The sequence below is a fragment of the Lagenorhynchus albirostris genome, chromosome X (genome assembly GCF_949774975.1).
Source record: "Lagenorhynchus albirostris chromosome X, mLagAlb1.1, whole genome shotgun sequence".
NCBI classification, from domain to species: Eukaryota; Metazoa; Chordata; class Mammalia; order Artiodactyla; family Delphinidae; genus Lagenorhynchus; species Lagenorhynchus albirostris.
Genome location: NC_083116.1, coordinates 73,841,570 through 74,847,713, shown reverse-complemented (window position 1 = coordinate 74,847,713; position 1,006,144 = coordinate 73,841,570). Strand labels below are relative to the sequence as shown.

At 40.2% G+C, this 1,006,144-nt stretch overlaps 5 protein-coding genes, 1 non-coding gene and 1 pseudogene across 17 annotated transcripts; 6 read left to right on the top strand and 1 right to left on the bottom strand.

Moving 5' to 3' along the window:
* Positions 1 to 34,647: 34,647 nt before the first annotated feature.
* On the bottom strand, positions 34,648 to 646,512 carry OPHN1 (oligophrenin 1). Its single transcript, XM_060138347.1, has 25 exons — positions 646,453 to 646,512; positions 645,699 to 645,856; positions 453,797 to 453,892; positions 406,626 to 406,687; positions 397,033 to 397,104; positions 322,226 to 322,327; positions 305,044 to 305,154; positions 302,338 to 302,442; positions 300,312 to 300,441; positions 297,702 to 297,805; positions 288,325 to 288,416; positions 279,489 to 279,567; positions 277,059 to 277,092; positions 276,461 to 276,523; positions 274,981 to 275,055; positions 179,943 to 180,027; positions 174,852 to 174,910; positions 173,593 to 173,698; positions 156,600 to 156,759; positions 76,083 to 76,230; positions 66,639 to 66,962; positions 44,660 to 44,825; positions 43,524 to 43,574; positions 39,773 to 39,814; positions 34,648 to 38,562 (listed from the first exon to the last, which is right to left on the bottom strand). Exons 2-24 carry the CDS (start codon positions 645,850 to 645,852, stop codon positions 39,781 to 39,783), a joined length of 2,412 nt encoding a protein of 803 aa, XP_059994330.1. The 5' UTR covers positions 645,853 to 645,856; positions 646,453 to 646,512; the 3' UTR covers positions 34,648 to 38,562; positions 39,773 to 39,780.
* On the top strand, positions 111,626 to 112,494 carry LOC132513377 (vesicle-associated membrane protein-associated protein A-like). Its single transcript, XM_060137659.1, has one exon. The coding sequence runs from the start codon at positions 111,626 to 111,628 to the stop codon at positions 112,220 to 112,222; it is 597 nt and encodes a 198-aa protein (XP_059993642.1). The 3' UTR covers positions 112,223 to 112,494.
* A 68,021-nt stretch (positions 646,513 to 714,533) lies between the features above and the next one.
* On the top strand, positions 714,534 to 714,637 carry LOC132514219 (U6 spliceosomal RNA). Its single transcript, XR_009538703.1, has one exon. It is a non-coding gene; the product is annotated as a U6 spliceosomal RNA (small nuclear RNA).
* A 7,100-nt stretch (positions 714,638 to 721,737) lies between these two features.
* YIPF6 (Yip1 domain family member 6) lies at positions 721,738 to 789,638 on the top strand. Of its 8 annotated transcripts, none has more exons than XR_009538489.1 (8): positions 721,738 to 722,081; positions 742,326 to 742,454; positions 743,501 to 743,579; positions 746,333 to 746,375; positions 748,601 to 748,726; positions 749,367 to 749,524; positions 752,578 to 752,693; positions 754,144 to 756,250. XR_009538489.1 is itself a non-coding variant. In XM_060137938.1 (7 exons), the coding sequence occupies exons 1-7, from the start codon at positions 722,025 to 722,027 to the stop codon at positions 789,495 to 789,497; spliced, it is 744 nt and encodes a 247-aa protein (XP_059993921.1). In that variant the 5' UTR covers positions 721,738 to 722,024; the 3' UTR covers positions 789,498 to 789,638. The 8 variants fall into 8 exon arrangements, 5 of the variants coding, with proteins under 5 accessions (XP_059993921.1, XP_059993925.1, XP_059993926.1 ...); XR_009538487.1 differs by having other exon boundaries at positions 751,248 to 752,693; positions 753,419 to 756,250; XR_009538488.1 differs by lacking the exon at positions 754,144 to 756,250 and adding an exon at positions 754,086 to 754,102 and having other exon boundaries at positions 751,248 to 752,693.
* A 40,837-nt stretch (positions 789,639 to 830,475) lies between these two features.
* On the top strand, positions 830,476 to 902,362 carry STARD8 (StAR related lipid transfer domain containing 8). 4 transcript variants are annotated; one of them, XM_060137839.1, is made up of 15 exons: positions 830,476 to 830,636; positions 842,332 to 842,365; positions 888,764 to 888,835; positions 891,245 to 891,326; positions 892,296 to 892,359; positions 893,590 to 894,977; positions 895,669 to 895,842; positions 896,831 to 896,990; positions 897,469 to 897,667; positions 898,068 to 898,278; positions 898,546 to 898,660; positions 898,944 to 899,168; positions 900,161 to 900,378; positions 900,479 to 900,655; positions 900,801 to 902,362. In XM_060137839.1, exons 1-15 carry the CDS (start codon positions 830,592 to 830,594, stop codon positions 900,916 to 900,918), a joined length of 3,282 nt encoding a protein of 1,093 aa, XP_059993822.1. In that variant the 5' UTR covers positions 830,476 to 830,591; the 3' UTR covers positions 900,919 to 902,362. The 4 variants fall into 4 exon arrangements, with proteins under 4 accessions (XP_059993822.1, XP_059993821.1, XP_059993824.1 ...); XM_060137838.1 differs by lacking the exons at positions 830,476 to 830,636; positions 842,332 to 842,365 and adding an exon at positions 861,896 to 862,028; XM_060137841.1 differs by lacking the exons at positions 830,476 to 830,636; positions 842,332 to 842,365 and adding an exon at positions 869,562 to 869,703.
* A 50,543-nt stretch (positions 902,363 to 952,905) lies between these two features.
* LOC132513149 (SAYSvFN domain-containing protein 1-like) lies at positions 952,906 to 971,036 on the top strand (annotated as a pseudogene).
* Positions 971,037 to 971,472: 436 nt separating this feature from the next.
* On the top strand, positions 971,473 to 984,357 carry EFNB1 (ephrin B1). Of its 2 annotated transcripts, XM_060138069.1 has the most exons (6): positions 971,473 to 972,375; positions 980,856 to 981,133; positions 981,900 to 981,992; positions 982,210 to 982,338; positions 982,501 to 982,829; positions 983,347 to 984,357. In XM_060138069.1, the coding sequence occupies exons 1-6, from the start codon at positions 972,248 to 972,250 to the stop codon at positions 983,389 to 983,391; spliced, it is 1,002 nt and encodes a 333-aa protein (XP_059994052.1). In that variant the 5' UTR covers positions 971,473 to 972,247; the 3' UTR covers positions 983,392 to 984,357. The 2 variants fall into 2 exon arrangements, with proteins under 2 accessions (XP_059994052.1, XP_059994051.1); XM_060138068.1 differs by having other exon boundaries at positions 982,501 to 984,357.
* The last annotated feature ends 21,787 nt before the right edge of the window (positions 984,358 to 1,006,144 follow it).

The window sequence follows — 1,006,144 nt, the reverse complement described above, 5'->3', positions numbered from 1 at the left end:
AAAAAAGAAACACAAATTGATAAACCTTTAGCCAGATTCATCAAGAAAAAAGAGAGAAGAAACAAATAAAATCAGAATGAAAGAGGAACAGCTACAACCAAAATCACAGACATACAAAAGATTACTAGAAATGTCTATGAACAATTATAAGCCAACAAATTGGACAACCTAGAAGAAATGGATAAATCCCTAGAGACATATAATCTCCCCAACTGGATCAGGAATAAATAGAAAAATCTGAACAGACCAGTTACTGGCAGGGAAATTTAAAGAGTATTACCAAAATCTACCAACAAACAAAGGCCAGAACCAGATGGCTTCACAGGTGAAATCTACCAAATATTTAAAGAAAACTTAATACATATTCTTATAAAATTATTCCAAAAAACTGAAGAAGGAATGATTCCAAAATCATTCTATGAAGCAAGCATTACACTGATACCAAAACCAGACAAAGACTACAGAAAAAGGAAATTACAGGTTAATATCCCTGATGAACATAGCTGCAAAAGTTGTCAACAAAATATTAGCAAATGAAATGCAACAATACTTTAAAAGGATCATACACCAGGATCAAGTGGAATTTATCCCAGGGATGTAAGAATAGTTCAATATATGAAAATCAATCAATGTGATACACTGCATTAACAAAAGATAAAATTCATACAATCATCTCAATAGTTTCAGCAAAAGCTTTCAACATGCACTCATGATAAAAACTCTAAACAAAGTGAGTATAGAGGGTTCATACCTCAACATAATAAAGTCCATATATGACAAACCCACGGCTAATGTCATACTTAGTGGTGAAAAGCTGAAAGCATTTTCTCTAAAATCAGGAACAAGACAAGGATGCCCACTCTCACCATTTCATTCAACATAATACTGGAAGCCCTAGTCACAGTAATCAGACCAGAAATAGAAGTAAAAGTAATCAAAATGGGAAAGGAAGAAGTAAAACAGTCACTGTTTGCAGATGACAAATACTGTATATAGAAAACCTTAAAGATTTTCCAAGAAAAGGGTTAGAACTGATAAACAAATCCAGTAAAGTTACAGGAAAAAAATCAAAATACAAAAATTTGAGGGCTTCCCTGGTGGTGCAGTGGTTGGGAGTCCGCCTGCCGATGCAGGGTACAGAGGTTTGTGCCCCAGTCTGGGAAGACCCCACATGCCACAGAGTGGCTGGACCCATGAGCCATGGCCTCTGAGCCTGCACGTCTGGAGCCTGTGCTCTGCAATGGGAGAGGCCACAGCAGTGAGAGGCCCGCATACTGTAAAAAAAAAAAAATTGCTGCATTTCCATATATTAATAATGAACTTTCAGAAATAAAAATTAAGAAAGCAATCCCAGGGACTTCCTTGGTGGTCCAGTGGTTAAGACTTTGCACTTTCACTGCACAGAGCATGGGTCTGATACCTGGTGGATTTGATCCCTGGTCAGGCAACTAAGATCTCACATGCCACATGGTGTGGCCAAAAGAAAAACAAAACAAAACTCTGCTCTCTGCAAAGCCTGACCTCCCCAGCAACCCCATCGATGACCCTCCTTATATAAAAAAAAAGCAATACCAATTATAAGTGTATCAATAAGAATAAAATACCTGGAAATAAATATAACCAAGGAGGTGAAAAATATGTATATTGAAAACTATGACATTGATCAAAGAAACTGGAGACAACTTACATAAATGGAGAGATATACTGTGTTCTTGAATTGGAAGAATTAATATTGTTGAAATATCAATGCCACCTAAAGCATTCTATAGATTCAGTACAATCCTTATTAAACATAAATGTCATTTTTCACAGAATTAGAACAAATAATCCTAAAATTTATATGGAACTACAAAAGATCCCAAATAGCCAAAGTGATCTTGAGAAAGCAAAACAAATCTAGAGATACCATGCTCCCTGATTTCAAACTATATTACAAAACTTATAGTAATCAAAACAGTATGGTATTGGCACAAAAACAGACATATAGATCAATAAAATAGAAGAGAGAGCCCAAAAATAAATTCATGTTACATGGTTAAATAATATACGTCAAAGGAGACAAGAATATACAATGGGGGAAATACAACCTCTTCAATAAATGGTGTTGGAAAAACTGAACAGTGGCATGCAAAGAAATGGAATTAGACCATTTTCTTTCCCCATATACAAAAGTAAACTCAAAATGGATTAAATAATTAAATGTAAGACTTTAAACCATAAAACTTCTAGAAGAAAACATAGGCAGTATGCTCTTTCACAGTGGTATTACCAATATCATTTTGGATCTGTGTCCTCAGGCAAGGGAAACAAAAGCAAAAATATACAAATGGGAATAAATCCAACTAAAAGAGCTTTTTCACATAGAAAGTAACCATCAACAAAATGAAAAGGCATTCTACTGGATGGGAGAAAATAATTACAAAGGATATATCCGATAAGGGGGGATATCCAAATTATATAAAGACATCATATAACCCAATATAAAAAAACAGACAATATAATTTAAAAATGGGCAGAGGAAATGAATAGACATTTCTCTAAAGAAGATATACAAATTGCCAACAGACACATGATAAGAAGCCCAGCATCATTAATTATTAGGGAAATGCAAAACAAAACCACAATGAGATATCACTTCACACTTGTCAGAATGACTATCATCAAAAATACTACAAATAACAAGTCTTGGATAGGATCTGGAGAAAAGGGAATACTCTTGCACTGCTGGCAGTAATGTAATTTGGTACAGCCACTAAAGAAAAAAGTATGAAGATTCCTCAAAAAATTAAAAATTGAACTAACAAATGATCCAGCAATTTAACACTTCTGGGTATTTATCTTAAGAAAACAAAAACACTGAAGGAGGGGAGATCATGATGGCAGAGTAAGAGGACGCTAAGCTCACCTTCCCCCACAAACGCATCAAAAACACATCTACATGTGGGGCAATTCTCACTAAAAATAAACTGGAGATTGGCAGAAAGGTTCTTCTACAATCAAGGCTGTAAAAAAATATGCACAAAGAGTCAGCTAGGAAGGGAGAAGTGATCAGGTTGGGACCTGCACCTGTAGGAGGGGACACTGAAGAGGAGAGAGGTATCATGGGCTCTGAGATCCCACCTGGGGAGTGAGGCATTCAAATAACATTTTGGACACCCAGCCCTGGGATCCAACTCTGGGAAGACCCTTGGCTGGTTAGAAAACCACTGAGACTTCCAGGAGGACTGTAAAAAACCTAGACCCCACTTGTGAAGAGCATGCACACACTGATTTACTCCTGGGAGCAAGGTGAAAAAAGCAGATTGAAACTACCTGGGTCTCTGGTCAGTTTTCCATGATGGCCTCAGCATGTGTCCTGGCCCCTCTATGTCTGGCACAGCTCCCCACTAGTACAAAGGCTGCTATTGTTGAAGATAGTGTACACTTGGGGGGATGGAGCCCACTTGGACCTGGTACTGCATCTGAACAAGGTGAGGGCAGTCTTTAGTGGTGCTTACAGAGGTAGCAGATCTGGAGCTGTCTTGAGCACAGACTGGTATGCTGGAACTGTCCCAGTGTGAACTTTGGCCAACATGGGGTGCTAGATCTGACCCTCTTGCTTTGATGCTGCTCCCCTTTGGGGCAAAGGTGCCATTGTTGGGATGAGAAAGAGTGAAAACTTAGTGGGAATAGAAACAGTTTAGACCTGAACCTAAGGATTCTGCTCCTTGACCTTGTGAATAGATCCCACCTCTTACAGGGTGGTGAGGCATAGGAGGAGTCCTGGCTCACACCTGGCTCTGGCCCTAGTCACTCCATCTCTAACCACACAGGCCACCAAAGAGCAAGCTGCCAGCACACCCTGGTGGAAGACATGACCTGTGTTCACTTCAGATCCAGCACTCCCACCAGACCACTGGGCACATGCAGACTGCATAGGGATGCTCCCACACAAGGACATCCCTTCAAGACCAGGATAGGAAACAGTACCACTTAACTTCATAGAGAAAGAGAAGGTAAAACAAAACTGAGAAGACAGAGAAAATTGTTTCAAATGAAAGAGCAAGAAACAAAAACTTAAAAAAAAACAATGAATGAAACAGAGATAAATAATTTACTAGAGAAAGAGTTCAAAGAATTAGTAATAAGAATTCTAACTGAACTTAAGAAAACAACAAATGAACATAGTGAGAATTTAAACAAGGAACTAGACAATATGAAACAGAAACAATCAGAGCTGAAGAATACAATAACTGAAATGAAAAACACACTAGAAGGAATTAAGAGAAGACTAGTTGATACAAAAGAATGAATAAGTGGTCTGGAAGATAGAATCATGGAAGTCAGCCTATCAGAACAGCAAAAAGAAAAATTAAAAAATGAGGGCATTTTAAGAGACCTCTGGGACAACAACAAGTCAGACGACATTTTCATTACAGTGATCCCAGAAGTGGAAGAAAGAGAGAAAGGGATAGAAAATGTATTTGATGAAAACTACACAAACCTGAAGAAGGAAACAGATATCCAGGTACGGGAAGCACAGAGAGTCCCAGAAAGATTAACCCAGAGAGACCCACACTAAGACATATTTTAATTAAAATGGCAAAAGTTAAAGATAGAGAATTCTAAAGGCAGCAAGAGAAAAAGAAAGAGTCACATACAATGGACTCCCCATAAAGATATTAGCTAATTTTTCTGCAGAAACTTTGCAGCCCAGAAGGGAGTAGCAAAGAGACTCACAGACTTAGAGAATGAACTTATGGTGACCAGGGGGAAAGGGTGGTGGGGAGGGATAGATTGAGAGTTTGGTATTGACAAGTACATTCTGCTATATTTAAAATAGATAACCAACAAGGATCTACTGTATAGCACAAGGAACTCTGCTCAATACTCTGTAATAACCTAAATGGGAAAAGAATTTGAAAAAGAATAGGTACATGTATATGTATAACTGAATCACTTTGCTGTACACCTGAAACTAACATAACATTGTTAATCAACTATACTCCAATATATAATAAAAATTTTAAAATTTAAATAAATAAAAAATGAATAAAGGAAACACGTGGAAAAAATTTTAAAAATAAAGCACTGAACAAAGGAAACCACAAACAAAATGGAAAAACACAGAGAATGGGAGAAAATATTCACAAACAATGTGACCAAGAAGGGATTAGTCTACAAAATATACAAACAGCTCATGCAGCTCAATATACAAAAAACATATTACTCAATCAAAAAATAGGTGGAAGATCTAAATAGACATTTCTCCAAAGAAGACATATATATGGCCAAGAGGCACATGAAGATATGCTCAACATTGCTAATTATTAGAGAAATGCAAATAAAAACTACAATGACCTCACACTGGTCAAAGTGGCCATCATCAAAAAATCTACAAACAATAGGAGAGAGGGTGTGGAGAAAAGGGAACCCTCCTACACTGTTGATGGAAATGTAAATTGGTAAAGCCACTATGGAGAACAGTATGGAGGTTCCTTTAAAAACTAAAAATAGAGCCACCGTATGATCCAGCAATCCCACTCCTGGGCATATATCCAGATAAAAATATGGTTCAAAAGGATTCATGCACCCCAATGTTCTTGCAGCACTGTTTACAATAGCCAAGACAGGGAAGCAACCTAAATGTCCATCAGCAGACGAATGGATAAAGAAGATGTGGTGCATACAAAAAGAATAAAATAATGCCATTTTTGGCAACATGGATGGACCTGGAGATTATCATACTACATGAAGTAAGTCAGACAGAGAAAGACAAATATCATATGCTATCACTTATATGGGGAATCAAAAAAATGATACAAATGAACTTATTTTAAAAACAGGAACAGACTCACAGACTTAGAGAATGAAATTTTGGTTTCCAGAGGGGAAGGGTGGGAAGGGGGTTAGATTGGGAGTTTGAGATTGACATGTACACACTCTTGTATTTAAAATAAACAACTAACAAGGACCTACTGTAAAAAAAATAAAATAAAGTGCTAAAAGGAAAAAATCTAAACCTAGGTTACTCTACCCAGCTAGGTTTTCATTCAGAATTGAAAGAGAGATAAAGAACTTATCAGTCAAGGAAAAACTAAAAGAGTTCATAACTACTAAATTGACCCTAAAAGAAGTGTTAAAGTGTCTTCTTGAAGTGGAAGAGCAAAGGTAAAAAAGGGAAGATTTTATAGAAAAGGGGAAATCCCACTTGTAAAGGCAAATATATAGTAAAAGCTGTGGATCAAACAATTAATAAGCTAGTATGAAGATTGAAAGACAAAATTATAAAATCAACTATAACTACAATAAACATTTAAGGAATAAACACAAAGATGTAAAATATGACATCAAAAACAGAAAATGTGGGAGAGGGTTATAAAAAATGTAGATCTTTTAGAATGTGTTTGTACTTAAATGACTATTGGTTTAAAACTAGTAGATAAAGTTATAGATGAATATAGAACCACATGCTAACCACAAATCAAAGCCTACAATAGATAACACAAAAAACATAAAGAAAGAAACAAAAGCATACTATGAAAGAAAATCATCAAACCAGAATGGGACAAACAAAAAGAAGAAGAAATAAACACAGAAGAACTACAAAAACAACTGGAAATAAGTAATAAAATGGCAATAAGTACATACCTATCAATAATTACTTTAAATGTCAATGGACTAAATGATTTTATCAAAAGACATAGGGTGGATATATTGGATAAATATAACAAGACCCTTCAATATGCTACCTACAAGAGACTCATTTCAGAGCTAAAGACACACACAAGCTGGAAGTGAGGGGATGGAAAATGATATTTCATGCAAACTGAAATGACAAGAAAGTGGGGGTAGCAATACTCTTATCAGATAAAATAGACTTTAAAACAAAGACTATCACAAAAGACAAATAGGGACATTATATAATAGTAAAGGGATCAGTATAAGAAGAGGGTATTACATTCATTAATATATACTCACCCAATACAGGAGCACCTAAATGTATAAAGCAAATACTAACATATAAAGGGAGAAACTGACAATAATACAATAAGAGTAGAGCACTTTAACAGTCCACTTACATCAATAAACAGAAAATCAATAAGGAAACAGTGGCCCAAATGACACATTAGACCAGTTGGGCTTAACAGATATCTACAGGACATCCCATCCCCAAAATGCAGAATACACTTTCTTTTCAAGGGCATGTAGAATGGTCTCCAGGGTAGATCACATGCCAGGACAAAAAACAATTCTCAACAAATTTAAGAGGGTAGAAATTTTATCAAGCATCTTTTCTGATGCTTGATAAAATGCTTGATGCTTGATGCTTTATCACAACAGTATAAAACTGGGAATCAATTACAGGAAAAAAAATGGGAAAAACACAAACACGTGGAGACTACACAACATGCAACTAAGAAACCAATGGGTCAATGAAGACATTAAAGAGGAAATCAGAAAAAACCTTGAGAAAAATTAAAATGGAAACAAAACTTTGCAAAATCTATGGGATGCAGCAAAAGCAGTTCTAAGAAGGAATTTCATAGCAATACAGGCCTACTCAAGCAATAAGAAAAATATCAAATAAACAAACAAACCTACCACCTAAAAGAATTAGAAAAAGAAGAACAAAGCACAAGGAAGGAAACAATAAAGATCAGAGAGGAAATAAATAGAATAGGGATGAAAAAAGAAACAATAGAAAAGATCAATGAAACCAAAAGCTGGTTATTTGAAAAGATAAACAAAATTGATAAACCTTTAGCCAGGCTCACCAAGAAGAAAAGAAAGAGGATCCAAATAAACAAAATAAGATGTGAAAGAGAAGAAATAACAAACAATATCACAGAGATACAATCAAAAGAGGATACTACAGTTATATGACAACAAATTGGCAAACCTAGAAGAAATGGACACATTTCTAGAAATGCAGTCTTCTCAGAATAAATCAGGGAGAAATAGACAACATGAACAAACTGATAAGTAATAGTGAAATTGAATTAGTAATAAAAAAAACTGCAAGAAAACAAATGTACAGAACTGAACAGCTTCATAGGTTAATTCTGCCAAACATAAAAAGAAGAGCTAATACCTATCCTGCTCAGACTATCCCAAAAAATTGAAGAGGGAACACTCCCAAATTTTTTATACGAGGCCAACTTTACCTGATACTAAAACCAGAAAAAAACACTACAATAAAAGAAAATTACAGGTCAATATCTATGATAAATATAGATGCAAAAAACCTCAACAAAACTTTAGCAACCAAAATTCCACAATATATTAAAAAAGATCATACACCATGAACAAGTGGGATTTATGCCAGGAATGCAAAGGTAGTTCAATGCCAAGAAATCAAACAATGTGATACACCACATTAACAAAATGAAGGAACAAACCATATGGTCATCTCAACAGAAGCAGAAAAAGCATTTGACAAAATTCAATATCCATTCATGATAAAAACTCTCATCAAAGTTGGTATAGAGGGAAACATACCTCAACATAATAAGGGCCATTCATGACAAACCAACAGCTAGCATTACACTGAATTGTGAAAAGATGAAAGCTTTTGTTCTAAGATCAAGAAAAAAACAAGGATGCCCACTCTTGTCACTTTTATTTAACACACTATTTGAAGTCCTAGCCACTATAATCAGGCAAGAAAAAGAAATAAAATGCATCCAAATTGGAAGGGAAGAATTAAAACTGTCACTATTTGCAGAAGACATGATTTTGCATATAGAAAATCCTAAGATCTCTATCAAAAACTATTAGAATTAATAAATGAATTAATTAATGTTGCAGGATATAATATTAATATACAGAAATCTGTTGCTTTACTATACATTAGTAATGAACTATCAGAAAGAGAAAGCAAGAAAATAATCCCATTTAAACTCACATCAAAAAAATAAATACCTAGGAATAAACTTAACCAAGGAGTTGAAAGTTCAATACTCTGAAATCTATAAAACACTGATGTAGGAAATAGAAGATGATAAAAAGAAATGGAAAGATATCTTTGCTCATGGATTGGAAGAAGTAATATTGTTAAAGTGTCCATAATACCCAAAGCAAGCTACAGATTTAATGCAAACTCTATCGAAACACCCATGACATTTTTCACAGAACTAGAGCATATAATTCTAAAATTCACATGGAATGACAAAAGACTCCAAATAGCCAAAGCAATCTTGAGAAGAAATAACAAGCTAGAAGTATCATGAGCCCCAACTTCAGACTATACTGCAAAACTACAGTAATCTAAATAGTATGGTACTGGTACAAAAACAGACACATAGTTCAGTGGAACAGAATAGAGAGCCTAGTTTATTAGAAACAAACCCACACATTTATGGTCAATTAATCTATGACAAAGGAGGCAAGAATATACAATGGGGCAAAGACAATCTCTTCAATAAGTGGTGCTGGGAAAACTGAACAATTATATTAAAAGAATGAAATTAGAATATTTTCTCACACCATATGCAAAAATAAACTCAAAATGTATTAGTAACCTAAATCTAAGCCCAGAAACCATAAAAATCCTAGAAGAAAACATAATCAAAACACTCTTTGACATAAATTGTAGCAATATTTTTTTGCATCTGTCTCCTAAGGCAAAGTAAACAAAAGCAAAAATAAACAAATGGGACCTAATTAAACATAAAATCTTTTGCACAGCAAAGGAAACCATCAACAAAATGAAAAGGCATTCTACTGAATTGGAGAAAATGTTTGCAAATTATATGACCTATAAAGGGATAGTATCCAAAATATATAATCAGCTCATGCAACCCAATATCAAAAAAAAAACTGATTAAAAGAATGGGAAGAGGACTTGAATAGACACTTTTCCAAAGAAGTCACATGGATGGCCACAAGGCTCAACATTACTAATAATCAGAGAAAGCAGAACAAAGCCACAGTGAGATATTACCTCACAGCTGTCAGGATGGCTATCATCAAAAAGACCACAAATAACAAGTGCTGACAAGGATGTGGAGAAAGTGTAACCCTAGTACACTGTTGACGGGAATGTAAGTCGGTGCAGGCCCTATAGAAACAGTATGGAGTTTCCTCAAAAAATTAAAACTAGAACTACCATAGGGTCCTGGTATATATCCACACCTGGGTATTTATCCAAAGAAAACAAAAACACAAATTTGAAAAGATACGTGAACCACAGTGTCCATAGCAGCATTATTTACAATAGCCAACATATAGAAGAAACATGTGTCCATCAACAGGTTAATGGATAAAGGAGATGCAATGGAATATTACTCAGCCATAAAAAATGAAAAATTGCTGTTTACAACAACATGGCTGGATCTTCAAGTTATTATGCTTTGTGAAGTAAGTCATATAGAAAAAAACAAATACTGTGTGGTTTCATTTATATGTGGAATCTAAAAATATGAAACTAATGAATATAACAAGATAGATACAGATTTTCAGGTATAGAGAACAAACTAGTGGTTACCAGTGGGGAGAGGCAAGGGGGGGTAGGGGCAATATAGGAGGAGGTGATTAGGAGGTACAACTACTATATATAAAATAAGTAAGCTACAAGGATGCATTGCACAGCATAGGGAATATAGCCAATATTTTATAATAACTTTAAATGTAATAAACCTAATATGGTAAATTATACTTCAATTTTAAAAAAGAAGAAAATGAAAACACTAATTTGAAAAGATATATGCACTCCAATGTTCATTGCAGCATTATTTACAATAGCCAAGATATGGAAGCAACCTAAGTGTCCGTCAATAGATAAATGGATAAAGAAGACATGGTATATGTATACAATGCAATATTATTCAGCCACAAAAAGAATGAAATATTTCCATTTGTAGCAACCTGGATCCACCTAGATGGTATTATGTTAAGTGAAATGTCAGGCAGAGAAATACAAATACTGTATGATCTTACTTATATGTGGAATCTAAAAATGAACAAAACAAAACAAAAACAGATTCATAGATACAGAAAGTAAACTGGTGGTTGCCAGAGGGGAGGTGGGTTGAGGGTTGGACAAAATAAGTGAAGGGAGTTAAGAGGTACACAATTGCAGTAATAAATAAGTCATGTGATGTAATATGTAGTATAAAGATTATAGTCAATAATACTGTAATAATTTTGTGTGGTGATAATTGTTACTAGACTTATTATGGTGATGATTTCATAATGCATTTAAATGTCAAATCACTATGTTGTACACCTATAACTAACATAATATTCTATGTCAGCTATACTTCATTAGCCTCCCACGCCCCCCTCCCCCCACATAACTGCCAAGCCATTACTCTCTCCACTATTCTTAATAATCTTTGCTTGCAAACTTTGCTTAGGAATTCCATGCTGGCACATCCCCACCTCTTACAACACAAATCAGTGAGATACCATTAGTCACCAACTCAAACATGGTGCGCTATGGTCTGAAAATTATTTTGGCTCAATATTTTATTTCTTATTGTCTTAATTCTGAAAAATCGAAATGCTGAAAAGCAAACATGACCTATAATGGAAAAAGTCTGACTTTTAAACTGCTATGTAATATAAGGAAAGCAGACCTTAATATTTAAGAGAGAAATGCCTCTAAACCTTTATAAACTTCCAAATTATAAATACTAATAGACAATATAACATAAAATGAAAAATAACAAGCAATCATTGATTACTTGTTATGTGTTTGGTGTGGTGTTAAACTATTTTATATGCATCATGTCCTTTGATCTTCATAACAACACTATGAATCAATTTTCCAATGTAAAAAACCTGAAAGCTAGAGAGGTTAAGTAACTTGCCCAAAGTCATATATGTAAAAGTAGTGGATCCAGTATTGAAATCCAGACAGTCTTAGAGGAGGCAATGATTTTTAAAACAGTATACAAAAAATGTTAACCATCTGAAAAATAGAGAATATAAAAATTAAGTTCTATTTATCAAATGACTATAAGAAAAATAAAAACACTCTAGCCAAAAATTGGAGGAATATGTGTACAATGCATATATTTGACAAAGGATGTGTATCCAGATTATATATATAACCCCTGCAAATCAATGTCAAAAGACAGGTAGACCAATAGAAAAATAAGCAAAAGACTTGAGCATTCACTTTACAAAAGAAGATATCCAAATGACCAATAAACATATAGAAAAGGTGTTCAACTTCATTAGTCATCAGGGAAATGCAAAAGGAAACCATAATGAGATGACACACCACAATAAAAAGAATGGCTAAAATAAAAAATACAAAAATTCCAAGTGTTGGTAAGAATTTAAAACAACTAGAACTCTCACACACTGCTGATGGAAATGCATACAACCTCTTTGGAAAAGACAGTGTCTACTAAAGCTGAATATATTCACAATGACCTATCCATTCCATTCGTAGGCATATATCCAACAGAAATACACACATATTTACTATAAGGCATGTAAAGAAATGTTCATAGAAGCACTACTCATAATTGCCAATAACTGGAAATTTCCTAATGATCATCAGTAACAGAATGGACTGAATCAATATATGGCTGTATATTTACATAATGGAACACTATACAGCAATCAGAATGAACCAACTACAACTATTAGAACAATACAGTTGAATATCACAAATATAACATTGATCAAGGAAACTGGAGACAAAGGAGTAAATATGGTATGATTCCATTTATATAAATTACAAAAACAGACAAAATTAGTCTTTGGTGTTTGAAGTGAGGATAATAGTTTCCACTGGAGGAGGGTAAACTTATTCTGAGGGAGCATGAGGAGGGGGTCCTTCTAAGGTGCTGGTAATGTTCTGTCTAGATATCAGCGCTGTTGCATAAGTGACTTTATTCTATGAAATTCATGAGTTGTGCATTTTTCCTTATGTATATTATGGTTCAATAGAAAAAGCCAAACCAAAACATAAAGCAGTCTGCCTCCAGATACTACACATTTAACCATGCCATCATACTCCCTATGAATTGAGACCTACAGAGCCAATCTGAGTTACAGAGGCTGGCCCTACTCATTAGTAAGTAACTCATGCCAACATGCCACAGGCCCTACTCATTAGTAAGTAACTCATGCCACATTTGATTTAATTACTTCCTTGACAACTGATGAATGACTACATGTCATGGGTTTTTGGGATCATGTGCAAGTATTTGAATCTGATTGTTGAAGTTTCAAATTCCAAGAGACATTCCCCAGCCATCTGGTAATTGAGGCAGGGGTGCTGGCATTTCTGAAATCCAAAGTAATTGCGAATTTTCTGTTCCAATAGAGAATTACTTGGAGGGGCAGACGAGGTGGTGGTGGTTGTCTGAGCTAGACATGGTTCTCTATAGGAAGAGAAAGCAAAGATTTTGTAGATCCTGTAAGAAGTAGATAGACCTGAAGGAGGGCTTAGAGAAACTTCCTGGAGGCCCACCTCACAGCACTTTGGGGAGATAGCTCTTAAATAATCACAAAAATAAATGCATAATTGTAGATTATGAAAAGTGCTATTAAGGAAGAGTAAAGAAAGGGATGACAGGTCACAACAAGGAAATTATCTGGTTTAGTTTGGGGCCTCAAGGAAAGACTTTCTAAGGAATTAACATTGAACCAGAAAGCTGGAACTGAAAGATAAGAAGTTACCCATGCAAAGAAATGGAGAGAAAGTGTCCAAGTCAAAAGGAAAATCATGGCCCTGAGATAGACAGGAGAATGTCATGTTTGAAGAAAAGGAAGTAGACCAATGTAGCTGGAGAAGTATAAGCATGGGGGAAAGAATGCTGTGAGATGAGGCTGGAGAAGGAATCGTAGAAGATCCTGCAGTGTCTTGTAGGGCATATTAAGGATTTTGGATTTCAAGTGCAATGGAAAACCATTTCAAACAGGGTTGGGGCATGATCTGATTTACATTTTTAAAAGACCACTCTGGCTGCTGTGTGGTGAATTTACTATAGCATGAGATGAGGGAAAATGAGAAAAACATTTATGAGGCTATTTAAGTGGTCCAAGTGAGAGATGGTTGGTGGCTTAGATGTAAGTGAAGGCTATGGAGAGGGACAGAGTGCAGAGTTTGGGAATACATTCTGCAGGTAGAATTGACAGAGCTTACTGATGCACTGGAGTGGTGAATGAGAGAAAAGGAGCCACTTAAATAATGCCCAGTTATTTTTGGCATGAGCAATTGTAGATGGAGCTACTATTTATTAATATAAGGAAGAGCATATTTAGACTGAAAGAGAGAGGAAATAAGTCAAGAGCTTGGTTTTAAACATGTTAGTTTTGAGATGCCAGGGATTCTTTCAGATGGAGATGTTAAATGGATAGTGGGATTAGTAAATTTGGAGCTCAGAATATATGTATGGGCTGAACAGAGAGATTTGAAACTTGTTGACAAAAAGAGGCTGTTTAAAGCCATGAGAATGTATGAAGCTCCAGGGAAGAGTGTTTATGGAAGAGATGGAAAGGGCCCAAGACTGATCTCTGAGGAAGGTCCAATAAGAACCAAAAGAGGAGAATAAGAACAAATAGCCAAGAGGCAGAAGGAGAACTAAGATATTGTCCTGGGAAGAATTTCAAGGAGTAAGGAGTGGACACTGGAGTCAAATGTAGCAGAGAGGAAAAATAGAATCAACACTGAAAAGTGTTATTGGATTTAATATCACTGAGGTACTTGGTGACCTTGGCAAGAGAATTTTTTGTTAAGTGGTAGAAAGGGAAGCCAGATTGTAGTAGGTTGAGGTGTGAGAGAAGGTGAGGAATTTGAGACTTTGAGAACAATCAGCTCTCTCAAAAGGCTTGGTTGGCTATGTACAGAAGAACAATAGAGCAGGAACTAGAGGCAGGTAGGGATAGAAGAGAATGAGAAGGAAATATTGGTTGAGGGAGAATTTTCTTAAGATGGAGGAGATTTGAGTGCGTTTATAGGCCTGCAGAGAAGTGGTCAGTTTAGAGGGAGCTACTGAAAATACAACAGAAGGAACACTATCCCATTGATTAAATATTTTAATCTTTTTTTTGCATTAATATCTGCCACCCCATTCATATTGGGATTGCCTTAGTTGAATTTCTCATCATTCTCACTTGTATTATCTGTAACCATTTCCTAATGGGTCTTCTTGTTTCCAATTACCCCTTCCTTCAAAACACTGGTCTACCAGCAGTTCTCAAAGAATGGTCTGTGGTCTCTGGGAGGTCCCTGAGATACTTTTAGGGTGTCCATGAAGTCAAAACTATTTTCATAATGATACTAAGATTTTACTATCTTCATATTAAAGTCCTTTGGCTTTGTCACTGTGTGGATATTTGCATGGATGCCACCTCAGCATAAATCAAGGTAGTAAAACTAAATTGTCACTGGATTCTTCACCACCACTAACTCTCAGAAAAAATAAAAATAAGTGCCTTATTCACTGTTATACTATCCTTGATTAAGCAGTAAAAAAATATTAATTTTGTTAATCTCAATCCTAGAGTATATAACTTTCTAATATTCTATGTGACAAAATGGAAATTACTCATAAAACACCTCTGCTGTACAGCAAAGTATGATGGTTGTCTAAGGGAAAAGTACTTGTGAGTTGTGGGCTGAACTAGCTGCTTTTTTCATAAAATATCATTTTTAATTGACAGCAACTGAGAGATAAAATGTGTTTATTCACACTTGGATATTTGGCAGATATTTTCTTTCAAATGAACAATGTGAGCCTGTCGCTTCAAGGAAAAAGCTGACAGTATATGTTGCCAATGACAAAATTTGAGCTTTCAAGTGAAAATTAGAATTTTAGAAAATTTGTATCTGGAACCATGAGCTTGACAGTTTTCCACAACGTTTATGATAAGATCAATGGTATTATTAAAACATTCTTTCAAAATTACTGTATGGGAGTGGCAGAGGAGAGCGCAGCAACAGGGGTGCGGAGGAAAAAGTGGAGAGATTCCTACAAAGAGGATCAGTGCCGACCAGCACTCACCAACCAGAGAGGCTTGTCCGCTCACCCACCGGGGAAGGCGGGGGCTGGGAGCTGAGGCTCGGGCTTCGGTCGTATCCCAGGGAGAGGACTGGGGTTGACTGCATGACCACAGCCTGAAGGGGGCTAGTGTGCCACAGCTAGCCGGGAGGGAGTCCAGGAAAATGTCTGGAGCTGCCTAAGACTTTTTCTTCCATCTTTGTTTCCTGGTGCGCAAGGAGAGGGGATTAAGAGCGCTGCTTAAAGGAGCTCCACAGATGGGCACGAGCCGCGGCTATCAGCACGGACTACAGAGACGGGCATGAGATGCTAAGGCTGCTGCTGCAGCCAGCAAGAAGCCTGTGTGCGAGCACAGGTCACTATCCACACCTCCCCTCCCAGGAGCCTGTGCAGCCTGCCACTGCCAGGGTCCCGTGGTGCAGGGACAATTTCCCCGGGAGAACGCATGGTGCGCCTCAGGCTGGTGCAACATCACGCTGTCCTCTCCTGCCGCAGGCTCACCCTGCATCCGTAGCCCTCCCTCTCCACGGCCTGAGTGAGCCAGAGCCCCCCGAATCAGCGGCTCCTTTAACGCCGTCCTGTCTGAGCAAAGAACAGACGCCCTCAGGCAACATACACGCAGAGGCGGGGCCAAATACAAAGCTGAACCCCGGGAGTTGTGCGAACAAAGAAGAGAAAAAGAAATTTCTCCCAGCAGCCACAGGAGCAGTGGATTAAATCACCACAATCAACTTGATGTACCCAGCATCTGTGGAATACCTGAATAGACAACGAATCATCCCAGATGGAGGAGGTGGGCTTTGAGAGCAAGATATATTATTTTTTCCACTTTTCCTCTTTTTGTGAGTGTGCATGCTTCTATGTGAGATATTGTCTTTATAGCTTTGCTTTCACGATTTGTCCTAGGGTTCTGTCCATCCGTTGTTTTTTCTTTTTTTTTTTTTTTACTTAAAAATTTTTATTTTCTTAATAATTATTTTTTATTTTTATTTTAATAAAGTTATTTTATTTTATCCTCTTTCTTTCTTCTTTCAACTATTTCTCCCTTTTATTCTGAGCCATGTGGATGAAAGGCTCATGGTGCTCCAGCCAGCAGTGAGTGCTGTACCTCTGAGGGGGGAGAACCAACTTCAGAACACTGGTCCACAAGAGACTTCCCAGCTCCACGTGATATCAAATGGCGAAAATCTACCAGAAATCTGCATCTCAACACCAAGACCCACCTTCACTCAACGACCAGCAAGCTACAGTGCTGGACACCCTATGCCAAACAACTAGCAAGACAGGAACACAACACCACCCATTACCAGAGAGGCTGCCTAAAATCATAATAAGTCCACAGACACCACAAAACATACCACCAGACATGGAACTGCCCACCAGAAAGACAAGATGCAGCCTCATCCACCAGAACACAGGCACAAGTCCCCTCCACCAGGAAGCCTACACAACCCACTGAACCAACTCTAGCCACTGGGGAAAGACACAAAAGACAATGGGAACTATGAACCTGCAGCATGCAAAAAGGAGACCGCAAACAAAGTAAGATAAGCAAAATGAGAAGATACGAAAAAACACAGCAGATGAAGGACCAAGGTAAAAACACACCAGACCTAACAAATGAAGAGGAAATAGGCAGTCTACCTGAAAAAGAATTCAGAAAAATGATAGTAAAGATGAACCAAAATCTTGGAAATAGAATAGAGAAAATGCAAGAAACATTTAACAAGTACATAGAAGAACTAAAGAGGTAACGAACAATGATGAACAACACACTAAATGAATTAAAAATACTCTAGAAGGGATCAATAGCAGAATAACTGAGGCAGAAGAACGGATAAGTGACCTGGAAGACAAAATACTGGAAATAACTCCTGCAGAGCAGAAGAAAGAAAAAAGAATGAAAAGAAATGACAGTCTCAGAGACTTCTGGGACAGCATTAAATGCACCAACATTTGAATTATAGGGGTCTCAGAAGAAGAAGAGAAAAAGAAAGGGACTGAGAAAATATTTGAAGGGATTATAGTGCAAAACTTCCCTAATATGGGAAGGAAATAGTTAATCAAGTCCAGGAAGCACAGAGAGTCCCATACAGGATAATTCCAAGGAGAAACACACCAAGACACATATTAATGAAATTATCAAAAGTTAAATACAAAGAACAAATATTAAAAGGAGCAAGGGAAAAACAACAAAAAACACACAAGGGAATCCCCATAAAGTTAACAGCTGACCTATCATCAGAAACTCCGCAAGACAGAAGGGAGTGGCAGGACATATTTAAAGTGATGAAGGAGAAAAACCTGCAACCGAGATTACTCTACCCATCAAGGATATCATTCAGATTTGATGAAGAAATTAAAACCTTTACAGACAAGCAAAAGCTGAGAGAGTTCAGCATCACCAAACCAGCTTTACAACAAATGCTAAAGGAAATCCTCTAGGCAAGAAACACAAGAGAAGTAAAAGACCCACAACAACAAGCCCAAAACAATAAAGAAAATGGGAATAGAAACATACATATCGATAATTACCTTAAATGTAAATGCTCCCACCAAAAGACAGAGACTGGCTAAATGGATACAAAAACAAGAGCCATATATATGCTGTCTACAAGAGACCCACTTCAGACCTAGAGACACATACAGACTGACAGTGAGAGGATGGAAAAACATATTCCATGCAAATGGAAACCAAAATTAAGCTGGAGTAGCAATTCTCATATCAGACAAAATAGACTTTAAAATAAAGACTATTAGAAGAGACAAAGAAGGGCACTACATAATGATCAAGGGATTGATCCAAGAAGAAGATATAACAATTGTAAATATTTATGCACCCAACATAGGAGCACCTCAATACATAAGGCAAATACTAACAGCCAAAGAAGGGGAAATTGACAGTAACACAATCATAGTAGGGGACATTAACACACCACTTTCACCAATGGACAGATCATCCAAAATGAAAATAAATAAGGAAATACAAGCTTTAAAGGATACATTAAAAAATTGGACTTAATTGCGATTTATAGGACATTCCATCCAAAAACAGCAGAATACACATTTCTCTCAAGTGCTCATGGAACATTCTCCAGAAGAGATAATACCTTGGGTCACAAATCAAGTCTTGGTAAATTTAGGAAAATTGAAATTGTATCAAGTATCTTTTCCGACCACAACACTATGAGACTAGATATCAATTACAGGAAAAGATCTGTAAAAAATACAACCACATGGAGGCTAAACAATACACTACTTAATAATGAAGTGATCACTAAAGAAATCAAAGAGGAAATCAAAAAGTACCTACAAACAAAAGAAAATGGAGACACGACCATCCAAAACCTATGGGATGCAGGAAAACAGTTCTAACAGGGATGTTTACAGCAATAAAATCCTACTTTAAGAAACAGGGAACATCTCAAATAAACAACCTAATCTTGCACCTAAAGCAATTAGAGAAAGAAGACAAAAAAAAAAACCCAAAGTTAGCAGCAGGAAAGAAATCATAAAGATCAGATAAGAAATAAATGAAAAAGAAATGAAGGAAATGATAGCAGAGATCAATAAAACTAAAAGCTGGTTCTTTGAGAAGATAAACAAAATGGATAAACCATTAGCCAGACTCATCAAGAAAAAAAAGAAGACTCAAATCAATAGAATTAGAAATGAAAAAGGAGTAGTAACAAATGACACTGCAGAAATACAAAAGATCATGAGAGATTACTACAAGCAACTCTATGCCAATAAAATGGACAACCTGGAAGAAATGGACAAACTCTTAGAAATGCACTACCTGCTAAGACTAAACCAGGAAGAAATAGAAAATATGAACAGAAAAATCACAAGCAATGAAATTGAAATTGTGATTAAAACTCTTCCAAAAAGCAAAAGCCCAGGACCAGATGGGTTCACAAGTGATTTCTATCAAACATTTGGAGAAGAGCTAACACCTATCCTTCTAAAACTCTTCCAAAATATAGCAGAGGGAGGAACACTCCCAAACTCATTCTATGAGGCCACGATCACCCTGATACCAAAACCAGAAAAAGATGTCACAAAGAAAGAAAACTACAGCCTAATATCACTGATGAATATAGATGCAAAAATCCTCAAGAAAATACTAGCAAACAGAATCCAAGAGCACATTAAAAGGATCATATACCATGATCAAGTGGGGTTTATTCCAGCAATGCAAGGATTCTTCAATATACGCAAATCAATCAACATGATATACCATATTAACAAATTGAAGGAGAAAAATCATATGATCATCTCAAAAGATGCAGAGAAGCTTTCGACAAAATTGAACACCCATTTATGATAAAAACCCTGCAGAAAGTAGGCATAGAGGGGACTTTCCTCAACATAATAAAGGCCATATATGACAACCCCACAGCCAACATCTTCCTCAATGTTGGAAAAATGAAAACATTTCCACTAACATCAGGAACAAGAGAAGGTTGCCCACTCTCACCACTATTATTCAACATAGTTTTGGAAGTTTTAGTCACAGCAATCCGAGAAGAAAAAGAAATAAAACGAATCCATATCAGAAAAGAAGAAGTAAAGCTGACCCCATTTGCAGATGACATGATACTGTACATAGAGAATCCAAAAGATGCTACCAGAAAAGTACTAGAGCTAATCAATTAATTTGGTACAGTAGCAGGACACAAAATTTATGCACAGAAATCTCTGGCATTCCTATACACTAATGAGGAAAAATCTGAAAGTGAAATCAAGAAAACACTCCAATTTACCATTGCAACAAAAAGAATAAAATATCTAGGAATAAGGATACAAAAGACCTGTATGCAGAAAATTATAAGACACTGATGAAAGAAATTAAAGATGATACAAATAGATGGAGAGATATACCATGTTCTTGGATTGGAAAAATCCACATTATGAAAATGACTCTACTACCCAAAGCAATCTACAGATTCAATGCAATCCATATCAAACTACCACTGGCATTTTCCACAGAGCTAGAGCAAAACATCTTAAAATTTGTATGGAGACAAAAAAGACCCCGAATAGCCAAACCAATCTTGAGTATGAAAAACGGAGCTGAAGGAAGCAGGCTCCCTGAATTCAGACTATACTACAAATCTACAGTAATCAAGACAGTATTGTACTGGCACAAAAACAGAAATAATGATCAATGGAACAGGATAGAAGGCCCAGAGATAAACTCACGCACATATGGTCACCTTATCTTTGATAAAGGAGGCAAGAATATACAGTGGAGAAAAGACAGCCTCTTCAGAAGTGGTGCCGGGAAAACTGGACAGGTACATGTAAAAGTATGAGATTAGAACACTCCCTAACACCATACACAAAAGTAAGCTCAAAATGGATTAAAGACTTAATGTAAGGCCAGAAACTATCAAACTCTTAGAGGAAAACATAGGCAGAACACTCTATGACATAAATCACAGCAAGATCCTTTTTGATCTACCTGCTAGAGAAATGGAAATAAAAACAAAAATAAACAAATAGGCCCTAATGAAACTTCAAAGCTTTTGCACAGCAAAGGAAACCATAAGCAAGACCAAAAGACAACCCTCAAAATGGGAGAAAATATTTGCCAATGAAGCAACTGACAAAGGATTAATCTCCAAAATTTACAACCAACTCACGAAGCTCAATATGAAAAAACCAAATAACTCAATCCAAAAAACGGCAGAAGACCTAAATAGACACTTCTCCAAAGAAGATATATACAGTGCCAACAAACATATGAAAGAATGCTCAACATCATGAATCATTAGAGAAATGCAAATCAAAACTACAATGAGAGATCATCTCACACCTGTCAGAATCGTCATCATCAAAAAATCTGCAAACAATCAATGCTAGAGAGGGAGTGCACAAAAGGGAACACTCTTGCACTGTTGGTGAATGTAAATTGATACAGCCACTATGGAGAAGAGTATGTAGGTTCCTTAAAAACTACAAATAGAACTACCATACGACCCAACAGTCCCACTACTGGGCATATACCCTGAGTAAACTATAAATCAAAAAGTGTCATGTACCAATATATTCATTGTAGGTCTATTTACAATAGCCAGGATATGGAAGCAACCTAAGGGTCCATCAACAGATTAATGGATAAAAGAGATGTGGCACATATATACAATGGAATATTACTCAGCCATAAAAAGAAACAAAATTGAGTTATTTGTAGCAAGGTGGATGGACTTAGAGTCTGTCATACAGAATGAAGTATGTCAGAAAAAGAAAAATAAATACTGTATGCTACAATAGATATATGGAATCTAAGGGAAAAAATGGTTATGAAGAAGCTAGGGGTAAGACCGGAATAAAGACACAGACCTAAAAAAAAACAAAAAAACTACAGTGAGGTAATTTGGAGTGGCCATCATCAAGAAATCTATAAACAATACATTCTGGGCAGGGTGTGGAGAAAAAGAACCCTCCTACACTGTTGGTGAAAATGTAAACTGGTACAGCCACTATGGAGAACAGTATGGAATTTCCTTAAAAAACTAAAAATAGGACTACTGTATGACCCAGCAATCCCACTCCTGGGCATATACACAGAGAAAACCATAATTTGAAAAGATACATGCACTCCAATGCTCATTGCAGCAGTATTTACAATAAACAGGACATGGAAGCAACCAAATGTCCATCGACCAAGGAATGGATAAAGAAGATGTGGTACATGTATACACTGGAATATTACTCAGCCATAAAAAGAACGAAATAATGCCATTTGTAGCAACATGGATGGATTGTCATTCTGAGTGAAGTAAGTCAGACACAGAAAAACAAGTATCATATTATATCACTTATATGTGGAATTTTAAATAAAAGGGTACAAATGAACTTATTTACAAAACAGAAGTAGAGTTACAGATGTAGAAAGCAAACTTATGGTTACCAGGGTGTAAGGGGGAGGAGGGATAAATTGGGAGATTGGGCCTGACATATACACACTACTGTATATAAAATAGATAATATATAAATATATATATATATATAAAATAGATAACTAATAAGAACCTGCTGTACACGGAACTCTACTCAATACTCTGTAATGGCCTATATGGGAAAATAAGCTTAAAAGAAAAGAGTGGATATATGTATATGTATAACTGATTCCGTTTGTTGTACAGCTGAAACTAATACAACATTGTAAATCAATTATACTCCAATAAAAATTTTAAAAAGTGAAGAAAAAGAAAATATATTTTTAATAAAATATATTAGTGAATATTGGTTTATTATTATTATTTTTAAATGAAGTAATCAAAAATTTAAACATTCCCCATTTTTAATTTGCAATATGGTAAACATCAATAGATATCAACCACAATATCAAAGCCTCTTTGAAGTCTTCAGTAATTTTTAAGAGTATAAAGTGGTCCTGAGACCAAAATATTTGAGAACAATTCCTCTATACTACCCATGTCATCCCCCTGGTTCTTAAGCTTCAATGGCCTTCAAGCATTCAAAGTCCCTCATAGATAGGCCTAAAGCTTCCTTTTAAGTCTCGTTTTATGTCACTCCCCTCCATGCACTCCCCTCCACACATCAGCTGCATCTGCATCAGGTAGCTTGTTAGTCCTTCAACCTGCCATGCTCATTCTCACCTCCATGCCTAGCACATGTAGCCCAATTCAAAGATCACATTTTCTGTGGATCCTCCTTTCCTGCTTGGCAGATTTATTGATCTCTTCTTACTTTCTCCAATGTACTTTATGAGGTTGATTTCGGAACTGCCATTTTCCTCATTTTTGCAAATAAAGAAACTGAAATCCAGAAAAAGAAGGGGACTTGACTAAGTTCCACAGCAAGTGAGTGGCGGAGTTACAGCCTAAATTCCCAGCATTCTTTTCACACTTCTCTTCATGGAAGCTGCTACAGAGATCAGAAAGTATTGAAGGCTCTGGAAGGAAGGGGAATTAGTTAAGCTGAGCTTAAAAAAAGTTCTGGGTTGGAACATTCTTAAAGGAAGTAACCCTTGACTTTGGCCTGGTCTAAGAGCAGTCAATCAGTCTTTACCCATGTTGACAGCAGATGAAAAGCAACTCATGGGAAATATCCTTGTCCTTTTTAGCTTCTTCAGTTCTATCCAAACCATCACATCAGTCATTGTCCTTAAATGGAATGTCTGAGGGGCTTGCAGGCACTCTGGAGGCCACCTGAAGAATACTGCTCCCATCTGAAGAAGAGTATTTGAGTTGATGTTGTTCTGTCACCACTTCCTGCTACACCAACTGCCCTTATTTGGCTCCCTAGGCTTGGATAAAAACACTAGGTGAGGCCTAATGCAACATTCAGGATTTGGTGGAAAATGTAATTGCCTGTTTCAAAGCACTTTGCTTTTCCTATAATTTGTCAAATGGCAGGTATTGGGAATATTCTCTTTGGAAAAAATTAGTTTTAAAAGCTTTTGGTAACTGTCAAGAGATAGTTTCTGTGAGGCCTCCAAATGAAGCTAACCCTAAGGGATACTGCTTGTTCTACAGCATTTGGCTGGTTAGGAAAGGCTACCCCCAGTGACAGGGGTCTAGAGAAGGTTAATGAAAATTAACTTGGTGTCTGATGTCTTGAAAACACTGTCCTATGGTAAAGTTTTTAGGGTGGAGTTGATCCATTCAGTTTAACCCACATTATTGGGGTACATTTGAGCCAAGGTGCTGTGCTAAGAGCTTGGAATACAGAGTTGAATAAAACTAAGCCCCTGCCCCGGAAAAGTTCATATTCTCTTCAGGAAGTCAGGCAAAAATACACATAGTTACAACATAGTATTATCAGTACTGGAATCAGTATGCCTGGAGGAGTGACTATAATGAAATGGAGAAGGCTTTCTTAGGGAGGTGATATGTGAACAGGGCCTTAAGATGAACAGGTATTCATTTGATCACAAAAGATCATTACAGTTTTAGGGAACCAAATGTGAAAGGCATGGAGGTAGGAAGGCTGAACTTAGTTGTTACTTTTTGGCTATCATCTGCCACCTCCAGACCCATTCTCTGCCCTTCTCTTCCCTCCACTTGTGTCCCAAGAGGCTGACCTCGTGAATTGCATCAACTTGTCTGCTGGCTTCTGGCTGGGTTTGGCATTGACAGATCCAGAGTGGGAGAAGAAGAAGGTCTTGTTATTTCTTCCTCACTCTTTCTCTGCTTTAGGTCTCATTTCTGACACTGACTGGAATTTTCCCTGATTACAGTTCCTACTAGGGACTTCTCCACAGCTCCAGCTCTCACTAGGTGCTGGTAACAATTTTCCATTGATTTACCCCTCCAGTTCAAGGGTGTAATGGCTTCCTGTTATTCTGAGACCCTGTATGCTTCACCATCTCTTGTTGATACCACTAACCCTGCCCACATTTTTGAAAGTTGTCAGTTTCATTTCCTGAGGACCCTTGCAAATACAGCTGAGAACATCCACAGGTCTAGTTTTCACAGAATGTAAAGTTGTGGGTGAGGTGAGGGAGGACGGGAAGAAGATGAGACAGAGTCTACATGGCAGATCTTGTATGATCCTTTTTAATGAAAGACCTTGTGTGAGTAGGTCATGAAGAACCTTTACAAACCAATTTTGTTCTCAGTTGGGAACTCCTGAAGTTTGTTGATCTGTTACACAGATGATGCCAGAATTAATAGTTACCATTTATTGAATATATTCTGTGTCAGACACTTAATCTTCATTATCTCATTGAATCCTCACAACCCCTAAATGTGAACACTTATTGATCTCAATTTTACAAGTGAAAAAACTAAGTCTCAGAGAAGAGAAGTAACTTGCCTACTAGATTGCTAATGAGTAGAAGAGGAAGGATTTGAACCTATGCCTGCCTGAGTCTAGAGTTTGGGTTCTTCACTAGACCCAGTTGGATAATGAATTGGTCTATATAACTTTTAGGGTGTCTTTCAGCCCTAGGACTTCATACTCTATGGGGTAAGCAGGCATCTCCAACTAAGCTCATTGGCCCATGCATTGACTAAAGGTTCTGGTGGCACCTTGTGGGGTACATGCAGCGGTGTGAATGAGACTTCTTTGCTGGGCACAATGCTTTCATTGCCTGCAAATGTCCCTCATGCTGGCCATGTCTTCCCCATGTCTTGGCAGAAATAGAACCATATAGCTAATTAATTCTGACAGAATTCCATTTTTAGAAATGCTAGTTATATCAGCTCCTCTGGTGGAAATCTGGCACTCCAGCAGGAGTGAATGCTACCTGTAGTGCCAACCAGTGCTTGCTTAATTTAGTGCTGGCACGGTCTAAGTTGATGTGGCTATTGCGTTTGGATATCAAATCATAGTTTGGTATCAAGCTTTAGGAAAATGAAAAGAGGAAACAAATTTGAATACCTACTCCAGGCTGGGCACTTTCCATTGATTCCTCACTACAACTCTGAGAGGCATGTGTCATGACCCACATGTTACAGGTGAGGAAACTAAGGCTTAAAGAGGGGAAGTAACTTGCCAGGGTGTAAGGTAGCTGACAAGTGTCAGAATAGGCATCAGAATCCAGACTCTACTTGACGTCTAAAGCCAATATTCTTTGCTACTGTATCATGTGACCAGCACAATATACTGGTTAAAACCTCAGAATTGAGGGACTTCCCTGGTGGTCCAATGGTTAAGAATCCACCTTCCAATGCAGAGGATGTGGGTTCGATCCCTTGTCGGGGAACTAATATCCCACATGCTGCAGGGCAACTAAGCTCGCGCACCTCAACTACAGAGCCCACGTACTCTGGAGCCTGCATGCCACAACTAGAGAGAAGCCCGCCCGCCACAACAAAAGATCCCTTAGAGCCACAACTAAGACCTGATGCAGCCAAAATAAATAAATAAATAGGAAGAAAAAAAACCCCTCAGAATTGAGAACTTGGTTTTGAATCCTAGCTCCACCACTTCTTAGCTGTATGATCATGGGTAAGTCACTTAATCTTTCTGTGTCTCAGCTTCTTCATCTTTAAATTAGGAATAATAGTATCTACCTCATAGTGTTGTTGTGAGGATTAAATGCATTCATATTTGTAAAGCACTGAGAAGAGTGTCTGATACAGAGTCAATGTCATATATTTTTTAAATAAATATAGAACCATTTCTATCCCCTTAAAATCTCTTATTTCTTCCATTCTTAGGCCTGGAGAAGAAAAGAAAGGAACTAGATCAGGAGGCAGACTCTCCTAGAAGGAAATCAGATTTTCTCCTAAAGCTGGAGAAAGGCTAAGGCTATTGATTGAACTGGAGAGACCCAATCTGCAAAACTTGAGAGAAAGTATACGGTGTCCATGTCTTGTGGTGAATTTCTATGCCCACCCTCCCTTGTTCCCTCACTGCAGCTGGATTTTGCTTGGCCAGCTCTCTCTGACCTCCCTTTTACCTTTAGATCTGGAAATGGCTGCTGAGATGATAGCAAGAATGGACAGATAGTCATCTGGAGGACTGGAACCTTGACTATAGGTTATGTAAGCTGGGCTTCAGGATCATAACACTATCTGGCTCAAAAAAAAAACCCTACATATGTTTCAGATTCCTTCACACTACTGTCAAGTTAGCAAGGGCAAGGAGGTGGTTCCATGGCCATACCTTCCTGACCCAGAATTGATAAAGATATATATCAGGTATAGATGTGTATATGTCGATGGATGCCTTAGGGTTTCCTGGAAGTGTGGGGTGGGAGGGGAGGAAAATATGATCTCCACTTACCACTGAAGACCCTTGTGTGAGTGGGGTAAAGTTGATGATAACCATGGAGACCCTAGCTGCCCTGTATAGGTATGCCCTTCATCATCATGGTCTGGGTATTGGTTATTACCCTTCACTCAGCCAGGGATCATGGGCCCTTTAACATGATTTCTGCAACTTCTTTATTCTCTAAGGCTGCCACCAGCCTAATGCTTCTCGCTGATTGAACACACACCCAAATGCCCAATAGTTACATTGTGAAGGGAGAAATGTACTATTTCTTGTGTTAGACACACCCAGGGACAAATCCTAATACCACCAATTAATATCTGTGTGATCTAAGGTAAGTTATTTAACCTTAGAGCTTCAGTTTTCTCATATCTAAAATTAGGACAACACTATCTCTCCCATGGCTGTTGTGAGGAATATATGAGAAATTCAGTGTAAAAATGCCTTGCAGAGGGCTTTTCCCTCCTCCATTGCCCAATTCTTTCTCTCAGCTACCAGTCAGCATCCTAAAACTTTCAGGGCTTTGAAAATGTAAGTTAATACTATAAATTCAAAGCCCTTCCTTCCCACTAACTAAGCTCCATAATTCCTTCTCACTTAGAATTGCTTAGGCCATGATCTTTAGAATGACCTTCTAGTCTTTACATGGATCTGAGGCACACCCATTAATGCTTCAGTTAGTCCCAAGGTTATTTCACCTCCTTTGCACTTCTGGGCACCTCCCCAGGACCATCAAATGCAGTTGAGATGGCCACATTTAAAGATGCCTCTCACATTTTAATCAGAGATTTATGTATTTATTACAATTTTCTGGCAGATGGTCATAAGGTATCTTGACCAAGGGGTGCTTTCTCTAATTCACACAAAGGCTCCATATAAGCTAGAAGTAGTCCTTCAACGTTCCTATCCCAACTTGCTTCAGACACTGACCACACCCTTATTTACTCTCCCCTTGCTCCACCTCCAGCATCACAGCAAAAACAATGAGAAGTTTCTTTCCCAAAAGCTGGTTCAGGGCTTCCCTCGTGGTGCCATGGTTAAGAATCCGCCTGCCAATGCAGGGGACACAGGTTCGAGCCCTGGTCCAGGAAGATCCCACATGCCATGGGGCAAATAAGCCCGTGTGCCACAACTACTTAGCCTGCTCTCTAGAGCCCACGAGCCACAACTACTGAAGCCCGCGTGCCTAGAGCCAGTGCTCTGCAACAAAAGAAGCCACAGCAATGAGAAGCCCATGCATCGCAACGAGGTAGCCCCCACTCGCGGCAACTAGAGAAAAACCCACGCGCAGCAACAAAGACCCAATGCAGCCAAAAATAAATAAAATAAATAAATTTATCAAAAAAATGAGAAAACTGGTTCAGCACTGGGTATTGGGGTCTTCTGTGTTAGAGAATGTTTCAGTAATGAAAATATGCTATGCTTGTACATTCTCGGGAGTCCATTCCTATCTATGCTTTCACCATTTACTCTCTATGTAACTTTGCGCAAGTAACAATCTTTCTGAATTTCAAGTCTTGATCTGTAAAATGGGACTAAAATGAGGTGGTTAAGAGGCTCAGATGAGACGATGTATATAAAACGTATGCAATGTGCCTGCCAGGTGGTAGTACTTTTTTTTTTTTTTTTTTTTACCAAGTTACCACCCCAACTCTTATGCCAGATCTGCTGGGAAAGCTCAAGGATTCAGGTCTCTCCCACTTTATGCTTGACACACAATAGATGCTCAACAATATTTATTTCCTTCCCTTGGTCCCAGGGGAACCCCAATTCCATTGTGGGGCTTGTTTCAACTTCCAAGGCCCTGAATTCTAGAAACACAAATTATGCAAAGGCTCTGGATATGATTCTTATAAATTGTTCACTTTTGGTCAGGGCTGAGTCCCTTTCCCCCTTTGTCACAGTGGGACCAGTATGGCTACTTAGCTGCTTATGTTTCTTTCCCAGAGCTCTTCAAATTCATTTAAAGGATATTTAGACCCATTTCCAAAGGTATTTTGTGATGTCTTATTCACTTCAGGGAAAGTAATGTGATTTCTTAATGGATATAAATATACCCTGGACAGCCAAGAGCCAAGGTTAATTTCTAGTTAAGTGTGAAATCAGCCAGCAGCAGAATAGTGCTTCTCTCCTATATCCCCTTCAGGACCTATGTACTCCCTCACGAAATACCTTTGAGGAAACACAATAAGCACTATTGTAATGACAGTAGGAGTGAAAAATGTAGGAGGAAGGGAGAGTAAGGGAGTGTGGGAAAGAGAGCTGCTTCCCAGAATAGTATAAAGGGTTCCCATGAGGGTGAATGTACCTAAGTGACATCACCAGGAGCTTAACTGTCATAGGAGGAAGGAGCCCCTATTCCTCAAGTCATAGGAATGTTGGAAAGTGCACAGGGCAGAGTAGCTGGGTCTGGGTTATTGGCATGAAACTCCTGCATGAGAGACTAAGTATGGGGGGGACTGAGCCATGCATGAGGACAGCTTCCATAGGGTGTTGGGGTTCAGGGTGGCTAGTTACAGGGCCAAGGAACATGACAGTTTCCAGATAATCAGTTCACTGTATTGAGGAATCCAAGAATCAGGTGGTAGATAGATAACATCTGGGAAGATTTTGAATGTCAGAGCATGATCCACTAGCCCTGAATGGATAGAGAAGATTCCATTCCTGGATATTAACTGAGGCAGCCACTACTACTACTACTACTACTACTACTACTACTACTACTACTACTACTACTACTACTACCACCACCACCACCACTGGTTAATATCAATTGAGCACTTACTTATTAAGGGCCAACCATGGTTATTTGGGTGAAGTAACTTGCCTATGGTGATTGAGGCATGAATATGGATAACGGTGTTTGAGTTCTTTTCAGAGGGGTTAGAGGCCAGGGCTAGCAAAGGAGATATGGAGAACAGAGGAACTCAGCCTCTACTGAGTCCCTCTAGATCTCAACCTCAGAAGGGAGACAGAATTCTGAGTCCTGCAGGATGGTAGCAGGGGTGGAGAAGAGGCAAGTGACAGTTAGGACTGAGCTTGTCCACACCCCACCTACCTCACATCCTGATGGCTCTGGAAATTACAGTAGGATGGCACCTGCCAGCATCATGGTACCTAGATGAGAATAGCTGAGGAAGCAGAAATAAGAGGAATAAATCCAGGGCTGACAACACTAGTGGAAACTTAGTTCCCACAGGCTTGCCGAAGGCTGGGAAATGTAAGGCATAAAAAAGACTATTGCCTAGCCCTGTTCTCCCAAACCAGGAAAACCCTCTTTTGCAGCCTTAATTTTAGGCACTATTTTTGTATATGCTCAGGGCCTGGGTCTTCAAGAAATGGACTTCATAGAGGTTCATAGGAAATGATACAACTTGAATGCAAACCAAAATAGGGAGGCCCGCCTGCTCTGCAGAGGGCATTCCTGGGGCCGACCAATGTTGACCCCACCTACCTGGACTGACAATCTCCTTCTCTTCCAGCCACTGAGTAAATGTTGGGCACCTTCACTTTGCACTCCATTGGCCCCATAAAACCCAGCAAGTCTCTAAATTTGATTCCTTCAGGATGCTCAGCTGTCCTGACTTGGGTTATCAGAATGCCAGGACTCTGAGGGCAAGCTTAGAGGATCAAAGGTGCAAGGGACTTTTACTTGGCCTCCATCTCCCCTCTAGGAGAATTTTCCCCATCTGATAGTAGCCACAGGGGATTAGTTTAGGAATTTGTCTGGGTATGAATCCTGAATTCACCATTTCCTGGATGTGGGAATGTGAGCAAATGATGTAACTATTCTGTGCCTGAATTTTCTCATCTGTAAAATGAGGCTAATACCAGTACTTACCTCATAGAAATATTATCTTGACAAATTCAGTAGACCCATGCAAAGCACTTAGGCAAACATCTGGCGTGTACTAGATGCTGTAAGTGTCAGCTCTTCTGGTCAGGTGATATGGGGAATACATGTCTTATCTTGGGCCTTTGTGAAAACTACTTCTGCCCCCTCCTCATCTTAGGTAGAATGTTACTAGTTAAAGGACTGGTCACCAGCATTAATGTGCCATCTAGGAATACCATCAGCTTCCAAATAGTCCCCCTTGCACTCCAGCTACCACTCTTTTGGTGTGCTGCCTGATTGTGTCTGTGTGTGTTTGAGAAATGGGTGAAGTTGAACAACACGAATTTTTAACTTCCCATGTAGGTGGCATGTAAATGGTAATTTTTTTCTTCCCCAGGATTAAGTGGGGGACAACATGTGTCTTTATGCTGAAAAGGGGTGCTTCTGTAGGGAGCTGCTCCGTGCCTGTTGTATGCAGCATTATGGTCCCCCAAGAAGATCCCATATCCTAATCTCCAGGACTGTGATTACATGGCAAAAGAGATGTTGAAGATGTGATTAAGGTTACTACTGACTTTAAAATAGGGAGACTATCCTGGATTATCTGTGCAGGCCCAATGAAATCACCCCAATGAAAGGTCGAGACTTGAAGAACAGAGGCAGAAGAGAAAGTTAGATACAGAAAAGGAAGCAGAAGTATTTAGCCTGAAGACAGAGGGGGCCATATGTTGAAAAAATGGGGACCTCAGTCCTACAACAAGGAACTGATTTCTGCCAACAACCAGTGAGCTTGGAAGATGATCCTGAGCCCCAGATAACAACTACGTCCCTGACTGATATCTTGATTTTAGTTAAGTGAGACCCTGAGAATCCAGCCACACTATGCCAAACTTCTGACCTATAGAAACTGTAAGAGAATAAATGGAGGTTGTTTTAAGCCACTCAATTTGTAGTCATTTGTTACAGCAGCAATATAAAACTAATACAGTGTTTGTGGGCCTCACTTTGTACATGTCAAATGAGGGCAAAATACCTTGTCTTACCTACCTTATGGGTCTGTTATGAGAACAAAATGATGGACGTAAGTGTGCTCTGCAGAGTTTCAAGTTATAAAACTGTTAGGATATTCTCCAATAGGGAAAAAAAATCGATCTGTTTTGAAACTATTGGATTGAAGCAATTAAGAGCTTAGAGCTCCTGACATTTCCCAGGAGAAATGCTGAGGGTTGGAGGGCTGATTCTTCTCTCCTGGAGAAGTAGTGCAGCATAGTTGAAATCAGAAAACCTAGGTACAAGTCTATTTCTTTTCTGTGTGACCTTGGGCAAGTTAGGCCATCTCTCTGAGCTTCAATAAAATGTGGGTAATCATCCCTGCTCTGCCTAGGTGATATGGCTGTATGATGCTCAACTGAAGAAATGAGTGTGAACATGTGATGGAAACAAAGTACTCAGATGGAAGGCCTATTCATCCTCCCTAGTGTGTGCCTTACTGCTGGAAGCAGATATCTTGATTCTGGTAAACTAGTCACCCAAAGAAAGTAGAGTTGAAAGACCCTTGGGGTGGTACTCTGAGCACCTGTTTTCTGCCATTGGCTTTCGTGTGTGACTTTAGGCCAAGTCCCTTCTCCTCTCTGAGTCTGTTTCTTCATTTTAAAAGTTTAGATTATAGCCAGTTGTCTTCAGCTAATGGGCATCAGAATCACCTGGAGAGATGGCAGATGGAGGATGAGCAAAATTTTCTCTTTTTTACAAGTCTCTCCTACCCCCAATAAACTATCTCCCACAAAGCCCAAATCAGAGGATTTTTATTAAAGTATGTAGGAGTTTCACGTAAAGTATGCCTTATTCAGGATATAGGAGTTGATTTCCAAGTATGTGGTTTGAAGCAGCTGGCTCTCAAAGGAGTCTGGATGCCTTGTTATACTTTAATTAAAATACCGGCCAATTTCAAACCTGTTAACTAGTCATGCTCCTCCCAGTTCCTTGCAATTCCCATTAATGTTGCTTTGTTATGACTGATATTTCCTCCCAGAATACTCCTTCTCGTGTGAACTAAAGATACTAATCTCTGGCCAGACAAAACCCAGTAGAATTGTCCATGTTTTCATTACAATGTTGACTGTAGTAAAAGCCATAGCTGAGAATAACTGAATGTCAAAGATGAAAAGGCCCTTTGGTTTAAAGACAGACAACTTGGGAGGGACTTGATCAGCATTACAGAGAAGCAGTGACAGAGGTGAGTGTGGACTCCAAATGCTCCTGAAGGGAGCTCTTTCCAATGCTCCATGTTGCCTTTCTATTGCCTTTGATGCTCAGAGGTTTGAAAGTCAAGTAACTTTCAGTCTTATTTCCTAGGCTGGTTTCACTATTCTTTGAAGTAGAAAAACTTAATTTATATGTCATCAAAGTATAATGCCATGTACAAAGCAATGTAAGAAGCAGGCAGCTATGGACACAATCTTTGTAAACACTTCCAACATACCAGATTGGCCTTATCTGCCATTTTTGGTCTTTGCCTCACAAAGAGGTCTCCTTCCTCAACCTGCTTTGTTGCCTTAAATGCCTTACAATCAGTGCTTCTCAGACTTTAATGTGCATATCTATCCCCTGGAGACCTTATTAAAATACAAATTCTGATTCCAGATGTCTGGGATGGGGCCCAGGAATCTGCATTTCTCATAAGCTCCCAGGTAATGCTGATGCTGAGGCTGTTTATAGACCATATTTGGAGTAGCAAGACTTGCAGATGTTGTTAATCTCATTTCTAAACATCTTCTCCATTTATTGTCAACATTCCTTTACCACTGGAGGTAGTGTGGTGTATTAGAAACAGGAACGGCCCTGTAGCTTCTAGTCCTGGGTTTCTATCAATCCCTAACTGTGTGACATTGGGCAAATCATTTCTCATCTTCCTGAGCCTCAAGTTTCCTTATCTGTAGAATGGGGCTCTCACCTGTCACACAATGATGTTGTGAGGCCTGAAGGAATAACTGGGCTTGGTACAAAATAGACTGTAGATGGAGATGCCTAGGTACAAAAAGATTCTGGGCCTACATTTCCTTAGAATTGCAAAAGACAACATGAGCAGTGGATCATGCAAAATATGCTCAAAGATTGTTTCCATGACAAAACTGTAGATGGAGGCCATTAATACTAGACAGTCTGCATACTTTATTAAAAGTCACATGAATGGACCCCAGGATCTAATTCTTTTTTCTTCTGATGTTACATATGTATTTCACAAATGTGTCTTTCTAGCATCTATTAATGTCCTTGGTATCAAGTGATTGTTTTCCCTATGAAAATGAAGGTTTTTCTTCATCAAAAACATCTCTTCAAGGTATCTTGCTTTTCTCTGAAATTTTTCAATGCTTCTGAAGCTTTTTCTGGGCTTGTAATGTGTCAAGGCCATTTGTCTGTAGCCACATTAAAAATAGTATAATTGATCTACATTCTCTCAAAAGCAATTTTTTCTAGTCACAGAAATACTTCTATTACTTTATTTGTTCTAGCTATTACAGAATTAAGGAACTTCTTGAAAAGGGAAGGATTCTTTCCCACAATTGCAACTTATTTTAGAAATACTCTACATGACACCACTTTATTATTCAATTTGGACGCTGAGTTTTGCCCCTCAGTGGCTGGGCAACACACTCCATCTTTTTTTAAACAAAAACTTCAATAATATTTATTATTCTAAATCATCTCTTAACTTTTGCTATCCCCACAAAAAACCCTTAATAGGGGTTTGATCCCAAGGCATCAAGTCCTGCAGAAGCACCAAGACCAATTCTATTCCTCAAACCATGTATGGATGTCACCAGTCTCTTGGGGTGAAACTGCATGTGCTAGAACCTTGGTGAATTAACAGACATATACAAGGACCTTTTTTTCTTTGAAAAACAGCTAAGCCAAGGACTTGAAAACTACCAACTAAAAAATAAATCCTTCATGTCACAAGGTAAAAGTAAATGATCCGTTTTAAGACGGATTATCAAATGGGCATTCTGAAGGTGAGGAGAAAACATAACTCAGAAATCTCTTTCAGCCCAGTTTTTATTCCCCTGTAAACTGGACCTTCATCCCCTCCTTACCCTCAAATACTTGCCTTTTAACATTTTGTTAAGTATGCCAGCTCCAGTAATATGGCTTTTATATGGCAAAGGGAAAACAACATGGGGTGCAGAGTCATAGAGAGCTGGATTAGAATAACAATTCTGTTATTTACTTTCTGTGTGAACTTGAGCCAGTTAATTTTAGCCTGCTGGGTCATAAATCCTTTATCTGTAGAATGAGGAGGATAGCATCCACTTGCATGATTATTGTAGGGACTAAATTATATAATGTATATGAAGCATCTAGCACTTAGTAGGTGCTTAATAAATGTTAACACTGTCAGCTCAACATTTACAGTTCATCCATTGACAGTTTCTCCTACCTGTTGGCCGAGGTATGCAGATAGTTTCCTACAATTGACACGCTTCAATTATCACCCCCTTCCCATAGCCTCTTCTGAATGCCTATCCATCCATCAAGCCTAAGCCAAGCCATTCTCATTCCACAGAAGCTTTTGCTCTTTAAATCAGAGAACAAAAGGGTAGGTGCTGAGGTTCATTCTTTGGGTATAGCCCAGGGCAGGGGTAGAGCCAGCCAGGCACTGCTCCTTGGCTTCCAGTCGGACTGGTGATCCCAACTCTTTAGGCCAGGCTCTTGATCTGTGTCCCAGGAAACACATAGCAATCTCACAGCCACATTTCTGGGACACATATTCTACTGGAATTGTGGTGGCTTTCTCTGGTTCTCAATAATCTCTCAATATTTGTAGTGGTGACTGTGGAATTTCCCCCCAAGGAAACCAGAGTGAAATCATGTCTCTAATATCTTCAAAGGTACTGAGGCCCCATTGGCCACTGCTTCTGTGGCTAAAATCTGCACACCTCCTTTGTTTAGTTAGTCATCTAATGGGACAGAGCAGAGAGGCCACAGCTCAGACTGGGGCTCAATGAGTACTTCCTGAGTGAGGCCATTAGGCCTCACAGAGATTCCCTTTTAGGGAGAGCAGCAGGTAGAATGGTGCCCACTTGGCTTACTTTATCCTGGTTTCTTAGCAACTTGGCCTTTGAGACTGGGTAGAGCTGAGAGTTCAATATGGCCACCTGGGTACATCGTCATTAAGAATGTCATCAAATTGCTATTCAATTACTTCCACAAAGGCTCTCAGTGTGTTTAGCTTACATGTTACTAACTCATCAATAAGCCATATTTAGAATTCAATCTTGAAAGTAGCTATTGCCTTTCAGTAACACTGTTCCCAAGGCATCTCAGAGTTGGTTTGGGCATGGGTGCATTCTCTTTCTCATCTCCCTCTCTCTTACCCTCTCTCTCGCCTCCCCTCTCCCCATGTCTATGCTTCTTTCTCAGTACTATAGTCAGTGCACTAGTGGGGCCTGGCTAGAAGAGTCCAATAGGAAAGTCCTTTCTCTCACACTGGACCATATTATAATTACACAGACACTAAAGGCAGGCTATCTTAAAGCCCACCCTAAAGCCAAGGCACCTGTGTGGAAACAAGCGATGACACTTTCTCCAGCAGCTTCTTTTCAACAAACAGGAATCAGAAATGTCTACTCGTCAGATTTCTGACTCACTACACTGTGTTTTAATTCCTTTCCAATGATTGAAATAGCAAATGAGGAAGACCAGGAGCTCATGTCTGGAAGTTCCATATGGTGGCAAATATGTGTGGCTCAAGAAAGAGGGTAAAAGCCAGATCCTCAAAATGATGGCCATTAAAGCGACCAATCATAAGCCCCCTTGCTAGATAAGCATGGTGTAATGGAAAGAACCTTGTGTAGGTGCCCAGGGATGTGGTATCTTGTTTACACATGGCTGCTAACTTGCTCTGCCTCAGTTTCCCCAATGGTAAACTAAGGAGTTAGACTAAATAATTGTGAAAGGCCTTTCTAATCAAATATTTTATAGGTCATAAAAAGAGTCTTTTATCTCAAAGGCTGTGGTTCTTAACCTTTATTGTGTCACAGGCCCAATCTGAAATTCACTAGAATGTTATGGACCATTTCCTCAGAAAAGGCATATTGAAAAGGCATACCATTTCAGAGGCTTTATGAAGTTCCTGAATCCATAGATAATGGGTTAAGAACTGTTTCTTTCAGGTGATAAAACAGCTTATCTGCAGAAGGCAGACATGAAGCAACAGTGACAACTGCCTGGCCTCAATCATCTTAACAATTCTCCCCAGCATTTGACCCAAAAATGGAACTCCTGCAGAACAAACACAGTCTGCCTTTTTTAAAAGAACTGTCTTCAGCTTTTGTTTCTTTCTTGATTGCTTGGAAAGGAAGCTGTCAGGAGAAAACAGGAGGAAGAATAATTCAAACAGACCTAGGCTTTGACATGTAAAACATGCTTTGCAGATTTGTCTTAAGCAGCTGTATGCAAAAGCAGGAAGGCCACCTTCCTGAGTCCACTTGGAGGGATTGTGGGGACATCACTCATTCTGTCTGGTCCCATAAGAGCAGACACATTCTTGACAATATATTACAGCGCCAAAGCTCCAAACTGGCACCAGGGTCCATATCCTCAGTAAGAGATATTAAGATTCTCTAAAGTTCAGCAAACATTCCTACTCCCCTACTTCCAAGGTAAGCAATGGCCCCAACTCAAGTAACTTCTAGTTCAGGGTAAGACTTCTGAGATCAATCTTTAGCCCCAAATCTTTCAGAGCTAGATGGCCTTTTGAGGAGGCAGGAAGTTCAGAGAGGAGTTGAAAACTGAGCTCCTCTCTTCGACTTGGGATGGTGGATAGCTTGGTTTCTGCAGTCTGCCTTGAGGGAGTTCAGCCATTCACAGTCTTATAGGAGCTCAAGATAGACCTTCTGAGGGAATGAAGACAGAATACAAAGGAGAAATAAACTTGTATCTAGGATGTGTGTCCCTTATTTTATAGCATCCCAGAGCCTGAAGGTGCAGGGCCAGGAAAGATCTGCTCTTCAGCACACAAGGGTTTGAAGAAGACTCTTCTAGAACCTGGAAAGTGTCCCCTGAGGCCAAGGTTTTTGAAACCTGAAAGGGAAAGAAGAGAGTAAGGAATTAGCTAGGACTGGTTAAACACTTAACAGCCACTGAGCAGTAGGCCCTCTCTTGGTAGGTAGCTAATCTTCTAAGCAATAGCGGCTGGGTAGAAAAAGGCCCTTATAACTCAGATCCCATGAAACTGTCCTAATACGGTGCTAAAATCAGGGCTGGAAACTGTGTGCCTTAAGCCTGAACTCTAATCCCCAAAAAGTCCACAGGAGATACAGATGCCTGATACCTCTGAGATTACTCACCTTGCTGAATGGCCACTGCCTTTATGGCCCTACAATAACTCCAAACTTCCTTTTACTGAGACTTCACCTTCATGAGAGCTGATAAGAAAACTCTTATCTACCCATAGACCTCTGAGGACTGACAGTGATATGAAGAAAAGGAAGGCTGAGGAGTACATGGAAAGCTCTGCTCCAGATACCTGGATCTGATTTATGTGTGTATTGGTTCATGTCATGCCAGCAATCTGATTGTCAATCAGAACTCCTAGTAGAGAAAGAAATTTCCATGATCTCCATGGTTCTGGTGATCTTAGTAAGTTACTTATCCCCTTTGAACCTCAGTTCCTTTATTTGTTGAGTGAAAATACATATTAACTTCCCTATTTCTGGCATTTGATATGGACTAAATGATATAATGGACGTGAAAATGCTTTGCATTAGACAAATATAAAGAACTAAGGATGAAGGTTCAAGGGGTAAGACTGAAATTGTGATTTGATCTGAAGGAATGAAGTTCCCCTACAAATACTAAGGTAGACTCTTGGGACCTGCTATAATATCAAATGAGAGGTTACTGATATTCTTATAGACCCAAAGGATGTCGGAGTTAAAAGGTTCCAAACATTTCATCTTACATGTTGGGAAATTGAGGCCCAGAGAAGGAAATGTAATTGCCCAAAATGTCACAATTTAGGATTCCTAATGACCTTGATTCAAAGGCAATTTGTAAAACTATACTGTAGTTTGGCTGAGCAAGAAAGAAATGAAACTTAAAAACACAGAGAACCTCAGAATTAAAAGGCAGTAAGTTTAAGGGTCATGTAATTACAGGGTAGTGAACTGAGGCATGGAGGTGAATTCCCACCCTCTGGACCCACATGGCACTCCAGTCCTCAAAAACTCAGATCTCATAAAGAAGGTATATGTGTAACAAGGTTTTGTAATCAGGGATGGATACTACATACCTGAGGCCTCAACTCTCATCTCCAGGAAGTCTGCCTTGAGAACTGTGGGTAAAGGAGGAAAGACATTTCACTAAGACTCTAGAAATCAGAACTGGAAAGGAAAGCAAGTGGATGGGTGACCCTTCCAGGATGGTGGCAATTAGGCCATTTGAAAAATGAGGAAGTGATTCCATCCAGATGTTTCAAAACATCTCATTCCATGCTTATAGGTTGGCATACCTCTCTGCCAGATTTAGAGAGCCCAGTATCCCAGACACAAAGACATCTTTCAGGTGCCAGCACAATCCTTCGAGTGCCATACTATGGGAGGCAAGGGAAGACCAGAGGAATTGGCCAAAGACCAAAGACTACATTCTGTGATTATCTCCAATGGGAAAAAGGCAAAGACGGAAGGCAAGTGCCTTGTGAAACATGAATCTTTCTTTGCCTTGAAGACCAAACCAGCCTCTTGATGTGCTTAGATTGGTCCTAAAGTAGACTTGTCTGGGGATGGTTGGAGGCAAGAGACAATCCTGGAGAATCAAGCTCCATATAATTTGGCCAGAAAATCCCAGACAACAGCTTGTCCCAGGGCTATATCCTGAACATTGTTTTTCTCTTCTCTCTTAAGTCTATTAATACCTACTCCCTGAGTGATCTTATTCCCATCCATGATTTCAATTCCCATCAAATACTGAGACCACCCCCAAAAGGTTACTATTCACATTGTAGTATATGTGAATGCCCCTATAAATTTGTACAGTGGCTGTACTTAACAGTTCTACCTCTAAACCTACGTAGATCCAGCCCCAATTACTAGTCTAAGTTGCAGTTACCCACTGGACATCTCTATCTGGATGTCCCACAGAGTCTTCATACAAACTGTGTCCAAAATTGAGCAGAGAAACTTTCCCACATGATTCCTCCATGATTAATTATTGTTACCATCTACCTAACTGCCCAAGTTAGACTTTCTTCTCTCTTAATCTTTCTCCAATGCTCCATGTTTGAAAAGTCAGTAAGGTCTTACTGAGTCTACCTCAAATCTGTCCTTTCATTCCATTCCTATTGACAATGCCATACATCAGGACCTCATCAACTCTTGCCAGGATGATTAGCCTCCTAACTGGTCTCCCTGCCTCCAGGTTTTACTGTCCCAACTATCTTCCTCATTAACAGCAGAATGTGTGTGTGTGTGTTTTTTTTAAATAACTCAGGCAGCTTAGAATATGCATTGTCATGCTGAAAAGTTTTCCATGACACCCCATGGACTACAGAATAAAGACCAAACTCCTTAGTATGTCATATAAGGCGTTTACAATCTGGCCCCAATCCATCTTCTTGGCCTCAACTCTAGCTAAGCTTCCTTCTTCTCACCCCCACATTCTAGCCAAAGTGGAACACTAATCACTTTGTGAACCTGCCTTGCATAAGCTATTCTGCCTTACTGAAATGTCTTCCCCTCCCTTCTCTTCTTGATGAGCCACTTCTCATTTTATTTCAAGTTTTTAATTTTTTTAATTGTTGTATTGTAGAAGGGAGATGAATGAGAAGTGAGGTCATTCAAATGTCAGGTTACATAGAGTCAGGTGTACAAACTGGAAGCAAAAAGGGGCAGAGAAAAGGTTAAACAGATCATTTTCATTAGAGATGAGATGGGATTGACTGGCTAGTCTAAGAATCTTGACCAGTAGCCATCATGTAGGTGCACTGATGCAAGTGGTGGTTACAAAACTGGGGCCTAGACAGAAGGGGTGCTTTCCTTATATGGATGCTGAGTGGGAGGAACCTGTGGGTACCTAGGAAGGTGGCTTATTACATATTGGAGGACTGGTGTACCCACCTTGGCCTTACCCACAATCCTGCCAAGATGGAATCTGGGAATAAGGAACAGGATTAAATTTAGGTTCCAGAGGCCTGGACATAGGATTGGTTAGGTTGTCCTCCAGCCTGAAGTGCCTGCTTTGACCACAGTGCCCTATGTTGCAGTTGGTCCAAGACCTCCCTGAGCACTAAATGACAAAGCCCAGGTAGTGGTTACCAATCTTTCCACACTTTCAACACCAGGTTGGCTACAGTTTCCCTATTAAAAGTCAGGCTGCCTTAAAGATTCTGTTGGACTTTGTTCATGCCTAGTACGTATCCCTCTCAATGCCTTGGTTCCCTGTCCAAAGCTACAGATCAATCCCTCACATTTTCAGTGTATTCTATCCATCTTTAAAGCCCCATCTCAGATATCACTTCCTCTAAAAAGCTTTCCTTTAGATATGCCTAGTTCGTTCTGTTAATTCTAGTTTGCTTCATTCTATTTCCCTGGTATTTATTTCTCATATGGTTTATCCTAGGGAAGTTGGAAGGACCACCAGGAAGTAGGAAGTAGTCCTGCTCATAGGCAGATACTTTATTAAGAATATAAAGTATTCTCTCTCTTTCTGTTTTTCTTTTTTTCCCTCAAGCCTATCTGATTAAGCCTGCTTTAAAAATGTCCTAGGTGAAAACTTTATCTTCATTCTATCAGTAAGAGAAATCTGGGGCTTTGACCTCACTTTCATTTGTTATGGTAGAATAAATGGTAAATTATTGTCTAAGGAGAATTTGGCCTAGTCTATAGTTCCTTGTGGCTGACTGCCAAGCAGAACTAGGGTGACCTGCTGTTCAGAATCATGTCCTGGTGAGTCGGGTCCCACAGTTTTAACTAGATGATGTCAAACCTATCCCAGCTCCAGCGCTGGTAAAGGCACATTGTTCTGCTTTTAACTGAATACCTGGAAGAGTTACACTCCTGTCACCCATCAGGAAGCACAATTTTGAACTCTCTGATAAGCAACATTGAATAAACTCACAGAAGAGTGCCTGAAGGCCAAGCAATCATTTCTCCAGGTGTTTTAGTCTAAAGGGTGCCAAATGATAGGCTTTGGAAAGCCTGTACCAGTACTTGAGGGATTTTAAAAACAAATTAACTGGAAGAAAGAAATAAAGGAAGGAAATTTTAAAAACCCACACTCCCAGGCCCTACTCCTGGAGATTCTGTTTTTGTGGCTCTAGAGCAGAAGGCAGGAATCTGTGTTCATTTTATTTTCCCTCAAAATTTTCCAGGTGATTTATATGTTCAGCCAGTTCGAAAACAACCACCTAAGTCTAATGTTTACCTCTGAAATGAGGGCTATGCTTATTCTAAGGCTGTTTATATTAGAATATTGCTTTCTATATATTCATATCAGCTGCCCTTTTAGAATATAATAGGGTCTAAATAAGTAAACTAACAAAAAAAATTAGACCTACATCGAGCATAAAGTTTTTGCAATACCACTTGGCCTGTGAGTACTCTATGTATGTGTGAGAGAGAGAGGAGAAAGAGAGAAAGAGATGGAAAGACAGAGTCAGAGACAACAGATACAGAGATAGACAAAGAAAGAGAGACATGGAGAGAGACAGAAAAAGAGTCAAAGAGATAGGGAAACAGAGACATAAGTAGAAAAACACAAGGAGAGACATAAAGAGACTGAGAATTACAGAGACAGAGAAACAGTGTGCGAGAGACAAATGGACAAGAGTGACAAAGGCAGAGAGACATACAGTTATAGAGACAAAGACAGAGACACAGGGAGACAGAGAGACAGTGTTGGGGGAGAGAAAGGAACAAACACAGACAGAGAGAAAGAGACAGAGCTACAGAGAAACAAAAATACAATGTTAAGAGAGCAAATGACATGCTCATGATACATTTATTAAAAAGTTATTTGGTTTCATTTCTGTCACCTGCATCTCTTACCTTCCTGTTTTCCGGGAAGCTATTTCAAAGAACCTGGTCCTGGAAGCCACCCTGCAAAGAGAAGCCAACCAAGTCCCATGAGTTGCTCTGGAATATGTGTGGGAACCAATGGCCAATGGAAAGGAAAAGAAAATATGAACCAGATAGGCCACCAATGCCAGGCTCTGCCTTAGCTTGCAAAGGATCTGGGTCTGAGGAAAAACCCAAGTATCAGAATGTGAAATGGCTCAGAGACCATAGGCACCCCCAAGGCTATGGCTGATACTCTTTGCTTCCCCTTGGCTCAGAATGATCTAAGTATGTTGCCCATTCAGATTACTCTTGGGAGAAATAAGTGAAACAAGTTCTTGGTTTCAGAGTATAATTTTTGACATTTTGCAAATACACTTAGCTAATTAGTCCAAACAGTAGAGGCTCTGTTTTTCTTATTTCCTCAATTTTGCAATTATGGAAAACAAAAGACACAAGAAAAAGGAACACTAGGAGGCAGGATACTGAGAGGGGTCCCAGGCACTGGCTGAGGAGAGGCCTGCCAGGCTAGTTTTGTGGCCAAGAAAAGCTGGTCCCTGAGAGTTGCTGTGGCCCCACCTTAGCTGCTCTATCCCTGATTCCTTGGCTTACAGGCCAGACTCAGGAAGGCTGGTTGGATAATAGCTCTGCTACTACCCTGTAAGAGGCTCTCTGGAGAATCTGAGTCATTCTGGAAGATTTTTAAAAATCATACCTTCTCTTTAAAAAAAAAAGCTTCAAAGCACACGTAAAATGACCAAATCTGTTCATTAAATTACTTTTAAAACCAGTAGTAATAATAAGAAAAAAAATTTACAGAGGCAAAGAAGCATGAAAGCAGCCGGTAATCTTATCACCCTAGAGAGATCAGGGAGACTAAGAAAAATGGGTCTCCTATCGGGTACCAAGATTTAAACACCTCACCTTTAGGAAAAATCTCCCAGCTTTAAGTGTTGAGTAGAACACTCCAAACAGAGCTGGTCTGCGACAGTCCCCTACACTATGAAGTGAACGATACCCTGGAGTTGTGCATTGTACACCCTTCACAACCATAATGGTGATCCTGAAAGCATTCTTAGTGGTCTAAGGTGGACTTTAGGTCAAGGTTGAAAAACAACTCTACTTACACAGACGATGGGATTTCCCCTGCATTGCCAGTCACTATATCTGGCTTTGGTTCGGGTTTCTGGGTAGTAGTTGCCCGGCAGGGAGGATCTGGAGGCCTCACTGGGGGTCGGATGATGGTTGGCTTTTCTCCTGGAGGCCGAACTGTGCTGAAACTGTCAGAGTCTCCTGGAAAAGAGAACAACAAGAACTTGGACAGTGAGCCAAATGGAACACCACTCCTCAGCAGGTACCCAATATTGCAGCTATCATGGCCACCTCCCTTGGTCCCCATTTCTTTTTGGTAACTAACAACTCTGGATTAAAAAATATATTCTTCCAAAAGCTGTCCCTTCAGAAAGTCTATGTTTGAACCTCAGCTCTGGAGCTTCACATTTGTGTGACCTAGGGTATGTCACATCAATTTGCTCAGTCTCAGTTTCCTCAACCATATAATCAAGACTAAAAATATATTATCTTACAGAGACATTGAGAGGATTTACTTGGGTAGTAATATGTTTAGTACTGTCACTGGCACATAGCAGGTGCTTAGTCAATGTTTGATGATAAATTTGTTACATTCATCATCACCAAAAATGAGTCTATTTTCACTTAAGCCTTGACTATTGTGGCAGTCTCCTAACTCACCTTTCTGCCTCTATGTCTCTAGTTTCCAGGTCACTCAGTACAAAATAAATACACATAATTTTTTAATAAAATGATTCTGGCAGGAATATAGTGAAACATATGCATGCACACACTGCTGGGGGTACTGTACACTGGGCTTATTCTAACTAGATAGCCATCAATAATTCTGGAACAGAGTATCATCCACCAGAGGGCAGACAGCAGAAGCAAGAAGAACTACAGTCCTGCAGACTGTGGAACAAAAAACACATTCACAGAAAGATGGACAAGATGAAAAGGCAGAGGGCTATATACCAGATGAAGGACCAAGATTAAACCCCAGAAAACAACTAAACTAAGTGGAGATAGGCAACCTTCCAGAAAAAGAATTCAGAATAATGATAGTGAAGATGATCCAGGACCACAGAAAAAGAATGGAGGCAAAGATCAAGAAGATGCAAGAAATGTTTAACAAAGACCTAGAAAAATTAAAGAACAAACAAACAGAGATGAACAATACAATAACCAAAATGAAAACTACACAAGAAGGAATCAATAGCAGAATAACTGAGGCAGGAGAACGGATAAGTGACCTGGAAGACAGAATGGAGGAATTCACTGCTACGGAACAGACTAAAGAAAAAAGAATGAAAAGAAATGAAGACAGCCTAAGAGACCTCAGGGACAACATTAAATGCAACAACATTCGCATTATAGGGATTCCAGAAGCAGAAGAGAGAGAGAAAGGACCAGAGAATATATTTGAAGAGATTATAGTCGAAAACTTCCTTAACATGGGAAAGGAAATAGCCACCCAAGTCCAGGAAGAGCAGCGAGTCCCATACAGGATAAACCCAATGAGAAACACGCCGAAACTCATAGTAATCAAATTGGCAAAAATTAAAGACAAAGAAAAATTATTGAAAGAAGCAAGGGAAAAACGACAAATAACACAAGAAACTCCCATAAGGTTAACAGCTGATTTCTCAGCAGAAACTCTACAAGCCAGAAGGGAATGGCATGACATATTTAAAGTGATGAAAGGGAAGAACCTACAATCAAGATTACTCTACACGGCAAGGATCTCATTCAGATTCGACGGAGAAATCAAAAGCTTTACAGACAAGCAAAAGCTAAGAGAATTTAGCACCACCAAACCAGCTCTGCAACAAATGCTAAAGGAACTTCTCTAAGTGGGAAACACAAGAGAAGAAAGAACCTACAAAAACAAACCCAAAACAATTAAGAAAATGGTCATAGGAACATACATATTGATAATTACCTTAAATGTGGATGGATTAAAAGCTCCAACCAAAAGACACGTGCTTGCTGAATGGATACAAAAACAAGACCCATATATATGATGTCTACAAGAGACCCACTTCAGACCTAGGGACACATACAGACTGAAAGTGAGGGGATGGAAAAAGATATTCCATGCAAATGGCAATCAAAAGAAAGCTGGAGTAGCTGTACTCATATCAGATAAAATAGACTTGAAAATAAAGAATGTTACAAGAGACAAGGAAGGACACTATATAATGATCAAGGGATCAATCCAAGAAGAAGATATAACAATTATAAATATATATGCACCCAACATAGGAGCACCTCAATACATAAGGCAAATGCTAACAGCTATAAAAGAGGAAATTGACAGTAACACAATAATAGTGGCGGACTTTAACACCTCACTTACAACAATGGACAGATCATCCAAAATGAAAATAAATAAGGAAACAGAAGCTTTAAATGACACAACAGACCAGATCGATTTAATTGATATTTATAGGACATTCCATCCAAAAACAGCAGATTACACTTTCTTCTCAAGTGTGCACAGAACATTCTCCAGGATAGATCACACCTTGGGTCACAAATCAAGCCTCAGTAAAATTAAGAAAATTGAAATCACATCAATCATCTTTTCTGAACCACAATGCTATGAGATTAGAAATGAATTACAGGGAAAAAAACGTAAAAAACACAAACACATGGAGGCTAAACAATACGTTACTAAACAACCAAGAGATCACTGAAGAAATCAAAGAGGAAATCAAAAAATACCTAGAGACAAATGACAATGAAAACACGATGATCCAAAACCTATGGGATGCAGCAAAAGCAGTTCTAAGAGGGAAGTTTATAGCTATACAAGCCTACCTCAAGACACAAGAAAAATCTCAAGTAAACAATCTAACATTACACCTAAAGCAACTAGAGGAAGAAGAACAAACAAAGCCCAAAGATAGCAAAAGGAAAGAAATCATAAAGATCAGAGCAGAAATAAATGAAATAGGAACAAAGTAAACAACAGCAAAGATCAATAAAACTAAAAGCTGGTTCATTGAGAAAATAAACAAAATTGATAAACCATTAGCCAGACTTATCAAGAAAAAGAGGGAGAGGACTCAAATCAATAAAATTAGAAATGAAAAAGGAGAAGTTACAACAGACACCTCAGAAATACAAAGCATCCTAAGAGACTACTACAAGCAAATCTCTGCCAATAAAATGGACAACCTGAAAGAAATGGACAAATTCTTAGAAAGGTATAACCTTCCAGACTGAACCAGGAAGAAACAGAAAATATGAACAGACCAATCACAAGTAATGAAATTGAAACTGTGATTAAAAATCTTCCAATATGGACTTCCGTGGTGGTGCAGTGGTTGAGAGTCCACCTGCCGATGCAGGGGACGTGGGTTCATGCCCCGGTCCGGGAGGATCCCACATGCTGTGGAGCAGCTGGGCCGGTGGGCCATGGCCGCTGGGCCTGCGCATCCGGAGCCTCTGCTCTGCAGAGGGAGGGGCCACAGCAATGCATACCTGCACAGCCTGCATACCGCAAAAAAAAAATCTTCCAACAAACAAAAGTCCAGGACCAGATGGCTTCAGAGGTGAATTCTATCAAACATTTAGAGAAGAGATAACACCCATTCTTCTCAAACTCTTCCAAAAAATTGCAGAGGAAGGAACACTCCCAAACTCATTCTATGAGGCCACCATCACCCTGAAACCAAAATTGGACAAAGATACTACAAAAAAAAGAAAATTACAGACCAATATCACTGATGAATATAGATGCAATAATCCTCAACAAAATACTAGCAAACAGAATCCAACAACACATTAAAAGGTTCATAAACAATGATCAAGTGGGATTTATCCCAGGGATGCAAGGATTCTTCAATATACGCAAATCAATCAATGTGAAAAAACATATTAACAAACTGAAGAATAAAAACCATATGATCATCCCAATAGATGCAGAAAAAGCTTTTGACAAAATTCAAACCCATTTATGATAAAAACTCTCCAGAAAGTAGGCATAGAGGGAACCTACCTCAACATAATAAAGGCCATATATGACAAACCCACAGCCAACATCATTCTCAATGGTGAAAAATTGAAAGCATTTCCTCTAAGATCAGGAATGAGACAAGGATGTCCACTCTCACTACTATTATTCAACATAGTTTTGGAAGTCCTAGCCATGGCATTAAGAGAAGTAAAAGAAATAAAAGGAATACAAATTGGAAAAGAAGAAGTATAACTGTCACTGTTTGCAGATGACATGATAGTATACATAGAGAATCTTAAAGATGCCACCAGAAGACTACTAGAGCTAATTAATGAATTTGGTAAAGTTGCAGGATACAAAATTAATGCACAGAAATCTCTTGCATTCCTATACACTAATGATGAAAAATCTGAAAGAGAAATTATGGAAACACTCTCATTTACCATTGCAACAAAAAGAATAAAATACCTCGGAATAAACCTACCTAGGGAGATAAAAGACCTGTATGCAGAAAACTATAAAACACTGATGAAAGAAATTAAAGATGATACCAACAGATGGAGTGATATACCATGTTCTTGGATTGGAAGAAACAATATTGTGAAAATGACTATACTGCCCAAAGCAACCTAGAGATTCACTGCAATCCCTATCAAATTACCAATGGCATTTATTATGGAACTAGAACAAATCATCTTAAAATTTGTATGGAGACACAAAAGACCCCGAATAGCCAAAGCATTCTTGAGGGAAAAAAATGCAGCTGGAGGAATCAGACTCCCTGACTTCAGGCTATACTACAAAACTACAGTAATCAAGACAGTATGGTACTGGCACAAAAACAGAAACATAGATCAATGGAACAAGATAGAAAGCCCCAGAACACTCTATGACATGAATCAAAGCAAGATCCTTTCTGACCCACCTCCTAGAGTAATGGGAATAAAAACAAAAATAAACAAATGGGACCTAATGAAACTTCAAAGCTTTTGCACAGCAAAGGAAACCATAAACAAGACCAAAAGACAACCCTCAGAATGGGAGAAAATATTTGCAAATGAAGCAACCGACAAAGGATTAATCTCCAAAATTTACAAGCAGCTCATGCAGCTCAATAACAAGAAAACAAACAACCCAATCCAAAAATGGGCAGAAGACCTAAATAGACATTTCTCCAAAGAAGATATACAGACTGCCAACAAACACATGAAAGAATGCTCAACATCACTAATCATTAGAGAAATGCAAATCAAAACTACAATGAGATATCATCTCACACCAGTCAGAATGGCCATCATCAAAAAATCTAGAAACAATAAATGCTGGAGAGGGTGTGGAGAAAAGGGAACCCTCTTACACTGTTGGTGGGAATGTAAATTGATACAGCCACTGTGGAGAACAGTATGGAGGTTCCTTAAAAAGCTACAAATAGAACTACCATATGACCCAGCAATCCCACTACTGGGCATATACCCTGAGAAAACCATAATTCAAAAAGAGACATGTACCAAAATGTTCATTGCAGCTCTATTTACAATAGCCCGGAGATGGAAACAACCTAAGTGCCCGTCATCAGATGAATGGATAAAGAAGATGTGGCACATATATACAATGGAATATTACTCAGCCATAAAAAGAAACGAAATTGAGCTATTTGTAATGAGGTGGATAGACCTAGAGTCTGTCATACAGAGTGAAGTAAGTCAGAAAGAGAGAGACAAATACCGTATGCTAACACATATATATGGAATTTAAGAAAAAAAAATGTCATGAAAAACCTAGGGGTAAAGCAGGAATAAAGACGCAGACCTCTTAGAGAACGGACTTGAGGTTATGGGGAGGGGGAAGGGTGAGCTGTGACAGGGCGAGAGAGAGTCATGGGCATATACACACTAACAAACGCAGTAAGGTAGATAGCTAGTGGGAAGCAGCCGCATGGCACAGGGATATTGGCTCGGTGCTTTGTGACAGCCTGGAGGGGTGGGATGGGGAGGGTGGGAGGGAGGGAGACGCAACAGGGAAGACATATGGGAACATATGTTTATGTATGACTGATTCACTTTGTTATAAAGCAGAAACTAACACACCATTGTAAAGCAATTATACCCCAATAAAGATGTAAAAAAAAAAAAAAAAAGATGCGGGATGGAACTGTGAATTCCATTATCCTCAGTGCTATAAATCATAATCAGTGCCTAGGACATAGTAGATGCTCAATAAACATTTTGGAATAAAAAAAAAAAGATAGAAAGCCCAGAGATAAACCCATGCACCTATGGTCAACTAATCTATGACAAAGGAGGCAAAGATATACAATGGAGAAAAGACAGTCTCTTCAGTAAGTGTTGTTGCGAAAACTGGACAGCTACATGTAAAAGAATGAAATTAGAACACTCCCTAACACCATACAGAAAAATAAACTCAAAATGGATTAGACACCTAAATGTAAGATGGGACACTATAAAACTCTTAGAGGAAAACATAGGAAGAACAGTCTTTGACAAATAACAGCAAGATCTTTTTTGATCCACCTCCTAGAGTAGTGGAAATAAAACCAAAAATAAACAAATGGGACCTAATGAAACTTCAAAGCTTTTATACAGCAAAGGAAACCATAAACAAGATGAAAAGACAACCCTCAGAATGGGAGAATATATTGCAAACGAATCAACGGACAAAGGATTAATCTCCAAAATATATATACAGCTCATGCAGCTCAATATTAAAGAAACAAACAACCCAATCCAAAAATGGGGAGAAGACCTTAAATAGACATTTCTCTAAAGAAGACATACAGATGGCCAAGAAGCACATGAGGAGCTGCTCAACATTACTAATTATTAGAGAAATGCAAATCAAAACTATGCTGAGGTATCACCTCACACCATTTAGAATGGGCATCATCAGAAAATCTACAAACAACAAATGTTGGAGAGGGTGTGGAGAAAAGGGAACCCTCTTGCACTGCTGGTGGGAATGTAAATTGATGCAGCCACTATGGAGAACAGTATGGAGGTTCCTTAAAAAACTACAAATAGATTTACCATATGATCCAGCAGTCCCACTACTGGGCATATACCCAGAGAAAACCATAATTCAAAAAGACACATGCACCCAATGTTCATTGCAGCACTATTTACAATAGCCAGGTCATGGAAGCAACCTAAATGCCCATCGACAGACGAATGGATAAAGAAGATGTGGTACATATATACAATGGAATATTACTCAGCCATAAAAAGGAATGAATTTGAATCATTTGTTGAGACGTGGACGGATCTAGAGAGTGTCATACAGAGTGAAGTAAGTCAGAAAGAGATAAACAAATATCATATATTAACACATGTATGTGGAACCTAGAAAAGTTGTACAGATGAGCCGGTTTGCAGGGCAGAAGTTGAGACACAGATGTAGAGAACAGACGTATGGACACCAAGTGGGGAAAACTGTGGTGGGGTGGGGATGGTGGTGTGCTGAATTGGGCGATTGGGATTGACATGTATATACTGATGTGTATAAAATTGATGACTAAGAAGAACCTGCAGTATAAAAAAATAACAAAAACAAAACAAAACAAAAGGAATTCTGGAACAATGTGAATGAAATGCAAAATAATATATATGAGACAGTTCATACTCATTAATCCAGTTGATCCACTTTGGGGAACAGGCCCAAAGAAATTAACTCTAAAGAAAAAAATAAGGAAAACAAGTAGCACATAAACATGCTTCTTAACAGCAAAAATTCAGACCCAACCACAAAGGCTGATAAACAAACAATTCAATTCTTACAAGTATTTAACCAATACATATTATGCATGAAATGACAAGGATTTAGGCTAGGTCAAAAAATGTATTCATATAAAATAATATTAAGTGAAAAAAAGTCCACAAAAAATGTTCATGGCCTGATGAACACCACCTGGAAATAGACACGTTTGCAACTACGCAAGGGTGTTAGTAGATCTTGATATTCATTCAATTTTTGTCAGTAAACCTTGATATTCATTGTTTTCTTCTACAAAACTTTTTAAGGTAAATGTAAAAAATATTAACTTTAATCCATATAATACTGTTGTAAGATTTACCTTAAGTATTTCCACACTGTATTTCTTCTCCTTAAAGATTTTCTCAGTGACTATAAAATGTACAGGATAAGTTCAAACTCCTTAACATAAATTCAAGGCCCTCTATGAGCTGGTCCCAAATTATTAAACCAGGTACTAGTGCTAGATTTTAAATACCAGCTCTACTTTTGTTAAACTGGTCTCCTCACCGGCCCTATCAAAGCAGCAAGCCCTTGACTCTTCTAGATGAGACAGTATGGTACAGTGTGGAAAGTAAGTCTGGAGTTGGGCAGACCCTGCTTTCAGGCCTTGTTCTGCGACTTCCAAACTGTGGAACCCTGTGCAGTTATTTCAACTCTGACTATCAAGGTATTCATCTGGGAAATGGATATAATAACCCGTCCTCACAAGCTGGTTGTAAGGACTAAATTAGATGGCTGTTAGAGAATACCTAGCATGTAGCAGGGATAAGTAAGTGTTAGACTCTGTCCTGCTTCTTTCCCGATATATGTCCCTGTTCTCATGTCTTATCTGTACTGTAACTACCCCTAAACAGTCAGCTCAAATCTCAATCCTCTGAACACTTGAGCTGACATTGGTAATTTCCATCCATGTAAGCACTCATGAAGTACTTATATATTGCTCCATGGGGTTTTTTAATTCCTCCAGCTAGTCATTCTGGTGAGGCAGACAGATATGAAGAAAGATAATGATAATACAGTGTGATTGGTGTTCTAATGGAGGTATGAACCAAGTACTATTCATTTACACACTAGGCTGTATCTTACATTTCTGGACATGCCATTCCCCTTAGCACCAGGTCGGGTACACAGAATTGCAGCTAAAGAGTGACCAAAATAATAATAATAATCCAATTTTTCTAACACATTATAATATTCAAAGCACTCTCCCAATTAATTATTTGATGTTCACAATAAGCTTGGGAGGAAAGAATAGCAGATGGGTCTTATCTTTCCCATTTTATAGAGAAGGAAACTAAGGTTCGGAAAGGTGAACTCACTCACCCGCAATCATATAGTTAGGTAAGTTGTAGAGTGAGGACTAAAACTCATATCTCCTGTTTTTGCATCCACTTTTCTTCCCAGTGTCTGCTGTTTTGTTGTTATTAGTAGTAATATAAAAAGTTATAAATGACAATAATAATGGTAATGGTAATAAAATAACTGGTAAAAAACTTTAGCTACCTTTTTTATTGAACACCTGCTCTGTTCCAGGTACTATGATAATATACTCAGTACTTTATGCATATATTCTCATTTAACATTGGCCCTAACCCTGAAAGACAAGAAGCATTATGCCTGTTCTACAGTTGAGGAAACAGAAACACAGAGATGAGAAGTATAACCCCATAGTTAATTGACAATAGACTCAGGTCCATCTGCTTTCCAAAGCCCAAGTGGTCAGAAGTACCAGTGATTTTCAACCTTGGCTATACATTGGGAACATTGAAATTATACAGTACTGGGGACCCATCCCCAGAGAGCCTAGCTCAATTGATTGGGGTAGCACCTTGGTATGGGTATTTTTAAAAGCTCCCCAGGTGATGCTATGTATAGCCAGAGTTGAGAACCACTAGGCCACATGATGCTGCTTGCTCACTGCAGATCAGATTATAACAGCTGACAATGCTGTTCCATTTCTACTGGTCACTGGAGGAGGTATTGGATAGGAAGCATATGCTACAGTCAGAGCCAGAAAACATTTCTACCTGAAGCTGTATCCACCCTAAGGCTACTGTTTCCTTTGGTGAGAGAACCAGATGACTCCCCCTGAAATATGAAACCCATTCATTTCCCAGTTGCAGCCACATCCAAATAGACATCAACCCAAGGCCTCAGAAAACAAATGTCATCAGCCTTGCATCCTCCTAGGCTCTTTATTGGGTGCTGCAAATTGATGATTCATTTTAAGTCAAACTTTGAAGTAGTAGCAATGGGCTTTCTTGTTTGAAAGACCCCAATGTTGTTCTCTCCTGCCTCTAATTTGCGACAGTATAGCCACAGCGTCAAACTGAGGAGGCAGGGATGGAAGAGTAATAATAACTGGGAGTCAAAAGACCTAGATTCCAGTCTTAATACTAAAACTAACTTGCTGTGTGAGCTTGAGCAGATCACTTCCCTACCTGTACAATGTGAACTTGGACTATTTTCCAGATCAGTAGGTCCATGATATGTCTATAGGCCTATATCTCTCCCCACTGACTTTTATATGCTACAGTGGAATACTCTAGAAGTCAGTTCTGATCATGTACCTAACCAGCTTGAAAAAAATCTCCAGATAGAAAGATAGATAGATACTAGATTTAGATTTCACAGCTCCCTGTTGCCTGCAGAATAAACTCAAACATTTTTTAACCTGGAATTCACTACCTTCTTCCACCTGGCCTCAACTGATGTTTCTGGTCTAACTTTCCACCCTTCCTCTTTACATATCCCATAGTCCACAGAAACAGTATTATTTCTTGTTCCACGTACACATCCTACAATTAATCATTTCTTTCCTAGATGCCCTTTACCCCTTCTAATATGCCCAAATTTGCATCATCTATTAAGATTCAGCTTAAGTGCCACATCTCTTAGAAGCCTAATATGTTCCAAGTTCCTTTCTCTTACTCTTACAGCACCAACCACCTTGTACTTTGAATCAGGGCTCTTTGTTTTGGTGGCTCTATCTCCCCTATTAAAATGGAGCAACCTGAGAGCTAGATCTAAGTGGGATTCCTCTCTGTATTCACCAGGGGCCCAAGTAAATTGCTTTGCATGTAACTGGTATTCAATAAATACTCATTGAGAAAAGAAAAACACAGTTCAGTCCATTAGAAGGACAACGGAAAAAGCTTTCCCTTTTGAAGTCCCCATTTGTGCCATCTGTGACAAACACAAACATGATATACCCAAATTTCAGGGCTATTCTAAAATCTAAATTGAAAGGTGTTCAATAGACTGAGTGTTCCTTGAGGGCTTTTGTGCCTGGCCTTATGCTCTCACAACATATGCAGACAAATGATTTGACATTGACTTTGCCATCTAGGGGCTTAAAACTGAGTTGGAAAATGAAGTCATACTCATGGGAAATAAGCATGAATACAGTAACTCAGCATCCACAATTAAAGGGTCAAACTTGGGTGCCAAAAGAAGTGAGGTAAGGGAGAGTTCCCTGGGGCAGAATTGTCAAAAGGCTTCATGGAGGTAATAGGACTTTAGCTGGACTTTGAGGGATGGCTAAGAATCCTTCCTTGCCCCTTCCCCTTATCAACAGTCCTCCTATTTCTGAGTGTTTGGAATTGTCAGAGATAGGTTGAGGGTGGAAAGAGTAGTTCTGAGCTCTTTTATGACACCTACATTTGAAGCTTGAGGCTTCTCATAGGCTCTAGAATATAGAAGAGTAAATATCTACCATCTTCCATGCCTGCCATTTCCTGAGAGGTTGTTACCCAACCACTACCACTATCATTTTTTGAACTTCTTTTATATTACCAGATGTTTTGTATACCTAATCTTACTTAATCCCCACAAAAACCTTACCTGCAATATAGGCATTGTCCCCACTTACAGTTGAGAAAACTGGCTCAGAGAAGTGAAGTTCACCTAATTAAGATTGTGTAGTTATTAATTAGCCTCCTGTAAAAGCAAAACAACTGCTACCTTTTACTTAGTACTCATTATGTGCCAAGTACATTGGTATCTCATTTCATCATTACAGCAATCCTATAGTCACAAATATCTTCATTTTACAAATTAGAAAACTAAGGCTCAGAGAGGTTGTGACTTGCCCAAGGTCCCACAACTGGGATGAAGCAGAGCCAGGATTCAAACTCACATCTCAGTGACTCTGGAGCCTAAGTCATATCTGAGACTCCACTAAGCCTTTTGAGCTTATTGGTATTTTTACCAAATTGTACTTCCTTTTAATTTATTTTTAACTTCGGTCCACAACTTGACTCTTTGGACCTCCCTCTCCAGCCCAACCTATTCCCTCCCTCCCCATTCTCTATCAAATGACCATAACTAAAGAATTTTAGCATTTATAGATTTCTTAGGACTTGATGAACATCAATATTCAACCTTAAGCCAATTTCTTCCACCTTTTTTTACATCCATCTACACCTTACCCGAGAGCACAGAGTAAAGGGAGGCTGTTTTGACTTGTAGATTCCCTCAAACTTCTAGAATCATCTATCTCTTTCTACGACATTCCCCCATGATCACCTTAAAGCCTCTGACCCCTGTGAATCAACTTGGAGTTAGGCTCCAGGAAAGCCAGAGAATGAAAACTAAACACAGTACATTATTAAAAGCATAATGAGTCCAAACAAGAAAATGTGGATAATGGCCATAAAGCTCATTACTGCAAGAGCAAGTCTGTGCCTAATACTTTTAGAGCAGATGCAAATGCTACTCATAGCATTAGTCACCCCAGTGGAGAATTGATGGCCCTGTGGCTGAGCAGGGCCTTACAAGCACCCTTTCCCCAAGCCCAAAAGCATGCTACCAGAATGCAGTCTTCTCTCTCCAGTCAAGACAGAGGCTCCTAAGCCCATATGTCATAGGGTCTCAGTGTGGATGTATTCTCCATTTTTATCTCAGAACCTCTGGCACAGTGAAGGGCTCTTTACCCCATGCTCCTACTGGAATGTATTCTAACTCCCACTAGAACATGGATGACACTGGACTGGGACTGGTTGCTTACATGCCAGCCTCGCCATGAACCTTTGGAGGGCAGGGAACATGGCCATTCATCTTTGTCTTTCTAATTGCACAGCACTGTGCCTGAATAAATGAACAAATGCATGTAAGTAGATGTCCTTCCTCTCCGTTCCCCAAAGGAAAGTCCTAAGTCCCTTTGTAGAAGCTACAAAAATGCCCTTTCCAAAGCCAGGCCTGGTAAGAGGCAGCAACATCAAAGGAAGGCAGGAAATTTGGCTTGTATAATTTTGTTCCTCCAAAAGTGAATGCTTCTTAGAAAACAGAAAGGGGAAGGTAGCTGAAGCCACTTAAGAAATAAGAATGTGATACCCAGGGAGCCAAGGTTCAATCCCCATCTCCACATCTTACAATGTGGGTGACTCTGGGCAAGCTGTTTCACTTCTCTGAGCCTCAGTTTCTCCATCTGTGAAATTGGGAAAATAAAACCTATCTCAAAGGCCTATCAGAATGATTAGATGCAATAGATGAAGAGATGTGTCCAGTTCCATGTGTGGAACAGAAAAGGACCCTTGACAAAATTACATCAGCAAACAATATTGGTTACATTATCAAGTTGAGTGTCATGGAACAAAGCAATTTAACATGCACCTTGTTTTTGCTATCTTTAATTACTAAGAAAATATGTGGAGCACATCCAGTCTATTCAAATGTTGGATCAATGCAAGGAGTGAAGATGGTGGATAGGACAGTGGCACAGTTGTATCACTAAAGCAAAGAGACCTATGCATTGACCCTCAGGATGGCAGGCAAAGCTCTGAAGAAGGAGCTGAATTGAAGTGACAACAACAAGATGCAGAGTGGGTCAGCTAAGGTGACAGCTCTCTCCCTCTGACATTGCCATTTCAGGCTGTGGGCTAGAACCTGTGGCTAACAACTATTAGTTATAGCTTGGGGTCAGAGTTGTTTGCAGTTTTTGTTTAGTTGATATTTGTTCTGATGCCCAATATCTGTCACTGGAGTGACAGCCAAAATGGGGAGGAAGGGAGGGAATAAGATGTGAGGAGGTGGGAGTAGGGAAAGTTCCAAGAGGCAACTACACCAGAGGTTTGGCTAATTCTTCACCAAGGGCAGGAGTACTACCTCAGTTCTACTTCCTGTAGCCAAGGCTGGAGGCATGGGTCTTTGAGAAAACCTGCATCACACTGGCCTGTTGCTAACTGATTTAAGGCAGAAAGCAAAGCCAGGGAGTGCTGTGGCCCAGATTTAGATAGTCTGGCTGATACTGGACAGTCAAATGAGTACTCGCATTAGCTGAAACCCTTAGATCAGAGCAGCTGCCGCCAGCAGCCTGAGGCAGGACTAAGGAGGAAGGGGAAGAGTGGAATGTCGTTGGGATTTAACTTTGCAGCAGAAGATGGTGAAAGCGGAACTGATAGGGAGGGCTAAGTTACTGTGTGGGCTGAGCTGATAAGATCTGACTGACCCCAAGGCTTGGCGACAGGCAAGACAAACTTTACTGTGATGAATATAAGTTGAGTTATCCAGTTATCCACCAGATTGATGTGAAGGTCAACATATGACTTATAAATTGAAGCAGTTGTGTACATAGAAGTCTGGCTTAACTTGTTACTTCCGAGAAGAGGCAAATCTTATGAAGAGGAGGAAAAGGGGAAGGAATTAATAACATATTCTGCATATAGATTATATAGCAGATACTTTATTTGTTATTCCTTTTAACCTTAGCAATAATTCTGAGGGATGAACTGTTTCTCCCATTTACAGATAAGGAAACCAAGGTACAAAGAGGTTAAATAACTTAACTGTAATCATACAGATGCATCAGTGTCAAGCTAGAGAATTCATAGTCAGTTACTTAGTAGAAATCTTATCAGAGCCCCATAGAATAGCTTTTACTGAATTGTGCTCTGAGACAATGCCATCAACCCATATTGAGGTTGTTACATGCAACAACCCACATCATGAAAGCAGCTCCAGACAATATGTAAACGAAGGAGCATGTTTCTGTTTACGGACATGGAAAATTGAATTTCATATAATTTTCGTGTCATGTCATATTTTTCTTTTGACTTTTTTTCAACAAATTAAGGCTTAGGTTTGCTAAGTCCTTATAAAAGCTTAAAGACAGTAGGGACCCTGTATGTCTTATTCACTCTTATGTCTTCAACACCTAGAAAGGGGCCAGTTACACAGCAATTATTCTTACTATTTTTTAAGTTCTTATATTTTTCTATATTGTGAAATGCCTTAAATATTTTTTGGAACAGGACATGATATAAAACATAAGGCACATTTTTAAAAGGCTATCTAGCTAGAAAATAAAAGAGTCAGGATGTGGATCTAAGCCTTTGTGATATCAAAGTCTCTTTTTTCATAGAATTATATTCCCCCTAGTCCCCTCTAGATTAGTCAACAACCTCCCAACATGAGTCTCCCCATCTAGTAGCCAATTAAATTTGCAGAAGTCAGCCACATTTTGAATTTGTAATTTGTAACTTAAAAAGCCCATAGTTTTGCTGCAGTTGTGCCCTCTTGTCCCTATTTCTACTATACTGGAAAGTAAGAATGAGAAAACAATAGTTCACAGGTTCAAAGCTTCTTATAGGAAGGTAAAGTGATAGTTCTGCCTTACTGGAAAGAACACAGACTTTGATGCCTGCCAGACTTGCTAAGACTTAGATCCCAGATCTGCCAGTTACTCACTATGAACCTTTGGCAATTAACACCTTTGGGAGCCTCAGTTTTCTAGTAGAAAAAAAATATATTCTTCACAATAAGTTTGTGAGGATAAGAAATATTATGCTAGTACCTAGTACAGTGCCAGGAACATAGCAGATACTTAATAAATGGTAAATATAATGCACCTAATGTAGAAGCACCAAAATATATAAGGCAATTATTAACAGACTTAAAGGAAGAAATTGATAGCAACACAATAATAGTAGGGGACTTTAACACTCAACTTACATCAATGGATAGAACATCCATACAGAAAGTCAACAAGGAAATAGCAGTCTTAAATGAAACATTAGACCAGATGGATTTGATAGATTTGTATAGAGCATTCCACCCAAAAGTAGCAAAATACATATTCTCCTCAAGTGCACATGGAACATTCTCAAGGATAGACCATATGTTGGGACACAAAACAAGTCTCAATAAATTTAAGAAGATTGAAATAATATCAGGCAACTTTTCCAATCACAATGGAATGAAACTAGTAATCAACTACAAGAATCTACAAGAATTACAAATACGTGGAGAATGAACAACATACTACTGAAAAACTATTGGGACAACAAAGAAATCAAAGGAGAAATTGAAAATTACCTGAAGACAAATGAAAATGAAAATACGACATACTTAAATTTATGGAATGCAACAAAAGTGGTACTAAGAGGGAAGTTTATAGCAACACAGGCCTACCTCAAGAAACAAGAAACAAATCTGAAAGAAACAATCTAACCTTACACCTAAATGAACTAGAAAAAAAGGAAAAAAATGAAGCTCAAAGTCAGTACAAGAAAGGAAATAATAAAGATCAGAGTGGAAATAAATGAAATAGAGACCAAAAAGACAATACAAAAGATCAATGAAGCTAAGAGCTGTTTCTTTGAAAAGATAAACAAAATTAACAAACCTTTAGCTAGACACTAAGAAAAAAGAGAAAAGTCTCTGATAAGTAAAATCAGAAATGAAAGAACAGACATAATAACAGATACCACAGAAATACAAATAATTTAAAAAAAGTTATGAATAGCTATATGCCAACAAATCAGCCAACCTAGAAGAAATGGACAAATTCTTGAATCCCAACCTTCCAAGACTAAGTCATGAAGAAAGAAAATCTGAATAGACCGATCACTAACAAAGAAGTTAAAACAGTAAACAAAAACCTCTACCAAACAAAAGTCCAGGATGATACGGCTTTGCAGGTGAATTCTACCAAACATTCAAAGAAGATTTAATACCTATCCTTCTCAAACTTTTCTAAAAACTTAAAGAGGAGGAAAAACTTCCTAACTGATTTCACAAGGCCACAGAGTTACAGGCCAATATCTCTGATGAACATGGATGAAAAAATCCTCAACAAAATATTAGCACATCCAATACAATACATTAAAAGGATCATACATTGTGATCAAGTGAGATTTACTCCAGGGATGCAAGGATGGTTCAATATGTACAAATCAATCAATGTATACACCACACATTAACAAAATGAAAACTAAAAAATGTATCATCTCAATAGATGTAGAAAAAGCATTTGACAAGATTCAATATCCACATATGATAAAAATTCTCAATAAAATGGGTATAGAAGGAAGTACCTCAACATAATAAAGGCCATATATTACAAATTCACAGGCAACATCATACTCAATGGTGAAAAACTGAAAGCTATCCCTCTAAGATCAGGAACAAGACAAGGGTGCCCACTCTCACCACTCTTATTAAACATAGAATTGGAAGTCCTAGCCAGAGCAATTAGGCAATAAGAAGAAATAAAATGCATCTATATTGAAAGGAAGAAGTAAAACTGTCACTATTTGCAGATGATATTATTTTATACATAGAAAACATAATAAAGAAAAAAGAATGAAAAGAAATGAAGACAACTTAAGAGACCTCTGGTACAACCGTAAACACAACAACATTTGCATTACAGGGGTGCCAGAAGGAGAAGAAGTAGTGAAAGGAACCAAGAAAATATTTGAAGAGATTATAGTTGAAAACTTCCCTTACATGGGAAAAGAAATAGTTACCCAAGTCCAGGAAGTGCAGAGAGTCCCATACAGGATAAACCCAAGGAGAAACACCCCAAGACACACAGTAATCAAATTGACAAAAAATAAAGACAAAGAAAAATTATTAAAAGCAACAAGGGAAAAATGACAAATAACATGCAAGGGAACTTGCATAAGGTTAACAGCTGATTTCTTAACAGAAACTACAAGCCAGAAGTAAGTGGCATGATATACTTAAAGTGATGAAAGGGGAGAACCTACAATCAAGAATATTCTACCTGGCAAGAATCCCATTCAGATTTGACAGAGAAATCAAAAGCTTTAAAGAAAAGCAAAAGCTAAGAGAATTTAGCACACCAAACCAGCTCTACAACAAATGCTAAAGGAACTTCTCTAAGTGGGAAACACAAAAGAAGAAAAGAACCTACAAAAACAAACACAAAACAATTAAGAAAATGGTCACAGGAACATACATATCAATAATTACCTTAAATATGAATGGATTAAATGCTCCAACGAAAAGACACAGGCTCACTGAATGGATACAAAAACAAGACCCATATATATGCTGTCTACAAGAGACCCACATCAGACCTAGGGACACATACAGACTGAAAGTGAGGGGATGGAAAAAGATATTCCATGAAAATGGAAATCAAAAGAAAGCTGGAGTACCAATACTCATATCAGAAAAAAATAGACTAAAATAAAGAATGTTACAAGAGACATGGAAGGACACTACATAATGATCAGGGGATCAGTCCAAGAAGAAGAGATAACAATTATAAATATATACACACCCAATATAGCAGGACGTCAATACATAAGGCAAATGCTAACAGCTATAAAAGAGGAAATCAACAGTAACACAATACTAGTGGGGGAATTTAACACCTCACTTACACCAATGGACAGATCAACCAGACAGAAAATTAATAAGGAAACACAAGCTTTAAATGGCAAAATAGACCAGATAGATATAACTGATATTTATAGGACATTCCATCTGAAAACAGCAGATTACACTTTCTTCTCAAGTGCACATGGAACATTCTCCAGGATAGATCACATCTTTGGTCACAAATCAAGCCTTGGTAAATTTAAGAAAATTGAAATCTTATCAAGCATCTTTTCCGACCACAAGGCTATGAGATTAGAAATAAATTACAGGGGGAAAAGACGTAAAAAAACCCCACACACATGGAAGCTAAACAATACATTACTAAATATCCAAGAGATCACTGGAGAAATCAAAGAGGAAATCAAAAAATACCTAGAGACAAATGACAATAAAAACACGATGATCCAAAACATACGGATGCAGCAAAAGCAGTTCTAAGAGGGAAGTTTATAGCAATACAATCCTACCTCAAGAAACAAGAAAACTCTCAAATAAACAATCTAACCTTACACCTAAAGTAACTAGAGCAAGAAGAACAAAAAAGAACCAAAGATAGTAAAAGGAAAGAAATGATAAATATCAGAGCAGAAATATATGAAATAGAAACAAAGAAAACAATAACAAAGATCAATAAAACTAAAAGCTGGTTCTTTGAGAAGATAAACAAAATTGATTAACCTTTAGCCAGACTCATCAAGAAAAAGAGGGAGAGGACTCAAATCAATAAACTTAGAAATGAAAGAGGAGAAGTTAGAACGGACACCATAGAAATACAAAGCATCATAAGAGAGACTACTACAAGCAACTGTATGCCAATAAAATGGACAACCTGGAAGAAATGGACCAATTCTTAGAAAGTATAACCTTCCAAGTCTGAACCAAGAATAAATAGAAACTATGAACAGATAAAACACAAGTAATGAAATTGAAACTGTGATTTAAAATCTTCCAACACACAAAAGTTAAGGACCAGATGGCTTCACAGGTGAATTCTATCAAACATTTAGAGAAGAGCTAATACACATCCTTTTCAAATTCTTCCAAAAATTTGCAGAGGAAGGAACACACCCAAACTCATTCTACGAGGCCACCATCACCCTGATACCAAAACCAAAGATGCTACAAAAAAAGAAAATTACAGACCTATATTACTGATGAAGATAGATGCCAAAATGCTTCACAAAATACTAGTAAACAGAATCCAGTAACACATTAAAAGGATCATACACCATGATCAAGTGGGATTTATCCCAGGGATGCAAGGATTCTTCAATATATGCAAATAAATCAATGTGAAACACCACATTACTAAATTGAAGAATAAAAACCATATGATCACTTCAATAGATACTGAAAGAACTTTTGACAATATTCAACACCTATTTATGATAAAATACTCACCAGAGAGTGGGCATAGAGGGAACCTACCTCAGCATAATAAAGCCATGTACAACAAACCCACAGCAAACACCATTCTCAATGGTGAAAAACTGAAAGCATTTCTGCTAAGGTCAGGAACAATACAAGGATGTTTACTCTTGCCACTATTATTCAACATAGCTTTGGAAGTCATAGCCATGGCAATCAGAGAAGAAAAAGAAATAAAAGGAATACAAATTGGAAAAGAAGAAGTAAAACTGTCACTGTTTGCAGATGACATGGTAATATACATAGATAATCTAAAGATGCCACCAGAAAACTACTAGAGCTCATCAGTAAATTTGGTAAAGTTGCAGGATACAAAATTAAGGGAAAGAAATCTCTTGCATTCCTATACACTAATAATGAAACATCAGAGAGAGAAATTAAGGAAACACTCCCATTCACCATTGCAACAAAAATAATAAAATACTTAGGAATAAACTTGCCTAAGGAGGTAAAAGACCTGTACTCAGAAAACTATAAGACATTGATGAAAGGAATCAAAGATGACACAAACAGATGGAGAGATATACCATGTTCTTGGATTGGAAGAATCAATATTATGAAAGTGACTATACTACACAAAGCAATCTACAGATTCAATGCAATCCCTATCAAACTACCAATGGTATTTTTTACAGAACTAGAACAAAAATTTTTAAAATTTGTATGGAGACACAAAAAACCCCGAATAACCAAAGCAATATTTAGGGGAAAAAAATGGAGCTGGAGGAATGAGACTGACCTCAGACTATACTACAAAGCTACAGTAATCAAGACAATATGGTATTGGCATGAAAGCAGAAATATAGATAAAAGGAACAGGATAGAAAGCCCAGAGATAAACCCATGCACTTATAGTCAACTAATCTATGACAAAAGAGGCAAGGATATACAATGGAGAAAAGGTAGTCTCTTCAGTAAAGTGGTACTGGGAAAACTGGACAGCTAAATGTAAAAGAATGAATTAGAAAACTCCCTAACACCATACAGAAAAATAAAATGGATTAAATACCTTAATGTAAAACTGGACACTGTAAGACTCTTAGAGGAAAACATAGGAAGAACTATGTAAAGAACTCTTTGACATACATCACAGCAATTTCTTTTTTGACCCACCTCCTAGAGTAATGGACATAAAAGCAAAAATAAAGAAATGGGACCTAATGAAACTTAAAAGCTTTTGCACAGCAAAGGAAGCCATAAACAAGACGAAAAGACAATCCTCAGAATGGAAGAAAATATTTGCAAATGAATCAACAAACAAAGGATTAATCTCCAAAACATGTAAACAGCTCCTGCAGCTCAGTATTAAAAAAAAAACAACCCAATCAAAAAACAGGCAGAAGACCTAAATAGACATTTCTCCAAAGAAGACATACAGATGACCAAGAGGCACATGAAAAGCTGCTCAACATCACTAATTATTAGAGAAATGCAAATCAAAACTACAATGAGGCATCACGTCTCACTGGTTAGAATGGGCATCATCAAAAAATCTACAAACAACAAATGCTGGAGAGGGTGTGGAGAAAAGGGAACCCTCTTGCACTGTTGGTGGGAAAGTAAATTGGTACAGCCACTATGGAGAACAGTATGGAGGTTTGTTTAAAAACTAAAAGTAGAACTACCATATGACCCAGCAATCCCACTACTGGGCATATACCCAGAGAAAACCATAATTCAGAAATACACATGCACCCCAATGTTCATTGCATCACTGTTTACAATAGCCAGGTCATGGAAGCAACCTAAATGCCTACTGACTGACGAATAGATAAAGAAAATTTGGTCCATATATACAATGGAATATTACTCAGCCATAAATAGGGATGAAATTGGGTCATTTGTAGAGACGTGGATGGACCTAGAGAGTGTCATACAGAGTGAAGTAAGTCAGAAAGAGAAAAACAAATATCGTACATTAACGCATATATGTGGAATCTAGAAAAATGGTACAGATGATCCAGTTTGCAAGGCAGAAGTTGAGACACAGATGTAGAGAACAAACGTATGGACACCAAGGGGGGAAAGCGAGTGGCGGGGTGGTGGTGGGATAAAAAAAAAAAAAAGAAACCTAAGTAAGAGATTATAAAATCCATTCAATGGAGAATATTTTTAATTGGTAAGATCCTATGCATAATTCTATGTTATTTTAATGAAATTATTAAAGTGAACAATTTCTAGGGAAATATAAAAAAAAATAGTTGAGGTAATTTCTCTTCCCTGTGGGATTCCCAAGCACTTACCTTCCTTGTGGTGAGCCAGGGGCCGAGGAGCTGGTCTCTTTACATGGAAAGAGGAGGTCTTAGTGGGCCCATGACCTGGCACAGGTCCATTGGTGGCCTTTGGTATGGCCTTGGTCCCTCCATCCTGCAGCCTAGATACCAACTTCCCCACATCCACCTCGAGGCAGGACTCCAACTTGCCATCTGAAACAGGCCTGCTTGGGGATTTCCTCCCATGATCTGCTTCCCCACTTCTCTGCATAGGCATTTTGGGGTGTTGTGGCATCTTGGTTGGTTCTATACTGCTGATGATAGTACCATTCGGTGTTCTGTGTTGGATTTCATCTAGGAAAAGATGGTGCAAAGAGGAAACATTAATGATAACCTTTGTATATATAATATTGCAAAGTTATACACATATTCAAAGGAGCTATTGTCATGGAACAAATCAATGATATCCCACAAAATCAGTCTCTACCCATTCCAGTTCATGTGGAGTCACAAGTCTCATAAAACAGGGAATTCAGTTTAAGATCTGAGTATTATTTTCATGACCACAATTCAGCAAAACCACAATATGCCAAGATACTTTATTTAAAGGGATATGTTAAAAAGGGACTTAAGAGACCCCAATCAATTGTACATTATATTACTTTTAAATAAGGTACCATTTAATCCCTATTTCTATTTCTCTCAAAAGTAATTTATAAAGATCTCTTAAATTTCAAGGTAATACACTTAACAGAATTTAACTTCTTTCTCCATCCTCATAAAGACATCCTCAACTCACCACTTTATGGCTTTCCCTTAGCTTTTGTGGTTTACAATTTCCTGTGACAATAGTATATGCTTTTCAGTTGCCCTGTTTCTTAATTAAAGCTTTGAGTCGCTAATGAGAGCCAAGGATATTCTCCCTAGAAAAATTAACCTACACAAATACATGTAAAATTTTGAAAACTAATTTTAAGAGATTCATGGAACCCCCTGAAGCTGTTAATGAACCCCCGATTGAGAACTCCTGCTCTAAGGAAATTATCACCTTCCTTGGTAATAGAAAACCTAGATCAGAGTGTAGTGGTTAAGAACAGAGGTTCTGGTCAGCTAAATGAGACCTGAGAGATATGTCAACCAGTTGTAATATATGCGTCTTATTTGGATCCTGGTTTTTTTCAAAAAAAATGTAAAAATAGGAGAATCTGAATACTGACTAGACAGTGATCTTAAGGAATTACTATGTTGTTTAGTGTTCTTTTCTTTTATGTATGACGATGGTATTGAGATTTTGGTTAAAATAGTGTTCTTATCTTTTACAGGTACATACTGAAACATTTATGAATGAAATGACATGATGTCTGAGTTGGGGCAATTGATAGGGGTACAGATGAAACAAGATTGGGCATGTGGCAAGGATTCTTCAAAAAATGCAAATCAATCATTGTGATACACCATATTAACAAATGGAAAGAGAAAAACCATATGATCATCTCAATAGATGCAGAAAAAGCATGAAGAAGATTGTTCTGGAATTAGATGTTTGCACAAGCTTGTGAATATACTAAAAACCACTGACCTACACTTGAAAAGGGTGAATTTTATTTCATATGAATTATATCTCAGTTTAAAAAAAAGTTAGAAAATTGTCTAGAGTGGGTGATCCCATTGGTGATCTTCTGGCACAAAGAACTCCTCACACAGAGGGGCAAATTAAGACCCAGAATAAGGAAGTGACTAGCCCAAGTTATTCAGTAAGCTAGTGGCCAAGGTTAAATTATATCTCAGGTCTACTATCACCCAGTTCATTCATTTATTACACACATTTATTGAGGATTTATGATATGCTAGATACTATGCTGGCACTAGGGATACAGAGTGAAAAATTTCTGCTGGCATAGAGATTATATTTTCTGGTGTGTATTTGGGGAGATTGTAAATAGACAAATAAATGAGTTTATCCAATTAAAATGGGAGTATGGAACAACAGAGTAGGCATTCAGTGTTCCCTTCTACTTTCTCCTAAATGCCAGATCACCTCCTAAGGAGGTGATCCCTTAAACTGGGTGATCTCTTTCCCTTCATTATTCCCTATACGCCCAGCCATTTATTCTACAAGTATTTAATGAACACATGGGATATATAGGAATTGTTCTAGAGGCTGGTGATAAAAGTGGATCTGACATTCTAATGGGAAAGACAGATAATAAACATGTGAACAAAGTAGCAAGTGATAGGAATAAAATAAAGCAGTGTAAAAGGATAGAGAGTAATGGAGAAGGAGAAAGATCTATTTAAATAGAGTATTCAGAGAAGGTCTCTATGAAGAGACGTCATTTAGCTGAGATCTGAATGAAGGAGTAAAGTTTGCAAAGTTCTGGAGGAAGAATGTTTAGAACCAAGAGAACAGCAAATATAAAGGACCTTGGGTAAGTTTGACATGTATAAGGAATGGCAAAACCAATGAGATTAGAGCAGAGAGAACAAAGGGTACAGAGAGACAGTGAAGTTCAGAAATGAGATCAGAAAGGTAAGTGAGGATCATATAATGCAGAATAAAATGTAAATTTTCTTCTAAAAATGAAGAGAAGTCACTGGAAATTTGGACCAGAGGGAATGATATGATCTGATTTACATGTTTAAAAGAATACACATCTTACTGGCTGCTGTGGAGAACAAATTATAGTCAGGCAAGAAGAAAAGCAAGGATAAGAGTTTGGAAGCTCTTGTAGCTACCCAAGTAAGAGATGATGGTGGCTCTACCAGGAAGGTAGCAGTAGGAATTAGTAGGTTCAACATACAATGTGCACGGAGAGCTAAGAGGAATTGCTGATGGATTAGGTGTAAGGTAAAAGGAAAAGAGAGTAATCAAGGATCATCCCAAAGTTCTTGACCTTAGCCATTGGGTGACTGGTACTGCCAATTACTTAAATGAGGGAGACCAGAGTAAGAGTAGATTGAGGAGGAATAGGAAATCAAGAGTATTTGTACATTTTGAATTGGAAATGTCCATGAGTCATCTAAAGAGAGATGTTGAACAGGGAGTTTGAGATGGGAAGAGGGGAGATAGTACTCCTTGATATATAAATTTGAAAATCATCCTCATATTTTAAAGATATTTAAAACCATGAGACTGAATGAGATCACGCAGAAAACAAATATAAACAGAGAAGTGGACTGAGAAAAATAGAACAGAACAAAACAAAATAAAACTCTGGGACCTTCCAACATGTAGAAATTGAGAAGAAAAGGAAAACCAAGAGGAGACTGAAATGGAATGTCTAGTGAGGTAGAAGGAGAGTTTGGTGTCCTGAAAGCCAAGTGAATAAGTGTTTCAAGAAGGAAGAGTAACTAAAATGAAATGCTTCTCACAGGCTGAGTATGATAATAGTGGAGTGGCACATGGAGATTGTTGGTAATCTTGACAAAAAAGGTCTCAACAGACTAGTGAGGAGAGAGGCCCATTTAAAATGGGTGCAGAATCCATACTAAGCAATTATTCAACTAAATGGCATTTATTTGTTTATCTATCTGTATCTATCTATCTATCTATCTATCTATCTATCTATCTATCTATCTCCATTTAGCCTATAAACTCCTTGAGGCCAGGGACTGTCTTAATTCCACCTAGCATAGTACTTAATCCATGTGAGCTGATTTTCTCCCCAGCTTTATCGGGATATAATTGACAAATAAACATTGTATATATTTAAGGTATACAATGTGATGTTTTGATATATGAATACATTGTAAAATGAGTACCACAATCAATCTAATTAACATATCCATCACCTCATATAGTTTCAAATTTTGTGTGTGGTAAGAATATTTAAGATCTACTCTTTTCACAAACTTCAAGTATACAATATAGTATTATTAACTACAGTCACAATGCTGTATCATATCTCCAGAACATATTCATCCTGAATAACTGAACCTTGTACCCTTTGATCAAACACCTCCCCATTTCACTCTCCCCTAAGTCCCTGGCAGCCACCATCCTACTTTATGCTTCTATGAGTTTGACTTTTTTAGATTCCACATATAAGTGAAATCATGCAGCATTTATCTCTCTGCCCTTATCTCATCTCACTTAGCATAAGGTCCTTCAGGTTCATCCATGTTGTCACAAATTACAAGTTTTCCTTCTTTTGTACCTAAGGCTGAATAATATTCCATTTTGTGTGTGTGTGTGTGTGTGCACCTGTGTGTGTTTCTGGGTGTGTGTCTATGTATCTCTCACATTTTCTTTATCCATTCATCTGTTGATGAACATTTTGCTACTTCCATATGCAGCTATTGTAAATAATGCTGCAATGAACATGAGAGTGCAGATATCTTTTCGAGATACTAATTTCATTCCCTTTGGATATATTCCCAGAAGTGGAATTACTGGATCATATGGTAGTTTATATTTTTTCATTGACACAGTTGGTAACTTTTGTTCTGTGGGCAACCAAAAAGGAGTAACAAGAGGGCTTCCCTGGTGGCGCAGTGGTTGAGAGTCTGCCTGCCAATGCAGGGGACACGGGTTCGAGCCCTGGTCTGGGAAGATCCCACATGCCGGGGAGCAACTAGGCCCGTGAGCCACAACTACTGAGCCTGCGCGTCTGGAGCCTGTGCTCCACAAGAAGAGAGGCCGCGACAGTGAGAGGCCCGCGCACCGCGATGAAGAGTGGCCCCCGCTTGCCACAACTGGAGAAAGCCCTCACGCAGAAATGAGGACCCAACACAGCCAAAGATAAATAAATAAATAAATTTAAAAAAAAAGAAGTAACAAGATCACAAAATATGAAGAACTGTTAATAAGTGGTATGAGTGAAACAAACTAGGGACAGAGGCAAACAACCAAGGAGAGCCACTTTGGTGGTTGAAGAGGGCCTTTTGGAGGAGGTGGCACTTATCTTGAGACCTGAAGCATAAGAATGACCCAGCCATGCGAAAGTGCCAAGGGAGAGTGTCCAGCAAAGGGGATAGCAGGTGCAAAGGCCTGGATTATGAGGGCATGCTTGAGGTCCTGAAAGAACCAGATATACCTGGAGGATGGGGATGATACATGTATCAGTAGTTCATTCCTATGTGTTGTTGAGTAGTACTCCATTGTATGCATATACCACAGTTTGTTTGTTCATTCATCAGTTGATGAACATTTAGGTTGCTCACAGTTTTTGGCTGATATGAAAAAAGCTGCTATAAATATTCAAATGTAAGTCTTTGTGAAGCTGTGTTTTCATTTCTCTTGGGTACATACTTAAGAGTGGAGTTGCTGGGTTATGTGGTAGCAATTATTTGATTGCTTTTTGTTTTTGTTCCTGTGTATGGGTCATGCTTTCTTGTTTCTTTAGATATATCATAATTTTTTATTGAAAACTGGACAGTTTAAGTAATATAGCAACTCTGAAATTCAGATTATCTCTTCTCCCCAAGGTTTGTTGTTGTTGCTGTTTATTTTAGTTATTATTGTTAGTTTACTGACTTTTTTCACCCATTTATGTTAAATCTGTATTCTTTGTTGAGTGTGGCCACTAAAGACACGGCTTAGTTAGTTTTGTGGTCAGCTAATGATTAGACAGAGATTGCCTTAAAACACTAAGAACCAATATGACTCCCAGTGTTTGCAAAGGGGCTCTGTATCAATGTTTGAGTATGCCTTGAACACTCAGCCAGGCAGTTGACAACTCTATATGGTAGTTTATTTTTAATTTTTTGAGAAACCTACACACAGCTTTCCATAATGGCTGTACTAATTTACATTACCACCAACAATGTACAAGGGTTCCCTTTTCTCCACATTCTTGTCAACACTTGTTATCTTTTGTCATTTTTTTGTAATAACTATAATAGGTGTGAGATGATATCTTGTAGTTTTGATTTGCATTTCCCTGATGATCAGTGATGTTGAGTAACTTTCCATATACCTGTTGGACATTTATTTGTCTTGTTCTGAGAAATGTCTATTTAGGTCCTTTGACCTTTAAAAATTGGGTTATTTCTTTTCTTATTATTGAGTAGTATGGGTTCCTTATGTATTTTGGAATATTAACCCCTTATCAGACATATGATTTGCAAATATCTTCTCCTATTCTGTAGGTTGTCTCCTCACTTTCTTGATTGTTTCCCTTGCTGTGCAGGAGCTCTTTAGCATGATGCAATCACATTTGTCCATTCTGCTTTTGTTGCCTATACTTTGGGGGTCATATCCAAAAAAATCACTGCCCAGACCAGACAATGCCAAGTAGCTTTCCCCCCACATTTTCTTCTTGTAGTTTTACAGCTATGGGTATTACATTTATGTCTTTAATCCATTTTGAGTTGATCTTTGTACATTGTGTGAGATAAGGATCCAATTTCTCTGCATGTGGATATCCATTTTTCCCAACACCATGTACTGAAAAGACTATACTTTCCCATTGTGTATTCTTGACACCTTTATCAAAGGTCAATTGATCATAAATGTGTGTACTTTTTCAGGGCTCATTATTCTGTTTCATTTGTATATATGTCTATTTTTATGCCAGTACTATACTCTTTTGGTTACTATTGCTTTGTAGTATATTTTGAAATCATAAAGTCTTCAACTTTGCTTTTCTTTCTCAAGATTGCTTTGGGGTCTTTTATCATGAAGTTTACATAAAACATAGTTATAGCAGTCTGTTTAAAGCTAACAAAGTAACATTGACTACATATAATAACTCTACATTTTAACGACTGCTACCCCTACATTTTATGTTATTGATGTCATAATTTATAACTTTTTAGATTGTGTATCCATTAACAAATTATTGTAGCTATAGTTATTTTTAATACTTTTGTAATTTCACTTTCATACTAGAATTAAAAGTGGTTTACATATCACTGTTACAGTATTAGAATATTCTGAATTAGGCTATATTATGTTTACCAATTTGTTTTATACTTTCATATGTTTTCATGTTGTTACTGTCCATTTATTTCAACTTGAATACCCTCTTTTAGCATGTCTTATTTATTTATTTAATTGAAGTACAGTTGATTTACAACGTCCTGTTATTTTCAGGAGTACAGCACAGTGATTCAGTTATATATACAGTACAGTGATTCAGTTTATATATATATATATATATATATATATATATATACACTCTTTTTCAGATTCTTTTCCCTTATAGGTTATTAAAAATATTGAGTATATTTCCCTGTGTTATACAGTAGGTCCTTATTGGCTATCTATTTTATATATAGTAGTGTATATGTGCTAATTCCAACCTCCTAATTTATCCCTCACCCACTTTCCCCTTTGGTAACCATAAGTTTGTTTTCTATGTCTGTGTGTCTATTTCAGTTTTGTATATAGATTCATTTGTATCTTTTTTTGTTAGATGCCACATACAAGCAATTTCATATGATATTTGTCTTTCACTGTCTGGCTTACTTCACTTAGTATGATATGTTTTAACATTTCTTTTAAACCAAGTCTGGTGGTAGTCAACTCCTTCGTTTTATCTCTCCTTCATTTCTGAAGGACTGCTTTGCCCAGTATAGTATTCCTGGTTGGCAGTTTTTTTCCTTTCAGTATTTTGAATATATCAACCCATTCTCTCCTGGCCTGCAAGGTTTCTGCTGGGAAATCTGCTTACAGTATTATGGGGGTTTCCTTTTATTTGATGATTTGCTTTTTTCTTGCTGCATTCAAAATTCTCTTTGTCTTGGAATTTTGAGAATTTTATAACAATGTGTCTTGGTTAAATCCTCTTTAGGTTTAACTTATTTGGGTTTCTTTGGGCTTCATGGATCCAGATGTTCATTTCCTTCTCCAGATTTAGGAATTTTTCTGTCATTATTTCTTTAAATAATCTTTGTGCCCCTTTCTCTTTCTGTGCTCCTTCTGAGACTTCCATATGTGTATATTGGTTTGTATACGGTGTCCCATAGGTCTCTTAGGTTTTCTTCACTTTTACAATCTTTTTTTCTTTTTGTTCCTCTGACTGGATAATTTTAAGTGACCTGTCTGACTGCACTGATTCTTTCTTCTGCTTGTTCGAGTTTGATGTTGAAGCTCTCTACTGAGTTTTTCAATGCAGTCATTGTGTTCTTCAGCTCCAGAATTTCTTTTTGATTCTCTTTTTTTATGATTTCTATAACTTTCTTGAACTTCTCATGTATTATTTTCCTGATTTTGTTTAGTTGTCTGAGTTCTCTTGTAGCTCACTGAGCTTCTTTAAGATGATTATTTGGAATTCCTTTTCAGACAGTTCATAGACCTCCATTTCATTAGGATGAGTTCATTGTGCTTTATTTTGTTCCTTTGGTGGTGTTAAGTTTCCCTGATTATTCCTGATCCTTGTGACCTTGAGTGGGTGTTTACCTATTTGAAGAAACAGGCACATCTTCCTGGCTTTGGCAAGGAAAGCCTTTGGTCAGGTAGCACAACCAGAGATTCTGGTTAGGCCACCTGGCAGGCTCCAGAAGTGGGCTTGCTGCTGGAGTCCTTGGGTAGGCTGGCCTGGTGCCAGGGTCAGTGGATGGGCAAGTTTTCATCCTGGATCTACAGGGGAGAGCTTGAAGCCTGGGTCCAGGGGGCTAGCCTGGCATTGAGGCAGACCTGGAGGCTGGATCCGCAGGAGGCTGGACTGTATGCTGAACTATGGTTACGTCCTGGAGACTAGAGCCACAGGGGCCAGCTTGGCATGTAATGGGTCTGGATTCTGGGTCTTCAGGGGCAGGCCTGGTGCCTGGGGCTGCAGAGAATGGCCTAGTGCTGGGGCAGGTCTGGAGCTTGGGTTGGTGGAGGCTGGCCTAGAGTCTGGAAAAATGGGGGATGGGTTGGTGCTCGGGTTTACTGGGGTGGGCCTGTTGCTGGGGTCCAAGGTAAAGTTGGGTGCTCATCTCACTCTCCTTCCTCCATGTGGAGGGGATTTCTCCCTGAACTACACTGTGTAAGCTTGGGGGAAGGGTGACATGGGTAATATGAAAATGTCCTTTCTAGCATCTGCAATGTACCTTTTCTTATTTCTGTACTCAACCCAGGTTCTTTGAACTCTCATCTGGATTCCATAGATTTCATGAAGGGGTTTTCATGCATGGATGGTTGTTTGAATTCACATTACTGTGAAGGGACAAGCACTAGAAACTCCTATTCAGCCATCAGTTCTCTATGTTAACTGAATTTGTATTTAAAAACTCAGAACATTCAGAAAACACATTGCTCACTCATTTCAATGTACTGAGGTACAGATCTAAGAACACCTTGTATCCTTCACTGGTCTGCTAAGGGAAAATGGTAGCTGATTTTACAGGTTCATCTCTGTCCTATCCACTGTCAAAAGAATAATTCACTCTCTGGGCACAAATTTTACAAACCTTGGCTTGCCTGGCCCAGGACCCAGAAAACGTCTAACTTTTCAGAAAAGATGGTTATGCCTTCATGTCTTCCTTTCAATATTCTCTTTGTCTCCAATCAATATTAAGAAGCTAAGGGTAAACTTTAGTACTGACCTTCACTTTCATCCAGGGAAGAAGTATAGAAAACTGTCCTTTCCCTCAGCAAGCGCTTCGAAATTGTGATTGGTTTGTGCCTTCTTGCTGTCACTCGAGGTGGAGGCACTGGGGGTGCAGTACTTTCCTCAGGTGGACCTGAATAAATCTGTAAAGGGGAAATATTTCCAGAAAACAATTAGAAAGATCAACTTTTTGTATCCTTAATGCTAACTACCAGTTGATGCCCATCAGCATTACACCTAAAGTCTGCCATAGCAATTCTAATATGACTAAAGGAATTGTGGGGATTTTCTTAATCACTCTAGCTACCAGCAAGTGTTTAGAGATCTCCTATCATGTTTGAGGTGCAGGATCTGGTACTTCTCAGTGTGGAGGAAAGAATGCAGACAAAAACTGCAACATCAGGAGAGCACCCTTCTATTTATTAGATGGGATGCTGCCCAATACATGGATCATTTAATAAAACCAATTAGATCATTACTTTAAAAACCTGCAACATCAGTCCTGGATTTTCCACTTACTGCCTGGGAAACTGTAAAAAAGTCACTACTTCTGCCAACAAAACCCAGAAAAAGGTCATCTCACATCTCTGAGCCTTAGCTTCCTCATCTGTAAATTGGTGGGAACACCACCTATCACAGGGTGTGGTGAGTGAGAATCAAGTGAAAAGGGTAGTCAAGGTACCTTGTATGGGTAGGGGTGGTGTGTGAAGAATGATTAAAAACACCCACATGCATTCAATATTTCTGAAAAGATACAACCCCCAAAAAAACACACCTGGTTACATTGTTTGCCCCAAGACAGGACTAATGAGTGGCTAAGGGAAGTATGGAGGAAACTTATTTTTCACCCCTATATCACTTTGATCTTTAAAAATTTCATACCATGTATGCATTACTTATTCAAAAAAGATAGGACAAACACAAAGTGCCTTGGAAGATGTAAAAAGTGCTGGGTAAGTGAGGGAGGAGCTGTGATTAGAATTTGTATATAATGTCTCATATGCACTTAAGATCTTCCTGTCCCTGGGGAGAATGACTTTTGGGAAGAGTGAAAATATTTTGGGAAGACACACATATGTGGTGATGGAGGAAGGGGACCAGTGTCCATTGCAATAATGAAATCAACCCCAATGATTAATGCAAAGAGAAATGTCACAGCCCAACATTCTATCAGGCAAGAGTCAACATAGATTGTAGTCACAAAACTTACATGAATGGGAACACAAGGCAAGCCTGTGTAAAAGCTGCACAATGATAGAGAACAAGGTAAGAAGAATCATAAAGCTGTATATGTCTCAATGTCTCACGGTATACGGAAAAGAGAATATGACATAGTAGCAAGCAGATGAGCTTTGAGGTCATATACATTTAGGTCATATTTCTGGTTCCACCACCATTAGTAATAATATTCTAAATAGCTACCATTTTGTGAGCATCTGCTTAGGCACTATAGTAGCTATTACAAATATTCCTTGCTATTCATCAAACACACCAGGGACTTTGCACTGAGTGTTTTTTCTACCTGGAATGCTCTTCCTCCAGATATCCATATAGCTTGCTCTCTTGATTCCAGTAGGATTAACGATCAAATATACCCTTCTCAGTGAGTCCTTCCAGGCAAATGTATCAGAACTTTGACATGCTTCCTCTACCAAGTGCTTCCCATCCCCCGTCCCTATTTAACATTTTTTCTTATCACTTTCTAACATAGTATATTGTATTCAATACTTATTTAGTTTTTTGTTGTCTGTCTCTCCACTCGATTGTATACAATACTGAAGTATATCATTGTGTTCATGCTGTAACTCCAGCAACTAGAAGAGTGACTAGAATTGCTGGGCCAAAAAACAAACACATTTAAAATTCTGTTATAAAAGGCCAAATTATCCTCTGAAAAGACCATAACAGCTACTTTCTCCTCAAGCCAAAATACGGCAAAAGAAATTAGATTTACAACTTCAGCATGAAACAATTAAAAAACTAGAAAAAATGTAACAATGATTCTGAAGGCATTTGAAATCTGGCAATTAAGGACAGTGATCCATGAGAGACAGGAAAAATAAATGAGGTGAGGTGAGCCCCATGACTGTACCATGTTACAGCCTGGAAAGATTCTTCAGGCCATAATACAGGAAGAAAAACCCAGAGAAGCCCAGCAGTCTCCATTAGCTGAAGACACTGAGTTGCAAGTAGGAGGAGGGCAAGGAAGAGAGAGTTTTGAGGGCAGGGTACCAGAAAGGAGATAGCTGCACAGAGAGCTCTGAAGATTTGCAGGGGTACTATTTAAGAATTTAGCTGCGTAAAATCAATCAATGTGATAAACCATATTTGCAAACTGAAGGAGAAAAACCATATGATCATCTCAAAAGATGCAGAAAAAGCTTTCAACAAAAATTCAACACCCATTTATGATAAAAACCCTCCAAAAAGTAGGCATAGAGGGAACTTACCTCAACATAATAACGGCCATATATGACAAACCCACAGCCAACATCGTCCTCAGTGGTGAAAAACAAATCATTTCCGCTAAGATCAAGAACAAGGCAACATTGCCCACTCTCACCACTATTATTCAAAATAGTTTTGGAAGTTTTAGCCACAGCAATCAGACAAGAAAAAGAAATAAAAGGAATCCAAATCGGAAAAGAAGACGTGAAGCCGCCACTATTTGCAGATGACATGATAACTATACATAGAGAATCCTAAAGATGCTACCAGAAACTACTGGAGCTAATCAATGAATTTGGTAAAGTAGCAGGATACAAAATTAATGCACAGAAATCTCTTGCATTCCTATACACTAAAGATGAAAAATCTGAAAGAGAAATTAAGGAAATACTCCCATTTACCATTGCAACAAAAACAATAAAATACCTAGGAATAAACCTACCTAAGGAGACAGAAGACCTGTATGAAGAAAACTATAAGACATTGATGAAATAAATTAAAGATGATACAAACAGATGGAGAGATATACCATGTTCTTAGACTGGAAGAATCAACATTGTGAAAATGACTATATTACCAAAAGCAATCTAGAGATTCAATGCAATCCCTATCAAAATACCAATGGCATTTTTTACAGAACTAGAACAAAAAAATTCACAATTTGTATGGAAACACAATAGCCAAAGCAATCTTGAGAAAGGAAAACGAAACTGGAGGAATCAGGCTCCCAGACTTCAGACTACACTACAAAGCTACAGTAATCAAGACAATATAGTACTGGCAAAAAAACAGAAATATAGATCAGTGGAAAAGGATAGAAAGTCCAGAGGTAAACCCACGTACCTATGGTCACCTTATTTTTGATAAAGGGGGCAAGAATATACAATGGAGAATAGACAGCCTCTTCAGTAAGTAGTACTGGGAAAACTGGACAGCTACATGTAGAAGAATGAAATTAGAACACTCCCTAACACCATACACAAAAATAAACTCAAAATGGGTTAAAGACCTAAATGTAAGGCCAGACAGTATCAAACTCTTAGAGGAAAACATAGGCAGAACACTCTATGATATAAATCACAGCAAGATCCTTTTTGACCCACCTCTTAGGGAAATGGAAATAAAAACAAAAATAAGCAAATGGGACCTAATGAAACTTAAAAGCTTTTGCACAGCAAAGGAAACCATAAACAAGACCAAAAGACAAACCTCATAATGGGAGAAAATATTTGCAAATGAAGCAACTGACAAAGGATCAATCTCCAAAATTTACAAACAGCTCATGCAGCTCAATATCAAAAACACAAACAACCCAATCCAAAAATGGGCGGAAGACCTAAATAGACATTTCTCCAAAGAAGATATACAGATTGCCAACAAACACATGAAATGATGCTCAACATCACTAATCATTAGAGAAATGCAAATCAAAACTACAATGAGGCATCACCTCTCACCAGTCAGAATGGCCATCATCAAAAAATCTATAAACAATAAATGCTGGAGAGGGTGTGGAGAAAAGGGAACCCTCCTGCACTGTTGGTGGGAATGTTAATTGATACAGCCACTATGGAGAACAGTATGGAGGTTCCTTAAAAAACTACAAATTGAACTACCATATGACCCAGCAATCCCACTACTGGGCATATACCGAGAAAACCATAATTCAAAAAGAGTCATGTACCACAATGTTCATTGCAGCTCTATTTACAATAGCCAGGACATGGAAGCAACCTAAGTGTCCATCAACAGATGAATGGATAAAGAAGATGTGGCACATATATACAATAGAATATTACTCAGCCATAAAAAGAAATGAAATTGAGTTATTTGTAGTGAGGTGGATGGACCTGGAGTCTGTCATACAGAGTGAAGTAAGTCAGAAAGAGAAAAACAAATACCATATGCTAACACGTATATATGGAATCCAAAAAAAAAAAAGGTTCTGAAGAACCTAGGGGCAGGACAGGAATAAAGACACAGACATAAAGAATGGACTTGAGGACACAGGGAAGGGGAAGGGTAAGCTGGGACGAAGTGAGAGAGTGGCATGGACATATATATACTACCAAATGTAAAATAGATAGCTAGTGGGAAGCAGCCGCATAGTACAGGGAGATCAACTTGTTGCTTTGTGTCCACCTAGAGGGGTGGGATAGGGAGGGTGGGAGGGAGACACAAGAGGGAGGAGATACGGTGATATATGTATATGTATAGCTGATTCACTTTGTTATACAGCAGAAACTAACACACCATTGTAAATCAATTATACTCCAATAAAGATGTTAAAAAAACCGAATTTAGCTGCCTACTAATCAATACCTACGTGTGATGCAAGAACCACATGAAAGAATTAGAGGAAGCAATTACCTAAGATCACACAGTGGCTGGAAGAATTCCTGTCCTCACCAGCCACAGTGGATTATTAAATAATTCATAGGGTACTGAGTACAGTACACAGACAAATTTTGCCCCATTAATGAAGAAAAATTAACCCTAGACTAAATCGTATTCATTTTCTGCCTAAAAAAGCCTAAGGGAAATACTTGAAAGCATCAAGCTGTTCTTGGGTAATTTACCTGCACCCCAGAAACAAGCTCAAGAACATTTATAGCAATAAAAAATGGCCATCATACAAGAAGGTAAAATTAACAATGTCTTGCATCCAATAAAGAATTATCAGAAATTCATAGCCCTGTCTAATTTTAATGTATTTTATTTCTGTTTCTTGCTCAATTTCTCTGGCTAGGATTCCAGTACTGTGTTGAATAGGAGTGGTCACAATGAGCATCCTTATCTTGTTCCTGATCTTAGAGGGACAGTTGTCCACCTTTGTCCATCGAGTATGATGTTAGCTGTGGGCTTTTCCTATATGTTCTTGGTAATGTTCAAGTTTGTTCTTTCCATACCCAATTTGCTGAGAGTGTTTATCATGAAAGGATGCTGAATTTTGGCAAATGAATTTTCTGCATATATTGAGATTTTTATTTTCCATTCTATTAATGTAGTGTATCACATTTTTTGATTTGCATATGTTGAACCATCCTTGCATCCCAGAAGTAAATTCCACTTGATTATGGTCTATGACTCTTTTAAAGTGCTGTTCAATTAAGTATGCTAGTATTTTGTGGAGAATTTATGCTTCTATATTCATCAGGTATATTGGCCTATGGCTTACAGTTTTCTTTCTTTCCTCCTCCTCCTCCTTTTTTTTTGTAGAGTCCTTATCTGGCTTTGGCATGAGGGTAATGTTGGCCTCATAAAATGAGTTTGGGAGTGTTTTTTCCTTTCAAATTTTTAAATTGAGAATAATTGGCATTAATTCTTCTTTTAATGTTTGGTAGAATTCACCAATGAAACAATCTGGACCTGAGCTTTTCTTTTTTGGCAGACTTCTGAATACTGATTCAATCTCCTCACTCACTATTAGTCTGTTCAGATTTTCTATTTCTTCATAATTCAGTCTTGGTAGCTTGTATATTTCTAGGAATTTATCCATTTTTCTAGGTTTTCCAATTTGTTGACATATGATTATTCATAGTAGTCTCTTATTATCCTTTGTATTTCTGTCGTGTATCTCTTTTCATTTTTGATTTTATACATTTGCATCTTCTCTCTTTATTTATTAGTCCAGCTAAAGGTTTTCAGTTTTACTTATCTTTTAAAAAACTCAACTTAGTTTCATTCCTCTTTCTATGGTTTACCTGGTCTCTATTTCACTTATTTCTGCTCTGATCTTTTTTATGTCCTTCCCTCTGCAAACGTTGGGCTGAGTTTGTTCTTTTTCCAGTTTCTTGAGGTGTTAAATTAGAACGTTTATTTGTGATCTTTCTTTTGTCTAATGTAAATGTTATTACTGTAAAATTCCCCTCTTAGAACTGCCTTTTCTGCATCCATAAGTTTTGATTGGTTGTTTTTCTATTGTCATGCCTTTCAAGATAGTTTTTGACCTCCCTTTTGATTTCTTGCTTGACCCATTGGTTGTTCAGAAGTGTGTTGTTTCCCACATATTTGTAAATTTTCCAGTTTACTTCCTGTAATTAATTTCTAGTTTCATACCATTGTGATCAGAAAAATACTTGGTACGATTTCAAGCTTCTTACATTTGCTTACATTTATTTTATGACCTAACTTATTATCTATCCTAGAGAATGTTCCATGTGCACTTGAGAAGAATGAGTTTATATTAGAGTTACATAATTAACACACCAACATATTGCAGTATTAAAGTATTCTGAATTTCACTATATACTTACCTCTACCAGTAGGTTTTATATTTTTATATATTTTTGCATTACTAGTGTCCTTTCATTTCAGCTTGAACAACTCCTTTCAGTATTCTTGAAAGGCAGGTCTAGTGTTGATAAACTCCCTCAGCTTTTGTTTGTTTGGTAAAGTCTTTATCTCTCCTTCATTTCTGAAAGATGACTTTGCTGTGTAAAATATTCATGGTTGGAAGGTTTTTTTTTTCTTTCAGCATTTTGCATATATCATCCAACTCTTTCCTGACCTGCAAGGTGTCTGCTGAGGAATCTGCTGATAGCCTTATAATGGTTCCTTCATATGTGAGGGTTTTTTTCCTTCTGTCTGCTTTTAAAATTCTCTGTCTTTGATTTTAGACTGTTTCATCATAATGTGTCTTGGAGAAGACTGTTTTGGGTTGACATTTTGAGATAGTTAGCTTCATAAGTGTATCCCTAGATTTAAGAAGTTCTCAGCCATTATTTCTTTAAATAAGCTTTCTCCCATTCTTCTCCTTCTCGGACTTCTGGGACTCCAATAATGCATAGATTCTTTCTTTTAATGGACCCCATAATTCACATAGACTCTCTCCACTCTTTTTCATTCTCTTTTCTTTTTGCTCCTCTGAATGGATGGTCTCAAATGACTCTTCTAATTCACTGATTCTTTCTTCTATTTGGTAGAGTGTGATATTGAAGCTCTCTATTGAATTCTTCAGTCTAGTCATTGATTTTTGAACTCTAGGATTTCTTTTTTTTTTTAATGGTTTCTGTTCATTTGTTGAACTTCTAATTTTGTTCATGCATTGCTTTCCTAATTTCGTCTACTTGTTTATCTTGTTTTCTTATAGTCCATTGAATTTCTTTTTTTAATGAAAGTATAATTGATTTACAATATTATATTATTTTCGGGTATACAACATAGTGATTCAATATTTTTACATATTATACTCCATTTAAAGTTATTATAAAATATTGGCTATATTCCGTGTGCTATACAATATATTCTTGTAGCTTATTTATTTTATATATAGTATACACACATGCCTCTTAATCACCTACCACTATATTGCTCCTCCCCGTTTCCCTCACCCCACTGATAACCATTAGTTTGTTCTCTATATCTGTGAGTGTTTCTGTTTTGTTATATTTTATTCAATTGTTTTATTTTTTAGATTCCACATATAAGTGATAACATACACCATTTGTCTTTGTCTGACTTATTTCACTTAGCATAATACCCTCTAAATCTATCCATGTTGTTGCAAATGGAAAAATTTCAGTCTTTTTATGGCTAATAGTCCATTGTGTATATATATATATATATATATATATATATATACAGCCACTTTATTCATTCATTTATTGATGGACACTTAGGTTGCTTCCATATCTTGGTTATTGTAAATAATGCTGTGAAGAACATTGGGGTGCATGTATCTTTTCAAATTAATGTCTTCATTTTCTTCAGATATATACCCAGGAGTGGAATTGCTGGATCATATTGTAGTCCTATTTTTAGTTTTATAAGAAACATCCATACTGCCTTCTATATTGGCTGCACCAGTTTACATTCCCACCAACAATGTACTAGGGTTCCCTTTTCTCCACATTCTCATACTGAGATTCTGGATGGGCCATATGGTGGTGTCCAGAAGGAGACTTACTGCTTGAGTTCTTGGGCAGGCAGGTCTGGCACCTTGGTCAGCAGGCAGGCAGGCCTGGTGTTTGGATCCAAGCGTATGGACATGGGGCTTGGATTCACTGAGGTAGGCCTGACACTTGAGTCTGCAGTGATGGGCCTGTGATCTGGGTTCATGTGGATGAATCTGGATCTGGGTCCATGGGGGCTGACTAGGCTCAGGGGATCACTGGGGTGGCCCTACCATCTGGGTCCATGGGGACTATTCTGGTGCCAGATGGGTCAAGGAGGCTGATTTCATAGGGACTGGACTAAAACCTAGGGTGCTGGGGGCTGGTCTGCCCTTTGGGCAAACCTGGAGCCTAGTGCCATAGAAGATGGACTGTAATCTGGGGTCTCAAGGGTCAGCCTGGAGATTAAGTCTATGGAGGTCAGCCTGTTGCTAGTTCAGGCCAGGAGTCTGGTTCTCTGGGAGCCAGACTATAAGCTGAGGCCACAGGTGCTTGCCTGGCACTGAGGTGGGCCAGAAGCCTGGGTTGACAGGAGCCTGCCTGGACCCTGAGCCATAGGGGCAATCCTGGCATTGAGTTAGGCTGGGAGCCTTGGTCTATGTGAGCTGGTCTAGAGGCTAGGTCTTTGGGGGCTGACCCATTCTGGAATGGATCAGGAAACTGCATTCATAGGAACTCACCAGTAGCCTGGTGACATGAGAGTGGCTGACAATGGGGTGGGCCAGGAGCCTGGGTTTGTGGGAGCCCACTTGTTGCCTCATGCCTTGGGAGCTGCCTGGGGTTATAGGTGCTCGGTGATGTTGGGTGTTTTGGGAGTTTGGGTTTGCAGGAAGCTGCTGGGAGCCTGGTGCTACAGGAGCTGTCTGAGACTGTGGGAACTGTCTGGGGCCACAGAAGCTGGTGGATAACTGGGTGGGCTAGGGGCCTGGGTTTGCAGGAGCCCACTGGGAGCCTGGGGCCATGGGAGACACCTAAGTCTGCAGTAGTAGGTCTGATGCTGGGGCCAGCCAGTACTGGGGTTAACAGTGAAATCAGATGCTCATTTCACTCTCCTCTCCCATGAGGAGTGTGTCTCTCCACAATGGGCTGCTGGAGCTTGGGAGAGGGGTGAAACACAGGTGACTCTATCTTTCTTCCTCATTGTTTTTCTTATTTCTGTGATTCACCAGGTATTGTAATCCCTCACCTGGATTCCTTAGCTATTGTGAAGGTATTTTTGTGTGCAGATAGTTGTTCAAATTGTTATTTTGCAAAAGAGAGCCGTGCTAGAAATTCCTACACTGCCATCTTGTTGGTGTTATTCCACAATCCCCCAGCCTCCACTTCTTTGTATCCCATTTGCTGTTCAACCTGGTCTCTGTCCACACCGCTCTTCTGTAACCGTTTTCGTAACAATCACCACTAACCTCCTAATTCCCAAATCTTATGGGCACGTTTCAATCCTTACTTTTACTTTGCTGCAGCACTTGATACAAGCTGACATTCCTGATCTAAGAATGCTTTATTGTTTACCTTTCTTTTTTTTTTTTAGGGAGAACTGAGTGATTTTATTTTTAAATACTTGTCATTTGGAAAAAATACAGGAATAATAAAATTTTCGAGCTAATGTTCATGCTGTGTCTAAATCATATCTGAATAAAATGATGTGTTAAATTGTGTTAGTTAGTTCTCCCTTCTCCCAGGTGAGAAGGGAGAACTAACTGGGTGATTTTATTTTTATTTATTTATTTTTAAAACATCTTTATTGGAGTATAATTGCTTTACAAGGGTGTGTTAATTTCTGCTGTATAACAAAGTGAATCAGCTACACATATACATACATCCCCACATCTCCTCCCTCTTGTGTCTCCCTCCCACCCTCCCTATCCCACCCCTCTAGGTGGACACAAAGCAACAAGTTGATCTCCCTGTACTATGCGGCTGCTTCCCACTAGCTATCTATTTTACATTTGGTAGTATATATATGTCCATGCCACTCTCTCACTTCGTCCCAGCTTACCCTTCCCCTTCCCTGTGTCCTCAAGTCCATTCTTTATGTCTGTGTCTTTATTCCTGTCCTGCTCCTAGGTTCTTCAGAAACTTTTGTTTTCTTTTTTTTAGATTCCATATATATGTGTTAGCATATGGTATTTGTTTTTCTCTTTCTGACTTACTTCACTCTGTATGACAGTCTGTAGTTTCATCCACCTTGCTACAAATAACTCAATTCATTTCTTTTTATGGCTGAGTAATATTCCATTGTATATATGTACCACATCTTCTTTATCCTTGTTTACCTTTCTGAATAACTATATTTCTACATCTCTGAACACTGCCCAGTCTCTTTTACTGGCTCTTCCTAAATGCTGATCTTCCCCAGTATTGTATTCTCAGTCCTCTAATGATCTCACTAATCTAGACTCATTCTCTCTCTCAACAATTTCATGTACTCTCATGGCTTACACTATCAGTTTTCTCTAATAGTTTCTATACCAATATATATAATTGCCTACTCAATACTGCCATCTGGATATCCCAGAGGTATCTCAACCTCAACATTTCTAAAATTAAACATATTTAACTCTTTTCCTGTAACGGTTTATTTCTTAAAATAATGCTAATGTCCAAGCCAGAAATCTGGGCATTATTACCCTAGCATCCTCCCTCTCTCTCACATCCCATATCCATTAAGTCAATAAGATCCATCAATTATACTTCCTTAATATCTCTCTAATTTGTCCTCTCTGTTCCCTGACACTGCCTCAGTTCAAAGTCTCATTATGTCTCTCTAATATTACTACAGTGGTCTTCTAACTGTTCTCTGTGCCTCATGTCACTCTTTTTTTAACCTACCAAAGTATCAATAACTAAACTCAAAATATAATTGTCTTACTCCTCTGCTTATAATATTTTAGTGACTCCACAATATTGTTGAGACAAAGTCCAAACTCTGTAGTTAGTACACAAGGTGCTCTATAATCTGGCCACTGCCTACAATCTCCAGTCTCATCTTCCATTTATTCCTACCTTCACCCTATACTACGGTATCCATTTGCCCTTCTTCCTTTTAATAATAGAACTCACTGAGTTTTAGCTGAATACCCATACCTACATTTCCCAGCTTCCCTTATAGCTAAGTAAGGCCATGCACTTTAGTTTTAAACAATAAAATATAAGTGGAAGTGATGTATGCAAACTTCTGGATCATCTTTTTATAAAGAAATTGTCTGCATTCCATTGTCTCTTTTCCCCTTCTCTTTGATGAAGACCAATGGAACAGGTATGTAGGGCCCAAACATTAAGGCCAAGTGGTAAGGACAGCAGAGCTACTCCACCGATTTTCGACTGTTCACCTCTGGACTTTTATATGAAAGCAAAATGAAGTTCTCTCTTATTTAAGCCACTGAATTTGCTGTGCTCTTTGTTACAGGAAGTTAGCCTGTACCTTAATTAGTTCATTCCCTTTTAACTTTGGGGTCTCAACTCATTCATTAACACTGTGTGAAGCCTTAGCTGACTCTCATGACAGAGATATGTTCTACTTCCATTTGCTCCCATAGCATCTGATGTACATCTTCATCACAGTAGTTATTACACTGTACCCTGAGTGTTAGTTGCTCCAAATTCCCTGCCAGTAACATGAGCTTCCTGCCACTAGAGATTTTTATCTCATTCATATCTACAAGCTAGGCCCTTACTAGGACACCAGGCAAGAGGAAGCAGCTCAATGATATTTTTTAGAATGAATGGATGGATCTTGGCTGCCAGGCCCCTCAAGGCCTATTAAACAATAGAGATTTTTATCACTTGCTTCTTCTCCAACTGGAATTGGGGAAATAGAGTATAAAATAGAGATTAAAGAGGTAGCTTTGAGTCAGAATCAGCTGTGTAGAGGCTTTGCCACTTACTACCTATGCAACCTTGGGCAAAGTACTTAAACTATATGAGCCTCAAACTTGAGGCTCAGTTTGCATTTTGCAAATCTCAGTTGCAAAATAGTGATAATAATACCATCTACCTCATAGGGTTGTTGTGATGATTGAATGAGACGACGTATGTAAAGAGCCTAGTCTGGAACATATTAAGCATTCTATAAATGGTAACTATTGCAACCCTAAAAAGGACTTAAACTCACATTTCCTTGGAGAGAAGCAGGGAGAGAGGGAGGGAGAGGTGAGATGGAAGGGGAAGGAATTGGGGGACAGAGGGAGGTTGAGATTAAAGCAATAAGGGATGAAGTGGTTATGTGCTATGCAAATCAAAAGTTGTGGACGTGATAGCTCTTCAAGGTCTCTGCCAGATTAAATTATTTTATTTCTCTCCTCTAGTTACACCAATTATTTGCTTCTCATCGACAAACTCCTTCCTTGAAGCCTGCTCATCTTCAAGGAGCTACCCAGGCCCCAAGAAGGATAAGGGGTCACTAACTTTGGGGGTTTGTAATGAGAGCTACCAAATGCACCTGAACAGGGTACCATCTCTACAGGCTCTGTCTCCTCCAGGTAGACTGAGACATTGGTTGAGAACATTTTGAGGCCAGTTCTGCCGATGTGCCCATAGGCAGTGTTCAGAGAAGATGCTCAGTAGGCTTAAAACCACAGTTTCTCTAAATGAGAAAAGACTAGAAAAACAGAGGGGATACTTCCTGTTGTGTGTCCTTCTAAAATTAAAACATGGCCTGGATAACCCTACAGTCAAAATGGGTTGCAACATCCTCCCCAAAGCTGACCTACAGATGTAAACCTTGGAGCCAAGATTTAATGTGAAAATACTGGCAATTACTATAGTAGGAAGAATACACTTACCTACCTCTCTGTTCTGTGGGCCCTCCAAATGCCCCACATCAGATCTCTTTTTAACCTATGTATTACTGCTATTCCCTTCGGGAAAAGAAATGGAGTAAATATGTCCTCCTTGCTCATTCAACCTTAGCCACTTTGGCCTCTTTGCTGTTCAACATGCCAAGCACACTTCTGCCTCATGATCTTTGCACTCATTGTTTACTATTCTTGGAATTGCTCTTCCCCAAGATATCCACCATGGCTAATACCCTTACTTTATTCAGTTTTCTGCCTAAGTATCATATTAACACCACCTTCTATAAGATATCCATCCCTTACCTTGTTTTTTCTGCAGAGCACTTATCACCACCTGACAAATATATTGACTTGTCTATCATTTGTCCCTCCCCGATAGAATATAAGATCCATGAAATAAGGCCTTTGTTTTATTTACAAGTGTATCCCCAGTGCCCAGAACTTTGCCTGGTATGTGATAAGAATTTAGTATTTATGAAACTTAATTTGTATCATCAATTCTTTGAAAAGAGGACTACAAACTAAGATATAACTAGTGGCTTGGGAATGAAAACCTGGCAAAATATCTATAGTTTCTCTTAAGAGAGGAAGAATAGATGATGGGCCCAAGATCTCTGGACTTAATTTTGACAACCTAATTTTAATGAGGGGGAAACTTTTAGAGATGAAAAAGTGTTAAGAGAGGCCCAAGAAAATAAACTCTGTCTGTTTTATTTAATTTTCTTTTGACTTCTTGAGTATCCATGAAAAGCATGTTCTGAGAAATGAACAACTATATACCCTCTGAATATAGAAGAAATAAATCCTAAAGGAATAGGACAGTCATAATGTGTGGGGTAGATGGAGCCAAATACCAGGTGGCACAGGATACAAAACTAGCTCCTCTGTATCTCATGCAATCATTGTAAAGGGGAAGTGATAGCAGTAGCAGGAGAAGGCATAAGTGGCAGGGCTATGGTATGAACTCAGATTTGTCTGATTTCAAGATTAACACTCTTTCCACTATATAACATAGAAGGAAACATTTTAAATTTAAAAAGTAATTCCTTGGGTGGAAACAGTATCAAGTCAAACTTATTTTCCCACTTTCCAAAACTCCAGAAAGAGGGCAGACTGATTTGGCTTTCTGTAGACTGGTTAAGAACACGTAGAATTTTGTGGTCTTTGATAGTGACTTCAGGAAAAATCACAGAGGGTAGCCAGTGCAGAGTCTGAGGGCAAACCAATGATATTTTTTTCTGGGAACATGGTTAGCCCTGAGTGGATATTAGCTGAGTTGAATTCTAAAGGCCTGGGCTAAGAGAACTCAATATCCAAGGGATATTATTTCACTCGTTGGGCCTTGGCTATTGTCTGGGGTGGTCAGGAGTCCAACTCCTGGAAATCCTTCTTCTGAAGGTTCCTGAGGACTAAAGCTGGATGACAATATTTGTTGTGCTTTGAGGCACAGACAGAAGAAGTATCACCTTCACTGGGAAGGCGGTTCATGAAACTCTTTCCTGAGTTTGATCATATATTAACCCCCTCCCAGTTTCTTCTGTCAAGTTTTTAGGTGTGAAAAATAGAAGAAATTTAACACAACACAATCATTTTTCAATTGCCAAAAGCCATGAGATCCACAGTCATCCAAACTCTTGGAAATTTTGGCAGAACTGAGTAACCATCCAGATTCTCCCCAGATGCCTCTTCAAGGCTGCAAATATCAGATTGTACAAAAAGCATCTCGCCTTTCTATAAATCAAAGATTTAAGACTTGGCCCCGATGAATCTCAGCTTTCCACTGAGTCTCCATTTACACTCTGGCTGAGTCTGTGTTGCACTTTCTGAGGCCTGGTTATATCAGAAAAACTATTCGCTGAACTTCATTAGAAACAAAGGTGGTGATGGGGTCAAAAATAATCTCTTAGCATTTGGCAGAGACCACTTTAAACATCAAATGTGTCACCAAGTTATCTTAGAGTATGCACAGAACTTTGAAAATGTCATGTCTGTTGTTACTAAGAGCCAACATTTTTTTAAAGAGGGCTGTCACCAGGCCTGTCTTTGGTCTCTGCAACACGTAGACTTTAAGGTTCTTCTACAGGACACATTCTAGAATCCTATCTAGTCCTACACATACAGTATATAAGGGAAAACTAATGTCCAAAGAGAGGAAGCGATTTGCCCAAGGCTCCAAAGCTAGTAGGTGGTAGAACTTAGACTAGAACCCAAGAATTCTAACCCCCAATCTGGTGCCCTATCCCCTTAAAACACAGTACCTCTTATATGAAACTCTTTTATACTCCCACTGATTATATCTAATATGTCTATAATCCATGCTCTGTCAGTCCATTCCTCTGGCCAGTTGCCTTGGGAAGAGGATACTGAGGAAAGAATGAAGTCAGATCCTGCTAAGGACACCTCCATCCACTTGGCATGGATTTATGCTTTCTACTAAGAGTGGAAGGACAGGTTTCAAGTGGAGTTTTACTTTTATACCTATTTAGGACACTTTAAGGCTGGAGAAGTGAAGAGTTCTGCATCATCTAACAACCATGAATTAACAATGATCTAAGGACCTCTAGAAAACACCACATTGACTACAAAGACTTAATATATACCAGGGATTATGGAAGAATGTCACCACTAAGATAAAGTTAATCTCCTGTCAATATAATAAAGGGGTGGGAAGGCATTAGAATTTGGTGGGCAATACTATGTACAAAGTACTTGATATATTTATCTCGTTGAACGCTCCCAACAACTGAGGTAAGCCTAATTATTAGCCCCATTTTTAAAATGAAGGAAACAAGGCTCAGGGAGATAGACTGGCTTGTTGAAGACTACTCGGCTAGCAAAGGACGGAGGTGGGATTCACCCTGAGGGTCATCTGCTTCCAAAGCTATTTTTCCATTCTTTCTATAATATTCTCACCTGTAGGGATACTTGGAAAACCTACAGAGGAGGCCTAGGCATTTTCAGGGATATTTTTAAAAGTCTTAATCCAAAAAAGTAGCAGTGACTCAGCCATCAGTCCCAAAATCTCAGAGCAAAGAAAAAGTTCACCCAATCTCAATGCTCCTCCACTGATTCCTGGTTCCCAAAATCCCTATAGGCAGTATCACCAGACTGAGGAACTCAGTCTACTTCAAAGTACACATACCTGACCCACTAGCACAGTGGCCCCAGTCTTAACTGTATTATCCAGACTCTGATGTTCAAAGCTGAGACTCAGAACACCCAAAGGAGAATAGCAAAGGCAAAAGTATACGGTATGAGAAAATCATTGGCCATTGAGGGGAACGGGCTATATGATTTTGGAAAGCTTTTAAAATTCTCAAAAAACTCTGATTCTATATTCATTCTCTCATTCTCATTCTCTCTCTCTCAAGCAAATCAGAAGCCTCAAAAATACAATAAAATCAAGTATTTGACTTCGATATCCATAACAAATCTAATCTCTCTAGACCTCAGTTACCTCTAAGTAAAATGAAGAAATACCTCGTAAAAGTTATGAGGACTCAAAGAGATGTTGAAGATGTTGAATGTCAAACATTTAGCACAGTCTGTGGCACATAGCAAGCTCTAGATAAATTGTTCATTTATCTAACTATTGTTAGATAAACTATTGTTCATTGTATTGTAATTTTTGTTTCAGTGCCAGCTGGAAAGAGGAAAAGGACAGGAGAGGGTATTCCCGCCTTTTGCTGAGTCTTGAGAATAATTCTTAGGTTGACAAGCATCAAAAGGGTGACTCATGGGGAATGTTTCAGCTCTCTGAATATTGAGGGGTAAACCCCAGCTCACAGCTGTATCCTACACTTATCACACTATCTCATCAGGCTTGGACATGCTTATTCACTTCAAACAGGTCCTGACCTCACTTCAAAATGAAGAGAACTAGTCTTTCAGGAAATGTGTGAAGATCTTGATTTAGCTACAATTGAAAACTTAAAGCTTAAATCTATGTTTTCAAAGATTCACGATGACTAATGAACATATCTGAAGTTTCTCAATCTGATAATTCTCTGCACAGACATTTGTCTTCAGGTTACACTTTGCTTTTAATATTCACTACTTAAAGATATTTTTTTCTGAAGATTCATTTGAAATGCTTGTCAAATCCCCAGTTAACTGCATATTATACTCTGAAAGTATCCTCACATGTACAGGCTAATACAAATATTATTTTTAATAACTTTTAGCTTAACTCTATCATTTCAGAATTTAAAGGCAATGACGTATAAACCTGGCTTAATTAGATTCTCTCTCTCCGTGTGTGTGTGCGCATGTGTGTGTGTACTTATATGTATATATGTAGATAGATACATAGAGATATATTTTTAAATATATAAAATATAAATCTGTTAAGTATAAATCTATATTTATATTTACTTATATTTTAAAATATCTATCATCTACCTATTCTACCTATCTATCTATCTATCTACCTACTTACCTATCATTCCAGAAAGCAGAGGTAGAGGTAAACATTTATCTATTCCTTTGCTGCCCTCTGGTGGCAGTCCAAAATTCACAGAAGCCACATTTCAGAGAAAACAGGAGGCATAGACCAGGACTAGAAGTTTCTGTTTCCTCTGGGTTGCTAAACTAGGTGTCTGAAAAATACATAAATCAGAGTTGGTCCTTAAAAGGGACTCTTGTTTGCCTCCCCAAATCCATTACATTGCTACAATGTAATGGACAAGATCCTGTACATTGTTTTTCCTGGACAAGATCCCATTTGGATATTTGGGAACATAGGCAGCATTTGAGTTCCCACAAATTCTGCATTGAGAACAACCTAGCTTTCTCTGGCCAACTTACAGGCATAACTTTCCTTAAGCATCTACATCTTCAACAAAGACTGCACCATTCAGTTCCCTCAACCATGGTTTCCAACCATACATCTTTAAAGATAAGAATAAAATCCCTTTTCACATACATTGATAATAGATTTTCCAATTATTATGAAAATAATTATTCACCCAGCAAACTGTACTTAAGGCAGTAAAGCAAGATCCTGTAGGATTCAAAAGCAGCTTACCACCCAGTAGAAGGGAAAGACTGTCAATAATGAAGGAACTCAGGAGAGGTTAGAAGAGCTAAGTCAACATCAGTGATGTAAAGACAAGTACAACTTGCTGTTGTCTTTAACATCTCACATAAAACAGGTCCCCATTCCCTGAGGTGCAGACTTAACCCAACAGACCTAGATTTAAGTGTCAGCTTGGTCACTTACCACATTCTGTGCCTGTTTCCTAATCCAAAAAAAAATGGAAATAATAATATCCATCATTCACAGAGTTAGAATAATGACTGAATGAGATAAAAGTACATTGCCCCATACTGGCACATAGCCTAATTCCATGTTCCCTGAATACAGATCTAAATTTAAGAGGCAGACCTGCTTTTTTCTAGCCCCAATACAATGATCTCAGCAGTAATAAAGGAGGGAAATGGCCAATGCCAGATTGTATAACTAAGAAGATGAGTTTGCAAAGCACAAGTGAGATAAGAAGAACTGTGGGGATAGGTTAGTGGTGGCGGACGAAAGTTCCAAAGAGAAGATGAGTGGGAATGGAGTTAGAGAAATGCAAATTTGTTACCACTACTGAAGTATGCACAAAAGGACTTTATGTAAAATGAAGAGCCTTGACCAGAAGGTCTTCAGGGTCCCTTTATAGTCCTAATATTCAAATGGATCTATCCCACATTTTGTCCCCTTAACTTTAAAATAAAGCACTGTCCTTAAAACAAAATTGCTAAGAACTGCCTTCAGACCTGTTCTCTTTCCTCCCCTGTAATTCACCACAGTTCTCCAAAACAAAATGTTCAGAAAACAGAAGTCAACTTTCCTCTGTCAGTCCAAATGGCCTCTGTGTCTCAAGGCAGCAGCTTAGGTTCAGGCACCCTGGATAGATACTGCTCGGTGAGACGGGAAGAGAGAGAACTTAAGAATTATTGACACTGTCTACGGATCAGTGTATAGGTAGATCTTCTTGTTCCATAATTTACCTACGTACCAACTTAGAAAATAAATAATTTAGAAATGATGATTCAAATTGTTTTAGAATACTCTTTTTGAAAGACTTAGGAATGGAATCCTTTAAGTATCAATACTTCTGATGCACTTAAATTTTATTTACAGACCCTGGATGTTCTTAAAAAGAGAGGCCAAAGGAAGAGAATGACAGAAACTCAAAATCAATCTGTTTAAGCCCTTTTCTACTAAAGAGCAAGTGTAAATGGAAAAAAACTCACATTACTGAAATTATAATATATGTCAACTGAAAAATCATATCCCATTAACTGAACAACTTGGCAGGAACATATAATCCCTGATATTTGTAAAGCAGCATCAGTTCTCATATATATTATCTCTTTTAATCCCCACAACCATCCTATGAGGTTACACCTACATAAGGTCCAGAATTTCTGGAACAATCTCATCCACATTTCATTTTGCTCTTTTTCAAAACACACAATTTGATAAATGTATAATAAATTGGTACTTCTTTTTATATCTCCATCTAAGATGTTTCATATGAATAAATTAATAAATCAGAAAAGATCCTTGGTTACCATGTCTTTGGAAAACATGATCAGAGTACATCTCTAGTATCATACAGAGGTCAGGACTTCAATCACTTAACACATATTTATAAGTTACAAGGGTATAACAACTTCACTCAAAAGCTGACCACAGGTTAGCAGAAGTAACCTCCTATTGGATCAGAGGAATAACATATAACTAGCACTTTAATTGCTCTTCAAGTTACCCAACAGAATACACTATTGATATCCTGGCCAAAATCACACTTTTATGAACTCAGTAGGGATTGAGGTCATTCATTGAGAAATGGATTTTTTGATAAAATTGAAGTTGGCAGTTCCCCTAAAAGCTGTAAAGAATAACAACAAAGACATTTTTTGGGTTTTCGGGGGCATGAGCCAAACTTCTCCTTACAAGGCTCTGTAATAAGCCTTTCTCTGCTCCAAACTCAGATGTTTAAGTATTGTTTGGCTGAGGCTGTGGTCACAGTGGGTGCCCCCACCCCATCCAGGACATGCTTCCAGGACCCTCCTTGGGGCAAGGTGGCATACTGCACTCCTGGCAGCTCCCTCCATGGCACCCCCACCTCCCTCCCCAAGTGATTAAGGGCCAAGCAGCCCAGCCCTGCTGCCGGGCTTGGAGTCTGGGTCCCTGAAGAGCTGGAACCCCTGGCTCAGCGTCATTTCCCTCCACCATTACTGAGATGCATCAGAGCCTGAGGGGAGAGCAGTGCAACTCCCGACCCTGCCCACAACCACACCTCTGCCATACTTGGGAGGGAAATCACAAGCTGAAACCCCATTGGCCCCTGGGGCTGCCCGCCAGTTTTAAGAGGAAGCAGTCAAGGTGGTGGAATAGGAAGACCTGGCATTCACTTCTCCCCACAAGTACATAAAGAATACATCTGCAGGCTTCCCTGGTGGTGCAGTGCTTGAGAGTCCACCTGCCAATGCAGGGGACATGGGTTCGTGCCCCGGTCCGGGAAGATCCCACATGCCATGGAGCGGCTGGGCCCGTGAGCCATGGCTGCTGGGCCTGCACGTCCAGAGGCTGTGCTCTGCAATGGGAGAGGCCACAACAGTGAGAGGCCCACGTACCACAAAAAAAAAAAGAAAGAAAGAAAAGAATACATCTGCAAGTGGAACAATTTGCACAGAGTGCCTACTGAACACTAGTAGAGGACCCTGAACACCTAAAATGACAAGAAATGATCCCCACATAACCAGTTTTGTTTTTATTGTTTGTTTTGGTGTTTGTCTATCTGTTTTCTTTTCCTTTTATTTGTTTTTGTTTTGTTGTCATTTTTGTGTGTTTATTTTTTGCTTTCTTTGCTTTTTTGTTGTTTTAGTTTTGTTTTTTTGGTTTTTGTTAGTTTTGCTTTTATTGTATGTTTTGGTTTTGAGGTTTGGTTGTTTTCTTCATTTTTATTTTCTTTGGGTAGTTTTGTTTATGTTATTGTTTTTATTGTTTGTCTTGGTTTCTCTTTCTCTGTTTTCTTTTCCTTTTTTTTTCCATTGGCTGCACAGCACACCTTGCAGAGTCTTGGCTCCTCGGCCGGGGGTCAAACCTGAGCCCCTGTAGTGGAAGTGCTGAGTCCTGGCGGCTGGACGACCAGAAAATTCCCAGCCCCAGGGAATATTAACCAATGAGAGTTCTCCCAGAGGTCCTCATCTCACCACCAGGACCCAGGTCCATCCAGCTGCCTGCAAGCTCCAGTGCTGGACGCTTCATGCCAAATAACCAGCAAGACAGGAAAACAGCCCCACCCATCAGCCGACAGGCTGCCTAAAGCCCTACTAAGCTCACAGACACCCTAAAACACACCCCTTGACAAAGCCCTGCACACCAGAGGGATAAGACGCAGCTCCACCCACCACAGCGCAGACACTAGTCCCTCTCACCAGAAAGCCTACACAAGCCCCTGGACCAATGTCACCCACCAGGAGGCAGACACCAGAAGCAAGAAGAACTATGAATTTTAAGTCTGCAGAAAGGAGACCACAAACACAGTAAGTTAGACAAAATGAGATGACAGAGAAATATGTTGCAGATGAAGGAGCAAGGTAAAAACCTAACAGACGAACTAAACGAAGAGGACATAGGCAATCTACCTGAAAAAGAATTCAGAGCAATGATAGTAAAGATGATTCAAGATCTTGGAAATAGAATGGAGGTACAGATCGAGAAGATACAAGAAATGTTTAACGAGGATGTAGAAGAACTAAATAAGAAACAAACAGTGATAAACAACACAATAATTCCAAAGAAAAATGCACTACAAGGAATCAATAGCAGAATAACTGAGACAGAAGGACAAATAAGTGAGCTGGAAGACAGAATGGTGGAAATCACTGTCATGGAACAGAATAAAGAAAAAAGACTGAAAAGAAATGAGGACAGTCTCAGAGAACTCTGGGACAACATTAAACAACAATATTTGAATTATAGGAGGCACAGAAGAAGAGAAAGAGAAAGGGTCTGAGAAAATGTTTGAAGAAATTATAGTGGAAAACTTCCCTAATATGGGAAAGGAAATATTCACCCAAGTCCAAGAAGCACAGAGAGTCCCATACAGGATAAACACAAGGAGAAACATGACAAGACACATATTAATCAACCTATCAAAAATTAAATACAAAGAAAAATATTAAAAGCAGCAGGGGAAAAGCAACAAATAAAATACAAGGGGACTCCAATAAGATTATCAGCTGATTGTGCAGCAGAAACCCTGCAGGCCAGAAGGGAGTGGCAGGATATATTTAAAGTGATGAAAGAGAAAAACCTAAAACCAAGAATACTCTACCCAGCAAGGATCTCATTCAGATTTGACGGAGAAATCAAAAGCTTTACAGACAAGCAAAAGCTAAGAGAATTCAGCACCACCAAACCAGTTTTACAGCAAATGCTAAAGGAATTTCTCTAGGCGGGAAACACAAGAGAAGAAAAAGAACTACAACAACAGACCCAAAAGAAACAACAAAATGGCAATAGTAACAAACATATTGATAATTACCTTAAATGCAAATGGATTAAATATTCCAACCAAAAGACCCAGACTGGATGAACGGATACAAAAACAAGACCTGTATATATACTGTCTACAAGAGACCCACTTCAGACCTAGGGACACATACAGACTGAAAGTGAGGGGATGGAAAAATATGTTCCATGCAAATGGAAATCAAAAGAAAGCTGGAGTAGCAATACCCATATCAGACAAAATAGACTTTAAATAAAGACTATTACAAGAGACAAGGAAGGACACTACATAACAATCAAGGAATCAATCAAAGAAGATATAACAATTGTAAATATTTATGCACCCAACATAGGAGCACCTCAACATTTAAGGCAAATGCTAACAGCCATAAAAGGGTAAATCAAAAGTAACACAACAATAGTGGAGGACTTCGATATCCACATACACCAATTTATAATCATCCAGACAGAAAATTAATAAGGAAACACAAGTCTTAAATGACACATTAGGACAGATAGACTTAATTGATATTTATAGGACATTCCATCTGAAAGCAGCAGAATCTACTTTCTTCTTAAGGGCACATGGAACTTTCTCCAGGATACATCACATCTTGGGTCACAAATGAAGCTTCAGTAAATTGAAGAAAATTGAAATCATATAGACCATCTTTCCTGACAACAACGCTATGAGATTAGAAATCAATTAGAGGGAAAAAAGCTGTAAAAACACAAACACATGGAGGCTAAACAATATGGTAGTAAACAATCAATGGATCACTGAAGAAGTAAAAGAGGAAATCAAAAAATACCTAGAGACAATTTACAATGCAAACACGATGATCCAAAACCTACGGGATGCAGCAAAGGCAGTTCTAAGAGGGAAGTTTACAGCAATACAACTGTAAATACAGTTGTACAATAGTGGTGTACTATAGTGGCATACAATCCCACCACTATTATTGAACATAATTTTTAGAAGTTTTAGCCACAGCAATCACAGAAGAAAAAGAAATAAAAGGAATCCAAAGCAGAAAAGAAGTAAAGCTGTCACTGTGTGCAGATGACATGATACTATACATAGAGAATCCTAAAGATGCTACAAGAAAACTACTAGAGCTAATCAATGAATCTGGCTAAGTAGCAGGATACAAAATTAATCCACAGAAATATCATGCATTCCTATACACTAATGATGAAAAACCTCAAAGAGAAATTAAGGAAACACTCCAACTTACCATTGCAACAAAAAGAATAAAATACCAAGGAACAAACCTACCTAAGGAGACAAAAGATCTGTATGTAGAAAACTATAAGACACTGATTAAAGAAATTAAAGATGATACCAACAGATGGAGAGATATGCCATGTTCTTGGATTGGAAGAAACAATATTGTGAAAATGACTATACTGCCCAAAGCAATATAGAGATTCAATGCAACCCCTACCAAACTGGGAATGGCATTTTTCACAGAACTAAAACAAGAAATTTTATAATTTTTAGGGAAACACAAAAGAACCCAAATAGACAAAGCAATCTTGAAAAAGAAAAATGGAGCTGGAGGAATCAGGCTCCCTGACTTTAGACTATACTACAAAGCTACAGTAATCAAGATAGTATGGTACTGGAACAAAAAGAGAAATATTGATCAATGGAACAGGATAGAAAGCCCAGAGGTTTAAACCCATGCATGGATGGTCACCTTGTCTTTTATAAAGGAGGCAAGAATATACAATGGAGAAAAGACAGAGTCTTCAATAAGTGGTGCTGGGAAAACTGGACAGCTACATATGAAGAATGAAATTAGAACACTCCCTAACACCATACACAAAAATAAGATCAAATGGGTTAAAGACCTAAATGTAAGGCCAGACACTATAAAACTCTTAGAGGAAAACATAGGAAGAACACTCTTTGACATAAATCACAGCAACATCCTTTTTGACCCACCTCCTAGAGAAATGGAAATGAAAACAAAAATAAACAAATGGGACCTAATGAAACTTAAAAGCTTTTGCACAGCAAAGAAAACCATAAACAAGATGAAAAGGCAAACCTCGGGCTTCCCTGGTGGCTCAGTGGTAGAGAGTCCACCGCCAATGCAGGGGACAAGGGTTTGTGCCCCAGTCTGGGAGGATCCCAACATGCTGCAGAGCAACTGGGCCTGTGAGTCATGGCCACTAAGCCTGCACGTCCAGAGCCTGTGCTCCAGAGCAGGAGAGGCCACAACAGTGAGAGGCCCACGTACCACACACACAAAAAAGACAGCCCTCAGAATGGGAGAAAGTATTTGTAACTGAAGGAACTGACAGAGGATTAATCTCAAAAATATACAAGCAGCTCATACAGCTCAATATCAAAAAAACAAACAACCCAATCCAAAAATGGGCAGAAGACCTAAATAGACATTTCTCCAAAGAAGATATACACATTGCCAACAAACACATGTAAGGATGCTCAACATCACTAATCATTAGAGAAATGCAAATCAAAACTACAATGAGGTATCACCTCACACCAGTCAGAATAGCCATCATCAAAAAATCTATAAACGGGGGCTTCCCTGGTGGCGCAGTGGTTGAGAGTCTGCCTGCCGATGCAGGGGACACGGGTTCGTGCCCCAGTCCAGGAGGATCCCACATGCCGCAGAGCAGCTGGACCCGTGAGCCATGGCCGCTGAGCCTGCGCGTCCAAAGCCCGTGCTCCGCAACGGGAGAGGCCACAACAGTGAGAGGCCCGTGTACCGCCAAAAAAAAAAAATCTATAAACAATAAATGCTGGAGAGGGTGTGGAGAAAAGGGAACCCTCTTGCACTGTTTGTGGGAATGTAAATTGATACAGCCACTATGGATAACAGTATGGAGGCTCCTTAAAAAACTAAAACTAGAACTTCCATATGACCCAGCAATCCCACTACTGGGCATATACCCTGAGAAAACCATAATTCATAAAGAGTCATGTACCACAATGTTCATTACAGCACTATTTACAGTAGCCCGGAGATGGAAGCAACCTAAGTGTCCATCAACAAATGAATTGATAAAGAAGATGTGGCACATATATACAATGGAATATTATTCAGCCATAAAAAGAAATGAAATTGAGTTATTTGTAGTGAGGTGGATGGACCTAGAGTTTGTCATACAGAGTGAAGTAATTCAGAAAGAGAAAAACAAATAACGTATGTTAACACATATATATGGAATCTAAAAAAAAATATGGTTCTGATAAACCCTGGAGCAGGACAGGAATAAAGATGCAGATGTAGAGAATGGACTTGTGGACACAAGGAGGGGGAACGGCAAGCTGGGATGAAGTAAGAGAGTAACGTTCACATACATAAACTACCAAATGTAAAATAAATAGTTAGTGGGAAGCAGCTGCATCACACAGGGAGATCAGCTCAGTGCTTTGTGACCACCTAGAGGGGTGGGATATGGAGGGTGGGAGGGAGATGTAAGAGGGAAGGTATATGGGGATATATGTATACATATAGCTGATTCACTTTGTTATACAGCAGAAACTAACACAACATTGTAAACAATTATACTCCAATAAAGATGTTTAAACAAATAAATTTTAAAAATAAAATAAAATAGCTTATTGCCAAACAATAATAAAAGTAAAATTTACTATACTACCCAAAGCAATCTACAGATTTAATGCAATCCCTATCAAATTACCAATGGAATTTTTCACAGAACTAGAACAAAAAATTTTACAATTTGTATGGAAACACAAAAGATCCCAAATATCCAAAGCAATCCTGAGAAAGAAAAACAGAGCTGCACCAATCAGGCTCCCTGACTTTAGACTATACAACAAAGCTACAGTCATCAAAGCAGTATGGTCCTGGCACAAAAACAGAAATATAGATCAGTGGAAGAGGATAGAAAGTCCAGAGATAAACCCACGCATCTTTTGTCCCCTAATCTATGACAAAGGAGGCAAGAATATTCAATGGAAAAAAGACAGCCTCTTCAATAAATGGTGCTGGAAAACTGGACAGCTACATGTAAAAGAATGAAATTAGAACACACCCTAACACCGTACACAAAAGTAAACTCAAAATGGATTAAAAACCTAAATGTAAGCCTGGATAGTATAAAACCATTAGAGGAAAACAGAGAGAGAACACTCTCTGACAGAAATTGCAGCAGAATCTTTTCTGATCCACTTCCTGTAGCAATAAAAATGAAAACAAAAATAAACAATGGGACCTAATTAAACTTAAATGCTTCTGAACAGCAAAGGAAACCATAAACAAAATGAAAATACATCCCAGAGAATGGGGGAAAATATTTACACACTGGGTTTTGAGCAGTGTTTGGGGGGAGGCGTGAAGCCCATCAGGGATGGTACCACTCTAGATTTATGGTGTGCATTGTTCTTTAATAACAGCCCTTTAGCATGGCCTTGGTCACCTCCCTCTCCATTCCCTTCATAGACTGTTCTAAACCTTCTCTTACTCTCCTCAAGCTTCCAGCTTTACACATATTTTCCTTTATTCTCATCAGATAAGATAAACTTACATTGTATTTGAGAAAATGGAGTGCAGCAATCATTATCCTCCTCAATTTTCACAGACATTGCTTCCTCATGCCCACAGATTGCAATCTTATATGCATCTATTCTTATTTTCCTCTTTCCCTAAAAGGTCATAAAATAATCTGAAGGCCATCTGCTCAAAGCTCCTCAGGGACCTTCCTCCATCAGTTATTTTCTCTCTCACTTGGATCTTCAATCTCTTCCTCCATATGAGCTCCACTGTCCCTGGTTTATGAACATGCACATGTTTCCCAGCCCTAAAACGATTCTCTCTTGAATCAATGCCTCTAAAGCCATTGCCTCCAATTTTTCTTTCCTTTACAACCAAACTACTTGATGTTCATTTCCTCACCTCGCACTAAATATTTTAAATGATATATTATAAAATATTCCATATAGATAAGAAGATTAAAATATTCTGTGTAACTACCACTCACTTTAAGATCAACAATGTTCACCAATTGTACTCCCTTTCCTCTCACAGATGTATCCACTATCCTAAAGTGGAGTTTTCAGCGATTGAAGGTTAAATGGGTACATCAGAGGGATAGGCATACATTCAAATGTCAAACCAATAAAAAAAGTGTGCCACCCCATCTCTCAACTGAAATGGACAGCTGTTAAGGACTGAAATGTATCCCCTCAAAATTCATATTTTAAAGACTTTACCCTTAATGTGACTGTATTTGGAGATAGGGGCTCCAAATTACCTTTAAAAGGTAATCAGGGTTCAATGAGGTCACAAAGATGGAGCCCTAGTCCAATATGACTGGTGTCCTTATAAGATAAGGGAGAGAGAGTAGGGAGGCACACACACAGGGGAAGTCTTCATGAGGACATAGTGAGAAATCAATCAAGGAGAGAGGCCTGAAGAGAAACCAACCTTTCCAGTATTTTGACTTTGGACTTCCAGCATCTAGAACTCTGAAAAACTAGATTTCTGTTGTTTAAGCTATCTAATATATGGCATTTTGTTACTGCAGCCCTAGCAAACTAATACAACAACCAATAAATGTATGAAAAGATACCCAATCTCATTCATAATTTAAAAAATTATTTGAAAAAAGTGAAATATAATTATTCACTTACGAGCTGAATGACATTAAAATATTTGGGAATATGGAACTTATTGACTATGTGAGGAAACATGCCAAATATTGATGGTGTCAGTATACATCGATAAAACTTTTTTAATGTTTTAGTTTTAAATGATTTAGACTTACAGAAAAATTGTAAAAATAATACGACTTTCTGTATAACCTTCATCCAAATTCCCTTAATGTTAACATCTTATATAACCAGAGTGCAATTATCAAAACCAAGAAATTAACATTAGCACAATAATATTAACTAATCCATAGGTTTTATTTGAATTTTATCAGTTTTCACATTAATGTCCTTCTTTTCTTGTCTAGTATACAATCCAGGATCCCATATGTCATTAAATTGTCATGTTACCTTTGTCTTTTCCAGTGTGCAATAGTTCCTCAATCTCTATCTTTCATGATTTTAAGACTTCTGAAGAGTACTGGTGTGGTACACAGACTAATGATACTCAAGATGTCCATGTGCTAATCCCAAGAACCTGTTATTATCTTACTTTACATGGAAAAAGAGACTTTGCAGATATGATTAAGGTAAGGATTTTGAGATTGGAAGATTATCCTGGATTATCTGGGTATGCTCAACATAATAAAAAGGGTCCTTATAAGAGGGAGGCAGGAGGTTCAGAGAGAAAAGACAATGTGATGACAGAGGCAAAGGCAAGTAAGTGAGTGAGACAGTGAGAGTAATAGTGCGAATAAGAATAAGGGGGGCAGAGACGAGGGGAAGATGGTGGAAGAGTAAGACGCAGAGACAACCTTCCTTCCCACAGATACACCAGAAATACATCTACACGTGGAACAACGCCTACAGAACACCTACTGAACGCTGGCAGAAGACCTCATACCTCCCAAAAGGAAAGAAACTCCCCACGTACCTGGGTAGGGCAAAAGAAAAAAGAATAAATGGAGACAAAAGGATAGGGATGGGCCCTGCACCAGTGGGAGGGAGCTGTGGAGGAAAGGTTTCCACACACTAGGAAGCCCCTTTGTGGGCGGAGACTGGGTGGCAGAGGGGGGAAGCTTCAGAGCCATGGAGGAGAGCAGAGCAACAGGGGTGCGGAGGGCAAAGCTGAGAGATTCCCGCACAGAGGATCTGTGGCGACCAGCACTCAGCAGCCTGAGAGGCTTGTGTGCTCACCCACTGGGGCGGGCGGGGCTGGGAGCTGAGGCTCGGGCTTCAGTTGGAGCGCAGGGAGAGGACTGGGGTTGGTGGCGTGAACAGAGCCTGCAGGGGGTTAGTGCGCCACGGCTAGCCGGGAAGGAGTCCGGGAAAATTCTGGACCTGCCAAAGAGGCAAGGGACTTTTTCTTCCCTCTTTGTTTCCTGGTGCGTGAGGAGAGGGGATTAAGAGCGCTGCTTAAAGGAGCTCCAGAGACTAGCATGAGCCGCGGCTAAAAGCGCGGACCCCAGAGACGGGCATGAGACACTAAGGCAGCTGCTGCCACCACCAAGAAGCCTGTGTGCAAGCACAGGTCACTATCCACAGCCCCCTTCCAGGGACCCTGTGCAGTCCGCAACTGCCAGGGTCCCGGGATCCAGGGACAACTTCCCCAGGAGAACGCATGGTGCGCCTCAGGCTGGTGCAACGTCATGCCGGCCTGTGCCGCCGCAGGCTCACCCTGCACTCTGTGCCCCTCCCTCCCCCCTGGCCTGAGGGAGCCAGAGTCTCTGAAGTAGCTGTTCCTTTAACCCCATCCTGTCTGAGTGAAGAACAGACGCCCTATGACGACCTACACACAGAGGCTGGGCCAAATCCAAAGCTGAGCCCCTGGGAGCTGTGAGAACAGAGAAAGGGAAATTTCTCCCAGCAGCCTCAGAAGCAGCGGATTAAAACTCCACAATGAACTTGATGTACCCTGCATCTGTGGAATACATGAATAGACAACTAATTATCCCAAATTGAGGAGGTGGACTTTGAGAGCAAGATTTATGATTTTTTCCCCTTTTCCTCTTTTTGAGAGTGTGTATGTGTATGCTTCTGTGTGAGATTTTGTCTGTATAGCTTTGCTTCTACCATTTGTCCTAGGGTTCTATCCATCAGTTTCTTTTAAATTTTTTTTAATATTTATTTTAATAACTTTATTTTATTTTACTTTATCTTCTTCCTTCCTTCCTTCCTTCCTTCCTTCCTTCCTTCCTTCCTTCCTTCCTTCCTTCCTTCCTCCCTCCCTCCCTCCATCCCTCCCTCCCTCTCTGCCTTCCTTCCTTCCTTCCTTCCTTCCCTCCTTTAGACAACGAATCATCCCAAATTAAGGAGGTGCACTTTGAGACCAAGATTTATGATTTTTCCCCTTTTCTTTGAGACCAATATTTATGATTTTTCCCCCTTTTCTACTTTTTGTGTGTGTATGTGTATGCTTCTGTGTGAGATTTTGTCTGTAGAGCTTTGCTTCCACCATTTGACCTAGGGTTCTATCCACCCCTTTTTTTAAAATTTATTTTCTTAATAATTATTTTTTTATTTTAATAACTTTATTATAATTTGTCTTACTTTATTTTATTTTACTTTATCTTCTTTCTTTCATTATTTCCTTCCTTCCCTCCTTCCTTCCTTCCTTCCTCCCTCCCTCCCACCCACCCTCCTTTCTTTCTTTCTTTCCTTCTTTCTTTCTTTCTTTCTTTCTTTCTTTCTACTTCTACTAATTCTTTCTACTTTATCTCCCTTTTATTCTGAACGGAGTGGATGAAAGGTTCTTGGTGCTACAGCCAGGAGTCAGTCCTGTGCCTCTGAGGTGGGACAGCCAACTTCAGGAAGATGGTGCAAAAGAGACCTGCCAGCTCCACATAATATCAAATGGTGAAAATCGCCCAGAGAGCTCAATCTCAACACCAGCACCCAGCTTCATTCAACGACCAGCAAGCTACAGTGCTGGACACACAATGCCAAACAACTAGCAAGACAGGAACACAACCCCACCCATTAGAAGAGAGGTGCCGAAAATCATAATAAGTCCATAGACACCCCAAAACACACCACCAGACGGGGACCTGCCCACGAGAAACACAAGATCCAGCCTCATCCACCAGAACACAGGCACGAGTCCCCTCCACCAGGAAGCCTACACAACCCACTGAACCAACCTTAGCCACTGGGGACAGACACCAAAAACAATGGGAATGACGAACCTGCAGCCTGCAAAAAGGAGACCCCAAACACAGTAAGATAAGCAAAATGAGAAGACAGAAAAACACACAGCAGATGAAGGAGCAAGATAAAAGTGCACCAGATCTAACAAATGAAGAGAAAATAGGCAGTCTACCTGAAAAAGAACTCAGAAAAATGATAGTAAAGATAACCCAAAATCTTGGAAATAGAATAGACAAAATGCAAGAAACATTTAACAAGAAACTAGAAGAACTACAGATGAAACAAACAACGATGAACAACACAATAAGTGAAATTAAAAATACTCTAGATGGGATCAATAGCAGAATAACTGAGGCAGAAGAACGGATAAGTGACCTGGAAGATAAAATAGTGGAAATAATTACTGCAGAGCAGAATAAAGAAAAAAGAATGAAAAGAACTGAGGACAGTCTCAGAGACCTCTGGGACAACATTAAACACACCAACATTCGAATTATAGGGGTTCCAGAAGCAGAAGAGAAAAAGAAAGGGACTGAGAAAATATTTGAAGAGATTATAGTGGAAAACTGCCCTAATATCGGGATGGAAATAGTTAATGAGGTCCAGGAAGCACAGAGAGTCCCATACAGGATAAATCTAAGGAGAAATACGCCAAGACACATATTAATCAAACTGTCAAAAATTAAATATAAAGAAAACATATTAAAAGCAGCAAGAGAAAAACAACAAATAACACACAAGGGAATCCCAAAAAGGTTAACAGCTGATCTTTCAGCAGAAACCCTACAAGCCAGAAGGGAGTGGCAGGACATATTTAAAGTGATGAAGGAGAAAAACCTGCAACCAAGACTAGTCTACACAGCAAGGATCTCATTCAGATATGATGGAGAAATTAAAACATTTACAGACAAGCAAAAGCTGAGAGTTCAGCACCACCAAACCAGCTTTACAACAAACGCTAAAGGAACTTCTCTTGGCAAGAAACACAAGAGAAGGAAAAGACCTACAATAACGAACCCAAAACAATTAAGAAAATGGGAATAGGAACATACATATCGATAATTACCTTAAATGTAAAGGGACTAAATGCTCCCACCAAAAGACACAGATTGGCTGAATGGATACAAAAACAAGACCCATATATATGCTGTCGACAAGAGACCCATTTCAAACCTAGAGACACATACAGACTGAAAGTAAGGGGATGGAAAAAGATACTCCATGCAAAAGGAAACCAAAAGAAAGCTGGAGTAGCAATTCTCATATCAGACAAAATAGACTTTAAAATAAAGACTATTAGAAGATAAAAAGAAGGACACTACACAATGATCAAGGGATCGATCCAAGAAGAAATTATAACAATTGTAAATATCTATGCACCCAACATAGTAGCACCTCAATACATAAGGCAAATACTAACAGCAATAAAAAGGGAAATCGACAGTAACATATTAATAGTACGGGACTTTAACACCACACTTTCCCCAATGGAAAGATCATCCAAAATGAAAATAAACAGGGAAACACAAGCTTTAAATGATACATTAAACAAGATGGACGTAATTGATATTTATAGGCATTCCATTCTTAAACAACAGAATACACATTTTTCTCAAGAGCTCAGGGAACATTCTCCAGGATAGATCATATCTTGGGTCAGAAATCAAGCCTTGGTAAATTTAAGAAAATTGAAATTGTATCAAGTATCTTTTCCGAACACAACGCTATGAAACTAGATATCAATTAGAGGAAAATATCTGTAAAAAATACAAACACATGGAGGCTAAACAATACACTACTTAATAACCAAGTGATCACTGAAGAACTCAAAGAGGAAATTAAATAATACCTAGAAAAAATAACAATGGAGACACGACGACTCAAAACCTATGGGATGCAGCAAAAGCAGTTCTAAGAGGGAAGTTTATAGCAATACAATCCTACCTTAAGAAACAGGAAACATCTTGAATAAACAACCTAACCTTTCATATAAATCAATTAGAGAAAGAAGAACAAAAAACTCTAAAGTTAGCAGAAGGAAAGAAATCATAAATATCAGATCAGAAATAAATAAAAAATAAATGAAGGAAACGATAGCAAAGATTAATAAAACTAAAAGCTGGTTCTTTGAGAAGATAAACAAAATTGATAAACCATTAGCCAAACTCATCAAGGAAAAAGGGAGAAGACTCAAATCAATAGGATTAGAAATGAAAAAGGAGAAGTGACAATGACACTGCAGAAATACAAAAGATCATGAGAGATTACTACAAGCAACTTTATGCCAATAAAATGGACAACCTGGAAGAAATGGACAAATTCTGAGAAATGTACAACTGCCAATACTGAGTCGGGAAGAAATAGAAAATATGAACAGACCAATCACAGGCACTGAAATTGAAACTGTGATTAAAAATCTTCCAACAAACCAAAGCCCAGGAACAGATGGCTTCACAGGCGAATTCTACCAAACATTTAGAGAAGAGCTAACACCAATCCTTCTCAAACTCTTCCAAAATAGAGCAGAGGGAGGAACACTCCCAAACTCATTCTACGAGGGCACCATCACCCTGATACCAAAACCAGGCAAGGATGTCACAAAGAAAGAAAACTACAGGCCAATATCACTGATGAACATAGATGCAAAAATCCTCAAGAAAATACAGCAAACAAAGTCCAACAGCACATTAAAAGGATCATACACCATGATCAAGTGGGGTTTATTCCAGGAATGCAAGGATTCTTCAATATATGCAAATCAATCAACATGATACACCATATTACCAAATTGAAGGAGAAAATCCATATGATCATCTGAATAGATGCAGAGAAAGCTTTTGACAAAATTCAACACCCATTTATGATAAAAATCTCTGCAGAAAGTAGGCATAGAGGGAACTTTTCTCAACATAAAAAAGGCCATATATGAAAAACCCACAGCCAACATCATCCTCAATGGTGAAAAACTGAAAGCATTTCCACTAAGATCAGGAACAAGACAAGGTTGCCCACTCTCACCACTCTGATTCAACATAGTTTTGGAAGTTTTAGCTACAGCAATCAGAGAAGAAAAGGAAATAAAAGGAATCCAAATTGGAAAAGAAGAAGTAAAGCTGTCACTGTTTGCAGATGACATGATACTATACATAAAGAATACTAAAGATGCTACCAGAAAGCTAATAGAGCTAATTAATGAATTTGGTAAAGTAGCAGGATACAAAATTAATGCACAGAAATCTCTGGCATTCCTATACAGTAAGGATGAAAACTTTGAAAATGAAACCAAGAAAACACTCCCATTTACCACTGCAACAAAAAGAATAAAATATCTAGGAATAAACCTACCTAAGGAGACAAAAGTCCTCTATGCAGAAAATTATAAGACACTGATGAAAGAAATTAAAAATGATACAAATAGATGGAGAGATATACCATGTTCCTGGATTAGAAGAATCAACATTGTGAAAATGACTCTACTACCCAAAGCAATCTACAGATTCAATGCAATCCCTATCAAACTACCACTGGCATTTTTCATAGAACTAGAACAAAAAATTTCACAATTTGTATGGAAATGCAAAAGACCCCGAATAGCCAAAGCAATCTTGAGAACGAAAAATGGAGCTGGAGGAATCACGCTCCCTGACCTCAAACTATACTACAAAGCTACAGTAATCAAGACAGTATGGTAGTGGCACAAAAACAGAAATGTAGATCAATGGAACAGGATAGAAAGCCCAGAGATAAACCCACGCACATATGGTCACCTTATCTTTGATAAAGGAGGCAGGAATATACAGTGGACAAAGGACAGCCTCTTCAATAACTGGTGCTGGGAAAACTGGACAGGTACATGTAAAAGTATGAGATTCAATCACTCCCTAACACCATACACAAAAATAAGCTCAAAATGGATTAAAGACCTAAATGTGGGTGTGGGGTTGAGCCAGTTGTGAGACCCAGAGCTGCGGACGGGCAGGTGGTCCAGTGAGCTGGTGACAGAGCGGCGGGCATTGGGTTCGTGAGCTGAGCGCTGGCCCCGTATCAAGTTGGGCCGAGCCGCGCTGCAGCCGCTGCCGCCACCACCCCCCACCCGCAGCCAGCGACCCGCCACAGGCGCACTCCCACTCTGCGCTGTCTCTGATGGCGCCCATCTCTGGGGCCATGGTGAAGCACGAGCAGATCCTGGTCCTCGACCCGCCCACAGACCTCAAATTTAAAGTAATACTGCAGCCTTTTGACTATTACCCCAATGAGAAGAGTAAACACAAGTTTATGGTACAGACCATCTTTGCTTCACCAAACATTCCAGATATGGAAGCCGTGTGGAAAGAGGCAAAACCTGATGAATTGATGGATTCTAAATTGAGATGTATATTTGAAATGTCCAATGAAAATGATAAATTGAATGACATGGAACCCAGCAAAGTCGTTCCCCTGAACGCTGCAAAGCAGGACGGGCCCGTGTCAAAGCCACACAGTGTTTCCCTCAATGATACTGAGACGAGGAAGGTCACGGAAGAGTGCAAGAGGCTCCAGGGAGAGATGATGAAGCTATTGGAAGAAAACCGACACCTGAGAGATGAAGGCTTAAGGCTCATAATGGTGGCACATTCAGATAAACCTGGATACACCTCAGCTGCATTCTTCAGAGATAATGTCACCAGTCCTCTTCCTTCACTTCTTGTTGTAATTGCAGCCATTTTCATTGGATTCTTTCTAGGGAAATTCATCTTGTAGAGTGAAGCATGCAGAGTGCTATTTGTTCTTTTTTCTCTTGACCAGAAAAAGATTTGTTAACCTACCATCTCACTGGTAGTGTGGCCCACTGTGACCATTCTTTGTGTGTACAGTGTCATATAGGCCTCACCTGCAACAGTTTCATGGTTAGAAACACAGTAAGAGCTGACTGTTGGGCTCCCGGACAGCGTGAACATCACCAGACCATCCCTAATAGGTGTCATTGCACATTCAGGCCTTTATGAAATTCATAAATAAAGAATTGTTCTTTCTTTGTGGTTTTAATAAGAGTTCAAGAATCGTTCAGAGTCTTGTAAATGTTATTTTAATAATCCCCTTAAATTTTATCTGTTGCTGTTACCTCTTGAAATACGATTTATTTAGATTGCTAATCCCACTCACTCAGGAAATGTCAAGAGGTATTCTGTGGGGAAATGGTGTCTCTTACAGTGTAATTTTTCCCCTTTACCTTTGCTAATATCATGGCAGAATTTTTCTTATCCCTTGTGAGGCAGTTAACTGAGTTTTTCATCCTTCCAACCCTGTCCCATGGTATTTAACACAAAAATAATAAAACTGTTAACAGATTCTTGCTCAGAAAAAAAAAAAACCTAAATGTAAGGCCAGAAACTATCAAACTCTTAGAGGAAAACATAGGCAGAACACTCTATGACATAAATCACAGCAAGATCCTTTTTGACCCATCTCCTAGAGTAATGGAAATAAAAACAAAAATAAACAAATGGGACCTAATGAAACTTAAAAGCTTTTGTACAGCAAAGGAAACCATAAACAAGACCAAAAGACAACCCTAAGAATGGCAGAAAATATTTGCATATGAAGCAACTGACAAAGGATTAATCTCCAAAATTTATAAGCAGCTCATGCAGCTCAGTAACAAAAAAAATAAACAACCCAATCCAAAAATGGGCAGAAGACCTAAATAGACATTTCTCCAAAGAAGATATGCACATTGCCAAAAAACACATGAAAGAATGCTCAACATCATTAACCATTAGAGAAATGCAAATCAAAACTACAATGAGATATCATCTCACATCAGTTAGAATGGCCATCATCAAAAATCTAGAAACAATAAATGCTGGAGAGGGTTTGGAGAAAAGGGAACACTCTTGCACTGCTGGTGGGAATGTGAATTGGTTCAGCCACTATGGAGAACAGTATGGAGGTTCCTTAAAAAACTACAAATAGAACTACCATATGACCCAGCAATCCCACAACTGGGCATATACCCTGAGAAAACCGAAATTCAAAAAGAGTCATGTACCAAAATGTTCATTGCAGCTCTATTTACAATAGCCTGGAGATGAGCACAACCTAAGCGCCCATCATCGGATGAATGGATAAAGAAGTTGTGACACATATATACAATGGAATATTGCTCAGCCATAAAAAGAAACGAAATTGAGCTATTTGTAATGAGGTGGATAGACCTAGAGTCTGTCATTCAGAGTGAAGTAAGTCAGAAAGAGAAAGACAAATACCATATGCTAACACACATATATGGAATTTAAGAAAAAAAATGTCATGAAGAACCTAGGGGTAAGACAGGAATAAAGACACAGACCTATTAGAGAATGTACTTGAGGATATGGGGAGGGGAAGGGTAAGCTGTGACAAAGCGAGAGAGAGGCATGGACATATATACACTACCAAACTTAAGGTAGATAGCTAGTGGGAAGCAGCCTCATCACACAGAGATATCAGCTCAGTGCTTTGTGACCGCCTGGAGGGGTGGGATAGGGAGGGTGGGAGGGAGGGAGATGCAAGAGGGAAGACATATGGGAACATATGTATATGTATAACTGATTCACTTTGTTACAAAGCAGAAACTAACACACCATCATAAAGCAATTATACTCCAATAAAGATGTAAAAAAAAAGATAAAAAAGGGAATAAGGGAGTACACAGGGGAAGATGGAGGAAGAGTAAGATGCGGAGATCACCTTCCTCCCCGCAGATGCACCAGAAATACATCTACACGTGGAACAACTCCTACAGAACACCTACTGAATGCTGGCAGAAGACCTCAGACCTCCCAAAAGGCAAGAAATTCCCCACGTACCTGGGTAGGGCAAAAGAAAAAAAGAAAAAACAGAGACAAAAGAATAGGGACGGCACCTGCACCAGTGGGAGGGAGCTGTGAAGGAGGAAAGGTTTCCACACACTAGGAAGCCCCTTCGCGGGCAGAGGCTGCGGGAGGTGGAGGGGGGAGCTTCAGAGCCGCAGAGGAGAGCACAGGAACAGGGGTGCGGTGGGCAAAGTGGGGAGATTTCCGCACAGAGGATAGGTGCCGACCGGCACTCCCCAGCCCGAGAGGCTTGTCTGCTCACCTGCTGGGGTGGTCAGGGCTGTGAGCTGAGGCTCGGGCTTAGGTCGGAGCGCAGGGAGAGGACTGGGGTCGGCGGCTTGAACACAGCCTGAAGGGGTTAGTGCACCATGGCTACCCGGGAGGGAGTCCGGGGAAAAGACTGCAGCTGCCGAAGAGGCAAGAGACTTTTTCTTCCCTCTTTGTTTCCTGGTGCGCGAGGAGAGGGGTTTAAGAGGGCTGCTAAAAGGAACTCCAGAGACAGGCGTGAGCCTCGGATAAAAGTGTGATCCCCAGAGACAGGCGTGAGCTGCAGCTAAAAGCCTGGACCCCAGGGACAGGCGCGAGCCGCGGCTAAAAGCATGGACCCCAGAGAAGGGCGCAAGCTGCGGCTAAAAGCACGGACCCCAGAGACGGGTGGGAGACGCTAAGGCTGCTGCTGCCGCCACCAAGGGGCCTCTGTGCGAGCACAGGTCACTATCCACACCCCTCTTCCGGGGAGCCAGTGCAGCCCGCCACTGCCATGGTCCCGGGATCCAGGGACAACTTCCCTGGGAGAACGCACGGCAGGCCCCAGGGTGGTGCAACGTCATGCCGGCCTCTGCCGCCGCAGGCCCGCCCCGCACGCCATGCCCCTCCCTCCCCCTGGCCTGCGTGCGCCAGAGTCCCCGAATCAACGGCTCCTTTAACCCTGTCCTATCTGAGCAAAAAACAGACGTCCTCCAGCAACGTACAGGCAGAGGCAGGGCCAAATCCAAAGCTGAGTCCCTGAGAGCTGTGAGAACAAAGAAGAGAAAGGGAAATCTCTCCCAGCAGCCTCAGAAACAGCAGATTAAAGCTCCACAATCAACTTGATGTACCCTGCATCTGTGGAATACATGAATAGACAATGAATCATCTCAAATTGAGGAGGTGGACTTCAAGAGCAAGATCTAGGATTTTTTCCCCTTTTCCTCTTTTTGTGAATGTGTATGTGTATGCTTCTGTGTGAGATCTTGTCTGTATAGCTTTGCTTCCACCATTTCTCCTAGGGTTCTATCCATCCATTTTTAAAAAATTTTTTTTCTTAATAATTAATTTTAATAAATCTATTATACCTTACCTTCTTTCTTCCTTTCTTTCTTCCTTTCTTTCTTTCTTTCTTTTTTCTTTCTTTCTTTCTTTCTTTCCTTCCTTCCTTCCTTCCTTCCTTCCCTCCTTTAGACAATGATCATCCCAAATTGAGGAGGTGGACTTTGAGAGCAAGATTTATGATTTTTTCCCCTTTACACTTTTTGTGAGGGTATATGTGTATGCTTCTGTGTAAGATTTTGTCTGTATAGCTTTGCTCCCACCATTTGTCCTAAGATTCTATCCGCCCTCTTTTTGTTCTAAATAATTATTTTTTAATTCAATAATTTTATTATACTTTACTTTATTTTATTTTACTGTATCTTCTTTCTTTCTGTCTTTTTTCCTTCCTTCCCTCCTTCCTTCCTTCCTCCCCCCTGCCTCCCTCCCTCCTTTCTTTCCTTCTTTCCTTCTTTTCTCTTCCTTCCTTCCTTCCTTCCTTCCTTCCTTCCTTCCTTCCTTCCTTCCTTCCTTCCTTCCCTCCTTTCTTTCTTTCTTCCTACGTCTACTAATTCTCTCTACTTTTTCTCCCTTTTATTCTGAGCCGTGTGGATGAAAGGCTCTTGGTGCTCCAGCCAGGACTCAGGGCTCTGCCTCTGAGGTGGGAGAGCCAACTTCAGGACACTGGTCAACAAGAGACCTCCCAGCTCCACATAATATCAAATGGTGAAAATCTCCCAGAGACCTCCATCTTAACACCAGCACCCAGCTTCACTCAACGACCAGCAAGCCACAGTGCTGGAAAACCTATGCGAAACAACTAGCAAAACAGGAAAACAACCCCACCCATTAGCAGAGAGGCTGCCTAAAATCATAATAAGTCCACAGACACCCCAAAACACACCACCAGACGGGGACCTGCCCACTAGAGACACAAGATACAGCCTCATCCACCACAACACAGGAACTAGTCCCCTCCACCAGGAAGCCTACACAACCCACTGAACCAACCTTAGCCACAGGAGACAGACTTCAAAAACAACGTGAACTACGAACCTGCAGCCTGCAAAAAGGAGACCCCAAACACAGTAAGATAAGCAAAATGAGAAGACAGAAAAACACACAGCAGATGAAGGAGCAAGATAAAAGTGCACCAGACCTAACAAATGAAGTGAAAATAGGCAGTCTACCTGAAAAAGAACTCAGAAAAATGATAGTAAAGATGACCCAAAATCTTGGAAATAGAATGGACAAAATGCAAGAAACATTTAACAAGGACCTAAAAGAAACAAAGATGAAACAAACAATGATGAACAACACAATAAGTGAAATTAAAAATACTCTAGATGGGATCAATAGCAGAATAACTGAGGCAGAAGAACAGATAAGTGACCTGTAAGATAAAATAGTGGAAATAACTACTGCAGAGCAGAATAAAGAAAAAAGAATGAAAAGAACTGAGGACAGTCTCAGAGACCTCTGGGACAACATTAAACACACCAACATTCGAATTATAGGGGTTCCAGAAGAAAAAGAGAAAAAGAAAGGGACTGAGAAAGTATTTGAAGAGATTATAGTTGAAAACTTCCCTAATATGGCAAAGGAAATAGTTAATCAAGTCCAGAAAGCACAGAGAGTCCCATACAGGATAAATCCAAGGAGAAATACGCCAAGACACATATTAATCAAACTGTCCAAAATTAAATACAAAGAAAGCATATTTAAAGCAGCAAGGGAAAAACAACAAATAACACAGAAGGGTATCCCCATAGGTTAACAGCTGATCTCTCAGCAGAAACTCTGCAAGCCAGAAGGGAGTGGCAGGACATACTGAAAGTGATGAAGGAGAAAAACCTGCAACCAAGAATACTCTACCCAGCAAGGATCTCATTCAGATTTGATGGAGAAATTAAAACCTTTAAAGACAAGCAAAAGCTGAGAGAGTTCAGCACCACCAAACCACCTTTACAACAAATGCTAAAGGAAATTCTCTAGACAAAAAACACAAGAGAAGGAAAAGACCTATAATAATGAACCCAAAACAATTTAGAAAATGGGAATAGGAACATACATATTGATAATTACCTTAAATGTAAATGGACTAAATGCTCCCACCAAAAGACACAGATTGGCTGAATGGATACAAAAACAAGACCCTTATATATGCTGTCTACAAGAGACCCACTTCAGACCTAGAGACACATACAGACTGAAAGTAAGGGGATGGAAAAATATTTTCCATGCAAATGGAAACCAGAAACCTGGAGTAGCAATTTTCATATCAGACAAAATAGACTTTAAAATAAAGACTATTAGAAGAGAGAAAGAGGGACACTACATAATGGTCAAGGGATTGGTCCAAGAAGAAGATATAACAATTGTAAATATTTATGCACCCAACATAGGAGCACCTCAATACATAAGGCAAAAACTAACAGCCATAAAACGGGAAATTGACAGTAACACATTCATAGTAGGGGACTTTAACACCCCACTTTCACCAATGGACAGATCATCCAAAATGAAAATAAATAAGGAAACACAAGCTTTAAATGATACATTGAACAAGATGGACTTAATTGATATTTGTAGGACACTCCATCCAAAAACAACAGAATACACATTTTTCTCAAGTGCTCATGGAACATTCTCCAGGATAGATCATATCCTGGGTCACTGATCAAGCCTTGGTAAATTTAAAAAAATTGAAATTGTATCAAGTATCTTTTCCGAACACAACGCCATGAGACTAGATATCAATTAGAGGAAAAGATCTGTAAAAAATACAAACTCATGGAGACTAAACAATACACTACTTAATAATGAAGTGATCACTGAAGAAGTCAAAGAGGAAATTAAAAAATATCTAGAAACAAATGACAATGGAGACCTGACGACCCAAAACCTATGGGATGCAGCAAAAGCAGTTCTAAGAGGGAAGTTTATAGCAATACAAGCCCACCTTAAGAAGCAGGAAACATCTCGAATAAACAACCTAACCTTGCACCTCAAGCAATTAGAGAAAGAAGAACAAAAAAACCCCAAATGTAGCAGAATGAAAGAAATCATAAAAATCAGATCAGAAATAAATGAAAAATAAATGAAGGAAACAATAGCAAAGATAAATAAAACCAAAAGCTGGTTCTTTGAGAAGATAAACAAAAAAGATAAAACATTAGCCAGACTCATCAAGAAAAAAGGGAGAAGACTCAAATCAATAGAATTAGAAATGAAAAAGGAGAAGTAACAACTGACACTGCAGAAATAAAAAAGATCACGAGAGATTACTACAAGCAACTCTATGTCAATAAAATGGACAATCTGGAAGAAAACAACAAATTCTTAGAAATGCACAACCTGCCAAGACTGAATCAGAAAGAAATAGAAAATATGAACAGACCAATCACAAGCAATGAAATTGAAACTGTGATTAAAAATCTTCCAACAAACAAAAGCCCAGGACCAGATGGCTTCACAGGCAAATTCTATCAAACATTTAGAGAAGAGCTAACACCTATCCTTCTCAAACTCTTCCAAAATATAGCAGAGGGAGGAACACTCCCAAATTCCTTCTACGAGGCCACCATCACCTTGATACCAAAAACAGACAAGGATGTCACAAAGAAAGAAAACTACAGGCCAATATCACTGATGAACATAGATGCAAAAATCCTCAACAAAATACTAGCAAACAGAATCCAACAGCGCATTAAAAGGATTATACACCATGATCAAGTGGGGTTTATTCCAGGAATGCAAGGATTCTTCAATATATGCAAATCTATCAATGTGATAAACCGCATTAACAAATTGAAGGAGAAAAACCATATGATCTTCTCAATAGATGCAGAGAAAGCTTTTGACAATATTCAACACCTATTTATGATAAAAACCCTGCGGAAAGTAGGCATAGTGGGAACTTTCCTCAACATAATAAAGGCCATATACGACAAGCCCACAGCCAACATCATCCTCAATGGAGAAAAACTGAAAGCATTTCCACTAAGATCAGGAACAAGACAAGGTTGGCCACTCTCACCACTCTTATTCAACATAGTTTTGGAAGTTTTAGCCATAGCAATCAGAGAAGAAAAGGAAATAAAAAGAATCCAAATTGGAAAAGAAGAAGTAAAGCTGTCACTGTTTGCAGATGACATGATAGTATACATAGAGAATCCTAAAGATGCGACCAGAAAACTACTACAGCTAACCAATGAATTTGGTAAAGTAGCAGGATACAAAATTAATGCACAGAAATCTCTGGCATTCCTATACAATAATGATGAAAACATCTGAAAGTGAAACCAAGATAACACTCACATTTACCATTGCAACAAAAAGAACAAAATATCAAGGAATAAACCTACCTAAGGAGACAAAAGACCTGTATGCAGAAAATTATAAGACACTGATGAAAGAAATTAAAGATGATACAAATAGATGGAGAGATATACCATGTTCTTGGATTGGAAGAATCAACATTGTGAAAATGACTCTACTACCCAAAGCAATCTACAGATTCAATGCAATCCCTATCAAACTACCACTGGCATTTTTCACAGAACTAGAACAAAAAAATTCGCAATTTGTATGGAAACACAAAAGACCCCGAATAGCCAAAGCAATCTTGAGAACGAAAAAAGGAGCTGGAGGAATCAGGCTCCCTGATTTCAGACTATACTACAAAGCTACAGTAATCAAGGCAGTATGGTACTGGCACAAAAACAAAAAGATAGATAAATGGAACAGGATAGAAAGCCCAGAGATAAACCCATGCACATATGGACACCTTATCTTTGATGAAGGTGGCAGGAAAGTAGAGTGGAGAAAGGACAGCCTCTTCAATAATTGGTGCTGGGAAAACTGGACACATACATGTAAAAGTATGAGATTAGATCACTCCCTAACACCATACACAAAAGTAAGCTCAAAATGGATTAAAGACCTAAATGTAAGGCCAGAAACTCTTAGAGGAAAACATAGGCAGAACACTCTATGACATAAATCACAGCAAGATCCTTTCTGAACCACCTCCTAGAGTAATGGAAATAAAAACAAAAAGAAACAAATGGGGCCAAATGAAACTTCAAAGCTTTTGCACAGCAAAGGAACCATAAACAAGACCAAAAGACAACCCTCAGAATGGGAGAAAATATTTGCAAATGAAGCAACTGACAAAGGATTAATCTCCAAAATTTACAAGCAGCTCCTGGAGCTCAATAACAAAAAAACGAACAACCCAATCCAAAAATGGGCAAAAGACCTAAATAGACATTTCTCCAAAGAAGATATACAGACTGCCAACAAACACATGAAAGAATGCTCAACATCATTAATCATTAGAGAAATGCAAATCAAAACTACAATGAGATATCATCTCACACCAGTCAGAATGGCCATCATCAAAAAATCTAGAAACGATAAATGCTGGAGAGGGTGTGGAGAAAAGGGAACACTCTTGCACTGCTGGTGGGAATGTGAATTGGTTCAGCCACTATGGAGAGCAATATGGAGGTTCCTTAGAAAACTACAAATAGAACTACCATATGACCCAGCAATCCCACTACTGTGCATATACCCTGAGAAAACCAAAATTCAAAAAGAGTCATGTACCAAAATGTTCATTGCAGCTCTATTTACAATAGCCCGGAGATGGAAACAATCTAAGTGCCCATCATCGGATGAATGGATAAAGAAGATGTGGCACATATATACAATGGAATATTAGTCAGCCATAAAAAGAAACGAAATTGAGCTATTTGTAATGAGGTGGATAGACCTAGAGTCTGTCATACAGAGTGAAGTAAGTCAGAAAGAAAAAGACAAATACCGTATGCTAACACATATATATGGAATTTAAGGGAAAAAATGTTATGAAGAACCTAGGGGTAAGACAGGATTAAAGACGCAGACCTACTGGAGAACGGACTTGAGGATATGAGGAGGGTGAAGGGTGAGCTGTGACAGGGAGAGAGAGAGTCAGGGACATATACACACTAACAAACGTAAGGTAGATAGCTAGTGGGAAGCAGCCGCATGGCACAGGGATATTGGCTCGGTGCTTTGTGACAGCCTGGAGGGGTGGGACAGGGTGGGTGGGAGGGAGGGAGATGCAAGAGGGAAGACATATGGGAACATACATATATGTATAACTGATTCACTTTGTTATAAAGCAGAAACTAAAACACCATTGTAAAGCAATTATACCCCAATAAATATGTTAAAAGAAAAAAAAATCTAGAAACAATAAATGCTGGAGAGGGGGTGGAGAGAAGGGAATACTCTTGCACTGCTGGTGGGAATGTGAATTGGTTCAGCCACTATGGTGAACAGTATGGAGGTTCCTTAAAAAACTACAAATAGAACTACCATATGACCCAGCAATCCCACTACTGGGCATATACCCTGAGAAAACCATAATTCAAAAAGAGTCATGTACCAAAATGTTCATTGCAGCTCTATTTACAATAGCCCGGAGATGGACACAACCTAGGCGCCCATCATCGGATGAATGGATAAAGAAGATGTGGCACATATATACAATGGAATATTACTCAGCCATAAAAAGAAACGAAATTGAGCTATTTGTAATGAGGTGGATAGACCTAGAGTGTGTCATACAGAGTGAAGTAAGTCAGAAAGAGAAAGACAAATACCGTATGCTAACACATATATATGGAGTTTAAGAAAAAAAAATGTCATGAAGAACCTAGGGGCAAGACAGGAATAAAGACACAGGCCTACTGGAGAACGGACTTGAGGATATGGGGAGGGGGAAGGGTGAGCTGTGACAGGGCGAGAGAGAGAGGCATGGGTATATATACACTAACAAACGTAATGTAGATAGCTAGTGGGAAGCAGCCGCATGGCACAGGGATATCGGCTCCGTGCTTTGTGACCGCCTGGAGGGGTGGGATAGGGAGGGTGGGAGGGAGGGAGACGCAAGAGGGAAGACATATGGGAACATATGTATATGTATAACTGATTCACTTTGTTATAAAGCAGAAACTAACACACCATTGTAAAGCAATTATACCCCAATAAAGATGTTAAAAAAAAGAATAAGGGGGGCAGATTATATGCTTTGAATATGGAGGAATGGTCCACAATCCAAGGAATGCAGGAGGCTTTTAGAAGATGGAAAGGACTAGGAAAGAGAGATGCAGCACCGCCAACAAATTTTATACTTCTGACCTCCAGAACTATTAAGATAATTCATTTGTTTTAAGCCACAGAGTTTGTACTAGTTTGTTACAACAACAATAGGAAATTAATATAAATTGTGATGCCTGGAAGTAGTGTGCTGCTGTAAGAAATACTTAAAAATTATGCAAGTCAAAACTTAAAAACAATTGTGGAAGTTGCTTTGTAATGGGCAGTGAGAAGATGCTGGAAAAATTTAGAGGAATGTGATAGATACAGCCTTGACTGCTTTGAACATACTGTTAGTAAAAATGTGCATAATAACAATTCCGCTAGTGAGGGCTCAGAAGGAAGTGAGGAGCACAGCAGAGAAAACGTATAGTGCCTTAGGGAACACTTAAATCATTATAACAGACTGTTGGTAGAAATATGGATACTAAAGGTGCTGCTGATGAAGACTCAAAAGGAAATAATGAACATGTTATTAGAAACTGGAGGAAAGGGGATCCTTGTTATATAGTGGCAGAAAGTGTATCTGAATTGTGTTATACAGTTAGGTGGGAAGCAGAACTTGTAAGCAATTAACTTGGTTATTTTGCTGAGATTTCCAAGCAAAGTAGTAAAGGTATTGAGTTGTTTCTTCTTGGTGCTTATAATAAAATGTGAGAGGAAAGAGATAAATTGATGAAAGAACTGTTGAGCAAAAAGGAACTAGGACTTCTCGAACTATATAATTTAGGAAATTCTCAGCCTATGCAGATTGCAAAAATTGCTAAAATTAGGAGATTCACTGTCAGGAAGGCATGCTCTGAAGAGAAATCCAAGGGTGTGGCTGGACAGCCTTTTGCTAGCGGTTCAGAACGATCAGGAGATCACAGTATTCAGTTATACAGGGGGATCTTTAAAGAGATTAGGTATGTGACTCATGGATCCCCTTATCTGTCTCAGTAGAAGCCAGAATTAGAGAGGGGATGTTTAAGGCAATTATTTAGGAATGACTTGTGGAGGATCCTCTTGCCTAATGGAATTAATCTTAGTGATATACCTGGGAGACCCACAGAATTTTGAGGATGTTATACCAATATAAACACTGCCAGCTTGGCCTAAAAGGAACAGAGAGAAGAGGAAATAAAAGAAGGCTGTCAGACCCCCACAATTCTACAAGCAGGAAACAGGCTGATAAAACTACTCAACTTCAAACACATGCTACTTTTCACAAAAAAGGGAGGATGATTCAGATGGTGGAGCTGCAAGCCCAAAGGATTGTTTTCTAGATTCACAGGTGAATAGGTAGTAAGGAATTTTACCCTACAATGAATTATAGCAAGAGTCTCATCCATACCTAACTTAGCTGATTTAGATGATGAGATTTGGGACTTTTGAGCAGATGATAATTAGATGAGATTTTGGACGTGGATTGATGCTATAATCGGTTGAGACTTTTGGAGAACTTGAAATAGGATGGATGTATTTTGCATGTGGGATAGATGTAAATCTTTTGGGGCCAGAGAGTTAACTGTGGTAGACAGAATAATGACCCTGAAGATGTCCATGTCCTAATCTCCCAAACCTGTAAACATGTTAAACTACAAGGCAAAAGTACATACAACTTTGTCAGTTATTTTGTAGGATTCAGTCAGCTTGGGTTTTTCTGATGTCTTCTCATGATTATATTTAGGTTAAACATTTTTAGGAAGAAGTGATGCTGTACCCCTCTCAGTGCATCATACTAGTGATACAAGATGTTGCTATATCTTATTACTGGTGATGCCAGACTTTTCCACCGTAAAGATATTATTTTCCCCTTATCATTAATAAATATCTTGTGGTAAGATATTTGAGGCTATGCAGACATCCTGATTTCCGCCATATTTTTTCACCCACTAATTTTAGTATTTGTTAATTCCTGCCTGCAAATTACTGTAGTAATTTTCTATTTTGCTCACTTCTTTTACATTTGTTAATTAAAATTCTACTGTAAGAAAGAGCTATTCCTTCTCCATTGTGTGTGTGCATTTGTTGGTTTATATCAGTCTGGAATCATAGATATTTATTTTATTCTATGGGTTATAATCCAATAATATCATTATTTAATTTGTTGCTCAAATGTTCCCATTTTGACCACTGGGATCAGTTTCATGTTGGCTCCCACGTTCTTTCATCACATTCCTATAATATTTTTTAGCCCTTCCTTACTTTTTGGCACCATAAGATATTCCAGTTTCATCTTGTATTTTCCCTGTCCCAGCCCTGGAATCAGCTATTTCTCCAAGAAGCCCTGGTTATTTTATAGGAGAATGGTATTTAGAAACCAAGGCCTGGGTGCTAAGTGTGCTCATTGTTACTAGAGTGGCACTGCTTCTAGGTATTCTATGGATACACAAACACATCTATATTTACTTCTGTATCTATCTGTATATTTTTAAAATATGAGTTCTAAAAATTTTACTGTTTCCATTCCAATCTAATACCACAGTGATCATTTTAGCCTTACTCCTTTGCTTATTTGTAATGTTCTTCTTCAATAGCAAGAAATCTAGTTTTAATTATTCAAAATACATTTACTTATTTATTTAATCCTACAATATAAGTATATTAATTTCAGGGTTGCTAACCCATACCCCTGTAAGCAATACATTTACCAAAGAGAGTAGTGTTTGTATAAAGTTCTTTTTCAACTTTAGTCCTAAAATATACAGTAGAAATACTGTTTTCCAAAATTACTTTTGTTAATTCTTTTCTTCCTATCCTCTTCTATATGGCTATGTTCCTCATTTGTAATACAATTAGGTTCATTTTTTACTCTTTGTATTTCACTTTGGGTTCTTCCGTCAGGTTGATTTTACTTATATATTTATTTAGTTTTGAGAACATGAAACAATACTATGATTCTATAAGTCAGACCTATGACAAAAAAAAAAGTATATTCAAAGAGTTGCTCCTCTCTCATCCCTGCTACACCATTGTCATTATCCCATCCTTATCAGTCCACACCTGCCAAACACCTATAGGTAACCAATTCATTAGGTTCTGGATTACCTGTCCTGTATATCTTTTTCACAATAAGCAGATCCATTTCTATTTCCTTATATCCCCTTCTTCCTTAGATAAGGGTAGCATAGTATAGATACACTTCTGCTCTCTGCCATTTTAACTTGAGAGTATACAATAGAAAGCATTCCATATGAGATCTTCATTTAAAAAAATTTATAATATACTTTATTTGACCCAATATATCCAAAACATTATCATTCCCACATGTAATAAATATGAAAATTTTGAGTTGGTTTACACTTTCCAAATTTTTATTTTGAAATAAAATAGATTCACAGGAAATTGCAGAGATAGCACAGAGAGGTTGCACATACCTCTCACCCAGTTTCTCCCGAAAGGGGATATCTTACGTAACTATAGTTCAATATCTAAACTAGGAAAATAACATTAGTACAATGTATATGAACAGTGCTATGCCATTTTATCACACGTGTAGGTTCACGTAACCACCACTACAGTCAAGATACTATTCCACCATTCAAATTATCTCTCATGCTACCCCTTTATAGTCATACCCACCACCCTCCACCCCTATCATCACCTAAACACTTGCAACCACTAATTTGTTTAAAAAAAACAGATTAGTGTTTAAAATTACTATTTAAAAATCTCTGTAATTTTTTCATTTTGAGAATGTTATATGAATGGAATAAACAGTAAGTAACTTTTTGAGATAGGCTTTTTCACTCAGTATAATACCCATGAGACCAATCCAAGTTGTGTGCATCAATAATTCATTCTTTTTTACTACTGAATAGTATTACACAATATGAGTTACTATAATTTGTTAACCATTCACCCACTGAAGGACATCTGGGCTGTATCCAGTTTTTGGCTATTACAAATAAAAATGCTATGTACATACCTGTAGAGGTTTTGTGTGAACATGTTCTCATATCTCAGGGATAAATGCCCAGGAGTGTAAATGATAGGTTGTATAATAAGTACATAGTTACATTTTTTTTTCTTAAGAAACTGCCAAACTTTTCAAGAGTAACTGTATCATTTTATGTTCTTACCAGAAATGTAGGAGAGCTCCAATTTCTGTGTACCCTGGTCAGCATTTGGTGTTATCACTATTTTTTAATTGTTTTAATGGATATGCAGTGATATCTCATTGAGGCCTTAATTTGCATTTCCCTAATGGCCAGTGATCTTGGACATCTTTTCATGTGTTTATTTGTCATACATACATCCTTTTCATGTCTTTTGTTCATTTTATAATTGAATTGTCTGATTTTTTTATGGTTCAGTTTTGAGAGTTCTTTGTATATTCTAGATATGAGTCCTGTATCAGATATATAGTTTGCAAATATTTTCTCCATGTTGGTAGCTTGTTTCTTCATCTTTTTAATAGGGTCATTTACAGAGCAAATGTTTTTAATTTTGATGAAGTTCAATTTATTAATTTACTTCTTTAATGGTTTGTGCTTTGGGTGTAATGTCTAAAAACTGCTCAGTAAGGTTCTTCAGTAGGTCCACATATTTTCTCTTATGTAATCTTCTAAAAGTTTTATAGTTTACATTTATATGTATGATGATTTTATGTTAATTTTTGTATAAGATGTGAGGTTTAGGTCAATGTTCAATTTTGTTGCCTATAGACATGCAATTTCTCCACCATCATTTGTTGAAAAGATTATCCTTCCTCCCTTGAAATGCTTTTGTGCTTTTATCAAAAGCAATTTGGCCATACTTTGCAAGGCTATTTATAGACTATTCTCTTCCATTGATCTATGTGTCTATCCATCTGCCAGTATCACACTGTTTGACTACTGAAGCAATATAGTAAGCATTAACAATATCTCCCCATTTATTCTTCATTTTAAAAATTGTGTTAGCTCTTCTAGTTCTTTTGTGTATGTGTATGTATGTGTGTGTATTATACACACACACACACACAAATATATATATATACATATATATGTGTACATATGTATATATACACCTACGTCAGTATAATCTTGTCCCTATCTACAAAAAATCTTGCTGGGGTTTTGATATTAATTATCTGAAGCTTATATATATATAGATTTGGAAAGAAATTACAATCTTTACTATGTTGAGTTTTCTACTCCATGAGTACAATATGTCTCTTAGTGTATATTTTCTTTGAGTTTTTAAAGCAGCATTCTGTAATTTTCAGCATATAAATCCTCTAAATGTTTTATTAGACATATACCTAAGCATTTCAGTTGTTTTGAGAGATTGTAGATGGTATTGTACTTTTAATTTCATTTTCCATACCTTCATTGCGAATATAAAATTGCAACTGATTTTTGAATGTTGGCCTTGTATTCTGTAATCTTGATAAACTCCCTTATTATTTCTGGAAAATTTTTTTTTTATATCCACCTTAGGATTTTCTATGCAGACGAACATGTCATCGGCAAATAGGGAAAGTTAGATTTCCTCCTATTGGAACTATATGTGTTTTATTTCCTTTTTTTTAAACTTTCTAAAGTTACTTTATTTTTTGATTAAAGTATATAGTTGATTTATTTATGTTGTGTTAGTTTCAGGCATATATCAAAGTGATTCAGTTTCATATATATATATATATGAAGTAATATATATGAATATATATATATATATATATATATATATATATATATATATATATATATATATACTCTTTTCAGATTCTTTTCCCTTATAGGTTACTACAAAATATTGAGTATAGTTCTCTGTGCTATACAGTAGGTCCTTGTTATTTATCTTTTTATATATAGTAGTGTGTATATGTTAGTCCCAAACTCCTAATTTATCCCTCCCCCACCCTTTCCCCTAAATTCCATTACTATGTTGAATAGCAGTGGCAAGAGCAAGCATTCTTGTGTTATTCTCAATCTTAAAGGAAAAGCATTCAGCATTTAGCCATTAAGTATGATGTTAGCTACAGGGTATTTTTTTAAAGATGTTCTTTACCAAGCTGAGGTGATTATTCCCTATTCCTAGTTTGTTGAGTTTTGTTTATTTTTCTAAATGTGTGTTGATCTTTTCAAATACTTATTCTGCATAAATTGATAAGTTTATGTAATTTTGCTTCTTCAGCCTGTTAATATGGAAAAAAATTTTTTAACATCTTTATTGGAGTATAACTGCTTTACAATGGTGTGTTAGTTTCTGCTTTATAACAAAGTGAATCAGCTATACATATACATATATCCCCATATCTCTTGCCTCTTGCGTCTCCCTCCCTCTCACCCTCCCTATCCCACCCCTCTAGGTGGTCACAGAGCACCGCTGATCTCCCTGTGCTATGCAGGTGCTTCCCACTAGCTATCTATTTTACATTTGGTAGTGTATACATGTCCATGCCACTCTCTCACTGATTTTAAAATCAACTGAACCACCTTGCATTCCAGGAATAAATCCCATCTGATCATGGTATATAGTGTTTTTTTTAATTTTTCTGAATTCTATCCTCAAACTTTTTGTTAGTGATATTTGCACTTATATTTATGAGGGATATTGGTCTATAATTTTCTTTTTTTGTATTATCTTCTTTGCCTGGTTTTTGTGTCAGGCAATTACTGCCTTCATACAATGTGTTGGGAAGTGTTTTCTCCTATTCTGTTTTCTAGGAGAGATTTTATAAATTGATGTTAATTTTTCTTTAAACACTTGGTATAATTCTCCAGTAAAACTATCTGGGCCTAAACATTTCTTTTTTCAGAGAGTATTCAAATATGAATTCAATACCCTTAATAGTTTCAGGGCTATTCAAATGATCAATTTCATATTGGGTGAGTTTTAGTAGTTTGTACTTTTTAAGGAACTCATTCATTTCAACTAAGTTATCAAATTTATGCACATAGAATTGTTCATATTATTCCCTTATTATCCTTTCCAGATCCACATGATTAGTATGATATCCTCCATTTTGTTCCTGATATTGGTAATTTGTGTCTACTCTCTTCCTTTGCTTCGTTAGCCTTCTAAAAGATTGTTAATTTTATTGAGTTTTGGATACTGGTTCTCTGTAACCAACTCTTTCATTGATTTTCTCTTTTGTCTTTATGGTTTCAATTCCAGGGATTTTTATGTTATCTTCATTATTTATATTTATTATTTCCTTCTTTCTACTTGCTTTGGATTTATACTGCTCTTATTTTTCTAAGTTCCTGAAGTGACATTTTGGTATATCGACTTCAGACCTTTCCTCTTTTCTAAGGCAAGCATTCAATCCTACGAGTTTCCCTCTCAAACAAACTGATTTAGCTGTTTTCCATAAATTTTGATATATTTATACTGTCACTCAGTTCAATGTAATTTCTTATTTCTCATGAGACTCCTTATCTACTCACAGATTATTGAGAAGTGTGTTTAATATTTAAGTCTTTGGAGATTTTTCACATTGCCCTTCTTTTTTTCCAGCTTTATAAGTTATGATTGACATATAACATTGTGTAAGTTTAAGGTGTACAGTGTGCTGATTTGATACATTTGTATACTGCAAATGATTACCCCCATAGCATTAGCTAGCACCTCTATCCCATCACATAGTTACCATTTCTTTTTTGTGGTTAGAACATATAAGATCCACTGTCTTAACAACTTTCCAGTATATAATAAAGTATTATTAGCTATAATCACCATACTGTACACTAGATCCCCAGAACGTATTAATCTTATAACAGGAAGTTTGTACCCCTTAACAGTATTTCCCCATTTCCCTTACCTCCCAGTTCCTGGTAATCACCACTCTACTCTCTATTTCTCTGAGTTTGGCTTTTTTAGATTCCACAAATAAGTGATATCATATGGTATTTGTTTTTCTCTGTCTTATTTATTTCACTTAGCATAATGCCCTGAAGGTCCACCCAGTTATTGCATAGCAGCAGAATATCCTTCTTTCTCATGGCTGAATATATATTTAATCTCACAACTTCTTCATTCACTCAGATTATGTAAAATCTCACAACTTCTTTATTCATTCATCTGTGATGGACACTTAGGTTGTTTTTATATCTTGGCTATTGTGAATTATGCTGCAATGAACATGCGGGTGTGGCTATCCCTTCAAAATCAGTTTTTATTTACTTTGGATATATACCCAGGAGTGAGATTGATAGATCATATGGTAGTTTTATTTTTAATTTTTTGATGAATCGCCATACTATTTTCCATAGTGGCTGAACCAATTTACACTCCCACTAACAGTGTACAAGGGTTCCCTTTTCTCCACACCTTTGCTAACACTTGTTATCTCTTGTCTTTTTGATAATAACCATTCTAACTGTTGTGAGGTGATATCTTATAGTAGTTTTGATCTGCATTTCACTGATGATTAGTGATGTTGAATATCTTTTCATGTACCTCTTGGCCAATTGTATATCTTCTTTGGAAAACTGTCTATTCAGTTCCTCTGCCCATTTTTCAATAGGGTTGTTTGTTTTTTTACTAATGAGTTGTATGAGTTCTTTATATATTTTGGTTAGGGACTCCCCTGGTGGTGCAGTAGTTAAGAATCCGTCTGCCAATGCAGGGCACAGTGGTTCAATCCCTGGTCCGAGAAGATCCCATATGCTGTGGAGCAACTAAGCCCGTGAGCCACAACTACTGAGCCTGCGCTCTAGAGCCCGTGAGCCACAACTACTGAAGTCTGCATGCCTAGAGCCCGTGCTCCACAACAAGAGAAGCCACCGCAATGAGAAGCCCGCACACTGCAATGAAGTGTAGTCCCCCTTGCCACAACTAGAGAAAGCCCGTGCACAGCAACAAAGAGCCAATGCAGCCAAAAATAAATGAATAAATAAATTTATCAAACAAAACAAAACAAAGAAGAAAAAACCCACTGAACTGTACACTTATATATTTTGGTTATTAACCCCTTACCCAATATATGGTTTGCAAACAATCGCTCCTATTCCATATGTTGCCTTTTCATTTCATTGTCTATTTCTTTTGCTGTGCAGAAGCTTTTTAGTTTGATGTAGTTCCACTTAGTTTTTCTTTTGTTGCTTATGCTTTTGGTGTCATATACAGGAAATCACTACAAAGATCAATGTCAAAGAGTATTTTCCTTATGTTTTCTTCTAGGAGTTTTACAGTTTCAGATCTCATGTTTAAGTCTTTATTCCATTTTGAGTTAAGTGTAAGATAGGGTTCCAATTTCACTCTTCTGCATGTGGTAACCCAGTTTTTCAACACCATTTATGGAAGAAACTATCCTATCCCCAATGAGTATTCTTGTCAAGTACTAGTTGGCTATATGTGCATATGGGTATTTCTGGGCTCTTGATTCAGTTCCATTTGTCTATGTGTCTATTTTTAAGCCAGTAACATAGTTTTGATTACTATAGCTTTAAAATAGTATAGTTTGAAATTAAATAGTATGATGCCATCAGCTTTGCTCTTCTTTCTCAGGATTGAAAATGGATCCAGTAATTCCACTCCTGGGTATATATCCAAACAAAACAAAAAACACTAATTTGAAAAGATATACACATCCCAACGTTCATAGCAGAATTATTTACAATAGCCAAGATATGGAAGCAAAATAAGTGTCCATCAACAGAGGAAAGGATAAAGAAGATGTGATATATATACACATACACACACACAGACACACACACACACACACAACAGAATACTACTCAGCCATAAAAAGAATGAAATTTTGCCATTTGCAGCAACACAAATGGACTTGGAAGGTAGTATGCTGAGTGAAATAAGTCAGACAAAGAAAGACAAATACTGTATGCTATCACTTATATGTGGAATCCAAAAAATACAACAAACTAGCGAATATAACAGAAAAGAGGCAGACTCACAGATATAGAGAACAAACTAGTGGTAACCAGTGGGAGAGGGAAGGGGGAGGGGGAGGTGATTAAGATGTACAAACTATTATGTATAAGTTACAAAGACATATTGTACAGCACGGAATATAGCCAAGATTTTATCATAACTATAAATGGAGTATAGCTTTCTATAATTATGAACCACTATATTGTACATCTGTAGCTAATATAATATTGTACATCAACCATACTTCAATACAAATTAAATATAAAAAATAATAATAATTAAAAAAAGAAAGTGAAACAGGCTTATTGCTGATATGGAGAAAGTTTTAATGGTTTAAGTAAAAGATCAAACCAGCCACAAAATTCCCTTTAGCCAAAGCCTAATCCAAAGCAAAGTCCAAACTCTTCAATTCTGAGAAGGCTAAGAGAGGTGAGGAAGCTCTAGAAGAAAAGTTTGAAGCTATCAGAGGTTGGTTTGTGAGGTTTAAGGAAAGGAACTGTTTCCATAACATAAAAGGGCAAGGTGAAACATCAAGTTTCGAGGGCTGATGTAGAAACTGCAGTGAGTTATCCAGAAGATATAGCTGAGAGAATGAAGGTGGTTACACTAAACAACAGATTTTCAATATACACAAAACAGTCATGTTGGAAGATGATGCCATCTAGGACTTTCACAGCTAGAGAGGAGAAGTCAATGCCTGGCTTTGAAGCTTCAAAGGACAGGCCGAGTCTCTTGTTAGGGGTGAATGCAGCTGGTGACTTTAAGTTGAAGCCAATGTTCATTTACCATTCTGAAAATCCTAGGGCTCTTAAGAATTATGCTAAATCTACTCTCTGTTTACAACATAGTTTACTGAATATTTTAAGCCTACTGTTGAGACCTACTGCTCAGAATAAAAGATTCCTTTCAAAATATGACTGCTCATTAACAATGCACCTGGTTACCCAAGAGCTCTGATGGAGATGTATAATGACATTAATGTTTTCATGCCTGCTAACACAACCTTCATTCTGAAGCCCATGGATTAAAGAGTAACTTCAACTTTCAAGTCTCATGATTTAAGAAATAGATTTCATGAGGCTATAGTTGACATAGATAGGGATTCCTCTGACAGATCCAGGCAAAGTAAATGAAAACCTTCTGGAAATAATTCACCACTCTAGATGCCATTAAGAACATTTGTGATTCATGAGAAGAGGTCAAAATATCAACGTTAACAGGAGTTTGAAAGAAGTCCATTCCAACCCTCATGGATGACTTTGAGGGGTTCAACACTTCATTGGAGGAGGAACTGCAGATTTGATAGAAATAGCAAGAGAACTAAAATTAGAACTGCAGCCTGAAGATATGACTGAATAGCTGCATTCTCATGATAAAACTTTAATGGATGGGAGTTGCTTGTTATGGATGAACAAAGAAAGTAGTTTCTGAAGATGGAACCTACTCCTGGTGAAGATGCTGTGAATATTGTTGAAATGACCACAAAGGATTTAGAATATTACAAATAAGCTTACTTGATGAAGCAGTGGCTGGTTTTGAGAGGATTGACTCCAATTTTGAAAGAAGTTCTAAGGTGGGTAAAGTGCTATCAAGCAGCACTTCATGCTACAGAGAAATCGTTTGTGAAAGGAAGAGTCAATTGATGTGGCAAACTCCACTGTTGTTGTAATGTTAAGGAATTGCCATAGCCACCCTAGTCTTCAGCAACCAACACCCTGATCAGTCATCAGCCACCAACATCGAGGCAAGATCTTCCACTAGCCAAAAGATTACAACTTGCTGAAGGCTCAGATGATGGTTAGTATTTGTTAGCAATAAATAATTTTTAAATTAAGGTATGTACATTTTTTAGACATAATTTTATCGCACACTTAATGGACTACAGTATAGTGTAAACATAACTTACATGCACTGGGAAACAAAAAGTTTGTGTGACTCACTCTATTGCAATATTCACTTTATTGCAGTGGTCTGTAACTGAACCCACAATACCTCCAAGGAATGCCTATATATATCTGTTAGTTCCATTTGGCCTAAAGTATGGTTCAAGCTCAACATTTCCTTGTTTATATTCTGCCTGGATGATATATCCATTGTTGAAAGTGAGGTAAAGTCCTCTACTATTGTATTTTTCTCTGTTTCTCTCTTTAGATTTGTCAGTGTTTGCTTAATATATTTAGGTGCTCCACTCTTGGGTGCAAATTTGTTCATAATTGTTATATATTCTTGATGAATTGACTCCCTTATGATTATATAATGACCATCTTTGCCTTTTTTTTAACATTTCTGGTTGAAAGTCTATTTTGTCTAATATAAGTATAAGATATTCATGCTCTCTTTTGGTTCCTATTTGCGTGGAATATCTTTTGTCCTCCTTTCACTTTGAGCTTGTGTGTGTCTGTAAAGCTGAAGTGAATCTCCTTTAGTCAGCATAGTGGGGTCTTATTTTTTTTTAATCCATCCAGCCACTCTATGCCTTTTGACTGAAGAATTCTATTATCATTTAGAGTAATTACTGAGAGGTAAGGACTTAACTAATGCCATCTTATTGTTTTTTGGCTGTTTTCTAGTTCTAATTTTCTTTCTTCCTTTCTTTGTGGCCCTCCTTTGTACACTGATGATTTTCCACAGTGGTATGTTTTGATTCCCTTCTCTTTTTTTTCTTTTTTCATCTTTATTGGAGTACAATTGCTTTACAATGGTGTCTTAGTTTCTGCTTTATAACAAAGTGAATCACTTATACATATACATATGTTCCCATATCTCTTCCCTCTTGCGTCTCCCTCCCTCCCACCCTCTCTATCCCACCACTCCAGGTGGTCACAAGGCACCGAGCTGATCTCCCTGTGCATTGTGGCTACTTCCCACTAGCTATCTATTTTACGTTTAGTAGTGTATATATGTCCATGCCACTCTCACCTTGTCACAGCTTACCCTTCCCCCTCACCATATCCTCAGGTCCATTCTCTAGTAGGTCTGTGTCTATTTTTTTTAAACATCTTTATCGGGGTATAATTGCTTTACAATGGTGTGTTAGTTTCTGCTTTATAACAAAGTGAATCAGTTATACATATACATATGTTCCCATATCTCTTCCCTCTTGCATCTCCCTCCCTCCCACCCTCCCTATCCCACCCCTCCAGGTGGTCACAAAGCACCAAACCAATATCCCTGTGCCATGTGGCTGCTTCACACTAGCTATCTACCTTACGTTTGGTAGTGTATATATGTCCATGCTTCTCTCTCGCCCTGTCACAGCTCACCCTTCCCCCTCCCCATATCCTCAAGTCCGTTCTCCAGTAGGTCTGTGTCTTTATTCCTGTCTTACCCCTAGGTTCTTCATGACATTTTTTTTCCTGTAAATTCCATATATATGTGTTAGCATATGGTATTAGTCTTTCTCTTTCTGACTTACTTCACTCTGTATGACTGACTCTAGGTCCATCCATCAAACTACAAATAACTCAATTTTGTTTCTTTTTATCTCTGAGTAATATTCTATTGTATATATGTGCCACATTTTCTTTATCCATTCATCCGATGATGGACACTTAGGTTGCTTCCATCTCCTGGCTATTGTAAATAGAGCTGCAATGAACATTTTGGTACATGACTCTTTTTGAATTACGGTTTTCTCAGGGTATATGCCCAGTAGTGGGACTGTTGGGTCATATGGTAGTTCTATTTGTAGTTTTTTAAGGAACCTCCATACTGTTCTCCATAGTGGCTGTACCAACACATTCCCACCAGCAGTGCAAGAGTGTTCCCTTTTCTTCACACCCTCTCCAGCATTTATTGTTTCTAGATTTTTTGATGATGGCCATTCTGACTGGTGTGAGATGATATCTCGTTGTTTTGATTTGCATTTCTCTAATGATTAATGATGGTGAGAATTCTTTCATGTGTTTCTTGGCAATCTGCACATTTTCTTTGGAGAAATGTCTATATAGGTCTTCTGCCCATTTTTAGATTGGGTTTTTTGTTTTTTTGTTATTGAGCTGCATGTGCTGCTTATAAATTTTGGAGATTAATCCTTTGTCAGTTGCTTCATTTGCAAATATTTTCTCCCATTCTGAGGGTTGTCTTTTGGTCTTCTTTATGGTTTCCTTTGCTGTGCAAAAGCTTTGAAGTTTCATTAGGGTGCATTTGTTTATTTTTGTTTTTATTTCTGTTTCTCTAGGAGGCGGGTCAAAAAAGGATCTTGCTGTGATTTATATCATAGAGTGTTCTGCCTATGTTTTCCTCTAAGAGTTTGATAGTTTCTGGCCTTACATTTAGGTCTTTAATCCATTTTGAGCTTATTTTTGTGTATGGTGTTAGGGACTGTTCTAATCTCATACTTTTACATGTACCTGTCCAGCTTTCCCAGCACCATTTATTGAAGAGGCTGTCCTTTCTCCACTGTACATTCCTGCCTCCTTTATCAAAGATAAGGTGACCATATGTGTGTGGGTTTATGTCTGGGCTTTCTATCCTGTTCCATTGATCTACATTTCTGTTTTGGTGTCAGTACCATACTGGCTTGATTACTGTAGCTTTGTAGTATAGTCTGAAGTCACAGAGTATGATTCCTCCAGCTCCGTTTTTCGTTCTCCAGATTGCTTTGGCTATTCGGGGGCATTTGTGTTTCCATACAAATTGTGAAATTATTTGTTCTACTTCTGTGAAAAATGCCAGTGGTAGTTTGATAGGGATTGCGTTGAATCTATAGATTGCTTTGGGTAGTAGATTCACTTTCACAATGTTGATTCTTCCAATCCAAGAACATGGTATATCTCTCCATCTATTTGTATCATTTTAATTTCTTTCATCAGTGTCTTATAATATTCTGCACACAGGTCTTTTGTCTTCTTAGGTAGGTTTATTCCTAAATATTTTATTCTTTGTGTTGCAATGGTAAATGGGAGTGTTTTCTTGCTTTCACTTTCAGATTTCTCATCATTAGTGTATAGGAATGCCAGAGATTTCTGTGCATTAATTTTGTATCCTGCTACTTTACCAGATTCATTGATTAGCTCTAGTAGTTTTCTGGTAGCATCTTTAGGATTCTCTATGTATAGTATCACATCATCTACAAACAGTGACAGCTTTACTTCTTCTTTTCCGTTTGGATTCCTTTTATTTCCTTTTCTTCTCTCATTGCTGTGGCTAAAATTTCCAAAACTACATTGAATAAGAGTGGTGAGAGTGTGCAACCTTGTCTTTTTCCTGATCTTAGTGGAAATGCTTTCAGTTTTTCACCATGGAGGATGATGTTGGCTGTGGGTCTGTCATATATGGCCTTTATTATGTTGAGGAAAGTTCCCTCTATGCCTACTTTTGGAAGGATTTTTACCGTAAATGGGTGTTGAATTTTGTCAAAAGCTTTTTCTGCATCTGTAGAGATGATCATATGGTTTTTCTCCTTCAATTTGTTAATATGCTGTATCATGTTGATTGATTTGTGTATACTGAAGAATCCTTGCATTCCTGGAATAAACCCCACTTGATCATGGTGTATGATCACTTTAATGTGCTGTTGGATTCTGTTTGCTAGTATTTTTCTGAGGATTTTTAAATCTATGTTCATCAGTGATATTGGCCTGTAGTTTTCTTTCTTTCTGAAATACTTGTCTGGTTTTGGCATCAGGGTGATGGTGGCCTCATAGAATGAATTTGGGAGTGTTCCTCCTTCTGCTATATTTTGGAAGAATTTGAGAATTATAGGTGTTAGCTCTTCTCTAAATGCTTGATAGAATTCGCCTGTGAAGCCATCTACTCCTGGGCTTTTGTTTGTTGGAAGACTTTAAATCACAGCTTCAATTTCAATGCTTGTGATTGGTCAGTTCATATTTTCTATTTCTTCCTGATTCAGTCTTGGCAGGTTGTGCATTTCTAAGAATTTGTCCATTTCTTCTGGGTTGTCCATTTTACTGACATAGAGTTGCTTGTAGTAATCTCTCGTGATCTTTTTATTTCTGCAGTGTCAGTTGTTACTTCTCCTTTTTCATTTCTAATTCTATTGATTTGAGTCTTCTCCCTTTTTTTCTTGATGAGTCTGGCTAATGGTTTATCAATTTTGTTTATCTTCTCAAAGAACCAGCTTTTAGTTTTATTGAGTTTGCTATTGATTCCTTCATTTCTTTTTCATTTATTTCTGATCTGATCTTTATGATTACTTTCCTTCTGCTAACTTTGGGCTGTTTCTGTTCTTCTTTCTCTAATTGCTTTAGGTGCAAGGTTAGGTTGTTTATTCGAGATGTTTCTTGTTTCTTAAGGTAGGATTGTATTGCTATAAACTTCCCTCTTAGAACTGCTTTTGCTGCATCCCATAGGTTTTGAGTCGTTGTGTCTCTATTGTCACTTGTTTCTAGGTGCCTTTTGACTTCCTCTTTTATTTCTTCAGTGATCACTTCATTATTAAGTACTGTATTGTTTAGCCTCCACGTATTTTTATTTTTTACAGATCTTTTCCTGTAATTGATATCTAGTCTCATAGTGTGGTGGTCGGAAAAGATACTTGATAAAATTTCAATTTTCTTAAATTTACCAAGGCTTGATTTGTGACCCAATATATGATCTATCCTGTAGAATGTTCCATGAGCACTTGAGAAAAATGTGTATCCTGTTGTTTTGGGATGGAATGTCCTATAAATATAAATTAAGTCCATCTTGTTTAATGTATCATTTAAAGCTTGTGTTTCCTTATGTATTTTCATTTTGGATGATCTGTCCTTCGTGAAAGTGGGGTGTTAAAATCCCCTACTATGAATGCATTACTGCCGATTTCCCCTTTTATGGCCATTAGTATTTGTCTTATATATTGAGGTGCTCCTATTTTGCGTGCATAAATATTTGCAATTGTTATATCTTCTTCTTGGATCGATCCCTTAGTCATTATGTAGTGTCCTTTTTTGTCTCTTGTAATAGTCTGTATTTTACAGTCTATTTTTTCAGATATGAGAATTGCTACTCCAGCTTTCTTTTGGTTTCCATTTGAATGGAATATCTTTTTCCATCCCCTCACTCTCAGTCTGTATGTGTCCCTATGTCTGAAGTGGGTCTCTTGTAGATGGCATATATATAGGTCTTGTTTTTGTATCCATTCAGCCAGTCTCTGTCTTTTGGTGGAAACATTTAATCCCTTACATTTAAGGTATTATCGATATGTATGTTCCTATTCCCATTTTCTTAATTGTTTTGGGTTCGTTTTTGCAGGTCTTTCCTTCCCTTGTGTTTCTTGCCTAGAGAAGTTCCTTTAGCATTTGTTGTTAAGCTGGTTTGGTGGTGCTAAACTCTCTCAGCTCTTGCTTGTCTGTAAAGGTTTTAATTTCTCCATCTAATCTGAATGGGATTCTTGCTGGGTAGAGTAATCTTGATTGTAGATTTTCCTCCTTCATCACTTTAAATATGTCCTGCCAGTCCCTTCTGGCTTGCAGAGTTTCTGCTGAAAGATCAGCTGTTAACCTTATGGGCATTCCCTTGTGTATTATTTTTCTCTTGCTGCTTTTAATATGTTTTATTTGCATTTAATTTTTGACAGTTTGATTAACATTTGTCTTGGTGTGTTTCTCCTTGGATTTATGCTTTACGGGACTCTCTGTGCTTCCTGGACTTGATTAACTATTTCCTTTCACATTTTAGGGAAGTTTTCAACTATAATCTCTTCAAATATTTTCTCAGTCCCTTTCTTTCACTCTTCTTCTTCTGGGACCCGTATAATTCGAATGTCTTTTCGTTTAATTTTGTCCAAGAGGTCTCTGAGACTGTCCTCAGTTATTTTCATTCTTTTTGCTTTATTCTGCTCTGCAGTAGTTATTTCTACTATTTTATCTTACAGGTCACTTATCCATTCTTCTGCCTCAGTTATTCTGCTATTGATCCCTTCTAGAGTATTTTTCATTTCATTTATTGTGTTGTTCTTCGTTACTTGTTTCATCTTTAGTTCTTCTAGTTCCTTGTTTAATGTTTCTTGCATTTTCTCTATTCTATTTTCAAGATTTTGGATCATCTTTACTATTATTATTCTGAATTATTTTTCAGGTACACTGCCTATTTCCGCTTCATTTGGTAGGTCTGGTGGGTTTTTATCTTGCTCCTTCATCTGTTGTGTGTTTTTCTGTCTTCTCATTTTGCTTATCTTACTGTGCTTGGGGTCTCCTTTTTGCAGGCTGCAGATTCATAGTTCCTGTTGTTTTTGGTGTCTGTCACCAGTGGCTGAAGTTGGTTCAGTGGGTTGTGTAGGCTTCCTGGTGGAGGGGACTCGTGCCTGTGTTCTGGTGGATGAGGCTGGATCTCGTTTTTCTGGTGCACAGGTCCATGTCTGGTGGTGTGTTTTGTGGTGTCTGTGGCCTTATTATGATGCTAGGCAGCCTCTCTGCTAATGGGTGGTATTGTGTTCCTGTCTTGCTAGTTGTTTGGCATAGGGTGTCCAGCACTGTAGCTTGCTGGTCGTTGAGTGAACCTGGGTGTTGGTGTTGAGATGGAGATCTCTGGGAGATTTTCACCATTTGATATTACATGGAACTGGGAGCTCTTTTGTGGACCAGTGTCCTGAAGTTGGCTCGCCCCCCTCAGAGGCACAGCACTGACTCCTGGCTGAAGCACCAAGAGCCTTTCATTCACATTGCTCAGAATAAAAGGGAGAAAAAGTAGAAAGAAAGAGAGAGGATAAAATGAAGTTATTAAAATAAAAATTATTATTAAGAAAATAATTTTTTTAAAGTAAAAAAAAATTGTATAGACACAATCCCAGGACAAATGGTGAAAGCAAAGCTGTACAGACAAAATATGACACAGAAGCATGCACATACACACTCACAAAAAGAGGAAAAGGGGATAAAATAATATATCTTGCACTCAAAGTCCACCTCCTCAATTTGGGATGATTTGCTGCCTATTCATGTATTCCGCCTATGCAGAGTACATCAAGTTGATTGTGGAGCTTTAATCTGCTGCTCCTGTGGCTGCATGGAAAAATTTCCCTTTCTCTTCTTTCTTCAGACAGCTCCTGGGACTCAGCTTTGGATTTGGCCTCGCCTCTCCATATAGTTCGCCTGAGGGCGTCTGTTCTTTGCTCAGACAGGACAGGGTTAAAGGAGCAGCTGCTTCTGGGGCTCTGGCTCACTCAGGCCGTGGGGAGGGAGTGGCACAGAGTACAGGGTGAGCCTGCAGCAGCAGAGGCCGGCAGGACGTTGCAGCAGCCTGAGGCATGCCATGTGTTCTCCTGGGGAAGTTGTCCCTGGATCACGGGACCCTCTCAGTGGTGGGCTGCACAGGCTCCCGGGAGGGGAGGTGTGGATAGTGACCTGTGCTCGCTCACAGGCTTCTTGGTGGTGGCAGCAGCAGCCTTAGCGCCTCATGCCTGTCTCTGTGGTCTGCGCTGTTAACAACGGCTCACGCCTGCCTCTGGAGCTCCTTTAAGCAGCACTCTTAATCCCCTCTCCTTGCGCAGCAGGAGACAAAGAGGGAAGAAAAAGTCTTGTCTCTTTGGCAGGTCCAGACTTTTCCCCGGACTCCCTCCTGGCTAGCTGTGGTGCACTAACCCCTTCAGGCTGTGTTCACACAACCAGTCCTCTCCCTGCGATCCGACTGAAACCCAAGTCTCAGCTCCCAGCCCCTGCCCACTGCAGCGGGTGAGCAGACAAGCCTCTCGGGCTGGTGAGTGCCAGTCGGCACCGATTCTCTGTGCAGGAATCTCTCCGCTTTGTCCTCCTCACCGTGTTGCTGCGCTCTCCTCCGTGGCTCTGAAGCTCCCCCCCCCACCCCCCGCCACCCAGAGTCTCCGCCCATGAAGGTGCTTCCTAGTGTGTGGAAACAGTTTATTTTACACTAACAATTTAAGTTTGATCTCATGGAAATACTTTTTACTCTACTCCCCCTTTTATGTTTTTGATGTCACCATTTACAGCTCTTTATACTGTTATCCATTAACAAATGGTTGAAGCTATAGCTATTTTTAGTACTTTTGTCCTTTACCCTTTGTACTAGAATTAAGTAGTTCACACATCACCATATTACAGTGTTAGGGTATTACGAATCTGACTATATGCTCACCTTTACCAGTCCATTGTATATTTTCATATAAGTGTCTTTATGTTATCAATTAGCATCCTTTGTTTCAGCCTGAATAAATCTTTTCAGCATTTAAGGCATGCTTAGTGATGAAGAATTCCCTCAGCTTTGGTTTATTAGGAAAAATCTTTACTTTGCCTTCAATTCTGAAGGACAACTTTCTTGAGTGAAGTATTTTTGGTTGGCAGTTTCTTTCTTTTAGCACTGTGAATATATCATCCCATTATCTTTTGGCCTCTGCTGAGAAATCCACTGACAGCCTTATGGGCATTTCCTTGTATGAGAGAATTTCTTTTCTTTTGCTGCTTTTAAAATCCTTTATCTTAGGTTTTAGACAGTTTTTTTTATTATGTGTCTTGGAGAATACTGTCGTGGATTGAAATTTCAAGGTGATCTATTACCTTCATGAACATGGACGTCCAGGTGTAAGAAGTTCTCAGCCATTATTTCTTTAAATAAACTTTAAAACCATTTCTCCCTCTTTGCTCCTTCTGGGACTCCAATCATTAGTACATTTTTTTTCTTGATATTGTTTCATAAGTCCTGTAGGCTTTCTTCATTACTTTTCATACTTTAAAAAAATTTTGCTCCTCTCATTGGATAAGTTCAATTGGTCTGTCTTCTAGCTCATTAATTCTCTCTTCTGCATGTTCAAGTCTGCTGTTGAAGCTCTCGATTGAATTCTTCAATTCAGTCATTATATTCTTCAGTCCCCAAATTTGTTTCTTTTTTATGTTTCTATCTCTTCATTGAACTTTGCATTTTGTTCTCATATTGTTTCCCTGATTTGTTAAATTATTTGAGTGTTTTCTCTTGTAGCTCTCTGGGAACTATAGAACATTTTGAATTCTTTGTCAGGCAATTCCTGATCTCCACTTCTTTGGGGCCAACTCTTGGAGGTTTACCATATTCCTTTGGTGGAGACATGTTTCTCAGATTCTTCAGGATTCTGTGTAGCCTTTCATACATGTCTGCTCATTTGAAGAAGCAGTCACAACTTCCAGACTTTATGGATTGACTTCGGTAAGGGAAGCCTTTCTCCTGTGAGTGGGGGCATGCTGAGTTGTGCTACAACCCTCAGTCTGGTAGTACAGGGTGCTAAGTTTTGAAGCATGTGTCAGGCACCATGGGGGCATGATTTTTCTTTGGCTCAGCCTACTGGGGTCCACAGTATCATCAACTGCATGGTCCTTGGTGGGTACTGTGGGGGTTCAACATAGTTGCAAGGGCTGTTGGGGTCCTAAGTGGCACCTCCAGGTCCAAAAGCTAGGGACCAGTGCAGGCAGCTGTGGTGGCTGGAGCTGGTGGTGTACAGACACTCCGCTATAGGGGCCAACTGCAGGTGCCTGTTTATAAGTAAGGGCTAGTTGCAGACAGACATATAGTGATGGGAACTAGGGCAGGTAGCAAAGGTCAGGGCCAACTATGAGCACACTGGCAGCTGCAGAGGCCCTGGATGTCAGAATGACCTTCTATGGCTGCACACTCTCTCCCCAGGTATGCAGACTTCAAAGGAGGCTGGTGACAGAGTTGTTAGAGGTGTGCAGGTGCAGAGATGGAATGGTGAGTGCTGTTGTGTTCACCAGTGACAGAATGCATGGCCTGATCTGGGCCCATATGCAGCTGTGGGGTCCCTGGCTGTTAGTGTACACTCCTGCAGCTGCATAATCTCCTCCTGGGCATTCACACCGCAGTGGTGGCTGGTGGTGGGAGTTGGGCTGGGAGCACGCAGGCACACAGCTGGAAGGGCTAGTTATGGGTGGGCAGTGGTGCTGGCCAGTGACAGAAGGCAGAGCCTGAGCCAGGTGCACAAGTGGTTGTCATCCATGGCTGCACGCTCTCCCCCCAGGATGTGTGTGCTGTGGTAGAGGCCAAAGATGGTTGTCAGGCCAGTGGTGTGCAGGTGCACAGCTGGGTAGGCTAGCCCACTACTAGCGGAGTAGTGGTGGTGAGCCTAGTGTCTGTAGGTTGGTGTCCTAAACCAGCCTTACTCACACAGCTGCAGAGGCCCACACTGCCTGCAGGCATGGGTCGTGGGCTCCAGTGGGGGTGGGGAGGGTCTTGGGCAGCTTGTCTTTTACACTTGTGCAGCTGCAGAGATTTTGGATGGCTGCCAGGGTGGTTCCTAGGCACCATCAGGGGTGAGTGGGTGGAGAGAGTGGAGATGGACTCAGTTGGCTGCCATTAGGGAACATGAATACCTGTGGGGAAAAAGCTGGTCAAGACCTACAGTGGGTTCATAGCAGCTGTGCTGGCCACTGGCTTCATCAGTGGTGAAATCTGCTGAGTTTGTCTGCAGAGCAGGTCTCTGTGGACTTTAATCAGTCCCACTGCATGTCTGCTAATAATAGCCACTGCTTTTTATCTTTGTTCCTAGCCAGCTGTACACATCTCAGCTTTGCTGGTCTGGGTGGTGCGAAACTGAAGTGGGACATTTACATACTGCCCTGAGAGGCTGGAGAAGTTGGTCATTCACTCCCTTCTTCCCTTCCAGGCAAGAGGAACTTTTCCTAGCTGGGAAGTTCCTTCTTGGCACTAAACAATGTTGACTTGAAGGATGGGGATGATGTAAACAAAATGCAATTTCTTCCTTCTCTCCTGTTTTTGTTGTTGTTGTTGTTGCTCCAGTGTGTTTCTAAAACTTCTGAAGGAGACTATAGAAGCCTCCTAGAGGTGTTTTTGTTCATGGATAGCTATCCAATCATTGTTCTTGTGGGGGGACAGAGAAGCTGGACTCTCTAACACCACCATTTTTTCTGCCAAGCTTCATGTTGCCTTTCTGTTATTGATTTCTTGTTTGATTCCATTGCAGTCAGGGAAAACACATGCATGATTTCAATTTGTAAACATTTTTGAAGTTCATTTTATAGACTAGAATATTGACTATCTTGGTATGTGCCCCATGGCCACTTAAAAATCATGTATATTTTACTGCTGTTGGGTATAGTATTATATCAATGTTGATCAGATCCTGTTGGTTGATGGTGCTCTTGATTTCTTATATTTCTTTTCTTTTTCTTTTTTTTTTTTTTTGCGGTATGCGGGCCTCTCACTGTTGTGGCCTCTCCTGTTGCAGAGCACAGGCTCTGGACGTGCAGGCTTAGCGGCCATGGCCCACAGGCCTAGCTGCTCTGTGGCATGTGGGATCTTCCAGAACTGGGGCACGAACCCGTGTCCCCTGCATCAGCAGGCGGACTTTCAACCACTGCGCCACCAGGGAAGCCCTTGATTTCTTGTATTTCTGATTTTCTGTCTAGTTGCATTTTCAGTTCTTGAGAGAGAAGGTTGCTAAAGTCTCCAAGTACAATTATGAATTTTGTATTTCTCCTATCAGTTCCACAAGTTTTTGCATCATCTAATTTAAAGTATATACATTTTTTGGTTTAGTGCATAGACATTTAGGATAGCTATGATTTCTTAAACATTTCTTAGAATTCCAATTTGATTTATCTGTTCTGAGTGCATCACTTTTTAAAGGTTTTTAGTGGTTGTTTTACGTATTACACTGTAAATACATAAGTTATCATAGGCTACTAGTGTCAACATTTCATGTCATTGGTGAAATGTATTTAAATCTCTCTTCATTTGAAGTTTTTTATGCTCCATTAATACCACTGTCTTAAGCATTTTCTTCACATACACTGAGAACCACATCAGATCATACCATAATTTTTGCTTCATCTCAATAAAGTTGGAAAAGTTTATTTTTTGCTCTAAGCATCAAACGTAATGGAGACAAGGGAAAAGCAGCAAATAATATACAGGGGAATCCACATAATGTTAACAGCTGATCTTTCAGCAGAAACTCTGCAAGCCAGAATGGAGTGGCAGGACATATTGAAAGTGATGAAGGAGAAAAACCTACAACCAAGATTACTCTACCCAGCAAGGATCTCATTCAAATTTGATGGAGAAATTAAAAGCTTTACAGACAGGCAAAAGTAAGAGAACTCAGCACCACCAAACCAGCTTTACAACAAATGAGAAGGGAACTTCTCTAGGCAGAAAAAATAAGAGAAGCAAATAACCTACAATAACAAACCCAAAACAATTAAGAAAATGGTAATAGGAATATACATATGAATAACTACCTTAAATGTAAATGGACTAAATGTTCCAACCAAAAGACACAGATTGGCTGAATGGATACAAAAACAAGACCCATATATATACTGTCTAAGAGAGACCCACTTCAGACCCAGGGATATATACAGACTGAAAGCGAGGGGATGGAAAAATATATTCATGCAAATGGAAATCAAAAGAAAGTTGGAGTAGCAACTTTTGTCACATCAGACAAAATAGACTTTAGACTAAAGACTAATACAAGAGACAAAGAAAGACACTACATAATGATCAAGGGATCAATCCAAGAAGAAGATATAACAATTGTAATCATTTATGCACCCAACATAGGAACACCTCCAGACATAAGGCAAATGCTAACAGCCATAAAAGGGGAAGTCAACAGTAACACAATAATATTAGGGAACTTTAACACCCCACTTTCACCAGTGGACAGATCATTCAAAATGAAAATGAATAAGGAAACACAAGATTTAATTGATACATTAAACAAGATGGACTTAATTGATATTTATAGGACATTCCATCCAAAACCAATAGAATACATATTCTTCTCAAGTGCTTGTGGAAGATTCTCCATGATAGATCATATCTTGGGTCACAAATCAAGACCCAGTAAATTAAAGAAAATTGAAATCATATCAAGTATCTTTTCCCACCACAATAATATGAGACTAGATATCAATTCCAGGGAAAAAATCTGTAAAAAATACAAACACATGGAGGCTAAACAATACACTACTAGATAACCAAGAGATCAGGGAAGAAATCAAAGAGGAAATCAAAAACTACCTAGAAACAAATGACAATGAAAACACGATGACCCAAAACCTATGGGATGCAGCAAAAGCAGTCCTAACAGGGAAGTTTATAGCAATACAAGCCTACCTCAAGAAACAAGAAATATCTCAAATAAAAAACCTAACCTTACACTTAAAGCAATTAGAGGAAGAAGAACAAAAAAATGTCCAAAGTTAGCAGAAGGAAAGATATCAAAAACATCAGATGAGAAATAAATGAAAAAGAACTGAAGGAAATGATAGCAAAGGTCAATAAAACTAAAAGCTGGTTCTTTGAGGAGATAAGCAAAATTGATAAACCATTAGCCAGCCTCATCAAGAAAAGAAGGGAGAAGACTCAAATCAATAGAATTAGAAATGAAAAAGGAGAAGTAACAACTGACATTGCAGAAATACAAAGGATCATGATGGATTACTACAAGCACCTGTGTGCCAATAAAATGGACAACCTGGAAGAAATGGACAAATTCTTAGAAAAGCACAACCTTCTGAGACTGCAGCAGGAAGAAATATAAAATATAAACAGATGAATCACAAGCATTGAAATTGAGACTGTGATTAAAAATCTTCCAGCAAACAAAAACCCAGGACCGATGGCTTCACTGGTGAATTCTCCCAAACATTTAGAGAAGGGCTAACACCTATACTTCTCAAACTCTTCCAAAATATAGCAGAGGGAGTAACACTCCCAAACTCATTCTACGAGGCCACCATCACGCTGATACCAAAGCCAGATAAATGTGTCACAAAGAAAGAAAACTACAGGCCAATATCACTGGTGAACATACATGCAAAAATCCTCAACCAAATACCAGCAAACAGAATCCAAAAGCACATTAAAAGGATCATACCCCATAATCAAGTGGGGTTCATCCCAGGAATGCAAGGATTCTTCAATATATGCAAATTAATCAATGTGATACACCATATTAAACAACTGAAGGAGAAAAACCATATGATAATCTCAATAGATGCAGAAAAAGCTTTTGACAAAATACAACACCCATTTATGACAAAAACCCTCCAGAAAGTAGCCATAGAGGGAACTTACCTCAACATAATAAAGGTCATATATGACAAACCCACAGCCAACATCATTGTCAATGGTGAAAAACTGAAAACATTTCCATTATGATCAGGAAGAAGACAAGTTTGCCCACTCTCACCACTAGTAGTTTTGGAAGTTTAAGCCACAGCAATCAGAGAAGAAAAAGAAATAAAAGGAATCCAAATTGGAAAAGAAGAAGTAAAGCTGTCACTGTTTGTAGATGACATGGTACTATACATAGAATATCCTAAAGATGCTACCAGAAAACTACTGGAGCTGACCAATGAATTTGGTAAAGTAGCAGGACACACAATTAAGGCACAGATATCTCTTGAATTCCTATACACTCATGATGAAAAATCTGAAAGAGAAGTTAAGGAAACACTCCCACTTACCACTGCAACAAAAAGAATAAGATACCTAGGCATAAACCTACCTAAAGAGACCAAAGACCTGTATGCAGAAAACTATAATACACTGATGAAAGAAATTAAAGATGATACAAACAGTTTGAGAGATATACCATGTTCTTGGATTGGAAGAATCAACATTGTGAAAATGACTATACTACCCACAGCAATCTACAGATTCAATGCAATCTCTATCAATCTACCAATGGCGTTTTTCACAGAAGTAGAACAAATAATTGTACAACTTGTATGGAAACACAAAAGTCCCCGAATAGCCAAAGGAATCTTGAGAAAGAAAAACAGAGCTGGAGGAATCAGGCTCCCTGAGTTCAGACTAAATGTTACAAAGCTACAGTAATCAAGACAGTATGGTACTGGCACGAAAAGAAATATGGATGAATGGAGCAGGATAGAAAGCCCAGATATAAACCCACGCACATGTGGTCACCTAATCTTTTTAAAGGAGGCAAGAAAATACAGTGGAGAAAAGACAGTCTCTTCAATAAATGGTGCTGGGAAAACTGGACAGCTACATGGAAAAGAATGAAATTAGAACAGTCCCAAACATCATACACAAAAATAAACTCAAAATGGATTAAAGACCTAAATGTAAAGTCAGACACCATCAAACTCTTAGAGGAAAGCATAGGCAGAACACTCTATGACATAAATCACAGCAAGATCCTTTTTGAACCACCTCCTAGAGAAATGGAAATAAAAACAAAAATAAACAAATGGGACCTAATGAAACTTAAAAGCTGTTGCACAGCAAAGGAAACCATAAACAAGACCAAAAGACAACCCTTAGAATGGGAGAAAATATTTGCAAACGAAGCAACTAACAAAGGATTAATATCCAAGATATATAAGCAGCTCAATATCAAAGAAACAACTCAATCCAAAAATGGGCAGAAGACCTAAATAGACATTTCTCCAAAGAATTTATACAGATTGCCAACAAACACATGAAAGAATGCTCAACATCATTAATCATTAGAGAAATGCAAATCAAAACTACAATGAGATAGTATCTCACACCAGTCAGAATGGCCATCATCAAAAAATCTACAAACAGTAAATGCTGGAGCGGGTCTGGAGAAAAGGGAAACCTCTTGCACTGTTGTTGGGAATGTAAATTGATACAGCCACTATGGAGAACAGTATGGAGGTTCCTTAAAAAACTAAAAATAGAAATTCCATACGACCCAGCAATCTCACTACTGGGCATATACCCTGAGAAAAGCATAATTCAGAAAGAGTCATGTACTACAATATTCACTGCAGCTCTATTTACAATAGTCAGGGCATGGAAGCAACCTAAGGGCCCATCGACAGATGAATGGATAAAGAAGATGTGGCACATATATATATACAATGGAATATTACTCAGCCATAAAAAGAAACAAAATTGAGTTATTCGTAGTGAGGTGGATGGACCTAGAGACTGTCATACACAGTGAAGTCAGAAAGAGAAAAATAAATACCATATGCTAACACATATATATGGAATCCTAAAAAAATGTATATGGTTCTGATGAACCTAGGGGCAGGACAGGAATAAAGATGCAGAGGTAGAAAATGGACTTGAGGACATGGGGAGGGGGAAGGGTAAGCTGGGATGAAGTGAGAGAGTGGCATGGACATATATACACTACCAAGTGTAAAACAGCTAGTAGTGGGAAGCAGCCACATAGCACAGGGATATCAGCTCAGTGCTTTGTGTCCACCTAGAGCGGTGGGATATGGAGTGTGGGAGGGAGATGCAAGAGGGAGGAGATATGGGGATATATGCATACATATAGCTGATCCACTTTGTTATAGAGCAGCAACTCACACAACATTGTAAAGCAATTATACTCCAATAAAGATGTTAAAAAAAAAGAAATGTAATTGAGGAATCTAAATGGGAGAATAAAAGTCTATGATGTTTATTCATAATTTTGGTCTTTCTGTTGTTCTTTCTTCTGTCCTGCTATTCCAAGATCCCTTCTTTAATTGTGCCCTTTTTGTTTAAAGAACTTCCTTTAGCCATTATTTTAGGATAGGTCTGCTGTAACAAATTCTCTTAGTAGTCTGTTGCTTGGATTGCATAATTTGTGTTATTCTATAAGTTCACTGTTTCTTTCTCCTGTTCTCTCTATTGTATTGTTGAGTACATCCACTGAATTTTAAAATTTCACTTATGGCATTTTTCAGTTCTATATTTTTCACTTGTTTCTTCTTTATATCTTCTATTTCTTTGCCGAGTCTGTGTATTTCTCTGCAGAAATTTTCTATAACTTTGCTGAAATTTTTCCATCTGTTTCAAATGTATTCCTAATCGTGCATTGTAGCATTTTTATGATGGCATCTTTAAAATTCTTGTCAGATAATTAACATCTGTGTCATCTGGATGTTGATGTCTTTTGATGGTCTTTTCTCATTCATGTTGAGATATTCCTTGTTCTTGGTATGACAAATAATTTTCAACTAAAGCCTGTACATTTTGGGTATTATGAGAATCTTGTTCTTACTTATACCTTCTGTTAGAGCAGACCTCTTTTGACAGTGCCACTGCAGGGGAGGAGTGCACTACCTTATTACTGCGAGGATGGAGTGCAAGTCCAGATTTTCCCCTTGGCCTCCACTGACATCCCAAAGGGAAGGAAAGACTCCTTGTTAGGAGTAGGTAGGGAAGGAAACACTACCTTGTTAGTGCTAGGCAAATGTAGGAGTTTAGGCTCCTCACTAGGCCCTGCTGATACCACTCTGGCTGGAGAAGAAGCAAGTCTCATTATGGTTCCCCACATGGTCTCCTCTCAACTGATACCACAGTGTAGTAGACTTGCTACCACAGAGTAATGGTAAAGTCCTGTATTTCTGCCAGGCCTCCTCTGACACTACTCCAGTGCTAAATGGTCATGGGAGTCCAGGTGCTTTATGTGGTCTCCACTGACACCATAGGGAGTGGGGGAAGGTATCTCATTACCTCAGGTGAGGATGAAAGTCTGGTTCCCCACTTGGCCTCCTTGACACAACCACATGGGGCAGGAAGAGGTTGGTTGAGGTGCCTTGTTACAGACTGGCAAAGATAGAAGTCTAGTCTTTCCACTCAGCATTTTCTGAGGGTGGGGGTGAGGCCTCAAGTTTTTGGTGGCATTTTGCGGTGAAGGGGTTATTATCTAAATTTTTTTGTCATTAGGCTGTTCCTTTCCAGTTCCTTTGGACAGAGAGAGCAGGCTTTTGCTGGGACCTCTTTTGACTGCACCCGTTGGTGTTCTTAGGTTGTCAGCTTCTACACTACCCAATACGGAAGACATGAGGCAAAATCAAAACCCTGATGACTTGTGGCCATGTCATTCCTCAGGTCCCAAGGTCCGTACATGGTCTGGTGTGCCTTGTTCCCTTCATGTTACAGAGTCTTCATTTTTTGTTTGTTTTTTAAGTTTTCTTTTTTATATTTTTATCTTATATCAGAGCATACTTGATTAATAATGTTGCATTAGTTTCAGGTGTATAGCAAAGTGATTCAGTTATACATATACACATAATCTATTCTTTTCCAAATTCTTCTCCCATTTAGGTTATTACAGAATATTGAGCAGCATTCCCTGTGCTATACAGTAGGCCCTTGTTGGTTATCTATTTTAAATATAGCAGTGTGTACATGTCAATCTTAAACTCCCAATCTGCAGGCTTCCCTGGTGGCGCAGTGGTTGAGAGTCCGCCTGCTGATGCAGGGGACACGGGTTCGTGCCCCGGTCTGGGAAGATCCCACATGCCGCGGAGCAGCTGTGCCTGTGAGCCATGGCCGCTGAGCCTCCGTGTCCAGAGCCTGTGCTCCGCAACGGGAGAGGCCACAACAGTGAGAGGCCCACGTACCACAAAAAAAAAAACCCAAAACTCTCAATCTATCCCTCCCCCCCTTCCCCCCTGGTAACCATAAGTTTGTTCTCTAAGTCTGTGAGGCTTTTTCTGTTTTGTGTTGCTTTTACATATAATGTCTAGGGTTTTTAGGCTTTCTCAGTAGAGAAATAAAATATGCATATTAAAATCTATCAAATATATTAATGCATGTGTATGTATATATATGTATTGTTTTTCTTTGCCGGAATGCCAAAGAAGAAATTATTGAAATGACGTTTGGAACTAGGAGTTGAGAATAAGTAAAGGGTGGAATTATTTTTCATTCTATACTTTCTTCATGGTTGGAAATTTTTACCATGTATATGTATTGCTTATATTTAAAAATTTAAAAAAAAACACTTAAAGCAGTAAATACTTTTCAGTTCCTGTCCTAGATGACTTGTCTTGGGAAACGGAAACCACTGTCCACTCTTTCTTCCAAAAACTATCTCCTCTCCAGGAGTCTATGGCTCCCCTATCTCCTCATTCTCATGCTACTGAACATTCTTTTTGATCTGTTTTGTGGTCTTTTCTAATGGCCCTTAAAACATTGGCACTCCCTAGATTTCAATCTTTGGTCTAACATTTATTGTCTTGCTACAAGTATCCCTAGGCAAGACTTGCATGGTTTTAACCACTGCCTCTATGCTATGGAAGGCCAACTTTATTTCCCTAATCCTGTTTTATTCTCTGACCTCAGATGTCTCATAGGCTTATCTATCTTAACTTGTCCCAAACTGAACTCCTGCTCTTTTTTTCAAATTTTCTTCTCCCTCAGCCTATCCATCACAGTAAATGGAAACTTCATCCTTCTAGTTGCTCTGATATAAAACCTTGAAGTTATCCATGGCTCCTCTCTCTCTCCCACATTCCACATGATTTGTTAGCAAGTCCTGTCAGCTCTGCCTTCAAAATTATTTAGAATCTGACCACTTTCTCACCATATCCACTGTTACCACCGCCATCCAAGGTACAAACCATTTCTTGATTGCATTATTGAAACAGGCTCTTAATTAGACTCTTTGTGTCTACCCTTGTCCCCCTACAGCTATTATCCACACAGCATCCAGAATAGTCCTATTAAATATAAGTCAAATCATGTCATTTCTCTAGTCAAAAACCTCATTCTACTCAGATAGTAAAGTCAAAATCCTTCCAATGGGTCTAAGGCCCTATAGGATCTATTTAGCTTTCCCTCTCCATTTCCTCCCTGAACCATCTTCTTCTGTTTCCTCTTTTGATTAATCCTTCTGGCCTCCTTTTTGTACCATGAACATGATATACACATTTCTGCCTCAGGGATTTTCCACTTACCATTTCTTCAGCCTAGAATGATTTCCCCCCAGATATCTGAATGAACAATTCCGTTATTTCCTATGGGTCTCTGCTCAAAAGTCCTTCTCAATGAGGTCTTCCTGGCCACTGTATTTAAAATGTGAAAACCACTTCTCAACCCTCCCTATTCCCCTTTTCTGCTTTACTGTTCATCTTAATGCTCATTACCATTTAATATATTATATATTTTAGTTATATTGATACTGTTTTTCTAAATTACATGAGGGCTGTATCCCCATGCCTAAAACAGTACCTGGCAAATGTGGATACTCAAAACATATTTTCTGAATGAATGAACTAATCAGTTAATCAATAAATGATATCTGGGCTATAGACCGAGAGTCAGAAAATTACAGCCCACAGGTCTGCTGCCAGTTTTGTCAATAAAGTTTTATTAGAACATTCATTTGTTTATGTTATCTATGACTGCTTTCCCAATACAAAGGTGGAGTTGAGTAGTTGTGACACACATCTATGACCTGCAAAGCCTAGAATATTTATTATATGGTTCTTCAATAAAAAGTTCGCCGATCCCTGCTTTGGATTCATAGTCAACTACTTCCTAGATATTGCTCTCTCGATATATTCCAGAAATCTCAAATCCAATCTGCCCCAAACTGAGCTTTTGCTCCATCTTTCTAAAATTTTCCCATTCTGTATTTCTTATATGTATGAAGTAGAGCCCCATCCACACAGTCACCCAAATTTAACTCTATTCATCATACTACTCTAATTTGAAGCAAGGCTTTCCCAAGCCTGCAAGAACAATTTCAAACATTCCAAACTCCTTAATTAGACAAAGCCTAGTCCTTTTAGAACATGGCCACCATCTGCCTCCAGTCACATCTCTTGCCACTCCTATTTCCATTTCATGTTCCAACAATATAAAATGGTTTGGGGTTTTAGGTCCTTGGGCCTTTGTTCATGCTGAACCATCTCCTTGAAATTTCTTTTCCCTATTTCCCTTTCTTTCCCACTTTAAGTATTGACATAGGTTGTACTTCTCTGCAAGTACCCATCCTTGATAATCCCAAAGTGTCCTGTATATACCCAATAATATCATTGTACCAAAATGATTGGTAAGGCAGCACTGTATAGTGATTAAGTACTTCAACTCTGAGCCACGTACATGGATTTAAATTCTAGCTCTCTCACTAGCTAAATGGCCTTGGGCATGTAACTCTCACATAGCATGTGTTTATTATCATCTTCACATTTCAGCTGAAACACAATGACTATCAGAGAAGTTACAGTGCTCAATGTAACACAGATAATATGGCAGAGAATGTCAATTGTTCTCCAATATCCATTCTCTCCTTCTTTTAGTAAAAGAACTAAAGTCTTAGCTAGGCACATGGCTGCCCCAAACAAAAACTAAATTTCCCTGCTTTTCTTATAGCTAGATCTGACCATGAGATTAAATTCTGATAAATGGTATGTAAATAAAAGTGATATGTATGACTTCCAGGTCATTGCCTTAAAGGAAAGGGTTATATCCTCAGCTTTCTTTCTTTCATACTTCCCAATTGATATAATGTAGAAGATATTTGGTCATGCAGATGAAGCAGCACCTTAGGGATGATGGAACAACAACAAAGAAGTAAGCTGGGTTCTAGCCTTTGTCAAGTCACTGTATCAGGCCTGGACCACCTTGCTGAACTGTTCCAAACCAAGAAATAAATGTCTCTTGTGTTGGAGCCACTGTGGTATCTTAGCAGCCTAACCTGTATCTTACCTAATACAGCTAGTAAGTGGAAGAGCTTGGATTTGAACTGTGCATACCACCTGGACTATATCACCAGTCCCCTCCCCCTGAAGAAAAGTTTGTATTGAATTATGTTCTGCTAGGATGGCATTGGCTGCTAGAAAGCCTAGAGTCAAATGTAGGACCATCCGTAGCAAGTGTATAGGACTTGTCATTAAACATTTCTTGTCTAGCCTCATTCCTGGGTTCATTTTCTATCTGTATCATGATTTTTCATTTGATCTAATTACAATGTACACTACCTCGTATTTTACATACCATATAAATATAACACCTTAAATTCTTTAGAATGTTATGGGGTTTTAATAAGTATTGCTTTCCTTATGGTTTAATTGTACATATACCACTTTTATACCTATCATTTTCCTTTGTTTACATGGTTGTCTCCATATTATACTATTAACTCCTTAAAGGCATGTACAATGATATTTTTCTTCTATACCATCTTGCATGGGGTCTGATAATAAAATAGTTGCATGCTCAAGCAATGATTGCTGAAAGAATGAATTTCACAGGGTCAGAAATGCTATTAAATGTCATTGTGTCATATGGATTTTCCTTCCATTATAACTTGAGCCAGAGAGAAGACACAACTCTAAAAATTGGCTAGAGGAAAGTGTCACATGGTTGGAGGAGTGATGGTAAAGATAGGAAATACATACCTTGACAAAGTGCTCAATTAGGATTTCCACCACAATGTTCTGGAATTTGATGTTCATCATGGCAGCCACAGTGTCCTCCTGAGCTCTCATGAGAGTGGGCCCAAAGATCACCCCCATGTTAGAGGGGGTCATAAGATTCTCTTTGCTGTGCTCACACACACTGCCAGAAGAGAAAGAAAATGATTAACAAGATTTTCTCCAAGACCCCATTGTAACCAAGACTGTGTTAGATGCTTTAGGGGGTAAGAGAAACTAAAAAGTAGAAGAAGAGGAGAGGCCCAAAATATATATGGGAAGAAAAGATTACAAAGGAAGCAACTAGCAAAGAATACAAGATAGCATATAATTAGGGGCCAAACTGAGCCATGGCTAACTTAGTTTGTAGCACTGTAGAAGTCATGAGAAGAGGGGCGGATGGCTATAGTATTTGGAAAGACAGGAGGGAAGCAAGAAGGTATTCCAGGGCAAGAGGTACAGCATGTATAAAGCATATATAAAGAACAAAGCACATAGAGAAAGTGCCTACCAGTCTCACCAGTCAGGAATCTAGTCTCTTCCCCAGCCCTAGCTAGAGAGGCAAAAAACTCAAAGAGCCAAAAGAGATCCTTAAGATTAGCACTTTATCATTGTCCTCACATTACAGATGAGAAAACAGAGGTCCAAAGAAGGAAAGAGATTTGGCTGAAGCCACAGTCAGTTAGCCTGATTAGAGAAGGGCCTCTAATCCCAAATTTTCTGGTCCCTAGTCACTTTCTTTACTTAAATTACCTTAAGTGGCTTCCTATCACTTATAGGACACTGCCAATTCTCTTCAAAGTAGCAATTAAAGTCTTCAGTAACTTGACACATATTTCCAATCCCAATGCACAGCTTGGGCTCTGAAGCTGACCTGGGTTTGAATCCCAACTCTGCCACCCATTAGCCGTGCAACAGTGAATGTTGCTGACCTAACTTCTCTGAGCTTCAGTTTTCCCACTTGCAAAAATAGTATCCACCTCAGACGGTTGTGAAATAAATAGAGCTAAATTGCTTTAGCATGGTATCCTGGAAATATTCCATTAGAAGTATCTGCTGTTATAATGACCTCTCCAGGAGCCTCCATCTAGGCACTGCTGATGTCTGACACTCTTATATACTACACTGCTTAGATGAAGTTTTCTGGCTATATCATGCTGTTTCAGATCTCCGTATCTTTGCTCATGCCATTCCCTCTGTTTAGAATGTCTCCATCCTCCTAGATCCAAAGAATGTCTATCCTTTGAGATTCACTTTAGGTGACATCTCCTTCAGGGCTCTCACAGCCCACTGTCCTCATCTTGATTGACACCATTGGCAAGTCGAATATATTGCAATTTTCTGTTTCTTATCTGCCTTTCCTACTAGGTGGTAAACAACTTCCAAGTGTGTGTGCCTCACACAGAGTAGATACTAATTAATTATTTTTAATAGAACTGAGAGCCTCTAGCACTCTTTCATATAGTACTGGAGGCAGCTAAGTAAAAGGTGTACAGCGCTTTGGTCAGTTTGGCTGTGGGAGTGGGGAGATAAGGGAATGGAACAGCCCGCCACAAACACTAATTTTCAAAACCTGCCCAGGTCAAGTCCCTTGAGAGACTGACCCCATTAATAGGCAGGCTCCTGTCACTAACAAGGTAATTGACAGGGACAGAATCCTTAGACAAATTCTAATGAAGTCTGTTAAGCCCATGACAAAGGCTGGGTGCCATTCAGATGATAATGAACAGCAACTATTCACAGGCCTTTGGTATTGCTAGACTGGTGATGGATCCCTTTTAACAGTTTAAATACTTCTGCAATTAACCCTTATTCTTTAGTGACAGAATATTTCAGATGTTAAAATGGAAAAGCAACTCCATGCTGCCACCGAGATCCAGAATGGCTAAACCACTAGTAACAAGGCAAGGACACTTGTGAGACAACAGCCTCCAGCATGTATAAATGCTTATCTCCTTTATTGAGCTTTGAAAGAAAGTGACTTTGGTTGAATATGCCAGAGCTCACTTAATCCGCATAACTCCAAAAGGCAGAGTATATTATCTCTGAAGCCTAGTTTCACAGAGGGTAAAGAACTTAGTTAAAGTCAAACAGTTTGTGAATACATGGCAATACAGGGATTCAAACCCATATCTGTTGGGCTCCAAGTCTTACAGTCATCCCATTGCATCCCACTGCCTGCTTGTCTAGTTCCTGTCAAGAAATCAGCCCCTATGGGGGCCCCTTTAGGCAAAAGCCACCTTCTGTTTCTCTGATGGAGGTTCAAGGTATTCCATTTAGGACACTCTTTTCATTCTTAGTCTTCTTATGAGATTTGAAAGGTAATCTATTCTTTGGGGAGGTTTCTTTCCATTTGACATCTCTCCTTTTTTATTATACATTTTGAAAATCATTAAGAGGCATAATTGTGGGTTAATAAGATGAATGAAACCAAAAATAAGGGCATCATGAGTAGTTAATTAGGTGGGAGTTTGTAATATGATTTGGAAGCAAAGAAATCTTAAATTCTTTAGTCCACTTAGACTAAAGAAAATAGATACAACTTCTTTTTTTTAACATCTTTGTTGGAATATAATTGCTTTACAATGGTGTGTTAGTTTCTGCTTTATAACAAAGTGAATCAGCTACACATATACATATATCCCCATATCCCCTCCCTCTTGCATCTCCCTCCCACCCTCCCTATCCCACCCCTCTAGGTGGTCACAAAGCACTGAGCTGATCTCCCTGTGCTATGCATCTGCTTCCCACTAGCTACCTATTTTATATTTGGTAGTATATATAAGTCCATGCCACTCTCTCACTTCATCCCAGTTTACCCTTCCCCCTCCCCATGTTCTCAATGGATACAACTTCTTGAACATCAAAATTTAAACCAGAGTAGAGAGAGGTTATAAAAAGCCTCCAGTTTAGGAAAAAATAATTTTGATTAGATGGTTTAGATCAGAGGTCATAAATTAAAATGCCTATAAAAACAGAACTACCTTATGATCCAGCAATCCCAATTCTAGGTATATATTCAAAGGAAATGAAATCAGTATCTCAAAGAGAATATCTGTACTCCCATATTCATTGCAGCATTAGTCACAATAGCCTAAGTGTCCTTAGATGGACAAACAGATAAACATATACACACAATGGAATATCAATAAGCTTTAAAAAAGAAGGAAATCCTGCCTTTTGCAACAACATGGATGAACTTGGAGGACATTATGTTAAGTGAAATAAGCCAGACACAGAGTAGAATGGTAGTTGCCAGGGGCTGGGGGAGGGGAAAATGGGGGAGATGTTGGTCAAGAGGTACACATTTTCAGTTATATAAGATGAGTAAGTTTTAGAGATCTAATATATAGCAATATGAATATAGTTAACAATACTGTATTTTGTGCTTGAAATTTGCTAAGAGGGTAGATCTTAAGTGTTCTTCATAGAAAGAAAGAAAGAAGGAAGGAAGGAAGGAAAGAAAGAAAGAAAGAAAGAAAGAAAGAAAGAATGAATGAAAGAAAGAAAGAAAGAAAGAAAGAAAGAAAGAAAGAAAGAAAGAAAAAGAAAGAAAGAAGGGAAGGAGGGAGGGAGGGGAGAAGGAAGGAAGGAAGGAAGGGAGAAAACGGTAACTATATGAGGTGATAGATATAGTAATTAGCTATATTGTGGCAATTATTTCACAACATATACATATACCAAACATCATTATGGTATATAAGTAATATACCATAAATATATACAATTTTTATTTGTCAATTATACCTCAACAAATATGAACAAATAAAAATAAAAACTGAATAAGTTCATTAAACTGGTTCCATCACTAACACGTTGTATGATTTGGGGCCTATCTTTTTCCATCCCTGGATATCTGTTCCCTCACCTATAAAATGAGGTGGTTATTGGGTAATCTAAAGAGTCTTTCAGCTCTGCCATTCAGTGACTCTAAGAAAGTCCTTCCCTTGAAAATAATGGAAAAAAGAAACAGTCACACATTACACGTCTACTGTTGGAAGAACATAGAACCATTTATTAAGTACGTCTGCCCTCCCCACTGTAAAGACCACGCCCCCAATACCCAAAATAACCAAAAAAACCCACCCCAAATCCCCAAAAAACAAATTAAAAAAAAAGAACTTGAATCAGAGCAAGCCTCTTGATTCAAAATATGGGAAACTTTAAAGGACAAATGACCTGTTTTCTTTAACAAATAAATTATAAGAAACAAGAAAGAGATGAAGAAGAAACTTACAGATTGGGAACATGGTAAAAACACAGAGGCCCTATCCTATCAAACTTTGGCCTCTGTGTTCTTTATTAGCCCTCCAAGTGATTCTGATACACACAAAAGATTGAGAACTACTGCTATAGATAAGGGATCACCAAACTATGGCCCTTGGGCCAAATCCAACCTGTTTTTGTAGATAAAGTTTTATTGGAGTATTGTTATGCTTATTCATTCACATATTATCAATGGCTGTTTTTGTATTATAAAGGTAGAACTAAGTAGCTGCAACAGAGTCCATATAGCTCACAAAGCCTTCAATATGTATTATCTAATCCTTTCTGGAAAACATTTGCTGACCTCTGCTAGAGATTAAAAGAGACTTAAAAAACATCTGAAAAGATTCCTATGTGTGGACGTTATTTGGATCCTTATTAAAAAAAAATATATATATATATATGACATATTTGAGACTACTGGAAAATTGAACACAGAATATTTAATGATATTAAGTAATTATTAACAGTTTGTTTTCAGATGTGATAATTATATTGTGTTTATATGTACAAAGAATTTTCATTTTTCAATATACATACTGAAATATTTATGGATAAAATAATGTCTTAGATTTGCTTCACAATAATATAGGAGGAGGGGAAATGAATAGGGATATAGATGAAACAAGGTTTGCTACGTGTTGAAAATTGTTGAAGCTGGGTGATAGGCACATGAGAGTTCCTTACAGGCATATGAGAGTTCCTTATACTATTCCTTCAGACTCAGGATGCCACAAGGATTTAAAAAGTCCCCCACCCTCCTTCAAAAGATTTTGGTTAAAGATTTAAGAGGATTATACCTGGATCAACGTTGAGTAGAGGCCTTTCCAGCCAGAACGGAAAAAAGCATCTGAAGTGACAAAAACCCTTCTTAAGGACATTATTCCTAGGTACGGCCTTCCCTCTACTATTCAGAGCAACAATGGATCTGCTTTCATCACAGAAATAATGCAAACAGCAAATAAAGGTTTAGGTATAAAATGGAAACTTCACTCAGCATGGACACTGCAATCTACAGAAAGGGTAAGAAGATGAACCACACTCTGAAGAAAATGCTCGCCAAACGATGCCAGGAAACTCATCTAAAATGGAAAAAGGTCTTGCTGATTGCTCTCCTTTGTACACTGGTGGCCCCTAGAAGTGGGCTAGGTATACAGGATACCACTCTTACCTCCTAAGAGTAAAGAAAGAGAAACATTTCTAACACAGGAGGCAAAAATTAAACAGTATGTACAATAGATTGGTCAATTGTTAACCACTGCATGAGTTTGTATTCCACAGGTCTCCCCCTCACCTGGAAGCTCCCTTGCATCCCTTTAAAGCAGGAGACCCAGTGCTGCTGAAAGTGTGCAAAAGAGCAAGGGTGCTTCCCTGGTGGCACAGTGGTTAAGAATCTGCCTGCCAATGCAGGGGACATGGGTTTGAGCCCTTCTCCAGGAAAATCCCATATACCGCGGAGCAACTAAGCCTGTGCACCACAACTACCGAGCCTGCACTCTAAAGCCCAAGAGCCACAACAATTGACCCCACGTGCTGCATGTACGGAAGCCCACGTGCTCTAGAGCCTGTGCTCCACAATAAGAGAAGCCTGCGCACCACAACAAAGAGTAGTCCCTGCTCACCGCAACTAGAGAAAGCCTGCATGCAGCAACAAAGACCCAACGCAGCCAAAAATAATAAATAAATTTTAAAAAAAGAGCAAGGATCTGAGCAGCAGCTTGAAGAAAAATGGAAGGGATCCTATGACATTCTTCTTACTACTCAGAAACTTTAAGTATTTGTTCTGACAAGCAGAATGAAAGTTCTGTTTTCTTATTCTTTCTCATACCTTTTATGTACAAAGTTATACATCCATATGCTGATCCTTTTGATAATTCTAACTGCCAGATATGTGGTCAGCTTCCTATTTCTGGGTCTTCAGGATTGCCTTAATGGGTTTTCCCCATACAGGAAATGGTTTGGAAACAACTGGCTACAACAAGTCTCTCTGAAGTACCAGTTCCACACTAGGCTTCAGACTTATTCCCTTGAATTCCTAAGGAAATGAGATCTTTTCTGTCTACTAAAGTTCCAGTTGTCATTCCTCTTACCTCTAACTGGGCCTGTTGCACCAAAATGGCAGACCAAGGGATTGAGATCTTAATCACATAAGACTCGGATCCAGGACTTGGAGCTCAAATATTGTAAATTTGGTATCTACTCCCCAAAATTTAGACACCCCATCTCAGCAGGAAGTAGAATGGTCATCACCCAGTTCCCTGAAAGATTTGGGGAAAGATAAAACCAAAGTGGGGATTAAAACCGAGTTCCCCTAAAACCAAGTTCCTCTGCTGAGTTTATGATTAACATCTCTATCCAAAATGATTGTTCCCTTTCTAATCTAATATCTGTTCTCCTCAAGATTGAGGAGGATCAAGTAAAAAGCGGGGAGTGAGACCAAGCAGGGCCCTGTGGGGCTCCCAGGCCTCCCCGTTTCTTGTAGGCAAGACTCCAGCCTGCATGACTTTCCCTGTGTTCCAAAGGGAGGGTTTGAACAGCTGCTAATCAAGGGAGAAGCAGCCAGAAAACCACCTGAGGAAAGACTAAAGGAACCAGAGAAGCTCATCAAGATGATTACCTGAGACCAGATTAGAGGAGTGCAGGCCCTACACATAACCTAATCTTGTCAGAGACCCCACCCTTGAACCACTGTTATAAAACCCTTCATCAAATCCTCTGGGGTTGTGACACATAGTTTTTCAGGCACGCACCAGCTGTGTCCCCCTTTGCCTAGCAAAATAATAAAGCTATCCTTTTCTATTCACCCAAAACTCGGTCTCCAAGGTTTGATTCGGCACTGGTATACAGAGAAGCTGAGCTTTTGGTAACATCCCAATTCCTGAAGATGATGCCCTTAAGGGCAGACAGCTTTGGTTTCAACCATTGGTGTTATATTATTCATAATTTACTTTAAATACTGCAACATAGCCAGTACAATGTCCTAAATTTCATCAATGTCATCAATTGCAATCACACCATTATTTTAGTATGTACCACTGAGAAAGAAGAAACTTTCACTGTCAAATCATTATGTAATATTTTTGAAGACATTTTAAATAGAAAATAAACTCAACAATGAACATAATTTAACTAAAATGACTACAACATGAGCAGCTATGATCATGTTCATGCATGTAGACGTTATGATAATTAGATAAAAACTGCTATCTGACAACAGTGATTTTAAGAAACAATTGATTCTAAGATGCATCCAGAATTCAGGTTACAATTTGAAAAAGAAAAGTGCCCTTTAGAATGGATGAAATTTGATATATGTGTTTGTTAGTTTTCATGCACACCCTAGGACAGGTCAGTTATGGTTGTAGTATTCTAATTTTAAATGCATATTTACATACTCTAGGGCTGATTAATTAGTATTTAAAAGACTCTAATCAGAAGCCAGAGGGGCTACTATAAGCTTCAGCTAACCTCATCTCCAATCAACACCAATGGCTCTGTTAATTAGCATGGTTGGTGGCAAACTGACTTCTCATTGCTTAGATGTGTCAAGATAAATGGATTGTGGATTGGCTAGAAATATTGTATAGACATTCTCAAGCTTTCATTGACAGGTTAGAATAGAGCAATGATCAATCTTAACATCAGTAAGATGGGTCAAATAATATTATGAATCTTCAGATGTGATGCAGCATAAGGTACACAAAATCACCTATGATGTGTTCTATCCCCAAAATAGTTAACTTGAATCCATCTAGCCTTAAAATACAACCTCTACTTTATAAGAAATAAAGAAAATAGGGGAACAAGCTGAAAAATACAATGACGAAAGTAGACAAAACTAGTGAGAGAGTGGTGTGGACATATATACACTACCAAACGTAAAATAGCTAGCTAGTGGGAAGCAGCCGCATAGCACAGGGAGATCAGCTCGGTGGTTTGTGACCACCTACAGGGGTGGGATAGGGAGGATGGGAGGGAGGGAGATGCAAGAGGGAAGAGATATGGGAACATATGTATATGTATAACTGATTCACTTTGTTATAAAGCAGAAACTAACACACCATTGTAAAGCAATTATACTCCAATAAAGATGTTAAAAAAAAAACAAAAAAGACTCTACAGAAAAACAAATTTTTGGGTCAACTAAGGAAATGTTAATATGCTCTGGAGAGGTAGAACTTGTTGAACTGAAAAAAGGTGGAAATTGTTGAACTGAAAAAAGTTTGGTGTTACTGAACAGCATAACCTCAATTTGGTAAAAAATGTAAATGTGTTTGTGTGGGGTGTGTGTGTATACATAAACACACACCCACACCCACAGAAAGATCCAGAAGAAAAAGCACGAATATATTAATAGTAGTGACTTTTGGATGCTGAAAATAGAAAGCTTTTATTTTTGTTTATTGACTTGTTTTGTTCTTCTATATTTTCCAATCTCTACAATGCAATGGTATTGCTTCAGAAATAACAAGTGCTATTATTACAAAAGTAAGAAGATTCTAATAAGCCTAAGAGCTCACACCCTATAGAATGGTAGCCGAAGCCTAGGATTGCAAAGGGGTCTTGGTCTTGCATTTGGGCATTAGATCATGGGATTTTATTGCCTGAACTACAATTGCGTTGCTGTATTATTATCTCATCTGTTTCAATTTAAACTTTAATGCATGATGCAGTCAGAGCAACTGAAAGGAAAGAGAGCTGAGACTTCACTGAGTTTACAGAACAGGTTGTACAACTGTTTTGAATCTGCTTCGAGATAAATACCTGCGTGAGTGGCAGAATTAGGCCTGAGGCTTGCTTGCATTGTATATGCCACTGGTCATGAGATTGTGGGGGAGGTAACCTGTACCGTTCTCCTACTTCAGATTAATGGAAGCAATAGGTAAAAAGCAAAAAGAATGGAATAATTGGGAATCTCAAATTGGCTGATGTCAATTTGTGTTTGCCAGTAATTAGCCTAGAAAATGGGCCAGCAGTGGGAACACACTAAGAAGGCATAAGTTATGATTATCATATAGCTTATGAAAGCAGTGGTTGGCAGGCAGAAAAATTATGTGAATTTTGAAAGCACATAGATTTTCTTCTCCTGTGTAAATTTCCCTGTTGGAACTAAGCCTATTTTATTTGCATTTTCCCTATAACTCTTGGTTATAAAGATACAAAAAAGTTGAAAGAATGGTACTATGAAAATTAATACTGTCTATACCTAAATTCAGGAATTAACATTTTCCTACATTTGCTTGTTCTCTCTGTATATTTTTTTTCTGAGCCCTTTAGAAGTAAATTGTTTCAACCCTAAATATTGTAGTATTCATCTCCAAATAATAAGCATGCTGTCCTACAAAACCACAATAACATTTTTATACCGAGGAAAATTTATAATAATTCCATATCACCTGATATCCGGTCCATATTCAAATTTTCTCAAATATCATGAAAAAATTATTTTATAGGTGGGTGTTTCAAATCTAGATCCAAAGTTCATACACTGCATTTGTTTCTGTTTCTTTAGCCTCTTAATACAAAACAGTACCACTACCTTTTTTCCCCAGGGCATTGACTTTTATAAAAATTCCAAGCCAGTTGTCTAAAAGAATGTCAAGCATTCTGCATTTTTCTATACCCTGTATTTCCTGTAAACTTAAAAGGCTAAATTTGATTGGGGTTAAACATTCTTGGCAAAAATATTTGTTTATGTTGTATACTTCTTACTGTATCCCATCAGAAGGTAGATAAGGTCAGTTTGTATCATTATTAGTGATGCTAAATTTGATCAATTAATTAAGGTGGTATTTGCCAGATAACTTCATTGTAAAGATATAGTTTCCATTTGTAATTAGTAAGTAATCTGTGGGTAATACTTTGAAACTATATGAATATCTTGTTCCTGAAAATTCTTTTACTCAGTGGTTTTGATCCATGCCTGAAACAGGGTGCTGACGTTGCAAACTCGAAGTTTTTCTTTTTGCTTTCTTTCTTAAGTGTAGTTGATTTACAATATTAGTTTTAGGTGTACAACATAGTGATTCAATATCTTTATAGATTATACTCCATCCAAAGTTATAAAATATTGGCTATATTCCCTGTGCTGTACAATATATTCTTGTAGCTTATTTATTTTATAAATAGTACTTTGTACCTTAGTCCTCTACCACTATCTTACCCCTCTCCACTTCCCTCTCCCCACTGGTAACCACTAGTTTGTTCTCTACACCTGTGAGCCTGTTTCTGTTTTATTATGTACATTCGTTTGTTTTATTTTTTAGATTCCACATATAAGTGACAACATACAGTACTTGTCTTTCTCTGCCTGACTTATTTCCTTAGCATAATAGCCTCCAAGTCTATGCATGTTGTTGCAAATGGCAAAATTTCATTCCTTTTATGGCTGAGTAATATTCCATTGTATGTATATATACCAGCTGCTTTATCAATTCATCTGTTGATGGACACTTAGGCTTCCACATCTTGGCTTTTGTAAATAATGCTGCTATGAACACTGGGGTGCATGTATATTTTTGAATTAGTGTTTTGTTTTCTTTGTATATATACCCAGGAGTGGATTATATGGTAATTCTAGTTTTTGTTTTTTGAGGAACCTCCAAATATTTTCCATAGTGGCTGCACCAATTTACATTCTCACCAGCAGCATACTAGGATTCCATTTTGATGACAGTCATTCTTTTTGTTTGTTTGTTTAGCAAGAAGAAAAGAGTTTTATTTATCACTATGGATGATAAATGAAACAATGAGTAAATAAAATTATACTTTTAATATTGATTTACAGTATTTCAAATATCTCTGGGTGTTTATATTTAATCTACGTATCCATTCAGACTTCTTAAAATTATTTTCATGAGCTAATGATCCACACAGAATTTAAAAATTCACAGTATCCTTCAATTTTGTTTATTTTATTAAAATCCAGTCCTCGATCTAATTGCATTTCTTTTCTTCTTTAAAATATAAATAGTGGCACTTAAAATAACACTAACAATTGTAACAGATCCAACCACTGACAATACCAAGGTAGAAATGTTAACTCTGGGATTTGGATGACTTTCACCACGACTGGTGATCTGCTTGAGAAATAAACAAAGCTACTTGTGTAAAGTTGGATACTTTTGATGTCAAATTGCTTTAATCCACATTTTGAATGGCAATGAATATGTGGGTTACATTTTCTTCTGAGATATTTCCTGGTTTGAATGCAAAGGTTTCCTTGGAGTTGGCCTCATTTGGTAGCAGATCAGTAGTGTTTACTTGCAGAGCATGGTCAAAATTATCCCTTAGCTCCAAAATTAGCTCCAGAATGTTTCCACTTATTCTTATGATATACTGTTGAACTTAGGGGAAAAAGTTACAAATTAAGTAGGAACTGGAGCATCCATTTAAAATTCCTTTTTATTAATTTTTCTCAAAAATATTTAGTTATGTCAAGCTTATACTCATATCCAAAGCCTTATTTATTTTTCTATAAAAGCTGAATTCTGATTTTTAAACTCTGTCAAATGCTACCTTCTCTGTATGAAAAGTGGTAGCAGGTTATAATGTGTCACATTTGATTGATTCAAAACATGAGATTATAAAATTAATACTTTTCTGAGCTATCAATTAAAAATTATTTTCCTCTTACTCATCCTTACACCCTTGCTTTTGCAATGAGTACCTTTCACTTAATCAATGCTGCATGACACTTTGTCCTTACCGTTTACAACATCAAAATCATCTGGTGCTGTCCGTGTTTTTTTAATAATTTTAATTGTAGTATAGTTGCTTTACAGTGTTGTGTTAGTTTCTGCTGTGCATCAAACTGAATCAGCTATACGTATACATAGATCCCCTCTTTTTTGGATTTCCTTCCCATTTGGTCACCACAGAGCAGTGAGTGGAGTTCCCTGTGCTATATAGTAGGTTCTCATTAGTTATCTACTTTATACATAGTAGTGTATATATGTCAGTCCCAATCTCCCAATTCATCCCACCACCCCCATGACAGGTGTGAGGTAATATCTCAATGTGGTTTTGTTTGCTTTCTCTGATTATTAGCAATGTTGAGCATCTTCTCATGTGTCTGGTGATCTGTATGCCTTTGTTGGAAAAATATCTATTCACGTCTTCCCATTTTTTAATCGAGTTGTTTTTTCAATATTGAGTTACATGAGCTGATCATATATTTTAGATATTAACCCCTCATTGGTCATATCTTTTACAAATATTTTCTCCAATTTGGTAGAATGTCTTTTTATTTTGTCAATGGTTTCCTTCGCTGTGTGAAAGGTTATATGTTTAATCAGGTCCCATTTTTTTTGTTGTTCTTTTTTTTTTTTGCTTTTGTTTACTTTGCCTTAGGAAACAGATCAAAAAAACCATTGCTACAATTTATGTCAAAGAGTGTCTTGCCTATGTTTCACTCTAAGAATTTTACAGTATCTGCTCTTACATTTAGGTCTTTGATCCATTTTGAGTTTATTTTTGTGTATGGTGTTAGAGAATGTCCTAATTTCATTCTCTTACATGTTGCTGTCCAGTTTTCCCAGCACCATTTATTGAAGAGACTGTCTTTTCTCCATTGTATATTCTTGCCTCCTTTGTCATAGATTAACTGACCATAGGTGTGTGGGTTTATTTCTGGGCTGTCTATTCTGTTCCATTGATCCATGTGTCTGTTTTTGTGCCAAGAACACACTGTTTTGATTACTGTAGCTTTTTGAAAACTAGTTTTTCTAATTCTATCATTCCTCCCACACTTATTAGCTGGTATTCTTCAGTAATAAAGGGCTTTCCTTACTCTAACTACCTCCCATGGATTTTTATTTATTCAAAATGTTATTATCAAATACAGCACTCATTGTTTTTGATGTTTCGGTTGCTCCAGATGTAATCAGTGTCAGCATTTTCAAGCAGATTCCTGAATCTTTGTGACATGACCCTATTAGTGCATGAGCTCTTCTTTGCTTACAAAGGTATACTTGATCCAAGACTCACCTTGTATTTTCCTTGCCCCAGACCTGGAATCAGCCAGTTCTCTAAGAAGACTTGGCACTTTTGAGAAGGGAATGTTATTTAGAGACAAAAGATCTGGGCACTACATGTGTTTATTGCTTTCTTGGGTAGAATCATCTCAAGACTCGTTAAGTGAATAGAAGATTTTGTTGTTTTGTTTTTAAATCATGAGTTCATATTGGCATTCTCAATTCAACTTTACCATTAGAGAATTTTTTTTTCTTTACATCTTGAATTTTGTATCCACATCTCTTTTTCTTACACCATAAACCTTGGCTTCTGATAATATTAATATATTTACTATTTTTTACTTTATCCTTATGAGATACATATACATAAAATAATTTCAAGTTATAATTATAATATTACTAGTACTAATAAACCTACTGGCTGATGCTTACAACTTTTTTTGCAGTTTTTCCTGTTTTTAGAATATATTTCATTAGCATGAATCAGAGGCTGTGTTCACAAGTTAGATGAAATAACTGTTTTCTCTGTATGACTATGCTATGAATTTGATAAACATTTAGATTCATTTGATTTTTTGCATTCCATTTTAGGGTTTGTAATGTTTTCCTTTTCATTTAATTTTACTTTTTGGATACCTAAAATATTAATATGGCTCAAAAGTCAAAACCATAGAAGGAGGACTCAGAGGAATCTAGCTCTCATCCTTGTCCCTTCCACCCTAGTCACCACCTATTCCCTGTAGAAAAGAAAAAAAAAAGAGAAGCCTCAATTAAATATAGTCAGGAGACCAGAAGGGGGAGCTCTTATACCCTGCCATGATAGCAGAGCCCAACAGGAAGAAAACAGATTTTTCTTTCCTGCCAAGGACCCAAGCCAATGAAAAGCTATGGACTCTTTGTTTACTGTAGCCCTCCCAACTTCCTTTTCCCCTCTATAAAAGCGTTGTCCTTCCCTTGTCAGGTGAGGACTTGCCCATTGTTTGGCATGGTTGCAGATTCCAAATTACAAATCTCTGCTCATCCCAAATAAACCCACCTTTGCTGAAGAAATATCTGGTAGTCTATTTCAGGTCAACACCTCCATAGTAACCATTTTCACTAGTTTGTTTTTATAACAGCTTTATTGAGATATATTTCATGTACCATAAAATTTACCCTTGTAAAAGGTACAATTCAGTGGTTTTTAATATATTCACAGAGTTGTCCAACAATCATCACTATCTAATTCCAGAACACTTTCACCACTCCAAAAAGAAACCCTGTAACCATTAGCTGTTACTTCACATGTCTCAGTCCTAGGCAACTATTAACCTACATTCTGCCTCTATAGATTTGTCTTTTCTGGTCATTTCATAAAAATGGAGTAATGTAATATGTAGCCTTTTGTGTCTGGCTTCTTTCACTTAGCATAATATTTTCAAGGTTCATCCATATACTTGATTCCTTTTATGGCTGAATAATTTTCCATTGTATGTTTATACCATATTTTATTTTTTCCATTCAGCATTTGATGGTCATATGGGCTGTTTCCACCTTTGGACAACTATGGATAATGATGCTATGAATATTTGTGTACAAGTTTTTGTACAGAAATTTGTAATGCATCTGGAAATCACTTCAAAAACAAAATTCATATTTTCCTCATTCTTTTTAATGACTATATAATACCACATTGCTTGAATATACCATGATTTACAAAACTAGTCACTTATTGTTGAATATTTATGTTGCTTCCAATATTTTGTTACTAAAAATTACACTGCACTGACACAAACTTGTGCATATGTTGTTTTGTATTTGTGGAGGTATATCTTCAGAGTAGATGCCTAAAAGTGGAGTTGCTGGGTTAAAGGATAATTGAAAATGCAGATTTGTTAGATATTGCCAAATTCCCGTCCTGTACGTCTGTGTTTGTATTGCATTAACACCAGCAATGTGTTGGACTCCCTGTGCCCCAAAGTCTCATAAACAGAATGTGGTCAAGCTTTAGGGTTTGCCAATAAATGGTATCTCAATGTAGGTTTAATTTGCATTTTTCTTATTACAAGTTAACTTGCACAGTTTTTCACATATTTAAGGTTATTTGTCATTCTAGTTCTGTGTTTTGTGTGTCTGTGTCTATTGTTCCTTTTGTTCTAAGGATTTTGAGGAGCAAGATTCTTCAAGTAAGGTAGATGGCCAGCCTTTTGGTGGAGGGAGGTAGGTGTCTCTCACTAACTGCTAGTAGGAGAATCTTCAATTGAATCCTTGGCTCATGTCACATATTAAGACTCTTAGAAAGTAAGAGCTGGAAGAACACTTTGAGATTAGCTATTCCAGTCCCCTCATATTATAGATGACCAAACTGAGGCCCAGAGAGTAGGATGGACTTTCTTTAGGTTCATAGCAAATTAGCAATAAAGCTGAAATTTGAACCCAAAGTCCCTTTTCCCCGGGCAACTTCAAATTAACAACATGTGCTGATTTTTGTACTTTACGGAGATTATCATAAACAATTTTTTGGAAAGAAAATGCTTTTTAATGTTTGCTATTAGCCCAAATTACAAACATTGGCAATAAATATAAAAGCTATTGTCTTGTTAATTCTGCCTATTTGTCTGCAATATTGGCTATAGACGTATTAAAAAAAACTCCAAAACAAAAACTTAGAATGTCAGAGTTGGTCAGATCTTGGAGAGATATTATCATATCACAGGGGAACCTGAGGTCCAGAGGTACAGAGTGATCAGGATTTATTACAGCAGGAGGCAAAGAGGGCCATTTAACCTTCACTAAGGGCCTCAATTTTAGGTGTTTTGAGATATTCTCCAAATGAGGTTAAAATATCTCATCAATGCATTTATGAGTGTGCTGATAGCTTTATTTTGTTAAACACAAACACTTAAAAGGCATCACAATTTTTCTAAGCTTGTTGTCTCACTTATTTACTTTTTAATACACCAGGAGTGGTCTTAAGAGAGACCTGCCCGTGGTCATCAAGAAAGCTAGTAGCAGAACTGACACTAGAACCCAGGTTTGCTGACTCCTGGACAGAGTATTTTCTGCTGCACCATACTGTTTCCTTAGAGCAGCTAGCCTTTTATGAGTCAAGTAAATTCATCTTTATTCACAACATTGAACCTTCATGCCAGGAAGCACCACAGTGGGGCACACATGCCCTTACACCCACCCATCTTAGAGCCTATCACCAGACCTACTCTCTGGAATGCTGCTATCTGTTCCTACATGCCACACCCAAGCAAAGAAGGTGACCATAATCATAACTCCCATGTCTTGAGAACTTCCTATGTGCCACGTACTTCACCTGTGTTCATTCAAATCCACACAACAGTCTTATGTGGTAGGGAATACTACTCTCATTTTATAGATGATCAAACAGGTTAAGAGAGGTTTTCCTAAGATTACACAGCTGGGATTTGAACCCACATTTATCTGACAGCAAAGCCTGTGCTCAGCCACCATTCTACCTGGTGTTACCATTCAACTGAGACAACCCCTCAACTAAGATGCATGATGACCCTGAGAGGATATATCTAAGGGTAAAGGGAAAACTGACTTTCTCACAGAGCACTCAGACTGCCCAGGATGAAGCAGTTGGGGGCTGAGACTTAATGAGCTGACAGACAGCTCATTAATGAGCTCACAGCTCATTAATGAGCTGACAGTTAATCTGCAGTGCTACCATGTGGGCCAGCCCTCTAATAGGAACTCTTCCTGAAAACCTAGAAGTTACTTACTTGACCAAGTGTCTTATAAGAAGTTCCAGCATCTCTCTGTTCTTTTCCGGTAGCTTATATACCAAGGAATGAATAGCTCCCAGCCGATAATCCAGGTTGTCAGACTCTGAGAGAGAACAGAGAGATAGTTTTGCCTTCTGGGCAACTGGATCAAGCAAACTCTCATACATATACACACAGGCACACACACACATGTGCACATGTGCACACAGACACAATCAGAGACACATAGAGTCAAATAGATGGAAAGAGAGAGATATATAGACACAGGGACACAATGACAAAGAGAGACCAAGAAACAGACACTGAAAGAAAGAGAGGGAGGGAGACTGACTAAAAGATAAAAACATAGATTGAAAACAAAGAAATAGGCCTAGAAAGATGAAGAATTAGAAGAGAGAAGAGAAAAGAAATATGAGTAGAGAAGACAAGACTGTCTCAGAGCAAGTCAGAATTCTGGATACAGCAGGTTGCTCCTAAAGTTCCACATGTAAACTTCCAGCTGGAATCCCTTGCCCACCCACTTTCCTTGTGGAACTAGGAGGTATGCTTCTGCCTCTGGGTTCCTATGAAAATCACTGAGAGACCTCAGAGTAAAGATCAAAGCTCTCTTGCCTCAACAAATATTCATTATGAAGACAAATCCCCTGAATCATTTTCCTGAATACCATACAAGGCATAATGCAGAAGAGTCACATCAAGGTAGGGAGGGATACTCATACAGTGGCCTCAGTCAAAACTTTTAATGCTTCTTCAGCTGCCAACTTTTTAAGTGATTCCATATGCCTTATTTCCTGTGTACCCTTCCACCCTCACCATTGGTCTTATCATCTAAAAAAATGTGGCTAGCACTAAAAGATTAGGAATAATAATTCACAACACAATTGAAAAGCATTTGAAAAGGCAAAGTGCTGAAAACATGCTGAAATAGTAACTGTAATGGAAACATTTTGCTGTCCCCTGGCAATGTGAGCCATCTTGTTCTGATGTAAGAGGCAAAATCAATCAATAAAATCCTCAGACCTGTCATATCCCTCGTTAGCCAGTTTTCTCCAGTTCACTCAACTAACATTGATTTATGAAAAATAATACAACACTTGAGTTAGCAAGTAAGAATACTCTCATTTGACAGTGGACAAAATCTGTGTATATGTTTGTTTTTTCCCTCACTTTCCCTCAAGCAGTCTTCTAGGCTTGTTGCTGTAAATATTACTTAGAAGCGAGGACAACACAATTAACTAAGTAACATAAATACTTACTGGCAGCAGAGACCAGCTCTTTGTGAAGTCTATAGGTCATGACAGGTTCAGAAAGATTCCTGAAATTAATGAAGACTGTAAGTTCCTTTGGGGAGGGAGTAGCAAGGCCTTAGATGCGCAGTTCTGTGAGCAGCAAGGCTGAAGTTTCTGAGCTCCACAGATTAATGACTACATACATTTCTCTCTTCATCTGAAACTTTGTCAGAGGAATCCTAGTTGCTAGTAATTTGACAGAAGACCTATAAAAGTATGAGCTGAGACCTTGTGCAGGGTCTCTAATTAGTTCCCCAAAGTGAAAAGAGGCACAAATCAGTCCTGCAAAATTCCAAAGTGGACCCACTATGAATGCTACTATGAAGTCCTTACAGTTGGATAGTTCCTCAGTTTCCAAAGTGCTTTTTTTTGCAGTACACGGGCCTCTCACTGTTGTGGCTTCTCCCGTTGCGGAGCACAGGCTCCAGATGCGCAGGCTCAGCGGCCATGGCTCGCGGGACTAGCCGCTCCGCGGCATGTGGGATCTTCCCAGACCGGGGCACGAACCCGCGTCCCCTGCATCGGCAGGCGGACTCTCAACCACTGCGCCACCAGGGAAGCCCCCAAAGTGCTTTTATATCTGTCCTCCCATTTGATCCTTCCAAAGATCCTGTGAGGTGAAGCAGTAATTCAAATACCCATTTAATGGAGAAGGAAATTGAGCCTCAAATAGGTTTCTTTATTTAGTCAAAAAATATTGGCTGAGGGACTTCCCTGGCGGTCCAGTGGTTAACACTCCATACTTCCACTGCAGGGGGAATGGGTTCAACCCCTGGTTGGGGAACTAAGATCCCGCTTGCTGTGTGGTGCAGCCAAAAAAAAAAAAAATGTTGGCTGAGCACCTACTTGTGACTGGCATTGTGCCAGGTATTGGGGATCCAGATGAATTAGACATAGTCTAAACCTCCAAGGAGCTAATAGTCTAGTTGAGGAGAGTTCCATATACAAAATGTAGGTGATGCATGGCTCAGAGGAAGGAAGTAATACACTAATAATAATAATAACAAACTATCCACTGTTCTAAGTGGTTTATATATATTTACTCACTTAATTCTCATGACAACCCTGTAAGGTAGATATTGTTATTATCTCCACTTTATAGATAAGGAAACTGAGCTTCAGAAAAGTTAAATAGTTCATCCTAGACCACACAATTAGTAAGTGGCAGAATTTAGCAGTCTGTCTCAAGTCCATGTTCTTAATCACTACTTTATACTGCTTGCCACTGCTATTATTGTAGTAATCTAGGTGAGAAATAATAAAGGCCTAAACGAAAATAGTGCCATTAGGGATAGAAAGAAAATGTGAGAAGAGTCATTTGAAAGACATTAAAGACAGAGCTTCAATAATTGCATATGCTGGTGACGGAGAGAGTAATCTGGTTTGGGTGACTGAATAGATTAGAAATTGATTGAGAGGGAAGTGGAGATGCTATGTCAGAAGGGTTTCTGGGATAGCCAAAGGCAGATGTTTATTAGGAAGATGGATGGAGTGCCTTTCTAGATCTGAGAAGTAGATGTGGAAATCATGAGCCTAGGAGGGTGATTAGAACCATGAGAACAGATACCACTGCTCAAGGAAAGATGACAAACTGGCAGCCAACAGCTACATGAGACCTTTCAACAATTCCTCCCTGTCCAGAGTAGTGTGTAAAAAAGAAATGGAATTGAATGCGACATCAGAATACGAAAAAATTGTATATTACACATAAAAGTCAATATTGTCTGCCTCTATTGAAAACCTGAAAGATCTGTCTATATTGGGTCCATATGGTTATTTGTGGAAGTAAAGAATATTGCTGTTTATATATAAACAAAGGGATTGCTATGCAAGTAAAGGTTTTATATGCAACATGTTTAACATAAAAGCAGTCTACTTCAGTCATTTTCATGTCCTGGCTCTTGTGGATATTTGAATTTTCCATCCCCTCAGTGTAGTAAAAAGAGAGGAAAGCCCTAGGAAATACCAGGTAGAAAGTCCATAAAAGGGACTACTAAAAATTGTCAGAGGTGAGAGAAAATCCAAAAGCAATGGATTAGCAGAATCGAAAAGAAGAAAGTTTCAAGGAGGGCTTGTTAACAGCTTCAAATGCTACAAAGAGGTCAAATAAGGTAAAGGCTGACAATTGTCCATTGTGTTTAGAATTGAGGGAATCACTGGTGACCTTGGCAAGAGCAGCTTCAGTAGAGCAGAGGGGGCGGGAGTCAGACTGCAGTGGGTTAAGGAGTAAACTGGGACATTAAGAAGCAGAGACAGGGAGTGTATATTACTTCATACACTGAAGCTAGATTGGGAAGGGGTGAAATATCTCACTAGGCAATCTCATCTAAGCTCCTGACTCCAATTATCATCTACACTGTTGATGATTCTCAATTTTTTAGCTCGAGCCCAGAATTCTTGAGTTTCATTCCTATATATTTCCTATATATCAAATTGCCTACTTAAAATTCTTCTCCTGATTTCTTCAAAGACACCCAAATTTGACATATCCAAAACCTAACTTGTCATATCCCTCAAATTTAGTCATTTTCTTATGTTTCCCAAATCAGTAAATGTATGACCATCATTTGGTTGTATGGGCGGGAAATGTGGAAGCCATTCTTTTATCTCCCTCTCCTCCATCTTCATATCCAAGTTTACTCCCTAAATCTCTTGAATATGCTTATTTCTATCTATCCCCACCGCTACTCCCTAGTCCACACAGAAGTATCATCTCTTTCCGGGACCACAGCAATAGCTTGCTAATTGGTTTCCACCTCTACTTATTTTGCCTCTCTCTAATCTCATCTCTCTCTGTTTTTCTCAAAATGCAAATCTCATCATATAACCTCCTGCTTAAAAATCTTTCAATATATTCTCATTCCTTTTAATACAAATTCATACCCCAATTCTTAAAATGTCCTAAAAGCCCTTGTATGATCTGGCCCCTACATATCTCTCCCTCCCTGTCTACACTCAATACTCCACGTAAACTGGTACATGTAGTTTCTTAAAAGGGTCTTCCTCTTGCTTCAAAGTCTTTGCATATGAAGTTATTTCTGTCTGGAAATGCCTCCCTCCATCCCCAGTTGACTCCAAGTTATAATTCAAACATCATTCCAAACTAAAAACCAGAATAAGTTAGGCCTTCCTATTATATGACTGCATAGCACCTTGCACTTTTCCTTCAGAGAACTTATCATAGCACATTATATTTGTATAATTATTTGTCTTTTGTCCACTTCACTGGACTATAACCTTTTTAAGGTCATATCTACTCACAACTGTATGGCTACTGCCAGACACCATGCTAGGCATAGAGTAGGTCAGGAAATATTTACTGAATGGTTTAGTGAATGGTAGAATAAATGAATGCAAAGAGATGTGTAATGTTGGAGCATATTTACATGCTGAGAGGAAAAAGCCTGTTGAATGAGATAGGGTAAAGATACAGAAGAGAGAAGGGATGTTTTTTACAGTAATTTTCTAGAAGTGTTGGAGACAAGGGGTGAGTTAGGTGCCTAGAACACAGATGGAGGAAGTCCACTATGAAAATACTGACACATTTAAGAAATCTAAAGGGTGTTGACTGGCTAGTACATATTAAGTGTTCATGGATAAGACACTTAAGAACAAATATCTCTTATTGGGGGTACAGGCCACTCAAACTTTCAGGCTCGATCTTCTCATCTTTCAAAAGAGCTACACTGCTTGTTATGGGATAAGCTGGGAAAGACGTAATGTGGGAGGGACTTACTCTATATAAATCTCTGAAAAAACTAACTCCTTTTAAGGAGGCTAGAGACACAGAGTTATTTACTTGCATTATTCTCATCATCACGAGTCTCCTGAAAGTATGCATAGCAGATTGCTCTGTCTTTCTTAAATTACCCCTGGGCAGTGGGGAATAGGGGAATAAGGTGCTCCAATACCTTATAAGTGGCCTTATACCTATAAGTGGCCTTATAAGTCAGAGATACTTAGGTTCAAATAATATGAGCCACGATCATGAATATCACTTAATGGGGGAGGGATATGATTTAATTTCTTCATCTGTAAAATGAGTATGGTAACACCTACCTTATAAGATTATTGTGAGAAAAAAACAATGATATTGTCAACGTAAGCAACTAGAACACAGCCTAGCACAGAATAAACCCTCCAACACCAGTGCTTTTCTTCTTCGGCATATGCAGGAGAAATACCCCTGGAAAGAGCATTCATGTTTACTTAAAGTTCTAAGATGATGCTACAGCAGAAGGTCATTTAATAGCAATATCTGGGACCCAATCTATTTTGGATTAATGACATTTCCCATAGCTAAAGTACCTATCTTAATGTCTAAAGAGTACAGTAATTGAAAAGAAGACATTTTACCACATAAAGTATGGTGCATACATGGGACATAGAAAATGGTAAGAAATGAATGACTTTAAAAAGTGCATATGTCACAAATATTTTTACGTAATATAAATCTATGCCAATAAACTGAATGATATATTCATCATCATTATGCATCCCCAAATTTTGCTTGTAAGTTAATTTTTTTCCCGACTGCCATCACTTCATTCAGTTCTAACATTTTTATGGTTGTAGTTTTTTGGTTTTTATTGCCATTTTAACAAAAGACATACAAATACACAAATTATGTTTGTGTAAATGCAATTTAATGTTTCAAAATGGTTATTATCCACCAAAACATGTTAACAACCTTGAAATGTCACAACTCTTGATTTTACTAGTGAGTCCATTTGTGACATCACCCTATCTGTGCACAATGGCAAAACTTCAATTATTTTAAGGGCGTGATTTTTAAATAATCTTTTTTAAAGCCAATTTTCTTCAAAAAAGCCATATTTCAATAACTATTCTATTATTTTAATGCTTTCCTCGCTTAAATTCCCAAATTTTAAAAAGTCTCCTAATGCACATTCTTCTTTGACAGAAATTTTTTTCACTATTTTTTTCTTTAGCAATCCTATCCAACCTCCCAAAATTGGGACCACATTAACTCCAATCTCCATCCAGAAATATTTCATCAACTCTGAAAAGGAATGTTCCAAATCATATCAGATATACCTGAGGTAGAATTTCAAGGAGCTGGTGATTGTCTTAATGTCCCAGTCACTATTATGAAAATCAACATCTCCTGGACATTTAGGATCTATTTGAGAAGAAAAAAAATGAGAAATAAGTTAACATTCCACAAGATCTTACATTTTATCTTACATTTAAAGTGCATTAATTAAAAGATGGTTACTCTAACCAGTTTTCAAAAGATGAAAACTTTACAACAAACATGTTTTTGAGGTCTCAAAAATTCCCTTATATTCCAGCTAGGGATGTAAGGAGCTTGGAAGCCACCTCTTTCATTCACACAATAAGAAAAAAAAATGGAACAAACTGAAAGTCAACTCCTCTTAGTTCCATCAGAGAACTGAGGTCATAGGACAAACTGAATAAACAGACAGGCACATACAGAGAATCAAAACCTATAGAGCAGAAGCCCAAGGTTAGAAAACTCCTTGGGAAACAGTACAGGGCTAGGAAAACCCAATCTGTAATTGGCAAATTGCTAGTGGCTCAGTGTGGACAAGATTGAGAGTTAAAAATTTTAAGCAGGCCCAGTCCTAGGGGACTCCCAAGTTTTTGTGAGTTTTACCTCCAGGAGCCCTATCAGGTTCTCACAGTGAAGATCTGAGAAAAATTCCCTCATGTTACTGTAATTCTGAGAAGGGGATAAGAAAATTAGCCATTTAAAAATATGCACAGAGCATTTCATTCTTCTTAATAAGGCCTACCCTCAAGAGAAACTACTTTAACAGAGCTTAACTGACCTGGGAAGGGGGAAATTTCCCAATTCCAGATATGAAATCCCTTCCTGTCTCTTCCAAGGGAGAAAACTGAAACAAAACTGAGAAATGCTTGTGAAAGTCACAGGCCAGAAGTACAGGTTCACTAAAATACTGACACATAACTGTAGAATTGTAGAACACTACCCCTGCACTCACACCTTACCACCATATCAACAGGCTTCCTGGATAATAACAAGGGAATATGACTAAAAGAATTATTCTTCTCAGACAATATTTAAGAAGTCTCTAGGGAAAACAAAAGACAAGAGAGGAAGTAAAAACAAGGACACCAGAGGTAAGTTTAGCCCCTGAGACCTACAGTTACAGCAACCAAAAAACACAAGCTAAACTCTAGTCAGATAAATAAAACCTCATGCTAAAGACCCATTTACCTCAGTTCCTTTTACCCATAATGTCTGGCTTGCAACAAAAATTACAAGAAAACACTAAAAGACAAAAAAAGTTTCAAGAAACACAGAAAGCATCATAATAAGACTCAGATATGGCAGATACTTTATAATTATCAAACTAGGAATTTAAAACAACTATGATTAATATACCAAGGACCATAATGGGTAAAGTGGACAACATTAAAAAAAGGAGTTGGATTAATGTAAGCAGAGAGATAGAAGCCTTAAGAAAGAATCAAAAGGAAATTTTAGAAATCAGAAACACCATAACAGAATGAAGAATTCCTTTGATGGACACAAGTGAGAAAATAATCAGTGAACTTGAAGATATGTCAGTATAAACTTCCAAAAATAAAATGCAATGAGGAAAAAAAAGAAAGAAAGAAAAAGACAGAAGAGAATATCCAAAAACTGTGGGACAATAACAAAAGGTGTAACATACATGCAATGGGAATACTAGAAGGAGAAGAAAGAGAAAAAGGAACAGCAGAAATATCTTAAGCAATGATGACTGAGAATTTCTGAAAACTAATAATAAACACAAAACCACAAATCCAGGAATCTTGGAAAACACCAATCAGGATACATATCAAAAGAATCTACACCTAGGTATACCACAATCAAACTGAATAAAACCAAAGACAAAGAAAAAATCTTGATAGAAGCCAGAAGAAAAAAACACCTTACTGAAGGAAGAGCACAATAAGAATTATTCCAACTTTTCTCAAGAAACCATGTAAACAAGAAGAGAGTGGAATGAAATATTTAAAGTGTTAAAAGGAAAAAAAAGACCAGCCTGAAAGAAAGAAATTACCTTTCAAAGATGAATGAGAAATAAATACTTTCTCAGATAAACAAAAGACAATAGAGGAAATAAAAACAAGGACAATTGTTTGATCTACAAATCTACAATTTGAGAAAATTTGTCACCAGTAGATCTCCCTTGCAAGGGATGTTAAAAGAAGTTCTTCACAGAGAAACCTATAGGTCAATAATTCATATTTACATAAAGAAATGAAGAGTATTAGAGGAGGAATAAATGAAGGTAAACAAAACACTATTACTCTTATTATTAACTGGTCTAAGAGATAAAAGTTTAAAATAATAGCAACAATGTATTCAGTGATTATAGCTTATGGAAAGTGAAATGAATGACAAAAATGTTATAAGGGATTAAAGAGAGGAATTAGAAACATTCTGTTATAAAGTACTGGCACTAACAGTGTAGTGGTATGGTATTATTTGAAAGAGGACTTGGATAAATTGTAAATGTATGTTGCAAATGCAAGGGCAACCACTAAAAATGAGTTTTAAAAAAGTATAATTTATACGTTAACAGAATAGAAAAAATAGAATCATAAAAAATACTCAGTTAAACCCAGAGAAGGCAGAAAAAGAGTGGAAAATGAAAAGAGAAATGAAGAACAAGGACCATGACCAGAAAAATGTAGCAAGTATGGTAGGTATTAATCCAACTATATCAATAATCACTTTAAATGTCAACGGTATAAATACACCAATGAAAATACACAGACTGTCAGAGTGTATTATAAAATAAGACTTAATTATATATTATCTACAAGAAACCGACTTCAAATATAAAGAGACATATAGATTAAAAAAGGGACGGAGAACGATATACCACGCTAACATTAATCAAAAACAAAGCTGAGGTAGCTCTATTCATTTCAAACAAAGCAGACTTCAGATCAAGGAAATTATCAGGGATAAAGAGGGCCATTAAATAGAAGGATTAATTCTCCAAGGATACATACCTATCCTTAAAAGATATGCATCCAACAAAAAAGCACTGAAACATGTGCTTTTCAACACCCCTTTATTGGTAATTGACAGATACAATGGTTAAAAAATCAGTAAGTAATTGAACTGAACAGCATCATCAATCAGCTGGATTTAATTGACATTTATAGACTACTTCATCCAACAAAAGCGAATACACATTCTTCTAAAGTTCATATAGAACATTCATTAAGATAGACCACATTCTGGGCCATAAAACAGACCTTAATAAATTCAAAAGAATAAAACCTTACACCAATATGAAATTAAACTAGAAAGAAATAACAGTAATATAATATTCAATGAAATCCCTATCAAAATACAAATGGCATTTTCCACAAAAGTAGAACAAATAATTCTAAAATTTGTATGGAAACACAAGACGCCAAATAGCCAAAACAAACTTGAGAAAGAAGTACAGAAGTAGACGTATCACATGTCCTGAATTCAAACTATACTACAAAGCTACAGTAATAAAAATAGTATGGTACTGGCACAAAAACAGTCCCATAGATCAATGAAACAGCATAGAGCATCCAGAAATAAACCCATGCTTATATAGTAAATTAACCTATGACAAAGGAGGCAAGAATATACCATGGAGAGAAGACCCTCTTTCCAATAAATGGTTTGGGAAAACTGGACAGCTAGTTACATGCAGAAGAATCAAACTGGACTACTTTCTCATGCCACATACAAAAATAAACTCAAAATGAATTAACGCTTAAATACAAGACCTGAAACCATAAAACATCTAGAAGAAAACATAAGTGGTAGGCTCTTTGATATCAGTCTTAGTAATATTTTTTGGAATATGTCTCCTCAGGCAAGGAAAATAAAAGCAAAAAAAAAGTGAGACTACATCAACTTACAAAGCTTTTGCACAGAAAAGGAAACTATCAACAAAATGAAAAGCCACCTTGCTGAATGCAAGAAGATATTTGCAAATGATATATCCAACAAGAATATATATATATATATATGTATACACACACACACATATACAACACACACACACACAACAAGGATATATACAAGGATAATATATATATATTATATTCAAAATATAAAAAAGAAATCATATAATTCCACTTCAAAGAAACCAACAACACAATTTTAAAAATGACAGAGGACATGAATAGAGATTTTTCCAAAGAAGATATACAGATAGCCACAGGCGCATGAGAAGATGTTCAAAATCATTAGGGAAATGCAAATCAAAACTACAATGAGCTAACACCTCACATCTGTCAGAATGGCTATTATCAAAAAGACAAGAAATAGTAAGTGTTGGTGAAGATGTGGAGAAAAGAACACTCATTCACTGTTGGTAGGAATGTACACTGGTGCAGCCCCTATGGAAAGCAATATGAAGATTCCTTAAAAAATTGAAAATAAAACTACCATAAAATCCAGAAACTCCACTCTGGGTATTTATGCGAAGAAAATGAAAACACTAATTTGAAAAGATATATGCACCCATATGTTAGGTTCAACCTAAGTGTCCATCGACAAATGAATGGATAAGGAATATATGTTATATATACATAGTGGAATATTACTCAGCCATAAAAAAGAATGAAATCTTGCTACTTGTCACAGCATGGGTGGACCTAGGGGGTATTATGCTAAGTGAAATAAGTCAGACAGAGTAAGACAAATACTGTATGATTTCACTTACATGTGGAATCTAAAAAAAACAAAACAAACGTGAAAACATAACCAAACAGAGTCACAGATAAAGAGAATAAACAGGTGGTTGTCAGTGGAGTAGTGGTTGAGGGGAGGAGAGAAATAGGTTAGGGAGATTAAACTTCTAGTTACATTATGAAATGTACAGTGTGGGGAATATAGTCAATAATTATGTAATATCTTTGTAAGGTGACAGATGACAACTATACTTATCATGGTGATCATTTTTAAATGTACAGAAATATTGAATCACTATCTTGTGTACCAGGAACTAACACACTGCTGTAGGTCAATTATACTTCAAAAACCAACAAACAAATTCAGAGAAAAAGAGATCAGCTTTGTGGTTATCAGAGACAGGGCATGGGGGAAGGGGGAATTAGATGAAGGTAGTCAAAAGGTACAAGCTTCTAGTTATAAGATCAGTAAGTACTAGATATGTAATTTACAACATGACAAAGATAATTAACACTGCTCTATGTTGTATATGAAAGTTGTTAAAACAGTAAATCTTATTTTCTATTTCTTTTATGCTATATTTATATGAGACTATGGATTTTTAGTAAGCTTATTGTGGTAATCATTTCATGATGTATGTAAGTCAAATCATTATTTTGTACACCTTAAACATATATATGTCAATTATATCTCAATAAAAATGGAAGGAAAAATAGCGGTTAGTTGGAGTTGAGATATTCTGTAAGTATAAAATAGACACCACATTTTGAAGAATTAGTACAAAAAGGAATGTAAAATATCTCATTAATAATTTGTTATATTACATATTAAATTGGTAATATTCTTAATATATAGGGTTAAATAAAGTTTATGATTTAAAAAAAAGTCTAAGTTCAATGTCTTATCTAAATATCATCTAAATCAGATACTGGTGAGATAATTCATCCTGAAGCAAACTGCCCTCCAGCTGGCAACCTGCGAAATCAAGCATGTTAGGTGCTTCCAAAATACAAACATGGGACAGGCATAGAACAAACACTCCCATTCCAAAAGGAAGAAATAAGAAAATAGAAAGGGGTACTGGTACTGAGCAAGTCCCAAAACTTAAGGCCAGTTTGCATGGGGATCCTGCCTTCTAGACACACTGGGGTAGTGGTCCTGTCCCCAAGGCTTTGGGTGGCCCTGCTCCCATGGCTTGGTCGGCACAGCACATTCTGCAGCTCTCCTGGGTCAGAGTTCAGTGCGGGTGACTCCCAGGCTGAAACTGCATACATGTGGTTCTACTAGTCCGGGGTAATGGAGGCAGCCCCATTCCCACAGCTCCATTTGGCATTGCACCAGTGGGGACTCTCTGTGGTGGCCATGGCTTACAACAGCCCTTTGCCTCCACCCATCAAAATACATGTGGAAGTAGTCACACCTCCATAGCTCTTGCACTCTGCATGCTGGCAGAGAAGGTGCTGCAGTGATGCCCACAAGGTTTAGTGCCTATGCCCTCCAGAGGGGCAACCACTTTAAGCTTGTGCCTGTGCTTCCCCTTATATAATCCTTTTCTCTCAGAAGAGTGTCTGGCATATAGTAGGTAAGCTTCATCCTTTTGCACTAAGTAAAGGCAAAAGATTCCCAGCTATAGAATCAACACTTCAATTGCTTGAATGAGAATAATATCCTCCTATATAAATTGGTAATTGGTATATTCTGAAGATTACTGCAGCCTTATTTGTGTAAAATCTTGGCCCTGCCCAAGGCCTGTCCATTCTCAGTGAAAGTAAAGTGGCCATAAATTTAGCCATGTGTCGCATTTAGGCTTCTTAATCTTCAAAAGAACCTATCTACCCAAATTTCAGCTCATTTGATTGTAAAACATATGGGTCTGCATGTAACTGACATGACTATGATTTCTGAATTCCAATTACTGCTCAGAGAATGCCAATTTCAGCTTTATATTGCCTAATTCTTATGCACATCTTTGTGACAAGATAGTATTTATAGAGAATTATTGGAGAAACATGCAGTCAAGATATTCCTCTAAGTTAGTGACTGAGATTTTCTTTTCCACCCAAACGAACTACCCTCTGAATCTGAGGTTTACCACAGCAGTGATTGTTGGAGTAATGTTTCGCTTTTCTACTCATTTGGACCTGAAAGTTTGAGCAAGAACTCAAACCAATATCTTACAAACCCAAATTTGACTCCTCCTTGTCTATAATGTAATAGAAACAACAAACTGAAAAGTTATTAGGGCCAGGAAAAGTCAATGTAGCTCAAAATAAGGGAAACACTCTGAAGAATCAGAATACAGGCATCCATCTGAAAAAAAAAATACTGCAAGAAATAGAAAGTTTTAAAACTTTGGTGATAAGTTGTCAATATGATGAAAGGTGGCTTCAATAAAACTCAAATAGTAATGAAGATAAAAATTACCCTTAGATTAGGAATAGAAGGAAATATTTACAATAGTATGCTGGGAGAGGAGGGGAGCCTTGATTTGCAGCATTTCCCAAATTCTGTGGAGTGGGGCCAATTCCAAGCTACCACGATGTCAATAAACTTGAAGTTTGGAAAAGATGTGCAAAGTCAGGTCTCATGAGCCAGTATGAGCACATCCAGTACACCACTGAATCTGTCTCAAATGATCAGTTGATATCATAGTTAAAGCTTAAGATCAGAAGCCAGAAAGGAATCCTTCTTTCACCACTACTACTTATCATTGGATCAGAGTGTTTTGAACAATGATTCTCAAACCTAACTTCTAGAAATCTCTGAGAAACTTTGAAAATAACAATGTCCAGGCTCCTCTCCATGTAAAGTAAATCAGAACCTCTGGAGGTGAGTCTTGGTTGTTTTTTAAATTCTCCAGATGATTTTAATGAATGGCAAAGGCAGTGAACAGCTAGGACATTTAATGTAATTAAACAAGGAATAGGAAACTTAGAGCTGTTGGAAAGGAGATAGAGTAAGAATTATTTATCAATGACGTAACTGTCCACCCGAAAAACTCAAAATAAACAATTAAAAAATTGTTAAAACTCACAGGAAATCTTGTTAAAATCCTTGGTCAGAAAATAAAGATACAAAAATCATAAGCATCTTATACACTAGCAATAATCAGTTCAAAAATTTATTGATAATAGGAAAAATGGTACTCTGTGCATGTGTGTGTGTGTATATGTTATTTTTATAATCAAACCTAGGAATAAATATACGCAAACATTTAGGACTTATCTAGAAAAAAGTATAAAATATAAAAAGAAAACTGCATAAATGAAAACATATACTGTGATTCTGTACAGAAAGACTAAATATTGAAAAGTTATCAACTTGACTCCAATTAAGTTTTAGATTTAATAGGATTCAAATAAAAATGTCAAAAAGCTTATGTTTTCTGGAACATGATAAAAAGTTTACATGGGACAATGAGTTGGCAAAAATGGTTTAAACATTTTTTTAAAGGAGAATAATTGGGGAGAATTTGTGCTACTTGATAGGAAAATGATTAAAGATGCTACAACAATAACAAGGTCATACTAGTACAAGAATAACAAATGGAAAAAGTGAAGAGCTCATGAAAAGATCATCATGTAAATATAAGAACTTAATATACAATAAAAGCAGCATTATAAATTAGTGAAAAAAGAAGACATTCAATAAATGGAGCATAGAAAATTAATAATTTGGAAAAAATTCGGTTAGATCCCTATTTCACAACCAAACATATTCAATTTCAAATTAACAGAAGAATTAACATGTAAAAAAACCCATTCAATTCACAGAAAACCAAATGAATTTTTATAGGCTCTTGGTTTGGGAATGACATTCTGAGCATATTAGAAAATGAAGTTTTGTATGCACCCTGGAGCACATCATGAATATACAGCAAGGTTAACAAGTTCTAGAAACTGGAACAGAGATGACCATTTGACAGCTATATTGGGGTCATCGTTTGATGTAGAATATGCACTGAAACTATGCATCCCCAAAATGAGCCTATAGTCAGGTGACAAACGGCACCAGAGACATTAGGGAAGCTTTGTGAAATACAGATTCCTGGATCCCAAGACAAGAGACTGTTTCATTGGGTCCAGGGTTAGGCCTGGGAAGTTTTGTTTTGTTTTGTTTTGTTTTTGAATAACAACTTCTCAAATGTGATTCTAGGGTGAGGCTGTTTTCCTGTTGTGTTTTGTTATGTGATAGATAATAAGATTGGGAGTAAAAATAATCATAGGAATATCTTGGTCAAAGTTCTAACCACCACTCCAAATGAGGGCACAATGTTTATTTCCCTCACATTTAGAGGCAGAAAAACAAAAAAAAAACACAACAACAAAAATACCCCCACAATAGCAAGGTCATAGTGGCTCCTCTAAAACACACGAGTCATGTCAGAGTGTACCAACTAATGAAGAAAACATGAGTAATATGATATTACTGTGAAAATTCTGGTTGCATTAATAGTAAGATAAGCTTTGATTACTTGCAGTTGATAAAACTGATCGACTGAGAGGAAGAAAGAGAAGTCACTAATAGAAAGTGGAGGAAAAATGAGACTATCAGTCTCTGACACAAGTCATGAAGGCAGTAATGATTAATGTAAGGATTGATCAGGTTCACCAAGTTACAGCCTTGCCAGCTCAGTCTCTTGCTTATCTCCCTTCTTCACTTATAAAACCCAGGGATGGCAGACTAAAGGAGAGCTGAAATAAAGGTCACTTGTCCTTTTGTTGTTGCTGTATATGTATGTGTCCCAAGTAGAGTGATAAAAGACAATACACTCATAGGAAAACAAATATTATAAACTACGGCTGCAGGAGATCTTCAAATATTTAATAACCAATAATGGCACATGGTTCCATCAATAAGCAGAGATACTGGTTGTAAACACCAGAAATAGCCACACTGATGCCTCCCAGCTATTTCAGACCTGGTTCCTGCTATATATGTAGAAGACAGGGGTGCTACCTGAAAAAAAGATGGAAGCAACTTTAGTTAGCTGATTAAAATAAATCCATATGTGATCTACTGGTTCTCCCTGGATTCAAATTATATCAAGATTATTAATAATATTTATAACCTTAAGAAAATAATTCTACTTCAGCAAATCTATGCAAAGTAAACATTAGAACGACTTCATCCACAAATTATGTAATCACAAAAAAGGAGACAAATAAAATGCTCAATAAGAAGGAAATGATCTGATAAATTTTGGTTCTTTTGTCTATCATAATATTATGCAGCCATTAAAATATTTGCAAAGCATTTTTAATCATATAGGAAATGCTTATGTTGAGGTAATTGTGGCCATGAAAAATCTAAATCTCCCTACACATCCTCCATAAATCAACACAGAACCACTAGAAACACATAAAAGTACACAAAGCCATGCCCTCCACATGAAAACACAGAGAACACCCAAATTCCAAATTAATTGTAAGTAGGAAAATAAACACCAAATCCCAGTGAGGTATCACTCATAGTCCCCCTCCACAAACCTTTGTAGAAAACAAGGGCAATGCTGGGCAAAGTTCATTCATGAGAAATAAAGAGGACTAGAGGTCTAAGATTAATCTAAAGCTAGCACCAGAAAGACAAAGTCTACAGAAAGTGTAAAAATACTGAAAGACAGTCAGGGTAGATCAGAGCACTTAGGGAAAGGTGTTCTAAGCAGTCTTCAAAAAGCAGTCTTGAGAGAGACCTTCAAGGTGGATGGAGGAGTAAGACGTAAAGATCACCTTCCTCCCCACAAATACATCAGAAATACATCTACATGTGGAACAACTCCTACAGAACACCTACTGAACGCTGGCAGAAGACCTCAGACTTCCCAAAAGGCAAGAAACTCCCCACGTACCTGGGTAGGGCAAAAAAAAAAAAAAAAAAAAAAGAAAAAACAGAGACAAAAGAATAGGGACAGGACCTGCACCTATTGGAGGGAGCTGTGAAGGAGGAAAAGTTTCCACACACTAGGAAGCCCCTTCACTGGCGGTGACAGAGGGGTGGTGGTGGGGAAGCTTTGGAGCCACGGAGGAGAGCACAAAAAGGCACGCAGAGGGCAAAGCAGACAGATTCCTGCGCAGAGGATCAGTGCCGACCAGCATTCACCAGCTTGAGAGGCTTGTCTGCTCACCCGACAGGGCGGGTGGAGGCTGGGAGCTGAGGCTTGGGCTTCAGAGGTCAGATCCCAGGGAGAGGACTGGGGTTACCTATGTGAACACAGCCTGAAGTGGGCTAGTGTGCCACAGCTAGCCGGGAGGGAGTCCAGGAAAGTGTCTGGGAACTGCCTAAGAGGCAAGAGACCATTGTTTCAGGGTGCGCAAGGAGAGGGGATTCAGAGCACCGCCTAAATGAGCATCCAGAGTCAGGCGCAATCCGCGGCTACCAGCGCAGACACCAGAGACGGGCGTGACATGTTAAGGCTGCTGCTGTAGCCACCAAGAAGCCTGTGTGCAAGCACAAGTCACTAACCACACCTGCCCTCCCGGGAGCCTGTGCAGCCTGCCACTGCCAGGGTTCCATGATCCAGGGACAACTTCCCTGGGAGAACACACGGCACGCTTCAGGCTGTTGCAACATCACACCGACCTCTGCCACTGCAGGCTCACCCCGTATTTTGTACCCCTCCCTTCCCCTGGTCTGAGTGAGCCAGAGACCCCTAATCAGCTGCTACTTTAACCCTGTCCTGCATGGGCAGGGAACAGATGCCCTCAGGCGACCTACAGGCAGAGGCAGTGTCAAATCCAAAGCTGAACCCCAGGAGCTCTGTGAACAAAGAAGAGAAAGGGAATTTTTTCCCAGAAGCCTCAGGAGCAGCAGATTAAACCTCCACAATCAACTTCATTCACCTTGCAACTCTGGAAGAACTGAATAGACAATGAATCATCCCAAAATGGAGGCAGTGGACATTGGGAGTGACTGTAGACTTCAGGTTTGCTTTCTCCATCTAATTTGTGTCTGGTCTTATGTTTATCTCAGTTTAGAATTTAGAGTTTATTATTATTGGAAGATTTGTTTATTGATATGGTTAATCTCTTCCTTTTTGTATAGATATAGATATATACATTTTTATCCTTTTTCTCTTTTTGTGAGTGGGTATGTGTACGCTTTTTTGTGTAATTTTGTCTGTATAGCTTTGCTTTTACCATTTGTCCTAGGGTTATGTCTGTCCGTTTTTTTTGTTGTTTGTTTGGGGTTTTTTTGTATAGTTTTTAGTGCTTGTTATCATTAGTGGATTTGTTTTTTCATTTGGTTGCTCTCTTCTTTCTTTCTTTTCTTTCTTTACTACTATTTAATATTTTTAACTTTTAATAATTAAAAAAATATTTTAATAACTTTATTTTATTTATTTATTTCTCTCTTCTTCCCTTTTCTTCTGAGCCGTGTGGCTGACAGGGTGTTGGTGCTGTGGCCAGCTGTCAGACCTGTACCTCTTAGGTGAGAGACCCGAGCTCAGGCCACTAGCCCACCAGAGACCACCCAGCTCCACATAATATCAACTGGAAAAAGATCTCCCAGAGATCTCCATCTCAATGCGAAGACCCAGATCCACTCAATGACCAGCAAGTTACAGTGCTGGACACACTATGCCAAACAACAAGCAAGACAGGAACAAAACCCCACCCATTAGCACAGAGGCTACCTAATATCATAATAAGGTCACAGACACCCCAAAACACACCACGAGATGCAGTCCTGCCATCAGAAAGACAAGACCGAGCCTCATCCACCAGAACACAGGCACCAGTCCCCTCCACAAGGAAACCTACACAACCCACTGAACCAACTTTAGCCACTAGGGGCAGAGACCAAAAACAATGGGAACTACAAATATGCAGCCTGCGAAAAGGAGATACCAAACACAGTAAGTGAAGCAAAAGGAGAAGAAAGAGAAGCAAACAGTAGATGAAGGAGCAAGGTAAAAACCCACCAGACCAAACAAATTAAGAGGAAATAGGCAGTCTACCTGAAAAATAATTCAGAGTAATGACAGTAAAGATGATCTAAAATCTTGGAAATTCAACAGAGAAAATACAAGAAATGTTTAACAAGCACCTAGAATAACTAAAAAGAAAACAAACAATGAAGAACAACACAATAAATGATATTAAAAATTCTCTAGAAGGAAACAATAGCAGAATAACTGAGGCAGAAGAACAGAAAAGTGACCTCAAAGATAAAATAGTGGAAATAACTACCACAGAGCAGAATAAAGAAAAAAGAATGAAAAGAATTGAGGACAGTCTCAGAGATCTCTGGGAACAATGAATGCACCAATATTCGAACTATAGGTTCCCAGAAGAAAAAGAGAAAAACAAAGGGACTGAGAAAATATTTGAAGAGATTATAGTTGAAAACTTCCCTAATATGGGAAAGGAAATAGTCAATCAAATCCAGGAAGCACACAGAGTCCCATACAGGATACATCCAAGGAGCAACACACCAAGACACATAGTAATCAAACTATCAAAAACTAGATACAAAGAAAAAATAGTAAAAGCAGCAAGGGAAAAACAACAAATACCTTACAAGGGAATCTCCATAAGGTTAACCACTGATTTTTCAGCAGAAACTCTGCAAGTCAGAAGGGAGTGGCAGAACATTTTTTAAGTGATGAAAGGAAAAAACATACAACCAAGATTACTCTACCCAGCAAGGATCTCACTCATATTTGAGGGAGAAATTAATATATTACAGACAAACAAAAGCTAAGAGAATTAAGCAATAGCAAACCAGCTTTATAAAAAATGCTAAAGGAACTTCTCTAGGGAGGAAACACAAGAGAAGGAAAAACCCTACAATAGAAAACTCAAAACAATTAAGAAAATGGTAATAGGAATATACATATCCATAACTACCTTAAATGTAAATGAATTAAATGCTCCAACCAAAAGACATAGACTGGCTAAATGGACAGCAAAACAAGACCAGTATATATGCTGTCTACAAGAGACCCATTTCAGACCTAGGGAAATATACAGACTGGAAGTGAGGGGATGGAAAAAGATATTCCGTGCAAATGGAAATCAAAAGAAAGCTGGAGTAGCAATTCTCACATCAGACAAAATAGACTTTAAAATAAAGCCTATTGTGAGAGACAAAGAAGGACACTACATAATGATCAAGGGACCATTCCAAGAAGAAGATATAACAATTGTAAATATTGATGAACCCACCATAGGAAAACTTCAATACATAAGGCAAATTCTAACAGCAAACGGGAAACCAGCAGTAACACAATCATAGTAGGGGACTTTAACACCCCACTTCCACCAATGGACAGATGATCGAAAATGAAAAGAAATCAGGAAACAGAAGCTTTAAATGATATATTAAACAAGACGTACTTGATTAATATTTATAGGACATTTCATCCACAAACAACAGACTATACTTTCTTCTCAAGTGCTCATGGAACATTCTCCAGGATAGATCATATCTTGGGTCACAAATCAAGCCTTGGTAATTTTCAAAAAGTTGAAATTGTATCAAGTAACTTTTCTCACCAGAACGCTATGAGACTTGATATCAATTACAGGAAAAACTCTGTAAAAACTACAAACACATGGAAGCTAAACAATACACTACTAAATACCCAAGAGATCACTGAAGAATTCAAAGAGGAAATAAAAAAATACATTGAAACAAATGACATTGAAAACATGATGACCCAAAACCTATGGGATGCAACAAAAGCAGTTCTAAGAGGGAAGTTTATAGAAATACAATACTACCTCAAGAAACAAGAAACATCTCATATAAACAAACTTTACACCTAAAGCAACTAAAGAAAGAAGAATAGAAAAACCCCAAAGTGAGCAGAAGGAAAGAAATCATAAAGATCAGATCAGAAATAAATGAAAAAGAAATGAAGGAAATAATAGCAAAGACCAACAAAACTAAAAGCTGGTTCTTTGAGAAGATACACAAAATTGATAAACCATTACACAGACTCATTGGGAAAAAAAGGGAGAAGACTCAAATCAATAGAATTAGAAATGAAAAAGGAGCAGTAACAATGGACACTGCAGAAATACAAAGGATAATAAGAAATCACTAAAAGCAACTCTATGCCAATAAAAGGGACAAGCTGGAAGAAATTCTTAGAAAAGCACAAACTTCTGAGACTAAACCAGGAAGAAATTGAAAATATATACAGACCAATCACAAGCACTGAAATTGAGACTGTGATTAAAAATTTTTGAAAAAACAAAAACCCAGGACCAGATGCCTTCAAAGGAGAATTGTATCAAACATTTAGAGAAGAGCTAACACCTATCCTTCTCAAACTCTTCCAAAATATAGCAGAGGGAAGAACACTCCCAAACTCATTCTAAGAGGCCACCATCACCCTGATACCAAAACCAGGCAAAGATGTCACAAAGAAAGAAAACTACAGGTCAATATCACTGATGAACATAGATGAAAAAATCCACAACAAAATACTAGCAAACAGAATCCAACAGCACATTAAAAAGTTCATACACAATGATCAAGTGGGGTTTACCCCAGGAATGCAAGGATTCTTCAATATATGCATATCAATCAATGTGATAAACCATATTAACAAATTGAGGGAGAAAAACCATATGATTATCATAATAGATGCATAAAAAGTATTCTACAAAATTCAACACCCATTTATGATAAAAACCCTGCAGAAAGTAGGCATAGAGGGAACTTACCTGAACATAATAAAGACCATGTATGACAAATGCACAGCTAACATCATTCTCAATGGTGAAAAATTAAAGCATTTCCACTAAGATCAGGAACAAGTCAAGTTTGACCACTCTCACCACTATTATTCACCACAGTTTAGGAAGTTTTAGCCACAGCAATCAGAGAAGAAAAAGAAATAAAAGGAATCGAAATTGGTAAAGAAGAAGTAAAGCTGTTACTGTTTGCAGAGGACACGATACTATACATAGAGAATCCTAAAGATGTTACCAGAAAACTATTAGAGCTCATCAATGAATTTGGTAAAGTAGCAGGACACAAAATTAACACACAGAAATCTCTTGCTTTCCTATACACGAATGATGAAAAATATGAAAGAGAAATTAAGGAAACACACTCATTTAATATCACAACAAAAAGAATAAAATACCAGGAATAAACCTACCTAAGGAGACAAAAGACCTGTATGCAGAAAACTATTAGACACTGATGAAAGAAATTAAAGATGATACAAACAGATGGAGAGATATACCGTGTTCTTGGATTGGAAGAATCAACATTGTGAAAATGACTATACTACTCAAAGCCATCTACAGATTCAATGCAATCCCTACCAAACTATCAATGGCATTATTCACAGAACAAGAACAAAAAAATTCACAATTTGTATGGAATGACAGAAGAACCCGAATAGCCAAAGCAATCTGGAGAAAGAAAAATGGAGGTAACAGAGTCAGGCTACCGGACTTCAGACTATACTACAAAGCTACAGTAATCAAGACAGTATGGGAGAAGGCGGAAGATGGCGGAAGAGTAAGACGCGGAGATCACCTTCCTCTACACAGATACACCAGAAATACATCTACACGTGGAACAACTCCTACAGAACACCTACTGAAGGCTGACAGAAGACCTCAGACCTCCCAAAAGGCAAGAAACTCCCCACGTACCTGGGTAGGGCAAAAGAAAAAACAGAGACAAAAGAATAGGGACGGCACCTGCACCAGTGGGAGGGAGCTGTGAAGGAGGAAAAGTTTCCACACACTAAGAAGCCCCTTCGCGGGTGGAGACTGCAGGGGGCGGAGGGGGGAGCTTCGGGGCCGCGGAGGAGTGCACAGCAACGGGTGCGGAGGGCAAAGCGGGGAGATTCCCGCACAGAGGATCGGTGCCGACCGGCACTCACCAGCCCGAGAGGCTTGTCTGCTCACCCGCCGGGGCGGGCGGGGCTGCGAGCTGAGGACGGAGCGCAGGGAGAGGACTGGGGTTGGCGGCTTGAACATAGCCTGAAGGTGTTAGTGCACCACAGCTAGCCGGGAGGGAGTCCGGGGAAAAGCCTGCACCTGCAGAAGAGGCAGGAGACTTTTCCTTCCCTCTTTGTTTCCTGGGGCGTGAGGAGAGGGGTTTAAGAACGCTGCTTAAAGGAACTCCAGAGACGGGCGTGAGCCGCGGCTAAAAGCGCGAACCCCAGAGACGGGCGCGAGCCGCGGCTGAAAGCGCGGAATCCAGAGACGGGCGCGAGCCACGGCTAAAAGCGCGGACCCCAGAGGCGGGCGGGAGACGTTAAGGCTGCTGCTGCCGCCACCGAGGGGCCTGTGTGTGAGCACAGGTCACTCTCCACACCCCTCTTCCGCGGAGCCTGTGCAGCCCGCCACTGCCGGGTTCCCGGGATCCAGGGACAACTTCCCCGGGAGAGCGCACAGCGCGCCTCAGGCTGGTGCAAAGTCACGCCGGCCTTTGCCACCGCAGGCCCGCCCCGCACTCTGTGCCCCTCCGTCCCCGCCGGCCTGAGTGCGCCAGAGCCCCCAATCAGCGGCTCTTTTAACCCCATCCTGTCTGAGCAAAAAACAGACGCCCTCCAGCGATCTACACGCAGTGCAGGGCCAAATCCAAAGCTTAGCCCTGGGAGCTGTGAGAACAAAGAAGAGAAAGGGAAATCTCTCCCAGCAGCCTCAGAAGCAGCGGATTAAAGCTTCACAATCAACTTGATGTACCCTGCATCTGTGGAATACCTGAATAGACAACCAATCATCCCAAATTAAGGAAGTGGACTTTAGGAGCAAGATCTATGATTTTTTCCCCCTTTCCTCTTTTTGTGAATGTGTATGTGTATGCTTCTGTGTGAGATCTTGTCTGTATAGTCTTGCTTCCACCATTTGTCCTAGGGTTCTATCCGTCCATGTTTTTTTTTTTAATTTTTTTTCTTAATAATTAATTTTAATAAAATTATACTTTACCTTCGTTCTTTCTTTCCGTCCTTCCTTCCCTCCTTTAGACAACGAATCATCCCAAATTGAGGAGGTGGTCTCTGACAGCAAGATTTAGGATTTTTCCCCATTTACCTCTTTTAGTGAGGGTGTATGTGTATGCTTCTGTGTAAGATTTTGTCTGTATAGCTTTGCTTCCAACATTTGTCCTAAGGTTCTTTCCGTCCCTTTTTTTTTTCTAAATAAGAAGTTTTTAATTCAATAACTTTATTATACTTTATTTTATTTTTACTGTATCTTCTTTCTTTCTGTCTTTTTTCATTCTTTCCCTCCTTCCTTCCTTCCTCCCTCCCTCCCTCCCTCCTTTCTTTCCTTCTTGCCTTCTTTCCTTCTTGGCTTCTTTCTTTCTTTCTTCCTTCCTTCCTACCCTCCTTTCCTTCTTTCTTTTCTCATACTTCTACTAATGCCCTCTACTTTTTCTCCCTTTTATCCTGAGCCTGTGGATGAAAAGCTTTTGGTGCTCCAGCCAGGAAGCAGGGCTCTGCCTCTGAGGTAGGACAGCCAACTTCAGGACACTGATCAACAAGAGACCTCCCAGCTCCACATAATATCAAACGGCGAAAATCTCCCAGAGACCTCCATCTTAACACCAGCACCCAGCTTCACTCAACGACCAGCAAGCCACAGTGCTGGAAAACCTATGCCAAACAACTAGCAAAACAGGAACACAACCCCACCCATTAGCAGAGAGGCTGCCTAAAATCATAATAAGGCCACAGACACCCCCAAACACACCACCAGACGTGAACCTGCCCACTAGAGAGACAAGATCCAGCCTCATCCACCACAACACAGGCACTAGCCCCCTCCACCAGGAAGCCTACACAACCCACTGAACCAACCTTAGCCACTGGAGACAGACATCAAAAACAGGAGGAACTACAAACCTGCAGCCTGCAAAAAGGAGACCCCAAACACAGTAAGATAAGCAAAATGAGAAGACAGAAAAACACACAGCAGATAAAGGAGCAAGATAAAAATGCACCAGACCTAACAAATGAAGAGGAAGTAGGCAGTCTACCTGAAAGAGAATTCAGAATAATGATAGTAAGGTTGATCCGAAATCTTGGAGATAGAATGGACAATAGATTGGACAAAATGCAAGAATCAGTTAACAAGGACCTAGAAGAACTAAAGATGAAACAAGCAACGATGAACAACACAATAAATGAAATTAAAAGTACTCTAGATGGGATCAATAGCAGAATAACTGAGGCAGAAGAACGGATAAGTGACCTGGAAGATAAAATAGTGGAAATAACTACTGCAGAGCAGAATAAAGAAAAAAGAATGAAAAGAACTGAGGACAGTCTCAGAGACCTCTGGGACAACATTAAACGCACCAACATTCGAATTATAGGGGTTCCAGAAGCAGAAGAGAAAAAGAAAGGGACTGAGAAAATATTTGAAGAGATTATAGTTGAAAACTTCCCTAATATGGGAAAGGAAATAGTTAATCAAGTCCAGGAAGCACAGAGAGTCCCATACAAGATAAATACAAGGAGAAATACGCCAAGACACATATTAATCAAACTGTCAAAAATTAAATACAAAGAAAGCATATTAAAAGCAGCAAGGGAAAAACAACAAATAACACATAAGGGAATCCCCATAAGGTTAACAGCTGATCTCTCAGCAGAAACCCTACAAGCCAGAAGGGAGTGGCAGGACATATTGAAAGTGATGAAGGAGAAAAACATGCAGCCAAGACTACTCTACCCAGCAAGGATCTCATTCAGATTTGATGGAGAAATTAAAACCTTTACAGACAAGCAAAAGCTGAGAGAGTTCAGCACCACCAAACCAGCTTTACAACAAATGCTAAAGGATCTTCTCTAGGCAAGAAACACAAGAGAAGGAAAAGACCTATAATAACGAACCCAAAACAATTTAGAAAATGGGAATAGGAACATACATATCGATAATTACCTTAAATGTAAATGGACTAAATGCTCCCACCAAAAGACACAGATTAGCTGAATGGATACAAAAACAAGACCCTTATATATGCTGTCTACAAGAGACCCACTTCAGACCTAGAGACACATACAGACTGAAAGTAAGGGGATGGAAAAAGATATTCCATGCAAATGGAAGCCAAAATAAAGCTGGAGTAGCAATTCTCATATCAGACAAAATAGACTTTAAAATAAGGACTATTAAAAGAGACAAAGAAGGACACTACATAATGATCAAGGGATCGATCCAAGAAGAAGATATAACAATTGTAAATATTTATGCACCCAACATAGGAGCACCTCAATACATAAGGCAAATACTAACAGCCATAAAAGGGGAAATCGACAGTAACACATTCATAGTAGGGGACTTAAACACCCCACTTTCACCCATGGACAGATCATCCAAAATGAAAATAAATAAGGAAACACAAGCTTTAAATGATACATTAAACAAGATGGACTTAATTGATATTTATAGGACACTCCATCCAAAAACAACAGAATACACATTTTTCTCAAGTGCTCATGGAACATTCTCCAGGATAGATCATATCTTAGGTCACAAATCAAGCCTTGGTAAATTTAAGAAAATTGAAATTGTATCAAGTATCTTTTCTGACCACAACGCCATGAGACTAGATATCAATTACAGGAAAAGATCTGTAAAAAATACAAACACATGGAGGCTAAACAATACACTACTTAATAATGAAGAGATCACTGAAGAAATCAAAGAGGAAATCAAAAAATACCTAGAAACAAATGACAATGGAGACACAACGACCCAAAACCTGTGGGATGCAGCAAAAGCAGTTCTAAGGGGGAAGTTTATAGCAATACAAGCCCACCTTAAGAAGCAGGAAACATCTCGAATAAACAACCTAACCTTGCACCTCAAGCAATTAGAGAAAGAAGAACAAAAAAACCCCAAAGCTAGCAGAAGGAAAGAAATCATAAAAATCAGATCAGAAATAAATGAAAAAGAAATGAAGGAAACAATAGCAAAGATCAATAAAACTAAAAGCTGGTTCTTTGAGAAGATAAACAAAATAGATAAACCACTAGCCAGACTCATCAAGAAAAAAAGGGAGAAGACTCAAATCAATAGAATTAGAAATGAAAAAGGAGAGGTAACAACTGACACTGCAGAGATAAAAGAGATCATGAGAGATTACTACAAGCAACTCTATGCCAATAAAATGGACAATCTGGAAGAAATGGACAAATTCTTAGAAATGCAAAAGCTGCCAAGACTGAATCAGGAAGAAATAGAAAATATGAATAGACCAATAACAAGCACTGAAATTGAAACTGTGATTAAAAATCTTCCAACAAAGAAAAGCCCAGGACCAGATGGCTTCACAGGCGAATTCTATCAAACATTTAGAGAAGAGCTAACACCTATCCTTCTCAAACTCTTCCAAAATATAGCAGAGGGAGGAAAACTCCCTAACTCCTTCTACGAGGCCACCATCACCTTGATACCAAAACCAGACAAGGATGTCACAAAGAAAGAAAACTACAGGCCAATATCACTGATGAACATAGATGCAAAAATCCTCAACAAAATACTAGCAAACAGAATCCAACAGCACATTAAAAGGATCATACACCATGATCAAGTGGGGTTTATTCCAGGAATGCAAGGATTCTTCAATATACGCAAATCTATCAATGTGATAAACCATATTAACAAATTGAAGGAGAAAAACCATATGATCATCTCAATAGATGCAGAGAAAGCTTTTGACAAAATTCAACACCCATTTATGATAAAAACCCTGCAGAAAGTAGGCATAGAGGGAACTTTCCTCAACATAATAAAGGCCATATATGACAAGCCCACAGCAAACATCATCCTCAATGGTGAAAAACTGAAAGCATTTCCACTAAGATCAGGAACAAGACAAGGTTGTCCACTCTCACCACTATTATTCAACATTGTTTTGGAAGTTTTAGCCACAGCAATCAGAGAAGAAAAGGAAATAAAAGGAATCCAAATTGGAAAAGAAGAAGTAAAGCTGTCACTGCTTGCACATGACATGATCCTATACATAGAGAACCCTAAAGATGCTACCAGAAAACTAGTAGAGCTAATCAATGAATTTGGTAAAGTTGCAGGATACAAAATTAATGCACAGAAATCTCTGGCATTCCTATATACTAATGATGAAAAATCTGAAAGTGAAATCAAGAAAACACTCCCATTTACCATTGCAACAAAAAGAATAAAATATCTAGGAATAAACCTACCTAAGGAGACAAAAGACCTGTATGCAGAAAATTATAAGACACTGATGAAAGAAATTAAAGATGATATAAATAGATGGAGAGATATACCATGTTCTTGGATTGGAAGAATCAACATTGTGAAAATGACTCTACTACCCAAAGCAATCTATAGATTCAATGCAATCCCTATCAAACTACCACTGGCATTTTTCACAGAACTAGAACAAAAAATTTCACAATTTGTATGGAAACACAAAAGACCCCAAATAGCCAAGCAATCTTGAGAACGAAAGAAGGAACTGGAGGAATCAGGCTCCCTGACTTCAGACTATACTACAAAGCTACAGTCATCAAGACGGTATGGTACTGGCACAAAAACAGAAAGATAGATCAATGGAACAGGATAGAAAGCCCAGAGATAAACCCATGCACATATGGACACCTTATCTTTGATAAAGGTGGCAGTAATGTACAATGGAGAAAGGACAGCCTCTTCAATAAGTGGTGCTGGGAAAACTGGACAGGTACATGTAAAAGTATGAGATTAGATCACTCCCTAACACCATACACAAAAATAAGCTCAAAATGGATTAAAGACCTAAATGTAAGGCCAGAAACTATCAAACTCTTAGAGGAAAACATAGGCAGAACACTCTATGACATAAATCAAAGCAAGATCCTTTCTGACCCACCTCCTAGAGAAATGGAAATAAAAATGAAAATAAACAACGGGGACCTAATGAGACTTAAAAGCTTTTGCACAGCAAAGTAAACCATAAACAAGACCAAAAGACAACCCTCAGAATGGGGGAAAATATTTCCAAATGAAGCAACTGACAAGGAATTAACCTGCAAAATTTACAAGCAGCTAATGCAGGTCAATATAAAAAAAAACAAACAGCCGAATCCAAAAATGGGCAGAAGACCTAAATAGACGTTTCTCCAAAGAAGACATACAGATCGCCAACAAACACATGAAAGGATGCTCAACATCACTGATCATTAGAGAAATGCAAATCAAAACTAAAATGAGGTATCAACTCACACGGGTCAGAATGGCCATCATCAAAAAATCTACAAACAATAAATGCTAGAGAGGGTGTGGGGAAAGGGAACCCTGTTGCACTGTTGGTGGGAATGTAAGTGTATATATGAATGTATGTATCACCACTATGGAGAACAGTATGGAGTTTTCTTAAAAAACTAAAAATAGTACTACCATACGACCCAGCAATCCCACTACTGGGCATATACACTGAGAAAACCATAATTCAAAAAGAGCCATGTACTACAATGTTCACTGAAGCTCTATTTACAATAGCCAGGACGTGGAAGCAACCTAAGTGTCCATTGACAGATGAATGGATAAAGACGATGTGGCACATATATACATTGGAATATTACTCAGCCATAAAAAGAAATGAAATTGAGTTATTTGTAGTGAGTTGGATGGACCTAGACTCTGTCATTCAGAGTGAAGTAAGTCAGAAGAAAACCCCAAATACCATGTCCTAACACATATATATGGAATCTAAAAAAAAAAAAAAGGTAATGAAGAACCTAGGGACAAGACAGGAATAAAGATGCAGATGTAGAGAATGGACTTGAGGACACGGGGTGGGAGGAAGTGTAAGCTGGGACGAAGTGAGAGAGTGGCATCAACTAATATATACTACCAAATCTAAAATAGATAGCTGGTGGGAAGCAGCCCCATAGCAAAGGGAGATCAGCTCAGTGTTTTGTGACCACCTAGAGGGCTGGGATACGGAGCGGTGGAGGGAGACACAAGAGGGAGGGGATATGGGGATATATGTATATGTATAGCTGATTCACTTTGTTATAAAGCAGAAACTAACCCACCATTGTGAAGCAATTATACTCCAATAAGGATGCTTAAAAAATAAAAATAAAAACATGTCAAAAGACATGAACAGACAATTTTCATACATAGTATGTATACATCTGTGTATATGTGTGTGTACCATTAAGCATATGAAAAGAAGACCAACCTCTCTCATAGTAAGGAAATGCAATTTAAAACTGCAAGACTGGGCTTCCCTGGTGGCGTAGTGTTTGAAAATCTGCCTGCCAATGCAGGGGACACGGGTTCGAGCCCTGGTCTGGGTAGATCCCACATGCCACGGAGCAACTGGGCCCGTGAGCCACAACTACTGAGCCTGCGCATCTGGAGCCTGTGCTCCGCAACAAGAGAGGCCGCGACAGTGAGAGGTCTGCACACCGTGATGAAGAGTGGCCCCCGCTCTCCGCAACTAGAGAAAGCCCTCGCACAGAAACGAAGACCCAACACAGCCAAAAATAAATAAATAAATAAAATTTAAAAAGCCCTGCAAGGCCTAAATGTAAGACCAGATACTATAAAACTTAGAGGAAAACATAGGCATAGCATTCTTTGACACAAATCGCAGCAATATGTTTTTCAATGTGTCTCCCAGAGTAATTGAAATAAAAACAAAAATAAACAAATGGGACCTAATTAAATTCAAAAGCTTTTGCACAGCAAATGAAAGCACAAACAAAACGAAAAGAAAACCAACAGAATGGGAGAAAATACTTGGAAATGATGTGACCGAAAAGGGATTCATATCCAAAATTTACAAAGAGCTCATGTGGCTCAATATCAAAAAACAAAGAACCCAATCAAAAAATGGGCAGAAGACTTAATAGCCATTTCTCCAAAGAAGCCATACAGATGGCCAAGAGGCCCAAGAAAAGATGCTCAAAAATCACTAATTATCATAGAAATGCAAATCAAAAATACAAGATATTACCTCACACCAGTCAGAATGGCCATCAGCAAATAATCTACAAACAATAAATGCTGGAGAGGGTGTGGAGAAAAGGGAACTCTCTTGCATTATTGGTGGGAATGTAAATTGATACAGCCACTATGGAGAACAAACAGTATGGAGGTTCTTTAAAAAACTAAAAATAGAGCTACCATATGACCCAGCAATCCCACTACTGGGCATATACCCTGAGGAAACCATAATTCAAAAAGATACATGTACCCCAATGTTCCTTGCAGCAGTATTTACAATAGTCAGGACATGGAAGCAACTTAAATGGCCATTGACAGATGAATGGAAAAAGATGTGGTACAATTTTACAATGGAATATTATTCAGCCATAGAAAAGAATGAAATAATGCCATTTGCAGCAACATGGATGGACCTGGAGATTATCATACTAAGTGAAGTAAGTCAGACAGAGAAAGACAAATATCATATATTGCTTATATGCAGAGTCTTAAAAAATGATACAAATGAACTTATTTACAAAAAAGAAACAGACTCAGACTTAGAAGACGAACTTATGGTTACTAGGGAAAAAAAGGGGGCAGGGATAGATTGGGAATTTGGGATTGACAGGTACACACTGCTATATTTAAAATAGATAACCAACAAGGACCTACTGTATATCATAGGGAATACTGCTCAACATACTATAATAACCTAAATAGGAAAATAATTTGAAAAAGAATAACTACATGTATATATATAACTAAATCACTTTGCTGTACACCTGAAACTAACACAGCATTGTTAATCAACTGTGCTCCAATATAAAATAAAATTTTTTAAAAAAACATATAGATTTAGAGGAGACCAAGATGGTGACATAGGAGTCTACTAAACGTCCCTCCTCCCACAGACACACACAGCAATTCCCTCTGAGAGAAATCCAGAAACTAGCTGAGTGACTCCTATATATTGGGCAAATGAGAAAATATCCACATGGAATTTTGCAGGAAAGATGGAGATATACTCTCACTGTAAACCAGTCACTCCACCCAGCATAATACCGTATAGTCAGGAGGGAACCCTGAACTCTGGTATGAACCTTCTCCTGAAGAGTGAAGGCTTCGAATCACACATCTAGCATCCCAACTTTTATTCATTACCTTCCTTGTTACAAAAAGGATTTAAGATAGTGTACCATTTAACTGTGGATATAAAGGGAGATAAGCAAAAGGATTAAATTATCTAGTTTAATGCATGATTGAAGGCAATCTGCTGATGTTCTTTTAATATCAATGTGAGCAGTGATTTTAATCTAATGTAGGTTTGAGTCTGTTAACTCCATAAATAAGATTACAATTACTAATCTAAAAATAATTAAATGCAAACCTATACAACGAGTATGAACAAACTATTGCAATTCAGACAACATGGCTAAATCTCAGAAACATAATACTGAGAAAAAGAAGCCAGACATAAAAGAATACATACTGTAATTCCATTTATTTAAAATTCTAAAAGAGTCTAAACTAGTCTAGAAGTCAGGTTAGTGATTACCTTTGGAGAGAATGAATGGGAATAATGATTGGGGGAGGCCCCAAAGAGTGGTTTTCCAAGAACTGTTCTATTTCTTCACCTGGGTGGTGGTTATAGAGGTGTGATCAATTTTAAAAATTCATTGCATGTTACACATAAGATTTGTACACTTTTCTGTACGTTTGTTATACTGAAATAAAAAGTTTAATTTAAAAAGTTAAAAAAATTTAAAAAATGTTTACTACAAAAAAGTAATGTGACAATCAAAGGCAACAGATGAACCAAGATTCCCTTTCAGTTAGCTGAATTAATAATAAGATCTGTACATTAGATAATAGTATCATATCAATGTTAATCTCATTGTTTTAAGAATTATACTGTGGTTATGCAAGATCATTTCCTTGTTTTTAGAAAACTCTCAAATTCTTCAGAAAAAAAGTGCATATATAGTATGTCCCAAAAGTCTTAGTATACTTTTTAGCTTCAGTATCATCAGAAGTTTAAATGTTACAAATGTACAAAAAGCATTTGAAAGCTTATATAAATTCCTTTAATATTTATTCATGTGAATTTTAATTTTTGTTTCAGTTCCTCTGATTCAAGATAGCAAATGCTGAGGCATGGGAAATCCCAGGCAAATAAACCTAGCCTGTTCTGAATATCTTGGCACCCTTTGGAATCATAACCATGAATACTCACATATATGAGTATGTACGGATATATGTATATATGGGAATTTGGGCATATAGGTATGTGTATGTGACTGCCAAAGTGGTTGAAACTGGCTGAAGTAGCGACTGGAATCTCCCAGGATTCTCTGACCAATAATCTAATCATCATTTTAAACAAGTTTCTAAAAGAATGACTATATATCATGGCATCAAAATTATCTGGAGAACGTTAAAAAATAAAGATTCTCAGACTCTGCCTCAGAGAGACTGAATCAGAATCTCTAGGGATGGGACCAGTGAATCTGTATTTTTACAGGACTCTCTAATTTATTCTAACACACAGTCAGCAAACACTGATTTTCAACACCTTCCACTTGCTTGTCATTCCTTAGGTGGCAATAAGTTTACTGAGAGATGAGAGGGGAAAAATGGTGGACATCCAGTCTACCAAAAGATAGGAATTAAAACCAGAACTCCATTCTAGAGTATGTGGATCTCTACATTAATTCCAAGAAGACAGATATGGTGGAAACATCGCAAAACCAGATTACATAAAATGTCAAGGAAGGGAGAACTTCCTTAAGGAAGGCAAAAGAAATGGTAACTCCAAGAGAAGATGAAGCAACTAAGAGGCTTCATTTCCCCATGCATAGAGTTGTCCATCAATCCATACACACCGCCTCTAGATGATAATATCTGAGGGAATGTGGGTAACATTCAAAAAAGCATTCATAGTTAAAAGGGGTCAATAAAGGTTTGTATTATTATCTTAGTGAAATTTGACAGTTACTATATGCCAGACTGATCAAAAGATTTTACTTGCATTATCACATTTAATCTTCACCACAGTCCTATTTCCTATTTATTACCTTCCTCATTTTGAAAATGGGCAAAGGCCCAGAGAGGTTAAGAAAAATGCCCAAAGAGGCACCACTAATAAGTAATGGGGTCAGGATTTAAAGACAAGCAGTATGTCACCAGAATGTGAACACTCTACTCCATATTCTGCCTCACTCAAAAAATATATATATATCTGAGAGGGGAGCCTGAAAAAAAAAGGAGTGAACTGGAATAAGCTGTGCTGTCTAAAGAAGAGAAAACATTGTCTGTAATAATCTTTCTTTTCCTTTTTCTGATTAATGCCTTTTGATAGATAGTCCCTTCCATTGAGATGAGGTTAGTCGGTGGCATTTTACATTCTATCTTTTATTTTAATATTTATTGGAGTATAGTTGATATACAATGTTGTGTTACCTTCTGCTTTACAGCAAAGGGAGTCCGTTATACATATACATATATCCACTATTTTTTAGAGTCTTTTCCCATATACGTCATTACAGAGTATTGAGTAGAGTGCCCTGTGCTATACAATAGGTCCTTATTAGTTATCTATTTTATATATAGTAGTGTGTATATGTCGATCCCAATCTCCAATTTTCCCTCCCCTTATTCACCCCTGGTAACCACAAGATTATTTTCTACATCTATAAATCTATTACTGTGTTATAAATAAGTTCATTTATGATGTTTTAGATTCCACATGAGTGATATCATATGATATTTGTCCTTCTCTGTATGACTTACTTAGTATGAAAATCTCTAGGTCCATCCATGTTGCTGCAAATGGCATTATTTCATTCTTTTTTATGGCTGAATACTATTCCATTGTATATATGTATCTACTGTTTTTTATACATTCATCTGTCAATGGACATTTAGGTTGTTTCCCTGTCCTGGCTAGTGTAAATAGTGCTGCAATGAATATAGGGGTGCATTTATCTTTTGAACTATGGTTTTCTCTGTGTATATAACCAGGAGTGGGATTCCTGGGTCATATGTTAGCTCTATTTTCAGTTGTCTCCATACTGTTCCCCACAGTGGCTGTACCAATTTCACTCCCACCAACAATGTAGGAGGGTTCCCTTTTCACCACACCCTCTCCAGCATTTATTGTTTGTAGATTTTTTTGATGATGGCCATTCTGACATGTGTCAGGTGATACCTCATTGTAGTTTTGATTTACATTTCTCTGATAATTAATGATGTTAAGCATTTTCTTGTACTTTGAATATGTGCAGTTTATTGTATGTTTATTGTACCCAATTAATATATTAAATAATTTTGAAACCAAAAATGCATTATAAAATTTAAGAATGATCAATAAAACAAAAGGAATAAAATGTATACCTTCCAAACTGGTGGAGGGAAAGGAGTTAATTCTTTTATTTTTAAAAAAATTTTATTGGAGTATGATTGCTTTACAATGTGTTAGCCTCCACTGCACAACAAAATTAATCAGCCATACACATACAGATATCCCTTGCTTTTTGGACTTCCCTCCCATTTAGGTTATCACAGTGCATTAGGTAGAGCTCCCTGGTTTTACAGTACGTTCCTATCAGTTGTCAGTTTTATACATAGTATCAATAATGTATATGTGTCAATCCCAGTCCCCCAATTCCTCCCTCCACACCCTCTTCCCCCTTGGTATCCAAACATTTGTTCTCTACATCTATCTCTATTTCTCCTTTCCAAATAAGATCATCTATATCATTTTTCTGGATTCCACATATATGCATTATTATATGATATTTGCTTTTCCCTTTTTGACATACTTCACTCAGTATGACACTCTCTAGGTCCATGCACATCTCTACAAATGACCTAATTTCGTTCCTCTTTATGGCTGACTAATATTGCATTGTATATATGTACCATATCTTCTTTATTCATTCCTCTTTTGATGGACATTTAAGTTACTTCCATGTCCTGGCTATTGTATATAGTGCTGCTTTGAACACTGGGGTACATGTGTTTTTTGAATTATGGTTTTCTCGGGGTATATGCCCAGTAGTGGGATTGTTGGGTCATACGGTAACTTTATTTTTAGTTTTTTAAGAAACCTCCATATTGTTTTCCATAGTGGCTGTATCAATTTACATTGCCACGAACAGTGTATGAGGGTTCCCTTTTCTCCACACCCACTCCAGCTTTTATTGTTTGCAGATGTTTTGATGATGGCCATTCCATCCGGTAGGTGGTGATACCTCATTGTAGTTTTGATTTGCACTTCTCTAATAATCAGTGATGTTGAGCATCTTTTCATGTGTTTGTTGGCCATCTATATGTCTTCTTTGGAAAAATGTTTATTTAGGTCTTCCAGCCATTTTTTGATTGGGTTGTTGGTTCTTTTGTTATTGAGTTGCATGAGCTGTTTGTATATTTTGGAGATAAATCCCTTGCCAGATGCTTCATTTGCAAATATTTCCTCCAATTCTGAGGGTTCACTTTTTGCTTTCTCTATTGTTTTCTTTGCAGTGCAAAAGCTTTTGAGTTCAATTAGGTCCTATTTTTTTCTTTTTGTTTTTGTTTCCATTACTCTATGAGGTGGGTCAAAAAAGATCTTGCAGTGATTTATGTCAGAAAGTGTTCTGCCTGTATTTTCCTCTATCAGTTTTATAGTATCCAGCCTCACATTTAGGTTTTTAATCCACTTCGAGTTTACTTTCCTGTATGTGCTAGGGAGTGGTCTAATTTCATTTTTAACATTTAGCTGTCCAATTTCCCCAGCACCAGTTACTGAAGAGACACTTTTACCTACTGTATATTCTTGCCTTCTTTGTCATAGATTAGTTGAGCATAGGTGCGTGGGTTTATCCCTGGACTTTCTCTCCTATTCTATTGATCTATATTTCTATTTTGGGGCCAGGACCATACTGTTTTGATTACTATAGCTTTGTAGTATATTCTGAAGCCAGGAAGGCTGATTCCTTCAGCTCAATCTTTCATTCACAAGATTGCTTCAGCTATTCGGGGTCTTTTGTGTTTCCATAGAAATTGTAAATGTTTTTGCTCTAATCCTGTGAAAATCACCATTGGCGATTTGATAGGGATTGCATTGAATCTGTAGACAGCTTTGGGTAGTATGTTTATTTTAATAATATTGATTCTTCCAATCCAAGCACATGGTATATCTCTCCATCTGTTTGTGTCACCTTTGATTTCTTTAATCAGTATCTTACAGTCAAGTACAGGTATTTTCCGTCCTTAGGCAGATTTATCCTGGATATTTTATTCTATTTTTTATAAACATATTTATTGGAGTATAATTGCTTCACAATGCTGTGTTAGCTTCTGCTTCATAACAAAGTGAATCAGCTATACATATACATATATCCCAATATCCCCTCCCTCATGAGTTTCCCTCCCACCCTCCCTATCCCACCCCTCTAGGTGGTCACAAAGCACCGAGCTGATCACCCTGTCCTATGCAGCTGCTTCCCACTAGCTATCTATTTTACATTTGGTAGTGTATATATATCAATGCCATGCTCAAGCTTCATCCCAGCTTACTCTTCCCCTCCCTGTGTCCTCAAGTCCATTCTCAATGCCTGTGTCTTAATTCCTGTCCTGCCCCTGGGTTCTTCAAAACAATATATACATATTTTAGATTCCATATATGTGTTAGCATACGGTATTTGTTTTACTCTAAGTTACTTCACTCTGTATGACAGACTCTAGGCCCATCCACCTCACTACAAATAACTCAATTTCATTTCGTTTTATGGCTGAGTAATATTCAATTGTATACATGTGCCACATCTTCTTTATCCACTAACCTGGTAATGGATATTTAGCTTGCTTCCATGTCCTGGCTCTTGTAAATACTGCTGCAATGTATACTGTGGTACGTGACTCTTTTTGAATTATGGTTTTCTCAAGGTATATGCCCAGTAGTGGGATTGCTAGGACGTATGGTAGTTTTATTTTTAGTTTTTTAAGGAACCTCCATACTGGTCTCCATAGTGGCTGTATCAAATTACATTCCCACCAACAGTGCAAGAGGGTTCCCTTTTCTCTTCACCCTCTCCAGAATTTACTGTTTGTAGATTGTTTGATGATGGCCATTCTGACCAGTGTGAGGTGATACCTCATTGTGGTTTTGATTTGCATTTCTCTAATGATTAGAGATGTTGAGCTTCCTTTCATGTGTTTGTTGTTAATATGTATATTTTCTTTGGAGAAATATCTATTTAGGTCTTCTGCCCAATTTTGGATTCAATTGTTTTTTGATATTGACCTGCATGAGCTGCTTGTATATTTTGGAGATTAATCCTTTGTCAGTTGTTTTGTTTGCAAAAAGTTTCTCCCATTCTGAGGGTTGCCTTTTCATCTTGTGTATGGTTTCCTTTGTTGTGCAAAAGCCTTTAAGTTTCATTAGATCCAAGTTGTTTATTTTTGGTTTTATTTCCATTTCTCTAGGAGGCGAGTCAAAAAGGATCTTGCTGTGATTTATGTCATAGAGTGTTCGGCCTACGCTTTCCTCTAAGAGTTTTATAGTTGCTGGCCTTACATTTATATCTTTAATCCATTCTGAGTTTATCTTTGTATACAGTCTTAGGAAGTATTCTGATTTCATTCTTTTATATATAGTTGTCTAGTTTTCCAAGCACCACTTAATGAAGAGGCTTTCTTTTCTCCATTGTACATTCTTGCCTCCTTTACCAACGATAAAGTGACCATATGTGCGTGGGCTTATATCTGGGCTTTATATCCTTTTATATTGATCCGTATTCTTGTTTTTGTGCCAGTACCATACTGTGTTGATTACTGTAGCTTTGTAGTATAGTCTGAAGTCAAGGAGCCCGATTCCTCCAGCTCCATTTTTCTGTTTCAAGATTTCTTTGGCAATTCGGGGTCTGCTGTCATTACATACAACTTGTGCAATTTTTTGTTGTAGATCTGTGAAAAACGCCATTGGTAGTTTGATAGGGATTGCACTGAATCTGTCGATTGCTTTGGGTAATATAGTCATTTTCTCAGTGTTGAGTCTTCCAATCCAAGAACATTGTATATCTCTCCATCTGTTTGTAACATTTTTAATTTCTTTCATCAGTGTCTTATAGTTTTCTGCATACACCTCATTTGTCTCCTTAGGAAGGTTTATTACTAGGTATTTTATTATTTTTGTTGCAGTGGTAAATGGGAGTGTTTCCTTAATTTCCCTTTCAGATTTTTCATCATTAGTGTATAGGAATGCAAGAGATTTCTGTGCATTTATTTTGTGTCCTGCTACTTTACCAGATACATTGCTGAGCTCTAGTAGTTTTCTGGTAGCATCTTTACCATTCTCTATGTATAGTATCACGTCACGTGCTAACAGTGACAATTTTACTCCTTCTTTTCTGAACTGGATTCCTTTTATTTATTTTTCTTTTCTGATTGCTGTGGCTAAAACTTCCAAAATCAAGTTAAATTTGTGGTGAGAGTGGGCAACCTTGTCTTTCTCCCGATCTTAGTGGAAATGGTTTCATTTTTCACCACTGAGAATGATGTTGCCTGTGGGTTTCTCATATATGGCCTTTATTATGCTTAGGTAAGTTCCCTCTATGCCTGCTTTCTGGAGGGTTTTTTTAATCATAAATGGGTGTTGAATTTTGTCAAAAGCTTTTTCTGCATCTATTGAGATGACCATATGGTTTTTCTCCTTCAATTGGCTAATATGGTGCATCATATTGTTTAATTTTCATATATTGAAGAATCCTTGCATTTCTGGGATAAACCCCACTTGATCATGGTGTATGATCCTTTTAATGTGTTGCTGGATAATGTTTGCTAGTATTTTGTGAGGATTTTTGCATCTATGTTCATCCGTGATATTGGCCTGTAGTTTTCGTGTGACATCCTTGTCTGGGTTTGGTATCAGGGTCATGGTGGCCACCTAAAATGAGTTTGGGAGTGTTTCACCGTCTGCTGCATTTTGGAAGAGTTGGAGAAGTATAGGTGTTAGCTCTTCTCTTTATGTTTGATACAATTCAACTGTGAAGCCCTCTGGTCCGTGGCTTTTGTTTGTTCAAAGATTTTTAATCACAGTTTCAATTTCAGGGCTTGTGATTGGTCTGTTTATATTTTCTGTTTCTTCCTGGTGCAGGCTCGGAAGGTTATTCTTTTCTAAGAATTTGTATATTTCTTCCAGGTTGTCCATTTTATTGGCATATACTTGCTTGTAGTAATCTTTCATGATCCTTTGTAATTCTCCAGTGTCAGTTGTTACTTCTTTTTCATTTCTAATTCTAATGATTTGAGTCTTCTTCCTTTGTTTCTTGATGAGACTGGCTTTTGGTTTATTAATTTTGTTTATCTTCTCAAAGAACCAGCTTTTAGTTTTATTGATCTTTGCTATCATTTCCTTCATTTATTTTTCATTTTTTTCTCATATGAATTTTATGATTTCTTTCCTTCTGCTAACATTGGGTTTTCTTTGTTCTTCTTTCTCTAATTGCTTTTCGTGTAAATTTAGGTTGTTTATTTGTGGTTTTTCTTATTTCTTGATGTAGGATTTTATTGCTATATGGTTCCATTTTAGAACTGCTTTTGCTGAATCTCATAAGTTTTGCGTCATCATGTTTTCATTGTCATTTGTTTCTAGGTATTTTTTTTCTAGGTATTTTTTGATTTCCTCTTTGATTTCTTCAGAGGTCTCTTGGTTATTTAGTAGTGTATTGTTTAGACTCCATGTGTTTGTATTTTTTACAGTTATTTCTCTTCAATTGATATCTAGGCTCATAGCATAGTGGTTGGAAAAGATACTTGAAATGATTTCAATTTTCTTAAATTTACCAAGGCTTGATTTGTGAACTAAGAAATGATCTATCCTGGAGAACATTCCATGAACACTTGAGAAGAAAATGTAGTCTGTTTTTTTGGATGGAATATCCTATAAATATTAATTAATTCCATCTTTTTTAATGTAATATTTAAAGCTTGTGTTTCCATATTTATTTTCAGTTTGGATGATCTTTCCAGTGGTGAAAGTCAGGTTTAAAGTGCCCAACTATTATTGTATTACTGTCGATTTTCCTTTTTATGGCTGTTAGCATTTGCATTATGTATTGAGGTGCTCCTATGTTGGGTGCATCAATATTTACAATTGTTATATCTTCTTCTTGGACTGATCCCTTGATTGTTATGTAGTGTCCTTCTTTGTCTGTTGTAATAGTCTTTATTTTAAAGTCTATTTTTTTGATATTAGAATTGCTACTCCAGCTTTCTTTTGATTTCCATTTTCATAGAATATCTTTTTCCATCCCCTTACTTTCAGTCGGTATGTGTCCCTAGGTCTGAAGCAGGTCTCTTATAGACAGCATATATACGGGCCTTGTTTTTGTATCCATTTAGCCAGTCTATGTCTTTTGGTTGGAGCATTTCATCCATTTACATTTAAGGTAGTTATGGATATGTATGTTCCTATTACCATTTTCTTTACTGTTTTGCGTTTGGTATTGCAGATCTTTTCCTTCTCTTGTGTTTCCTGCCTAGAGAAGTTCCTTTAGCTTGTGTTGTAAAGTTGGTTTGGTGGTGCTGAATTGTCTTAACTTTTGCTTCTCTGTAAAGATTTTAATTTCTCCGTCTAATCTGAATGAGATCCTTACTGCGTAGAGTAATCTTGTTTGTAGGCTGTTCCCTATCAAAAGTGTAAATATGTCCTGCCTCTCCATTCTGGCTTGCAGAGTTTCTGCTGAAACATCAGCGGTTAACCTTATGGGGATTCCCTTGTATGTTATTTGTTGTATTTCCCTTGCTGCTTTTACTATTTTTTCTTTGTATTTAATTTTTGATAGTTTGATTAATATGTCTCTTGGCATGTTTCTCCTTGGATTTATCCCATATGGGACTCTCTGAACTTCCTGGAGGTGACTATTTCCTTTCCCATATTAGGGAAGTTTTCAGCTATAATCTCCTCAAATATTTTCTCACTCCCTTTCTTTTCCATTTTTTCTTCTAGGACCCATATAATTCGAATGTTGGTGTATTTAATGTTGTCCCAGAAGTCTCTGACACTGTCCTCAATTCTTTTCATTCTTTTTTCTTTATTCTGCTCTGTGGTAGTTATTTCCACTATTTTATCTTCCAGGTCACTTATCTGCTCTTCTGTCTCAGTTATTCTCCTATTGATTCCTTCTAGTGAATTTTTAACTTCATTTATGTGTTGTTCATCATTGTTTGTTTGTTCTTTAGTTCTTCTAGTTCCTTGTTAAAGTTTTCTTGTATTTTCTCCATTCTGTTCCCACGATTTTGGATCATCTTTACTATTATTACTCTGAATTCTTTTTCAGGTAGACTGCCTATTTCTTCTTCATTTGTTTGGTCTGGTGGACTTTTAGGTTGCTCCTTCTTCTGCTGTGTATTTCTCTGTCTTCTCATTTTGCTTAACTTACTCTGTTTGGGGTCTCCTTTTCACAGGTGTTAGTTCATCTTTCCCTTTGTTTTTGGTGTCTGCCCCCAGTGGGTAAAGTTGTTTCAGTTGCTTGTGTAGGCTTCCTCGTGGAAGGGACTGGTGCCTGTGTTCTGGTGGATGAGGCTGGATCTTGACTTTCTGGTGGGCAGGACCACGTCTGGTGATGTGTCTTGGGGTGTCTGTGAACTTATTATGGTTTTAGGCAGCTTTTTGCTTATGGGCAGGGTTGTGTTCCTGTCTTGATAATTATTTGGCATGGAGTTTCCAGCACTGGAGCTTGCTGGTCATTGAGTGGAGCTGGGTTTTAGCATTGAGATGCAGATCTCTGGGAGAGCTCTTACCAATTGATATTACATGGGGCCAGGGGATCTCTGGTGGTCCAGCGTCCTGATCTCGGATCTCCCACCTCAGAGGCTCAGGCCTGACACCTGGCTGGAACACCAAGACCCTGTCAGCCACACAGCAGCAGCTCTATCCCTCACTTTGCCTCCTAGATCATGGCCTGTTGGCTGCTGCTGAGCCCATCTCCTGCTTCCGCCCATGGTTAATCAAGAGGAGCAAGGGCAAGTATACAATCTTGAGATGGTCTGGTGCTGAATGGTGGCCAGCCTCATTCTCATCCCTCAGCCTTGCAGCAATACAGCAGTTGCAGTTGGGTCTTCTTTCTAACAAATCCTAAAGGCCTGCCATCTTGCTTCCTATTTTATTCTTTTTGATACAATCATAAATGGGACTGTTCCCTTAATTTTCTAATCTTTCATTGCTAGTGTATGCGAATGCAAGAGATTTCTGTTTATTAATTTTGTATCCTGCAACTTCACCAAATTAATTGATAAGCTCTAGTAGTTTCCTTTAGGTAGCCATCTTTAGGATTTTCTATGTATAATGTCATGTCATCTGCAAACAGTGACAGTTTCACTTCTTTTCCAATTTGGATTTCTCTTCTCTAATTGCTGTGGCTAGGACTTCCAAAACTATGTTGAATAAAAGTGGTGAAAGTGGACATCCTTCTTTTTTTCCTGATCTTAGAGGAAATGCTTTCAGTTTTTCATCATTGAGAATGATGTTTGCTGTGAGTTTGTCATATAGGTATGGCCCTTATTATGTTGAGGTAGGCTGCCTCTATGTCCACTTTCTGGAGAATTTTTATCATAAATGGATGTTGAATTTTGTCAAAAGCTTTTTCTTCATCTACTGAGATAATCAAATAGATGTTTGATTATCTCAATATGTTCGTCATTGATATTAGCCTGTAATTTTCTTTTTTTGTGATATATTTGTTTGGTTTTGTTATCAGGGTGATGGTGGCCTCGTTGAGTGAGCTTGGGAGTGATCCTTCCTCTGCATTTTTTTTGGAAGAGTTTCAGAAGGGTAGTTGTTACCTCTTCTCTAAATGTTTGATAGAATTCGCCTGTGAAACCATCTGGCCCTGGACTTTTGTATGTCAGAAGATTTTTAATCACAGTTTCACTTTCAGTACATGTGATTGGTCTGTTCATATCTTGTTTATTCATGGTTCAGTCATGGAAGGTTGTACCTTTCTAAGAATTTGTCCATTTCTTCTCGGTTGTCCATTTCTCTGGCATACGGTTGCTTGTAGTATTCTTTTATGATCCTTTAAATTTCTGTGGTGTCAGTTGTAACTTCTCCTTTTCCATTTCTATTTTTATTGATTTGAGTCCTCTCACTTTTTTTCTTGATGAGTTTGGCTAAAACTTTATCAATGTTGTTTATCTTCTCAGAGAACCAGCTTTCAGCTTCATTGATTTTTGCTATATTTCATTTATTTTTGCTCTGATGTTTGTGATTTCTTTCCTTCAACTAACTTTGGGTTTTGTTTCTTCTTGTTCCTCTAATTGCTTTAGGTGCAAGGTTAGGTTGTTTAATTGAGATTTTTATTGTTTCCTGAGTTAAGAGTGTATTATTATAAACTTCCCTTTTAGCACTGCTTTTGTTGTGTCCCATACGTTTTGGACTATTGTGTTTTCATTGTCATCTTCCTCTAGGAATTTTTTCATTTCCGCTTTGATTTCTGCAGTGATCCACTGATCGTTTAGTAACATATTTAGCCTCCATGCACTTCTGTTTTTTTACAGTTTTTTTTCTTGTAATTGATTTTTAATGTCATAGTGTTGTGATCAGAAAAGATGCTTGATATGATTTCAATTTTCTTAAGTTTACCAAGGCTTGATTTTTGGACCAAAATGTGATCTATGATGGAGAATGTTCTGTGTGCACTTGAGAAGTGTTTTCTATTGCTTTCAAATGGAATGTCCTATACATATCAATTAACTCTCTCTTTTCTAATGTGTCTCTTTTCTAAGGCTTGCGTTTCCTTATTGATTTTCTTTCTGGATGATCTGTCCATTGGTGTAACTGGGGTGTTAATGTCCACCACAATATTATTGTGTTACTGTCAATTTCCTGTTTTATTACTCTTAGCATTTGCCTTATATACTGAGGTGCTCCATGTTGGGTTCATATATATTTATAATTGTTACATCTTCTTCTTGGGTTGATCCCTTGATCATTATGTGGTGTCCTTTCTTGTCTCTTGTAACAGTCTTTATTTTGACATCTATTTTGTCTGACGTGAGTATTGCTACTCAAGCTTTCATTTGGTTTCCATTTGCATGGAATAAATTTTTCCATCCCCACACTTTCAGTCTGTATCTGTCCCTAGACATGAAGTGTATCTCTTGTAGACAGCATATATATGTATCTTGTTTTTGTATCCATTCAGCCAGTCCATGTCTTTTGGTTGGAGCATTTAATCCATTTACATTTAAGGTAATTATCAATATATATGTTCCTACTGACATTTCCTTAATTGTTCTGCGTTTGTCTTTGCAGGTCTTTTTTCTTCCTTTCCTCTTTTGTTCTCTTCTTTTGTGATTTCATAACTATCTTTGGTTTTCTGTCTGGGCTGCTTTTTCTTTTTTGCATGTGTATCCATTGAGTTCTTTGGTTTGCTTTTCCCATGAGGTTTTGATATAGCAGTTTGTATATGTACAAGGTTGTTTTCAGTTGCTGCTCTCTTTCCCACCTAGAGAAGTTCTGTTAGCGTTTGTTGTAAAACTGGTTTGCTGGTGCTGAATTCTCTTAGATTTTGCTTGTCTGTAAAGCTTTTGATATCTCCATCAAATCTGTATGAGAGTCTTGCTGGGTAGAGTATTCTGGGTTGTAGGCTTTTCCCTTTCATCACTTTAAATATATCGTGTCACTACATTTTTCCCTGCAGATTTTCTGCTAAAAAAATCAGCTGATAACTTTATGGGGATTCTCTTGTATATTATTTGTTGCTTTTCCCTTGTTGCTTTTAATATTTTTTCTTTGTCTTTAATTTTTGTTGGTTTGACTAATATGTGTCTTGGCGTGTTCCTCCTTGGGTTTATTCTGTATAGGATTCTCTGTGCTTCCTGGACTTCAGTGTTTCCTTTCTCATGTTAGGGAATTTTTTGGCTATAATATCTTCAAATATTTTCTGAGCCTCTTTTTTTTCCTCATCTTCTTCTGGGACCCGTATAATGTGAATGTTGGTGTGTGTAATGTTGTATCAGAGGTCTCTTAGCCTGTCCTCATTTCTTTTCATTCTTGTTTTCTTTACTCTGTTCTGTGGCAGTGATTTCCACAACTCTGTCTTCTAGCTCGCTTATTCGTTCCTCTACCTCAGTTATTCTGCTATTGATACCTTTTAGTGTATTTTTCATTTCTGTTACTGTATTGTTTATTTCTGTTTGCTTGTTCTTTAAATCTTCTAGCTGCTGGTTAAAAATTTCTTGTATCTTCTCCATTCATGCCTCTATTCTTTTTCTGAGATTTTGGGTCATCTTTACTATCATTACTCTGAATTCTTTTCAGGTAGATTGCCTATCTCCTCTTCATTTAGTTGTTCTTGTGAGTTTTTATCTTGTTCCTTCGTTTCCAACATATTTCTCTGTCATCTCATTTTGTGTCACTTTCTTTGTTTGTGGTCTCCTTTCCACAGGCTGCAGTATTGTAGTTCCTCTTACTTCTGGTGTCTGGCCCCTGTTGGGTGAAGTTGGTCATGTGGCTTTTGCAGGCTTCCTGATGGGAGGGACTGGTGCCTTCCCTCTGGTGGGTGGAGCTGGGTCTTGTCCCTCTCATGGGCAGGGCTGTATCAAGATGTGTTTTGCAGAAATTGTGAGCTCAGTATGACTTTAGGCAGCCTTCCTGCTGTTGGGTGGAGATGTGTTTCTATCATGCTGGTTGTTTGGCCTGAGGCGTTCCAACTCTGAAGCCTGTAGGCTATTGGGTGGGGCTTGGTCTTGGTGTCAAAATAGGGGCCTCTGGGAGAGCTTATGCTAATCAGTATTCTCTGGGGCTTCTGCCACCAGTGTCCTTGCCTCCACAGTGAGCTACAGTCTACCCTCACTTCCCCAGGGACCCTCCTAGGCCCCCAGTTAGGTTTACTCCTGGATCCTACAGAGGTAATTCTTTGTGCTGGGTCCTAATGCATGTGAGGTTTTATGTGCCCCTTCCAAGACTGGAGTCTCTGTTTATCCCAGCCCTTCGGAGCTCCTACACTCAGGCCCTGCTGACCTTCAAAGCATATGCTCTGGGGTTCTTTCTCCCCATGCCTGACCCTCAGACTGTCTTAGAGGGATATCTTTATGTGGGAACATCCCTATGTAGTCCTTGTGTGTTTTATATTTTTGGTACAAGGGTGGTTTTTAGTATGGATGTCTGACCCTCTTTCTTCAGTGTATGCTGGGTGTTATACCCTTGATTGGAGGTGCGACTGATGATGTGGTGACCTAAGCCTGCCCTGGATATTGAGCAGGACCTCCCCTTTGTTATGTGATTGTTACAGCCCTGTCAGGGCAGGGTCTGTTCCCTAGTTGCTGGTGTAGAGGCTCCCAGATCTGTTTCAGAGCTGTGTTTCTGCTCTGTGGTGTGAGGTAGGTGGGACTGGAGCACTCCCACTGAGAGAAGCCACTGAGTTTTCCTCCTCTGGCGCTGTTCACCTGTGACTGTGCTCTCTTGTGTCACTTTTCACCCATTATGCTGGCTCACAAATTACACTGTTGTTGGAACTGCTCTCAGCTCCACCTTAGCTGTGGGTATGCTGGTAATTGGCCCTGGTGTCTCTACCAAAGTCAGGTCCCAGGACTGCAGTAATTGTGTACCTGAACTCCCTGTGTGAGATATGGAGGCAGCTCGATTCTGACCTAGTTCAATCCCCACCTGTGCGTGCCCACAAAGCCCACAGCTGTTAAAGCTAGACCCATGTCAGCTGTGGGAGCACTCAGCCATTCAGATATTCTGCAGGTGCTGATTTTACAAAGCCAGCATTTGGCGTGTGAATCCGTGGTTCACTGGGGAGTCATGAGTCATGACTGGGGAGTCATGAGGAGAGATTTCAGCTCTTCTTCCTTATTTGCATGGCCCCCTGCTGTGGTTTCATCCCCACCTTTCCATGTGTTCCTCCCACTCATGTCTGCTCCAGAGCACAGGCGCCCACCCAGGCTGGCAGGGGTAAGGGTGGTGATGGGTGTGGTGTGTGGGCACCTCCAGGGCCAGCGTGGCTAGAGGAGGCTTTGGCAAGGAGTGCTGCATGGGCACCTCAGCCAGCCTGGGTGGAGGAGGCTTTGGAGGGGCAGGTGAGCCTGCCGAGGCGGGTGCCCCTCCTACTGCCCATGGAGTCAAGGGCTGGCACATAGGGAAGGGGGCTGCAATGGTGGCCCTGAGCCTTTTGTGCCACTCCACAATGTCACCCTGCTTCTATTGTGGCCTGGACTTCTTCCACAATCTTTCCCAGTTGTGGAGCTTCTTAGTCTCATCCCTTCAGGCTGTCTCTTCGCAGCCAACAGCTGTCCCCTCCCTGGATCCATGATCCAAACTCCACGTTCCAGCACCCAGACTCCCTCTGCAACAGGAGACACATGACTCAGGCTGGGGTGCACAGGGGTGTGGCACAGACCATCCACGTAGGTCTTACTCTGTCCTGCCTGACACTGGGCAGTTGCTGCACTCTCCTCCAATGCCCTGAAGGTCCCTCTCTATCCCAGCCAATCTTCCAGTTGGTGAGGGGGTTTCCTTGAGTGCAGGAACCTCTCCTCTTCCTTCAGTTCCCCCCACCAGGGGTATGGGTCCTGTCCCGTTTCCTCTTTTTTTTTTTCTTTCTTTCATCCTACTTGGTTCAAGGGAATTTTTCTTGTCCTTTTAGGTGTCCAAGGTCCTCTGCTAGTGTTCAGCAGGTGCTCTGTGAGAACTGTTCCATTTGTAGATGTATTCTTGATGTATTCGTGTGGAGAGGCAAACTCCATGTCCTCCTATTCTGCCATCTTGACCTTATATTCTATCTTGCCTTAGCATATCTTTTCAGGCTCCTCATTTGATTCTACTTATATAGTTAGACCTAGTTAGATCTTTCACTAATTTCTCAGAAGAATTCCTGTCACTTGGCACTCTTCATTCTGATATCTGCATGCAGGACAGATATGAATCTAAGTAACATCCTTAGGAACTTACATTGAGAAGCATTCAGTTCCGTCTGTTAGTATTAACTGCAGATGACTTACATCACAAGATAGAAGAAGTCTATAAGATAAGAGGAATCTCAAGAAAGATGTCGACCTCTCTCCATCACCATTTATTTTGCTACCCTTATTATGCCAGATGGGGTTGAATTGGGAGAGAATTGAAAAAGTTATTGTAATAAACACAGAGGTATAAGCTCTATAAACCTTTCTGTAAGACATGCAGGAAGTCAGTAATTTTTTCTAAGAAACTAAAAAGCAGACTAGTCTTGTCTACATTGCCCAGGACCCTAGGGAGGTTATCAGAGTTAGTACTGGAGTTAGCAACAGAATGTTAACATTTCAATATTTATATTACATTCTGGATCACTAGAATGAATCAGAGGATAAAGAAACTCAAAATATTTAAGAGACATGTCTATAACCTAAAACAGAAAGAAAAGGTAAATGAGTCTCTAAGAAAAGAAAATTAAAAAAAAAAAAAAAGAAAAAGTATACCTGTTCTGGGAAAGGAAAGATTATAAACAAGCCAGAGAAGATCAGGAGGGAGTTACAATATTCATTATAATCCAAATCATAATGCTAATAACCAATTATTTTTAATAGCTAACAGGTATTGAGAGTTTAACTATAAGATAGAAAATTTGCTGAGTATTTTACATATGTTACCTTATTAAATCCTTGAAACTCTATGAAACAAGTAATCTTAAGTGTCCCATTTTACTCATAAAGAAACCAGGGCTCTGAGAAATTATGTTACTTGTTATGAACACACAACTAGTAAGTAGAGGAACTATGATTTGAAAATATCTGCACCCTCAATCATTATGGTATACTGCTGATTTAAGGGATACCTATTAGAAAAGTAAAAGAAAAAACATATCTCCATGTAACCAAGGAGCCAACAGCTCACAGGTGAAGTTTCCTGACTCCTTAGGAAGAAGTTAATTTTTAAATATGAGCAATTGAGTAATTTAGATAAAAGGACTTAATATTCTTTGAAACCTATCAAAAATATAAGTTTAAGTAAGTGGGTTAAGAATATATGAGTACCACCCCCAATATAATAATTGATTCAGGCAAGCCAGGATCATGAGTGGATAGTAAGGCTATTGGGAATAAGGTTGTTGGGAAGCAGACTATTCATATGATGCCAGAGTATCACCTGATAAATTAATTACCAACTAGAAAAGAGAAATGCACTTTTACAGTGGAGATATCTGGCAATCACTACCTCATGCAGGAGATCAAACTGCATCACTAATACAGGTAAAAGAAGGTTTCTCTTAATATGATACAATGAGAAGTATACAGTCTCACCCATTAAGCATTCCTGCCAAAAATGTTCATGCTGATATATTCAGTCTTTTAGACCTGACTTCCAATTTGCAGGAAACATGGGTGATATAAGAACAAGTTATATAAAATGATGAAGTAATCAGAAAAATCTAGAACATGGGACATTCTCCAAGAAAACTGGCTAGGACTCTGCCAAAAGTCAATGTCATAGAAAAAAAGGTAAAGGGACTGTTCTAGATTAAAAGAGATACAGATGTAACAAAATTTTTTGTGTAACTGGGTAAATCTGATTATGAACTTGATATCGGATTATCTTCTGGAAATAATTTTTTCAGTTAATGATATTATGGTTATGTAAGCAAATTATTCTTAGGAGTTCCATGCTGAAGTATTTGAGAGTGAAGTGTGTGTGTGTGTATGCATATATGTTCTCTCTCCCTCTAATATAAAATAAGATATAGATGTATAAATATATAAATAATATAGATAGATAGCATGACAGAAATAGAGACAGCACTTGCAAATGTGGCAAAATATCAACCAATATAATAAAAATTGGGGAAAATATAAGGGTTCCCACTAACGGAATAGAATATTATGTAAATTTTTCAAACCTTTAGTGGAAAAAATAATGGAACACAGAAGACAATGAAACCATCAGAAGGTGAGAAAAAGAATACAAGAAAGCAATTTATTGAAAAAATAAAATGGTAGAACTTTTCAGTAATCACAATACATGTGAATGGAATGAATTCACCTACTGAAGAATACTATGCTTATTATTCAAAATTAAACCCAATATTTTAAGCATCTATATATCGGGTAGAAATTACTTAATCAATTAAGGTTATTAAATTGACAATTCCTTTAAAACACATAAAAGAATCATGTATCAATTTTCAGGAAAAAATGTAGGTTGCTTTTGAAATCTATACTTTTTCAAGATTGAAAAAAATGTAAATATATTTTTAAGTAAAAAAGTGACTATTAAACTGAAAAAAATTAAGAAAACAATTCCATTTATAATAGCATCAAAAATAATATAATCCTTAGGAATGAATTTAATATAAAAAAGTACCAAACTTATTTCTGAAAACTGCAAAGCATTGTCAGAAGAGAATATCCAAACGAATGGAAAGACAGGCCATGTTCATCAATTGGAAAACTTAATATTGTTAATATGACATCACTTCACAAATTGATCTACAGATTCAATGTGATCCCTTTCGAACTCACAGCAGGCTTCATAGCAGCACTGTTCACAATAGCTAAAATGTGGAAACAAACCAGATGTCCCTCAACTGATGAGTAGATAAGCAAAATGTGGGTATATGATGGAATATTATTCAGCCATACAAAAGTGGAGGTGCTTAGAAGTGGTAAGATTTTGAAGAGCTGCAGAATTTGTTCATGGATTAGACGTGAGAAGAAGAAAAAGAGAAGTCAAAGACAACTCTAAAGATTTTAGCTTGAGCGAGTCAAGGAATTGAAATGGAGAAAACTGTGGAAAGAATAGATTTGGAGGGGTAAATCTGTAGTTAACTTTAGACATGATAAGCTTGGAAGTGTTTAATAGAAACTCAGGGAAGATGCCAAATAGGAAACTGGATACATGAGTATGAACTTCAGGGGAGAGATCTGGGCTGGAGAAATAAATCTGGGAGTCATTCCTTCATTCAACAAATGCTTATTGCATGTCATCTGTATGCCAGGTATTGTGCTAAAACCTGTGCTGTCCAATATGGTCACCACTAGCCACATGTGGCATGTTAAATGTTCAGTTCCTTATTCTCACCAGCCATATTTCAAATGCTCTATAGCATCATGTGCCTAGTGGATTCCATATTGGACAGAACAGATAAAAAACATTTCCATCTGCATAGAAAGTTCTTTTGGACCATGCTGTACTAGATCCTATTGTCCAAGATGTAATAGAAAGAAATAAAGGCAAGCCTAACAAGTCACAATTTTAGAAGTAAAAGCGGCAGTATATTATATAAGGTAGTGTTAAAAGCATGTACACTAGACTCAGAAAGGCTGGGTTCAAATCCTGGTTCTAACTTCTGGAACCTGCTTAAACTTTGTGGCTTAGTTACTTCATCTACAAAATGGGATAATAAAATCTGATTCGTTGACATGATGTGAGGCTTAAATGAGTTTACATATACAAAATGCTTAGCACAGATCATTGCATATAGTAAGTGTTAAAGCAGTGTTATTTCTTTGTGTTGTTAAATCACAGTGGCAAATTGGTTGATTATATTTTGAATATGTCACTAGATGCCAACAACTGAACCTGAATCAGGGAAAAGAGTATGAATAAATAAAAAGAAATAAATGTTTTACAAAAAGTTTCTGAGAACCATGTGTTTGGAAGATTTCAAGCCAATGTCTTGAAGAAGGCTCAGAATTTTTCAGTATATTGTCTATGTGTGTACCAGTGCCACTGCTATGATGGATGAGTAAATATGTATAAAAACTTTATGCTGTATAAAACTTCTTGAATAATAATATATCTACTATGAATATGAGGTGTGTTATTGGGAGGAGGGTGATATAATATGAGGCAGGATGGGCCAAGACATTACAGTGATTTCTATATTTGCCAGGGCTAACTCTGTCAATTTCCATTGTATTGACAAAGCACAACAGCAAATCTTTGGTAGATTGAATGGTTATAGGTAATATTCAATACTAACTAAGCCTATATCACTAAAAAATGAATTAAATCATGGGAAAGGAAGACAAGAGGGGCTGATTTATAAAGAGCACCTTAGAATTTGAATTTGCATTTGTTTACCTGGATAAGCTTGGGTAAAGAGTTGATTGGTTCATGACCCACGAGCAGACCTCAGTCAACAGTATGGTGACCTTAGAGAATACAGATTAACAAATACAACCCCTACTTCAAGATCAAGCATATTTTGGTCCAATCTGACACTGATTGATGGTTAATGTTAATTAGACAGAATAGGATAATTAAATTACCAGAGGTTTCTTGGGTTCTTCCTAAAGGCTCTGTGTAATCGGACCTTTCTAGGCACATTCCATCTAAACCACCCCATAAGCTAAATCTTCTATTAGCTCAACTAAGACCACAGCTGACTTTTTTTAATTGGGGTATAGTTGCTTTACAATGTTGTGTCAGTACAATGAAGCAAATCACCTATATGTATACATATACCCCCTCTGTCTTGGACCTCCCTCCCAACCAGCCCCCATTCCACCCACCTAGGTCATCACAGAGCACCGAGCTGAGCTCCCTGTGCTATACAGCAGATTCCCACTAGCTATCTATTTTACACATGGTAGTGTATATATGTCAATCCCAATCTCCCAATTCATCCTCCCCTTCCCCCACTGTGTCCACACGTCCGTTTTCTACATCTGCGTTTCAATTCCTGAAAATTGGTTCATCTGTACTATTTATGAAAGGATTATTGTAACTATGTATTATTTGGGTAGTTGGGCATGTATGTATGTATGTGTGTGTACATAAGGAATTAGTTGTGAATTAGAAAACTTCAAAAATCAGGATCCTGTATTCCTTAATTCTTTGGTGTCACATCTATGGAAATTATATTGCCTTTTTATTAAATTAGAAAGGATATGACTAACATTTTATTAGTGAATAATTCCTTCTCCCCTCTCACTCGCCCTCTTGAGAGCAATCTAGAAAGATATACTTTTCCATTCATGACTTCCATGCCAGATCTGAGGAAAAACAAAAAAAGAAATTGTTCCCAGAGAAACAATTAAGCTTGGCAACAATTAAGAAGTCCAGATTTTTATAGGCCACTCCACAGGGTCTTCATTCTGAAGGCATCTATCTTGTATTGTTTAAAATATAAGCACCCTTGGCCAGATTCCAAGGACAGATACAGAAACAAATCATGAGATTGCTGAACATGCCTACATGGCCCCCAGGAATACAGCTACTTGATTGACTTCTGGTTTGTGGGTATCTGACTAAGATCCTCAACTCCCCATGGATGTGTACTATGGAGTGGTAAGTGGCATACACCAAAAGACATTTGATCTTAAAATCACTAGACTTTTAGAGAGGTTGTATGAGGACTACTGTTTAGCTCTGACTTTAAAGGTATATGTGATATGTATCTGTGGGTGCATACACATGCACATTTCAGGGAAGAGGAGGATAGAAACAAAAAGGTAGTTGATATACATGCTTGCTAACAGGAAATCCAGATGGAGACTAAATCCTGTTTACAAAATCTTGCTACCAAAAAACATAAAATAGCTGAAAGATGTGATGCTACACCTAGGGCTGCCACATATGGCCACACAGACTGTGCAATGTACTCCACCAGGATGACCATCATTCACAATGCCCAAGACATAAATGGTGATCCCTGGAGTGTGGTAATATGGAAGTCCTGGCTATACCATATCAGATGATACCGAAATAAAAATATAATAACGTAATAGTTAATATGCATTAAACACCTATCCTGTGGCAAGGCACTATTCTAAATGCAGTACACATATTTAACTTCATTATTCCTCACAATAACACTATGAATTAGGTACTATTACTATCCCCAATCTACAAATGAGGAAACGTGCAATGAGAGGTGGAATTACTTGCCCAAGATTATACAGTCACTAAGCTGTGGCACTGGGATACAAACCCAGGCAGTTTGGTCACAGAACCCATGTATTTAACCAATATGTTATAAAAATAAATAAATAAAAATAAAACAGAAACAGGGAATTTTCCTGGTTTATCTATAATATTAAAACTGAATACAGACACCTATAAAGCATATGTCATAAATTGAACCTACCACACTGATCAAAGCTCTAAATCAAAATACCAGTTTATAGAACACAGGTTGTATTTGGTTATAGACACACTGTATTTGGTGATGAAATTTGAAGAATATGGAATATTCTACAGGATAAACGACCCAGTTATTTCCACAATAAATGGAAAGAAAGAAAAAAGAGCTGGGGGTGGGGGAGCTATGGGTTAAAAGAGACGAGTTTTAACCAAATGCAATGATGCAATATGTGGATCTGATTTGGATCCTGATTCAAACAATCAAACTGTAAAAAAGAAAATGGGACCAACAGGGAAATTTTTGAATGTGATGATATTAAGAAATTATTGTTGCTTTTTAAGTGCGAAATTGGCATTGTGGCTATGTTAAAATTCCTTATCTTTTAGTGATACAGACATATTTATGGATCAAATAATAGGACATCTAAAATCTGTTTCAAAATAATCCAGTGGGTGGAAGAGAAAGTGGGTGAGGATATAGCTGACACAAGGCTGGCCACTTGGTGATACTTGTTGAAGCAAGGTGCTGGATACAGGGAGGTTCAATATACTGTACTTTTTACTTACATATATGTTTGAAATTTTCCATACTGTTTAAAAAGAACTGAGAGGTAGAGAAATCAGTAACTGTACTTGCTTCCTGGGATGGAAATTAGGTGGCTGGAGGCTGGGGTGAAACTTCCTTTACACAGTTTACCTTTTGTAGTTTTTAAAAGAAAAACATATTCAGTGTTTTTAGATTCTGCATATAAGTGATATACAGTATTTGTCCTTCTCTGTCTGACTTATCTCACTTAGCATAATGCTTTCAAGTTCCATCCATGTTGTCACAAATGACAGGATTTCCTTCTTTCTCATGACTGAATTATACATATCTCACATCTTCTTTATCCATTCACCTGTTGACGACACTTAGGTTGTTTCCATGTCTCAGCTATACTGAATAATGCTGCAGTGAACATGGGTGTGCAGATATCCCTTCAGGATACTGATTTCAATTTCTTTGATATATACACAGGAGTGGGAGAGCTGGATCATATAGTCGTTCAATTTTTAATTTTTTGAGGAACTGCCATACTGTTTTTCCATAATACCTATACAAATTTACATTCCCATCAACAGTGTATAAGAGTTCCACTTTCTCCATATCCTCACTAGAATTTACCTCTTGCCTTTTGATAAAAGCCATCCTAACAGGAATCTAAAAAAACGGAACCTATAAAAACAGAGTAGAATGACAGTTACTAGGGGCTGGTGGGTGGAGGAACCGGGGAGATGTTTAAGGGTACAAATTTACAACTAGTAGATAAATACATTTTGTAGCTCTAATGCACAACATAGTGATTATAATCAACAATACAGTATTATAAACTTCAGTGTTGCTAAGAGACTAAATCTTAACTGTTCTCAACAACAACAAAAAGAAATGATAAATATGTGACACAATAAAGCTGTTAGCTAATGTTACTGTAGTAACCATATTGTGATACATAAATGTATCAAAACAATGAATGTACACCTTAAACTTAACACAATGTTATATGTTAATTATATCTCAATTAAAAAGGTGAAAAAGAAAAGACAAAACCTCATTGAGGGTAAGGCCATAGCAAGATAGTGCATATTGGCTACTTGCTGTCTCAAGAGGAGGTGGTTATATTAATAAATTCAAGCATAGAAGTCTAAGAAAACAGGTAGGGCACTGAGGTATATCTATACAGACACCAACCTCTTGAGGACAACTTAACTACAAAGGAGGAAGTAACAGGTTCCCTGTAGGACAGAGCAAGTGCCAGCTGACACATTCTCAGTGCAATCTTCCTTGGGACTATTTAAAATAATTATTATGCATAAACAGAAAAATTAAACCCTGAGCAAATTCCATTTGAACTCGTTATATTTCCTTTGGAAGTTTAACAAAGACAGATGAAACAGATTGTATCTGCACACTAGGAAGAAAACCTTAGAGATGTAACTGATGATGCCACAGAAGAGATAAATCAGCTTGAAGTGGTCAACCCAAACTGCTGACGTACCTTTACAGGTTCGTTGGACACAAGTCCAAAATGATCACCCAGAATAGTTCCTTCCTTATGAAAGATGGAAAGGTTGAGGAATCTAGACACCACAGGAACAACTGAATGATCTGGCCTATGATCAGACCAATTTATAATGCTAATGGTTAACACTATCTTAAAAGACTCTATAATCAAAAAAGCAAAAACTATGTCTGATTTTTCTCTCCCTAGCACTTACCACCATGCTTGGCATGTAGTAGATATGCAATAAACATTAAACTGGCGGACTCAAGAGAGACCTATATAACAGGGAACACTCAGAGGCCAGCATGAAGGCTATTTGTCATTCTGATTTAACAGGCCAGCATGAAGCAATGTGGTGAGGTCAGGGAAGAAAACAGAAACCACATGCAAACAAAATTTGTGTGTGTAGGTTACCAGTGTGACTTTGTATACTTTTAAATCACTGCTACTTCAAATATAAGATGCCTCTAATTGAATTTCCACCATCATTTTTATACTATTAAGAAAAAAAAACTCTGCCAGTTATACTGTGACATACATCAAATTATGAGATGAATCCAAATTTAAAATGTGAAAAAAGTGTGATTCTTAGACTCAATGAAATATGATGTTTATGTTTGTTTGGACTCATTCTTTCCCACTGGGGATATAGTATCTCATAAAGAGGGTCAGAGGCTGAGACTTCTGGACAAGAAAGTCCATAGAAGAAACCAGAAGAACATTCTGGCCAGGAAAGGAAAAGCCAAAAGAGGGAGAGAAGATGAAGTTGGTGACAATTTAATAGCAGAAAACATGGTGCTGCTCAGAAAAAAAGGAATTAGAAAGGCAAGCTCGGAAGAGTTAAAAATGGCAGAGAGTTGCCTGTGAGTGTGGACAGTCCTGGAGACGACGCCCACAACTTGGCCCCTGGCAAACAGGACCTCAAGTCCTGACATTGTCCGCTGCCCCTAGTTCTCTATCATGGTTTTTCAAATGTTGATTAAACATCTATTCAGCTGACTGAAGTCTAAGTGTGCCTAGTCCATGTCTTAGATGGTGCTAACACAGGATTTAGGACAAAACCAGCAATCTTCCAGGTCACAAATACCCTGGGAAATTCTTGTAAAGGCATGCTGACTTTTGCACAGGTGTTTAGGTGTTACACAAATGAAAATGAGAAAGGATTATTCAAAACTTCATTCAAAAACTTGGATGAAGAGTTAGGCCCTGTTCTTGGTACACATTCTCCTGTAAGGATCTTTCTGTCTTGCCAGATTTCAATTGCTTAGTTTCCCCATATTATTTGATGGACATGGTTTGAGGCCTGCTATCCTCTATATTAAGACCCCTATAGAACAAGCCTTCTCTGTAAGTTCCTTTATCTTGGATTCAAACTTGAAAAACCTCTTTTGCTCAGGAAATCTGGGCTATCAATGAAGATTCTGGAAGCCCCAAGAGTACCTACAGAAAACAAGATATGTTAATATTTTTGGGAATTGTACCCTATCTCTGGTACATAACCAGAGTGCAGAGAGAAACTGCTCAGTGCTTGGCCTCAGTGGAAACTTTCTAAATAACATATTGTATATGTAATGATGTACTAAATATAAAACCAACAAGTTGCATTCTGGGACAGGAGGTAGGAAAAAGAATCTTCACATTAGTTAAAGAGAGAAGCTCATTAGAGGAAGTTTGAAGTTATGCTTAGGGGTAAAGGCATAGAGCTGAAGCTATCCAGGCGGGGAGGGGGGGAAGGAAAAGACACTATGTGACAACAAAATGAAATTGGATTTCTTCAGCTTTGGGAAACTGGTGCTTGGTGATGACAAGGGCCCATCTGCAGCTGAGAAAGGTCAGGAAATGTACCATTGCTGGGATCATACTGACAGCGCCAAAATGGGAGAATCAGTGTAGTCTAAATTAAAGCATACCTACATCTTCAGCCACTGGAAGCTGACAGATAATCACCACTTCTGAAATTTTATTTATTTTTAAAATGAAAGTTCCTGGAGTGCACCTCAACTCTGTATTTTCAAAGTCTTTATTGAATTTGTTACAATACTGCTTCTGTTTAATGTTTTGGTTATTTGGCCATGAGGGATGTGGGATCTTACACCCCCTGCATTGGAAGGTGAAGTCTTAACCACTGGACCACCAGGGAAGTCCCTGAAATTTTAAAACACGGGAAAAAGGGCCTGGATAGATTCATAAACCGACAAACCAATCAATGTTATTTAATATTCATTTACCTTACAAACATTTTTGTGTGTTATGAATTTCTATCTTCTCCCTTTCACTTATCGTCCCAAGAATGCTGGGGTAGGCAGTATGCCAAAATAGCCTTATTCTATTATGCTAGTCACCTAGGGAAACCCATATAGAATTGTATTCATATGGTGTCCAGAAAGAAGTTAACATAGCAGGCCTGAGACTTCTATCCTTAGAAAGACCTGCTCGCAAGGTGTGACCTTGGCTGGTGTCTGGGAACATGGAATTTTGGAAGTGTTCCCATCACTTCCAGAACAGATAAAAGTGGCTCATTGTGCCCAGACTGCCGGTACAACCACTGTGCTTTACGCTGAACACCTGCTTTCCTCTGGGAATCTAGAATTCTGGTACATGCTGGGCAGAAGTTGCCTTCATGATCAGCCACCAATAAAAACCTTAGGCACTCAGTCTCTAATGAGCTACTGTGGTAGACAACACTTTATATGTATTGTCACAATTCAATACTGGAGGAATTAAGTGCACACTGTGTGACTACACTGGGAGAGAACTCTTGGAACCTTTTTCCAAGCCAAGTTTCCTCCAGACTTTAACCTATGTACCTTTTCCCTTTGCTAATTTTGCTTTATATCCTTTGGCTATAATAAATCATAGCTATGAGTATGACTATATGCTGAATTCTTATAGCAAATGACCAAACCGGGGTTAGTTTTTGAGACCCCCAATGCATATAGGTGGTACATTTTCAGGACTTGTTCAGGGAGAGATATAATTTCCTTTTTAGTCTTTAGGTAACTCAACTGACACTGACTAGGTGCACTGTACCATAATGGGTGGCAATTATAGAAAGTAATGTACTAAAATGATACTGAAATGACAATATCACAGATATAAGCATTAAGTATAAAGAAAGTTCGCGTAGTCACACAAGCAAGTTTCAGTTAAGTAAAGAAACCACAAGTTGGCATTTACATGTTAAGGTTTATAAAACATATTCAATACATGAAATTGGGTGAAGTAAAACATAGCATACTATATATAATCTGATATATGTATGTTGTATATGAAAAAAAGTAAAAAGGAAACATTGGAATCTTAGAAATAAAACTATACTAAAATAAGAAGTAAAAAGCTAGGGAACTGGGGTGAAACTGAAGTTAATCAATCACAAATTCAGGACTTTGAAAGGTTCCCTCTTCCACTGTGGTATCTAAAGCTGCCTTTGGAATAACCCCACATCCCACCAGAACCCATGTAGAACTATATCCTCTGAAAGGAATAACATCATTAATTTTTTTCATTCAACACATGTTTATTGAATAGCTATTCTGTGCCAAATACTGTTTCAAAGTGCTAAGAAGATAGCAGGAAATAAAGCAAAATCTCTGCCTTCATAGAGCTCAAAATATGGATCATTTCATGACTCTTTACTTAACGAGTTCAAGGTCAACAAAAAAGCATGCCAGCCTTGATCTTGGAACAAGAAAAAGAAAGGTTATAGAACATCATATTGTTAAAAAGGCACAGTGCTTTCCAAGTTTTCTAGGATAGTGCTGGGATGTCTAGAGGCAAGTCTGAAGAAAGGCTTCCATGATGAGGAGAGTTGGTCAATTGGATTATGAAATAATTAGTTCTAACTGGAACAAGCTGAGTCTAAGAGTCCACAAAATGACACAGGAAATGGAAAGCTAATAAGAATTATCCTAGAGAACAAGATCATAAAAAAGGAATTATGGTATATATATATATATATATATATATATATATATATATATAGTCAAGAAGTTATGCAACGATTTTGTAAAGAAAGAGAAAGGTTATATTGATGTTGAGGAAAAGCAGCTTACATGCTGGTTAATATCCAGATCACCTATCATGAACTGCTATTGCATTAAAAGCCTCCAGATATATATGGAATAGATTCCAAGTTGTTAACATAAAGACTCATCATTTTCTACCATGTTGATATTCTTTAGAATGCTTGGATGCATAAACAGCAGAGGTGGTAAAGTGATGGAATCTCAGTCAAATTCAGCCTGAAAACATGTTTTGATTGGCTTTGCCAGTGTTGTTTTATAATTGTAAAATATTTCAAACATGAAGACACAAAGAAAAAATAAAGCAAACACCCATGTACTAATCATATTTTAATATTATACTATATTTCCATCAGATAGCTTTTATAAAGAAATTAATTAAATTGACTCACTCTATTTACTAAATAACAGCTATCATGAATACAATGGTCATCATCCCCATGCACATGCACATGCGTGCACACACAAGTGCATGCATACATGCAGTCACACACACATCCATAAACATAATATTTTGAAGGTCTTTAAACTTTATCCAAATGGCAATAAAATATATGAATCCTACAACTTACTTTGTTCACTCAAATTACAGTTCTGATATTTATACATGTTGATATATCCTGCTTTAGTTTAAGGGTCAGCAAATTATTATCCTTGGGCCAAAACCAGCCTGCTGCTTGTTTTTGTAAATAACGTTTTATTGGAACACAGCCACTTTCATTAGCTGACATATTGTTTACAGCTGCTTTCTAACTACAGCAGCACAGTGGAGTAGTTGAGACAGAGATGATATGGCTGTAAATAACTAAACTATTACTCTCCGGCCCTTTATAGAGTTTGCCAACTCTTATAACAGTTCATTCACTGTAATCACTGCATAGTATTTCATTGTGTGAATTTATAACATGCTGATAGACATTTTTATTTCTTCCATTTTTTCACTATTTTAAAAAATCTTGTGTGATTTTTTTCTTTTCCAGCCTGTGTTGTCATGTCTCCTCAGTGCTGTCAGTGGACATTAAATGAACACTGAACTTAATCCTTTGAAAAATATTTAACCAAAAAGTAATATGCTAACCCAAAGGCCTGATCTGAGAAGGTCTTCCCAACATCTGAGACCTCAAATGGTGACAAGCAGGGTATTAAATAGAAAATGAAAATGAAATGGAACAAGCTGAGACTGTAAAATAGTTTTGAGTCCATGATGAAACTGATGAAAAAAGGCAAGTTTAATATGACCTATATAAGGTAGACAATTCAAAGTAGTTGTAAAGAATATTATTACGAGGAACTCATCACTGTAACTGTTAAGATTCATAAGTCAATGACAATAAAACTCTGAAAGAGCTATAAAATATCCTGAGGAATGTGTCCAAATACCCAGGGCTGACATTGACTACACACAGTAAGCATTATGTCTAGGGCTCATGATACTTTTGGAGGCTTATGAAATATTTTAATTTCTTTTAAAATGAAAATAAAACATTAATATAATCCAGTCTGTATAATATTTGTCTTGATACTAAAACAGTCATAAAATATAACTTTTAATATTGGTATGGAAGAAGTGGCTTATTAAAGCAAAAGTACATATGGCCATTGGAAACCATAATTTGGCCCTGCAGATACTTTGTGAAAATTCCCAAATTTAGGAATATTATTATGAAGACTAACAAAACCACATTTGAGATTGATGATTAAGACACTGCCAGACTCACGCCACTAAATAATTCCTTGCTCCTACAGCTTCAGCCTTGGAACCCATACAATTGAAATAATTGATTCAGCCAAATGAAAAATCACCACATATGCTTACCTTTCCAAATCCCTTGCAAATAGTCAAAATAATTATTATTATATCCTTGAGTGGTAGGCTCTAATGAATGTAGAAGAAACCAACTTATGAGAAGCTATACCAAAATTGTAGCCAACATGCATGAAATTAACCACCAGGCATATCGTTCATGGCAGGTATGAAGCCAGTGACCTGAAGGCTCAGAATTTTCGACCAGTATAATTTTTCTTATAATCTCTCTATGTGAATGTACCTTGCTCCCTTCAGTTGTGATGGACATGGAACTTATCCTTGGGATGCAAGGATGGTTCAATATACACAAATCAATAAATGTGATACACCATGTTAACAAAATAAAAGATGAAAATCATACGATCATTTCAATACATGCAGAGAAAAAGCACTGGACAAAATTCAACACACTTTCATGATTAAAAACTCTCAACAGGGCTTCCCAGGTGGCGCAGTGGTTGAGAGTCCGTCTGCTGATGCAGGGGACACGGGTTCATGCCCCGGTCCGGGAAGATTCCACATGCCACTGAGCGGCTGGGCCCATGAGCCATGGCTGCTGAGCCTGCGTGTCCGGAGCCTGTGCTCCGCAACGGGAGAGGCCACAACAGTGAGAGGCCCACGTACCGCAAAAAAACAAACAAACAAACAAACAAACAAAAAACAAACTCTCAACAAACTAGGTATAGAAATTAACTCAACATAATAAAGGCCATATAGGAAAATCCCACAGCTAACATCATACTCAATGCTGAAAATCTGAAAGTTTTTTCTCTGAGATCTGGAAAAAGACAAGGATGCCAACTCTTACCACTTCTATTCAAAATAGTACTCTAAGTCCTAGATGAGCAATTAGGCAAGAAAAAGAAATTCATAGCATCCAAAACAGATAGGAAGTAGAAAAACTGTCTCTGCAGATGACATCTTCTTATGTGTAGAAAACCTAAAGACTCCACCAAAAAACTGTTAGAACTGACAAACTAATTCAGCGAAGTTGCAGGATACAAAATCAACATACAAATAAACATATCAGCTGAATTTCTCTACACTAACAAGGAACTATCTGAAAAGGAAATTAATAAAACGATCTCCTTTAATCCAAATTGGAAAGCAAGAAGTAAAACTGTCACTGGTTACAGTGACATGATACTATACATAGAAAATCCTAAAGATGCTGCCAGAAAACTACTAGAGCTCATCAATGAATTCAGTAAGGTTGCAGGATGCAAAATTAATATACAGAAATCTGTTGCATTCCTATACACTGTCAATGAAAGATCAGAAAGAGAAATTAAAGAAACAATCTCATTTACCATCACATCAAAATGAATAAAATACCTAGGAATAAACCTATCTAAGGAGGCAAAAAACCCAAACAGATGGAAAGATATACCATGTTCTTGGATTGGAAGAATCAGTATTGTTAAAATGAGTATACTGCCCAAGGAAATCTATAGATTCAATGAAATCCCTATCAGAATACAAATGGTATTTTTCACAGAACTAGAACAAATAATTTAAAATTTGTATGGAAACACAAAAGAACCTGAATAGCCAAAAAAATACAAAAAACTTGAGAAAGAAGAACAGAGCTGGAGGAATCATGCTCCCAGACTTCAGACTATACTACAATGCTACACTAATCAAGACAGTACGGAACTGACACAAAAACAGAAATATAGATCAATGGAACAGGATAGAAAGTCCAGAGATAAACCCATGGAATTCTGGTCAATTAATCTAAGATGAAGGAGGCAAGAACACAATGCAGAAAACACAGTCTCTTCAATAAGTGGTGCTAGGAAAATTGGACAGCTACATGTAAAAGGATGAAATTAGAACATTCTCTAACACTACATACAAAAATAAACTCAAAATGGATTAAGGACCTAAATATAAGACTGGATACTATAAAACTCCAAGAGGAAAACAGGCAGAACACTCTACGACATAAATCACAGCACTATTTTTTTTGGACCTATCTCCTAAAGTAAAGGAAATTAAAGCAAAAATAAACAAATGGGACCAAAATAAACTTAAAAGCTTTTGCACAACAAAAGAATCCATTGAAAAAATGAAACGATAACCTACTGAATGGGAGAAAATATTTGCAAATGATATGACTGATAAGGGATTAATATCCAACATATATAAACAGCTCATAGAACTCAACATCAAAAAAACCCCACACAACCCAATTAAAAAATGGACAGAAAAAACTAAGTAGACATTTGTCCAAAGATGGCTGACAGGCACATGAAAAGATGCTCAACATCACTAATCATCAGGAAAATGCAAATCCAAACCACAATGAGGTATCACCTCCCACCTGTCAGAAAGGCTGTCACCAAAAAGAACACAAATAATAAATGTTGGTGAGAATGTGGTGAACAGGGAATCCTGGTACACTGTTGGTGGAAATGTAAATTGGTCTGCAGCCACTGTGCAAAACAATATGGAGGTTTCTCAAAAAGCTAAAAATAGAACTACCATATTACCCAGCAATTCTACTCCTCAGTATATAAACAGAAAACAACACCCACTAATTTGAAAACTTACATGTACCCTAATGTTCATAGCAGCATTGTTTACAATTGCCAGGATATGGAAGCAACCTTAGTGTCCATCAACAGATGAATAGATAAAGATGTGAGATACACACACAGACACACACACACACAATAAAATGCTACACATCCATAAAAAATGAAATTTTGCCATTTGCAGCAACATGGATGGAATTGGAGGGCATTATGCTAAGTGAAATAAGTCAGACAAAGAAAGACAAATACTGTATGATATCACTTATATGTGGAATCTAAAAAATACAACAAACTAGTGAATATAACAAAAAAGAAGCTGACTCACAGATATAGAGAACAAACTAGTGGTTACCAGTGAGGAGAGGGAAGTGGGAGGGGCAATATAGTGGTAGAGGAGTAAGAGGTACAAACTATTAGGTATAAAATAAATAAGCTACAAGAGGATATTGTACAACATGGGGAATATAGCCAATATTTTTTTTTATTTTTTTTTTAATTTAGTTCAATAATTTTTTTTTTATTGGAGTATAATTGCTTTACAATGGTATGTTAGCTTCAGCTTCACAACAAAATGAATCAGTTATATACATACATATATTCCCATATCTCTTCCCGCTTGCGTCTCCCTCCCTCCCACCCTCCCTATCCCACCCCTCCAGGCGGTCACAAAGCACCGAGCTGATCTCCCTGTGCTATGCGGCTGCTTCCCACTAGCTATTTACCTTACGTTTGGTAGTGTATATATGTCCATGCCTCTTTATCGCTTTGTCACCGTTTACCCTTCCCCCTCCCCATAACCTCAAGTCCATTCTCTAGTAAGTCTGTGTCTTTATTCCTGTTTCACCCCTAGGTTTTTCATGACATTTTTTTTTAAATTCCATATATATGTGTTAGCATACGGTATTTGTCTCTCTCTTTCTGACTTACTTCACTCTGTATGACAGACTCTAGATCTATCCACCTCATTACAAATAGCTCAATTTCGTCTCTTTTTATGGCTGAGTAATATTCCATTGTATATAAGTGCCACATCTTCTTTATCCATTCATCCGATGATGGACACTTAGGTTGTTTCCATTTCCGGGCTATTGTAAATAGAGCTGCAATGAACATTTTGGTACATGACTCTTTTTGAATTATGGTTTTCTCAGGGTATATGCCCAGTAGTGGGATTGCTGGGTCATATGGTAGTTCTATTTGTAGCTTTTTAAGGAACCTCCATACTGTTCTCCACAGTGGCTGTATCAATTTACATTCCCACCAACAGTGTAAGAGGGTTCCCTTTTCTCCACACCCTCTCCAGCATTTATTGTTTCTAGATTTTTTGATGATGGCCATTCTGACTGGTGTGAGATGATATCTCATTGTAGTTTTGATTTGCATTTCTCTCATGATTAGTGATGTTGAGCATTCTTTCATGTGTTTGTTGGCACTCTGTATATCTTCTTTGGAGAAATGTCTATTTAGGTCTTCTGCCCATTTTTGGATTGGGTTGTTTGTTTTTTTGTTATTAAGCTGCATGAGCTGCTTATAAATTTTGGAGATCAATCCTTTGTCAGTTGCTTCATTTGCAAATATTTTTTCCCATTCTGAGGGTTGTCTTTTGGTCTTCTTTATGGTTTCCTTTGCTGTGCAAAAGCTTTTAAGTTTCATTAGGTCCCATTTGTTTACTCTTGTTTTTATTTCCATTTCTCTAGGAGGTGGGTCAAAAAGGACCTTGCTGTGATTTATGTCATAGAGTATTCTGCCTATGTTTTCCTCTAAGAGTTTGATAGTTTCTGGCCTTACATTTAGGTCTTTAATCCATTTTGAGCTTATTTTTGTGTATGGTGTTAGGGAGTGATCTAATTTCATACCTTTACATGTAGCTGTCCAGTTTTCCCAGCATCACTTATTGAATAGGCTGTCCTTTCTCCACTGTACATTTCTGCCTCCTTTGTCAAAGATAAGGTGACCATATGTGCGTGGGTTTATCTCTGGGCTTTCTATCCTGTTCCATTGATCTATCTTTCTGTTTTTGTGCCAGTACCATACCATCTTGATGACTGTAGCTTTGTAGTATAGTCTGAAGTCTGGGAGCCTGATTCCTCCAGTTCCTTCTTTCGTTCTCAAAATTGCTTTGGCTATTCGGGGTCTTTTGTGTTTCCATACAAATTGTGAAATTTTTTGTTCTAGTTCTGTGAAAAATGCCAGTGGTAGTTTGATAGGGATTGCATTGAATCTATAGATTGCTTTGGGTAGTAGAGTCATTTTCACAATGTTGATTCTTCCAATCCAAGAACATGGTATATCTCTCCATCTATTTGTATCATCTTTAATTTCTTTCATCAGTGTCTTATAATTTTCTGCATACAGGTCTTTTGTCTCCTTAGGTAGGTTTATTCCTAGATATTTTATTCTTTTTGTTGCAATGGTAAATGGGAGTGTTTTCTTGATTTCACTTTCAGATTTTTCATCATTAGTATATAGGAATGCCAGAGATTTCTGTGCATTAATTTTGTATCCTGCCACTTTACCAAATTCATTGATTAGCTCTACTAGTTTTCTGGTAGCATCTTTAGGGTTCTCTATGTATAGGATCATGTCATCTGCAAACAGTGACAGCTTTACTTCTTCTTTTCCGATTTGGATTCCTTTTATTTCCTTTTCTTCTCTGATTGCTGTGGCTAAAACTTCCAAAACTATGTTGAATAAGAGTGGTGAGAGTGGGCAACCTTGTCTTGTTCCTGATCTTAGTGGAAATGCTTTCAGTTTTTCACCATTGAGGATGATGTTTGCTGTGGGCTTGTCATATATGGCCTTTATTATGTTGAGGAAAGTTCCCTCTATGCCTACTTTCTGCAGGGTTTTTATCATAAATGGGTGTTGAATTTTGTCAAAAGCTTTCTCTGCATCTATTGAGATGATCATATGGTTTTTCTCCTTCAATTTGTTAATATGGTTTATCACATTGATAGATTTGCGTATATTGAAGAATCCTTGCATTCCTGGAATAAACCCCACTTGATCATGGTGTATGATCCTTTCAATGTGCTGTTGGATTCTGTTTCCTAGTATTTTGTTGAGGATTTTTGCATCTATGTTCATCAGTGATATTGGCCTGTAGTTTTCTTTCTTTGTGACATCCTTGTCTGGTTTTGGTATCAAGGTGATGGTGGCCTCGTAGAAGGAGTTTGGGAGTGTTCCTCCCTCTGCTATATTTTGGAAGAGTTTGAGAAGGATAGGTGTTAGCTCTTCTCTAAATGTTTGATAGAATTCGCCTGTGAAGCCATCTGGTCCTGGGCTTTTCTTTGTTGGAAGATTTTTAAACACAGTTTCAATTTCAGTGCTTGTGATTGGTCTGTTCATATTTTCTATTTCTTCCTGATTCAGTCTTGGCAGGTTGTGCATTTCCAAGAATTTGTCCATTTCTTCCAGATTGTCCATTTTATTGGCATAGAGTTGCTTGTAGTAATCTCTCATGATCTCTTTTATTTCTGCAGTGTCAGTTGTTACCTCTCCTTTTTCATTTCTAATTCTATTGATTTGAGTCTTCTCCCTTTTTTTCTTGATGAGTCTGGCTAGTGGTTTATCTATTTTGTTTATCTTCTCAAAGAACCAGCTTTTAGTTTTATTGATCTTTGCTATTGTTTCCTTCATTTCTTTTTCATTTATTTCTGATCTGATATTTATGATTTCTTTCCTTCTGCTAGCTTTGGGGTTTTTTTGTTCTTCTTTCTCTAATTGCTTGAGGTGCAAGGTTAGGTTGTTTATTCGAGATGTTTCCTGCTTCTTAAGGTGGGCTTGTATTGCTATAAACTTCCCCCTTAGAACTGCTTTTGCTGCATCCCACAGGTTTTGGGTCGTTGTGTCTCCATTGTCGTTTGTTTCTAGGTATTTTTTGATTTCCTCTTTGATTTCTTCAGTGGTCACTTCATTATTAAGTAGTGTATTGTTTAGCCTCCATGTGTTTGTATTTTTTACAGATCTTTTCCTGTAATTGATATCTAGTCTCATGGCGTTGTGGTCAGAAAAGATACTTGATACAATTTCAATTTTCTTAAATTTACCAAGGCTTGATTTGTGACCCAAGATATGATCTATCCTGGAGAATGTTCCATGAGCACTTGAGAAAAATGTGTATTCTGTTGTTTTTGGATGGAATGTCCTATAAATATCAATTAACTCCATCTCGTTTAATGTATCATTTAAAGCTTGTGTTTCCTTATTTATTTTCATTTTGGATGATCTGTCCATTAGCCAATATTTTATAATAACTATAAATGGAGCATAACCTTTAAAAATTGTGAGTCACTATATTGTGCATCTCTAACTTATATAATATTGTACAGATACTATACTTCAAAAAAATAAAGAAAACAATCTCCTTTACTATACCACCAAAAAGAATAAAGTATTTAAAGTACTTAGGAGTAAATTTAACAAAAGAGGTAAAAGACTTGAACACGGAAAATTACAAAACAGTAATGAAAAAAATTAAAGCCACAAATATGTGGAAAGACATTTTTTTATGGATTTGAAGACCTAATATTTTTAAAATGTCCATAATACCCAAAGTGATCTACAGATTCAATGTTATCCTCATCAAAGCCCCAGTGGCAGTTTTTAAAGAAACAGAAAAAACAATCTTAAAATTCAAATGTAACCATAAAAGGCTCCAAATAGCCAAGGCAATCTTGAGAAAGAACAAAGCTGGAGGCACTACACTTCCTGATTTCAAAATATATTACAAATCTACAGTAATTAAAACAGTATGGTGCTTACATAAAGATAGACATACAGACTAATGGAACAGAATAGAGAGCTCAGAAATAAGCCCACATATATATAGTCAACTGATGTTCAACGAATGAGCCAAGAATACACAACAGGCAAAGAATTGTCTCCACATAGCACAGGGAGATCAGCTCGGTGCTTTGTGACCACCTAGAGGGGTGGGATAGGGAGGGTGGGAGGGAGATGCAAGAGGAAGGAGATATGGGGATATATGTATATGTAAGGCTGATTCACTTTGTTGTAAAGCAGAAACTAACACACCATTGTAAAGCAATTATACTCCAATGAAGATGTTAAAAAATAAAATAAAATACACAGATAATTTCAAATTTGAAAAAAAAATGCAATAGAGACTTAAACCAAAGACATGAAATTTTAAAACTTCTAGAAGAACACATAAGGGAAAAGCTTCTTGACATTAGTATTGGCAATGATTGTATGAATATAACACCAGAAGCACAAGTAACGAAAAAAGAAATAGATAAGTGGGACTACATCAAACTAAAATGCTTTTGCACAGCAAAGGTAAAAAGAATCAACAAAATGAAAAGGGAACCTATGAAATGGGAGAAAATATTTGCAAACCCTATATCTGATAAGGGGTTAATATCCAAAATAATAAGGAAGTCCTCTGAGTCCATAGCAAAAACATATAACCTAATTAAAAAATGGGCAACAGGCTTGACTGGACATTTTTCCAAAGAATATATACAAATGGCCAACAAGTATATAAAAGGTGCTCAACATGATTCATTCTCAGGAAAATGCAAATCAAAACCACGAGTTATCACTTCACACGTGTTGAGATGACTATTACAAAAAAAAAGATTACAAATGTTGGTAAGGATGTGGAGAAATTGTAACACTTATATAGTATTGGTGAGAATATAAAATCATTAAGCCACTATGGAAGACAATATGGAGGTTCCACAAAAAAATTAAAAATAGAACTTCCATAGGATCCAGCAATCCAACTTATAGATATATATCCCAAAGATTTGAATCAGGAGCTCAAAGAGATTTTGTGTGTGTGTGTGTGGCTGCACTGATCTCAGTTCCCCAACCAGGGATTGAACCTGGGCCATGGCAGTGAAAGACCGGAATCCTAACCACGAGACCACCAGGGAACTCTCAAAGAGATATTTTTATTTCCATTTTCGTTGCTGTATTATTCACAGTATCCAAGATATGGAAACAGCCTAAATGTACATTAACAGATGAATGAATTAAGAAAATGTGGTATATACTCACAATGGGATATTATTTGGCCTTTAAAAAAAGAAGGAAATTCCACCATAAGTGACAACATGGATGAACCTAGAGCACATTTTGCAGAATGAAATAAGCTATACACAGAAAGACAAACACTGCATGATCCTTCTTATATAAGGTATCTAAAATAATCAAACTTATAGAAGCAGAAAGTAGAATGGTGGTTGCCTGGGGCTAGGAAGAAGTGGAAATGGGGAGTTATTGTTCAATGGCTATAGAGTTTCAACTTTACATGATGAATATGTGTTCAAAATCTGCTTGTACAGCACAGTACTTAAAATTAACAATACTGCACTGTACGCCTAAAAATTTAAGTCGATGGATCACATGTGAAGTGTTTATACCACAATAAAAAGTTAATTAAAAAATGATTTGATCTCAGGATAGTATTGTAAATTATGACAAAATGTTTCACTATTCCCAGTTTTACTTTTTACTTAATTTTATTATTTCATTGTGCTAGCTAGTAGTCAAGCTCACTGTTCTTTCCAGGGCACAATCCTCCATTACCTAATGTGCTTTGTCATCTCTAACTTCATACAGATAATTGGAGATAATAGGGTTTATATCCTTACTAGCTAATATCTAATGTTATAACTAAAATGTGTTATGAAGTGAGTGTTTATTCACACACCACAGGTTTATTCATTAAACCTAGTGTCAAGCTATAATAATGTTTAAAAGAACAGGATTTTCGAGGAGTTACCAAGATGGCAAAGTAGGAAGATGTTGAGTTCACTTTGTCCCACAGGCACATCAAAATTACAGCTATTTACAGAGCAACTATTGATGGTGAGAAAGATAGGAATAGCAGAAAATATTTTTCTACAACTAAAGATATGAAGAAGGAACCACAACAAGATGGGTAGGCAGGATAGAGATGTGGCAGAGTCAAGACCCATACCCCTGGGTGGGGAACCCACTAACGGGAGAATAATTACAGTTGAAGATGTTCTTCCCCAAAAGCAAGGAATCTGAAGCCCACACTTGGCTCCACAGCTTGGATATCCTGTACTGGAAAGATAAACCCCCAGAACATTTGGCTTTGAAGGTCAACGGGGCTTACTTTCAGGGGAACCAGAGGGCTCTGGGAAATAGAGACTCCACTCTTAAAGGGTGCACACAAAATCCCACGTGCTCCAGAACATAGGGCAGAAGCAGTAATTTGATAGGAACCTGGGTCAGACTCACCTGAGAATACTGAAGAGCCTCCTAGAGAGGCAAGAGGCAACTGGACCTCACCCTAGGGACATGGACAATGGCAGCAGCCGTTTGGAGACCTCATACCAGGAGAAGACTGGTGCTGACAAGCTTCATTTTGGTATCCTCACTCTAGCTTATTAGTGCTGCAACCCAGCCCCACCCAACAGACTGTTGGCACTAGTACTGGGATGCCTCAGGCCAAGCAGCTACCCTTAAGATGCCCTGAGCCCACAGCTTCCCTGGTACAAGCCTGTCCACCAGAGGGCCCAGAACTTGGCTCTGAAAACCAGTGCACTAACAGTAGCCCCAGGACATCCTGGGGTACTGCAGCCAGACATTGTTACCCAACCCTGCCCACCAGTGGGCTGACACCAACTCCATGAACCCCAGGGCCCTGCAGCCAGAGACCCCAGGACACGTATCTTCCCACCAGCGAGCAGGCACTAGCGCCAGAACCAATGGGAAATTAATCTATGACAAAGGAGGTGAGAATATACAGTGGGGAAAAATCAGCCTTTTTTCATAACTGGTGTTGGAAAGACTGGACAGTTACATGCAATAGAATCAAACTGGACCACTCTCTAACATCATGCAGAAAAATAAATTCAAAATGAATTAAAGGCTTAAATTTAAGATCTGAAACCACAAAACTTCTAGCAGAAAACTGAGTTAGTATATTCTTTCACATCAGTCTTAGTAATATATGTGTTTTAATATGTCTCCTCAAGCAAAAGAAACAAAGAAAGGCAAACATAAACAAATGGGAATACATCAAACTAAAAATCTTTTACACAGTGAAGGAAACTATCAACAAAATGAAAGGGCCATCTATTGAATGGGAGAAAATATTTGCAAACAATGTATCTGATAAGGTGTTAATATCCAAAATATACAAAGGACTCATACAACTCAACATCAAAAGAACAAACAACCTGATTAAAAATGGACAGAGGATCTGAATAGACATTTCCCCAAGAAGACACACACAGATGGCTAAGAGGCATATGAAAAGATGCTCAACATTCTTAATTATTAGAGAAATGCAAGTCAAAACCACAATGAGATATCACCTCACACCTGTCAGAATGGCTATCATCAAAAAGTCTACAAATAACAAATGTTGGCAAGGATGCCAAGAAAAGAGAACCCTTGTACACTGTTGGTGCGAATCTAAATTGGTTCAGCCACTGTGTAAAACAATGAGGATTCCTCAAAAAAACTAAAAGTAGACCTATCATATGATCCAGCAATTCCACTCCTGGTTACTATCCTAAGAAACCAGAAATACTAAGTAAAAGAGGTATATGCAATCTTATGTTCATTGCAGCTTAAGTATTGATACAATAGCCAAGATATGGAAGCAACATAAGTTCCCATCAATAATTGAATGAATAAAGAAGATGGGATGTATATATATGTATACACACACAATGGAATATTACTCAGCCATAAAAGATGAAATCTTCACATATGCAACAACATGAATGGACCTAGAGGGTATTATGATAAGTGAAGTAAGTCAGACAGAGAAAAACAATACTACATGATTTCACTTATATGTGGAATCCAGAAAACAAATAAACAAACATAAAAAAAATTTTAGAAAGAGTCATAGATACAGATAACAGTAGATGGCCTGAGGGGAGGGATGGGGGTGGAAGAGAAATAGGTGAGGGAGTTTAAGAGGTGCAAGCTTCAAGTTACAAAATAAATACTTCATGGGTATGAAAAATACAGTGTGAGGAATATAGTCAGTATTTATGTATTATCTTTGTATGGTGACGTATGTTAACTGACTTACCATGGTGATCATTTTAAAATGTACAGAAATATCAAATAATTATGTTGTACCAGTAACTAACATAGTGTTATAGGTTATTATACTCCAAAAACATATAAACAAACAAAGAAACTCATGGTAAAAGAGATTACACTTTCGGTTACCAGAGGTGGGAGGTTGGGGGAGAGGGAATTGGATGAAGGCAGTCAAAAGGTACAAACTTCCAGTTATGGAATAAATAAGTACTAGGGATGTAATGTACAACATGATAAATGTAATTAACATGCTGTATTTTATAGATGAAAGATGTCAAGAAAATAAACCCTAAAAGTTCTCATCAGAAGGAAAATATTTTTTCTATTTCTTAAATTTTGTATCTGTATGAGATGATGGATGTTCAGCAAACTTATTGTGATAATCACTTCATGATGTACTTAAGTCAAATCATTACACTACACACCTTAAAATTTTACAGTGCTGTATGTCAATTATATCTCAATAAAACTGGAAAAAGAAAACAGCACAGGATTTTCTTTAAGGCAAACCAGGTGCCTGATGTCTGCACTGTCACTTACTACCTATTAATCTTTGTCAAGTTATGTAATCATTCTGAAGCTTGGCGTCCTTGTCTAGAAAATTGATATGATTAATGAATTTCTGATGATTAAATGAGATGCTATATGTTAAGTGATTATAAAAGCCCTTCACTCATAGAATTACTTCATAAATGATTATTATTATTTTAATAACAATAAATAAAAATAGCATCCAAATAAATATAACAACTAAAGGACAGTATACCATTGTTAGGAGCAATAAACAGTTATATTAGTATACTCTACTGGTTAAAATTATGTCAACTCTTTTTCATCTCTTTTAGGGCAATTTTCTCATATTTAACATTTGATAGAGAATGCACATAGTATGCCCATAATTATGAAGCTTAGCTTTTCAGAGTGTACATTTTGTAATCAGTCTATTACAATTCTTATTTTGAAATCACAGCTCTTAGTCACTGCTTTACTAATGCAATAAAAAGTCCCATACCTTTTCAGATTCCTGGGAATTGTCAGAATTCATAGCAATTTAGATATGTTCAAGTCAGTATTACTATAACTTGCACATAGTATATGAAAGACCAGATATTAAAGATTCTTACAATTCTAATATTGCTATCCCTATAGTTTTAGGGCTTTCCAGGAACAACCAAAGATGAGTAGAAATTTAGCAGCAACAATAGTGTACACACACACACACACACACACACACACACACACACACACACTATAGAATTTTTGTCCATAGAACAAGATGAATTACATACTGACCAAATTAATCAGTGTGGAAATCAGGGCAAAGAAGTGGGAAGGACCAAAAGCATAGCTAGACAGTGCAAAGTACATTTTTTATTAAAACAGAAAGATCAAGTCGAAACAAAAAAACCAGGACTTTCAAGTGTGGAAGCAAAATTCTAACCTTCCCAGGAATAACAAATATAATAAATAATATAAGAAAAATTAGAAGAAATTTAAAACTCTTCTCAAGTGTATATTAGAAAATTCAAAGACAAAGATCACTACCTAAGTCAGTGGTTCTCAAACTTTAGTATGCATAATATTCATCCAGATTCTTAGGCTCCACATTCAGAGACTCTGAAGCTTGGGACTCCGGAAGTTTAACAAACATTCTAGATGATTCAGACACAGTTTATCTACCACCACATGTAGACATACACTGGCCTATGTAGGCTATCTTTCAAATATCTCACTAGATAAGCCAACCAACCATTTGAGATGCATATCATGAAATAGGAAGAGTAGGATAATGTAGAGAAAGAGGTTTTACAATTACTTTGAAACCTATGGCAGAGGGAATACTATGGAAAATACCAATTCTCTTTTTGAAAAAAAATGCAAAAAAAAAATTCAACTGAGAAGATAAAGCCATCTGAGTACCCCACTGCAACTGTCATAATCTGCCTAAAGTAGCAATGGCCTGTCATACAAAGAAAATGTGTCAACATTACCCAGATCTGAAAATTTTAGCTCAAAATATAACCATGGTATAAAGGAGGGCAAGGTATTAGCATATACCTAGGATAAAGATACACATCCTCTGTACTTCATCACAAATTTCTTGAAGAAAGTAAAATAAGGAATACAATCTTGCCTAAGACAGTGTCTCTCAAATAATATTTTGTGGCCAACTGCATTAGAATCGAATTGGTTCCTTGTTTAAAATGCAGACTCCCATCTTAGGTCCTACTAAATCAGAATATCTGAGGGAAGAAGCCAAGAAAAAAACATAACAGAAGTACTTGCATGCACACACATATATATTTAACTGTACAATTCAGTGGCTTTTAGTCAATTCACAAAGTTCTACAACCATCACCACAATTAATTATGCAATATTTTTACTATTCGTAGAAGAAACCCCATACACTTTAGTACTCACTACCCAATTCCCTCTTTCCCCTTCCCCCCACCACCATAGGCAAATGCTAATCTACTTTCTTTCTCTAAGGATTGGGTTATTACAGAAATTCTATATAAAATCAATCATATAACATATGGTATTTTATTACTATCTTCTTTAAATTAGTATTTTTTAACATCTTTATTGGAGTATAATTGCTTTACAATGGTGTGTTAGTTTCTGCTTTACAACAAAGTGAATCAGTTATACATATACAAATATCCTCATAACTCCTCCCTCCTGCGTCTGCCCCCCACCCACCCTATCCCACCCACTTAGATGGTCACAAAGCACCAAGCTGATCTCCCTGTTCTATGTGGTTGATTCCCACCAGCCATCCATTCTACACTTGGTAGTGTATATATGCCCATGCCACACTCTCACCTCATCCCAGCCCACCCCTCCACCTCCCCATGTCCTCAAGTCCACTCTCCACATCTATGTCTTTATTCCTGTCCTGCCCCTAGGTTCTCAGAACTTTTTTTTTTAGATGCCATATATATATGTTAGCAATGGTATTTCTTTTTCTCTTTCTTAATTCACACTGTATGACAGATTCTAGGTCCATCCACCTCACTACAAAAAACTCAATTTCGTTTCTTTTTATGGCTGAGTAATATTCCATTGTATATATGTCCCACATCTTCTTTATCCATTCATCTCTCCATGGAAACAGGTTGCTTCCATGTCCTGGCTACTGTTAGAGCTGCAATGAACATTGTGGTACATGACTCTTTTTAAATTATGGTTTTCTCAGGGTATAAGCCCAGTAGTGGGATCACTGGGTCGTATGGTAGTTCTATTTTTAGATTTTAAGGAAGCTCCATACTGTTCTCCATAGTGGTTGTATCAATTTACATTCCCACAAACAGTGCAAGACGGTTCCCTTTTCTCCACACTGTCTACAGCATTTATTGTTTGTAGATTTTTTGAGGATGGCCATTCTGACAGATGTGAGGTGATACTTCATTATAGTGTTGATTTGCATCTTTCTAATGATTAGGGATGTTGAGCATTCCTTCATGTGTTTGTTGGAAAACTGTGTATCTTCTTTGCAGAAATGTCTATTTAGGTCTTCTGCCCATTTATGAATTGGGTTGTTTGTTTTCCTGATATTGAGTTACATGAGTTGCTTGTAAATTTTGGAGATTAATCCCTTGGCAGTTGCTTCATTTGCAAATATTTTCTCCCATTCTGAGGGTTGTCTTTTCGTCTTGTTTATGGTTTGCTTTGCTGTGCAAAAGATTTTAAGTTTCATTAGGTCTCATTTCTTTATTTTTGTTTTTATTTCCATTTCTCTAGGAGGTGGGTCAAAAAGGATCTTGTTGTGATTTATCTCACAGATATTCTGCCTATGTTTTCCACCAAGAGTTTTAATGTCTGGCCCTACATGTAGGTCTTTAACCCATTTTGAGTTTAGCTTTGTGTATGGTGCTAGGGAGTGTTCTAATTTCATTCTTTTACATGTAGCTGTTCACTTTTCCCACAACCACTTATTGAAGAGGCTGTCTTATCTCCATTGTATATTCTTGCCTCCTTTATCAAAGATAAGGTGACCATATGTGTGTGGGTTTATCTCTGGGCTTTCTACCCTGTTCCATTGATCTATATTTCTGTTTTTGTGTCAGTACGATACTGTCTTGATTACTGTAGCTTTGTAGTATAGTCTGAAGTCTGGGAGCTTTATTCCTCCAGTTCCGTATTTCTTTCTCAATATTGCTTTGGCTATTGGGGGTCTTTTGTGTTTCCATACAAATTGTGAAATTTTTGGTTCTACTTCTGTGAAAAATGCCATTTAGTAAAAATGCCATTTAGCAGTCTGATAGGGATTTCACTGAATCTGTAGATTGCTTTGGGTAGTATAGTTATTTTCACAATGTTGATTCTTCCAATTCAAGAACATGGTATATCTTTCCATCTGTTTGTATCACCTTTAATTTCTTTCATCAGTGTCTTATAGTTTTCTGCATACAGGTCTTTGGTCTCCTTAGGTAGGTTTACTACTAGGTATTTTACTCTTTTTGTTGCAGTGGTAAATGGGAGAGTTTCCTTAATTTATCTTTCAGATTTTTCATCATTAGTGTATAGGAATGCAAGAGATTTCTATGCATTAATTTTGTATCCTGCTACTTTACCTAATTCATTCATGAGCTCTAGTAGTTTTCTGGTACCATCTTTAGGATTCTCTATGTATAGAATCATGTCATCTGCAAACAGTGACAGCTTTGTTTCTTCTTCTGATTTGGATTACTTTTATTTCTTTTTCTTCTCTGATTGCTGTGGTTAAAACTTTCAAAACTATGTTGAATAATAGTGGTGAGAGTGGACAACCTTGTCTTGTTCCTGATCTTAGTGGAAATGCTTTCAGTTTTTCACCATCGAGAATGTTGTTGGCTGTGGGTTTGTTATATATGGCCTTTATTATGCTGAGGTAAGTTCCCTTTATGTCTACTTTCTGGAGGGTTTTTATCATAAATGGGTGTTGAATTTTGTCAAAAGATTTTTCTGCATCTATTGAAATGATCATAAGGTTTTTATCCTTCAATTTGTTAATATGGTGTTTCACGTTGATTGATTTGTGTATACTGAAGAATCCTTGCATTCCTGGAATAAACCCCACTTGATCATGCTGTATGATCCTTTTAATGTGCTGTTGCATTGTGTTTGCTAGTATTTTGTTGAGGATGTTTGCATCTATGTTCATCAGTGATACTAACCTGTAGTTTTCTTTCTTTGTGACATCTTTGTCTGGTTTTGGTATCAGGGTGATGGTGGCATCATAGAAGGAGTTTGGGAGTGTTCCTCCCTCTGCTATATTTTGGAAGCTTTTGAGAAGGATAGCTGTAACCTCTTCTCTAATGTTTGATAGAATTCGCCAGTGAAGACATCTGGTCCTGGGCTTTTGTTTGTTGGAAGATACTTAATCACAGTCTAAATTTCAGTGCTTGTGATTGGTTTGTTTATATTTTCTATTTCTTCCTGGTTCAGATTTGGAAGGTTGTGCTTTTCTAAGAACTTGTCCTTTTCTTCCAGGTTGTGCATTTTACTGGCATATACCTGCTTGTGCTAATCTCTCATAATCCTTTTTATTTCTGCAGTGTCAGTTTTTACTCCTTTTTCATTTCTAGTTCTATTGATTTGAGTCTTCTTACTTTTTTCCTGATGAGTCTGGCTAATGCTTTATCAATTTTGCTTATCTTCTCAAAGAACCAGCTTATAGTTTTACTGATCTTTGCTATTGTTTCCTTCATTTCTTTTTCATTTATTACTGATCTGATCATTTTAATTACTTTTCTTCTGCTAACTTTGGGTTTTTTTTGTTCTTCTTTCTTTAATTGCTTTAGGTGTAATGTGAGCTTGTTTACTTGAGATGTTTCTTGTTTCTTGAGTTAGGATTGTATTCCTATAAACTTCCCTCTGAGAACTGCTTTTGCTGCCTCCTATACCTTTTGGGTCATCGTGCTTTCATTGTCATTCCTTTCTAGGCATTTTCTGATTTCCTCTTTGATTTCTTCATTGATCTCTTGGTTATTAAGTAGTGTATTGTTTAGCCTCCATGTGATTGTAATTTTTACAGAATTTTTTCTTGTAACTGATATCTATTCTCATAGAGCTGTGGTCTATACAAGCCTACCTCAAGAAACAAGAAGAATCTCAAATAAACAATCTAACCTTACACCTAAAGGAACTAGAGAAAGAAGAACAAACAAAACCCAAAGTTAGCAGAAGGAAAGAAATCATAAAGATCAGAGCAGAAATAAATGAAATAGAAACAAAGAAAACAAGAGCAAAGATCAATAAAACTAAAAGCTGGTTCTTTGAGAAGATAAACAAAACTGATTAACCATTAGCCAGACTCATCAAAAAAAAGAGGGAAAGGACTCAAATTAATAAAATTAGAAATGAAAAAGGAGAAGTTACAACAGACACCACAGAAATACAAAGCATCCTGAGACTACTATAAGCACCTCTATGCCAATAAAATGGACAACCTGGAAGAAATGGACAAATTCTTAGAAAGGTGTAACCTTCCAAGACTGAACCAGGAAGAAACAGAAAATATGAACAGACCAATCACAAGTAATAAAATTGAAACTGTGATTAAAAATCTTCCAACAGGAGAGGGGGAAGATGGCAGAAGAGTAAGACATGGAGATCAGCTTCCTCCCCACAGATACATCAGAAATACATCTACACGTGGAACAATTCCTATAGAACATCCACTAAATGCTGACAGAAGACCTCAGACCTCCCAAAAGGCAAGAAACTACCCCACATACCTGGGTAGGGCAAAAGAAAAAATAATAAACAGAGACAAAAGAATAGGGATGGGACCTGCACCAGAGGAAGGGAGCTGTGAAGGAGGAAAAGTTTCCACACACTAGGAAGCCCCTTCGTGGGCGGAGACTGCAGGACTCGGAGGGCGGAAGCTTCGGAGCAGCGGAGGAGAGCACAGCAACAGGGGTGCAGAGGGCAAAGCGGAGAGATTCGCGCACAGAGGATAGGAGCCTACCAGCACTTACCAGCCCGAGAGGCTGTCTGATCACCCGCCGGGGTGGGCGGGGGCTGGGAGGTGAGGCTCGGGCTTCGGTTGGATCACAGGGAGAGGGCTGGTAGCGTGAACACAGCCGGAAGGGGTTACTGCACCACGGCTAGCCGGGAGGGAGTCCGGGAAAAATTCTGGACCTGCCAAAGAGGCAAGAGACTTTTTCTTCCCTCTTTGTTTCCTGGTGCATGAGGAGAGGGGATTAAGAGCGCTGCTTAAAGGAGCTCCAGAGATGGGCGCGAGCTGCAGATATTCAGCCTGGACCACAGAGACGGGCATGAGAGACTAAGGCTGCTGCTGCCACCACCAAGAAGACTGTGTGTGAGCACAGGTCACAATGCACACCTCCCCTGCCGGGAGCCTGTGCAGCCCACCACTGCCAGGGTCCCGTGATCCAGGGAAAAGTTCCCCGGGAGAATGCACGGCACGCCTCAGGCTGGTGCAGTGTCACGCGGGCCTCTGCCACCGCAGGCTCGCCCCGCATCTGTACCCCTCTCTCCCCCGGGCCTGAGTGAGCCAGGGTCCCTGAATCAGCTGCTTCTTTAACCTTGTTCTGTCTGAGCGAAGAACAGATGCCCTCCAGCGGCCTACACACAGAGGCAGGGCCAAATCCAAAGCTGAACCCTGGGAGCTGTGTGAGCAAAGAAGAGAAAGGGAAATTTCTCCCAGCAGCCTCAGGAGGAGCAGATTAAATTTCCACAATCAACTTGATGTACCCTGCATCTGTGGAATACCTGAAGAGACAACGAATCATCCCAAATGGAGGAGGTGGACTTTGAGAGAAAGATATATTATTTTTTCCCCTTTTCCTGTTTTTGTGAGTGTCTATGTGTATGTTTCTGTGTGAGCTTTTGCTCTGTATAGCTTTGCTTTCTCCAATAGTCCTAGGGTTCTGTCCCTCTGTTTTTTCTTTTTTTAATTGCTTTTCTTAATAATTATTTTTCATTTTTTATATTTCTATATTCATCATCGGATGAATGGATAAAGAAGATATGGCACATATATACAATGGGATATTACTCAGCCATAAAAAGAAATGAAATTGAGCTATTTGTAATGAGGTGGATGGACCTAGAGTCTGTCATACAGAGTGAAGTAAGTCAGAAAGAGAAAGACAAATACCGTATGCTAACACATATATATGGAATTTAAGAAAAAAAATGTCATGAACCTAGGGGTAAGATAGGAATAAAGACACAGTCCTACTAGAGAATGCACTTGAGGATATGCGGAGAGGGAATGGTAAGCTGTGACAAAGTGAGAGAGTGGCATGGACATATATACACTATGCAACGTAAAACAGATAGCTAGTGGGAAGCAGCCGCATAGCACAGGGAGATCAGCTCGGTGCTTTGTGACCACTTAGAGGGGTGGGATAGGGAGGGTGTGAGGGAGGGAGACACAAGAGGGAAGAGATATGGGAACATATGTTTATGTATAATCATATATATATGATTCACTTTGTTATAAAGCAGAAACTAACACACCATTGTAAAGGAATTATACTCCAATAAAGATTTAAAAACAAACAAAAAAACTTGACAACTAGTAACAGAAAGTAGTGACATAGTCTTCAAATAAAGGTCTCATGAAGAAAAAAAAAGAGAATTATAGATATAAATTGTACCTTACCAGTAATTACATTAAATGTAAATAAATTAAATACCAATGACAAAAACTGGCAGGATGAAGTACAAAAATATATCATCTAATGATATGCTGTCTACAGGAGACACACTTTAGATGCAAATGTTCAAACAGGTTAAAAGGAAAAGGATGGGAATAATACGATATAAATAGCAAACATATAGAGCCATATATGTTTATAATAATATCAGACAAAAGAGATTTAAAACAAAAATTGTCATTAGAGACAAAAAGGGACATTTTACAATGATAATTAGATCAATTTAACAGGAAGAGAGAACAATTGTAAACATAGGTGCATCTAAGCTCAGAGCCTCAAAATACAAGAAACATTTTAAAAATTCATGACTGATGTACAGGGTGAAATAGACAGCATAATAATAATAATTAGACACTTTAATACCCCACTTCAATAATTGATAGATTAACTAGACAGAAAATCAATGAGCATATCAATGAGTATATAGAAGACTTGAACAAAACTATCAAGCAACTTGACCTACCAGACATTTGTATAAAAACCCAATCACAGTAGATTACCTATTCTTTTTAAGAGCACACAGACTATTTTCCAAGATGGACCATATACTAGACCATAAAACCAGTATTAATAAATTTAATAAAATTTAAATCGTAAAGGTATATTATATGACTACAATGGAGTTACATTATCAAAATAAAGATAGAAATTTAGGAAATCCACAAGTATTTGGAAATTATATACTATATCCCTAAGTAATTTGTAGATCAAAAAATAATTAAAAGAAAATAGAAATTACTTATATCTGAATGAAAATAAAAATACAACATATCAACATTTATTGAACATTGTTAAACTGATGCTTAGAGGGATATTTATAATCTTGAATGCTTATGTTAGAAAATAATAAAAATCTCAGATTATTAATCTAAGCATTTATCCTAGAAATCTAGAAAAAAATACAAAATCAAACTGAATCAAGCCAAGGCAATAAAACAATAAAAATTAGAGCATAAATTAAAGAACTAGAAAAAGCAGAACAATCATAGAGAAAATTCATGAAACTGAAAGTTTATTCTTGAAAATATCAACAAATCCTTGGCTAGATTATGTAAGAAACAGAGAAGACACATATCACAAAAATAAGAAATTAAAGAGGAAACAATACCACTGACCCCTAAGAAGTTAAAAAGATTATAAAATTTAATTAGTAATTCAAAATTTTGCTATAAAGAAAAGCCCAGCTCCAGATGGTTTCACTGGTGAATTTTATCAAACATATAAAGAAGAATTAATGCCAATACTACAAAAGTTCTTCCAGAAAATGGAACACTTCCCAACTCTTTCTATAAGGACAGTATCATAGCAAAGCCAGAAAAAAGATATCAGAAGAAAGAACAAAATTATATACCAATATATCTTATAAATATGGATGCAAATATCTTCATCAAAATATTAGGAAAAGAAATCTAAAACATTTTAAAAGATTACACATTGTGACCAAGTGGGATTTATTCAAGGAATGCAAGATTTATCATTTGAAAATGGATTAATGTAACAAACCACATTCATAGGATAAAAGACAAAAAATATATGACCATCTGTACTTGACACAAACCAACATCCATTTATAATAAAAGCTATTAACAAACGTAGATTAGAAGGAAACTTCCTCAGCCTAATAAAGGACCTAATGGTGAAAGAGTAAATGCTTTCCTCCTCAGACTGGGAACAAGATGAGGATATCTACTCTTGTCTCTTCTATTTACCATAGGATAGAAGGGTCTAGCCAGTACTATGCAGCAAGAAATACAAATAAAAATCATCTACATTGGAAAGGAAGAAGTAAACCATTTTTTTTTCACCAATTGCATGGTCCATGGTTACACAGAAGAAAATCCCAAGAAAACTATTAGAGCTAACACATGAGTTCAGTACAAAGTCACAGGAAACAAGATCAATATCCAGAAACCAGCTGTATTTCTATATATGAATAATGAACAATATGAAAATAAAATGAATAAGGCAACTGCATTTACAACAGTATAAAAAATAATGAAATATTTGGAAACAAATTTAACAAAAGGAGTGCAAGACTAACACACTGAAAATTACAAAACTTTGTTAAAAACATTAAGAAGATCTAAATAAATGGAGAAACATTCCATTTTCATGGACTGGAAGACTGTTATGCACTGAAGGTTTGTGTTCCTCTGAAAATTTACATGTTTAACTCCTAAACCTCAATGTGATAGTATTAGGAGGTGGGGCCTTTGGGATGCATTTAAGTCATGAGGGTGGAGCTCTCATGAATGGGATTAGTGCCCTTATTAAAGAAACCCCAGAGAACGCTTTCATTTCACCATGTGAAGATACAGTTAGAAGACAGCTATCTATGAACCAGGAACTGGGTCCTCACCAGACATCCCATCTACCAGCACCTTGATCATGGACATCCTAGCCTCCAGAACTGTTAGAAATAAATGTTTGCTGTTTTAGTCACCCAGTATATGATATTTTCATTATAGGAGCCCAAACTAACTATGACAGGAATTGGTAAAGAAGAATGGGGTGCTGCTGTAACAAATATCAAAAAAATATGGAACTGGCTATGGAACTGGGTAACGGGCAGAGGCTGGAAGAGTTTCTCAAAAAGTTAAATAGAAATTTACTAATTTACTGTATGATGTAGCAATTCCTCTCCTAGTTACCTACCGAAGAGAAAGGAAAATGTATGTCCACACAAATAATTGGACACAAATATTCATAGCAGCATTATTTATAATATTCAAAAACTAGAAACAACTCAAATGTTCATCAACTTAAGAATGGAAAGATGTAGTATATTCATACAAAGGAATACTGTTCAGCAATAAAAACAAATGAACTACTGATGCATAGGTATATTACAGATGAATTTCAAAAACATTATCTTAAGTGAAAGAAAACAGACACGACAGAAAACATATCATATGATTTCATTTTTATGAAATGCCCAGAAAAGGCCAATTTATAGAGACAGAAAGAAGTTTATTGGTTGCCTAGGGCTGAGGTTAGGAACAGGAATCAACTATAAATGCATCTGTGGGATCTTACTGGAGGGATAAAAATGTTCTATAACTGATTTATGGTATGGCTGCACCACTGGCTAAAGTTAGTAAAAACCATTGAATTGTATACTTGAAATCAGTGATTTTATGATATGAAAAAAATCCTGAATAAGTTTAAAAAACTGAACATATACACACCCTGTGAACCAGCAATTTCATTCCCAGATATATCTGTAACAATATGCATGTGTATATTCACCTAAAGGCATGTACAAGAATAATCAGAGTAGTGCTAACCACAAACTGGAAACAACCCTAATGTCTATCAACACAGAATGGATAAATATAATATGTTAATACCTTGTAATGCTATACAACATTGAGAAAGAGCAAACTACAACCACAAACAATGATAGAGATGAATCACTCAAACTTAATGTTGAATGAAAGAAGCCAGGCACAAAAGAGTATATAATGTATTATTCTATTTATATAAAAACAATAATAAAGAATATTAGTCTATACTGTTGGAAGTCATAATAATGGTTAACCTCTGTTATGGGGTTGTGACTACAGAAGGTCAGAAGGGGACTTCTGTATGCAGGTAATGTTCTATTGTCTTGATCTCAGTACTAGTGACACAGGTTTGTTCACTTTGTGAAAATTTATTGAGATTTCTGCACTTTAGTGCATGAATGGATATTTTTTAAAGTGTCCATTAAAATGTACATTTAAGGTCTGTGTATATCTCTGTCCATTAATTGTACCTCAATTTAAAAATGGGTGAATAAGAGCCCAAAGCCTATTCTTGAATCACTGAAACCACATTCTTACTATCAGAAGTGGCGGACTCTTTTTTTCCTATTAAAGACACACTTTCTAACTATGCAGTTATATTCTTTTGTTATAGCCCTGTAATTTAAATTGTTATTGGACTTTGCCTTATGTGTTATGAAGATTACCTTTGGACTTATTCTAAAAATAGAACTTTAATATTTAGGATGAGAAAATATTAAGCTCTGTCTTGCTAGGAATGATTCATCTAAAACCACAGAAACTATAAACTATTCAGAATCACGTGAAAAAGTTAGAAATTCTGCCCTGAATAATGTAGATATAAGCATCACTATGTGTGAGATTGGTTCAACAATTAAAATGGAGAGTTTTAAAACAAACTTTATACTGTAAGCCTACTAATTATGTCACCTAAGTACATAAAAAAACCCAAACTGTCTTCTGAGTCACACACAAACTATTATTTTGCAAGGCAGTTATTTCAGTACATAATTGGTTATATGTTTAATGTATTTGGTTGGAAAAAAATTATAGCATGATTAAGAAAGAAATGTAACTATTTAAGCCAAAGCAGGGTTTTTCCTATTTAAATATCTAAATAAATATCTTTAAAAACTGAAACATTTTCTGTTCAAAATCCAGGATAGTAACTTAACCCAAATTCTGGCATAGAAAAAGGAGTTAAGTACAGTGACAATGTTGAACTTTACCTGAACCCTGTGATCCAAGGAAACAGGGATGTTTAAGAAATCACCCTCATCAATTTTGTGTCCAGAAGAACAACTAATTTCAAAGGACCACCCTGCCCTTGCATATAAGACACACCCCTGTCCTTCTGCAGAATTCACACAAAACTCATGCTGACTCCATTGCTTACCTACTTCTACAAAAACCCAAATTTCTTTCCTATTCTATGATATGTATTTGAGATATTCCTCATTAATAAAGGTTCTGGCTATTGCAAAAGCCTGAATAAAACCATCCCCTTAATTGTTTGGTGCATCTTGTCTTGGACAAAGCCACAGTAATCAAAACAGTGTGGTACTAAGAGAGTCGATTTTAGAACTTCTCATCACAAGAAAAAAAAATAACTCTGGGGAAAAAAACAGTGTGGTACCTGAAAAAAGACAGACATAGACTAATGGAAAAAAACAGAGAACCCAGAAATAAATCCTCCTATATGTAGTGAAATGGTTTTTGACAAGCGTATCAAGACCATTCATGGGGAAAGGACAGTCTTTTCAACAAATGATGCTAGGAAAACTGGATATCCACATAATATGAGATTCTTTATGGAAAGTTCCAGCAAAGCAAACTTTAAAAGGCCTACATAGTCAATTATCATTCTTGCTGCACTTATGTAAATAATCAAGCAAAATCTAATGAGACTACACTTATTTTCTAAACAAGAATCAAAAAGGGGGATGACTCTACAGAGACATTTTATGTTTCAATGGAAAATTATTGCACACCCATATGAGTCATTAGATTCTAGTCCTGTTCATTATCTTTGAGCTATTTTTTCACCTCTTGGTAAACGACATTTTACTTTCTATTTCATCAGGCTATAACTTGGACTGGATTCTGCCATCATGCACATTTTGTCAGTACATACCAAATTCTCAATTCTTCTAGCTTCCTTCAATATCTGGCTAACAACTCTGTAAATTAACATTTCCAATTTTTCCCACCCTCCTGACTTGGCATCACTTAGGACTAAAACTGCTCTCTTCCCAAAGTCCTGCAAGCTGAAGGTGGGCGGCTTGATAAAACCCTCAAAGAAATCACCACAACAGGTCATGTATAGGCAATCTTCACATACTGAGTTGCTGCTGTGTATCCCATACAGAATGCTTTGAGCTCAACACCTAGGAATCTTCTAAACTAGCTGGCCTACTGCTAAATCACAACAGATGGTTCAGCTGCTCCTTAATGAATGAAAGGGAAATGGACTTGTATTGTTCAAAGGAGAAAAGAATGTCTATTCCACACAGGGAACTATACTCAAAGTCCTGTGATAAACCATAATGGAAAAGAATATGAAAAAGAATGTGTGTGTATATATATATATATATATATATATATATATATATATATATATATATATATAACTGAATCACTTTGCTATGTAGCAGAAATTAACACAACATTGTAAATCAACACTTCAATAAAATAAATTTTTAAAATAAAATAAAAGAATGTCTATTATTTCCTTGATCAACAGAAGGGACTGACAAAGACTCTTTCTTTAAATCTTTTTTCTTTTTGGCTGTGCTGTGTGGCATGTGAGATCTTAGTACCCCAACTAGGGAACGAACCCGTGACTCCTGCAGTGGAAGCATGGAGTCTTAACCACTGGACCACCAGGGAAGTCCGTGGACTCTCTCTTTGAGAAAACTTTAGTAAGGATCTTCTGAGACCTCTTCTCAAATAAGCTTCAGCTTTGGGCTTCAGTGTCTGTCCTTGCAGAATTCAGTTTTAACAAGAATCCCGTTAAGTATGCTTAGAGAGAATCTTCACACCCTTAATACCTGAAAATGTTCACCAATGTTCACTGCAGCACAATTTACAATAGCCAGGACACGGAAGCAACCTAAATGTCCATTGATAGATGACTGGATAAAGAAGATGTGACATATATATACAATGGGATATTACTCAGCCATAAAAAAATGAAACTGAGTTATTTGTAGCGAGGTAGATGGACATAGAGTCTGTCATACAGAGTGAAATAAGTCAGGAAGAGAAAAGCAAATACCATATGTTGACACATATATATGGAATGTAAAAAAAAAAAGTAAAAAAAAAGTAAAAAAAAAAAAAGTAATAACGAACTAGTAGCAGGGCAGGTGTAACGAGACAGACATAGAAAATGGACTTGAGGACATGGGGTGGGAGGGCAAAGCTGGGGCGAAGCATCGACATACATACACTACCGAACGTAAACAGTTGGCTGCTGGGAAGCAGCAGCATAGCACAGGGAGATCGGCTCGCTGTTTTGCAATGACGTAGTGGAGTGGAATAGGGAGGATGGGAGGGAGGGTCAATATGGAGGGGATATGGGTACATGTGTATGCATATGGCTGATTCATTGTGTTCTGCAACAGAAACTAATACAATATTGTGAAGTAATTATACGCCAATAATGATCTACTAAAAAAATCTAGATAAGAACAAGAAAATAATAAATAAAGAAATAATAACAAAAAAACCCAAAAGTTAGCAGAAGGAAAGAAATCATACAGATCAGATCAGAAATAACTGAAAAAGAAATGAAGAACACAATAGAAAAGATCAATAAAACTAAAAGCTGGTTCATTGAGAAGATAAACAAAATTGATAAACCATTAGCCAGACACATCAAGGAAAAATAAAGAGTAGACTCAAATCAACAGAATTAGAAATGAAAAAGGAGAAGTAACAAATGACACTGCCGAAATACAAAGGAGCATGAGAGATCACTACAAGTAACTATATGCCAATAAAATGGACAACCTGGAAGAAATGGACAAATTCTTAGAAAAGCACAACTTTCCGAAACTGAACCAGGAAGAAACAGAAAATAGAAACAGACCAATAATAAGCACTGAAATTGAGACTGTGATTAAAAATCTTCTAACAAACAAAAGCCCAGGACCAGATGGCTTCACAGGTGAATTCTATCAAACATTTAGAGAAGAGCTAACACCTATCCTTCTCAAACTCTTCCAAAATATAGTAGACGGAAGAACACTCCCAAACTCACTCTACAAGGCTACCATCACCCTGATACCAAAACCAGACAAAGAGGTCACAAAGAAAGCAAACTACAGGCCAATATCACTGATGAACATAGATGCAAAAATCCTCAACAAAATACTAGCAAACAGAATCCAACAGAACATTAAAATGATCATACACCATGATCAAGTGAGGTTCATCCCAGGAATGCAAAGATTCTTCAATATACACAAATCAAACAATGTGATATACCATATTAACAAATTGAAGAATAAAAATCATGATCATCTCAATAGATGCAGAAAATCCTTTCGACAAAATTCAACATGGATTTATGATAAAAACCCTGCAGAAAGTAGGCATAGAGGGAACTTTCCTCAACATAATAAAGGCCATATATGACACACCAACAGCCAGCATTGTTCTCAATGGTGAAAAACTGAAAGCATTTCCTCTAAGATCAGGAACAAGACAAGGTTGCCCACTCTCACCACTATTATTCAACGTAGTTTTGGAAGTTTTAGCCATGGCAATCAGAGACGAAAAAGAAATAAAAGGAATCCAAATCGTAAAAGAAGAAGTAAAATTGTCACTGTCTGCAGACGACATGATACTATACATAGAGAATCCTAAAGATCCTACCAGAAAACTACTAGAGCTCATAAATGAATTTGGTAAAGTAGCAGGATACAAAATTAATGCAGAGAAATCTCTTGCATTACTTTACACTAATGACGAAAAATCTGAAAGAGAAATTAAGGAAACACTCCCATTTACCATTGCAACAAAAAGAATAAAATACCTAGGAATAAACCTACCTAAGGAGACAAAAGACCTGTATGAGAAAAACTATAAGACACTCATGAAAGAAATTAAAGATGATACAAACAGATGGAGAGATATACCATGTTCTTGGTTTGGAAGATCAACATTGTGAAAATGACTATGCTACCCAAAGCAATCTACAGATTCAGTGCAATCCATATCAAACTACCAATAGCATTTTTCACAGAACTATAAAAAGAAAAATCCACAATTTGTATGGAAACAAAAAAGACCCCGAAGAGCCAAAGCAATCTTGAAAAACAAAAATGGAGCTGGGGGAATCAGGCTCTCTGATTTCAGAGTATACTACAGAGCTACAGTAATCAAGACACTATGGTACTGGCAGAAAAAAAGAAATATAGATCAACGGAACGGGATAGAAAGCCCAGAGATAAACCCACGCACATATGGTCACCTTATCTTTGACAATAGAGGCAAGATTACACAATGGAGAAAAGACAGCCTCTTCAATAAGTAGAGCTGGAGAAAGTGGACAGCTACATGTAAAAGAATGAAATTATAACACTTGCTAACATCATACACAGCAATGAACTCAAAATTGATTCAAGACCTAAATGTAAGGCCAGACACTATCAAACTCATCGAGGAATACATAGGCAGAACACTCTATGACACAAAGCACAGCAAGGTCCTTTTTGACCTATATCCTAGAGAAATGGAAATAAAAACAAAAATTAATAAATGGGCCCTAATGAAACAAATACTTTTGTACAGTAGTGGAACCCATAAACAAGACGAAAAGACAATGCTCAGAATGGGAGAAAATATTTGCAAACAAAGCAACTGACAAAGGATTACTCTCCAAAATATACAAGCAGCTCAATATCAAAAAAGCAAACAACCCTATCCAAAAATGGGCAGAAGACCTAAATAGACATTTGTCCAAAGAAGATATACAAATTGCCAACAAACACATGAAAGGATGCTCAACATCGCTAATCATTTGAGAAATGAAAATTGAAACTACAATGAGGTATCACCTCACACCAGTCAGAATGGCCATCATCAAAAAATCTACAAACAGTAAATGCTGGAAATGGTGTGTAGAAAAGGGAACCCTCTTGCACTGCTGGTGAGAATGTAAATTGATAGAGCCACTATGGAGAACAGTATGGAGGTTCCTTAAGAAACTAAAAATAGAATTACCATATGACCAAACAATCCCACTACTTGGCATATATTTTGAGAAAACCATAATTCCAAAAGAGACATGTACCACAATGTTCATTGCAGCACTATTTACAATAGCCAGGACATGGAAGCAACCTAAGTGTCCATCGAGAGATGAATGGATAAAGAAGATGTGGCACACATATGCAATGGAATATTACTAAGCCATAAAAAGAAACAAAATTGAAGTATTTGTAGTAAGGTGGGTGGACTTGGAGTCTGTCATACAGAGTGAAGTAAGTCAAAAAGAGAAGAACAAATACCATATGCTACCACGTATATATGGAATCAGAAAAAAAACAGTTCTGATGAACCTAGGCGCAGGACAGGAATAAAGACACAGATGTAGAGAATGCACTTGAGGAGATGGGGAGAGGGAAGGGTAAGCTGGGAAGAAGTGAGAGAGTAGCATGGACATATATACACTACCATATGTAAAACAGATAGCTAGTGGGAAGCAGCTACATAGCACAGGGAGATCAGTTTGGTGCTTTGTGACCACCTAGAGGGGTGGGATAGGGAGTTTGGGAGGGGGAAACAAGAGGGAGGGGATATGTTGATACATATATACATATAGCTGATTCACTTTGTTATACAGCAGAAAATAACACAACATTGTAAAGCATTTATACTCCAATAAAGATGCTTAAAAAAAAGAAAAAAACATGAATGGGATGGGGAGAAGAATCAAAACTGAACTAACTACCGAGGTAAGAAGACCCTTCAGGAAAGCTGGATGTGATTATCTGGACAGCAAAGGAACAGCAGTGAGGGAGTGATGAGGGCAACAGGAAGAACAAATTAAAGATGTCCTCAAATAGAGAAAAGGAGCTACAGTTCCCCTTTGCCCATTATCATCTACATGGTTTAAATGAAGAATTGCCTCTGATTGGGATTTAGGCATCTTTGAGAATTCAGGCCTCCATACGAAAAAAATAAATAATGACTTGCTAATTACTATCTGTTATGCCCAAATATTAATTACATGTCAGTTCAAATAACTTAATGGTACTAATGCTCTTTGTAGAGATTCATAGAAGCTATATTTTGTGAAACTATATAAGGTAGGAATTTTGTGCAATAGTATGAAGTAAGCCATATATGGAATAGTACCTGTTTCTGAGAAAAAGGAATTATTATGGGAGAGACATGCATGAAGAAATAATTTCAATAGAATGTGATAGGCGATAGGTACAAAAAATGTGTTCAACATTGGAAATTAGTACAAAAGAGTGAAGCATTTATTGTTTTACTTTAATTCTGAGGTATAAAAAAATCCTTATTGCTAAATTTGTCCATTATTGATGGGTTTTATGCTTTCATTCATGACTTATTTGTTCTGTTCTCAATATTGTACAGCATTTTGTACAATTAAAAAACAACAGATCCAAAATGGAGTCTTTTATGCTAAGCCTCATGTCACCAAACTAAGACATAATTACAATTTCTGCTCTCCCAGAAATGCAATCTTAATCTGGTCAGTCAGGAATCACATGATCAACACTAGTTAAGGAATCTACCTGATAGATCCCTGTTACCCCCTAAAGGAAATTAACCTTGTAATAACCAACCCACTATTTTACCAGTAATATTTCCTTATTCCTGCTCCCCATTCCCTATAAAAGGCTTCATTTTGTACAGCTCCTTGGAGCTCCTTTCTATCTGCTAGATGGGTGCTGCCTGATTCAAATCAATTTTTGCTCAAATAAACTTTTAGAAACTTTAATATGCCTCAGTTTATCTTTTAACAGTAGATATACCCACCATGGAATGCAAAATTGTGAGTGCAAGTATAGACTGATCAACTCATGAAATCAATTTAGAACATGTATTCACATGATAGTGGGACTCGCTGAGGATTCTTATTCTACAAATGTGTTGGTTTCTAATTTTTGCTTTGTTTTTAATTGAAAAAGTATGTGGAACTTTGCTCAAAGTAACTGGCAATCAATTTCTTGTACCATTATTAGGGACACATGGGGAATATACAAATATGGAATTATAGCTGGATTTTGCTGTGGTCTACATTATGTTATTAGTTTGGGGATATTATTAGTTAATTCACTACAGCACTCATTCATTCCACAAATATTTCCTGTGTCAGCCACTGTGCTGCATACTAGATTCCTAGAGATTCAGGCATCTGGTGAAGAAACATAGATAGAAAAATGCTAGGGCATGTACTGTCTACCTGAGCATTCAGTAAATGCAATTTTCCCAGATGATGGCTAGGTTTGATCTAGGGAAGACTAATCTTTCATTTCTGATTATTTTGCTACTTGTATCTGGAAGTGTTTCCAATATGAGCTAATGGGAGAGATTTTATGGAAGCGAATCAATAGTCATAGTACATTAGAATAGAAAGCAAGGGAGAAAAGTGAACCCTCTTGCACTGTTGGTGGGAATGTAAATTGATACAGCCACTATGGAGAACAGTATGGAGCTTCCTTAAAAAACTAAAAATAGAATTACCATATGACCCAGCAATCCCACTACTGGGCATATACCCAGAGAAAAACACAATTCAAAAAGACACATGCACCCCAATGTTCATTGCAGCACTATTTACAATAGCCAGGTCATGGAAGCAACCTAAATGCCCATCGACAGACGAATGGATAAAGAAGATGTGGTCCATATATACAGTGGAATATTACTCAGCCATAAAAAGGAATGAAATTGGGTCATTTGCAGAGATGTGGATGGATCTAGAGAGTGTCATACAGAGTGAAGTAAGTCAGAAAGAGAAAAACAAATATCGTATATTAACACATATATGTGGAACCTAGAAAAATGGTACAGATGAACCAGTCTGCAGGGCAGAAATAGAGAGACAGATATAGAGAACAAATATATGGACACCAAAGGAGGAAAGCAGCAAGGGTGTGGTGGTGGTGGGATGAATTGGGAGATTGGGATTGACATATATACACTAATATGTATAAAATAGATAACTAACAAGAATGTGCTGTATAAAAAAATAAAATAAAATTTAAAAATTTAAAAAAAATAAAAGCATTGCTTAAAAAAGAAAAGAATAGAAAGCAAGGGATATGGGAAGAATGGGATAAAAGAACAAATAAAGAGAGATAAACAGTAGCCATAAACACCAGTGTCTATCACATACTAGGCACTCAATAAACACTGGGTGAATCAATGAATGAGATGGAGAGAATTGTAAGACTGGTCTAAAGAAAAGGAGGGTTTCCCTGGTGGTGCAGTGGTTGAGAGTCTGCCTGCCGATGCAGGGGACATGGGTTCGTGCCCTGGTCCGGGAAAATCCCACATGCCGCGGAGCGGCTGGTCCCGTGAGGCATGGCCGCTGAGCCTGCGTGTCCGGAGCCTGTGCTCCGCAACAGGAGAGGCCACAACAGTGAGAGGCCCGCTTACCGCAAAAAAAAAAAAAAAAAGAAAAAAAAAAGAAAGAAAAGGAGAAAAGTGTTGATAAGTCAAGACAGAAGGAGGCAGAAGACAATAAGACCTGTAAGAAAATGAAAAAAAATGGAGTTTAGACAGAGGAAATGAGGTATATACTCCACATCAGGAAAAGGAATAGCTTTACATTATCCCTAAGTTAATATATTTTCCTTACATGCATCGTAGAAATATATGAAAGATCTTGGTTCAAGAAACAGGCTATTTTATTCCAAGGGGAATACTGTGATTTCTCTTTTATACTGTTTTATGTCCTTGTGCTGCCAGCAGACATCAACAGGACCCTGTATCTGGGATATTCCAGAGGTTACTCTGAGAGGAAAATGTATGACTATGTCCATGAACTAAAGCTGCTGCAAGACTCTAAGCTCTGCGAGGAAAGGAATTTTTGTCTGCCTTGTTCTCTGCTGTGTACTGACCACCTAATACAGTGCTTAGCACATAGGAGACAAGGAAAATGTGCATCCTCTAGAAGCTGGAAAAGGCAAGGAAACAGATTATCTTCCAGAGCCTCCAGACGGAATCCAACCCTGCCAATATCTTGTTTTAGCTCCATAAGACTGATTTTAGACCTCTGACCTCTTAAACTATAAGAGAACAAATTTGTGTTGTTTTAAGCCACTATGTTTGTGGCAATTTGTTACAGCAGCAATAGGACACTAATGTGAACCATTCCCTGGTTCCTTACTCATGGTGAGATAACTGAAAGACTGTCCATATATCAGAAACCCAGCAGCATGGAGCAAGTTGGATGAGGGGGTTGCCAGATTCATATGTCAGCTTTAATTTATTTTCTGTACATTAAAATACCCCTGAAACAAAAATTCTTATCCCACCTTTCATATATTGAAAGAAATGCTAAGAAAGGGCAATATGTTCGTTGGGATCTAAAGATGAATTTGACCTCAGATATTCAGATCTTGAGAAAACAATAGAAAAAATATTCAGTCTACAAACTTTATTTCTAAAAGTTTTTGAAGTCAGCTTCAAAACTAAAGAAAAATAAGAAATAATTTTTAAAGGACAACATTACATATAGATGGTAAATTCTTTTGGCCTCCAGCAGTACTGGTTCAAAGGAAGCATAATCTGAGAATAATCAAAGTATCTAGGTTAGTAAGTATAGTCATGATTAATGTATAGAACCTACATGAATTTTTAAAATATATGTACACACACAGATCTGGACTTAGGAATAAAAGCATTTTGATATGTATTGAAAGTTAAAGATCCCCACTATTCTAGAGTATAATAAAAATTATTAACATATAGAATTGCTTTAAAGATTAATGCATAGAGTTCAAGTTCGGGGACTACTGAAGTGGAGTGTAACATGCTTTTGTTTTATTTGCTAATGAACTTCTTTCTCCTTCAGCCAAAGAGCTCATATAATTTGAAGTTGCTTCTGTTTAATATATACTTATTATCTTTTTGTCTAAATATATGTGAGTTTAATACTAAAGTTAAGTTTTCAGGTGCTGAATACTTTGCATTAAGTATGGCAATAAAAAATGTCTACTATCATCCATGTGTGCACGTTTCTACTCTATTTAACTCTCTACATATGATTATATTAGGTGATATTCCACTGGTTTCTGAAAATAAAATGTATTTTCTTCTAATAGCATGAATGTGAAAGGAGAAATTTAAATAACTAAATAACATCTTAGTGATTAGTTACTTCACTCACCATGCCAACTTCTCCTCTGTTTGGCTCAGTAGGCCTCTGTCATGGTAATAGTATTGTAGGAACAATGCTTTTCTGTGTATGGTTTCCTAGCTAGGTTCAACTTCATCAAGGACTTCTGTTAATATATCCAGTCTCTTTGCTCTCCATGCCCCATTTCACCCCTCTGCTCCAGTCATTGTAAAACACTTAGTCTCTGAAGCACAACATGATCTCAGAGTTCCATTGAAGGAACAGTTACTGAGTTACCACAATGTGCTAGGTACATTGGCATTATCATGAACATAATTATGATTATCAAGATTACAATGATAACAGTAGGCATTATCATTAATGAAATGCCTATGACTTGGTAAAGGGTGAAGAAGCAGAACTCTTAGATGTGGTACCAAACTGCCTCTGAGGTAATCAAATTAGTTTCTCTGTGACCAAGGTAGTTTTTGATGGATCCAGCACAAGTGAAGACTATTCCTCACAGTTGGTAGGATCTATTAACATAGGGCATCATGCAACAATCGAGGGTAGGGGAGAACTGTGACTAACCAACCAACAGACTGATTGAAAAATAATTATTAATTGTGGATATATCCCCTTTGACTTAGTGTTATATTATATTTGCCAAAAAGACAGATTTTCAGGTAGGGGAAGTATGGAAGGCTCTAGTAAACAACAGAAGAAAGTCCACAGTCAAGTGTTATGGGAGATGCCATAGAGAAAGTAGTCTGCAGTCCGCAGATTGTTTGGGTTAAAAAAGTGGCTGGAAGTGTCTTTTTGACTAGCAAAGAGCATGAGACCTAAGGAAAGAAGTAAGGAAAAGATATCATGCTGGCAAAAGGAAATGAATGCTCTTTCTCCTGGATAAATCATGGTGAGCCTACATGAAGCCAAGGCAGCCAATTCGTAGTGGTATGGGAAAAGATCAGGATAGGTCAAAAGAAGCAGGGCAATTTTGAGTATCTCAGTGAGAATCTCCAGAAGACGTAACACGAAAGAAGCTTAGAAGGGAGGTCTCTTTACATATTTATAGATTATACGCTAGCTGACAGACAGTCTTCTCCATAGAATGTAAGTCCCACAAAGGTAGGAAATATAAGTGGTGTGTTCAGTGTTTAATCTATAGCCCTGAGCGTAATGTCTGGCCCTTTGTAGATACTCAAATATTTGTTAATGAATAAATAAATGAATGAGGATCATCACCAGATTTAGAATTTATTAGATCTGGGACAGGGATCAGTGTTTACCAGTTTTATGCATACATAAGTAAATTAACACTGTTTTATAAAATACTTATAAATATTTTTATTAAGAATATAAATATTCTGAATGTAATAGACTATTGTCTATTTTTCAGATATTCTTATGAGTACTGATATTTGGAGACTGATGTTGAACACATGCACTACACCAGCCCAGCCACTTTCCATGATACTTTAACTGAATTGTACTGTCATGTGTGATTTGAATGAACCATTTCAGTCCTATTCAGTCCTGTAACAGAATCAGTAGAATGCCCAGCATGGTGGTTCTTTTAGCTTATTATACATCAGGTAGAAGAATGTAGTGATACTGGAAACAGAATTCTAAATAGTTCAATAATTTTTTAGAGACTAAATATCCTGGGCCATGCTGTTAACTGTTTTATATATGAAAAGTGTCCTTTAGCTTATAAAATGCAATGTAAATTGGCCAGGAATAACACAGCTTAAACTTTTAAAAGCCAACAGTGTAAAATGATAAAGAGAAACAGATATTGAGGTACCAATGATGTAATCCACAATGCAAAATCTCCATAACTGTTCTTACTGGATGCTGCAGCACCCTCAAGTGTTAATAGATTAGGATGTCAGGCCTGCAGGTTTGCGGAAGGTAAGGTATGCACCACAGAAAAGACCAAAAATATATGCTTTATCCAAACTGCAGCTTTCCACACTCAATTTGTTCTCTGACACTTTATGAGAACTGAGCTTACCAGATAGTTCACCATCATTCACAAAAGGAAGAAGAACAAGTTTTCAGGAAGAGATAAACAATGAGTTTAGTTTTGGACATGTAAAACATAGGTACCTGTGGAACATCTATGTACAGAGATCTTGTGCAAAAATTCCAATACTGACTTCCTCAGCCTTTGGAGCTTACTGCCTCAGCCATGATCAGTTTTGTCCACTTATCAGAGTGTGCTACACAGATATGATCATTCCAATGTGTGCCATGACCTAAGTATGTTTGAGAAGCACAGGTCCAGTGGGAAACTGAATCCATGATTTTAGAACTCATGAGATGATGTCTTGGACTAGTGATTTTTGAGTGCCGAAAGCAAAGAGGTGCTAGTAAAAACCACAAAGAGGAACTTCCACTCCTGGACATGTTGGAGTAACTGGGACCAGACTTCCCTCCTGTTATAACAATTAGAACACAGGACAAAATATATGAAATAGCTGTTTGTAGTCATTGAACAACATACAGTATAAGACTATGACTCTGAAAGAGGGGAAAAAACAAGAATAAGTCCTACTATCGCCATAGCTTGCTGCCTGAAAACACTTTCTGGATGGTAGCATGGGGAGTGAGAGCTCAAGCTGAGCATGCAAGTCTTGCTCAGTTGAAGAGACAGAGATCAAAGTTCAGAGTTCAGAGAGGCTGAGGAAACTAGAATTTGCAGGGCAGAGTACCAGAGAAGAGGGAGCTATGTAAAAAAAGAACTGAAAACCCCCTAGCTATGGGTCCCCTTGAGTCTGTTATTGAATATAAATCCTAGTGCCTAGGATGGAAATCCATTAGTCTAGGCAAAGAAATACCAAGAAGCTTTAAGCTGAAGAATACCCAGAACTCACACAAAGCTGGCAAATGTTTAAGTTCCAATAACTAAGAATGAAGAGACAAAAGAAGTCAGACCTTAGATGTAAGGCTAAACTAGCTAGGAAAGGATACTTTATATCTATCCTAACAAGCTTAAAAATAATCCTCAAATGGATAAAGCTGCTCCACAAATAACTGCCTGCAATACAAAATTCAGCACTCTTAAAAAGAAGTCAACGAAATTGAAACACTCAAGTCACGATGTCCAGTGTCCAACAAAAATTACTAGACATATGTATAAAAGAAAAATGTGATCCATAGTCAGGATAAAAATCAATCATTAAGAAAACATGTAGAGGAAGAAATGAAGCGGGGCAAAGACAGCATGCTGGGAAATACTCAGACAAGATTTAAAAGGTAAGAAAAAGAAAAAGGACCTGACAAGAGTCACTTGAAAGGAATAGTACAAGATGTTAGAAGAATCAAGAGACCATTGAGTCACAGAAGTCATGTAGGGAGAAAGTTTAGAAAAAGAGAGAGTGGTCAACAAGGATATCAAGCAAAATAGAGACTGAAAAGAGTCCACTGGATTTCACAAGAAGGTGCCTTCTAAGCCTGGCCAGAGTAGTTCCAATGGAGAGGTTAGGGTAGAATCCAGATTGCAAAGGGTTTGAGGAGTGAATAAGATGTTTCAAGGCAAGATGGTCTCTGACGCAGGATAGGCAAATAAATGTACATTTTTGTATGTTTGAAAATATTTTAAAAAATATATTCTACAACCTTCTTTAGCAATGTCTCCTTTCTCTTATAGCCACATTTCTTCCTAATACACAGACAACTCCCAAAAAGAATTATGAAATAAAAATTGTTACCAAAAAAGGCATTCAGCAACTTCTGAACCTGAATATTGCTGCCCACGGTACGGTACAATCCCTCTGTCTTGATCCCTAGGGAAAGAAAACCAAGTCAGTTTTATTTATATAACTAGAGCTTTCATCTCCCTCAGGGTAGAGAAAGTAGGTACTTACACAATGGAGTCAGTTCAAACAGGAAAGGGTCTCCCTACTCTCTCCAATCTCTCCAGCCCTCCCCTGCAATAGGGGAACAGTCCTGAAACATCTCTGCAAATTATTCTTTTCATACTTTCATTTGGATTGTACCAAGCCCTTATTAACCTGAACAGAAAAGAACATACTCTATAGTAAATAGAAGAAAATGCTCAGGTGAGTAGCAGCGGATGGCTGAGAATGGTGTTACCATCTCGTCAAGGAACTAGGGTTTAGTTGATAAAGGAGGAAATATGAACCTTCAAATTGCCCCTGAGCAGTGGTATGAAGTAAGAGAGGCCTAGAGTGTGGCAGATATGAAGCAAACAGCCATTTTTTGCATGGAGAAAGATTGAAGCAACTTAAAAAGAGGCCTGGCTCATAAACTACACTTGCCTACATTCAAAATATTCTCAGAGAGAAACAAGAGAGTATCGTCAACCTGGAAGAATGCTGATGCCACATTTGCCTGAATTTAACTTTGCCCCCCCAAAATTTTAAATCAATATGTGTTGTGGCAGAAATTGAACTCTTGTTTATTTAGGATGGAACTATCATAACACTATTTGAAGAGTGCCAGATAGTATTTGAGAATATTTTATAAGCCATTTAAAGCTCTTTATCTTTAAAGGCAGGAAACCACAAATTATCCAAATATGGTTAAATACCACTGATTTGAAATTTGAGGAAATTTTAAACATTGTGTCTAGTACTCAAGGTTTATAAACAGTCTCCTTTCCTAAAACGGGTCCTGACTAATAGATGATATCATTGTTCCTTTAGAAAAATTGCCCAGGAAAAATTCAGAATGACCAGATTTTGCCATTTGCAGCAACGTGGATGGACCTGGAGGGTATTATGCTAAGTGAAATAAATCAGACAAAGACAAATACTGTATAATATCACTTACAGGTAGAATCTAAAAGATAAAATAAAACTGGTGAACATAACAAAAAAGAAACAGACTCACAGATATAGAGAACAAACTAGTGGTTACCAGTGGGGTTGGGGGGAGGGGAGGGGCGAAATAGGGATGGGAATTAAGAGGTACAAACTATTATGTATAAAATAAATAAGCTATAAGAATATGTTGTACAACACAGGGAATATAGCCAATATTTTATAATAGCTATAAATGGAGTATAACCTTTAAAAATTGTGAATCACTATGTTGTATACCTGTAACATATAATATTGTACATCAACTGTACGTCAATAAAACTTAAATAAATAAATAATAAAACTATGTTTAAAAAAAAAGAATGACCAGATTCAAACACTGCTAAGGCTATGGTTCATATCTTACCTTTGGTTTCAATGACATTGATGCACTTCCTAACAAACTTGAACCCCACTTCGTTCAGCTCCACTGTTTCAAGCAAAAAAAGCAGAGTTAGATTCTGCTGTAATAAGCCTCACCTACCAAGCATTCAATGATCTTGCTAAGAGACTGCAGTGAGAGAACTAGGGGTTTGGTTGCTCTTCTTCAATCAGCCTTAGGTGGAAAGATTCCTCATTCAGGGGAGAGGGTGGTTAGAGATTTTACTCTTATAACACAAAATTCTTTTACTTGACCCTCTGCATTATGTCTGCTTTAGGCATGAGCTACATCAAATGTGAAATGTGAGGCTGGAAATGCACACAATTTCTATCATGTGTCTAGAAAAAGAAGGATATAACGTGTTTCTTTATATTACTACTACTATCCCACCCATAAGCTAAGATAAAGTGACTTCCTTAATTCAATCAATAAACACCTTTAAAAAAAATAGGCCTGAATTTCATTCCATACAGAGGTATCCACAAATACACTTGCATCAAATTACATATCATTGATGATAACATTTACTGTGATTAGGACAGCTAACAGTTCATAATATCAGTAGATCAGAAATTTGACTCACTTTCTTCCTGTTTCGTTATAGGGCTGTGATAGATCTACAAAAAAAGAGAGAGAAAGAGCAATGGTTATTGTGAATCACTATAGGTAAGTACAGCAAATACTAAATAGCTTTCCCCAAATAAGCCATCAAAACCATTAGTGACTTTAAGGCTTTAACAAGAAAGAAAGTGGGCTAAACAGAATCATCTTTGCCTAGGGCCCTAGGAACAGTTGGATTAACAATCCCTGAAGATTACACTGGATTTCATACAGTTCACTGCAGTTTTAGCCTACTCATCTTAGACATTTACTTATGTAAAGCTTAGAGAATTTTTCTGATGGAGCAAGAGAGCATGAGAGAAAGAAAGTGATTTTCTCATGGATACCTGGGTAATTGGCATTGATGGTAAAATTTAAATATTCCTAATACCAACCTCCCCACCCAGAGACATTAATGGGTGTTTCCCTGTAGAAAGGCAAGTGCCCATCTGAAAGAGATTCATGCATTCACCAAGATTTCTCTGAGCCATCTTGAAGTATGCACTGTGATAGCTATGTGAGAGACCAAAGAAGAGATCCTTGACTCTTGAAGTCTAATCTTGGCTCTACCTCTACCTCATTATGAAACTTAGGCGTGTCCTTTTCATTCTCTAGACTTCAAAATTCATATCTCTAAAACGATCAGGGTTGGAGTAGATGTTCCTTCAAGTCCTGATCTTCTTTGACACTTTAAGCAAAGGCAAGCATACTATGTATAAGATCAGTGAATTGAGGGGGTTAATAAAGCAGTGACAACATTAGTAATGTGAGGCTGCAGGAAATAAGTCCTCTATATGCCATCTGTATAGTTTGCTTTAACAAGCTCTCCTTTTAAAAGAAAAGTTTCTCCCTATGTGTGTATGCCAATGGATATTTCAGTGAGAGAGGTTTCTGTGCTTGGCCAGCCCCTTTTCACCACTGCTATAAAAAAGGTATTTGTGAAACGTCTCTCATAATCAAGTTGGTAAGGATCCACATGCAGTGGGCCCATGTTCTAACATCATTCTCCACGAAAAGCCATCTGTATCCTTTGATTTTTAAAACCCTAAAGGGAGAGCAATTTCAGGAGAGGGAATTAAAAGTAAAATGCCTTACAATATTGTAAATTAACTATACTTCAATTTTAAAAAGTAAGAAGAAAGAAATATGAACAAAAACAAAAAAAGAATAAAATGCCTTGTGGAGCTTCCTACAATCCTCCTAAAGAAATATCACAGGCATGTAATAGTTAAGCTCCAGGTTTCTGGGAGGGGAGGAAGGGGAGAAAGGCCCTGGCCTATTTTCTGGATGACAGTCCTCACAACACCACTTCTCTCCTGCTACCATCTTGGTTGCTATTAATGCAATCTGGCATCTGGGCACTCCTCTTTAGTCTCCAAGGCACTGAAAACACACAGAAAGAAAGCCCTGTAATATATTTCCCCTCTTAGCAAGTTTTTGCCTTGCATAAAGCAAGAAGATTGGACTGTATCCAAACACTGTTGAATTTCAGTAGGTTTGTACCCAAACTTCAGACCAGTCAGAAGCACCTCAAACTAATACAGTACATTATGGTTGACAAACTAGCTTTCAATTGATTTTTCAAATCAACTCTGTGAGGTAGGTAGAACAGATATTATTAAAGCCATTTTACTTAAGAGAAGAGAACAGTCTCAGAGAGTAAATAATTATCTCAAGGTCACAGAACCATTGAATGGCAGAACCAGATCCAAATCTAAACTTTTGGGATTCCAACACTAGGAAGCTGATGTTATTTCATACGCCACGAGAAGAAACCTACGCAGAAGATACTGAAGAGAGAAAATGCTTTTCAGTGACCTCTGACTGTTCATATTGATCTTTCTATGATAATCACTAGCCTTTAAAAGTATTACTTGTCATCATATGTAACAGTATTCTAAATGGAGTGGTGCATCCTGAGATATAGGATGGCAATACCATCTCCTGCCCTTAAAGAGAACAAGCTGACTTGGGGATGTAAGGGAGGGGCAGCAAAACCATTTTGAATAAAATCTTAATAAATGGCTTGTTCACAACCATGGAAATTATTTTCCATCCTTATATATGAACACATATTAATATTATAAACTGCAAAAAGGCTTAATTTTCTTTCTTAAGAAGATTTTGTGGGCATGGCTGCATAATCTAAGACCAGAGCAGGAAGCTGAGAGACCTGGATTCTAGGCCCATTGTGATGCCTTTCTGAGAGTGATCCTAGAGAAGTCTTTCACCCTCTCTGGAACTCAAGTTGCCTAACTTGTTAAACAAGAAATGTCAACTCAACAATTCCTTCTACCTCTAAAATTTTGAGTATCAAAGATCTATCACCATTTAATTACCCTGGACCCACTGCTACCACTAGAGCGACTCATATACTGGATTATGTTGCTGAGGTTTCCCTAGGATAACTTACAGGTTCTTTCCCATCCATGGCCTCCATCCATAGTCTTCTATTAGCTTCTGAAAGGGCTTGCAGAGTGATGGTTCCTGGCCTAAGGAAAAAAATGACAAGTTGAGAGCAGAAAAGTCACCTGAGAGAATGGAGTCTTGTGATCTAGGGTCCTCCTCAGCCCTGGGAGATATCAGACTGAGCAGGCACAGGCATATAGATTTCCAACTTCTCATAATCTTTTTTACTCAGAAAAACAATGGAACTTAGAGAACAGTAACTTTGGAGACACTGGTGGAGGTGGTATCTTGGTGGCCTCATGCCAGAGTTGGACAAGGAAATAGGAAGGCAGATACTGACACCTCACCATAATACACACTTAAACTGGCCTCACTGTGCTTGAGCCAAACTGAGGCTCGCCCTGCCTCTGTCTCTTGGAAGCCAGCCATTTGGTCTGGGCTCTAGGGTTTCTGAGCATGTTCATTATGGGCACGTTCATCTATCAGGAAAATGGCTTGCTACTTTTACCACCCAGGATGTCCAAGGAGCATTTTAGTTGGAAATAAGTCAACAACATGCACAATGGCTCAGCCACATGGAGGAGGCCTTTTGGCTGATTTAAGCAATCTTATGAATAACAATGACAACTAATAGTTATTGAATGCTCACCAGATGCCAGGTTCTTTTCTAAGTACTTTATAGGTATTAATTCATTTAATCTACACAGGAAGGCTATAAAGCAGGAACTATAGTAATCCCTATTTTATAGAAGGGGAAACTGAGGCACAGAGAGGTTACCTAAGTTCACACAGTGGGTAAATATAGAGCCAGGATTTGAATTTAGGAATTTTGGTCCAGCAGCCATGTTCTTTCTTAACTAATACACCATAAGGCCTCTTCTGCATGGCAGATGACTTCAAATCCAATTTTATTTTATTTACTTGCAGTAACTATAACTACATACACAGAGATACCCCAATTTGGTATACTATGTTCTTTTTAGACCTTCAAAGCCAAACTGGAATTTGGGGATTGGCCACATTATTGCAGGTATAAGGTCTCTTCCATTCTCTGTGTAGTTGTGCCATTATGAGATGCTTGTTACTCTCACTCCTTCTATGTTAAGATGAGACCTCTCTCAGAGTCATGAAATGATAAGAACAATTACAAGAGAGTTCAGTGGAAAAGTCACTGTGCCTCAGTTTCTTTATCCATAAAAATGTTGGAGCAGACAAGCTGTGAGGTCCTTTACAGTTCCGATATCGAGACTCCTGTTCTACCTGTCCTTCTGTCTCTTATTCCATTAAAGTACTCCTTAAAAAAGGAAAGAAAAAAAAAAGAAAAAGCAATTCATTAACTAGAATGAATCGTTCTTTTTTCTGCTCTTTAGCTGTTTGGGCACAATTACACTTTACAGCATTTGCTACTGAACTAGGGATATTAGCTAACATCGTCATCAGTTAATGAAAAGGAATTCTGAATTCTAGGTGTCCTCAGGAGCTTATAAGCATTGTGACCACCTATCGACCCCATGCCAATTTTTTCCTCACAGACTCAAATTATAATATTCAAATAAGACTAAACCCTTAAATAAAAAAAAAAAGCCCCCAAATGATCTTTAAGCCAGAATCAATTGAAAACCAGGACTTGGCTTTGGGCACTGGATTCTTTCAAGTTTACCATTTTCTAAGAAACATCCAACCATTTGGATATAACTTATGGGGCTAGAAAGTCCAGAAATCTTTGTAAAAACAGCTACACAGCTGAATCCTGAAGCCAGAAGGAAGGAGAGCAAGCAAATGGGCAACAAACATAAAAGCACATGCTGTAGACTAGATAAGATGTTAAGCCCATTCTAGACTCAGTTTCCCTACATGGGAAACCAATAAGCTGGTATGTGTCCTCTCTTGACCATACAGAGAAACTGAAAGAATAAATAAATGACTATTCAATAAGCATTTGGAGATTCTTGGGTGCTACCGAAAGTCAAATTCAAAGAAAAATATTGCTAAGAACAAGATGACAAAGTAGAGAGTACAGGCTTTTCCATTATGACTTTAGACAAATCCTTTGCCCACCCTGAGGTCTGAGTCACGCATCTAAAACAAAAAGGCATATACAGCGTATTTGCAGTAGAGTCCAGTGGTTAAGAGTATGACTTGGAAACCAGTATTCCTGGATTTGGATCCTAGCTCTAATATTAAATAACTGTATAACCTAAGTGCTTAACTACTTTCTGTCTCCTTGTCTTTGTGAAATTGGGATAGTAACACCCCCTACTTCATGTGACTGATGAAGACTAAAGGAAAATATACACTTAAAAGGCTGAGAATGGTGCCTGGCACATAGAGGTACTCAGAGAATGTTAGCAGTTGTCGTTGTCATCATCATCGTCACTGTTGTCATTATTACTATTATTATTGCCCTTCAAGTTCTGATGGCCTATGAGCCTATGGCTTCAAATATTGGTAGGAACACTAATAAAAAAGTTATCCTCTATTCTGGAAATAGAAAAAGGGACTCAAAGAGTCCTTTGTTCTATCCCACAGAGAACATGAGTAAAGGTGCCTGATGTCTACTGGGAGGCTTGCCTCTGCCCCTTATATCTGACTGACAAGCAAGGAAAGCAAATGCGGAGGTCACATGACTCAGAAAACTCCACATACACAGAGGTACCTCAGCATCTGTTAATATATTTGACCCTCTATTTCAGAACATATTTATTCTCCTTATAATAGACAATGGAATAAAATTAAAAAGAACGTGGGGTGTGGAGGCCTACAGACCAGGGATTGAGCACAGCCTTGCTACTATGTGACTTTGATTAGGGAAGGCAGTTAAATATATACAAGTCTTAATCTCTTCACTGTTAAATGAGGGAATGTTTTTTAAAGTGCCCAATATTTTGTAATTATGTTCATCAGGGATATTGGCCTGTAGTTTTCTTTCTCTGTGACATCTTTGTCTGGTTTTGGTATCAGGGTGATGGTGGCCTCATAGAATGAGTTTGGGAGTGTTCCTACCTCTGCTATATTTTGGAAGAGTTTGAGAAGGATAGGTGTTAGCTCTTCTCTAAATGTTTAATAGAATTCGCCTGTGAAGCCATCTGGTCCTGGGCTTTTGTTTGTTGGAAGATTTTTAATCACAGTTTCAATTTCAGTGCTTCTGATTGGTCTGTTCATATTTCCTCTTTCGTCCTGGTACAGTCACAGCAGGTTGTGCATTTCTAAGAATTTGTCCATTTCTTCCAGGTTGCCCATTTTATTGGCATAGAGTTGCATGTAGTAATCTCTCATGATCCTTTCTATTTCTGCAGTGTCAGTTGTTACTTCTCCTTTTTCATTTCTAATTCTATTGATTTCAGTCTTCTCCTTTTTCTTCTTGATGAGTCTGGCTAATGCTTTATCAATTTTGTTTATCTTCTCAAAAAAACAGCTTTTAGTTTTATTGATCTTTGCTACCGTTTCCTTCATTTCTTTTTCATTTATTTCTGATCTGATCTTTATGATTTCTTTCCTTCTGCTAACTTTGGGGATTTTTTTTGTTCTTCTTTCTCTAATTGCTTTAGGAGCAAGGTTAGGTTGTTTATTTGAGATGTTTCCGGTTTCTTAAGGTAGGATGTATTGCTATAAACTTCCCTCTTTGAACTGCTTTTGCTGCATCCCATAGGTTTGGGGTCGTCGTGTCTCCGTTGTCATTTGTTTCTAGGTATTTTGCGATTTCCTCTTTGATTTCTTCAGTGATCACTTGGTTATTAAGTAGTGTATTGTTTAGCCTCCATGTGTTTGTATTTTTTACAGATCTTTTCCTGTAATTGATATCTAGTCTGATAGCATTGTGGTCGGAAAAGATACTTGATAGGACTTCAATTTTCTTAAATTTACCAAGGCTTGATTTGTGACCCAAGATATGATCTCTCCTGGAGAATATTCCATGAGCACTTGAGAAAAATGTGTATTCTGTTGTTTTTGGATGGAATGTCCTATAAATATCAATTAAGTCCATCTTGTTTAATGTATCATTTAAAGCTTGTGTTTCCTTATTTATTTTAATTTTGGATGATCTGTCCATTAGTGAAAGTGGGGTGTTAAAGTCCCCTACCATGATTGTGTTACTGTCAATTTCCCCTTTTATGGCTGTTAGTATTTGCCTTATGTATTGAGGTGCTCCTATGTTGGGTTCATAAATATTTACAATTGTTATATCTTCTTCTTGGACTGATCCATTAAAAGGATCAGAAACCATGATCAAGTGGGGTTTATTCCAGGACAGCAAGGATTCTTCAATATACGCAAATCAATCAACGTGATACACCATATTAACAAACTAAAGGAGAAAAACCATATGATCATCTCAATAGATGCAGAAAAAGCTTTTGACAAAATTCAACACCCATTTATGATAAAAAAAAACACTGCAGAAAGTAGGCATAGAAGGAACTTTCATCAACAAAATAAAGGCCATATATGACAAACCCACAGGCAACATCGTCCTCAATGGTGAAAAACTGAAAGCATTTCCACTAAGATCAGGAACAAGACAAGGTTGCCCACTCTCACCACTCTTATTCAACATAGTTTTGGAAGTTTTAGCCACAGCAATCAGAGAAGAAAAAGAAATAAAAGGAATCCAAATGGGAAAAGAAGAAGTAAACTTTTCACTGTTTACAGATGACATAATACAATACGTAGAGAATCCTAAAGATGCTACCAGAAAACTACTAGAGCTAATCAATGAATCTGGCAAAGTAGCAGGATACAACATTAATGCACAGAAATCTCTGGCAATCCTATACACTAATGAAGACAAATCTGAAAGTGAAATTAAGAAAACACTCCCATTTACCATTGCAACAAAAAGAATAAAATATCTAGGAATAAACCTGCCTAAGGAAAAAAAAGACCTGTATGCAGAAAATTATAAGATGCTGATGAAAGATATTAAAGATGATACAAATAGATGGAGAGATATACCATGTTCTTGGATTGGAAGAATCAACATTGTGAAAATGACTCTACTACCCGAAGCAATCTTCTACAGATTCAATGAAATCCCAATCAAACTACCACTGGCATTTTTCACAGAACTGGAACAAAGAATTTCACAATTTGTATGAAAACACAAATAACCCCGAGTAGCCAAAGCAATCTTGAGAAAGAAAAATTGAGATGGAGGAATCAGGCTCCCTGACTTCAGACTATACTACAAAGCTACAGTAATCAAGACAGTATGGTACTTGCACAAAAACAGAAATATAGATCAATGGAACAGGATAGAAAGCCCAGAGATAAACCCCGCACATATGGTCACCTCATGTTTGATAAAGGAAGCAAGAATATACAGTGGAGAAAAGACAGCCTCTTCAATAAGTGGTGCTGGAAACTGGACAGGTACATGTAAAAGTATGAAATTAGAAGACTCCTTAACACCATACACAAAAATAAACTCAAATGGATTAAAGACCTAAATGTAAGGCCATGCACTGTCAAACTCTTAGAGGAAAACATAGGCCGAACCCTCTATGACATAAATTACAGCAAGATCCTTTTTGACCCACCTCCTAGAGAAATGGAAATAAAAACAAACATAAACAAATGGGACCTAATGAAACTTAAAAGCTTTTGCACAGCAAAGGAAATCATAAACCAGACCAAAAGACAGTCCTCAGAATGGGAGAAAATATTTGCAAATGAAGCAGCTGACAAAGGATTAATTTCCAACATTTACAAGCAGCACATGCAGCTCAATAACAAAAATAGAAACAACCCAATCCAAAAATGGGCAGAAGACCTAAATAGACATTTCCCCAAAGAAGATATACAGATTGGCAACAAACACATGAAAGAATGCTCAACATCATTAATCATTAGAGAAATGCAAGTCAAAAGTTCAATTAGATATCATCTCACACCAGTCAGGATGGCCATCATTAAAAAATCTAGAAACAATAAATGCTGGAGAGGGTGTGGAGAAAAGGGACCACTCTTGCACTGCTGGTGGGAATGTGAATTGGTACAGCCACTATGGAGAACAGTATGGAGGTTCCTTAAAAAACTAAAAATAGAACTAGCATACGACCCAGCAATCCCATTACTGGGCATATACCCTGAGCAAACCATAATTCAAAACTTTATGTACCAAAATGTTCATTGTAGGTCTATTTACTATAGCCAGGACATGGAAGCAACCTAAGTGTCCATCACTGGATGAATGTATAAAGACGATGTGGCACATACATACAATGGAATATTACTCAGCCATAAAAAGAAACAAAATTGAGATATTTGTAGTGAGGTGGATGGACCTAGAGTCTGTCATACAGAGTGAGGTAAGTCAGAAAGAGAAAAACAAATACTTTATGCTAACTCATATATATGGAATCTAAGAAAAAAATGGTCATGAAGAACCTACGGGTAAGATGGGAATAAAGACACAGACCTACTATAGAATGGACTTGAGGATATGGGGAGGGGGAAGGGTAAGTTGTGACAAAGTGAGAGAGTGGCATGGACATATATACACTACCAAACATAAAATAGATAGCTACTGGGAAGCAGCCGCATAGCACAGGGAGATCAAGTCGGTGGTTTGTGACCACCTAGAGGGCTGGGTTGGGAGGGTGGGAGGGAGGGAGACGCAAGAGGGAAAAGATATGGGAACATATGTATATGTGTATCTGAATCACTGTGTTATAAAGCAGAAACTAGCACACCATTGTAAAGCAATTATACTCCAATAAAGATGTTAAGAAAAAAAATAAAATAACATTTAAAATAAATAAATAAATGAAAATAAAATGCCCTAGATGTGGCAAGTAAAATCATAGATACATTGAAACTTTAATTCCTGGGTTCTATTCTCAGAATTCCTCAGCATTTTTGGTTAGGGAAAAACACATTTAAAAATGAATACCAAATTCAGTATCTAACATGAGCTATACACAGGAATAGATGCAAGATATATAAAGATGAGTTGGTTTTAGTCCGTAACCTTAGTGCCAAACTGTTTGCAAATGCTTTGAGTCTATGGCAATATTACTTGCAAGTGGGTGGCAAATTTAAGCTGAAAAGTGAAACAGAATGGAACTAGACACAGAAAATTTTTATTTCGTTTATGTACATTGATGCTGCAGAGCCAAAGACACTAAATGTTCATGAAAAGAAGACAGTCAACAGTCACTTTCCCCTTCCTACTGGGCCTGAAGCTGTGGGGGAAATGAGTGACAGCCTTTTGGTTATCAGTAACAATGTTTACAATTACAGCCATCTTTGATTGAGACCATCCATTCTTTTTTTTTTTTTTTTTTTTTGGCTGTGTTGGGTCTTTGTTGCTGCGCGTGGGCTTTCTCTAGTTGCAGTGAGCGGGGGCTATGCTTTGTTGCAGTGCGTGGGCTTCTCATTGTGGTGGCTTCTATTGTTGTGGAACAGGGGCTCTAGGAACACGGGCTTCAGTAGCTGTGGTACGCAGGTTGAGGAGCTGTAGCACACGGGCTTAGTTGTTCCGTGGCATGTGGGCTTTTCCTGGACCGGGGCTTGAACCCGTGTCCCCTGCATTGGCAGGTAGATTCTTAACCACTGTGCCACCAGGGAAGTCCAGGACCATCCATGCTTAACAAAGAATGCATATAGATTCACAAACAGAATTTTTTTTAACATCTTTATTGGAGTATAGTTGCTTTACAATGTTGTGTTAGTTTCTGCTGTGTAACAAAGTGAATCTGATATACGTATACATATATCCCCATATCCCCTCCCTCTTGCGTCTCCCTCCCACCCTCCCTATCCCACCCCTCTAGGTGGTCACAAAGCACTGAGCTGATCTCCCTGTGCTATATGGCTGCTTCCCACTAGCTATCTATTTTACATTTGGTAGTGTATATATGTCCATGCCACTCTCTCAACTTCTCCCCAGCTTACCCTTCCACAAACAGAAATTTAAAATGGGGAAATGGACTAATAGTTACTTATTCCCAGACAAAAAAAATGCCTTATTTTCTTAATCTGATCTGTATGACTCCAGTCACTAATAGTTTTGTTCATATGATATTGTAATTCAACCTTCAAGTTCCTTTCTAGCAATCTGATCATTTTGTTAAATTCTACTGTATTACTTAGTGCCTAATACATGGAAATAATGGACTGAAATAAAACCAACACATTTACTCACTGAATTTTGGATCAACCTCCCAACTACATAACATGCCTTTTTCCAAAGTAACTCCAAATATTCTCATTTTAAAATTTAACAGTTAAATTTCCCTCTGATAAAATTGCCCAGGTTGAAAAAACAAAAAAGAGGGCACTGGAGAGAAACAAATGCAACAAAGTCCAAAGTTTGCAAGCTTTTGCTGAAACCAGAAAGTTGATAATCAAACTATTTCCACTTTACATAAATATCTGCAAAGTAGGAAAATCTGTATCATATTTGTACCAAATGGGGAAAAAAGACTCCCCAATACCACTACCACCCTCCATCCAATCTACCTCCTCTTAAATATGTGTTCCAATTCATTTGTTCTTGTATATTAAGAAATAAAAAAGAATGAGTTTTGTTACCCTGTCCTTTTGTAGCATCACCAAATGTTGACCTTTTGCATATATAATAGCAAATTAAATCCTAGGAGTAACTTCTGCCTAAAGCAAGTGAGGCAAAGCTGACTGAACCTTGAATAGAGAGAACTAGCTCTGGGCCAGCTCTAACAGGGATCCCTGAAAGGGCAGCCAGAAGAGCCAAGACAATGATGTCATGAATAATTTTGCTCATTTTTATCAACGAGAGATGACAGAGGAAAATAAAATACCTACCCAGGCTCAGCATCTGGCACATGGGGACATTGTCAATTCATATCAGCACAGCTTACCTTTCATTAGTTTCTATATCAAAACAGAATCTCTTGTCGATAGACTCCGTCTTCCTTCTCACGCAGTACTTCAGGGTTAAGTCCAAGGGTCCCTGATATAAGAAAAGGATTAATAGCCAGCTTGAAAAAAAATACATAGAAGCTTCTTCTGCCTACTGCAGCGTTCTCAGTGTCACTTGGAAGGCATCTCTCAGGGCAGCGGGAACAATGTTTAGCCTCACTGAGAAGCTTGTCCCCTCAAATGGTAGTTGCAGCAAGGTGGCAGATGGTTTCTCTCTGCTCCAAAAATCAATGGCTGAGTTCAGGAGAAAATGCTCAGGATAAGCCCTTGCTCTTTTCCAAGCATGATATATTAAATAGGAAACTCATTATACAACATGTAAAGGGGAATTCAGGAGAAATGCACTGCCCAAAGTGTACAAAATAAAATTTCGTGAGGCTTCTAGGTAGGGAGTTTGCAATGAGTAAGTGGCTTTCTGCATCTTCCTTGCATTAAAGTGGCAGATAGAAGAGGGGAAGAAAAATATTTTTGGTTCCCCACTTCCAGAGTCTTTAAGATGATGGGAATTACAAAAGCAATATCTCCAAAGATAGGGCAGGAGTAGGGAAAATAGGCATATTTGTGTAATAGTCAAGGTGGCATTTGGTATTTCATATGTGCAGGATAGTGTGGCCCATCTGTCTTGTGGTCATGTAACAAGGCCATAGAAATCCACTGTGTCCACAGATTAAAATTCCCCAAATCCCAACATAGTTCAGTTCCCTTCTATTATCTCAACAGAGACAGTGGGGTATAGGAAAGAGAAGTAATGTTTATGGATCACCTACTATGTGCCACATATTATGCTAGGTATTTTTAAACCACTTTTCTTCAATAACAACATTCAGAGGGAAGTGAACCGCAGAGAGGTAAAATGGCTTACCCGAAGTCACCCAAGTCGATATAGCAGAAATAGCAATAAACTAAGAAGTTTAAAACCTTGGGTCTTGTCTCAGTTATGCAATTTACTAGCTATGTGGCCCAGAGTAAATATTCTTCCTCTCTGAATATAAACTTCACAACCTATTAAATAGGAATAATACTACCCACCTTGCTGTCTCGAATTCAGAAATACTGCCTAAGCACTATACCATCCAAACTGGTCCATAAAGCTGATCATCCAGTACTTCCCTCTCATTGTCACACTCAAGCCCTTTGCAGGTCTATCCTTTTACCTGTTCCTGCACTATAGAAACAAAACTCTATATTTACCTTTCAATCTGCCTTCCCAACCCCAACACTTAGGATATCAAGCACTGTTAGCCTTGCAAGATGAGAGTAATTAACAGTATCGTGTACTCACCCTCCTTCTTTAAACTCTCAACTCCTTCAGATTTGGTGAGGTGATGTCAAAGCTTGGGGGACAACACCCTGCCCCCCACTCCAGGTTCACCTCCAGACACCGTCATCTAGTTTATGTCCCATCAGTGCAAAAGTACTCTTATTTCACACATGTATCATGCTCTTTCATGACTCCAACTTTGCATATACTGTTTCCTCCACCCAAATTGACTTTATCTATATTCTTTGACTGGCTAAACTCTTAACTTGTTCTGCAACTTGTAGTTCAGCTTTCATTTCCTCAAAAATCCTTCCCCAATACCATATACTGTCTGCTATGTGTTTTCTGCATTGTATTAAAGCTTTTTTTTTTTTTTCATGTCTGATTTCCCCACTTGACTGAGATCTCCTCAAGGATGTGGGCAGTGTCTTATTTATCTTTATATCTCTAGTACCTAGTAAAGAGTTAGTGCTCAATAAATATAAACTACATTATCATCCTTGCCATTTTTTCTGAGAAAAATGATACTGAGCAACATTAAGTAATTTACTCAAGATCACAATTTACTAGGCCACAGAACTAGGACTTAAGACTAGTTCTTGAGACAAGAGTGTCCAAGAGGTGGAGTAGGATGACCCTTAGCTCACTTCCTCCCATGTGCACACCAATATTACAACTATTTACGGAGCGATGATCAATGATGAGAATCACCTGAAGACTAGCAGAAAAGATCTTCTACAGCTAAAGGTATAAGGAAGGAACCACAACTAGACAAGTAGGAGGGGCACAGACATGGTATAGTCAAGGCGCACACCCCTGGGTACATGATCCACAAACAGGAAGATAATTACAATCGCAGAGTTTATCCCTAAGGGGCAAGGGATAACCTGACCCCCATATGGGATTCCTAGTCAGGGGGTCCTGACCTGGGAAGACAAGGCCTCAGAACATCTGGCTTTGAAAGCCAGGGCTTCCTTTCAGGAGGGCCAGAGGGCTATAGGAAATAGACACTCTATTCTTATAGGGTGCACACAAAATCTCACCTGCTCTGAGAACCAGGACAAAAGCAGTAATTTGAAAGGGGCCTGGGTCAAATCAACCTGCTGGTATTAGAGACCCTCCCAGAGAGACAGGAGACAACTGGAACTCACCCTAGGGACATAGACACTGGTGGCAGCCATTTTGAGGAGCACCATTTTGGAGTTCCCCTTGTAGCTTATTAATGTCAGACCTGGCCCCACCCACCAGCTAGTTGGAAAAAGTCCTAGGACATGCTAGTCCAGCCACAGAGGGAAACAGCCCCATCCACCATCAGGCTAGCAGCAGCAATAGGTCCCCCTGGACTACCCAGCCATTCCAGGACCCAGTGTCATCGAACAGAGAGCACAGGGCTCAGCCCTGCTCACCAGTAAGTGGGCAAAAGCTCCAGGCACTGGCCTTACTCTGGAGCAGGCAGGCAACAGCCCCAGGATACAATGGGCTCCAACACTGCCCAGCTGTGTGCTGAAACCAGCTTTGAGACATACTGTGCCCCACAGCCAGCTTACCCAGGATCCAGCCCCACCAAACAGCAGGCTGACACCAGTCCTTAGACCCCTGCTTGACCCAGCAGCAGCTTGACACCTGCTCTGGGACCCTTCCTTTGGGCTTCACAAGAAGCCAACCAGTGACCTGGCCAAGCCCACCAGTGGGTAAGGACCAGGACACAGCCTAAACTACCATGGGGAAATAACCAGTTCCAGGACTCCCTGGGCCCCACAGCCAACTGCAATGGAATGCAGACCAGCCCACCAGCAGGTGGTAGCTTCAGCAGTAGGCAGGGCCTGGCAACCAACCACGGGGGGTTGCCCACCAGTTTGCCCATAATAGTAGGCCCCACCAAAAGAGGGGCCTCTTTTTATATATAAGACATTCTATTCAAAAGCTAGCTGCAGAATATACATTCTTTTCAAGTGCACATAACACTCTCCAGGATAGATCACAAGCTAGGATGCAAAACAAGTGTCGGTAAATTTAAGGAGATAGAAATCATATCAAGTATCTTTTCTAACCACAACACTATGACTAGAAATCAACTACAAGAAAAAAACTGCAAAAAAACCTATAAACATGTAGAGGATAAACACTGTGTTACCAAACAACCAAAGGATCACTGAAGAAATCAAAGAGGAAATCAAAAATACTTGGAGACAAATGAAAATGAAAACAAAACAATCCAAAATTTGTGGAATGCAACAAAAGCAATTCTAAAAGTGAATGTTACACCAATACAAGCCTATCTCAGGAAACAAGAAAAATCTCAAATAAACAACGTGACCTTACACATAAAGTAACTAGAAGAACAAACAAAAGCCAGTGTCACTACAAGAAAAGAAATCATAAGATCAGAGCAGAAATAAATGAAATAGAGACTAAAAAACAAAAAATAGAAAAGATAGATTAAATTAAGAGATGGTTGAAAACATAAACAAAATTGATAAATCTTTACCCAGAGTCATTGAGAAAAAAGAGAGAGGGCCCAAATCAATAAAATCAGAAATAAAAAAGAAGTTACAACCAACAACACAGAAATACCAAGGATCATAAGCGATTACTATGATCAATCAAACACCAATAAAATGGACAACCTAAGAGAAATTCCTAGAGATAAATGTACAACCTTCCAAAGCTGAATCAAGAAGAAATAGAAAATACAAACAGACCAATTACCAGTAATGAAACTGAATGAGTAATTAAAAGAAATACTCCCAACACACAAAAGTACAGAACCAGATGGCTTCACAGGTGAATTCTACCAAACATTTAAAGAAGACTAACACCTATTCCTCTCAAACTATTTCAAAAAATTATAGTGGCAATACACTTCTGAATTTATTCTGTGAGGCCTGCATCACCTTGATATCAAAATCAGACAAAGACACCACAAAAACAGAAAATTACAGGCCAATATCACTGATGAACATACATGAAAAAAATCCTCAACAAAACTTTAGGAAAGCCAATTCAACAGTACATTAAAAGGATCATATACCATAATCAACTGGGAGTTACCCCAGGGATGCAAGGATGGTTCAATATCCACAAATCAATGTGATACACCACTTAATAAACTGAAGACTAAAAAATCATATGATCATCTCAAGAGATGCAGAAAGAGCTTTTGACAAAATGCAACATCCATTATGATAAAAAAAATTCTTAACAAAACTGATATACAGGGAACATGCCTCAACGTAATAAAGGTCAAATATGATGAGCCCACAGCTAACATCATAGTCAATGGTGAAAAGCTGAAAGCATTTCCTCTACGACCAGAAACAAAACAAGGATACCCACTCTTACCAGTTTTAATGAACATAGTATTGGCATTGCAGGCCACAGCAATCAGACAAGGAAAAAAGAAAACAAATCCTAATTGGAAAGGAAGAAGTAAAAGTGTCAATGTTTGCAGATGACATGATACCACATATACAAAATCCTAAAGATGCTACCAAAAAAACTATTAGAACTCATTGAAGAATTCAGTAAAGTTGCAGGATACAAAATTAATATACAGAAATCTGTGGCATTTGTACACACTGACAACAAACTATCAGAAAGAGAAATTAATAAAATAATCCCGTTTATAATCTCATAAAAAAATAAAATACCTAGGAATAATCTAAGGAGGTAAAATGCCTGTACTCAGAAAACTATAAGATGCTAATGAAAGAAACTGAAGATGATACAAACAAATGTAAAGATACTCCATGCTTGTGGATTAGAAGAATTAATATTGTTAAAATGACCGTACTACCCAAGGTAATCTACAGATTCTATGTAATCACTATAAAACTAGCAATGGCATTTTTCACAGAACTAGAACACGTAATTCTAATATCTGTATGTAAATGCATAAACCCTGAGTAGCCAAAACAATCTTGAGAAGGATGAACAAAGCTGAAGTTAACATGCTCCCTGATTTCAAACTATACTACAAAGATACAGTAATCAAAACATTATTGTTCTGGCACAAAAACAGACACATAAATCAATGCAACAGAACAGAGAGACCAATAATGAACCCACACTTATGTAGTCCATTAATCTATGACAAAGGATGCAAGACTATACAATGGGGAAAAGACAGTCTCTTCAATAAATGATGTTGGGAAACTAGACAGCTACATGCAAAAGAATCAAACTGGACTACTTTCTCACATCATATACAAAAATAAACTCAAAATGAATTAAAGACTTAAGTGTAGGATTTGAAAGCATAAAACTCCTAGAAGAAAACATAGGCAGTTCTCTCTGTGACATCAGGCTTAGCAATATTTTATTGGATCTGTCTTCTCAGGCAAGGGCAACAACAGCAAAAATAAACAAATGGGATTTCTTCAACCTAAAAAGCTTTTGCACAGCGAAGGAAACTATAAACAAAATGAAAAGGCCACCTACTGAATGGGAGACAATATTTGTAAATGATATATCTGATACAGGGTTAATATCCAAAATATACAGAGAACTCATAAAACTCAAAATTAAAAAAAAAACTATTTAAAGAATAGACAGAGGGCCTGAATTTTTTGAAAGAAGACAAACAAATGGCCAACAGGAACATTAAAAGATGCTTAGCATCGCTGATCATTGGGGAAATGCAAATCAAAACCACAATGAGATGTCACCTCACATCTGACTGAATGGCTATCATCAAAAAGACCACAAATAACAAATATTGGTGAGGATGTAGAGGAAAGGAAACCCTAGTACACTCTTGGTGGGAATTTAAATTGGTGCAGCGACTGTGGGAAACAGTATGGAGATTCCTCAAAAATTTAAACATAAAGCTTCCATATGATCCAGCAATTCCACTCCTGGGTATTTGTCGGAAGAAAACAAACACACTAATTAGAAAAGATATATGCACCCCTATGTTGAGCATTACTTACAATAGCCAAGATATGGAAGCAATCTAAGTGCACACGAGTAGATAAATGGATTAAAAAACATGTGGTATATAAAAACCATGGAATATTACTCAGCCATACAAGGGAATGAAATCTTGCCATTTGCGTCAACATGGATGGACCTCGAGAGTATTATGATAAGTGAAACAAGTCAGACAAAGACAAATACCATATGATTTCACTTATATGTTAAATCCAAAAAACAAAACAAATGAACCAACATAATGAAACAGAAATAGAATCATAGGTACAGAGAACAAACAGGTGGCTGCCAGAGGGAAAGGGGGGACAGGATGTGAAAAATAGGTGAGAAAGGTTAAGAGGTATAAATTTCCAGTTACAAAATAAATGAATCACAGGTATGAAATGTACAGTATGGAGAATATAATCAATAATTATGTACTATCTTTATATGGTGACAGATCATAACTAGACTTATCATGGTGATCCTTTTATAATACATAGAAATCCCGAATCACTATGTTGTTCATCAGGAACTAACATTGTGTTACAGGTCAATTATACTTGATAAACAAACAAATAAACAAAGTAACTCATAGAAAACAGAGATTGGATTTGTGCTTGCCAGAGGTGGAAGCTGGGGGAATAGGGAATTGGACGAAGGCATCTAAAGGTACTAATTTCCCATCGTAAGATAAGTAAATACTAGGGATGTTATGTATAACATGATTAATATAATTAACACTTCTGTATGTTATATATGAAAATTGTAAAGAGAGTAAATCCTAAGAGTACTCATTACAAGAAAAAAAATTTTTCTTTAATTTTGTACCTGTATAAGACAATGGGTGTTCACTAAACTTATTGTGATAATACTTTCATATTGTATGTAAGTCAGATCATTATGCTGTACACCTTAAACTTATACAGTGCTGTATGTCAGTTATATCTCAGTATAACTGGAAGGGAAAAATATTTGATATGAAGAATGAATGAAGGAATAAGTAAATGAATAAATAGGTAAAACTAGTTATTGTGATTCAAAATGTAGCTCTCTTGCCTCTTACAACTACCTGAAAGGGAAGGGATGAGAATCTTATAAAATAGTATTTGGGATTGTGCTCTGTAAAGTAAGCAGTACAACCCAAATGGAAGTTGATAAGCTGAACTACTAGAGTACACTTGTAAGTACCACAGTCAGAAAGAGAGCTAATTCTTCCAACTCCAAATTGGGCTAATGATACTTCACAGTGCTGCTGAGAAAGTAAATGGCCCATGGCAGCAAATGTCTAGCTCAGAGCCTGGTGAACAGCAAACATTGAATAAATAGTGGCTTTTATGGTGTTATCATTATTATAGTCTCACTTATTTGTATTATTTACCTTTCTAAAACACAAACTAGTAAAAGGAACTGAGAGAAATGATAAGAAGAAACCATCTCCAATTCAGTTTATGGAAATTAAAGTAACTACTTCCACCTCCCCTTTGCTGTAAATGGTCAAGCAAGTTCCTCTTTCCATTCCATAAAGAGTCCCATATTTAAATTGCTTAGGCTGACACTTACTGCAGTTTTGCAAGCAGCCACTCAATTAAAAGGGCAGGGGGAAAGAATAACTAAAAGAAGGGCTTGCTCTCATCTGCTAAGAACCTATGAACGTGGTATCTGCTGCCTCTGGCCTCAGCTTTGCAGTAGGACCTGCCTAAGAAAGGAACTTTGAAGTCCAAAGTTTGGAAAGTAATGTGTGTAGAAAAAGAAAAGAAAGAGACTACAGGACAGTGTTACTTAAAGCACTTGCCAGTCAGATACATAAACTAAGTTCTGACAGAAATGGGACAAATTCTGTGCTACAGCACAATTTATTGGAACCACGTTGAAAGGTTCTTTGGCAATTGGCAGACTGGAAACTAAGGAGAGTTTTGGATTCATGGATGAATAACTGGCCCACATAGAAACATGGATGAGGGTTGTGGAGACCCAATATGGTATGCTCTGTTAGAGGTGCATCCCATGTCTAATCCACATTCAAAGCAGAGTGGCAAAACTTGTGGTTAATGACAAAAAAGAAAAGCAGTTTTTCAACAGTCTGCCACCAAATCTCAATCATCACTAATTTCCTATGAATAAGCCACATAAGAGAGATCTTCCATGGAAAGCACCAGCAACGGAGAAAAAGTCTCCAAATTTCTGCCTATCGAAATTGGGTCTTCATGCACCACAACTTTCAATGCTAACAAGTAAATCTTTTTTTCACTTTATAAACAATTTGTAAATAAGGGAAATCCTTAAAAATATGCCCTAAGACCCTGTCTGAGAAACAGTTAAAGGGACACACTTAACTACTTTTAGAATATGAAGAGTCAGTCTATCAGCTTTTATCTTAAGAAACCTTCAGGTGTGTGTACATGTGTGCGTGTGTGTGTATGTGTGTGTGTGTGTGTGTGTGTGTGCATGTGTTCCCAAAGCCCCTACCAAGATAGGCAAAAGTGAGATAACAGAATAATTTTTTTAGCTGGGTGGTCATACATAAAAAATAATATATAATGTATAACATAATATAACATATATATATAAGATCAGGTTCCTCCAGGTTAGTGAACTATCTTCTCAGTGTGTTAAACTCATCTTGCCATTTTGGAGAGTAGGGGAAAGTTTGGAGGGCAGAAGAAGATGCATTAACTGTTTAAAGATATTTGAGCATTACATACAATGTGGGGTATAGATTATTCCAACTTTAGGCAACAGAATACTCCTTGAAAAAAGGAATTTTGGAAAATGTTTTGTATTTTAAAGTCTTAACTATTTAAAGGAATCCTATAGTAGAGCCTTCTTAAAAGCAAGTAATACTCTCCTCCAATTTAACCATATTTTTTTGCAAATTTTCTTTGTACAATGTGATAAACTCTTGTAATAATGATCTAAAAGAGTACAGGCACTTTCAGAAGGCCTAGAATCATTAACACAGATTTTTCACTCAACTGAGTAGTATCTGGCCCAATGCAAACTTAGGCCACAAAGAACATATGAAGTCATGGCTTCACACAACAGTGGTGGACTTGATTCTTTGACACAAAGTAAACATATACTCTTTTCTGAGATGCAGTCACAGATGTATTTCAAAAAAATGTGGCCCATAAAAGAACTGACCTGCTGCTTAGCACCTGGCTTCTGCTCCATAGGTGTCATGGTGAGCGTTTTGGTCTCTTTCTCATATTGGCAGTAGTATTTCACCCAGGATATTCCCAAAGCCCCTACAAAGATAGGCAACAGTGAGCTGATAGAATAAGTATTTTGTCTTCATGGTCAGTCCACCCCTAAGACAGAAGCTGTGTACAGATTATTCTTCATGGTCATGATCCAGATCTAGTGCTACTTTTCCCCTGAGCTCCAGCCGTGCAGTACCACTTGCCCACTACACAGATGGATAACCTAATCATCATCAACTGCTTTCCACATCTGCTCTGGCTTGCTCCAAACCACTCTCCTTGCCATGTTCCCTGTGAATGCTCCCATTATATATCCTATTGTATGATCTGGAAACATCTGTAATCTTCTGCTCCTCCTTCCCTGTAACCTGCCCTTCAATCCCCTACATGTCTCTCCTTTCACCCCTTTCAGAACTGAATTCATTCAGGACCCTATTTCTGACTTTTTAAAAAATGTTTTATGAGCTATTTCAAACAAAACAAAAATTCACTATTTCTCCAATTAATTCTTTCAGTGGCCTTCTCTTTGGTTTCCCCTATCTGTGATCACTCCTTTCTAGCCCATTCTCTACTCTTTTGTTAGAGAAATATTTTTTTAATTATAGGTTTATTTATATCATTCTTTTTATTATAAACCACCCATGGCTTTCCCACTCTCTCCAAACTCCTTAGGTTGGCTCACAAAGCCTTTTATAATGTGATCGTATTTACCTTTCCACCTTTGTCTTTTGCCACCCTCACCTCTATGCTCTTGTCTCATGGAATTATATTCAGTTACCAAAAACATAGGTGGCAATATAATATATAGACCAAGTTCAAGACATATTTAAGAGTGAATAAGGCACTATCACTAATTATATCAGGACAACAAGTATAAACCAGGACTGTCCTTGTAAAACCAAGACCCTACAAACAAACTATAACCTCACACACCTCTGTGCCTTTATTCATGCAGTGGTATACACCTGGAATTTTCTTTGCCATTTTCTTTACCTGTCAAACTCCCAGTCATAATTCAAGTTTCAGTTCATATATCACTTCCTCAGTGAAGCCCTTAGATATATGCCCCAAATGCAGTGCTCAACACATTTCATTATAGTTCTCGATATACTTGTGTCTTAATCAGACTGTGAACTTCTTGAGGGCAAAAACCAAGCTTGATCCATTTTTTGTACCCCCAATGCATTGCATATTGTCTGGCAAAAAGGATTCTTAGTAAGCGTACATTCAACTGAGTAGGAATGTCATATCCATTTAACAAATTAGAAAACTGGGGCATAGAAGGATCACATAGTTAGTTGATATTAGAGCCAAGATTACATACTCATTACTCTGTGCCTCTCTTATAATATAACAGTGGTTCTCAAGTAGGGGCAATTTTGCCTCTCAGGGGACATTTGGCAATGTCTAGAGACATTTTTGGTTATCACACCTGGGAAGTGCTATTAGAATAAAGTGGGGAGAGGCTATAGATGCTTCTAAACACCTTATAATGCATAGGATAACTGCTCGAAACAAAGAATTAGCCAGCCTGAAATGTCAATACCACTGAGACTGAGAGATCCTGCAATGGAGAGTTGAAGAGATGAACCTGACAAATAGAAGAACACATCTTTGAAAACCATCAAAGTGAGTTGCTCTAAGGGATGAAAAGCATGATAATATCACTGCTGAAATACCATGTTTTGTGGATTCCAGTGGGTTTTGCCACTGGTAACCTCTGGGTAGTCTCATTTGCCTACTCACCAGGTAGAATAATTCTGGTCAGGGAATGAAATCACAGGCTTTGGGGACATTGGGTCATAGTTCAAAAGGAAAATCAAATAGCACATACAGGTTTACATAATGTTATTTAGGAGGTAGAAAAGCTTGAACCCTCTGCGATATTCAGTGACCAGATAAGTTAACCCATTTTCCTTGGTTAGCAATGAACAACTGTGTTGCTCACTGAAATCGCAATGGTTGTGTAGTGCTTTAAGGGCAAGTTTATGATCCTAAGGCAGTGGAAGGTATAGGGTATAGCTGTAGGAGCATAGGTTTTGGCATTTCCCAAACCTGAATTTACACTTAGCCCTGATACATGATAGTTGGGTGACTTTCAACTAGTGATCTCTCTAAGCCTCAGTGGCTTCATGTGTAAAATGGGTATGATAAGGTGGTTTCAAAGATTTCATGAGGTAGTATATTTAAAGCACTTAACACCATGCCTGGAATATAGTAGGTATAATAAGTATTATTTTATGTCTCCTTTCTCCTACCTCCCTTTTAGCCCCAAACAGTCATTGAAAGGATTAAGCAATTAACAATCCCCATTTTGAATCTCAGAGAAAACCTTAGGTCTTATCATCCCACAGCCTTTGTAAGACAAATCCTTAACCTCCTCCTCCAATTTCTCCTTCCTTTTTGTTTTCTCTGTTCCCACACTACTCTCCAAATAGGTATAGCTGGCAGGGGTCTATGAACTATATGGGTGCCTGGAGTTTGGAGAAGCCAAGTGGCAGCTGGTGTCAGCCTACTGAAACCCAGTAGCTATCCCTGTATTCCCACATACATTTCTCTTGTGTATAGAGATAGCCTTCGATGGTTGGCTGTCCTGGAAGTTTGCATGTCTGTGGAGCTTCTTTCATCCTTTTCTTAAGTTCTTCCATCTCTTCTCGGGTACTGGAGAAATGATTTCTTGTCTGTAAGACATTATCATCATAATCATTATCATCATCACCATCATGATGAATAAGCATTCACTGGTCAGAGACCCAGTGCAGAGTTTTCTTGGCTTTCACCATGTGCTACAACATAGCAAAAAAACAAATGTTGAATGGCATAGTAATTAGAAAACAGTTTAGTGGAGTTTAACAGTACTAAAGTCTAAATGGGAGAGGGAAACATAAATACCAATGTACCCATAAAACCACATCTGGGAGACATTTTCTAATGAAAATGACAAAAGTCTCCAATAAATAAAGGCTCTAAGAATTCTGAGCATCAGACTGACCCCTGCCTTATGAAAAGGGAGGCTATAAAGAAGGTTCCCAAAGATAATATTATCACGGCAACTTCTACATTCTGCCTCAAGTAAAGCTACTGCCTACTTGGCTCTGAATCAAATCCAGGCCATTAGAATAAAGGATATGACAGGGTGCTCTCTTTGAACATAGGTTAATGGAAAACCTATGTTTTCATGCCCATGAATAGCAAAAGCTAATGTTAAGAAGTAATATATTTAAAAGTACACAACTAAATATTCCTGGTTATAGGAATATTTTGTAAATCAGCAGAAGAGAGGGGCGCTCACATTCTGGTGAAAGACAGTACCCAGAAAGAAAAACAACAATTAACAATACCTGTAAATCAGCATTCTCCTAAACAACCAAGTAAAGTTTATTTCCACTTCAACTTACCGTTTCCATCTAAAAATACAACTATAAATTTTATGCAATGTAACAAGTCCAAAGTCACTAACTCAGTGATGCCTTCTTTTACTGTACCAGATAGTCAATTATTCCACTCTCTATGCTTTACCTTTTTTGGTCTTAACTGTATTTTAGCACTTTTCATAAGTAATTATGATATATCTCTGTTTATATCTCTCGGCTCCAAGAGACTATATATTCCTTGAAGGCAAAAACTAACATGCCTCATTATGGTATGTCCAGTGCATTTTACAATGTCTGGCACAGAGTATATGCTCATTACATACCTAAGTATTTGTTAAATATGGGTTAAATAAGTAAATGAGAAAAATAATATATGTGACAAGGAAGGGAAGGGTGTGCCTATGCCCATCTATAAGAAACAGCATGGGATGGGCTTCCCTGGTGGCGCAGTGGTTGAGAGTCTGCCTGCCAATGCAGGGGACACGGGTTCGTGCCCCGGTCTGGGAAGATCGCACGTGCCGTGGAGCAGCTAGGCTCGTGAGCCATGGCCTCTGAGCCTGCACGTCCGGAGCCTGTGCTCCGCAATGGGAGAGGCCACAACAGTGAGAGGCCCGCGTACCGCAAAAAAAAAAAAAGAAACAGCATGGGAAAGAAGGTGGAGACAACCTTTAAAAATAATTTATTCAACTCTAGTTGAAACGATGTACACATTTATGTACTATACACGTATGTATATATACATATATAGTTATATATATGTACATATATACGTACACATAATGAGAAAAGTAGTGAGAAAAGGAAAAGAGGGGAAAATGGGCATTTGTGGCAATAAAACCTACAAAGAGAGTGTCCTGACTAACTAGCAGGGAAGGAGCATAAGACCTGTGCTTTAAAAAGCGCATAGGTGGTTTCTGATCTGGGAGAGATATAACAAACTAGCAACATTTAATAAATATTGGATAGATAGACACGTCAGTGGGTAGAAGGGTGGGTTTGAACAATGGTCAGCCTCAAACACAGGGAAGAGCTGAAACTGGAAGAGTAAGAACAATCTAGTACACTAAAACATTTGTGATCCATACCAGTCTGTCCTGACAAATTATCTGGGATGTAATAACCTAGAACTCCAAGGTCAAGATATTAGAGCTGAAATCCAATTGGAATGCAGAGACAGGTGAAGAAACCCACATGTAAACTCACATTCTGTAAACTGAGCTGGAGTTGCTGTTTATATGGGAGGAAATCCTGTGTGAGCTCCACGGTCAAGCTGTTGGAAATGAAGAGGCTATGAAGAAAGGCCAAGACCTAGGGAAAAATGTATAAAAATAACTTTATCACCAGCACCTTCTCATTAATCAAATAAAGGAAATAGATGCACAAAAAGAAACTCCACACAGTAGAGTATAGTGTTAAAAGCAGTAACACAAACACAAACAGGTCTACACATAGCTATTCTTTTATTAGGTTAAACATTAACACTGGACTCAGATCTACAAAATAAGAACTATTACCAAATTTATTCATCAATACCCTTTTCAGATAGCATATAAAACCATTCATAATGTGGACAATATGGACATAATGTGGGAATAGACTGTGTCTTTATATCCTCAGGAATGGCACAGAATAGGTACTCAATAAATTAAAATGGCTAAATGGCATAATGAAGACTCTCATAATGCTAAAAGATCCAAGGATATTTTTTTTGAAAACCAATTTTCAAGTTAGAAATGTTTCGGGGAGGGGTTGGGACATTGCAGAAGAAGACGTAGAAATGATCAATAAAATATATTTTTAATGTTTAAAATGTTCAACCCCAATAAAAATCAAATATACACAAATAAAAACAAAAGAAAATACAATCTTCATCTATCAAATACAAACATTTTAAAAGCAATGCTCAATGCTGGTAATAGTAGAGTGTAATAGGAAGTAGTAAAAACTGCTCTGTTCTTTTTAGAAAGTAAACAGGTGAGTACATATAAATATGTGCACACATATATACATACAAACACATAAATATGTGTGTATATATGTACATAAACACAAACTATATATACATAAACATATAAAAACGATGTACACATTTATGTACTATACACGTATGTATATATACATATATAGTTATATATATGTACATATATACGTACACATACATATAAATGCATATGAGTGTGTGTAGCACACACACAGTTATATAGACATTCTTCCTGTTTCTCTCCAAGGTTTCCCATCTCAGGAAATGACACCACCACCCACTCAATCAAGCCAGAAAGTAAAGAATTCTGATTTCTTTCACTCACATCTCAATCTAATCAATCAGTAATTCCTGTCAGTTTTGCTTCTAAAATATATCTCTAATCCAATCATTCTTTTCTGTTTCTACTACCACCATCTGAACCCAAAGCAACATTTTTGCTTGCCTAGACCACTGCAGTAGCCTCCGAACTGGTTTCCTCAATCCCACTGTTGCCCACTTCCAAGTCCTTCTCCACACAACAAAATCAGCATGTCATATCCTATTTAATACCCGTCAGTGATTTTTCTACTATACTTAGACTAAAACCTAACCCCTTCACCATGCTTACAGATCCTATGCCTTCCTGTCAGATATTGTTTCCTGCCACTCTCACCAGTATCTAAAGGCATTAATCTTTTCATTCCTTGAGCACATCATTCTTTTCTAACTTACGGACTTTGCACATGTGTTTTTCTGTGCCTGGAATGTTCTTTCCCCATTATTCACATTGCCTCATCTTCTCTTTCTTTAGATCTCATCTTAAATGACACTTTCAGAGGTGCCCCTTGACCACTTGATCTAAAGTAGCTGTCTGTTCTTGTTCTTTGTTTTAGTCCTTATCACAACTTATAGTTATTTTATTTATGTTCATCCTTCTTTCCCTTCTGTCTACCCCATGAAAGTATAGTCTTCATAAAGACAGAAACTGAGTCTGTCTTTTTCACTATAGGATACCCAGTGTTTAGCACTCTGCCTGGCACATAACAGAAGCTCAATAAATGCTTATTGGATAAATTAATAAATACTTGTTTGCACATATACATATGCAGATATATACAACTGTGAGCACAGATACACATGTACACAGATATATACATATTCATGTGTAACATGTGTAAACACACATGCACATGTGTACACACCTCTACAAGTACACATGCACAATAGATAGAGAAAGGAATATAACAGATACACAGGGAATTTAGGAGGAAAAATGCCACAATATTAACAGTGATCATCTCTGTATGGGAGATTTGTTGTATTTGTTTTGTTCTACATATAAGTTTTTATAGCTTTTCTGCAATTGTTTTTTACATTGTTTTCTACATTATTTTATAATAAAAAAGAAAGTTGTTAAAATTCAACATAGTTGTCAAACCACAGCCCGTCATCTTTTATAATAAATTAAGGCTATTTAATTAGAAAAATTTTCAAAAGATGGAAGTAAAAATAGTAGAATGGGAAGTCACTGAATGCAAGGAACATGAGTTCCTAGAACAGTGTCTGGGATATGATGAGTACATTCAGAAACCTTATGAAAGTATGAGAGGAAGGAAGGGAGGAGAACAAGGTAAAATGAAAGGTGACAGAGAAATCAAGGAAGGGAAGGAAGGAGAGGAGGAAAAGAAAGATAAAGAAAAAATCATAGCTATAGAGAGAAATGGGGGAGGAAGGAGTGTGGGGGAGGGAAAAGAAGAGTGAGAGAGAGAATATTAGTGAGAGAGCAAGAGTAACATAAGCCAGTGTGTCTACTTCTGTGACATTCATTACTAAGCACTGACTATCCTTCATATTCTTGGAGACTCCAATTTTATAATCAAAGTTCTCCACATTTACCTGAGATTTGGTAAATATTTTTAGACCATTCATCAACAGATAGAACTTACTGGCTCCACAATATTGAACTTCTTAGACTCCTGAACTTCCTGGATTTGATAAACATAATCAAGGGATGACTCAAAGAAATTGTGTCTCTCCTTGTCCACCTGGAGGTCTGCCTGTAGAAGAAGGGTAACAAATGTCACATAACAGCATAGTCATTCATGTAAGTCAGTTCTTACGGATTCAACAGAATGTTAGGGCTGGAGGAGAATTGTGCCACCAAGCAGTGATCTTATCCCTTTATTTTACAGATAGGGAACATAAAGCCAAGATAGAAAAAGTGACTGATGCAAGATTTCCAGTTTCTGGCCTAACAAGTAAGAAGCTTGGAAGTTATTGTGACCATCCTCATACAAGGAAAAGCTAAGCTGAGAATCAACAACTCTTCTTAGAACCAACAGAGCATTGAAGTCAGAGGAAAAACCACTGCCTCAAAAATTGGATAGAGAGTTGAATATGGAGAATCCAAGCTTGCCAGAGCAGAAGCCCAGAAGCAGAAGCCTGTTGCTGTAACCAGTATCAAACCTTATTTAAGAATATCTCTCTGAAGAAATCCAAAGACAATAGGGAAGACAAAAAACAAAGATACCAGAGGAAATTTTGGCCTCTGACAAGAACAGCTATAGCAAACTAAGCACAGCCTAAATCCTAGTCAGATAAGCATAAAACCTCATAATAATGGCCTTTTTACCTCAGTTCCTTTTACCCAGGGCATCATGTTCAGCTTTCAACAAAATATTACAAGGCATGCAAAAAGGAAAAACAAACCAACAAACACAGTCTGAAGAATCAGCATCAGAATCAGACTCAAAGAAGGCAGAGATGGTGGATGGTGAAATCATAGAACCAGGGATTACAGCTAAAGGCTGTTATGGAAAAGAGGACAATACACAAGAACAGATGGATAATATAAGCAGACATGAAAATTTGAAGAAATAATCAAAGGGAAATGATAGCAATCAAAAACACTAGCAAAAATAAAGAATGCCTTTAATGGGCTCACCAACAGACTGGGCAAGGCTAAGGAAAGAATCAGTGAACTGAATATATGCCAATAGAAATTTCAAAAACTGAAATGCAGACAAAATGGAATAAAGAAGATAGAGTAGATTATTCAAGAAATGTTGGACAATTATAAAAGGTGTAAGATATGCATACTAGGAATGCCAGAAGGAAATGAAGGAGAGAAACAGAAGAAATATTTAAAGTAATGATGACTGAAAACCTTCTAAAGTTAAACACAGTTACAAACAACAGATTGAGGAAGCTCAGAGAATAATAGCAGGATAAATACCAAAAAATCTACATGCAGGCATGTCATATTGAAAGTACAGAAAGTAAAAGGCACAGAGTAAATCTTGAAAGAAGCAAGAGAAAAAAACACCTTACTCAAAGAGGAGTAAGGATAAGACTTCTCTTTTTTCAAAAAAATGCAAAAAGAGGAGAGTAGAGTAAAATGTTTAAGGCATTGAAATTTTTAAAAATCACAAACTTAGAATTCTGTATCCAGTGACATTATCTTCCAAAAGTGAAGGAAAATTAAACAATTTCACAAAAAACACAAAAACTGAAGGATTTGGTTGCCAGTAGACTCTGAGTCCAAGAAGTGTTACAGTTCTTAAGAAAGAAAATGATATAGGTCAGAAATGTGTACCAACATAAAGAAGAGCACTAGAGAAGCAATGAATGAAGGTAAAATAAAATCTTATATTTTTCTTATTCTTAACTGATCTTACAAATAAGAGTTTGTCCAAAATAATAATTGCAACAATGTATTTGGTGATTAGAGATTATGAAAAAGTGAAATGAATGACAGCAATATTATCAGGGACTCAAGGGAGAAATTGGAAATACTCTGTTATAAAGTTCCTGTACTACCAATGAAGTAGAATAATGTTATTTGAAAGTAGACATGGCTTAACTGTAAATGCATATTGAAAACACTAGGATAACCTCGAAGAAAGTTTTTTTTTAAAAAAGTACAACTGATATGCTAAGACAGGACAAAAAATGGAATCATATTACAATTTCCAATTGAAAAAAAGAGAATGCAGAACAAGAATGGAAGACAAAAAAAGGAACAAAGAACAGAGGCAATGAATAGAAAACAGTAACAAACATGGTAGATATCTATCCAACTATATCAATAATCACTTTAAATACACCAATTAAAAAGCTGAGACTGTGAGGACACATAAAAAATAAGAGTTAATTATATGTTATGTATAAGACATCACTTTAAATATAAAAGACAAAGATAGATTAAAAGTAAAGTTATGAAGAGACTTGAATCAAGATGGCACAGTAGGAGTATGTTCATCCCACCATAAACACATCAAAAATATATCTATAATTCTCACTGAAAACTAACTGGAGACTAGCATAAAAACTCCTGTACAACTAAGACTATAAGAAAGACACACACAGAACTTGGTAGATAGGGAAAAGAAGCAATCAGGTCAGGACTCATGCCCCTGGGAGGGGACTCAGAGGAAAAGGGAGATTACACTGGTGGGGATTCTCTTTGGGGAGTGAGTGGTTCAAGCCACATATTGGGCCCCACAGCCCTGGGGCTCAACAAAGGGAAGACGAGCCCCCTTAGCTGGTAAGAGGACCAGTGGGACTATCAGAAAGGCTGCAGAAAGCCTGGATTCTGCTCCTGAGGAGCACATGAATGCTTGCTTGCTCCTAAAGCAAGGCAGAAAGGGCCGACTGAAACTGTGTGTCTCACTGACTAGTTTCCTGTGACTACCTAGGTGCACACACCAGCCTGAACCAAGAGAAGACTCCAGCATCATTTGCCTGAAGTCACAGCTCCACACTGGACCGAAGGCTGCCACTACCATATAATCCAGCAATTCTATTGCAGGGTATATACCTAACGAAAACAAAAACACTAATTCAAAAAGATACATCTGGGGGACCTTGAAGATGGCGGAAGAGTAAGACGCGGAGATCACCTTCCTCCCCACAGATACACCAGAAATACATCTACACGTGGAACAACACCTACAGAACACCTACTGAAGGCTGGCAGAAGACCTCAGACCTCCCAAAAGGCAAGAAACTCCCCACGTGCCTGGGTAGGGCAACAGAAAAAAAGAAAAAACAGAGACAAAAGAATAGGGACGGCACCTGCACCAGTGGGAGGGAGCTGTGAAGGAGGAAAAGTTTCCACACACTAGGAAGCCCCTTCGCGGGCGGAGACTGCGGGAGGCGGAGGGGGGAGCTTCGAAGCCGTGGAGGAGTGCACAGCAACGGGTGCGGAGGGCAAAGCGGGGAGATTCCCGCACAGAGGATCGGTGCCGACCAGCACTCACCAGCCCGAGAGGCTTGTCTGCTCACCCGCCGGGGCGGGCGGGGCTGCGAGCTGAGGACGGAGCGCAGGGAGAGGACTGGGGTTGGCGGCTTGAACATAGCGTGAAGGGGTTAGTGCACCACAGCTAGCCGGGAGGGAGTCCAGGGAAAAGTCTGCACCTGCCGAAGAGGCAAGAGACTTTTTCTTCCCTCTTTGTTTCCTAGTGCGTGAGGAGAGGGGTTTAAGAACGCTGTTTAAAGGAACTCCAGAGACGGGCACGAGCCGCGGCTAAAAGCGCGAACCCCAGAGACGGGCGGGAGCCGCAGCTGAAAGCGCGGACCCCAGAGGCGGGCGGGAGACGTTAAGGCTGCTGCTGCCGCCACCAAGGGGCCTGTGTGCGAGCACAGGTCACTCTCCACACCCCTCTTCCGCGGAGCCTGTGCAGCCCGCCACTGCCGGGTTCCCGGGATCCAGGGACAACTTCCCCGGGAGAACGCACGGCGGGCCTCAGGCTGATGCAAAGTCACGCCGGACTTTGCCACCGCAGGCCCGCCCCGCACTCCGTGCCCCTCCCTCCCCGCCGGCCTGAGTGCCCCGAATCAGCGGCTCCTTTAACCCCGTCCTGTCTGAGCAAAAAACAGACGCCCTCCAGCGACCTACACGCAGAGGCAGGGCCAAATCCAAAGCTGAGCCCCTGTGAGCTGTGAGAACAAAGAAGAGAAAGGGAAATCTCTCCCAGCAGCCTCAGAAGCAGCGGATTAAAGCTCCACAATCAACTTGATATACCCTGCATCTGTGGAATACCTGAATAGACAACCAATCATCCCAAATTAAGGAAGTGGACTTTAGGAGCAAGATCTATGATTTTTTTCCCCTTTCCTCTTTTTGTGAGTGTGTATGTGTATCCTTCTGTGTGAGATCTTGTCTGTATACTCTTGCTTCCACCATTTGTCCTAGGGTTCTATCCGTCCATGGTTTTTTCTTAAAATTTTTTTCTTAATAATCAATTTTAACTTTAATAACGTTATTATACTTTACCTTCGTTCTTTCTTTCTTTCCTTCCTTCCTTCCCTCCTTTAGACAACGAATCATCCCAAATTGAGGAGGTGGTCTCTGACAGCAAGATTTATGATTTTTCCCCCTTCACCTCTTTTAGTGAGGGTGTATGTGTATGCTTCTGTGTAAGATTTTGTCTGTATAGCTTTGCTTCTAACATTTGTCCTAAGGTTCTATCCGTCCCCTTTTTTTTTTCTAAATAAGAATTTTTTAATTCAATAACTTTATTACACTTTATTTTATTTTTACTGTACCTTCTTTCTGTCTTTTTCCTTCTTTCCCTCCTTCCTTCCTTCCTCCCTCCTTTCTTTCCTTCCTGCCTTCTTTCCTTCTTTGCTTCTTTCTTTCTTCCTTCCTTCCTTCCTTCCCTCCTTTCCTTCTTTCTTTCCTCATACTTCTACTAATTCCCTCTACTTTTTCGCCCTTTTATTCTGAGCCGTGTGGATGAAAGGCCCTTGGTGCTCCAGCCAGGAGTCAGGGCTCTGCCTCTGAGGTAGGAGAGCCAACTTCAGGACACTGGTCCACAAGAGACCTCCCAGCTCCACATAATATCAAACGGCGAAAATCTCCCAGAGACCTCCATCTTAACACCAGCACCCAGCTTCACTCAATGACCAGCAAACCACAGTGCTGGACAACCTATGCCAAGCAACTAGCAAAACAGGAACACAACCCCACCCATTAGCAGAGAGGCTGCCGAAAATCATAATAAGGCCACAGACACCCCCAAACACACCACCAGACGTGAACCTGCCCACTAGAGAGACAAGATCCAGCCTCATCCACCACAACACAGGCACTAGTCCCCTCCACCAGGAAGCCTACACAACCCTCTGAACCAACCTTAGCCACTGGAGACAGACATCAAAAACAGCGGGAACTACGAACCTGCAGTCTGCAAAAAGGAGACCCCAAACACAGTAAGATAAGCAAAATGAGAAGACAGAAAAACACACAGCAGATAAAGGAGCAAGATAAAAATGCACCAGACCTAACAAATGAAGAGGAAATAGGCAGTCTACCTGAAAAAGAATTCAGAATAATGATAGTAAGGATGATCCGAAATCTTGGAAATAGAATGGACAAAATGCAAGAAACAGTTAACAAGAACCTAGAAGAAATAAAGATGAAACAAGCAATGATGAACAACACAATAAATGAAATTAAAAGTACTCTAGATGGGATCAATAGCAGAATAACTGAGGCAGAAGAACGGATAAGTGACCTGGAAGATAAAATAGTGGAAATAACTACTGCAGAGCAGAATAAAGCAAAAAGAATGAAAATAACTGAGGACAGTCTCAGAGACCTCTGGGACAACATTAAACGCACCAACATTCGAATTATAGGGGTTCCAGAAGAAGAAGAGAAAAACAAAGGGACTGAGAAAATATTTGAAGAGATTATAGTTGAAAACTTCCCTTATATGGGAAAGGAAATAGTTAATCAAGTCCAGGAAGCACAGAGAGTCCCATACAGGATAAATACAAGGAGAAATATGCCAAGACACATATTAATCAAACTGTCAAAAATTAAATACAAAGAAAGCATATTAAAAGCAGCAAGGGAAAAACAACAAATAACACATAAGGGAATCCCCATAAGGTTAACAGCTGATCTCTCAGCAGAAACCCTACAAGCCAGAAGGGAGTGGCAGGACATACACAAAGTGATGAAGGAGAAGAACCTGCAGCCAAGACTACTCTACCCAGCAAGGATCTCATTCAGATTTGATGGAGAAATTAAAACCTTTACGGACAAGCAAAAGCTGAGAGAGTTCAGCACCAACAAACCAGCTTTACAACAAATGCTAAAGGATCTTCTCTAGGCAAGAAACACAAGAGAAGGAAAAGACCTATAATAACGAACCCAAAACAATTTAGAAAATGGGAATAAGAACATACATATCAATAATTACCTTAAATGTAAATGGAATAAATGCTCCCACCAAAAGACACAGATTAGCTGAATGGATACAAAAACAAGACCCTTATATATGCTGTCTACAAGAGACCCACTTCAGACCTAGAGACACATACAGACTGAAAGTAAGGGGATGGAAAAAGATATTCCATGCAAATGGAAACCAAAAGAAAGCTGGAGTAGCAATTCTCATATCAGACAAAATAGACTTTAAAATAAGGACTATTAAAAGAGACAAAGAAGGACACTACATAATGATCAAGGAATCGATCCAAGAAGAAGATATAACAATTATAAATATTTATGCACCCAACATAGGAGCACCTCAATACATAAGGCAAATACTAACAGGCATAAAAGGGGAAATCGACAGTAACACATTCATAGTAGGGGACTTAAACACCCCACTTTCACCCATGGACAGATCATCCAAAATGAAAATAAATAAGGAAACACAAGCTTTAAATGATACATTAAACAAGATGGACTTAATTGATATTTATAGGACACTCCATCCAAAAACAACAGAATACACATTTTTCTCAAGTGCTCATGGAACATTCACCAGGATAGATCATATCTTGGGTCCCAAACCAAGCCTTGGCAAATTTAAGAAAATTGAAATTGTATCAAGTATCTTTTCTGACCCCAACGCCATGAGACTGGATATCAATTACAGGAAAAGATCTGTAAAAAATACAAACACATGGAGGCTAAACAATACACTACTTAACAATGAAGTGATCACTGAAGAAATCAAAGAGGAAATAAAAAAATACCTAGAAACAAATGACAATGGAGACACAACGACCCAAAACCTGTGGGATGCAGCAAAAGCAGTTCTAAGGGGGACGTTTATAGCAATACAAGCTCACGTTAAGAAGCAGGAAACATCTCGAATAAACAACCTAACCTTGCACCTCAAGCAATTAGAGAAACAAGAACAAAAAAAACCCAAAGCTAGCAGAAGGAAAGAAATCATAAAGACAAGATCAGAAATAAATGAAAAAGAAATGAAGGAAACAATAGCAAAGATCAATAAAACCAAAAGCTGGTTCTTTGAGAAGATAAACAAAATAGATAAACCACTAGACAGACTCATCAAGAAAAAAAGGGAGAAGACTCAAATCAATAGAATTAGAAATGAAAAAGGAGAGGTAACAACTGACACTGCAGAAATAAAGAGATCATGAGAGATTACTACAAGCAACTCTATGCCAATAAAATGGACAATCTGGAAGAAATGGACAAATTCTTGGAAATGCACAACCTGCCAAGACTGAATCAGGAAGAAATAGAAAATATGAACAGACCAATCACAAGCACTGAAACTGAAACTGTGATTAAAAATCTTCCAACAAACAAAAGCCCAGGACCAGATGGCTTCACAGGTGAATTCTATCAAACATTTAGAGAAGAGCTAACACCTATCCTTCTCAAACTCTTCCAAAATATAGCAGAGGGAGGAACACTCCCAAAATCATTCTACTAGGCCACCATCACCTTGATACCAAAACCAGACAAGAATGTCACAAAGAAAGAAACCTACAGGCCAATATCCCTGATGAACATAGATGCAAAAATCCTCAACAAAATACTAGCAAACAGAATCCAACAGCACATTAAAAGGATCATGCACCATGATCAAGTGGGGTTTATTCCAGGAATGCAAGGATTCCTCAATATACGCAAATCTATCAATGTGATAAACCATATTAACAAACTGAAGGAGAAAAACCATATGATCATCTCAATAGATGCAGAGAAAGCTTTTGACAAAATTCAACACCAATTTATGATAAAAACCCTGCAGAAAGTAGGCATAGAGGGAACTTTCTTCAACATAATAAAGGCCAAATATGACAAGCCCACAGCAAACATCATCCTCAATGGTGAAAAACTGAAAGCGTTTCCACTAAGATCAGGAAAAAGACAAGGTTGCCCACTCTCACCACTCTTATTCAACATAGTTTTGGAAGTTTTAGCCACAGCAATCAGAGAAGAAAAGGAAATAAAAGGAATCCAAATCGGAAAAGAAGAAGTAAAGCTGTCACTGTTTGCACATGACATGATCCTATACATAGAGAATCCTAAAGATGCTACCAGAAAACTACTAGAGCTAATCAATGAATTTGGTAAAGTGGCAGGATACAAAATTAATGCACAGAAATCTCTGGCATTCCTATACACTAATGATGAAAAATCTGAAAGTGAAATCAAGAAAACACTCCCATTTACCACTGCAACAAAAAGAATAAAATATCTAGGAATAAACCTACCTAAGGAGACAAAAGACCTGTATGCAGAAAATTATAAGACACTGATGAAAGAAATTAAAGATAATACAAATAGATGGAGAGATATACCATGTTCTTGGATTGGAAGAATCAACATTGTGAAAATGACTGTACTACCCAAAGCAATCTATAGATTCAATGCAATCCCTATCAAACTACCACTGGCATTTTTCACAGAACTAGAACAAAAAATTTTGCAATTTGTATGGAAACACAAAAGACCCCGAATAGCCAAAGCAATCTTGAGAACGAAAGAAGGAACTGGAGGAATCAGGCTCCCTGACTTCAGACTATACTACAAAGCTACAGTTATCGAGACGGTATGATACTGGCACTAAAACAGAAAGATAGATCAATGGAACAGGATAGAAAGCCCAGAGATAAACCCATGCACATATGGACACCTTATCTTTGATAAAGGTGGCAGGAATGTACAGTGAAGAAAGGACAGCCTCTTCAATAAGTGGTGCTGGGAAAACTGGACAGGTACATGTAAAAGTATGAGATTAGATCACTCCCTAACACCATACACAAAAGTAAGCTCAAAATGGATTAAAGACCTAAATGTAAGGCCAGAAACTATCAAACTCTTAGAGGAAAACATAGGCAGAACACTCTATGACATAAATCACAGCAAGATCCCTTCTGACCCACCTCCTAGAGTAATGGAAATAAAAACAAAAATAAACAAATGGGACCTAATGAAACTTCAAAGCTTTTGCACAGCAAAGGAAACCATAAACAAGACCAAAAGACAACCCTCAGAATGGAAGAAAATATTTGCAAATGAAGCAACCGACAAAGGATTAATCTCCAAAATTTACAAGCAGCTCATGCAGCTCAATAACAAAAAGACAAACAACCCAATCCAAAAATGGGCAGAAGACCTAAATAGACATTTCTCCAAAGAAGATATACAGATTGCCAACAAACACATGAAAGAATGCTCAACATCATTAATCATTAGAGAAATGCAAATCAAAACTACAATGAGATATCATCTCACACCAGTCAGAATGGCCATCATCAAAAAATCTAGAAACGATAAATGCTGGAGAGGGTGTGGAGAAAAGGGAACACTCTTGCACTGCTGGTGGGAAAGTGAATTGGTTCAGCCACTATGGAGAACAGTATGGAGGTTCCTTAAAAAACTACAAATAGAACTACCATATGACCCAGCAATCCACTTCTGGGCGTATACCCTGAGAAAACCAAAAGTCAAAAAGAGTCATGTACCAAAATGTTCACTGCAGCTCTATTCACAATAGCCCGGAGATGGAATCAACCTAAGTCCCCATCATCGGATGAATGGATAAAGAAGATGTGGCACATATATACAATGGAATATTACTCAGCCATAAAAGGAAACAAAATTGAGCTATTTGTAATGAGGTGGATAGACCTAGAGTCTGTCATGCAGAGTGAAGTAAGTCAGAAAGAAAAAGACAAATACCATATGCTAACACATATATATGGAATTTAAGAAAAAAAAATGTCATGAAGAACCTAGGGGTAAGGCAGGAATAAGGACGCAGACCTCCTAGAGAATGGACTTGAGGTTATGGGGAGGGCGAAGGGTGAGCTGCGACAGGGCGAGAGAGAGTCATGGGCATATACACACTAAAAAACGTAGTAAGTTAGATAGCTAGTGGGAAGCGGCCGCATGGCACAGGGATATTGGCTCGGTGCTTTGTGACAGCCTGGAGGGGTGGGATAGGGAGGGTGGGAGGGAGGGAGACGCAAGAGGGAAGACATATGGGAACATATGTTTATGTATGACTGATTCACTTTGTTATAAAGCAGAAACTAATACACCATTGTAAAGCAATTATACCCCAATAAAGATGTAAAAAAAAAAATAAGATGTGATACACACACACACACACACACACACACACACACACACAATGGAATATTACTCAGCCATAAAAAAGAATGAAATTCTGCCATTTGCCACAACATGGATGGACCTAGACAGTTTTATGCTTAGTGAAATAAGTCAGAGAAAGACAAATACTCTATGTTATCACTTATATGTGGAATCTAAAAAATAAAATAAACAGATGTATATAACAATACAGAAACAAACTCACTAATATAGAGAACAAACTAGTGGTTACCAGTGGGGAGCAGGAAAGGGGGAGGGGCAATATAGGGGTATGGAATTAAGAGACACAAACTGCTATGTATAAAATAAATAAGCAACAAGGATATACTGTACATCACAGGGAAATATAGCCATTATTTTGTAATGACTTTAAATGGAGTAGAACTTTAAACATTCTGAATCATTATGTTGTACACCAGAAACTAATATAATATTGTAAATCAACCATACTTCAATTAAAAAATAATTTTAAAAATTGAAACATTTTTCAGAGTAAAGGTATGAAGAAATATTCCATGCCAACAAAAATCAAAAGAAAGCTGGAGTAGCTATATTAATTTCCAAAAAAGGAGACTTCAGAGAATTGAAAGCTATCAGGAAAAAAAAGGGGCATAACATAGTAATAAATAGGTCAATTCTGAAAGAATATATATCAACCCTTATTATGTATAACAGAACATCAAAACACGTGAGGCAAGATCTGATAGAAATGCAAGGAGAAATAGATGAGTCTACTATTAAGAGTTGGAGACTTCACCATTCCTTTACCAATAGTTGACAGATCGAAGAAGCAGAAAATCAGTACAGGTATACCTCATTTTATTGTGCTTCATTTTATTGTGCTTTGCAAATATTGTGTTTTTTACAAATTGAAGGTTTATGGCAACACTGCATTGACTGATGATAGTTAGCAATTTTTAGCAATAAAATATTTTTAAATTAATGTATGTACATTTTAAAACATATAATGCTATTGCTCACTCAACAGTCTACAGGATAATGTAAAGATAACTTTTACATGCATTGGGAAACAAAAAAATCATGTGACTCATTATATTGCAATATTCACTTTATTGCAGTGGTCTGTAGCCAAACCCACAATATTTCTGAGGTATGCTTATGAAGACATAATTGAACTGAACACCCCATCAGCAAGTAGATGTAATCAACATCTATAGAACACTTCATCCAACAACAGCTTATTTTCAAGCTAACACAAAAGAATCACCAAGATCAATCACATTCTGGGACATACATCTGAACAAATTTAAAAGAACAGGAATCATACAAAGTATGCTCTCAGATCACAGTTAAATTACACAGAAATCAAAAACCAGAAATAGCTGGAACACACCAAAATACTTGGAGATTAATCAGCACATTTCTAAATGACACATGGGTCAAGGAGGAGTCCTTAAGAAAAATTAAAAAGTATTTTCAAATGAAAATGAAAATACAATTTAATATTTGTGGGAGTCAGTGAAAGCAGCACATAGGAACTGAATCAATAATTAATAGCCTTCCAAAAAACAAAGCACTAGGCCCAGCTGGGTTCACTAGTGAATTCTACCTGACATTTTAAGGAAGAAATGATACTAAATTCTACACTCTCTTCCAGAAAATAGAAGCAGAGGGAATATTTCCTAACTCATTCTCTAAGGCCAACATGACCCTGTTATCAAAACCAGACAGAGATATTACAATACAGAAGAAGTACAACCAATCTCTCTCATGAACATCGAGGCAAATATTCTCAACAAAATATTAGCAAATCAAATGCAACAAGGTGTAAAATAATTATAGACCAGGACCACGTGGGATTTATTCCAGGAATGCAAGGCTGGTTCAACATTCAAAAATCAGTTGATGTAATTAATCACATCAAGAGGTTAAAGAAGAAAAATAATATGATCGAAGAGATGTAGAAAAAGCGTCTGACAAAATCCAACACACATTCATTCATGATAAAAACTCTCAGCAAACTAGGAATATATGGGAATTTCCTCAACTTGATAAAGAACATCTGCAATAATCCTGCAGCTAACATCATACCTAATGGTGAGACACTAGATGCTTTGCCTCTAAGATTAGGAATAACTATGAAAATCATATTGGAATTCCAAGCTATTGCAATAAGACAAGAAAATGAAATAAAAGGTATATACATTGGGAAGGAAGAACTAACACTGTCCTTTTTTGCACATGACACAATTATGTATGTAGACAACCCTAAAGAATATACAAAAATCTCTTGGAACTATTAATGAACTATAGCACAATTTCAGGATACAAGGTTAATATACAATAGTCAATTGTTTTCTTATATGCTAACGCTGAACATTCAGAATTTGAAATTTAAAACACAGTATCATTTACATTAGAAGAAAAAAATGAAGTATTTAGGTATAAATAAAAAAATATGTACAAGATACATTGATGAATACTACAAAACTCTAATGAAATAAGTCAAAGATCTAAATAAATGGAGAGATAGTCCACGTATAAATATAGGAAGACAATATTATCAACATGTCTGTTCTTCACAACTTGATCTATAGATTCAATGTAGTCCAATTCAAAATCCCTGCAGGCTATTTTCTAGATATCAACAAAGTGATTCTAAAATTTATATGGAGAGGCAAAAATATCCAGAATAGCCAACACAATACTGAGGGAGAAAAACAAATCAAAATATTGACACTATCTGACTTCAAATTACTGGTAAGTTACAGTAATCAGAACAGTATGGTATTGGTGAAAGAAAAAAACAAATAGATCAATGGAATGGAATTGAGAGCCTAAAATAAATCCACATAAACATATTCAACTGATCTTTGACAAAGGATCTAGGAAAATTCAATAGAGAAATGATAGTCTTTTCAAAAAATGGTGCTGGAACAACTGTATATCCCCATGCCAAAAAAAAAAAAAAAGAATCTAGAGACAGACCTTACACCTTGCATAATAATTAACTCAAAATGGATTATAGAAGTAAATGTAAAACACAAAACTATAAAACTCCTAGAAAATAACATAAGAGATATTTTAGGTGACCTTGGATTTGGTGATGACGATTTAGATATAACACCAAAAGCATGATCCATGAAAGAGAATATTGATAAGTTTAATTTCATTAAAATTACAAACTTCTGCTCTGTGAAAAATTCTGTTGAGTGAAAAGATAAGCCACAGACTGGAAAAAAATCTTTGTAAAACATATCTGATAAAGGACAGGTATCTAAAATATACAAATAGCTTTTAAGATACAATAATATGAAAACAAACCCAATTGAAAACGGGCAAAAGATTTGAACAGACACCTCACCAAAGAAGATCTACAGATGGCATATAAAAAGATATTCTGCAACACACGGCATTAAGAAAATGCAAATTATAAAAGTAATGAGGTATCACTACACACCTACTAGAATGGCTAAAATCCAAAACATAGACAACATCAAAGGCTGGCTATAGTGTGGAGCGAGAAGAACTCTCATTCACTGATGGCAGAAATAAAAAAATAGTACAGCCACCTTGGAAGATAATTTGGCAGTTTCTTAAAAAGCAAAATATACTTTTACCATGCAGTTCAGTAATTGTGGTCTTTGATATTTAACTGAATTATTTGAAAAGTTATATACACAAAACCTGCACACAAATGTTTATAGCAGCTTTAATAGTAGTTGACAAAATTTGGAGGATTCCAAGATGTCCTTTGATAGGTGAATAGGTAAACAAATTGTAATACATCCACACAATGAAATATTAGTCAGTGCTAAAAAGAAATGGGCTATCAAGCTGTGAAAAGATACAGAAGAACCTTAAATGCACATTTCTAAGTGAAAGGAGCCAACCTGAAAAGGCTACATGCTATATAATTCCAACTACATGACATTCTGGAATAAGCAATAATATGGAAACCATAAAGAGATCACTGGCTACCAGGGGTCAGCCGGGGTATGGAACGAGGAAGTGATGAACAGGTGGTGCCTAGGGATCTTTAGGGCAGTGAAACTATGTTGTATGATAGTGTAATGATGGATTCATGTCATTATACACTTATCAAAATCTATAGAATGTGCAATGCATTGGCTCATCAACTGTATCAAATGTATCTCGCAAATGTTAATAATAGGGGTAACTGTATGCAGGGGATTAAGAATATATGAGAACTCTCTGTACTTATCATTCAATTTTTCTTTAAATCTAAAACTGCTCTAAAAATAGTCTCAATATTAAAAAAGAAGTGAGTGATCCAAGGTCCCCCAGCTTTGTTTTGATTAGACAAACACAAAGGCTGCATTCTTGCCCATTAGGAAAGCCACCAGGGACATCTAGATACAGCACCAAACTGCTAGGACACGCTAGAAGCTTTCATTGCAAAAGGCTCTAAAAGAATAAAGTTTGGACTGTGTCTGGGCTTCTAAAACCCACAGGTTCAGTAATTCTCTAGGAGGACTCAAAGGACTCCACATATAGTCATACACATGGTTAAGATTTATTTCTGTGAAAGGATACAAAGCAAAATCAGCAAAGAGAAAAGATGCATGGGATGAAGTCCAGCGAAAGCTAGGTTCAAGCTTCCAAGAGTTCTCTCTTAGTGCAGTCACACAGGAAATACTTAATTCCTCCAGCAACAAGTTATGACAACACATGAAATGCTGTGTACCAGAGAAGCTCATTAGATACTAAGTGCCCTAGGTATTAAATTGATTGCTGTACACAGGCTCCCTCTGCTGAGCATGTACCAAACTTCTCGACTCCCAGAAGAAAATAAGGTGTTTAGTATAAACCACATTGTTTGTACAGGCAGTCTAGGCACAAGGAGTCACTCTTACCACTTAGGGAAACTTTTATATCAGTGTAGGGTACTGTTTACCAGCCAAGTTCCCAGAGACCAGCCAAGATGGGAACATATGTATATGTATAACTGATTCACTTTGTTATAAAGCAGAAACTAACACACCATTGTAAAGCAATTATACTCCAATAAAGATGTTAAAAAAAAAGAGCTAATCTTGTAAGCAGACTTTTCTAAGCATAGAAGTCTTGGGCCAGTTATGTTAACTCTTTTCTGCATAGGAACCCTGGCACAGAATAGAAGGAAAAGGAAGAAAGCAAAATTGTGCAAGAGGAAAATGGCAGATGACCCCAGACTAGTACTTCATTCCAGTTTATGAAAGAGAAGCAGTCCTTCAACCTTTCAACACTAACTCCATCTACCACTGAGTCTCTTGACTCATCACCTTCAAGTACCTCACATTCTGTGATGGATACTCACTAAATCAGGTGTCATGAGATGAGTTTCAGCTTTGCCACAGTCTGTGTGACCATGGACAAGATGATTTCTAAGCTCGTGTCTATGACTTCATTCAGTTGGGTATCTCTTTTTATACTTGAACATTCAATATCTCTATCTCTTACTGGATCTTTTATCCAAAACATAGATCCATTCTACCAGTAAATAAGTCTTAATCAGTTAATTCCTGTTTTTCCCTTCCCCAGTGCCACTTTTTCTGACTCAGAACTTCTCCCCTAGATCATTGCAATAGTTTCCTAAACTGGTTTTCTTGCTTCCCGTCTCTCCCGGATTTAATTCATCCTACAACTTCAACCAGTTTAAGATTCCTAAAATAGAATTGTACTCATATTGCTTGCACAACCAAAGGCCTTCAATAATTCTTCCACGGTCAACAGAATTAAAGCAAACTCCTGAGCCTACTACACCACAGTATCTCTACAACTTTCCTGATCCTTTCCTGTCTTTCACTATCCTCCAACAGTAATGCAAATTCTGGTCAAACCTTTAGCCAAACATTGTTTTCCATCCTTGGGGCCACTGCCCTCCACTATCCTCCAATAGTAATGCAAATTCTGGTCAAACCTTTAGCCAAACATTGTTTTCCATCCTTGGGGCCACTGCCCTCCACTTGAAAGGTCCATTTCTATATTTCTATCTGTCAAACACTTTACATATAATCATATTACCACCTCAAATTTAGAAGGGCAACATTCTTCCACAAAGGCAATTCTCCACGTCCAAATGTAAGATTTTTATTCTCCAAATACCTTCATATCCCTACAAGGACACCACATACACATTACATTATGTAAAAAAAATTCTACTTATATAAGAGTCATGTGTGTTCTCATTTTAGCATCCTAACTATAAGCTACAGAAGAGCAGGAAGTACATCTTACTGTCTTTGTAGTCCTGTTGCAACCAGCATAGTGCCTGGCATGTGGTAGGCACTCACTGAGTAGTGGCTTCTTTGAACTGAAGTCAGTGGAAGTGCCATATAAGCTGTAGTCCCAGTGTAGGACCAAAAAGAAAAAAAAACCCTACCATTGGAACACCTCATGGGAAAAAAGTAGATCTACTCCTGATCTATCAAATACAGCGCTTGTTTAACTCTATCCTAATATGTAATCTAGAATCAGAAACTTAGAACTGAAAAGGACTCTAGAGATCTTTGAGTACCACTCTTCCTTTGATAGATAGAGAAACTGAGGACAAAAAAGAAATATCCAAACTGTGAGTTTGTGGAGAAGGTGGCTTGAGAACTCAGGGCTCCTGAGTCATTGTCCATGGTTTTATCTGCAAGCACAACTATTATACATGGTTCTCTGCTGAGGCAGGGTATGAGGAAAGCCTTGCAATAGGAAGCTGCCATGTATCAAGGCACAGCTGGCAATAGAAGGCAGGGCAGGCTGTTTGAGCATACCTCTTGTAACTGAGATTCTTTCTTTTTGGAAGACAAATGTAAGTGCCGATCCAGCAAGGAATAAAACCTCTCTCCATCCTTTTCAAATTTCTTTTTCCGCTCCTAGAGGTGGGAGAGAAGGCACAGATTAACATGTCTACAATTTTAGTTCAGTCTGCTCAGAAATGAGAATGCATAACACAGTGTCAGGTTTCATGTGGTCAATCTCTCTAGTTCCCAGTAAGGAAAAAAAAAAGGCAAGAGAGAATTAATTTCTGCATTGGTCTCAGTAATTTCGGCTTCCTCAAACATAACCTTGAAAAATTCCAACTACACAAAGGGTAGTTCCTATTGGTATAGCTAAAGGCTCTGGGAGCTGCTGCTCACAGAATGGCACTTAAAACGCACCTGTGTGCAGGTTACCTTCTCTTCTCAATATTTTTCACATGCATTAACTACATTAATTTTTTAAAGGACAAAGAAGGAACACAATAGTGAACAGTGAATATACCTTTTAAATGTTAATCTACAGTGCATTTAGACAGCCAAATACTAAGTAAAATATCTCCAAGGCAATTGGAACCTAAGACTGCCTCTGTGAATGAGGAGTTCTTTGATATTGTTCAAGCATTTGAGTATTGCATATTAAAAGATGATGTTAAAGATGAGGAAAAAATCCCAGAAGGTTTAACTGAAAATAAAGAGTTGAAAAGCCTTATGAAGGATGGAGTACTCAGTCGTCACTCTCTTCAAGTATGAAATTTAATTAAGCCCTCTGCCTCTCAGCACAATAAGAAATCACACAGTCTCCAAAGGAGCACTAAGAATACTAGTTTGTCACAGATTAAGGCTGACATTCGGCAATCCTCTCAGCACCACGTTGAGAAATTCACGTAAAAGGCTTGTGTTGTCACATATGAAATCTAAACTCACTGAGCCCCTACAGTGTGCCAGGTATTCGAAGAAGCAGCACGGGGAACACATAGACAGAAAGAAAAAAATACCTCACCCATGGTTTATTTCTACAGGCAATCTGCTGCTGGGCAAGAAGCCAGCACAGAACTGAGGGACCTCTGATCTGTAAGGAATGTGCTTTTCACCAGAGGGAAAAAAGTAAAAGAGGAAGCTAACATTAACTGAGGCATACATCAGGCCAGGCAGGACATTAGGTACTTACTAGTTTTTTTGAATTTTTGAATCTTATATATTTAATTTTTCTACAGCAGGTTCTTATTAGGTATCCATTTTATACATATTACTGTATATATGTCAATCCCAATCTCCCAATTCACCACACCAACACCCTCCCGTCACTTTCTCCGCTTGGTGTCCATAAGTTTGTTCTCTACATCTGTGCCTCTATTTATGCCCCCTGCAAACCGGCTCATCTGTACAATTTTTCTAGGTTCCACAAATATGGGTTAATACACGATATTTGTTTTTCTCTCTCTTACTTAACACTGTATGACAGTCTCTAGATCCATCCACGTCTCTACAAATGACACAATATTGTTCCTTTTTATGGCTGAGTAATATTCCATTGTATATATGTACCACATCTTCTATATCCATCTTCTATAGTCTGTCGATGGGCATTTAGGTTGCTCTCATGACCTGGCTATTGCAAATGGTGCTGCAATGAACATTGGGTGCATGTGTCTCTTTGAATTATGGTTTTCTCTGGGTATATGACCAGTAGTGGGATTGCTGGGTCATAAGGTAATTCTATTTTTAGTTTTTTTAAGGAACCTCCACACTGTTCTCCATAGTGGCTGTATCAATTTACATTCCCACCAACAGTGCAAGAGGGTACCCTTTTCTCCACACCCTCTCCAGCATTTGTTGTTTGTAGATATTCTGATGATTCCCATTCTAACTGGTGTGAGGTGATATCTCATTGTAGTTTTGATTTGCATTTCTCTAATAATTAGTGATGTTGAGCAGCTTTTCATGTGCTACTTGGCAATCTGTAAGTCTTCTTTGGAGAAATGTCTATTTAGGTCTGCTGCCCATTTTTGGATTTGTTTTTTGTTTTTTTTAATATTGAGCTCCATGAGCTGTTTATATATTTTGGAGATTAATCCTTTGTCCATTAATTTGGTGGCAAATATTTTCTCCCAATCTGAGGGTTGTCTTTTCATCTTGTTTATGGTTTCCTTTGCTCTGAAAAAGCTCTGAAGTTTCATTAGGTCCCATTTCTTTATTTATATTTTTATTTCCATTACTCTACGAGGTGGATCAAAAAAGATCTTGCTGTTATTTATGTCAAAGAGTGTTCTTCCTAAGTTTTCCTCTAAGAGTTTTATAGTGTCCGGTCTTACATTTAGGTCTCTAAGCCATTTTGAGTTTATTTTTGTGTATGGTGTTAGGGAGTGTTCTAACTTAATTTTTTTTTTTTTTTTTTTTGTGGTACACAGGCCGCTCACTGTTGTGGCCTCTCCCGTTGTGGAGCTCAGGCTCCAGACACGCAGGCTCAGCGGCCATGGCTCACGGGCCCAGCTGCTCCGTGGCATGCGGGATCTTCCCGGACCGGGGCAGGAACCCACGTCCCCTGCATCGGCAGGCAGACTCTCAACCACTGCGCCACCAGGGAAGCCCCTACCTTAATTCTTTTCCATGTAGCTGTCCATTTTCCCAGCACTGCTTAGTGAAGACACTGTCTTTTCTCCATTGTATATCCTTGCCTCCTTTGTCAAAGATTAGTCGACCATAGGTGCGTGGGTTTATGGGTTTATCTCTGGGCTTTCTATCCTGTTCCATTGATCTATATTTCTGTGTTTGTGCCAGCACCATATTGTCTTGATTACTGTAGCTCTGTAGTATAGTCTGAAGTCACAGAGTATGATTCCTCCAGCTCCGTTTTTTCCCCTCAAGACTGATATGGCTATTTGGGGTCGTTTGTGTGTCTCCATACAAATTTTAATATTTTTGATCTAGTTCTCTAAAAAATGCCATTGGTAATTTGATAGGGATTGAATTGAATCTGTAGATAGCTTTGGGTAGTATAGTCATTTTCACAATATTGCTTCTTCCAATCCAAGAACATGGAATATCTCTCCATCTGATTGTATCATCTTTAATTTCTTTCATCAGTGTCTTATAGTTTTCTGCATACAGGTCTTTTGTCTCCCTAGGTAGGTTTACTCCTAGGTATTTTACTCTTTTTGTTGCAATGGTAAATGGGGGTGTTTCCTTAATTTCTCTTTCAGGTTTTTCATCATTAGTGTATAGGAATGCAAGAGATTCCTGTGCATTAATTTTGTATCCTGCAACATTACAAAATTCATTGATTAGCTCTAGTAGTTTTCTGGTGGCATCTTTAGGAATCTCTATGTATACTATCATGTCATCTGCGAACAGTATCAGTTTTACTTCTTCTTTTACAATTTGAATACCTTTATTTCTTTTTCTCCTCTAATTGCCATGGCTAGAACTTCCAAAACTATGTGAATGATAGTGGTGAGAGTGGACATCCTTGTATTCTTCCTCATCTTAGAGGAAACGCTTTCAGTTTCTCACCACTGAGAATGATGTTTGCTGTGGGTTTTCCGTATATGGCCTTTATTATGTTGAGGTAGGTTCCCTCTATGCAAACTTTCTGGAGACTTTTTATCATAAATAGGTGTTGAATTTTGTCAAAAGCTTTTTCTGCATCTATTGAGATGATCATATGGTTTTTATTCTTCAGTTTGTTAATATGGTGTATCACACTGATTGATTTGCATATATTGAAGAATCCCTGAATCCCTGGGATAAATCCGACTTGATAATGGTGTATGATCCTTTAAATATGTTGTTGGATTCTGATTGCTAGTATATTGTTGAGGATTTTTGGATCCATATTCATCAGTGATATTGGTCTGTAATTTTATTTTTTTGTAGTATCCTTGTCTGGTTTTGGTATCAGGGTGATGGTGGCCGCATAGAATGAGTTTGGGAGTGTCCCTTCCTGTGCAATTTTTTCAAAGAATTTGAGAAGGATGGGTGTTATCTCTTCCCTAATGTTTCACAGAAATCACCTGTGAAGCTGTCTGGTCCTGGACTTCTGTTTGTTGGAAGATTTGTTTTTCCTGCGGTACGCGGGCCTCTCACTGTTGTGGTCTCTCCTGTTGCAGAGCACAGGCTCCGGACGTGCAGGCTCAGTGGCCATGGCTCACGGGCCCAGCCGCTCCGCGGCATGTGGGATCTTCCTGGACCGGGGCACGAACCCGTGTCCCCTGCATTGGCAGGCAGACTCTCAACGACTGCACCACCAGGGAAGACTTGTTGGAATATTTGTAATCACAGTTTCAATTTCATTACTTGTGATTGGTCTGTTCAAATTTTCTATTTTTTCCTGGTTCTGTCATGGAAGGTTATACCTTTCTAAGAATTGGCCCACCATTTCTTCCAGGTTGTCCATTTTATTGGCATAGAGTTGCTTTTAGTAGTCTCTTAGGATGGTTTGTATTTCTGTGGTGTCTGTTGTAATTTCTGTTTTTTCATTTCTAATTTTATTGATTTGAGTCCTCTCCCTCTTTTTCTTGATGAGTCTGGCTAACGCTTTACCAATTTTGTTTATCTTCTCAAAGTACCAGCTACTAGTTCTATTGATCTTTGCTATTGTTCTCTTTGTCTCTATTTCATTTATTTCTCCTCTGATCTTCATGGTTTCTTTCCTTCTACTATCTTTGGGTTTTGTTTTTTCTTCTTTGTCTAGTTACTTTAGGTGTAAGGTTATACTTGTTTCATGAGGTAGGCTTGTACTGCTATAAACTTCCCTCTTAGAACTGCTTTTGCTGCATCCCATATGTTTTGGATCATCGTGTTTTTGTTGTAATTTGTTTCTAGGTATTTTTTGGTTTCCTCTTTGATTTCTCAGTCATCTCTTGGTAATTTATTAACGTGTTGTTTAGCCTCCATATATTTGTGTTTTTTACATTATTTTCATTGTAACTGATTTCTAATCTCATAGCGTTGTGATCAGAAAAGATGCTTGATATGATTTCAATTTTCTTAAATTTACCAAGGCTTGATTTGTGACCCAAGATATGATCTATCCTGGAGAATGTTCCGTGTGCACTTGAGAAGAATGTGTAATCTGCTGTTTCTGGATGGAATGTCCTATAAATATCAATTAAATCTATGTGATCTATTGTGTCATTTAAAGCTTATGATTCCTTATTAATTTTCTGTTTGGATGATCTGTCCATTGGTGTAAGTGAGGTGTTAAAGTCCCCCACTATTACTGTGTTACTGTCGATTTCCTCTTTTATAGATGTTAGCAGTTGCCTTATGTATTGAGGTGCTCCTATGTTGGGTGCATATATGTTTATAATTGTTATATCTACTTCATGGATTCATCTGTTGATCGTTATGTAGTGTCCTTCCTTGCCTCTCATAACATTCTTTATTTTAAAGACTATTTTATCTGATATGAGTATTTCTACTTCAGCTTTCTTTTGGTTTCCATTTGCATGGAATATCTTTTTCCATCCTCCCACTTTCAGTCTGTATGTGTCCCTAGGTCTGAAGTGGGTCTCTTGTAGACAGCATATATATGGGTCTTGCTGTGTATCCATTCAGCAAGCCTGTGTCTTTTGATTGGAGCATTTAATACATTCACGTTAAAGGCAATTATTGACATGTATGCTCCTATTACCATTTTCTTAATTGTTATGTGTTTGTTTTTGTAGGTCATTTATTTCTCTTGTGTTTCCCACTTAGAAGTTCCTTTAGCATTTGCTGTAGAGCTGGTTTGGTGGTGCTGAATTCTCTTAGCTTTTACTTGCCTGTAAAGCTGTTGATTTCTCCATCGAATCTGAATGAGATCCTTGCGGGGTAGATTAATCTTGGTTGTAGTTTCTTCCCTTTCATCACTTTAAATAGATCATGCCACTCCCTTCTGGCTTGTAGAGTTTCTGCTGATAAATGAGCTGTTAACATTATGCGAGATCCACTGTATATTATTTGTCATTTTTCCCTTGTTACTTTCAGTAATTTTTCTTTGCCTTTAATTTTTGTCACCTTGATTACTATGTGTCTCAGTGTGTTTCCTCTTCGGTTTATCCTGCCTGGGACTCTCTGTGCTTCCTGGACTTCATTGACTATTTCCGATCCCATGTTAGGGAAGTTATTGACTATAATCTCTTCAAATATATTCTCGGGTCCTTTCTCTCTCTATTCTCCTTCTGGTACCCCTATTATGTGAATGTTGTTGCATTTAATCTTGTCCCAGAGGTATCTTAGGCTTTCTTCATTTCTTTTCATCCTTTTTTCTTTATTCTTTTCTGCAGCAGTGAATTCCACCATTCTGTCTTCCAGATCAGTTATCCGTTTCTCTGCCTCAGTTATTCTGCTACTGATTCCTTCTAGTGTATTTTTCATTTCAGTTATTGTATTGTTCATCTCTGTTTCTTTGTTCTTTTATTCTTCTAGGTCTTTGTTAAACATCTCTTGCATCTTCCCGATCTTTGCCTCCATTCTTTATCCGAGGTCCTGGATCATCTTCACTATCATTATTCTAAATTATTCTTCTGGAAAGTTTCCTATCTCCACTTCAGTTAGTTGTTTTTCTGGGGTTTTATCTTGTTCCTTCTTCTGGTACATAGCCCTCTGCCTTTTCCTCCTGTCTATCTTTCTGTGAATGTGTTTTTTGTTCCACTGCAGATTGTATTTCTTCTTGCTTCTGCTGTCTGCTCTGTGGTGTATGAGGCTTCTGCTGTCTGCTCTGTGGTGTATGAGGCTTCTGCTGTCTGCTCTGTGGTGTATGAGGCTTCTGCTGTCTGCTCTGTGGTGTATGAGGCTATCTAAGAGGCTTGTGCAAGTTTCCTGATTGGATAGACTGGTGGTGGGTAGAGTTGGGTGTTGCTCTGGTGGGCAGAGCTCAGTAACAATTTAATCCACTTGTCTGCTGATGGGTGGTGCTGGGTTCCCTCGCAGTTGATTGTTTGGACTCAGGCGACCCAACAAGGTAATATACCCAGCTCTTTGGTGGGGCTAGTGGCGGAGTCTGGGTGGGCTCACACCAAGGAGTACTTCCCGAAACTCTGTTGCCAATGTCCTTGTCCTCATGGTGAGACACAGCAACTCCTCACCTCTGCAGGAAACCCTCCAACACCAACAGGTAGGTCTGGTTCAGTCTCCAATGGGGTCACTGCTCCTTACCCTGGGTCCCAATGCACACACTACTTTGTGTGTGCCCTCCAAGAGTGGAGTCTCTGTTTCCCCCATTCCTGTTGAAGTCCTGCAATCAAATCCTGCTAGCCTCCGAAGTTTGATCCTCTAGGAATTCCCCCTCCCGTTGCCGGACCCCCAGGTTGGGAAGTCTGATGTGGGGCTCAGAACCTTCACTCCAGTGGGTGCACTTCTGTGGTATAAGTGTTCTGCATTTTGTGAGTCACCCAGCCAGGCATTATGGGATTTGATATTATTGTGGTTGCACCCCTCCTACTGTCTTATTGTGGCTTCTCCTTTTCTTTGGATGTGGAGTATATTTTTTGGTGAGTTCCAGTGTCTTCCTATAAATGACTGTTCAGCAGTTAGCTGTGATTCTGGTGCTTTCTCAACAGGGAGTGAGCGCACACCCTTCTACTCCGCCATCTTGAACCAATCTCCCATGTTCGGTACTTAAAATCTATATCTCATTTAGTATTCACAACCCTGAAAAGTACATACTGTAAAGGAAATTAAGGTTCTAAAATGGTGAACTAACTTGCTGTAGGTCATATAGCATACAAGTCTGATTTATTCTACATAGTCAAATAGGGCCCAGATGATCATGCAAGGAATTACACTCAGGAGGCTTATGAATAATCAGGGAGCCTTGTCTATAGTCTTAGCCCTAACTAAGATACCAAAACAATTGAGATACAAAATTTCACACAAAAGATAATAGGGGAAATGGTTCCTTCAGGTATTGAATTTATTTAAAGTAGCAACTGTTTGAAGAAAGCATGGGAGACAGAAAATGTCAGGGACTTCTCTAGGAATAAAGCTCTGTGGGTCACTTTCTCTTCCACTTCCATTTTTAAAATAAAAACTATGAGATAGAATTCATGTATCATAAAATTCACCATTTTAAAGTGGATAATTCAGTTTTTAGTATATTAATTAAGTTGTACAACCATCACTGCTATCTAATTCCAAAATATTTCCATCACCTCAAAAAAAAAAAACATACCTATTAGTAATCATTCCCTGTTCCTCCGTCCTTCCCCTCAATAACCACAATTTACTTTGTGTCTCTGTGAATTTGCCTACACTAGACATTTACTATAACTGGAATCATATAATATGTGGCCTTTGGTGACTCTCTTTTTACACTTAAAATAATGTTTTCAACGTTTATCCCTGTTGATTGACCCTTTGCATTTACAGTTGACTGTTGAACAACATGGGTGTTAGGGATCCCAAATCTCCATATAATTGAAAATCTACATATAACTTATAGTCCACTGTCCGTACACATGGATCCACCATATCCACAGATCTGCATCTGCAGATTCAACCAACCACAGACTGCATACTACTATAATATTAACTATTGAAAAAATCCACGTATAAGTGGACCCATGGAGTTCAAACCAATGTTGTTCAACGGTCAACTGTATATTCTATGGAGAAATGTTTATTGAATTATTTTGCCCATTTTTAAATTTGGTTTTATCTCTGTATTTCTCCAAAGAAGAAATGCAGATGGACAAAAGCACATGAAAAGATTTTTTGGGTTGCCTTGGCACTTTCTTAGTAGTGCCCTTTGAAGCATAAATATTTCTAATTTGTGAAGTCTATCTAGCTGGAAAATTTTTTTCTTTGCTTACTTGTGTTTTGGTGTCATATCTCAGAAACATGGCTGATCTAAGGTCATGAAGGTTTACACCTATATTTTCTTCTAAGAGTTTTATAATTTTCAGGGTTTTTTTTAACATCTTCATTGGACTATAATTGCTTTACAATGGTGGGTTAGTTTCTGGTGTGTAACACAGTGAATCAGTAATACATATACATATGTTCCCACATCTGTTCCCTCTTGCATCTCCCTCCCTCCCACCCTCCCTATCCAACCCCTCTATGTGGTCACAAAGCACAGAGCTGATCACCCTGTGCTATGCAGTGGCTTCCAACTAGCTATTTTACATTTGGTAGTGTATATATGACCATGTCACTGTCTCACTTTGTCACAGCTTACCCTTCCCCCTCTCCATATCCACAAGTCCATTCTCTAGTACATCTGTGTCTTCATTCCTGTCTTACCCCTAGGTTCTTCATGACCTTTTTACTTCTTAAATTCCATATATATGTGTTAGCAAATGGTATTTGTTTTTCTCTTTCTGACTTACTTCACTCTGTATGACAGATTCTAAGTCTATCCACCTCACTACAAATAACTCAATTTTGTTTCTTTTTATGGCTGAGTAATATTCCACTGTATATGTGTGCCACATCTTCTATATCCATTCATCTTTTGATGGACACGTAGGTTGCTTCCATATCCTGGCTATTGTAAATACAGCTGCAAAGAACATTTTGATACATGATTCTTTTTTTTTTTTTTGTGGTACATGGGCCTCTCACTGTTGTGGCCTCTCCCATTGCAGAGCACAGGCTCTGGGTGCACAGGCTCAGCAGCCATGGTTCATGGGCCAAGCCACACCGTGGCACGTGGGATCCTCCTGGACCGGGGCACAAACCTGCGTCCCCTGCATCGGCAGGCGGACTCTCAACTACTGCGCCACCAGGGAAGCCCCATGACTCTTTTTGAATTATGGTTTCCTAAGGGTACTTGCCCAGTAGTGGGATTTCTGGATCGTATGGTAGTTCTTTTTTTAGTTTTTTAAGGAACCTCCAGACTGTTCTCCATTGGGGCTGTATCAGGTTACATTCCCACCAACAGTGCAAGAGTGTTCCCTTTTCTCCACACCCTCTCCAGCATTTATTGTTTCTAGATTTTTTAATGACGGCCATTCTGACAGGCGTGAGATGATATCTCTTTGTAGTTTTGATCTGCATTTCTCTAATGATTAATGATGTTGAGTGAATCTTACATGTGTTTGTTAGTAATCTGTATATCTTCTTTGGAGAAATATCTGTTTAGGTCTTCTGCCCAATTTTGGACTGGGTTGTTTCTTATTTTGACATTGAGCTGCCTGTAATTTTGGAGATTAATCCTTTCTCAGTTGCTTCATTTGCAAATATTTTCTTCCATTCTGAGGGTTGACATTTGGTCTTGTTTATGGTTTCCTTTGCTGTGCAAAAGCTTTTAAGTTTCATTAGGCCCCATTTGTTTATTTTTATTTCCATTTCTCTAGGAAATAAAATAATGGGTCAGAAAGGGTCTTGCTGTGATTTATGTCATAGAGTGTTCTGCCTATGTTTTCCTCTAAGAGTTTGATAGTGTTTGGCCTTACATTTAGTTCTTTAATCCATTTTGAGTTTATTTTTGTATATTCTATTAGGCAGTTTTTTAATTTCATACTTTCACATATACCAGTCCAGTTTTCCCAGCACCACTTATTGAAGAGGCTATCTTTTCTCCACTGTATATCCTTGCCTCCTTTCTCAAACATAAGGTGACCATATGTGCATGGGTTTAAATCTGGGCTTCCTGTCCTGTTCCGTTGATCTATATTTCTGTTTTTCTGACAGTACCATATCGTCTTGATGACTGTAGATTTGTAGTATAATCTGAAGTCAGGGAGCCTGATTCCTCCAGCTCCATTTTTCAATCTCAAGATTGCTGTGGCTACTCGGGGTCTTTTGTGTTTCCATACAAATTGTGAAATTTTTAGTTCTAGTTCTGTGAACAATGCCAGTGGTAGTTTGATAGGGATTGCATTGAATCTGTAGATTGCTTTGGGTAGTAGAGTCATTTTCACAATGTTGATTCTTCCAATCCAAGAACATGGTATATCTCTCCATCTATTTGTATCATCTTTAACTTCCTTCATCAGTGTCTTATGATTCTCTGCATACAGGTCTTTTTTCCCCTTAGGCAGGTTTATTCCTAGATATTTTATTCTTTTTGTTGCAATAGTAAATGGGAGTGTTTTCTTAATTTCACTCTCAGATTTTTAATCATTAGTGTGTAGGAATGCCAAAGATTTCTGTGCATTAATTTTGTATCCTGCTACTTTACCAAATTCATTGATTAGCTCTGGTAGTTTTCTGTTTGCATCTTTAGGATTCTCTATGTACAGTATCAGGTCATCTGCAAACAGTGACAGTTTTACTTCTTCATTTCCAATTTGGATTCTTCTTATTTCCTTTTGTTCTATGATTGCTGTGGCTAAAACTTCCAAAACTATGTTGAATAAGAGTGGTGAGAGTGGGCAACCTTGTCTTGTTCCTGATCTTAGTGAGAACGATTTCAGTTTTTCACCATTGAGAATGATGTTGGCTGTGGGTTTGTCATATATGGTCTTTATTATGTTGAGGAACGTTCCCTCTATGCCTACTTTCTGCAGGGTTTTTATCATAAATGGGTGTTGAATTTTGTCAAAAGCTTTCTCTGCATCGATTGAGATGATCACATGGTTTTTCTCCGTCAATTTGTTAATATGCTGTATCACATTGATTGATTTGCATATATTGAGGAATCCTTGCATTCCTGGAATAAACCGCACATGATCATGGTGTATTATCCTTTTAATATGCTGTTGGATTCTGTTTGCTACTATTTTGTTGAGGATATTTGCATCTATGTTTATCAGTGATATTGGCCTGTAGTTTTCTTTCTTTGTGACATCTTTGTCTGGTTTTGGTATGAGGGTGATGGTGGCCTCATAGAATGAGTTTGGGAGTATTCCTCCATTTGCTGTATTTTGGAAGAGTTTGAGAAGGATAGGTGTTAGCTCTTCTCTAAATGTTTGAAAGAATTCACCTGTGAAGACATCTGATCCTGCGTTTTTGCCTGTTGGAAGATTTTTAATCACAGTTTCAATTTCAGTGCTTGAGATTGGGGTGTTCATATTTTCTATGTCTTCCTGGTGCAGTCCTGGCAGGTTGTGCATTTCTAAGAATTTGTCCATTTCTTGCAGGTTGCCCTATTGGCATAGAGCTGCTTGTAGTAATCTCTCAAGATCCTTTTTAATTTCTGCACTGTCAGTTGTTACTTCTCCTTTTTCATTTCTAATTCTATTGATTTGAGTCATCTCCCTTTGTTTCCTGAAGAGTCTGGCTAATGCTTTATCAATTTTGTTTATCTTCTCAAAGAACCAGCTTTTAGTTTTATTGATCTTTGCTATCGTTTCCTTCATTTCTTTTTCATTTATTTCTGATCTCATCTTTATGATTTATTTCCTTCTGCTAACTTTGTGGTTTTTTTGTTCTTCTTTCTCTAATTGCTTTAGGAGCAAGGTTAGGTTGTTTATTTGAGATGTTTCCTGTTTCTTAAGGTAGGATTATATTGCTATAAACTTCCCTCTTAGAACTGCTTATTCTGCATCCCATAGGTTTTGGTCGTCGTTTCTCCATTGTCATTTCTCCCTAGGTATTTTTTGATTTCCTCTTGGATTTCTTCAGTGATCACTTGGATATTAAGTAGTGTGCTGTTTAGCCTCTATGTGTTTGTACTTTTTACAGATCTTTTCCTGTAATTGATATCCAGTCTCATAATGCTGTTATCGGAAAAGATACTTGATACAATTTCAATTTTCTTAAATTTACCAAGGCTTGATTTGTGACCCAAGATATGATCTATCCTGGAGAATGTTCCATGAGCACTTGAGAACAGTGTGTATTCTGTTGTTTTAGGGTGGAATGTCCTATAAATATCAATTAAGTCCATCTTGATTTATGTATCTTTTAAAGCTTGTGTTTCCTTATTTGTTTTCATTTTGGATGATCAGTCCATTGGGGAAAGTGGGGAGATAACATTCCCTACTATGAATGTGTTACTGTCGATTTCCCCTTTTATGGCTGTTAGTATTTTCCTTACGTATTGAGGTGCTCCTATGTTGGGTGCATAAATATTTACAATTGTTACACCTTCTTCTTGAATTGATCCCTTGATCATTATGCACTGTCCTTCTTTAACTCTTGTAATCGTCTTTATTTTAAAGTCTATTTTGTCTGATACGAGAATTGCTACTGCAGCTTTCTTTTGATTTCCACTTGCATGGAATATCTTTTTCCATCCCTTCTCTTTCAGTATTTATGTGTCCCTAGGTCTGAAGTGGGTCTCTTGTAGGCAGCATATATTCGTGTCTTGATTTTGTATCCATTCAATGAGTCTGTGACTTTTGGTGGGAGCATTTAATCCATTTACATTTAAGGTAATTATCGATATGTATGTTCCTATTCCCATTTTCTTAATTGTTTGGGGTTCGTTATTGTAGGTCTTTTCCTTCTCTTGTATTTCCTGCCTAGAGAAGTTCCTTTAGCATTTGTTGTAAATCTGGTTTGGTGGCGCTGAACTATCTCAGCTTTTGCTTATCTGTAAAGGTTTTAATTTCTCCATCAAACCTGAATGAGATCCTTGCTGGGTAGACTAGACGTTGCAGTTTTTTCACCTTCATCACCTTAAGTATGTCCTGCCACTCCCTTCTGGTTTGGAGAGTTTCTGCTGAAAGTTCAGCTGTTAACCTTATGGCAATTCCCTTGTGTGTTATTTGTTGTTTTTCCCTTGCTGCTTTTAACATGTTTTCTTTGTATTTAATTTTTGATAGTTTGATTAATATGTGTCATGTCGTGTTTCTCCTTGGATTTATCCTGTATGGGACTCTCTGTTCTTCCTGGATTGATTAATTATTTCATATCCCATATTTGGGAAATTTGCAACTATAATCTTTTCAAATATTTTCTCAGTCCCTTTGTTTTTCTCTTCTTCTGGGAGCCCTATAATTCGAATGTTGGTGTGTTTAATGTTGTCCCAGAAGTCTCTGAGACTGTCCTCAGTTCTTCTCATTCTTTTTTCTTTATTCTGCTCTGCAGTAGTTATGTCCACTATTTTATCTTCCAGGTCACGTATCTGTTCTTCTGCCTCAGTTATTCTGCTATTGATTCCCTCTAGATAATTTTTAGTGCCATTTCTTGTGTTGTTCATCATTGTTTGCTCTTTAGTTCTTCTAGGTCTTTGTTAAACGTTTCTTGAATTTTCTGTATTCTATTTCCAAGATATTGGATCATCTTTACTATCATTATTCTGAATTCTTTTCCAGGTAGACTACCTATTTCCTCTTCATTTATTAGGTTTGGTGGGTTTTTACTTTGCTCCTTCATCTGCTGTGTGTTTTTCTGTCTTCTCATTGTGCTGAACTTACGGTGTTTGCAGTCTCTTTTTCGCAGGCTGCAGGTTCATAGTTCCTGTTTTTGGTGTCTGTCCCCATTGTCTAAGCTTTGTTCATTGGTTTGTGTAGGTTTCCTGGTGGAGGGGACTAGTACCTGTGTTCTGGTGGATGAGGCTGGAACTTGTCTTTCTGGTGGGCAGATCCACGTATGGTGGCGTGTTTTGGGGTGTCTGTGGCCATATTATGATTTTAGGCAGTCTCTCTGCTAATGGACTGGGCTGTGTTCCTGTCTTGCTAGTTGTTTGGTATAGGGTGTCCAGCACTGTAGCTTGCTGGTCATTGAGTGAAGCTGGGTCTTGGCGTTGAGATGGAGATCTGTGGGAGATTTTCGTCGTTTGATATTATGTGGAGCTGGGAGTTCCCTTGTGGACCAGTGTCCTGAAGTTGGCTCTCCCACCTCAGAGGCACAGCACTGACTCTGGGCTGGAGCACCAAGAGCCTTTCTTTCACACAGCTCAGAATAAAAGGGAGGAAAAATAGAAAGAAAGAAAGAAAGAAAGGTAAGAAAGAAAGAAAGAAAGAGGAAAAAATAAACTGAAGTAAAATAAAGTTATTAAAATAAAAAATATTATTAAGAAAACAATTTTAAAATTAAAAAAAAAACGGATGGACAGATCCCTAGGACAAATGATGAAAGCAAAAAAATTTTAAAAAGTAAAAAAGAAACGAACAAAAAAAAAACCCAGACAGATATAACCTTGGGACAAATGGTAAAAGCAAAGCTATACAGACAAAATCACACACAGAAGCATACACATACACACTCACAAAAAGATAAAAGGGGAAAAAATAATATATCTTTGTTCCCAAATTCCACCTCCTCTATTTGGGATGATTCATTGTCTATTCAGGTATTCCACAGATGCTGAGTGCATCAAGTTGATTGTGGAGATTTAATCTGCTGCTCCTGAGGCTCCTGGGAGAAATTTTGCTTTCTCTTCTTTGTTTGCACAGCTCCCAGTGTTCAGCTTTGGATTTGGACCCACCTCTGTGTGTAGGTCGCCTGAGGGCATCTGTCCTTCGCTCAGACAGGACAGGGTTAAAGGAACAGCTGATTCTGGGGCTCTGGCTCACTCCAACCGGGGGGAGGGAGGGGAAAGCCTGGAGTAGCAGAAGCCAGCATGACGTTGCCCCAGCCTGAGGTGCCCGGTGCGTTCTCCTGGGAAAGTTGTCCCTGGATCACAGGACCCTGGCAGTGGCGGGCTGCACAGGCTCCCAGGAGGGGCAGGGTGGATTTTGACCTGTGTTTGCTCACAGGCTTCTTGGTGGCTGCAGCAGCAGCCTTAGCGTCTCATGCCCGTCTCTAGGGTCCGCGTTGATAGCCGCGACTCACGCCCGCTTCCGGAACTCTTTTAAGCAGCGCTCTTAATACCCTCTCCTCACACACCAGGAAACACAGAGACAAGAAAAAGTGTCTTGCCTCTTTGGCAACTCCATACTTTTTCCCGGATTCCCTCCCAGCTAGCCGTGGCACACTAGCCCCCTTCAGGCTGTGTTCATGCAGCCAAACCCAGTCCTCTCCCTGGGATCTGACTGAAGCCCAAGCCTCATCTCCCAGCCCCCACCCACCCCGGCAGGAGACCAGACAAGCCTCTAGGGCTGGTGAGTGCTGGCTGGCACTGATCCTCTGTGTGGGTATTCTCCGCTTTGCCCTCCGCACCCCTATTGCTGGCTCTTCTCCGTGTCTCCGAAGCTCCCCCCTCCGCCACCTGCAGTCTCTGGCCGCGAAGAGCCTTCCTAGTGTGTGGAAACCTTTCCTCCTTCACGGCTCCCTCCCACTGGTGCAGGTCCCGTCCCTATTCTTTGTCTCTGTTTCTTCTTTATTCTTTTGCCTTACCCGGGTACGTGAGGAGTTTCTTGCCTTTTGGGAGGTCTGAGGTCTTCTGCCAGCATTCAGTAGGTGTTCTATAGGAGCAGTTCCACATGTAGATGTATTTCTGATATATCTGTGGGGAGCAAGGTGATCTCCGCATCTTACTCTTCCACCATCTTGAAGCTCTAATCCAATTTTCAGTTTTAATTTTTTTAACACAGTATGATCTAGGGCCCCATCTTCATTCTTTTGCATGTGAATATCCAGTAGACTTAGCATCATTTGTTCAAAAGACCATTCTTTCCCATTCAATTGTTTTGGTAACCTCTTAAAATATCAATTAGCCATAAACATATATGTTTATTTCTGGACTCTCAGTTCTATTCTATTGATCTATAAGTGTATCTTTATGTCAGCACCACACTGTGTTGATTACTATAGGTTTGTGGTAAGTTTTAAAATTAAAAATTGTGAATTTTTTCAAAATTTCTTTTTCCATTTGGTTCTTTCTATTTGGATTTTAAGGTCACCATATCAATTTTTACAAAATGGTCAGCTGATATTTTACTAGATATTTGCATTGAATCTATATATATTTTGTATTACCATCTTAACAATATTGTCTTCTGATTCATGAACATGGAACTTCTTTCTATTTATTGAGGTCCTCCTTAATTTCTTCCAATGATGTTTTGTACTTTTTAGTGTACAAGTCTTGGACTTATTTTGTTAAATTTATGCCTCAGTACTTTACTCTTTTTGATACTACTGTAAATGGGATTGTTTTCTTAATTTAGTTTTCAAGTTATTCATTAATAGTGTATAGAATTTCAATGTACTTTTGTATACTGATCTTGTATCCTGCAACCTTGTTGTACCCCTTTATTAGTTCTAACTGTGTGTGTGTGTGTGCACATGTGTGTGTATGTCTGTGTATTCCTTAGGATTTCCTATATACAAGATAAAGTAATCTGCAAATAGATATAGTACTCCCTCTTCAGACAGAGAACGACAAATACTGTATGATACTCCTTATACATGGAATGTAAAAAATAAAACAAAGTAGTGAATATAACAAAAAGGAAATAGACTCACAGATACAGAGAACAAACTAGTTATTAGCAGTGGGGAGAGGGGAGTGGGAGGGGTAATATAGGGGTATTAGGTTAAGAAGTACAAACTATTATGGATAAGCTACTCAGATATATTGTACACCACTGGAAATATAGCCAATTTTTATAATAACTACAAATGACACATAACCTTTAAAAATTGTGAATAACTATATTGTACACCTGTAACATATAATATTGTAATTCAAATATACTTCAATTAAGTAAAGAAGAACTTTCATTTCAGGGTTAATTTGACTGCAAGTACCAAATGTAACAGAGGTTCTAATCAAGAATCACTTCTATACTCAGGTCAAAATGCTGCATTAAGACAGTTCTGGACTGATGAATAAGGGAAAGAACTACTATGTTGAAAAGACACATTTTCCAAGCAGTATGTGATGCTCTTCAATATATGTTATTTAATTGAAATATTCATATCAACCCTGAATGCTAGGTTTAATTTCTTAAATTCTAATATTGAATAGAAATTTATACAGAATCACAGACAGAAGAGAGGAAACAGAGCCTAGGAATTTGATTGCATCATTACACGCATAATGCTCACATAACCACGTAAGTAGCATTCAAGGATAAGACATTTTTTAAAACTCTTTTGTTATTCAAATAATCATCTAGTTCCATGTAGTAAGTTAAGACAAGCAGCAATCCCCAGTCCTCCTTCTCCTATTTCTTCTTTCCCAGAAGCAACCACTTTCATCTCTTTAAGCCAATTATTCTAGAATTTCCATCCAAATCTCTAGTATCTCAAAATAAATGTTTATATTGCTGTTACTAACTTTTAAGTTTTATGCATTATCTATTAGCATATGTATCAGTAAAGAAGATGAGAATTTAGCTCCATTTCCTCTCACCATCTCATTACTACCACCACCACCTTTGCTCCCCTACCCAAACACACTTCCCCATATTTCCAATATACTCTTATTATAATTTTGGTTTGATTCATATTAAGTATCTATATTCATTATTATGACTATCTAAATACAACTTATAACTGATGTATATAATGGAATATGAGTAATCTTACTTTCTTGTACAATTTTTATATAATGTAAAGGTGCCTATTATCTTTTCTGTTTTGCTTTATTTGGTTGGTAATTTTGAATGCACGTAGAATTAAATCTCTAACGCTACTCCAGTTCTATAAATCTACTCTCAAAACATCCATTCATATCATTTCAATACAACCTGAAACCTTCTGGTAGCTCTAATCTGAAATTTTTTGCCTTTTATGCATAGTTCCTGGTTGTCATTTTGGAACATTCTTCCACATTCATCCTGGGGTATTCCATTTGAAACTCTAATATGTTGGTATACTTTTCCCCCAGTATTACCTGTTTTCATTTTTCTTTCATTGCTCACTTTTTATGATGAACCCATTCACCTGTAGCTTTCTAGAAAAGGGTACATATGTCAGTTTTTGAGACCTTCAATATGCAAAATTTTCTTTATCCTCCTATTTGATTGGTATTTTGGCTAAATACAGAATGATAGATTGGCAGGATTGAGTCTTGGTTCCAGATATTTTGATGGTGTCAGATTTCCTGAAGATGTCCTTAAGTAAAGTCTAGCTCCATCCATTTTGGTGGGTACTTGGAGGACCCTTTCAATCCTCAGATTCAGCTCTTTCAGTTCTGAGAAAAACCTTTCAGTCGTTTCATGTATAACTTCCTCCCCACTATTTTATCTTTACACACTTCCTTTTATTTTGATCTCCTAAGACAGGACTTTTACTTTTCTATTTTCTTCTTAATCCTCCATAACTTTCACTTTTTGTCCTACTTTAAATTTTTTTCTTAACTTTGCCTTCCAAACTTTCTACTCAGTTATTCAACTTCGCTATCATATTTTTTTTTAATTTTGAAACTTTCTTACTCATTCTCTGTTACACACATGAAGTTCTTGATTAAGATGCAGTCATCTACTTGAAAATATTAAAATATTGAATTTATATATTTGATTTATTCTACATTGAAATATAGTTGACTAACAATGTTATGTTACTTTCTTTTTTTTTTCTTTCTTTTCTAAACATCTTTATTGGAGTATAATTGCTCTATAATGGTGTGTTAATTTCTGCATTATAAGAGGGTGAATCAGCTATACATATAATATATGCACATAAATCTTCCTTCTTCCATCTCCCTCCCTCCCACACTGCCTATCCCACCCAACTAGGTGGTCACAAAGAACCGAGCTCATCTCCCTCTGCTATGGGGCTGCTTCCCACTAGCTGTCGGTTTTATATTTGGTAGTCTATATATGTCCATGCCACTCTCTCACTTTGCCCCAGCTTACCCCTCCCCCTCCTCGTGTCCTCAAGTCCATTCTCTAGTAGGTCTTCATCTTAATTCCTGTCCTGCTCTGGTTCTTCATGACCATTTTCTCTTTTGATTTTTTTTAGACTTCATATATATGTGTTAGCATACAGTATTTGTTTATCTCTTTCTAACTTACTTCACTCTGTATGACAGACTCGAGGTCCATCCATCTCACTACAAATAACTCAGTTTCATTTATTTATGTCTGAGTAATATTCCATTGTATATATGTGCCACTTCTTTATCCACTCATCTGTTGATGGACACTTAGGTTGTTTTCATGTCCTGGATATTGTAAAAAGAGCTACAGTGAACGTTGTGGTACATGACTCTTCTTGAATTATGGTTTTCTTAGGGTATATGCCCAGTAGTGGGATTGCTGGCTCATATGGTAGTTCTACTTTTAATTTTTAAGGAACCTCCATACTGTTCTCCATACTGGCTGTATCAATTTACATTCCGACCAACAGTGCAAGAGGGTTCCCTTTTCTCCACCCCCTCTCCAGCATTTATTGTTTCTAGATTTTTTGATGATGACCATTCTCACAGTTGTGAGGTGATACCTCATTGTAGTTTTGATTTACATTTCTGTAATGATTAGTGATGTGGAGCGTTCTTTCATGTGTTTTTTGGCAGTCTGTGTATCTTCGTTGGAGAAATGTCTATTTAGATCTTCTGCCCATTTTTGGATTGGGTTGGTTGTTTTTTTGATATTGAGCTGCATGAGCTGTTTGTATATTTTTTATAATAATCCTTTTCTGTTGATTCATTTGCAAATATTTTCTCCCATTTTAAGGGTTGTCTTTTTGTCTTCTTTATGGTTTCCTTTGCTGAGCAAAAGCTTTTAACTTTCACTAGGTCCCATTTCTTTATTTTTGTTTTTACTTCCATGTCTCTAGAAGGTGGTTCAAAAAGGATCTTGCTGTGATTTATGTCATAGAGGGTTCTGCCTATGCTTTCCTCTAAGAGTTTGACAGAGTTTGGCCTTATATTTAGGGCTTTAATCCATTTTGAGGTTATTTTTCTGTATGGTGTTACGGAGTGTTCTAGTTTCATTATTTTACATGTAGCTGTTCAGTTTTCCCAGCACCATTTATTGAAGAAGGTGTCTTTTCTTCACTCTATATTCTTGCCTCCTTTATCAAAGATAAGGTGACCATAGGTGCATGGGTTTATCTACGGGCTTTCTATCCTGTTCCATTGATTTATATTTCTGTTCTTGTGCCAGTACCATACTGTCTTGATTACTGTAGCTTTGTAGTATAGTCTGAAGTCAGGGAGCCTGATTCTTCAAGCTCTGTTTTTCGTTCTCAAGATTGCTTTGGCTATTTGGGGTCTTTTGTGTTTCCATACAATTTGTGAAAATTTTTGCTCTCGTTCTGTGAAAAATGACAGTGGTTGTTTGATAGTGATCGCAATGAAACTGGAGATTGCTTTGGGTAGTAGAGTCATTTTCACAAATTTGATCTTCCAATACAAGAAAGTGGTATATCTCTCCATCTATTTGTATCATCTTACTTTCATCAGTGTCTTATAATTTTCTGCATACAGGTCTTTGGTCTCCTTATGTAGGTTTATTCCTAGATATTCTTTTTGTTGAAATGGTAAATGGGAGTGTTTTCTTAATTTCACTTTCAGATTTTTCATCATTGGTGTATAGGATTGCAAGAGATTTCTGTGCATTAATTTTATATCCTGCTACTTAACCAAATTCATTGATTAGTTCTATTGGTTTTCTGGTAGCACTTTTAGGATTCTGTATGTATAGTATCATGTCATCTGCAAACAGTGACAGCTTTACTTCTTCTTTTCCAATTTGGATTCCTTTTATTTCTTTTTCTTCTCTGATTCTTTTGGCTAAAACTTCCAAAACTACGTTGAATAATAATGGTGAGAGTGGGCAGTCTTGTCTTCTTCCTGATCATAATGGAAATGGTTTCAGTTTTTCAACACTGACAATGATGTTGGCTGTGGCTTTGTCGTATATGGCCTTTATTATTTTGAGGAACGTTCCCTCTATGCCTACTTTCTGCAGGGTTTTTATCATAAATGGGTGTTGAGATGTGTCGAAAGCTTTCTCTGCATCTATTGGGATGATCATATAGATTTTCCCTTTGAATTTGTTAATATGGTGTATCACATTGATTGATTTGCGTATATTGAAGAAACCTTGCATTCCTGGGTTAAACCCCACTTAATTATATTTTATGATCGTTTAATGTGCTGTTGGACTCTGTTAGTATTTTATTGAGGATTTTTGCATCTGTATTCATCAGTGATATTGGCCTGTAGTATTCTTTCTTTGTGACAGCTTTGCCTCCTTTTGGTATTAGGGTGATGGTGGCCTTGTAGAATGAGTTTGGGAGTGTTCCTCCCACTGCTGTATTTTGGAAGAAATTCAGAAGGATGGGTGTTTGCTATTCTCTAAATGTTCGATGGAATTCGCCTGAGAAGCCATCTGGTCCTGGGCTTTTGTCTTTTGGAAGATTTTTAATCACAGTTTCAATTTCAGTCATTGTGACTGGTCTGTTTATATTTTCTATTTCATCCTGGTTCAGTCAGGAGGTTGTGCTTTTCTAAGAATTTGTCCATTTCTTCCAATTTGCCCATTTTTTTTTGCATACAGTTGCTTCTACTAATCACTCATTATCCTTTGTATTTCTGCAGTGTCAGCTGTTAATTCTTTTTCATTTCTAGTTCTATTGACTTCAGTCTTCTCCCTTTTTTTCTTGATGAGTTTGGCTAATGGTTTATCAATTTCGTTTATCTTCTCAAAGAACTAGCTTTTAGTTTTATTGATATTTGCTATTATTTCCTTCATTTCTTTTTCATTTATTTCTAATCTGATTTTTATGCTTTCTTTCCTTCTACTAACTTTGGGGGGATTTTTTCTTATTTCTATAATTGCTTTAGGTGTAAGGTTAGGTTCTTTATTTGAGATGTTTCTTGTTGCTTAAGGTAGGATTTTATTGCTATAAACTTCCCTCTTAAAACTGCTTTTAAAAAAAAAAACAAAAAACTGCTTTTGCTGCAGGTTTTGGGTCATCATATTTTCATTGTCATTTGTTTCTAGGTACTTTTTGATTTCCTCTTTGATTTCTTCAGTGATCTCTTAGCTATTAAGCAGTCTATTGTTTAGCCTCCATGTGTTTGTATTTTATAGAATTTTTCCTGTAATTGATTTCTAGTCTCATAGCGTTCTGGTTGGAAAAGGTTCTTGATACGATTTCAATTTTCTGAAAATTTCCAAGGCTTCATTTGTGACCTCAGATATGATCTGTCCTAGAGAATGTTCCATGAGCACTTGAGAAGAAAGTGTATTCTGTTGTTTTGGGATCAAATGGAATATCCTACAAATATCAATTAGGTCCATCTTGTTTAATGTATCATTTAAAGCTTCTGTTTACTTATTCATTTTCATTTCAGATGATCTGTGCATTGGAGAAAGTGGGGTGTTAAAGTCTCCTGCTATTATTGTGTTCCTGTTGATTTCGGATTTTATGTCTGTTAGTATTTTCCTTATGTATTGAGGTGTTCCTATGTTGGGTGCAAAAAATATTACAATTTTTTTATCTTCTTCGTGGATTGATCCCTTGATCATTATGTATTGTCCCTCTTTGTCTCTTGTAATAGTTTTTTTTTGTTTGTTTGTTTTTGCTGTACACGAGTCTCTCACTGTTGTGGCCTCTCCTGCTGCGGAGCGCAGGCTCCAGACGCGCAGGCTCAGCGGCCATGGCTCACGGGCCCAGCCGCTCCGCGGCATGTGGAATCTTCCCGGACTGGGGCATGAACCCATGTCCCCTGCATCAGCAGGCGGACTCTCAACCACTGCACCACCAGGGAAGCCCCATAGTCTTTGTTTTAACATCTGTTTTGTCTGATATAAGAATTGCTACTCCAGCTTTCTTTTTCTTTCCATTTGCATGGAATATCTTTTTCCATCCCCTCACTTTCAGTCTGTATGTGTCCCTGGCTCTGAAGTGGGTCTCTTGTAGACAGCATATATATGGGTCTTGTTTTTTTATCCATTCAGCCAGTCTATGTCTTTTAGTTGGAGCATTTCATCCATTTACATTTAATGTAATTATCAATATGTATGTTCCTGTTCACATTTTCTCAATTGTTTAGGGTTTGTTATTGTAGGTCTTTTCCTTCTGTTGTTTTGCCTGCCTAGAGAAGGTTCTTTAGCATTTGTTGTAAAGCTGGTTTGGTGGTGCTGAACTCTCTCAGCTTTTGCTTGTCTGCAAAGCTTTTAATTTCCCCGTCAAATCTGAATGAGATCCTTGCTTGGTAGAGTAATCTCGGTTGTAGGTTTTTCCCTTTTATCACTTTAAATATGTCCTGCCACTCACTTCTGGCTTGCAAAGTTTCTGCTGAAACATCAGCTGTTAACATTATGGGGTTTCCCTTGTATGTTATTTGTTTTTATTACCTTGCTGCTTTTAATTTTTTTCTTTGTATTTAATTTTTGATAGTTTGGGTAATATGTGTCTTCACATGTTTCCCCTTGAATTTATCCTGTATGGGACTCTCTGCACTTCCTGGACTTGATTGAATATATCCTTTCCCATATTGGGGAAGTTTTCAACTATAATCTCTTCAAATATTTCTCAGACCCTTTCTTTTTCACTTCTTCTTCTGGGACCCCTATAATTCAAATGCTGGTGTGTTTAATGTTGTCCCAGACGTGTTTGAGACCGTTCTCATTTCTTTTCATTCTTTTTTCTTTATTCTGCTCTGCAATAGTTATTTTCACTACTTAATCTTCCAGGTCACTTATTCGTTCTTCTGCCTCAGTTATTCTGCTATTGATTCCCTCTAGAGAATGTTTCATGCCATTTCTTGTGTTGTTCATCATTGTTTGTTTGCTCTTAATTCTTCTAGGTCCTTGTTAAATGTTTCTTGTATTTTCTTCATTCTATTTCCAAGATTTTGGATCTCCTTTATTACCATTACTCTGAATTCTTTTTCAGGTAGACTGCCTATTTCCTCTTCATCTGTTTGGTCTGGTGGGTATTTTACCTTGCTCCTTCATCTGCTGTGTGTTTCATTTTCTTCTCATTTTGCTTAACTCATTGTGTTTGGGGTCTCCTTTTCACAGGCTGCAGGATCGTAGTTTCTGTTGTTTTCAGTGTCTGCCCCCAGTGGCTAATGTTGCTTCAGTGTGTTGCCTAGGCTTCCTGTTGTAGGGGACTAATGCCTGTGTTCTGGTGTATGAGGCTAGATCTTGTCTTTCTGGTGGGCAGGTCTGTGTCTGGTGGTATTTTTGCGTGTCTCTGACTTTACTATGATTTCAGGCAAACTCTCTGCTAATGGGTGGGGTTGTGTTCCTCTCTTGCTAATTGTTTGGCATAGAGTTTCCTGCACTGTAGCTTGCTGGTCATTGAGTAGAGCTGTGTCTTGCTGTTGAGATGGAGAGCTCTGGGAGATTTTTGCTGTTTGATCTTATGTGGAGCTGGGAGGTCCCTTGTGGGCCAAAGTCCTGAGCTCGTCTCTCCCACCTCAGAGGCACAGGTCTGATGCCTGGCCAGAGCACCAAGACCCTGTCATCCACATGGCTCAGAATAAAAGGGAGAGAAGAAAGAAAAGAAAGAAAGAAAGGAAGGAAGGAACAAACAAAGGAAGGAAGGAAGGGAGGAAGGAAAAGAAAATAAACTTTTTAAAACAAAAAATAATTATTAAAAACAAAAAAAAATTAAGTAATAAAAAAAGAAAGAAAGAAGAGAGCAACAAAACCAAAAATCAAATCCACGAATGTTAAGAAGCCCTAAAAACTATACTAAAAAAAAACAAAAACAAAACAAAGAAACCATACAGGCAGAACCCTAGGACAAATGGTGAAAGCAAAGTTATACAGACAAAATCACAGACAGAAGTATACACACTCACTCACAAAAAGAGAAAAAGGGGAAAAAATATATATATCATTGCTCCCAAAGTCCAGTGCCTCAATTTGGGATAATTCTTTGTCTATTCAGGTATTCCACAGATGCAGGTACATCAAGTTGATTGTGGAGATTTAATCCGCTGCTCCTGAGGCTGCTGGGAAAGATCTCCCTTTCTCTTCTTTGTTCACACAGCTCCTGGGGTTCAGCTTTGGATTTGACCCCGCCTCTGCAAGTAGGTCATCTGAGGGCATCTGTCCTTCGCTCAGACAGGAGGAGGTTATGGTAGCAGCTGATTGGGGGGCTCTTCCTCACTCAGGCAGTGGGACGGATGTGCACAGAATGCGGAGTGAGCCTGCAGAGGCAAAGGCTGATGTGATGTTGCGCGAGTCTGAGGCACACCGTGTGTTCTCCATGGGAAGTTGTCCCTAGATCACAGGACCCTGGTAGTGGCAGGCTTCACAGGCTCCCAGTTGAGGAGGGGTGGATAGTGACCTGTGCTTGCACACAGGCTTCTTGGTGGCTGCAGCAGCAGCCTTAGCATCTCATGCCCCTATCTCTGGTGTCTGCACTGATAGCCACAGCTTGCTCCTGTCTCTGGAGCTCATTTAGGTGTCAATCTTAATCCCCTCTCCTCATACACTGTGAAACAAACAGGCAAGAAAAAGTCCCTTGCCTCTTTGGCAGCTCCAGACCTTCTCCAAGACACACTCCCAGCTAGCTGTGGTGCACTAGCCCCCTTCAGGCTGTGTTCACGCAGCCAACCCCAGTTCTCTCCCTGGGATCCGAGCTCCGAAGCCGGAGCGTCACCTCCCAGCCCCACACGCCTCACAGGTGAGCAGACAAGCTTCTCAGTCTGATGAGTCCTAGCCAGCACTGATCCTCTGTGCAGGAAACTCTCCACTTTGCCCACTGCACCCCTGTTGCTGTGCTGTCCTCCGTGGCTCTGAACCTTCCTCTCTCCACCACCCACAGTCTTGGCCAGTGAAGGGGCTTCCTAGTGTGTGGTAACATTTCCTCCTTCACAGCTCCCTCCCACTGGTGCAGGTCCCATCCCTGTTCTTTTGTCTCTGTTTTCTCTTTTTTCTTTTGCCCTACCCAGGTACGTGGGGAGTTTCTTGACTTTTGGGAGGTCTGAGTTCTTCTGCCAGAGTTCAGTAGGTGTTTTGTAGCGTTTGTTCCACATATAGATGTATTTCTGATGTATCTGTGGGGATGAAGGTGATCTCCATGTCTTACTCTTCCACCATCTTGAAGCTCCCCATTGAGTTAGCTTCAAGTGCACAGCAAAGTGATTCAGTTACACATATACATGTATCTATTCTCTTCCAAATTATTTTCCTATTTAGGTTGTTGCAGATTATTGAGCAGAGTTCCCTGCGCTATACAGTAGGTTCTTGTTAATTACCTATTTTAAATATATTACTGTGTAAATGTCAATCCCAAACTCCTAATTTATCCTACTCTACCTTTCACCTTTGGTAACCCAAGTTCATCTTCTAACTGTCAGTCTGTTTCTGTTGTGTATGTAAGTTCATTTTTATTTTTTAGATTCTGCATATAAGCAGTATCATATGATATTTTTCTTTCTCTGTCTGACATATAAAGTTATATATTTTGAGCAAAGATATAGATTTTAAGTATTTCTCTCCTGCTATTGCCTTCTACTTGCCTTGGATCTGTTTTAGCCTCTTTCTTTCATGTTCAGGAATTTGCTTGACTGCGAGGGACTTCCCATGATGACTGAAGAGTGGGGAGCTAGATAGCTAAATGAAAGTTCAAGTTGCATATATGGGGATTGTTACCTCTGTGCTTCATTTCACTGATCCATTTTTAAGGAAAATTGGAATATTTACACTTTTTTTTCCTTAGTCCTACCCCTAGTCCAATCTCCAGAGGTTTCTGTTGCTGCCAATTCTTCAGTATTGAGGATTCTCCACTATGGGCATACCTTGTTTTACTGTGCTTTGCTTTATTGTGCTTCACAGATATTATGTTTTTTACTAATTGAAGTTTTGTTGCAACCCTGTGTTAAGCAAATCTATTGGCACCAACCAATATTTGAAGAGATTATAGTTGAAAACTTCCCTAACATTGGAAAGACAATAGCCACACAACTCCAGGAAGTGTAGAGTGCCCCTCATAGGATAAACCCAAGGAGAAACACACAAAGACACATATTAATCAAACTATCAAAAATTAAATACAAAAAAAATTAAAAGCAGCAAGGGAAAAGCAACAAATAACATACAAGGGAATCCCCATAAGGTTATCAGCTGATTTTTCAGCAGAAACTCTGCAGCCCATAAGGCAGTGGCAGGATATATTTTACGTGATGAAAGGGCAAAAACTACAACTAAGATTTCTCTACCCAGCAAGGGTGTCATTCAGATTTGAAGGAGAAATCAAAAGCTTTACAGACAAGCAAAAGCTAAGAGAATTCAGCACCACCAAAAAAGCTTTACAACAAATGCTAAAGGAACTTCTCTTGGTGAGAAACAGAAGAGAAGAAAAAGACCCACAAAAACAAACCCAAAACAATTAAGAAAATGGCAATACGAACACACATATCGATAATTACCTTGAATGTAATTGGATCAAATGCTCCAAGCAAAAGACACAAAATGGCTAAATGGATACAAAAACAAGACCCATATATATGCTGTCTACAAGAGATCCACATCAGACACATCAGGGACACATACACACTGAAAGTGAGGGGAAGAAAAAAGATGTTCCAAGCAAATGGAAATCAAAAGAAAGCTGGAGGAACAATACTCATATAAGATAAAATAGACTTTAAAATAAAGAATGTTACAAAAGACAAGGAAGGACAATGCATAATGATCCAGGGATCAATCAAAGAAGATATAATAATTATAAATATTTATGCACGCAATACAGGAGGACCTCAATACATAAGGCAAGTGCTAACAGTCATAAAGTGGAAATCGGCATGAAAACACGATGACCCAAAACCTATGGAATGCAGCAAAATTCATTCTAAGAGGGAAGTTTTTAGCAATACTATCCTACCTCAAGAAACAAGAAAGAACTTAAACAAACAACCTAACCTTACACCTAAAGCAAATAGAGAAACAAGGACAAAGAAAACCCCCAAAACCAAAGTTAGTAGAAGGAAGGAAATCATAAAAATCAGAGTAGAAATAAATGAAATAGAAATGAAGAAAACAACAGCAAAGACCAATGAAACTAAAAGCTGTTTTTGAGAAGCCAAAAACAATGATAAAACTTAAGCCAGACACATCAAGAAAAAAAGGGAGAGGACTCAAATCAATAAAATTAAAAATGAAAAAGGATAAGTTACAACTGACAACACAAAAATTCAAAGGATGATAAAAGACAACCACATGTAACTATATGATAATAAAATGGACAACCTGGAAGAAATGGACAAATTCTTAAAAATGTACAACCTTCCAAGACTGAACCATGAAGAAATAGAAAATATAAACAGACCAATCATGAGAAATGAAATTGAAACTGTAATTAAAAATCTTCCAACAGAAAGGTGTGGGCAGCTTCGAGACTGGTGGACTCACCAGCCTGAGGGAGCATGCTGCTCGCCGGACTTGGCCTCACTCCCGGAGATGGGCGGCATTCGCGGCAGCACAGCTTGGCTGGAGGTGCATGGCCCGCTCGAGTGGCAGCAGCGGCAGTGATCAGACCAGCGCGATAGGAGTGGCAGCGGGGAGTGGCCTCCAGGGCACGGCACAGTGGGGAAGATGACCGTGCATTGCAGCATGCTCCTCGTGCTGCTCTTGCTCTCTGGCATGCTCCAGGCCCACAATGGGGATCATACAGCCAGGAAGACAGACCTGCAAGGCTGAATGCTCTGAAGAAGATTACAGAGCATTAATCCCCCAAAATATTCTGGAAGGAGAGAAGGTCCTCAAAGACAGGTAACACTTGCCACGGTGGAAGTCATGGCTAGACGCATGGATCAAACGGTGAGTAAGTCTGATGGCACACCTATCACACAGTGTCATGCCTGCCTTGTGAGGTGGTGGGCATTCAACCAGCATTGTCAAATGAAGCCATGAATGAGCCAGAAAACACAGACACCCCAGTGTTTCCGTGTCCCCTCCATCAACTCACAGACAAGCAGGAGCTGCTCTGAATGTTCAAATAAATGGCACACATGATAAACCAAAACAAAAAAATAAATCTTCCAACAAAAAAAAGTACAGAACCAGATGGCTTCACAGGCAAATTTTATCAACCATTAAGAGAAGAGTTAACACCTATCCTTCTCAAACTGTTCCAAACACTTGCAGAGGGAGGAACATTCCCAAACATGTTCTATGAGGACACCATCACCCTGATACCAAAACCAAAGATGTCACACACAAAAAAAATTACACACCAATATCACTCATGATCATAGACACAAAAATCCTCAACAAAATACTAGCAAACATAATCCCACAACACATTAAAAGGATCATACACCATGATCAAGTGGGACGTACCAGATGGATGCAAGTATTCTTCAATAAATGCAAATCAACCAATGTGATACACCATGTTAACAAACTGAAGAATAAAAAACATATAATAATCTCACTAGATACAGAAAAAGCTTTTGACAAAATTCAACATCCATTTATGATAAAGACTCTCCAGAAAGTGGGCATAGAGGGAACCTACATTAATATAATAAAGGCCATATATGACAAACCCACAGCAAACATCATTCTCAGTGGTGAAAAACTGAAACCATTTCCATTAAGATCATGAACAAGACAAGGATGTCCAATCTCACCGCTAGTAACTCAACATAGTTCTGGAAGTCCTGGACATGACAATCAGAGAAGAAAAAGAAATAAAGGAATACAAATTGGAAAGGAAGTAAAACTGTCACTGTTTGTAGATGACATGATACTATACATAGAAAATCCAAAAGATGCCACCAGAAACTACTCGAGCTAATCAATGAGTTTGGGAAAGTTGAAGGATACAAATTTAATGCACAGAAATCTCTTGCATTCCTATATACTAACAACAAAAGATCAGAAAGAGAAATTAAGGAGACAATCCCATTTACCATAGTAACTAAAGGAATAAAATACCTAGGAATAAACATACCTAAGTAGGAAAAGACCAGTAGTCAGAAAACTATAAAATACTGATGAAAGTGATTAAAGATAACACAGAAAGATGGAGAGATATACCATGTTCTTCGTTGGAAGAATCAGTATTGTGAAAATGACTATACTACCCAAAGTAATCTACAGATTCAATGCAATACCTATCAAATTACCAATTGCATTTTTCATAGAATTAGAAAAAAAATACGATTTTCATGGAAACACAAAAGACCATAAATAGCCAAAGCAATCATGAGAAAGAATAACACAGCTGGAGGAATCAGGCTCCCTGACTTCAGACTATACGATAAAGTTACAGTAATCAAGACAGTATGGTACTGGCACAAAAACAGAAATATAGATCAATGGTAGAGGATAGAAAGCCCAGAGGTAAACTCACACACCTATGGTCACCTAATCTATGACAAAGGAGGCAAGGATATACAATGGAGAAAAGACAGTCACTTCAATAAGTGGTGCTAGGGAAACTAGACAGCTACATGTAAAAGAATGAAATTAGAACAACTCCCTAACACCATACACAAAATTAAACTCAAAATGGATTAAAGACCATAATGTAAGACCAGACACTATAAAACTCTTAGAGGAAAACATAGGAAAAATACTCTTTGATGTAGATCACATCAAGTTCTATTTTGACAGACCTCCTAGAGTAATGAAAATAAAAACAAAAATAAATAACTGGGACCTACTGAAACTTAAAAGCTTTTGCACAGCAAAGGAAACCACAAACAAGACCAAAAGACAAACCACAGAATGGGAGCAAATATTTCTAAATGAAGCGTCTGACAAGGGATTAATCTGCAAAATATGCAAGCAGCTTATGCAGCAAAATATCAAAAAAGCAAATAACACAATCAAAAAATGGGCAGAAGACCTAAATAGACATTTCTCCAAAGAAGACACACAGATGGCCGAGAGGCACATGAAAAGATGATCAACATCACTAATTATTAGAGAAATGCAAATCAAAACTATAATGAAGTATCACCTCACACTACTCAGAATGGCAATCATCAAAAAATCTACAAACAATAAATGCTGAAGAGGGTGTGCAGAAAAGGGAACCCTCCTACGCTGTTGGTGGGAATGTAAATTGAAACAGCCCGTATGGAGAACAGTATGGAGGTTCCTCAAAAACTAAAAATGTAGCTACCTTATGACGAAGTACTCCTACTACTGGGCATATACCCTGAATAAAACATAATTCAAAAAGACACATGCACCCCAATGTTCATTGCAGTACTATTTACAATAGCCAGGACATGGAAGAAACCTAAATATCCATCAACAGAAGAATGGATAAAGAAGATGTGGTCCATATATACAATGGAATATTACTCAGCCATAAAAGGAACCAAATTGTGGGAGATGTGGATGGACCTAGAGACTACCATACAGAGTGAGGTAAGTCAGAAATAGAAGAATAAATATCATATATTAATGCATATATCTGGAATCTAGATAAGTAATAAAGATGATCTTATTTGCAAAGCAGAATTAGAGATACTGATGTAGAGAACAAAGGTATCAATACCAAGGTGGATAGGGGAGGTGTGATGAATTGGGAAATTGGGATTGACATATATACACTACTATGTATAAAACAGATAACCATTGTGAACCTTCTGTATAGCACAGGGAACTGTACTTGGTGTGGACCAAATGGGAAGGAAATCCGAAAAAAGGGGATCTATGTATACGTATTGCTGACTCACTTTGCTGTACAGCAGAAACTGATACAACCGTGTAAAGCAACTATACTCCAATAAAAGTAAAATAAAATAAAAATAAAATAAAATAAAATATAAAATAAAATGTATTAGTCTACTGAGTATCTTTTTTTCTTATGTCATTTTTGGTCTTTTGTTTTTTCGAGGAATTTAATTCTTCAAATATATTAGCATATAGCTGTTTATAATTCTTTTGTCTTTAAAAAAATCTCTGTTGTGTCTGTAACTTTATACTTATTTTATTCTATATTCTGTATTTTGCTTCTTTGCATCTTCTCTTTCCTGCATCAGTCCTACCAGTGGTTTATCTGGTTAACCTTTTCAGTCTTTCATGTTTTGGTTTTGTTAATATTCTCTACCATTTTTATCGTTGTTACAGTTATTCTTTAATTTATTTAATTTCCACCCTTAATTCTTATATGTTAAGAGCCTGTCTTGTTACATTGTGTATGCTCTGCTCTTTCCAATTTCTTGAATTAAATCCTCATCACATTTGTTTTCTGTCTTTGATGACCAATATATTTCAAGGAATAAATAGTTTTCCATAAATGCTGATGTATAGTGACTTCATTATTCCATCCTCAAATGTATTTTTTAACTAAAGAATTTTAAACATGATGTTATAGTTCCCAAACATGGAATGTTTTAATATTTATTATTAATTTTCAGTTTTATTGTCATGGTTGGAGAACACAGTTTACATAATATTGATCCTTTGGAATTTTAGAGGATTCCTTTATAGCCTAATTCGTAATCTATTTTTGTAAATGTTCCCTGTATACTCGTAAAGAATATATATCTTCTCTTTATCCTCTATGTATATCCAATATCTCAACATTACTGTATTATTAAGACTTTGGTATTGTTGCTTATTTTTCTCTATTACAATTGATTTCTGAGAGGCACATGTAAAATATTCCAATGCAGTTGCTGTCTTATCTATTTCACTAATTTAATTTATCATGAGGATGTCTGTTATTGCATTATTAATAAGAAAAATAAAACAAAACCTGAAAACAGCTTGTCTCTAAATTATAATTTATTTATAAAATAGAATAACATGAGCAATTAAAAATTATGTTATTTATATTTATTAACATACACCCATGTCCATGAGATTGGTAAGTAGAATAAAAACTTACAAAGCAGCATGGCATATGATCTTATTTATGTCAAATTATACATAATTATGCACATATGCCAGCATTTGTGTGTATGGGCATTCATATATACTTTATGTTAACATTTAGTTATCAGGTAGATAGTAGAAACAAGCAAAGGCAACTGAGGAGTGGCCACTGAAAGAAAGGGGGTCGGGGCAGCAGGCCTAAATGGAGGTTCACCAAAATGTCAACCTGTTTAGCTCTTGATAATAGGATTTCAAGTAAAAGGTTTTTTCCTGATTTATATTTTCTAGTATAATATATGTCTTTTTAAAAAAATAGTGAGTACATATAATTTCATTAAAAAACAGAAATTTCTTTAAAAGGAAATAGAGAAATAATTTTAAAAATATTTTGTGCCTATACCTCTCAACATTGCAGTTTGATTGTACGATATAAAAATTCTAGGGGGCTACCCTGGTGGCGGAGTGGTTGAGGGTCCGCCTGCAGATGTAGGGGATGCGGGTTTGTGCCTCGGTCCGGGAGGATCCCACATGCTGCAGGGCAGCTGGGCCCGTGAGCCATGGCCGCTGAACCTGCGCGCCCGGAGCCTGTGTGTCCGGAGTCCGTGCTCCGCAACGGGAGAGGCCACAGCAGTGAGAGGCCTGCGTACCTCAAAAAAAAAAAAATTCTAGCAATAGTTACTTTTTTCAGTATAGCAAGGGATAGTTGCTTCATACTAAAAGTTTTGAAGAAAAGCGGGTGGGATTGAACAGGTAGACTTCTAAATCACTAAGTTGTTGTAGGCATTATAGATTCACTTCCCATCTACAGTGATAGAAAGACATGATTATCACCATCTCTACTGCTACCACTCAAGCCAAGACTGCCATCATCTTTCACCTATATTACTGCAGTAGCTTCCTAAATAGGATAGCTGATAGCACTTTAGCCCTCCTACTACATTGTCCACACAGCAGCTAGTTAGCTTGATGGCCATCTTGAAGATGGCAGACCACATTGCCACTGTTGGACCCTGGTCCCTGGTTTGGAGAGGAGCAGAGCAGACCTCATTCACAAATAATTATGTATGTCTATTCTAAACTGTCTGGGGACTACCTGAAGGACTAATGAAAGCATCCATTTCTGTGTCACTTAATGTGGAATTCAGGGCAAAAAAACTTCCGGAATTTGATGAAAGACATGAATCTATGCATCCAGGAATCTCAACAAACTCCAATAGGATAAATTCAAAGATATATACCCTGAGACACACTTTAAAAGTTTTTTCAAAAGCCAAAAACAGAGACATTCTTGAAAGCAGCAGGAAGGAAGCAATTTGTCATGTAAAAAAAATCATCAATAAGATTAACGGCCAATTTCTCATCAGAAACCATGGTGGTCAGAAAACAGAGGAATGACATATTAAAGTGCTGACAACAAAACAAAACAAAAAGCTGTCAACCAAGAATTCGATATATGGCAAAAATCCCCTTTGAAAACTATGGAAAATTCAAACATTCCCAATCAAACAAAAGCTGAGAAAATTCATTATCAGTAGAATTACCTTACAATAAATAATAAAGGGAACCATTCAAGTTGAAATGGAATGGCACTAGTCAATAATTCTAAGCCATATGAAAATATAAAGTTACTCAGTAAAAGTAACTATGAATGCATATAAAAGCCAGGATTATTGCGTTTTTGTTTTGTAACTCCAATTATTCATTTACTATATCACTTAAAAGACAAATGCATAAAGTATAAATCTATGTTACTGGACACAAAATGTAAAAAATGTAATTTTTTAAAAATACAAATAGAAGGGGTAAAGTATTTGTATGCTACTGAAGTTAAGTGGGTAAAGATTCAAGCTCAACTGTTATAAATTTACTATGTTAAAGGTAATCCCCATGGTAACAACAATAAGATATCTAAAATACAAGTATACCTCATTTTATGGCACTTGGCTTTATCGCTCTTCACAGATATTGCATTTTTTTTTTTTTTACAAATTGAAGGCTTGTGGCAACCCTGCATTGAAGAAGTCTATCAGTGCCATTTTTCCAGCAGCATTTGCTCACTTAAGTGTCTCTGTATCACACTTTGGTAATTCTCACTGTATTTCAAACTTTTTCACTATATTATATTTGTTATAGTGGTCTGTGGTCAGTGATCATTGATACTATTATTGCAAAAAAAATTATGGCTTGCTGAAGGCTCAAGATGATTAGCATTTTTTAGTAATAAAGTATTTTTAATTTAAAGTGTGTACATTAATTTTTAGACATAATGCTATTGTACACATAATAGACTACAGTATAGTGTAAACATAACTTTAATATGAACTGGAACACCAAAAATTTGTGTGACTCATTTTATTGTGATATTCACTTTATTGTGGTGGTCTGGAATTGAACCTGCAATATCTCTGAGATATGCCTGTATAAACACAAAAGGGAATGACAAGAGAATCAAAATGGTTCACGGCAAAATTCAAATACAGATAAAATAATATAGTAATGAGGAACTAAGGAACAAAAGACATAAGATGCAAAGAAAACAATAGCAAAATGACAGAAGTAAGTCCTTACATGTCATTAATTACTTTAAATGTAAATTGACTACAATATCCAATCAAAAGGTATGGATTGGCTGAATTACCTTGAAAAACATGATCCCCTATATGCTGTCTACCAGAGACTCTACTTCAGCTCCAAAGACACAAATAGGTTGGAAGTGAACAAATGGAAAAACATACTCCATGCAAATAGAAACCAAAAAAGAGCTGAGGTGACTTTACTGGGTAAAATGCCAGATAAAATAAACTTTAAGTCAAAAAGTGTTATGAGACAAATAAGGACATTATATATTAATAAAATGGACATTCATAAAGAATATATATAAATTACTAAGAAATATGCACCAAAGAAAAGAGCCCTCAAGTGTATAAAGCAAATATTGACAGAAATGAAGGAAGAAATACACAATTCTACAATAGTAGCTGAAGATTTGAATACCCACTTTCAATAATGGATAAATCATCTAGACAGAAGATCAATAAGGAAGCAGAAGACGTGAACAACATTATAAACCATCTACATCTAACAGACATATAAAACACCCTACATAGCAACAGCAGAAAACACATCCTTCTCAAGTATACACAGAACATTTTCCAGGATAGACAATATGTCAGGACACAAAATAAGTCTAAATAAACAACCACAATGGAATGAAGCTCAAAATCAGTAACAGAAGGGAAAACTGTAAAATTCACAAATATGTGGAAATTAACACTCAAACAATCAATGGGACAAAAACGGAATCACAAGGGGAATTAGAAAATACTTAGAGATAAATAAAAATGAAAATGAAACATACAGAAACTTATGGGATGCAACAAAGGCCAGGTTCAGAGTGAAATTTAAGTTGTAAATGCATATATTAAAAAAGAAGAAAGATGTAAAATCAATAGCTGTCAAAGATATGGCCAAGAATGTGAAGTAAGAGACCCTGAGCTCACCTGTTCGTATGGGCACAGCAAAATTACAACCATTCACAGAGCAACTATTGATGAGAAAGACTGGAAGACTAGAAGTTAAATTTTCTACAACTAAAGATATAAAGAAGCGACCACAATGAAACTGGTAGGAGGGGTGGAGGGAAGAGATGCAGTATAGTCAATACCCATACTCCTGGTGACCCACAGACAGGAAGATAATTAAAATTGCATTAAAGTTGTATGGTTATCCCCAAGGAGTGAGGAGTCCAAGCCCCAGACTGGGTTCCCAAGCCTGGGGGTCCTGTACTGGAAGAACAAGTCCTCAAAATGTTTGGCTTTGAAGGCCAGTGGGGTTTACTTTTGGGAGAGCCAGAGGGCTACGGGAAATAAAGACTCCACTCTCAAAGGGCAAACAATATCTCACATGCTCTGAAACCCAGGCAGAAGCAACAATTTGAAAGGAGCCTGGGTCAGCCCCACATTCTAATCTGAGAATGCCTCCCAGAAAGGTAGGAGGCAATTGGACTTTATCCTGAGGACACATACACTGGTGGCAACCATTTTAGGGAGCTTGTTCTACCACAAGGAAAATGGTATTGGCAAGCACCATTTTGGAATACTCCATCTAGCTTATTAGCACCAGGAAACAAACCTGCCCATCAGCCTTTAGGCACCAGTACTGAGATGGTTCAGGCCAAGCAACTAGCAGTGTGGGAAAACAGCCCTGACCCACCAGCAGACTGGCTGCCACAGAATCCCTGAGCTCACAGACACTCTAGAACCCAGCCCTGCCCACCAGAGGGCCCAGGACACAGCCCCACATACCAGTGTGCTGGCACTAGCACCTGGGCCAGTCTCACCCACCAGTGGGCAGGCACCATTGACAGAACCCCCTGAGACCTGCCCCCACCAAACAGCGAGCAGAAATACCAACTCCAGGATATCCATGCCATACAGACAAAGTCCCCAACACTGAGCACTGCCCACCAGTGAGTGGGTAAGCAGTCCCGAAATCTCCTGGGCCCCAGCCCCATACAACTGCAGGCAGACACCAGCCCCAGGACCACCCCAGACACACAGCCTGTGATGTCAGGACCCAGATAACCCACCAATAGGCATCATCAGCCCTAGGTCGCCTTGGGACACAGGCCCACACAGCATCAGGGCAACACCAGCTCTGAGACTCTTTGGGCCCCTCAGCCAGCTGCCTTGGGAACTGGCCCCATCTACCAGGAGGACAACACTATATATATCAGGAAGAAGACAAGAATGCTCACACTCGCCACTTTTATTCAACACAGGATTGGAAGTCCTAGCCACCACAATCAGACCAGAAAAAGAAATAAAAGGAATCCAAAGTGGAAAGAAAGAAATTAGTAAAACTGTAATTGTTTGCAAATGACATGATACTATACACAGAAATCATAAAAATTTCACCAAAAAACTATTAGAACTCATCAATGAATTGGGTGAAGTTGTAGGATACAAAATTAATATACAGAAACCCATTGCATTTCTATACACTAACAACTAACTATCAGAAAGATAAATTAAGAAAAAAATCCCATTTAAAATTGCATCAAAAAGAAAAAAATACATAGGAATAAATCTAAGGAGTTAAAACATGGAAAGATATACTGTGTTCATGGAGTGGAAGAATTAATATTGTTAAAAAGAACATACTACCTAAGCTACTCTACAGAGTCAATGCAATCACTATTAAAATATCAATGGCATTTTTCACAGAATTAGAACAAATTATTTGCAAATTTGTATGGAAACACAAATTACCCCAAAAAGCCAAGCCAGTCTTAAGAAAGAAGAACAAAACTGAAGGTTTAATGCTCCCTGATTTCAAACTATCCTGTACCAAGCTACAGCAATGAAAATATGGTAATGGAAAAAAAAAAAACACCAGTTATGTAAGATCAATGGAATTGAACAGTCAAGAAATGACACCACAATTATATGGGCAATTAATCTACAACAAAGGAGGCAAGAATATACAACGTGGATAAGACAGCCTCTTCAATAAATGGTGCAGGGAAAACTGGACAGTTAAGTTCAACAGAATCGAACTGGAGTGCTCTCTCACAATGTGCACAAAAATAAATTCAAAATGGATTAAAAACTTAAATGTCAGACCTGCAACCATACAACTTCTAGAAGACATAGATAGTAAGTTCTTTGACATTGGTCTTAGTAATACTTTTTGGATATGTTTCCTCAGGTAAGGGAGACAAAAACAAAAATAGCCAAATGGAACTACATCAAACTAAAAAGGATTTGCACAGCAAAGGAAACTATCAACGAAATGAAAAGCTACCTGCTTTCAAGGGAAAAGATATTTGCAAACAATATATCCAATAAATGGTTAATATCCTAAATATACATAAAGCTCATAAAACTGAACATCAAAAAAACAAACAATACAATTAAAAAATGGGCTGGGGGTCTGAAAAGACATTTTTCCAAAGGAGACATACAGTGACTTCCCTGGCAGTCGAGTGGTTAAGATTTCGCCTTCCAATGCAGTGGGTGGGGGTTTGATCCCTGGTCAGGGGAGCTATGATCCCACATGCATTGCAGACAAAAAAACAAAATATAAAACAGAAGTAATATTGTAAAAAGTTCAATAAAGACTTAAAAAAAAGAAGAAGACATACAGATGGCCTACAGGCACATAAAACGATGCTCAACATCACTAAACATCAGGAAAATTCAAATCAGAACTGTAATGAAATACTGCCTCACACCTGTCAGAATGGCTATTACCAAAAAGACAACAAACAACAAGTGTTGGTAAGGATGTGGAGAAAAGTGAACCCTTGTACACTTTTGGTGGGAATGTACATTGGTGCAGCAAATACGGAAAACAGTATGGACATTCCTCAAAACTTTAAGAATAGTGCTTCCATACGATCCAGCAATTCCACTCCTGGGTATTTGTCAGAAGAAAACGAAAACACTAGTTAGAAAATATATATATGCGCCCCTATGTTCATAGCAGCATTATTTACAATACCCAATATATGAAAGCAACTTAAGTGCCTAGAAATAGATTAATGGATAAAGATGTTGTATATATATATATACACACACGATAGACGATTCCTCAGCCATAAAAAAAAATTTTGCCATTCGTGAAAATATGGATGGACCTAGAGGGTATGATGTTAAGTGAAATAAGACAAAGACAAACACTCTATGATTTTGCTTATATGTGGAATCTAACTAACAAAACAAATGAACAAACATAACTAAACAGAAACAGAGTCATTACAAACAGGTGGTTGCCAGAGGGCACGGGAGTGGAGTGTGGAAAGTAATAGGCGATGACATTAAGAGACACAAACCTCCTTGCAAAATAAATGAGTCACAGGTATAAAAAAAACGTGAGAAATACAGGCAATAACTATGTAATGTCTTCTTTTTTATTTATTTATTTTTCTAATTATTTTAACATCTTTAATGGAGTATAATTGCTTTACAATGGTGTGTTAGTTTCTGCTTTATAACAAAGTGAATCAGTTATACATATACATATGTTTCCATCTCTCTTCCCTCTTGCGTCTCACTCCCTCCCACCCTCCCTATCCCACACCTCTAGGTGGTCACAAAGCACCGAGCTGATCTCCCTGTGCTATGCGGCTGCTTCCCACTAGCTATCTATTTTACATTTGGTAGTGTATATATGTCCATGCCACTCTCCCACATTGGCACAGCTTACCCTTCCCCCTCCCCATACCCTCAAGTCCATTCTCTAGTAGGTCTGTGTCTTTATTCCCGGCTTGCCCCTAGGTTCTTCATGACATTTTTTTTCTTAGATGCCATATATATGTGTTAGCATACGGTATTTGTTTTTCTCTTTCTGACTTACTTCACTCTGTATGAGAGACTCTAGGTCCATCCACCTCACTACAGATAACTCAATTTCGTTTCTTTTTATGGCTGAGTAATATTCCATTGTATATATGTGCCACATCTTCTTTATCTATTCATCTCTTGATGGACACTCAGGCTGCTTCCATGTCCTGGCTATTGTAAATAGAGCAGCAATGAACATTTTGGTACATGACTCTTTTTGAATTATGGTTTTCTCAGGGTATATGCCCAGTAGTGGGATTGCTGGGTCGTATGGTACTTCCATTTTTAGTTTTTTAAGGAACCTCAATACTGTTCTCCATAGTGGCTGTATCAATTTATGTTCTCACCAACAGTGCAAGAGTGTTCCCTTTTCTCCACACCCTCTCCAGCATTTATTGCTTGTAGATTTTTTGATGATGGCCATTCTGAATGGTATGAGATGATATCTCATTGTAGTTTTGATTTGCATTTCTCTAATGATTAATCATGTTGAGCATTCTTTCATGTGTTTGTTGGCAATCTGTATATCTTCTTTGGAGAAATGTCTATCTAGGTCCTCTGCCCATTTTTGGATTGGGTTGTTTGTCTTTTTGATATTGAGTTGCATGAGCTGCTTGTATATTTTGGAGATTAATCCTTTTTCAGTTGTTTCACTTGCAAATATTTTCTGCCATTCTGAGGGTTGTCCTTTGCTCTTGTTTATGGTTTCCTTTGCTATGCAAACGCTTTTATGTTTCATTAGGCCCCACTTGTTTATTTTTGTTTTTATTTCCATTTCTCTAGGAGGTGGGTCAGAAAGGATCTTGCTGTGATTTATGTCATAGAGTGTTCTGCCTATGTTTTCCTCTAAGAGTTTGATAGTTTCTGGCCTTACATTTAGGTCTTTAATCCATTTTGAGTTTATTTTTGTGTATGGTGTTAAGGAGTGTTCTAATTTCATACTTTTACATGTACCTGTCCAGTTTTCCCAGCACCACTTATTGAAGAGGCTGTCTTTTCTCCACTCCATATTCTTGCCCCCTTTATCAAAGATAAGGTGACTATATGTGCATGGGTGTACCTCTGGGATTTCTATCCTGTTCCATTGATCTATATTTCTGTTCTTGTGCCAGTAGCATACTGTCTTGATTACTGTAGCTTTGTAGTGTATTCTGAAGTTAGGGAGCCTGATTCCTCCAGCTCCGTTTTTCTCTCTCAAGATTGCTTTGGTTATTTGGGGTCTTTTGTGTTTCCATACAAATTGTGAAATTTTTTGTTCTTGTTTTGTGAAAACTGCCAGTGGTAGATTGATAGGGATTGCATTGAATCTGTACATTGCTTTGGGTAGTAGAGTCATTTTCACAATGTTGATTCTTCCAATCCAAGAACATGGTATCTCTCTCCATATATTTGTATCATCTTTAATTTCTTTCATCAGTGTCTTATAATTTTCTGCATACAGGTCTTTTGTCTCCTTAGGTAGGTTTATTCCTAGATATTTTATTCTTTTTGTTGCAGTGGTACATGGGAGTATTTTCTTAATTTCACGTTCAGATTTTCATCATTAGCGTATAGGAATGCTAGGGATATCTGTGAATTAATTTTGTATCCTGCTACTTTACCAAAATCATTGATTAGCTCTAGTAGTTTTCTGGTAGCATCTTTAGGATTCTCTATGTATAGTATCATGTCATCTGCAAACAGTTACAGCTTTACTTCTTCCTTTCCGATTTGGATTCCTTCTATTTCTTTTTCTTCTCTGATTGCTTTGGCTAAAACTTCCAACACTATGTTGAATAATAGTGGTGAGAGTGGGCAACCTTGTCTTTTTCCTGATCTTAGTGGAAATCGTTTCACTTTTTCAGCATTGAGGACGATGTTGGCTGTGGATTTGTCATATATGGCCTTTAATATGTTGAGGGATGTTCCCTCCATGCCTATTTTCTGCAGAGTTTTTAATCATAATTGGATGTTGAATTTTGTCAAAAGCTTTCTCTGTATGTAATGTATTTGTATGGTAATATATCATAACTAGACCTATGGTGGTGATTATTTTGAACTCTATAAAAATGTGGAATCACTATGTTGCTCACTAGTAACTAACATAGTGTTGTAGGTCAATTATACATCACAAACAAAGTCATAGGAAAAGATATCTCATTTGTGGTTACCAGAGACATGGGGTGAGGGGAGGGGGAACTGAATGAACGTAGTCAAATGATAGGTAGTTGCAGTTATAAGATAAATTAATACTAGAAACATAATGTACAACACATTAAATATAATTAACACTACTGTATATTTTACCTGAAATTTGTTGAGAGAAAATCCTATGAGTTTTCATCAAAAGAAAAAATTTTTTCTATTTCTTTAATTTTGGATCTGCATGAGATTATAGGTGTTCAGTGAACTTATTGTGATAATCATCTCCTGATGTATAGAAGTCAAATCATTATGTTCTATACCTCAACTTATAGTCTATGTGTCAATTATACCTCAATAAAACTATAAAACTATAGGAAAAAACCCATAACCACATCAGTGTAAAAACATGTTGTATATTTAAAATACCTTAAAGTCCTAATATATATATTTAACACATCTTCCCACTCAAAAAAAAAAACTTTCATATACACCTCAAGGAATTAGAAGAAGAAGAGCAAATTAAGCCCAAAGCTAGCAGAATGTAGGAATAACACTTAGAGTGAAGAGAATGAAATAATAGGAAGAACAATAGAGAGAACCAAAAACAAAATGTCAGTGCCTTGGAAAAAAAATTGACAAAGCTTTAAGCAAACTGACTAAGAAATAGAGAAGAGACAAATTAAATTTAGAAATGAAACTGGGGACATTACTACCAACCTTACAGAAATAAAAAGGATTATAAGAGAATATGATGAAAAGTTGTATGCCAACAAATTAGACAACCTAGATGAAATGAACAAATTGCAGGAAACACTCAAAGTACCTAAACTGCCTCAGGAAGCAATAGAAAATTGTAACACACCTCTAAGAAGTAGAAAGATTGAATCAGTAATCAGAAACCTCCCAACAAAAAAAGTGTCCAGGCCTTCACTGGTGAATTCTACTTCATTTTCTGAGGCCAACATTACACTGATACCCAAGTCAGAGAAAGACATCACAAGAAAATAAAATTATAGACCAATATCAGTTATGAATATAGATGTAAAATCCCTCAACAATATACTAAAAAACTGAAGCTAAGAGAATAGTGAAATGATTATACACCATGACCAAGTGGGTTTTTCCCCAGGACCACAAGGGTGGTTCAACATAAGAAAATCAATGTAATAAACCACATTAATAGAATGAAAGGGAAAAACAAAACACATGATCATTTTGATTGATGCAGAAAACTCATCTGTCAAAATTCAAAATCCTTTCATGATAAAAACACTCTGGGCTTCCCTGGTGGAGCAGTGGTTGAGAGTCCACCTGCCGATGCAGGGGACATGGGTTCGTGCCCTGGTCCAGGAAGATCCCACATTCCGCGGAGTGGCTAGGCCCGTGAGCCATGGCTGCTGAGCCTGCATGTCCAGAGCCTGTGCTCTGCAACGGGAGAGGCCACAACAGTGAGAGGCCCGCATACCGCCAAAAAAAAAAAAAAAAACAAAAACAGAAAAACAAAAAACTCTGAAAACTAGGAATAGAAGGGAATTTCCTTAACATAATAAAGGGCATTTATATTGCATTATATATATGGCAAAAGGCGGAAAGCTTTCCCTCTAAGGTCAGGAACAAGACAAGGATGCCTGGTTTCTCCACTGTTATTCAACATTGTACTGGAAGTTCTAGCCAGGGCAATTAGGCAAGAAAAAGAAATAAAATGCATCCATATTGGAAAGGAAGAAATAAAACCATTTCTATTCATAGATAACATGATCCTATATATACAAAATCCTAAGGAATCCACTGGAAAGCTACAATAGCTAGTAACTGTATTCAGCAAAGTTGCAGGGTACATAATCAACACAAAATAATCTTTGTTCCTAGCTAGAGGATGTTAACATAAATTGCCAGGTTTAAGACATTGGTTCTGGTTCAGCAAATCTCCCCTCTACATGCCGAGGAGGCTCTTCTGGCCAAATAAGGCTGGGACTACCTGGGCTGGCAAGACCAGCTGTGGAGCTGGCAGCTGTTGACCTTCTCCTCCTCCCACTTGGAAGTGGATGTTAAGTTATATAACCTCCTCCACCCACTTGGAAGAAAGACAAAAAAACCCACCAGTTACATAGGATCAACGGAATGGAACAGAGAGCCCAGAAATGACACCACAATTATATGTGCAATTAATCTACAACAAAGGAAGTAAGAATATACAATGAGGATAAGACAGCCTCTTCAATAAATGGTACTGGGAAACCTGGACAGCTAAGTTCAACAGAATTGAACTGGAGTACTCTGTCCACAGGACATGGGACTCTGGAATTTAGCAATACACTCAGGCCCTTCTCCACAAGGGCAACAGCAAAGATTTAATAATTTCTTTCTGGGGGTTCAGCGAAGAAATAATAAACATAACAAATTAGAAAACTCAAAGCTATACTGTAAGATGAACCTTCAACAGTACATACTAAATTCATATTCAGTACCATCTTTAAATTAAGGAAAAATTAGGAAAAAGGAGATGGCACAGTTCAGCAACTTCCCAGACAACCAAGACACGTGAGGTCACTGGCTTTCAATCTCTGCCCTAAGGGAAATTCTATAAGGTAGGTACTATTACTTATCCCATATAGTTAAGGAAACTAAGGCCCAGAGAAGTTAAGTGACTTCCATAAGCTCAAGAGCTAGTAAACTGAAGAGCTGCGATGCAAACTCAGGTAGTTTAGCTCCACAGTCCACAGTTAAACCACTATACTATATAAAATAATATTATGTGTTGCTTAGGGAAATTCACATAGGTGAGAAAAGGAAGGGAAAGTCATAATAGGATAGAAAGGTCTATATGTAAAGATAATTAGGAGGATAAACCCACAGAGCTTATCTCAACCACTGCCTCCTTGTATATATTAGGTGGGCCAAAAACTTCATTTGGATTTTTCCAAAAGATGGCTCTAGCAGTGCTTAGTTGTCTTTAACTTCATTCAAAACAATTTTGTTAAACTGTACTGTGACAGCTGTCATATTAGCATGCATTTTAAAATAAAACTTATCAAAATTGGTGAATTTTTATGTAGCCATTTTAACACTGAAAATGGAAGAAAAAGGCAACATTTTCAGCATATTATGCTTTATTATTTCAAGAAAGGTAAAAACACAACTGAAACGTAAAGAAAGATTTGTGCAGTGTAACAAGAAGGTTCTGTGACTGATCGAACATGTCAAAAGTGGTTTGCGAAGGTTCATGCTGGAGACTTCTTGCTGGACGATGCTCCACAGTCGGGTAGACCAGTTGAAGTTGATAGCGATCAAAATCAAGACATTAATTGAGAACAATCAATGTTATACCACACAGGAGATAGCTGACATACTCAAAATATCCAAATCAAGCATTGAAAATCATTTGCACCAGCTTGGTTATGTGAGTCGCTTTGGTGTTTGGGTTCCACATAAGTTAAGTGAAAAAAAACTTTCTTGACCGTATTTCCTCATGCAATTCTCTACTTAAACGTAATGAAAATGTTCCGCTTTTAAAACAAATTGTGATGGGCAATGAAAAGTGGGTACTGTACAATAATGTGGAACAGAAGAGATCGTGGGGCAAGCGAAATGAACCACCACCAACCACACCAAAGGCTGGTCTTCATCCAAAGAAGGTGATGTTGTGTATATGGTGGGATTGGAAGGGAGTCCTCTATTATATGAGCTTTACCCAGAAAACCAAATGCTTCATTCCAACAAGTACTGCTCCCAGTTAGAGCAACTGAAAGCAGCACTCGACGAAAAGCATCCGGAATTAGTCAACAGAAAATGCATAATCTTCCATCAGGATAATGCAAGACCCCATGTTTCTCTGATGACCAGGCAAAAACTGTTACAGCTTGGCTGGGAAGTTCTGATTCATCTGCTGTATTCAACAAATATTGCACCTTTGGATTTTCATTTATTTCAGTCTTTACAAAATTCTCTTAATGGAAAAAATTTCAATGACCTGGAAGACTTTAAAAGGCACCTGGGGGCTTCCCTGGTGGCGCAGTGGTTGAGAGTCCGCCTGCCGATGCAGGGGACACAGGTTCGTGCCCCGGTTTGGGAGGATCCCACATGCCGCGGAGCGGCTGGGCCGTGAGCCATGGCCGCTGAGCCTGCGCGTCCGGAGCCTGTGCTCCGCAACGGGAGAGGCCACAACAGTGAGAGGCCCGCGTACCGCAAAAAAAAAAAAAAAAAAAAAAAAAAAAAAGGCACCTGGAAGAGTTCTTTGCTCAAAAAGATAAAAAGTTTTGGGAAGATGAAATTATGTAGCTGCCCGAAAAATGACAGAAGGTAGTAGAACAAAAGGGTGAATACATTGTTCAATAAAGTTCTTGGTGAAAATGAAAAATATGTGTTTCATTTTTACTTTAAAAACTTAAGGAACCTTTTGGCCAGCCCAATACATACACACCAGACTTTCACTGGAAAACTTGCTAGAGGAAATATTAATATTTTAAATGTTTTTGAATTTAAAAAATTATAACATATACTCTGAAAAAATACTCTGCACAAGTCTCAATAAAAATGTTCACCAGCTGAACACAGCTGTGTAATCAGCAGTCAGATCAAGAAAACATTACCAACACTGGTAAAGTCCCCCTTGTGCCTATTTTTGCCACTAATACCCCACTCTGAGGGAACACTTATCCTGGCTTCTAACACCAACACTTAGTTTTGTCTGTTTTTGAACTGTACAGAAATGGGCTCATGCAGAAAGTAATCTTTTGTGATTGGCTTTTCTCCCTCGCAACCTTGTATTTGTTGGATTCATCCATTGTGGTGTACAACAACTCTAGTTCATTCATTCTCATGGCTAAAGTAATATGAATTTTATCACCCATTCAATTATTGAAAGACTTTATTGATCATTTTTTTAATCCATCCATAGCAGTCCCACAAAGCTGGGTTCAGAGTGCAGTATAGTGGAAAGAATATAGTTTCTGGAGCAACACAAATCTGGTTGAAGCTTGCTTCTGTTAATAACTGTGTGTCCTTGGAAAAGCTATTCGACTATTATGTCTTTACTTTCTCATCTATAGGATGTGGATAATAATGCTTAACCGAGACAACATATAGCAAGTAGCAAGTAGGTGGTAATTATTATGATAAGTCTTGTAAAATATTCAATTATGGCTCAAAAATCATTTATGGATTACTCTCAGAAAGCTTAGCTCTTAGGCACCTTGACTACTAGATTCTTCCTGCTAATGTATTCCTGTGGCCATTGAGACCCAAACTGAACTAGGGGCCATCTAAAATTCAATTTATTTGCAGCTGTTGATGGTGATTTGCTGCTGCTTTCTTCCCCTCTCTCCCAGGACACTGACCTTTGGAATACAGGGCACACTAATATCCTTGTCTTCATCTACCCAGAATATCAGTTTTGTGCCTTCTTCCATCTTCTGCATTTGTTCAACCCCATCTACCTCCAGAATAGGCCCTTTTCCTAAAGTTCTTTCTTTGATCTCTGTTCGTGGAGAACAAACAGCAATAAGACTGAAAACCCGATGTCTTGCTGTCGATGCTTTCTTGCCTACTGTCTGTTGGGTGAGAATACACTATATCATAGCTTCGACACCAGCTCCAACTCCCCCCAAAATGGGTTAAATGCAGACTCAGATATCTTAGACAGTTTGGCCCTGGTCCCACCAGAGTGTACACAAAGGCTCCATTCAGTGGTGGTTCTTCTCTGGCAAAGGCATCCTTGAAAGAGAACTGAAAATATCATACTGTGGGCAACTCTAACATGACCCAAAAAGATATGAATCAAAGGGTAAAAATACTCTCCCTGTCATGTGACTATGGAGGATGACTGAATCTTTATTTTGTCCTCTCCAGTCAACAGCCCAGCATTCTACAGTGTGGGATGAAAGACCCATTATGAAAAGAGCTGGACTGAGCCTTGTTTGTCCTCTCTGGACCTTGGGGCAGAGGGGCAGGGATAAGCTGCATGGTGGTGAGAAGGGGAATAGTGGTGGGAAGGAGTCTGCCAATCAAGTAATAGCTAAAATATAGACATGGGGGAGGACTCACAAACTTTGCATGTGCTGGAACTTTTGAGAGGTGAGGATAGAAGGAGTTAATGAAACAGGAGTCTAGAGAAGGTGGACAAAGAACTCTGAGCCTAGTAGACAAGAAATTAGGAGAAAAAGGTAAAGAAGGGGATCATCCTTGATCTGTCTCAGCCACGAGAAATTAATTAACCCAATACAAGAAATTTCAAACTTCATGGACTCAGAGGCAAGAAACTTGAGTTCAAATCTTGGATTTATTACTTGCTTTTGCCACTATAAAATGAGCCTAATAATAACCACCAACAAGATTTAATTAAAGTTCAGACTAAAATAATAATGTTATCAACCCCAAGTGAAAAGCGAAGGTGTGGCTGACATAAGTTGAGGGTTAAAATGTGTTAAAGGAAGACAGAAGTGCTAATTTCTTCATCTTACAAAGCCACAAGTCAAAAGTTGATGGAACATCCTTGGCAACACTTGTTATTTGTAGTCTTTTTGATGACAGCCATTCTGACAGGTGTGAGGTGATATCTCACTGTTGTTTGATTTGCATTTCCCTGATGGATAGTGGTTTTTTAAATTGATGTAGTCCCATTTGTTTATTTTTTGCTTTTGTTTCCCTTGCCTAAGGAGACATATGCAAAAAAATATTACCAAGACTGATGCCAAAGAACTTACAGCCTATGGTTTCTTCTAGAACTTTTATAGTTGTAGGTGTGACATTTAAGTCTTTAATCCATTTTGAATTTATTTATTTTTCTGCATGGTGTGAGAGAGTACTCCAGTTTGATTCTTTTGCATGTAGCTGCCCAGTTTTCCCAACACCATTTATTGAAGATGCTGTCTATTCCCCATTTTATATTCTTGCCTCCTTTGTCATAGATTAATTGACCATATAAGTGTGAGTTCATTTCTGAGCTCTCTATTCTGTTCCATTGATCTGTGTCTGTTTTAGTACCTGTACCATACTGTTTTGATTTGCATAGCTTTGTAGTACAGTGTGAAAACATGAAGTCTGATGTCTCCAGCTTTATTCTTCTTTCTAAGTATTACTTTGGCTAGAGAGGTCTTATGTGGTTCCAAACAAATTTTAGAATTATTTGTTCTACTTCTGTGAAAAATACCATTGGTATTTTAATAGGGGTTGCACTGAATCTGTAGATTGGTTTGGATAGTATGGACATTTTAACAATATTAATTCTTCCCATCCAAGAACATAGTATATCTTTCCCTCTGTTGGCATCATCTTCAATTTCTTTCATCAGCTTCTTATAGTTTTCACAGGACAGGTCTTTTACCTCCTCAGTTAGATTTATTCCTAGGTATTTTATTCTTTCTGATGTGATTATAAATAAGATTATTTCCTTTATTTCTCTTTCTGATAGTTCATTGTTAATGTATAGAAATGCAACAGATTTTTGTACATTATTTTTTGTATCCTGCAATTTTACCAAATTCATTGATGATTTCTAGGCAATAAATAACAAGTGTTGGTGAGGACATGGAGAAAAGGGAACCCTCATGCATTGTTGGTAGGAAGGTAAATTGGTCCAGCAACTATGGAAAACACAATGGACATAACTCAAAAATTTAAAAATAGAGCTTCCAATATGATCCAGCAATTCCTTTCCCAGGTATCCATCTGAAGAATGTGAAAAACACTAATTAGAAAAGATATATGCACCACTATTTTCCTTGCAGTATTATTTACAATAGCCTAGATATGAAAGCAACCTAAGTGTCCATCAACAGATAAATAGATAAACAAGATGTGGTATATACACACAATGAAATATTACTTAGTTAAATAAAGGAATGAATTCTTGCTATTTATGACAACATGGATGGACATAGAAGGTATTATGATAAGTGAAATAAGTCAGACAAAGAAAGACAAATTCTGTATGATTTTACTTATATGTGGAATCTAAAAATCAAAACAAATGAACAAACATAAGAAAACAGAAATTAAGAGTTATAGATCTGGAGAACATACAGATGGTTGCTAGAGGGAAGGGAAGTGGGAGGAGGAAAGAAATAGGTGAGGTAGATTAACAGATACAAACTTCCAGTTACAAAATGAATGAGTCATGGGCATGAAATGTACAGTATGGGGAATATAGTCAGTAACTATATAATATCATTGTATGGTGACAGATGAAAGCTAGACTTAACGTGGTGATTTTTGTGAAACATACGGAAAAATCAAATCAATATCCAGCACAAACTAAGACAATGGTGTAGGTCAATTATACTTCAAAAACAAACTAACCAATAAACAAACAAACTCATAGAAAAAAAGATCAAGTTTGTGGCTATCAGAGTCTGTGGGTGGGGGGCGGGGAGGATAAAGGCAGTCAAAATGTGCAAGCTTCCAGTTATAAGATAAATAAGTAGTAGGGATGTAATGTACTACATGATATATATAATTAACACTACTGTATGTTATACATGAAAATCGTTGAGAGTAAATCCTAAGAGTTCTCATCACAAGGAAAACAAGGTTTTCTATTTTTTTTAAATTTTGTATCTATATAAAATGATTGATATTCACTAAACTTACTGTGAAACACATTTCATGATTTAAGTCAAATCATGCTGTACACCTTATACAGTGCTGTATGTCAACTGTATCTCAATAAAACTGGAAGAAAAAAGGTACTAAAAAGTAATAAATTTTGGGCTTCCCTGATGGCACACTGGTTAGGAATCCACCTGCCAATGCAGGGGACACAGGTTCTAGCCCTGGTCTAGGAAGACCCCATATGCCGAGGTGCAACGAAGCCCACGCTCCACAACTACTGAGTTTGTTCTCTACAGCCTGCAAGCCACAACTACTGAGCCCACATGCCACAACTACTGAAGCCTGCATGCCTAGAACCTGTGCTCTGCAACAACAGAAGCCATTGCAATGAGAAGCCCATGCACGGCAATGAGGAGTAGTCCCCACTCACCAGAACTAGAGAAGGCCCACGCGCATCAACGAAGACCCAACACAGCCAAAAATAAGTTTAAAAAATAAATATTTTTTTAAAAAAATAATAAATATTGATACACACACAAAAGAGAAGTTAATGAGTAGGAAATAGGGGTTTAAGTACATTTTTTAAAGTAACAGGGGACCTTCAAGATGGTGGAGGAGTAAGACATGGAGATCACCTTCCTCCCCATAAATACATCAAAAATACATCTACATGTGGAACAACTCCTACAGAACACCTACTGAACACTAGCAGAAGACCTCAGACTTCCCAAAAGAAAAGAAAATCCCGACATACCTGGGTAGGGCAAAAGAAAAAAAAGAGAGACAAAAGAATAGGGATGGGACCTGCACTTCTGGGAGGGAGCTGTGAAGGAGAAAAAGTTTCCACACACTAGGAAGCCCCTTCACTGGTGGGGACAGGAGGGGGTAAGCTTTGGAGCCACCGAGGAGAGCACAGCAACAGGGGTGCAAAGGGGAGAGATTCTCACACAAAGGATCAGTGCCAACCAGCACTCACCAGCCTGAGACGCTTGTCTGCTCACCCGCCGGGGTGGGTGGGGCCTGGGAGCTGAGGCTCGGGCTTCAGAGGTCAGATCCCAGGGAGAGGACAGGGGTTGGCTGCATGAACACAGCCTGAAGGGGGCTAGTATGCCATAACTAACTGGGACAGAGTCTGGGAAAAAATCTGGACCTGCCTAAGAGGCAAGAGACTGTTGTTTCAGGGTGCGCGAGGAGAGGGGATTCCTTCCATGTCTGCCCACAGAAGGCAGAACACCACCAAAACGAGCTCCAGAGAAAGGCGCGAGCCAGGCTAACAGCTCGGATGGCAGAGATGGGCATGAAACACTAACGTTGCTGCTGCAGCCACCAAGAATCCTGTGTGCAAGCACAGGCCACTATCCAAACACCTGAGACCCCTGGGAACCTGTGCAGCCTGCCACTACCAGGGTCCCATGATCCAGGGAAAACTTCCCGGGGAGAACACATGGTGCGTCTCAGGCTGTTGCAATGTCATGCTGGCCTCTGCAACTGAAGGCTCACCCTGCGTTCCAATTATAAGTACCGAACCCCTCCCTCCCCGTAGCATGAGTAAGCTAGAGCCCCCTAATCAGCCACTGCTTTAACCCCAACCTGTCTGGGTAGGAACAGGAGCCTGAGGGCAACGTACATGCAGAGGTGGAGCCAAAACAAAAGCTGAACCCCAGGAGCTATACAAACTAAGAAGACAACGGGAAATTTCTCCATGCAGCCTCAGGAGCAGCAGATTAAATCCCTACAATCAACTTGAGGTACCCTACATCTGGGGAATACCTGAATAGAGAATGAATCAACCCAAAATTGAGGCAGTGGATTTTGGGAGCAACTGTAGACTTGGGGTTTGCTATCTGCGACTAACTTGTAGACTTGGGGTTTGCAATCTGTGACTGACTTGTTTCTGATTTTAATGTTTATCGTAGTATAGTTTTCAGTGCTTGTTATCAATGGTGGATTTGTTTATTGGTTTGGTTGCTCTCTCTTTTATTTTCATTACTTGTTAAATTTTTTATTTTAATAATTTTAATTTTTTTTCTATTTTAATAATTTCATTTTATTTTATTATTATCCTTTTTCTTTTTTTTGTCTCCCTTTAATTCAGAGCCATCTGGCTGACAGGGTCTTGGGGCTGTGGCCTGGTATCAGGCCTGAGCCTCTGAGGTGGGAAAGCCGAGTAAAGGGTATTGGACCACCAGAGACCTCCCAGCCCCATGTAATATCAATCGGCGAGAGTTCTCCCAGAGATCTCCATCTTGACAGTAAGAGCCAACTCCACCCAACGGCCAGAAAGCTCCAGTACTGGACGCCCCATGCCAAACAACTAGCAAGAAAGGAACACAACCCCATTCATTAGCAGAGAGGCTGTCTAAAATCATACTAAGTTCACAGACACACCAAAACACAACACCAGACATGGCAATACCCACCAGGAAGACAAGATCTAGACCCACCGACCAGAATACAGGCACCATGCACCTCCACCAGGAAGCCGACACAAGCCACTGGACCAACTTCACCCATTAGGGGCAGACACCAGAAACAATGGGAATTATGAACGTGCAGCCTGCATAAAGGAGACCCCAAACACAGTAGGTTAAGCAAAATGAGCCGACAGAAAAATATTCAGCAGATGAACAAGCTACGTAAAAACCCACCAGAACAAACAAATGTAAAGGAAATAGTCTACTTGAAAAACAATTCAGAGGAACGATAGTAAAGATGATCCAAAATCATGGAAATAGAATGGAGAAAATACAAGAAATGTTTAACAAGGAACAAGAAAAACTAAAGAGCAAAGAAACAATGATGAACAACACAATAAATGGAATTTTAAATGCTCTAGAAGAAATCAATAGAATAACTGAGGCAGGAGAATGGATAAGTGACCTGGAAGATTAAATAGTTGAAATAATGACCACAGAGCAGAATAAAAAAATAAGAATGAAAGGAATTGAGGACAGTCTCAGTGACCTCTGGGACAACATTAAATGCACCAAAATTTGAATTATAGGGGTCCAAGAAAAAGAAGAGAAAAAGAGAGGGTCTGAGAAAATATTTCAAGACATAGTTGAAAACTTCCGTAATATGGGAAAGGAAATAGTCAATAAAGTCCAGGAAGCACAGAGAGCCCCATACAGGATAAATCGAAAGAAAAACATGCCAAGACACATATTAATCAAACTGTCAAAATTTAAACACAATGAACAAATATTAAAAGCAGCAAGGAAAAAGTTACAAATAACATAAAAGGTAATCCCCATAAGATTAACAGCTGATCTTTCAACAAAAACTATGAAAGCCAGAAGGGAGAGGCAGGACATATTTAAACTGGTGATAGGGAAAAGCATACAACCAAGATTACTCTATGCAGCAAGGATCTCATTCACATTTGATGGAGAAATTAAAACCTTTACAGACAAGAAAAAGTTAAGAGAATTCAGCATCACCAAAGCAGCTTTACAACAAAGGCTAAAGGAAATTCTCTAGGCAGGAAAAATAAGAGAAGGAAAAGACCTACAAAAACAAACCCAAAACAATTAAGAAAATGGTAATAGGAACATACATACTGATAATTACCTTGAATGTAAGTGGATTAAATGATCCAACCAAAAGACATACACTGGCTGAATGGATACAAAAACAAGACCCATATATATGCTGTCTACAAGAAACACACTTCAGACCTAGGGACAGACACTCTGAAAGTGAGGGTATGGAAAAGATATTCCATGCTAATGGAAATCAAAATAAAGCTGGAGTACCAATTCTCATATGAAACAAAAAAGTCTTTAAAATAAAGACTATGACTAAAGACAAGGAAGGACACTACATGATAATCAAGGGATCAATCCAAGAAGAAGATATAACAACTGTAAATATTTATGCACCCAACATACGAGCACCTCCATACATAAGGCAAATGCTAACAGCCAAAAAAGGGGAAATCAACAGTAACACAATACCAGTAGTGGACTTTAATGCCTCACTTACACCAATGGACAGATCATCCAAAATGAAAATAAACAAGGAAACACAAGCTTTAAATGATACGTTAAACAAGATGGACTGAATTGATATTTATATGACATTCCATCCAAAAACAACAGAATACACTTCCTTCTCAAGTGCTCATGGAATATTCTCCAGGATAGATCATAGCTTGGGTCACAAATCAAGCCTTGGCAAATTTAAGAAAATTGAAATCATATCAAGGATCTTTTCTGACCATAAAACTATGAGATTAGATAACAATTACAGGAAAAAACTGTAAAAAACACAAACACATGGAGGCTAGACAATACGCTACTAAATAACCAAGAGATGACTGAAGAAATCAAAGAGGAAAGCAAAAAATACATAGAAATAAATGACAATGAAAACACAATGACCTTAAGCCTACGGGATGCACCAAAAGCAGTTCTAAGAAGGACGTTTACAGCAATGCAACCTATCAGAAGAAACAAGAAAAATATCAAATAAAAAACCTAACCTTACACCTAAAGCAATTAGAAAAAGAAGAACAAAAAAAAACCCAAAGTCAGCAGACATAAAGAAATCATAAAGATCAGCTCAGAAATAAATGAAACAGAAAGGAAGGAAACAGTAGGAAAGATCAATAAAACTAAAAGCTGGTTCTTTGAGAAGATAAACAAAATAGATAAACCATTAGCCAGACTCATCAAGAAAAGAAGAGAGAAGACTCAAATCAATACAATTAAAATGAAAAAGGGGAATTAACAATTGACACTGCAAAAATACAAAAAATCATCAGAGATTACTACAGGCAACAATATGCCAATAAAATGGACAAGCTGGAAGAAATTGAAAAATTCTTAGAAAAGCACAACCATCTGAGACTGAACCAGGAATACATAGAAAACATAAACAGATCAAGCACAAGCACTGAAATAGAAGGTGTGATTAAAAATCTTCCAACAAACAATAGCCCAGGACCAGATGGCTTCACAGGTGAATTCTATCAAACATTCAGAGAAGAGCTAATACCTAACCTCAAACTCTTCCAAAATACAAAAGAGGGAAGAACACTCTCAAATTCATTCTACAAGGCCACCATCACCCTAATACTAAAACCAAAGATGTCACACACAAAAAACTACAGACCAATATCACTGATGAACATAAATGCAAAAATCCTTAACAACATACTAGCAAACAGAAGCCAACAGCTCATTAAAAGGATCATACACCAAGATCAAAGGGGTTTATCCTAGCAATACAAGGATTCTTCAATATACGCAAATCAATCAATGTGATACACCATATTAACAACCTGAAGGATAAAAACCATATGATCATCTCAACAGATATAGAAAAAGCTTTTGACAAAATTCAACACCCATTTATGATAAAAACTCTCCAGGAAGTAGGCATAGAGGGAACTTTCCTCAACATAATAAATGCCATATATGACATACCCGCAGCCAACATCATTCTCAATGGTGAAAAACTGAAACCATTTCCTCTAAAATCAGGAACAAGACAAGGATGCCCACTCTCACCACTACTATTCAACATAGTTTTGGAAGTTTTAGCCACAGCAATCAGAGTAGGAAAAGAAATGAAAGGAATCCAAATCGGAAAAGAAGAAGTAAAGCTGTCACTGTTTGCAGATGACATGATAAAATACATACATAATCCTACAGATGCTACCAGAAAACTACTAGAGCTAATCAATGCATTTGGTAAAGTAGCAGGATACAAAATTAATGCACAGAAATCTTTTGCATTCCTATACACTAATGATGAAAAATCTGAAAGGGAAATTAAGGAAACACTCCCATTTACCACTGCAACAAAAAGAATAAAATACCTAGGAATAAACCTACCTAAGGAGACAAAAGACCTGTATGCAGAAAACTATAAGACACTGATGAAAGAAATGAAAGATAATACAAAGTGATGGAGAGATATACCATGTAATTGGATTGGAAGAATCAACGTTTTCATAATGACTATACAACCCAAAGCAATCTACAGATTCAATGAAATCCTTATCAAACTACCAAGGGCATTTTTCACAGAAGTAGAACAAAAAAATGCACAATTTGTATGGAAACACAAATCCCCGAAGAGCCAAAGCAATCTTGAGGGAAAAAAATTGAGCTAGAGGAATCAGGCTTCCAGACTTCAGTCTATACTACAAAGCTACAGTGATCAAGGCAGTATGGTACTGGCACAAAAACAGATATATAGATCAATGGAACAGGATAGAAAGCCCAGAGATAAACCCACACACATATATTCACCTTATCTTTGATAAAGGAGGCAAGAATATACAGTGGAGCAAAGACAGCTTCTTCAATTAGTGGTGCTGGCAAAACTGGACAGTTACATGGAAAAGAACGAAATTAGAACACTTCCTAACACCATATACAAAAACAAACTCAAAATGGATTAAAGACCTAAATGTAAGGCCACACACTACCAAACTCTTAGAGGAAAACATAAGAAGAACACTCTTTGACATAAATCACAGCAAGATCCTTTTTGAATCACTTCCTAGAGAAATGGAAATAAAAACAAAAATAAACAAATAGGACCTAATGAAACTTAAAAGCTTTTGCACAGCAAAGGAAACCATAAACAAGACCAAAAGACAACCCTCAGAATGGGAGAAAATATTTGCAAATGAAGAAACTGACAGAGTATTAATCTCCAAAATATACAAGCAGCTCATGCAGCTCAATATCAGAAAAACAAACAATCCGATCTAAAAATGGGCAGAGGATCTAAACTGACATTTCTCCAAAGAAGATAAACAGATTGCCAACAAACAAATAAAAGGATGCTCAACATCACTAATCATTAGAGAAATTCAAATCAAAACTACAATGAGGGGGCTTCCCTGGTGGCACAGTGGTTGAGAGTCTGCCTGCTGATGCAGGGGATATGGGTTCATGCCCCGGTCCAGGAAGATCCCACATGCCACGGAGCAGCTAGGCCCGTGAGCTATGGCCGCTGAGCCTGCGCGTCCGGAGCCTGTGCTCTGCAACGGGATAGGCCACAACAGTGAGAGGCCTGCGTACCACAAAAAAAAAAAAAAAAAAAAAAAACCTACAATGAGGTATCACCTCACACCGGTCAGAATGGCCATCATCAAAAAATCTACAAACAATAAATGCTGGAGAGGGTGTGGAGAAAGGGAAGCCTCTTGCACTGTTGGTGGGAATGTAAATGGATACAGACACTATGGAGAACAGTATGGAAACTCCTTAAAAAACTAAAAATCAAACGACCATATGACCCAGCAACCCCAGTACTGGGCATATACCCTGAGAAAACCATAATTCAAAAAGAGTCATGTACCAGAATGTTCATTGCAGCACTATTTACAATAGCCAGGACATGGAAGCAACCTAAGTGAATATCGACAGATGAATGGATAAAGAAGATGTGGCACATATATACAATTGGATATTAGCCATAAAAAGAAACAAAATTGAGGTATTTTTCATGAGGTGCATGGACCTAGAGTCTGTCATACAGAGACAAGTGAGAAAGGGAAAAACAAATACCATATGCTATCACATATATATGGAATCTAAAAAAAAAAAATTCTGATGAACCTAGTGGCAGGACAGGAAGAAAGACGTTGCTGTAGAGAATGGACTTGAGAACACAGGGAGGGGGAATGATAAGCTGGGAGGAAGTGAGAGAGTAGCACTGACATATATACACTACCTAATGTAAAATAGCTAGCTAGTGGAAACAGCTGCATCACATGGGGAGATCAGTCGGTGCTTTTTGACCACATAGAGGGGATGGATAGGGAGGGTGGGATGGAGATGCAAGACAGAGGGGATATGGGGTATATATATACATATGGCTGATTCACTTTGTTATACAACAGATACTAACACAACATTGTAAAGCAATTATACTCCAATAAATATGTTAGAAAAATAATAAAGTAACAGAGTTAAGCAATAGAAGAAGTAAAAGGATTTTATAATTACTCCAAAAATTAGAAAGGGAGGGAAAGAGAGGTGTGAACAATGCTGTCTTGTATTCATAGCATGAAGAAGTAATTTCTAAATTGGATAAATGAAGAAATAGCAATACAAGTATATTTTTAAATAGGAAAATAACCACTAAAGAATACAAATAAAACTGGTTAAAAATAGATGCCTCTGAGAAATGCAAAACAAAACTACAATTTGGTACCACCTCACCCTGGTTAGAATGGCCATAATTAAAAAGTCTACAAATAACAACTGCTGGAGAGGCTGTAGAGAAAAGGGAACCCTCCTACACTGTTGGTGGGAATGTAAATTCGTGTAGCCACTATGGTGAATGGTATGGAGGGTGCTCAAAAAACTAAAAATATAGTTGCCATTTTAGCCAGCAATCCCACTCCTGGGCATATATCTGGACAAAACTATAATCTGAAAAGATACATGCACTCCTAAGTTCATAGCAGCACTATTTATAATAGCCAAGACATGGAAATAACCTAATTGTCCACCAACAGATGAAGAGATAAAGAAGATGCAGTACACACAAACACACACACACACACACACACACACACACACACACACACACACTGGAGTATTATTTGGCCATAAAAAATAATGAAATAATGCCATTTGCAACAACATGGATGTACCTGGAGGTTATTATACTAATTGAAGAAAGTGAGACAGAGAAAGACAAATACCATATGATATCACTTTATATGTGGAAACTTAAAATAAGATACAAATGAACTTATATACAAAACAGAAATAGACTCAAAGACATAGAGAACAGACTTATAGTTGCCAAGGGGGGAGGGGTAGTTGGGGAGAACTGGATTGGGAGTTTGGGACTAGCAGATGCAAACTATTATATATAGAATGGATAAACAACAAGACCCTATTGTATAGCACTGGGAACTATAAAACACTGTTACAAACCATAATTGAAAAGAAAAAAAAGATGCCTGTGAGAAGGAGTTAAAGAGTGGAGATTTCTGAGTTTCTTTACAGATCCTATCATACTATGGACTAAGAATGCCACCTGCCATATCAGCAAACAAAGGCTGTTGCAGCTGTCAAGCCATCAGCCACTACAGCCGACCCCAAAGTTGAGCCCTGAAGGAACTCAGGATGGAAACAGGCAGGATGCCTGCCATTAAGCCATCAGCCATCAGCCACTGCATCCACCAGCAACTGTGTACCTTGAGGGGTTTCAGGATGGAGAAAAACAGGATACTGGCCCTAGATAGTTAAGATGCATGTCAAAGGAATGATTTCAATGAGCCCAGGCTCTTGCATCTTCCCATACACAAAAAATTCATGTGCTAAATTCATTAACTTGAGATGTCTAGTTTTCCTTCATTAACAGTAATCTGTTGATGTTCCAACCACCTGATTTTTGTTGCAAAAACCCCTATATACCTTGGCTCATCCCTCACCTCTTCACAGCAGTCCCTCGGAACTATCTGAGAGGTTGCCTCTCAGGCTTGAGTCCTTAGAAATTCCATCAAAAAAACATAATTCTCAACTTTTAGGTGGTGCATTTTTTCAGTCAACAATACTATTTCACTTTAAATTATATATGTGTGTGCACACTGTATATAATTTCCATCTTCAGAACGCAAAAACCAAACATTACGTTTTCAAAAGCTAAGCACTGTAAAATAGTAGTCTGATAAAACTGTATATTACACATTAAAATTAGAAGAAAACAAATGCCCACCTAATTGCATAAATACCCAAACTACCACACAGAAGTTGAAAGACAAATCGTATTTAACTGGAAAAGTGAGATCTATCAAGTTTTAGCATAAAGAAGTGGTTTACTAACTTTTTAACTAATATTGTCCTGTTTAAAAGAAATATTACCCCCAAAAACCCCCTATATAAAACAGATCCAAAGAAAACTGCTGTGCCTGAAGTAGAGAATTAGGAGCCCCAATCAAAAGTTTCCCCCTGGGAAAAAACCTCCGATAGAGATGATACCTGTGACATCACCTGGCCATGATTCCATGCTAGGAAAATGAACCATCTGACAGCCACTTATAAGCTATTGTATAACAGAAGCTAGTGCCCAAGGTATCACAGATTGGCTAATCTTATGGGAACTGTTGTCTTTATGAAATGACTGAGTTACAAAATAGCCTTCTGAGATTCATATTATTGAAAGATCCTGTCTACTGGGGCCTAATCACCCAAGTTGAACTAACAACAGATGTGACTGGCCTGTAAATGAACTCTGCAAACAGGGCAACTTGCATAAGCCACCAAAACCATCCCTGAACAGCAGCTCAAAATCTGTCCATACAGGAGCAACAGGAGATTATCGAGTATCAAAAGTCACTCCCCATCATGCCTGCCCCATCACTTTTCCACAAATTACACATAAGACATTTATTATTTCAAGAGTTTGTAGCATCAGTGTAATTTGAAGAGGATAATCCCATCTGAACAACAGGATAAGTTTACTCAGAATGTGTCCCTTCTTACCTCCCAGAACTCTTATTCTACATCTTTTTTTTTTGTTTGTTTCTATGACAAAAAGACAACTACCACATCCTGCGGAGCCAGACAGAGATTTAAACACCTAGTGACATGAAATCTCTCCATATACCAGTAGTCATCTGGGAAACAGTCATTGCCCCTACCCCTCTCTTTCTGCCTCATTCATAAATTTCTTTTCTGAATTTTTAAAATCAGAGTAAATCCATCATCAATGGGATAATTTCATGAGGAATATTCTATTCTCCCTGTTTTGCGGGCAGTAATAACAATGATGATGAGGAGGAGGAAGAGGACGACAGTGATGACCACAGGAAACACTTATTTAACACTTATTGCCAGGTGCTGTTCTAAGAACTTTATATATGTTAAATAATTTAATTAATTTTATATCTATGTATATATAATTTTCTTCAAATGCTGCCTCCGGTTCATTTTAGACCCAGAGAGCCTATGCAACGGCAGGAGCTCTCTACCAAAGGTAGCTACTTTGACTAGTTCAGTGCTATCAAATAGAAATAAAATGCAAACCACATCTATAAATTTTAAAATTTCTAGTAGTCACATTAAAAAAGGAAACACAGGTGAAATTAACTTGTGGAGCTTAAGAATAGAACAGCCATCTTAGGCTGGGGAGGTCCTTTCAAGATAAGAAAATAGCACCCTCCCTGCAAGTGAAATTACCAGCAGTCAAAAGCAGTTGGCATTCCAGGAAAATTGAGATACAACACACGCAGCCCAAACAACCATATGGGTGGATCACTAATCTAAGGGTGACCAGAATGGAACATAAAAGAAGCCCAGTTTCTCTCCCCTGGGGCAGACCCCCTCTTGGTCTCATATGGTGCTCCCTTGCAGTGTACTCAAAAAATGTCACTTTCTACACTCGCTTCTAACTCAGAAAATACTTTTACCAACTGCATTGCCAGCCCCAACACTGCACTCTGTGGCAAACTTAATAATATATTTTATTTAACCCAATATTTTGAAAATAGTCTCATTTCAACATGTAATCAATATAAAATACTGAGGTATTTTACATTTTTCATACTATGTTCAAAACCGAGTACATTCCAAACACAATACTATGAGATTAGAAATCAATTACAGGAAAAAAATAACTATAAAAAAACATATGGAGTCTAAAAAATATACTAAACAACCAATGGATCACTGAGGAACTGAAAGAGGAACTCAAAAAATACCTAGAGGCAAATGACAATGAAAACATGATGATCCAAAACCTATAAGACACAGCAAAAGCAGTTCTTAGAGGGAAGTTTACAGCAATAAAATCTTACCTCAGGAAAAAAGAAAAATCTCAAATAAACATCCTGCCCTTACAGTTAAAGCAACTGGAGAAAGAAGAACAAACAAAACCAAAAGTTATTAGAAGGAAATAAATCAAAGCTCAGAGCAGAAATAAATAAAATAGAGACAAAGACAACAATAGCAAGGATCAATGAAACTAAAATCTAGTTTGCTGAGAAGATAAAAAAAATTGGTAAACTTTTAGCCAGACTCATCAAGAAAAAAAGGGAGAGGACTAAAATCAATAAAAATAGAAATGAAAAAGGAGAAGTTACAACTGACACCACAAAAATTCAAAGGATGTTAAAAGACAACTACAAGCAAATATATGCCAGTGAAATGGACAACTTAGAAAAAATGAACAAATTCTTAGAGAGGCACAACCTTCCAAGACTGAATCAAGAAGAAATAGAAAATATGAACAGATCAGTCACAAGTACTGAAATTGAAACTGTGATTTAAAAACTTCCAACAAACAAAAGTCCAGGACCAAATGGACTCTAGGCGAAGTCTATCAAACATTTAGAGAAGAGTTAACACCTATACTTCTGAAACTATTCCAAAAAAATAGCAGAGCAAGGAAGACTCCCAAGCTCATGCTACAAGGACACCATCACCCTGATACCAAAACCAGACAGAGATATCACATAAAAAGAATATTATGGGCCAGTATCACTGATGAACATAGATCCAAAAATCCTCACCAAAATACTAGCAAATCGAATCAACAACATTTTGAAAGGATCATATACCATGACCAAGCGGGACTTATCCCAGGGATGCAAGAATTCTTCAGTATATGCAAATCAATCAATGTGATATACTATATTAACAAATTAAAGAATAAAAACCATATGACCATGTTAATAGATACAGAAAAAGATGTTGACACACATCAACACCGATTTATGATAAAAACTCTCCAGAAAGTGGGCATAGAGGGAACCAACCTCAACATAATAAAGGCTATATATGACAAACCCACAGCAAACATTATTCTCAGTGGTGAAAACAAAGTATTTCCTCTAAAATCAGGATCAAGACAAGGGTCCCCACTTTCACCACTATTATTCAACATAGTTTTGGAAGCCCTAGCCATGGCAATCAGAGAAGAAAAGGAAATAAAAGGAATCCAAATTGACAAAGAAGAAGTAAAACTGTCACTGTTTGCAGATGGCATTATACTATATATAGAAAATCCTAAAGATTCCAACAGACAACTACTAAAGCTCATCAATGAATTTAGTAAAGCTGCAGGATACAAAATTAATACACAGAAATCTCTTGCAATCCTATACACTAACAAGGAAATATCAGAAAAATAAATTAAGGAAACAATCCCATTTACCATTGTAACAAAAATAATAAAATACCTAGGAATAAACCTAGTTTCTGCTCCATGGCCCGGGGGTTGGGGACCCCTGCTCTATGACATAAATCATCAAGATCTTTTGACCCACCTCATAGAATAATGAAATTAAAAACAAAAATAAACAAATGGGACCTAATTAAAGTCAAAAGATTTTGCACAGAATAGGAAAACATGAATGAAACAAAAAGACAACCCACAGAATGGGAGAAAATATTTGCCAATGAAGCGTCTGAGAAGGGATTAATCTCCAAAATATACAAACAGCTCATGCAGCTCAATATCAAAAAAACAATAACACACATCAAAAAATGGGCCAGAGAACTAATTAGATATTTCTCCAAAGAAGACATACAGATGGCATATGAAAAATGCTCAACATCACTAATTATTAGAGAAATGCAAATAAAATCTACCGTGAGGTATCACCACACAATGGCCAGAATGGTCATCAAAAAATCTACTAACAATAAATGCTGGAGAGGGTGTGGAGAAAAGGGAACCCTCTTGCACTGTTGGCGGGGTTGTAAATTGGTACAGCCACTATGGTGAACATTAATGGAGGTTCCTTAAAAAACTAAAAATAGAATTACCATACGACCCAGCAATCCCACTCTGAGGCAAATCCACGGAGAAAACCATAATTCGAAAAGATGCATGCACTGTGATGTTCACTGCAGCACTATATACAATAGCCAGGACATGGAAGCAACCTAAATGTCCATTGACAGAGAAATGGATAAAGAAGATGTGGTACATTTATACTATGGAATATAATTCAGCTGTAAAAAAAAAAAACAAACACAAAATAATGCCATTTGCAGCAACATAGATGGACCCAGAGACTGTCATATTGAGTGAAGTAAGTCAGACAGAGAAGGACAAATACATGATATTTCTTATATGTGGAATTAAAAAAAATGGTACAAATTAACTTTTTTACAAAACAGAAATAGGTTTACAGATGTAGAAAACAATCATAGGGTTATCACCGGTGAAAGAGGGAGAGGGACAAATTAGGAGATTGAGATTGACATATGCACACTAGTGTACATAAAATAGATAACTAATAAGGATGTACTGTATAGCACAGGAAACTCTACTCAATACTCTCTAATGAGCTATATGGGAAAAGAATCTAAAAAAGAGTGGATATATATATATATATATGTATAACTGATTCATTTCACTATATAGCAGAAAGTAACACAGCATTGTAAATTATACTCCAATAAAATTTTATTTTTAAAAATCGACTGCATATTTTACATTTATGGCACACCAAATTCTGACTAGCTAATTTGTACATCTCAATAGATGCACATTTAGTTAAGTACCTTTAGAATCTCAAACAGAATATTAGATTATGAGTTATTTGTCCATTGTTCTTATTGTACATATGAGAAAACGGAGGCCCAGGGAGAAAAGTGCTATCTCTCATACACTGAAAGGAGACATAAACTTATAACCAGGAGAACTGAATTCATATACAAGCTCTGTCACTTCCTTGTCGAGTGACCTTAGACGCCACAGGTCACTGAACCTTAGTTTCCTCATCTCTAAACAAGGGATAATAACCTGTACTTTACAGGGTTGTCCGGGGCTTCAGATGAGAACATATATTTGTAAGGGTCTAACAAAGCACATACCAGTAAAATCACAGATCCAGCTAGCAGCAGTGTATCAGTCTGGGGCATCAGTCTAGGCCTAGTCAAGAGGTAGAAACCAGTATAAAGAATTACTGAACTATAAAATTATTAAACTAAAATAAGATATAAGGAAACTATATATGGTACCCTAAGGCTGAAGGAAGGTACTCAAAGAAGGACAAATGTGGAAGGGGTTCAGATCTCATTGGAAAAGGTATAATCGAAGTCACTGAACAGCAGAGAAGTTTGCTGTTTTGGCCTGGTAGTCCACAGTCACTAAGTAAGCAGGAGGCAAGTCCAGAGGGCGGGTGGGAAGCAGAGAATCAGCAACCAGTGAAGCAGATAGAGAGGATGGGAACACTCTAGGTTTCAGGAAAGTTTCACAGGGCCAGTAGGAACCTTCCAGAGCACAAGCAGAGGGTAATGGGGGGTGGCAGAGGAAGCGGAGAGCAGCACCTCTGTTATAAACCTTCAGTCAGCAGGTAGGCTATGTGGGGGTCCTACAGAAGGAAGCTCGAGGATAGCATGAGTGGAAAAGCCTTCAGGGACAGACATATATTGAAAGACCTATAGAAAGGTTATCACCAGGCCAGGTGGAGGTTTCAAGGTCATTGAGGGACCCTGTATTGTGGGTGTATGGCTGGATCAGAGCCCCACTGGATATCTCACTCCCTCTCTACCAACCCACCTATGCAGCAGCTAGAAACTACAGGACAATCACTCCTCCTGCAATATCCCTCCAGCACCCTCTACTGAGAATGCTTAATATCTTTCTTATAGTAAAAGAGAGATGCTTAAAGGATTTCTGTCCATTTTAACAGAACAGGTATTGAAGATGGTTGGAGCTAAGAGGCCATAAATTGATAACATACAGGGGTAGACTGGAAGCTACAGTTTCTAGTACTTAGCTCAGTGCTTTTTCTACTACCTTAAATTTCACAACTGGGAGAATTCTAGACAGTTTCTTGAAAACTACTCTCACACTGAGCTGTTTACCTTCCTTATAGGTGTGCAGGATGGTCCCACTGTTAGAGAAGTAGGAAAAAAGATCGATAGGAAGAGGGACTGGCTCAAGATGGTGGAGTAGAAGGACAGGCGCTCACTCCCTCTTGGAAGAGCACCGGAATCACAACTAACTGCTGAACAATCATTGACAGGAAGACACTGGAACTCACCAAAAAAGATTCCCCACATGCAAAAACAAAGGAGAAGCTGCAATGAGATGTTAGGAGGGGCAAAGTCACAAGAAAATCAAATCCCATAACCACTGGGTGGGTGACTCACAAACCGGAAAACAATTAAACCACAGAAGTCCACCCACTGGAGTGAAGGTTCTGAGCCCCACATCAGCCTTGCAAACCTGGGGGTCAGGCAACGGGAGGAGGAATTACCAGAGAATCAGACTTTGAAGGTTAGTGGGATTTGATTGCAGGACTTCAACAGAACTGGGGGAAACAGAGACTCAACTCTTGGAGGGCACACACAAAGTAGTGTGTGCATCAGGACCCAGAGGGAAGAAGCAGAAGACTGAACCAGAACAACCTGCTAGTGTTGTCGGTTCTCCTGCAGAGGCGGGGGATGGCTGCGGTTCACCACAGGGACAGGAAACTGGTAACAGGGGTTCTGGGGGTGCTCCTTGGTGTGAGCCCTCACCGAGTCAGCCAATGGCCCTACCAAGGAGCCTGTAGCCTCCAGTGCTGGGCTGTCTCAGGCCAAACAACCAACAGAGAGGGAACCCAGCCTCACCCATCAGCAGACAAGTAGATTAAAGTTTTACTGAGCTCTGCCCACCAGAGTAACACCCAGCTCTACCCACCACCAGTCCCTCCCATCAGGAAGCTGCACAAGCCTCTTAGATAGCCTCATCTACCAGAGGGAAGACAGCAGAGGCAAGAAGAACTACAATCCTGCAGCCTGTGGAACGAAAACAACATTCACAGAAAGATAGCCAAAATGAAAAGTCAAAAGGCTATGTACCAGATGAGGGAACATGATAAAATCCCAGAAAAACAACTAAATGAAGTGGAGATAGGCAACCTTCCAGAAAAAGAATGCAGAATAATGATAGTGAACATGATCCAGGACCTTGAAAATAGAATGGAGGCAAAGATCGAGAAGATGCAAGAAATGTTTAAAAAAGACCTAGAAGAAGTAAAGAACAAACAAACAGAGACGAACAATACAATAACTGAAAAGAAAAATAGACTAGAAAGAATCCATAGCAGAATAACAGAAGCAGAAGAATGGATAAGTGACCTGGAAGACAGAATGGTGGAATTCATGCCATGGAACAGAATAAAGAAAAAAGAATAAAAATAAATAAAGACAGCATAAGAGACCACTGGGACAACATTAAATGCACCAACATTTACATTATAGGGGTCCCAGAAGGAGAAGACAGGGAGAAAGGACGTGAGAAAATATTTGAAGACATTATAATATAAAACTTCCCTAACATGGGAAAGGAAATAGCCACCCAAGTGCAGGAAACGTAGAGAGTCCCAGGCAGGAAAAACCCAAAGAGAAACACACCGAGAAACATAGTAATCAAATTGACAAAACTTGACAAAGAAAAATTACTGAAAGCAACAAGGGAAAAATGACAAATAATATACAAGGGAACTCCCATAAGGTTAACGGTTCATTTCTCAGCAGAAACTCTAAAAGCCAGAAGGGAATGGCATGACATATTTAAAGTGATGAAAGGGAAGAACCTACAGCTAAGATTGTTCTACCTGGCAAGGATCTCATTCAGATTCGAGAGAAAAATCAAAAGCTTTACAGACAAACAAAAGCTAAGAGAATTCAGCACCACCAAACCAGCTCTACAACAAATGCTACAGGAACTTCTCTAAGAGGGAAACACAAGAGAAGAAAAGGACCTACAAAAGCAAACCCAGAACAATTAACAAAAACGCGATAGGAACATACACATCGATAATTGCCTTAAATGTAAGTGGATTAAATGTGCCAACCAAAAGACACAGACTGGCTGAATGGATACAAAAACAAGACCTGTATATATGCTGTCTACAAGAGACCCACTTCAGACCTAGGGACCCATACAGACTGAAAGTGAGGGGATGGAAAAAGATTCTGTGCAAATGGATATCACAAGAAAGCTGGAATAGCAATAATCATACCAGATAAAAGAGACTTTAAAATAAAGAATGTTACAAAAGATAAGGAAGGGCACTACATAATGATCAAGGGATCAATACAAGAAGAAGATATAACAATTATAAATATATATGCACCCAACGTAGGAGCACCTCAATACATAAGGCAAATGCTAACAGCTATGAAAGAGGAAATTGACAGTAACACAAGAATACTAGGGGACTTTTAACACCTCACTTACACCAATGGACAGATCATCCAGAAAGAAAATTAATAAGGAAACACAAGCTTTAAATTACAAAATAGACCAGATTATTTAATTGATACTTATAGGACATTCCATCTGAAAACAGCAGATTACACTTTCTTCTCAGGTGCACACAGAACATTATCCAGGATTGATCACATCTTGGGTCACTAATCAAGCCTCGGTAAATTTAAGAAAATTGAAATTGTATCAAGCATCTTTTCCGACCACAACTCTATGAGGTTAGAAATCAATCACAGGGAAAAAAAACATAAAAAACACAAACACATAGAGGCTAAACAATAGGTTACTAAATAACCAAGAGATCACTGAAGAAATCAAAATATACCTAGAGACAAAGGGCAATGAAAACACGACGATCCAAAACCTACAGGATGCAGCAAAAGCAGTTCTAAGAGGGAAGTTGATAGCAAAAAAATCCTACCTCAAGAAAGAAAAAAAATCTCAAACAATCTAACCTTACACCTAAATGAACTAGAGAAAAAAGAACAAACAAAACCCAATGTTAGCAGAAAGAAAGAAATCATAAAGATCACAGCAGAAACAAATGAAATAGAAACAAAGAAAACAATAGCAAAGACCAATAAAACTAAAAGCTGTTTTTTTTCAGAAGGTAGACGAAATTGATAAACCTTTAGCCAGACTCATCAAGAAAAACAAGGAGAGGACTCAAATCAATAAAATTAGAAATGAATAAGTAGGAGTTACAACAAACACCACAGAAATACAAAGCATCATAAGAGACTACTACAAGCAAGTCTACTCCAATAAAATGGACAACCTGGAAGAAACAGAAAAATTCTTAGAAAGATATAACCTTCCAAGACTGAACCAGGAAGAAATAGAAAATATAAACAGACCAATCACAAGTAGTGAAACTGAAACTGTGATTAAAACTCTTCCAACAAACAAAAGTCCGGGACCAGATGGCTTCACAGGTGAATTATATCAAACATTTGGAGAAGAGCTAACACCCATCCTTCTCAAACTCTTCCAAAAAATTGCAGAGGAAGGAACACTCCCAAACTGATTCTACGAGGCCACCATCCCCCTAATACCAAAACCAGACAGAGATACAGCAAAAAAGAAAAAATTACAGACCAGTATCACTGATGAATATAGATGCAAAAATCCTCAACAAAACACTAGCAAACAGGGTCATACACCAATTTCAATTGAGATTTATCCCAGGGATGCAAGAATTCTTCAGTATACGCTAATCAATCAATGTGATACACCATAATAACAAATTGAAGCATAAAAAACATATGATAATCTCAATATATGCAGAAAAAGCTTTTGAAAACATTCAACACCCATTTATGATAAAAGCTCTCCAGAAAGTGGGCATAAAGGAAACCTTCCTCAACATAACAAAGGCCATATATGACAAACCCACAGCAAATATCATTCTCAACGGTGAAAAACTGAAGGCGTTTCCTCTAAGATCAGGAACAAGACAAGGATATCCACTCTTGCGACCATTATTCAACATAGTTTTGGAAGTCTTAGCCACAGCAGTCAGAGAAAAAAGATAAATAAAAGGAATCCAAATTGGAAAAGAAGTAAAACTGTCACTGGAGATGACATGACACTATACATACAGAATCCTAAAGATGACACCAGAAAACTACTAGAGCTAATCAGTGCATTTGGTAAAGTTGCAGGATACAAAATTAATACACAGAAATCTCTTGCATTCCTATACACTAACAACAAAAGGTCAGAAAGAGACATTAAGGAAACAATCCCATTCACCATTGCAACAAAAAGAATAAAATACCTAGGAATAAACATACCTAAAGAGGTAAAAGACCTGCACTCAGAAAACTATACGATACTGATGAAAGAAATCAAAGATGACACAAACAGATGGAGAGAAATACCATGTTCTTGGATTGGAAGAATCAATATTGAGAAATGACTATACTACCCAAAGCAATCTCCAGATTCAATGCAATCCCTATCAAATTACCAATGGCATTTTTTTACAGAACTAGAACAAAAAATCTTAAAATTTATATGGAGACACAAAAGACCACGAATAGCCAAAGCAATCTTTAGGGAAAAAAACGGAGCTGGAGGTATCAGGCTCCCTGACTTCAGACTATACTACAAAGCTACAGTAATCAAGACAATATGGTACTGGCACAAACATAGAAATATAGATCAATGGAACAAGATAGAAAGCCCAGAGATAAACCCACAAACCTATGGTCAAATAATCTATGACAAAGGTGGCAAGTATATACAATGGAGAAAAGACAGTCTCTTCAATAAATGGTGCTGGGAAAATGGACAGCTACATGAAAAAGAATTAAGTTAGAACACTCCCTAACACCATACACAAAAATAAACTCAAAATGGATTAAAGACCTAAATATAAGACCGGACACTTTAAAACTCGTAGAGGAAAACATAGGAAGAACACTCTTGGACATAAATCACAGCAAGATCTTTTTTGACCCACCTCCTGGAGTAATGGAAATAAAAACAAATATAAACAAATAGGACCTAATGAAACTTAAAACCTTTTGCACAGCAATGGAAACTATAAACAAGGCAAAAAGACAACCTTCAGAATGGGAGATAATATTTGCAAACAAATCAACAAAGGATTAATCTCCAAAATATATAAACAGTTCACGCAGCTCAATAGTAAAGAAACATACAACCCAATCAAAAAATGGATATAAGATCTAAATAGACATTTGTCCAAAGAAAACATACAGATGGCCAAGAGGCACATGAAAAGCTGCTCAATGTCACTAATTATTAGAGAAATACAAATCAAAAGTACAATGAGGTATCACCTCACACCAGTTAGAATGGGCATCACCAGAAAATCTATAGACAACAAATGCTGGAGAAGGTGTGAAGAAAAGGGAACCCTCTTGCATTGTTGGTGGGAAAGTAAATTGATATAGCCCCTATGGAGAACAGTATGGAGGTTCCTTGAAAAACTAAAAATAGCATTACCATATGACCCAGCAATTCCACTACTGGGCATATACCCCAAGAAAACCATAATTCAAAAAGACACATGCACCCCAATGTTCATTGCAGCACTATTTACAATAGCCAGGTCATGGAAGCAACCTAAATGCCCATTGACAGATGAATGGATAAAGAAGTTTTGGTAAATATATACAATGGAATATTACTCAGCCACAAATAGGAACGAAATTGGGTCATTTGTAGAGACGTGGATGGAGCTAGAGTCATACAGAGTGAAGTAATTCAGAAGGAGAAAAACAAATATCGTACATTAACACATATATATGGAATCTAGAGAAATGGTACAGATGAACCACATTGCAAGGCAGAAATAGAGACACAGATGTAGAGAACAAATGTATGGAAACCAAGGGGGGAATGTAGGGGGATGAATTGGGAGATTGGGATTGACATACATATACTAACATGTATGAAATAGCTAATAAGAACCTGCTGTATAAAAAAAAATTTTTTAAACGGTGCATTTTGAAAACAAAAATAGAAACATGCATGCGATCCATCAATATCACTTCAGGAATGTATCTTAAGGAGATGATTAGACAAGTTTCAAAATCTGTATGTAAAAGGATGTTCATTACAATTTTTTTATGATAGTAAAAAAAATCAGAAAAAACCTAAATGACCAACAATTGAGAAATGCATAAATGGGTTATGGCACAGCTAGTTAATGGAATATTATATTGTATGTAGCCACTTTAAAAAAAAAGACTAATAGAAATTTCACCTTTCTGAGGCTCAGTTTCTTCATTGGGATAGTGAATAATGTACATACTACCTCACAGGTTTACTGTAAGAATTAAGGAAGACTGAATATGTAAAATCCCCAGCCTAGGCATGGGACATAGGAATTACATAACAGAAAATTTTTTCCTTTCCCTTAGATGACATGAAGTCAACCACTGCAGCATATTCTTACTTTCATTTTTCCTATTCTCACCGGGAATGAAAGAAAACCAGATGTAAGGGTTTTCCCATCATCTGTCCTTCTTCATCCACTTAATCAGTGTTATGTTAACAACTGTCATGGCACTTAACAAGTAGCTAATTATTTTCATACCACACTTGTGGTTTTAAAGGCTCTTTTTTCCTTCAATTATACATTTTACCAATTAAATATTCAATGATGGACTGAGTGGAATCCAGAATTGCTGGCCTATCCAGAGAACTCACTTTGCTTGAATGCCAGTTACTCACATAATGCCATGTCAACCTGACTGATGATACCAGGCAATGGAAAGCACATCCACTAGTCTGCTCTTTCTTCTCATAACTTGCTACTTTCATAGCCTCATCCAAAATGCTTGTCAAAGTATTCCATATGATAACCACTGTGCAGTGTGTTCTTAGTCCTAAAAGAGCCAGATGCTTGGTCAAGAACCTACATTTAGTTCTGGTAGGCTGTCTTGGTCACATGTTACATACATATTGGAGCTTACAAGATAGGCCTACACCTAGTTGTAAAGAATAAACTTGACAATTATTCATACCCCTTCATGAGACACTGGGGAATCAGAGAGATCCATGGGAACTGACATTATCTGGTACAATGCTGCCCTGTCCAATACAGTAGCCACTAGCCACATGTGACTCATTGAGCATTTGAAATGCGACTAGCATGACTGAGAAACTGAGTTGTTAATTTTATTTTCTTTATATAGCTTGTGGCTACCATATTGGACAGCATAGATCTAGACTATAGTTTAATGGAAGAATGTGGGATTTGAAGCTAAATAGATTCCCAGGTTTAAATCTTGTCAACTGTTAATTACTAACTATATAGCTATAACTTTGATCATGTTCTTTATCTCGTTCAAACCTCAGTTGCATGATTTGTAAAATGCGGATAATACCAGAACCTCACAGGGTTGTTTTGATTAGAGAATGAACGTAAAACACCTAGCCCGGGGCTCATCACATGGTAAGTCACCTTTAAATAACAGCTATTTATCAAGCTCCCCATTTTCCATATGGAGAAACTGAAGCTCCAAAAGAAATGTCTTGTCCACAGTTATAGAGCTAGTTGGAAGCAGAGTCAGGAGCCAAATCCAGATTGTCTCACATTTTTTGATAATGAGTTTTCCTATAGAGACGAATCCTCCTCACCCCTGAAGAGTGAAGGGTGGTAGCCCAAACAACTACTCAACTGCTATAAAAAAAATATCTTATACATGTAGAGAAAATGTACCTTTGTGAAGCCTATTTGTTCCTTCCGGAAATTTTCCAGGGGTTTGATCAGCAAATCACTAGCATTGTGTACCTAGAGAAAAAGAAAGAACACGCAAAATAACTTGTAGATTAGCAAGGTTCAGATTCAACATTCATTGTTACTAGGGTATTTCCTTGTAATACACCATCCTGCAAAACGTTAACTAGTTTGCTGGTTTGTTGAGTTTTGTTACTGTGTTTCCCATATTGGTCTTTTAAAATCAAATGCTTTGACGATTACCTTAAGTGAATACCATGGGAGATAGCACAGGGGAGCATTTTTCTCAAGGACAAGAGCCCTTCCTGTGGGGGAGAAGATGAGAGTGTGGGTTTTCCAGTCATAGAGACCAGGGTTCAAATTCCAGCTGTGCCACTTAAGGTAATTTGCCACTCCAAACCTTTGTCAAATAGGATCATCACAGCACCTATCTTGTAGACAAAGTACCTAGCACAGAGTAAACACTCATTGTGGAAACTGGGAAGGAGTCAGAGAAACCATCCGATTTCTTGAATTCTAAGATTCATATTTTAACATTTCTGAAATCACCATGCATCATAGTTTGTCAGTGTTTTCCCTTCTTAGCAGCACATAAAATAATGACTCATCTAACAATCAATGACATCTTGGATTTAATGAGGGAATTACTCCCTAACCCTGGAGCAGTTGAGTAACTGACCTAGCTTTATGCAAACTGGTTTCTGAAGAAATGTTAAAGTGAACATTTCGCTTAAATTAACAAAGGTTTCAAAAACTCTTCTGGGTCCTTGCTACTCAAAATATGGCCCCCTAACCAGCAGCAGCAGCATCACCTGGGATCTTGTTAGAAATGCAGAATCTCAGCCTCCACCCCAGACCTATCAAATAAGAATCCTTATTTTAACAAGGGCCCTAGGTAATTTGTGTGTACACTCAAGTTTTAAAAGCACTGTTCTAGCTTTTTAATTTGTTTTAAGTTGGAGCTATTGGTATAATTAGACATTTGGATTCATTTCCTTAACTACTCACCAAAACTTTATTCTTGCATTAAAAATATAATGGCAAATTGGGATTAAGTTGATGCTTTCAAATCTTTCAATATTTATGATGTGTCTGGGAATTAATATAACTGTACATGGAAATCAAAATCTGTGAAAATCAGAGATAACATTAATACCAAAGTTGGAGAGGTGTGGAATCAAGTTTTAATTTGAAAAAGTAGACTTTTCCTCCTTAAAAAAAATCAAATGCTGTGAGAGGAAATGAAAGAAGGAACATTAGGGGCATTTCTCTGTAACTTTACTGGTAGTCTGATCTGAGTTTTTAATCGATAAATATCCAGGGTCATGCCCAGAAACAGACACAGGAAGCCTGAAGTATATGTGGAAAAGAGAAGAGAAAGGGAAGGGAAAATACATGAAAAGGCCAATTGCACCAAGTGCAAATCATTTCATGGGAGGCAAATGAGTTAGCAGGAATAGCATCAGGAAAAATCCCAGTATAAATTGTTTCCAGCCCTGCCCTGGTGTGTCATAAAACCAGAACATTTCCCTCAGAACTAGGAGTGTATTACAGCATCACAGAGAATACTGGACCAGGCCTTCTAACAACCTAACTGTAAGTTCAGAACCTGACAGGAACAGCCTGTCCAGGTACTAAAAATATTGGCATTAATATGGTGTTGGAAATATAAAAACATCATATCCAAATTGAATCCCTTGCACAGTGGGCAGGTAGAGACATACAAAGCTTTGTCTTCATGTAAACCTCTTGGGAGATTTTGTCTATCCAACGCAACAAGTGGGGTTTGTTTCTTCAGAGGTACGAATTAGCTGCAATTTAATTTTGATCCATTACAAGACAAGAAAATGAGGGACTGGCTTCGTTATCAGAAGAGACAAAGTGTCAGTAAGACAAGATATGTCTTTATGACAAAAATAGAATAGAGAGTAGAAAGCCAGTTTTGACCAGTTCTGTATTCTCCAGAGTAAGAAGCAATTTTTAAACTACCAACAAAAAGCAACACGAATTGAGGCATTAATACATATTGTATCCAAGTCCTACAGGCACTTTGGACCTCTTATTTTCTATCCAGGTATGATTCAACGTTCAACTAAATGGGCAAACTCTCACCCAATCAAAGCTCCATGATATCAAAAATAGACACCAGTGACTATCCTTGATTGAAAACAATAATTCTCTTACTAAAAGTACCAGCCTGTCTCCTTTGCCCAATACACTCTACATTTCCATGGATTGTGAATTATGTGCTATCAACTTTGTGTACCCACCTGGAAATAAACTAAGTTATTGGTGTCATAGATTACATACAGGGAATAATTTTTCTTCTTTACTATTGTGGAAGTTTTAAAACATGGACACAAATTCTATGATACTCCTCACATTGAGAAGGAAGGTCTCCATCCCCTCTACCTTGAATATGAGTGGGTTTGTTACTGCTTTGAACAAACACAGTACAGCAGAAGGGATACTACATGACATCCCAGGCTAGGTCATAAAAGGCCAGTAACTTCCACCTGGTTCCCTTGGAACACTCCTCATGAGCCCTGAGCCACAATATAAAAAGTTGGACTACCCTGGGACTACCAAGCTAGAGAGACCAAATGTAGACATTCTTGTCAAAAGACCCGCTGAGCCCAGCCTTGCAGTCATCTCACTAAGGTGCCAGATATGTGAGTGAAACTATTTTGGACCATCCATATCACCCCACCTCCAAGGTGAATACCACCACATAGAGCAGAAGAATCTCTGAGCTGACCCCTGCATGAATTCCTGACCCACAAAATCATGAGATAAAATTAAATAGTTTAAGTCACCACGTTTTGGAATAGGGTGTTATGTAGCAATAGATAATTAGAAAAACTATTTCCAGTTTCACGAAGATAACACAAAAGTAGCCAACTGGGAAACCTTGAGGAAGTTTGTCTTTGAATAAGAAGTGAACATGTCACTTCTAAAGAGAGTAATATGTGTCAAGCCTCTGTATGGATATTCAGCTGAGCCCTTGCATATGCAGGCACCCCAAGGATGGTACAGGTGCCAGTTTTTCATGTTCCACGGGGGATTTTCTTGCATAAGTAAGTGTGCCAGTAACTTCTCACAGAGTTCATAAGGCTACTATTTTTACGTTTGGCTCTGTCCCAGTCTAGAAAAGTAGCACATGGTTCACTTAAATTGGAGTCGAGAGTTTTCCTTAATTGCATTGGAAATACTGCTCCCTGTCTCCTACAACACAAATAGATTCTCTGAACCTTTTCCTCTCTTTAACATTCATTGGTTATTATACTAATTTCTGCCAGAACATAGAGCTAGAAATGTAGGAAAATGTCGCACTGAGGATTGGCTCTTTTTTCTTTCCCATTCAGCTTTACCTTTAAACTCCTTAGAAATCTAACAATTACTCAGAAAAGCCCTTTTAAGTAAACTTGGCCTTTATTCCCTTTCTTATCACTGCATTCATTTTGTGAGCTCTCTAGGACAAAAGCTCCTGCCTACTATATCACAGTAGAAGCCCCAGCATAAGTGACATTCTAAACACATTAGTGAGTTTATCTAAAATCTGGTTCTGATTGAATAAAACCAAACTAGATAGGCCACTTACTAAAATAGAGATGGCATTCAATCTATTAGTGAAATATTGCTCAGGAATCTTTGATGGTTAACCAATTACCAAAAGAAGGCATTGAGGGTACACTGTTTTAGGTCATTCTTGGCAGTCCTCAAAGAAAGACCTTGCCCTTGCCAACAGAGTCCCCTTCAGAGTTAGAAAGGCATCTAGGCAAGCCTCTTATCATTAATCATAGAGAAAGTCTGTTACCCAGACTTTTAAAGGCCACTTTCAGAGGTACTACAACCTCCCCCACTGTACTTTTTAAGAAATAAAAGCGGGGATGCTCCTCTTCATTTATTCCCTCCATAGTTTCTTCAACAATTTAAAATTCATTATGAGAATGACTAGACATCTGCAGTTGTCATATGCTAGGGCTATGAACTTCCTTCATGTTCTACTAAAGCTTCTTTGGGCCTCTTTTTATAGAAATTATAGAAAGCTGTTTAACATTTACCATATTGAGGTACAAGAGTCCTTCTACCACAGTTCCAGGAAATGAGAGAGGTGCAGTCAAGAACGATCCCTGGCATGTTGTAAAAGGCCTTAATTGAGCCTAACCTACACAGAATTCCTGTAATTAAATAGGAAATAGGGAGCCAATACTCAAGACATGACTGAAGAATTGAGGGAACAAAAGGGCAGAACATAATTAAAGACAGAAGAAAATGAGTCAGTCCTGTGGAAAACAGCCAGCAATTATGGTGAGAAAAACATCTCAAAAGGTGAATCCTTCTTCAATATTTTAGAGCTTTGTAATCGGGTAAGTAAAAGAGATCAAGAAACAACTAGGGCTGAAGAGTTGTACAGCTGACATTTCTAGTGGTATCTGAATGAAATAGGGGTGAATGTCTTTGAGATCAACATTGGTAGCAGTCCACAAACTCTTATAACAGAAGAAAATATTTAGTAGAGTGTGGATTAGCTAGTGGGGCATCTAACAGGCTCTGGGAAAACTACCCATATTGGTCTCTCTTAACTATCATTATAAGCAAATCTCTTAAATGAAGAAAATTCCCAAGTCAAATTTCCACAAGCCAAATCTTGGGGGCAACAAAAGATAACTAGAAACATTTATATAATCAGTGCTTTTTGCTATTATAAAACACTACCATATTCATTTTATCATTTGGAGTACTTACAACGAACTTAGAAGATGGGAATTTTTTCTCATCTACATATAAAGAGAGACTAGAAGAAATAAAGTGATTAGTGTGAAGTCACAAATAAGTTAGTGGCACAGCCACTATTAGCACCTAAAGATCTAATTTCCCAGATTTACGGGCCCTGCCTTCAATCCTAACTCTCTAGGAGCTGAGATGAAATGATAGCAGTATTCTGAGAAGCCAGTACCACCCTGTTGAAAAGGAAGAGTGATTACAGATTAAAGAACTCTTGCTATTGGAATAAATGGGTTTAACAAAACTGAGTTGCCAATACAAAGTCATACAATGAGAGGAAGGGAAGATAGACCACTTTGTTGTCCTTAACATTGTTTCCACTTGACCCACATGCTCCTAATAAAAATAAATATTGACCAACATAGGTACTTCCACATTTAAGTCTCAGCTAGCTCTGGTGTGTGGCCAAGGACCTTCATTTTTAACAATTTCCCAGGTGACACTGGTGGTACAAGTCTAGGGACCACACAAAAAGATTATTTATTCAACTGTTAAAATAGAGTTCACAAAGAAATATAAATACTTAGGAATAAATCTAACAAAATACATATAAGATCATTATGAGGAAACTATAAAACTCTGAAGAAAGAAATCAAAGAAGGTCTAAATAAATGGGAGAGATAACCCATGTTCACAAATAGTAAGACAATATTTTTAAGATGTCAGTTTGTCCCATCTATAGATTCAATGCAATTCCAATCAAAATTCCAGCAATTTGTTTTGCGGATATTGATAAACAGGTTCTGAAGTTCATATCCTACTTCAAGACTTACTACAAAGTTACAGTAATCAAGATAGTGTGGTATTGGTCCATAACATTTTTCACAGAACAAGAACAAATAATCCTAAAATTTATATGGACCCACAAAAGACCTAGAATTGCCAAAGCAATCCTGAGGAAAAAGAACAAAGCTGGAGGTATAAACCATCCAGACTTCAGACAACATTACAAACCTACAGTAATCAAAGCAGCATGGTATTGGCACAAAAGCAGATATATATATCAATGGAAAGGAACAGAGAGCCCAGAAATAAATCCACAGACATATGGTCAATTAATCTATGACAAAGTACGCAAGAATATACAATGGAGAAAATACAGTCTCTTCAACAAGTGGTGTTGGGAAAGCTGGACAGCTATGTAAATCAATTAAATTAGAACACTCCCTCACACCATATACAAAAATAAACACAAAGTGTTTTAAAGACCTAAATATGACATGGCACCATAAAATTTCCAGATGAGAACATAGGCAAAACATTCTCGGACATGAATCATAGTGATATTTTCTTAGATCAATCTCCCAAAGCAAAAGAAATAAAAGCAAAAATAAACAAATGGGATCTAATGAAACGTAAAAGTTTTTGCACAGCAAAGGAAACCATTGGCAAAATGAAAAGACAACCTACGGAATAGGAGAGAATATTTGCAAACAATGTGATCGACAAGGAGTTAACATCCAAACTATACAAACAGCTCATACAACTTAATACCAAAAGAAAATTAAAAACTGAACAAAAGACCTAAATAGACATTTCTCCAGAGACATACAGATGGCCAACAGTCACAAGAAGAGATGCTCAACATCACAAATTATTAGAGAAATGCAAATCAAAACCACAATGAGGTATCACCTCACACTGGTCAGAATGGCCATCATTAAAAAATCTACAAATAATAAATGCTGGAGAAGATGAGGAGAAAAGGGAACCCTCACACACTGTTGGTGGGAATGTAAATTGGTGCAGTGACCATGGAAAACAGTATGAAGGCTCCTTAAAAAACTAAAAATAGAGCTACCATATGATCCAGCAATCACACTCCTGTGCATATATCCAGAAAAAAATTAAAACTTTAAGTTGAAGAGATACATGCACCCCAAGTTTCACAGTGGCACTATTTACAATAGCCAAGACATGGAAACAACCCAAGTGCCCACCAACAGATGATTGGCTTAGGAAGATGTGATACATACATACACACACACACACACACACACACACACACACACACACACACACACATATATATATATACACACACACATATCAATATACACACACATATATATTTATATATAAACATACACATAATGGAATATTACTCAGCCATAAAAAAGAACGGAATATTGCCATTTGCAGCAACAGGGATGAACCTAGAGATTATCATACTAAGTGAAGTAAGTCAAACGAGAAAGACAAATATCATATGATATCACTTACATGTGGAAGCTAAAAAATAAGACAAATGAATCTATATACAAAACAGAAACAGACTCACAGACATAGAAAATAAACTTACAGTAACCAAAGGGGAATGGGAGGGGAGGAGGGATAAATTAGGAATATAGGATTAACAGATACAAGCTACTATATATATAATAGATAAGCAACAAGGATTTACTGTATAGCACAGGGAGCTATATTCAACTTCTTGTAATACCTGATAATGGAAAATAATTTGAATATATATACATATATATATGAATCACTTTACTGTTATACCTGAAACTAACACAATATTTAAATCAACTATACTTCAATATTTTTTTAAATTTTGTAAAAAAAAATCCTGTGATATTGCTGAAAAAATAGACAAACAGATCAATGGAACAGAATAGAGAGCCCAGATATAGATCCACACAAATATAGTCCATTGGTCTTTGCCAAAGAAGCAAAGGTAATTCAATGGAAAAAGGACAGTCTTTTCAGAAATGGTGATGAAACAACCAGACTTCCCCATGGAAAAAAAAAAAAAGGAATCTAGAGACAATTCTTATACTTTCTCAAGAATTAGCTCAAAAGGGGTCATAGACCTAAAGGTATAACATAGAATTATAAAACTCCTAGAAGATAACATATGAGAAAATCTAAATGACCTTTGGTTTGGCACTGATTTTTTAGATACAACCCCAAAAGCATGATCTGTGAAAGAACTGATAAGCTGGACTTCATTAAAATTTAAAAATTCTGCTCCACAAAAGACATTGTTAAGAAAATGAAAAGATAAGCCACAGACTGGAAATTTTTTTGCAATGCACATTTCTGATAAAGGACTGGCATCCAAAATATACAAAGATATCTTAAAACTGAACAATAAGAAAACAAACAAACCAATTAAAAAATAGGCAAAAGACCTGAACAGACACCTCACCAAAGATGATCTACAGGTGGCAAATAAGCATATGGAAAGATGTTCCAAATCAAATGTCATCAGGAAAACACAAATTACAACAGCAAAGATATACCATTACATGCACATATTAAAATGGGTAAAATCCAAAACACAGCCAACATCAAATGCTGGTGAGCATGTGGAGCAACAATAACTCTCATTCAAAGCTGGTGAGAATGCAAAATGGTAGTCACTTTGGAAGACAGTTTGGCAGTTTCTTACAAATCTAGACATATCACACAATCTAGCAATTGGATTCCTTGGAAATTAATCAAAAGAGTTGAAAATTTACATCCACACAAAAATCTGCACACAAATGTGTATGGTAGGTTTTTCATAATTGCCAAAACTTGGGAGTAACCAAGATATCCTTCAATGGGTGTAGGGATGAACAAACCGTGGTACATCCATATGATGGAATATAGGTTATAATATATGCATATATATTCTTCAATGACAAAAAGAAATGAGCTTTCAAGCCATGAAAAGACATAGAGGAACTTTAAACGCATATTACTAAGTCAAAGGAGCCAATCTGAAAAGGCTATATACTGTATGACTCCAACTGTATGATATTCTAGAAGAGGCAAAACACAGTAAAAAGATAAGTGTTTGCCAGGGATTTGGATATCAGAGAAGGAAGGGGGAATCACAGGGGATTTTTAGGGCAATGAAAATATTCTTTATGATGAAACTTTGATGGTGAATATATGTCATTAAGCATTTGTCAAAACCCATAAAATATTCAATAAAGAGTGAACCCTAATGTAACTATGGACTTAATAATATTGCATTGATGTTGGTTCATTAACTGAAACAAATGTACCACACATGCAAGATGATAATAGAGGAAACTGTATGGGGAGGAGAGGGGAAAGAAAGGGAGTACAGTTTACCCTTGAACGGTGCAAGGGTCAAGGGAACTGACCCCCCACACACACTGTGCAGTCAAAAGTCTGCATATAACTTTACAGTCAGTCTTCCAGTATCTGAGGTTCCACAACAATAGATTCAACTGAACTCGGATCATGTAGTACTGTAGTATTCATTGAAAAGCACCCACATATAAGTGGACACACACAGATCAAATCTGTGACGTTCAAAGGGCAACTGTATATGAAATCTCTCTGTACTTTCCACTCAACTTTTCTGTAAAATGAAAACTGCTCTAAATATTAAAGTCTATTAATATTAATAAATTAGACTTTAAATGTAAGGAAAAAAAGTTTTCACATAGATTTAAATAAAACAATCATATGTCATAAATAAAGCCCACATTATTACTTCTAAAAGCACATAAGCACATAAATAGATAATTTGTTTAAGAACACTAAAGACCACAATTTTTGTCAACATGTTCGACAGTCGAATTTAATGTCCTCTGAAATCTTATCTCACTGAAATGAATAGACTAATTTCCCTCTACCTAATGCTAAACTCTCAGGATGGGAACTTGAGATAGAATAACCAGATCAATTCCCTGTCTTTACAGTACCCAGGTAATGATGAGACAGAAACTGAAACAACATAGTGTCACTCCAACCAATGAGGACAAGAAAACTTCCCAAGATCAGAGATGATCTTGGTTCTAGGCCCAGTGTTATTGACCTACCATCATCATCCTCTCGTTTTCTACTTCGTTGAGCAATTCGGCAAATTCCTTGAAGGATTCAGCTGAAATGACAGAATAAAAGATAAACCAAATTAATCATGGTACCTGATAGGCAAGTGGGCAGAAATCTATGGGAAAACAGGTAGAGACCAGTGCCCCAAGATGATATGACCACTAGAGGAAGGTGTCAAATCTAAGGACAACAGAAGAAGGAGTTCAGTACCTGGTGCATAGTTATTTCCTTTTTCTTCTTTTGTTTTTGTTTTTATTTTGCTAATGTTCCTACCCCAATTTTTTTTGCTCCAGTTGTACTGAGATATAATCAACATATAACACGGTATAAGTTTAAGGGGATTTTGGAAAACGGTAAAAAAAAAAATGAGCGTAAGATTAAAAAAATGTTAAACATAGAGTTACCACATGATTCAGCAATTCCATGCCTAGGTATATTGCTAAAAGAACTGAAAACATATACAAACAAACAATTATATACAAATGTTGTTGACTGCATTATTCGTAATAGCCAGTAAATGGAAAGAATGGAAGTGTTCTTCAATTGCTGAATGGTTAAACAGTTCTGATACAGCTATTCAATGGAACAATGTGTGGCAACGAAAAGAAACAAAGGATGGATACTCAATACAACATAGAATAACTTCAAAAACATTATGCTCAGTGAAAGAAGCCAGTCACAAAAAGCCACATATTGTATGATTTTGTTTAAATGAAATGTCTAGACTAGGCAAATCCAGAGAGACAAGAAGTAAATCACTGGTTCACTGAATGTAGGGGGAAGGTGGGAATAGGGACTGATGCTAATGGATTTGTGGTTTCTTTTGAGGGTGTGAAAATGATCTGGAATTGTATTGCAGCGATGCTTGCACAACTCTGTGAATATACTAAAAGCCACTGAGTTGAGGCTGGAGGGGAAGATGGAGGAAGAGTAAGACACGGAGATCGCCTTCCTCCCCACAGATACACCAGAAATACATCTACACGTGGAACAACTCCTACAGAACACCTACTGAATGCTGGTAGAAGACCTCAGACCTCCAAAAAGGCAAGAAAGTCCCCACGTACCTGGGTAGGGCAAAAGAAAAAAGAATAAACAGAGACAAAAGGATAGGGACGGGAGCTGCACCAGTGGGAGGGAGCTGTGAAGGAGGAAAGGTTTCCACACTAACTAGGAAGCCCCTTCACGGGCGGAGACGGCGGGTGGCGGAGGGGGAAAGCTTCGGAGCCGCGGTGGAGACCACAGCAACAGGGGTGCGGAGGACAAAGCGGAGAGATTCCCGCACAGAGGATCGGTGCCGACCGGCACTCACCAGCCCGAGAGGCAGGTCTACTCAACCACCGGGGCAGGCAGGACTGAGAGTTGAGGCTCGGGCTTCAGTCAAGCGCAGGGAGAGGACTGGGGTTGGCGGCGTGAACACAGCCTGCAAGGGGTTAGTGCACCACGGATAGCCGGGAGGGAGTCCAGGGAAAAGTCTGGACCGGCCAAAGAGGCAAGAGACTTCTTCTTCCTTCTTTGTTTCCTGGTGCGCAAGGAGAGGGATTAAGAGCACTGCTTAAAGGAGCTCCAGAGACAGGCGTGAGCCGCGGCTAAAAGCACGGACCCCAGAGATGGGCATGAGACGCTAAGCCTGCTGCTGCCGCCAACAAGAAGCCTGTGTGCAAGCACAGGTCACAATACACACACCCCTTCGTGGGAGCCTGTGCAGCCCGCCACTGCCAGGGTCCCGTGATCCAGGGACAACTTCCCCGGGAGAATGCATGGTGCCCCTCAGGCTGCTGAAACGTCACGCTAGCCTCTGCCGCCGCAGGCTCGCCCCGCACGCCATACCCCTCCCTCCCCGTGGCCTGACTGAGCCAGAGTCCCCGAAGCAGCAGCTCCTTTAACCCCGTCCTCTCTGAGAGAAGAACAGACGCCCTCCGACAATCTACATGCAGAGGCGGGGCCAAATCCGAAGCTGAGCCCCGGGAGCTGTGAGAACAAAAAAGAGAAAGGGAAATCTCTGCCAGCAGCCTCAGAAGCAGTGGATTAAAGCTCCACAATCAACTTGATGTAGCCTGCATCTGTGGAATATATGAATAGACAACGAATCATCCCAAATTGAGGAGGTGGACATTGAGATCAAGATTTATTACTTTTTCCCCTTTTCCTATTTTTGTGAGTGTCTATGTGTATGCTTCTGTGTGAGATTTTTTCAGTATAGTTTTGCTTCGACCATTTGTCCTAGGGTTCTATCAGTCCGTTTTTTGTTTGTTTGTTTGTTTCTTAGTTTCTTGAGTTATTTTGTTTATTTGTTTTTTCTTTCTTTTAAAAAAATTATTTTTCTTAATAATTACTTTTTATTTTAATAACTTTATTTTATTTTATCTTACTTTATCTTCTTTCTTTCTTTCCTTTCTTCCTTCCTTCCTTCCTCCCTCCCTCCCCCACTCCCTCCCTCCGCACTCCCTTCCTCCCTTCTTTCTTTCTTTCTCTCTCTCTCTCTCTCTCTCTCTCTCTTTCTCTCTTTCTCTCTTTCTTTCTTTCTTTCTTTCTACGTTTTCTCCCTTTCATTCTGAGCCATATGGATGAAAGGCTCTTGGTGCTGCAGCCAGGAGTCAGTGCTGTGCCTCTGAGGTGGGAGAGCCAACTTCAGGACACTGGTCCACAAGAGACCTCCCAGCTCCACATAATATCAAACGGCAAAAATCTCCCAGAGATCTTCATCTCAACACCAGCACCCAGCTTCACTCAACGACCAGCAAGCTACAGTGCTGGACACCCTATGCCAAACAACTAGCAACACAGGAACACAAACCACCCATTAACAGAGAGGCAGCCTATAAACATAATAAGCCCACAGACACCCCAAAACACAACATGTGTACCTGCCCACCAGAAAGACAAGATCCACCCGCATCCACCAGAACACAGGCACTACTCCCCTCCACCAAGAAGCCTACACAACACTCTGAACCAACTTTATCCACTGAGGACAGACACCAGAAACAATGGGAATAATGAACCTGCAGCCTGTAAAAAGGAGACCCCAAACACAGTAAGATAAGCAAAATGAGAAGACAGAAAAACATACAGCAGATGAAGGAGCAAGATAAAAACACACCAGACGTAACAAATGAAGAGGAAATAGGCAGTCTACCTGAAAAAGAATTCAGAATAATGATAGCAAAGGTGATGCAAAATCTTGGAAATAGAATAGACAAAATGCAAGAAACATTTAACAAGGACCTAGAAGAACTAAAGATGAAACAAGCAACGATGAACAACACAATAAATGAAATTAAAAATACTCTAGATGGGATCAATAGCAGAATAACTGAGGCAGAAGAATGGATAAGTGACCTGGAAGATAAAATAGTGGAAATAACTACTGTAGAGCAGAATAAAGATAAAAGAATGAAAAGAACTGAGGACAATCTCAGAGACCTCTGGGACAACATTAAACACACCAACATTCGAATTATAGGGGTTCCAAAAGAAGGAGAGAAAAAGAAAGTGACTGAGAAAATATCTGAGAGATTATAGTTGAAAACTTCCCTAATATAAGAAATGAAATAGTTAATCAAGTCCAAGAAGCACAGAGAGTCCCATACAGGATAAATCACAGCAGAAATATGCCAAGACACATACTAAATAAACTGTCAAAAATTAAATACAAAGAGAAAACATATTAAAAGCAACAAGGGAAAAACAACAAATAACACACAAGGGAATCCCCATAAGGGTCACAGCTGATCTTTAAACAGATACTCTGCAAGCCAGAAGGGACTAGCAGGACATATTTAAAGTGATGAAGGAGAAAAACCTGCAACCAAGAGTATTCTACCCAGGAAGGATCTCATTCAGATTTGATAGAGACATTAAAATCTTCACAGACAAGCAAAAGCTGAGAGAGTTCGGCACCACCAAACCAGCTTTACAACAAATGCTAAAGGAACTTTTCTAGGCAAGAAACACAAGAGAAGGAAAAGATCTAAAATAATGAACCCAAAGCAATTAAGAAAACGGGAATACGGACATACATATCGATAATTACCTTAAATGTAAACGAATTAAATGCTCCCACCAAAAGACACAGAATGCCTGAATGGATACAAAAACAAGTCCATGTATATGCTGTCTACAACAGATCCACTTCAGACCTAGAGACACATACAGACTGAAAGTAAGGGGATGGAAAAAGATATTCCACTCAAATGGAAACCAAAAGAGAGCTGGAGTAGCAATTCTCATATCAGACAAAATAGACTTTAAAATAAAGACTATTAAAATAGACAAAGAAGGACACTACATAATGATCAAGGGATCGATCCAAGAAGAAGATATAACAATTGTAAATATTTATGCACCCAACATAGGAGCACCTCAGTACATAAGGCAAATACTATAAGCCATAAAAGAGAAAATGGACAGTAACACACACATAGTAGGGGACTTTTACACCCCACTTTCACCAATGGACAGATCATCCGAAATGAAAATAAAAAAGGAAACCCAAGCTTTAAAAGATACATTAAACACGGTGGACTTAATTGATATTTATAGGACATTCTATCCAAAAACAACAGAATACACATTTTTCTCAAGTGCTCATGGAACATTCTCTAGGATAGATCATATCTTGGGTCACAAATCAAGGCTTGGTAAATTTAAGAAAATTGAAATTTTATCAAGTATCTTTTCTGACCACAATGCTATGAGACTAGGTATCAATTACAGGAAAAGATCTGTAAAAAATACAAACACATGGAGGCTAAACAATACACTACTTAATAACGAAGATATCACTGAAGAACTCAAAGAGGAAATCACAAAATACCTAGAAACAAATGACAATGGAGACACAACGACCCAAAACCTATGGGATGCAGCAAAAGCAGTTCTAAGAGGGAAGTTTATAACAGTACAATTCGAACTAAATAAACAGGAAACATCTCGAATAAACTACCTAAACTTGCACCTAACGCAATTAGAGAAAGAGAACAAAAAAACCCAAAAAGTAGCAGAAGGAAAGAAATCATATCAGAAATAAATGAAGAAGAAATGAAGGAAATGATAGCAAAGATCAATAAAATTAAAATCTGGTTCTTTGAGAAGATAAATAAAACTGAAAAACCATTAGCCAGACTCATCAAGAAAAAAAGGGAGAAGACACAACTCAACAGAATTAGAAATGAAAATGAAGTAACAACTGACACTGCAGAAATACAAAAGATCATGAAAGATTACTACAAGCAACTCTATGCCAATAAAATGGGCAACCTGGAAGAAATTGACAAATTCTTAGAAATACACAACCTGCCAAGACTGAATCAGGAAGAAAGAGAACATATGAACAGACCAATCACAAGCACTGAAACTGAAACTGTGATTAAAAGTCTTCCAACAAACAAAAGCCCAGGACCAGATGGCTTCACAGGCGAATTATATCAAACATTTAGAGAAGAGCTAACACCTATCCTTCTAAAACTCTTCTAAAATATAGCAGAGGAACACTCGCAAACTCATTCTACGAGGCCACCATCACCCTGATAACAAAACCAGACAAGGATGTCACAAAGAAAGAAAACTACAGGCCAATATCACTGATGAACGTAGATGAAAAAATCCTCAACAAAATACTAGCAAACAGAATCCAACAGCACATTAAAAGGATCATACACCATGATCAAGTGGAGTTTATTCCGGGAATGCAATGAGTCTTCAATATACATAAATCAATCAACGTGATACACCATATTAACAAATTGAAGGAGAAAAACCATATGATCATCTCAGTAGATGCAGCAAAAGCTTTCGACAAAATTCAACACCCATTTATGATAAAAACCCTGCAGAAAGCAGGCATAGAGGGAACTTTCCTCAATATAATAAAGGTCATATATAACAAACCCACAGCCAACATCGTCCTCAGTGGTGAAAAACTGAAAGCATTTCCACTAAGATCAGGAACAAGACAACGTTGCCCACTCTCACCACTCTCATTCAACATAGTTTTGGAAGTTTTAGCCACAGTAATCAGAGAAGAAAAGGAAAATAAAAGAATCCAAATCGGAAAAGAAGAAGTAAATCTGTCACTGTTTGCAGATGACATGATACTATACATAGAGAATCCTAAAGGTGCTACCAGAAAACTACTAGAGTTAATCAATGAATTTGGTAAAGTAGCAGGATACAGAATTAATGCACAGAAATATCTGGCATTCCGATACACTAATGATGAAAAATCTGAAAGTGAAAGCAAGAAAACACTCCCCTTTACCAATGTAACAAAAAGAATAAAATATCTAGGAATAAACCTACCTAAGGAGACAAAAGACCTGTATGCAGAAAATTATAAGACACTGATGAAAGAAATTAAAGATGACACAAATAGATGGAGAGATATACCTTATTCTTGGATTGGAAGAATCAACATTGTGTAAATGACTCTACTATCCAAAGCAATCTTCTACAGATTCAATGCAATCCCAATCAAACTACCACTGGCATTTTTCACAGAACTAGAACAAAGAATTTCACGATTTGTATGGAAACACAAAAGACCCTGAATAGCCAAAGAAATCTTGAAAACGAAAAATGGAGTTGGAGGAATCAGGCTCCCTGACTTCAGACTATATTACCAAGCTACAGTAATCAAACAGTATGGTACTGGCACAGAAACAGAAAGATAGCTCAATGGAACGGGATAGAAAGCCCAGAGATAAACCCACGCACATATGGTCACCTTATCTTTGATAAAGGAGGCAGGAATGTACAGTGGAGAAAGGACAGCCTCTTCAATAATTGGTGCTGGGAAAACTGGACAGGTACATGTAAAAGTATGCAATTAGATCACTCCCTTACACCATATGCAAAAATAAGCTCAAAATTGATTAAAGACCTCAATGTAAGCCCAGAGACTATCAAACTCTTAGAGGAAAACATAGGCAGAACACTCTGACATAAATCACAGCAAGATCCTTTTTGACCCACCTCCTAGAGAAACGGAAATAAAAACAAAAATAAACAAATGGGACCTAATGAAACTTCAAAGCTTTTGCACAGCAAAGGAAACCATAAACAAGACCAAAAGGAAACCCTCAGAATAGGAGAAAATATTTGAAAATGAAGCAACTGTGAAAGGACTAATCCCCAAAATTTATTAGCAGCTCATGCAACTCAATAAGAAAAAAACAATCAACCCAATCCAAAAATGGGAAGAAGACCTAAATGGACATTTCTCCAAAGAAGATATACAGACTGACAACAAACACATGAAAGAATGCTCAACATCATTAATCATTAGAGAAATGCAAATCAAAACTACAATGAGATATCATCTCACACCAGTCAGAATGGCCATCATCAAAAAATCTAGAAACAATAAATGCTGGAGAGGGTGTGGAGAAAAGGGTACATTCTTGTACTGCTGGTGGGAATGTGAACTGGTACAGCCACTATGGAGAACAGTATGGAGACTCCTTGAAAAACTACAAATTGAACTACCATATGACCCAGCAATCCCACTACTGGGCATATACCCTCAGAAAACCGTAATTCATGAAGAGTCATGTATCAAAATGTTCATTGCAGCTCTGTTTACAATAGCCCAGAGATGGAAACAACCTATGTGTCCATTATCGGATGAATGGATAAAGAAGATGTGGCACATATATACAATGGAACATTACTCAGCCATAAAGAGAAACGAAATTGAGCTATTTGTAATGAGTTTGATGGACCTACAGTCTGTCATACAGAGTGAAGTAAGTCAGAAAGAGAAAAATCAAATACCGTATGCTAACACATATGTATGGATTTTAAGGGGAAAAGAGTCATGAAGAATCTAATGGTAAAACAGGAATAAAGACACAGACCTACTAGAGAACGGACTTAAGGATATGGGGAGCAGCAAGGGTAAGCTGTGACAAAGCGAGAGAGTGGCATGGACATATATACACTACCAAACGTAAAATAGATAGCTAGTGGGAAGTAGCCGCATAGCACAGGGAGATCAGCTCGGTGCTTTGTGACCACCTAGACGGGTGGGATAGGGAGTGTGGGAGGGATGGAGACGCAAGAGGGAAGAGATATGGGAACATATGTATATGTATAACTGATTCACTTTCTTATAAAGCAGAAACTAACAGACCATTGTAAAGCAATTATACTCCAATAAAGATGTAAAAACGAAACAAAAATCAAAGACAAGACGCCAAGATCAGAGGGTGAATGGAGGAGACTAAGGGTTTATTCGTGTATGTATATATGGAGTAGTCATAGGCTCATGAGTTCTCAGAGGCTAATGGACCTCCAAGTTGAACTCCCACTGAACAGGGAATAATGGGAAGTTTTCTGTGTATAAAAAAAAAAGCCACTGAGTTGCACACTTTTAAATCGTGCATTTTATGTGTGAATAATATCTCAATTTATAAAATAATGTAATCATTTAGCCAAAGCTCACTGAGATCCATCCTTAGTATTGTTGAATTCTGAGGGTTTTTTCCTCATGAATAATGAAGGCTGATTCATTTTTAAAGCCTAGATTCCAGTAGTAGCAGCTCTTGCCATCTCTGTTTGATCATCTATTCAGATGCTATTTAGTAACCTATTCTTTGTTTACCTCTACCTGGAGGTGTGGGCAGTGTGAGTGGCAAGACCTTAGCTCTGCCAGCAAGATGGATCTGAATTTGAAAACTAGTTCTGCCATTTATTTTCTGTGTGACCTTGAACATGTTGCTTAGCCTCTTCTGAGCCTTAGTTTTCTCCTATTCAAATTAGGGATAATTACATGTTCCTAACAAATTTAATGTGAGGATTAAACCCTGAGTCAAAGGGCTTGACACAATTACATTTCAAGAAGTCAAACTTTTCATTTAAATGTTCCAATATTATATGCATTTGTGACATTTCCTTTAGAGGCAAACTGATCTTCCCCGGAAAAGTGCCAGAATAACAAAAATATATCTCTGACTCCTTTTGTAGCATAAATTATTTGGAGACAGGAGATCAGTGAATATTTTCATCTTTTCCTATTTACTCTTTCTGATTAGGGTATTTTTCTTCTTTATGCTGAGTTTGAGCTTTTAATTTGCCGTGTTTGCAACAGTGACTTTCCTAAGTGTGTGCAGCAACTTAATCCTCAGAATTAAGAAATGCTATTGTCGGATGACCTGCATTGATCGTGAACTTAGCTTCCTTGGTAATAGGAATGCTGGATTTGTTGTCAAGGTCTCTTAGGAAGAAAAAATTATTTTTGATTTAAAATATTAATATGAATGCATTTGTTTTTCTAGGCTTTCAGTATCTTCTCTTTCATATACCATTTGAGAATATATTTCCTATTTTTGGTAAAATGTTAGGGACTTCTAAATAGTAGTTATTAGAGTTTGAAAGAGTACAAAAGAATATTTAGCTTATCTATATATGTATAAATTGAAGTCCAAGGAGGAAGAAGTGACTTGTTCAGTCACCTTTCCAATAAGTGGCAGAACTGACACTAGAAAAGCAGAAATTTGCAATGGGGGAGAAGGGATAATGTTTATTATCTACTATGCGTTGGCACTCTACATTTACCTTCTTAAAGATTTAGTCCTTACAACAACACTCTCAGGTTTATCATCAGGCCTACCTGAGAAGTTAGGCAACTGAAGCTCAAAGGGGTCAAGTCAGTCATCAAATATCGCACAGCAGGAAGATGATAGAATGAGGCTAAAAATCTGGGTCTTTCTCTCTCTAAAAGTCATACTCCTTATATTTCTCTGTCTTGTCCCCTAAACTAGAATCCTCCTCATCTCTTAGCCCATCTATTGTTCTCTCTCACATACCACATGCCTTTCGTATCTACAGTCCCACAAAAGCTCTTCAGGAACCCAAGGAGAAACAAAACCAGAATGCAGGGAGATGATTCTAGGATTAATATGAAGGAAGTGGATACTGAAAGTGAGAAATGGCCTGCCTCAGGAGAGAGTGTGCCCCTGTCATTTAGCGTGACTAACAGTCCTGGGCAAACAGGTACTGGAGGTTTTCCTGGAATGTGCGTTGTTCAGTTTTATAACTGTGATAGTCCTGGGCACACCTAGATAAGTTGGTTACCACTATTGTCACTAGAGGTGTGTGAGCAGGATGGCTGCTAATGGTAGCTGTTACATGAAGAGCTGTTTACGACCATCTGAGTCCCCTCTGTTACTATGAACCAATATATTTATTTTTTTGTTTGTTTTTGGACCTGTTGTCCAAATCCTGATAAAACTGGGTCAAGGAACTGGTAGTGAAACATAATAAGAAGACAAAAGTCAATACTTTTTTTAAAATATTTAAAGTTAAAAAATTAAAAATTTAAAAAAGTAATAACAAGAGACTAGCTGGGGTTTACTGCCCTCTGTACTACAAAAACATAGTTTTATTGTTATTTTCTTTGTTCAACCATTTTTTTGTTCAATATAAGAACACACTCTCAGGTAATTAAGATTTATTTCCTAACTCAACCTCTGGGTGTGCACTTCAACAATTGTATTGTGTCACAACAACTAGGATTTTTGACACTTAGCAGGTGAATCTGGGTTTAATTGTTATGAGGAGGGATGAAGCCTTGTTATTTAAGTTCCCTAGATTATTCTAACGTGTAGCCAGGGTTGAGTATGTCTGCCTTACATTCAAGAAAGAACAAAACTAACATTTTTTTAAAAGGCTTTTCTGTGTGCTTGGAGTTGTGCATGTATTATCTTATTTAATCATGAAACAACCCTGTGAAATAGGAAGTATTATTTCTAGGTAAGGAAAGTGGGATTCAGAGAATTTGAGTAACTTGCCAAAGGTCACAGAGCTAGTAAGTCATATGTGCTTTTTATTCAAACACAGTGCTTCTAACACAAGGAAAATGACACTTAACACTTTATAAAATCTGCTGGAAACTAATTATTTCATTCTATATCCATAACCACTCTGAAGTAACAATTAGTAATATCCTCATTTTATGGATGAGGAAATTGAGGCATTAAATGGATAAACTGAGAGTAATTTGTCTAGGTCGGTGAGTAGTGTGGAGTAGGGAACCAAACTCAGTTCTCAGGATTCTTGCACCATTTTTCTTTACAAAGCACATCCATTACTTCTCCCCCAATCTTTGCTTGTCTATGAAATGAGGGAAATCCTAGCTACTCCTAAGGGTGGCTGTAAGGATTAAATGAAATATCAGATATGAAAGAACTCTCAGAAAACTACAGGCCAATATCCCTGATGTATATAGATGCAAAAATTCTCAAAAAAAATACTAGTAAGCAGAATTCAGCAGTACATTAAATGTACAATACACCATGATCAAGTGGGATTCATCTCTGGGATGCCAGGGTAGTTTTACATATGAATATCAATAAAACTGATATGTCACATTAATAGAATGAAAGACAAAAATTATGTTCATCTCAATAGGTATAGAAAAAGCATTTGACAAAATACAACATCTGTTTGTCATTAAAAACTCTCAACAAATTAGGTACAGAAGGAACATACCTGAATATAATAAAGGCCATGTATGGCATGCTCACAGCTAACATCATACTCCATGGTGAAAGTCTGAAACTTTTCTTCTAGGATGAGGAAGAAGACAAGGGTGCCCACTCTCACCACTCCTATTAAACACAGTACTGAAAGTCCTAGCCAGAGCAATCAGGCAAGGAAAAAAAATAAATGGCATCAGAATTGGAAAGGAGGAAGGTAAATTGTCTTTATTTGCAGATGACATGAATTTTATATATAGAAAATCCTAAAGATTCCACCAAAAAACTGTTAGATATAATCAACAAATCCAGTAAAGTCACTGGATAGAAACCAACACACAAAATTCAGAAGAATTTCTATACACTGACAATGAGTTATCTGAAAACGAAATAAAGAAAATGATCACATTTACAATAATATCAAACAATAAAATACGTAGGAATAAATTTAACCGAGAAAGTGAAAAATCTCGACACTGAAAACTAAAAGAAACTGCAAAAGAAAAAGAAGACACAAATAAATGTAAGGACATCCTGTGTTCATGGATTGGAAAAATTAATATTGTTAAAATGACAATACTGCCTAGAGACATCTATAGACTCAATGTAATCTCTATCAAGATCACACTGGCATTTTTTTACGGCAGTAGAAAAATCAGTTCTAAAATTTGTGTGGCACCACAAAAGACCACAAATAGCCAAAGTAATCCTGAGAAAGAGGAACAAAGCTGAAGAAATCACACTTCCTGATTTCAAACTGTATTTTAAATCTATAGTAATAAAAACAACACGGCATTAAAAACAGACACGTATGGGACAAAATTGAGAGCCCATAAATAAACCCATGCCAATACTGGACAAGAGAGCCAAGAATACTCAATGGAGAAAAGACAGTTTCTCCAATAAATGGTGATGGGAAAATTGGATATTCACATGTAAAAGAATGAAACTAGACCTTATCTTACACCACTCACAAAAATTAATCTGTAATGGATTAAAGATCTAAATGTGAGACTGAAGCGTCAAGTCTCCTAGAAGAAAATATAGGGGAATATCTTCTCAACATTGGTCTTGGCAATGAGTTTTTGGATGTGACACCTAAAACACAAACAACAAAATTTTAAAATTCACAAGTGAGACTACATCAAACTAAAAAGCTTCTGCACAACAAAAGAAATGACTAACGAAATGAAAAGGCAACCTGTGGAATGGGAGGTAACATCTGCAAATCCTATAACTAATAAGGGAGTAATATCCAGGTTATATAAAGAATTCATCGACTCAATAGCAAAAACAAACAAATAATTCAATTAACAATGGATGAAGGAACTGAATAGACATTTTCCCAAAGAAGATATTGAAACAGCCAACAGGTATATGAAAAGATACTTGGAATCACTAATCATTAGGAAAAAGCAAATCAAAACCATGATGAGTTATCAACTCATGCTTCTTAAATGACTAGCATTAAAATGATAAAAGATATAAAGGTTGGAGACAAGATGGCAGAGTAGAAGGACTTGAGCTTATTTCCTCTCATGAAGACACCAAAATCACAACTAACTGCTGAACAACAAAAGAAAAAGACTGGAACTTACCAAAAAAGATGTTCTACATATAAAGACAAAGAAAAAACCACGAGATGGTAGAAGGGGCACACTCACTATACAATCAAATCCCATACCAACTGGGTGGGCAACCGACAAACTGGAAAATAATTATATAGCAGAGGTTCTCCCACAGGAGTGAGAGTTTGGAGCCCCACATCAGTCTCCCCAGTATGGGGGTCAGGCATCAGGAAGAGAGCCACCAAAGCATTTATTTGAAGGCCAGTAGAGGTGAATCACAGGAACACCACAGGACTGGGCAAAACAGAAACTCCACCCTTGGAGGGCACACACAAGGTCTTGCGTGCACAGGGACCCAGGAAAAATGCAGTGACTTCATAGGAGCCTGGGCCAGACCTACCAGCTGGTCTTGGTGGGTTTCCTGGGGAGCTTGGGGGTGGCTGTGGATCACTGTGGGGGAAAAGGACACTGGTGGTGGAAGTACCAGGGAGTAATCATTGCAGTGAGCTCTCCTGGGGAAGCCAGAATTTTGTCAGCAAGACCTGATCCTACCAAACACGCTATAGGCTCCAGTGCTGAGACGCATCAGGCCAAAGAACCAGCAGGGTAAGAACACAACCCCACCCATCAGCAGACAGCCTGCTTTAGGTCTTCCTGAGCCCACAGCAGCATCTAAACACATCCCATGACATGGCCCTGCTCACCAAAGGGACAAGACCCAGCTCTACCAATCAGTGGACAGGCACAAGTTCCCCCCTGCCACCATTATAGGGGTCCCAGAAGGAGAAGAGAGAGAGAAAAGGCCTGAGAAAATAATTGAGGAGATAATAGCTGAAAATGTCAGTAACATGGGAAAGGAAATAGTCACCCAAGTTCAGATAGCACAGAGAGTCCCAGGCAGGATAAACCCAAGGAGGAACATGCCGAGACACATAGGAATCAAATTGAAAAAACTTAATGAAAATATGAAAATATTAAAAGAAACAAGGGAAAGGCAACAAATAACATACAAGGGATTTCCCCATAAGGTTATCAGCTTATTTTTAGCCGAAAATTTGCAGGCCAGGAGGGATGGAAGGCTCTCATTCAGAGTTGACAGAGAAATCAAAAACTTTACAGAGAAGCAAAAGCTAACAGAATTCAGCACCATTAAACCATCTTTAAAACAAATGCTAAAGGAACTTCTCGAGGCAGAAAAGAAAAGGCCAAGCTAGAAAGAAGAAAATTGTTAATGGAAAAGCTTACAGGTAAAGGCAAACATACAGTAAAGGTAGAAAATCATCCACACACAAATAAGGTATCAAAACCAGTCACCGTGAGGAGAGTACAAATGCAGGAATTTGAAATTAAGACACCAGCAACATAAAAAAATCCAGTATATATAGAGAGACTGCAATACCAAAACCTAATGGTAACCACAAAACAAAATTCTATAATAGATATACACACAAAAAAGAAAAAAGCAATCCAAACACAACAATAAAGATAGTCATCAAATCACAACAGAAGAGAAAAAGAGGAAGGAAAGAATAAAAACCTACAAAAACAAATCCAAAACAATTAACAAAATGGCAATAAGAACATACATAACAGTAATTAACTTAAATGTAAATGGATTAAATGCTCTAACCATAAGACATAGACTGACTGAATGGATACAAAAACAATACCCATATATATGCTGTCTATAAGACACCCATTTCAGATCTAGGGGCACATACTGAAAGTGAGAGGATGGATAAAGGTATTCCAGGCAAAAATAAATCAAAAGAAAGCTGGAGGAGCAATACTCATCTCTGACAAAATAGGCTTTAAAATATAGACTGTTAAAAGAGACAAAGAAGGACACTACATGATTATCAAGGGATCAATCCAAGAAGAAGAAGATATAAAGCTTATAAATATATATGCAGTCAACATAGGAATACCTCAGTATATAAGGCAAATGCTAACAGCCATAAAAGGAGAAATAGACAGTAAAATAATAATTGTGTGGGAATTTAACACCCCACTTACACTAATGGACAGATCATCCAGACAAAAAATCAGTAAGGAAAGACAGGCCTTAAATAACACATTAAACCACATTAGACCATAATTGATATTTATACAGCATTCCATCTGAAAGCAGCAGAATGAACATTCTTTACAAGTGCACATGAAACATTCTACAGGATACATCACATGATGGGCCATAAAGCAAGCCTCGGTAAATTTAAGAAAATTGACATCATATCAAGCATCTTTTCAGATCACAATGCTATGAGATCAGAAATCAACTACAACAAAAAACTGTAAAAAACACAAACATATGGAGGCTAAAATATATGCTACTTAACAACCAATGGATCACTGAAGAAATCAAAGAGGAAATCAAAATATACCTAGAGACAAATGACAATGAAAATACAACAATCCAAAACCTATGGGACCAGCAAAAGCAGTTCTAAGAGGGAAGTTTACCGCAATAATATCTTACCTATGGAAACAAAAAAATCGCAAATACACAAGGTAAATTTACACCTAAAGCAACCAAAGAAGAAAAAAAATAGTCAAAGTTAGTAGAAGGAAAGAAATCATAAACACCAGAGAAGAAATAAATTAACTAGAGATGAAAAAAATAATAGAAAAGATCAATGAAACTAAAAGCTGATTCTTTGAAAAAATAAACAAAATTGATAAACCTTTAGCCAGACTCATCAAGAAAAACAGGGAGAGGACTCAAATCAATAAAAGTAGAATTGAAAAATAAGTTACAACTGAAACCACATAAATGCAAAGTAACATAAGAGAAAACTACAAGCAAATATATGCCATTAAAATGGACAACCAAAAAGAAATGGACAAATTTTTAGAAAGGTACAACATTCCCAAGACTGAACCAAGAAGAAGTAGAAAATGTGAACAATCACAAATACTGAAATGTAAATTGTGATTTAAAAACTCCTAACAAACAAAAGTCCAGGATCACATGGCTTCATAGGTGAATTCTATCAAAGATTTAGAGAAGAGTTAACACCTATACTTCTGAAACTATACCAAAAAATTGCAGAGGAATGAACACTCCCAAACTTATTCTATGAGGTCACCATCACCTTGATACCAAAACCACACAAATATACCAGATAAACGAAAATGAAAAGCCAATATCACTGATAAATATAGACGCAAAAATCTCCAACATACTACCAGCAAACCAAATCCAACAATACACTGAAATGATCATACAACATGATAAAGTGGAATTTATCCCAGGGATGAACAAATTTTTCAAAATCCAGAATTCAATCAGTGTCATATATCACATTAACCAATTGAAGAATAACAACCGTACAATATTCTCCATAGATGCAAAAAATCTTTTGACAAAATTCAACACACATTTATAATAAAAACTCTCCAGAAATTGGGCATAGAGTGAACTTATCTCAACATAATAAAGGCCATATATGACAAACCTACAGCTAACATCATACTCAATGGTGAAAACCTGAAAGCATTTCCTCCAAGATCAAAAACAAGACAAGGATGCCCACTCTCACCACTTTTACTCAACATAATTTTGGAAGTCCTAGGAACAACAATCAGAGAAGAAAAATAAATAAATGTGATCCAAATTGGAAAAGAAGCATTAAACTGTCACTGTTTCCAGACGACACGATATTATACACGGGAAATCCTAAAGATGCCTCTGGAAATCTACTAGAGCTCATAATGAATTCAGTAAAGTGGCAGGACACAAAATTAATACACAGAAATCTGTTGAATATCTATACACTAACAACACAATATCAGAAAGAGAAATTAAGGAAACAATCCCATTTACCATTGCATCAAAAAGAATAAAATACATATGAAAAAAACTACCTAAGGAGGCAAAAGACCTGCACTCCACAAACTATAAGACACTGATTAAAGAAACTGAACATGACACAAACAGATGAAAAGATATACCATGTTCTTGGATTGGAAGAATCTACTTGGTCAAAATGACTATACTACCCAAGGTAATCTACAGGTTCAGTGCAATCCCTACCAAATTACCAATGGCATTTTTTGAAGATCTAGAACAACAACAACAAAAAATCTTAAAGGTTGTATGGAAACACAGAAGACTCCGAATAGCCAAAGCAATCTTGAGAAACAAAATCCAAGCTGGAGGAATCAGGCTCCCTGACTTCATACTACACTATACAGCTAAAAGAATCAAAAGAGGATGGTACTGGCACAAAGAAAGACTTCCAGACCAATGGAACAAGATAGAAAGCCCAGAAATAAAACCACACACCTAGAGGCAATTACTCTATGACATAGGAGGTAAGAACACAGAATAGAGAAATGACAGTCTCATCAATAAGAGGTGCTGGGAAAACTTGAAAGCCACATGTAAAAGAATGAAATCAGAACACTAACACCATACAAAAAAATAAACAAATGGGACCTAATGAAACTCAAAAGCTGTTGCACAGAAAATGAAACCATAAAGAAAATGAAAAGACAACCCACAGAATGGGAGAAAAGATTTCCAAATTATGTAACTGACAAGGGATTGATGTCCAAAATATACAAAAAGCTCATGAAGCTCAATATCAAAAAAACAAGCAACCCAATCAAACAATGGGCAGAAGATCTAAATAAACATTTCTACAAAGAAGACATACAGATGGCAAAAGAGCACATGAAAAGATGCTGAACATCTCTAATTATTAGAGAAATGCAAATCAAAACTGTAATGAGGTATCACCTAACACTGGTCAAAAAGTCTACAAACAATAAATGCTGGGGAAGGTGTGGAGAAAAGGAAACCCTCCTACACTGTTTGTGGGAATGTACAGGCACTATGGAGGACAGTACGGTTGTTCCCTAAAGAAACTAAATATAGAACTACTATACAATCCAGCAATCCCACTCCTGGGCATGTATCTGGAGAAAAACATACTTCAGTAAGGTATATGCACCCCAGTATTCATTGCAGCACTATTTACAATAGCCAAGACATGGAAGCAACCTAAATGTCCATAAACAGAAGAATGGATAAAGAAGATGTGGTACATATATACAATGGAATATTACTCAGCCATAAAAAATGAAATAATGCCATTTCCAGCAAAATGGATGGACCTAGGGATTATCATACTAAGTGAAGTAAGTCAGATACAGAAAGACAAATATCATATGATATCACTTAAATATGGAATCTAAAAATATGATACAAATAAACTTATTTACAAAACAGAAACAGAGTCACAGACTTAGAACACAAACTTATGCTTACCAAAGGGGAAACGTGGGGGGAGGGATAAATTACGAGGTTGGGATTAACATATACACACTACTCTATATGAAATAGGTAATCAACAAGGACCTACTGTATAGCACAGGGAACTCTACCCAATACTATGCAATAACCTATATGGGAAAAGAATTTGAAAAAGAATAGATATATGTAAAACTGACTCACTTTGCTGTACACCTGCAACTAACACAACAGTGTAAATCAATTATAATCCAATATAAAATAAAATTTCTTTAAATAAATAAAATTTTTTAAAAGATTCTCTCTTTGCTGCTGTCTGTTGACATTTTGGTTGTGGCGGCTTTAAGCATGTATCTCTTAGAGTTTGTCTTCCTTTGAGTTTGTTGAACTTGTTGGACGAGAATATTAATGGTTTAGAACCATATTTTGCAGGTCAAGCTTTTGGTCATTGCTTCTTCAAATAATCATTGGTGCCCTTGCACGCCCTCTGCTTCTTCCGGTAATCCCATTATACATGTACTGTTATGTTTAATGATATTCCATGACCTCTGAAATTCTGTTCATTTTCTTAATTATTTTTTCTTTCTTTACCTCAGAATGAATATTATCAATTCATCTGTGTTTAAGTGCACCAATTCTCTTTTCTGCCTGTACCCTGTAGTGAATTTTTCATTTCAGTTACTGTACTTTTCAACCACACAATTTTCCAGTGGTGGTTCTTATTTACTAATTAAATAAATTACAATTTAATTTTTATATTAATATATTTATATATTTGAAATAGCTAATTGAAAATCTTTTTCAAGATTGGTTCAACATCGCAGGGTAGAAGGATGTGCTCTCACTCCCTCTTGCGACAGCACTGGAATCACAACTAACTGCTGAACAATCATTGACAGGAAGACACTGGAACTCACCAAAAAAGATAGCCCACAATCAAAGACAAAGGAGAAGCCACAAAGAGATGGTATGAGGGGCGCAATCACAATAAAATCAAATCCCATAACTGCTAGGTGGGTGATTCACAAACTGGAGAACACTTATAACACAGAAGTCCACCCACTGGAGTGAAGGTTCTGAGCCCCAAATCAGGCTTCCCAACCTGGGGGTCCGGCAATGGGAAGAGGAATTCATAGAGAATGAGACTTTGAAGCCTAGCGGGATTTGATGGCAGGACTATGACAGGACTGGGGGAAAGGAAGACTCCACTCTTGGAGGGTACACACAAAATAGTGTGCACGTCAGGACCTAGGAGAAAGAGCACTGACCCCATAGGAGACTGAACCAGACCTACCTACTAATGTTGGAGGGTCTCCTACACAGGTGGGGGCTGGCTGTGGCCCATCATGAGGACAAGGACACCGGCAGCAAAAGTTCCGGGAAGTACTCACTAGCATGAGCCCACCCAAAGTCCACCATTAGACACACCAAAGAGCCCAGGTAGGTTCCAGTGTTGGGTGGCCAAAGGCCAAACAACCAACAGGGAGGGAACAGAGCCCCACCCAACAGCAGACAAGCAGATTAAAGTTTTACTGAGCTCTGCCCACCAAAGCAACAGCCAGCTGTACCCACCACCAGTCCCTCCCATCAGGAAACATGCATAAGCATCTTAGATAGCCTCAACCACCAGAGGGCAGACAGCAGAAGCAAGAAGAACTACAATCCTGCAGCCTATGGAACAAAAAACACATTCACAGAAACACAGACAAGATGAAAGGCAGAGGGCTATGTACCAGATGAAGGAACAAGATAAAACCCCAGAAAAACAACTAAATGAAGTGGAGAGAGGCAACGTTCCAGAAGAAGAATTCACAATAATGATAGTGAAGATGATCCAGGACCTCAGAAAAAGATCGAGAAGATGCAAGAAATGTTTAACAAACACCTAGAAGAATTAAAGAACAAACAAACAGAGATGAAAAATACAATAACTGAAATGAAAAATACACTAGATGGAATCAACAGGAGAAAAACTGAGGCAGAAGAATGTATAAGTGACCTGGAAGAGAGAATGATGGATTTCAATGCTGCAGAACAGAAAAAAGAAAAAAGAATGCAAAGAAATGAAGACAGCCTAAGAGACCTCTGGGACAACATAAATGGACCAACATTCGCATTATAGGGGTCCCAGAAGGAGAAGAGAGAGAGAAAGTACCACAGAAAATATTTCAAGAGATTATAGTTAAAAACTTCCCTAATATGGGAATGGAAATATCCACCCAAGTCCGAGAAGCCAGAGAGTCCCATACAGGATAAACCCAAAGAGAAACATGCTGAGACACATAGTAATCAAATTGGAAAAAAATAAAGACAAAGAAAAATTATTGAAAACAGCAAGAGAAAAATGACAAATAACATACAAGGGAACTCCCATAAGGTTAAGAGCTGATTTCTCAGCAGAAACACTACAAGCCAGAAGGGAGTGGCATGACATATTTAAAGTGATGAAAGGGAAGAACCTACAACCAAGATAACTCTTACCCGGCAAGGGTCTCATTCAGGTTCGATGGAGAAATCAAAAGCTTTACAGACGAGCAAAAGTTAAGAGAATTCAGCACCACCAAAACAGCTCTACAGCAAATGCTACAGGAACGTCAATAAGTGGGAAACACAAGAGAAGAAAAGGACCTACAAAAAAACCCCAAAAACAATTAAGAAAATGGTAAGAGGAACATACATATCAATAATTGCCTTGAACGTGAATGGATTAAATGCTCCAACCAAAAGACAGGCTCGCTGAATGGATACAAACACAAGACCCATATATATGCTGTGTACAAGACACCCACTTCAGACCTAGGGACACATACAGACTGAAAATGAGGGGACAGGAAAAGGTATTATGTGCAAATAGATGTCAAAAGAAACCTGGAGTAGCAATACCCATATCAGATAAAAGAGACTTTAAAATAAAGAATGTTACAAGAAACAAGGAAGAACACTACTTAACGATCAAGGGATCAATCCAAGAAGAATATATAACAATTATAAATATATATGGACCCACTATAGGAGCACCTCAATATATAAGGCAAGTGCTAATAGCTATGAGAGAGGTAATCGAGAGTAACTCAAGAATACTAGGGGACTTTAACACCTCACGTACACCAATGGAAAGACCATCCAGAAAGAAAATTAATAAGGAAAAACAAGCTTTAAATTACAAAATAGACGAGATGATTTACTTGATATTTATAGGACATTCCATCTGAAAACAGCAGATTACACTTTCTTCTCAAGTGCGCATGGAACATTCTCCAGGATAGATCACATCTTGGGTCACAAATCAAGCCTCAGAAAATTTAAGAAAACTGAAATCATATCAAGCATCTTTACTGGTCACAATGCTATGAGATTAGAAATCAATTACAGGGGGAAAAGCATAAAAAACACAGACACAAGGACGTTAAACAATGTTACTAAATAACCAAGAGATGACTGAGGAAATCAAAGGGAAAGTCAAAAAATACCTAGAGACAAATGACAATGAAACAAGATGATCCAAAACCTATGGAATGCAGCAAAATCAATTCTAAGAGGGAAGTTATAACAATACAAGCCTACCACAAGAAACAAAAAAAAAACTCAAATAAACAATCTAACCATACACCTAAAGGAACTAGAGAAAGAAGAAAAAACAAAACCCAAAGTTAGCAGAAGGAAAGAAATCTTAAACATCAGAGCAGAAATAAATGAAATAGAAACAAAGAAAACAATAGCAAAGATCAATAAAACTAAAAGCTGTTTCTTTGAGAAGATAAACAAAATTGATAAACGACTGGCCAAACTCATCAAGAAAATGAGGGAGAGGATCAAATTAATAAAATTAGAAATGCAAAAGGAGATGTTACAACAGAAACCACAGAAATACAGAGCATCCTAAGAGAATACTACAAGCAACTGCCAAAAAAATGGACAACCTGGAAGAAATGGACAAATTCTTAGAAAGGTATAACCTTCCAAGACTGAACCAGGAAGAAAGAGAAAATATGAACAGACCAATCGAAAGTAATGAAATTGAAACTGTGATTAAAAATCTTCCAACAAACAGAAGTTGAGAACCAGATGGCTTCACAGGTGAATTCTATCAAACATTTAGAGAGGAGATAACACCCATCCCTCTCAACCTCTTCCAAAAAATTTCAGAGGAAGGAACACTCCCAAACTCATTCTATGAGGCCAACATCACCCTGATACTAAAACCAGACAAAGATACTACAAAAAAATAAAATTACAGACAAATATCACTGATGAATATAGCTGCAAAAATTCTCAACAAAATACTAGCAGACAGAATCCAACAACACATTAAAAGGATCATCTGCCAAGATCCAGTGGGATTTATCCCAGCGATGCATGGATTCTTCAATATATGCAAATCAATCAGTGTGATACACCATATTAACAAATTGAAGAATAAAAACCATATGATCATCTCAATAGTTTCAGAAAAAGCTTTTGACAAAATTCAAAACCGATTTATGAAAAAAACTCCTCAGAAAGTGCGCATAGAAGGAACTTACCTCAACATAATAAAGGCCATATATGACAAACCCACAGCAGACATCATTCTCAGTGCTGAAAAACTGAAAGCGTGCCCTCTATGATCAGGAACAACACAAGGATGTCCACTCTCACCAGTATTATTCATCATAGTTTTGGAAGTCCTAGCCATGGCAATCAGACGAAAAAGAAGTAAAAGGAATACAATTTGGAAAAGAAGAAATAAAACTGTCACTGTTTGCAGATGACATGATACTATACATAGAGAATCCTCAAGATGCCACCAGAAAACTACTACAGCTGATCAATTAATATGGTAAAGTTGAAGGATACAAAATTAATGCACAGAAATCTCTTGCCTTCCTACACACTAATGATGAGAAATCTGAAAGACAAATTAAGGAAACACTCCCATATACCACTGCAACAAAGAGAATAAAATACCTAGGAATAAACCTACCCAGGGAGACAAAAGACCTGTATGCAGAAAATTATAAGACACTGATGAAAGAAATTAAAGATGATACAATCAGTTGGAGAGATATACCATGTTCTTGGTTTGGAAGAATCAATATTTTGAAAATGATATACTACCCAAAGCAATCTACAGATTCAATGCAATCCCTATCAAACTACCAATGGCATTTTTTACCAAACTAGAACAAAATACCTTAAAATTTGTATGGAGACACAAAAGACCCCGAATAGCCAAAGCAGTCTTGAGGGGGAAAAAATGGAGCTGAAGGAAGCAGACACCCTGATTTCAGACTATACTTCAAAGCTACAGTAATCAAGGCAATATGGCACTGGCACAAAAAAAAGAAATACAGATCAATGAAACAGGATAGAAAGCCCCGAGATAAACCCATGCACCTATAGTAAACTAATCTATGACAAAGGAGGCAGGGATATACGATGGAGAAAAGACAGTCTCTTCAATACGTGGTGCTGGGAAAACTGAACAGTTAAATGTGAAAGAAAGAAATTAGAACACTCCCTAAAACCATACACAAAAATAAACTCAAAATTGATTAAAGACCTAAATGTAAGACTGGACAGTATAAAACTCTTCAAGGAAAACACAGGAAGAACACTCTTTGACATAAATCACAAGATCTTTTTTAATCCACCTCCTAGAGTAATGGAAATAAAAACAAAAATAAACAAATGGGACCTAATGAAACTTAAAATCTTTTGCAAAGCAGCGGAAACTACAAACAAGATGAAAAGACAACCGTCAGAATGGGAGAAAATATTTGCAAGTGAATCAACAGAGGATTAATCTCCAAAATATATAAACAGTTCATGCAGCTCAATATTAAAAAAACAAACAACCCAATTCAAAAAAGGGCAGAAGATCTAAATAGACATTTCTCCAAAGAAGACATACAGATGGCCAAGAAGCACATGAAAAGCTGCTCTACATCACTAATTATTAGAGAAATGCAAATCAGAACTACAATGAGGTATCACCTCACACCAGTTAGAATGGGCATCATCAGAAAATCTACAAAAACAAATGCTGGAGAGGGTGTGGATAAAAGGGAACCCTCTTGCACTGTTGGTGGGAATGTAAATTGATACAGCCACTATGGAGAACAATATGGAGGTTCCTTAAAAAACTAAAAATAGAATTACCATATGACCGAGCAATCCCACTGCTGGGCATATACCCAGAGAAAACGATAATTCAAAAAGAGACATGCACCCCAATATTCACTGCAGCACTATTTACAATTGCCAGATCATGGAAGCAACTTAAATGTCCATCAAGACATGAATGGATAAATAAGTTGTGGTACATATATACAATAGAATATTACTCATTCATAAAAAGGAACGAAATTTGGTCATTTGTAGAGACGTGGATTAATCTAGAGACTGTGATACAGAGTGAAGTAAGTCAGAAAGAGAAAAACAAATATCGTATATTAACGCATATATGTGGAACCTAGAAAAATGGTATAGATGAACCAGTTTGCAGGGCAGAAATAGAGACACAGATGTAGAGAACAAATGTATGGACACCAAGGAGGGAAAGTGGTGGTGGGGGGGTGATGAAGTGGGAGATTGGGATTGCCATATATACACTAATATGTATAAAATGGATAACTAATAAGAACCATCTGTATAAAAAAAAATAAAATAAAATTCAAAAATTGTAAAAAAAAGAAAATCTTTTTCTATGAAGTCCAATGATTTTGTTCCCTCATGGTCAGTCTCTATTTAATTTTTTTTCTGTGTTGATAGGTCATGATTTATTTCTTTGCATGTCTCATATTTTTGTTGTTGAAAAGTTAGCATTTTAAATAATACAATGTGACAACTTTAGAAATCAGAACCCCCCTCCTTTCTTGTTGTTGCTATTCATTTACTGACTTTGTGCACTAATTCTATAAAATCTGTATTCTTTGTCATGTAAAGCGACTGAAATCTCTAGTCAGATGGCTTAGTGGTCAGCTAATGATTGGACAGAGATTATTTAAATGGTTTAAACCAATAAAGATCCCAGCCTTTGTTGAAGGGCTCTATGTGTGTGTTGCTGTACACCTTCAATAGTTACCCAGTTGGTTTATAACTCTGCATTAGTATTAACTTCCAGCTTGTACAGAGCTTCAAGGTCAGCCAGAGGTCAAATATTAGAGCCTTCTCAAGTCTCTTTGGACATGAGCAAAGCCCTACACATGTGCATGACTTTCTATATTTCCAGAAATATGTTGCAACTTTCCAAGCTCTCCAGGGACATCTCATTCTCCAGTTTTTCCTGACAGGTTAATTTTTCAGCTTCATGTTTGCTACTATTCTTTTTGCTGCCTGAGGCAGCTGTGGTGCTAAACAATTATCACTAATTGTTTTTGAAAATGCCCTGAAAAAATTCTATTTGCAGTTAGTCATCTCTGAGGTAATTCAAATAAGAGAAGACCTAAAATCATACTTTTCAGCTTTAGAGGAACTTCAGACCCATTCTGCGCTCACCAATGGCTGCTAGAGTGATGGGTTTTACAGCTTCCATGACTATGCAGCTGTTAGTTTCAATGGTGCTGTGGAGCTGGAGAGAGGGGGTGGGAATAAACGAAATTAAAACATCACAGAGTTCACTGTTCTTTCAATTATCTAGCATTTTTCCTGAATAAACACACCTTATATTGTTGCAAATTTCTGCTAATTTCTAGAGGTCTTAAAAAGTTGTTTTGGGCAATTTTTGCCAGTGTTTTGAGTGCTTTTATGTAGGAGCAGCTTTTCTGAGGTCATGTCTTAACCAATTCCACTGAGGTCAGAGCTTTTTGATCCTTACTTTCAATTAACAAGAACTTCAATAATTGTTAAATCAATTAAGTTACTGAGTCAAGGAAAATATCACTGTTCAATATCTGGTTTCTAAAAGGCCTTAATATAAGGCCAAATATTGATGATCAGAAGACTTTAAAAGCTCATTGAGGTATATGACAACAGGCAAGAAGGATTTGCAAAGTCAAGGTAGTTTCTGCCTTCTGGTCCCCTACTATCTAAAAGGCTCAGACTTTTACAGATCCTCTACCTTTTTCTACCTACCTCATTTTATTTGTAAGGAGACTGGGGTCCAGAGATGGGAACTGACTTGCCTGAGGTCACACAACTAGCTGTACGGTCATAAAGGAACCTTAAATGAATGCTTGCTCTAACCACCTTAAGATAACAATGTGTCTCCAGTCACAACCAGAGTACCTCTGTAATATACTTTTCTCTATCTAATTGCACCACAAATAGTGTTTTCCTTACCCGAAAGGTCTCATATTCATTCTTCTTTGCTCATGTATATAGTGAGTTGAGAAATGCTTCAAGGGCTAAATCAAGAAGTTTGGACCACAGTTACTTATAGCTTAGAGTCATGGAGTCCTGTAAGACCCCTTACTGGTATATTTTTAACCAAACTCATGGAATATTACATCCCCTTCTGAGAGATAGCCCTGCAAATGGCTCTCTAGTGTCAATGGAATAAAAACAAAAGCTTTAGTAAGATCATACTATCCATTAGAGTGCTGTGGGAGAGAATAAAGAGCAGGAAGAGGGAGTTGAACGCTTGCCCTCTCTTCAGATGAGAGGAAGGGTAACTAAGAAACCTGGCTAGAGAAGGAAGAAAACAGGCCTACAAAACCACCACTGTCATCACCACGACCATCAACAAGAACATTGCCTGCACTACCAGCACTAAAAAGCATGGCTTACAAAACTGAATGCAATGCTCTTCAATAATGTCTAGCAGTCCTATAGCATTAAAAAGATAGCCCAGCAAGAATTAACTATCTTCAGAAAATTTCAAGGGAGAAAAGAGCAAAAACTTAAGAAAGGGGAGAGGAAGGGAAAGGCACTACACTAGATGCTTCTCAAGTCTTCTATTGTTTATCATTATCACTTTATTAAAGAGAAAACTGAGGTTCAGCAAGGTCAAATAATACAGTGTCTTCCAAAGGAGCTGTAAATTTCCAATGAAGGCTAACAATATTGACCAAAACACTTACTATTGTTTATCTCCTTTTACCCAGTAAATTCACTTCTGGGAATCCGTGTCTGAAAAATAATCGTGGATACAGGGGAAAAACTTTATGCCCAAAGATAAGCATTCAACAGTATTAATGATAATGAATAATTGAAAACAAATAAAATGTCCAGTGATTGGGGAAAGCTTAAGTACACCAATTTAATGGATTTTATAACACCCATCAAAAAGAAGCAGTACACAAACTTATGAACAAAGCAGAATGCCTATGGTGAAAAATTATATGAAAAAGTAGAATAAAAAAATGTACACAAAGTATACATAACTACAAATATGTATAGAAAATTATGTTCAGGCCCCCAAAAAAGCACTGGAAGGAAACATATCAAAATAGTTCAGGTTATTTTTTCTGTGTGTATGGTATCTCCTATTGTTTTATTTCTTTTTTTTTAATACAACTTTATTGGAATATAATTGCTTTACAATGTTGTCATAATTTCTGCTCTACAACAAAGTGAATCAGCTATATGTATACATATATCCCCACGTCCCCTTTCTCTTGCAACTCCCTCCCACCCTCCATATCCAACCCCTCTAGGTGGTCACGAAGCAATGAACTGATCTCCCTGTGCTATGCGGCGGCTTCCCACTAGCTATCTATTTTACATTTGATATTATATATTAGCCCATGCCACTCTATCACTTCGTCCCAGCTTACCCTTCCCCCTCACCGTGTCCTCAAGTCCATTCTCTCCGTCTCCATCTTTATTCCTGTCCTGCCCCTAGGTTCTTCAGAACCATTTTATTTTTTTAGATTCCATATATATGTGTTAGCATACGGTATTTGTTTTTCTCCTTGTGAATTACTTCACTCTGTATGATAGTCTCTAGGTCCATCCACCTCACTACAAATAACTCAATTTCAATTCTTTTTATGGATGAGTAATATTCCATTGTATATATGTGCCACATGTTCTTTACCCATTCATCAGTTGATGGTCACTTAGGTTGCTTCAATGTCCTGACTATTAAAAACAGAGCTGCAATGAACATTGTGGTACATGACTCTTTTTGAATTATGGTTTTCTCAGGATATATGCCCAGTAGTGGGAATGCTGGGTCATATGGTAGTTCGATTTTTAGTTTTTTCAGGAACCTCCATACTGTTCTCCATAGGGGCTGTATTAATTCACATTTCCACCAACAGTGTAAGAGGGTTCCCTATTCTCCACACCCTATCCAGCATTTACTGTTTGTAGATTTTCTGATGATGGCCATTCTGACCAGGGTGAGGTGATACCTCATTTTAGTATTGTTTTGCATTTCTCTAATGATTAGTGATGTTAAGCATCCTTTCATGTTTTTGTTGGCAATCTGTATATCTTCTTTGGAGAAATGTCTATTGAGGTCTTCCACCCATTTTTGGATTGGATTATTTGGTTTTTTGATATTGAAGTGCATGAGCTGCTTGTATATTTTGGATATTAATCCATTGTCAGTTGCTTCATTTGCAAATATTTTCTCCCATTCTGAGGGCTGTCTTTTGGTCTTGTTTATGGTCTCCTTTGCTGTGCAAAAACTTTTAAGTTTCATTTCCCATTTGTTTATTTTTGTTTCTATTTCCATTAATCTAGGAGGTGGGTGAAAAAGAATCTTGGTGTCATGGATGTCACAGCATGTTCAGCCTCTGTCTTCCTCTGAGAGTTTTATAGGATCTGGCCTTACATTTAAGTCTTTAATCCGTTTTGAGTTTATTTTTGTGTATGGTGTTAGGAAGTGTTCTAATTTCATACTTTTCCATGTAGCTGTCCACTTTTCCCAGCACCACTAATTGAAGAGGCCACTTTTTCTCAACTGTGTATTCTTGACATCTTTGTCAAAGATCAGGTGACCATACAGTCACGGATTTCTCTGTGGGCTTTCTCTCCTGTTCAATTGATCAATATTTCTTTTTTTGTGCCAGTACCATACTGTCTTGTTGAGTGCAGCTTTGTAGTATAGTCTGAAGTCACAGAGCCTGACTCCTCCAGCTCCGTTTTTTCCCTCAAGTTTGCTTTGGCTATTCGGGGTCTTTTGTGTTTCCATACAAATTGCAACATTTTGTGTTCTAGTTCTGTGAAAACTTCCATTAGTAATTTGATAGGGATTGCATTGAATCTGTAGATTGTTTTGGGTAGTATATACATTTTCACAATGTTGACTCTTCCAATCCAAGAACATGGTATATCTCTCCAACTGTTTGTATCGCCTTTGATTTCTTTCAACAGTGTCTTATAGTTTTCTGCATACAGGTCTTTGGTCTCCTTAGGTAGTTTTATTTCTAGGTATTTTATTCTTTTTGTTGCAATGGTAAGTGGTAATATTTCCTTTATTTCTCTTTCAGATTTTTCATCATTAGTGTATAGGAATGAAAGAGATTTCTGTGCATTAATTTTATATCCTGCTACTCTACCAAATTCATTGATTAGCTCTAATAGTTTTCTGATGGCATCTTTAGGATTTTCTATGTATAGTATCATGTCATCCACAAACAGTGACAGTTTTACTTCCTCTTTGCTAATTTGGATTCCTTTATTTCTTTTTGTTCTCTGATTCCTGTGGCTAAAAGTTCTAAAACAATTTTGAATAATATTGGTGAGTGTGGGCACCCACTGTTGTTCCTGATCTTAGAGGAAATAGTTTTAGTTTTTCACCATTGAGCATGATGTTGGCTGTGGGTTTGTCATATATGGCCTTTATTATGTTAAGTTTCCCCTATACCTACTTTCTGGAGGGTTTTTATCATAAATGGGTGTTGAATTATGTCAAAAGCTTTTTCTGCATCTATTGAGATTCTTATAGGGTTTTTATCCTTCAGTTTCTTAATATGGTGTATCACATTGATTGATTTGTGTATATTGAAGAATCCTTGCATTCTTTGGGATAAATCCCACTGGAGCATGGTGTAAGATCCTTTTAATGTGCTGTTGGGTTCTGTTTGCTATTATTTTGTTGAGGATTTTTGCATCTGTATTCATCAGTGATATTGGCCTCTAATTTTCTTTTCTTGGGACATCTTAGTCTAGTTTTCATATCAGGCTGATGGTGGCCTCGTTGAATGAGTTTGGAAGTGTTCCTTAGCTACATTTTGGAAGAGTGTGAGAAGGACAGGTGTTAACTCTTCTCTAAATGCTTGATAGAATTCGCCTGTGAAGTCATCTGGCCCTGGGCTTTTGTTTCCTAAAAGATTTTTAATCACAGTTTCAATTTTTCTGCTTTTGATTTGTCTGTTCACATTTTCCGTTTCTTCCTGGTTCAGTACAGCGAAGTTGTACTTTTCTAAGAATCTTTCCATGTCTTCCATGTTTTCCATTTCATTGGCACATAGTTGCTTGTAGTAGTCTTTCATGATTCTTTGTATTTCTGAGGCATCAGTTACTTCTCCTTGTTCATTTCTAATTCTGTTGAATTGAGCATTCTCCCTTTTTTCCTGATGAGTCTGGATAATGGTTTACCAATTTTGTTTATCTTCTCAAAGATCCAGCTTTTAGTTTTATTGATCTTTGCTCTTGTTTCCTTCATTTGTTTTTCATTTATTTCTTATCCAATCTTTATGATTACTTTCCTTCTGCTAGCATTGTGTGTGGTTTTTTTGTGTGTGTGCTTCTTTCTCTAATTGCTTTAGGTGTAAGTTTAGGTTGTTTATTTGAGATTTTTCTTGTTTCTTGAGGTAGGATTCTACTGCTATAAACTTCTCTCTGAGAACAGCTTTTGCTGCATCCCAAGGGTTTTGCATCATCGTGTTTTCATTGTCTTTTGTTTCTGGGTATTTTTTGATTTCCTCTCTGACTTCTTCAGTGATCTCTTGGTTATTTAGTAGCATTTTGTTTAGCCTCCATGGGTTTGTATTTTTTAGTTTTTTTTTTCCTGTAATTGATATCTAGTCTCATAGCATTGTGGTCGGAAAAGGTGCTTGATGCAATTTCAATTATCTTAAATTTACCAAGGCTTGATTTGGGACCCAAGATGTGATCTATCCTGGAGAAGTTCCGTGAGCACTTGAGAAGAAAATGTATTCTGTTGTTTTTGGATGGAATGTCCTATAAATATCAATCAAGTTTATCTGGTCTAATGTGTCATTTAAGGTTTGTGTTTCCTTATTTATTTTTTGTTTGGAAGATCTGTCCATTGGGGTAAGTGGGGTGTTAAAGTCTCCTACTATTATTGTGTTACTGTCGATTTCCTCTTTTATGGCTGTTAGCATTTGCCTTATGTATTGAGGTGCTCCTGTGCTGCTTCCATAAATATTTACAACTGTTATATCATCTTGGATTGATCCCTTGAGCATTATGTAGTGTCCTTCCTTGTCTCTTGTAGTAGTCTTTATCTTAAAGTCTATTTTGTCTGATAGGAGTATTGCTACTCCAGCTTTCTTTTGATTTCTACTTGCATGGGATATCTTTCTCCATGCTCTCACCTTCAGTCTGTATGTGTACCTAGGCCTGAAGTGGGTCTCTTGTAGACAGCATATATACACGTCTTGTTTTTACATGTATTCAGCCAGTCTGTCTCTTTTGGTTGGAGCATTTAATCCATTCACATTTAAGGTAATTATCAATATGTATGTTCCTATTGCCATTTTCTTAATTGTTGTGGGTTTGTTTCTATGGCTCTTTTTCTTCTCTTCTTTTTCCCGCCTAGAGAAGTTCCTTTAGCATTTCTTGTAAAGCTGTTTTGGTGGTGCTGAATTCTCTTAGCTTTCGCTTGTCTGTAAAACATTTGATTTCTCTGTCTAATCTGAATGAGATCCTTGCTGGGTATAGTAATCTTGATTGTACGTTTTTCCCTTTCATCACGTTAAATATGTCCTACCACTCCCTTCTGGCCTGCAGACTTTCTGCTGAAAAATCAGCTAATAACCTTATGGGGATTCTCTTGTATGTTATTTCTTGCTTTTCCCTTGTTGCTTTTAATATTTTTTCTTTGTATTTTATTTTTGATTGTTTGATTAATATGTGTCTCAGTGTATTTCTCCTTGGGTTTGTCCTGTATGGGACTCTGCATTTCCTGGACTTGACTATTTCCTTTCCTATGTTAGGGATGTTTTCCAGTATAATCTCTTCAAATATTTTCTCAGATCCTTTCTTTTTCTTTCCTTCTTCTGAGACCCCTATAATTTGATTGTTCTTGCATTTAATGTTGTCTTCAATTGAAACTGTCCTCAATTCTTTCCATTCTTTTTTCTTTATTCTGCTCCATGGCAGTTATTTCCACCATTCTATCTTCCAGCTCACTTATCCACTCTTCTGCCTCCATTATTTTGCTATTGATTCCTTCTAGAGAATTTTTAATTTCATTTCTTGTGTTGTTCATCATTGTTTGTTTGCTCTTTAGTTCTTCTAGGAACTTGTTAAACGTTTCTTGCATTTTCTCCCTTCTATTTCCAAGATTTTGGATCATGTTTACTGTCATTACTCTGAATTCTTTTTCAGGTAGACTGCCAATCTCCTCTTCATTTGTTTGGTCTGGTGGGTTTTTACCTTGCTCCTTCATCTGCTGCATATTTCTCTGTCTTCTCATCTTGTTTAGTTTACTGTGTTTGATGTCTCCTTTCCCCAGGCTGCAGGGTCATAATTCCTCTTACTTCTGTTGACTGTCCCCAGTGGGTGAAGTTGGTCCAGAAGCTTGTGTAGGCTTCCTGGTGGGAGGGACTGGTGCCTTTGTTTTGGTGGGTGGGGCTGGATCCTTTCCCTCTGATGGGTAGGGCCATGTCCGTTTGTGTATTTTGGGATGTCTGTGAGCTTAGTATGACTGTAGGTAGCCTGTGTGCTAATGGTGGCATTGTGTTCCTGTCTTGCTAGTTGTTTGGCATGAGGCGTCCAGCACTGGAGCTTGCCAGCCCTTTTGTGGAGCCAGGTCTTAGTGCTGAGACAGATATCTCTAGGAGAGTTCTCAATGATTAATATCCATGGAGCCGGGAGTCCTCTGGTGGCCCAACATCTTGGACTCAGCTCTTCCACCTTGGAGCCTCAAGCCTTTTCCCCAGCCGGGGCACCAAGACCCTGCAAGCTGCACGGCGTAGAATAAAAGGAAGAAGAAAAATAAATAAATGGAGAGACAAAACCCCAAGACAAACATACACACACTAGGGCTTCCCTGGTGGCGCAGTGGTTGAGAGTCCGCCTGCCGATGTAGGGGACACGGGTTCGTACCCCAGTCCGGGAGGATTCCCACATGCTGCGGAGTGGCTGGGCCCATGAGCCATGGCCACTGAGCCTGCATGTCCAGAGCCTGTGCTCCGCAACGGGAGAGGCCACAATGATGAGAGGCCCGTGTATCGCAAACAAAACAAAACAAAACAAAAACAAAAACATACACACACTCACAGAAAGAAAAGAAAAAGAGAAAACAAAGAAGAGAGCAACCAAACCAATAAAGAAACCCAAAAACGAATACAAACACTAAAAACTAAACTAACAATTACATAAAACCAGAAACAAATCAAATGCAGAAAGCAAAATTGAACTGAAGGATTTGCTTGGCCCAGTGAGCTGACTTGTTATACTCAGATGGACCCTGGCCAACTTGATCTGGCTGCTCTTCAGGTAAACGTCCAGATGGCCCAAATAACCAGCTTCTTCTGCAGTTGTTCAGTTGTTCTGCATGGAGAGGCTTAGTTGGCCAGAGGGCTGGTTAAATCCTGGGATTCTTCACAGGAAACAGGAGTGAGGACAGTCAGTTCCAAGGCCTCTCTTCTTTGTGTTTCGTCCAGTTTCACTTGTCTATAGGGTGCTGTGTGCAGAAGCCTTGCTGCTAGCACTTTAGACCAGAGTTCCTAGCACAGTGAAATGGCTGTGCTGACACCTCAGCTCTGTGGGCAGACGTGGGGAGAAGTGCTGCACCCAGCTCCTCTCAGGCATAAGCAAGGCAAGGGAGCTCCTGGGCAAGGGGTCCCACCAGGTCACATAGACTCCTGGACTCTGATGTCCTTTTATTCCTTTGCTCTTAGTCTAGTTTCACTTGCTCACAGGGAGCCATGTAAAGAGGTCTCACAGCTGTTCCTTCAGACCACAATTGTGGTTCTTTGAGTGGAAGGCATAAGTTTATATGTATATATACATATAAACTTTAGATGCAAGAAGAACTGATTTAAAATCCCACTTATGCTAATTACTAGCTATATTAACCTGTGCAAGTTTCTTTTTCTTTTTTTTTAATTAAAGTATAGTTGATGTACAATACATAAGTTACAGGTGTAGGATACAGTGATTCACAGTTTTTAATGGTTATACGCCATTTATTCTTATTATAAAATATTGGCTATATGCCCTGTTGCACAATATACCTTTGTAGCTTATTTTATACCTAATAACGTGTACCTGTTAATCTCCTACACTTATATTGCCCCCCCTTCCATTTCCCCACTGGTAACCACTAATTTGTTCTCAATATCTGTGAGTCTGCTTCTTTTTTGCTATATTCACTAATTTGTTGTATTTTTTAGATTCCACATATAAGTAATATCACATAGTATTTGTTTTTCTCTCTCTGACTCATTTTATTTAGCGTAATATCCTTAGGTCCATCCATGTTGCTGCATATGGCAAAATTTCATTCTTTTTATGTCTGAGTAGTATTCCATTTTGTGTGCGTGTGTGTGTTTCTGTGTGTGTACACACATACCCCACAACTTCTTTACCCATTTATCTGTTGATGGACACTTAGGTTGCTTCCACAACTTGGCAATTGTAAATTATGCTGCTATGAACTTTGCGGTGCATGTATTTTTTCAAATTAGTGTTTTCTTTTTATTCAGATGTATACCCATGAATGGAATTGCTGAGTCATATGGTAGTTCTACTTTTCATTTTTTTAAAGAAACCTCCATAATGTTTTCCAAAGTGGTGCATCAATTTACATTCCCACCAACAGTGTAGAAGGGTTCTCTTTTCTCCACATCCTTGCCAACATTTGTTATGTGTGTTCTTTTGGATGATAGTCATTCTGAGAGGTGTGAGGTGATATCTTATTGTGATTTTGATTTCAATTACCCTGATGGTAAGTGATGCTGAGATTGTTTCCTGTGCCTCTTGGCCATCTGCATTTCCTCTTTGGAAAAATGTCTATTCAGTTCTTCCGCCCATTTTTAATTTTTTTTTTAATGTTGAGTTGTATGAGCTGTTTATATATGTTAGATATTAATCCCTAATCAGGCATATCATTTGTAAATATATTATCCCATTTGGTAGGTTGACTTTCCATGTTGTCAATGGTTTCCTTTGCTATGCAAAAGCTTTTAAGTTTAATTAAGGACCATTTGGTTTTTTTTTTTGCTTTTATTTCCTTTGCTGGAGTTGATAGATGCGAAAAATATTGCTATGATTTATGTCAAAGAGTGGTCTGCCTATGTTTTCCTCTAGGAGTTTTATGGTTTCGGTCTTACGTTTAGGTCTTTAACCCATTTTCAGTTTATTTTTGTATATGGTGTTATGAGAATGCTCTAATTTCATTCTTTTACATGTAGCTGTCCAGTTTTCCCAGCACAACTTATTAAAGAGATTGTCTTTTCTCCATTGTATATTCTTGTCTCCTTTGTCATATATTCATTGACCATAAGCACGTGGTTTTATTTCAGGGCTTTCTATACTGTTCCATTGATCTATTTGTCTGTTTTTGTGCCAGTACCATAGTGTGCCAATGACTGTAGTTTTGTAGTATAGTCTTAAGTCGGGAGGCATGATTCCTCCAGATCTGTTGTTCTTTCTCAAGATTTCTTTGGCTATTTGTGTTTCCATACAAATTTTAAAATTATTTGTTCTAGTTCTGTGAAAAATGTCCCTGGTATTTTGATAGCAATGGCATTGAATCTGTATATTGACTCAGGTAGTATAGGCATTTTGACAGTATTAATTCTTCCAGTCCATATACTTCCAACTGTTTGTGCCATCTTCAAATTCTTTCATCAGTGTGTTATAGTCTTCCGAGTACAGGTCTTTTACCTCCTTAGACAGGTTTATTCCTAGGTATTTTATTCTTTCTGATGCAATGGTAAATGGGATTGTTTCCTTCATTTCTCTTTCTGATAATTTATTGTTAGTGTATTGAAATGTAACAGATTTCTGTATATTAATTTTATATCCTGCAACTTTGCTTAATTCATTGATGAGCTCTACTAGTTTTCTGGTGGCATCTTTAGGACTTTCTATGTATAGTATCATGTCATCTGCAAACAGTCCCTTAACCTTTCTTAGCCTCAGTCAACCTCTTAAGAATTGCTCTGAATATTAGATCATGCATGCAAACAATTTTCGCATAGTAGGTACTCAGCAAATGAAACTTTTAATATTCTGTGTTCTCTTTTTCCACATTTTTATTATAATGCAGAAATGCCAATAAACTCAATATTTTTTAAAAAAAATGAAAACTAAGATCACATAGCTAACAAATGGATAGGTCAAAATCTGTACCCAGATCCAGCCACCTAAAAGACCATGTGCCTAACTCCTATCAACTCTCCATAGAGAACCAGTGAGCCAAGGTGTTAGAAGGGTCATTACCAGGGATATAAGATAGTGGCAAAGACAAGATAGAGAGCAAAGCTCAGAGAGTGCAATTACAAGAGTCTATGTGACCTTTATGATGGGGCAGGAGTGAATGGCAGGCAGGCCTGAAGCCTGAGCCTCTTGAAGGACGTTCCTGGGAAACTGACATTCACTTCACCTAATCTCACAGTCCACAATCAGGAATGTGTTGGGATTGTTTTAGACCACATACTCAATGCTAGCTGGCACCTAAGCAGCAGTCTACAGATAAGTTAGATGGGAAGCATGGCAGGAGGGTATGAAAAGTTCATGAGAATTGGAGAGGGTGACACTCATGCCTTGCAGTCTCCTCATTCTGCATGAGTGTCATCTTTTCAATCAACACCTCCATGGGAAGAACTCAGAGGGCCCTGGGAGCTGACACTTCTCTTTGAAAGCACTCTGGGTTATGCCCTGCTTTGTGAATCCTAGATCACTGACAATGCTGAACTTACTTTGAACCCTGGGCTCCAGGACAGCAGAGACTATTAAGAAACACCCTTTCATGTTCTGAAAAACAAGTAAACCACAAAGGACCATCTCCATCCTCCCTCATGACTCCCATAAGACTCACAGATGACTTCCTTGTTTATCTGCCTCTATAATACCCCCAAGTTTCCTTCCTTTTCTTTAAAATGTTCCTCATTAATGAAGGTTTTCCCTATGGTAACAGTCTGAATACAATGAACTCCTTAAACTAGCTAGTGCACAGTTTTGGTACTTTGGATTTTATCATTTGAGTTGCACAGGAAGCACTGTCAAATCAAAAGAAATTCTTAGCCTTCCCTGGGTTAAATCTGATAGGTAAAATGTTTTAATACACATATTATAGATATTATATGCTGTACAGGAAGCTCCTAGAAAATTGTCAATGCCCTCATTGTCCATGATATGTTTCTATTTATCAGAATCCTGGTGCTACCTTGCCTGATATTACAAAACAGTATAGTGTCATTAGTTGCAATTTATTTTAAATGGTAGCTTAATTATAACATTAATTCTTTAACTTGAAATCAGCATCTTCAAATCAGTGGTTTTAATTGGGCACTCATTTCTCTTACCTTTGGAATCTTATTAATATAGAGATGTTTAGGAGTACTCCAGATCATTTTTTCTCATTACATGATATTCTTAATGTATTCTTGGTATATTCTAACTATATGGTTGGCATATTATGCCACTATAATTACCGTATATCTGAAGATTTTTTGTAAATATTGTATTCATCCATTTTTATAAATTAGATGTAATATCCACTCTTCTTTGGACATAGACATCATTATGTTTACAAATATTTTGTCCAATACCTTTTCTGGATTAATATTTATCTTGTTCTGCATACCACAGAAATAGCCACATGTCCTTGTCAGTTGCATTATTATTCTTATAATGAACTCTCATCATATCTTTCACTTTTGAAAATTACCAGTAGTAAGTTAGTCACAGCTATGTAAATCTCTTCCTCATCTATAGATACTTTATGTTTTATTCTAATGCAACCCTAAAAGCACTTGTAATTGTCTACAGGGCAGAGTACTTCATTGTTAACAAAGAAGGACTTTCTCAGAACCCCAGAGAATAGCACTGTACCAATCCTTTTGTGTACAGGTTTCTGATGGCACCCTTTAATGACCTTTGAGATCATACCAGTGAATTGATTCAGGATTCTGAGAACTCTGAGAATCAAATGAATTCATGAGTTTGCTAATGCAAGGTCTAGTAAAACAAGAACTACTTAGGACTGAATGAACTAATGAAGGATGATTGAGGGTTTTGTTTGGAATATTACTGATGTTATAATGTTCTATTTTTTGAATATATAAGGAACCCATTTCTCTTATGTTGTAAGTTGTCTATAACTCATAACAATTTAGAATATTATGTTTTTGTAAGTTGAAATGAAATGACATTCATTTGTAAATGACATTTGTAAGTGGCATTATCTCTGCCTAATCCCATCTAGGATTCAGAAACTCATATTATTCTTATTTCCATAACAATAAAATTATTTACATAGGTTTAATTAGAGTCTGTCCTCTTTATTATCAGGAAAGGGTTGGAACACTGGTTTTTGCAACCAAGGCCTTACCTGGAATGACATATATGAAAATGATGCTCATTGAATCAGATATGACCAGATACTTTTAAGGAGAAAGGTTGACTTTACGGAGCCAACAATGCTCACAAAGCCCTCGTGGAAAAACCAGGCTGACACCTGTATTACAGAGTTCTTGGCCTTATAGGTGAGTAAGGAAAGTCTCTTCCTGGCAGACACAAAAACTTTAGGATATGCTGGGTATCTAGAGAAGAATCCACCCAAATTTTTAGGTACTGCAGGTGAAATCTGGTGGATAATTCTTGGCTTGGCTTCTTAGCCTCAAAGGGCTTTTAAAAATCCAATCTTAGATTCTTTTTGAAAACTTCCAGCAAAGCAAACTTAAATAGACCCATATGGCAAATAATTATCCTTGTTGTGAGTGCAAATAATTAGGCGAAATCTCATGAGACCAGCCTTATTTTTTAAATCAAGAATATTTTTTCTTTGAGATTAACTTTCATCAAAAGGGAGAATTTTTGTGTTTCAATGGAAAATGATGCATTGTCTATAGCACACCCTTTTGGATTATCAGAGTTTTGCCCTGTTGTCTTTGAGCTAGTTGAACTTTTGCATCTCTTGTTAATTGAGGGTAACTTACAAACATGCACACCCTGTCTTATCTGGTTGAGATTTAAACGACTTCCTCCTCTTGTCAAAAAAAACAGTTTTGGTATCTATCTGTAAATTGAACTGGATCCAGCCAACTTTCCCAATTTGTAAATATTTAGCAAATTTTCAATCCCTTCTATTTTTTCCAATATCTAGTTATAATCCTCCAAACTAGCAATTCCAATGTTCCCCTTCCCATATGATCTGGAGTCATGGAGAACTAAGACCTGATGATCCATATCCCTATAAGGATTCCAGGTCACCTTGTAACTGACCCTTTCCCCATGATATGAAGAAGACCTGTGAACTGAAACCCGATGACTTGATATAAACCTCTAAGTGCTCACCACCACAGCAGACCATGCACTGGGCTAGAATTTTCCCTGGACAAACCACTGTCTGGACTAAGGAAGTCAGGTGAAATGCTCAATTCATATATGCCCTTATATGAAAGATTGCCAGGAATGTGGACAATATCACAAAGAGGACTGACATCCCACCTTGAGAGGTTCAAGAAACTCCAATGAGCGGCACTACATAATCAAAAAATTTTCCACCACTGACCACTTAGAAATCACTGGACCCTCAGTGTTCAACTCCTGGCTCTTTTCTTTAATACAAACTTTTGTGTTAAACAACAAAGTCCTACTGTACAGCACAGGGAACCATATTCAATTTCTTGTAACAAACCATAATGGAAGAATATGAAAAAGAATATATATATGTGTGTGTGTGTGTGTGTGTGTGTGTGTGTGTGTGTATAAAACTGAATCCCTTTGCTGTATACCAGAAACTAACACAACATTGTAAATCAACTATACCTCAATAAAAAATAAATAAAATTTTTAAAAAAATTTTAACTTTTATATTAATATTTTTCTTTCTCATTTAGGGTATACCTCTTCTTTTAGGATGTCTGATTTTCAGGACCCTAAAACAACTGACCTTTGCAACCTCAAAAGGTGGTCAGAAAAACACCAACAAAAGTCCTCAAGCAACTATTTCTTAAGCCCTGCTGCATCCCAATCAGGTTTATGATTGCCTGTGAACTATCAGCAATGAATAATATTCATGTTGAATAAAAGTGTGGGGGCTGGGGTAATAGATAATGTAGAATTTTACCTGAGTCCTCTGCTCCTATAAAGCAGTAATGGGTGGCTCATGGAACTTTCTACCTGCAAGTTTGACCTTAAATCAATCTGCTTGGTCCACAAAGGAGTTTCTTCAAATATGTTGATGACTAGACTAGAAATTTGATTTGCAGTCTGAGATTTAAAATCACTGCATTTTCTTTCTCCAGGCATAAACAAGCAAACTGATTCATTTCACCTAACACGGGTCCTGAGACTCTGGATCAACAAGCTCTCCAGGTAATTCTGATACAAAGCTATATTAGGAATAACTGAACTAGATCCCTGTAAACACTGACATCTCATTTTACATTTTCCTCTTGTAGTTAACTCGGGAAATATAGTTTCAAACTAACAGCTTTCTCCAAAAATTAGGTTCTACCACCTTCCTAGTAGGATCACCAGGAATTGAGACAAATGATTTATATACACCCTCTGATACATGTATACATGTATTTATCTGATTTACTCCTCACAATTCTGGGAAGTAGGTTATACTGCCTACTTTACAAATGAGGAAAACAGAGACCCAACAAGCTCAAGTAATTTTGCCAAGATCTCATAGCCAATAAATAAAACTCAAATCTGAAGGAGATACAACACTACCTAAACACTTGTCATTTCCTTTTGTTACTGGGCCATAGAGGTAGAGAAAAGGCCAGGCAATGCTAATTGAAAGCACAGATGTCGCACTCTAAAGCAGTGACAAATGTCATGGTCAGGGCAGTGAGATACTTCCTCCCACTTGTCTCTGTTGTACACAGACTGTGAGGTCCAAGAGCTGACCATCAAGGGAAGGAACTCTTCAGAGAAGCTTCAGGCTTTCCCTTACATCCCCTAGGAATCACTACCATCTCTGTTACACAACTGGAATCTACAATGGGGTTAATGCTACTGATTACCTCTTGCAGCAACCATGAAAAATCTATTATGGGGAGAACTGCAAGGCCCTCTTCACATGTAATGTGAAATCTAAAAGCTCAGCCCAAAATTCCATCCTAACTGTACCTTTACCAGTTTTTCCAGTGAAACAGAAGGGCCAGTAGTACTGGCAATTGGAGGGCATGGCACACTCTGTTCTTTCCACTTCCAAAGCAACTGTTCTTTCCCAACAATAGCCTCCCAGTAGGATCTCCAAGATTGCTTCTCAGAGCCTCTAAGGAGCTTCAGCCTCAGCCGGTGGAGCATCGGTTGTTCGCCTCACTAACACCACACGTCCCAGCTTTCAAAATGACAAAATCAACAAAGCCAATGACTATGACAGGCCATTGAAATTCTCAAAATCTCTTTTCAGTCCCCGTCAATAAACATTAGTTTATGAGTCAGCATCACTAAAAGCAATGGTCAGATGATAACTAGGAGTTTCTGGAATTGGCAGGCAAATGATAACTGAGTCAAAGGGTTACTGTAAAGCATACATTAAGAAGCAAATGTGTCACAGCCAGCAGACATCAACAAGAACCTGGCAGCACCAGGGGGTCATTTTTATTTTTGTTTATAAGCCATTATGCTCAAGCTCACACACTCTTTTATGCTGCTGGTACTAGTTGACAATTATGGTGGGTTTCAGAGGGGTGAGAGAGTTGAAGCACAAAGTTCAACATAAAAGAAGATATGGGACACATCTCAGATCTGTTGGTTGGCTTTAGGGAAAATGGGCACATGTTCAAAGTCTGACTTTTTTTGTTTTTGTTTTTGCGGTATGCGGGCCTTTCACTGTTGTGGCCTCTCCCGTTGTGGAGCACAGGCTCCGGACACACAGCCTCAGCAGCCATGGCTCACGGGCCTAGCTGTTCCGCGGCATGTGGGATCTTCCCGGACCGGGGCACGAACCCGCATCCCCTGCATCGGCAGACGGACTCTCAACCACTGCACCACCAGGGAAGCCTAGTCTGACATTTTTTTAGTAGAAAAAAGACATATTTACGAAATTCCACATACCATGCATCTGCAGTCTTCAAGGTTACCAATTGATAGGCAAGTAGTAGTTATTTTTAAGAAAGAAATATGTTTAGTTTGGGATGCTATAATAAAATACCATAGATTGGGTCATGTATAAACAATAGAAATTTCTCACAGTTCTGGAGGCTGGAAGTCCAATATCAGAGTGCCAGCATGGTTGGGTTCTGGAGCATGCCCTCTTTCAGCTTATAGACTGCTGATTTCTTGCTGTATCCTAACATGATGGAAAGAGGGCTAGAGAGCTCTCTGGGGTCCCTTTCATGAGGGCACTAAAACCATTCATGAGGGTTCTACCCTCATGATCTATCTGCTTCCCAAAGGCTCCACCTCCTGGCACCATCACTTTGGGGATTGGCTTTTAACATGAATTTGGGGGAGATACAAACATTCAGTCTGTTGCATTCCATCCCCTGCTCCATAAAATTCATGTCCTTCTCACATGTAAAATATATTAATTCCATCCCAACAGCCCTACAAGTCAACTCATTCCAGTATCAACTTTTAGGTCTAGAGTCCAAAATTTCATCTAAATATCTAAATCAAATATGGGTGAGACTCAAGGCACAAATTATACTGAGGCAAAATTCCTCTCTAGCTGTGAACTTGTGAAAACAAACAACTTATGTGCTTCCAAAATACAATGATGGGACATGCATAAGATAGACATTCCCACTCCAAAAAGAAAGAAGGAAGGAACGATAGGTCCCAAGCAAGCCCAAAATCTAGCAAGGCAAGTTCCATATGATCTTAAGTCTTGAGAACAATGCTCTTTGGCTTGATGCTCTGCTTTCTAGACCCACTGTGGCAGCAGTCTAGCCTTCTGGACCCACTGGAGTAGCAACATCACCCCCACAGTTTGGTGGAGGGCTGCCCACACTGTGGCTCTCTGCAGTGGCCCCACACATTTTGGTTCTCTGTCTGGAAGAGGCATGGGGAGAGAGGTTTGTGTGTATCCTCAGGATTCTGCAGAGTGGCCGTACCCCTACACCTGGGGTGGGAGTGGCAGCCCTGATGATCTCTGAATCACCTTCAGGGTCCTTCTTCCCTTGTTTTGAAGAAGAATAGTGCAGGTTCACATTGCTCTATGGTCTGGTCCTATAGGATCTAATAAGTTTTCCTTCATTTTGTCTTGTTTTCTCTGTTTCCTTTAGTCCTAGCTGGCAGTGTTTCTGCTGGTATAATCCCATCTTTATTCCTAGCTTTTGTTGAGATACTTGATTAAATCCATGGTTCACACCCACATTAATCTCCTTATCAAATGGTACGTCTACCATACCTTTAGTGCTTTCTTCCAAATACACTTTCTCATTTTTTGTAATATGGATGAATCTTTAAGTTCTGGTTCCTTTTTGCTTAAAAATTTCACCTTCTCTTCATTTCTCTCCTCTGACATTTTAGTATAAGCAGTCAGGGTAAACCAAGCCACTCCTTTAACACTTGCTTAGAAACCACATTAGCCAAATATCCAATTTCATTGCTTGAAAGTTTCACCTTCCAAAAAAACACTAGAACACAAACAGTGCAGCCTAATTATTTGCCTCTCTATAACAAGGATCACCTTTCTCCATTGTCCCATAACATGTTCCTCCTCTCTGTCTGAGACCTCCTCAAAATGGACTCTACCATCTATATTTCTACCAATATTCTGTCCATGATTACTTAGGTATTCTCCAAGAAGACTGAAGCTTTCCCTACCACTCTTTCTTCTTTCAGAGCTCTTGCCAGAATCACCTTTAAAATTCCATTCACAGCAATCTAGACTTTCTCTGTCATGCACCTCAAAATTCTTTCAGCTTCTGCCCATTACCCAGTTCCAAAGCCACTTCCACATTTTTAGGTGTTTGTTATAGCAGCACCCCGGACTTCTCAGTACCAATTCGTGTTTAACTGAGTTCAGGACACTATAGCAAAATACCATAGTCTGTGTGGCTTATAAACAACAGAAATTTATTTTGCACAGTTCTGGAGGCTAGAAGTCTGAGATCAAGGTCAGGTTCTCCTGAGAGCTCTCTTCCAGGTTGCAGACTTCCAACTTCTCACTGTATCCTCACATGATGGAAAGAGGGTGAGAGAGCTTTCTGGAGTCTCTTTTATAAGGGTACTAATCCCATCCATGAGGGCTCCACCTTCATGACCTAATTACCTCCCAAAGGCCCCACCTCCTAATACCGTCACATTGGAGGTTAGAATTTCAACGTATGAATTTGTGGAAGACACAAAAACATTCAGTCCATTGCAAGGTACAAAGTAACAAAACCTTATATTAATAATAATGATTAAAATAATAATAATAATAATGATTAAATAGCTAACATTTATTTAGGCACTGTGCACACATGGCATTGATCACCTCATCCCCATATTACAGATGAGAAATGTAACACTTAGAGAGGTGAAGTCACTTTCCAAGATTACACAGCTAATAAACTGCAAAGCTAGAGTTCAAACTTGGACTATCTGACTCTCACAATATTAACTTTTAAATAAGCCATGTCCTTAGACCAAGACAGATTTGCAGAAGTAGAATGAAGTGGAGTGAATAAAGAAATAATCCAAATGCAAATGTCTGCCTCACTAGTTACACTGCCACATTTATCCAAAACATTAGTCATCAACCTCATAAAAATACTCATTGCAGTATGATTTATAAACATGAAAAATTGGAAAAAAGTTAAATTTCTAACAACAGTTGAAGAGTATATAAAGTATAGCTCCTATAATAATGAAACTCAAATGCATCCATTACTCATTCATTCAACAAACATGTATTGAGCATCTACTATATGCTAGGTACTCCTCTACATGCTAGGGAAATAGTAATGAACAAAACAATGTCCTTGTCCCATGCAATGAAGCTTATGAAAATTTTTAAATGACATGAGAAAATACTTGATGAAATGTCAGGTTGAAATTAGATAAAATTATGTATTTAGTATGAACTAAATTACACATACACAAAACAGATACATGTACAAAAGAGAGTTAAAAGACAATATGCCAATACATCCAATACATTGCTTCTGTGCTGAAATATCTTATTATTACAGGTAACTTTATATTTTTATATATTATTCATATTTACTGCAAAGAGCATTTAATATAATAATAATACATTTTATATTTTAGTTCTTGGGCTCATAAATATAATTGTTTTGGTGACATTAGATCGTTCACACTATTTCTGTGCTCTCATCTAGCAAATGCTTTACACTAACTCTTTAATGTGGTACTGCAAGGACAATGGTACTTCAAGGACAAAGGACAACCCTGCCTGAAAAAGTTTCAGCGTTACACCCCCTACCCGACTCTTAGTCTCCCACCCCACCATGTCAGGATGGTTACAAAATTCCTGAGCCCACCTGGGCGACGCCCACCTGGGCAACTGGACCTGTCCCAAATAAGGAAAGGCATATGCCCTGCCTCACTCGCACCCTATAGAAGGAAGGTATATGTGCCTCGACCAATAAGTAAATGAAATTTTCACCTCGGACCATTCCTTTGTTTTCTGGCTATAAAAACTAATCAATAGCACATGTTCCGGCTCGACTCTCCCAGACTACTAGGAAGTCGGGCTGCCGTTCTGGCAGCGACCTTTCCCTCTAATAAATTCTACCTTCTTTACATTCTGCCCTGTGTCTGGAAATTCTTTTCCAATGCACGTTCGGACCACGACAATTAACTCAGTGGTTACCAAACTTTTTTTTTCAATGGCCAGAGGGCAAATATTTGAGGCTTTGAAAGTCATGCAGTCTCTGCCACTACTACTCAATGCTGCCGTTGTACTACAAAATCACCCACAGACAATATTTAACTGTGTTCTAGTTAAGTCTGTGTTCCAACAAAACTTTATTTACAAAAAAATGTGGCAGAGAATATTGGCCCAAGGGCCATAATTAACTTCATAACAAACACAAAGTTCTTACTTCCACTGTTCAATCTCCTAATTGTAACATCCTTGAGAGATAAATATTAACCACATTTTACAGAGGACAAGACTAAGGCTCAGAGAGAGGAAATATCTTGTCCAACATCATGCAGCTCACAAAGCGAGTTATTAAGTTCAGCTCCCAAAGAGAGATGCCAAATCTCCTGTTGCCTTAAAAGCTGTACATATATAAATGCTAATTTTAAACTTTCTCGGGGAATTTGTTCCTTAGGAGAACCTTACTCTAAATTATTTTGCGAAAAAAAACAAAAAAAAATCACTCTTTATCCTTCACAAAAACATCTATTTTCGTGTGTTAGATTCTTTAAAGAAAAATTCCCCTGCAGACAGAGTCAAAGACCTCAGTGGAGGTTTAAGGGATATCTTTTGATTGCTTTTGTGTAAGTAGGAAATGGGACTACAAGGGAATGTTTCTTTATGTTTCTTAAGCAGCCTCCCAGGAGCTTGGCACAACAGGGGACAACAGGGATTAAAGATGCCCAAGTTTTCTATACCCACAGACCAAGGAAGTTGCTTTTTCTCAGACCTGCTATGAGAGGCACATGGCCATATGTAGCTGAAGACTTACCAATGTTAATCTCGTCATCAGTCAGAGTGTCTCCAATGAAATCAAACTGAAAGGACTGCAACGTTTGGGAAAATTTCTGAACAGCAGAGGAGTAATCTGTAAAGGAAGGGAAACAGGCGAAATGGTCAATACTGCTGCCTTTTGTCTGATTTCCTCATCTCTGTTAGAGCAGACAGGAGAAAAACAAAGGGAAGTGCTCCTAGCAGGTAGCAAGTTGCATTGCAAGACGTTAAACCAAAGACCAGACCTTCAGTAGAAAATTTGAGCAACTAAAACCACACATTAAAGATGAAGTAGGGCAGCTTAGTGAAGTCCTTTGTTTAAGTCATGGTACATGTTTTATATTCAATCCCTGTCCTATATGACCTGTTCTACCCAAAGCCTGTAAGACCTAAAGCTACTTAGTTGTACTCCTAAGAGAGTCTCCTTAAGCTTTATTGAGTGCCTATTATGGACAATGGACTAGACGTTTTCTTACCTCTACCAAAGAAATATCCACAATAATTGTACAAAGAAAAAAATAGCTCCAGGTTCCAGAGCTATCTGGAAGAGCTGTAACTAGAAGCCCGGTGGTCTGTCTGCATCTCTAGGGCATTTCCCGTGACAACATAGGTAGTAACAGCTGGACATTTTACACATTAACCAGATGGCAGCCTGGGTTAAGATACTATCTGGCAGAGGGACAAATTTAACTTGCTCACAGAGTATGCACTAAGGGACCTAAAATAAGGAGATAATTGATGAAAAATTGAGGGTGGTATGGCCAGACAGATGTTTTTATTTTTGGTCAATGATTTTGAATTTTATTACACAGAAGTTTAATGATGATATAAAATTAAATCATAATTAGCTACGCTTTTGACAAATTATCCTTATTGAAATTTTTAAAATATGACATTCACCAGTATATCCAGCCAAACCTCCAATCTTGCTATGCCAAGAGTGGTTCTCAGGCCAGCAGTATCATCATCACCTGGGAGCTTGATAGAAATACACATTCCCAGGTCACACCCCAGACCTACAAAATCAGAAACTGCATTTTTATATAATCCCTAGGGGATTCATATGCTCTTTAGAGTTTGAGGAGCACTGCTGTCACCAACTAAAGTAACACATTAAGACCATATTCTACGAAAGATCAAGCTTCTTGGTAATTTTTGGCCCCCTTTTCCTATTTCTTCTTTCACTCCTTAGCTTCATCATCCTCCACCTTCATATCTATCAGATATACAAGCTACTGAAAGTTTCTGCTCTCACTCTAACAGAAAGGGAGACAATGCAAACAATAGTCCTTTCAATGAAAAGTTATCATGGTTAGGCTATCATGGTTAAAAACAATAAAACATGCTTAGGCATTTGTCTGGAGCAGATAAACACGCCAAGAATTTTATTACCTTCTTGCCTATGTCCCATTTTCAGGAGTACTTATTTTTAGTATTTAGATCCTTGACCCTCTGAACACATAATTGGCAATAATAACAACAATAATAATAATACTTTACAGAGATTGGAGACTGCAGACCAGGTTACCATTTGTTTTCAAATTTCCACATTTTAGAATCACATTTTCCACTTCAAATCAGGCCATATAAATGTGAGAGGAGCATGCACACCCTGCCTTCCACATTTCATCAGCAAAGAGAACACAAAACTGCCTCCATATCTGGAAAACTTTTCTCTGGCCTCTTTGGCCAGCAGCAAAAAAAATGCAAGGCCAGAGTTTCCCATGTGCTCTGTTTTACTCAGGGAAATTATATATGATATTCATTGTACTGTCCTTTCACAAATACCAGGATTTCGTAAATTGAGCTGAGCAAGGTACAGTTATAAATCACTCCTCATTTAGAATTATATGAACATTTTAGAAACCACAAATATTATGATTTTCAACATTTATAGTATTTTGTAAGTAAAGGCATGGAGTGAGAAAGGAGTTATATTCATTCCCTTTCTCATTATTTGCACCAACACTCTTCTCCAGATTTCTTGGACTTCAAAACACTACCTTACATCTGCACAGAGCCTGAAAATGTTTATGAAGGACTTTGCACAAACACTTTTCATTTACTCTTCCCAAGTACCTAAAGGTAGGTATTACTATCCTCACCTTATAAACAAACCCAAAAAATGAGACCATGAAGCAAATCACATGCACAAAAATACAAACACAAATTAACAGCTCTTCATGGAAAGAAGGTCTCATTTATTTGGCCTCTGTACTGAGGGAAATGCCAGGAAAGACATATAGTTTAGATTAATGTGTTGGGTGACTTCCTGACTACAAAGAATCAACACATAACCTAGAAATGCTTATCATGGATGGGACATTTATTTCTTTATCGTCCTAAAATTCGCTGCACCACTCCAAACCATGTAAATTCATCCTTATATCCTCCCTGATACTGCCCCACCCCCACCCACAAGGCCACTATCTCATAATTTTTCAAGCTATCTTTGTCAGTTCTCCCTCAATCACCTTCTTATTTATTCGTGTGTCTTCTATGATGTTTTTCCCTCATCTTTTCCTAGCTCATTTTAGAATGTAGTTGGATAGTGCCTTTTAGGCAATTGAAGCTTCCAGGGAATGAGGCAGAATATAAACAGGATCGATTAGTTAACTAATTCATATTATATAGATCCCAATTTGGTTTCTATCATTATAGTTTTCTACAGAATCATACGGAATATCCTCTTTTATTTCCAACTTATTTAAGTCTGCAGGATGTCTTGGTAATTCATGAATCAGTAATTCATTCTTTTTGTTACTAAGTAGTATCCTATTGTGTAAATATACCATAATTCATTCATTCATCTATTCAGGGACTTTTGTGATGTTTCTAGCCTTTCACTATTATGAATAAAAACTGCTATAAACACTCATGTAAAATTCTTTCTGAGACATATGTTTTCACTTCTCCCAAGGAGTGCACCCTAGGAGCTCAATGAATGTGTTTTACAGTTAGTTGCTAAATGTATATTAAACTATATAAGAAAAGGTTAAACTGTCTTCCAAAGCCATTGTACCATTTTGTATTCTTATCAACAATGTATGAGAATTTCAGTTGATCCACATACTTTCCAGCATCTGGTTATTTACTTCTTAATTTTAATTTTAGCCATTCTAATGGGTGTGTAGTGGTATTTCACTATAGTTTTAATTTGCATTTTCCTGATGACTAATGGTGCTGAGTATCTTATCATGTACTTATCGGACATTTGTAATAATTTTTCTTACAAAGGGTCTGTTCAAATTTTTGCTTGTTTTATGATTGAGTTGTTTATTTTCTTATTATTGAGCTATAAAATTTCTTTATATATTCTGGATCCAAGTATTTTGTCTCATATATATATATATATATATCTCACAAGTACTATATAAATTAACTAAAGCTTAACAATCTAAGGGTTGTATATTCAAGACAAAAGAGTGAATCTTCATAAAAACAGTGAATTTTGTGATATATTAAGTTATCCTAATCAAATCACCTTCTTTCCAGCTCTGCAATCTCTGCAATAACGCTAAAAACCAACAGTCTCACAACTACAGTATCTATGAAAACCAACAGTTTAGCAGCCACTGGAGAGGGCAGAACTGAGCTGGAGGTTCACAAGGCCCCACTCTCAGAGAATGATTACTATTTGTCCAGTCTGACAGGTACAGAAAGCTCCATTCTTAGAGTTTGTCTTTGCTTCTCTTAATGCAAAGTTCATTCTGTGTAAACTATGCTGCCATTGGAGCATTTACAAAAACAATCATCTGAAATTGTTTAAGATTGTGGTGACCTGAAGTGATGTACAAACTGGACTTATAAAGTGGCTGAACAAAACACCTGCTAAGAAAAAAAAAGAATGACAAATTAGAGAAAGACATACTCATAGGGGTCTTTGCAAAGCTAAAAACTATTCCAAGAAATCTAGAAAGACACATACATGCAAAGAAATGTATGCACACTCTGGGTTGTGTGTTTGCCCACAGAAGACTTGAAAAGGCCTTAATCTCTCTCTTCTGCCTGAATTTGAGGCCCTGTACAAGCAAGGAGAGAATGGTAAGGCAGCATTGTAAATTTACTGCCCAAATGTTGAAGGCATGCCTTAAAACAAACACAAAGCCTTTCAGCAAAAGCTGGGAGACTTATTGGTTAAAATTGTTTAATAAAATCACTGTCCAATCATTAGCAGAACACTAAGCTAAGCTATCAAAGACTTCAGTGGCTTCACACAACAAAAAGTACAGACTTTAAGACAGATATAGTCCAGGAGGTCAAAAAACAAAGAACAATAAGAGTCACTTATAACAAACCCTGGGGGGGAGACAGAATCTAATCTTCAGAGTTGTCACATTATATTTTTCTAAATGTACCCTTTTGAACAAGAAATTAGGAGTCACACAGAGAATACTGCCCCATACTCAAGAAAAAAAACAGGTTATCGATAGAAACTATTCAGGAGGAAGCCCAGACACTGGACTTTCAAAAAAAAAAGATTTTGAATTAGCTATTTTAAATATGTTCAAAGAATTAAACTAAACCATTCCTAATAACTAAAGGAGAGAATAAGAATGATGTGTCACCAAATAAAAAATAAAAATAGAGTGTTGGAGATATTTTTAAAAGAGCCAATTAAACCTTCTGTAGTTAAAAAATACAAGGAGGGCTTCCCTGGTGGCACAGTGGTTGAGAGTCCGCCTGCCGATGCGGAGGATGCAGGTTTGTGCCCTGGTCCGGGAGGATCCCACATGCCATGGAGTGGCTGGGCCCGTGAGCCATGGCCGCTGACCCTGCGCGTCCAGAGCCTGTGCTCTGCAACGGGAGAGACCACAGCAGTGAGAGGCCCGCGTACCAAAAAAAAAAAAAAAATAGTACAAGGAATCAATAGTAAAGATCAATAAAACTAAAAGCTGGTTCTTTGAGAAGATGAATAAAATTGATAAACCATTAGCTGCATTCATCAGGGTAAAACGGGAGAAGACTCAAATCAACAGAATTTGAAATGAAAAAGAAGTAACAAATGACACCACAGAAATACAAAGGATCATGAGAGATTACTATAAGCAACTATGTGCCAATAAAATGGACAACCTGGAAGAAATGGACAAATTCTTAGAAAAGCAAAACCTTCCAAGACTGAATCAGGAAGAAATCGAAAATACAAACAGACCACTCAAAAGCACTGAAATTGAAACTGTGATTAAAAATCTTCCAACAAACAAAAGTGGAGGACCAGGTGGCTTCACAGACAAATTCTATTAAAAATTTAAAGAAGAGTTAATATCCATCCTTCTCAAACTCTTCCAAAATACAGGAAAGGGAGGACCACTCCCAAACTCATGCTTTGAATCCACCATCAAACCAATACCAAAACCAGACAAAGACGTCATGAAAAAAGAAAATTACAGGCCAATATCACTGATAAACATAGATGCAAAAATCCTCAACAAAATACTAACAAACAGAATCCAACAGCACATTAAAAGAATCATATACCATGAGCAAGACGGGATTCCCCCTGGAATGCAAGGATTCTTCAATATACACAAATCAATCAATGTGAAATACCATATTAACAAACTGAAGGATAAAAGCCATATGACAATCTCAATAGATGCAGAAAAAGCTTTCAACAAACTTCAATACCCATTTGTGATAAAAACTCTCCAGAAACTGGGCATAGAGGGAACCAAACACAACATAATAAAGGCCATATATGACAAACCCACAGCCAACGTCATTCTCAATGGTGAAAAACTGAAACCATTTCCTCTAAGATCAGGAACAAGACAAGAGTGCACACTCTCACCAATATTATTCAACATAGTTTTGGAAGTCTTAGCCACAGCAATCAGAGAAGTAAAAGAAATAAAAGAATCCAAACTGGAAAAGAAGAAGTAAAACTGTCACTGTTTGCAGATGACATGATCCGATACATAGAGAATCCTAAAGATGCTACCAGAAAACTACTAGAGCTAATCAATGAATTTGGTAAAGTGGCAGGATACAAAATTAATGCACAGAAATCTCTGGCATTCCTATACACTAATGATGAAAAATCTGAAAGTGAAATCAAGAAAACACTCCCATTTACCATTGCAACAAAAAGAATAAAATATCTAGGAATAAACCTACCTAAGGAGACAAAAGACCTGTATGCAGAAAATTATAAGACACTGATGAAAGAAATTAAAGATGATACAAATAGATGGAGAGATATACCATGTTCTTGGATTGGAAGAATCAACATTGTGAAAATGACTCTACTACCCAAAGCAATCTATAGATTCAATGCAATCCCTATCAAACTACCACTGGCATTTTTCACAGAACTAGAACAAAAAATTTTGCAATTTGTATGGAAACACAAAAGACCCCGAGTAGCCAAAGCAATCTTGAGAACGAAAGAAGGAACTGGAGGAATCAGGCTCCCTGACTTCAAACTATACTACAAAGCTAGTTATCAAGACGGTATGGTACTGGCACAAAAACAGAAAGATAGATCAATGGAACAGGATAGAAAGCCCAGAGATAAACCCATGCACATATGGACACCTTATCTTTGATAAAGGTGGCAGGAATGTACAGTGGAGAAAGGACAGCCTCTTCAATAAGTGGTGCTGGGAAAACTGGACAGCTACATGTAAAAGTATGAGATTAGATCACTCCCTAACACCATACACAAAAATAAGCTCAAAATGGATTAAAGACCTAAATGTAAGGCCAGAAACTATCAAACTCTTAGAGGAAAACATAGGCAGAACACTCTATGACATAAATCACAGCAAGATCCTTTCTGACCCACCTCCTAGAGTCATGGAAATAAAAACAAAAATAAACAAATGGGACCTAATGAAACTTCAAAGCTTTTGCACAGCAAAGGAAACCATAAACAAGACCAAAAGACAACCCTCAGAATGGGAGAAAATATTTGCAAATGAAGCAACCAACAAAGGATTAATCTCCAAAATTTACAAGCAGCTCATGCAGCTCAATAACAAAAAAACAAACAACCCAATCCAAAAATGGGCAGAAGACCTAAATAGACATCTCTCCAAAGAAGATATACAGACTGCCAACAAACACATGAAAGAATGCTCAACATCATTAATCATTAGAGAAATGCAAATCAAAACTACAATGAGATATCATCTCACACCAGTCAGAATGGCCATCATCAAAAAATCTAGAAACGATAAATGCTGGAGAGGGTGTGGAGAAAAGGGCACCCTCTTGCACTGCTGGTGGGAATGTGAATTGGTTCAGCCACTATGGAGAACAGTATGGAGGTTCCTTAAAAAACTACAAATAGAACTACCATATGACCCAGCAATCCCATATTGGGCATATACCCTGAGAAAACCAAAATTCAAAAAGAGTCATGTACCAAAATGTTCATTGCAGCTCTATTTACAATAGCCTGGAGATGGAAACAACCTAAGTGGTCATCATTGGATGAATGGATAAAGAAGATGTGGCACATATATACAATGGAATATTACCCAGCCATAAAAAGAAACAAAATTGAGCTATTTGTAATGAGGTGGATAGACCTAGAGTCTGTCATACAGAGTGAAATAAGTCAGAAAGAAAAAGACAAATACCGTATGCTAACACATATATATGGAATTTAAGAAAAAAAATGTCATGAAGAACCTAGGGGTAAGGCAGGAATAAAGACACAGACCTCCTAGAGAACGGACTTGACGTTATGGGGAGGGGGAAGGGTGAGCTGTGACAGGGCGAGAGAGAGTCATGGGCATATACACACTAACAAACGTAGTAAGGTAGATAGCTAGAGGGAAGCAGCCGCATGGCACAGGGATATTGGCTCGGTGCTTTGTGACAGCCTGGAGGGGTGGGATAGGGAGGGTGGGAGGGAGGGAGACGCAAGAGGGAAGACATATGGGAACATATGTTTATGTATGACTGATTCACTTTGTTATAAAGCAGAAACTAACACACCATTGTAAAGCAATTATACCCCAATAAAGATGTTAAAAAAAAAGAAAATATAGTTTAAAGGGATTGATTGTAGCAACTAAAAGAAAAAGCTACCTTGAAATACATCTAAGAAAAGATGTGCATAAATTTTATGTTAATTTTTTAACAATACTGAAAGACACAAATAGCCCCTAATTAAGGAAATAATTATCCATTTCCATACATGGGAAAACATGATATCATAAGGGGTCAGTCTATAAGATCGATGCAATTCTAATCAGTAGAATTTTTATGGAACTTGATAAACTCAGTCATTCAATAGAGCAGTCCCAATCCAAGAATAGTTAGGAGAGTATTTAAGAGCAAGTTGGTCAGACTCTCCCTATCAAGAGGCTAGACTCATTACAAGCTACAATAATTAAGATAATATAAGTGCAAGGAGAGGAAAATAACTAGATGGAATAGAAATAGAAATTCCAGAAAATGATCCACATATATATGGAAAAACAGTATATTACAGAGGAGACACTACAAATCAGTGCAAAAAGGATATATTATTACATAAAAGATACTGGGACAATTGTCTATACATATAAAAATTTAGATACCTATTCACACCATGCACAAAAATAAAACTAGATGGATCCTGACCTAAACGTGAAAAGCAAAACTTTAAAACTTATATAAAAAACAAGAAAGTATCTTCTAACTTCAGTGTAGGAAAAAATTTCTTAAGTAATATACAAAAAGAACAAATAATAAAGAAAATACCATATATTTAACAGTTTAAGACTTCTGTATGACAAAAGACACCATAAACAAAATGAAACAGAAGTTCAACAAAGTGGTCATCTTTGGCAATAAAGGAGGCTAGGAATAAGGAGAAATGAATCGTAACATATTTTATGAATAAAGGATTAACTTCTGGAGTAATACAAATAACACTTATAAATCAATAATAAAGGCCAACAATCCAAAAGAAAAATGGGAAAATGATACAAAAATAGGCAATTCACAAAAGAGGAAATATGAAAAGCCAATAAACATATTGTAAAATTCTCAAGAAAATAAAAATTAAACAATAATGAGATTCCATTTCATACTCATCAGATTGGCAAAAATTTTAAGGTATGACAATATCAAGCGTTAATGATTATGTGGATAAACAGAGAATTTCATATTTGTTGGTGGAAGTACAAAGGAGCATAACCATTTAGGAGTACAACTTGGAAATTATCTGGCAATTTTAAAAATGCTCATTACCTGAGAAACTCTTGAACATTTCCCAGGAAGACATATATGAGAATGTTCATTGGCACTTGATTGGCAATGATGAAAAATAAGAAACAGCCTACATTCCCATTAATAAGAAAATGAATAAATATGTGGTATATTGTAGGATTGAAGGTTCCTGGTTGCCACAAGGGAAAGACCTTTTCCTCTCTCCCTTTTCTTAGTTATTTCCTTAAGAAAATTTGTAATTGTAAAGCTGCCTTCTACCCCTTTGATATGTATGCAAATCTTTGTAAAAGCTAGATAAGCCTCTTGCCAATGTTACAACCCAGGAATATCTTTCTTAAGAGCCCAGGAGCCATCTTTTTGAAATATTAACATCCAGGAAAATAGGTCCTATTTTCCTGTTACCCTGGAAGTTTAACCTAGGCCCCTAGCTAAGCCTTAATTGCCTGCTTGTCATAGAGATAAGAAAAGTATCATTTTTTCCTTTGGACAAAGGCAATTAACTAATTAATGGCCACCTCAATTGCCAGGTGCATTTTGGATGAACTATGTATAGCAAATAGTGCTGTCAAGTCATTTTACTTGAGGACAATTTATGGTTTATCTTGGAACATCTACATAATGGATTATATCTGGTTAGCTATATAATAGGGTAAGATTTCTTTCTGTCTTGGAAATCTCAGTGGACTGCCTTTCACTTACATCCCAGTTTGTTTTAATGCTTATTTAATCATAAAATGGTTTTCTTTCTTTTCTACATTTACGAAAAAGATTTCCTGGGTTAGCAGGACATTTTATTTTTTTAAATTTTCCCTAACAATATTCATAACAGAAGTACTAATCAGTACTAAAAGTGAAGGAATTACATATCTATATACACACACACACACCAATGTGGAAATGTCTAAATATCTAAAAGGAATAATGCTGAGTAAGTTCAATGGTACATGTTGATGATTCCTCTTGTGAAAAAAATCTATATATACATAAAATAATTCTAGGAGATATATGTGTATGCATGTGTATCCTAGAAATACATATATATATATATATATATATATATATATATATATATATATATATATCCATCCTAGAATATGACCAAGAAGGACAAACACCAAATTCAGGATTGTGGTTGCCTCTACTGAAAACTGAATACTGGAGAGAGGAGTAAAAGCAGATTTCACTATCTCTGTAATGTTTTATTGAGAGAAAGAAAGTGATAAATGGAATATTTCCTGCCATATCAGTAAGCAAAGAATGTCACAATCATCAACGATTGCAGCCCTCCAACGTGAGCCAGTGAGCCCTGAGGAAACTCACGGCTAAAAAGAATACCTGCCATCTAGCAGCCATAAGACTGCAGCCACTCTCTACAGTGAGCCCTGAGGAAACTCAGGATGTGAAAACTTGCCCCAGATAGCTGAGGTGCATAACAAAGGAATGATTTCAGTGAGCCCAGACTCTTGCACCTTCCCATAAATAGAAAAAGCACTAAATTCCTTAACTTGACATATCTGGTTTTCTTTAATTAACAATAATCTTTTGATGTTTAGTCTATCTGCCTTTTGTTGCACAACTTCTATATAACCTGGCTCCCCCCTCTAGCCTCCTCAGAGCAGTTTCTCAGAGCTATCTGAAATGCTGTCTCCCAGGCTTCAGTCCTCATTTTGCCCCGAATAAAACTTAACTTGCAACCCTTACGTTGTGCATTTTTTGTCAACAATTATGGCAACCATGAAGGGACCCAGAGTGGACTTCTCTCCTTCACCTTAACTCTATGAGGAATCAAAGCCTTGGTACCAGCAGAGGCCCCTTGCACCCGTCGGGCTCCTCGGAGAGTCCAGACGAATTTGGGTACGTCTCTCCTGGTTCTCAGATCTCCAATGCTGGTTGATCATCCTGAGTTTTATTTGGTGGTATATAGCAGGTACCTACCCCTGCCCAGTTGAAAGATACTGGGCTGGGGTGGGGGGAGCAGCTGAAAGATACCAGGGAATACCCACCCAGGTGAAAGATACTGGGGAGGGAGGTGCTGGTTGAAAGATACCAGGGTTTGCTTAGTTTTAAGAGACTGAGTGGTCTTGGCTGAGTGGTTAGGTAAGTGGCTGATCTGACACTTTTCCTCAGTTCAGCTGCCTTAATAGAATTTGCCAAGATAAAAATGAAGATATAACATGAAAGCAATGCTCCAAAGAAAAGGGACAAGACTCCTCCCAGCCGCTTACAGCTTTCTCAGGCGACTAAGAAATTTATGGGAGTGGTGGAGGCAGAGGCCTCATATCATGCAGTGGTCCCATAGGGAAACCCTCTCATTAATTAAAACACTTGCTTAGGGCTTCCTGATGGCGCAGTGGTTGAGAGTCCGCCTGCCGATACAGGGGACACGGGTTCGTGCCCCGGTCCGGGAGGATCCCACATGCCGTGGAGCGGCTGGGCCCGTGAGCCATGGCCGCTGAGCCTGCACGTTGGGAGCCTGTGCTCCGCAACGGGAGAGGCCACAACAGTGAGAGGCCCGCGTACCGCACAAAAATTTAAAAAAAATAAAAAAAAAACACTTGCTCATCCAGGGGCTGCAGATAAGAATTGGCCGTTCAGAAATCTGAGCACCCAGTGGTCTTAGACCACTGAAGGGAGACACTGAGACACATAAAAGCACTGAAACAACTCTAGGGTGATACCTAGAGGACTCAAGCTCACAAGCAGCACACTGGCCCACCACACAACTTCATTAGTAAATTTTATCCCTGACAAATTCAACTTAAAATGGGAAATAAAATCTCTCAAACACAGAAACAAGGGGCGTCAGAAAACCAACCTCCGACTAACACCCCAGACAGATTCATGTATAACACTGTACGGAGCTCATACTTGCAAGTACCTAGTTAACTGGGGAAATTATACTAAAGGAGATCTGAACCTAAAATGGCCAAATTGGGGTTCTTCTGATATTCCAAAATTGCTATTTTTGCGCACACAGTTAAAAAAAGCCTGCCACAAGATCAAACAGACTGAATGGAATGCTTATTTTGATTGGTACCTAGAAGCTTCTAATAGAGGAAATGATAGAGTAACTTTTTGCAACAATATCAGAACTAAAAAAGGCTGCTAGCACCCTGTCTCTGACTCTGTCTCTCCCTCTGCTCCTCCCATGTATCCTCTTCTATCAGAATTGCTTGGCCCAGATGCTATCTCTTTTTCTCTTCCAACTCTTCCACCTCCTGCTGCTCCCTCTTCCCCAGCAAAGGAAGATAAAAAAGTCAGAAGTGATTATAGCTCCCTTTAATGAGAAACCTATTACAGGGAGAGGTGAGCCATCCTCGGTGCTTATGTACACATCATGGACCTGAGCAGAACCTAGAGCCTTGGCTAAAGAATTTCCGGATCTGAGTCAGGATCCACTGGAATTTGCTAAGGAATGTGAGTTAACCATCCAGACCTATAAGCCTGGGTTTTCAATTTTATATCAATTGGTATTTACTTAATTGGAAATTAAAGGAAATCTCGCCCTACTGTCTTTCAGATGTAAATGTTCTACCTGATCTCTCTAGTACGTTCCCTGTGTGTGTGCCTGTGTGTGTGTGTGTGTGTGTGTGTGTGTGTGTATATGTATGTGCTTTGAAAACTTGACCTCTGCCATACTGTTTGAGAGTAAACTCTCCAGATTTTACTTAGATTACATTCTCCCCCACTCTCTTATGGGGAAGCCTCTTGCATCTTAATAGTTTGAATCAGTATATATATACTTTATTAATGGCCAAATGATGGATCCTTTTAAAATTGGAGAAACTAACAAATTTGTGAATCTAGAGCACTCTCATTATAAACAGCTGTTTTATTGATACCTATAAAAACAAAAAAAAATCAAATTAAAGGTGGAAAAAAGAAATATATCTAATGATTAACCTAAGAAATTCTTTAGTTTAAAACAAGTAAGAAAAACTGGTTTGGGAAGCTTCATTTGTGGTCTGTGCTTTCCCTCAATGGGTCTTACAGATGCTAATAAAAGCATTACAATAATTAATGTTAACAGGAAAAATCCTGTAAGGAAAATCTAGATACTATTTCCAACAAGATAGAAATTTTAAAGGAATTATCTCGAATAAAGAAATATTTAGATGGTTATTTAAAATGGGATAAATAAAATGGACGTTTATGTAATTAAAACACAAGGTTTTGATATTACTACATTACCTAAGGTTAAATGGGCCAGAAGGAACCCCATACTAGTCCCCAACATTAAAAGCCAAACAAGTCTGTTCTATTTATCCCAGTTTTAAAATATATTTAAGGGGCTAGAAAAAAATTTTTTCTTTACACCAAGATACCTGACCAACGATTATTTGGGACAACAATTAGGCCAAAGGGTCTGAGTTCATTGGCTCAAGCCCACTCTGGGGATCCCAGAGCCTGTAACAGGGAAGAGCAAATTCTGACTCCATGTTGGTTCTGTTTCTTTTACTTTAACCTTTGCTTTTTGTTCCTTTTGTTAGTATTATAATCACTGTCTATAGCTGTAAGCATACACAATGGCCTGCAACAGGGAACCTTGCCCCTCTGCCTGACTGTTAAACTAAAAGGCCTTTGTTCAGCTCTCAGAGAGACATTCTGACCCTGCCCACCTGTGAATGGCTGCAGAAAAGAAGAAATTAACATATCCCCTCACCAGTGTAGACCAAGCAAGGAGATATCTTGCAAGATAAATGGCCTTTTTACTTTACTCCCTCACCTCCATTCCCTCTCTGTTCTATAAAAGTATCTGACATCCAGACCCTGATAAGATGTTTTCTTGGGTACACTAGTCCGCCATCTTCTCAGTCTGCCTGCTTTCCAAATAAAGTCACTATTCCTTGCCTCAACACCTCGTCTCCTGATTTATTGGCCTGTTGTGCCAGGCCAACAAGCAAAGCGAGCTAGGACTCGGTAACAAGACTTTTATATAAAAATAGATAAAATGGACAGGGAACAAAAAGAAGAAAAACTCCTAGAACTCCTCCTGTAAGCTTGTTGATTGGACCCTAATGAAAAGTAAAGTTAAAGGTATAAAGTTGACAGAAATGAGATGAAAGTATATAAAATTGGTATATATAAATGAGCTTTATATAAGATGGATACATCTTTTTTGGTTAATTATATTGGGGGATAGGCATGTTTCACTGGGAAATACTTCCCCTGCATGGACTTATAAGACAAGGCATATAAATCTTCCCCTCAGGAAATATTAATTGAACGTACTAAAAGACACCAATAGGGTTACTTGAGCCATACAAATAAGGAAAACTGGGAACTAACATTAAAGAGCTAATAAAAATAAAAATAGTGATTTTGCTCTGGGTTTAACTTGTAAACTCAGAAAGAAGGTCTTTGCTGAATGCCTTATACAAACCTTTGAAGGCATGATAAACTAAACTCTAAAGTTCTACAACATAGAACTCATAAAATAAGTTAGAAATCTTGTCACTGATAAAATCTTTTAGTATCTTATGGGTGACAGACCTGTTCTTTGGGAAACTAAAAGCAACCATCTTTCTCTTGCAAATCTCTACAAACCAGGCCACAAGGACCTGAGACTGAGCCTAATTAGGTCAATCTGGCAAGACCTGAAACCAAGGGGAAAACAATGGCAAAGTGGCACTTTTAAAATTCAAACCACCGGGAATGCTCCCTCAGCCAATCTTTACAAACAGTAAAGCCTTAGTCATCTAAGCAAGCAACTTTAATGTGTTCCAACTGTTCTTTGTAAACTAGTAAGTTTATATTGTAATACCTGATTCATAACTAAGTTTTTTTTTAATGAAGCCATGAGATCTCTAGTTTTGCCTGTTTATGTCTGTGTACACATTATACATATGATATATCTCTACCTCTGGAAAGTATTATGAAAATTGAATTTATAAGAGCTCTATTTAATATTTTTTAAAAAGCACTTACAAATAAAGAAACCGGCCAAAATGACTTTCAGGTTCACGTGAACTGGGAAATATTCAATATTAAGTTGACATCCGGTATTAAAGTTTGTTTGTTGATCTAATTAATATAGACATGCCGTTAGAGTCATCAATATTAAGTATAATACTTTACTGTACCTAGGTTTAATAGAAGTCAAATAAGACTTATGTCTGTTGCAAGAAAAATAACTTGATATGATGAGTCTCTGAATGTAAATGAGATGAGAGCTTTTGGGTAAACTCTTTAAAAATAGATTTTAGAAATGTCTACTTAAAATTATCTCTTCAGATATCTGATAACTTCTAGAGTTGTGCTAATTTAAGTGCTGAAAGTTTATTGAATAGCTAGATAATTTCCAAAAAAAATGAGATACTGAGACATCAATTACTAAGTAGAGAAACTAAAGGTATTTAGGACTATTAATGACAATGTTTGGTGCCACCCTGAGATAGCCTTTATAAGAAAACAAATGTTTTTAGAAATTATCACTGGTATTTATGTTCATCAATGTACAGAATACTAATGTAAAAGACAGTTCACAATTGCTTACTTCTTAACTTTCACTAGAAATTAAGGTTTTTAAGAGTTGAGGATTCTAATTTAAACACATAATTAAAGTTAATACGAATAATATGGAAACACTTCAGTGTACAGTAGGAAAAGAGAATGTGTGTTTTTAGTAAAGAAAATATGAGGAATGGAATTACATTTTATTGAGGGAAAAGAAAGAAAGTATGTCTTGATTTATTTGGATAGAAAAATAAGGGACAGGCTGATATGAAAACAGAAAGTGATGAAAGATTGTGGAAAGAAACCACGAGGGGAAAAAAAAGTTTTATGCATGGTCAGGATTAATTAAATTTAGATTGAAGTTAACTAAGTAAATAGATTTTTTTGTTAAGTAAGCTGGTACAAGACTGGGATTTGAACAAAGTTTCTTAGAGTGCCCCTTTTTGGTAATAGATTTTGTGAGTTTCTGTGCCCTTAAGTAATGTTTTTTAGACTTTGGTTAAATGAATAAGTATTGTTTCAGAGTGACCTGTTGTGTTTTAAAACCGTTTTGATATTTTTAACAAACTTACCAAATATTAAACTCCAACTAAAGCTCTTTTAGCCTCCAGCTGATTCTGGGCTGCTCTGAAGGAACGTCTCTGAGACATCTTAAAGAGGAATGTTAAACTAAGTTTATTTGGTATGTTTAATTACTTCAGAAAATTTGTCAAGTGATTGGAGATGAAACTTAGGTTGTAGTGTATGGATAAATGTCATTAATATAGATATTCCAAAATTGATATGGAATTCCTAACATCTGATATGCCCTGATATAATGTTATCAGTCAAAATTCTATTTATTCTAAAATGTTATATATCACAGAAATATCCAAGTTTCCTACTAATTGCATTGTATTCTAATTTTTAAACCTTGCTATTTTAAGTTTTGTCTGGATGCTTTTACAAAATGAAGATTTTCAAGAAGACTCATAAAAAGAACTTTTTGTAACAAACATAAGTTTCTGATGGCCTTTAAATAATACCACTGAACTGTATAACAAATGACAGAAAACCTGAATACTTCATCCATATCAATAGGAATCAATTACATGGAACTGAATGAACTGATGAATATAATTTATAACTTTATGACTTTGGGAAATATACTAGCTTTACTCTTTGTTTTTCAGAAAAACTTTTTCTCTTATGTTATGACCTACAAGTTGATAAAGTATACCTTTGTAAAACAAAGATAAAACATTTATCTTTTTCTCTCTACCTAACCCTGCCAGAATTTGGCTTCTCCACCTGGCTCTCCTATGAACTTGATGGTTTATTGCAACTGAATTACAACTAATCAGTTTTTTTCTTCCTTTTTCTTTTTTTGGGCTGTGTTGGGTCTTCACTGCTGCATACAGGCTTTCTCCGGGTGTGGCGAGTGGGGGGCTACTCTTCATTGAGGTGTTCCCACTTCTCATTCTGGTGGCTTCTCTTGTTGTGGAGCATGGGCTCTAGGCACACAGGCTTCAGTAGTTGCAGCATGTGGGCTCAGTAGTTGTGGCAGGCGAGCCCTAGATGCGTAGGCTTCAGTAGTTGTGGCGTGTGGGCTCAGTAGTTGTGTCTCACGGGCTCTAGAGCACAGGCTCAGTAATTGTGGCACACGGGCTTAGTAGCTCTGCAGCATGTGGGATCTTACCAGACCAGGGATTGAACCCCTGTCCCCTGCATTGGCAGGCGGATTCTTAACCACTGTGCCACCAGGGAAGTCCCCTAATAATTGTTTTAATTTGCTCTTAGTTTCCAAATTGTTGATGATTTGTGTCTCCCTCCTGCACTATGTTTTGTCAATATTACTAACTGCATTACTTATATCCTGTCTATTTTATAAGATGGTTGTCTCTTACAGTACTCAATGTGTAACCAGGCCTCCAACAAATTTGATGATGGCTAAACATCTTGAGAAAACAGATCACATTTGTGACTCATAAAATAATTTTAATAGTGTGATTCTAGATATGGGAAGAAGCAACAAAGGAAAATATTTCCTGTGTCATAGTAGATTAGTAAGACAGAGGACCCAGAGAATCTTTAACTGTCAACAGGGCCTAATCCAGAAATTAACACCTGGTGTGGGATAGCAACAAGAACTTTCGCCTGATCTAGGATGAGCCTCCCAGTACTGTGGGACAAAATTTGGTCATGAAATGTCTCCCAAACATTGGTTGAATTTCCAACCAAGAGAAGGGACTGATATATAGAATATTTAAACAAAGGATGTCACAGTCATCAACGATTGCATCCCGCCAATGTGAGCTGGTGAGTCCTGAGGAAACACAGGGCCAAAAATAATACCTGCCATTTGGCAGGCATCAGACTGCAGCCACTCCCTACAGTGAGCCTTGAGGAAACTCAGGATGTGAAAACACAGGATACTGGACCCAGATAGCTGAGGTGCATATCAAAGGAATGATTTCAGTGAGCCCAGACACTGGCACCTCCCCATAAATAGAAAAAGCACTAAATTCCTTAACTTGAGATATCTGGTTTTCTTTAATTAACAATAATCTTTTGATGTTTAGTCTACCTGCCCTTTGTTACAAAACTTCTATATAACCAGGCTCCGTGCCACTCACCTCCTTGGAGCAGTTTCTCAGAGCTATCTGAAATGCTGTCTCCTGGGCAGCAGTCCTCATTTTGTCCCAAATAAAACTTGTAACTCTCACGTTGTGCTTTTTTTTTTTAAGTGAACAAGAGCAATGAAGCAAATATGACAGAATGTTCATCTTCAGGGGTAGGTCCAACAATGATTTTTATATGACCCTCTGTACTTTAAAATTTGCATTCATTAGAGACGTTCAAGATGGCGGAAGAGTAAGATGTGGTGATCAACTTCCTCTTCACAAATACATCAGAAATATATCTAAATGTGGACAGAACACCTACTGAATGCTGACAGAAGACCTCAGGCTTCCGAAAAGGCAAGACACTCCCCACGTACCCAGGTAGGGCAAAAGAAAAAAGAAACAACAGAGACAAAAGAATAGGGATGGACCTGCACCACTGGGAGGGAGCTGTGAAGGAGGAAAAGTTTCCACACACTAGGAAGCCCCTTCACTGGAGGACACGGGGGTGGCAGGGGGGGAAGCTTCAGAGCCACAAAGGAGAGCACAGCAACAGGGGTGCGGCGGGCAAAAGTGGAGAGATTCCTGCACAGAGGATTGGCGCCGACCAGCACTCACCAGCCCCAGAGGCTTGTCTGCTGACCTGCCAGGGCTGAGGGCGGCTGGGAGCTCAGGCTCGGGCTTCAGAGGTCAGATCCCAGGGAGAGGACTGGGTTTGGCTGTGTGAACACAGCCTGAAGGGGGCAATTGCGCCACAGATAGCTGGGAGGGAGTCCGGGAAAAAGACTGGACCTGCCTAAGAGGCAAGAGACCATTGTTTCAGGGTGCAGGAGGAGAGGGGATTCAGAGCACAGCCTAAACAAGCTCCAGAGATGGGTGCGAGCTGTGGGTACCAGTGCAGACACCAGAGACGGGCATGAAACACTAAGGCTGCTGCTGCAGCCACCAAGAAGCCTGTGTGCAAGCACAGGTCACTATCCACACCTCCCCTCCTGGAAGTCTGTGCAGCCCGACACTGCCAGGGTCCCATGATCCAGGGACAACTTCCTGGGTAGAACACATGGCATGCCTCAGGCTGTTGCAACATCACGCCAACCTCTGCTGCCACAGGCTCAACCCACATTCTGTACCCCACCCTCCCCCCACCTGAGTGAGCCAGAGCCCCTTAATCATTTGTTACTTTAACCCAGCCCTGTTTGGGTGGTGAATATATGCCCTCAGGCGACCTACACACAGAGGCGGGTCCAAATCTAAAGCTGAACCTCTGGAGCTGTATGAACAAAGAAGAGAAAGGGAAATTTTCCCCAGCAACCTCAGGAGCAGCAGATTAAATCTCCACAACCAGCTTGATGTACCCTGCATCTGTGGAATACCTGAATAGACAACAAATCATCCCAAAAGAGAGGCAGTGGACTTTGGGAGCAATGATAAATATATATTTTTTTCCTTCTTCTCTTTTTGTGAGTGTAAATGGGTATGCTTCTTTGTGTGATTGTTTGTATAGCTTTGCTTTTACCATTTGTCCTAGGGTTCTGTCTGTCCGCTTTTCTTTTTTTTTAAGTATAGTTTTTAGCACTTGTTATCATTGGTGTATTTTTTTTTTTTGGTTTCGTTGCTCTCTTCTTTCTTTTTTTCTCTCTTTTTTTATTACTTTCTAATTTTTTATTTCTAACAAATATTTTCTACTTTTTACTTTAATAACGTTATTTTATTTTGTTTTCTTTCTTTTTTTCTCCCTTTTCTTCTCAGCCACATGGCTGACAGGGTCTGGTGTCCCAGCCACAGGTCAGGCCTGTGCCACTGAGGTGGGAGAGCCAAGTTCAGGACATCGGTCCACCAAAGACCTCCTGGCTCCACGTACTATCAAATGGCAAAAGCTCTCCCACAGATCTCCATCTCAATGCTAAGAAGCACCTCCACTCAACGACCGGCAAGCTGCAGTGCTGGACACCCTATGCCAACCAAGTAGCAAGAAAGGAACAAAATGCCACCCACTAGCAGAGAGGCTGCCTAAAATCATAACAAGGTCACAGACAGCCCAAAACACACCACCGGACATGGTCCTGTGCACCAGAAAGACAAGATCCAGCCTCATCCACCAGAATACAGACACTAGTCCCCTCCACCAGGAAGCCTACACAAGCCACTGACATAACCTCACCCGCTAGGGGCAGACACCAAAAACAACAGAAACTACGAACCTGCAGCCTACGAAGAGGAGACCCCAAACACAGTAAACTAGGGCAAAATGAGAAGACAGACAAACACACAGCAGATGAAGAAGCAAGGTAAAAACCCACAAGACGAAACAAATGAAGAGGAAATACGCAGTCTACCTAAAAAAGAATTCACAGCAATGATAGTAAACATGCTCCAAAATCTTGGAAATAGAATGGAGAAAATACAATAAATGATTAACAAGGACATAGAAGAACACAAGAGAAAACAAACAATGATGAATAACACAATAAATGAAATTAAAAATTCTCTAGAAGGAATCAATAGCAGAATAACTGAAGCAGAAGAAGGGACAAGTGACATGGAAGATAAAATAATGGAAATAACTACTGCAGAGCAGAATAAAGAAAACAGAATGAAAAGAATCGAGGACAGTCTCAGAGACATCTGTGACAATATTAAACACACCAACACTGGAATTACAGGGGTCCCAGAAGAAAAAGAGAAAAAGAAAGGGACTGAGAAAATATTTGAAGAGATTATACTTGAAAACTTCCCTATTATGGGAAAGGAAATACTAAATCAAGCCCAGGAAGTGCAGAGTCCCATACAGGATAAATCCAAGGAGAAAAATACCAAGACACGTATTAATCAAACTATCAAAAAATAAATACAAAGAAAAATATTAAAAGCAGCAAGGGAAAAACAACAAATAACATACAAGGGAATCCCCATAAGGTTAACAACTGTTCTTTCAGCAGAAAATCTGCAAGCAAGAAGGGAGTGGCAGGACATATTTAAAGTGATGAAAGGGGAAAACCTACAACTAAGATTATTCTACCCAGCAAGGATCTCATTCAGATTCGACAGAGAAGTTAAAACCTTTACAGACAACCGAAAGCTAAGAGAATTCAGCACCACCAAAACAGCTTTATAACAAATGCTAAAGGAACTTCTCTAGGCAGAAAACACAAGGGAAGGAAAAGATCCAAATAACAAACCCAAAACAATTAAGAATAGGGGAATAGGAACATACATATCGATAATTACTATAAATATAAATGGATTCAATGCTCCAACCAAAAGTCATAGACTGGCTGAATGTAACAAAAAAAATGACTCGTATATATGCTGTCTACAAGAGACCCACTTCAGCCCTACGGACACATATAGACTGAAAGTGAGGGGATGGAAAAAGATGTTCCATGCAAATGGAAATCAAAAGAAAGCTGGAGTAGCAATTCTCATATCAGACAAAATAGACTTTAAAATAAAGACTATTACAAGAGACAGAGAAGGACACTACATAATGATCAAGGGATCAATCCAGGAAGAAGATATAACAATTGTAAATATTTATGCACCCAACATAGGAGCACCTGAATGCATAAGGCAAATGCTAACAGCCATAAAAGGGGAAATCAACAGTAACACAACCATCGTAGGGGACTTTAACACCCCACTTTCACCAATGGACAGATCATTCAAAATGAAAATAAATAAGGAAACAAAAGCTTTAAATGATGCATTAAACAGGATGGACTTAATTGATATTTATAGGATATTCCATCCAAAAACAACAGAATACACTTTCTTCTCAAGTACTCATGGAACATTCTCCAGGATAGATCATATCTTGGATCACATATCAAGCCTTGGGAAATTTAAGAATATTGAAATCATATCAAGTATCTTTTCCTACAACAATGCTATGAGACTAGATGTCAGTTACAGGAAAAAAAAACTGTAAATGATGCAAACACATGGAGGCTAAACAATACATTCCTTAATAACCAACAGATCACTGAAGAAATCAAAGAGTAATGCAAAAAATACTTAGAAAGAAATGACAATGAAAACACAACGAGCTGAAACCTATGGGATGCAGCAAAAGCAGTTCTAAGAGGGAAGTTTATAGCAATACAATCCTACCTCAAGAAACAAGAAACACCTCAAATAAACCACCTAACCTTACATCTAAAGCAATTAGAGAAAGAACAAAAACAACCCAACTTTAGCAGAAGGAAAGAAATCATAAAGATCAGATCAGAAATAAATGAAAAATAAATGAAGGAAATAGCAGCCATTATCAATAAAACTAAAAGTTGGTTGTTTGAGAAGATAAACAAAATAGATAAACCATTAGCTAGACTAATCAAGAAAAAAAGGGAGAAGACTCAAAGCAATATAATTAGAAATGAAAAAGCATAGGTACAACTGACACTGCAGAAATACAAAGGATCATGAGAGATTACTACAAGCACCTCTATGCCAATAAAATGGACAATCTGGAAGAAATGGACAAATTCTTATAAATGCATAACCCTACGAGACTGAACCAGGAAGAAATAGAAAATATGAACAGACCAATCACAAGCACTGAAATTGAAACTGTGATTAAAAATCTTCCAACACAGCTTTCCTGGTGGCGCAGTGATTGAGAGTCCGCCTGCCAATGCGTGGGACGCTGGTTCGTGCCCCGGTCCGGGAAGATCCCACAGGCCGCGGAGTGGCTGGGCCCATGAGCCATGGCTGCTCAGCCTGTGCATCCGGAGCCTGTGCCCTGCAACAGGAGAGGCCACAACAGTGAGAGGCCCAAGAACCGCAAAAAAAATAAAAATAAAAATCTTCCAACAAACAAAAGCCCAGGACCAGATGGCTTCACAGGGAAACTTTATCAAACATTTAGAGAAGAGCTAACACCTATCCTTCTCAAACTCTTCCAAAATATAGCAGAGGGAGAAACATTCCCAAACTCATTCCATGAGGCGACCATCATGCTGATACCAAAACCAGACAAAAATGTCACAAAGAAAGAAAACTACAGGCCAATATCACTGATGAATATAGATGCAAAAATCCTCAGCAAATACTAGCAAATAGAATCCAACAGCACATTAAAAGGATCATACACCCTGATGAAGGGGGGTTGACCCCAGGAATGCAAGGTTTCTTCAATATACACAAATCAATCAATGTGATACACCATATTAACAAATTGAAGGAGATAAACCATATGATCATCTCAATCGATGCAGAGAAAGCTTTCAACAAAATTCAACATCAATTTATGATTAAAAAAATCCTCCAGAAAGTAGGCATAGAGTGAACTTTCCTCAACATAATAAAGGTCATATATGACAAACCCACAGCCAACATCGCCTTCAATGGTGAAAAACTGAAACCATTCCCACTAAGATCAGGAACAAGACAAGGTTGCCCACTCTCACCACTATTATTCAACATAGTTTTGGACGTTTTAGCCACAGCAATCAGAGAAGCAAAAGAAACAAAAGGAATCCAAATCTGAAAAGAAGCAAAGCTGTCACTGTTTGCAGATGACATGATACTATACATAAAGAATCCTAAACATGCTACCAGAAAACTACTAGAGCTAATCAATGAATATGGTAAATTAGCAGCATACAAAATTAATGCACAGAAATCTCTTGCATTCCTATAAACTAATGATGAAAAATCTGAAAGCGAAATTAAGAAAACACTCCCATTTACCACTGCAACAAAAAGAATAAAATATCTAGGAATAAACCTGCCTAAGGAGACAAAAAACCTGTATGCAGAAAGTCATAAGACACTGATGAAAGAAATTAAAGATGATACAAATAGCTGGAGAGATATACCATGTTCTTGGATTGGAAGAATCAACATTGTGAAAATGACTATACTTACTACCCAAAGAAATCTACAGATTCAATGCCTTCTCTATCAAACTACCACTGGCATTTTTCACAGAACTAGAACAAAAAATTTCACAATTTGTATGGAAACACAAAAGATCCCAAATAGCCAAAGAAATGTTGAGAAAGAAAAACGGAGCTGGAGGAATCAGCCTTCCTGCCTTAAGACTATACTACAAAGGTACAGTAATCAAGACAGTATGGTACTGGTACACAAACAGAAATATAAATCAATGGAACAGGATAGAAAGCCCAGACATAAACCCATGCACATATGGTCACCTTATCTTTGATAAAGGAGGCAAGAATATACAGTGGAGAAAAGACAGGCTCTTCAATAAGTGGTGCTGGGAAAACTGGACAGGTACATGGAAAAGAATGAAATTAGAACATTCCCTAACACCATACACAAAAAGAAACTCAAAATGGATTAAAGACCTAAATGTAAGGCCAGACACTATCAAACTCTTAGAGGAAAACATAGGCCGAACCCTCTATGACATAAATCACAGCAAGATCCTTTTTGACCCATCTCCTAGAAAAATGGAAATAAAAACAAAAATAAACAAATGGGACCTATTGAAACTTAAAAGTTTTTGCACAACAAAGAATACCATAAATGAGACGAAAAGACAACCCTCAGAATGGGAGAAAATATTTGCAAATAAAGCAACTGACAAAGGATGAAGCTCCAAAATTTACAAGCAGCTCATACAGCTCAATATCAAAAAACAAACAACCCCATCCAAAAATGGGCAGAAGACGTAAATAAACATTTCTCCAAAGAAGATATACAGATTGCCAACAAACACATGAAAGAATTGCTCAACATCACTAATCATTAGCGAAATGCAAATCAAAACTACAATGAGGTATTACCTCACACCAGTCAGAATGGCCATCATCAAAAAATCTACAAACAATAAATGCAGGAGACGGTGTGGAGAAAAGGGAATCCTCTTGCACTGTTGGTGGGAATGTAAATTGATACAGCCACTATGGAGAACAGTATGGAGTTTCCTTAAAAACCTAAAAAATAGAACTACCATATGACTCAGCAATCTCACTACTGGGCATATACCCTGAGAAAACCATAATTCAAAAATAGCCATGTACCAAAATGTTCATTGCAGCTCTATTTACAATAGACAGGACATGGAAGCAACCTAAGTGCCCATCATCAGATGAATGTGCAAAGAAGATGTGGCACATATATACAATAGAATATTACTCAGCCATAAAACGAAACGAAATTGAGTCATTTGCAGTGAGGTGAGTGGACCTAGATTCTTTCATACAGTGTGAAGTAAGTCAGAAAGAGAAAAACAAATATCGTATGCTAACACATATATATGGAATCTAAAAAAGAAAAAATCATTCTGAAGAACCTAGAGGCAGGATAGGAATAAAGACGCAGACGTAGAGAATGGACTTGAGCACACGGGGAGTGGGAGGGGTAAGCTGCGATGAAGTGACATAGTGGCATGGACTGATATATACTACCAAATGTAAAATAGATAGCTAGTGGGAAGCAGCTGCCTAGCACAGGGAGATCAGCTCAGTTCTTAGTAACCACCTAGAGGGGTGTGATAGTGAATGTGGGAGGGAGACGCAAGAGGGAGGAGATATGGGGATATATGTATATGAATAGCTGATTTACTTTGTTATACAGCAGAAACTAACACACCATTGTAAACAATTATACTCCAATAAAGATGTTAAAAAGAAATAAACAAAAGGGATGTGAAAGTAAAAAAGAAATTGCATTAATAGAAGTAGTGATAATAATAATAAAAATAAGTAATTTGGTTTTCCTTGTGGCTCCTGTGCTCTTTCCAAAGCAGAGCTTTTCCCCCCAAGTTTCCTACATAATGTTTGTGGCAGCAATTGGCCGTTCAGCACTCACTAACAGCCAAGGTTAGAGACACAGGGAAAACCAAAGAAAATGTGAAAACCTGGCACCCAAATAATTGCCTGTTGTTGTCCGTGCCTTTTCACTCACTGGGACCTTCTGGGAGTTGCATTGAATTCCAAGTTCAGAGTGATGCCCTCGGGGGGAATTCTACTTTTGTGATCCTTTCTTACAGTTATCACCAACACTAGTAAGAACCTGGCTACAGGCCAGGGAAAGGTCATATTGCCTGTGTATTTAATCTGTATTTAATCCCCAGAATGCAGAGCTTCCTAGGTCCTGCTTAGACTTATTAACATTTGAAAAGCTTTCCTTTTTTCAGATTTATTGAGTACTGGTCCCTTTTCTGATTCCCAAGGGAAAACTCCAATTCTCCTCAGCAGAGCCTCTGCAAAAGACTCAGCCTTTGAGAAAATAAAGCAGTAGACCTCTGGGCCAAAAAGGACAGAGAGGGAATCTTTATAACCACTCTATCATTTTTCCTACTCTAATTGGTCACTTGTAGAATTTTTTTTAAAAAGCAGAGAGATTAAACCCTTCAAATCATAAGTACATAGGCTGCTGCTATGCCTATATACAGATCTATAGGAGGTAAAGTGAACAGATTCTGCTGCCTGGATGCAGAAACAATAGAAAATGTCCCTTGGGGCCAAATTTGTTTCTTTAACACAGGAAGACAATATTCTTCAGCGACTGACCACTCCATCATCAGCTAGTCCATTCAAACTTACAGAGAAAAGAACCAAAATGCTAAAACTTCAAGTTCACATTCTAGCCCCTGATAAATCACAATTATATTACATATACATAATGGTAGCCAAGAAATGCATAAAGTACTACATATACTGTAGTAATATATAGCCAATAAGACTGGTAACTCTAAGCATATATCCATGTGTACACACAGAGAAATGGAATATTTTCTGCCATATCAGTAAACAGAGGATGTCACAGTCATCCTGTGCAGGCTGCACAGGCAGACTGCAGCCCTGCAACGTGAGCCAGCGATTCCTGAGGAAACTAAGGAAGGAAAGAATACCTGCCATCTAGCATCCATCAGAGTGCAGCCACTCCATACAGTAGGCCCTGAGGAAACTCAGGATGTGAAAACAGGGGATACTGGCCCCAGATAGCTGAGGTGCATATCAAAGGAATGATTTGAGTGAGCCCAGACTGCTACATCTTCCTATACATAATAAAGCAGTAAATTCCTTAACTTGAGATATCTGGTTTTCCTTTAAAAATAATATTTTGATGTTTAGACAACCTTCCCTTTGTTGCAAAACTTCTGTATAACCTGGCTCCCCCCCTTACCTCCTTGGAGCAGTTCTCTCAGGGTTACTTGAGATGCTACCTCCCGGGCTTGAAGTCCTAAAAATTCCTGCCGAATAAAACATAACTCCCAACTTTTAGGTTGTAAATAATTTTTTTTTTCTTTTCTTTTTTTTTTTTTTTTTTTGCGGTACGCGGGCCTCTCACTGTTGTGGCCTCTCCCGTTGCGGAGCACAGGCTCCGGACGCGCAGGCTCAGCGGCCATGGCTCATGGGCCCAGCCGCTCCGCAGCATGTGGGATCTTCCCGGACCGGGGCATGAACCCGTGTCCCCTGCATCGGCAGGCGGACTCTCAACCACTGCGCAACCAGGGAAGCCCTGTAAATAATTTTTTAAGTCGACAACACATGTGTACACACACTCACAACCCTATATATGAAAGGACTGTGATAAAATATATGAAATGAGCACCTTCACATTGACAGTAAATTCCCAGTGAGTAACTCTATATAAGAAAACAAGTATCATTAATTTGAGACTAACCACCTCCTCTGACTTTTAAGAGCCTCCAATCATACTCCTAAGGACCAATATCAACAGGGAAATTTTCTCTAATTCAACTGTCATTTTCTACTCCAGTCCAATAAGTCTTAATCTGACATTGATGCTGATAGTTAATCCATTCCAGAAAGATACTTGCTTCTCTAATTCTTAAAGTTCACTAGGAAAGCAGTTCTTATAGCTTTCACTAATCACTAAATTTCACACCTAACAGCACATCTTAAACTAACAGATGAAATTATAAAGGATATTTTAAATATTTTTTGGTAAAACTGCTTATTTTAAAATGAAAAGACTGAAGTCCAGGAAGGAAGCATGATTTCCCCTAAATCACAAAAATAATTAGTGTAGTATCAGAGCTAAATTTTAACAGGCTAAGACAAATGATTTTGTGCTTTTCTTGGTGAGGAGGTGGGAGAACACAACAAAACGCTCTTAGTATTTTAATAAACACCATCCCTCATCTACCTCTCCTATTGGATTATAATGTAATTGAATTTTTATGTAGTTAGATTTTGATATAGATGGATTTCAGTGTAGTTGGATTTTGATATAATTGGATTTTAATTTTGGATTTCAATGTTTGGATTCCAATGCAGTTGATAAATAAATTGGATTGCTAAATAATTCTATCACTACTTATAAAGCAGTTAAGGACTAAATGAGATAACATGTACAGGGTTCCTGGCTCAGAATAAATGCTCAATAAATTGTACTTTCTCTTGTTCATAATGATGTCTTACATATGCATACAGGCTTAATAGTTTACAAAGGGGCATTGATACCAAGCAGGACTCTGCGGGGCTCCTGGGTACAAAAGTCTTCCTGTGTTCCCCATTTTTTGATTACAGGAAATAGGCTGCATTCAGCCTCCAGGACCTTCCCTGAGTTCCAAAGAGCAAGTACCAACAGTTGTTAATTAGGGAAGGGAGGGGAGACAAGGGAGGAACAGCCAAGAGAAACAATAGTGCAGCCTTGGGGCAAGGTCCTTGTTTCCCATCAAGGGACACACAAGCTGTTTTGCAGATACTGAAACTCCCACCAGGTGGAAGAAGTTAACGGTTATATGCTGCCCACAAGCATATAGACCACAGGCCGGTTGGAACCAGACGGTTGATGATGCTGGCTCCCTCTTACCTCACCACCGACTAGTCTGAAGAATGTCCACAAGCTGATTGCACCCTCTTTGAACCTTACTATAAAACTTCTCACTACCTCCTCCAGGTTGGGACACACAGTTTTGAGGGCACTAGCCTGTTGTGACCCCGTTTGCCTGGCAAAGCAATAAAGCTATTATTTTCTACTTCACCCTAAACTCTGCTTCCAAGATTTAATTTGGTGTCAAGGTACAGAGGTTGGATTCAGCTTCAGCACTGACATAAATTCTCTGATTAGTATCATGACAACTGTGTGAATTAGATAGAAGAAATATTCTTATTCTCCTTAAAAACAAAAGGTAAAGGAGGCTCAGAGGATATAAGTAAGCTGCCAAGCATCACCCAGAGCTGCCCAGTGACAGCTACAAGACTCACAGGAAGTCCTCAGACCTCAAAGCCCACAGTGTTCTTTCCCTATGCCAGTGGTTCTCAAACTTCAAAGTGCATCAGAATCAACTGGAAAGATGGAGCTTGTTAAAACACAGTCTACTGTGCCCCACCCCAACAGTTTCTGATACAGTATATGTGGGGTGGTACCTGAGAATTCACATTTCTAACATACTGCCAAGTGATGCTAATGGTGCTGGTCTAGGGACCACACTTTGAAAACTACAGTTCTATTCCATACTGACAAGTTAAGAAGATGTGATCTAACATGGGTAAAGAATCTCATGGGAAACATCTCTCTTGCCCACAGTATCACAGAATGTCAGAGCTACAAGGAAAACTAGAAATCATCTAGCCCAGTGGTTATGGCCCCTGGTTTATTATTAGAATAACATGATACAATTTTCGAAAAATCACCTTTGCCTGGCTCTACCCTCAGAGATTGTGATTTCAATTGCATAGGAGGACACTTAAGTTCTACTGAGAGAATCCTTTGCTGGCAGACACACCTTACAAGAAATACTAAAGGGTTTCTTCAGGCTAAAAGCAATTGACCATAGGAGAGGGGTGGCCAAGATGGTGAAGTAGGAAGACCATAAGGTCGCCTCCTCCCATGGGCACACCAAAATTACAATTATTTACAGAGCAACTAACCATGAGAACAACCCGAAGACTAGCAAAAAATATCTTCTGCAACTAAAGATATAAAGAAAGCACCACAAGGAGATGGGTAGGAGGGGCAGAGACGGTATGATCAAGAACCACATCCCTGGGTAGGCTACCAACAATTGTGAGATAACTAAATTACAGATGTTCTTCCCAAGGAGCAAGGGGTCCAAACCCCATGTCAGGTTCCCCAACACAGGTGTCCTGCAGGGGAGATTAAAACGTCCAGAATGGTTTGCTTTGAAGGCCAGCAGGACATACTTTTGGGAGATTCTGAGGACTGTAGTAAATAGAGATTCCCCTCTTAAAGGATGCACACAAAATCACACGCTCTGGGACCCAGGGTAAAAGCAGTAATGTGAAAGAAGCCTGGGTCAAATCCAACTGCTGATCTTGGAGAGCCTCCTGGATAAGCAGGTGGAAACTGGAGCTAACCTCGGGAACAGAGACACCGATGACAGCCATTTTGGGGAGCTCGTTCTACCATGAGAACACTGGTGCTGGCAATCACCATTTTGAAATCCTTTCTCTAGCTTATTAGCAAAAGAAAAAGGCTCTGCTTACTAGTGTGTCAACATGAGTAGTGGGCCACCTGAGGCCAAGAAGCTCTCCAGACAGGGACACAGCACAACTCTCCAGCAGTCCACCAACCTGAAGATCCTTTTAGCCCACAGTCATACCAGGAGCCAGCCCTGTTGACCAGAGGGTCCAGGACCCAGCCCCACACAGCAGTGCATAAGCAACAGCCCTGGAACCACCTAGGATCTGCAGTCAGGTACTGGGACATGGACCCACCCACAAGTAGACTGATACCAACTCCAGGAAACCAAGGGTCCTGCAACCAGAGACCCCGGGACCCGACTCCACCCATGAGTGGGTTGGCACTAGCCCCAGGACTAGCTTCACATACCACTGGATGGGCATCAGCACCAGGATCCACTGAGCTGTGGTCTCACCTACCACCAGTCAGGCATCAGCCCAGGGACTCACCAAGCCCAGGCCCCACTCACCGGCAGGCAAACACCAGCTCTGGGACACCTTGGGACCCTCAGTCAGTGGTCCCAGAAACCAGCACTTCCCACCAGCAGGCCAAGACCATCTGTGAAACACCTTGCAAAGCTCAGTCATCTGCCCCTGGATCCAGCACCACTCACGAGTTTTGGGATACACTGAATTCCACAACCAGTGGTATCAAAAGTCAGCCTGCCCACCAGCAGGCTGGCACTAGTTCCAGAGCCCCCAAACCCACAACCACCCATCCCAGAACCCAACTCCACCCAAAAATGGGCCAGCACTAGCCCTGGGACCACCAAAGACCTCACAGCCAGCCACCTTGTGACCTGTCCCACCAACCAGTGGCCAGCAGCCTCTGCACAAGGCAAGGCCTGGCATCAACTATACCAGAAGCGAGCCACATCTACTAGACAACCCACAGTAGTCAGCCCACCACAACAGAAGGACCCACACAGCCTACATAGGAGACACTGCTATAGCATAAGCTCAGGTGACAAGTGGGAAATGCACTGCTGGGATGCATAGGACATCTCCTACAAAAGGCCACTTCTCCAAGGTTGGGAAATATAACCAAACTATCAGATACATAAAAATAAAAACAGCAAGTTTGGTAAAATGAGGTGACGGAGGAATATGTTAAAAAGAAGGAACAAGATAAAACCCCAGAAGAAGAACTAAGTGAAGTGGAGATAGGCAAACTACCTGATAAAGAGTTTAAGGTAATGAACATAAAGATATCCAAAGAATTCAGAAGATGGGAGGAACAGAGGGAAAGTTAGAAGTTTTAACAAAGAGCTATAAAAAAGAAAGAGAAACCAGAGATGAAGAATATAATAATGGAAATTTTAAAAATATACACTAGAAAGAATAAACAGTAGACTGAATGATACAGAGGAACTGACCAGTGACCTGGAAGACAAAGTAGTGGAAATCACTGAAGCTGAAGAGGAAAAAGAAAAGAGAATGCAAAGAAATGAGGACAACTTAAGAGACTTCTGTGACAACATCAAGTTTACTAATGTCTGCATTGTATGGGTCCCAGAAAGAGAAGGGGGGCAAAGAACATATTTGAAGACACAGTAGCTGAAAAATTCCTAAACCTGGGAAAGGAAACAGACATCAAGTTCCAGGAATCACAGAGTCCAAAACAGGATCAACCCAAAGGTGACTTAATCAAAACACATTCTAAATAAAATTACAAAAATTAAAGAGAAAATATTAAAATTAGCAAAGGAAAAGCAACACATTACATACAAGGGAACTCCCATAAGGGTATCAGCTGACTTTTAAGCAGAATCTTGCAGTCCAGAAGGAAGAAACACAATACATTTAAAGGGATGAAAGGGGAAAATCTACAACCAAGAACACTCTACCCAGCAAGGCTTTCATTCAGATTTGACGGAGACATAAAAAAATCTTACAGACAAGCAAAAGCTAAAATACTTCAGCACCACCAAACCATCTTTACAACAAATGTTAAAGGGACTTCTACAAGCAATACCAAAAAGCTACAACTTGAAATATGAAAATTATGAAAGGAAAAATCTCATTGGTAAAGGCAAATACACAGTAAAGGTTGTAAATCAAGGATGTATAAAGCTTAGTAGGAGGGTTCAAAGATAAAAGTATTAAAATAATCTACATCCACAATAAGTGGATAAGGGATACGCAAAAAAAGATGTAAAGTATGACGTCAAAAACAGTAAATGGGGTGGTGGAACAAAAATACAGGGTTATTAATATGCACTTGAATTTAAAAGATCAGCACACTGCTCATTTTCTGTCCGGATTACCTGTCCATTGATGTAAGTGGGATTATATCAAACTGTATGCATATCTGTATCTATAACTACATCTATATATGTGGGGTGTTAAAATCTCCTATTGTTGCGTTACTATCAATTTCTCCCTTAATGTCTGTCATTTTCTGTATGGATTATTTATTCATTGATGTAAGTGGGGCATATAAATCTGTACGCATATCTATATCTACATCTATATGTGTGGGGTGTTTAAATCTCCTATTATTATTGTGTTACTATCAATTTCTCCCTTAATGTCTGTTAATATCTATCAATTGCTATCAATTTCTCCCTTAATGTCTGTTAATATTTGTTTAATGTATTGAGGTGCTCCTATGATGGGTGCATATATATTTATTATTTATTTATTTTGCGGTACGCAGGCCTCTCACTGTTGTGGGCTCTCCCATTGCGGAGCACAGGCTCCGACGCGCAGGCTCAGTGGCCATGGCTCACGGGCCCAGCCGCTCCACGGCATGTGGGATCTTCCTGGACAGGGGCACAAACCCGTATCCCCTGAATCGGCAGGTGGACTATCAACCACTGCACCACCAGGGAAGCCCGCATATATATTTATAATTGTTGATTCTTTTTCGTGGATTGATCCCTTGATTATTATGTAATGTCCTCCTTTGGCTGCTGTTACATTTTTTCTTTAAAAGTCTATTTTTTTTTCTGATAGTAGTACTGCTAATCCGGCTTTGTTTTTCTTTTCTAGTTGCATGGAATTTCTTTTTCCATCTCCTCACTTTTAGTCTGTGTGTTGCTGGATCTGAAGCAAGTCTCTTTTAGGCAGCATATATACAGGTCTCGTTTTTGTATCCATATAGATGGGCCTTGTTATTTATATCCATTCAGGTACTCTATATCTTTTGATTTCAGTATTTAGTCCATTTACATTTAAAGTTATTATTGATAAGTATGTTCTTATTGCTATTTTGTTGATTGTTTTTGAACTTTTTGGTTCCTTTCTTCTTTCACTCTCTTCCCTTATGATTTGATTTATAACTACGTTAACAAATTGAAGAATGAAAATCATATGGTCATCTCAAAGGATAAAGAAAGAGCTTTTGACAAAGTTCAACATAGATTTATGATAAAAACTCTCAACAAAGTGGGTATAGAAGGAACATAACTCAACGTGAGAAAGGCCATATATGATATGCCCACAGATAACATGATAGAGAATGATGAAAAGCTGAAAGCATTTCCTCTAAGATCAAGAACAAGACAGAGATGCCCATTCTCACAAATTTGGTGGTTAACATCCAAAATATACAAAGAACTCAAACAACTCAACATCAAGAAAAACACCCAATTTAAAAAGGGGAAGAAGAGTAGACATTTTTCCAAAGAAAACATATAGATAGCCAACAAGCACATGAAAAGATGCTCAACATAACTAATCATCAAGGAAATTCAATTCAAAACCAAACTGAGATATCACCTCACACCTGTCAGAATGCCTATTTTCAAAAAGACAACAAATGCTGGCAATGATGTGGAGAAAATGGAACCCTTGTGAACTGTCAGTGGAAATGTAAATTGGTGTAGTCATTATGGAATACAGTATGGGCAATCCTCAAAACATTAAAAATGAAACTACCATATGATCCACTTCCACTCCTGGGAATTTATCTGGAGAAAACAAAACACTAATTCAAAATTATATATGTACCCCTATGTTCATTGCAGCATTATTTACTATAGCCCAGATATAGAAGCAACCTAAGTGCCCATCAATAAATAAATGGATAAAGAAGATGTGTTACATATATCCAATGGAATATTGCTCGGCCACAAAAATAATGAAATCTTGCAATTTGCAATAACATGATGCACCTAGAAGGTATTATGCTAAATGAAATAAGTCAGAGAAAGACAAATACTGCATGATTTCACTTATATGTGGAATTTACAAAACAAAATAAATGAAATAACAAAACAGAAACAGTCATAGACTCAGAGAAAAAAATGGTGGTTGCCACTCCTACACCATTGGTAGGAATGTAAATTGGTACAGTTACTATGGAGAACATTACGGAGGTTCCTAAAAAGCTAAAAATAGAGCTACCATATGATCCAGCAAACCCACTCCTGGGCATATACATGAAGAAAACCATAATTTGAAAAGATACATGCATCCCTGTGTTCATTGCAGCACTATTTACAATAGCCAGGACCCGGAAGCAACCTAGATGTCCATCAGTAGAGAAACAGATAAAGAAGATGTGATATATATATATGAATACACACACACATACATATATATATATATATATATATGCACACACACACAATGGACTATTACTCAGCCATAAAAAAGAATGAAATAATGCCATTTGCAGCAACATGGATGGACCTAGAGATTGTCACAATGAGTGAAGTAAGTCAGATAGAGAAGGACAAATATCACATAATATCACTTACATGTGGAATCTAAAAAAAAGTGGTACAAATGAACTTATATACAAAACAGAAATAGAGTTAAAGGTGTAGAAAACAATTTTATGATTACCGGGGGAAGGAAGTGAGGGTTAAATGGGAGATTGGATTGACGTACACACACTACTATATATAAAATAGATAACTAATAAGGACCTACTGTATAGCAAAGGGAACTGTACTCAATACTCTGTAATGACCTATATAGGAAAAGAATCCAAAAAAAAGAGTATATATGTATATGTATAACTGATTCACTTTGCTGTACAGCAGAAAGTAACACAACATTATAAATCAACTATACTCTAATTAAACAACTAATTAAAATAAATAAATAAATGTGAAGTTAATCTCTGATGTTCATGGGAAGTGATTCATGGCCACTTTCTACTATATGCCAAGAAGATGTTTTATATCTAATACATAAAGTGACACTTTCTGTATTAGTCTATAATCAATACTATTTGCTGCATGCTCTGTCACTAAAATAAAACCATGATTGTTCTACAAATAAAGTTTTAATTACAAACACACACACAAAAATAAGCATTAGGGATGTAATGTACAACATGATAAATATATTTAACACTGCTGTATGTTACATATGAAAGTTGTTTAAAGAGCAAATCCTAAGAGTTTTCATCACAAAGAAAATAATTCTCTTTCTATTTCTTTAGTTTTGCATCTATATGATATGATGAATATTCACTAAACATACTGTGATAATCACTTCATGATGTATGGAACTGAAATCATTATGCTGTACACCTTAAACGTAGAGTGCTGTATGTCCATTACATCTCATAAAACTGGAAGAAAAAAATATATGTATGTTTATCTTTCAATGAATTTTTAAAGTTAAAAAAAGGCAATGGGCCATCAAAGGTAATTCAAATTCACTTGAAAAACTGAGATCTCTTGCAGTAGTAATTCTGTAATTTTAAATGATTATGCATTTATAATTCATTTTCCTTTCTTCTCCTAACTGATATAAAAAGACAAATGTATAAAACTATATGTATATAATTGCATTTAGTGACCCGTAACACAAGGAAATATCACTTTTACAATAAAATCACAAAGAAAGAGGGTGAAAGCAAAGCCTTAATAGAGTAAGTGGCACAAAATGGTAACTTAAATACAAAAAAACAAATGAAGAGAATCAGAAATTGCACCCAAGATGATTAATATAACAAACTCCATAAATTTATGCCTATTCTCCTTTCTTCTCACAACTTCTTAAAAAGACATTAATTAAATCTTAGAAGCAATTATAACAACGTATTGTTACTTTTCTAAATATACAAATACAATATGTATAGCTATAATATCAATACTAGCATTTAATACAGAAAAAGCAGTGAGGAATATATGAACAAAAAAGACATGAGAAATATAAAAAAAGTAAAATGGCAGATGTAAATCCAACTATATTAATAATAACATTAAATCTGAATTGATTAAATAACTGAATCAAAAGATAGTGAATGATATATAATAAAGAATATATGCGGGAGAGAGCGGGAAGATGGTGAAGAGTAAGATGCAGAGATCACCTACCTCCCCACAGACACACGAGAAATATATCTACACGTGGAACAACTCCTACAGAACACCTACTGAAGGCTGGCAGAAGACCTCAGACCTCCCAAAAGGGAATAAACTCCCCACGTACCGGGGTAGGGCAAAAGAAATAACAATACACAGAGGACAGGACCTGCACCAGTGGGAGGGAGCTGTGAAGGAGGAAAGGTTTCCACAACCTAGGAAGCCCCCTCGCGGGTGGAGACTGCGGGTGGCGGAGGGGGAAGCTTCGGAGCCACCGAGGAGAGCACAGCAACAGGGGTGAGGAGGGCAAAGCAGAGAGATTCCCACACAAAGGACCAGTGACGACCAGCACTCACCAGCCCGAGAAGCTTGTCTGCTCACCTGCTGGGGCGGGCGGGGCTGGGAGCTGAGGCTCGGGCTTTGGACACAGCGCAGTGAGAGGACTGGGGTTGGCGGCGTGAACACAGCATGCAAGAGGTTAGTGCACCAAGGTTAGCCGAGAGGGAGTCCGGGGAAAAGTCTGGATCTGCTGAAGAGGCAAGAGACTTTTTCTTCCCTCTTTGTTTCCTGATGTGCGAGGAGAGGGGATTGAGAGTGCTGCTTAAAGGAGCTCCAGAGACGGGCGCGAGTCGCAACTAACAGCACGGACCCCAGAGACGGGCATGAGACTCTAAGGCCGCTGCTGCCGCCAACAAGAAGCCTTTGTGCAAGCACAGGTCACTATCCACACATCCCCTCCCAGAAGCCTATGCAGCCCGCCACTGCCAGGGTTCCATGATCCAGGGACAACTGCCCTGGGAGAACGTAAGGTGCGCCTGAGGCTGGTGCAAAGTCCCACCAGAATCTGCTGCCTCAGGCTCGCCGCGCATCCGTAGCCAGCCCTCCCCCCGGCCTGGGTGAGCCAGAGTACCCAAAGCAGCTGCTCCTGTAACCCCGTCCAGTCTGAGTGAAGAACAGACGCCCTCCGGTGACCTACACGCAGAGGCGGGGCCAAATCCAAAGCTGAGAACCGGAAGCTGTGCGAACAACGAAGAGAAAGGGAAATCTCTCCCAGCAGCCTCAGAAGCAGCACATTAAATCTCCACAATCAAACTGATGTACCCTGCATCTGTGGAAAACATGAATAGACAACGAATCATCCCAAATTGACGAGGTGGATATTGTGAGCAAGACTTATTATTTTTGCCCCTTTTCCTCTTTTTGTGAGTGTGTATGTGTATTTTTCTGTGACACATTTTGTCTGTATAGCTTTGCTTTCACCATCTGTCTCCTAGGGTTCTATCCATCCATTCTGTTTGTTTGTTTTAACTTTTTTTAAAAAAATTTCCTGATAATTTTTTATTTTAATAGCTTCATTTTATTTAATCTTACTTTATTTTATTTTATCCTTTCTTTCTTTCTACATTTTATTCGTTTTATTCTGATCCATGTGGATGAAAAGCTCTTGGTGATGCAGCCAAGAGTCAGTGCTGTGCCTCAGAGGTGGGAGAGCCAATTCAGGACACTGGTCCACAAGACACCTCCCAGCTCCACATAATATCAAATGGCGAAAATCTCCCAGAGATCTCCATCTCAACACCAGCACCCAGCTTCACTCAACAACCAGCAAGCTACAGTGCTGGACACCCTTTGCCAAAAAATTAGCAAGACAGGAACACAACACAACCCATTAGCAGACAGTCTGCCTAAAATCATAATAAAGCCACAGACACCCCAAAACACACCATCAGACGTGGACCTGCCCATGAGAAACAGAAGATACAGCCTCATCCACCAAAACACAGGCACTAGTCCCCTCCACCAGGAAGCCTACACAACCCACTGAAACAACTTTAGCGACTGGGGACAGACACCAAACACAATGGGAACAACGAACCTGCAGCCTGCAAAAAGGAGACCCCAAACACAGCAAGATAAGCAAAATGAAAAAACAGAAAAACATACAGCAGATGAAGGAGCAAGATAAAAACCAACCAGACCTAACAAATGAAGAGGAAATAGGCAGTCTACTGGAAAATGAATTCAGAATAATGATAGTAAACATGATCCAAAATCTTGGAACTCGAATACAGAAAATGCAAGAAACATTTAACTATGACCTAGAAGAACTAAGTATGAAACAAGCAACAATGAACAACACAATAAATGAAATTTAAAATACTCTAGAAGGGATCAAAAGCAGAATAACTGAGCCAAAAGAACGGATAAGTGACCTGGAAGATAAAATAGTGGAAATAACTACTGCAGAGCAGAATAAAGAAAAAAGAATGAGAAGAACTGAGGACAGTCTCAGAGACCTCTGGGACAACATTAAACACACCAACATTCGAATTATAGGGGTTCCAGAAGAAGGAGAGAAAAAGAAAGGGACTGATAAAATATTTCAAGAGATTATACTTGAAAACTTCCCTAATATGAGAAAGGAAATAGTTAATCAAGTCCAGGAAGCACAGAGAGTCCCATAAACGAAATATCCAAGGAGAAACACGCCGAGACACATATTAATCAAACTGTCAAACATTAAATACGAAGAAAACATATAAAAGGAGCAAGGGAAAAACAACAAATAACACACAAGGGAATCCCCATAAGGTTAACAGCTGACCTCTCAGCAGAACTCTGCAAGCCAGAAAGGACTAGCAGGACATATTTAAAGTGATAAAGGAGAAAAACCTGCAACCAAGATTACTCTACCCAGCAAGGATTAAATTCAAATTTGATGGAGAAATTAAAACCTTTACAGACAAGCAAAAGCTAAGAGAGTTCAGCACCACCAAACCAGCTTTACAACAAATGCTAAAGGAACTTCTCTAGGCAAGAAACACAAGAGAAGGAAAAGACCTACAATAACAAACCCAAAACAATTAAGAAAATGGGAATAGGAACATACATATCGATAATTACCTTAAATGTAAATGGATTAAATGCTCTCACCAAAACACACAGATTGGCTGAATGGATACAAAAACAAGACCCATATATATGCTGTCTACAAGAGACCCACTTCAGACCTAGAGACACATACAGACTGAAAGTAAGGGGATGGAAAAAGATATTCCATGCAAATGTAAACCAAAAGAAAGCTGGAGTAGCAATTTTCACATCAGACAAAATAGATATTAAAATAAAGACTATTAGAAGAGACAAGGAAAGACACTACATAATGATCAAGGGATCAATCCAAGAAGATATAACAGTTGTAAATATTTATGCACCCACCATAGGAGCACCTCAATATATATGGCAAATACTAACAGCCATAAAAGGGGAAATCGACAGTAACACATTCATAGGAGGGGACTTTCACATCCCACTTTCAATAATGGAAAGACCATTGAAAATAAAAATAAATAAGGAAACACAAGCTTTAAATAATACATTAAATAAGATGGACTGAATTGATATTTATATGACATTCTGTCCTAAAAAAACAGAATACAAATTTTTCTCAAGTGCTCATGGAACGTTCTCCAGGATAGATCATATGTTGGGTCACAAATCAAGCCTTGGTAAATTTAAGAAAGTTGAAATTGTATCAAGTATCTCTTCTGACCACAACGCCATGAGACTAGGTATCAATTACAGGAAAAGATCTGTAAAAAATACAAACATGAAGGCTAAACAATACACTACATAATAACAAAGTGATCACTGAAGAAATCAAAGAGGAAATAAAAAAATACCTAGAAACAAATGACAATGGAGACACGATGACCCAAAACCTACGGGATGCAGCAAAAGCAGTTCTAAGAGGGAAATTTATAGTAATACAATCCTACCTTAAGAAACAGGAAACATCTCGAATAAACAACCTAACCTTGCACCTCAAGCAATTAGAGAAAGAAGAACAAAAAAACACCAAAGTTAGCAGATGGAAAGAAATCATAAAGATCAGATCAGAAATAAATGAAGAAGAAATGAAGGAAATGATAGTAAAAATCAATAAAACTAAAAGCTGGTTCTTTGAGAAGATAAACAAAACTGATAAACAATTAGCCAGACTCATCAAGAAAAAAAGGGAGAAGACTCAAATCAATAGAATTAGAAATGAAAAAGGAGAAGTAACAACTGACATTGCAGAAATACAAAAGATCATGAGAGATTACTACAAGAAACTATATGCCAATAAAATGGGCAACCTGGAGGAAATGGACAAATTCCTAGAAATGCACAACCTGCCAAGACTGAATCAGGAAGAAATTGAAAATATGAACAGACCAATAACAAGCACTGAAATTGAAACTGTGATTAAAATTCTTGCAACAAACAAAAGCCCAGGACCAGGTGACTTCACAGGCGAATTCTATCAAACATTCAGAGAAGAGCTAACACATATCCTTCTCAAACTCTTCCAAAATATAGCAGAGGGAGGAACACTCCCAAAATCATTCTACGAGGCCACCATCACCTTGATACCAAAACCAGACAAGGATGTCACAAAGAAAGAAAACTACAGGTCAGTATCACTGATGAACGTCGATGCAAAAATCCTCAACAAAACACTAGCAACCAGAATCCAACAGCACATTAAAAGGATCATACACCATGATAAATTGTGGTTTATTCCAGGAAAGCAAAGATTCTTCAATATACGCATATCAAACAACGTGATACACCATATTAACAAACTGAAGGAGAAAAACCATATGATCATCTCAATAGATGCAGAGAAAGCTTTCAACAAAATTCAACATCAATTTATGATTAAAAAAAACCCTCCAGAAAGTAGGCATAGAGTGAACTTTCCTCAACGTAATAAAGGTCATATATGACAAACCCACAGCCAACATCACCTTCAATGGTGAAAAACTGAAACCATTCCCACTAAGATCAGGAACAAGACAAGGTTGCCCACTCTCACCACTATTATTCAACACAGTGTTGGACGTTTTAGTCACAGCAATCAGAGAAGAAAAGGAATAAAAAGAAATCCAAAGCGGAAAAGAAGAAGTAAAGCTGTCACTGTTTGCACATGACATGATACTATATATAGAGAATCCTAAAGATGCTACCAGAAAACTACTAGAGCTAATCAATGAATTCGGTAAAGTAGCAGGATGCAAAATTAATGGACAGAAATCTCTGGCATTACTATACACTAATGATGAAAAATCTAAAAGTGAAAACACTCCCTTTTACCGTTGCAACAAAAAGAATAAAATATCTAGGAATAAACCTACCTAAGGAGACAAAAGACCTGTATGCAGAGAATTATAAGACACTGATGAAAGAAATTAAAGATGATACAAATAGATGGAGACATATACCATGTTCTTGGAGTGGAAGAATCAACATTGTGAAAATGACTCTACTCCAAAACAATCTACAGATTCAATGCAATCCCTATCAAACTACCACCTGCATTTTTCACAGAACTAGAACAAAAAATTTCACAATTTGTATGGAAACACAAAAGACCCAAAATAGCCAAAGCAATCTTGAGAATGAAAAACAGAGCTGGAGAAATCAGGCTCCCTGACATCAGACTACACTACAAAACTACAGTAATCAAGACAGTATGGTACTGGCACAAAAACAGAAAGATAGATCAATGGAACAGGATAGAAATCCCAGAGATACACCCTTACACATATGGTCATTTTATCTTTGATAAAGGAGACAGGAATGTACAGTGAAGAAAGGACAGCCTCTTCAATAAGTGCTGCTGGGAAAACTGGACAGGTACATGTAAAAGTATGAGATTAGATCACTCCCTAACACCATACAGAAAAATAGGCTCAGTATGGATTAAACACCTAAATGTAAGGCCAGAAACTATCAAACTCTTAGAGGAAAACATAGGCAGGGGACTCTATGACATAAATCACAGCAAGATCCTTTCTGACCCACCTCCTAGAGAAATGGAAGTAAAAACAAAAATAAACAAATGGGACCTAATGAAACTTCAAAGCTTTTGCACAGCAAAGGAAACCATAAACAAGACCAAAAGACAGCCCTCAGAATGGGAGAAAATATTTCCAAATGAAGCAACTGACAAAGGATTAATCTCCAAAATTTACAAGCAGCTCATGCAGTTCAATAACAAAAAAACATACAACCCAATCCAAAAATGGGCAGAAGACCTAAATAGACATTTCTCCAAAGAAGATATACAGACTGCCGACTAACACATGAAAGAATGCTCAACATCATTAATCATTAGAGCAATGCAAATCAAAACTACAATGAGATATCATCTCACACCAGTCAGAATGGCCATCATTAAAAAATCTAGAAACGATAAATGCTGGAGAGGGTGTGGAGAAAAGGGAACACTCTTGCACTGCTGGTGGGAATGTGAATTGGTTCAGCCACTATGGAGAACAGTATGGAGACTCCTTGAAAAACTACAAATAGAACTACCATATGACCCAGCAATCCCACTACTAGGCATATACCCTGAGAAAACCAAAAGTCAAAAAGAGTCATGTACCAAAATGTTCATTGCAGCTCTATTCACAATAGCGCGGAGATGGAATCAACCTAAGTCCCTATCATCGGATGAATGGATAAAGAAGATGTGGCACATATATACAATGGAATATTACTCAGCCATAAAAGGAAACAAAATTGAGCTATTTGTAATGAGGTGGATAGACCTAGAGTCTGTCATACAGAGTGAAGTAAGTCAGAAAGAAAAAGACAAATACCATATGCTAACACATATATATGGAATTTAAGAAGAAAAAAAATGTCATGAAGTACCTAGGGGTAAGACAGGAATAAAGACACAGACCTACTGGAGAACGGACTTGAGGATATGGGGAGGGGGAAGGGTGAGCTGTGACAGGGAGAGAGAGTCATGGACATGTACACACTAATAAACGTAATGTAGATAGCTAGTGGGAAGCAGCCGCATGGCACAGGGATATCGGCTCGGTGCTTTGTGACCGCCTGGAGGGGTGGGATAGGGAGGGTGGGAGGGAGGGAGACGAAAGAGGGAAGAGATATGGGAACATATGTATATGTATAACTGATTCACTTTGTTATAAAGCAGAAACTAACACACCATTGTGAAGCAATTATACCCCCAATAAAGATGTTAAAAAAAAAACCTGTATTTCTATACAGTAGCAATGAGCAATCCAAAAATGAAATTAAGAAAAAAGTTTAATTTACAATAGTAAAGGAATCTGGACCCAACTTCAGTGTGTGTGTGTGTGTGTGTGTGTGTGTGTGTGTGTGTGTGTGTGTGTGTGTGTTGGAGGGGTTTCCCACATCAACAAGAATTTAATTATGACACTATCTACACGGAGATAGCATCATATTCCACAGGCTAAGGGCTCAGTCCTGAAGACTACTCTCCACTTCAGATGCTAATCACAAAGCCCAGGTTGTTACCCGTACTTCTGGATCAACTGCCTATAAATCAAATGTTCCCATGACCCCCTTCTTGAGTTTGATTAATTTGTGAGAGGAGCTCACAGAAATCAGGAAACCCATTTACTCACTAGACTACTGGTTTATTACAGAGGATATTAAAGGACATGAATCAACAGCCAGATGAAGAGATACATAGGGCGGGGTCCTGAACAAAGGAGCCACTATCATGGTGGAAGTTGGGACCCAACAAGTACCCCATGTGGAAGTGTTCTGGTTCATTAACCTGGAAGCTCTCAAAATCTCTCATTTTGTGTTTTTACGGAGGCTTCATTACATAGGCACAATTGATTAAATCATTGACCATTTATGATTGATTCAACCTCCAGCCCTTCTTCCCTCTCCAGAAATCAAACTGAAAGTTCTAACGGTCTAATCATGGAAGGTTCCCCTGGCAACCAGACCAGACCTCATCCTCAGGTGCTTTCCAAAAGTCACCTCATTAACATAAACCCAGTTATGTTTATGTTCCACAACTGGGTGGAAAGGCTTTTGTTATGAATAACAATACATGCATTTCAGGAACTGTGAATAAGAGACAAACTATAACAAAAGATGCTCCCAGTGTTCTTATTACTCAGGAAATTTGAAGGATTTGGGGACCTGTGAAACAGGAACCACACATGAAGACCAAATACATATGTGATAAATATATTTTGGTTATCTGAATGACCAACTAATTATATATTCCTTATAAATCACAATATCACAAATAACCTCAAAAACAATACTTAGAACTAAATTTAACAAATTAACGTGCAATTTATACACTGGAAACTACAAAACATTGTTGAAAGAAATTAAAGAGGAACTAAAGTAGAAAGACAGTCCATGTTTATGTTCAGAAAACAATATTGTTAAGATGGAAATATTTACATTGTTCTACAGATTCATTGCAATCTCTACCAAAATTTCCTTTCCTACAGAAATTGACAAGCTGATCCAAAAATTCATATGGAAATTCAAGAAACCAAGAGTATTCAAAACAATCTTGAAAATGGAAAACAGAGTTTGGGGATTCACATACTAGGTTTAAAACCTTAATACAAAGCTACAGCAATCAAGACTGTGTGGTCTTGCCATAAAGACAGACATAAACATGAATAAAATAGAATTGAGAGTCCAGAAGTAAACCCTCACATTTGTGGTCAACTGATTTTCAACAAAGGTCTCAAGACAACACAATGCAGAAAAAAATAGTCTCTTCAACAAATACTACTGGCACAAATGGATATCACCTGCAAAAATATGAAGTTGGACCCCCCACTTCACAGCATACACAAAAGTTAAGTCAAAATGGATCACAGACCCAAATGCAAGATGTAAAACTACAAATCTCTTAAAAGAAAACATATGCATAAATCTTCATGTCCTTGGATTAGGCAATGAATTCTTAGATATGACACTCAAAGCACAAGCAAAAAAAGAAAAAGTAGATAAGCTGAAATCATTAAAAACCTTTGTGCTTCAAAGATCACCATCAAAAAAGGTAAAAACACAACCTACATGATGGAAAAGAATATTTATTTGCAAATCCTGTATCTGATAGGGAACTTTTATCTAACTCTGTAATAAAAAGGAAAATAATTTACAAATGAACAAAGTATCTGAATAAACGTTTCTCCAAAGAATATGTTAAAATGACCAATAAAAAAATGAAAACATGCTTCACATCAAAAACCAATGGGGAAATGTAAATCAGAACCATAATGAGATACCACTTCACACCCACTAGTATGGTTATAGTAAAAAGACAGATAATAACATGCATTGGTGGGGATGCATTGGTGGAGAAACTGGAACCTTCATATGCTGTTGGTAGGAGTATAACATGATGCAGCCACTTTGGAAAACAGCCTAGCGGTTCCTTAAAATGTTAAACATAGTGTTACCATATGACTCAAAAATTCTACTGTTAGGTATATATAAATATGTATCTGAGAAATGAAAATGTATGTCACTCAAAAACTTGTACATGAATGTTCATAGGAGCATTGTCCATAACAGGTAAAACGTGGAAACACCCCAAATGTCCATCAACTAATGAATAAATAAAATGTGGTATATCCATGCTATGGAATATTACTCACCAATATAAAGAAATGAAGTACTGATACATGCTAAAGCATGGATGCACCTTGAAAACATTAGGCTAAAGGAAAGAACTCAGTGGCAAAAGGTCACTTATTTTATAATTCTACTTATATGAAATATACAGAATAGGCCAATATCTAGAGATAGAAATTAAGCTTAGTGGTTACCTATGGTTAGGGCCATGGGATGAATGCTAAATGGTATGGGGTTTCTTTTTGGGGTGATGAAAATGTTGTAAAGTTGGTTATACACTCAGGAATATACTAAAAACCAATGAATCACACACACTTAATGGGTGAGTTTTATAGTATGTGACATATATCAATAAAGCTATTAAACGGTGAATAGAATAGAATGACAAACCCCCATGTGCCCTCACTTCCCCAAATTCAATAATTACCTCATTCATTAGGCCTTGGATTTTAATAGATAAAATAGTGTGAACAAAGGCCTAAAGGTGGAAAAGTGCAAAAGACTTTCAGATTTAAAAATGGAGGATAGGGCAAAGTACACCAAAGAGTTCTTTAACTAAATTACAACTTTTTGAGATTTGGTTCTTCTATAAAACAAACTTGAAATAACTTGAATGGGTTCCCACTAACCAAAGGCAGGGCAATGTGAACATTATAAAGTATAATAATTTCAATGAATTGAAACTCATCAAATACGAAAATCCGTGAGTTTTATAATGAGTTCTATAATGCCCATCCTCCTAATTGGTCACCTATGCAGGATGTTAGAGAATCAAGTCATTATCTGAAAATTGGTAAATAAAGGGGAAAAAAATCAAGCACTTTTTCTGCCTTTTCAATACAAATATATTTCAAGATAACCAAATAGTGATGAGAACAAGTTATTCTTTATAGAAAAATTCCAACTAAGAAAATTGAGGGACTGACAATTAAAATATCACCATTTTTCAAACCATTATTAAACAACAGATCTAGGCAATAGCTGCTAAAACCATTAGGTGAGGGACAAGCTGATAATAAATTTTACAATGGAAGTATCAAGCTGAAAAACCTCTGTACACACAACCTTAAAATTACACACACACCAAAGGGCAACCAAGTATTATGTACCTCCTGATGTAAGGCAATAGAAAACACAATACACACAAAAAATGAACCTAAATCTGATCAAACATCTAGATCTAACTGCAAGCCTACAGGAATTCCTAGAGGAATATGTTAAATAACAGCATGGTGATGGAATCAGTAAAGTCCATGGAATCATACTATGAGAAAGGCTAGAGGTCAAACAAGCAATTTCTTCAACAAGTAAACTGTAAGTGAAGAAAAAGGGAAATTTTAAAAACATAATTAAGAGACATACCCACTCAGTGCAATGGATGGGCCTTGTTTGAGTCTTGATAGGCTAACTATAAAAAAACAATTTAGAAGACAATCAGGAAATGTGGATATTTAATCTTTATTTGATGATATTAAAGAAATATTTTCATTATTTTAGGTGTGATATGTGATTGTGGTTATGTTTTTTAAAATTCTCATTTTGTGAGGTAAATACTAAAATATAATATGTTGTCTTGAAACTTGCTTCAAAATAATACAGTTGGGAAAGGAAAATTGAGTGTACAACAAACAAAAGTGGCCACGAGTTGATACTTATGGAACATGGATGATGGGCACATTTGGGTTCACTATATGTGAACTCTACTTGAATATGTCTGAATTTTTCCACAATAAATTTTTTTGAAATAAATGAATGTAAATATATAAAATTTTTTTTTTTTTCTGTACACGGGCCTCTCACCGCTGCGGCCTCTCCCAATGCGGAGCACAGGCTCCGGACGCACAGGCTCAGCGGCCATGGCTCACGGGCCCAGCCGCTCCGCGGCATGTGGGATCTTCCCGGACCGGGGCACGAACCCATGTCCCCTGCATCGTCAGGCGGACTCTCAAGCACTGCGCCACCAGGGAAGACCTATAAAAATTTTTTAAAGTTGGAGTAAAAAAACTAAGGTAATTACAAAGACTACATAATGTTTGATTACATTTATATGAAATATCCAGAATATGCAAATCCATAGAGATAGAAAATAAATTAGTGGTGGTCTAGGGTTGTGGGGGTTGAAGAGAAAGAGAGGGACTGCTAATGAGTATGAAGTTTCTGTTCGGGGAGACAAAAATGTTCTAAAATTGATTGTGGTGATAGTTGCACAAATCTAGATACACTATAAACCACTGAATTGTGCGCTTTAAACAGGTGAATTGTATGCTATGTGAATTTATCTCAATAAAGCTGCAATATTAAAACAAATTCATGGCTCCTTAGGGGGATAATAATGAAGAAAAGGTTATGAAACATTGACTCAGACAATGGATATGGAAGTGTTTTGTATATAGAGAAGCACTATTTGCCACATCATTTAGCTCTTGTAACTCAAGGACCAACAGAATAGTTATCACCTCTTCAGACCAATAAACATACTTAATATTTCTCATCCTAAAAAAAAGAACCCTTAACCCTTAACCTATCATAGCTGTTGATCTTTCTCACCTTTTCACCTTGAAGAGAGATCTATATCCTCACTCAACATGTGGTCCCCAGACCTATTAAATCAGTCTTCATTTTAACAGTTCTCAGGTGTTTAGAATACGCCTTCAAGCTTAAAAAGCACTGATATAGCCAGCTCATCATTGAGGAGAAAGTCGAGGCAAGAGCATAGGAATGTGACGACTCTCCAAAGCTGTGGCCAGATTAACCTTAATTACAGAAAGGTAAAATTTGTAGCCCAATATATGTGACACTGCACCTGTTTAAAAATCATTCTAAGAATGGAAAGACAAAACTTCTATGAAAATCCAGCCCCTTTTCCTGACCAAACAATGGCTATTTCCTCAGCTGCACACTTTAAAAAAGCTGCAAGCAAAGTGTATGAACAATTTACCTAAGAAATAATAAGTAGAGACAAGGGGAAGATGGAGGAAGGGTAAGACACAGAGATCACCTTCCTCCCCACAGATACACCAGAAATATATCAACACATGGAACAACCTGACAGAACACCTACTGAACGCTGGCAGAAGACCTCAGACCTCCCAAAACGCAAGAAAGTTCCCACGTACCTGGGTAGGGCAAAAGAAAAAAGAATAAACACAGACAAAAGGATAGGGCTGGGACCTGGCACCAGTGGGAGGGAGCTGTGAAGGAGGAAAGGTTTCCACACACTAGGAAGCCCCTTCGAGGGTGGAGACTGCGGGTGGCAGAGGGGGGAAGCTTTGGAGCCACGGAGGAGAGCACAGCAACAGGGGTGCGGAGGGCAAAGCAGAGAGATTCCCGCACAGGGGATCGGTGCCGAACAGCACTCACCAGCCCGAGAGGCTTCTCTGCTCACCCGCCGGGGTGGGCGAGGCTGGGAGCTGAGGCTCAGGCTTTGGTCAAAGAGCAGGGAGAGGACTGGGGTTGGCGGTGTGAACACAGCCTGCAGGGGGTTAGTGCACCACGGCTAGCTGGGAAGGAGTCAGGGGAAAAGTCTGGACCTGCGCAAGAGGCAAAAGTCTTTTTCTTCCTCTTTGTTGCCTGGTGCGTCAGGAGAGGGGATGAACAGCGCTGCTTGAAGGAGTTCCAGAGACGGGCGTGAGCCATGGCTAAAAACATGGACCACAGAGACGCGCATGAGGCGCTAAGGTTGCTACGCCGCCACCAAAAAGCCTGTGTGCGAGCACAGGTCACAATCCACACCCCCCTTCTGGGGAGCCTGTGCAGCCCGCCACTGCCAGGGTCCTGTGATCCAGGGACAAATTCCCCGGGGGGAATGCACGGCCGGCCTCAGGCTAGCGCAACGTCACATGAGCCTCTGCCGCCGTAGGCTCGCCCCACAGTCTGTACCCCTCCCTCCCCCAGGTCTGAGTGAGCCATATTCCCCGAAGCAGCTGCTCCTTAAACCCCATCCTGTCTGAGCGAAGACAGACGCCCTCCGGCGACCTACACGCAGAGGCGGGGCAAAATCCAAAGCTGAGCCCCAGGGAGCTGTGAGAACAAAGAAGAGAAAGGGAAATCTCTCCCAGCAGCCTCAGAAGCAGCGGATTACAGCTCCACAATCAACTTGATGTACCTGCATCTGTGGAATACATGAATAGACAACGAACCATTCCAAATTAAGGAGGTGGACTTTGAGAGCAAGATTTATATTTTTTCCCCTTTTCCTCTTTTTGTGAGTGCATGTGTGTATGCTTCTGTGTTAGATTTTGTCTGTATAACTTTGCTTCCACCATTTGTCCTAAGTTTCTATCCGTCCTTTTTTTTCTCTTAATAATTATTTTTTTTTGTTTTAATCACTTTTTATATTTTAACTTATTTTATTTTATTTCACTTTATCTTTATTTTTTCCTTCCTTCCATCCTTCCCTCCTTCCTTCCTCCCTCCCTCCCTCCCTCATTTCTTTTGTTCTTTCTTCCTTTCTTCCTTTCTTTCTTTCTTTGTTTCTACTTCTACTAATTCATTCTTCCTACTTTTTCTCCCTTTTCTTCTGAGCCATAGGATGAAAGGCCCTTGGTGCTGCAGCCAGGAGTCAGTGCTGTGCCTCTGAGGTGGGAGAGCCAACTTCAGTACACTGGGCCACAAGAGACCTCCCAGCTCCACATAATATCAAACAGCTAAAATGTCCCAGAGATCTCTGTCTCAACACCAGAACCCAGCTTCACTCAATGACCAGCAAGCTACACTGCTGGACATCCTATGACAAACAACGAGCAAGACAGGAACACAAACCCACCCATTAGCAGAGAGACGGCCTAAAATCATAATAAGTCCACAAACACCCCAAAACACACCACCAGACGTGGACCTGCCCACCAGTAAGACAAGATCCAGCCTCATCCACCACAACACAGGCACTAGTCCCCTCCACCAGGAAGCCTACACAGCCCACTGAAACAACCTTAGCCACTGGGGACAGACACCAAAAACAACCGGAACTACGAACCTACAGCCTGTAAAAAGGAGACAACAAACACAGTAAGATAAGCAAAATGAAAAGACAGAAAAACACACAGCAGATAAAGGAGCAAGATAAAAACCCACCAGACGTAACAAATGAAGAGGAAATAGGCAGTCTACCTGAAAAAGAATTCAGAAAAATGATAGGAAAGATGATCCAAAATCTTGGAAATAGAATAGACAAAATGCAAGAAATATTTAATAAGGACCTAGAAGAACTACAGATGAAACAAACAACGATGAACAACACAATAAATGAAATTAAAAATACTCTAGATGGGATCAATCACAGAATAACTGAGGCAGAAGAACGGATAAGTGACCTGGAAGATAAAATAGTGGAAATAACTACTGCAGAGAAGAATAAAGAAAAAAGAATGAAAAGAACTGAGGACCGTCTCAGAGACCTCTGGGACAACACTAAACGCACCAACATTTGAATTATAGGGCTCCCAGAAGAAGAAGAGAAAACGAAAGGGACTGAGAAAATATTTGAAGAGATTATAGTTGAAAACTTCCCTAATATGGGAAAAGAAATAGTTAATCAAATCCAGGAAGCAGAGAGAGTCTCATACAGGATAAATCCAAGGAGAAATATGCAAAGACACATACTAATCAAACTGTCAAAAATTAAATACGAAGAAAACATATTAAAAACAGCAAGGGAAAAATAACACACAAGGGAATCTCCATAAGGCTAACAGCTGATCTTTCAGCAGAAACTCTGCAAGTCAGAAGGGAGTGGCAGGACATATTTAAAGTGATGAAGGAGAAAAACCTGCAACCGAGATTACTCTACACAGCAAGGATCACATTCAGATTTGATGTAGAAAATAAAACCTTTACAAACAAGCAAAAGCTGAGAGAGTTCAGCACCATGAAAGCAGCTCTACAACAAATGCTAAAGGAACTTCTTTAGGCAAGAAACACAAGAGAAGGAAAAGACCTACAATAACGAAAGCAAAACAATTAAGAAAATGTGAATAGGAACATACATATCGATAATTACCTTAAATATAAATGGACTAAATGCTCCCACCAAAACACACAGATTGGCTGAATGGATACAAAAACAAGACCCATATATTTGCTGTCTACAAGAATCCCACTTCAGACGTAGAGACACATATAGACTGAAAGTAAGGGGAAGGAAAAAGATATTTCATGCAAATGGAAACCAACAGAAAGCTGGAGTAGCAATTCTCATATCAGACAAATTAGACTTTACAATAAAAACTATTACAACAGACAAAGAAGGACACTACATAATGATCAAGGGATCAATCCAAATGAAAGATATAACAATTGTAAATATTTATGCACCTAATATAGGTGCATATTATAGGTGCAAATACTAACAGCCATAATAGGGGAAATAGACAGTAACACATTCATAGTAGGGGACTTTAATACCTCACTTTCACCAATGGACAGATCATCCAAAATGAAAATAAATAAGGAAACACAAGCTTTAAATGATACATTAAACAAGATGGACTTAATTGATATTTATCAGACATTCCATCCGAAAACAACAGCATACACATTTTTCTCTAGTGCTCATAGAACATTCTCTAGGATACATCATATCTTGGGTCACAAATCAAGCCTTGGTAAATTTAAGAAAATTGAAATTGTATCAAGTATCTTTTCCGACCACAACACTATGAGACTACATATCAATTACAAGAAAAGATCTGTAAAAAATACAAACACATGGAGGAGAAACAATACACTACTTAATTACGAAGTGATCACTGCAGAAATCCAAGAGGAAATAAAAAAATACCTAGAAACAAATGACAATGGAGACACAACGACCAAAAATCTATAGGATGCAGCAAAAGCAGTTCTAAGAGGGAAGTTTATAGCAATACAATCCTACCTTAAGAAACAGGAAATATCTCGAATAAACAACCTATCCTTGCACCTAAAGCAATTAGAGAAAGAAGAACAAAAAAAATCCAAGGTTAGCAGAAGGAAAGAAATCATTAAAATCAGTAAAGAAAAAAATGAAAAAGAATTGAAGGAAACAATAGCACAGATCAATAAAACTAAAAGCTGGTTCTTTGAGAAGATAAAATTGATAAACCATTAGCCAGACTCATCAAGAAAAAAAGGGAGATGACTCAAATCAATAGAATTAGAAATGAAAAAGGAGAAGTAACAACTGACACTGCAAAAATACAAAAGATCCTGAGAGATTACTACAAGCAAAGCTATGCCACTAAAATGGACAACAAGGAAGAAATGGACAAATTCTTAAAAATGCACAACCTGCCAAGACTGAATCAGGAAGAAATAGAAACTATAAACAGATCAATCACAAGCACTGAAATTGAAACTGTGATTAAAAATCTTCCAACAAACAAAGGCCCAGGACCAGATGGCTTCGCAGGCGAATTCTATCAGACATTTAGAGAAGAGCTAACACCTATCCTTCTAAAACTCTTCCAAAATATAGCAGAGGGAAGAACACTCACAAACTCATTCTATGAGGCCACCATCCCCGATACCAAAACCAGACAAGGATGTCACATAGAAAGAAAACTACAGGCCGATATCACTGATGAACATAGATGCAAAAATCCTCAACAAAATACTAACAAACAGAATCCAACAGCACATTAAACAGATCATACACCATGATCAGGTGAGTTTTATTCCAGGAATGCAAAGATTCTTCAATATACGCAAATCAATCAACATGATACACCACATTAACAAATTGAAGGAGAAAAACCATATGATCATCTCAATAGATGCAGAGAAAGCTTTCGACAAAATTCAACACCCATTTATGATAAAAAAAAACCTGCAGAAAGTAGGCATAAAGGGAACTTTCCTCAACATAATAAATGCCATATATGACAATCCCACAGCCAACATCGTCCTCAAAGGTAAAGAACTGAAAGCACTTCCACAAAGATATGGAAGAACACAGGGTTGCCCACTCTCACCACTCGTCTTCAACATAGTTTTGGAAGTTTTAGCCACAGTAATCAGAGAAGAAAAGGAAATAAAAGGCATCCAAATCAAAGAAGAAGAAGTAAAGCTGTCACTGTTTGCACATGACATGATACTATACATAGAGAATCCTAAAGATGCTACCAGAAAACTACTAGAGCTAATCAATGAATTTGGTAAAGTAGCAGGATACAAAATTGATGCACAGAAAACTCTGGCATTCCTATACACTAGTGATGAAAAATCTGAAAGTGAAATCAAGAAAACACTCCCATTTACCATTGCAACAAAAAGAATAAAATATCTAGGAATAAACCTACCTAAGGAGACAAAAGACCTGTATGCAGAAAATTATAAGACACTGATGAAAGAAATTAAAGATGATACAAATAGATGGAGAGATATACCATGTTCTTGGATTGGAAGAATCAACATTGTGAAAATGACTCTACTACCCAAAGCAATCTACAGATTCAATGCAATCCCTATCAAACTACTAGTGGCATTTTTCACAGAACTAGAACAAAAAATTTCACAATTTGTATGGAAACACAAAAGACCCAAAATAGCCAAAGCAAACTTGTGAACGAAAAATAGAGGTGGAGGAATCAGGCTCCCTGACTTCAGACTATACTACCAGGTATACTAATCGAGACAGTATGGTACTGGCACAAAAAAGAAGGATAGCTCAATGGAACGGGATAGAAAGCCCAGAGACAAACCCATGCACATATGGTCACCTTATCTTTGATAAAGGAGGCAGGAATATACAGTGGAGAAAGGACAGCCTCCTCAATAAGTGCTGCTGGGCAAACTGGACCGGTACATGTAAAAGTATGAATTAGATCACTCCTTAACAGTAGAACACTCCCTAAGACCATACACAAAAATAAGCTCAAAATGGATTAAAGACCTAAATGTAAGGCCAGACCCCATCAAACTCTTAGAGGAAAACATAGGCAGGACACTCTATGACATAAATCACAGCAAGATCCGTTTTGACCCACCTGCTAGAGAAATGGAAATAAAAACAAAAGTAAACAAATGGGACCTAATGAAACTTCAAAGCTTCTGCACAGCAAAGGAAACCATAAACAAGACCAAAAGACAACCCTCAGAATGGCAGAAAATATTTGCAAATGAAGCAACTGACAAAGGATTAATCTCCAAAATTTATAAGCAGCTCATGCAGCTCAATAACAAAAAAACAAACAACCCAATCCAAAAATGGGCAGAACACCTAAACAGACATTTCTCCAAAGAAGATATACAGATTGCCAACAAACACATGAAAGAATGCTCAACATCACTAACCATTAGAGATATGCAAATCAAAACTACAATGAGATATCATCTCACACCAGTCAGAATGGTAATCATCAAAAAATCTAGAAACAGTAAATGCTGGAGAGGGTGTGGAGAAAAGGGAACCCTCTTGCACTCTTGGTGGGATTGTAAATTGATACAGCCACTATGGAGAACAGTATGGAAATTCCTTAAAAAACTACAAATAGAACTACCATATGACCCAGCAATCCCACTACTGGGCATATACCCTGAGAAAAGCAAAATTCAAAAAGTGTCATGTACCAAATATTCATTGCAGCTCTATTTACAATAGCCCTGAGATGGAAACAACCTAAGTGTCCATCATCAGATGAATGGATAAAGTAGATGTGGCGCATATATACAATGGAATATTACTCAGCCATAAAAAGAAACGAAATTGAGCTATTTGTAATGAGGTGGATAGACCTAGATTGTGTCATGAAGAGTGAAGTAACTCAGAAAGAGAAAGACAAATACCGTATGCTAACATATATATATGGAATTTAAGAAAAAAAATGTCATGAATAACCTAGGTGTAAGACAGTTATAAAGACACAGACCTACTAGATAATGGACTTGAGGATATGGGGAGGGGGAAGGGTAAGCTGTGACAAAGCGAGAGAGAGGCATGGACATATATACAGTACCAAACGTAAGGTAGTAAATTACTGTGAAGCAGCCACATAGCACAGGGAGATCAGCTCAGTGCTTTGTGACCACCTGGAGGGGTGATATAGGGAGGGTGGGAGCGAGGGAGACGGAAGAAGGAAGAGATATGGGAACATATGTATATATGTAACTGATTCATTTTGTTGTAAAGCAGAAACTAACACACCATTGTAAAGCAATTATACTCCAGTAAAGATGTAAAAAAAAAAAAAAGAGCAAGAAGGCAAGTCCTATAAATAAGGAGAAGGTATTTTTAACCACGGAAAGGACCATATCCGAGACACATAAGAAACTCCTAAAAATCAAGAAGTTAATAGAAAACTAAACAAAAGATTCCACCAAAGCCAAAAATAAGATATCCAAAAGTCCAAAAGTCCAATAAACATAAGAAAGTTTACTAGTCATCTAATGAACTTCATTAATCATCAGGGAAATGCAAATTAAACCACAATGCAATACCATTACACACCTACCTGTAGAGCTATACATGAAAAGACTGTCAGTTCCAAATATTGCCAAGGATGTGGCACAATTAAAACTTTTATACACTGGTGGTGTGTGGGTAAATTTGGAAAAAATCTTTGGTGTTTTCTACTAAGGTTGAACATACGCTTCCTCTGCTGGTAATCTATCGCTGCATAATAGCAATATTGTTTCAGTGACTTAAAGTAATAAATATATATCTCTCAAAAAAATGAAATAATAAGCACATAAAATATAGATTACTTAAGAACACACTGAAATAGCAGTTTGTCTTTTATTGATTTATTTATTTTGTTTTTTTTAAGCTTTTAAATTTCATTAGGTCCCATTTGTTTATTTTTGTTTTTTATTTCCATTACTCTAGGAGGTGGCTCAAAAAAGTTCTTGCTGTGATTTATGTCATAGAGTGTTCTTCCTATGTTTTCCTCTAAGAGTTTTATAGTGTCCAGTCTTACAGTTATGTCTCTAATTTATTTTGAGTTTATTTTTGTGTATGGTGTTAGGGAGTGTTCTCATTCATTCTTTTACATGTAGCTGTCCACTTTTCCCAGCACCACTTATTGAAGAGACTGTCTTTTCTCCATTGTATATCCTTGATTCCTTTGTCATAGATTAGTTGCCCATATGTGCTTGGGTTTATCTCTGGGCTTTCTATCCTGTTCCATTGATCTATATTTCTGTTTTTGTACCAGTACCGTATTGTCTTCATTACTGTAGCTTTGCAGTATAGTCTGAAGTCAGGGTGTCTGATTCCTCCTGCTCCATTTTTTTCCCTCAAGACTGCATTGGCTATTTGGGGTCTTTTGTGCCTCCATACAAATTTTAAGATTTTTTGTTCTAATTCTGTAAAAAATTGCCATTGGTAATTTGATAGGGGTTGCATTGAATCTGTAGATTGCTTTGGGTACTATAGTCATTTTCACAATATTGATTGTTCCAATCCAAGACCATGGTATATCTCGCCATCTGTTGGTATCATCTTTAATTTATTTCCTCAGTGTCGTATAGTTTTCTGCATACAGGTCTTTTGTCTCCCTAGGTAGGTTTATTCCTAGGTATTTTATTCTTTTTGTTGCAGTGGTAAATGAGAGTGCTTCCTTAATTTCTCTTTCATATTTTTCACCATTAGTGTACAGGAATGCAAGAGATTTCTGTGCATTAATTTTGTATCCTGCTACTTTACCAAATTCATTGATTAGCTCTAGTAGTTTCCTGGTGGCATCTTTAGGATTCTCTATGTATAGTATCATGTCATCTGCAAACAGTGACAGTTTTACTTCTTCTTTTCCAATTTGTATTCCTTTTATTTTTTTCTTCTCTGATTGCCTTGGCTAGGACTTCCAAAACTATGTGGAATAATAGTGGCGAGAGTGGACATCCTTGTCTTATTCCTGATCTTAGAGGAAATGCTTTCCAATTTTCACCATTGAGACTGATGTTTGCTGTGGGTTTGTCATATATGGCCTTTATTATGTTGAGGTATGTTCCCTCTATGCCCACTTTCTGGAGAGTCTTTATCATAAATGGGTGTCGCATTTTGTCAAAAGCTTTTCCTGCTTCTATTGAGATGATCATATGATTTTTCTCCTTCAATTATTTAGTACGGTTTATCACATTGATTGATTTGCATATATTGAAGAATCCTTGCATCCCTGGGATAAATCCCACTTGAGCATGGTGTATGATTCTTTTAATGTATTGTTGGATTCTGTTCGCTAGTATTTTGTTGAGGATTTTTGCATCTATATTCATCAGTGATATTGATCTGTAATTTTCTTTTTTTGTTGTATCTTTGTCTGGTTTTGGTATCAGGGTGATGGTGGCCTCATAGAATGAGTTTGGGAGTATTCCTTCCTATGCAATTTTCTGGAAGACTTTGAGAAGAATGGGTGTTAGCTCTTCTCTAAATGTTTGATAGAATTCACCTGTGAAGCAATCTGGTGTTGGACTTTTGTTTGTTGGAAGATTTTTAATCACAGCTTCAATTTCATTACTTGATATTGGTCCGTTCATATTTTCTGTTTCTTCCTGGTTCAGTCTTGGAAGGTTATACCTTTCTAAGAATTTGTCCATTTCTTCCAGGTTGTCCATTTTATTGGCATAGAGGTGCTTATAGTAGTCTCAGGATGCTTTGTATTTCTGTGGTGTCTGTTGTAACTTCTCCTTTTTCATTTCTAATTTTATTAATTTGAGTCCTTTCCCTCTTTTTTTTGATGAGTCTGGCTAATGGTTTATCAGTTTTGTTTATCTTCACAAAGAACCAGCTTTTAGTTTTATTGATCTTTGCTCTTGTTTTCTTTGTTTCTATTTCATTTATTTCTCCTCTGATCTTTATGATTTCTTTCCTTCTGCTAACTTTGGGTTTTGTTTGTTCTTCTTTCTTTAGTTCCTTTAGGTGTAAGGTTTGATTGTTTACTTGAGATTCGTCTTGCTTCTTGAGGTAGGCTTGTACAGCTATAAACTTCCCTCTTAGAACTGCTTTTGTTGCATCCCATAGGTTTTGGATCGTCGTATTTTCATTGTCATTTGTCCCTAGGTATTTTTTGATTTCCTCTTTGATTTCTTCAGTGATCACTTGGTTATTTAGTAACGTATTGTTTAGCCTCCATGTGTTTGTGTTTTTTACGTTTTTTCCCTTGTAATTCATTTCTAATCTCATAGTGTTGTGGATAGAAAAGATGCTTGATATGATTTCAATTTTCTTAAATTTACTGAGGCTTGATTTGCGACCCAAGACGTGATATATCCTGGAGAACGTTCCCTGCACACTTGAGAAGAAAGTGTAATCTGCTGTTTCTGGATGGAATGTCCTATAAATATCAATTAAATCTATCTGGTCTGTTGTGTCATTTAAAGCTTGTGTTTCCTTATTAATTTTCTGTTTCGATGATCTGTCCATTGGTGTACGTGAGGTGTTAAAGTCCCCCACTATTATTGTGTTACTGTTCATTTCCTCTTTTAGAGCTGTTAGCACTTGCCTTATATATTGAGGTACTCATATATTGGATGCATATATATTTATAATACATATCTTCCTCTTGGATTGATCCCTTGATCATTATAGAGTGTCCTTCTTCATCTCTTGTAACATTCTTTATTTTAAAGTCTATTTTATCTGATACGAATATTGCTACTCCAGCTTTCTTTTGATTTCCATTTGCATGGTATTTCTTTTTCCATCCCCTCACTTTCAGTCTGAATGTGTCCCTAGGTGTGAAGTGGGTCACTTGTAGCATATATATTGGTCTTGTTTTTGTATCCATTCAGCAATCCTGTGTCTTTTGGTTGGACATTTAATCCATTCATGTTTAAGTTAATTATCAATAGGTATCTTCCTAATTGCTTTGGGTTTGTTTTTGTAGGTCCTTTTCTTCTCTTGTGTTTCCCACTTAGAGAAGTTCCTTTAGCATTTGTTGTAGAGCTGATTTGTTGGTGCTGAATTCTCTTAGCTTTTGCTTGTCTGTAAAGTTTTTGATTTCTCCATTGAATCTGAGTGACATCCTTGTTGGGTAAAGTAATCTTCGTTGTAGTTTCTTCCCTGTCACCACTTTAAGTATATCATGGCACTCCCTTCTGTCTTGTAGAGTTTCTGCTCAGAAATCATCTGTAACCTTATGGGAATTCCCTTGTATGTTATTTGTCCTTTTTCCCTTGCTGTTTTCAGTAACTTTTCTTTGTCTTTAATTTTTGCCAATTTGATTACTATGTGTCTCGGCGTGTTTCTCCTTGGTTTTATCATGTATGGGATGCTCTGGGCTTCCTGGACTTGGGTGCCTATTTCCTTTCCCACGTTAGGGAAATTTTTTGACTATAATCTCTTCAAATATTTTCTCAGGTCCTTTCTCTCTCTCTTCTCCTTCTGGGACCTCTATACTGCAAATGTTGTTGCATTTAATGTTGTCCCAGAGATCTCTTAGGCTGTCTTCATGTCTTTGCATTCTTTTTTCTTTATTCTGTTCCACAGCACTGAATTCCACCATTCTGTCTTCCAGTTCACTTATCCGTTCTTCTGCCTCAGTTATTCTGCTGTTGATTCCTTCTAGTGTATTTTCCATTTCAGTTATTGTATTGTTCATCTCTTTTTGTTTATTCTTTAATTCTTATAGATCTTTGTTAAATATTTCTTGCATCTTCTCAATCTTTGCCTCCATTCTTTTTCCGAGGTCCTGGATCATCTTCACTATCATTATTTGGAATTCTTTTTCTGGACGGTTTACTATCTCCACTTCATTTTGTTGTTTTTCTGGGGTTTTATCTTATTCCTTCATCTGGTACATAGCCCTCTGCCTTTTCATCTTGTCTGTCTTTCTGTGAATGTGATTTTTGCTCCATAGGCTTCAGGATTGTAGTTCTTCTTACTTCTGCTGTCCACCCTCTGGTGGATGAGGCTACCTAAGAGGCTTGTACAAGTTTCCTGATGGGAGTGACAGGTCCAGTTTGCCTTTAATAAAGAAATCCAATGCTTACAAGACTGCAGGAAAATACATATACACTCAAAACAACGCTGCTGTCATGAATTATCATAACCTATGGCGTTCATTCCTGAAATATATATATCAATATTTAGAAAGTAGGGCTCAGAAAAGGGAAACATTTGACATGGGCCCCAGAGCTAGTAAGTGGTACAGCCGGGACTGTAACCCTGGTATATTACACTACAACACTCCTGCATCCAACCACTAGGCAAATTTCCTCTCAAGACAGTGAAGTTCTGCTTAGCAAATACCTCCAAAATGTCTATATACTTTGGCCAAATAAAACTCAGTGGCACTTTTCATCTTAAGTAAATATTTTGAAAGGAGATTATAAATCTATATATTAAAAATTGATCACAGCATTACTCATAATAGCAAAATGAAAAATGAAAAGCAGGTCTTGGGGAAGATGGCAGAAGAGTAAGATGTGGAAATCACCTTCCTCCACACAGATACACCAGAAATACATCTACACGTGGAACAACTCCTACAGAACACCCACTGAATGCTGGCAGAAGGCTTCAGACCTCCCAAAAGGCAAGAAACTCCCCACGTACTTGGGTAGGGCAAAAGAAAAAAGTATAAACAGACACAAAATAGGGACGGGATGTGCACGAGTGGAAGGGAGCTGTGAAGGAGGAAAGGTTTCCATACAGTAGTAGCCCCTTCGCAGGTGGAGACTGCGAGTGGCAGAAGGGGAAGCTTCGGTGCTGCGGAGGAAGCACAGCCACAGGGGTGCGGAGGGCAAAGTGGAGAAATTCCCGCACAGAGGATCAGTGCCGACTGACACTCACCAGCTCGAGAGGCTTCTCTGCTCACCCACTGGGGCAGGTGGGGCTGGGAGCTGAGGCTCCGAATTCGGAGGTCAGACCCCAGGGACAGGACTGGAGGCGTGAACACAGCCTGAAGGGGTTAGTGCATCACGGCTAGCCAGGAGGGAGTCCAGGGAAAAGTCTGGACCTGCCGAAGAGGCAAAAGACTTTTTCTTCCCTCTTTATTTCCTGGTGCGTGAGGAGAGGGATTAAGAGCAATGCCTAATGGAGCTCCAGAGACAGGCGCGAGACACGGCTAACAGCACAGACCCCAGAGACGGGCTGGAGACGCTAACGCTGCTGCTGCCGCCACCAAGAACCCTGTGTGCAAGCACAGGTCAATATCCACACCGCTCCTCCTAGGAGCCAGTATAGCCCGCCACTGCCACTGTCCTGGGATCCGGGAACAACTTCCCCGGGAGAACGCACAGTGTGCCTCAGGCTGGTGCAACGTCATGCCGGCCTCTGCTGCTGCAGGCTTGCCCCGCATCTGTTCCCCTCCCTCCCCCCGGCCTGAGTGAGCCACAGCCCCTGAATCAGCTGCTCTTTTAACCCTCTCCTGTCTGAGCCAAGAACAGACGCACTCCGGCGACCTACACGCAGAGGCAGGGCCAAATCAAAAGCTAAGCCCTGGAATCTGTGAGAACAAAGAAGAAAAAGGGAAATCTCTCCCAGCAACCTCAGGAGGAGCGGATTAAATCTCCAAATCAACTTAATGTACCCTGCATCTGTGGAATACCTGAATAGACAACGAATCATCCAAAAATGAAGGGGTAGATTTTGAGAGCAAGATTTATTATTTTTTCCCATTTTCCTCTTTTTCTGAGTCTGTATGTGTATGCTTCTGTGTGAGACTTGGTCTGTACAGCTTTACTTTCACCATTTGCTTTCACCATTTGTCCAAGGGTTCTGTCCATCCGCTTTTTTTATTTAACTTAAAGAAAAAGTGTTTTTCTTAACAATTTTTTTTATTTTAATAACTTTAGTTTATTTTATCTTATTTCATTTTATTTTACCGTCTTTCTTTCTTTCTACTTTTTCTTCATCTTATTCTGAGCCATGTGGATTAAAGGCTCTTGGTGCTACAGCCAGGAGTCAGCGCTGTGCCTCCGGGGTGGGAGAGCCAACTTCAGGACCCTGGGCCACAAGAGACCTCCCAGATCCACGTAATATCAAACGGCGAAAATGTCACAGAGATCTCCATCTCAACACCAACACTCAGCTTCACTCAACAACCAGCAACCTACAGGCCAACCTATGCCAAACAACTAGAAAGACAGGAACACAACCCCACCCATTTGCAGAGAGGCTGCCTAAAATCATATGAAGGCCACAGACACCCCAAAACACACCACCAGACGTGGACCTGCCCACCAGAAACACAAGATCCAGTCTCACCCACCAGAACACAGGCACTAGTCCCCTCCACCAGGAAGCCTACACAAGTCACTGAACCAACTTTAGCCACTGGGAACAGACACCAAAAACAACGGAAACTAAGAACCTGCAGCCTGTAAAAAGGAGACCCCAAACACAGTAAGATAAACAAAATGAGAAGACAGAAAAACACACAGCAGATGAAGGAGCAAGATAAAAACCCACCAGACCTAAAAAATGAAGAGGAAATAGGCAGTCTACCTGAAAAACAATCCAGAATAATGATAGTAAAGATGATCCAAAATCTTGGATATAGAAGAGAGAAAATGCAAGAAACATTTAACAAGGACCTAGAAGAACTAAAGATAAAACAAGCAATGATGAACAACACAATAAATGAAATTAAAAATACTCTAGATGGGATCAATAGCAGAATAACTGAGGAAGAAGACCGGATAAGTGGACTGGAAGACAAAATAGTGGAAATAACTACTGCAGAGCAGAATAAAGAAAAAAGAATGAAAAGAGCTGAGGACCGTCTCAGAGACCTCTGGGACAACATTAAATGCACCAACATTCGAATTATAGGGCTCCCAGAAGAAGAAGAGAAAAAGAAATGGACTGAGGAAATATTTGCAGAGATTATAGTTGAAAACTTCCCTAATATGGGAAAAGAAATAGTTAATCAAATCCAAGAAACACAGAGAGTCCCTTACAGGATAAATCCAAGGAGAAACATGCCAAGACACATATTAATCAAACTGTCAAAAATTAAATACAAACAAAACACATTAAAAGCAGCAAGGGAAAAACAACAAATAACAAACAAGGGAATCCCCATAACATTAACAGCTGATCTTCCAGCAGAAACTTGACAAGCCAAAAGTGACTGGCAGGACATATTTAAAGTGATGAAGGAGAAAACCCTACAACCAAGATTACTCTACCCAGCAAGAATCTCACTCAGATTTGATGGAGAAATTAAAACCTTTACAGACAAGCAAAAGCTGAAAGAGTACAGCACTACCAAACCAGCTTTACAACAAATGCTAAGGGAACTTCTCTAGGCAAGATACACAAGAGAAGGAATAGGCCTACAATAACAAAACCAAAACAACTAAGAAAATGGGAATAGGAACATACATATCAATAATTACCTTAAATGTAAATGGATTAAATGCTTCCACCAAAACACACAGACTGGCTGAATGGATACAAAAACAAGACCCATATATATGCTATCTACAAGAGACCCACTTCAGACCTAGAGACACATACAGATTGAAAGTGAGGGGATGGAAAAAGATATTCCATGCAAAAGGAAACCAAATGAAAGCTGAAATAGCGATTCTCATGTCAGACAAAATAGATTTTAAAATAAAGACTATTACAACAGAAAAAGATGGACACTACATAATGATCAAAGGATCGATCCAAGAAGAAGATATAACAATTGTAAATATTTATGCACCCAACATAGGAGCACCTCAATACCTAAGGAAAATACTAACAGCCATAAAAGGGCAAATCGACAGTAACACATTCATAGTAGGGGACTTTAAAACACCACTTTCACCCATGGACAGATCATCCAAAATGAAAATAAATAAGGAACACAAGCTTTAAATGATACATTAAACAAAATGGACTTAATTGATACTTATAGGACATTCCACCCAAAAACAGAATACACATTTTTCTCAAGTGCTCATGGAACATGCTCCAGGATAGATCATATCATGGGTCACAAATCAAGGCTTGGTAAATTTAAGAATATTGAAATTGTATCAAGTAACTTTTCTGACCACAACGCTATGAGACTAGACATCAACTGCAGGAAAAGATCTGTAAAAAATACAAACACATGGAGGCTAATCAATACACTACTTTATAATGAAGTGATCACTGAAGACATGAAAGAGGAAATAAAAAAATACCTACAAACAAATGACAATGGAGACACGATGAACCAAAACCTATGGGATGCAGGAAAAGCAGTTCTATGAGGGAAGTTTATACCAATACAATCCTACCTTAATAAACAGGAAACATCTCGAATAAACAACCTAAACTTGCACCTAAATCAATTAGAGAAAGAAGAACAAAAAAAAAACCAAAGGTAGCAGAAGGAAAGAAATCATAAAAATCATATAAGAAATAAATGAAAAAGAAATGAAGGAAACGATAGCAAAGATCAATAAAACTAAGAGCTGGTTCTTTGAGAAGTTAAACAAAATTGATAAACCATTAGCCAGGCTCATCAAGAAAATAAGGGAGAAGACTCAAATCAATAGAATTAGAAATGAAAAAGGAGAAGTAACAACTGGCACTGCAGAAATACAAAAGACCATGAGAGATTACTACAAGCAACTCTATTCCACTAAAATGGACAACCTGGAAGAAATGGACAAATTCTTAGAAACGCACAACCTGCCAAGACTGAATCAGGAAGAAACAGAAAATATGAACAGACCAATCACAAGCACTAAAATTGAAACCGTGACTAAAAATCTTCCAATAAACAAAAGTCCAGGAGCAGATGGCTTCACAGGTGAGTTCTATCAAGCATTTAGAGAAGAGTTAACACCTATACTTCTCAAACTCTTCCAAAATATAGCAGAAGGCGTAACACTCCGAAATTCATTCTACGAGGCCACCATCACCCTGATACCAAAACCAGACAAGGATGTCACAAAGAAAGAAAACTATAGGCCAATATCAATGATGAAAATAGATGCAAAAATCCTCAACAAAATACTAGCAAACAGAATCCAACAGCACATCAAATGCATCACACACCATGATCAAGTGGAGTTTATTGCAGGAATGCAAGGATTCTTCAATATACGCAAATCAATCAACCTGATACACCATATTAACAAACTGAAGGAGAAAAACCATATGGTCATCTCAATAGATGCAGAGAAAGGTTTCAACAATATTCAATACCCATTTATGATAAAAACCCTCAGGAAAGTATGCATAGAGGGAACTTTCCTCAACATAATAAAAGCCATATATGACAAACCCACAGCCAACATCGTCCTCAATGGTGAAAAACTGAAAGCATTTCCACTAAGATCAGGAACAAGACAATGTTGCCCACACTCACCACTCTTCTTCAACATAGTTTTGGAAGTTTTAGCCACAGCAATCAGAGAAGAAAAGGAAATAAAAGGAATACAAATCGGAAAACAAGAAGTAACATGATACTATACATAGAGAATCCTAAAGATGCTACCACAAAACTACTAGAGCTAATGAATGAATTTGGTAAAGTAGCAGGGTATAAAATTAATGCACAGAAATCTTTGGCATTCCTATACACTAATGATGAAAAATCTGAAAGTGAAATCAAGAAAACACTCCCATTTACCATTGCAACAAAAAGAATAAAATATCTGGGAATAAACCTACCTAAGGAGACAAAACACCTGTATGCAGAAAATTATAAGACACTGATGAAAGAAATTAAAGACGATACAAATAGATGGAGAGATATACCATGTTCTTGGATTGGAAGAATCAACATTGTGAAAATGACTTTACTACCCAAAGCAATCTACAGATCCAATGCAATCCCTATCAAACTACCACTGGCATTTTTCACAGAATTAGAACAAAAAATTTCACTATTTGTATGGAAACACAAAAGACCCCGAATAGCCAAAGCAATCTTGAGAACGAAAAACGGAGCTGGAGGAATCAGGTTCCCTGACTTCAGACTATATTACAAAGCTACAGTAATCAAGACAGTTTGGTACTGGCACAAGAACAGAAAGATAGATCAATGGAACAGGATAGAAAGCTCAGAGATAAACACACGCACATATGGCCACCTTATCTTTGATAAAGGAGGCAGGAATGTACAGTGGAGAAAGGACAGCCTCTTCTATAAGTGGTGCTGGGAAAACTGGACAGGTACATGTAAAAGTATGAGATTAGAATACTCCCTAACACCATAAACAAAAATAAGCTCAAAATGGATTAAAAACCTAAATGTAAGGCCAGAAACTATCATACTCTTAGAGGAAAACATAGGCAGGACACTCTATGACATAAATCACAGCAAGATCCGTTTTGACCCACCTGCTAGAGAAATGGAAATAAAAACAAAAGTAAACAAATGGGACCTAATGAAACTTCAAAGCTTCTGCACAGCAAAGGAAACCATAAACAAGACCAAAAGACAAGCCTCAGAATGGGAGAAAATTTTTGCAAATGACAAAACTGACAAAGGATTAATCTCCAAAATTTATAAGCAGCTCAATAACAAAAAAACAAACAACCCAATCCAGAAATGGGCAGAAGACCTAAATAGACATTTCCCCAAAGAAGATATACAGATTTCCAACAAACACTTGAAAGAATGCTCAACATCATTAATCATTAGGGAAATGCAAATCAAAACTATAATGAAATATCATCTCACACTGGTCAGAATGGCCATCATCAAAAAAATCTAGAAACAATAAATGCAGGAGAGTGTGTGGAGAAAAGGGTACACTCTTGTACTGCTGGTGGGAATGTGAATTGGTACAGCCACTATGGAGAACAGTATGGAGGTTCCTTAAAAAACTACAAATAGAACTACCATATGACCCAGCAATCCCACTACTGGGCATATACCCTGAGAAAACCATAAGTCAAAAAGAGGCATGGGGCTTCCCTGGTGGCGCAGTGGTTGAGAGTCCGCCTGCTAATGCAGGGGACACGGGTTCGTGCCCCGGTCCGGGAGGATCCCACATGCCGCGGGGCGGCTGGGCCCGTGAGCCATGGCCGCTGAGCCTGCGCGTCCGGAGCCTGTGCTCCGCAGTGGGAGAGGCCGCGACGGTGAGAGGCCCGCGTACCGCAAAAAAAAAAAAAAAAAAAAAAAATAGGCATGTACCAAAATATTCATTGTAGTCTATTTACAATAGCCAGGAGATGGAATCAACCTAAGTGTCCATCATCGAATGAGTGGATAAAGAAGATGTAGCACATATATACAATGGAATATTACTCAGCCATAAAAAGAAATGAAATTGAGTTATTTGTAGTGAGGTGGATGGACCTAGAGTCTGTGACACAGAGTGAAGTAAGTCAGAAAGAGAAAGACAAATACCGTATGCTAACACATATATATATGGAATCTAAGAAAAAAAAGTTGATGAAGAAACTAGGGGTAAGATTGGAATAAAGACACAGACCTACTATAGAATGGAGTTGAGGATATGGGGAGGGGGAAGGGTAAGCTGTGACAAAGTGAGAGAGTGGCAGGGACATATATACACTACCAAACGTAAAATAGATAGCTAGTGGGTAGCAGCCGCATAGCACAGGGAGATCAGCTCGGTGCTTTCTGACCACCTAGAGGAGTGGGATAGGGTGTGTGGGAGGGATGGAGACACAAGAGGAAAGAGATATGGGAACATATGTATATGTATAACTGATTCACTTTGTTATAAAGCAGAAACTAACACACCATTGTAAAGCAATTATACTCCAATAAATATGTAAAAAAATAAAAATAAAGATAAAGGCTGGCAAGGAAGAGAAAGTGAGGTGGGCTCCTGTTTCAGCCAGGGTGGCCAGAGAAAGCCTTCTGGCAGGTCTTTTCATCCAAAGTAACTCCAAGTCTTGTCCAACACGCCATCCCTGACCCTATGGGCTGGATCTATGGCCCCACCCCATGGCTTTTGAGCACTTGGTACCGTGCAATGCAATCTATGTGGACACATCCTCCTCCCCTCCCAGACTGCTAATATCTTCAGAACAGTGTTCCTTTCTGGATCCTCTCAGTGACCCTAACATTCAACACATGACTTGCTTAGGAAATGTTTATTAAATGAGCAAATAAATGGATGAATGGAGGAATTGATGAACTGGCATTTGCAGTAGGCACTGAAGATTAAGTAAGTGGCCCACAGGTGGCAAGGGGTAACATGGAAGTGTGAAACTGCACAGCATATCTGTAAAATGGGTCCCATTGCTTGATGTGGTGGGCGGTGTCTGGATGTGGAATAAAAGGAGAGCTGGCGTGGGAGGAGCTTAGATTGTGCCCAAATTATAAAAGGTCTTGAATGCCAGGCTAAGAATTTAACCCTACAAACAGGGATAACCATGTAAAGTTTACCCTTCCCTGCATTGTCTACGTGTAGGTGGCACTCAATAAACGTGTATGGAATTGAAGGGTTCTGGACAGAATGGACTGAGGTAGCTCTTCTTTGCCAGCAGCTGGTCAGTGAACAAGGGTGGCTTAAGTGGAATAAAAATAGCAGCTGCCAGGAATCCTCCTGGCACTGAAATACAACTCTTTTCCCATCATGGTGTCTTAAATCCCTCCATTAGAGAGTCATTTATTACGGGCTTAATGTTTTGGGGGAGCTGGGATCCCCAAGGTTTCCAGAAAAGATGATACTCATATTTTATGTTTTTATTCAATAAAGTGTTTATCGGACATCTAAAAAAAAAAGAAAAGCAATCTAAATGTCCCAAAACACAGCTTAATTCAGAAATAATCTCAGCAGCGATGGGTTTTCAAAATGAGAATAAGTTGTTTTAAATAACTCAAGATTGGGAAACTCGAATAAAATCTGTATATTAGATAATAGTATCAATGATAATTTCCTGGTTTTGATAATTATACTGTGGTTACATAGGAAAATTTCATTGTTTTTAGGACACGCACACTGAAGTATTTAGAGGTAAAGAGGCATAATATGTCTGCAATTTCTCTCAAATGTTTCAGAAAAGAAAGAGAGAATGATGTTTAATAAGTGTGGGAAATGTCACCACTTGAAGAACCTAGGTAAAGAATAACAAGTTTATACAGGAATTCTTTGTATGATTTTTGCAATTATTCTATAAATCTGCAACTACTTAAAAATGTGAAATTCATGGGGCTTCCCTGGTGGCGCAGTAGTTAAGAATCCACCTGCCAATGCAGGGGACATGGGTTCAAGCCCTGGTCCAGGAAGATCCCACATGCCGTGGAGCAAGTAAGTCCGTGAGCCACAACTACTGAGCCTGTGCCCCTAGAGACCATGCTCAGCAATGAGAAGCCACCTCAATGAGAAGCCCGTGCACCGCAACAAAGAGTAGCCCCTGCTTGCCACAACTAGAGAAAGCCTGTGCACAACAACAAAGACCCAACACAGCTAAAAATAAATAAATAAAATAAATATATTTTTAAAATGTGAAATTCATGAAAAATCTCAAAATTTTATTTCTACAATGACTACATAATTTTTTAAAAAAACTGGAATGAAACACACCATATATTTGTTTGTACCTTTTGACCATCTTCATCAATTTCCCCACTCCTCACCCCCATCTCTGGCAACCACAAATCTATTCTCTATTCCGATGAGTTCAGGTTTTTAGATTCCATACGTAAGCAAGATCATAGAGCATTTGTCTTTCTCTGTCTGACTTATTTCATTAAGCACGATGGCCTCAAGATCCATCCATGTTGTTGCAAGTGGCAGTAATTCCTTCTTTTTTAAATTTTATTGAGATACAGTTGATGTACAGTATTATACAATTTACAGGTGTATAACATAGTGATTCACAATTTTAAAGGTTCTACTCCATTTATAGTTATTATAAAATATTGCTATTGGATTACTGTTATTTATATAAATAAGTCCTGATATTGTCAAAGAGGTCATAAACTGTCCTCAATTCTTTTCATTCTTTTTTCTTTTTTCTGTTCAGCATCAGTGATTTCCATTACTCTGTCTTCTAGCTCACTGATCCATTCCTCTGTACCATTTAGTCTACTGGTGATCACTTCAAGTGTATTTTTCATTTCAGTTATTGTATTCTTCATCTGTGTTTCATCGTTCTTTAATATTTTCTAACTCTGTTAAAAACTTCTAACTTCTTGCTCTGTGCATACGTTCTTCTCCCAAGTTCTTTGATCATCTTTATGATCACTATCCTGAACTCCTTCTCAGTTAGATTGCCCAGCTCCACTTCACTTAGTTCTTCTTCTGGGGTTTTATCTTGTTCCTTCCTTTTAACATATTCCTCTGTCACCTCATTTTGCCGAACGTGCTTTTTTTATTTTTATGTATCTGGTAGTTTGATTACATTATCCACATTGGAGAAGTGGCCTTTTGTACGAGACATCCTATACGTCCCAGCAGCACATTCTCCACTCGTCATCTGAGCTATATGCTGTAGGGGTTCCCCCTATGAGGGCTGCATGTATCCTTCTCTTGTGGCAGGCTATGTGGGCAGTCTGGTAGGCTTGTTTGGACCCTGGTCCAGTTGTTTGCCCCCCCAGTCCAGTTGTTAGCCAGTCCCTGCCTTGTGCGGAGGCTGCCAGCCACTGGTTGATGGGACCAGGTCACGAAGCAGGTGATTGCCAAACCCCAGGGGGCCCCAGGGCTTATGCTGGCTTACAGGTGAGCAGAGTCAAGATCCCAAAGACTCCAAGGCTGTTGCCTGCCCACTGGTGGGTGAAGCCACGTCTTGGGTTTAGTACTGGTCTACTGGCAGCAGAGCTGGGTCCTGGAGTCTGGTTGCAGAATCCAGGGGTCCAAGAGCTGGATCGTTGCTGTGGGGGGCTGACTGCCAACACAGAGGGGTACAGTGTCCAGTGTGTCCTGAAGTTTGCACTGGCCTGCTAATGGGCAGGGCCAGGACCCAGCTGGCCCCAGGGCAGGGTCTGCCCTGCTGACAGGCAGGCTGCAGGATTGTGGTTTTCTTCAGCCTTGTGTCTGCTCTCTTGTGGGTGACGCTGGTCCAGAGGCTTGAGCAGGCTCCCTGGAGGGCAGGGTCAGGGCCCAGGGGATTCTGGGACTCGCGCCTGCTCACTGGTGGATGGAGCTGCGTCCTGAACCCTCTGATGGGCAGGACTGAGTCCATAGGTGGCTGTGGGCTCAGAGGGTCTTAAGACAGCCTGTCTGCTGATGGGTGGAGCTGTGTCCCTGGCCATTTACTTTCTTGGCCTGAGGCATCCCAGCACTCATGCCTACATGCTGTTGCATGGGGCCAGGTCTTGGCACTAATGAGTTAGAGGGAGGATTCCACAATTGTGCTTGTAGCACCGGTGTCCACATGGTAGAAGGAGCTCCCAGTAATGGCTGCCACCAGGGTCTGTTTCCAAGGTGAGCTTTCCTCCTGCCTCTCCAGGAGATTCTCCAAGATCAGCAGGTAGGTCTGGACCAGTCTTCTCTAAAATTAATGCTTCTGCCCTGGGTCACAGAGTGTATGAAATTTTGTGTGCACCCTTTAAGAGTGAAATCTCTATTTCCCTCAACCTTCTAGGACTCCCAAAAGTAAGTACTGCTGGCCTTCAAATCCATATGCTCTGGGGGCTCATATTTTCAGTGCTGGACCCCTGGGCTACAGAGGCTAACATGGTGCTCAGACATTTCACTCCTTTGGAAGAACCTCTGCAATGTAATTATTCTACAGTTTGTGGGTCACCTGCCCAGGTGTATGGCACTTGACTATTTCATGAGTCTGCCCCTCCTACCTGTCTCACTGTGTTTCCTTCTTCATGTCTTTAGTTGTAGAAGATCTTTTTTGGTAGCTTTTGGTCTTTTTCATCAATGATTGTCCTGAAGATAGTTGTGATTTTGGTGTGCCCATGAGAGGAGGTGAGCTCAGTGTCTTTCTACTCTACCATTTTGGCCAATCTCTATCAGAATTTTCTTCTTTTTTATAGCTGAATAATATTCTAGTGTGTGTGTGTGTGTGTGTGTGTGTGTGTGTGTGTGTGTGTATACACACCCCAACTTCTTTATCCATTCTTCCACCAATGAATACTTAGGTTGCTTCCATGTCTTTGCTATTGTAAATAATGCTGCTATGAACAGGAGGGTGCAGCTATCTCTTTGAGATAGTGATTTAGTTTTCTCTGGATAAATACTCAGACATGGGAGTTCCAGATCCTATGGTAGTTCTACTTTTCTTTTCTTTTTTTTTTTTTTTTTTTTTTTTTTGCGGTACGTGGGCCTCTCACTGTTGTGGCTTCTCCCGTTGCGGAGCACAGGCTTTGGATGCGCAGGTTCAGTGGCCATGGTTCACAGGCCCAGCCACTCCACAGCATGTGGGATCTTCCTGGACCAGGGCATGAACCCGTGTCCCCTGCATCGGCAGGCGGACTCTCAACCACTGTGCCACCAGGGAAGCCCTACTTTTCATTTTTTAGGAGCATCCATAATGTTTTGCATAGTGGCTGCACCAACTTATATTCCCACCAACAGCACCAAGGGTTCCCTTTTTTCCACACCCTCAGTAGCATTTATCTCTTGTCTTTTTTACGAAGGTTATTCTATGAGGCATGAGGTGATATTTCATTGTGATTTTGCATTACATTTCTCTGATGATTAATGATGTTGTGCATCTTTTCATGTACCTATTGGCCATTTGTATGTCTTCTTTGGAAAAATGTCTATTTCAGATCCTCTGCCCATTTTTTAATCTAATTGTTTTTTTTTTTGGTATACCATAGTATTAAGAGTGTTTAAATTAGAGTGGTGGCATTCTGAGGTGATTCCTTTTCCTCTTCTTAATTCCAAGAATTTTTATGTAGCTACATTACCTTATTTGGGGAAAAAAAGCATTCAAAAACAAATAATAAAACACATATGAGTAAAATTAGATAAGAACATAAAAATTTTTAAAAGCTAATTTTATGGGTAAAAATAGTTTTCACTGTTATTACTAGTATTTTAATAGTAAATAAATAAATACCCCTTTTAAAGAAACCACAGAGACTATTATCAGCAGAGGTGCAAACTGCATGACCTTGAAACACACATACTGTTACATCTGGAGCCATCCTAGCTAAAATGAAAAAGGAGTGGAGTACCCTGAGCACTGAATGAAAGGCATAGTTCTCAGAACTGATGAGCTGAAGAGAGAGGTGACCAAGAAGACAAACCACTATTAATAGGAGAACAATAGAGTCCTAAGAGAAATGAACAAGCAAAGAAACAACTGTGAAATTCAAGAGAAATCAAAGGGATCTGTAGAAATGACAAGCACAACATGTCCAATAGTCTGTAACATGAAACAATCAAGTTAGGCAATAAGGAGAGAATGGGGGTCTTTCCTGGAATGCAGCAGGTGGCTGGGAGAAGTGGCTGCTTCAGCAGAATGCTAAAAATGCCCTTAGAACCTAGAATATCAGCACAGGAAGACCCATGAGAGTAACTAATGTAATCTCTGATTGTACACAATTGGAAACCAAGGCCCAGAAAAGAGGAAGGGCCTTATGAAAAGTCCACAGTGAGTTCTGGCTTAATGAGTTCTAAAACCTAATACCAGGCCAGATCTCTTTCCACAAACACCAGCTGCTTTCCCCAAAGTGCTGTATGCTAAGAATGTTACTATTTTTACAAGGGGAATCTAAAGCCCTCAAAACATTATACTGCAAATTGTGTTCATTATAAAAATCTGGCAATGTAATCTCAATTTCTCTCCAGAGAATTATTCTGGGAAAACAATCTAAGTTCTTTACCTTGCAATAATTTCTCATATGTATATACAAGATAGGACCAGAGTATAAGAACCAAATGCAGAATTGTGGACCACTTCACATTTTTCAATATGATAGTTGCTATAATATGTCAGAGGAAGGACACATATCCAAAGCCCACCTCTTTTACCTACCCCCTGGCTCCTACCTAGACATATTCTCTAGTGTCTTTTAGTACAAATGGCAAGAGGCCTGACCTCCTAGTACTGTCTCTGCCATTCATAGCTAAGTAACTTTGCACCTCATTTCCTTTATCAGTAAATGAGGGGGCTGCAGATTCTGTGAACACTAAATTAACACTGCCATAATCAAACCTTCAACACCTCCATATTCAAATGTGTATTTCCTTATGAGAAAATTAGGAACCTTCCTCAGAGCAACCAGCTGGCCCTCATGGCCTAAATTCAAAATCTAGGAGTCCAAAGTTATGAACTCTATTACTAGCACTGCTAAAAAGTTCTCTGGATGTGCCTGAGGAAGTTCCAAAGGAAGGAGCCATTCTACACTGGGTCAGTTGATCAGTCAAGCTAAGATTTGGAAACACTAATTTTGCAAGGAATTTTGGTGAGGGAAAAGGCACGTGAATTTTGGAGACAAAAGAGATCTTAAACAACCAAACAACACTTTAACAGAGTAACCTGTCAAGAAATACATGTTGGCCGGGGAATCAGTAGACCTGGAATCTAGTCCTGAGGCTGCCAATTACCAGCTGTGTGACCTTAATAGGAACAAGAGGCTAGGATTAAGGGGGGCACTAACATTCACTGAGCATCTACTACGTGGCAGGCACATGAGTTACCTAAAATGTCAGGGGACAACTATTTTCCCCAAAATTTTTTCCAGCTAAAACATCCAAATTTAATCTCTATCAGAACAAGGTAGAGAAGCAGATGGATTCAATCATGCAAAACTTATTCTGAGTGTTGGTTTTATAACCGGTTTTAAAGAAAAATAAGGCTAATGAAGGTGGAGGGCACAGCTGGCAGAAAGAAGAGCATCTAATTAAGTTTTGAGGAGGGAACTAGCAAATGTGAAAGTGGAAGACAGAGAGGAAAGAAAGAAAGTACCTATATGAACATGACCAGAGCAAGAAACCTATTAGGGGAATAATGAAACTGAAAAGAAATAATAGAAGGAGCAGTTTATTAAACATTTACCAAAATAATCACCACAAACTGTCTACAAAATATATGATATGCATAGAGAAAAAGACTGCTAAAAAATGTAAAAAAAGTGGTTTTTACTGAGACTGTCCATGATTGTCGCTTTCTTATTTATACTCCTGTGTATTTTTCAAATTTTCTTAGTGAGCATATATTAATATTATTATTATAGTGGGAAAAAGAATATACCTCATGCAAAATGTTTATTTACTCAGCATCTATTTTGTGTCAGGAAATGTGACAGGTAATAGGGCTACAAAGATAAACAAGAGGGCAACTGTTCTGGCACAGGAGAGACTTCACAAAAGAGTGATTTATATTTGGCTGTGACTTCAAGGATAAAGAGATATTCACCCAGGTGAGAAGGGAGGACAAAATTACAGGCAGAGAAAATAGCAAATAAAGAGACAATGAATCTGGGAGGACAAAATTACAGGCAGAGGAAATAGCAAATAAAGAGACAATGAATCTGGGGAAAAAATCAGAAATATTCTGAGAACTTAACATAGTTGGCAAGTAGGGGGTATGGGGAGGAGTAGCAGGAAATAAAACTGGAGAAGTATTATAAATAGAAGAAAAATTGTGAACAGCCTTGAATACCACACAAAGAAATTTAAATTTCAACCTACAAAAGCTTTTATGAACCAAAGAATAACCAAATCATATTTTAATGGTAGAAGAGCCATTAACATGCCAAGTGTTACCTAGGTGTAAGTTTGCCTCTGCCATATTTTCATATCCCTTAGCCCACACATTATATTTTACTGACTTCTTTATTTATCAGAGATTCTTTCCGTGTTCCCTCAACCAGATTTCAACCACATGAATATGTCACAGGAGGAGGAAGATAGAGGCTAGGAAGTCAGTAGCATTATTTTCTCTTTTCTCACCACTGACTGTACATTCAGGGGTGCTCTCAAAATAGAATTGCAAAATTCCAATTGATCTGTATATTGTCCCAGAAAATATGAAAAAGCACCAATTTAAAATATTCCATCCTGAGCTTCCCTGGTGGTGCAGTGGTTGAGAGTCCGCCTGCTGATGCAGGGGACACGGGTTCGTGCCCCGGTCCGGGAGGATCCCACATGCCACGGAGTGGCTGCGCCCGTGGGCCATGTCCGCTGAGCCTGTGCATCCAGAGCCTGTGGTCCACAACGGGAGAAGCCACAACAGTGAGAGGCCCGCGTACCGAAAAAAAAAAAAAAAAAAAAAAACAACTCTCAGCATGTTGAGAATGTCAAGTTGATAAAGAAAATCTACAAAAACCTAGAGTTAACATAATACTTAATGGTGAGAAACTAGAACATTTCCCACTAAGATCAAGAACAAGGCAAGCATGTCCCTTCTCAACACTACTTTTCAACTGGAAGTCCTAGTTGAATAAGGCAAAAAAAGAAAATAAAAGGTATACAGGTTGGCAAGGAAGAAATAAAACTATCTTTGTATGCAGATGACATTATTATCTATGTAGAAAAACCCAAAGAATGAAGAAAAATCTCCTCGAACTAATAAGCAATGATAGCAAGATTGAAGAATACAAAGTTAATAAAAGTCAACCATCTTTATATATGCCAGCAGTTTACAATTTGAATATGAAATTTAAAACATTACATTAGCATCCAAAAACTGAAATATTTAGGCATAAATATGCAAAATATGTACAAGATTTACCAGTAAAATTATAAAATTCTAATGAAAGAAATCAAAGACCTAAATAAATGAAGAGACACTATGTGCATAGGAAGACTCAATATTATCATTTTCCACTTCTTCCAACTTGATCTATAGATTTAATGCAAAGTGATTCTAAAGTTCATATGAAAAGGCAAAAGGCCCAGAATAGTCAATGCAATATTGAAGGGGAACAAAGCCAGAGGACTGACAGTACCCAACTTACTGACTACAAACTACAGTATCAAGACAGTGTGACAGTGGCAAAAGAACAGACAAATAGATCAATGGCATAGAACCCAGAACCCAGAAATAAACCCACATAAACATAGTCAACTGATCTTTGACAGAGGATCAAGGTAAAATTCAGTAAAGAAGTGACAGTCTTTTCAAAAAATGGTGCTGTAACAACTAGATGCAAAAAACAACTAGAAGCAAAAAAAAAAAAAAGGAATCTAGAAACAGACCTTACACCTTTCACAAAAATTAACTCAAAATGGATTACAGACATAAATGTAAAACACAAAACTATAAAAAACCTAGAAGATAACATAGAAGAAAATCTAAGTAGCCAGGATTTGGCAAAGACTTTTTAGATGTAACAGCAAAAACATAATTTATGAAAGAAACAATTGATAACTGGACTTCATTAAAATCAAAAATATCTGCTCTGTGAGGGACACTATTAGGAATAATAAAAAGCCACAAACTGGGAGAAAATCTTTACAAAACACTTATCTGATAATGGACAGCCACCCAAAATATACAGAGGACCCTTAAAACTCAATAATAAGAAAACAAACAACTCAATTTTAAAATAGGCAAAAACAAACATTAAATGCTGGAGAGGGTGTGGAGAAAAGGGAACCCTCCTACATGGTTGGTGGGAATGTAAATTGGTACAACCACTACAGAGAACAGTATGGGAGTTCCTTAAAAAACCTAAATAAAGACCTACCATATGACCCAGCAATCCCACTCATGGGCACATATCTGGTGAAAAACAGTAAACTGAAAGGATGAGTGCACCCCCAATGTTCAATGCAGCACTATTTACAACAGCCACGACGTGGAGGCAATCTAAATGTCCATCAACAGAGAAATGGATAAAGAAGATGTGGTACATACACATACAATGGAACATTACTCAGCCATAAAAAAAGAACAAAATAAAGCCATTTCCAGCAACATGGATGGACCTAGAGATTGTCATACTGAGTGAAGTAAGTCAGACACAGAAAGACAAATATCATATGATATCCCTTACATGTAGAATCTTAAAAAAAAATGGTACAAATAAACGTATTTACAAAACAGATATAAGAGTCACAGATGCAGAAAACAAACTTATGGTTATCAAGGGGGAAAGGGGGAGGGGAGGGATAAATTGGGAGATAGGGATTGACATATACACACTGTTATGTATAAAATAAATAACTAATAAGGACCTACTATATAGCACAGGGAACCCTACACAATACTCTATAATGGCCTATATGGGAAAAGAATCTAAAATAGAGTGGATATATGTATGTGTATAACTGATTCACTTTGCAGTACACCTGAAACTAACACAATATTGTAAATTATCTATACTCCAATAAAACTTCTAAAAAATAGTTAAAAATTTTAAAATAGATAAATATAACTGTACAAAAGATCTGAACAGACACTACACAAAAATGGTCTACAGGGACTTCCCTGGTGATGCAGTGATTAAGAATCCGCCTGCCAATACATGACACGGGTTCGAGCCCAGGTCCAGAGAGATCCCACATGCCGTGAAGCAACTAAGGATGTGCACCACAACTACTAAGCCTGTGCTCTAGACTCCACAAGCAACAATGACTGAGCCCACGTGCCACACTACTGAAGCTGCGTGCCTAGAGTCTGTGCTCTGAAACAAGAGAAACCAACGCAATAAGAAGCCTACACACTGCAATAAAGAGTAGCCCCCACTCGCTGCAACTAGAGAAAGCCCAAGTGCAACAACGAAGCCCCAACGCACCCATAAATAAATTTATTAAAATAAAGGTGTACAAATGGCAAAAAGCTTATGAAAAGATGCTTGACAATATGTATCACTGGGGAATTGCAAATCAAAGCAATAATGTGACACCACTACACACACATTAAAAAGTTTAAACTCCAAAAACACTGACAAGCCCACATGCTGGTGAAGAAATGGGACACAAGAAACTACTTTTTCTTCCCTATTTTTTTCCCTTATTTTCTAACATCTTTATTGGAGGATAACTGCTTTACAATGTTGTGTTAGTTTCTGCCGTATAACAAAGTGAATCAGCTATATGTGTACATATATCCCCATATCCCCTCCCTCTTGGGTATCCCTCCCAGCCTCCCTATCCCACCCCTCTAGGTGGTCACAAAGCACTGAGCTGATCTCCCTGTGTGATGCAGCTGCTTCCCACTAGCTATCTATTTTACATCTGGTAGTGTATATATGTCAATGCTACTCTCTCACTACGTCCCAGCTTGCCCTTCCCACTCCCCATGTCCTCACGTCCATTCTTTATGTCTGCATCTTTATTGCTGCCCTGCCCTTAGCTTCTTCAGAACCATTTTTTTTTAGATTCCATATATATGTGTTACCATACGATATTTGTTTTTCTCGTTCTGACTTACTTCACTCTATGACAGACTCTAGGTCCATTCACCTCACTACAAATAGTCCAATTTTGTTTCTTTTTATGGCTGAGTAATATTCCATTGTATATATGTGCCACATCTTTTTTATCCATTCATCTATCGATGGACACTTACATTGCTTCAATGTCCTGCATATTGTAAATAGTGCTGCATTGAACACTGTGGTACATGTCTCTTTTTGAATTATGGTTTTCTCAGGGTATATGCCCAGTAGTGGGATCGCTGGGTCGTATGGTACTTCTATTTTTAGTTTTATAAGGAACCTCCATACTGTTCTCCATAGTGGCTGTATCAATTTACACCCCCACCAACAGTGCAAAAGGGTTCCCTTTTCTCCACACCCTCTCTAGCATTTATTGTTTGTAGATTTTAATGATGGCCAATTTGACCAGTGTGAGATGATATCTCATTGTACTTTTATTTGCATGTCTCTAATGATTAGTGATGTTGAGCATCCTTTCATGTGTTTGTTGGTAATCTGTATATCTTCTTTGGAGAAACGTCTATTTAGGTTTTCTTCCCATTTCTGGATTGGGTTGTTTGTTTTTTTCATATTGAGCTGCATGAGCTGCTTATATATTTTGGAGATGAATCCTTTGTCAGTTGCTTCATTTACAAATGTTTACTTCCATTCTGAGGATTGTGTTTTCGTCTTGTTTATGATCTCCTTTACTGTGCAAAAGCTTTTAAGTTTCATTAACTTGCATTTGTTATTATTTCCATTTCTCTAAGCGAAAAGGATCTTCCTGTGATTTATGTCATAGAGTGTTCTGCCTATGTTTTCCTCTAAGAGTTTTATAGTATCTGGACTTACTTTCAGGTCTTTAATACATTTTGAGTTTCTTTTTGTATACACTGTTAGCAAGTTCTAATTTCATTCTTTTGCATGTAGCTGTCCAGTTTTCCCAGAAGCATTTATTGAAGAGGCTGTCTTTTCTCCATTGCATATTCTTGCCTCCTTTATCAAAGATAAGGTGACCATATTGCGTGAGTTTATCTCTGGGCTTTTTATCCTGTTCCATTGATCTATATTTCTGTTTTTGTGCCAGTACCATACTGTCTTGATTACTGTAGCTTCCAAGTGTAGTCTGAAGTCAGGTAGCCTGATTCCTCCAGCTCCGTTTTTCTTTCTCAAGATTGCTTTGGCTATTCGGGGTCTTTTGTGTTTCCATACAAACTGTGAAAATTTTTGTTCTAGTTCTGTGAAAAATGCCATTGGTAGTTTGATAGGGATTGCACTGAATCTGTAGATTGCTTTGGGTAGTAGAGTCAGTCTCACAATGTTGATTCTTCCAATCCAAGAACATGATATATCTCTCCATCTGTTTGTACCATCTTTAATTTCTTTCATTAGTGTCTTTTAATTTTCTGCATACAGGTTTTTGTCTCCTTAGGTAGGTTTATTCCTAGGTATTTTATTCTTTTTGTTGCAATGGTAAATGGGAGTGTTTACTTAATTTCTCTTTCAGATTTTCAATCATTAGTGTACAGGAATACAAGAGATTTCTGTGCATTAATTTTGTATCCTGCTACTTTACTATATTCATTGATTAGCTCTAGTAGTTTTCTGGTAGCAGCTTTAGGATTCTCTATGTATAGTATCATGTCATCTGCAAACAGGGACAGCTTTACTTCTTTTCAGATTTGGATTCCTTTTATTTGTTTCATCTGTGATTGCTGTGGCTAAAACTTCCAAAACTCTGTTGAATAATAGTGGTGAAAATGATCTCTTGGTTATCTAGTAGCGTATTGTTTAGCCTCCATGTGTTTATATTTATTACAGTTTTTTCTTCCTGTAATTGATATTTAGTCTTACAGCCTTGTGGTCAGAAAAGATGCTTGTTATCATTTCAATTTTCTTACATTTACCAAGGCTTGATTTCTGACCCAAGATATGACGTATCCTGGAAAATGGTCCATGAGCACTTGAGAAGAAAGTGTACTCTGTTGTTTTTGGATGGAATGTCCTATAAATATCAATTAAGTTCATCTTGTTTAATATGTCATTTAAAGTTTGTGTTTCCTTACTTATTTTCATTTTGGATGATCTGTCAATTGGTGTAAGTGCAGTGTTAAAGTCCCCTACTATTATTGTGTTACTGTCGATTTCTTCTTTTATGGCTCTTAGCATTTGCCTTATGTATTGAGGCGTTCCTATGTTGGGTGCATCAATATTTACAATTGTTACATCTTCTTCTGGGATTGATCTGTTGATCATTATGTAGTGTACTTCTTTGTCTCTTGTAATAGTTTTTATTTTAAAGTCTATTTTGTCTGATATAAGAATTGCTACTCCAGCTTTATTTTGAATTCCATTTGCATGGAATATATTTTTCAACCCCCTCACTTTCTTTGTGTCCCTAGGTCTGAAGTGGGTCACTTATAGACAACATATACATATATATGTATGTATACAAAAACATATATGTTTTTGTATCCATCCAGCCAGTCTATGTCTTTTGATTGGAGCATTAATCCATTTACATTTAAGCTAATTATCGATATGTATGTTCCTATTACCATTTTCTTAATTGTTTTGGGTTTGTTTTTGTAGGACTTTTCCTTCTCTTGTGTTTCCTCCTTAGAGAAGTTCCTTTAGCATTTCTTGTAAAGCTGGTTTCATGCTGCTGAATTCTCACGTTTTGCTTGTCTGTAAAGGTTTTAAATTCTCTGTGGAATCTGAATGAGATCCTTGCTGGGTAGAGTAATCTTGGTTTTAAGTTTTTCCCTTTCCACACTTTAAACATGTCCTGCCACTTCCTTCTGCCTTGCTGAGTTTCTGCTGGAAGATAAGCTGTTAACCTTATGGGCATTCCCTTGTATTTTATTTGTTGCTTTTCCCTTGCTGCTTTTAATATTTTTTTGTATTTAATTTTTGATAGTTTGATTAATATGTGTCTTGGTGTATTTCTCCCTGGATTTATCCTGTATGGGACTCTCTGCACTTGCTGGACTTGATTATTTCCTTTCCCATGTTAGGAAGTTTTCAACTATAATCTCTTCAAATATTTTCTCAGACCCTTTCTTTTTCTCCTCTTATTCTGGGACCCCTATAATTCGAATGTTCGTGTGTTTAATGTTGTCCCAGAGGTCTCTGAGACTGTATTCAATTCTTTGCATTCTTTTTTCTTTATTCTGCTCTGCTGTAGTTATTTCCACTATTTTATCTTCCAGGTCACCTATCCGTTCTTTTGCCTCAGTTATTCTGCTATCGATTCCTTCTAGAGAATTTTTAATTTCATTTATTGTGTTGTTCATCATTGTTTGTTTGCTCTTTAGTTCTTCTCGTTCCTTGTTAAACGTTTCTTGAATTTTCTCCATTCTACTTCCAAGATTTGGGATCATCTTTACTATCATTATTGTGAATTCTTTTTCAGGTAGACTGCCTATTTCCTCTTCATTTGTTTGGTCTGGTGGGTTTTTACCTTGTTCCTTTTTCTGCTGCATATTTCTGTTTTCTCACTTGGTTTAACTTACTGTGTTTGGGGTCTCCTTTTATCAACCTGCAGGTTCACAGTTCCCATTGTTTTTGGTGTCTGCCCCCAGTGGGTGGGGTTAGTTCAGTGGCTTGCATAGGCTTCCTGGTAGAGGGGACTGTTGCCTGTGTTCTGGTTGGTAGGGATGGAACTTGTCTTTCCAGTGTGCTGGCCTGCATCTGGTAACGTGTTTTGGGGTGTCTGTGGCCTTATTATGATTTTAGGCAGCCTCCCTGCTAATTGGTGGGGTTGTGTTCCTATCTTGCTAGTTGATTTGCATGGGCCATCCATCACTGGATTTTGCTGGCCGTTGGGTGGAGCTGGGTCTTAGCACTGAGATGGAGATCTCTGGGAGAGCTCTCGCCGATTGATATTACATGTGGCCAAAAGGTCTCTGGTGTTCCAGTGTCCTGAACTTGGCTCTCCCACCTCAGAGGCTCAGGCCTGACACCAGACCAGAGCCCCAAGACCCTGTCTGCTACACGGCTCAGAAGAAAATGGAGAAAAAAAGAAAGAAGAAAAAAATTTTAATAATAATAAAAAAGAAGAGAACAACCAAACCAATAAACAAATCCACCAATGATAACAAGCGCTAAAAACTATACTAAGATTAACATAAAAATCAGAAACAAATCAGTCGCACACAGCAGATCCCATGTCTACAGTTGCTCCCAAGTCCTCCACCTCAATGTTGGGATGATTCATTGTCCATTCAAGTATTCCATAAATGGAGGATAAATCAAGCTGATTGTGGGGATTTAATCCACTGCTCCTGAGGCTGCATGGAGAAATTTCCTTTTCTCTTCTTTGTTCACACAGTTCCTGGGGTTCAGCTTTGGTTTTGGCCCCACCTGTGCATGTAGGTCGCCCTCAGGCATCTGTTCCCGCCCAGACAGGATGGGGTTAAAGGAGCAGCTGATTAGGGGGCTCTGGCTCACTCATGCCAGGGGTAGGGAGGGGAATGGTAGTTATAATTGGCATGCAGGGCAAACCTGCAGTGGCAGAGGTCAGCATGATGTTGCAACAGCCTGAGTCGCACCGTCTGTTCTCCCGGGGAATTTGTCCCTGGATCACAGGACCCTGGCAGTGGCATGTTGCACAGGCTCCCAAGGGGGTATGGATACTGACCTGTGCTTGCACACAGGATTCTTGGTGGCTGCAGCAGCAGCATTAGTATTTCATGCCCGTCTCTGGGGCCCAAGCTGATAGCCATGGCTTGCACCCATCTCTGCAGCTCATTTAGGCAGTGCTCTGCCTTTTGTGGGCAGACAGGGAAGGAATCCCCTCTCCTCGTGCACCCTGAAACAATGGTCTTGCTCTTCCGCAGGTCCAGACGTTTTCCCGGACTCCCTCCCAGCTAGCTGTGGTACACTAGCTCCCTTCAGGCTGCGTTCATGCAGCCGACCCCAGTCCTCTCCCTGGGAACTGACCTCTGAAGCCCGAGCCTCAGCTCCCAGCCCCCACCAGCCCCAGCAGGTGAGCAGACAAGGCTCTCAGGCTGGTGAGTGCTGGTCAGAGGCAATCCTCCGTGTGGGAATCTCTCTCCCCTTTGCACTCTGAACCCCTGTTGCTGCACTCTCCTCCATGGCTCTGAAGCTTCCCCCCTGCCCACACTCCGTCTCCACCAGTGCAGGGGCTTCCTAGTGTGTGGAAACTTTTCCTCCTTCACAGCTCCCTCCCAGAGGTGCAGGTCCCATCCCTATTTTTTGTCTCTGTTTTTTCTTTTTTCATTTGCCCTACCCAGGTACGTGGGTATTTTCTTTCCTTTTGGGAAGTCTGAGGTCTTCTGCCAGCGTTCAGTAGGTGTTCTGTAGGAGTTGTTCCACATGTAGACGTATTTTTGATGTATTTGTCGGTAGAAGGTGATCTCCACGTCTTACATCTCTGCCATCTTGAAGGTGCCCCCCAACAAGGAACTCTTAATTATTGCTAATTGGAATGCAAAATAGTATGGCCACTTTGGAATACAGTGGCAGTTTCTTATAAATCCAAATATACTTTTATCATATGATCTGGCAATCACCCTCTCTCCTGGTTATTTACCAAAATGAGTTAAAAATGTATGCCCACACACACACAAAAAACTGCATGCAGATGTTTGTAGCAGCTTTAGTTCTAATTGCCAAAACTTGGAAGTAACCAATATGTCTTTCAGTAGGTGAATGGATAAACTATAGTATATCCAGACAATGGAATATTATTCAGCAAAAAAAAATTGAGTCTTCTACCCATGGAAAGACATGGAGGAACTCTAAATGCATAATTGCTAAGTGAAAGCAGCCAATCTGAAAAGGCTACTACTGTATGATTCCAACTACAATGACATTCTGGAAAAGGCAAAACTACAGGGACAGGAAAAATATCAGTGGTTTCCAGGGACTTAAAGGAGGGAAGGAAGGATGCATAAGTGGAGCACAGGAGATGTTTAGAGTAACAAAGCTATTCTGTATGCTACTACAATGGTGAATATATGTCATTATATGTCTAGAGCATGTTAAAACCCAGAGCAAGTACAACATAAAGAGTGAACCCTTAAGTACACGTGATATATTAATAATAGGGCAAAGGTGGTGGAGGATAGGTAGGGGCATATGATAACTCTCTGTACTTTCCACTCAATTTTTCTGTAAAACTAAAACGGCTTTAAAAAATAAAATCTATTAATTAAAAAGAGAGATTGAAGGAACCAGGAGAATGTAAATATAGACTGGGTTGTGGATGATATTAGAAATTACTTGCAATTTGTATTGAGTATGATGGTTTGCAGTGGTTCTATATACTTAAAAAGTGTAAGAGATGAACACTGAAATCATTATGGGTATAATGACATACTTGGGATTTACATTAAAATTCTCCAGAAAAAAACTCTGTGCGTATGCAAGAATGTATCAGCATGTGTGTTCGAAGGATTAAGGGGAGATATGTGAAATAAGATTGGAAAAAATGTTGAGTGATGGATACATTAGGTTCATTATACCAGACTATGGTTTTTCTGTATGTTTGAAATTTTCCATAAGAAAAATTTCTTTGAATATGTGTTAATTAGGGAGGTCCCTGGTGGCCTAATGGTTAGGATTCCAGGCTTTCACTGCTGTGGCCCAGGATCAATACCTGGTCAGGGAACTGAGATCACACAAGCAGCAGGGTGCAGCTTAATTAATTAATTGATTAATTAAAATACATGTGGATTAAAATGCCAGAAGAGCACAAAGTTTCCTTCCAGCCCTAAGGTTCTTGATTCTGGAGATTGGAATATGCCCACACTTACTCAATGCATGTGCCGTGTGGGAAGCTGGATTTTCACAATAATTAATAAACAGACATTCTCCCTCAATCTCTAATATCCACTCACAAGAAGCACCTGCTATGGATTCTTCTCTGGGAACTCTTGACATGTGAGCAGTGACTTTGGTCACGGGGTGGTTTTCATAATCTCCTATTACTTCAGCCCAATAGTAAGTGTCTTTCATGGGATGCTTCCAGGCTGTAGTATCTCTGTGATTTTAAACTTCCATTGGGATAATTATTCCTATATGTTTGTGTTTTAGACAGAGCAAAAACATTTTTCTCTGAACATCTACTGCAATCTATTTCATCTTTGTGTTTTACAGCTAAATAGTGGAACACAGATTTTAACATAATGGCAAAGAACACTTATTCTCAAAAACAATCTTTGCAGGCTTCCCTGGTGGCGCAGTGGTTGAGAGTCCGCCTGCCGATGCAGGGGACGTGGGTTCGTGCCCCGGTCCGGGAAGATCCCACATGCCGTGGAGCGGCTGGGCGCGTGAGCCGTGGCCGCTGAGCCTGCGCGTCCGGAGCCTGTGCTCCGCGACGGGAGAGGCCACAACAGCGAGAGGCCCGTGTACCACAAAAAAAAAAAAAAAAAAATCTTTGCAATTTATAGAATCTTAACATCAAGTCTAAATAATAATGATAGACTGCTCAAATATATATATGACTGTCTTTAGAAAAGGTGAGTTTTCTCTTTCTATCAGGATGAAATTCAGATTCTTTAATAGAATAACTGGTCAACTAAGAACAGCTGAGAGAACCACTGAGAGCTAAGAGAAAATCCCAGGCAGCCTTTAAAGGATGAGAGTTCAGTTTTCTATATGCGCCTATTTAAATGTAAATTCACTAAAATAAAATAAAATTAAAAATTCAGTTCCTTAGTCACACTAGCCACATTTCAAGTGCTCAATAGATATATGTGGCTAGTGGCTACTATATTGGAAATCAAACGTAGAGAATATTTCCATTATCAAAAAAAATTCTACTGGACTGCACCAATCTAGTGCACAGTGGTTAAGTTCACAAGCTTTAGAGTCAGAACAAAATTCCACTACATGTTCCTCAACCACCCAACTCTGTGATCTTGGGTGATTTACCTAAATTATCTAATCCTTGCAATTCCTCATCTATGAAATGTGAGTGACAACAGTATCTACTTCACAGGGTGAGTATGAGGATTAGTGAGTGTATGTATATGGGTAAATTGGTAAACTTTAGCTATTATTATTGTTGCATGTGCTAAGCAACTATAATACAAAGAAAACAGTCTTGAGAGAGAACTGAACTGGGGGAATCACACTCCCTGACTTCAGACTATACTACAAAGCTATAGTAATCAAAACAGTATGGTACTGGCACAAAAGAAGGCACATAAACCAATGGAACAGAATAGAGAGCCCGGAAATAAACCCATGAACTTATGGCCAATTAACCTATGACAAAGGAGGCAGGAATATACAATGTAGAAAAGACAGTCTCTTCAATAATTGGTGTTGGGAAAATTGACCAGCTACATGTAAAAAAAATGAAATTAGAACATTCTCTAACACTGTATGCAAAAATACAGTCAAAATGAATTAAAGACCTAAATGTAAGACCAGATACTATAAAACTCCTAGAGGAAAACACAGGCAAGACACTCTTTGACATAAATCGTGCAATATTTTTTTTGATCTGTCTCATAAAGGAAATAAAATCAAAAATGAACAAATGGGACCTAATTAAACTTAAAAGCTTTTGGACAGCAAAAGAATCAACTGACAAAACGAAAAGACAACCTACTGAATGAGAGAAAATATTTACAAATATGACCGATAAGTGATTAATATCCAACATATATAAACAGCTCGTATAATTCAACATCAGAAAAACAAACAACCCAATTAAAAAATAGGCAAAAGAACTGAATAGACATTTTTCCAAAGACAAAATGCTGATGGCTAACAGGCACATGAAAAGATGCTCAACGTCACTTATCATCAGGGTAATGCAAATCAAAACCACAATTATATACTACCTCATATGTCAGAATGGCTATCATCAAAAATAACACACACAACAAATGTTGGCGAGGATGTGGGGTAAAGGTAAGCCTCGTGCACTGTTGGTGAGACGGTAAATTGGTGCAGCCACTGTGGAAAACAGTAAGGAGGTTTCTCAAAGAAACTAAAAATAGGGGGAGAAGAGTCAAAATGGCAGTGTGGGAAGACATGGACTAGGCATCTCCCCACAACTAGGGTGCCTGCCGGCCGCTGGTGAGGAACTCTGACCCCAAATGAGACGGTAGGAACCCCAGAGTGAACCAGTAGGACATAGGGGGACCGAGGGGGAGGATAAGTGGAAGCCAGACAAGATCGGCGCCCCTGAGGCTGGGGAGATCAGGAGAGGCAGGTGGGAGGGATGCTCCAGGAAGAGCAGGAGAGGAGTGGAGGGCGATTGCCTGGCCCACTCAGGCCAGGGAGCTGAGCTCCCAAGCCATTCCCCCCGCAAAGCCCCATCCAGGCCACATGGGTCCTGGGGGCATAGGAGGGAGGCCAGCAAAATCAGGAAAGGTAGGCAGGGTGGCCCTCCTAGATCTCAGAACAGAGGACCAGTAGAGGAGAGGAGGGCATTTGCCCCACCCACTTGAGCCCAGGAAGCCTGCTAGGCTCCCAGGTGAGTTCCCCTGCCCTCTGAGACCAAGGGTGGGGGGCACGCCTGGGCCCCTTCTGTTCCTTGAGCCTAACCCCACCCCCCACAAACCCAGGGCCTTTTCCAGCACAGTTGGTCCTGAGCATTGGCCCTGGCCACCACCCAAACATCACCCTTGCATAGGCCCTGCTCGCCACAGCCAAGGCCTCACACCCCCTGCCTTTTTTTTTTCTTATCTCTCCTCCACTTTTTTACTATTGTGGTACTGATGCATCTTCTGGTTGTTGATTCATCTTTATTTTTATTTTTACATTCATTCTAACATATATGTTAGTTTCCTAGTCTAATTTTATTTTTTACTTTGTTATTGTTCCCCCTTTTTTTTTCTTGCTGCCCCACACGGCTTGTGGGATGTTGATTCGTGAGCCTGGGGTCAGGGGGAAGCTCCTGCAGTGGGAGCTCCAAGTCTGACCCACTGGACTAACAGAGAACCTCAGACCCCAGGGAATATTATCAGAGTGAGGTCTCACAGAGTTCCTCAACTCAGCACCAAGACCCAGCTCTGCCCAATAGCCTACAAACTCCAGTGTTGGAAGCCTCAGGACAAACAACCAGTAAAACAGGAACACAATCCCACTCATAAAAATTAAAAACTAATGAAACGGCAAAAAAATATGTCACAGATGAAGAAACAAGGTAAAAACCTGCAAGACCAAATAAATGAAGAGGAAACTGACAGTCTACATGAAAAGGAATTGAGAGTAATGACAGTAAAGATAATCCAGAATCTCAGAAATACACTGGAAGCACAGATAGACAAGAAATGTCTAACAAAGATCTAGAAGAACTAAAGAACAAACAAACAGCGATGAACAAGACAGTAACTGAAATGAAAAATACAGTACAAGGAATCAATAACAGAATAACAGAGGCAGAAGAACGAATAAGTGAGCTGGAAGACAAAAGGGTGGAAATAACTGCCGAGGAGCAGAATAAACAATAAAAGAATGAATAGAATTGAAGACATCTCAGAAACCTCTAGGACAACACTAAACACAACAACATTCGAATTATAGGGGTCCCAGAAGAAGAAGAGAAAAAGAAAGGGTCTGAGAAACTATTTGAAGAGATTATAGTGGAAATTTTCTCCAACATGGGAAAGGAAATGATCACCCAAGTCCAGGAAGTATAGAGAGTCCCATACAGGATAAACCCTAGGAAAAACACACCAAGACACATTTAATCAAAATAACGAAAATTAAATTCAAAGAAAAAAATATTAAAGGCAGCAAGGGAAAAACAAAAAGTCATATACAAAGGAATCCCCATAAGGTTACCAGCTGACTTCTCAGTGGAAACTCTGCAGGCCAGAAGGGAGTGACAGGATATACTTAAAGTGATGAAAGAAAGAAACCTACAACCAAGATTACTCTACCCAGCAAGGGTCTCATTCAGATTCAATGGAGAAGTCAGAAGCCTTTCAGACAAACAAAAGCTAAGAGAATTCAGCACCACCAAACCAGCTTTACAACAATTGCTAAAGAAAACTCTCTAAGCAGGAAACACAAGAGAAGAAAAAGACCCACAAAAACAAACCAAAAACAATTAAGAAAATGGTAATAGGAACATATATATCGATAATAAACTTGAATGTAAATGGATTAAATGCCCCAACGAAAAGACACAGCAAAGCTTAAGGGATACAAAAACAAGACCCATATATATGCTGTCGACAAGAGACCCATTTCACACCTAGGGACACATACAGACTGAAAGTGAGGGGATGGAAAAAGATATTCCATGCAAATGGAAATGAAAAGAAAGCTGCAGTAGCAATACTCATATCAGATAAAATACACTTTAAAATAAAGACTGGGGGCTTCCCTCATGGCGCAGTGGTTAAGAATCTGCCTGCCAATTCAGGGGACATGAGTTCAAGCCCTGGTCTGGGAAGATCCCACATGCCACGGAGCAACTAAGCCTGTGTGCCACAACTAGTGAGCCTGTGCTCTAGAGCCCACGATCCACAACTACTGAAGCCCGTGAGCCTACAACCTGTGCTCTGCACCAAGAGAAGCCACCACAATGAGAAGCTCACACACTGCAATGAAGAGTAGCCTCCACTCGCTGCAACTAGAGAAAGCCCGCGCTCAGAAACAAAGACCTGATGCAGCCAAAAATAAATAAATTTAAGTAAATAAAATAAAGACTGTAACAAGAGATAAGGAGGGACACTACATAATGATCAAAAGATCAATCCAAGAAGAGGATATAACAATTATAAATGTTTATGCACCCAACATAGGACCACCTCAATACATAAGGCAAATGCTAACAACCATGAAAGGAGAAATCAACAGTAACACAAAAATAGTAGGGGACTTTAACACCCTACTTACTCCAATGGACAGATCATCCAGACAGAAAATAAATAAGGAAACAGAAGCTTTAAATGATGCAAAAGACCAGACAGGTCTAACTGATATTTATAGAACATTCCACCGAAAACTGGCAAAATACACTTTCTTCTCAAGTGCACATGAACATTCTCCAGGATAGATCACATCTGCTTCACAATTCAAGCCTTGGAAAATTTAAGAAAACTGAAATCATATCAAGCATCTTTTCTGACCACAATGCTATGAGTTTGGAAATCAAATACAGGAAAATAACTGTAAAAAACACACATACATGGAAGATAAACACTGCACTACTAAATAACCAAGAGATCACTGCAGAAATCAAAGAAGAATTAAATACATACATAGAAACAAATGACAATGAAAACACAACAACGAAAATCCTATGGGACACAGCAAAAGCAGTTCTAAGAGGGAACTTTATAGCAATTCAATCTCACCTCGGGAAACAAGAAAAATATCAAATAAACAATCCAACCCTACACTTAAAACAACTAGAGAAAGAAAAACAAAGAAAACCCAAAGTTAGTAGAAGGAGAGAAATCATAAAGATCAGAGCAGAAATAAATGAAATAGAAATGAAGAAAACAATAGCAAAGATCAATAAAACTAAACACTGGTTCTTTGCGAAGATAAACAAAATTGATAAACCCTTAGCCAGACTCATCAAGAAAAAAAGGGAAATGATGCAAATCAATAAAATTAGAAGTGAAAAAGGAGAAATCATAACTGACACTGCAGAAATATAAAAGATTACAAGAGGGCTTCCCTGGTGGCACAGTGGTTGGGAGTCCGCCTGCCGATGCAGGGGACACGGGTTCGTGCCCCGGTCCGGGAGGATCCCACGTGCCGCGGAGCGGCTGGGCCCGTGAGCCATGGCCGCTGAGCCTGCACGTCCGGAGCCTGTGCTCTGCAACGGGAGAGGCCACAACAGTGAGAGGCCCGTGTACCACAAAAAAAAAAAAAAAAAAAAAAAGATTACAAGAGACTACTACAAACAACTATAGGCCAATAAAATGGACAACCACAAAAAATGGACCAATTCTTGGAAAGGTACACTTTTCCAAGACTGAACCAGGAAGAATTAGAAAATATGAACACACCAATCACAAGTAATGAAATTAAAACCGTGATTAAAAATCTTCCAACAAAAGTCCAGGAGCAGATGGCTTCACAGGCAAATTCTATCAAACATTTAGAGAAGAGCTAACACCGATACTTCTCAAAGTCTTCCAAAAAATTGCAAAGTGAGAAAAACTCCCAAATTCATTCCATGAAGCCACCGTTACCCTGATAACAAAACCAGAAAAAGATATCCCAAAAAAAGAAAATTATAGACCAATATCACTGATGAACATAGATGCAAAAATCCTGAACAAAATACTAGCAAAGAGAACCAACAGCACATTAAAAGGATCAGGCACCATGATCAAGTGGGATTTCTGCCAGGGATGCAAAGATTCTTCAATATACGCAAATCAATCAGTGTGATACACATTAACAAATTAAGGAATAAAAACCATATGATGATCTCAACAGATGCAGAAAAAGCTTTTGATAAAATTGAACACTGATTTATGATAAAACTCTCCAGAAAATGGGCATAGAGGGAACCTAACTCAACATAATAAAGGCTATATATGACAAATCCACATTAGGCATCATACTCAATGGTGAAAAACTAAAGCATTTCCACTAAGATCAGGAACAAGACAAGGATGTCCACTCTCACCACTCTTATTCAATATAGTTTTGGAAGTCCTAGCCATGGCAATCAGAGAAGAAACAGAAAGAAAAGGAATACAAATTGGAAAAGAAGAAGTAAAACTGTCACTATCTGCCAATGACATTTTACTATACATAGAAAATCATAAACATGCCACCAGAAAACTACTAGAACTAATCAGTGAATTTGGTAAGGTTGCAGGATACAAAGTTAATGCACAGAAATCTCTGGCATTGCTATACACCAACAATGAAAAATCAGAAAGAGAAATAAGGAAACACTCCCATTTACCACTGCAACAAAAAGAATAAAATACCTAGGAATAAACCTGCCTAAGGCAGCAAAAGACTTGTACTCTGAAAACTATACAACACTGATGAAAGAAATCAAATATGACACAAACAGATGGAGAAATATACCATGAATCAGAACAAAAAATCTTACAATTCGTATGGAAACAAAAAAGACCCCAAATAGCCAAAGCAATCTTGAACGGAGTTGAAGGAATCAGGCTCCCCAACTTCAAACGATACTACAAAGCTATAGTAATCAAAACAGTATGGTACTGGCACAAAAACAGAAATATAGATCAATGGTACAGGATAGAAGGCCCAGAGATAAACCCATGCACATACGCGCATGTAATTTATGACAAAGGAGGCAAGAACATACAATGGAGAAAAGACAGTCTTCAATAAGTGGTGCTGGGAAAACTGGACAGCTACATGGAAAAGAATGAAAGTAGAATGCTACTTAACACCATACACAAAAATAAACTCCAAATGGATTAAAGACTTAAATATAAGACCAGACACTATAAAACTTTTAGATGAAAACATAGTAAAAACACTCTTTGACATAAACCACAGCAAGTTCTTTTTTGACCCACCTCCTAGAGTAACAGAAATAAAACCAAAAATAAACAAATGTGACTTAATTAAACTTAAAAGCTTTTGCACAGCAAAGGAAACCATAAACAAGACAAAAAGACAACCCTCAGAATGGGAGAAAATATTTCCAAATGAAACAACAGACAAAGGATTAATCTCCAAAATATACAAACAGCTCATTGAGCTCAATATCAAAAAAACAATCTAGTTAGAAAATGGCCAGAAGACATAAATAGACATTTCACCAAGGAAGACATACAGATGGCCAAGAGGCACATGAAAAGATGCTCAACATTACTAATTATTAGAGAAATGCAAACAAAACTACAATGAGGTATCACCTCATGCCAGTCATAATGTCAAAAAAGCTAGAAACAATAAATACTGGAAAGGGTGTGGTGAAAAGGGAACCCTCCTACACTGTAGGTGGGAATGTAAATTGATATAATCACTATGGAAAACAGTATGGAAGTTCCTTATAAAACTAAAAATAGAACTACCATATGACCCAGCAATCCCACTACTGGACATATACCCTGAGAAAACCATAATTCAAAAAGAGACATGCACCACAATGTTCACTGCAGCACTGTTTACAATAGCCAGGACATTGAAGCAACCTAACTACCCATTGAAAGATGAATGGATAAAGAAGATGTGGCACATATATACAATGAACTATTACTCAGCCATAAAAAGAAATGAAATTGAGTTATTTGTAGTGAGGTGGATGGACCTAGAGTCTGTCATATAGAGAAAAGAGAAAAATACTGTATGAGAAAGAGAAAAACAAATACTGTATGCTAACACATATATATGGAATCTAAAAAAATAAAAAAAAGGTACTGATGAACCTAGTTGCAGGACAGGAATAAAGAGGTAGACATAGAGAATGGACTTGATGACATGTGGTGGGGCGGCAAAGCCTGGGCGAAGTGAGAGTAGCATCGACGTATATACACTACTAAATGTAAAATAGTTGGCTGGTGGGAAGCAGCAGCATAGCACAGGAAGATCAGCGCAGTGCTTTGTGATGACCTAGAGGGGTCGGATAGGGACGATGGGAGGGAGGCTCAAGATGGAAGGGATATGGGGACATGTGTATGCATATGGCTGATTCGCTTTGTGGTGCAACAGAAACTAACACAGTATTGTGAAGCAATTATACTCCAATAAAGATGTATTAAATAAATAAATAAATACTAGAAATAGAACTACCATATGACCCAGCAATGCTACTCATGGGTATATATCCAAAAAAGATAAAAACATTAATTTGAAAAGATACATGCACCCCAATGTTCATAGCAGCATTTTTTATAATTCCCAGGATATGGAAGCAACCTGTGTCCATCAACAGATGAATGGATAAAGAAAATGTGATATATATATATATATATCTCCACACATACATAAACATACACACACACACACACACACACACACACACACAATGGAATGCTACTCAGCCATAAAAAAGCATGAAATTTTGCCATTTGCAGCAACCTGGAGGGCATTATGCTAAGTGAAATAAGTCAGACAGAGAAAGACAAATGCTGTATGATATCACTTATATTGAATTTAAAAATACAACAAACTAGTGACTATAACAAAAAAGAAGCAGCCTCACAGATATAGAGAACAAATTAGTGGTTACCAGTGGGAGGGGGGCAACACAAACAAACTCCATTATAGGGGTGGGAGAGTGGGAAGCACAAACTATTAGGTGTAAGGTAGGTTCAAGGATGTACTGTACAACACAGGGATTATAGCCAATATGTTTTAATAATTGTAAATGGAAAGTATCCTTTAAAAATTTTATAAATTGGACTTCCCTGGTGGCGCAGTGGTTGAGAGTCCACCTGCTGATGCAGGGGACACGGGTTCGTGCCCCAGTCCAGGAAGATCCCACATGCCACGGAGAGGCTGGGCCTGTGGGCCATGGCCCTGAGCCTGCACGTCTGGAGCCTGTGCTCCACAACAGGAGAGGCCACAACAGTGAGAGGCCCGCGTACCGCCAAAAAAAAAAAAAGTATAAATTTGTTTAAATTTTAAACATTACATTTTATAAAAAGAAAAAAATAAGAACTAAACATGGTTACTGCCCTCATATGAACATACTTTCTAATAGTGGAATGCACTTAAACAAATGAATTATAATATGCTATTCCAGGTATAGGAAGAATGGTATTCCTCCGAAAGGGTTATCTAAGGAGGCTTTACAAAGGAGGTGACATTTGAGTAGAAGCTTGAAGAATATGTAGGAGCTTTTCAGGTACAGCTACAGATAAATTCACCAGAGGCAATAAGGCTGATCTAATTCTACAAAATCATAATCATAAACAAGATTTGAGCTGAGACGGGAGAAAGTCAGTGAATCAACTTCTCTCCAAGAAATAGTGAAACAAGAAAGAGCCAAATCTGACTACATGTTGGATTTGTTCCTTTTACTTTAACCTGTGCTTCCCATTGCTTTTGTTCACCAAAAGGATACTGTCTATACATAATGGCCTGCCTTGGGGAACCCTGTCCCTCTGCCTGAATGTTAAACCAATGTCCTTCATTCAGGGAAGCATCCTGACCCTGTCCACCTGTGGATGGCTGCAAGAAAGAAGAAATTAAATCATCCTCAACCCAAGGCTGGCCATTCCAGCAGACATTTGCAAATCTTACGGCCTTTTTACTTTACTTCTTCACCTCCTCCCCATCTCTGTTCTATAAAAGAAACTGGCATCCAAACCCTGATAAGATGATTTTTTGGAGACTTTGGTCTGTCATCTTTTCGGTCTGCCGACTTTCCAAATAAAGTCGTATTCCTTGCCTCAACACCTCGTCTCCGATTTATTGGCCTGTTGTGCAGCAAGCAGAGAGAGCTTCACTTGGTAACAAAAGAAAAGAGAACTAACATTTAGTGGCTATCTACAGTCTATCAATCACTATACTTAGAAATTATATCATTTCACCCTCTAAACAACTCTATGGAATAGCACTTATTCCCATGTTTGAGATTTCTAAAACAGTTCAGCTCAAAGAGGTTAAATGGATGCCCAAGATCTCATAGATAGAAAATGACAGCTGATTTTGAGTCCCACAACCTATGCTTTTAGAAAACACCCAACTCATCCTTCTAGCTTTTAGCAAATTTTTACTTTAAAAGATAGCCACAAAATTCTATGTCCTCCTTTTCTTTCCACTTTTGAGCACACTGCTGACAAACACCTAACATAATTATAACACTGAAAGATTAGCAGGACATTACTCATAAGGCAAACTGCTAGTTTCAAGAGACAGCCAGGCCCCTGAAGGCATAATAACTGGAGTAGCAATCATGAAGACAGGATTCCAAATTTAGATAAGACATAATTTCCAACATATGCATTAGAAAGTCTCTTACACTCTCTGGGTCTCAGTTGCCCTGCCTACAAAATATGAAGACTGAACCAGATGATGATTGGCGATCACAATGATGCTGCTGCTGATGATGATACCATATTTCATCAGTTCTAAGACATAGCTTTATATTTTAAAATCTCTAAAATCAAGGTACACCTTACTATCAATGTTATGTCATATGTTAATTGACATTTTTCCTTTCTTAGTGGTACATAAAATTACAGGAAATTGTGGGAGGAGTCAAGATGGAGGAATAGGAGGACACGGAGTTCGCCTCTCGTCACAGGTACATCAAGAATACATCTACAAATGTAACAGTACTCACAGAGCACCAACTGAACACTAGCAGAGGACCCTGGACACCTAACAGGACAAGAAAAATCCCCACACGACCGGGAAAGATGTGAAAGAGATAAAGAAAAGAGGAAACGGGATGGGACAAGCCAAGACCCCTGGAGTGTACCTGAAGCAGACAGGAGGTTCCCACAAACAGAAAAGCCCCTAACAGCAGGGAGATCAGCTGGGACAGAGAAGGACCTTCAGAGGATCAGAGGGCAATGCAGCAACTGGTTTGTGAAAGGCAGGACAGAGTAAGACCTATGCTCATGGTCCATTCCACAGCCCTGTGCACCCCAGGCTGAGTTGTCTATCTCCTGGTGCAGAGGGGAGCTGGGTGCTGGAAACTGGAGTTTGGAGAGTAGACCCAGGGAGGGGAAACCTGTTGGCTGTGAAGAGATAGCCTGAAGGGATGGGACTAAAGAGCTCCACAATGGATAAAGTCTGCAGAAGAAGCCCAGACCACTGTAGAAACAGAGCACCATTGTTCAGTGGCATGCAAGGGGCTGGGCCACCACTGCAATCCCCTTTCCCACCCGCCGGCCCCTGCCTCCACAGGCACTAGCAGCAGTGTCTGCCTAAGCAGGTCATCCACCCCTCAAGGCAAAGCCTCCTCTACCTGGAGGCCCGAGCACCACCCACACCAAAGCCGCCTCTGGCTGCGCGGGTCCCAGCAGGTCTGACTGCTACCCCTGCAAAAGCCTCCTCAGGCTACGCTGGTCCTGGCAGCCCAAGCTTTGCCACCGCAAAAGCCTCCACATGCCATGCAGATCCCAGCGGCCATGCCCGTTGACACCTCTGCCCCTGCCAGCCTGTGTGGACATTTGTGCTCTGGGGCAGCATCAGGAGCAGATGCTGGTGGGAAGAACACACACAGAGGTGGGGCTGAAACCACAGCTGAGCCCCAGGAGCTGAGCAAATAAGGAAGAAGAGCTGATAACATCATTAATCATTAGAGAAATGCAAATCAAAACTACAATGAGATATCATCTCACACCAGTCAGAATGGCCATCATCAAAAAATCTAGAAACAGGGCTTCCCTGGTGGCGCAGTGGTTGAGAGTCCACCTGCCAATGTAGGGGACACGGGTTCGTGCCCCGGTCCAGGAAGATCCCACATGCAGCAGAGCGGCTGGGCCCGTGAGCCATGGCCACTGAGCCTGCGTGTCCGGAGCCTGTGCTCTGCAACGGGAGAGGCCACAACAGTGAGAGGCCCGTGTACCGCAAAAAAAAAAAAAATCTAGAAACAATAAATGCTGGAGAGGGTGTGGAGAAAAGGAACACTCTTGCACTGCTGGTAGGAATGTGAATTGGTACAGCCACTATGGAGAACAGTATGGAGGTTCCTTAAAAAACTACGAACAGAACTACCATATGACCCAGCAGTCCCACTACTGGGTGTATACCCTGAGAAAACCATAATTCAAAAAGAGTCATGTACCAAAATGTTCATTGCAGCTCTATTTACAATAGCCAGGAGATGGAAACAACCTAAGTGTCCATCATCGGATGAATGGATAAAGAAGATGTGGCACATATATACAATGGAATATTACTCAGCCATAAAAAGAAACAAAATTGAGCTATTTGTAATGAGGTGGATGGACCTACAGTCTGTCATACAGAGTGAAGTAAGTCAGAAAGAGAAAGACAAATACCGTATGCTAACACATATATATGGAATTTAAGAAAAAAATGTCATGAAGAACCTAGGTGTAAGACAGGAATAAAGACACAGACCTACTGGAGAATGGACTTGAGGATATGGGGAGGGGGAAGGGTAAGCTGTGACAAAGTGAGAGAAAGGCATGGACATATATACACTACCAAACATAAGGTAGATAGCTAGTGGGAAGCAGCCGCATAGCACAGGGAGATCAGCTCGGTGCTTTGTGACCACCTAGAGGGGTGGGATAGGGAGGGTGGGAGGGCGGGAGACGCAAGAGGGAAGACATATGGGAACATATGTATATGTATAACTGATTCACTTTGTTATAAAGCAGAAACTAACACACCATTGTAAAGCAATTATACTCCAATAAAGATGTAAAAAAAAAAAAGGAAGAAAAGCTGAAATTTCTCCTCGTGGCTATGCAAACTGTGGAGTTACACCTCTAATGACGGCTTCCTAAATTCAGTGCCTGCAGAACATCTGAATGGAAAACAAGTGCTCTTGCAGCTGAGATGGGTCTGCTTTAGAAAGTGTGGATTTGTGGGCACATACAAGAGTCAGGGCAGGCCAGAGTCTGAGGCGCCTCCATAGCTCCCACAGGGCGACCAGGTGCATGACTACTGCAACTGACCTCAGTGGAACTGCACTCGTGGCCTGGTAAAAACAACACCTGAGAGCCACCAGGGCCATTTGCCGCCATATCCACAGTTATGGTGGGAGCAAGAGCAGTGCCAACAACAGTGTACTTTGTGAGCCTGCACAATGGGTGAAATGGGACACAACAGAGCAAACTCACATGTGAACAGCCCCAGAGGAGGAATACTCAGAGTCTTCTCTCCAAGTGGGAGTGCTCCAATCCAAACTACCTGGCACTGCAGATCAGAAATATCACTAAGAAATAAATTTCAGGGCCACTACTTCAACAACTAGGGAGCACACCATGCCCCTGAGAGGGAACTGACAACCACAGAGCAAAGAGGAGATCCCGCCCAATATCTACCTCACCCACCAGGGGGCAGACACCAGAAGGAAGAGGAGCTACAATCCTGCAGCCTGCAGAAAGCAGACCACAAACAAAATAAGTGAGACAAAATGGAATGACAGAGAAATCCGCTGCAGACGGAGGAGCAAGATAAAAAACTATAAGAATGAATAAATGAAGAGGAGATAGGCAATCTATGTGAAAAAGAATTCAGAATACTGATAGTAAAGATGATCCAAGATCTCGGAAAAAGAATGGAGGCACGGATTGAGAAGATGCAAGAGATGTTTAACAAAGACCTAGAAGAACTAAAGAACAAACAAACAAAGATGAAGAATACAATAACTGAAATGAAAAATACTCTAGAAGGAATCAGTAACAGAATAACCGAGGCAGACAAATGGATAAGAGAGCTGGAAGACAGAATGGCGGAAATCACTGCCATGGAAAAGAATAAAGAAAAAACAATGAAAACAAATAAGGACAGTCTCAGAGACCTCTGGGACAACGTTAAAGGCACCAACATTCAAATTATACGGGTCCCAGAAAAAGAAGAGAAAGGGCAATAAAAAATATTTCAAGAGAATAATAGCTAAAAACTTCCCTAACATGGGAAAGGAAACAGTTACCCAAGTCCAGGAAGTACAGAGAGTCCCATACAGTATAAACCTAAGGAGGAACATGCCGAAACACATATTAATCAAACTAACAAAAATTAAACACGCAGAAAAAAATTTAAAAGCAACATGGGAAGAGCAAAATATAACATACAAGGGAATCCCCATAAGGTTATCAGCTAATTTGTCAGCAGAAACTCTTTAGGCCAGAAGGGAGTGGCAGAATATATTTAAAGTAATCAAAGGGAAAAAAACTACAACCAAGAATACTCTATCCAGCAGGGCTTTCATTCAGATTTGACGGAGTAATCAAAAGTTTTACAGACAATAAAGCTAAGAGAATTTGGCACCACCAAACCATCTTTAAAACAAAGGCTAAAGGAACTTCTCTAGGGGGAAAACACAAGAAAAGAGAACAAAAGAGGAAGGGAAGAAAAAAGACCTACAAAAACAAACCCAAAACAATTAAGAAAATGCCAATAGGAACATACATATTGATGATTACATTAAATGTAAATGGATTAAACGCTCCAAATATTAATCCATGGAAAAAGATATTCCATGCAAATGGAAATCAAAAGAAAGCTGGAGTAGCAATACTCATATCAGATAAAATAGACTATAGACTGTTACAAGAAACAAGGAAGGTTACTACATAGTGATCAAGGGATCAATCCAAGAAGATGATATAACAGTTGTAAATATATATGCACCCAATACAGGAATATCTCAATACATAAGGCAAATGCTAACAGCCATAAAAGCAGAAATCAACAGTACTACAAAAATAGTGGTGGACTTTAACACACTCCATGTACACCAATGGATGGATCATCCAGACAGAAAATCAATAAGGAAACACAAGCCTTAAAGGACACATTAGACCAAATAAACTTAATTGGTATTTATAGGGCATTCCATCTGAAAGGAGCAGAAAAAAATTTCTTCTCAAGTGCACAGAGAACATTCTCCAGGATACAAGACTCTTTGGTCACAAATTAGGCATCGATAAACTTAAGAAAATTGAAATCATATCAAGCATCTTTTCTGACCAACATGGTTTGAGATTAGAAATCAATTACAGGAAAAAAAACTGTAAAAAACAAAAACACATGCAGGGTAAACAATATGTTATTAAATGACCAATGGGTCACTGAAGAAAGCAAAGAGCAAATCAAAAAATACCTAGAAACAAAACTACGATGACAAAAACCTATGGGATGCAGCAAAAGCAGTTCTAAGAGGTAATTTTATAGCAATACAATGCTACCTCAAGAAACAAGAAAAATCTTAAATAAAAAAACTAACCTTACACCTAAAGCAACTAAAGAAAGAACAACAAATAAAACCCAATGTTAGTAGAAGGAAATAAATCATAAAGATCAGAGCAGAAATCAGTGAAATAGAAACGAAGAAAACAATAGCAAAGATCAATAAAACTAAAATCTGGTTCTTTAAGAAGATAAGCAAAATTGGTAAGCCTTTAGCCAGACGCATCAAGAAAAAAAAAAGGGAAAGGATGCAAATCAATAAAATTCGAAATGAAAAAGAAGTAACAACTGACAGAGCAGAAAAACAAAGGATCATGAGAGACTACTACAAGCAACTATATGCCAATAAAATGGACAACCTGGAAGAAATGGACAAATTCTTAGAAAGGTAAAATCTTCCAAGACTGAACCAGGAAGAAATAGAAAATGTAAACAGACCAGTCAAGTAATAAAATAGAAACAGTGATTAAAACTCTTCCAACAAACAAAAGCCCAGGAAAAGATGGCTTCACATGTGAATTCTATCAAACATTTACAGAAGAGCTAACAACTCCCCTTCTCAAACTCTTCCAAAAAATTGCAAAGGGAGGAGCACTCCCAAGCTCATTCTATGAGGCCAACATCACCCTAAATACAAAAACCAGACAAAGATATCACAAAAAAACAAAATTACAGACCAATATCACAGATGAATATAGATGCAAAAATCCTAGACAAAATACTAGGAAACAGAATCCAACAACACATTAAAAGGATCATACACCATGATCAAGTGGGATTTATTCCAGGGATGCAAGGATTCTTCAATATACACAAATCAATCAACGTGATACATCAAATAGAAGAATAAAAACCATATGATCACCTCAATAGGTGCAAAAAAAGCTTTGGACAAAATTCAACACTTATGTAGGATAAAAACTCTACAGAAAGTGGGCATAGAAGGGAACCTACCTCAAATTTATAAAGGCCATATATGATAAACCCACAGCAAACATCATTCTCAATGGTGAAAAACTGAAAGCATTTCCTCTAAGATTAGGAATAAGACAAGGATGTCCACTCTCACCACTTTTATTCAACATAGAATAAGAAGTCCTAGCCATGGCAATGAGAGAAGAAAAAGAAATAAAAGGAATGCAAATTAGAAAAGAAAAAATATAACTGTCACTGTTTGCAGGTGACATTATACTATACATATAAAATCCTAAAGATGCTACAGAAAAATACTAGAGCTAATCAATCAGTTTATAAAGTTGCAGGATACAAAATTAATGCACAGAAATCTCTTGCATTCCTATACACGAACAATGAAAGATCAGAAAGTGAAATTAAGGAAACAATCCCATTCACCATTGCAATGAAAAGAATAAAATACCTAGGAATAAACCTACCTAAGGAGACAAAAGACCTGTACGCAGAAAACTATAGGATACTGATGAAAGAAATCAAAGATGACACCAACAGTTGGAGAGACATAGCACATTCTTGTATTGGGAGAATCAATATTGCAAAAATGGCTATACTACCAAAGCAATCTACAGATTCAATGCAATCCCTATCAAATGAGAACAAAATTTTACAATTTTCATGGAAACGCAAAAGACCCCAAAGAGCCAAAGCAATCTTGAGAAAGAAAAATGAAGCTGTGAAAAACAGGCTCCCTGATTTCACACTACACTACAAAGCTACAGTAATCAAGACAGCATGGTACCAGCACAAAAACAGAAATGTAGATCAATGGAACAGGATACAAAACCCAGAGATAAACCCACACACCTATGCTTACTTAATCTTTGAAAAGGAGGCAAGAATATACAATGGAGAAAAGACAGTCCTTCAATAAGTGGTGCTGGAAAAACTGAACAGCTACATGTAAGAAAAAGGAAACTATAACACCATACACAAAAAATAAACTCAAAATGCAAAGACCTAAATGTAAGGCCAGACATTATAAAACTCTTAGAGGAAAATATAGGCAGAACACTCTGACATAAATCACGCAGCAAGATCTTTTTTGACCCACCTCCTAGAGTAATAAAAACAAAAATAAACAAATGGGACCTAATGAAACTTAAAAGCCTTTGCACAGCAAAGGAAACCATAAACAAGAGGAAAAGACAACCCTCAGAGTGGCAAAAAATATTTGCAAACGAAGCAACTGACAAGGGGTTAATCTCCAAAATATACAAACAGCTCATGCAGCTCAATACTAGAAAAACAAACAATGGGCAGAAGACCTAAATAAACATTTCTCCAAAAAGACATTCAGATGGCCAACAAACACAAGGAAAGATGCTCAACATCACTAATTATAAGAGAAATGCAAATCAAAACTACAATGAGGTATCACCTCACACCGGTCACAATGACCACCATCAAAAAATATACAAACAATAAATGCTGGAGAGGATGTGTAGTAAAGGGAAACCTCTTACACTGTGGGTGGGAATGTAAACTGATACAGGCACTATGGAGAACAGTATCGAAGTTCCTTAAAAAACTAAAATAGACCTACCATATGACCCAGCAATGCCACTTGTGGGCATATACCCAGAGAAAACCATAATTCAAAAAGATACATGCACCCCAATGTTCATTGCAGCACTATTTACAATAGATAGGGCATGGCAGCAACCTAATTGTCCATCAAAAGAAGAATGGATAAAGAAGATGTGGTACATATATACAATTGAATATTACTTGGCCATAAAAAGGAACAAAATTGGGTCACTTGTAGAGTCATGGATGGACCTAGAGTCTGTTATACAGAGTGAAGTAAGAAAGAGAAAAACAAATATCGTATATTAACGCACATCTGTGAAATCTAGAATAATGCTATAGATGAACTTATTTGTAAAGCAGAAATAGAGACACAGACATAGAGAACAAACATATGGCTACCAAGGGGGGAAGGCTACCAGGGGTGGGATGGATTGGTAGACTGGGATTGTTATATATACCCTATCGATACTATGTGTAAAATAGGTAACTAATGAGAACAGATTCTATAGCACAGGGAACTCTACTCAATCCTCTATGGTGACCTTAATGGGAAGGAAATCCAAGGAAGAGGGGATATCTGTATATGTGAGGCTGATTCACTTTGCTGTACAGCAGAAACTAACAAATCATTGTAAAGCAACTATACTCCAGTAAAACTAAAAGATCAACACCCATTTATGTAAAAACTCTCCAGAAAGTGGGCTTAGAGGAAAGCTACCTCAACATAATAAAGGCCATATATGGCTAAACGTACAGCTAACATCATACTCACTGGTGTCAATGGTGAAAAGCTGAAAGCATTTCCTCTAAGATAATAAACAAGACAAGGATGTACACTCTTACCACTTTTATTCAACATAGTTTTAGAAGTCCTAGCCATGGCTATCAGAAAAGAAAATGAAATAAAAGGAATCCAAATTGAAGAGAAGAAGTAAAACTGTCATTGATTGCAGGTGACATGCTACTATACATAGAAAATCCTAAAGATGCCACCAGAAAACTACTAGAGCTCATCAGTGAATTTGCTAGAGTTGCAGGATACAAAATTAATACACAGAACTCTCCTGCATTCCTATATGCTAACAATGAAAGATCAGAAAGAGAGATTAAGGGAAGAGAGCTTCCATATATGTGGAATCTAGAAAAATGGTACAGATGAACCGGTTTGCAAGGGAGAAATAGAGATACAGATGTAGAGGACAAACATGTGGACACCAAAGGGGGAAATTGGGGGGCGGGGGGGGTTTGGATGAATTGGGAGATTGGGATTGACATATATACACTAATATGTATAAAATAGATAACTAATAAAAACCTGCTATATAGGGCTTCCCTGGTGGTGCAGTGGTTGAGAGTCCGCCTGCCGATGCAGGGTACATGGGTTCATGCCCCAGTCCGGGAAGATTCCACATGCCGCGGAGCGGCTGGGCCCGTGAGCCATGGCTGCTGAGCCTGCACTTCCGGAGCCTGTGCTCCGCAACGGGAGAGGTCACAGCAGTGAGAGGCCCGCATATCGCAAAAAAAAACCAAACAAACAAAAAAAAACTGCTATATAAAAATAAGAAAATTAGGATATTTAAAAGCGACTGTGTATATGAGGAATTTAAGAAACCACATGCGTGCCCAGGGTAAGATGCATACTCAGAAAAAAACTGAGACGACCATAAGCTTTCACCTTGGACCAATCCCTAGTCTCAGTGGAAGCCTCCCTAACCATTGAAGGATGGTCCAGGCACAGAAACAATCTGGAAAAACTTGGAGAGATGTTTGTTTATTTGTTTTTACCTCCTGCAGACAAGAAAATCTGTATCAAAATTCTAGCTGAATATAAGCTAAGAAACAGAGACTTCGGTGACCCCTCGGGCGAAGGACAAAGGATATAGTCTTTGCCAAAGTAGTAATAAAAATGGAAAGAGAAAATTTTGTGGAAGGGAGAGAAACTTATTTCCAGAGATACTGCCTTATAATATTCAAACATTCAGTTTACAACATCAACAAAAACATCTTAGGGAACACAAAGAAACATAAAAGTATTGCCCATTTAAAGGAACAAAATTAACCAACAGAAACTGTCTCTAAGGATATCCACATATCAGATTTACCGGACGGAGACTTCAAAACAACAACTGTCTTAAATATGCTAAAGGAAAACATACAGAACTAAGGAAAATCAGGAGTATGATGTATGAACAAAATGAGAATACATTAAAGATATAGAAATTAAAGCATGAACAGGGTCTAAGAGATGTGTGGGACATGATCAAGCAGAGGAGAATATGCATTATGGGACTGCCAGAAGGTAAAGAGAGAAAAGCACAGAAAGAATATTTAAATAAATAATAGCCAAAAACACGGCAAATTTGATCAAAGACATAAATCTGTACATCCAAGAAGCTCAACAAACTCCAAGAAGGATAAACTCAAAGAGATTCACAGTGAGATACATTGTAATCAAACTTCCAAAAGCCAAAAATATAGAGAGAATCTTGATAGCAGCAAAAGAGAATTGACTGGTCATGTAGAAAGGATCCTCATTATGATTAACATCCAATTTCCCATCAGAAACCAGGGAGGTCAGAAGACAGTGGGATGACACAAAATATTAAAACAAAAAGAAAACTGTCAACCAAGAATTCTACATTCATCAAAGCTACCTTTCAAAACTGATGGAGAAAATAAAACATTCCCAGATAAACAAAAGCTGAGGGAGTTCATCACCACTATACCTCCTCTGTAAGAAATGCCAAAGGGAGTCCTGTAGGACAGCAGTCCCCAACCTTTTTGGTACCAGGGACTGGTTTCCTGGAAGACAATTTTTCCACCGACGGGGGGGGGAGGCAGGGGGATGGTTCAGGCAGTAATGCGAGCGATGGGGAGTGATGGGGAGCAGCTTGCTTGCCTGCTGCTCACCTTTTGCTGCACAGCCCAGTTCCTAAGAGGCCGCAGACCAGTACCGGTCCATGGCCCAAGGGTTAGGGACCCCTGCTTTAGGATGAAATAAAAGGACACTAGACAATAACTCAAAATCATTTGAAGATATAAAGATCTCCTGTAAAGGTAACTATATGAAAATAAAAAAGCTACAATTATGGTATTTTTGATTTGTAACTCCACCTTTTTATGACCTATGTAATTTAAAAGACAAATGCATAAAAATAATTATAAATTTATGTTATTGGATACACAGTGTACACAGATGTAATATGTAACAACAGCAATACACAGAGGAGGAACAGAACTTTAAAGCAGGAATTTGTATGCTACTAGAGTTAAGGTGGTATAAATTCAAGCTTGTTTGTTATAAATTAAGGACGTTCAATGTAATTCCCATGGTATCCACAAATAAAATATGTAACAAATATACATAAAAGGCAATGAGACAGTAATAAAAATGGTTCACTACAAAAAATCTAAACACAAAAGAAGACAACTAAACACAAAAGAAGGCAGTAATGGAGACAATGAGGGACAAAAACGTGTAAGACGTACAGAAAATAAATATCAAAATGGCAGAAGTTAAGTCCTTACCTATCAATAATTACTCAAGTGTAAACGGATTAAGCGGGAAGAATAAACTGGAAGATTGGGATTGACATATACACACTACTATATATAAAATAGATAACTAATAAGGACCTACTGTATAGCCCAGGGAACTCTACTCAATACTCTGTAGTGGCCTATATGGGAAAAGAATCTAAAAAAGAGTGGATATATGTATACGTATAACTGATTCACTTTGCTGTACGTCTGAAACTAACATAACGTAAATCAACTATACTCCAATACATTTTTTTTTTAATTTTTAAAAATTAAAAAAAAATTTTTGAAGTATAAATGGATTAAACACCCCAATAAAAAGGCAGAGCTTCATAGAAAGGATTGAAAAACAGGATCCAGCTATATCCTATCCACAACAGACTTCCTTTAAATCCAAAGACAGAAATAGATCCACTGAAATAAAGAATGGAAAAAAGTTATTCATGTAAATGGTAATCAAAAGAGTATGATATTGGCATGAAAACAGACACATAGATCAATGGAGCAGAATAGAGAACCCAGAAATACACCCATACATCTATGGCCAATTAATTTATGACAAAGGAGCCCAGAATATACAATGGGGAAAGGACAGTCTCTTCAATAAATGGTGCTGGGAAAACTGAGCCACCACATGTGATGGAAGGAAACTGAACCACTACCTTACACCATTCACAAAAATTAACTCAAAATGAATTAAAGATTTGAATGTAAGATCTGAAACCATAAAATTCCTAGAAGTAATTTCCTTGACATTGATCTTGGAAATGATTTTTGGGATCTGAAACTAAAAGTAAAGACAACAAAAGGAAAAATAAACAAGTGGGACTATATCAAACTAAAAAACTTCTGCACAGCAAACGAAATCATCAACAAAATGAAAAGGCACCCTACTGATTGGGACAAAATATTTGCAAATCATATATCTGATAAAGGGTTAATATCCAAAATACATAAAGAATTCATATAACTCAACAGCAAAAAAACAAAACAAACAATCTGATTTAAAAATGGTCAGAAGATCTGAATAAACATTTTTCTAAAGACATACAGATGGTTAACAGGCAAATGGAAAGATGCTCAACAACACTAATGATCAGAAAAACGCAAATCAAAACCACAATGAGATATCACCTCACACTTACAATGGCTGTTATCAAAAAGACAAGAAATAACAAGTGTTGGTGAGGATGTGAAAAAAAGGGAACCCTTATGAGCTGTTGCTGGGAATGTATATTGGTGCGGCCACTAGGGAAAACAGTATGGAGGTTCCTTAAAAAATTAAGAATAGAACTACCATATGATCCAGCAAATTCCACTTCTGGGTATTCACCTGAAGAAAATGAAAAGACTAATTCAAAAGATATCTGCACCACATGTTCATTGCAAAATTGTTTGTTAGCCAATATGTGGAAAAAATCTAAGTGTCCTTTGATGGATGAATGCATAAAGAAGATGTGGTATATATCTACAATGGATCTATCTATTCATCCATAAAAACGAATAATATGGTAACAAAATTATGAGCAAAAAAGAAAAATATATATACTGTACTCCATCAAAATTTAAAACTTTCATGCATCAAAGTATAATAGGGAAGAACTCCATATTGGATCTGTTTCTTTTACTTTAACCTTTGCATTCTATGGCTTTTGCTTCCAGTTAAGAATGTTGCCTATAGCCTGAAATATACAGGATAGTCCATTCTCAAGGTTCTGACCTTTAGAGGTGTAACACTTTTCCATTCATCTAGAGATAAAAAGTTGCAGAACAGAAAATAACATTTGTCTTGTCCGAGGTTTGCAGGAACATCGTGAGCTGACCTACATGGACAGCTGCAAGAACAAAGGATTCTGACACCAAGGAGTTTGCAACAACCAATCACACCCCCTGCCCTTTTAGTATATAAAAGAAGCCTAAATTCTGACTTGGGTAAGATGATTCTCTAGGACATTAGTCCACCATCTTCTCAGTCAACTGGCTTTATAAATAAAGTTGTTATTCCTTGCCACAACACCTCATCTCCCGATTTATTGGCCTGTTGTGCAGTGAGCAGAATGTGTTTGGACTTGGTAACAAAAGAACATCATCAAGAAAGTGCCAAAAAAAGCCAATGAATCATTTCTTTTATATCAATAATGGAAATTAATAAACAAAATGTGATTTTCTTGTGAAGAAAAGTACAAAGGAAACCTACAGAATGGGAGAAAATATTTGGAAATCATGATTCTGGCAAGGGTCAATACCCAGAATACATAAAGAACTCCTACAACCCAACAACAAATACGTAGGTAACTCAATTTTAAAATGGGCAAAGGATTTGAATAGACATTTCTCCAAAAAAGATATACAAATGGCCAATAAACATATGAAAAGCTGCTCATCCTTAATCATTAGGGAAATGAGAATTAAAACTATAATATACCCCCTTCATAACTACTACAGTAATTATCAAGTAAATGAATAATAAATGTTGGTGAGGATATTGAGAAGTCAGAAACCTTGTACATTGCTGGTGGGAATGTAAAATGTTGCAGCTGCTAAGGAACCATAAACATAGAATTACCATATGACCCAGCAAATATACTGCTAGGTATATACCCAAAAGGACTGAAAACATATTCAAACAAAAATTTGTACAGGAATGTTTATAGCAGCACTATTTACAAAAGCCAATATATAGAACAACCTAAATGCCTATCAATGGATGAATGGATAAACAATATGTGGTGCATGGGTATGTGTGTATAAAATATCCATTATTTGGCAATAAGAAGTGTGCTACAAAATGGATGAACCCTGAAGACATTATGCTAAGTGAAATAAGCCATATATTAAAAAAACAAATAGTATATGATTCCTCTTATATAAAATATATAGAAGAGGCAAATTCATACAGATAGTTAGTGGATCAGAAGTTACTATGAGCTGAGGGGACAGGGCAATGGGAAGTTGTTTCACGGTTACAGAGTTTCTGTCTGAGGTGATGAAAAAAAATTGGGAAAAGACAGTGGTGATAGTTATGCAACATGTCAAATGTAATTAATGTCACTGAATTGTACACTTATGTTCAAAATTGTAAATTTTATGTTATATATATATATAACCAAAATTTTTTAAATGTTTTAAATAAGCAATCTGCCTGAGAGCTTATGCTCTTGACAACTATGGATGATATCCCAGGCCCCTCCAGTTGGAACACACTGACAGCACTGTATCTGTAAAATATAAATAATAATCCCTGTCCTCCCTCTCTCATACTTGTTGTAAGGATCAAAATAAATAAAGAACAGTGCAGGGCTTTCTAAACTGCAAAGGGCTAAAGTCAAGTGCTATTATTATCTTGGAGATTCATACATAAACCATTACATTATGCTGGTCTTCAGCACTGTGCAATAAAACATATGTGTTTTGTCATATCCTGCAGCTCAGAGGTAATTTCAATAGCACTGTCAGTTTCCAATGACACCACTCCAAGAGGTAAAACTTTACACTTGACCAGACTGATAAGGATCTCTGGTCAGACTGGTTGTGACTACAACTTTTCCATTTAAGAGCATACTTTCTTTCAAGGTATCCTGCACATGCTTGTCACAAAAGATTAATTCACCTAAGGATCTCATAACACTGATCAAAGAGGAAGTAAAATACACACACACACACATACACACACAAACAAACATTGAAGCTGCCAGCTCTTTCTCAGGGAGACTAAGGAGACTTCCTGGGGAGCCAACATGGCATGGAGTGCCAGAGACCATAGTAAGGATCAACAAAGTGGCAGTGGTATGCAGCTTTTGAAATGGCTCCCAGACCAAGACCTACCACAGGCACAATCAACTTCCTGAGAGGGTTCTTCAGCCTTTTCAGCTCTCCTGAGCAGTATGTTTTAGAAATGCTACTCAAAGGGAACCTGGCACATGACCAGGCTATTGGCACCAAAACAACTGTGCTCACAGCAAAATGCAGTCTTGGACTAGATTCGTTTCGAGAACAGAGGGCAAAATGCTTCCTACATAGCTAGTGAAAAACATCCAAAAGTAAAAAACCAAGGCCAACACATTTAAACTAAGCTATGAGGCAAGCACTCCACAAGAGGGTACCTCAATATCCTGCTTTGTTCATACTCAGGGTCCAAAACTCCTTTGCCCTTACCTATTTAATCAGGAAGAACTTCTTGAATTCCTCCTGACTTCCACAACATCTGAATTCACTTTTCATTTCCTGTTTTTTGCTACACACTCTTGCCTTATACAGTATTGAACTGGCCTTGGGCTCAGCTCCCCTCCCAACTGGAAATTGCTATCACTTCCTGACTATAAGTGATTTCAGTCATCACCTCAATAGAACCCATCTGCCAGAACCCTACCTCAGCACTGACCCATGCACCCTAACATCCTTTGAAGGGATTAAAAGGAATAATGTATTATATGTTCTCAAATTTTATAAACCATAAAGTAAAATCTCACAATTTGAAACTCTATAAAATAAATAATAATAATGGCTACTACTATCTACTGTGTACTAGGCAGTTAAACATATAGTCTGAAATCCTCACTTCAACCTTAGGAGGTAGGACCTATTATTATCCCCATTTCTGAGAAAAGAAAATTGAGGCCATGAGAGGTTAAGTCATTTCCCAAGATGTCACAGTTAAGAAGTGGCAGAGGTTTTCAAAAAATGGTGTGGAGCAATTGGACACCCATAGGTCAAAAAAACCCAAATAAATCAAAATAAAAGCTCAACTTAAACCTTGCACCTTATATAAAAATAAACTCAAAATAGATCATAGAGCTAAATGTAAAACCTAAAATTATAAAACTTCTACAAGAAAACATAAGATAACATCTTAGTGACATAGGGTTATGTGACATCTTCTTACACATGACTCCATAAGCATGATCCATAAAGAAAAAGTAAATAAATTGGACTACATAAAATTAAAACTTTTGCTCTGTGAAAGACCCTAATAAGAGGATTTTTAAAAAGATAAGCTACAGACTGGAAGAAAATATTTGCAAATTACCTATCCAACAAAGGACTCATATCCAGAATACATAAAGGATTCACTAAGCCAAAAAGTAAGAAAATAAGCAACCCAATAGATAATGGGCAAAATACTTGATCAGATACTTGACCAAAGAAAATATACAGATGTCAAATAAACACATGAAAAGTTGTTCAACCTCATTAGCCATTAAGGAAAAGCAAATTAAGGCCCAGATGAGATACCACTACACACTTATTAGCATGGTTACAATAAAATATAGTTAACAGTACCCAGTTCTGGCAAGGATATAGAGAAACTGGAATTATCATACATTGCTAGTGGGAATATAAATTAGAACAGCCACACTGGAAAATGGCTAGGCATTTTCTTAGAAAATTATACACGTATATATATGAGCCCACAGTCCCTTCCTGGGCATTTATCCTCTAGAAAATAAAACTTCTGTTCATAAGAAAACTTGTATTATAACGATTAAAGCAGCTGTATTTGTAATCACCAAAAATTAGAAACAATCCAAACATCCCTCAATTGGAGAATGAATAAACGAACTGGTACATCCTTACAAGGTAACACTAATCAGCAATAAAAAGGAATGAACTATTGCTACACTTGGATTGATCGAAAGGGCATTTTAAAAAAAGTGGGAAAAAAAGCCAATCTCAAAAAGTCACATACTACATGATTCATCTATATAATATTCTCTAATTTAGAGATAAAGAATAGATCAGTGGTTGTCTGGGGTGAAAGGTTTTGAAATTGAGACCTGTCTAAGGAAAACCTAGAAATATGCTTGTAGCTATATGCACAAAGATAACAGGAATTCTTTTCTGAGTGAACTATTGAGACTTTTACAAGAAACTCTTAGTAGAGATGCTAATATGATGTGTGACTACAATATTAAAATGTCAAGGACTTTCTCCAGGAAAATCTTTTAAAACATGAAGGAAAGGCCCCTGAAGGCATCACACAGCAAGTTTTATCCAACTCTGCGTTAGTACCTAGCACATGGCAGGCACTCAAGAATTGTTTGTTTTCAGTAATATTGAAATTAAAGAGATCATCAGCCTTATCCCAAACTGCCTTATCCATGATATGCCTGATTATTTGATTCAGGTAAAAAGAGCTAATGTTTACAGAGTGCTTATTATGTTCCAGGATCTGTCTTAAGCATGTTATATATATGATTCATGTAATTCTCAGAACAACTCTGTGAGGTAGGGACTATTATGATCTTCATTTTATAGATGAGAAAATTGAGACAGAGAGAGATTAAAGAACTTGCTTCCAGGTCCCACCTCTAGCAGGTGAAGGAGATACAGTGTAGTCTGGCTCTAGAATTATGTTCTGATCACTGTTATATAGCCTTAATACTATATTCTACAGCATCTCTCTGATATGCTTTTCAGTTATTAAGCCTTTGATTTATGTATAAATTCATTAAATACATATAAATATAGAGAAAGAGATCAAGATGGCAGAGTAGGAAGACGCTGAGCTCACCCCCTCCCATGGGAACCAAAATTACAACTACTTACAGAACAACTATCTGTGAGAATGACCTGAACATAAGTAGAAACTATTTTCCACAACTAAAGTTATAAAGAAGGAAACACAATATGAATAGGAGGGGTGGGGACGTGGTCTACTCTGGATCCACAATCCCGGTGCAGCAACCCAAGAGAGAGAGGGATATCGCAAACTGTGGAGGTCCTCTCTGAGGAGGGAGGGATCTGAGCCCCATATTGGGCTCCCTAGCCCAGAGGTTCTGCACAGGGAAGATGAGTTCCCAGAACGTCTCACTTTGAAAACCAGTGGTGCTTATGTCTGGGAAAGCTGGAAAGCTGTAGGAAAACTGAGACTCCACTCTTAAAGGGCCACCCAAAATCTCACATGCTCCAACTCCCAACACAGAGGCAGCAGTATGAAAGGCACCTGGGTCAGAGCCACTTGCTGATTTGGGGAAGCCTCCCAAAGAGGCAAGAGGCAGCTGCTACTACCCTTGGGGACTAAGATGCTGGCAGCAGCCATTTTTTGATCTCATTCTACCATACTGGCACTGCTGGGAACTATTTAGGAATCCTCTCTCTAATCTATTAAAACTGGGGGCCTGCCTCACCCACCAGCATGCCTGCAACAATCACGCACTGCTGGGACTCACGACCAGGAGCACCAAGGGCCTACCCTGCCCACCAGTGCACAAATAGTAGTTGCAAACAGTCAGGCCACACAATCAGCTGTACTGGGGGCTTGCTCCACCTACCGAGCACACCCACAACACGCACGCACCACCAGGCTGCATAGCTAGATGCGCCAGAAGTGTAGCCCACCAAACGGCATGCCTGTGTCACTCATGCACCACCAGGTCATGCAACAAGCTGCGCTAGGGGCCTTCCTCACTCACCAGCACACCCATGAGAGTTGTGTGCCACCACGCATCACATTCAGTCATGCCGGGGGCCTGCAACACCCACCAACATGCCTGCAGCAACTGTGCAAAGGAGGGCCTCACAACCCTCAGCCAGAGGCCAGCCCCACCTATCAGCACACCTGCAGCAGTCGGCCTCACCACAACAGAAGGGCACACACAGCCAACATAGGGGACATGGCTCTGGTGGCCAGAAGGAAGTATGCTGCTGGGCCCCACATGACGTCTCCTATATAAGGCCACATCTACAAGATCAAGAGATATAACAGACCTACCAGGTACATAAAAATAAACACAGAGAATTAGGAAAATGAGGAGACAGAGGAATATGTTTCAAATGAAAGAACTAGACAAAATCTCAGAAAAAGACCTAAACAAATTGAAGAAAATAAATCTACCTGATAAAAAGTTTAACATAATGATCATAAAGATGTTCACCAAATTTAGGAGAAGGCATGAACACAGTGAAAACTTCAAAAATGAGTTATAATACATAAAAAAGAATCAGAGTTGAAGAATACAATAACTGAAAAAGAAAAATAAACTAGGGGAACCAAAGGTAGATTAGATAATACAGAAAGCAAATAAGCTATCTAGAAGAGAGAGTAGTGCAAATCACCCAAGCTAAACCCTAAGTGGCATCTGAGCAGGGAGGAGGAGGGCAATACTGGCTATTGCACAGGTGGCACATCAGAGGCAGAACAGATTTCTGACGATGGCCAGAGTGCCACAGCATGTGCCCTGACCCATGGTGAATACCCACACCAGCCCCTCTTGCTCCACTGCTGCTCCCCTCTGGGGCAAGGGTGCCAGTGCTGGGAAGGGGAAGGGCATACACTTGAAGGGAACTGAGCCAGCTCAGACCAGACCATTTAGGGCTTCTGCTCCAGCAACTTAGGACCTTACTCTGCCCCTATAGGGTAGCAATGGCCCCTGAGAAGAGGGGAAGCCCTGGCTCACACCTGGCACTGGCACTGGCACTATCCCCTCCATCTCCATCAACCATATATAAAGCTAGTAGGGGGCTTCCCTGGTGGCGCAGTGGTTGAGAGTCCGCCTGCCGATGCAGGGGACACGGGTTCGTGCCCCGGTCTGGGAGGATCCCACATGCCGCGGAGCGGCTGGGCCCATGAGCCATGACCGCTGAACCTGTGCGTCCGGAGCCTGTGCTCCGCAACAGGAGAGGCCACAACAGTGAGAGGCCCGCGTACCGAAAAAAAAAAAAAAAAAAAAGCTAGTAGGAAGGTTAAAAGACAAATGTAGTAAAATCATCTATATCTACAATAAGAGTTAAGGGATAAAAAAAATAAGATATAAAATATGATGTCAGTAATTGTTGAGGGGAGGAGAGTAAAAATGTAGGGTTGTTAAAACGCATTTGAACTTAAGAGATCAGCAACTTAAAATAATCACGTATGTACATATATGATTATATATACATATATACATGTATACACACTGCTATATATAAACCTCAAAAGACAACCTACTAAATGGGAGAAAATATTTACAAATAATGTAACCAGAAAGGGGTTAATATCTAAAATATATAAACAGCTCATACAACTTAATATCAACAAAACAAACAACTCAATCAAAAAATGGACAAAAGACCTGAATAGACATTTTTCCAAAGAAGACATATAGATGGCTAACAGGCACATGAAAAGGTGCTCAACATCACTAATTGATGCTCAACGTCACTAATTATTAGAGAAATGCAAATCAGAACAACAATGAGATACCTCCTCGCCCCTGTCAGAATGGCTATTATCAAAAAGTCTAAAAACAACAAATATTTGCAAGGATGTAGAGAAAAGGTAACCCTTGTACACTGTTGGTAGGAATGTAAACTGGTGCAGCCACTACAGAAAACAGTATGGAGGTTCTTCAAAAAACTAAAAATAGAACTACCATATGACCCAGAAATTCCACTTCTAGGTACATATCAAGAAAAATGTGGAAAAGATACATGCACCCCAATGTTCATAGTAGCATTATTTGTTGGGTTGGCCAAAAAGTTCGCTCGGGTTTTTTATAACATCTTATGGGAAACCCAAACGAACTTTTTCACAAACCCAATACAATTGCCAAGATATGGAAGCAACCTAACTGTCCATCAACAGATGCATGGATAAAGAAGATATGGTATATGTATACAATGGAATATTACTCGGCCATGAAAAAAGAATGAAATATTGCCATTTGCAACAACATGGATCAACCTAGAGGGTATTATGCTAAGTGAATAAAATCAGTCAGGCAGAGATACACAAATACCATATGATTTCACTTACATTTGCAATCTAAAAAACAAGACAAAACAAAAACAGAAACAGACCCACTGATACAGAGAAAAAATTGGTGGTCATCAGAGGGGAAGGGGGCAAGAGGGTGTGTGAAGGGGATTAACAAGTACAAACTTCCAGTTATAAAATAAATAAGTCGCAGGAACATAATGTACAGGATAGGGAATACACTCAATAATATTATAATAACTTGTATGGTGTATGGCTAGTTGATTTTTGTAGTTATCAATTTGTAATGTATATAAATATCAAATCTCTATGTTGAACATCTGAAACTAATATAATATTGTATTCAATTAAAATAAAAAAGACTGACAATAACAAGTGTAAATTTGAAGATGTGGAGCAACTGTAATTCCCATATATTTTTGGTGGAAATATAAAATAATACAACCACTTTGGAAACATTTTTTAAAACATAGACCTCTTGAAGGATTTCCTAGGTCAGGTTTAAGTATCTGTATAGTTATGATTCAGTCAGTAAGCATTTCCTTAACGTTACTCCCAGTACTAAGCACCAGCGACCCAGAGAGAGACAAAGCATAATCCTGGCTTCAAAGAGCTCATTCTGGTGATGGACACTCACATGGAACAACTACAATTCAGCGCAGTAACAACAGTGAGAAAGACATCAGTGAAGTCTTTCTAGAGGAGGAGAGACATGAGTTGAGGATGTGGAATTAGAGTCTGTCAGGAAAATATGGCAGGGAAGGGCACTTCAGGCAGAAGGAAATATATGTGCAAATGAATGAATGAGAGAGACAGAGAGAGACAAATACTGAGAGACAGAGACTGAAAGAGATATTAGGGTTCAGTGATACACAGTTTAGTGTGTGATGGGAGGACTGGTTGCTATACAGGGCAAGGCTACAGGAGAAATGTGGCCATTTCTACATGTAGTACCTCCTCCACAAGCAAGTTTCCCTTCTTTCATGCTGGCAGTCTTGAACAAAGCAGAAAGAAAACTTTCTGAGGTAAACGCAGTTGTGGTTACCACTGCACTCCCAGTGTCTAGCCCAGTACCTCTTAGAGAATGCCTGGCACAAACTGTACTTTGTTATTTTAAATTCTAATTCATGATTTAGTTGACACAAAAAATTAAATTGCTATCAGAATACTGGAATGACTGAAAAGAACAGAAATGCAGTTTTCACAGGCACTTTCCATAATAGTAACTCTTCACATTTGTAAAGTATTATACAACTAACGAAGTTTTCATTCATATTACCTCAAGTAATCCTAATAACACTCTTGTTAGTTAGGTATTTCTGTCCCTAAAATACCGAAGAGTAAAAAAGCTTAGAAAAGTGAAGTGACCTAAGGTTACCAGCAGAGTCTAAACCATATTGAACGTAAGGCCAGAAACTATAAAACTCTTAGAGGAAAACATAGGCAGAACACTCTATGACATAAATCAGAGCAAGATCCTTTTTGACCCACCTCCTAGAGAAATGGAAATAAAAACAAAAATAAACAAATGGGACCTAATGAAACTTCAAAGCTTCTGCACAGCAAAGGAAACCATAAACAAGACCAAAAGACAACCCTCAGAATGGCAGAAAATATTTGCAAATGAAGCAACTGACAAAGGATTAATCTCCAAGATTTATAAGCAGCTCATGCAGCTTCATAACAAAAAAACAAACAACCCAATCCAAAAATGGGCAGAACACCTAAACAGACATTTCTCCAAAGAAGATATACAGATTGCCAACAAGCACATGAAAGAATGCTAACATCACTAATCATTAGAGAAATGCAAATCAAAACTACAATGAGATATCATCTCACACTGGTCATAAAGGCCATCATCAAAAAATCTAGAAACAATAAATGCTGGAGAGGGTATGGAGAAAAGGGAACACTCTTGCACTGTTGGTGGGAATGTAAATTGATACAGCCACTATGGAGAACACTATGGAGGTTCCTTAAAAAACTACAAATAGAACTACCATATGACCCAGCAATCCCACTACTGGGCATATACCCTGAGAAAACCATAATTCAAAAAGAGTCATGTACCAATATGTTCACTGCAGCTCTATTTACAATAGCCAGGACATGGAAGCAACCTAAGTGTCCATCAACAGATGAATGGATAAAGAAGATGTGGCACATATATACAATGGAATATTACTCAGCCATAAAAAGAAACGAAATTGAGTTATTTGTAGTGAGGTGGATGGACCTAGAGTGTGTCATACAGAGTGAAGTAAGTCAGAAAGAGAAAAACAAATACCGTATGCTAACACATATATATAGAATCTAAGAAGAAAAAAAAAAGTCATGAAGAACCTAGGGGTAAGACGGGAATAAATACACAGACCTACTAGAGAATGGACTTGAGTAATGGGGAGGGGGAAGGGTAAGCTGGGACAAAATGAGAGAGTGGCATGGACATATATACACTACCAAACATAAAATAGATAGCTAGTGGGAAGCAGCCGCATAGCACAGGGAGATCAGCTCGGTGCTTTGTGACCACCTAGAGGGGTGGGATAGGGAGGGTGGGAGGGAGGGAGACACAAGAGGGAAGAGATATGGGAATATATGTATATTTATAACTGATTCACTTTGTTATAAACCATATGGATCCAAATCCAGTGCTTTTTCCACTATACCACAGCTGCTAGACTCAGAGAAGTCAGGCCTAGCTCCCACTTGCCTTTGACATTCTTACCTGCCTCCAGGCCTCTCACATCTCACTTCTAAAGCACTCTTCTCTTAGGCAATCCCAAGGATAAACACCATGCCAAAATATGAGGTGTGAATTTTGTCAATGATTGCTTGCTACCTATAGGAAAAAGTTCAAACTCTTTAAATCTGCAGCCACCATCCACTATACCTGACACCCCCTATCCCCCTTTCTTTGATTGATCACACCATCTGGTCATAAAACTGACTCGTTTTTCATCTACTTCCCCAAATAGAGTTCAATTTCTTTGAGGACAGGGATTTTTGTCTTTTGCTCACTGCTCTACCCTCAGTGTCTATATGAGTGCTTGGTAAATAATAAGTGCTCAGAAAACATCTGTTAAATAAATGAATGAACTCTTTGCCTGACACACAAGGCACTTCACAGTCTGACTTCTACAATGGTCTACCCCTCCTCTCCCATCTCCAACCTATCTCAAGGTCCTCCCAACATGCTTCATGGCATTCACAACCCTATGCCTTTGATCTTATTCCCATCCAGATTCAGCTAGAACCTACTTCTTTCTGGAAGTCTTTTTTAATCATTCCAGTCCACATTAATATTTCCTTCCACTGAGCTTAACAATATTGACCATCTGTGGTACATATATGGCATCTCTCAAGTGTGGCCCTATGTTATAAAAATAGTCAAGCTTCTAGAGGACACAATCTCTTAGTTCTCTCTGCATGCCACATTGCTTCTGTCACAGTGCCTAATCAATAAATAATGAATCACTCACCTGTTTATGATAGAACATCTCAAATCATAGTTCATATTGATGAAAAGGAGGGAGAACTGTGCTTGGTGCTATCACATGACCAAAACGTGACAGTGTGATGAGCTGTTAAAAGCGGTGGAGTCAGGACTTCCCTGGTGGCACAGTGGTTAAAAATCCACCTGCCAACGCAAGGCACACGGGTTCGAGCCCTGGTCTAGGATGATCCCACATACCGTGGAGCAACTAAGCTCATGCACCACAACTACTGAAGCTTGTGCGCCTAGAGCCCCTCTGCAATGAGAAGCCTGTGCACCACAACGAGAAGTAGCCCCCGCTCGCCACAACTAGAGAAAGCCCGCACACAGCAGTGAAGACACAACACAGCCAAAAATTAATTAATTAATATTTTTAAAAAGCTATGGAGTCAGATAGCCTGGGTTTGAATCCTTATAAACTGTTTTAAATGTCTCTTGGCCTCAGTTTCTTCATCTGTAAAATGGGGGTAATATCAGTCCCTACCTTGCAGGGTTGTGTCAAGTATTAAATGAAATAACACATGCACATACTCAGCCCAGTGCACAGAATAAGCTCTCACCAAATATTAGCTATTACTATTGACACTGACCTAGGCTAAAAAGTAGGCCTTTGTAATGGGTACACAGTTTCTTTTTGGACAGATGAAAATATTTTAAGATCGGTGATGGTTGCACAACTCTATGAATATACTAAAAGCCACTGAATGGTACATGATAAGTAGGTGAATTATATGATATGTGAATTATATCTAAATAAAGCTATTTTAAAATTAACTGCCAAAAAAGAATAGGCCTTGGAGCTATTGATGAGTTGGAACAGAAGGTAGAACATAAAAAGGTCTCTCCTCAAAATCAAGTTATTAACACTATTTGCTCAAAGCCTATAGAATCCATGAGGTTTACTTTCCTTTCTCGTGGCAGGCAAAATCTTTGTAGTGTTTGGCCCACCTAGGAAGAGGGAGAGTCATCATACTAAGTATGGAACTTACACTGAAAATGCTCCTGAATGGGATCAGAGATGAAGGGGGAGAAACACAGATCACCTCTCATCTCAGACCAAATACAGACTGCCTAAGTCCACTCAGGAAAAGTTTCAGCATGATTAGAAAGGAACTAAACAGGAACTGTTAGAGAAAAATCCTCCAAAGAGAAGCTCAACATGGAAAACAAGGAAAAAAGAAACAGAAAAACAGCAGGCTGTCCAGAAGAGGATAAGTCCCCAGGGATCCTCAGAAAGCTCCAACTTGTACTTTCAATTCTTTCTCTCCTCCATGAGAGATCTAAACACATTTAATAATCTCAGGCAGAAACCTCATGATACAGAAGACTGTTCTGTGTTTACTTCTGTGCCTCAGTTTTTTTGTTTGTTTCTTTGTTTTGTTTTTTGGCTGTGTTGGGTTTTCGTTGCTGCACGTGGGCTTTCTCTAGTTGTGGTGAGCGGGGGCTACTTTTCGTTGTGGTGCATGGGCTCTCTCATTGTGGTGGCTTCTTTCTTGTTGCAGAGCATGGGCTCTAGGAGTGCAGGCTTCAGTAGTTGCAGCACGTGGGCTCAGTAGTTGCAGAGTGCAGGCTCTAGGGTATGCAGGCTTCAATAGTTGTGGTGCTGGGCTTAGTTGCTCCACAGCATGTGGGATCTTCCCAGGCCAGGTATCAAACCTGTGTCCCTTGCATTGGCAGGCAGATTCTTAACCACTGCGCCACCAGGGAAGTCCTTTTGCCTCAGTTTTACTGGTGAAAAAGCCGGGACCCAAAAGCCACAGTCTTTGCCAGGCACCTGATCAGTCCACACTCTGACCTGGACTAAATAACTAGTAAATAAGGAGAAATCTGTACATCATCTACAACTTATGGAGGAGAAATAACTGAAGAAAAAATGCTAGTGATTCCTAGTGAATACTGGGAAGGACCTACGGAGAGGAAAGGAGAAAATGGATTGTAAGCATTTCATTGCATATTAACTTAAAATAGATCACTGTCTAGATGCTTCAGGAATTTTCTTCATATCACCAGCCCTTCCCATTTATATTATTTCAAGAGTAGAGACTTATGAGAGGTACCATTTTTCCAAACTGTTACACAACAGACATGCACAAAATTTCTTTGATGAATAAAATTAGAGTATATTATTCTTTAATTAAATTCCAGATTCTACTGTCCTTTGACAATATGTATGCCTAGGAATACCTTACCACCAGTCAAAACTCCCTAAAACCACTAAAGGCATCAGCATGAAAGTATTCAAATGAGCCCTTCAAAATATATTGCAAGAAAGGACACTAGGCGAGGATTCAGGGGAGCTGGGTTTCAGTCCAGTTTTGTCAATAGCTGTATACCTTAAGCAGGTCTCTCTGGTCTTCAGTCTCCTCCTCTGAAATATGAGGGGTTTAAAGTAGAGCAGTAGTTCTCAATCTCAAGGTAGCATTACTCCCAGGGGGCATCTGGAAAGGTGTGGAGGTGATTTGGTTTGGCATCATGACTCAGAGAACACTACTGGCATTTTTTGCAGGGGAGGGAGGGACAGCTAGGATACTTGACATCTAGCAATGTACAGAACATAGACAAACACAATGAAGAACTATGCTGTCCAAAATGTCAAGAGTATATTACTCGCCCCTCCCAGAAATAACTGGATAAAATAATTAATATCTCATCAACCCCTAAAATCCTTTTTCCCATTGGCCAATGTAACAAAGAATACCGCTACATTGTGATTGTCCTATTAAGTCTGAAGAATGGGGAAACATCAGTCATCTTTTGCTTGATAAAGAAGAAGAAAAGAAAAAGAAAATTTTACTCTGCATTTCATCATGCTCTAAAATGTGTAACTAACAAAACCTTTTCTAGAACCCAGTGCAATAAGAAGATCTGAGTCTGGCAATGAAATGAACCTTACAACTGGAGACATATTACACACACACATACACAAGGAACTTTATTAACTGTAACCAGATGTTCCTTAACAACCATTTGTTTAAAAAAACACAAACAGTGAATTCCATTAGACTGTTGTTCACATTTGAAATCCAAGTGAGTCTGAGTAAGGGGCAAGTAAGAGAAGTTTGTTAAAGTATTCATAAAACAGCAAAATGTTCACCCTGCTGGATCCATGTGTTTCAGTGCAATTTCAAAAAAAAAAAAAAAGTGTGAGTGGTTGTTTATCAGCTGCATCCCAAGAGTCAAGAGGGTGGAGTTGAAGAGGCTTTGCTTATTAATATAATTTACTATTTTTAATGCCTGCTCTGAAATTCTTCCCACAAATCTGCATAGTGTACTCTGCCTTATGGATTAGAAACAATGAACTCTTTGTGTCTCATTCTTAACAATCTGAAAGTAAATCAGTTGGAATAAAAATTCTAATCCCAGGATCTTAACTACAAACTGTTGTAAAGTGGCAATTAACTCACTGATACAATACCAGCAGCCAGAGAGAGAACATCAAAGCCTCTCACACCCCAATAGAAGGGCCAACTGCTAAATAGAATCTTTTGAGAAGATGCTTTGAGAAAAAAATAGGTCTTCTGATTTTTCTGGACACAAATTGTAATAACTCTATCCAAACCCATTACTTATCTAAGCCAAATTTAACCCCTTCCTGAAACTAGCCAAGAGGTTATAGTGAAAAAATCCATCCTTTCCTTTTAAGGATGTATTTCAAAAAGCAGTTATTTTCTGTGGTAGAAAAAGCAGACCTCTGTGGCCAGCCCCACCTTGGCAGCAGTCTCCTAGAATATAGCCTCGAGTCCCAGAAATTTAAAACTCCTGTGTCTGTGCTAGTAGTTCTTGCCAGTGGCCTCACTGGGCTGGTATCCAAACTCTAGGGTCTAATGTTTCAAATAAGGCCAAACCCAATACTGGATAATCATCATTACTGTTTAGCAGTGTCTAACTTCTAAGAATATTTTGCTACCAGTAAATTCTCATCTATACTGGGGGAACTATATAATACCCATATTTGACTCTGACAATTCAGCTATTTTCCTTGCCACACACCAGTTAACCTATCCTAACTAATTCTATCCACATGTTATTAACCTTCACAGACCTATTGATACATAGCCCTTGTTAAAGGCTAGTTGTGTGGGTCAGGTTATTTTGTAAACCGAATAAGGAAGGAGAGGGGCAAACAACATCTTGTCTCCATTTAATATTCGCAAAGGGTACGATATAAGAAAAACCTAGGTAAACTCTAGCAACTTTCATGCCTCAGCAAACTGATTTTTAACTGTCAATATGCTTACTTTGCTCACCTCTGCTCTCACAAATCAGAGAACAATAAGCAAAGGGGAATGAAGTTTTCCTCATGCTACACAGCTGATAGAAATTTTAGACTGACAAAAGGTAACATTGTTTTATTCATTTCAAATAGGCATCTCAAATTTTAAAACAGAACTCTCAATATCTCTTCTCTCCCTCCCTCTCTCTCTCAAACACACACACACACACACACACACACACACACACACACACACACACGCAGGATCCAGGTGCTCAAGCCAAATAAACTTATGACTCATCCCTGACTCCTCTCCCCCTCTCCCTCCCCTTCCCCCCACACCCCCCCCCCCGATCTAATACATTGGCAAGTAATAAGCAATGATGGCTCCACTTTCTAAGTACATCCTGAATCCCGAGGCACTTCTCACCACCTCCACCAGCATTTTAGTCCAGGCCATCATCACCTCCTGTCCAGATTATTTCAATAGCCTTGGAACTGATTTCTCTGCTTCCATTCTTACTCCTATAATCCATTAAACTCTCAGAAGCCAGAATTATCTTTTAAAAATATAAAATATATCATATTCTCTACCCCATTATCCTGTTGTATTTTCTTCATAGAACTAATAACTATCAAAAAATATCTTAATTTTTTACTAGTGTATTTTATGTCTCTCCCCTTTAAAATTCAAGCTCCATAGAGAAAGGACTTGGTCTGTCTCTTTCACCACTGTATCTACAACACCTAGAACAGTGCCTGGCATACAGGAGATGTTCAATAAATATTTTCAGTATGAATGAATAAATGATTATTCTATAAACTGTCAGTGAACACTTATCTGACAAAACTGTGCTAGGTGCTATGTGTGATAGAGACAAAGAAGACACGGTCCATGACCTGGAGGAGCTCATAGGAGGGACATAGACATTAAATAATTACAATACAATGCTGTGAATGCAATAAAAAAAGGATAGATCACTGGAAGGCACTAGAAGAATATAGAGTAGTCTCCTAACTGTGTTTGGGTGAGATGCAGAAAGCTACACAGGTGAGAATAAACTTGAGCTGTAACCTGAAGAGTAAGTGCATACTCCAGAATGAGAAAATGTGTGATGTGGCATGGCAGGAAAAGAGAACAACACAGGCAAAGAATGGAGTCTTAAGCAAGGATATGGGGCACAAGAATTCTAGCTATGTTCAGGAAACAGTAAATAGTTTGGTGGGTGGAATAGAAAATATATAGAAAGAGATGAGAAAATGATAGGAAAAGAAGATTGAAGATGTGGGCTGTAGTCAGATTATAAAGGGTCTTACATGCCTTATTAAAAAGTTTGGTATTAATTCTTATAGACAATGGGGAGTCAACTACAAGCAAAGAGTAAAAGGGATTCATCCATTCAAGAAACATCTATTGAGGGTCTGATCAGATTTGTTTTTTAGGAAGGTAACCCAGGCAACAGGAGCAAGAGTGCACTAAAGTGGGGAAGAAACTGGAGGTAGGCAGAACAATTGAAAACTGCTACCAATTCAGTTGCAAGATTTTTTTTAAACACCATAGAGTTCTAGCTCCACCCCAGAACTACTGAATCTAAACCTCTCAGAATATAAGTAAAAAAATCTATCTTTTAGGGGTTTTTTTGGATTTTTTTACTTTGAAAGCAATACGTGTTCATGGGGGGAAAAAATACTCAACCTGTACAGAAGGGTATGAGTTACAAGCATGTCACTCTTCCCATCCCCTGCATCAAGAACTACAGCCACTCCCCAATTACCTCCCACCACCCGTCCCTCAACTATGTCCCTTTGCTCCAGAATGACCAAGGTTGAGAATCACTGCACTGCTAAGCTCCATCACCTAGGCAGTTTTTCCAAAATTTCACAGAAAATAAGAATTGCCTGCAGTGCTTTTTAAAATGCTTTAAAAGAGAGCTTTGCAGGCTCCTCCCCTCCAGAATCTGATTCAGTGAATCTTACCTTGGCCTGGGAAACAATTACCCCATAAGTCTTATCAGGTAATCTGGGACACCTGTCACAATCCTAATAAACACCAGCATCCCAAACTTTAATATGCATAGAAGTCACCTGGGAATTTTGTTTAAATTGCTGATTCTGACTCAGTAGGTGTGGGGTGGGACCCAACATTCTACATTTCTAATAAGCTCCCATGTTATGTCAATGCAACTGGCACAGGGACCACACTCTGCTGAGCACTGGTTATCAACCCTGGCTGCCTATTAGAATCACATGGGGAGCTTTTAAAATGCTCATTGACCAATCCGTTTTAAGCTCTTCAAAAAATAGAAAAGGAGATAACACTTCCTAACTGATTTTAGGAGGCCAACATTAACCTGATACCAAACTCACATAAAAACACTACAAGAAAACTACAGGCCAATATCCTTTATGAATATTGATGCAAAACTCCTAAACAAAACACAAGCAAACCAAATTCAACAGCATATTAAAAGGATTATACACCATGACCAAATAAGTTTTATTCCTGGAATGCAAGGATATCTAAACACACACAAAAATCGATCAGCGCAATGCACCACATTAACAGAATGAAGAAATAAACATATGATCATCTCAACTGATGCAAAAAGGGTGACAAAATTCAACACCCTTTCATGATAAAAATACTCAAACAAATAGAGGTAGAAAAAACCTTCCTCATCACGATAAAGGGCATATAAGAAAAGCCCACAGCTAACGTCACACTCAGTCATGAAAACACTGAAAACTCCTCTAAGATGAGGAACAAGACCAGGATGTCTCCTTTCACCACTTCCATTCAAAGTAATGCTGGGATTTAAGGGGAAGACGGCGAAAGAGTAAGACGCAGAGATCCCCTTCCTCCCCACAGATACACCAGAAATACATCTACACATGGAACAACTACAGAACACCTACTGAACGCTGGCAGAAGACCTCAGACCTCGCAAAAGGCAAGAAAGTCCCCCCATGTACCTGGGTAGGGCAAAAGAAAAAATAATAAACAGAGACAAAAGGATAGGGACGGGACCTGCACCAGTAGGAGGGAGCTGTGAAGGATGAAAGGTTTCCACACACTAGGAAGCCCCTTCGCGGGCGGAGACTGCGCGTATCAGAGGGGGAAAGCTTCGGAGCCACAGTGGAGAGCACAGCAACAGGGGTGTGGAGGGCAAAGCGGAGAGATTCCTGCACAATGGATCGGTGCCAACCGGCACTCACCAGCCCGAGAGGCTTGTCTGCTCACACGCTGGGGCGGGCGGGACTGGGAGCCGAGGCTCGGGCTTCAGTCGGAGCGCAGGGAGAGGATTGGTGTTGGCCGTGTGAACACAGCCTGCAGGGGGTTAGTGCACCACAGCTAGCCGGGAGGGAGTCTGGGGTAAAGTCTGGACCTGCCGAAGAGGCAAGACACTTTTTCTTCCCTCTTTGTTTCCTGGTGCGCGAGGAGAGGGGATTAAGAGCGCTACTTAAAGGAGCTCCAGAGACGGGCGCAAGCCGTGGCTAAAAGCACGGACCCCAGAGACAGGCATGAGATGCTAAGGCTGCTGCTGCCGCCAACAAGAAGCCTGTGTGAGAGGACAGGTCACTATCCACACCCCCCTTCCGGGGAGCCTGTGCAGCCCGCCACTGCCAGGGTCCCGGGATCCAGGGACAACTTCCCTGGGAGAACGCACGGCGCGCCTCAGGCTGCTGCAACGTCACGCTGGCCTCGGCCGACGCAGGCTCGCCCCACACTCTGTGCCCCTCCCTCCCTCCCTCCGGTCTCAGTGAGCCAGAGCCCCTGAAGCAGCTGCTCCTTTAACCCCGTCCTGTCTGAGCGAAGAACAGATGCCCTACGGCGACCTACACGGAGGGGAGGGACCAAATCCAAAGCTGAGCCCTGGGAGCTGTGAGAACAAAGAGAAAGGGAAATCTCTCCCAGCCGACTCAGAAGCAGCAGATTAAAGCTCCACAATCAACTTGATGTACCCTGCATCTGTGGAATACATGAATAGACAACGAATCATCGCAAAATGAGGAGGTGGACTTTGAGAGCAAGATTTATTATTTTTCCCACTTCTGCTCTTTTTGTGAGTGTGTATGTGTATGCTTCTGTGTGAGATTTTGTCTGTATAGCTTTGCATCCACCATTGGTCCTAGGGTTCTATCTGTTTTTTTATTCTTCTTTTTAAAAATAAATTTTTTTCTTAATAATTATTTTTTATTTTATTAACTTTATTTTATCTTTTCTTTCTTTCTTTCTTTCTATCCTTCCGTCCCTCCTTGCTTCCTTCCTCCATCCCTCCCTCCCTTCTTTCTTCCTTCCTTCCTTCCTCACTCCCTCGCTCCCTCCCTCTTTCTCTGTCTTTCTTTCTTTCTTTCTTTCTTTCTTTCTTCCTTTCTACTTTTTCTCCCTTTTATTCTGAGCCATGTGGATGAAAGGCTCTTGGTGCTGCAGCCAGGAGTCAGTGCTGTGCCTCTGAGGTGGGACAGCAAACTTCAGGACACTGGTCGACAAGAGACCTCCCAGCCCCACATAATATCAAACGGAAAAAAATCACCCAGAAATCTCCATCTCAATACCAGCACCCAGCTGCACTCAAAGACCAGCAAGCTACACTACTGGACACCCTATGCCAAACAACTACCAAGACAGGAACACAACCCCACCCATTAGCAGAGAGGCAGCCTAAAATCATAATAAGGCCACAGATACCCCAAAACACAGCACCAGACGTGGAACTGCCAAACAGAAAGACAAGATCCAGCCTCATCCACCAGAACACAGGCAGAAGTCCCCTCCATGAGGAAGCCTACACAACCCACTGAACCAACTTTACCCACTGCGGGCAGACACCAAAAACAACGGGAACTACGAACCTGCAGGCTACAAAAAGGAGACCACAAACACAGTAAGATAAGCATAATGAGAAGAGAGAAGAACACACAGCAAATGAAGAAGCAAGGTAAAAACCCACCAGACCTAACAAATGAAGAGGAAATAGGCAGTCTACCTGAAAAAGAATTCAGAATAATGATAGTAAAGATGATCCAAAATCTTGGAAATAGAATAGACAAAATGCAAGAAATATTTAACAAGGACCTAGAAGAACTACAGATGAAACAAACAACGATGAACAACACAATAAATGAAATTAAAAATACTCTAGATGGGATCAATAGCAGAATAACTGAGGCAGAAGAACGGATAAGTGACCTGGAAGGTAAAATAGTGGAAATAACTACTGCAGAGAAGAATAAAGAAAAAAGAATGAAAAGAACTGAGAACAGTCTCAGAGACCTCTGTGATAACATTAAACACACCAACATTCGAATTATAGGGGTTCCAGAAGAAGAAGAGAAAAAGGGACTGAGAAAATATTTCAAGAGATTATACTTGAAAACTTCCCTAATATGGGAAAGGAAATAGTTAATCAAGTCCAGATAGCATAGAGAATCCCTTGCAGGATAAATCCAAGTAGAAATACAGCAAGACACATATTAATCAAACTGTCAAAAATTAAATACAACAAAAACATTAAAAGCAGCAAGGGAAAAACAACAAATAACACACAAGGGAATCTCCATAAGGTTAACAGCTGATCTTTCAACAGAAACTCTGCAAGACAGAAGAGAGTGGCAAGACATATTGAAAGCGATGAAGGAGACAAACCTGAAACCAAGATTACTCTACCCAGCAAGGATCTCATTCAGCTTGGATGGAGAAATTAAAACATTTACAGACAAGCAAAAGCTGAGACAGTTCAGCACCAGCAAACCAGCTTAACAACAAACGCTAAGGAACTTCTCTAGGCAAGAAACATAAGAGAAGGAAAGACCTACAATAACAAACTCAAAACAATTAAGAAAATGGGAATAGGAACATACATATCAATAATTACTGTAAATGTAAAAGGACTAAATGCTCCCACCAAAAGACACAGATTGGCTGAATGGATACAAAAACAAGTCCCATATATATGCTGTCTACAAGAGACCCACTTCAGACCTAGAGACACATACAGACTGAAAGTAAGGGGATGGAAAAACATATTCCATGAAAATGGAAACCAAAAGAAAGCTGGAGTAGCAATCCTCGTATCAGACAAAATACACTTTGAAATAAAGACTATTCGAAGAGACAAAGAAAGACACTACATAATAATCAAGGTATCGATCCAAGAAGAAGATATAACAATTATAAATATATATGTACCCAACATAGATGCACCTCAATACATAAGACAAATAGTAACAGTCATAAAAGGGGAAATCGACAGTAACACATTCATAGTAGTGGAATTTAACACCCCACTTTCACCAATGGACAGATCATCCAAAATGAAAATAAATAAGGAAGCACAAGCTTTACATGATACATTACACAAGATGGACTTAATTAATATTTATAGGACATTCCATCCAAAAACAACAGAATACACGTTTTTCTCAAGTGCTCATGGAACATTCTCCAGGATAGATCATATCTTGGGTCATAAATCAAGCCTTGGTTAATTTAAGAAAATTGAAACTGTACGAAGTATCTATTCGAACCACAACGCTATGAGACTAGATATCAATTACAGGAAAAGATTTGTAAAAAATAGAAACACATGGAGGCTAAACAATACACTACTTAATAACGAAGTGATCACTGAAGAAATCAAAGAGGAAATCAAAAGACACCTAGAAACAAATGACAAGGAAACACAAGGACCCAAAACCTATGGGATGCAGCGAAAGCAGTTCTAAGAGGGAAGTTTATAGCAATACAATCCTAGCTTAAGAAACAGGAAACATCTCGAAGAAACAACCTATCCTTGCACCTAAAGCAATTAGGGAAAGAACAACAAAAAAAAAACAAAGTCAGCAGAAGGAAAGAAATCATAAAAGTCAGATCAGAAATAAATGAAAAAGAAATGAAGGAAATGATAGCAAAGATCAATAAAAAGTAAAAGATGGTTCTTTGAGAAGACAAACAAAATTGATAAACCATTAGCCAGACTCATCAAGAAAAAAAGGGAGAAGACTCAAATCAATAGAATTAGACATGAAAAAGGAGAAGTAACAACTGACACTGCAGAAATAAAAAAGATCATGAGAAATTACTACAAGCAACTCTATGCCAATAAAATGGAAAACCTGGAAGAAATGGACAAATTCTTAGAAATGCACAACCTGCCGAGACTGAATCAGGAAGAAAGAGAAAACATGAACTGACCAAACACTGAAATTGAAAATGTGAGTAAAATTCTTCCAAGAAACAGAAGCCCAGGCCCAGAAGGCTTCACAGGCGAATTCTATCAAACGTTTATAGAAGAGCTAACATCTATCCTTCTAAAACTCTTCCAAAATATAGCAGAGGGAGGAACATGACTAACCTCATTCTACGAGGCCACCATCACCTTGATACCAAAAGCAGACAAGGATGTCAAAAAGAAAGAAAACTACAGTCCAATATCACTGATGAACATAGATGCAAAAATCCTCAGCAAAATACTAGCAAACAGAATCCAACAGCACATTAAAAGGATCATACACCATGATCAAGTGGGGTTTATTCAAGGAATGCAAGGATTCTTCAATATACACAAATCAATCAACGTGATACACCATATTAACAAACTGAAGGAGAAAAACCATATGATCATCTCAATAGATGCAGAGAAAGCTTTCGACAAAATTCAACACCCATTTATGATAAAAACCCTCAGGAAGCTAGGCATAGAGGGAACTTTCCTCAACATAATAAAGGCCATATATGACAAACCCAAGGCCAACATCATCCTCAATGGTGAAAAGCTGAAAGCATTTCCACTGAGATCAGGAACAAGACAAGGTTGCCCACTCTCACCACTCTTATTCAACATAGTTTTGGAAGTATTAGCCACAGCAATCAGAGAAGAAAAGGAAATAAAAGGAATCCAAACAGGAAAAGAAGAAGTAAAGCTGTCACTGTTTGCACATGACATGATACTATATATAGAGAATCCTAAAGATGCTACCACAAAACTACTAGAGATAATCAATGAATTTGGTAAAGTAGCAGGATACAAAACTAATGCACAGAAATCTCTGGCATTCCTATACACTAATGATGAAAAATCTGAAAATGAAATCAAGAAAACACTCCCATTTACCATTGCAACAAAAAGAATTAAATATCTAGGAATAAGCCTACCTAAGGAGACAAAACACCTGTATGCAGAAAATTATAAGACACTAATGAAAGAAATTAAAGATGATACAAATACATGGAGAGATATACCATGTTCTTGGATTGGAAGAATCAGCATTGGGAAAATAACTCTACTACCCAAATCAATCTACAGATTCAATGCAATCCCGATCAAACTAACACTGGCATTTTTCACAGAACTAGAACAAATAATTTCACACTTTGTATGGAAACACAAAAGACCCTGAATAGCCAAAGCAATCTTGAGAACGAAAAACAGAGCTGGAGGAATGAGGCTCACTGACTTCAGACTATACTAAAAAGCTACAGTAATCAAGAGAGTATGGTACTGGCACAAAAACAGAAAGATAGATCAATGGAACAGGATAGCAAGCACAGAGATACACCCACGCACATATGGTCACCTTATATTTAATAAAGGCGGCAGGAATGTACAGTGGAGAAAGGACAGCCTCTTCAATAAGTGGTGCTGGGAAAACTGGACAGGTACATGTAAAAGTATGAGATTAGAACACTACCTTACACCATACACAAAAATAAGCTCAAAATGGATTAAAGACCTAAATGTAAGGCCAGAAACTATCAAACTCTTAGAGGAAAACATAGGCAGAACACTCTATGACATAAATCACAGCAAGATCCTTTTTGACCCACCGCTTAGAGAAATGGAAATAAAAACAAAAATAAACAAATGGGACCTAATGAAACTTCAAAGCTTTTGCACAGCAAAGGAAACCATAAACAAGACCAAAAGACAACCCTCAGAATGGGAGAAAATATCTGCAAATGAAGCAACTGACAAAGGATTAATTTCCAAAATTTACAAGCAGCTCATGCAGCTCAATAACAAAAAAACATACAACCCAATCCAAAAATGGGCAGAAGACCTAAATAGACATTTCTCCAAAGAAGATATACAGACTGCCAACAAACACATGAAAGAATGCTCAACATCATTAATCATTAGGGAAATGCAAATCAAAATTACAATGAGGTGTAATCTCACACCAGTCAGAACGGCCATCATCAAAAAATCTAGAAACAGTAAATGCTGGAGAGAGTGTGGAGAAAAGGGAACACTCTTGCACTGCTGGTGGGAATGTGAATTGGTACAGCCACTATGTAGAACAGTATGGAGGTTCCTCAAAAAACTACAAATAGAACTACCATATGACTCAGCAATCCCACTACTAGGCATATACCCTGAGACAACCATAATTCAAAAAGAGTCATGTACCAAAATGTTCATTGCAGCTCTATTTACAATAGCCCGGAGATGGAAGCAACCTAAGTGTCCATCATCAGATGAATGTTTAAAGAAGATGTGGCACATATATACAATGGAATATTACTCAGCCATAAAAAGAAACGAAATTGAGCTATTTGTAAGGAGGTGGATAGACCTACAGTCTGTCATACAGAGTAAAGTAAGTCAGAAAGAGAAAGACAAATACCGTATACTAACACATATATATGGAATTTGAGGGAAGAAATGTCATGCAGAACCTAGGGGTAAGACAGGAATAAAGACTCAGACCTACTAGAGAATGGACTTGAAGGTATGGGGAGGGGGAAGGGTAAGCTGTGACAAAGCGAGAGAGAGGCATGGACATATATACACTACCAAACATAAGGTAGATAGCTAGTGGGAAGCAGCCGCATAGCACAGGGAGATCAGCTTGGTGCTTTGTGACCACCTAGAGGGGTGGGATAAGGACGGTGGGAGGGAGGGAGACGCAATAGGGAAGAGGTTTGGGAACATATGTGTGTGTGTATATATATATATATATATATATATATATGATTCACTTTGTTATAAAGCAGAAACTAACACACCTCTGTAAAGCAATTATACTCCAATAAAGATGTAAAAAACAAAAAAACAAAGTAATGCTGGAAGCTCTAGCCAGAGCATTTAGGGAATAAAAAGAAATTAAAAGCATTGAAATTGGAAAAGAAGAAGTAAAATTATCTTTGTTCACAGATGGCATGATCTTATATCGAGAGAATCCTAAGATTCCACACACGAAAATGTTAGACCTAATAAACAGATTCATCAAAGTTGCAGGATACAAAATTTACATGCAAAAATCAGTTGCATTTCTAAATACTAGTGATGAACAACATGAAAAGGAAATTAAGCAAACAATTCCACTTACAATAACATCAAAAAAATCAAATACTTAGGAATAAACCTAACCAAGGAGGTAAAAGACTTCTATACTGTAAACTATAAAACCTTGCTGAAAGAGATTAAAGAAGAGCAATAAGTCTTATGGATTGAAAGATGTAGTATTGCTAAGATAGCAATGCTAGCCAAAGCAATCTACAGACTCAATGCAAGCCCTATCAAAATCCCAATAGTATTGTTTTTGCATAAACAGAAAAAAAACCATAACAGATCTGAATGGCCTCAATTTGGAACCCAAAATGGCCAAATAATTCTTGAAAGAGAAGAATAAATGTGGAGGGCTCATAATTACTGTTTTCAAAACGTACTGCAAAGGTAGAGTAATCAAAACCATCTGGTACATGCATAAGGACAAACATATGGACAGGCCAATGGAACAGAATACAGATCCCAGAAATAAACCTTTGCATATATGGTCAACTGATTTTCAATATAAATGCCAAGAGCATTAACTGGGGAAAGAACAGTCTTTTCAACATATGGTGCTGGGTAAACTGGATATCCACATACAAAAGAATGAAGATAGACCCTTACCTTACACTATATACAAAAATTATATCAAAATGGATCAAAGACCTAAAGGTAAGAACTTAAATCATAAAATTCTTAGAAGAAAACACAGGAGGAAATCTTTATGACACTAGATTTAGCAACAATTTCCTGCATATGACACAGAAAGTATAGGCAACAAAAGAAAAAATAGATAAAACAGAGTTCATCAAAATTTAAAACTTTTGTATATTAAAAGACACTATGAAGACATTGAAAAGGCAACCCATAGAATGAAACTTTTTGCAAATCATTTATCTGATAAGTGATTAATATCCAGAATATATTAAAAGCTCCTACAATTTAACAACAAGAACAACAACAACAAAATCACAAGTGGAATTTATCCCTGGGATGCAAGGATTCTTCAACTATGCAAATCAATCAATGTGATAAACCATATTAACAAACTGAAGAATAAAAACCATATGATCATCTCAATAGATGGAGAAAAAGTTTTTGACAAAATTCAACACCCATTTATGATAAAAAACTCTCCAGAAAGTGGGCATATAGGGAACCTACCTCAACATAATAAAGGCCATATACGACAAACCCACAGCAAACATCATTCTCAATGGTGAAAATTGAAAGCATTTCTTCTAAGATCAGGAACAAGACAAGGATATCCATTCTCACCACTATTATTCAACATGGTTTTGGAAGTCCTAGCCATGGCAGTCAGAGAAGAAAAAGAAATTTTTAAAAAATCCAAATTGGAAAAGAAGAAGTAAAAATTGTCACTGTTTGCAGATGACATGATACTATACATACAAAATCGTAAAGATGCTACCAGAAAACTACTAGAGCTCATCAATGAATTTGGTAAAGCAGGATACAAAATTAGTACACAGAAATCTCTTGCATACTATACACTAAAAACGAAAGATGAGAAATTAAGGAAACAATCCCATTTACCATCTCATCTAAAAGAATAAAATACCTAGGAATAAACCTACCTAAGGAGGCAAAAGAACTGTAATCAGAAAACTATATGTCACTGATGAAAGAAATCAAAGGTGACCAAACAGATGGAGAAATATACCATGTTCCTGGATTAGAAGAATCAATACTTGGAAAATGACTATACTACCCAAAGCAATCTACAGATTCAGTGAAATCCCTATCAAATTACCAATGACGTTTTTCACAGAATTAGAACAAAAAATGTTTACAATATTATGGAAACATGAAAGACGCAGAAGAGCAAAAGCAATCATGAGAAAGAAAAATGGAGCTGGAGGAATCAGGCTCCTGACTTAAAACTACACTACAAAGCTACAGTAATCAAGACAGTATGGTACTGTCACAAAAACAGAACTATAGGTCAATGGAACAGGATAGAAAGCCCAGAGATAAACCCACATATCTATGGCCACTTAATCTATGACAAAGGAGGCAAGAATATACAATGGAGAAAAGACAGCCTCTTCAATAAGTGGTGCTGTGAAAACTGGATATCTACATGTAAAAGAATGAAACTACAACACTCCCTAACACCATACACAAAAATAAACTCAAAATGCATTAAAGACCTAAATGTAAGGCCAGACACTGTAAAACTCTTAGAGGAAAACAGAGGCAGAACACTCTTTGACATAAATCACAGCAAGATCTTTAATAACCCACCTCCTAGAGTAATGAAAATAAAAACAAAAATAAACAAATGGGACCTGTTGAAACTTAAAAGCTTCTGAACAGCAAAGGAAATCATAAACAAGATGAAAAGACAGCCCTCAGAATGGGGGAAAATATTTGCAAATGAAGCAACTGACAAAGGATTAATCTCCAAAATATACAATTGTGCAGCTTATGCAGCTCAATATCAAAAAAAACAAACAACCCAATCAAAAAATGGGCAGCAGACCTAAATAGACATTTCTCCAAAGACATACAGAAGGCCAACAAACACATGAAAAGATGCTCAACAACACTAATTATTAGAGAAATGCAAATCAAAACTACAGTGAGGTATCACCTCACACCAGTCAGAATGGCCATCATCAAAAAGTCAAAAAACAATAAATGCTGGAGAGGGTGTGGAGAAAAGGGATCCCTCTTACACTGTTGGTGGGAATGTAAATTGATACAGCCACTATGGAAAACAGTATGTAGGTTCCTTAAAAAACTAAAAATAGAACTACCATATGACCTAGCAATCCCACTCCTAGCCATATACCTGGAGAAAACCATAATTTTAAAAGACACATGCACCCCAGTGTTCATTGCAGCACTATTTACAATAACCAGGACATGGAAGCAACCTTAATCTCTATCAACAGAGGAATGGATAAAGATGTGGTACATGTATGCAATGGAATATTATTCAGGCATGAAAAAGAACAAAATTATGCCATTTGCCACAACATGGATGGACCTAGAGATTGTCATACTGAGTGAAGTAAGTCAGACACAGAACAACAAATATCATGTGTTATCACTTATTTGTGGAATCTAAAAAAAGGGTAGAAATGAACTTCTTTTATAAAACAGAAGTAGCCTCACAGATGTAGAAAACAAACTTATGTTTACGAGGAGATAAGAAGGGAAGGGACAAATCAGGAGACTGGGATTGACATATACACAGTGCTATATATAAAATAGATAACTAATAAGAACCTACTGTATAGTACAGGGAACTCTACTGAATACTATGTAATGGTGTATATGGGAAAATAATCTTAAAAAGAGTGTATATGTGTATATGTATAGCTGATTCACTTTGCTGTACACCTGAAACTAACACAACATTGTAAACCAACTATATTCCAATAATTTTTTTTAAAAAACATAACAGTCCAATTCATAAATGGGCCCAGGACTTGAACAGATATTTCTTCAAAATGATATAGGAAATAGCTAATAACTACATGAAAAGACTCTGAAATCACTAGCCATTTATGGAAATACAAATCAAAACCAGATATACCACCTCATACCCATTAAGATGGCTACTATCAAAAAAAGAAAAGAAAAGAACAATCATTGCCAGGGATGTGGAGAAATTGGAACCCTGTGTATTACTGGTGGGAAAATTAAATGGTGCAGTAACTGTAGAAAACAGTATGACAGTTCCTGAGAAAACTAAACATTGAATTACCATATGATCCAGCAATTCCACTCTGGGCTCATACTCAAAAGAACTGAAAGCAGGAATTCAAGCAGATAACTGTACACCAATATTCAAAGAAGCATTATTCACAATAACCAAAAGGCAGAAAAAATTTAAATGTCCATCAACAGACGAACAGATATACAAAATGTGGTGATACATAAGTGAAATATTACTCAGCCTCAAAAAGGAATGAAATTCTGATGCATGCTACAATGTGAACGAACCTTGAAAATATCATGCTAAGTGAAACAAGTCTAACATGAATGGACAAATACTATATGATTCCAGTTTATATTAGCTACCTAAAATAGGCAAATTCATAGAGACAAAAAGAATAATGTTGATTGCAAGGGGCTGAGGGGACAGGGAAACAAGAAGTTATTATTTGATGGGTACAGAGTTTCTGTTTGAGATAATGAAAAGTTCTGGAAATGTGGGTTGGTGATGGTTGCATGACATTGTGAATATACTAAATGCCACTGAATTGTACACTTAAATATGGTTAAAATTATACATTTTATGTTATGTATATTCTACCAAAATTACAAAAAATTCTCAGTGCCAGGCCCCCATCCTAGACCAATTCCATCAGAATCTCTGGGAGTGGCTCAGTCATCAGTACCTTGAAAGTACCTCAGGTATTTCCAATGTTCAGCCAAGTTTAAGAACCGTAGATCTGGACTTTCTCCCCTCTTGTAATACACAGAATTATCATTTGCAAATCACTGATGATGGACATCCAGCTGTGCTTTTCCCAACCCAAGTGAGATCATTAGCTCTACTCATTTTCCAGGTTGTCTCTGAATACTCATTTCTAGAGTAACTTAAATTAGTAAGCTACTAGGATACTATCACTATAATTGTATAGTATAAAAACTGTGTTTAGGGGCTTCCCTGGTGGGGCAGTGGTTGAGAGTCTGCCTGCCGATGCAGGGGACACGGGTTCGTGCCCTGGTCCAGGAGGATCCCACGTGCCGTGGAGCGGCTGGGCCCGTGGGCCATGGCCGCTGGGCCTGCATGTCCGGAGCCTGTGCTCCACAGCAGTGAGAGGCCCGCATACCACAAAAAAAAAAAAAGTGTTTAATGCTAAAGTATTTACAGATGAAATGACAGTCTGCAAATCTGATTCAAAGTAATCCAGGCCTGGGTGAGGATTATAGATAAAACAGATAGGCCATATGTTAGTAATCATTGAAGCTGATTGATGGCTGCATAGGTGTTCTTTATGTTATCCTCTCTACTTTTGTGTATATTAAAAATTTTCTGTGTTAAAACTGGAAACAAATTTAATTACATTTGCAATGGAAAAATCTAAAATATTTAGTAATAAGATCTTGGACCTATAAACTATAGTAGATACATACAATGAAATATTAACCAACATTTTTACATGATGGTAAAAATTTTGTAATGATATGGGGAGATACTTATGATGTATAATTTAGTAAAAAAGCAAGTTATCAAAATGAGCATATACAGTATGATCCAATTTTTTGTACAGGCTGTAGGATGGAGCAATCAATAGTGCTAGATCTGAAGTCTGACAGAACTAGGTTTCTGCCACTTACTGTGTGACCCAGGACAAGGGAGAGAATAATAGCGTCTTTACAGAACCCATGAGGGTTCTGTAAAGATTAAGCTGAAATAAAATAATTAAAGCACTTAAGAGATTAATAGTAATAGTAGTAGTAGTAGTATCATCTGTATTTGGCTAGAGCTACTTAAAAAAAACAAAACATTGGAAAAAATATCTAATATCTTAATATCTAAAATAATGGTAAGATATGACAAATTCATTGACTTATTAAATGAACAGCTATTAAGGGCCCACTGTGGAAAAGACAGTGGAACTATAATGCTGATCAAGACATAAACAGAAGGCAGCTGTGTGCACCACTACATAAAAGTCAGTTACATCTCTATACACTAACAATGAACTACTGAAAAAGAAATAAAGAAAACAATCCCATTTACAATAGCATCAAAAGGAATGAAATAATTAGGAATAAATTTAACCAAGAAAATGAAAGACCTCTACACTGAAAATTATAGACACTGATGAAAAAACTGACAAACACAAATAAATGGAAATATATCTCCTGTTCATGGATTGGAAGAATTAGTATTATTAAAATGTCCACACTACCCAAAGTCATAAACAGAGTCATAGAAAAAAACAATCCTAAAATTGTTTTTTAGGATATGGAACAACAGAAGACCCCCATAACCAAAGCAACCTGAGATAAAAGAAAAAAGCTGGAGGCATCACAATACCTGATTTCAAACTTTATTGCAAAGCTATAAATCAGAACAGAATGGTACTGGCAAAAAAACAGACACATAGACCAGAATCCTGCATTTTACAGCAATATTGATGGACCTTGAAGGCATTATGCTAAGTGAAATAAGTCAGAAAGAGTAAGACAAATACTATATACTCTCATTATATGCTGAATCTAAAAAGGCAAACTCAGAAATAGAGAGTAAGGGAGAGAGATCAAGATGGCTGAGCAGGAGGAGGCTGAGCTCACCTCCCCTCACAAACACATCCAAAATACAACTACGTGTGAAATTGACCTGGGTACTGGCAGAACAGCTCTCCTACAATCAAGACTGTAAAGGAAGATCCATACAGGTAGAAAGGGAAGAAAAGTGATCTGGTCAGGACATGCACCCATGGTGGAAGACCCAGAAGAGGAAGGGGATATCACAGGCTCTGTGATCCTCCCTGGGAAGTGAGGGGTTTGAGCCACATATTAGGCACCCCAGCCCCAGGATCCAACATTGGGAAGGTGAGTCCCCTTAGCTGGTTTGAAAACCAGTGAGGCTTACCAAAAGGCTAGAAGAAACTGAAGAACGTGCACACAGAAGCAGCAGATTGAAAACTGCCTGGGGCTCTGGCAGCTTGCTAGGACTGTCCCACTACACACACCCAGCCCACACCAGGATCCTGTCCCAGCCCTCTTTCTCCGATGTTGCTATCGACTAAGGCAGAGGCTGCCTTTGCCAATGAGTGTGCACACACTTAAAGGGAATGCAGCCAGCTTAGACCCCAGCCTTGCCTCTAACCAGGGCAGAGGCAGCCACTGCCAGTGCATGTGTCCCTACCAAGATTACAGAGAAACAAACCTAGCTCCAGGGTAGAGACTGCCATCTTCAGCAGAAGGGAAACCAGCTCATTAGTGTGGCACCAACTCCTCTGGCCCCAACCCAGTCTCTAACCAAGGCACACACACCAGAGAAAAAGTGAAACCAGCACAAAAGTGCAGCCCCAAGCCCTCAAGCCCCAACCAGGACCTCAACCAAGGCAGAGACTACCATCACACCCAGGAGAAACCCAACTCCCTCAGGGCTCCTGTTCCAGCCTCTCAGGCCCTGCCACTTTCCCCAATATGGCAATAATGGCCACTGAGAATAGGAGAAGCTCTGACTCACACCTGGCTCTGCCTCTGGCTCTGGCTGCTCCAACTCCAGCCCTACCTGCTGCCAGCACACCCCAGGAAAAAATGCAGTCTGTGCCCACTTAAGATCCAGCTCTCCCACCAAAGCCACTGGGCACATGTAGACTACATAGGGATGCTCCCACAAAAGAACACCTTTCAAGACTAGGATAGGTAACTGTTTCACCTAACATCATGGAGACAGAGAAAGTTAAACAAAATGAAAAGACAGAGGAATAATTTCAGACAAAAGAACAAGAAAATACCTGAAAAAAACCCTAATGAAACAGATACATAAAAGAGTTCAAAGCAATAGTAATAAGAATGCTAACTGAACTGAGGAAAAGAATAGATGAACACAGTGAGAATTTTAACAAAGAATTAGAAAATATAAAAACAACCAGTCAGAGCTGAAGAATACCATAACTGAATTTAAAAATTCACAAGAAGGAATTAACAGCAGATTAGGTAATAGTGAAGAATGCATAAGTGAACTAGAAGATAGAATATTTGAAATGACCCAATCAAAACAGCAAAAGAAAACTAAATTTTTGAAGAATAGTTTAAGGGACCTCTGGGACAACATCAAGCACACAAACATTCATATTATAGAAGTCCCAAAAGAAGATAAGAGAAAGGGATAGAAAATGTATTTAATGAAATTAAGGCTGGATACTTCCCAAACATGAAGAAGGAAACAGATATCCAGGTATAGGAAGCACAGACAGTCCAAAACAAGATGAACCCAAAGAGACCCACTCCAAGACATATCATAATTTAAATGGCAAAAGATAAAGAGAGAATTTTAAAGGCAGCAAGAGAAAAACAGAAAGTCACATATAAGGGAACCCCCATAAGGCTATCAGCTGAATTTTCAGCAGAAACTTTGAAGACCAGAAGGGAGTGCATGATATATTTAAAGTGCTGAATGGGAAAAAAATGTACAACCTAGGATAATCTACCCAGCAAGATTATGATTTAGAATTGAAAAAGAGATAAAGAGCTTCTCAGACAAGCAAAAACTAAAAGAGTTCATCAACACTAAACCACCTCACAAGAAGTGTTAAAGGGTCTTCTTTAAGTGAAAAAGAAAAGGTTACAAGAAATAAATTATAAGAAAGGAAAAAACCCACAGGTAAAGGCAAATATATAGTAAAAACTGTGGATCGATCACTTAAATAACCTAGTACAAAGTTAAAAGACAAAAACTGTAAAATCAACTATAACTACAATAAACAGTTAAGGGATAGACATGAGGATGTAAAATATGGCATTAAAAACACAAAATGTGGGGCAGGACTAAAATATGTAGATCTTTTGGAAAGTGTTTGAACTTAAAGGATTTTCAGTTTAAAACCCCATGGTAACCACAAATCAAAAATGTACAATAGATACACAAAAACTAGAGAGGAAGGAACACAAACATAACACAAAAGAAAATCATCAAGCCACAAGGGACCGACACTAAAAGAAGAAGAACAAAAAAAGAACTACAAAAACAACAAGAAAACAAGTAACAAAATAGCAATAAGTACATGCCTATCTCAAATAAACAACCTAACCTACCATCCAAAGGAATTAACAAAGAAGAACAAAGCTCAAAGTCAGCAGAAGAAAGGAAATAACACCAGAGTGGAAATAAATAAAAGAGACCAAAAGACAAAAAAAGAAAAACAAAAAAAGATCTGTGAAACCAAGAGCTGTGTTTTTGAAAAAAAAAAAACTGATAAGCTTTTAACTAGGCTCATTGAGAAAAAAAGAGAGAGGAACCAAATAAACAAACTAATAAATGGAAGAGGAGAAATTACAACAGATATCACAGAGGTACAAACAATCATAAGAGAATACTATGAAGTTATATGCCAACAAATGGGACAACCTACAAGATATGGATAAATTCCTAGAAACATACAATCTTCCAAAACTGAATCAAAAAGAAAGACATAATCTGAACAGGCCAATTACTAGGATTGAAATTGAATCAGTAATCAAAAAACTCCCAAAAAACAAAAGTCCAGGACCAAAAGTCTTTATAGGGGAATTCTACCAAGCATATAAAGAAAACATAATACCTCTCCTTCTTAAACTATTGCAAAAAAATTGAAGAGGAAACATTCCTAAATTCATTTTATGAGGCCACGATTACTGTGACACCAAAAACAAACAAAGACATTACCAAAAAAGAAAATTAGAGGCCAATATCTCTGATGAATATAGCAGTAAAAACTTCACAAAATATTAGCAAACCAAATTCAACAATATACAAAAAGGATCATACACCATGATCATGTGGGATTTATTCCAGGGACACAAGGATAGTTCAATATTCACAAATCAATCAATGTGATACACCACATTAACAAAAGGAAGGATAAAAATCACATGATAATCTCAATAAATGCAGAAAAAGCACAAGACAAAATTCAACATCCATTCATGATAAAAACTCTCAACAAAAGTGGTAAAAGAGGGAACATATCTCAACATACTGAAGACCATTTATGACAAACCCACAGCTAACATCATACTCAATGGTGACAAGGTGAAAGCTTTTCCTCTAAAATCACAAACAAGATAAGGATGCCCACTTTCACCACATCTATTCAATATAGTATTGGAAGTCCTAGCCACAGCAATCAGACAAGAAAAAGAAATAAAAGGCATCTACATTGGAAGGGAAGAAGTAAAACTGTCACTACTTGCAGAGGACATGATAATATATATATATATATATATATATATACACATAAATATATATATAAAAAACCCTAAAATATGCACCATATTAGAACTAATAAACCAATTCAGTAGAGTTGTGGGATACAAGATTAATATACATAAATCTGTTGTTTTTCTATACACTAATAATGAACAATAAGAAAGAGAAAGCAAGAAACCAGTCCCATTTAAAATCACATCAGAAGAATAAAATACCTACAAAAGATCAATGGAACAGAAGAGGCAGCCCATAAATATACTCACATATATATGATCAATTAATCTATGACAAAGGAAGCAGAAATATACAATAGGGAAAAGACATTTTCTTCAATAAGTGGTGTTCAGAAAACTGGACAGCTACATGTAAAAGAATCAAATTAAAATATTTTCTCATACCGTATACAAAATAAATTGAAAATGGATTAAAGACCTAAATGTAAGACCAGAAACCATAAAACTCATAGGAGAAAACATAGGCAGCACACTCTTTGACATTAAGTCTTAGCACTATTTTTTTTGGATCTGTCTCCTCAGTCAATTCAAACGTAAGTAAATAGAACCTAATGAACTTAAAAGCTTTTGCATAGTGAAGGAACCATCAACAAATGAAAAGACAACCTACTGAATGGGAGAAAATATTTACAAATGATATGTCTAATAAGTGGTCAATATCCAAAATATATAAAGAACTCATGGTGGGAGGGAGGGAGATGCAACAGGGAAGACATATGGGAACATATGTTTATGTATGACTGATTCACTTTGTTATAAAGCAGAAACTAACACACCATTGTAAAGCAATTATACCCCAATAAAGATGTTAAAAAAAAAAAAAAAAAGAACTCGTACAACTCAATATCAAAAAAAAACAACACAATTAAAAAATGGGCAGAGGACCTGAATAGACATTTCTCCAAAGAATAAATACAGATGGCTAACAGGCACATGAAAAGATGCTCAACATCACTGATCATCAGGAAAATGCAAATCAATACCACAATGAGATATCACCTCACATCTGTCAGAATGGCTATTATCAAAAAGACAACAAACAATAAATGTTGGCAAGGATGTGGAGAAAAGGGAACCCTAGTACACTGTTGGTGGAAATGTAAATTGGTACAGCCACTGTGGAAAACAGTATGGAGGTTCCTCAAAAATGTAAAAGTACCATATGATCCAGAAATTCTACTCCTGGGTATATACCCAAAGAAAATGAAAACACAAATTTAAAAAGATATATGCACCCCAATGTTCATAGCAGCATTATTTACAATAGCCAAGATAAGGAAGCAAACTAAGTGTCCATCAACAGTCGAATGAATAAGGAAGATGTGATACACACACACAGAGACACACACAGTGGAATAGTACTCAGCCATAAAAAAGAAAATTTTGCCATCTGCAACAATATTGATGGACCTGCACGGTATCTTGCTTAGCAAAGTAAGTCAGACAGAGAAAGACAAATACTTTGTTTTCACTTATATGTGGAACATAAAAAAAAACAAATGAATGAATACAACAAAACAGAAACAGACTCACAAATATAGAGAACAAACTAATGGTTACCAGTGGGTTTAGGTGTGAGGGGAGGGACAAAATAGGGGAAAGGGATTAAGAGGTACAAACTACTGGGTATAAAAAAAGTGTCAGAATATGAATTCACCTGTTACTGACTTAATACAGCTGGATGTGTCACTTAAAAAAAGGATGAGAGAGTAGATTGGTGGTCACTAGGGGTTAGGAGTTGGGGGAAGTGAGGACATGTTGGTCAAAGACTACAAACTTCCAGATATAAGATGAATAAATACTGGGGATCTAATGGACAGCCTGGTGACTGTAATTAACAGTACTGTATTATATACTTGAAAGCTGTGAGCAGAGTAGATCTTAAATGTTATCACCACACACCAAAAAAAAATATGTGAGAAGATGGAGGTGCTACCTAACCTTATTGTGGTAATCATTTCACAATATATACATGTATCAAATCATCAGGTTGTACACCTTAAACATACATATATGTCAATAATATCTCAATAAAGCGGGGGGAAAAGACATAAATGGTCCTTGCCCTTGTATAACTTATAGTCTAGAAAAGAAGGCTAATAAAGAAATAAGTAATAACATTAAAGTAAGGAGTCATTATAGTGTGCACAAAAAACGTTAAAGCACGTGGGGAAATGCTTATCATTTAAAGAGGTCAGAAGTCCAAGAATTCAGTCCTTCCATTTTTCAACTACTAAAGTCTGTGCACATTCCTTGGCTCCTGGATGCATAACTGGACCACTGGTTCCCTTTACACATCACCTTCTCTCCCTCTCTTACCCTCCTGCCCCCACCTTTATAAGGATCCTTGTGATTACATTAAGCCCACCCAGATAATCCAGGAGTATCTTCCTACCTCACAATTTCTACTTACAAGCACAAAAGTCCTTTTTGCCATGTGTAGCAGCATATTCACAGATCCTGGAGATTAGGACTTGGACATCTTTGGGAAGCCATTTATTCTGTTTACCACAGACATAATTATGAATACAAAAAGATGATAGAAACAAATATACCAAAAATATTAACAGTTGTTCAGCCTGTATGGTTGGATTTTGATTAATATTTTATGCTTTTCTTTTTTTTGCAATTTCTACAATGAGCATATGTCACTTTTTGAAAAATAGAGAATACAAATACATAAACACAAAAAGTACAAGGGGTATGCAGTAAAGTGTCTTTGTCTCACTCTTGTCCCTCAGCCCCCAGGTTCCTCTTTCTAAAAGGCATTTATCATTAGCAATTTCTTCTTCTAGAGATAGAGTATGCAAGAGCATGTCTATGGTAGGTTGAATAATGTTCCCTCAAAGATGTTCATGTCCTAATCCCCAGAACCTATTAATATCTTACCTTACATGCCAAAAGGGACTTCGCAGATGTGATTAATTCAATGATCTGGGGATGGGGCATTTATCACTGATTGTCACTGATTGATGAGCCCAGATATAATCAGAAGGATCTTTTTAAGAGGGAGGCAGGAGGGTTAATGGGAGAGAAGGCAGCGATGTGACAACAGAAGTAGAGAATGGAGTGATGCTCTTTAAAGATGGAGGTAGGGCCCACAAGCCAAGGAATACAGGTATCCATTAGAAGCTGAAAAAGGCAAGGAAGCAGACTCTCCCCTTAGAGTCTCCAAAAAGTTCCAGCCCTGCTCATGCCTTGACTTTAACCCAGTGAAACTAATTTTGGACTTATGACCTCCAGAACTATGAGAGAATAAATCTGTGTTGTTTTAGGCCACTAAGTTTGTGGTAATTTGTTACAGTGGCAATGGAGATGATCTTTGCATATATATATTTTTGCACATGTATGGATATATTGGGTATAGCTATAGAATAAAATCAAATAAGTAGAATTCCTGGGTTAAGGTATGTGCATTTTAAATTTTGACTTAAACTGCCAAACTCCCTCCCCAGAGGTGCCAATTTCTACTGCAGCAATGTATGAATGACATTTCAATTTTGACTTTACTCATAATGCTCTTTTTCCATACAGAAGTTTGAGTTTCATGCTCTCAGAGATATCTTTTCCTTTTATTGCTTCCTAATTTTATAACATATTTTTAAAATCCTTCCCCACTCTCAAATTAATTTTAACCATTCCCATGTTTTGTAGTTTTATGGCCCTATATTTCACATTTAATTATTTCATTTATCTGTAACTTACCTGCGTGTTAAGTATGAGGTATGGAAATAACTCTTCTTCCCAAATGTCTACCAAGGTGTCCCAACAACCTTTGTTAAATAATTCATTTTTTCCCCACTAATCTGAAATGCCATCTTTATCAGATGTACCAGTACCACACTGTTTTAACTATTGCAGCTTAATGACATTTTATTCTTAATCTCTGATAAAACTAATTTCCCCTAACTACTCCCCTGTTCCTAATTTCTCTAGGTTTTCATGCTTGCTTGTTTTTACATATGAATTTTACAACCATATTAACAGAAATATGTATCTTTATTTGAACTGAGTTTAATTTATCCTATTTACTTAAGTGAATTGATATTTTTATATTATCTTTCCATTTAAGAATATAATGTGTCTTTCTATTAGTCTAAGTCTTCTTTGGTGTTCCTCACTAATATTTTTTTTCCTTCATGTAGAACTTGTATATTGCTTGTTAAGTTTATTCTTAGGTATTTTCTCCTGTCTGTTGATAATTAAATGGGGTCTTTCCTTCCATTATATGTTCTGATTGTTAGTATTTTATATGAAGGCAATTTCAGGATGATTTCAGGATACCTGAGGAGTCTAGGGTCCTTCTTTGAAGGCATTTCAAGGATTCAAACCAAAAGATTACTGAGGGTGGAGGTTGGCTGGTAGGACCCTCTGCCATTCCTCCCTGAGACAGAATAAGGCAGGACTTCCCTGTACAGCCAATAAGCATCAAGGCTGGGGAGGCTAGGTAAATCCACATGCCTTCTCCTCATATCTAGGGCTTGAGACTTTGTGTGAGGGACTGCTAGGGAGTTCCTGACTCTGAACACTAAGGAACACCCTTGTCTTGCAGGTTGAGCACCCAGTCAATAGTAACTGGCTAGAAGGTTACCCATCACTCCCCACCTTCTCAGGGGAACTTGCCCCCAGAAGCATGTAACTGTCTCTAGACTGAAGGGCTCATGGAAAGTGCAAATAACTCGAACCTGTGGTTAATCTTCTCTGTGTGGCTAGTGAAAACTATTTTCCCATTGTGAGTAGCTCTCACCTTGGGCACAATACCAAGACTGCTTAGCAAAAGCTGTGTTGGAACAGCCTCCAGCACAGTTCACCCAGATTTCTTTAATCTTCTCTCTACCTGTAATGCAAGTTCTATTTAGACAAAATCATAGCAAGGTTAACAATGTTCATTTTTGGGTTTTTTTCTTCTAACTTCTAATTGGCTGTAAACTAGGGACCACAGGTTTCTGCTAAAGGATTCCCAACAAGTTTACAAAATAGGCTTCCCCCAGTGCCCCAGGACTCTTATCAGTGAAGCCAATTACATTTCACTGCAAATCTGCAGATTTTCAGGCAACCTGATGAATTTCCACACTGTGGCCTCAACACAGCCGGAGAGCCTGTTTCTTTTGGCTTTTTATTTTTCTGTTAGGTTAACTAGTTAACCCTTTCGTAATTCCCAAGGCTTTTTTTTTTCTTTATCACCACCATCTTTCTTTTAGCACTGGTATATCTAACATTGCTCTTCCTTGCTACTTTTTTTTTCTTCTTCTCGGATCAGGCTCCTTCTATCCTGTAACATTAACAAAAATATAATTCAATGATTTTGCTTGGGGTTGCAGGGGGAGGGGGGCATCTGAAGAAAGACTGAGAAGCCAGGTGTTTTCAGACTATAGCATGTGCACGAAAATTACCAGATTGGGGTACAAGGTACTGCAAAGAAACTGGAGCTGACTATGACCTTATGTTGCCTCCTGCCTTTTCTCTCCATCTCCATTTACTAGCTTTTATTTGCTATTATTTTTAGGAGATACTTTTATAGCTGCTCATGACTGCATGTATATATATTTTCCTCAACTTATGCTCTATCCAATGGGAGAAAGGTCCACCTAAAGATCACCCTCTTCAACAGGACCCCAGGGCTTGAACAATCTTTAGATGTTTTGGATTTTCATCTGCTGCTCCATTAATTGATGTCAGCTGCAGCTATAATAACCTTATGGAATGGTTTGCAAATATGAAATATTTGGAAATATTTTTCACTTGAAATTTTCAAACCCACAAAAATGTTCTCCAACTCTTTCTATGTGTTCCATTCCTGTGGCAACGATGCATTTAATGGTAGAGAAGAAACCACATAGAAACATAGGGCTGCCAGGCTTGTAAAGACGTAACTTGCTCTGGTACCCCTGCCTTGAATGAGGGTAACATTTATGCAATATCAGAGAGCTACAGTGCTAAGCAAGAGACAGTGTGCTGCCTCAGACTGTGATTTGGGAAGACTCCTCAATATATATAAAATCAAATGTCCAATCTTCCCCACAAAACTGGTCCTCTCCAGGAATCCCTCATCTCATAGAATGGCCCCACCACCCATCTAGAAACCAGGTAGTCATCCATGATATCTCCCTCTCCCTCACCTTCCATATCCAATCCATCACCAAATACCATTGATTTAAACTCACAAATATATCTCTAATACACTTTTCTCCATTTCCACCCTAATCTAAGACATCATTATCTCTCATATGTACTACTGCAACTACCACCTAATAATCAGTCTCCCCTCATCCATTCTTGCCCCTCCTGAAGTTACTCTCCACGGTGCAACCAGAGTAAGCTCAAAATATAAATCACGGGCTTCCCTGGTGGCTCAGTGGTTGAGAGTCCGCCTGCCGATGCAGGGGACACGTGTCCGTGCCCCAGTCTGGGAAGATCCCACATGCCGCGGAGTGGCTAGGCCCGTGAGCCATGGCCGCTGAGCCTGTGTGTCCGGAGTTTGTGCTCCGCAACGGGAGAGGCCACAACAGTGAGAGGCCCGTGTACCGCAAAAAAAAAAAATATATATATATATATATATGTATATATAAATCACATCACTTAAATATTCCTGCTTTAAACCCTCTGATGGGATCATACTATATCTCCCTACCTGGCCTACCCTTCCAACTATACTGCTTTTCTTTTAGTATCTTGAAGAGGGAAAAAACCCAAGTCTTTGCAGCCTCAGAGTCTCTGCATACACTGTTCCCTCTGCTTGGAATGTTCTTCCTAATACCCTGTTCAGATCTTTGTGTGGTTGGTGCCTTCTTATCATTCATTTCTCAACTTAAGTATCACCTCTTCTGAATGGACTTGAGGATGCAGGGAGGGGGAAGGGTAAGCTGGGAAAAAGTGAGAGAGTGGCATGGACATATATACACTGCCAAATGTTAAACAGATAGCTAGTGGGAAGCAGCCACATAGCACAGGGAGATCAGCTCGGTGCTTTGTGACCACCTAGAGGGGTGGGATAGGGAGGGTTGGAGGGAGGGAGACGCAAGAGGGAAGAGATATGGGAATATATGTATATTTATAACTGATTCACTTTGTTATAAAGCAGAAACTTACACAACATTGTAAAGCAATTATACTCCAATAAAGATGTTAAAAAAGAAAGAAAAAGAAATGTTAAAATAGACAAAATTTTAAAATAAATAAATATATTTTTAAAAAAATACATCACCTCTTCTAAGATGCCTTCCCCAACCACACTATGAAAAGAAAGCCTTCCTCTGTTATTTTCTCAGGCTTTGTTTATTCCCCTCACAATTTTACCACAATTTACCATTATTTTATTTGTTTGCTTACTTGTTGTTTACCTGCCTCTGGAATATACATTCCCTGAAGGCAGAGACCATGTTAGTCTTGTTCACCACACTATCCAGCACCTAGTATATAAAAGGTGCTCGATAAGTACTTCTTAAGGACTTAGTTCCGACTGAGCTAAACACTTCTTATCTGTCTCCCCTGCCTTTCCCAAGCATCCTGAATTAGGTTTTCGTGATATTCCTTTCATGAAGTTATTACCATATGTGGTAGATATTAGTGCTGTTTACCAAATATTGCTGATTCCTCCATCAAGTCATCTGCTAGGGTTGCACTTCCCCAACTCCTATGAAGGCAGATATGGCCATGTGACTTACTTTGGCCAATAAAATATGAGCAGAAGTGATATGTGTCATTTCTAGTAGAAGCTTTAAGAGCCACAAAGCAAACCCTCATGTTCTTTTTCCCCTGCCCCAGTAATCATGAAAGCATGTATCAAAATGGAGCTCCATCAGCCTCAGTCCCTGATAGGCAGAGTGCCCAGCCAAACCTCCAAGGACATGCATCATGATAAAAAATAAATAAACCTTAGGGGAAATTGATCAAGATGGCAGAGTAGGAGGACATGGAACTCACCTCCTTCCACAAACACATCAAAAAATACATCTGCATTTGGAACAATTCTCACTGAAAACTAACTGGAAATTGGCAGAAGGACTCCTGTACAACCAAGGCTGAAAGAAAAATCCACACATAATCGGGTAGGAAGAGAAGAAAAGCAATCAAGTTGGCACCTGTGCTCAGTCTGGAGGGGACTCAGAGGAAAAGGGAGATTACACGGGCAGAGACACGCCCTGGGGTGTGACTGATTCGAGCCACAAATTGGGTGCCCCAGTCCTGTGGTCCTACACAGGGGAGATGAGCTCCCTTGGCTGGTTGGAGGGCCACCGGGACTACCAGAAGGGCTGTGGAAGCCTGGACTCCACTTGTGAGGAGCATAAACATGCTAGCTTTCCCCCAGAAGCAGGGCAGACAGGGCAGATTGAAGACTGCTCTAGTGGCTGCCAGGGTACCTGTGACTGCCTCGGAGCACACCCCAGCAAACACCCCAGTCCTGCTTACTTAACAACACAGCACAGCACTGGATCTAGGACTGCAATGACCAAGGAAAAATCTCAGCTGTGGAACACAGAGGCGACTCAGTACTGGGGCAGCATCTGGGTGAGGAGGCAGCCGCCATTGTTGGCACATACTCAAGCAGAGCTAACAACAGCCCAGAACACTGATGGTGGCTGGTCACCACACTTCATGACCCCTTATAGGCCGAGAGTCCACGTGGGGTCCACCTGCCTTGTGGTTCGGCTCCAAACAGGGCAGGGGTGGCAGAGGCTGGGGGGAGTGATTGGCTGTGAGGGACAAAGGGGACTTGGACACAAGGCTGGACCTGAACAGAGTGAGGGAAACAACTGCTGGTGCCTGTACAGGCAGCACATCAGAGACAGCTTGGAACTCTGTCTACAGCCAACATGAGTGGAGAGCCCACATGGGCCATCTTTGCTTCAGCACTACTCACTCTGGGGCAAGGGTCACAGTGCTGGGAGAGGGGAAAGCACACACTTAAAGGAAACTAAGCCAGCTCAGCCCTGGCCCTCAGGACTGCTGCTCTAGCAACTTGGGATCAGATTACACCCTGATAGGGTGGTGATGGCCACTGAGAAGAGGGGAAGTCCCACCTCACACCTAGATCCAGCTACAGCCCCTCCATCTTCAGCCCCATCCCCTACAAAGGTGATAGCTGCAAGCACACCCTGAAGAAAGACATGAGTTATGTCCACATCAAATCCAGCTCTCCCACCAAAGGCACTGGGCACATGCAGTCTGCACAGGGATGCTCCCACCTAAGGACAAACCATCAAGACTACAATAGGTAACTGTTTCACCTAAATTCATTGGTCACAAGAATACCTATGTTAAAAAGAAACGTGAGAACAAAATAGAAACTTTAAGATAATTGTATTGAGTTACTCAATTCAACTAAGTCACTGAATGTTTTCTGTGAGCCAGGTACTGTGCTAAGTGGCATGAGATATATAAAAATTAGTCAGAACTACCCCCCCCAGGAAGGTAGGGAAGATATTCACAAATATGGCTAACAAGATATATAACTGTATAAACAACATATAAGTGACCATCAAGGGGGGAGTAGTAGTTCTAACTGGGAAGGTGGTATTGGGGACTGGTCTACAAAGACTCGAGAAAGACTATTGAAACAATAAAGAAAATTCTACTCAGTTGCACAAATAATTTCTGAAAGAAATATTTCTGGATATATGCAAATAATTTCTGGATATATGCAAGGTCTAGGCCTCATATTGTTCCGTAATACAAAGATTATTAAGAAACAACTCTTGTCTTCCAAGGACAGTAACCAATGTAGCAATGAAGATGAGTATATAAATACCTAACATCAAGGCTCACACAAGCATCATGTGACATAGATAGTCAACTCAAATGAGGAAAAAAATCACATTCAGTTGGGAGTACCTGGGATGAATACAAAAAGGTGAGATTTGAGATGGGCCTTGCAAGATGGAAGGATTACAACAGAGATGGATGGAGGTAACAGCATTCCAGGAAAAATAAATGGCCTGAGCAAAAAGGACTGAAGTGGAACACAGCTGAGCACAGGTTTGTAGAACACGGAGGAGTCCAATTTAGCTTGAAAGCAAAGGATAGAAATGGAAGTAGCAGATGAGGCTGAAAAAGACAGTTGAGTGCATAATCTGGAAAACCCTGAAGGTCAGGCTGAACATTCCTTTTTTTTAAAAAAAAAAAAAGAAGTTCACAGAATGAGAAGCCACTTAACCTATCTGCACAGGAAATGGCATGATGTGTGCTTTGGTTTGGAATTATTCATCTGGAACTGCTATAGGATGAACTAAACGAAAAAGAGATAAACAGTTGGGGACCAGTTTTTGCTCAGGCAAAAAGAAAAAGTGGTTTGAAATGTGGTGTGAGGGGGAAGGCAAGAGAAAGGTGGAGATAAATGCAAAAGACACTGCTGAAAATAAACCTCCCAGGCTTTGTCATTTATTGGATGTGAGGTTCATGGGAGAAAGAAAGAGCAGCTGTCTAAAGTTTCAAATCTGGCCAACTAGCAGGATTGGGGATGCCATGAACCAAAATAAGGAAGTCAGCAGGATGTGGGGAAAATGCATAGCTGGGTTTTGACTCAAAGTAAATGATGAGTAAATGTCAGCATAAATCAGAACGTTAAACCCCAGGTATAAATAAATCCTGTTGCATACCTTACATCGACAGGCATCATGATCTGTTCTCTTCAAACAGCCCAATAAGAACTAGAGACCAAAGAAATACGCCCTGATAAGATATTCAGATGATTTCTTATAAGATCAAGTTTGCAAATAATTCCACACATTTTCATAATGAAAAGGGCCAAGATAGGTTCCACATAGCGCCAGTGGCAGGGTGTGGGGGGGTTAGTATTATGGTTCTTTCTTCCAGTTTTATTGAGATATAATTGATATTCAGCACTGGATAATTTTAAGGGGTACAGCATAATAATTTGATATATACATCACAAAATGATAACCATAATAAGTTTAATGAATATCAATCATCTCATACAGATAGAAAATTAAAGAAATGGAAAAAAGTATTTTTCCTTGCGATAACTATTAGGATTTACTCTCTTAACTTTCATATATAACAAACAGCCATGTTAACTATATTTCTCATTCAGTATATTACATCCCTAGTACTTACTAATCTTTTAACTGGATGTTTGTACCTTTTGACTACCTTCATCTAATTCCCCCTCCCCCTCATCCCACCTCTGGTAGCCAAAAATCTGATCTCTTTTCTATGAGTTTGTTTGTTTGTTTTTGAAGTATAATTGACCTACAACACTATGTTAGTTCCTGTTACACAACATAGTGATTTGATATTTCTATACATTTCAAAATAATCACCATGATAAGTCTAGTTACCATCTGTCACCATACAAAGATATTCCAATTATGATTGACTAAATTCCCTGTGTTGTACATTTCACGCCTGTGACTCATTTATTTTGTAACAGAAAGTTTGTACCTCTTAACCTCCCTGCCTACTTACCTCCTCTACCATCCTGCTCCCCTCTGGCTACCATCAGTTTGTTTTCTGCTTCTGTTTTGTTATGCTTGTTCAGCTCTTTTGTTTTTTTTTAATTTCACATGTAAGTGAAATTATATGGTATTTGCCTTTCTCTGTCTGACTTATTTCATTAAGCATAATTCCCTCTAGGTCCATCCGTGTTGTCACAAATAGCAAGATTTCATTGTTTTTTATGGCTAAGTAACACTCCATTGTATGCATTTATCACATCTTCTTTTTCTTAATCTTTTTTTTCTTTGCTTTTGGCCACACCATGCATCTTGCGGGATCTTAGTTCCCCAACCAGGGATTGAACCCAGGCCCTGAGCAGTGAAAGCATGGACTCCTAGCCACTGGACCACCAGGGAACTCCCTATCACATCTTTTTTATCCATCTGTCTATCACTGAGCACTTATGTTGCTTCCATATCTTGGCTACTGTAAATAATGCTGCAAGGAAAATAGGAGTGCATATATCTTTTCCAATTAGTGTTTTTTGTTTTCTTTGGGAAAAATACTCAGAAGTGTAATTGCTGGATAGTATGTTAGTTCATTTTCAACTTTCTGATGAATCTCCATTTTCTTTTCTATAATTGCTGTAACAATTTACATTCCCACCAAAAGATCATGAGGGTTCTCTTTTCATCACATCCTTGCCAACATTTGATTTTTGTCTTCTTTTTGATGATAGCCATTCTAACAGGTGTGAGGTGATATCTCATTGTGCTTTTGATTTCCATTTCCCTGATAATTAGTGATGTTAAGCATATTTTCATGTATTTGTTAACGATATGTATGTCTTCTATGGGATAATGTCTATTCAATTCTTCTGCCCATTTTTAATTAGGTTGTTTGCTTTCTAATGTTGAGTTGCATGAGATTTTTGTATATTTTGGAAGTTAACCCATTATCAAATATATCATTTGAAAATATCTTCTCCCATTCAGTAGAGAGCCTTTTCATTTTCTTCATATTTTCTTTTGCTGTGAAAAAGCCTTTGAGTTTGATGTAGTCCCATGTGTTTATTTTTGCTTTTGTTGCCCTTACCTGAGGACACAGATCATAAGAAGTATTGGTAAAACTGATTTTTAAAAATTGACTGCCTATGCTTCCTTCTAGGAGTTTTATGATTTCATTTATTACATTTAAGTTTTTAATCCATTTTGAGTTTATTTTTGTATATGGTGTAAGATAGTGTTCAAGATCCATTCCTTTTCATGTAGCTGTCCAGTTTTCCCAAAACCGCTTATTGAAGAGGCTGTATTTTCCCAACTGTAAATTATTGCTTACATTGTTATAGATTAATTGCCCACATAAGTGTGGGTTCATTTCTGGGTTCTCTATTCTATTCCATTGATCTATGTCTCTGTGTTTGTGCCAGTACAATACTGTTCTGATTACGTAGGTTTGTAATGTAGTTTGAAATCTGGGAGCATGATATCTTCAGCTTTGTTCTTTTTTCTCAAGATTATTTTGGTTATTTGCAGTTTTTGTGTTTCCATACAAATTTTAGAATTATTTTTTCTAGTTCTGTTAAAGTTGTCGTTGGTATTTTGATAGGGATTGCACTGAATCTGCAATTGTGTTGGGTAGTATAGTCATTTTAACATTAATTCTTACAAGCCATGAGCACATCATTTCTTTCCATCTGTGTCTCCTTCAATTTTTTTCATCAGTGTCTTACAGTAATCCACGTATGGGTCTTTTACCTCCTTAGACTTATTCCTAGGTATTTTATTCTTTTCAATGCAATTGTAAATGATAATTTTTTCTTAATTTCTTTTTCTGATACTTCATTGTTAGTGCATAGAAACTAACAGATTTCTGTACATTAATTTTGTATCCTGCAACTTTACCAAATTCATTGATGACTTCTAGAAGTTTTTTGATGGTGCCTATAGGATTTGCTATATATAGTATAGTGTCATCTGCAGATAGTGACAGTTTTATTTCTTCCTTTTTCCAATTTGGATTCCTTTTCTCTCTTCTTCTTGTCTGACTGCTGTGTCTGATTGCTAGGACCTCCAATACTATGTTGAATAAAAGTGGCTAGAGAGGGTATCCTTGTCTTGTTCTTGATCTTAGAGGAAATGCTTTCATCTTTTCATAGTTGAGTATGTTAGCTGTGGGCTTGAAATATATGGCCTTTATTATGTTGAGATATGTTCCTTGTATACTGACTTTGTGAGAGTTTTTGTCCTAAGTGGATGTCAAATTGTCTCAAAAAATTTTTCTGCATCTATTGAGATGATCGTATGATTTTTCTTCTTCAACTTGTTGATGTGGTGTATCACTTTGACTGATTTGCAGCTACTGAACCATCCTTGCATCCCTGGGATAAATCCCACTTCATTATGGTGTATGATCCCTTTAATGTATTGTTGAATTTGGTTTGCTAGTATTTTGTTAAAGATTTTTGCCTCTATGTTCATTAGTGATATTGGTCTCTAAATTTCTTTTTTGTGATATCTTTCTCTGCTTTTGGTATTAGGGTAATGCTGGCCTCACAGAATGAGTTCAAAAGCATTATTTCCTCTGCAGTTTTTTGAAATAATCTGAGAAAGATAGGTGTTAACTCTTCTCTGAATTTACCTGTGAAGTCATCAAGTCCTCGACATTTGTTCTGGGGAGTTGTTTTATTACTGATTCATTTTCACACTGGTAATTGGTGTGTTCATATTTTCTATTACTTCCTGGTTCAGTCTTAGGAGATCATACATTTCTAGGAATTTGTCCATTTCTTCTACATTGTCCATTTGATTGGCATATAATTATTCATAGTAATCCCCATGATCGTTTGTATTTCTGTTGTGTTACTTGTAACTTCACCTATTTCATTTCTGATTTTATGATTTGTGCCCACTCTCTTTTTTTCCTTGATGAGTCTGGCTAAATATTTTTAATTTTATCTTTCAAAGAGCAAGCTTTTAGCTTCATTCATCTTTACTACTGTTTGCTTCAGTCTCTATTTCATTTGTTTCTCCTATGATCTTATTATTGATTTCCTTCTACTAACTTTGGGTTTTGTTTGTTCTTCTTATAGTTCCTTTAGATGTAAGTTTAGGTTCTTTATTTGAAATTTTTGTTTTCTGAGTTAGGCTTCCATCAACATAATCTTGCCTCTCAGAGCTGTTTTTGCTGCATCCATTAGATGTTGGATCATTGTGTTTTCATTTTCATTTGTCTCCAGGTATTTTTTTTATTTCTTCTTTGATTTCTTCAGTGACCCATTGGATGTTTAATAGCATATTGTTTAGCCTCCACATGTTTGTGTTTTTGGAATTTTTTTCTTTAATTTGATTTCTGGTCTCATAACATGGTCAGAAAAGATGCTTAATATGATTTCAATCTCTTAAATGTATTGAGCCTTGTTCTGTGGCCTAGCATGTGATCTATTCTTGAGAAAGTTCAATGTGCACTGGAAAAGAATGTGCATTCTGCTGCTTTGGGATGGAATGTTTTATACATATATATAAAAAGTCCATCTCATCTAGTGTGTCATTTAAGGCCAGTATTTCCTTATTGATTTTCTGTCTCAATTATTTGTCCATTTATGTAAGTGGGGTGTTGAAGTCCCCTACTATTATTGTGTTACTGTCAGTTTCTCCCTTATGTCTGCTAATATTTGCTTTATGCATTTAGGTGCTCCTACATTGGGTGTATATATATTTATAACTGTTATATCTTCTCAGATTGATCCTTTTATTGTTATGTAATGACCCTCTTTGTCTCTTGCTACAGTCTTTGTTTTAAAGTCTATTTTGTTTTATATAAGTATTGCTGCCCCAACATTCTTTTGGTTTCCACTTGCACGGAATGTCTTTTTTCCATCTTTTAACTTCAGTCTGTGTGTGTCTTTGGCTCTGGAGTGAGTCTCTTGTAGGCAGCACATAGATGGGTCTTGCTTTTGTATCCATTCAGCCACTCTATGTCTTTTGATTACAGCATAGGTATGTACTTATTGTCATTTTGTTACATGTTTTGGGGTTGTTTTGTACTTCTTTTTTTTTCCTCTCTTCTTCTTTTGCACTCTTCCCTTGTGATTTCATGACTATCTTTAGTGTTATGTTTAAAATCCTTACTCTTTGTGTGTGTGTATCTATTATACATTTTTGGTTTGTGGTCACCATGAGGTTTACATATACCAATATGTATGTATATGTGATTATTTTAAGTTGCTGATCTCTTAAGTTCAAATGCATTCTTACTGCCCCCCCAACCATGTTTAATGTTTTTGACATCATATTTCACATCTTTTTGTTTTATGAATCCCTTAACTACTTATTGTGGATATAGATGACTTTACCACTTTTGTCTTTTAACCTTCCTTCCAGCTTTACAAGTGGTTGATGTCCTACCTTTACTGTATATTTGTCTTTACCAAGAAGATTTTTCCTTTCATAATTTTCATATTTCTCGTTGTGGCCTGTTCATTTCTGCTTAGAGAAATTTCTTTAACATTTCTTATAAAGCTGGTTTTGTGGTACTGACCTTTTAAAATTTTTGCTTGCCTGTAAAACTCTTGATCTCTCCTTCAAATGTGAATGTAAACCTTGCCGGGTACATATTCTTGGCTGTAGGATTTTTTCCTCTCATCACTTTACATATGTCATACCACTCCCTTCTGAATATAGCCAGTAGTTTTTAAACATTGGAAATTGATTGAACACTATAGACTTGCTCCCTGAGAAAAACATACATTAGCACATACTCACACATTACAATATAAAATTGGGGGATTTCCACAAAATTCTAAAGATTGAACATATTGATAGCCTGCCTAGAAAAATGACAGTTTCCTAGAAGATGGAACTTGAACAGGCCAGCATGAAGGGGGTGAGGTGGAAAGATGATGAAGAAAACAAAGTCTAGGACAGAGAATTAAGATACAATCCAAGCTGCCAACTGTTCCTGTGTGCTGAATAGGAAAAGGAGCACAGCACCAAATGTTTCAAGTTTGCAGACTCCAGCAGGACACTTTATTCAGGAATCTATGACTCAGAGGTCTTATCTTAGAAGGTTTCACACCACTGCCTCAGAGCCCAGATACAGAACCAGTGTCAAGTGCCTTTAACCTTAGCACAATACGTTACTGAGATGATCCTTACAGAAGGAGAAAAAGGCACCAAATAAAACGAAAACCAAATCTAAAAAACTCAAATCAGGGAGACACAACTCCTCATAGGAAGCATTCCCAGAGAGAAGGATAGTGTTTATTATTACAATTGAAATATAAAAATCATTTGCTTTTTTTTTCAAACTGTCACTCTTCCCTACAGATCAGCAATCATTTTGCATGAGTGCAGACATAAGATATTTTTGGAGGAATTGATGTTGAAATGATATCTGCTTTAAATCTGCAGAAATCTAAGGGGAGACTCAGTGCTCAGCATCTAAATCAAAGACCAAATGTGCATTTCAACTCTAAAAAAGGAAAACTTCCTATTGCTGAAAGAGCTATGCCAATTGGCTGCCTCCTTATATATGCCCTGTAAGCAATCCCAGGCTCAAGAGCACAAGGCAAAGGAGCAGTGATGAATCTCAACTGAGGCAGCATTCTGACCTCTACAAAGTCAGGAACTGTACCAGACACAATGCCTGATGGGTGGGGCATTTCTTGAGCAAAGGGTACAGCTGTGCCACGTAGGATCAAGGAAAATTCTGAAAGGCAAGTACCATAATCACATCTCAAGAGCACCGGAGGGATGGCACAAGCAGGGGACTAATAAGGAGGAAATGAGATACTGAATGCAGAGTCAGAAGACCTGGATTTAAGTCTCAGCTCCACCACTGGGTAACTGTGTATATTTAAGTCATTTCGATTCTTTATCTGTACAACAGTGTTAATGATAACAACCCTACCTATTTCAGAGAATTGGTATGAGATGCAAACATGATCATAAAAGTACTACATATTATTTACTTTGAAATAATAAAGTTGTACATAAATGAATACTATTTGCTTATTGACCATCTATCCCCCTATTGCACTCATTACAGTCTCTGAGATTCTTTTCTTTCTTCTCTATCTTGGCACAGCCACACTCCTATATTATAGCTGACATCAGAATTGTACATGCCTGGGATTTCCTAGATGTCAGCAAAAGAGCTGGGAGGGGCCCAAATCCCGACCTTGTTGAAAGCAGAGGCTGCTGTAGAATAACTGATCTCTATCTTCATCAGATCAAGATGGTAGGTGAGGTTTCACAGAGGATGCAAGCAACCTGAGGTGAGTGCATGAGTGCAAAGGAAAGAGTGTCCACATTCCCATCTTTGTCCTTTAATTCATTTTATGTACGTCCTTCACCCAAGAAATTTTTCCTAAACTTTTAGGACATAATGGGCTAAGGGAAGCAATAAGATATTATATAAAGAATAATAATCCAGGGATCAATAGCAGAATAACTGAGGCAGAAGAACGGAAAAGTGACCTGGAAGATAAAATAGTGGAAATAACTACTGGAGAGCAGAATAAAGAAAAAAGAATGAAAACCTGAGGACAGTCTCAGAGACCTCTGGGACAACATTAAATGCACCAACATTCAAATTATAGAGGTTCCAGAAGAAGAGAAAAAGAAAGGGACTGAGAAAATATTTGAAGAGATTATAGCTGAAAACTTCCCCAACATGGGAAAGGAAATAGTTAATCAAGTCCAGGAAGCACAGAGAGTCCCGTACAGGATAAATCCAAGGAGAAATACGCCAAGACACATATTAATCAAACTGTCAAAATTAAATACAAAGAAAACATATTAAAAGCAGCAAGGGAAAAACAACAAATAACACACAAGGCAATCCCCATAAGGTTAACAGCTGATCTTTCAGAAGAAACTCTGCAAGCCAGAAAGGACTGGCAGGACATATTTAAAGTGATGAAGGAGAAAAACCTGAAACCAAGATTACTCTACCCAGCAAGGATCTCATTCAGATTTGATGGAGAAATTAAAACCTTTACAGAAAAGCAAAAGCTGACAGAGTTCAGCACCACCAAACCAGCTTTACAACAACTGCTAAAGGAACTTCTCTAGGCAAGAAACACAAGAGAAGTTAAAGACCTACAATAACAAATCCAAAACAATTAAGAAAATGGGAATAGGAACATACATACCGATACTTACCTTAAATGTAACTGGACTAAATGCTCCCACCAAAAGACACAGATTGGCTGAATGGATACAAAAACAAGACCCATATATTTGCTGTCTACAAGAGACCCACTTCAGACCTAGAGACACATACAGACTGAAAGTAAGGGGATGGAAAAAGCTATTTCATGCAAATGGAAACCAAAAGAAAGCTGGAGAAGAAATTCTCATATCAGACAAAATAGACTTTCAAATAAAGACTATTAGAAGAGACAAAGAAGGACACTACATAATGATAAAGGGATCGATCCAAGAAGAAGATATAACAATTGTAAATATTTATGCACCCAACATAGGAGTACCTCAATACATAAGGCAAATACTAACAGCCATAAAAGGGGAAATCGACAGTAACACATTCAGAGTAGGGGACTTTAACACCCCACTTTCACTAATGGACAGATCATCCAAAATGAAAATAAATAAGGAAACACAAGCTTTAAATGATACATTAAACAAGATGGACTTAATTGATATGTATAGGATACTCCATCCAAAAACAACAGAATATACATTTTTCTCAAGTGCTCATGGAACATTCTCCAGGATAGATCATATCTTGGGTCACAAATCAAGCCTTGGTAAATTTAAGAAAATTGAAATTGTTTGAAGTATCTTTTCCAACCACAATGCTATGAGACTAGATATCAATTACAGGAAAAGATCTGTAAAAATTACAAACATATGGAGGCTAAACAATACACTACTTAATAACGAAGTGATCGCTGAAGAAATCAAAGAGGAAATTAAATAATACCTAGAAACAAATGACAGTGGAGACACGATGACCAAAAATCTATCAGACGCAGCAAAAGCAGTTCTAAGAGAGAAGTTTATAGCAATACAATCCTACCTTAGGAAATAGGAAACATCCCGAATAAACAACCAACCCTTGCACCTAAAGTAATTAGAGAAAGAAGAATAAAAAAAACCCAAAGTTAGCAGAAGGAAAGAAATCATAAAAATCAGATCAGAAATAAATGAAAAAGAAATGAAGGGTACGATAGCAAATATCAATAAAACTAAAAGCTGGCTTTTTGAGAAGATAAACAAAATTGATAAACCATTAGCCAGACTTTTCAAGAAAAAAAGGGAGAAGCCCCAAATCAATAGAATTAGAAATGAAAAAGGAGAAGTAACAACTGACACTGCAGAAATACAAAAGATCATGAGACATTACTACAAGTAACTCTATGCCACTAAAATGGAAAACCTGGAAGAAATGGACAACCTGCAAAGAGTGAATCAGGAAGAAATACAAAACATGAACAGACCAATCACAAGCACTGAAATTGAAACTGTGATTAAAAATCTTCCAACAAACAAAAGCCCAGGACCAGATGGCTTCACAGGCAAATTCTATCAAACATTTAGAGAAGAGCTAACACCTATCCTTCTCAAACTCTTCCAAAATATAGCAGAGGGAGGAACACTCCCAAACTCATTCTACAAAGCCACCGTCACCTTGATACCAAAACCAGACAAGGATGTCACAAAGAAAGAAAACTACAGGCCAATATCACTGATGAACATAGATGCACAAATCCTCAACAAAATACTAGCAAACAGAATCCAACAGCACATTAAAAGGATCATACAACATGATCAACTGGGGTTTATTCCAGGTATGCAAGGATTCTTCAATATATGCAAAACAATCAATGTGATAAACCATATTAACAAACTGTGGAGAAAAAAACATATGATCATCTCAATAGATGCAGAGAAAGTTTTCGACAAAATTCAACACCCATTTATGATAGAAAGTAGACATAGAGGGAACTTCCTCAACATAATAAAGGCCATATATGACAAACCCACAGCCAACATCATCCTCAATGATGAAAAACTGAAAGCATTTCCACTAAGTTAAGGAACAAGACAAGGTTGCCCACTCTCACCACTCTTATTCAACATAGTTTTTGGAAGTTCTAGCCACAGCAATCAGAGAAGAAAAGGAAATAAAAGGAATCCAAATTGGAAAAGAAGAAGTAAAGCTGTCACTGTTTGCAGATGACATGATACTATACATAGCGAATCCTAAAGATGCTACCAGAAAACTACTAGAGCTAATCAATGAATTTGGTAAAGTAGCAGGATACAAAATTAATGCACAGAACTCTCTGGCATTCCTATACACTAATGATGAAAAATCTGAAAGTGAAATCTAGAAAACACTGCCATTTACCATTGCAACAAAAAGAATAAAATATCTAGGAATAAACCTACCTAAGGAGACAAAAGACCTGTATGCAGAAAATTATAAGACACTGATGAAAGAAATTAAAGATGATACAAATAGATGGAGAGATATACCATGTTCTTGGATTGGAAGAATCAACATTGTGAAAATGACTCTACCACCCAAAGCAATCTGCAGATTCAATTCAATCCCTATCAAACTACCACTGGTATTTTTCACAGAACTAGAACAAAAAATTTCACAATTTGTATGGAAACACAAAAGACCCCGAATAACCAAAGCAATATTGAGAACGAAAAACAGAGCTGGAGGAATCAGGCTCCCTGACCCCAGACTATACTACAAAGCTACAGTAATCAAGACAGTACGGTACTGGCACAAAAACAGAAAGACATACCAATGGAACAGGATAGAAAGCCCAGACATAAACCCACGCACATAAGGTCACCTTATCTTTGATAAAGGAGGCAGGAATGTATGGTGGAGAAAGGACAGCCTCTTCAATAAGTGGTGCTGGGAAAACTGGACAGCTACACGGAAAAGAATGAAATTAGAACACTCCCTAACACCATACACAAAAATAAGCTCAAAATGGATTAAAGACCTAAATGTAAGGCCAGAAACTATCATACTCTTAGAGGAAAACATAGGCAGAACACTCTATGACATAAATCACAGCAAGATCCGTTTTGACCCACCTCCTAGAGAAATGGAAATAAAAACAAAAATAAACAAATGGGACCTAATGAAACTTCAAAGCTTTTGCACAGCAAGGAAACCATAAACAAGACCAAAAGACAACCCTCAGAATGGGAGAAAATATTTGCAAATGAAGCAACTGACAAAGGATTAATTTCCAAAATTTATAAGCAGCTCATGCAGCTCAATAACAAAAAAACAAACAACCCAATCCAAAAATGGGCAGAAGATCTAAATAGACATCTCTCCAAAGAAGATATACAGACTGCCAACAAACACATGAAAGAATGCTCAACATCATTAATCATTAGAGAAATGCAAATCAAAACTACAATGAGATATCATCTCACACCAGTCAGAATGGCCATCATCAAAAAATCTAGAAACAATAAATGCTGGAGAGGGTGTGGAGAAAAGGGAACACTCTTGCAGTGCTGGTGGGAGTGTGAATTGGTACACCCACTATGGAGAACAGTATGGAAACTCCTTTGAAAAACTACAAATAGAACTACCATATGACCCAGCAATCCCACTACTGGGCATATACCCTGAGAAAACCACAATTCAAAAAGAGTCATGTACCAAAATGTTCATTGCAGCTCTATTTACAATAGCCAGGACATGGAAGCAACCTAAGTGCCCATCATCAGATGAATGGATAAAGAAGATTTGGCACATATATACAAAGCAATATTAGCCATAAAAAGAAACGAAATTGAGCTATTTGTAATGAGGTGGATGGACCTAGAGTCTGTCATACAGAGTGAAGTAAGCCAGAAAGAGAAAGACAAATACAGTATGCTAACACACATATATGGAATTTGAGGGGAAAAAATGTCATGAAGAACCTAGGGGTAAGACAGGAATAGAGACAGAGACCTACTAGAGAATGGACTTGAGGATATGGGGAGGGGGAAGGGTAATCTGGGACAAAGCGAGAGAGTGGCATGGACATATATACCCTACCAAACGTAAAATAGATAGCTAGTGGGAAGCAGCTGCATAGCACAGGGAGATCAGCTCGGTGCTTTGTGACCACCTGGAGGAGTGGGATAGGGAGGGTGGGAGGGAGCGAGATGCAAGAGGGGAGAGATATGGGAATATAAGTATATGCTTAACTGATTCACTTTGTTATAAAGCAGAAACTAACACACCATTGTAAAGCAATTATAGTCCAATAAACATGTAAAAAAAAAAAAAACTCAAGACCTGAGACCATAAAACTAGAAGGAAGCATGGGCAGCTTTGTTACATCATTCTTAGCAATATTCTTTTAGATCTGTCTCCTCAAGCAAGGGCAACAAAAATAAAAATAAACACATGGGACTACATCTAACTAAAAGGCTTTTGCACCGAGGGAAACAACAAAATGAAAAGGCCATCTAGTGAATGAGAGAAGATATCTGAAAACAATATACCTGATAAGGGGTTAATATCCAAAATAAACAAAAAACTCATACAACTCAACATCAAAACTATAAACAACACAATTAAAAAATGGGCAGAGGACCTGAAAAGACATTTTTCCAAAGAAGACATACAGATTGCCAACAGACGCAGGTAAAGATGCTCAACATCACTAATCATCAGAGAAATGCAATGCAACACCACAATGAGATATCACTTCACCCCTGTCAGAATGGCTACTGTCAAAAAGACAACAAGTAAGTGTTGGCGAGGATGTGGAGAAAAAGGAACCCTCATACACTTTTGGTGGGAATGTAAATTGGTGAAGCCACTGTGGAAAATAATATGAAGGGTCCTCGAAAAATTAAAAATGCACTACCATACTATACATAAATTCCACTTCTCAGTATTTTTCCAAAAAAATACAGAACACTGATTTCAAAAGCTATATGCACCCCATGTTTACCGCAGCATTATGTACAATACCCAAGATGTGGAAGCAACCTAAGTGCCTATCAACAGACAAATGGATAAAGAAGATGTGTAATATACATACAGTGGAGTATTACTCACTCATAAAAATGAATGAAATCTTGCCATCTGCAACAACATGGATGGACCTAGAGGGTAGTATACTAAGTGGAATAAGTTAGAGAAAGACAAATGCCATATGATTTCACCTATATGTGGAATCTAAAAAAAAAAAACTAATGAACAAACATAATACAACAAAACAAAAGACTAATAGATACATGGAACAAACTGGTAGTTGACAGAGGAGAGTGGGGTGAGGATATGAATGAAATAGGTAAGGGAAATTAAGAAGCAGAAACTTCCACTTATAAAATAAATAAGTCACAGAGATGTAATTAATGTATGGCATAGGGAATATAGTCAATAACATTGTGATAACTTTCTATGGTCACAGATGGCAACTAGACTTACTGTGGTGATGATTTTGTAATGTGTAAAAATATCAAATCACCATGCTATATACCTGAAACAAATATAATATTGTAATTCAATTATACTTCAATTAAAAAAGAAAGAGAATTCTGATCCATGTTACAACATGGATAAGCCTTAAAGACATTGTGCTAAGTGATATAAGCCAGTCACAAAAAGACAAATACTGTGTAAGTTCATAATATGAAGTGCCTGGAATAGTCAAATTCATAGAGACAGAAAGTAGAATGGTGGTTGCCAGGGGCTGAGGCAATGAGGAATGGGAGTTACTATTTAATAGGTATAGACCTTCAGTTTTGGAAGATGCAAAGAGTTCTGGAGATGGATGGTGGTGGTGGTTGCACAACAATGTGAATTTATTTAATACCACTGAACTGTATCCTTAAAATGGTTATAATGGTAAATTTTATGTTATATATATTTTACCACAATTAAAAATAATTTTCAAATTATTTTTCAGACTCTATTAAACATACCTCTTTCCTGACCTCATAAAGAGTATTGATAATGAGAAGGAAATTTTATAAACAGAGAAGAACTTGTCTAAAACAGTACATAGAAAGAAAGATAATAAGCCCATCTCAGCTGTGCACTTGGGACCTAAAGCAACTAAAGTGGGCTTTTCACGTGGAAGTGTTTATTTTTTGTCTAGTATTAATCTTCAAAGCATTTCTTCATTTATACAAGTTCCAGAAGCATTCTAAAGGTAGTCCAGATGTCAGATCAGGAATCAAAATACCTGGGCTCTATTTCCTCCTTGGCCAAGGCTCCCTACAATCATAAAGAGCTGTTGCAGTGACTCAATGCCAGACAGGAAGCAAAAGGAGAGGAAAGACAAACAAGCCAAACAGCCTGTCATTAAATGTGAAATTATTCCTCTCCAACTTGTTTAAGCCCAGTGTGTAACAGACCTTGTTTACGTATTTCTTCTGGGGTTTCTAAATTACTTCTGCAACAACTGGGGCATAGTGAGAAGTTCAAACAGAGGCCAGCTTTCTAGAGACAGAGGATGTCTGTATATTCAGGGAGAGATTTCTACACACAGCTCCACTAATGTACATTAGCCTTGCGCCATGACTTTCTCTATCAGAATAATGAACTTTGTTAATCAATGTGAAGTCCCTGGGGAATGTAATCAGATTCAAAGATTCAGGCTGTAGAAGGAGATATACTCTCTATACCCACATCCACACATCACTGTTAGCTTGATTTTCTTCCAAGCCAACACCATCTGCCTATAAAATTTATGCCATGGCCACCCATCCTTCCCCACACCCCAACCCAAGCCCCTTTGTTCAGCTTCAGCTCTGATGAAACAGACAAAAAAAAAAGAGTCCTCCCTATTTGTTGTAATTTCAACAACTATTGAAATCCTAGATAAAACATTTGAATTGCCATATGGCACTCTCACTGCATTTTTAACCCACTCTCCTAATTTAGGTAGAAGCATATCACCAGCTGGTAAGAGGGAAGGAAGTCTTTACATTACACTGCACAATATGCTTGGAGCAAGAGAAAGGTGGGAAAGGGAAGGGTTTGTGTTAAGAAACCAAGGCAGGAGACCAGGTCCCATATGGACAAGGCCACAAGGTTAATCCCTGGATAAGCCACTTAACTGTTCTGTGTCTCAATTTATCTGCTATAAAATAAGATCTCATTATTCAATTTAAATAAAATACTTAGAGAATACTGAGGGCCAGGCACTGTGTTAGGCACTTTGACCAGACCTAACTAGTATTCCCTTTCTCAGTGCCAGTAGAATCAAAGCAAAGATACAACATCACATTCAAGGACATGACAAATAACAATGCTAATCTTTCTCAAATGGTTATTATAGAAAAAGAGACCAAGACCAGGCACACTGATATTTTCTTTGTGAGTGAAACTGCTTTCATAAGCCAGCCTAGAAGGCTTTCTGATCAGTCCCTACTTTACTCTCATTAGAGTATCTGCAGAGCTGTATGACAGAAAGCAATGTGATGCATTCTTTGCTCTTCTCTTTGTAAAACGTATTCTTGAATTCTCAAGAAATCACCCACATTGAAACTCCAAACAAGTTGCTGACTACTACTGATAAAATTTATTTATGGCACAAGTATTGCCATAAATATGTTTTTTAACTGTATAGCACAGAGAACGATACTCAGTATTTTGCAGTAACCTATAAGGGAAAAGAATCTGAAAAGGAATATATATATATGTATATATGTGTGTGTGTGTGTATGTGTGTATACGTGTGTATGTATATATATATATAAAACCAAATTGCTGTGCTTTACCCCTGAAACTAACATGATATTGTAAATCAACTATACTTTAATAAAAAATATGTTTTTTAAGAAAACTCTTAGATAACAGAGACTTATTAAAGGCATGTTACTTTTAAATATGTTATTTTATTAATACACTCAATGGCCAATGTTGGTATTACTGTCTCCAATTATAGTTGAGGAAACTGAGACTTTAAGAGGCTGGTAGCTTGCCAAATGTCACCCAACTAGTCAATGGCAGATATGGAATTTGAAACCAGGTCTGTATTCCTCCAATGACAACACTTATTCCCACAGCAGCAACCACTGTGCTAAGCCTCACCATACTGCCTTGCTGATGAGCTCTCCTTCCTAGATAGAAAATATGCTGAAAGCTAAACTCAGTAACATAGATAGCTTCAACCAAGACTATCTTTAACCCCTTAGTCCCAAGTGTCATGCAGGTTAGATTGAAAACAAACAAAAAAAAAATAGGAGACTTAATTAAAGCTCTGGGGTCCAAATGTTATATTTTCCCTAACTAGTTTCTAGTGCTCCCAAACGACAGAAGTTAATGATGAAAAACATCCCCAAGGCAACAATCTAATTCCATTCTTTCTCTAGTTCTTACCTATCTTGGCTGGTTTAGATGGCTGGAAAACAAAGCAGTTGACTCCATGAACACCCAGACCCCCTCTAACACTATAGTTCTTATTCTCTTTGCCCTACTTATATAGGAGAACCTTTATAGTTTTTAAAACTATAAAACTAGGTTTTAGATGCCAAGTTAATCCATTTTAGTAAAAGTACCACCAATAACATGAAATTGCATCTAACAACTGCCACATTTTAAAAATTCCTTTTAAATCATACCAAAATAATCATAGTAAAATACCAGAATCATACCAATCAATCACAAGGAATAAATAAGAACCAGGAAAGCTGAGAGGTACTCCTGTTCATAACATTTCATTTCTTTAGACCTCAGTGAAATATCTGACCAGTTGGAGAAAGTCTGACTGGACAACATGGCCTGTTGTGACTTTTGTGGTTCCTGTCCTGTGGCCTTCACCACTTGGTATATTACATCATTATTAACTATAAAGGGAAATGCTGATCTGGCCCCTTTAATGAACCAGAAGTTCCCAAATCTGACAGAGAGAAAGAGATTCCTGTTATCTTATTTATCTCTTATGATAAATAATATGTCAAAAATCATGGGTTTCCCTTCCAGCAGAGCCATACATTACTTATGTATTACTTAGTTGTACCATATACCTTAGGGCATAATATACTAATTCAAAATCAACAAATGCTTATAAACTATTCAGGGGCTTTGTAAAAAATCCCAATGACTGTCTATAATGGGAAAGAAACAGGGGTTCATGACCAAATATCAAAAGACAATCAAAAAGGGCAAACTGTGTGTTTCTGACTGGCCACTGGGGAAAGCACAACCCCTGGATGATAACTTCTTGATACGAGAGCTGAGATTGTGTCAGGCCCTGGGGTAGGTACTAGGGATGCAACACTGGTAATGGAGACTTTGCCCATTCAAACAGGAAAACACCTAGTAGCACCATATGGATTCTAAAATCTTCATTATGTATGAGGAAGTAGGCTATTTCCAAAACCATTTCCTTGCATACCTCTCTACACACACTCAGCTGAAGCTGGACAACAAGAAGGTCCAAGGAACACTCACGGAACTCAATGCCCTGCTGTACTCAACAACAGCCAATTAATGAACAGCCTAGTTTAGTCTTTAAGGGCTATACTCGCCCTCAACTCCTCCATTTTAGGGCAAAAGCAGCTGTAGACAGTATATAAACAAGTAGGTGTGGCTAGGTGCCAATAAAATGTTATTTACAAAAATAGACATTACTTACAGAAACAGGTGGTGGGCAGGACTTGGCCCATGAGCCCTAGTATGCTGACCCCTGCTTTAGTTCATATAAAGCAAGGAGACCGCTTTGAGAAATCAAGTTACTATTCCTTTTTCCCTCACCCTTCTTCTCAGGACTCCTGAGAAGGAACAAAGAGCAAAGGTGCAAGGCTAGAAAGTTTCCTTCAATCAGTTATTCTCAAAATTAGAGGCTACAAAACACTTCAAAGTAAACAAGACCTGTGAATATCCATTCTACTTACTTGTACTTGTCACCATTAGAAAATAAAACTCTTCACTCGTCTAGTGGAGAGACCAGAGATACCTTCTCTGGTGTGCCAGGGGGATGACACATGGTTTTTATTAAACATCATGCTATTAATTCCTGCCTGGTGCAGAAACTCAGGCAGCATCCCATAAAAAACATCAAAGCCACAATTGGCCAGCAGCCTTCAGAACACCTAGAAGCTCCTGGAGGGCCAAACTTTGGGAAAGTCAGTCCTGAAAGGGGCTACTAACTCCTTGAGGGTGAGACCACTACAAAAAGAAAAGAATTCTCTCTAGAGAGACTTGCCAAGCAAGTGCCTCCTTACCCAGTGGTTGGTTTAAGGCTTCAATCAGCCAGATCCTGCTGGACTTGTTAGACCTGACGAAACAACAGCAATAGCTTTGGTAATAATGCCAGATATGGACTAGGGCAAAATTGCCTGCTGTAAAGGAAATCTATATAATGGGCTCTGCCTAAGAAACATGACATCTCCATACTGGCAGGGGAGCAGAAGCTGATTAAAGGCACAGGGGTAAGAGAAAGGCAAATGGATTGGTCCTAAATATCGCCATGGCACACCAATATTTATGAGCTCCTTTGAATGGGGGCTGCCTAACACATGGCATGAGGGGGTCCAAAAGAATTTAAATCACAATTTGGAGAATGGCAGGTGAGTCATCAGAGCAAGGACAGGTGACCAGGCAAAAAAACAAGGCACATTAAGGCAAAAGGTCTCTGAGAGGGAGGGTGAAGGAGATGGCAACTGGCAACAGGCAACACTGAGGGTTTTACAGTGAGCTGCATATGAGATGGTGTTAGGAGGAAAGGCTCAAGGAGCAGAAGAGGGCTGAGTGCAAAGCCAGGTCAGAGCTGAGACAGACATCGGGAAGAATCAGGTAACTACCACAGGAAGGGACCATACAGGAAAGCCCAGAGGCACAGACTTCCCATACTCACCCTGCAAGGCATAAGCACTGACCCCCTTCAACAGAGCATACATCAGAATACAGTAGAAAATTTGCTGCCCTTAGGAGCCAGAAGATCTGGGTTTTGACCCCTATTTGCCACACACTGCTGAGTAACTCTGAGCAACTTCTGATTTTCAATTTCCTCATCTGTAAAACTGTGAAACCATTACTTCCCTTTGTTACTTCACCTACATAAGAGGAACACTAATAGTGCCCTGCCTGATTGGCTCATAGGGTTGTTGTTAAAGATCAAATTGAGATCATAGGTCAAACTGTTTGGTGAACTGAAAAATACTATGAAAGATGTTATATTTTCATTATTTTTATGAAGCAGTATTATGTATGGCATCAGTTCAAATACATAACTCCATCTAAGAATGAAACTGGTTTTAAACAAGATGTGTATTAGCCCCAAAATTCACCATTCACGGATAACTTGGGCTAAATAATGTCTGTACCACCTATGAAACTTTCAGAATCAAAAACTGAGCAGCCTATTAAAATATGTCCCTATTTTTCTTCCTTGTTAACTAATTTACAATTTTTAGGTTTATTTTCCATCCTAAAGATGTAATTAAAAAGGCCCAGGGTCACACTCTCCCTCATCACAATATGAAGTTTCCCTAATTCCTTTTAACTACCTCCGTTGGCTTCAGAGAATTCTGCTTTTAAGCTTCTACCTTGGTCTAGAGAGTCTTCCCCACAGGAGCTCACAGAATAGCCCAAGACTGATGACGCCAGAAACTCTACCACAAGCTCTGGTGTATCGGTCCTGTTAGCTACCCACTCCTCTACTGCTATTCTCCAGCTTTCACACCTTTCCTAATGGCCACTTCCTGTGGAGATGCGTACTAATGGCTGTTCCCATTTCTCTACGGAAGGCCCCATATCTCTTCTTCATTAACTCTACTTTCTGAACTACCTGTTGCTCTGAACAGCACTTATATTCTCTTTCATCATTAAAGGAAATAAAATCAAAGTGGAACAGTGGAAATATTCAGAAAATCTAAGTCTTAGCTCTACTATTGACTAGTAGCATGAAAGCTCTTAAACTCTGTAAGTCTTAGTTTCCTCATCTATAAAATAGAGATAACACTTTTCTTCCCAGATTAAGTTATATAATGTATGTGAAAGTGCCTTGTATATTATAAAGTGCTCTGTAAATATTAGCTTATGCCCATATCTATATCTATGCCCACATCCAGGTAATTGGTCAACCTGAGTGAGATCACGTTCACAAATCCCAGCCTTGCTGTTGCCCAGCACAAACATTACCAAACCTAAATCCCAACTCAATTTGTATTACAGTTGTTTCTTCCTCATTCATAATTTCATTCTCTAAATTCCACATATCTAGGGGTAAGTGTTCTATTATAGAAGGTCTGTCTCTTGATCTTCTATTTCATCAAGTTCCTACTAGGCAAGGGCCAACGAGAAAAAGTACAGCAGTGACTTCAGATTTCCTGACCTTCCCCTACTCCATTCCTGCAGGTCTGTGAAATGCTTGGCTGCCTTCAGACCAACACTGGAGGTGCATTCTTGGCCAGAGGCAGTGAAGAGAAAACAATTCTTTTCTTTCACAAGCTGAAAGTGATTCTGAAAAAAATCACTGGCTCAGCAAAAAGAGATTGGTGAAGGGTAGAGACTGTTTTCGTAAGGCACAGTGACATTGCACAGAGCCCAAGAGTGGGACTGATTACTGGGTTCCCGTACTGACTCTGTGATTAACTGTCTCAGTGACCTTGGACAAGGAATACCCCCTCTTAGGTTTGCTTCCTCATCTGAAATATGGAAGAGTTAAACAAAATGTTCTCTTAAGTCCCTTAGAACTCTATGAGTCCATTCCCAGCAAGATACTGCCCATTAATCAAAAAGAAAAGGGAACAGTTAAACAGCATCTGCTTTTCACAAAGGAAACGCAAACAAAATGCCAAGAAAGCCCAGCTTTCCCTCCCCTTTAATTCTGCTGGTGCAGCCATACACTCCCTGGCTGAGCTGTTACCCAATTAGCACACTGGTACCCCTTCCAAAAACCCTGAAACACTGGGCTTGGATTCTAGAAGACAAATCACTCCAGATAAACCAAATATGGAAAGATATCAATATTTCCCATGTTAAGAAAAAGAGAAATTCAGCATGGTGATAATGGTAACAGAGACATTCTCTTCAGAACTCTCTTTCCAGTTTTTTTTTTCCTGCTTTAAGCAAAAGTTGTAAGGGGCAGCTATAAAACACCTCGCTGGCTTGTTACCCACCCTCCTCCCCCCACCTAATGAATTCAGGATGGATGAATTCAGGATTAGTCTCCATCTGTCAACTGCCACATGCATAATACATACTTTTCCAATCACAGGGAAAGGCTTTTCCACGAGAGCCTGGCGCTGGAGAGTTGGAAGCTGAAATGTGGCCCTCCTGCTTCTGGGGAAGTCCTTAATGAAAACCTCTTGCAAATAACTGCCTTGAAGTTCCTAATATGGTACTATAGTGCTGGGCCTACTGCTTGCCACTAGTGAGAAATTCCATGGTGCCTAGGGATAAAAATAATATGGAGGGAGGACTTTGTCACCCTTTAGTGACGCCACATATTTCCCAATATACACTATCCGCTACATGAAAAGCAGCTGCATCTGCCGTAAGAAGTCAACAGGTGAGCAGAGAAGAGCGTAGGCCTCTGGAACTGCCCAACCAGCTGGTGTAGGTTCTTGGAGCAGGAAACAAAGAGGACAGGTGGCACACCACCAAGATGTAATATACTGTCATTCTTCTGTGACAAAAATAAAACTTAACCAGGCCCTAATTAAAATGGGGCTAGATTGCTCAACACGGAAACCACCCGATCCCAGCCATGATAATGGAGGAAAGAGAATGAAAGGAAACTTTCCACTAGCACAGTTCTTCACTGCCAACTGGGTCACTTCAAACAAAAGAACCCCCAGCCCCAATAAAGAACATCCACACGGTTTTAATGCAAGGTACCTGCTTTAGAGTACAGTGCAGAAAGAGCCTTGGAATGGGAAACCAGAAAATCTGATTCTGGTCCCAATTCAGGCTCTAGCTCTAGATCCCTGGAAGAGTCAGTTCTCTCTCTTGGCTTCCTTTCCCTGGATATAAACTCAACAGAGTGGATGTGAAGCTTTCTAAACAAATTCCCAGTTCTGTTGTTCTATAAGGAAGAGCCAAAGGAAGGTATCAGTACATAAACCAAGCACCTCTGTTTCTCCAAGCACAATCATACCATAAAATTCACTTATTAAAGTGTACAATTAAGTGGTTTTTAGTATACTCACAGAGTTGTGCAACTAACATCACAATCTAATTTTAGAAAAATTTTACAACCCCAAAAAGAAATCCTTTGCCCATTACTAGTCACAACATGCCCTGATCCTCTCCCCCAGCCTTAGACAATCACTAACCTGACATACCTAGTTTGTTTAGTGTTTTTAGCATAATAAAGTAGTGGACTTTTTAAAATATCTGCATCTATTGATATAATAATGCTTTTTCCCTTATTCTAGTTATTTGGTATATTATACTATTACACTGACAGATTTTTAGATGTTAAACTAACTGCATTCCTGGAATAAATTCCACTTGGTTATGGTGTATAACTCTTTTTATATGTTGCTGGATTTGGTTTTGCTAGTATTTTGTTGAGGATTTTTGCATCTACATTCTTAAGGGAATTTGGTCAAGAGTTTACTTGTGATATCTTTGGTTTTGGTATGTGGCCTCAGAAAATGTGTTAAGAAGTGTCCTCTTCTAACTTTTGGAAGTTTGAGAAGGATGAGTATTAATTTTTCTTTAAAGGTTGGAAGAATTCACCAGTGAAGCCATCTAGGCCTGGGCTTTTCTTTGTGGGTAGTATTTTGATTACTAATTCAATGCCTTTATTTGTTATAGGTCTACACAGACTTTCCATTTATTGTGGAGTCAATTTTGGTAGTTTGTGTCTTCCTAGATATTTGTCAATTCCATCTAAATTATATAATTTATCAGCATACAGTTTTCATAGTATTCCCATTTATTCATTTTTTATTTTTGTAAGTTTGGTAGTAGTGTCTCCTCCTTCATTCATACTTTTAATATTTTGAGTCTTTTCTCTCTTGTCTTTGTCAGTCTAGCTAATGGTTTCTCAATGTTATTTTTAAAAACCAAATCTTGATTTTTTTTTAATTTTCTCTATTTTAAATAGAGAAAATAGATGTTCCTATTCTTTATTTCATTTAGTTCTACTCTAACTTTATCATTTTTTTCCTTCTATTTGCTTTGGGATTCATTTGTTCTTTTTCTAGTTTCTTAATGTGGATGGTCAGCTTATTGAATTATGATCTTCTTTTCTAACGTATGTGTTTAAAGCTATAAATTTTCCCCTAAGCACTGCTTTTGGTGCATCCCATCAGTTTTGGCATGTTGTGTTTTCATTTTTATTCATTCCAAAGTATTTTCTAATTTCCCTTGTGATTTCTTCTTTGACCCACTGGTTACTTAGGAGTGTGATATTTAATTTCCACATATTTATGAACTGCCTAAATATCCTTCTGCTATTGATTTGTAATTTCATCCCACTGTGGCTACAGAACATAATTTGTATAAATAAATATATTCAGGCAAGTTTTGTGGCCTATCAGAGGGTCTGTCTTGGAAAATGTTCCATGTGCACTTAAGAACTGTATTCTGCTGTTGTGTGGAGTGTTCCACAGATGTCTGTAGAACATCTACTTGGTTTATAGTGTTGCTCAATTCCTCTATTTACTCACTGAGCTCTGTCTAGTAGTTCTACCCATTATTGAATGTACAGTATTGAAGTCTCCAACTATTACTGTTACATTACCTATTTCTCCCTTCAATTCTGTCCACTTTTGCTTCATGTATTTTGGGGCACTGTTGTTAGGTGCATATGTTTATAACTTGATATCTTGCTGATGTATTGACAGTTTTACCATTATACAATGTTTTTGTTTGAATGTCATAAAAATTTTGTCTTAAAATATATTCTGATGTTTATATAGCCATCCTAAGTCTCTTTGGTTACTATTTGCCTGGTATATTTTTCTATCCTTTCACTTTCAACCTATTTGTGTCTCTGAACACAAAATGTGGCTCTTAAAAGACAGCATACATTTCAATCAATTAATCCATTTTTGATCAATTTATCCACTTTGCCAATCTCTGCCTTTCTACTGAAGTGTGTATTCCATTTACATTTACTATTACTGATAAGATAGGATTTATGTCTGCCATTTACTTTGTTTTCTAGCTGTCATCTTTTCCCTCTATTTTTCCATTGCTACCTTTTGTGTTAAATAGATATTGTCTAATGTACTATTTTGATTCTTGTGTTATTTCTTTCACTATATATTTTTTAGTTATTTTCTTAGTGGCTGACCTCAAGATTAAAATTACAATATGGCTCAGATTAATTTTAACTTAACTTAGAAAGCATACAGAAACATTGTTACCATATAATTGCTTCCTCCATATCCTTTGTACAGTATTGCATGCATATTTCATTTTTATATATCATAAGATCAACAGTTTTATAACTATTATACAACACAGCTGTCATTTAAACCAAATAGAGAAGAAATGAGTTACTAAAAAACAGACAGTTATAGTGTCTTTCATATATACCTATGTAGTTACATTTACTGGTGCAGATTTAAATTACCATACATCATTCTTTCATTTCATCCTGAAGGACTCTCATTAGTATTTCCTGTAAGGCAGTTCTGCTAGTGACCAATTCTCAGTGTTTTTTTGTTTTTGTTTTTTGCTTGTTTATTAATTAATTTATTTATTTTTGCTGTGTTGGGTTTTCATTTCTGTGCGAGGGCTTTCTCTAGTTGTGGCAAACGGGGGCCACTCTTCATCGCGGTGTGCGGGCCTCTCACTATAGCGGCCTCTCTTGTTGCAGAGCACAGGCTCCAGATGCGCAGGCTCAGTAGTTGTGGCTCACGGGCCTGGTTGCCTCGTGGCATGTGGGATCCTCCCAGACCAGGGCTCGAACCCGTGTCCCCTGCATTAGCAAGCAGATTCTCAACCACTGCGCCACCAGGGAAGCCCCAATTCTCAGTTTTGTTTTGTTTTGTTTTGTTTTGTTTTAATTCTGAGAATGTCTTAATTCTCCCTTTTTTAAAAAATATTTATTTATTTACTTATTTGGCTGCGCCAGGTCTTAGTTGCGGCATGCGGGATCTTCAGTTGCAGCGTGTGGAATCTTTAGTTGCAGCATGCAGGCTCTTAGCTGTGGGCATGCGGGATCTAGTTCCCTGACCAGGGATCGAACCCAGGCCCCCTGCATTGGGAGCATGGAGTCTTAACCGCTGAACCACCAGGGAAGCCCCTCCCTTGTTTTAAAAGAATAGTTTTGATGAATAAAGAATTCTTGATTGACATTATTTTTCTTTCAGCACTTTGAATATGTCAGTCCACTGCCTTCCAGTCTCCATGGTTTCTGATGGGAAATCAGCTCTTAATTCTATTGAGGGTTCTGTTCACCTGATGAATTGTTTTTCTCTTCCTTCTTTCAAGATTCTCTCTTTGTCTTTGGTTTTCATCAGTTTGACTATAATGTATCTAGGTATGGATCTTCTTCAGTTTATCCTACTTGGAGTTTTTTGAGCTTCTTGGATCTGGAGATTAGTGTTGCACATCAAATTGGGGGAGTTTTGACCATTATTTCTTCAAATATTCTATCTGCTTTTTTCTATCTTTCTTCTCCTTCTGGGACTCTCATTACGCACATGTTGATACACTTGATGGTGTCACACAATTTCTGGGACTCTGTTCATTTTTTTCTTTCTTTTGCTTAGATTGGATAATCCCAGACTGGATTATCTTCAAGTTCTATGACTCTTCTGCTAGCTCAAAACTGCTGTTGAACCTCTCTAATGGATTTTTCATTTTAGTTATTTTACTTTTCAACTCTAGAATTTCTATCTGGCTCTTCTTTATAATTTTTATCTCTTTATATGGTCTCTTTGGTGAAACATTGTTCTCAGGCTTTCCTTGTCTCTTTGGTGAAATATTGTTCTCAGGCTTTCCTTTAAATCTTTAGACATGGTTTCCTTTAGTTCTTTGAATATATTTATATTAGCTGATTTAATTTTTTGTCTAAATTCCAACATTTCGGCTCCATCAGGGACAGTTTCTACTGACAGCTTTTTTCTTGTGTATGAACCATACTTTTCTGTTTCTTTGCATATCTAATCATTTTTTGTAGAAAATGGGACATTTTAGACAATGTAATGTGGTACTTCTGGAAATCAGATTCCCCCAGGTTCTGTTGTTATTGTTGTTTTTGTCATTGTTTTTGTTGCTGTTTGTTTGTTTATCATATTTCTTGGACAAATTCTGTAATGTCTGTATTCCTTGTAGTGTGTGGCCCCTAAAGTCTCTGCTTGGTTAGTTTAGTAGCCAGCTGGTAACTGTTCAGAGATCTCCTTAAATGTCTTGAACCATTAAGTCTTCCACTTTTTTCTGAGGGGTTCTGTGTGCATGCTGGGTCATTTCTTCAACACTCAGCCAAGCAGTTTATAACTCTGCCTCAAGTTCAGCCATAGGAGAGAAATTGGGGCCCTCTCAGGTATTTTCTAGGCACATGCACAGCCCTGGGCATGCACATGGCCTTCTAGATCTGCTGGAATATGTCAGAGCTTTTCAAAGCCCCCAGTAGACATCTCATTCCCCTTTTATGTTTTTGGCCAGGATTTTGCTTGCCCTGACTGGTGTCAGTTAGTCTAAGTCACCTGTGATGTTAAACACCTTGGGGTTAGAACTTTTCCCACTGAGCTAACTCTAAATCAGATGAAGTAATGAGAAGCTGTGTGAATAGGGCTTTTCTAGGTAGCTTTGAGACAGGTTAGATAGTGACAAGACTATAGGTCTGTGAGTCTTTGAGGAACTACAAACCCATTCTTCTCCCTCAGATGCTAAAGGCTACTGGTTTCCACAGCTACTATGGTTATGGGGCTGTAGGTTTTCAAGGCTTCCACAAAGCTCTGGAGAAGGGAATGGGAGGCAGGGTAAGTTAAAATGCCACAAAACTTGCTGTTACAAAGGTTCAACATGTTTCCATCAATAAACATTCTTCAGATTGTTGCAAGCCTTTTGGTTAATTTACAGAGTTCTGAGAAAGTTGATTTTGACAATTTTTGCCAGTGTCCTTTTTGCTTTTATGGAGGAGCTGATTTTATGAGGTCTTTAATTTACCATTCGCTCCAAGTACTATCCTAAAGAAATCTTGCCCCAGTGTGGCTGAGAATTTGCCCACAATGAACACATTCCTGTGGAAGCAGAAGTTGAAAAAAGCACCAGGAAAATTCTTTTTAAAAGGTAAGCAAAAAGTTGCCAGTTGTTGCCTCTAGTGTGAAGAACTGGGGAACTGGGACACAAGAGGAGGACCTTTTGAATTTTGTACCATGTTCATGCGTTACTTACTCAAAAAACATTTTTAATATACTTATAAAATAAGAAGGAGGGGAGTTCCCTGGTGGCCTAGTGGTTAGATTCTGGGCTTTCACTGCTATGGCCCGGGTTCAGTCCCTGGTTGGGGAACTGAGATCCCACAAGCCGCACAGCACAGCCAAAGACCCCAGGAGATATACTACACCCTATTTCTGACAAACTCTCCATTCGCTTAAAGAATCTTGCTCATTATCAGGGCCATTAACTACCACAGTAGTAAAACAGATAGCTTTGATTTAGGAACTCTTCCTTCTCAGTTTTTTTTTTCCTATGGACAGTTGCATCTCCACAGTCTAGCTCATTTTTTCCCCCGACAAAGACCCACTTTATAACATGTGATAGAATATATACCATATCCTGAACTTCTTCATAGCTCTTCTCACAACTGTAATTCAATTATTTAAGTGAGTAATCAGATGTTTAAAGTACGCTCCAAGAGGGCAGAGCCCATATAAGCCTTATTCGCCATTATATCTCCAGTTGTCCAGTTGTCTGACACATAGTGGGTGCTTCGTAAATCCTTGTTGAATTAAAATTAATTATTTTTACAACATGTAAGGCTTTAGCACTTGATACAAGCCCAATAACGTATCATGAGGGCCCTCCACCCCACTAGAAAAAAAATCAGCTCAAGATTTCCAGGATACTCTCCTGGAAAAGCATGTATCTTTCCAGATCATCGTGGGCTTTTAGGAAACTTCTATAGTTACTGATTAGAGAAGCAGGTGCCAGATTAAACAGAAGTTTTGGGTTATGCTTTTAAAAAATGATGCTATAAAAATGAAGCTGAAAAGTAATTTTCCTTCATAACTCTTAACTCTGAAAAACTTTTCTTAATAAGATCAAGCCATAATTTTCCCTACCCTACCCCTATACCATTCACCATCCATAAAAAAAAAAGAAAAAACCTACCAGCTTCTTGTAAGTGGTCACACTGAAAGGCTGGCTTGGTTCACTTTTCCACCCTAGTCCCCACAGCACTCCAGTCCAGCTACTCTGGAATCTGGTCTTCTGAGGACCTTCTATGAATATGGTAATATTGCCTCCACCAAATTCCATTTGACACTGCTTCATATCTACTAACAGCAGTACCCTACGACATACTCATTACATTGATCTGAGCGACTCTACAGAATATCTAAAATACAGTCTTCCCTCATTATGTGTGGGGAATTGGTTCCAGGACCCCTGTGGATACCAAAATCCACAAATATTCAAGTCCCTTATATAAAATGGTGTAGTATTTGCATATAACCTACCCACATCCTCCTATTACTTATAATACCTAATATAATGTAAATGCTATGTAAACAGTTGCTAGCATGTGGTAAATCAAGTTTTGCTTTGGGAACTTTCTGGAATTTTCGATCCCCCATTGGTTAAATCTAGAGATGCAGAACCTGCAGATACAGAGAGTCGATTGCAACTCCATGTCCTCCAAGTCACTGATTAACTATCACCAGGATAATGACAGGATATCTGCTGACTGAGAATGTATATTACATCACCAACTCCTCCCTGCACACCATAGCACTACACTCAGTCCAAAGGGATTAAAAGCTTTGGTCTCCCTCACTATAGAGCTATTCAGGACAGAACTGAAGGACACCAGGTTGGCACCTCTCAAGAAGCATTCACCAAGCAGATAATCAAATAGGCTAGCATGATTCAAGTCATCTACTCACACTGGACATATCAGTTGGATTTTCCCTTCGCCCACTCTCCCAGAGTAACGATGAACTGGCTCCAAAGTTTACGATGGAATCAATTTAGGTTGCTTGACTATTTGTGCAAGACAGTGGCAGCCCAGAAAACTGAATGAGAAAGCCAGGAGGAACCCTAAAGCTCACTGACCAAACTTCTAATTTTAGAAATGGGAAAACTTAGGTTTGCAAAACTAAAGACTTACTCAGAGTCATACAGCTAGGAAGTGGCACAGTTGGAACTAGTACCCAGGTTCCCTGCGTGCAAAGCTAGAAATGGCTCCACTAAGTATATTCAATATCAAATTTGCCTCAAAGACCCATCCTTTCAGAAAAGCAATTACTTACCGAATAGATTCCCCAGTTGCCAAAGCAAGAGCTGAAAAGGTACCCTAAAAAGTATCCTTAACGTAAACATCTAAAACTCTTGTCTTTAAAAGTACAGAATGTAAGAAAGTGACATTTTTGCATTCTTTTAAGATATAAGCTTTCATTAGTCCAAGACAGCCTGTGTATTTGTGGTTGTGCATGTGTATGTGTGGGCTTAATGATAAAATTCCTTTTTTCTGACATCTGTTTTATACATATAAACATACATACATATAAAGCATGTTATCCTTGGTTTTTGAAAGGCTATTTTAAAATTTTGTTTAAATTTTTATATTTAATTAATACTGTCAACATACTAATATAATGGCAAAAATTTATGTAGGTATAAATTAAGATCCTATAATGAGGTTACTCATTCCTTTCCCAAATGGTTAAACTACAATATGCAGGAAAAAAATCATGGAATGTTAGATCTGAAAGTGGGCTTATAGATCCCCTACCCACCCTCACCTTTGGGCCCCTCACCAAGGGCCCCAGCAAATGACTTACCAAGGTCACAGACCCCATTAGTAGCAGAACCATCACCATACCCATCATGTCTAGGTTTTTTTTCCCACTACACCATCATTCTGCCTCTGTTCATTTGCAGCATCTAGTGTGTTTCCCCAGAGAAATCTCTGTCTGGAGACTATCACCTTCCATTTTCCTAGCCCATTAGAATCCAAGACTCCTAGACTGTTAGAAGTAGATCATCTAGCTCAGGAGTTGCAACCTGATTGAATCCAGGCTGTAAACATATTTCATTTAGCTATCACATTTTTAAAGAAAGCGAAGGCTTTTTTACAGGGATGAGGCTGCTGTATTTTACCCCAATCACTCCAGCCCTATTAACCCACTTCCAATAGCTTCATGCTTTTCTGTTTTCTCCTTGGCCACTGACAGCATTTGGGCCTGCAAACCCTGAATGCAGAACAGGCATAAGTAGCAGCACACCAAAGTAAAATTAGTTGATGGAAAATGTGAAATATGGCATTATGTTTTAGCAATAACTATATTCACTGCCTTACCAATAAAAAAATCCATTTAGGTTAACTACTCGTATCAGAGGTCTGCAAACTACAACCAATGAATCAAACCCAGCCCACGGCCATTTCTGTATGCCACCGCCCCAGGTGAGCTGAGAATGGTTTTTATATTTATAAACAGTTGAAAAATTCAAAGGAAGAACACTATTTTTGTGACGTGAAAATTATGTGAAATTCACTTTTCAATGTCAATAAATAAAGTTTTATTAGAACACAGCCACTCTCATTTCATGTACATATTACCTATGGCTGCTTTCTCACAACAATGGCAGTTAAATAATTGCCACAGAGACTGAATGGCCCTCAAAGCCTAAAATATTGCCCTTTACAGAAGAGGTCTGCTGACCCCTGAGCTATATCAAAGAAAATTTAAAGTTCCTAATAAACTGCGAAAAAGTCACAAATATTTGTTTAGAATTGGAACATCTTACACATCACTCTCAGATGAATCTTCCTAAAACACAGCTCAGACCATGTCTCTCTCCTACCAAAAATGTTTTTAATACTCCCTGCCTATAAAGAAAAGTCTGAAGTACTTAACAGGTCCTGCACAGTCAAGACCTCAAACTTCCATTCCAACCTTATCTCCCAAACTTCTCTTCCTGCACCATATATTCCAGATGACTTGAATTATTTGCTATCCTTTTACATTCTCTATGTCATTCCTACTACATTAAATGCCCTGTCCTGAATACAGTGCAATGCAGTAAAATAAGCAGGGCTTTTAGAGTAAGGTCTGAGCTCTAATTCACTCTTGCCCTTATCAGTTGAGAAAGTTACTTAATGCCTCTGAACTTCAGTTTTTTCATATATAAAGTGGGAATAATAATCCTTGCCTCATAAGGCTCTTACAAGATTTTAATTCCTGGCATATAGGAACAACTAAACAAGTGATAAGTGTTATTAATTCTGTCCAATTACAATGCTACTTCCTCCTTTGCTTTTCCTTGTCCTTCCACAGGGAAATGACCTCTCCCTCTAATGTCGCATACCATGGGGTCCACCTGTCTCACTCTATGGCTCTGATCCATATCTACTCCCTTATATGATGGTGATCTCTACATATATCTTACCTCCCCTACTAGTCTGGGACCTCCTTGAGGGCAGGATCCCATCTGTGACTTACTCTGTCACATCTGTGACAGCCCTGAGAACAATGGCTTGAATTTAGTATGTGCACGAGTATTTACGGAATGAATGATATGTGTTCTAAGCAGAGGCTATATCACTTGTTCTAAATAATACCTAGCCTAAGTGCGTAGAAAATATTCAAACAACACTAGGGACCAAAGCTGCCTATATAAAAACAAAGAACAAACAGAAAAGTGTGCAGTATATTCACCTTTAAGAGTGCCAGTGTTTTTATTTTTCACTGGCTTAAGTTATAATCACCATTTTGTACTCCAACAATTATGAATAGATCACATTTAAGGGGGGGAGGGAATGAATCACTTTCCCAAGGAAGACATATTGAACATTCATAACATCAATTACCTCTAAGCACAAATCTATCTAAGAAAATGTGAATATCCAAACAGGACCTATATTTATAAATTAATCATCATACACAGTTGTGACTAAAACCTTATCTAGAGCTCTGTACAAAATCAGACACAAGCACGAAATCAAGTTCCAACTAGCTTAACAACTTTAACAAAAACTGAAGCTGGTTTTTGTGGCATGATGCACTAGGTTTCACTGGTTCCTAGAAACACTAGGCAGTTGATTTGACGGTCAATTTAATAAGTTAAATAAAAAGGTGCCAATAATTCTTCTTTACTTTTAATGCCAGACTCCAAATGACAAAATGAATCCACACACATGTATACAAAATTAATTGCTGAGACACACCAATGTAGGGAATGACATTTTCCAACAAGATGACAGCAAAAAATATGTTTCCAATTACTTCTGCTTATGTATTTTCCTTTAGAAATCTACCGAAAAGTACACATTCACCAGCAGATATATTATTAACCTGAAGATGTATTATCAACAACTTACAATATTTAGCCGTTTCCATTTACAAAATACTTTCATAATCCATTAACTCCTTTGAGCCTCAAAGCAACTCTGTGAGGTGCGTATAATTACCCCCATTTTATATATGAAGTAAATGATTTGTGCCTTCTTATCCCAAAATGATGAAGCCAAGATTGTAGCCCAGGTCTTCTAAATCCACTTCCAGTGTTCTCTCTTCCTTTTTCCTCCACACAAAGCAAGAGTATACCTTTGTTTTGCATCTACCTCACTCTCAAAAAGTCGCCCAGCTAGCCCAGTGTGAGGAAACAGAGTGGGAGTATAAACATTACTGTGGTCAAGACAGTGGGAAACATCCCACCTTTGCCTCTAGCTAATCACATTTTTAGAATCATGCAACTTAAAGGAAAGAAATGGAGTGTGGGTTAGCTGCTGGGTTTTATTTCCTAACTGTCCTATTTTTGGCTTTCTATATATACTCAGAAAGGCAAAACCACCATAAATATCAAGAAGCCCCCTGAACCAAAATAACTCTTGGATCTTTTGCCCATATGCAAAGGTTTAAGCCTGCATAATTGTTGACTCTTACCACATTTAATCTCAGAAAAGGAAAGAATAAAAACCGCAACTTGCCCCTCACTTAGAAAACTTTTGCCCTTCCTCAAACATTTTACTGAACTGTTTATTTTCTCTTAAGAATTTTAATCTCTCTGATACTCCTCAGCTGATCATTTTTTAGCACAAACACTTTCAGCTTACCCTAAACTTCACAAAGCCAGTCCCTTCCAGGGGCTTAGATGAGCTTCATTTGACTATGAATACTGCACCAAGCAGTTTACTGAAACAAGTAAATAAAAAGAAAATCCAAACATTCCCCCTTTCCTTTCAGGAACCCCTACCTTTCTAAGTACTTTTGTGGCACAACCTGCATATCTTTAACCTCTCAATGAACTCTATTAAGTGGCAACACACCCTAAAGCCTGGCCTAAAGTTTCTAAGGATCAGCATTTCAAATACCCCATCTTTAAGGTGCTGCCAAGAGTTAACTCTTGTTCAGACTGCAATAGGACAAACCATTATATGATCGAATTCAGTCAAACAACCAGCAGGAACTTGGAAAACTTCTATTCTGACCAAAGTGGGCAGACAACATATGCAGGGAAAGCACAGACTCCAAGGGGCAAATCAGGAGAGCTGCACAACAAATACCCCTGCGCTGTGGCTCCCAAGCCTTTCTCCCTGCTCTTGGTTGGCTGCATTTGCCTTAAGGTCCCCACGCTGGACCAGACACAGTATTTGTGGGATAAATCCACTCAGAAAAAAGTTATAGGCATACAGAATATATTTGCCAGTGACTTTGACTTTATTTTTCATAAACATCTTTCAACCAAGAAGAGAAAAAATGAATTATATAAACCCATTCACTAACCTCCATTCTTCTGGGTATATTCTTTGGCACAATGGATTGGTTTGCCTGCACTCTTGTTGGGGATGTTTATTATTCTTTCTCCTACTCCAAGCCTTCTGCCAACTAGCAGAAATAAAAACTCCATACACAGTGGGGAAGCAGGGGAGGGTCCCACAGCTGTTAACCGTGACCACTGGGAAAGCCAAGCTAGGTGAGGTTCCTTCAGCCAGATAACTCCCAACCTGAGCTCTCTACTATGCTCCCAGGGGGCCGGGTTCCTCCTGCCAGGGACTAGGCAGGTCTTTGTTCCACCCTCGAGGAGAATTCAGTGGCATGTGAGGTCATTTAATAATTCTGAACTTACACAGACCTTGACCAAAACCATAACTCAGTAACTTAAAGAAAGAAATCACTGGGGCAAAGGTGCTTTCCTTAGAAAATAACTTGCCATCTGAAATTTTTTTATTACTGCCCCCATACTTACCTATAGCAACCAGAGGCCAGGCAGGAACAAAACCCTGACTCAAGCTGCTGGCCTGAATTCCCAATTCTCTAGGAGGTCCTAGGGCAGTTCCTCAGTCAGCTTGGATGTCCCTTTGCCTCATACATGGGTAGAAACATGTCCGACAGAACAAGCAGACTGTCCCTTCGGAACAACAGTCTGACAAGAAAGGATAGTTGCAGAACAAGACGGTCCCTGGGACAGCTACAGATCCTGTCTTATAAAGCCAAGGACACTAAAGGGAAAAGCCCCAATTCTAGTTGCAGCCACCACCTTCCACTTCTACTGACCCCACTCCAAAGTGTCCGGAAACCCATTCGCCTCAGACACCTGGGCTGAGAATCACCCTAAATCCCCACTTTCCCCGTGGTGTGGAAGAGCTCAAAGGCCAGAGCCACTGGCTCGAGGAAACTGCTCATCGAAGCCTTCCACTTACTTCTCATTGCGCTGATAAGCGCGTTGCCGTCTTTGATCACGTCTTTGATGAATTTATTGGTCCTCTCCAGTTCCTGCTCATAACACTTGAGCCTCTCGCGGAAATCAGGGCTGTCCAGGTAGCAGTCGCTGAACTCCAGCGGGGGGTGCCCCATAGTTCTGATGGCGGGGATTGGAAGGAGAGAGGAAAGACACAAAGACCAAGAGCATCAGTGGCACAGTACAGGGAGAAGATGAGGTGCGCAGAGTACAGGACCCGCTCAGGAAGCTGTAGCCTCCCTCCCTTTGGAGGACAGGTACCTGTTCAGATGAGATTCCTGGGGACAGCTGGCTTGTCTGTACCGGAAACGGGCGGCCTGGCGATTGCTTCAGGTGACTGGGAGAGCTAACTAACGCAGTCGGATCCCGGCGGGGTGCTCCCTAGCAAGCAGCTGGCCCCCTAGTCATCGCCCCCCTGACAGGCGACAGAAACTGCAGCTCAGCTCTCCTCCGGAGACCGGCCGGATCCTTCCTGAGCAATTGTAAACGTGACACTTCAGCCCGCCCAGGGTGTGGGCGGGGGTGAGCGCCGGGGGTGGGAGGTGCCTCTCCTTGCTCCCAGCGGCGGAGCCAGCTGAAGATTTCCTTTGCCGAACTCCGCGGGCAACCCTAATTGCACTGTCCCCTCCCCCTTCTTAAAGCCAGCGCCTCCGCCCTGCCCCGGTGAAGCCCTCGTACCGAGCCTGGGGACTTGGGTTCCTTCAGCTGTATCTTACTTGCACCCTAGGGTCTCGTTACCAGAGTCCTCCGTCTCCCAAAATTCTTCCTGGGCCAAGGGAGCCGGCCTGCTGTCCTGTTAAGCTCCGGAAGGGTTAAGACGGGGCGGCAATGAAACGTAGCCTTCCTCCAAAGACGCCCAAGCGGGAAGAGGAGGGCAACAGCGCGACGCACAATAGCTGCAGTAGCCCGACGCTTCCCTACGGAAACTGGGGAGCAGTCAGCGCCCTAGACTCCAGCTGGAAAGCGTGGCGGCCTGGGAGATGTAGTCTTTCCGTTTCACGCCCGGTGACTCCTCCCTGCGATCTCCTCACCACCCCGCCAGGGCGGTGGCTCTCGCCGAAAGGCATTCCCAGCCCTCCCCAGCTAATAGCTGTCCCGGCCCAGCCTCAAGGGGCAGGTGCACCGCACTAGAGTCTACCTGGAAAGCTTCCAAAACTGGAGCGAGCAAGAACCCGGGAGGGATCAATTGTGGGAGGCTCTCTCTCACTTCTCATTGTTTGGATTGTTTGTGGGTTTTCCTTCCTTTCTTTCCAGACTCCCTCTGACCAACCCACTTCTTTTCCTCTTCCCTTTCCCATTTCTACGGGTCCTAGAGCTCTAATTCCCATGGGCCTTCTACCTGAAGGGTTGATTCCTGCCCTTGGATCTCCATGTTAAGCTCAGAACCTCCTGCCAGAGAAAGGGAGGCAATAACTAGGAGTTCATTTTTCCCTGAATAGGACCTCAATACGTGGTTTTTGTGATCCAACTCATCACATCGGCTGTTGATTAAAGCACATGATTTTCCATATGTAAGTGAAAAAGCTATGAAGAGGATGTTATAAATTGTCTTGCAGCTTCCCTGAGAGACTTCTTGTCCATTGTCTATTGTAGAACTGGGGCTACTTTTACAGGTGGCTGCCTTGAGACTAAGAGTAGCTAGGGGCTGGAAAATAGTGTGTACACGGGCAAAAAGATTCATTTTAATTTTGGAGAAGTGTTTAGATTACATTGCCCTGTGAAGAAAGCCAAGAAAAGCCAGAACTGAAGAGGATTGTAAACAGAGTAATAATGGCTACCCCACCTGTGTTAGTATCCTACTGCTGCTGTAACAAATTACCACAACCTTGATGACTTGAAATAGCACAAATGTATTATCTTACAGTGCTGGAAGTCAGAAATTAAAAATAGACCTCTGTAGGCCAAAATCAAGATGTCAGAAGGACTGTGTTCCTTTCTGGAAGCTCTAAGGGAAAACCGATTTCCCTGCCTTTTCCAGCTTCAGGAAGTTGTCTACATCCCCTGACTCATAGCCCCCTTCCTCCATCTTCAAAGCCAGCAATGGCCTATCAAGTCTCTCTCCCACTGCATCACTTTGACACTGACTCTCCTGCCTCCCTCTTTCTCTTATAAGGACCCACCGAATAACCCAGGATAATCTTCCTCATCTCAAGATCCTTAACTTATATCTTCAAAGTCCTTCTGTCATGTAAGATAACAGAGTCACAGGTTCTAGGGACATGGACAACTATGGGGGTAACATTCTTTACCTTCCACACAATCTATAATCCCATAACCCACCTCACTATTCCTCAAAACAATCTTATCAGGTCAGTATTATTATTATTATACCCATTTAAAGATGAGATAGCTGAGTTGAAGAGAGGTTAAGTGACTTGCCCGAGGCTACACAGCTAGTTTGAACTTGAGCCAACCCTGTTCTTAACCACTACCCTATATCGCAGTAATGGTCAAGAGTCCAATGAGGAAAACACTCTCTGAGCATTAATAGGCAGCCACATGCCAGGAAAGGATTTTACTTCCTACTCTTTTTAAGAGAAAATGTCCATTTTCTTTATAAACACCAATGCAGGTACTAAGGGAAGATGCCCAATGAATGGGTACATGGTCTTTCATTCTAGGAAAGTTCCCTATAGCATTCATTAACTAATTCAACAAACATTTATTGAACACCTGCTATATGCCTTGACTTATACAGCCTATGCCTATATTTTCATCATCATGAACATTATCATTGACATTATCGATGTTAGGTATCATCTACCTCCCTATACTCAAAGTGTTTTATAGTCATCCATGTTATCCTTTATCTAGACAATGAAACTAAAGTGCAGAGAAATACAAGTGCCCTGGACCAAATACCAAGGAAGAAAGAGGGTTAAAATTAGAACTCAGTCCTTCAGATAATAGCAGCATTAATTGAGTGTTATTCTAGATGCTTTGCACATGTTATACCCAACACCTGACAACATGATAGGACTGGGGTCTTCAAATTTTTATTCACATAACTCCTAAAAGTTTTTTGAGAAGCTATGTACTCCCTCACATGTTAAGTTGACATCTAGATTTTTTTCACCTTGTTTAAACAGTTGCAAGAGGTATAATTTCTAGCATACTATACATATTGACAATTTAAAATAAAACTGTTATATTACATGTTTAAAGATATTCATTGGGGTCTAGAAACCAAGGCAATTTGATGCCCACCATCAAACATTAAACACAAAAGTGTAAACATTTTCTTTAACCTTCAGAAAATATACATGGTTTCTTTCTTCATCTTGAAATCAAATATCCATTACATTCTCCCTACAGAATCATAATCTATAATATTTTTATACTTGAAAGTCCTCTATTGATCTCCATATTGAATTTCTCTGCAACAAAATATGTCCATAAATAGAAATTGAATTATTTTTATTTTCTCGTGACCATGAGTCTCCAAGTATAAAAAGTCCTCTGGATTGAGTTATAGTTGCAATTATTATGCATACATAATCGGTAAAAATAGCATGAAGGTATTATACATTGTGATTATTATTAAACATAAAGCATAAAATTTTATTTGAAATACGTCTGTTAGCGAGATGGATGAAGAAGAGGTAGGTTACAGGGCCTTTAGTTAAAGAAGATTTCTAGACATGAATATTTGAAATTTTTGCTTTATTTAGACCCAAGGGTTTTTACAGGCTGGGTCAAAGTATCACAGTAAGATTCCTGACCTTTGAAAAGTATGCTTTTCTTTTTAGAGACTGGGAAAAAGAGGTGGGAAAGGCAAATCATTTTTAGCAAATAGTACTAAAGGAATTTGATGATTTGGAAACTGGTTCCCTTTCAGCTTTATTCATAATTACCAAAACTTGGAAGGAACCAAGATATCCTTCAGTAGATGAATGGATAAATAAACTGTGGTACATCCATGAAACGGAATATCATTCAGCAAAGAAATAAGCTATCATGATACCACTTATATGTGGAATCTAAAAAAAAATGGTACAAATGAACTTATTTACAAAACAGAAATAGAGTCACAGATGTAGAAAACAAACTTATGCTTACCACGGGGGAAATGGGGGGAAGGTTAAATTGGGATATTGGGATTGACATATACACACTACTCTATATAAAATAGATAACTAATAAGGACCTACTGTATAGCACAGGGAGCTCTACTCAATACTCTGTAATGACTATATGGGAAAAGAATCTAAAAAAGAGTGGATATATGTATACGTATAACTGATTCACTTTGCTGTACAGCAGAAACTAACACAACATCGTAAATCAACTATACTCCCGTAAAAATTAAAAAAAAAAAGAAATGAGCTATCAAGACATGAAAAAACATGGAGGAAACTTAAACGCACATATTACTAAGTGAAAGAAGCCAATCTGAAAAGACTACATACTGTGTGATGCCAACTATGTGATAGTCTGAAAAAGACAGAACTACAGAGACAATAAAAAGATCAGTGGTTGCCAATGTTCATTGCAGCTCTATGTACAATAGCCAGGACACGGAAGCAACCTAAGTGTCCATCAGCAGATGAATGGATAAAGAAGATGTGGCACATATATACAATGGAATATTACTCAGCCATAAATGGAAACAAAATTGAGTTATTTGTAGTGAGGTGGATGGACCTAGAGTCTGTCATACAGAGTGAAGTAAGTCAGAAAGAGAAAAACATATACTGGATGCTAACACATATATATGGAATCTAAAAAAAAAAAGGTTATGAAGAACCTACAGACAGGACAGGAATAAAAATGCAGACGTAGAGGATGGACTTGAGGACATGGGGAGGGGGAAGGGTAAGCTTGGACGAAGTGAGAGAGTAACACTGACATATATACACTACCAAATGTAAAATAGCTAGCTAGTGGAAAGCAGCCACATAGCACAGGGAGATCAGCTCGGTGCTTTGTGACCACCTAGAGGGGTGGGATAGGGAGGGTGGGAGACAGGGAGATGCAGGAGGGAGGGGATATGGGGATATATGTATATGTATAGCTGATTCACTTTGTTATAAAGCAGAAACTAACATACCATTGTAAAGCAATTATACTCCAATAAAGATGTTAAAAAAAAAAAAGATCAGTTGTTGCCAGGGTTGTGGGGAGGGGAGAGAGAAATGAATAGGTGGAGTCCCAGAGGATTTTTACAGCAGTGAAAATGCTCTGTATGATATTATAATGGTGGATACATTTCATTATACATTTGTCCAACCCATAGAATGTACAACACCAATAGTGAACCCTAATGTAAACTATGGACTTTGAGTGATTATGATGTAGTTTCAGTATGGGTCATCAAATGTGCCACTCTGGTGGGGGATCTTGATAATGAGATGAAGTCATGCATGTGTTGGAGGCAGGGGTATATGGGAAATATCTGTACCTCCCTCTCAATTTTTGTAACCCTAAAACTGCTCTAAAAATAAAGACTTTAAAATTTTGTGGGGGGACAGAAATTGTATTTCCCCTGCTTCTTGTATGTCAAGGTAACACCACCTCCACAGTCTTAATTCAGGACAAATATCTCTTCCCTAAAGAATCATTCTATTTTAGCTGTGACGCTGTGGAAAGAATACTGAGTTTGAAGAAATACAGGTAATACAGACCTGAAGTTGAGTCTGACTCCACCCTTTAGAAGCTCTGTGACCTAGAGCAAGTCATGTAAACTCTCCTTGGAATAGTGTCTTCTTCACAAACTTTTCTAAGTTTTAACCATAGATGATGTATGTGGAAGTGCCTGGCACATAATAACTCCTCAACAAATGTTGGTTGAATCTAATGCTTTTTCATTGTGCTTGTTCTGATGGACAGTACCAGAGGCAGGGAGGAGTCAGATTACTCACAATGATATTCCTAGAAAAACATTACTATGTATATGATAGCAGAACTTGATCCCTGTTCATTATCATCATAGGAAACTAAAAAGCCATGTTCAGAGTAATTTACTTTTTTTTAAATAAATTTATTGCTTTTATTTATTTATTTTTGGCTGCGTTAGGTCTTTGTTGCTGCGCGTGGGCTTTCTCTAGTTGCGGCGAGCGGGGGCTACGCTTTGTTGTGCTGTGCCGGCTTCTCCTTGCGGTGGCTTCTCTTGTTGCAGAGCATGGACTCTAGACACGCGGGCTTCAGTAGGTGTGGCACGAGGGCTCAGTAGTTGTGGCTTGCAGGCTCTAGAACGCAGGCTGGGTAGTTGTGGTGCATGGGCTCTGCGGCATATGGGATCTTCCCAGACCAGGGGTGGAACCCATGTCCCCTACATTGGCAGGCAGATTCTTAACCACTGCACGACCAGGAAAGTCCTCCAGAGTAATTTACATTTCAACTCACATAGAAACTCTAGTCTAGTTTGTGGTATAGTTAATATGCTATCTCAAATTTCAGGCCACTCATGGGGTCTGCAGCTTTGCAACATGGCCAAGACTCTCAGGGTTTAAGAACTAGAACCTGAAATTCTGGAGTTAATCATTTTAGTGGGTTACTCTGAGGTGGAGTTGCAGGATAGCTGAAAGTCTCAACAATGTTCAGCTAAGGTCATGCAGGATAGGAGCTTATCAGCTTCATGTGTCTGTCTGTCCATCCTTCATGCTGGAATCAGAACCAGAGGGAATCAGACGTGAGGGAAAGTAAAGAAACCAGATGTTATAGATTTTTAGGAAAGGCAATGTACTTGCCCAAGAAAACCAAATAAATATCCAATATTAACTTAATATGCCAGTTTCTGTTTCATCTCTCCCATCTGAGACCACAGCTAGCTTCATTAAAACATTTCTTTGCAGTGCTCATTAATCATTTGCTCTTCTCCACACATGAAAAAGTAAAATGAGTTCTTTTTAAAAGGGTCTGGGAGACTGCAAAGAAAGGTAATTTTCCAAATGACATTTTTTTAGGCTTTAGTAATTTATGAGATGTGTTTAAAAAGAGTTTTATCCTAAAGACAGAAAGTAATATATTATAACCCCTGTGTTTCTTATAACAAATCTTGAAGGTTTTTGTCCTAAGATGTTACAATCCTTCTTTCACAAAAAAGTAGAGAAGATACAGAAGTTAATTGGCCTATGTCAGTAACAAGAAGAGAGACTGAGGGGAAATAGGGATGAGAAGTGGAGGGAGAGGGGGCAGCATAGATGGATGATTTCTCTTAAACCAGGCATGTTACATATATGATCTTGCTTACTTTGCATAACAACTCAGTGAGGAAGGTTCTACTGTCACCTTCATTTTACAGATGAGGCAACTGAAACTCAGAGAAGGTAAGCTGCTTGGCTAAGGTCACCCAGAAAATATATGATATCCCAGAGATTTAAATCCAGGTCTGAATCTGAAGCCATTTTTGCCATTGCATTATAATGCCTTCCAGTCTAATACATCAATATCTAATCTCTATTCCCTCCTGCTTATGTGACTGGATGTACTTAGTACCACAATACGGAAAAAAATAGTTCAGGGTCATTGATAATTGCAGCAAATTATTTTAAGTTATCCCAGGTTTAATGTTAACAAGGCTATTATGTTTAACATCTCTGAAGAGCTAGCTGTCACTTCTGGCTCTCATGCTATATATGTCCAACCCTCTAGAATTTCCAGACTTATAGAACATAGACTTATAGTTCCAGTCTTATAGAACATAAGACAATGTGCATATCAGCTCCCCCCAACCCCACCACATGGCCAGCCTTGCCCCTAGTTCTAGCCTCGCCTAAATCCTGTACTAATATTGGCCCCATTCCCAGCCCCACTCTTGACTCTGGCCCTTTCTCTGCTTTGACTAGACTTGGCCTAGTTTCTTTCCTTAGCCTAAGCCAAGATTTTAGGAGCTATAAGTGACAAATGGTTGAAGGAAGGGAAAATTCTTTTTCATAGTTTCTGTACATGCAACTCTCCACTTATCCTCTCCCTTCAGGTCTCCCCTTATGATGTTTTTTGGTGGAAAAAATTCATGAAATTTAGCTTTAATAATGTAATCTATTTTAATCTATGTGATTATCCACCAAAACGTTTTATTCATAGGATTCACTGTTTTCATCACACTTTCATATTACCAAGTCCATATTAAAGCTGTCTGTTTGTAAGAACCTGGGGATTTTCTCCTTGTGGCCATTTTATGTGTCCATTTTGATTCCCAATTAGCCACATTATAAGGTTGGTGAAAGCATGTCTGAATACTTCTATACTCCCAGAAACTTCTATACTTTTATACTGCCATCCCAGTACAGCCTGCTGTACATCCCATTTTCCAGCATCTTAGAAGGTAGTATGATCTTCTGAGAGGCCAGAAACTTACCAACCATTCCTGGAAGCTCCTACTAAATAGTGGAACATAAATCATAATGTTCTACTAATGATCCTTGAATTTTGGCTTGCGTAAGAATCACCTAAGGTGCTTGTTGAAAATGTAGATTCTCCTACACCCGTCTCTCACAGTGAGTCTGATGATATGGTATGGATTCAGGTATGGGCTGAGGCCAGGTAATATGGACTGAGGCCTAGACATAATAAGAAATAAGAAAATGGGGGTAAGGGGAACTTAGGTGAGTCATTGGGAAATTTTAATTTTAAGCAAGTACCACACATGATTCTGATGAAGGGAGTCCACAACCCAGTCATCCAGTCTTATGCATTGATATAGGGTTTTATCTATTAAACACTGGTTGAGAAATGAGAGTCCTCATACAACAGTGATTTTGATTAATAACATGAGTAGAAGTTTCCACTCCTCATTTTGGCAACAGTTAGGCTTTCTGGCTTCCATACTAGTTCATCTTACATCTGATTCTAAGCTAATACTTAAATTAACGTGATTAAATAACTGTGGCATTTGTGTAACATATTTTTTTTGTGTGTGTAACATTTTATATGTGGTCATTTTTACTCATAGCACATATTACTTTACATACTTTTTAACAGAATTGCTAGAATGATAACTTGAGAAAAATGAAACAATCAAAATATTTTCCAACGGGTTTCAGGTCTCGAGGGTGATAAGCCATGAAGAAGCCTTCAGACAATTGAGCCTAGCAAAGTTCTTTTAGTTTCTCTTTAAGTAAACAACATGAGATAAAACATGCAATTCTTCTGAATCTTTAAATCTCTTCATTTTTTTCATCAATAAAAGAAGCAGTAGACAAATGTTCAGAATAACATGTCACTGACTGCAAATGAATATGCATTCATACTTAAAGTAAAATATTAAGATATAAAATATTTTAATAAAGTACTCTAGAACAATGTAAATTTGTTCTTTTTCCAAAATTAGGAGTAATTTAACGTTAGTAATTTTATAAATGGACATAGCACACAATGGACACCAAGGCGGTTGTCTAAAGAAGGCAACAGCATGGCGACAATACTCAGCAAGGACCCAGTACATGCCAATCATTAATTTTCTCTCTTTGTTAAACCAACATTACCACAGGAAGGAAAGTGGTTTCAGAAACTTACTAAAAATGAATTGTGGGTGAATTCACATTTCAACCTTCAAAAGTCTTGATTAGGCCACTATGTTACTCTACTTCTTAGTCTTAAGAAGAACAACTTTGAATTTTAAGTTAATGTTAAATACTGAAAGGTAGAGAATACATTAACATTTATTATGTCCAAAACACCTACTTAACCATTCTAACTACAATCATCCCTTGAGGCAGGAATGTCATTCCTCATTCTTCAGATGAGGAAACTGAAGCTTAGAAAGGTGAAGTAATTTGTCCAAAGTCACACAGCTTGGAAGTGGTTGAGCTGGGAATCAAATCTAGCTGCTGGGACCCCAGCATCTCACTCTTAATGTTAGCCTGCCTCTGTGCTGATATATCATTTTCACTACATTGGACAAACTTTAAAATCTTGCTAAACACTGGTGTTGACAAGGAGAGACAGGCGTTCTCGTAGACGGATTGTGGGAATGGAAACTGGTATGAACGTTTCGGAAGGCAATTTGGAAAGATCTACCAGAATTTTAAATGCATATTCCCCTTGACCCAACTGTTCTACTTTTAGGAATTTGTGCTATAGATTTCACCACAGAAGCATGAAAAGATATGGACAAGCATATTCACTATAGCATTATTTTGTTGTAGCCAATCTGGAAATCCCTGAAATGACCATTATGGGACTGGATATACAACTAATGTACACCCATGCAGTGGGAGATTATGCACACATAAAGAGAATGAATTAGTATGGTCCAAGGTATGTAAGTGAATAAAACTGGTTGAAAACTAGTTTCACATTAGTATCTAGAGTATGATCATTTTGTGTATTTTGTATTATAATTTGTAGTATATATAAATTGTATCAATAAAAATGGCAATGGGTACATTTGTATATGTATTTATTCACAAATAATCTTAATGGTCTTGATTTGGGGAAGTGGAAATGGGATCGGGAGGGTGGGACTTTTCATTTTACACCCTTCTGAACAATTTGAATTGTTACTATGAGCATATCTTATTAAGAACGAAATTAAGACAAAAAACAAAAACTCAAGAAGCATCATTTAATTCAGTACCATTAGAACTTTTTAGACCATGAACATAGTAAGAAATACAGTACATCATAGATCAGAACATACATATAAATTACTAAAACAAGTTTCACAAAATACTGCATACACTGTGCTCTACTATTTTCTATTCTATTCTATTTCATTTTTTAAAATATCTTTAGTCACTACCCACTAAAGTGATTTCATATCCCAAAGTAAACCTTGACTTATCCTGCGGACATGGGCACAGACCCCATTAAGCACCATAATCCAGATGGGGGCCTACTTATACAAACAGACCACCTCCAGCCAGCCCAGTGTTTATCTAACCCACAAACTCAGATAAGCCCAGCCAATCAACACCACTCAGAGATTTTGCTTTCCTAAAATAGGACAGATACAGTCTATGATTTTTTGACTTTAAAAGATTTATCCCGTTCTTCCTATTCCCAGCCTTATATCCCAGAACCTATCTAGACCATACTGAATTGGGTTCCCTGCTTGGCATTAAAACTTTTTCATTCAATTTTTGCTCTTTATTTTTTAATTTAACAAACCAGTAATGATTTACGATCTGTAGTTTGACAAAAACTGATCTAATTCACTAGGGAACTAAAAAAAAAGTTGGGTCTCTTGCTCATTTGTTTTAATACAATTTTTCTGTTTTATTCCCAATGAACTACCGGTTCACATAATTAAATTTTTATTTGCCCTACTCAAACAATAATTTTCATATTCCTGATTTATTTATTTTGATTGTGCAAAGCAAAGCCAAGCTTTCCTCTAGCCAGCAATAACATTAAAAATAAACTCACTGAACCCAAAGATGTGGGGAGAGTTTTGTTGATCAGGAAATTTAGGAAGAGGCATTAGACTATTTAAGTGGAACCAAATATAAAATTTTACACCATGTGTTTAAGAAAATTCTTACTACTTTTTGTGGTTGATGTGAGCTTATGTAAAACTGCCTTGTTAAACTATATTAGTAAAACAAAAATAAATCAATAAAACATTAAGAAAAATATAAAACATTGATATTTAATGTTTTATCCTGCTTTTATCAATAAGCAGTAAATTGGAACAATTTAACTTTAAACAAATATGAAACAGTGCATTCTTCAGATCTTTAAATAACCATTTTGAGATAACTGAAAGCTTCTGTCATTCTCATGTCTAACCAATACTTTGCTGCAACAACCCTAGGCTTTTTTTATGTAACAACTTTATTGATGTATAACTCACATACCATACATTTACAATGTACAATTCAATGTTTTTTAGTATATTCACAAAATTGAGCAACTATCACCACAATAAATTTTAGAATATTTTCATCACCTCAAAAAAATTACCCTGTACTCATTAGCAGTCATTCTCCATTTCCCTCTAAACCCACCACCTCCCAGCTTCTGTCAACCATAAATCTACTGTGCCTCTATAGATTTGCCTATACTGGACATTGCCTATAAGTAAAATCATATAATATGTGACCTTTTCTGTCTGGCCTCTTTCACATAGCATAATGTTTTCAAGGTTCATCTGTTTTATAGTATGAATCAGTACTTCATTCCTTTTTACTGCCCAATAAAATCCATTGTATAGACATATCACATTTTGTTTATCCATTCATCAGTTAATGGCCATTTGGATTGTTTCCTCTTTGGGGTTATTATGAGTAATGCTGCTATGAAAATTCATGCACTAAAATTAGAAATTAATTTTAAAAGATAGCAAATAGCTTCATATATATTTGGAATAAAATTACATATTAATAAATAACCCCTTTGCTTAAAAAGGAAACAAATAAAATTAAGAAATGCTAGAATAGAATGATAATAAAACTGTACATGCCAAAATTTGGGGGCCACACCTGAAAATGTTATATAGGTATATAGGTCAAAATTTATGGTATTAAATTATTTGATCAGGAAACAAGAAATGTTAAAAACAAAAAAAAGTTGAACATTCAACTCACAAACTGGAAAAAAAGTTCAGAAAGAAAATATAAAGAAAGAATAATAAGAATAAAAAAATAAAATAGAGAAAAAACAACATATAAGTTTTACAAAATGAAAATTGGTTCTGAAAAAAGAAGATAGAAATTGGCAAAACTAATTTTTTAAAGAATTAGGCTCAAGTAAATAAAATGAAGATTAAATAAGATACAACAGAGATTAAAAACAATAAAAATGTACTGTGAAAAATTACATGCTAATAGATTTGAAAACACAAATGAAATAGATAAGCACATAGAAATCTATAAAATGCCAAATTAGGCACAAAAAGAAAGATAACTAACACATACAAAACTGAAGTGGTAGTAAAAATTTTCCCTCTCATAAATCTCCAGGTCCATACTGTTTTACAAGCAAGTTCCACCAAACTTTGTAGATCTCTAAATTCCTATTATATACAAGTCGTTCCACTAAAAAGGAGCAAAATCTGCCCAGTTCATTTTATAAGGCACTAATATTATAGATTCCAAAACTATAACCAAAGTAAGAAAAAGTGTTAGCCCAATTCACTGAGTATAGATGCAAAATTTTTTAATAAATTATTAATTAACCAACTAGAGTATATATTTTAAAAATCATTCACTATGATCAACTATGAGTTTTCCCAGGAATAGAAGGATGATTCAATATCATGAAACCTGTATATATAATTTAACGTATTAATAGTCTAAATGACTTAACTCATATGACTCTAATAATACATTTAATAAAGTTCTAGACTAATTTATGTTTTAAATACTGCCAGCAAACAAGTAATAAAAGAGAAAAACACAAATCCAAATTTTGGTTTTTAAACAAACTAACCAAGAATATAAACTTTTTGAAAAAATAAAGATTAAAAAGGAGACATGCAAAGCGAGAGAGAGGCATGGACATATATACACTACCAAACATAAGGTAGATAGCTAGTGGGAAGCAGCCGCATAGCACAGGGAGATCAGCTTGGTGCTTTGTGAGCGCCTGGAGGAGTGGGATAGGGAGGGTGGGAGGGAGGGAGACACAAGAGGGAAGAGATATGGGAACATATGTATATGTATAACTGATTCACTTTGTTATAAAGCAGAAACTAACACACCATTGTAAAGCAATTATACTCCAATAAAGATGTAAAAATAATAATAATAAAAAAATAAAATAAATAAAAAGGAAACATGAAGAAATAATAGTATGAATGAGAAGGGATTAACTACAGATAAATTTGAAAACTCACATGAAATGGAACACTTTTTAGAAATTAATGGAACTCACTCTAGAAAAAAACAGAAATTCCAACTAGATCTATAGAGTTATTTAAAATTTGAAGCAGGAATTTAAAATCGTCCCACAAAGAAAACACAAAACCAGATAGTTTTATAGGACAGTTCTTCCTAACATTTAAGGAAAAGATCATTCCAATTTTATGCCAAATCTTCCAGTTTCTCATTTTATGAGACTAGAATAGTTTTGATATCACAACCACAATGGAACAGTACAAGAAAGGAAAAGCAAAAGCCTATTTAACTTATTAATATAGATACATCAAGTCTAAATGAAATTTTAGAAAACTAAATCTTACAGTGTCTAAAAGTACAATATGCCATTGGCAAGCAGGGCTTATTCCAGCAATGCAAAGATAAACTCATAATAAGAAATCTCTCAATGACATTTACTACATGTTAGAATAAATGAGAAAAGCCGTAAGGTTATAAATACAAGAGTATTTGATAAAAATTCAGCACATTTTTTTTTACTTGAAAACTTCTAGCAAACCAGGAATAGAAGGGAACTTTCCTAATCTGAAAAAAGGGAATCAACAAAAATCATGCAACAAACAGTGTCTTAGAAGGAGAAATGTTGGGAGTATTGCCTCTAAAATTAGAAAAATGCCAATGAGGCCCACAATCACCACTTCCTATTCGTAGTTCTAACCAGCAAAAGAAGACAAGAACAATCAATAAATTGCTAAGGATTACCAAAGAATACATAAAACTGTTATTATTTGCAGATGATTTGTCTCTATAAAAATAACTTTGAAGTATCTACTGACCAGTTATTAGAAATACAGGAGAGATTTATAAGGTATCTTTTTTTTAAATTAAAATATAGTTAATTTACAATGTTGTCTTACTTTCAAGTGTACAACAAAGTGATTCAGTTATGCATATATATATACATATATATATATTATTTTTCAGATTCTTTTCCATTATAGGCTGTTACAAGATATTGAGCATAGTTCCCTGAGCTATACAGTGGGTCCTTACTGTTTACCTATTTTATATATAGTAGTGTGTATATGCTACTCCCAAACTCCTAATTTATCTCTCCCCCGTTTCTGCTATCCCCTTTGGTAACCATAAATTTGTTTTCTATACCTGTGAGTCTATTTCTGTTTTGTAAATAAGTTCATTTGTATCATTTTTTAGATTCCACATATAAGTGATATCATATGGTAGTTGTCTTTGTCTGGCTTACTTCACTTAGTATGATAATCTCTAGGTCCATCCATGTTGCTGCAAATGGCATTGTTTCATTCTTTTTTATGGCTGAGTAGTATTACAACGTGTATATACACCACATCTTCTTTATCCATTCATCTGTCAATGGACATTTAAGTGGCTTCCATGTCTTGGCTACTATAAATAGTGCTGCTCTGAACATTGGGGTGCATGAATCTTTTTGAATTAGAGTTTTCATCTTTTCTGGATATATGCCCAGGAATGGGATTGTTGGATCATATGGTAACTCTATTTTCAGTTTTTCAATCATTAGTAGTGGAACAAATAAAAATCAAGTGACCCCTCATAGGATTCAATAAGAATATAGCATTATCTCTGTGATATTACTGCCAAAGATGCATAATAAACATCTAATCATGAAAAAAAATAGAAAACCCCAAATCAGGGAACATTCTATACCATAACCATTCATTAACCTTCAAACTTATCAAGCTTATGAAAGTCAAGGAGAGACTGGGAAACTGTTCCAGACTGAAAAAAAAAATAAAGAAACAAATAATGCAGCACATGATTCTGCACTGAATCATTTAGCTCTAAGGAGCAATATTAGGAAACTGGAGAAATTTGAAATGGGTCTGGGAATTAGATGGTAGTAATGTATCAATGATGATTTCCACATTTTAATAGTTATACTATGGTTGTGTAAGAGAATGTCCTTGTTTATATGAAAACACACTAAAACACTGAGAGCTGGTTGAGCATCTTGTTGGCAACATGACCTCAAACAGGTCAGAAAAAACAGCTATGTACAGTAATTTCAATTTTTATATAAGATTGAGATTGTTTCAAAATAAAAGGGAAAGGGAAAAAAATAACTCAGTGAACAGGTTTAATAACGGATTAAGGAGTTAAGAAAAAAATCAGTAATCTGGAAGCAAATTAGAAGAAACTATACAGAAAGTGGCACATAGGGCTTCCCTGGTGGCGCAGTCGTTGAGAATCCGCCTGCCAATGCAGGGGACACAGGTTCGATCCCTGGTCCGGGAAGATCCCACATGCCATGAAGCAACTAAGCCCATGCACCACAACTATTAAGCATGTGCTCTAGAGCCCGTGAGCCACAACTACTGAGCCCACGTGCTGCAACTACTGAAGCCCGTGCACCTAGAGTCCGTGCTCCACAACGAGAGAAGCCACCACAATGAGAAGCCTGCACACTGCAATGAAGAGTAGCCCCCGCTTGCGGCAACTAGAGAAAGCCTGTGCACAGCAATGAAGACCCAACACAGCCAAAAATAAATTAAATAAATAGTCTGAAGTCAGGGAGCCTGATTCCTCCAGATCCGTTTTTCGTTCTCAAGATTGCTTTGGCTATTCGGGGTCTTTTGTGTTTCCATACAAATTGTGAAATTTTTTGTTCTAGTTCTGTGAAAAATGCCAGTGGTAGTTTGATAGAGATTGCATTGAATCTTTAGATTGCTTTGGGTAGTAGAGTCATTTTCACAATGTTGATTCTTCCAATCCAAGAACATGGTACATCTCTCCATCTATTTGTATCATCTTTAATTTCTTTCATCAGTGTCTTATAATTTTCTGCATACAGGTCTTTTGTCTCCTTAGGTTGGTTTATTCCTAGATATTTTATTCTTTTTGTTGCAATGGTAAATGGCAGTGTTTTCTAGATTTCACTTTCAGATTTTTCATCATTAGTGTATAGGAATGCAAGAGATTTCTGTGCATTAATTTTGTATCCTGCTACTTTACCAAATTCATTGATTAGCTCTAGTAGTTTTCTGGTAGCATCTTTAGGATTCTCTATGTATAGAAACATGTCATCTGCAAACAGTGACAGCTTTACTTCTTCTTTTCCAATTTGGATTCCTTTTATTTCCTTTTCTTCTCTGATTGCTGTGGCTAAAACTTCCAAAAGAGTGGTGAGAGTGGGCAACCTTGTCTTCTTCCTGATCTTAGTGGAAATACTTTCAGTTTGTAACCGTTGAGGATGATGTTGGCTGTGGGTTTGTCATATATGGCCTTTATTATGTTGAGGAAAGTTCCCTCTATGCCTACTTTCTGCAGGGTTTTTATCATAAATCGGTGTTGAATTTTGTCAAAACCTTTCTCTGCATCTATTGAGATGATCATATGGTTTTTCTCATTGAATTTGTTAATACGGTTTATCACATTGATTGATTTGCGTATGTTGAAGAATCCTTGCATTCCTGGAATAAACCCCACTTGATCATAGTGTATGATCCTTTTAATGTGCTGTTGGATTCTGTTTGCTAGTATTTTGTTGAGGATTTTTGCATCTAGGTTCATCAGTGATATTGGCCTGTAGTTTTCTTTCTTTGTGACATCCTTGTCTGGTTTTGGTATCAAGGTGATGGTGGCCTTGTAGAATGAATTTGGGAGTGTTCCTCCCTCTGCTATATTTTGGAAGAGTTTGAGAGTGATAGGTGTCAGCTCTTCTCTAAATGTTTGATAGAATTCGCCTGGGAAGCCATCTGGTCCTGGGCTTTTGTTTGTTGGAAGATTTTTAATCACAGTTTCAAGTGCAGTGCTTGTGATTGGTCTATTCATATTTTCTATTTCTTCCTGATTCAGTCTTCGGAGGTTGTGCATTTCTAAGAATTTGTCCATTTCTTCCAGGTTGTCCATTTTATTGGCATAGAGCTGCTTGTAGTAATCTCTCATGATCTTTTGAATCAAGACAGTATGTTACTGGCACAAAAACAGAAAGACAGACCAATGGAACAGGATAGAAAGCCCAGACATAAACCCACGCACATATGGTCACCTTATCTTTAATAAAGGAGGCAGGAATGTACAGTGGAGAAAGGACAGCCTCTTCAATAAGTGGTGCTGGGAAAACTGGACAGGTACATGTAAAAGTATGAGACTAGATCACTCCGTAACACCATTCACAAAAATAAGCTCAAAATGGATTAAAGACCTAAATGTAAGGCCAGAAACTATCAAATTCTTAGAGGAAACATAAGCAGAACACTCTATGACATAAATCACAGCAAGATCCTTTTTGACCCACCTGCTAGAGAAATGGAAATAAAAACAAAAATAAACAAATGGGACCTAATGAAACTTCAAAGCTTCTGCACAGCAAAGGAAACCATAAATAAGACCAAAAGACAACCCTCAGAATGGGAGAAAATATTTGCAAATGAAGCAACTGACAAAGGATTAATCTCCAAAATTTATAAGCAGCTCATGCAGCTTAATAACAAAAAAACAAACAACCCAATCCAAAAATGGGCAGAAGACCTAAATAGACATTTCTCCAAAGAAGACATACAGATTGCCAAGAAACACATGAAAGAATGCTCAACATCATTAATCATTAGAGAAATGCAAATCAAAACTACAATGAGATATCATCTCACACCAGTCAGAATGGCCATCATCAACAAATCTAGAAACAATGAATGCTGGAGAGGGTGTGTAGAAAAGGGAACACTCCTGCACTGCTGGTGGGAATGTGAATTGGTACAGCCACTATGGAGGTTCCTTAAAAAACTACAAATAGAACTACCATATGACCCAGCAATCCCACTACTGGGCATATACCCTGAGAAAACCATAATTCAAAAAGGGTCATGTACCAAAATGTTCATTGCAGCTCTATTTACAATAGCCCGGAGGTGGAAACAACCTAAGTGCCCATCATCGGATGAATGGATAAAGAAGATGTGGCACATATATACAATGGAATATTACTCAGCCATAAAAAGAAACGAAATTGAGCTATTTTTAATGAGGTGGATAGACCTAGAGTCTGTCATACAGAGTGAAGTAAGTCAGAAAGAGAAATACAAATACCATATGCTAACGCATATATATGGAATTTAAGAAAAAAAAATGTCATGAAGAACCTAGGGGTAAGACAGCAATAAAGACACAGACCTACTGGAGAACGGACTTGAGGATATGGGGACGGGGAAGGATGAGCTGTGACAGGGCGAGAGAGAGAGGCATGGGTATATATACCCTACCAAACGTAAAATAGATAGCTAGTGGGAAGCAGCCGCATGGCACAGGGCAATAAGCTCCGTGCTTTGTGACCGCCTGGAGGGGTGGGATAGGGAGGGTGGGAGGGAAGGAGTTGTTAGCAGGAAGAGATATGGGAACATATGTATATGTATAGCTGATTCACTTTGTTATAAAGCAGAAACTAACACACCATTGTAAGGCAATTATACCCCAATAAAGATGTTAAATAAATAAATAAGTAAATAAAAGTAAAAGAAAGTGGTACATAAAGATCAGGCAGAAGGGAAAGTAAGAGACATGGAGAGCTCAATGTTGTCAAATTAGCTTATGCTTAATTTGACAACAAATGGGGATGACACAGAGAGATTGGTACTATAAAGACATAATAGTTGAGATCTTCCAGAATTGATGAGTATGTCAATGAACAGATTTAAAAGGCCTCACCATCCAAAATAGGGAAAGTAAATAAATACTTAACAAGAGCCATCATAGTGAGAATACAGAAGTGTCATCAAAAGATATTAGAAAATTGAAAAACAAGCCACAGACTCGAAAAAATATATACAAAACATATATCTTCCAAAGGAATGATGTCTGGAATATATGAGGAGTAATAACCTCAATAATAAAGGAAAAACAATTTAACTTAAAATGTACAAAATATTTTAACAGATAACTTATAAATGTAGATATAGAAATGGGAGATAAGCACATTAAAAAGCACACAGCATCTCCACCTTAGCTGGACTCCACTTCTGAGGAACAGTGCATGCTGGCTTGCTCCTGAGGCAGAGCGATCATTGCTCACACAGGCAGTGCATCAGGGACAGTCCTTACCTCTGAGGGCAGCTGGACTGCCACAACCAGTGCCCTAATACATGCTGAGGGCCCACATGGACCCCATCAGCCCTGTGGCATGGCTCTAATTTGTGGGGGGGAAGGGTGGTGGCAGAGGCTGGGGGGAGTCATTGGCTGTGAGAGACAAAGAAGACCCAGTCCAGAAGCCATGTCTTAGCGGGGTGGGGGGGTGCAGCCTTTGCTGTCACTTGCACAGGTGATAAATTGGAAGCAGCCCACACCTCTGTCTGTAGCTGGCTGGCCACAGACCATGCCAAGAGCCCACTCAGGCCCCTCTTGTTCCACCACTGCTTCCTTGTGGGGTAAGGGTGCTGGTGCTGGAAAAGGTTAGAGCATACACTTAAAGGGAACAGAGCCAGCTTAGACCCAACACTCAGGGCCTCTGCTCCAGCAACTTGGAATTCACCCCACCCCTGATATGATGGTTACAGCCACTGGGCAGAGGGGAAGCCCTGCCTCACACCTGATTCTAGCACAAACCCCTTCATCTCCAGCCCAACTTACCACCAAGGTGATAGCTTCCAGCACACCATGAGGAAAGATATGACTTGTGTTCACATCAAATCCAGCTCTCCCACCAAAGGCACTGGGCACAAGCAGTCTGCATAGGGATGCTCCCACCTAAGGACACCCCTTCAAGACCACAATAGGTAACCGTTTCACCTAAATTCATAGAGACAGAGAAAGTTAAGCAAAATGAGAAGACAGAGGAACTGGTCTCAACTGAAAAAAGAAGAGAAAATCCCTGAAAAAATAAATAATGAAGCAGAAATAAACAACCAGATAAAGAATCCAAAGCATTAGTAATACGAATGATATTTGAATTAGGGAAAAGAATAGATGAATACAGTAAGAATTTTAAAAGTAAATAGAAAATAAAAGAAGAATGAGTTAGAAATGAAGAATACAATAACTGAAATGAAAAACACACTAGAAGGAATTAGTAGCAAACTAAATGATACAGAAAAACACATAAGTGATCGGTAAGATAGAATAAGAGAAATTACCCAATCAGAGCAGCAAGAAGAAAAACAAATTTTAGAAAATGAGAGCAGTTTAACAAACCTTTAGGGTAACATGAAGTGTACAAGCACTCACATTATAAGGGTCCCAGAAGGAAAAGAGAGAGAGAAAAGAGGGTCAAAGTGTATTGGATGAAATTATGGTTATAAACTTCCCAAACCTGAAGAAGGAAACAGATATCCAAATACAGAAAGCACAGATGGTCCCTAACAAGATGAACTCAAACAGACCCACACAAAGACATATCATAATTAAATGGCAAAATTTACAGATAAAGAGAAATTCTAAAGGCAACAAGAGAAAAATGAAGAGTCATATACAAGGGAAACTCCACAAAACTATGTGTTGATTTTTCAGCCAAAACTTTTCAGGCCAGAAGCGAGTGCCATGATATATTCAAAGTGATGAAAAGGAAAAACGTGCAAACCAGTATACTCTACCCAGCAAGACTATCATTTAGAATTGAAGGAGAAATAAAGAACTTCTCAGACAAGCAAAAACTAAGAGTTCAGCAACACTAAACCTACCCTAAATGAATTGTTAAAGGATCTTCTCTAAGTGGAAAAGAAAAGGCTATAGGAAGAATAAGAAGAATCTATAGGAAAGGGAAAATCCCACTAGGAAAGGCAAATATATAGTAAAGGCTGAAGATCAACCACTTAAGCTAGTACAAAGCTTGAAAAACAAAAAGTTGGCACTGTAACTATAACTAGAATAAACAGTGAAGGGATAAACATGAAGATGTAAAATATGACATCAAAAACACAAAATGTGGATGAAGGAAGTAAAAAATGTATATCTTTTAGAATGTGTTTCAACGTAAATGACTACCAATTTAAAACTAGTAGATATAGATATGGGTCAACATATATGAACCCCATGGTAACCACAAATAAAAAACCTGCAATAGATACACAAAATCTAGAAAGAAAGGAAAACAAGCATAGCACTAAAGATCATCAAGCCACAAGGGAAGAAATAAAAAGAAGAAATGAACAGAGAAGAACTCATAAACAACTGGAAAACAAGTAACAAAATAGCAATAAGTACATACCTATCAATAATTACTTTAAATGTCAATGGACTAAATGGTACAATCAAAAGACATAGGGTGGGGCTTCCCTGGTGGCGCAGTGGTTGAGAGTCCGCCTGCTGATGCAGGGGACACGAGTTCGTGCCCCGGTCTGGGAGGATCCCCCATGCCGCAGAGCGGCTGTGCCCGTGAGCCACGGCCGCTGAGCTTGCGCGTCCGGAGCCTGTGCTCCGCAACGGGAGAGGCCACAGCAGTGAGAGGTCCGTGTACCGCAAAAAAAAAAAAAAGACATAGGGTGGCTGATTGGTTAAAACAACAAGGCCCGTCTATATGCTGCTCATAAGTGACTCACTCCAGAGTTAAAACACACAGACTGAAAATGAGAGGATGGAAAAATATATTTCAAAAATATATTTCATTTATATGCGAATGTAAACAACAGGAAAACAGGGGTAGCAATACTCATAACAGAAAAATTAGACTTTAAAACAAAGTCTATAACAAAAGACAAAGAGGGGCACTATATAATGACAAATGGATCAATACAAGAAGAGGATATTTCACTCATTAATATATATGCAACCCATATAGAAGCACCCAAATATATAAACCAAATATCAACAGACGTAAAGGGAGAAATTGACAATATACAATAATATTAGGGGACTTTAGCACTCCACTTACATCAGTGGGCAGATCGTCCAGACAGAAAATCAATAAGGAACCAGTGGTCTTAAATGACACAATATACCAGTTGAACTTAAGAGATATCTAACATGTTTAAAGGACATTCCGTCCAAAGACAGCAGAATACACATTTTTTCAAGTGCACACGGAACGTTCTCCAGGATACATTACTTACTAAGCCACAAAACAAGACTCAACAAATTTAAGAGAATAGAAATTATATCAAGCATTTTTTCCAACAACACCTATATGAAACTAGAAATTCATTATAGGAAGGAAAAAGGGAAAAGCACAAACATGTGGGGACCGAAGAAGCTGCTGCTAAAAACCAATGGATCAATAAAAAAATCAAAGAGGAGATCAGAAATTACCTTGAGACAAATGAAGATGGAAACAAAAGGTTCCAAAATCTACAGGATAGAGCAAAAGCAGTTCAAAGAGGGAAGTTGATAGCAATACAGGCCTTCCTCAAAAAACAAGAAAAATCTCAAATAAACAATCTAAACTACCACCTAAAGGAATTAGAAAAAGAAGAACAAACAAAGCCCAAAGTCACCAGAAGGAAGAAAGTAATAAAAATCAGAGAGGAGGGGAGATGAGGAAGATGTAGGAAGAATAAGACACGGAGATCACCTTCCTCCCCACAGATACATCAGAAATACATCTACACGTGCAACTGCTCCTATAGAACACCCACTGAACGCTGGCAGAAGACTTCAGACCTCCCAAAAGGCAAGAAACTCCCCACGTACCTGGGTAGGGAAACAGAAAAAAGAAAAAACAGAGGCAAAAGAATAGGGATGGGACCTGCACCAGTGGGTGGGAGCTGTGAAGGAGGAAAAGTTTCCACACACTAGGAAGCCCCTTCGCAGGCGGAGACTGCGGGTGGCGGAGGGGGGAAGCTTCGGAGCCATGGAGGAGAGTGCAGCAACAGGGGTGCAGAGGGCAAAGAGGAGAGATTCCCGCACAGAGGATCGGTGCCGACCAGCACTCACCAGCCCGAGAAGCTTGTCTGTTCACCCGCCGGGGCGGGCGGGGGCTGGGAGCTGAGGCTCCGGCTTCGGTGGGATCGCAGGTAGAGGACTGGGGTTGGCAGCATGAACACACATGAAGGGGTTAGTGCACCACACCCAGCCGGGAGGGAGTACGGGAAAAAGTCTGGACCTGCTGAAGAGGCAAGAGACTTCTTCTTCCCTCTTTGTTTCCTGGTGCGTGAGGAAAGGGGATTAAGAGCGCTGCTTAAAGGAGCTCCAGAGACGGGCGCGAGCCGCGCCTAAAAGCGCGGACCCCAGAGACGGGCATGAGATGCTAAGGCTGCTGCCACCGCCACCAAGAAGCCTGTGTGCGAGCACATGTCACTCTCCACATCTCCCCTCCTGGGAGCCTGTGCAGCCCGCCACTGCCAGGGTCCCGGGATCCAGGGACAACTTCCCCGGGAGAACGCACAGTGCACCTCGGGCTGGTGCAACGTCATGCCGGCGTCTGCCGACGCATGCTCGCCCTGCATCTGCACCTCTCCCTCCCCCAAGTCTGAGTGAGCCAGAGCCCCTGAAACAGCTGCTCCTTTAACCCCGTCCTGTCTGAGCGAAGAACAGACACCCTCAGGCGACCTACGTGCAGAGGCGAGACCAAATCCGAAGCTGAATCCCGGGAGTTATGTGAACAAAGAAGAGAAAGGGAAATTTCTCCCAGCAACCTCAGGAGCAGAGGATTAAATCTCCACAATCAACTTGATGTACCCTGCATCTGTGGAATACCTGAATAGACAACGAATCATCCCAAATTGAGGAGGTGAACTTTGAGAGCAAGATAGATTATTTTTTCCCTTTTTCCTCTTTTTGTGAGTGTGTATGTGTATGCGTCTGAGATTTTGTCTGTAAAGCTTTGCTTTTAACATTTATCCTAGGATTCTGTCCGTCCGTTGTTTTGCTTTTTTTTTTAACTTTAAAAAAATGTTTTGCTTAATAATTATTTTATATTTCAATGACTTTATTTTATTTTATCTTACTTTATTTTATTTTATTTTATACTCTTTCTTTCTTTCTTTCTACTTTTTCTCCCTTTTATTCTGAGCCATGTGGATGAAAGGCTCTTGGTGTTCCAGCCAGGAATCAGTGCTGTGCCTCTGAGGTGGGAGAGCCAACTTCAGGACACTGGTCAACAACAGACCTCCCAGCTCCACGTAATATCAAATGGTGAAAATCTCACAGACATCTCCATCTTAATACCAACACCCAGCTTCACTCAACGCCCAGCAAGCTACTGTGCTGGACACCCTATGCCAAACAACTAGCAAGACAGGAACACAGACCCACCCATTAGCAGAGAGGCTGCCTAAAATCATAATAAGGGCACAGACACCCCAAAACACACCACCAGACGTGGACCTGCCCAGCAGAAAGATGAGATCCAGCCTCATCCACCAGAACACAGGCACTAGTGCCCTCCACCAGGAAGCTTGCACAACCCACTGAACCAACTTTAGCCACTGGGGACAGACACCAAAAACAACGGGAACTACGAACCTGCAGCCTGCAAAAAGGAGACCCCAAACACAGTAAGAAAAGCAAAATGAGAAGTCAGAAAAACACACAGCAGATGAAGGAGCAAGGTAAAAACCCACCAGACCAAGCAAATGAAGAGGAAATAGGCAGTCTACCTGAAAAAGAATTGAGAATAATGATAGTAAAGATGATCCAAAATCTTGAAAATAGAATAGACAAAATGCAAGAAACATTTAACAAGGACCTAGAAGAACTAAAGATGAAACAAGCAACGATGAACAACACAATAAATGAAATTAAAAATACTCTAGATGGGATCAATAGCAGAATAACTGAGGCAGAAGAATGGATAAGTGACCTGGAAGAGAAAATAGTGGAAATAACTACTGCAGAGAAGAATAAAGAAAAAAGAATGAAAAGAACTGAGGACAGTCTCAGAGACCTCTGGGACAACATTAAACGCAACAACATTCGAATTATAGGCGTCCCAGAAGAAGAAGAGAAAAAGAAGGGGTCTGAGAAAATATTTGAAGAGATTATAGTTGAAAACATCCCTAATACGGGAAAGGAAATAGTTAATCAACTACAGGAAGCACAGAGAGTTCCATACAGCATAAATCCAAGGAGAAACACTCCACGACAGATATTAATCAAACTGTCAAAAATGAAATACAAAGAAAACATATTAAAAGCAGCAAGGGAAAAACAACAAATAACACACAAGGCAATCCCCATAAGGTTAACAGCTGATCTTTCAGCAGAAACTCTGCAAGCCAGAAGGGAGTGGCAGGACATATTTAAAGTGATGAAGGAGAAAAACCTACAACCAAGATTACTCTACACAGCAAGGAACTCATTCAGATTTGACAGAGAAATTAAAAGCTTTGCAGACAAGCAAAAGTTAGGAGAGTTCAGCACCACCAAACCAGCTTTACAACAAATGCTAAAGGAACTTCTCTAGGCAGGAAACACAAGACAAGGAAAAGACCTACAATAATAAACCCAAAACAATTATGAATATGGTAATAGGAACATACATATCGATAATTACCTTAACTGTAAATGGATTAAATGCTCCCACCAAAAGACACAGGCTGGCTGAATGGACACAAAAACAAGATCCATATATATGCTATCTACAAGAGACCCACTGCAGACCTAGGGACACATACAGACTGAAAGTGAGGGGATGGAAAAAGTTATTCCATGCAAATGGAAATCAAAAGAAAGCTGGAGTAGCAATTCTCATTTCAGACAAAATAGACTTTAAAATAAAGACTATTACAAGAGACAAAGAAGAACACTACAGAATGATCAAGGGAGCAATCCAAGAAGAAGACATAACAATGGTAAATATTTATGCACCCAACATAGGAGCATCCCAATATACAAGGCAAATATTAACAGCCATAAAAGGGGAAATCGATAGTAACACAATCATAGTAGGGGACTGTAACACCCCACTTTCACCAATGGACAGATCATCCAAAATGAAAATAAATAAGAAAGCACAAGTTTTAAAGGATACATTAATCAAGATGGCCTTAATTGATATTTATAGGACATTCCATCTGAAAACAACAGAATACACATTTTTCTCAAGTGCTCATGTAATATTCTCCAGGATAGATCGTATGTTGGGTCACAAACCAAGCCTTGGCAAATTTAAGAAAACTGAATATGTTTCAAGTATCTTTTCCGACCACAAAACTATGAGACTACATATTAATTACAGGAAAATATCTGTAAAAATACAAACACATGGAGGCTAAAAAATACACTACTTAGTAACAAAGTAATCCCTGAAGAAATCAAAAATTACATAGAATAAAATGACACTGTAAACACGACGACCCAAAACCTATGGGATGCAGCAAAAGTAGTTCTAAGGGGGAAGTTTATAGCAATACATTCCTACCTTATGAAACAAGAAACATCTCAAATAAAAAACCAAACCTTACACCTGAAGCAATTATAGAAAGACGGACAAAAAATTTAGCAGAAGGAAAGAAATCATAATGATCAGATCAGAAATAATTGAAAAAGAAATGAAGGAAATAATAGCAAAGATCAATAAAACTAAAAGCTGTTTTTTTTGAGAAGATAAACAAAATTGATAAACCATTAGCAAGACACGTCAAGAAAAAAGGGAGAAGACACAAATCAATAGAACTAGAAATGAAAAAGGAGAAGTAACAACTGACACTGCAGAAATACAAAGGATCATGAGACATTACTACAAGCAACTCTATGCCAATAAAGTGGACAACTGGGAAGAAATGCACAAATTCTTAGAAATGCACAACCTTCTGAGACTGAACCAGGAAGAAATAAAAAATATGAGCAGACAAACCACAAGCACTGAAATTGAAATTGTGATTAAAAATCTTTAAACAAACGAAAGCACAGGACCAAATGGCTTCACAAGCGAATTCTATCAAACATTTAGAGAAGAGATAACACCTATCCTTCTCAAACTCTTCCAAAGCATAGCAGAGGGATGAACACTCCCAAACTCACTCTACGAGGCCACCATCACCTTGATACCAAAACCAGACAAGGATGTCACAAAGAAAGAAAACTACAGGTCAATACCACGGATGAACATAGTTGCAAAAATCCTCAACAAACTACTAGAAAACAGAATCCAACAGCACATTAAAAGGATCATACACCATGATCAAGAGGGGTTTACCCCAGGAATGCAAGGACTCCTCAGTATACGCAAATCAATCCATGTCATACATCATATTAACAAATCGAAGGATAAATACCATATGATCATCTCAACAGATGCAGAAAAAGCTTTCAACAAAATTAAACACCCATTTATGATAAAAACCCTGCAGAAAGTAGGCATAGAGGGAACATTCCTCAACATAATAAAGGCCATATATGACAAACCCACAGCCAACATCATCCTCAATGGTGAAAAACTGAAATCGTTCTCACTAAGATCAGGAACAAGACAAGGTTGCCCACTCTCATCACTCTTATTCAACATAGTTTTGGAAGTTTTAGCCATGGCAATCAGAGAAAAAAAGGAAATAAAAGGAATCGAAGTGGGAAAAGAAGAAGTAAAGCTGTCACTGTTTGCAGATGACATGATACTATACATAGAGAACCCTAAAGATGCTACCAGAAAACTACTAGAGCTAATCAATGAATTTGGTAAAGTAGCAGGATACAAAATTAATGCACAGAAACCTCTGGCATTCCTATACACTAATGATGAAAAATCTGAAAGTGAAATCAAGAAAACACTCCCATTTACCACTGCAACAAAAAGAATAAAATATCTAGGAATAAACCTACCTACGGAGACAAAAGACCTGTATGCAGAAAATTATAAGACACTGATGAAAGAAATTAAAGATGATACCAACAGATGGCGAGATATACCATGTTCTTGGATTGGAAGAATCAACATTGTGAAAATGACTCTACTACCCAAAGCAATCTACAGATCCAATGCAATCCCTATCAAACTACCACTGGCATTTTTCACAGAACTAGAACAAAAAATTTCACAATTTGTATGGAAACACAAAAGACCCCGAATAGCCAAAGCAATCTTGAGAACGAAAAATAGAGCTGGAGGAATCAGGCTCCCTGACTTCAGACCATACTACAGAGCTACAGTAATCAAGACAGTATGGTACTTGCACAGAAAGAGAAAGATAGATCAATGGAACAGGATAGAAAGCCCAGAGATAATCCCAAGCACATATGGTGACCTTATCTTTGATAAAGGATTCAGGAATATACAGTGGAGAAAGGACAGCATCTTCAATAAATGGTGCTGGGAAAACTGGACAGGTACATGTAAAAGTACGAGATTAGATCACTCCCTAACACCATACACAAAAATAAGCTCAAAATGGATTAAAGACCTAAATATAAGGCCAGAAACTATCAAACTCTTAGAGGAAAACATAGGCAGAACACTCTATGACATAAATCACAGCAAGATCCTTTTTGACCTACCTCCGAGAGAAATGGAAAGAAAAACAAAAATAAACAAATGGGACCTAATGAAACTTCAAAGCTTTTGCACAGCAAAGGAAACCATAAACAAGACCAAAAGACAACCCTCAGAATGGGAGAAAATATTTGAAAATGAAGCAAGTGACAAAGGATTTATCTCCAAATTTACAAGCAACTCATGCAGCTCAATAACAGAAAAACAAACAACCCAATCCAAAAATGGGCAGAAGACCTAAATAGACATTTCTCCAAAGAAGATATACAGACTGCCAACAGACACATGAAAGAATGCTCAACATCATTAATCATTAGAGAAATGCAAATCAAAACGACATTGAGATATCATGTCACACCAGTCAGAATGGTCATCATCAAAAAATCTAGAAACAATAAATGTTGGAGAGGGTGTGGAGAAAAGGAACACTCTTGCAGTGCTAGTGGGAATATGAATTGGTACAGACACTATGGAGAACAGTATGGAGATTCCTTAAAAATCTACAAATAGAACTACCATATGACCCAGCAATCCTACTACTGGGCACATACCCTTAGAAAACCAGAATTCAAAAAGAGTCATGTACCAAAATGTTCATTGCAGCTGTATTTACAATAGCCAGGACATGGAACCAACCTAAGTGTTCATCATTGGATGAATGGATAAAGAAGATGTGGCACATCTATACAGTGGAATATTACTCAGCCATAAAAAACAACATTGAGTTTTCTGTAGTGAGGTGGATCGAGATAGAGTCTGTCATACAGAGTGAAGTAAGTGAGAATGAGAAAAACAGATACCAAATGCTAACACATATATATGGAATCTAAGAAAAAAAAAAGGTTATGAAGTACCTAGGGGTAAGGTGGGATTAAAGACCTACTAGAGCATGGACTTGAGGATATCGGGAGGGGGAAGGGTAAACTGTGACAAAGTGAGAGAGCGGCATGGACATATATACACTACGAAACGTAAAATGGATAGCTAGTGGGTAGCAGCCGCATAACCCAGGGAGATCAGATCAGCTAGGTGGTTTGTGACCATGTAAAGGGGTGGGATAGGGAGGGTTGGAGGGAGGGAGATGCAAGAGGGAAGAGATATGGGAACATATGTATATGTATCACTGATTCACTTAGTTACAAAGCAGAAACTAACACACCATTGTAAAGCAATTTTACTCCAATAAAGACGTTAAAAAAAAAATCAAAAAAAAAATCAGAGAGGAAATAAATAGGGACCAAAAAAAAAAGAAACCCAATATATAAGATTAATGAAACCAAGAGCAGGTTTTTGAAACAATAAACAAATTTGGTAAAACTTTAGCCAGGCTTATCAAGAAGAAGAGAAATAGTATCCAAATAAACAAAATAAGAAATGAAAGAAGAGATAAATAACAACTGATACCACAGATAAAATAAATCAGAAGAGAATACTGTGAATAGTTATATGCCAGCAAATTGGACAACTTATATGAAATGGAGAAATTTCTAGAAGCATACAACCTGCCAAGATAGAATTATGAAAAACAGACAATCTGATCACTATGAGTGAAATTGAATTTAAAGAACTCTAAGTAAACAAAATTCCAGGACCAGAAGTCCTCACAGGGAAATTCTACCAAACATATATAAAAAAAATAGTACCCAGCAATCTCAAACTATTCCAAAAAACTGAAGATGATGGGACACTCTCCAATTCATTCTATGAGTCTGTAATTACCCTGATATTAAAGCTAGACAAAGCCACTACAAAAATAAAAAATACAGACCAGTATCTTTGATAATATGGATGCAAAAATCTTCAACAAAATATTAGCAAACGAAATCCAGTCATATGTAAAAGGAATCATACATCATGATCAAATGGGATTTATTCCAGGGTCTCTAGGATCACTCAATATTTGCAAATCAATCAATGAGATACAGCACATTAACAATAAGAAGGATAAAAATCACATGATCATCTCAACAGATGCATAAAAAACCTCTGAGAAATTCCACATACATTCATCAAAAACTCTCAACAAAGATGGTATAGGGGGAACATATATCAACCTATATAAAGGTCATTTATGACACACCCACACCTTACATCATACTTAATGGTGAAAATCTGAAAAGTTTCCCTTTAGAATCAGAAACAAGACACAGATGCCCACTCTCACCCCTTCTATTTAACATAGTATTTGAAGTCCTATCCACAGGTGTCAGAGAAGAAAAAGAAACAAAAAGCATCCAAATTGGAAGGGAATAAGTAAAACTAACACTATTCACAGATGGCATGATACCATATATAGAAAACCCTAAAGTCTCCACCAAAACTGTTAGAACTAATAAATGAATTCAGTAAAGTTTCAGAATACAAGATTTATATACAGAAATCTGTTGCTTTATTATACATTAGCAATGAGATATCAGAAAGAGAAAGCAAGAAAACACATCATGAAGAATTAAATACCTAGGAATAAACTTAACCAAGGAGGTGAAAGATCTATACTCTGAAAACTATAAAACATTGATGAAATTGAAAGATATCCCATGTTCTTGGAGTGGAAGAACTAATATTGTTAAAATGTCTATACTACCAGAAACAATCTATAGATTTAATGCACTCTGTATCAAAATACCTATGAAATTTCTCACAGAACAAAAACAAATAATTCTAAGCATTTTATGAAATCTCAAAAGGCTCCAAATAGCCAAAGCAATCTTGAGCAAAAAGAGCAAAGCTGGAAGTATCACCCTCCTTGACTTCAGACTATAACATAAAGCTACAGTAGTCAAAACAGTATTGTACTGGCACAAAAACAGACACATAGATCAGGGGAATAGAATAGAGAGCCCAGAAATAAGCCAACACTTACAAATAGTCTATGACAAAGGAGACATGAATATACAATGGGGAAAAGACTGTCTCTTCTGTAAGTGGTGCTGGGAAAACTGGACAGCTACATGTAAAAGAATGAGATTAGAACATTTCCTCACACCATATACAAAAATCACCCCCAAACGAATTAAAGACCTAAATGTAAGACCTGAAACCATAAAACTCCTAGAAGAGAACATAGGCAGAACATTCTTTGACATAAATTGTAGCAATGTATTTTTTGGATCTGTCTCCTAAAGCAAAAGAAATAAAAGCAAAAATAAACAAATGAGATCTAATTAAATTTAGAAGCTTTTGCACAACAAAGGAAACCAATGACAAAATCAGAAGACAACATATTGAATAGGAGAAAATATTTGCAAATGATATGACTGATAAGGGGTTAATATCAAAAATATATAAAAAGCTCTTATAAATAAATATCAGGAAAAAACCCCAACCTGATTAAAAAATGGGCAGAATACCTGAATAGACATTTTCCAAAGAAGACAGATGGCTAAGAGGCACATGAAAAGATGCTCAACATTGCTAATTAATAGAGAAATGCAAATCAAAACACAATGAGATATTGTAAATAATGCTGCTATATATGTGTATTATATATATGTGTGTATGTTTATACATATTTTATATATATAATGGAATATTATTCAGCCATAAAAAGAATAAAATTCTGCCATTTGCAACAATGTGGATGGACCTAGAGAGTATTACGCTTAATGAAATCAATCAGACAAGAAGACAAATAATGTATTTTATCACTTATATGTGGTATCTAAAAAATAAAACGAACAAGTGCATAATAAAACAGAAACAGACTCGTGGATATAGAAAAACAACTAGTGGTTACAAGTGGGGAGAGGGAAGGAGAGAGGGGCAAGATAGGGGTATGGGATTAAGTGGTAGAAAGTAGTGTATAAAATAGATAAGGAACAAGGATATATTGTATAACACAGGGAAATATAGCCATTATTTTGTAATAGCTTTAAATGGAGTATAATCTATAAAAATATTTAATCACTATGCAGTACACCTGAAATTAATATACTTAAATCAGTTATACTTTAATACAAAAATAAACAAATGCAAATCAAAACCACAATGAGATATCACCTCATGCCTGTCAGAATGGCTATCATCAATAAGACCAAAATAGCAAATGTTTGCAAGGTTGTGGAGAAAAAGGAACTCTTGTTCACTCTTGGTGGAATGTAAATTGGTGCAGTCACCATGGAAAACATTATGGAGGTTCCTCAAATGATTAAAAATAGAAATACTGAATGATCCAGCAATTCCACTTCTGGGTGTTTACCCAATGAAAATGAAAACACTAATTCAAAAAGATATATGTGCCTGTTTGTTCACTGCAGCATTATTTCCAATAGTCAAGATATGGAAACAACCAAAGTGTCCATTGATACAAGAATGGATAAACATATGTATATACATATATTACTCATGGGATATTACTCAGCCATAAAAATGAATGAAATCTTGCCCCTTGAAATAACATGGATGGACCTAAGGGTATGTGCTAAGTGAAATAAGTCAGACAGAGAAAGACAAATACCATATGATTTCACTTATATGTGGAATCTGAAGAGTAAATCAAATGAACAAACAGAAGTAAAAAGAAACAGATTAATAGATACAGGGAACAAACTGGTGGGTGCCAGAGAGGAGGGGAGTTGGGGGATTGGTGAAGTAGGTGAAGGGGATTAAAAGGCACAATTTTCCAGTTATAAAATAAATGTCATGGGAATATACTATACAGAATATGGAATATTGCCAACAATATCATAATAACTTTAAATGGTGACAGATGGTAATTAGGCTTATCCTGGTGATCATTTCATAGTGCAAATAAATGTCCAATCACTATGTCACACAAATGAAACTAATATAACATTGTATGTCAATTACACTTCAATTTTTAAAAATCTATGAATGGGATGTAATGTACAAAACCATGATTATATCTAATGCTGTTGTATGATATATATGAAAGTTGTTTAAACTGTAAATTTTGAGTTCTCATCACAAGGGAACTTTTTTTCTTTTTCTCTTTTTGGCATCTATATGATAATATGGATGTTAAATAAACTTACTGAGGTAATTATTTCACTGCATATGTAAGTCAAATTATTATGCTGTATACCTTAAACTTATACAGTGATGTATCTCAATTTTGTGTCAATAAAACTGGAAAAGAAAACTGAAGAAAAAAGCTTATTATAAATATGAACCATAATATATCCAAATAAAAAGAAAGTAAAATTTAAAATGTACACAGCATTATTAATTATCAAAAATGTGAATCAAAACTTCAGTGAGATACTGCTACATATCCACAAGAGTGGAAAAAGTCTAATAAAAATTTAAAAACTATTAGAATAATAATTCACATGAATGAATTTAGTAAGGTCATAGAATATAAGATTAATAGAAAAAATTAATTGTATTCTATATAATAACAAATTGAAAGTTTTTATAAAAATGCAAATATATTAAATATTTAATGGCTAGGAACAAATCTAATAAAAGACATCTAATATATGTACAGTAGAAACTTTAACATATTTATAAGACAAATTAAAGAGGATCTAAATATGATATTCATGGATTAGAAGACTCAATATTGTTAAGACGGTAAGTCTTCCCAAATTGATCTATAAATTTTGTGAGATCTCAATCAAAAATTTCACAGGCTTTTTATTTTTTAGAAATTAATACAACAATTCTAAAATTTTTATGGAAATGCAAAACACTTAGAATAACCAAACACATTTTTAAAAAGGACAAAGTTGGTGGACTTACCTGTAATGGTTTCAAGATTAGATATAAACATACAGTAATAAAAACAGTTGGTATTGATTAAAAAATAGACACATAGATAAATAGAACAAAATAGAGAGCACAGAAATAGATCCATACATCTTTTGTCAATGGTCTTTTACTAAGGTGCATGGTGATTCAATGGGAAAAGGCAGAACTTAACAAATGGTTTTAGATAAATGAGATTTAAATGTGGAAAAATAAATATCTACATCATGCAGAAAATTTAACTTAAAATAGATCATAGTACTAAAAGTAAGAGCTAAAACTATAAAATTGTTAAAGGTAAATATAAAAGCAAATCTTCCTGAATTTGGGTTAGCTATGACACAAAATGCACAAACAACAAAAGATAAAATATAAATCAGATGTTATCAAAATATAAACGTTTTGTACATCAAATAGTACTAACAAGAAAGTGAAAGGACAACCCACAGAATAGATGAAAATATTTGCAAATCATATGTCTGATAGGGAACATGTATCAATAATATATAGGGATTTCACTGGTGGTCCAGTGGTTAAGAATCCACACTGCCAATGCAGGGGGCATGGGTTTGATCCCTGGTCAGGGAACTAAGATCCTGCGTGCCACACAGTGCAGCTTATATATATATATATATATATATATATATATATATATATATATATATATATATACATAAAACAACTCAACAATAAAACTTACAAATAAGTTATTATTAAATGGGCCAAGGATTTGGTTTTTTTTATTTTTAAATTTTAACATCTTTATTGGAGTATAATTGCTTTACACTGGTGGGTTAGTTTCTGCTTTATAACAAAGTGGATCAGTTATACATATACAAATGTACCCATATCTCTTCCTGCTAACAACTCCCTCCCTCCCACCGTCCTTATCCCACCCCTCCAGGTGGTCACAAAGCACCTAGCTGATCTCCCTGTGCTATGTGGCTGCTTCCCACTAGCTATCTATTTTACGTTTGGTAGTGTATATATGTCCATGCCACTTTCTCACGTTGTCCCAGCTTACACTTCCCCCTCCCCATATCCTCAGGTCCATTCTCTAGTATGTCTGCAACTTTCTTTCCATCTTGCCCTCAGGTTCTTCTGACCACTTTTTAATTTTTTTTTAGATTACATATATATGTGTTAGCATACAGTATTTGTTCTTCTCCTTCTGACTTACTTCAGGCAGTATGACAGTCTCTAGGTCCATCCATCTCACTAAAAATAACTCAGTTTCATTCCTTTTTATGGCTCAGTAATATTCCATTGTATATATGTGACACATCTTCTTTATTCATTCATCTGTTGATGGACACTTAGGTTGCTTCCATGTCCTGACTATTGTAAATAGAGCTGCAATTAACATTTTGGTACATGACTTTTTGAATTATGGTTTTCTCAGGGTATAGGCTCACTAGCGGGATTGCTGGGTCATATGGTAGTTCTATTTTTAGTTTTTTAAGGAACCTCCAGAGTGTTCTGCATAGTGGCTGTATCAATCTACATTCCCACCAACAGTGCAAGAGGGTTCCCTTTTCTCCACACCCTCTCCAGCATTTAATGTTTGTAGATTTTTTGATGATGCCCATTCTGACCAGTGTCAGAAGATATCTCATTATAGTTTTGATTTGCATTTCTCTAATGATTATTGATGTTGAGCATTCTTTCATGTGTTTGTTTGCAATGTGTATATCTTCTTTGGAGAAATGTCTAATTAGGTCTTCTTCCCATTTTTGGATTGGGTTGTTTGTTTTTTTGATATTGAGCTGCATGTGTTGCTTGTATGTTTTGGAGATTAATCCTTCGTCAGTTGCTTCATTTGCAAATATTTTGCCCCATTCTGAGGGGGTTGCTTTTGGTCTTGTTTATAGTTTCATTTGTTGTGCAAAAGCTTTGAAGTTTCATTAGGTCCCATTTGTTTATTTTTACTTCCATTTCTCTAGGAGGTGGATCAAAAAGGATCTTGCTGTGATTTATGTCATAGAGTGTTCTGCCTATGTTTTCCTCTAAGAGTTTGATGGGGTCTGGCCTTACATTTAGGTCTTTAATTCATTTTGAGTCTATCTTTGTGTACAGGGTTAGGGAGTGTTCTAATTTCATTCTTTACAAGTAGCTGTCCAGTTTTCCAAGCATCACTTACTGAAGAGACTGTCTTTTCTCCACTGTATATTCTTGCCTCCTTTAACAAAGATAAGGTGACCATATGTGCGTGGGTTTACCTCATAGATTTCTATACTGTTTCATTGATCTATATTTCTGTTTTTCTGCCAGTTCCATATTGTCTTGATTACAGTAGCTTTGTAGTATAGTCTGAAGTCAGGGAGCCTGAAACCTCCAGCTCTGTTTTTCTTTCTCATGATTGCTTTAGCTATTCACGGTCTTTTGTGTTTCCATACAAATTGTGAAATGTTTTGTTCTAGTTCTGTGAAAAACACCAGTGGTAATTTGATAGGGATTGCATTGAATCTGTAGATGGTTTGGGGTAGTAGAGTCATTTTCACAAGTTGTTTCTTCCAATCCAAGAACATGGTATATCTTCCATCTATTTGTATCATCTTTAATTTCTTTCATCAGTGTCATAATTTTCTGCATACAGGTCTTTTGTCTTCTTAGGTAGGTTTATTCCTAGATATTTTATTCTTTTTGTTGAAATGGTAAATGGGAGTGTTTTCTTGATTTCACTTTCAGATTTTTCATCATTAGTGTATAGGAATGCCAGAAATTTCTTTGCATTAATTTTGTATCCTGCTACTTTACCAAATTCATTGATTAGCTCTAGTAGTTTTGTGGTAGCATCTTTAGGATTCTCTATGTATAGTATCATGTCATCTGCAAACAGTGACAGCTTTGCTTCTTCTTTTCCGATTTGGATTCCTTTTATTTCCTTTTCTTCTCTGATTGCTGTGCCTAAAACTTCCAAATAAATAAAAGTGGTGAGAATGGGCAACCTTGTCTTGTTCCTGGTCTTAGTGGGAATAGTTTCAATTTTTCACCTTTGAGGATGACGTTGGCTGTGGGTTTGTCATATATGGCCTTTATTATGTTGAGGAAAGTTCCCTCTATGCCTACTTTCTGCAGGGCTTTTATCATAAATTGGTGTTGAATTTTGTCGAAAGCTTTCTCTGCATCTATTGAGATGATCATATGGTTTTTCTCCTTCAATTTGTTAATATGGTGGATCACGTTGATTGATTTGTATATATTAAAGAATCCTTGCATTCCTGGGATAAACCCCACTTGATCATAGTGTATGATCCTTTTAATGTGCTATTGGATTCTGTTTGCTCGTTGTTTGTTGAAGATTTTTACATCTGTGTTCATCAGTGATATTGTCCTGTAGTTTTCCTTCTTTGTGACATCTTTGCCTGGTTTTGGTATCAGGGTGATGTTGGCCTCGTAGAATGAGTTTGGTAGTGTTCCTCCCTCTGCTATATTTTGGAAAAGTTTGAGAGGGATAGGTGTTAGCTCTTCTCTAAATGTTTGACAGAATTTGCCTCTGAAGCCATCTGGTGCTGGGCCTTTGTTTGTTGGAAGATTTTTAATCACAGTTTCAATTTCAGTGCTTGTTATTGGTCTGTTCATATTTTCTATTTCTTCTGGGTTCAGTCTCAGAAGGTTGGGCATTTCTAAGAATTTGTCCATTTCCTCCAAGTGGTCCATTTTATTGGCATAGTGTTGCTTGTAGTAATCTCTCATGATCCCTTGTATTTCTGCAGTGGCAGTTGTTATTTCTCCTTTTTCATTTCTAATTCTATTGATTTGAATGTTCTCGCTTTTTTTCTTTATAAGTCTGGCTTATGGTTTGTCAACTTTGTTTCTCTTCTCTAAGAACCAGCTTTAAGTTTTGTTGACCTTTTCTATCAGGTCCTTCAGTTCTCTTTCATTTATTTCAGATCTGATCTTTTTTTGTATGTGTGTTCTCTAAAGAATTTATTCAGACAGTATTCTTATATCCTGTATAATATTTATCAATGGTAAGTAACAACTACTTATAAGCTCCTAAACTCACTTCTATGTGTCACAATACATTTAATTATTGTAAAAGGCCAGGAAAATAGCAGATCTATTTTTGTCACATTTAGATGGCAGTGCTAATTTGACTTAGAAATTACTATATAATATTATAGCCTAAACAGCCATTGACATTAATTTCAGATTACACTTCAAATTAAGATAGAAAAATTAAATAGTTATAAAATAATAATTAGAAAACAGCTTAGTACGTCATTTAAGACATTTTATCCAGTTTTACATATGCCATATAAAAGTACTCAGATGAGTATTATTTTTTACATCTTTACTGGAGTATAATTGCTTTAAAATGGTGTGTTAGTTAGTGCTTTATAACAAAGTGAATCAGTTATACATATACATATGTTCCCATATCTCCTCCCTCTTGTGTCTCCCTCCATCCCACCCTCCCTATCCCACCTATCCAGGTGGTCACAAAGCACCGAGCTGATCTCCCTATGCTATGTGGCTGCTTCCCACTAGCTATCTATTTTACGTTTGGTAGTGTATATATGTCCATGCCACTCTCTCACTTTGTCACAGCTTACTCTTCCCCCTCCCCATATCCTCAAATCCATTCTTTAGTAGGTCTGTGTCTTTATTCTCATCTTACCCCTAGGTTCTTCATGACATTTTTTTTCTTATATTCCATATATATGTGTTAGCACACGGTATTTGTCTTTCTCTTTCTGAGTTACTTCACTCTGTATGACAGACTCTAGGTCCATCGTCCTCACTACAAATAACTCAATTTCATTTCTTTTTATGGCTGAGTAATATTCCACTGTATAGATGTGCCACATCTTCTTTATCCATTCATCAGATGATAGACACGTAGGTTGTTTCCATCTCCAGGCTATTGTAAATAGAGCTGCAATGAACATTTTGGTACATGACTCTTTTTGAATTATGGTTTTCTCAGGGTACATGCCCAATATGGGATTGCTGGGTCATATGGTAGTTCTATTTGTAGCTTTTTAAGGAACCTCCATACTGTTCTCCATAGTGGCTGTACCAATTCACATTCCCACCAGCAGTGCAGGAGTGTTCCCTTTTCTCCACACCCTCTCCAGCATTTATTGTTTCTAGGTTTTTTCATGATGGCCATTCGGACCGGTGTGAGATGATATCTCATTGTAGTTTTGATTTGCATTTCTCTAATGATTAATGATGTTGAGCATTCTTTCATGTGTTTGTTGGCAATCTGTGTATCTTCTATGGAGAAATGTCTATTTAGGTCTTCTGCCCATTTTTGGATCGGATTGTTTGTTTTTTTGAGCTGCACGAACATCTGATCTGATCTTTATGATTTCTTTCCTTCTGCTAACTTTGGGGTTTTTTTGTTCTTCTTTCTCTAATTGCTTTAGTTGTAAAGTTAGGTTGTTTATTTGAGATATTTCTTGTTTCTTAAGGTAGGATTGTATTGCTATAAATTTCCCTCTTAGAACTGCTCTTGCTGCAACCCATATGTTTTGAGTTGTTGTGTTTTCATTGTCATTTGTTTCTAGGTATTTTTTATTTGCTCTTTGATTTCTTCAGTGATTTCTTGGTTATTAAGTAGTGTGTTGTTTAGCCTCCATGTGTTTGTATTTCTTACAGATTTTTTCCTGTAATTGCTCATAGCGTTGTGGTCGGAAAAGATACTTGATACAATTTCAATTTTCCTAAATTTACCAAGGCTTGTTTTGTGACACAAGTTATGAGCGATCATGGAGAATGTTCCATGAATACCTGAGAATAATGTGTATTCTGCTTTTTTTGAATGGAATGTCCTATAAATATCAATTAAGTCCATCTTGTTTAATGCATCATTTAAAGCTTCCATTTCCTTATTTATTTTCATTTTGAATGATCTGTCCATTGGTGAAAGTGGCATGTTAAAGTCCCCTAGTATGATTGTGTTACTATCGATTTCCCCTTTTCTTGCAGTTAGTATTTGCTTTATGTATTTAGGTGCTCCTATGTTGGGTGCATAAATATTTACAGTTGTCACATCTTCTTCTTGGATTGATCCCTTGATCATTCTGTAGTGTGCTCCTTTTGTCTTGTAATAGTCTTTTTTTTTAAGTCTATTTTTTCTGGTATGAGAATTGCTACTCCAGCTTTCTTTGATTTCCAATTGCATAGTATATCTTTTTCCATCCCCTCACTTTCAGTCTGTATGTGTCCCTAGGTCTGAAGTGGGTCTCTTGTAGACAGCATATATATGAGTCTTCTTTTTGTATCCAATAAGCCAGTCTATGTGTTTTGGTTGGAGCATTTAATCCAATTACATTTAACATAATTATCTGTATATGTATATATGTACATATATGTATGTTTGTATTACGATTTTCCTAATTGTTTTGGGTTTATTATTGTAGGTCTTTTCCTTGTCTTGTGTTTCCTGCCTAGAGAAGTTCCTTTAGCATTTGTTGTAAAGCTGGTTTGGTGGTGCTGAACTCTCTCAGCTTTTGCTTGTCTGTAAAGGTTTTAATTTCTCCATCAAATCTGAATGAGATCCTTGCTGGGTAGAGTAATCTTAGCTGTAGGTTTTTCTCCTTCATCACTTTAAATATGTACTGCCACTCCCTTCTGGCTTTCAGAGTTTCTGCTGAAAGATCAGCTGTTAACCTTATGGGGATTCCCTTATGTTTTATTTGTTGTTTTTCCCTTGCTGCTTTTAATTGTTCTTTGTATTTAATTTTTGATAGTTTGATTAATATCTGTCTTGGTGTGTTTCTCCTTGGATTTATCCTGTATGGGACTCTCCGTGCTTCCTGGACTTGATTAACTATTTCCTTTCCCATATTAGGGAACTTTTCAAGTATAATCTCTTCAAATAATTTTTCAGTCCCTTTCTTTTTCTCTTCTTCTTCTGAGACCACTATAATTTGAATGATGGTGCATTTAATGCTATCCCAGAGGTCTCTGAGGCTGTCCTCTATTCTTCTCATTCTTATTTGTTTATTCTGCTCTTCAGTAGTTATTTCCATTCTTTTATCTTCCAGGTCACTTATCCGTTCTTTTGCCTCAGTTATTCTGCTATTGATCCCTTCTAGAGAATTTTTAATTTCATTTATTGTGTTGTTCATCACTGTTTGTTTGTTCTTTAGTTCTTCTAGGTCCTCGTTAAATGTTTCTTGAATTTTCTCCATTCTATTTCCAAGATTTTGGATGATATTTATTATCATTACTCTGAATTCTTTTTCAGGTAGACTGCCTATTTCCTCTTCATTTGTTACCTTTGGTGGGGTTTTGCGTTGCTCTTTCATCTGCTGTGTGTTTCTCTGTCTTCTCATTTTGCTTAACTTACTGTGTTTGGGGTCTCCTTTTTGCAGGCTTCAGGTTCTTAGTTGTTGTTGTTTTTGGTGTCTGTCCCCAGTGGTTGAGGTTGATTCAGTGGGTTTTGTTGGCTTCCTGGTGGAGGGAACTGGTGTCTGTGATCTGGTGGATGAGCCTGGATCTTGTGTTTCTGGTGGGCAGATCCACATCTGGTGGTGTGTTTTGGGGTGTCTGTGCCCTTATTATGATTTTTGGCAGCCTCTGTACTAATGAATGGGGTTGTGGTCCTGTCTTGCTGGTTGCTTGACATAGGGTGTCCTGCACTGTAGCTTGCTGGTCGTTGAGTGGACCTGGGTCTTGGCATTGAGATGGAGATCTCTGGGAGATTTTTTCCATTTGATATTACGTGGAGCTGGGATCTCTCTTGTGGACCAGTGTCCTGAACTTGGCTCTCCCACCTCAGTGATCCAGCCCTGATGCCTGGCTGGAGCACCAAGACCCTGTCCTCCACATGGCTCAGAATAAAAGGAGAATAAAAAGAAAGAAGATAAAATATAATAAAATAACGTAAAATAAAATAAATTATTAAAATAAAAATAATTAAGAAAAAATGTTTTTCTAAGTAATGAAAAAAACAATACAAAACAAAAACAGACAGACAGAACCTGAGGACAAATGATAAAAGCAAAGCTATATAGACAAAATTACACACAGAAGCATACACATACACACTCACGAATAGAGAAAATGGGAAATAAATATATATGTCGTTGCCCCCAAAGTCTACCTCCTCAATTTGGGACGATTGTTTGTATATTCAGGTATTCCACAGATGCAGCGTACATCAAGTTGATTGTGGAGATTTAATCCACTGCTCCTCAGGCTGCTGGGAGAAATTTCCCTTTCTCTTCTTTGTTTGCACAGCTCCCGGGGTTCAGCTTTGGATTTGGGCCCTCCTCTGTGTGTAGGTCGCCTGAGGGCATCTGTTCTTCACTCAGATAGGACGGGGTTAAGGGAGCAGCTGATTCAGGGGCTCTGGCTCACTCAGGCTGGGGGGAGGGAGGGGTACGGATGCCTGGCGAGCCTGCAGCGGTAGAGGCCGGCATGACATTGCACCAGCCTGAGGCGCACCATGTGTTCTCCAGGAGAAGTTTCCCTGGATCACGGGACCCTGGCAGTGGCAGGCTGCACAGGCTCCCAGGAAGGGATGTGTGGATAGTGAGCTGTGCTTGCTCACTGGCTTCTTGGTTGCTGCAGCAGCAGCCTTAACATCTCATGCCCGTCTCTGGGGTCCGCGCTGTTAGCCGCGGCCCCCACCCGTCTCTGGAGCTCCTTTTAGCAGCGCTCTTAATCCCCTCTCCTCACGCACCAGGGAACAAAGAGGCAAGAAAATGTCTCTTGTCTCTCCGGCAGCTCCAGAGTTTTTCCCGGACTCCCTCCCTGCTACCTGTGGCACAAGAGCCCCCTTCAGTTTGTGTTCACGTAACCAACCCCAGTCCTCTCCCTGGGATCTGACCAAAGCCCAAGCCTCAGCTTGCAGTCCCCACCCATCCCGGTTGGTGAGCATACAAGCCTCTCGGGCTGGTGAGTGCTGGTTGACAGTGATCCTCTGTGCGGGAATCTTTCTGCTTTGCCCTCCGCACCCCTGTTGCTGCGCTCTCCTCCGTGGCTATGAAGCTTCCCTCCTCCACCACCTGCAGTCTCCACCCAGGAAGGGGCTTCCTAGTGTGTGGAATCCTTTCCTCCTTCACAACTCCCTCCCACTGGTTCAGGTTCCTTCCCTATTCTTTTGTCTCTGTTTTTTTCTTTTTCTTTTTTGCCCTACTCAGGTACGTGGGTAGTTTCTTGCCCTTTGGGGGTCTGAGGTCTTCTGCCAGCATTCAGTTGGTGTTTTGTAGGAGTTGTTCCACATGTAGATGTATTTCTGATCTATTTGTGGGGAGGAAGGTGATCTTCGTGTCTTAATCTTCCGCCATCTTGAAGCTCCTCCTGGATGAAGGATTTGAATAGACATTTCTCCAAGGGAGATATGTAAATGGCCAATGAGAGAAATGAAAAGATTTTCGACATCAATAGTTGTTAAGGAAATACAAATCAAATCCACAATTAGGTTTCAGATCATACCCACTAGGATGGCTATTATATATAATATAAAAACTATACGTATATACCCACAGACACAGGAAAAATTGAAGTGTCTGCAAGGATGTGGAAAATTTCAAACCTTCATAAACCTTTGGTGGTAATTTTTGCCAAAATGTTGCAGCCATTTTGGCAAATAGCCTGGTGGTTCCTCAAAAATTAATACATAGAGTTTTCATATGATCCAGCAATTCCACTCTTATGTATATATCCAAGAGAAATGAAAACTCATGTCTGTATTCCAACTTGTATGCAAACGTTCATAACAGTATTATCCATAATAGCTAAAAAAAGAAAACTACCCCAATGTCCATGAACTAAGGGGTACAGGATTTATGTTTGGGGTGATCAAAGTGTTATAAAATTGATTGTGGTGATAAATGCATAACTCTGTGAATATACTAAAAGTCAATAAATTATATATTTTTAATGGGTGAATTATAGGATATGTGATTTATATCTCAATAGACTGTTTCAAACCCTCTTGAAGCTTTAATAAAGATATTTTCAGACATAAAACAGCTGAAATAATTAATCATCGGTAGACCCACATTACAAGAAATATTAAAGAAATTCCTTAAAATGGTAGACAAATGTTACCAGTTGAAAACTTCGATCTACACCAAGGAGTGAAGAGCACCAGAAAAAGTAACTACATGTGTGAATATGAAAACTTCTTTTCTATTATATAAATATCTTTAAAAGATAGCTGTTTAAAGAAAATATAACAACAATATATGACAGAGTTTATTACATATGTACATGTAAGATATATGAAAACAAGGTGACAAATGGGAGTGAAAAATGGGAGAATGCTGTTATAAGGTTCTCATACTGTAAATAAAGCAGTATAAATCACTTGGAGGTAGACTGTGATATATTACAGGTATTTAATACAAACCCAATAGCAACCACTAAACTAACACAGCAAAGGGTTATAGCTAGTAAGTCAAAAAAAGATAAAACATGGAATAATAAAAAATTCAATCAGAAAGAAGTTGGAGAAAAGAGGAAAAGGGAAACAAAAATCAGATGGAACCAATATAAAACAAATTGCAAGATGATGTATATGTAACTTCAACCATATCAATAATCCCTTTAAACATGAATGGATAATAAAGTGTAAATAAAAATATCCAACTATATGCTGTCTATAAGAAAGTTACTTTAAATATAAAAATCTATTATGTTAAAAGTAAAAAGATAGAAAATGAAATACCATGCAAACACTAAGCAAAAGAAGGCTGGAGTGCCTATATTAACTTCAGAAAAAGTAGACTCCAGAACAAGGAATATTATCAGAAATAAAGAGAGATATTACATAATGAAAAAAGGGTCAGTTCTCCAAGAAGACATAACATTCTACATGTGTATGCACCTTCAAAATATATTAGGCAAAAATGGATCTGAAAGAAGCAATAGATAAACTCATGGGTATAGTTGGAGATTTCAACACTCCTTTCTTAGTAATTGATAGAACAAGTAAACATGATATCTGTAAAGAATATAGATGGCATATGCAACATGATCGATCAACTTGACCTAACTGATATTTATAGAACACTCTACTCAATAACAGCAGAAGAGACATTCTTTCCACTTGAAATATTCACCAACACATACATGTTCTAAGTCATAAAACAAATCTTAAAAAAATTAAAATAATACAAATATACAAAATGAGTTATTAAACCACAATGGTATTAAATTAAAAATTGATAACAAAATTAAATCTTGAAAAATGTCCAAATATTTGGAAATTAAGCAACATACTTCTAAATAACTAGTGCATCAAAGACAGTCTCAAGGGAAATTTTTAAATATTTTGAAGTAAATGAAAATAAATAAAACATACCACATTTTTTAAGATGCAGCTATAAAAGTGCTTTGAGAGAACATTATAGCATTAAATTCTTAAGTTAGAAAAGAAGAAAGATCTTAAATTGGTAAATTAAGTCTCCAAATTAAGAAATTAGAGAAAAAAAGAGCAGAAGAGAACTGAACCTAAAATAAACAGAACGAAGAAAATAATATAGATTAAAGAAGAAATGAATGAAATTGAAAACAGAAAAAAAGGAAAATAAATGGTTCTTTGAAAAAGAGTAATACAATTGAGAAACCTCGAGCAAGTCTGACCAAGAAAAAAAAGGAAGACAAATTACCAACACCAGAAATTAAAGAGATCTGTACTGATTTCACAGATATTAAGAGAATAGTAAAGAATTACTACAAACAACTCTATGCCCATAATTAAACAACTTAGATGAAATGGACCAATTCCTTAGAAGACACAAACTGTCAAAAATCACTCAAGAAGAAATAGTAAAAAATTGAATTTGCAATATTAAAAAAAACCTCCAAAAAAGAAAAATCCAGGTCCAAATTGCATTACTGGTGAATTCTACCAAATGTTTGAGAAGAAATAATACCAATTCTGTGCACTTCCTTTCATAAAATAGGAGGCTGCACACTTTGTACCTCACTCTGTGAGGTCAGCATTCCTCTAATACCAAAAGAAAACAAAGGTATTAAAAGAAAACTACAGAGCAAAATCCTTTCTGAACATACATATGAAAATCCTCAGCAAAATATTAACTAATCAAATCCAGCAATATATAAAAAGGATAGTACAATACCACCAAGTTGAGTTCATCCTAGGATAGCAAGATAGGTTCAGCATTTGAAAATTAATCAATGTGTTTCACCATTTTAACAGAAAAAATAAGAAAAGCCACATGATCATGTCAATTGATGCAGAAAAATATTCAACAAAATTCAACATTTGATCCTGATAAAAACTCTCAGCAAATTAGAAATAGACAGGAATTTCCATAATGTAATAAAGAGCATCAGTGAAAAATCTACAACTAACATCATACTTACCTAGGTTAAGAACAAAGCAAGGGTGTGCTCTCTCACACACCTATTCAACATCATAGTGGAAGTCCTATCACGTGCAAAAAGACAAGAAAAAGAAATGAGGCATCTAGATTGGAAAGGAAGAAATAAAACTGTCTTCATTCACAGATACTATGTTTGTGCACCCAGAAATTCCAATGAATCCACAAAAAAACTAATAAATGAGTTTAGCAAGATTGCAGGATAAAAGGTCAATAAACATACTGACAACAAGCAGGTGGAATTTGAAATTTTAAAAATACTATGTACAATAGCACTGGAAATAAAATAAAATGCTTAAGTATAAATCTAAAAAAGTATATAAATTTTGCTGAAAACTGCAAAACATTGATGAAAGAAATCAAAGATGTAAATAACTAGAGAGATATACTCTATATTCATGTGTTGGAAGCCGCAGTATCATTAAAGTGTCAGTCTTTCCCAAATTGATCTATAGATTAATTGCAATTCCAGTCAAAATCCCAGCAAGATTTTTTATAGATGTAGACAAGCTACTCTCATAACAAAAACAAAATGAAGCAAAGCAATTCTTTAATATCATTAAATATCTTTAATATCATTAAACAATTCTTTAATATCATTCAAATTATCCAGATTGCCTCAAATTTTTTTCAACTGTTTGCCTTTTTTGATCAGGATCCAAATAAAATTCATACACTGCAATTGATTTTTTGCCCTTGAAATTTACTGTGAAAACTTCCCCCTTGCAATTTATTTGCAAAGTCAGTAGTGGAGAGGAAATGTTGACGTTTTGAGGGTATGCCACAAATATGGTTGTTTGTAGTTTGGTTTCTCTCAGTTTGGATTTTGCTGATTGCATGGTGTCATTGAACATGTTCCTCTGTCTTCTGTATTTCTTGTAAACTGGTAGCTAGATGTAGAGCAGGGACTGACAAACTATATCCTGCAAGCAAAATGCAGCCTGCCCCTGTATTGACCCTGAGTTAAGAATGTTTTCTATTGGTACATGCTATGTTCTGAATATTTGTGTCCCTCCCCAAGTTCACTTGTTGAAATCCTAATCCCAAAGGTGATGGTATTAGTTGGTGGAGCCTTTAGGAGGTGATTAGTTCATGAGGGTAGAGTCCTCATGTATGGATCAATGCTCTTAGAAAAGAGATTCCACCGAGCTCTCTGGTCCCTTCCAATATGTAACTACACAGTGAGAAGGCACCAGCTTTGAACCAGAGAGAAGCTATTACCAGAGAATGCAACCATGTTGATGCCTAGATTTTGGACTTCTAGACTTCAGAACTGTGAGAAATAAATTCCTCACTACATTTGTAGTGATGTAGAAAAACATTACATTTTTCTTTTTTAAACATCTTTATTAGAGTATAATTGCTTTACAATGCTGTGTTAGTTTCTGCTTTATAACAAAGTGAATCAGTTATACATATGTTCCCATATCTCTTCCCTCTTGCATCTCCCTCCCTCCCACCCTCCTTATCCCACCCCTCTAGGTGGTCACAAACCACCTAGCTGATCTCCCTGTGCTATGTGGCTGCTTCCCACTAGCTATCTATTTCACGTTTGGTAGTGTATATATGTCCATGCCACTCTCTCACTTTGTCACAGCTTACGCTTCCCCTCCCCATATCCTCAAGTCCATTCTCTAGTAGGTCTGTGTCTTTATTCCCGTCTTACCCCTAGGTCCTTCATGACTTTTTTTTTTCTTAGATTCCATATATATGTGTTAGCATACGATATTTGTTTTTCTCTTTCTGACTTACTTCACTCTGTATGACAGACTCTAGGTCCATCCACCTCACTACGAAAATGAGATATCATCTCACACTGGTCATAAAGGCCATCATCAAAAAATCTAGAAACAATAAATGCTGGAGAAGATGTGGAGAAAAGGGAACACTCTTGCACTGCTTGTGGGAATGTAAATTGATACAGCCACTATGGAGAACAGTATGGAGGTTCCTTAAAAATCTACAAACAGAACTACCATATGACCCAGCAATCCCACTACTGGGCATATACCCTGAGAAAACCATAATTCAAAAAGAGTCATGTACCAATATGTTCATTGCAGCTCTATTTACAATAGCCAGGACATGGAAGCAACCTAAGTGTCCATCAACAGATGAATGGATAAAGAAGATGTGGCACATATATACAATGGAATATTACTCAGCCATAAAAAGAAACGAAATTGAGTTACATTTTTACAGGGCTGTAAAAAAAGGAAAACAAACAAAAACACAACAAAACAAAAAAGAATATGCAACAGAGAAAATATGTGGCCCACAAAGTCTAAAATATTTCTATCTGTTCTCTAACAGAAAACATTTCTTAACCTCTAATTTCTCTGACCATTTAAATATGTTTTTACATAGCTGTTCAGATGAGGTTTTCCAAATGCTCCTGGATCAATTTTGATCATTTATATTTTCCTAAGAATTTGTCCATCTCCTTGATGTTTTCAAACCTGTTTGCATAGAGTTGTACATAGTACCATCATGTAAATGTTTTTCTCCATTATTACTCTTAGCCTAAATTTTAATCCCAGCTTTACCAGTAACAAAATTTCTGGACAATTTGGAGCAAGTCACTTATCTCATTTGAGGCTCATTTTCTTATAAAATGGGGATAATAATAAAACCTACTTCACAAAACTTTTGTGAGGATCCAATGCAATAATGTACGTGAAATGGGTTTGTAAAATAGTAGAACTCATGCAGATGCTAGTTATTTTTAACCTGCTAAGTTATTTTAATACCAAGTCATTTTATTTAGGTGGACTTTTCCTTTATTTTCTTGTGGTACGCGGACCTCTCACTGTTGTGGCCTCTCCTGTTGCAGAGCACAGGCTCCGACGCGCAGGCTCAGCGGCCATGGCTCACGGGCCCAGCCGCTCTGCAGCATGTGGGATCTTCCCAGACCGGGGCACGAACCCACGTCCTCTGCATTGGCAGGCAGACTCTCAATCACTGTGCCACCAGGGAAGCCCAGACCTTTCCTTTTAATCTGACGTTTCTTGAGATAGCGGATGGGATCTAGTACACAGGTGATGGGGTTCTCCTTAGATAGTAAAGACAGTTGTGAGGAGCATAGGCAGAGAATGTGGTTACAGATGCTCACAAGAGGGTAGATATGGCAGTGAAAGCCGCAAGCCCTCTTTTGATTTCTTTTATGTACTCAGTCACGTAGAAGGCAAAGATGTCATCTGAAATTCAGGATGAAAGAAGAAATGTTGAAATTTTTTTCTTTTTTTCTTTAATATATTTAAGTGGCTCAGTATATACTAATTTCTTTTTTAAATTTTATTTATTTTTTTATACAGCAGGTTCTCATTAGTTATGCAAATTATACACATTAGTGTATATATGTCAATTCCAATCTCCCAGTTCATCACACCACACCAACCTCCAATGCCACTTTCCCACCTTTGTGTCCATAAGTTTGTTCTCTACATCTGTGTCTCTATTTCTGCCCTGCAAACCGGTTCACATGTACCATTTTTCTGTTTCCACATATATGCGTTAATATACGATATTTCTTTTTCTCTTTCTGACTTACTTCACTCTGTATTACAGTCTCTAGATCCATCCACACCTCTACAAATGAACCAATTTCGTTCTTTTTATGGCTGAGTAATATTCCATTGTATATATGTACCAAAATTTCTTTATCCATTGGTCTGTAGGTGGGCATTTAGGTTGCTTCCATGAGGTGGATACTGTAAAGAGTGCAGCAATGAATACTGGGGTACATGTGTCTTTTTGAATTATGGTTTTCTCTGGGTATATGCCCAGTAGTGGGATTGCTGGATCATATGGTAATTCTATTTTTCGTTTTTTAAGAAGCCTCCATACTGTTCTCCATAGTGGCTGTATCAATTTACATTCCCAACAACAGTGCAAGAGGGTTCCCTTTTCTCCACAACCTCTCCAGCATTTGTTGTTTGTAGATTTTCTGATGATGCCCATTCTAATGGGTGTGAAGTGATACCTCACTGGAGCTTTGATTTGCATTTCTCTAGTAATTAGTGATGTTGAGCAGCTTTTTTTTTTTTTTTGCGGTACACTGGCCTCTCACTGTTGTGGCCTCTCCCGTTGCGGAGCACAGGCTCCGGATGCACAGGCTCAGCGGCCATGGCTCACGGGCCCAGCCGCTCTGCAGCATGTGGGATCTTCCTGGACTGGGACACGAACCCACGTTCCCTGCATCAGCAGGCAGACTCCCAACCACTGCACTACCAGGGAAGCCCTGAGCAGCTTTTAATGTGCTTCTTGGCCATCTATATGTCTTCTTTGGTGAAATGCCTATTTAGGTCTTCTGCCCATTTTTTGATTGGGTTGCTTGTTTTTTTTTTAATATTGAGCTGCATGAGCTGTTTATATATTTTGGAGATTAATCCTTTGTCCACTGATTCATTTGCAAATATTTTCTCCCATTCTGAGAGTTGTCTTTTCGTCTTGTATAACGTTTCCTTTGATTTGCAAAAGGTTTTAAGTTACATTAGGTCCCATTTGTTTATTTTTGTTTTTATTTCCATTACTCTAGGAGGTGATTCAAAAAAGATCTTGCTGTGATTTATGTCAAAGAATGTTCTTGCTATGTTATCCTCTAAGGGTTTTAAACTGTCCGGTCTTACATTTAGGTCTCAAATCCATTTTGAATTTATTTTTGTGTAAGGTGTTAGGGAGTGTTCTAATTTCATTATCTTCCATGTAGCTGTCCAGTTGTCCCAGCACCTCTTATTGAAGACACTGTCTTTTCTCCATTGTGTATCCTTGCCCCCTTTGTCATAGATTAGTTGACCATAGGTGTGTGGGTTTACCTCTGGGCTTTCTATCCTGTTCCATTGATCTATATTTCTGTTTTCGTGCCAGTACCATACTGTCTTGATTACTGTAGCTTTGTAGTATAGTCTGAAGTCAGGGACTCTGATTCCTCAGATCCCTTTTCTTCCCTCAAGACTGCTTTGGCTATTCAGGGTCTTTTGTGTCTCTATACAAATCTTAAGATTTTTGTTCTACTTCTGTTAAAATGCCACTGGTAATTTGATACGGACTGCATTGAATCTGTAGATTGCTTTGGGTAGTAGAGTCATTTTCACAATGTTCATTCTTCCAATTCAAGAACATGGTATATCTCTCCATCTATTTTTATCATCTTTAATTTCTTTCATCGGTGTCATAATTTTCTGCATACAGGTCTTTTGTCTCCTTAGGTAGGTTTATTCCAAGATATTTTATTCTTTTTGTTGCAATGGTTAATGGGAGTGTTTTCTTAATTTCACTTTCATCATTAATGTATAGGAATGCAAGAGATTTCTGTGCATTAATTTTGTATCTGGCTACTTTATCAAATTCATTGATTAGCTGTAGAAGTTTTCTGGTACCATCTTTAGGATTCTCTATGTATAGTATCATGTCTTCTGCGAACAGTGACAGCTTTACTTCTTCTTTTCTGTTTTGGATTCCTTTTATTTCTTTTTCTTCTCTGATTGCTGTGGCTAAGCCTTCCAAAACTATGTTGAATAATAGTGGTGAGTGTGGGCAACCTTGTCTTGTTGCTGTTCTTAGTGGAAATGGTTTCAGTTTTTCACTATTGAGGACGATGTTGGCTGTGGGATTGTCATATATGGCCTTTATTATATTGAGGTAAGTTAACTCTATGCCTACCTTCTGGACGGTTTTTACCATAAATGCATGCTGAATTTTGTAAAATGCTTTCTCTGCATCTATTGAAAAGATCATATGGTTTTTCTACTTCAGTTTGTTAATATGGTGTATCACATTGATTGTTTTGCATACATTGAAGAATGCTTGCATTCCTGGGATATTACCCCACTTGATCATGGTGTATGATCCTTTTAATGTGCTGTTGGATTCAGTTTGTTAGTATTTTGTTGAGGATTTTTGCATCTATGTTCATCATAGATATTGGCCTGTAGTTTTCTCTCTTTGTGACATGTTTTCCTGGTTTTGATATCAGGGTGATGGTGGCCTCATAGAATGAGTATGGGAGCATTCCTCCCTGTGCTATATTTTGGAAGAGTTTGAAAAGGATAGGTGTTAACTCTTCTCTAAGTGTTTGATAGAATTCTCCTGTAAAGCCATGTGGTCCTGGGCTTCTGTTTATTCGAAGGTTTTTAATCACAGTTTAAATTTCATTACTTGTGATTGGTCTGTTTATATTTTCTATTTCTTCCTGGTTCAGTCTTGGAAGGTTATACTTTTTAAGAATTTGTCCATTTCTTCCAGGTTGTTCATTTTATTGGCATATAGCTGCTTGTAGTAATCTCTCATGATCCTTTGTATTTCTGCAGTGTCAGTTATTACTTCTCCTTTTGCATTTCTAATTGTACTGATTTGAGTCTTCCCCCTTTTATGCTTGATGAATCTGGCTAATGGTTTATCAATTTTGTTTATCTTCTCAAAGAATCAGCTTGTAGTTTTTTTTGCTTTGCTGTCATTTTCTTCATTTCTTTTTCATTTATTTCTGATATGAGCTTTATGATTTCTTTCCTTCTGCTAACTTTGCGGGGGTTTGTTCTTCTTTCTCTAATTCTTTTATGTGTAAGATAAGGTTGTTTTTTGGAAATGTTTCTTGTTTCTTAAGGTAGGATTGTATTGCTATAAAGTTCGCTCTTTGAACTGCTTTTGCTGCATCCCATAGGTTTTGGGGTGTCGTGTTTTCATTGTCATTTGTTTCTAGGTATTTTTAAATTTCCTCTTTGATTTCTTCAGTGATCTCTTGGTTATTAAGTAGTGTATTGTTTAGCTTCCATATGTTTGCATTTTTTTTCAGATTTTTCGTGTAATTGATACCTAGTCTCAGAGTGTTGTGGTCAGAAAAGATACTTGATACAATTTCAATTTTCTTAAATTTACCAAGGCTTGATTTGTGACCCAAGGGATGGTCTCTCCTGAGAATGTTCCATGAGCACTTGAGAATAAATTGTATTCTGTTGTTTTTGTTTGGAATGTCCTATAAATATCAATTAAGTCTATATTTTTTCATATGTCATTTAAAGCTTGTGTTTCCTTATTGATTTTCCTTTTGGATGATCTGTACATGGGTGAAAGAGGGGTGTTAAAGTCCCCTACTATGATTGTGTTAATGTTGATTTCCCCCTTTATGGCTGTTAGTATTTGCCTTATGTATTGAGGTCTTCCTTTGTTGGGTGCATACATATTTGCAATTGTTATATCTACTTTTTTGGATTGATCCCTTGATCATTATGTAGTGTACTTCTTTTTCTCTTGTAATAGTGTTTGTTTTGAAGTCTATTTTGTCTGATTTGAGAATTGCTACTCCAGCTTTCTTTTGATTTCCATTTGCATGGACTATCTTTTTCCAGCCCCTCAATTTCAGTCTGTATGTATCCCTAGGTCTGAAGTGGGTCTCTTGTAGACAGAAAATATATGGGCCTTGTTTTTGAATCTGTTCAGCCAGTCTACGTCTTTTGGTTGAAGCATTTAATCCATTTAAATTTAAGGTAATTATCAATATGTATGTTCCTATTCCCATTTTCTTAATTGTTTTGGGTTTGTTATTGTAGGTCTTTTCCTTCTCTTGTGTTTCCTGCCTAGAGAAGTTCCTTTAGCATTTGTTGTAAAGCTGGTTTGGTGGTGCTGAACTCTCTTAACTTTTGCTTGTATGTAAAGGTTTTACTTTCTCCGTCAAATATGAATGAGATCCTTGATGGGTAGACTAATCTTTGTTGCAGGTTTTTCTCCCTCATCACTTTAAATATGTTCTGCCACTCCCTTCTGGCTTGCAGAGTTTCTGCTGAAGGATCAGCTGTTAACCTTATGAGGATTCCCTTGCATGTTATTTGTTATTTTTCTCTTGCTGCTTTTAATATTTTTTCTTTGTATTTAATTTTTGACAGCTTGATTAATATGTGTCCTGGTGTGTTTCTCCTTGGATTTATGGTGTATGGGACTCTCTGTTCTTTCTGGAGTTGATTAACTATTTCCTTTCCCATATTAGGGCAGTTTTCAACTATAATCTCTTCAAATATTTTCTCAGACCCATTTTTTTTTCTTTTCTTCTTCTGGGACCCCTATAATTCGAATGTTGTTGTGTTTAATGTTGTCCTAGGTGTCTCTGAGACTGTCCTCAATTCTTTCTATTCTTTTTTCTTTATTCTTCTCTGCAGTAGTTATTTCCACTATTTTATTTTCCAGGTCACTTTTCCATTCTTTTGCCTCAGTATTCTGCTATTGATCCCATCTAGAGTATTTTTAATTTCATTTATTGTGTTGTTCATCATTGTTTGTTTGCTCTTTAGTTCTTCTAGGTCCTTCTTAAACATTTCTTGCATTTTCTCCATTCTATTTCTAAGATTTTGGATCATCTTTACTATCTTTATTCTGAATTCTTTTTCAGGTAGACTGCCTATTTCCTCTTCATTTTTTTGGTCTTGTGGCTTTTTTCCTTGCTCCTTCAACTGCTGTGTGCATTTTTGTCTTCTCATTTTGCTTAAATTACTGTGTTTGGAGGTATCCTTTTCACAGGCTGCAGGTTCATAGTTCCTGTTGTTTTTGGTGTGTGCCCCAAGTGGCTTAGTTTGGTTCAGTGGGTTCTGTAGGCTTCTTGGTGGATGGGACTAGTGCCTGTGTTCTGGTGGATGAGGCTGGATCTTTTCTTTCTGTTGCACATTTCCATGTCTGGTAGTGTGTTTTGGGGTGTCTGTTGCCTTATTATGATTTTAGGCAGTCTCTGTGCTAATGGATGGTGTCATGTTCCTCTCTTGCTCATTGTTTGGCATAGGGTGTGCAGCAGTGTACTTTGTGGGTCGTTGAGTGGTCTTGGGTCTTGGGGTTGAGATGGAGATATCTGGGAGATTTTCACTGTTTGATATTACGGGGAGCTGGGAGATCAGGACCAATGTCCTGAACTTGGCTTTCCCACCACAGAGGCAGAGTCCTGACTCCTGGGTGGAGCATGAAGAGCCTGTTATCCACACGGCTCTGAATAAAAGGGAGAAAAAAGAAAGAATGAAAGAATAAGATAAAATTAAATAAAATTAAATAAGATTATTAAAGTAAAAAAAAGAAATAATTATTTAAAAATACTAAAACATAATAAAAAAAGAAGGAAAGAGAGAAGAGAGCAACCAAATCAAAAAACAAATCCACCAATGATAACAAGCACTAAAAACTGTACTACCAAAAAAAAAGGAAAGACAGAAGCCTAGGACAAATGGTAAAAGCAAAGCTATATAGACAAAATCACACACAGAAGCATACACATACACACTCACAAAAAGAGAAAAAAGGAAAAAAAAATATATATCATTGCTCCCAAAGTCCACCTCCCCAACTTGTAATGATTTGTTGTCTATTCAGGTATTCCAGAGATGCAGGGTACATCAGGTTGATTGTGGAGATTTAATCTGCTGCTCCTGAGGCTCCTAGGAGAGATATCCCTTTCTCTACTTTGTTTGCACAGCTCCGGTAGTTCAGCTTTGGATTTTGCCCCACTTCTTCGTGTAGGTCACCTGAGGGTGCCTGTTCTTTGCTCAGACAGGACAGGGTTAAAGGAGCAGCTCATTCAAGGGCTCTAGCTCACTCAAGCCGGGGAGATAGAGGGGTACAGAGTGTTGGGAGAGCCTGCAGAGGCAGAGGCCAGCATGACATTTCACTAACCTGAGGAGTGCCATGTTTTCTCCTGGGGAAGTTGTCCCTGGATCATGGGATCCTGGCAGTGGTGGGCTGCACAGGCTCTGGGGAGGGGAGGTGTGGAGAGTGACCTGTGCTTGCTCACCAGCTTCTTCGTGGCTTCAGCAGCCGCCTTAGTGTCTCATGTCCGTCTCTGGGGTCCTCGCTGAAATCTGTGACTCATGTCCATCTCTGAAGCTCCTTTAAGCAGCGCTGTTAATCCCCTCTCCTTGAACACCACGAAATGAAGAGGCAAGAAAAAGTCTCTTGCCTCTTCGGCAGCTCCAGACTTTTTCTGGGCTCCCTCCCAGTTACCTGTGGTGCACTAGGCCCCTTCAGGCTGTGTTCACTCAGACCACCCCAGTCCTTTCCCTGGGATCTGACCTCTGAAGCCTGAGTCTCAGCTCCCAGCTGCCACCCGTCCTGGTGGGTGAGCAGACAAGCCTCTCAGGCTGGTGAGTGTTGGTCGGCTCTGATCCTCTGTGCGGGAATCTCTCCGCTTTGCCCTCTGCACCCCTGTTGCTGTGCTCTGCTCCATGGCTACGAAGCTTCCCCCCTCTGCCACCCGCAGTCTCTGCCCGCAAAGGGCAACCTAGTGTGTGAAAACTTTTCCTCCTTCACAGCTGCACAGGGGTGCAGGTCCCGTCCCTATTCTTTTGTCTCTGTTTTTTCTTTTTTCTTCTGCCCTACCCAGGTACTTGGGGAGTTTCTTGTCTTTTGGAGGTCTGAAGTCTTCTGCCAGCGTTCAGTAGGTGTTCTGTAGGGGTTGTTCCACATGTAGATGTATTTCTGATGTATTTGTGGGGAGGAAGGTGATCTCCACATCTTACTCTTCTGACATCTTGAAGCTCCCCCCTCTGTTGGAAAATTTTTAATCACAGTTTCAATTTCATTACTTGTGATTGGCCTGTTCATATTTTCTATTTCTTCCTGGTTCAGTCTTGGAAGGTTATAACTTTCTAGGAATTTGTGCATATCTTCCCGGTTGTCCATTTTATTGGCATAGAGTTGCCTGTAGTAGTCTCTTAGGATGCTTTGTATTTCTGCAGTGTCTGTTGTAACTTCTCCTTTTTCATTTCTAATTCTGTTGATTTGAGTCTTCTCCCTTTTTTTCTTGATGAGTCTGGCTAACGGTTTATCAACTTTGTTTATCTTCTCTAAGAACCAGCTTTTAGTTTAATTGATCTTTGCTATAGTTTCCTTCATTTCTTTTTCATTTATTTCTGATCTGATCTTTATGATTTCTTTCCTTCTGCTAACTTTGGGGTTCTTTTGTTCTTCTTTCTCTAATTGCTTTAGGTGTAAGGTTAGGTTGTTTATTTGAGATGTTTCTTGTTTCTTAAGGTAGGATTGTATTGCTATAAACTTCCCTCTTAGAACTGCTTTTGCTGCATCCCATAGGTTTTGGGTCGTCGTGTTTTCATTGTCATTTGTTTCTAGGTATTTTTTGATTTCCTCTTTGATTTCTTCAGTGATCTCTTGGTTATTTAGTAACGTATTGTTGAGCCTCCATGTGTTTGTGATTTTTACGTTTTTTTCCCCCTGTAATTGATTTCTAATCTCGTACCGTTGTGGTCAGATAAGATGCTTGATATGATTTCAATATTCCTACATTTACTGTGGCTTGATTTGTGACCCAAGATATGATCTATCCTGGAGAATTTTCCGTGTGCACTAGAGAAGAAAATGTAATCTTCTGTTTTGGGATGGAATGTCCTATAAATATCAATTAAATCTATCTGGTCTACTGTGTCATTTAAAGCTTGTGTTTCCTTATTAACTTTCTGTTTGGATGATCTGTCCATTGGTGTAAGTGAGGTGTTAAAGTCCCCCACTTATATTGTGTTAATGTTGGTTTCCTCTTTTATAGCTGTTAGCAGTTGCCTTATATATTGAGGTGCTCCTATGTTAGGTGCTTATATATTTCTAATTGTTATATCTTCTTCTTGGATTGATCCCTTGATATTTATGTAGTTCCGTCCTTGTCTCTTGTAACATTCTTTATTTTAAAGTCTATTTTATCTGTTATGAGAATTGCTACTCCAGCTTTCTTTTGATTTCTGTTTGCATGGAATATCTTTTTCCAACCCCTCACTTTCAGTCTGTATATGTCCCTAGGTCCGAAGTTGGTATCTTGTAGACAGCATATATATGGTCTTGTTTTTGTTTCCATTCAGCGAGCTTGCGTCTTTCATTGGAGCATTTAATCCATTCACGTTAAGGTAGTTATCGCTATGTATGTTCCTATTACCATTTTCTTAATTGTTATGTGTTTGTTTTTGTAGGTCCTTTTCTCCTCTTGTGTTTTCCACTTAGAGAAGTTCCTTTAGCATTTATTGTAGAGCTCGTTTTGTGGTGCTGAATTCTCTTAGCTTTTGCTTGTCTGTAAAGCTTTTGATTTCTCCTTCAAATCTGAATGATATCCTTGCCAGGTACAGTAATCTTGGCTGTAGGTTCTTCCCTTGCATCACTTTAAATATATCATGCTACTCCCTTCTGATCTGTAGAGTTTCTGCTGATAAATCTGGTAACCTTATAGGAGTTCCCTTGTATGTTATTTGTTGTTTTTCCCTTGTTGCTTTTAATAATTTTTCTTTGTCTTCAATTTTTGTCAGTTTGATTTCTATGTGTCTCAGTGTGTTTCTCCTTGGGTTTATCCTGCCTGGGACTCTCTGTGCTTCCTGGATTTTGGTGGTTATTTCCTTTCCCATGTTAGGGAATTTTTCAACTATAATCTCTTCAAATATTTTCTTGGGTGCTTTCTCTCTCTCTTCTCCTTCTAGGACCTCATAATGCAAATATTGTTGCATTTGATGTTGTCCCAGTGGTCTCTTAAGCTGTCTTCATTTCTTTTAATTATTTTTTCTTTATTCTGTTCCATAGCAGTGAATTCCACCATTCTGTCTTCCAGGTCACTTATCCGTTCTTCTGTCTCCATTATTCTGCTATTGATTCTGTCTAGTGTGTTTTTCATTTCAGTAATTTTATTGTTCATCTCTGTTTGTTTTTTCTTTAATTCTTCTAGGTCTTTGTCAAACATTTCTTGCATCTTCCTGATCTTTGCCTACATTCTTTTTCTGAGGTCCTGGATCATCTTCACTATCATTATTCTGAATTCTTTTTTTGGAAGGTTTCCTATCTCCACTTCATTTAGTTGTTTTTCTGGGGTTTTATCTTGTTCCTTCATCTAGTACATAGCCCTCTGCCTTTTCATCTTGTCTATCTTTCTGTGAATGTGGTTTTTGTTCCACAGGCTGTAGGATTGTAGTTCTTCTTGCTTCTGGAATTGTTGAAGTTTTAAGAAGAAAGAAGGTATGATCTAGGAGAGTGGGTTGGTGAATGGACATAAGAAATATGTGTGATCACCAGGCAGCATTAAGGGTCCCTGAAGCTTTGTAGCCATTTAAAGTGAGACCAGGCCACATAGTTACGCTTTGTTTCAGTCACATTTAGCTGACTGTGCAGGCGTTGGGTTTAACCAGGATTGGACTTTTGCCAAGTAAGTGTCATAAAGCAGAAGTGAGGAAAAGTAGTTGAGAGTGTTGTTAAGGAGTGACTGTAGCTATTATCAATGGAACTTAAACTGAATAAGGAGGGAAGAGAGGACATCAGTTGGATGAAGGACAGTAAAATATTGGTACATCAATGATTTGTAGTTCCCAACAGGATCAAAGGATAAAAGAAATGAGCTGGTCTTGTTTCTCCCTGGGCTTTAATTTCTTGCTCATTTCATATACATTGGGGAAGTGACCTTTTATAATAATTCACACACAAACAGAGGTAGGAAATAATTTGGCGGGCTGGTGTGAAGAATTAACTATATTTTAAATTTACATACAATAGGTCAGATATTAGTGAATCATGTATTCATCTTAAGGGACAACAAAGTCTAGGAAAAACAGTGGCCACTGTCCCCCTTTGTTATATCCACTCACACCATTCTCTTTTCCCAACCTTGTTATAGAGGAAACCTACTTTAGAATGATTCCTATATGGTGTTTTTCATATTGTAGTTTACTTAAAGTAAGAGAAGAGGTGCTGCTTCATACTCCTCAGTGTATCCTTTTCTTTTCTTCCTCCTTCTTTCCTTATTCACAATCTTCCTTTCTGAGAAAGAGATGTTGGGGAAAGGTGGGAAGAAATGCATAGTCCTACACGCATATTTCTTTTTGTTCTGTTGTAATTTAATGGCAATCTAATTGTATAGGTTTTGTTTTCTTTTCAAAAGTGCATTTTTCAGATGAACTTATTCAGAGCAAACATTGACTAGACATCCTACTTTTTTTAGTTCTTTTTGTCAACTGAGCCAAAAAATTCTTCCACAGTAGCCCTACATTCTCCATTGTCCTAGTTACAAAAGAGGAGGTATTGCTGCTAAGAAGCAAGATAGTGAAGCACCAGAAAAAGAGGCAGAAGTAATAACAGAAGGAGGTAAGGGAAGGAACATCTCCCCTTGGGTAGCTAGATACTAACATTCACCACTCGATTTGTCTGAGTTCCATTTCACTCCTCAGCTTCCCTTAACCTCTTGACCTTACTTTGCTGACAGAATAGCTTTATGTCCCCTTCCAACTGTGTGAGCCTAAAGCTTCCCATCTCAATATCCTTTTCATGGGCCTTTCTCTCCAACCCTTCACTGGCAGTGTGGGTTTGTTTTCTCTTACTTGAAAACAAAAGTGTTCTAACAGATAAAGGACAGAACTTTGTATTTTATATATCTATATATTCTGATTCTTTACAACAAAACTGTATTTCTATTATAAATATTAGTAGCTAACATTTAACTTGTTTAGTCCTCACAACTCTATAAGGTAACTAGTGTTATTGTATCCATTTTACAGATGATGAAACAGAGGCACAGAAAAGTTTTGTAACTTGATAAAAGTCAAGTGAAAAGTAAATGTTGGAGTTGAATTTCATAACCAGGTATTCTGGTTCCAGAGTTTGTGTGCCTATTTACTTCACAAAGTTGCCTCTCTTTTTATAAATGTCAATATTAAAACTAAAGAAAAATGAAAGAAAATTTTCTTCCTTGGCACTGCTACTGCCACCACTATTTTCCAGATATCTATCATCTTGTGTGTGGACTGGGCATCAAACACCTTTCATGCCCCACCTCACATCCTCTCAACCCTAACATTCTTCAAGCAGGTTGAACCTGGCATCACTTGTCTACACTGTGATATATCTCACTTTCTGTCATAGGCCTGTAAGAATCTGTTCTGCCTTTTTTTTTTTTTTTTGCGGTGTGTGGGCCTCTCACTGTTGTGGCCTCTCCCGTTGTGGAGCACAGGCTCCGGACGCGCAGGCTCAGCGGCCACGGCTCACGGGCCTAGCCGCTCCGTGGCATGTGGGATCTTCCCGGACCAGGGCACGAACCCATGTCCCCTGCATCGGCAGGCGGACTCTCAACCACTGCGCCACAAGGGAAGCCCCTTTTCTGCCATTTTTAAGCATGCATAAGTTTGGAAGTGCAAGGGGTTGAACACTCCATGTAGTGACCCTCGACCAATGGGATATGGGAGTGGTAGAGAAACATTCCACTCTCATGTCCCTCCAGAGGGCGATTCTGCATGTACATTCTATGTGGCTCCTCGGTGGGATCTACCTCCAGTTTTGCAGCCGAAAACATACCCTTCTAATAACTTTCCTTCCATTTCTGCTTCATTCTTCCCAGTATCCTACTCCTGTTGCCTGGGATCACTTCCCAACATCAACATGTATATGAAAGTCCTTGTCTCAGGCTCTGCTTTCTCAGGATAAGACAGACTACTAATCCAATAAGATGTATTTAACTTTATTTTTCACACTTTGCTACTTTCTCACACACTTCCTCATTTAAGCCTCCAAAATTTGCTTTGAATTAAGTAAATGCTGATATTGTATCCCAATTTTAAATAAGATATTCTTGTTCATATATTACAATAATACATGTGAATGATTGCTTTAAAAATATTACAAAGAATATGAGAAGACTATCCTTAGTTCATGGGCTTTTGTCCTCATCTTTCTCTTCTCATGGTTGCAAGATGTTTGTTGCACCTTCACATATAATGTCTGCATTCAAGGCAAGAAGATTGGTGAGAAGGGGCAAGCCATGCAAGATGAATTTGTCTCTTTTATCTAATCAAGCAAACACTTTCCAAGAAGCCTCCCTGGATGACTTCTTTTTTGTTCTCATTAGCCATATGGCCATCCCTGTAAGGAAAGAAGCTGGAAAATTAGAAAATAAGATTGCCGTGATTGACTTGAATCAGTTATAATTCAATACTTGGCCTGGGCACATTGCCACACTGAACAAAAGTGGGGCCCTGATAAGAAGTAATAAGGTGTAAATGTATATTGTTTAGGCAATTAAATTCTTATGTCTACATAATATTTACATTTAACATAAATGGTGTTTTTTATAATCTGCTTTTTTTCATTTACTGTAACATGGACATCTTTATATGTCAGTACAGAAATATCTATGTTATCCTTTCAAAACTGCAAGCTGAAATGTTTAGACATGAAGTATACTAATGTCTGAAACTTACTTTGAAACATATAAAGAACAAAACAAATGATGCATGAATGGACATATGGATAGAGATGTGATAAATCAGAAACAGCAAAATGTGAATTGTAGAATCCAGGTGGAGTGTATATGGTTGCTCACTGCACTATTTTTTCACACTTTAGTCTACTATGCTTTGAACATTTTTATATATTTGAACATATTCATAGTAAAATGCTGGCGAAAGTATTAGTCAAATTGAATAATATGTACAAATGTGTAAGTATGAAAAAATAAATTGAAAATAATATATTTTGCTATAAAATTACAATTAGGACACATACTAAGTGTCTGAATGTAATTTTATGGATTAAAGAAGCAAATATCAACTGCTCTACTGAAAATATCATGGTTTGAAACAGAATAATTAATGTAGGTATACACATTTATAAATGTTGCTGGATATACTTCTAACTGAAAAAAGATATCATGGCAATTACTATTCTGTAAGTTTGTTCATGTCTTCACATATTTTATCTTAAGAGTAAGTTTGGAGTTTTTAAGGATCACCTATCCAAAAATATAAAGCCCTCTAGTTCGTCTTATACCAATCTTCTACCCTGTTTGTTAAACAGAGAACAGGTGTGTGTAGCCTGAAAGGGCCTCTAGGTAACTTGAATACTGACTGAATCTACAATTGCATTATAACTTGACCTCTCCCTAGCCCATTGTCAGAAGCTCTGAGAAAGCCCAGGGATAAAGTACATGGTGGAGGAGTTAGAGAGATAACTTATTTTGGAGACTGGTGTACTGATAAAAATTATAAAAACCTCAGGGAAGTGGGAGAGGATTAGAGAATGGAATAAGGGAAGGGCTGGGCCAGGACAACAACAGGGAAAGAGGTAGAGGTAAATAGAGAGGTTAAGGAGGGGTTTATCACTAATTCTTTACAACAGGAGAAGAGAGAAACTATGTTTACATCAGGAAGGGTGGAATGTTTATACAGAGAAATGCTATACTTTGGGAGAGGCAAGTGCCAAGAAAGGGAAATATTGATAGTGGGAAACATGCCTGAATTTTATACAGCTGGAAGTTTGCTTGTATATTAGAGAGAGAGGGTTAAGATGGGGTTAATGGGTGAGGATATCCAGGGGGACCAATGGCCTCAGAGAGAATAAGCAAGGCTGGCCTTAGCCCCAAAGGGAGGAAAGTCTTAATTGCATTGCCTAGCACTTCCAAAAGAATGTCAAATAGTGGTGATAATAAGCATTCTTCTCCTGTTCTTGGGTTTAATGGGAATGCCAGGTATAGCGTGAGGTTGGCTTCTGGTTTGATACAGATTTATTTATCATGTTAAGTAAGTACACTTCTATTCACTCTTTATTAATATACTTATTTTGTAAACAAAAAATATTGCCCACCATTCGAGTTCTACAGGGATCAAGTCATTAGCTGTTGCAGTGGCTGACCTAGAACACACACTGAAAGGAATTCAGGATGAAGCATTCCTTGTTTTGAATGGGCCCCTAGACAGTTAAATGCATATCTAAGGAAGAATTTCAATGACCCCAGATTCATGCATCTTCCCATAGTTAGAGAAGCACTAAAATCATTAACTGATATATCTGATGCTCGTGACTAGCAGTAACTTTTTACCAAGATGTATGCTTGACTACATGTATTTCTCAGCGCCCCGCCCCCAATCATATATATATTGGCTCCTCCCCTACCTCTTTGGAGCAGTTCCTTACAGCTATCTGGAAGGCTGTCTCCCAGGCTATAGTCCTCAGTAAGTCCCAAAATAAAACTGAAACTTGCAGTTCTCACATTGTTCAGAGTTTTTCGTTGTTGACAGTTTTGGCAACCATGAAGGGACCAGAGCAGATTTCTCTCCTTCACCTGAACTCTGTGAGGAATTGGAGCCTTGGTCCTGTGTCCATCCTCCTCCTTAGCAAGTCCAGATGAATTTGAAAAAGTGTCTCTTGGTCTCAGATCTTCCGATTATTGGTTGACAATCCTGAGTTTTATTTGGCTGTGGATAAAAAGGTACCTGACTCCTCAGTTGAGAGACACTGAGGAGGATTTTCCCCGTTGAGAGACACTGGGAAAAAGGGCCTGGTTGAGAAACACTGGGAAGATTTGCTCAGTTGAAAGACACTGAGTGGTTTGGACTGGGTGATTAGGTAGGAGACTGGCCTGATGTCTTTTCTCAATTTGGCTACCTTAACAGAATTTGTCAGAATAACAGTGAAGATACCATATGAGAGTTCTCTGCTCCAAAGAAAAGGGACACAACTTCTCCTGGACAGTTATGGCTTTCTCAGACAACTGAGAAATTTATGGAAGTGGTGAAGGCAAGTCCTCATACTATGCAGTGGTCCAATAGGGACTTCCACTCATTAATTAAAAACTTGCTCGCCCAGGGACACACAATATAAGTGTTGGCTACGCAGTACTCTGAGCACCCATGTGATTTTAGATTGACAGAGGGAGAAGCTAAGACACATAAAAGAGCTGAAATGACTCTAGGGTGACACCTAGAGGACTTAAATTCACAAACAACACATGGGTCCACCACATAATTTCATTAGCAATTTCATTCCAACAAACCAACTTTAAAATGGGGAAGAGTTTCCCAAACAGAGAAATGAGAGGAGTCAGAAAACTTCTGACTTAGCACCCCAGTTGAGTTTATGTATATTTGGAACTTATACTTGCAAGTCCTTTTAAATTGTGAATTAAAGGAACTCTTGCCCTGAAATGGCCAAGATGGGCCTCTTTTGACATTCCAAAACTGGTTTCTGTGCATGCAGTTAGAGAAACCTCTCAGAAGGTAAGAATTCTTACCATGTTAGTCAGTTTCCTTGATCTCTGCCTGCAGGATCTGCTGGAAATTAGAGTGGTAAGAGTTTTTCTCTTTTCTAAAATTAGATTAGTGGGAATAAATTTCTGTAGGGCTAGCTCTTTGGATTCAGTGACTTTTGGTTTGAAGTTTGGAAGAGTATTCTAGATTTGTTAATCCTTTTCCTCCCAGAGATGGTCACTGATTTTTGTTGTTGTTGTTTCTGTCTTTTGTGTCTTTGGTCATAAGGAGGAAAACCAGTCCTCCTTGGTCTGGTTAGGTTTTCCTTTCCTGAGAACTTGACTTGTTGATCAACGGGAATATTCTTTCTGGTTTCCACCATACAGAAGGTGCATATACTGGCGTACATTTGGCAGTCAGATAAACTGAATGTTCTTTGTCTGAGAGTGTCAGCTCTCAGGGGAGTTTGTCATAAGTGATCTCAGTCCATAAGGGGCTTTGGTCATCTCAACCTTTGTGTTTCCATGTGTACAATGAAGGTCTCTACTTCTTTAGAATGTCCTTGGGAGTGAAATTTCTGCATCTTGTGAGGGCTGCATGCTTTGCAGTCTCTTGAAGGATGCCTCTTACATACTTGGTTTAACCATAAAAAGGTTTATTGGTTTGAGTCACTATTAAGATCCTGTTCATCAATAGACAAATGATGAGCCCTCTGAATTGGAAAGACTTCAAAATTGTTAAAATTTTAGAAAGGGTTCATCTTAAACACTTGTACCTATTTTAATTGGTATGCACTTCTAATTTCCAAAATAGCTTAATTGACGGATTTGTTGTAGAAGGCTAATGAAAGATTAAAGATATAAAACGTACCTAAAACAAAAGACTATAAGATTGACTTAGTTCCTACTGCTCCCCTCTATCCTGCTTTATTTGAGTACTCATTCTTGTAATCCTCTGTATGAATTGCTTTTCCACTCTGAAGAGACTATTAAACAGTTACCTTTAGAAATGGGACCACTTGAGGCTGTAGGCAATGCTCTTCAGGTCAAAGGCTGAACTGAGGGCCATAGTTAAAGAATTTCTTAAACCCAGAGAGGATTCTCAAAAGTTTTTGTAAATGGATTACCAAGATGGGAGGCCATTGGTCTGACTAAACAAGTGACCATAGCTGATATTCAGAACCTGATAGAAATTTTTTTGGCTTTCTCCCCCAAGCTAAATATACCCAGAGGGAAGAAAAACATTCCAACATAGGTGGATCAGTATGTCCATCCTTTGATATCATTTATGTGGCTACCCAATTCCTTGAGGAATTAAAAACAGCAGTCTACTCTTTCCAGGACCAGAGATGTAGCTCCAGAAACAATTCAAAGCCCATCAATCGTTTTTTCCACTCCCCGAAACCTCCCCCTATTTATCTTAATAGGCTTGTAAGTATTGAAAAAAAATTCTGGCCTTATGGGAACAAAAGTCCTCCTAGGAGGCACTTGCATTTCTCTCCCTGAGCCTTTGAGAGGTAAATGTTCTACCTAGTCTTCTCGAGGAACTCTTATCTAGGCCATCTTTTTAAAATGCAAACTTAAGAAAGGTAACCCTTATCAAAAGAAAATGAAAAGGGGGATAGGTCATTTGGAACTTGCCATGTCAAGGACAAATATAAATAATCTTCAGTGTCTTCTCCATAAATATTAGTAAGAAAAGGTTTAGCCATCTAAATAAGTGACCTTGATTTCTTCCATCTGCCAGAAACCCAATTTGAACAGACTTTTCTGTAACTGATGGGTTTTGTGTTATTGTACCTGATTTAAGGCTGAAAATTTGAAATGAGAACTAAGGGGTCTCTGTGTGTTTGTGTGTGTCTACATTTATGTGTGTGTGTTGTAGACGTGTGATATAGCCAAAATTAATTTGTAAAAGAGTCCTATTTAGTTGGTTTAAAGAAAATTAAGCATTTAGATAAATCCTCAGAAATATGGAAGAAACTAAAATGAATTTCAGGATCACATGGACTGGGAAATATTCAGTACTAAGTTAATATTTGGTATTAAAGTTAGTTTATTATTAATGTCTTTAGAGTCATCAACATTAAACATAATACTTTTATTGTACCTAGATTTACTAGAAGTTAAATAAGATCTTATATCTGTTGCAAAATTTGTCAGCCAGAAAGATGACTTGATATAATAAAATTTTTATAAGTAAATTAAACGTAAATGGGTTAAGAGTTTTTAGGTGAACTCTTTAAGAATAATCATGTTTTATGGTGTGTCTACTTAGAAATCGTTTCTCCAAATCTTTTTGGCAACTTCAAACTTTAGGGTTTTGCTAAATTAAATTAAATGATGGAAGCTTATTGAATATCTAGATCATTCCCAAATAAAATAAGGTACTGAAACATTAATTACTAAACATAGGCTTCCTTTTACAGAGAAACTAAAGATATTTAGGACTATTAATAAATATGTTTGGTTCCACATGGAGACATTTTCTATAAGAAAGCACATATTTAAAAAAAATTATAAATAGTATTTAGAAGTTTGCCAATCTACAGAATGCTAATGTAAAAGACAGTTCATAATTGCTTACTTCTTAGTTTTTGCTACAAATGAAGGCGTTTAAGAATTATAATTAAAATATGTAATTAAAACCACTAAAAGTTAATAAGGAAAACATCTTTGTATGCAAGGAAAAAGAAGGTATAAGGAATGGAAATACACTTAGTTCAGGGAAGAGAAAGTAATTTTGTCCTAAAGATAGCTTTAAAAGAGAGAGAGAATGATGGCTTCCACAACACATATACTAAAATTGGAATGACACAGAGAATATTAGCATGACCCCTGCACAAGAATGCCACACAAATTTGTGAAGTGTTCTATATTTTTATTAGCAGATGCAAACTACTATATATAGAATGGATAAACAACAAGGTCCTACTGTCTAGCACAGGGAACTATATGCAATATCCTCTGATAAACCATAATGGCAAAGAATATGAAAAAGACTATACATAAAACTGAATCACTTTGCTGTTTAGCAGAAATTAACACAACATTGTAAATCAACTATACTTGAATACAATAAATTTTTTAAAATAAAAAAATTAAAGTAAAATGAAATCCTATAAAAAAAGAGAGAGAGAGAAAAGGAAAACATAGGACAAAAATCAAAAGGTTAAAAAAAAAGTAAGTTAGGGCTTCCCTGGTGGCGCAGTGGTTGAGAGTCCGCCTGCCGATGCAGGGGACACGGGTTCGTGCCCCGGTCCGGGAAGATCCCACATGCCACGGAGCGGCTGGGCCCGTGAGCCATGGCCACTGAACCTGCACGTCTGGAGCCTGTGCTCCGCAACGGGAGAGGCCACAACAGTGAGAGGCCCGCGTACCTCCAAAAAAAAAAAAAAAAAAAAAAGTAAGTTATAGAAGTTTTGTCGAAGAGAAGCCTTGAGAATAGAGTTCTGTATGTGATCAAGACTGGCTAAGATTAGAATAAATTGTAAGATGGTGCAAAACCTGAATTTGGTTTTCTCTCTGTTAAGAGCACGAAGTTTTAATGGGATATTGATATGCTCTTGATAACAGATAGTAAAGATTTTTTACCTTTTAAAAAAAATATTTATTTATTTATTTTTGGCTGTGTTGGGTCTTCGTTTCTGTGCGAGGGCTTTCTCTAGTTGCGGCAAGCAGGGGCCACTCTTCATCGCGTTGCGCGGGCCTCTCACTATCGCGGCCTCTCTTGTTGTGGAGCACAGGCTCCAGATGCACAGGCTCAGTAGTTGTGGCTCACGAGCCTAGTTCCTCCGCGGCATGTGGGATCTTCCCAGACCAGGGCTCAAACCCGTGTCCCCTGCATTGGCAGGCAGATTCTCAACCACTGCGCCACCAGGGAAGCCCAATTTTTTACCTTTTAAGTAAACTGTTGCAACTTTCTGTATTTTGCTTTTGAAATCTTTTGTCACTTTGCTTGGGTGGATAACTAAGTACTGTTACATAGTGACCTATGATCCTATCTGACCAAGTGTTTTAAACCCTTTTTAATATATTTGACAAACTTCCCCAAAATCAAATTCTAAATGAAGTTCTTTTGACCTGTAGATAACATTGAGGTTTTCCAGAATGCCTCCGGAGCACCTCAAGATTTGTTTTCTCTCCTTATCAAAGAAAGACATTAAACTAATTAGGCTAATTTTATATGTTAAATTACATGGGAAGCATTGTTAAATGAGTGGTGATAAACCTTCTTAGGTTGTAGAGTATAGATAATTGTCATTAATATAAATGTTCTAGAAATTATGTGAAATTTCTAAAATTTAAATATGTCCTCATGTAGTATCATCAGTCATAATTCTAATTATTGTTTTAATATTGTATGCCACTAAAACAACAAATTTCTTTGACCATTGCTTTGTAAACAGGTCTTTAACCTTGCTTTTTAAGTCTTTTGTCTTTTATAGACAGTTATTTTTGTACTCTGATGCTTCTGTAAAAATGCTTCATCTTCCAGAAGATTCATAGAAAGAACCTTTTGACAAATACACGTTTCTGATAACTTTCAGCTCATAACAGTGAACAGGTTAAGAAATTAAAGAATTCTCCAGCATTTATTATTTGTAGATTTTTTGATGATGACTATTCTGACTGGTGTGAGGTGATACCTCATTGTAGTTTTGATTTGCATTTCTCTAATTATTAGTGATGTTGAGCATCTTTTCATGTGCCTCTTGGGCATCTGTATGTCTTCTTTGGAGAAATGTCTATTTAGGCCTTCTGCCCAGTTTTTGGTTGGGTTGTTTGTTTTTTTGATATTGAGCTGCATGAGCTGTTTGTATATTTTGTAGATTAATCCCTTATCCATTGATTCATTTGCAACTATTTTCTCCCATTCTGAGGGTTGTCTTTTCTTCTTGTTTATGGTTACCTTTGCTGTGTAAAAGCTTTGAAGTTTCATTAGGTCCCATTTGTTTATTTTTGTTTTTATTTCCACTTCTCTAGGAGGTGTGTCAAAAAAGATCTTGCTGTGATTTATGTCAAAGAGTGTTCTGCCTATGTTTTTCTCTAAGAGTTTGATAGTTTCTGGCCTTACATTTAGGTCTTTAATCCATTTTGAGTTTATTTTTGTGTATGGTGTTAGGGAGTGTTCTAATTCCATTCTTTTACATGTAGCTGTCCAGTTTTCCTAGTGTGGAGAAAAGGGAACCCCCTTGCACTGTTTGTGGGAATGTAAATTGATACAGCCACTATGGAGAACAGTCTGGAGGTTCCTTAAAAAACTAAAAATAGAATTACCATATGACCCAGCAATCCCACTCCTGGGCGTATACTCAGGGAAAACCATAATTCAAAAAGGCACATGCACCCCAATGTTCACTGCAGCACTATTTACAATAGCCAGGACATGGAAGGAACCTAAATGTCCATCGACAGATGAATGGATAAAGAAGATGTGGTACATATATACAATGGAATATTACTCAGCCATAAAACGGGATGAAATTGGGTCATTTGTAGAGACGTGGATGGATCTAGAGACTGTCATACAGAGTGAAGTAAGTCAGAAACAGATAAACAAATATCGTATATTAATGCATATATGTGGAATCTAGAAAAATGGTACAGATGAACCTGTTTGCAGGGCAGAGATAGAGACACAGACATAGAGAACATACGTATGGACGCCAAGGGGGGAAGGGGGGCATGGGATGAATTGGGAGATTGGGATTGACATATATACACTAATATGTATAAAATAGATAACAAATGAGAATCTGCTGTATAGGACAGGGAACTCTACTTTGCTTCACTGTACAGTAGAAACCTACACAACAGTGTAAAACAATTATACCCCAATTTAAAAAAATAAAGAATTCTAATGGAAACCCTGATGACTTCATAAAACTGTTAACAGAAGATCATGATCAACAAGAATTAGTTACATAGGGCTGAATGTTAGTTTGTATAACTTTCTGTCTGAAATATTACTAGTTTTTAATCTTGGTTGTCCAAATATAAGGAAACCCTTCACTTTAAGTTAATTATGACTTATAGCAATTTGGTAAATTATAACTTTGTAAGCAGAATTGTAGCATTCATCTTTTCTCACTACTTGATTCCTCCAGAATTTGGGAACTCAGTGAGTATTCTTATCTTTATGGCAATGTAGCTATTTGCATAAGTTCGATAAGAGTCTGTTCTTATAACAGGACATATTGGAAACATTGGTTATGTTACCATGTTTTTGACTGGAATGTCATATTTGAGAAATTGCACAGAATCAGATATGATCAGATAGCTTTAAAGAACTAAGGTGAACTTTATGGAGCCATAAAACCCCTTGGAAAAACAATCTGGTACCTTGCTTACAAGGAGCCCAGCAGCCTTACCAGGTAAATAAGAAAGGTCACTTCCTGGCCGCCCCAGAACCTTGAAATATTTTGAGGACCTTGAGAAGGGAGGAATTCACCCAATCTATATATAGGTAGTACAGGCGAATCTGATGACAAGCACTTGGCGTGGCTTTACTGGCCTTGAAAGGCCTTTTAAAGTTCAGTCTGAGATTCCTTATGAAACGTTCCAGCACAGCCAATTTAAAGTAGCTTGTGTGATCAATTACTCTTATGCAAATAATCAGGCAAAGTTTATTGAAACCAGACTTATTTTGCAAGCAAATTAGTCAACTTGGCTATATTTTGTAGAAATGAGGGTAATTTTAGATAGAAAAAGATTGTTTCTGTAGATGTTGGGTTCTAGTGTTGTTGTCTTTGAGGTTTTGTATTTACTGCTTAAGACTCACTTCCTGGATGGCTTCTTGTTACTATGTTGCATTATCACAAAAGTTTAATTGAATTATTAAAAGGACATACTAAGATTGTTTCTGAAGCTTATCACATCAACTTATCTTTGGATGAAGATCAGGTGGCCTATGGCCTGCAACCAGGAGATGATGTACACTGGAAAAGACATCATTGAAAGGACTCTCTCCAACCTAGATTACAGGACCCTTGTCAGATACTCTTAATTAGCTCTTGCACAGCATAACTGAAGGGAATTGATTCTTGGATTCATATTTCCCACTTGAAAGGGCCCCTGCACTGGACTGGTCCATAGAGAGGACTGCTCACTTCAAACTCACCTTAAAACAATGCTCAAACAGAGGAGAAACGACTCCCACCCCAGGAGGAGAAGAAGACATCAGAACGAGACAGCTATCCCAAGATGCTGGACCTGATCCATATGATTATTTATTGTGTTTTTTCATTTCTTTGGCTTCTGCACATAACTCAAATGTTTTTCTATTATTGGCACAAGTCCCATGTAGACTTTAAAAATTAATCCAATTGTTGGATTTGTGGTCATTTACCTATGCCAAGTACTTCTTGGTGGATTTCTCCAAGGCTCTAATTGGATGGTCCTTAGGAAAATTATTCTAGAAGAAAGAAGTTATAGTTTTGTTCGAGCCACTTTTGTTATTGCTAGATGGGACCCCTTCACTTGGCCAATCAATCATACTTGCTCTGACCATGGTCATAAATATGAATGACTTAAATCTGCATCATAATCACCCTTGTTTATGGTGCTTTTCTCGGTAACCTCCCATAACTGACGCTCCCCACCCTCAAAATCCTCTTTTGTCTTTAGCTGAGGATAGTATTTAAGGTGAGGGCTTTGGCTATTTTGGTGAGTTACTCAGTTTTTCTGGGTCTCTTCCATGTATACGTTATTAAATCTTGTTTGATTTTCTCCTGTTAATCTTTCTCATGTCAATTTAATTCTTAGACAAGCCAGAAGAATGTAGATGGGTAGAGGAAAATTTCTTCTTCCCTGACGATAGCCTTGGAAACCATCCAGTACCTTGGGGGTGGGAGGGGAGGATAGCTCTTTGGCAACTTTTTTTTTTTAAAGTAACACATGTATATAGTAAAAATTTCAAACTGCATGAAAGGTCATACAATGAATAGCCCTCCCTTGAAAGTCAATAAATAGTCCCTCTCATCTCTTATTTCTAGTCCCTCAGTTTCTCCCCCAGAGGCAACCACTGTTACCAGCTTCTTGTGTAGTCATTGGGACGTAGTCTGTGAATATTCAAGTATATGGATATATATTCCCTTCTACTTTTTTACATAGATGTTAGCATACGATATAAACTGTTCTGCACCTTGCTTTTTATATATTGTTTTCTTCCAAAATTTTGTCCTCACGAAATATCTTGCTTCCTTTTTGAGTTAATTTTGACCATTTCTCCAGGAAACTGCCTGTTTCCTCAATATTTTCCAGTTGTTTTCAGAGTTGTACGTTATATTGTCTTGTAATTTAGAACAACTAACAAAGTTCTTCATACCTATTGGTCTAAATGTTAATCCCTCTTCTAACACTTACAAACTTTCTAAGCAATTTTGGGCAAGTCCCGTGAGTCGTGCTGTGTGGTAAATGTTCATAGTCTAACAGAGGGTGATGATTGTAGTGTATTAAAGAATGATGAGTGAGTTTGGCAATTTTCTGAGATATACTTGCAACTAAAAACATAAAATAATTACTATTTTAGGAGCTTAGCCCTATGCCACCCCTTCCTCTATAACCTTCCTTCCTGAGTTTCTCTTCATAACATATTAACTCACACTCAACCTGTACCCTATTAGTTAAATAAGGAAAACTGGCATTTTTAGACTGAAATAATGCTTAGGTAAGCCAAATACTGACTGCCTCAACAATTGTTTTATGGCCTGTCCTCCTCTGAAGCCAGCATCAAGGCCATCTTGAAATGAGTGGTAAAGAGGCCAAGAGATGAGGCTGGGTGGTATAAGTTGTGGTTTTCAGTTGGGGAGAGATAACTAATTTTGGAGGTTGACAAGGAAATAGAAGAGGTTATTAATGGCCTCAGGGAAGCCGGAACGGATTTGGTAATCTGATAATGAGTGCTGAGGTCAGGACAGGGGTAGGGGTGGCATTGAGGGTGGGAATGGTAGTGGGAGGGGTGGAGCAGGTGTGGGAAGCTGAGGCTGGGCCTGGGGAATTGTATTCAATACATAATAATCTCTTGTAACATTAAAAAAAGTTTCATATCTACTGGCCTAAATGTTCATATTATTCCCATCAGTATTTGCCCAAGTACTGAAACTGTGCTTGGTCTGAGAAGGAGAATTATAAGAATATTTAAACAAAACAGAACAACAAACACACACACACATCTCATTAGTTTGGGAATTTCTTCACACTACAGCCACATTCTTTCTTCTTAAGTTTACTACTTGTGTGCTTTCCTAGATTGCCCATCCAAAAAAATAAGGCTAGTTCACATCATCCCCTACCCTGTTTGTTAAAAGTGGAAAACTGGTAATTATTTGCCCCAGTGGGCACTCAGTACCCTGCATATTGCTTGCATCAACAATGGATGTATTGCCTGAGCTCATTTTAGCCTGAGGTGAGGTGAAATGGAGTCTGAAACACAGAGAAAGTCCCGAGATAGGACAGGAAAACGAGATAGGGACATGCAGTTTTCTTTAAAAAGTTATTCTTACAATAATCGCCCTCTTTTAGCCTTGAACATCTTCAGTACTTGCCCTAAATCGCTTAGCAACTTTGTAAACTGTGGTAAATTGTGGTGGGATTAAAATGTTGGCCAATGCATACAGAGAAGTTTCCCCCCACCCGACCCCAAGGGGGTGAGGGAGAAAAGCAATTTCGGAGGTCGGTGTGGAGACAGTATGAAAGCTTGTAACAGTCCAGTAAGTGGGAAGCTACTAAGTAGCGGAATGAGAAGCGCAGGTAATCATCCAGGCGAGGTCGACAGTGCAGGGAGCAGTTGTTAAGGTGCGCTTCATCCCTTTATTCAGCAACTGGGAAAGGAAGTCTCTCGGCCGCTGGGGGAGGGGCAGGCTTTTTCCCTAAGGTGCAGTGCTGGTGTGGGAGGCGGCACCCCGAGCCTCCTCCAGAGAGCCGGAAGCAGACGCTGGCGGGGGCGGGGCGCGAAGAGGTGGGAGGGGGAGAGAAGGAAGTGGCGGCCCCGCGGCCGACGGGAGTGCGCTGAGGATCGGGGTGGAGTGTTAAAAAGGGAGCGTGTCCAGCGAGACCCGTGGCCCAGAAGAAGGGAAGCGAGGCGACGCGAACCCCTGCCCCCCACCCAGAGGACAAGGGAGGAGGGCCGAGGGCCGGGGCCGCTAGCAGCTGCTAGGCGCTCTTCAGTGACGCGGCCGCCACGCGCAGACGCGCTGACGGGCCGCGGCCTCCACGTCTCAGGTTCCGCAAAGGCCTGTGGGAGCGACCCGGGAGAAGGAGGGCCAAGATGGCGGAAGCGGCGGAGTCTCCCGGAGACCCAGGGACAGCAACGCCCAGGCCCCTGGTGAGCTTGGGTTCTGCGACAGAAGGGACCGAGGGTGAGGCAGATGCCCCTTAAGGAAGTCGGGCGACGGGCTCGTGGCGTGAAAGAGCCGGAATCCCTTCCTCACGGCAGGTCCTTCCTGTACCCGATGCCAGACCAGGTCCCAACACTGCGCCTGTTCTTTGGGCTAACCGCTTCCCCCCACCCGCGTTGTTTCCACGCCTTCTTGTGAAACTTTCATTCACTTTACTTTTTATCCTCGTCCCCTGCATTTTGTTAAATGCTGAGCTTTAGGCGATTTAAGTATCTTTGCATCTGCTGTCCCCTCATTTTATGGAGACTTGTCACTAGCCCTTGTTGGAGTAGCAGCATTCTGGGATTAATGAGAGATTACTTCCCATGGGACGTTATAACTTGACTGTTGATTTGCTCAGTGACCCCCAGTCGTCTTGGTTTTATCCCTGCCCTCCCTGTCGCAGCTCCTTGCAGTCCTCTTCATGCTCTCTTGCTCCTGTCTCTGCAGAGGATAGGATTTCTACTGCAAATACTACAATTCCAAAGCCTGAACAGGTATTTAAGAACACAGGCTTTGGAGTTAAAGTTAACTTGAAGGTAAAGTTATCACCCACTCTGCCGCTTGTGTGAATTTGGGCAAGTCATTTCATGGAGAGTTTTTTCATCTGTAAAATGGAGTTAAAAATACCTGCCTCAAAGAGTTTTTACAAAGTTGTAGTGACAAATTATGTGAAGTGTCTAATACAATCAGTGCCATAACTGAGTGTAGTCAGCTCAACATTCTGCCCCCTAATCCCTCCTCCCAAACGTTTAGTTATATACCAAATAGTGTTTAATTATATAGTAGTTGCTCAATAAATGGTACATCCCTTTTCTCTGTTTTAAATTGGCAACTTAACATAGTAGAGGACTGACCTGGGAGTCAGGTGAAACTGATTCTAGTTTTGGTTCTGCTTACTAGCTCTGTTTGTTCATCACTTCATTTGACAGATATTTATTGAGTATCCGCTATGTTCCAGGCACTCTTTTAGGCACTGAAGATACAACAGTGAAAGAGAGTGAGTAGGTCCAAGTTCTCACGGAAGACTTCTGACCTTGAGGAAGTCACTCTGAACCCCAGTTTCCTCATTTGGAAAATGAGGGTAGTAAGTCACCACAGAATTAGAGTACTAAATGAACTAATATATGCATAGTGCCTGGTATGACGTAGTTACAGGTGCTTAGGTGTTTTTAGTTCCTTTCGTCTAAACTGACCCACTTCTCTTTTATGAAGCTTTCCCCCAATTAATTTTAGTGGTTCTGGTTACTCATTACTCAGTATCCAGTCCACTTCTATTCAACAATGTTTATTGAACTCCCACAGTGTGTAATACACTATGCTAGTTGCTTTAGGAAATACAAATGGCCTTTCCTTATGCTTACAGTCTAATTTGTAGGGATAAGACAAATGTATAATGCTAAAATAAGACACTATATAAGAAAGTTACACATAAAATATTAACAAAATTTAAAAGAAGATGCTATCATGTCTAGTTGGGGTGATGAAGCAAGCTACATGGTAGAAGTTACATTTGAGGGGGCCTCAGAGGATGGGTAGGATTTGAATTGCAGGTGAGCATAAGAGCTATCAATGATTGACCACCTGCTATGTGCCAGGATTGTACTAAACATCCTCTGCATATTTTCTAAACTTCACAGCAGCTAGTTCAGGTGGTTTTTGAACTATGTTTTACTTGCAGGTGAGGGGATGAGACTCAGAGAGATTTGATGATTTCCCCAGGGTGGCTAGGCTGAAAATTGAACTTAGGTCTGCTTCTGAAACCAAGACTATTTCCAGTAATGCCACAGAGCCTCTCATTGGTGAAGGTACAGAGGTTAGGAGGTGCTAATGCATTTGCAGAATAACAGAGAGATTACTTTGGCTGAAGCACAGGGAAGTATTAGGAGGTAAACCTTAAAAGATAAGGCTACTAAATTAGGGAGGCAATATGGAACAGTGGTTATGGATGTGTGCTCTGGGGTCAAGTCGTCTAGGTTTGGTTCTATGCTCTGTCACTTAACTAACTGTAGGATATTGGGGAAATTACCAAACCCCTCCATGCCTCAGTTTCCCTGTCTGTAAAATGGAGATAAAGTAATACTTACAGGGTTTTTCGGTGGATTAAATGAGTTAAAACACATAAAACACTTGGTAGAGTGCCTGGCACATAATAATCATGTAGTGTTATTTCTTCTTATTGACTACTATGCCGGGAGGTTTAATAGGCAACAAGGAGCCACTGGAAATTTTTGAGGAGGGAAGCGTTTTAAATCATGAATTTGACAACATAACAGAGGAGTTACCATGGGGAGTATCTGGAATCTAGGATACCAGTGCAAGTGTTTGCGGTAGTTCCAGGAAGAATTGATGACTGTTTGGACTACAGCAGTAGCAGATGTGAAGATTTGAGTAAGGCGGAATGCTCGAGGGTTTGCAGTGCTAGGGAGAATGTGTCTTACATAGTGCTTTTCAAACTTTAATGTGCATAGCAGTCATCTGGGGTATTTTGTTAAATTGCAGATTCTGATTTAGTAGGTCTGGGATGAGGCCTAAGATTCTGCATTTCTAATAAGCTGTCAGGTGGTGCTGCTGCTGCTCCTCCCAGTATCACATTTTGAAAAACAAGACTATAGACAAATGGGACTAAGTGATACCCTGAACAGAAATACAGAAGAGGAGAATGAGGGCCCTAAAAGTTGATTAACTCACTTTTGGAAATGTTTAGTTTGAGATATTGGCAGGCCATCCAATAGATATCCAACAGGTAGTTGGACACTGAAATCTGGACTTAAGGGCTCACAAGAGGTCAGGACTAGAAAGGTTGATTTAGGAGTCATCTGCATAGAGTTGAAAATACAGAATATTGGGTAATGCCTGTCTATTGCCTGTCTGTTTAAGGAGCAGGAAAAAGAGCCATAATAATCGCTGTAGCCTGGGGTCTGGAAGGAAGCTGGTCCCAGGTGAAGGTGCTGGCTAGAGACCATGCCACTAAGCCCCCACCTCCACCTCTTGGACTGAACTGTTTCCTGCTTGATCCACCCCACCCCTCCCTCCACCTTGTTGACTCCTTTCTCTCTTTAGGATTTTGGTCAATAGTATGAGCCATCTGCTCCCAGCCACTTTCTTAAGGCTGCAGTCCCTGCTTTTACTGTGTGTTTTTGGCCCTGCCTCTATCTCCTCCCCTCATTGGCCCAAGCCAGGCAGCAAAGTGTGCACATGTGTTTATGTGCACACATGTGTATGTATGTGCACAAGGCTGCCTGCACAGAGGAAGGGGAGGGACATGGGGTCCAAGTCACCTTTCATCTCCACTGAGGGGCTAGTCAGAGCAGGGTCCACTAGCTGAGGTCCTGGTGGTATTGTCTCATATATGGGGCTAGAGAGCCACAGATCCTGCCTCAGTTCGCTGAGCAATGTCACTGATTCTTTGGGGAAGAGATACTGAGGAAGGGTTGGGATGGGGGATGAGTGGGAATCACATGGCACTTCAGTGACTGCAGTGACTTCTGAAACCAAGTAGCTGGAGTTAGGCCAAACTTCCCCAGTTAAGGGCACAGTCTTCCATAAGAATGTCCTCATTCAGATACCAGCTGAAGGACCAGGACCACCCTCACTTCTGACCTACTGGCTACAAATTCAGGAGTTCCCGTGATCCCCTCAGGCTCTGTAATTCCCTAGAATGATTCACAGAACTCAGGACAATGCTGTACTTAAAATTACACTTTTATTATAGCAAAAGGATACAACAGAAACCAGCAGAAGGGGGAGATGCTTAGGTTGAGGTCTGAGATGGTCCCTAACACAAAATGTCCTTGTCTTCTCTCTGTGGAGTCAGGACAGGACCCTGTTACTCTCCTGATACATTGATGTGTGACAATATGCAGAATATTGCCAACCAGGAAAGCTCACCCACATATCTAGTTTTTATTGAGTTTTCATTATGTAGGTGTGGTTGAATGGATCATTGCCTCCTCCGCTTCCAAGAGGCCAGGTTTGTATCACAGGACTCAAACCCCCCAATCCTCTAATCTTGTGTTTGGTCTTTTAGCAGTGGTTAGCCACCATGCTGTCATCTCATTAACATAAACTAGCTGTCTACCAGGGCTCACCTGTTAGCTAAACTATTAGGGCCCACTATGAATAACAAAAATATTACTATCATTTAGGAAATCCCAGGAGTTTAGAGGCTACCTCCCAGGAACAAAGGACAAAGGCTAGCCAAATACTTTATTCTACAGCAGTGACAGAACCTGAATCGACTCCCTGGGAATCTTGAACCTGAGCTCTTGACATGTATCTGTCCCCTTCTGTGAGCCTGCTACTAAGTGGTTTACTTGTATTAATATATTTCTTCCTCAGGACAACCCTGTGATGATAGTACCATCATCTCAATTTTACAGATGAGGAAACTGAGGCACAGAGAGGAAAAGGAACCTGCTCATTGTCACACAGGTAGTAAATGATGGAGCTAGGATTGGAACTCAGGCTGCCTGCCTCCAGGAGCTTGCACTCTTAACCAAGGCTCTCCAGATACCACATGTTGAGCATTGACTATGTGCTAGGTGACATGCAGGTGTTATCTAATTCTTGTAGCAGTGTTGTTTCCAAGGGAGGGCAAAGGCCCGTTTGGCTTCAAAGGCCATTCCTTCTGCACTGCCCTGTCTACCCTAGCAGTAGCAGGCAGCAAGAAAGCTCAAAACAAGCAATCCTGGAGCTTGAAAGGGCAGTATCGTAGTAGTAAAGGGAGAATAATGACTTCAAAACAGGTTGGTTTACACATTAAGTGCTGAAGAATATTCAAAGGGTGAAACTGAGGAAGGATTCTTATATTTCTTTTTTTTTTAACATCTTCATTGGAGTATAATTGCTTAACAATGGTGTGTTAGTTTCTGATTTATAACAAAGTGAATCAGTTATACATATACATATGTTCCCATATCTGTTTCCTCTTGCGTCTCCCTCCCTCCCACCCTCCCTATCCCACCCATCCAGGTGGTCACAAACCACCGAGCTGATCTCCCTGTGCTATGCGGCTGCTTCCCACTAGCTATCTACCTTACGTTTGGTAGTGTATATATGTCCATGCCTCTCTCTCGCTTTGTCACAGCTTACCCTTCCCCCTCCCCATATCCTCAAGTCCATTATCTAGTAGGTCTGTGTCTTTATTCCTGTCTTACCCCTAGGTTCTTCATGACATTTATTTTTTTCTTAAATTCCATATATATGTGTTAGCATATGGTAGTTGTCTTTCTCTTTCTGAGTTACTTCACTCTGTATGACAGACTCTAGGTCTATCCACCTCATTACAAATAGTTCAATTTCGTTTCTTTTTATGGCTGAGTAATATTCCATTGTATATATGTGCCACATCTTCTTTATCCATTCATCCGATGATGGACACTTAGATTGTTTCCATCTCTGGGCTATTGTAAATAGAGCTGCAGTGAATATTTTGGTACATGACTCTTTTTGAATTATGGTTTTCTCAGGGTATATGCCCAGTAGTGGGATTGCTGGGTCATATGGTAGTTCTATTTGTAGTTTTTTAAGGAACCTCCACACTGTTCTCCACAGTGGCTGTATCAATTTACATTCCCACCAACAGTGCAAGAGGGTTCCCTTTTCTCCACACCCTCTCCAGCATTTATTGTTTCTAGATTTGTTGATGATGGCCATTCTGACTGGTGTGAGATGATATCTCATTGTAGTTTTGAGTTGCATTTCTCTTACGGTTAATGATGTTGAGCATTCTTTCATGTGTTTGTTGGCAGTCTGTATATCGTCTTTGGACAAATGTCTATTTAGGTCTTCTGCCCATTTTTGGATTAGGTTGTTTGTTTTTTTGTTATTGAGCTGCATGAACTGCTTGTAAATTTTGGAGATTAATCCTTTGTCAGTTGCTTCATTTGCAAATATTTTCTCCCATTCTGATGGTTGTCTTTTGGTCTTGTTTATGGTTTCCTTTGCTGTGCAAAAGCTTTGAAGTTTCATTAGGTCCCATTTGTTTATTTTATTTCCATTTCTCTAGGAGGTGGGTCAAAAAGGATCTTGCTGTGATTTATGTCATAGAGTGTTCTGCCTATGTTTTCCTCTAAGAGTTTGATAGTTTCTGGTCTTACATTTAGGGCTTTAATCCATTTTGAGCTTATTTTTGTGTACGGTGTTAGGGAGTGATCTAATCTCATACTTTTACATGTACCTGTCCAGTTTTCCCAGCACCACTTATTGAAGAGGCTGTCCTTTCTCCACTGTACATTCCTGCCTCCTTTATCAAAGATAAGGTGACCATATGTGTGTGGGTTTATGTCTGGGCTTTCTATCCTGTTCCATTGATCTATCTTTCTGTTTTTGTGCAAGTACCATACTGTCTTGATTACTGTAGCTTTGTAGTATAGTCTGAAGTCAGGGAGCCTGATTCCTCCAGCTCCGTTTTTTGTTCTCAAGATTGCTTTGGCTATTCGGGGTCTTTTGTGTTTCCATACAAATTGTGAAATTTTTTGTTCTAGTTCTGTAAAAAATGCCAGTGGTAGTTTGATAGGGATTGCATTGAATCTGTAGTTTGTTTTGGGTAGTAGCATCATTTTCACAATGTTGATTCTTCCAATCCAAGAACATGGTATATCTCTCCATCTATTTGTATCATCTTTAATTTCTTTCATCAGTGTCTTATAATTTTCTGCATACAGGTCTTTTGTCTCCTTAGGTAGGTTTATTCCTAGATATTTTATTCTTTTTGTTGCCATGGTAAATGGAAGTGTTTTCTTGATTTCACTTTCAGCTTTTTCATCATTAGTGTTTAGGAATGCCAGAGATTTTTGTGCATTAATTTTGTATCCTGCTACTTTCCCAAATTCATTGATTAGCTCTAGTAGTTTTCTGGTAGCATCTTTAGGATTCTCTATGTCATCTGCAAACAGTGACAGCTTTACTTCTACTTTTCCCATTTTTATTCCTTTTATTTCCTTTTCTTCTCTGATTGCTGTGGCTGAAACTTCCAAAACTATGTTCAATAAGAGTGGTGAGCGTGGGCAGCTTTGTCTTGTTCCTGATCTTAATGGAAATACTTTCAGTTTTTCACCATTGAGGATGATGTTGGCTGTGGGTTTGTCATATATGGCCTTTATTATGTTGAGGAAAGTTCCCTCTATGCCTGCTTCCTGCAAGGTTTTTATCAAAAATGGGTGTTGAATTTTGTCGAAAGCTTTCTCTGCATCTACTGAGATGATCACATGGTTTTTCTCCTTCAACTTGTTAATATGGTGTATCACGTTGATTGATTTGCATATATTGAAGAATCCTTGCATTCCTGGATTAAACCCCACTTGACATGATGTATGATCCGTTTAATGTGCTGTTGGATTCTGTTTGCTAGTATTTTGTTGAGGATTTGTGCATCTATGTTCATCAGTGATATTGGCCTGTAGTTTTCTTTCTTTGTGACATCCTTGTCTGGTTTTGGTATCAAGGTGACGGTGGCTTTGTACAATGAGTTTGGGAGTGTTCCTCCCTCTGCTATATTTTGGAAGAGTTTGAGAAGGATAGGTGTTAGCTCTTCTCTAAATGTTTGATAGAAGTCGCCTGTGAAGCCATCTGTTCCTGGGCTTTTGTTTCTTGGAAGATTTTTAATCAAAGTTTCAATTTCAGTGCTTGTGTTTGGTCTGTTCATATTTTCTATTTCTTCCTGATTCAGTCTTGGCAGGTTGTGCATTTCTAAAATTTGTCTATTTCTTCCCGGTTGTCCATTTTATTGGCATAGATTTGCTTGTAGTAATCTCTCATGATCTTTTGTATTTCTGCAGTGTCAGTTGTTACTTCTCCTTTTTCATTTCTAATTCTATTGATTTGAGTCTTCTCCCTTTTTTTCTTGTTGAGTCTGGCTAATGAGTTTTTTCTTGTTGAGTCTCAACTCTTGTTGAGTCTTGTTGAGTTTATCAATTTTGTTTATCTTCTCAAAGAACCAGCTTTTAGTTTTATTGATCTTTGCTATCGTTTCTTTCATTTCTTTTTCATGTATTTCTGATCTGAGTTTTATGATTTCTTTCTTTTTGCTAACGTTGGGGTTTTTTTGTTCTTCTCTCTAATTGCTTTAGGTGCAAGGTTAGGTGGTTTATTGGAGATTTCTCCTGTTAGGATTGCATTGCTTTAAACTTCCCTCTTAGAACTGCTTTTGCTGCATCCCATAGATTTTGGGTCATCATGTCTCCATTGTCATTTGTTTCTAGGTAATTTTTTATTTCCTCTTTGATTTTTTCAGTGATCACTTCGTTATTAAGTAGTGTGTTGTTTATCCTCCATGTGTTTGTATTTTTTACAGGTCGTTTCCTGTAATTGATATCTAGTCTCATAGCGTTGTGGTCTGAAAAGATACTTGATACAATTTCAATTTTCTTAAATTTAACTAGGCTTGATTTGTGACCTAAGATATGATCTATCCTGGGGAATGTTCCATGAGCACTTGAGAAAAATGTGTATTCTGTTGTTTTTGGATGGAATGTCCTATAAATATCAATTAAGTTCATCTTGTTTAATGTATAATTTAAAGCTTGTGTTTCCTTATTTATTTTCATTTTGGATTATCTGTCCATTGGTGAAAGTGGGGTGTTAAAGTCCCCTACTATGAATGTGTTACTGTTGATTTCCCCTTTTATGGCTGTTAGTATTTGCCTTATGTATTGAGGTGCTCCTATGTTGGGTGCATAAATATTTACAATTGTTATATCTTCTTCTTGGATCGATCCCTTCAACATTATGTAGTGTCCTTCTTTGTCTGTTATAGTAGTCTTTATTTTGCAGTCTATTTTGTCTGATATGAGAATTGCTACTCCAGCTTTCTTTTGGTTTCCATTTGCATGAAATATCTTTTTCCATCCCCTCACTTTCAGTCTGTATGTGTCTCTAGGTCTGAAGTGGGTCTCTTGTAGACAGCAAATATATGGGTCTTTTTTTTGTATCCATTCAGCCAATCTGTGTGTTTTGGTGGGAGCATTTAGTCCATTTACATTTAAGGTAATTATCGATATGTATGTTCCTATTCCCATTTTCTTAATTGTTTTGGGTTCGTTATTGTAGGTCTTTTCCTTCTCTTGTGTTTCTTGCCTAGAGAAGTTCCTTTAGCAGTTGTTGTAAAGCTGGTTTGGTGGTGCTGAACTCTCAGCTTTTGCTTGCCTGTAAAGGTTTTAATTTCTCCATCAAATCTGAATGAGATCCTTGCTGGGTAGAGTAATCTTGGTTGCAGGTTTTTCTCCTTCATCACTTTAAATATGTCCTGCCAGTCCCTTCTGGCTTGCAGAGTTTCTGCTGAAAGATCAGCTGTTAACCTTATGGGGATTTCCTTGTGTGTTATTGTTGTTTTTCCCTTGCTGCTTTTAATATGTTTTCTTTGTATTTAATTTTGGACAGTTTGATTAATATGTGTCTTGGTGTGTTTCTCCTTGTATTTATCCTGCATGGGACTCTCTGTGCTTCCTGGACTTGATTAACTATTTCCTTTCCCATATTAGGGAAGTTTTCAGCTATAATCTCTTCAAATATTTTCTCAGTCCGTTTCTTTTTCTCTTCTTCTTCTGGAACCCCTAGAATTCGAATGTTGGTGCGTTTAATGTTATCCCAGAGGTCTCTGAGACTGTCCTCAGTTCTTTTCATTCTTTTTCTTTATTCTGCTCTGCAGTAGTTATTTCCACTATTTTATCTTCCAGGTCACTTATCCGTTCTTCTGCCTCAGTTATTCTACTATTAATCCCATCTAGAGTAGAGTATTTTTAATTTCATTTATTGTGCTGTTCATCGTTGTTTGTTTCATCTTTAGTTCTTCTAGGTCCTTGTTAAATGTCTCTTGTATTTTCTCTATTCTATTTCCAAGGTTGTGGATCATCTTTACTATCATTATTCTGAATTGTTTTTCAGGTAGACTGCCTATTTCCTCTTCATTTGTTTTTATCTTGCTCCTTTATCTGCTGTGCGTTTTTCTGTCTTCTCATTTTTCCTATCTTACTGTGTTTGGGGTGTCCTTTTTGCAGGCTGCATGTTCGTAGTTTCTGTTGTTTTTGGTGTCTGTCCCCAGTGGCTAAGGTTGGTTCAGTGGGTTGTGTAGGCTTCCTGGTGGAGGGGACTAGTGCCTGTGTTCTGGTGGATGAGGCTGGATCTTGTGTTTCTGGTGGGCAGGTCCACCTCTGGTGGTGTGTTTTGGGGTGTCTGTGGACTTATTATTAGTTTAGGCAGCCTCTCTGCTAATGGGTGGGGTTGTGTTCCTGTTTTGCTAATTGTTTGGCATAGGGTGTCCAGCACTGTAGCTTGCTGGTCGTTGAGTGAAGCTGAGTGCTGGTGTGGAGATCGAGATCTCTGGGAGATTTTTGCTGTTTGATACCATGTGGAGGTGGGAGGTCTCTTGTTGACCAGTGTCTTGAAGTTGGCTCTCCCACCTCAGGGGCACAGCACTGACTCCTGGCTGCAGCACCAAGAGCCTTTCATCCACACGGCTCAGACTAAAAGGGAGAAAAAGTAGAAAGAAAGAATTAGTAGAAGAAAGAAAGAAAGAAAGAAAGAAAGGAGAGAGGGAGGGAGGGAGGAAGGAAGGAGGGAAGGAGGGAAGGAGGAAGGAAGGAAAATAAGAACGAAAGAAGATAAAGTAAAATAATATAAAGTAAGATAAAATTTAATAAAGTTATTAAAATAAAAAAATATTAAGAGAAAAAAAAGAAAAAAATGGATGGATAGATCCCTAGGACCAATGGTGGAAGCCAAGATATACAGACAAAATCTCACACAGAAGCATACACATACACACTCACAAAAAGAGGAAAAGGGGAAAAAATTATAAATCTTGCTCTCAAAGTCCGCCTCCTCAATTTGGGATGATTCGTTGTCTTAAGGAGGGAAGGAGGGAAGGAAAGAAAGTAAGGAAAAAGATAAAATAAAATAAAAGAAAGTTAATAAAATAAAAAAGAATAATTAAGAAAAAGAATTTAAAAAAAACAAACAAAAAACGGACGGATAGAACCCTAGGACAAATGGTGGAAGCAAAGCTATACAGACAAAATCTCACAGAGAAGAATATACATACACATTCACAAAAATAGGAAAAGGGGAATAAAATCATAAATCTTCCTCTCAAAGTCCACCTCCTTAATTTGGGATGATTCGTTGTCTATTCATGTATTCCACAGATGCAGGGTACGTCAAGTTGTTTGTGGAGCTTTAATCCGCTGCTTCTGAGGCTGCTGGGAGAGATTTCCCTTTCTATTCTTTGGTCTCACAGCTCCCAGGGGCTCAGCTTTGGATTTGGCCCCTCCTCTGCGTGTAGGTCGCTGGAGGGCGTCTGTTCTTCGCTCAGACAGGACAGGGTTAAAGTAGCAACTGATTCGGGGGCTCTGGCTCACTCAGGTTCGGGGGGAGGGAGGGACACGGAGTGTGGGGCGAGCCTGCGGTGGCAGAGGCCAGCATGATGTCGCACCAGCCTGAGACGCGCCGTGCGTTCTTCCGGGGGAGTTGTCCCTGGATCCCGGGACCCTGGCAGTGGCGGGCTCCACAGGCTCCCCGGAAGGGGGGTGTGTAGTGATCTGTGCTCGCACACAGACTTCTTGTTGGCGGCGGCAGCAGCCTTAGAATCTCATGCCCGTCTCTGGAGTCCGCGCTTTTAGCCCCGGCTCGAGCCCGTCTCCGGAGCTCCTTTAAGCAGCGCTCTTAATACCCTCTCCTCACGCACCAGGAAACAAAGAGGGAAGAAAAAGTCTCTTGCCTCTTCGGCAGGTCCAGACTTTTCCCCGGACTCCCTCCTGGCTAGCTGTGCTGCACCAACCCCCTGCAGGCTGTGTTCATGCCGCCAACCCCAGTCCTCTCCCAGCGCTCCGACTGAAGCCCGAGCCTCAGCTCCAGGCCCTGCCCGCTCAGGTGGGTGAGCAGACAAGCCTCTCGGGCTGGTGAGTGCCGGTTGGCACCGATCCATTGTGCGGGAATCTCTCCGCTTTGCCCTCCGCACCCCTGTTGCTGTGCTCTCCTCCACGGCTCTGAAGCTTCCCCCTCCGCCACCCGCAGTCTCTGCCCGCAAAGGGGTTTCCTAGTGTGTGGAAACCTTTCCTCTTTCACAGCTCCCTCCCACTGGTGCAGGTCCCGTCCCTATCCTTTTGTCTCTGTTTATTCTTTTTTCTTTTGCCCTACCCAGGTACGTGGGGGGGTTTCTTGCCTTTTGGGAGGTCTGAGGTCTTCTGCCAGTGTTCAGAAGGTGTTCTGTAGGAGTTGTTCCACGTGTAGATGTATTTCTGGTGTATCTGTGGAGAGAAAGGTGATCTCTGCGTCTTACTCTTCCGCCATCTTCCAGAAGCCCTGTATTTCTTTTGTTTTTCTTTTTTTTGCTTGCAGGTTTTCTTTCATTTATTTATTTTTTATTTTTTTGGCCATGCCCCGGGGCATGTGGGATCTTAGTTCCCCCACCAGGGATCGAACCTGCACCCCCTGCATTGGAAGCACGGAGTCTTAACCACTGGACCTCCAGGGAAGTCCCCAGATTCTTTTATTTCTTGATTATGAGGTCACTATTAGCACTATCAGTAAAGTTGTGGGAAGACTAGTGTAGACTACAAAGGATTAAGAGAGTGGGAGAGTGAAGAGCAGTTTGATCAGAGAAGATGATAGGAAGGAGAGTAGTTTGAGGGAATGGCCGAAACAAGGAAGTGATATATTTTACCATTTTACTATGGAAGCTTTCAAATATGTAAATAAAGAGTAGTATAACGAAACCCATATACCTATCAACATTCTGCTATTCTTTTTTATTTCCCCACCATATTTTTTTCTGGAGTATTATTTTAACCTTTTTATTTTGAACTGATTTTAGACATACAGAAAAATTGCAAAAATGGTACAGAGAGTTCCTGTATACCCCTCACCCAGCTTCCTCTAGTGTTAACATTGTATATAACCATAGTACAGTGATCAGAACCAGGAAGTTAACATTGGTACAACACTATTAAACTACAGATCTTATTTGAATTTTATCAGGATTTCCACGAATGTCCTTTTTTGTTCCAGGATCTTATCCAGGATCTCACATTGCATTTAGCTGTTATTTTTCCTTAGTTTCCTTCAGTTTGTAATCGTTCTTCAGTCTTTACTTGTCTTTCATAATCTTTTGTGAGTGTTTTAAAGCAAATCTGAGACATATCACTTTACCCATAATACTTCAGTATGGTTCCCTAATAGGTAAGGACTTTTGTTATCACACATAACATAATAATAATCACTCCTTAATATCATCTAATCTCTATTCACCTCCCAATTTTCTAAAAAAAAAATGTGTTTTTACAATTTGTCCAAATCAGGATCCAAACAAGGTCAACAAATTGCATTTGGTTAGTAAGTCTCTCTTTTCTCTAAAGGAACATTTCTTTTCCTTTGTTTGTTTGTTTTTTTAAAAATTTATTTTATTTTTGGCTGTGTTGGGTTTTTGTTGCTGCATGCAGGCTTTAGTTGCGGCGAGCAGGGGCTACTCTTTGTTGCAGTACACAGGCTTCTCATTGTGGTGGCTTCTTTTGTTGTGAGCATGGGCTCTAGGCGCGTGGGCTTCAGTAGTTGTGGCACGCAGGCTCAGTAGGTGTGGCTTGTGCAGGCTCAGTAGTTGTGGTGCATGGGCTTAGTTGCTCTGCGGCATGTGGGATCTTCCCAGACCAGGGCTCAAACCCGTGTCCCTTGTGTTGGCAGGTGGATTCTTAACCACTGAGCCACCAGGAAAGTCCCAATAAGTCTCTTTTAATATATGTGTTCTCTTTTTAATGTAATTTGTTTAAATTCAGTCATTTCTCTTGTAGAATTCTCCACTTTCTGTATTTGGCTGCTTGTATCCTTGTGGTATTTTTAGTATGTGCCTCTGTCCACATATTTCCTGTAAACTTTAAGATCCAGAGGCTTGATTATATTTAGATTCATTTTGGCCTGAGGAGGGGAGGCAAAAAGGAAAAAGAACTTAGATGGTCCCTAAAATTAGGAATTTTTTGTTTATTTTTTAACTTTTTATTAAGAAAAATTTCAAACACACAAAAGTAGAATGGTAATGTGGACCCTCAGGTACCCAACCTTCAATAATAATTACCAGTTTATGGCCAATCTTCTTTCTTCTATAGCCCTACCCGCTTTTCTCTATACTATTTTGAAGCAAATCCCCAGCATCATTACATTAGTAAATATTTGATATGTATCTCTAAAAGATAAGGATTCTGTTTTTAAAGAACATAACCACAATATCATTAGTACATCTAAAAAATCAATAATTCCCTAATATCAAATATCTTGTCGGTGTTCAAATTTCCAGTTATCTCCTAAATGTTATATTTTTATAATTTAAAGTCTGGCCCACTACCTATTTTTGTAAATAAGGTTTCATTGGAACACAGCCAAACATAATTTTTTTTTGCAGTACGCAGGCCTCCCACTGCCGTGGCCCCTCCCGCCGCGGAGCACAGGCTCCGGACGCGCAGGCCCAGCGGCCATGGCTGACGGGCCCAGCCACTCCGCGGCACGTGGGATCCTCCCAGACCAGGGCACGAACCTGTGCCCCCCGCATCGGCAGGCGGACCCCCAACCACTGTGCCACCAGGGAAGCCCCCCAAACATAATTTTTTATGTATTGTCTTTGATTGCTTTCATGCTATAGTGGCAGAGTTGAGCAACTGCAACAGAAACCATTTGGCTCTCAAAACCTAAAATATTTACTATTTGGGTCCTTCACAGGAGAAGTTTGGTGACCTCTGCTTTAGGCAGTCATCTTTTAGAATAATTAAAAATAAAATATTTTTTATATTTACCATCATTTAAACCACTTCTGGTTATCTTCATTTCCTTGTGTAAATCCAAATCTCCTTCTGATATCATATTCCTTTCTGAATATCATACTTTAACATTTCTTATAGTGCATGTTTCAGCTTTTGCTCATCTGAAAAATGTCATTGTTTTGCCTTCATTTTTAATAGCTATTTTTGCTGGGTTTAGAATTCTGGGTTGACAGTTTTATTTGTTCAGCACTCTAAAGGTGTGTCCATTTTCTTCTGCCTTGTGTAGTTTTGGGTGAGATGTCTGTTACCTGTTTCCTCTGATTGCAATGTCTTTTTTCTCTGGCAGACTTCAAGGTTTTCCTCTTTATCTTTGGTTTTCAGTAGTGTGAATGTGTTTAGGTTTGTGGATTTTTGCTTTTGTCTTTAGGTATTTATCTTTTTTAATATAATTTTTATTTATTTTTTAAAATTTTATTTATTTATTTATTTGGCTGTGTTGGGTCTTCGTTTCTGTGCGAGGGCTTTCTCTAGTTGTGGTGAGCGGGGGCCACTCTTCGTCGCAGTGCACGGGCCTCTCACTGTCGCAGCCTCTCTTGTTGCGGGGCACAGGCTCCAGATGCGCAGGCTCAGTAGTTGTGGCTCACGGGCCTAGTTGCTCCACGGCATGTGGGATCTTCCCAGACCAGGGCTCGAACCCGTGTCCCCTGCATTGGCAGGCAGATTCTCAACCACTGCGCCACCAGGGAAGCCCGAGGTATTTATCTTGATTGGGGTTTTCTGGGCTTGGATCTATCATTTGATGTCTTCGTTATTTTTGGAAAACAATTCAGTTGTTACCTTTTCAAATATTTTTTTCAGATCCATTATCTTTCTCCTCTTGTGGGATTTCAGTAATATACAAATTAGACTGTTTAATATCGACCCACAGTTCTTGTATGCTCTGTTCTGTTTTGGGGTGTTCTTTTTTGTTATTTTCTAGTTTTATTGAGATATTATTGGCATATAACATTGTACAAGTTTAAGGTGTACAATGATTTTTTTTTTTTTTTTTTTTTTGGCGGTACACGGGCCTCTCACTGTTGTGGCCTCTCCCGCTGTGGAGCACAGGCTCTGGACGCGCAGGCTTAGTGGCCATGGCTCACGGGCCTAGCCACTCCGCGGCATGTGGGATCTTCCTGGACCGGCGCACGAACCCGTGTCCCCTGCATCGGCAGGCGGACTCTCAACCACTGTGCCACCAGGGAAGCCCCAATACAATGATTTGATGTGTGTAATTTTAAATTTTCTAACTCTTCTTGTTTTGTTTTTGTTTAGATAATTTTCACTGACCTATCACCGATTTCTTTATTTGGCTCTGTTGAGTCTGCTGGTAAGGCTGTCAAAGGCATTCTTCATCTGTTACTATATTCACTTACTTCCAGCATTGCCATTTGACTCTTACAGTTTCCATCTCTTGGCAGAAATTCATTATCATTCATGCATGTATCTTTTCTACTAGAGCCTTTTTTAACATTTTAATTGTATTCATGGTAAATTTTTCTTCTGAAATTCTAACATCTGGGTCACCTCAGAGTCTGGTTTAATTGCTTTGTCTTGTAACAGAAGGTTGTTTCCCTGTGTGTGTGTGTGTGTGTGTGTGTGTGTGTGTGTGTGTGTGTGGGGAAGGGGTAATTTTTTTATTGATCACTGGCCATCGTGTATAACAGTAGAGACTGCCTGGAAATGGCACATCTTTTCTGCTAAGTTGTTACTATGGGGGTTAAGTTAATATAGTAAGGAGTTGAACTGTATTTGGGTTTTGTACTTGATATGGGAACCTTCAATGCATCATCAGCTTCAAATTCCTCCCCTATTACCTTGTGCTTAGGGTGGGCACTAGGTTTTCCCAGTGTTTTTCTTAATGTTCCTCCTCCATGCTTAGTTTTCTGTATTCCCTTTGCCCCTGCATAAGATAGTTGGTTTCTCTCCAAGCTCTAGCCCCTCCCTTAGCACTAGACTGCTATTGCTTGTTGTTGCGTACTTGCTAGCCTTGTGGTGGGTACCTGGGAGGTGGAGATTCTTTGTTGTTTTGGTCCAGCCTCTGCCTTAGGTAGGTCATATGTCCCTGAGTCTTCCTGGGTGAGACTTTCTCAGTGATCCTGTCTCTCCCCCAGCTGAAGGGAGACTCTAATAGTCTGGCCTCAGGATGATTTCCCACCCCTCCTCCAGGAGTAGTGAGGTTTGTCTTTTCCCTTTCCCCAGCCACAGTGGGTTTTCACCTGTGCTCTGGTGACAACAGAGTTTGCTGATCTTCCCCCAGCAGCTTTAAGTCTCTTTTTCTGTAGGGGAGAAGGGTCTGAGCCGGTCTCTGTGCTTTTCTCAGAAGAGGCAGCTACTCCCCTTACACCTGGACCAATGGAAGTCTGTGGAGAAGAGCCTGCAAGTGGGTGTGAATGCCTCCTGTGTCTAATGTTTCCAGGGACACTGTACTCTCACACTAGTCAACACTTGGTCTTTAGCAATTCATTTTTAAATTTTAGCTGAATTCTTAATCATCTGTGTGATGCCCCGTGTTGTTGTCTTCTCGTGCTTTGCTACAGATGAACCAGTGCTCATGTCCCATCTCTTCTTGGAAGTAAGTGCCTGTCTTTCCTTAGATTTCATTCATGCTGCTTGGTTGCCCTACAACCTCAGCTCTCTGATGGGTTCAAGGAAAGTTATGATTTTGTAGTTAGTCTAGCTTTTTCTCATTGTTCTAGTGGATGGGATGCTCATTCCAGCTTTCTACATCCTAATTGGAAGTCAAATTACAGTGTTGTAAAGTCACTTGAAATAGTTGCTCTCTGTGTGGTTGTGTATTTAATTCAGTAGGTTCATTTGTTTCATTTTTCTTTCAGTTTTTGGGACTGCTTTTAAATTTTAATTTTGTCTCATAATTCTGTGAAGTTATTTATATGATTTCAAGTTATATATACAGAACAATGTGTGTTCCAAGAAGACTAACTTCTCTACTTGTTTCCTCCACCTTATTCCCTCCTTTCCTAATTAGGAAGCCTCTTTTAAAAAAAATCTATGACATTTCTTACATTACATGTGACAGGTCACATTACATGACTTATTTCTTATATTTAAAAGATATTCAGATATGTATATATATATTTGTACCCCCTCTTTTCTCAGATAAATGGTAGCATGTATACAGACTTTCCTCCACATTATTTTTTAATTTAACACTCCATAATAGTTCTTTAGAGATATACCCATTCCTTCTTACAGCTGCATAGCACTCCATTATGTGGACATACCATGCTTTATTCAACTGGTTCTCTGTTGATGGGCATTTGGGCTATTCTCAGGTTTTTCGCTTTTACAGGTAGTGTTGTAATGAAGAGCCTTGTGTGTGTGTTTGTGTGTGTGTATATATATATATATGACTTTTTGTATTTTTACCACTTTAGACTCCTAAAAGTGGTGAGCAATCCATATGTAAATTTACTGGATATTGCCAGATTAATCTTCAATAGGGCCTAGTACCATTTTACCTCCCCAGCAGCAGTGTGTGAGTGCTTTTACCCCTCAGCTTCACTTGCAGAATGTGTGGTCAAACTTGGATTTTTGCCGGTCTAACAGGTGAAGAATTTTCAAGTAGCTTTAATTTGCATTTCCTTATTAAGAGTGTGATTGAGAAGCTGCTTTTCATAAGTTCTTTGAACAACCTTATTCTTCCTAAAATTTTAGTATACTGTCTTGTATTTCATTTACCTGTAACTATTGCCCACTAAACATTGGGCCAAAAACCATATGAGAAGGGATTGCTTCTGTTTTCTTAGGAACTTGAAGATTCTAGAGTTTCAGTCACAGTAATCAAATTTGGCATATGAACGTCAGAGTTTAAAAGTTTGCAATCTTGCAGTTCACTTTGGAAATGTTATTTGATCTGTGGTTGCCAGTAATCTGGTAAAAAGAGTATAAATAATGATGTGTTTTGCTATTTCCATGTTCTTCCCAGTTTCCCTTTAGATTTCACATAATGCTCCGTTTTAGCCAGCAGAGGCCACTGGAGCCCACTAAGGAGCAGAAGTGCAACAGAATTGTGGCTGTGCTAAGATGTGATCACTGAAATGTCACTAAAAGTTCTGCAATCTTACTAGCTTCTATCCTGTTAAGATTTCATGCTTGACAGCTCATGCAGCTCAATATCAAAAAAAACAAATAACCCAATCCAAAAATGGGCAGAAGACCTAAATAGACATTTTTTCAAAGAAGACATTAGATTGCCAACAAACACATGAAAAGATGCTCAACATCACTAATCATTAGAGAAATGCAAATGAAAACCACAATGAGGTATCATCTCATACTGGTCAGAATTGCCATCATCAACAAATCTAGAAACAATAAATGCTGGAGAGGGTGTGCAGAAAAGGGAACCCTCTTGCACTGTTGGTGGGAATGAAAATTGATACAGCCACTGTGGAAAACAGTATAGAGGTTCCTTAAAAAACTACAAATAGAACTACCATATGACCCAGCAATCCCAGTACTGGGCATATACCCTGAGAAAACCATAATTCAAAAAGAGACATGCACCCCAGTGTTCATTGCAGCACTATTTACAATAGCCAAGACATGGAAGGAACCTAAATGTCCTTCGACAGATGAATGGATAAAGAAGATGTGGCACATATATACAATGGAATGTTACTCAGCCATAAAAAGGAGTGAAATTGAGTTATTTGTAATGAGGTGGATGGACCTAGAGCCTGTCATACAGAGTGAAGTAAGAAAGAGAAAAGCAAATACCGTATGCTAACACATATATGGAATCTAAAAAAACGGTACTGATGAACCTAGTGGCAGGGTGGGAATAAAGACGCAGAGAACGGACTTGAGGACACGGGTGTGGGGGTGGGGAAGCTGGGACAAAGTGAAAGAGTAGCATCGATGTATATACACTACCAAATGTAAAATAGATAGCTAGTGGGAAGCTGCTGTATAGCACAGGGAGATCAGCTTGATGCTTTGTGATGACCTAGAGGGGTGGGATAGGAGGGTGGGAGAGAGGCTTAAGAGGGAGGGGATATGAGGATATATGTATACATATAGCTGATTCACTTCGTTGTACAGCAGAAACTAACACAACATTGTAAAGCAATTATACTCTGATAAAGATATAAAAAAAAGATTTCATGCTTGAAAGAAACCAGATATTTGAGGGCAAGAAAGTCTATGCCATTTACTTTATAATTTTTTCCATTGTTTGCCATCTCCTTCTTTAAGTTAAAAGAAATAAGCGTTTGAGAATTTTAGCTAACTGCATTTTTCGATGTCTGGTGAGCTAACACCTTATTTTAAAAACTGTATAAAACCCTACAAAAAGACATGGTCCTGCTCTCTGGGAAATGATGATGTCTTTGGGGGAATCCTACAGTTTATTACAGGCTTTAAATTTTTGTCCCTAATTCTTCTCAGTTTGCAGGCCTTTCAGATATATCTATCTCACAAGACATCCCTGTGGAAGGAGAAATCACCATTCCCATGAGATCTCGCATTCGGGAATTTGACAGCTCCACACTGAATGAATCTGTTCAGAATACCATTGTAAGTTAGACAAGTTGAGAGAACTTCTGTTCAGTGTCATGGGGCTAAATAGCTAATAGCACTTTGTAATATTTTTGATTGGTTCACTGGTTTTCAGTGTATTTTATTTATTGAAATTTAAGGTTCTCCCCTAGAGAATAATTTGGTACAGCCTTTTTGGAAAGCAGTTTGGCTGTAATGGATATTAAGGAACTTAAAATGTCCAATCTTTTTGAGGTGATAATTCCCACTTCTCTAGGTATAGTATAAGGAAAAAAAAATTTTAATACAAAAGTATTTTAAAAAATACAGAAAAATGTTTATACAAAGATGTTTGTTACAGCAATATTTATAATGGGAGAAAGTTGCAAAGAAGAGTAATCGGTTAAGTAAATTATGTTACATCTATGTGGTAGAATGGTAAACAACCATTAAAAGTCATGTTTACAAAGAACTATTAATGACATGAAGAAATTTCTAAATTAGGACAGAATTACCTCAACTATAATTTGAGAGGTTATGTTTATATGACTGCACCCTTCTTTAAATGTCTTGATTTTTTAAAATCTGGCTTCTAGGATTCATTTGCCAGAATGTATGGGAATGTTGAAAATTAATTGACTTTACACATTGTGAAGAATGTGTTAGCTTGGGAGCAGGCTGATTGCCCCTTGTGACCTCATCATGTATGAACTGAAAGTTAGGTGCTGTGTTTTGCAGAGCAGATTTTACTAGTGCTATTATTTTCGTTTCTTTAAGTAACATATTAGGAGGGCTATGTTTCTCTTCTGTGGAGTTTAAAAACTCAAAACAGAACTGATGAATGTGGTAAAGAGTTAGATGTTGGCTTAAGGAGTTAATAGGAAAAGTTAATAGAAAAAGGAGTTAATAGAAAAACCCCACCTCTCTGGTTTGTTTGTATAGTGAAGGAATTAAACTGGAGTTATAGCTCTAAAATTCAATGAAGGGCTCCCAGGAGATTGAAATAAAAGAAATTTTAGCAAATTAAGTGAGGGGGCTGCTTGGCAACCTTGGTCATCACAGTACAAGTTGTTTATATCTTTCAGATGCGTGATCTAAAAGCTGTTGGGAAAAAATTCATGCATGTTTTGTACCCAAGGAAAAGCAATACTCTTTTGAGAGATTGTAAGTATATAAGGATTTTGAGGCTTTGCTGTTTCTCATCATACCTCATCATAAGTATTTTATAAGGCAAAGGCTCTGTGGTAATAAAACTGATGTCATTTTGCAGGATGAAAAAATACATAAATGAAGTTTTTGAAAAAAGTTAAAAATTTAGGATGGAATTTCAGAGATTGGAAGATTTTGCTGAATATATTGTCCTCATCAATAAATATAGACTGTATATTTTCATCTGCTATAATAGACACTGCAAAGAATATTTCTGGAAGTGGCAAAGACATAGGGACTTTGTTCAACCAAAGAGCTAATGATTTCCAAGGGAAAGGCAAAATGTGTAAATGTTAAATTAGAATAATAGCTAATACCCATTAAAGGTTTAACAAATTAATAGTACTTTATTGACATTTCTATTTTCAGAATGATCATTTAGTCTGTTGACTGCTTTCTTTAGGAGTTCCAAAACAGTGTTTGCAGAAAATTTTGCTGTTATTTAGAATTTATTCTTAAAATTGTTAGACCTTTTCTTTTCAAGCATTCTTGGTTTTTCTTAGTACCCTTTGTCAGAAAAAAATTGAATCTATTGTTTGAGAGTAGTAACAATGATGTTGTACATGAGTGTACCTTCTATTTTGGCAGCATTTCAGCTGTAATATAAGGATGTCAAATATGTGGCAAATGTGCCATCACTGTGTGGCAATTGGATGCAGCGTCAGAATCTTTTTCAACATAGTACATTGTGGGTTGAAGCTGACACATGATTTGCTACAGCTCGTATGTAGTGGAAAGAGCATGGGCAAATCAGTGTTTGAATAGTGTGTGATCTTGGATAAGACAGTTAACTTTTCTGAGGTTGAAGTTTCTTCCTCAGAAAAGCTGTCTTATCCAATTAGATACCAATTCAGATCCATTAGGATGGTTATTGTCAAAGAAACAGAAAATAACAAGTGTTGGTGAGGATGTGGAGAAATTGGAACCCTTGTGCATTGCTGGTGGGAATGTAAAATGGTACAGCCACTGTGTAAAACAACATGGTGGTTCCTCAAAAAATTACCACATAATTTTATAGTATATAAAATTTATAGTATAGAACTACCACATGATTCATTCAGCACGTCTCCTTCTGGGTATATACCCAAAAGAATTGAAAGCACGGACTCAAACAGTTATTTGCACCTGTGTTCATAGCAGCAGGTGAAAACAACTCTTACGTCTATCAGTGGATGGATGGGTAAACAAAGTGTGTTATATACACCATGGTGTATGCCATATATGAATGGGTTATTATCCTTAAAAAGGAGTGAAATTCCTGATACATGCTACAACTTGGATGAACCTTGAAGACATTATGCTAAGTAAAATAAGCCATACACAAAAGGACATACATGATTCCACTTATGTTAGGTACCTAGAGTAGTCAGATTTATAGAGAAAAAAAGTTAAATGATGGTTGTCAGGGACTGAGGGGGTATTGAGGAGTTATTGTTTAATGGGTTGGAGTTTCAGTTTGGGAGATGAAAAAGTTCTGGAGATGGATGGTGTGTTGCTTGCACAACAGTGAATATACTCCGTGCCTGTACAGTTAAAAGTGACTAAAATGGTAAATTTTGTGTTTTATGTATTTCACAAGAATAAGAATAGTTTTAAAATACTGTTATGAATCTTTTACAAATTAAAAACCATCTTCACTGCATTAAAAAAACAGCGTATTAATGTCAGTTGTACTTGAATTCAGCTTTTCAGTTGATAAATTTTAACAATTTATTGCTTATTTAATTAACAATAGTTTATTAGAGTGTTAGGATTATGGTTTTTCTTTTTTTACATCTTTAACAAACTTTCCACAGTGGTGTCAAAATTACTTATTTAAAAAAAAGACGTAAGTATGTACATATGCACACTTCTTTCACATAAAGTTATGTACAAGTGAGGTTAAAGTTGGAAGTGGTATATGTACCTTTTTTCATATTACTTGAGGAAGATAATTGTACTTTAAGCTGTATGTTACTGAACTGTTGGTTTATTAATCACCCAACAGCTATTGATTGAGAACCACAGTGATTAGACCTAATGTTGACAGAGCCTTTATAGTTTTCAAAAAGTTTTCATGTTGTTTGTTAACATTTAACCCTATGAAATTACCAGTGTTGGGCTGTTTTTCACCTATAAGAACAGCAATTCTATGCTAGTTCAATGTAGTAATTATGAAAGGGAAACAGTATTGCAGAGTGGAAAGGACTTTGTAGTAGGAATCAGAAGATTCTGGTTTTGGTTCTAGGTTCTGGTCCCACCCCCACACTTAACTGTTTACGGAAACTTGGGCATGTCACTTCTTCCCAGCTTTGTTTTTCATATTTGTGAGGTGAACCTGATTATACTTGCCTTGTCTAATGTAGTCTCAGATAGGTAAAGTGACTTGGCTTTAGTCTTCTTTTTGGTGGTGCAGGGTAGGGCACTTATGTCTTTTGACTCCTTGCTCGTTGGTCTTTAACTGTAGCATGCTGGAATGTGGCTTAGTAGGTGGGGAGAGGGGTGATTTGTGGGATGTGAAGTGAACAAAACTTAAAGGATATATGAAGAAGGGCATTCAGAATTAGGGAGCAGGGAGGGTCAGCAGAGGGATAGCAGAGGTCGGAAGGCTTGGGCAGACAGGGAGAGCCTTGATGTCTGAATTCCAAGAGTGGGAGATGTACATATTGGAATAAAGACAGAAAACACTACATGGTTGTGTCTTAACAGTCTTCTGTCTTTTCTTGTAGGGGATTTATGGGGCCCTTTGATCCTTTGTGTGACGCTTGCATTGTAAGTACTTATATTTCCTTTCTTTGTCATTTGAGATAGATTAGATTTTTTTCATGGAGTTTCAAAATTGAAGGGGATTTTGACTGAATATTTCATTTAGGACTTCTATGACATATTGTACTCCTTATGTATTTAAATCTAAAAAGTCAAGTAGTTTTCTAGATCAATTCAAAGAGTGATGGAATTTAAAGATGTGAAAATTATGCCCACCTTCATTTACCAATGACTTCTTATCCTGTTTTAGCCATTTCTGTTCAACATTTATTCACACTCATGTACCTCATTAAGCTAAGTGAATTAAGTATCTGTAGGTTTAAGCACTGTTTATTTGCAAACATAATTCTTTAAAAATTTACTAAAAGTATAAGTGAGAATAAATTAGAGTAGAAGTGGTAGAGTTCAAAGCAAGATCATGTTTCAAAGTGTTATGTTTTCCGTATGCATTGTATGTAAAGGGAAAGGACAGAAGAAGGAAAGCAAAGTTCCGCTGGAGAGGGGAATATAACCACTGGTAGAGTGGAAAAAATACTGCACTAGGATTCAGTTCCGAGTTCTCATCCTAACTTTGCTATCAGCAGAGTGACTTTCGGCCACTAATAACCAAAATTTGTATAATGATTTTTCTTAGCTTACAGAAAACTTTTAAATACCTTCTCTTATCCTCATGACAAGAAGTGAATATTTTTCCTCTTTTGACAAACAAGCTCAGGTTCAAAGAGATTGAGGACTGAACCAAGGTCAAATATTCAGTGGTAGACCTGGAATTCAACCTCAGGTTTCCTTGACTGCCCATTCTCTACCTCTGCAATTATTACACATCTCTTCCCACATAACCTCTCTGGGTCTCCTTTTCCATATCTATAAAAGGAGATGGTTGAGGGTCCTTTCCAGGCCGAACCTTTTATGATTTTAAATTCAAGTTTCTTACTGGCTTCTTTACCCATTTTTAAATGTAAGTCAAGCACATGGTAATCTAGGTAAAAACGTGGAGTGCTCTATCTTATGCCTTTAATAACCATATCAAGGGAAACAATCCAGTGCCTTGATGAAAGGGTTTATATTAGAAGCTCTGAGCATATACTTTCTTAGTTTTGAAAGATTAACCTTAGAGATTATGGAGTTTAATACCACTTATTTGCAGAGAAGAAAATTGGAGTCCCAGAACATCAAGTGATCTGCTCCAGTTTCCATATCTAGTGACAGAATTAGGATCAATATCTGAGTCTCCTGCCTTCCAGGCCAGTTAATGTTCTTTCTATCATACCATGCTGAAGCAATAGGAGTTCCAGACAACAAGTGATGAGGGCCAGCATTCTTTGCACTGGATTGTCAGGACTTGGAATAGAGTATGCAGAACCATAGAATACAAAAGCCTGTACTGGCACATAGCATAGCAGGACAAGACTTACTGTGTGACTTCTCTATACTTTGTAATAAGAGGTTGTGAGTTTGATGTTACTTATTCTGTTACTGGAAAAAAATGACACAGAGTACAAGTGTTCTGAGTCCAAAATTCAAAGCAGTTTACATCTGTAAAATTTTTAGAGAGGATATAAGTGACTGTTCAATTACTCAGTTTCAAAGTAAAGCCTTTTCGTGATAATCTGTATGTTTTGATTTAAAAAAATCAACAACTAAATAGGTTTATAGACTGCTTCCATTTTTAAATGGCAGAACTAGAACCTTAACCCAAGGATTACAAATTCAAATGCGTACATGCATGCATTGCGAATTGGTTACCAGAAGCCCTTGTGAAGGAATCTGCTGCTGTGTCAACTGCACCCAATTGTTGCCATGTAGGAATGCAGGTCCAGTGTTGGAAACTCTTATGATTTTTCAAGAAAATCCAGAAATACCTCCCAATTTTAAAATAACATCAACTTGAATTTAAGACCATTTTAAGTATTGTATAGACCAACAACCTCATGTCTGTGAGCCATATTTAGCCCTTCAGTTTATACCCTCTGCTTAACTAAAAAAGGTCTTCGGTAATCCATTTAAGCATTCCCATGAGGTCAAATGGAGCACCTCTTGTAGTCCTGAGGCATTTGGAATTTGAAATAAGGGATATACTTCAGGCATTTTACTTTTGTACAGCCTACATATTATAGATCTTCAGGTGAGGTTTAGGGCAGCTCCCTGATTCAAAGTTTGAGAACCCATGCTGTAACTTTGTTGCTCTAAATAAAAGACTAGGCAATTCTCATGCCATTTCCTTGTCACAGAATGCTTCAGAGAGGCTCTGTAGATAGCGAAAAAGATGGAGGGCCCCAGTTTGCAGAAGTGTTTGTCATTGTCTGGTTTGGTGCAGTTACCATCACCCTCAACTCAAAACTTCTTGGAGGAAACATGTGAGTATTATTAAAATGCATCCCTTTTCCCTTGCCAGGTTGCATATCTTAGATTTTTAAGGAAGTCTGGCTAGTTATATATTTTTCAAAAAGAAAAATCAAAATAAATGAGAGCCAAAAAGAAGGTTCTCTTAAAACCACTGAACAGAGATAACCTAGTTGAATTAAATTACCTTAAATTATCTGGGGTCCTTTGATAAGCTTCAGTGCTCTCGCTCCAGCCCCTGAAATCATAGGCAGAATTTTTTGTGTTAGAAGATTATGTCTGTCTTTGGGAACAGATGGTCCATAGTTTTCAACAAATTCTGAAATAGGTCTGTAAACCACAAAAGATTAAGAAACACCATTCTTAGAGGTTCAGTGGGAGAAGGAGGTCTCTAGGAATTAGAGCAGATCATCTAGATACTAGATGGCTGACTCTTAAGGAGTTTAAGCAGAGAGGAGGAGAGTATGGGGAGAGCAAAACTAAAGCACATGTTTAATACAGAGGCCTATCCTTATAAAATCAACATTAGGGTATAGGTATTATGTATCTGAAGGAAGGTAATGATCCATGATACATAGAAATCTGTGTAATAAACTGTATCATGATACAGATCAGCTATATTTATGATCTTTATGGATGTATGTTGTTTTTTAGATCTTTTTTTCAGAGCCTCTGTGTGCTGGGTTACTGTATACTTCCCCTGACGGTGGCAATGCTGGTTTGCCGGCTGGTACTTTTGACCGAGCCAGGACCAATAAACTTCATGGTCCGGCTTTTTGTGGTGATCGTGATGTTTGCCTGGTCTATAGTAGGTAAGAACGTACTTATCTCTACAGTAACAGAGCAGACCGAAACATGAGTTAGAGATGAAGATCAGATGAGGAGGAGTGTAACTTATAAGTTACATATGAGTGATATGATTCTTGCCAGTGTCATCCATAGAACCGTCTTCTCTCAGTAGGGATAATGTTCATCTTATCTGAGTTGGCTATCTGGACTTCCGAGATGTGGAGAGTCACGTCTTTTTTTCTTTTCAATCCTTAAATAGTGGATAGGGTTGAAAAAGGAGATTACGCTAGACCTAGCTTAGTCCTGGCATATAGGAGGCATAGGTGACTTGAGAAATGGCTTGAGCCTTTTCCTGACAAATTAATCATAATAATAGCCAGCATTTACCAATTGCTTACTGTAGGCCAGGCACTGTCATAAGTACTTCATACATATTATCTCATTTAACCCTCACAACAACCCTAATAAATAAAAAAAGTTATTATTGGTCCCATCTTTATAGATGAGGAACAGACCCAGAGAGGTTAAGCAACTTGCCCTAGGACACATAACTAGTGAATAGGGGAATCAAGTTTCAAACCCAACCAGATCACATACCTGTTTAGAAATGTACTATACTACCTCCCAGTATAGGTTGGTAAGTATCATAGTACTTGTCTGCTTCAGTAGAAAATTCTGCTAAAGATTAGTGAGAGCCTGTAGCAGTGGCAATGAATGCTACTTGCTCATTGTTTGTACTTTCCTAAAATTCTCTTAAAATTCCACCTTAAACTGGAAGTGTTCACTAGCTTCTTTTTAATGGGATAGACGGACTGCCTAATATTTTTATGTGCAATAACATCTCTTTGGAACATGGTTAAAAGCCAAGAAGTAATCCAAAAGTAAGGTCTGAGAATGCCAGAATTGATATTCCAAGGATTGTATTAAGCTTGGGTGCTTTAACTACCCATGGAAGAGCCCCTCATTCTCTCACTTAGAGTCTGATAATTTACCGTACATGTAGTTCTGAATAACTTAGTTATCAAGTGTCCAGGCCCACAGTGGTTCAGCAAGTAGAATCTTAGATGAGAGAGAAGTTCCTGTAATTCAGCAAATATGTATTAAACACAGACTGTGTGTCAGGCATTGTGCTAGGCATGGTCTCTATCCTCTGAGTTCACAATCTAGGCATAAAAGTTTTCCAGGTGGGCAATGGAAGTCTATGCAGTGTATAGTGGAGACACAGAAGAGGTAAGTGGGCAGTTCTGCCTGGGGTGGCAGGATACCAGATGGTTGTTCAGGAAAGGTTTCCTTGAAGGGTGATTATCGATGAGTAAAAAGATGAGTATATGTTTCCTGGATGGACAAGAGGATTGGCATCTAAAAGAGCTGATAAATTATTAAGAACAAGTACTCAAAAAACACAGCAGTGTGAAGCCATTTGCCATAGGAGTTTTGTAAGCCTATTTAGCACAGTTCAGTAACTTCTCAGAAAAGGGTAAGAAACCCCTTTTAGAAAGGTTTCCATCTTAAATGGTTGAAACCTTTCCAAGCTTTCATACTTGAAACAGGTAGCCCTCAGCTGTCCAGAAAACTATGCTGCCAAATGCCTTTTTCTCTGAGGATCACAAATGTAACTGAACTTATAGTATATAATTCTGTGTCCCAGACTATGTCAGGCCCCTTCAAGTTTAGTAAATGTTAGTAGTTGTGACAGTCTTATTGTATTAAATATTCCTTTTTGTTGTCTTGTTTTGCTTTGTTTAGCCTCTACAGCTTTCCTTGCTGATAGCCAGCCTCCAAACCGCAAAGCCCTTGCTGTTTATCCTGTTTTCTTGTTTTACTTTGTCATCAGTTGGATGATTCTCACCTTCACTCCTCAGTAAATCAGGAAATGGAAATTAAAAACCAGGGAATTCAAAGCTCATTTCAAAGATGCAATTCACCGTGGAGTTTTGCCTTTGGCCCTCTTTTGTCTAATTTTGGAGGTATTTGGTAACTGGGTATACGAGGAGATTAAAAGGGAACCATAAAGCACCGTCACCGTTTATGTAAGGAACTGATGTTTGAAAGGCCGTCCTTTCCTTCTTAATGTTATTTCTTTAAAATATGTGTGCATAGTACACACAGTATAATGCCTCCTTAAGGCATGATGGGGTCACTGTGGTCCATTTGGGTGACAACCAATGACTTGGGAAGCACATGGATACATCCTGCAAGTTGAATAGAGTTGGTAACTATATTTTCAGTTTTGAGAATACCAGTTCAGGTGCAGCTCTTAAACATATTGCCTTATGACTATTAGAATATGCCTCTCTTTTCATAAATAATAAGGGATAGTCTATTTTACTTCTCTTAAGCTTAAAAAGACAATGAGAGAGGTTGGGAAAGGGGTACATAGATGTGGGAGGAGAAAACATCTAAGCAAAATTCAGATTTTGACTAGAGAAAATTCTGCACTTGCTTAAAAAAAAGCAAAGGACATCTAAAACATAGGCTTTTTTAGTCTTTCTGTATAGTCACCTTTCTGCCATGCTTAATAGCAGCTCAGTGACACTCAATTTTTTTAACATCTTTATTGGAGTATAATTGCTTTACAATGGTGTGTTAGTTTCTGCTTTATGACAAAGTGAATCAGTTATACATATACATATGTTCCCATATCTCTTCCCTCTTGCGTCTGTCTCCCTCCCTCCCACCCTCCCTATCCCACCCCTCTAGGTGGTCACAAACCACCGAGCTGATCTCCATGTGCTATGCGGCTGCTTCCCACTAGCTATCTATTTTACGTTTGGTAGTGTATATATGTCCATGCCACTCTCACTTTGTCACAGCTTACCCTTTCCCCTCCCCATATCCTCAGGTCCATTCTCTAGTAGGTCTGTGTCTTTATTCCCGTCTTACCCCTAGGTTCTTCATGACCTTTTTTTTTTTCTTGGATTCCATATATATGTGTTAGCATACAGTGTTTGTTTTTCTCTTTCTGACTTACTTCACTCTGTATGACAGACTCTAGGTCCATCCACCTCACTACAAATAACTCAATTTCGTTTCTTTCTATGCCTGGACACTCTTAATTTTTAATCTTACTTCCCAGTTCTGCATATGCAAGCTAAGGTGTTAGCAGTCAACTTGTAATTTTCCTTTGACTGAAGCTCTCAGTGGACCAATGATTGAACTTACCCAAGTAGAAGACCTCAGAAATTTAGATTGGTAGGTCCCTAATGCATATTATCATGTGGGCAGCTTCTCTTAAGGGTAGAATGAGGCAGTTTGGATACAGCATATCTGTAAGGAATTTCTTGCTATTCTGTGTAGTCTGACCTCTAACTAAAAAGTAAAGCTAAATCAAAGGCTGCATTTAACCATGTAAACATGGAGGGATTTAGTGTTCTAATGGCTGATTTCACAGAACAACTAGATGCTTAAGAGCATGAGGTAGGATGAGTTGAGTTTACAGCTGCCGCCTTTTCATAGTGGGCTTAGCAGTTTTTTCATTAGGTGTGTTTTTCGGGTTGGGGATAGCAGTTTGTTTTCTTGGTTTTAGACTTTATTTGTAAAGCCAATTAGCTCTCCTTTAGAGAAGTACTTTTTTGCACATGTGCACCTACTTGTATTCTCAGCTATTTATGCACACAAGTGTGAAGGCTTTTCAGGGAGCAGAGTGTCTGGGACAGGCTGATTCTGAGCTAATCAGGGTTCTTTTAAGGTAATATGAGCTGCTGCCTTCTATAAATTGCACAGTGAAAAACTCTTAATAGACAAAGATTAGGAGTCAGGCAGAAAACATTCATTGTAAATATAGTTACTTATAAAAATAGGAATTTCTTATTCCACATCTTTTCTTTATCATGGAGTTTAAATATTTATTCACTGGTATTTAAAGATGACCTATGCATAGATATATAATTTTTAAAATATACTTTCTCCATCCCCAGATTAACCAAGTGAACAATACTAGGACAAATGAGTACTTGGAATGATATTCAATTACAGAGCATTACAAAATTGGTCCCCTCTGTCTCAGCATTGTCTAGATATTTTGGTTATGTATTTGTATTTGTTTCAATTTCCCTTTTAAATTTCAAAATAAACCCTGTTAGGACAAAGCCAATGTTTCAGTCTTGATAAATAAAATATTTTGAAACTGGTTCTGATTTTAAAATTGGTCCTAAATTATCATCCATTTCCATTGTCTGAAAGTGTCTAACTTCCCACTAAAAACATCTCTTCCAAAGTTGTTTTGTAATCTATCCCAATGATTATAATGTAAAATTAAAGAAATAATCATGCTTCTCAAAAGGGAATTAAATCTTCACTGAATTTTACTCAGGCTAAATATTTGGTCAGAAATTCCTAAGGCCACAACTTTGGTGGGGTTTGTGTGTGTGTGAGGGGGGTATTATACATATTGGGTGTTAAGGCAACTTGTTCTGTGTTTTAATCTGTTGCTTTTGGGTGACTTAGGGAATGGTTTTATTTGATTTAAATGAAGGCGGGTAAGATGGAGATTTAATTATCTTTCTGAAAATGAGTGGTCAATTTGAGGGTATAAATAAATATTTTCTTAATATATTCAAAAAAGTGCATTGCTTTCTGTCACAGAAGACCTGAGTATCTGGAAGTTGTAACCCTCAACACAGCTTTCCCTGATTTGCTGCAGAGGCACGTGGCTAATTATAGAAAGGAAGACTAGAAGGGAAGGGGACTCCAGCAAAGGAAACCCTGTTCCGGGAATTGGAAGGTTTCACGCTTTAGATGAAATTCAAGCATGTGATGTGCATTACTGCCATCGTGGCTTATCACTTGCTGCTCCTGCTTCTGAGATTGAGACTCCGTTGTCATATTCTTTAGCAATAGGAAAGGTGAAGACTGGATTTAATTGCTGTTCAGATTATAAATACTCAATTGATGTGAACATCTTTTTTGCAGTGTAGTCTTAAAAGTCAATCATTAATCGTCAAGTCTTTTGCCTCTTAAGTGGTTTATTACATGAGTTGAGTTGTATCTTTTCATTGTGGGGATTTTCTTTCGGGCAAGGTGAGGGGGTCACAGGGCATGGGGCTAGTAAGCATTTTACTGTTTACTGTATTTGTCTTTTTATAAAGTGTCCCCCAAAATGTGATTAGAAGGCTGACAAGCCTATATTTGAAGGTTTAATTGTGTACGTTATATAATCTAAGTACTTACTGTATTTGAACTTCCTGTTTATTCCTGGAGATGAAAATGAAAATCTCCCATCATTTCCAATTCTTGGATAACATCAAGTCATTGAAATTTATCTAAGGCCTATCATGATATGATCAGACATCCATTGCATGCAGTTGTTTTATTCCAGAGTAAAATACTGAAATTGTGCTTCTTAATTAAACTGTTCATTTTTGAGACAATTTGGATAGAAATAAATGTGTGAATGTTAATGCATATATGTAAATTAGAAATACTTTTTTAGATTCATGGGCTTTTATTAAAAATAAAGAATTTCTAGGGATTTACTTAGGTCATAAGATGGCTAAATAATAATGTGACAATAATATTACTACAAATAATAGCTAACATTTATTGGGCACTTACTGTGTGCCAGACACTACTCTATTTTTTTAAGAATTTTTTGTAACAGCTTTATTGGGATATACTTTACCATAAAATTCACCCTTTTAAAGTAATATACAATTCAGTGATTTTTCAGTATATTCACATAATTGTGCAACTATCACCACTGTCTCATTTTAGAACATTCCCATCACTTCACAAAGAAACCCCAAAGCCATTAGCAGTCATCCTCTTTTTCCCTTTTCCCCAGCCCCTGGCAACCATCAGTCTGCTTTCTGTCTCTGTGGATTTGGCCAGGCACTATTCTTAAGTGCTTTTTATGCATCTCCTCCAATCTTCAACATAAAGTGGTACAATCCTCATTTCACTGGTAGAAAATTGAGGCACAGAAAGGTTAAGTAAATTGTCCAAGGTTACACAGTGAATTGATATTTAAAATAGGAAAACACATTAGCTGAGATCATAGTAGGACACAGTTTTGAATTGCATTGTTATACGTATGAAATGAATACACCTCCTCCCCAGGGTATGTTCCCTGTTACTAGCCATTACAACGTACAGCTCACTGGAGGTCAATAACTCGTTTTTTTCTGAGTACTAGAATACTATATTAGCATCTGAGAAAGACACAGCGGTTATACATTGGGAAGAGTTAGGTTTGCTGCCCTCACTCCTCCTTGAGCCCCTTTTCTTTCCCCTCCTCCCACCACCAGACACATACACCCCTCCCCTTTTTCTCAAAGTCTTAAGAATCAAGCAGCTTCTGCCTCTTTCGTTTTAATTCTCCCAGTGGGATGGTTAACACATCAAAATTTAACGTGTCTATTCAGGTGTTTATAGTCATGGGATGCCACTGGTCACATGTAGTACCAGCTATATTCCTAAGACCTCAGAGAGCAGTAGTGTGAAAATAGAATGCCTTTCTATTTGGGTTAAACTAGGTGGGGTAAAGAAATAACACAGTAAATAAAGGCTTTGCCTTAATGAAGTCAGTGTTCCAGCCTGGTAGGAAGTGGCTACACGCTGCTCTTGTTCACTCTGTTCTCTTTTAGAGCCTTTGTATTCTGCACCATCTCTGCTGGTAATTTCTCGGTCCTCTTCGATGCTCTGTTTTAATCCTGATTTTTCCTATAAATAAAGAACCTGTGAAAAGAATAAATCTGTAAAATGATTTGTGAATATTAAATGTGCAAATAAAAAACACTGGAAAAGGAGAATTTGCACGTGCCTGTTCTTGTGCTGAAAGGCATGGGGATATTTCCTGCATACTGTTTTCAGATATATTGTCATCAGAAAATATTGAATGCTGTGTAGGATTGCACAGGTAGCAAGTTAGGAAGTCACATTTACTGAGCAAATATTTACCAGATGCTATAATAGCCGTTTTATGAACAGTACTGCTCCCAGTGAATTTAAGGTTCTTGCCTTGTCGCAAAAGAATTCGGAGACAAGCAGGGAGTTAAGTAAAGTGAGGATTTATTTAAGCAAGAATACGCTCTCAGAGGGAGAGCAGACAAATGGGTGAGGAGCTGCTGCCCTGGGTTTCTCTGGCAAGCCGGTTATGAGGGGCATACAAATAAAGGGGCAGAGTATTCACTGGGGAAGGAGGGGTTTGGGGGTCGTATTCCCTGATTTTCATCCCAACTCTATCTTCCTGAGGGGAGGAGGGATTTCTGTTCTTATTTGGCTTAGATCAGAAGTATCATGGTGTCAGTGCATGATGGGTACTTCTCATCTGTAAGGCTAATTTTATTGTAATGAGAGCATAATGAGCAACAGGTCACATTCGGACATAGGAGATTCCTGTCTTTCCCCACCTTTCTTTGTCTGCTTCCAGGACACTTATCACCCAAAACGTGTGGTTTACTGTCAGTCTGGAGGTTCCTGCTTTCTTAACATCTTTCTTGGGGTATAATTGCTCCACATTGGTGTGTTAGTTTCTGCTGTACAACAGAGTGAATCAGCTATACATATACATATATCCGCATATCTCCTCCCTCTTGCATCTCCCTCCCACCCTCCCTATCCCACCCCTCTAGGTGGTCAAAAAGCACCGAGCTGATCTCCCTCTGCTATGCGGCTGCTTCCCACTAGCTAGCTATTTTACACTTGGTAGTATTTATAAGTCCATGCCACTCTCTCACTTCGTCCCAGCTTACCCTTCCCCCTCCCCGTGTCCTCAAGTCCATTCTCTACGTCTGCGTCTTTATTCCTGTCCTGCCCCTAGATTCTTCGGAACTATTTTTTTTTGATTCCATATATATGTGTTAGCATACGGTATTTGTTTTTCTCTTTCTGACATACTTCACTCTGTATGACAGACTCTAGGTCCATCCATCTCACTACAGACAACTCAATTTTGTTTCTTTTTATGGCTGAGTAATCCATTGTATATATGTGCCACATCTTCTTTATCCATTCATCTGTTGATGAACACTTTGATTGCTTCCATGTCCTGGCTATTGTAAATAGTGCTGCAATGAACATTGTGGTACATGACTCTTTTTGAGTTATGGTTTTCTCAGGGTATATGCCCAGTAGTGGGATTGCTGGGTCATATGGTATTTCTATTTTTAGTTTTTTAAGGAACCTCCATACTGTTCTCCATAATGGCTGTATCAATTTACATTCCCACCAACAGTGCAAGAGGGTACCCTTTTCTCCACACCCTCTCCAGCATTTGTTCGTAGATTTTTTGATGGTAGCCATTCTGAGTGGTGTGAGGTGATACCTCATTGTAGTTTTGATTTGCATTTCTCTAATGATTAGTGATGTTGAGCATTCTTTCATGTGTTTGTTGGCAATCTGTATATCTTCTTTGGAGAAATGTCTATGTAGGTCTTTGCCCATTTTGGGATTGGGTTGTTTGTTTTTTTAATATTGAGCTGCATGAGCTGCTTGTAAATTCTGGAGTTTAATCCTTTGTCAGTTGCTTCATTTGCAAATATTTTCTTCCATTCTGAGGGTTGTCTTTTGGTCTTGTTTATGGCTTCCTTTGCTGTGCAAAAGCTTTTAAGTTTCATTAAGTCCCATTTGTTTAATTTTATTTTTATTTCCACTTCTCTAGGAGGTGGTTCAGAAAGGATCTTGCTGTGATTTATGTCATAGAGTGTTCTGCCTATGTTTTCCTCTAAGAGTTTGATAGTGTCTGGTCTTACATTTAGGTCTTTAATCCATTTTGAGTTTATTTTTGTGTATGATGTTAGGGAGTATTCTAATTTCATTCTTTTCCATGTAGCTGTCCAGTTTTCCCAGCACCAATTATTGAAGAGGCTGTCTTTTTGCCATTGTATATTCTTGTGGTGTCTGCCCATGGACCCTCACTGTTTACAAGATGTGTGATTTCCTGCCATCAGGCCCCTGCCTCCATTTCTCTGCTCATATCTAGCTACTGCCTGCTGTAACATTCCCCTCTCAAGGAGTCTGGGACCCTTAAAATCTTTTAAGAGGCAGAGGGACCAACGGTCCATCTTATGTAACTGCTTCAAGCTGAGCATGGGTGTTGTCCCTACCTGTGGGTCCAGATCTCCTTACTATCTGTCAGAGATAGGGGTCTTGGGATTGTTGACAGAGGTGGAGAGTGGGGAGTAGAAGGAGGCAACAACTTTGTCCAGCAGGTGTTGATGGTCCCCTTTGTCAGGTGGGATGGGTTGGAATCCCTGGCGTAGCATCATTTGAAGCTGGAGTTGTTGCATTCTTGGGTCTGTGATGTTTCTTTGTCCTCTTTGAATAAAAGCTTCAGGTCCTGTAGAGGCTTGATCATCCATCTGGATTTGTTGCAGGAATGGGGACCCCTTCCAGGGCCTGAGAGTGGGCTCGTCTAACACTCGGAAGTGAATTGTCCAAGGAGACACTGTGCTGACAAAGCAGGAGACTTTATTGGGAAGGGGCACTTGGGTGGAGACCAGGAAGGTAAGGGAACCCAGGAGGACTGCTCTTCCACGTGGCTCACAGTCTCAGGTTTTATGATGGTGGGGTTAGTTTTCAGGTTGTCTCTGGCCAGTCATTCTGACTCAGGGTCCTTCCTGGTGGCGCACACATCAGTCAGCAAAGCTGAATTCCAGCGAGGAGGATTCTGGGAGGTTGGTAGGACATATGGACTGGTGTCTCCTTTTGACGTTTCCCGAATTTTTCCTGTTGGTGGTGGCTTGTTAGTTCCATGTTCCTTACCAGGACCTTCTGTCATAAAATAACTCATGCAAATGGTTATTGTAGTGCTGGCCAGGGTGGGCGGTTTCAGTCAGTGTTTCCTCTAACAACTCCCACCTGAGACTTCATACTCAAGATACTTCTTGGGAATCGGGGCGGAGGTCTGTTTCTTTTGTAACTACTTCCTGCTGAGAGTGGGCATAGTCCTGCCTAGTAGAGTAGAAGTCTCTCTCCACCTGATCTAAATCGAGGTATTCTGTGCCTGAAACCAGCATTCACCCTTGTAGTAACAATTTAGCTTGAAACTGTTGGACCCTGTTGGAGATGAACCTTGTAAGCAGTTGAAACAGACAGGGGCCAAACAAGAGGCCTAACAGGATGATCATCACCAGGCCCAGAAAAAGAAGGCAAAATTTGGGATGTGGACTGCAGGGTGTGTGACTTTCTTCTGATTGGTTTGTGGCATGGTAACTGGGTGGTGCTCCAGGAATCTTGTGCTCAGCCTGAAGTTACCATCCTCCACCTGAGTGGCGGCCCCAGTTCTGCAGAAGGACTCAAAGATATTGTTATGCGTATTCCTTGAGGAGGAACCAGGACCCTGCCCCAAGGCTGTACCACCATTTGACTGCTCCTCCCGTTTCTGCATCCCTTCCCTTCCCTGATTAGCAACTGTTTGAATCTGCCCTTTGGAACTCAGGGAAGGTCTAGGAGGCTGAATGAAGTCTATATCCTACAAACAGGAAACAGGGGGCACAGAAAGGGTTTGTACTCTGGAGCCCCACAAAGTCCTGCTCAGTTTTAATTCAGGGAACTGGGCAACGACGGCTCTGGCATCTTCCTGTTAAAATGAGGCATAGTGCTGCCTCAGTTTGGAGAATAGACACTGAATTGGAAATATTTCTGAGTTCCAAGCCCTGGATCTTAGTCTCGTATGATTAAAATCTCAATCCCTTGGTCTGCCATTTTGGTGTAACAGACCAAATTAAAAGTAGTTGGAGGAGTGACAACTGGAATTTTAATAGACAAAATAAATCTCATTTCTTTTCAGGAGAATAAGCCTGAAACCCAGTCTGGACCTGGCGCTTTGGGGAGCCTTGTAGCCAGGTGACCAGTTGTCTAGTTTTATCTAAGTAGGTTTTAACTTTTAATGTGGTATTTATACATAGATAACAAGTGCTATTGGTCATCATACATGTTTATTCTTTTTGTTAATGTATGATCTAAAATAATTTCATTGTCTAAAAATGTAATAGTTACAAGAGGACACCTTTAAAAAGTAAGGTTGCAGTTGACAGCTGCCAGCACACATTGTTTTGAGATTGGCTGGTGTCATCCAAGTCTGACACAGCTCAGAAAACTCAAGTTCTTAGCAATACAAGGACTTGACTTGTCTGAAATCACACCCATAGTGTCACCTGGTTATTTCCTTGGATGTCTGAACCGCAGCTACTCCATTTTGACTTTCAGTTGCATTTCTCTCCTTAATGGCCAAAGCAGATGTCACTGTTAATGATTTTAGTGCTTTTTTAGATATGAGAAGATGCAAGAACTTGGGGTCATAAAAGCTTCTCCTGAAAGTATCTAACTATCTGAAGACCTGTTCTGCCAGTTTTTCCCAGAGCACAGAGTGCCTCATTCCTGATCTCCTCCCTGAGCTCCTTTCAGGGGGTGTTGAAGGTCAGTGGCTGCCGTGCCCATTGACCTAATCCTTGCAGAGGCAGATGGCAAGTGTCAATTTTCAGTTGGCAGGGTCCCTTCAGGTTCATAAATTTGATCATGGTTTGGGGGGCATTTCATGACCATTTCATCCCATGGTGCCAGGAATGCTCATTCCCAGGTCTGGCAAAGATTTCACTGCTGGGTCACTCAATGCGCTATTCCTGGACTAAGCCTTATTCACAGTAGCCAAAAGTCTCTGGACCACCTGTCTTACTATTCTCTTACGGTCCAGGAAAATATTTGCTGTTGTTGCTTCTTCCCGTATCTAGAGTTACATCATTACCATCATTGATCTTACATGAAACTATATATCATCATTTTATCAGAGGCTCAGTCACACATTTGGTAATGTAAGAAACAACAATTTTGTAAAACAGGCAATATAAAAAACAATATAGCTAGCAGATTAGTAAGGTCATAAGTAAGAATATATGTCAAGAACTTCCATTAGGTGCAACCCAGTATATCCCAGGTCATCTGACTTACTCTGTTCTGTACCGATCCTTATCGTTAAGGGAAATTATATATTGGCATTGTCCATAAGGCACCCAGCCCAGTTTCCTAGTGTTACTAGGCTGGTTATCTCTAGTATGGATTTAATTGTCCCCAGTATAGAGGAGCCTTTAATTAAAGGCTTAAATTTAAATTACTTAAATTACCATAGCCTGGTGTTAACTACATAAATCCATCCCATAATTGTGGGAGGTATTATTCCTTGGCTGAAATTTTGGTTGTTGCTCTGATTGAGCCTGAGTAATAGAGGAAAATTCATATTTATGGCCAGAGTCGGAGCAGGTATTATTAATTGGCTAGGTGAGGGGATCCCACCTCATAATATCACTAGTGGCCTAAACAGGACTATAATTTCTTTCTTCTAGAATACATTTTCTAAGAGCCAACCAATTAGAGCCATCAAGTGGAGAAATACACCAAGGTAACACAGAACTACTAGACACAGGTAATTGGCCACAAACCCAACAATTGGATTGATTTTTTAAAACAAGCATAGGATCATGCCCATGATGGGAAAATATTTGATTCATATGCAGGGGTCCAAGAAGTCAAGAAAACATTATAAATGATCATATGAGTCAGGTCCAAGATCTTGGGCAAGCTGTCTACTTCTGCTGTTGTCTTCTTCTCATCCAGGTATGAGTGTAGTTTCTCCTTTGTTTGAGCATTGTTTTAAGGTGATTTTGAGGTCAGCCACCCTCTCCATAGGCCAGTCCAGTGCAGGGGCCCTTTGTGAGTGGAAATTAATCCAAGAGTCAATTCCCGGGGGACGTTGAAGATGGCGGAAGAGTAAGACGCGGAGATCACCTTCCTCCCCACAGATACACCAGAAATACATCTACACGTGGAACAACTCCTACAGAACACCTACTGAACGCTGGCAGAAAACCTCAGACCTCCCAAAAGGCAAGAAACTCCCCACGTACCTGGGTAGGGCAAAAGAAAAAACAGACAAAAGAATAGGGACGGCACCTGCACCAGTGGGAGGGAGCTGTGAAGGAGGAAAAGTTTCCACACACTAGGAAGCCCCTTCGCGGGCGAAGACTGCGGGAGGCGGAGGGGGGAGCTTCGGAGCCACGGAGGAGTGCACAGCAACGGGTGCGGAGGGCAAAGTGGGGAGATTCCCGCACAGACGATCGGTGCCGACCGGCACTCACCAGCCCGAGAGGCTTGTCTGCTCACCCGCCGGGGCGGGCGGGGCTGCGAGCTGAGGCTCGGGTTTCGGTTTTGGACGGAGCGCAGGGAGAGGACTGGGGTTGGCGGCTTGAACATAGCCTGAAGGAGTTAGTGCACCACGGCTAGCCGGGAGGGAGTCCGGGGAAAAGTCTGCACCTGCCGAAGAGGCAAGAGACTTTTTCTTCCCTCTTTGTTTCCTGGTGCACGAGGAGAGGGGTTTAAGAGCACTGCTTGAAGGAACTCCAGAGACGGGCATGAGCTGCGGCTAAAAGCGCGAACCCCAGAGACGGGCGCGAGCCGCGGCTAAAAGCACGGACCCCAGAGACGGGCGGGAGACGCTAAAGCTGCTGCTGCTGCCACCAAGGGGCCTGTGTGCGAGCACAGGTCACTCTCCACAACCCTCTTCCGCGGAGCCTGTGCAGCCCGCCACTGACAGGTTCCCGGGATCCAGGGACAACTTCCCTGGGAGAATGCATGGCGGGCCTCAGGCTGGTGCAACGTCACGCTGGCCTCTGCCGCCGCAGGCTTGCCCCGCACTCCGTGCCCCTCCCTCCCCCCTGGCCTGAGTGCGCCAGAGCCCCCGAATCAACGGATCCTTTAACCCCGTCCTGTCTGAGCAAAAAACAGACGCCCTCAGGCGACCTACACGTAGAGGCAGGGCCAGATCCAAAGCTGAGCCCCTGTGAGCTGTGAGAACAAAGAAGAGAAAGGGAAATCTCTCCCAGCAGTCTCAGAAGCAGCGGATTAGAGCTCCACAATCAACTTGATGTACCTGCATCTGTAGAATACATGAATAGACAACACATCATCCCAAATTGAGAAGGTGGGCTTCGAGAGCAAGAGCTATGATTTTTTTCCCTTTTCCTCTTTTTGTGAATGTGTATGTGTATGCTTCTGTGTGAGATCTTGTCTGTATAGTCTTGCTTCCACCATTTGTCCTAGGGTTCTATCCGTCCATGTTTTTTTAAAAAATTTTTTTCTTAATAATTAATTTTAATAACTTTATTATACTTTACCTTCATTCTTTCTTTCTTTCTTTCTTTCCTTCCTTCCTTCCCTCCTTTAGACAACGAATCATCCCAAATTGAGGAGGTGGTCTCTGAGAGCAAGATTTATGATTTTTCCCCCTTTACCTCTTTTTGTGAGGGTGTATGTGTATGCTTCTGTGTAAGCATACACATAGCTTTGCTTCCAACGTTTGTCCTAAGGTTCTATCCGTCCCTTTTTTTTTCTAAATAAGTATTTTTTAATTCAATAACTTTATTATACTTTATTTTATTTTTACTGTATCTTCTTTCTTTCTGTCTTTTTTCCTTCTTTCCCTCCTTCCTTCCTTCCTCCCTCCCTCCCTCCCTCCTTTCTTTCCTTCTTGCCTTCTTTCATTCTTTGCTTCTTTCTTTCTTTCTTTCTTCCTTCCTTCCTTCCTTCCCTCCTTTCCTTCTTTCTTTCCTCATACTTCTACTAATTCCCTCTACTTTTTCTCCCTTTTATTCTGAGCCATGTGGATGAAAGGCTCTTGGTGCTCCAGCCAGGAGTCAGGGCTCTGCCTCTGAGGTAGGAGAGCCAACTTCAGGACACTGGTCAACAAGAGACCTCCCAGCTCCACATAATATCAAACGGCGAAAATCTCCCAGAGACCTCCATCTTAACACCAGCACCCAGCTTCACTCAACGACCAGCAAGCTATAGTGCAGGACAACCTATGCCAAACAACTAGCAAAACAGGAACACAACCCCACCCATTAGCAGAGAGGCTGCCGAAAATCATAATAAGTCCACAGACATCCCAAAACACACCACCAGACGTGAACCGGCCCACTAGAGACACAAGATCCAGCCTCATCCACCAGCACACAGGCACTAGTCCCCTCCACCAGGAAGCCTACACAACCCACTGAACCAACCTTAGCCACTGGAGACAGACATCAAAAACAGCGGGAACTACGAACCTGCTGCCTGCAAAAAGGAGACCCCAAACGCAGTAAGATAAGCAAAATGAGAAGACAGAAAAACACACAGCAGATAAAGGAGCAAGATAAAAATGCACCAGACCTAACAAATGAAGAGGAAATAGGCAGTCTACCTTAAAAGGAATTCAGTATAATGATAGTAAGGATGATCCAAAATCTTGGAAATAGAATGGACAAAATGCAAGAAACAGTTAACAAGGACCTAGAAGAAATAAAGATGAAACAAGCAACGATGAACAACACAATAAATGAAATTAAATGTACTCTAGATGGGATCAATAGCAGAATAACTGAGGCAGAAGAACGGATAAGTGACCTGGAAGGTAAAATAGTGGAAATAACTACTGCAGAGCAGAATAAAGAAAAAAGAATGAAAAGAACTGAGGACAGTCTCAGAGACCTCTGGGACAACATTAAACACACCAACATTCGAATTCTAGGGGTTCCAGAAGAAGAAGAGAAAAAGAAAGGGACTGAGAAAATATTTGAAGTGATTATAGTTGAAAACTCCCCTAATATGGGAAAGGAAATAGTTAATCAAGTCCAGGAAGCACAGAGAGTCCCATACAGGATAAATCCAAGGAGAAATACGCCAAGACACATATTAATCAAGCTGTCCAAAATTAAATACAAAGGAAGCATATTAAAAGCAGCAAGGGAAAAACAACAAATAACACACAAGGGAATCCCCATAAGGTTAACAGCTGATCTCTCAACAGAAACCCTACAAGCCAGAAGGGAATGGCAGGACATACTGAAAGTGATGAAGGAGAAAAACCTGCAACCAAGATTACTCTACCCAGCAAGGATCTCATTCAGATTTGATGGAGAAATTAAAACCTTTACAGACAAGCAAAAGCTGAGAGAGTTCAGCACCACCAAACCAGCTTTACAACAAATGCTAAAGGAACTTCTCTAGACAAGAAACACAAGAGAGGGAAAAGACCTATAATAACGAACCCAAAACAATTAAGAAAATGGGAATAGGAACATACATATCGATAATTACCTTAAATGTAAATGGATTAACTGCTCCCACCAAAAGACACAGATTAGCTGAATGGATACAAAAACAAGACCCTTATATATGCTGTCTACAAAAGACCCACTTCAGACCTAGAGACGCATACAGACTGAAAGGGGGTGGAAAAAGATATTCCATGCAAATGGAAACCAAAAGAAAGCTGAAGTAGCAATTCTCATATCAGACAAAATAGACTTTAAAATAAGGACTATTAAAAGAGACAAAGAAGGACACTACATAATGATCAAGAGATCGATCCAAGAAGAAGATATAACAATTATAAATATTTATGTACCCAACATAGGAGCACCTCAATACATAAGGCAAATACTAACAGCCATAAAAGGGGAAATCGACAGCAACACATTAATAGTAGGTGACTTTAACACCCCACTTTCACCCATGGACAGAGCATCCAAAATGAAAATAAGTAAGGAAACAAAAGCTTTAAATGATACATTAAACAAGATGGACTTAATTGATATTTATACGACACTCCATCCAAAAACAAGAGAATACACATTTTTCTCAAGTGCTCATGGAACATTCTCCAGAATAGATCATATCTTGGGTCACAAATCAAGCCTTGGTAAATTTAAGAAAATTGAAATTGTATCAAGTATCTTTTCTGACCACAACGCCATGAGACTAGATATCAATTACAGGAAAAGATCTGTGAAAAATACAAACACATGGAGGCTAAACAATACACTACTTAATAATGAAGTGATCACTGAAGAAATCAAAGAGGAAATCAAAAAATACCTAGAAACAAATGACAATGGAGACACAACAACCCAAAACCTATGGGATGCAGCAAAAGCAGTTCTAAGGGAGAAGTTTATAGCAATACAAGCCCACCTTAAGAAGCAGGAAACATCTCGAATAAACAACCTAACCTTGTAATTAGAGAAAGAAGAACAAAAAAAACCCCAAAGCTAGCAGAAGGAACGAAATCATAAATATCAGATCAGAAATAAATGAAAAAGAAATGAAGGAAACAATAGCAAAGATCAATAAAACTAAAAGCTGGTTCTTTGAGAAGATAAACAAAATAGATAAAGCACTAGCCAGACTCATCAAGAAAAAAAGGGAGAAGACTCAAATCAATAGATTTAGGAATGAAAAAGGAGAAGTAACAACTGACACTGCAGAAATAAAAAAGATCATGAGAGATTACTACAAGCAACTCTATGCCAATAAAATGGACAATCTGGAAGAAATGGACAAATTCTTAGAAATGCACAACCTGCCAAGACTGAATCAGGAAGAAATTGAAAATATGAACAGACCAAACACAAGCACTGAAATTGAAACTGTGATTAAAAATCTTCCAACAAAGAAAAGCCCAGGACCAGATGGCTTCACAGGCGAATTCTATCAAACATTTAGAGAAGAGCTAACACCTACTCTTCTAAACTCTTCCAAAATATAGCAGAGGGAGGAACACTCCAAAATTCATTCTACGAGGCCACCATCACCATGATACCAAAACCAGAAAAGGATGTCACAAAGAAAGAGAACTACAGGCCAATATCACTGATAAACCTAGATGCAAATATCCTCAACAAAATACTAGCAAACAGAATCCAACAGCACATTGAAAGGATCATACAGCATGATCAAGTGGGATTTATTCCGGGAATGCAAGGATTCTTCAATATACACAAATCTATCAATGTGATCAAGCATATTAACAAATTGAAGGAGAAAAAGCATATGATCATCTCAATAGATGCAGAGAAAGCTTGCGACAAAATTCAACACCCATTTATGATAAAAAAAACCCTGCAGAAAATAGGCATAGAGGGAACTTTCCTCAACATAATAAAGGCCATATATGACAAACCCACAGCCAGCATCATCCTCAATGGTGAAAAACTGAAAGCATTTTCACTAAGATCAGGAACAAGACAAGGTTGCCCACTCTCACCACTCTTATTCAATATAGTTTTTGAAGTTTTAGCCATGGCAATCAGAGAAGAAAAGGAAATAAAAGGAATCCAAATCAGAAAAGAAGAAGTAAAGCTGTCACTGCTTGCAGATGATATGATACTATACATAGAAAATCCTAAAGATGCTACGAGAAAACTACTAGAGCTAATCAATGAATTTGGTAAAGATGCAGGATACAAAATTAATGCACAGAAATCTCTGACATTCCTAAACACTAATGATGAAAAAGCTGAAAGTGAAATCAAGAAAACACTCCCATTTACCATTACACCAAAAAGAATAAAATATCTAGGAATAAATCTACCTAAGGAGACAAAAGACCTGTATGCAGAAAATTATAAGACACTGATGAAAGAAATTAAAGATGATACAAATAGATGGAGAGATATACCGTGTTCTTGGATTGGAAGAATCAACATTGTGAAAATGACTCTATTACCCAAAGCAATCTACAGATTCAATGCAATCCCTATGAAAATACCACTGGCTTTTTTCACAGAACTAGAACAAAAAATTTCACAGTTTGTATGGAAACACAAAAGACCCCGAATAGCCAAAGCAATCTTGAGAATGGAAAATGGAGCTTGAGGAATCAGGCTCCCTGATTTCAGACTATACTACAAAGTACAGTAATCAAGACAGTATTATACTGGCACAAAAACAGAAAGATAGATCAATGGAACAGGATAGAAAGCCCAGAGATAAACCCATGCATGTATGGTCACCTTATCTTTGATAAAGGAGGCAGGAATGTACAGTGGAGAAAGGACAGCCTCTTTAATAAGTGGTGCTGGATAAACTGGACAGGTACATGTAAAAGTATGAGATTAGATCACTCCCTAACACCATACACAAAAATAAGCTCAAAATGGATTAAAGACCTAAATGTAAAGCCATAAATTATCAAACTCGTAGAGCAAAACATAGGCAGAACACTCTATTACATAAATCACAGCAAGATCCTTTTTGACCCACCTCCTAGAGAAATGGAAATAAAAAAAAATAAACAAATGGGACCAATGAAACTTCCAAACTTTTGCACAGCAAAGGAAACCATAAACAAGACCAAAAGACATCCCTCAGAATGATAGAAAATATTAGCAAATGAAGCAACTGACAAAGGATTAATGTCCAAAATTTACAAGCAGCTCATGCAGCTCAATAACAAAAATACAAACAACCCAATCCAAAAATGGGCAGAAGGCCTAAATAGACATTTCTCCAAAGAAGATATACAGATTACCCAAAAAACCCATGAAAGAATGCTCAATATCATTAATCGTTAGAGAAATTAAAATCAAAACTTCAAGAAGATATCATCTCACACCGCTCAGAATGGCCATCATCAAAAAATCTAGAAAAAAAAATGCTGGAGAGGGTGTGGAGAAAAGGGAACATTCTTGCACTGCTGGTGGGAATGTGAAATGGTACAGTCACTATGGAGAACAGTATGGAGTATTCCTTAAATAACTACAAATAGAACTACCATATGACCCAGCAATCTCACTACTGGGCATATAACCTGAGAAAACCATAATTCAAAAAAGTCATGTACCAAAATATTCATTACAGCTCTATTTACAATAGCCTGGAGTTGGAAACCACCTAAGTGTCCATCATCAGATGAATGGATAAAGAAGATGTGGCACATATATACAATGGAATATTACTCAGCCATAACAAGAAACGAAATTGTGATATTTGTAATGAAGTGGATAGACCTAGCGTCTGTCATACAGAGTGAAGTAAGTCAGAAAGAGAAAGACAAATACTGTATGCTAACAAATATATATGGAATTTAAGAAAAAAACTGTCATGATTAACCTAGGGGTAAGACTGGAATAAAGACTCAGACCTACGAGGAAATGGACTTGAGGATATGGTGGGGGGAAGGGTAAGCTGTGACAAAGTGAGAGTGAGGCATGGACATATATAAACTACCAAACGTAAGGTAGATAGCTAGTGGGAATCAGCCGCGTAGCACAGGGAGATCAGCTTGGTGCTTTGTGACCGCCTGGAGGGGTGGGATAGGGAGGGTGGGAGGAAGGGAGACGTAAGAGGGAAGAGATATGGGAACATAAGTTTATGTATAACTGATTCACTTTGTTATAAAGCAGAAACTAACACACCATTGTAAAGCAATTATACTCCAATAAAGATGTAAAAAAAGAAAGTGTGTTCTTCCTATGTTTTCCTCTAAGTGCTTTATAGTGTCTCTAATAAATTTTTAGTTTATTTTTGTGTATTGTGTTAGGGAGTGTTCTAATTTCATTCTTTTCCGTGTAGCTGTCCAGTTTTCCCAGCACCACTTATTGAAGCGAGTGTTTTCTCCCTTGTATATCCTTGCCTCCTTTGTCATAGATTATTTGACCATAGGTGCGTGGGTTTATCTATGGGCTTTCTATCTTGTTCCATTGATTTATATTTCTGTTATTGTGCCATTACCATACTGTCTTGATTACTGTAGGTTTGTAGTATTGTCTGAAGTCAGGGAGTCTGATTCCTCCTGCTCCGTTTTTTTTCCCTCAAGACTGCTTTGGCTATTTCGGGGTCTTTTTTGTCTCCATACAAATTTTAAGATTTTTTGTTCTACTAATGTAAAAAAATGCCATTGATAATTTGATAAAGATTGCATTGAATCTGTAGATTGCTTTGGGTAGTATAGTCATTTTCACAATGTTGATTCTTCCAATCCAAGAACATGGTATATCTCTCCATCTATTTGTATTATCTTTAATTTCTTTCATCAGTGTCCTTTAATTTTCTGCATACAGGTCTTTTGTCTCCTTAGGTAGGTTTATTCCTAGATATTTTTATTCTTTGTGTTGCAGTGGTAAATGGGAGTGTTTCATTAATTTCTCTTTCAGATTTTTCGTCATTAGTGTATAGGAATGCTAGAGATTTCTGTACATTAACTTTATATCCTGCAACTTTACCAAATTCACTGATTAGCTCTACTAGCTTTCTCGTGGCATCTTTAGGATTATCTACATATAGTATCATGTCCTCTACAAACAGTGACAGTTTTACTTCTTCTTTTGCAATTTGGGTTCCTTTTGTTTCTTTTTTCTTTTGTTTTGACATATTTATTGGAATATAATTGTTTTACCATGGTGTGTTAGTTTCCGCTTTCTAACAAAGTGATTCAGTTATACATATGTTCCCATATCTCTTCCCTCTTGCGTCTCCCTCCCTCCCACCGTCCCTATCCCACCCCTCCAGGCAGTCACAAAGCACGGAGCTGATCTCCTTGTGCTATGCGGCTGTTTCTCACTAGCTATCTACTTTACGTTTGGTAGTGTATATATGTTCATGCCTCTTGCTCACTTGGTCACAGCTTACCCTTCCCCCCCGTATCCTCAAGTCCATTCTCCAGTAGGTCTGTGTCTTTATTCCCATCTTGCATCTAGGTTATTCATGACCATTTTTTTTTTAGATTCCATATATATGTGTTAGCATATGGTATTTGTTTGTTTCTTTCTGACTTACTTCACTCTGTATAACAGCCTCTAGTTCGATCCACCTCACTACAAATAACTCAATTTCGTTTCATTTTATGGCTGAGTAATATTCCATTGTATATATGAGAGTCATCTTCTTTACCCATTCATCTGTTGATGGACACTTATGTTGCTTCCATGTCCTGGCTATTGTAAATAGAGCTGCAGTGAATATTTTGGTACATGACTCTTCTTGAATTATGCTTTTCTCAGGGTATATGACCAGTAGTGGGATTCCTAGGTCGTATGGTAGTTCTATTCGTAGTTTTTTAGGGAACCTCCATACTGTTCTCCATAGTGGCTGTATCAGTTTGCATTCCCACCAACAGTGCAAGTGGGTTCCCTTTTCTCCACACTCTCTCCAGCATTTATTGTTTCTAGAATTTTGGATGATGTCCATTCTGAGCGGTGTGAGATGATATCTCATTGTAGTTTTGATTTACATTTCTCTAATGATTAATGATATTGAGCATTCTTTCATGGGTATTTTGGCAGTCTGTATATATTCTTTGCAGAAATGTTTGTGTAGGTCTTCTGCCCATTGTTGGATTGGGTTGTTTGTTTTCTTTCATATTCAGCTGCATGAGCTGCTTGTAAATTTTGGAGATATTACTACATTGTCAGTTGCTTCATTTGCAAATATTTTCTCCCATTCTGAGGGTTGTCTTTTGGTCTTGTTTATGGTTTCTCTTGCTGTACAAAAGCTTTTAAGTTTCATTAGGTCCCATTTGTTTATTTTTGTTTTTATTTCCATTCCTCTAGGAGGTGGTTCAAAAAGGATCTTGCTGTGATTTATGTCATAGAGTGTTCTGCCTATGTTTCCCTCTAACAAGTTGATAGTGTCTGGCCTTACATTTAGGTCTTTAATTCCTTTTGAGTTTATTTTTGTGTATGGTGTTAGGGAGTGTGCTAATTTCATACTTTTACATGTACCTGTCCAGTTTTCCCAGCACCACTTATTGAAGAGGCTGTGTTTTCTCCACTGTATATTGTTGCCTCCTTTATCAGAGATAAGGTGACCATATGTGTGTGGGTTTATCTCTGAGCTTGCTATCCTGTTCCATTGATCTATATATTTGTTTTTGTGCCAGTAGCATACTGCCTTGATTACTGTAGCTTTGTAGGATAGTCTGAAGTCAGGGAGCCTCATTCCTCCAGCTCCGTTTTTCTTTCTCAAGATGGCTTTGGCTATTCGGGGTCTTTTGTGTTTCCTTACAAATTGTGAAATCTTTTGTTCTAATTCTCTTAAAAATGCCAGTGGTAGTTTGATAGGGATTGCATTGAATCTGTAGATTGTTTTGGGTAGCAGAGTCATTTTCACAATGTTGGTTCTTCCAATCCAAGAATAGGGTGTATCTCTCCATTTGTTTGTGTCATCTTTAATTTCTTTCATCAGTGTTATAATTTTCTGCATACAGGTCTTTTGTCTCCTTAGTTAGGTTTATTCCTAGATATTTTATTCTTTTTGTTGCAATGGTAAATGGGAATGTTTTCTTAATTTCTGTTTCAGATTTTTCATCATTAATGTATAGGTATGTGAGAGATTTCTCTGCATTAGTGTTGTATCCTGCTACTTTACCAAATTCATTGATTAGGTCTAGTAGTTTTCTGGTAGCATCTTTAGGATTATCTCTTTATTGAAACCTGTCATGTGCAGTGACAGCTGTACTTCTCCTTTTCCGATTTGGATTCCTTTTTTTTCTTTTTCTTCTCTGATTGCTGTTGCTAAAACTTCGAAAACTATGTTGAATAATAATGGTGAGAGTGGGCAACCTTGTCTTGTTCCTGATTTAGTGGGAATGGTTTCAGTTTTTCACCATTGAGGACAATGTTGGCTGTGGGATTGTCATATATGGCCTTTATTATGTTGACGAAAGTTGCCTCTATGCCTACATTCTGGATGCTTTTTATCATAAAAGGGTGTTAAATTTTGTCGCAAGCTTTCTCTGCATCTATTGAGATGATCATATGGTTTTTCTCCTTTAAGTTTTAATATGGTGTATCAAATTGATTGCTTTGTGTATATTGAAGAATCCTTGCATTCCTGGGATAAACCTCACTTTATCATGTTTTATGATCTTTTTAATGTGCTGTTGGATTCTGTTTGCTAGTAGTTTGTTGAGCATATTTGCATCTATGTTCATCAGCGATATTGGCCTGTAGTTTTTTTCTTTGTGACATCTTTGTCTGGTTTTGGTATCAGGTTGATGGTGGCCACATAGAATGAATTTGACAGTGTTCCTCCCTCTGCTATATTTTGGAAGAGTTTGAGAAGGATAGGTGTTAGCTCTTCTTTAAATGTTTGATAGAATTTGCCTGTGAAGCCATTTGGTCCTGGGCTTTTGTTTGTTTGAAGATTTTTAATCACAGTTTCAATTTCAGTGCTTGTGATTGGTCTGTTCATATTTTCTATTTCTTCCTGGTTCAGTCTCAGAAGGTTGTGCTTTCCAAGATTTGTCCATTTCTTCCCAGTTGTCCATTTCATTGGCTTAGATTTGCTTGTGGTAATCTCTCATGATCCTTTGTATTTCTGCAGTGTCAGTTGTTACTTCTCCCTTTTCATTTCTAATTCTATTGATTTGAGTCTTCTCCTTTTTTTTCTTGATGAGTATGGCTAAAGGTTTATCAATTTTGTTTATCTTCTCAAAGAACCAGCTTTTAGTTTTATTGATCTTTGCTATCGTTTCTTTCACTTCTTTTTCATTTCTTCCTGATCTGATCTTTATGATTTCTTTCCTTCTGCTAACTTTGGGTTTTTTTTGTTCTTCTTTCTCTAATTGCTTTAGGTGCAACGTTAGGTTGTTTATTCGAGATGTTTCTTGTTTTTTAATGTAGGCTTGTAGTGCTTTAAACTTCCCTCTTAGAATTGCTTTTGCTGCATCCCATAGGTTTTGGAGCATCGTGTTTTCATTGTCATTTGTTTCTAGGTATTTTTTTATTTCCTCTTTGATTTCTTCAGTCGTCTCTTGGTTATTAAGTAATGTATTGTTTAGCTGCGATGGGTTTGTATGTTTTAAGTTTTTTTTCCTGTAATTGATATCTACTCTCAATGCTTCGTGGTTGGAAAACCTACTTGATACAATTTCAAATTTCTTAAATATACCAAGGCATGATTTGTGACCCAAGATATGATCTATCCTGGAGAATGTTCCATGAGCACTTGAGAAGAAAGTGTATTCTGTTGTTTTTGGATGGAATGTCCGATAAATATCAATTAAGTCCATCTTGTTTAATGTATCATTTAAAGCCTGTGTTTCCTTATTTATTTTCATTTTGGATGATCTGTCCATTGGTGAAAGTGGGGTGTTATAGTCCCCAACTATGATTGTGTTACTGTCAATTTCCCCTTTTATGGCTGTTAGTATTTGCCTTTTGTATTGAGGTTCTCCTATGTTGGGTGCATAAATATTTGCAATTGTTATATCTTCTTCTTTGATCTATCCCTTGATCATTATGTAGTGTCCTTCTTTGTCTCTTGCAATAGTCTTTATTTATTTATTTTTTTTAACTGTTGCTTTTCTTTAATTTCTTTTTTTTTAACATCTTTATTGGAGTATAATTGCTTTGCAATGGTATGTTAGCTTCAGCTTCACAACAAAATGAATCAGTTATATACATACATATATTCCCATATCTCTTCCCGCTTGCGTCTCCCTCCCTCCCACCCTCCCTATCCCACCCCTCCAGGCGGTCACAAAGCACCAAGCTGATCTCCCTGTGCTATGCGGCTGCTTCCCACTAGCTATCTACCTTACGTTTGGTAGTGTATATATGTCCATGCCTCTTTATCGCTTTGTCACCGTTTACCCTTCCCCCTCCCCATAGCCTCAAGTCCATTCTCTAGTAAGTCTGTGTCTTTATTCCTGTTTCACCCCTAGGTTTTTCATGACATTTTTTTTAACTCCATATATATGTGTTAGCATACGGTATTTGTCTCTCTCTTTCTGACTTACTTCACTCTGTATGACAGACTCTAGGTCTATCCACCTCATTACAAATAGCTCAATTTCGTCTCTTTTTATGGCTGAGTAATATTCCATTGTATATATGTGCCACATCTTCTTTATCCATTCATCCGATGATGGACACTTAGATTGTTTCCATCTCCGGGCTATTGTAAATAGAGCTGCAATGAACATTTTGGTACATGACTCTTTTTGAATTATGGTTTTCTCAGGGTATATGCCCAGTAGTGGGATTGCTGGGTCATATGGTAGTTCTATTTGTAGCTTTTTAAGGAACCTCCATACTGTTCTCCACAGTGGCTGTATCAATTTACATTCCCACCAACAGTGTAAGAGGGTTCCCTTTTCTCCACACCCTCTCCAGCATTTATTGTTTCTAGATTTTTTGATGATGGCCATTCTGACTGGTGTGAGATGATATCTCATTGTAGTTTTGATTTGCATTTCTCTCATGATTAGTGATGTTGAGCATTCTTTCATGTGTTTGTTGGCACTCTGTATATCTTCTTTGGAGAAATGTCTATTTAGGTCTTCTGCCCATTTTTGGATTGGGTTGTTTGTTTTTTTGTTATTAAGCTGCATGAGCTGCTTATAAATTTTGGAGATCAATCCTTTGTCAGTTGCTTCATTTGCAAATATTTTCTCCCATTCTGAGGGTTATCTTTTGGTCTTCTTTATGGTTTCCTTTGCTGCGCAAAAGCTTTTAAGTTTCATTAGGTCCCATTTGTTTACTCTTGTTTTTATTTCCATTTCTCTAGGAGGTGGGTCAAAAAGGACCTTGCTGTGATTTATGTCATAGAGTGTTCTGCCTATGTTTTCCTCTAAGAGTTTGATAGTTTCTGGCCTTACATTTAGGTCTTTAATCCATTTTGAGCTTATTTTTGTGTATGGTGTTAGGGAGTGATCTAATTTCATACCTTTACATGTAGCTGTCCAGTTTTCCTAGCACCACTTATTGAATAGGCTGTCCTTTCTCCACTGTACATTTCTGCCTCCTTTGTCAAAGATAAGGTGACCATATGTGCGTGGGTTTATCTCTGGGCTTTCTATCCTGTTCCATTGATCTATCTTTCTGTTTTTGTGCCAGTACCATACCGTCTTGATAACTGTAGCTTTGTAGTATAGTCTGAAGTATGGGAGCCTGATTCCTCCAGTTCCTTCTTTCGTTCTCAAAATTGCTTTGGCTATTCGGGGTCTTTTGTGTTTCCATACAAATTGCAAAATTTTTTGTTCTAGTTCTGTGAAAAATGCCAGTGGTAGTTTGATAGGGATTGCATTGAATCTATAGATTGCTTTCGGTAGTAGAGTCATTTTCACAATGTTGATTCTTCCAATCCAAGAACATGGTATATCTCTCCATCTATTTGTATCATCTTTAATTTCTTTCATCAGTGTCTTATAATTTTCTGCATAGAGATCTTTTGTCTCCTTAGGTAGGTTTATTCCTAGATATTTTATTCTTTTTGTTGCAATGGTAAATGGGAGTGTTTTCTTGATTTCACTTTCAGATTTTTCATCATTAGTATATAGGAATGCCAGAGATTTCTGTGCATTAATTTTGTATCCTGCCACTTTACCAAATTCATTGATTAGCTCTAGTAGTTTTCTGGTAGCATCTTTAGGGTTCTCTATGTATAGGATCATGTCATCTGCAAACAGTGACAGCTTTACTTCTTCTTTTCCGATTTGGATTCCTTTTATTTTCTTTTCTTCTCTGATTGCTGTGGCTAAAACTTCCAAAACTATGTTGAATAAGAGCGGTGAGAGTGGGCAACCTTGTCTTGTTCCTGATCTTAGTGGAAATGCTTTCAGTTTTTCACCATTGAGGATGATGTTGGCTGTGGGCTTGTCATATATGGCCTTTATTATGTTGAGGAAAGTTCCCTCTATGCCTACTTTCTGCAGGGTTTTTATCATAAATGGGTGTTGAATTTTGTCGCAAGCTTTCTCTGCATCTATTGAGATGATCATATGGTTTTTCTCCTTCAATTTGTTAATATGCTTGATCACATTGATAGATTTGCGTATATTGAAGAATCCTTGCATTCCTGGAATAAACCCCAAGTGATCATGATGTATGATCCTTTTAATGTGCTGTTGGATTCTGTTTGCTAGTATTTTGTTGAGGATTTTTGCATCTATGTTCATCAGTGATATTGGCCTGTAGTTTTCTTTCTTTGTGACATTCTTGTCTGGTTTTGGTATCAAGGTGATGGTGGCCTCGTAGAAGGAGTTTGGGAGTGTTCCTCCCTCTGCTATATTTTGGAAGAGTTTGAGAAGGATAGGTGTTAGCTCTTCTCTAAATGTTTGATAGAATTCGCCTGTGAAGCCATCTGGTCCTGGGCTTTTCTTTGTTGGAAGATTTTTAATCACAGTTTCAATTTCAGTGCTTGTGATTGGTCTGTTCATATTTTCTATTTCTTCCTGATTCAGTCTTGGCAGGTTGTGCATTTCCAAGAATTTGTCCATTTCTTCCAGATTGTCCATTTTATTGGCATAGAGTTGCTTGTAGTAATCTCTCATGATCTCTTTTATTTCTGCAGTGTCAGTTGTTACCTCTCCTTTTTCATTTCTAATTCTATTGATTTGAGTCTTCTCCCTTTTTTTCTTGATGAGTCTGGCTAGTGGTTTATCTATTTTGTTTATCTTCTCAAAGAACCAGCTTTTAGTTTTATTGATCTTTGCTATTGTTTCCTTCATTTCTTTTTCATTTATTTCTGATCTGATATTTATGATTTCTTTCCTTCTGCTAGCTTTGGGCTTTTTTTGTTCTTCTTTCTCTAATTGCTTGAGGTGCAAGGTTAGGTTGTTTATTCGAGATGTTTCCTGCTTCTTAAGGTGGGCTTGTATTGCTATAAACTTCCCCCTTAGAACTGCTTTTGCTGCATCCCACAGGTTTTGGGTCGTTGTGTCTCCATTGTCGTTTGTTTCTAGGTATTTTTTGATTTCCTCTTTGATTTCTTCAGTGGTCACTTCATTATTAAGTAGTGTATTGTTTAGCCTCCATGTGTTTGTATTTTTTACAGATCTTTTCCTGTAATTGATATCTAGTCTCATGGCGTTGTGGTCAGAAAAGATACTTGATACAATTTCAATTTTCTTAAATTTAACTAGGCTTGATTTGTGACCCAAGATATGATCTATTCTGGAGAATGTTCCATGAGCACTTGAGAAAAATGTGTATTCTGTTGTTTTTGGATGGAATGTCCTATAAATATCAATTAACTCCATCTCGTTTAATGTATCATTTAAAGCTTGTGTTTCCTTATTTATTTTCATTTTGGATGATCTGTCCATGGGTGAAAGTGGGGTGTTAAAGTCCCCTACTATGAATGTGTTACTGTCGATTTCCCCTTTTATGGTTGTCAGTATTTGCCTTATGTATTGAGGTGCACCTAAGCTGGGTGCATAAATATTTACAATTGTTATATCTTCCTCTTGGATTGATTCCTTGATCATTATGTAGTGTCCTTCTTTGTCTCTTTTAATAGTCCTTATTTTAAAGTCTATTTTGTCTGATATGAGAATTGCTACTCCAGCTTTTTTTGGTTTCCATTTGCATGAAATACCTTTTTCCATCCCCTTACTTTCAGTCTGTATGTGCCTCTAGGTCTGAAGTGGGTCTCTTGTAGACAGCAAATATATGGGTCTTGTTTTTGTATCCATTCAGCCAATCTGTGTCTTTTGGTGGGAGCATTTAGTCCATTTACATTTAAGGTAATTATCGATATGTGTGTTCCTATTCCCATTTTCTTAATTGTTTTGGGTTCATTATTGTAGGTCCTTTCCTTCTTTTGTGTTTCTTGCCTAGAGAAGTTCCTTTAGCAGTTGTTGTAGAGCTGGTTTGGTGGTGCTGAACTCTCTCAGCTTTTGCTTGTCTGTAAAGGTTTTAATTTCTCCATCAAATCTGAATGAGATCCTTGCTGGGTAAAGTAATCTTGGTTGCAGGTTTTTCTCCTTCAACACTTTCAATATGTCCTGCCACTCTCTTCTGGCTTGCAGAGTTTCTGCTGAAAGATCAGCTGTTAACCTTATGGGGATTCCCTTGTGTGTTATTTGTTGTTTTTCCCTTGCTGCTTTTAATATGTTTTCTTTGTATTTAATTTTTGACACTTTGATTAATATGTGTCTTGGCGTATTTCTCCTTGGATTTATCCTGTATGGGACTCTCTGTGCTTCCTGGACTTGATTAACTATTTCTTTTCCCATATTAGGGAAGTTTTCAACTATAATCTCTTCAAATATTTTCTCAGTCCCTTTCTTTTTCTCTTCTTCTTCTGGAACCCCTATAATTCGAATGTTGGTGCGTTTAATGTTGTCCCAGAGGTCTCTGAGACTGTCCTCAGTTCTTTTCATTCTTTTTTCTTTTTTCTGCTCTGCAGTAGTTATTTCCACTATTTTATCTTCCAGGTCACTTATCCGTTCTTCTGCCTCAGTTATTCTGCTATTGATCCCATCTAGAGTACTTTTAATTTCATTTATTGTGTTGTTCATCGTTGCTTGTTTCATCTTTAGTTCTTCTAGGTCCTTGTTAACTGATTCTTGCAATTTGTCCATTCTATTGTCCATTCTATCTCCAAGATTTCGGATCAACCTTACTATCATTATTCTGAATTCTTTTTCAGGTAGACTGCCTATTTCCTCTTCATTTGTTAGGTCTGGTGGGTTTTTATCTTGCTCCTTCATCTGCTGTGTGTTTTTCTGTCTTTTCATTTTGCTTATCTTACTGTGTTTGGGGTCTCCTTTTTTGCAGGCTGAAGGTTCGTAGTTCCTGTTGTTTTTTGTGTCTGTCCCCAGTGGCTAAGGTTGGTTAAGTGGGTTGTGTAGGCTTCCTGGTGGAGGGTACTAGTGCCTGTGTTCTGGTGTATGAGGCTGGATCTTGTCTTTCTGGTGGGCAGGTCCACGTCTGGTGGTGTGTTTTGGGGTGTCTGTAGACTTACTATGATTTTGGGCAGCCTCTCTGCTAATGGGTGGGGTTGTGTTCCTGTCTTGCTAGTTGTTTGGGAAAGGATGTCCAGCACTGTAGCTTGCTGGTCGTTGAGCGAAGCTGGGTGCTGGCGTTGAGATGGAGATCTCTCGGAGATTTTTGCTGTTTGATATTATGTGCAGCTGGGAGGCCTCTTGTGGACCAGTGTCCTGAAGTTGGCTCTCCCACCTCAGAGGCACAGCACTGACTCCTGGCTGCAGCACCAAGAGCCTTTCATCCACAGGGCTCCTTAATTTGGGATGAATCATTGTCTATTCAGTTATTCCACAGATGCAGGGTATATCAAGTTGATTGTGGAGCTTTAATCTGCTGCTTCTGAGGCTGCTGGGAGAGATTTCCCTTTCTCTTCTTTGTTCTGACAGTTCCCAGGGGCTCAGCTTTGGATTTGGCCCCGCCTGTGCGTGTAGGTCGCCGGAGGGCGTCTGTTCTTTGCTCAGACAGGACGGGGTTAAAGGAGCCGCTGATTCGGAGGCTCTGGCTCACCCAGGCCGGGGGGGTAGGGAGGGTCACGGAGTGCGGGGCGGGCCTGCAGCGGCAGAGGCCGGCGTGACGCTGCAGCCTGAGGGCGCTGTGCGCTCTCCCGGGGGAGCCGTCCCTGGATCCCGGGACCCTGGCAGTGGCGGGCTGCACAGGCTCCCCGGAAGGGCGTGTGGCTAGTTACCTGTGCTCGCACACAGGCCTCCTGGCGGCGGCAGCAGCGGCCTCAGCGTCCCATGTCCGTCTCTGGGCTCTGCAATCTTAGCCGCGGCTCGCGCCCGTCCCTGGAGCCCTCTCAAGCAGTGCTCTTAATCCTCTCTCCTCGTGCACCAGGAAACAAAGAGGGACGTAAAAGTCTCTTGCCTCTTTGGCAGGTCCAGACCCCTCCCCGGACTCTCTCTCGGCCAGCCGCGGCGCACCAACGCCCTGCAGGCTGTGTTCACGCCACCAAAGTCAGTCCTGTCCCGGCGCTCCGACAAAAGCCGGAGCCTCAGCTCCCAGCCCCACCCGCCCCGGAGGGCGAGCAGACAAGCCTCTCGGCTGGTGAGTGCCAGTCGGCCCGATCCTCTGCGCTGGAATCTGTCCGCTTTGCCCTCCGCACCCCTGTTGCTGTGTTCTCCTCCGCAGCTCCCAAGCTCCCCCACTCCGCCTCCCGAAGTCTCCACCCGCGAAGGGGCTTCCTAGTGTGTGGACACTTTTCCTCCTTCACAGCTCTCTCCCGCTGGTGCAGGACCCGTCCCTATCCTTTTGTCTCTGTTTAGTTTTTTCTTTTGCCCTAACCAGGTACATGGGGGGTTCCTTGCCTTTTGGGAGGTCTGAGGTCTTCTGCCAGCGTTCAGTAGGTGCTCCGTAGGAGTTGTTCCACGCGTAGATGTACTTCTGGTGTATCTGTGGAGAGGAAGGTGATCTCCGCGTCTTACTCTTCCGCCATCTTCCCGGAAGTCTTCAATAGTCTTTATTTTAAAGTCTGTTTTGTCTGATCTGAGAATTGCTACTCCAGCATTCTTTTGATTTCCATTTGCATGGAATATCTTTTTCAATCCCCTCACTTTCAGTGTGTATGTGTCCCTAGGTCTGAAGTGGGTCTCTTCTAGACAGCATATATACGGGTCTTCTTTTTGTATCCATTCATCCAGTCTATGTCTTTTGGTTGGAGCATTTAATCCATTTACTTTTAATGTAATTATTGATATGTATGTCTCTATTACCATTTTCTTAATTGTTTTTTGTTTGTTATTGTAGGTCTTTTCTTTCTCTTGTGTTTCCTGCCTAGAGAAATTTCTTCAGTATTTGTTGTTAAGTTGCTTTGGTGTTGCCGAATTCTCTTAGCTTTTGCTTGTCTGTAATGTTTTAATTTCTCCATCAAATGTGAATGATATCCTTGCACTGTAGCGCAATCTTGATTGTAGATTTTTCTCCTTCATCACTTTCAATATGTCCTTTCACTCCCTTCTGGCTTGCAGAGTTTCTGCTGAAAGATCAGAAGTTAACCTCATGGGGATTCCCTTGTGTGTTTTTTGTTGTTTTACCCTTGCTGCTTTTAATATTTTTTCTTTGTATTTAATTTTTGATAGCTTGATAAATTTGTGTCTTGGCATCTTTCTCCTTGGATTTGTCCTGTATGGGACTCTCTGTGCTTCCTGCACTTGATTAATTATTTCCTTTCCCATATTAGGGAAGTTTTCAACTATAATCTCTTCGAATATTTTTTCAGTCCCTTTCTTTTTCTTCTGGGACCCCTATAATTCGAATGTTTGTGTATTTAATGTTGTCCCAGTGGTCTGTGAGACTGTCCTCAATTCTTTTTATTCTTTTTTTCTTTATTCTGCTCTGCAGTAGTTATTTCCACTATTTTATCTTCCATGTCACTTATCCGTTCTTCTGCCTCAGTTATTCTGCTATTGACCCCTTCTAGAGAATTTTTAATTTCATTTATTGTGTTGTTCATCACTGTTTGTTTGCTCTTTAGCTCTTCTAGGTCCTTGTTAATCATTTCTTGTATTTTCTCTATTCTATTTCCAAGATTTTGGATCATCTTTACTATCATTACTCTGAATTCTTTTTCAGGTAGACTATTTCCTTTTCATCTGTTAGGTCTGGTGGGCTTTTTCCTCGCTCCTTCACCTGCTGTGTATTTCTCTGTCTTCTCATTTTGCTTAACTCTACCGTGTTTGGGGTCTCCTTTCTGCAGGCTTCAGGTTCTTCGTTGCCATTGTTTTTGGTGTCTGTTCCTGGTGGCTAAGGGTGGTTCAGTGTGTTTTGTAGGCTTCCTGGTGGAGGGATCCTGTGCCTGTGTTCTGGTGAATGAGGCTGGATCTTGTCTTTCTGTTGGGAGATCCACCTCTGGTGGTGTGTTTTGGGATGTCTGTGGACTTATTATGATTTAGGCAGCCTCTCTGCTAATGGATGGGGTTGTGTTCCTGTCTTTCTAGTTGTTTGGCATAGGGTGTCCAGCACTGTAGCTTGCTGGTCATTGAGTGAAGCTGGGTGTTGTTGTTGAGATGGAGATCTCTGGGAGATTTTTGCCGTTTGATATTATGTGGAGCTGGGAGTTCCCTTGTGGACCAGTGTCCTGAAGTTGGCTCTCCCACCTCAGAGGTACAGCCTTGAAGCCTGCCTGGAGCACCAAGAGCCCTTCTTCCTCATGGCTCAGAATAAAATTGAGAAAAAATAGAAAGAAAGAAAGAAAGAAGGAAGAAAAAATAAAAGAAAATAAATAAAAGAAAATAAATTTATTAAAATAAAAAAATAATTAAGAAAAAAATTTAAATTAAAACAACAACAACAAAACAATGGACAGACAGAACCCTAGGACAAATGGTAAAAGCAAAGCTATACAGATAAAATCACACACAGAAGCATATACATACTCACAGAAAGAGAAAAAGGGAAAAAATATATGTATATATACTTCTGCTCCCAAAATCCACCTCCTGAATTTGGGATGATTTGTTGTCTATTCAGGCATTCCGCAGATGCAGGGTACATCAAGTTGATTGTGGAGATTTAATCCGCTGCTCCTGAGGCTGCTGGGAGAAATTTCCCTTTCTCTTCTTTGTTCACACAACTCCTGGGTTTTAGCTTTGGATTTGGACCCGCCTCTGCATGTAGGTTGCCGGAGGACGTCTGTTCTTCACTCAGGCAGGACGGGGTTAAAGGAGCAGCTGATTCAGGGGCTCTGGCTCTCTCGGGCCTGGGAGAGGGAGGAGTACGGAGTGTGGGGTGAGCCTGTGGCCGCAGAGGCCACCATAACGTTGCACCAGCCTGCTGTGCACCGTGTGTTTTCCCAGGGAATTTGTCCCTGGATCACGGGACCCTGGCAGTGGCGGGCTGCACAGGCTCCCAGGAAAGGAGGTGTGGATAGTGACCTGTGCTTGCCCACAGGCTTCTTGGTGGTGGCAGTAGCAGCCTTAGTGTCTCATGCCTGTCTCTGTGGTCCACTCTGATAGCCGTGGCTCGCACCTGTCTCTGGAACTCCTTAAAGTGGCACTGTAAATCTCCTCTCCTTGGGCACCAGGAAACAAAGAGGAAAGAAAAAGTCTCTTGCCTCTTCGGCACATGCAGACTTTTGCCCAGGCACCCTCCTGGCTCCCGGCTATTTGTGGCGCACTTGCTCCCTTCAGGCTGTGTTCACGCAGCCAATGCCAGTCCTGTCCCTGGGATCCGACCTCCGAAGCTGGAGCCTCAGGTCTCAGCACCCGCCCGCCCTGGCAGGTGAGCAGACAAGCCTCTTGGGCTAGTGATTGCTGGTCGGCTCTGATCATCTGTGCGGGAGTCTCTCTGCTTTGCCCTCTGCACCCCTTTTGCTGTGCTTTCCTCCGTGGCCCTGAAGCCCCCCCCCTCCACCACCGACAGTCTCCACCCGCGAAGTGCTTCCTAGTGTGTGGAAACCTTCACTCCTTCCCAGCTCCCTCCCAGAGGGGAAGGCCCCATCCCTATTCTTCTGTCTCTGTTATTTCTTTTTTCTTTTGTCCTACGTGGGGAGTGCGTGTGGAGTTTCTTGCCTTTTGGGAGGTCTGAGGTCTTCTGCCAGTGTTCAGTAGGTGTTCTGTAGGAGCTGTTCCACATGTAGATGTTTTTCTGATGTATTTGTGGAGAGGTAGGTGATCTCCGTGTCTTACTCTTCTGCCATCTTGAAGCTCCTCCCCCCTTTTCTTTCTTTTTCTTCTCTGATTGCCATGGCTAGGACTTCCAAATCTATGTTGAATAAGAGTGGTGAGAGTGGACATCCTTGTCTTCTTCTTGGTCTTAGAGGAATGTTTCAGTTTTTCATCACTGAGAATGATGTTTGACGTGGGTTTGTCATATATGGCCTTTATTATGTTGAGGTAGGTTCCCTCTATCCCCACTTTCTGGAGAATTTTTTAATTATAAATGGGTGTTGAATTTTGTCAAAAGCTTTTTCTGCATGTATTGAGATGATCATATGGGTTTTATTGTTCAGTTTGTTAATGCGGTGTATCACATTGATTGATTTGTGTATATTGAAGAATACCTGCATCCCTGGGATAAATCCCACTTGATCATGGTGTATGATCCTTTTAATGTGTTGTTGGATTCTGTTTGCTAGTATTTTGTTGTGGATTTTTGCAACTATATTCATCAGTGATGTTGGTCTGTAATTTTCTTTTTTTGTAGTATCTTTGTCTGGTTTTGGTATCAGGGTGATTGTGAGGTCATAGAATGAGTTTGGGAGTTTTCCTTCCCCTGTAATTTTTTTGAAGAGTTTGAGAAGGATGGGTGTTAGCTCTTCTCTAAATGTTTGATAGAATTGACCGGTGAAGCCATCTGGTCCTGGATTTTTGTTTGTTGGAAGATTTTTTTTTTTTGCGGTACGTGGGTCTCTCACTCTTGTGGCCTCTCCCGTTGCAGAGCACAGGCTCCGGACGCGCAGGCTCAGTGGCCATGGGTCATGGGCCCAGCTGCTCCGCAGCATGTGGGATCTTCCCGGACCGGGGCACGAACCCGTGTCCCCTGCATCGGCAGGCGGACTCTCAACCACTGCACCACCAGGGAAGCCCTGTTGGAAGATTTTAAATCACATTTCAATTTCAGTACTTGTGATTGGTCTGTTCATATTTTCTATTTCTTCCTGGTTCAGACTTCAGAGGTTATACCTTTCTCAGAACTTGTCCGTTTCTTCCAGGTTGTCCATTTTATTGGCATAGAGTTGCTTGTAGTAGTCTATTAGGATGCTTTGTATCTCTGTGGTGTCTGTTGTAACTTCTCCATTTTCATTTCTAATTTTATTTATTTGGGTCCTCTCCCTCTTTTTCTTGACGAGTCTGGCTAATGGTTTATCAATTTTGTTTATCTTCTCAAAGAACCAGCTTTTAGTTTTATTGATCTTTGCTATTGTTTTCTTTGTTTCTATTTCATTTATTTCTGCTCTGATCTTTATGATTTCTTTCCTTCTACTAACTTTGGATTTTGTTTGTTCTTCTTCCTCTAGCTCCTTTAGGTGTTAGGTTAGATTGTTTATTTGAGATTTTTCTTGGTTCTTGAGGTAGGCTTTTATTGCTATATATTTCCCTCTTAGAACTGCTTTTGGTCCATCTCACAGGTTTTGGATCATCGTGTTTTCATTGTCATTTGTCTCTAGGTATTTTTTGATTTCCTCTTTGGTTTCTTCAGTGATCTCTTGGTTATTTAGTAACGTATTGTTTAGCATCCATGTGTTTGTGTGTTGTTTTTTTTCCCTTGTAATTGATTTCTAATCTCATAGCGTTGTGGTCAGAAAAGATTCTTGATATGATTTCAATTTTCTTAAATTTACTGAGGCTTGACTTGTGACCCAAGATGTTATCTATCCTGGAGAATGTTCCATGCACACTTGAGAAGAAAGTGTATTCTGCTGTTTTTGGATGGAATGTCCTATAAATATCAATTAAATCTATCTGGTCTATTGTATCATTTAAAGCTCGTGTTTCCTTATTAATTTTCTGTTTGGATGATCTGTCCGTTGGTGTAAATGAGTTGTTAAAGTGTCCCACTATTATTGTATTACTGTTGATTTCTTCTTTTATAGCTGTTAGCAGTTGCCTTATGTATTGAGGTGCTCCTATGGGTTCAAACTTTTTAAAATAGCGATTCCTAAAAATGAAGACAGATAAAATGGATGTGAAGCAATAACTTTTAAAAAGAAGAGAATTTCTCAGAAATGAAGAAATACATGAATAATATTTAAATTGAAAGGTATTGTCAATTCAGAATAAATTGAATGAAAAAAAGATCAACATTTATCTCAGAAAGCAAACTACAAGTCTAGATGATTTTGAATTTTTTCAAACATTTCAGAAAGAAATAACACCAATATTACACAAACTCTTTCAGAGAATAGGGGAGGGAGGAACAACTCTTTAATTGTTTTATGAGATTGCATAACCCTAATACCAAAATCAGGTAAAATTATTGCAAGAAAATTAGATGTGTATCTCACTCATGATCATAGATGCAAAAATACTTAAAGTACTAGCAAATCAGCAGGGCAGGTTTTCACCTTCACCTGGTTTTGCCATCAGTGTGCACAATTTCAGAGCCAGAGGAGATGGCCTTGAGCAATGACCCATGCTACCCTCCAAGTGTTACTTTTGCCATTTTCCATGTCCTTATGACAGCCACGGGCATTGGTGCTAGCGTTTGTACTGCCAGTTCAGACACCGGGAAATGTGGTGGGAACTGAGTGAGGCAGGTGGCTGCAGCAGCTTGGAGGTGCTTGGGGTGCAGAGGAGCCATGTTGAATTCATGGGCACAACTATGGAAGAATTGGAAAGTATCAATGAAGAAATGGAGTCAATCAAGACTGAAGTTGAAGAAAAGCAGAAGAGGCTCTCCAGGTTTACTTTAGCACTTGAAGAGCTATTGCAAAACCCTGTGGCCTCCTTGAGTGACACAAATGTGAGACAAGGTTTTCCTGAAAATAGCCTGCTCCCAAAAGAATGATTAAGGTATTAAAGGTAACAAAACTTGTGTGCTGTTAAAAACCACATTTCTAAGATGGGAAGCTTTGGTAGTGAGAAAAAGTATGTCTGTATTTCAGAAGAAAGTATATCTTATGCACCTCTTAATGACAAAGAAATACAGAAGGAAAGTCATAATGAAAGTTATCCAAAGAGCACAAGATGTGTAAAAACAATTGATACTCAGAAAGAAGAAACTGAATGGTGATATTCACCAAGCTAACCGTGTGAAAGGCAAAGTTTTGAGAATACAAGATGATCGTAAGGGTTTCACTACTTTTGAAGACAGCAGATTAGTTGAATTTGATTTTGAAATAGAATGTACTGAAAATGACACTCCCTCTGATTCTGATGACACTATGAAGGAATGTCTTCGAATTTTCAGTGAGTTCACACGAAGCAAAGCTCATAAGGGAGAGACTGCTAAGTAGGTTTCAGGAAATGAAATAGAATTAGATATGCTGTATTACCAGAAAATTTCTGGACGAAAAAGAGGAATGGCACACACTGCCAAGTTTGATGTTCCAATCAGTAGAGAAATCACTGGCCCATTCAGGGGACCAGTCCCACCACTAATTAGTCACACTGGAATCCTTCAAGCCCAGCAACAGTCAGTGCAGATAATGGCTGCCATTAAAGGTGATCAGGCTTTTGTTGCTGCCACTTCAGGACAGAAGAAAAGTACATTTGCATGTCCAGCCTCACAGATCCAAAGGAAAGCCTCAGGAGAAAATTCATGTACATCAAACAGCCTTCATGTGGATATAGTTCTTCAAAGGAAAATCCAACTGCAAGGCCAAATAGATCACACTTTCCTGTGAAAAGTATTGCTTCTTTTCCTGTAAAGATGTTGAAATATAACTTGGCTCATCCAAAACAGGCTTTAGGAACATCAGAATCCTTGTCCAAAGTACCTGATGAAGTAAGATAATGCTCTGTCCACCTCCCTTTTTGAGAAGTATTTGAGATTTTATAAAACGGAGGATGAGGCTTTTAACAAGGCTAAAATAGGAGAAAAGGCCACTTACAAACACTGTGGCAGTCAAAATATATATGTGAACATAGCAATAAATATTCTTAAGAAGCTGAGAGGCCAAGATGTGTCTGGAAGCAGTAACGACAAAAAGACAACTGGATTGAAAAAGAATGAAAAGAAAAATGTGCTCACAGGAATTATTCTCTACAGACATCTTAAAGACTACCTTCTAACTGAAGAACAGTTACATGGAAACAACTACCCCCAACCCAACCCTGACAAGCCAGGAAGTGTTCTTTTAAACTCAGGCATGACAAAAAATTCTTGTAAATGATCCTTCTAAGAATATTAGTATGAATGTGCTGTCGATGTGGGAAGATCTATGGCGTGACTTCCACAGGCAAACACAGCAGGGTAGAAAAATGTCATTATCACTTTGGCCAAGTGTTGAGTCATAAAGTTCTTGGTGGCTTAGAAAGGCAGTACAGCTGTTTTGAAGGTGTCCTTGGATCCCCCATGTGCCAGGTTGCCAAGTTTCACGTTCATGATCAAAAAGAAAACCTAGAGGACTTTGTGAAGACTTTTGTTAAGTTCCCACACCCCGACAGGTATCACAGTGTATTTGCTGTGAATTATGAGATGTGCTATACAGTCAAAGGTTTGGAACTTACTCGAGTGACAGTGGTTGATCCTCCAGGTGGTCTATGATACATTTGTGAAACCAGATGAAGTCATTGACGATAACACTAGGTTCTCTGGTGTGGTTGAAGATGACTTGAAGAACACAAAAACCTCAATCCATGATGTGCAAGCCATCTTGTTGAACCTGTTCAGTGCTGACACTGTACTAATTGGACATAGTTTTGAACATAGTCTCTATGCACTTAAGTTAATTCATACTTCAGTTGTGGACATGACAGTTATGTTTTCTCATTGGCTAGGTTTACGTCACAAAAGATCCCTTAAGAGTCTAGTGGCTGACTACCTGCAGAGAATCATTCAGGATGATGGTCACAATTCAAGTGAAAATGCAACTGCCTGCATGGAACTGGTCCTATGGAAGGTAAAAGATGAACTGAAAGGAAAGAAGTAACTACTTTGTCCAAGAACATCTTAAACCTCTGCATTGCTTCTGTGACCCCTTGGCATCCACTGCTGGCAGTAGAGTTTGGTCTATAATAACATGAGGTGTCTCGATGCTTTCAAAGGGAAGAGGAGAAGGAAAAGCACTGTTGAGGTTCATTTATTACATTTTAAAGATTAAATTTCCACAGTGATTTCTAAAGTTGTGACTGGTGAGTAGTGGGGGGAGGAATTAGGTCGTTTGAGATTTGACTCATCTTCATAGGCAGTGTGTGAATAATGGTGAAAGATGGTTTAAAGTTGAAGTAATGGATCCAGGACTTTCACAAAGGTCGTTTCTCAGGTTACTTAAATTTCTTTTTCTGTCTAAATACCTAGAACCATTATACAGCTTGAAGTTAGAAACATCTTTACCTAACAAAATTGTAAGTTTTCTTTGGAGCACCTATACAGAAATAGAAGTAGAGATTTTCCTCACAAAACATATGGAAGTAAATATAAACTTTTCAGTGTACTGTTAACATAAAAGTTTTGGTCATTTGTAAAAAAACGGTACTAGCAAATCAAATTCAGCAATATATTAGAAGGATTTGCATTGTGACAAAGTAGAGTTTATCACAGGAATACAACATTGGCTGAACATTAGAAAATCAACCAATCTTGTTCACCATATTAACAGAATAAAGGAGAAAAAGCACATGAGCATTTCAATAAATGTAGATAAAATGTTTTACAAAATTCACTATCCACCAATGATAAAAAATCTCTTGCAAATTACCAATAGAAGGAACTTCCTCAAGCTGCTAAAGGGCATTTATGAAAAATCTACAATGAACATGATAGTAGTGAAAACAAAAAATTAATGGGGAAAACAAAACTAGTCAATGCTTCCCTCTAGTACTGGGAACAAAGCAACAATGCCACTCTACCACTACCTTTAAAAATTTCACTAGAGATCCTAGATAGTGCAATAGTGCAGGAAAAATAAAGGGAACAAATATTATAAAGAAAGAAATTAAGCTGTTTTAATCTGCAGATTACATAATTGTTTCCATGGAAAATCCTAAGGAATCTACAGAAGAACTACTAGACTTATTAAGCAAATTTAGCAAGTTTGGAGGATACAAGGTTAATGTAAGAACATCAAATGTGTTTTTATATACTACTTGTATAAAATTTGAAAATTAAATACAAAACCATTTTGTATACAATAGTATCAAAAACATAAAATCCTTAGGAATAAATTTAACGAGAGACATACAAGATCTCTACACTGAAAACTACAAGGCATGGCTAAGAAAACTTAAAGAAGACCTGAATAAATGGAGATATATACCACATTTATGGATTGGAAGACTCAATATTATTAAGATGCTGGTTCTTCCCAGACTGATCTCCCTATTCATGTTGAAAGGAATTAGAAAGCTTGTCAAGAGAGAGCACAAAGGTTGTGGCCAAATTTGATAAGATTAGTATGCATCAGCATATCAATGCAAGCCAGGTGCTATTCATCAAGAAAATGGGGAGATTAGTCAGACATCTAAACAGAAATTAGGATCTACTGTTGTCTAAGACAGTAGAAAAATAACCCCAAAGGCATTTCAGAGGCCACTGGTGCTGCCTCTCCCATCATAGGCCCATAGTGAAAGGGCCTGCGGGCAGAATGATTTCACGACTATGCTCCTCCCATTCCTGTCCTAAAATTATCTACCCATTTGGAGGTAGATGGTATAACTTGGCTTCATAGGTGAGGTGTTATCTCTGCCAGTGCACAGAGTGCGTAAGCTATTGGATCATGGTTACCTCCACCTAGATTTTGAAGGATGGAACCATCTGGAGCCACAGGTGCATGACCCAGTCAGAGGGCTACTGCAAACATACTCTGCTAAGGCAATTCCTAATGGAACTCTAGGGCTAGGCTATACCTACAACTGCAGACTGGTAGGTGACCTGTGTGTGTGTTTGATTCTAGCATGGGAGAGTGGCAGGCATGTGACTCCAACACATTAGAGCTGCAGAGTGAACTGTGCCCAGCAAAGCTGTAGGCGAAGGGCTGCTAAAAACTGTGGTGGACCACTGCTCAAGTGTGTCCAGAAGGTACGTTTGCCTGAGTGGTCCTTACGGTTTTGGACTTGCTTTGAACCTGTTTCTCTTTTCTTCTTTCCTATGTCTCCCTTTTAGAATGGAAATGTCTATCATATGCCTGTCTCATCATTGTATTTTGGAAGCACATAACTTGTTTGATTTCATAGGTTCACAGCTGAATAGGAATTTCCCCCAGAATGAATTTTACCTTGAATCTCACCCATATCTCATTTAGATGCTTTAGATGAGACTTTGGATTTAGATTTTTGAATTGATGGCATGTGATAAGGACATGAATTTTGGGGATGGGGAACAGGGACAGAATGTTATGGACTGAATGTTTCCCCTCAAAATTCATATGTTGAAATTCTAATAGCCAGTGTGATGGTATTAGGAAGCTGGACCTTGGGAAGTGCTCAGGTCGTGAGTGTGGAATCCTCAGGAATAGGATTAATGTCCTTACAAAGGAGGCCTGAGAGGGCTCCCTTGCCCTCTTCCACCATGTAAGGATACAACAAGAAATCTGAAACCCAGAAGAGGTCCTCATCCCACCATGCTGGCACCATGATCTTGGACTTCTAGTCTCTAAAACTGTGAGAAATAAATTTCTGTTTCTTATAAGCCACCCAGCCTGTAGTATTTTGGTATAGCAGCCCAAATGCACTAAGACACATCTCAAAATGGGTTAAAGACTTAAACATAAGTCCTGAAACTGTAAAATTCTGAAACAAAGGGGAAAAGCTCTGTAGCATTGGTCTTAGCAATTATTTTTTGGATATGGCATCAAAAGCACAGGCAACAAAAGCAAAAATAAGACAGGTGGAGTGCATGAAACTAAAAAGCTTCTGCACAGCAAAGAAAATAATTAACAGAGTGGCAATCCATGAAATAAGAAAAAATATTTGCAAATTATATATCTGACGGGAGGTTAGTATCTGAAATACATAAAGAACTCCTACAACTCAATAATAGAGAAACAAATAACCCAATTGAAAAGTGGCCAAAGGTCTTAAATAGACATTTATCCAAAGAAAATATACAAATGGACAACAGTTATATGAAAAAATATTCAATATCAATAATCCTCAGGGAAATGCAAATTAAAACCACAAGATATCACCTCATACTTGTTAGGATGACCATTATATTAAAAAAGAAACAGAAACAGAAAACAATGAGTGTTGGTGAGGACATGGAGAAATTGATTGGTGAGGATGTAGAATGGTGCAGCTGCTATGAAAAACAGTCTGGAGGTTTCTCAAGAAAATAAAAATAGAACTAGCAGATGATCCAGCAATCCTACTTCTGCGTATTTGTCCAAAAGACATGAAAACAAGATCTTGTAGATATATTTGTTCTTCCATGTTCATTGAAGCATTATTCACAATAGCTAAAGAGTGGAAACAACCTGAGTCTCCATTGACAAATGAATAGATAGAGAAAATGTTGTATATACATATAATAGAATATTGTAAAAACTAAAATGTTTATGGAATAGCAAAGGATTCCAAATAGACAAACAATCTTGAAAACAAAGGACAAAGTTGGGGGACTCTGACTTGCCAGTTTCAAAACTTACTACACAGTTGTAGTAAGCAAGACAGTGTGGTACGGGAATAAGGAAAGATATATAGACTGATAGAATAGAGTTGAAAGTCCATAAATAAATCTATATATTTATACTTGTATTAGTTTGCCATAATAAAGTATCAGAGAAAGCATGGATTGAACAACCAAAGTTTATTTTCTCATGATTCTGGATGCTTGGAGTCTGAAATAAAGGTGTTGTCAGGATTGACTTCTTCTGAGGCTGCTCTCCTTGGCTTGTAGATGGCCACCTCCAACTTATGTCATCACATGGTCTTCTCTCTCTGTATGTCCGTATCCAAATCTCTTCTTATAAGGACACCAGTCATATTGGCTTAAGGCCCACACTAAGACCTCATTTTAACATAATTACTTCTTTAAAAACCCAAATGTAGTCACATTCTGAGGTACTGGGGCTTAGGACTTTAATGTATAAATTTTGATTTTTTATAAGTGCCAAGATCAATCAGTGGGAAAGAATAGTATTTTCAACAAATGATGCTGACACAAATGGATATCCAGATTTAAAAGAATGAATTTGGATCCCTACTTCATGCCCTATACAAAATTTAACCTATGATGTATCAAAGACCTAAATGTAATATTTAAAGCTTATAAAACTCTTAGAAAAAAAACATAGGTACAAATCTGAGTCAATTTGAGTTAGGCAACTCTTTCTTAGATATGCCTCCCAAAGTAAAAGCAATCAAAGAAAAAATAGATAAATTAGACTTCATCAATATTAAAAACTTGTGTGCCAAAGCAAACTATCAAGGAAGTGAAAAGACAACCCACAGAATGGGAGGAAATACTTGCAAATTATATATCAGTATCAAGTGACCAAAATATATAAAGAAAACTTACAACTCAACAATAAACAAGAAGACAAATAACCCAATATAAAAATGAGTAAAGGATTTGAATAGATATTTCTCCAAAGAAGATATGTAAGTGACCAGTAAGCACATTTAAAAAATGCTTGACATCATTAGCCATTAGGGAAATGCAAATAAAAACCACAATGTGATACCACTTCACATCTATTAGGATAGCTATTATCAAAAATAAAGACAATAACAAGCGTTGGAAAAGATGCTGAGAAATTGGAGCCCTCATACATTGCTGGAAAGAATGTAAAATAGTGTAGTCACTGTGTAAAACAGTTTGACAATTCCTCAAAATTAAACACAGAATTACATCATGACCCAACAATTCCATGCCTAGATATATATGAAGAGAATTTAAAACATATGTTCAAACAAAAAACTTACTCAAATGTTCATAACAGCAATATTAATAACTGCCAAAAAGTGGAAACTATTGAAAAGTCCATGAACCGATGAATGAATAAACAAAATGTGGTAAATCCATATAATGGAATGTTATTCATCCATAAAAAGAAATGAAGTATTGTTACATGCTACAACACGGATGAACCTTGAAAACATTATGCCAAGTAAATGAAGCCAGATAAAAAGGCCACATATTATGTGATCCATTCATATGAAGTGTTCAGAATAGGCAAATCCATAGAGACAGAGCATAGGTTAATGGTTTCCAAGGGATGTAGGGAGGGGTAATTGGGACTAGTTGCTAATACGTATGGGGTAAAAGAAATGTTCCGTGTATATATGGTGGTGATGGTAGTTGCACATAATGAATATACTAAAAATCACTGAAGTACAAACTTTAAAATTGTGAATTTTATATTATGTCAATTATATCTCAGTTAGAAAAAATCCAATGAGATACTTTTACATACCATCCAGAATAGTTAATATTAAAAACACTGCAATACCAAATCTTTTGAAGGATGCAGAGCAACTGTAAATCTTATAAACGGGTAGTGAAAATGATACAACCACTTTAAACACAGTTTGGCAGTTCTTTTAGAGTTAAACATATGCATTCCCTATGACACAGCAATTCCACGTCTAAGTATATACTCAAGAAGAATTTAAATATATATCCACACAATGACATGAACATGAATACTCACATCAGCTTTATTCATATAGCTCCAATCTGGAAATAATCCGGATGTCTGTAACATGAGAACTGATAAACAAACTGTGATATACAATAACACACTATTCAGCAACAAAATGGAATAAAATTATGCATGTAACATGGATAAATCTGTAAAATACGATGAATGGGGGAAAAAAAGCCTTATACAAAAGGCACGCATTGTTGGATTTACACTTATGTATTTCATATTTGAGTAATTGTAAATGGTATTGTATTTTTTGGTTTTAGATTCCACATGTTCATTGCTAGTATATAGATGCATAACTGATTTTTATGTTTATCTTATGTCTTATGACTATGCTGAACTCACTCATTAGTTCTAGGATTATTTTTTAGATACCTTGAGATTTTCTGTGTAGACAATCATGCCATCTGAAAATAGAGGCAGTTTAATTTCTCCTTTGTAATCCATATGCCTTTTATTTCTTTCTTGCCTTAATGCTAGGACTTCTAGAACTATGTTGAATAAGTGGTAAGAGTTTCCCTGGTCTTAGAAGGATAACATTTAAGCTCTCATCATTAAGTATAATGTTAGCTATAGGTTTTTTGTAGATGATCTGTATCAAATTGAGGAAGTTGCCCTCTATTCCTATTTTTCTGAGAGCTTTTTTTAAAAAAAATCATGAATAGATGTTGAATTTTGTTAAATGATTTTTATGCATCAACTGTTGTGATCCTGTGATTTTTCTTCTTTAGCCTGTTAAAAGGTGAATTAAATTATTTGATTTTCAAATATTGAACCAGTCTTGTATCCCTGTGGTCCTTAATTAAACCTCACATAGTCATGGTGCATAATCTCTTTTATATATTGCTGAATTCTATTTGCTAATATGTTATTAAGGATTTTTGTGTCTGTATTTATGAGAAATATTGGTTGATAGTTTTCTTTTTTTGTACTTTGTCTGGTTTTGTATTCAGGGTAATACTGCCCTCATAAAATGAGTTAAGAAGTGTTTTCTATTTACTGGAAGATGTTGTGTAGAATTGTTAATTCTTCTATTTACTGGAAGATGTTGTGTAGAATTGTTAATTCTTTAAATGCTTGGTATAATTCTCAAGTTAATCTAGGCTTGAATATTTTATTTTGGGGAATTTTAAAATTATGAATTCAGTTACTTTAATAGTTATAGAGTGATTCAAATTATCTGTTTCATATTAGGTGAGTTGGAGTAATTTCTTTTCCAAGAACGTGGTCAATTTCACCTAAGTTGTCAAATTGATGTGTGTAGAGTTGTTTGTAGTATTCTTTTATAATCCTTTTGATGCCCACAGGGTTTGTAGTAATACCCTCTGTTTCATTCCTGATACTGGTAATTTGTTTTCTCTTTCTTTTTTCTTTGTCAGTCTTGCCAAAGGATTGGTAATTTTATTGGACATTTTAAAAAATCAGGTCTTGGTTTTATTAATTTTCCCTATTGTTTTTCTGTTTTCACTTTCATTGATTTATACTCTTTATTATTTCCTTACTTTGCTCTGCTTTGGAATTATTTTTCACTTCTAATTTCTTGAAGGAATAGTGTAGATTAGTGTAGATTTATGTGAGACTTTTCCTCTTTTCTAATATAAACATTAAGTGTTATGAATTTTCCAAGACTGACTTAGTTGGGTCCCACAAACTTTAGTGCTGTATTTTCATTTTTATTCGGTTCAAAATATATTTATTTCCTTTGAGACATACTCTTTGACCTATTGACTATTTAGAAGGGTGTTTTTCAGTTTCTAAGTGAGTGGAGATTTTCCTGTCATCAGTCTGTTAATGACTTTTTTACTTTGAATGTTTTAAATGTTTTTCAGCTCTGTTGTTTGGTGCATACACATTTAGGATTGTTATATCTTCTTAGTGAATCAACCCTTTCATCATATGTAATGTTGCTCTCTATCTCTAGTAATTTTATTGTGCTCAAGTCTACTTTATCTTTTTTTATTGAAGTAGAGTTGATTTACAATGCTGTATTCATTTCAGGTGTACAGAACAGTGATTCAGTTATACATATACATATTCTTTTACAAATTCTTTTCCCTTACCGGTTATTATAAAATATTGAGTATAGCTCCTTGTGCTATATAGTAGGTCCTTAATTTATCTTTAATTAATATAGTCACTCCTGCTTCCTTTCAGTTGTTTCCATAGTATATCTTTTCCCATCAATTCACATTCAACATACCTATGGATTGTACCTGAAGTGAGTTTCCTGTAGGCACCATAATGTTGAATCATGTATAATTCACTCTGCCAATCTCTGTCTTTTAGTTGGGGTATTTACAACAGTTACATTCAATGCAATTAGTGATATGTTAGGGCTTAGTATTATTTTTTATATTATTCATTTATTTTTTTATTTTTATATTTTTAAATTGGGGTATAGTTGTTTTACAATGTTGTTTTAGTTTCTACTGTACAGTGAAGTTGAGTTCCCTGTGTGCTATATAGCAGGACCTCATTAGTTATTTATTTCATACACATTAGTGTATATATGTCAATCCCAATCTCCCAATTCATCCCTCTCCCCCTTTCCCCCCTCAGTGTCCATACGTTTGTTCTCTACATCTATGTCTTTATTGTTGCCTAGCAAACTGGTTCATCTGTACCGTTTTTCTAGATTCCACATGTATGCATTAATATACGATATTTGTTTTTCCCTTTTTGACTTACTTCACTCTGTATGACACTCTCTAGGTCCACCCAAGCCTCTACAAATGACCCAATTTCGTTCCTTTTTATGGCTGAGTAATATTCCATTGTATATATGGACCACATCTTTTTTTTCTTTTCAAAGATTAAAGTTTTTTTTAACGTCTTTATTGGAGTATAATTGCTTTACAATGGTGTGTTAGTTTCTACTTTATAACAAAGTGAATCAGTTATACATATACATATGTTCCCATATCTCTTCCCTCTTGCATCTCCCTCCCTCCCACCCTCCCTATCCTACCCCTCTAGGTGGCCACAAACCACCAAGCTGATCTCCCTGTGCTATGCAGCTACTTCCCACTAGCTATCTATTTTACATTTGGTAGTGTATATATGTCCATGCCACTCTCTCACTTTGTCACAGCTTACACTTCCCCCTCTCCATATCCTCAAGTCCATTCTCTAGTAGGTATGGGTCATTATTCCTGTCTTACCCCTAAGTTCTTCATTACCGGTTTTTTTTCCCCTTAGATTCCATATATATGTGTTAGCATACGGTATTTGTTTTTCTCTTTCTGACTTACTTCACTCTGTATGACAGACTCTAGGTCCATCCACCTCACTACAAATAACTCAATTTCCTTTCTTTTTATGGCTGAGTAATATTCCATTGTATATATGTGCCACATCTTCTTTATCCATTCATCTGTTGATGGACACTTAGGTTGCTTCCACGTCCTGATTATTGTAAATACAGCTGCAATGAACATATTGGTACATGACTCTTTTTGAATTATGGTTTTCTAAGGGTATATGCCCAGTAGTGGGATTGCTGGGTCCTATGGTAGTTCTATTTGTAGTTTTTTAAGGAACCTCCATACTGTTCTCCGTAGTGGCTGTATCAATTTACATTCCCACCAACAGTGCAAGAGGGTTCCCTTTTCTCCACGCCCTCTCCAGAATTTGCTGTTCGTAGATTTTCTGATGATGCCCATTCTAACCAATGTGGGGTGATACCTCATTGTAGTTTTGACTTGCATTCCTCTAATAATTAGTGATGTTGAGTAGATTTTCATGTTCCTCTTGGCCAACTGTATGTCTTCTTTGGAGAAATGTCTATTTAGGTCTTTTGCCCATTTTTTGATTCTGTTGTTTCTCTTTTTAATATTCAGCTGCATGAGCTGTTTATATATTTTGCAGATTAATTCTTTGTCCATTGATTAATTTGCAAATATTTTCTCCCATTCTGAGGGTTGTCTTTTCATTTTGTTTATAGTTTCCTTTGCTGTGTAAAAGTTTCATTAGGTCCCATTTGTTTATTTTTGTTTTTATTTCCATTACTCTAGGAGGTGGGTCAAAAAAGATCTTGCTGTGATTTACATGAAAGAGTGTTCTTCCTGTGTTTCCCTCAAAGAGTTTTATAGTATTTGGTCTTACATTTAGGTCTTTAATCCATTTTGAGTTTATTTTTGTGTATGGTGTTAGGGAGTGTTCTAATTTCATTCTTTTCCATGTAGCTGTCCAGTTTTCCTGGCACCACTTATTGAAGAGAGTGTCTTTTCTCCATTGTATATCCTTGCCTCCTTTGTCATAGATTAGTTGACCATAGGTGTGTGGGTTTATGTCTGGGCTTTCTATCCTATTCCATAGATCTATATTTCTGTTCTTGTGCTAGTACCATACTGTCTTGATTACTGTAGCTTTGTAGTATAGTCTGAAGTCAGGTAATCTGATTCATCCAACTCCATTTATTTCCCCTCAAGATTGCTTTGGCTATTTGGGGTCTTTTATGTCTCCATACAAATTTTAAGATTTTTTGGTTCTAGTTCTGTGAAAAATGCCATTGGTAATTTGATATGGATTGCATTGAATCTGTAGATTGCTTTGGGTAGTAGAGTTATTTTCACATGTTTATTCTTCCAATCCAAGAACATGGTATATCTCTCCATCTGTTTGTGTCATCTTTGATTTCTTTCATCAGTATCTTATAGTTTTCTGAGTACAGCTATTTTACCTCCTTAGGTAGGTTTATTCCTTGGATTTTTATTCTCTTTGTTGCAATGGTGAATGGGATTGTTTCCTTAATTTCTCTTTCTGATCTTCTGTTGTTAGTGTATAGGCATGCAAGAGATTTCTGTGCATTAATTTTGTATCCTGCAACGTCACCAAATTCATTGATTAGCACTAATACTTTTCTGGTGACATCTTAAGGATTTTCTATGTGTAATATCATGTCGTCTGCAAACAGTGACAGTTTTACTTCTTCTTTTCCAATTTATATTCCTTTTATTTCTTTTTTTGCTCTGACTGCATGGCTAGGACTTCCAAAACTATGTTGAATAGTAGTGGTGAGAGTGGACATCCTTGTCCTGTTCCTGATCTTAGAGGAAATGCTTTCAGTTTTTCAACATTGAGAATGATGTTTGCTGTGGGTATGTCATACATGGCCTTTATTATGTTGAGGTTGGTTCCCTCTATGCCCACATTCTGGAGACTTTTTATCATAAATGGGTGTTTAATTTTGTCAAAAGTTTTTATGCAACTATTGAGATGATCATATGGATTTTATTCTTCAATTTTTTAATATAGTGTATCACATTGATTGATTAGTGTATATTGAAGAATCCTTGCATCCCTGGGATAAATCCCATTTGATTATTGTGTATGATCCTTTTAATGTGTTGTTGGGTTCTGTTTGCTAGTATTTTGTTGAAGATTTTTGCATCTATATTCATCAGTGATATTGGTCTGTTTTTTTTCTTTTTTTTGTAATACCTTTGTCTGATTTTGGTATCTGCGTGATGGTGGCCTCAGAGAAAGAGTTTGGAAGTGTCCTTCCTCTGCAATTTTTTGGAACAGTTTGAGAAGGATGGGTGTTAGCTCTTCTCTAAATGTTTGCTAGAATTCACCTGTGAAGTCATCCAGTCCTGCACTTTTGTTTTTTGGAAGATTTTAAATCACACTTCCAATTTCATTACCTATGATTCATCTGTTCGTATTTTCTATTTCTTCCTGGTTCAGTCTTGGAAGGTCATACATTTCTAAGAATTTACCCATTTCTTCCATGTTGTCCATTTTATTGGCATATAGTTGATTGTAGTAGTGTCTTATGATGTTTTGTATTTCTGCAGTGTCAGTTTTAATTTCTCCTTTTTCATTTGTAATTTTATTGATTTGAGTCCCCCCCCCCTTTTTCTTGATGAGTCTGGCTAAAGGTTTATCAATTTTCTTCATCTTCTCAAAGAACCAGTTTTAGTTTTATTGATCCTTCTATTGTTTTCTTTGTTTCTATTTCATTTATTTCTTCTCTGATCTTTGTGATTTCTTTCCTTGTACTAAATTTGAGTTTTTTCTTCTTTCTCTAGTTCCTAGGGAAAGAAGTTTAGATTGTTTATTTCAGATTTTTCTTGTTTCTTTCAGTAGGATTGTATTGCTATTAACATACCTTATAGAACTGCTTTTGCTGCACCCCATAGGTTTTGGCTCGTCGTGTTTTCATTGGTATTTTTCTCTAGGTATTTTTTGATTTCCTCTTTCATTTCTTCAGTGATCTCTTGGTTATTTAGTAGCATATCATTTAACCTCCATGTGTTTGTAGTTTTTTTTCCTGTAATTGATATCTAGTCTCATAGCATTGTGGTCAGAAAAGATGCTTGATATGATTTCAATTTTCTTAAATTTACCAAGACTTGATATGTGACCAAAGCTGTGATCTGTCCTGGAGAATGTTCCATGTGCACTTGAGAAGAAAATATAGTCTGATGTTTTTGGATGGAATGTCCTATAAATGTCAGTTAAGTCTGTCTTGTCTATTGTGTCATTTAAAGCTTGGGTTTATTTATTTTCTGTCTGAATGATCTGTCCATTTGTGTAAGTGGGGTGTTAAAATCCCCCTTTACTATTGTGTTACTGTCAATTTCCCCTTTTATTGTCGTTAGCATTTGCCTTATGTATTGAGGTGCTCCTATGTTGGGTACATAAATATTTATCATTGTTATGTTTTCTTTTTGGATTGATGCCTTGATCATTATGTAGTGTCCTTCCTTGTCTCTTGTAACCGTCTTTATTTTAAAGTCTATTTTCTGCAATATGAGTATTGCTATTCCAGCTTTCTTGTGATTTCCATTTGCATGAAATATCTATTTCCATCCCCTCATTTTCAGTCTCTATGGGTCCCTAGGTTTGAAGTGGGTTTCTTGCACACAACGTATATATGGGTCTTGTTTTTGTATCCATTCAGCCAGTCTGCGTCTTTTGCTTGGAGCACTTAACTCATTTACATTCAAGGTGGTTTGTTGGTGCTGAATTGTCTTAGCTTTTGCTTTTCTGTAGAGCTTTTGATTTCTCAGTCGAATCTGATTGAGATCCTTGCTGGGTATACTGATTTTTGTTGTAGGTTTTTCCCTTTCATCACGTTAAATATATCCTGCCACTGCCTTCTGGCCTGCAGAATTCTGCTGAGAAATCAGCTGATGACCTTATGGGGATTCCCTTGTATGTTATTTGTTGCTTTTCCCTTGCTGCTTTTAATATTTTTCCATTGATTTTAATTTTTGTTAGTCTGATTAATGTGTGTCTTTGTGTGTTTCTCCTAAGGTTTATGCTGTATGGGACTCTCTGCACTTCCTGGACTTGGGTGGCTATCTTCTTTCCCAGGTTAGGGAAATTTTTGACTATAACCTCTTCAAATATTTTCTCAGACACTTTCTCTTTTTATTCTTCTTCTGGGACATCTATAATTTGAATTTTCATACGTTTAATGTTACAGATGTCTCTGAGACTGTCCTCAATTCTTTTTATTCTTTTTTCTTCATTCTGCTCTGTGGCAGTTATTTCCACCATTCTCTCTTCCAGCTCACTTATTCATTTTTCTGCCTCAGTTATTCTGCTATTGATTCCTTCTAGAGTATTTTTAATTTCAGTTATTATGTTGTTCTTCACTGTTTGCTCTTTAGTTCTTCTAGGTCCTTGTTAAACATTTCTTGTATTTTCTCCATTCTGTTTCCAAGATTTTGGATCATCTTTACTATCTTTACTCTGAATTCCTTTTCAGGTAGACTGCCTATTTTCTCTTCATTTATTTTGCTTTTTTTAAAAATTTTTTTTAAATTTCATTTATTTTGCTTTTTAGGATTTTACCCCACTCCTTTGTATGTAACATATATATATATATATATGTTTTATATATATATAACATATAACATATATATATAACATAACATATATATATATAAGCATATATATATATGCTTCTTTTCTTTTGTATGCGGGCCTCTCACTGTTGTGGCCTCTCCCATTGAGGAACACAGGCTCTGGACATGCAGGCTCAGCGGGCATGGCTCACGGGCTTAGCTGCTCCATGGCATGTGGAATCTTCCTGGATCAGTGCACAAACCCGTGTCCCCTGCATCAGCAGGCAGACTCTCAGCCACTGCACCACCAGGGAAGCCCTGTAACATATATTTTTGTCGTCTCATTGTTTTTTATGGGTGGAGGTGTATTCCTGTCATACTGGTTGTTTGGCCTGAGGCGTCCAGCCCTGGAGTTTGCAGGCAGTTTTGTAGAGCCGGGTCTTGGTGCCGTGATGAGTACCTCTGGGAGGCCTCACTCCAATTAATATTCCCTGGGGTCTGAGGTTGTTTGTTACTTCAGTGCTTTGGACTCAGCTCTCCCACCACAGGAACTCAGGCCCAAAACCTGGCCTGGGAACCAAGATCCCATAAGCCATGCGGCACAGCAAAAGAAAAGAATAAAAAGGAGGTATACAATAACTAAGAATAAAAAAACAAAATAAAATTAGAATGATAAAACATATATTATGAAAAATAAAAATATAATTGAAACAACCAGTTGCTGGTATTCCTCCCGTTCCCTTAGATGTCTGTGGTCCCCCACCAGTGCCTGGTAGGTGTCCTAGTTGTGTGGAGATGAGAACTCTGCATCCTTCCAGTCTGCCATCTTGACTCCATCCCCTGTATTTAATTTTTGATAGTTTGATTAATATGTGTCTTGGCGTGCTTCTCCTTGGGTTTATCCTGTATGGGACTCTCTGCACTTCCTGGACTTGAGTGACTATATCCTTTCCCATGTTAAGGAAGTTTTCGACTATAATCTCTTCAAATATTTTCTCTGACCCTTTCTTTTTCTCTTCTTCTGAGACTCCTATAATTCGAATGTTGGTGTGTTTAATGTTGTCCCAGAGTCTCTGAGACTGTCCTCAATTCTTTTCATTCTTTTTTCCTATTCTGCTCCTTGGAAGTTAAGTTATTTTCGCTATTTATCTTCCAGATCACTTATCCGTTCTTCTGCCTCAGTTATTCTGCTATTGATTCCTTCTAGAGTATTTTAAAATTTCATTTATTATGTTGTTCATCACTGTTTGTTTGCTCTTTAGTTCTTCTAGGTTCTTGTTAAATGTTTCTTGTATTTTCTCCATTCTGTTTCTGAGATTTTTGGACAATCTTTACTAACATTACTCTGAATTCTTTTTCAGGTAGACTGCATATTTCCTCTTCCTTTGTTTGGTCTGGAGGGTTTTTACCCTGCTCCTTCATCTGCTGCATATTTCTCTGTCTTCTCATTTTGTTTAACTTAGTGTGTTTGGGGTTTCCTTTGAGTCAGAGTCATAGTTCCTCTTACTTCTGGTGTCTGCCTCCAGTGGATGAGGTTGGTCCAATGGCTTGTGTAGGCTTCCTCATGGGGGGGACTTGTTCCTGTGTTCTGGTGGGTGGAGCTGGATCTTGTCCCTTTGATGGGCAGGGCTGTGTTCGGTGGTGTGTCTTGGGGTGTCTGTGAGCTTAGTATGGCTTTAGGCAGCCTGTTTGCTAATGGGTGGGGTTGTTTTCCTGTCTTGCTAGTTGTTTGGTGTGAGGTGTCAGAACTAGAACTTGTTGGTCATTGGGTGGAGGAGGGTCTTAGTGTTGAGACGGGGACCTCTGGCAGAGCTCTTGCCAATTAATATTCTGTGGGGCTGGGAGTTTTCTGGTGGTCCAATGTTCTGGACTCAGTTCTCCCACCTTGGAGACTCAGGGCTGACCCCCAGCTGGAGCACCAAGACCCTGCAAGCCTCCCAGCATGGAAGAAAAGGAAGAAAAAAAGAGAAACAACAAGAAAAACGAACAGACACATCCCCAAGACGAATGGTAAAAGCAAAACTAAACAGACAAATCACACAGAGAAACACACACACTCACAGAAAGAAAAAAGAAGAGAAAACAAAAAAGAGGAGGGCAACAAAACCAATAAACAACCCCCCAAAATAAAACTAACACTAAAAACTACACTAACAAAAACATAAAACCAAAACCAAATCAAATGCAGAAGCAAACTAGAAAAAAGGCAAACAGAAAGCATAAAACAAACACACAAAAATGATCGACAAAAACATGTAAAGACAAAAGAAAGATGAAAACAAAAGAAAAAATACAAAACAACAAAAGTAAAAATAGAAAAATATAGAATATAGTTAAAAATAAGATAAAAGCAAAGCAAAACAAAGAAAAAAACAAAAACAAGGAAAAAACAATATAACAAAAAAGTCCAGTAGAAATAAGAAGAAAATAAAATAAAAATATATTAAACATAAAAGCATAAAAAAGAAAAGAAAAAGTAAATAAAAAATTAAAAGCATAATAAAAAAAGAACAGAACAAAATTTTAAAAAAGTAGTAATAATAATAATATTTTCCTGTTACCTCTGCTGTCAGTGTCCTTGCCCCCACAGTGAGCCACAGCCAATCCTTGCCTACCCAGGAAGTCCTCCGATACTTCTAGGTAGGTCTCTGGACCTGCTGTTGGCTCTGTGGGGCCAGCTCAGACTCTGGGAAGTCTTGAGAGTTTCTGAGGTCTTCTGACAGAATTCAGTAGGTGTTTTGTAGGGGTTGTTCCACGTGTAGATGTATTTTTGATGTATTTGTGGGGAGAAAGGCAATCTCCACGTCTTACTCCTCCACCATATTGAAGGTCTCTCAGTACTATTTTTTAAATTTTACTATTTTATTTTATTTTTTATTTTGTTTGCTTCCCCTGTTTTTTATTATAGTGTTTTATTTTTCTTGGCTTCTTAATCATTAAGTAATATTTTCTAGAATTCCATTTATCTTTAGTGTTTTTGAATGTATACTTTTGTATAGACATTTTTAGTGCTGGCTCTGTATATTACACTGTATATATTTAAGTTAGCACAGGCTTTTGGTGTTGACATTATACCAATTATAATGAAGTCCCTTTAAATCTCTTTACCCTCCCTCATTTATATTATACTTGTCTTAAATATTTCCTTACATATATTGAGAACCTCACCAAATCATTAAATCATGAAACATTCAGTCATTAAACACAGTTCAACCATCAATCACACATTAGAAAACACAAGAGGAAAAGAAAATTCTATCATATATATCCATATTTTCACTTTCCCATTTCTTCTATCTTCCTTCCTGATATTCCAAGATTTCTTCATTTATCATATCCTTTTTGTTTAGAAAACTGTCTCTAGCAATTCTTTAAGGGTAAGTTTCCTGGTGAATATTCTCTTAGTTTTCCATAATCTGAGAATATCTTAATTTCCCCTTCATTCCTGAAGGATAGTTTTGCTGCAGATAGAATTTATGTTTGCCAGTACTTTTCCTTCAACACTTGAAAAATGTTACCCCACTTAATTCTGGTTTCCAAGATTTCTAATGAGAAATCTGTTGCCATTCCAATCATTTTCCTTTTACAGGTAAGGTGTCATTTCTCTCCCCCTGCTACCAAGATTTTTCTTTGTCTTTAATTTTCAGAAGTTTAACTATGATGTGTCTTCATGTCTTAATCTGCTTGGGCTGCCATGACAAAATACTGTAGACTGGTTTAAGCAACAGAAATTAATTTTCTTATGCTTCTGGAAACTGGAAGTCTGAGGTCAGGGTGCCAACATGGTGAGGTTCTGGTGAAAGTTCTCTTCCTGGCATATAGATGGCCACCTTCTTGCTAAGTGCTCAAATGGCCTTTCCTCAGTGTGTGTGTGTGTGTGTGTGTGTGTGTGTGTGTGTTTATGGGGAATATGAGAAATAGAGAGAGAGAGAGAGTTCTCACTCTCTCTTTCTCTTCTTATAAAGCTACCAAACCCATCAGATTATGACCCTTCTCTTATGACCTCATTTGAACTTAATTACCTCCTAAGAAGCCTATCTCCAAATATAGTTACACTGGAGGTTAGGGCTTCAACATATGAATTTTGAGAAGACAAAATTCCATCCATAGCCAGGTTTTTTTTTTCATTACTAACTCAATCACTTTGTTATAGTTCTGTTCAGATTTTCTATTTATTCTTCAGTTGTTTTTGGTAGTTTGTGTCTTTGTAGGAATTTGTCTATTTCATCTAAGTTATGTATTTTTTGGGCATACAGTTGTTCATAGTATTCCCTTATAATCCTTTTTATTTGTGTAACACTGGTAGTAACGTCCCCTCTTTCATGTCAGATTCGAATAATTTTAGTTTCTCTCTCTCTCTCTCTCTCTCGTCTGTCTAGTAAAATGTCTGTCAATACTTTTGGTGTTTGTAAAGGACCAACTTTAGGATTTACTGATATTTTTCTATCGTTTTTCTATTCTCTATAACATTTATTTCCTATCTAATCTTTATTATTTTCTTCCTCTGTTGGGCAGGGGTTAGTTTGCTCTTCTTTCTCCAGTTTCCTAAGGTGGAAATTTAGTTTATTGATTTGCGTTCTTTATTTTTTTTAATATAGATTTGTATAGCTAAAAATTTCCCTCTAAGCACTGCTTTAGCTTCATTTCGTGCTATAGACTGAATATTTCTGTCCTCTCAAAATGTATATGTTGAAATCCTAACTGTCAGTGTGATGGTATTTAGCATGTGGGACCTTTGGGAGGTGATTAGATCATGAGGGTGGAGCCCTCAATAATGCTATTAGTGTCCTTGTAAAAGAAACCCCAGAGAGGATATCTTATAGGTTTTGTCCTTTTTTTTTCATGCATCTCAAAGATTTTTTCTCATTTCTCTTATGATTTATTCTTTGGTACATTGGTTATTTGGAACCATGTTACTTAATTTGCACATATTTATGTGTTTCCCAAAGTTCTTTCTGTAAATTTCATTCTATTGTGGTTATAGAATATGCTATGTATGATTTCTATACTTTTAAATTTATTGAGACTTTTTATACCATAACATTATGATCTATCCTGGTGAATGTTCCATGTGCACTTGAGATAAACCTGTATTCTTCTGTTGCTCTATGGAGTGTTCTGTAAGATGTATAGCTGGCATATAGTATTATTCAAGTCTTCTACGGTCTTGTTGCTCTTCTTTCTAGTTGTTCTATATGGAATTGCAAGTGGATCATTGAAATCTCCAACAGGTATTGTTGAAATGTCTATTTCTTCAATTCTATCAGTTTTTGCTTCATGTATTTTTGGGACATCATTTTTAGTGCATATATGTTTATAATAATCATATCTTCTTGATAGATTAACTCTTTTTTATCGTTATAAAATATTTGTCTTTAGTAACAATTTTTCTCTCCTCTAGTTTGTTTGATATTAACATAGCCACTCCAGCTCTCTTTTGCTTGCTCTTTGTATGGTGTATCTTTTTCATCACTTTACTCTCAACTTATTTGTGTTTTTGGACAAAGAATATATCTCTTATAAACAGCACATAGTTGCATTATGTTTCTCTTTATCCATTCTGTAATCTCTGCATTTGATTGAAGTGTTTTAATCATTTGCATTCAATGTAAGTATGGATAAGGTAGGATTTACATCTGTCATTTTGCAATTTTTTTCTTATGTGTCTTGTGTGTGTTTTTGTGGATCTAGTCTTCCATTACTGTCTTCTTTTATATTAAATATATATTTTTCAGTGTACTATTTTAATTCCTTTGTAATCACTTTTACTATAGTTTTGGGCTATTTTCTTACTTTTTTCCCCTGGGGATTATAGTTCCATCTTACCTTAAAACAATGTATTACAGGTTAATATCTACTTAACTTTAATAGTATACAAAAATGTTACTCCTGTAGAGACTAGAGCTCCAACTCTGTTCTGCCCCTTCCATTGGCTGCCAGGCTTCTGGTTTCACTGTGATAATAGGCTGTTGGTTTTCACGCTACTGTGGAACTAGGAAGGGGGTATGGCAATAGGGGAAGTTAAAATGTGACAGACGGGGAGCTTCCCTGGTGACAAAGTGGTTGAGAGTCCGCCTGCCGATGCAGGGGACACGGGTTCGTGCCCTGGTCCAGGAAGATCTCACATGCCATGGAGCAGCTAGGCCCAAGAGCCATGGCCGCTGAGCCTGCGCGTCCGGAGCCTGTGCTCCGCAACGGGAGAGGCCACAACAGTGAGAGGCCCACATACTGCAAAAAAAAAAAGGAAAAAAATAATGCGACAGAGGGGAGCTTCAAGATGGCAGAAGAGTAAGATGCGGAGATCACCTTCCTCCCCACAAAAACATCAGAAATACATCTACATGTGGAACAACCCCTACAGAACACCTACTGAATGTTGGCAGAAGACCTCAGTCCTCCCAAAAGGCAAGAAACTCCCCACATACCTGGGTAGGGTAAAAGAAAAGAGAAGAAACAGAGACAAAGAATAGGGATGGGACCTGAACCAGTGGGAGGGAGCTGTGAAGGAGGAAAGGTTTCCACACACTAGAAACCCCTTCGCAGGCGGAGACTGCTGGTGGCATAGGGGTGGGGAGATTCGGAGCCACAGAGGAGAGCACAGCAACAGGGGTGTGGAGGGAAAAGCAGAGGGATTCTTGCACAGAGGATCAGTGCCAACCAGCACTCACCAGCCTGAGAGGCTTCTCTGCTCACCCGCAGGGACGGGCGGGGGCTGGGAGCTGAGGCTCTGGCTTCGGTTGGATCCCAGGGAGAGGACTGTTGTTGGCTGCGTCAACACAGCCTGAAGGGGGCTACTGCACTGCAGCTGGTCGGGAGGGAGTCTGGGAAAAAGTCTGGAGGTGCCGAAGAGACAAGAGAATTTTTCTTGCCTCTTTGTTTCCTGGTGCATGAGGAGAGGGGATTAAGAGTGCCGTATAAAGGAGCTCCAGAGAGGGGCGTGAGCCATGGCTATCAGTGCGGACACCAGAGATGAGCATGAGACGCTAAGGCTGCTGCTGCAGCCACCAAGAAGCCTGTGTGCAAGCACAGGTCACTATCCACACCACCCCTCCCAGGAGCCTGTGCAGCCCGCCACTGCCAGGGTCCCGTGATCCAGGAACAACTTCCCCGGGAGAATGCACGGTGCACCTCAGAATGGTGCAACGCCATGTAAGCCCCTGCCACCGCAGGCTCACCCCGCAACCGTACCCCTCCTTCCCCCAGGGCTGAGTGAGCCAGAGCCCACGAAGCAGCTGCTCCTTTAACCCCGTCCTGTCTGAGCGAAGAACAGATGCCCTCAGGCGACCTACAGGCAGAGGCGGGTCCAAATCCAAAGCTGAAACCCAGGAGCTGTGAGATAAAAGAAGAGAAAGGGAAATTTCTCCCAGCAGCCTCAGGAGGAGCGGATTAAATCTCCACAATCAACTTGATGTACCCTGCATCTGTAGAATACCTGAATAGACAACGAATCATCCCAAACTGAGGAGGTGGAATTTGGGAGCAACAATATATATATTTTTTCCCTTTTTCCCTTTTTGTGAGTGTGTATGTGTATACATCTGTGTGTGACATTGTCTGTATAGCTTTGCTTTTACCATTTGTCCTAGGGTTCTGTCTGTCCATTTTTAAAATTACTTAAAAGAATTTTTTCTTAATAATAATTTTTTTATTTTAATAATTTTATTTTACTTTATTTTATTTTATCTTCTTCTTTCTTTCTTTCTTTCCTCCTTTTCTCCCTTTTATTCTGACCCGTGTGGAGGACAGGCTCTTGGTGCTCCAGCCAGGCATCAGGGCTGTGCAACTGAGGTGGGAGAACCAAGTTCAGTACACTGGTCCACAAGAGACCTCCCAGCTCCACATAATATCAAACGGTGAATATCTCCCAGAGATCTCAATCTCAATGCCAAGACCCAGCTCCACTCGATGACCAGCAAGCTACAGTACAGGAAACACTATGCCAAACAACTAGCAAGACAGGAACACAACCCCATCCATTAGCAGAGAGGCTGCCTAAAATCAGAATAAGGCCACAGACACCTCAAAACACACCACCAGACATGGAACTGCCCACCAGAAAGACAAGATATGGCCTCATCCACCAGAATACAGGCCCTAGTCCCCTCCACCAGGAAGCCTACACGACCCACTGAAATAACCTTAGCCACTGGGGACAGACACCAAAAACAATGGAAACTACGACCCTGAAGCCTACAAAAAGGAGACCCCAAACACAGTAACTTAAGCAAAATGAGAAGACAGAGAAACACACAGCAGATGAAGGAGCAAGGCAAAAACCCTCCAGATCTAACAAATGAAGAGGAAATAGGCAGTCTACATGAAAAAGAATTCAGAATAATGATAGTAAAGATGATCCAAAATCTTGGAAATAGAATGGAGAAAATAGAAGAAACATTTAACAAGGACCTAGAAGTAAAGAGCAAACAAACAGAGATGGATAACGCAATAAATGAAATTAAAAATTCTCTAGAAGGGATCAATAGCAGAATGAGGCAGAAGAATGGATAAGTGACCTGGAAGATGAAATAGTGGAAATAACTACTGCAGAGCAGAATAAAGAAAAAGGAATGAAAAGAATTGAGGACAGTCTCACAGACCACTGGGACAACAATAACGCACCAACATTCAAATTATAGGGGTCCCAGAAGAAAAAGAGAAAAAGAAAGGGACTGAGAAAATATACGAAGAGATTATAGTTGAAAACTTCCATAATATGGGAAAGGAAATAGTTAATCAAGTCCAGGAAGCACAGAGAGTCCCATACAGGATAAATCCAAGGAGAAAGACACCAAGACACATATTTATCAAACTATCAAAAATTAAATACAAAAAACAAATATTAAAAGCAGCAAGGGAGAAGAAGCAAATAACATACAAGGAAATCCCCATAAGATTAGCAGCTGATCAATCAGCAGAAACTCTGCAGCCAGAATGGAGTAGCAGGACATATTTAAAGTGATGAAAGAGAAAAGCCTACAACCAAGATTACTCTACCCAGCAAGGATGTCATTCAGATTTGATGGAGAAATTAAAAGCTTTACAGACAAGCAAAAGTTAAGAGAATTCAGCACCACCAAACCAGCCTTTACAACAAATGCTAAAAGAACTTCTCTAGGCAGGAAACACAAGAGAAGTAAAATACCTGCAATAACAAATCTAAAACAATTAAGAAAATGGGATTAGGAACATACATATCAATAATTACCTTAAATGTAAATGGATTAAATGCTCCCACCAGAAGACGTAGACTGGCTGAATGGATACAAAAACAAGACCCATATATATTCTGTCTACAAGAGGCCCACTTCAGACCTAGGGACACACACAGACTGAAAGTGAGGAGATGGAAAAAGATATTCCATACAAATGGAAATCAAAGAAAGCTGGAGTAGCAATTCTCATATCAGACAAAATAGACCTTAAAACAAAGAGTAATACAAGAGACAAAGAAGAGCACTACATAATGATCAAGGGATCAATCCAAGAAGAAGATATAACAATTGTAAATATTTATGCACCCAACATAGGAGCACCTCAATACATAAGGCAAATACAAACAGCCATAAAAGGGGAAATTGACAGTAACACATTCATAGTAGGGGACTTTAACACCCCACTTTCACTAATGGACAGATCATCCAAAATGAAAATAAATAAGGAAACACAAGCTTTAAATGATACATTAAGCAAGATGGACTTAATTGATATTTATGGGATATTCCATCCCAAAACAACAGAATACACAGTCTTCTCAAGTGCTCATGGAACATTCTCCAGGATAGATAATATCTTGGGTCACAAATCAAGCCTTGGTAAATTTAAGAAAATTGAAATTGTATCAAGTATCTTTTCCGACCACAACACTATGAGACTAGATGTCAATTACAGGAAAAAATCTGTAAGATATACAAACACGTGGAAGCCAAACAACAAACTATTTAATAACCAAGATATCACTGAAGAAATCAAAGAGGAAATCAAAAAATACCTAGAAGCAAATGACAATGAAAACACAACAACTCAAAACCTATGGGATGCAGCAAAAGCAGTTCTAAGAGGGAAGTTTATAGCAATACAATCCTACCTTAAGAAACAAGAAACTCCTCAAATAAACAACCTAACCTTACACCTAAAGCAAACAGAGAAACAAGAACAAAAAACCCCAAAGTTAGCAGAAGGAAAGAAATCGTAAAGATCCAGTCAGAAATAAATGAAAAAGTAATGAAGGAAATGAGAACAAAGATCAATAAAACTAAAAGCTGGCTCTTTGAGAAGACAAACAAAATTGAAAAACCATTAGCCAGACTCATCAAGAAAAAAAGGGAGAAGACTCAAATCAATAGAATTAGAAATGAAAAAGGAGAGGTAACAACTGACAGTGCAGAAATACAAAGGATCATGAGAGACTACTACAAGCAATGCTATCCCAATTAAATGGACAACCTGGAAGAAATGGACAAATTCTTAGAAAGGCACAACCTTCTGAGACTGAACCAGGAACAAATAGTAAATATGAACAGACCAATCACAAGCACTGGAATTGAAACTCTGATTAAAAATCTTCCAACAAACAAAAGCCCAGGACCAGATGGCTTCACAGGCGAATTCTATCAAACATTTAGAGAAGAGCTAAGACCTATCCTTCTAAAACTTCCAAAATATAGCAGAGGGAGGAACACTCCCAAACTCATTCTACAAGGCCACCATCACTCTGACACCAACACCAGGCAAAGATGTCACAAAGAAAGAAAACGAAAGGCCATTATCACGGATGAACGTAGATGCAAAAATCCTCAACAAAACACTAGCAAACAGAACCCAACAGCACATTAAAATGATCATACACTATGATCAAGTGCGGTTTATCCCAGGAATGCAAGGATTCTTTAATATATTCAAACCAATCAACGTGATACACCATATTAACAAACTGAAGGAGAAAAATCATTCGATCATCTCAATAGATGCAGAGAAAGCTTTCAACAATATTTGACACCCATTTATGATAAAATCCCTCCAGAAATTAGGCATAGAGGGAACTTTCCTCAACATAATAAAGGCCATATATGACAAACCCACAGCCAACATTGTCCTCAATGGTGAAAAACTGAAAGCATTTCCACTAAGATCAGGAACAAGACAAGGCCCACACTCACCACTATTATTGAACATAGTTTTGGAAGTTTTAGCCACAGCAAACAGAGAAGAAAGGGAAATAAAAGGAAATGAAATTGGAAAAGAAGAAGCAAAGCTGTCACTGTTTGCAGATGACATGATACTATACATAGAGAATCCTAAAGATGCTACCAGAAATCTACAAGAGCTAATCAATGAATTTGGTAAAGTAGCAGGATATAAAATTAATGCACAGAAATTTCTGTCATTCCTATATAGTAATGATGAAAAATCTGAAAGTGAAATGAAGAAAACCCTCCCATTTACCATTGTAACAAAAAGAATAAAATATCTAGGAATAAACCTACCTGAGGAGACAAAAGACCTGTATGCAGGAAATTATGACAAAGATGAAAGAAATTAAAGATGATACAAATAGATGGAGAGATATACCATGTTCTTGGATTGGAAGAATCCACATTCTGAAAATGACTCTACTACCCAAAGCTATCTACATATTCAATGCAATCCCTATCAAACTACTACTGGCATTTTTCACAGAACTAGAACGAAAAATTTCACAATTTGTATGGAAACACAAAAGACCCCAAATGGCGAAAGCAATGTTGAGAAAGAAAGACTGAGCTGGAGGAATCAGGCTCCCTGACTTCAGACTATACTACAAAGCTACAGTAATCAAGACAGTATGGTACTGGCACAAAAACAGAAATATAGATCAATGGAACAGGATAGAAAGCTCAAAGAAAAACCCACGCACATATGGCCACCTTATCTTTGATAAAGGAGGCAAGAATATGCAGTGGAGAAAAGGCAGCCTCTTCAATAAGTGTTGCTGGAAAAGCTGGATAGCTACATGTAAAAGAATGAAATTAGCACACTCCCTAACACCATACACAAAAATAAACTCAAAATGGGTTAAAGACCTAAATGTAAGGCCAGACACCATCAAACTCTTAGAGGAAAACATAGGCAGAACACTCTATGACATAAATCACAGCAAGATCCTTTTTGACCCACCTCCTAGAGAAATGGAAATAAAAACAGAAATAAACAAATGGGACCTAATGAAACTTAAAAGCTTTTGCACAGCAAAGGAAACCATAAAGAAGACGAGAAGATAACCCTCAGAATGCGAGAAAATATTTGCCAATGAATAAACTGACACAGGATTAATCTACAAAAAATACAAGCAACACATGCAGCTCAATTTCAAAAAACAAACAACCCAATCCAAATATGGGCAGAAGACCTAAATAGACATTTCTCCAAAGAAGATATACAGATTGCCCAACAAACCCATGAAAGAATGCTCAACATCATTAATCATTAGAGAAGTTAAAATCAAAGCAACAAGGAGATATCATCTCACACCGCTCAGAATGGCCATCATCAAAAAACCTACAAACAGTAAATGCTGGAGAGGGTGTGGAGAAAATGGTACCTTCTTGCACTGTTGGTGTGAGTGTAAATTGATACAGCTACTATGGAGAACAGTATGGAGCTTCCTTAAAAAACTAAAAATAGAACTACCATATGACCCAGCAATCCCACCACTGGTCATATACTCTGAGAAAACCATAATTCAAAAAGGGTCATGTACCAAAATGTTCATTGGAGCTCTATTTACAATAGCCAGGACATAGAAGCAACCTAAGTGTCCATCAACAGATGAATGGGTAAAGAAGAAGTGGCATATATATACAATGGAATGTTACTCAGCCATTAAAAAGATCGAAACTTAGTTATTTGTAGTGAGGTGGATGGACCTAGAGACTCTCATACAGAGTGAAGTAAGTCAGAAAGAGAAAAACAAATACCGTATGATAACACATATATATGGAATCTAAAACAAAAAGAAAAGAAAAGAAAAGAAAATTGTCAGAAGAACCTAAGGGCAAGACGAGAATAAAGATGCAGACCTACTGGAGAATGAACTTGAGGATACAGGGAGGGGGAAGGGTAAGCTGGGACAAAGTGAGAGAGTGGCATGGACATATACACACTACCAAATGTAAAATAGATAGCTAGTGGGAAGCAGCCGCATAGCACAGGGAGATCAGCTCGGTGCTTTGTGACCATCTAGAAGGGTGGGGTAGGGAGGGTGGGAGGGAGGGAGATGCAAGAGTGAAGCGATATGGGAACATATGTATATGTATAACTGATTCACTTTGTTATAAAGCAGAAACTAACACAGCATTGTAAAGCAATTATACTCCATTAAAGTTGTTAAAAAAAATCCTCCCTTACCTTTTACTTCAGATTTCTTCCCAACTTTGCCATCTGTAGTTTAACTTTTACATGGACATACTGATAATATTTAGATAATTTCTCCTTTGTTCTATATAGTTGTCTGTTGTGCTATTTCCTTCCTGCCTACCTGGGGGAAAGGAGAATGGTAGTAGGGAATTCCTGGAACAAGAAGCCTGCAGAGAGATCTAAAAGAGTTCACACAAGTCATTTGCCCTCAACCTAGCCAAGGGAAAGCCTCTCTCCATTTTTCCAGTATGTGTTTGTTTCAGAATGGGTCCTGGGATTCATAGCCAGACTCCCCCTCCCTCCTCCATCCCTCCAAATATAAATGTAGCCCCCAGGAAGGCTGGTTCAGAGGACTAGGAGTGGTCCCCTAGGGGCAGCAGTGAGCCCAGTAAGGTGAGGTTTCAGGGTACTGCTCCTTTTGTATGTCAGCCTGGAGCAGGGCTAAGAGATTCAGTTAAACCTGACCCAGTTCCATCCCACTTCCCTGCCAGCAGAGACACATATACACCAAGAGATGTGACGCATCTCATAGAAGTGTGACTCCTTTATACTATTCACCACATACTTTTCACACGTGCTATTGCCATGTCTCAACATGACAACCCCATGCACATTTTTACTCTTATTTTATACATGATGAAATGGAAGTTCAGAGAGTTGAATGTGAGTGGCAGAGTTCAGATATTATTTCCAAGGCCATACGAACCTGATTCCAGGCTCCAGAGCCAGAGGGAGATTGATACTGTACGGTTTTCTGGAGATGCCTGTGAGCCCCTGCTGCTCTCTCCATATGAGAATTTTTATCCTATGGTGCAGATTAGGGGGCTTGGGTCTATGAGAAGGCTCCAGGCTGGGGCTGTGGGTCTGTATCTTTCCTCCTTTCCTCTCTCTTCCCTTGATCAGCCCTGGTTCTGGCTCTTACATGCTGGGGAGGAAAGGAGGATAGAAAAGGTGGAATGGAAAACAATTCAAGGAAGAAAGCTGCAAACTGTCCAAAAGTCAGCATTTCTCCACGGGTAAGGAAAATGGAATTGTCTGATTGTTATACAAGGTGGCATTAAAAGTAACATAATTGACTACAATGTGAAATGCCCTTTTGGAAAATTCCAGATGAGGAATAAAAATGAGGCAGGATCAAATGGATTTAAAATTCCAAAAGGTTAGAAAGTGGAAGGCTTTGTGAAGTGTGTTTCTCTTTCTTTTTATTCTCCTACCAGGACGTTTTCAGCAATATTCCTTTCCAATTAACGCTGAGCAATGAGCGAGACTCCTTTTAAAAGTGCTTCTTATGGCATAGATGGAGTCTCCTGTTTTGTTATGCGAAATTAATGTCTAGGAGATCAGAATGGAATTATAGAGGGAGCCGTGACTCGAATCCATAAGGAGACCTGGATTTAAGCCCTAGCTCTGTCATTAACCTGCGCTGTCAGCCAGGTCAGTTCTCTCTGGGTCACTGTTTTCTTATTTATAAAATGGGAGTGACAGGAAAAGATGTTAAACTAAATGATTTTTTAAATTTTTCTGGTCATAAAATATTTATTAAGGTATGCTTTAGGGAATACAGTGAATATAAAATTTAGGATCACAGAATGAAGCAATTTCAATTCTCTCAAAAGTCAGCCCAGTCTTCAATGCTCCGCAGATGTAAAACCACTGGTGAGACTCACTAAAAGAGTTTAAGTCCTTTCTGGTTCTACGGACCATGCTCAGCCTCTTTCCTCTCAAGAGTATATTCCAATTCTTCCATTTGGTATGTGATATGAGGAGACATTTCTGCCCTACCTGTCCCCTTCTCCAGCTCCCCCAATTAGGCACCATGTGAATGCCCTGTCCTTGAAACTGAGCAAGTACCTTAGAAGAATGAGGTATATGTGTGCAGGCAAGGAAGGGAGGAAGAATTATGGCATGGTGGGGGAAAGAAAGAATTGAGGGGCAGACAAATGGATTCAAATTCTGGCTCCACCATTTTTCAGCTGTTGTGATTTTAAGCAAGTCGCATAACCTTTCTGAGCCTTACTTTACTTGTCAGAAAACATAGATATCTTCTGCCTTGTGGGATGTTGTAAAGATCAAGCAACAGAAGATATGTGAAAGGGGTTAGGACAGTGTTCACTACTCCACAAATATCACTCATGGTCAAGTCTGATATTCTGTGAGTTCACACTGGTATGGGGTCCATTCCGATTGGTCAGAGCTTGGGCCACAGCAGTTGTGGAATATTTAGAGTATCACTATCTGATGGTTATTGTTATTATTACCCAGGATTTCTAGAAGGCCAATCCTCTTAGAAAAACCTAGAAGACTCTCCTTCCCTGGACCTGGAGAGTCATGCCTCAGCCAGTGCTCACTCCTTTCCAGGGCAGCTTGTTCAGATACATGTAAATAGCGATTGCTAGGCATGTGTGCTCCTTTGGGCCCTGCAGTTATCAGGCAGTTCCTAACAGTGCCAGGTTGGAGCATGGCAAACCATGGCGGTAGATGGGCTATGAAGAACACCTTGAACAGAGAAGTTGAAAAGACATCTTAAGATTGTGATGAAGACAAGTTATGGAATGGTTTTCCACAGAGGTCTTGGTGAATACGAGAAGTCCTACTTGCTTGCATTTGAGCAAATGCCATGTTCCTTCCATGGAGAGATGGACTGCCATGTTCCTCAAACTTAAGTGTGCATAAGAATCACTTGGGGACCTTGTTAAAATGCAGATTCTGATTCAAATGTCAAGGGTGGAGACTGAGACTCTGCATTTCTAACACACTCCTGGGCACTTTGAGGAACAAGTGGCTAGATGACCTCACTGGAATCATGTGCCTTGAGATGATTACTTCTTCTGGAACAAGGGGCTGACTGCTATGCCCCTCTACTTCAACTAAAAGTCAGAGCCTGGTAGTGAGAATAAAAGGGATAGTGACCTACTCTGGTCAGGGAAGTGGTGGCAGAGTTGCAGAATGAACAGACAGAGGTCCTGTGAGGACCTCTCCTATCCATAGACCCCTCCCCTATCCTGATTTTTGAGGGTCCCAACCAGCATGGGCTGAAGCAAGGAATTCAGAGAAATGGACTATTTACCATCCCCCATTCCCCCCTCCCTGGTTAGTTCACTTGTTTCTTCATTCATTCACTAATTCATCTAACCATGTATCTACTAAGTAAACATTTACTAAGTCCCTTGCTCTATGCCTAGTCTTGTGATGAGCATATTTATTTAGAAAGGAATCAGATATAATCTCATCCCTCAAGGATCTCAGTCTAATGGGAGAGAGACATAAATAAATTGCAATTCAGTGTGATACATTTTATAATAAAATATGAGCAAGGTTAAATAGATTCATGAAGGAGGGATGTTCACCACTTCTGGGTATAAGTGGCTGGTTAGAAAGGCTTCATAGTGAAGAGGGTGACACTTAAGATGGGATTTGATATATGAGTATTTGTTATGCACATACAGGAGAATGCATTCCAGGCAGAGGAACCAGCATGCACAAAGGCACGTACTAGTGTGTCCTGGCAACTATAAATTGTTGAGTATGGTGTGTATTAGTTAGGATGCTTTCCACTGTAAGCGAATATCCAACTAAAAGTATCATGAACACATGAACAATAGTTGGTTTATTATCTCACATGACAAAAAGTCCAAAGGTGGTTCCCAGGTAAGTTCAGTGGTTCAATGTTGTCATCAAGGACCCAGAGGCTTTCTTATCCTTCTTCTCTATCATCCTTGCTTTGTCAACAATGTCTCTCTTCTGGATTGCAAGATGGTTATTTTGTCACATGCAGGCATAGCTACATCCAGTGAAGAACAGGAGGACCACTTCATTCCACTTGTGTCCTTTTAGTAGGCAGGAAAACTTTTCCCTGAAGCTACCCATCAGACACCCCTTCCAGTCCCCTGCCCATGCCCTAAATGCAAGGGAGGGAGGGAAGGTGAGTATATGGAGTTTTCAGACTTTATAGTGGGAGGCTCTTCCACAGGGAGAGGTGACAGGAAAAGAGCCTGAAGAAACCAGGTTCTGAAAGTCTTATATGTCTGGCTAAGAATTTTACATTTTCTTCTACAAACTATTTGGGAGAAACTGGATCAGAGAACTAATAATCAGATCTGCATTTTTGAAAGATCACATTGCTATGTTTATATATATGTATGCAAGTACAGTTGAGCTTTTGTAACTGAGCAGGACCTTATGGGGCCTTCCCAGGACAACAACCCCCCTCCCCCAAATATCCTCTGCCTACCTCTTGTCTGTAGTAAAACTTTAGCCACCTAGGCCTTCCCCAAGTTCCAAGGAATAAATTTAATCAGAGAAGTGAAAAAAATGCAGAAAGGAAAACAGTCAAGCAAGACAAAATAATAATAGTTTAGCCATTAAACAAAGTCAAGGACCTTTATTTACTCCTCAAAGATGATAGATAACATTCTTAGCCATATCCTATGAACTATTTTATAGATACTGAAAGTCCCAACAAGTAGAAGAAGTTAACTGTATGTTGCCCACCAATATGTAGACCCCAGACCGAATGGAACCAGAAGGTTGATGATGTTGACTCCCAATTACCTCACCACCAACCAATCAGAAGAAGGTCCATGAGCTGACCATGCACCCCACAATCACCCTCTCTCACCCTGTCTTGAAAAACCTTTCCCTGAAGGCCATCAGAGAGTTCAGGTCTTTTGAGCACTAGCTGCCTGGACTCCTTGCTTGGTGCCCTGCAATAAATGCTGCACTTTCCTTCACCACAACCTGGTATCAGTAGATTGGCTTTACTGGGTGCAGGCAAGCAGATCCAAGATTGGTTCGATAACAGTTTGAACAACGTGGGAGCTGGGGTTAGGGGCACCGACCCTCATGTGGTCGAAACTCTAAGTATAATTTATAGTTGGTCTTCCATATTTGTGATTCTTCAGTATACACGGTTCCTCCATATACACTGTTCCAATGGTTCAACCAACTGTGGATCATGTAGTACTGTAATATTTACTATTGAAAAATATCTGTGAATAAGTGGACCTGTGCAGTTCAAACCCTGTTGTTCAAGGGTCAACTGCATATATAAAAGTTCTGGAATGACAGATGTCAACTGATACTAAGAATCATCTCTGAGGAGGAGAGTAGGATTGGAAGAGGTGAAGGGAGACATGCACACTTTTTACTCTTTAGCAGTGGTCCTCCACATGTGGAGATTTTTCACCCCAGGGGATATTTGCTAATGTCTCCAGATGTTTTTTTTTTAGTTGTCACAACTGGGAGAGTGCTATTGGCAATTAACAGACAGAGGCAGAGATGTTGCTAAACAACTTACAAGGCATGGGACAGCTTCCACAGCAAAGAAGAATCCAGTCCAAAATGTCAATGGTGCTGAGCCATATTCTGTAGTATATATCCTTTAAAAATGTTTAAAAACATTATTGCATAAACAAAAATTTATAAGCAACATTGGAAAGCAGATTGGAAAGGTAGAGACTGGAGGTGGAGAGACCAGTTAGGAAGCTGTTACAATATTTAGTTCAATGGTTTTCATTTTTCTTTCTTCTCCCTCCCTTCCTTCCTTTCTTCTTTCTCTCTCTCTCTTTTCTTGGGCAGTAGGAACCCTTTATTCCATGAAATTTTCCTGGATCCCAGTATATAAATCAAGGAATCAACTAATTGATCAGGACTGTTGATGCAGGAGTGGGGTCTAGAGCCCTATCTTCTGACACTTTCCCTCCCCCTCATGGTGGCCTGATATGCTTCCATATGAGAGGACTTTGAACCCTTCTGCCCACCCCAGGTAGAGGATGAGGCCTGATCCAGCCCAAGGATGGTAGGAATTGAGAGGCTGAGAAGATTCTAGAATTAGTTGTATGTGGTATGTTTGGTAGACCAATCATGATAACTCAGATAGCTAATTACAAAGTGTTACAATTTTGTCAGTAAGAGGAGGCATTTTGGGGACCATTTCTAATTCTAATTTACTACAGATAACTCCCTTACCTTTAACACTAAGTAAAGGAAGACAACTGAAAAACTGAGAGAGCAGGTGGAACTGATGGAACAATGGAACATGGTGATTGGATATTAGAGGAAGCTTGGAGGATTCCCAGGTTTTTATGTGTGGGTGCTATTCATTAAGGTGAGGAATAAATGAAAGTACAAAATGAGGAGTTCAATGTTGGATGTGTTGCATTTGAGGTGCCTGTGACACATTCAGGAAGCAGTGTTGAGTAGACAACTGTATACATGGGTCTGAAGCTGAAGGAGAGATCTGGCCTGAAAACAAAGGTTGGGAGTCATCAGCACATCAATTGTGGTTGATGTCTTGAAAATGAGTGAGGTCATCTAGGGAGAGTAGAGTGAACCTAGGATAGAACTTTAGAGAAAAGCAGTGGTTGTGGAATAGGCAGAGCAAGATGTTTTCCTGAAGGAGATGGGGAAGGGCTGAACCAGAGACAGAAGAAGAGATTAAGGAAAATGAAGAGTCTTCAACATAAGAAGTGTTTCAAGAGAGAGGAAGTAATCAATAGTCAAATGTAGCAAACATGTCAAATAAGAAAATGACCAAAAAGTGAGTTGCCTTGGTTTCTCTCTCAGGGCTCTTTGACAGTGCTGCCTATAAAAGGTTTGAGGATGAAAAACCAAGGATAGAGAATTTTGTTAGAAATTGACCAATTCAATTCAAAGTAACTTTAGGCCAAAAAAGTGTAATGTAGGGCTGAACAACCAAACTCAAGAGACAGGGATACAGCCGGGCCTCAGGAACCACTGGATCCGAGCTCTTGAACACTGCCAGGACCTGAATCTAGCTGTATCTCACTTATCAGCTTCTCTCTGCATGCCATCTTCAGTCTCTCCTACACAAGACAAGACTGGCCCTCTTCACGTGATAACATGGCCTCTGTGCCTCACATAACCTGAGAGTGACTGAATCCCTTTCCCAAGCTCCAGTTACAAAAGTTAAAGGGTAGAATTAGATGGTCCAGGCTTAGGTCAGCTAACCATCCGTAGACCTGTCTCTGGATTGATAAGCTATGGTCAGAAAGTATGTTTTGAGAGGCAGTGGTAGTACTAGGTATCTAAGAACGCAAAACTCACACACAATTTTTAAATGAACAGATACAATTCTATTATTTTCTCACTGGCCTTCAGCTATTCTTAATCGTGAAGATTAAACAAGTTAATGAGTGTGAAATGTTGTTTGTAAATTGGAAAACATGACAGAAATGTGTTATTACCATCAAATGTAGACTCCGTTACATTTCCCTCTAGAATCCTCTAATTTGGAATTAGGCAGATTTCATTAAAAAAAAAATGGAGGGTGAAGAATTTCTCAGAAGTGGGGAAGTTGCAAGCAGAGAGAACAATTGAGCAGGAGAGATTAGTGAGGAGTTCCTGAAGCCTTGGAGCTCCTGACATTTCACCTGTATCCTTCCACTTCTCCCCAATCCTTTCCCAACAGAGACAAGTCTGCGCACAGACATGGACACAGCAAGCTGTGTGTTGTCTCTAAAGCCTGCTGGTCCTGTACTCTTTGGTCTTTATACTCCAAATGCCCAGGAGGGAACTGAAGGTCTTATATTCTTTATGCTACCACATCAAAATCCTTCTCCTTCTGAGGACCTCTCTGTCTGTGGGGAAGCAGTCAGTCCCCCTCCCCACTATGACCCAATCAACTGCAGCTTGGTAGCAGCTTGGGGTCCAAGGAACCCATCCTATCCTAACACTATGACAAGATGCGCTCACCTTTGATGCCAAAATGACCTGAGCTGCCAGACAATTAAGCCCTACTGGAATGCCTAATTTCAAATTAGAGGAGTCTAGGAGATGTAACAGAGCCTACACTTGATAGTAATAGCACATTTCCATCACGTTTTCCAATTTACAAAGAACATTTCACATGTATTAACTTTAATCCTCATGATTAAGAACAGCTGAAGACCAGTGAGAAAAGTACAGAATTGTATCTGTTTGTGTATTTAAAAACCATGTGTGAATTGTGCATTTGATTTAAATATTTAACTTAGTAGAGGTTGCTGTGAAAGCCAAGCTGCTTTCATAAAGAGTTCCATTTTAATTTTTTTAAAAAGTGTAAATGAGTTGAAAAGCACAGCACTCCCCTTGTCTCAGTTAACCTCAGCTACAGCCAGCTTAGTTGTTCAGACCAGGATAAATACCCCCTTCAATTTGCATGGCACTTTAGAGAGCCCCAGTACTTTGACATCCATCCTATCATTTAATCTTAAAAATAATCCTAGCAAGACAGATTGTCATCCAGATTTTCAGAAGCGGAAACCAAGGCATGGAGTGATGCAGAGGTTTGCTCAAGATTACTCAGCTTCTTGGGACTGCGCTTGGGCTACAAGGTACCTGCATCGCCTCTCAGCCTAGGGCTCCTTCCCTTCCAATAGAAATGTCTGTTCTGTTGCTGAGACTAGATTGCAAGCTCTTTGAGTGCAGGATTGTGTCTAATTCATCTTGGGTAAACCCACGGTGGCTGATGCTCAAAAAATTGCTGACTGCCTGACGTTCTGAATGGGGTACAGATTCACCCCCATCTGTAAGCTGAGGAGCTCACTGCTAGTGAGTTCCAGGAACTTAGGAGAAAACTAGTCTCTCTACCCATTGTTTGGCCTTGCCACCAGGGGTCAGCACTACTGTTCATGAGCCCAGAGCCCAGGGTGATGGGAGCAGGGAGAGGAAAGACAGGCAAACTTGAACTTCTGTTCCTAATGGCTAGCGAGGGGACTCCCATTGCCCATGGGAAGGGCAAGCCCACCGCATACCCGCCTTCAAGCTCTTCTACTCTACTCCCGGGAGTCACGCTGGCTATCTAGGGAGGGTCCTTCCCCTGCTGTCCTCCCTGCTCCCACCCTGACTCTCTGACCCTGCCAGATGGAAGCTCTGGAGTGCCACTTCCCCTGTGCATGGGCAGCACACCCCAGGTCCCTGCTATCTGCTCTGCCTCCTTCCTTGGGAAGCATCCTTCTTATAAAAGAGACCTTCGGAGGCACCTGGGGAGGAACCATCACAGGACTGGCAAGGGGAAGGGAAACACTCCTGAGACAGGAACTGGGAGAAAGAAAGGAGTCTCTGTTAAGACAAAAAGTAAAAGGCAAAGAACAGACCCTCCTGGCACTAAGGATAAGTAGGAACCACTCCTCCCCTTTGGGCAGTTTTACAATTTCCAAAGTGCTTCCACAGTCATTAACCACTTTATATTTTGAGCCTCAACAACAGCCCTTAAAGGGGCCATTATCCCCACGTCTCCCCTGCTTTCCTGACCACCCTAGTGCAAACAACCGCCTCTCTGCCCTCCCAGCCCTATCATTTTTCATCTTCTTCCCCTGTTGTATTTTTATAGCCCCTCTCACTACCTGGCATTTTATTTAATTTTTATTACATGTTTACTTGTTTATTGTTGACAAATAAACATGGATGACAACCAAGCCATGCCTACTGGTGGAGACACACCTACTAACTGCTGCTGGGCTAGAGGGAGGAGCTGGGTTTGTTTTTTATTATTATTATTCTCCCCATGAGCCTCCTTGTGGGAGACCGCTGAGCATAAGAGTTACTTATGCAGGTTCAGGTGCCAACCTGCCAGGATTAAAAAGCTGGCTCCACCACTTGCCAACTATATGGCCTCAGGCAAACGTCACTGAACTGCCTCTGTTTCCTCATTTCTACCTACCACTCAGGAGTTCTGTGAGGGTTAATGAAGCAATCCATGAAAAGCATTTGGAGGGGTGTCTGGCACAAAGTAAGTGCTTAATGCATTGTTAGCTATGATTGTGGTTATTTTGTTAGAACTCATCATTATACTTTTTTCTTATCGTTCTATTGTTATTTATTTTATTTCATCCTCCTCCTCATCATTATTATTACTCTTATTTTGGTTTCTTCTCCTTGCATGTATTTTTCTTCCTCCAGCCCTAAGGATGCATGGTAGATGGGGAAATGAAGGCCCAGAAGCCCAGCGGTGGCTTGTCCGAGGTCTCAGAGTTCACCAAATTACCAAGAAGACCACAGCTTCTTGCTTTCCCTGAGCCTGGGACTCGTGGGAGACCTTTTGGCCACTGTGGCAGACTCTGGGTCAAGCTGCACAAGCTGAGTGGTGCCAAGCTCAAGGAGACCGACACTTCTGGGCTAGACTTGGTGCTGTGGGGTCTACTATCTAATGTTGCCCAGGACCTGGACACTACTGATCTCCTTCCTGCAAGGCTGAGACCTTTTGATCCCAGCTGTAGGCCGAGCCCCATCTCTGGCATTTCTCCAGGCACTGGGCAGCCCCAGGCGCACCTGCTGGAGTCAACATCAGAGCCTTGCTGTGGCCTGGCCCTGGCCCTGCATCCTGGTTCAAGTCACAGGGCTCTGACTAGTAACAGTGACCAAGTCCCCACTTTGATCCCTGGTTCCATCCTCGGTGACCTGAGAGCTGAGCCCTGCTTTGCCTTTACTGGTCCCCTCACAGACTAGAGTCTGGCCCTTTTTCCCCTGCTGCAATCCTGCCACTGCAGACAGACACCCCACTCCAGCTGCCACATCTTCAGTCGTCCCCTAGAGTACTTCGCATTTCCTGCCCGTGGACTCCTTTTCAGTTGCCATGCTCTCCCCCAAGACACTGTATGAGACTGAAGACCTCCACTGCCTCCCTGAGAGTCCCCACTCCTGGTTGTCGCCTCAGCTCCCCAGAGAGCCCGTCCTGCTTGCTTTCCTGCAAGTGTAGCAAGGCTTACCCTGTAGTGCCTGCCCAGGTCCTGCCATCTCTCAGGGCATCCAGGTTTGCTGAAGCCATTATCCCATGACAAAGAATTTCATTCACCCACCAAGCCTGGCAAAGAAGTTCTAAAGCATTCACTGCCACTAACACAGGGTCTCCCTGAGTCATGTCTATGGGCCATCCTGGAGCCCTAGGAGGTCTCCGCTGTGTCATTGGCCCACAACTTGTTCCAAGCCTGTTTTCTTCTTTCTCCTGCCCTGTTTCTCAGTCCCCTTACCCTCATCTGTGACTCCTTCTCCCTTTCCCTCCCCTCCCCTGCTGGCCAATTTTCCACCCTGTGCTTAGCCCTGCCAGCTTCTCTCTGACCTGTGAGGGCCAAGACAGCAGCCCTTTTGTCAGAGCATTTGGAGCTACTACTTCATGTAGGAAATCGCTCATGTGCTGGGCCGATAATGACCAACAACCCTGCTGATAATCAGATGCTCGTGGGATTCAGTCCTTGGTCGCTACTACTTCCTGTGAGGCCCTGCCAAGCCAGTGGTGGCCTTGAGCGGCCGTCACACTTAGAAATGAAACCGAAGGCCTCTCCAGAGAGGTGGAGTGGGTTGGCCCAAGGTGAGCTCTGCTGGGCCTGGCTAGGAAATGTAGCAGAGCTTGGTCCTTGGGGAATTTCGTGTCCCCTGCCCTGCCTCTGACTCTCAGCCTATCAAGCTGGCTGGGGTAGGGGCCACAGGAGCTAGGAGGTGCCGAGCTGACCTACTTATGGGCAGAGCCACCGTGGCAGTGGGCAGGGACACTGCGTTCCTGAGCTGGGAAGTCTGTATTTCCCACCCGAGGCCCTGGTGACTGGGAGACCAGACTTTCTAACAGCAGGAATTTCACTTCTCCAAGGGGCATCTAATGGCTTTTCTGGAGATCATATTCAGGCCTGCCTCAGTCTCTGGCTGCTTGTTAATGGTCCTGTGACACACAGAACCCTAGTCTCCATCCCATTTCCCAACCATCTCTGGGCCCCTCCCTTGGGCAGGAGGAAATTCCTGCCAAGGCAAGGGGCATTTTGTAGCAAAGAGACGATTAGCTGCCTTTCATCTGCCAAAACTCCTCATTTAAAATGGTAGTATTCTGTCTCTGGGAGAGGAATGGATAAGGAATTCCCAGTCTTTTGTGTCTGGCCTCTGTGGTGAGGAAAAGGGGGACCCACAATTTACAGATGAGGAAACAGAGGAAACAGAAATGAGGTGGCTTTCCTGAGGGCACACTGCTAGAAGGTAGCAGAACCAGCATTCGAATCTAAGTCTGTCTGGTTCCAAAGCCTCAGCTTCTTCAATAATACCGAATAACATTTCTTGAGAACTTACTGTATGCCAGGCACTATACTAAGTGCTCTAACTCATTTAATTTAAACCTCCCAACCAGATAGGTACTATTATTATCCCCCATTTTACAGGTGGGGAAACTAAGGCAGCCCAAGGTCACCCAGTTAGAAGGTAACAGAACTTGGATTTGAATCCAGGCAGTCCACCTCCACAGTTCGTGGGCTTAACCAATGCATGCTAATATCCTCAAGGCTAAACTGGTGTGAGAGGCCCAGAACTGAAACCGAAGTCTCCTGGTCTCTCAGGTCAGTATGCTGTGCATTATTGCCTCCTGAATGAATGTCCAAAGGCACAGCTGGTGCACCGCCCCCCAGGGGCCTGAATCTAAAGAAGGGGGTCATTCTAGGAGGCCTGGGTTCCTGCCATGCAGCCTCCATGGCTCTCCATCCTCAAACATCTGGCTGTGGGGGAAGAGGAGATATGCTTCCAAGGAGGGAACACTGCTCCACTCTTGGTCCTTGTGTTACTCGCCTGCCCCAGGCAGGGTGCTTCCCCTCATAAGCGTGTGTGCAGTTGGAGGTAGGTGGGAAGGACCCACTTGCCTTGCCTCTGACTGACTATCATTCTGACAGGGCCCAAAAGAACAAACATCTGAGACGGCCCAGAGGCTAGAGAGAAGGTGAGAGATTCGTTATCACAACCTCCCCAGGGTCCAAATGAGGAAACAGAGGGCCACAGAGTAAGTTGTAAGCAGAGGTGGAGGGATCCTTACAGACCCTCAAGACAAACCTTTGGACCAAACCACAGATGAGGAAAGTCCTCAAACATAGGCAGAGCCTTGCTCAAAGCAGGCTTAAGATCTTCTAGGGCCCCAGGATTTGGCCCTTTGCCTAACCAGCTAGAGTCTTAGAAAGGGAAGCGAGGCCAGAGGGAGTAAGTTATTCTGGGACTGTGATGACATGTGCCCCAAGAGACCCAAGCCCGGCCCTCTGCCATGGGGTCCCTGAGAGCCTTCTGGCCACCAGCCATGGCACCTTGCCTGCTGAGGCTTGGGGGCAGGGGGGATCACTGCTTCTTAATGGCTTCCTGCCCAGAAAGCTTCTAGAAGTGCCTGATGCTAACTCTGTTTCCACTGAAAGAGCTGACTTCAGTGCATCCAGAGGGTTTAAGATCAGATTCCAGGCTAAACTGAATGTGGAGAGTTCTGAGCATGGGAGTAGATAAGGAAGGGAAGACATCATCGCCTTAGAAGATGTTCAGAAAAGGACATATAGCCAGGCTATCTGATCTGGGAGAGAGCTGTGTTGCCCTGAGGCAGGGGGATGGAGGAAATGACCTTTGAGGGCTGGGATTCTCTTTGGGGCATTCCCTGGCTTCCCATGGATGCCCAGGGGCAGCACACTAGTTCTGAGAGGAGCAGTAACTGTCCAGAAGGGACTTTCTTCCAGACTTGCCCTGTACCTAACTCCAAACAGGCGCCATACAACAAACTTGACACTTAGCAACCTGTGAGCCTGCCTCTCATTGTACAGCTGGGAAAACTGAGGCCCAGTAAGGAGGGGTCTCCCCAAAGTGCCAGAGTGACTCATGATTCATGACGTTAGAGCGGGGTGGGAGAATGACCCTGGGACCCAGGGCCCAGAGCCTCCTGTCAGAGAAGGTTTCCTAAGGCCACAGACTTTCCCCTTCTGTGACTGTCTCCACACCAGCCTGGGTCCTGCCCAGGTTGAGGGCTCTCCTCCCTGGGTCCTTTTCCTTGGCACTCTTTCCAATGCCCCTGTGCAGTCTGGGTTCTACCCAGAGGCCCCCAGGAAGGGCTGGTGTGTCATTTGCAGGAGGCAGCGTGCAGGTGGCGGGACCGGCGGGTGAGCCACAGTGGGCGGACGCTCCAAGCTTCGGAACTGTAATGTTTGGGGAATTTCAACTGGCATTGCTGTCCAGTCCCAGCCAACTGGTTAACGGTGCCGAGTTTGAATCAGTGACCCGCCTCCTGGTCCCTCCTCCTCAGCCTCTCTTCCCCCTCCCTCGGGCCCTCCAGGAGGCGCCTGGAGTGCAGGCGAGCTGAGCTCAGGCCGCTGCTCTCCGCCTCCTCCCTCTCCGAGCTGAGCTGGCTGATGGAGCGCAGGGCTAGGGCTGGCTCTTGCCGAGACCCCGGTCCCGGGTAGCCTGGTCCCTGGAGAGGGAGAGGCCTGTGCCCAGCAGAGCTCTGCTGGGCCCTGCCAGCTCCCCTCACCCCACCATGCCTCTGTTGGACGTGTTTTGGGCTTGCTTCAGGAAAGTGAAGGTAAGAGGCTACCCAGACCCAGCCCAGCCCACTGCTCTGGTTTGAAGGAGGCAGCTGGGGACCACTGTGTGCTGGCTGGAAGGCAGATGGGCTTCTGAGACTACCTTGGAGCTAGAAAGGCTTGGGTTCAAGTCTTGCCTTTGTCACCAGCTCTGTGATCTTCTGCTGCTTTCCCACGAAAATAAGTCGGCTAGCTGGCTCTTCTTCTAAAACCTACCTCTGTTGCTTCCCTGGCCTTGTCACAAAGGCAAGAATCTTAACCTCTCTGAGCCTCTGTTTCCTCAGCTTTAAAATAAAGACAATAGAGACACCAACCTTATAGGGTGGTGAGGTTGGTGTTATTGTTTACATATTAAATGTATTCAAATATAAGAGATAATATGTGTAAAGTTCCTAGCGTAATGCCTGGCATGTGGCATCCATACCATGTGAGTAATGGTAACTATTATTATGATTATTGTTACTAATCTCCTTCAACATATATGAAGTACCTACTCTGTGCTAGGCACCATAGGAGTTACACAAAAAACAAAAGGGACATGGCTTCTGTCTAGGCACCATAGGAGTTACACAAAAAAACAAAAGGGTCATGACTTCTGTCCTCAGAAAGGAGGTAAGAAAATGACAAATCTTTATCAGGCACCTACCATATGCCAGACACTCTGGTAGACAGTTAGTGGGCCCATAAATGTTTGCTGAGTGCCTGCTGTATCCTGGACACGGGGAATATACGAGCACAGCATCACCCATGAGGATGTGGAGGGCATGGTTTCTGCTCTAGAAAACAAGGGAGCTGATATTTATTTAGTATCTGGTATGTATCAGACATAGGCACTTTCAGTCCGTAAACTGTGGTGGTGATTTTCACCACAAGCCATTGTTTTTCTGCTTTTATAGATGGGGAATGGACACTGTGAATGATTAAGAAATATTTACGAGGTCATTCAGATATGACTGGCAGAGTTGGGATCTGAACTCCTAAGTAAGTCCATACGCTTCTTGACAGTATATGGCTTCCCACAGCTGAACTCGGTAGGGAGACTTTTAAACAACTAGCCTGACTATACAAGACAGGATGAAAGTCAAGCTGGGATCCTTGGAGGGACTTGGAAAGGTTTCACAGGAGGTCACATTTGGGCTGAGCTTGAAGGAAGAGAAAAGTTTGTCAGTCCAAAAAGGGGGGAAGGGCATTCCAGGCATGCCTGGCAGAGGGAACTTCATAAGCAAGAGTCTGGAGGCAGTCAAGTTCTGGGTTGGGGGAGGGGCTGGTTTCATCATGTGCCTTAAGTGCCGGGTTCGAGGGGAGAGGAGCTAGAGAGAGGGAACCAGGGGCTGCCTCCCATACAATTTGGAATTGATCTGTGTGTTCATCGTCCTCACCTAGTGAGGGTCCCAAATGAGCTTTTCACTCATCTGCGGTAAAACGGGAGAAGAATGGGGCTGATGCAGTGCAGTTTTCAGAAAGCTAAATTAATTCAACTCAAAGGACTATTCTTATTTAGAGATTATAATGACCTTCTTACAGGGGTGGGGTTCAAATGATCTTTCTCTTATGAAATAGGAGTGTGAGATTTTTAGAATACCTGTCCTCAGCAAAATAAAAAAGTTTGCAACACCCTGACTGTTCCCCTCCTCATTTATTTAAAAATTATCTTCCTCGTTCATGAAATTCCAAAGTCTGGGGACTGCTGTTTTAGGGGATGAGGGGATTTCAGTAAAGTAAGGATATAATTAAGTGGACAGTTTTAAGAATAGCACTCCAGCAGCCTTGGATGGAAATGGTGTGGAGGGGCCCAAGTAGTGATGCAAAGGCCAGGAAGGTGGCTGCGATGGCAGTGGGGATGGGTGGGGAGGGGATGATGGGGGATGGGTCTAATGATAAGAACAGGACAAGTGGGAAGTGAAAGTACCCGTGAGGTTGGATGCCAGACTGGCACCACTGTCCACTCTCTGGAGAACCATTCTGGGTGCTTGGCATGGATTTAAATCCCTTTGCACTCATTACTCCAATCTGTCAGACTCCCAGCAAATGCTCCCAACCCATGTCAGCCTCTTAGAAACTGTTGGGGCCGGACAGCCCCAAGAGAAAGTCAGGGCCCTTTATCCCAGGTCCCAGACACTAGCACACATGCACACATTCACTCATGTGCATGTCCACAAAGATGGAGCCTACACATGCGTTTCTGCACACTCTCAGCTACACACACATATGCATAGACACGCCATTCAAGCGTATGCACACACACATATGCACATAGAGACAAACACACACACAATCACATATGCACACACAGATATTACATATCCACAAGCATGTAGACTCACATACGTGCCCACATGCACATACAGAGGTAGGCACGCACGCACACAAATACATACCCTCCCATGCACGAGCTTGCAGGCACACACACAATTATGGAGGCATACAGAAGCATGCACACGGTGGAAAGGCACATGTGCACACACAGTGTTGTGGCAGATGCGAATCAACACATGGTTAGATCTCAGGGGTAAGAGGCAGCCTGCCAGACTAACGCACACCTTGAGTTTTGTGTCTCTTTTTCCAACGCTGCTGCTTTGAGGCCTCAGGGGCATGGGCTGCTCCGAGCCACCCTCCCTCTCTGAGCCGGCTCCCCTCCTGAGCAATTGCATGGCTGTGCGGGAGGGGAGCTGTGGCAAATGCAAGAGCTGCCTGCAGAGAGGGGCATGGCTGTGGCCAAGCCTGCTATAGCTGAAAGGGCCATCTCAGACGTCTCATTCGACCTGCTCGTGGTCCTAATAGGGAAACCGAGCCCCCAGCATCCTGCACCACATGGAGCTGTCCATCAACTGAGGAGGTTTGAGGAGGGAGGAAGCAGAGAAACTTAGAATCCCAGCCCCCACCCCATACACACAAGCACACATACTAGCTGTGTGCGCGTTTGAGCAAGTCCTTTCTGAGCCTCAGCTTCCTTGCCTGCAAAATGACACTATTCGGGGCCTGCCTCACAGAGATGATCTGAGGATTCGGGGAGGTTGTGTCTTTAAAGTGCCTGGCGTGGAGTAGGTGGTCAACACACATGACTTGTTGGAAACAGATTTCAGAACTGTACACCGGGGGTGTCAAAGCAAAGAACAAGGTTATTCCATGTTTGGCAATTCCAGGGTTCAGGTCTCAGGTCTTGTCTTCTCCTTTGCCACAACTCCCCTTCAGCCCTCTCCTCTGGCCCTGTCTGACTCCAGGACCAGAAACAACCTGTTTGGGAGCTGAAGGATGACACCTCAGTGATACTGGGAAGGTGGCGAGAGGTCAGGCCAAGGCCCAGAACTGCTTTGAGCTGCACTGGGGTTAGGGGTAGCCAAGGGGCAAGGCGTTTGGATGTGAGATGAACCCAGTGTAAATAGTTCCGTCCGTGTCTGATGTAGCTTCCCTGGACACCAATGAGTGTTGAGAAGGTATCCATGACTTCTCAGCAGAGTACCATATATGCATGCGAGTCCCCCCAGCTTCACACTCACACGCGTACACACGGGACCATTTCGCTGATGTGTCCTTTTGCCCCATTCCAGCAACTAGCATGGTGTGATGCACATAACGAGTGCCTGGAACATGGATACTCTTTCATGTTACTCTCTTTGTATCAGGTGGGCATATCAAGTCCTGGAGGGTACTGGCCTGGCAGGTAGAGAATCCAGCTGGAGCTCCATCTCAGCCATGACCTCTAGGTGACTTTGAGAGGGACAATACTCCCTGCTGGCCCTCAGTTCTTTCCCCTTATAACAGAGGTAGATAGTCACACAATATCAGAGATGGCAAGGTCCATAGAGGTCATCTGTTCCTTCATCCCTTTTCCTCCCTCCAAACTACCGATGAGGAAACTGAGGCTCAAAGAGGGGAAGAGATGTGCCCAAGGTCACACACGGTGTCAGGACATAGTTGGATCCACACACGGTCTGCGTAGTAGACTGTAGTCTCCCTACTGCTCTGTGGCAAAATCCAAACCCAGCTCGTCTCTGGTAGAATATAACAGCAATACCAGCGGGACATGCCACACACATGCACATAAAGGCATGTGGTAATAACCCTGTCTCACCTAACTGCTTCTATGGGAGACAAAGCAAATCACAGATAGAAAATTCCCTTGTAGATATTGGCTCGGTGCTTTGTGACAGCCTGGAGGGGTGGGATAGGGAGGGTGGGAGGGAGGGAGACGCAAGAGGGAAGAGATATGGGAACATATGTATATGTATAACTGATTCACTCTGTTATAAAGCAGAAACTAACACACCATTGTAAAGTAATTATACCCCAATAAAGATGTTAAAAAAAATAAAAAAAATAAAAAAAATAAAAAAAAAGAAAATTCCCTTGTAAACTAGGAAGCTTTGTCAAGGTTGGCCACCCAGTTATAGTCCAACAAGCGACACCATGCTTTTCCCCAGTCATGTGCTCACACAGCCTGGCATATGACTGCAGATGTGCACAAGGGCTCTCCTGAGTTCACCCAAGGACACACTCTAAAGCACCCCCTCCTGTGTGCGCAAAACCACCTAGTCCTCAAGGCAAAAGGATGGCAATGGGCACTGGCAAGGTAAGATGGGGAGCAGGAAGCAAGGCTTTGACTCTGACTCATGTGTTGGACACAAATTCTTACTTTGCCTTCAGCTTCTTTGGTACCAAAAGGAGTATGAGTGGGGGCTGCTGGTGGTAGAGGACAGGCCTGATGATATGGCTGGTGGAGGCAGAAGAAGTGGAAAAGCCTGCAGATTGGCAGTGCCAGGGTTTTTTTCCCCTGCCCAAAGCCCTATAGAAAGTTAGAACTGATATTAGCTACATTTATAGAGCACACAGTATGTGGTAGACATTGTTCCAAGCCCTTGACATATATTAACTCATTTCACCATCACAATCACTCTGCAAGGTGAGTACTATTATTCTCATCATCCTCATTTTACTGAAGCACAGAACTTTTAGGAAACTTATCCAAGGTCGCACAGCTATTATGTGATAAACTTGGGATTTTAAACGCAGGTAATCGAAGTCCAAAACCCATGTTCTATCCACTAAGTTTATGTAATCTCTGCCTCAGTTTTTTCCACCTATAAAATGAGGGGGTTAGATTGATTTATCTCTGAAAGTCCTTCCAGCTCCGGTACTCTCATTATATTTAATATTGTTGACTGAAAAAAAAAGCAGGACTCTTGCATCTTCCCATACATAGAAAAGTGCTAAATGCATTAACTTGAGATGTCTGGTTTTCTTTAATTAACGGTAATCCTTTGATGTTCCAACTTCTTTGTTGCAAAAACCCCATATATCCAGGGTTCTCCCTTACCTCTTCAGAACAGTCCTTCAGAACTGTCTGAGAGGCTGTCTTCCAGGCTTGAAGTCCTCAGAAAGACTGCCAAATAAAACGTAATTCTCAACTTTTAGGTTGTGCGTTTCTTCTCTGAACCTTTAAGCCAAGTGAAAAAAAGAACTGCTCCCAAATGTCAGTGATTGCTACTCAAGGTCCCTGGGGAGTGGAGCTGAGCCCAGGTTCAGAGAAATGAAACTGCGCTGGAGGCTGGTCCTCCCAGCAGCTCCTAGGGCCGGAGAAGAGCTGGAGGCCTGGGAAGCTCTGGGAGCCAGGGCCTGGCCTGCATTTCCAAATCACTAGTAACAATAACAGGGAGCAGCAGCTCAGGCAGTCTGTGCTGGGATGTGGGGTCAGAGGTTTCACAGTGGGGTTGGGGAGTGGAGCTCCTGGACTGCATCCCTTTGGCCCACCCCTGAGCTGCCGCTGCCGCTAGGGACCTTGGAGTCCAGCTAGACCGGCAGCTCCAAGGCTGCAGCTGCCAAGGGACAGAGGAAAGGAAGTTCTGCATTTGGGGAATAGGGCTTGAGGCCCTGGAAATGAACATGGGTTGAGGACTTTCCCTGGCCTTTCCAGCTACTCTGGCTTGGGTCCCCCTGAGAGTTGAGAGAAGAATGTGGTATAATGATACAATGTAGTAGCTGCCGGAAATGGAATGCTGACCCACAAGCCCAGCTTCGGCCTCTTCTTTCCCTCTCTGAGTCTCGGTTTCCTCACCTACAACATGGGGATAATAGTCTCCACTTCAAAATTGATTGCGAGGGTGACATATGTGAAAGTGCCTGCTGCATAGTAGGTACTCAGAAAGTCTGAGTTAAATCTGAAGATAGTCTATAGGTTGCTCTAGGTGATTCTGGGTTCGTAGCTTGGGCCCTCAGTTTCCTCATCCATTAGAATAGGGAGAAATTCTACCTGCCTGAGGAGAGCCTAGATTTGGGGACATCCTGTGGAGATAAAGACAGTAGGAAACACTGATGTTACTACACTGAGGCTTTGAAAGTGAGTTGTTTAAGCCGTTCCCCTCACTCCTCCTATCCCCACCCCTACTCCCACCCTGGGCCAAATTAGTTCAGAGTCTGGGAGAGAGTCCCCATTCCACCCTGGAACCATTGCGTCTCCGCCCTCCAAGTCCCTTCCTGCACTCACCCCATCTAAGGCCCCTCTCCTAGAAGGACTCCCAAGCTCTGGGCAGGAAGGAGGGTCCCTGTTGGCTGGTGGGAAAGTTAAGTCTTTGGGATGTGACATTCCTGAGATTATCCAGAGAACCCCTGGGGGTTGCAGCTGCACTCTGTCTCCTCTCTGGCCCGGCTCTCTGCCTGCTGTGGAGGAGGGGAGGGCAGTAGGTCACGAGGCTGGAGAAGGCTGGGGGGAAAGGGGCTCAAAGGCAAGGAGCCAGGCCTGGAGTGGCCCTTCAGGCCAGGTGAGGAGTGGGGAGTGGGGAAGGAGCAAAGGACACCCCACCAGGACTGGCAGGAAGGGATCAGGGCAAAAAGAGCCCAAGGCAGCAGGCTATCTGTCACAGGGTGAGTTATAAATTGATATACAGATCAGCATTCCTAAGGCTACAGGTCGGATCCCCTCTTGGGGGTGGATGAGTGGGGTATTAGACCATGGTAGTTCTGGTGGGTGGGAAAGGAGAGTCAGGACTTCTGAGAGGCTCACATTCCAAGCTAGTCTGGGACAGCTCGCACCCTCAGAGAAGGGAAAAAAATCCCCTCTGGGGATTCCTCAAAGTGCTGTCCCAGATTGAGTTCTACAAAGGCCATCTCGAAGTCATTTCTTCCAGTGTCTTTTCCCAGCTGGGACTGTCCCTCACCCTATTCCTTGTGATGGAAGGATAAGAATGGTCAGGGACCCACTTATTACAGGCAACAAGTCTGAGGCCCAGCAAAGAACTGGTCAAAGGCATGTGGTCAGGCCCAGAATGCCTGATGTCACTCAGTCCCACTTTAAACCATGTCTCCCCTGTCCTTCCCAGGGGAGAGATTGGCATCCCTCAGGGCTGTAGCATCTCACTCACAGCAGATATCACACCCTGAACATGAGCACATGTTCCCAGGCCATGGAATGGGGTTTAAAAGTGACACCATGACACTAATACTCCAATTGAGGCTCAATCCAGCCCCAGCATGCACACTGCAGTCCATGTACCCAGCTACCTTCAAGCTGTACTGTGAGCTCCTTTAAGGACCCAGCCTGTGTCTTATCCACCCCTGTGTCCAGTCCGACACAGCCTCTATTTTAGGCCCAGCCTAGAGGAAGTTGGCTGAGTGCATAGAATATACATGTACTCTCATGCACATACAAGGAGCCAAAGCCACTGCACTTTCTCCCGACGGAGAGACCCCAAGAGACAGAGGAATCAGCTACCAAGGGATCAGGGGAGTCTGCTTCTCACAGTGGCCATAGTCTGTGTTGGCAACACACAGCCTGGGTCTGAGGGCAGTGAGAGCCCACTCAGGAGGGAGGGAGGGGTCAGGCTGTGAATAGGGCTCTGTGTGGCCCAGCTGAGAGGACTGGGGGAGGCTGGAATGTCAAGAACGTGCTCTCATGACCAGATCCAGGCTGGGGCCTGTGGCACAGGGCTGGCCAGGGGTTGAGGGGGAGCAGGGAAGCCAGGCAAGGAAAGGACGAAAAGTCCCCACCAGCCTGTGCTCAGATAGCAGGGTAAGGGCTGGGCATAGAGGATGCTGGGAGAGCAAGCTCCAAACCCGCCAATGATGCTGAGGACTCCTCAGCTCTGGACAAAGCCTGTCAGTAGCCTTTGCTACTCCAACCACCCCTCTCAGATCCCGCAACTTCTCACCCAGCAACCAACTTCCTGTTTCCATCCCCCTTTGGGCTGTGGCCCTCTTTTTTCACTCTTTGAACAGGATTCCCTTTTTCTGTCAAAAACTCTGGATCTGTCTCTTTCTGTCTAGCCACTCTGTCTCCCACTAGATGGCAAGCGCCTCATGCGTAAGGTCCGTATCTGCTTCTGTGCAAGTTTGTATCTGCAGGTCCACCACAGGGCCTACTGCATAGTTCTGAGTCGATGCTGCACACAGGCTTCAAATCCAAGAGATTCAGAGAGAGATTCATTACAAAAGGAAGATTCCCCTCCCACTTACCCCCAACCAGGCCTTTTGCTCTGTTCCTGACCTCAGTTAATAGCACCTCCATCCACCTGGTTGCCCAGGCCAGAAACCTTGCTTGGACTCATCCTTGACTCCTCTCTTCAACTCCCATATCCTGTCATTTACTGTGGTTCCATTATATAGACAGTTCATATACTGGTCCCCTCCTTTCTATCCCAAAGGCCACTGACCCTATCTGCTCCAGCCTCCCCGTGTCAAGTTTTGCCTAACCTTCCCCACCCCCATTCCCAATGAATTCCTCACTCAACAGATAGAGTAACATTCTGAAACATAAACCTGACTCTGTTACTCCCCTGATTAGGCCCCTTCAAGAGCTCCCCACTGGGCTCTGGATAAAGTTCAAGTTCTATCACATTGACCTACAAGGTTCTTCATGATCTGGCCCTGACCACTGCTCCACACATAGTTCTTACTCTCTGTCTGGCACTCTGCTGTCCAGTCAGACTATACACAGTTCCTTAAACCTCATGCTTCCACACCTCTTTGACTTTTTTTTTGCTCTTCTGGCCATGCTTTTTTTCCAGTACTTACATGGAATTGTGATGATTTGTACTTGTGGCCTACCCCCTTGTCCCCACCTGGCTGTGAATTCCTCAAGGGCGGGGAACATGTTTAATTTATCTGAATCCCTGGGTACCTATCAAAGGGCCTGGCCTTTAGAGGCTCATAGTAAATGAACGGATGAATGAATGAATGGCACACTGGATGGGAAGACTGTCACCACCAATCCCGGCCTTGTTCCAGAGTGCCTATTTCTGCAACTGCTGGACTCCTGGCTCCTCTGTCCAGAATCTCCACATGACAGGAATATGTTCTACAACCCAGAAACAAAAAGAACCTTTGCCCTGTAGCAAAATTCTCTGATGTAAAAGTTCATACCTCAGTTTCCCCTGTAAGCCTCTCAGCTACCAAAATAGCACCAAGATCAGGGCCCAAAGACAAGTGGGTTTCATGGTCCTGGTCTAGGCCAGGTTATCCTGGACCCAGAGTAAAAAAGAATAGGATGCAATAAAACTGGGAGCCCCATAAGCCTAAACTGTAAACTTGGTTCTGCCATTTACTAGCTGTGTGGCCTTGGGAAAGTCATTTCTCTTCTCTGGGCCTCATGTTCTTTATGTGTCACATGAGTATAAGAAAACCTACCATGTTTGTGATAGCCAAACACGTTTACTTATTTGTAACCTGTAAATTCCTGTGTAAATTTAAAGCTTAATTAGCTCCTGAACGATCTTTAATTCTCTTAAACCTATGGTGCGTTGGGGGTAGGGTGGGAGACGAGGGAATTTAATAAGACTAGAACAGGATTACAGAGTAACAGTGTGCCCTACCCATCAGTTCATCTCCTAATATTCCAGAACTGTCACATTTAGAACCTCACAAGGCCCTGCTTCCACCTTCCCTCCCACCCCCTCAGCCTTTTTTTTTTTAACTCCCCTTTTGTCCACCACTGAGAATTATATTGACTTGCTTAATCATGGGTCCATTTTGGAACTTTGTAGGAGAATTTCATATCTTTCTTTCTCGATTGGTCTTTCCCCTCTCTTCACACCTATCTCATTCTAGAACTGTCCATGTCCCTCACATTAACATCCCTTGTGGACTTTTCCAATGAACAGTCAGGGGGGACACCTCCTACCCCTACACTCTCTTGTGGCCAATTGTGGGTTGGAGATTCACCAGATTTTGTCTTGTGGTCTACAAGGGTGGATCTGACTTTTGGTCATTTCAGAGTGATCTAGAGCTGAGATTAATGTCCTGGGACTAGAAATCATTGTAGTCAAGTGTCTGCACCTGGTGTGACAATCATTGTGCAGTGATAAGACAGATAAAAAGTACTGTGGCAACTCCTTTCCTTATAATATTTTGGTTGGCTTAGAGACTAGCTGCATGAAGCCAGGAGAATAGGCAAGAAAACCCTTCTACCTCTAAGAGGAGCCCTTCTTTCTTTCCTTAACTATTGAATTCACATCTATACCACTATCATTTTAGCCCAAGCCACCAATATTGCTTACCTGCACTACTGCAAAAGCCTCCTAAGAGACCTCCCTGCTTCCTCTGTAGCTCCAAAATCCATTCTCCACACAGCAGCCAGAGTGATCTCTCTACGATGGAAGTAAGATCTTGCCATTCTCCTGTTCTATGCCTTCCAATGGCTACCTACCATCGTTTGAATCAAAGCCAAAATCCTCACCCTGGCCTTCAAAATCCTGCAAAATTTGACCCTTGACTCTCTCAACCTCTGTTTGGAACGTTCTGCACCCAGATTGTCACATCGCTCGCTCCTTCTTGTCACCCAGGCCTTGCTCAAAGTTCAGCTCCCCTGAGAGATGCTCTCTGGTCACCTTATCTAAAGCAATCCCCACCTATTCTGTCTACCCTATCATTCTCTACTTCATCATGTTTTTTAAAGTTTCTCCTTCTTGGTTCTTAGAGATGTCTGTGATTTCCTTATTGATTTATTTGTTTACCTATTTATTGTTTGTCCCTGCTCCATGAGGACAGGGACCTTATCTGTCTAAATCTATGCTATATCCTTAGCATCCTATTATAGTGTCTTGTAGGGCATCGGTGCTCTATAAATATTTGTTGAATAAATTAATTTATAATATTGTTTATCATTTAAAAATGCTTTTGTGTATATCAATTTCTCACAAAATCTGTGACGTTGGGATTATTACTATCCTAGACTTATGGATGCAGAAAGTGAGTTTCAAGAGGTTATGGGTGATGTCCAATGTTATATAACCAATAAATAGGGGAAGGTGGCCCTGAACTTCAGCTTTCCAGTTCCAATTACTGCTTTTCCCACCAACATACCTTGCTTCTAACCTGGTTGATGCTATACCAAGGATGGCATGTTCCAAGCAAATGCTGACTGATTCTTTGATAATTTTTATTGTCAGGCCTTGGAACAGTACTGTGACCTGCACAGACTGCCTCTGATCTCCTGACTTGGGGGTGCTCTTATTCCATGAGAATGACATGAAACAGAGGAGTCAGCCAGTGGAGTGGGAGAAAGTAGTATGCAGTGGGCAGTCAGGAGTCTGGGCTTCTAAGCTCCACTTTGCTCCCTACTTGTACTCCATTTTCCTATTCTGTGGGCCTCCATGTGTCTTCCTGTAAAATGGGTAGATTGAACTTGCTGACTTCATAGATTCCTTCCAGTTCTGATATTGTGTAGGGCTCTGCAATGCCTTAATTTCTTCTCTGTTTCCTTTACAGTGCTTCCCATTGCTGCAGGGGAGGAAGAATGCCGGTAAGTGCATGAGGTAGGGCTCAGAAGTGGCACGCAATGGCACTGAGCTTCTCAGTGGTCCTCACAGACTAGCTGATCGGGTCCCTGGGCCGTGGAGCCGATGTCCTAGATGCTGAAGCTGGAGATGTTCTCTGTCTCCCTCCAGTGGGCATTTCCTGGGCTCCTTAGCCTGGTCTTTTGGAAGTGAGTGGGTATGCAGAACTTCTGTATTTCTCAGGTTTTCTCCAGCCAGGGAGCCAGGGGAGGATCTCCCTACAGAGCTATCAGCAAGTGGCAGCCACCCATATGCTTCCCTTGTTCTCAGATGCCTTCTTTCTACTGGGAAGTATATTAGGGTGGGAGATATGTTGGGAAAGGGAACAGGTAAGATGAGGGTGAAGGAAAGAGACTTGGCTTTTGGAGTTCAGTGTGTGATATTTCCAATGCTTACCTTGTGTGGAAGTCTACCAAGAGTGTTAGTTAGGACTGAAGGGATAAATATATATATATATATATATATATATATATATATATATATATATATATATATATATATAGGCTTGAGAGAGAAAAATCCTTCCCTTTCCTCTCTAACAAGTTTCTTTGGGGCTGACTGCTTATCTGCCTTCTGCCTCTGGTGTCCTACTTGGGTGTGGACAAGTGGGTGGCATTCTGGAGCAACTCCCTTCCATTGAAGAGGGCACAGTTGTCTAGAGGGGGATGACTTCTTTGGGGAGGAAGAGAAAGAAGGATGTTGGCCAGGAATGAATTTGCTGCCAGAGCCTGGACTCCTGGCATCAACCAGGCTCTGCTGAGGTCATCTAGGTCATCCTCCTGGCTTCAGCCCGATCTCAGCCATTTCCACTGGCTTCAGGTTTTCATCAGGATGAGTTCAGGACTTGAATGAGCATGGCTGCTAGACAGCAATTAGGGCTGGAGGGTCATGGAAACAGAAAGACACCAATTAAGAAGCGGCATGCTAAGCGCCTGTGCGAGGCATCTTGGGAAGATGTTGGAAGAGACAACCCGAGCCCTCGCTCCTGATCACCTCCCCAAGTTGTTGGAGCTGGTTTGGACACAGTCTTACCAGGAGGCAGAGAGGGGATCTGGTTATCCCTCAAGGACTTTTCCACCTCGGACCCTGAGTTCTTGGGTGGTGGCTGCTCAAAAAGAAGAGCCAGCAGGGCGAGGTGTTTATTTACATTGCCATGACAGCAGATGAGAGGGGACCTATTTTGGAGCAGGAACACTGCTTTGATCAGCATACAGCATACATCTGTTTCTCTGTGCCGCACCCCCTCCCAAGCCTCCCCTGTCACCATTCCAGGGCTTCTTGCTGAGCACAGTTCCTGCTTTGCAATAGAGACTTCTGGGGGCACAAGATCTCTGGGTTGCCCATACTGGGGGAAGGACAAACTTCTCCATTTCAGAGACACCAGCTGCAAAGGCTAAAAAGAAACCCTCAGGCCCTGAAATAGTGACCCCCCCCCACCCCCCAAGACAAAAGCACTCTCAGCAACTGCCAAGTTGCCTCATTAGAATGTCTGTGCCAGGCTGAGTTGCCAGTGCTGAATCCCGGGAGGGTGGGCACCAGGTGGTTGGGTGGTCTGTGGTTTCTAGAGGAAAGAGGAGTGTCTTTTAGAGGGCAGGGTCAGGCAGAAGAGATTGCCACCTGCAGAACTGAGTTGGGACTGATTTTTGTGCTACTTCTTTAGGTTAAAGTTTGAAAATGTCTATTTAAGGGCAAGTGTGAACACATTGTCTCAGGCTGATCCAAAGACAATCTGGCACAAATTAAGAGTTTATGTGGATGTGGCAGTGGAAGCAGCGAGGCACTGAAAATCAAAGGACCTGGATCGTATACCAAATTTCATAACCAATTCACTGCGTGGACCCAGGCATGAAACTTGTCTCTCTGGACCAGTGTCCACATCTGTAAAATGGAGCTTATTGCATGGGGGTCTTGCATGGATCGCAAGAGGTAGAGCATTAAAACATCAAAGCACGGGCTTCCCTGGTGGCGCAGTGGTTGAGAGTCCGCCTTCCAATGCAGGGGACACGGGCTCGTGCCCCGGTCCGGGAGGATCCCACATGCAGCGGAGCGGCTGGGTCTGTGAGCCATGGCCGCTGAGTCTGCGCGTCCGGAGCCTGTGCTCCGCGACGGGAGGGGCCGCGGCAGTGAGAGGCCCGCGTACGGCAAAAAAAAAAAAAACAAAACACAATAAAACCCCATCAAAGTGCTGAGCAAATGTGATTATTTTTGAGATACAGCTCAAGGAGGGAGAGAACTCTTGGTTTGTTCAGTTATTGATTTTTTGGACTAGGTAATGACTTCACCTGTTTTAAAATTCAGGAGGTATGAAAATAAAAATCTCCCCACTTCTGTCTCTCCACCACCCAGCAATCCTCTTGGATGTGACCAATGTTACCAGCTTCTTGGGCCCTTGATGAATTTTGAAGCTCTAAAGGAAGTGAGCTGTACTAGCCAAGACTTCAGTGGAGGCTGTAGATAGATGCCTGATTTGGGTTGGGAGTAGGGTTGAGGGGAGTGTGCAAAAAGGGCAATGGGACTTCCCTGGTGGCGCAGTGGTTGAGAGTCCGCCTGCCAATGCAGGGGACGCAGGTTCATGCCCCGGTCCGGGGGGGGGGATCCCACGTGCCGTGGAGCGGCTGGGCCTGTGAGCCATGGCCGCTGAGCCTGCACGTTCGGAGCCTGTGCTCCGCAACAGGAGAGGCCACAACAGTGAGAGGCCCGCGTACCACGAAAAAAAAAAGGGGGGGGCAATGGAGAAGGAATTGCGGGGCAGGAAATGTGGAGCAGTGGTGGAATAAGCATTTGTTTGGGAATCAAGAGACCTGGGATCCAGTCTTGACTGTATGACTCATGGCTGAATGATCTTAAGAACCTTCCCCTTTCTAACTCTCAGTGTTCTATCTGTATATTGAGCCTGTTGTGTTCTCATATGCCATTCTTACAAGTTCCACCAGAGTAGAGCAGAAGTGGTGGAGGGGAGGACTGACCAGGGACATTTTAGAGAAGGAGAAGCCAATACATTGACTCAAAGCTGATAATTGAGTATGCTTTTCATATGTAATCTTCTTCCTATTAAGATTAGTCAATCAAAGGGTTCTCTGCCACACTACTGCTTTTGTCCTAGTGGTTTCATTGACAGAGCAAACCTTTGGCACCATCTGCACAGGAGAACATTAGGAACGTCCACTGGCTTCAACGTATGTAATGCTGCCCAGGCCCAGGAGGATAGCCTGAATAAACTTTGGTCGTCCTGCTATCATGGCCCAAGAATCCACTAGCACAATGTTTCCCAAATTTCACTTATTGGTGAACCAGCTTCACAATTTTTGCCATTATTTCGTCCTGTGCCATTATGTACTTATTATGTTTCTTTAACTCAACCCGATTTTAAACAATAACCTCACTTTAAGCCGTAAATATCTATGAAATGAGGGGTTGAGGTACTAGTTACAGCTTTCCTAATGCATATTGAATTCAACATATATCTATCACAATTCAAAACATCAGTGTATCACTCCAAACCATCCCATGCATATATACCCAGCATTGGAAACCACAGAGGTAGCGGTAACACAAACCGGCAGGTCAAGAAGGCCTTTAGACCTTTGGAGCTCACTCCAAGACTCACTAGGTACTCCCGGGCTCCCTGCATCACTCCATACTCCTTATGCTGTGTTACTTAGGGATGAATTGCTCCTGAGATGGAAATAGGTTCTGGAACCTAAAAGGAGCCCCTTCCCTCCAAACAAAATCCACAATTCTGAACTGCCTCACAGGTATTGAAGTGAGAACACTTGAGTAGAGCACCAGAAGTTCTAGGTTCCAGTTTTGGCTCTGCCCCTGACCAGCTGTGTGACTTTGGGCCTGCCCCTTCCCCTCTCTGGGCCTTCCTGTTCCCAACTATAGTATGAAGAGTCTGGTCTAAATGACCTCTAAGGTATCTTGCTGCTCTGAAATTCAACGACTTCTTGACTTGCAGACCCTACACTTGTGTTTAACTCATTAGCTCCCCTTCCCAGCAGTCCACAGAGGTGAGAAGGCTGCTGACCTTCCCTCCCATTGCCCTTGCACCAAATCCTCCCTGAGGCCCCTTGCTCCCAGTGCACAAGGCTCCTTTTGTTGCCTGGAGCCATTCAGGGCTTCTCTTCAAGCTCTCTTGTTGAAGTGGCTGAGGCGACCTGTGGGGTAATAGTTGGCCTGTAACAAGAGCCCTGGCTCCCCAACCCAACTGGCTCCAGCCTGGCTGCAGGCTTGGACTCAGCACCAGACTTTGTCCATCAGTTGCCCAGACCCCTCCCTCCAGTTCTGAGAGGGCAGAGAGACTAATTTAAAAGGGAAAAAATAGAAACTAATACATTTATTAAATGCATTTATTTAAGTTGCTCTTAGACGTCACTTCTAAGGCTCAAGAGGAGAATAGACCAAAACACTGAGTCTATGAAAATCATCAGAATAATAATAATTCAATTAACTTCCTCTCTTTTGAAAATGACCAAATCATTACTGTAACTAATTCTTGACAGATCTGGCCATTTAACATTTGCCATTTTATGAAGAACATTTGCAGGGCATAGCTTATCTAGCATTTGACAGATATTTTACCCAGCAACTTGGAATAGTATAAAAACCGACTTAGAGGGTATCTGGAATTGATTATCATTTGAGACAGGAAATCTTTCAACCATGGTCTGCAGTGAATTCAGCCAAGGTAAAAAACACTGGACTGTGAGTTGAAAATTCTAAGATCTAATCCCAAGTCTGACATTAACTCCTTCTGTGACCTTGAGTTAGTTGCCTCCCCTGCCTGGACCTCAGTTTCCTTGTATGAAAAATGAGAAGGTTGAACTAGACGGTCCCAAGGTCCTTTGCACTCTACTCTGTGTCGTCCTCCACCCCCTGTCCCTGCCAGAGTCAGGCTGAAAGGAGGGAGAGGCAGGGATAAGGTCAGTGAAAAGGGCAGTTTCAAGATGTTCTTTGGGATAGGGGAAGGATTTCCAGACCCACGGAGGAGAGTAACAGCTTCCTTTGGGGTCAAAATGGGCTGGGAAGTCCAGGTCCCCGATGCTTGCTGTCAGGAGTACAAAACAGACAGCCAAGTCCAGGCTTACCGATACGAGCCAAGCAAATGTCCTGAGGCACAGCTTAGTTGGCCATTTTCACAGCCTGGGCCAATCCAGAAGATCAGAGCAAGGGCTGCGTGGCATGGACAGCTACCCAGGGGCTGGGGAGGGAATGGGAGTTGCAGATGGAATGACAGGTCTGGAAAGCGTTATTGGATGCTTCCACCAGAAGGTCACATGAATCCTTCAAACTCAACACTAAAGAGCATAGTTCTTCATCATTCTCCTGGAAACCTTCTCCTTCTCTGGGATTCTCTTGCTTGGTTAATGTACCATCATCCACCCAGTCACTCAAGCAAGAATCATGGAAATCGCTTGGGCTCCTCCCTATCTCATTCGCTACCATGCAGTCACCAAATCAAGCCCACGAAACTTCTCTGTAATGTTTCTCAAATCTGCCCCTTCTTTTCCACCCACACTGCCATAGCCCTGCATCTTGGCCCTTAGCATCTCTGACATGGATGGTTGCTACAGTTCCTAACTGGTCTCCCTGCCAGCATGCTTTCCCTTCTAGTCCACCTCCCATACCGCTGCCAGAGTTCTCTCTTTAAAAGAAAAATTTGGTCATGCTCAAAAAACTTTGATTGTTCCCTACCTTTTGTCAAAGTCCAGATTTTTTGCGTTGGCAATCAAGGTTCTTCACAAGTTAATAACCTATCTTTCTTACTTCATCTCACACCACATCCCCACATTTCTGAGCCCCATGGGACAACTCAGAATTTCCTACGCATACAATGAACTCTCATATTGGACTCTCCACTGTGGGTGTCTTTGTCAGTCCTTCTACTTGGCTTGTCAAGCCATCTTCTCGTCCTCTGGACAAGCCCATCTTGTCCGTATTTCTATTATAACACATCATGCAGTTCTGCATTTGCTTCTTTTCTTTCCTGTATCTTCCATGGACCATGAGCTCTTCGTGTACAATAACTATATCTGACTGACCTCTGTATTCCCAGAACTAAGCACAGGGCCTCACATAAACAACGAATCTGCCAAGGACTGTCTTTTATTTTTGATGGCGTAGCAAAGGAACTTCTGGTGATTAGACTAGTGACTTCTTTCTCAGCAGACTTTCTTCCCTATCATTTCAGCTCTGAACTAGCTATTACAGATAAACACAGAGCCCCCACTGGCTCCAGATGACAAATTGTCTTGAGACAGGGCTTTGAGGGGCTTAACAGTTGCAGCCAATGGTACAGATCCATGTAAAACACGTTTCCACCAAACCCTTGAAACTTGGAGGTTGCCTACATCTCAGGGCAAGAAGGGCACCTAAGGACCGTATTCGTATTAATCAATGGCTTACAAACTGAGACCCGAGGAACTGTAGAGTCCCCAGAGACTTACTGGGAGATGTGAGGAGAGGACAGATTTGGGGGGGGTTGCTTCACTCAACCAATCTATTTCACCTCTTGGAAGTTCCATAAAGATTTCATTTGGAGACTGAAGTTGGCCACATAAAAGTGGATATTGGAGACCGCTGCTCTAGTCCAGTGCTCACCTGCTTAACAGGCTCCCTTTATACCATTCCTGCTATGTGCCCAGTCAGGCTCAGACCAAACTCTCCAGGTATCGTCAAGCATCCCTTTTCATCCTGTACTCAGTCGAAAGTTCTTCTCTATATGCAGCCAGAATCTGCCTCACAACTTCCACCCAGTGGTCTTGTTTTCACCCCTTGGAGTCTCATGAAGTTGTTCTATTCATTCTTCCCCTATGACTAATCTGATGGCATTTAGAATTTCCCAAAGTCTGAGATGGAAGGAACCTTGTAGCTCATACAGTCCAATACTCCCATTGCAGTTGGTGAACCTGAAGCTCAGAGAAGGTAGGTGATCTGAAAAACAGCAGAGAGCACTTAGCAGTAAAACTGAGGCCAGAACCCAAGTCCCCACTCATGTATACTATTCTCCCAGAATCTGTCTTTCCACAGGATGAACAGCTCCCACTCCTAATTTCTCACAGTCCTGATGACTCTTCCCTAAACTTACTCCCAATTGACAGTACCCAAGTGCTGAAGATCAGCAGCTCAGCTGGTGAAAGCTCCATGGTGTACAGGCTTCCATCAGCCTGAGGTAAGGGCAAAGGCGAGCAAACTGGCATCGCAAGCAGAGCTGTTTCCTCATCACAGCCTGGATGCTGTTCTCCTCCTCTTTCCGTGGGACTAAATTCCATTCCTATAGCCCTCCTCCCATGGCAGGGCAGCCAAGGGGCAGCTTTCAGAGGCCCCTTCTGACCTGTTTGCTAGAGGGTCCCTGCTGTGTGACCCTCCACATCCCCAAACCAGAAACAGGAAGAGTTGATTTGGTTTACGTTTCAAGAAGAAAAATGAAAACATAGGAAGTAGGGCTCCTGAGAACAGAGGCTTCCAACTCTGTGTCCATGTGCCCCTAGAGCAGGATATTTCAGGGAATACATTCCACAGGGGAAGGGAATGGCCTCCTTATTAAAAACAAAATACAAAACCCTTCAAGGTTTGGAAAAAGAAAATGGCCAAAGGAGACCCTTAAGGAGGGGAGGGGCAGTTGTTTCAGAATCTCCAATGCTCCCCGCCACCAACCCCCACCCCCCGCATCTACCACGTGGCACTTTGATCATACTTTGATCTCACTGCTGTTATCAGCACATCTGGCCCCCAGAGATGCCCTGTTCCCTTTAACCTATGGCCCAAGAGAAGGTCCAAGAACCTTTTCTTGTTTCCCTGAGGATCATCAAAGTAGGCTGGCACTTAGAACCTTCCTTTAAAACCAAGCCAAAAAACCCAGAATGAATAATGAATTCATTAACAGAACATGCAAATGGCAGAACAGCATTCAGACTTTGCAAAGTACATGCTTCTTGTCTTGAGAAAACGAGCAAAAGCAGGGAAGCAATTTGCCAATCCCTAAGTATCTCACAGGATAATTACTTCATTGCCCCACATGAGCTGCTGTAAATTTGCCTGACTTTCTCCCCTCTCAGCTCTCTGTTGCTGGGAGGTGGGTGCTATCTTGTTTCCCAACCACAGTTACCAAAATGGCCAAAGCAAAAGGTCTTTTGGAAAAAAAAAAAACCTTCCAGAACACCTAGTGTCCTTTCCAGTTCTGGTCTCTGGGCTGAGGAACATGGCTAGTTCACAGCTAGTTGACAGGGTAGAAGTGCGGATCATCTGGGTGCCAGAGAAACATGGTCCTGCAAAAGAAACAGTTCTGGCCACCTCTGAAGCTTCTACAGAGCTTCTATATGTGTCACATATGTGAATGCATGCACACACACATACAGCCTCTTCACCAAAATCTTAACCTTCACCACACAAAAACGTGCTACTGTCTCTTGCTTCTCAAAGGGGTCTCTGTGTCCCCTTGGGCCAGAGGTAAGCAGAACCTCTTCCCAGATGTTTCCAAGAGCATCTGTATGGAATAGCTCATTCTCCCTAAAAGATCTGGGGGGAAAACATCATTTTTAAATTAGAACAAGCATAAATATATGTAACGGAATAGCATGCAAAATTCACATGAATTTGTAAGATAAAAGTGGAGACTTCCAAGAAATTTCTCACTTATGGCTGGCTACATGGGCTCCCCGGCTCTTTGGGGCTGTGTGGGGAATGAGTTCATTCTGTTCAGTCGTTTGGGGGTACTCTGGTGCAAAAGTTTGAGAAGCACTCACTGAACTGGTAGGCTCCCTGAGGGCAGAAACTTTGTCTCATTCCTCTCTGCATCCTCATGCCTAATACAGAGAGAGTACTCAAGAACTGTTTGCTCCATCCTTCTATCAGCCTATCCATCCTCCCCAAGAAACCAGTGAAAAAGGTGGCTTCAGGCTGATGAAAAGGGCTCAGTTTCTGAAGAACTCAGACAGCTCTGGGTCTGAATTCTGACTCTGTCACTTATCAGCTATGTGATCACCTCTCTGAGCCTCAGTTTTCTCACTTTGAAAATAAAGATCCAAACACCCAATTCCTGGGTTGTTGTGGGAACTAACTGTGATAGTGGGAGTGAGACAGCTCTATAAGCTCCCAGCCAATACACAAATAATAGTTATTAAATGATTATAAACGTGACCATCATGACCAGCCCAAGCAGGAGAGTGGGGGAAGGGAGAGATGTTTTCTCCAGTCCAGAAGTGTGACTTGAGATTAAGAAGGCAGGAGCTGAGGCCTCAAGAATGTGTCCCTGGGCCTCTCTGATGGGGAGGGCCCAGGTTGAATGGCTCTGGGGTCCACTCCAGGGAGACAGTGTGTATAGGCAGCTTCGGGCAGAGTGATGGAGGTATCAGATGTGCCTCTGTATACTTCCAGTCTCCAAAGACCAGATGTGCTTGCTTTCTCATATCTGCCGATGAGCCCTGTGGAGGCCTGGCTCACAGCAAGGGTCACACATCAGCTGGGCTAAAGTTACAATCAGGCACGATGGCTTGGTGGCTAGCAGCTCTGTGACCTTGGGCAAGTATCTTCTCTTTCTGGGCCCCAACTTCCCCATCATTAAAATGAGGGGATTGGATAGAGTGACCTCTAAGGCCCTTCCATCTCCTACACACTAGGTTGTATGGCCCTTAATTGGAAAGTGGTTTGACCTTGTTTTTCCAAAAATGTGATCAATCTGATCATCTGATGGTTTGATACTGAATCCTGGAATATAGTAAAAAGTAGTGTGGGGAGGCCTGGCTGGGACCCCTTCTGTTTGTAAGCCTCCTGGTCCCTATGGCTCCTTCTGCCTGGGTCTGGCTGGACTGGCCCATCTCCAGGGCAATTTGTGATCACGTTCCAGGTGAGGGGCGGGTGGGTGAAGCAGGTGTTTCCCAAGGCTGGGACTCAGGGCCAGGTACCTCACAATATAAAATGAAGAAAGGAAAGAAAACAGGAAATCCTGTCCACTCTATGCACCTAATTGTTCAGGAAAAATTCCTTCTAGGCAGGGCTGCTGTCGCAGAAGTCAGCAACAGCTGCTGGGCTGGAGAGCTGCTGTGGTCCCTGGGATTCTGAGACTCCTCACACCCATCTCAATCTGTTCAGACCTTTGCCGTTCTTTGACAGTCAGTTCAAATACTGTCCCCTCCCCCCCTTCAAATCCTCTGCATACTGTTTATCTGTCTTAGAGCACCGATCATGTTCTGCCTGTGTTGGAGCTATTTCCTTCACATAAGGATTAGAAATAAACTACATTCTCTGAGGAGAGACTTTAACCTGAATATCTGGATATAAAATGGAGAGCCAAAGTCCTATAACTCCTCACTCCCACTTTTAAGAATTAGCCAACTTTAGGAAGTTTTTCCGGTAGTTTCCAGAAAGCTTCTATTGTCAAAGCTATTGAAAATGCGAGAGAGCATGATGCTTTGGAGGGACCACTGGCTCTAGAAATTAAACACCTGGGTTTGTGTCTCAGCTCTCCACTTGCCGGTCAGATCAGCTAGGGTGAAATCTGTCTTCTCGTTGACTCTCAGTCCTCTGCTCTGTAAAATGGGATAACAGTTCCTCTCCTGCTATCTCACAGGGCTGTTGCAAGGACCAAATGAGACAAAAGAAATGAAAGCATTTTGGAAACTCTAAGGGATGCTCTATTTATCTCCATGCTTGTCTTTGCAATTTGACTGTAAGCACCTTGAGAACAGAAACCTTGGTCCATCTGGGGCTGGGTCCCCATTGCCCCTAGTTCTGACAATTTGTCTGGAACAGGCAAGAGGTGACTGTCAGGTGGGGCGTGTTTTCAGAGTTCTCAGAACACACACACACACACACACACACACACATTTGTGTGTGTGTGTGTATGTGTGTGTGTGCATATACGTAGATATAAATGAGAGAGAGAGAGAGAGAGAGAGAGAGAGGAAAGTGGCCAAGAAGATTCAGTTTTCTAAATGGACCAGATATAAAATGGTTGCAAATTAAATTAAAGCTAGAAAACTCCTCGGATATCATTTAGTCCAATCACTGCTCCCCTTCAACCTTTAACAGATGGACAAACTGAGACCCAGAAAAGGGAAGGGACTCACCCAGGGAGTCAGTGGCTCTGACAGCCAAGTACAGGTAGGGAGAAGGAGCAAGGCTTTGGGCTGAAGGATTCAAGTTAGGGGATCCAGCCTGGGGAAGATGGGTGGGGCCCGAGAAGAGATGAATGTGGCCAGAGTGGGAGGATCAATTAGAAGAATTAGTCAGGACCAGCTGAGACATTTCCCTGGTAAGTGGAAATATAAGAAATATGAGGGTTGTGGTTTAGCAAGTTATTATGAGCCTTGCTGAGCAAGGAGAGGGAAGGGAGAGGAAGAGAAAAACAGAGGGGGCCAGAAAAGAAGAAATATAAGAAGGAAGGCTGACCTGGGTGAATGGAGGACATTTAGAGTGATGGGTCAGTAAGGGCTGAACTGAGCAAGTCAGCAGAGCCTTGTCACCTGTGGGACATCCAGCCACCTTACAGGTTCCCACCGGTCTGCTCCCTGGCTTCTTCTAGGCTCTGAGCATGCGAGCCAGTTCTTCTTTTCTTTTCTTTTTGTTTTTTAACATCTTTATTGGAGTATAATTGCTTTACAATGGTGTGTTAGTTTCTGCTTTATAACAAAGTGAATCAGTTATACATATACATATGTTCCCCTATCTCTTCCCTCTTGCTGTCTCTCTCCCTCCCACGCTCCCTATCCCACCCCTCTAGGTGGTCACAAAGCACCGAGCTGATCTCCCTGTGCTATGCGGCTTCTTCCCACTAGCTATCTATTTTACGTTTGGTAGTGTATATATGTCCGTGCCACTCTCTCACTTTGTCACAGCTCACCCTTCCCCCTCCCCATATCCTCAAGTCCATTATTTTCTTAGCAAACTCAGTCTTTTCCCACTGCCCACTGTTTGGGGAAGTGGCCCCAGACCATAGGCTTTATCTCTGCAGATTTGGGGCAAGGGCACCCTGAAGCCTGGCCTGGCTGGCTGTCAGAACAGGAATGTACCCACTCTACAGCCACGGTCTGGTTTTAGGTGCACAGTCACATTGAGAGGTGAACTTAGCGCAGCTTTCAGATGAAGCGTAAGAGAACATACCAATGGAAATAACCATAAGAATAACAAAAATAACTAAATATGTATGGAGAGCCAATAGTTGGACCGATCAAGAAGGAGGGCACTAGAGCCAAAATGCCTGTATTTGATTCCCAGTTGTACTCCCCATTAGCTGTGTGATCTTGGACAAGTTGCTTAACTTCTCTGTGCCTCAGTGTCCTATGTGTAAAATGAAGGTATCAATTGTGCCTTCTTGAGAAGATTTGGAAGGAGCAAATGAGTTGACCCTGGTACAGCCTTTAAGCGATGCCCAGCATATGGTGCTCAATAAATGGTAGCTATTATTGTCATCACCATTACGTGCTGGGCACTGCTATAAATGTTTGACTTGTTTTATGGCCTGCAATGATCACTCAGAAGGGAACTGAGGCCCAGGTGTAAGGACATGTCTAGTCCATTTGCTTTTTCTTAGACGCAGACTTTTTTCCCCCAAACCGAATCCTGTGTGGAAGCTCAATGTATAAAACAGATAAAAAGCAACATGGCTCTGATTGAAGCAAGGTGGGGTAGGGATGGGAACTGAGCCTCCAGGCTCAGCCTCCCTTGTTCTCCCCTCCCCCAACATCCCCATGGTAGGCCTTGAGGCTCCTGCCCAGCCACTGTGAGGCACAATTTGCAAGCCTGCTGACCTAGTCCATCTAACTTTTTATGCTCAGATGAAGATATCATTAGACTTGAAAGGGCAAGTGACATGCCCAAAGGTTATACAGCAAGTCAAAGGCAGAAGGGAGCATGGGTGGCACCACCAGGCATGGGGACAGTAACTTGGTCAAAGAGAACAGCCTCCTTGGTTAAACTAGAACATAGAACATCCAGGCTTGGGTGGAGAAGAGCCAGGAAAGGAGGGGTGAGCAGGAGGGGAGGAGACCCTGACCCAGAGGCCCTGCCCCTGGGCCCTGAGTGTGAAGAGCCCCTCTGGACCTTCCTATCAGGCTGGGGTTACCCCAGACTTCAAGACAACAAGACAAGGCCCTGTCCTCATGGAGCCTCTCACTACACAGGGTTTGGGGTTCTGTTTTGACAAGGACGTGGTCCCTGTCCCTGAGCTCTCCAGTCTGGGGGATGCAGCTGATGTGGGGCTAAATCCTGCCATTCAGGCCTTCTGATTGAACTCTTGGCGGGAGAGAACATTTTCACCAGGCTCCTTCTCCTTCGGGGTTCCAGGACAGCAGCCTGGCTTCCAATGCATTGTTGTCAAGGAAGTACAGAGAGACAGCCTGGCTCACCATCCCTTTCACTGCTATGTGTGTGGACGCCCCCCTCTGTTCAAGACTCACCACTGTTTATCTAAGAACCTGCGCGTGGCCAGCTTTTGTTTTCAGACTTTGGCGTGGGTTACCTGAGGATACCACACAGAGGAGAAATGTTCCTCCTAGAGAACTGTGGGACTTCTCTGGAATCCCTTCTGACCTGATAGTTTGAGCCAGTTAGACCCGTAAGACCTCTGGAAGGTGACTGAATCTGCAGGGCAGGGCAAGTCAGGGGCAAATACTGAAGGGCAAAACCTGGGTGCAGGGCCCTAAGTTGCTTGCCCCTCCCTGCACAGGCCTCAGGATCTCCATCTGTACAATGAGGGGGTGGAGCAGATGCTCTCTGAGGGCCCATCAACTCCAGGCTGGGCTTCTGTGGAGGCCCCAGCTACTTGGGCACTCTGTCACACAGTGGCCTGGAATCCTAAAGGAACACACCAAGTGACAGATACAGACAAAGCCTGTTCACTGCCATGGCTTGCCAGCCCTCGTGGCAAGTCACACAAGGGTGATGATGCAGGAGGCAGACCCACCCCACCACCGCTGCCAAACTGCAAACTCCTTCTCTGACACAAAAGCTGCTTTTGTTCATGGCCAGGCCAGCTGCTCAAATGGACCGAGCCCTGGATCCCTGAGCTGGGCTGCAGAGTCCATGTTCCTGTTGGGTGGTGCTGCACCTTGCCAGGTGATGGGGAGAGGAGGAAGGCTTTCTGCAAGTTCCATCAGGGTGAGGGGTGTGTGCTAAGGCCCAGGAGTGGGAGTAGGGGCAGCTGTGGGTGGGTGCTGTAACTACTTCCCAGATAAAGGCAAAAAGAATTAGTAGACATGAAATTGAGCAGCCTGCATGACACAAGGACAGGAAGGAAGTAGCCAGGCAGGCGAAAGGCTAAGGGGTGAGTTTGCCACTGACAAGTGCGTCTTATCAGTGAGTTCTCATTTGGGTCACATGACAGTTTCGGGAAGTAGGTGTTACCGTCTCCCTTTAATAGTGAGGAAACTGAGGCCCAGAAAGGTGATATGATGTGTCTTCTAGTAAGTGTTGAAGCTGGAGTTCAAACCCCAGGCTGCTTTGAGAGTTGCAGTTCTTAAGGGCCCCTTCTCTGGAGCTGATAAAATCTGTAGAACATATACACTGTTGCTGCCCATCCAGTAACTCTTCTAAGACTTGGCTGCAAGGACCTAGGAATGATCCTTCCCATTTTACTAAGGCCCAGAAAAGGCTAATGATTGGGCCATAGTCAGACACAGCCAGGTGGAGATGGGAAAGACTGAGGCTCCATCCTTCACCTTTCTGCCTTTAGTCGGAAAGCTGCAGAACACTGCTCCGAGCAGCACTCCACCGCTATTCTCCCTACGTCTGGTCATTTTCCACTTAAAAAGTGCTCTCAGATCCATTATCTCGAGGTTTGTGGGGCAGAGAAAAAAATATTTCAATTTTCTAGGTGAAGAAACTGAGGTTCAATAACTTGCCAAAGGTTACACAGCTACTGAATGGTGGAACTAGGACTTGAGGCCAGAGTTGTGCCCAAACTGCCCTCTAGTTGTCCACAGAGTGCATTTGGCCAGCATGGGAAGGATAGAGCAAATTGGGTGAAGCATAATGTTTGAGACCCAAAGCAGCAAACCCCAACTCCCTGGGGTGACATTTAAACCCTTTGCTTTTTTCCATATGAACCTCTGAATTGCACAGAGTCATGGGGCCCTTGGGAGGGAAACACAGAAGCCAGTGAGGTCAGTTCTCTGGAGCAGACCCCAGAGCTGCCAGCTTTCATGGCTTGCTAGATGTAGATGCCCCATCAGCCCAAATGGCTTTGTGGTCAGGGTGCCAGGTTTGAGTCAACCACACAAAGGGCACGAAAGGGTGGAAGGGCCTTCTCTCTCTTCCCCTCTCACCAAATGTGGTTGCATTTCATGCTTGGTCACCGAGCCATCTTGACATTCCTCTACCCCAGTGATGTTGGGGAAAGAAGACCCCAAATCTTTCTGCCACCACTGAGTTTGGGCAAGGCTGCTTCTGGGTCATTCGTTCAGTCCTTGAACAAATATTCCCTAAGTGCCAACTCTGTGCCAAGCTCCTTCCTGATCAATGGATATGCCATAAATAATAAAACTCAGTCCCTGGTCTCAGAGGATCCAAACTCTTTTTTTTTTTTTCCAAACTCTTATTGGACAGGAAGACATACAGATAACTCGACTCAATATAGAATTATTGCTGATGAAACTGAGCTGAAGGAGCAATTGGAAAGGGAACGGCTTATGCTATTCATAGGAGTGGCTACAAGGATCTGTGGGACTTTGCCAGGTGCAGGAGATAGGGCAAATACCTTAATCTCTTTGTACCTCAGTTTCCTCATCTGTAAAATGGGATAATAATAGTACCTACATGGTTTCTGTGATGAGTCCATGAGTTAAAATGTGCAAAAAGCTTAGAATAGTGCCAGGTACATTGAAAGCACCACGTAAGCGTTTGTGAAATGAGTCAAGGAAATAAGGATAAGCATTCTTTGTGTGTGTGTGAGAGAAGAGCACATGTAACACATTGGGAGGGTTAATGACGTTTAGTGTGTTCTGGGAAGGCCAGCTGCTTTGGCTGGGTGACCTTGTGTGGAATTATGAATGTCAACCTCAGAAGTGTGAACTTGTCCCTGTAGATGACGGGCAGCCCTTTCTGAAGTTGGATCTTTGCTATGGAGGGTGGCAGAGGACTCCTGTGTGAAATGCTAGTGCTCTTTCACCAGCCCAACAGGTGCTGGGTCCAAGAGACTGCCACCAGCCAAGAAGCAGTCAGCTGCCACACATGAATGGAGAGCCAGCCCTTTGCACAGCCCAGCTCCTGGCTTAGCATCCATCTAAGGAAGGCTGAGTTGGGGGGAGAGATCCTACATCTTTGCCCTCAAGGAGCTGCTCATCTCATTGGAATAAGGTCTGCTTCTGCTAAGAATCAACTGAATTTTCCTGGTTTGAAGTTGTGGAGATGTGTGGGTGAGAAGCTCTGTCGTGGCTGGAGAGGCAGTATGTATAGCGATTACTAGCCAAAGCTGACAGGCTTGTCTGGGTTTAAAGCCCAGTGGTCACTTCCCAACTGCGCTGCCTCGGGCAAATTACTTAATCTCTCTGTGCTGCAGTTTTCCCGCCAAAAATGAGGGCAACGATAATAACTTGACCTCCTCACAGAGTTGTCACGATGATTAAAGCACAAGCGTAAGTGGAAAGTGCTTAGAACTTTGACTCACATAACAAGTGCCTCATAAGTGTTGTTAGCTATTCTCAGTGACTGAGGGCCTACCGTGTGTCAGGTGTCTGGAACCCCTGGGGTCAAAGGCAGTGGCCTAGAGGCATATGGATGCACAGGACCAATGGGGCTCATCTTCCTGGAGTGTCAACTTTCCTTAAAGGCTTAAAGGAGCAAAACACCCATTTTTATATGAAAACAATATGGATGCACGCTGGAGTTAACTGGAAAATTCAAGTAGATGTTTAAGAGCAGGGATTTTAAAGACATTCCCTGCTTGGAGACAAAGCTTCAGGTTACATCTTCAGCCCCCGGGGTTTCTACACATTCTTCCCCCTCAGCCTTAAGGGCCCTTGGGTACAAAAGTTCCAGCCACACAAACACATGTGAGCTCACAGGACCTTTATGATGTATCATTCCCCGGGGTAAGGATGATCACTGCATCATATGGGTGAAAACTGAGGTTCAGGGTTCAGATTCTGCCATCGCCACTTGTTAGCTGTGTGAACTTAGCAAGTTACATTATCTTTGTCGTCCTCAGTTTCTTCATCTGTAAAATGGGTGTGATGATGATGATGATTACCTGCTTTATCTGGTTGTAGTAAGAATTAAATAGATTAGTATGCAAAAAGCACTTAGAACAACGGCAGGCATATAGTTAGTGCTCAATACACATTAGCTTTTATTAAATCCATTCTCACATTTCCTCCCACAACAACATTGCCAGGTGGGTGTCATCCTGTCCATGTGATGAGGCATGAAGTTGAAGCTGTAAGAGATTAAGTCAGATGCCCCCTCCTCTTTATTAACAGAGGGCATTACTGCAGTGGGGAGGAGGTGGGAATAAATGACCTCTGGGGTCCTTCCCAGTTCCCAGGTCCTATGATTCAAGTTAAACTTTGGAGCCTTTTCATATTACTGTTCTGGCTGGAACCCAAGAAGCGGAACTCAGGAAATAGGGGAGGGACTGGCCAGGGAGGAAGATGCCTTAGCAGGGTAGGAAATGGCTGCTGCCACCCTTCCTTCTAGGCTGCTGCTGCAAGGGGCTGTATCCTGCACTCCCGCCCCACCAGAGAGCAAAAGGGAAACTCCTGTGCTTGGAAGGAGCCGACCAGGGCCTCCGTTTCCTCAGAAGGGAAATTGCCCCTGTGGCAGGTGCTGTGTAGTGGCTGCTGGAAACTCAAAAGTCAAAGGCTTGGAAGCACTAAGCTGGGCACTGAGAGGGGCCTCCTGATGGCTGTTTATCCTGGCTGAGCTAATCCAGGATGGGGACTTCTGATAGGCCAGAGGGTGCTAGGAGAGAGGAATGGGCTCCCCACTGGTTTGTGATCATATGAGAGAAAAACAAAAAGAATTCCATGAGACGGAATGGCCTAGTGGAAGGAGTAGACAGGAGATCTGTCTCGATTCTGAAATGAATTCACTGTGGGACCTTGGGCAAGTTCTCTTCCCCATGTAAAGAATACATTCATTCAATAAATATTTTGTAAACACCTACTGTGTGCCAGCACTGCCTTGGGAAAGGGCAAATGACATGGAGATCATCAACATGTTAATCTCGCATTCTATTCCAGCTCTGCCACTGAGTCTATAAAAAGTGGGTGCAAATTTCAGACAAATAAGAACAAATCAATTCACAAACCTCTCTTCCTTTTCCCAGCCTGTCCCTCACATATGGGTTTGCTAAGCCCTTGTCTTGTGGCACAAGGGAAGGAGACAGTAGAGGGAGGGGCTGTGAACTTCACCTGTGTATCCCCTTATCCTTATTCTCATGTGTCATGGGATTGTTATCCTCATGTTGCAGATGAGGAAATTGAGGCTCAGGGAGGAAATGGGCCCAGGTTATGCTGCGGTTAGCGTAGAGCCACTGTTAGACACTCCACCCCCTTACTAGCCACCACCACAAGTGGAGTGGAAATGGCCAGGTCTGAGAACTGGCATCTTACTGCCTTCCCTCCATTGTCAGCAAAGCGGGATAGGACTCCCCACCATTCCCAAGTTAGGTAATGTAAGTTTGCCTGCATAGATGGAGGTTAGGGGTAAGGGAATGGTTTATGCAATTTAGGGTCCTGGGTCCAGGCTGTTTTTGGTGGTGGATGCCCAGTGCTGATCTCTTTGAGAATAAAAGCAAACCTTTCTTTATGGAGACTGTACTCTGTGCCGGGTACCATGATCAGCCCCTTTACATCCTCATAACTGTCCTGCAACAGAGAGATAATTGTCCCCTGCTTAGATGATGGCCAAGTCATTTGTATTCTTGGGCCTCAGTTTTGGGTTTGTAACACAAGAAAGTCTTTAAGGAATGCTTCCGCTCATAAGGTCCAGGATATTCTTGGCACTAGAAGGGTTTCAAGGGGTCCTTGTTGGAACCCAGGGTCCGTTGCTCTTGTCAGACAGACAGAAAACGGGGTTGGGGGGTAATGAGAACTATGGGGGTGGAGGAGGCCCAGGAGTGAGTCAGTCCGCCAAGATGGCAAGAGCCATTGTTTCCTTCTGCATCTGGATGTCGCACAAGGTCTGCCGTTATGTCACGTGGTTGGTGAGATGTCCAGTAGACAGGAGGTGGAGGGACTGACCTGGTGACTAGAAAGACCCTCACTATCTCGAACTGGGGTGGGAGAAGTGGTATAGGTTGTGAGACACTTCTCAAATAGGGGGCCCGGGTGGAGAAGGCCGGAGGGGCACTCCAACCGCAGAGAGGAGGCCCGATGGCGATGGGGAGGCTGAGTAGTGGAGCTAAATGACTTGAGGCTGGTGTAGGACAGAGAAGGGGGAGTTTCTGCTCAAGGTGGGGGCGGGGAACTTTCTAGTCGCCCCTGGGGGCGGGGCTAGCTCGGCTCCTCCCTCCCTTCCTCGGCGCTGCCCGGCCGCGGGCTCAGTCCTGGGGCCTCCACCCGAGGCGCCGGAGCCGCCGCGGACTCATGGCCCAGGCGCAGGGCTGGGGACAGGCCTTGCGGCTCCCAAAGCTCCGGACGTGGACGCCGCGGGGTGTGAAGGACACCCGCTGGGACCCGCCGAGCTGGAAACCAGGTGATCAGAGCCGGGCGGACCCTGCGGGAGGTCGGGGCTCGGCTGCACTGAGCCCAGAGTCCCCGTGCTGCCACCCGCCGGCTCTGCACTCCCGGCCCCCTCGCCGCCTCGTCTGTTGCTCCAGTCCCGTTTTCGTGGATTTCATCTGTCCGTTTGTCTAAACCCCGCCCCTGGCTGGCAGCCCCCTTTTTCAGACGTTCCACCCCCGCAGCCTGCTTGCTTCTAATTCTTAGCCAGCTCTCTCAGTCCCTGGGTGCACCATCCTTTGATCCCTATGGTCTGACTGGCTTCGTCCCTACCCACCTCTCTCCCTGTGTGGGCATCCTCCTCTCAGAAAGAACAAAAACAGGCTACTATGGTTATTAACACATAGTAGGCAGTTTTAATAAACAGTATGTTCCTGGCCCCTTATTCCTCCAGCACTTTCTTTGTCGCTGCCTCTGGCGTGGCGCTTGCACCCTCCTCTATGTTTTCCTGTTCAACTATAGGTCTGACCCTCGGTCTGTATTTTACCTCTTCGTTCGAATATCTGTCCGTCCTTCTATCCCTCGTTTTGTCTCCATGTCTTACTACCTAGCCGGTAGCTCCCTACACTCCCCATCACCCCAAGGGTCTCTTCCTGCCCCACTTTGTCCCCTAGTTGTGTGACACAGCCCAGCCACCCTGGCAGCACATTTTAGTCAGCTGGTAAAGCCTAAAAGCTCCATCCCAGGGCCTGTTAACACTCCAACAGGCCTCTAAGAGTCCCTGTCACTTTGTCTTTTTTAAAATGGAAAAAATAGGGCTTCCTTGGTGGCGCAGTGGTTGAGAGTCCGCCTGCCGATGCAGGGGACACGGGTTCGTGCCCCGGTCCGGGAAGATCCCACATGCCGCCGAGCGGCTGGGCCCGTGAGCCATGGCCCTTGAGCCTGCGCGTCCGGAGCCTGTGCTCCGCAACGGGAGAGGCCACAACAGTGAGAGGCCCGCGTACCGACAAAAAAAAAAAAAAATAAAAAAAATAAAAAAAAAAAAATAAAAAAAAAAATAAAATGGAAAAAATATATGTTTCTTTGAGCATGGAAAAAAACCTTCCAGGCTCTGCCTGTTCCTTTTCCCTGGTAATTTTCCCCTTGCTCCCACTCAAAAGGCATATAGGGAATAGCAAACCAGGTTTAGATTTGTCATGGAACTTCAATGCATTGAAGGATGGGGGCTGTGGAGATCCTCAGATCATACCCTCTGATTGTATATATGTGGACACTGAAGCCCAGAGAGGGCAAGACTCTCAGTCCAGTCACACAGCGTCTCTGTGGTAGAAGCAGGGTAGAAGCCAGAGTTGCAGTGTCCTGTCCCCTGATCCAGGAGCCTTCATGAGAGTGGGACCCAGAAGCTGCTTTCCTGGTGTTTCTTGGGGATCAGTTGATCCAGAGACATCAGATATGCAACCTGGGAGCCTTGCTGTCCTCTCCTGTCTCCTTGTCCTCTGGGACCTAACCTGGCTGCCCATCTGCCTGGGTTGGGCATTCTCCATCCGGGGCTGCTATTGCCTCCTACACTGACATGGGAGTTCCAGGAAGGTAGGGACCCTTGTTGGGCCTATCTACCCTGTTCCCCACGCAAGCCCCTGTCAGTGCCTGGATGTCCATGTTGACTGACAGGTTGATGTGTATGCGTAGGGGAGCCCTGGTGCTGGCTCAGGGTCAGATCAGAAATTTGGGGTGTGTGTGTGTGTGTGTGTGTGTGTGTGTGTGTGTGTGTGTGTGTGTAGGGATATTGAGGAGGCGGAGAGCTGTGCTTGCCAAAGGGCCCAGTGAGATGAGACAGGGACTCCAAGGCCAAGGAGAACCCACACCCTTTGCTGAGTTGCCCTCTCTGATGTCATCCTGGGGCCTCTAAGGGCTATCCTTCAGGGGAAGGAGGCAGGGTGGATGGGTGGCCAGGGGCCAGGCACTGTCTGTCTGAATTGAGATTGCCAAGCCCCAGAGACCCACAATCACAGGGTTGGTCTGGGCCAGGCTGTGGGCAGGACCTGTAAAAGCTACTCTCCGCCCCCATCCTCCCCCTCACCCCAGCAGCCCTCCAACTTTGTGGGCTGCAGCATGAGGTCAGGCTGTGGTGGGCTGGTGGTGGAGCCTGTGGGTGGGGAGGAAGAGTCCCCTCTTTCCTCCTCCTTCATCTCCTCCTCACCCTCCCAGAGTTTGTCTTGGGAGCTGCTTCCTGGGAGGGACATGTGGAAGGGTCCCAGGCAAGGGGGCAGGATCCTGAGCTCTGTTCAGGGTTTCTGGGTATCTGCTGCAGGGTGAGCTGAGGACAGCACTGGAGGCAGAGGACAGGTCTCCAGCCATCTGGACCAGCTTGGCCTCAGCCCCCTCGCTTTCTCTGCATTTCACCTCAGCCCTACCCCTTCCTTTATTGCACTTTCTTCTGCTCTTTCTCACCTGGCTGCCTGCTAACCCCCATCCTCAGAGGACCCTCACACCCCACCACCCCTTCCTTTACAGAAGCCCCATGCATGTAGGGTTTCTGGGAGCCCCACCCCTTGGGGACACACAGAGAAGCTCACAGGAGCAGAGAATTATCTGGAAAGAAGGGACCGTAGAAACCCGGACCCAGCCCTGTTTTTCCAGATGAGGAAACTGAGCCTAGACAGGAAGGAGCAAGTTGAGGGCTGAAACTAGATCAGGCAGAGGGAGCTGTTGGGGAGGTTAGAGGGACTTTCCTCTGACCTCAGCTGCTTGTATGTGTGCATGGGGAGGGTGCGAGGCAAGGTGAGGGGTTCGAGCTGGAAGTGGGCTTGCCTTTGCTCATTTCCCTTCAGCACACTGTGACCTTCCTCTGAAGGACAGGAATGGCATGGGGTGTGGGGGCTGGGGGTGGACATCCTGCTCCGGGTGTCCGTGCCCAGTGTGACCCCACCTATTTCGTTTGGCCCAAGGCAGGCCGATTTCCCCAAGGGAATGGGGTGGGGGGTGGGGAGAGTACTGTGGGGTGGTGCACCATCTGCTTGCAGCAGAAAACCTCTAGCTCCTTTGAGATAGGCCAGTAAAGCCAGGCAGGGGTCCTATCCTGGGTGTGAAAGGGGCCCATCGCTGGGTCTGTTGTGTGGATGCTGCAGGATGCCATCAAGCTGACACTATATCTGGTGTTTGTTAGGAACAGAGAGACAGGCTCTCGGATGTCTGAGGAAGAGCCCCGGACAGGGACTGAGTAGGCCTGGGTTTTCTGCCTGCAGCCGTCTAGTCCAAATGTCTGGAGGTAGTCATGAGCTGCCCCAACACTCTCCTCTTGACGGCTGCAGAAGGCAGGTGGGAGGGAATGAGTGCCTCTGTGTCCTAGCTCAAGGAGGGAGAGCCCAGAAAGGGCAAAAGTGACCCTTGAAACTCCCCTGGCCTGTGCCTGGCTTGGCCAGTGCTCCAACTCCCCTCACAGCCAGCCCAGGGCTCCCAGCCCAACACAGAGCTCCCTGCTGCAGAATGCTCTGGGGTGTGGGGTGAGCACAGCCATGGCAGACCCCTGGGTTGTGAGCTGACAGGGGGTCTTTGTGCTCCTCCCAGGACATAGCTCTCTGTCCCCCACCCCCGCTTGGCAGTGCTCAGTGGGGTGTCTGTGTGCCCCTCACCTTTGCAAGCCCCTCCCACCACTACATTTTCCCCTCCCCACATCTGGCCCTACTCCAGCTACCCCCTTAGTGCACACTCCCCTGACATGGCCACAGCTCCTCAGGAATTTTTTTTTTTTACCACCTGTCACAATCCCACGTTGTGGCAGCCTGATCAATAGCCCCTTTTCATGAGGCTGGGTGGGGGCCCTAAACCACCAGGGAGCGGTCCTTTACCCTCTCAGGCCTGATGGGTGGGCTTTCCATGAGGCCTGCAGGAATATGTGTGCAAGTGTGAGTGCGTGTGTCAGGGCACCCATGGTCTTGTGCTGGGCAGGGCTGGTCTGAGGGCAATTGATTTTCCCCTCGCAGCTCCTACTCCTCTTTTTTTCTTCCCAGCTGAGTTCCCTGGAATTATTTGCTGCTGCACCTTCAGCTGCATGGAAAAGAGTAGTGGAAGAGTCTGTTGGGTTCCTACCTGACGTTACCCTGGGCCATTCTGGAGTGGGGCTATGGGTCTACCTGCAACAGCCTGAGGAACCCCCATCCTGGGCAGGGAGGGGTGTAGGGACTTTTAAGTCCTCAGATAGGTGCTTATTGGGATGCAAGTGTCTCAGAGTGAGGCTCAGGGTAAGGGCATATAGAGTTTCGCTCTGCCACTGCCTAGAAGGAAAGAGCTGATTGGCCCTGGCAAAAAGCTTAGCTCTGCAACACCTTCAGTGCCATCCTGTCACCTGTCACCTTTTACAGTACAGCCTCACATCCATTGTCTCAACTTTGCCCACTAGGGATTGTACTCTCCCCTCATTTTACAGATGAAGAAACTGATGGTTGGAGCAGCACAATGACTTTCCCTGGGTGACACAGCCAGAAAGCTGTAGAACTGGGACTAGCACCCAACTCTCCTACTTCCTGATCCAGGGCTCACTCTACCATTTCTCAGTGCCTCTGTCACCATATCTAACACTTAGAAGCACTGTCTAGGTGCCAGCCACTGTTCTAAGTGTCACTTAGTCCAGTGGATCTGCTTAGCAGCAGAATAAGGTCAGGACTATGATTATCGTCCACACATTACAGATGAGGAGACTGAGGCACAGAAAGTTGGAAAGTAATTTGCCCAAGGTCACACAGCTAGTAAGTAGCAGAGTTGCACTTTGTACCCAGGTTGTCTGGCTCCAGAATCCATTGTACTGCCTTTTGTATGACACAGTTGGGCTGTGGTAGTGGTAGAATGAGGGAAGCGCTGTGCCTCAGGCATAGAAACACACGCATTCACACTGAGGCTTTTTCACCTGCCCTCAGCCTACCCCCATGAAGACTCTACATTTCTCTGCCTGATGGTTGAGCTGACATCCAGGGCGGCAGCAGCACTATAGGACACACAGGAAATAGGGGGGTTTATGGAAAAAGGGATGGCAAAGACCTGGAGGCTCCAGTTATCTCTAGAGTCATTCAAATTGCAGCCCAGAAAGGAACCTGTGAAAAGGTACCATGTTCTCATCTTCCAGGCACCATTACCGAATATCTGTTCTATGCAAGACTCTGACTTAGGTTGGGGGTGGGGGGCTTGGGGAACAAGGGCTGCTGGTGGTTGAAGGAGATGAACTATCTTTGTTTTCCTGACAAGGCTGAGCTCTCCTTGCTTTTCTGAAGCTCATGGGATACGGGAAAGATCAAAAAACACCTAGAGAAATAGCCTAGACATTGCTTGGGCCATTTCAGAATGTCACAGTGTGCATGGCAAATATTAGGATTGTAGCTTTCGCTGACTATTGTGTTCACTCATTACCAGATTTTTTTTTTTTTTTTTTTTTTTTTGTCGGTACGCGGGCCTCTCACTGTTGTGGCCTCTCCCGTTGCGGAGCACAGGCTCCGGACGTGCAGGCTCAAGGGCCATGGCTCACGGGCCCAGCCGCTCGGCGGCATGTGGGATCTTCCCGGACCGGGGCACGAACCCGTGTCCCCTGCATCGGCAGGCGGACTCTTAACCACTGCGCCACCAGGGAAGCCCCAGATGTTTTTATTGAGTGCCTAGTCTATGCCAGGCACTGTGAAGCTCTTGTTCTCATTATTTATAGCAATTGCTCCTTTTGTAGTTTTTGTACTCTTTGTAGTTTTTGTACTTCCTGCAGTTTTCTCTTTTGCAGTTTTCAGGTTTGATTGCCTTTTTTTTTTTTTTAAAGAATTGGGTATCTCAGAACCCATCATATCTGATTCAGTTAAATGTATATACCAAAAGGTAAATTGGGTTTTTTGCTCATCATTCGTTTGATTGTATTTATTCGTGGTTGTCCCTTGAGTATCTTTTAACATACATTCACCCATTAGCAAACATTATTGAGAAGCTACTGTAGGCACTGTGCTTGGTGTCATGCGGTGGATGGAATCTGCTCTGACATGGTTTCCTGCCCTTAGGGAAGCTCTAGGATCATTGCAGGACCCACACTCTTATATTGTTCTAGCCTTTTCCAGAAGCAAGATAAGTTGGGCTCCAACTCAGAGCCTTAGGGATACTTACAAATATAGCAACCCAGTCTCAGGAAGGTCATCTTGAGTGACCCATCATAAAGGTTTCTTCCCACACATCATAAAAGTTTCGGACTCTGGGTAGGATTTTGTTTCCAGGAGTGAGTTCTGGCATACAGGCCTCATCCACATCCAAGACCCAAGGGGACATGGCTCATCTGGAGCAAAGTGCCAGCTGTGTGCGGTTATGCCATTGAGAGGAAAAGAGGAGTACACACTGGAGGTAGCCTTGCTTCACCGTTTCTCCTCTGATTCTCATCAGGGCTGGCAGGGAAGGAAGGTGGAAGAATTCCAATTTGGCCTAGTGTACTGAAGGCCAGACAAGAGGGGTCACCTGGGGCTAGGTCTGGCTCTACCATTGCCTCGGACGACCTTAAGAAAGTTGTAGTCCTAAGAAACATTAATTTTTGCTCTCCTCAGTGTTGGGTACCCTAGGCAACAAGTTGGATGCAGTCCCTGCTTTCTAGGAATCTCAGCTTCGTTTCTCCCATCCGTTAGGTATGAAATCTCCCATCTGTTAGAACACCGGTGTGCAGGTATTGTTACTGACATGGATTTGCTGGGGAAACTTGAGTGAGTCATCTCTTCTTAGTTTCTGTATTTGTAAATGTGGAGGATGGTGATTGGATGGCATGGGGTCTTGGGTATTTCCATCCCTGGCTAATAGGAGTCCCCAAGTCAACAATGAAATCAAAATGTGAACTTGTGCTGGACCCTTGTGAGGAAAGGCAAGAGAGAAATCAAATCTTAACACGCGGTTTCTTACTGAATTTAAACAGGCTTTCTGGTGGTACTTGCTGTCACAACTCTTGGGAGCCCTCTCCTACTATGATTAATGCAAACGCCCCAAGTTTTCCGTGCATTTCTCTGCAGAGGTAGAGTCTGGACACGGGACAGAGAGTGGGGGAGTTGCAGAATGCTGAGGCCTGAACAAGGTGGGAATGGCAACTTCCTTCTCAAATATCTAATGTTCTCTTGGTTGCCCCAACTAATTGGAGATCTCACCAAAGTTGTGTCTTCTGAACTCCCTGTAAATTATCCTCAGCAAGCCACTGAACCTTCCCGTGCACATGGCGTAAGTATTTAAATTCCCCCCCCCCCCCCGCCACGGTGCCAGTCACTTACAGAGCTCAATAGATATTAGTCTGCGTGCCCGGCCACCCGGTTCCTTCACCCTTAGTTGCTGGCCCTGGGCTTGTGCCTTGTCCCAGCCCCCCCGCATTGGTGTGACCGGAGGAAGTGGCAGCAGCGCGAGGATTGGAAGAACTCGAAGGCAGAGCCCCGCCCACCACAATTTGGGCCGCTTTCTGGGGAGTTCGGTGGGCCGGACTGCGCCCTCATTGGTCGAAGGTCCCGTAGGTGGGCGGGGCTTCCCCGCCACCCGACTCGCCGCTGCTCCCTCCCCACCTGCGCAGAGAGTGGCCCGCGGCTTGACAACAGCTAAGCGGCCGCGGCAGCTGCTCCTCTGGCTGGCACCGTTACCCCCGCCCAACCCCAGGCTCCGCGCGTGCCTCCCGTCCGCTGGCAGCTGCGTCGGGGTCTCGAACCCAAAGCGACGGACGCGGCCTCCAGGTAGGAGTTGGGGCGACGGCCAGGGGAGGTCGGGGCCGGCGGGGGGCCGGGGCTCTCTCGCCTCGCCTCTCCTCGCCTCACCTCTCCGGCGCGCTCCGGCCCCCGCTCTTAGCGGTTCGGCTGCGCGGTGTCCACGGGAGACGCGGAGGGAGCGAGCCGAGCCATTTGCGTCCCCAGGATTTGAGGCCGCTGTCGCCGAAATTGGGGGAACCCCGGAGCCCGCCAGCCGCGCTTCTCCCTAGGAAGCCTCGGGAGTGGGGTGGTGGAAGGCGGCTGTCCGCCCATTACCCCCGGGCCTGACTGGAGCCCGGAGCCGTAGCTCAGGGGCTTCGGAGACGGGCTGGAACTGGGCGAGGTGGCGGGGCTTGGGCTTTGCGGTCGGGTCACGCCGCTTTTCCTTTCCTCTCCTCCTTCCTCTGCTTTGAGCGCATTTCCAGGAAGCCCCTGGTTGGGCGGCATGGGCTTTCCCCTCGGCCACTGCCTTCCTTCTGAGAAACGCCCGGACTTTCCTGGTATTGAGGTGGCAGCGGGGATCAAGCGAAAACCTTTGGATAAGTCGCTTCTTCCAGGGCTCAGTTTCTCCATGAAGTCCAAAATGGGTTTAGATTAGAGAACCTCTGAGCAAAGGCCTTTTAGTGGAAGTTTTTGGGATTTCCCAATTAGATAGTCTGAGGTTCTCTCCATTTCTCTTCTCCCAAACTCTTTAAAGTACTGAGTTACGACTCAGGGAACCAGGGCTCAGCCACTAATTCATGTGACCTTAGGCGAGTCATGCTACTTCTGTGGGCCACAGTGTTTTCAACTGCACCTTGGGTGGTGGGCTGGAATTCGGTATCTAAAGGGCCAGTCTCTTCCACCCTGACATCTGGTGACTTGTCCAGGCTCCTAAACTGGCAGGTAAAGGGTTGTTTCTGAGATGCTTGGGGCGACAGGAGCTTTGCAGATGGAGAGCCTTGTGGTGATTATGCAGCTAAGCCAGCTGGAAAACTAGTGGTGTTGGGAAGGGCAAGCAGGACAGCAGCCAGACTGGTGGGGAGTTGTGGGGCCAATGCAGAGCCCTGGGCCCCAGAGGTTGGGCTGGAGGGCCCTGGCATGTCTCCATCTCACTCAGAGCACCCACGTCTGCCGACCCCGAAGGAGACGGTGATGAATCACACCCAGGGCTATTTTCAAACCCTGACTCCTACTGTGGACCTGTTCCTGCTCCCACTCTAGGGGTTGATGTCCCCACCCACCGTCTGTCTTACTGCTCTCTGAATTTTCCCTTCACTTTCATCCTCCTGGAGTAGAAGAGAGACAGTTCTTGTCGGGGGAATGAGAGGGCAGGCAGCCCAAGGGCGTAGAGAAGGTGGTGACTGCAGGTGGTTTCTGAGTGGTTGATGGAGTGAACCAAAAGAATGTGATGGGAATGATGGTTTTAGGGGTGGGGGATTCTTTCACCCTAAAGCTACAGCTACCATACTGCTGGACATTCTGGGCTGGTCCTCATTTCCAGGATTTGGCCTTTGTCCAACTATGTTCTGGATTTGGGATTTGGAATTTCTATTCCCTGGACCTCTGTAGTTAGAAAACACCACATGGATAGAGTCTGGTTTCCCCTATTTGCTTGCCTTTTCTCCCCTCCGTAAGCAGTTCTTGGAGAAGTATGCTAAACCTCTCTGTGCATCTGCCGCTCCTCTCCCTGATCTGGAGAGGAGAGGGAGATGATATCTGGAGGTGTTTAGGGCAAGAAGAGGCCGAAGTTGCACTAAAGGGCTGTGTACCCTGTGTGAGTCCTGGGGCGGGGGCGGGTGGCATGAGTCTTGCGGGGAAGACAGAAGACAACACTTCCTGAGTTTGTACAGAGGAGTGAAGGAAGTGGCACAGAGAAGTCCAAACTTTGACACTCTCTGTCTTCTTGAGGTTTAAAAATTCCATTCTTTTTTTTTTAAACATCTTTATTGGGGTATAATTGCTTTACAATGGTGTGTTAGTTTCTGCTTTATAACAAAGGGAATCAGTTATACATATACATATGTTCCCATATCTCTTCCCTCTTGTGTCTCCCTCCCTCCCACCCTCCCTATCCGAACCCCTCCAGGCGGTCACAAAGCACCGGGCGATGTCCCTGTGCCATGCGGCTGCTTCCCACTAGCTATCTACCTTACGTTTGTTAGTGTGTATATGTCCATGACTCTCTCTCGCCCTGTCACAGCTCACCCTTCCCCCTCCCCTTATCCTCAAGTCCGTTCTCCAGTAGGTCTGTGTCGTTATTCCTGTCTTACCCCTAGGTTCTTCATGACATTTTTTTCTCTTCTTAAATTCCATATATATGTGTTAGCATACGGTATTTGTCTTTCTCTTTCTGACTTACTTCACTGTGTATGACAGACTCTAGGTCTATCCACCTCATTACAAATAGCTCAATTTCGTTTCTTTTTATGGCTGAGTAATATTCCATTGTATATATGTGCCACATCTTCTTTATCCATTCATCCGAGATGGGCACTTAGGTTGTTTCCATCTCCGGGCTATTGTAAATAGAGCTGCAATGAACATTTTGGTACATGACTCTTTTTGAATTTTGGTTTTCTCAGGGTATATGCCCAGTAGCGGGATTGCTGTAGATTGGAGGGGGAACAGAGGACCCCTGGAGCCGGGTATAGGGATAACAGCAGCAACACAAAAGCAAGAAAGTCCGGAAGGCCTCCCTTAGAGGATCGAGTCTTTAATGGGGCTGCTGTGGCAGCAGTCAGTGCTTTTCTGCCCGGAGACTCCTGGAGCTCCCTGTTCCAGCCTTGGAAAGTTCAGTTTCAACAGATGACAGGTTTAACAAAGGCAGGCTGTGCCTCCACCTTCTTGGGGAAGGTGGGGCATAGGGTCTCTCACTGGAAGAAGGAGTTGCCTCTGGCTTGAATAGGATAAGGAGAACTTTTTTCTTGGACTCCCAGTTTGGGTAAGATGAAGTGCCATGGCCCTGGGCCTTTGGAAGGCTGTTATCAGATAAAGTAAAGATAGGGGATCTGAAAGATGCAAGGGCTCTAGGATGGGATGTGTGAACTCCCCCACCCTGCAACCCTAAACAGAGGAGTTGAGCACAGGGCTGGAAACACAGTTATTGGTGTCAAGTGTTTATTACAGCTTTATTCATCTGTGACCCGGGGCCTTGGTTTATGTGTGTATATTAAGGGGGAGCGGGTCCTAGTAAATTTGAATCAGTGGACAGGAGGCACCAGTCTGGGCCCTTGTCACCAGTCTGAAGTGCTGTGTTTGTGTGTTGAGTCTCCTCTTGCCCAGCCTGCCACCTTGGGAACTTGCATGCCCACTGTTGCTGTCCCTATTTACCCGAGACCTCTCAGGGACTGCAGAACTGGAGGTTAAGTTCCTCAGGAGTCCAGCATGGTGTGGGGCCAAGAACTGGGGACTGGGAGCAGGACTCATGGAGGTTTAAATCCAGGCTCTGCTGCTCCACTCAATCTCTCAGACTCTTAATTTTTCCCCGTTTTTTTCCACTTTACTGGATTAAACAAGAGGATCCATGGCTAAGTGCTTGGTGAACTACCAAGTGCTATATAAATTATTAGTCATTAAGTTCTTGGTACTAGGTCTTGTGGAGGACACAAAGTGTAACCCCCACCTTCAGGGAACCTACCATCTAGTAGATGGGGGTTAGTGGCATGAATGATACATGACACACTAAGTCTTTACCTCAGTGAGGGCTTTAAAAAATTATTATGGAGAATTTCGAACATACATAAAAGTAGAGATGATTAATGTAATAAGGTCCCATGTGCTCGTCACCCACCTTCAACAGCCGTTAGCCCATGGCCAATCCTTCCCTGTATATGCCTTCATCTACTTCATTCTCTTTCTTGTTATTTTGACATGAATCCCAGACACCTTTTGATTTATCTATAAATAGTCATATATATAATATATATGTATATATTATATATATATATGTGATAGGGACTTAAATGATAGACACTGCACCACTATCACACTTTAAAACAGTCCCTTAATATCATCAAATATCCTAACAGTGTTCATATTTCCAATTGTTAAGGAGGATATTTTGCCCTGGGAGGCCTGACCAGGGAGCAGTGGCTTTTGACTGAGGGGAAGGGACTGACAGAGGCAGTGACATTTGAGCTGAACCTTGAAAGAGAGGCCCAGGAAAGGTCTGAGCTGGAGGGATTATGGAGCCCTATCCCCATGTTTTACAGTGCCTGCTGCCATCTCTGAAGCTCTGGCTCTGGGGCTCGGGCTCCCAAGGCTGACTTGTGGAAAGTACATGCGTGCTTTGGTTCTCTAGTAGTAAATGAGAGTTCTGAGTCTCTTGCTGGCCTCCCCAGTTCCAGGGCCACCCAGGATCTTGAGGTCGGCAGGCCTGGGAGAATTCCTGGGAGGCTGCTTGCCTCCTGGCCCCTCCCCTGCCCCTGGCCCCTGAGGCCAGTTCCATTTCAGAGCAAAACAGGATGCATTCAGGATGAGCGTCTTTCCCAGCTTGTCATCTAATCACCATGACCCAGCTTGGAGCTTCCTCTCTCATTCATGATAAAAACCCTCACTGTCTCGCTTTTCCCTCCCACTCCAGTAAGGGTGTGCTGACTTCCTCCATATCCGGGCCAGCCTTCCTCCACCCCTGTGTGGAGCTGAGAGAGAGCTTCCCTCATCCAGGCCTTGCTGCCCCAGAGTCTCCTGCTCTTGGGCTGTCCTTGGGAAAGGAGTGGCTCCTTTCCAACAAGCCTGGGGTCCTGCCACTGCTTGGTTAATGATTGAGCCACATAATAACCACTTTGGAAAGTCACCTCTAGGGATGGCCATTAACTAACTCTTTGTCCACCCCAGGCCTTAAAGGGACCCCATTTCTGAGCCCTTACCTTCCCCCAAGGGGACATTAATGAACATTCAGTCATGGGAACTTCTGGGGCCAATTAAACTTCTGCTCCTCTGTTTTCACTTGAGCAAACAGAAGTAGTCATTCACATTGCTTGAAGGACACATATGCAACTTGGGTGGTATTACAGAGAGGGGCAGGGAGTTGAGTTAATAGGGATTCCGATGGACAGTGGGGTAGGAGTTTTTTGGGGTTTTTTTAGGCATCGGAGTCATAAGGGGGTTGGGGTGTTTCCAGGAGCAGCTGACTCCCTCATCTCAATCTGAAAGTCTAAAAGAGCAAGAAATGCCCACCCAAAGGGTTTGCCATTACTGGGTTTTGGGGTGGAGCTGTGTGTGTGTGTTTTCAGTCCACTGTAGGTCCCTTCACACCAGGTTGGGACATGAGGCCTGAGACCTCCATAGTGGAGGAGGAGACCTTCCTCAGAGAACCTGTATCTTGACAAGCAGTGGGAGTTGGGAAGGGTCAAGCTAGGACCCAGGTCCAATTTAGAAAGCTCTAGACCACAAGAGGCTTTCTGCAGTTTCAGTGAGACGGGAAGGAAACAACATTTAGTGAACCCTGTGGGCCTACGATAGGGTCAGGAAACCTGGCTTCTGGTTGTGTCTCTCTATAGCTACCTCTCCATGAGTGACTTCAGAGAAGACATTTGCTTTCTCTGGACCTAGATCTTTAAAATGCAGGGCCCATGGCATGGACTCAGTGGTCTCCCAGGCTTCCTTTTAGCCATGAGAGTATGCGTTTCCAGTCAAGAGCATTTTCTTATCCACAAGGCAAAGGTGAGCTGGCTTCAAATTCTGCCAGGGCCAATCACTAAATACTCTTAGCCGGCTGGTCAGTTAGGGCTGCCGGGGCCTTGAGCTGCCAGAGCTTGGGTTTTCCTTGAGCATGGGCTTTTGTGCAGTTTGCTCTCTCGCCCCTCCTCATGTTTCCATCTGTCTCAGGTGGCCACCCTCTGACCCATTCAGCCACAAGTTAATGAGTGACCTGCTCCCCCTGGGTAGTACCAGCCCAAGGTGCTCCTGAGATCCCAGGTCTCTGTGGGAATCAGCCGAGGGCCTAGCCAGCTCCAGTCACCTTTATGCTTCTCCCACAATACCCCAGAGGTGGGAAGCAGACAGAGCTTGGGGAAGAAGAACCTTTAGAGGGCAGTGGGTCTGACTCTCTTTCTGAAGCTCGGGTCTTCCCCCTCCAAGTACTTGTGCAGCTCCTGTCACCCATCTTCAATAACTGGGAGTGCAATGTTTCAAGGTGGTTGCTTACATCCCTGTAATCTCCAAAAGTTTTTTCTGATGTTGAGCTGATCTCTGTCTCCCTATGGCTTTTACCCTTGAGTCCCAGCTCTGCCCCCCGGGACCACTTAGATCCTATCTGTTCTCTCTGATCTGTAGGTGTCTGAGGACAGAGCCCAAGTTCCCCTGTGTTTTCCCCAGGCCAAACAGCCTCAGCTCCTCCAAGTGACCCTCAGGGGACCAGGGACCAGTCCCCTTCCCAGCCTCATTACTGTCCTTTGCACATGCTACCGTTTGTGGCTCTGGGGCACGAAATGGGGCTCTGGAAGTTCCTCACTCTCCTCTGTTTTTCTGTAGCCTGAACTTTTCCAGAAGACTTCTCCATTACCTTTTCCTGGTTGACTCCAGAATCTCAGGTAGATTCTGAACCCCAGGAGTCCTGGGTCCAAACACCTCATACGGTTCTCTCTGATTTGTTTGTCATTCCGGTCCAGCCAGCTCCCATGACTGTGGTGCCCTGGGAGGGTAGGGCCTTCTTCTCAGTGCTCCCACAGCAGAGGGCAAGCCTGAGGGGAGGAGGTGCTCACTGGGATGGGCCGACTGCATTGTACTGTGTGTGGGGTGCCCGTATAGCCCGCTTTCCTGTGACTTGCTTTTGCCTCTTGAGCTGGTCGGGGGGTGGAGGAAGGGGATATTTTAAGGAGCATCGAAGCTGGAAATGAGTCTGAGCCATGCCCACAGTGGGGCCTAGAAGGGTGAATCAGACGGGGAGAAACACCAACTCAGCCACGCCTCTAGCAGTTGATGACGATGACATTGACACGTCCTCCCACTTCTTTAAAGTTTCCAAGGCACTTTCAGTTCCACGATCCCATTCTGTTCTCAGAGGAGCCCAGTCAGATAGACAGTGTGATCCCCCCAGTGCGATCCTGGCTGATCCCCACCTGAGGCCCAGAGAGAGGAAGGACACAGTCTCCAGGGAGGGAGGATTTGGAACCCAGGTCTCTGACGCTCAGCCCTCCCTGTTTCCCCCAAACCACACTCGGCAGCCAGGGCGGCTGGGGCTGACTTGGCAGCTTCCCCACCACAGAGGAACCTCTGCCCAAGCTGCAACTCTGTTCCCATGGTAGAGGGAGTGACCTCCAGGGGAGGTGCCCGAGGATTTCCTGTCCTTTATCTGGACTGGCCAAAGGCAGGCCTGTCTGAGGTGTGAGATAGGCACTTGCAGCCAGCTTTTCTGCTCCAGGCTGAAGTCAAGTCAGGAGGGACAGGGGCAGCGAGCTTGGGAAGCACCTTGCCCCAAACATCTGGTCTGAGCTGCCCTCACCTGAGTAGGGCCTTCTAAATGGGAACAACAAAGAGGGGCATGTGGGAAAGTGGCCAGAGTGGAGCCGAAGCAAAACACCCCCCGGAGCCTGGGGCAGGAGAGTGTCATGGTGAAGACTGGGGACTCTGGTATAATGCAGCATTGGGTGACTTTGGGCAAATTACGTAATCTCTGTGAGCCTCCATTTTGTCAGCTATAAAATGGAGATATGTACTTACCTCATGGGTTGCTGAATATGAAATCCAATAATATAAGTAGTACTCTCACTGTTATTGTTTTTTAGTAGTACTTTCTGCCACCTTGTCACTTTACTGTTTCTCACTGACCTGGGGACATGCTGTGCACAAACCTGCCACCTCCTGGGCATAGGTCTGGACTTTTCTGTCACTTCAGATTCCACCGCCTCCCGAAAAGCTCTTCCTGGCCATGCCCGCCTACAGGGTTCCCTTCCTCTGGCCTCCTTAGTGGCATTTATGACACTGCAAGAGGCTGTAGTAATGATGATAACACCAAGAATAATAGTGAACTCTTCTCAATTTTTCACACATTTGAATTTACTTAGCTCCCATGACAATTCAGCAAAGTAGGTACTGCTGTCGTCACCCCCATTTTATGTATGAAGAAACCGAGGCAAGGAGAGGTTAAAAGAAGAACTTCCTCAAGGTCACTCCAGCAGCTCGGGAATGATGGAGCTGGGATCAGGACACAGGCAGTCTGAGTCCACCACCCACACCCTTAGTGACTGTGTCATGCTTCCCCCTTCCCTTTCCCACATGCCTGGCTGGGAGGCACGACCTGAAGCTTGGGTCTCCCTTCTACCCCTGACTGCTCCCCGCACCCACCAGCAATCAGTCACTGCTGTTGCAGTGACAGTCCCCAGGCCCTTGCCTGCTCCCAGACCCCCGAGGTGGACAGATGGAGAGCAAAGAAAACACTGGGGGCTGGGTATCCATGCTCTAAAGCAGAGCTTCACTGGGGTGGGGGAGTGTGTGCAGGAGGGATTTGGGGGTTGTTCCGATGTCAGCAGCAGGCCTGCCTCGTTAGCGCTTTCCAGCACTGAGGGCACAGAGCAGGCTGCTGGGTGGCATCAGGGGAGAAGAGACATTTTAATGAGCTATCTCCACAACCAGGTTGCATTATTTAGAAGGTTAGGGGCAGGCGGGAGGCTGTCTGGATTCACTTTTGTGAGCCCTCCAGCTGGTGTGGCCCATGCTAAAATTGGGTATGTGTGTGGTGGGCTTTTGTCTGGAAACTCTAGTCCTCCCCACAATGTTCCCACCTCAGGGCTCTTGGGTGCTGCAGGCGTCCTTCCCTCAGGCTGTACCAGTTGCCAGCTCCATTGCTTTTGAGCTCATTCTCTGTTACTTGCCTCCAAACAAGCTCCAGGGGGTGCTTCAAAGGACATTCCATCTTAGCCTCTGCCTCCTTGAGAAGGATGGGTGTGGTAGCAGCTCTGGCCAAGTACTCCAGGAGAGTTCAACATTTGTTCAGTTTTCAGACCTTGGTGCCTACCATAGGGCCTGGTGTGGAGTATGTGCTCAGGTAATAGTGGTTGAATAAGTACAAAACCAAGGGGGAGTGGATTTGGAGGGGAGAGCCTGGGGAGGCTGACATGGGAACAGATCAACAGGAGGGCGGTGGGTATTTAGGCAGGCTCCTGGCTCCATCTGTAGTCCAGTAGAAGCCACTTGGCCTTTCCATAGCCTTAGTTTCCCCATTTGTGCGGCAGGCACAAATGCTTTGGACAAGGCTGTTGTGGAGACCAAAGAGATATGGGATGATTAGGTGCTTTCTCCACTACTCTGAACTTACTTCAGGTTAAGGGTTCATACTGCAAAAGCCCTGGTATATGTTTTTTGTGTCTATAGCCTAGGCGATTTCTCCTATTTAATGAGGAGGATTCTAACTTAGTGGCTCTGACTCTGGAGCCAGACTGCCTAGATGTACATCTTGGCCCACCACTTCTTCACTGCTGATCTTGGGCAAATTACCTGATAGCTGTGGGCCTCAGTTTTCTCATTGGTCAAATAGAGATATTGTCAGAGCATTTACCTCACAGGGTTGTTGTGAAGATTCAGTAACATAAATCATCTAAAAAGTACCTAAAGTAATGCCTGGGACATAATGATGACTTGTACCCTTTGCCTGTTATTATTATTATCTCATTTTATGAGATACCTCATGTTGTCGGTACTATGATCGTAACGCTATTTGACAGATGAGGAGACTGAGGCATAGAGAAGTTGTCTTATACAGTATGATCTGTGTAAGGTCCTTAGCCCAGGGTCTGGCACATAGTAAGTGCTCAGTAAATATTAGTGTCTATTATGAATTATTCTTAATAATTACATTTAGTATCATAAATATTGTTGTCAATAAGGATCACAGCCACAGTTGAGAAGTAGCAGAGCCAGGGCTAAAAGCCAAGTCTTCAGATCGTTAGCCTGTTACTCTTCCCACTCACTGTACCCCAGAACCTCTATGCTCAGTGGTCTTAACACAGCCATTAGACCACTGTTTTGGGTTCTCCTTCCCTTCACCCCATCATGGCCTGAGCATGCCTGTCATCACCCCTGCCCCGACCCTCTCCTTTGTGCTCCTCGTCCTGGCCCTCCCTTTGGCTGCTGTGGGGCTCCGTGGCGGGCTTGTGTCTGCTGGCTTCCAGAGGGAGAGCAGGCCCCACCTGAGGAGGCTACTTCCCTCAAGCCCATTTCCTTTCTGTCAGAGACAATTTTCTCTGGATCTCAGGGTGGGGCCAGGCTCCTCCAAGGCATTTCCTGCACGGGAGTTTATATTTGGCCTCAGCAAAAGGAAAGGGAAGTAGGACTAGGAAGTGGGGGTGGGATGTAGATGTGGTGGCCCAGGGTCAAAACAGGCGAGCGCCAAGACTTTGCAGGCCAGGAGAAGGAAGCAGGAGATGGCACATAGCCCTTCTCTCAAGTGAGCTTGGATGCCCTCACGGGAGCTTGGCATGGGAGAACTAAGTGCTCCTTGAGGCCAGAATGCCTCCACTCTCAGGCAGAGTTCATTTTCCCTTCTCACATCTCTGGGTCTTGGTTCCTGGCCGTGTGGTTTCTGCCCTGGGGCAAGGTGGGTTGCCAGTCAGCCAGTCTGCTGGGTCGCAGGTGTGTGCTCAGTTCTGTGTCCTCACTACGGGGATACCAGAGGAGGGGGTGCAGTCAGAGGTCTTCACCCTGTTGAGTTGGGAAGCAGGACTTCTTATCTAGGTGTTGCAAGAATATTCAGTAGCCCATACCACACAGCAGTGGGGATACTGAGACCTAAAGGACCCCAGTGCGGTGTAGCTCCAGTTGAATGGGGGAGACAGAGTTATGTGCTGCCAAGAAGGTATGGGAAATGCTCTGGGGGCCACTTAATTTAACGAAACCATTGGGTGGTAGGGGGTTGGTGAGAGGTCAGGGAGCGAAGGCTTCATGGGAGGTGGTGTTTGACCTCCATCTTGATGAGTAATAGGAATTTGCAGCTTCAAGCCAGGCTGGGTCTAGAGTGTGGAGGTGGAAAACAGTCTGACGTCTGCCCTGGGCAGTGGGCAGTGGGGAGCCCATTAGGTTGCAGAGTAGGAGAGTGGCCAGGTCAGAGCTGGGCTCTTGGGAGAAGAAGCTAGCAGGATGACCTGTTGAAAGGAGAGCCTGGAGGCTGGGAGCTTACAGGGCTGAAGTAATCCAGGCATGAGAGTCTAGGGCATGGTTGGGCCTGGGAAACCGTGACCATTGGATGGAAAAACTGATAGGAGTTGGTGGCTAAATACACAAGCGGAGAGAGGACGGACCAGGCTGACTGGAGGTTTAAGCCTCGATGTTTGGTGCCTTTGGAGGCAGGAACTCAGGAGAGCTGGATTGGGAGGGAAAGATGGGTTTGGTCTTGGTCGCTACAGAGGGTCCTCTCTTGAGTCTCCCGGAAGAGAACGTGCAGGAGAGGCTCCCCTCTCTACCGAACCAGCCACTGCCAATTACACATACTTCTGTTCCGGGTCTAGACTTTGGTGAGTGGCCATAAGAAGATGGGGAAACTGCAACTTAGACAGAGGTACTGGCTTGCCCAAGGTCACCCGACAAGTTCCTACTGGAGCTAAGGCCAGAATGTAGTTGTCCTGACCTTCAATCCAATATTCTTTCCACCCATACCACAGTGGAGAGCGGTTCCATCTGCCCCAGACCGGTTAGGCTGGCATCTCTTGCCTCCAGGCTCCAGACTGGAAGTGATGGAGTAGCACGTGGATTATTAAAACACCTGTCTTTCCTTGTCACCGTGACCTTGTCAGAGCACCTGGGACAGGATCCCCTGAGGGCAAGAAAGCTAATGGAGCCGCTGCGGCAGAGCACGTGACAGCTTTGACCTTCGCTTTCACAAGGAAGCCCTGGGCCAAGCAGGAATGTCAGCTGCCTGCTTTGGCTCTGCTACATCAAGTGTTTGCCTAGGAGACCACAGGCTGGGCCAACCTTGGACCCAAATTGTCAAGCAGCCCCAGCAAGCCAGAGGTCTGGGTTAGCCACAGGGCCCTCATGACCCTCCTCTATTTACAGCTGCATACTAGAGCTCAGGCCACAGTTTGTGTTTGTGTGTGGGAACACAGTGGAGGGTTCCTTGTGTCACTTCCGTATTTATTTATAAAAACTCCAAAAACGAGAACTGTCACCTCCCCTTGGCTGACCCTGCAAGGGGTCCACAGTGTGCAAAGACAAGGGACCTCCAGTGAACACTGTATCCATTCTTCACCTCACTCCTCAGGACATCCCCAAGGTGGGCTGGGGATGCCTGGAGGTACTTGAGGCCCCCAGGTAAGGTGGAAGGAAAGTGCCCTCCTGGTCTCGCACTTCAGGTCTGGAGTCAGCCTTTCCTTTATTGTGGGAGGTGTCCTTTGCACGGTAGGATGTTTAGCAGCATCCCTGGCTTCTACTTGGCAGATGCTAGCAGCATCCTCCCCCAGTTGTGATGACCAAAAATGTCTCCTGACATTGCCAAAGGGCTCCTGGGGCCGGGGGGAGGGTAAAATTGTCTCTGGTTGAGAATCCCTGTGGCCCTGTGGCCATGACATGGATATGGAGTGTTAAGGAGGGAGGGCCGCATGTGTGAACCTGCTACTGGCTAGCAAGAAGATTTGATGTCTTCATTTTGTTGCCACCCAGTCCCACAGTAGTGTATTCTCCTGGGCCATTTGCCTCGGTGGTGCCCCACTTGTGATGGGGAGGCTCCAAAAGTGCTGCTCACGTGGGCCCAGGGCCTTGGCATCCTGCCGTAGCTCCAGATGAGAGACCAAGGATTGCATCCGAACAGGTGCAGCAGGGGCCCCGAGTTCTGACCTAACAAGCCAGAGGCTGGTCAGCGTCCAGCACTGTCAAGCTCAGCCGCTTGACATCGGCAGCCCTTGCTGCGGCTCCCCTCCTGCGAGGGTTGGAATGTGGGATGAGAGCTATTTTGGTCTCAGTCTCCCTTCCTCCCTCTCCCTCCCTCCCCTGGAACAATCTAGTTAAAGTTGTGATTCCAGCTAAGAGCAGCAGGAGCAGGAGAGATGATGGGTGCACCTGACCTCCCAGAGGACAGTGCATGGTAGACCCCCCTGAATGTCCGCTTCAAGGTCAGGAGGGGAAGGCTTGGCAGTCGTGGCATCCATGACAGCTCTTAGTACCGGCCCTTGTGAAGACCCCTCTCCTTCAGTCCCCCAGAGAGAGAGGTGGCATAGCCAGGTGGTCACCTGTTGCAGCACCTATGCCAGGGTCACTACCAAACTCGAGGACCCCTTTGTGCAGATTCAAATGAGACACCACCTTGGGGCTGGGTGGGCACTCTTCTCGTGGCCAAGGCCCCTTAGTGTAACCTTATGGGAGGGTGAAAGGAGCTGGTCATGAGCACTTGGGGCCAACTGAGATATGAGCCCTCTGCTGGAAGGCCAACATCTCCTCCTCAAGCGGGGTCCCTCTCTAAGAGTGGGGGTGGGCAGAGGAACTGAGACTTGCATCAACCAAGAGAAATGATCTGAGAAGCTGTTTGCCAGAACCTGGCATTTCCCAGGTGCAGCAGCAGGACCTGGAGTGGTAGGCGGCCCCTCTGCCTACTTTGGCTACCAGCTTGGCCTCAGAGCCCACCTTCGGAACTTGGGTTGTCACATAGACAGCTGCCTCCCAGGTCTTTCTTTACCCCTCTGAACACTGGCGCTACCTTCTGGGTTCACTGAAGGTGAGAGAGATCACGCTGGAGACACCCATCCTGCAGTGAGGGCCACGGGGGAGACACCTTTCCAAATAGGCAACTAAGTAAGGGAAAGGAAACCAACATGTTTGTTGAAAGCTGCCTCATGGAGTAAGTCAGCTTTGAATAAATTACCTTCACAAACACCCACAGATGTGCCCTCTCCTGTCCTACCACATGCGTTCAGATCACTGTTCATTGGGCCCGGAGAAAACGCAGGCCAGTGATGAGAACGGGCCTGAGTATAGCCTCCAGCTATAGGCCTCCTAAAGACCTATGCTGTGGCTTTTTAGCTGGTCGTGTCTGTTTAGGGCAGCGGTTCTTGACCCCGGCTGTGCTTTCGAATCACCTGGAGAGCTCTCAAAAACATAAAAACTAACTCTATCCCTAGAGAGTCTAATTTACTTGGTCATGATTTAATTGGGGCCCAGGCACTGGCATTTTAAAGCTCCCCAGATTATAATGTATAGCCTGAGTCGAGAGGTGACTGCTCCAGCAGTAACAAGGACACTTTGATCTGGGCCCTGGATCTTGCCTGGTCCCTAGGCCTGGGCTGGACTTTGAGTTGGGAGGGAGCAGGCTGAACCGGGCCCTGGGCAGCAGCTGTCTCACAGCCCACTGAGTGACCAAAAGGTGTAAAGGGCTTGAGTTCCCCAATAGTGGTGTGAAGAGAAGTGGGGGGGATTGGTGAGGGAAGAGAGTGGCTGGCTGAGGCCTAAGCGCTGGCAGCTTTGTTGCCGATTGCCTTTTATTCTCCTTCTAGCTCACTTACTTTCTCACTTTACACCTAGGACACAATCGGAACTGAACTTTAAAGACTGTGAATGCAGATTTCAAGTTGTCTTAACAAAACAGCCCTCTCTGATGATAACTTTCATAGAGCTGCTTTCAAAACCAGACAGAAGCCAACCAGATGCACACAGTAACCTCAGAGGTAGGCAGGAAAGTTGTTAGTCCCCATTTTATAGATTTGGAAACCAAAGCTTAGAGAGTAAAGCAACTTGCCTAAGATGACTTAGGCAGCAAGTGGGGGAGTCAGCGTGATTGGACAAAACTTTTTCTCCAACTCAGTTGTCATCTTTGGGCATTATTGTATTTCCTCAGTGGAAAACATTGCTGCCCTTTTCCTGGGTGCATAAACTCTTCCCTCATTCATATAGCATTTCTCAAAAACAGAAGCCCTGCATTTCTCCTCATTCTGTCCATCTTTGCATAGAAAAATGTGCCATGCTAAGAGGATCCCTGGACGTGGCCTGTGGAAGTGTAGGTGTAGATATTGTCATTGACCCCCGAGACAATCCGCTGCTGCTCGGCTATTCCTTCTTTGTCACTCCCTCTGGGAGACCTGTGGGTGTGGCCCTGAGGCCTGATTTGACTCTGGAGCTTTCTAGTATGTTGTCTCCCCCAACTCCTAAGGGGATCAGTTGGGCTTCTCCCCAGGGAGAGAGTCTGGGGTTAAATCTCAGTGGAATCCAGCTTGTGCCAGCTGAGTGCCGTCCCTGACCTGTCCTGGCATATCACCCTAGCCTTGGCCAGCACATGGCCTGCAGAACATAGTGGTTGAAACTGCTGGAATCTGCACATCTGGACACAGAGGCAGGACCAGGGGCCACAGACATTCCTCCATCACTCGCCTCAGCCTGCCCAGTGTCACTCTTCCCGCCAGGCACATAAGGCAATCCTCAGTCTGGGCTGCCTGGGCCCCAGCCCCAGGTGGATTGACTCTCCTGGGCGTAGGTGGTCACTCCTGGCCCCGGCCTGGGCAGGCTGGGATGGGCGGGAGGGACAAAGCAAAGCACCTTAGCTCAGCCCTTAATCACCGAGACCTACGTCCTTGACTGCTCCATCTGGGAGGGAGCCTCAGGGCCTCTCAGCCTTCCACGAGGTGGTGTATTGTCAGGAGCCAATGTCCCTGACATCCTGTTGGGTAATAACCCATTACATTCTCCAGATTCCTGCCAGGGAGGGCTGCTGGGGATTCATTCGGAGCCCTGCTTCTAACTCCTTGGCTCCTTTGTCTTTTGGAGCTATTGTGGCCTCTTTGAAACTTCTGCCTCTTAATCTCACTTCCTTGAGCCATCTGGCTCCAATTCTGACAGAGATACAGATGCAGCCACTCTCCAGACCCAGAAGAGAACACTAGCTGAGTCTCTTTCTCCCATTTTCTCTTTTTCCTTGGGACCCTTCAGTCAGTGTGGGGAAGGAACTCTCTGTTGAATGCTTGGTACAATGTGTGGTATTTCATTTAATGTTCTCAGTAGCTATTAGAAGTGGATTCTATTATTCTCATTTTACAGAGGAGAATACTGAGTCATAGAGAGGTTAAACAACTTGCCCAAAGTCAGAGAGCTAGTGACCGGCTAGTCAGAGAGCTAGTGACTAACCAGGATTGGAACTCAGACTTGTAACTCCACTAGACCAGAAGGGGCAGAAAAAAGTCTGGGGGCCTGGAGTTGGTTCCTTTGAGTCTAAGCCCTTTGTTTATCTGCCATCTGAAGGAAGGTGCCATAATGCAGTGGAAAGAGCGCTGGACGTGGAATTAAAAGATCAGGGTCGTAGTCTCAGTTGTGACACTTAACTCTGTGACTTGGTAAAGTCCCTTGGGCCCTTTCCAGTCCATACAGTAGCTTTTTAAAAAAATACTGATTTGGAGAGTGTCACCACAGATCAATTAAACGGGCCTCCGGAGACGGGGCCCCGGGGGATTGGTATTTTTACAAAGCTTCCTAGCTGACTCTAACGTGCATCGAAGGGTGAAAAGCCCTGAGGTAGGTGATTTACGCCAGCGCTTCTCAAACTTTAATGTGCATGCAGATCATCTGAGGACCTAGTTAAATGTAGGTTCTGATTAAGTAGGTCTGGGATTCTGCCTTTCTACCAAGCTCCCAGGTGATGCCAGTGCTGCTGGTCCAGGGATCATGCTTTGAATAGCAGGGGCTAGAGGCCTCTACATAGGAATGAAAAAACTTGGCGCCCACCTGAGTGAGCTGGTCCCCTTTCCGCCAACCCTGGCCAGGGCCGCTGCCGAGCATTAGGGGAGTGGGCAGCCTGCCCCTCTCCCACGGGACCTGTGACTCAGGCAGGAGGCACAGATGTGTAAGATCAGAACTTCATCACTGCACTCTTCCGCCACCTCCAGGCTCAGGAAGGGCAGTCAGATTCCTCTCTCCTCCCCCTCCTCCTCCTTGTTCTGCCTCTAGCCACGAGTGACCGAGGGCTGCAGTGGTCTTCAAGGGTGTGTTCTTGACATGCAGACCTGTTCCTGGGGACTGGCTCCTCTGCCTTGGGTGGCCATTCTAGACCTGTGGCCCTTTAGAGTTCACTGTCTCCTTCTGTGTCCGCCTTTCTGGAAACTCGGACCTGGTCCTTCCTTTGGCACCTCTCCTTTGTCCTAATGACAGGAAAGCAGAGCTGGTTGCCTGGAGGGGCTCTGAGGACAGGGATGGGCCTTTTCACGGGGGCGTGGTAGGAGCAGGAGACAGGGAAGTGGCTGTGGCAGCCGGCTCAACTGTCCTAGCAGCAAAACCATGTCCCTCAAATGCTGCCTGGGCTGGTGTGAAGTCCCTTTGGGCTACTTTTACCACATCCCGAGATCATCACTGGCCTAGAGACCGGGATCATTTCCTGGGCTTGCATTGCCCCCTGCCAGAGGGGCTGAGGTATTGCTAGCTGGGCTCTGCAGGAACAAACACTTTCCAGTACCTCTCAGAGGTCCTGGTGATTCCTAGATTTCTATCGTAGGTTGGAAGGTTGTAGTAACATAAAACACACACATGTGCACACAGATGCAGGTGCAGGTGCGTGCACAGACCGAGGGGCCTGTGGGGGAGTGTGCACAGGTTCATGGTACCATGCTGATCTATGTGGATCATGGACATGAGCAAACTTGGCTACAGTTACATGCAGAGACAGATGCTGGGACAGCAGCGACCAACGCACATGCTTTCAGAAATGCACAAGTGTTCATCCCCGCCCCACCCGTTTGCCCCCAAAGCCCTCAGGGGCTCCAGAAGCTTCAGAGCCTTCTCTTCTCCCCATCGAATCCTCACTAGTGTGTGACCCTTGAGGAGCCTGTTATTTCTTCTGACCGACTTCCACCTTCCCGCACTGTTCCCTCCCTTGTCTACCCACCTAGCATCTCTGAAATACCTTTTTGTCCTTTAACTTATGATTCCTGGCTACCAGAATCTCATCTTGGATTTCCTTGTGGGAGAACACTGGGGAGAGAGCTCTTCCTGTCTTGGAGAACGCCCCCCACCCCCAGTCTCCTTGGAGTCTCCTGGTCACAGGCACTAAGGAAGTAGAAGAAATGTTGGGGGCAGGACTCCGTGGGCAGAGAAGCTCTGCTGAGCCAGCAGCCTCTCTGTGCCCCCAACCACAATGCCAGGTCCCATGTTACCAGCCCCACTGCTTCCTGGTACCACCTGCGTAGGGAACTGGCAGTCCCAGGGTTCTGCTGCAGGTACTCAGCCTACCATGGCCAGGAGGACCTCCTTTGTGGCTTCAGTCCAGCCGCAAGTCTCCACTGAGGCTGGTAGGGGTGCCCCACCCTGTGCCAGGCACTCTCAGAGCAGAGGTAGGAGGCTAACCCAGCCATTGCCCTTCAAGACTCCCATAGGCCAGCACTGTCAGCTTGGCAAGCAGCATTGAGTTGTGCCACAAAGAGGCCAAGCCACGGGAGAGTGCCGGAACAGTCCTGGGAGGCCCCGTGGGGAGGGAGGGCTGGGACTTGGTGAATGGGGGGGGAGGGAGTGCACTGGGGAAGCTGCCATGTTAGAAGGGGTCGGAACCCCGAGCAGGAGTCAGACTGAGCTTGGACTCCGGCCCTTCCTTTCTGAGCCTGTTTGGAGATATGTAAAATGGGCATATTAAAATCTGCGCAGCTTATGGTGTGTGTTAAATGAGATTTGCTTATCAGAGTGCTGGGGAATGTTAGGTATGATGATAGGAAAGAGAATAATAGCTGTTGAACATTGCGTATCCCTAGCTGTACTAGGACGGTCTACTTGGGTCATGGAAGTGGGTAGCTCCCCGGGGGTGGTGGGAGGTGAAGACACAGCAGTGGTTTCTTCCCCTGGTAGTATTCCTTGACCCCAGATGTTCCTGGGAGTTGCTGCTGCTGGTGGTCCTGTTCTTGGGCAGGGGTGGGAGAGTGGGAGGGGGATTGGGACAGGTAATGAAGCATAAGAGAGGTGTCCCAGCACATCCTGGGAGTAGGGCTTGGGGAGCAGAGGGGAAATCCTAGCTGTGACATGGAGTGAATGTGCCAGCCTCTTTGTGCTTCTGTTGTCATTTCTAGGTCACCAGAGCTGTAGGTACCTCCCTACTGGAGGTGCAGGGGCGCACACCAGGGCGGCTTGGCGGCAGCACCCCCTAATCTCCTTTCTCTGTCTCTCTCCCCCTCATCTGTTTTAGAAGCTGAGGCCAAAAACGCATGCAGGTGGCTCCGAGCGACAGGATTCCCTCAGTATGCTCAGCTTTTTGAAGGTAAGGCCACTCAGTGGCTCCCCCTCCCCACCCCCAAACTTGCCTTCTCCCTCCATTTTTCAGCTGGAAAATGGGGTCCCTCAGATCTTTTCTTCAACCACACAAAAAGCTGCATACCCTGGCCCTGCTCCCGTAGTCACAACCTCTCTCCTACACCATCCTGTCCTATCTCCTGCATGCTCATCAGCTCTCACAAGCTCTGCAGTCACCCGTGTGTTAAAGTATCTTGTCTCAAGCCAGGCCGCTGCTTTGTACCACCACATCTGCTTTGTACTGTTTCTGAGAACCCTATTTACATAGATGCAACATGGAGGGTGCACCCTGGCAGCCCTGCTTTCACCTTCCCTCCCCATGGCCTTATTTCTTCGCTTTCCTTCATTTTTCTGTTTTTCTCTAGAGTTGTTCATACTTGCTGTTTTCAGTTCCCCTCTTCTTCCCACACCCCCACTGTACCCTGGCTTCATCCCTACCTTGCCAACAAAACAGCCCTTGTCAAGCTCACCAGAGATCTCCAACGTGGTCAAATTCAGCGGTCACTTCTCAGTCCTGACTTAGTCTCTCAATAGCATTCAGCACAGTTGGCCACTCACTTCAGCTCCTAGAATGTCCTCTTCTCCCGGCTGTCTCTCTGGCTGCCGCTCTCAGTCTCCTTAGCTGACTTGGCTTCCTCTAACTGCTCCTAGTTGTTAGGGTGTCCCAGGGCTCCATCCTGGCCCCTCTTCTCGCTCGACATCTCTCTCCCAGGAGATCCTTGTCCAAGTACCATATATATTCTGATGACTCCCCAATGCCTCTCTGTCCAGACCTCAGTCCCAAGCTCCAGATTCATCTCTTCAACTCCGAATTCAGTATCTCTGCTTAGCTGTCTGGCAGATGTCTCAGATGTCACCACCTGATGGCACCCCATATCCAGGCATCATCCTCCGTTCCTCTTTTCCTTCGTCCGCATATCTAACCCTCCAGCAAGTCCCTTCTCCCTCCAGAATATATATATATATATTTTTTTTTTTTTTTTTTTTTGCGGTACGCGGGCCTCTCACTGTTGTGGCCTCTCCCGTTGCGGAGCACAGGCTCCGGATGCGCAGGCTCAGTGGCCATGGCTCACGGGCCCAGCTACTCCGCGGCATGTGGGATCTTCCCAGACCGGGGCACGAACCCGCGTCCCCCGCATCGGCAGGCGGACTCTCAACCACTGCACCACCAGGGAAGCCCCAGAATATATCTTGAATCCATCCACTTCCTACCACCTTCACTGCCACATAGGTGTGACCCGCTCGCCTGGCCTAGTGCTGCAGCCTCCTTTCTGTGCTCCGTCCTCTACTCTGAATGCACAGCAGCTGGAGGGACCCTGGAAGTGCAGTCCTGACCACATTACTCGGTTACTCTGCTCTGTGTTACTCCTCCGCTGGCTTCATAGCACACCCAGAATGAAGTGAGTGTCAGCACTTTGTTCCCGCCAACGAGACTGCATCACCCAGCTTCCACATACTTCTCTCTGCTTTGCTCACTACTCTCTGGGCTGCTTTCTACCACTTGCTCACACCAGGCTCTAGCCCTCCTTGGAGCCTTAGTTTTGGTCCTGCCTGGGACTTTCTCCCAGGCTCTTTGCACGGCTGACCCCTTCTCGCTCTTCAGGGCTCAGCTCAGAAGTCACCACCTTAGCAAGGCCTCTCTTTACCCCGTCACCCTGGCTCATGTCTTTGCTAGCATTTATAACTGCATAGTTTGTTTCTCTCACATATTGTTCACTGTCTGTTGCCCCTGTGACAATATAAACTCCATGTAGGCTTGGATCAGTCTAGTCTCATTCACTGTTGTGTCCCCAGTGCCTGGCACAAAGTCGATGCTCAATTAATAATAGTAAATGAGTCCATGGGCTTGTTTTACCAGTAAGGCAGAGAGGTGTGGGATTTGGGGATGCTATTTCCTCTTCCCCCACTCCTTCCTCTTTCCCAGACCCAAGGGAGTGGGTGCCCTTGCTCTGAGCGGTAGTGGAAGCGAGGTGTTGTTTGGCTGCACATGCACACTGTCCTTGCTCTCTCCCTGGTCTCCCCGGTTCACCTTGGGTCAGGGAAGAGGTTCCCTGTCTGAGCAGCCCAAGATGCAGAGGGGACTGGAGGAGCCCACATGGGCTCTGGGCAGCCACTCAGGGCCTCGAGCCTGCCGTCCCCCATGGACCTGCCAAAACTGACTGATGGATCCTCTTGTCCAGCTTGACCCTCCTATCCTTTCCTTGACCTTCCCCCAACGGCCAACCATGAGCTCCCTGGGCCCCTTCTTCGCTGCAGCCTTTCTCCTGCCTGCCTGCCTCCCCGCTTCCTGGGCCCCCTTCTTCTCGCTCAAGGGTCGCTGGCACTGAGTTTCTAACCTGCCACCCTCGACTCATCTTGGCTTTTCTCTGGCATACAGAAGGTTCGTTTCCTGTGGATATTGGCTCTGTGAAGAAGGACCACGGTTTTCTGGACGAGGACTCTTTGGGGGCCTTGTGCAGGTAGGGGTGCTAAGGGCCAGGCCTGGGAGGTCAGGGGCCTGGCTTGGGGCTTCCTCATGGGAAAAAGCAATCCTTGTCCCCTCTGACAGAGGAGGAGCCTGCCTATTAACAAAGGTCATCTGGTGCAGTCACGCTGTTCACTCTGTCGACTGTGTCTGTGACGTCCTCACCCACCCAGGCACTAGAAAGCCAAGGTCTAGCCTTGATTCTTTCTTCCCTTCAGTTAGAGCCTCCGAACATTCCTCTGATTTGTCCCCTCTCTACTTGTTTGAGGCCAAACCACGACTTCTTGGATTCATCCTCCTAACTGGCCTTCGGGCCTTCCCGCTCTGCATTCCCCTCCTTGCTGTGATCCAACGTCCCTATAGCCACCAGAGTCAGCTTCCCAGTGGGTACTCGTATGCTTCAAATGTCTCGCTGTCTGCAGGGAGAAGTCCAGAGCTTTTTCAGCATGACACCTGAGGCCTTTTGCAACTTGGCTTTGACTGACCTTATCAGCCTCAGTCCTCCCCTCACACACACACTGGTCTGTTTACTGACCGTTTCCCTCTCTACATTGTCACAGGCTCTTATCGAAGCCTGGTATATGAGTCCCTGTTTCTCTCTCCCTCTGAATCCTATTTCTGTTCTCCAGCAAGTCTTCCCTGACTGCATTCCCCTGCCTTCATGGAAGTTCCTTGTCCCACCCCCTGTGTGCCTGCTGTGCCTTCTGTCTGCTCTGTTTTTGAACATGTCCCATCTCTGTAGTGGGTTTTCCCACATCTATATGTTCCCAGAGGGCAGAGCCCATAATCTCCACAGCATCATGTCTGGCACTGAAACCTTCATGAACATGGGGACTTGGGAGAAGTTTTGATGTCTTGGGCACGCAAAGCAGTGGGTGGCATCTTGGGAGTGTCTTGGCAGGCTATGCCCTGCAGGCTCTGGGGCTTGGGACCCTTGAGTGAACCCTGCTTTGTTTCCTTGCAGGAGGCTGATGACCTTGAACAGTTGTGCCTCGATGAAACTGGAGGTTCATTTTCAATGCAAGCAGGTGAGTTAGGACAAGAGTAGGCTCTGTGGTCTTGTGGGGAACCCAGGTCAAAGAAAAACCACTTATGAAATTAGCTCCAGTGTCCTGTGAGTCTGGGCTGTCTGGAGCAGTGCCTTGCTCCAGCCTGGGAGTGGGGTGTAGGGGGCTGTATGAGGCTGTTGGGTTTTGGTGAGCCTGGTCTCAAAGTTGGGGTGTGAGAACAAGTACCTTGGCCTGCAGCCTTACCCACCCCCTTCAGCCCACTCCTACCTCCTGGACTTACTAATAACCTGACCTAGTGATGGCCGTCCCTCAGGGAAATCCATCTGCCTACACTGCTCTGTGATGGCAAAAATTCCTTGACTAGGGGGCAGAGACAGAATAATGTGATGGAAAATCATGGCCTGTATGGTCTTAGAAGTCAGGATCCCCAACCTCACCCCACAGGGTCTTACCCCACTGAGCCTCATTTTCTCCATCTCTGCAGTGAATTGGGGGTGGCATTAATAGTCTCCAAAGGCCTTTCTGACTCCGCCAATCTGCGATTGTAGAAACGGAGAGGGCTCTTGGTCTGCATGTAGCCCTGGAATGTGGGCCGGATGAACCCATCCTTCCCGGGGTCAGGCTTTGTGGCTTTTCTCTGGAGCTTTTCCTACCAGAGTCCTGCCATCTCCAAGTTGCCAGAGCACTGGCCCGGGAAGCAGGAGACACCTGGCGGCTGGTCCCAGCTTTGCACTGACTTTTCAGTGACCTTGGACAAGCCTCTTCCCGTCTCTGGTCCTCAGTTTCCCCACTTTGCAAATTAGAAAACTAGAAAATCTAAAATATCCTTTCTAGCTCTGCCATTCTGGGATTCTAATCTAAGAGTATAGGCTAGAGACTCACTGGGAGGCTGCTGAGAACAGGAGGTGAAGATGCTTGGATTCTAGCCCTGGCCCTGTCACCGACTTAGTGCAGACATTGTATGACCTTGGGCAAGTGGCTTCTCATTTGTTTGGGTTTCCCTATCTATAAAATGGGGAAGAATTTGATTGATCAGATGACCACTACCCTCCATCTGGGCTTCCTCCATGACTCCTAGCTTCTTCTGGCAATCCCAGAGCCAGTTCCCCCCTCCTAGGACGTGTTCTCAGCCAGAGAGCAGGGCCCTTTGTCCCAAAGTCCCCCAAGAGTTTGGAGGCAGAGAGTGGAGCCCAAGCAAGGGCTCGTGGGCTGGACACCTCTGACCCCACCCTGTGGCGCCCTTCCCAGAATGAAGACTCAGAGGAGGAAGAGCATTGTACCATCAACAACCACTGGGCCTTCCAGAGAGAAAGTAAGCGCTGGTCTCATGTGGGCTCCTCTGACCTGCTGGCCCCACCGAGCCCTGGCCTGCCAGTGACCTCCAGCTGTGAGAGCGTCCTCACTGAGCTTAGTGCCACCTCCCTGCCAGCCATCACTGTGAGCCTACCACCCGAGCCAGTGGGCCTGCCCTTGCTAGGCTGTGCTCCCAGCCCAAGTGGCCGGCCCTTCCTCAGCCCCACTCAGGACCAGGAGACTCCACAAGGCAAAGCCAAGAAGCACCGTTCCCGGAGCTTCCTCAAGCACCTTGAGTCTCTGAGGCGGAAGGAAAAGGGTGGCAGCCGGCAAGCAGAGCCAGAGCGTAGTTCAGCCACCTCGGAGAAGGCCACCAAAGCCGCCTCTTTCCGAAGTCGCCGTGGCTTCCTCTACAGGGCCAAGAACCGGGCGGCCACCTCAGCCAGTGGCAGTGGCACTGAGACCCAGAGGGCCTGGGAGGCCTGGCCTGTGGCCACATTCCAGCGTCCTCAGCGGGCACACTGGGGTGACTGCCTGGTGCACGTGCCCAGGGACCACAAACCAGGCACATTCCCTCGCTCCCTGTCCATTGAGAGCCTGTGCCCTGAGGATGGACACCACCTGGCAGATCGGCAGCCAGGTAGCTGCTGGGGCTATGAAGGGCGCCGGGGCTCCTGTGGCTCCACGGGCAGCCACGCCAGCACCTATGACAACATGCCTGAGCTGTACCCAGCTGAGCCTGTCCTGGCTGGTGCCGAGGCTGAAGAGGAGGAGGAGGGTGGGGACAGCCATACTCACCTGGATGACATCCTCCAGCACGTGTGGGGGCTGCAGCAGCGGGTGGAGCTCTGGTCTCAGGCCATGTACCCAGACCTGGGGCCTGGAGATAAGGAAGAGGAAGAAGAGGAGGAAGCCGCTTCATCAGTAGAAATAGCCACCAGTGGAGTGGAAGGCCAGACCGATGAGGCTCGGGCCCAGGGAGAGGCTCCAGCCCTCAGGGAGTCCTCAGCCCCGGGCCAGGCGGATGTCCAGCCAGGAGTCCCGGCTCAGGCTCAGGCCCCAGCTGAGGCTGAACTTCTGGCACTGGCAGAGGCCGGGGCCCCCGGCTTGGCTCAGGATCATGAGCAGGAGGCAAATTCAGGCGGGGAACCCACCTCTGCCTCCAGTCTGTCTGTGGAAGGACACTCCATTTCTGACACTGTGGCCTCCTCCAGTGAGCTGGACAGTAGCGGGAACTCCACAAACGAGACTGAGGCCACAGGGTCCCTGGCTGGACTCCAGGCATCAGCACCCCGTGAACGACGAGATTCAGGTGTTGGGGCCTCACTTACCAGACCCTACAGGTGGGAGTTCAGGGTAGGGTTGGGGCAGGGCTTCTGTTGTCCCTCTCTCTCTCTTTCCCCCATCTCCCTGTCCCTCTCCCTCCCTTCATCTCTTCCCCTACCCCGTTTCTCTCTTCCCTTCCTCTTTCCCTCCTCACTCCCCCAAGCCAATTGCTTCATCACAAGGCGCAGGGGCAAGTTCTTAGGGGCTGAGTGATTGCCCCTGGGAATCCAGTCCCAGAAGAGAAATAGAAAGAGTAATGGGATCAGGAATCTGGAATGTGAGGTTCAGGACCCGCCTCTGCCATGGCCTTGCGCAAACTGTGGCTCCTTTTGGGTCTCAGTTGCCCCGTGTGTAAATCAAGGGCATCACAGGAGATGGTCTCTGATCCCCAGCTTCACTATTCTGGGTTTCTCAGAGCAGCCCCTCCACTGCAGTCTTGAAAGGAAGGGGGACTGATACTGTTTGCTGGCACTAGATGGGCCTGAGCTCGGTGCCACCCTTTCTGACAGCATCTGGCCGCTGTGCAGCCCTGGAAACCAAGACTAAGCTTTCTCCACCCTGGGGCCCAGCGTCATTGCTGACAGTGGTCCCTTCTCCTTGTATATTTTTTCTTTTGGGGAAAAATAAAAGGACCAGAAGAACACAATTTTACTAAGGTTTACTGAAACCTGCTCCTCTGGCCTTCTCTACCCCCTCACCCCTCACCAGGAAGCTCCGCTGGCACAGCTTCCAGAACTCCCACCGGCCCAGCCTCAACTCAGAGTCGCTGGAGATCAACCGGCAGTTTGCCAGCCAGATCCACCTCTTGCACAAGGGCTCACTGCTGCGGCTCACCGCCTTCATGGAGAAGTACACTGTCCCCCACAAACAGGGCTGGGTCTGGTGAGTCCTGGGCCATGGTGGGCACCAAGCTGCTCATCCAAGTCCTGGATCCCTCTCTGCCCCCACTCCAGGGCCCTGGGAGGGTCACCCTCAGAAGGTGGGTGCAGGCAGGTGGAGCCCCTAGGCCAATGGAGTGGTGGGATGCGCCAGGAGGCTGGAGAGGTCAGTGTGGCTCTGGGTGGCAAATGTATGTCTGTGGGGGATGCACATGGGATTCACATGAGTGTGTGCCATGAATGAGGAGGGCTGGGGTGGGGGTTGGGATCCCAGGCCCCCCAGCTGTACCTCCTCCGTCCCAATTTCCATGCTGCCACCAGGGAGATTGTCCTAATATGCATCTTTGGTGGTCACTCTCCTGACAGATACCCTCCTGTGGCTCCCCATTGCCAAAGAATACGGTCCAGTTTCCTTCCCATCATGATCCTTTCACGTTCCAACCCCGCCTCATCTGTCAGACTCTTTAGTCCGCCATACCCAAGCAACACCACCATACAGGCCAGCAGACTAGTCACCCTTATCTGAATACACCATGCTCTTGTTCCTGCCTCTTTGCCTTTGCCCATGCTGTTCTCTCTGCCTGGAATGTCTTTTTCCCATTTATCCTCTGGGACAAGGCCTACCCATCCCTTAAGAGCCAGCTGAATTTCCACCTTCTCTCTGAAGCCTTCCCTGACCCCCTAGGTACATACAATTCCCCTCCCTCGTGGGTCTTCCCCTAAGTTCTTGGCACACTCCTGGCCACATGTATTGTCACTGCCTGTCAGTGCGGTCATCTCCTTGACCAGACTGAGAGCTCCCTGTGTTCCTCTGGGACTCCCTAGGACTGGGCCCAGAGCAGGTGCTCAATGAATGTTGCCTCTGGGGAGATGGCATGTTTCTTACCCTGCTCACCCACACCTGAGTCCCCCAAGACTGCAGACAGAGTCTCCAAGCTGTGTCTGGGCCTACCCCATCCTTGTTCCTGATCTTTTGTCCCTCCCCCAAACAGGTCAGTGCCCAAGTTCATGAAGAGGAACAAGACACCGGACTACCGGGGTCAGCATGTGTTTGGGGTGCCGCCCCTCATCCATGTGCAGCGCACGGGCCAGCCACTACCCCAGAGCATTCAGCAAGCCATGCGCTACCTGCGTAGCCAGTGCCTGGACCAGGTGAGGCCTTCTGGGGAGCACGAAGAGAGGTGGTGATGGGAAGGAAGTCCAAGGCTGAGGGATTAGGGAGGGGAGCTGCTCTGGCCTTCCCCCTGGGTTGGGCTGGCCCACCAGAAGCTTTTCCTTTCCTCAGGAAGGCCCAACAAGGATGGACCCAAAGCTCCCTTCTGCCCGGCTCTGTGCCAGCTTTTTTCTGGCCCAGGCGCATTAGCCCCCACCTTCCAGGAGCCCGCCTTAGCCTAGGTCCTCGTTTTCCTACTCATCTCCACTAAAGCCATCTTTCTCCTTGGCCCCAAGGCTATAAAAACCCTTCTCTTTGGTTTTGCCATTTCTCTCCTACCCTGCCCAGCAGGAAGCTTGCCAGGCTTGGATGTCTCTGGGGTGGCCTACACTCCTAACACACACGGTCTAGGGCTGGCCTCACAGTCTCCCTCCCACCCCCGCATGTCTCCCTCTCTCCCTCCCCTGCATGGGCCAGGTGGGCATCTTCCGCAAATCCGGGGTGAAGTCCAGGATCCAGAACCTGCGTCAAATGAACGAGACCTCCCCCGACAACGTCTGCTACGAGGGCCAGTCTGCCTATGATGTGGCTGACCTGCTGAAGCAGTATTTCCGGGACCTGCCTGAGCCAATCTTCACCAGCAAGCTCACTACCACTTTCCTACAGATCTACCAGCGTGAGTCGCCTGCACCTATCCTCAGTAACCTGCCAGGTTCTCGGCCTCCCTGAATCCTAGGGCTTGTGGAGGATAAACCTTGTGCAGGCAAGTGTAGCTGCGCCAGTGAGCTCAGTGGAAGATTTACTATGCCGAGTTGGAAAGGTCCTCAGAGACCACATTCTATTCCCCAAACCCATTATATGGACTGAGGCCCTGAGGAATGGCAAGAACTTCCCCAAGCTCATGCTTCGCATTACAGCCGGGCTTGATCTAGCACCCAGAGACCTCCCAGAGTCCACCTTCCCCCTCACCAACTTCCCCTTGGGACCACTGTGCCTTCTGCATTCCTGGAAGCAGGAAGCTTGCTGCCAGAGGCTCTTGGGGAATAAGGAAGCCCTTCTGTCTGCCTTCCTCACAGTCCTCCCCAAGGATCAATGGTTGGCAGCCGCGCAAGCCGCCACCTTGCTGCTCCCCGATGAGAACCGAGAGGTGCTACAGACCCTGCTCTATTTCCTGAGCGACATTGCCTCTGCTGAGGAAAACCAGATGACAGCTGGTAACCTGGCTGTGTGCCTGGCACCTTCCATCTTCCACCTCAACGTCTCCAAGAAGGATAACCCCTCCCCCAGGTGAGACAAGGCAAGGCATGGCAGGGCCAAGCAGGAAGGGTTTGGGCCCCATTGGCTTTTTGGCCCTGGATGCTTGGCACTGCAGTTCCCAGGCATCACCACAAGGGGCCAGCCTGACTCCTCAGGGGCCCTGGGCTGGTTGGATGGTGTGAAGCAGGGTCTTCAAAAGGGCAGCAGGTTGTTTTGTGTTCAGGACTGGCAAACAGGCTTCTGGGGAGCTTGGCTTGTGCCCTCGTGCCATCCTCTCTTCCTGGCCCTTCCCTCCAGGATCAAGAGCAAACGTAGCCTGGTTGGCCGGCCAGGCCCTAAGGACTTGAGTGAGAACATGGCTGCCACCCAGGGCCTATCACACATGATCAGTGACTGCAAGAAACTTTTCCAGGTGAGTCACTCTAGGCCATGGTGCCTACTTCTCAGACCCGGCAGAACCAACATGCCTGACCTTTGCACCCTAAGTCAGGGATAGGGCGCATCTTGACACATAATGCTTCAATGTCCTACTTTCAGCTCTTCCCCTACAAAGTTTTTCATCTACCACACCGCAGTAGCCAGGTCTCCCCGCTCCCTTAAAATGAACCTGGCAGACCCCGTGGGCTCTGGGACTGGGCGTCCCTGACTCTGCTGCTTCCCATGGCCCCCAGCCTGGTGTGTGTGTGCTCTCCCAGGTGCCCCAGGACATGGTGCTACAACTGTGTGGCTCCTACAGTGCAGCTGAGCTCAGCCCTCCGGGCCCAGCCCTGGCTGAGCTGCGGCAGGCCCGAGCTTCTGGCATGAGCCTATGCCTCTACATGGAAGAGAGCATCCAGGAGCTGCTGCGCGATGCCGCTGAGCGCTTCAAGGGCTGGATGAGTGTGCCAGGGCCCCAGAACACGGAGCTGGCTTGCAAGAAGGTGAGGACCACACTGCCCAGGGTGACCATGGGGCCGGGAGAGGGCAGAGTGCAGGCTGTGCGCAGGGATCCTCAGGGAAGGAGCTGCCCCCGCCTGTCTCGCTGTGCTTCCGCCTGCCACTTGGAGAATGTCAGCCAGCAGAGCGAGGACCTTAAGGAAGTGAGAAGCAAATGAGACCAGGGCTCGCTCTCTCAGGGAGCACCTGCCGGAATTATCTTCCCAAAAGCCCACTCCAGACATGTCACTACTTTTAGAGCCTCACCTGCCATCCCTACCTGCACTGCAGTCACGCTGAGCTCCTCACGTTTCCACCTTTGTGCTTCCGCCCCTGCTGTCCTCCTGCCTGGACCTGCCCCAAGCGTTATATTTCTGCAGCCATTTTCAGCCCCAGCTTGATATGCCCCTCCTCCATTCAGAGCCTCCAGTCATACCCCAGGCTGGAGGTGACTTCTCTCTGTCCTTCTCTTGGCACTAGCCATGTTCTTTCTCGGATTCTGATTATAAGTAACACTGCAAGACCAAGGTTTGCCATGGATAAACCGGTCATAGTAAAAGCTGCTTTACAGGGTCAGGGTGAGAAGCTTGCACAGGGCCTGGCACATGCAAAAGGCTCAGGAAGTGGCGGCTTTTGTTGCCATGCACGTGTTCCGCTTCCCACACTAGACGGGGAGTTCCTTGAGGATGACCACCATATTCAGTTCCAGAAATTCCAAGCACTGTGCCCATTGCTTGGTAGAGCCTAGTAGGCCTCAGAGAATGTGTGTCCTGTCATCTCTTTGTGCCCTTGAGCAGGCAGAGGAGCAGAAATTTGGAAAGGAGAAAGAGGACAGGGAGCGCAGGGCTGGCCTGTCTGGATCTGGCTGGGGTTAGCGGAGTAGTCCTGCCGCCTTCCCTTGTTGGGGGCTGGAGTGAGGGCAGGCCGGGGCCCAGGGGTGGATTGGGAGTTCTCCAGCCCTGACAGCTTCCCCCGTCCCCACTCCTGTGGCTCGCAGGCACCAGACGGGCACCCGCTGTGTGTGTGGAAGGCATCCACAGAAGTGGCTGCCCCTCCGGCCGTGGTGCTGCACCGTGTCCTGCGGGAGAGGGCCCTCTGGGATGAGGACCTTCTGCGGGCCCAGGTGTTGGAAGCCCTGATGCCGGGTGTGGAGCTGTACCACTACGTCACCGACAGCATGGCGCCCCATCCCTGCCGCGACTTTGTGGTGCTCCGGTGAGGGGCTTGAGCTGTCACCCTGCTGTACTTGGGGGACTGAGGAGGTGGGGTGGGAACCGGCGCCAGGAAGCTGAATGTGTGTGTCCCTTCCCCACAGGATGTGGCGCTCTGACCTGCCCCGTGGGGGTTGCCTCCTCGTCTCTCAGTCCCTGGATCCTGAGCAACCCGTGCCGGAGTCGGGGGTGCGGGCCCTGATGCTCACTTCCCAGTACCTCATGGAACCTTGTGGCCTGGGCCGCTCCCGGCTCACTCACATCTGCCGCGCTGACCTCAGGTACCAGGCCACCTCAGCCCCGCGCCCCCCCTCCACCTCTACCCCATGCCCCTGATCCTGGGGAGCAAGTCCTGTCTTCCTTGTCCCTGGCAAGGGCTCCAGGGAAGTACCCACGGCTCATGGCTTCCTGCTTCTACTTCCCCAGGGGCCGTTCTCCTGACTGGTACAACAAAGTCTTCGGGCACCTGTGTGCCATGGAGGTGGCAAAGATCCGGGATTCCTTCCCGACCCTGCAGGCAGCTGGCCCTGAGACAAAGTTGTGAGCCTTGGCCTGGTCCCAGATTGGCACCACTCAGGCCCCCTGGCACCACCTCAGTGAGGGGGAATGAGAGCAGAGCCGCCCTCGGATGATGCTGCTTCCAAGGGTAGAGGCAAGGCCATGCGGTCGCCCTTACTTCCTGAAGCTCCTCCATATGTGCAGGGAAGGAAGAGAGAATTTCAGTGTCCTGTCTCCACTCCACCTCCACCCCCAAACCTGTGTTCTGCCCTCCCGAGAGAGAGGAGTCACTTTTGGAGCAGGAAGACGGCTACTGCCCTTCAAGTCCAAGGAGCCACCGGTCAGTCTGAAGCCTTCCCAGCTCCTCCGCCTGCGGGGTGAGGAGGCAGAGAGTAGTGTGTGCTCCTAGCACTCTGCCATTCTGAGAGGCCAAGCCATCCTGTTTGGTGCTAGGGTCCCTTTGAGTTTGGACAGGAGGTTCTGGTAGTGCCTTGGGGCCCAACATTGGCCCTAAACTGGTTTTTGCAGAGAATTTGGACCGGAGTGGATAGGCACAGGGGCAGAGCACAGAGCAGCCCCAGCCACCATGAGCTGTTTGATTTGTGTAAATATGATGCTGATTTTTATGAGGCTGATTTAAAGAGGAGGCACTGATGGGTCCCAGTAGGTGACATGACGATTTGGGATAGCTTGGGATGTGAGAGTGGGGGGAACCTTCCTTTCTCAGATCTCAAGAGACCAATGAACCAATCTCCCCTGACTCGGGCCCCATACTTTATCTGCCACTCCCTGGGGTCCTGTGTAGCCGTTGGCCACGCACTGCCATGTCTAGAGGGTAAACAGCCTCGCTCCCACCACACGGGCTGAGCAAAAGCAGATGGTGGTGAGGAGACACTATCGATGTCCGCGTCGCTTTTCCTGCTTTTCCTGCCTGCGTTAGCAGGCTGATATGACAGCCCCTTCCTCCAGCAGAGACCTGGCCCCTGGTTCAAGCAGCCAGCCAGTCAGATGGAAGGGCATAATGTCATCTCAGCCTGCTGGGGCTTGATCCAAACCTGACCTATCCCACCCACCAGCCATCTTGGTTCACGTGCGAAGTCAAATGCCAAACGCCAGCTGGTGCTTTATTATCGTTTTTGGCTGAATAAACTGGAGTGGGATGGGTTCCAGCCAGTCAGCTGTAATGTTTAAACCTATCTATCTATTTTATTTGTATCTGTAAATACTGTACAGTCAGAATATAAAAACTGTATTTGTGTATATATATAGATACATATATACACACACACACACATCTATACACACACACACACACACACACACACATACACACACACACACGTATTCTATCATTAGTGTACCATAATCTGTTGGGTGGGGGCAGGGGTCTGGAAAGCCTCGGCGGGAAGGGCACTTAAGATGAGACAGGGGAGGTGGAGAGCATGGTCCATGTGACCACCCCTAGTGGAACAATAAAGCATTCCTACAGATGCACTCTGTCTGTGTGGTTGTCTTTGCTGAGACGATGGGCCAGGGACAAGAGGCAAATTACGATGCAGTTTCGGTGTTAGGGTCAGAGGTTGTGCGTGTTACCAACGTAGGACTTGAGGGAGGCCGCAGGAGAAATGGGGAAGGGCCTCAGCCTTTCTCTTCGGGAGATGATTGGGGCTGGGAGAGGCAGGATTCTGAGAAGCCAGGGCTTGGGCAGAAGCCGCAAACCCTATTCCCTGACCTGACCAGGTCTCCTATCTGAGCAGCCCCCAACATGACCTCATGCATCCTGACGACAGCCCTATGGAGGGATGCCTTTGCTATGCTGTCCTTTCTTCCCCTGCTGCACATGGCTCAAGCTGAAGGATGAAGAATGGAGACCCAGGCTCAAGAGGCTTGGGGACCCTGTTCTACCCATAAGCCAGCCTGATACAGGTCTCAGTGCCTCAAGGCAGCCCCTGGCCTGGCTCCAGTGGCCGGCAAAGAGAGGCCCCTCATATAGACTTCCTGCTTTCTTTGCCACATTGCCGTAGCCATAAAATCCCCAAGCTCCGAGGGGCAGCTAGAGATAGAGTACAGGCTTTGCAATCAATCTGTTTGCATCGTTTGAGTGCTGTTGAGTAGCCCGGGGTAAACAAGTCCTGTTCTTTCTCTTTCTCTGAACCTCAGCTTCCTCTTGGGCCAAACAGTCCAGTGATCACCTCATCACAAGTCTGGCTCAGTAAGTGTTCAGCACTTACACTCGGTGTCTGTCAAGTCCCATTTCTCTGTCACTTTCTTCCAGTCTCTTCTTCTGGGTTCAGCTGTACCTACATGCCTTTGGCCTTTCCTCACTGCTGCTGCCTGGGGGTCTTGGCTAAGCCTGGAGGGGAGTGAGGTGGAGCAGAGAACCTGTCAGCCCCTTGACTTTGGGAAAACAATGAAGGCACCCCGTGTGTGATGTAGGATGGGAGATCACTCAAGCAGCTCTAGTGTTAGGGACACTGGCGTGAAGCTCGAGCCAGTACTTTTCAAGGCAGGCAGCCAGGGGAACTTCTGGCACAGGTACTGCCCCACCTGGTCATGGAAGAAGGCCGTGGTGATGGTACAGAGGATGTGGTTGAGCATGCTGTTCATGGGTGGCATGAAAATGCCAGGAGACAGAAAAGAGTTATGGAGGAGGTTCTTGGAAGGGCCAGAGAATTTCCCGTGTTTCAGCTCTGGACTCCGAGGCCCTGGACCAGTTGCCCAGTGTGGCTCCTCTATGTTTGGCACTTTAGGAGAGGTAGTACCAAGCAGGGGAGCTGCTCTGGGCCTTTATGCAGTGTTACCCCCCTGCATAAAGCAGAAGCTTCCATTCCTCCATCCTGGCATCTCTGCCTGGCCCACCATGCAGTCTGTGAATGGACTGCCATGGCTTATAGACGTCGGAGTGGGTATCACGATGATGAGGCCGCCCAGGCCACTCACTCCCACACATGGCAGGCACCACCCATGGCCATTTCTAACCCTCAGTCTTGTACCTTGATCCACCTTGAGTTGGCCTTTCCCTGGTGCCAGAGAATTCTCACCCTCAAATTCCCAACCCCATTGCCTGTACGTTCTACTGTTATGCTTCCCCCGACCCAGTGAAACCAGGCTGTGGGTGAATCCCACGTGGGAACTGAACAATCTGTCCACGAGCATCAATCTGTTATTTTCCAGTCTCCAGAGCCCTGTTGCCAGAGTGGCTGAGGGTAGATGGTAGACAGACCCAGGCTCAGAACTAGCTATATCATCACCTGGCTCTGTGACCTTAAGTGGCACATGTAACATTTCTGATTTGGTTTTCCTCGAGGGTGTCATCAGGGTTAAATGAGCCAGCGATTGTGAATATGGCTACACAGTGCCTAGGACATGGCGGACATGAATTAATGGTAGTCTCCCCTGCCCTGCCGCCTCCCTGCCAGACTCCGTGGAAGGCTTGGACTTAGGTGGGTGGGAGTGGGGTGCACATGCATATCATTTCCTGATTCGCATCAAGGCCCTACCTACCCTTTTGGCTGCCAGACCACCACAACTTCGGCTTTCACCATTTTGGACACAGCTACCCCTTCACCAGGCTCTAAATATCCTAGTGACCTCTTTACATCCTAACTACTGATTGGTTTTCACTCTACCTCCTCCTTGAGAATTTGGCCCCATGGCCTTATCTTTAGTCTTGAAGCCTTCCTTCCTTATCCTGTCCTCTCTGCCTCATCTTGCTCATTAGGGACCTCTCTGACATCCATTGTTTCACTTTACACTTCTGTGCGGATGCCGTCCCCCGCCCCATCACTACCAAGATGCCCATCACTTCCTTTGGCTCTGGCCCGTATTTATCACTGCGTGAATGGACCTTTGCACCTGAAGGCCCCACCTGCATATCAAAATTAACAGGCCCAAGGCAAACTCACCATCTTCCCACACACAGTCTTCTCCCTGCTGCCTGCTCTGTCTCAGTTCATGGTACATGTTATCTTCCTGGCTGCACAGCTCAGATCCCCAAATCAGCCATGATCCCACCTTCCTTCTCAACCAATGCATCCATCCATCCATCCATTCAAATTCTTACCCATTCTGCTTTTCAACAAGTAGTTGTGGAACGTCTGTTTGATGCCAGACTCTGCTGAGGCACAGAGAATACATCAGTGAACAAGACTCATAAGATTCTCACCTGCCTTTAGTGCATATTCTAGTAGATGGGTGAGTGGAGGGAGGTGGATGATAAACACACAAGCTAACTTCAGCTATTATAAGGGTGATGAAGGCAATAAAGCAGGCTGAGGTAGTAGTGACTGAGCACTTGCTCCAATAGGGTGGTCACAGATGGCCTTTCTAAGCAGGTTACATGGAAGCCAAGACCTGGGGAAAATGAATGGGCTATGCAAAGATCTAAGGTAAAGAGTTCTGGGCAGAAGAAATACTGAGCAAGTATAATGACCTTAAGGTGGAGACAAAGTTGGCATTCCCAGGTCAGAGTGGCTAGGGTGCAGGGAGCAGGGGAGAGTGGGAGAAGATGGGGTCAGAGAGGTAGGGCCAGGTCACGTGGGCCTAATGGGGAAGTAGCCACGTCTTGCTGAGTCTCCTTGCACGGTGTCCCCACTTCCAGCCCCTGACCCAACGTCTGCAGGAGCCCAGTTCACATTGCATTCCTTTCCACCTGGATATTCGGGAGAGGCCCTCATCTCTTGTCTCTCCTCTCCCACCCTTTTCCACCTATACCCAGTACCAGGTCAATCTTTCTAAAGTCGAGTGTCACCCTGTCTTTCTGACTCAAAAACTGTCAATGCCTCCACTTCCCCTCCCCCCACAATGCAGCCTTGACCTGTCCACCAAGTTTCTTCCCCCTTACCCTCTGTTCTCCAGCTGTGTTCCAGGCACGCTCCCTTAGTTCCCTTTGCCAGGAGTGGAAGTAGGACTGTCTTGGACTCAGAGGACCCAGGTTCAAGTCTCAGCTCTGGCAGTGGTTAGCTGTGGGGCTGTGGGCAAATTATTTAAACTTTCAGGGCCCCAGTTTCCCCATACATAACTAAAATGAGGTTCAGAGAGATGTGTGAATTACTTAGCAAGGTAGGTTGATTATTGCAAAGTGCTATCACCGTCCAACCTCACCAGTCTGGCAATAATACTCAATTCCAATATGTCTCCACCATGAAGTCATTCCCAAAACTTCCAGCAAGGTTTGTTCTATCCCTCCTCTGACTTGTCATTGCCCTTTGCATCTAAGACCTCCATCTTACTGATGCCTCCTCTTAGGGTTTTTTGGGCACCAGTCACATTGCCAGTATCCCCAGTAGTCTGGGAGCACCTGGGATCAGGATCCTGGTGGGGTTCACCACTGAGTCCTTCATAGTGCCCAGCTCGAGGAGGCAGGGAGGCCCAGGGAAGGCATCTGGAGACACAGAAGTGGGTTCAAGTCCTGGTTCTGCCACTTCTTGGCAGTGTGAACTTGACTTTCTGAACCTCAGTTTTCTCATCTGTAAAATGGGTACAGGAATGCCTACCTCTCTAGGGTGTTGTGAGGAACCCACCTACCCAGCACAGTGCCCAGTACAGTCCTAGGCAGAAAGGGAGCACGTCATCACTGTTTATTGTGTAGCCTCCTTTACTCCAAGCCCTTGCGCTACAAGCCCCCCCACCAGCTAGGTTTGCCCCCTTCCAGGCTCAGCCAGCCTCTCCCAACCAACCTGCCCCTGAGCTCATGAAGTACTTTTTGAGTGGAATTTTGTCACATAAAACTAACATCAAATGTACAAGCTCATCTCCTCATCTAGGTTACGACATCCAGGACAGGGACCAGGTGAGAAGCATCTCTGTAGCCCCAGTGGCCAGCACCGGATCTGGTCTAGAAGAGCCAGTGTCAGGGAGCTCAGGGAGTGTGTGCTGAATGCAGTTAAATATTTGTGTGTAGGAGCAGGGAGACATGAGAGAACATGAGATGGGGGCAGTGAGGATGGAAAGGGGCCCTGGAGCTTAAAGGAACCTGGGGAAGAGTGAGTGAGGATGGCATCAAACTTCTGCCACCCAGGAGTGAGCACGTGGATACTGAGCGCTGACTCTATACCAGGCCCTGTGCCATGTATTTCCCACGCAGGATATCCTTTAAATTCAAAAGTCCCCTGGGCGGTGTTAGCACCCCCTTTCCCTGGATGGAGATCTGAGAGTCTGAGAGGCAAGGAAACTTGCCCTGGGGTCCACAGCAAGCAAGCAGTTGAGCTAGAACTTCTGCCCAGATTCCCAAACTTGTCTTCTTCCCACTGCCATCCAGAGTGAAGGGAGAGGATGCTCCCACCTCTCGCTGGTAGCGTCAGCGTGTCTGCCGGAACAGTGGGGAGGGAACCGGGAGTGGAAGGTGTGAGAGCTGTTGAACAAGGGAGGAAAAGCATTTGAGGAAAGCTGAGACCAGGACGCAGGGCAGAGGGGCAGGACTGCAGGGATGCACACTGGTCATCGAGGCTGCCTTTCTCTGCCCCAGGCCACCCCCGCAGCCTGCTGGGGGTTGGTCTGCCCTGTCCCTAGGATTCCTGCCCTGCCCAGGAAGGGCCCTAGGGTGGCCTTGGGCTGCCACGGCCTCTAGACAGGCAGATGGTGTCTCAAGCCAACGGGGAAGGTCTGTGATTGTGCGGAGACCAGGGCCGCATATGAGCTTTCATGGCCCTGCCTACTTTTGCCTTCGTAGGCCCTTCCTTCCTAAACAATATTTTAATATATATTTTACAACTACATTGGTATAAACTCAAATATTCTCTGGGCTGAACTAATCATTATATATTCACTGTTATTATATTCATTTTTTTCTTCCGATGTTAAAATAAATTAAAATTAAAACATTTTCTTGGGCCCTAGATGCTGGACCTACACAACTAACAATAAGCTGGCCCTGGCAGAGGGCAGCACAGAAGCTATAAATGAGTAAAAACAACTCTGCTCAGAGGGAGAGAGGTCCTGAGGCCTGGGCAGCTGGGTGTCCGTCTCTACAATTCACTTTGGGCGCATTGAACACGAGTGACTGTGGACACCGCTTCTCATTTCCCAGCTCCACCTCAGCTATGCTTCCTAGTCCAGAGAGGCAAGCACGTTCCTGTCAGGGCCTCTAACTGGCTCCTATGGCCTTGGACCGACTTCTTGCTGGCAAATGAGAACGATTTATCGCCCCAGGCTCCTGACTGGGCGGCAGAGCCCCTGGTTCCCAGCTTCCTCTCCTCTGAGGGGCTGGGGAAGAGCTGGGCCCAACCTGAGGCTGGCCTCCTTCCAACCAGCCCCCCCGGGGGGGGGGGTGTCAGCTGAACCAGGGGCTCCAGCTTGTCCCTGGAGTGGGACATGTTGTAGAGGTCACAGAAGAACACCAGCATGAACAAGCACTGCTTATGTAGGCAGAAGAAATGGCCATGTCTTGGCCTGTGACAGCTTTATGAGGAGGGGAAGCAGAGATGAGGGGAGTGAAAGATGGGGGGTGGGGGGCAAGGTGCTGAGAAGGGAGGCAGGGCCCAGGGCGAGGAGGGGGAACTAGAGAAATGAAACCCAGCCCCTCCCTCTTCGGTGTGGTTGACACAGCTCGCCTACCTGTTTTCTCATTACATGTTCACAAAACCCTGAAGGTAGGTACACTTTTATCCCCACTTTTGAGGTGCAGAAACTGAGGCTTAGAGAGGTGAAGGAGGGCACTTGCCCAACATTATACCCAACTAGGGATTCTCTGTTAGTGGTGGAGTTAGATTTGAACAAATTGGGTCTGTGTGATTCAGTGTTGGGTGGGTGAGAAGAGCTCAGTCAGTTAGGTGGTGGCAGAGAGGTGGGGGTGAGTAAGGCAGGAGAGCCTTTTATCTGCACTGTTTCCCATAAAGTACACTTGATTTGTTTCCAAAATACTCTGGGGTGGGTATCAGCATACTAGTAGCTGATGTTTACTATATGCCAAGCACCGCTTACATACTTTACATGTCTCTCCTCCTCTAGTGCTTAGTGTGCTTTGATTATGACAGGCACTGGCTTGAGTACTTTAAGTGTATTTGCTCGTTCACTCTTCACAACACTCCTGTGATGAATAGCCCCATTTTACAGATGAGGACAACTGAAACCCAGAGAGGTGAAGGGACCTCCCTGAGGTCACAGAGCTAGCCAATGAGAGACCCTGGATTTGAACCTTGGTTTGTCAGACTCTAAAGACCAAAGAGGAACTGGGGTTGGGCAGGGCAGTGGGCGTTGACGCAGTGGGATATACTCGGCAGAGCGAGAGGGCTGAAGACGGAGCCCAGTCAAAGAAGGAACCTCAAATGCCAGAGACTGTTCTTCACCCAGAGGGGTGGTTAGAAGTTTCCATGTCCAGAAGGAAAGAGAGGAAGTAGGTCTAGGGAGTGGCTGGAGAGATTAGGGTTGGATGTTGGGAAGCACTTCCTCATTCTGTGGATCACTAAAGCACCACTTACCTGGCAGCATCTTGCCTGGAAGCAGGGGCTGTCTAAAATGATTCCCCTGAGGCTTGGAGATTGAATCAGACTTTGGGGAGGACATGCAAGGACTTAAATTGTCTCAAACAGCAGGGCTGAGTTTCTCCTTCGGAGACCAGCTCCCAGTTACAGGTGGAAGGAAAAGAAATGGGCCTGAGCCCCCAGCACCAGATTCCTCTCACTATCTTCCCCATCCCAGGCCAGGTCTGTCCCCCAACTGTGTATTTCACTGTTTACACCTGAATGGCAAACTTACATCCTACTCTGTCCAGGTCTGAGAGGCCCAGCCCCTTGGAAATATTTGCATGCTCTTGTCCCCCCACGAGATGGGGGCTGTGGTACAGTGTACAGCGCTGCAGCATCACTGAGTTAGGCACCTCATCAGCTGAGGCCTTGGGCCGCTGGGGACTGTGAGATGAGGAAGGATGATGGAGACCGCGGTCAAACACTTTCATGCTACACAGGCTGCTTTGGTCTGAATCTCACAGCAGTCCCATGTGCTGAGAGCTTAGAGCCCCATCATACAGGCCAGGGAAACAGACTCAGACAGGACTAGAACATGAAAGGAAACACAGGAGATGTGCCAAGTGGCAGTGTTTAGAGGAGGGCAAGGTTTCATCCTAATGGGATAGTGCAGAGGGGGCCTCATTCCAAGGTAGCATTTGGAAGAGGCTAGAAGAGTGGGTACAACTGCAAATGTGGGGACAATATCAGGAGGATGGGAGGAGGTACCATGGAGGAGGGAAGAGTGTGAGCTAGGGTTGGAGTCAGGAAAGCACGGGAGGTGAACTTGAGGAACTGGGTTGAACCTGAGGAACTTGAGGAACTGGGTTCGCAGGAGAACACAGTGGGGGCAGGGAGAGAGGAGGGGATGGGTCTGGAGCAGAGGCTTGCCCCTACATGCCCAGAGGGAGATTTGCTTTGAACTCCCTAGGAGCCACTGAAGGTTTTTGAGTAGGAGAGGAGTCTGGCCAAAGCTGTGCCCAAGGAAGATAAACCTGGCAGCGTGGTGGGGGGGAGGGGAGAAAGGGGAGGGTCTGGAGACAGAAAACCCAAGGAGAAAGCTGTTTCTAAGACTCCTGGAAAGAGAAGGTTAAAGTCATGGCCAGGGAGCCAAGAGACATCAGTTCTCGACAAAAGCACAGCCAGTGAGTCACTGTCCCTCCCCTTCTCTCGGCCTCAGTGTTTCAATCTGCACAGTAAGGGATTTGGGCTTCGGTTCTCCAAGGGCCCTTCGGCCAAAACATCCCAGAGCTCTGACTTGCCAAGGTCCCTCCAAGATTCCCTGGAAGAACAAACTCAAAACCTTGGCTACTCCTGCCCTGCGAGCACAGGACTGGAAAGGTGAAGGTGCCCAAGAGGTAGTAAAGCAGGGTGGGCAGTAAGGGCAGGGAGGCTGAGAATGGAGTTGCTCGGGCCACTGATGTTGTCACATTCCAGGTCCCTGACAGCAGAGGAGTTGGAGGGTGGAGCCCAGGGACACACCCGGAGGCACTGGTCTTGCCCACAGTGATGGCAGAAAGCCTCGAGAGGAGAAAGCCAGGAGCTGTCGGGCTCGGCAGTGGTGTGAGCACCTAGCAGGATAGGCAAAGTCTTAAAAAGACCCAGCTGGGGTACAAAAAGTAAGTGGTGCATTGGCCTAGGGCTTGGCATTACAAACACATACAATTTCGCTACTGATATACTGGCGAGCCCCAGTGTCCTCCGCCAGCCTCTGCCCCCTTCCCTCCCTACCAGCTCTTACCCCAGGCCACCTCTGAGTCCTCAGGACTTGTATGGATGGGAGTGCCCAGGCCTAGCCACCAAATGTTGGCCCTGGAGTTATGGGATTTAGTGCCAACCAGGCAAGGAACATGGCAGGGAAGGGGCTTCAAAGAGGTACTGGGAGCTTTGCAGCTGGACTAGCTCACCACCCACGTGGCGGCCTTCCCAGGAAAGGGAGGCAGAACCACAGTAGCTGCCTTCAGTCTAACCCAGTGCTTCCCAACAGAAGGCAATCTTGCCTCTCAGGGGACATTTGACAATATCTGGAAGTGTTTTTGGTTGTCACAACTAGGGGGCAGAGGGGAGGCGTGTGCTAGTGGCACACAGAATGGCACAGAGAGGCCACGGATGCTGCTGCTTAGGACACGGGACAGGCTCCACAACAAAGAATTTCACCACCCGAAACATCAGGGTGAAAACCCCTGGTCTAACCCAAAGCCTTCCAGCCGTGATTGGGGTTAACAGGCCAAGGCCAGTGTGACCAAAGTCTGTAAAGCCAGGAGATCAAGAGTGAGAAGGTGAAGGGAGAAGAAAAGGAGGGCTATAAGGAACCGACTGTGTACCATGCAGCCCTGCTCTCAGAGCTCTGAAAAAGCCGCCCTCCCAGACAGTGAAGCTATGTAGGGAGAGACTTGTCGAGCAGGTGCCTAGAAGGGGCAAGCAAGTAGACAGGACTGAGTGCCCTCCCGGGGCTCAACACTCTGCCAGGCACCCAGGGAGACACAGTGCCTCAGAGTCACCTCTCACAGCCACATGGCCCTTTACATCTAACCAAGTCTCACTCTGTCCACTGGCTCCTGTGGGCTTCATCAGTGCTCCAGGGAGAGGCAGGATGAAGATGCTTCTCTCTACTCTGGGGTAGTATAAAAAAACACTGCTCCATGAAGCAGGAGCCATAGGGGGGTCTTAGCTCTGTTGCTCTGAGCAAGACCCCCACACCCGGCTCTTCCTCCAAGCCCACGGGGTCTAGGAAGCTGAACCAGGGTACGTGTTCCACACCCTCCACCAGTCCCAGGGGCTAGACTTGGGGGCTTCTGGGATCCTGTTCCCTGGGAAGAAGTCCCTGGCCCTCTCCTGGGTGCAGGTAGGCCTGTGCATACACACTCATGTCCAGGGACATGTGCGTCGCACACACATACTTATGTGGGCGCACACAAAGTCACTCACACACGAAGTCACACACACACACACACACTCCAGATTCTTTGTTCCCTGGCTGGAGCAATTGTGGGGAGAAGGGCGGATAGGATCGAGAACTTACAGAACGTACAAGGATCTCAGCCCCAAGACAGTGTCCAGGAGCAGCTGTGTGAGCTTACTGCCAACCAGCCTCCTGCGAGGAGGTAAGCCTCAGCAAGGTGGTGCAGCAGGCCGGCGCTGCCCAGGCAGGAGGCCTAGCTCTCAGGTGGGGTGCAGTCGGAGGCATGGTCTCCTGCCAGCCTTCCCCCAGACTGCAGCCCTCATCCTAGACAGCCTCCAGGAAAGTGTCACAGATTTGCCCTGTCAACGTAGCCAAGAATTTTGTGGACATCTGAGGTGACATCTCCTTCTGAGTGGGGGCTTCCCAGGCCTTCAGCCTTGCATTGTCCTGGTTCGTCCACATACAAAGGGCGAAAACCACCAACTAATGTGTGAAGGGGTCTCACTGTGTCATTGTTCGCAGGGTGCTCAGGCTGAGTGGCCAAGGTTAAAAGGCAAATAAGTGCCACTGGGGGAAGAGACCAGCGTGTGATTCCAGGTTGCTGAAAACAGGGGACAGGCACACCAAGTTTTACTTACAGCAACAGAGGAGAAAGACACTGCACAAGATCCAGGAACTTGCAGAGTGTGGGTCCCCCAGGGCCGGAAGTTCTGTTCTGCAGCCAACTCGTGCAGTGTGACTACAGGCGCCCCACTTCGTGCTGTAGGAGAAGGACAACATCCTTCCCCTCTCCCTCTCCAGGGTCTGAAATACAGAAAGCTGGGGGCGTGCCTGAGGACCACTGACGTGGGAGCATAAGCAGAACAAAGGAATCTACATCAAGCCCAGAACAGAGAGAGAGTCCCTCACGAGGCCGTAAGCCCAGCACAGTATTCCAGGTCCAAGGCCCAGCAGGGGTGGGAGGTGGACAGCTGCAGGAGACTGCCTTTCCCAACACTCGCTGAGCCTTTTCTTATCTCCTCTCCATCTTGCTCCCTCATCCAGAAGGAAAGAAACCACTCACAGCCACTCCAGGGAAAGGTCCTGAAAGAACCAGGGAGGGAGAGCCAAAGAGGTTCCAAAGGCCAGAGAAGACTCAGGGACAAGGGCAGGGCTGAGCTTGAGGCTTACCTGGGCAGTGGGTGTGCTGAAGGGCCCGTGAGGGCTGGCTTGAGTGGAAAGGTTGTGTGTGGGCTGCAGCCTCATTGGATGCCAATAAGCCATTTCTAGTAAAGCTGCATAGAGCATCTTATATAATGTACTGTTCTTCTGTTTCAAGTCCATTAGCTTGGCACATAGAACCTGGGGCATTCTGAGTGCTTCCTGACAAAAGCTTTCATATACTTGCTTTTGCTCTCTCATTCCCTCTTTCTACTCTTCTTAAACTCTCTTTCTCCTTCTTTCTCTGTTGCTGTTTCTGTCCCATCTCTCCATCCAGCATTCACTGAGAACTGGCAGGCCCTGTGCTGGGCTCTGGGCCCAGAGTTGAATAAAGCCCAGACTCTGCCTACAAGGAGCTCAAAATCCCATGAAGGAGGCAAATATGGAAATTGTTTCAATACATGGCAGTAATTCACAAGCCAGAGATAAGCACAGCCTGGAGAGTGAGGATGCGGAGTGGGTGGGGAAAGCCAAGGTAGGCTTCCTGGAGGAGGCACAGTCTAAAAGTCTTCAAAGGTGAGTATGAATTAGGCAGGCAATGGGAGGGCCAAGGAAGGCATTCTAGTTTAGGGGACAGCATGAGTGAAGACAAGGGGGCTGGAGGTACATGCAAGCACCAGGTCGTATATGGCATGTAGAGCCAGTGTTTCTCAAACTGCGTTCTTTTGAACACTATGTCCTATGAGAAAGATGTGGTAGATGACATACACATTAGCATAGTACAGATGCTGATCTGTTCTACAACAAAGACATCTGTTTTACTTTGTTGAAGGAAGCATTCTCCTAAGTTATTTGCCCTTGGAACCCCTTTTGTCACCAGATCCCAATGATCATCCCAGGCCACATAATTTGGGAACTGCTGCCATAGACTCAAGGGAACCAGCAGAGGGTTTCAGGCTGGGAGTGACAAGATTGGGCCAGTGTTTTGGAAGGCTCACTCTGGATGCTTGTGTGGGTTGTGGACTGGAGAGGGCAAGAAGAGCTTCAGGGAGATCAGGGGAGATACTGCAATCATCTAGGCAGAAGAATTAAGGGTCCCACCCATAGCAGGGATACAACAGGGATGGTGAGTGGCATTGGAACCTGTCTCATCTTTGAATTGGCCCAGTCCATGCACCCTGAAGCCTGCCCACAGCCCAGGACTGAGCCCTCATTGTCAGCCCAGTCCTACCTTAGGTCTGCCTGCACTGTCCCTGACCAGCCCTATTCTACCTTTCCAGCCCCAGCTCCTCCAGACTGCCCAGGATGCCAGTGCTGACACTCGAGGAGGTTGGGTTCCTGGCTTCTCTCCATCTTAAAATCTTGAAAGACTGGGGTCCCGCAAGGCCCACAGTCCTCAATTCCATTTCTCCCTAATAGGATTTGCAGTCTGAGAACAACTGGCCCCAGGCTTCCTTCTCTTTTATGAAGCATTTTATGACCTCCCACTGGACGGATTTTGTTGGGAAGCCTAGCTGGACAGTGAGGAGGGTGCTTCTTCTCATGGATTAGCCTCACTTCCACACTCTGGTCAAGTGTGGAAGCACTCTGACAGGCTACTGCTGTAGGCAATGGCAATGGGCACCTTTCTCCACATGGACACACTCTGCGTACACTGAGCAAGGTCCCCAGGCCTACAGGTACCTGGCCTGGCCCAAATGCTCATAAAAGAGAGCATGTAGCCAATGACACTCATATACTCACTCGGAGGCTCAGACACACACACACACACACACACACACACACACGTACATAACATCTTGACCTGGCTACTTAGATGAATGCATTTGGACACCAGGAATATTTTGTTCTGACTGCTTTAATGGGTGTATTTGACACAAAGATATTTTTATAAGGTCTAAAATCAAACCATTACATGTTCAGCTTGAAAAAAGAGTATTATTATCAAGTTCTATTTGAATAGGACATCCCAAGTTAGATCCTGTAATTGGTAATGGTGGTGCATAATTCTCTTCCAACTCCAGTTTAAAAGTAAAAAAATGAATGTAGTAAGTATAACCATAGCTAGTTGTTATCCATGAGTTATTATCAGCTTAAAATAGGGTATTACAAGTTTAAGATGTTTTATATAAGCCTCATGGTAACCACAAGGGAAAAACCTCTACAGGTTTTTACACAAAAAGAACATTTCACAAAAGAACATAATAAAGAAATCAAAGCGTACTAATACCAAAATACATCAAAACATGATAAAAAGATATCAGGACAAGAAATAAAAGACAAGAGATCTAAAAAAAAAAAAAAAAGACAAGAGTTCTTGAAAACAACCAGAAAACAATGAACAAAACAACAATAGTAAGTCCTTACCTATCAATAATTACTTTAAATGTAAATGGATTAAATTCTCCAATCAAAAGACATAGAATGGCTGAATGGATTTAAAAAAAACAAAAATAAGATCCAACGATATGCTGCCTACAAGAGACTTGCTTTAGCCTTAAAGATGCAAATAGACAGAGTGAAGGAATGGAAAAAGCCATTTCAAGAAAATGGTAATAAAGAAAATCAGGGTAGCTCTAATTATATCAGACAAAATAGACTTTAAATATTAAAAAGAGACAAAGTCATTACAAAATGATAAAGGGGTCAAATCCATCAAGAAGATGTAACAATTGTAAATATTTACGTGCCCAACATCAAAGCACCTAAATATATAAAGCAAAAACTAACAGAGCTAAAAGGAGAAATAAACAGCAATACAACAATAATTGGGGACTTTAACACCCCACTCTCAACAAAGGATAGATCATCCAGATAGGGAATCAATAAGGAAACAGCAGATTTGAATAGCACTATAGACCAAATGTATCTAACATACATATATAGAACATTCCATCCAACAACATCAGAATACACGCTCTTCTCAAGTGCACATAGAACGTTTTCTAGGATAAAACATATATTAGTCCACAAAACCACTCAGCAAATTCAAGAAGATTGAAATCATACCAAGTATCTTCTCTGACCACAATAGCATGAAACTAGAAGTTAATAAGAGGAAAACTGTAAAATTCATGAATACATGGAAGTTAAACACTCTCCTGAAAAACAAAGGGATGAAAGAAGAAATTAAAGGGGAAATGAAAAACTTTCTTGAGATGAATGAAAATGGTAACACAATAGACCTGAATTTATTGGATGCAGCAAAAGCAATTCTAAGAGGGAAGTACATAGCATTAAACACCTACATTAAGAAGCAACAAAGATTCGAAATAAACAACCAAACACTACACCTTAAGGAACTAGATAAAGGAAAACAAACTGAGCCCAAAGTTAGCAGAGGAAAGGAACTGATATATATGAGAGCAGAAATAAATAAAATAGAGAACAGAAAAACAACAGAAAAGATCAACCAAACTAAGAGTTGATTCTTTGAAAAGATAAAATTGACACGCTGTTAGCTAAACTAACCAAGGAAAAAGGGGATAGGACCCAAATCAACAAAATTATAACTAACAAAGGAGACATTATAACTAATACTACAGAAATACAAAGGATCATAGGAGGCTGCTATGAACAATGATATGCCAACACACTGGCCATCCTAAAAGAAATAGAAAAATTCTTAGAAACATACAACTTACCAAGATTGAATTAGGAAGAAATAGAAAATTTCAATAGACTAATTACTAGTAAGGCAATTAAATCAGTAATCAAAAATCTCCCAATGAAGAAAAGCCCAGGACCAAATGTCTGCCTTGGTGAATTTTACCAAACAATTAAAGAAAAATTAACACCAATCTTTTTCAAATTCTTCCAAAAAACCAAAAAGGAGGAAGTGCTCCCAAACTCCTTTTACAAGGCCAGCATTAACCTGATACCAAAACCGGAAAAGGACACTGCTAGAAAAGAAAACTATAGACCAATATCCCTAATGAATATAGATAAAAAATTCTAAATAAAATACTAGCAAATCAAATTCAGCAACACATCAAAGGATCATGCATCATGATCACATGGGATTTATCCCTGGGATACAAGAATGGCTCAACATACACAAATCAGTCAATGTGATATATCACATTAATAGAATGAAAGAATCATATGATCATCTCAATAGATGCAGAAAAAGCATTTGACAAAATAAAACATCCATTCATGATAAAAAATTTTTAACAAATTAGGCATAAAGGGGGTATATCTCAGCATACTGAAGGCCATATATGAAAAGCCCACAGCTAACATTCTACTCAATGGTGAAAGGTGGAAAGCTTTTCCTCTAAGATCAGGAATAAGATAAGTGTGTCCACTCTCACCACTCCTGTTCAACATACTACGAGAAGTCCTAGCTAGAGTTATTAGGCAAAAAAGAAATAAAAGTTATCAGAATTAGAAAGGGAGAAGTAAAATTGCCTCTATTTGCAGATGACATAATTTTATATATAGAAAATCCTAAAGACTCATGCATAAAACTCTTAGACCTAATCAATGAATTCAATAATTTTGGCAGGATACAAAATTAACATACAAAAATCAGTAACATTTCTATACACTAACAACATATTTTCTGAAAAAGAAAGAAATTGACTCCATTTACAATAACATCAATAATATTAAAATACTTAGGAATAAATTTAACCAAGGAGGTGAAAGAGCTCTACTCTGAAAACTATAAGACATTAATGAAAGAAATTGAAGAAGACACAAATAAGTGGGAAGGTATCCTGAGTTCATGGATTGGAAGAATTAATATTGTTAAAATGTCAATACTACCAAAAGTCATCTATAGATTCAATGCATACCTGTCAGGATTCCAATAACACTGTTTACAGAAGTAGGAAAAACACTCCTAAAATTTATATGGAACCACAAAAGACCCCGAATAGCCAAAGAAATCCTGAGAGAGAAGAACAGAGCTGGAGGCATCACACTTCCTGATTTCAAGTTGTAATATAAAGCTATAATCATCAAAACAGTATGGTACTGGTATAAAAACAGAAAAAAAAAAAGGAAAAGAATCAAGATGCCAGAAATAAACACAAGCATATATGGTAAACTAATATATGACAAGGGAGCCAAGAATACCCTACAGAGAAAAGATAGTCTCTTCAGGAAATAGTGCCAGGATAATTGGATATTCACATGTAAAAGAATGAAACAGGACCCCTAACTTACACCACTCACAAAAATTAACTCAAAATGATTAAAGACTTAAATGTAATACCTGAAAATGTGAAACTCCTAAAAGAAAATATGGGAATAAATCTTCCTGACATTGGTCTTGGTAACAATTTTTTGGATATGACACCTAATGCACAAGCAACAAAATAAAAATAAACAAGTTTGACTTGTTTACTTTGACTACATTAAACTAAAAAGCTTCTATACATCAAAAGAAACAATCAACAAAGTGAAAAGACAACCTACAGAATGGGAAAAAATATTTGCAAACCATATAACAGATAAGGGGTAAATATTCAAAATATATAAAGAACACATACAACTCAACAGCAAAAAAACAAATAACCCAATTAAAAAATGTGTAAAGGACCTGAATAGTCAATTTCCAAAGTATATATATGAAAGGCCAACAGGTACATGAAAAGACACTCAACATCACTAGTCATTAAGGAAATGCAAATTAAAACCACAATATGGGGGAGAGCTTCAAGATGGCGGAAGAGTAAGACGTGGAGATCACCTTCCTCCCCACAAATACATCAGAAATACATCTACATGTGGAATAACTCCTACAGAACACCTACTGAACACTGGTAGAAGACCTCAGACTTCCCAAAAGGCAAGAAAATCCTCATGTACCTGGGTAGGGTAAAAGAACAAAGAAAAAACAGAGGCAAAAGAATAGGGATGGGACCTGCACCAGTGGGAGGGAGCTGTGAAGGAGGAAAAGTTTCCACACACTAGGAAGTCCCTTCACTGGCAGAGACGGTGGGGGGAGTGGTGGGGGGGAAGCTTCAGAGCCATGGAGGAGAGTGCAGCAACAGGGGTGCAGAGGGCAAAGCGGAGAGATTCCCACACAGAGGATTGGTGCCGACCAGCACTCACCAGTCTGAGAGATTTCTCTGCTCACCTGCCAGGGCTGGTGAGGGCTGGGAGCTGAGGCTTGGGCTTCAGAGGTCACATCCCAGGGAGAGGACTGGGGTTGGCTGCATGAACACAGCCTGAAGGGGGCTAGTGCACCACAGCTAGCTGTGAGGGAGTCCAGGAAAGAGTCTGGACCTGCCTAAGAGGCAAGAGACCATTGTTTAGGTGTGCATGAGGAGAGGGGATCCAGAGCACCACCTAAACTAGCTCCAGAGACGGGCGCGAGCCACGGCTATCAGCACAGACACCAGAGACAGGCATGAAACACTAAGGCTGCTGCTGCAGCCACCAAGAAGCCTGTGTGAAAACACATGTCACTATCCACAGCTGGCCTTCTGGGAGCCTGTGCAGCCCACCACTGCCAGGGTCCCATGATCCAGGGACAGTTTCCCCAGGAGAAAACACGATGTGCCTCAGGCTGGAGCAACATCACGCTGTCATGACGGCCTCTGCTACCGCAGTCTCACCCGCATTCCGTACCCATCCCTCCACCACCTCACCTGGCCTGAGTGAGCCAGAGCCCCCAAATCAACTGCTACTTTAACCCTGTCCTGTCTGAGTGAAGAACAGACACCCTCAGACGCCCTACATGCAGAAGCAGGGCCAAATCCAAAGCTGAACCCCAGGAGCTGTGCAAACAAAGAAGAAAAAGGGAAATCTCTCCCAGCAGCCTCAGAAGCAGCGAATTAAAGCTCCACAATCAACGTGATGTATACTGCATCTCTGGAGTACCTGAATAGACAATGAATCATCCCAAAATTGAGGCAGTCGATTATGGGAGCAACGAGATATATATATATATATTTCCCTTTTTCTCCTATTGTGAGTGTGTATGTGTATTTGTGTAATTTTCTCTGTATAGCTTTGCTTTTACCATTTGTCCTAGGGTTCTGTCTGTCAGTTTATTTATTTATTTTTTTAGTATACTTTTTAGCACTTGTTATCACTGTTGGATTTGTTTTTTGGTTTGGTTGCTCTCTTCTTTCTTTCCTTTCTTTTTTTAAATTACATTTTAATTTTTTAATTTTTAATAATTATTTTTTATTTTAATAACTTTTCTTTTCTTTTCTTTCTTTCTTTCTTCCTTTCTCTCTTTCTTTCTTTCTCTTTCTTTCTCTTTTTCCTCCTGTTTACTCTGAGCTGTGTGGCTGACAGGGTGGTGGTGCTCCAGCCAGGTGTCAGGCCTATGCCTCTGACATGGGAGAGCTGAGTTCAGGACATGTGTCCACCAGAGAACTCCTGGGTTCACATAATATCAAATGGCAAAAGCTCTCCCAGAGATCTCCATCTGAATGCTAAGACCTACCTACACTCAATGACCAGCAAGCTACAGTGCTGGACACCCTATGCCAAACAGCTAGAAACACAGGAACACAACCCCACCCATTAGCAGATAGGTTGCCGAAAATCATAATAAGGCCACAGACACCCCAAAACACACCACCAGACGTGGATCTGCCCACCAGAAAGAAAAAGTCCAGCCTCATCTACCAGAACAGAGGCACCAGTCCCCTCCACCAGGAAGCCTACACAACCCACTGAACAAACCTTAGCCACTGGGGGCAGACACCAGAAACAATGGGAACTACGAAACTGAGCGTGCAAAAAGGAGACCCCAAACACAGTAAGTTAAGCAAAGTGAGAAGACAGAAAAACACACAGCAGATGAAGGAGCAAGGTAAAAACCCACCAGACCAAACAAAGGAAGAGGAAATAGGCAGTCTACCTGAAAAAGAATTCTGAGTAATGATAGTAAAGATGTTCCAAAATCTTGGAAATAGAAGGGAGAAAATACAAGAAACTTCTAAAAAAGACCTAGAAGAACTAAAGATCAAACAAACAATGATGAACAACACAATAAATGAAATTAAAAATTCTCTAGAAGGAATCAATAGCAGAATAACTGAGGCAGAAGAATGCAAAAGTGACCTAGAAGATAAAATAGTGGAAATAACTACTGCAGAGCAGAATAAAGAAGAAAGAAAGAAAAGAATTGAGGACAGTCTCAGAGACCTCTGGGACAACATTAAACACACCAACATACGAATTATAGGGGTCCCAGAAGAAGAAGAGGAAAAGAAAGGGACTGAGAAAATATTTAAAGATATTATAGTTGAAAACTTCCCTAATACGGGAAAGGAAACAGTCAACCAAGTCCAGGAAACACAGAGAGTCCCATTCCTACAGGAAAAATTCAGGGAGAAACACACTAAGACACATATTAATCAAACTATCAAAAATTAAATACAAAGAAAACATATTAAAAGCAGCAAGGGAAAAACAACAAATAACGTAAAAGGGACTCCCCATAAGGCTAACAGCTGATCTTTCAGTAGCAACACTGCAAGCCAGAAAGGAGTGGCAGGACATATTTAAAGTGATGAAAGGGAAAAACCTACAACCAAGATTACTCTACCCAGCAAGGATACCATTCAAATTCGACAGAGAAGTTAAAACGTTTACAGACAAGCAAAAGCTAAGAGAATTCAGCACCACCAAACCAGCTTTACAACAAATGCTAAAGGAACTACTCTAAGCAGGAAACACAAGAGAAGGAAAAGACCTCCAATAACAAACTCAAAACAATTCAGAAAATGGTAATAAGAGCATACATATCGATAATTACCTAAAATGTAAATGGATTAAATGCTTCCACCAAAAGACATAGACTGGCTGAATGGATACAAAAACAAGACCCATATATATGCTGTCCACAAGAGACCCACTTCAGATCTAGGAACACATACAAACTGAAAGTGAGGGAATGAAAAAAGATATTCCATGCAAATGGAAACCAAAAGAAAGCTGGAGTAGCAATTCTCATATCAGACAAAATAGACTTTAAAATAAAGACCATTACAAGAGACAAAGGAGGACACTACATAATGACAAAGGGATCAATCCAACAGAAGATATAACAATTGTAAATATTTATGCACCCAACATAGGAGCACCTCAATACATAAGGCAAATGATAACTGCCATAAAAGGGGAAATCGACACTAACACAATCGTAGTAGGAGACTTTAACACCCCACTTTCACCAATGGACAGATCATCCAAAATGAAAACAAATAAGGAAACACAAGCTTTAAATGATACATTTAACAAGATGGACTTAATTGATATTTATAGGACATTCCATCCAAAAACAACAGAATACACTTTCTTCTCAAGTGCTCATGGAACATTCTCCAGGAGAGATCATATCTTGGGTCACAAATCAAGCCTTGGTAAATTTAAGAAAATTGCAGTCGTATGAAGTATCTTTTCCAAACACAATGCTATGAGACTACATATCAATTACAGGAAAAAAACCCTAAAAATACAAACACATGGAGGCTAAACAGTACACTACTTAATAACCAAGAGACCACAGAAGAAATCAAAAAGGAAATTAAAAAATACCTAGAGGTCTGCGTCTTTATTCCTCTAGGTATTTTTTAATTTCCTTTTTGATTTCTTCTGTGGTCTCTTGGTTATTAAGTAGTGTACTGTTTAGCCTCCATGTGTTATAAAGCAGAAACTAACACACCATTGTAAAGCAATTATACCCCAATAAAGATGTTAAAAAAAAAATTCAACCACTTAGGGAAAATGAAAAAAAAAATACCTAGAAAGAAATGACAATGAAAACACAACAACCCAAAACCTATGGGATGCAGCAACAGCAGTTCTAAGAGGGAAGTTTATAGCAATACAATCCTATCTCAAGAAACAAGAAATATCTAAAATAAACAACCTAACATTATACCTAAAGCAATGAGAGAATGAAGAACAAAAAAACCGCAAAGTTAGCAGAAGGAAAGAAATCATAAAGATCAGATCAGAAATAAATGAAAAATAAATGAAGGAAACAATAGCAAAGATCAATAAAACTAAAAGCTGGTTCTTTGAGAAGATGAACAAAATTGATAAACCATTAGCCAGACTCATCAAGAAAAAAAGGGAGAAGACTCAAATCAATAGAATTAGAAATGAAAAAGGAGAAGTAACTGGGCTTCCCTGGTGGGGCAGTGGTTGGGGGTCCTCCTGCTGATGCAGGGGACGCAGGTTCGTGTCCCAGTCAGGGAGGATCCCACATGCTGCAGAGCGGCTGGGCCCATGAGCCATGGCCGCTGGGTCTGTGTGTCCGGAGCCAGTGCTCTGTAACGGGAGAGGCCACAGTAGTGAGAGGCCCGCGTACAGCAAAAAAAAAAAAAAAAAAAAGGAGAAGTAACAACTGACACTGCGGAAATAAAAAGGATCATGAGAGATTACTACAAGCAACTTTTTGCCAATAAAATGGACAAACTGGAAGAAATGGACAAATTCTTAGAAAAGCACAACCTTCCGAGACTGAACCAGGAAGAAGTAGAAAATACAAACAGACCAATCATAAGCACTGAAATTGAAACTGTGATTAAAAATCTTCTGACAAATAAAAGCCCAGGACAAGATGGCTTCACAGGCAAATTCTATCAAAACTTTACAGAAGAGCTAACACCCATCCTTCACAAACTCTTCCAAAAAATTGCAGAGGAAGGAACACTCCCAAACACATACTATGAGGCCACCATCACCCTGATACCAAAACCAGAAAAAGATGTCACAAAGAAAGAAAACTAAAAGCCAATATCACTGATGAACATAGATGCAAAAATCCTCAACAAAATACTAGCAAACAGAGTCCAACAATACATTAAACGGATCATAAACCATGATCAAATGGGATTTATCCCAGGGATGCCAGGATCCTTCAATATATGCAAATCAATCAATGTGATACACCATATTAACAAATTGAAGAAGAAAAACCATATGATCATCTCAATGGATGCAGAAAAAGCTTTTGACAAAATTCAACACCCATTTATGATAAAAACTCTCCAGAAAGTGGGCATAGAGGGAAACTACCTCGACATAATGAAGACCATATACAACAAACCCACAGCAAACATCATTCTCAATGGTGGAAAACTGAAAGCATTTCCTTTAAGATGAGGAAAAACACAAGGATGTCCACTCTCACTACTATTATTCAACATAGTATTGGAAGTCCTAGTCACAGCAATCAGAGAAGAAAAAGAAATAAAAGGAATACAAATTGGAAAAGAAGAAGTAAAACTGTCACTGTTTGCAGATGACATACTATACATAGAGAATCCTAAAGATGCCACCAGAAAACTACTAGAGCTAATCAATGAATTTGGTAAAGTTGCAGGATACAAAATTAATGCACAGAAATCTCTTGCATTCCTATACATTAATGATGAAAAATCTGAAAGAGGAATTAAGGAAACACTCCCATTTACCATTGCAACAAAAAAGAATAAAATACCTAGGAATAAACTTACCTAGGGAGACAAAAGACCTGTATGCAGAAAACTATAAGACACTGATGAAAGAAATTAAAGATGATACCAACAGATGGAGAGATATGCCATGTACTTGGATTGGAGGAATCAATATTGTGAAAATGACTATAATACCCAGAGCAATCTACAGATTCAATGCAATCCCTATCAAATTACCAATGGCATTTTTTACGGAACTAAAACAAAAAATCTTAAAATTTGTATGGAGACACAAAAGACCCCGAATAGCCAAGGCAGTCTTGCGGGATAAAAACGGAGCTGGAGGAATCAGACTCCCTGACTTCAGACTATACTACAAAGCTACAGTAATAAGAAGATATACAGATTGCCAACAAACACATGAAAGAATGCTCAACATCACTAATCATTAGAGAAATGCAAATCAAAAGTACAATGAAGTATCACCTCACAACGGTCAGAATGACCATCATCAAAAAATCTACAAACAATAAATACTGGAGAGGGTGTGGAGAAAAGGGAACCCTCTTGCACTGTTGGTGGGAATGTAAACTGATACAGCCACTAGGGAGAACAGTATGGAGGTTCCATAGAGAACTAAAATAGAACTACACTATGACCCAGCAATCCCAACTACTGGGCATATACCCTGAGAAAGCCATACTTCAAAAAGAGTTATGCACTGAAACATAGTTCAGGGGTCTGAACCAAGATGGCGGAGTAGAAGGACGTGCTTTCACTCTCTCTTGTGAGAACACCAGAATCACAGATAGCTGCTGGACAATCATTGATAGGAAGACACTGAAACTCACCAAAAAAGATACCCCACATCCAAAGACAAAGGAGAAGCCACAATGAGACGATAGGAAGGGTGCAATCACAGTAAAATCAAATTCCATATCTGCTGGGTGGGTGACTCACAGACTGCAGGACACTTATACCACAGAAGTCTTCCCACTGGAGTGAAGGTTCTGAACCCCATGTCAGGCTTCCCAACCTGGGGTTCCGGCAATGGGAGAAGGAATTCCTAGAGAATCACACATTGAAGGCTAGTGGGATTTGATTGCAGGACTTCGATAGGACTGGGGTAAACAGAGACTTCACTCTTGGAGGGCACACACAAAGTAGTGTGCACATGGGGACCCAGGGGAAGTAGCAGTGGCCCCAGGGGAGACTGAACCAGACCTACCTGCTAGTATTGGAGGGTCTCCTGCAGAGGCGAGGGGTGGCTGTGGCTCACTGTGGGTACAAGGACACTGGCAGCAGAAGATCTGGAAAGTACTCCTTGGTGTGAGCCCTCCCAGAGTCTGCCATTAGCCACACCAAAGAGCCCAGGTAGGCTCCAGTGTTGGGTTGCCTCAGACCAAACAACCAACGGGGAGGCAACCCAGCCCCACCCATCAGCAGTCAAGTGAATTAAAGTTTTACTGAGCTCTGCCCACTAGAGCCACAGTCAGCTCTACCAACCACCAGTCCCTCCCATCAGGAAACGTGCAAAAGCCTCCTGGAAAGCCTCATCCACCAGAGGGCAGACAGCAGAAGCAAGAGGAACTACAATCCTGCAGCTTGTGGAACAAAACCCACATTCACAGAAAGATAGACAAGATGAAAAGGCAGAGGGCTATGTACCAGATGAAGGAACAAGATAAAACCCTAGAAAAACAATGAAATGAAGTGGAGATAGGCAACCTTCCAGAAAAAGAATTCAGAATAATGATACTGAAGATGATCCAGGACGCTGGAAAAAGAATGGAGGCAAAGATCGAGAAGATGCAAGAACTGTTTAACAAAGACCTAGAAGAATTAAAGGACAAAGAAACAGAGATGAACAATAAAATAACTGAAATGAAAACTACACTAGAAGGAATCAATAGCAGAATAACTGAGGCAGAAGAACAGATAAGTGACCTGGAAGACAGAATGGTGGAATTCACTGCTGTGGAATAGAATAAAGAAAAAACAATGCAAAGAAATGAAGACAGCCTAAGAGACCTCTGGGACAACATTAAACGCAACAACATTCACATTATAGAGGTCCCAGAAGGAGAAGAGATAGAGAAAGGACCAGAGAAAATATTTGAAGAGATTATAGTAGAAAACTTCCCTAACATGGGAAATGAAATAGCCACCCAAGTCCAGGAAGTGCAGAGAGTCTCATACAGGTTAAACCCAAGGAGAAACACGCTGAGACACATATTAATCAAATTGGCAAAAATTAAAGACAAAGAGAAATTACTGCAAGTAGCAAGGGAAAAAACGACAAATAACATACAAGGGAACTCGCATAAGGTTAACAGCTAATTTCTCAGCAGAAACTCTACAAGCCAGAAGGGAGAGGCATGACATATTTAAAGTGATGAAAGGGAGGAACCTACAACCAAGATTACTCTACCCGGCAAGGATCTCATTCAGATTCGATGGAGAAATCAAAAGCTTTACAGACAAGCAAAAGCTAAGAGAACCCAGCACCATCAAACCACCTCTACAACAAATGCTAAAGGAACTTCTCTAAGTGGGAAACACAAGAGAAGTAAATGACCTATAAAAAGAAACTCAAAAGAATCAAGAAAATGGTCATAGGAACATACATATCGATAATTACCTTAAATGTGAATGGATTAAATGCTCCAACCAAAAGACACAGGCTTGCTGAATGGATACAAAAACAAGACCCATATATATGCTGTCTACAAGAGACCCACTTCAGACCTAGGGACACATATAGACTGAAAGTGAGGGGATTGAAAAAGATATTCCATGCAAATAGAAATCAAAAGAAAGCTGGAGTAGCAATACTCATATCAGATAAAATAGACTTTAAATTAAAGAATGTTACAAGAGACAAGCAAGGACACTACATAATGATCAAGGGATCAGTCCAAGAAGAAGATATAACAATTATAAATATATATGCATCCAACAGAGGAGCACCTCAATACATAAGGCATCTGCTAACAGCTATAAAACAGGAAATCGACAGTAACACAATAATAGCAGGGGACTTTAACACCTCACTTACACCAATGGACAGATCATCCAAAATGAAAATAAATAAGGAAACAGAAGCTTTAAATGACACAATAGACCAGATAGATTTAATTGATATTTATAGGACATTCTATTCAAAAACAACAGATTACACTTCTCAAGTGCACACGGAACGTTCTCCAGGATAGATCACAGCTTGGGTCACAAATGAAGCCTCATTAAATTTAAGAGTATTGAAATCATATCAAGCATCTTTTCTGACCACAACGCTATGAGATTAGAAATGAATTACAGGGGAAAAAATGTAAAAAACACAAACACATGGAGGCTAAACAATACGTTACTAAATAACCAAGAGATCACTGAAGAAATCAAAGAGGAAATCAAAAAATACCTGGAGACAAATGACAATGAAAACACGATGATCCAAAACCTATGGGATGCAACAAAAGCAGTTCTAAGAGGGAAGTTTATAGCTATACAAGCCTACCTCAAGAAATAAGAAAAATCTCAAATAAACAATCTAACCTTACACCTATAGTAACTAGAGAAAGAAGAACAAACAAAATCCAAAGTTAGCAGAACGAAAGATATAATAAAGATCAGAGCAGAAATAAATGAAATAGAAAAAAGAAAACAATAGCAAAGAAAAATGAAACTAAAAGCTGGTTCTTTGAGAAGATAAACAAAATTGGTAAACCAGTAGCCAGACTCATTAAGAAAAAGAGGGAAAGGACTCAAATTAATACAATTAGAAATGAAGTCCTGTATGCAGAAAATTATGACACTGATGAAAGAAATTAAAGATGATACAAATAGATGGAGAGATATACCATGTTCTTGGATTGGAAGAATCAAAATTGTGAGAATGACTCTACTACCCAAAGCAATCTACAGATTCAATGCAATCCCTATCAAACTGCCACTGGCATTTTTCACAGAACTAGAACAAAAAATTTCACAAATTGTATGGAAACACAAAAGACCCCAAATAGCCAAAGCAATCTTGAGAACAAAAAATGGAGCTGGAGGAATCAGGCTCTCTGACTTCAGATTATACTACAAAGCTACAGTAATCAAGACAGTATGGTACTGGCATAAAAAACAGAAATATAGATCAATGGAACAGGATAGAAATCTCAGAGATAATCCCACGCACATGTGGTCACCTTATCTTTCATAAAGGAGGCAAGAATATACAGTGGAGAAAGGACAGCCTCTTCAATAAGTGGTGCTGGGAAAACTGGACAGGTACATGTAAAAGTACGAAATTAGAACACTCCCTAACACCATACACAAAAATAAACTCAAAATGGATTAAAGACCTAAATGAAAGGCCAGAAACTATCAAACTCTTAGAGGAAAACATAGGCAGAACACTCTATGACATAAATCACAGCAAGATCCTTTTTGATCCACCTCCTAGAGGAATGGAAATAAAAACAAAAATAAACAAATGGGACCTAATGAAACTTAAAAGCTTTTGCACAGCAAAGGAAACCATAAACAAGACCAAAAGACAACCCTCAGAATGGGAGAAAATATTTGCAAGTGAAGCAACTAACTAAGGATTAATCTCCAAATTTACAAGCAGCTCATGCAGCTCAATAATAAAAAAATAAACAACCCAATCCAAAAATGGGCAGAAGACCTAAATAGACATTTCTCCAAAGAAGATTTTGGAAACAGATTTTGTAAAGTCTCTGAGCTTTTTGACTGTTATTTTCCTCTGTCTTAGTTTTTAACATGTTTATTGGAGTATAATTGCTTTACAGTGGTGTGTTAGTTTCTGCTTTATAACAAAATGAATCAGTTATACATATACATATCTTTCCATATCTCTTCCCTCTTGTGTCTCCCTCCCTCCCACTCTCCCTATCCCACACCTCTAGGTGGTCACAAAGCACCGAGCTGATCTCCCTGTGCTATGAGGCTGCTTCCCACTAGCTATCTATTTTACGTTTGGTAGTGTATATATGTCCATGCCACTCTCTCACTTTGTCAGATGGGAATAAAGACACAGACCTACTAGAGAATGGACTTGAGGATATGGTGAGGGGAAGGGTAAGCTGTGACAAAGTGAGAGAATGTGGATGTTTAACAAGTAACCCAGGTGATTCTTATCAGGGATGTTTAGGAAACCCTGGATCAGTGGTTCTCAGCCCTGGCTACACATCAGAATCACTGGATGCCCAGGTCACACCCCAAACCAATGACATCAGGGTCTCTGGATGTGGAACCCAGGCATCGGTATTCCTTTTAAGTTTTGCAGACGATTCCAATGTGCAAGCAGGACTGAGGACCACTATCCTAGATGATCTGTGAACCCCTTTTCAGCCTCAAATTGTATGGCCTAGAGACCACATGTGGCTGATAAGACCCCTAGTGGAGGGGGAGAGGACACTGAGGGGCGAGAGGAGCAGGCCTCTCTGGGGAGGCAGTGTGTTGAAGTGGAGAGAGCACTGAAGCATCTCTGGCTACTTGCTTAGATGGTGGAAGAGGAGGGCAGCAGGGAAGCCTGCCTGTGTACAGGCATAGTCTGAATATCCAGCTTGAAAGCCCAATTTCTGGAGCAGTCAGTGACTCAGATGGCATCCCAAAGTGAATTAAAGGCTAGTGTGGGAGTCTGATGGGGATTTGCTCTGGACGCCTTCTCCTGGAGCTCTCAGCCTCTCACAGAGCCCACAGTCTGGCAGTAACTCCCTTTCCACATCTCCAGCAGACAGACTCAGGAAGAAGTAGGGGCCATGCAGAAGCTCACATCTTCCTAAGTGCAGCAGGTACTACCCACCCCCCGCCTCGACAAATGCATCCAGGGCTCCCCTTCACCTTCACCTGCCTCACTTCTCAGGCAGGAATTCCAGGCCCTTCCCTATCTGGTCTTGTAATAGGGAAGAATAAATCTGACTCCATATTAGATGTGTTTATTTTACTTTAACTTTTGTATTCTATTCCTTTTTTTTTTTTTTTTTTTTTTCGGTACGCAGGCCTCTCACTGTTGTGGCTTCTCCCGTTGCGGAGCACAGGCTCCGGACGCGCAGGCTCAGCGGCCATGGCTCACAGGCCCAGCCGCTCCGCGGCATGTGGGATCCTCCCAGACTGGGGCACGAACCCGTGTCCCCCGCCTCGGCAGGCGGACTCTCAACCACTGCGCCACCAGGGAAGCCCTGTATTCTATTCCTTTTGCCTCCAGTTACGAATGTTTTCTATAGCCCGAAATGTACAGGATAGCCCATTCTCAAGGCTCTGGCCTTTAAGGGTATAACACTTTTCCATCCATATAGAGATTAAAAGTTGCAGAGCAGAGAGTAACATTTGTCTTGGAGGTTTGCAGGAACATCGTGACCTGACCTAACCTACATGGACAGCTGCAAAAACAAAGGATTCCTATACCAAGAAGTTTGCAACAACCAACCACACCCCTCCCTCACCTTGCCTTAAAAATGCTTTGCTGAAACCCTTCGGAGAGTTCGGGGGTTTGGGGCCCTGGGCCACCCATCTCCTTGCATGGCACTGCAATAAACATTTCTCTGCTCCAAACTCCAACATTCTGGTTTCTTCGGCCTCACTGTGCGATAGTCTCAGCTGCTCTCAGCTCACTTGGTCTTTAGAACCTCTCCTACCTTCTCAGACAGGGGCCCACGTAGGGCAAGGAGCTTAGCCCAGGTTACATGGCACAACAGGAGTGGAAAGGAATTTCTGCCTCCCGGTCCAGTGGTCTTTTGATTATAACATGATATCTCATTCACTTTCACATCTAAGCCCTCTTCCTCAAACCCAGGCAGGGCCTCAAATCGTAGTAAGGCAATGCATTTCCCAGAGAAGCTCAAAGGCAAACTGGAAGAAGAGCGGCTAAGGCAGGATGGAATTGGCTGTGGGACCCTGCCTGCCACTTGGCTTTTTCCAGTGAGGTTTTCAATAAGACTGAACACAGTGTGTGCCTCCGGGGCTGGCTCTGAGCAGGCTGCGTCTCTTTCCTCCACGCTGCTCCCTCCCCAGACACTGCAGCTCTCACAGAGATTTCCACCCAAGAGTGTATATACGTTCTAGATCAAAATGCTCCCCACGCCCGTAGAGCGTTCAAGCTTATGAATACTTCAGGTTTCGGTACACACAGAAATGTGTGTCTATACAGAGACATTCATTCATCCGGTGAACAAATATGTTCCCCTGCTCAGAGAGACCCCAGGGCCTCCTGTCAGTATGATTACTGTTTCTCACCATACTTCCGATTTACCTGGTGATTCATTGTTTTAAAAATACTTCCTCATCCATTCACCATTTCCTCCTTATAAAACTCGTTAAGGTATAACAGTGAACAGCTTTCACTGTTATAAATGGAGAAACTGAGGTTCAAAGGCCAGAACGTACTTTTTTCAAGATCAGAGTCAGTGGCGAAACCGGTCCCAGAAGGCAGGCTCCCTGACTCCCGGTTCTGTGTGGACTTACTAGCAGCAGGCCATCTCCTCCAGGCACAAGCTCCCACACCCTCTCATGGGTGACTGTTTCAGTGTTTGAAGTTGATAAGAGGCCAGACAAGAAATTCAGGCAAGGCTTTATTGGGACTTGTGCTACAGCACGAAGGAGCAAGAACAAGTAACAGTTGCCCTTGCTTGCTCCCTGGGGGGTGGGGGGCGAGCTGGTGACTTAAATGGTGTGAAGGTGGGGCGAATCAGTGGGTCAGGGTGGAGGGGTGGCTTAGGTGGTCTGCCCACCCCCTTGGTGGTGCTTTGTTCAGGGATCACACTCAGTAGCCTGCTTTTGCTCCCAGCACCTCAGAAGCGGCAGTTGGGTTTTGGCCTTTTTGTATCTTGTTCATAATTTTCCCCAACTGTGCTTGCATGCAGTTATCTTTAGTCCCTTATAGTTTCTTTATATTCTGTTGCTCAAGGAGATATTTACCCAGATGCAAGCACTCCAGTAAAGGGTCCCAGGTCCCAGTCTGTCTTATTCCTAAAGTGACTTCAGTGTCGGGCAGCAAAGAGAAACTGAATGTACTTGCTCCATCCACATCTCCATCCACATCTCCCACCGTGTACTTCTCTCTCTGGCTGGCATTCCAGGGTTTTCTAAGACCTCTGGAGGATGCTCTTATTCAGAGAGAGAGCAATCCCTGTGCAGCCCAGCAGTGCCCACCCAGATGGCCTGCTCTGATCACTCCCTCTTGGAGGGAGCTGCCCCACCCCATTGCACAGCTCTGCCTGCATTCCCTGACATCTCCCACTCTGCACAGTGACCAGAACTTCCCCCCAAATATATGACTGCATGGTGTCATTTATTGACCTCTACGCAACCCTGCCCAGAACTAGGCTAGTGGCCTAAACCTGACACTTCCTGTTCACTCCACTCAATCTGAACTCAACTGCTAGGCTCTCAGGGGCTGGCTCCCTATCCTCTCCCTCAAAATTCACTTCTTCCAGCAAGCCTTTTTTGATTAACTCCATTTGGCTCCTAACCCCCTCCCCCAGCTATATTCTTTCCCCTGCTATTTACCCCCTGGAAGCAGGGGGCAGGTGACCCTTAGGGACTATATCACCTGTCTGCCTGGCCCTCTGGGCTCTTGTTGGGTTCAGTCAATGGGAGGCACCTGCAGGGGATGGGAGGGTGATGCCAAAATCTTCGCTCTCTGTGCACTGATGTCGAATAGAAGCAGAGACAGGGTTTGGAGGAAAGAGAGAGTAGCTTTATTCTTTGCCAGGCAAAGAGGGAACACAGCAGGCTAGCACCTCAAGGACTGTGCCCCCCTTCCCTGGGGAATAGGGAAAGGTTTTTATAGCCAGGGTTCATGGTCTGAGGTAGGTAATAAGGCTCAGAGTAATGAAGGTCTTGCATTTTTTTCCTTTTCTTCTGTAAATTCACGGCCAAAGTTGCTGTCAGGTGGCTCAGCAACCGGGTCTGGTGTCCCTGAAGTTTTTGGCCTGTGACCTTTCTGAAATGAAGAGTGCTACAAGGGAGTGTAGGGGGAGAAGAATGCCAGGTGCAGAGTGTAATGCATATGGAGTCAGAGAGTAATTTGCTTTGTGAAGGACAAGTCTAGCTACAAGTATTTGTTAGTAGTAACAGCTAAAGAATAACCAAGATTGCTTAACTCTTTAAGGCCTGTTTATGCGGTTTCCCCAGCCTGTTTATTGTTCCCTTATTTTCCTTGTTTATCAGAAAAGTCTCTTTTCTATTTTTGCCGCAACAAGGGGAGTAGAGAGAAATCAACATATTTCTTCTCCTCTCCTTCCCCCCTGCAGCAGCACCTTCTTCTGGCAGAAGCACCCCTCTTGTTGGTGACCAACCTTCCATAATTCAAACTCTCTGGGACAGCAAACAGGCCAGCCTCTCGCTCATCTTCCCGCCTCCCTCCCTCCCATCCTCCTTGCTCTCACACAGTCACACATGCCCTCATTCACATACTGTCACACACATACACATGAGGTCTTGCTCCCCCCATGCACTAACCTTCACATGCAGCTGCCAACACACCTCAGCCCTTCAGGGACACAAGGACTCACACAGAGACATACAGGAGCTCATACACACACGCTCACAATCACACACACACATACACTCAGAAGCCCTGTCTGAATTGCTCTTAAAGCTTTCTTCCTTTGTCCTCCCTCAGGTGCTCCCAGCTGCCTCTCCAGACTGGGAGAGGAACTTAAGAAGCCAGGCCTGTCTAGGGTCCCACAGTGCCAGCTGAGCCTCGGGACCCTGCCAGCTTCTTTCTCTCCCAGAGAGTCAGGAAACAGTTACCGCTGAGAGGGAGAAAGAAGGATCAGAGGACTTTCCTGCTGTCAGGTGCCAGGCACCCACCCTGTCTGCCCCAGGCCTCAACAGGCAGGGCAAAATAAAAAAGCTGAAAAAGACCCAGCTGGCGCTGCCATCCTGACCTCATTAGGAAAGTCGGAGATGGACGGTCACTTTTTTCATCCAAACAAATATTTTTGAGTGTCTCTTCTGTGCTAGGCACAGGGGATATAGTGATGAACAAAAGAAATGTGGCCCCTCTCCCTTATGAAATTTACAGTAGAGGATGAGACAGGCTGTAAATCTGTCAGATGGTTAATTACAGTTATTTGTGGTGAGCTCTATAATGGGAAATGATGGGGCATAATGAAAGCATGCATAGGGAGAACAAACCTACCTTGGAGGGCCAGGGAGGCTTACCGGAAAAATGTTACAAACTGAAATCTGAAGAATGAACAGGAATTAATTAGGTAAAAGTGGGGTGGGTGGGTGTGGAGGAGAAGGCTGTTCCAGGCAGCGGAAACAGCATGGGCAAACGCCCTGAGGCTGGAAACATTTGGAGTGTTTTAGAAGCCCGATGTGGTTAGAGCATAGTGAAAGCAGAAGAGACGGCTAGCAGAGGACATGTGACAGGTAGAGCTCATGAAAGCCGTGGCAGAGACTGGACTTGAATCTAAGGGCAACAGGAAGCCACTGGAAGGTTCTGTACATGGGAGTGCATCGTTTGATTTGCATTTTAGAAAGATCATTCTGGCTTCTGTGGAAAGGATGGTTTGGAAGAAGGCAAGAGCCAACTCAGAGAGACCAATAGAGAAGGTATATTGGGCAGAGTCCAGTTAAGAAAACAACCCACTCTGTGTCTTCCAAACAGAGGGAATTTAACATGGGGACTGGGTTACATAGAGGACAGAAAAGCTGAGAAGCCAAACAAGGGAGAGTGGGCAGCCCACAGTTTAGCAGCAGCAGGAGACAGCTATCACCCCTAGGCTGGGGGAACAATGGGAAAAGGGGGGTTACTTGAACCTGGAAGCTGGGCCAATCCGATGGAAGCTAGAAGAACAGAGAGTTGTCTGGTGAGAGATGGAGCATAGAGGAGAGACACAGCTACTGCCAGAGCCACCACCCCAGGCAGAAACAGAGGCGGAGAAAGACCCAATTAGTCTTGTCCTCTAGTCTCCCACCAGTGCCTCCCATTGGCCAAACCCAACACAGAACAGGGTGGGGGGAGGAGTAGAGGCAATATCTGAGTGTAAACTGGCAAATGATAGACACACAGAGTCCAGTATCACTAACCAGGTAAGGAATGCTGGTGGCCTAAGCTAGGGGGACTAAGTCTTTGCTCACAATTCCCTGCACCCAAACATTGTGACATTTCCAGCAGCCAGTCTTCTACGGATGAGGCTACCTGAGTGTCTGATAGTCAGGGAGGGAGTGGTAGGGTTAGGGCACAGAGTGCAGAGATGCCTCCACTCACAGTCTGTCTCATTCCCATGAGACCAAATCCCAGAGCAAAGGTTTCAGGTACTCAGGCTACTCCTGCTTCCTCCCCACCAAATCCCCAAAGTACTAATTGCTCCCATCTCTTCTGGACATCAGAAAAATGTCATAATTTTCAGTCCTCTCTAGGAGAGTCTGTACAATGACTCTGTTATTCTGGTCATCCTAGAACACAGCTCTGTTTCGTGACACTCCTTGGCTCAAGAACCATCAATGGTTCCCCATTATTTAATAGAGAAAGTCCAAATTTAGACTGTGGACATCCATGATGGTCTATAACCTAGCCCCAGTCTACCTCCCTCACTTGATCTTCCCTCTTCTATTAAGTAATAGTGCTAATTGCTATTTATTGAGATGTCTACTATCACCCGGATATTATTTTAAGAGCTCTACATGTATTAGCTCATCAAATTCTCATAACAGCCCTATACAAAGGTCCTATAACAGACCCATTTAGTAGATGAGGAAACTGAGATGAAGAGAAGTAAGGTAAACCACCTATGGTTACATGGCTGAAGGGACAAAAGTTGTAGCCTCCGTCCATGACTGATGCTTTACTCAGTGTTCAACACATCATGCCATGTATATTTGGACTGCCTTTTTGCTTCTTTTTCTTTGTTTTACTTTACTCTATGGGGATTCTATGGGACTCAGGGCCTCACTGGGAGGCTTTCCTGATCACCCCCGTTCATGCTACTGTGAACATAGCAGTTCAGCGAGCAGGAACTCTCTTGTGACTCTCACGTGGCATCATGAACGAAGCAAGCTTGGCCTTCCAAGACAGACAGAGCTGTCTGTGAAAGCTGTGACCTTGGGCAAGTCACTTCGCTTTGCTGAGCTACCTCAGCTTCCTCATCCCTAATATGGAGCTAATGATAACATCTGCCTCAAAGGCAGCTGGAGAGATTGAGTGGGCAGTGGATAAAAGCAAGGCCTCTGCAGAAAATAGAAAAACAGGAGATTAAATAAATCAAAATCTTTGTTTTTTGAAAAAAATCAACAAAAGAGATGAACCACTAACAAATTTAATTTTAAAAAGGGAAAAAGCACAAATGAAATGACAGGAAATAAATAACTATTGATACACAGCAAATTTTAAGAAGTAATAAAAGACTACTTTGTATAACTATATGTACATAAATTAGAAAACCTAGATGAAACGCATCATTTCATAGGAAAATACAATTTACCAAAATGGGCCCAAGTGTCAATAGAAAGCATAAGCAGAGCAGTTATAATAGAATTAAAGGAAATTATTAGATCCCACAAAAGTCAGTAGACCCAGATGATATCATAGGGAAATCCTGCAAAAGAGACCAGATAGCCTTAGTGCTACGTAAATTGCTTCAGAGAAAATGAAGGAAAAGTTCCACATTCTTTTTACAAAGTGAGTGTAACACTAACATCTAAATATGATATGATATATACTATAATATGATAAAGATAGTTTTAAAAGGAGGAAATTTCAGATGAATATCACTTATGAATATTGATGCAAAAAATTCTGAAATAAAACTTAAGTGAACAGACTTCAACAGCACATTAAGAAAACATCATGACTGGGGCTTCCCTGTTGTTGAGAGTCCGCCTGCCGATGCAGGGGACATGGGTTTGAGCCCTGGTCCGGGAGGATCCCTCATGCCGCAGAGCGGCTGGACCCGTGAGCCATGGTCACTGAGTCTGCGTGTCCGGAGCCTGTGCTCCGCAATGGGAGAGGCCACAACAGTGAGAGGTCCGCGTATCGCAAAAAGAAAAGAAAAGAAAAGAAAACATCATGACCAAGGAGGGTTTATGAAGAAATGCAAGGATGATTCAATAGTAGAAAATCTATTAATATAAACTACTATATTAATACATTAATAGTTCTGAAAAAGCCTTTGAAAAAATTCAACATTCATTCTTAATAAAAACTCCGAAGAGAAAAAAAAAAGCCTCTGGCAGTGGAAGTAAAATCTCTTGACTGAGACCTGACGGTAACTTGCTGGTTTCCTCACGTCCATTGGCTGGCTCTCTTAGAGAGTGAGGCTGCAGTTTAGGGAAGCAAAGGCCCTTGAGTGGCTCTGTCCCTGGAGAAAGGAAAGGAAGTGGTCAATTACTGCGGCCCCTCCAAAGGTAGCCCTGTACTCTGTGTTCCAGACACCTTCTCTTTTGGACCTTGACAGCTACTCTGTGGGGCAGTGTCAGTATCCCCGTGTCGCAGATGAGAATGCCAAGGCCTTTGAAAAGGAAGGGAAGGTAGAAAACAGGAAACAGCCTGAGGCTCAAGCTCCCACTCTGGGTATCAGGTCTCAGTGCATTGTGGGAGAAATTGTTCTATTATCGCAGAAGGGCCCAGGCCCTCCCACCTTTCAGAGTCTTGGTCTAGAAGAGACACCCTCTGCTCGCCATGCGTGGTGGTGCCCACTGTGTCTGGTGAGCCTTGCCCTAAAGGCTGCACGTGCCTTCGAAGCACACCCTGGGATTCAGCCACTTACCAAACACTTCTGAGAGGACACCACCACAATGTTACCAAAGCTCCCTATGCAGACAAATATTCACAAACCATAAAGATGTTTCAAAACAATTTATAAAGGAGTGGTGCATCCTGCCCAGAAGAAATGGGGCTGGTCCAGAGTGGGAGCCACAAGTCTGGTGGCTGTGTATTCATCTCTCTGCAAGTATATACAAATTACTCTAACTTTCAAATTGTAATAATTTATGTGTATATTTCCTGTAGCAGATACTTCCAGAACTCCAGAATGGCCCCAGCCTATGGCAGTCATGACCATGAAAAGCTGAGACAGAAAGCAAAGAAGAAACAAAGCAGAGAAACAGCAAATCCTCACGTACCACCTGTTTATTTCAGATACTGGACCTCTGCCTGGTGCTTATTTGCATGTCTGGAATCTGTTCTCACTGGCTACCTCTGCTCACTAGCTCCTCTCCTAGAATCATGTGTTCTTCTGTGTATTTCTCATCCTCCAGAAAGCTTTGCACAGCCTGGGCACTGATATATATATACATACATACACTGATATATATACAGTCCATATCTATGGACTGATAAGTCATCAAATTTCTATAATAACAGTCATCCTTCTCCCACATATATGTATTACATTTAACAGTTTAGAAAGTACTTTCAGATAAATTATTTTATTTGCCTCCCAACCCCAGTTGTATAGAGAAGTACTATGAGAGGGAGATGGTAAGTGGAACACACATTGGTCAGGGATGCAGGGGTCCCAGGTGCAAGTCCTGGTGTGGCTACTTACTCATTCTGTGGCTTTGAGAAACTTTTCTCCTTAACTGTAAAATGAGGGGATTAGATCAGATTGGAGATAAAAGGGTTTTTATTGAAGTAGAGTTGCAGTACAATATTATATAATTTATAGGTGTACAATGTAGTGATTCACAATTTTAAAGTTATAAAATATATGAATAATTAATTAACATTAATAATTAATAATATACCCTTTTTAGTTATAAAATATTGGCTATATTCCCCATGTTGTACAATATATCCTTATAGCTTGTTTTGTACCTAATAGTTTGTACCTCTTAATCCCCTACCCGTACATTGCCCCTCCCCACCCACTGGTAACCACTAGTTCGTTCTTTATGTCTGTGAGCCTGCTTCTTTTTTGTTATATTCAAGAGTTTGTTGTATTTTTTAGATTCCACATGTACGTGATATCATACAGTATTTGTCTTTCTCTGTCTGACTTATTTCACTTAGCATAATACCCTCCAAGTCCATCCATGTTGTTGCAGATGGCAAGATTTCATTCTTTTTATGGCTGAGTAGTATTCCACTGCGTATCACATCTTCTTTATAGATTAGGGATAAAAATTTGCACAGTAGGCACTGGCTACCTGAACCACTGTCTGGAGGCAGATTTTGAGGGCATCTGTACTAAGGGAGAAAGAGTTCCATGATTGGACCAGTGATATCTGCCATGGATGAGGGAGAGAGGAGGCATAGCACATGTGCCACCTATCCACGCTCTTTGGACTAGAGGGTATTTAAGAGCCCATTTCAGTTCTGAGAATTGGGAGTTTTCAAGTACTATGCCCCCGAGGTAACTCAGGGAGATCAAGGCAGAGCTGGGACTAGTCTCGTTCCTCTACCAAATAAGCTTTCCACCTCCCCTCCCAAGATCCATCGGGGACACTGGACTCATCATTTACTTTGGTCCTAGGTACCCAGTAGAGATTTGCTGAGTATTTACTTTGTAGTTTGTGGGAAGCCACTCCCCCAAATGTTGTTTTCAAGGTACATTCATGTTGTAGCCTGGATCAATACTTCAATATTACATATATTTAATGGATAAAATTTGTTAAGTACTGACAGTACAGGGAAGAAAATAAAAATCATATTTAACTCCACCATCCTGGGAAATCAGTGTACACATTTTAGTGTATTTCTTTTCAGGCTTTCATATATTATGATATTATATTTTATATTATATATTATATATACTATGCCATTAAGGAGCTTCCAAAAAAATAACGTCCAGTGTTCCATCCTGTGGGTGAGCTGTATTAATTTAAACAACCCCCTATTGTTGGCTGTTTCCAATTTATTTTAAACTGCCAAGTTTTAAACAGTGCAGAGTCTCCTTAGTCTGAGATGGTTTCAAGGTAGCCCAGTACAGAGGCAGGGAGACTGTTGATATGCACTCTTAAAGTTCATCTTGTGCTAAATTCTCTCTCCAAGGGGGTCGCTTTTGTTCTCCTTGAGAAGTTTATTTCAGCGATAGCTAGGATTACTTTTGTCTGCTCTCTGAGCTGACACACTCTTCCTTCCAGTTCCAGGCTGCTTATAGCTTTAGCCTTCTTGGTGACAAATCCCAATTCCTGTCTTATCAACCACTGTGGTAGCGGCCAAGAAGTAATCTTTGTTGAGGCTCACAAGAATAGCTTTAGGGATACCTTCCAGGGCCCGGTGGGAAACCATATCCTTCCAGAAATGAGCGGGGGCAAGGGCAGCTGAAGCCAGACTATGGGGTCAAGAATGGTGGAAGAGGGCCCTTGAGACGGGAGTCTTTTGTTCATGGCTGGGGGACCCTGTAAGCTTCAGGTGGAGGAAAGTTGCGGGAGGGAGGTCCTGCTGAGGAGAGATGTGGAGCCAGAGACAGGAGGACCAGTTAGGAGAGGTCGACACTCCTCTGCAAATAGAAGGAAATAAAAGGTGGATAAAAGGACAGATAATACCACGAATTTCTCAGATCCTTTCCAAAGTATGCCAACTGACTTTGCGTTCCCCCTCCCAATGACTGTCTTCAGGAGCTAGGTGAGACAAGGATTATGATGCTCATTTGAAGCATAAGGAAAATGAATCTCAGAGAAGTGAAGTAACTTACCCAAGGAGGAGAACTCATCCCTCCATTCATTTGACAGACAAGCTCAGGCACTGTGCTGGTCACAAAGATGAATACAGCTTGAATCCTATCCTTTACTGGGCAACAGCCATATGATAGGAATGGTGAACAAGAAAGATGTTGTCCCCACCCTCAAAAAGCTCTTGTGTCTATAAGCACCTTGCCCATCAGGTTGGCAGGTTGTACAGTCCGCTCTGTCTGGCCTCTGGCTGGACATGTATACTAGGGTCTTAAGCAAGGTCCATCAAACTTTTGGAGGTCTGACAAAAGATTCTAGCCCTCCACACCTCCATATCCCCTGACTGAGGGACAGACCAGTACCCTGGACCAAGACCATCCCCAAGATGGGATCTGAGCTTTGACCGTATGGTCCAGTGGGGAGAGATACCTGGATGAAATAGCAGAGTGTCCAGGTTTTTCCCTCTTCAGGAGTAGTGAGTGCCCTGTGGCTGGGGATGTGCAAGCAGACACTGTGAGAACACTTGCTGGGGAAGCTGTAGAGGAGTTTGGGGCATCGGGTACCAGTGGCAGTGGACATGGAGAGGAACTAGGTGGATCCCCATGTCCTTTTCTGCTTTGAGAGCTGTGATATGGATATTCTGCCCAGCTTTCTCCAGAGACAACCCCACAGGTTTCCCCCATAGATGGAGAGTGGAGTGCAGTTCCCCAGCCAGGTCAACAAGCTTCCCCTGGGGCTACTGGGTGGTCCAGAGAGACATTTTAATATTCCTGTCATTCTCCCTACCTGTCCCATACACCTGAGTCCCTACCCTCAGTGTAGCCTTGGTTGCTAGGTGAAGGATCAGCCTTGGACACTGAAGCCTATTGTGTTTTTGCATCTGCCCGCACTTACAGTTGAGCCTGGTGGAAGTGGGAGATGCTGGAGATCAGGTAGCCTGTTGCCTGCCTCCTAATTTGGCCTATTCTGAGCTTGGGGTGGTCCAGCCACGCTCTTTTCTCCCGCTGACTCATCTGGAGTCTTAGTGCCTGAAGTTCGCACAAGAAGACACATATCTAAGCAGAAGTTTCCCAGGGAATGGGTCAGTGAGGGAAGGAAAAAAGAAGGGAGAGAGGAAGGGAGGAAATTTTTATTGAACTTCATTTATGTGCCAGGTGCCATGGTAAGCACCAAAGGAAAGTCTTTGATGGAAAGAACAAAGACTTTAGAGTTTGACATTCATTTATTCATAATTTTATCCATTTATTTAAGAAACATTTGTTGAGCATACTATGTCAGGCATTGGACTAGGTACTGGGGATATTAGAGTGAAAAACCACAATCTCTGACCTCATGAAATTACAGTCTACTGGGAAAGACAGACACAAAGTAAATCATTCCCCAAATTGATCTCGAATTACAAAGTGTGATAAATGCTCTGAAAAAAATTAAAGTGGCTTTGAGAGTGTATAGCAAGGGGAGCCCAATTCAGATTTGGGGAGTGGGGAGGGAAGTGTCAAGGAAATCCCCTATGAGGAAGAGACCCCATAATAAGAACTTAAGGATGCGTAAGGGTTAGCCAAATCAAAGTGCAGGGAAGAATGTTCCAGAAAGAGAAACTACACCAAGCTAGGGCCTCAGGATGGGGAAGAGATTAGAATGCTTAAAGAATTAGGAGACTGGTATGACTGGGGCAAGAGATTGATCCTGCAAATTGATCCCTGCAGGATTTGTTTCTTCCTAATCCTCTTTCAGGTACCCAAGGGTCAGGGACTGCAGGCTCCATTGGAAGGGGGGAGAGTGAAGCCCCGCAGAGGAAACCAGCCTCTCAGTTCCTACAGCAACAGTAGCCTGTCAAGCTTCCCCAGGCCTAAGCCCAGCTCTGCCTTTCATCGAGCAACCCAGCGTGGTATACGAGCACTTAGTGGGAGAGTCTTTAACTTGGAAGGGGCCTGAGTCTGCCTGGCTATCTCCACCTTGTTCTTAAAAATCTGCTTCTAGTGTGGCCCTTCCCCACAGTACTTTCTGAACACCTGCTCTGCTCCAGGCCTTTGCTGGGTGCTGAGGATAGAGAGATGAATTTAACGGTTTCTTCTTCAAGGAGTAGGGAGACAGGCATAAAGAAAGAATTGCCTTTGTCATCAGGAAGTCCTCAGCATCTAACTTTCTCTCCTGCAGCAGTCCAGGACGATGTCACCCTAGACTCCTTTACACCAGCCCCCCCTCAGCTTCCTGACATCACCTTGGTAGGATGTAGTAGGAGCTTCAGACTTCAAGCTGAACTTTGGCTAATGTCCTCTGCTCACCAGGACAAAGACCTTCCAATTCCCTCTGGCTTTTCTGTCTGCATTGCTCTATCGCTTAGCTCTGAGGACACAACGGAAAAGTATTTCTGTGAACCTGAGCTAGTGACAGGGGAGGGGTGAGGTGTGGTTTCCTGGAAGCTTATGTACTCCTACCCCTCCCAGGTCAGAGAATAGAAGGACACTGGACTGGGACTTCTTCCAGGAGTGGGGGTAGAGAGCACCCTGGGACCATAAGGGATTAAGTAGCAAGAGTCATGGGAGAGACACTGAGCAGTCAGGGAGAGGCCCTAATCTCCCACCTCTCCCACTTTCCCCAAGCCATGTCCATTGCTGGCTGTCTCACAGGAGGGGTTATTGGCCATTCCTCCTGGGTGTGCAGAGGAGAGCAGTGGAGCAGTGATAAAGAGGGAGGCTTGGAAACTGGGCAGCCTGGGGTTGAATCTTTGTCAGCTGTAGGATTGTGATGGGCATCATCAAGGGTTCATCAATGTCAAGTTCTCTGTACTTCCAGGTACACAGGGATTATATGTTCCCACTTGTTTGAAGTTAGATGTGGCCATGTGACTTGTTCTGGCCAAAGAAGTGAGGGCAGAAGTGACAGGGGTCACATCAGAACCTAAGCATTTAATTGTAGGTCTTCAATTCTCCATCTTTCTCTTCCACAGTCTTGGTGATGGGGAAAGTGCACATGGAGATGTGGTGTCATAAGATGGTTGCTGTCTCCCCAGCCTGTGTCTTAGAACCCTCCTGCTGACCACGGTAGACATATAAGATGAGTGAGAGTAAACTTTCTTTTGAAGTCACTGAGATTTGGGTGATATTTATTACTGTAGCCTAATCTGGCCTGTGCTACCTAAAATAGAAATCATGGGCAAGTTACTTAACCTTTCTGCGTCTCAGTTTCCTTGTCTGTAAAATTGGGTTCATAAAAGTCTCAACCTCCTGTGGATATAAGGAATAAATAGAGCAATACATAAGGGACTTAGAACAGTTTGGGGCATAAAATATTAATATATTCAATGAATGTTAGATTTTTACTATTATCTCCCACCTGGAAAATCTCTTAAAACTTGATTGGATTAAGCATAGAGGTACAGAAACATAGACACTTAGGGTTGAGAAAAACTTTAAAGTTTTCTGATTCCACATTTATTTTGCATTGGGGTCTTTTGTGCAGCACCCTTGACAAGTGCTTTCCAGCTCTTCTGGAGGTCCTTGCACTGGCTGCAAATGCAGAGCTGCAACATGTTCATAGATCCCTTCCCTCTCCCCGTCCCTAATGCATCTATAGTAGGGGTGCCACTCACACCTGGTATTCCTGCCTCTCTGTCTGGTGTGTCTGGTCTGTCTGATGACACTGTTACCATACATAGCACCAGTTTCTGCTGTCACTGATATAGTCATGGAGGGAAGGAACTGGGTGACATTCCCCTCAAGCTGCTTGCAAATCGTATCATGCCCCACCCTCACACAGTCCGCTGCCCTGTGCTCCCATCGGTCTCCCCTCAAAGATACTTCCCTGAACATGCATCCTGGGCTCAGAGCCCCTCTGACCATCTCTCTCAGTTGCTCCATCTCCTTTACTCCTCTTTTGTCCTTTCTGAAAGGGGCTTCCTGCTGTCTTCCTCCATGAAGTCACTCTGTGTGTTCTTCCCAGGCTCGTGAAAATTGACTCTTTGCCTCCCCATGATCTTTGCTTCCCAGGGTGGTCACAGCTCCCTCAGACTGAGCTGTAGCAGAGGCACCTATGGGCCCGTGTGGTCACATGCATGAGGTACCACCTGAGAGAGGTGGAGAGGCTGGATGCCAAATATCACTCCCACCTGTCACTCACAGTGTCTCACTGCCACCATTTGGGATAAATTACTGCCTTGTGTTAAGTTGCAAAGAACACAGGTGGGCTAATTACTGGCTCCAGCCATGTAGAGGAATTTGGGCAGCTGTCCTTAAAGCCCAGTCTGAGGTACTCTTCATTGGAATCATCTCGGGTGCATGTTCAAAATGCAAATTCCTGAGGTGGTCTTGTGGGACTGGTTTTCTGCTATCAGAAGAAGGATAGCTGGGAGAAGAAGCAAATTTTGAGCATAGGTCCTTCCTCTCCCACCCTGGGGCCACCAAGATCCCATCTACAAGCTCTGCTTGTGACAACACCTTCAAGGTATAAAGTCAGAGACCATGTCCTCTTGAGTCTTGACTTTTAAGTAAAAGGAATATGGGGGCTTCACAAGATTCAGGAAGGCAGTTGTACCATTTGGACAACACCTCATTCCACTTTGAAGAAGAAGGACTAGCAAGATGGTATGGGCTGAAACTACAACAAGGGGCATCCATGATAGAGGTGGGTTGCTAGTCAGACAGTAGGAAGAATTTCTGTCAATAAAACTTCCTCTCATTTGTGCAGTGGTTTATAATTTATAGAGCTCTTTCATGTTCACACTCTTCTTTAAGCATCCCACAACATCGTAAGGTGGACACGAATTACTTCTATTTTACAGAGTTGGAAATTGGGTTCAGAGAATTTAGGTAACTTGCCCAAGATCACTCAGCTACTAAGTCTTGGAGAAGAAATCTGGCTCCAGGTCTGCCCCTGGGTGATAATTACAGGCAGTTCTGTGTCAGTTGGATGAATCCTGGAACAGATTCCAGGTCTCAGAGAGGTCACCAAGTGGGTTAGAGGCCCCAGGGGTTCCCTATTCCCATTGTGATGCCTTCCCTCTCCCTAGGGTAGGTCTGGAAGAGATGGAACCTGTCCTTGTGGATAATTAACCTTCATTGCTCTCCATAGGGCTCCTGGCTCTCAGCAGCCACTGTTTGAACAAGGGTGTCATCTCCAGGTGATCTCTGGACTGGCCGATAAGGCACCCATGTCTCTACTTGAATGAGATACTGTCGGCGAAGAAGATGCCTGTCTCCATTCTCCTCCAATGGGCTGGTCCCAATAGCTTACCTAATACTTGCTAGGTGACATTTACCCCAGTGAGAACACATGGGGGGGGGCAGAGGTTAGCCTAGTACAACCCCTATCTTGAAGCAGGAGAGACAGAGTCAACTGAAGAGTGACTCTCTGCTGAAGGAGTTTGGAAGACGAGATTTCCTAGCTCCTCTTCATGTCTTCATGGTAAGTGGACGCCCTCTGTGTTTGCTCAGTATCTCAAGAACCCGTTTTATTCTAGGAAGAATCTGCTCTATGCACTCAAGGACCAGCCTGGGCTACAGAAGTACCAGGTTCTAGTCTGTCTCTGCTATGGACTCACTGTGTGACCTTGACAATTCAATTCCCCTCTCTGAGCTTCACATTCCAAGGGCCTTTCTATTTAGTAACCCAAAAGCCTCTGATCAGATGATGCTATGTCAAGAGTTAATGTGCATATCTGCAGTTAAAAATTCACTATACCTGTTAGCAGGCATTCCCCTTCCCCCTGTCTCCAACTCCTGGAAACCACTAATCAACTTTCTGTGTCTGTGGATTTGCCTATAATGGACATTTCATGTAATTGGGATTATACTATAAGTGGCTTTGTATGACTGGCTTCTTTCACTTAATGTGATGTTTTCAAGGTGCATCCATGTTGTAGCATGTATTAGTACTTCATTTATTTTTATTGTGGAATAAATTTTCACTGTACAGATATAACACATTTAATTTATCTATTCATCAGTTGATAGATACTTGGGTTGTTTTCACCTTTTGGCTGTTTTGAATAATGCTGCTGTAAACATTCATGAACAAGTTTTTGTGTGAATGTATCTTTTCATTTCTTTTGGGTATATACCTAGGATTGGAATTGCTGGGTCATATGATAACTCTATGTTTAACCATGTAAGGAACTGCCAAACTGTTTTCAAAGTGGCTGCACCATTTTACTTTCCCTCCAGCAGTGTATGAGGGTTCTGATTTCTCCACATGCTTGCCAGCACTTGTTATTATCTGGCTTTTTGATTATAGCAATCCCAGTAGAAGTGAAGTGGTATCCCATTGTGGTTTTGATATGCATTCCCCTGAGAACATTTTCATGTGCTTATCTGTCATTTGTATATCTTCTTTGGAGAAATGTCTATTCAGATACTTTGCCCATTTTTAAAATTGGGTTGTCTCTTTATTAATCAGTTCTAAGAGTCGCTTATGGATACTAGATACAAGTTCCCTGTAAATTGAAAACATTTCTCCCATCGTGGGGATTGTTTTTCCACTTTCTTGATAGTGTCCTTTAAAGCACAGATGTTTTTTATTTTGATGAAGTTCAATTTATATATTTTGATTGTGTTTCTTATGCTTTGGTGTCATATATGAGATTCTGTTTCTAAACGTAGGGTCATGCAGATTTATCTCCATGTTTTCTTTTAAGAGTTTTATAATTTTAGCCCTTATATTTAGGTCTTTGAGTTAATTTTTGTATATGGTGTGAGGTAAGTGTTCAATCTCATTCTTTTGCATATGTCTATCCAGTTGTCATGGTACCATTTGTTGAAAAGACTATTCTTTCCCATTGAATGACCTTGGAACCCTTGTTGAAAACCAGTTAACCATAGACATATAAGTTCATATCTGGACTCTTAATTCTATTCCATTGATCTATATGTCCATCCTTATGCCAGTACCACATGTTCTTAATTACTATAGCTTTGTAGTAAGTTTTGAAATCAGAAAGTGTGAGACCTCCAACTTTGTTCTTTTTTCAAGAATGTTTTGACTATTCTGGGTCCCTTGCATTTCCATATGAATGTTAGGATCAGCTTACCAATTTCTGCAAATAAGGCAGCGAAGATTTTGATAGGGGTTGCATTGAATTTGTAGATCAATTTGGGGGGTATTGCCATCTTAAAAATATTAAGTCTTCTAATCCACAAACACAGGATGTTTTTATGTGTATTTAGATCTTTAATTTCTTCCAACAAAATTTTGTAGTTTTTAGAGCATGTATAAGTTTTACACTCCTTTTATTAAAGTTATTCTTAAATATTTTATTCTTTTTGATGCTATTGTAAATGCAATTATTTTCTTAATTTCATTTTCAGATTGTCCATTGCAAGTATATAGAAATACCGTTTATTTTTGTATATAGATCTTGTATCCTGCAACCTTACTGAATTTGTTTATTAGTTCTAACAGGTATTTAGTGGATTCCTTAGGATGTTCTATGTATAAGATCTTGTCATCTGTGAATAAAGATGGGTTTACTTCTTCTTTGCATTTTGGATGCCTTTTATTGCTTTTTTTATGCCTAATTAGCCAGGCTAGAATCTTTAGTACCATGTTGAATAGAAGTGGTAAGACCAGATATCTTTGTCTCATAACTGATCTTATGGATGTTAGATGTGGGGATATCTTACATGTCTTCTATATACTTAATAAAGTTCTTTTGTATTCCTAGTTTGTTGAGTGTTTTTATCATAAAAGGGTGTTATATTTTGTTGAATGTTTTTTTTTCTGTATCTACTGAGATGGCTGTGATTTTCATTTTCTATTCCATTGATATGGTGTATTAATTATTTTTCAGATATTAAACCATCCTTGCTTTTCTGTGATAAATCACACTTGACCATGGTGTATAAATCATTTATGTTGCTGAATTTGGTTTGTCAGTGTTTTCTTTTATGGCTTAGCATATGGTCTGTTCTGGAGAATGTTCCATATGTTCTTGGGAAGAATATATATTCTGTTGTTGGGTGGAATGTTCTATAGATGTCTCTTTTCTAGTGTTTTGTTGAGGATGTTTGCATCTTTATTATTATGAGATGCTAATCTTTAGGTTTCTTTTCCTGTGATCTCTTTGTCTGGTTTTGGTATCAGGGTAATACTGGCTTCAGAGAATGAGTTGGGAAATTGGGAAATATTGCTTCCTCTTCTATTTTTTTGGAAGAGTTTCTGAAGAATTGGTATTAGTTCTTTTTTAAATGTTTGGTACGATTCACCAATGAAGCCATCTGTGCTAATACGTTCTTTGTAGCTGTTTTTTAAAATTACTAATTCAACTCATGTTATAGATCCATTCTTATTGTCTGTTTCTTGTTTAATTGGTTTTGGTGGTCTGTGTCTTTCTAGGAATTTTTCGATTTCATCTGAATTGTCTTATTTATTGACACACAATTGTTCAGAGTATTCCTTTTTAATCATTTGTATTTCTGTAATATCTGTAGGAATGTCTTCTCTTTAGTTTCTGATTGAGTAATTTGAGTCATCTATGGTTTTCCCTTTGTGAATATAGCTATAAGTTTGTCAATTTTGTTAATCATTTTAAAGAACCAGCTTTTGGTTTCATTGATTTTCTCTATTTTCTACTCTCTATTTCATTAATTTGCACTTCATTATTTCTTTCCTTCTGCTTGTTTTACATTTGTTTATTCTTTTTTTCCAGTGTCTTAAGGTGGAAATTAGGTTACTGATTTGAAATATTTCCTCTTTTTTAACATAAGTATTTACAGCCATAAATTTCCCCCTGAACACTGCTTTAACCACATCTTAAGTTTTGGAATGTTTCATCTTCATTTTCATTGATCTCAAAGTATTTTCTAATTTTTCTTTTGAGTTTTTTCTTTGACCAAGTGGTTATTTAGGAGTTTAGTTTCCACATATTTGTGAGTTCCTGAAATATCTTTCTATTTCTAAATTCAATCCACTGTGGTCAGAGAACATAATTTATATGATTTCTATCTTTTTAAATTTACTGAGGTTTTTCTTATGGCCTACTAAATAGTCTATCCTGGTAATTGCTCCAGGAGCACTTGGGAAGAATGTATATTCTTTTTTTTTTTTTTTTTTTGCAGTATCTGGCCCTCTCACTGTTGTGGCCTCTCCCGTTGCAGAGCACAGGCTCCGGACGCGCAGGCTCAGCGGCCATGGCTCACGGGCCCAGCCGCTCTGCGGCATGTGGGATCTTCCCGGACCAGGGCACAAACCCATGTCCCCTGCATCGGCAGGCAGACTCCCAACCACTGCGCCACCAGGGAAGTCCAGAATGTATATTCTTATCAAAAATCATGGAAACTAGTAAACAGTGGAATGACATATTTAAAATACTGACAGAAAAAAAATTGTCACCCAAAACTTCTATACTCAACAAAAATATCCTTCAAAAATGAAGGAGAAATCAAGACAATCCCAGATAAACAAACACTGAGGTAGTTTGTCACTGGTAGACCTGTACTACAAGAAATGCTAATGGTACTAATTCAGGCTGAAATAAAAGAACATTAGATAGTAAGTCAAAGCCATATAAAGAAATAAAAAACAAAGGTAAAGGTAGCTATGTAGGTAAACATAAAAGCCAGTATTATTGATTTCTACCTTATAAATCCTCTTTTTTCTATACGATTTAAAAGAAAAACACATAAAACAATAATTACAAATCTATGTTAATAGGTATACAATGTATAAAGATGTGATTTGTGAAAATAACAGCATGAGGAAGATGGGATGGAGCTGTATAACAGCAATATTTTTGTACACTAATGAAGCTAAGCTGGTACTACTTCAAACTAATTGGTACAAATTTAAGATGTTTATTTATTCTTTAATCAGTTTTGGTAGTTTGTATCTAGAAATTTGTCTATTTCATCTAGGTTATCTAATTTGTAGGCAAACAATTTTTCATAATATTTTCCTATAAGTTTTTTTTTCTGTAAGGTATAGTACCAATGTCCCACTTTCACCTATGATTTTAGAAATTTAGTTCTTTCTCTCTTCTTTGTCTCTCCCTCTCTCTCTTTGGTAAGTATAGATAAATGTTAGTCAGTTTTAATAATCTCTAAAAAAACAACTTTTAGTTTCATTGACTGTCTCTATTATCTTTTTATTCTCTATTTTGTTATTCTCAGCTCCATTCTTTATTATTTCTTTCTTTCTGATAATTTTTTGTTTAATTTGCTCTTCTTTTTTTTACTTCCTTAAGGTATGAAGATAAGTTGCTTATTTGAGATTTCTTTTCATTTTTAATGTAGACATTTACAGCTATAAAATTCCATCTGAGCATGGCTTTCATTTCATCTTGTAAGTTTTGGTATATTGTGTTTTTAATTTTAACTTGTATCAGAGTATTTTCTGATTTCCCTTCTGAATTTTTTCTTTCATTCATTGGCTATTTAATGTATGGTTTTATTTCCACATATTTGGAATTTTCCAGTTCTCCTAATGTTATTGATTTCTAGTTTCATTTCTTTGTGTTCAGAGCATATCCTTTGTATGGTTTCAGTCTTTTTGAATTTATTAACACCTGATTTGTGGCTTAACATATGTTCTGTTGTGAAGAATGTCCTATCTGCAATTGGAAGAAAAATATGCATTCTGCTGTTGTTGGTTGGAGGATTTGTGTATGTCTGTTAGGTCTAGTTGGTTTATAGTGTTGCTTAAATTCTCTGTCTCCATAATGATCTTCTATCTGATTGTCCTATCATTATTAAAAGTAGGGTATTGAGGGACTTCCCTGGTGGCACAGTGGTTAAGGATCTGCCTGCCAATGCAGGGGACACAGATTTGATCTCTGGTCTGGGAAGATAGCACATGCCGCAGAGCCCACGTGACACAACTACTGAGCCTGTGCTCTAGAGCCCGTGAACCACAACTACTGAGCCTGCGTGCCACAACTACTGAAGCCCACACACCTAGAGCCCATGATCCGCAACAAGAGAAGCCACTGCAATGAGAAACCCGCGCACCACAACAAAGAGTAACCCCTGCTTGCTGCAACTAAAGAAAGCCTGTGCACAGCAACAAAGACCAAGTGCAGCCAAAAATAAATAAATAGATAAATTTATAAAAATAAAAGCAGGGTATTGAAATCTCCAACTATTATTATAGAATTGTTTATTCTTCCCTTTGATTCTGTCAATTTTTGCTTCATATATTTGGGGATCTGTTGTTGGGTGCATATATGTTCATAATTGTTATATCTTATTGAAAATCTGATTAGAGCAATAACGAATAAAGAGATTGAATCAGTAATCAAAAACTTCCCAAGCAAGAAAAGCTCAGGACCAAATGGCTCCACTAGTTATTTCTGCCAAACACCTAAAAATAAGTTAACACCAATTCTCAAAATCTTCCTAAAGAAGATGAGAGAACACTTCCTAAGTCATTCTATGAGGCCACCATTACCCTGATACTAAGGATAGACAAATATATCTCATTAAAAGAGAGCCACAGATCAATATCACTTGTGGATATATATCCAAAAATTCTCAACAAGGCACCAGCAAACTGAACTCAGCAGTATATTAAAAGTATTATACACCAAGACCAAGAGTGATTTATGCCAGGAATGCAAGGGTCTTTCAACATATAAAAATCAATCAATATAATACACCAGCATGGGCACACGCACTCCTGGGCACACAGAGAACAGGGCATGTGCCACGGAGCAGCGGTTAGCTGAGTTGGAGGTAGGGCCCAGAAATGAGCCAGGTTGGCGGCAGAACCCAGCACTTCAGAGCCACCGTGCACAAACCTCGGGAGAGAAGGCGGAAGCAACTGCAACTCCAAAGGCAGCCCCAGGCTGGCTAAAACAGTTCTTGGTGTGGAAACCGAGGCCCTTGAGTGCTCAGGCCCAGCCCAGCCTTGCTCAGGGAGCAGCTTAGCCTGGAGACTGCATGTCACAGCCACCGCAGAATCCAGCCAAGCCACCACCTCTGTCGCCCTTGCCCTAGGGGGGCCAGTCTTCCCTGACCGACATCACCTTCTTGAAGGTGCTCCTCTGGTTGGTCCTGCTGGGACTGTTTGTGAAACTGGAATTTGGTCTGGCCTATTTTGTCCTGTCCCTCTTCTACTGGATGCATGTGGGGAAATGAGGCCCTGAGGAGAAGACAGAGGGGGGAAAAGCGGGTACTCCGTGTTCAACCCAGACTGTGGGGCCATCCAGGGCACCCTAATTGCCCAGCAGCTGGAACGCGAGCTGCACCTGAGGCCTCTGCAGGGGAAACAGGGCCAGCCTTGCTGTTGGCTGGCCCCCAGGGCCCTCACACCCCTGGAGTATCGATTTGTGGGTTTGGCTGAGGGTAGCTTGCAGGTCAGTTCTATGACCCTGCAGTTCCACACACTTTCCCTGATTTCCTGCTGCAGTTTTATATCAGAACTTCTTTTTGGTTTTGGTGAAACTCCCAGAAAGACACTCACTGTGGGTCTGATGCAATTTATAAAAATTACACACTCAAGAAAGGAGACCTATTTGTCTCTTTATTTAAGAGAGGTGATTTTTAGAACAGTAGGAGGGCACTGGGGAGATAACTGTTTAAATTATCCAGCTGTTTGAAGTAATGGTTTGGTACATCAGGACTATATGTTAAAAGTAAATATTCTCTTTAAGTATTTTTTTAATTAATTAATTTTTAAAATTGACATATATTTGATTTACAATGTTGTGCTAGTTTCAGGTATATAGCAAAGTGATTCATTTATACATATATATATTCTTTTCTTATACAGGTTACTATAAAATATTAAGTATTTTGTAGTTCCTGTGCTATACAATAGGTCCTTGTTGTTTGTTTTATATATGGTGGTGTGTATCTGCTAATCCCAGGTTCCTAGTTTATCCCTCCCCCTCACCTTTCCGCTTTGGTAGCCATAAATTTGTTTTCTATGTCAAAAAAATTATAATATACCATGTTAATGGAATGAAGGAAAAATCCACACGATCATCTCAATTGATGCTGAGAAAGAATTTGACAAAATCCAGCACCATTTCATGATAAAGAAAACCTTAACATACATACTAGGAATATATATATATATATATATATATATATATATATATATATATTAGGAATATACTAGGAATACTATATACTAGGAATATACTAGGAATATATATATATATATATATATATAGAGAGAGAGAGAGAGAGAGAGAGAGAGAGAGAACATTCCATCCAAAAGCAGCAGATTACACATCTTTTCAAGTTCACATGGAACATTCTCCAAGATTTTAAATCACATGCTAAGCCATGAAACAAGTCTTAGTAAATTTAAGAAGATTAAAATCATATTAAGCATCTATTCTGACCAGAAGGCTATAAGACTAGAAATCAGCTACAAGAAAAGAACTGTATAAAACATAAAAATGTGGAGGCTAAAATATATGCTGCTAAACAATCAATGGATCACTGAAGAAATCAGAGGAAATAAGAAAAATACCTGGAGACAAAGGAAAACAAAAATACAACAATTAAAAATCTATGGGACATAGCAAAAGCAGTTCTAAGAGGAAAGTTTTTAGTGATACAAGCCTACCTCAGGAAACAAGAGAAATCTCAAATCAACAGCCTAACCATACACCTAAAGAAAATAGAAAAAGAAGAACAAACAAAACCCAAAGTTAGTAGAAGGAAAGAAATAATAAATATCAGGGCAGAAGTAAATAAAATAGAGAATAAAAAATATAAAAGGTCAATGAAACTAATAGTTCTTTTAAAAGATTTTAAAAATTGATAAAATTTTATCCAGAAACATCAAGAAAAAAAGAGAGGATCCAAATAAACAGAAACAGAAAGGAAAAAGGAAAAGTTACAACTGATACCACAGAAATACAAAAGATCATAAGAGATGGCTATAAACAATTATGCACCAATAAAATTGACAACCTAGAAGAAATGGACAAATTTCTAGAAACAGATAATCTCTCAAGGCTGAACCAGGAAGAAATATAAAATATGAACAGACTGATTACCAGGAATGAAATTGAATCATTCAAAACAAACAAAAAAATCACCAACAAACAAAAGTCTATGACCAGATGGTTTTACAGGTGAATTCTACCAAACATTCAGAGAAGAGTTAACACCTGTCCTTCTCAAACTATTTCAAAAAATTGCAGAGGAAGGAACCCTTCCAAACTCATACTATGAGGCCAGCATCACCCTGATACCAAAACCTGACGAAGATATCACAAAAAAAGAAAATTACAGACCAGTATCTCTGATGAACATAGATGCAAAAATCCTAAACAAAATATTACAAACCAAATACAAAATGATCACACACCATGATCAAGTGGTATTTATCCCAGGTTTGACATCCACAAATCAATCAATATGATATACCACATTAAAAAATTGAAGAGGGCTTCCCTCGTGGCGCAGTGGTTGAGAGTCTGCCTGCCGATGCAGGGGACATGGGTTCATGCCCCGGTCTGGGAAGATCCCGCATGCCGTGGAGCGGCTGGGCCCGTGGCCTGTGGCCACTGGGCCTGCGCGTCCAGAGCCTGTGCTCCACGACGGGAGGGGCCACAACAGTGAGAGGCCCATGTACCGCAAAAAAAAAAAAAAAAATTGAAGAATAAAAAATCATGTGATCATCTCAATAGATGCAGAAAAAGCATTTGACAAAATTCAACATCTATTTATGATAAAGTCTCTCAACAAGGTGGGTATAGAGGGAACATACCTCAACATAATAAAGGCCATTTATGACAAGGCTATAGGCAACATCATACTCAATGGTGAAAATCTCAAAGCATTTCCTCTAAGATCAGGAAGAAGACAAGGATGCCCACTCTCACCACATTTTTTTGGTTTGTTTTTTTAAATTATCTTAATTCCACTCTCATCACTTTTATTGAACATAGTATTAGAAGTCCTAGCCCCAGCATTCAGACAAGAAAAAGAAATAAAAGGGATCCAAATTGGAAAGGAAGAAGTTAAACAGTCACTATTTGCAGGTGACATGATACTCTACATAGAAAATCCTAAAGATGTCACCAAAAAACTACTAGAGCTCATCAATGAATTCATAAAGCTGCAGAATACAAAACGAATATACAGAAACCTGTAGTGTTTCTATACACTAACAATTAATTATCAGAAATAGAAATTAGGAAAACAATACCATTTACAATCACATCAAAAAGAATAAATCTAACTAAGGAGATGAAAGACCTGTACTTGGAAAAATATTAGACACGGATGAAAGAAATTGAAGACAACATAGACAGATGGAGAGATATACTGTGCTCATGGATTGGGAGAATTAATATTGATAAAATGACCATTCCCCCCAAGGAAATCTACAGATTCAGTGCAATCCCTATCAAAATACCAATGGCATTTTTCACAGAACTAGAACAAATAATTCTAAAATTTGTATGGAAACACAAAAGACCTTGAATAGCCAAAACAATCTTAAGAAAAAAGAACAGAGCTGGCAACATCATGCACCCTCACTTCAGACTATGCTACAAAGCTACAGTAATCAAAACCAGTATGATATTGGCACAAAAATAGTCACATAGATCAATGGAACAGAATAGAGAGTCCAGAAATGAACCCACCTTTATATGGTCAATTAATCTATGACAAAGGAAGCAAGAATATACAATGGGGGAAAGACAGTCTCTTCAATCAATGGTGTTGGGAAAACTGGATAGCTACATGCAAAGGAATCAAACTGGACTACTTTTTCACACCATATACAAAAATAAACTCATAATGGATTCGAGGGATAAATGTAACACCTGAAACCATAAAATTCCTAGAAGAAAACATAGGCAGTATTCTCTTTGACATTGTTCTTAGCAATATATTTTGGATATGTTTTCCCAAGCAAGGAAAATGAAAGCAAAAATAAACTAATGGGACTACATCAAACTAAAAAGCTTTTGCATGATGAAGGAAACTATCCAAAAACTGTGAAGACCACCTACTGAATGGGAGAAGATATTTGCAAATGATATATCCAATAAGGGGTTAATATCCCAAATACACAAAGAACTCATATAACTTTGTATTAAAAAAAAACAACCCAATTAAAAAATGGACAGAGGATCTGAATAGACATTTTTGCAAAGAAGATATACAGGTGACCAACTGATACATGAAAAGATGCTCAATATCACTAACCATCAGGGAAATGCAAATCAAAACCACGATGGGATATCTCCTTACACCTGTCAGAATGGCTATCATCAAAAAGACAACAAATAACAAATTGTTGAAGAGGATGTGGAGAGAAGAGAACCCTTGTACACTGTTGGTAGGAATGTAAATGGGTTCAACCAGTATGAAAAACAGTATAGCAGTTCCTCAAAAAACTAAAAATAGAACTACCATATGATCCAGCAATTCCACTATTGGGTATTTATCGAAACAAAATGGAATCACTAATTTGAAAAGATATATGCACCCCTATGTTCACTGCAGTATTACTTACAATAGTCAAGATGTGGAAGCAAACTAAATGCACACTGATAGATGAATGGATAAAGAGGATGTAGTGTACATACACAATGGAACATTACTCAGCCATAAAAAATGAAATCTTGCTACTTATGACAAAATGGATGGACCTAGAGGGTATTATGATAAGTCAGTCAGGGAAAGACAAATACTCTGCAATTTCACTTATATGTATAATCTAAAAAACTAAGCAAATGAACAAATACAACAAAACAGAAACAGAGTCATAGAAACAGAAAATAAACAAGTGGTTGCCAGAGGGAAGGGGTTAGGGAATGAAAAATAGGTGAGGGAGATTAAGAGGTACAAACTTCCAGTTACAAAATAAATGAGTCATGGGTATGAAATGTACAGTGTAGGTAATACAGTCAGTAATTATGTAATATACTTGTATGGTAACAGTGGTAACTAGACTTATCGTGATGAGCATTTTGAAATGTATAGAAATATAGAATCACTGTATCATGCACCAGGAGCTAACATAGTGTTGTAGGTCAATTATACTTCAAACACAAACAAACTCATAGAAAAAGAGATCAGATTTGTAGTGACCAGAGGTGGTTAATGGGGCAGGTTGGGGGTGGGGGAGAATTGGATGAAGGTGGTCAAATGGTACAAACTTCCAGTTATAAGATAAATTAAGTACTAGGGAATGTAATGTATGACATGATTAATATAATTAACACTGCTGTATGTTATATATGAAACTTGTTAAGAGGGTAAATTCTAAAAGTTCTCTTCACAAGGAAAAAAACATTCCTATTTCTTTAATTTTGTGTCTGTATTAGATGATGGGTATTCACTAAACTTATTGTGGTAATCGTTTCATGATGCATGTAAGTCAAATCATTATACTCTACACCTTAAACTTATACAGTGCTGTATGTCAGTTATAGCTCAATAAAACTGGAAGAAAAATAAAGAAATAGCAGCTTATGTATATAAATTAGGAATAAATGAGGAAACTAATTACCAGGAGAAACCACTAAAAGAGGAGAAGGTCTGGCATGGGAAAGGATGGGGCAAGGGATGGTTGGTTGTTATATTGAACACTTCTGCTCTTTGATTTTTAACCATATACATGCGTAATATTTTGATTTCAAAAGTACTTTTTAAACTCTGTAATTCTAGCTCTGTCCCCTCCTGGCCTCAAATCCTTCTAAGGCTCCCCCCTTCAAATGATACACGTTAAACTATAAATTATTTCCTTGTCACTAAAAGCCCTTCAACATCTGGCCCCGACCTACATTACCAGCATCATTACTGCTCTTTTCCTTAAAGTACCTGGGCCGCTAGTCACATCAATCTATTTGCAGCATCTTGGGTACCATTTTCTTTCATGCTTCCATGCTTTTGCACGTTTTGTTGCCTCTGCTTGACTTTCCCCTCTCCCTCCCCCTCTCCTTCTCCTCCTCTTCTTCCTCCTCATCTCCCTGATGAAGCCACACTCATCTTCCCAGAGTCTGCAAATGTCACCTTCCCTAGGAGGCCTTCCCTACCACCCCACAGGAAGATTTTTGCCCTTTCCCCTGTGCTGTCCAAGCATTTAGTACATTGCTCTACTATAGCACAGATCACATGGGATTTAACTTGTTGAGTCTGCTTTCCCCACTAGATTGTGGGCTGCTTGATGGCAGTGGCCAGCTTTTATTCGTGTTTATATTCCCAGGGCTTATCCCATGCCTTATTGAATTGAATGTGTTTTTAAAGGACATTTGAAAAAATATTTCACTAAGAAGCTAGGGAAAATCAAATAGTCTCAGAAAGCTAGTATAGGTGATTGTATTACAGCATCACCATAACTGTGAAGGAAGAAATGTTGATAGTGTGATAGTTCCTCAAACTATTAAACATAGAGTTACATATGACCCAGCAGGCCCACTCCTAGGTATATATCCACTCTTAGGTATATATCCAAATATATATCCACACAAAAACTGGTATATGAATGTTCATAGCAGTATCATTCATAACAGCCAAAAATGAAAATAACCTAAATGCCCATCAACTGAAGAATGGATAAAAAATGTGCTATATACAGAAAATGAAATATTATTTGGCCATGAAAAGGAAGGAAGTACTGATACGTACTACAACTTGGATGAACATTGAAATCATGCTAAGTGAAGCCAGACACAAAAGGCCACATATTGTATGACTTCATTTTTATGAAATTCTCAGAATAGGCAAATCTATAGAGACAGAAAGTATGTGAATGGTTACTTAGGGCAGGAGGTGAGGTGGAGGTGAATGGGAGTGACTGCTAATGGGTATAAAGTTTCTTTTTGGGGTGACTAAATGTTCTAAAATTAGTTAGTGATGACGGTCACACAACTTTGGGAATATGCTAAAATACATTATATTGTACACTTTAAAACAGTGAACTTTATGATTTGAATGATATCTCAATAGAGTTGTTTAAAAAAAAAAGGAACGTATAAAAAATCCTGGAAGGAAACACCAAAAATTTAACAAGTGGTTGTTAACTTTGAGTTGTGGGGTTTTGTGAGGGAGATCGTTACTATTTTTCTTTTCTTCTGCTTTACAGCTCTTTCCATACACTCTATGATGAACATGTAATTAACGTCAGACACTTCATGCTTTAAAATATCAAGAAAGAGGAGAGAGAGAATTAACATATTCTGAGTACATGCTATGTACTCGTAAGGTAATCCCCACAGCATTCCTGTCAGGTTGCTATTCCTTATTTTCAATTTCACCAGGGTGACAGGGGAAAAAATGAGACTTAAGGATTCACTGTCTTTCCCCATTCTCTTCCCACTTCTAAAAAGCTTCTTGGGTTTTCTGGCTTGATTTGGGGCCTTTTGGTTTGTTGAACTGGTAGTAATGACTAAAGGAAAATTGAAAGAGGCCTTGAAAGTCAGGACTGATTTACAGTAAAAAGAGTAGAGAGTGACCAGAGAAAGCAAAGAAAGCTCTGGGGAAAGATCAGAAGAAGGCAGAGAAAGAGAAGACGTAGCAGGGGCTGATTGTGGGGGGAATTAGCCCCGTGTGTAAAAGGATGGATTGGATTCTGGATGCCTGACCCTTTTAATCATGCTGATTTCAGCTCAGACATGGCCACTTCAAAGGTCCCGTGATGATGTGATACCCACTTCTGAAGGAACCCCTGCCACTTCTATCTCGACCTCTTTCCATCCCATTACTCTGCATTATCCTCTCCATAGTATTGATTACGATCTGAACGTGTCCTGTCTTCTCTTGCTGGGATGCGAGTACCATTCCAGAAGCAGAGCCTCCTCTGGCTTGTTCACTGCTCTGTTGCAGGACTGGGAACCAGGTCTGGTAACTTGTGGTGTTCGGAAAATGAGAATTGCGTTTTCTGTTGTCATTCATCGACTCCTCTCCCCTCACTTATCTCCACTTTTTCCAATGCTATTCATCCTTCAAAGCCTCGCTCAAGACCCAACAACTCCTGGAACTCATATCTCTTGGCTAGAAGTGAGCACCTGTCCTTGACACATGAGCCCTCAACTACTCCCATACCGATCTCATAAGCTCTTTGATGCTAGGGTCCATTTCTTATACATCACAGCAACACATTTTACTGAGATTATTTGTGTGTGTGTGCATGCCAGAAAATCAACACATAAGAAAAATAGTCATTTTAGACTGATAACTTATGAAGAAAATAAAATAAATTAACGGCCTAGATGAAGACAAGGGTTGGGGGAACGGCACTAATTTCATCTGGATGGTTGGAGAAATTTCCCTGAGGAAGTGGCAATTGAGCTGAGATCTGACTGATCAAATCTGGATCTTTCTGTATCTCCCACAATGCCCTACATATCGCATTTGCTGACTGACAGACCATGGAGTGTCAGGAGTAGAATGTTCCTAAAGGTTATCTAGTCCAAGTCCAATCTTACATAGGTTTCACCTCCTGACAGTAAGCTGCTGCCCCCAGGTAGGACAACCCTCCTCAAGGTCCCCAAAGTTTCCCATTTCAGTTGGTTCTCAAGACTCCCTTATGGATAGCTGCAGAACCAGCATTTTCTAGGCACCAGCTGTGTGCCAGACACTTTTATACCCAGTATCTTACTTAACTCTTACCTAGTAGTACTATTATTATTATTCCTATTTGAAAGATGAAGGAAGCTCAGAGAGTTTATGTAACTTGCCCAAGGCCACACTGCCAGCAAGTGTGTAGTGAGTGTGCCTGACACCAAGGCTGGTGCATCTTGCTACCGTCTCTTGCTCTCCCTTCATTCTGAAGTTTAAACCATCCTGCTCAGGCTTTAGAAGTTCTTTGAGATTCCTAACCTTGGGACTGGCTTGATTTCATTGGACCTTTCTCAGTAGAGATATCAAGTTAGCCTTTCCCACGAACTGACCCTTTAGAGACACAAAGTTTTGCTGGCTTTATTTTTCATAATCACTGCATGAAGACTGAGATCGTGTCTGACCCCAAATGCCCCTGGCTGGACAATCTCATGCCTCACTCAGGCTCCTTACTCCAAATCTGGGACTGCCTCATAACACCTCTGTGTGTGTGTGTGTGTGTGTGTGTGTGTGTGTGTGTTTATGTGTGTGTGTGTGTGTGTGTGTGAAAGAGAGAGACAGAGAGAAACAGAGAATAACAGACTGATGCTGTTTACTTGCCTGGTCCCCAGGCTAAGAGGTCATTCTGATCTCCTGTATTGTGACTTATTTCCCCCCTCAACCTTCAAATCTGCTGAGTCTGTTCTACTTCCCCTTTTATTCTCTTCAGGGGGTCGACACCCTGTATCTGCTCTTTTGTGCCCCAGAGAGGACCTTGTTAATTTCCTATGTCTCCTCCCTCCCTCAGCCTCCTTCTCAGTCTCAGAGCCACGGCCAGCTGCCCTAGAGGTGAAAACAGGGAGCAGGAGCCCTGGCTTCTAGGAGTCTCTGAACCAGCCCATTTTGAGGGGCGCATGCCCTCGTGTGTTCGCTTTGTGTAAATTCAGCCTGAGATTACAGCCTAAGGCCCTGCTGGCAGAGCCTTCTTCTACTAACCTGGCCAAGGATCCTAGCCTTTCTCCACCTGCCTGTGCCGTTGCCTCCCTGGCGTTTGAATCAGCCTAGGTCTTGGGGACTGCCTCTGGTCTCACTCCAAATGGGACACCTCCTGGTCATTTCCCCCTTTGTCTCTCTCTCTCTAACAACTGCAACTACACAACAATAATAATAGCCACTATTTGGCAAGCATGTAGTATGGGCCAGGGGATTTATATATATCAGCTAGTTCAAGCTGCACAGCACCCCCATAAGTAAGTGTTATTTTCTTGGCACATGGTAGGCACTTACGAATGAAGGAACGGTTTCTCCCCAATTCATCATAGAGCAAACAGAAGCTCAGGGAGGTTGCAAAAGTAATAAGGGTTAGAAACAGAATTGAAACCCAAGCCTGTTTGATCTCAAAGCCTGGGCTCTGAACAGTCATATCAGGATGCTTCTAAAACCACTGCAGCACCTTGAATCCCAATCCCCTGGACTGTGTGAGGGAGAAGCTGATGGATGTGGTTAGGGATACTGGATTTGAAGTCATATAGCTAGTAAGCAGGCATCACCACTTCCTGGTTCTGTGAGTGTGGGCAAGTTGCTTAACTTCTCTGTACCACAGCTTCCTTATTGGCAAATGGTGATAATAATAGTAACAGCTCAGAGGGTTGGGCCACTTTAATGAGATAATATCCATGAAGGGCTTAGCATGGAGCTTGGCATATGGTAATCACTCAAAAAATGTTTGTGATGGTGATGATGGTTCAGCTATGTGCTAGGTGGCAGCATGTGAGCTCATCTTCCCTAATGAGCTCCTGTAGTACAGATATTCTGTATGGTGGGGTCCATGCACACCAATCAGCCTTAGCAATCAGCTAGCCTGGGAGGGAGGTTGTCAGCTACTGATGAAAGGTGGGTTGCTTGGCTAGGGCACGTCTGCTTCTAGAGGAAGACCACTGTGCTTCTGCCCAGAAGTGGGCCCTGGGAGGCCCTTCTGGCAGGGCTGAGATTTCTTGCAGGAAGCAGTTCTATTCTGCACCAACATGGGGAAAAATGTGTAATCAGAGTCACAGAAGCCTGTGCCTTATTACCTGGCTCTGGTCATTTCGGTCTGGACCTTTTTAAAAACAGGTGTTACCGATCCACTTTAGCCATAAAATCCCTTCATGAAGTGCCCCTGGGAAAGTCCAACCTGAAACCTGCAAGCTCTTCTCCTTGGAGAATGTGCCTGGGAAATGGAATAGGCTGCCTGCTTTCCAGAGCTGTCAACTCCAAGCCAGGGCCTTGTGAGAACCCTAGTGGTGGGCGCAGGTAAGGGAGTGTGGGTTGAATTACCTCAGATCCCCTCAACAGGTTATTTTCCTTTTCAGTCCGGGCAGGCATTCTTCACACCAAGAACCAAGTGACTGAAAGAGAGTCTCAGGTGAGTGGCTTACCTGGGGAAGGGGAGAGGAAAGAGTGCCTCGATTTCCACCAAGGTCACCAGGCTGGAGAAAGGCAAAATGACTCAGGGAGGCTACGGACAAGAGTAAGGCTCAGGTCGATGGGCCCTCTACTCAATGGTGCGTATTGACCTGGGGCAGTTTGCTCTCAGATTCCAGCACCTGGCAGGCTCCCAGGGGAGGCCCAGCAGTGTTTGTAAACTGAACTGACCTATGTTGGTTCCTGGGAGGGTCTGGGTATTTCATGAGTAGCAACCTCTGATGGACCCTCCTTCTGTGGTCCTGGATTCTTGACTTTTTCAGGTGTCCATTGTCTATAGGAGTCTCCTAGTTGGCCACAGCCTCCTTAGGTGACAGGACCTGAGAGACTGCCCATCTGGGGTGAGCTATCTGTCCTTCTGCCAAATGATCAAACTAGAGAAGAAGTACCCTGAGATGAGAAAGAGGACAAGGAGGACGGATGCAAAGCTAGTCCCTCTGTGCTCCATGGAGCTACGGTCTTTGCTGTGGCCCACACCGTGCCATGTTGTCAGGACCTGCGTCATTGTCATCCTTGTGTCCCTTCCAGGGGTAAAGGCAGTGCCTAGCACGTAGGTCTGCCACTTACTAGACATGAGATGTTATTTGGGTCACTTGACTTCTGAGAATGCCAGTTTTCTCATCTGTGCATAAAATGACTTCGAATGAGAGAATGGATACAAAGTACCTGGAACGTAGTAGGTGCTCAGCAGATGGTACCTGTCACCACCATCACCATCATCATCAACTCCAACACCATTAGCATTTATTGTTCACCTCTTGTATGCCCATCCTGATGCTTGGCTTTGATGCAGAAGATAAAGGAGAAGCAGTCAGTGGTTTCTGCTCCAGGTTAGCATGTAGTGGGAGAGCTCAGATACACACAAATATTGAAAATCCAAGTGCCAGTAAGAGGTATACGGTCAGGATATGGAGATCAAAGGAGGGAACAGATCTGTGGGCTAGGGCCTTCTAGGAAGGCTGCCCAGAAGAGGTGGGTGCTACGGTAGACCTGGATAGATTGAATTTCTAGTACTGGGAGGAGGAGGGGGAAGAGGATAAAGGGTGTTCCTGGCTTAGCTCAGCGCAGGCCAGCACCCGAAGCTGGGAGTGTCCCTCATCTCCCTTTGGGCTGTTGGGGGTCAGGCTCAGTGCTGGGTCAGCTTTTGGAATGCAAATACTGGGCTGGCCACTGGGGGTCGACAGAGATTGAGAAATATGGAGGCTACTGGGGCGAGATTTCCTTGGAGATTCTACCCCTTTGATTGAACAACCTGCCTAATGTCTCATTTCCCTACCTCTGAAATTCCCTCCTCCTTCCTCCACCGTCTGTAGAGCCCTAATCCCCCCGAGAGAGACACTCTTAGCTCTCCAGAGCTTCCTGACTTCCCCACCCCTGCCCAGAACACCAGTCTAAGGAGGAAAATTCCCTCCCTCTCCACATCCCCACCCCCAGCCCCACCTCTCATGGCTAAAGCCAGAGGCTGCCATAGTCTCTGGTTTGTGTCCAGGAGAGCGGCTGTGAAAGAAAAACAAGCCAGGCCAGGGAAATTTATGTTCTTCTGAGGGGGTTGGCTTCCTCATGAGGAAGATGATGGGTGGTTTGTCAATTGAGGTCTCACCCCAGTTCCAACTTGGGCAGCGCTGGGGAGGCGGGGGTGTGGCAGGGGCGCGGTGGGAGAGGTTGGTGGGGAGACTAAAGGCTTAGAAAGAAACTGGGCACTGGGAGGTACATTGAGCCCAGGCACTGGGACCTTGATGAGAAAAGGTGGGAAGGAAGGTCTCTAAACCAAGCTGGACTAAGTTGTGCGTGTGGGGAGCAGAGGTTTCAATGTCAGAGATCCTGGCCCCGTTGGCTCAGGGGCAGCTGGAGGGTGGTGGGCCTGGGTACCATATATCTGCCATTGGTTATCTGGCCAGCTGGGTCCAGCCCCTTATCTATCCTCAGGATGCCCCCAGGGGTTTATGACCTTTGTAACAGTAGGCTTGGGTTTATCAGTCGAGAAAGCCCAGAACCTGACCCTTTAGCATTTATGGTAGGTTGGAAGGCAGGAAGTTATCTCATAGGCTAGTGAGGGGTCAGAGCTAGGAGGGCTGGAGAGAGGAAGAAGCACTGCCCCTTCCCTCAGCTCCTCGTGTTGTTCAAATATTTGCTCTGCTTCGGGTGTTCCTCCAGGGGAACTTTATTCCCTGTGTTTATGGGGCCTGACAAGTCCAATGTGTTCTCTAAGGAGCCAAGAGCAGAATTGGGCAAAGATGTCATTTCTGCAGCCAGCATCATCCTTCCCTGGGCTTACTGGCTCTCCGAGATGGGGAGCTAGGCCGGGGTCAGTGACAGGTGGTGACAACGGCTGCCCCCCACCCCTGAATTCCTGAGCCCCTGACAGTGATGAATGGCCCAGTCCCTCTTTGCACACTCCCCAGGTAACCAGAGTTGAGGGAGTGACAGGTGGGCCGGGCTGGAGTGCTGCAGGATTTCCCCCATAGCTGTCCCCCACAGGGCTGGAGAGTGAGAACAGGAGGGACTGCTAGAGGAAGTTGAGCCCAGATCAGTGATACACAGGAGGGCACGGATATCCAAAGATGAGGTCTCTAAGGAGCCGAGGGTCCCGGCTGCAGTCCAGAGCCTATGCCACCTGCTATGCCACACTGAGCCATGTGCTGGCCCTCAGATGCTCTGTTCTAGGCTCTTTTGAGGAGCAGGGGCAGAGGCCATTTGCCTGTGTGGGGCCCATGGGCTTGGGACAGATTTCTAGGAGTCCAGGGAAGGGTAACGAGGTATAAGGAGGGGATAAAGAGAGAGGGAGGGACGGGGCAGGCCCATCTCAGGAAGAGAAGGGCTCCTCCTATCTCTGGTGACTGACACCTGGAAGATCAAGGTGATCTCAGTGCAAACACCCATAAACCAGGCATGAAGCTGGGGCAAGGACAAGGGAGGGGTGGGGGGGTTGAACGTTTGGTTGAACCCTTGGCCTTTGGGACCAGCCCCTCTTTCCCCAGCCACTGAGAATCTCCATGGCTGCAGTGAAACTAGACTAGCAGGGCTTACCCACCTGGGGCTTGATCTGGGGTGTGATGCAGCCAGCAGGCGGGAGGAGGAGTAGGAGGGCTCAGGTCCCACCCTGGGCTTGTCCTGAGCCTGACCCAGAGATAGAGTGACTTGGGAAAAGCAAGGTATTCGTGGGGGAGGGAGGACAGCCTGGGCTCAACACAGACCCCAACTGGTCTCAACTAGAGGGCAGTGAAGGCAGAGGGAGAGAAGGAGAGAAGCGGGCGGCAGGACAAATCTGGCTGGGCAAGAGAGGACTTTGCAGGCTGAGGTTGGCGGGGGCAGGGGATGCAGGCAGATTGAGCCTGGAGCCTCAGTTTCCTCTTCTCTAAAATAGGCCTATCAATATCAACCTCAGGGATGTTATGTGAATTAAGCAAAGATAGCATAGGACCAAGGGTGAGAGTACCAGGCTACAGTGCCTGGCATACAGAAGTTGTTCAAGAAACATGGCTCTCCCTTGCCCTGTAGGGAGTGGTCGTGTGTATCTGTGAGGAGGATGCAGGCAGAGGTTGTGGGTCTTCGAAGGGACAGACAGGAGGCTTAGGACAGGCCAGAGATGATTGTAGGTAGGAGAGAGGGCTGCTAGCCTCATGGAGTGGTCCCAGCTGGCATCGCCCCGGGCCTTGGGGCAGGCTCCCTGCCCTCAGTGTGCAAGGTCCACCCTTTGGCACACATTCCTTTCCAGAGCCCTGGGGTGTCCGAGTAGAGTCATGTGTAGAAGCTCAAGTCGTGCAGCTCAATGGCCCAGGTTTGGATCCTGACTCTTCTGCTTCCTGGCTGTGTGACCTTAGGTGAGGGAGTTCACTTCTCTTATCTGAGAGTACAAGGCAGGCAAGGAGAGGTCAAGGACAAGGGCCACAGTAATAGAGAGGGGGTGTGAATGTTCATGCACGTGAGCAGGACAGTGACTTGAGGAAATGTGGGGACTATGCGCCATGTCCCGTGAAGGCAGGAACCAAGCCTGTCAGCTGGTGCTGCGTGAACTGATAGGGGAGGAAGACGGCAAGTTCATGTATGAATATGTACACGTGTGAGAAAACGAGAGGAGCTAAAAAATGTGTGCATGGCACACAAAGCATGTGTGAACGGGTGAGAACATGTGTGACCGGGAATGAGGATGTCTCTGTGGGAGGCTCTGCGGAGGTATAATAGTTTCCATTTAGTAAGCACCGTGGTGGGCCAGCCATGAAGCTAAGCCCTTTCTGTGCATATCTCACTCCCCACTCAGCACAGCTCCGTGAAGAAGAGATGATCTTCAGGTTACAGAAGAGTTAACTGAAGCACACAGGGGAAGCGACTTGCCCAAAGAGACACAACTGATAAGCAGTGAACTCTATGGCTCTGAAGTTCATACTCCCCCTGCCTCCCATTGGTGTGGGAAGCTGAGCTCTCCGGGGGCTGTCATGGTACCCGAGGCCTCCCGCAGCTGCTAGATGTTGTTCTGCATCCCTGGGTCCAGGAGGCCCCCACATACTGATTTCCATCTGCTTGGAGCTCCTTGAAGGCAGGGCTTGGTGGGCTCCTCTTTGGATCCCAGCTCAGAGGCAAGCACAGGATCAGTGCTCAGGAAACGCTGGTGGACTTGAACCCTGAGGGATGTGTGTGTTCGGTGACACTGATCTGGGAGGCTTGGGGAGGGGTGTGACTGCCACTGGAATAGGGAGAGCTTGGATAAGAGAGGGTCAACATCCCCCACAGATCCTGACTTCCTCTCTGGCTTCCCTGAGGAGTAATTTTTCCCTACCTCAGGGGCATGAATCACTACATCAGAAGCCCTGCTAGGGTGGGGCAGGAGGTGGGAGCCTGGAGTCATTGGCCCTGGCTGCAGCAGGGAGTAGGCCCAGCCCTGCTACTGAGGCTCCGGTAGGCAGGTTGAGGCAGAAAGGCTATGTCGTGACCAGGGGTGACCAGCTTGTGGGGCAGGCCTAGACACAGAGTCCTCTCTTCTTTCCTCTGTGCCCTCCCCACCCAGGATGAGGCGTTGGCACACTCAGGAGCTGCTGCTGTCTTCCCAGGCTTCCCAAGTCTGGCAGCATAGCTTCATCGGCCCCATTTCCCACCTGGTCTTGGGCTCACCTCCCGAGGGGCACTGGACATGTTGGCAGTGGAATCTGAGGCTGATTCTGGGCTTGGTGGTGGTGACTCTAGCTGGGAACTTGGGGGCATGGCCAGGGACACAGATGAACTTTCCTAGGCCTAGAAACCTCTCAGAGGACTGTGAGTGAAGAGTGGAGTCCTGGCCGTCCTGAAGGTTGCTGCTTTCCAGGCATGAACGAGCTTTTAACCAGGAATGAATTAAGTAAGCAAGTAAGCAAGAAGGTGCTGGAAATGTGGCGAGTCAGTAGGGTATAGGGAACTGGGCACAGGCTTAGGAGACAGAGAAGTCTGGGGCCAAATCCTGCTTCTACCACCGATCAGCTCCATGACCTCAGATGAGTCACTTGCCCCTGAGCCTTAGTTTTCCCTCTTACATAAAATAGGGATTGTGTAACTCATCTCAAAGGATTGTGAAGGGAAATGCCTCTACCATGGTTCCTGGCACATAGTAGGCACTCAGTAAGTGGCAGGCTGTTTTCCATTCTCCGGTTTTGCTGTCCTGCCATGCACTTCGGGCAATCCTAGTCTCCAAGCTGGACTATTGGTGTGTCCCTGCACCTTGTTCTTGTCTCTCCTTGCTCACACCCCAATAAGGGGTCCAGCTGGGAGCTGAGAGACCCTAAACAGCTCCTCTTCTTCTCTTTCTACACAGATCCTTCTCATCCTCCGGGCTCTGTCCCTGAAAGTGGGAGGAACACACTTCTCCCTCTTTATTTCCCCCCAAATAGAGGTCCACTCTATGAACCAAAGAGATCATCAGAGGATCCAGTGAGGAACTCAGTAGATCAGCCTCCTACTTAAGTGAGAGACGGACAGGAAACTGTGTAAATGGCGAGCACTTTGGGAATGTCGCTCACCGAATTATCTCCATAAAGAAGCAGCGAGGAGACTTTATGTCCTCGGCAGTCGCCGAGCCAACCCCAAACCCAGATCTTACTCCTAGTGCTCCCTCCTCCTCCCCATACCGGGCCGCGGTTCTAGCCAAGGTCACCAACCCTGTCCCGGGTCTTGTGCTCGAGCGCGTGTGCCAGGCTCGTGTGTGCCACGCTCCCGTTGGAGTGGGCGCTCTCAGTCTTTCCCAGGCACCCGCGGTGCTATAGAAGACCAGTAGGGGGAGACATTAGCACGTGGGTACATCTGCCGAGGTCCAACTGGGGAGAGCGGGTCGGACCGGGAGGGTCTGCGCTATGGGCTGGAGCCAAAGTTATAAGCAAGGAAGCAAGGAGGGGCGGGGAGAAGGGGCTGGGAGACAAAGACCCAGATGGCGAGGCCGGGAGGTGCTGGAGTCCGGCGTCTTGGGACCAGGGCGCCAACTTTTACTTTTTCGAAAGGCTCCTCTGCCCTACGCCCTTTCCTCTTTGCCCTCGAGGTGTCTTTCTTTATCGAGGTGCCCTCTCATCCCCACTGGCCTATCCCAGGGCCTTGCCCGCACCTTCAGACAGGACAAGACTCGAAATCCGGGCCCCTGGTGTCCCACAAGTCTCTTCCCCAAAGTTGAGATTCCCAAGGCCTGCTCCCCAGGGGCGAAGAACTCATCTTCCCAACTTTCCCGTACTTGACCCCTCTGAGACGCCACCGCCCACCGCTATCCGTTTGTTCAGGACTCCGGGTCCGGGTCCATGTGCAAGCGGACACTGCACGGCGAGGGCGGAAGGAGGAAAGCCCACCAGAGCCCTATGTGAGATGGGACCAGGAGTAAACAAGCTATCCTTGTCACGGAGGTGGGCACCGAGCAAGGACTTCAGGGCTCGCGTGTGTAACAAAAAGAATGGTAGTACTTTCCCGGGAAAAGTACTGAGCCTGTTTGGCCCAGGTCAGTGGGCCGGAGTGTCGACCAGGCGCTCGGGGAGGAGAGCAGGCCGATAGCTCTAGAGGAGCGCCAACTTCCCACGGGCTGAGCGCTCTGGGAACAGGACTAGGCAGGATCCATCCATAACCGCAGGAGCCGCACACTCAGATTGGTGCCATCGAGAGCGCGGCGTCCTTAAGAGCTCCCTAAAACCCCGCCTCCTTCCTGTTCTGGGGGCGTGGTGCAGGGCAAGGACCCCGTGACGGAGCTTGCTATTGGCTAAGATGCGTAGGGTTGGCCTTGCGTACGCCTGAGCAGGGGAGTAGACAGCTCAGCGGCGGCGGAGGGAGTGTATGCGCGCTGGTCAGCAGTGGGAGGTGTGTGAGCCTCGCGCTGACCGTAGAGCCTCGGGCGCAATCGCCAGGGAGCTAGGACTCGGCGACTGGGCTGCCGGGCCACCCGGCCTAGGCTTCAAAGGCGCAAACTGATGGGACTAGCTCGCTCGGCAGTGTCTCCGCGCTCTTCTAAGTACACTGAGCGGGCCCCGCGCTGAAGTCGAAGCTGTCGGGGGGCGCGCAGCCCGGAGTCCCAGTGTGGCCTGGAGGAACGGAGCCCGTGCTAGGGCGGCCCGGTCGGGAGCCCCCAGACCGAGCTCGTGTGGTGGGGAGACTCCCACTTCTTCCCAGGGGTGCCGATCCCGGGGCGGTCGAGGCGTCCGGGCGGCCACCGAGTCCCCAGCGGTGAGACCCCGTCGGGGAGAGGTCGCACAGTCCCAAACAGTCTCGGGGAGCCGAGCGGAATCGGACGGGATCACCCGGGGGCGCAGAGCCCCCGTCGTGCTTCGTGCGGCGGAGAGGCCAGTGGAGCGAGCCCTCGGAGGCCACAGCTCATGCTCGGGTTGGGGGCGGCTGCCCAGTGAGTCCTCCTGGCCGGCGGGGCGGAGAAGAGCGACACCGAAGCCGGCGGGAGGGGAGCACTTCAAGGCCGGCGGCTGCGGAGGATGGGCGCCTGAGCTTCTCGGAGCGCAGCGCGGCACGGGAAGGCGAGGCCAGCTTTGCTGAGGAGGCGCCAGGGCATCCCGAAGTGCAGCCTGCCCCAGGGAAGATGGCCCGGCCTGGCCAGCGTTGGCTCGGCAAGTGGCTTGTGGCGATGGTCGTGTTGGCGCTGTGCCGGCTCGCCACCCCGCTGGCCAAGAATCTAGAGCCCGTGTCCTGGAGCTCCCTCAACCCCAAGTGAGTAACTTATCTGCTCTGGTCCCTGGGGGTGAGGCCGCGCGCCCCCGAGCGCCTGTGGGAAGGTGTTCGGAGGAGGAGCGGCGCCCCATTTTGTCTATGGCTTTTTCGAGTGTGTTTCCCTGCGGCCGGGCGGGGAAGGGTGCGGTGGGGTTGGGTGGGGGCACTTGGCCGGGTTGTGACCCCTCAGCTTCCCGGCCCTCTCCTCCGCACGTCCCGGATCAAGTCGAGGTGGTCGCGCCGGGCGGAGCTGGGAGTCTGAGCGCCTTTGAGCGCACCGGAGAGCTGGGTCGGGGAGAGAAAGCAGCCCCCTCTGGGGCCCCTGGGAACGTGGCGGTTTTCGCCAAGAGCCGCTGGGGGCGGGGGGTGGGCGAGCTTGACCTGGGCGGGGGAAGAGGCCGGAACACAGGTTCCCCGTTTGTTTAGCTGTGAAGGGACCGTGGCGTGGGACTTCGCGCTTGGGGCGGGTGGCAGTGCCTGTATCTCCATTCGGGCTTCTCTCATTTTCATTTCTCTTTCTTCCCAGTTTGCTTCCCTAGCTTTTCGCTTTGCCGTCTCTCCTAGCCTCCCCCCACCCCCGACTTTCTCCCTGCTGGGTCCGTGGAAGGGCGGGCGCCGCTCCCAGGCTCACAAAGGCGGCGGGTGGAGAGGGGCGGAGTGGGAGAGAGGTTTTGTTGGGGGGGGGGGTGTCGATCCAGCGCTCGTCGGGGGTCCAATGGAGCCGGCGGCAGAGCTTCCAGGGCTGGCCGGGGTGGAGAGTGGCGGCCGAGGTGGCTAGGGAAGTGGGTGGCAAGCAAAGGATTCCTGCCCAGGCGGGTCCCACTGGCCCCCCCACCTTCTGTCCTCAGATTGGGGAGTTGTACTTAGCTTTCCCAAAGGGGTTGGGGAGGCAGCTATGTAGAGGAGATCCTTTCTTTTCTCCCTCCTCCTTACCCTTCACAATCCTCCCCCACCTCCCAACAACACACACACCTTTCAGGGCGGTGGCTCAGTGGTTTCTGGGCTGTTAGTGGGGAGTCGCTGGATTGTGTAGTGACCTCTGGACCTTTTTCTCTTTTGGCATCCAGGACTCAGGTTGGAACCCAGGGTCAGAATTGCTCTTCCTTCTTGTTTTCTGGAGGTTCCAGCAGTGTGCGGACACCCCACTTAGTGGGAAACTGGGGGCCCTTGGCCTGTCCTCTGTGCTCTATGATTCCTGTACCTGGAATCTCTTCCTGTCCACTCTTATGGGCTCCCCGCTAACTTCCCGAGCTCCTGCCTGTCTTGACCTCTTAGGTTCCAGGGGTCATGCACCTCTCAGCCCTGGAGTGGGAGAGGGCGGCTTCTTTACTTCTCTTCTCCTTAGGTTAAGGTACGGTCCTATTTATTGGTTAGTGGGATGTCTAAACCAGGGTCAGGGTACAAGGAAAGGGATTGACAACGATTTTTCCTTAACCCAGAAGCCAAACTGGGCCCAGTGCTCTCCTAACAGCAGGGACTCAAAATGGTCTGGGGGCCTCGGGCTGCTCAGACCAAGGAGAAAGGCTGTGAAGTGCCCAGTTCCCTCCTGTAAAGGTGGAGGCTGGAAATGCTCTCTCTTGAGCCAGGAGAGCTGAAATCAGCCTGGGGTAGCCCATCCTAGGGGCTCATGGGAGTGACCTAATTGCTCTCTCGGGTCTCTAACCAGAGATAGCAGGCAGCTCCACAGCTGGAAAGGAGCCCTCCTGCAGAGTGAGGTCGGGGGTGGCTGGGAGAAACAAGATCTCCCTGAGCTTCACCCTTTTTGTGTCTTGAGGCCTGAGTGCTCTGGAACGGTTTGCAGGTTTTTGAGATCTGCCCCATTCCCCGATCCACTTCAGGCTGAGGGTAGGCATCCTGGGGGTGGTGGGAGTGGTGGCTGAGGCCTCAATAGGACTTGCACGAATTCCATCCTGTAATTGAGCAGATCCTGGGAATGGTGGGGGACTCATACTGGTGCCCCTGCGCGCAGCACCCCCTCCAGAGTTCCATCTATGCTCAGGGGTCTGGAATGCAGCCTGTCTGTGTGTGTTGGCACGGGTTTGGGGGGGCAGGAGGACAGGAGGAAGGCACTGCCCTCAGCTTCACTCTGAGCTCGGGGAGGCTGTCTCTGCCACTGCGCCCAAGCCTGGGACTGCCACAGCCTTTCAAATCAACGGTCTTTTCCTGTCCGTCTCTCCCTCTTTTCCTCCTGCCTGACTTCTCCCTCTCAGGCCCTTGTCGGTTCGCCCTCTCACATCCTATGTGAGCCGCGTTCACCTCCCCTCTCCAGCTCTGCTTGCCCGCTCTCCCTCTTTCTCACACTCCCTCTCACTCTTAGTCACTCTCTGCCTCTTTTTCTCGAGTCCTTTTGTTTCTCGCACATGCCCGTGCTCTCCCTCACAGGCTCATTTTCTCTCTTCCCTCCCCTCTTCCTCCCAGCTTTTGGTCTCTCGCCTCAGTCCTGTCAGGAGCTGGCAACCCCCCCCCCGAAATCTCCCAGCGCCTATAAACCCTGCTTAATTGCTTCCTCCTTGGTAAAAAATCAAAATAAAGAAGTGGTGGGGCTGGGGGTATGTTTCCAGGTTCCAGGATACGGGCAGCCCCAGCCCTGACCGGGAGAGGGGAGCCGGAAGGGCTGACTCCAGACTCCCAGCCTCTTTCCCAAATTGGTGCTGTGGCCTTCCAGGGTGGTAGTCCCTGGGTGGCAAGAGCTTGGCCCCTTGTCAGATTTGCCCGATAAGTGTAGGGTGGGAAGGTGGGTCTGGGCCCGTTAGAGGTTGGGAGGAACCAGAGTACATGGGCATGCTTGTGTGGGGTGGGGGGGCTGTGATGGAAGGTCCCAGGGCAGACCCCTCCTCCAGCCTCCTCCCCTGAGAACTTGGGGCAGCCGGCAGGCCTCATACTTGAGTCCTTAGCCAAGTCCAGCTGCTGCAGTTCAGTCTCTCAGTCCCATTCTGACCCCTTCCTGCCCCCCACTCAGGTTCCTCCACCTCCAGAGAGTGGGAATGTGCCTGAGATCATATTACACCTTCCCTGCAAGGGGCGGGGGTGGGGGCTTCAGCTTGGCATCCAGGACCCTTGACTCCATCCAGCATGGGTGGGGGCAGCTGCAGACCCCAACCCAGGCTTGCCTGCTACAAGCCAAAGTGTAGGTCCCAGCCCCCTCACAGCTGTTCCAGCTCACAGTCCTGGGGAGGCCAGCTCAGGGGGCCCCTTTCCGGGGTGGCTAGGGACCTGACCTCTTCTACTCTGTGGCTGATTGGCCACAGGTGGGGGCCTGAAAGTGATGGGAAGCCAGCAGCTCCTCTAAAGTTCCCTGTTCCCCTCCCTCCCTCCCCCACCCCCAGGCAGCCAGACCTGGGGCAAGAAGGGCCTGGTGAGGCTGGACTGGAGGCTGAATCCAGGGTTCCCTTTCTCCCCTCAGGCTCTCCACTGCCTCACCAACTATGAGGGATGGGGATGAGTGGGCCCTGGATACCACTGTGCATCACTGTTTCCTGGTGTTGGGAGTATGGAGTGGGTGGGCCAGCCAGGAGGCCGCTGGTTGCCATGGGAACAGTAGGTTTGCGGGGAGGGTCCACCCTGTGATTATTAGGGGAGCTGAGGTAAGGGAATGCTCACCAGCCATGTTCTGGGTTCCTTGCCCTGGGCTCTGTAGCAGCCCCTCCTGGGTGGGTTCTCATTGTAGCTGTTTTGGGTGGCGGTGCTAGCAGCCAGGAGTGTAGTCAGCTCGTTCAGCTTCTTCTAAATGGTACTGTGCTTGGTGTGCTAACTAACAGTTGGGCAGTACCTTGCTACCTCCAAAGCATTCTCAGATATGAACTCACTGGATGTTCCCAACAGCCCTGGGAAGTTGGAATTGCCCATTTTCCAGACGAGGAGGCATTTGCCCAGAAAAGGAAAATGACTTGTTTAAAGTCAGTCAGCTCGTAGTGGGGAGAGCTGTGCCTTGTGCCATTCTTTCCACACCATCCCACTGCCTTGGAATCTGGGAGAGACTGGGTTTCGGAGGAGGCGCTGGCTTTTGCCCCCGGCTTTCGCTCTCACCTCACAGGTGTGTGTGCATCTGTCCTTGTGACTCAGGCCCTGCCCACGTGGGATGAGCAGTGCTCCAGCTTCCTCATTTGATTTTACTAGGCCTACGTCTGAGGGCCGCTTGCTCGGGGTGACCTGATCTAGAGGCAGCCAGCTCGATGCCTGGCACTCTCCCTCCCGGGCTCTGAATAGCAGCCTTGGTTCCTCTCTGGGCCAGGAATCTCACTGCCTCTCAGGGACCCCACAGAAAGCAGACAACAAGGAAGGGGCTGTTAAGCCCTCAGTGGGCCCTAGCATTGGCCAGGTGGGGCAGAGGGGAGGCATAGTTCAGTGTAGGTGTGGGGGGGACTTCCTCTGGGGCTCTCCTGGCTTCCCTGCCTCCGACAGTGCTGTGTGTGTGCCAGGACCCAGCTGCTGTTCCTGCCCACCCACGCCTGGGCGGGCACTGCTGGGACATGCCAGGCCTGCTCCTGCTGCCTCGGGGGCTGGGTGGAGCTGGGGGAGTGAAAGAGGAGCCTTTAATTTGGGGTCTCCCCACCCTTGCTGGGATGAGAGCACACTTGAGCTCCAGCTTGGGTTCTGTCCTCCGCTGGTCCTGCCACCCTGGGGTGCAGGCGCAGTGGTGCCGGAGTCACTGAATCAAAGCTGTGGCTAGAGTCTTCTACCAAACCTGGGCTGGCATGGCCTAGGACCAGGCTCTCCCTTTGGCCACTCTCTGACCACAAGTCCCTAGAGCCTGAGGGAAGGATGAGAGGGAAGGAAGTGTGGTGGAACGTGGGCAGCTTTCTAGGCATGACCCCCATAGCTCCAAACTCTCTCTGCTATAGATTGTCTGTGTATGGGTGGATAGGGGCTTAACTGGACAAAGAAGCGGGGGGGGGCAGTTGGCCTCTGACCAGCACTGGCCACTACCCCAGACCCTCAGGCTTCTTCTCTCCCAGGATTCTTTTCAGCAGTCATGGTGATACTTCTAAGCTCAGTAGGCAGGCTGGGGGAGAGACTTGGGCTAGGGTAGAGGGGAAGAGGCAGGCCACAGACAGAGACTGAATGGCAGGCTGCCTCCCTAAGTCCTTTTACTCCCTGGGGTGGCTCCCTGGGGTCCCAGGAGCTATCAGAGGCTAAGGAGGGAAGGCCTCAGGGGTTACCATGGCGACCTGCTGCAGGCTTCCTGCTGGGCCATGTCAATCCCCTTATTTTCCAGAAAAGGGCTTTGTCTGGGGGTGGCCCCAGGCAGGAAAGCTTGGTTTGATAATGGGGGGAGTAGTAGTTTTTGAAAACTGGGGGGTAAAGAGTTTAACTAGGTACTCTCTTCCTCCTCCTGTCGGCCTCTACTCCTAACCTGGTGGGTACGAGGGGAGACCAGCAGGGTCCCCGCTGTACAGGATGACTAGCGTCATACCTGACCTTGGGCTTCACTCTCACGGGCTGCGTACCCACACCTCGTGGCCCCTCACCACTTTCTGGGGCTTCTCACAGGCCCAGAGGCACTTTTCTCAGTGGTGGGGAAGAAGCTGAGAAGGTACCATCATGGGGGACCAGGGTCAGGGAAGGTGGGTCTCATCAGGCTCCTCTCCCTTCTGCACTTTAGGGGAAGGTGAGTTTCCCTCTGGCAGCTGCTATGCAAATGAACTCATGAATATTTATGAATTCTGTTCTCTGAGGTTGACAGAGTCTGAGGGGTGTTGGGGGCAATAGTCCTCTCTCCTCCCCCTCCCCCACCCACTATGTAGACATCTGTTTCCTCGGTTGTCTCTGGGTTCCAGGGCTCCAGAACCTGAATGGTGATGGGAGACTGCTCAGGGTAGACAAGACTCCCTGGTGAGTAAGGCGGGCCAAGTGGTTAGAAAAGTGAGCTGGCCTGTACCCCTTTGTGTGCCCTCTACCTGCTGTCATCTCCAGTTACGGTCTTATGGAGGTGCAGCTCTATAAGGATTCAGCCAATGTTTAAGGTACTCTTAGACCCCTAGGAGTTAACATCCTGGGTGAGTTTAGGCTCCTCGGGTTGGCTTTGAGCACCCCTCTTCAACAGGAACATTCACCTGGTTACTCATTCCCTCACATGAGGAGCCTGGACTCAGTAGGTCTCGAAGGTTCCTTCTATCTCTAAGATGTTAGAAGTTGTCTAATCCTACTGCCTGGATGGAACCAGTATGAAGATTGGAAAGTGAAAAATGCCTTAGGAATTATAGAGGCTTTGGTGAAACTTCTTGGCTTTCTGTAGCGCATGGAGTTGGGGGTGTTTTCTCTCAAATGTTTGTGTGGGCCTCCATCCCATGCCTGCTTCCTTTCTGGCCTTCTGGAGTGTGGTAAAGCTAGGTACTAAGGCAGGTGAGACCTCCTTGTTGTTGCTTTTACCCTCCTGCACAGAAGGATGGCAGGTCCCAGCTCAGTGGAGCTTCCCTGGACGTGGAGAGAGGGCTGCTGTTCTTCATCCACTCCATCTACTTGGTCTAGTTCCCTTAGTCACCTCCTTGGGTATCATTTCCCTCCATCCGGTGAGGATACTGAGCTCCCAGGAGGCCCTTGTGCCTTGTAGCCCCCACTGTGGAATGGGCCCTCAGGGAGTAGAACCATGTTCTTCCACCGTTAGCTTCATTCCCTTGAAGCACTGCCTTCGGCCCTTCATTGTCCCTTCTGCTAGAGAGTCTGTCCCCCACTGGATGAAACCCACACTGCTTCTTGTGACCCTGGCCTTTCAGTCTGGCCCCAGCTGAGCTTTACCCCCTCTTCTTCTGCTCCTCTCTGCCCATCACTGGGCCAGTCACTGGCCTGGGTTTTTTGTCCCAACCACTGCTGTCTGCTCTTGCTGGATGTTGACTTCTTATTCCTCCCCCAGGATCTGCTTTCATCCCACTCTTTCTGTGGGACCATTTCTGACTGTCCTGTCCGATGAGCTGTCTCCTTCCTCTCTCTGCGTCCAACCCTTGCCTTTTGAGCCACCATCCTCTCACACAGCCTCCAGATAGCCTGGTGCTATCCATTGCTGCGGCATGGGCCATTTACTTTTCTGAACCACACCGGACAGTAGAGTCCTTGAGGATGGAGCTGTATCATCTTTTCCTCTTTCCCACCCAAGAAACGAGACTGGGCTCATAGGTCCTTGGTGTTAGTGTCTGGCCTCCTGCCTCTTGGCAGACCACGCTATTTCTAAGCAGGAATCACGGTTGAGTGCCAACTATGTGCTCTATACATGCCATCATGCCTCCCCTCCACCATCCTTGGAGGAGGGCCTCTTCCCACCCCCAGTTTATAAGTGAGGACACTGAAAGATAGGGAGATCAGGCAGCTCATCCGAGGTCACAGAGCTAGTAAGGGCCACCATCCATCTGATTCCAAAGTCTGTCTTCTTTCTCCTACATTGTACCGACTTGCTCCCAGGCTCAGAAATGGCCGAGAGCGCTTACTGTGCTTAGGCAAGGACAGGATGATGTGAATCGGTGGCCCCAGGCAGCTGCCCTCCCCCTGCTATTTCCCAGTGCCTGGCCTTCTGGATTAGAAGATGAACCTGGCTCGGGAGGCATTTGTCCATCTCCTCTCAGGATGGGGAGCAGAGGCTGTGTGTGTGTGTGTGTGTGTGTGTGTGTGTGTGTGTGTGTGTGTGGTGGGAGTGGATTAGAAGGCAGATGAGCGAGGTTCCTGGGGCTCTGTCTTGTATGATCTGTTGTTCCTGCTCAGGCCTCTTCTCCCCTTTCTCTGTTATCCTTTGCAGTGAGACTGGCCAGATTTGGGGATTCAGGCTTTTGCATTATGGGGGTGGGATGAGTCCTGGTAGGATGCCAGGCAGTGGGAGTGGGGAGTGGAGAGAGCTGTGTGGAGCTGTACCTGGCTGGAGACTGTGCCCATTATCCCTTGGCTCTAGGCAAGGCCTGTTCCTATCTCCCCATCATGCCCAAGATTAGCAAGGATGGGGGAGAAGGCATGGGGCCAAGATAGGTTGTGCATCCCCAGCCGTTGGCTGGGAGCTGTGGGGGTGGTTTCTAGGGCTCATTGTGTGTGTGCTTCTTTGTGTGTGTCTGTGCGCATGAGCGCATGTACACGCGTGTGTGCTGGAGGGCCGGTAGCAGAGGCTATGAAGGAATGTGAGTATGTTGGGAGTGCGAGGAGGACAGGGCTGCCACATCCAGGCAACCCAAGCCTGACATCTAGGTGCCCAGCCCATCTGCCACGTCAGCCCCCCTGCGGAAATGCCACATTAGGACAAACGGCTCCCCCAGCCAGGCAGTGCCCCACCCTGCCGAGCAGTCAAAGCCTGGCAGCCTTGCCCATGGGCCACCCCTTCCACACCCTGCTGGCAGCATGGTTCTCTTTCCCCACCCCCAGCATAAGGATGGAAAAAGGACAGAATGCCTGTCCTCGCCATCTCCACCCAGTGTGCCCAGCCTGGCCCTCATTGTCTGCTCCCCTGGTTCTGGGGATGGCCTGAGACCCCCAACCCTGAGGCTAACCATCTCTTTCTTCTTGGGCAGGTTTCTGAGTGGGAAGGGCCTGGTGATCTACCCGAAGATTGGAGACAAGCTGGACATCATCTGCCCCCGAGCAGAAGCTGGGCGGCCCTATGAGTACTACAAGCTGTACCTGGTGCGGCCTGAGCAGGCAGCTGCCTGCAGCACCGTGCTCGACCCCAACGTGCTGGTCACCTGCAATAGGCCAGAGCAGGAAATCCGTTTCACCATCAAGTTCCAGGAGTTCAGCCCCAACTACATGGGCCTGGAGTTCAAGAAGCACCACGATTACTATATTACCTGTGAGTCCCTGCCCACCGCATGGTTCTTTCCTGTCCTGTAGCAGTGGGAACTTCTGAGTAGCGCACTGAGACCGCACACAGTTCAGGCCCAGCCTGATCCAGTCCCCTTTGAAGAGTGGCGTGCTCTCCTCGTAGTGTGGCCTTGGAATTCCGGCCCCAGCGTTTACCAAGGGGCCTCCGCTGCCAGCTCGCCCTGGCTCTAGGAGCTGGGTGGGAGACGACTCTGATTCGTGGTGCTCTCTCTCTTATTTTCTTTGCCCACCTAAGATCTAACCTTGGGAATGGCAGAATTGGCAAAGCTTCAGCCTTTCTCTTCATGGGAAACGGAGGCCCCAAGAGGTGAAGGGGCTTCTTGCCCTAGATCACACAGAGAGTTAGGGAGCGGGTTGGGTTTCCAACCCAGTTCTCCTGACACCTAATCTAGGATTCCTTCTAGTCTGTGGAGAAGTCTTCCTCACCATGCCAGTTCTGATTGCTTGGCCTCTGAGCAACGTCACCCAATGAGGAGACACATGTAGCTTCCACTGAGAAAGAAGGGCCTGTGGCCTTGGTCATGGTAGGGGAGCAGCATCCTCATGGGAGGGGCTAGTTCCTGGACTCTGTTCCTAGTGGGAGGAGAGAAGTAGAAAGGTTCATGGGTGGGTGGGAGCTGCTTGCAACTCCCTGGTTCCCAGTTCTATTCTTAAGGGCTTAGACGTCACTAGGGCTTCTGGGTAATGCTGGCAGACCTCTTCCTCCTCCTGACTGCTCTGGCCTCTTGCTGCAGCTACATCCAATGGGAGCCTGGAGGGACTGGAGAACCGGGAGGGAGGTGTGTGCCGCACACGCACCATGAAGATTGTCATGAAGGTTGGGCAAGGTGAGCACCCAGGCCGAGGGCTCCTCAGCTAGGCTTTTGCGACAGATGCTCCTCACTGGGTGGCGGGGGGTGGCGTGGGGAGTAGTGGCAGAGGGGGCAGTAGGGATAGGGGATCTGAGGTCCAGTATCCGGGCCATTCTTGGCCGGTGGGTGCTATGTAACTGAGGCACCTACGCTGCCGGAGTTCCCCCTTCACTTGTTCTCTCCCCACCCCCAGACCCCAATGCTGTGACGCCCGAGCAGCTGACTACCAGCCGGCCCAGCAAGGAGGCAGACAACACTATCAAGATGGCTACACAGGCCCCCGGTGGTCGGGGCTCCCTGGGTGACTCTGACGGCAAGCACGGTGAGTGTATGGGAGTCTCCCAGAGGGCAGAAGCCATTGCTCGGCTGCCCTTTCAGGCCCTAGCTCTGAAGGAAGGCAGGGCGTGGCCCGAGATCTGCTATGTGTCCCTGGGACCCCTGGCTGACCTTCTTCCCCTCCCTTGCCTCCCTCCCCCGTCCACAGAGACTGTGAACCAGGATGAGAAAAGCGGCTCCGGTGGGAGTGGAGGCAGCAGCGGGGACCCCGACAGCTTCTTCAACTCCAAGGTGGCATTGTTTGCGGCCGTGGGCGCCGGCTGCGTCATCTTCCTGCTCATCATCATCTTCCTGACCATCCTGCTGCTGAAGCTGCGCAAGCGGCACCGCAAGCACACGCAGCAGCGGGCGCCCGCCCTCTCGCTCAGCACCCTGGCCAGTCCTAAGGGGGGCAGTGGCACGGCGGGCACCGAGCCCAGCGACATCATCATCCCCTTACGGACTACAGAGAACAACTACTGCCCCCACTATGAGAAGGTGAGTGGGGACTACGGGCACCCTGTCTACATCGTCCAGGAGATGCCGCCCCAGAGCCCCGCGAACATCTACTACAAGGTCTGAGGGCCCTGGCAGCCTCGGCCCTGAGGGACAGTCAGCCGGGACTGCACCTCTCCATCCTCACCCACGTCCCTCCCCTTGCCAGCTGTGCCCATCTTTGTATTTAGTTTTGTAGTTTCTTGGCTTTTATAATCCCCCTTTTGCCCCGCCCCCTGGGCTTCAGAGGGGGGTGCTTGTGCCCCCAGCCCCCATGCTCTTGTGCCTTCCCCCTCTGGCCAGGCCTTTGGGCTCTGCGGGGGCACCCCTTCTTGGAGGGCAGGGTCGGACGCTGATGGACAGCAGGCAGGGAGACGCCCCCCCTGGCCCTGTGCCCCCTCGCCCCCTTTCTCCCTTCCCAGGACTTCTTGTCCACTATCATCACTGTTTTTAATGTTTTTGTGTTCATTTTTTTAGCTGTCAACTCATTTTCATCTGTTCTCTTTTTTTTTTTTTTAAGAAAAATGGAAAAATGGAAAAGACAGCCCCTCCCCAGGTTTTCTGAGCCCAGCCTTCCGCAGTATCAGGGGCCTGGGGCAGGATGTGGCCAGCCGGGAAGCATAGAATGGCATTTCTTTTATAAACTTGTTGGCATATTTTATGTGGGGAGGGGACAGGCCAGGGCTGTTCTTGCCCACGAGGGAAGACAAGAGTGCCATTGGGCAAGGTGTCTCACCCTCCCCCACTGACTCTCCTTCTACAGTGCTGATCTTGGCAATGGGGTAGTGGCTGCCACCCTTCCACCAAAAAAAAAAAAAAAAAAAACTTCCTGTGGGATACTTGGGCATATCCTGCCTCCCTCACTCTCACGGTTATTAATGTCTTAATTGGCTGTTGCCTGGGGAACAGGAGAGCTGCTGCAGGCAGATGACCTCATGGGGGGTGGAGGGAGGTGAGGTACCCAGGTGGCTATTTGCCCTGCAGAGCTGGGAGTTCCCCCTTCTCCGCTCTGCCCTGTTCTCCCCTCACCTTTGGCACCCTTCGGCCTGGTGGGGAAACAGAGGCCCAGGGCGGAGAACTAAGCGGGTATAAGGCCAGGTAGCCTGCTTCTTTTCTGGGCTCTAGCTCAGGTGGGTGCCCCCCTAACCCAGCTCCCGCTAGCCCCCCAGTCTTGGGCTGGGGCTTGGAAAGAGGAAGAGGCTTGCCTAGGGCTGGGCCAGCACGCCGTGCACTTTGACCCCGGCTCCTTGCCAGCACGGCTGCTAACAGACTGCCACTAGCAAGCGCCTTGCAGGCACTCCCAGAGTGGCCATGGAAGGAGCTGGGCCTCCCACCATCCACTTCCACACTGCCTCCTGGCCAGGTGCCCACCCCACTGCCAGGTGGGAGAGGGAGCGGAACAGCCAGTCCCTTCCAGGTGGCAGTCGAAAGGTTTTTTTTGTTTTTGTTTCTGTTGCCATTTGTGTAAATACTAGTCTTTTTTGGAAAAAAAATAATGTAAAGATGTTTTGTATAAACTCTGAATTATTTTCTTGTTGCTTTTTTCTTAGAAAAAATGAGAACTAAAAAAAAAAATTAACCACATGGAGAAATGGGTGTAAAATGGTGTCGTGATGTTGGGGAATGACGTGTGAGTGTATGAGTGAGTATATGAGTGAGAGAGAGAGAGAGAGGGAGAGAGGGAGAGAGAGAGAGAGAGAGAGAGAGAGAGAGAGAGAGAGAGAGAGAGAGAGAGAGAGAGAGAGCGCGTGTGTGTGATTTTCATGTGCCCAAAACACTGGTGATCTGGTCTGGTATGGGAAGATGGTGGCTGTCCTAGTGGAGCAAGATGTTGAAAATGCTCTGTGCCCTTCTTTGTCACAAGTTCTTCTACCCTCTTGTTCTGCTGGACCCTGTGACCATAGCCCCCTGTCTGTCCTATCACCACTGTGGCATAGGCCATGGGCATCTGCCCCGTCTGGCACTAGACTCAGCTAGAGAGAGTAGATGGGGGAGGAGGTGTTTCCATGGGGACCTGGGTGTGTCCGCAAGTACTGCCACCACCTCACTGGGGCTAGATCTGGGACCTGCTGGCAGGCCCAGCCCTGCCCTGCCTCAAGACACCTGGAGGTGGCTAGAAATAACTTCCCAAGAGCTGGGCCTCAGCTGTGGCCCGCTGGGTAACGAGGCTGCTTCAGGCTGTCCAGTTCGCTTCTTAGCCAGAAGAGCCTTCCTTCTCCTGCACACCAGAGCTCTCACCATGGCACACTCGGGGACTTCCGGCTGACAAAGCCCTCGAGCTAGAGCAGCCCCGAGCACCCAAGCATCTGAGCATCTCCCTCCTGCAGGCTGATGGTCTGAGAGTGGAGTGAGGGCCCTGAAGAGGGTTTGGCCTCATTGCCACAGCAGAGACACAGGCTGGCAAGGCCCGGAGCAGCCCGCAGGTCTTCTGGGCGGGGGACTCCCTCCTTATGGAGATGGCTGAGACAGATGTCAGGAGAGGAGGACAAGTGGGATCCCAGCAGCTAAAAATGGGTAAGAAGGCACTAGAGGAAAGGAGGAGGAGGAAGGAAGGGGAGGGTTGGTTAGCGATCCAGAGCAGGAAGCCCCAGCGCACCAGCCAAGGAGCAGGCAGGGCTGTGAGGGAAGTGGGAAGCGCACGGAGGAGGCAAGGGAGGAAAGTCACGGGACCTGCAGGGTGAAAGGGAGGGAGGCTGGCTGGAGCAGGCAGGGCTGGGCCCGGCTGGGGTGCTCCCGAAGCCAGCTGGGGCAGAGGCTGTTTATTTGGTTTCTCATTAACCAAAGGAAGTGCCTGGATCAGATGGGGCCTCTGCTGCTTGACTGCCTGCCCAGAGCGGGGGCCCCTGCCTGGGCCAGGGGTCTCTACTCAGGGCTGGTTCAGGCCAGATTGATGTCTCTAACTGAGGGGGAGCCTGATCTGGGTTGGGTAGAGCCCTTCCCACACATCACCAATGAGTGTCCTTGGGTGGTCCCCCGCCCAGCCCAGGACACGGCTGCCCCCACCCTCTCAGTGGAGGATCGAGTTTCTGGGGGCCCCTTGGGAGTAGCTGTGAGGAGTGTGAAGTAAAATCTCTGGGAGACAGCAAAGCAGAGTATAAGGCAGCCTCTCCAACAGCCCAGAAGGTTTGTGACTGCTGTTGTCACGTGCCCTGGCCTGGGCACCGTGGCCCTGCTCGTCTGAGCTCCGTGTCTGCTGTGCCGGCCACACAGCACTGCTCAGTAGCCCCTTGTGGCAGTGTCCTTCACCCGGCCAGTGCCTGCCACTTAAAAATAAAAACACTTACACATGTTATCTCATTGACTTTCATAAGCTTCCCTGTGAGGGTGGACGGTGGGGAATTCTTTGCCCCATATTTGAGGTGAGGAAACAGACCCTCTGCAAGGGGCAGTGACTTGCCCAAGAACACACATCAAGTGAACGCAAGCACGAGGCTTTAAGTCCAGGTGTCTTTACTCTACCATGAGCAAACAGAAGTTGCTAGAAGGTGATTCTCCTCCGGCCCACCGCCCTGCTCCTTGCCCCGTCTTGGGTGGGACTGAGCAAGCGTGCTTCCTTGGGGCTCTTGAAGAACGGGAACCATCCCCCCGCCGTTCCCTTAGCCTCTGTGTGGGTCAGGAACGGAACAAGCTAAGCTAGCTGGAGGCAGGGGTTGTGAGCCTCCTGTGGTAGGGCCCCAGACTGGCCCCACCCTCAGCTCTCCTTCCTGTCCCAGCTGGGCCCAAACTCCTGGTGAGTCAGGGATAGAGGATGCTTCCCAGGTGAGGGTGGAGCTGCCTCGCTTCCTCCACAGGCTGAGCCCAGATCACCAACGAAGCCAAGTTGAGCAGGTGCTAACCAGGCCTCAGTTTCCCCGAAGGGATAGGCCTTGTGGAGCTGGAAGGCCAGGGCTCTTGGGACTTATTGCGCTGATCCATTTTAAGCTCCCAGGAGGCCTCCCGGAGGCACCAGGGATGTGGATGGCCTGGCACCCTCTAGGCAGGGGCATGAGGGTGAGCTGAAGAACCCAAGAAAAGACCTGGCTCTACTGAGACCATCCTAAGTTGGTCCCTGCTGAGCCAGCGGCCCTTTGGCCACCTGGCATCAATCACTCTCGGAAATCCGGCCCGCCTGCCTGGCCTCCTGTCCTGCCCGGGCACGTCACAGTCCCACTGACACCCCAGCTGAGTCAGCCCCAGCCTGCCAGGGGACCCTCCTCGCCCATCTGCTGCCGGCCTCCGGTACAGCTGGCCATTGGATCTGGGGGGCTGGGGCCTCAGCTGGTGCTTGTTAGGTTGACTCCCCCTTTGGGAGGCTGCTGAGGGGGAGACCAACCCCCACCCAGGACGGGGGTCATGGAGCCCAAACTGAAAGCAATTTAAGGGCATGGGGAGGACAGTAATTACAGGTTTTGTTTCCAGTGGTTAATTATCCAGCTGGCAAAGAGAAAGGAAAGAGGGAAAGCTGGGGGTGCGGGGAATAAGGAATTCGTGAAGGGATAGGGAAGGGCAGGAGGAGTTTGCCACGGGGGCCTTTTGATACAGGGGAAAGAGCCCTGTGCTGAGAGGCTGGAGCCCAGGGCCTGTCCCAGGTCTACCGTGACTTTTTGACCAGCTGCAAGCAGGTCCCTGCCTCTTTGGGCCTCGACTTCCCTGTCTGGGTAATGAGGAGTGGGATTAGATTTCTTCAATTATTCAGAGAATATTTACTGAGCACCTACTATACGCCAGTCAGCAATCTGGGCACTAGGGTACAGTGATGAACAGGATAGTCAAGGTCCCTGCTCCCAGGGACCTCACATTCTAGACTGGCCTTTAAGTGCCTGATTAGCTCTTAAAGTTCTTGTGTGGTGATGTGAGAGGCAGAATGGAGGATACACAGATTAAAAGCTTGGGTACTAAACTTAGCCTTCCATTTGTTCATTCATCCATAGTTTTTAAACAAGTGTTGAATGCCTGGCACCAATAAGTGATAGCTGTTGCTTCTCTCACGAGGTGTGGAGTGGGCAGTTGGACTCTGGGGCTGGGCTTCCCAGGGATCCTTCTTGCTTTGAGAGTGGCCCCCAAGCCCTGGCTGTTCCCATCATCCCTGACCAAAGCCGGCCTCTTACAGAGTTCCTAAACATCCTCATCAGAAGTTATCTTGAGGCCTCAATCCCAGTCTGCCTCCCCCAGCCCCAGTCCCACCTGGACTGGGGGCTGGGCAAAATATACCCATGATAAACACCTCCCAAAGCCGAAGTAGAAGAGGTGTGTGTCCTCAGCCCTTACCTACCCCTGTGGCCCCATGGGCTGGTCTCTCTCAGCCTCCGCAGGAGCAGTGGGTAAAGACCTGGCTTCTGACCAGGGCCCTAGGGAGGAGCTCCAGGTGGCTCCTTTGCTTCCAGGGTCCCAGGAGCAGCCGAGACCGTGGAAGCCACCCTGCACCAGGGCCTTTCCACCAGCTGGATTCTGCGGGGAAGAGCCCTTGTTCTCAGGGGGGACTGACTGGTGGCCTCCCTTGCTGCCCTCATGCCTGTTCAGTAGAATCCGAGAGGTCAGAGGCCAGGAAATGGCAGAGCTAGGACTTTCCTGAGAGCTCCTTTCCAGATCAAACCCCTTACGGGGAAACTGAGACCCAGATACCGGAAGGGACTTAAAGGCACACAGGGAGTGCTGACAGAGCCACCTCTCTTTCCTCACAGGCCACAGCTGTGAGCCCTTTTTGCACACAGCTGCTTTGTTCTCTCAGAATCCCCAGGAGTTTGTGTGAGTGAACCTAACAAACATATACACACACACACACACACACACACACACACACACACACACAGTATTTATATTGACAAACTATGTAAGTTTATACAAAGCAATTACCAAAAGGTCACATTATAAACCTGAGGAAAATATGGTCCTGGGAGGTTTAGGCCTGGTAAGAGCAGACCCGGAAAAGCAAATGCACTAATAGTTTGTCCCCCTCCCTGGGGGCCCCTCTCCTGTGGCACCTCACGCAGCTCTGAAGTCACTCCTCGACACGACAGCTTGGAGGTCCCTGTAGGGGCCAGACCCAGGATTGGGCATCTCGAGCTTGGGTCCCTAAAGGTCTCGGGATTCACCCTTCCCTGGGAACCCAAGGTGGTGGTCCAGCCTCCCTTGCACACCTCCAGGGCCTCCCTCCCTCCCTCCCCCACCCAGGCAGCGGGCCTTTCTGGACAGCCTGACAGTTAGCTGTCCTTGCCCTGTCTTCAGCCCCCCTGCACACACTAATAGCCATGGCAGTAACATGCTTTCACATGCAAATTGCTATGGAATTCTCAGCCCCTGCCGGTGCCCCAGCCCCCAACGCCTCCCCCTGGGCAGATTCAGAGAAGAGAATGGAATCTTTCAAGCTGTTAGGGCGTTTAGAGACCTTCTAGTCCAGCCCCCTAGTTGGATGGATGGGAAAACTGAGGCCCAGAGAAGGGAAGAAGGAACTGCCCAGAGTCACACAGAGAGTTTACCGGGACTGGCCCTCACCCAGGTCTTGTGACTTTCAGCCCATTGCCTCTTCACATTACCTCACAGCCTCCCAATCCCCCTTCTCCCACCCCACCCCCACACCCATCCAGGGCTGTTGATTGTGGGCTCTGGGATCCCTCCCTCTAGCACAGACACTCATCCAAGACACCCCTCAGTGGAGCCTGGGAGCGTGGAATCCAGAAAAGAAAAGGCCAGAGGTGTCCATGACTTAGGGGCACTGCCCAGGGAAGGGAGCCTTTCTCCTTTCAAAGAGGCAACAGGCAGGATTTGCTCGCTTCTCTCTCTGTGCACAGCCCCCTCCAGTCCCCCGATCCTGGCTAAACTGCTCTCATCCCCCACAGCAGTCCTGCCAAGCCATGCCAAGCCTTCTCCTGGGCTCTAGCCCCACAGATCTTCCCAGCTTTGTGTAACATCACCCTGCTGGAGTTGCCACCAGCAAAGCCTGGGCCCTGGGAGGCCCTGGGAGGCCCCAGGAACCCAGATCCCATCTGGGGTATGGAAAAACCTTCCTTCTCTTCAGTTCAGCTGAAACAAGATCGGAATTTTCTGAATTGAACTTTACAAGGAAATGAAAATAAACACCAAAGGGGGAAAAGAGACCAGTTTACAGAGCACAGGTGTCTGCTCCCAGCTCAGCTGAGGTCTTGCCACAGATGGGCCTGAGCTAGAAACTTCTGGGTTATCCTTCAGTTCTGCCTCTGCAGCATCTCTTGACTCTGCCCACTTCTGACCACCCCCAGTGCCAACACTCCGGTCCTCCTGCCGGGACTATGGCAATCGCCTCCCGACTTCTCTCCCCGCCTCCATCTGTCCGTCTCTCTTGCAAAACAGCAGCCAAAGTGATTTTTCCCAAACTCCATCCTGATCTTGTCATCTCAGTTTCCATTTCACATTGTCAGTCATCCCTCAACTCCTCATCATGGCAGTCAGGGCCCTGGTTGATCTGGCCCCTGCCCACCTCTTAAGTTTCTCACCTCAACCCCTCCAACACCACATTCAACTTACACCCCAATCACACAAGCCTATTCACGGGTCCCTGACCGGCACAGGCACCCTTAAGCCTCTGAGTCTTTCGAATTGCACTTCCATCAGCCAGAAATGCCCATCCCCTTGCCCCTGGCCCACAAACTCCTGTGCATCCTTCATGGACACTTCTGACCCTCAAATCCAGGCAAAGTTGCTACTCTTCTCAGCTCTCGCAGTGCTTCTGCTTATACTGTGTGCCTGTGTCTGTTTCCCCCAATAGGTTGGGAGTTTCTGGAGAGCAGGAACTGTGCCCCACCTCTGTGTCTTACCTAGAGTGGGGCCCAGAACAGACCTGAGCACAGAGCAATATCAATGAACCTTTGAAACATCTGTCCACTTGAATGGGCTTAGCTGGGCTGGAACCTCATCCCAGGGCTCTGTCTCTGCCCTCTACCTACTCACATTACTGTCCAGCCAATCGGCAGAGTCAACGCCTTATTATATTACCCTACAATGAAAGCAAACATTTACTGAGTACTTACTACGGGCCAGGCACCGTGCTCAAAACTTAGTCACATGCATTGTTCCATGGACACCGCAAGTCTCATGAGCCTCATAAGGGAGGTCCTTATCTGAGGTAGAACCACTATTAGCCCTGTTTTACAGATGAGGAAATGGAGGCTCGGAGAGGGAAAGTACCTTGCCCATGGGCACACGGCTAGGAAGTTGTAGAGCAAGGATTTGAAATCAAGAAGCCTGAATCCAGAGTCCAAACGCTTAGGTGCTTGAGGGGCGTGAGGTGGTGGTACCAGCATGGGGAAAGAGTGAGGTGGGGTCCTGTGGCCTGCACCCTCGATGTCAGACACATGGCTTCAGGGGCTGTCTAATACGGTAGTGCAGAGCCCAGACTCTGGGATCAGGCTGCCAGGGTTTACATCCCAGCTTTACCACTTTCTAGCTATGAATTCTTGAGCAAGTCGTTTAAACCCCTCTGTGTTCCTGGTTTCTTCTTCCGTAAGATGGGGCTGAGAGTAGCAGCCATCTCATGAGACTGAAGTGAGAATGAAGTGAATGCACACACAGAAAGCCCTGAGAACAGGGCCCTGGTGATTGCTCAGTACATGGCATCGGCTAGCTTCTGAGTCCGGAGGCAGCCTTTCTTCCTGTCACCCAGCCATAGGCAGCCAAGACCATTCCAGGCTGGTCTCTGAGTGGCCACTTTAATCAGAGGCTCAGCGACCAGAGATTCTCTGGGCCTCAGCCTCGGCCTCAGCCTCAGCCTGGGTCGCTATGGCCCCAGTGAAAGTCCAGCGGTGAGGGGGGGCAGCCTCCTTGATTCCTGGAGCTGAACTGCCTGGGCTCTTTCCATGCTTTCTGTCTGGGGTCCCTGTGGTCAGGTGATCTTCAGAGCCAGGGCAGTTGTGCTGCCCCTCCTCTCCATTCTTTCCCTCATTCCCTGCATCTCAAGCTCAAGGCCCCAGGGCTTGGCTGGCCTGGCCTTGACTCCTGTAAACCAAAGGGGAGGAACACCCAGTCAGCTGTGCCCCCACAGGAGCTTGGAGTCAGAGTCAGAAGCCCTGCATTTGAGGCCTGACTCTGCCACTCATACTTGAGGCCTGGGTTTCTTCTTCTTTTATTGGGAACGGAATGATGTAAGCAAAACTGCTTTGTAAAAAGCAGCAAGTATACCTTGATGCAAAGAGCTACCACTTCCCATCAGAATGTGTGTTCCTTTGGGGCAGTGAACCTGGCACTCAGTAAAGAGCTGATAAACACATGAATAAGTGAGTGTCTCTCCCACCCAGAATCCATGCTCAACCCCAGCCAGGCTCCAGCAGCCAGAGGCCCAGATCCGAAGCAGAGACACTGGAGTTTCCAGGTACTGTTGGAAAGAAAGATGCTACACTAACTGGCTTCTTTCTACACTCATTAGCCTGGTGATGTTTAAGCTGGTACAGCCTTTCTGGAAGGCCACTTAGATAACAATATATATTGTATATATATAAATTATATATCACATATATATGATATATATATGATTTATTATATATAATATACAATATATAGCATATATATAAAATTATATTTATGTGTGTGTGTGTATATATATATATATCTCAAGAGTCTAAAATGGTACCCTTTTACTGGGTTCTTCACCTCTCAGTAACTCAGTTTCCTCATCTGTAAAATGGGGCTGCTGATACTACCAATGGCGTTGGGTCATTGAGAAGATGCCACGAGATAAGATATGGAAACGCTTAGCACAGGGCCCAGCGTGTCATGACTGTTCAGTCAACACTATTGTAGTATTGTAATTACAATTACTATCTCCATGTGCGATAGTTACATGACTGCCTCTGTCATTACCATGATGTCTTGAAGGGTAAGGACTATGTTCTCTCTTTTTTTTTCTTTCTGAACCTCCAGGGCCCGGTGCAGAGCTTGGCACATAGTAGCTGCTGAGTGAGTTTGGTGAAAAGAAATTTAGTCCAAAGTCCTCAACATGGGGAAGAGGCAGCCGAGGCCCAGGAGAGGGCAAGGCAAGATTTGGACCTAGAACTCAGGTCTTCTGCCTTCAAATTGTGGTCCCTTGGGGACTTGGGGGTACAGTTGAGGATTGGGGCAACTACCCGGATTCCTTGAGCTGAACTGCCTGGGCTGTTTCTGTACTTTGGGTCTGGGGTCCCTGTGGTCAGAGGATCTCCAGGGCTCGGGCAGTTGTGCTGCCCCTCCTCCCCATTCTTGCCCTCATTTCCTCCATCTCAAACTCTAGCCTGGCCCAGCCAAACAGGAAGATTCATTAACCGTCTAAATATACAGAGCCCAGGGGGCCATGTGCAGCCTGCAACAGAGCTGGGGTCCCAGCAGGGCCAGAGGCTGAGGCAGCGGTGCTGGCTGCTGCAGGCTGACTGGGAGGGGTCCTGGCGAGGGAGAAGCCCCAGGAACAGCTAATGTGATGATTGATGGGGAGGTGAGTGAAGCCACGCCAGCGCCAGGCCCCAGATCCCTCAGTCTCTAGTCCCCTTCATAGCCACCTATCCCTGCACCCCCCTCTCCCCACCCGCCAGGTCCAATCCTGGTCCCCACAACCAGTTTTGGTACCATCCCCCTTCCTGCACTCCCCAACTCTTCACTCTGGGTCCCTGAGCCCTCAGAAGTATGGAGCCTAAGAGGTGGGCGACCAGGAGTGGGGGTGGGTTTCCCCAAGCTCCTGCCTGCTTATTATTGTAAGGGCTATTTCTCTAATCAAAACTCCCCAATTACCCAAGGGCCCCTCTGATTAATATTCCACGATAACAGGAACAGGTCACATCTGGCTGCAGGAGCTGGAATTCGACACTCCAGGAGCCCCATGATTGGTCTGCAGGAAGAATAATAAACTTCCTTTCTCCTGCCCCCCTTTCCCTTCCTTCCCACTCAGAGGCTCCCCTTTTCTTCCATCTCCCCTTCCCCAGACCCTGTCTGCCCCTCTCCATCCCCATCCAAGCTCCCCGCTTTGCCCTCTGCCCACCTCTCCAGTCTTGGTCAGCCTCCTGGCCATTACCAGCCCCTGCTTTGCTAGGCTGGCTCTTTGGCCCAGGAACATTTTACGCTGAGATGCGGCAGGCTGAGCAGGGAGGGCGATTTCTGAGGCATTGTGGGCTCTCTGAATGTATCACCTCATCAAATCCTCGTTACCATCATCCTATGAGGAGGTGGTATTATCCCTGTTTTTTGATGGGCGTGGTATGTCTGAGAAGCCACAGGACTTGCCCAGCGTCACAGGCTTTAAGTGACAGCTCTGGGGTTTCAAACCCGGCTTTCTGCTTCCAAGAGTCCTCTTCTCTCCACTCCTCACCTTGATCTGCCAAGGACAGTGTCAGTCCCTGGATGCTCGGATGGGGGGGATGTGACCCACTGATAGGGCACAGTGTGATGGATTTTTAGGCAGAAATGAGCTGTGAACTTTTAGTTGAATCTCACAGTCCAGAGAGGAGAAAAGGCTTACCCACATCCATATGGGAAAGTGGCAGTGAATATGGGACTTGGCCGCAGGTCTTCTGACCCTCAGATGAAAACCCCTTCCATTTGCCATCTTGCGGACAGCTCCGAGTAAGAGCGGTTTCCCACCACAGCTACATGCAAGGGACTGCTGGATGCCACCCCCCTCTGACCTGACCCGCAGACACCCACACATGGCACAGCTGCTTGCGTTTGTTCAGTCTTTACCCGGGATCCTGGGCAGAAAGAGCTCTCTGCCAGGAGCTGGGGTGGGGACGGCAGGGATAGGGGTTGGGGTCAATGCTGGGGGCCAGAAAGGATTTGCCTTCAGCCAGCCCTACCCTAGGGAAAGGTGTGTGGACCTCTGGCAGCTGCTTCCTCCTTTGCCACTGTGATTCTCAGTAGCCAGGAGGAGGGGAAGGCCCTTGGGTGTCAGGGACACAATCCTCCCCCGTTCTCTGTCCCTCCTCCCAGCGGCGGGACGCAGGCTTGATCAGTGCCTGACAGCAGTCTGGCTTTGCTGAGGAGGGGCAGGCCGGTGAAGTGTGTCCCCCTCCCCTCACTCTCCCACCTGGCCCTTTCCTCCCCCTCTCCCCTCTCTCCTAGATCCTCTGGCATGCGCCTTGGCTTGACGCTGTTCAGAAACACCCTGGAGCCAACTTTCCAATTCATCACTGGGTAAACCGAGGGCCCTGGATAAGGAGACTAAGGCTTTGATTCAGTCAGTGGCCCCTGGCTCCAACAGCTCTTCCCATCCCCCCCATCTCCTGGCTGGACAGTCCTGGCCAGAGGGCTACCATGTGGGGCTACTCCGTCTTCGCATCCAGCCCCATGGTGGGGTCTGAGACCCACTGTATTTTATAGGGAGTCATGAGGCTTCTGGGACACAACTACCTCAAGACTAATGGATGCCTAGACAGGACTTGTGAGATCTTGAGCCCTCCCTGTACAGCAGGGGCCCACGTCATCCCTCCGTCTCTGCTATCTCCCTGTCGCTGTTCTTAGTGCCCTAGTCCCCCAGCCTCCCACTCAGTCCCCTGCCTCTGCCTCCTCCCTAGTCCCACATTGCCTTCATCTTCTACACTGAAGCCAGCCTGACCTTCAGTTCCAGATCCAGTTACAGAGCTTCTCTATGCCTCAGCTTCCTCTGTTAGATGGGGATAAAAATCAGACCTGTCTCGTGGGGTTGTGAGGAAGAGCTGAGAGCATGCACATAGAGCACATAGGACCATGCCTGGAGCAGAGGAAGCCCTCTGTCATCATCCAATCTGCTAATAATGAAAAAAGCTAACACCAAGTGAGGGGTTGCTGTGTGCCAGGCACTGTTCTAAGCATTTCATGTGTGAGAGTTTATTTAATCTCCAGTGCAGTTTTCCACGGTAGGTATTGCTACTATCATTTCCATTTCACAGATGGATATGCTGAGGCACACCGACGTTATGCAACTTGCCAAAGCTCCCATTTGCCAGTACCCTGTTGAGCAAGCATTTGAACCCATATAGTCTGACTCCAGAGTTTGACCTCACCCACTTGGCCATTTTGCCTCCCTAGAAACAGTCTGTGACTCCCCAGTACCTACAGGATAAAGTCTAAATTCCTTAAGCCGCCACTCGAGGCTCTCCCACCCCTCCTCCTCCTCACACTACAAATCACCTTGAGAATGGAACACCATGAGAATTCACCTGCTTCCAAGCCCTGGCTTAGGCAGTTTCCGCCACTTGGAATGACCTCTCCCCACAGCAACCAAAAAAAAAAAAAAAAAACCAAAACAAAAAAAAATCCCTGCATGTCCATACACACAAATCCCACCTCTCCAGGTGTTAAACTCATCTCCAAAGCCAATGGGTTCAAAGTAAGCACCTGGAGGGGCGGGGTTTGTGTGTGTATGTGCGGGGTGGAGTTGGGGGGGAGAAGGTTTAGAGGGACATTTCAGGTCTGACCACCCTCATGAGGCTAAATGGGGCCTTAGAGGTGCCCTGAGCCACTGGTCCTTAACCATTTCACCATCTAGGACTGTCCTTTTGAATTATTCCTCCCCACTCCTCTCTTCCCCCTGTGCTCAATCTGAAGGCTTGGAAAGACCTTGTCTACCGAACACTCTGCATTTAAAAAATATACAACAGAACCAGCAGGGAAGGCTGGTCTCCTGGGAAATCAGATACCACATTTGAGAGGTGTATGGATTTTACCTTCTCTCCTGACCCCGCTTTTTCTGAACCTGAGTTTGAATGACTCGATGCGACTTCTGGGCAAACCAGATGCCAGGGCTCGGCACCCTGCAAATGAGAACAGAAAGATCAGTCTTTTTCTCTCTGCTGTTGGTATGGTTTTATTGTCATGGCCTAGGACTGACTGCAACAGACAATTGATCCTACTGTTCAATTATTTTCAGAAAGCAGGCCTAAAGATCAACTACCCGAAAACCCAGATCATCAGCATTGGCAGACAGCCCCTGGCATCCAATTGGTTTCTCTCCAACAATGTAATACAACAGGTCAAATCATTCAGTTACCTGGGGGTGCAATTTGCAACTAATTCATCTTGGAGGGTTCAACAGGAAGCTATATTGCCTAAATTAGATGTTCTCAGGGTGTTTTATTGAGAGTTTTTAAATGGCCACAGAGGCAATTGGTAACGCCTGCTTTGAAAACGTTCCAGACAGAGACGGCTGCAAGGCCTGGCTCCATGGCGGAGAACTTTGCACATTGGAGGAGATTCAGAACTCTTTTCAGGGGAACGCTGCCCTCACCCATAGGAACCTTCTGGGCCTTTCTGTGAGAATCGCTCTTAGGCCCTCTTGATCTGTCTAAGCCCTCCCATCTGCTGGGCTCTCTGAACAAGCATGGGGCTCTGCCCAGCATCAGCGACTCACCACTGTGGCACTCTGGGATCCCTCCAGATAACTCAGCCTTGAAGCCCCTGATGCCCCAGCCTTATCAAGAGCTCATTCCAGAGAACTAATATTTATGGTCGGCTGTCTACAGAGCAGACTGTCCACCTATCTCCTGGAGTCTTTTATTATCCTTAGCTTAAGGCAGCTCATCAGAGGGCTGGGTATTGGGAGAGCAACACTGGGGTCTTTCCGGAGGGAGGGGAGTATAGTGATCATGAATTTGGTTCTGGTAACGGACAGACCTGGGTTTGCGTCTAGCCCTACCACTTCCCGCCTGTGCGTCCTTGGGCAAGTGATTTCACCTGACGCTCAGTTTCCTCATCTGTAAAGTGGGGATAATAACAATGCTCACCTCCTGAGTTGATTTAGGGGGGATTCTATGCCTGGCACATACTAAATTGTGGCTATTATTGTTTATTTTTATTCTTGGAGAGTTGCCCTGGGTCCTCATAACAGGTAGCTGGAGGGAGCATTGTGAGAAAGTCAGCCTGGTCCTCGTTGGCTTCAGGGATGTTGTTGAGGACACAGGGTGGTCGCTTCTCCCAGGGTCCTCTTTGTGGAGGGCCAAGGGAAAGATGCGATTTCTTTTCTGACCAGGAAAAGCCATGCTTCCCTGGAACACTTGGTTCATTTTTATGTTACAGATGCTGTGAAGCTTATAGTTGATGATGTTTCCCTCTTTTATGTGGCTACCAGGGGAGCTGAGAGCCAAATGCAGACTCTAGTAACTATAGAACTTTAGAGAAGGCATTTTGTGTGTGTGTTAATCTTACTTCTGGCTTTACTATTTTCCTGCCTCATTTTTCTTTATCTTGATTTCTCTCAAGTACACATTTTATCATTTTCTATTTTATGGCATTTGTTCAGCTGTCCCAAATTCTTTGATGAATAACTTGTGATATAAATTACTGTTGTAAGAGGCATCATCATTTAGTGAATGTTTTCTGTTACCAGTGCTTACCAAGAATTAGCTTACTTAATCTCACAATCACCCTATAAGAAAGGGACCATTATTATCATCTCTCTTTTACAGATGAGAGAACTGAGGTTCAGAAAGGCTAAGTTACTCACCCTAGGTCATACAGCTTGGTAGACCTGGGAAGGAACCTCTACCATCCGAGTCCGGATCTATACCCTCACTCCACTGTGCGCCTCTCTCTGATAGATAGGCAGGTATCTAGGGGATATATATATATATATATATATATATATATATATATATGACAGATTAGATAAATAGATATAGGCAGGTAAGATAGACATAGGTGGCAGACGGAGAGTGAGATGAAAGATATGATTGGTTTTTCCGTAAGATAACCAAGGTTGCCTCATGGAGGTGATATAATTCTAGCCCAAGGCAAAAGGAACTTGATGTCTTAGCCTGAGCAATCCTACCATAAGGAAATGTTCATTTTCCCTCAGGGCTTTTGAAAATTGAGATACTCATGGCTGTTCATTAATGCCTTTGCAGACCCCTCTTCATTCATGCGCGCATCCTTCGTGCAGCTACTCTGTGGCTGGGCACTGGGGACACAGAGATAACTAAGGCACAATGGGTCCCCAACCATCAAGGGGCTCCTGACTCACTGAGCGAGACATACATGAAGACTAGAAATCACGGGTACAGATCCTGGAGCCCAGGCCTCTCCAGGGTGTTTGGGAAGTACAGAGGCAGCCAGGGGTGGGAAGCAGGAGGTCAGTGAGAGTCAGGAAATGATTTAAGTCATCATCTCATTGAGAAATGCTTCCAAGATGAGGAGTTGAGCTAGGGGTAGAGGATGATTAAGAGTTTGCTAGGCTGTAGAGGTGCCAGAGGGCAGACAGAATCACATGGGCAAAGGCACAAAGGCAGGTGAGACCAGGGCACTCTGGAGAAGCTACAAATAATCTATTCGGGTTGGAAGGCAGAGGTATGTCAGGTGGCCTAAGAGATGAAGCTGGAGGGGTCAGAAGGCCAAATCATGAAGGGTCAAGGTGTTTGGAGTTCACCTCAGGACTGATGAGGAGTCCTGGAAAGGTTGGAAGCAGGGGAGGGACCTGATCAGCTTTGGTGTTTTGGAAAGTCATCCACATCTTCAGAGCAGTGTGGGGGGCCAAGGCCAGGAGACCAGCTAAGACTCAGTTTCCACTGCCCCATTCTGAGCCACTACTCAGAATGTGCTGCTCTCTCAGCCAATATTTTTTTTTTTTTTTTTTTTTTTTTTTTTGCGGTACGCGGGCCTCTCACTGCTGTGGCTTCTCCCGTTGCGGAGCACAGGCTCCAGACGCGCAGGCTCAGCGGCCATGGCTCACGGGCCCAGCCGCTCCGCGGCATGTGGGATCTTCCCGGACCGGGGCACGAACCCGTGTCCCCTGCATCGGCAGGCGGACTCTCAACCACTGCGCCACCAGGGAAGCCCTCAGCCAATATTTATTGAGCACCTATTAAGTTCCGAACACTGTTGTAAGCACTGGAGATATCTCAATAAACAACATAGACAAAGCTCCCTGCCCTTGGAGCCACACAATAAACACTAGACATAATAAATAAAGAATTTATATATTATGTTAGAAGGTGATTTGAGCTACAGAAGAAGAGAAAATAGAGCACAATTAGGAGGGTCAGGATTGTCAGGGTGGGGCTGGCTTGAGACCTTATTGAGAATGTTGACATTTCACTAAAAACGTGAAGGCAGAAAGCAGAGGTTATATGGGGATTCTTCCCGTGTCTGATTCCCACAGCCTTTCATAGCCCAGGCCAGTGGACTTGGGCTTTAGTAGTCCTGGGTTCAAATCCTGGTACCTTGGGCAGGAAACCACCTCTCGGAGCCTCCATTTTCTCCTGTGCTCCTTGCCTCCTGCGGCCATGGTGAGATGATGGGCACAACAGTGTTTGTAGTCTGACAGGCAGGGCCCAGAGTTAAAGGGGTTATCACGAATCTTCTCTCTGGCATCCCTTCCCAGGCCTCTGGCAGCCCTAAGGCTCTTTGCGCCTGAGAAGCCAGTGGAAGAGATGGCTGTGGGAGAGTTGCTGACAGTCTCCTGCTCCGGGGAGGGCGAGCAGCTTCTCTCAGCTCCAGAAAGGCTGAAACTGGGCCATGGGCTGGGCCTGTGGCATTGCGGCTGTTGCCTCTGCCATGCACCACTGGGCATGAACCCACCATGTGGCAGAGCTGGAAGAAAGCCCTGACAAATGATCCAGCTTAGCCCCTATGGGACAGATGGGGATGCTGAGGCCAGAGAGGGCAAAGGGATTGACTCACGGGCACACAGGGAGTGACTTAGAAACACCTGGGGTCTAGGTCTCCTGGCTTCCAAGGGGGTTGTGGTGGAGCCAGGAGGCTGCTTTGACCCGAGTGGGTTTGTTCATGGTTATGGACTGCCCTGGATTTTTTGTTTTGCTACTGAGGCTTCCTTTGGGGGCTTGGAGCCCACTGCTAAAAATAGCTAACATTTAACATTCTTCCAAGAGATTTCCATTTGTTATCTCATTGAGTCTCTCAACAACCCCATGAGGCATTCTTATTACCCCTCTCTTTACTGATGAGACTGAAGCACAGCCAGGTTAAATGATTTGTCCAAGGTCACACATTAGGAAGCGGGGGAGCTGGCTGATTTGGGCAGTTTTGTTCAGTCTTTGTTATGTAGCCATTAGGTTATACAGGTGTGAGATGAGTGTGTGTACATTGTGGTTATACGTGTGAATATGTTTGAATGTGCGTTGGGAGGGGTTCCTGGCTAACTCTTGACTGCTCATTCGTGCTCTGCACAGGGGCTGCCTGGGGAACAGGGCAAGCTAGCTAAGTGATTTCTCCCTGGCAGGCCCCTGTGAGAGCTGGAGGGGGGTGCCTGTGGTTCACAGGAACTGTGACCTAGAGCAACACACACAGCAAGGACATGCACAGATAGCATTTGCACGTGACACCCTCTGCACATGGATCTCCAACTGTGGTCTCAGGACCAGCAGCCTCAGCATCACCTGGGAACTTGTCAGAAATGCAAATTCCTGGGCCCCACCCCAGCTCTACTGAATCACTCAGGGTGGGGCCCAGCAATCTGTGTTTTAACAAGCCCTCCAGGTGATTCTGATGCACATTCAAGTGTGAGCATTAGGACAGACGGGAGGGGCCCAAAGCATGCTGGGATGCCTGCTTCCGTGTACATGTATGCATGTGCTCAGGGCACAGCAATTTACAGTCTGCAGAGGACTTTCTCACCCATAACCTCCTCTGATCCTCTCAACGATGGAGATCCCGCCCACCTCCCAGATGAGTAAACTGACATCCAGGGAGGTTAGTTCATACAGCAGCCAGTCCCTGACAGATGCCAAGCCTGGCGGTCTTATCCCCATGCCCAACGCCTACCTTAGATCCTCCCACCCCTATCCCCTGTGCTGGTCTAGGGCTCCCCCTGCCCACAGCAGCCTCTCAGAGGAAAGAGGGAATAGAGAGATGGCCGTTCTTGGCTTCCTGCCCATCTCGCCCCACCCCCTCTCGCTCCAGTCTGCAGCACCTGTAGAACAAGTTCCTTCTTTCCCAGGTGAGTTCACCTGGCAAGGAAGGAGAGAGGTGTCCACGGAAGGAGAAGACGCTCCAGGGACCCAACGGCTGTTTTCTAGGAGATACCTAGAGGTGGATCTGGGTCAGCAGAAGTCCCTGCCTTCCCCCAACTCCTGCACTGTGTCGGGAGACATATATAAAAGTGACAATGCCTCACAAGTCTCCAAAGCAGACTTTTCCATCCATAGTGATAACAGACATTTATTGAACATTTACTATATGCCAGGCACTTTACATGTAAGATGGCAAGATGTCATTGAGGAAGGTGTGGCCCCATTCTGTAGACGGGGAAAATCAGGCCCAGGAAGTTTAAGTAAATTGCTTCTAGGTGGCAGAGCCAGGCAGACTGATTCCTGAGCACACTTTCTTAACACTCCCCTATCTCGTGTGGTCCCTGTAATAGCCCTGGAAATGAGCCTGGATGGGTCATTTCTCCCCATTTCACAGAAAAGGAAGCTGTGGCTCAGAGAGGGGGAGTGGTTGGCTCACAGGGTATGAAGCCCGGAAGTGTACTGTCTGCTTCCTCATTGCAGGCCTGAGACCAGGAGACCTTCGAGGATTTGCTAGCATGTCAGAGACAAACTTGTCAAACAACTTTGCGGTGACAATGGCAAATTAGTTGAAATTATAAATTGGTTGAAAAGAAATATTTCCAGTCACTGGTTTTCCATGTAATAGTAATTTCCAGGCACTGTGGGGAAGTTTTTTGTAGTCTTTGAGCATGTTTGCCTGTTTTCTGGAATCTTCCATTTTTATCTTCGGGGAGAATAATTTGGGAATTCATTTTCAACTCGTCTTCCTGCTCTGTTGGTTCAGAAGTATTTCCCTGAACTTTGAAATCTTACCTCTGATTCTGAGTAAATTGCCCCCAAAAGCCAACAAGTTGAAACTGAAGTTTCCATCTGCTGCTTCCGGCTTCCCTAAGTTTGTGCAACTGAGGATGGATATATAACCTTTAAATGCAATATAATCTGCTTTCCAAGTGATCTGCCTTTAAGTTTTTCAAATAAGTGTTTTTGCCAGTAATGCCAACTTTCTCTGCAGCCCATATTCTCACCAATTTCAATGTCCACCCCTTTTCAGTGTAAGCGGCTTTCGCTTACTATCTTCTCGACTGTTCTGTGGTAATCGTTTGCTCCCATTGGGAATGCTGCTCGCTGTCAGAATTGAAGTGCTATGTGGTTTCTGGGACAGGGACAGGCTTAGGCTGAGCTTTGTTTGTGTAATGGTGCTTGAAAATATCGGCAAGGAAAATGCCAGTGGACCTAATGTCCACACACACGGCACACCAGGTGGGGTGTGAGGTGAAGGAGGCATCTGAAGCCCTTGGAAGGAATCAGGGCATATGGTTCATTGCAGCCCACATACTGCCACCTCAGTGTTGGTCTATGTTGTCCTAGCCACTTGGTGCTTCCAACACGGGCCCTCCCTCAAAAACTGGTTTGGGCCCCTCTCCTGGGTGGCAGCAGTATAGATTCCAGGCTCAGAGTAGTTGCTCCAGTGGCCCTGCACACACTGATCTTTGCAACAAAATGAGATAACGTCCCCAATGCAGCTGGCCAGGAAGAATAGGAGTTTAAATGAGCCAGAGATAACACCCCACGACTAAAAACCAAACTCCTCCCCTCAGCATGGACAATACACTGAAAGCGCTTTACGTTGTCAAAGAATCTGTTAACGTATCTCCCAGTAAGTCAAAATGATCAATATGTGGAAAACCAGTGACTGGGAGTATGAATTTCTCTCTAGTTTATCATTTAAAACCAGCCTTTTTGTCATTTCACTTGGAGCCAGACCAGATGGGTTGGAACAAAGGTCCTCATCTCCTTCTCCCTGGAGTTGCCCAGAGCGCCGCTGGGTCCATGGTTGAATTGAATTCAGCTGGGCCTTATGTCGCCTTTGTCTACACACATTCACCACAATATCCATACTGAATCAGAATTCAGAGAATTCTGAATTCTCACAGTTGTGTGTGGACCAACTGAGGTCAAATCAACCCTATAGCTGTTATGGATTCAAAGTAGATTTCTTCTTTCAGAGGTCTGCCAAAATTTTCCAAAGTTTCCAAATTTCCTACAATGACCATGCATTACTTTTGAAATCCCACAATAAAAAGTATGAAAGTACATAGTCTAAATGCAGAACCAAACTTACATATCTGACACTGTGATAGGCACTTTGTGGTTGGGATTGTGGGTCCCTGTCCTGGGCTGTCTGGTCCTACTGGGGGCTTACTCTCCCAGCTAGTAACTGGGCTTCTCCCATCCCTCCCCTTTCCACACTGGCTATATCTGCCAAGAGAGCCAGGGAAGGAGGTAGGGGTCTTCGGTCTCCATCACCGGAAGAGTAAAATGATTAGTCTAAGGGGACACACAGTAAATCAAGGCTAGGTTGGGATAAGACAGCAAAATCGAAGATGGTGGGAGAGATTATTCAGCACAGGTTTTCTGACTGCCAGCTATGTGCCAGCTGTGGGGAGTGCTCAAGAAGGCAGAATTCTACCCTTTGAGAGGCAGTGTGATGTGTGGCTCAACCGTTTAGCGGCCATGAAACTTTGAATGTCAGCCCTTAAGCTCCTAGAGACTCAGCCTCATCATCTGCGAGATGTGTAATGTGTACCATTACCATTAATAATCATACCATTACCATAAGTAATCATTCCATTACCATAAGTACGTATCTAGGGCTTACTGAGTGTTAGATAGGTATGTGCACTTGACATATGTGATCTCATTGCGTCTCCGTAGCAACCCTGCAAGGCAGGTACTCCTTCCCCCATTTGACATGTGGGAAAACTGAGGCCCAGAGAGATTAAGTGATTGGCCAAGCATCACACAGCAAGCAAACAATGTCAGAATTTGAAGCCAGGCGGGCTGACTCTGGAGTCTTTGCTCTTTGTCACTCTGTTTTACTGTCTCCCATGACTGAGCTGGTGTCATAAGCCAATGGGGCATCTGTACATCAAATGTGCCCCTAGGCCCCGGGGCAGAACAAAGGGGTGGTTATAGCACCCCACTTCATTGCCCTGTCATACAGTAGGTGTTCAACCTGAGCTGGTCCACTTCCCTTGAAGTTCTCCCGGCCCAAGGTGGGGAGGAGAGGGAAAAGGACAGAGTTGTGTCCCACCTGGGAAAGTATTTCCACCCCAGAAACTAATCTCTTCTGCTTCCCGCTTCCCTGACCCTCAGGCAAGCCTAGAGCCCCCTTTCTCCCTCCTCCCACCCCGACTCCAGGTCAGACCTCTTCTGCCCCCTCCCCATGGTCTGTCTGGGCCAGTCTGTCTCCCCGACCCCAGCAAAGCATTAAAAATTGAAAGCTCCTTTGAAGAGAAAACAGTTTAATAAAAGCTCCATCCATTTTTCACGAGAAGATCAGGAGAAGGATGGTGGAGAGAGGAGAGTCAGGATGGGAGAGACATGGTATGGCGGGCAGGGAGGGCAGTGAGGGGCTTAGGGAATCCCTGGTTGGGGCTCAGTAGAGCAGGGGTCAGGAAGTGCAGCCGACCCTTTACCTGAAGCTCTGCTGGCTGCAATGGCCTCTTTTCCACTTCCTCTTAGCAGGATCCACGCTGGGCCTGTTGATACTGGGAAGTATGGCTTCCTCCTTGAGGGAACCTCCTGCTTTCTCTTTGGGGAAGGCCTCTGGGCTGCATTCTCTCAGGAAGGGGAGCGCAAGATGACCTCTGGCCTGGAGGGGTCTTCCTCCACAACTGAGCAGCCTCCCAGGCTGGGCATGAGAAGGCCAGTCTCTTGAGCCCTGGGCACATGGTTGGACCCCAGAGGACCGTGCGGGGCAGGGCCAGGCCAGAACACCAGGCTGGGCACTGGGCAGGCAGCTGAGTTTCGGGAATAAGTCCAACACAGAGGTTGGGGCATAGGGGTTGGGGGGAGTTAGGTCCAAACACTGGCTCATTTTCTTTGGACCCTAGAACCTTTTCCAACCACAAGAGACACAATTATACCCGCAGGTATACACAATTATACCTGCCTGGCCTCTGCGTTTTCTTATCTCTCCCACCTCAACACAGATGGGTCCGCCCAGGAAAGAAACCTCACAGACTGGCCCTGGCAGGAGAGGTGTATACCTAGGTCTACTTGAATGTGTGTCTATCTTTGGTACAAGCCTGTATGTGTTCATGGTTATCTACACATGCCGGTATGTGTGTGTAGTGACATAGGCGTGAGTGTGAATAACCAGGGCAGTGTGTGTGCCTGTGAGTGTGTGTGCGCAAGGTTGTGGGCTGGTGCCCATGTGTGAGGACTTGTTCCTACTGCTCTCTGCGTCTGAGCAGAAATGTGCTCTCCTGGAGCACATGCTGGAGGGCAGGTGAAACAGGTAAGGTGAGTGAGAGGGTGATGGGAAGAGTGGGAAAGAGAGTGGGCCCTAGAGAATTGAGCGGGCCTGGGGGTCTGATAGACAGGAAGACCAGATGTGTCAGCCCCAGCCACAAAGCTGTTCCCTGTGTG

Excerpts from the sequence above, each read along its gene's own strand:
- LOC132513377 (XM_060137659.1), top strand. The coding sequence starts at position 111,626 with ATGGCGCCCATCTCTGGGGCCATGGTGAAGCACGAGCAGATCCTGGTC.
- OPHN1 (XM_060138347.1), bottom strand. The coding sequence starts at position 645,852 with ATGGGGCACCCCCCGCTGGAGTTCAGCGACTGCTACCTGGACAGCCCT. Across the intron at positions 300,442-302,337 it reads TCCAGCTCAGTTTACAGAAT|ACAAGAAATCATTTCTCCAG; the intron begins GTGAGTTTACAT and ends AATGTCTTACAG. Across the intron at positions 44,826-66,638 it reads CCTGGCTCACCACAAGGAAG|GAGACTCTGACAGTTTCAGC; the intron begins GTAAGTGCTTGG and ends TCTCTTTTCCAG.
- YIPF6 (XM_060137938.1), top strand. The coding sequence starts at position 722,025 with ATGGCGGAAGCGGCGGAGTCTCCCGGAGACCCAGGGACAGCAACGCCC. Across the intron at positions 722,082-742,325 it reads CAGCAACGCCCAGGCCCCTG|TTTGCAGGCCTTTCAGATAT; the intron begins GTGAGCTTGGGT and ends AATTCTTCTCAG. Across the intron at positions 743,580-746,332 it reads CAATACTCTTTTGAGAGATT|GGGATTTATGGGGCCCTTTG; the intron begins GTAAGTATATAA and ends CTTTTCTTGTAG.
- EFNB1 (XM_060138068.1), top strand. The coding sequence starts at position 972,248 with ATGGCCCGGCCTGGCCAGCGTTGGCTCGGCAAGTGGCTTGTGGCGATG. Across the intron at positions 981,134-981,899 it reads CCACGATTACTATATTACCT|CTACATCCAATGGGAGCCTG; the intron begins GTGAGTCCCTGC and ends CTCTTGCTGCAG. Across the intron at positions 982,339-982,500 it reads TGACTCTGACGGCAAGCACG|AGACTGTGAACCAGGATGAG; the intron begins GTGAGTGTATGG and ends CCCCGTCCACAG.
- STARD8 (XM_060137838.1), top strand. The coding sequence starts at position 861,920 with ATGGCCCAGGCGCAGGGCTGGGGACAGGCCTTGCGGCTCCCAAAGCTC. Across the intron at positions 862,029-888,763 it reads CCCGCCGAGCTGGAAACCAG|AAGCTGAGGCCAAAAACGCA; the intron begins GTGATCAGAGCC and ends CATCTGTTTTAG. Across the intron at positions 895,843-896,830 it reads CACAAACAGGGCTGGGTCTG|GTCAGTGCCCAAGTTCATGA; the intron begins GTGAGTCCTGGG and ends TCCCCCAAACAG.